Consider the following 1,153,433-nt stretch of genomic DNA (forward strand, 5'->3'; position numbering starts at 1 on the left):
CAAGAGGTAGTGCCGCCATGCCTTAAAGGCTGACTTAATGGCCAGGAGTTCTTTCTCTGTGATAGCGTAATTGAGTTCAGGGGTGTGAATTTACGCGACCAGAAGGCAACAGGGTATAACTGGCCCATTTCGGGGTCCTTTTGTGAGAGAACGGCTCCCATAGCCATGCTTGAGGTGTCCGTTTCCACCAGGTATGGGAGATCAGGGCGAGGGTGGCGTAAGATTGGGGCAGATGTGAATCTTGCTTTGAGTTCCTGGAAAGCTTCCTCGGCTTCTGTTGTCCACTGGAACTTTTTGTTGCTTTTCCTTATTTATTTATTTATTTTAATTTTTGTAACATGCCAACATGCCCGGGGGCCTCAGGGCGCACACAGAACAAAAACACGGACAAACACAACAGGCATGAGAACAGGATAGAGGATTATTCCAAGTTGAAGAAGTGAGTCTTTATAGCACGTTTGAACAAGGTATAGCTTTGGATCTGACGTATCCTTGCTGGAAGTGTGTTCCAAAGAAGGGGACCCTGAGCATCAAGGGTAGTACCTCCAAATTTGGCTGTCCTGAATTTAGGATGTTTGAGAATGATCGCAGATTAAGAGCGAAAGTTCCTCACATTGGTTTTGGTGATAATGCGGGATGACAGATAGATGGGGCTGCTTAGACTGAGGCATTTGTGAGTCGTGGTAAGAATCTTATGTGTTATGCGGTGTTTGACGGGAAGCCAGTGGAGTTTTTTCCTGAAGGTGGAAGTGTGTGTACGACGAGACTGATTGAAAATGTTACGCACTGCATTATTCTGTGCCACTTGTAGAGATTGGATATTAGAGACTGAGGTGCCCGCCAAGAGACTGTTAAAATAGTCCAATCTTGAATTAACCAGGGCAGTGGACAAAAGAGCACAGTTCTCTTCTGAGATGAATGGTCGAATATATCTTATTCTCTTGTTTATAAGACCACAGCTGGATTTAATGCTAGGAACATGGGATTTCATGGAGAGTTCTTCATCAAGAGCTACTCCTAATGGCTTAACTTTCTTTTGAACGATAATGGTATTGTTGACTATCTGGGAACTATCGTAGTTAGAATCAAGTTTCGCCCAAGTGTTTTTGGATGCCACGATAAGGAGTTTGGTCTTTTTATCGTTCAGGGCAAGAGAATTGAAAGCCTTCCAATCTTGTATGGCTTTGTATATTTTGTTGAGGGTTTCCGTGTCACTGCTATATGAGCCACTCAACTGTATAACAACCTAAGTATCATCGGCATAATTTATATATTGCACTCCTAATTTGTTCAAGAGGTCAAGAAGGGGCCGGATGTAAAGATTAAAGAGCAGTGGCGACAGACAGGAGCCCTGAGGAACTCCACAAGTCTGAGAGATTGCAGAATATTGATTATCACCAATGCAAACCCTTACCATTCTGGGACCCAGAAAGGAAGCAATCCATTTGGATGCAATCACAGAGCAGTTGGCGACCTCTCTGAGCCTTGACACCAGTAAGCTGTTATCAACCAGGTCAAAGGCTGCGGAGAGGTCCAATAGCATGAGCAAAGCAGCTTGGTTTTTATCAACTATGCTGGCAAGTGTAGATTTGAGATCCAACATAGCTGTCTTGGCCCTGTGACAAGCTCTGTATCCCGACTGACGGGTACCCAAGATGTTGTATTTTTCAACATGGGCCTGTAGCTGTAAGTAGGCAAGTTTTTCAAGTATCTTGAGCACATAGGGCACGTTGGTTATGGGCCTGTAGTTGTCATTGTTGGCTGGATCAAGGTTTTCCTTTTTCAGTAGAGGAGTGATCCATGCTGACTTTAGATTGTCCGGCACCAGACCCTCATCAAAGCAAAGGTTAACCAGTTTGGTGATCCATGGAACCAGGGAGTCCAAGGATTCCTTAAGAGTACTAGTGGGGCAGTCGTCAGCGGGACAGGACATGGCTTTAAGGTCCTGTATGATTTTAGATACTTCGTCTTCTGTATAGTGCGTGAATGAAAATTGAGGGATAATGTTTTCATGGGTGTTAAGTGAAGTGGTATCGGTAAGAGATTGTGTGCAACGACGTGATGGGATGCACTATTTGCGAAAATCCTGGGATGAACCGGCGGTAGAAGTTTTCAAAACCCAGCATACTTTGAACCCCCTTGAATGAATTTGGGGATGGCCAGTTCAGGATACCATCTACCTTGTGTACATCAATTCCGATTCCATTTGGGCTGAGAATAAAGCCCAGGAATTCCACCTTGGAGACGTGGAATGAGCACTTTTCGAGCTTGGCGTAGAGCTGGTGTTGACAGTTTCTCCAATACGGATCGGACGTGTTTAACGTTGTGCTGCTTTGATGCGGAAAATACTAGAATATCGTCGATGTACACTAGAGCAAAGACATCAATTAATTCCCGTAGGACATCGTTCATGAAGTATTGAAATGCTGCAGGCGCGTTGCAAAGGCCAAAGGGCATTACTTGATATTCGTAGAAGCCGTATTTGGTGCGAAAAGCAGTTTTCCATTCGTCCCCCTGTTTTATGCGAACAAGGTGATATGCTCCCCTCAGGTCTAGTTTTGTCTAGATTTGGGTATCTTTGACTTGATCAAGCAATTCAGGGATCAGTGGCAGGGGGTAGCAGTTTTTTTACGGTAATCTGGTTCAGTGCGCGATAGTCGATGCACATTGTCAAGTTCCCCTCCTTTTTCGGTACGAAGAATAGAGGACTGGCTGCTGGATACTTCGAGGGACGGATGAGGGACGGATGAACCCATTGGCCAGGTATTGGTCAAGAAAGGCCTTCAGGTGCTGGTTTTCTGGTTCCGTGAGGGATTTGTGCACCGGGTATTAGGTCAATTTGGCAATCGTATGGTCTATGCGGTGGCAGGGTATTAGCCTGTTCTTTCTGAAAGACATCTTGAAAGTCCTGGTATTCACTTGGTAGGGTGCCGATTGACACAGTCGCAAGCGTGGAGGTTCTGGTGTCTATTGGTTGCTTCTCTTGGCGATAACATGTGTGGGCGCAAGTCTCGGGAAAGGCCAATTCTTTTGCTCGCCAATCGATTCGAGGATTGTGAGCTACCAACCATGGCATTCCCAAAATCAACTGGAACTGTGGTGCCTTAATACGGTCGAAAAACGATAGATTCCTGGTGTCCATCCTGGCACAGAAGGGTTAAAGCTGCAGTGCATTGGGATACTGGACCAGAAGCTATTTCCGTGCCGTCGACAGTGGTAACAGTGTCGGTGGTTGATTTAGGGGGTAACGGAAGCCCCATCTTTGCTGCAAGATCTGGCTGATGTAATTCCCAACGGCTCCACTGTCAATGTACGCTCTTACTGCATGCATCCGAGATGGTTGTTGGTGATTGATCAAGACCACAGATAGTGCAAAATGGGAGGTCTGTAGTTCACTTTCTTCGCTCGACAAGTGGACCCCTACACTTGCCGGGCTGGGGAGTTTTCTGATTCCTTGGTGGTATCTTCCTTGTCCGTGGCCCCTACCGTCCTCCTCGGTGGCTTCACAGGGCACTCTTTAAGGAAATGACCTGACCTTCCACAGTACAGACATAACTGCTGCTGTCTCCTTTTATCCCTTTCCGCTTTAGTCAAGGGGGATCTGACCCCCCCGATTTGCATTGGTTCTCCTGAACCTTCAGTTGTGCAGGCAATATGTCCTTTGAACGCACATACATAGGGCGAGGGTCCGGTCTGGTTAAGATCTGCTCTTCGGTCCTGCAACCTATGATCCAGTTGAACAACAAGGTCAATGAATTCTGAGCAGTCTTTCGGTGGGTTCACTACTTGTGCGAGAACATCCTTGAGCTCCCCCCGCAACCCCTGATGAAATAACGTGGTTCTCTTCTCCACTGGCCATTCTGCTTCAACTATGAGTCTATTGAACGTGGCTATGTATGTTAATAGGTCTTGATTACCTTGGCGTAGGGACAGAAGTTCGTTGTCTAATGCCTGCCCATGAGTACGACGGGCGAACAGCTTTTCCATCTCCTGCTGAAAGCCCCTGAAGTCATGCAGCAAAGGATCGTCTTGGGCCACAAAGGGTATAGACCAGTCTGCAGCGCTACCACTCAGGTAGGATAGCACAAAAGATTGGAGAAGTTGCCGGCTTAAATCATCAGTGCGTTCTTTGGCTACTATCAGCTCTCTCCTCAGGATGTTGGTCTCCTGCCTGGCTGCATGTACTTCGGAACGTAGCTGCCCCAACACGTGCGCTAACTGGTCGGTTTCTGACATTTCCATGACGCCCCAGTGGATTTTGATGTGAGGCTTTGTGTTCTGTAACGCTAACCTGGTATCCACGGGGACGTCACTCAGCCTGTTCTGACCTCTTACAACCTCAAACCCTTCCCTGGAGTCTACTCGACTGGAGACTGGGCCTGAAACACAGGATTGTTAGAGTTTAACTCCCTATTGTCTGTGTGTGCTTGAACCCCTTCTTCCCCGGGGTCCAACCCTTCCCTTTGATCCACAGCTCACCTTGTTTTCTTGGAAAGTGTGCTCTCCATCCTGCTTTCAGCGCAGGGGCGCGTTGATTGATGCAGGCTCATTGCTGCCTAGTTACTTCACTGGCAAGAGTCTGACAGGTAAGTATAATGAGTCTTTTGAACAGTTCTCTAACTTCGTTCCTTTCCTTCCTTAGATGATGGCCGGCGTCAGGGGATGGCGACGTGCTGCTGTGATGAGTAGCGTTGAAGGTGAGTGAGAGCGTGATGCGCGATGCGACCCTTTCGTATTTGTGTGGAACTGAGTTCTTTTTCTGTGTCTTTTAGGTGCCGCAATGTTTTCAGCGTGGATGCCAGTTATGAAGAAGAAATGCGGTGAGTAAGCGCGGTATGCGGCGCCTCTAGATGTTTCCACGCCAACCTGGAGTGTCTTTTCCCTCTTGCAAATGGATGAGAAGTTCCAGAGACAGAGTTCTCGCAGAGCGGCTGGGATTCAGGTAAGCGTTTGAAGCTCGTACAGTCTTTAAAAATAAGCGAAGATTTGCTGAATGCTTACTAATGCCTTTTTTCTGTTCTTTTCCCTTTTCCTTAGGAAGCAGCGTGCCGGGATGGGAATGACACCGCCGAAGATGCCCGGAGAACAGAAGAAGCGATGAATGATGGGCAGAAGCGCTGCAAGGTAAGGCTGTTCCTAACGGTGTTCTTGTTCTTGCAGGAGCTGAACGCAGAAGAAAGATGCAGGCCTACTGGAGACCGATCCGAACACGGTGAGTGTCACGTTGCAGGTGCAAAAAACACAAAGCATGTTTCTCACCCTGGGTGTGGCTTAAATAGTCTCTGGATATCCCAGGTGTCTCTGGGCTGAACCACACCCAAAAGACTAGACTGCACATGCATTTCTGGGAACCAAAATATGTGGGGCATCCATCTTGTCCCCATCAATGCACTACAAGTCCAATCCCCAATGTTGTCCTATGGGAGTGAGTGAGTCTGGTGCCACAAGTGCCAAGTCTGACTCCAAGTGGGTCTTTGGAGGGATGGAGAGGCCCTTGAGGGCCATGTAGGTGATCGTGGCCTGGCTCCAGCCTGACATCTTTGAGGGCTGGGGACATGAGGGGCAGGAATCATGACAGACCCCTTGAAGGGTTGGGAGTTCCGCAAGAGGTGTGGCCCTTCCTTCTACTGTTGGCATGTGACATTCCCCTGGTGGTTTATCCCAATTTCAGGATACCACCAGAGTGGTCTAACATACATTCTTGCTGGCCCAAGATGGGGGTCCCTAGAAAAAATCATTGTAGGGGTCTCACTGTCTGTCACCAGGCTGCTGACAGTCGTATGTTTTCAGTCACTCCAAGATTTACTTTTAGGAGTGGACTCATTGTTACCAGCGACAAGGCCTAAGTTGGTTAGCCCTTTGACTCTCGAGACCTCAGGTAATAAGTTCCAATTGCTGGTTGCTGATCACAACCCCATTTGTCTTTATGCCAGAGAATGGCTGCCAAGTCAGTCGTTGACATCGTATTGAGTGCCAGTTCCAGAGGTAGCTCCTCTACTGGACTCAGTAATGGTCAGACCCAGTGGAAGGAGGGTGGAGCAACCTGTCATGTATCACTCACTGTCATCCACAGGAAGATGATCTGAGGAGGAGATTTGTTAGAACTCCCCTAAATTTGATTGAAGCCCGATTTGAGCCCCAGAGAAGGGAGTGTGACCTTCTCCTGTCAAACTTGCTTTCCAAAGCCCTGAGTGGTCTGGTCCTTGCCAGGTTTCACAACTTGGCAAGGTAAACTATTCAGAAGGCCTTGGTGGACCTAGACAGGTTCCCACAGAGTTTCCTGTGAATAGTATGGAGGATTTTGTCTTCAGAGATAGAATTGGAGCCCTGCTTATGGCTACAGAAAGGCAGCTAGCGGAATTTGATTGTCTCCCTATCCTGGGCCAGAACAGACATTTAATGACTTTAGTGAGGGTGGCCTAGATTCCCCTCACCAGACCCCACATTGGCAGGGTGAGGTGGAGATTGTGTTGAGGCAATCTCCCCCCTTGTTCATACTGAAACCCCTTATAACAGATTAGTGTGAACCAAATGGTATTATGGGAATTGGTGTCCTCCAGGCCAGATTTCGAAATCCATTCTGACAACCATTTCAGGGCTTGGAAAAAGACTCCATTCACATGCTCCGGGAGCAACCACGGTCCATTGAAGAAGCATTGCTAAACTGAAGTGAAATGAGTTAATGATATACAGCTTCTTACATGGAAGTTGGAGGTTTCCATGTAATACATGGGTTTTTTAAGTCACTACTGGGCCTCATTACGAGTTTGGGGGCAGTCATGCCCTTAATAAGGGCATGGCTGCCCCCAAACTCGGGTCTAGCTCTGGGGCCCACGAAAGGGGAATTACCGACCTTGGAGGGCCCAGTAGTTTCCCTTTTGCGGGACCTGGAACCGGTAAGTCCCCATTCCCATTTGAGCCCCCATAGGGCTCGATGGGATGGGGAGGATGGTAGCAGCGGTACCGTTCATAACGGTACGCTGCTACCATCCTGTTCTGCTCAAGGGTGCCGCTCTGCATGCCTGGTCTGACCAGGCGTGCAGAACGCCCCCTCCGAGCAGAACTCGTAATATGGCGGTACAGTGATAAGGCGCCGTTATCGCTGTCCCGCCAGGGTCGTAATGAGGACCACTACTGTGTCTAAAGAAAGAGACACAGGTCGGGTGCTTCTATAAGCACAGACCTCTTTGAAGGCTCTTAAGATGCTTTTAAGATACGTGTGTCTAATATCATGCTGTGGCCATTCAAAATATGTGGGCAGTGCAAAGCATTTTAATGCAATGTTGAAATAGTTACCAGCATTGTGATTATGGGGGATCCTTATTACCACAGTAATAATACTGAGGGCTCCTTAGCTGTTGGGGGGTGAAGGGCTTTCAGAGGTCTCCAGGCACGTCTGAAGTCACTGCTGTTTCATAGGCTGAGTGGGAGACTGGATTCCATAGGTAAGGTTCATTCACTTCAGGGATTTTTTGCAGTGATCCGGGACGCAGGTCTTTGTGTGTGTTTGTCTGTAAAAGAAGGATGGCAGGCTCTTTATCCGTCCGAGCCATGGAGCATACACGCATAAGTGGTGTTAAAGAAACTCTACAGAGTCTGTGAATTCTGCTTGCAGTTACTTTGTGTTTTCCCAATGGCACGCATTTCAGGAAGTGAGGACCTGCACCACAATTTTGAAAATGTGGAAAGGTCCTTAATTGAGAAGGAAGCATATGTTGTTTTCCCACATCTGCCTTTTTCCCTGGAGTTGATTAAATAGATCATTCGATGCATATGATTTATGCGTCACCCCTTCCTCCTAGTCTATGGGCCTCATTACGACCCTGGCGTTAACCAATGGCGCTATTAGCGCCATGGTTAATGCTGGTAACTTACCGAATCCACCATGGTGAAATGGAGAATTACCACCCCATTCCAAGGTTGGCAAAGCGGTAATTCCCCATTTACCATTGGCCCTTCCCCATTCCCATTTTTGCCCCATAGGGCTCAATGGGAATGGGGAAGCTGGTAATTACGGTACCGCAAATTGCGGTACCGTAATTACCTTCAAGGTCCCTTTGCGGGTCCCTACCTTAACGGCTGGTACAGACCAGCCGTTAAGGTCGGGAGCCGCAAAGGGACCTCGTAGTAAGGTGTTAAGGGGTTAACGGCGCTGCAACCTTTTACGGCGCCGTTAACCCCTTAACGCCTGGGTCGTAATGAGGCCCTATGACTTCTGATGCACCCTTGTGACCCCTATGTCATAATTTATTGGGGCAACATCAAGGAGAGAGAGTGCTCTATAAATCATATTTTCCAATTCCAGCTAATAACCTTCTCCCACCTGCACTGCGGAGGTAGAGAAACAGACTGAAGCAAAGATGAACGCTGTTCCTTCCCATCACCATTAGGAAACTGTAGGGGGGACATTCCCCACACACTGTGCCTTTCCCTGACCTGCTAGACAATGCTGGCAGCAGCTGCACCAAGGGAAGAAGGGCTATATTCCTGAGGTCCTAGCCCCCACTGCTGCACTGGTGTGCCCCTCCCCCGCGCCCACCAATAAAAGGGGCACTGAGGTGGCTTTCACATTCCATGGTGAGCACAAACCCCATACAGTAGATGGGAGGGGGGACAATTCTGTGGTAGGTAACAACATTGGCTGCTCCACTGGCCTCCTACTCCAGCATCCATCATTCACCCTAAGCCCTGACTCCACCGCCTATGCCAATGCTGTTCCAAGCCAGGGGAACCCAAGGCATCATGTTCCGGGAAGGGGACTGGGGGGTTAGATATGGAAGCTGCAAACACCTGACAATAAGAGGATGGTTACTGAACATGTGAAGATTTTAATTGAGGTTACAACTGCCTGCAGTCATCATTATGAGCATTCTTTATTGAGAAAGGAGAACCACCAACAAAAACAAACACGACCAGTAAATAAAAAAGCTAACTCAACAGAAAAAACATATTTAAATAGAATTGAATAAAATCCCCATAAACATCTTAAAACTGCTGCATGCTTCTCTTGAGTCTAGCATGTTCTCTCGAGTAAGGATCATAACAAGTCTTGAGCAACAGACTGCATGAGCTACATTTGGGAAGGATTTACTTAGTGCAAGTGCAGCCTAGAAATGATGGTCCAAGCTGCCTTAAATAATTGAACAGCCACAGGTTTTCTGAGTCTTAAATAGACTGGGCAGATCAGGAAAAGGTGCAATTGTGTCTCCGCATCCATTCCGCATTGGCAGTAGGTTTATGGGGGTTTGTATAGCGCACATGTTCACATAATGAGGCACCATAGTGCTATATAAATGTGCCAAGCAATAACAACCAACATGTAATCATTGCCTTATCTTTGTAAACAGCCAAGTTTCCAACCAACCACTTTCCCCTCACAGATTGTAAAGGCAGTATCCCAGAGCAGAAGATTAAAGCAAAAGGATCTTGCTCTTTGGCTACTTAAGGAAGATAAACAGCTTTTGTTCTATTCTCATTCTTGGCATCGAAATCTGCTGTGTGCAAACAGGTTGAGGCTGCCCTGACCAGCACACAGTGTTCCACATCGTCCAATTAAGGAAATGCATTTTTAGCTAGTGGCTGTTGGTGTTACAGATCTCGTTTGTCCAAAGGCCTTCAAGGCCTGTGTTCACTAAAGCTCCCTTCATAGCCTTCATCTATGGGATTACCCCAGGCACTTTGACTGATAGGATGTTTGCAAGGAGATTACCACAGTGGTAGAGCAGATTCTTAGCTGAAGGAGGAAAGGTCTTAACTCAGTGTTTTTCTCCACGCTAATATTCTCAGCCCATCACTTTAGCAGTATTCAGTGCGCATTTGGGAGCCAGAGGAGTTTTTGAGGAAAGTGTTTTCTGCCTTTGTTTTCCCCTGGAGCAAAGGGTGTACAATATATCTATGCCCCACACATTGTACCTAGTTGTGCCTTTTCAGCAAAACCCTAAAGCATTTACCTTTAAGGCTGACCTACTACATTATCTGGATAAACAGAGCACCTCGCTCATTGCTTGAGCCAATATTGCCAAAGCCTTTTCCTACCAGTCCCCGCAAACTCAAGACTGTTAAGTAATTTTAGTCCTAGGTAGTCAGAATTCCTGACTTGTAGTAATGGACAGTGCCTCGGCATTAAGGCCCTGAGCGCTTACTCCCCTTCATAAATGCAGGTGTTTGGATAGCCCTCCATTTGTTGGTGGTTATGTTCTACACAGGAAATCTCAAACTTGGCCAGGAGTCTCCATAGACATAGCCCTGTTCTTGAAAAAATCACTGCATCATCTACATTGTAAAGGATAGGAAGAAACCCTTACCCGAGGATGTGTGTGTGTCAGAAAGTACCGTCCCAAGAGCCTAAACTACTCCATCAATGCTCAGAATGAATAGTCAGAAGGAAAGCATAGAGCACTGCTGGAATCTCTTCGGATTGGAAAAATGACAATAGATGTAGCACATCTTCTATACCTCGACCAGGCCCTGTTTCCTACATGAAGTGATTTAGTAGCCTGAAGTCATTCATATTCAACTCACTTGGCGTTGAGGACCTTCCACAACATTGATCTGCAAAAATCAGTGGTCGGTTTTACCAAGGCTTAGCCAAAACCCTGCTTGTAGTGGAGATTTGAAGGCTTCTTTCTGAGCCCACACACTTAGTGATTCAAACACAAGCTTGCTTAAAATAGTTAAAGACCATAACAAGCTAACTTTGGACCCACTCTTAAATATTGAGACAGAAAGACACACCACTTCAATTGTTGTATTTAGTGGACTGAAAGAGAGAGACAGGTCTTCAGCTCCCTTAAAGGGGTATGCCTGGATCATATAAGGTCATGGTGCTGTGCCCACCTTCTGCACTATAAGTCCCTGTCAGACCACCTGCACAGGCCAAATCCAAAAAGCTGTCCTAAGCTTGGAGCTGGGTGGCATTTCCCAACTGTCCCACCTGATTACGCCGCCCAGAGGAGTAAACATTGCTATGGAAATCTCTCCCGGAAGGCTCTTGGTCTCTTATTGTTTTGATGGGGATTGACAGTTATCTACTAAATAAACTAACAAAAAAAGCATTTTAGGTCATTCCGCTCAGCTGTAGTATTAATCTCGGTCCAAACATGTCCTGAAATTCCACCATGGCACTGTTTAATAGTCCTGTTGTATTCTGCCCAGATACATGATGTCTTACTAGGTTAATTTTGGTGGATCATTTTAATGCTGATCCTAGCTTCATTTGCTTAATGCTGTACCTCATGTAGCACTGCTTGTGGACAATCTCTCCCCAACTGCGTGCCTCAAAGTGCTGTAGCTCACAGCTACCACTGCTACCATCAACAGGCTTTTACTACCTCCCATATTTACCCTCTCTGAGTTGTTGGCATCCACTGGGATATTATTCAGGGCTCTTGTGAAGTCATTCATGTTCAAAGCCATGGTGTCTTTATGGTACAATTCAACACAACCAGCCACTACAATATCGAGTTTATAGTGCTCTCAGAGCCGCTTGCTATGTATGGCGATTTGGTGGGATGTCCCCAGGGGAAATACCCCAAAAGACCAACATTAAAAGACAGAATGGCATATTTGACCACATTGAGGCTCTACGAAAAGTTCATACAATCAAAAATTCTATCAGATATGCCATTCAAACCCATTATAGCCAACAAGGGGAATGGGGGTTGCAGTGGTGTCCCCCACTCCCATTATTTGCTATAATATGAACGGGGGTTGTGGGGGTGTCCCCCACATAAATCAATAAAAATGTGTTTTTAGAAAAAAAGGGAAAGGACCTTGCAGCTCTGGTTCCCAAGAACGTAAGTGCAGAGAACCAGTTTCGCGGGGAGTCAAGGGAGTCGGCGGCAGCACCCAAGGAGGTGTGCCATAAATAGCTGTGTGGGGGGTTGGGGAGGAGTGTATTCCGAATGTATGGGTTTTTTACCGCAACAGTCAAGTTAGCTACAATCCTTTCGGCCACAAACATATCCGTTACGGGCAAACAACCAAAATCCCCCAGGTGAAATACACCAAAAGACAAATTAAAAGAACCTATAGCATATTTGACCGAATTTAGGCTGTACGAGAAGTTCGTACAACCAAAAATTCGATCAAATATGCCATTCAAACCAATTATAGCAAACAAGAGTCCCCCGCTCCCCTTGTTCACTATAATGGGAATGGGGGATACAGGGGTCCTCCCCACAAAAATCAATACAAATGTGTTTAAAAGATTAAAAAAAAGAAAGGACCCTGCTGCACTGGTTCCCAGGCAGGTAAGTGCAGAGAACCAGTGTCGCAGGGAGCCAGGAGAGTTGGTGGCAGCACCCAAGGAGGTGTGCAGCAAATAGTTTAGTGGGAGTGGGAGGGGTTGGGGAGGAGTGTATTCCTAATGTATGGGTTGTTTGACCGTACCTGTCAAGTTAGCTGCAGTCTTTTTGGCAACAAACATTTCCATTATGGCCAAACAACCCAAATCCCCCAGGTGAAATACACCAAAACACAGAAATTAAAAGACTGAGGGCCTCATTACGACCCAGGCGGTAAGTTACCGCCTGGGCCGTGACTTTACCACCATGGCGTAAACTACGTTTACGCCATGGTGGTTGGCGGACTTACCGCCCCATTCCGAGTTTGGCGGGGCGGTAAGTCCCCAATCCCCATTTACCCTTCCCCATTCCCATTTTTGCCCCATAGGGCATAATGGGAGTGGGAAAGGCGTTAATTACGCCACCGTAAATTACGGTGGCGTAATTAACTCCATGGTCCCTTAGCGCCATGGATTTTAACACCTGCTAAAAGCAGGTGTTAAAACCTCCATGGCGCTAAGGGACCTCGTACTCAGGCGGTAAGGGTCGGCGCTGTTTACGGCGCCGTAAACCCCTTACCGCCTGAGTTGTAATGAGGCCCTGAATGCCATATTTGACCGAATTTAGGATGTACAAAAAGTTCGTACAACCAAAAATTCGATCAAATATGCCATTCAAACCCATAATAGATAACAAGAGGAACAGGGGTTGCGGGGGTGTCCCCCGCTGCCCTTGTTCACTATAATGGGAATGGGGGTTGTGGGGGTCCCCCCCCCCACGTAAATCAATTAAAATGAGTTCAAAAAAATAAAAAGGAAGGACCCTGCGGCACTGGTTCCCATGCAGCTGAGTGCAGAGAACCAGTGTCATAGGGAATCAGACGAGAATGCGGCAACACACAAGGAGGTGTGCTGCAAATAGGTAAATGGGGGGATGGGGAGTGTATTCATAATGTATGGGTTGTTTGACCATAACGGTCAAGTTAGCTACAGTCTTTTTGGCCACAAACGTTTCCATTATGGGCAAACAACCCAAATCCATCCCCAGGAGCCCTGCTATTCACCAACCTCAAGTCTACTACCTCACGATGATCTTAAGGTGCACCCTTTCTCATTTTGCTTGATATTGATCATGGTGGGATCATACAAATAGTACCTACATCCTTCTTATTTTCTATGTCAGTAGTATCTACAAAGACTCATGTGGTTGCTCAAAACCCTCCCCATATCCCTGTCATTTCTAGAACCTGATCTAGGGTGATAAACCAACATCCATTCCTAAATGATATATCTTTAATGGCAGGTTTGGGGTCATCGATCAAGGCCACAATGAGAAAGAGGAGTTTGCATTGTGCATGACATATTGGTGACTTGGGGGACTGCGATTTTGCAATTTAGCATGCATCTAGTGTAGTTAATGGGAATAGAATAAGTGTTACTTTGTGTTTAAGTTGATACATTTTAGATACATATGAACGTAGCATGAAAATGTCAAATCTTCTGATGAAAATATAAACAATGCAGGTGTGTGGTGTACTATGTAGCGCCTAAAGTTCGTCAACGAGGAGCTTCACATGCGCACGCAAGATAGGAGATTTGCTATGGAGAAACCACTGTGAGAGGATCCAGTAGACTCGAATATGCCTGTATAGACATATATACATGGGGGGCTTTGGGGGCATGTGTTGGGGACAGTTGAAGTACATGGTGAATACACAAATCTGTATGCTGTGAGTCCTCATATAGCAAGGGACTGTGCAGGCTCAGAAGCCTGGGGTGGCGAGATAAACCCTGTCTGACTCGGAAAACTGGTTAAGAAAGGTTGAAGTTTTAGGAAAGGCAGCTCGGACAATATCAGATGGTCAGATTTGACCAGGATAGGGTTTGTACGACATTGGTACTATTGTTGAGAGGTGATGCAATCTTTTTAATTACATGAGAGCATGTTATTCATTGTCCGGGGAAGTCTGGCTATCTGGTGGAGTTAGTTTGGGACCGAGTAATAAACCAGGTGCAAGGGATGTTTAAGGGCAGAATGAACAAATTGCTTATGGGTTCCTAACAGGTTCTCAGGATGTGCCCAGAGGTCATGCTGAATTGGTAGTCATATAGATTAGTGTGAAATATGGATGCCAGAAAGTCCGGGTGGATACGATATTTATCGCCAGTTCAAAGTGAATTTGTTTGTGTCTTGTGAAGGCATCATGAAGTATGACACAGACAACAGATTCAATGTAACAAAAATATGTTTATTAACGTAAGTGTCAGGGTGGTGTAAGGCCTAACTGGCCCTGCGCTAAGGTGGGATTTCCCTACCGAAAGAAACTAAGGATAGTATGTGTCAGTAAGTTCAACTTTAAAGTCCGTCTGTGTCCAAATCCTATGCTTGCCCGCACACTTAAAGCAAAAACATAGATAGGGATGTCAACCATGAACTGAACAGTGTTCCAAAAGTAAAGTTCTGAGCTATTTTCAGCTCTGGGCTTGTTCTTCAGCTCCCCTTCCCCAAGTACAAACACGTTTACAACAGTTTTCAAGTTACCTTCTCTTGGACTCAAGGTAATACAGTTCCACACCTTTCTCGGGGTTCCCTTCCACAAGCTCAATGCAGTCTCATCACAGAAGGTCTCAGGGATCCCTTGTCCAAGTTCCATGTAACAGTGATCACAAAAGAAAAGGTCTTGAGGCTGCGTCCTCAAGGTCATTTCCAACAATTCTTCACAGCACAGGGTTTCCTTCCTCAAGGTTTAAATGCAACAATGGTAGTTTACCTTCTTGACACTTTGTATATGTATCGTGACCTTATCCAACACGTTAGGGTTCTCTGATCTGGGCGCAGTGGTCAGACAACATGGTCCACCCATTACAGGTTGTGCAACCAGAAACACTTAGTTTTACTGTTCACACCTAGGCTTCTCAGTATCTTGCCCCTGTGTTTGAGTTTCCTTAACTTGGCTTACTTGTGTCAGACCTTTAGGTTTTCCATAGAGTACCACAAATCTCTAAGCCAGTCCTTGGCATCCTTGTTCTTTACATGTTAAATGTCTCATTGTGTTTCAGGCTCTTATTCACACTTCACTTTTGGTGACCCTTTTTCCCCCTTCATGCTCAGCTTCTTTCAAATATGTAGGTTACTGTCCTTTAAACTTGGTTTTAGGGTTCAATAAGTTTGCTATTCAACAAACAAATGGTTTCTCAGACTTGACTTCAACTCTGTAGTCAGAGTCCTTATTTCAACTTGATTTGCACATTCTTTCAGTTTGTTATTCAGTATGGCAATTATTGTGCCTGGCGCAACTTGCCTTTCTTGCATATACTTAGTATCACAGATTCATCTATAACTGAAGCATTAAGTCCTTCTGCAGTGCTCTACGCTTGTGCAGCCTGCTCGGAGCGCCCCTGTCTCTGAGTGCCTTACCCGGCACTCACCAGTCATCCACTTCCTCCTCCACTGGCTCCTGCTCCTTTTCTCCTCTGCTCCTGTTACAGCTTTTGTTTCCATGAGCCCCGCTCACCTGTGGACTGGAGCTCAGCTGGCGCAGGTGGCTTCTCTGCTTCTGTGAGGACGGGCACACCCTTATCTTAGCTCTGACTTTGCCGTAGCTTTGTTTGCTCCCTCGTCGAATCGGAGGCTCCCCACGGCTTGGGGATGTTGGCTGGCATCCTGGCTCCACCTTGAGTCATACCACAGCTTCCTCCAGTCTTTTGGGGTTTCCTACTGCTCTCTGTCTCGACAGTTCCCCAGGTCTCTCTCCATTCACTTCTTGGTTTCTCATTTTATACACCTTTAGTCCTTCAATAGGCTGCAGGTGTGTACCATTGTCCAATTCCGCCAGACTTTGATTAAAAGGACATGCCTGACCCCCATAGCTTTTAGCAAGTCTCTTCCTCATCCCAGTGTTAAAGTGGACATCGTAGTTAGTGGTCATTACTCCTGGTCACCTCTTCCTCGTCACAGTACAGTTAATGGACAAAGGTGGGGAAATAAAGGGAGATGATTTGATAGTCTATAAACGCTTGCAGGAGCTTGGGTTGACTTTCTAAAGTGATAGGGGATACCATATCTCGCCTGCAGCTACATCACGCCCAATCCCCAAGGACCCTCCACCCAGGTGATCCTCCCTCGCTTGCCCACTCCCGGGGTCAGGATCCAAACATGATGGCCTTTCTCTAGCCACCTGCGCAGAGGATACCAGGTGAATAGGAGTGAGAATACCCTCAGGTTTCTCAAAGTCTCTCCCTCCTCATGTTGTTGAAGTGCCTCTGCAAAGACCATGTGCATCACATTTGGGGTTAGAGGTTCACAGCCAGTTGGAACTTGCAATGAATTATGTGTGTGAATATGTAACTATGGGATGACCTCCTGGCCTACCATGGAAAGATCCTAAATAGGGGTGTGCTGTAAATATGAGCTGATGCACAGATTTGTTGAAAGGGGATGGCCTTTATATCAATGTGTCAAATACGAGTGTGGGAATTAAAAGAGATTACATTTCTTGGTGTAGGTTTGACCAATCACGTGTGGAGGTATGATTTGTAATAACATATCTGGGAGTTTTTTAACTGTATAAAATGTGTAACGTTTTGTGGTTCGAGGAGGCTTGGGTTAGTTTGACTCTGTGACGTCATCTAGCTCCTCCTGGCCATTTGCACAATAAACTTGCTTTATGGACAAATGTGCACTCACTTCATAAGAGGTGGGCCTACTTTGGGTTAAGGTGATCAGAGGTCCATCCACACACATGTGTACCACCCGTCCATGCTATATCGTTTATTTGAGAATAAATGCTGCTGCTGGTCTCCAGGAAGGATCACATTTGTTATAATGCTTTGAAAAATTGAATTGTTACTTATTCCTAAATCAAACCAATGCATTACTTAAATAACTATTTTGCAAGAACAATAAAAGTGAGAGCTGAAAAAAATATTCTTTAAAACACTCAATCGTTTCCCTATAAATAGCGCAAAGTTGGGGTCACCAAGATTCCACGGTTTCAATCATTATATTACACTTGTAAAATAGTGCATTCATGGATACAATACATGATTCTGGGGTAAGGGTAAACTGCTGTTTTCGAAATTGATTAATTATCAGTGAAATGAAAGGAATGTATTATCACTAAAAAATATGAATCATTTTTATATAATTTGAATTAAAAAAGAATACATACAAGTGCTGCCACCTTTAGACAATACATACCACTGCCAACAATACAGATACATGTGGAAAATCACATTCAGAAAAAACTATCCTCACAAACTAACAATTGACCACTGGGCTTATCTGATTATATAACAATTTACAACATGAATTTGTTTATTTAGACATATAAACAAATCAATGCAAAACATGTTTCTGTCCTATTTACATGTAGGCCTTCCTCAGGGAAACCAACATTTGTAACACAATAGGAGGTGTGCAACACACTTGTATATCGTATACCAATCAGTCTTAAAATCAACCATATATGTGTGTTTATATTTTTGTCACAACGCAATTGTGTTTCAAATGTGTTTTGGTTCCACTATTGTAATCTTGAGACAAGATACAATTCTCAGCCATTTGTTTAATTATTTGAATCCATTTGTAGGCTGAACATTTTGTTGCGCATTCAGTCTTTCCACTGAGGGCATAGGTGAGTTTGAAAATATGTTTCCCCTTGTCCCAATTCGTCATTCTGAGCGTAGTAACTTGAGCCCTTTTATTACGGTGTGTCCGAAAGCTGACTTGATAGATGTTTCCTATGGCTCTGTTTGAGTCTTTGTTTAATATTTCTGTTTTAGTATATGTACCACTGAAACAAACATAAAATTAAGGCACTTCCGAGATAAAATAGGTTTAAAATCAGTTTGTAATACATACAAATTGTTAAAAAATCCAGCATGTCAATCAGAGAAGGGAGTCCAACAAACCCAATGTGTTTAACTGAACAATATTTGTCAAGCTTGTGTAAGAATGTCTTAAATCTGTTTAAAAAGCATCATTTTCTGTTTAAGACGCATGGCAGTGGATAGAAATAGAGAGGCAATTAAAAAATATTATCCAGGACCATAGTAGCATGTAGTTCTGGTTTGAATCGTTGGATTCCAGGTTAAAAGCAAGGGGGTAGTTTCACAATGTGATTCCACCTTTGTCAGGTAATTTCCCAAAATTTGAATAGTGAAGTAACTCCCCCACAACCATCAATTCGACTCCACAAAATTTCTATACACAGAGACAAATAGAATAGATCTCAATGAGTCAGCAATCTATATACAGTCTAGAGATCCTAATAAATTAGCGCTCCAGACAGTTAATAGGATCTCAATTTGCACTTCATTTTCCAGCTTATTGTGTGCACTTAAACAATATGCAATTACTAGCAAAAGCTTTACATTAGAAAAATTCATCAACATCAAATATTTGCAAAACCGGGCAATGTAAAGCGAGCTAGTTAGCAAAAGAAGACCTAAATCAACATCATTGCTTAATCTTCCACAAATTAAATAAATATCACTCTGATATTATGTCTTCTCGGTTGTAATGATTAGGGTGATGTAATGATCTCTTTTCAGTCATAATTCTCTATGGACCAAAGAACTTCATAAAACTCAGGGTCACTTTGCTGTGATTTGGCACAATGCATTGCCAATAGGTACAGGGCGTATACATGTTCCTGGATACACAGTTTAAACAATGGATCAAACATATATCGTATCGCATTGGCAGCCCGATAGATGCAGAACACACATAGAATTGCAGTTAATAACTTGGCAGAGTTTCCCCATTGTGCCTGTATTCTCAACTTTGTACATTCTATTTGTATTCAAGACACATTTACAAATCACATATGTGTTGTGTCAATAGAGCACCAGCGTTGGTTAGCACACTTTCTTGCTTAATGCCACTTAAATAGCAATGTACCATTTGATCCTTTCGAGTAGGTAGTGTCCAGGATGCCAATTATGAAGACCAGAAACCCTAACACTTATTCCACTTTTTCATCCTGCTTTCTTCACACATTACTGTCTTGTGCACAAAAGCCTGTGGTAAATCGCACAGTCTTGTATTCCTGCATACCTACCTTTGGTAACAATAATGTAATTCTCTCTACATTTTTACCCTATGCATAATTTGGTTTCACTATACACATTTTATACAAATATCATTATTAAAAGCAAATAACTTAATTGATATTGATTGGACCATCTTTTGCCACGTGTTCCTATTAGAAATTAACAGCACCTTTCTGGACTCTGCACAGGGTGGTTTTAGGCCAGAGCTTTTCACTATGAGTCAGGTCTTTGTGTCCAGGTATTTGTCCACTAACTACGCCTTGGACAAAAAGATGCCGCTATATGTAACCTTCCTTGATTTATCATCATCCTTTGATATGCTGGTCAGAGGAAGGCTATGGGTTAAACTGGCAAAAAAGCCTATCAATATCTTGTTGCTTTATATTAGCAGGTCACTATATTTCATGACCTCTGTTCAGATTAGGTTTGGCTTGCGTGCACAACTTACCAAAAACGCACCAACCGCTAGAGGAGTTTCACAGGATGGTTTGCTTGCCCGGGTTTTATTCTGTCTGTCATGTCCAACTCCATGGGGGAGGCATCCAAAGATATACCTGCTATTAGTGAAAAGCCTGTTACAATGTCATTATATTGTGATGAATCAGTTATTTTAGCAAGAACCCCGAAAGTTCTCACAACTCAACTTCAGGCAGTAGCGTCCTAATGTAACACCAACCATCTAATCTTAAAAGAAAATCCAAAACAAAAGTAATGATCCTCAATAAACTTCACAGCAGGAAAGAAAATTGCAGCTGCAAGATGGAGGGTGAAAACATTGAGGTAGTGTAACGCATTAAATATCGGGCTGTAGACATTACATCCGACCTCTTTTGGAAAGAACAGACAGAAGAGCACAACCAGAAAAGCGGCAGCGGCAGGGAGAAGTGATTATTCGTGTTGTCCGTAAGCATACAGACAGCATAAAATACACCAATTCTAGAAACTGCTCCTTGATCTTCCCAAAAGCTTTCCGAACGCTGTCCTGTGCGCTGACGTGGGCTTCCACAGGTAACAAAGGGGGCGGATGGACTCACCTGCCAGGTATGCAGTAAAAAGGATGACATCAGAAAACAATGAGCTGTTGCACCTGGACTGGGCCTGGCAAGAACATTTCACCCAAGACTTTCTCCACATATAAGAACCAGCTCATAAAAGAACTTACCACCCTGTGTTTAGGCCATATTTTGGTCTGTCCTACTATCCTACCAACACATTTAGGTTGATGATGAATGGGTTATAAAACAACCAATTTATAAGAGCAAGAAGGACTGAAGAAGCTGGTGCATCTGGCTCGCCTAGGGTGGGCTGACAGGTTTGTAATATTGGGAGCTCACCAACCCTATCTGTTGAATTTGTCCAATCCTCAAGTCAGGCGCCTCTTTGCACTGGCCAGAGCACATACCCTTTTGCTGGTGAATTATTTGAAGAGGTGGACTAGCATCTTCAGCTCAATGTGCAAATGTGCAAGGAAGAGGATGAAATAGAGCAACATTTCCTCCTCACAAGCTCAGCTTATGATTCTTTATGGCCAAGAAGTGGCAAACCTCATGTATTGAAGGAACGTCTCTCAGAAAACAGGAACAGAGCTTTGTCCCTTCATCTAGGGGACTTTGATTGCATCATCGCTGAGTCAGTGTTAGGTTTCATCTACGGGGCTTGACGTCAGAAATTAAATATGCTAGGCGTCCAATGATCACAGGTTCTTAGGTTGTTTCAGTTGCTGTGAGAGAGGATGATTTTGTACACTTTCATCACCTGACTCTCCCTGGGGTCATATTCATGCACCCTACTGGAGCAGTCTATATTTGGGTGGAATGTAGGGAGGCAAGGGTGTAACGTGACTACAATGTATACAATATTAGGTATTTTACTATAAAATGTTGCTTGAAATCGGCTAATTTTGCATGTTTATGACATTTTATACTTTAAGTTAACGCAGTGTTCGCAATTTTTTTTTATTTTACACCGAACATATATGGCATGTGTTTCATTGTTTTAAAATGTGTAACTGTTTTAACTTGCATTGAATATACACATGGCATGTGTTTAACTATTTTAACATTGCTGCCACAAAAGGCTAAATCAGACGAAAGGGTAAATCAAATCTGAAAATCTATTAAAAAAATAAAATAATGAATACAACACATTTTCATTATCACAGATTTGTTAAAATACATTACGTTATCACATTTACATTTCATTTACACTCCAATAAATACACAATAATGCATGTTCACTTAAACTAAAAATTCCAGCAAAATGTTATTGCTAAGCGTTCCATAGCTGATATTCCACCATTCATAAAATATTGAATTGATCCTGCTACTGTTTATCTAACTTTACACATCATATTTTTATTTTCTTTATCAATTAGACAGGTTAATATACAAGCACAACATCCTCTCATACTATGTTATTAAATGTAGCCGAGGTTAGGGAACCCTCCACCAGTGATGGTTAAACTCTGGTAGTTGAGACTAGTGCATATTTAATTGAAGATATAAAAAAAGTCCTCAAAACGTCATGATTAACATTGCTACTTCAGCAGGAGTGCTTGAGAGGCAGATATCATGGGCAATGTGTTTCGGACATGCTGTCCTTCATCAGGGCAAAATCTTGCATCAGGCGGAGGTGGGGTATAAATAGTGCTTCCTATTCACATAAGAAAGGTACAAGCTAAACACGTTTTCTCCATAAGTTCATGTGTGCATCCAAATGCAATCCAAAGCTACAACAACATGTGGTAGGTATACCCCCCTCCCTTCACCCCCCTAGAGCTCTGTGGGAGGTTTATCTTCTACATAGTCGTATAACCTTTGGTTGCCATCAGAAGAGTCTGGGAGGTTCGGGTATGGGTATGAATAAGCTCACAGTCACACGTGGGCAGTGCAGAGTGGAGAGGAGTGGTTCGTTTTTTTTAGGGGCATCGGTGATGGAGATAGAAAAATTGCAAGCAGTAATTAATTGAGATACAAGCTATCAAGTTACAGCAAAAGGCACACGATTGCGAATGCTGATGAGAAGCTCTGCATAGCTGAAACACCAGGGCATGCTGACATGAGTTAAAAGGGGATGATTCAAAATGGATTTTTGAAATGGCTTCATGTGGTTGGAACATGTAAAGGAATCAGAGTCATCTCAGATTTGCTCCTGTTATCTTACAACCTTTTTCACAAACCATGAAAGCAGAGCTGGGGATGCTCAGAACATGTCTGAGATGCTCATGTGCAGATGTGATTCGCAGAGTTTTTTTAGAGATGATCCAGGCTACTTTGGATCTGCTCTAGCCTCTGGCTTTTTGAATAAGGTATAGGGTAGCCATTGCAATACTGAGATGCTTGGGGTATCTCTTGATTTGCTCCAATGGAACTTTTCGTGAATCAGGCCCTGTGCTTCTTAAGCGGGCGTGAGTTGTGCTTTCCAACATTCAATCATCTGCTTTGATACTACTATTTAAATGTGCAAAATTCACCCTAAACTACTGATGCAAAGGATCAAAAAGTCACAACAATGAAACCAGCGCAGAGGTGTCTCTTCAATACCGACCCTTTACATGCATTTATGTCTTTATTCGGCGTGCACACAGCTCCAGCTATACAGCTTTTCCAAGCATCATTAAAATCTGCAATTACATTCATGCATCTTTCCCACTGTGGCTTTTCATTGTGTTGCGCAATGCACAGATCAAAACACATAAACATGAAAACACAATAATAAAATCAAGGGCAGGCAAGTTGTCTGGGTGACCCACCAGGGGTCGTGGAAAGAACATCCTATTATTTGACTTCTGCTTCCGAATGTTGCTTGGAGAAAACAAGATGATTCTTGCCTCTGGTACAAAATCCACCTTTGAACATTGTCAAAACAAAACATGCATCTCATTAGATACTTAACATTTGCCACTTGTTTTGACAATGTTTTGAAAAACGTGCCTGTGGATGCACAGGGCTAAACATATGTACACTCTAATATGGAGTGGTTAATACCATCCTGCAATTTAGCAAGCAGAAGTGAAGGTTTTAAGATGGCTGCACTCATGCAGTGCTCTCTCACTAAAAGGCAACCCTCATCACATTGCATCCCAGGAGTCACGTCAGTCTTTTACAACAGTGCAATTACAACAAAGAATAGGTAACCAAGTTTGGCAGAGCTACCTAATTTCATTAGGTTTATAATATTAAAACGTGGTGATGTAGTCAATAGACTTTGACTGTTAATCCTCAGGAAAATTGTTTTTTGTGTTCAACCTTGGTGTTGTGGTGTTTTAGGATCCTTTTAGGAATGTTGACTTGTTTTCACTGGCTCAAGTGCCACTCCACTTCTGATCTATCTTCCTAGTCCTCTCTCCATACTAGGTTCGATGCTGCTCTCTTTTTTGCTAAACAAAAGTATTACTCTGATCTCCTGGACTCTGACTCCTCTCAACATCAATGGGCCTCATTATGACCCTGCCGGTCCGGAAACAATGGTGGAGGTAAACCCGCCGCCACTGTTGTTTCCGGACCAGCACACTACGAGTTCTGCAGGTGGGTGGCCTTACTCCCGCCAGGGCTGACCTGTCGAGAGTAACGCCACCCACCTGCAGACGAAAATGGAAACACCAGCACCGTTAATTATGGTGCCAGTGTTTCCATGGTCCCCATCCCCATGGAGTCCTATGGGACTCCACGGGAATGGGGAGTAATGTTATTCCACCTCCGGAATTACCGGACCACCGGGGCTGTAATGCCCCGGTAAGTCTGGCAAGTCCACAGGCGGTAATTTATTCCGGGTCCGGCGGCCGCCTGCCAGGTTTTCCAGCACGGCTACCGCCGGATGCGGAATGAGGCCCAATGTCTTTTCCAGATCCTGTATCTTATCCTCTCTCCTTCTTCTCCTGATCCTGCCCTTATGTCATCTGTTTCTGCAACTGACTTGGCCTCTTGCTTTTCTTCTAAGGTAGCTCTTCTGCTCTTTGCTATCACACTTTCCTCTTCTTCCACCTTTTGCTCTTCCCGTCCTTCCATTTCTACTCCTATGACCTCCTTTCTCTCACTCTCCGACTCTGACACTGTGCTAATTCTGTCCAAAACTCACAATACTTCACCCCCCACAGATCCTCTTCTTTCTCCTCTTATTCCTAAAGTATATCCCATATTTCTTCCTTAGCTTACTTCCTTCTTCATTATCTCTCTCCAGTACTCAGTCTTTCCTTTGTCCTTTAAACACACTATAATCGTTCCTATTCTTAAAAAGTCTTCACTTGGTCCTTCTCCCTCTAACATTCAATCAATATCCCTCCTCTCCTATCTCTCTCTCAAAGGCCCTGGAAGATACAGTTTATTCTCAAGTTCCTCTTTATATTACTTCTAAATCTATTCTCCCTGCTTTCAGATTTTATGTTCCTTCCACTCAACTGAGACTGCTTTACTCTGTGTTTGTGACTCACTTCTATCTGTATGTTATGCTAAATACTCTTCTAATTCTTTTAGATTTGTCTGTAGCCTTCAATACTTTCAGCCACTCTCTCCTTTCCTCTCTTTCCTCACTTGGGTTTTCTTGTTCAGTGCTCAAGTGGTTTCAATATTACCTGTCCCACCTCACGTATTATGTGTCTTGGGCTGGCAACACCTCTTCTACTTCACCTCTTTTCTATGGTGTCTGCCACGGTTCATTCCTGGACCCTTTTCCTTTCTCTCTTTACACCTGTCCTGTTGCTTCTATTATAACTTATTTCGGTCTGTCTCATCAATTTCTATGTCAGTGACACTCAACTCTTTCAATCCTTTTCCTCTTTCACTCCTACAATTCATGCTACAGTGACCTGTTGTCTGATGGCTATTCAATCATGGATGGCTGATAATTATGTTTTAAAAAATATATTCTAAAATGGAGCCTCCTTTTCTTTTCAGGCATCTATATCTTCCCTTCCTCCTTCTTCAGTTTCCTTTCCTATTTCCATTTTTTTCAATCGCTCTATCTGCTCAGAATATTGCAGTATATTTGGACTCCTCTCTTTCCTCCACCTCTCACACTTACTTCCTCTCATGGTCCTGCAGAGATCATCTCTCAACCATTTGCAAATCTCGAGCTTTATTTCATTTCATGCTCCAAAGCTTCTGATATCCTCTTTAATCTGTTTGTGTCTCTTCTACTGCTCCTATCTTCTCTTTGGACACCCCATTTCAAATCTTAGTCCCCGAAAATCTATTTATAATTCCTCCATTCTCGCTTTTCTCTCTCTCCTCGTGACTCATTCTCCTCTGCTCTCCTGCCCCTTCAATGGCTTTCTTTCCACTTACACCTACAGCTCAACTTTCTCTGCTTAGTCTTCAAGTCTTCCATAATCGTGCTCCTTCAAGTCTTTCCTCCCTTGCTTCATACTATTTCCCTGCTCACTCCCTGCTCTTACTCATAATTTCTCCTAATTGTTCCTCTCCTCCCTGTGACTCATCCCATTTCCCTCTTTCTCTCTTTTGGCCCCAATACACTTCAATATGCTTGAGCGTTCTCTTCATTCTATGTCGTCTTACCCTCTTTTTAACTCCTCTCATAATGAACATCTTCTCTCTCTTACCTTTTTGGTGTATGTTGTCATTTGTCATTTGTTTTGTCAAAGTTTTTTTTATGTACAGCTTTTTGGTGTAGAGCACTATAGAAATACAAAGAAAATACAAAAACAAATACAAGATACCTATGTACATTGATGTTCAGATGAGTAATGGTCCTTCCCATTGGCCAAACTTTTCGTAATATTTTTGCACACGTTCTTTATTCTTGTTGTTATGGTTAGGTAATAGACAGATTCAAGGTTATTAACAATCATGAACACTAGATAGGACAAGCAGATATGTATGCAAAATCAGGATGAGTAATTGTACTTTTTATTTGTGACGTTCTTTATGATATTCTAACCCAAGCCGTTTTGGAAGCTGAGTGATTCAGAATACTGAATTTTATAACTTTACATTTTTCTGAATACAGGTTGATGATGCGTTAATGAATTTAAATCAATGACATCATGGGGCTTGGTAAAGTAGAATTTGTACTATTAAAGGTTCACATATCTGACATATGAATTGAAGGTTCACAAATGTTCTTCTTTTCTTTACTCGTCTTACATGTTTTTGTAGGCTATGTCACTGAAGAAGCACTGTTCATAGTCCGGAATGCATTCGACTCTTTCTTGTGCTTAATTTATCTCCACATTAAAATGCATGTTTTATGTATACCTACTACTTATATGATTTTGTTCATAGCAAATTCTCTTTATAAGTATTCGTTTTCTAAATGGTGATTGCTTAAAAAGCGAAGCTCTTGCAAGGGGACACATAGCATTACAGGATGATTCCCCATGTCACATGTTCACCGTGCAGTGCCCCCTCCCACGGGCAGCAGTATAGTCGCTTACAGAAAAGACATTTTGGTAAACTGAAACACAATTGTAATTAGTAGTTTGACAAAACGCTCCCTGCCCCAATGCACTGCTGAATTGCAGAGCGGAAGGTATTCTGCTCTCTCCACTATTCTGCCCAGCAGTTCAGAAATGAAATTGGCAACGCTCCAGACAGCAGGCTGAATAGAAAGCATCATACTCCACCCATCTGGAGGAGCCAACAGATGGTCTGCCAACGCTCATTGGACCAAAACACCCTGCGCTTCAACCAATTAGATGGGCAGAAGAATCATGCAACGCTGATTTGCTTCATCCATGCTCCTCTCCCACTCCCAGTAGGAAACCAAATTGGCAAGAACACTATCTGGTGTACTATATATTGATGAAATAAATAACTCTTTGTGCTTGGTTGCTAATGGCCCAGAAGCCCACGTTAATATCCTGGGTGAAGCAAGGGCTGCAACGAAGGCTAAGGGCAATTAGAAACTTGTGTAGCCAACGGGAGCAGGCTATATGACCATTAGAACCTGGGTGAGGGGTGGTGATGCTAATTCTTCCCCCCAAAAAATTGCAAAATGCAAGAGCAGGGCAAGTACCGATTGCTACATCTGGATCACACATGCCAAACAGAAAAACAGCACTAAGTAAGTTATGGAAGGTAGAGTTAGGGAGCTCTGTCTGCAGAGACGCAGCACCGTTTGCTTTTCCATGGTGAGGTGTGGAGTGAAAAGGAGCCTAACTACTAACTTTGTGCAGCCCCGGGATATGTGTATGCTTCACCATGCTTGTATATTCCTATTTCTTTGAAACATGCTACATTCCATTGCCAGTGCACATTCATCCCCAGTTTGGCAATACCAATATACTGACCATTTGACAATCACAGTAAATACTCAGGTTGACAACATCATAATATATTCCTAGTTTGCTCATTCCATGCATATTCCCACTTTGACAGTCTTGTTATAGTCCTACTTTACCAATCACAAGCTACTCTGAGTTTCTTCATCCCTCTATAAACCCAGTTGGGACGGCCCCTGAAAACACTGTCTGACAATGCCAGTATGCGTTCACTTTTTGCCAGACTATCCCTAGAATTAAAATCCATATTTTTCAGTTTGCAGAATCACAGTAATTCATTATATGGTATAATGTACCCCCTACCATACATTATAAGGATATTCCAAGTCACAGAGGAGTGTCATGAGCAGATAGAGGAATGGGGATAAAGGCTGAGTTCCTTTATAAGGTCACGGAATTCCAAGGTAACTTTCAATATCCTTTTAATGTTGGTAGGGGGTACTTTATTGCTTATAATGCAAGGCCAAACACTGTCATTCCCTTTAATACATGCTGGAAGGGGAGACGAAGGATCAATTTCAGGGTCATGTATTGTAGGACCATTGTTAGCACCAGGATGGACTACTTTGATTATTTGGATGTTAGATTTTCCGCAGGTTCTGGTTGGGGTCTTTAGGACATTCGGCCTCATTATGAGTATGGAGGTAGCCATGCCGCTTTTAGTGGCATGGCTACCCCATACCGGGTACCGGTCCGGGTTCCAGCAATAGGGAATTACCGGGCCATTCTGACCTTGGATGGCCCGGAAATTCCCTTTCCCGAGACCCAGACCCGGTACATGCCCATTCCCATTCCCATTTGAGCCCCCGTAGGGCTCAATGGGAATGGGGAGGATGCTAACAACGGACCCGTTAATGACAGGCCCGTTGTTAGCATCCTGGTCTGCTAGCGGGTCCCGCCAAGGATGCAGGTTTTACTAGACGTCCTTAGCGGTACCCGCGAGCAGACCTCGTAAAGAGGCGGTAGAGGGTTAACGGCACCGGCAGCTCTACCGGTGCCGTTAACCCTCTACCGCCTATGTTGTAATGAGGCCCATTGTCTTTGTTCAAAACAAAACTGATAGCCCACTTGCTCCAGTTGTTCAAGGGAAAAGCAGCTTTGGTTGCCAAATTTGGGATGGAGCAGTGGGGTTATTCTGGTGTTAATGTGAATCCGACCCTGGAGAACCAAATTATGAAAAACCAGTTGGGGCTGCCAAGTTCTGCTCCCAATTTTGGAGCTCTGATGGAATTAGGTTGCACACCAATCAGTGACATGATTTCCCTGCAGCCAGTTATACACTGGCTTAGGCTATAGAGTGATTGCCTTCCTGATAGTCAAGAACCTGGGTGTTAATATCCCGCAGTTGGCTCATATCAGGAAACAGTTGAGGGGGATACATTGCATCACTTGTACCCACCCAGTAGCGTGCTCTCCAGGGGAGGAATTAATCGATGGACTGCTTGTTTTTACGAGTCGCTACACCTGGATAGAGAAATCAGAGAAATTATGAAGCCAAGAACTCGAGGCCCGATGACTATCATGTCCCCGGGTGTTCAACAGTACCTATTATGGGCAGAATTCCCGAGGTATCATGGCCATGTGTCAGGGGTGTGGTTTAACTGCATCCCACTAAAGGCAGTGGTGGCAGCCTGGACCGGGGGGCGGGAGGGGGTGCAGATAGATCCTGCCCAATTTGCAAAGCCTCATATGAGGACCTGGCACATCTGATTCTGTTTTGTCCTGCATATGCTAAGTTGAGAAAACTGCTCATACGACCACTACTAAGGGAATTGGGTGCTGTGCAATATGGGCTTGCCCTAACCTATCTGCTCACCTGGCCAAACTCACCTCAAGTGGGTTGCTTGTTACTTTCATACTTAAAAATAGCACTTTGTCAAGGAAACACTTGCTTGATATATTGCCATGACAAAGAGCTTTTCTTTTTTAATATATTGAGTAATGAATTGAACTTGTAATCCTCCCTGCACATAGTTCCTCTTGTGGTTTTAAAATAATATGTTTTATGGTGTCATAATTGTATGTATTTTGTAATGGTTTTATCGATTGTTTTTTCATATGCAAATCTGAATAAACTTGATGATGATGATATGATATGATATGATAAGGCATTTATAACGCGCCTATATACAAGGGAAGACAAGGACAATGATCCTACTGGGCCAGGTGTCATTCTGATCGCACAAGTGCATGGGAAGGGGGAAGGGCGAGGGGGCAGTGCAGTACAAGGGATAATGATGATGATGGTAATACATATATAAAATAGGATATCTTCCATTTGCTGATCCATATAATCAATATAGAATCTGGTAGGATTTTAAAAAGCTAAATTGCAGCTCCTAATGTGTTGTATAAAAATAGTTTGAGTAGTTTAATAAAATGTTTTGAAAAAAACGTTCATTGTGTGCTCTAAAATTAGTAATAACATGCTTAGTCTTGCTCACCTGAGTTCAACTCAAGCAGTGCACACATGAAATATTCTCTCACAAACAGTTCCTTGTCAATTACCGGCTGCAATGTGTCACAGAAAACAACTCTGCAAACAAGGAATTTCAAAAGCTTTTCACCGCTTTAATGAAGTGTTGCAGAGACAGATGGAATTCTCTCTGATGGCTCAAGCAGGCCGGATTGCGATGTCACAACTGAAGCATAATAACTGGTTGCAGAGCGGTTGTGATGTAATTTTCTTACTACAGGTCAGTTGTGATGTCACTACTAGCCTGTAATAAGAACATTATTTCCAGGCTTTTACACAGATATTACAGGCCTCCACGTATTATAATGGTTAGCTATACTCGTTAACAGTTCCTCCATTTGGTCACAAAACTCTGCAATGACTTGCAATATCCTTATAATTTATGGTAGGAGGTACATTATCCCAAATACATTCACCTACCTTTCACAGTTTTGTCTCTTTGTTCACAATACTACTTTACATTGAGGTTGCCCAATTTGGTTATACTCCCAGTTTACCATTGCACAATCATTGGTGTACTCTGTCTTTACCATTTCACATTTTGCAAAGGCTCCCAATTTATCGTTACGATCTCCTAGTAGACTCCCTGTTTGGCACAGACCATAATGGGCCACATAATGATGATGAAAGTAGCTAATGTATTGACTCTTTATTTGTTTCCCATCATGCAGTTCTATAGGATTCCTCTTTTGTTACTGCTACTTTACATGGAGTTTTTCTATTACCTGTAAGTCAAAGCTTACATTTCCTACCATTTCTTGGGGGGGAAACAAACATTTTACAGTTCAGAATAGAAGGGTACATCAAAGACAAAGTCACCAATACAGTAAACCTGAAGTGCCCCAATTCTATAATAAGACAAAGGCTACAGGAAGTAAAGTTCTTCCTGAAACAGTCTTATTTTTCATAATTTCTATCCTAAACTCCTAAACTGGATTGTATACCTTAAGGCAAGGTAAGACAAAGCCCACTCACCCAACTGGTAACAGGAAGGATAATCGGGATTGAAAGGGGAAGCACACGTGGGGAGGAGGGGGCAGGCTTCGAGGGGGCACCTATGGAACAGAGTGCCTTATACCAGCTTGATTATATTAACAATTTAGGTTTTCTTGTGGAGGTCCGGGGCAAGGGCTAACCTTCCTTACCCCAGAAAAGGGATGAATAGCACTGTGACCACCCTCACCCCCCCATCCCCCCCACCCTGAAAGCTGGACAGGAATGGGTACTAAGAAAACTGCAATTAAAAGATGTTAGAACAGGAGATGGACTATGCTTACTTTATTCTTCACAAAGTGATATAGACACTAAGATTTTGTAAGCATCCCACAGGGTACCCTTTTTATTTAAAAAACAGAACACATTCAATCTATAAACATCACCCTCTCTCCATGAAAGAGGGGCCAAAGGTAGACCCTTAGGGTGGAAGGTCTGGAACAAACCCATACTTCCTGCCTGACACCACCCACTGTGAAGTGGGGTCAGGAGATGGCCAAAATGGCTGGTTCCAGCCACTTCTCCAGGCCACCACTCTTCCCATTCTCACGAAAGGGTATTCCCTAACACCTCATTAGCTAACCCACTAATATCAACATTCCCAACCAATTTCACATACATTGCCATCTTAATTAATTGTATTCATAACTATTCACCCCAATAATCGTAACTATGACTATTACCATACACATCGAAATAATTCTCAGCTAAACACATTGTTAACCATAATAAACAAGTATTTACATTATTTTCCACCTCCACCCTGCATCTCGGAATGGATTACAGCTTTCTCACTGCAAACCATTCATCAATACTCCAACCTCTGGTGTTAACCTTCACAGCATTTGTAAAATGTGTCAATTTCTTACGCACCAATCTCACCATACTAATGTGCACCTGCATGCTCAGCAAACTCGCCGGCTGCTTGTGCCTGCTCCTTGCCCTTCCGATCCACTCCTTCATCACTCTAGACAACATTCGTCCGCTTCGCTAATCACACTCTCTACACCCTACCAACATTCTTCCCTTCTTCTAACTACCAACACCATGCCGGCTGTGTCAGGGTCAAGGCTAGATTCAGGTTGTTTCACAGGTTTAGCTCTTACCATTGCACGGGAGTGGCTTCTTGTGTCAAACAAGTGGGGCCTGTCACTATTAAAGGCCACCATGCTCGCCTGTTAAAAGACAGCTGTCACAAGGTCCTACCAAGGCACAGTCCTCAAGTAAGGGGCAAACCCTTAAGGGTAGAATAGCCCATGTTGGAGATGTGCATGATGTGCCTGAGGTGATAGGAAGATCTGTGTTGCAGATTAGAGCAGCAAGAATCAGGAAGTCCGGTGGGAATTGGACTGAACCCGCAAGGTGGGCACCAACACTTCGAGGTCAACAGTGCCAAGAAAAAGAGGGTCAAGGAAGGAAGGAGAGGTAGGAGCAGGAAATAAATAAGGAAGAGTCAGACATACGGGCTACAGAGCATCTGCTGCTAGCAAGGAAGCATTGGGATGGAAAGATTCTGTCATAGGATTGGGCTACGTCTTGGTCATAGCCTGATGATGTGTTGCATAGGAATGTTGAAATACTAGAACGTTAATGCCCGGTGCGTCAGAAGGCGTATCGGGATCAAAGAGGTCACCTATGATGTGAAATCATGACAAGGTGACTCTCCATACATAACTGGTTCCTCTTCAAGTTCCTTCTCCTAGTCTGCAAACCTATCAATGGTCTTTGTCCTGGTTCACTGTATCTCATCATCTTGTTCCCTCTGCTCCTCCTCTGCACTGAACCTCACTGTCCTATGTCCCCGTGCCTCCTCTTGCCCCTACCCCTTCTCCCTACTCACCACACTCCATTAAGTTATATTAGTACATGAAAAATACACTAGGAATACAAATTAAGTTAATATTAATCCTAAATAATACTAAAGACAAATACAAAGTAGTAGTAATTTGGAAAGAATACAATCACAAGAAGAAACAAAATGGCCTTGATTAGGAATAGTCAGCAAGATTATTGTAAAAAGTAAAATATATTAATAAAGAAAAAATGCAAATATTAATACAAAATAAAAGGTGCTTTGTTTCAGACTTATCTTTGAAATAATAAATGAATAATTAATTAAAACAATACATAAATCAAAACAAATATCTGAATGTTTTTATTGAAGCACAGAAGCATAGAAAAATACATTACAAAAAGTTAAACCCTCTGATATTTAACATATATATATATATATATATATATAGTTCTGAGAAACTTTCACAATGAAAAAGTACATTTATTTGTTTTGTTTTACATACTTAAACCACATTATTATCATGTATACAAATTGGTAATTATAAGGGATGTTTAATAATGTGGCACATTCATTTTTAGCCTACCACCCACCCCAAGCCGGGCTATTCTATCCTCCCAACAGAGAAAACAAAAGACCTGCCAGTTACTAGAATGTCACCACACCGAACAAAGAAAATGGGTGAACAATGAAACTGACTTCCAGTTCCAGGAGCTCCAGTCAATACACCCCTTGTTTCTTCCCTCTGCCAACCCATTTTGAGCCCAATGCCCAACCTACCATATCCCCTTTCCTTCTGTCTATTCTGCTGTGCTCTGTGTAGTAGTACACTGTGCACCCACAAACAAATCATACATTGCATAGACAAGATCAAATTAAATCAACAATTGTGAGGCCCTGACCTACTTCCCCCCACCACCCATCCTTCAGAGAAAAAGTTAAAAAAGGGAATGTTCAACAAAACGGAACTCAGAAAATTGAATACATGTGATTGGTAATTTCTTTGTTTTAGTATTAAAAAATGCAACAATCTCACAGCAGACAAAAGGATTCAGACACATTCTTCCTCTCATTATGATGCAGTCAATCAGCACTCCAGGGCCATCACATGGCAAAAACAGGAAGTTAAGTGGTGTACTGTCTACCCTGCTCGATGCCGGCAGTATGTTGCATGCTGGTTTCTGCCATCCTTTTGACCTGGAGGTAATCGATTTGTGGGAAATAATTTCAAACAACAGTGAATTGCAAAAATATTTCTATGCATCCACTACTTTGGTTCGGTGTGTATAAGCTTAGCAGAATATTTTCTTTGGTGAGAACTGTTTCTGCAGGGGAAAAAAGCAACACATCCACAGAACCAGTTATGGCTTTATTAATTAAATATGCATAGCTAAATACTTGCAAACCTAAATGTGCAGTTTTTTTTAATGGCCCATGTGAGTGGTTTTTTGAAGTTTAAACGATTTCCCATACAATCTCTGAGTAAAGACTCATTACGAGTCTGACGGTAACCCTGCCGGTGCTTCAAGTGGGATGCTGCCGGACTCGTAACATTTTACCAGCACCTAGCTTCCCGGTGCCACAGGGACAGTACAAGTCCTGGCAGACCGGGAAGCTACGTGCCAGAAAATGTTTGTCCACGTTGCCATGGAGGCCCACAGGACTCCATGGGAATGGGTGCACGGAAGCGCCGGCACCTCTTCTGTGATCTGTCTGCCTACCAGGGCCGAAGTACCCGGCAGGGTCAGACGTGTCGGGCGCATCGGCCCCGGCAGGCAGACTCACAGTGTGGCGGTCCGGAGTCAAGCCGGCACCCTTGTTTCCGGACCACCACACTCATAATGAGGACCAAAAAAGTCCTGCAACTTCGCACTGGCTTATTGAATGAATTAGAGTAGTTTACTGAGTTTTGTAGAGAGATTTACTGCATAGTGTTGTTCATTCAAGTGCAAGTTCATGCGGTGGGTACTGCATTATGATGCATTTATAGGCTTAGAAAAGTGCAATCTTTTATGTTGAGTGCTCACTAATCTTAGATATTAATTTCATTTGTCAATCTGTAAATAATTAATTAGCAATGCTAAATCCAAAGATCGTAAAGTAGGTCATTGTGGCTAATACACATCCTTCATGTTGTTTTTGGCACAGATTATTTTTAGCACGTTTAAGCCCGAAAGTGAAGAGTGCCAGCAACTGTCATTTTATATCTTGCATAAGAACTACTCCCAAAGCACTGCCTCAATGAGTGAGAAAGCAGCGCTTTCTTATCACACCCACGTGTTTTCAATGAGACATCATAGTTTGTAAATTAAAATATGAATGTGTTGAATTTCATGAATAATCAGTATTTTGCATAACAATGTTTCCAATGCTACAATCTTATGATGAAGGGTATGCTCTTCATTGAATTACACACTTGGCAAATGTAATTTCTCACTCACACGAAGTAGATGGACCACTTAGTTGGCAATGGCGCTCTTTCTGCATGAACATCAATAACTCTGAATGACTTTCACACGCTTCCCATTGTGTTGAACAGTTGTTCTCAACGTCTACTATATGCATTCCTACAAAACACACACATACTAGGGCAGAGCTTCTTCCCATAAAAGAACTTTATTCCAATTTTAAGTAGATCTTTCTACATTTAACAGTATAAAATCTAACCATCTCTAATGTCTTGCTTTAATTGTACCTGAGAGCCCTATTCTCCAAGTCGAAAATCGGTAGAGTTAAAACACAAAATGGCTGATGTGAATTATTAAAAAATCCCTTAACATTCCAAATCAAGATTTTTCAAAAATTCCAGAATAAAGGGAAAACACATGGGTGATTAAGCCAATATTAGAGCAAGTGCAATTGTGCGTTGTGAAAGATATGACTTTGACTGTGCTAGCCATGCGAACATACAGATTAGGTTCCCAGGGGATAATTTATGCCGAAGAACATTGCTAATGTGGTTCGTGCTCCAAAATCTGAAATTGTGAAAAATGTGACATCCAGATTCTAATGAAGTGATTTGGTCTATAAAATGTCTTCCTATTCTAGTTTAAATCATTATTTAAGAAAATAGATTTAAAATTAATCTATACATTCTTTTTAAAAGAATGTACTCTTTATTTTTTTTTAAAATGGTGTGTATATTTTGTCAAATAAAATGGGGTTGATTTGTCTTAATGAAGTCAGGAACAGCAACAGACGCTTCGTGGTTTATGGGCTCCTACAGTTGCCTGAACGGCCCCAACACGGCAGTAACCACTATGATTACCCAGTAGAGACATTATCCCATGCCTATAAATGAAAATGCATTACATGTGCACATGCAATGATAGGCATCATGACATCACTACTCCTGCCTAGCACAGTGATAAAACCAAGATAAGAAAGCATTACTACCGCATTGAATTGACACAAAAGGGTCAATTTCTCTGAATATAGACAAAGGCAGTTTTTTAGCTCTCATGGTGATCTGTCCTCTCTTTGAATCCTATGAAAAACCAATTTCATGCGGAGTCCCGCAGGTCAGTCTTTGGATGCGTCAAAACAGTCTTAAATTTAATGTTCAGAATACTGAGCTGTTGATATATCCATATAATCAATATAGAATCTGGTAGGATTTTAAAAAGCTAAATTGCAGCTCCTAATCTGTTGTATAAAAATAGTTTGAGAAGTTTAATAAAAAAAATTGAAAAAACTTTCATTGTTTGCTCTAAAATAAGTAATAACATGCCGAGTCTTGCTCACATGAGTTAAACTCAAGCAGTGCAAAAATGAAACATTCTATCATAAACAGTTCCTTGTCAATTACAGGCTGCAATGTGTCACATAATACAACTCTGCAAGCAAGGAATTTCAAAAGCTGTTCATGGCTTTAATTAAGTGCTACAGAGACAGATGCAATTCTCTCTGGTGGCTCAAGCAGGAGGGCTTAGACAGGAGGGCTTAGTGTTCAGCTTACACAGTTAGTTTAAGGGTGGGTATGTTTGGCTCAGCTGAAGTGTCTGAATGGGTTTCCCAATGTTTGCCTTTGCCCCTAGGAAACTGCCCTGTGCCTTTGCAAAAAAGTGAGCAATTTGGGCTTCTGACTTGATTCCTCACTATCTATGGAGAGCCAGCTATCTCAGATCTCAAGTGCATGTTTCTTTCATCTGAGTTCTCTTAAACATCTTTTGGAGTTTTTGGGGATTCTCGCATAAAATTCATTATTTCTAGCCGGCTTGACTACTTTAATGTTTTATACCTCGGCCTGCCAACAGTTGCTTTTGGCCGACTTTAAAGAATACAAAATGCAGCTGCTAGAGTGTTAGTGAAAGCTGGTCATAGAGGGCACATTTCGCCAAATCCTCCGTTCTCTGCACTGGCTGCTGGTGGAAAAACAAATAAAGTTTAAGACACTTTGCATTGTGCGCTATATGGTCCTTAGGTAAACTTTATTACTTTCAAACGTTCTCGCTATGCCTCGGACAGGGGTTTGCATTCTGCTTCTTCCAATATACTTTCAGTACCCTCCTTTAGATGGGTAAAATGGGGAGTTCACTCTTTTCTGTTCAGGCAGCACGGTTATGGAATTCTCTTCCAACTAATCTGCAGGTGATGGAAGTGCACCTAGACTTTCGCCATAAATTAAATACTTTCCTATTCTCTTCGTGAGCTGGAGGTCGGTGATATGGGTGGGTGGACCTTTTTGGATCTGTCTTTTGTTCTTCTGGCTCTTCTTGTCCCACTTGTTTCAGCACCTTGTTTCCTTCACGTGAGTTGATATGTTTTGCGCTTAATAAGTGCTGAACCATGATCATAATGTCAGCAATCAGGTTTTTAACCGCAAAAATGATCACTGGCAGCATTAACAAACTCAAACATGTACACATGGCAACGAATATTCTAACACAAACAAGTAAACTGAGATTAAATTTACCGCCAGTTATATGTTAGGCCCTGAGGAAGCTCTTTGAGTGAAACATATCTAGACCTTCCTTAAATATGTTGTGAATATCTCAAATTCAAACAGAATAAAGCAATTTGTCTAAAGAGTTGTTGTCTCTAGAAATTCAACATGATAGTAGCGCATGGGGGAACATAATATTTTCTATTTTTCTTAGTCAATGTTTATTTTTTCGAATTTTAATTTTAGGAATAAATGCTCCATCCTATCAAATATTGGTAGGTCAGCTTTTGAGTTGGTTGAGAGGCCTAGTAATGTGAAAATGGCTCTCCCCAAATCCGATTGGATCAGAACAATTGATCGTATGCAATCTTTATCATTGCATTGGAGCTTTTTGTGTGTGGACAAAACAATGGGTGCCCTGCCTGGTTACCTATCCAGATTTCCAGATGGTAGATCTCGAGATGTTATGCTGAGATTCAGGTTGAATCTTCTCACAATGGGTGAAGTAATATCTAGTAGATCCAGACAGCGGGTGGGCAAGGAAGCGTGCCCTTTTTGTCATCTAGAGCTGTGTCAGACATTGTACCATGGCTTAGTTGACTGCCAGAGTGGACATCATACCACCATTGCAGCACTTTGTGAGTGACCCGAGTTGGTTACAGACTTTGAATCATTGGCAAAGACTGTCCTCAGGCCACAAAACATTATTGACAATGTAACTGATCAAATTGTTTAAAACATTGGCATTATATAAAGACTTTTCCTGAGGACTGGGTGAAATAGCTACTTTGTATTCTATTTTTATTGTAAATATGATCCAGGATGTGTACATGTTTTAGTATTATGTGAAACGTCAAATGTTTGGCTGTAACACATTTAATAAATACATTTTTTTTAAAAAGAATAAATATGAAGGGAAAGAATTGTGTTTCTGTAATTCTTGGTCACACCCATTATAGATTATATTGATTGTTAAAATGAAATACACATGTGTGTGTTATTTTATTTTTAAATTGTAATTGTTTCTTATCAAGAGTCAAAAACGATAAAAGGCACATAGGTGCCAAGGACAGCACTGATGCATTCAAAGCATTAGAGTCACACAGGGACAGAAGTGACTTTAATTGTTTATTTTTCACATAATGCATGCATAAAGAACGCCAGAAGATGTGTTTCCCACATCACAATATAATTACATAAACATGTACATCTTAAACCATGTACACAAGGGAGAACTTGAAATGTTTAGCTTGGGGGGCTAGTACAATACTTGATGGTGCAGTGGCACAAGATGGACACTGCAACCTCCCTAACATCCATAACAACTAAACTCAATAACAAACTCTACACCACACTCACATTACGAAGTATATATAGTCAATATCATTGACATTACTTTCTTTTTAAACAACATATCTTGCAGTAATGATTGTTATCCTTTAGAGACCAAGGCCCCATGGAAGTAGTAACACATTTTCACCAGGACATTACATTAGGTAAAACTTGGAAAGCAGATGGATGATGTGCCCTTGTACCCCATTTTTCTATTTCATAGTAGGCTGCATGTCCGCCAATCTACCTCCATATCATTACATCTTTGCTTATACACCAATGGAAAGAGGCGGAGTAGATGATCTGAATTGATTGCTAGAGACTAATCAGGGGGTCAGGCTTCACTGAAAGATTCAAACATGTGTTGGAAATTTAAAAAAAAAAACAAAACATTATATTCCTTCCTGTCGCCAAACACCACAACCCAAACACTATACCAGGCAATCTGTCAACGCAACCTACCTACAACATAAGAATCACACTGTCCATCCTTCCTCCCTGCTCGCACACATTGCATAAATGTTTAATATTTATTTGATCATTTACACTGTATGTTTTAAACACATTGAGCTGGCTCAAATGCAAAATGTAGACCACCTTCATTTGATAGTGAGCCTCAGCAGGGCAGCACAAGTTGTGGTGTTGCTAGTAATTGTGGGTTTGGGTCTGTGGTTGTACAATGCAGACCCAAGAGGCTGAGGGTGTTTGGCTTTTATCATGCAACAAAGATACACGTGATTGGAAAGTAGGCTGCAGATTACAGTTCATGGAAGCAGAGCTAACTGCAAGTGGAGCACATAAAGGACTTATTTAATTGAGAGGGATTAAGAGCAACAAATCATATTTGTTTTTACTTTGAAGGAAGGTGGAGAGTGTGTGTGTGTGTTTGCGTGTGTGTTTGTATTTTTTTTGTCTGACCATGGTGATGGGTTTGATAATACTTCTGAATGGGCAAAGTAGTGTCTGTTCATGTGATTATGTATGTGAATATGGTGATGATCTTAATATGTGTATTTTCCTGATCATAAGACTGTTCTGGACAAGACATTAAATGTAATGCGTGGGTAGTCATTCAGAGTGAGGTGCTAATGTTAAAATGATCATTTGGAAAATGCCTGAGATTTTTCCGTCTGAAAAGATCTGGGCTTAATCAGATCCACTTACAGTATTACATGGAAATACTTGGAGCTGTATTATAGGCTGCCGCATTGCATGGAATCTGCTTCTTTTTCACTACATTGAAGAAGAGATGGAATAGAAATCTTGTAGGCAATCTATTATTTTCTTGATGGCTGTGTGTGCCATGTTATGATATATGATATGATATGATAAGGCATTTATAACACGCCTGTACATAAGTGTTTATAGGTGCGACAAGACAAGGAGGGGGAAACAGAGGGAAGACAAAACAACCATCTTACTAGGCCTTCTGTCATTCAGATCACAGAAGTGCAGAGGGGGAGGGAGAAGTGCAGGTAACTCAATAAATGCAGCCAGCGAGTGGCTCATAAGCGCAGAGAGGAGGGACTGTACGGTGCAGATACAAACCATAAGTCCTGGGGGAACAGCCCAGAGGCAGTGCAAGGGCAATTGAACATGCAGGAGCCTGGGCCCTTGTTCAGAGAGTAGCCAGGTGACCCGTGTGTGGAGCAGTCAGGACATCAGCAGGGGAGAGGAAGAGAGAAAGCAGAAGTGAAAAGGAATGTCTTGAGTTCCTTCCAGAACCAGAGGTGGTTCTGCTCAAGTTTGAGAGGGGCAGGAAGGCTGTTCCAGAGGGAGGCCCCAGCCAAAGAGAGAGATCTGCCCACAACTTTCTGCTTGGAAAAGCAACTGACCCTCAGAGAATTGGAAGTGGATGAGCGGCGAGCTAGAGAAGGGAGATGTTTAGGAATAGACAGTTGGAGGTAGTGCGGGCGCAGGCCCCAGAAAGCCTTGTGGACTATGCAAAGGGTCGTCACCTTGATCCTTGCCGCCACAGGGAGCCAGTGATGAGATTTCACAGTTGGAGAGACACGATCCCTGGGCTTGAGGCCAAGGACAAGTCTCTTAGTACTGTTCTGGATATGTTGTAGAGGTCAGAGAGAAAAGGCAGGCATATTTAGAAAGAGGCTGTTGCATTAGTCCAGCCTAGAGAGGACCAGAGCTCTAGAGACATCTGGGTGAAAGTGAGGAAAGGAAGAATACCTCTGTGGAGGTGCAGCTGATACTTACACTTCTTAGAGACATCAGATATGTGAGGAGAGAAGGAGAGTGTGGAGTAGAAGAAGACACCAAGGTTCTTAGCCTCACAGGTAGGAGCGGGAAGACGGCCCAGGGTGGGTGACCAAAGAGAGAGATTAAAGGAGGGAGCTGGTGATCCAATGAGGAGGATCTCAGTCTTACTGGCATTAAGGCAGAGATCATTAGTGGCACACCATTCCTGAATTGCGGCCAGACAATGTGGAATGAGAGAAGGTAAAGAGGTGGCTGAGGGGAGACTGAAAGAAAGCTGGGTGTCATCCGCATAACACTGAAAGTTGGAGCAGAAAGTAGCGATGCGGTGGGCAAGAGGTGCCAGATAGTGGTTGAAAAGCCAAGGAGAAAGCTTAGACCCCTGGGAAAAACCACAAGTAGAGAGAGAGATAGAAGCAAGGATAGACCCCAGTTGAACCTGAAAGTGTCAGTCAGTGAGAAAGGAGGTCAGCCAGGCCAGGGCCTGATCAGTGATACCCAGGTTGTCACAGAGGCGATTTAGCAGGATGGCATGGCTGACCATATCAAAAGCAGAAGAAAGATTGAGGAGAATGAGGACAGAAGGAAGGTTAGAGTTAAGGTTAGAGTGAAGGTCTTCAAGGGTGTTCAAGAGAACAATGTCTGTGCTTCTGGCAGCTTTCAAGAAAGACTTGTGGTTGTGGAGACAACCAACAGATTCAGTGTGCAGCTTAAGCTGGGAGATGGGCAGCTTTTCCAAGAGTTTGCCCAAGAAAGGAGTGATGGAGATCGGGCAATAGTTAGCCAGAGTTGAAGGATCAGCAGATGTCTTCTTTAGAAGGGGTTACACAAGGGAGTGCTTAAGGGAGGAGTGGATGGTTCCAGTGGCAAATGAGTGATTGTAGAAATCGGCCAAGGCTGGAGCAAAGCTGTCAATGTGGTCCTTGATGGTTCTGGATGAGCAGGGGAGAACCAGCGTTGACAAGGCTTTCATAGACCGGACTTATCTAGAAACATCGTCTGGGGTGAACAAGGAAAAGGAGGAGAATGGGGGAGGAGAAACGGCTGCAGGCGGGCCAGGAGTAGAGGAGTAGGAGGTAGAGTAAGAGAGGGTGGACAGGATGTTCTGAGTTTTAATGATGAACTGAGAAACCAAGGCCATGCAGAGGGCTGGGAGGGAACAGGAGGGGTAGAGACTGCAGCAGGATTGGCCAGCCCCTTGCAGATTTTTAAGAGTTCAGTCGAGTTGTTAGATGCTGCAGAGATGCAGGCTTGAATGTGGGTTCTCTTTTTAGCGAGGCCAGAGTCTGTATTGCCTTTAGAGCAGGTGGCAGGGTAATTTGTCATGGTGTGCACCTGACAGCCTCCACTTCCTCTCAACCACCCTACACTTGCGTTTAAGTATGACAAGGTTGGAAACGTACCCAGAGTTGCACTTGGATGTGGGCTTCAAATGGATCCTCATGACAGGGGCAAGGACAACAAGGGTGTTAGAGATAGAAAGATTAAGGTTAGATAGGAATGTGTCAGGGTGTGATTCAGCCAAAGGTGCAGAAGGAGGAGCAAAAGTTGCGATGTAAGACTCAACTGACACATGCTTCATGGGTCAGATGGCCGAGAAGTTAGGTGGCAGTGCTGGAGTTGGCGTGGCCTGAGGGGTAGAAAGAGAGGTGGGAGGAAAGGAGAAATTGATCACTCCAGGAGAAAGGAGTGGTGAGGGGTTTAGTGAAGGGGAGGTCTGAGGAGATCAGAACATCCAGGGTGTGCCCTGCAGAGTGAGTTGGGCCAGAGGGAAGAATAGTGAGAGAGAGAGAGAGAGAGAGACAGAGAGAGAGAGAGAGAGAGAGAGAGATGGAGAGAGAGAGTGAGGGAAAGAGAGAGAGAGAGAGAGAGAGAAAGAGAGAGAGAGAGTTGCAGAGGTTGCGAAAGAGTCGTGAAGAAGGGCAAGTAGCATCCAGGTGGATGTTCAGGTCTCTGAGGAGGAGAAGTGTCTTGGTCCCTGCCCTAGGGATGTGTTATATAGAGGCAGACATAAGCATCTCTGCAGTTTTTTGAGATCATTGCACCACCGTTTGTAATTATAATACCCGAAAAGGGTATCAGGGCAGTGAAGGGCAGCTGGGCTTAACATATGCAGCTGGCCGATGGCTGCACTGTTGGGGCTGGACTGGTACTAGTAGTATCAGCAGGAGTCTGTCTGCAGAATATGCCAAAGGTAGACACATGCCTGCTGGACTAGGGTGGTCAGGGACGCTGGCCTCAGGTCTGAACACAGACTAATTCAGGCACAATGTTTGTCATGAGCAAGATCACACATCTGCAGCATGATGGATATGGACTAAAAATGCAAACATGTTTATCTTTTTTAGCTGGGCAAGGCTGGTGAATATCAAAAGGTGCAACAACCTGAATAACGGTTACCAACGTAAAGGGATTGACTAAAGCAGTTTGCATTCCCTACCACCTGAGAGGGTGAGAGAGGTGCTGCATGTGGCAACAGCATCTTTTGATTTTGGAAGGTGGACATTTGTAGGTAGCCCTGCCTCCTTCCAAATCAATTGGGGGACTCTCTCATTTTTACCAGAAGAACTGTGCATGAATGTTGTGTTGTCATTCAAGCAGCTATCATTTCATATGGTTCTGTAGGCAGTACATCAAAGTTGTAAGGTCCCCATGGCATATCTTTTTAAGTATGTAGTCAGCAAAATGACTGAGGTGAGGTTTCACAGCTACACGTCTGATTCAGCATGATCACTTAAATGCACAGTCTTGTGGTGCGTGGTCATTGGACTCACCCTACCACTTCATCCGACTAATACTTGAATGGCAGACTTCTAATCGAGGTTGCTTCCCTTTTTTTCTGCACCACCAGGCTCTTCAATGACACAAGTAGTAGCATTCCGCTTTCGATTTAGTACATTTTTATGTGTATTAGTATTGAATAGTTGTATGATGCCAGAGAGTAGAAGAGGGCTGGGAGGGCCCTGTGACAGTGTGGTGGATCATGGCAGGAGAAAGGGAGGGTTCATCACACAGCTAGACTGGGAATCTGTATGCAAATGAAAACTACCTCACCTGTTGGGGGCACCAGATGTGAAGGGCTTGAGTGTTTATGCCATGGGATCTACAATGGTCCATATTAGGTGGTGTGTGACTGTGTGAGGCATGTTGGTCTGACCAGCAGTCTTCTGTACTAGGCCTGTCTGTCCTGACCAGTGTATTTTGGGTATATTTTTGTTATTCTCATTACTAGGCCAATATTTGGTGTTTGCACTACACTCCTCCCATCCCCTCACTCAGATGGTTACCCGAAATGAATGTCAATTTGGAGGAGTATGAGTTGTGGGATTCCAATCCAGATGTAGCCTTTGGTTAACAGCCACACTGAGTGTTAATCTCAGAATATGAGGCCCCCTCCACCAGTCGGGTATAGTGGACACAATGTTTGACCATGAAGAGAAGCAGTCAGTGATTATCCCAGTGAACTGTGTAACAAAGGTGTGGACTGATTGTCAGAGTACGACACAACTTGCCTGCTTAACAAGGCCACAGGTGGTCCAATATAGCAAGAGTCCTCCAACGCTCCTTTCTTGGGCATTTTGGTATCCCTTTCCCAGCAAGATGAACTGACATCAAGTAAAAGGGGGATTGCAGCATCTGACCTGGGGATTTGGCACATGATGGACTGCCAGCATCAATATCCCAGAAAGTGGAGCACTACATACGGTAAAGAAACCCCAGGGAAGGAATGACCAACCCTTCCTCATTATTTATTTATTTTATTTATTTATTGTTCACTTGTTAGGTGCTTACACAGCAAGTATATACTGTTTCAAAGTGCCCACAGGGCAGAAGGAGGGAACAAGGGAGTGATACATATTGAAAACACAACAGTGGAGGGCAAAGGAAAAAGGACAAACCTATTATGCATTGTGAGTATTCTGAACATGCAAGTGCAGCAAGGAAGAGGGAAGAGGGGGTAGGTGTTGGAGTGTTTGTGCTTGTGAGTGAGCAACAGATGAAGTGCATGGTGTGGTAAGTGCTACACACCCTGGAGCCATGTTAGGTGTAAGTGCAAGCCTCCATGGTGGCAAGTGGTGAGGGTAGACAGAAGCTGGGGTGATTGAGTGTGGGAGGTCAGGGGCCCTGAGGATGCATAAGGGCCCAGTTCCCCAATCACAGCAACTGTGAGATTAGCAGAGGAGAGAACATGGGAAGGAGGAGGTGAAGAGGAAAGTCTTGAGGAGCTTCCAGAATTTAAGGAAGTCCTGCCCAAGTTGCAGAAGGAGGGGGGGGGCTGTTCCATATTAGGGAGCAAGCTGTGGAAAGCAATCAACCTCCTGCCCTCCGTTTAGAAAAGTGCTTTACACACAAAGAATTGGTGCCATAGGAACTAAGTGAGTACTTAGTTAGATAAAGTTGAAAATAGTGATGCCCCCGGACCCAGACAGCCTTGAGGATGATGCATAGGGATTTGAATTTAATCTGTGCAGCAACCGGGAGCCAGTGATGACTTTTTAGGGCAGGAGAGATGTGGTCCCTGGGCTTAAGGCTAAGGATTAGTCTCACTGCCCTATTTTGGATTAGCTGGAGAGATCGCAGAGTGGAGGAAGGTAGATTCAGGAGGAGGCTATTGCAATAGTCAATAGTCTCTGGGGGAAAGTTAGAAAAAGGGAGAATTCCTTTGAGAAGGAAGAGTTGAAAGTGGGACTTCTTGGCAATGTCCTGAGCGTGAGGGAGGAAGGAGAGAGAGCAGTTGAAGATGACTCCAAAGTTTCTGGCTTCAGAAGAAGGAGCAGGGGGAGAGCCCATGGAGGAATGCCAGAGTGAAGGGAAGAAAGAGGGAGCAGGGGTCCCGATGGGAAGGATCTCAGTTTTACAAGCATTGAGGCAGAGATCGTTAGAGGTGCACCAGGACTGGAGTGCAGATAGGCAGTCTGGAATGATGGAAGTGGCAAGGGGGTCTGCAGGCAGTTTGAGAAAGTGTTGTGTGTCGTCTGCATAACACTGGAAGTTGGGGGAAAAGGAGGAGATGAGGTGTGCCAGCCGAGCAAGGTAGATGTTAAATAGCCAAGGGGAGAGGATAGAACCTTGGGGTACAGCACAGGTGGAGAAGGAAGTAGGAGGGGAGAAGGTTCCCTGGATGACTTGGTACAAGCGATCAGTTAGGAAGAATGTGGGCCAGTCCAGTGCCCTATGCGAGATACCAAGAGTAAAGTGGAGTCTTTGTATGAGGATGGAATGGTTGACCATGTCAAATGCAGAGGAGAGATCAAGGTGGAGGTGAAGACAGCAGCTGACACTCGATTCATCGGGTGAATGCTGGTGAACGAGGTTGGCAGGGCTTTAGGGGGGGGCGTCAGAGGACCCCAGGGACCCAGGTGGGAGGAAAGGAGAGAATGGTCTGACCAGGATAGAGGGGTGACCAGTGGGGTAGAGAGAGAGATAGAGGTCAAAGGATATCCAGGCATTGTTTCGAATATATAGTTTAGAATGCCAAAGTTTTGAAAAAAAATGCATCGAAACATTTATTTTAGTAGGTCAAGTTTTTTTTTACTATAATGGGTTTTAAGGGGATAAAAAGCAGGGGTTGGGGGGACCCCCCATTATTATTTTTTTTTTAAATGCATTTTTTCAATGCATTTGTTTCGGAACTTTGCCATTCGAAAGTTTGGCATTCGAAACAATCACTAGGAACCAATCAAAGTGGATGAGGGCGTCCAGAATGTGACCAGCTGAGTGGGTTGGACCGGAATGGAGAATGGAGAGTGATAGAGAGGTGTAGAGGTCAATGAAAAGACTGGAAGCTGTGACAGGGGAGTCCAATTGGATGTTGAAATCACCCAAGTGGAGCAGACTGGGGTTGGATGAAAGTAGGGAAGAACAGAAATCCACACATTCAGAGAGGAACAGTGTGGTAGTGCCTGGAGGCCGGTAAATAGTAGCAATGGTCAGGGCGGAGGAGGGAGAGATGACCAACTAGCACACCGGGCTCTCAGAGTAAGTGTAGGGCTGGGTGAGTAAGATGGGGGAAGACCCAGGGAAGATTAAGGCAACCCCACCGCCAGTACGGTGGGGTCGAGGCTTGGAAATGATCTTGAAGCCGTCGCGGAGGAGGGACTCAAAAGCAGTGACTAAGCTGGCATTGAACCATGTCTCGTTAAGAGCGAGAATGTCGAGGTCAATGTATTCAAGAATCATTATCCTGGAGCACAACCAGAATTGAGGAACGTTTATTCCCACAAATACAGGGTCTAGAGTTCATTCATAGTTGATAGCAATACTTTAAGGACCAGCTTGTTCTAAATTGAGAACAGCCAGAAGTGGAATGGAAGATGCAGACAATCTAGGAGCATCTTCTGGAGATTCAGGTGTTGGGTCTAACGACAATTCCAATGGACCAAGGTGGCTTTGGACTGGATAAATGATTCTCCGAATCCCACTCATGAGGGCCACCTAGACTCTCGAAAAGCAGGGAGGGCACTAATGAAATTGTGGGAGTATAGAGTTCAGGAAAGCAAGCACTGACTTTCTTTTTTCTTTTGGCTATGGCCAAACATGCATTGCTGTGAATGAATGAGGGCCGTGTCTATGGAGTCAATCATGTGCTCCTGGGAAATTGTCCACACAAAGTTCTATGAACTCTTACTCTGACCCACACAAACACCTGCAATGCAAGTAGAAGAGGAACATTGATTAAACAATGTATGTAGCAACAAACGGTCCAGAAAGTAAGGTGCCAGATAGTGAGGGATTCCTCACTATCTGGATAACAGTAATCTGGATAATGTCCAGATTACTGTCCATGGCTCGTTTACAGCGTGGGTTACATCCAGTGATGCAAGAGTTTACTCTTCCCTAGGTTAGCCATAGGGCATCCCAGAAGGGAATACAGGGATGCCATTTGCTTCAGAATGCTTGGTCACAACGGCAGGAGCCTACCAAAACAAAAATGTTTTGGAGAGGAGGATATTAATTTCAACGATGAGTGTTACCTCACTGACAGTGATTTGGGGTAAAACACAGTTAGCAAAACATTGGATCCAAATATGGCTCAATGGCCCTGAGATAAAGGATATGTTTGATACTGGCTATACCCTGTCCCTTGTTGACAAGACAGAGTTCTAATAAGAACAGATGACCTGCAGGTTAGTGCATAGTCACTTTTGGGAAGAAAGTCAAGAACAGATTTCCAGAGATGGCTTGACACTCCAATTGGAGAGGGAATCGGAACGGAGGAGAGTCTGGAGAACATGTGTAGAAGGATTGAGGTTGTTGATCTCTCCTGGTGCCGAATATTGGGCTGCCACCCCAATGAGAGGCAGTTGAGGACACCAAGGTTTTCACAAACAGGACTGTTGAGTGTAAGAAATTATTTATCCCAGTTCTGTAAAACCACAATTGCTACATTAGTGGAACAAGATGGTTTTGGGGAGCACAGCCCACAATATGACTTCTCTGGAGAGTACACTATCTATCCTGGATCTTTGCCTTTTCATCCTGGGCCGGGAATCCCCCTCCTCCTACCCAAAGCAATGTTCCTATTACTACAGGTCATAGGTGAGTGGACCCAGGCATGCTCTTGGGTGAGCTTGGGTGAGCTCACAGAATGCTTCTTCACAGACACATAAGGCATGCTCGCCATTCATCTCTAGTAACAAGAGGAGATCCTCTGAGCGGGAAACAACATGCCTGCAGTAGGATTCCTGTGCTTGACGAAACCGTCTTGTGAGACCCACAGTTACACTTGACTTCGAAACCTTTGCAGGTGTGTCAAAGATGGAAATTGTGGTTAAGGCAGAAAAAAAGGCTAATGCTCCCTTACTCCCCCTTCCTGCCGTTGTGGTACGGTTCCAAATAAGGAACCAATTAGTTTGGCTCCTTTAATCCTGACATTGACAGCAGACAAAGACTATTACACTCATTGCCAGGGAAGCTTACACAATATGGCCCATGAACGCTACGGTCGATGGAATCTTCCATCGGGTCAGAATGCCAGAGGATGTGATTCCAGACAGAGGTGTTCAGTTTATGAATAGTTTCATTCTCAGCCTCTGGCACATCTGCAACAATGAATCATCTGCCCAGCACAAGCTACCACCCTGAACCCACCAGAATCTGTGAACCATTAAGAATATAGACATAGAGTTACTCAGGATGAAACAAAGGCAAATAATGTAAACACATTTGATGTTAACATACTGAACACAATCTTTGCCTGGTATGTTTCATTAGGCAATGTCACATATGTATTTCTGTCACACTACTATGAATCTTAGAAACATCTTTTATAACATATATTAGTAGACAGTTTCAGTATCTTATTAGTAGACAAACAATGTTGTTCAAACTGAAACTGTTATTTTGTATGATGATAAGTAACCATTAAACATTTAAGACAAACTCCCCTATGTATTGCTTTTTCAAAGAAAAAAAAATACTGCAAACTCTCTTGATGTCATACACCCAGCAGCCTCATTCTGTTTACCCCTGAGCCGCATGCAATGATGTTGACTACACCAAATAGTTTCTGTTGATTACATCGAATCAACTTGGTCACATGAGAATTGGTCGATTTTGTTTACAGCTTCATTGTGCTGCATATATATGCAGGGAGAGACCCCCCACAGCCATCCCACAACCCCTATACATTCAGTATATCCGTAATCCTACCCTCCACATTTATATGATAGAAAAATGCGCAATTCTCCTGCGACCAATTTGGACGCGCAGTAATCAACCAACACCCCCCATACTCCTCCACTGCCTGCATTAGAAAATGAGAATAGAGTAAGTATCCCTCACTGGGTTTCTTTCCTTTCTCAAAGGCAGCACTTTCCAGGTAAATGTAAGGTAATTGCTCTTAGGCACTACACCCCATCTAACATGTTCTCCAAGGTTTAGTGATTTCTCACTGACTTTCCAAAACTCACCTCAAGCCCTTGACCTTTCTACTGGAATTCTTCTCTAGGCCCTTCCAATGTTAAGCTGATGGGAGTTGATATACTTGGGCAGCTAGGTCTGAACAGCAAACATAGTCACAAAGTAAAAGCCACTACAGCAATACAGAGAACAGACTCTACCTTAATGGGGATCACACAGAACAGATCTTTGTTCAGCCTCCCCCTAAAGCTTCACGTCGTGGCAAGCCTCCTTCGACCTCCACACAGCGGACTGACCAGGCTAAGAACCTGGACATCATCGTATTAGCACTCCCTTTCAACCCTAAATCGATTGTGCTGTTGAAAGGGACAATTTGCATCTCCAAAACGCATTAGACATTGTCCCCATTATGCAAACCATTCCCCCCAAAAGACTGACCTGGTGAGAGCATTAGAGCTCTTTCACTTGAACTACTGCAATAGCTTGTTCCACAGATGTCCTAAGAAAACAATCAAACAATTCCAAATGGTCCACAACTGAGCAGCGAGACAGGCAACAGCGGCCAATAGATGCAAGCACATCACCCTGACCTTCACATTCTTGACTGGCTCCATGCGGAGCAAAGCATGAACTTAACATCCATTTGCATCGCCCAGAGAGCAAAATCCAGAATGCGACTGAACTACCTGATACTCCTGTTTAACGCTGAATTACCTACCAGAGCCCCCAGACCAACAGAGCAATGGGTGGGTAGGTCAAGACAGTGTGTCAATGGATATACATATTGAAACACTTGTGTATAGGCGCGTTACAAATGCCATATCATATCATATCATATCAAAGAACTTCTTCAACCTCAAATTATGCTGTTTACCCAGGCCCCCCAAGGCATCATATAACAGTGCAGTTCAGCGATCCTCCTCCCAGAATCTTCCGCGTTTCAGCAAGGCCCTTCCCAGATCCTTGGTGCCTGGCATCAGAACACCCTCGATCTCCTGGGCACATAGGAATCCCTTGTCGGTAATGGCACACAGTTTATCAAACACATCACAACTGCTATCAACTTTGGTCTGTCGGCATGAAGGGATCTGTGAGAAGATTGCATCACCACTATGCAGAGGGCACATATATTCACCATATTGGCCCTTATTTTGCTTCTTGATGTAATTTGGTGGCGGTGAGCTATTACGTTAACACTTTAATGGAGGCAGCTCCCACCCACAAATTTTTCCTCATTTACACTACAGGTGGTAAATGTGCAGGGCAAAAGGCAATGTACACATGTGCACGCCGCCTTATGCACTCCGCAGTGCAAAGTGAGTAAACGTTGGTTGGCATGCTTGCATGTCAGCCAGCGTTTACTTTTAATTGCGAGTGCTGCTTGCCATGCTAGCATGTCAGGCGGCGCTCACAATTGCAATTAAATGCTGTCTGACATGCTCACATGTCAGGCAACATTGAATTGGATTTGTGAAGACTGCTTACCATGCAATGAAAAAAACACAAAAGAGACTCTTGGTGCGGTCCAATTTGGTTATTTCTTGTTTGACATCAGTTGGTGATTAAACAAACATCTTTTTTCAGTTGATTATAACACATATGTCTTTACAGTTTTTGATTGCACTCTGTTCTGTATTTGTATTCATACAGTTACTAGTTTCACTTGACTCTGTATTATTTTCATACAGAGTAATTGCACTGTTATACTTCACAATGTTATTTGTGTACCATCTTGGGTTTCCTTAGACTTTGAATTATGATCATACAGAGTATTTTCTGTTGTTCAACATCTGTCAATGTAGCTTTACCAACTTCTGCCAGTATATGAAGTATGGTGTTATTACATCCTCTTGGTTCTCTCTTTATTCTCTCTTACTTTATTCCCTCTACACGTGTTTCTCCATCTTGTCAGACGGTTCTTCAGGAGGGTTTTTTCTTTATATTGTTATCCTGCGTGGTTTATAATATGTTTGACTTTCCATCAGAAAGTTGTAATTTGGTTACATTCTAATTTCTGTTGCTGATTTGGGCCGTTGCATACAAAGACAAAACAATATAAGCGTGAACAGAATATAAGGAAACTCGCCATAGTTGCCAGAGGCTGGTCTTATTCAATGTTTTGCCTACCATGTAAGCATGGTACGCAGTCCTCACAATTGAAATTAAAACCCTGTCTGACAAGTCAGCATGTCAGATAGCATTTAATTTCATTTGTAAACTCTGACTTCCATGCTTGCGTTTACAATGGATCCCTATGGGGTCTGCCTGCTTGTTGCTGGTGCATAAAACTGTTGAACTGCATGGGGATCACAAGCATTTGCGCCAGCCTGAATACATGCTTTAGCATTTCGATGACGGAGACGAAGGGAGGCGGTGCAAACGCAAGTTGCGCTCGCCGCCTCCCCTCCACCATACAAATAATTTAAAACGTGGCCTTTCATTCACGTTACACAACTTTAGAACATGAGCACCATTGAATGTACCATTGCAAATTAATCAAAATATCCAGGCCACGATGAAGGCAACCCCTGGGCCAGCTGTGGTTGACACCATCCACACTCTCCTTCCTTTCTTTGCTCTGCATACTTCCCTGTCGTCCCTACCCCCTGACTTTACCAAATACACTATAAAGTGAGGTCCCTTGAAATCAATGTATTGCATCAAAAAACTCAATCAATAAATAAATAAATAAACACGTAAAACAATGCATGCCACTTTATAAAGAAGTATTAAAGCATTGTTCAACTGAACACGTCCTTGTGTTTTTTTTTATTTTATTTTTTTTATACCATCTCTCTTCTGCAGTGCTGGTAATGAAGCAAGGTATTTGCTATAGGCAATGAATGTGTGCACTGCTCGTGCATTACGAAAGGAACCAGGTAAAGTAGCAAAGGGAAAATGGGTCATAGTAAGTAGGTCAGGAACAGAATAACATGAATACAAAGTGTTCACAACAAGGGCTGGAATTCTGCTTGCTGCACTGCAAAGGAGAATGCATTGCTAAAAAAGAAATGCTCAAATAGCACAGTGCCTCACAAATCGACGCCAGATAATGCATGGTAAGTGTGATACATTAATACGGACCCCGTTTTCTCTAGCGCTGACTTTCAGTTGGTGAGATCCCTCTTGAGTACCCTGATTTATCCCCTCAACTGTCCAGGTGTTTACATTGTGCCGGCACATTTTCTTCTGCACAGACTGGGCCCAATTCAGAAGGATTTTCACCGGAGCAGATGAGGGGACTCCACGCGCGCCTAAGATGTTGTCCCTGCTACTTTGATTCACAAAGCCTGGAGCTGGAGCATATCCCGAAGGGCCTGGATCATCTCTGAGATGCCCAGAGCAAATCTCGTGCACTCGCATGTGCACAGGAGCCTCTCAAAGATGTTCCAAGCAGCTGCAGCTGTCCTGCAGTTTTAGGCTTTGTGAGTATGGCATATGGAGCCAGAAGACAATGTGTCATTCTCAGGACACATCCAGCTGTGCTCCAAGGCAAATCTGTGCAAGTCAATGGGATGCGAAATAGCCCAAAGATGCACCTATTCTCCATAAACTCCCCCAAAAGCAAAATGCATGCACCAGAGGCAACAATGACCAAAAGGCCAGCACACATGATGCGCTTCATAAATTGTAAATAATGCCGCATCTCATGCTTTGCGCATGTAACATGCACGTCTGGCAAGTATGAATCGATGAAACCGAAATGCAGAAACAGGTGTGACAATGCACCAAAAAAATGGTCATCACATCAGATGCTGGAAAAATAGGTGCAATTACACTAAAACCGATGCAATCCAGGAATTTACTCAGCATACCTTTGGAGAGCACAGGAAATGCACACACCCGATAAAAGAGCCAATACAGTGTCGGGAAGTCATCCAAGGACAACCCGGACTTGCAGGATACAGAGAAAGGCTGCTGGATAAAGGGAGCGGCTGAATAGATAAGAACTTCACGGAGCAGGAGCTTGAAGTGATTGTTAATCACTTGACTCACCATGAAGACCCCCTGAGCAGTCTGCCAGGCCACCAGACCAGTCCTGCTGTGAAGAACACACTGTGGGCAGGAACGATTACCAATCGTGATGCCCTTGGAGTTGAAAAGCGCACAACCGAGGAGTTCAAACATTGGTGAGGCGACATCATGACGGGGACAAAGGACAAGATTTCGGATCTGCACGCCCATGCTAATGGTACAAAGGGAGGTCTATCCATGGAAAACAACTTGAAAATGGTGGAAGAGGCAGTTATCGCACTTGCACGATCTGAATGACACAAGGGTAAGATTGTTGTTTTGTCCTCTCTGTCTTCCCTCCCTTGTCTTGTGTGTCTAGAAACACCGTTATAAATGACTTATATCATATCATATCATATGCTGCAAATAGTTGCTGTAGAGGGCGTAAAGAGGACCTGCAACATTAGCACCTGGGTCAGGTAGGTCACGCCAATATCATATGCACCTGTCTGTGTGCCAATTAATGTGAATGTGAAAAACAAGGCGGGCACGCCTAACATGCAGAAAAGTATCACATATATATGGCCACCAAGCTTCACCTCAGAGAGAGAGCAGAAATGCCCTGGTGTAGCAGGCCCAGGGCATCAGTGAGGAGCACAAAACTGTCAGGGAGAAGTTGAGTGAGATACGCAATGTCATGCAGCAAATGGACTCCCAGCAGCTGAGAATGCAGATAAGACAACATGCTGAAAGCATGGATGAAGCCGATGACATTACTTTTGCACTTGGGGGGTAGATGGCAGGGTTGGTGAAAGGGTCAGTCAGAAGCACGAAGTTTAACATGTCATTGCTAGACCTGCACCTCCCAGCCACAGCCACACAGTTCAGCACACCATTAGGTAAGCCACTAAATGGATATGAGCCAGGCAGGGGGGCTAAATGCTGGGGACATATCAAACACAATGCTCATTAATGCTCCTGTTATGTATTGTATGCAGTTATGTTATGCATTGCCTGATGTGTTGTCAATTACTCATGATGAGGATGTGTTTACTTTTACCTATTCAAAAGGTAATTCATGTCTGAAGTCTAGTCAAGACCCACATATCCTTCTTTAATGCTTATGTGTAATGTGTCTTTCATTTGATGGCTCACTTGACCTCCAGATTGTGATATTCAATGTCACTGGACAATCGATTCACTGGAAGTGATAAGTGACGTGTCTGTTTGCTAGCTGCTAGCGGGCATAGAGAAGGCAATGCATCACTGGTGTTTTTACATTTCTCAGGCCATGGTGTGATCAAGGTATTCGGGTAAAGCTAAGGGCCTACAATGAGATTTGGTATGCATGCCTGTGTGGGATAGTGTGTAAGAAACTTGAATGTCATATACAGTCACTGGTGATGGTCTGACCATTGTCCTATCATTCAGACACAAGACACACAGAAAGGTGGCCTGTCCAGCATTGATTCCACCTCTGGTGAAATATCATGTTACCAGGTCCTCATGTACGGTGCCTGCCAGAGCCCTCTGTCCAACACCTACATAATGTGGGACAGGTTGTGGTGACCGCAGATCAGGGAAGATCTCAATAGGCAAAACATCTCTGATTGTTATGTTACGTAGCACAGAAAAAACAACTATTATGTTGCATACAGTCAATGGTGTGTACAGTAACACTCTTCCCAATGTCAAACACCTGAAGTGTAACTTGACTATGCCAAATGTTCGCTTAATAGGATTTCTCTTGTGGGTGTGTGCTTCATTTGACCTTTTTTGGACTTTGGTCACTGGCTTTCAAAAAGAGGGGTGATGGTGGTTACCCACTGTTACCTGTGGATGAGAGTGGCATAGTGGGATGTGGCTTAACTGGTGTCCAGATAAACAAATTTCATTTTACTGGAAATAAGTCGGACATGATCACTTTGAGGACCCGGTGCACCTTTGTAACGATATATTGGGGAGACCATGCTCATAGCGAGTTAGTTCCCCCCAATTAAGTTGGCCCACAATATATCATTTATTTTGGGTTCAGCAAGCCCTATCTATGACTCATGTAGAGCCACGTAGATCCCTCCCCCTGTGTCAACAATAATCCAAGAACCAGGCAGGGGTATAGAGAGAACATATATTGATTTTAAAAGTATAGGTTCAATTGATAATGTCCTTTAATGGTTAGGCACGCCACTTTCTCTATGGCACAAAACAAAGCTTCAACACAAAAGCACTTCTTACTTTTTGTAATAAACAGGTAAATAACACTTGATGAGGTTTACATTTAAAACAAAGCACAGTTTGGTTTCTTAAACAAGTTACACATCACACATGCAGTCTTTTATACATGTCAATTCCCTTCACACTTGAAAATGCTAGCAGTTTTGAAAACACCTAGACTTTTGATTAATAGGACCCTTCTTCTTTCTTCACCCCAAAAGCAATACAAAATCGTTCTGCTATCAGGGTTGCTTCTTCACTCTTAGTAAAGAGTGTATATCTTTCAAAGGAGACTTCCACTTGGCTTAACTTTGCAAAGACCTTCTCTCCTCAACACCCAACACCCATGCATCAGTTATATGCAGCACCCCCCTGTTTAGAGGCCAGATCTAGGCAGTGGGGACAGTTTAGGAATTTCGTTTGTGCCAAGGGCAACCCTTTGTTTAAAGACAATGGGCCTCATTACCAGTTTGGAGGTAGACATTCCGTTTTTACTGGCTTGGCTACCTCCAAACCCGGGTCTGGGTCCCGACAAATAGGAATTACCGGAGCATTCCGACATTTGCGTGCCCGGTAATTCCCATTTTCAGGACCCGGACCCGGTATGTCCCCATTCCTATTTGATCCCCCCTAGGGCTAAATGGGAATGGGGAGGACGCTAACAACGGTCCCGTTAATGACGGCACCATTGTTAGCTTCCTGGTCTGCTCATGATTGCCGCTCTGGATGTCTGGTCTGATCAGGCGTCCAGAGCGGCACCCGCAAGCAAACTTGTAATTTTGCGGTGAGGTAACAACGGCACCGGTAGCACTACCGCCACCGTTGTTGCCTCACCGCAACACTTGTAATGAGGCCTAATGTTTAAGGAGTGGTGACATTTGGGAATTTTGTTTGTAACTAAACCACCTTTTGTTTAAAAGCAAGGTTGGGAAGTGGTAACAGTTGGGAATTCCATTTTGGGACAAATATATCACTGCTCTTTAAAGAGGTCTGGCTTTGACAGGAAAAATAAATACATCCAATTACTGTAATGACAATAACTTACTTTCTGCTACGTAAGAGGGCAGAGGTTTCCAACTCCTCCGAGCTCCCCCCTGCGTCAATCTATTTGAGAGTTAATTAAATTAATATTCAGTCAAATATACTAAAAGTCGATGACTCTCCTTAATAGCCTTGAAAAGTCAGCCTTTGGCTTTCCCAGTTCCTCTCTCCCATGCAAAGTTAATACTCCATCAATTTAAGGGCTCTCCACCCAAGTAAGGAAAGGCAGCTGTCCCAGGATACCCCCAGGTAGATTAAAGGCAAGTCTCCATCCTGATGTTTTGCAGCTCTCCCTCCAAGATAGTTTTAGGCTGAATTTTTCTGTCTCTCTTCTCCATAGAGCAGGTGATTTGTAAGGCCTAAGTCCCTCCCACCAAACATTAAGATCAGGAGGTGTCAACTTATTAGCCTTGAATTTTCCTTGGGACCTCTGCAGTTCTCTCCTACACCCAAGGTTCCACCACTCTCTGCTGCTAGGCCCTTGGAGTTCAATGATTGAAATGAAGTGAAGAGGTACACACATTCTGTCATTTTCATTTTATACATGACAGCTTTTTCACTCAAAAAGACCCTACATGGCAAAATATAGTAATTTACCAATAAATACCATAATATATAGATGTTAATGTTCCCCTAATGATGACAGATAGGTGGAAATTACTTTTGTTATTGCACGTGCAAGCTATGGTGTTTTCCCCTTCATGCAAAAACTAACATAGTTGGGAGTGTGAAACTTTCTAATCAGATATCTAATTTAATAAGCCATTAGCTCTCTTATTTTCTGATTTATAACATTTTTGAGGCAGTTAGAAACACTTTTTAGGTTGCTAGAGGGTTATCACAAATCAAATTTAGATACAAATGACATCAACACCCTCATCTTGACACAGCTTTAAAATGAGATCTGTCACAACCCTGTTATTAACAAGGTCTGAAAGCTGTTGAATAAAATGACATTTGTTTCTAGGCGCGACAAGACAAGAAAGGGGAGACAAAGGGAAGATAAAACACATTATCTTACTATGCCTTGTGTCATTCAGATTGTGCAAGTGCAAGGGAAAGGGAGCGGAAAAGTGCCAGGGGGAGTGAGGGGGCAGAGTGCAGTAGGCAAAGCTCAAGTAAGGGCCACCCGGTTGGCCGACAATAGGTAGTGCAATGAGGCAGGGGACTGTAGGGTTGCAGATACAGTCCCTAAGTGTACAGTATGCCTGGAGGCAGTGCATGAGGCTAATGGTGCCTGGTACCCATCAAGGTTCAGAGGGTGGCAAGGTAGTCAGTTAGAGCAAGTACATCAGCAGGGGAGAGAGAGAGGAAATGGAAGGGAAAGGGAAGGTATTCAGTTGCTTCCGGAACCTTAGGTGGTCCTGTTCAAGTTTGAGAGAGGCCGGGAGGCTGTTCCAGAGGGAGGCACCAGCTGAAGAAAGAGATCCACCCCCACTCTCTGCCTGGAGAAGCGTCTGACCCTCAGAGAGTTGGAGGTGGGTGAGCGGAGGGCTCGAGAAGGAAAGTGCTTAGGAAGAGAGAGTTTGATATAGTGTGGTCCGTGGCCCCAGAAAGCCTGGTGGACAAAGCAGACAGCCTTGAATGTGTTCCTTGCAGCCACGGGTAGCCAGTGGAGAGATTTCAGAGCTGGAAAGATACAATCCCTGGGCTTGAGGCAAAGGACAAGTCTTGCAGTCTTGTTCTGAATTAGTTGCAGAGGGTGAAGCGTAGAGGCAGGCAGATTTAGAAAGAGGCTGTTGCAGTTGACCAGCCTAGAAAGAACCAGGGCTCTGGAGAAACTGGGCTTCTTAGGAAAGTGAGAAAGGGAAGAAATCCTCTGAGGATGTACAGCTGGTAGTGGGACTTCTTCTTTGAGGGGTCCGTGATGTGAGGAGAGAAGGAGAGAGTGGAGTTGAAGATGACACTAAGGTTTTTTGCTTCACAGTAAGGCCCAGGTAGAGGGCCCAAGCAAGGCGACCAGAGTGAAAGAGGGAAAATGGGAGCAGGGGTCCCAATGAGAAGGATCTCCATATTACTGGCAGTAAGGCAGAGATCATTGGAGGCACACCATTCCTGAATCACGGATAGACAGTTAGGGATGGGCAAGAGAGGAGAGGAGGCTAGGGGAGCCTAAAGGAGAGCTGAGTGTCATCAACATAACACTGAAAGTTAGGAGAGAAGGTAGAGATCAGGTGGGCCAGTGGTGCCAAGTAAATGTTGAAGAGCCAGGGTGAAAGGTTAGAGCCCTGGGGAGCACCACGCATGGAGATAGAGATGGTGGAGAGAAAGCATCCCAGTTGGACCTGGGAGGGTCAATCGGTGAAGAAGGGGGTCAACCAACCTAGGGCCTGATCTGTGATGCCCAGGTTGTCAAAGAGACAATTGATCAGGATGGCATGGTTGACTCTGTAAAAAGCAAAGGAAAGGTCAAAGAGGATGAGGCCAGAAGGAAGGCAAGAATCGAGATTAGAGAGCAGCTCTTTATGGGCGTTCAGAAGAGCAGTTTTCGTGCTTCTGGATGCTCTAAGCCAGACTGATGGTCATGGAGACAACCAACAGGTTCATTTTGGAGAGTAAGTTGGGAGATGGCCAGATTTTCCATGAGTTTTCCCAGGAAAGGAGCGATAGAGATGGGGCAGTAGTTTGCCGGAGAGGTTGGATCGGCAGAAGGATTCTTAAGAAGGGGGTGCACAAGGTAGTGCTTTAGGGGGGAGGGGACAGTTCCAGTGGTAAAGGAGTGATTGCAGAAATTGACCAAGGCTAAAGCGAGGGTGTCAATGTGGTTCTTGATGGTTCTGGAGGAGCAGACAAGCACCTGCTTGGATGACACTTTCATAGATTGGAAACATCGGCAGGAGTTAAAACAGGGAAAGAGGAGAAAGGAGAAGGAGAGGGAGAGGTGGCCGGGGGGTGTGTGAGAGAAGTAGAAGGAGAGGAAGAGGAGAGAGAGGACAGGATGTCCTGAGTTTTAGTGGTGAAGTGACAAGCCAGTGCCATGCGAAAGGCCTGGGAGGGAACTGGAGAGGTGGAGACTGCAGCAGGACTGGACAGCTCCTTGCAGTTTTGGAAGAATCTGGCCGTGTTGTTAGAGGCTGCAGAGGCATAGGCTTGGATGTAGGATCTCTTCATGGACAGGACAGAGAGTCTGTATTGCCTTTGAAGCAGGCGGTAGGCCAGTTTGTTAGAGGATGTGCCTGATGCCCTCCTTTTTCTCTCTGCCACCATACACTTGCATTAAAATCATGGCGAGGCACACCAAGAGTTGCACTTGGGGGTGGTCTTCAAACAGATCCTCATGACAGGGGTAAGGACATGAAGAGTGTTAGAGCTAGAGAGGTGCAGGTTAGAGAGGACTGTGTCAGAGTGTGAGTCAGCCACAGGCATAGGAGGAAGAGAGAAAGTGAAGCGTGTGTCAGTGGAGACTTTCACCGGAAGGTGAAAGCCTCCAAAAGACACATGCTTCATGGGCCGGATGACCGAGAAGGTGGGTGGCAGTGCCGGTGTCAGCATCACCTGATGGACAGAGAGCATCTGGTGGGAAGAGAGAAGAACGTGGTCAGTCCAAGAGAGAGGACTGGTGAGAGGGTTAGAGAGGGGGATGTCTGAAGAGATGAGAACATCCATGTTGTGCCCAGCAGAGTGTGTTGAGCCACAGGGTAAAATAGAAAGAGAGAGTGAGTTGCAGTGATTGCATACAAGCCCAGACGATGGGTTAGAAGCATCCAGGTGGATGTTGAGGTCTCTGAGTAGGAAAACCTATGAGGTAGTGGCACCGAGAGAGGAGGAAAGGTCTGCCCACTCAGAGAGGAAGAGGGTGACCTGGCCCGGTGGCTTGTAACTGGTGGCCGCAATAAGAGAGAGGCCAGGAGAGATGGAGAGCCTGCAGACTAGGCATTCAAAGGACAAGTAAGCCTGCGTAGGAATGACAGAATCAGGGATCCACTCTGGGAAGATCAGAGCTACTGCACCTCCTGGACGGTTGGTTCTGGGTTCGGAGAGGATCTTCGAGTCATCAGGGAGTAGAATTTCAAAACTCGTAACAGAGCTGGCTGTCAACCATGTCTCGGTGAGACCGAGGAAAACCAGATCAAGTTCTTTAAGGAGTCGTCAGATGTCGGAGGAGTGTTTGACAGCAGATCGAGTGTTGAGAGTAGCGACGTGGAACAGATTGCTACATTTGAAAGACTTCCACGGAGGGGTACAGGCATGAGGTATGCCCTGTGGAGGTGACAGAGGGGCCCAATGGTGGGTAGAGAAGGAAGAGGGAGATGGCAGAGTAGCCAGAGAAGTTGAGGAGAGTGCCAGAGAGGTGGCAGAACAGGGAGGTGGCAGAGAAGCCAGAGCGGTGTAGATAGGAGTAGCAGCAGAGGGCAGGACGTTGATAAGACGTGGGAAATACCTATCGAAAGGAGGAGATTGGGCTGAGGGCCCTTGACCAAGACGGTGTCATTCAGATAAACATTAATGATGTCTTGGAAGTGTGGAAGGGGGCCAGGAAGACCTCCCACTGAGTGCCACCATTAATGGGAGAGGAGGAAAAAGGGGTGAGAACATAGACCGTATGTGGAGTCCATAGGCCCTCAGAGGGAACGAAAAAGAGGATGTCAGTTAAGGGTGTCTGGAGGAGGCACTTTTGCAAGTATCAGATGTCCCTTTTGAGATTACCCCTGCCAGACTTAATGCGAGGGATAGGATAGGAGATAGAGTAGCAGTTAGGGAAGATAGGGGAGACTGAAAGCCCCATAGAGGGGTGTGTGGAGGAAGTAGGAAGAGAGGCAGCTGAAGAAAGATGGTGGGGTGAAGTCACATCCTAGGAACACACACAGGGGAAGAGCACCAGACAGGATGGGTACAAGCACGCAGAACAAACAGTAGCAACAGTAATCGCATTTAGGGGGGAGACCTAATGAGAAGGGAGTGCAGCAATACAATAGTAACCGCTGGGAGGAGACAAGAGATGTAAGAGGAAAAATGCAAACAATACACTACAAAATAAGCAATACAGTAGTAACCCAAAGGGGGGGGACCTAGAGAGGTAGGAAGAGAAGTAAGAAGAGAATACAGAAGTAAGATTAACCGCTGGAGGCAAAGAGTCTTAGGATGCAGGGGGAAAACAGCGTACATGGAGTCAGGTGGAAGGGGGAAAGCCACGCAGGCCGGGAAGAAGTGGAGCCTAAGTTGCAAGGGGGGAAGCACATGTGGAGTCAGGCAGAAAGGGAAAGATGCAAAAGGGCGAGAGGAAGTGGAGCCTAAAATGCGAGGGGAACCGTGCACATGGAGTCGGGCAGAAGGGGAAGGATGCGCAAGGCCGGGAAGAAGTGGAGCTTACGCTGTGAGGGGAAAAGTGCACGTGGAGTCGGGCAGAAAGGGAAAGATGCACAAGGCCAGGAAGAAGTTAAGCCTAAGATGCGAGGGAACTGTACACGTGGAATCGCGTGGCAGGGGGAAGGCGCACAAGGCCGGGAAGAAGTGGAGCCTAAAATGCAGGGGGTAAGTGCACGTGGAGTCGAACAGAAAGGGAAAGACACACAAGGCTGGGAAGAAGTGGAGCCAAAGATGAGAGGGGAATGGCACACGCGGAGTCGAGGGGAAAGGGGAAAAAAATGCAAGACAGGGGAGTTAGTGGAGCGCAGTGGTAGCTACTCTCCATCTCCACACCTTCTTGTCATACGGATTAAGATGGACAGCGATATCATTGCATGCTCACACTCTGCACTGCCAAACACCTGTGTCGCACAACACTGCAGACTAGTCTGGCAAGGGATTTGCCACAGACGGTCTGATCCTCAGTATTTAAAGAGTTTGATGTGTGTATGTAGGTGCAGCATATTATGTGTCAACAGGAAGTGTCTCCTGCGCACCTGCATCGCACAACACTGCAGCCTTGTCCTGCAAGGGCTTTGTCTCATAGGGTCCAATCCTCGGTATTTAAAGGTTTCAATGCGTGTAGCACTTTAAAATAAGATAGCAGCACCCGTGAGATGGATGGGGGTGCAGATTAATACTCCAACACCAAATCAATAATGACAACTCAACGGTTTGGCAAAGGGAGTCTGTTTAATGACAAGTACAAAAAACGGGGAGTCTCATGAATATCAGTGGATGCTTGATCTTCTCTCTCTCTTCACAACTCCAATGAACTTCATAAAAACACATCATTTATTCTGAAAACGTATCATCACTGACGTGTAACGCTAACATTTGGCATGACATTCTATTGGTTCAGGAAAGGTAACTTTAATATAGGTACTATATCTGTGTATGGTAACATAGTAAGGGGATTGGGTAAACACTGTCAGGTGGGGCATCTAAGCCCTTCCTTCAAAATGGCTACTGTAGACATCACTAAAAGTACAACGTCCCATTGGTTCCACTTAACTATAGGACCCTAGATTATTTGGTCCATTGTGATTGGGTTGGCACCAACCCCACTCATATTTTTCCATTTTGCCTAGAAGCACGCAGAATGGTCAACCAGGTGCTGGGTGCCCCCTAGTTCTCCCCGGCCTTCCTCCAATTATTGTTACAATCAATCATCACTTTCGTGGCCATGTGTCAATTATTTCACTGTGGTTGGCCTCGAGACTGCATCTCCTGTCTGGAAAAGTTCTGATATCTTCGCCTGGCCCACTGCCATGCGTAGGTGTGAAAGTCTCACTTCTTCTCGCCCGGCTGGTCACATGATTCAGACACTGTGAATTTGCCTCTTCTTCATGTAATTCATGTATTTGATTTTCGTTTCACCCACCACCTGCCTTCAGTTCCTTATCTCGACCTTTCTGAGCGGATATTCTGTTCTTTGCTTCAATTAATTGCAGCTACTGTTCGTCTATTTTAACTGATACGACCTTGGCTTTCTTGGCACGAAGTACCTCTGCTGAGTTTTGTTTCTGCCGCTTATTCTCGATTTTGCTAAATATGAAGCGCTCCTCGTGTGGCCTTTAGTAACCTTTGGTTAATTCTGCTTCTTGTGGAAGTATACTTATCTAACGTGCTTCTTTTGAGGTAGATATGTATAGGTGGCGCTTGCCGCACTATCCTTCTACTAAGCATAGCAAGCCACACAATTTTCTTAGCTTTCTTGTGGTTCCAAGCAAATGTAAATGCGTAAACTGGTTGAATATGTTTGTCATGCTTACAGCGTTTTTGACATCGTCCTTTCACTTTAGGTCCACGATGTCCCTTGTTCATGGCATTTCCATCTATTTACATAATTTTCTGGTTGTCATCTCTTCTATATGTGAGTCAGTCCGGGTTCTTGTGTCGTCACCATTCGTCTTCCATTAAGACCTTTTTTGGTTTCTTCAGGGACTGTACTTAGACGATCTTTGTTTTATTTCATTGGTTGATATGGGTTTCTCAATGGGTACCTTACTGTGCATGGTTTCTTAGGTATAGGTACTTTAATAGGTGCTGTTCTTCTGATAGGTACTGTGGTTCTTCACCAGGACAGCGTCCCCAGGGAAGATTGATATGTAGTCCCTGAGCTGTGCCTGCAGTAGTATCTCCTTCTGTGTTCCGTGCTGCCCTGCACCCTTTTCGTCATCGCTACAGCCGGCCTGAAATTACAGTAGGACAAGATGTCATGCAATTCAAGTAATTTTGTATTTCAGACCCTAAGATTTCTCTTGTTGGCTAGTCATCACATCTAGCTCTATCTCGGCGTGTCAGGGGAGTGTGCATTCTTCTTCCTGTTGCTATTTCGTGAGGCATAAAATGATGGTCAGAACCAGGCTGGTTTCTGAGTGCATACAGTGCCAAAAGAAGAGTGTAACCATCCCTTTCTTAGAGTAAGCTTCAACTTGGCTATCCTTTCCTTTAACACGCCATTGAGCTTCTCACAAATCCTGTTACCTTGCGGGTGATACGCCGACGAGAACTTGTGCTTTATACCAAGCAACAATCTAATCTGTTCTAAAAATTCATTTACAAAGTGAGTCCCATTATCTGATCTCATGACTTCACATACTCCCCACTTGGGAAGTACCTCTCTCACTAGAAATGTGGCTGCACAGGTAGAGTCTGGGTGTGTACATGGACTTGCCTCTATCCATCAAGAGAATGGACACACCACAACAGTTAGATACCTGTACCTGTTACATACTTGAATCATATCGACGTAATCAACATGCAAGTGCTGAAAACATCCACTGGGCCTTGGGATGACTCCTCTAATTACTTTTAGTGTGTGCCCAGCCATGAACTGTTGGCAAATTATACAGTTCACCATAAAAAATGCAACGTGCTCTGCTAAATTCGGTATGAACCAGTCTTCAGCGAGTGTTGCTGCGAGATTCTCTTTTGTCATGTGCGCTGGATAGTGCAACTGTTCTAATGCTATTTTTAACAGGGCTATAGGAATTATTGGTTTACCAGTGCTGTCTTGTCACCACAAGCCTTCGAAGGGGTTTAAAGAACACCCTTGCTGCTTCCAAAGATTTTTCTCCTCCTGTGATGCCTCCCCTTGGAGTTCCATTAACTGCATTTGTCCCATGTTATTGTAGCTTTCGGGTTCACTCAGCGCGACAGCAATCACTTTTTCATTTACATTAGTGACATCCACATACATGATTTTCTCGCTCTTGGATGCCATGCGCTTGGCTTCTGTGTCTGCTGCTTGATTTCCACGTGAGATCAAATCTGCCGCTTTCATGTGGGTGGCGCATTTCACGAGCGCTATGCCCACTGGGAGCTGTAGTGCCTAAATCAGCCTATCCAATAGGGCTGTGTGCTATACTGGCATGCCATCTGCTCGGAAGTAGCCCCTCCTCTTCCAGTGCACTAGGCCTGCGTGCACTGTTGATGTCAAATAGGCAGAGTCACTGTACACCGTTACTTCCTGGTCTGCGTGATTCTCAATCTCGAGTATCAGCGCCAATAATTCTGCAGCCTGTGCTGAATAATGAGATGGTAATAGTGCACTAAGAAGCACTCAAAACTCTCCATTTGCTGTGTGCTTTATCACAGCAGCGCCAGTATACCTTTGTCCATCGTTTTGGTTGATTCTGGAGGAACCGTCAACAAAGACAATTTCTCCTTTTGCCAATGCATTTTCTTTTACTCTGGGAATTTCATCATAGAATTCTTCATAATTTGCACAGTCATGTACTGGCTCTCCTTCAGTGACTGGGTCTGCTATGAACATAGCTGGGTTCACTATCTTGCATCAAACTATTTTAATCTATGAATTCGATATGTTCACTTCATATGCAGAAGCTCTCTGAGATGTCAATGTGTCCTTCGGTTTCCTAGAATAGCAAATAGCGAGTGCTCAACGTACAACGTCATGGAGCATCCCATCACAATGGTTGTAGCCTTCTCAATGGCGAACGCTGTGGCAGCTGAACTTTGTTTGCAAGGGAAATGACCTCTCATCACTGGGTACAATTGTCAACTATAGTATTCCAGGGGCTTGTACCCCAATGTGGTTCTCTGTGTGAGCACTGCCGTCATAACGCTGCCATTCGTGTGTGAAAACAGGTAGAATTCCTCTGCATAATTGGGAAACCCTAAAACTGGTGCCGTGCACATGGCTCTCTTGAGATCAGCAAACCCTTCTTACATGGTCTCAGACCATTCAATCTTTTCTTTCATCACTTGTGCCATCTTCAGGACCTGTAGCAAGGGCTTGGTATATGAGCTGTAGTCGAAGACCCATGTTCTGACATAATTGCAAAGACCTAAAAAGCCCTGCATCTGCTTTATCGTGTGTGGCTTGGCTGTGTTCAGTATGGCTTCAGCCCTTTCTGGGGTAACCCTTTTCCCTTCATGTGAGATCACTGACCTATGTATAGCACTTCTTGTTGATAATATTGTAACTTCTATTTGTCATCTTTCTATCCTTTCTCAGCCAATATGGTCAATAGCTGAATAGAATCGTGTCTGCATCTCTCCTTTGTCGTGCTGCAAATTAAGATGTCATCCACATATTGTAAGACAACACTTTCTAATGCAATATTGCTTATGTCCATCTGCAGGACTCTGTTAAAAATAGACGGAGACTCACAGTACCCCTGGGGTAGCCATGTGCTTTTCAGACGCATTTGTCTGAACGTGAATGACATCAGATCTTGTGAGTCTTTGTTCAATGGGATTGAGAAAAAGGCATTTTTCAAGTCAATCACCGTGAAATATTTTGCCTCAGCAGGTATATTACATAGGATTGTAGCCGGGTTAGGGACTAAAGTGAACTCGGCCTCAACAATATCATTTATTGGATGTAAATTCTGAATTAAACGCCAATACCCTCCCTTTGATTTTTTGATAGGGTAAACTGCAGGGTGTCCAGTCATAGTTTCGAAAAAAAAGGATCGAATACCCTTTTTTTCAAAACCAAAAGGACCGAAAAGAAATGTTGTAATGCTTTTTTATTTATTTATTTATATATTTTTTAGTTTAGTATGCATAAAAAAGTTTTTAAAAAAAGAAAACGGGGGGTTGGAGGGACCCCCCCATAAAAAAACATTTAAAAAAAGTATTTGAAACTTTTTTTTTCTGCACTTTTGGTGTCAAAAAAAGGCATTTGATCCTTTGTATTTCGAACAAGTCACCTACAACCAAACTGCAGTGTTGCATGACGACTCCGACGTCACTAATATGCCCAGCTCCATCATAGCCGAAATTGTCTTAAAAATTCCTTCATCTGCTTCCCTGGACATGGAATATTGCCGTGCTTTTGGAAGAATTGCTCCTGGCTTCAGTTTAATTTTCACTTCTCCGACTCCTTTCAATAAGCCTACATCATAGGGGCCTGTGGTCCACACTGGGACAGGCATCTGGGCCATGTCGTCCTCAAAAATATTCAGGATGGTTCTGTGCCAACACCATTCTCTTAGGCACTTCTCTTTTGATCATTTTCACCCAAAAAGTGAGATTTACCTCAACTGTTGTTTCTCCCCTATCTGGTTGCTCATCCAACAGATCGTCATCCGTGACATCAGTCAATCTGTACCCTTCTTTAATGGCAATTACTGTGCACCATTGTCGGCCTTCATCATCACAACCGTCAATCAAAGCCATTTTCCCTCGTATCGTGGCTGTGTGTATCATCAAGGAAAATACTTGTCCCTTTTCCTCGTGCATAGGTATTCTTGGCCTAAATAGAAATTCATCTGGGGTCCTCATGGTTTTCTCAGCAAGGCCTGGAAGCCTTGCCATTAGCACGCATACTCCATACGAAAATATTTCGGGCTCTAATGGTACAGCCCTAATTGCTGTGTGTCCTGCGTATGCTCTAATCATTTCGCATACATTCAAATAGTGCATTCCTGGAGTTGAACATACTATACCCTCTTCCATGAACGAGATTTTCATGTTTAACTTCGTCATTAGATCTCGACCCAAGATGTTTACTGGGGTTTGTCACAAATATAATCGAGGTACATTCATATCACACTTGCCTTCACGTATACACAAACATGTTGCACCTGTGTCAACAAAGAAGAAATATTCTTTATCCCCTATAATGACATCCACCCTTGGTTCCTGGTGAGGGTCTGGTGTCACTGATAGGATAGAACACATCATGGTTCCCAGTGAGCTGTCCTAATCCATATATAATTTTGTCCCGCCTTGTGCGAACGGACCTCTCCTATCACCAGTGTTACTTCTCATTCCAGGGTTTGCAGCCTGACCTATACTTACTGTCTGCAACAGTTGCATTGGCGACTGCTGAGACTGTCCTTGTGGAAAATTCATCGAATTCTGAGCTTGCAAGCTTTTCTGTGCTCCTGGCGTTTGTTGTTGCACCGTGTGATTCTGTGCAACTCCACTTCCTCCCTGCGGTAAAAACACAGTTGGATTCACCATGCTTGCTCTTGTTCCTTGGTCGTTTTGCATCATGCCTTGACTTCTGCATGTGCGTGCTAGATGTCCTGTCATCCCACACAACCAACAGACTCGCAGTGGTGTGATTATTTGCCCATTTGACATATCTTGATTGCCATTTTGCATGTTTTGAAAGCCTCCTTGATTATTCTGAAAACCTCCCTGATTACTCTGCCATCATCTTCCTCTTAATCCTTTTCCCCAGGGATATAACCCAGTATTGCCCTGATTAATCTGCTGTGGATTATTTACTTGCTGCATGCTTGACCCGTCTGTGCTAGTTATCATTGCCCCTTCAATAGCATATTTTGACAGTTTCTTCTGCACTAATTTTGCCTCTTCACCCTTTCGTGCAGCCTCTTTTTTGCGATTCTTTTCTTGCAGTAGCCTGCAATAATGTGCTATGGTCAACAATATTTCAGACCACGGTTTGGCCTCAATTCCTACCAATTTCTTGAGCTGTTTCTGTACCTGATGTGGCAGCCCTTGGCATAATATATGGTAAAACACGGGTATAGATTTCCACCAAGATTCACGAATCTCGAGAACCCACGAGTCTTGAAAATTCTGGATTTAAAGCAATGGGTCTTCCGACTCCTTCATCTTACGTGTCATTATAGCTCCCATGTCGGAAGTATCCGGATATAGCTATCGTAATGCTTTCCATACCACCGCTCTGCAATTGTTGAACGGTGCTCCGTCATGCGCAGTATTAACTGTGGTCACACCAGGGTATCCTGCCCGTGTCCACACATCGTCTGCTCTTTCACCAAGTATGGCGATTAAGAGACCGTTGATATACACTACAGCTAACGTGTTCCCTCCTGTCATTTTTTCTAACTTGTGTATCCATTTTCCGCTCCCAATGTCAACATTGGAAGCTTATTTTTCAGGTTTTCCCGATCCATGTGTGGCCATGGAACAGACTATGGTCTCGTTCCACCTTTCTCGAGCAATGGAAATTGGGACAAATAGCCCTCTCTCTCTTCTCTCATTGTTTTCTCTGTCTATTGCAGGAGTAATATTCCTGCATCGCCGCCTACCTGGCAATGTCCTTAACTGGCTCACATAGGGTGGTGGAGACACCCCCCTCAGACCGTGAGATACTTCTTCGTGTCGGTCTGACTGTGGGGCTGATTCTGATGCCCTTGTTGCAGACCCACTAGAATCTAACCATCTTATCCTTTTCCCTCCTGAGAATCATTTTTCGCGTCTCCTCTCTTCCACCTTTTCCTCATGTTCATCTCTTTCGGTGTCTGACATTGTCTATGCCCAACTCGTGCAACTTCTCGCATTCTCTTTGTTCCTACTGATTTCCAACCTATCTAGGGACAGTTCTCTATATCTACTACTTCGGGAGACGTCCTCAGCATCTTACAGCTGAGTGCTCTCCTCGTCTCCCCCCCACCTTGGGGTACTTGTTCTTGCCCTAGATGTGCCTGGTACTGAATCATACTCAGGAAAGAATTCTTCTATGTCTTCACAATCTATTACTGGCTCAGGTTTGTTAATCGCCCTTTCCAGATATTCAAGATTGCGTGCTCTTTATCTTCGCTTACGTTCTACATCGTCATCGAATTCTCTGCGCTTCCTTGCTTCTTCTCTGACCCTATCTTCTTCCTCTTTCTTTGCGTCTCTACATTCATTTGCCCTTCAGATTTCCTCATCCCTTCATCTCTTTATGCGTCTCTACATTCATTTGCCCTTCGGATTTCCTCATCCCTTCGTCTCTTTATTCATTTCTCCCGTATCCTTTGCTCTTCTTCTATCCTTCGCTGCTCCTGTCTGTCCTGATCATTGGCTGCTCTCTGCTTACGTTCGTGTAACCTTTCTTGCTCTTCGCGATATAACTGTTCTCGTCTCTGCATATCTTTTTTCCTTATTCTTTCGTCTCTCAATCCTTTTTCTTTTTCTTTCTCTTTTCTCTGTAAATGACCCAGCTTCTCTTTTTGGTTCACGTCATTTATGCCTTTACCATCGAGTTTCAATAAAATTTGACCTCCCATCCATTCGTTCTGTGTGACTGCTATCTCATCAGTTCTATCCTCGCTTCCTTTCCATCTTTTGCCTTCTCTCTCCGTGTCGAGAGATGTACTTGCTTGTTCCTGGTCTTTTCTCTCGTGCTTGCATCTCTCCTTGTCCCTCGGGACCTTGGAGGTGATATCTCTATCTTTATCCTTCTCTAGGTTTTCATCACTACTTTGCTTAGGTGACCCATATGCCGGATTGCTATACCCTATAGCTGCTTTAAGTTCTCTTAGCGGGTATAACCCTTCATCCGTACTGTCTTCAATTTTCATTTCAGATGGTGCGGGTGGCACTGAGGGCGTCTCACCCCCCTGTGTGCATACGTTAAGTATCCAGTCTAATGGCGGCTCCTCCTCCTTATCCTGTTGATACATCTTCCACAACTCTAGACTAGCTAAGCGTTTGTCTAACTTTTTGCTAGTGTATGTGGCATGCAAATATGTCATCATGTGCTGTAGGACCGTTTTAGATAACGATCCACCCTGGGGCCGTGGCATAAACATCTTGTTTGCGGTTCCTTTTTAACCCATTCTGCACTGGACTTTTTCAGCTTAAGTGCATTTTTTGGCAACTGTTCGCACAGGTGTACTAATGGAGTCATGTCTTCCATGCTTAAATCTATTCTCTTTTTCTTTATATAACACTTGTTATGTCTTTCGTTACTTCAACAATTTCAACAGTATGTGCAAGCACCAATTGTGGCAAGCTCCAATCTCGTTTTTTCCAAAAAATGTTATATCTTCTATTTTAATCAACAAACATCAGGTTGTATTCTACAATATTTCAATTATCCAATTGCGTAATTATTATGCTATTTCCTTGAAGGAAAAATGTTGTCCTATGACGTCACAACAAATAACACATAAGACAGACATTAACAGACTAGACAAACTCCAGCTGGTTATGCAAACCTCTGCCCCTAATGTTTACCCCGACATGGAGTATAAACGTATCCCTTTCACAAACATCTTTAACCGCTGCAGTGACCTATTTGTTCCTTTTTTATTCAAGACTATGGATGCAAGTTTCTTCTAGCCGCTATATTAAAGCGTAGGAATTAGGCGTATAAACTCTCTTCTTGGATGTCGCCCCCCTCGGTATCCTCTCTCTTCTCAGGTGTCTTCCTCGGTATCCTCTTTTGCTACTTAGTCACCCTTTGAGTCACTATTTCCTTCCTCCAATTATTGTTAAAATCAATCATCACTTTAGTGGCCATGTGTCAATTATTTCACTTGGTTGACCTCAAGACTGCATCTCCTGTCTGGAAATGTTTTGATATCTTTGCCTGGCCCACTGCCATGCATAGGTGTGAAAGTCTCACGTCTTCTCCCTCGGCTGGTCACGTGATTCAGACACCGTGAATTTGCCTCTTCTTCATGTAATTCGTGTATTTGATTTTCATTTCACCCACCACCTGCCTTCAGTTCCTTATCTTGACCTTTCTGAACAGGATATTCTGTTCTTTGCTTCAATTAATTGTAGCTATTGCTCGTCTATTTTAACGGATACAACCTTGGCTTTCTTGGCACGATTTGCCTCTGCTGAGTTTCGTTTCTGCCGCTTATTCTCGATTTTGCTAAACATGAAGCTCTCCTCGTGTGGCCTTTAGTAACCTTTGGTTAATTCTGCTTCTTGTGCAAAGTGGAAGTATACTTGTATAGCGTGCTTCTTTTGAGGTAGATATGTGTAGGTGGCGCTTGCCGCACTATCTTTCTACTAAGCATAGCAAGCCGCATGATTTTCTTAGCTTTCTTGCGGTTCCAAGCATATGTACATGCGTAAACTGGTTTAATATCTTCGTCATGCTTACAGCATTTTTGACATCGTCCTTTCACTTTAGGTCCACGATGTCCCTTGTTCATGGCGTTTCCGCCTCTTTACGTCTTTCTCTGGTCTTCATCTCTTCTATATGTGAGTCAGTCCGGGTTCTTGTGTCGTCACCATTCATCTTACATTAAGACCTTTTTGGTTTCTTCAGGGACTGTACTTAGATGATCTTCATTTCGTTTCATTTGTTGATACGATTTTCTCAATGGGTACCTTACTGTCCATAGTTTCTTAGGTATAGGTACTTCAATAGGTGCTGTTCTTCGGATAGGTACTGGACAGAGCCCCACTGCGGCTCTCTGCTGGTTTATTTGCTCATCATACATCACATATTTCGGTATGAACATTCCTGGTACTTCTAAATGGATGGTTGGAATGTGGGCTGTGCTTGGGACCTCCTCTACAGTAGGCACAGCATATTACATTTCAACGGGCAGCGTCTCCTGCGCACCTGCTTTGCACAACACCGCAGCCTTGTCCTTTGAGGGCTTTGCTGCAGAGGGTGAGATCCTCTGTATTTAAACATTTTGATGTGTACACATAGCGCAGCGTGTCGACGGGCAGCGTCTCCTGTGCACCGGCATCGCACAACACCGCAGCATTGTCCTGCGAGGGCTATGCCGCAGAGAGTCTGATCCTCAGTATTTAAAGGTTTTGATGCGTGTACGTAGGTGCAGCGTATTACATGTCTATGGACAGCTTCTCCTGTGCACCTGCGTCACACAACACTGCAGCCTTCGCCTGCAAGGGCTTTGCCAAAGAGGGTCTGATTTTCAGTATTTAAAAGTTTCAATGCGTGTACATAGGCACAGCGTATTACGTGTCGATGGACAGCATCTCCTGCGCACCTGCGCTGCACAACACCACACTCTTGTCTTGTGGGGGCTTTTGTTCAGCTTCATTTCTCCATTTCCTGGAAACCATGCGGTCGAGAGCTTCTCCAGTCTCTTGGTTGAATGTTGCTTTAGCCTGCAATAAACTGATCAATCACTCTTGTAAAGTCAAAAGCTGAGCTAAGGGATACTGCAGATGGTCTCTGACATCATGAGGCTGTGCTGGCATTTGCCATTGTGTCCTTGTTATCTTGAGTTGACCAACATTCAGATCTAATAGTCTGTATTTTTAAGCACTGCACCCATCCAGGCTAGCTCTTTGGTCAATCAGCCCATCGTAAATACCTGGTATGCTTGAGCCGAGGTCTCACAAAGATTTAGCTTCTAGATAAGGATCCCAGCAGATCTGCAATGGGGGAAGTCACTTGTGAATTCTGTATTACAACATAAACGGTTCTTTGGGAGAAACAATATTGCTAGAAATTTGGTGAACTAATGACTGAGACAATCACCAATGGGAAAAACAATGTGCTATCTATCCCTACAGGAAGAATACCCTTACCCTAATGGGGGTGCCTGGCCCTAAGTGGCGTATGGTATAATGCCTATCTAATAGGGATAGAGAGATAGGAAGCTGTCCCTCATCTCACCAATTGTATGGGTATACCAAAATTCATAGAAATGTGATTAATCATAAAAAAGCAACCAAAGAGAAAACATAATTTATTGGCTGTTGCAGGCAACAGGACTAGCTATTAGATCTTGTCAAAAGAGCTGGTTAGCTTGCATGGACTTCATGTAGCTGTGGGATTTTCATTGATTTTTTATTCACCATCTGGGACTTTTATAAATGAAATGAAATGAAAGCTTGGAGCATGTCAAGGAGGGTAAATCCAGATGTGTAGGCAAATGGTTCACTTTAGCTCTGAGAGGCTACGCTTTGGAATTGAGGAATTAGCATATAGGAAATACAATGAATGGCAGGGTTTATGTGGCCCTCTAATAATGTACATGTTGATAAATTGAGAACAATGGAATTGATCACCGCTAACTGCAAGAGCCATAGGTTTGATTCTCAAAAAAGGACACACAGCTCAATGAGAACAAAAGTGTGCTTACCCAATTGCACATTTCATTGTGAAGCATGGCTTCACAAACAAAAATTAAAATGTGACTTCTGCCATCCAGTGGCACATCTGCAGAGTTGCCAACATACCTGTTCCAATCAGTGGGTACTTATCCAGTCATGTGTTTTTCTTTGCATTCTGCTACTTGTAGTCCGGGTTTTATAATGGGAAAAGTGGAACTACAAATCTTAGAATGCAAAGAAAAGATACAGGACTGAATAAGCACCTACAGATTGAATTGGTTATGTTGGCAAGTATGCATCTCATATCATGCCCATGTTTCCGGCTCATCTGTCAGAAATGCCCATTTTAAGTGCAACTATAGTCTCCTGCATGACGTTGTATCAAACAGTACCAGATGGTGCAAAAATGTGAACAAACAACCTCAAAAAGAGAAGCAACCAGGTTGAAATACACAAGCATATAGCCCTGGCAGGCCACTGGCTCAGTCCATGAGCATCCTGTACACCAGAATGGAATCCGAGAAAATCCAGGATGGACATAAGGTAGACAAAGGGAGCAGAGCAAAACACTTTAGTGATGCTGAGGTAGACGTAATCATCAATCACATGGCTGAAAACAAAGAAACCTCACACATTCATGGCCAACTGGCCAGTCCAGCTGGTAAAGAAGCTGTCCAGAACTTGCCACAAATGTGAAATCCCTGGGTGTGGCAAATTGCTCCACCAAGGAGACCAAGAATGAAGAGGGCGACATAAAGAGGCAGACACTGGAGCAGATTGCAGAGCTGCAGAGCCATGCCCGTGCTTCAAGGGTTGGGCCACCTGTAGACAACCATGTGTCTCAGGGGAGAAGGCAGTTGCAGGCATTCTACCATGGTTGCCACTGACAATGTTGGGGGAGGCGACACAACAGCACCAGACTCAGTTGAGTTCCCCAATATCACACGGATCTGTCTGCACGTGAAACGTAATGTGCAGAGCCCTACTCAGTAGCATTGTGAAACAGACAGGGGTAGATTAACCCTGGAACAAAAGGATCATCTGCACCAGACTCCCCTATCGCCAAAGGTCTGCCTGGTGCAGATGCATTTCTGAACTTTGCTTTTAATTGTTACTTGCAGTCACTCTTTTGCTTGTGAGAAATACCTGTGTAGTTATCTAACATTGAAAACACATTCTGTTCATTATGTAACTTGTGAACTGACCAAACTGTGACAGCTCGGTCTGCTGTCATGTTCTCTAGCAAATCGGTTTTAGGCAAATAAAATTGGTATTTTCTCTTGATGCAACAGAAAAGTGGCTTCCAGAATGTCATAAATTATACTTTGCAAGACCACACTGCCTGACATCACAAATCTGAAAGAGCGAATATTATGTGAGCGGAAAGCTATTTTCTTTTTGTACTTTGCATGTAATCTGGGACAGTAACAAACACAGACAGAACACTTAAATACCTGTTTCCTAGGAGCGCGGCTCATGCTCTGTCTTTATGCAGCTTATCAAAAACCTCTGCCGTCACATTCCCAACAGTAATATTGACAAGAAAGCCTGTCTCTGCCATGAATATTTGTACTCTAATTGAAAACAGTTATTTTATATTTTCAATGATAAAAATTCAATCTTCAGTTTTTGTGGCATTGTAAGTAACTGAGTTTTGACTCAGTATTGGTCATGTTTTATTCAAGAAATAACTGAGAGTGGTATACTAACACATCGTTAAATTGGCTATATATTTAGCTGTGGTTCAAAATAGCACTAACATATTCAGCATGGTAGTTTCTAGGCCACATAGCTTTCGGGCCGGGAGGATAGCTCAGGGGCCACGCGTTTGTCTTGGAAGCAAAACAACGCATAGCAACACAGGTTCATGCTTAGAAACCACTCCAGTATTAAGCGTTTTATAAAACAAGGAAAAGTTGCAACTGTGCCTGCACTTATTTGCGCCAAGATAAATTACTGGTGTATTTCCTGTTGCTATGAATGACAAATCCAAAAGTTCTGTTGTATTTGATAAAGTTTTTTATTTTGAATTTTCAGCCCCACTTGGATGACACATGTTTCGGCATACAACCTGCGCTTTTTTCAAATCCGGGCCTTTAATGAGTCATTACGGTTCAAACAAAGAATAATGTTCTTGTTGTAAATGAAGCACTTTTAGCCTTGGGCTCAATCCCACCTGAAAATTCTGATCCTCGAGCTGCAAGCGTCAGGTTATAAAACAACAATTATAATTCAGGTTGAAACACTACAGAGCAACCCTATAGTCAGAACCATGGACTGCAACCCCTCCCCAACATTGCAATAAACACAAAAGCTAGTTTTATTAACCTGCAATTAAATTACTTAAAAGTAACAAGTTGTAGTCTCTGACTTGGATTGCGTGCACCAATGCAAGTACTGGAATGTAGCTGAGCATCCTGGAATCTTACACTACACCAAGGTTCCAGGAGTGTCAGTTGGGGGACACACAGGATGGGGGAGAGACTTGAGAAGATGTATATACCTTGAGCTCCTACCTCCTTCCTATAGCTAGCCTTGTAACTAAATAAAGTAACTTCCTTTAGCACATGCCTGTCTCCAGTCTGGTTCCTGCATACCTGATGAACTCAAATACTACCCAAGTAAACATTGCAAAGTAGACAGAAATAGTGGAAATAATGTATCTTTAATCATCACATGTATAAGTTCCTTCTCTAATGGATTTTGCTTCTGCAAAATTGTGTATTGCTATTGTATAATCTATTTTTGCAATGAGTTTGCTCTCAATTGAATGTACACCTCAAGAAAATAGCCCTCTTCAGCCATTAGGGATCGTAAATATGTGCATCAGTTTTACTTTACTGAAACCCCTCTTAACAAGCACAATAACACCTGTATCCATGCTACTCAGAGCAAATGTTTCATGTTTCTCTGTATGGTGAATATATTACAACAAAGAATTTTCACTAGACACAGCACACAATTGTTGACTTGGACTTTGACAAACTATAGTAAACCACAAGGGAGTCTTTTTTTAATAGCGCACACTGTGAATTGGATTGTAGTAGGGACTCCCAATTTCGTAGTTAAGGCACAGTTATATTAAATTGAAAAGAAGTGTGGTAGCCCCTCTACTGAGACTGAACGTGGGTCAAATACCATGTTCGCTGGAATTTCTTCCACTCAGGAGGGTCTACAGCCATGCTTTAGCTCCCTGCGCCCTTCACAGAGGTTAGAAATATCAATGTGCATATCAATCTTTGTCCCACCCACAAGGGAAGTCCAGCACCGAAATTCTAGGTAATTCTCCTCATAAAATGAGTACCATCAACAACCTGAGACGTGTGTTTTGTCCTTCTTGGGTTCTGAACAAGAGTATCATCAGCAACCCCAGAACGTGTTTTGGTCTTGTTCTACACTGTGAAAGGTACAGTGAACTAAAATGTGGTTGTATACCCTCCAGAGTCGGCATCATCCCATAGAACAGGTTATTTGGCTGTGTTCGTTCTCTATCGAGGGGCTCTCAGACCTTTTTGTGCATTTTACGGAACTTTGGGTTTCACCCAAGTTACCCAGGATAATCCAGACATGGACACCTTGCTCACTGTGCTTAGAGAGGCACGGCTTCACCTCACTGATGAGGCCCAACTTGGGTGAAACACGTGTCTGGGGTTGCTGTTGGTACTCTTGTTCAGAGGAGAATTGCCTAGCATTTCGTGCTGGACTGTCTTAGTGGGTGGGGCCAGGTTGATATTCAATTGGATATGTCTACTCTGTGAAAGGTACAGTGAGCTAAAATCTGGCCCTTGGCAGACACCCACTTAGTCCGCCCCAAGAAACAGACTTGGGTATCCATTTGGTGCACCCATGAACAGAGACAGAACGCTATAAACACTCATTGGCCAACTGTACAGAAACGTTTTCTAGATACAACCAACAAAGTGGCCTTTGAGATTATTGTACTGTGAAACTGCTTTCTCAGTTGTTTCCAACATTTCATGAAGGTTGCCATGAAATGTGTACCATTGCTGATCAGGCTCCTATATAAAGAGTTCCAAACAGCGGAGGAATTCATGCGAATGTGTTACGGGCATGTGTCTAATGTAGCACAAGATAGTGAATGTGAGTGAGTTCCAAAGAGAGGAGACAGCTACACAAAAATATGCTAGTTTTTGGTGCCATTTTTTGTGTGTAGAGTAGCCCGCTGAGGCAACACATCATACAGAACTGGCATATTTTACCAACTGTGCATCATTTATGAGAGGGAGAAATCAGAACCACCATGCTTGGGTAAATCTCTTTGGTGGGCTTCATCTAGGTCATTAGAGTCTCCCAGAGAACCTTGGAAAGTACCTTGCATTAAAAGGCCTTACCTGTATGGTTTACGAAGTGTATGTAGATTTTCATTGAAATGCCTTTCCTTTAAGCATCTTGGTATGTTAATACACATGCTAATTCTGCAACAAACAAAAAATTTGATTTATTTAAGGGTTCCTGTGAAAAAATAAATGTATTTTGACAAAACTAGCTGCTCAGTTAATATCAGCATCACAGAACAGTGTTCCAAACTTTATAAAAAGATTGTGATGTTACAACATAATATTGATTGGGGACATACAACTATCAGGTGGTTGTGTCATGAAATGTGTCTTATCATCCCAGGGGTATTTCTATCACCACAACATTGCCCCATAAAAGAATTAATGCAGATTTGTAATTTGTGATTTTATCAAGTGGGACTTTAGGAAAAAATTGAATGGGTGGATTTGTTTGATTAAAATCTATTTGATATCTTCAGGTTAGTTATTCTCATCCAGGTGGTTTTGTAACTGTCCTGCACTATGTTTGCCTTATTAGTCTGAGCATTTTATGTCATCAATCTGTTCAAGCTGCCTTTGATATTTTCAGTGCTACAGTTTCTGTTATTGAAATGGTTTTAATATTGTCAAGTTAGAGATTGGTAATCAGAAGTATTTTCCCACGATTTACTTTTGAATGACCGAAAATATCAACACTGAAGGTTAAAACCAAAAGGTAGAAACATATTTTTTCTTTTTCTCTGAGAATTCCGTTTTACATATCAGTTTTTGATTATTCACCCAGAATCACTTATTTTCATTAAACAGTTCCCCAATTTAATTTTAATTATTCAAATAACTTGATGGTTATATCCTTAATACCTTTAGAAGTAGCACATTATTTTACTATGGTCATTCAACCATCAGCTGATTTTCCTGTTCTTGGTATATTTAGTTTGAGAAGATATAGTTCAGATCACCATCTTCATGAGTCAGTACCTACGACAATACACATAGTTTATAAAATCGAAAATTAATGTCATATTTTAGCCTTTCCATTCTGAATATTTCTATGTGGTATGCCCTTATCTATTCACAAAACCGTTTCTACTGGATCATCTACTATTAGCATGCTTGGGTAGATCATCAACCATTAGTATTCTGAAGCAAATTATTTAAATTGTACTTATAGCTTTTCAAAAGTTCCTGCGTAAGGATTCGTATTTGTTGTCGGAAATGATGTCATCATTCCGTGCACATACTTTAAATGTATCTCGCTACCAGGTCATCCTGTGAGGAACTTTTGTTTCCGCCTGTCCAGCAACTGCATAATGTGGTATGGGGATGGTGTTCGCAAATCTGGGCAGATCTCGATTGCAGTTCAGAGCACTATATTATATAGCACAGCACAGGCAAGATAAACGGCCCTGAGTGCTGCAGGCATCCGAAGCATGACTTAAGTGTGCCAAATGTAAACTCAATGGGAATTCAGATCTATATGTGTGCTGGTCTCTAGTCATTTGGATCCTGAATGGGGTAAGTAGGTGTGTTCTCTGTCTGGAGGTATCCACTGTTACCTGTGGATGAGAGGAGAATCATAGGATGTGTCTTTCCATATGCGCAGATGGACATGTGTAGGATTGCATGTCAAGGCTTACCAACAAATTGTTGTGTGATGGTATAGTGCTGACGTTAGATTTAAATTGCACTAAAAAAAAACGATCAAATTTAGTGAAAACACTTTGTTAAAGGGACGGTTTGGTTAAGTATATAGGTATTTCACTATTTTTTGTACCCCTATTGTGCCACTTTTCAAAAAGTAAAAGGTGGACACACTAGCAAAACCATGCTTTCGGGTCCTTGCCAATGCTCCTTGCTCTAGTTTGCTGAAAATACATCCATGTTTTAGTTTTTTGAAAAATGTCAAAATGTACGTACAAAAAATAGTCATATAATTTAGCCCCCACTCGACAAAATCCATTCAATCTTTGCACACACATTCAAGGTTGGGTCTATAATATTTCTGAAAATGTTTGTGCAGATTTGTTAAATGGCATCAAAGTTATAAAACATCTCAAAACAGTGAACCCCCCTCTAATTTTGCCCCCTCTTGACAAAACCCCACCATACTTTTCAAAAGCATTCAACATTTGGTCTAACATCGGCTTGCAAACATGTGTGCAGATTCGTCAAACGGCACCAAATGTATAAGCATTTCAAATATTTCGGGACCCCCCTCTAAGTTTGCCCCCTCTTGGCAAAACAGCACCAGACATTGCAGAATCATTCAGGGCCAGGTCTAAAATGATACTTTACATTTTCATGCAGTTTCATTGAGTGGCTCCTAAGTTATAAGCCATCCAAAAACTGTTTTTCACTGACACTATAATGCCGAACTATGCATGGATATGCACGAACATCTAATGTTCGCCGACTTTGGCGAGAAAAAAACATCCGATTTTGGGCTTTTTATGGCCATATGCCATCCCATCCTCATCACCCCTCAGCTCCCCAGATAGTGTTTAATTATTTTGGCAAGTGTAATATTGCTTTCTTTGATATGTTTTTAACGGGTGCAGTCTGTGAATCCAACATGGTGACCATTTCAAAAGTTTTGAAGCACCTCATGTTTTTAATTGACCAATCAGTAAGCACGTACGAAGTCTGCGAACATCACATGGCTTTGTGTTTGGTTCAGAGGTGTCTGAGGAATCCGAATCCGTAAACGAGTCTGCGGATCAGGCCCAGACATCACCCATATTTTCGCTCCTTGAACAATTTTGTTGCAAATCTGTCCAGCAGTTTGGTCAGTAGGCGCAAGCACAATTTATTTTCCATTATGTCAATGAGGATTTCAAAAATGTTGTGACCCCCCTATAACTTGGCCCCTCCTGGACAAAACAGCACAAATCTTCGCAAGATCATTCCAAGGTGACCATATACTTTTTTTGAAAAGCTTGGTGAGGATTTGTTGAATGGTGCCAAAGTTATAAGACACCGAAAAAGTGTTCTTTCTTTGAGTTGAGCAACTTAACCAAAACTACAGGGCTGCTTATAACTTTGCCCCCCCCTGGACGAATCATCACCAAACTTTGATATAAGGTACATGGCCACTTCAGAATGTTTCTGTGAAGTTTGGTGTTATTTTGTCAAAGTGGAGCATAGTAATAGGGGGGTTGCACCATTTTTGCAATCCTCACAGTTGTTTTGATGAATTTAAATGGACCAGAGAGTTGTACCTATGTATGCTTTGATGGGCCTGCAGCTGTTTTTTTGAAAAGAGACATTTGTCTCTTTGTCTTCTAATGGACGTGCAGTTATTTTTGGACTAGCAAGTTTTGTGGTTGTATTATTTGATGGAGTAGCAGATGTTCTTTGTTTTTTAGTGGTATTGCTGGGAGATCTGGTATAGGTTCTGTTTGTATTAGTGTTCTTTTTAAAGATTTTTTATTTTAGGTACATGGGTACATATCTAGATAGGGTGAACAGTGCACTTAGCCGGTTGTATTCTATGCTGCATGGAACGTCAGCGTTGGCTTTGCATCAAAGTTAACTAGGAATAAACCATTGAGTGTACGGCGATGTGATACTGATATGTACTTATACCTTCTTTGAAGACTTTGCTGCCAATGTCAATCAATGCATGTTCTACGGTTAGTCCTTGCAATTTGTGGACAGTGACAGCATATGCAAGAGATAGAGAGAATTGTTCTCTATGTACGTACATGTCTTTGAAAAGAAGGAAACATGCCATTGTGCAGCCTATTTTTTTACTCCTGCAAGTTTGTCAAACTGAATGTTGTTGTCATATGGATATGTTTGGAAGCCAGCAACTGTACCAACTGCTCCATTGACTAAACCTTGTTCTCCATCAAGGTTACATTGTAGGATTACTCTGCAGTTTAGAGACTGAGTTAATGGGCCTCATTACGAGGTTGGAGGTAGCCATGGCGCTATTAGCACCATGGCTGCCTCCAAACTCGTTCCGACTCCGCCCTGGTGAATGGAGCAATTACCGGTCCATTCCAACGTTGGTGGGACCGGTAATTCCCCATTTACCAGGGCCATTCCCAATTCCCATTTGAGCCCCCATAGGGCTCAATGGGAATGGGGACGGCGCTAATAACGGTACCGCAAATTGCGGTACCGTTATTAGCTCTAGAGTCCCTTTGCGAGTCCCGTCCTTAATGCCTGAAAAAAACAGGCGTTAAGGAAGGACCTGCAAAGGGAACTAGTAGTAGGGCGGTAAGGGATTACCGGCACTGGTGCCCTTATCGGTGCTGGTAATCCCTTACCGCCCACCGCGTAATGAGGCCCAATGTGTTTCAAAGTTCTTCAAGGCAAGGGCGGGAACAAGGAAAAATACAATGACATTCTTACAGGCCATGCATAATAATAATATGAAATTGACTATCATACTCGTAGTGGTGACATTTCGTAATAGTGCAAGACCTAAGACATAGATAAGGAAGAGGGGGGGAGTGGGTAGGAAATGGAAGGAAATGGAAACAGACAGGCGAGGGGGTGGGATGCAGAAAGGGAGGGGAGGAGCAATACAAGCGACTAACATACTAGGCCTGATGACATTTCAGATAGTGCTGGAGGGGTTTGGGGAGAGAAAACAAGTAGGGGAGGGGAGGAGACAAACAAGGTTGCTATCATACTAGGTTAAAGACAATTTTGATAAAGTAAGTGCATAGAAGAAGGTAAGGGGAGGAGTGGAGGAGATAGGAGAAAGGGAGAAAGGGAGAGGAGGAGAGAACAGAGAGTGAGCAGTGAAAAAGTGGAGAAGCAAGAGGAGAGAGCGAATACAATTGCAGAAGTCAGTAGTAACACATAATTTTGTCAGAGAACAGCAAATACAAGCCAGGATTCAAGATGAAAATGGGAAGAGCATGTATCAGGGCCACCATGAGTAAAAGATGCAGGGGAGTCCAGCATAACAGTTGAGAGAGGGTGACACACTGTGAGTCAATGAAGTCCATAAAAGTCAAATCCAAGCATTGGCCCAAGGCGTTGATGGTGAAACCAAAATGTATCAGGACAGACTCCTGCAGAGGTAGGATGTAGGGGGGGAGCAGAGGATTGGAGGGGGATTAGAAAACATATTGGGCCTCATTACGAGTTTAATAAGGGCATGGCTACCCGAAACCCGGGACCGGGTTCCCTGAATGGGGAAATACCGGGCCATTCCGCCCTTGGAGGGCCCGGTATTTCCCCATTCAAGGAACCCGGACCTGGTTCATCCCCATTCCCATTTGAGCCCCCATAGGGCTGAATGGGAATGGGGAGCATGCTAACAACGGGCCCGTTTATGACGGGCCGTTGTTAGCATGCTGGACCGCTCGCGGGTCCCACTAAGGACGTCTTTTAAAACTAGGCATCCTTAGCGGGTCCCGTGAGTGTACCTTGTAATGAGGTGGTAGGGGGTTAACGGCACCGGCACCTCTACCAGCGCCAGTAACCCCCTACCGCCAGGGCTATAATGAGGCCCATTGTATTGTTGAATTGACCACAGCTTGCAAGGGTTGGCATTAAGGACACGCATTTTGTATTTTGTTGAGTTAATTGTTCCATGACATCAAGGGCAATTGTGTTTTGCCCATTTAATTCATGGATTAGTCTAGTTTTAAGATGGATTTTGCATTTTTAGTAAGCAGACCAGTTCTAATGATTTTTTAAATGTTAGCATAGGTGAGATCTGCAGACTGACTGACACATGTTTTGAGTTAGTTCTCTGTCACTGGCATAACAGTGGCCCTGCAGCCTGATGGTGTGGGGGGCCCACCACCACATGCCTGGGAGGGGGACCATTGCTCTAAAAAAATGAATACAAAAATGAAATCTTTGGCAGTAGAGGATACATTCACAAGTGGAGTCTCTGAGAAATAGCACTTTAATCTAAACTTCCTGAGAAAAGGAAACTTGAACAGGGAAAAAGATTTGGACAGGGGTAAAGTAAGGGTAAAAAGAAAAGTGGGCAAAGGGGAGGGGCTTATAAACAAACATGCAGTCAAAAGTGGAAATAATTACCAAAAAGCACACAAAAAATGTTTTTAAAAAAATGTAAATTATTTCTTTTTAAAGTCACTCTGCCTTCAGAAAGAAATTATTTCTGTAACTGTTTCGTCCTTTAAAGGAAACAATTTCTTTATGAAGTCAGAGTGACTTCAAAAAGAAACCATTTCTTTTGAAGTAATAGGGCTACTCTCCACCCCATGGCATGGATGCCTCCAGATGCTCTGCAGATGATGGGAAAAAGCATTCCTGGCTGCTGCCGGGAGTGAAGGCCTCGTTCCCTGGACCAACTGATTAAAGGTAATTAAATGTAAGTGTGTGTATATATATATATATATATAATGTAATGTGCATGAATGAGTGAGTTCATGATGGATGGTTGGCTGCCTTGGTGTGCCTGTGTGAGTGTACGGTGAATGGGTACACACTTAAATGTATCGGTGGCTGGGTGTGCGTATGTGAGTGTATGGTGAAAGGGTGCACAATTAAATGTATGGGTGGCTGCCTGCAGTGCTGGCTTAAGGTGCGGACAGTGGGTGCAGCTGCACAAGGGCACACTCACAGCGCAAGGTGCCTTGCCGGCCGCTCAATGGTATGTAAACAGTGCCTATTAAAGTGTCTTTAATAGATGTTATTTACATGACACTGGTATCAGCGAAACAACAGAACTGAGCCCCCTGATGTTCTGCATTTGTGGTGGGGGATGACAAATCTCACATAGGGCGCTGCAGACCTGGGGCAGGCACTAGCTGCCTGGGTTTGCCTGTATGGTGAAAGGGTGCAATCTTAAATGTATGGTTGGCTGCCTCAGTGTGCCCATATGGTGAAAGGGTGCACACTTAAATGTATGGTTGACTGTATGGGTGTGTCTGTATGGTGAAAGGGCGCACACTTAAATGTATGGGTGGCTGTATGGGTGTGCCTGTATGGTTAAAGTTTGGACACTTAAATGTATGATTGGCTGGGTGTGCATGTGTGCCTGTATGAAGAAAGGGTGCACACTTAAATGCATGGGTGACTACTTGTGTGTGCTTGTATGGTAACAGGGAGCCCACTTAAATGTATGGGTAGCTGCCCGGGTGTGCCTGTATTGTGAAAGGGTGCACACTTAAATGTATGGTTGGCTGGGTGTGTGTGTATGGTGAATGGTGTGTGTGCTTGTGTTCAGGGGTGCAACTAAACCTTAATATCAGGCAATGGGTTATCCCTAAATATGATGGAAGAGGCACTAACTTCACGGACAGTGAGAGAGGGCCAAGTGTATTTGTGTGGGGGCATCTAACTTCTTTTCGCATTCTAATGAGACTATTCTAGTGCAGCTTCAATATTACACGCAGTTAACTCGCTCCTTTAAGTCTGAAAACACCCATTTACGGACTGCTGTGAGAATGAACGGTCTCCTGTCCATTCTCTTCCCTTCCAATCACTCCCCTGGCATACAAGTACTAAACCCACATCACGATTTCAATTGCCTCCAAAATTATGCATTTCAATGGAGGTACTAACAGTGAAATACTTTATGTTAGTAATTGCCCACCCTTTGTTAATGGCAAAACCCAGGCACCGTTTAACATCTGTGTCCTGTTATGTCCGGCAGGGTCTCTGTAGGTCAGCCAGATTGAGTCAACATACCCCAAAAAATGTGGGCTTAATGCTGTTGCACTACTGTTATATGCCTTGATTACTTATTGGTAGTCTTCATTACTAGCACTATTCTTCCTCATCACAGTACTTTTGTATTAGTCACCTTGCCTCATACACAAGTACTGGGATGAGGTAGCATGAAATGGAGGTAATGCCTGGCTTAGTTACCTGTAGTGTTGATTACTTCTAGCCCCCTTCCTTCTTGTCCCAGTGCTTACCTATGAGGCAAAGTGCATCATAAGTAAGCAATGGGACAAGAAAGAAGGACATTGAGGTAATTCTGGGCCGTGGAGCTGATTTTAGGTGTTGGGTGGGAGAGGGGATGTGTGGGAGGGGGTGTTGTGGGATAGGATTGTGTGATAAATAGTAGTGGTCATCCACATCCAGGCTATGCAGGCATGATATGAGGTATCGCCCAATCTCCATAACTTCTTTCCTAGCAAACTCCTGGAAAAGCTGGCCATCTCCCAGCTTAATCGTCACATTGAATCTGTTGGTTGTCTCCATGACCATCAGTGTGGCTTCAGAGCAGCCAGAATCATGGAATCTACTCTCCTGGACATACGTGAAGGCCTGCTCTCTAACTTTGATGTTAATCTCCCCTCTGTCCTCTTCCTACTTGATCTTGCTTATGCCTTTGACACAGTCAACCATGCCATCCTGCTCAACTGGCTCTGTGATAACCTGGGTATCACTGATCAGGCTCTGGCCTGGCTGACTTCTTTCCTCTCGGACCTACCCGCCCAGGTCCAATTTGGGTCCTTCCTCTCCTCTATCTCCACACCTGTGGTGTTCCCAGGGGTCTAACCTTTCACCCTGGTTGTTCAACCAATACCAGGCACCTCTGGCCCACCGCATTGTTCTATGCTCTAACTTCCAGTGCTATGCAGACGACACTCAGCTCACTTTTAGGCTCCACTCTGCCTCCTCTTCTCCTTCTCTCATCCCGGATTGTCTGTCTGCAATCCAGGAGTGGTGCGCCACCAACGATCTCTGACTGAATGCCAGTAAGAAGGAGATCCTGCTCATTGGCACACCTGCACCTTCCTTTGCTGACACTTTCTGGCCGACCTCCCTTGGCCCTCTTCCTTCTCCCACCTGTGAGGCTAAGAACCTCAGAGTCATGTTCAACTCCACACTTTCCTTCTCTCCTCACATCTATGACATCTCCAAGAAGTCAAACGACCAACTACAGCTCCTCAGAGATATTCTTCCTTTCCTCTCCTTCCCCCAGAAGCTCTCTGTCTCCAGAGCTTTAGTTCTCTCTAGGCTTGACTTCTGAAACAGCCTCTTTTTAAATCTGCCCACCTATACTCTCCGTCCTCTGCAACTCATCCAGAACAGGACTGCGTGACTTGTCCTAGGCTTTAAGCCCAGGGATCGTATCTCTCCAGCAATGAAATCTCTCCATTGGCTCCCAGTGGCTGCAAGGATCAAGTTCAAGACCCTCTGCATTGTCCACAAGGCCTTCTGGGGCCTGAAACCACAATACCTCCAACTTTCTCTTCAGACGTATGAACCTACATGAGCTCCTCGCTCTTCCACCTCCAACTCCTTGAGGGTCAGTCGCTTTTCCAAGCAACGAGTTGGTGGCAGATCTCTCTATTTGGCTGGTGGCTCACCCTGTAAAAGCCTCCCTGCCTCTCTGAAACTTGAGCAGAGCCATCTCCGGTTCCAGAAGCATCTCAAGTCTTTTCTATTTTCTTCTGCCTTTTCTCTTCCTCTTCCCTGCTGATCTTCTGTCTGATACTGCACTGATCACTTGGATATTCTATGAATCACAGGCCCAGGTCCCTGCCCTCCCAGTTGCACACATGCACTGTCTCCCGGCAACCCTGCACTTGGGTCTGTATCTGCATCCCTACAGTTCCCCCTACCTGCACTTATCACACACTTGTTGTCTTCCCCTAAACTTGCGCTGCCACGTGCTTGCCACACTACTTGTTCTTTGATGTTTGATCCTGTGCCTTGCACTTGCTCCTCCTCCCCTTCCCCGGGCACTTTTCCCCTTCCCTCTTGCCTGCACTTTTGCAATCTCAGTGTCACTAGGCCTAGTAAGATCATTGTCTTGTCCTCCCTTGTTTCCCCTCCCTTGCCTCGTCGCGCCTTGAAACACTTGTGTATAGTTGCGTTATAAATACCATATCATATAATATTAGTGGCTAGAGTGGCATTTTGGTGCAGCCATAGTTTGGCTAAACTTTCTTTTTAACTGGGCATCTCTGATAAAGCAGTCCTGCTAGGTGTAATTGGCTGGCTAGATTGGCATTTAGGTAGCCATTTCTTACTGTGGCATTGTATATTTTCTGGGGCATCTGTGATAAAGCAACCAGTTGTATTGCTTCGACTGGCATTTGGTGCAACCAGTTTAGGTATGGCTAAATGTGGCCTGGCATGCTTTACTGTAATGTTATTATGTGTCTAGACTGGTCTACATTGTGGAGCCAGTTGGACATGTTTCCATTGTTTTATGGCATTTTAATAGCAAAGCATTACATTAATTAAAGAATTAGCATTCCTGATCAATGTTGGTGACTTGCATGTATTGGATTGGCATTGCCCTAGAAGACAATTGCAAGCGCTCTGGCTTTTTAGCCAATTTTTCTTTGAAAGTGTGCTGTATAATGCATCAAACACACACATATATATATATATATATATATATATATATTTCACCTAGTGCGGTGTGTGGTGTACCCCTGCAGCAGCACATTCTTGTGTATTGTGTAAGCAGGGTAATCTAGGCATGCCCAGAGTGTGCCACAATTTGTTGCCGAGCACGGGGGGCCCTCAGCATGGCTTGCAGGGGGCCCCCAAATGTTGTGTTACGCCACTGTTCTGGGACCAAAACAAGATGTAGAGAGAACTTCTGCTGACAAGCAGCCCATGTCAGAAGTGGAGACCAGTTTACCTAGTCCAGGGAACACAGAGAACCATAAAAAGAGGGTCTGGGACCCATGTGAGGAAAGGACACTCCAAACCTGGAAAAGGAGAGATACGAACTTAGCAAACATAAGCTAGCCCCACAGGTCTTGGTAGGAGAGTAAACCATGGCTGTGGAAGGGGGCAAGAGCAGATACAGAGAATTGCCGAACTGACCAATTGAAGGGGGTCTGGGAACATTACAGGGGAAAAGCACCCTGAGCACTAACGATTGAGTTGCACAACAAATATTCAGGGAACTTGGCAGGAGAGTAAACAAAGGCTCTGGGTAAGACTGAGGTCAGATGGTGAGAAAGAGACCGTCAAATACTCTACTTGGCAGGAGAGTGGACCAAGGTGGGAGTATTGAGAAAAGGAGGTCAATCCCCTTTGCAAGGCGTGGGGAAAATAATCAAGTCCATTTTTCCTTGTGTGGGAGTGCCTGGGAAAAGCATGTCTCCCAGCTACAGACAAGGATTCATTTGTAACCAGTGAAAATACAGGAATTATTTTGTGTAAAACTGGAAAGACTTTGGGGAAAAGGGAAGCAACTTCTAAGTCTTGTGGAACTTTTCATTTGCTTTTGTATACACTATTTGTTGGAACGTTTAGCTGAGAGCTGAAAGCTGGGCTGCAGGACCGCAGCCAAGAGACAATCCCCTATCATCTTATATTCAGTTCAGCTTGTGAAGGACATGTTAGGATTTGGATACAGGAAGGCAAACTTTATTTTGGACATCCTGGCACTGACAGTTTCATTAACTAGTTTTGTTGAGGCAGGGAAATATCTCTTAGCGTTAGGGATAGCTAGGATTTCCTCCAACCCCTCCATTTCTTTTGTGAATAAAAGTCTTTACCAATCGTTATGTCATCCTGTGTCTGTCTCTTACTCGTAGACCCTCACATAACCCACAACAATTAACTTTAACATGTCCAACTCTTTCACTCGCCCATCTCTCGATCCAGCTTGGCAGTTAAGGACTACCATTCTGCAATTGGCCTGTGTTATTACAATGAGATAACCACATGTAAATACGTCTAAAGAGCTTTCAAAATTGCTTGAGTCAATTCACAACCTTTCACTATGGTGTTAAAATGGGAGATTAATGCTATTTCCACCCCGGATTACCAAAGTGGTAACCCGGGGTGCTAAAAAAAGTATGTTCCTTCCTTTAACTGGATGCTGTGTTCATCCCATTGAATGAAGGAAAATACATTAGCAAAATGGCTGCCCTGCTTATATAATGTGGGACTCTGTACGGAGCCCCTCTTCTATAACCATGGCGGCTGTAAAAGGGAAGATGCTGCTGTGGCAGTGGCAGGCGGTTCCGCCGCCGCAACAGTCAGGTAAGTGGGGGGAGTTGAGATTTAAAAAAAAATTATAATTGTTACAGGAGGGAGGGCAGGGGGGGATGGCGGCCCGCAGTGGGGGAGGCAGCTGGCGGGTTCTGTGGAATGCAGGCTGAGATTCCAGGTTTCAGCCCGCGATCCGTGAAACCTGAATGGTTGCGCCCCTTGCCCGGTTGCTAATATCTCATATAAGCAAATACTGGGCCTCATTATGACCCAGGCGGTAGAGGGTTAACGGCGCCGGTAGAGCTGCCGGCACTGTTAACCCTTTACCGCCTCATTACGAGGTCTGCTTGCGGGTCCTGCTAAGGACGTCTGGTAAAACCAGGCATCGTTAGCGGGACCCGCTAGCAGACCAGGATGCTAAAAACGGGCCTGTCATTAACGGGCCCGTTGTTAGCATCCTCCCCATTCCCATTGAGCCCTATGGGGGCTCAAATGGGGATGTACAGGGTCCAGGTCCCAGTAAAGGGAATTACCAGGCCCTCCAAGGTCGGAATGGCCTGGTAATTCCCCATTCCTCGAACCCGGACCCGGTACCCGGTATGGGGGTAGCCATGTCGCTAAAAGCGGCATGGCTACCTCCATACTCGTAATGAGGCCCACTGTCTTGAAAACAACCAATGGAGGTGGAAGGACCAATGGAGGTGGAAGGACTTGTGACAAGCGAACCACCCAAAAACCTCGGGCCACTTAAAAAGTTCCTAGAATGCTGGAGGAGCAAGTCCTAAAACTAGCAAAGTGACAGGATATAAGGAAGGCCCAAAGGTCAAACTCAGGAAAGCTGGAAAAAACGACCAGAAGTCCAAGGGGCAACAGAAAATCCCAACCCGAATGTTGGAGTCCCAGGCGTACCAGATAGGCTGCCTGGTAGAAGTTCAAGGAGACCAGTGCTGGATTCTGATAACACCTACATCCAGTTAAGAAATACCCCAAAAATCCAATGTAAAGAAGTGTGGGACACTTTAAATCCAATGGACGTCTTGTGACTTTTTTCTGCTGAGAAGGCAGTTTTTATCAAAGAGGGAGATGAGAGGAATCTGAGGGTGTCCTCACTTCTTTCTGCAATATATCCTCCTCCCAGGTGGCCAGGAAAAGGGCGTCTCTATCAGATCCTGATCCTGGGGGTGCCTATGCGAAGGGGGATCACCTGGTTGGCGGAGGAATGAGGAATGTGTGTGGCACCCTTATGTGAGACACGGTATCCCCCATTTCCCTTTGTAGGGTATTATGAGTCCCTTTCCTATTGTTCCCGTAGATCATCTCCCAGCAAGCATGAGTTGCTTACTGGGAAGAGGAAGAGACAAACCAGAGACATACATCTGCATTTTATTGACTCTCGCACACAATGGCCCTCATTACGATATTGGCAGTAGCCGTGCGGTTAAAACCGGCACCAGTATCATTTTTTTTCCAGCACCCGCGAATGGGCAATTACCGGGTCATTATGGCCTTTATGGAACCGGTAATTGCCTATTCGTGGGCGCTGGAAAATATTCTCCCCCATTCCCATTCGAGCCCCATAGGGCTCAATGGGAATGGGGAAACCGGATGCACCGGCACCATTCGCGAATGGTGCCGGTGCATCCGACATGCTCTGCTCGCGGGTGCCGATACGCCTGCCAGGTCAGACCTGGTGGGCGAAAAGGCACCTGCGAGCTGAACTCGTAGTTTGCCAGTCCAGAAGTACCAGCGCTGTTACTACTCCAGTTATGTACTGGAACGCGGAGGAGGCAAGCAAGAGCAATGCAGAACTTCCAAGTCTGCAATTAGCGGTATAGTCCTTTTTGGACCAATCAACCTGGTGGGAGTTTTAAAAGCCAGAAGTACGGCAAAAATTGAGTCAGCAGTGGAAGTAGGTCTACGGACTGCTGGACAAGAGCATACCTCTCCTGGAAGGTGGCGTGGCAGACGGAGTGCTCGAGAACCCCTGGAATATGCAGAGTGTATGCAGCGGTAATCGAGACTGAAGGAAGTTGGAGGCTGGTGGTGGATTGCAGAAAGGGAATGAGTGTGACCAGGCAAAGCTGCAGTGTGAGGTCTGAGCTGCAAGAGACGCATCAGAGGTAGGAGCGAAGCCACGGAGAGCCTCTGGAGGGACGGAGTGAGGTGCTGTACGAGCGAGAGAGAGAGTTTGTGGTGGCTGGAGGCCTCGCTGTAAGCACAGACCAGTGAATCAACCTTGGCAGGGAGACACTGGGACTGCAGGCGAGCATCTAAATCTTATAAACATTTTAATAAATGGCAAAGTAAATGAAAGCAAGTACTTTTTAAATACCGATCTAAATGAAAATGAAAGCAAACATTTTGAATATCGATCCGAATGAAAGTGAATCTTTTTGAATACTGATCTGAAAGAAAGCAAGCACAGTTGAATACCGATTTGATGAAAGCAGTTTTGCGCAATTTCCTGATATAAGGAACTGTGTAACAGCGAGAGAACAAGCATTGGCAAGAGCCATAATGACTTTAAGGAACTGTGTAACATTGAGAGAGCAAATGTTGGCAAGCGCCATAACGAATATAAGTAACTGTGTAACTCAGGAGAATAAGCAGTGGCAAGAGCCATGAGAATATGTGACCATGCAACAAGTGATTGGTGGCAAAACAAGCTATTGTAAAGCATCATGAGGATGTGAAATGAGAATGAACCAAGCACCACTGTAGACCTGAAACAGTGACAATGTGCATATGAAGGAGAAGCAAGTAAGGTGTGTCGGTTGCATGACCTGTAATGGGTGGACTGTGTGGTCTGACACTGTGCGTAGACCGAGTACTCCCATCTATGGGCCAATAAGTCAATCATGGGCTTAAAAAAATATCTACACCACGTCAAGCACCCACTCGCGCGCAGCCTCTACTTGAGGTTTAGATTCTCTCAATTGAATTCGGCATGCCAGACTCAAAAATGGGTAGCAGATGGAAATGAGTTATACCTAGTTTGTGGATCAGCCAAGGAATTCTTGACCCATTTTCTTTTCTTTTGCCAGGGCTAGCCCGCAGCACGATGTAAGTTCTTAAAAACCATATGCAACACACATGCCCTACGTCAAATAAGTAATGCGCTCCAGCTCCTTAGGAGCAGCGATGACATAAAAGTGGTATTTTTTGAGGCAAACTATCTTCAACAGGCCTAGCGAATAAGGGTAAAAACTATAAAAGCTGGAAACCTGGAGTTATGACACACAAGCACCTTAATATCTATTTACGCTTTAAGAGACTGTTAAATTATACGCCAATATTAGAGTCACCATTGTGTGTATTTAATCCGAGCATTACGAACTTTGAAACATATCCCATGATTTTGTATTTATTTTTTTGCACTTGGTCTTAATGAATTTTGATCTTTGATCCAGTGTTCACATTTTATGTCCTTTTAAAACATGTGTTTATGGCATATGACTGTATGGCCGAATAAAAGCCAATTGAAGTGAATTAAATTGGAAAAGCCTATTAAATTACCCACAAAGAAGCGTGTGATTAAATATAATGAAAATCTTGTATGATCTGAAATTGAGGAAATTAACTATATAAAATTGGTGAACGGTAACCAAAACAGAAGAGCTGGGTAGTATCCCGATAAAATGTGTTCTTTTGGAAAGTTGAAAAGACTTGAAAACTTGGGTACGGGAACCCCTTTGTGGAACTGTGAACTATCTTTGAACCTTGGGGAAGGGAAACACCTTTTCAACCCAGGAGCTGGGAGAAGCTCTGAACTTGTATGTGAACACTTCTCATTGTGATGCTGACATCCCTACACATTGTATACAAATACTTGTGAGGGTAAGTATAGGTTTTGGACACAGACAGACATTTGCTTTGGACTTCCTGACACAGACTATCACAAGTTTCATTTAGGTAGGGAGATTTCACCCTAGTATAGGGCAAGTTAGGACTTTTTCCTACCCTCCTTTTGATTTAATACAAGTTTATAGCCCAAACTTTATTCAGTTGTCTCTGTCTACTTCATGATGCCTTCACAGAGGATGGAGAAGTAGAAAGACACAGGCTGAAGGAGGATGTGGATGGCTCAGGACTGGAAGGATTTGAACACTGTTATTTCTAACTATCATAAACATTAATCTTGTTGTGGACATTTATATAGTATTGAGTCGTCAGTGTATCCCTCTGCTTTGACAGTACACAACCACATACACTCCAAACAAATTGTGAAGCACTTTGGTAGTAAATATTCAAAGTCAGGGGCATTGCAGGGAAGGACAGTGATGATGAAGTATTGAAAATGGATGTACTTCATTTTAAAGGCAATCTTCTAGATGCATTCTCATTGTGTGAATGATGGGTAAACTTGCCCTAGTGAGATCTTTTAGTCTGGAATTAGATTATTCAGGCATTTTTATGGGTGAAGTTGAGGTTCTTTGCCAGCTTATGTTGGTGAGAAAACTGCCTGGTAGTCTAGCAGTATCCCATTCATGGAAGTGATTGAAGTGGTTCATACAGTTTCTATCACGGATACCTTGCTGGTGAAGTCAGGGGGTCCAGTAGACTTCCTGAGTGTGTTGAAAGGAAAGGTCCATTGGCACATGGGCATATCAATGCAGGGTTTGTGATGGGTCAGTTAACATAAATTAACAGGGCAATGGTCGTGTGGGTGTCACTGGAGGTCAGGAGGGATCCAAATGCTGAGTTGATTGGTCCTGAATGAGGTTTCAAAAACATTGGGATAGCATTCTTTCTGGTGAAATGCAGATCTCTATAGTTACTGATGGTTCCGGAATTGCTGAAGGAGGCAACTTTCACAGGTGCAGAAGTTCCCAAAAACTCAACAGGTACATAGAGATGTGAGGTACTGTGGACAAACATTTGGCACAAGGGGATCGCAGGAGGTGTCTAGATACACCTGAAAGGGAGTTCCCCTTTTCCTCCAACCTCTGGAGTTTCACACACTTAATAAGGGGCAATCACGCAAGTATGAAACAATGAATAGGAACTTGGAATAATCTTTCTAGAAGTGGAATGGCTTCATGAGGATATGCAAAAGGTACTGATAGGCAATAAACCCAGATACTGCAGGCCATTACCACATGCAGGAATGCCCCCAGGGCCCTTAGTTACAGGCCCAAGAGTATTGTGAGACTGGCCCTTCCAAGTAGGGCAAACAAGATCTAATTGCAGTTCTAGTTCCACAGGGAGAACCATAAAGGTATTCCACCATGGCTATGAAATACACATCAATAGGTAAATCCGGACCAACATACCCCAATGGATCCCAATGCTAACAACACTCTGGGGAACACATCCTGTTGCACTCAGGTATGGTTGTATTTCCGGGGCGGACATCCCCTTTTACTACTGTGCTCACTGAACTTAAGAGACCTTCCCTTTGCAGCTATGCCCTGACTACCCTACAGAAACCACATCCCTTCTGTGCACCCCAATGTTATCAGCACCATAGGAAAACTCCCTTTTTGAAACCGTACATTACCTCAACTTCATTAAACACTCCAATGTTCAGGCCTATATTGGTGAACTTCAGGAACATCTCTCTCCTTTCTTACCCCAGACAATCATGCACACAATGGACCATATTGCTCTGCAATAGTGCATTAGCTGAATTGTAGCATACAACAACAGCTAATGAAATTTGCATCGACTGGATTTTTGGTTTTGGAAAATATTTGTGGCGCTTGCATCACAAAAATGCAGAAGAGAAAGAGGGAAGTGGGTTCTGAAATTAAACTAACTGGTTGGCACAGCAACCGGCAATGCCATGGCATGAAAATGCCAAAGTATTACATTTTTGTTTTTCCAAACTCCTCTGCAGTACTACCCAATGAGGAGATCCCTAACTATATTTGCTCTGCAGCTTTGCAAGAAGCAAATGGGGTGCCAGGCTTTCCATTTCCTAGCTGCACAATGATTTGTAAAGTTGCAATCTTTGGCTATTTTGTTCTATTTAATGTACAATATAGCTATTTGTAGCTACTTCTGACAGCAAATCTGTTTTTCAGCCTCTTTGCCACCGCCATCCAGCACCCACTCTCTCTACTCCCACCCCCACTCACTCTACCCCCACCCACCACACTCCCATTCTCTACCCATACCCACCCCACCCCCATTTTATGTGCTTGCTGGGTTTTGTCTGGGCTGTTTTGACCTACTTTTGATGAGTCCTCCAGAGGCTGCTTTGTTCTTCATGTTTTCTTTCCACAACTAACTAAAATCACCCACCCACCCCACTCCTGACTCTCTACCACCATCCAGCCACCCCACACCCACTCTCTCTACCCCCAACCACCCCATCCCCATTTGAATGTGCTAGTTGCCTTTTGTCTGGGCTATTTTGGGCTACTTTTGATGAGTCCCCCCGAGTCCCCAATCTACCTAACTCCTCCTAAAAACCTTTATGTCCAAAACAACGTCTTTTTCTTTAATTAGGACGTTACCCCAAATTGTAGCATCTGCAGTCTTAAGAGCGTCAACATCAAGTAAGCTCAATAGCTCTTTGCAGGAACACCTTATAAATTCAGTTGTAGGGTTAACTGTACATCCTGATTTTGACGTTATTGTTAAAAAGGCCTTAGGCATCAATGGCCCTGTCGACCCAGCTTCAGCAATCACCCAATCATTTTGATTTTTTTCCAGGAAGGGAACAGAAAATTGTGCCATGAACGCCAAAAGGTATGCATGAAAGTTTGGGACACCTAACCCATCGTTTTCAAGAGGACATTGTAGTTTCCAAAGTTTTAATCTAGGAGGTTTACTGTCCCAAATAAAATTCTGCATGAGGCTCTCAAACTATTTCTAGTATCGTGGCCCTATTTTCAATGCTAGCATAGCAAGTACAAAGTAAATTTTAGGAGCTGAATTCATTTTAAGGGCGTTTACCTTCACCCATAGGGATACATTTAGAAATGTCCATCTCCCCAGATCCAGTCTTAGTCCTTCACAAAGTTCTTTTAGATTTTCCTGCACCATTTCCTCAATCTTTGGTGTTAACCGTATACCTAAGTACCTCATCCTATCCGGGCACCATTTAAAATCCAATGAAGTAACCAATAATTCATTACAGTTAAGGGCATCACTTCCGATTTAATCCAATTCACTTTGTATCCTGAGGCTACATTAAAATTCGACAAAAGTTCCATTAAGCTAGGTAGTGAGTGTTCTAAATCTTTTAATATTAGTAGTAGGTCGTCGGCATGAAACAAAAGCTTTTGTTCCATACCCCAACAACTAATCCTACTTATCCCTTTTTCATACCTGATTGCAATGGCCAATGGTTCTACTGTGATGACAAATAAGAGACAGGGCACAAGGGGCATCCCTTCCTAGTACCCCTCTCTAGTTCAAATATATCAGATCTCAATCAATTTATATTAATATCATCATTTGGTTCTGAAGACAATAATTGTATCCACAATATAAATCTCTCGCCTAGACCCATTTTGAATAGCACTCTATATAGATAGTTCCAATTGACACGGTCAAACGCTTTTTCAGCATCTAATGACAATACTGCTATATCTTCCACCTAGTCTGTGGCTTGTGAAATCATTTGCATTAGTCTTTGGTTGTTACTTGAAGCCTGTCTTTTTTTAATAAATCCAGATTGATTTTCATTCATCAATTTTGGTAGCGATGTTTCTAACCACATAGCTATGGTTTTGGCAAAAATGTAGTTTTCAGTGTTTATTAAACTAATAGGACAGTAACTCGATGGTTGAGTCTTGTCTTTCCCTTTCTTTTTAAACACTGATATTATAGCATGTCTGGTCATTTGTGGTAATTGGCCATCCTTAAGCGATGATTCAAAAATGTCTTTCATTAACATTAGGACAGAATTTGGTGGAATCTTATAAAATTCAGCCGGCAGGCCATCCAGCCCTGGTCAATTCCCGGAATTGATCTCACTAATTGACCTCCTCAATTCTTCGATTGTCAGATCTTCCTATACATTTTTATATTCTGTCTCTACAATTGTTGGGATCTCCAAATCCCCAATACAATGCTCCCCTACTGCAGACACTGTATGTTCATTGTGGTATAATTCTTTGTAGTAATTCTTAAAAATGTCATTAATGTCACTGGGGTTAAATGTAATTAAACCATCAGGCCATTGAATTGAAGAAATTGCTCTATCAGAGTCCATTTTCCTCAAACGATGTGCCAACCATCAATCACATTTTTCCCCTGTTTCAAAGTAAGAGCATTTTAACTGATACATACTTCATTCGGCTCTCTCGGATAGCATCATATTCATTTTTGTTTTCAAATTTCGTAACTCCTTTAGTTTCTCTGATTGCTTTGGTCCATTCATCTTTTCTCGAGAGAGACTCTTGATGCGTAAATCTAAATATTGCCTCTCCTTATCAAGACTTGTTTTGTTTGTTACTGGAGAGATTCAACAACAAACCTCTACTGGTACATTTGAAGGCTTCCCACACCATCCTTGCCAGCACTTCCCCGGTATGATTTTCTTCAACAAAGTGCTCCGCCTCAGTGACTATCTTCTCCAGCATCTTCTCATCATCCCAGATAGAAGTATTCATTCTCAGTGTAAAAGTTCTTTTGCATTTAAAATCTAGATTCAAATATAGTTCCTCTGGTGCATGGTCTGTTAGTAGAATGTTAGTAGAATGTTTCCAAGGTTTTATAATTTTCTGTCATTTTACCTGCCGTTAGTAACATATCCAATCTTGAAAAGGTATCATGAGCACTTGAGTAGAAGCTGTATTGCCTCATCGATGGATGTTCTAATTTCCAATTATCTTTTAGATTATGTTCCTCCAGTAGAGCTTCAAGTGACAAGTAGTGGTTGTTTCTATTGCTCATCGATATGCATTTACTCTTGTCCATAGCAGGGTCCAGAACTTCATTAAAATCACCACCCAATAATATATTTGAAGTATTCAAATCTTGTATTATTTGAGCCACCTGCCTAAAAAACGAACCATCATCTACTGATGGTGCATAAATGTTACATAGTGTCATTACTTCACCCTGAATATTTACCAGCAGAGCAATTATTCTGCCCTCTTTGTCAGAACATTCTTTCAATATTTGTAGTGGCACATTCTTGCGTATTAAAGCCGCTACACCCCTTGATCTTGAACTAAACGAGGAACCATATATCTTTACACCCATTCTTTTTTTAGATTGGTTAATTAATTTGCATCAAATGAGTCTCCTGTAGGAAACAAATGTCTGCTTTCATGTCATCTAGGATAAGGATATTTTTCTTTTTCATTTGATTATTGATTCCATTTACATTCCAAGTTACCACACACATTTCTTCTCCTCACTTTTATGGAAATTCACAAAGCTCTGTGTTATAAAAAAATGAAAAATCCTATAACCCACCTTCTTAAGAAAATGGAAGCTATCTGCTTCAGCTTCAACTCGTTATACAAATTTAGCATTCAAAAATACCCCATACTCCAGGCTCTCCTCCTAATTATTTGAAACTCTATAATCATTAGAAATAGTAAAATCCCACAGAACTCCCTTAATTTGCTCCTAACTGGCAACCAAAGCATACCAAACTACTAAGTCTAAATATCTAATTATCAAGAAAAGAAAAGAAATGAAGAAAAAAAAAGGTATACAGCAATAATACAGTTTATTCATTGTATATCCTGCCCCCAACTCTCCCAGCTCGCAATAATATTCAAAAAGTCTTATCTGTAATGTAGTGGCAAGAACTAAGTCGAATTAAACATTGTCTGATCGCTATTAAAAAGAACAGACCAATCAGATGAAATTTCATTTCTAAAACACTTCCTGGCTGTTATTAAACCCAGCCCCTTTAAATTCAATATGTTCATATATTAATTTGAAGTACTGATATATTAACCGTAAGTCTAAATAATTTGCACAATCCTTGAAAATATTAACAAGGCCTCGTTTTAGGTTATTTTAGAGCAGGGGCAGCACAACTAGTTTGAAATAAAACCCTTAGCCTCACTCAAGATTTGATGCTCCATCTATAATATAGGTAAATTGTAACAGTATGAGTCTTTCACAAACCAATGAACTGGTGGTTAGAGATGGACCCATTAAACATTAATCAGCAGCTATATCTCAAATGAAACACCCAATTTACTTGTACGGTCCTTCAAGCAATCCTTCTGATTATTACAGTTATTATGTGGCTGATGCACATGACTGAGTGGGGAAGTAAAGATACTTACAGCTAACCTTCACATATTAAAATTATACAAGGATGTAAACTTTGGAAATTCCCCATACTCTTTCGTGTATTTACCTGTTCAGAAGTTAATTACAGATACCTCAATCCTAATGTGATATCAGACCCCTTAATAAATTCAGATTCTATACACATTTCGAGCATCTTGTGAATCAGAGTGCTCAATCCCACGTTATTAACGAGGAGCTAATTAACATGAATCTGAAATATTATCAACCCCAAAAATGTTCTTGGTCCAATGTAAGATTCCACCTATTACATTGGTGTATGGTTGGACACATCTGGAGAAGTTATGTAGGTAGGGCCTTAAGTATGTAAGCAAATCCAAAGTTCAATACAGATAGTTAACACCATAGTACATTATAATGTCTGTTGCTAACATTATATCATGATCCCTCCTCCGTAGAAGCCTAGTAAACCCATTTGAGAAGATTCTATATGTAGGAACCGAGGGTTAGTTCATATACAAATACCCATCTGGCATTCAGGTAATCACGACATGTAATGTATGCTGGAAAATCAAGTCATCAAGGAAGATTACACATTCTAGTAATGCAATTAATGTTATATCCTTTCATCGGCATATCATAGTCTGATAATATATTTTATTAACAGTGTTATTAAAAATCAAACCTATCCCTAGTCTTCATTGAAAGCATCTCACAGTTTCATAACATCTATTAACCCCCGTTCATTTGACCAGTGTAGGCCAGTTTGACAAAATCAGGATGAGAAACCCAAAACAGCCTTTTGTTTGGTTATTCATGAATACATAAATCCGCCATCACAGTAAACATAAGCTAGTTAGGGTGATAGCAGGTCTCCAATTAACGATTCTCAAAAGGTAGAAGAAGGTGTTTCTGATTCACAACCCAACCCTCACCAATCTGCAGTATATAGACTTGAATCCATAGCCCTAAATATTGCAGCGCAGAAGACAGGAGACATATTGACATTTTTTTAAAGGCCAATTTAAAAAATCCCATTCAAACACGTTTCAATTACACATTCATCTAACAACTGGTTACTCAAACTGACCATCATATCAAGGGCAATTAAGTAAACTAATATAGTAGAAATGCACATTGAAATTGTTGTCTGGAGTAGCATCTAACTCACGCAGCCTGTTTTGAAATTAATGTATTCCATACCAATCACATTTTATTTAGGAAGTGTTATATCTCTGTCTTCGTTAGGCCTAGGGAACCTTAACTGCATTGTAACCATTAATGCCTTCTCTGTTCTCAGTTTTTGGCGTTTAAACCAGCATGATGACATGTCGCAACTTAGGCAACCACAAGATGTTGTAAATATTACATTCCTCTCATCGGCAGCACTATGATCAAACCATGTGTATCTTCAGGTATCCGTGTGTGCAGTTAGTGTTGGCAGGGGTAGCAAAGCAAATAACCCTGCCCATCTCAGAGACATGACATAATTCGCAGTTTATTTATGAAACCATAGGGTTTGGCAGAAGTCAAGTGGAACCCTGCAGACTGCTATCATTAGAAATGAATTGCAACGTCACTGAACCAGATATCTGTGAAGCTCGTGTAAGCCGGCGAACAATGAAGTCCAAGCGGAGCGTTCGTCGCTGCATCCATAACGCTGTATGCATTGAAAACAATCCACAAGTACAGCATGCAATATGTGACCCCTCGCAGCTTATGCCCTCTTCTACTAAATAAATCCAGAGACGCCAATCCTATCAACCAGCTGACTTACTGTCTTTATAGATTACCATCACAAAGCCAAACAGCCTCTAATCCCTAGCTCGGTTACCTGACAACACACGTGGCGGCTTCATAAAGCAGCAGAGTTATTGGTGTTGACATTTGGATTCATCACTTCGATCAGCTGCATACAAGAGTCCTACCTCACCCCCAGAAATCATCTGATTCCCGCTCCCATTGTCATTTATCCCGCTTATGGTCAAACATATATTGAGTTGCGTACTCCGTGTATCAGAACATCGAAAACACTTCCTATCAGCTGATTTCGAGCGCATCGATTACGTTGAAGGTCCTTTCCTCTAAGAAGCACATGTTCCATTATCCAAGTCAGAACAAAGAGCTTCGGACACAGCGTTATTATGATTCGATCAAAACAACGTTAAACTGACAAATCTGAACAGCGCCATTTTAATGGCAATTTGATTTAGTTGCAATCTGAGAGTAAAAAATAAAAATAAGAAGAAAATGTAAACAAGAATACAAACTAATGTCCTAATCACTAGCCAGGAGCAGGGAGCCATTAAATCATACTTGATCTGGGAGAAGAGTCATTGTTAATCATTTCTAACCCTTACAGTGCCGCGTTTGATTCAGAGGTAGTTTTCTCACCATCTGGCAGGCATAGAGTCATGAAGTTGGCTCTGTTCAGGTACACTTTAATCCCCATTTCCTTGGCTAAATCTTTTACCTCATTAAATGATCATCTTATCAGCAGAGTCTCCTTGGAGTAGTCCGGTTAAAGAAATATAGGTTTCCCTTTGTAATTGGCATTCCCTTTAGTTCTGGCAGCTTTTAGCAGGCCTTCTCTTCTCCTTGGGTTTACAAAAGCAATTAGGATTTGTCTGGCCCTTGAACCTGAAATCTTCCCAATTCTGTAAGCAAAGTCAATGTCACTGATAACAGCGGATCCAAAAATAAAGCAATCTTTGAAAATCTGAAGCACGAAGGAGATCATATTGTCAGACTCTTTTCTTCTATCCCCATCAATCTCAGGTTCTTACCACGCAATTTTAAATCCATTTCCAAGAGTTTGTCTTTTTCTTTTTGGAGTTCATCTTTCAAGTTGTTATATGCTCTGAAGCTGCCTGCGATTTCTGTACCCATGGAACTAGAACCTTTTATCAAATCAGTGACCCTGTTATCCAGTTGGGTCACCTTCAGGCTATATTCAGCCATAGAAGCCTTAACTTCACCAACATTCTGAGCCATCTTCATCAGTAGAGAATAGATGTTTTGGGAGCTGGGAATCTCATTCATCTCCGGAGTCTGCTTTGGTTTCTTGGGGATTGGGTTCTCTGCCACCTCAATTTTCTTCTTTGCGTTCATAATCATCAATTACATATATTTTGAAGTTAAGGGCCAGGAGCTGCAGGATTAAGCTGCTGCTTCAGTGGCCAGCATTCCGGAATCCAGCTGTGTTGTTCTTTATGTTTTCTGCCCACAACCAACTAAAATCTGCACCCGCCCCACACTCTTTATAACCCCACTCACACACCCTGCCTCCACTCTCTCTATGCCAAACCACCCAATCTACAATCAATCTATTCACCCCATGCACTCACCCTCCCCAATCTCTCTAACCCACCCACCCCACACTGTTTCTACATACCAACCTTTGCTCTGCCAAGAAGCTCTACTCTATCTATGCCACTCACCCATCCCATCCCCAATCTCTCTATCCCACCCACACACCCTATCCCCACTCTATCTGACACTACCCAAACCGTACCCCCACTCTCTCTAACCCCTGCCATCCACCCTACCCAAACTCTCTCTACCTCAACCACCCACCCTACCTGCACTCTCTCTACCCCAGCCACCCAACCCTCCCCACTAGTTATACCCAAGCCACCCGCCCCACACCATTCTCTCTACCACCAGCCACTCACCCGACCACCACTCTCCCTACTCCCCACACCCCCTCCACACTCTCTAACTTCACCCACCAATTCCACACCCACTCTCTCTACCCCAACCCACACTAACCCTCTCTCTCTCTACCCCATACACTTGCCCTACCCCATTCTCTCTACTCCAACCCACACTGCCTGTTCTCTCTACCCCCACCCACCCTACCCCTTCTATTCCCCCTCCAAACCAGCCTATCCCCTGAACTTCCTCATCCACCCTACCCCCTTGCTCTACCCCATCATCCTTCGTCTCATACTCACCTTATTTCATACCCTTTCACTTTCAGCGTTCTCTCACATTTTTACGCTTGCTTATCAAGGCTGGCACCCTCTCTCAATGGCTTCCTCCCTTGCTCTATTCCTGTTCTCATGCTCTTGCACACCCGCGCCCCTTATTGCATCCTCCTGTGAAACTTTGCACTCTCCTCCTTGCACCCTGGTGCCTATGAATGCAACATTCAAAGAACACTGGTAAATGCCAAAGCAATTGGCTTTGCCGAAGCTTGTTTCATGTGCTACCAAGCAATACCGATTGTAAACTGCCTGTTTGTTTTACCCATGTGTTTTAAAGTGTGCTGTAAAATGCACTATTTAAACCTTTCTTGGTTGATTCAGTCTACCACATATTATTGGTAAAAAAATAAAATGATGTATGCCCCTTCAATTAAAAATCACCAGCTTCAGGCGTAACCCGTATACATGATGCTTGCTCCAATAGCCAACATGCATCACGCAATTCGAGAGCGGCCCTATCAGACTGTAAAGAAAACAACCGATCTAGATAATCATCTTCCAAATTTATTCAGCGCGTGTTTTACTTTGACCTGGAGATTTGTAGCGATCAAGTGCGATTCTTGAAGCAGAACCTTTAGACCTTCTCAAATATGTAACTGGCTAATCTGATTTGGAGGTGCTGAGGTGCAATAAAACGTCTGAGTGCCTCACATGCTGGAAGTGATCTCAGACAGCAAGGGTAGAGCATGTGTGAGGCCTCTCTTTCCCGAAGCAATTAAAATTAATTAACTTTCAGACTCCACATAGGAGTGTGACCAAGTACATCAACCATCACTTCTGAAGCTCTAGAAATGGCATGGATCATGTCCCCAGTTGGCCAACAATCAAAACGCAGACCTGTGAAACCGATGCATAGATGCAAGGGAAGCTTTGTTATAACAGACTGCTGCAGACTGAGTTGAACATAGATTGATAATAAATTGTCTGTGAGAGTCTGGGCCACCGTAGAACTCACCAGTGGCTTTCTGGGCGTGGTGTTGCTCTCCTAGGAATGAAGCATGCAGTGAACATCAGACACTGCCATGCTGCAGCGAAGCTCTGCCTGACATGCGGATAGTGCTCCAGAGCAAGGCTGACAGCCACACTCTGGGCCTGCATGGTGTGCAGCCCAATCCTGAGCCAGTCTCAAAGGGGAGACACAGGGCTCCAGTTTCACTACAGCCAATCTTTCTATTTCCTCTGTGCATCCTCAGCAGCACCAGCAAAGGCTTGACAGACCCGGAGGCCAGCCAGGGGAATTAAATACAATGCTGCATGTATGGCTGTATTCTTTCAATGTTACTAGTTAACCAGCTGACTAGCTTTTTTGTGAGTCTTAGCATTCCAATCGCCCCTCTCTCTGAGTTTCTGTACATTGTACGAAAGAATCAATAAAGTTTGGGCACGAATCACATTGACTTTACTTATTTCCAGCCACAGTGTGACAAATCACCTTCCGGTGTACCAGTGGTCCAGGGATGAATATAGCTTCTAAATCATCAATCAGCCCACACCTCATGTACACCAGAAGGGATCCGAACAGATTGGAAACACAAGCAAATTATAAACCTCCTTGTCCAATTTTGGTAACGTGGACGGAATGGCAGGTTTATCTCTGCAAGGTCGTGGATCGTTGGTTAGTTGAAACACAGTGAACATTCAATTATTACCCAGTGATTAAAGGGACTGTCGAGTCAAGCTTTTATAAAAATATATACTTTATTATCATTCAACAGACAGTTCTAGCACATTACAAAATACAACCCACCCAGTAAAGGAATGTCGAGAACAGACAGTTTCAAGAAGGAAAAGGGATGCACTCTGGATACTGACTGGAGGGTAGTAATTAATAGCAATAGTTCAAGGATACGTGGTTTCAACACAAAGGGAGCAATGGGTTGTAAAATGTTACTAGGGGCCTGCTGAGAAGTACCAGGAGGACAGAACCACAATGTAGCTTGTGCTTGCAGTAGTTCTTGGAGCTCGACAGGGTCGAATCGTTTTTAGGGCACTTTGCAGCTCCTGCAACAGAGTTCAGCAAGAAGGGAGACAGCTGCGGGTATCAGGCAGCAGGCAGTTCGACAAGCGAGGCTGGATGCAAGGCGGCAGGCTGGCCTACATGGTGGCTCGGGGTCAGGACTCCTTGCCTCAGGGCTGGTTAGCAGGTCTGAAGCACTGGTCGAAGTGTCTCTGACGATGTTAGCGACTGTAAAAACAGTCAACAGTGCAGTTGTTTGCAGCTCGAGGGGCTCGACTGGCTCGAACATATCCTTTAAGGCGGACGCTGGTTGATGCTTGTCAATGCACTCCTCCTAGCTTCTTCACTGGGCTTGTGCCGTCCTTTAAGGTGGATGGCCCAAAGCTGAGGAGAGTGTTGCATGCACCGGCCTTGTCCTAGGTTTGGTTCAGAGACTTTCTGGCACTTCCCACCTACGAAGCTTGCTTGCAGGGACTAGCAGGGCACCATTGTGTGCTGGTTGGGTACCGGTTCTGAAGCTGCTGGAGGGTCCTCTGGATTCAGTATCTCCCTCTGTTTCCTGGGAGATGTTTAGGGGAGGGATCTTGCTACCCTCTTTGGATATCCTGGCCGTTCTTCACTGGCGGAAGCTGTATGGCAGACTGTACCTTCAGCCAGGGTCCAAATGAGTTCTTGATGTTTCCGGGTATCTGCGCACATTTACTGGCTGCAGTTCGGCATAAAGGTTAAGGATTTGTCCGGTGCAGCCCAACTTGTAAAGCTTCTGGCAAGTCAGTTGGTGCCACAAAGGCCTCCTTAATTCCACTACCTGTGGTTGGGCGGCCTTTTGAGAGAATAGGCATGGACGCTGTCCTTTAGATCCTCAAGCCAGCTCAGGGAACAGATACATCTTGTTGGTGATAGACCACGCCACAAGTTACCCTAAGGCTGTCCCTCTGAGGAGCATCAAAGCCCCTGTGGTTGAAGAAGGCTCGATAGGGATATTCTCCTGTGTTGGATTCCCCAAGGAAGTCATATCTGACAGGGGATCAAAGTTCATATCAGCGTATATGAAAGCTATGTGGAAAGAGTGTGGAGTCACCTACCGGTACTCTAAATCCTTCCATCCACAAACAAATGGGCTTGTTGAATGGTTCAACAACAACCTGAAAGGCATGATAGGTGGCTTGGAGGAGCACCTGAGGAGATAATGGGATATTCTCTGGCCATGCGGACTGTTCACCTACAGGGAGTTGCCACAGAATGCAGTAGGGTTTAGCCCCTTTGAGCTTCTGTTTTGACACCCTGTATGAGGTTGCCTCAGTCTAGTGGAAGAGTGATGGGAGGGCAACCCCTCATGCCCTACACGAGAGGTGGTGGACTATGTACTTAGCCTTTGGTCTAGATGGCAAAGTACATGGAACAGTCAACAAGAAATCTAAAGCTAAGTCAGGAGCTGATGAAGCACAGGCATGACCAGAAGGCCACAGTGAAAGTCTATTCTCCAGGCCACTGGGTGTGGATTATGGAGCCTGTCAAACCCAGTGACCTTCAGGAGAAGTAGACTGGACCTTACTGTGTGCTGGAAAAAGTCAGTGAGGTGAATTATCTCATTGACGTGAAAGGACTTAAACAGATGTGCAGGGTTTTTCACGTCAACCAGCTAAAACCCCATTCTAGCCAGGATGACTTGGTCATCGCATTAGTGACTGACGAAGAGACTGTGTTGGAGACCGATCCCCTCCCAGACCTCCCGCATACTGAAGCCACAGATGGGTTAATTGAAGGTGTGCAACAGACCTGTCAAAGCAGCAGCTAACAGACTGTCCCCGTTTACTTGGACAGTTTGCCGGTCTGTTTTCACTGACTCCAGGTCACGCAGATTGATGCACCCATGATGTGGACACTGGAGACAGTAAGCAGGTGAACAATAGGATTCACCCAATGTCCAATAAGGTCAGGGATACCATTAAGGAGGACGTTTCCAAGATGCTGTCCCTTAAAAAAGAAAGATCCATCCCACAGCCTCTGGGCTAGCCCATTGGTACTGGTCCCTAAAAAGACCAGTGGTGGAAAGACTGAAGTTCACTTTTGTGTGAACTACAGGGGGCTCAATTCTGTTGCAAAAACAGCTGCTCACCCCAATCCTTGGGCAGATGAGCTTAATGACAAGCTTGGTGCTGCCAAGTACAAGTACATGAGTTCTTCAGATGATCTGTCAAAAAGAAGGGCTTGACCCTCTTTTAAAGCCTAAAGAGGCCACAGTCATTGCTGTAGGCCAAGCCTACCTTAATGAACCAATTCTGGTTCCCCACCAACAATCTCCTGTATGCACGACATCATAACCGGAGTGCTTTGCAACAAAAAAGGTAACGGGTGAAAACATGCAATACTAAGTCCCACCCATCTTCATGTGTGTGGTGGATCAAAGGGTCTCTCTGGTTAATAGAGCTAACAAAAGGGCAGGGCCGATCCATGGAGCATTTGGTAGTTAATTAGGCTGGCCATGACAAGAGGAAGGTTTTGCCCTACCCCTTCGAGATGCCTTGATGTACCCGTGGGCTGTCATTTCCCAACTAAATATACCATGGGGGGACAGCACCTGTAGGCTGTGTCCACCCAGAATACACAGGTCTGTGTGTATAGGAAAATGTTTGAGGATTAGCCCCACACATTTTCCAGAAGCTGGTCTACCATCATTCTATTACATTTAAAATTACAAAAAAGCCCAGGCGAGTGCACACCCACCGTGCAGATGATCGAATTCCTCACACACACGCATTGCCCACATTGGTTGCAGAGATCGGTCCACACTCTAGAGGCTCATTTCTTGGGGCATTGTCCAACTTCCAGATAGGCCAGCCCGGCCGAAGGCAAGTAAAAGAGTGCACCAAAGATCAGACCATAGAGTTGGGATCCCTTCAGGTGCTACAGAGGTTTGGTGTATTTTCAGGTGGGTCCCCTTAAACTCTGCAAAAGGGGTATCTCTTTTGCAGACCGTGTTTAACCAGTATTGCATTGCAGTTGGTTACTCGTTGCCACATGAATGCTATTTTAAGTAATACTGTTGTCCCCCTGCGAGGCAACAAGCAAAAATATATAGTTAATGTGAAAAACAACTAAGTTGGACATCAAAGCCAGCCTCTTTGAATTTTCTTTCCCTTTACAATGTCCATAGGTTACTCTTCCACAATACTCTACCACTTGCCCCACAACCCTAACTTCAGGCATTTTTCTTGCCTGCTCAGAGATAGTCTACAGAAACATGCATTGGAATCAGTGGAACACCAAAAACCATCTATACCATAACATACCATTTCAGACATTTTTTAATTTTCTTCTATGTTTCTGAGATATTGCCATCTGGCAAAGCTGCAAAGCCCTGTCCTTTTTGATTTTTATATTAGCACATAAAATGATGTGGCTAATTCCATCTCCAAAAGGGTAATCTGCTAACCAGATTCCCCTTTTCGTCAACTCCATGCCAAAAACAAAGTGTACGTGTGCTCTGGAGCGTGATCCGCAGCGCCTGCTCTACTTGTGGCGAAGAGCAGGTTCAAAGATCACAAGATACCCACTTGACATCCGCAGCGGCATATAAGCTACCAAAACTATGACGATTATAAGTAACCCCTGCTGGTGGAATGTAAACTCTAAATAAAAGCTATGCCTGAGTTTAGGCATTGTGCATGGTACTACTTATGATCGCGGTCGCCACATCCCAATTGATATCACGCATTTGTCAGCTCCTGTGAGTCAGCTCTGCTATGGAAGGTGATATGTTTTCTGGTCAAATGGGTGGAGCTTGCCAAATGGCTGGAAAGGAACCTGGAGCACTGGGCCTCTCCTTTGATGTCTTTGTGAGGGTAGGTAACACCCTCCACCTGAGAAAACCAACCGGCAGGCACCTGTCCTGGGCTTAGGCATCAAAGGGGCTCACCCATTCAAAAGGAATAGCCTCACAGTGCTGCATCTCCAAGCATCTTTGTTCTCAATGAGAAGGGAAGGGGTAGGAGGGCTCTAGTCATGTTTGTTTCTCCCTGTCTCTCTTTCTCTTTCCTGTCCTCTCCACTTCCTCTGGAGCAAAGCATTTTGGGTGTGACATCAGAAGGGCCCTCCGTTTAAGAGCAGCAAATGGACCACTAAGGCAGTCTTGCTTTAGTCCAATCATCTGAGGACTTGTACATTTAAAGAAAAGGGGTCTCCCACCCAATCAGCATATTCTCTCAGATGTTCTCGGATCCTCTGAAATAACTCACAGGACTTCCTTTGGGAAGGTTGTACTTTCCAAAGCCCTCAGATTGAGGTGAAAAGGAAGCCATCCAAGACAGAAGGAAAATGTGTCCCCTACCCACTCCCAGGGCACATAGGGAGTGAAATTTGCTGTGGACCACGAACTCCAACTCTACACTGGAGTCTCCTGAGCTGGGAGAGCAGATCATGAATGGAACTTTCCTGTCCTTGAGTCACCCAGAGTGGGCTTCACTGCAGGTGGATGGCCAGACCAGCCAAACTCCCTGTTCTACCATGCCAAACCGGTTGCTCCATATTTACCAATCATTGGACGAGAGGGAAGGTACCGACACTAGATTATACGCTCCTCCACCAATTTGAACTATTGCTTGCACTTTAAACCCGCTTAATGATGCATCATGTCCTAGTTTAGGCCATCACCTGCTAGGACTGAATCAACTGCTCGATGCCGGGACCCAATCTGAACCACTGGTGCATCACATGCTGACTCTGACCAGGGGTTACAAGCATGGCTCGGCCCAGCGAGCCCTTGCATGGTCGCCTCATCGACCTGCACATAGACACACCAAAGATCACCACTTTGATGACCATCACCTGCTGACTCAAACCACGGGAGCCTCACTCATTGACACCACCAAGTGGCTAAAGCCCGGCTCGGCTTGGCCCAACTGTGATGCGAACCTGGGACCACCCAACCTGCATCGTTGAGAGCCACCCTTCCACCACACCAAGCGACCGCATTCGCCCCCACTTGACGCACGCTTGCCGCTTGGGCCTACATGACCCAATGTGCCCAATCTGAGCTTTATCCGCTTGCATCAGCGTTCAACACCGGGTTTGGCTTAGTCAGCCTACCAAGAACTGAATCCAGGTACTGTTCACCCTGAACTGCCCCCTCGGTCCACTTGGGCCCTAAAGACTGGTTAGGTCACGATTGGACCTGTTTTCAACAATGATATGTCCTTTTGTGGCTAGTAATCTATCTACCACCCATGGAACCATGCTCAGAGTGCTACTTTCCTCAGTGTGTCGCACCTTCTCTGTTCGTCGTTCAGGGTGGGTTTTGTGTAGTATTCTCTATTCATTGTATTGCAGATGGTGCATTTGATTAAAGTGTATATATTTGTATGGAACATTGATTGGAATTTCCTTTACTTTGGACTGTGATACTGTGTTGTTTGGGTCACTACTCGTTCAACTTCACAGACCTCTTAAGAGAATAGTCTTTCTTCGTCCGCATTAGCACAAAACGTGAAGGAGGTATATGTCCTAAATGTCCCTGTTTTACCTTTATAATTGCATTAGGTTTTGTTTTGTAGAATTGTGAAGGCTGAGTGGGCCATTTTATCTGCCAAAAGAGGCCATACTGTCTCTACCACTCCCAAATCTCAAATTATTGCACGCTTCATTAAATTCACAGTTTAGCAATCTCTGGTCCTCAACGGCTTAATGATGCTTTTCCGGATAACCACTGACTATGTAATTAATCCCATTTAGATTGACTGTATGTAAATATATCATGTTGGACTATCCAGAAAACCTGGAGTGAATTTAGCTCTACTGGACTACAATTCAGCATCTCTATTTAGGAATGACAGTCATCTAAAACTGCATGGATGAGAATCCCACCATGACCACCAGTAGGTTACAGCAGCTCGAGAACACTTTAGGGCAGATTCTCCCAAAAATCTGCATCTCAATAGGATGTGCAATCACAAAAGAAAGTGCTTGTACCGCAGTGGATCTCATTGCGATGCATGCATTCTCAAAAGGAAACACCAAATAATGCCCCATGTACAAGATATTGTAAATTGTTGGGCACAAGAGTCACAAAAAAGCACGTATGTAATGGCGCATTTGACGCGATGCCATATTTCTGGTAAATGTATCAGATGCACACATTTAATGTGCAAATGACATTACGAGCATCATGTTGCGGAAAAAACATGTGCATCCTGCAAGATGCGCCAAAAATGAGTGCAAATACTCTAAAAACTCACAAAAAGTATTTCAGGCAATTTGCTTATTTCATTCTCTTTTTTTGTTATGCACAGAATACGTATGCCAATAAAACAATAATACAACTTTTTTTGAACTTCAGCTGTGTAGTGTTTTTCTATTGGATCGCTTGCCCTTGGACTATGGGTACACGATTTAATTGCCACAGGTGGTAGATTAGCCATGCCATTCAGGAACTTTGTTCAGCGATGTCTATGTCTGTTCAATGCAGAGGATTGTGCATTGAATTTACATAATTGTGTAAACACTGTCAGTAAGTGTGTGATAACTAGCCAACCTCATGGAAAGTGCTCTTTGTTCTGAACATTAATATTGAAACTTTTGAATCTCTGAACAGAGACCAGGATGGGTGTTAACCAGGGATGTCATTTCACCAAAATGCCTGGGGTAGAGGAAGTGACATCACGTGACCTTTGAGCTCAGATGACATCATAGGAAGTGAAGTCATTTGACCACACCTCAAAGTGACATCACGAGAAGCAATGGAACACGACCTTTCACCCCTTGACAAAACAGTAAGTTGCTTCACATAGCATTGTTCCTAAGTACACTACGAAAAATATAGTTACAATATCACTGTATTGTGATATGCATTTCATACAAGAATGGATCACCATATGTATCATTAATAACAATGTGTACAGGTCCCAATTACTGAAGTAATGTGAAGGAAAGCAGACGTCCAAGGCCAAATGATAATGTTGTGTTATTATATAGCACTTCCATTTAACATACATAAAATATCACCCAACCTGTGTTGGTACTCATTTATCGACCTCAAAAGGATGAAAGGCTGAGTAGGCCTTGCTGGGATTCGAACTTGCAGATCATACACACATTGCAGCAGCAAGCAGCAAGCACTGAACCAACAGAGCTATCTTTCCAGATATAGCTATCTTGCCGGCTATAGTAAAATGAGCAATTACATATCTGAATGTTCTCAAATTCAGAAAGCAAATAACACTCTGTAGTGGATACCATTAAACTGGTAACCGAGATTTAACAGCAGGCCAGTTCATCTGTAGGTCTAATTGTGGCACAATGAAATCAAGGGCCGCTTTATGTGTTATGGGCAAATATTTCTACACTGTACACAAACCTTTAGGCACAAGGATTTTTTCAAATAATCAAGGACACTGACATGTAATGTCTTGTGACGATCATTACAGAGACAACAGCAGGAAGAAACATGATCTAACTGCAACTTGCAAAAAGCAAAATACTGAGTCCGAAATGGATGCTTATTCTACTCTAAATTATTATCAGAAGTGTGTGTCTGCATTGTGATTTTGAAGGTGTTTAAGAACATACTAAACCAGTGACTCATCCCCTGAAGTGTGCCTGAAATAAAAGTTTAATGAGTCTAGCAATTATTGTATCGAATTGCAGAAAGCCAAATTATTTGTTATTTCTATTTTCTCCTATTTAGGGTCACTACTCAAAGTGTTACACTTGTGGAACCCTGTTTTTTTAAGAGGCATCAACAAGAAACCACTCCAGAAACATAGTGCCACATGATGCTAGCCACAGCCCTGGAGCTCCAATCTAAAAAAAAGAAAGAAAAAATCTTTCTTTTTAGGGGTAGCAAGGGAGACCACTGAGGTAGCCACATAGACCTCAGGGGGCACAGCTGAGACCCCCAAATGATGTCCCTGGTGTTGACATCATGTATTGCGAGAGTAACTCGGAGGACACTTGCATCTAATCATGTAGCAGCCATGCATCAACATACTAATCTGTCTCAATTGTTGTGCTATAGCAGAGTGGTGCTGATAAATGTGGCTGTTGTGTGTAAACAAAAATACAAGTGAACGGGTCGCAGTGACAAGCACGCCCCCTTACTATTCATTCACAATTCACATATAAAAAATCAAGTACCAGAGGCCGGGGCGCAGGCAACATGGCCGCCTGAGCTGAGAGCTCCGTACCCAGCCCCGGGTAATTGTTGGCAGCAAAGAAGAGTGGGGGCCCCACCCTCCTCGAGACCCCCCCACGAGATTGTGGGAACCCTCGGCCACCAGCTGGGTCCAACTCCGACCATCGCCGAGTTCCGCCGCCCGAGGGATCCGCCGGCCCCTCCTCCCACACCCTGGAGTGGAGCTCGACCGTGGGCAGCGCCAGCCACGCCAGACCCGGAGAAGGAGGGACCAGACGCGACGCGGAGAGTGCGGAGGCCGAGGCAGAGACCGGAGGCGGGACCCGCGGCCGAGCGAGGACACAACCTGAAGCCCGGACCCGCAGTGTGGCGCGTCGGCCCGGCGCGAGAGGTGAGATCGCCCCCGGCGCACCCACGGATCCAGAGGGGCGACACGGGAGCGCGCCCCCCCGGCTTCAACCTCCGTACCTGAGGACGCACGGGGCTCGACGTGGGACAGCGATCCCAGACACCCCCACGTACACGGGAGGCCGACGCGGGTGCGCGGCCCCCCCTCTTTTTCTAGCCTTGTCCCCCCCCCTCTCGGGGGACGAACGGGGCCCGAAGCGGGTCCGTGGCAGCCCTAGCCCCTACTGCACCAGTGAATCCCGGGGGGCCGACGCAGGAGCGCGCCCCCCCAGTCTTGACTCTCCCCATCTGGGACAAGCGGGGCTTGAGGTGGGACTGCAGCGGCCCCAGCCCCCAATACACCAACGGATCGGGGGGCCGACGCTGGAGCGCGCTCCCCCCCCCGCCGCCCTCTCTCTCGCCCCGGCTTTGGCTCTCCCCCCCTCCCCCGATGATAGAGAGAGCGCAGAAAAGGGAGGTGAACCCAGACTGACTGTCAAGGTGGGACCCTGAGAGGTGAGACCTACGACAAAGAGGCAGATACACAGAGAAATACAAGGGACCACGGACTATTGGTGGGAGGTCAATCAGACCGTTCCCCTCACATCCACCCCACCAGAACACGACGCCGCGAGCACACTGTGGGAAGAGAGGGCACCGGAGGCACACCAGAGGACCCCACCGACACCGGACCCCCACTTTCTCGACTAGGCCACATTCCACACACAAAAGCTTCGGCTTGGCTGCCCCCACCGCCCGGGATCGTCGTCGGGGGGGCATTCGTCCACCAGGTGCCTGCCCGTCCCGCCTCCGGGGTTGTCAACTACACACTGCATCCACCCACGATCAAAATTGTGGGTTGGATAGGTCACACCAACCACAGCCCACCGGAGTGCTCTTCCCATGAGCTGGAGGGAGAGCCTCGCCAAATACCAATTTGTGGCTTCTGAGGGCGAGATGGCGGCGGGGGGCACCTCTACCCCTCCCCCCGACCTAGGGGCTATACAAAACAATATCCAGATAATCCTAGAGGAGATTCGCGGGATGAGAACGGACATGGGGGCCAAATTGGCGGATCTTACCACCAAAGTCACCACCCTCGAGGACCGGATGGAGGGGGTCGAAAATAATCAGCTCTCCACGGCGCTTCTCGAGACCCAAATGGAGGTCAGATTCCAGGATATGCAACGGCGGGAGGAGGAACTTCGGTTTAAAGTGGACGACATGGAAAATAGAGAAAGGAGGAACAACCTACGCATTTTTGGGCTGGCGGAATCCGAGGGCGAGACCACACAAGGTCTGGAGGGCAAAGTACTGGACATCATAAGGATTGCCCTGGGTGAGAATGCTGGAGGCGAGATCAAATTTGATAGGGTCCACCGGGCGGGCGGAGGGGGCAGGGTCCCACGCTCGGTGCTGGCTCGATTGCATCACTACAGAGACAAAGCCAAGATCCTAGAGAAAGCGAAGAACCTAGGCAACATCCAATACGGGGACTCTAGGGTGTCCATATTTCAAGACCTTTCAGCCCTCACCCTACTAATGAGGAAGAAATGTGGCACCCTCACAAGATGGCTACAGGGGAAGGGGGTCAGATACCGCTGGGGCCACCCCTTTTGTTTATCGTTTGAATGGCAGGGAGAGAAGTACCATCTGATCTCGGAGGAGGACATCCAGAGGGCCACAGACGACCTACTTGGCGATATCCCCGCTCCCTCTGGAGGTAGAGTGGGTGGCACCCAAGACCTCCCTAGGGGCCCGGTCGGTCCGGGAAAGCTCAGCGGCAAGTTCAAGGTCAAGGGTACTCGCAAATTCCAGAAAACAAGACACCCATCAATGGCCTCCGAGGACCACCCGAACTCATGACTATACCACTCTCTCGGGGGTTGAGGATCCCTACGGAGGCTCCTGTGTTCTAAGCTTTGGCAGAGCTGGAAATTGAGGCCTGGCCTCACAGGGCCAAGGCCGGGCGCCACGTCGGCGCGAGTTTTAACCCGCCAGGTTGAAGGGCGGGAAGCAGTTTGATGCAATGTTAATGGTTTGGTTGTGGTTTTCCCGGTGTGGGGCTGAGTTTGAACCTTGAGGTGGGTGTGGGGGCCGGGGGGCTCTTTGGCTCCTGCGCTGACTACCCCCACCGAGGTAATGGTTGGGGTCGATATAGACGGAAAAACAAGAGTTGGGGATCCCTAATATAAGAAATACCCGGGGCTGGGGTAAGAGTCCTTGGTGGTTCGTTGACCAACCCCGACACTAGTTGGGGGGCGTGGACGGACGCCTTACAATGAAAGGGAAAAGGGAATGGGGGGAGGGGGTGAGAGGGGAGGACTGGGTGGGGGAGGGGGGTGTGGAACACAGGGGAAGGGAGGGGGGAATAGCCGAATCAAACTAGGGCTCGCAATGCGGAAACAGACTACAGGGCAACACTGCGACACAGGACAAACAGAGGGGGCATCCCCATACGACAATGGTTGAGGGCAAGATAGGCACACTTAATGTCAAGGGCCTTAACTCCCAGAACAAGAGATCCCTGACGAGTAACATGTTTCGCAAACAACAACTAATGGTACTCTTCCTCCAAGAAACTCACTATAGACAGGGCAAGGAATCACCCATAAGGGGAAGGGACATTGGATCTAATTATTGGGCATCCCACAGAAGCTCCAAGAAGGAGGGGGTAGGGATCCTCCTGAACAAAACGTTCCATCTCTCCAATATTGAAACCAAGAGGGGCTTTGGGGGGCGGTTCCTGGCAATCAAGGGCACTCATGAGGGCGAACGCATCACTCTGGCCACCCTCTATGCACCCAACTCTGGCTAGATTAGGTTCCTAACCCAAATTATGGGGGTAATTGATGAATGGGCGGAGGGAGCCATGATCCTCGGGGGCGACTTCAATCTGGTAGTGGACCCCAAACTAGACTGGTGGACGGCCCGAGGGGTTGAACCCAAGGCGACATCTAAAGATAATATCTCATTCCAGAATCTCCTGAGGGAACACTATTGGGAAGATGTTTGGCGGGCGACACACCCAGAACCGGGAGGCTATACATTTTTCTCCCCTCCAGACTACACATACACCAGAATTGACCTGCTCCTGACCTCTAAGGAAGGAGGCGGGGTGGCCACGGATCCACGAGTCGAGGCAATAACCTGGTCCGATCACGAGCTCCTGGTGGCGAGCTGGTTTCTCCCCCTCTCCCCTCGATCAACCCACTGGAGGTGCAATGATATGCTTCTCAGAGACCCAGTCTTTAGGGACTTCCTGAGAGGCGAAATGGCGGCATACTTCGAAACAAATGATAATGGGGAAACAGACATGCCGACGGTGTGGGAGGCAGCAAAGGCCACCTTTCGCGGCCTCCTCATAGCGGAGGGAGCCAGACGTAAACGGGAAAAGGGGCTCATCGAAGCCAGGATACGGGCGGACCTTGGAATCTTGCAGGGTAGGCTCAACCAGGGGGGGACGGACAGGGAATCCATCTTAGTGGAAATGAGCGAGAAACGACAGGCCCTACACACGGTTCTCATAGGAGAGGTGGTTAAGAAGCTGATATACACACGACAGAGGTACTACGAGAGGGGAGACAGGGTGGGAACGCTGCTAGCTCGCAGAGCCAGGGGATGTCGACTGGAGAGAAGGGTTGGCCCCATCAGAGGCCGGGAGGGCTCCATGCTTAATACCAAGGCAGAGGTTGTGGGCTCCTTCGCAGATTATTATAAGGAACTATATACAAAACAGGGAGGAACATCAATAGAGGAGATGCTGGCTTACTTGGAGGAATACCCCCCGCCCCGCTTGACGGAGGCGGAACTACAGGAACTAGAGTCGGACATAACGGTTGACGAGGTTGAGGCGGCCATCAAGAGGCTGAGGGTGGGCAAGGCACCGGGGGGAGACGGCTATACAGCCGATTTTTACAAACAGTTCTCACCTTCGCTGGTGGAGCCCCTAGCCAAGCTCTTTAACCAAATCCGAAACGAGGAGATGCTCCCACCCTCCTTTCTCCAGGCCCTCATTACGGTTATCCCGAAGCCGGGAAGGGACCCAAGGGATTGTGGCTCCTACAGACCCATCTCCCTCTTAAATCTTGACGCCAAGTTATTCACTAGAATCCTGGCGTCTCGCCTAGAGAAGAGCCTCCCACGACTGGTTCACCCTGACCAGGCGGGTTTCATACTTAACAGACAAGCCTCGGACAGCATGCGTAAAACTCTCCATGTGCTGTACTCAAGGGAGATCCGGGACGAGGGAGCTCTGCTCCTGTCCCTAGACGCGGAGAAGGCCTTCGATAGGGTGAGCTGGGAATTCATGGGAGAGGTCTTGTCTGCGGTGGGGATGGGCCAGAGGTGGCTGGGCTGGATGGCGGCACTGTACTCCTCCCCAACAGCCAGGGTGGTGGCTAACGGGACGAAGTCAGAGCCTTTCCCCCTGGGGCGAGGTACAAGACAGGGATGCCCACTATCCCCCCTGATATACGCCTTAGTTATGGAACCCTGGGCAGTTTCGGTACGCAACAATGAAACCATCACAGGGGTTCGGTTGGGTGACTCCCATTGCAAGATTAGTCTGTTCGCAGATGACGTCCTCCTGTACGTTACCAAGCCATCGCAGACGATCCCTCATTTACTACAGGCCCTGACGCGCTATGGTAACCTCTCCGGGTACAAGGTCAACTTAGACAAGTCTGTGGCATTCGTGGGGGGTCAGTTGCCAGAATCGGAGATACAATATGTAGAAAGTCTCCCCTTTCAACTGCAGAGGGAGGGGTTCCGGTACCTGGGAATCCAAATCCCATCCACTCCGGGCGACCTCTTTGCGCGCAATTTTACCCCACTATGGACTGCTGTCAAGAGAGATATTGAGAGGTGGGCGGCGGCGGGGTTTTCATGGATGGCACGGCTCAATCTGATTAAGATGGTAATACTCCCTAAGTTCTTATTCCTCTTCCTGATGCTCCCCACCCACGTGCCGAAGCCCTTTTTCGACTCAATGAAGCGGGTATTGCTTCGATTCCTCTGGGCGGGAAAGAAACACAGAATCTCCTACGATGTCTTGACAAGACCGAAGGAGGAGGGAGGGGTGGGGTTTCCTGATTTCGATGCATATTACAGGGCATCCCAGCTAAGGATTCTGGTTGACCATTTTAATCCTGGGACGGAGAAGCAGTGGGTGGCTCTGGACAATAGACTTCTTGCCCCAGTCACGATCGACGAGCAGTTATGGGTCCCAAGAATATGCATTCCCAGAAGGGTACACGAACACCCAGTGTTGGGGGTTCTCTGGTCGATCTGGAAGGAGGAGAGCTACTTCAGGTGGCTTACGACCTGGCCCTCCCCGCTGAGTTGTATCTGGGCGCCACCATTCCTGGCCAAAATAGCAGAACCAGCAGCATACCAGAGTTGGTACGAGGCGGGCCTGGTTAGGGCCGGCCATCTATGGGTGGGTGGATCCTTCATGCCCCTCCCCGATCTCGAGGAGGCTCTGGGTCTGGGTAGGCTGTCACCATTCCGCTACCTTCAGCTTAAGGGAGTCCTTTCGGAACCCTCATGGGGGGACACTCTTGGGAGGGACCTTACAGATTTTGAGAAAATGATTATTTCCACCCGGGGCTCCAGAGGGGTGATAGCTCGGTTGTACAGACTCCTCTTGTTTTCAATACCAAGGGACCCCCCTCCAGCACGAACGCAATGGGAAAGAGACCTTGGCGTGGCAATAGATGATAGGAGATGGACCAAGATGTGCATCCGAGCCCATCGCTCAACCACGTCCCTCCAATACAGACACCAGGCATTAAAGGTCCTACATAGATGGCATTATCCCCCCCAGAGAATATCCAGAATGCTCCCAGGCTGACCCACACTGCTGGAAATGTCGAAACACCACTGGAGACTACATACATATGTGGTGGTCATGCCCTAGGGTACAGATGTATTGGGGCGAGGTCCTATCCTGGATCAGGGGAGTTGATGGGATAGATAGACCCCTTTGCCCCTGGTTACTCCTCTTTGGGATTGAGGTTGGGGACGATCAGGAGGACACCCAGGGCCACATGCTCCAGGTTATGCTCGTGGCGGCCAGGTGTTGCCTGGCCCAAAAATGGAAAAACCCAAACATGCCACAGGAAAAGGAATGGGTCACCAAGGTCCGAGCGATTTATGACATGGAATTCCTTACACACGTTCTGGATGAGTCTAAAACCAGCATCGGAGAACTCTGGCTTCCATTTTTTGAAAGATACGAGCGCAGTGCATAAAGGGCCCAGTCTTCACGGGGGACCTGGTTCTGTCCTTTGAACACTGTTAAACTGTAAAGTCGGGGACTCCAAAGGCACCCATTAACTGGGACATGCTTTCTCCCCCCAATAAGGGGGTCTTAATAGGTTGAGCCCAAGGACAAGTGCGCAAAATGTGCCCATCACCTGTGTTCTGGGACTGTGCAGTGTGTTCCAAAGTGTGCAATCAAGAATCTATGTTGATTAAACGGCTAGGGGGGTGGGGGGGATAAAAGGGTTATTGGTGGGTACGCTTTCTAAAAATGTAATTTTGTTTTTTGGTGCAATGTCTGCAATAATAACCTACAAAATGTCAATAAAAACATATTTTCAAAAAAAAAATCAAGTACCGCACCTAAATCTTTGACATACTTATCTTTGTAATTACTAGCACGTAATTGCTGATTGTTTTAGGTATAGAGCTGAACATCATAAGTTACAAGGTAAAGCATTATCAATTTGCACAAAAACACAAAAAAGCAAGTTAAACTTCTTGCACATACATCTACACAAGATGTAGAGTAGCTGAGTGCATTGCACACTATCCGTACCTGCGCAGAATGCAAGTGTCTCCAGATCCAGAACAAGGGTGTTATGGCTGCAGGAGCTGATGGCCACGTGGTTGCAACCAATTGCACCATACAGCCAAGCAGGGAACATAGCTGCATAGTTAAATGCCCTCTATTTCTTGCATAAATGCCTGTGTACATGTATAATGAGGCATGGCTATATATACCGTTGCTAATGCAGTATCACATTGAGGACCTAGTGCAGGGCCCTTGAATGTGAGGATTGAGCTGTCTCAACTATGATGTCACTGGCCCTCAGCAAAGAGACAGTGGCAAAATAGTGCAAAAAAGATACATTTTCACTGAATATTTGCACCATTGCAAAGTTTGCCCTATATCACTAGGCAAACTTTGCCCTGGTGCAAAAATGCATCGATAATGTATCTTTTTTGCACTAGTGCAATTGGTGTGCAATGATTTTCTGATATGTCCCAATGTCTTTAGAAATAGGGCAAACTCTGCCTTAGTGGCTAATGCTAATACTGTGCAACTTTGCACTTGCACAGGTGCAAAGGTTCTTTAATCTGGCCGCAATTGAACAATACAGTCCATCTATTAGTTGATTCATACTTGCCAACCCTACCGATTTAGGCGGGAGGATACCGCTTTTTAAGCAGTCCTACCGCCTACCGATTTTTTGGCAGCAAATACCGATTTTTTTAGTTAAAAAAAAGTTGTTTTTTTCTTTTTTTTTACATTTTTATTTTTTGCCCACGCTAGCTCGGGGGAGTCTTTCAAGGGCTCCCCCGAGCTGGCGTACCGGGAGAAGGCGCGGCATGCAGGCTTTTGATGTCAAAGGCACCCACGGCGGTGGCCTAAATGCACCCCTCCCCCGCGGGTGCCTTTGACAAAAGGCGCCATTAGCCCCCCACCACGCCAGCTCGGGGGAGTCTTTCAAGGGCTTCCCCGAGCTGGCGTAGCGGGAGAAGGCGCAGCATGCAGGCTTTTGATGTAAAAGGCGCCCACGGCGGTGGGCTAAGGGCGCCCCTCCGCCACGGGGGCCTTTCACAAAAGGCGCCATTAGCCCCCCACCACGCCAGCTCGGGGGAGCCTTTCAAGGGCTTCCCCGAGCTGGCGTAGCAGTAGAAGACGCAGCATGCAGGCTTTTGATGTAAAAGGCGCCCACGGCGGTGGGCTAAGGGCGCCCCTCCGCCGCGGGTGCCTTTCACAAAAGGCGCCTTTAGCCCCCCACCACGCCAACTCGGGGGAGTCTTTCAAGGGCTCCCTCGAGCAGGCGTAGCGGGAGAAGGGGCGGCATGCAGACTTTGATGTAAAAGGTGCCCACGGCGGTGGGCTAAGGGCGTCCCTCCACCGCGGGTGCCTTTCACAAAAGGCGCCATTAGCCCCCCCACCACGCCAACTCGGGGGAGTCTTTCAAGGGCTCCCCCGAGCAGGCGTGGTGGCAGAAGGCGTGGCAGGCGCCTCATTGTCATTGAATGCACCCGCGGCGGCGGGCTCATTTAATGACAATGGGCTGCTGACGCGCCCTATTCCTATCATTACCTCCTCGCCTGTCCATTTTTGAAACTTTAAGATTCCTACAGATTTTTGGTCACAGAATGTTGGCATGTATGGTTGATTACGCCTAGATTTTTACTTAACACATTACAGAATAAATAGAGGATAAGTCATATACAAGAACAAGTAGGGTATGAAAAACCAGAGTGACTAAATGAGAATGGGTGTGCAGAACGGAGCGAGGCTCTCACAGGTTAAAAGCAAGGCTAAGATGTGAAATAAAATAGCAGAAATGTCTCTACACATATATAGAGAGAGCGATGCACATGACGGGCACCCACTTATCTATCTAAAATCGTGAAAACAATCCAATCGTTTTACACAGCCACACGCCAGAGTCGTTTGCCGGAGCAGCATGCAGGCCTCTGCCAGGGTCAGCTTCATATTGAAGTAACAGAGGGCTTGCAGGGTGGCAACAATAGCAAAATGACCAGGCGCGGGATGTCGTGATCGAGAAATTCCGAAGTCAGCTAACACAACTCATGACACACATGCAGCCGCACAGTGTTGCCATGGAAACAGGCAGGTTCCCAGAAGGTGCTGAATATGCCAGCAGTTTTAATGTTCAACGGAAGCAACATTTCATTTTGTCTTTCAAAAATAAGGTAGTTTATCACAGAGCATGCATGCACGCACAATATACTTTCATTGTTTTATTTCTTTAATATGTTTGATTTAATACGTTTTCTGAGCATTTAGGTTTTGTAATCTGATTACAAAATAGCATAGTGAGCTCTAATATAAACACTGACATAGGAAATCGGGCATTATTTGTGAGAGTGCAGGTGTGTGGATGGGCAAACATGTAATAGGGAAAGACGCCCAGGGCGAACAGTGATGGGGCTTGCAGGCATAGTGGGACAGTGCATTTTTCCTCATCAACTGGGGCTTTGGTTGACCCTGGTGTTTTTCAGCATGTCCAACAGGGAGGGCCAAAGCAGCAGGAAATGGGGTAAGGATTAGAAAGGGCAAGAGGGAGAGTTGGGTAGGGACAGTGAGGTGTCTTCAAACCAATGGGGGAAACTTCACGCAAATAAGACGCACTGGGTAAGGCTCAATGGGGAGCTCGTTTGTGGTTGTCTGAGATTGATGGACATTTATGGGAAAGACCCAGTCCATATCCTGCGTAGACAAAGATAAAAGGAGCAGTCAGGAAAGAGCATTGGCACTGAATGAAACTAGCAGGGTGAAGATGCATGGGGCAAGTAAAGGAGCACTTGGGTTGGTGGAGGAGAACCGGGGCAAGTGTAAGGAACACCATGGTGCAAGGGGTACGGGGTGGGGTGTGCAAGACGCTCTGTGGATGCCAGGACCATATTGAAGCACAAAGTGCCCTGGGAGTTAGAAGGAGCATTTGTGGGTCAATGAGTTCCATTATGTGCACAAGGAGCACTGTGGGCACGAGGGGCGGCATAGAGCAGTCAGTAGCTCATGAAGCAAATGGGAGTAGAAGGTGTAAGGGGTGCTAGGACTGCTGGGGGCACAACGAGCAACGGTGGCACGAGGGACACTGGAGATGTAAGAACCATTGGTATGCTAAGGAAAGGTTCCAGGGGCACTGGGCTGCACAGAGGTCTGGGATGTAGGGAACCTGAGGACACAAGGAACAGGACAGTACAGGAGGAGCATGTACCATTTTCTAGAGCACATTTGACCTGCAATTATCTACAATGATCACACAAAGCAGTGTGGGTGATATTGCCACCAGGGTAACAAGGAGAAGTTGGAAGACTGGATGGTGAATAGTGAACTGGTGGGGGAATGGAGAGATAAGGGGATGCAAGGGGTAGAGTGTGCATGGGGCAGGATAGTTCAAACAAGACAAAGGGGGGTCTGGGAATCTCTCTACCAGCACGAACACAGCCCAATGACCTGTTCTTTGGTGCATAACTCATGGGAGAGACGCTACCAAATCTTTAGCTCACTGTCCCTTTCACAGAGAAGAAATGTCCCTGCATATCAGTCTGTGATGGTAGAGAGACTCCCGGTAAGGGCCTTCCCCTTATCTTGTCCCCGGTCGGCCTGCCGGGAATTACAATATATAAATATTGTGGCTCATAATACCAACACAGGCATGCCAATAGACTCCCGTGATGATGGCTCAATTACACACAGAATTCCAGCGTTCCATACAGCCTAAAAATGCGGCTATAAGCGTGCGCATGTATGTTGAGGAGGACTGGATCCACCTTAGTTGCCCGGACCAGGCCCCCGACGCATGCGCTCCTATCTCCAACACTACCCGTGAATACACGCATATGCGCAGGTGTAGCAGGCCCAGTCGCGCATGCGCAATAAATGTTCTGACAGGGCTCACCGGCCCCTGTCGCCACATCAGGAATGTCATTGCACATTGTGATGCAAAAAATAACTCACCAGTAATCCACACTGGGTCTACAACCCTTCACTCCACACCCCTATTCGCCCCCGGCTCGACGCTCACTTGTGTCACTGTCATAAGTATGCATATTGCTCACTGCATGGCACTCAACGGTCGTGCAACTGGCATAACTAATATACTGGGGTTCCTATTTCTCGAGACACAGCACCATTTCTGTCTCAGATTCAATTGGCACTACTTAACTCCGACCAGACCCCTAATTACCCACTCCCCACTGGGGCTCTCTCAATTAACTTCCCACCTGGACGTGCACCTAGCAAACCACAATTGGACTCAAGACTGTGCTAACAGCATCCCTGGCCACCTTTATGCCCAAAATGTGCAGAATTAGAGGCTTGAGGCACCCACACCCTTCGCATCTCCACCAACACGTTAATCTACTCGGGACTACCTGCAGGCAATATGGCAACGCTAATTCGGCAAGGGCTTCCAACCAGTGACACCTCAAACCACAATTCCCACTAGAACTCTATCTGAAACACAGACCTCTACTCAATGTCACACCACAGTCAAAGGCACAAGTATACAAAGGCACTGTCATAGGCATAAAGAGGCATAGGGAACATGGGTGTATAGTGATCACCACTCCTTCCGCCACCTCCCTCTAACCTTATGCACATGCTATCTCTCCCAAGCCTAACCAGGACAACAAAACCAGCCCAAGAATTCACAGAGGGCTTAACATAACAATTGCTTTAGGTCAGAACAGAACATGAGCATGACGAGAATATTAGCCTTTCATGCTGGCATCATGCTTATCTTAAAGCAGAAGACACTGACCTTCAAATCATTTTCTCTCTCCTACTTCTCCCCTCTCTCCACTTCAACCACTTCTGAAAATGGAATTGTGTTTAACCCTTAAACATAAATGATTATGCTATATGACAGTTCTATATTTGCAATATGTGGTATATCACCTGTATGATTGACATACATCTATATGTTTTGACGACCCAGGGTGGACCCTCTTTCTGTTCTTCTAAACACATGTGTGGTTTTAATTACTTCACTTGTCACAAATTATCACTATCTTACATGTATGTTCAATAACAGCCTTGAAGTCAAAACATGTGTCGGCTGATCTTTAAGACTACATGATATGATTGGTTATTTATAACACGCTTAATACCCAGAGGTTTCTAAGCCCGGACCTGTGGATCGAACCTGTAGTACTTTGTGCCGTCTTGCTTCCAAGGCGAGCACTTTGCGCCTGAGCTATCCTCCCGAGACAGATGTCTCACTACACTAATAAAACCACATTGGGTTCTGAATCCAGCTGTTGTAGTGGACATCCATCTTTCTGAATCAAATAGCGCAAGGTATCTGGGACTGATCTACTTTCACTTAAAGCCAACGTAAAATGTTAAGTGAATTGAATTACTCTTTCCTTAGTGTTGACACCCTGGAAGTATGTGAAATTTAATAAAGACCAGACTTTGGGACAAAGGCTACTATGTCTCGGGAGGATAGCTCAGGGGCAGTGTGCTCTCCTTGGAAACAAGATGACATGGAGGTCCGCGCTTAGAAAGTTCTGTGTATTAAGCGCGTTATAAATAACCTATCATATCATGTCCTTTTAGCTTAGTGCTGGCTTTCACTGTTTATGAGGTATTCTTTCATCACAACACTGTTTTCCAAGATGTTCCTCTTTTCTGTTTCAGTTAGTATATCTGAGAACCTCTAAGCATTTTTCGAGCCTGACCCCAAGCCCTGTTGACCCTTGATGGTGGTGGCTATTGGCCAAGAGGACATGGTTCTTCAAAGGGAGAGTGGTAGAGGGTAAATCATGGGGTGGAGGAACTTGTGACCTCCTTCCTTTCACCTTGATCCCTTTCTAGGGATAGACTGTTCTTTCATGGCAAAGGGAACCCCATGTTTGTTGATATTGGCACAGAGATGTGTGTTTTGTATGAGACAAAATCAAATGTGTGTTTTCTCGCATATTGTGTGGCACACTCTTGTGACAGAAGGTATGTGTTATGCATGTTCAGCTTTGTAAAGAATACTGCCTTGCAGAGCAGTGTTGCAAAATCTGAAATGGTACAGACTGGGCAATTGTCTATGATTATTTCTGTATTCAGTGTTCTTAATTCCCACACGATTTAAACATATCACATAATCACACTTGTTAATGTGTAGTCACTCATGGGGCTTGACCAACTATGTGGGCCTTTATTTGTGAGTTCTGAGTTAATCTTCAAGGGCAATTCTTACTTTATATTTTACTGGTACAGTGCCATTGGTCAAGCATAATTGGTGTATTGTATTTAACCTTTAACACATCCTGTTCCAGGGCTTAACTGTAAGTTGTACCATTGGACTATGTTTTGCCACGTGCCGTTGCTGTCCGGCATTACTTGTTCTTTGTCACCTCGCTCTCTCTTTATCTTTAAACATACTCGTTCTCTCCATTTAATGAAGGTTATACAATTTTCAGCGCCATGTACTTTTCTTTTTTCTGACCTGTTATTAAATGCTATTCTGCTGTTGTTATACCCCACACTGTTACTTTGGCACCAGCCTGTGTGTTAGCATTCAGGTCAGGTTTCTTTAAGTGCACTGTGTCCTTTCCAACCATGGTCTTTACCGGCCTGCTGTGATTATTGTAATTTGCAAGCCTGAGTCTAATAGTGCTTGAATTCTGTTATCTTCTATCGTGACGTTTCACTTTGTTCTCTTGTTTTTTGATTGTTTCTGAAGATTGCCATTGGTCTTCACACTCCTGATGTTGCGGCTCATTGTCATGTGTCACTCACGCTTGTGTTGTGTCACTATAATTAATTTCCTTTCGGCATAGACTTTTCACAGGGTCTTTGCACCCCTGGTGCAAATTACCTCGCTGTATGTGGAATGGGCAGTCCCTGTAATAATCTATGATCTTTCCCTTGCAGCAACTTTTTCTGAATTTTCAAATTGCTGAGACCTACAATTAGCTCCATCAATATTTTCTGAAGTGTCTCTAAATTGGCACGATATGGCGAAAGGCAAGAGATCCAAGTGTGACAGCAAAGTCACCTGTAGGTTTGAGAGCTCATTGTAATATTATATACCACCCTACCCTATCTACAAGTGCATTGCTGTTTAACCTCTTCTCGAGTGATTTTCTTTGCTTCTATGAAGTTGTCGATGTCATCATCTGGAAGTTCACATAGAGTGGGCCCTCAAGCACCCTCTACTCTCTATTCCTAAATAATTCCCCGTCATCACTGGTTTCCTTGTTGAGGAGAATCTAATGCTGTCCATTGCTTCCATAAATGAACATGCCTTGCCATAGGCAATATGGGATTGGTGGTTTGCATGGGTTTAGCAGAAACAGGGGCGGTAGGGTACATTTTTGCATGCTTGCCTAAGGTGCTCCCCGGAGTTCATTTTTCTCCTGACTCGTGGACACAGTGAAAGTGTTCATTCAGCACAATACAGAATGCAAGTACGCGGCTTAATTTATCCCCATTGTGTTCTTATTTATTTATTTATTCATTATCTCTACTTAAAGTGCTTCCACCTTAGCTTGGCATGTTTAGCTTGCACGAGGAAAGGAGATCAATCAAAAAGGAGAGGTACTGCAGATCAAGCTTCGTACTCACTCCATCTCTGCCTCTGTTGTCCTGTTTCCCGCCTCTGTTTTCCATTTCCCAGTACTCCTTAATACCAGCAGGGGCGCTGCATCCACACTATGCACAACACAGTCTAGACTGTCACCCTCTTTCAAAATATTGTTCGTACTTAGAGACACGTATTGTCAGGTGGAATGATCACTGGCTTTTGGAAGGGAAGCATGGTCAAATATTTTGGAAAGGTGACCTGAGTCTGGCAATGCATGGCCTTACAGGAAAGGTGTATTGTGTAAAAAGGTGATGTTTCCTTGATTAGGAGCCAGGATAGTGTGACCAGAGCAGGTGCAGATCAGCATAGGATGTATTAATTAATTCGCCTGATTTTTTAATTATTTCAGTATCGGTTGTGATTTTTTTCAGGAGCCTTTTGCATGCAGCCAACCACGATAATTTAAGTGGGAACATTCTGGTGCAATTTGAGGTTCCAAGAAGCACACGGGGTGCGAAGAGCATTGGTGGGGCACCTGAAGCACTTGGTGGGGGAGAAGGAGCCCTGGTGCACTGGCACACTTTTGAGAGGGGCAAGTAAGACTGGGTCAATAAAATGAGAACTGGACAAAGCATAGAACACTGGTGGGAGTGAAGGACACCTGAGGAGCAGTAGAGGTACATTAGGCCTAAGAGAGACAAAGATGGGAACCACACCTGGGAACACACAATGCACTCTGGGAACAAAATGAGTACTGGGGTACAGGGAGAACAGATAGCATGAAGAGATGTGGGCTGCAATACACAGTTCGTGTAGGGGGGAGCAGTGAGGGGCAAGGGAGCGTGGGGAGTTAGAATGAGCTCTGAAGATGCAGGTCCTTTGGGAAGGCGCACAAGCCACTGCAGGGAACTAGGGTTTGCAAGACGCACGACATTGGCCTGCGGGATGCCTACATCACTGTGGATAAAAGGAGCGCTCGAGTATGAAAGGATCACAGTGTTTACAACAAACCTCAAGGGGGAAGAAAGAGCACTGGAGGCATGGGGAGAAATCAGGTGATAAGATGCACAGGGGCACAGGGAAGAGAGAAAGGATGAGCACAGGGGATGAGGGCATAACATGGCAAGAATAGTGCATTTTCACCAAGGCAATTAATTCATGTTGAGGGGCCCTCGTTCTGACAGCTTTGTTTTACCTTTGCCATTTACCTGCAACTCATTTGCACAGCCTGGGTTCATTCTGATGGGCTGTGAAAATGGGGTTCAGACAATTTCAAAGTGGAGTTGAACAATTAGGATTAAGATGCACTTTTCACCTGGTCTGGTGTCTGCGTTGGTTTTGCGTGGGAGGTGATGTGCGAGCCGAGGACATGTACAATTGATCTTGCTGGTGACCCTGCAGGGAAGCTTGTTTATCCATGCGAAGAAGGCAAGGATTATCTGAAGTAAGATTTATGGATTTATTTTATTCTTTCCTCCACTCAACTTAGGCCACCTAATTAACCGTGCTGCTTCTCTAAACACACCTTTGAGGACAGTCACCTTAAAAGAGAGGCTCTCTCCTGAAACTGACATCTTATGGTTATCTAATCAGTCCATGGCTCGCTCTAAATTCAAATGCCTTGGTGTCAACAAATCAAAACACAAGTCCCTCTATTTAACATTAGCATGTCAGACTTCTGTGCTATGCCCATTGTCATAGACATAGACTAATATCCTCTGAATGCAATGTATTGACGCAGCACCAAGGTAATCGCAAGACACCTCTGCGCTCAATAAGTGGCGTAACACAAGCTCTGGGGGCCCCCCTGCGAGCCATGCCGAGGGGGCCCCGCCAACTCGGCAAAAAATCACGGTTCGCGCCACACTCTGGGCCGGCCTAGATTACCACGCTTGCACAATACGCATGAACGTGCTGCTGAAGGGGTATGCCGCAACTGCACTAGGAGAAAGATATAGATATGTGTTTTAATATACAGCACACTTTCTGAGAAAAATTGGCTAAAAAGCCACAGTGTTTCCTATTGTTTTGTAGGATAACACCAATCAAATATATGCAAGTCACCATCAGTGCACAGGGACATTAATGCTTTGCTATTAAAAATGCATTCCACAATGAAAACATGTCCAGCTGGCTGCACAATGTAGACCAGTGTAGACACATAATAACATTACAGTAAAGCACGCCAGGCCTCATTTGGACATATATAGATTGGTTGCACCAAAATGCCAGTCGAAGCAATAACACTCATCAAGAAGAGAGCACACATTCAAGCCTGCATCTCTGTGCCCTCTAACAACACAGCCAAACTCTTTAAAATCTGCAAGGAACTGGCCAATCCTGTTGCAGCCTCTACCTCTCCTGTTCCCTCCACTGGCCCTCCATATGGCTTTAGCTTCTCACTTCTCCGCAAAAACTCAGGACATCCTGTCCACTATCTCCTCTTCCTCTCCCTCTTCCTCTCTCGGCCCCCCTTTGGCCATCTCTCCCTCTCCTCCTCCTTTCTCCTCTTTCTCTCTATCACCTGACAAGCTTTCTAGACAAGTCCCATCTATGTAAGTGTGGTCGAAACAGGTGCTCGCCCGCTCCTACAGAACCATCAAGGACCATATTGACACCCTTGCTCCAGCCTTTGTCAATTTCTGTAAATCATTCTTTTCCCACTGGAACTTTCCCCTCCCCCAAACTCTTGGAAAAGCTGTCTATCTCCCATCTTACTCTCCACACTGATTTTGTTGGTTGTCTCCATGACCATCAGTCTGGCTTAAAAGCTGGCAGAGGCACAGAAACTGCTCTCCTGAACACCATTGAAGATCTGATCTCTAACCTTGATTCCAGCCTTCCTTTTGTCCTCATCCTCCTTGAACTTTCCTCTGCTTTTGACACGGTCAACCATGCCATCCTGATCAATCGACTCTGTGTGAACCTGGGCATCATGGATCAGGCCCTGGAGTGGCTGCCCTCCTTCATCTTGAACCGCCCATCCCAGGTCCAATTTGGTCCCTTTCTCTCCACCACCTCTCTCTACCTGTGGCATTCCCCAGGGCTCTATCCTCTCACCCTAGTTTTTCAACCTCTACTTGGCTGCTTTGGCCCACCTGATCTCTACCTTCTCTAACTTTCAGTGTTAGTGTTATGGGGATGACACTTAGCTTTCCTTCAGTCTCCCCTCAGCCTCCTCTCCTCTCTCACTCATTCCTGGTGTCACCTTCAACTCCACTATCTCTTTCTCTCCTCACATATCGGACATCACCAAGAAGTCCCACTACCAGCTGCACCTCCTCAAAGGGACTCTTCCTTTCTCCCTTTCCCCCAGAAACTCACTGTCTCCAGAGCCCTGGTTCTCTCTAGGCTGGACTAATGCAACAGCCACTTTCTCAATCTGCCTTCCTCTACTGTCCGCCCTCTGCAACTAATCCAGAACAGGACTGCAAGACTTATCCTTGGCCTCAAGCCCAAAGACCGTATCTCTCCAGCCATGAAATGTCTCCACTGGCTCCCGGTGGCTGCAAGGATCAAGTTCAAGACCCTTTGCATTGTCCACAATTCTTTCTGGGTCTGGGATCCGCACTACATCCAATGCTCTCTTCCAAAATACCTTCCTTCTCAAGCCCTAACGGCTCTTTGCCTCATAGGTAAGCACTGGGATGAGGAAGAGTGGGACTAGGAGTAATGAAAATTACAGGTACCTCTATCTCATCCCAGTACTTGTGTATGAGGCATACTGCCTCATACACAAGTACTGCCTCATACACAAGCGCTGGGATGAGGAAGAATAGGGCGAGGAGTAATCAAGATTACCAATAAGTAATCAAGGCATTAAACACAAGTAGTGGTGCAACGCCATTGAGCTAACTGGCTTCAGCACTCCTTCACCCCTGAAATTGTGGGCTATGTTGACTTGACCTGGCTGACCTACAGAGCAGTTGCCGGACAGAAAAGGACACAGATGTTAAACGGCACCTGGGCTTTTCTGTTAGCAAGGGCACGGCCCAGCAATTACTAACGTGCAGCATTTCACTGTTAGTACCTGCATTCAAATGCCAAATTGTTTAGGCAATTGAAATTGTGATGTGGGTTTACTACTTGCATGCCAGGGGAGTGATTGGAAGGGTAGAGAGGGAACAGGAGACCTGTCATTCTCACAGCAGTCCATAAGTGGGTGCTTTCAGACTTAAATGAGAGAGTTAACTGCTTGTAACATTGAGGCTGTACTAAAATAGTCTCATTAAAATGAGTAAAGAAGTTAGATGCCCCCACATTAATAAGTTTGCTCTTCCCCAGGACATGTGAAGTTAGCGCCTCTCCCAACATTTGAAGGGTTAGCTCCCCTGAAATGTAGGTTTTGTTGCGCTCCTGAACACAAGCAAACGCACCAATTACCATATATACACACACACACCCAGCCATCCATACATTTAAGTGTGCACTCTTTCACAATACAGGCACACCCAGGCAGACACCTGTACATTTAAGTGTGCACCCTTTCACCATACAGGTACACCCAGGCAGCTCCCCATAAATGTAAGTGTGCATCCTTTCACCGTACACGCACACCCACCCAGCCATCCATACATTTGTGTGCACCCTTTCACCATACACTCACACAGGCAGACACCTATACATTTAAGTGAGTACCCTATCACCATACACTCACACGGACAGTCACCTATACATTTAAGTGTACATCCTTTCACTGTACACGCACACATGCATACCCAGCCACACATACATTTGTGTGCACTCTTTCACTATACACTCACACACGCACAAGTCATGGGGTTGAGGAGAGCCATAATACTTCAAAAATAAATGGCTTCTTTTTTAAGTCACTCTGACTTCATAAAGAAATCATTTCTGTTAAGGACAGAACATAGCAGAAATAATTTCTTTATGAAGGCAGAGTGACTTCAAAAATAAACTATTTATTTTTGAAGTCATACTTCTGCCCCCACCCCATGAAATGGAGGCCTCCAGCCTAGGGTCTTAATCTCATGGGGTGGGAATAGTCCCGGGACTTCAAAATGAGTTTCTTTTTGTATTCACTCTGCCTTCATAAAGAAATTATTTCTGCTACAGAAATAATTTCTTTATAAATGTAGAAGGAATACAAAAAGAAATGTAAAAAAATAAAAAATAAAAAATATATATGTTTTCATTTTTTCTTCATTTTTTTATTAATTTTTACTCCAAGTGGGGTCCCCTCCCAGGACATGTGGTCGCGGGCCCCTCCGCACTGCGGGTGCTGCGGGGGCCCCTGTTACACCAGTGCGCTCAATAAATGTCTACAAACTTTTTCTCCTTGACAACATTGTAGCTTCACATGCCTTCATGTCTGTCAATTTTTTTTCTGTCCTTCAATGCGTATTCCTTTTGCTCTGGTGAGCTACCAATTACAATGCATACACCAGAAAAAGTTACTTCCACTACTTCGCTGGAGGATAGCTCAGCGGCAACGTGCTCGCCTTTGAAGCTAAGACGACAAGGAGCAAAACAGGTTTGATACCCAGGTTTGCGCTTAGAAACCTTGGTTATTAAGCATGTTATAAATAACCTATCATATTATACTTCAAATAACTTTTTCGACAGATTTCAATAATTACATCATTGACAAATGGGTTTGCTAAATGTAGATGTACATAAAAACGAAACTTTGATCAGCACATTGTTTCATGTGCAAATTGTAACTTTTCAGCTTTCTGACTATTGCTTTTGTGTTTACAATTTCACAACGTTTCACCAATCTGCACCACATGTTGCATAGTTACCTGTTAGGACCCTCTAGAGATTATGGCAACATGACATTTGGACACCCAACCCTTTTCTCTGGATTTCAGCAAAACTCTAAATTTGTTTGTGGGTTTGTGGCTTGGCAAAGCGTTGCTCCTTATACTTTGCGCATGTGTCACCAATCCGTACCAAATGTTGCATAGCTGCCTGTTAAGACTTGAGACGTTTGCCTGAAATTGTCAAAGCATCAATGTTGTTGTATGAAGATCGATCTCGAGACAAAGAACACAACTCAGGGACCTTGAAAACCAAGTTTCAAGGCCCTAGGATGCACGGTTTCCGTGATATTTGCAGCGCATTGCACTGCATCCAACTGCACCATGCCATGGTGAGGCGACAGGTCAGGAAAGACCACAGAAGGTCCTAGTATGCAGCAGCACACCAACTCTTGCCTCTGCCAACATCGGCTCCGGAGTGTGTCATACAGCCACATGCGCCCATTCTCAGTGTAGTTTACTTCTGAGTGCAAAGCACATCAAGCGATACGCGAATCAGAACAGCGACCTACAGGATCATTGATTTTCAACAATTGATGAGAATGTTGTCATGTCTGACTACAGAACCCGTTCGTAGAATCGGTACTTTTTGCTAGTTGACTATAAATATTTTTTATCAATAGAGTTTGTCTCTTCAGACCTTTTAATAAATACCATTTACAAATTAATCTTCCATATATATATTTAATCATAAATCTAAATATTATTTCGCCCCCACCCCACAACTTTTGTTCACCAATTATATTCCTCAAACATCATGGACATATATGAACGGGAATAAACGGATGAGGAAATGCGTGATAGGGAAAGCCAACAACAACATTTAAATCACTGAAAATGTTATGATTCACAAGATCCAGATTTGAGTTGAATGAAGACGTTTTCACTTTACTGTACATGCTAAGGCAATTGATGCCAGAGTTGGATGAACACACATGCTGCCACGAAAATGGTGCACGCTTGGCCTACATATCCGAAGGTTAACCTCCACCACAATGTGTGACCCAGCAACAAGACTTCAAGGTAGTTTGCTTTAAACGCTCTGTGTTGAGTTCTATGATGGTGGTTACCTAAGAACTGTGTGTAACCGTTTGCCCTTGTGTTCCTAGCAAGGAGCATGTATTGTTTTCAATGCCTTTAACTGAACAAGCCTTGCACTATTGCCTTATAAATGATTTTACAATGGTAATGTGATCTCATGAGGTCAATTTATGTTGTCAAATGTATTATACATATGTTATAACACCACAGCTCATCAATACATAAGTGTGTAGAAATAACAATTGTACGCTCTACGAGCCCAATCAACACATGTAATTGATACTGCTGTCACGGCTTTTCCCATACTCTGCGGACTTCATCCTAATCCACCACACCAACCCTCCCTCATCAAAGGCAGTTCTCACTTGGGGCATGCGTTCAATGGGAGGAGAGGCTTGCACATCCCCAGAGCCGGACACAATGTGCAACTCAAAGGGGTCGTACATCTAGTGACACTTGGCCACTTGGCCACCCCAGATCAGGTGTTTCCATACTCCCCTTTGATGACCCTGTCCCTGCAATGAATCTCATTCACCAGCATCCTCTGTTCAAAGCACCCAGTGCTACATTTTCTGGGGGCTGCACATCATGCACAGTAGCTAGAGTCCATTCTAAGAAACCTGGATCAGAGACAGGCACACCCCTCATGTGGGAGTAGGACATACATCACTGCATATTAAGGGTTGCAAGAACTGTTGTGCTGCTTAGGGGGCCTTTGTAAGAAAGCAGTCAGTGTCCTGTGTGGGCTCCTCCTCCCCACAGAGCACACTCACACACACCCGCATAGATGTTTCCTGGCAGGCTAGGTGGCCCAGTCAGCATTTCCACAGTGATGGCCTCTCCAGAGGGCCTTATTAACCCCACCAGGTTGGAGAGATATACTCTGACTTGAACCATAGAAAATTCAGTGGGTTCCCCAACAAGATGAAGAAACAGGACATTATGCTACACTTTTAGGGTGTGAGGGCTCTACAAAATGTCGAACATTTCGTAATGTTGCACCACAGCAGTGAACTGCAACGAAGTGGACCATTATGGACTTGCTGCGTGATAGTCCGGTTTAGTATTTTGATATTACTATTGCAAGTGCTTTGATTCCTCTCTTCACAACCTACCTACTAGACCATATCTCCTCCCTTCGAGGTCCCAGGCCCAATGAAAAGACTGGTCTATAAACCTGCATTTCAGAAGTTATCAAAAAAAAGTGCAAGACCTCACCTGCAGTATTTAGTTATATTTTGTATTTATTGAACAAGTCGATGAGCACTTTCATAGGCAACAGAGGACACAAAAATAAAGCTAACACATTCTTTGGAAGGGTGCCTTATAAGGGTGGTACTGGTAGCTAGGCACTTAACGATGCACAAAGTAGAGGGGAGCAAAAGAGGCAGTGAGGGCATGCACTGAGCACATCAGAGACTGACAATATAAATGCACACCCCAGCACCGGCAAAGAACGCTCAGTCAGCCACTCAGACTACTCAGAAGGCAGTGTCAAAGGTCGCATTCAGGGCAGCCTGAGGGTGATCACACATCACCGCTGCTTGTGACCTCATGCTCGTGACATCATGCTAGAAGCACCAGTGGAGACAAATGCAGGCATTAAAGTATTTTTTCCAAAAATAAAAATAACAACTTACCTGGTGCCATTTCTGCTTCTCCACTAATGCATCTTGTTACTGGCAGTGCCTTTCCAATTTTAATTAATGACAGTGATAACAGACAAGCTGTGTCTGGGTACAGGCACAGAGAATCTAGAGTGATTTTCTTGCTTTTTTTTTAACAACTGCATTATCAATATTTTTATTTTATTCTGTTTACTGGTGCTAAAGCCAGTATGGATCTGGTGAGCAGGCCAACCCTGCCGCTAAAAGCACAGCCAAGTTTGCTTGGGTCAATAACATGCAGAGTATGCCCATACACCGGGTTCGTACTGCCTACATATATCCAGGGGATCCTAAACAGAAAATACACTAAAATAAAGAACGAGAACACCAAGCAGAGAAGCTGGTGAGGGTTGAGGGGGGGGGGTGGGAGTCCCTGTGGGGATCAAGGTGGTGTGTTTCTGCAGGGTCCACTTGCAGACAGGGAAGAAAACGCATGTCCAGTGAAGGGAGCAGCACCCACCCACCACTTTTTATTTCTGAAAAATAATACAATTTGCAGAACCCAGTTCCTTTTTGACAAGGAAGGTATTGCATTTCTTCCTCCTGATTACATATAATGATCTACTCACTTGGTTGTCTTCGTCTTCCATTGTGACAAATCATCTTTCATGAAACACTTTAAAATCTGCACATTGTTCTCGCACCGAACAAATGCAGAAGTGGTTCAATCAGAAATAGAACACGAAACGAGAAAGAATTAGCAAGGAATTCTAGGAAATGTGTCAAGGCAGAGTGTAATTAGTGGAACAGTCTGAACACTGCATAGAGACCCTGACACAGCATTCCCTTTCTTACAGTACAGGATTACATGAAATAATTAAACCAATTGTTTCGTTTTTAAAGCAATGTACTTTTCTACTATTTTTCAGAAATAAAGTGAGGTGTTCGTGCAGCTTGATCTTTAATGCTGATTTGCAGCTTGATCTTTAATGCTGATTTGCGGCTTGATCTGGATGGGTGAATGCTGATTTGTGGCTTGATCGCTCAATGATGAAAAAATATGTTTGCTATATTAAAATGTTTCAAAGTGTATGCAACTAGCTGTACCATATCACTATCTCATATGCTGGTCTAGCACTCTCTCTATTTCTCTCTCACTCTTTCTCTCCCCCCAACTCTCCTTCTCTCTCCAACTCACTGAGTGGCCCCTTCTCCCTGAAGGTGTCCTGAGAGGCATGGGAAGGATGGGATGAGCAGGGGAGCATGGATGTAGCTGTCGGTTGAGACTAACTGTGTTTTAGCAATATTTTGTGGCACATGATGCTTGTTCAGGACTTTTGTTGACTTTTGCATAGGATGGATCGTAAAGAGAGACCAGGGGGTTGAACATGTAAATAACCCACGCTTAGGGGGAACATACAGGGCCCTTAATGGCCCGCCAGCCCAAGCCTAAGTATGCCTGATCGAAGGGAGATCTTCAGTGAGGGCTTTGGTGAGGGATCAGGGCTGTTACCGCCCCAGAACACCCCCTAAGCAGGGGTCATTGCTATTCGTACCCTGGAGTTCATCCAGGGTGTGAATAGTTTAATTGATTTTCTTTAATGGAGATGAACTCCACACGTATTGCATGAGCCCAATGTTCTGTAAAAAAAAAAAAAAAGATGGCTGCTGCCATAGTAAATGGAAAAGGGACTTAGTTATTTTCTATTTCTCAGCTTGCGGCAGCCAAGAGCGAGAGGAGGTCATTGGTGGAGGCAAGAGGGGATGGAAGTAGGGGATGGTGAAAGGTTGTGGGCTCTGTGTTGCCTCCCCACAATCAAGAAGGTGCAACTCGGGTGGCAGGAAAACACAGGTGGTACACTGTGTGTTCTCAACTGTGTTTCTAGCCACTTGATAGGTTGAGGTCCTTACCCAGGTGCTTACATGTGGGTTGACCAGTTTTTCAAAATCAAAAACCGGGAAAGGACACCAACTTAAAAATACGATTAGGAATTGACAACGACTGCCAACATAGAAGTGCAACAACACTTCAGTAGCACAGGCGGAAGTATCAGATGGAGGATGTTCTCAAGTTTGTAATTTCTGAACTTTGACAGCAATCACATAAATTGTAATCAAGGCCATCTGAATTGAAATTACTATCTGCTAAACTGCTAATCAAAAATGTTACTTCACCGAATTGGATTTAAGGTGTGCTGAAGGATGAATCTTTTGATCTCATAATCAGGGAGATGTGCAGACAGAGAGTGAGTTAAAGAAGTAATCCTGTGAAGGTGCCAGGTGGGGGTGGAGTGGTCTCTATCGAACCCTGTCATCTGCTTTCTCTCTGCCCACTTCGCCTCTAACATATTTCTTGCTCCAGATTTGCTTAAATCAACCCAGCTGTTATTTGAAGCAACACGACCAGAGTAAAAGCACAGATATCTTGAAGGAAGGGTGTATTTAGTATGTTTAACTGTAGAATGAAGATTCCCCCTGCTCATAGCGCAGGGAGCTCTTGATTCTATTAAAGACAAGGAGGCGAGCATTAAGCTTCTACTTCTTTATTATCCACTCTCCAGCAGTTTCAACAAATATAACTTTGTAAACTTTCATTTTCAAATGTAACTTTTTCTTTTTTTTTTTAACAAAACTTCAAGTCCCATCAATCCTGTAGTCCCATAGTCTCTGGCCATGTGACCTAGTCCTTCCTGTCCCTTAGTCCTTCCTCTTCTTGACTGCTCGAACTGCAATCCTTTCCCAAACTATGTAACCAAGGTCAACTTGATCCGAACTATCTACTCCATGCTGGGTTGGCCTCTCACACTTGAACTTGCGAGCTCGCTCCAGACAACGGTCCTTTAAACGTTTCAGCTGTTCTTTTGCTCATCCCCTAATGGCAGGAGGAAACAAAATGTACATCTTAGGGCTGGGAATACACACCCTATTCTGGAAGGAATAATCAAATTAATTATAAACATTACATCAAGTCATTTATGTCATCATTGCATCAGCTTGTGTATTCGGGACGGGAATTTAATGCTCGCCTCCTGGTCTTTAATAGAATCAAGAGCTCCCTGCGCTATGAGCATGGCGAATCTTCATTCTATGTCAAGACAGAGGCGAGCATTAAGCTTGTTCAAAGCTTCTCACTACTGGATCAGCTATCGCATTAATTGGTCTAAAATAGAACGTTCTAAACATTGCATCGCTAGCCCAATCTGCTGCTTTCATGATGTCTTGCAACGCTGCCCCTTGTCCTAACGCTTTTGACGCCATCGCTCCTCTGACTGAGTGCGCCCCAAATCTGGACATATAAATGCCTGCCAGGTTCATGATGTCTCTTACCCATCTCGCTATTGTGACAGTAGCTACACCCCTATGCAGTTTTCTGTGCGCTATCAAAAGCTGGGTTGTCCCTGCTGGCCTCACTTCTGCCGTTCTAGCCTCGTATTCTTTAATACACGTCGCTACACACCACTTGGGGTGATCCTGCATGTACGGGTAAGTGATTAATGAAGAGTCCGTCTTTGTCCTTCTAACTATGTTGAATGTCACTCCATCCGGACCAAAAGTCTTTCTATTGATCTCTAGGGCTCTCACGTCTGCTACTCTCCTGCATGATACTAGGCACAGGAGCATAGCTAGTTTTCCGGATAACTGTCCCAACGACAGATATCTGTTGTTTGGCCAATCTGCTAGAAATCTCAGCACTGTGGAAACATCCCACAGAGATTCGTATCTTGGTAGTGGAGGTTTCCTAAATCTAATCCCTTTCAGTAGTCTTATCACTGCTATATTTTCTCCTACTGGTATTCCCTCTATCGGCACGTGCCCTGCTGAGATTGCGGACCTATAATCTCCTATGGTCCTGTAAGCCTTACCATCTTGAAGCAGTTCCGCTAGGAAATTTAATATTTCGACTAGAGGGGCAGAAACGGGATGAATCTTTCTCCTTCTGCACCACGTCGACCACCTATTCCAAGCTTCGTAGTAGCTCCTTCTGGTGGAAGGTGCCCAAGACTCGGCGTTGAGGCTTGCAGCCTGCGCCGAAATTCCAGGGAGATTCCAGCGTCTCCTGCTACCTTGCACGCCATCAGTGGCAGCGTCCCCTTCACTCTCAGAGGGTGAAATGACCCAGCTGGGTCCGTGAGCAGGCTCACACCTTGAGGTAATAGTCTCGGATAGTCTATTAGCAGTTCCATGAGTGTCGGAAACCATACTTGCGATTTCCAAATCGGAGCTATTACTATGAGGCTTGCTGCTTCTCTGCGCACTTTCGCTAAAACCCTGTTCATCATTATAAATGGCAGGAAAGCGTAGAGAGTCTGCTCTCTCCAGTCCTGCAGGAAAGCGTCCGCCCCTGCTGCTGCTGGGTCTAACCTCCAGCTGAAGAATCTTTCTTTCTGTGTGTTCAGTCTGGACGCAAGCAGATCTGTATGGATCGGTCCCCACAGTTCCTCCAACTGACGGAATGTCTCCCGATCCAGCATCCAAACGCTGGAGTCCGAGAGGTATCTGGAGTTCCAGTCCGCTATCACATTCAGTGACCCTGGCAGGTACTCGGCTACCACTGAAGTCCCAGAGTCCAGGCAGGTGTGCCAAAAATCCTTGGCTATCTCCGCCAGAAATCTGGATCTCGTCCCTCCTAAATGATTTATGTATCTGACTGCTGAAATGTTGTCCATCTTCAGCAGAATACATGAATTCACCTTTCCTTTCGTGAAAGCCCTGAACGCAAATGATCCGGCTAACAATTCCAGACAGTTGATGTGAAGCTGGAGTTCTTCCGCGCTCCATCTCCCGCCTCTCTGAAGATTTCCACATCGGGCTCCCCAGCCTGCTCGGCTGGCATCCGACTCTATTATCAGGTCTGGACGGTCGCCGAAGATGGCTCTTCCGTTCCATGCTTCCATATTCGCTAACCACCACTGTAGTTCTGTCCTGGATTCCTGATCGATCTGCACTAGGTGGTGATAATGCAGGCCCTCCTGTAGATGTTTTATTTTTAGTCTTTGCAGGGCTCGATAATGGAGAGGACCTGGGAAAATCGCTTGTATCGAGGCCGCTAACAAGCCTACCACTCGCGCTATAGTGCGGAGGGAGATCACTGTTTTGCTGAGACACGTCCTCAATTCTCTTTTTATGTCTCTTATCTTCCTGCTTGGAAGTTCCAGCATAGCCGTCCTGGTATCTAGGACAAACCCTAGAAATTCTAACCTCTTGGTTGGTTTCAGTTCCGACTTCTCCCAATTCACTTGAAAACCCAGAGACGTCAGCAGCTTCACCACCCAGTCGGCTTGATAAAGGAGAGTCTCCTTGCAGCTGGCCATCAGCAGGATATCGTCTAGATATATAATCATCCGAATCCCTTTCTCCCTGATTGCCGCTGCTACTGGTTTCACGACCTTCGTGAATGCCCACGGCGCCGAGGCCAGCCTGAAAGGCATCGTGGCAAATTGCCATAATTGCCCGTCCCAGTCGAAAGCTAGGAAAGGGCGAAACTCCTTGTGTACCGGTATTGTCAGGTAAGCATCTTTTAAATCTATCCTTGCCAGCCAATCGTCTTGCCCGAGTGTATCCCTGAGCTGATGCGTCCCTTCCATCTTGAAATGGTTGTAGACTACCCATCCGTTCATGTCCTTTAGATTTATCACCGGCCTTACTTTCTCTTTCCGGTGAACTAAAAACATAGTGCTCACAAACTTCGGGGGTGAATCGCATTGCACTATCGCTCGCTTCTCTGCTAACTTTTGCAGTTCTGCGTATAATAGACTTTTCTCTATTTGGGTCGTGGCTAGAGGATGGGGAATATGACTCTTGGTAGGGGTCTCTATGAAGTCTATGTGCATGCCTTGTACTGTCTGTAGGACCCAGGCGTCGCTGGAAAGCGAGCGCCAGTTCTCCCAGAATAACGCTGTCCTCCCTCCAACCGGAGGGTATGCAAAAACTCTCACCTGTGGGGAAGTTGCATCCTCTTCCATGTCCTCTGCCTCTCCTCCCTCTCGGGAAACAACCTCTCGACGGGAAGAATGAGTCTGGTTGCCTGTTCTCCCAGTAGGTGTTCCTGTTTCCTTGAGGCCTTCTGAACACCTGTTAGCGACCGATCGCACGGCCTCTGGACCGACCGGTCCCGCCAAAAACTCTCCCGGGAAAGATCTTTTTCATTGATGCTTGGGCCTTTTCTAATGAGGTATAGGTTCCCACGAACCTCCCCATTTCCTTGCCAAACGTGTCGCCAAATAAGAGTCCTTGCGCCGACTCACCTGCATATATGATGACAGGTCCCCTAGTTTGTTGTCAATCTTAAGCAGGAGACCTCTTCTGCGTTCTGATGAGATCGCGCAGTTCGCGTTGCCTAAAAGACATACCGCCCTCTGCACCCAGTTGGCTAGGACTGCAGGGTCCACTTCCTCCCCAGTGTCCTTGGCTCGTCCTGCCATTATTTCTGCTAATGGGCCAGCTATGTCCAGGACTTTCTCTTGGCAGCTCTCCCAGGAGCGGTCTATACCCTTCCTGGGGTCTCTGTTCGATTTGGAGACGAAAGAGAGCATCTTCGGATCGAGTTCTGGTGCTTCTGCCACCTTGCCCGGTAAATCCGGTTTCGGACACTCAGCTCTCATCCGTTGCCTGACTTCCTTCTTTAAAGCTTTACGCAATCTATGCGTCATATATTTAGTTACCCTCGGTGAGGGCACCCATTCGGACGATCTGGGGTTTCTTATCTCTTCTGGTTGGATCATATCCGAGGTTTCCTCCTCTTTGAGATTATTCAGTTTCCTGAGTCTTTTCTTTGGAGGAGGCTGGCTCTCCTCATCCCCTTCATTATCTGCTTCCTCCTGTGAGGAGGCTGGGGATTCTTGGGGATCCTCGTCTGGGGAATCCTCTTCTCTTGTGCCCATATTATCATCCCCTGGGTAGGGGGTCTCGAGGCTCGGCACCTGCGTTTTCCTCATGAACGCTTCCCTGAGTTTACTGAAAGCGTCCGAAGCCTCTGGGGCCATTGGACATGCCCCTTCTAATTGGCCCGGGGGGTCAGAAGAGTCTACGCTGTTCCGGGCCTTGGTACACCCCTTTGGACCCTTCACAGAGGTCCTAGTGGACGTGCTTCCTTCGGTGCCTGTGTTATTCTTGCTTAAAAAGAGCTCAATAGTCTGGAGTCTCTCCTGAAGGGGTCTAACTCCTTGAGCTACTGCCTCAGACAATGAATCTCCCAGCACTTCCATAAAACTGTGGGCTAGGTCTTCATAAACCGCCTCATCACTCCACTCAAAATTGGACATCTTATGTGCTGACAGGTGCCTTAATTTACCTTAGAAAGGTGTAGTGGCACGTCCACTGAGATTCACTTTATGAGGCTTCACCTTCTCTGCTTCCAGTATGAAAACTGTGATTTTACAGGGATTATTATGCAATCCCTAGGGTAAATACCCACTGAAGGAGCCTATTATTAGGTAATAACCAGCAGCTCTTAATACACCCACGAGATATAGGAGCTAATTCCTGCTCCGTCGTATCACTCGCGCTCTCACTCCTTCAAATTTCTCCTGTAACAGAGATTTTCGGAGCTTAGCTCCTCCCTCCCAAGGGTGGGGGCTTGTATGATGAGCGGTGCTCCTGTTCTTTCTAACAGGGAATCCCTCTTCCACTGAGCCGCCCTCGCTCCCCAGCCCCGCCTCCACAAGGGTGGGGGCCGGAGTAGCTCCCTACGTGGCCTGCTGCGGCGGATTCCGAGGGTGGGGGCCGCCTGTCTCTGACGCGAGTGAGGAAAGCAGAGGCTTTTCCCGCTCGTGGCAAACTCCGCCCCCCCAAAGGTGGGGGCCCGCCCGCTCTTGGCGCGAGTGCAGCGCTGCGGGCCTGTGAGGAGATCTGCAGGCCCCTGCGGTGCCAGGAGTGCGGCACGGGGCCGCAGCTCCCTCTGTGTGTAAACGAAATATTCCTCTGCAAAAAGTGAAAAAGAACGCTGCGCTGCTGCGTGCGTGCACCCACTCAGGGTCTAAACACTTCACAATGCTCTTAAAACGTGTAGAACTTCACTCATACACAACGAAATCACGGAGCAACAAAAGAAAGGTACACTTATTTTGGAGAGCATAAAAAGAAGAGGAAGGACTAAGGGACAGGAAGGACTAGGTCACATGGCCAGAGACTATGGGACTACAGGATTGATGGGACTTGAAGTTTTGTTAAAAAAAACAAAAAAAAGTTACATTTGAAAATGAAAGTTTACAAAGTTATATTTGTTGAAACTGCTGGAGAGTGGATAATGAAGAAGTAGAAGCTTAATGCTCGTCTCCGTCTTGACATAGAATTAAAGCAGCAACCAAAGATATTCTGAGGTGGGCAATGGTCTGGTATTTGGAGACATGAATTGTCATTATGTGTGTCCTTCCAGGAATGTTGCCATAACGCCTAGTGCATGTTGTCAGAAAGGATGAAGTTGAGGGGTAAACAGGTGAACTGAAGGGGTGGCGGAATTCTAACAGACCTTGTAAGGAATCATAAGACAAAGCTGCATGATCTTCAAATGTGTTTGTTATTTTCCTTTTTTTGTTAGTTACTGAAACAAAGGTATGGATTCAGCATGACTACCAACAAATCAGAGGCTAAGAGGAAAAATGTAACATTGCCTCGTTGCTCATAGAATAATTATAATTGTTCTTTTATAACGCATTTAAAACCAGCGAGTGGTTTCTAAGGGCAGGATCAGGATTCGAACCTGTGTTCTGCTGCATTGTCTTGCTTCCAAGACAAACGCATCGTCTCAGAGTTATCCTTCCTTTCCAAGGAGGGGAACAGATCCTTTGTTTAATCTAGCCATGACCCTTTCCAAGAAGGAAGGATATTTTGAGAGACAAAATGGTGTGTGTTCTCTGCAAAAGAATCTATTAAAAACAGTACATTTTTTAATTGTACTAACATTGTAAACTGGCTAATTTTTAAATTGGATCGTTTCATTCAAAATGACCGCTATCAGCCGATATAGTATTCAAGATATGAACTTTGGACTTTTCTTACTGAACAAAGTGCGTTATCCACACCTAGAATAACTAAATATATTATTACCTAGTGCATTCTTTCAAAATATCGCTATGAAAAAGGGGAAGTGAATAAATAGCACATTTGAGGGTTCCTGGATGCTTTGCATTAAGTCAAAGACCATTTGGATAACATAGGAATGAACACAGATCTTTATATTTGACAAATACATCTGTTGCAAAAAGGTTGTATGCTTGAAGAGTGCCTGAAGGAGGTGGAGCTGACGTGGACTAGCAAGCCTGTGAACTTCAGAACTGCCTTCACCTGATGCAGGACGTGCATTCAAGCCGGGGTAACAGAGAAACAGGGAGCCAAGATTGTTGGACTGGAGAGGTTGGTGGAGGCATGAGCATGAAAAATTGTGGTGGGCAAGCTGCCCTCTCAATGACGCCAACACCACCTTAGAGAGGAAGCATCAAACAAACCGATTAACCACAGCAGTATTGAGAAGCCATGCAGGAGACAGAGATGAACATGAAGCCAACATTGCGGGAAGCAAAACCGAGAAGAAAACAGAAGAAAGGAAAAGGTCCCAAGTACCTGTAGGCAGCAGAGATGTTCGACTACAATAATGAAGTTAACAGTGCAAACAGAAATACCAGGAAGCCAAAAGGAACTTGTTATAGAAGTAACCAGACTTGTCCCGGTACAAATGATGACAGTGTGGAAAACAAGTTGATATGGTTGAACTATATCAATGAAGTAACGAGAAATACAGAAATCATGCGTGAAAGGAACAGAGTGTTGGTACCTTGGGAAAAATGGAAGATCCCTCAATATCCAAGAGACAGAGAGAGGAACACAATACAAAGTAACAATTGAGAACTAAATACCAGAGAGGTCCGTAAGATAAACCTTAAACAAGAAAGACCACTTTGGGAAAATAGGAATCATAAGCATTTGGACAACAAAATCTCCAGAGAAAGCGACACGCTAGAAGTACATTCAGAATCTGATAAGTATGAGAGAAAGATTCTGACAAGAGCAAGGACGAACCCTAACAAAGAGGAGAAAAAGATAATCAATCCCCTAAGGGAGTTGAAGAAACTAATGCAGAGAATAACAAGAGACTATTTAAGGAGTGTATATTTATTAGATCTCTGGAAAGAAGAGAACTTAAGTTCAAAAGCACAACTACCAGGAGAAGGGAGTCATTCTCCAGATTTTAGTTGATTAAAATAGTGGTAGGGTCAATTAGGTTAGCTTTCAGCAGCAGACGGATTCTTTTGAACATTTATTTATGACTGAGAATCACCTTAGTTTGTAACATAGACATGGAACCCCCCATAGTGATAGGGAAAGATATGCCTTCTTTTCGTTCTTTAAAATACGCATGTTAAAAATGTCCTCAGAGAGTGTCATGATCTCTGCTTCCAAAAGGTCAGGGTTTTCCCATCTCCCTTGGAAGCAGATCCATAACCCAGGTTCCGAGTGCCAACCAGTCCCAATTGGGACCTTTTGGACCCAGTCCTGGCGCCAGTGGCACCAGGCTCATAAATATGCCCAGTCCCAGCGCTGGAAGCGCCGGGCTCATAATGCTTGGGTGGACTTACCTGCAGCAGACCATGCTGCTTACTTGCCTGCCAGTTGAGCCTCTGATCCTCTTCTGTTTGGAACTACTTTTCCTGTTGGGTGGGGCAGGAGCCACTCCCTAGATTCAGAACACTGGAACTCTTCTGGAAAGCAGGAACTCTTTTCTTACCTAGGCGTGGCTGTGGAAGGAGACACCTAAGCACTACAGGAGGCTATTTAAACCACACCCGATGGATGAATCTTGCTTTGCGTTATTCTGCATCCTCTGCAGCAGAACGCTCATCGTGTCTTCTGCATCTGATCCTGGGCCTAAGGAAAAAGGCTTACCATCCTGAATCCAGTCTTCAGCAACACCTATAAAGACAAGAAAGAACAGGTTAGCATTACGGTCTTCAGTGACAGCTCTTCACTTACCTGGTCCATCGGCTGTCACCAATGCCTCGCGCTGCATTCCGGCATCTGAAAGACAAAGGCTTACCTACTCTTTGTGCGCTCCGGAGGTCTTCACATTGCATTCCGGCATCTGAAAGACAAAAGCTTACCAACTCTTCGCACGCTCCGGAGGCCTTCGGCGCTGCATCCCGCATCTGAAAGACAAAACAAGGTGCGTTTAAAGACATTGGGGAACTTTAATACTCACGTGCCATTACTCCTTTCCACATCTAACCCAGTGGGTATTCCGGCACCCTGCAGCCGCTCCGAACTTGTACCTGCAAAATAAAAAGACAGTTAGAGCGCATCGTGAAGCAGGCAACAAGCGCTTACTTACGTGCTTCCAGGCGCTTGTATTCATCACACGGGCTCCATATTCAACTCACTTCAGCCCGTCATCCGCCATCGCCGGAACCCTGCAAAACAAGAGACATCATTACTAAAGACTTTAAAGACATTAGAATTACTCGAAACTTACCGTTCGTGCAGTAAACGACGGACAGCAGTCCTCTGAAGTCAAGAGGCCTGCTCCCCTTATCCAGTGAAGAAACTGGTTACAGCACCCTGCCCCGAGGCAGATGGAGAGCACAGCGTTCACTTACCTAAGACATCTTACCCTTCGAGTCGGACATACAGTGCACAGAGGTCCAGCCCAAAGAGCCAGCCGTGTGTTACACATCACCTTTGAAGATACGGTATACGCCCAGTCAAGACCGGCGCCTCTACGGGAATCAGGTGAGCGTTACAGAACGCAAAGCCTACCACAAAACTCCCATCCAGGCGCTATGGAAACCTCGGATACCGACCAGCTAGCCCAGTTACTTGGGGAACTAAGGGCAGAAGTGCATGCAGCCCGTCAGGAAACGAACGCTCTAAGAAGAGAACTGATTATTTCCAAGGAGCGAACAGATGATCTCGCTAGACAATTGCTACAGTCACAAGCCGGACAGACCCCGTTACCCGCATCTGGGGGAAATCTTCCTTCTACATCCTCTATGAATCCAGTGCAGATCAACCTACCTGGGAATGTACCTCTGGCTTCGCCCGAACGATTTTCTGGTGACCCAAAGAGGTTTGCAGTATTTATCAATCAGTGCCGGTTGCATTTCTTATGCCGGCCAGCAGCCTTTCCAACTGATCAAGCTAAAGTAGCTTTCGTGCTTTCGTACCTTAGTGGCAATGCGGCAGACTGGTCGATCCCTCTAGTAAATCAAGATGATCCGGTCCTCCATGATTTTCAAGCTTTTCAGCTCAGTATGGAAAAACTGTTCGCAAGACATTCACAGGGGCAGGCCTTGGACAATGAGCTTCTTTCGTTGCGACAAGGTAATCAAGACCTTTTGGCTTATATTGCGTCTTTCAACAGACTGATAGTGGAAACTCAATGGCCTGAGGACAAAAGGATTACGCTGTTTTATAGAGGTCTACGTGGAGAGCTCAAAGATGTGTTAGCCCAAGTAGTGAATCCCCCACAAGATTGTTCGGACTATATAGACTTAGTCGTTCAAATAGATCACAGACTGCAGAACAGGAAGGCCGATCGTTCCAAGTTTGATGCTCGAGTATTTTCCAAACCGCCAACTCCGTCCAAAGGAGTAGACTCCGGGGAATCCATGCAAATAGGGGGTCTGAAAGGTCCTCTAACACAAAAGGAGCGGGAAAGGAGAAAACAGTTGCAATTATGCCTCTATTGCGGAAACTCAGGGCACTTTCTTCGAGACTGTCCGGTGAAACCTGCCAAGAAGGCAGTAGGAGCTGCAGTTACCAAAGTTACAAACTCTGAGCAGGGAAACAACCTCGCCCTACAAGAATAGAGGTCCTCTTGCCGAGCGTGAAAACCAGTTCCGTGACCTCGCATTTCGTGATACCTATGGTCCTCATTAGCCCTGATAATCCGGATCGATTACATGCAATTGAAGCTTACGTCGACAGCGGTGCCATCGGCAATTATGTGGATCATGAAATGGTTTTGAGGATGAATCTAACTCTTTGTCCCAAGGCTGTAAAGGACGTCATTACTACGGTGGATGGTACGGAGATAGCCTCCGGGCCAGTAACGCATACCACTCAAGAGGTGACGCTAGTAAGTCAAGATGGACACCATGAGAAGATCGTGTTCGATGTGATCAAGGCCCCTCAGTTTCAGATTATTCTAGGAATACCTTGGTTAGAGAAACACAATCCTCTGATCGATTGGCGAGCAAGAACGGTCCAGTTTCCAGAATGTGTCTCTACTTGTCACCCTCCACCTGGTGTTGCACTGGCAGCAATTTCATCAGAGACTCCCCAGTTACCTCCCGAATACCTAGAATACCAAGATGTTTTCCGGAAGGATCAGGCTAACTCTCTACCTCCTCATAGGTCTTATGACTGCCAGATAGACCTGATACCTGGATCTACTCCTCCTTGTAGTAGAATTTATGCCCTCACCGAGCCTGAGAACCTTCACCTTCGACAATACCTGGATCAATACCTGGCAAATGGGTTTATTCGTCCTTCCAAGTCCCCTGCTTCTTCAGCTTTGTTCTTCGTTCCAAAAAAGGAAGCAGACCTTAGAACTTGTATAGATTATCGCTCCCTGAACCAGATCACCGTTAAGAATAGATATCCGTTACCTTTGATCCCTGAACTCCTGGACCAAGTCAGAAAAGCATGCATATATACAAAGCTGGATCTTAGAGGAGCTTACCACTTGGTACGAGTAAAAGAGGGCGATGAATGGAAGACGGCCTTCCGCACCAAGTATGGGCTATTTGAATATCAGGTCATGCCCTTCGGACTTTGCAATGCCCCGGCCGCCTTTCAATATTTTATGAACGATGTCCTCAGAGAGCTCATAGATGTGTGTGTTGTTGTTTACATTGACGACATCCTCGTTTATTCTTCATCGGAATCTGAACATCGGAAACACGTGAAAATGGTCCTCGAAAGATTGCGTCAACACAAACTTTTCGCTAAGTTGGAAAAATGTGTTTTCAACGTGACTGAAGTTGAATTCTTGGGATTCATATTATCACCTGGCGGAGTGCGTATGGATTCAAAGAAGGTCGATGCAGTTCTCAAATGGCCATCACCATCCTCCGTAAAAGGTGTGCAAAGCATGTTAGGCTTCGCTAACTTTTACCGCAGGTTTATCCCCAAATTCTCTCGAATAGTCCAGCCCATCACTGCCTTGTTAAAGAAAAACAAACGTTTTGAATGGTCTACCGAGGCGGAACAAGCTTTCCAGGATTTGAAGACTAAATTTATCTCTGCACCAATCTTAAAACACCCTCGCCCCAAACTCCCCTACATCGTGGAAACTGATGCTTCAAGCCTTGCCATGGGGGCAGTTCTATCACAATAGGACCCGGTAACCAATCAGTTGCATCCCGTGGCATTTTGGTCCCGCAAATTCTCGCCTCCTGAAATCAATTACACGATTACTGACAAGGAACTTCTGGCTATCAAGTCTGCCTATAAGGCTTGGCGGCATTATCTGCTGGGGGCCCGACACACCGTTACTGTGATTACGGATCACCGAAACCTGCAATATTTGAAAACCGCAAAAGGCCAATCCTCTAGACAACTCCGTTGGGCATTATTCTTTGCCGAGTTTGACTTCATAATTACCTATCGACCTGGTATAAAGAACGGTAAAGCTGATGCCCTTTCTCGGATGGGAGTGGAAGAACACTTGATCAACCCTAAACCTGTACCAATCATTCCCGAACAAAGAATTCTGGGTGTAATCGCCACAGAATCCATAGAGGAAGTTAAGGATAAAGCCAGGCAACTTGTAACTCCAGCAGATATACAGAATTGGCATCTGCAGGGAAAGGACTTTGCAGTAAAGGATAACTTATTGTATTTCCAAGAGCGATTATACCTACCCAGCACAGATTTACAGAGAAAAGCAATCTCTTGTTATCACAAGTCTTTAATGGAAGGACATCCTGGTATGGCTAAGACCTCAGAAAAGATCAAGCGCTACTTCTGGTGGCCGTCTTGGAAAAAAGATATCAGAGACTTTATAATGTCCTGTGGAGTATGCGCCCAAAACAAGTGTCAAAAGGAAAGACCAGCAGGCCTCTTACGCCCTATTGACATCCCACCTCGCCCTTGGCATACGCTTTCTATCGACTTCATTACCGATCTACCTCCATGCTCCGGATACAATACGATTCTAGTAATCGTGGACTTATTCTCCAAGATGGCGCATTTCATTCCGCTCAAAGGCTTGCCAACAGCAGCAACTCTGGCCCGAGAATTTCTCGAAAACATCGTCCGACTGCACGGTTTTCCTTCGGTTCTAATTTCGGATCGAGGTAGTCAATTTATTTCTCATTTTTGGCGAAGTTGCTGTCGGTCGGCTCAAATTGATGTGAGACTATCGACCAGTCACCACCCTCAGACCGACGGACAAACCGAGAGGACCAATCAAACTCTGGAACAGTATTTACGCTGCATGCTGCAACAAACTGAAAAAACTTGGAAAGACATCCTTTGGATAGCCGAATATGCCTACAATAACTCTGTCCATTCGGGAACTGGGAAAACCCCGTTTTTTCTTTTGTACGGCAGTCACCCTCGAACCTCGGAGTTGGATCCCCTCCAAGATCTTGAAACACCAGCAGTAGACTACCTGCATTCTACAATCACCCAAGCCTTTAAGGAAGCTGTTTCTCACCTTCAAAGGGCTAAAGAACAATACAAGAAAGGAGCAGATCAACATCGGAAGGAAGCCCCTCAATACCAAGTAGGGGATCAAGTCTGGTTATCCACCAAATATCTACCTCTGAAAGGGCCACGCACATTCAACCCCAGATACCTTGGTCCCTATTCCATCACTACCATAGTAAACCCAGTAGCGGTCAAGTTGGACTTGCCCCCGCACATGAAGATACATCCGGTCTTCCACGTCTCTCTATTAAAACCCGTGCAACCTCAAACCCGACTAACTAAATCTCCAAAACCTATCCTAGTTGATGGAGAACTCGAGTTTGAAGTCAAAAGCATTCTGGACTCCAAGATCTCCAAATCTAAACTATTTTACCTAATTGACTGGAAAGGCTACGGCCCCCAAGAGAGATCCTGGGAACCTGCTGAATATGTCCACGCTCCTCGCCTAATCAAAAGATTTCACCGAACATTTCCTGACAAGCCAAAACCCCCGGAGAAGCCCAGTTTGGGAGGGGCCTTGAGGGGGGGTACTGTCATGATCTCTGCTTCCAAAAGGTCAGGGTTTTCCCAACTCCCTTGGAAGCAGATCCATAACCCAGGTTCCGAGTGCCAACCAGTCCCAATTGGGAACTTTTGGACCCAGTCCTGGCGCCAGTGGCACCAGGCTCATAAATATGCCCAGTCCCAGCGCTGGAAGCGCCGGGCTCATAATGCTTGGGTGGACTTACCTGCAGCAGACCATGCTGCTTACTTGCCTGCCAGTTGAGCCTCTGATCCTCTTCTGTTTGGAACTACTTTTCCTGTTGGGTGGGGCAGGAGCCACTCCCTAGATTCAGAACACTGGAACTCTTCTGGAAAGCAGGAACTCTTTTCTTACCTAGGCGTGGCTGTGGAAGGAGAGACCTAAGCACTACAGGAGGCTATTTAAACCACACCCGATGGATGAATCTTGCTTTGCGTTATTCTGCATCCTCTGCAGCAGAATGCTCATCGTGTCTTCTGCATCTGATCCTGGGCCTAAGGAAAAAGGCTTACCATCCTGAATCCAGTCTTCAGCAACACCTATAAAGACAAGAAAGAACAGGTTAGCATTACGGTCTTCAGTGACAGCTCTTCACTTACCTGGTCCATCGGCTGTCACCAACGCCTCGCGCTGCATTCCGGCATCTGAAAGACAAAGGCTTACCTACTCTTCGTGCGCTCCGGAGGTCTTCACATTGCATTCCGGCATCTGAAAGACAAAAGCTTACCAACTCTTCGCACGCTCCGGAGGCCTTCGGCGCTGCATCCCGCATCTGAAAGACAAAACAAGGTGCGTTTAAAGACATTGGGGAACTTTAATACTCACGTGCCATTACTCCTTTCCACATCTAACCCAGTGGGTATTCCGGCACCCTGCAGCCGCTCCGAACTTGTACCTGCAAAATAAAAAGACAGTTAGAGCGCATCGTGAAGCATGCAACAAGCGCTTACTTACGGGCTTCCAGGCGCTTCTATTCATCACACGGGCTCCATCTTCAACTCACTTCAGCCCGTCATCCGCCATCGCCGGAACCCTGTAAAACAAGAGACATCATTACTAAAGACTTTAAAGACATTAGAATTACTCGAAACTTACCGTTCGTGCAGTAAACGACGGACAGCAGTCCTCTGAAGTCAAGAGGCCTGCTCCCCTTATCCAGTGAAGAAACTGGTTACAGCACCCTGCCCCGAGGCAGATGGAGAGCACAGCGTTCACTTACCTAAGACATCTTACCCTTCGAGTCGGACATACAGTGCACAGAGGTCCAGCCCAAAGAGCCAGCCGTGTGTTACACATCACCTTTGAAGATACGGTATACGCCCAGTCAAGACCGGCGCCTCTACGGGAATCAGGTGAGAGTTACGGAGAGTCTGTGTCCTCTTTCTGTTCTGCCAGATTACCTATTCTAACAGAAATCCCTGTAACAACATATGCAACGGAATATGTTGATATCCCTCACACAGTTAGTTTCTCGAACTACTCCTTCATCTATATGACCATTCAAGACTTTGCCGCCCTATTCTACTGCCCATATTTTACTTGCCCATATTTCTAACTGCAAATTCTTAAGTGAACCTCTCCCCTCCTGCTTCACTTGTTTCCACCGAAAACTCTCAGATGTCCACACTTCTCTCACTTTCATCTCAACACTTGCTTTGACTTGTACAACAATGTTCTCAGCCCTACATTTGACCATAATTTACCACTCGACACCTCTCTTATCTCAGCCTCCAACCCTCCACCAACAACAACTCCTTCCAATAGTATTGTTAAAACCAGCATGAATTCACACACATTTCAGAAAAATGTGGAAAAATTAAACCCAAGAACAACTTAACCCAGAAAGAATATTCCTGGATACACTATTCTGTGACCCAGACCTTGCCAAGTCCACACACTTCCTAACACTTATCTCTTACCACTTTTCCCACCTTACCTTAACCTTGATTAATGTTAGCATGTGCCACACTTAGATGGAATTCTTAATTTGAGCCTGTGTCGCATCTAGATAGAAACGTGAAATTTAGCATGTGCCAAACTTAGATGGAATTCTCAACTTTAGCCTGCGTCGCACATAGAAATGTGAAAGATAGCATGTGCCACACTCAGATGGAATTCTCAACTTTAGCCTATGTCGCATCTAGATAGAAATGTGAATGTTACCATGTGCCACACTTAGATGGAATTCACAACTTAAGCCTGTGTTACACCTAGATAGAAATGTGAAAGTTAGCATGTGCCACACTTAGATGCAATTCTTAATTTGAGCCTGCATCGCATCTAGATAGAAACGAGAAAGTTAGCATGTGCCAAACTTAGATGGAATTCTTAATTTCAGCCTGCGTCACACCTACATAGAAATTTGAAAGTTAGCATGTGCCACACATAAATGGAATCCTCAAACTTCAGCCTCTGTCACATCTAGATAGGATGATGAATGTTAGCATGTGCCACACTTAGATGGAATTCTCAACTTTAGCCTGCGTCACACCTAGATAGAAATGTGAAAGTTAGCATGTGCCACACTCACTTAGATGGAACTCTCAACTTTAGCCTGTGTCGCACATAGATAGAAATGTGAATGTTAGCATGTGACCCACTTAGATGGAATTCTCAACTTTAGCCTGTGTCGCATCTAGATAGAAATGTGAATGTTAGCATGTGCCACACTCTGATGGAATTCTCAACTTTAGCCTGTGTCGCAGATAGAAATGTGAATGTTAGCATGTGCCACACTTAGATGGAATTCTCAACTTTAGCCTGCGTCACACCTAGATAGAAATGTGAAAGTTAGCATGTGCCACACTTAGATGGAATAGTGAATGATAGCAAGCCTTACACCTAGACATAATTGCAAGGACAGCAATGCCAATTAACCAATCCACTAACAATCTCACCCCTCTGCATACACCTCTCAAACTCTAACCAAACACAACCACAAGCCTACAACACCACAATCCGCACAAACTTCACTACACTGCAACAACAAAACAAACCACACATAGACTCGCCCAACAGCACACAACGTCTACCGACCGTAAAACACCCCAAGCCCAGCCAACGGACCCACCGGGTTGAGGCTGCCAACAGCACATCACTGCTCTCTTGCACTTTTCCAGTTTCTTCCCACTAACCCAGCCCCCCCTTCCCTTTTCAGAGCCGCCAGAGCGCCAGGGGACCACTCTGGTGGTGATAGTGCACGGTACAAATATCCTTTAACATTAACATTAACATAACCTTAGCCAAATTCTTTCTGACAACATGCAGTCAGTGATAATGGCTGGCACCTTACCAAGTTTCTTGTCATCAAAATGTAATTACATCTGATTGTTCCTCATCTCTATCCTGGTGCTCCTTCCTCCATTCCTCCATTCGTATGTTAATCTATGCCATCTAACAATTTCAGTCTAACTTGCCCTCATGTGGAAACAAATTCAACCCCATCCTTTTCTCAGAAAAGATCTTCTTCTGTAACTTTATTACTTGTCTAACCATGAAGGATATTTCGCTGCATAAAATGAATCTCCACTTCTTCCGCTATTTGTTTTCTAAAATGTCTGTGGGAGAGTAATCTTTAGCAGCTTCCACCACTTCTACTCCATCAACAAACTGTGCAACTGTTCCCGTCAAAATGTCACTGTATGAATGGCAAGAAGGGAGCTCTTTCCCACATTTCCATCTTGCTCACCATAGACCGCCACAGTCAACACTCATACATAATGAAACTCTATGAACCTTCTGCCACTTTAACCACTCCATCTGATAATGTTTAGTATTGGTATTATGGACATGCCACTTTCATTCCATATACGAGCCTTTACCTTTGCTCTCACAGTGTTGAGTCTCTAACATCTTCCCTTTCCACACCCCTACAGTCTGAGACACAATGTCCTCCTTGAGCCTTTGCTCTTAGCTATTTAACAATGATAACTGTATAATCTTCCCCTTTATCCCTCCAGCATATGTATCAAAAGCAAATGATCTACGCTCTTCCAAAATGATTGGTGTTGTTTAGTTTGTAAACTATTTTCACTTTCTCTCCACAGCTAGGCCCCACATGGTAGAAAACCACCCCTAGTAGTACAGTAGCTGTTTAATATTGCATTCTGCATTCTTTGCTTTTCCTGCTGCAGTTGCTATCATACCACTCCTAAAATAAGTGTTACTGATCATTTCTGCCAACAGGGGTCTCATTTGTCTGCACAGATTGGCCACACTTAGACACATAGGTACATGTGTTGCCTTTACTCTCTGTTCCCCTTTCTCCCTACTGCGAGGTCGCACTTTGTAGCAAGCCACATTTGGATCAGCTGTTCTTTCCTTGTTTATGGTAACAGACCCTACAGTGTACCACCTTCCTTGCAACATCTAGACCTCATATTGGCTAAACATCAAACCAAGAGAAGTGATCCTGTTTAGCCTTAACTGTGCTCTTTTTCTGTTCAGTTTTTCACAGCGTTCTTCTTTTTATCCACAGCTAGATCTCACGTGGTAGCAACCCACACTTAGAAGTAAATGTACTGGTTAACATTGCCCCCATGGTTCTCTTTCATGTCCACATATAGGCCACACTTGGGATACGGGGCCTATTGAAAAGCAGTGGCAGAGTTTACAATGGCGATTATGCTCTCTTTTCCCCTCAATGATAGGCATCACAGAGACATAGGTAGACTGTTTAATCTGCTTGGAAATCACCACAACTAGTTTGCCTCTGGACGGTTCCCCTGATTGGTCCGTGGACATTTTTATCACAACTAACCGACTCTTGCAGTCTGATGCTGATAATTTTGCCGATGCGATACCTTACCTAGATTAATGTAATTTGACTGTGCTTCAGAGTAACTTGTACCTAGACCTTGTTGCAGATCGTCTACTCTTAGGTTGAGGTCCAGCCAATCTGTTTACAGCCCATCTCAAGATTAACTTGATCTCAAAGGTGCCTGACTGGGTGCTCATTGTTAGGGCCCCAGATGATTGTCACTGTAATGTACCTAGGATGAGTTTGCTCCTAGATGGCACCCCAGACGAAACAGATTAGACTGTGCCCCAATGAAGTGGCTCCTCACGTATTCCTCATGTCATTTAGTTATTTCACTCAGATCTCTCTGTGCCTAAATTCTGCCCCAGAATATGACTAAGACCATCTTGTTAACAGACTGTTCCTTGAACAGTATGCTTTGATTGTGTCCTTTAATATTTAGGGGTACCTTTGTCCACCAGTTCTGTATGCATCAACAGATAAAGCCCTCACAAATGAGAATTCCTTCTTTCCCACATAACCCTTCCCACGCCTCTTTCTACAGTGTAAAAGCAAAGAAAAATATCAAGGCTGAGCACCCCAAAAGGAAATACACCAATCACGGGCTTATAAAGATTCACAGATCTTTATTCAAACAACTGTACAGTTTACAAAGAAACAAAGTATCAGATAGCTATCTGGCCCTCAGTACATCACAGCGAATACCAGGCCTTTCGGTGTGAGAAGTGAGTGGTACTGGACGTCTAAACATTTACGTCTTTTATACATTTTCCAATCATTATGTCCAACCCCTCTGCAAGTTAATAATTCTCGGTCTAGGGTTCGTGCCGAGTTCACCTCTAGTTTATCCACTACGTGCACATGGATTATTTCCAGTTTGTACAACAACAAGTCACAATGGCAACAGTGTATCTTCGAATTTAACATTAAGCCTTAGTACACGTCCTATACAATGTAGTTCAACAAGTGTTCACGTTTAGTATTTAAACAGCATTGTATTTGATGTATGTCCACGGATCGGACTTGTTGGCAAGGGTGATCCTCGATCTACTCAAACGTAGGACAACGTCTCATTACACAACCCTAACATTTGGCCTACGGGCAGTTTAGACATTAACTTTGGTGCGAAGGTCAGAACGGCTAGGTTACAAGTGCGAAATGTTGTCCACCATTTTAGAACACAGAGTGACTTTGAAATGGAAATCAAAATGGCGGATGGACCTAAAATGGCGGCTAAATCGATCCAAGGTCGGAACTTTGCTACGAAGATTTCTTCGCAGAGCGACTTGGCTTAGGCCAGTATATACAATAAAGGAGGTACAATATTATATCCCATTTAACAAACCCTCCTTTTGGCCTATGCCAACTGCTAAACTACTTCTAGTCACTTTACAAGTAACTCCACATCTCAATGTCCATACATCCTGAATCACTATCGGAAATATCAATTGCCATGAAGTCAGAAACTGAGATTTCCTTCAGCACGAATTTGTTAAAATTTTCTCTGGGGCGTATACCTTGTGCCCTAATGTACCCATCGCTTGTGCACAACATCCTCCTACCATCGAACACATACCAAGAAGACATTGTATACAACAGCAGAAAAACACCAGGATTCCTAAAATAATCAGCAAGACCGAAAGTAACTTCCATCCCCAAGATCTTAGGAAGTCCCAGAACCAAGCGCTAAGATCCCAGTTTCCCTCGGGAACATGCACTTCTTAACTGAGTACATGCAGATTTTGAATCACCCTAAAGATAGTTGGGGAGGAATCTGGCACGGAATCACAGCAAGTGGACCCCACTAATTTACATACCCCACCACGGTCAGCCAGGATGACATCTAATGTCATCCGGTGTAATGCTCACCTGAATCCCTCGGAGGCGCAGGTCTGGGGGTTCTCGGAGTCTTCTAGGGTCACGCGCAGGCCTCGAATGCCAAGTAGTTCGTAGGCTAAATGTGCTCACCTTATGTAGGTGAAAGCGGAGCTCTCCATCCTGCGTCTGTGCAGGGGCGCCGAAGCCAGTTACTTCACTGGTTAATTGTCCAGCCTCTTGGTTGCAGAGGATGAAGATTTGGAGCTAGGCCGTCGTTAGCAGCACGAACGGCGGTTGCTTGAATATGGAGGTCCGGAGAGCGATGGAATGGCGAAGGTATTGCAGGCAAGTAAGTAGAAAATGTCAATTCGAAGTTAAAAGCACTTCTTAATGTCTCTTCTCCTTTTTCAGGTTGCAGAAGCAGCTGGGTAGAAAAAAAGATGTCGAGGAATGCGCCGAGGAGTGAGAAAGATGAGAGCTGCCCAAAACACGTGCGTATAGATGGAGTTTTGTATTTCTTAATGATGTCCTTTTGTTTTGCAGATGCGAGTAGCAGCGTCGGCAGAGGCGAGAAGAATGCAGCGCAGGTAAGGAAAGTTTCACAGAGGTTTACTAACCAATGTCCTTGCTTCCACAGGGTGCCGAAAAATGGAAAGCTGCAGCCCGTGGCTTGAGATGCACCGATGGACTGGGTAAGTGCTGCGCTGGTTTTTATCTCGTGCTAACCTGGTGTTCTTTTCCCTTCTCAGATGCTGCAGAAGACGAAGATGGTATTTCAGAAGGTAAGATTACGGATTTCTCTTCCCTAGATGCAGAAGTTGAAGATTCTCTGGAGCTGACACGGTGAGCGTCCTGCTGCTATTGCAGAATAACGCAAAGCACGTTGCTCTGATCGGGCGTGGTTTAAATAGCCTAATGGAGTGCTTCGAGTCTCCTTCCACAGCAGCCTCGCCCAGGTAAGAAGTCCCAGCTTCCAGAATAGTTCCAGTATCCAGTCCCAGGGAGTGGTGCTGGCCACACCCAGAAGGTAAAGTAGTTCCAGCCATGGATGGATGAGGATTTCATCCTGCAGGTGAGTGAGCAGCATGGTCTGCAGCAGGTAGGTCCACCCAAGCACCATTCCTTACATCATGAGCCCGGCACGTCCTGTGCCGGAACTGGGTCCCCTTATGAGCCTGGCGCCACTGGCGCCAGGACAAGGTCCATAAGGCCCCTATGGGAGCCGATGGGTGCCTGGAAATGAAGTTGTGACCCAGCTTCCGAGGCAGTTGGGCTAAACCTGACTCCTTGGAGGCTGCGGTCATGACAGCAACCCCCCTCAAGCTTGTCTTTTCCGGAGGTTTTGGCTTGTTGGGAAAAGCCCAATGAAATTTTTGGACTAGACGAGGTGCATGTACATATTCTGAGGGTTCCCAAGATCTCTCCTGGGGTCCATATCCCTTCCAATCAATCAGGTAGTATAGTTTTGATTTGGAAATTCTGGAGTCCAAGATGTCTCGAATTTCAAATTCGGATTCTCCGTCAACTTGGATTGGCTCAGGAGGTTTAGTCAAACGGGTTCCGGGTTGCACAGGTTTCAGGAGAGAAACATGGAAGACAGGATGTATCTTCATTCGAGTAGGTAATTCTAGTTTGACAGCCACTGGGTTAATCACGGCCGTGATCGAGTAGGGTCCTAAATATCTTGGGTTGAAGGTGCGTGGCCCTTTTAAAGATAAATGTTTAGTGGACAGCCAGACTTGATCTCCTTTTTGATATTGAGGAGCCTCTTTTCGATGTTGGTCTGCTCCTTTTTTGTATGATTCTTTAGCTCGTTGAAGATGAGCTGTGGCTTCTTTAAATGCTTGAGTTATCGTCGAATGCAGATGGTCAACAGCAGGTGTTCCGAGAGCTTGAGGTGGGTCCAGATTTGAGGTTCGAGGATGACTTCCATACAGCAGGAAAAAAGGGGTTTTTCCCGTCCCAGAATGGATTGAATTATTGTAAGCGTATTCAGCAATCCAAAGGACATCCTTCCAAGTACCCTCGGATTGATGCAACATGCAGCGCAGATATTGTTCTAGAGTTTGGTTAGTTCTCTCAGTCTGCCCATCGGTTTGAGGATGATGGCTGGTGGAAAGTCGTACATCAATTTGTGCTAAACGACAACAACTCCGCCAAAAATGGGAAATAAATTGGCTCCCTCGGTCAGAGATTAGTACTGAAGGGAAACCGTGCAGCCGGACAATGTTTTCAAGAAATTCTCGGGCTAGAATGGAAGCTGTAGGTAAACCCTTCAGTGGGATAAAATGAGCCATATTTGAAAAAAGGTCCACGATCACTAGAATTGTGTTGTATCCGGAGCAAGGGGGTAAATCCGTGATAAAATCCATCGAGAGCGTGTGCCAAGGGCCTGGTGGAATGTCTATTGGACGTAATAATCCTGCTGGTTTTTCCTTCTGACTCTTGTTTTGTGCGCAGATACCACAAGAAGCCACAAACTCCTTAATATCTTTCCTCCAAGATGGCCACCAAAAATGCCTTTTAATTTTCTCTGAGGTTTTGGCAACTCCAGGATGTCCTTCCATTAGAGAATCATGGTAGCAGGTGATGACCTGTTTTTGTAAGTCAGCGCAGGGTAAGAATAGTCTTCCTTGGAAATACAATAGGTTCTGATCTATTGTAAAATCCTTTCCTTTCAATTGCCAATTCGATGAATCTTCGGGAGTTATGAGTCAATTGACCCTTGCTTTAATCTCTTCGAGGGATAATGTGTTGATTACTCCTAGTATCTTTTGTTCAGGAATTATTGGCACCGGCTCCGGATTAGCTGTAAGTTCGTCTACCCCTATCCGGGAAAGGGCGTCTGCTTTTCCGTTCCTAACGCCTGGTCGAAATGTGATTACAAAATCGAATTCTGCGAAGAATAAAGCCCAGCGTAGTTGCCTCGAAGATTGAGCTTTAGCTGACTTCAGGTACTGGAGGTTACGGTGATCCGTGATTACAGTTACTGTGTGCCGGGCTCCCAAAAGATAATGCCGCCAGGCCTTAAAGGGGGACTTAATTGCCAAAAGTTCTTTGTCCGTAATTGTGTAGTTGATCTCAGGAGCCGAAAATTTGCGAGACCAAAAGGCTACAGGGTGTAACTGGTGCGTTTCGGGGTCTCTTTGTGACAGCACTGCCCCCATTGCAAGACTGGAAGCGTCTATCTCGACGATGTAGGGAAGTTCTGGACGGGGATGCCTTAAGACTGGAGCAGAGATAAATTTGGCTTTTAATTCTTGGAAGGCTTGTTCGGCTTCTGGAGTCCACTCGAATTTTTTATTCTTTTTCAGAAGAGCCGTGATAGGTTGGACTACCCGAGAGAATTCAGGAATGAACGAAGCCCAGCATGCTCTGCACACCTTTCACGGAAGTTGGGGAAGGCCATTTGGTGATAGCATCCACTTTTCTTGAGTCCATGTGCACTCCGTTGGGTGATAAGATGAACCCTAAAAATTCCACTTCCTTTGCGTGAAAGGTGCACTTCTCCAGTTTAGCAAACAAGCGGTGTTGGCGAAGTCTCTGTAAAACCGCTGTGACGTGTCTACGATGATCAGTTTCTGAGGCTGAGTATACCAGGATGTCGTCAATATAAACAACTACGCACACATCAATAAGTTCTCTGAGGACATCATTCATGAAAAACTGGAAAGCGGCCGGTGCGTTACATAGTCTACATAGTCCGAAGGGCATTACTTGATACTCAAATAATCCATATTTAGTGCGAAAGGCCGTCTTCCATTCGTCGCCCTCCTTAATGCGTACCAAATGGTAAGCTCCTCTGAGGTCTAACTTTGTGTATATGCAGGCGCCTTTTACCTGGTCCAATAATTCAGGAATCAAGGGCAACGGGTATCGGTTTTTGACTGTAATCTGGTTCAGGGCATGATAATCGATACACGTTCTTAGGTCACCTTCCTTTTTCGGGACGAAGAACAAAGCTGAGGAAGCCGGGGATTTCGAGGGGCGGATGAATCCGTTAGCCAAGTACTGGTCCAAGTATTGCCTGAGATGGAGGTTTTCTGGTTCAGTGAGGGCATATATTCTACTGCACGGAGGGGTGGACCCAGGTATCAGGTCTATCTGGCAGTCGTATGACCGATGCGGAGGCAGGGTGTTGGCTTGATCTTTCTGAAAGACGTCGCTGAACTCTTGGTATTCCAGAGGTAATCGGGGGTCCTCGGAAGTGATGGCTGCTAGCTTGATTTCGGGCTGAGGATAACAGGTTGAAGCGCATTCTGGAAACCGAATTACCTTGGCTCGCCAGTTTATCTGAGGATTGTGCTTTTCCAACCAAGGCATTCCCAGAATCACCTGAAACTGCGGGGCCTTGATTACATCAAACACGATCTTCTCCCGATGTCCGACTTGACATAACAACGTTACCTCTATGGTGGTATGAGAAACTGGTCCGGAAGCTATTTCCGTACCATCCACTGTAGTGATTACGTCCTTTACCATCTTGGGACGTAGGGGAAGATCCATCCTGGTAGCCAAGTCGTGGTCCACATAATTACCGATTGCTCCGCTATCAATGTATACTTTGATAGCATGCATGCGATCTGGTCTATTGGGACTTATGAGGACCATAGGCATTACCAAATGCGAGGTCAAGGAACTGGTTTTAACGCTCGGCAAGCGGACCTCTACGCTTGTCGGGCGAGGTCGTTTCCCGATTCCAGTTTCTCAGCATTTTTATCAGAAGCTCCTACGGTCTTCTTGACCGGTTTCACTGAGCAATCACGAAGGAAATGTCCAGAATTCCCACAGTATAGGCACAGCTGTAATTGCCTTCTTCTTTCCCGTTCTTTCTGAGTTAATGGTCCTTTTACTACTCCTATTTGCATTGGTTCCACGGAGTCATTCCCTTTAGCGGAGCTCAGAGGTCTTGAAAGTACCCGGGTTTCAAATCTGGATCGATCGGTCTTCCTGTTCTGTAGCCGATGATCTAATTGGACCACTAGGTCGATATAATCTGAACAGTCTTGCGGCGGATTAACCACCTGTGCTAAAACGTCTTTAAGTTCCCCACGTAGACCTCTGTAAAAGAGTGTGATTCTCTTATCTTCAGGCCACCTGGTCTCAACCACCAGTCTATTAAAGGATGCTATGTAAGCCAGGAGATCCTGATTACCTTGTCTGAGTGACAGGAGTTCATTGTCCAAGGCCTGCCCCTGTGAATGTCTTGCGAACAACTTTTCCATACTGGTCTGAAAGTCTTGAAAGTTGTAGAGGAGCGGGTCATCCTGTGTCACGAGAGGAATGGACCAATCTGCAGCACTACCGCTAAGATAGGAAAGTACAAACGCTACCTTGGCTTGGTCCGTTGGGAATGCGGCGGGTCTACACAGAAAGTGCAAGCGGCATTGATTGATGAATACTGCATATCGCTTTGGATCACCGGAAAAACGTTCGGGCGGGGCCAAAGGCACATTCCCTGGCAGATTAATTTGCACCGGATTACTTGAGGTTGTAGGAATGCCGCCCCCTCCATAGGGAGGCAGTGGCGTCTGTCCCGCTTGAGCCTGTAGCAACTGTCTGGCCAGATCATCCGTCCGTTCCTTGGCAATGATCAACTCCCTTCGTAAAGCGTTTGTTTCTTGGCGAGATGCGTGTACTTCTGCCCTTAGTTCCCCAAGCAATTGAGCTAGTTGATCTGTGTCTGAGGTTTCCATTGCGCCTGGGTGGGAATATTGCGGTAGGCTTCGCGTTCTGTAACGCTCACCTGAATCCCTCGGAGGCGCAGGTCTGGGCTGGGGGTTCTCGGAGTCTTCTAGGGTCACGTGCAGGCCTGGAATGCCGCCCTGGAAAGGCCCTTTCCTCACTGAGATCTTGATCTGAAGGGTGAGGTGTCTGCAATTATGAGAGCAAGGGGTTAATAAGGATATATAAGCCTGACTGGGCAAGCTGACTCCCCTTCCTGGTACTCCCCAAGTAGTTCGTAGGCTAAATGTGCTCACCTTATGTAGGTGAAAGCGGAGCTCTCCATCCTGCGTCTGTGCAGGGGCGCCGAAGCCAGTTACTTCACTGGTTAATTGTCCAGCCTCTTGGTTGCAGAGGATGAAGATTTGGAGCTAGGCCGTCGTTAGCAGCACGAACGGCGGTTGCTTGAATATGGGGGTCCGGAGAGCGATGGAATGGCGAAGGTATTGCAGGCAAGTAAGTAGAAAATGTCAATTCGAAGTTAAAAGCACTTCTTAATGTCTCTTCTCCTTTTTCAGGTTGCAGAAGCAGCTGGGTAGAAAAATAGATGTCGAGGAATGCGCCGAGGAGTGAGAAAGATGAGAGCTGCCCAAAACACGTGCGTATAGATGGAGTTTTGTATTTCTTAATGATGTCCTTTTGTTTTGCAGATGCGAGTAGCAGCGTCGGCAGAGGCGAGAAGAATGCAGCGCAGGTAAGGAAAGTTTCACAGAGGTTTACTAACCAATGTCCTTGCTTCCACAGGGTGCCGAAAAATGGAAAGCTGCAGCCCGTGGCTTGAGATGCACCGATGGACTGGGTAAGTGCTGCGCTGGTTTTTATCTCGTGCTAACCTGGTGTTCTTTTCCCTTCTCAGATGCTGCAGAAGACGAAGATGGTATTTCAGAAGGTAAGATTACGGATTTCTCTTCCCTAGATACAGAAGTTGAAGATTCTCTGGAGCTGACACGGTGAGCGTCCTGCTGCTATTGCAGAATAACGCGAAGCACGTTGCTCTGATCGGGCGTGGTTTAAATAGCCTAATGGAGTGCTTCGAGTCTCCTTCCACAGCAGCCTCGCCCAGGTAAGAAGTCCCAGCTTCCAGAATAGTTCCAGTATCCAGTCCCAGGGAGTGGTGCTGGCCACACCCAGAAGGTAAAGTAGTTCCAGCCATGGATGGATGAGGATTTCATCCTGCAGGTGAGTGAGCAGCATGGTCTGCAGCAGGTAGGTCCACCCAAGCACCATTCCTTACATCATGAGCCCGGCACGTCCTGTGCCGGAACTGGGTCCCCTTATGAGCCTGGCGCCACTGGCGCCAGGACAAGGTCCATAAGGCCCCTATGGGAGCCGATGGGTGCCTGGAAATGAAGTTGTGACCCAGCTTCCGAGGCAGTTGGGCTAAACCTGACTCCTTGGAGGCTGCGGTCATGACAGCAACCCCCCTCAAGCTTGTCTTTTCCGGAGGTTTTGGCTTGTTGGGAAAAGCCCAATGAAATTTTTGGACTAGACGAGGTGCATGTACATATTCTGAGGGTTCCCAAGATCTCTCCTGGGGTCCATATCCCTTCCAATCAATCAGGTAGTATAGTTTTGATTTGGAAATTCTGGAGTCCAAGATGTCTCGAATTTCAAATTCGGATTCTCCGTCAACTTGGATTGGCTCAGGAGGTTTAGTCAAACGGGTTCCGGGTTGCACAGGTTTCAGGAGAGAAACATGGAAGACAGGATGTATCTTCATTCGAGTAGGTAATTCTAGTTTGACAGCCACTGGGTTAATCACGGCCGTGATCGAGTAGGGTCCTAAATATCTTGGGTTGAAGGTGCGTGGCCCTTTTAAAGATAAATGTTTAGTGGACAGCCAGACTTGATCTCCTTTTTGATATTGAGGAGCCTCTTTTCGATGTTGGTCTGCTCCTTTTTTGTATGATTCTTTAGCTCGTTGAAGATGAGCTGTGGCTTCTTTAAATGCTTGAGTTATCGTCGAATGCAGATGGTCAACAGCAGGTGTTCCGAGAGCTTGAGGTGGGTCCAGATTTGAGGTTCGAGGATGACTTCCATACAGCAGGAAAAAAGGGGTTTTTCCCGTCCCAGAATGGATTGAATTATTGTAAGCGTATTCAGCAATCCAAAGGACATCCTTCCAAGTACCCTCGGATTGATGCAACATGCAGCGCAGATATTGTTCTAGAGTTTGGTTAGTTCTCTCAGTCTGCCCATCGGTTTGAGGATGATGGCTGGTGGAAAGTCGTACATCAATTTGTGCTAAACGACAACAACTCCGCCAAAAATGGGAAATAAATTGGCTCCCTCGGTCAGAGATTAGTACTGAAGGGAAACCGTGCAGCCGGACAATGTTTTCAAGAAATTCTCGGGCTAGAATGGAAGCTGTAGGTAAACCCTTCAGTGGGATAAAATGAGCCATATTTGAAAAAAGGTCCACGATCACTAGAATTGTGTTGTATCCGGAGCAAGGGGGTAAATCCGTGATAAAATCCATCGAGAGCGTGTGCCAAGGGCCTGGTGGAATGTCTATTGGACGTAATAATCCTGCTGGTTTTTCCTTCTGACTCTTGTTTTGTGCGCAGATACCACAAGAAGCCACAAACTCCTTAATATCTTTCCTCCAAGATGGCCACCAAAAATGCCTTTTAATTTTCTCTGAGGTTTTGGCAACTCCAGGATGTCCTTCCATTAGAGAATCATGGTAGCAGGTGATGACCTGTTTTTGTAAGTCAGCGCAGGGTAAGAATAGTCTTCCTTGGAAATACAATAGGTTCTGATCTATTGTAAAATCCTTTCCTTTCAATTGCCAATTCGATGAATCTTCGGGAGTTATGAGTCAATTGACCCTTGCTTTAATCTCTTCGAGGGATAATGTGTTGATTACTCCTAGTATCTTTTGTTCAGGAATTATTGGCACCGGCTCCGGATTAGCTGTAAGTTCGTCTACCCCTATCCGGGAAAGGGCGTCTGCTTTTCCGTTCCTAACGCCTGGTCGAAATGTGATTACAAAATCGAATTCTGCGAAGAATAAAGCCCAGCGTAGTTGCCTCGAAGATTGAGCTTTAGCTGACTTCAGGTACTGGAGGTTACGGTGATCCGTGATTACAGTTACTGTGTGCCGGGCTCCCAAAAGATAATGCCGCCAGGCCTTAAAGGGGGACTTAATTGCCAAAAGTTCTTTGTCCGTAATTGTGTAGTTGATCTCAGGAGCCGAAAATTTGCGAGACCAAAAGGCTACAGGGTGTAACTGGTGCGTTTCGGGGTCTCTTTGTGACAGCACTGCCCCCATTGCAAGACTGGAAGCGTCTATCTCGACGATGTAGGGAAGTTCTGGACGGGGATGCCTTAAGACTGGAGCAGAGATAAATTTGGCTTTTAATTCTTGGAAGGCTTGTTCGGCTTCTGGAGTCCACTCGAATTTTTTATTCTTTTTCAGAAGAGCCGTGATAGGTTGGACTACCCGAGAGAATTCAGGAATGAACGAAGCCCAGCATGCTCTGCACACCTTTCACGGAAGTTGGGGAAGGCCATTTGGTGATAGCATCCACTTTTCTTGAGTCCATGTGCACTCCGTTGGGTGATAAGATGAACCCTAAAAATTCCACTTCCTTTGCGTGAAAGGTGCACTTCTCCAGTTTAGCAAACAAGCGGTGTTGGCGAAGTCTCTGTAAAACCGCTGTGACGTGTCTACGATGATCAGTTTCTGAGGCTGAGTATACCAGGATGTCGTCAATATAAACGACTACGCACACATCAATAAGTTCTCTGAGGACATCATTCATGAAAAACTGGAAAGCGGCCGGTGCGTTACATAGTCTACATAGTCCGAAGGGCATTACTTGATACTCAAATAATCCATATTTAGTGCGAAAGGCCGTCTTCCATTCGTCGCCCTCCTTAATGCGTACCAAATGGTAAGCTCCTCTGAGGTCTAACTTTGTGTATATGCAGGCGCCTTTTACCTGGTCCAATAATTCAGGAATCAAGGGCAACGGGTATCGGTTTTTGACTGTAATCTGGTTCAGGGCATGATAATCGATACACGTTCTTAGGTCACCTTCCTTTTTCGGGACGAAGAACAAAGCTGAGGAAGCCGGGGATTTCGAGGGGCGGATGAATCCGTTAGCCAAGTACTGGTCCAAGTATTGCCTGAGATGGAGGTTTTCTGGTTCAGTGAGGGCATATATTCTACTGCACGGAGGGGTGGACCCAGGTATCAGGTCTATCTGGCAGTCGTATGACCGATGCGGAGGCAGGGTGTTGGCTTGATCTTTCTGAAAGACGTTGCTGAACTCTTGGTATTCCAGAGGTAATCGGGGGTCCTCGGAAGTGATGGCTGCTAGCTTGATTTCGGGCTGAGGATAACAGGTTGAAGCGCATTCTGGAAACCGAATTACCTTGGCTCGCCAGTTTATCTGAGGATTGTGCTTTTCCAACCAAGGCATTCCCAGAATCACCTGAAACTGCGGGGCCTTGATTACATCAAACACGATCTTCTCCCGATGTCCGACTTGACATAACAACGTTACCTCTATGGTGGTATGAGAAACTGGTCCGGAAGCTATTTCCGTACCATCCACTGTAGTGATTACGTCCTTTACCATCTTGGGACGTAGGGGAAGATCCATCCTGGTAGCCAAGTCGTGGTCCACATAATTACCGATTGCTCCGCTATCAATGTATACTTTGATAGCATGCATGCGATCTGGTCTATTGGGACTTATGAGGACCATAGGCATTACCAAATGCGAGGTCAAGGAACTGGTTTTAACGCTCGGCAAGCGGACCTCTACGCTTGTCGGGCGAGGTCGTTTCCCGATTCCAGTTTCTCAGCATTTTTATCAGAAGCTCCTACGGTCTTCTTGACCGGTTTCACTGAGCAATCACGAAGGAAATGTCCAGAATTCCCACAGTATAGGCACAGCTGTAATTGCCTTCTTCTTTCCCGTTCTTTCTGAGTTAATGGTCCTTTTACTACTCCTATTTGCATTGGTTCCACGGAGTCATTCCCTTTAGCGGAGCTCAGAGGTCTTGAAAGTACCCGGGTTTCAAATCTGGATCGATCGGTCTTCCTGTTCTGTAGCCGATGATCTAATTGGACCACTAGGTCGATATAATCTGAACAGTCTTGCGGCGGATTAACCACCTGTGCTAAAACGTCTTTAAGTTCCCCACGTAGACCTCTGTAAAAGAGTGTGATTCTCTTATCTTCAGGCCACCTGGTCTCAACCACCAGTCTATTAAAGGACGCTATGTAAGCCAGGAGATCCTGATTACCTTGTCTGAGTGACAGGAGTTCATTGTCCAAGGCCTGCCCCTGTGAATGTCTTGCGAACAACTTTTCCATACTGGTCTGAAAGTCTTGAAAGTTGTAGAGGAGCGGGTCATCCTGTGTCACGAGAGGAATGGACCAATCTGCAGCACTACCGCTAAGATAGGAAAGTACAAACGCTACCTTGGCTTGGTCCGTTGGGAATGCGGCGGGTCTACACAGAAAGTGCAAGCGGCATTGATTGATGAATACTGCATATCGCTTTGGATCACCGGAAAAACGTTCGGGCGGGGCCAAAGGCACATTCCCTGGCAGATTAATTTGCACCGGATTACTTGAGGTTGTAGGAATGCCGCCCCCTCCATAGGGAGGCAGTGGCGTCTGTCCCGCTTGAGCCTGTAGCAACTGTCTGGCCAGATCATCCGTCCGTTCCTTGGCAATGATCAACTCCCTTCGTAAAGCGTTTGTTTCTTGGCGAGATGCGTGTACTTCTGCCCTTAGTTCCCCAAGCAATTGAGCCAGTTGATCTGTGTCTGAGGTTTCCATTGCGCCTGGGTGGGAATATTGCGGTAGGCTTCGCGTTCTGTAACGCTCACCTGAATCCCTCGGAGGCGCAGGTCTGGGCTGGGGGTTCTCGGAGTCTTCTAGGGTCACGTGCAGGCCTGGAATGCCGCCCTGGAAAGGCCCTTTCCTCACTGAGATCTTGATCTGAAGGGTGAGGTGTCTGCAATTATGAGAGCAAGGGGTTAATAAGGATATATAAGCCTGACTGGGCAAGCTGACTCCCCTTCCTGGTACTCCCCAAGTAGTTCGTAGGCTAAATGTGCTCACCTTATGTAGGTGAAAGCGGAGCTCTCCATCCTGCGTCTGTGCAGGGGCGCCGAAGCCAGTTACTTCACTGGTTAATTGTCCAGCCTCTTGGTTGCAGAGGATGAAGATTTGGAGCTAGGCCGTCGTTAGCAGCACGAACGGCGGTTGCTTGAATATGGAGGTCCGGAGAGCGATGGAATGGCGAAGGTATTGCAGGCAAGTAAGTAGAAAATGTCAATTCGAAGTTAAAAGCACTTCTTAATGTCTCTTCTCCTTTTTCAGGTTGCAGAAGCAGCTGGGTAGAAAAATAGATGTCGAGGAATGCGCCGAGGAGTGATTAAGATGAGAGCTGCCCAAAACACGTGCGTATAGATGGAGTTTTGTATTTCTTAATGATGTCCTTTTGTTTTGCAGATGCGAGTAGCAGCGTTGGCGGAGGCGAGAAGAATGCAGCGCAGGTAAGGAAAGTTTCACGGAGGTTTACTAACCAATGTCCTTGCTTCCACAGGGTGACGAAAAATGGAAAGCTGCAGCCCGTGGCTTGAGATGCACCGATGGACTGGGTAAGTGCTGCGCTGGTTTTTATCTCGTGCTAACCTGGTGTTCTTTTCCCTTCTCAGATGCTGCAGAAGACGAAGATGGTATTTCAGAAGGTAAGATTACGGATTTCTCTTCCCTAGATGCAGAAGTTGAAGATTCTCTGGAGCTGACACAGTGAGCGTCCTGCTGCTATTGCAGAATAACGTGAAGCACGTTGCTCTAATCGGGTGTGGTTTAAATAGCCTAATGGAGTGCTTTGGTGTCTCCTTCCACAGCAGCCTCGCCCAGGTAAGAAGTCCCAGCTTCCAGAATAGTTCCAGTATCCAGTCCCAGGGAGTGGTGCTGGCCACACCCAGAAGGTAAAGTAGTTCCAGCCATGGATGGATGAGGATTTCATCCTGCAGGTGAGTGAGCAGCATGGTCTGCAGCAGGTAGGTCCACCCAAGCACCATTCCTTACATCATGAGCCCGGCACGTCCTGTGCCGGGACTGGGTCCCCTTATGAGCCTGGCGCCACTGGCGCCAGGACAAGGTCCATAAGGCCCCTATGGGAGCCGATGGGTGCCTGGAAATGAAGTTGTGACCCAGCTTCCGAGGCAGTTGGGCTAAACCTGACTCCTTGGAGGCTGCGGTCATGACATCCGGTTCTGAAGTGCCACTAACCTTATTGCTTTCTGTTCTAACGTCATATTATAGAGTATGTCAGTGGTCCGGTTGATGGTCCTCTCTAGTACTCTCGCTAGTCTCCTGATATCTTCTGAGTTTAATATTTGCCCCCAAAATGGCACAACGGATTTAGCTACATCGCCCAGATTTTGTGCTGAAGTATTCCTACTCTCGTCCCGCCGTGGACGAGCCTTTGAAACTTCTATAGTGCTTGCAATGAATACCCCGGGTAACAGAATCCCTAAATAACAAGTTCCCTGCCAATCCCTGGGTAACCATTGAAACGATACATTACCGCAAACAAAGTAGACAGGTTCGCCTACATACAAAGGTCTGTTCTCACTAGTCAAATTCACAACGATGGCGCAACCCTTAAAATCACCCATTGACTGAGTACCATTCCTCTGTATGCAGAAAGAAACTGAATCGGGGCTGTGGTTGACAGTATAAGAAGGGGGCGTGGCATCCCTATTGCCTATAGGAGCCATCTTGAAAGAGATCAAGGATTTAAAAGGACGGGACAGTCTGTCAGAAGTCCTAATAGAAGCAACATTAGGCTTGCTCCTATTTGCAAAGAGTGAGCATCCCAGGGGCGTTAGAACACGTTTCTCAAAATCATTCAAGTTAGTCCCATCAAAATTCCCTGAGATGCTATCGTTCCATCGGCCAAAGAATAGTGCTCTAAGAGAAGCATAGCAAGCTGTTGTCAAAGGTAAAGGATGTATATACCAACCCAGCCCCTTATCTCCGTGTTGCGGTAAATCCGAATAAACCCAACAGTTGGACCTCTTAAAAATGGCATGTGAAGCATTCATAATGATTAATAGAGTGTTGTTGTGGTAACTTAGTCTGTGCTGAGAGTCTCTAGGAGATAGAGTGTGCAGATGCACGAATGGAGTAGAAACAGTGGGTACATTTTCAGTGGGTAACACATTTTCAAGCGGATGTACTTCTTCCAGATACCAGAATCCTAAAGCAATGACTATTGTAAAACCAGTTAACATTATCACTAAACAACATTGGTTTAATCACTAAGCAGAAATTTGGGATCCACTGCCTACAGTAAGAAGCCATTCCTATCAAGGCTCTGACTTCCTTCTGTGTATTTGGGACAGACATGATAGAAATTATTTTTATCCATTCAGGAGTCAACCTTCTTCCCTCCTTTTACAGGAGATAGCCTAAATAGGCGACCTCCTGTCGACAATATTGACATTTTTTAAACGAAGTCAGCAGCTAAGAGAAGATTGTCGACATACTGAAGCAGTGTACAAGTAGAGGGTGTAAGAGGATTCAATTCAGCACTACAGCCAAGTTAACGCCTAGTCTAGAATACTGAATGAAAACCCTTATTGATATATCTTTAGGTCCAGTTCATGCGTTCTGGATGACTACCCTTGTATAACACCCCTCTCTTGGAATCCCCCTGACCCCACTGAGCCAAGAAGTAATTCTGTTTTGCAAGTTTAAAAGGTTTATTTGATAAATTAAAATATATATCACACTTTTTAATAAATTAATAATTGAATATCACACTTAATCTGATATGGTAAATATTAACAACGGAGAATCTGGCACTAGCACACTTCTTTAATCACTAATGAGTTGACATGAAATGGATAAGGTAGCACACTGGTAAATAGGAACAAAAGTATAATGTGGTAGAGGATGCTTTATGTAGGCTCAGGTGGATGCAATATTCAATGAATGCAGTACAGAAAATACGCAATATGATTTCAACCAAACAATGTAATCACTTTTCTCTGGCTACTCCCCTCCCCCCCTTGATGCAAGGCAAGGAAATGGAAGGAAAACACACAGTTCTCAGAAATGCAATCAACTGTAATTCAGTTCAATCCAGCAAGCTTAAACAGAAGTTTGAAAACACAGGCAAATGCTTTGATAGGTGCTAGCAATGAATGAGAAATATGCTGGAAACGCTCTTAATTCCCTTTTAGAGGTTCAGGATGAGTGGTATCTAGTTAATATTAGTCCAGGCTCACACTAGCAATGATGCAGGGATAGTTAGCAGGTTAAACGAATTTCTGGCAAATGAAATCAGGCAGCAGCAGTTTTTTTACATGTGAAGAAATTGCAAATCGCGGCAAAATTCGCGGATGCGCCGAGCGCTATTACAAAGGAACCGCAAGGACTATCTCTACCGTTTTGGGGTCCTAGGAAAGCCTGGGATCTCAGCTTCCAAATGAAAGTTATTGCAAGTCTCTAGCCCAAACGGTTGCGGAGATATGAGTAATTTAGTAAAGGTCGTTTTTGGTTTTGTAAATTTTAAACGCACACTTTTTCAAAATGACAAATTTTACTAGAAATGACAGGTGACAGATAGGAGGCAGTTCTACTTAGGTTAAATAGATTGAATTAGATGAATTTAAACTAAGAGATGTGTTCTGAGTTTTGCTAAGTACTCACAAGAGATTTTGAACAGGAAAGCGACTTGGTCACGATCTTCAGTCTGGTCAGGTCTTTCCGGATTCTGCTCACAGCGCCTGGTCTGGTCTCGGCTAGGCACAGCACTGCTTTCTCTCTGGTCTGGTCTCTGCTAGGCACAGCACTGCTTTCTCTCTGGTCTGGTCTCTGCTAGGCACAGCACTGCTTTCTCTCTGGTCTGGTCTCTGCTAGGCACAGCACTGCTTTCTCTCTGGTCTGGTCTCTGCTCTGGATAGATTGAAGTCTCTAGTTTGGCTTTCTGGAGTTTGATGGAGGTAAGTATGGATTTTTCCGGCAGGGCTTCCAGCGGCAGATGAAATTGAATGTCTCTATGTGTCCTGACTCTCTGCTTTTATCTGTTTCTTGAGAATGGGTGTGTGTGTTGCATCACTAGACTTGCCCCTCTCATTCGTCATTGGTCAGGCTTCCATTCCTCCGCTTGATTGGCAAACTGAACTGTGAGTCAGATTGATGTCATTTTATGATCTCTTGAAACAACCTCCCTTATCATCTGTGCACCCAAATATATATATGATCAAAATCCATACTTCAGAGTTACACAGTTGTTTGAAATTACATATACATGGTGTGGCTGAATTTAGCCATGTCTATGTCCAAATCTGCTCATTCTAGGAGCTCGCATTCAAAGAGTGTATATAATTGACTTTTTAACTGCTTTTTCAATTTCCGACATGGACCCAACTTTACATACATGTGTGCAGGGGGTAGGGACATTAACTGATGAAGTTTCAGATTTTTAACGTGCACACATTTAGAGTAATATCCACTTTTCCGCTAAAACCCCCCTGAACATACCACCGGTTCCTACCACGTCTTAAACTGTGGGCAGAAAAATCACAAGAATTATGGTATCATTTATAAAATTTTCACATGTCCGCACTATGAATTATCCCCCTTTTTATAAAACCATATCCTTGCTGCAGGGGTGTGTCTTTTCAGGTCACATGGTACAGAAACCAGTCTTTCCAGTTTCTGCCAAGCCAGCTTGCTTCTCACAGGCAGTGCCCCTCCCAGCTTCTCCAGGAGGAAGCCACTTTTTACGACGTCTGTAATAAAAACCTTTGCCTGAGTGGAGAGGGCTTTGTTCACTCTCTGGCAGAGCACAGGAAATTCAATTATCAGATAGATGGCATATCCTTAGTGTGGGCAGCAAAAGGAACATTGGCCTGGGAACATAGTTGTGACTCAAGTTTCACTCCTGATGGGATCCGTTGCTAGGCAAAATCAAGTTCCTTAAGCCAGACCTTCAGCTAACTTTTTGTTGCTTTGAAAATAACTTGTAATTTTACACATGCAGCTAGAATGCTGATTCTAAGTGCAAAACTATGACATTTCAACAGTTACAAAGGCATGTGACACCAAACATAGGTCACTCATTTAATTTAACATTTTCGATTTTGGTGGTTTTAAATCCAGTTGCAGTTAGGCTTAAGCTGCTGACTCCATAGCATTTTTGTTATAAGCATTGTTTTTGGGCTCTTCATTTCCCAGATTTTGTAGGCACACAAAACTCCATTCTGCCAAATGTCTGCTGGTGTTCAGTGAATATTTTGCACATGTTGCAAGGTTTGAAATAGGCATTTTGCTTGCCTTCAGAAAAACACACAGTGGGTTTTAAAACGCCGGCTTTTGGATAGTGGTGAGTACTGGTACTGCACCCATTTTTGGGATTTTCTTGGATTAATGCATTCTAAACAGGAATGGTTCTTACATGGTAGTAAATCCTTGCTTAACATTGTTTTGATGGGGCTCCTTACAGTAAGATGGTTATGTGGAACCCCACAAAAAGGGTTGAATCTTTAAAGTGGTCCAATGAGTCACGATTTCAGCAACTTTTTGACATCAGTAAAAGTGGATTTTGTTAACAAAGACCTTTCTTTACCCTGGTGGGTGGCAAGTTAGGTAACCATTTTGGTGTGCGCACAACTGCGCAGCTTTCCTGGATTTCGGCGCACGTGTGGGTTTTCCGCCATCTTGAATTTCCTAAGCCCACAGCACCAAATGTTGTAGCAGGGTAGCTTAAACGTGGGTCAGGACACCCTACAAGCCCCCCCACGTGACTGCACTTTGAGTTTGGGTCGATGGGGAGTCGCGTGCCCAAGGGTTTTGACCCACGCACCGGTCTGTCCGCATAATCTTCTTCCTCTTCTGTAGATGGCACAGTTCAGCATCTTCTTCTCCATCCGGTCAGATCGATCAGTTCTCCTCGCCGGTCCTGATGGGAAGATTGGGCGGTACCCCTGGCCCGTTGTGTCTTTGCTCCCGGTCTCCGGATCGTCCTTCTTGGTCATCCTTCATGGTTTCATCTCTCCTAGGATGATAAAGGAAGAGCGGCAATATCTACTCATAGACGATTTTTTTTTCCACCACTGTTGAGATAGTGGGGCAGCATATGCATTTCATCGTAACGAAATATTACATTCTTATTTTGAAAAAAAAAACAGCATCACTAGAGACAGTTTCATGTAAATCACAATATTTTAGAGACTAGATGTGGTAGGTTTTATGATTGGAACTGAATTAGTCTGATACAGTACCCGCTAGGATTCCAGAGGATTCCTCCAGTTGTTGCAGAGTGTGCCTGGGATGGCAACATTTCAACTGGTTTATGTGGACCCACTTGTCTTCCCCCTCTGCCGAACCGCCTTTGGGGATGCGGATCTTGTAGGCCACAGGGGAGATCTTATCGACGATCTCAAAGGGTCCTTTCCATGTAGGCAAAAATTTGCGCTGCTTGGCCTGGTTCCTTTGGAAGTTGTATAGATAGACCCGGTCTCCCACCAGATATTCCTTCCTGGAAGTTTTCAGGTCATAATGGGTCTTCATGCTATCAGCTGATCTTTCTAGATTCCGCTGAGCATAAGCAAAAGCATGTTGGAGGTGTTTCCTTAAATTCTCTACATACTCATGAGTAGTGGAGGCATTTATCAGTGTCTGCTCTTGGGTCCTGTAGAGCAAATGCTGCGGAAGCACCATCTTGCGCCCAGTCATCAACTCAAATGGTGACATTTTGGTTGCAGATGAAGGGGTAGATCTGATGGCCATTAGGACCAGAGGTAATCGGATATCCCAACTTGGCCCAGAATCTGCCACAAACTTCTTTAATATGCTCACAATTGTCCGGTTATATCTCTCTACTGCCCCAGAAGAAGCTGGTCTATAAGCAATATGCAGCTTTCTCTTGACCCCCAGTATCTCCCACATCTTTGTCATTACTTCACTGGTGAAGTGGCTACCTCTGTCTGACTCAATCCTTTGAGGTAGACCAAAACGGGAAAAGATGTGGTTAATCATCAAGGCAGCTGCCGTTTCTGCCTTGCAATTTGGGGCTGGGAGACATTCCACCCACTTGGTAAACAAGCATGTCACGGTCAACATGTACTTATTCCCCCTAGCCGAGCGAATCACAGGGCCTACAAAGTCGATTTGTAAATCTGACCATGGCAGTGTCATCCCCCGCTTTTGTAAAGGCGCCCGGTGTGTGAGGGATGTCGGCTGAAATTGTGCACACACAAGACAACCCTTCAAATATTGGTTGAGGTCCTGGCCCATGTGTGGCCAGTATGCAACCTCTCTTAAGATTTCCAATGTTGTGTGAAACCCCCTATGACCGGCGGTGGCCGCATCATGGGCGTGACTTAACATCAGGCTTCGGAATGAGGTAGGAACCACCCACTGATCGTGGCCAGCTTTGGATTTCCTTACCAACAAACCGTCTTGGATCCGGAACATTTTGGGACATTTCATCAACACTCTTAGGTCCTCTTTCCCAATGTAATCGGTATCCGTCAGGGGAAAGTTCTCAGGGTCCTCAAGGTGCTGGTAAAATTTACCAATTATTGGATCCCCCTTCTGAGCAGTAATCAAATCAGCATCAGGGGTCTCCTTACTCCATTGTGCAATTGAGAGGTCGTTGTGAGCATTTGTCTGGGACCTAGTGATTGCAGTGACCTGGATTTCCCCCAACAGGGACTCAATCTCAATTAGATCCCCTTGGATGGCCCCGGTTTTGGCCAGCTGATCAGCTAAGTCATTTCCAGTTTTGTCTGGTCCCTCTACTTTGGAATGACCCTTGATCTTTTTCCAGTAGATGGTCATCCCATTCGATGTGACCAGATCATCAATGTTTTGGATCAACTTCCCATGTTTCAAGGGTTTGTTGTTAGCACATAACATGCCTCTGGTTTTCCAATTAACCAGGTGCTCCACGAACCCGTTCCGTACATAATCCGAATCTGTGATTATGACCAGTTCGTGGAGTTGATGCTGGACAGCAGTGAGGATGGCCTGATGCACAGCCATCAATTCTGCCACCTGACTACTTCGGGGACCAATTTTGTATCCAGCGGAGGGTTCTGGGGACTCATTCACCCATGCATTCCCTACGCCGGCCACCAGTTCTTTCTCCCCGTTGTTGTCGACATGGTAAGAGCATCCATCCACATACACAGTGGGCATTCCCTCACACTTGTCTTCTTCAAAGACTTTGTGGGGGGAATTAAGGTATGCCTCCATGTTGTCCTTTATTTTTAGACTTTCGTCCTCGAGACAGTTTTCTCTGGCACAATCATGCAAGTCAGCCAGACCTTGCGCGAGGGGACTCTTCTTGTTTTGGCCATATCTGACCTCCACAGGAAAGCCTTGCATTGACAGAATCCAGGAAGTAATTCGGGAATTACTCACATTTCCGGCCCGGATTCTGTCACTTTGGAGATATTGCAGAGGCTGGTGTGGAGTCTCCACTATGATGTGTTCCCCCTGGATAAACGGGCGGTAATTCTTCAATGCCCACACCGTTGCCAGGAGTGCCTTCTCACAATCGTTGAATTTTTCCTCCACAGAGGATAAAGTTTTGCTCGCATAGGAGATTACTTTATTGACCTTGTCATGCTTTTGATATAATACTGCCGTCAAGCACGTATTAGAGAACCCCGTCTCCAGGAAGAACTCCTTGTTTCTGACAGGGTAAGCTAGGCAAGGCGCTTGTGAGAGGCTTCTTTTGAGTTGTTTTACTGCCTCGGCTTGTTCTGGACCCCATTCCCACTTGACCCCCCCCCTTCAGGAGATGAATCAGGGGTCTGGTGATCTCTGCGTAGCCCTCAATGAACTTTCTGCTGTAATTAGTCAGTCCAAGGAGGCTCCTTAGTTCCCGCAGAGTTGTGGGGTCTTTCAGTTTCTGAAGTGCTTCCACTTTCTTTTCCTGGGGACAGAGGCCCTGAGGAGTAATCTCATGCCCCAAGAAATTAACACGGGTTCTACACCACTGTGCTTTCTGAAAGGAAAGTTTTGCTCCGGCGGCCCTCAACTGTGTCAGAACATAACGGATCTCCGCTATGTGTTCCTCCACAGATGAACTTTTGATGAGGACATCATCTACATAAGCCAGGTTACCCCTCGCACCCAGGTCGGGCATGGCCTTATGTAGGAAAATGTTGAATTCATTGCCGGAGTTGAGGTATCCGAAGGGAGTCCGGGTCCAGGTGTACTGCTGGCCCCCAAAGGTAGAAGCCAGCTTGTATTGGTCCTCCCTACTGACAGGCACGGTCCAGTATCCATTGGTCAGGTCTATTGCAGTGAATACCTGTGACCCCTGAATCTGGGCCAGCCCTTGGTCAATGTAGGGAAGAGGCCATCGGGAAGTGTGGACCCGTTTGTTGAGCTCCCTGAGGTCAGCGCAGAGTCTCCACTGGCCGTTTGGCTTCAATATTCCCAGCACCGGATTATTGAAGGTGCTGTGGACTGGACGGATTATTCCCCGGGACTCAAGGTTCTTAATTATTTCAGTAAGGGACTCCATTGATGCGAGAGGCAAGCGATATTGCTTCACAAACACTGGAGTCATGCCAGGGTCCGTGGGGATTGTTGTGGTGTGGATGTCGGTGCGACCACAGTCATATGAGTCTACCGCAAAGAGATCTTGGAAATCCAAGAAAACTTGTTTCAACTTTTGCTTTTGTTCCAGAGTCACACAAGCATCAGCTAGGTTGACTCTCTCTTCCACCATCTGCCTGAAGCCTGGAAAGACTTCTGGTTTGGCTATCTCCGCGGCCTCCTCCAGCTGGGTGGGGAAGTCCCTGGTCAGAGTGCTGATTTGGACCGGAGGCTTCAGGTGGGAAAGGCAGCCCTCATGGACCTGGAAAATCACCTCATCCCTCCTGAAGTCACAGGTCACATCTTCCTTACCATAGGGGCAGGAAGTGTACACCAGGAAGTTCCCCCCATGCCGGGTAAAAATCCTGTCTGGTGTTGCGTTGTCATCACTGTCACTGTCAAAACAGTCCTTGGGGATGGGTCCTAACAGTTCATTTACAAGATCAATGGAGAAATGTCGGTCATCAACCGCCATTCCAATAATGGTGCCTGCGGCTAGAGTAATACTCTTTAAGTCGCTGTTATCCACCTCTATTAGAATGGGGTCATGTTCTATGTTGACTAATGGAGTCGGGTTTACCCCCAACCCTTGCTGTTGGAGAGAAGCATTTAGATGTATGTAAGCATCAGGGTTTTGCAAATATTGTCCCCTTTTAACTTTCACTTCCAGGGAGAATTGTCGGGTCCTTTCTGGGATGGTGACTTCCTCTTTAACCTGAATTTCAACTGCATAAGGTAGCAATTGAGCTGACCTAAATGCTTTTTCTGGATCATCAAAGCCCATGGGATTATCCGCTAATCGGGACCAAGCTTTGAAGTTTATTAGGTCCAAACTAATGGCAAAGCGATTGAGAATGTCACTGCCTAAGTAAAAGGCGGCAGTGACGTCTCGCGCGACCCAACAATTATGGACTATGCTCTTGTTGCCAATGAAGATTTTGAGCATACACCTGCTTGGCAGGAGATGTTTTGAATTGGGTGCTTCCAGGTCCATTTCCCATTTGTCTATCAGTTTGAAGGTGGGAATGGCTGGATCTTTTGGGAGTTGGCGGAACATGGCTTCGCTGATGAAGCTCTTACCGTTGTTCACACACACTCGAGCGAGAACAGAGTCCTTCCCATCATTTAACTGAACAGGGATGAACAACTGCTCTCCAATTTGCTGAATATCAGCCAGGCTTTGAGCTGATTTCACATCTTTCTGGACTATAGGAGTGGGGGTTTCTGATTGTGGATTAGTATAGAATTTCAGAGTGTTTCCTTCCAGCGTGGAATACCACTTTAGACTGGAAGGAAGGTTGATTTTCAGAAATAGAGAGGACCCCCCATCACCAGTCTGTTGTCCTACTGCTATTACCGTCACGTCTGGAATTTGGTTGTTCTGGAAGTGAAATTCTACTTGGTCAGATTTTTGTTCAACCATGTGGCATGTGCCGTTTAAACTAACATGGTTGACACTCTGTTTTAATTTTATGGGTCGGCTAGTCTGAGTCCAGAGGACCTTGTTTACGCAATCTATTAGGGGTGACAACCTTCTCAGGAGGTCATTCCCTAGTAAACAAGGGGTGCCCTCTGGGGTCACAACTATGACCGGGTGTTTCAACTTATGTCGCCCGATCTTAATGTCCAAGTCTGCCGTCCCCTCGACGGGAATTTCCTTCCCGTCAAAGTTCTGCAGTTGTCCAGGAAGAGAGGTGAGAGGAATTTGATAATTCTCTCCCCTTCCTGCATTCAGTTCGTCAAAGGCCCTTCTGGACAGAAGGGTAGCTTGAGATCCCGTGTCCACCAGTGCCGAGATTGTACCCTGCCCCTGTACTTGTACCGGGGCATAATATCTTCCCTCCTTCTCCTCAAGGGGGCACAGATAATGTACATTTTTGGACAACTGGTGGGCTAACTTTCTGGTTTTGGACATTGCTAGCGAAGAGATTTGGGCAGAATTCTGTGGAGAGCCTTGGGAATCTGAAAGAAAAATTTTGCAACTGGAGATCAGAGCCATTGTGGGTTCCCCTGGCTCCGGTTCTGGGCCGCCCCCCCCTTTTTGGAGGCAGTCACCAGGATGGGTTTGAACCAGGGGATTTTCTTGCTGTTGGTTCTGGGATGAGATGGTGGGCGGCGGTAGCTCAGTCTCCACATCTCCCCAGTCTGGATTTGCATTCCTAGGGACCCATTTTTCTTTGGGAGGAGTTCTCCCCTCTCTGAAGGAGAAGATCCTTTTCCCAGGATCCTCTGAGGATCCCTCTCCCTCAAATTGGAAGATCTGTACCTCCTCCTCAAACTGAGTCTGTTTGGGTCTTTTGTTTCTCCTACCCCCCCTCTGCTCCTTAGGAGGCAGACATTCAGGGGCAAGAGATTTTGTTTCCGGTTCCTGGGTTTCCAGGGGCTGTTTACAAGTGAGGAAGGAAGCTTCCTCCAAGGCTTTACACCCCCCTTCCCTTTGTGCCTCCTCCCTGGGAACCGGTGAGTTATCGGGGTGCTGCCCCCGTCATTGTTCTGGAGCACCAGGTCCAGAGTTGGGTGCGTTCTGCGCCGGCACGCCCATCTGAGGGTTCTGCTGAGCCCTCAGTATGTGACCCAGATCCCGCGCCATGTTTTGAACCTGGCGCTCTAACTGGGAAACCCGCTCAGGCTGATACGGGGCCCTGTTTTCTCCCCTGGGCTGATCCCGGGAAGGGTAGCTGTCCCTTCTTTGGTAGTACCCCTGGTTGGGAAGATTTGGGTACCCCTCCACCCTTGGCCTCCCCTCTCCCGGATTCAGTGGTCTGGGCTCAGGGAATTGGGGAAAGAAGGATGGATGGTTTTGGGGCTGAAAGTCGGGTGGATATCTGGGGAAAAAGTTCTGCCCAGGGTTTGGTAAATTTCTGCCCTCCTGTGGGAAGTTTGGAGGGAAGTTCCCTGGGTTAGGTGCTTGTCTGGATCCCCCCCCTTGGGCTGGAGGAGTCCACACATAACCCAGGATGGGTCGATTTCCCTTGTAACGGGGACTTACATAATCAGGAGAGCGAGGGACCCCATTTGTGGGGCTGCCTCCTTGGCTCCCTGTCTGTGACTGACCCGAGGACCTCCTGGGCCTAGCATTATTAGGTGCAGGTAGGTTTTTAGGCCCCCCCATCTCCAAATCTAAAACGGGGGTGACCTTTACCTCTGCCACCTTGGCAGCAGCAGGGGTGCTGTTGGCTTTGGGGTTTTTCTGGGCATTGCTTTTATTTTCTATGGGCTTCTGCACCTCATAGATGCGGGTAGCCTGTTCAATGACCCAGTCTAAAGATCTTTTCTCGTGAAAATCCCTCACGAGCTGGGTCATGATATATTTGGGCAAGGCATGGAAAAACGTGTTTATAAATTCACGGCTATCCGTGCGCACCCTTCTTGTGGTCTGTGCAAAAGCCCGCTTTAACTCCTGCACAAATTCTTGTGGGGCCTGATCCTCCCCACATTGCAAATTGTAGGCTGCCTTGCGAGCCTCTTGAGGATTTCTGTGAACAGAAAAATGTTTCAGGATGGCCGCCTTATAGGTGGACCATCTTAAATGATTTTGGTCCTCCAGCCCCGCAAAGAAACTGGAGTATTCCGGGGAGAAGGTCCACTTTACATATTGAATGCAGCTTTGGCTGTCCTTCAAATGGAAAGTCTCCATCATTTGTTCAAACAACTCTAAGTGCTCCCAAACAGAATACTTAGCGTTCTTATGGTAAGGCGTGATGACGCTCCTGATCGCCTTAATCTGCTTTAAGGGGTCCTTAAGCAAGGCCCTTTTTGCCTTATTGGCCTTTTTGGTTCGGGTAACCCTTGTCCATTCTTCCTCGGACTCAGAGGCACTGCTCCCAGAGGTTCCCGTCTGTTCTTCCAGGTTTTCCCGGATTCTGCGAGCCTGGGAATGGCTGGCAGAATGTGGGGACCTGGTCTCCTGTGTCCTGCGCAGTTCAGAGGAGTCTTCAGATTCCTCCTTGCTGCCAGGATTTGATGGGTACCCCCTCCACTGACCTAACTGGGCAGAGGTTTTCAGGATGCCCTTAATGGGCCTACTCTCCTGGGGTTCCCCATTGAACTGTACTGTACTTGGGTGCCCATACCCGGATGCCCACCCCTCCATTCCTGAGTGGTACTGGCCTATGAGCCCCATACTCTTAGCTGGATAGTGATCTGCCATCCCTGCGGCCCTGTGCTCATGTGCGCCAGGGGACATGGGGGTGGCAGAGTCCAGGGACTGAGAGGTATAAGGGCCTCTGGTACTAGGGCTCCTGAGGTTATGCTCCGGAGTTTCCATTTCCCAGCGAACCTCATCTCTATCCGCCCCTGCTCCCTGTTGCAATGCAAGAGCCTGCATTTGTGCCTTCAGTTCCTCAGTTAAGGCCTTACTCGACTCTATCAGTCTCTCCTGCATCGCTACCTGCTGTTGGAGCCTATCATTGTGTTGACAGAGGGCCTCATTTTCCCTCTGTGCTTCCTGGTTGGTCCTGGAGAACTGGGCCAGTCTTTGCTGCAGGAGGGTTACCTCCTGAGCTGTGTCCCTATTGGCCTGCTCCTTTCTTGCTAGAGCATCCTCCACCCTCCTGGTGTGCTCTAGCAAGTTCTGGTTTTCTTTTTGGAGGTCACCCAGTCCCTGGTGGGCCAGGTGATTTTCTTCCATTTTCCTTTTTAAATGGCAGACTTCCTGGCCTAAGGCGTCTCTTTCCTGACTAAGAGCCTGCATTTGTGCCGCCAGGTCGTCCCTTTGCCTTTGGAAGGCACCAGCTTTCTGGCGCTCCTGATCAAACTCTGCCTGGGTATCCAGGTCTTTCAGGATCAGTTTATTGCTCTCCTCTTTCTCTCTGTCTAGTTGGATTTGCAGGGTGGCTACCTGCTCTGTGCATGCCCTGTTGAAATTGATCTGTTGCTCCAGCTTTTTCTGGCTCTGCAGTAAGGAGTCCAAACTGTCTTGGTGCTCCTTCTGCAGGGCCAGAAATCTAGTATCCTGTTCTGACTTTTCCTTTTGCAGCACATCCATATCCTCCTTTATTTTAGTAATGTACAGTCTGCTGTCATTTTCTGACTCCTGGCTCCTCTGCAGCCTCTGCTCAGAAGAGTCCAGATCAGATTGGACCTTCTGTAATGCCATCTGTTGCCTATTTGCCAGATTTTGGCTTTCAGCACATCTATCGTGCATGTCTCCCATATATAGGTACAGGTATGCTGCTATCCTGGCGATCTTATTGTGTTCCTCTTTGGCTTTAGGAGCCATATATAGTTCACTCAGGGCCACATGTAAGGGACCCTGATCTCTATATATATCTGACCCTGTTTCAGTGACCTGTTGTGTGATGGCCTGCAACCACACATCCTGGCCCTGTTCGGTCCATTCACCTCTCACAAATAGCTTATGCAAGAGGTGCTCTCTGGCTATTTTCATGTCTACTAAGGTCGTCATTCTAGAGATTGGTCTCTGTCCTGACTTACAGAAGTTAGTATTTTATTTTTGCAGAACAGAACTTTTCTTGGAGTGTCCCTTTTGAGGAATGCTTCACAGCGTAATGCAGCGTGGTGATCCGACCGGGTGTATGTATCCCGTCAGTTAGCACACTGTATTAAGCTGCACAACTGGTAAATCCAACCCAACGTCTCGGCTCGAGCCCCCACTTTGTAAGAGGATTCAATTCAGCACTACAGCCAAGTTAACGCCTAGTCTAGAATACTGAATGAAAACCCTTATTGATATATCTTTAGGTCCAGTTCATGCGTTCTGGATGACTACCCTTGTATAACACCCCTCTCTTGGAATCCCCCTGACCCCACTGAGCCAAGAAGTAATTCTGTTTTGCAAGTTTAAAAGGTTTATTTGATAAATTAAAATATATATCACACTTTTTAATAAATTAATAATTGAATATCACACTTAATCTGATATGGTAAATATTAACAACGGAGAATCTGGCACTAGCACACTTCTTTAATCACTAATGAGTTGACATGAAATGGATAAGGTAGCACACTGGTAAATAGGAACAAAAGTATAATGTGGTAGAGGATGCTTTATGTAGGCTCAGGTGGATGCAATATTCAATGAATGCAGTACAGAAAATACGCAATATGATTTCAACCAAACAATGTAATCACTTTTCTCTGGCTACTCCCCTCCCCCCCTTGATGCAAGGCAAGGAAATGGAAGGAAAACACACAGTTCTCAGAAATGCAATCAACTGTAATTCAGTTCAATCCAGCAAGCTTAAACAGAAGTTTGAAAACACAGGCAAATGCTTTGATAGGTGCTAGCAATGAATGAGAAATATGCTGGAAACGCTCTTAATTCCCTTTTAGAGGTTCAGGATGAGTGGTATCTAGTTAATATTAGTCCAGGCTCACACTAGCAATGATGCAGGGATAGTTAGCAGGTTAAACGAATTTCTGGCAAATGAAATCAGGCAGCAGCAGTTTTTTTACATGTGAAGAAATTGCAAATCGCGGCAAAATTCGCGGATGCGCCGAGCGCTATTACAAAGGAATCTCTACCGTTTTGGGGTCCTAGGAAAGCCTGGGATCTCAGCTTCCAAATGAAAGTTATTGCAAGTCTCTAGCCCAAACGGTTGCGGAGATATGAGTAATTTAGTAAAGGTCGTTTTTGGTTTTGTAAATTTTAAACGCACACTTTTTCAAAATGACAAATTTTACTAGAAATGACAGGTGACAGATAGGAGGCAGTTCTACTTAGGTTAAATAGATTGAATTAGATGAATTTAAACTAAGAGATGTGTTCTGAGTTTTGCTAAGTACTCACAAGAGATTTTGAACAGGAAAGCGACTTGGTCACGATCTTCAGTCTGGTCAGGTCTTTCCGGATTCTGCTCACAGCGCCTGGTCTGGTCTCGGCTAGGCACAGCACTGCTTTCTCTCTGGTCTGGTCTCTGCTAGGCACAGCACTGCTTTCTCTCTGGTCTGGTCTCTGCTAGGCACAGCACTGCTTTCTCTCTGGTCTGGTCTCTGCTCTGGATAGATTGAAGTCTCTAGTTTGGCTTTCTGGAGTTTGATGGAGGTAAGTATGGATTTTTCCGGCAGGGCTTCCAGCGGCAGATGAAATTGAATGTCTCTATGTGTCCTGACTCTCTGCTTTTATCTGTTTCTTGAGAATGGGTGTGTGTGTTGCATCACTAGACTTGCCCCTCTCATTCGTCATTGGTCAGGCTTCCATTCCTCCGCTTGATTGGCAAACTGAACTGTGAGTCAGATTGATGTCATTTTATGATCTCTTGAAACAACCTCCCTTATCATCTGTGCACCCAAATATATATATGATCAAAATCCATACTTCAGAGTTACACAGTTGTTTGAAATTACATATACATGGTGTGGCTGAATTTAGCCATGTCTATGTCCAAATCTGCTCATTCTAGGAGCTCGCATTCAAAGAGTGTACATAATTGACTTTTTAACTGCTTTTTCAATTTCCGACATGGACCCAACTTTACATACATGTGTGCAGGGGGTAGGGACATTAACTGATGAAGTTTCAGATTTTTAACGTGCACACATTTAGAGTAATATCCACTTTTCCGCTAAAACCCCCCTGAACATACCACCGGTTCCTACCACGTCTTAAACTGTGGGCAGAAAAATCACAAGAATTATGGTATCATTTATAAAATTTTCACATGTCCGCACTATGAATTATCCCCCTTTTTATAAAACCATATCCTTGCTGCAGGGGTGTGTCTTTTCAGGTCACATGGTACAGAAACCAGTCTTTCCAGTTTCTGCCAAGCCAGCTTGCTTCTCACAGGCAGTTTCCCTCCCAGATTCTCCAGGAGGAAGCCACTTTTTACGACGTCTGTAATAAAAACCTTTGCCTGAGTGGAGAGGGCTTTGTTCACTCTCTGGCAGAGCACAGGAAATTCAATTATCAGATAGATGGCATATCCTTAGTGTGGGCAGCAAAAGGAACATTGGCCTGGGAACATAGTTGTGACTCAAGTTTCACTCCTGATGGGATCCGTTGCTAGGCAAAATCAAGTTCCTTAAGCCAGACCTTCAGCTAACTTTTTGTTGCTTTGAAAATAACTTGTAATTTTACACATGCAGCTAGAATGCTGATTCTAAGTGCAAAACTATGACATTTCAACAGTTACAAAGGCATGTGACACCAAACATAGGTCACTCATTTAATTTAACATTTTCGATTTTGGTGGTTTTAAATCCAGTTGCAGTTAGGCTTAAGCTGCTGACTCCATAGCATTTTTGTTATAAGCATTGTTTTTGGGCTCTTCATTTCCCAGATTTTGTAGGCACACAAAACTCCATTCTGCCAAATGTCTGCTGGTGTTCAGTGAATATTTTGCACATGTTGCAAGGTTTGAAATAGGCATTTTGCTTGCCTTCAGAAAAACACACAGTGGGTTTTAAAACGCCGGCTTTTGGATAGTGGTGAGTACTGGTACTGCACCCATTTTTGGGATTTTCTTGGATTAATGCATTCTAAACAGGAATGGTTCTTACATGGTAGTAAATCCTTGCTTAACATTGTTTTGATGGGGCTCCTTACAGTAAGATGGTTATGTGGAACCCCACAAAAAGGGTTGAATCTTTAAAGTGGTCCAATGAGTCACGATTTCAGCAACTTTTTGACATCAGTAAAAGTGGATTTTGTTAACAAAGACCTTTCTTTACCCTGGTGGGTGGCAAGTTAGGTAACCATTTTGGTGTGCGCACAACTGCGCAGCTTTCCTGGATTTCGGCGCACGTGTGGGTTTTCCGCCATCTTGAATTTCCTAAGCCCACAGCACCAAATGTTGTAGCAGGGTAGCTTAAACGTGGGTCAGGACACCCTACAAGGGCAACTCAAGTGTGTCGAGCTGCTCTTTCAAAGCCCTACTATAGATGCTAGGACTTTCTGTGTAACCTTGCGGTGCACGGGTAAAGGTAAACGAGCATCCCCCTAAGGTGAACGCGAACAAGTATCTACTGTCCTTATGTATAGGGATACTAAAGAAAGCATTCTTTAGATCCACCACACTAAAGTGAGTAGCTGAAACCGGAATCATGGTTAATATTGTTGTCACATCAGGCACAATGGGAAATTGTGGAGCAACAATCTTATTAATGGCACGTAGATCAATAATAAAACGGAAGGGAATTGCATTATCGCCTTTTTTGTACACAGGCAAAATCGGACTATTGCACAAACTACCTGCAATTTCCTCAAACACCCCTTGATGTACAAAATCGGAGACGATGCATTTCAAAACGTGCTCACCATCGACCGAGATCTTATACTGGGGGATACGTGGCAACTTTACTCCATGTTTAGAATAATCATAACAGGCTCAATTCACAAAACACCGACATCATTGTCGTCAATTGCCCACAAACACTCCAGAACATTACTAAATTCCTGCGGCAAAGGTCTGGTTAAGAATTGGGAGACAGAAAGTTGATGTGGTGAAATCGTCAAACGCACTCCATCAGAAGAACAATGAATTACTGCATTTAATTGTTTCAACAGATTCAACCCCAACAAATTCACTCCACAATTCGTGGTCAAAAGGAAAGGACAGTGGTACGTAAATGGACCCAAAGTAATAGCCACCGGCGAAGAAACCGGACAGACGACTGGTGTGCCAGAAAGCCCTACAGAAACATTGGTTTGCCCCGACAGTGAAATGTTTGGAACCGGTGAATGATCAATGGAACACTTCTGTGCCCCTGTATCTTTCAAGAATAGATGTTTCCTATTTCCCACTATCATTTCAATGTAGGGACCTTTCTGATTAACAGGAATAGGCGTTGGTTCCAAACCCTGCTTCGGGCAATCCTAGCGAAACAGAATGTCATTGACAGGAAGTTCTTCAGAGAGGAAAGCGGCAGAAGGATGATAAAAAATGTTTCTATTGTCCACACTTGGTGCCTGATTGTCCTGCGAAAAAGGTTGCTGTGAATCCTGTGAATACTGACTTCTACCAGGATCCCCTGCACCTGGGCGGCCCCTGGATCATCTACCCATATTCCCAAATATGTTATTCGTCCTCTGCTGGAGGATTGGGCATTGTGCACGCCAATGACCCTCTTGTCTGCAATAAGCACACTGGTTTATGTTTACATGACCCAATGGCGCATTTCCATGTGGAACGTACTGACCTCTAAATTGTGAAGTACCCCCTATAGGGCCTCTAACAATTTGTTGCAATAGTACTTTTGTCTTTAAGTCACTTTTTCTCTTTTCAACTCTTTCCTTTTCGTTATTGACACGATTCTCATAGTACTGAGCCATGTGAAGTACTCCTGACTGAGACTTTGCTTGCCAAACGCTCTCGGAAGACATCATTTGTGACTGGATGTCAGGTAGCAATCCACGCTCAAATGTATCCACGAATAGTCGTTTCCCATACTCTGTGCTTAAGTCTTGCCCACTGTAATCTGAAAATACTTGTTTGAACCAGTTAAAGAACTCGGTAGCACCCTCAGATTTTCCTTGGACACAGGCCGTAAGCTTGTCCCAAATAATCCTTCTTTCAGGAATTATAGTTTTCAACTTTGTAACTATTCTATCAGGCAAACACCAGCTGGCCTTTCTCTATCGAGTCTAGCCATAGTATCTTATGAATCTCCTAACCCTGGTACATCATCTACAGTCCTAATCTACTACCATAAGTCAACAGGCAAGAGTACAGGAAATAACAAATCAATATCACTTAAGGTGAATACTGACGACTGCAAGACAGACTCTATTTCTTTGTAGAACCCTGTCGGATTCTTCCTAATTTCGGGAATAGGTTGTTTAATGGTGTTCACTTCCTGTCTCGAGAACGGGATGTGAACGAACTGCGACACATAATGTGCAGGAATATCTTGAGCAACTGCACTTGTTGCAGGATTAGCGGGAATCTCAACTTTTGGGACAAATGTCAGAGGAACCTCTCTCATAGGCAACTGAGACGTAGGCAACTCTGAACGCTTACTAAGCAACAGAGCTAATTCGAGCGCTAAAGCAGCTGAAGAAGTGTCAAATGAAAAAGCCCTCTTATAAATACCCAATAACTTTGCGGGACAACAAATCTTTCTTTTTACACATTCATCCTGCAGGTACTCTACCATTACCTGTATAACTTTCCTCTGCCTTTCTGGCGTATACTGACTATACGTGTCATATACTTCAATGGGAGTTATCGACATGTCTGAGATCCACCTAATTGCATCTTTCGTACAAATTTGTGTTTCCTCATTTATCGATTTACGACAAGGAAAGAACTGTTTATGCACTAACATAGCGTCCAAACTATCACCATTTTCATCTTCATTCTTCAACCTTTCCAACTCCTTTCTATACCCAAAAACCCTCTCGACATGCTCTTGTACTTTCTCCGCAGTATCTCGAGAGAATGCTAAAGTATTCAGATCCCTTAACCCTTGTGGGAGATCTATATCATTTAGTCTATTCCACATTACACATAAATGAATTCCTAATCCTTCAATAAAAATGTTTTTCTCAGGAAAATTGTCCAAATTACAGAGTGTGGTAAGATCATCATCTTGTTCATCCCTCTCCATGCAATGTTTAGCCCACGCAGTTAATTCACGCTTTTTCTCTGAAGACACTGTATTATGAGTTACAACCCTCGATCCCGCTCCCCGTAACCGCAGGCAAAGGTGGAGGAACAGATGGAGGAGCGACAACAAGAGGAGGAACAACAGCCAGAAGAAGAGGAACATTAAGAGGAACAATAGGAGGAGCAGTAGGAACAACGGGAGGGGGAATAACAGCAAGAAGAGGAACATACAGAGGTGGCACAGTGGCACCAGGCCTTCGTTCATTTAGAAGTTTGTCAATAAGTTCATCAGATACATGAAAGTCTTTTGAAGGATACATTTTCTGGATAGCAAGTGAAAAGGCCCTATCCATATTCCTAACTGACTCAGACTGTTTATTCTGGTCATATGACAACGCTATATTTTGGCGTTCATCATATGAAGGCGCGCATGTTTTTCTCTACTCTTAAGCTGCTGCATAGCTTCTTTCTTCCAATTCTGTAATACATCGAATGCTGCAGGTCTAGCCTTTTTCTTCAATAATATGGATTCTAAGTATTCAATACGAGGAATTTCAAAACTACCATTGATTGGCCACTGAAGTTCGGAAGCATGTCTAGTTTGTCTGTGCCAAATATCATTGAATACTATACTACCAATGCCGTGCTTACAGTACATAGTACACGCCGGCGACCCCTCCATTGGCGCCGGTCGGCCAAATTCCAAAGATGTTCTGTCACTGCAGAACAACGCCCTGAAGCAGGCAGACAATTTCCCAGGCATATAAGAATACTGGTGTTACCTGGTCAATAATTGTACTCGTGAGTGCAATACGCCAAAACAAATTATCAGGATACTTAAGAATCGGGCACGACTCACCTGATCAAATCATAAGGAGCTCCGATCGGATTGCACAGTTCTAACTAAGGTCCCACGTGGTTGGTGATATCGGCAAATTTGCCCGACTCGCTATATGGACCCTCGTCAAGATGCCGACTCGGACCACGTGCTCACCATCCTGGGATTGGGTTGTGAAGCGCTGCTGAGGTGTCGCGTCTCATCCAAGAAAGGGGCCCCCTTTTACACCGTCCGATCCAGGTCCAATAGCCGCATCAACCTTCAACGAGCTGGCATCAATCTTGAGGGTCCCTATTCGGGCGCCATCTGTAAAAGGAAAGAAAAATATTGAGGCTGAGTACCCCAAAAGGAAATACACCAAACACGGGCTTATAAAGGTTCACAGATCTTTATTTAAACAACTGTACAGTTTACAAAGAAACAAAGTATCAGATAGCTATCTGGCCCTCAGTACATCACAACGAATACCAGGCCTTTCGGTGTGAGAAGTGAGTGGTACTGGACGTCTAAACATTTACGTCTTTTATACATTTTCCAATCGTTATGTCCAACCCCTCTGCAAGTTGATAATTCTCGGTCTAGGGTTCGTGCCGAGTTCACCTCTAGTTTATCCAACTATATGCACGTGGATTATTTCCAGTTTGTACAACAACAAGTCACAATGGCAACAGCGTATCTTCGAATTTAACATTAAGCCTTAGTACACGTCCTATACAATGTAGTTCAACAAGTGTTCACATTCAGTATTTAAACAACATTGTATTTGATGTATGTCCGCGGATCGGACTTGTTGGCAAGGGTAATCCTCGATCTACAGGTCAAACGTAGGACAAGGTCTCATTACACGACCCTAACATTTGGCCTACGGGCAGTTTAGACATTAACTTTGGTGCGAAGGTCAGAAGGGTCAGGTTACAAGCGAGAAACGTTGTCCACCATTTTAGAACACAGAGTGACTTTGAAATGGAAATCAAAATGGTGGATGGACCTAAAATGGCAGCTAAGTCGATCCAAGGTCGGAACTTTGCTACGCGGATTTCTTCGCAGAGCGACTGGGCTTAGGCCAATATATACAATAAAGGAGGTACAATATGATATCCCGTTTAACAACAGAACCCAACATCAAGAGGCTCCCCAACACGACAAAAGCTGTGTTTTACACACCTAGTTACAATACATTAACATTGGATTTTCCTGAACTGAAAACAGATTGTATATATTTTCCAGATTCACATATCCTAATGCATTCCCATTCCTATATCATTCACACTTATCACATTCACTTCTCAGTCTCCTCAGCCTGAACCACAAAATGCACTTTGAAGGTCAATTGTGCCTGCCCGTCCTTATATCTCAGCAGTCATAGCCCCTGATGCCAAGCTACCTCCAATGGCCACCATGGAAATGCAGAAGGGACTACTAGCAGTTTCCTTCTCTGCTTCCCATGCGGTCCTTTTTCCTTTGTCATTTTTTTTTACTTGAGAGAGAGGTACAATGCCATATTTTAACTTCCAACAAAAATCTATTGGCACCTGGGAAAACATGTTGGGGTGCTGATAGCTCTAACCATTGAGGTGGGTGGGCATTACTGGCCAGGTAATTGAACATGGTCCCATGTTAAGGCTCTTGATTCGCTCAGGTTTGCCTAGAGATCCAAGGTACTCCTCACTGATGAGGCCGAATGAGGCCAAAACATGTCTGGCGATGCTTGTGGTCTTGTGCAGAAGGAATGTGAGCAAGCGGTTCAGACTGGCCTGCCCCTTTTGGGCTTGTCCCGTGCCTGATTCACATATGTCTTTCCCCTTTTGTAATGGCTTGGCAGGCAAAGAACGATGGTCTCGAGGGTTGCCCAGAGCAATGCCAGAGGTTATGATTAATTCTAAACCTTCCAGCCATCACCTCTTTTGTTTTGCTGTAGTCACGGGTGTGCCAAGATGTGGGTCCAGTGTCTGCTGGGCCTAGAGACCGAAGCTACTCCTCACTGATGAGGCCCAATGAGTCTGAAACATGTTTGGAGATGCTGGTGCAGAAGGTATGTGACCAAGCAGTTCGGACTGGACTGTCCCTTTTGGGGAGGGACCAAGCTTGATTTGGATAGGGTCTTTCTCCCTTTGTAATGATTTGGCAGACGAATAATGATGGTCTGGAGGGTTGCCCAGAGCAATGCCAGAGGTTATGATTAATTCTAAACCTTCCAGCCATCACCTCTTTTGTTTTACGCAGGCCCTGGGCCATTGCCTGGCAATAATGCCCCTATCCTTGGGGTTGTTGCTTAAACATCATTAGGATCATTTGCCAGATCCTCTGCATGAATTATTTAATTCAATTCAAAGCTAACTTCTAAGATCCTTGACGTATTAGAAAGCAACTTCATCTCTTTAGAAAATTCTTATTTGTCTGTGATTTAACCCATTTTCCTTCTTGCAAAGCTAATAGTTTAACAATGTGGAAACGTGGTTCACTTTACAGCAAAACAAGTTTTAGCAAGGGCCTTAATACTTATTTTTAAGTCATTTCTAATTACAATTAATTGGCCCTGTGCGACCATACATGTTATACCATTGGAAATATGATAAGCACATTTAGCAGTCAACCCTTAAAGAGAGAGGAAAGGTCATCAGGTGTTAACCTGCTATTTCTTGTCTTTGCGTATTACATAATAAGTCTCTACACCATGAAAAAAAGAAAAGGTTCTGCTCTACCATTAATGATTTTTGGGAAAGCAGTTCTTGATCATTTACATTTTTAAATTCCAATATTTCCGATAATTTTCTGTTCAGAGTGCAATAATTATTCTCACAAGTAGTTGAAAATCTCCAAATTTCTTCAGTCACTGGAGAGTGATCAGAGAGATCACCTGGTTCTACTAGGGGACAGTATTTCTACAGACATGTAGCTAAGGTCTGTACACACACTGTGTCTGTATACTTCCTAACAATATGAGAATTCCTACTTTTTCTTATTAACTTAACAGTCAGTGACTAATTAATCCGTTCCACACAGATTTGTAAGTGCTATTTTCATACAATGCTCCCTTGTGGAGGCATGGCCAAAAATCCTACCAAGCAAAGGGTCTAGAGCTAAGTTAAAAGTGTGGAAGACGCACAATAGGTCAGTCTACCCATTTTAATTCAAGGTTACCGAAAAGATCATGCTCATCCCAGAGAAGAGTAGTATGCAATAATGACTATCACATAAAAGCCTTTAGAATCTTCCTTGTAAAGGGTTAATAATTGGGATAGTTTGACTCAGTTCCTATGTATTCTTTGAAGCATGAAGGCTTTCAACTGGCAGCAGAAAGTATGACTGACCACTTTTCCTTATTTAATTGCCACTGATAATTTTGCTCCAGAATCCAGACCAAATGGGGTTGGCCTTGCACATGTGCCAACCACAATGGACATACATACCAAAAACATTAACCACAAACAGGCAGATGTAGCTAAGGACTATTTGTATGTGCCTAAATTGTGGTACCCTGTATCATCACAGGGATAAACCGATAAGAGACAGGGCTCACAGCCTGATAAATATAATTCACTCACACACCTGCAGTACCAGCAGTACAGACACACTCCAGTGTGTTTCTATCAACCTTACTCTGCATAACTCTGTGCCACCTCTACCACGCCACCATAGATCCACCCCATAAACTCCAGACCCACCCATGTAATGTGTAGGTATGATTTAATGTTCTCTAGGTCACAGAACCCCACATGCCACTCTTTCTCGTTTTAATGTCGCTCTACCACCAACTCACTCTTCCTCGTCAAAGTGCCCCACTAACCCAGCCTTGGCATGCATCATCACAATCCCCAACTACCTCAACTTACTCTTCTCTGTCACAGTTCCCAACTATGCAACGAAAACATGAAATACTTTATCAACCCGATGTTGTGTAACTCACAAACAGATATTGATAACAAATGATATAACATCAGGTATGTTATCAGAAAAAAATATAGATTTACAGGTGGTGGGAGGAATAGCATAACAACATGCTTGAAATTCAGTGAAAACGCCTTAGTTAAGGGACAGTTAAGGTGAATATGTTCAGTGTAACAAACATCTTGACATTCAGTGACACAAATTCATTTGAAGTGACGTTAAGGTGCCGATTTAATGCCGCAAAACCCCTGTAATTTGGTGCGTGCTGGAAGCTACCTCACCTTAGGGTAAAGGGGGTGCCCCCTTCTCCCAAAATGATAGCAATAAATGTGTCCCACAATGCATCAGCAAGGATTTTTCAGAAATGAATAGGCTGACATTGTTTAAATTGTTAGACACGAGAGATAATCAGGGTTATTTCCGAAATAACTGGGGTTAGCTAAAAACGAAATGTGGAATAAATGCCATTTTGAGGAGGACAAATGATGAAATGGCTTTAGACTAGAGGTGGGGAGGGGTGGGGAAAACTGGGCACCATGTGACATTGAGTGGTTGGGGCCCGGGGGACCAAGCTCAGAGCTTCAACTTTTTCCCATAACTGGGGTTATTATTATTGTAGGATCGGGAATGAAAGTGCATCACAGGAATAAACAGGATTATTTTATGAATAACCAGGGTTATATGTAGTACAGTACTATTATCAGGGTTATACTAACCACGGTTGTGGGGAACAGTTAAAATAATATGATTAATACAAAATAAATTGGAATGTTATAGCTACAGTGAGGTGGGGGTAATGGGTGTGCCGTAAACTATGGCTAAGGGTTTACTTTAAGGCACTGAATGGTGCAATATGGAAAGTGAACACAGTCGAAGACCATGCCTAGTGGGCCCCAATGAAACCTTTTGGGGCAACATGTCAAGGGACCATGGGGAAAGGCTGTGGCCACTTACCACGACCGAAGGCCATGTCTAGTGTGCCCAAAATAAACTGAGTCATGAGACCATGGCCAAAGGCCATGGCTAGTGGGCCTGTTTACGAAACCTATTTCAGCAATATGTAGAGTGCACATGGCCAAAGGCCATGGTAAAAGCTATTGGAGAAACATGTAAAGGGGACCCGGCCTTCAGATCGGGCCAATGCTCATGGGCGGAAACATGGCTAATGACGGGGAAAGAAAAGTAGTGTTTAAAAAGATACAGTGGGACGGCAGAATGCCTTGGCTACTGGGCCCAAAAGACATGTAGAGTGGCCACGGGCAAAGGTTATGGCCACCTAGTGGGTCCAAAATAAACATATTGGAGGAACATGTACAGTGGATGCAGCCGAAGGCCGTGGCCAAGGCCTGTACAAAAACCATAGTAAAGAAAATTCACTGAAAAAAACACAGTTAAGGTGCAGTTTAGTTGTGCGGATTTAACACAACAAAACCCTTGAAATTCAGAAGATGTGGGAAGTCATGACCAGCTTAACTCAGCGTGTTCCCGTTGAAAAGCCCATGAACAGGTACATATTATAAGCAAAGGGATTCACAATAACATATAAATGGCATTAGTGGTGGGGGGGGGCATTAATAGGAGCGCGCTGAGTTACATTGGACATGACTTCCACATCCGCTGAATTTCAAAGAGTTTTGTTGCGCTAAATCTGCACAATTTAACTGCAACGTAAACTTTTTTTCAGTGAATATATATGTATATATATATATTTACGTATTGAAATTAATTTAAGCAGCCTTTATCTTTGAGAACCGCCTAACATTATTAAAAGAAATTCTGCAATATACCTCTGAAATCATCTTCTGTGCGGCATATGAAGTCTCCGGAAATATTCAACCTTTGAAGACCGGGTTTATCTTGGTTAGCACAGCTCGCCCTGCTGTTTTCCATTTTCATTTTCATTGGATTTATGATATTTGACTTTTTCTCTCTGAGCTCCAGGACTAACAAACCTTGCCTCTAGTCAGCCCTGGTTTGCATACAAATGATGCTTCTGCAGAAAATGTCAATGGGCAGATCAATAAAGTATAGGCATTGAAAATTAACTGGACAGTGTTAGATAAATCAAGCTAGCTCGGCAGGGTGTTCAAATGGAATGGCATAGGAGACTTCTGCTGCTCCCATTCCCCCATGCACAGTACATTTTGTTCCCAGGACACTCAGCAACGCAGTCTGATCATTTTGCAGCTTTTTCCTTCAAAGGTGGTTTGGCACACATTAAAATAACTTGAAACAATTTACTATGCTTAAATTAAACACACACAAATGCGGTTTCTTGAAAATATCCGAGCAAAAAATAAAGGAAAAAAAAACAGACATTAATAGTTAAAAGTAACAAGCACAAAAATAAATTCAAAACATAATCAAAACGCCTTTTGGCTAGGTATACTGTGGAAAGTGCAGTGGATGTGGACTAAGGAATGAATGAATAAGTGAGTGAGCGAGTACATGAATGAACGGATGAATATATCAATGATATATTGCTTTCTGCAACGTGTGTATTTTTTAAGCAGAAAGGAAACAAAAATGCAACGAAGGGTAATTAATACATTAGGAAAAGCAAAGGAATGCAAATGAATAGTTTTTTAAAGAACAACGTATTTCAGAAGACAAAACAACAATTCAGGCCATCCAGATAGGGCCAGAACAAATATCCAGTGGGGCAACACAAGGTTGGGAATGTAATACAGGTCACAGGTTTGAAACTTGGGGAAAAGACACACTTTCAGGAATGGATGCAGCTCATAGGCTCCCAAATGTGGCACAGGCTCAGAAATGTGGCATCGCTTACAGACTCAGCAATGGGGCACAGGTCTTAAACTCCGAAATGGACAGCAGCTCGCAGGAATGGGTCGCAGATTGCAGGCTTGAGAATTGGGTGCAGCTCACAGGCTCAGGAATCAGTCAGAACTTGCTGTCTTTGGAAAGAAGGTCCTGTCCAGGGGCGTAGACAAGGTAGGGCCTGAGTGGACAAGGCGCAAACAAAATATGTAAATGCCCACCCAGCATAGCTGGGTAGGCATTTGCAGAGATCACTGTGCAGGCTGAGCATCAGGGATAGTTCTCTGTCTCATTTGTGCATGTCAGGAACCAGAAAGCCCCCCAGCTCCCTGGTTCCATTCTGTGCCTGCAGTGAAACGCCAGAGCCAGAGGTCTATGGAGTAGGGAGCAGCAGAGGAAGCAGGGGTCGTGCCTAATCTGGATGGAAACAGCTAAGGGACAAAAACATGTTTTTATTGTGTGTATGCATACAAGGATTGGATTGATTTGTATGTATGTATAAATGTATGCATGCATCCATGTGAAGGGGTGTGCAAATGTGCGTATGTATGTTAGGGAGGTCTGTAAGTGCATGTGTATGAATGAAGCAGTGTGTTTGGTGTCCATTAGTCCGAGTGCTCATGTGAGTGAGAATGCCGGTGAGTGAGTGGGTGAGTGAGTGAGTGAGTGAGTGAGTGAGTGAGTGAGTGAGTGAGTTACCGAGTGTGGAAGTTGTGAGCATCAATCTGAGGGAATCAGCAAGTGGACGAGTGTGGGAGTGGGTGAGTGACAGTCAGGGGGAAGCATGCAGTGTGTGAATAAGTGGGTTGCTGAGAGAGTGAATGAGTAGCCAGACTATTTAATTAATATGATCGTCTTCGCTGCTCTTTCGGCCACCATGGCTGTGCTGTGTGGGGTCCCAGAGGGCTCGACCTTGTCCCCTGATTTGTTTTACATCTATATTCAGCCTCTTATCTTGCTCATCCGCTCGTTCGACTTCAGGTGTTACTCCTACGCTGATGATAAGAAAATTATTGTCCGGCTGGATATCAACGAGCCGGGCCTTGTGTCTAAGCTTAGGAGTTGCCTGTTGTCTTTGAATGGGTGGATGGGCAGTAATTGGCTAAAACTGAACAGTGACAAGACCGAATTCCTGATGGTGTACCCCGCGCATGGTCCTCAAGCGATCAGCAACATTGCTCCATCTACCTGGTCCCGAGCCTTCAAGACCACCAAACTTGGAGTATGTCCCTCGCCAGCGAGGGAGGTCAAGAATCTGGGAGTTATTTTCTCTGCCTCACTGTCTATGGAAAGTCAAGTGGGAGCCATTTGTAAGGCCGGATTGTTTCAACTGCGGGTACTTCGGAAAGTTCTCCCTTTCCTTCCTGTCCAACTGAGACCGCTAGTTACGGCTTCCTTAGTTTTAAGCTGGCTGGATTACTGCAATTCTTTGTTTCTGGCTCAGCCTCTCTATCTTTTCCACCATCTACAGCTTCTACAAAACTATGCTGCACGCATATGCAACGACCCCCCTTATGGTGCTCATGTGTCCCCAGTTCTCCGGTCATTACACTGGCTTTCGGGTTCTGCAGCTGGTCCGTTTTAAGTCACTGGTGACTGTTCACCGGGCTCTGCATGGCTCAGGTGCTGAGTATCTCCAAGACAAATTCCCGCTTTATGTACCTACTCGAGATCTGCGATTAAAGAGCTCTTGCCTTCTGATTGTTCCCCGCTATCAGTGGTCGAAGTGAGCGGGAGCGGACGGGAGCGGTGCTCCTCTACTTTTTAAAATTAAGTTTTACAGCTCCTATACTTTTATTTTAAAAAGAAACCATTCCGGAACGGTTTCAATTTAAAATAACCGTGTAGGAAGAGGTTGAAACTTGTACTTTCAGTGCACTGCATTGAACATTCCCTTAAACGGCAGGCACATGTGGTTGGGGGTTTGTATTGTGTGTGGGAGGGGGCAGGGCGATGGGGTTTGTGAGGAGTGGGGCAGGCCAGCAGGGAACATAGTTCCACTACTTCTTTTCCTACACTTTGACCACTGCCCGCTATCGATTTGAACGGGTGGGGGGCTGCTCCTTTTCAGTTGCAGCCGTCAAATGGTGGAACTCTCTGCCAATGCAGCTGAGGGCTAACAAAAATCTGTTGACCTTTCGTCGGCTGCTAAAAACCTACCTGTTTTAATCTTTTCCTATGATGTCTGGTTCATTTTCTATTCCCTCCGGTTTCTCTTCATAGCGCCAAGATGCTTCGGCGGGCGCGCGCTCTACAAAAATAATTAACGTAACATAATATTAACATTGTTAACATTGATGCACTGGATATTTAAGTGTAACATGAAAAGCTTACCAGAACATATCAAGTTGCTAAAATGCGTTGAAGTGTAAGGCCTTGATTTAGAGCAAGCAGTTATGTCATAGTGTGAGAAGTTGGAGTTGGTGTCATAAATGACACATGCAAGCAATGACAGAGTTAGAGCAATCTATGTTCCAATTAAAGAGGATACCAGGTCATACATGTAAATAATGATCTAAGAATGCTATCCTGAAATAACACCATCATACGTGTAAATAATAATGCTACAAATGCTGTGCTGAAATAACACCATCATACGTGTAAATAATGTTCTAGCAATGCTATCCTGAAATAACACCATCATACGTGTAAATAATAATGCTACAAATGCTGTGCTGAAATAACACCATCATACGTGTAAATAATGTTCTAGCAATGCTATGCTGAAATAACACCATCATACGTGTAAATAATGTTCTAGCAATGCTATGCTGAAATAAAACCATCATACGTGTAAATAATGATCTAGGAATGTTATGCTGAAATAACACCATCATACATGTAAAAAATGATGTTAGGAATGTTATTCTGAAATAACACCATCATACGTGTAAATAACGAAGCTAGGAATACTTTGCTCTAATAACACCAAGTATGCATCAGATTCTATGCACCATTTAAACTGCGGACACTTTGTCCTGGTGCAAATGAAGTGTTCCTTTTGGCCGATGACAAACCGAACTGCAGCAAACAATATAACTCATAATTACATTGGGCTCACATACCTCTTCTCCCACAATAAAGCACTTTACAATAAAGTGTTAGTGTGCAGTGCTCTCTGACTCCCATGTGACAATTTACACGACAACCCTGTTAGAAACCAATAATTGCATGTAGGTGTGGCATGCCAAATGTGACGTGAAATCATACAAATATAGGTGAATTGGGACAGGCTCTCATTTATAGTACAGTTAGCACTAGGGTGTGACACCACCAAAGTATCAGTGCAGGCATCATATGTTTAGAAACATTGAAGTGAACACCTGTGGCCTCAACATGCATAAAGCTGCATGAGCTCCAGCAACAGTAGAAGGCAATTCAGGTTAACAAACCACACGTGCCACCACTTAATCCAGTAACCACTCCTGGAAGTTCACCTTCAGTTGGCCTAAAAAAACACCTATTATTGTGGGTTACAAACTTTCTCTAAGTGAATCTGTTATGAGACTGTAAACTGATTCTCCAGCTTTCAAGGAGAAACCTGCGCAATTCAATCATAAGAGGGCACTGTTGGTGAGGGACAGATAACAATGCCTTTATCCTATGACCTCCAATGGGTGCAGAAGCCACTATATTAGTTGGCTAACTTTTTCTGAAGAGTCAGCATAATTTGTATATCTGATGTCCCATTCATATTTGCAGGACTGCAATTTCAGTCTATGCTCTCAACCCAAGGTAGCCTAGGACATTATTTAATTCAATTATTCTATAGAGTCAGTTATCCTTTGACGCCAGTTGGTATGTTGTAAGTATAATGATCACCTGTGCGGAGTCTAAGTTTAATTTCTGTGCATTTGTAAACAGATCAGCTGGCACAACTTAGCCTGGCACTACTGGAATACGACGACCCCTTTGGGTTAACATGTGCCACCTATTCCCTGGTATACAGCACTAGTCTCCCTATATTACCAGGTAGATTCATAAATTCTGGAACAAGGCAAACGATCTGGGGTAGAATCCTCACTCACTGGTGGGTTATGGGAAGTCCTGGGCCTGGAAGCCCTTTGTCTCTTTTCCCACTGATAACTCTGGATTCTGCTTTGGGATTCTGTTTGTACCTCCCACTGTTCTGTTGCCAGGTCAACTGAAATTTTCCATTGTAGTGAGGAATAAATATATCTGGAGCCATCCGCTTATTTGCAATGATTCCATTGGCCAGAGGTATTTTCAGACAGATACCTCTGGCATTATATAATCAGTGTCATCATTGGTCTTTGAACTTCACTACCAATTACAGTTCTTCTGAAATCAACTTTCTGGATATTACCATCTGGGTAGACCCAGAAGTCAACCTCCTGAAAGTTAATCTGTTTCATAAGGCGACAGATAAGAATTCTCTTCTCCTATTTTCTAGTTTTCATCCACGACACACACGTGAGAATCTACTGATTGGCCATTTCCTTAGACTTAAACGGAAAGGTTTGTGCAGATTGGCATTTGATACAGAGGCTACAGCATTGTGTTCCAAACTCCATGCTAGAGGTTATCAGAAAAAGATAGTCAAGAGAGAATAGAAAAGAACTTCAAATAACAATTGTGAAGCATTGTTGGAGTATAAAAGTAAATCTAGTGTTTGTAAGTAGGTTCACTCATTTATCTAACAAAATCAACAAAATTGTAAAGTAAAACAGGTATATTTTGGAAGGAGGTAGTTGTCCCCTTCATTGACCCCTCAACGCCTTTAAGCGTAGTACAAATTTAATAGATCTCTTGACTAAAAATGATGTGAATGTAGCCAATGACAACCAAATGAGTATCACTGAAACATGGGTACTTTTTAAACCTACAGGTCACACTCCCTGTGGAGCATGTAGTTGTTATTCAGACTAAAAGAACTCAGGAAGTGGACATAGGTCTAACTAGACCTTGGACACAGAGACAATCTACTAATTGCAACTCAAGTTTGGTAGTTTATGTAATCTGGTGTTGCGGTGGTAAATTATACATATGCAAAACTGAACAAAAAGGGAAAACAAGAGTCATTGAAGACAAAAGCTGCATCGGTAGGGCATTTTTTTTTACAATGGGTCATACTTGTGATTCATTATGGTGGAGTGTTCTTATGCAAATATCAACTAAAAGCAATACAGCGAATGACAAAACAAAACTCTCTGAACAGGAACAAAGTCTCATATTCTTGTGCAATAGTGTTCAAACAGGCCTTAAGAAAAAGATAGATTGGTCAGTTACATAACAAAGTGATTTTTACATTGTGCACTCTAATAGTTTTAATTCCTCTTACTCCGCTTTAAAAGGGCCCCAGATTAGTGAATAAGAATAGAGACGACTGACTGCCATGGTGTGATATCGTCTGCTAGCCTACATGAGTAAAGGACAACAGTAGTCCCTAGCTTCCTGTTCCGTACATGTAGAGGTACTTTTACCAAGTGGAGCTATTACAACCAAAACCGCAAATAAGTTTTATCTTATATAAGATACCTGCCCACCTAACTTGTTGTAGTAATCCAACACATGTACGCGTTGTATCATCGCTATGACTATATCACATGAGGAGTTGTTTCTGAAAATTCTGAGAAGTGTACTACCGAAAGAAGAAAAACAAAATTGTTATTAAACTTTTTTTTAATAGCTTGTTTCTGTCTCATTACACGCTCTATGCACGATGTGTGCATATAAGGGCACACAGGTCCAATTTACGTCTAGCAAGCAACTGTTAGTCATTATTAGAGGCTACAAACCCAAGAAAACAACCGCAGTGAAGTAACTCTAAAGGAGAGTTATAGTAACATGTAGCTGGAACAACATTTTATTTAATGACAGATATTTTCTCATTGTAAAAATACAGAAACGACTAATTGAGGAGCCCGAATTCCGTAACTTAGCACTAAAACTCTAATCATAAAGCTATCATTGCTATGCTAGATTGCATGTCAAATAGGAATAGTCAGTACTGCCTGTTATATGAGTTTAGTTGCAGCAACTTCTGATACATTATTACTAGATGGCCAAGTTTGAATTATTATAATCTATCTATACCAAATGCTACATACAAGTCCAGTTAGTCTTGATTACCATATGTGTAACAGTGTTAGGTAATATCAGCTCTTCATAGCTATTTTCCATATGTTTGTGTTTCACAGATCTTGGAGCACACATATGACTATCTAGTAAGGTGATCTATAGAGGGCGCAAACCCTTGTTTGTATACAATGGCTATGGTTATAAACATTACTATGAGATCAAGTTGGATATTCACTATCAAATAGATTAGATTTACATCTGAATTCATCTTTGCTCAATTCCAACTCATGAATAATACACTGCGTTTTACAAGCATAACAAGGTAACTTTTTTTCCTTATATGCAAGCTATACTAAATGACAAGCTTTTTTTTACACTGGTGTCCTGCTGGTACGGTGTTTACTACAACATTTTGTCTACTCTCGATAGGTATTGTCTACTCATAAAACACTTGGTACAGTGAGACTACATATAAGTGGACCCGGTGGTAAGTGCCCCTCATTAAAATTGGCAGGAATAACACTTACATTTTATATTTATAACAGCACTAATTACAGATCTTTTCTGCCCTGTGTCTATATAGGTGAATCTAGATAAAGAATGTAACTCTAATTACCAATGTTAGGAGGATCAGATACATGAAGAATTATTCATTTAAGAGAATTCTGGCTTCGCCGAGTTTATTTACTCGCCTGAAGAAATTCTAACACCTGCATCTACGTGTTTGGAAGAACAAAACATGTTGGGCGACGAATAAATGCACTTAATAGCAGTTGTCTCAATTAGAAATGTTTGTATTTAAGATAATTAATTGTTAAGGTAGAGCACAACGTTTACAATCCAGCGTGCCCCAAAATATAATTTGGTGATTACTGATTTGGCATTAGTTGTCCATCAATCTTTAGATTCTCTGGTATGATTTTTTAGGATTGAGTGAAATGCACTTTGTTACATTAAGTATGATGCACTTTAATCTTGAATATATCACTTTGCCATATAAATTGTTTTTACGTGATTTTTTAAATGGAACTTTTAATAAAATATATTACTGTATTCTTATCAATTCAACGGATCTTGTCGCTTACTACTACTATTGAATAGTTTAACTAGGAATGCTATTTATTTTACACCTAGTTAATTAGTTATGATATGAGGATTCACCCACACAGTGCAGTAATGGTGGGATCTCCATTGTAAATAACACCCTGTTCTTTCTGGGTTGTATCCCCCCATTTGTTTATGACCCTGCGTCTCTCCTTAAGTTGGTGTCTTTAAGGTAGCATGCCATTTTCTTTTTACTAGTGTCAAGATTAAAGCAAACATGATGAGTGTTCTTACAAGGGGCAGGGGAGTGGAGACCATGTTTCCTCACAGCGGGGTGGCATATTGTTCTGGTGTCAATTTCAAAAGCAATATGATAAGTGTTCTTACATGGGGGGGTCATTTATGCAGTTCCCAAGGCAAGGTTTTCTGACTGTGGCATGACATTGTCTACTGGCACAAGAGGGGACATACAACATGATGAATGTTCTTATATGGGGAGGGTGGGAATTTGTGTAACCAACAAAGAGATGTTTTCTTACTGTGGGATCTCATGTTTAACTGCCATTAAGGAAAAGCCAGCAGGAGTATGTTGTTGTGTAGGGATACTGCAAAATATTGGCAGAGACAGCTTGAATTGTTGTGTTATAGTATCAGTACTGATATTATGAACAAAGCAAACATAAGTATGCTCTTATGTGGGAATACTGCCATATGTATGTGCACCAGCATGGTCTGTTTGGGCACAATCAGTATGAAGATGTTTTACACTTGCAGATTACTGGAATATAGTGGGTAAAGGCATTATGAAAATGCATTGGAAAATGCTCCTGTGCATTGCTGCTGACTTGGCATCTAATGCATTTTTCTCTTCATTGACTTGGTCTACCTCGCAACGCTCGGTCCTCCTGATCATTCGGCTGGGGCAGGGTAAACCTCCTTCCCGCCTTCGCTCTTTAGGCTCTCTTTGGGGTAGGCCCTATCACATTAGGTCCTAGGCCCACTTAGTAGACAATCCTGGCTATGCCTCTGGTCCTGTGTGGGATCGGGAGAGTAAACAAATACCCAAACCCTGGCAGGGAGATAACAGTTCCATGCGGGAGGTCAACAGTTCCTAGCAGGTGAATCACTAAACTAGACAGATAGACAGGTAATCATGACATTTTCTAGTTCCCATGAACAAAGAACCTTTATTAGTAGAACATATGAGGCCAATGGCTGGGGAGGAAAAATGGAGTGCTACTAGTTTAATGCACACCTGATCTATGGTGGGAATATTTGGAGGATTGTAAAGCCCAAATGGGAGTGAGCACCAAGCTTTGAATATCCTTATGCCTTGCGCCTAAATACCCTCGGATCTGGGGCGCATTACAAATAATAAACTAAACTAAACATGAGATTGGGTAACTAACTGGATATCCAGACAGATATCACCCCCCACTGAAAAGGGATGGGTGAAATTGGAATCTTGGAAGATACATTTTGTGGCAAATGGCCACAAACCCAACAGTCTGTAAGATTAAAGAATTGATTGATTGATTGATTGTTTATTTATATAGCGCCAATACACAATGTGTTTCAAAGCGCTTCAAGGAGGGAGGGAACATAGGAAAATACAGTTACATTCAGTAAAAGTCCTTGAAACAATACAGAATGTGAAAAATAACTATCGTAATAGGCCTGTCGACATTTCAGATAGTGCATGTGCATAGAACAAGTAAGGCAAGAGGTAATGGAAAGGAAGGAGAACAAAGCAAGCAGTAACATTACTATGTCTAACGACAATTGATGTAGTGCAGGAGGTAAACAAGAGGAGGGGTGGGAGGGGGGATGGGGGATATGAGGGGGGAGAAGGAGATGAACAAGGCACGCTACTAAGCAAATTTGTCAGTGACAAATTTAAAAAGGTAGGGGTGGGGGGAGGAGGTAGAAGAACATAGGGGGGTAGGAGGGGAGACAGACATGCTACTATCAAAAGTCAAGGGAACAGATGATAGGAGTAAGTGCTAGGAGGGGGAAGGCTGAGAGGAGGGATGAATAAGTAGGAAGGGGGCAGGAAGATAGTAGAAGAGGAGGGAAATGAAGGATGTGGGAAAGGGGTAGAAGGCAGGTGAGGGGAGGCAGGGGGGTACACAGAGCCAAAAAGGGGGGAGCAAGGCAGGGTGGGGGCACACAGACACTCACGGGGGGGCAGGGGGCACACAGACACTCACGGGGGCATGGAGGCACAGAGACACTCACGGGGGCATGGGGGCGACCAGAAACTCATGGGGGCATGGGGGTGCACAGACACTCACGGGGGCATGGGGGCACACAGACACTCATGGGGGGCATGGGGGCACAGAGACACTCACGGGGAGGCAGGGGGCACACAGACACTCACGGGGGGGCATGGGGGCACAGAGACACTCACAGGGTGCACAGACACTCACGGGGGTATGGGGGCACACAGACACTCACGGGGGGGCAAGGGGGCACAGAGACACTCACGGGGGGCAGGGGTCACACAGACACTCATGGGGGGCAAAGAGGTGCACAGACACTCACAGGGGGCATGGGGGCACACAGACACTCACGAGGGGGACATGGGGGCACACAGACACTCACGGGGGCAGGGGGCACAGAGACACTCACAGGGGGCATGGGGGCACAGAGACACTCACGGGGGGCATGAGGGTGCACATACACTCACAGGGGGGTATGGGGGCACACAGACACTCATGGGGGTTAAGGGAGCACACAGACACTCACGGGGGGAAGGGGGCACAGAGACACTCACGGGGGGGCATGGGGGCACAGAGACACTCACGGGGGAGCAGGGGGCACACAGACACTCACGGGGGCATGGGGGCACAGAGATACTCACGGGGGGCATGGGGGTGCACAGACACTCACGGGGGTAATGGGGGCATACAAACACTCACAAGGGGGGCATGGGGGCACACAGACACTCACGGGGGATGCAGGCATAATGCAGGAGAGATGTAAATAAGTGTTTTCACTGTGACCCAGGGATGTGCAGTGGGGCGATCATTCTCATGGCATGTGGTGTGAAAAGTATCTGTCACACTGAAACAAGGACATATCAATATTCTAACAATAAAACCAATCACAGAAAAGCAACTAGACATTCTGCATACTAGGTTCACTCATCAAAAGTCCAAGTCCTGAAATCGAATCGTACCCTCAGGACAAAAGTTTGTAGCTTGCAGACAATAATTTGATTTTTGTTCCTCAAAGCAAGTAGGACTCAGTCCACAGTCAAAAGAAATCTGCTAGACCGGTTTTCCAGTTCAATGTATTTAGACTCAGTGAAGTTGCAACAAAGTGAGTATCAATGTTCCAAAGTTTCACAAAGACTGAGATAAAGGACGAAGAGATCTGTGGCCTACAGTTCTTCATCAAAGGTTCCACTTAAAAGCCCAAACTACAAATATCGAAGACACCTGCGCCAGATGAATACAAGGGTCATTGTAACAAAAAGAATGACCAGCAGATGATAGAAACACTGGCCGTAACTTGCAGATGCTGGTAAATCAACTGCAGTGTACTCTACCCTTTGCCAACATACCACCACATCAGTGGGATTCATGGTTACTGAGGGGACGAATCCAGAGGTGAGTGACTTGGTGTTAGAATTCTTCCTCTTGGACTTGGCCCTGTAGTGTAGAAGAAGAATTCTTCCTGCTAATATATCACTTTGAATGTGCAAATAAACATACAAAGCAATCTATTGACTGGAAGATTGGATTCCCATCGAGACCTCGTGGCTGTAGAAAATAAACAAGATTGATATGATTAGAACAACTGACAATGGGTACCAAAAAATAATTTCTCTAGAGTTACTCCAAACTAACCTGACTAATGTTTAGAGACTTCACAAGGAAAAAAAAAAAGGAAACCCAATAGATGTTCTGAAAGAAGGAAAAAACAATGTGAGCCTATAACCCTGGGATCAAAAAGAAGAGTGACAATCAGCAACAAGAACCATATTTTGCTTATAATAATGTAGAAAGTTTACCGAGTGAGGCCTTCTTCCTAGGCAGAGCGGAGGCTGTCCCACGGTGCAGCGGCGGCTGTCCCACGGTGCAGCGGCGGCTCTCCCAGGGTGCAGCGGCGGCTGTCCCACGGTGCAGCGGCGGCTGTCCCACGGTGCAGCGGCGGCTGTCCCACGGTGCAGCGGCGGCTGTCCCACGGTGTCCAATGGTTATGTTAGTCTCTAATACGCGGAGGTGAGATAATGTCTTTACCGAGGGCAAAACAACAGAAGGAAAAAAAACAGAGAGTTGCCAAGTACAAACCGGGCCGTGAATCCACGCGGGCAAGCACAGGAACAGAAGGAAAAATGGTCAGACGTAGTCGAGGGACAAAAGCAAGAGTTCGTTACCAAGAAGACCAAAGTTTTCAAAGCAGGCAAGGATGATCCAAAAGAGTAGTCGAGTCAGAAAGCCGGGTCAGGAACGTGAATTAAATCAGAACAAGAAAAAGGCCAAAAACCGAACGCCAAAGAAAGCTCGATCAGAAGCACTGAACAACGTGGAGGCGTGGTTTAAATAGTCCAGGTCACCTGATCAATGCCGTGATCCCAAACGAACGTTGCGCTTCCTTAGCAACGTATCACGTAGTTTCCATGGCAATCTCCATTCACTGTGGCGAGTAGTGCTCCGATACGAATGTTCTCTTACTGCATTAGCGGGACCAAACTTGCGTGAACCAACGCGCAGCGGTCCACGCATGACACTTGGTCAGTTGCCACTTTGTTCAGAACTACTGGCTCTCAGGTACTCTTCTGCGGGACCACAAAGCGTATCTTTTGCAGGTTGTGTTGTGTGGTCCAGAGGGGCAAACACTAATGATGGTACACCAACTGTGAGATCTGAATCAGGGTAGTTTCTTCCGGACCTTTGACTGCCTGGTGAAGGAGCCTTACCGATTGCTCTTGCCGAGACCCCACTCTGTGGAAGAGAGTCACACGCTGTGGATCCTGATTTTGCCCATGCCCACACTGACTGATTAGGAGCTGTGCTTTCACCTTCTGTTATTGAAAGTTCCGTTGCAGCAACACTGGAAGAGTCTGACATCGGCAAACAATCAGAGACATCACCAGTGGTGGTGTTGATGGTCGCGATGGAGCCTGAGCCAAGCTGAGGGGGATCAGTCGCTGTGGGGGTGATGTCATCTGATGGGGCAATGACTTTGCAACAGTGCACCACATGGATCCAAGCCGGGATGCCTGTACACTTAATGGCAGAGTTCATCATGAGGAGTATCTGAAAAGGACCACGCCACCTCAGCTGGAGCACAGACTTCCATTGATGTACCTTCACCAGATTACTGGTCATAGGGGGTGACAAGGTTCAGTAGCCTGTTCAGGAAAACCTTCACAGACTTGGGCTTGAAGACATCGAACAGTTTTAATCGTCTTGCTTTCCTTTGCTCCCCGTAAATCTCTTGTTCACTGTGCCTTAGAGAGGTTCAGCTCCACCTCACTGAGGAGGCCCAACAAGGCCGAAACACATGTCTGGGGTTGCTGATGGTGCTCTTCAGAGGTGAATTGCCTAGCATTTCGGTGCTGGACTGTCCTTGTTGGTGCGACCAGACTGATATGCAAATGGATATTTCTCTTCTGTGAGGGTTGCAGTGAGCTAATACATGATTATAGACCCTCCTAAGTGGAGGAAATCCCATAGAACAGGGTATTCGACCCATGTTTGCTCTCAGTAGAGGGGCACCCACACTCCTTTGTAGTTTGAATCATTGCACAATAATACTTAATCAAGGTATCATCCTATAAGGACATGTCTTGGAAGTAGGGAAAAGCACGGGATGCAGTTCCCGTTCTCATAAGACAGCCAGAGAGGATTTCAAATTTGTGCTTAAGCTGTGGGCTATTGCACAAGCCAAACAAAGCCAGGGGCAATGCTTGGGGTCATTTCAACTCGATCTTCTTACACACTTTAGACAGCCTCAACTTGAGGTCGCTGTTCCAGTGTTTTACATGCCCACTCGATTGAGTGTGATAAGTGAAATGTAACTCTTGGATTATATTTACAGCTTTGCATACCTCTCTAATAACCTGAACAGTGAAATGGGTAAAATCCTAAAAATTGCTCTGAAGTAGTGGCGGTGTAGGGTGATACTTTGTCCACCTTGACCATCATCTCCCAGTGTCCACATTTGCAGTAATTACACTGAACTCTATACATTTTCATAATACAGCTCAGAGGTTTGACCCTGCTCAAATAACTGGGGTGCTCCTCTCCCTCTTCCCCACCGTTGCCCACATCCACATGGCACAGGAAAAAATGCTCCCCTTCACTTGGGAGATTGGAAACTATGTATCTGCAACACCATGAGTTTGGCTTCAATAGTTTATTTCTGTCATTCTACCATCATAAAAATGCGATGCAGCTAATAAAACTTCAAACAAACCCTTCCCATTCCATCCTGTCAATACTGCTTTAATTTGTTCAAACACCTTTGGTTATGAGTCCATGACAAAGTCAGCCAGCATGGCTTCGGGGATATAAGCGCTGCATAAACAATCCCAGAATATTGTTGAAAGCATTGCATCAAACGTTTGTGATATTCCAGAGGGTTTTTACTTTTGGCTTGCTGACATACATTGACCTTAGACTAATCCATCTTTCGGGGACACATTTCAATAATAGTTTTTGTAGAGGAGCAGCTGCATGCCTCTGCAGGAAACACTGCCCCCCTTCCTCCCATATGTTGGTGACCTGAGATCGTGCCTTGTTTGACACCAGCAGTTGTGCCAATACCGCAGCGTGTGTTCGAAAGAAGATAGCCATTGAGACAACCCTACAGAATGTATCCCCATAGTGATGACAACCTTAGGGAGGAACTCACTGAAGGATTATGAGAAAGAGCAAAGAAAAGAAGTTAGCAACGTCACAAAAGAGTATGTACGGCGTCCCGAGATATGGGCTGAAGAAGATGCATAGACCCTGAAGAGACTAATGATGTAAAGCATCAAATGAACTTTTAAATACAAAAGAGGAGATTACACGTGCACGAATTGCTGCAGAAAATCAACTGTTCAATCATTGTAAAGATGCTGCAATACAAGGTAGTAATCATAGAAGCTGGCTATATATATTGAATAGGGTGCAGGCGAAGCTGACATTATATAGAAGCTGGACATCGCTATCATGAATTTAGTAAGCCAGGATCCACGAAGAGGGAAGGGAAAACTGTGTTGCAGCAAGAATAAGCTGAATCGTGGAGCTGCATGGCGAAGTTGTCTGGCCTGGAGTCAAGACTGAAGCAGCCAAGGTCAGCTATCTATTCTGGAAAGGAGCGAACGTGCGAAGGATGACTCAAGGATGATACCTTGTTAAGGTGCAAAGAAAGAACACTAAGAGTGCCAACTTGAATTCATTTAGAGCATTTAAAACCTGCAAAATGGACCAAATCGTGGTCTCCTGTCACGTGAGCAAAGGATGAAAATAGAGTTCAAACTTGGAGTCCCAGAACATGATAGTGAGTGCTCTCACTCCCATGTATTCTAAAGACAAGAATACTTTGCAAGGTCAAGTTCAAAGACAATGTTCATGGCAGAAGGAATGGGTGTTGAGAGATGCTGGGCTAATTGGGTTTGGAGGTAGTGTCATGCCCCATCTCCTTGCACCTGGGTCTGAACTTACGTGCTGCTAAGTGAACCGAATGTTCCAGACATGCCAACCAATTATAGCAGGTAGATAACGACGAACCTTATGGTTTGTAAACCAATGAGAAACTGTGTACCTAATGTTTCAGAAAATTACATGTTTTAGAGGTGGGCATATGTTGTCCACCTGATAGTGACAGCCAATCACAATCCTAGTTCCTATAGAAAGTACACTTAGAAGTTCCCCTTAAGCCAATCCCCACCCTTGGTAGGTTTTTCATTATTGCTACGTAGTATGAAGTCTTCTCTGATGTATTTTTTATATATAAACTAATTACACTTTTGTGTAAATATCGCTGAGTGAGCCTGAGCGTACGTCCGTTGATGTTTGTTGTAAACTCCCTGTTTTAGATGATTGCTAAGAAAACAGTACTTTGCCATCTGCCTGAGTTTGTTTGGTTAGTTGGACATGGCATTATTTTGTGTGATCCCATCCATTACATATGCACGTTCCGATAGGGCCCTAAACTCAGTTTGTACCAATCTATCAGTAAACAGTTTCCAATACCGGGCTGTGGCAGGTTCTTCAGCTGGCTAATTAACGTGCACTTGAAGCAAGGTCAATGTATCTCTAGACAGCACTGATCACAACAATTGATTCAAATCAACAGATGCTGGTTGATAACAATCGATGATGACCTGAAGTTCCTGCTGGAACGGGACAGGATCTTCTTGTATCTTTGGCAATCTCTGAACAATGTTAAACAAATGAGTAGCGCTCCATGATGCATAGAGAGTCACTAAATGATTGCCTCCTCCGCAGGAGTTATCTGAGCCGGAACAAAACAGTGCTATTATTAAGCAGTGTATTCAGGAACCCTTCACATGTGGCTGAGAAGGCGAAAACAGTTTTGAAATCTGTGCTAGTATTTTAGTAGTGAATGGACCAACAATAGGAGTTATTAAAGTGGACTGATGATAAATCCGCAGTTTAGTAGTCTGGACTAACCGGTTGTTATTCGGGTTTAACATTTAATATGGGAGGGTTGTTAGTGTACAAAATATCTTAAGGACTTTCCTTTAACGGGGGCTTCTGTTGGATTACAGAATTAAATCATTTATACCCGAGTTTATGGGTCGGTAAATGCAGGTCAGAGTACTTAGTTTTCAGCGGTTTAACTTGCCCCTGGAGCTTTTCTTGAGTGTCCTTCACAGACCGAGTCTAAGATTCAGTCTGTCTCATAGTGGCTTTGGTATACCAGTTTAATAAGTATCCCATTGGCGTTGGCGTACGCGTGCGCCATTCTTTTGGTTTGGGCGACTAGTGAGTAAACATGAAATGAACTCAACTTTCTTTACCAGGAAGCGCCACTTGTCTAGACTACTCTGAACCCATTTTCCAGGCGTATGACAAGGTATGACTTATGACGGTTCCAGGTCCATTCCAAAATCCGTCTGCACTGGGATGCTTATCAAGTCCCATGGCTGATGGCATTGGTACAGCTCACTAGCTGACCACTCTGCCAAGTCTATTCGGAGGCTCAGATCTCCACACCCAGCCTCCGTTCCTCCCTGTTACAGAAATTTCAGCAGCACCCACAGCCTATATCCTCAGTTACGCTACCCACAATGCAGCATGGTATTCTAGCTTGCTTCAGAGAGTTGGATAGGTAAGGGCCAATGACAAGACACATAATCAGTAGAAATAAAGCCTGTTACAGCTCCGGTACTAGGATAAAGTGTGAAATATAAAGCAGGGTGGCAAGTGAGTTGCACATTTAAGGTTTCAAGTAACAGGTACAATTTAAGACAAGACAACTATGGGGCTCTCATACAAAATATTTTCTTCACAATCATACAGAACACATCCAACCTAATGCCTGATCGATGCTCCACTACTCTAATTGGCACACCGGTCTCATGTTTTTTTTCAGATCAGTCGGGAGCATGGAGGCGCTGCTTTTAAACTGTGGTGGCGAACTGCTTTTACTTTTACTTATTCAGATGAAAAGTTCATAAGGCAGGGCACTTTCCCTTCTGTATCAACATATTTCAGCTTTCAGTTTCAGCTTTCAGATTTTAGTTTTCAGATTTCAGAGACAAACATTTGCCCCAACCCGTTGCAAACAACACAAGACATAACAGTATATTGACGCAATTACCTGTGTTCACCAACCCATAATTTTTTATCAGCTCTTTCTTCCGCTCCTGATCTTCCCGCCCTCCTTGAGTCTTTGCGTGCTGCGGGAAGCTCTCCCCTCCCAAGAAATAATCTCTACTAGGCCCACGGGGATCACCAGGAAGTGTGACCGACGGCCCTCGGACTTGGCCGCCATGCAGCAGGAATCTGACGTCTGAGGCACCTTACTTGCAGTGGAAAAAATAGACATCTCACTATTCCGGTGGATTGGTGAACAATGTATTAGTAAAATAGCAATAACAAATCAGAGCCAACAATAGCACAAGACTTTGGCATAAGTGAGAATCCCCTCCCTCTATGCAACCTCCTCTTATACCCAAAAGAACCTATGCATTTCAATGGAAAGGATGGTCAAAACAGGGCAATGAAGCATACTGAAACAATGTTGCTGGCAGAGAACAGAGCCTCATTATACAAGCCCTTCATACCAGCTGTGCTCTTTCATGTGAGTTAGTCTTGTCAGGGAGGACAACATTTCATAATACTTTTAGTCAGTGTGAAAATACTTCTTAAAGATTCAGACTTGCTCCGAGGCAGGCCAGGATGCTCGCATAATGATGATTTCCTTCTGCTAATGCTGCTTTTCTAAGAAGGCAAGAGCCCAAAACATAAATACATATGCCAAAAGCGAAACACATCAGAAGCGAGAGAAATGAAAGCGAGCATTTCTACACCCAAGGCAAGAAGCCTTCCTTACAAAGACAGGTGAAGTAAAATATTAAGTCTCACCTCGCACAAGCAGGAAACCATTGCTCAGACATGACCATATGACGTACCTACTCAATATTATAATGCAGTAATGTGCAATGGGAGTACATAACATTTTCAATTCCCAATCTTTCCCACATGTCCCCTCCTATAAGAACGTCATTCCAGTTTCATTACAAACATCGCTAGGGGAACAAATGTCACATCCTGGCATATCATAGCAAATCGTTTTTTTTCTTCTGTAGTATGATTGTAAATCAATCTAACAGTTTTGGAAGCTTTCGAACAGGTGTTGCATAGTCTATAATATAGGCACTTACAAATCATCATAGACAACAAAGACTCTGAATTATTATATTATATCCATTCACCCACCAGTCACTCACCCATATACCTTCTCTCACATTCTCTCACACACACTCCCAGAACATTGACACTGCATTCTCCACACTGATACCCACCTAGAACATTCACACACACACACGCGCACGCACACACACAATGACTGTCATACCCCTTCGCCAATCAGTCACTCAACCATACACCTTCTCTCACATTCCCAAACATGTGAATCAAGAACATTCACACTGCATTCGTCACACAGGCACCCACCCAGAACATACACACACAAAATCACATTAATACTCTTCTTCCCACCAGTCACTCACACATACACCTTCTCTGACATTCACTCACACACGCACCCAGAATATTCACACGGGCCACTCAAACCTTCACACACACACACACATGATCACATTCATACCCATTCACCCACCAGTCCCTCATCCATAAACCTTCTCTTGCATTCACTCAGACTGCATTTGCAACGCACGCACCACCCAGAATGTAAACACATAATCACAATCTTATGCATTCACACACCCGCCATTCACCCAAACATTTTCTCTCACATTCACTCACATGCGCATCCATAACATTCTCCACACGCTCGCCGACCCAGAACATACACACTGCATTCTCATACACACAATGACATGCACACTCACCCCCTTATATGCATAGACACCATTCACATGCACACACACACATATATACACACATACATTCACTACACGCATGCACAAATCATACGCACATGCACGCATTGCCCACATACACACATTACACATACATACAGATTACACGTACACACAAACCAACGTTCTTACCTTGTTCGGTCCGCTGGCCTAGAGTCTCTGTCTCAAGGCCTTCAACTATTGTGCTCAATGCAGACAGGACCAGGAAGCAGGGAGAGCTTGCAGGTTCCTGTCTGACATGTGCAGGGGTGCCAGAGGAGGAGTGGCCCCTTCCTGCGCCGCCATCCAGTTGCAGTCGAGCAAGGGCTGAGGTGGGATCCCATGGAATTAGCGTGGTGGGGCCTCCCACTCCACAGGGGTTGGGGGGAGGAACTATGCCACTGTCTGTTGACCTAAATTGAAATAGGAGGACATAACATGCATGGAACTCCATAGGCAACTAGTTGGTACTAAATATGTTTGGTGGGTGTGGTACAGACTTGGGTAATATTTTAAGTATTGTGGGATTTCGTATGCATAGTGATTGGGGCAAGTGTACTGACGTCCCCGGATGAGGCTTGTGCTCAGTAATATGGCATCTTCTTTGAGTTCCATCAGTGTGCATGTAAAGGCGAACAGAACAATGCTTTTTCAATTGTGTTGTTTTTAGCTGTGAGGGTGGTTATGTTACCTGCAGAAATGAATACTTCTGAATGTCATCAAGCGAATCCAAGAGAATAGGGATTCAGCAATCACATGAAGCCTCTTCCCAATGTACTCCAGTTAGTTGTGAAACCCCATGATCATGCTGCAGATGCACACGTTACCTTACAGCAGGAATGCAAGTCAGTGACAGGAAATGGCAATCACTGATTAAATCCATGAGTGCCCTTTATTAAAGACTGGGTGCTACCTATCCGTATAAGACTGCACCATTTCAGACCAGGTTTTTCACCATTTGAATTCAAAATGTAGTCTTAATTTGCTTGAACTAAAACATGAATTTATAACATTACAGTGACATGGCAGCCCCTGTCTTCAAAGGATCAATAGCCAATTCAGGACCACCTGTTCCTCTGGGCATCATTTGCAGAGGGCTCTCAGAGAACACAAGTCTGCTGTGATGCTGCCCTTTGCATTGTGTCCACCCCCAACATCTCCTGAACAGGCCATGCGTATGAACATGCATAGGCTGATAAACCATTTAATATTTATATATGTTTAAGTATTTTGTCAGAGGTGCAACACATATACCTTGCAATCGGCTAAGTGGACTGTCCTGTTCCTATTTGTGGCTACAACATTGCTTCTGTTTACTTTATTTCTCGTACTCTGACAACACTACAATCAAACACAGCAGAGGATCATCTGCTAGCACACAACTACTGACAGAATACATCTAATTTCTTGTTCGAAATGAAGAACCCTACTCCACCCCACTATTTTGTTTGTTTTGTAAATTTTAATGTACTTGACCTTCCCCAAATCGAGTGTGCAACATAATTAAGCATTAGATTGGAGAGACATAATAGGGAGAATACAGTAGAGAAGGCAAGTGCCTGGTGACCAGAATTCCAAGGAAGCATAGTAGTGAATTAATTTAATTATATTTTGTATTCCTTTGAAACCTCTCCTCACAATTGGGTATTTCTTTTGTGCCATCATATCATACTTCTTTCTTTCAGACCAAAGTTGATACATTTTGTTTGCAGTGCAAAATGAACTTATACATGCATTATGCTAACATTGAGAGTATTGAAAATGCTTTGGGACTTAGTAAGTGTTTAGAAATGAAATAAAACCTAGCAATTGTGTAGCTTCTCTGCAAAGTATGAATTGGGATATGTACTAATAAACAATTTAAAATTGCAGCAACATGCATTAACAATCCTAGAGGTAAAAATAATCCAACTGTTAATCAAAGGAAGGTCATTAAAAAATTACATGCAAGCCCCAAGTTGTCTTTCAAGGTGCCAGGCAAGGGTGGTGCCCGTATAATCCTAACCTTAGATATCAAAATTCAATACTCCATCAATGGCAATTTCTTAAGGTTTTAACAATTTTTCTTTCGGGTGAAAGGTATGGCCATATGGGCCATATTGGCCCTCTCTATGTAACATCTTCATGTATCTGTTGGAACATCTTCAGTCTTTGTCTAAACATCCCTAGAGTCACCATTTACTTTGATGGAACATGTCTATTGGTGACATTTTAGGGTTATCAGAAGGAATTTGGGATTAAGTACCTGATTTATTTCTGTACCTCAACTATATGCAGAGGTCTGTTGCATTTATACTTAATGTGGCTGATCCGTGTATTAATTTCCTTGATTTCCAAATTGATATCATCTATGTATTATACACCTGCTTTCTGGAAAAGTGTGCAATCAACTTGACGTTTCTATCCACACTTTAATTGAGAATGTACCCTAGCCAGGCCTGAAACTGTTGAATCGGACACTGCTTTACCATACAGAAAAAAGACAAACAATTCTCTTTAGTGAGGTCGTTTTTGTGGAAAGGCCACACAACTGACAAACTCACATCTTTATGTGCATGTAAAGTGATGACCTGAAATACGCATTTTATTTGAAAGCGAAGGCTCGCTTTTTATCTCAGAACATTGGAACGCCTGAAAAGCTGCTTGCCGCGGCACTGCGAGCAAGTGTTGCTCTTGCCGACTCCCTCCCTCTAATCTCCGCTTCCTGAAGGAGGCGGATCCTTGTGTGTGTCACGTGACGGCACACGTGACTTTTACCACCTACTAAAGCTGCTTGAAGCCGCCCGAGCGGCGCATTTTATTTGAAAGCGAAGGCTCTCTTTTTATCTCCGAACATTGGAACGCCTGAAAAGCTGCTTCCCACGGCACTGCGAGCGAGTGTTGCTCTTGCCGACTCCCTCCCTCTAATCTCCGCTTCCTGGAGGTGGCGGATCCTTGTGTGTGTCACGTGACGGCACACGTGACTTTTACCACCTACTAAAGCTGCTTGGAGCCACCTTTGCAGCGATAAGCCCGGTGGAGTCAAGCCCACTGGCTGTTGTGCGGCTGTTAGGTGGATGTTAGTGATATACCTAGACCATTTCAGGTACTGTCAATTCAAGCTACCATTGTTAGGTCAGTCATTCAGCCAAGAGGCTTTGCTTGCTTGAAACTATTTCACCTTTTTACGCTTTCAAATAACTGAGTGTGTTGTTTTGTATTATTCACAAAGTGAAAAGCTCCACCTATTCTTAATAATCTTTTGCGAACCATTTTATGTTCTTCTTGAAAACAGGTATGCCATCGGAGATCACTAGAGATCCCATGGTTATTCCTCCATGTTCAATGCAAAATCTATCGGATCATGATCATCTCCCACAAACTCCTGTGAATCAGAATATCTCTAAATTACAGGATAAGTCTAAAAGTCGTACTCGTACTTCTAAGAAAAATATAATTTTAACACCACTTATTAGAACCCCTATTCAACAGTATATTCGTAAATTTTATAAGAAAACACCAAGTGGTAGAGCGATGACTGATCCGAACGATTTTGCATCTTTTGCGAGTACAACAACTGATTTGACTTTGCCCAAGGTTCCTCAAAGTGTTCTAAGTCCACCAAAACTCCCGACTTCTTACAACGAGCCTCTTATTCCCTCTTTGAGCATCACCATCTCAGATCAAACTTTATTGACTGTACCTCACTCTCCCATCAAAATTATTAAACCTCTTCAAACATTTGCTACAGTTTTAGAAGAATCCACTCATGACACTGAAGAGTTATTAAAAGATAGCAGTAAATCAGCACGAGATAGGTCCATTACGAATATCTCGGTTGCCTCAGTATCTATTGAAGATGTGGGTCAAGTTAGCTTAAATAAGTCTATATCATCTCCCCGTCCTATTCCTGCTGAGTGTAGAGACCTAGAAAGTTCAAGAGCCTCAATTATGACTGACTATGAACAACCATGTTCTATGGATTCAACAAGACAGGATGATGAGGTGTCCTTTTTACAACCCACTCCCCGTCGTTGTCCTGCCATCGATAAGAAAAAACAAGCTTTTACATCCTCAGCCAATCATGCCCTATTAGAAATCACCTTCGGGGCCATTAATACCACCATTTCTAGTCTATTTAAGCTCTTCGAATCTCTAGATCAGAAAATAGCCACTCAGACCACTAAACTAGATCTTATAAGTGACTCGATGAGAGACAACTCACCTAAAAGCGTTAAAAGCCTCTCCTTAGAAAATCTAGAGCAAAGAGTAACCATCCTTGAATCTTATTGGTCACCTCTTCAGAGCTTGAACGAACAATCTGGTGCATCTATTATGCAACGTCTCTCAAATTTCGAAGCGTTAAACAAAGTCCCCCTCTCCATCTATCCAGTGTTACCAGCATTTTCAAAGATCATTCAGCCGATTGAATGTGTAGATGATGCCCTGGCCTCAAAAAATAATGAGTCCTGGATCAGCGTTGACTCTCCTGTGAAAAGTGCTGTTCAATTAGCTGCTAACTGCAATTTGCATGGTTGTTCTAAACAAAATCCACAAAAAACTGGTTGCACATCTGTAAATATTGGAAAAACAAAATCTGCGTCAACTAAGGCTACACAAAGACATAATAAAACTTCAGGTGGTACAAAAAACAATACCAATCGAGTCCCCCATTGGGTGCTGCAAAGACGTCTGCCATCACCCGTGCTGCTTCTATAGATATATGTGATGAAATTATAAATAATGATACGGCCTTTATTACCAACGAGCCACCTCTAAATAAAGTTTTGCCGTGCAACTCTCCATCTTCCGAAATTGCTCCCAAGATGGCGCCTAATTCTTCATCTAATTACGACCCTTTGAATGAGCTGGTACATTTGTTAACAGTCAAATCTGACAATGCGCGAACAAGACAAGCCTCTCCTGTTGTACAAACGACATTGACCGCACATTGTGGCGTAATCTCTTCAGGTGCCGTCAAGTTACCTCCTTCTGTCATTTCTCCACCAGGCGTTAATGATCGATTAAGCTCATTAAAAGCAGCAGTAGACTCTTATATACTTAATAGAATTTCTGAGGTATTGCCCGAAGCATCAAATGCTATTAATCAGCCTTCTCATACACTTAACACTCAACATAACACTGAAAATGAAATTCCATTTCTTAAAACCCAAACAGACACCTGCACAAAACCATTTCTTTGTAATAGCCGTCGCAATCAAGATCTTCCAAAACAAAACATTAGGTAGAATTCGGAATCTTGTAGTGGTGGCACCAAACCTCGTACAAATGATACCAGTGCTGCACTGTCAAAGAAATTCAATTTGTTCCACAGTCTGATTCTGAAGTGTCTAGATGGCCCATTCCCAAAGTACGACTTATGCCGTGCTAGTGTCTTTAATATCTTTGGGGACATAGAAGGTCTGGATGCTATATCTTCCACTGATTTGGATCAAATTGAGTTTCTTTGTGACAAGAATCTCTTCATTGTTAGACTATGGATAAAGTCTGGAATTGTTCGCAATACCTTATGGAATGCTAGAATGGATTTATTCAATCTTGGCTTTCTATTAGCACAAGATCCTGCACGTCATCAAACCAAGAAGGTTGATATCAATTGATCTATTGTAGGTACCGCTTCTGAATCCTTGCGCGTCTGCAATTTTTGTACTCAAGAATCATTTCCTGATTCCTTGTTTCCTACTAACTCCCATTCATAACCACGAACATGCACTTCCCCGACTAAAGTTTCACTTGCTAGTTGGAATACGCGAGGTTGTTCTCACCTGCAAGGGACATTAAATAATCAGTTGAATACATATGATATAGTAGCCTTACAAGAAACGTGGCTAGTAAATCCTCCCACATGGGATGATCATGAGCTTATACTTCTTCAGCAGATCAAGGTGGTAAAGGGAGACCTACTGCTGTCCTGATAGTTGCTGTGAAAGCAAGCAAGGGTTTTAAAATCTCTCCCTGGCAAGCGCCAAACAAATTCATGCAATTGGTTAAGATTTCCTTTAATTCGCAGATATACGCTCTCATTAATCTTTATCGCAATCCGGTGGGTATCATCGACTATAGCTTTTATGCTGCTCTCTCGTTTCTCTTTGAACTTATTTCTGCTCAAGGCAATATTTCTGGAATTTTAGTAATGGGTGATTTGAATTTTTCTTGCTTTGAGTCAAATATAAGCATTAAGAATCGTGAGGGAACGAGGTGGATGCCCTTCATGGAAGATCATGACCTAAAAATGGCAAATGGTGCGATCACAGGTGACATCCCTCCCATAAATACCTGGGAGAGAGGTATTTCAAAATCGACAATTGATTATATCTTCATGTCTAATAGCATCTTTATGAATACCAGCAAATTTGTTGTTGTAAAACAGACAGCTAGCGATCACCATCTCCTAGCGTTATTTTGGTCGGTCAAAATTGAAAACCACTCAAAACCTGCACTTTGGTACAAACAGACTCATCAGTCAACAATGGCAGAAATCGTTTCAAGTGGTCCATTGATACACTTCTAGCACTGAATGATGCCATTCTAAGCAGTCAGAGGAAGGCTGATTCTTACATAGATGTTTTGAGCTCTTTTGCAAATCTATTTCCTGTTCATAATAAACCATTTAAGAGACATGTTCATGAGTTTGATCTAGCTCTCTGTGAGAGAAAAAAAGCTTATAGAAGAGAGATTAGAAATCTTTGGAAACTACCCATGAATGTCCAGATTAAAGCTGTCAATATTGCTAGTTCAAGATACCGAAATTGGGTTCGGTCAAGAAAAGCTGCATTATATCAAATAGACAGTGAAAATGTTCTTGCTGCTTGTTGTAACAAAAACTCTGCCTTGGTCTGGGAACTGCTGAATAAATGTAATACAGCACCCCAAGTTCACTTGAAACTTAATGGAGTTTCTGAATCCGTGTGGGTTACTCATTTTACAACACTATATGATGATTCTAAGATGAGCTATTACAATTATAACAGCAGTTCTGTGAAATGTTGGGACTTGTATTGTACACAATACATCATTCAAAATGTTATTAAAACATCATCCTCGTCAAGAGCGGCAGGCCTTGACGGGATCACAAATTGGATGTTCAAACAGCATATAAAAGAATGTGCTTTAATCTTGAACAATGCTTTTCACCACATCTTGCAAACAAAAATTATTCCAGAATCATGGCGTTCATCTGTGATTATTCCGATTTACAAAAAAGGTGACCGTATGGATGCTAAGAGCTATCGTCCAATAGCAATATTGGACGTTCCAGGAAAAATATTCTCTAGGTTGGTGCTTAGAGACTTTAATGTCTGGTCAACAACGGCAAGTCAACGGGATCCAGCACAAACTGGTTTTGTGGCTGGTTTGGGCACTAGTGTCAATTTAATGACCTTAAACGCCATAAGACAACAAGCACAGAACAAGAGACAACCCAGATACTTTGCATTTGTGGATCTTCATTCCGCCTTTGATTCGGTATCAAGACCAAAACTCATAGATAAATTAATCAAGGCGGGATGTCCTTCCACTCTTGTTGATATTATTTATGCTCTCCACTCAAAAACTAAGGTCTACATAAGATTAAATGCAGAGGGCCTCTTATCTTCCCCAATTTCCACGTTGAGAGGGCTCAAACAGGGGTGTATTCTAGCGTCAGCCTTGTTGAATTTTTTTATTAATGATGTGCGCTGGATCTTTGACAAAATTATAACTGATGCGCCCAAATTGAATGGTGTGAAAATGAGTGCTTTGTGGTATGCGGATGACCTTGTCTTAGTATCAAAAACACCTAGTGGCTTATGTAATCTTCTGTCAGCTCTCTGTTACTACTTTAAAGAAAATGAATTGGTAGTAAATACTGGTAAAACACAGATTGTCACGTTTGTGCCTAAAGGTTCACGCAAGCACTTGCTAGAATGGCAAATCGAGGGTATCCCCATAAAGATGGTTCCAAATTATGTTTATTTGGTCCTTTATTTTTGATGGTTGTCCTGCATTAGAATCGCATCTGATAAAAATTAAACACAAGTTAACTATGGCGATCTGTCAAACACGGCTGATTGTTTCAAAATATGGTAAATTTTCAATCAAGGCTGCCATTACATATTGGAACCAGAATGTTGTAGCAACTATCCTTTATGGTCTTGAAACGCAAATCATTCCCAGAGGCTTCCTCAATTTATTAGAAGCCAAGTTCTGGCGTGCAATTCTACATCTACCAAAATGTATTCCTGGTGTGTTGCTGCGCTATGAATTAGGCTTAATTTCATTAATGGCCTTATTTCGTAAATGCTTGCCATCCATATGTGATAACTCTACATTATCCTCCATTTCTAGTTATTTACTCAACTCATCAGAAGCATTTCCAAAAAACTGGTCCACAAATATTTTAAGAATTATGGTGAATGCTGATATATCACTTGATCTTCTCGTGTTCCACCCGGAACAAGCAAAGAAGAAAGTGTATATGATGGACTGGATTGACACTAGAGCTCAATGCTTAACTTACAAAGATTTTAATTCTGCAATATTTGGCCCTAAACGATACAGAGATACTGATTCCTATTTACGTTTGGCTCCATCTGCTGCTATTAGAACTGCTACCTTATGGTTGCGACTCAACACGTGGCCCACTCGTGAGGTTCAAGCAAGAAGGAAGCAAATTCCCTCGGACCTCAATTGGTGCAGGTTTTGTAAAAATGCTGCGATTGTCGAAACTCTGCAACATATAATATTGGACTGTCCGGCCCTCACAAGCTTGAGAGTTCTCATTTTGTGAATCATTTTGCATATTTTGCACAAATTGACCCGAGAAATAGATGGGCCGCCTTGGCAGCAACTGAATGCATGAGCATAAGAATTGCCACCATTAACTTTTTAAAGGGCTTGAATATGGAATGAAATTGGTGTTACACTGTTTATCTTCATAATGATGAATTTGTCTGTAATCATTTTTATTTATTTTTTTATCATGAAAATATTTTGTCAATTTTGTCAATTCATGAATTTATCTGAGTGCTTTTTTTCTATTGTGAATATGAATTACCTTTTATTGTTTATGTTTATGACATTTTTTCTAAGTATAAATTGAAAAAGTTGATGTAATTTCAACTATATTCATATCTTCAATAATAAAAAAAAATAAATACACTTTTCGACAATTTCACACCACTCCAATCTTTTCTTTTAGTGTGTTGAATGGTAAGGTGATTTGATAATTTGTTTGAAGTTCTGGGTTTATCAGTAGATATGATCTGCACCCCTCCAGAAACACACCATTTCTGCAGCAGGAATAGAGACTGACCCTCAGACTCCTAGAACCAGATACTGATTTACAACTACTTCTCAGCTACAGTCAGAGGTTGCCTGGTGTCCCACACTCCAAAGTCCAATCAAGAAATCACAAAGGGGCCATGTGGCTGAAGAGATTTCTCACCACTCACATTTAGGGTTAGTGGAATACTAGTGTTTTGTGATGTCTGTGTTTTCTTTCTTTTGCGAGCAGATTATGGTGAGCACAGGGATATGTTATCTTTCTTTCTGATCCATTAAGTGACATTACAGCAGCAGTGTATTGGCCAGTTTATGTTACTGTTCTGACACCTTCTTCACTACAGGGGGTAGTGCTGTTCTGGTGAACCCGAGGATCATGCTTGAACTGACAGTTAAGGGAACCATTCACAGATGTCCATTTGGACAGATTTGGTCAGGGTTTAATTTTTTTAGTTTATTATTTGTACCGCACACCAAACCCTGAGGTAACTGGGCACCCAAGCTTAACAACAAGTTACAGGCATACAAAAATTACAACAGACAAGAAGTGCTAGTCGTCCGGTGGTTACAGGATGGTCGGGATTGATACAGTAAGGAGAGAAATATACAGGTAAGTCTTTAAGCGAGTCACCGGAGGACACAGTATGGGTGACAGCGCCGAGTTGACAAGTTACCCATAGAAGTAAAAGCAAGCACTAAAGTTTTTACAGAGAAAATTGGCTGTCCGATAGTGATTTTTAACGACGAGCCAACTCTTTACTTTGGCTCAAAAGGTCCAGAAGGAGGCTTCTGATCTGATGGAGAGAGGGAGGGCATTCCAATATTTGGCAGTCAATACAGGGAAACTGGCTACTCCTGCTCTTTTTAGTTTGAACCTCGGGATTGTGAGGCAATGCGTGTACTGAGCTCTAGAAGGTCTGGATGAGTAGTGTTTGGTGAATTTATCTGACAAGTACTTTGGGCAGAGTTTGACAGACATTTTTGGGCATCCTGTCTGAAACTGGAGATGTGGTTAGATCTATGGATGTCCAAAACAGATCTTAGCGCATTATTTTGTAAGACCTGAAGTATATGAATGTTCTGTTCAGAGGAGCCTAGGAAGAGGGTGTTGCAGTAATCGATCTGGGAGAGTACTAGGGCCCTGGCTAGCGTAATGCAGCTGTTAGGTGATAAAAACAATTTGCATGCGTTAGTCAGCTTGTTGGTGTAGGCTGTGGTGGAGGCAGTGGCACTCACTTGTTTCTTGAGTGAGAGAGTGGAGTCTAGGTAGACTCCCATGGTTTTAATTTCATTGGCCACTTTAATCACAATCCCATCGATGTTGAAGGATGTGTATCGTGGGTTTAATTTGTTTAAGCGTGTTTGGGATCCGACGATCAGAAGCTCAGACTTCTCTTTGTTGAGACATAGGCTAATTCTGCCATCCATGCCTGGATCTCCAGATATATGTCATTAATCAGTTTAGAGTCATCTTCATAGCACCCTGTCAATGTGATGAGAACATAGGTGTCATCAGCGTAATTCATGTATGTGACATCCAAGTTGTCAAGACGGTCGAAAAGGAGCTTTGTGAAGATGTTGTAGAGCATTGGCGAGACGCAGGTCCCTTGAGGGACACCGCAGTAGATAGGGATTGGGTCGGCTGAGGCTGAAGGAGCGAAGATCCTTGTAGTTTGATTAGAGAGAAATGACTGTATCCAGTTAGAGGTGTTGCTAGAGAAGGCTGTTGCTGTGGTCAGATGATCAGTGAGGATCTGGTGATCAACAACGAGCTAATGCTGCTAATAGGTCTAACAGCAGGAGCATGGCCAGGTTACCATTATCCTTGGCTTTGTCCATTTGGATTTTGAGGTCCAAGAGGGCTGTTTCTGTGCCATGTCTTGGCCTAAAGCCTGATTGTCTGAGGCCAAGTAAGTTGTTGTCCTCCAGATGTTTTTGGATTTGTAGATAGATCACTCTATCTATTATCTTTAAGAGGTAGGGGATGGTGGTGATAGGCCTGTAGTTGGTGGGGATGTTCGGGTCGACATTCTTTATTTTTAGTAGAGGCATAACCCAGGCCTCCTTGATGTTGTTGGGGACTGAACTGGTTTTGAATGAGGAGTTGATCAGGGTAGCACTGAAGGGGGCCAAGTCGTTGGCTCCTTCCTGAATGAATGTGGCAGGACAGAGACCTCATTGGCATCCTGAGGATTTTAAGCCTCTGATGATGTTTTTGACTTTAGGTGAGACTGGCGAAAAGGAGAAAGGTTGTGATTAGGTAGGGGTCAGAGTTAGAGGTCTTGACCAAGCTGTCTTTTTTAATTCAATTTTTTTTTGAAGCTTTGTGATTTTGTTGGCAAGACCTTTCTGTATTTTGGTGCACCAGTCTGCGCCTTTCATACAAGCTTCGGTAGGTGGGGCTGGAGAGTTCCCTTAGGATGCTGAAGAGCTCTTTGGTCCTGGATTTGGCATTGGTGATTCTATTGTTATAGGTCTCCTTTTTTGTGTTATGAATGGCCGATTTGTAGGTGGAGGCAGCGGAGGTGAAAAGCGCCTGTTGAGAGTGGTGGGCGATTTTCTCCATGTATACTCAGCTGCTCTTTTGGCATTCCACAGGATCTATAGTTCAGGAGTGAACCATTTGTTGAGATGTTTGGCTTTTCTTTTAGCTTGATATGGGCAATGATATTTATGGCAGAATAAAAGGTGTTGTTGTAGAGATCTACTAGATGTTCTGAATCTAGGTCTTTGTAGATGGATGAGTCCAATATGTTATGGATCAGTGGGCGTAGGTTTTGGAGCGTTATGTTCTGGTTGTTTCTGGAAAGAATTTGAGAGGCAGTGGTAGGATTTAGATTCTAGAATGCATTCCCCTGGATGGCAAAGGAGATGCAGTGGTGGTCAGACCATGCGGTGGGCTCAATCTGGAGGATGGCTGTAGAGCAGTTAAGATCTGCCAGCCAATCCAGTGTTTGACCTTTGTTATACGTCAGTGCCGTGATGCGGTGGTTGAAGCCGAGCTGTGGCATTAAGGTAATTTGGGTCATGAAGGCCTAAGTTAAAATCTCCAAGCAAGATAATTTGCGACCCTGGTTTAGTATTACTTGTTAGCAAGTCTGTTATATCTTCCTCAAAGGTGGAGATGTGACCTGGGGGTCGGTAAATGAGATGCATAAGGATAGTTTGGGTAGCTGAGAAAGGGACCTTAATTGACAGCAGTTCTACCGAAGAGAAGCTAACATGGGGTTGGCTCTAAGGCCCAGGAGCGTTTTAGCTATGAAAGCTACTCCACCTCCTTTGACGAAAACTCTGTCTGTCCTTATGATTGTGTATCCCTCTGGGATGGCTAGTGATATATTTGGGCCTGCTGCCTGATGTAGCCAGGTTTCAGTGATGGCCAGGATGTCCAAGTCGTTGCTGATGATGAGGTCAGCAATGTTGAGAGCGTGGGCGACCATGGACGGAACATTAATGAGTGCTTCTTTGATGGATGGGCGGGATAAGTGAAGGTCTGCCCAGTGCTGAGACTTGGGTGGTGAGGGGCTAGATTTTTCAGTGGCTTCCGTGGTCTTTGCTGGGCAGGTGGTAGGCCAGCTGGGGGTGAGTTTAGTTGGGGGGAGCAGTATGTGTGGCCTAGATGGAGTCTTGCAGCTTAGGATGTGAGAGCCTAGTCTCAAGTTTCTGATATTCACTGGACAAGGAATCCATGGAGTGGGCGGTAGAGCAAAGAGTTGGATCCATTCTGTAGGGCTGGTTAGGTTGGTAGAGGTATCAATATGAATGTATCCCACCCTAAATCAAAGATATCTGAAAATAAATGTTAGTAATCACTCGATAATTCCTTTCTGGGTGACCTCTAAGTTCCATCAATCATCCAATTCAATTACTCATAGAAGTCTTGGAAAATTGAGTTGGCTGGATAGGGAATACATTTTTTACTCATATGTGCTCTTTAATTCACATTAGTAGAGTGCATTTGTACAAACAATACAAAATAAGTTTGAACTAAACAGTGATGTCTATGTAACATTCAATAATAAGCAAATGTTAATAAAAGTAAACCTTTTGTCTTCATGATTCATGACAAAACACATTGAACAACATAACAAACAAGAATTAAAGTTTCAGAATGTGACCTAAAAAGTGAGTTTAAAAGAGCAAAACTTAAATACAGCTCCCTTATTGCACACCCTATTGTGGGTGTCCTGGAAAAATATCCCTGTATCTTTCCCTGGCAATTACTCTGGAAAAGAGGCAGGAATTTGTAAGAGTTCCAAAATTTCATAAGGCTGCAATGTATCCTGGTATCTGGGTCTTTCTGGTTAAAGAATTCTTTGCCTTACGTGGGGCTTGGTCACCAAGCTCTTCACGTTTCGGCGGTCTTTAGACGTTTTGTTAGTCCGCCTTCATCAGTGCATCTCAGTTGAAGACCCTGTATAAAATTGCAAAAAGTAGAAATTATTGTTCCCCATCTCAATATCGGTCAGAATGTATCCGACCTTATGCAATGTAAATGTAGCCTCAAATGTAACGGCTGACAAATTACCTGCCAATACTGTAATCCCAAGTCGGGTCTGGAGTGCTAGGCTGTCCCTCCAGCTCCTGTGCGGCTGCTACTGTGCATCGTCATTTTCACAGTTGTGGTACACCTTTGCCTGGGGCCCTTTCCTAATGGTGTTTGTATGGGTCCCTGTGGGTGTAGAATACAATGACGGAAAAACTTGTATCAGAGGGGCCAGTTTTTGTGGAGCATTTCTTATTCAGAGTGGGGCGCCATCTTAAAATGCAAAGGGCCCTGGTGGATTACCTAGGTTGATCTCCAGGGTTCTCATAACATGCAGTGGACCTGAACTGTTTGGTTGGGCATGCCAGGATGTGAAGGAATCGTTTCCCACCTTTGTTTTTACCTATAGTCGTTCGTATGCAACTGGAAAGTCAAAGAAAAGAAAAGAAAAACCCTATGGAGATATGTGTTTACTCTAACATCCAGTGGTGGAGTTGCAGGGGGTTAAACACTAATCTCAGATCAATGGTACCTGCACGTAGTTAACCTGCGGGATGTGCTCTCCAATACCGGTGTTGTGTGTCCGGCGGGGTCCCCTGTGGTCTGTAAACCTGTAATCAATTATATGATAATTACTGTCCAAGGGGTGTATGTTTGTTTGTTATGTGTATTGTAAAAACACAAATTGTCACACAAACATACGAAAAACTACTGATGGGTCATGGCCCATGAAGTTGGTTTGCCGTGAGCCGTATACATCAACTCTGTGATGGCATGTTTTATGAGTACAAAAAATTGCTCCTAAATACGGGGGATGCAGGTCAGAATAGAGGTTAGTACTCGCGCTTACCTTGTTACTCGTGTGGGGCCCACGGGGATTCGGACACACGTGAATGTGTCTGTGTCTACCAGCTTCCGTGTCTCTGTGAGATTGGAGGCGCGCTGGTTGCTAGGGAGTTGCAGACGTAGGTTCGGCAATGGCATTGGTGCACGTGACCCCGGAAGTAATGTCTCCCGGCTCACTGCGTGCAATGTTGTTTACTGTAGTCAAGGTGATGGGGCTGATTCCCTTTGTCGTGCTGGTCCTGGGTCTGGCTCTGGGTCTCTGTCGGACATGAAGGTCAGAGGTGTGCAGCTGATCACAGCATGTAAAATCCCTTAACAAAATATGCCGCTGGGAAATGTGTAGCCCGCTATGGATGGTGCTGCCGTGCTGGTTGAGAGTTAAAACCATGCTCTACCCTTTCTGGCTCCAATGCTGTTGGGGTCTGTATATGCCGTATGGAAGACCTGCACATAAAGTCGCCCTGAAAGATCTTGTGGTGTTGGACCTACAAACTATGTGGTCCAGCCTGATTTTTTGGAAAGACGTATGCTGAGTTATAGATCTTGTGTTGTTCGTATTATAGTCAATTCAATGCTCAGCATGTCAAGTTGATTAACAAAATATGTTGCTGCGAAAAGTGTAACCCCCGCTGAGGATTGTACTGTCGTGCTGGTGGAAAGGTAGAACCATGCTATTCCCTTTCAGGCTCAAACATTGCTGAGGTCTATATATGCCGCATGGAAGACGTGCACATAAAGTCCCCCTGAGAGATCTTATGGCGTTAGCCCCATGATCTGTGTGGTGCGGCCTAAAAAAAGTATGCTGGGTTTTTGATCTTATGTTGTTCGTATTATAGTCGACTCAATGGACCACCTGTTGAAAAATTTCATTTAATCCCAGGTGGTATGAGTCTAATCAGTGAATCGATCTGGATTCCTTGTGTAATAAGCTGTGTGTTACATCTGCTCCACCCTTCACTTTCTATAGTACCCACCATTTTCTGTCGTTGGGTGAGTGTCTAGCCTCCATAAAGTGTGATACCAAAGGTGCTGACAAAGTTTTGCAAAAGATTTTGTGTTCCGAGATCCTTAAATGTACTGATCTCATTATCTGTCCCGCGTATCTCAAGCCACACAAGCATTCAATGCAATAGATGACTTGGGAACTCTTGCAGTTGGTAAAGTCTTTAAGTGTCCATGTCCTCTCGTCAATCTTAAAAGTTTTCATTTTACTCGTAAATTGACACGCCACGCAATTCCCACAGGGGTGGTGCCCTTGTATAGTACGTAACGTTCTTTGTCCTGTTTGAAAAGATTCTGCCTTGAAAAAGGAATGCACTAAATGATCTTTGATGTTTTTGGCCCTCTTGTATGCAAATCACGGTGGTAGGTCCTCTGGTAGGTTAAGTTTGGCAATGTGCCAATGTTTCTGAATGATTCTCTTGATTTTTGCTGTATGTCTACCATGTGTCACCACGCAAATGAGGCGGTCCACCCCAGGATCAGACAAGGCATTTTTGGGCTGCAGGAGTAGTTCCCTATTTGTGTTGAGGGCTCTTTTAGCAGATTGATCCAGAAGTTTTTTTGGATAGCCTCGTTCCTGTAGTCTTTGTGACAACATTTTTGCATGTGTAAGAAAATCCTGTTTCAAAGTACAGTTCCTCCGTATCCGCAGGTATTGACCATAGGGCATGTTCTGTTTAGTATGCAACGGATGATTACTAGTGTGGTACAATAGAGTATTTCTATCTGTGGTTTTACGATGGAGATCATACACTAGTTTACCGTTGAAATGTTGAGTAGTATGGTCCAAAAAGGGGACCTTGGATTTACTGTGTTCAATGGTAAATTGTATGCCTGCGTTGCAGGAATTCAACCATTCCCAAAACAGTAAGAGCTAACTTAATTCACCTGTCCAGATGAAAATGACATCATCTATGTACCTGTGCCAATGAAGAACTTGATGTCTCCAATGGTTAAGTGGGGAAAACACGTATTCCTCCTCATATTTGGCCATATATAAAATGGCCAAACTCGGGGCAAATGCTGCCCCCATTGCAGTCCCCTTAATATGGAGGTGCATCTGTTAGTCGAAAGTGAAGAAGTTCTTTTGGAGGGCTATCGTCATTAGTTCAATGATGAAGTTTGTGGGAACCCGATCTTGTGAAGGGTTACTGGTCAGCCACTCTCTGGTGCATTCTATTGCAGCTTCTTGCAAAATATTCGAATAAAGAGACTTAGGACCTCATTACACGGATGGCGGTAAGGGTTTACCGGTACCAGTATTTTACCGGTACCAGTAAATCCTTACCGTCTTACTACGAGGTCCCTTTGCAGGTTGGGGAATTTAACGCCTGCTTTTTGCAGGCATTAAAAACCAACCCGCAAAGGGACCAGGGAGCTAATTACGATACCGCAATTTGCAGTACCATAATTAGCGCCTTTCCCATTCTCATAGAGCCCTATGGGGAAAAAATGGGAATGGGGAAGGGCAATGGTGGAAGGGGGAATTACCGCCCCGCCAACCTTGGAATAGGGTGGTAATTCCCCTTTCCACCAAGGCGGTGCCAGTATTTTACCGGCATGAACCATGGCGCTAATAGCACTAATAGTGCCATGGTTCACCGCCATCTGTGTAATGAGGCCCTTAATGTCCATTGTGACTAGAATCTGGGTAGCTGGGTCAAAAGGTAACTCTTCAAAGATAGTGATGGTATGAGTGGTGTCTCTCAGATATGTGCTGGTTTGCATACTGAGTGGTTGCAAAAAATTGTCCACAAATTTACTCAGAGGTTCCAACACCGACCCACATCCTGAGACAATCGGTCTGCCTGGTGGGTTGATTGGATCTTTATGAATCTTCAGTAGGGCATAAAAACATGCAGTTCTGCCCCCTGGAGTGGTGAGAAAGTCAGCTTCTTTGGAAGATAACCAGTCTCTCTCTAATGCAAAATTTACCACTTCTGATATTTCAAGACTCAGGTGTTTCGTGGGATCCTTGCGGAGGATGGAATAACATTCCCGATCATTTAAGAAGGTCAACACCATATCCTTGTATTGAGTGGTGGTCATGATCACAATTCCTCCTCCTTTGTCTGCCGATTTAATGACAATGCCCTTATTGTTTTGTAGGGCTGTGAGTGCTTGTTTCTCATCCCTAGTTAGGTTGTTATAGACTCCTACTTTCTTTTTCTTTTTGTTATTTTTGAGTTTAGAGAAGTCCTGTAGGATGCATTTTTCAAACGTCAGAAGTTTGTTGGGTATCTGACTGTTCGATGGGGTGAAACTCGATGGTCTGTGAAGACCTGTGTCTGTTTCTAGATCCTCGGAGTCCGTAGAGTGTTCTTTAAAGAAAGTAAGTCTCACTTTCCTAAGAAATGTGCGAATTTCCATTTTGGAATCGTACCAATCGTAGGGTTGATAGAGGTACCCAGTTTCTGATTACTGAAGGCAGTGGGCCCTGTGTATGTAGAGGGTATTTGTAGTGGGGATGGGAAGTGAGTTGGGGCTATTGAGTTGAACAAAGGGAGGATGGTTGACATAGTAAGGGTGACTCTTCGGAGGGTGGCCATGAGGGCGGAGGACTTGGAGCCGTCTCAGAGTAGGCTATTTCAGCATTTAAGGGTTGGGCCGCTATGCAACTTCAACAATGTGGGCAGTTTCATCATAAACAGAGGGGCCGCTAAGCAAGCTCAGTAAGATAAGCTATTTCAGCATTTAAACAGTGGGGCAGGTATGCAGGTGCAACAAGTTAGGCTATTTCAGCATTTAAACAGTGGGCTGCTTTGAAGGTTCAACAAGATAGGCTATTTCAGCATTTAGACAATGGGGCCACTATGCAGGTTCAACAAAATAGGCTATTTCAGCATTTAAACAGTGGAGCCGCTATGCAGGTTCAACAAGATAGGCTATTTCAGCATTTAGACAATGGGGCCGCTTTGCAGGTTCAACATGATAGGCTATTTCAGCATTTAGACAATGGGCCGCTATGGGGGTTCAACAAGATAGGCTATTTCAGCATTTAGACAATGGGGCCGCTATGCAGGTTATGCAACACAATGGGCTGTAATCGGCATTTGAACAATGGGGCCACTGTATAGGGCCGTTAATTTACCAATACATCCTGGTACAGTTGTGGATGACAAGCGGCACAATAACTGTAGGGGCGGGAGATATCTCGAGTAGCAGAACATATAAAAGAGTCATAGGGCCTCATTACACGGTAGGCGGTAGGGATTTACCGGCACCGGTAAAATACCGGTACCGGTAAATCCCTGCCACCTTACTACGAGGTCCCTTAGCGGGTTGGAGTTTTAACGCCTGCTTTTTGCAGGCGTTAAATACCAACCCGCTAAGGGACCTCGGAGCTAATTACGGCACCGCAAAATTGCGGTGCCGTAATTAGCGCCTTCCCCATTCCCATAGAGCCCTATGGGGCAGAAATGGGAATGGGGAAGGGCAATGGCGGAAGGGGGATTTACCGCCCCTCCAACCTTGGGATGGGGCGGTAAATCCCCTTTCCGCCAAGGCGGTGCCGGTATTTTACCGGCATGAGCCATGGCGCTAATAGCGCCATGGCTCACCGCCTACCGTGTAATGAGGCCCATAGTGACAACTTAATGCAGTGGTCTTGTTTAATTGTCAGGATACGTAGAGGAGACCTGGCACACCGAGGCGAACAGGGGCAAACAGGGCCTTTTTCCTAGGCCTTCATACACTGGCTGCTCCCGCCTGCTGGCGATAGGGATTGGGTAAAATAGAGGCCCAGTTGCCTAGTAACTAGCAACAGCCTCATTTTTGGGCCACGTTGCACCTGCCAGTTTCGGATTAAGAGGTAGTGAAGACAAGGCAGGCAAAGCAATGAATAAAGCAATAAGGTGAATAAAGGGATATTTTCAGCTTGTGTTCTCTCACTATGCAAATAACATGTTGCAGGAGAGCAGCTCATACGACAGTAGATTCTGTGGTTTCAACAAGCACGGCAGACAGCAGAGGTTGGAATGCTGCTCCTGCAACCGAGGGAGAAGGGCTCCGGCCCTCTCCACCTCACACGAGTCTCAGGAATGGAATGGCTGGGCAAATAGGACCTTTTTCCTAGGCCTTCGTCCGCTGGCTGGCTTCCGCCTGCCGGCGATAGGGATTTGGTGAAATATAGGCACAGGTGCCTAGTATCTGGCAACAGCCTCATATTTGTGCCACGTTGGGCGTCTGCAGACAAGGCAGGCAAAGTGATGAATAAAGCAATACAGTGAATAAAGGGATATTTTCAGCATGTGTTCTCTCACCATGCAAATAGCGCTGTTGCAGGAGAGCAGCTCATACGACAGTAGATTCTGTGGTTTCAACAAGCACGGCAGACAGCAGAGGTTGGAAGGCTGCTCCTGAAACCAAGGGAGAAAGGCTCCGGCCCTCTCCACCTCACACGTGTCGCAGGAATTAAATGGGCTGGGCAAATAGGGCTTTTTTCCTAGGCCTTCGCCTGCTGGCCGGCTTCCGCTTGCCGGCGATAGGGATTTGGTGAAATAGAGGCCCAGGTGCCTAGTAACTGGCAACAGCCTCATTTTCATGTTGCGTTGCGCCTGCCATTTTTGGATCAGGCAGTAGTGCAGACAAGGCAGGCAAAGTGATGAATAAAGCAATACAGTGAACAAAGCGATATTTTCAGCATGTGTTCTCTCACCATGCGAATAACGCTGTTGCAGGAGAGCAGCTCATACGACAGTAGGTTCCGTGGCTTTCCGTGGGTTATAAGAGACATCATAGTCAGATTGATAGTTGGTGACAGGAATCAGGTGTGGGCTGAGATTCTGACCACAACTGGTTAGTGCCTCCAGGAGACCAAATGATGTGCCCTTTATTAACTCTTGGATCTTGCTCCCCTTAGCTGATGTAGGGCAATGCCCAGCATACAAACACAGGGTATCTATAATGTAATGCCAAGGTTTACTGCTGACAGAGAAGCCCATCTGCAAAGGGGGGGGGGGCAAGGTGATAGGCAAGGTATAAGCCGTAGTGAGCTTAAGCATCTGTTAGTAGAGGGTTGAGATGGCTGATTATTCAGTGACTTGTGACAAAACATGGCAGTGGAATAGTGCTTTTTACGTGTTACGCAGTTTTTATTTAGGTTGTACTTAGTTCGTGTGAAGTTGGCTGTCTACTTTTAATCTTGGCTTTTGCAATTAGGATATATGTATTTCTGCATAGAACTATGAAGCACTTTGGTGTTATGTTCCCTCTACATAAAAAACAAATTCATACCATAAAGTAAAATAGATGACAAATTAGGTTACAGGGTATGGGTGATGCTGAGACGCCCCCACTTCCTATTTTTCTTTTTAATCGGATATGGCCAGTTGATGATCTATCAGGGTGTGAGTTTTTTCGTAACACAACACATTCTCTAAATGTGTCTCGTTGCTACCTCAAGACGTGGGTCTTAGTAGACACACAGAGCTGGATCTGGGTAGCAGGTTCATGATTTATCCAGGGAAGGAGCCACGTGGTTTTACATTCAGTCATAGGCATCCGTTGTTTCATTTGTTCTAGCGCTGCTTCCTGAGTGCCCCACAGTGCTTCTGAAAGATGAATGGCGCTGGCACTAGAGCACTACACTGGCATTGTGTCACAAACACCCCACCGGTGACCCTAAGAGAAAAGTGATGTTCTGACTAAAGTGCTGCACTAGCACTGGATGTCCATACAATGCTACACAAGTACAGACGAGTGATTGCTAGAAGTTTTTTTGAGAAAGTTGTATAGTGTGTTTATGGCGCTATGATAAGTGCACAACAGGGGGCATGTCGTGGCATCATGGCTCGCATCTGCGTCCTAGAGCAGAATGCTTTTAAGGTGTTCATGGTACCCCCTCCTCACCGGCACCGATAAAGGTGTGAGAAGGCAGCAGCCTGGCTGGGAGCACATGGTGCCTTTTTGCTTATGGCACCTCCTATGCATGAATTGGAGTCATTGTAGATATTTTATTTTGGACATTACAGAAATGTATTTTATCAAGCTTGCCACTAACTAAATGCAATGTTTAAAAATATAAATATCCATTGGTGGTGTTTGATATTGTGTTGGCTGCCATTACCTGGATACATCCCCTGTGGCACCTAATGACCCCTCATACATGTTCTTGGTACGTGGTGGCAGATTTTGAGATACAATCTAAAAATCTCATTTGAGATGTGCATCTTTCCTCTCCATTCCTCTCTCCATACATTTACTCTAAATATTTACCTCTTCATACCTTTACTTCTTCAGTCTTTCACTCTTGTAACATTTCACTTCATCATCACAGGGGGAGGGGGGGCAGCCCAGTATCCCCCCTTCTTATCTCACCGATATTCTTTCGCTATCAGCCCTCTTGACTCGAACCCTAACCTTGCAGCTAACCTCACCATTTCCATTGCCACTTTCGCAATGTGAAGATGAAGAGGAGGCAAAGGTAAGCAGGAGGAAGGCAGGAAGAAGTAAATGTCTGATGGAGTGAATGCTGAAGTGGTAGGTGCGAAAGACGTAATTTAGGCAAAGCAATGGTGGGATACCCTTATTTTTTGTTTCACTGTCTCACTGCACCCGCAGACCAAACTGTGCAATTTGAAACCAGGCTTGAAGTCAGGTGACATTCACCCCTCTCCTTATTACCAGACAGGTTAGCACCAGTATGCGCCTTCACCTCCAAGGGCGCGTAACATCCCATTTCCTTGTTACTACATAAGGAGGGGAAGGGGTTTTAGAAAGCTGCAAGGTTTGCCACTGGGTTATTCTCTTCAGGAATCCCCATGCAGTTTATCAAACAACCCAGCACTCACCAGCCAATCCCATGAAGCTCTAGTCTTCACGCTGTGATCGAAACCCTATCCAGAGATAACTTGCATCCATCAACCACAGATCAAGTCATCTCCCTGTCTGTGTTTCTCTAATCAATTGGTGGGCTGGCGTAGTAAGTCAGGACTTCTGGTCAAAATATAGCAGTCGCCAGCTCCAAATAACGTAAATGCATGTTCCCCAGCATAACTGGCACCTGTTCACAACACGAAAGGACACTAGCACAGAACAACACATTACCCGCTACAGCCTTTTCTTGCAATACGCAATGGGTCAGATCGTCAATTGTGCAGCTGTGGGCAGACACCAGTAGAAAGCTAATATTTAGGAGTCACTGGACCTCATTTGGAGTGGAGAAGATTTAAACGGTGGTGGTTTGCCCTCGTCAGAAATGATGGTGTTTAAAGTTTGCACTCCACTGGCTTAAGACTGGGAATTCACCTGTGAAAAGCTGGCAGGAAATCCGCAGTTCCACATTGTCTTACGTGGGCAACAGTGGAGTCTCCACAGGCTTTCTGCCACTGGCTTCCAGGTGAAAAGCCAATTCATATAAAACTTTAAATACAGTCGTTTCCACTGGTGTAAAACCCGAATAAAAGTGGTGGATTCTAAATCTGCCGTAATCTAAATGAGGCGCAAAGCATGGAGTCCATACACTTAAAACGTGTTCTATGACAATGCATCAAACTGCAAACTTCATAACTTTTAAAGGACAGCCCAGAGTGACGGGGCCGGGCATCTGGGGTGGTACAGGCCCTGCTTCACTCCTCACCACATAAAGTTAGGAGATGTATATATATGCTAGGACATGTATATATATGCCAGGGTTTAAAACAAGAACACTTTTTAGTGTGTATCAGGGGCTTTTTGCCCATAGGAAACTGTAGGACACTGCCAGTGCACCCAATATTTGGGGACCTGCAGGTCCCGCTAAGTAACCTACCCCAAAAAAAAATATTTGCATTATGGAGTGAATGCCTATCCCCCATATACCGTTCTTTAATCGACGGCTATTTTTTCGATGGGTTTTTTAATGAAAATATTTAGTTAAAACACATCAAAAAATATAGGGGTGGGGGTGGGAAAAGGCATATAAAGGGTTGGGGGGAGGCTGGGAATAATTTTAAAAAATAGCGGATGGCGTATGGGGGATCCCCCAAAAATAAAAAATAAAACATTTTGATGGGTTTTTCGGTGAAAAATCTTCGTTAAAAAAAAACGATTTTTAAAAATCCGTCGATGAAACAACATAGAACCCTCCCACCTGCTCTGTAATCACAAAGTAGTCCTTGTATTTGCAACGAATATACAACAATTTCAATTATTTGCAAATATAAATATCTGCGGTAATCCGAATGCCTTTTTTACAGCTACATATGGGCCAGGGTTGAAGGCTATTGGCACCCTGGCACTGACTCAAGTGCAGCACCATCAAAGGAACTGGGGAGAACTGCGGTGGTGCTCGGCTTTCATGGCCCTCAAAGGGCGCTGGGAATCCTCCCTACTGAGGCTATGGGGGCTCTTCCTCCATCCCTCTCGATGCCTGTCTCATTCTGACCCTGCCACAGGCCTGATTTGAGTGCAGGTAGATGAGGGGTTCTGGGGGGTAAAGGGAAGCTGAAGTGGGGCCCTGATCCCTAAACTACTACATTTTGCCAGCACTTGGAGGGTTCGAGGGAGTCGGTTAGGGAGAGACAATATGGCATTGCCACGCCCATGGGTAAGTATTTTACAAAGGAAAATGTGTATGCATGTGTGTTTGAATGTGTTTTTGTGTGAGAGAAAAAGAGAGGGAGAATTTGAATGAGGGTGCAAGAGTGTGTCTGTGTGTTTAGGTACATAGGCCATGGCAGCACCCCCTAACCCGAGATGTGTTTGGCAGCAGAGCACCATTCAAATTAGTTTTATGGGGCAATTGATCTTTATTGGGCGTGGAACACGGCCACCATGAGTGTTCTAACATTGGCATTACTGGGGTAAACCAACATAAGGTACTGGCCTTATTGAACAAAGGCAAGACAATTGTGTTTTTGTAGTGGCTAGCAGTACTGGCCTCATTGGGCAAAGGTAAGACAATTGTGTTTTTGTAGTGGCTAGCAGTACTGGCCTCATTGGGCAAAGGTAAGACAATTGTGTTTTTGTAGTGGCTAGCAGTACTGGCCTCATTGGGCAAAGGTAAGACAATTGTGTTTTTGTAGTGGCTAGCAGTACTGGCCTCATTGGGCAAAGGTAAGACAATTGTGTTTTTGTAGTGGCTAGCAGTACTGGCCTCATTGGGCAAAGGTAAGACAATTGTGTTTTGTAGTGGCTAGCAGTACTGGCCTCATTGGGCAAAGGTAAGACAATTGTGTTTTTGTAGTGGCTAGCAGTACTGGCCTCATTGGGCAAAGGTAAGACAATTGTGTTTTTGTAGTGGCTAGCAGTACTGGCCTCATTGGGCAAAGGTAAGACAATTGTGTTTTTGTAGTGGCTAGCAGTACTGGCCTCATTAGGCAAAGGTAAGACAATTGTGTTTTTGTAGTGGCTAGCAGTACTGGCCTCATTGGGCAAAGGTAAGACACGTGTTTTCACACAGTAGCATCAGGGGCATTATTGCAAAGAGAAGACACATCTGTTCTCACAGTAGTTTGCAAGACTCACTTTATTGGGCAAAGCCATCAGGTGTGTGTTTATTGTGTACTGCCATTATTGGTCAAAACCAAGGCAAGTGTGTTGTTAAAGTGGCTAGTACTTCTGACAACATTTGGTAAAAACCATTCCAAGGATGTCCGGGCAAAGCCATCATGGGTGTGTTCATTTCGTACTGGCATTATTGGTCAAAACCAAAGCAAGTTTGTTGTTAAAGCATCTAGCACTCCTGGCACCATTTGGCAAAACCAAACCAAGGATGTTCTTGCAGTAGCAAGCAGAACTGGCCTTATTGGGCAATTCCATCATGGGTGTGTCCTTACAGAACTGACATAATTGGGAAAAGCTACCACAATGCAAGCGTGTGATTGCAGATACAGGGCTGGAATTATTGAGCAAGGGGACGACGTGTGTTATTACAGTGGCTGCAGTACTGATCTTTTTGGGCAAAGCCTAGGCAAGCGTGTTCTTACAGTTACTGCAGCAGCTTTAGTGGGCAAAGAGAAGACAAGCACTTTCTTAGATTGGTTGCCAGTATTGCCCTTATTGGGCAAAGCCATCACAGGTCTGTTCTCACAGTGGCATTATTGGGCAAAGACGAGACAAATGTGTTCTCTCAGTGGCAGGCATTGATGGCCTTACTGGTATGTTCTTAGAATTTCTAAAGGCTGCAGCACTGACATTATCGGACAAGGATAGCACAAATGTGTTCTTAGAGGTGCAACACTGGCATATAATGGGAGCATCAGCATCCGAAAATGTGCTGGAAAATGTTTCTATGTACTGTTGGTGATTTAGCATTAGTTGGATTTTTTACCCTACAAACTGATTTTCAATTATGTCGCTTTTTACCCAATTTTTCAGACAAAGAGTACTCAAAATGCATCTTTTTACCTCTTTCTTTAAAAACGTTCCTTGGGGAGAGAACCCCCACAACCTTCTATGCTAAGTCAGTCGCAATGATTACTGGAATTGATTTAAACGCCCCCGCTCGCCACCACTGAAAAACTTCACTAGCTGTCCCTGATGTGTATATATACATTCTAAGGACACTCACAGAATTAATGCAGCTTAACAATGGAATACATTTAAGCAATAGGCCCCGAGCAGAGGGACATTACTACTTCAGGTAATGCCCCAGGGCCCCCAGTTACCTGAAGTGGTAAGGCCCCCCTGCGAGGGGCCTATTGCTATTAGTACCCCAGCCCCGGGATACTAAAAGTATTTTTTTTCTGTTCCGAAATGCTCCAGCGTATCGCAACAGAAAAAAAATGCTAAAAAAATGGCCACCGTGAAGGGAAAATGAAGTTTGTTTTCCCTTTCCATGTTGGCCATTGAAAAAATAGAAAAAAGTAAACAAAAAAAGCCACCATGGAAACTACATGTAGTCCCTTCTCTCTTTCCATGGCACCCATTAAAAAAAGTAAACAAAATACTGGCCGTCATGGAAAGAAAGAAGGGATTACATGTAGTCCCTTCTTCCTTTCCATGATGGCCTGTCGCAGATCGGGAGTGGACGTGCTAGGGACAGAAGTGTTACCAGCACGTCCGCTCCCGAAATGGACTTCAACGAAGGTAAATGGGGATGGGGGGCGGGAAGGGAATTCTGTGGATGGGGGGTGGAGGGAGGAGAGAGGGGAAGATGGCGGCCTCCACCCGTGAGGCTGCTCGGAGCATGGGGATTACCGCTGGTAATGTCCCTGGTCTGAGCCCTTTCATTGGCTGAGAGGCTGCCATCACCCCGCCACTGGGTACTACTATTCATTGGACAATGGGCGCGGAAGGCTCTTTAAACTAGAAAAAGGAGGTGTGTAAATTGAAGGGGTGTTGAAGGGATGCAGTGAGACCTGAAATATGTGAGGATGTAATTTGCACATAAAAATTCACTACCTTTACAATGAAGGGTAATTCTGATCAGACATGAGCAACCTCGCAAATACCATTGAAAGATAGGGCATAAAGAATGGCATATGTTGCATACAGCTTTTAAAATAATGTTCCTTGGATCAGGATGTAGGAATCCAAACGTTTAAATAAAGTCCCTAGATTTATCACCCCAAACAGCAAAAACCTGGTCATGTTAGTCTTGAAACGCACACACATCTTCTATTCGGGCTTGTGTGGTCATTTGGGGTAGATATATTAAAGCATTCTCGGTTTTAAACCGCACGACATCTGGACATTGGGCATTGATATTTAGTCGAGCTCAGCACTGGCACCACCAGGAAACGATGAAACCGGCATGTTTAATGAATGCTGATGCCACGCCATGTACGGAACAGCCACGTGCTGTTCTAATCTTCACATCAGTTTGGTCTTAGCTGCATTCCAGAGGAGAATTGAGGCATGGGGGGAGGAGGGGTGGTGGGGCCAGTCCTTTGATCAATACGGAAACAGGATGATTTCACGGGGTGAAGGACTCCACAGGGTAGCCACATTCCATCTCCCAGACACAACACGAACATCAATCATGCTATTATTTCAGGGCACCGAGCTGCAAAAGCTGAATGCATGAAAGATTGTTTTTTAAAAAATCTTTAATGAGTGCACGATGATTCTCCTATTCAAAGTTATTTACCTATGAAGACAGCAGAAAAGGAATTTGTTTGCCTTCCTATTACCAATGTTTTTTTTAGAACCTTTGACGCCATTTAATTAATGCTAATAAGAAATGTACATACCTAATTAATCTGTCACTGCATACTCATTATCTTTTGGTGACTGTGATGTGTGTAAGGGATATATTAATAGCGCATTACTTCTTGGGGCTTTGCAGTTTTGAGCATTCCGGAAATTGAATTAGACATCTCATTGACAACATGTAACCCTACCCACTTTTATTTGCCCAATATGGCTTAACTGGGGGACAATGGGGACACATGACGATGATGATAGAGTTGATCATGTTTGCTGTAATGCCACATCTTAGACCACTTCACCCACCCAGATGAGTTCACCCCCAGATGTGTTTAAATATTGTCTTCGTTTCGGTTGCTAGGGAGAGCAGAAATGCTTGGTGTGATGTCCCCACTTCTTCAGCATACTGTTTCAGCAATCGTCTAAATGTAGATAGTCACACCCTCATTCTCTTTCTTCTGGCACATGTTTGCCAGGAATTCGGTGTGGAATGTCCGCCTCACCACCACCCAAGAAAGTTCAACATTTTTGTATTGGAGGCATGCAAGCAGTAGATACAGGAGTCATGCTCACAGTAATCCCAGCAGCCACCAGAACTGTTGCCTGGTTCTGGTGGAGCTGAGCCTGGGTGAGGTGGGAATGCACCTGTCAGACAACCTGAGACTAGGAGTCTGAAACTATGCCAGGGCAAGACCTGTCAGTCATTTACTAGATCCTTGCTGGCTCACCATGCCCACAGCTAAGCCCTAGTCGCACTCTCAAGGGTCTTAACAGGACCCTGAGGTGAGAGGGATGTGCGGATGGTTATGGGATAGCATGGTATGCTTTGGTTTTTTGAAAGGGGACAGGGTGGACTGGTTTAGTGGTGGCCTGTGGAGTGCAATAGCGTGGTTAACACGAGGACCCTGTTTGTGGGTTCCGCCAACATAATCTCCCCACCAATTCTCTCAGACTCCTTCCCTAGCAGTGTACTGTGACACGTGTTATTCATGTTGTCCCCATCAGGACACACACTCAAACAATCCTCCTTATTCTTGAGCACATATCGGCCACGTGAAAAACTGCAGAAAACATTGTAAAACGAGCATCAGCTGCTTTAATCGCTCCGACCCTCCAATGATTAGTTGGAACAATCCAAGCAATCTTAATGAACTGGAATTAGTGCAACTCTATTTATAAAGGCAAGCAACCTTCTTCAGAAACATGCCAACCTGCCCAAAATCTTTCAGGGTCCCTGAACATTCTGAAGAAGACATAGGGACTCGTTACAGATTCCGCCAGGATACCAGCAAACAGTAATACCATTACCAGCACCTGATCTGCGGGAAATTTCCAGCAGATTACAGGTACCGGCAACGTTATGTTAATCCCCATTCCATGGAGTCCATAGGACTCCTTGTGGGGATTGTCGGTATTACCGGCTGTTTTTTTGCCGGTGGTGTGCCTTACTTACCTCCAGCTCTTGGCTGGCGGTAACTCAGGCCACCCCACCAGCAAACTTGTGGGTCTGAAAATGTGCCTGTAAACAGAATTGCCAGCATGTAAATTCCAGACCGGCAAACCTGTAATGAAGCCCATACTCTGTCTTGGAAACCTACACCCTTGGATATTATTTTTCAAGTTTTACTTACTCAGCATGCGCTGCACATTGATGCAAGATATATGTTGTGTTTAGTGGAATTTATACTCCCCATCCAGTTCTGCCATTTACATAGTTTCCAAGCACTCTGGTGGATCTGAAAGAGACGGTGCAGGGTAGGTTAGTGGGATGAGAGGGAAATTGCAAGATAGCTTTGTTGTTGTGTTGATGCATGCAGAGTGGAAGTACTCTGAGCTCTGTGGGCATTTTTGCTTCTACATGTTCTGTTTTGAAGGCATACAGGCATTTTTGTCCAGAGTGGAGCCTTATGTACTCTTTCTAATAGGATTTATTGACCAGGCCTGCAGTCTGTAAAGTGGTTGCAGATGTGTTGCCTTCTGTTTGATGTCTTTTGAGGGGGTTGTTCAATTGCCTTGTGCATGTTGTGTGTTGGTGCATAGAATTTGCGAGAATTCATGTGGGAAGCAGTCATTGTAGACTTTGATATGCCTTTGAAGTATCCATGATGTGCAGCCTTGCTGGTAGCGTGGTAGTGGTGCACCTTGGGGAAGGGTATTATGAGTGGAAGTGCTAAGGCACCTGGAATTGCCTCACTCAGTCCAACTCAGCCGAACTCTTTAAAATCTGCAAGGAGCTGGCCAATCCTGCTGCAGTCTCTACCTCTCCTGGCCCATCCCAGGCCCTCTGCATGGCCCTGACTTCTCATTTCATCTCTAAAACCCAGGACATCCTGTCCATGCTCTCGTCCTCTCCTCCTCCTCCCTCTACTCTCTCTTCTACCTCCGGCCCCCCTGTGGCCATCTCTCCTCCCTCTATCTCTTCCTTTCCTCTGTTCTCCCCTGACAAGGTTTCTAGACAAGTCCGATCTATGAAAGTCTCATCAAAACAGGTTCTTCCCTGTTCTTCCAAACGCATCAAGGACCAGATTAACACACTTGCTCCTGCCCTGGCTGACTTCTTCAACCACTCCTTCACCACTCGAGCCTCCCCTTCTTCCCTGAAGCACTCTCTTGTGCACCCTTTTCTCAAGAAACCCTCAGCCGACCCCTCCTGCCCGGCTAACTATTGCCTGATTTCTATTACTTCTTTCCTGAGCAAACTCCCGGAAAAGCTGGCCATCTCCTAGCTTAATCTTCACACTGAATCTGTTAGTTGTCTCTATGATCATCAGCTATGATCATCAGTCTGGCTTCAGAGCAGCCAGAAGCACGGACACTGCTCTCCTGAACATCTGTGAAGACCTGCACTCTAACCTTGATTCTAATCAAGCCATCCTGCTCAATCGTCTCTGTGATGACTTGGGTATCACCAATCAGGCCCTGGCCAGGCTGACCTCATTGCTCTCTGATCGACCCTCCCAGGTCCAACTTGGGTCCTTCCTTTACTCTATCTCACTCTCTACCTGTGCTGTACCCCAGAGGTCTAACCTCTCACACTGGCTGTTCAACCAATACCTGGCACCTCTCGTCCACCTCATTGTCGTTCTCTGCTCCAGCTTTCAGTGCTATGTGGAAGACACTCAGCTCTTTTTCAGGATTCCCTGTGCCACCTCTTCTCCTTCTCTCATCTCTGACTGTCTGTCTGCAATCCAGCAGTGGTGTGCCGCCAACAATCTCTGCCTTAATGCCAGTAATACAGAGATTCTCCTCATCGGCACACCTGCACCCTCCTCTCCAGTCGCTTTTTGGCCGGCCTCACTTGGCCCTCTTCCTGCTCCCACCTGTGAGGCTAAGAACCTCTGGGTCATCTTCAACTCCACACTCTCCTTTTCTCCTCACATCTCTGACAACTTTAAGAAGTCAAACTACCAACTGCACCTCCTCAGAGGTATTCTTCCTTTCCAATCCTTCCCCCAGAAGCTCACTGTCTCCAGAGATTTGGTTCTCTCTAGGCTGGGCTACTTCAACAGACACTTTCTAAATCTGCCTGCTTCTACTCCCCACCCTCTGCAACTCATCCAGAACAGGACTGCGAGACTTGTCGTTTGCCTCAAGCCCAGGGATCGTATCTCTCCAGAACTGAAATCACTGCATTGGCTCCCAGTCGCTGCAAGGATTAAGTTCAAGACCCTCTGCATTGTCCACAAGGCTTCTGGGGCCTGGGTCCTCAATACCAACTCTCTCTTCGTAAATATCTTCCTACTCTAGCTCTTCGCTCCTCCAACTCCAACTCCCTCAGGGTCAGTTGCTTCTCCAAGCAACGACTTGGTGGTGGACATCTTTCTTCGACTAGGGCCTCCCTCTGGAAAAGCCTCCCTGTCTCTCTGAGACTCGAGGAGAACCATCTCCAGTTCCGGAAGCACCTCAAGTTCTTCCTCTTTGCTTCTGCCTTCTCTCTTCCTCTCTCCTGCTGATTTCCTGTCTGATACTGCACTGGTCACCTGGCTACCCTCTGACTTCGGGCCCAGGTCCCTACCAGCCCAGTAGCACACTCGCACTGCCTCCCGGCAACCATTGCACTTGGGTCTGTATTTGTAACTCTACAATCCCCCTACCTGCACTTTTGGACACCTGCTGTCTGCACTTAGCCTTGCACCTGCCACCTGCTGGCTGTACTTCTTGTTATTGTTTTGATCCCAAGTACAGCACTGCTCCCTGCCCCTCCCCTGGCACTTTTCCCCTCCCCGCCTCCCCTGCACTTGCGCAATCTCAATGTCACTTGGCCTAGAGATATCATTGTCACTGTCCTCCCTCTATTTCCCCTTCCTTGCCTCGCCGCGCCTTGAAACACTTGTGTATAGGCATGTTACAAATGCCATATCATATCATAGCATATCATAAGATGGCTGCTGTATGCCTTGTACATGGGCGAATGTCTATGGGACTTACCGCACCATGGTGGTTGTGTATGTTCGGTGTCCAGTCAACTCGTCGAAAAAAAACTGGTCGACTGCAATTTGGTCGACGCAATTTGGTCGAAAACCAAATGGTCGAATTTTTTTTTTTATTTATATATTTATTTTTCGGGTTTTCGTTTAGTTAAAAAAGGGGTTTTTAGAGAAAAAAAGGGGGTTGGGGGGGACCCCCCCAAAAAAAAAAAAAAAAAGGGTTAAAATAAAAAAAAAAAAAAAATTTCGACCATTTGGTTTTCGACCAAATTGGTTCGACCATTTGTCTGGTCGACCAATTTTTTTCGACGAAATGTCTGGCAACCGTACATGTAGCCCATGTCCTTGCTATTGCAGTGCCTTGGATGGGGTTCACACCTGAAGTGCCCATTATTGTACTGTACCAAGGTTTTTCACTTGTTCTTGCATTGCCCTGGTGACTGCAGGTGCCCCTGTTGCCATTTCATTGTAGTTGTTGTGCATGTGGGACATGATCTACTTACTCATGTACTCACCAGGATCTTCGTGGCAGCTGGCCATGTGGAGGATGATTTTGAACGTCTCCTCCCATGGCATGAGTGGTAGTGTGGTCACATTGCCTTCGACTGTGGCCACTGTGTCCCTGCTGTTGGTGTTGATGAGCATCTGCTCCCTGCTCCTCATGCCATTCCACCACTTCTGTATCTCATCCATGTCCCATGGGTGATTTTCGACGGCCGCCACCTTGTCCCTTATCCCGTTACATATGGCTGTTGTGCCCTGGGGGCACATCTTTCTGTAGTGTGGCCCATATAGCTCATCAGCATTGGCCAGCACCTCCTCGGCCAACACAGTGAGCTGTGGCTCTCTGAATGTTGGCTTTCGTTGACGCATTTCTGTTACCTTCACTTTGTATTTGCCTGAGGACATGTTCAGGGTGTGTTGTATGCTTGGTTGGCCATCCATTTTTGTGATTTTGAGTGGATTGCTTTTTCAAAATGGCCGCTGCCATACTTCCTTTCCCTGAAATGACAGTAATTCCGCCAGACTATTGGTGTATTTTTCCATTTTCAGTGATAATTCTGTGGTACGGAATTACCGTTACCACCAGTGGGGTTTTTACGCGCCCGTCAGGTTGTAATACAGCAGTAATTACGCTGATCCATGCAGCGTTAATGCTAATTTCACCACAGCGGAGTTACAGTAAATTTTGGGACACACTCGTAGTGAGGCCCAACGTCTTAATCTCTGAGATAAAAGATCTGATTCAAACCATAGATAGTTTGGAAGCCAATGGCCTTGAAGGGAAAAAAGTGAGGAAAGGTTGTGGAAAGCAGCATGTGATTAATAACCTAGCAACCTATGCAGGCTCAAATTGTGCGGCTGAGGCAGTGGGCATCGAATCTATAGAATCTGCACTGGATGAACAGGCACTTACCACTAGATACATGAAGCAAATAAAGGATCACCATTTTTTGAGTTGGAGAAAGAAGTAGGTCAAGAAGGGGGGAAGAATTTTACCTTCAGAGCATGTGTGGTAGGCTTGGCTATTGTTATTGCCACCCCTTGCGACATGATTGAGTTCTATCCCAATCAGGTGGGGGGAGTCTCGTAGTCCCCAAATTTACCACTGCCACCAATGCACCAGCAGAGGAGTTGGATTTCATCCTGATGCCTGAGGCACCTGGCGAATTAGAGGGGACTGAAATAGAGAAGAGGAGGAGGGAAGTGGTTGACCCCTCAATATTCTTATCTAATAGGTTTGTGTAAACAAGGACAGGATCAGGGACACACAGAAAAAGAAGAAGGTCACTACCAAGGGCAAATTGCAGTGAAACCAGATATCCAATTGCCCATAGGTGCTAGTCAACTTGAAACCATTGTCTAAAATGAAGGCAGCTAAATTCTTTGCTAAAACCCCAACAGTTTGATGGTGCAATTCTGGAGCTGACAAATGAGATCAGGTCCTTGAAGAGCACAATGCAAATCCTGGTATCCAAATTTGATCACAGGGGAGTGTTGAGGCATTCTCCTGTGTTTACTACTGCGGGATGAACTGTGGGCTGGCCTATGGACATAGACGATGGTGCCAGTCAAAGGGGGAGGGCAGGATTGAATACCAGTAGACAGCCAGCTGCCTCTGAACGGGAATGCATCGTGGAGAACTCTACTTTGGCTGTTTCAGGATGTGACCAGGCCCCTAAGGAAAATGTTGGCCCAATCAGTGATGTTATTAACTCACGTATGGCTGAAAATCACATCAACAATGTCAGAGGGGAGCTGTCCCATAAGTGCATGGTTAAGAGGGAGAAAATACTGGGCAACCATTATTTTAAAAGACGACCAGTGGGGGCTGTACCTCCATCCGCGACTATGTATGGTGTTTCTAGGCTGCACTGCAGTGTTTTTGAGAGTCAAAACACCCTGGCAAATAAATACACCCATAGGATTAGATTTATAAAGGGGTGTGTTTTATTTTAAGGTGTGTGCAAATGAGGTCGCCAAACAGTCAGTCTGACTGTATTCACGTTTGTTTTGTCAATAGGCAGTTGGTGGATGGCCTTCTGACCATTGATTATCGAACTTACCCAATAAGCCTAGGTGCCCATGCACTCTCACAAGGGCATTAGATGGGTTATTCTGGTGAAGGTGTGTGAGGGGACACAGGGTGTGCTACCATGACAACCATAGGCGTCCTTTTCACTGCAGATTCAAGCAGTGGTTATCAACTTGTCACAAAAAAATACCTTGACAGAGTTGATTGATATAGTTTGCGCAGGAGGGTGGATGTCCTGGCCTCACCTTGGAAGATTCTCTCTCTTGGAGTAACTTAATAAGGCAGCACTAACTCATCTTTCAGGAACAAGGGCCATGGAACAGGTGGAAATGCAAGGCTACCAATCATATCAAATCCCAGCCCATAAAGGACCTAGGGACGCCCAAGGGGATACATACTTATTTGGGTCAACCCTATCTTGGACTGGCAGAGCCCCGGGCAACTGATCTGGTTTATCTCCAACATGTGGCAGCCTTCACAACCAATGGCCATTGTTTCCTGTTATATATTGTATATATATATAGTATGCCGAACACCATGACATGATATGATATGATAGTTTATTTATATAGCGCCGATATACAATGTGTTTTAAAGAGCTTCAAGGCAAGGGAGGGAACAAGGGAAAATACAATGACATTCTTACAGGCCATGAACAGTAAGGATGTGAAATTAACTATCGTACTCGGCCTGACGACATTTCACACAGTGCAAGAGTTAAGATATAGATAAGGAAGGGAAGGGGAGAGTGGGAAAGAAATGGAAACAGACAGGCGACTACCGTACTAGGCCTGACGACATTTCTGGTAGAGCCGGAGAATAACAAAAGGTGAGGGGAGAGGGGTGCAGAAAGGGAGAGCAGGAACAAAAGAAGCGTCTATCGTACTAGGCCTGACGACATTGCAGATAGTGCTGGAGAGGGTTCCGGGGGAAAAACATGATAAAGTAATTGCAGAGAAGTAAAGGGAGGAGATAGGAAAAGGGAGAAAGGGAGAGGAGGAGAGAACAGAGAGTAAGCAGTCAAATAGAGTGGAGAAGCAAGAGGGAAGAGCGAATACAATTGCAGAAGTCAGTAGTAACACAAAATGTACCAAGCCAGTATACATGAGGATGTCTTCTATAAATAGGATTCACGATGTTGCACTTTCCTGGGACGGGTCTGATTTGAATAATATCCATCAAGTGGTTGTGGGATTTCAATTTCCAAATAGAACCCCTTCTGTATTTAGAGGGGATTTGGGAGGAACAGGATAAAGCCCTGGGATATTGAGCATTTGATTGCTACCTGGCCGAAAAGGTCTCACTGCTTTGCTGTTGAAGCAGCTCACATATTATATGCACTTGATTTGAGAGCATGCATTGGGCACTTTGGCAATGATCAAGCAGCTTGAAAAACATTTTTTTGGCCCAAATTACTCTACCCTGATCGACTATGTTTTTATATCTGCTAGAGACTGGAAAAGTGCAATTGATTTTGATGTCTTGGGAAAATATGACAGTGATCACAGGCCCTTATCTTTTTCTTTTTTACTCTGTAACAACTCGCTTCCAACTAATTAGGGGAAACTTTTAAACCAGGTCCTAAATGTCATCGGCCATGCATGTAGGGCAGTTAAGTGGGCTAAATTGATGGAGCAGGATGCTAAACCAGGCCGCTACAAGGCCATTCTGCCTCACATTGAAAGGATATGTATGTAAGGTATGCAAGAACTGGAAATTGTTCATGAATTTGGTTGGTGGTTGGTGCCATCCTACCTTACGTTACCCATCCCAGGAAAGCAATTACGAAACATGCACTATCAAAGGTGGAATGGTTTGACGAGGATTGTATGCAAGCCAAACAATTGATAGTTACGACGGTGGATAAGTCGCTCCTGTGCTCAAGCAGAGCACAATAGAAAGCACTAACTAAAAACTAAAATGAAGAAAGACACATTTCTTAAACATAAATGGGAACATCTTGCAAGTTATCCTGATAGTGGTGTCTGTCGCTCTTTTTGGAAATTGGTTTGTGATGCTGTAGTCAAGGGGAATGTGGACATCCAGTGCAGCATCACCTCTGAAGTGTGGCTAGTCACTTTACTGGATTATATTGTGGGGGTGAGGATTTTGGTCCTATTATTGATGCTAGTGACTGCCCTGATACAGAAGGGAATTGGCTCACCTTTGGATTAGACGATACTGTTCCTGCCATTAAATTTCAGAAAGGAGGGAAGGCATCAGGGCTCGATCGGTGCTGATCGACATCTTCAAGGATGAGCCATATATTTGGGCACCCATCTTGTGGAAACTCTTCTCTATGAGCATCAATGCGAATATAGTGCAGGGATCTTTGAGACCAGCTGAAATGGTACCCATATTTTAAAAAGGGAGCGACAGACCAAATTACTGCCTGATTTCACTCCTGGACAGCTCTGGCAAAATACTTGCCAAGGTTGTCCTAGAACATGTCCAGTCATGGGCTGAGGACTGAGGAAAACAATATCATTAGTATGCATCAGGTGGGTTTCCAAAAGGGAATTAGCATGGTCAATCAAAGCTTTCGCTGTCTTTCGCTGTCAAATTATATGCTGTCTTTGTAGATTTTAGGCTGGCTTTTGACAGTGTTCTGCGGGATCTTCTCTGGCAGGTACTAGCCAAAAGGAACAAGCCACATTGCCTCATCTCTCCCATTCAATTATTCTATAGCAATAACAAGCTGGTGGTTTGTTTTGGGCCAGCTGGGGAGACCACATCCGAGTTTAACGTCACTAAAGTCGTGAGACAGGGGTGTCTTCTTGCTCCCCTTCTGTTCTGCATTTTCATCAAATAGGTCATTTCACTTTTTGCTCTCTGAAGGCCTGGATCCTGGATGCTCTGAAACTGGGCTTGGAAAAATACCCTGTGCTTTTTCTTTGCGGACAACGCTGTTATATTGTCCGCTTCACCTCAGGAGCTTAGAGCCTCCTTGGCATCGTTCACAAGGAAATGTGTGGAGTTGAAGCTGCTTTTAAGCATTTACAAAACCAAGTCCATGGTCTTTAAGCCCTAGTTCGCAAGGCAACAAGCAATCAATACTAGGGTAGCAGGTCAAAGACTTGAAAAAGTTAGGTTCTATGACTATCTAGGGACCCGCTTCCATGAGAACGGGCTTTGGTCCGCACAAATGCACAAAGCCTCTGTCACCCTAGAAAAATATAGTGGTGCTGCCCGAGCTTTCGTTCATCGGTATGGAAGGGGAGCGATAAGACTGGCTGCTGAGTTGTACAGGAAACAAGCTGTTACCTCTGCTCTTTATGGGGCATAACTTTGGGGATACGCTAACTCCACAGGGTTAGCAACAATAGAAAATAAAGTCCTGAAGTCTCTAGTCATGCCCTACCCGGGTGGCCCAATGCACTAATTCACATGGAGGTTGACATACGCCCCATAAGACACACGGCCGCTCCTAAAACAGTTTTGTTCTGGCTGAAGTAATGGCATGCCTCCAGTCCTGTGACATATCACAAAGCATTGCTTGATCTGCTGAGACAGTAGGGGGAAAGAGCCTGCCATGGGAGGCACATATAAAGAAAACTCTATGATTAGGGTGAGCATAATTTATGGGAGCACCCAGAGCTCATCACAAAGCGTACGTCTTCCTCAGTTAAAACAACAACAAAAAAAACCTGCTTACAGCGTTTGTTAAAAAAAACATGGAAGAAGCTTGTCACAGCCTGAAATTGGGCCCAAGTTACTTAAAGCAAACAGGACCCTGGGTTTGAATGTTAGCTTGATTTTGCCGAACCCCCATTTGCTCATTCCTTATATCTTAATTTCAGGGAGGGGACGCTTAAACGGGCCTCCTTTACAAAATCTTGCTCCTCATGTGGCTTTTATGAGGAGACTATTATGAGCTTTTAATTTTTCTGCCCATGGCCCAAGAAGCTGCAGGGTCTTTACCTGTGGGCAATTTTAAGATCTGCTGGCACACAGTGACTGAAGCGTTGGCGCTGTGCAAAGGAAGTGAAGATGTGAGTATAGTCTATCAGGTTGCTGAATGTATCCACCAGGCTTGGTTACAAAGGCCAAAGGAGTGGATGGGTCTGGCAATGTGTATTTGTGGGCTTGCCCCATCCTACTTACATTCCTATGGCTACCAGGGCTGTTGAAGCATGCTTTGCTTAGGATGTTTTGGTCAAGAGGACAAATTAAAGTTATACACCGATATGTTGGCAGGGTTGCGAGTTTCTCCCCCTTCCGGTCTCGAGGGGCACCCCTTGACACATTTTATAAGTTCTGTTTTTATTAATGTACTGTGACTAATGGATGAGTCTGCTCCACGAATTGTAAAATATGTAGTGGCCATACCTATGACTGTTTTTATACACAGTTTTTTTGATGAATTGCTCGCATTTTTTTTACTTTTAAAATTCACGCCGGAGGCAGTATTAAGAGTTGTTTTCATGAACTGTACATAACGACCACGCTGAATTGTATGGTTTGTCTGTTTGTATCTAAATAGTTGAACTGATGAATTGTATTGTGTATGCTTTTTATGGCTGTGTGCCAGATAAAAGTGGTTTTGATTGACTGATTAAAACTACACTGCTAAGCACATGGGTCTCCATGAACGATCTCCCATTTGCCTTCTCCTTGTATGCGAGAGAAAGACAGAATTGTTACTTTTAAACCCCCAAACTACCCAGAAGTGCCAAATCACTAGGCTGATCGGCCCAAGTTTCTCCGCCCTTATCTATGTCGGCTTCTTGCCAATATTTACAAGCTATTCAAAAGTAACCGTTCATGTAATGCGATCATTTTTCAGGGTTTCCCGGTAAGCTTGTACTTATCAAACTCAAATAGAAACATCTCCTGTTGAGAATCTGCAGCTTAAATTTAATTTTATTTAATTTATTTAATTTATAAAAAGTGCCTTTCGACAAAAGTGCTATTAGAACATATTAGAAAATTGTACAATTTATATGATAATGCAAAAAACTACTAAAAACATACAGAAGGAGGCGGAGAGAAACAGACAGTCAATAAGTAGAAAGAAGAAAGAGAAGGTGAGTTTTCATCTTATATTGAAAAATATGAAGAGATGAAGAAGAGCCGATAGAGAGAGGGAGAGAATTCCAGTGTTTAGTGGCTAGGAGGGCAAAAGATCGTAAACGGGAAGAAGCACAGGATGTTTTGGGCACTGTGAGAAGAAGTAGATTCTGTGATCAGACAGTCAGAGAGGGACAATAGAACAAGACCTTTATTTATTTATAAATGTATAACTCGCCGAAGCCCGCAGGTATCAGAGCACTGGCATCAAGACAGAGGACAAACAAAAATAAACGGGACACACAGAAATGAAAATACAACAGTCTGTACTAATGATTACTTAAATAGAACGGTCTTCAGTGCACGACAGAACTTTAAGTTGTTTTGTTTCAGTCTTAATGCAATTGGGAATGCATTCCGGATTTTAGCGGCTCTAACAGGGAAGGAACTACCCAGTCCATTGGTCCCTTTGTGGGTTACGCTATTGATCTGACCCTGATTTCGTGAACGCAGGGATATACTGGGTGCATATGGGCAGATCAATGATTTCAAATAGAGGGGAGCTGTGCCAAAAAGGCAACTGTGTACCAATGTGCTAGATGTGAAAGCATTCCAATCTTCCACCGTAGGCCAGTGTAGATCCCTTCTAATGGCCGAGATGTATTCGCCTCTTGGTATGTTTTTAATAATGCGCACAGCACTATTCTGAATTGTCTGACATTTTGTCAGACAGGCAGTGTTTGCCCCTATCAGTAGCGTGTTGCTTTAGGCCCGCCTTGAAAGTATGGTGGCTCGGGCATTAGAGCGCAGTTCTCTTTATTAATGAGGGGCCTGATGTGTCTAATCAGGTGTAGATGATACTGACAGTTTTTGTTTATTTGATTTACATGGGCTTCAGTGCTCAATGATGATTCCAAAGTGATGCCTAGGGTTTTCACTTTGCCTAGAACCGGGATAGCACTACTCTTGATTTTAAAATGTGTGAAGTCTGTGTTCATAGTCATCCATGCCTCAATGATTTCATAGATGTCTGAGGTTTTACTGGAGTCCTTGGAGTAATTGCCACTCAGTTCTAGGACCAGCTGAGTGTCATAGGTGTAGTTAGTAAAGAAAGCACCTGTGTCTTCCAACAGGGAGCATAGAGGTAAAAAATAAAGGTTAAACAGCACAGGTGACAAACTGGCGCCCTTTGGTCCTCCACAGCTGATAGGTGCCAATGATGAGAATGCATCACCCCAATGGATTTTGGACATTCAGTTGGCAAGATAGGAGTGAATCCAATCAACAGCCCACTTTCAGCAGTTTCCTGCTTGTCCGAGAGATCGCAGTAGCTTGTCAGGTCCAGTAAATCAAAAGCGGCTGACAGGTCAAGCAACATCAGCACTCCAGCTTTCCCTTCATCCATTATCTTCAGAATGTGAGACTGCAGGTTGATGAGTGTTGTCTCCGTACTGAGAGCTTGCCTGAAACCTGATTGTTGTTTGTGTAATAAATTAATATCCTCCACAAAACGTTGCAGTTGCCCTGTTGCACACTTATCTATGATTTTCAACAGAAAGTGGCAATTTGTGATTGGTCTGAGGTTACTTTGATTGTTGGGGTTCAAGCCAGGTTTTTTTAGCAAGGGGATGACCGTCACAACTTTAATGGCTTCTGAGATGTAGCTGTCTCTAAACGAGGCGTTGACCTTGCGGGTTAAGAACGAAATGAACAGTTCTTGATTTTCCGGTATGATCTGGGGGGAAGGATATTTTCCGCACATGAGGTCGGTCTCATTGTAGTCAACAGAACTCACATAACCGAGTTTGTGACTGGAATGAATGCAAATCTGTCCTGTTCTGGTAGCTCAATATGTTTTGTCCGAATTCATGGAATCGCGTCATAGTGGGACAGTGCATGACTAATTTTTCTCTTGCTTTGAGCATTTTAACTTCAAATGCATTTTGCACTTTTGCAGTCTGATGCCGTCGGCTGGGTGGTAATGCCAATGCCTTTGGGTTCTCGAGTGATCTAAGGATTTCAAAGAGTTTCCCTGTGGAGGTTTGTGCACTATTAATTTGATTGTTATAAAAATCTTTATTGCCGTTTATGATGTGTTGATTGTATATTTATTCTACTGCCTTCCAATTATGTTTATCTTATGCCGATGCAGATTTTAGCTAAATGGCCTCCAATGTCCTTTTCTCATTCTTAAGGATGGTGGGAACCATTTCTGGTGGCCCTGGTTCGCTCTGACCAATTTGGAACAAATAGGGGCTATTCTATCCACCAGTTCCTGAAAGGTAGATGAGAAAGTGGACACTCGGGAATCACATGATGTCTCGGCCATGAGACTATGTGTACCATTACCAATATCAGTGGGAAGGATTTTATTATGATTCCTACTTAGTACTTTTTGAGAGTTATTAGGAGACCGTGGTAGCGTGCCCTGTAGAGTAATGTGAAAGTCAATGCAGTAATGGTATGACCAAACACAGGGCACAGTGTTATCAATGATGATTTCCAAGTTTTGGGACACCACCCAGCCAAGTATGTTATTTTTGTCTGAGGTGGGTTCATTGTTAAGGACAGCATAGTTTAGGTTATTGAGGGATATCTCCAGTTCCAGAGCTTCCTTCTCTGCGGGATTATCCCTCCATCAGTTTAGGTCCCCCAGGAATAGTGTGGAGCGATTTGGTCCACTAAATCCACTCAATAGGCTGGTTATTTCCTCACTGAATCCTGGCATCGCCGATGGTGGTCTATAGATCAGGATAAGGTTGACACAACTTTGATTAGTGGGCGTTATTTTAATGTGCAGTATTTCACACCCTAGACATGAGCATGAGGACTGGAAGAAGCTATACTTAGTCTTAAAGATGAAAATCACCCCCCAAACCCCATGTCTGTGTTCCCTGTTACCCCAAAAGATTGAGTAGCCCTCTGGAACAGCTATCTCAATCATGGGACCACTGGAGTCCAGGATCCAAGTTTCCATAAGACACATGACATCAATGTTTCTATCCGAAATGAGATCATGGATGTCATGTGCGTGTTTATTCAGTGACCTTGTGTTAAGGAGGCACATTCTGATTTCTTCTGAACTTCCTGGTAAAAGGATTGTTTTGTTATCCGTACCTCTCTGGGTTTTGCCAGAGCGGTATGTAAGTTCCATGCTGAGGTTGTTGGGCAGTGAATCGAGGGGTGGGGTACCGCTCCAAGGTTCCCTGAAAAAATGCTACATTCATCTATTCCTGCCTGTATGTATTCCTCAACGATCACCTCCCTGAGGGTGTGTTGGAGTTCTAACAATACATTGATCTGCTCCAGGTAGGCCATCCTTCTTAAGAAGCCCAAATTGTATACATCACCAACTGGATCGACCTGAGAGCCGGACGCTGAGCACATCGATGACCTGCGAAGACCGGGCTTCACTCAGGTGCTCTGGCGCTGGTGCATCTGGTCACCCGATTTGTAAGAGGCTAGGGCTGCTGGGGAATGTAGTTCGCTGATCAGCACTAAGTGTCTATGGCAGGAGAAATTATATCATATGATATGATATGATGTGATATGATATGATAGTTTATTTATATAGTGCCTATGCACATGTCTTTCAAGGTGATTCAAGGCAAGGGAGGGAACAAGGGAAAATACGACATTCTTACAGGCCATGAACAGCAAGGATGTGAAATTAACTATCGTACTCGGCCTGATGACATTTCAGATAGTGCAAGAGCTAAGACATAAATAAGGAAGGGAGGGGGAGAGTGGGAAGGAAATGGAAACAAACAGGTGACTACCGTACTAGGCCTGACGACATTTCAGATAGAGCTGGAGGGGTGGGAGAGAAAAAAAACAAGCAAAGGGGATGGAGGAGGAGACAGACGAGGTTGCTAGCATGCTAAATCCAGGGATAATTCTGATAGAGTAAGTGCAAGGGGCCAGGGGAGGAGATTGGAAAAGGGAGAGATAGAGAGGAGGAGAGAACAGAGAGTACGCAGTCAAAAAGAGTAGAGAAGCAAGAGGGGAGAGTGAATACAATTGCAGAAGCCAGTAGTAACACATAATGTTGCAAGCCAGGATACAACATGAAGATGGGAACAGCACGATTCAGGGCCACCATGAGTACAAGATGCAAAGGATGTCCAGCATGAGAGTAAAGAAAGGGCGACGCACCATGAATCAATGTAGTTCATAAAAGTCAAATCCTGCATTGGCCACAAGACGGTGACCAGAGGGGTTGTGGATGGTCCGTGGGTACAGAGGGGGTAAACAGATGTTGGCGCATGTTTACCTCCTGCAGTCCGAACAGGAATTGCACTTTTCTTCGTCTGCCCTTCACTTCGGATGCCAGGGCAAGAGATGTCCTTGATCTAAGAGTTAAGAGCAGGAAGGAAGAGGCAAGGCTAAGAATGTGGGTGGTGCTTAGGCCATGTGACCTAAATCCACTTGCACCTGCTCCCCATCTGTAAAGGAAAAGATGCTGGAGGGCTCCTTAAGTAGTGAAAAAGAGTGGCAACCAGGAAGGCACCAGGTGGGCGGGGCCTGCTAAGTGATGAAAAAGAGCGGCAACCAGGAAGGCACCAGGTGGGAGGGGCCTGCTAAGTGGTGAAAAATGGCGGCAACCAGGAAGGCACCAGGTGGGTGGGGCTTAGGCGAGTTGACTTAGATCCACTTGCACCTGCTCCCCATATACAAAGGAAAAGAGGCTGGAGGGATCCTTAAGTAGGGCAAAATAGACTTAGAAGCTGCTTTAAAAGTGAGTTTTCCAGCCACTCACATGCAGCGAAGAAAGAACAGGAGGAGCCAAGCCGTGAGTACATTTCAAAACAATAGAAAGAACATAGAAGAGAAGACATGATTCAAAGGGAAGCAGTGAAATAGACAGTAAAGCAGATGTGATAGAGGAGTGAAAAGGTAAAATAACTTCCCAGCAATGACATAAGGCTAGACACATAGAACCCAAAGTTGCATAGTTAACATGGTAGCAATATAATATGTGAAAATGTGACTGTAAATGCAATGGTATAAAAACTTAAAACAGTCCACAACTTGCGACTGAAACGGCTAGGTTAAAACCATACTATTTTTAATTTATATTTAAATAAGAACAGAACTAGAGAGAAAAACATGTGAACCCATGCCCCCAAACCTTTGGTAAGGAATGTCAGATTGGATACAGCAATCATCATTGTGCCTATTCCACCATCTCGCCCTAGTCCCAGTTAATGGAGCAGGTTCCCTGCTTTCCAGAGCGAAGCACGCAAAGTTCAGAAACATTTTCAGACTTTAACCCTACCCCTTAACTGCAGAATAAAGCCCCTCCCCTCGTTGTCCATCCCCATGTGATTTTATTAATGTTAGACAAGGAGACAAAAGAACAAATGTTGGGGCCTAATGAATTTTCCGAAATTGGAGGATTAGGAGTAATAGTGATTAGAATATGTCATTTGAGAAATGACCTTTCATGCAGCCCAGTCTTGTAACAATCATTACTAATGAAGATGTGGGAGGGAGGGACTCTACACACTTCTCATGAATTAAGCAGGGACACCACATCCAGAACTGCTGCAGGCAATAATAAAGAATACTTGAGCTGCTCTTACAGGAAAAAAAGATGCCTGGACCAAGTCGCTGAGAGGGAGACTGCCATAAACAATCCACACTGTTGAATAAGTGAATGGAGATTCGCTCAATTTACAGCATTGTAAATGAGTCTTGTGCATTTGCCATGAGCATCTGTTTAAGAATTAGCCATGCTCTGTGTCCAGTGGGCCTGAATGAGGATGCCACTCAGTGCTTAATTTGTGGGGGTGTTTGCCAGGGTTCAGCCCTGGAACTTATCTCGGAGCTCCAGCACTTACTGCCTCAGAGTCAGATTAATTATAGCCAAAGCATCCATCAGCTCCAATGACCAGGTGTGAGTTGTAGTTTAACCCCAAATTTGTCAACACTGTGGGGAGCAGCTGTGGGTGGTGGCAGCAATGGTGGGGAACTGCCTGCCCGCAGTGTTACCGCCCACAGTGTCATGACCATGCTAGAAAGTATTTGGGCCCTGGCACTTATTTTCTTACAAATTAAGCACTGAATTGCTACCCATTAAGTCTGATGCTGAAATGGACAATGTAATGGTTACTAGCTGCTCGAGATCAGATCAAGAAGCCGACATCCTAACCCAATGTAGCCATATGTAACCTGCCGTCATTTAAATACCTTTTGATGATCATCCATGCGACACCAGAACAACTGATGTTTCTGATTCTGAAAAAAAGGGAAATTTAAGAAACAGCACAGAGAGTTATAATTTCGAGGCTTTTGAGGACTCGCAGACATTCCTCTCATTTCAATATAAGTTGCAATGCGCCATTCGGTAGCGCCATAGTTACACTGAAAACAAGGATGGAGAACGAAGGAGCAGGTGAATGGGCTCAAAGAAATAGTGTGGCCATGACCGAGTCAGGTCATTCAAGGCAGGATTAAGGCCTCACAATGCAGGATGTCACCAGGCAAGGAGGTTCATACATTCCCCGGGTTCACCTACTGCTTTGCTTCCCATTGTTGCTTTCCATGTAGCCATGGTACTCCTCCTCCTACTCTACTGAAATTAGAACTCCATCTACAAATAGGACTGTCTAAAGAGTGCTGATGAAGAAGGCGGACATCCGAAGGCCGCCTACAAGAAAGTTAAGTGTATTGTGCGCAATGCACCGCTGAGTGTAAAGCGGCTCTTCCACATAAATAAACCAGTCCTTGAAATGTTGAATGCGTGTGGCTGAATGGCTTGCAACACAAACAAGCCCCAAGATGCTAGAGTGCGCTGAGTAAAGCGGGATACTACACAAAAACAGCTCTTGTTGGAAGATAAAAACATAGATTGTGAATAGTGACAGAAATATCTAGAAAGGTGAGGACAATGCTGTGTGGAAGGATACAACTGTCTCTTACAAACCAGATATAGCAAAAAGGGATTCTCTGTAACTTGTGGGGGACTTTTCCACTAATCCCACTTCTCTCTTTTTCCTTCCTCCCTCCACCCCCACCCCCTTGCAGCCTCTCAAAGCACCTCACCCCCCTCAAACCTCTCTAACTCAGGGCCCTGATGCTCCTTATTTTATTACATAGGTTTGCCACATGCCCGAATGTGCCCTATTCGTTGCACTAATTTCATACTGGTTAATTGCCCTTCCAGTGTGCTCCCTTCACTGAGACCACACAACACCTACCAAACCCATTTTCTTACTCCCCCCCCCTCCACCACATGTCCTGGCATAGCTCAGCTGCCCCGCAATCAAATGTTACACTTGTATTGAACCTGATATCAGACTTCCCAGGCCTCTATGCTATTGCCTGGATGTAGTCTTGGTTGAGGCTTAGCAGCAGGCACGCAAACAGTGGAGCTTCCTCTCACAGAGGGCAAGGCCTCCTCGGCAGCGCCCTTTCTGCTTCTGTCCAGCCCCTCCCATGATTCACTGCTTTGACAATGTCCACATTCTCCGAGACACTTGTCTTTATTTTAAATTAGCTTAACAAAATTCACGTAAAAAAAAGCAATCATATACATGTATATCAAATGATGTAAATGAGAACACCACAACTTTGAACCACACCCCTGGAATGAATTAATACAAGAGCACATATGTATAATAGTATTATACAAAACTCATAGGTACCAATAATTTGCTTGATGTCAATGAACATAACGGTGGAAAAAGTGGTTGGTGAACAGAGATACCAGAACTTGGCCTTACTCATCCTAAATTCCCTGCATGAACCAAAGATCCTTTTTTGCGCAAAGGGAAATACCCAATGACGTTCTGTGACGCAGGTAGTATTGGGTTAGTGCTATGGAAATTAATTTCGATTTAATGGTGCCCATGTGCGACACGATGGATAGCATGCTTACAGTATATCATCTGGACTTTAATCCGCATCTTTGGAGCTTGATTTATCAATGTAGATATCCCTTTGTCGGTGGAACTCAAACATAGTTTCCGCATCCATCGCAGATAATTGACTGTGTAAAAAGGGCTTGGAATCAGTGAGATGCAAATTGACCAATCAGCAAGCATGCTGTAAAAGAGGATTGTGATATGGTCAACATTCATATCCCCATATTGAACCTTGACACTTGCGGGGCAGTAGATCTAGATGGAAGGAGATCTGAAGGTTAAACTAGCCAGCGTAACTATCAGAGGTCGTGGAGGACTTCTCTCTAACAGGGATGAAAACTGATCTAGTCTATGGAAAGCCTATATTGGGACCCTGTCTTGTCCTCCTTGCACAATGGCCTTATCTGCGCAGTACTTTACCCGTACAGGCCTTTCTCTCTTTCGGTAGCTACACGGTTGAGAGACACTGTCCTTCAAATCTCTGTGAGCATTGTCTTAAGGGGGAAGCAAGAATTGGACAGTGTCCTCTGCAGCTTGATCACCTGATCTGTGCAAGGCAGCAAGAGCGGCAGACAGTAAATTGGCCCCTTGCCAGCCAACCCAGAATGGCCACAAATGTTCTGTATCATATAATGGTCTGATATTTTCTATCTGGATAAATGCAAAGAACCTGCAGCATTTAGAATTGAAAAAGAAAGGTAGAAGGCCATGAATATATAATATTAATTTGGAGTAATATGTAAGGATAGCTGGCCGCGCTTGCCACTGTTCTACATCTTGCTTGTGGGCTGCGTGCCCACAGAAAAGAAATCAGGCTGAAAACATTGGTAATCTGCACCTTATCCCTCAATGACTCCTGCAGATACGCAGGCCAGAGTCATTGAGTCTGCTGCCTTGAGGGAGTTATTAAAGGTCAAAGAGTGATAGTGACTCCAATGTCAGGGTCCCACACTCAGGCATGCAGTGTTGGGATGGGAGCTAGAAAGCCCACCACACCACCATCAGGCCTGCATAACACAGCTGGTGGTGTGACCCAGCCCACTGAGCTGGTCCCTCACACCCTCATAGGGCTAGGCAGGGGCACAGTCACAGTTCACAACAGCGTAACTCCTGCACACATCATTATAGTCTGGAACAACACTGCCCCATTACTTCAAACAAGTATTCCTCCATTCCATGGACCTCGACACCATTGTCTAAATGGGACTTTTGGGATTTGGAATGATACTCCGGCTTGCAACAGCATAGCCATAGGCCGCTGGGAAGGGGGTGTTGGGATGGAGTCTGCAACCGCACAGCCCCTTCCTCTTTCTGATCTTTTCTTCCATGTATATGAACTGGAATCAGCCCGGCTCTAGAATCTTTGTTGGTCTCCATTTGAAGTCAGAAAACACAGGAAGAGAACAAGGAACGAATGGAACGTTATACAAACATGTAGGGAGTAGGGGAACATTCTGGACATTTTTAACACCTTCTTTGGTTTCTGCCAGGAAGGCTGAACGCCTTCTTCATTAGTAAGGACAGTGACGAGAACCGGGTGGACAGCAGATAATGATACATGTGGGTACACAAAAGATCTGGAAAAGCAATGCAATATATGAGATGCACCGTAAATTGGGACAAAAAAGGCAACCAAGATGTCATAAAGAAGCATGAGCTAATTGCTGGAAAAGTGAACAAACGACCAATATAAAACAGAAAATGCTAAAGAAATGTGTAGAAAAAGGAAAATGCAAAAAATACCATGCAGGAAAAGACACATAATAAGCTCTCCTTGCCACACACTGAATAAATAAAATAAATCCCGAGGAAGACTGCTAAAACTAATAACACTTGAAAAATAACAATGTATAACTGATGTGTCCAAAACCATCCATTAAAGGGGCAGGACAACATGAAAAGGTAAAACATTAGACTAAGGAAATTGCATAGGGATGCTATAACGCATCAGTTTCTTTCTATAATATGCAAAATAGTCCACCTCAGAGGAAAAAGTGATCACATACCATTAACAGGATAGACAAAGGCATTTACATCCAATTAGATTCACGATCTGGCCACATGCACGCTAGTGCGATTAACAGTTATAACGCAGCCAATACACATGTGGAAAGAAACTAGTTACACATGCACATGACTGCACAAAGAATATGTATGTTAAAACGACACACAGAACACGTAGAATGTCCCAGGCTTTGTAGAATGTACATGACAATTACATGTTCACAAAGTCATTGCCTAACCAGCGACATCATTTGGAGGTAGGCAGGGGCCGCAGCCGCGAACCCTGTGGTCTCCCTTGCTACTTCTGTATTATAAAACATTACACTCCCTGCGGTAGCAGCCGTGTAGTTATGTTTAAGTTGCTCAACTCATAGGAAGAGCACTTTTTGGGTGGCTTATAACTTCGCTCCCCCTGGACGAATGGACGAATCCTCACAAAACTTTATTAAAAAAAAAGTATATGGCCCGCTCTGAAATCTTTTGGTAAGTCTGCTGAGGTTTCGTCCGAGGGTTCAAAATTTATAAAAGTTATAGGGGGGTCCCCATTTTTTTCCCATAGACTGCCCACAGCTCAAACCGTTGGATGGATTTTCGCCAAATTTGCGGCAGGAGCGGCGGCTTGGTATCGAAAGCGTGCTTTTGTAAATTTGGTGAAAATCCATCCGGTCGTTTTTTTTAAAAACAGAACTGCGATTGGCCCAGAGGGCTTTGTCATGTCCCCGGAAATCGAACGTACCCACTGATTGGCTGGAGGGAATCGTGAAGTGCGTCATATTTTTACGAAATACCAGCCATGTTGTATCTGTGGATATCTGCGGATAGCGCAGTGGCAAAAACGACTGGAAACCATGTTTTGGGGCATCTGGTGTTGGGTAGAGGGGCTGCAAAGGGTGGGGGAGAGAAAGATGGTTCATATGATGTATTTGTTTAGGTGGAAGAAGACTATGTTGTGTTTGCGGTGTTTGCGGACACCACAGCAGTTTGAGGTTAGGTCCGCAGGTCAGCAGTTTATCTGGTGACTGCAGGCAGGTTTCCTTAGGGTAAGGTGGTGGAATGTAGACAATATGATAATGTTTGTATAGGGTGTATTATGCTGCAGTGGTTGTGGCCAGGCCCTGGACTCTTGGGTGCATAGTATGTGTACAGAAGTGGATAGGGTGTGTGGCAGCTGGCTTACTGGACTGCCACAAGGGTTTTGACCAGTGTGAAGATTCGTGTGCGCATGTATGTATTATGCTGTGGTAATTGTAGCCAGCTACTCATGCACCCAAGAGACTGCCCACTGGCTGAAAGTAGTGTAATATGTACAGAAGTGGACAGGGCCTCAGACAGGTGACTTGTGTATGTGTGGGTTTTGACCAGTGTACAGATTGTTGGGTGTATGGCTGTATTATGCTGTGCTGATTGTGCTCAGCTACTAGAGTCTGCCATGCACCCATGAGTCTGCTTAGTGGCTTCAAGTAGTGCAATAGTATGTGTACAGAAGTGAACACAGTGTGTTGCAGGTGGCTTATTGGAGTGCCCAGAGATTTGTGGGTGTATGATGGTCTGTACAGTGGGTTAGAATTGTGGCCAGACTTGGGTGCATGAGTCCAAGAGTGTGCCACGTGGTTGAAGTATTGTAATATGTGCAGAGAAGTGTACAAGGCCTCAGGCGGGTGGATTATTGCACCCAAGAGTGTGCTGACTGGTTGCATGTACTGTAGTAGTATGTGTACAGAAGTGGACAAGGCCTCAGGTGGCTGCCTTATGTGTGTGGGTTGTGGACAGTGTACAGATTGTTGGATGTCTGGCTGTATTATGCTGTGGTGATTGTGACCAGCTACTAGGCGCCATGCACCCAAGAGTCTGCCCACTGACTGCAAGTAGTGCAATAGTATGTGTACAGAAGTGGGCAGGGTGTGTGGCAGTTGGTTTATTGGACTGCACAGTTGGTTGTGGCCACTGGGCAGATTCTTGGGTGCATGGTTGTATTATGTGTGGTAATTGTGGCCAGCTACTAGAGTCTTGGGTGCATCTGTCCACTGGCTGCAAGTAGTGTAACAGTATGTGTACAGAGGTGGCCAGGGATTGTGGCAGGTGGCTTGTTGGAGTGCCCCAAAATTCTTGGATGTATGAGAGTCTATGCAGTGGGTGGTAAGTGTGGCCAGCTACTACAGTCTTGGGTGCAGAGCCAGAGGCCATGCACCCAAGAGTTCAAGAGTCTGCCCACTGGTTCAAGTACTGTGATAGTATGTGTAGACAACTGCACAGGGCCTCAAATGGCTGGCTTATTGCACCCAACAGTGTGCTCACTGATTGCACATACTGGAATACTATGTGTACAGAAGTGGAGTGGGCCTCAGGTGGCAGGCTTATGTGTGTGGGTTGTGGCCAGTCCACAGATTGTTGGGTGCATGGTTGTATTATGCTGTGGTGATTGTAACTGGCTAGTAGAGTGCATGCACCCAGGAGTCTGTCCACTGGCTGCAAGTAGTGTAATAGTATGTGTACAGAAGTGGACAGGGTGTGTGGCAGCTGGCTTATTGGACTGCCTCGAGTATTGTGGCCACTGGGCAGATTATTGGGTGCATGGGCGGCTGGCTTATTTCACCCAAGAGTGTGTCCACTGGCTGCAAGTATCGTGATAGTATGTGTAGAGAAGTGGACAGGGTGTATGGCAGGTGGCTTGTTGGACTGCCCTGAGATTCTTGGGTGTATCATACTCTGTGCAGTGGGTTTGAGTAATGTAATAGTATGTGAACTGAAGTGGAGAGGGCCTTAGGTAGATTCGTTATGTGTGTGGGTTGTGGCCACTTGGAAGATTCTTGGATACTTCACTGTATTATGCTGTATTGGTTGGGGCAGTTAGTAGAGTCTGAGTCTGTCAACTGGTTGGAAGTACTGTAACAGTATGTGAAGTGAAGTGGATAGGGCCACAGGCGGTTGTGTTATGTGTGTGGGTTGTGGTCAGTGGGCAGATGTTTGCATGCATGGCTTTATTATGCTGCAGTGGTTGTGGCCAGGCCTTAGACACTTGGGTACATGGCCGCAGGCCATAGGTCATACACCTAAGAGTCTAGGGCCTGGCCACAACCACTGCAGCATAATACAGCTATGCACTCAAGATTGCGACACTGGCATATGGATTGCACAAATATGTGTATAAAATGGGTGGTAATTGTGGTCAGCTACTACAATGTTGGGATCATGGCAGCCAAAGGCCATGCATCCAAGAGCCCAAGAGTGTTCCCAGTGGTTGAAGTATTGTAATAGTCTGTGCAGAGAAGTGTACAAGGCGGGTGGCTTATTGCACCCAAGAGTGTGCTGACTGGTTGCACGTACTGTAGTAGTATGTGTACAGAAGTGGACAGGGCCTCATGTGGCTGCCTTATGTGTGTGGGTTGTGGCAGGTGTACAGATTGTTGGGTGCATGGCTGTATTATGCTGTGGTGATTGTGACCAGCTACTAGACTCCATGCACCCAAGAGTCTGCCCACTTGCTGCAACTAGTGTAATAGTATGTGTACAGAAGTGGATAGGGTGTGTTAGTTGGCTTATTGGACTGCACAGAGGGTTGTGGCCACTGGGCAGATTCCTGGGTGCACAGTTGTATTATGCTGTGGTAATTGTGGCCAGCTACTAAAGTCTTGGGTGCATCTTCCCACTGGCTGCACGTAGTGTAATAGTGTGTGTACAGAAGTGGACAGGGTGTGTGGTAGGTGGCTTTTTGGAGTGCCCCGAGATTCTTGGGTGTATGATAGTCTATGCAGTGGGTGGTAAGTGTGGCCAGCTACTACAGTCTTGTGTGCAGGGCCGGAGGCCATGCACCCAATAGTTTAAGAGTCTGCCCACTGGTTCAAGTACTGTAATAATATGTGTAGACAACTGCAGAGGACTTCAGGCGGATTGCTTATTGCACCCAACGGTGTGTTGACTGGTTGCATGTACTGCAATACTATGTGTACAGAAGTGGAGAGGGCCTCAGGCGGCAGGCTTATGTGGGTGGGTTGTGGCCAGTGTACAGATTGTTGGGAGCATGGCTGTATTATGCTGTGGTGATTGTGACCATTTATTAGAGTCTTGGATGCATCACCAGAGGCCATACACCCAAGAGTCTGCCCACTTGCTGCAAGTAGTGTAATAGTATGGGTACAGAAGTTGACAGGGTGTGTGGCAGCTGGCTTATTGGACTGCCTCGAGGATTGTGGTCATTGGGCAGATTATTGGGTGCATGGGCAGCTAGCTTATTGCACCCAAGAGTGTGTCCACTGGCTGCAAGTATTTTGATAGTATGTGTAGAGAAGTGGACAGGGTTTGTGACAGGTGGCTTGTTGGACTGCCCTGAGATTCTTGGGTGTATCATAGTCTGTGCAGTGGGTGTGAGTAATGTAATAGCATGTGAACTGAAGTGGAAAGGGCTTTATGTGAATGCGTTATGTGTGTGGGTTGTGGCCACTGGGCAGATTCTTGGATAATTCACTGTATTATGCTGTATTGGTTGTAGGCAGTCAGTAGAGACTTGGGTGCATGGCCAAAGGCTGGAAGTACTGTAATAGTATGTGAAGTAAAGTGGATAGGGCCTCAGGCGGTTGTGTTATGTGTATGGGCTGTGGTCAGTGGGCAGATGTTTGCGTGCATGGCTGTATTATACTGTGGTGGTTGTGGCCAGGCCCTAGTCTCTTGGGTGCATGTCCGGAGGCTGGAGGCCGTAGGCCACACATCCAAGAGTCTAGGGCCTGGCCACAACTACTGCAGTATAATACAGCCATGCACTTAAAATTGTGACACTGGTATATGGATTGCACAAATATGTGTATAAAACGCAATTTGCAGATTACAAGGAAGCATGACACCAATAATTGTATAATCACTGTATGTATTGTTGCGGCCCTGTGCACCTTTTTTGAATGCAGTACAGAATATATTTGAAGTGGCAATACCAGATTTCAATATTGTGGCATGTGGAAATGCAGGAGAAGTCATTGTTTCATTGTCTGTGATAAAAGAACACATAACATGTTAGGGTAGGTATTTCATAATGTTGTATGGCATTCCATTGCAGATATGTGTGTACTTTGTGGACCCTCATAATTAGTGCCATGCTTTAAACAAATGTACTGTGCAATTAGCTCAGTTCCTGTGTTTGTTCTCATAATCATTGGGTCTGTGGGAAAAAAACTCCATGCAGGATAAAAAGAAACCTTCTACATTCATTTGTTGTTTGTTGTTATGTGGTACACTCTGTTTCATTGACGTGTGCACTACATACAGCAATGTTTAAGGTGCATATCTATGTGGTCTTCTGGTTATAAGCATTGTTGTAGTAGGAGGAATTGAAATGGTGTATGATTTTCCTTTTATAAGTGGTGGTACTGTGGTTGCAATTAGATACCAGTTGGCATATTCTAACTGTTTATCTGTTTCCTCTTTTTAGCCGTATTTGTTCATGCATTTGCTTGCTGTTGGTGTTTTCCAAGTACTGTGGTATTGCAAACAAATATTGCAGGATTGTTGGGACAGTGAGATACCAGTTGGCATATTCTAACTGTTTACAGTTTCTCCGTTTTGCAGGGTATGTGTTCAAGGATGTTCATTCTTGTTGGTGGATTTTCATTTTTCACTATTATGAAGTACCTTTGCAGTACTATTGATGTATTTATATGTAGTTGTGTATGTCTTGCATTGGTATGGGCATTGTTAGACAGCTGTTGCCTTATTCTATCAGTTGGTGGTTTCACAGGTCATTGAGGACAGTTTGTAGACCCTCCTACTCAGTACATTTATTTTTAAGTACTATGTGGGAAACAATATTAGTGTGTCCTTTGTATAATTGTTGTTTCTGTATGCTAAATTGTTTCAGTTTCACAGGGTAGAAGGTTATTTTCCTTTTGCAATTACATATTTTATGGTGGGTATTGAGCAGTAGGTTATGCTGCTTTTGTACATCAGTGAGTACATTTTGGTTTCAAGAATATTAAGTTGGCATTTGCAAGATTTGCTGGAAATCTCTGCTTCAGAGTAATGGAAGTATCATTACATTCAAACAACCCACATTTCTTTTTAATGTATGCAGTATAGTGACCTGCACTGGTTGTGGTGCCCATGGGGTAGATTATGCCTACTGTTGAGAAGGTTTTCTTGCCAAGTGATACTTGCCCATGTGTGAAGCTAGTAAGCTAGTAAGCTTGCAGTTGTTTTTGGTACCATCTGCATTGTATCATAAAAGCATTATTATTATGTATTGACTATGTGATTGTATCTGTAAGGTGGAACAATTGTCTGAATTGCAAGTAGTACATAATAGGCCATGGTTTGCATTTTGTACCAGCTGCTGAAATGGAATGGATTCACAGTTAGGTATAGATACATACACAAAGCGCTCATTATGGACGTGTTCTTGCATCACATGGCTGCAGAGAGTGCATATATGTTTCCACATGTATGAAATCTGGAAGATTTCATTTATAGGTATGTTTTTGCTTTCCAGTACTTGCAGTAAGTACATTGGACATTATTGTGGATCTTCTTGTGTGTTTATGGTGAATCTCACCATTGCCGCACAGTAGTCCAATTCCTGCCTTATTCCTGAGACAATGTAAGTGTTCTCAGGATTGTTTGTTGCATTTCTGTGAGGAGGTAGCATTTGAAAACACAACTGGTACGCAGCGTTTAAGTAAATGTTTTCACCAATTTCTGGCTATTGGAATAGAACATGGATTGCTAAATTTGCTTAGCAATTTACACCAGTTGTGTTGGAAAATTTGAATGGACAAGACAGTTATGTGTCTGACTCATTTGATGGAAGTCCACATGTTTTTTTTTGTTGGAAGAGGTAGTTCTCTTTGTGCAGTTGGGTATACATTCGCCTTTTCAGTTCATCCTGCTGTGGTTGTGGTAATTGATGGAGTGCCAGCTGCTTTCAATTTCTTTGGTGGTACTGTTGGAAGATCATGTATAAGTTGTGCTTGTACTAGCTTTCTTTTACAAGGTTTTCCTTTTTGAGGAACCGTGTACATTTTGAGATGGGATGCGTAGAGTACACATAGTCTGTTGTACTTTATGATGCAAGGAATGTCAGCCTTGATTTTACTTGCATCAAAATTTACCAGAAATAGTCCTTCAAGTGTACGTAGGCATGACAGAGCTAGGTAACTCATGTCTTCTTTAAAGACTGTGCTGTCAATGTCAATCAATGCTTGATCTAGGGTTAGAACTTGCGATTTATTAATAGTGACTGTGTATGCTAGAGACAGAGAAAACTGCTCTCTGCGTACATACATGTCTTTGAAAAGAAGGAATCAGGCTGTTGAGCGTCCAATCCTTTTAACTTCTGAAAGTTTGCCATGTCAAGTTTCTGAAAGTGAATGTTGACAAACTGAATGCTGTTGTCACGTGGGTATGTCTGGAAGCCAGCAACTGTATCAAGTGCTCCATTCACTAAACCTTGCTCCATGTCAAGGTTACACTTTAGCATTACTCTACAGTTTAAACACAATGTTAACATTTTCTTCAAACCAGCTGTGTTGGAGATAGAGTTTTCTAGGGAATTTAGTCGTGATGTGGCTTGTTGATGCATAGGTACTGTCACACCGTGCACATCCAGTTTGTCTGTGGAGTAAATTTGCACTAGTGGTTGCATTGCTTTTTTCAACATTGTTTCATTGAACTGTGCACAGCTTGCTAGGGTTGGCATTAAGGACATACAGTTTACATTTTTGTGTGCTAATTGTTCAATGACATCAGTAGTACATATTTAATGCCCGTACACCCATGGAGGCGTCTGCTATTTAAGATAGACTGTGCTTCTTCAGAAAGCACACCAATCCAAATGCTTTTCAAAATATTCGCATAGGTGAGGTCTGCAGACTGACACATGTTTTCAGTTAGTTCTCTGTATTGGAAATGTGGCCAGAGATTTACATTTCCTATGCTGCCAAGTGTCTTACAGCACAGTTTGTGTCCTAAGGTTTTAAAAATAGCTTCACCTTTCACTGGTGCTAATTGAAGAAGATCTCTGAAAACAATAACATGTTTTCCTCCAAAGAGTTCTTCTTAGTTTGTTTTAAGGACCTCTTGCAATCTGAGGTGAATCACAGCCAACATTAGGCTGAAGACCATGCACACCTCATCTAATAGGAGCATTTTCATTTGTTTCAAAACTCTGCCTAGCTCTGTAGCAGCTTCTGCTAAAGATTTGCAGTAGTCTAATTTGTTTTGGTGTTCTACTGGAAGGAGTAGCAATCAGTTCAACACCACCTATGTTGTAGGCATCTAAACCCGCGAGGGCAGTTACAACAGCTGAAAGCTTGTTGTTTGTCAAATGTTGGAGGAACTTGCTGATGATTGTTATTAATAATTATTTGCCTGAACCAGCTTGACCACTTATATACAGGAGTACACGTTTATAGTTTTGAGAGGTATAAGTTTTAGTTTTGTGCTTCACACCATGTTCACTGTTTACCAATGGAGTTACTATCTTCACTCATTTTATCCCGAGGGAAATTCTCTTCAAGCCACTCCAGGGTGCTTGCCATTTCTGTGTAAAAAAAGAAAAATCATTTTACTAGTATTACACACAGAATACACTGCCCAGTTTTAGGAAAAAAATGTACAGTTCTGCTGTCAGTACTTTGCAGTTGTCCTGCTGACAGTTGTTTCTCAGTTTGCATGTAAAGCAGCACTGAGGTAATACTGTTGGAAGCACAGGTTATTTTTCTTCTTGGTGCATGCCATTATGTTACACACCCTATGCAATTGCACCGTTGCTTTCATAAGTACAGAGTTTGTAGATCTACTTCATTTTTCCCTGTAATTCACGTATGTGTTGCTCTTTAAATATGTGCAGTGTCTTTGCTGAACCCTACAACAATGTAAGACAACCACTGAGCTCTTGGGCAGCGTGGATGCTCCACGAGGGCCGCAAACAGTTGCATAGTCTGTGGACTTTGCGGTTATCGGCATTGGGTCAGGGGGTTTAGTATGTTGTATGGCATATCTACACAAATTAAGGGTGTCCTGGTACAAACCTATGCAATTCAGTGAAAATAATTTGTTGAAGGGACATTATGGTTAAGTTGCGCTAATAAAAACCTATCTAATTCAGTGAAAAACATTGTTAAGGGATGTTATGGTTCAGTTGCACTAATAAAAACCTATCAAATTCAATGCATAAACTTTGTTAAAGGGATGTTATAGTTACTTTGTACTAATAAAAACCTATCCATATTATGGTTACAAGTAAAATCGAAAAACCCCCAGAAATTTGCCAGCTATGGTAAGCTAAGCAACAATAACGCGCGCCACCACCATGTACTGCTAAGACTAACACCCATGACATCAAAGATGACATCACAAATGCCATTGATGACATCACTGATGATATCACATGTGCAGTTACTTTTCATGAAAAGTCCCTACAAAGGGACTTCACTAAAGAATGTACTGATATAAACAATATTCCATTGCAGTGTTCTTTCTAGTACAGCAACCTACTCATACAGAAACATAGGCATTGCCTGCAGTGTGTACCATAGAGGTTCCATATTTGTAATGTTTGAATGTTGGATAGTAAAATGGTGAATGCTTCCGTATCAGACTTTTGCATATTGTGCAACATGTAATAACTAGCTAATAATGCATCACTTGCTGCACACTTATACTCCAACAAACAACACATAAAGAGAACACAATGCATACAAATCTGTGGCACATAGGGAATATAAAGTAACCCAAAAAGAAGCAGTATCATTAGAAACTGTTCATAACCTAAATGGTTATCTTGATGTACAGAAATGATAACTGTGTTTCGGGCCTACTTCTTCCCCAATGTATATGCATCACAATATGTGACTGAACCCTAAGGAAAGTACTTTAAGAACATATAAGAAGGGAACATGTGCAAAAACAGTCCCTTTTGAATGTTCTGTTTCTGAGTGTCACTGAAGAAAACCACCTGGCCTATATATGTCAGTGAACAAAAAAGAAGGAGCCAGACATGTACTTTATTAACAGTCCAACATAAATCAGGGATAGCATACAAGCAATTGACTTGCAGCTCCAAAGGTCTTCATACAAAACAATGGATTAAAAGGCAGGATTTCATCATCACCGACGTCATACTACAATCTCAGTTACAAAAACCTACGGAGTGGAGGGATTGGTTAAGGGAATCAAATATATATATATATATATATATATATATATATATATATATATATATATATATATATATATATATATATATATTCAGTGAAAAAACTTTGTTAAAGGGACGTCATCAGTGATGTCATCAATGACATTTGTGATGTCATCTTTGATGTCCTGGGTGTTAGTGTTAGCAGTGCACGGTTGCTTATCTTACCATAACTGCCGAATTTCAGGGGTTTTTCGGTTTTACTTTGAACCATAACGTCCCTTTAACAAAGTTTTTTCACTGAATTTCATAGGTTTTTAGTAGCACAACTTAACCATAATATCCCTGACTTCATATACATGTAACATAGAACATACTAACCCCCTCGTAGTGATTTTCATGTCTGCGGACTACCGCCATGTCCGCAGACACATCGAAAATCTGAGCGTGGTGAATGTAAATATAAATATTGTGCCCCATTTCCCCTTTGAAGTTGGCTCTGAAAAGAGCCGTTTTTTTTTTCTTTTTTTTACAGATGCTTGACAGACACCTTACATTCCAAAATAGAAAGGCATTTCCCGTAAAAGATAAAGAAATGCCATCTTCTTTAAAATTAACAGCATTACTGGCATCAATATTCTCATTGTTACAGAAGAACATACCAGCTCTAAGCATGAAGGCACACATGCCTCGGTTGATGACACACCTAGCAATGTTTTGCTGAGGACAAAAAACTGAACTATTGTCCCATATTGCCCTAGGTAGTAATCCGGAAAAAATTACTTTCGCATTTGGAAGGATCTTCATTACGGCTTGAAGCAAGCATTCCAAATCAGCCAACAAAGTAGGGGCACTGACGTTGCCCAAATGGAAAGCACCATAGTGCAAACTACCACATGCGGACTGTTCATCGTGGCCATATCCTCACAAACTTGTACAATTCCCTGTACATTGCAATCAGGCACAGTGCTCCACACCACCGCCACTCCTTTCACATCAAAGTTCTTTGCAACATGCCTGCATTCAGCGCACTGCTGTAAACCATGCACAAACATATCTCCGAGCACCAACACCCTGACTTTCTCCACTTCTGCCATCGTCACCACACACAGTCTCTTTCAACACAAATCCACAACCTCGACATCTGATTGGCTGATCTGTACAGTCTTCTTTCCATGTTGGATTTCCTGGAAAAACCCAGATGTAGCACGCCCTGTCCACGAACAGCCGCGGTGTCCGCGGACGGCGTCCACTTTACTCTCTGTGCCATTCCCTCATTGCATACAGCTAAGCAATCACACAATACGAATAACGTCCTCAGAACACCCCCATTTTGTGAATTTTCGAACATTTCAGGACAATTATCATTTCATTATTCAACATATTAACATTACAAATATTATACTTTCATCTTGTACTCTGCACACAATGCTATGTTTCTCCATTAGTAGCTCAGTATACTAGATAGAATCCCATAATACAATGCTATTTATATCAATGCATCGTTCAAAGCACTAATAACGGTATGATATTTATTGCAATATCTTTGACACTTTTTTCGCAACATTATAATAAAAATCCCTAGTACACAAATTCCATGAAAAGTACATACACATGTGATGTCATCAGTGATTTCATCAATGACATTTGCGATGTCATCTTTGATGTCCTGGGTGTTAGTCTTAGCAGTGCACGGTGGTGGCGCGAGTTATTTTTCATAGCTTACCATAACTTACGATTTTCAGGGGTCTTTCGACTGTACTTAGAACCATAACGTCCCTTAAACAAACTTTTTTTAATATCACGCAAAGAATATACAAACATGGCATGCAAAAACCAACTTCTCACAGATGGCTTTACACAGAATGTTGCAAAGTAAGATTTTATGCTCATTCACAGTGAAGGTCAGCTGCTTCCATTTTTTTCTCGGGCCCCGGAGAGGCTCACAAAGCGGACTATAAGGTTGTATTGTGTTTTGACCTTGACAGACAGAGGTTGTGATGAAAGACTTCTCTTGAAGGAGTGTTGCTAAAAGGTAAGAGAAGATAAGGATGAAATTTATGAAACGAAACCACTTTTATATATTATATCACTATGCGAAAGATCGTTGGCACACGCAGAGTCGTATTTTGGGACTGCACCACTCATAGACAATGGAAATTGCAATTGTACTGTGAGTAACCCTTTATATTATTTTATACCAAATATAAATACAATAGCGTAGCATTAAAGACCGCTCAAGTTGAACTTGTTCGTTGAAAGTGGCATAATGTTTTCTACCGCGCACTATCACCGCCAAATTGATCCTCTGTTGTTTAGAGGGCTCTGAAAAAGGCAGACGACACAGGGTGGGTTAATATAAATAATTTAACCGGTCTGATCCCCTGTTGTTTAGAGGGCTCTGAAAAAGGCAGACGACACAGGGTGGGTTAATATAAATAATTTAACCGGTCTATAGGCGGTCAAGCGCTCTACTCACTGTGCCACTTCACTGTAGCCTGTCAAGTGGCACAGCGAGTACAACGCTCGCTTTGACATCCGTGCACAGCTTGCAGTTCGAATCCCGGCAAGGCCAAACTCAGCCTTTCATCCTTCCGTGGTCGATAAATGAGCACCACACACTGTGGTTCATAATAAGCACTGCTTAAATACCTCACGGTTCTTAGCGCTATATGAAGGGGAAAATATTATTTTATTATTAACATACTCCGTTGCACTATCTTCGATAGCAAATAGTTTCACGCCCTAATAAATAAAATGATGATTTTTAATGGCTGGTGAGACTAATTTATGTTTTTTAAAACAGACATGTGGCCCCATTTTGCCTATGTGACGATTTACAGACTCCAGCAGATGGGGTCTTCAACTGCCAGGTGCAGGTCCAAATATGCAACTTCATGACCTTGACCATTTTATGGGACAGTCGCCAAGGACCAATATGCCCTTACGCAGTACTAGCGGCTACAAACAACATACCAACCAATAGGGTGGTCTAATGGCTCGTTTTTGGAGGAACCTTCCGATTATCAGAGCAACCATTTACTGCTTTTATCATAAACCAACAGCCTATCTACCGCAAAGGAACAACGCGTAGCTCCAAATAAACTTTTGCTGATCGACAGCAGAGACAATAGCAAATCGCTGAATATTCACTAAACATTTCATGTGAAATAAATGTACTTTACCAAATGTACAATCCTGCTGTTTACTTTTAAACCACAGTTTCATATTCCGAATTGTGGCGCACTGAGTTGTAAGCTGATCTAACACCCTCTGTACCGCAAAGGAACATCGCGTGCCTCAACATGAACTTTTGCGGATCAACAACAAAGACAAATGCAAATTGCTGAATATTCTCTAAACATTTGATGTCAAATAAATGTACTTTACAAAATTTACAATCTTGCTGTTTGCTTTTAAATCACTGTTTCATATTCCGAATTGTGGCGCGCTGTGTTGTGACATAATATGTGTTGTCTTCCGGGTTCTGTGTAAAGTCACTTAGGGGGAAAAACTTTGCGCACGGCTACAGATAAAACCTCTGGACGGATTTTCACCAAATTTGTGGCCGGAGCAGCGGTTTGGTCCCGAAAGCGTGCTTTTGCAAATTTGATGAAAATCCGTCCACTACTTTTTTTTTATACGATCAAAAAGTAGGTCTGAAAAAATGTGTGTTATCTGGGTCCGCTCCACGGTTACACTTCCCTGTTCGCTCCGCGGACAAGATAACGATTGGCTAATCAGGTGCATCATGTCCATGGACATGTGACGTGTTCCCTCATTGGATGGTGAAGAGCGTGAAGTGCGTCACATTTTTCCGCTGCGCCCGCCATCGTTCATCCGTGTTTTGGTGTCCGCGGACATCGCTGCAAAAACATATAAAAAAACACAACATTGCATTTGTTAAACCTATCAAATACTGTCTCGGAAGGTGAGGGTTGATGAGGCTGGGATTGGATGCGGCAGCAAGAAGTGAAAAAGTGGTGTTTTTTGTCACAATAGTCATACGGTACATTTGCAGATGTTCCTAAAGTACAGGCGAAGAACTGATGTGTCTGTGTTACAATGGCCCTCATTACGACCCTGGCGTTGGACCATGGTGCTAATAGCACCATGGTCCATGCCGGTAACTTACCGACTCCGCCATGGCGGAATGGGGAATTACCGCCCCATTCCGAGGTTGGCAGGGCGGTAATTCCCCCTTCCTCCATTCCCCTTCCCCATTCCCATTTTTGCCCCATAGGGCTCAATGGGAATGGGGAAGGCGCTAAGTACGGTGCCGCAAATTGCGGCACCGTACTTAGCACCAAGGTCCCTTTGCGGGTTGGTTTTTAACGCCTGCAAAATCAGGTGTTAGGGGGTTAACGGCGGCGCCACCTTTTACGGCGCCGTTAACCCCTTAACGCCAGGGTTGTAATGAGGGCCAATGTATTTAAAATAATATTGGAGTCAGACTGGCGCGCCCTAGAGTTTGGCATCTGAGGCAGCCACCTGCAGTGTTTGATGGAAACAGTGGCTCTACACGTCTATGCAAGTACCAGTTATCATGAATGCATTGAGCCATGTTGTTGCAAAGTGAGAACACATTTGGATTCTGAGTGAAGGTCACCAGCTTTGATTTTTTGGTTGCGAGCTAAGGGAGCCCACGCATGGGACTGAAACTACAAGGGTCAATTGTTTTTTAACCTTGAGGGAAAGGGAATATTCAGTAAGAATGCAGGGGAGAAGGTTGGGAATAAGGAACATTTGATAAGGTTATGCATTCCAAAAGTTTGTAAGGCACATGTAAAATCAGTTCATGAAGATTCTTTGATGCCAGCGCATTGAGCATTGCAGTCTGAGTTAGAAGAAGAGAATGGAGACCGTTAATATCATGTAAGTTTGCTTTTGACGACTATACACTGGACTCTATTTTATTATTATCTGAACATTAATTTTGGCAATGTAACTGAAGTACTGTGTTTTTCTTTGGGTGTCTTTTTTTGTGGTTATGGGGAGTGCAGATTCTCGGTGTATGTAGACTATGTCTAGATTCACCCAGGTTCAACGCTAATATTTCTTTAAAATGTCATGTATGCCCATATCGATTTGTGCATTAGTTTCCACATTCTTTTTGTCTTTTTTAGATTGTTTGCTGTGCATGCTAATTGTTAGTTTAAACTGTATGCAGATTTAAGAATTCAATAGATGTATTGTAATAAAGGTTGGATATTCATACGTATTTTTTGTTATGTTTTCCAAATAGCTACATGCTGCCTCACTGCAAATGTCATGGATTCCAGATGCCAAGTGATGGATTCTTCATTCGCCAGGTGCACGTAGTCATGAATGGCTGGATCACTGTGACGACCGGCCAGGGCCATTGTGTCCGTTCGCTGCACTAGCGATTAGGAGTAACATTACATCTTTTATGGTGGTGTAGGTCCAAGTTCATGCCGACGCTCTGGAATTCACTGGGGCACCCAAGCGGTTCCTTTATCGAAAACAAACACTTTGTGTATGGGAAAAGAACAATGTGTGCCTCACGATTAACATTTTCGATCACGAGCGAAGAAATGAAGTTGCAATTTGATTGAATATGGGAATAGTCGGATGTTCTCTGAAAGTTTATTGTGAAATAAAAGTCCTTTAGAAATTGTACAGTGTTATTGTTTTCTTTTAAAGACCGGTTTAAACTTTCAAATTGTGACGTGCTATGCTGTTAGTCCATGTGTGTTGATTTTCGGGTTTTGCGTCACGGCACATATGTCATTACGGATGAATTTGGCTACGCTGAAGAGGAACTTCACAGAGAAAGGTGTTGAATATCACTAGGGTTGGTTATGTGAGGGTCAGGGGCGGAGCATATGATTTAGTGATGTCAGGGCAGTTTACTTTAGGCAGATGCAGCCATGGATAAGAATAGGACAAGATGGACGCGCCCTGCTGTCAGATTTCATATGTTTCTAAAAGAGGAAAAATGAGGTAAGGTGCATTGGAAATGTTTGCGATAGATCAACGAATGTACAAAAATACATGGTCGAACTCTTGGGACAATAATATTTTCTGAAGGTTGCACTTGTGAAACTTATGAAATAATGTTTGGGGACATGCGGGGTGATGATGATGGGTGGGATAGTTCTGGCGTGATTTCAAATGAGTTTACAAAGTTTGCAGGGATTTTGTGCACACCTTTTAAGATGAATAATTTGTGTATTCTTTTGACAGTTTTGAAAAAATAAAACGTGGGTGGATTTCCAGTAAATTTGCGTAAGGCTGATTGGCAACGATCGCAAAGCATGGTGTTGCAAATGTGGCAGCGTTTTCTTATTTGACAAGTAAAATAAATAGCAGGACAGCTTCAGTGACTGAGGGGTAGGTGGTAGCCATGGGCAGTGGGCAGAATGTCGAAGTCATGGTATAAGGTCATGATCCGGACAATGTGGCTGCTGGCCATGACCAGAAGGGACAAAACAAAGGATTAAAGTGGCCATGTCCACTTCGGACTGGCTTTGTGGTAAAGTTATTCGAAATTAGGATAGATTTGAAAGGGACGAAAAATGTGCTTGTGGTAATATGGTCACAGGGTTTCGTTTTTGCCTTTTGCAGGCTGCCATGGAAAGCGAAGAGGGGCCCTGTATGGAACCCCCGCCTTCAATTTCCATGGTGGCCATCTTGGAAAAGGATTTTCGTTTCTAAACCGGGACGCCAAAGGCGTTTTAGTAGCACGGGTTACCGCTTTGGAAACCTAGCCTGCTAATGGAATTCATCCCCCATTTCAGGGGTTGGAATGAGGGGTAATGGTCCAGAGACCACATTATCCACTCTCGCTTTGATTGGGCTGATAACTTGGGCTGCTGGCCCTTTACCCACCGTTGCAGTCCCTGGAATGGAGGATGAACGCCACAATATTTCCATTAGCATAACACAAAATGCAATTGGAAATGTTGGAAAATCTTATTGTGTCTATGTACTTTACAGAGAAATCTAAAGTAGATGGAGTCTATGCGTTATTTTTTTTAGTTCTATTTTTTAACTGTGAAAGGTCTTTCCTAAAGGAACATTTATTTTGTTTTTGGATGGCTTTTTTTTTGGCACGCGAGTTAAGAACGACAGTTGCAGAGGGAACTGAGGGAAGAGGCACCAAACAGTAATATGGAAGGCCAGGTGGACGTGGGAAAATGTTGCGCGTGTGTTGTTTCTAAAGTAGGGCGCAGTGTTTCTCATGCTCCTTCATTACAGCAGTGGTGGTGTCTCTTGGGGAGGAGGGATGGCCTTAGCTGATGTCATTTTAAGATAAATAGCAGTTTTGCTAAAAGTATGTACTGCGTACTTGATTGTTAATGGCTGATTACAAATAGGTGTTGGAGCTGTGCAAGGGAAATGTTGAAGTTGCAAGTTCCTACATCAGTAGAAAATGTAGTTCCACACTGTCCACGAAGCATCGATCTTATTGTGAAGTGCATACGGGTTCTCGGACACGTCATCATGCTGTGCGCCAGCATGTGGTCATGTAGCATTCTCCGGAAGGTGTGCAATGAAGTCAGATGTTCGTCGACATTATGGTTACGCTGCACTACTAAAAAACTATGAAATTCAGTAAAAAAACTTTGTTAAAGGGACGTTATGGTTAAATTGCGCTACTAAAAACCCATGAAATTCAGTAAAAAAAGGTTGTTAAAGGGACGTTATGGTTCCAAGTAAAACCGAAAAACCCTTGAAATTGGCCAGTTATGGTAAGCTAAGCAACCATAACTTGCGCCACCACAACCGTGCACTGCTACGACTAACTCCCAGGGCATAAAAGATGACATTTCTGTTAAGACAAAAGGCGGTGCAGGAGCATCAGTTTCTGTTCTAATCTCAAGTTGAAGGTGACATGCCATCTTTTGATCGAGGCCTTCACCCTTTGGTTGATGTTACTCAAGGAAGTAGAATTCTAAGATTGTACTGTTGTCTGCCAGCAAATTGGGAGAGGAGACTTGACCTACAGGGCTTCGAAAACCCCTTTGCAATTCCCTGAAGAGGGTACATCTTGGTCAAGTATTTCAGAACTAAGGCCCTGTCTGTTCTTCAACTTCTGCAAATAATGTTTCTGATGCTGGGCAAGGTTGGAAGCCGTTCAACAGTGAGAATGTTGTATCACTTGCAGTCAACTTCCACAGGAACAGCATTGGAGTTCCTAGAATGTACACAGCGGTCCATGTTTGTGTTTGTGAACTGGAACCTTCTTTAGTACCCTTCTTCACAGGTATTTGTCTGTAAACCTTAGAAAGGTTCCTGGAGATATTTATCTAGAGGAAAACCTCAAATTTCCAACTGTTCCATAGCAATATGAGCCAAAAGGAGGATATGTCAGGGAAGCATCTATCAATTAGTGCATTTACTGTGGCCTCAATCATTTTCTGAAGTTGCTTTACATAAAAGTTAACAATATGATATGATGTGATGTGTCATTTATAACGCGCTGTACACAAGTGTTTCTAGGCATGAGAAGAAAAGGAGCGGGAAACAAGGGAGGACTACATAACGATCTTACTAGGCCTTGTGTCATTCAGATCGCACAACTGTGGGGAAGAGGGAAAGGGATAAGTGCCAGGGGGAGGCGAAGGGGCAAGTGCAGTTAACTCATAAGTGCAGCCAGCGGGTGGCTCAGAATTGCAGAGAGAACTGACTGTAGGGTTGCAAATACAGACCCTTGAGTGCTGGGGAGCTCAGAGGCAGTGTGAGGGCAACTGGACACCCAGGAGCCTGGGCCCGAGTTTAGAGGGTGACCAGGTGACACGTACATGGAGCAGTCAGGTGCATCAGCATGGGAGAAGAGGAGAGAAAGCGGAAGCAAAAAGGAAGATCTTGAGTTGCTTCGGGAACCATGGGTGGTTCTGCTCAAGTTTGAGAGTGGCAGGGAGGCTGTTCCAAAGGGAAGCCCCAGCCGAGGAGATAGACCTGCTCCCAACTCTCTGACCCTCAGAGAGTTGGAGATGGATGAGTGGAGAGCTCGAGAAGAAAGATGTTTTGGAAGAGAAAGTTGGAGGTAGAGTCGTCCCAGCCCCCAGAAAGTCTTGTGGACAATGAAGAGGGTCTTGAAGTTGATTTTTGCAGCCACGGAAAGCCAGCCAAGAGATTTCAGAGCTGGAGAGATACAATCCCAGGGCTTGAGGCCTAGGACACGTCTTGCAGTCCTGTTCTGGATAAGTTGTAAAAGTCGAAGAGTAGAGGCAGATAGATTTAGAAAGGAGCTGTAGCAATAGTCCAGCCTAGAAAGGACCAGAGCTCTGGAGACAGTGAGCTTCTGGGGGAAAGTGAGAAAAGGAGGAATACCTCTGAGGAGGTGCAGCTGATAGTTTGACTTCTTAGAGACATCAGAGATGTGAGGAGAGGAGGGGAGGGTGGAGTTGAAGATGATACAAAAGCTCTTAGCCTCACAGGAAGGAGCAGGAAGAGGGCCCAGAGTGGGCGGCCAGAGAGAGAGAGAGGTGAAAGGAGGAAGCAGGTGTCCCAATGAGGAGGATCTCAGTCTTACTGGCATTAAAGCAAACATCTTTGCGGCACATCATTCCTGAATTGTGGCCAGATAGTCTGGTATGAGAGAAGAAGCAGAGGTGGCTGAGGGTAGCCTGAAAGAGAGTTGAGTGTCATCTGCAAAACACAGAAAATTGGAGCAGGAACATAGCGATGCGGTGGGTAAGAGGTGCCAGGTAGTGGTTGAAGAGCCAGGGGGAGAGGTTAGACCCCTGGGGTACACCACAAGTAGAGAGAGAGATAGAAGAGAGGAAAGACCCCAGCTGCACCTGAGCAGGTTGGTCAGTGAGAAAGGAGGTCAACCAGGCCAGAGCCTGATCAGTAATACCAAGCTTGTCCCATAGAAGCAGGATGGCATGGTTGACCAGGTCAAAAGCAGAGGATAGATCCATGAGAATGAGGAGTTTAGAGTCAAGATTTGAGAGCAAGTCTTCACAGGTGTTCAGGAGAGCAGTTGCTGTGCTTATGGCAGCTCTGAAGCTAGACTTGTGGTCATGGAGGCAACCAACAGATTCAGTATGCAGATTAAGCTGGGAGATGGCCAGCTTTTCCAAGAGTTTGCACAGGAAATAGTCAGACAGAGAGGAAGGATCAGTCGAGGGCTTCTTTAGAAGAGGGTGCACAAGAGACTGCTTAAGGGGGAGGGGAAAGTTCCAGTGGCAAAAGAGTGATTGCAGAAATTGGCCAAGGCTGGAACAGGGTGTGTCGATCTGGTCCTTGATTTTTCTGGGTGAGTAGGGGAAACCCTGCTGGATGAGACTTTCATAGATGGGACTTTTCTGCAACCATTTTCAGGGGTAAACAGGGGAAAGATTGGAGAAAGAAGGAGGAGAGATAACCTTAGACGGGCCAGAAGTGGTAGAAGAGGAGGAAGAAGCGGTAGAGGAAGAGAGGGTGGACAGGATGTCCTGGATTTTAGTAGTGAAATGAGAGGCCAAGGCCATGCAGAGGGCCTGGGAGGGAACAGGAGAGGTAGAGACTGCAGGAGTATTGGCCAACTCCTTGCAGATTTTGAAAAGTTTGTCGAGTTGATAGATGCGGCAGAGATGCGGGCTTGGATGTAGGCTCTCTTATTAGAGAGGACAGGGAGTCTGTACTGCCTTTGGAGCAGGCGGCAGGCCAGTTTTTCAGGGGGTGTGCCTGAGGCCCTCCAATTTCTTTCCACCGCCCTACACTAGCGTTTATGGCTGGCAAAGTCGGAATTGTACCAAGGATTGCACTTGGATTTTGGCTTCAGGCGGATCCTCGTGACAGGGCAAGGACATCCAGAGTGTTAGAGATGGAAGTTATAGAAGGCTGTGCCAGGGTGTGAGTCAGCCAAAGGTGCAGGAGGAGGAGAGAAAGTAGTGGCAAAAGCCTCAACTGACACACGCTTCATCGGTTGGATGACCGAGAAGGTAGGTGACAGTGCTGGAGTCGGCTTGACCTGCAGGAAAGAGATAGAGAGGTGGGAAGAAAGGAGCAAGTGATCACTCCAAGAGAGAGGAGTGGTGAGAGGGTTAGAGAAGGAGAGGTCTAAGGAGATCAGAACATACAGGGTGTGCCCTGCAGAGTGAGTCGGGCCAGAGGGAAGACTAGAGAGAGAGAGAATCGCAGAGGTTGCAAAAGAGTCCTCAAGAAGGGCTGGTAGCATCCAGGTAGATGTGTAAGTCTCTGAGGAGGAGAAGTTGGGAGGTAGAGGCAAGGAGCGTCTTAGTACAGAATACTAAAATTGGAACTTGTGAAGGATGAAAAACAGGAGGGCCTTGCCCTCGGTACAGTTTCTCCCATAGATGAGCAACCTACGGGCATTGCAGGCCCCTTATTCTCAGTGCTCTTCTCTCTGTCCCTAGCATGCAGAAACCAGACCCTTCAAGGAGAGTAAGCATTTCTTCTCTGGTGATGGCTTTCTCTGTCAGCCATCTCTCCGTCATCCACTGAAAATATTTATTTGCAGAAAGAGCATTTTGAGGGACTCGGAGAGAGAGAAATCTGAAACCTTTTCTGTACGGAGTAGAAAGAAAAATACACCCACCGGTTTTCATTGTTCTTCCCGACCTCACACAGATACATAATAGCAGTGACTCTATAGAGTGGACAGATCATCGATGTCGTCCTAGAGTGTTGCCCATCTGAGAGGCAGGGGGCCCCATAACTACCAACTGCCCTGCTGCTGACGAAGAGAAAGGACTGCTGGTCATTCAGCATATGTAGCTAAAGTACATTCTGTCAACATTTTACCCTGTCCAAATGATTATTTGCCCTAAGGTGCTGTGTTTTTTAGAATGGAATCTAAGATAGGAGGGCCATGTGGACCAGACAACTGCTGTGACCTGAGATGGGCATCTCACAGGAAGGCATCCTCTGGTATTTCCATTCTGGCACCAGTCCCTACCGGGAATACGACAAAACAAGACATGTTAGGGGGTTGGAGTCAGCCCCTTTCCCCCCCCCCTTGATTAATTACATCCACCCTGGCAGCAGAAGCAACATTGAACGATTTCACATGCTGACTAGAGCTACCTGCACTGGCTTTTGCCTGCAAGTGAGACTGCATTCCTGATGACGAGATGATCACATAAACTGGCCAGAGGAGAACACTGGTAACTGTAGAAGTGAATTGTGCAGGAAACCAGAGCTTGTCCTTTCCATATTTTAAGGTACTTTGTAGGGGTTGTAGCTTCAAGGTCCTACAGCGTGCTGCACCAGGCGATATATGCCTTGCTTTCGAGTGCCACACTGTGGGCTACTCCCTAACCCACAGTGGGTGTTAGGGTATAAGTGAGCGAGCGGGTTCCCTGCAAACCTGATGACTACAGCTTCCATAGGTCCTTGCACCAGAATCACCATTGATTGATTACACCTGCACTGGCCTTTGACTGCAAGTGAGACTGCCTCCCTGATGACGTGATGAACACAGACACCGGTTGGAGGAGAACATCGGTAGCTGAAGAGGTGAATTGTGCAGGGAATCATAGTGCTTTCCATCCAGTGCTGTTTAAGGTTTCATAACAGTATACAAATGAAACTGAAACAGCAAATGGTTTTTGTTTGGCAATGGGCATTGAAGTAGGAACATTACTCCTAATGATTGGTGCTTGTTTTGGACTTCCCCCACAGAGAAACATTGTGACAGTGGAGTGATATTTCTTTTGCTTTGAAGTTTTTCGACAATTAGAGATAAGGTCAGCCAATCAATATCACCAAGCACTCAACAATTCCATTAGCCAATCAATAGTTGTCAGCACTTTGGAATATCTTTGGATAAACCAGCTATCAACACTCTCCAATACAGGCACGTCTTCGCACGGTTGAAGAACAGTGAGGGTTCATACTTAACATTTTACATGCACAATCTCTGCATGCCTAGAGATGCTGCCTGAACACTTTTTAACCTGGACCCTGTAGTAAAACTGTCACAGCACCCGGATCAGAGAAAAACTCTGGCCACAACTACTCACTCTGCTGTGTTGCAGGGACACCTGCCACATGCTTATTCTGCCGGACTAGACATACCCCTCTGCTATCATGTGCCAAGCTCACAGAACACAGAGCTCAAATGACCACAGAGCTTAAGGATGTTTTTGCCTCCTCCATTTTGCAGAGCCGTGCTCCACCTTACAGTACTGACAGGCACCCATGCTATAAAAAAACATTGTTCCGTGCAGCATTCCCCCCTCCATGCGTTTGCAGTAGAGAATAGTAGTGTAGCATATTTTCCCTACTTTGATACCATCTTATCTTCCACTCCCTTATTTTCTATCCTTCAGCAGACTAATGTTTGGATTCCCCTGGCGGGGGGCACAGAGTGATACTCCATGGCCAAGCCTGGGACACTCTGAAATTACACTGGTGGTGATTTAACTCAGTATAAAAGTATGTTAACATGATATACCATAACATAAATCTGAGAAAATGGCTCTGACTCACAAATGACACCAAAATAATCTATGTAGCATAAGTTTACACTACATACTTTTCCCCCCACACACCCAGGCTCTTAGTTGCAATGATTCCAGGCAAGACACATGTGATATGAGGCTACACCAGTTGCAAATGTGCCCTGCACAAATTGCAATTAGCTAAACTTAACATAGTATTTCGAACTACAGTGCAAAAGCTTGGGACTGGTTTATCCTCACGCCACAAACCAGCATGTGACAGGCAAATGGTGGACACTGTAATACTAAGCATGGTTTTCGGTGCTTCCCCCAAGTGCTTTGAGCACATGAGCGGATTACATAGCAAAGATTGTGGTAACTACTAGAGGTGTACAGAATAGTATAATTAGTATTTAGGTGACCACCGAATAGTTTGTCACATATTTGGACAAGGTCAAATATGAAAGTAAATAGTTGTTTTATTTAATAACAAGTTGAAAACTTGAAAATCACACTTTTAGAACAAAAACATAATAAAAGCGCCTTTTTAAAAAAAGGTTCTCATGATTTTTTGTTCTATATATTTTCACCTAGAAATCATATTTCTGTAAAGCATACAAGTCAGAAAATAATACATTTACAAAAAAACACAGATGCATATGCAAAGCCAGTTTTACTCAAAGCAGCAGGAATCCTGCACCCTCAATCCACTGAATGATAACAGTCTGCTTAGGGTGAGAAAAGCTGCCTAATTGCAGAGGTGCCATCAGGACAGTCCGTTCCTCTGGTCCCAGGTGTTGGTCTCCTTGACATGACAGACAGGGCTCTCTCACCTTTCATTCGTTACCAAATGGGGCAGACTTCCTTAAAGTGGGAGAGATACGTACTGAACAAGAAGATTCCTTAGAAAGACCAATACGGTCGGAACAGGGTCCATAAAAAGTCACAAAGCTTGACATGTGACGATCTCTGCCCAAAGCCTAGTAGTTCTAAAAAGGCACTCACTCATCCTAAGTCTCTGAATTGCGAAAGAAAAACAGCCGTCGGAGACACCCACAGTATTGATTACACCCTTGTAGTTTAAAACTACAGCAACTTAAATATGTATAGACCAAATGCATGTCTCTCTTGTGTTAAAAATTATTTATGCTATGTCCATTTTCTTCAAAATCCAATGAGGCAGACAATGTTGATAAGTTTCGGACTCAGTAGTCCATCACCAGGGCATACATCTGAGAATAAAAAAAATCAAAAAAAAAATCAACACTTACCCAATATGACCAAACATTTTTTTTTTATTATTGAATTCTTCTACATAGTGTGTGTAGATCTGGTTTGCACCAAATTCCATAATTTATAAGTAAATATCAGATGTAGGAACTAAAATGGTTCCCACGTTACACATTTTAGTCTCTGAATTATACCACCTGTCAGTCCACATCACCGTACCGCTCCTCCTTCCCAGCATACAAGAGGATGCACTGTATAACGTTTGCTCTTCAACACTTCACTTTAACATCAGAAGACACATGGCTCATTACCACTCTCTATCCACAAAGAGAGTGCTCTCCTCTCTCACACATTTTCCATTAAGCAGACTTGCCTATAATGTAATGGAGGGATTTCCCAAGTAGCAAGTTCTCCTAAGAGGTCAACATGGGCGGGGCTGTTGCACACTTCTGGCACCACCTGTCATTTAGAGACCCTTCTCTAGCCTTATCAACCTAGATGAGGCATCTGCCACTTGAGAATTCTTCCAATTTGAAAACATCCATGTCCATCTCTGCTCGCCTCCCTCAACAATTTTCCCCAAATACCATAGGTCCGTATGTCCCATACAGCATCCTCTGACCTCTCACTCTAGACCCCTTCAAGCAGGCTGGCACACAAGTGAACTAGAGAAATCTCTCAACATGAAGTTCCCCTGCTAGGATTCTTCGATGACGGAATGCCAACTGACTTTACCTGAGCCTAATATGGGGGCCTCTGTTACGTGTTGTGAGTACTTCTAATTTTCCATAGGAACAAACCCTGATCCTTCTCAATCATCCTCACCACTCCTTCTCTCCAACATCCAAACACTATAGTATGATACTTAGTCTGGATTCTTTCTTTTCCTCTTTAAGTGTTTGCAGCAAATTCAAATGAAAAGACAAATTCAAATTTTACCAAATAGAAAGGAAGTATTCGGCCGAATAGCTTTTTTTTTGCCTGAATTCAGGTCCCACTCGAAGCAGAAGTCTGTTACACACTAACGCACTTTGCCTTAACATGCTCCCATTCAGCATGAAATGTATGTTCAAATTCTGTAGTGCCAGTATACAAGGGTAGTCGGGGATGAATCTCCTGAAGAAGCTGATCTAAAATTAAAATAGAGGGAAAAAAGAGTTTTAGCAATGAGAATCATAAAGTTCACCTACTTCCACACTCTATTGCAGGGGTCCCCAACCTTATGTTAGAAGTGAGCAACATTTGCATGTTAGATGGCCTGGTCAGCAACTCCCATACTTTGCTGTAATGTATTGGCATTCAGTTGGCGGTAACATGTTTGCAACACAAATCATAATTCTACTAAGCTCAATACTGCTAATAGAACATGTTACTGATAAAATAATTAATTGTAATCTCATCCATGTTTAAATTGACTCCAGGTAATTCATAATGGCATTGAATACCATGTGACATTAAGTTTCTATAGAAAATGAAATTTTTGTAAATTAAGTGGCAAACAATGCTGTTTTAGACACATGCAGCAAGCCTAATTATTCAAAAACATTAATGGACTTAAAATATTAAAGAGTGCCCAGAGTTGTCTCCCAGGAAGGTTTCAGGGCATTTAATTAAGGCGGAGACAGGGTAGGGCCTGAGCAGGCAAGGGCCACCCAAAATCTGTAAAAGCCCACTCATCAATGCTGTGTGGGCATTTACAGATGTTAATGTCACCGCGGTTAGCCCCACCACATTAGCTTCAGGCCCGACTAGTTAGGCAATCTCGGCTACGCCTCCTTTACGCACAAGAGTAACATCAATCATAAGTTGGCACATTTAAACCAAAATGTAAAGGCTTATTTTTGGGTCTCCCCAAGGGCTTGTCAGGATCTTTAGTGGAAAACGGTGCATTTTTAGGACGTAGGACAAGTATCGCTGAACAGAATATTGTAGAATTTACAATTGCTTCAATCAGGCTTTGGCTGGGAGGGGGTTCTTTACATGAGAATCCTTCTGAAATATAGTAGCAAATAGTGCGTTTGAAATCACTTACATCGTTTTACATTGAAGACAAGTGATTAGGAATAAATAGAAACATTTTCTGATGGATTTGGGTACTCTTTCCCCAAGAGATCTTAAAATATAGTTGTAACTGGTGCATTAGTAACTTGGAACTTTTAAAGCCCCCTTTACAGAAGGGGGTGGGGATTTTCATTGATATGTGTATTATATGTTCATGGGTGTCTACCTCATTTGCTAAGTGTTTATTCTTAACATGGGTCAGCCTCCATTTCGCAAGTCCAAACCTGTGGCAGGGCCGCCTTAGCCACTCATCTTTTGAGGGCCATGAATTGAGTAATTACTTTGAGTAATAATAACATTTGTTCCTATGGCATTTTGGAGCACCACAGCTTAAACCGACCACCGACACACACACCAGACAAGCCAGCCAGCATTTTCTACACATTCCTCTTTGCAAATTAACATGCACAGGAAAAAAATCAATTACCCAGTGGTGCCCCATAGCATGAAACAGCCTACCTCTTCACAATCCGCACTGCACCCTCTATCCCCACTTTCAGAACGAGCCTCAAAACAAACCCATTTACCCATGCATAACCATTCCCTCCTCCCTGCCTCCCCTGCTACGACCTGTCTATCCTAATCGCCGTTCCTGTCCTGAAAATATTTAGCAACTTCTGTTTCACCTCACACCTTTTTTTAACCTTTGAACAATCTAAGGCACTCCAAGTCCCTCTGGGTAGGGCCAGTCCTGAACAAAAATTCAAATAAAATAAATAGGTAGGAAGAAACTTGCAAGAAAGGCTATATTACATCAAAGCAAAAATTATTATTTTGACAATCAGAAATTATTTTCAGTAACATATGTGAATTCCAAATGGTAGCTGCAGTAATGATGCATTGTGCATATGTTGGAACTCCTTCACCTTAATTGACCATTAGCCTTATTGCCAGATAAGCAAAGCATCATACAATGGGAATTTGCAAACCTGGCGCTGCAATACAAGATGTTACATTTACAACAAATAGTAAACATGGGTCCCACAAACACAAAGCTCACATGCACAGAAATTGACATGTGCAAATTGTTTAAGAAAGGAAAATGTGGGCCGGCATGCCACTTATATGTCCAACAGGCAGGTAGCAGCTGTACAAATACTCAGAAGTTGGAAACTTTCATGAGAACACATACATGGATATTTGGTTCAATTATTTTGCCAATGAATTCCCTTCTCTTCTTGACAAAGAATCGGATAAACATTTCCTCACAAACATAATGTAATTAGTGTGGAACATGTTAGACACAAATTCACAAATTTACATTATTGCAAAAAACACAAATCTTACATGTGCAAAAGAAGCATTGGAAATTCTGCAACAGTTGGGCATTCACATAATTTATTTTCCTAGTATTTGTTTGCCAAGCCCTGGCAACAGCCCCCTTGCTCTCTACCTGAGTGCAGCAGGGTAATGCTCAGTTGAATGCACCATTGTGTGTACAGGTTTTGTACCTGATCCAGCCTGCGGCGCACCTCAACATACCATTGCTCCAAGTGAGAGTAATTTTTACTTCTGATTACAGCAGCAGTTCCATGGTATTCAGATGATGACCAGGCTGGTCTAGTTTCTTGGCTTGAGAACTCTTCAATCACTGGGGCCTGTCACACTTGATGAGGTCACCAGACTAGTCCGGTCTATGAAGGCTTCATTAAAACAGGTGAACCCCTACCCCTCTAAAACTATTATGGCCAATACAGACTCCCTCACCCCAGCCTTAGCTGATCTATGCAATCTCTCCTTCTCCACTGGAATTTTTCCTACCGCCCTTAAGCACTCCCTTGAGCACCCTCTGCTCAAACAACCCTCTGCCAACCCCTCCGTACCGGCAAACTACTGCCCTATCTACATCACTGCTTTCTTGGGCAAACTCCTGGAGAAGTTGGATATCTCTGACCTTCCACACTGAATCTATTGGTTACTTCAACATCCATCAGTCTTGCTTTAGAATCTCCAGAAGCATGGAAACTGCTCTTCTGAACACCCGTGAAGAACTGCTCTCAAATCTTGACACTAACACTTCCTCTGTCCTCATTCTCCTTGACCTCTCCTCTGCCTTTGACCTGGCTAACCACAACATCCTGATCGCACGTCTCTGTGACACCCTGGGAATCACAGATCAGGCTCTGGCATGGTTAATATCCTTTCTCTCCAACCCATCCCAGGTGGAACTCAGAGCCTTTCTCTCGACTATTGTTCTATCAACCTGTGGCGTTCCCCTTGGATCTAACCTCTCCCCCTGGTTCTTCAATGTCTGTATGGCTGCCTTGGCACGTGTGATTGCCACTTTCACCTCTAACTTCCAGTGTTACGCAGATGACATGCAACTATCCTTCAGGCTACCTTCAACCGCCTCCTCCTGCTCGCTCATATCTAACTGCCTGTCCGCTATTCAGTCATGGTGTGCTGCAAACGACCTCTGCCTCAACACCAGTAAGACTGAGATCGTTCACATTGGGACCCCAGCTCTGGCTTTTTCCAGCGCCCGCAACCACCTGCGAGGCAAAAATCCTTGGGGGTCATCTTCAACACCACTTTCTCCTTCTCTTCTCACATCTCTGGCATCTCTAAAAAGTCTAACATCCACCCACCTTCTCAGCACTTAGAAGTAACCAAAGGGAGTGGCTCTCTCTGCACTTACCCCAGTCTCCACCGACTGGGTGCACTTGGATCTCCCCCCATGTTACCGTCTATGCACTTGCACGATCCAAATGCAACGTGCTCGAAGATCGTCTGCCTGTTCTCCCCTGTCTTCTCCCAGTTTTGCATTGGTAAAACTGCAGAATCGCTGTCAGGTCTATTTGCTGTGTCTCAAATGTATTTTACGCAGTTACTCTGCTTGTGCAGACTATTATCGTCGCAGAATTTGAATGGCTCTGAACAACTGTTTTTTTTCCATTGTTCTAACCCTCCTTCAGTGCTTTGAAACACTTTCCTGTGTATAGGCACTATATAAATAAACAATACAATACAATACAATCTCATCTGAAACCCCAAGAGATTCATCCCAGCAGCCAACTCTCTTGCTCCCTGCACCCATCTGGCCTGCCCCACCACTCGGCCAACTCTACTCATGCATCCACAGCTAATGCTTCGACAACTAATTGAATGCAATGCCTGTCAGCCAGAGCAGGCTGATAAGCTAACCTTCCCATAGAATCCTGGGGTCAGGGTCCGGAGAGCAACATGTTTCTCTCGAGCTAGAGGTTGGGGATCAATGCTCTAATGAATGCTATTTTAAATAGGACCTTTGAGTGCCAATTGAGCGCTGCAGAATCAATGGTTCGACCAGTTTTGCCCATGACAACAAACCATATATCTTATCATATAGTTCTTTGCAAACTTTAAAAAATCATACAATGTATCTACTAAAAGCATTCATTTCTTGATAAACTGCTTGCAAATGCAGATGTTTGTCATAGTGTCGCAATTGAATCTACGTTAAAACAACGAATTCTGAAAAGCTCGAGATTCAGAATTGTGAGGCCGACTTGCTTGCATTGTGAACCTGAAGCTTTTTGAATGATGTTGTTTGTCCCCTGCTTCATATTTAATGTATGCGGGGGACACCCCTGCAACCCCCAAGCCCATAATGCTGCACCCCCCACTCACCTAGTTAGGTATTTTGGGCTTCGTCATTTTCTATCATGACGAATGTGCAAAAACATTTAGCATTTTATTTACATTATTTTGGTGCGATACCTGGAAATCGGCAGATGTTACCATTCAGGAACTAGTACTCATTTCATCAACATTGGAAGGATGAAAGGCTGGTTGATTGTGCATTGATTCAGATATTTGCGTTGATTATCTCCACCCCCTAAATTCGGTGGACACCTAGCCCACCTACTGTAGACGAGATTTAAATTGTGGATTCTCACGCGTTTGTACGGTATCAGGTAATAATATCCCTATATATATGGTCGGCATATATAATGTCGGCAGGAAAGGTTGTAGCGACATTATATAGGTAACCATAGATACAGGGACAGGGGCAGCGGAGGATGCAGGGGTGTCCCCCGCTTCCCATGAAAAATAAAAAAGGGTTTGGGGATTGCAGGGGTGTTCCCCTGCATGTTCCATGTAATAATGTCCCCACAAAAAACGGCCATGTTTTCGGCCATTTTCGTTGCATGGGGTTAATTTTGAGGGGACATTATTACATGGAACCGTTTGTACAGCATTGGTTGGACTAAGTAAAAGTAGAGAGCTATTGACCCCCCTGCCCACAGTGTGAACGCCATTTAAATGATCTGAAATACATCTTTGCACATTATATCATGATGAATTGATGAAGAAGTCTCTATGACTCCTAAACTTTGAAATGTGATATACAAGAATAAACAGCATTTTAAAGCATGTACGTAAGACATTCAATTACCTGTACAGCTCCACTTCTAAAGCAGAGTGTTGCATTCAAGTTTTAAAGTGTAAATGTGGCCTTATATGGCGGCACCCATAGATCAAGCTATCCAAATGCCAGGCGTGAGCCAATGAAGAGACCCTAGAGACGTGGCCCCCACATTCTGAAGCTTTGCTTTCTGCCTCTCATCATCGCCACCAAAGTCAGCCACTGTCAGCCAATGCAGTGTGAAGTGTTTTGCCCCCATTGAGTGACTCCCACCTGCGTTCCTGCTGCGCTGAAAGCTTTCAGATTAAATTGTGCATCACTATCAGAATGGTTTAATGAAGCTATTAAAAGTTGTTAAGGTTTTACTGGAAAGAAGGTACACTTTCTCGGCCTGCTCCTGCAGAGTGCACGCTATTTATAAGTGTCTAGAGTTTGCTACATAGCACGTATGCATAGAAAGCTATGCAAATAACACTTGGACAGTCCCATATTACGACATACAAGGCCTCTCACCTGCAAGCACTTACTGTAGTGTATTTGATCTGTCCCTCAAGCACTGCATGCAATGTTTCCCTATGTGGTATGTATTACACTTTTCATCTTCCCCCTGTACTTAGCTGCTTTGGCATATGTGCATGTTGCTAACAATAAGACCCCTTTTAACTGCCTTTCTCCACCAAGCGTTCTCTTCTTCCCACTACGAATAGATAGAACAATGGTACACTATTTGACCTTGAGCACTTGTCTGCAGACTTTGCCATGCCAAAGCAAGCACCATGGAGCAAACGTCTCTAAACACTGGGGCCTCCTTGCCCCTTGGCATGGCTCGTGGGATAGTGCGGGCTTGGAAGGGCCAGGCAGGCAGTATGGCCTGAGATCAGCTGTGCCCGACCTAAGGACACGGCTCAGATGCAGGAGCTCTGAGCAGAGTGGACCTGCCATCTCTCTCAGGCATAGCCCCAGTACTTGCTCAGCCACTTGCATGCGTTGTCATGGTCATACATGACATGGGTTACTACTTTGCACATGCCAATGCTTTTACAATACCGACGACACACGTCTGATTGCTATGAAAACTGTTTGTCACAAATGTGTGCACATTTTATGTACATAATGACTTCAAGTAAAAACAGATCATGCAATCAGGAGTCACCGCAAGGCACCAAAGTGACCCGGGACCCATTTGTGTTAGAATTCCAGCAGTACCCTCAGCCTTTCCTTGAACCCAGACTTAACTCCCTGATGGGACTTCACAATCATCACTGCCCTCCTAATGTGCCCTAACGCCAATCCGGAGGCGCCAGCTTCAAGGATTGCCATGCCATCCATGTATGATCCACATGGCCGGCGGGGCTGTTTCTTCACCACATGTCCCTGTTGCCCCTGCGGACCGGCATCGTATGGGGGGAGGGTGAAAACACAATGCAGCGAGGCCAGCACAAATGGCAGGAGGGCACTACACAAGCCCACTGGTGTCTGCTTACATTTCCACGACACATTCCTGGATACTCTCTTTAAACCGCAGTGATTACGTGTGTAACTCTCATGCGATGTAAGGACCTTTACACCCCTGTGGGTGCCCAAAATCTAAGAAAACAAAACGGCAAAGAAATATCTGTCACTTGACGCATCATTGTTTCCCCTCTGGCATACATGGGCCACCGTTCCCAAGGAAGTGATGCCATCAGGCTGAATAAATGATGCATGACCAGCGGGGTCTCCTTGTCAGTAGACCAGACGGCTTACCCTAACACACCAGGCTTCCTTCTGACGGCTGAACGTCCTCAGATAGTGCTGCATGCCAGACCTTGCCTGCCTATGGATACGGGTAGGACACCCAAACATAACCTAACCTAACTAATTGAACTTTGTTCCTCAGACCCTCAGATTGCCGTTTAGCCTTGCTTTCTAGGCAGGTCTCTGGAACCCTTTGGCTCTCCAGATGTTATGCACGACAGCAGCCATTAGCACTAGCCAGCACAGTCAATGGAGAGGGATCATGGGTCTCGGCGATGCAAAGGTTGTCTCGGGATAGCCAAGGATCACAAGTTTTGGGGATTTAAAGCCATCAAACAGCCACAGCAAGTGAGGTCGAGCCTCTGTTAGTAATGCCTCTCTGCAGCAGGTTCATTCTGCCTCTTCATATCTGAAATTGGCGCTACCTTTAAGCCATCCATGTAGTTAGGCACTTGGTCCCACATTTCTGTTAATTCAATGCGTTTAACCCTTACATGAACAGCGGTAGGTAGGCTCAGCTGCCCTAAACTTATTTGAACTTTACTCTCCCCACCCATGTTACATTCCAGCAAATGGAAATGTTGCTGCTTAACCAAATGATGCTATTCTGCTTACCACAGGCTGGTGACTTTATACCACAAACATAGCAGCTGATGAGAATGCCAGGCTCGGACTGGCCTATAGGGCAATGCCCGAAACAAAAACACAAAATGCTAGTGCGGGCAAGTTTTTTTGGACAACGTGCGCCACTATTTTGGCCTATGTGGGCCAGTTTGCTAAGTTAATTGACTATGCGGCTACAAGTTTTGACCAGTGTTACTTCATAAATATTCTTTAAAATGCACAATTTGCATCACACTTAATCAAAAACCTCCCCGTTGAGTACTACTCAGTATGTCACAAAAGTAATGAATTGCTATTTGCAACTGTGAGCTACTTTTACATTGGTGCCCGAGACAATGTTATGCCCCAGTCCAACCTGTGGGGGTTTCCGCATAGAGTCCTGCAAAAAAAGAATTCTCAAATAAATATAATGACTCTAGGACTCATTCAAACTAAGATGTACATAAATATATAGTAGTGGATACCAAAGACCTGATGGGTTTGATTACCTTTTTTTGAAATCGTCAGACCTTTCCACAATTTGATGTACAGAACTGTTTCTATAAAATTGCTCCGTTTTTTTAAACAGATTTTCTCCATAGCTTTTCGTTATAACCTTTTATCTCCACTTATTTCTATTCTTTCCTGACCCAACTAGAGGATATTTTCCTCCTCTTTCCCCTCCTCGAGCACTGGGTCTCGGTTCACTTACACTTCTACTTTTGTACTCTCTTCATTACTGTCTCTTCATTTGATCAGTTGGAACAATATGATTGGAAAATGATGTAATTTTCTTCTCTAAATACATGTTTATGATTTTGTTTATGTTCAAGAAGTATATTTTTGGTTCAAATTTGGTATTGAACATATTGTAACTTCTGTCCGTATATTACAATTTACATATTGAAAATGTTGTGGTGTATGTGACATTTCTGTACATGAACCATGCATCAATATGGTTAAAACTAAGGGTTTGATTTGATCCAAGAAAACCCCAGTTATTACAAGGTACTCCACTAACTTAGTGAACTGCGTAATGTGTAGAGAATCTTTTTTCTTTTTGCAGCGATGTATTCTTATGTTAGCCAACCTGGTAAATGCCACAATATCACTTCTACATGGGTGCCCGAGACAATTGTATGCCCCAGTCCTACCCTGGTGAATGCCACGGTATCACATTTTTAAAAAAAATACTTTCTTTTGAAAGTCTACAGTTTAGTTGTGCACTTATAGTCAAATCGACCAATTACATATAGACCCATATGTGCTTGTGTATGTGCGGGGAGTAGAGTAGGTGGTGTGTGTCGGTGTGAACTCGAGCGGGGGAGCATACTGGAGATCACCCCATGACACAATAAAACTGGATGATTTCACGTCGACCGATCAAACTGCAGACATTCTAAAGAAAGTCTTTCAAAAGATCTACGTTCAAATGTTGAATTCCAAAAAGCTTGAGGTTCAAAATTGCGACGCCGACTTGCTCGCATTTTGAACCTCGAGCTTTTCGGATTCTGCCGTTTTGTCCCTTGCTTCCCGTTTAACGTATGCGGGGGACACCCCTGCAACCACCTCTCGCCTATTTCAGCGTTTTCGTTATCGTCATTTTGTATCATGCCGAATGTGCAATAAATGTGCATTCGGCATTTTAGTGTCTTTTTTGTACCATACCCTTTGAAAATGGAATAGCCCCCTATTTCACTGGGCCCTTCATAATAATGACATAAACAATGCTTGCCACACGCTCCAAAGCATTACTTAAGCATAGTTTTTGTAGTGGAATGGACCTGCCATTTACTCACCTTTTTTATGTAATTAACTTATCGGTTCAATGTAGGCTACACTTGCCAATAATATCAATAATTAAAGCGATCTAAAATTACTAAAACCTGGCTCTTCAACACTACAGATTCAAACTGAAAACCGAAACAACCGAATGGGAAACACAAAGAAAAGGATGACTAAATTTAGGATGACACTGACAACACCCAGAACAGACCAGAGAAACTGTTACTACAACAAGAGAGAAGATGCTAAATCGAATAGGACACAAGCAACACCCATGACGACAGAAATCAGCATTTCTAGCCAACTGTAGACAACAACATCACCGACCCCATAATCGCTACCAGGTATCATACTTTTATAGAGTTGTGTGAATGTTAGCACTTGCCACACTTGAACTAAGTTGCAGACATTGGCATGGGCATTGACCATATGGAGTTGTGAATGAAGGCAGGTGACGCCCCTAGACGTAATTGCAAGTGTTGGCATGTGCAATGTTTTGAAGGGGCTGGGAGTGATAGCCTGCTTAAACAACTGAATAAGATGATGAATGCCGACCACCCGCCACATATGAATGGAGTAGCCTTGACTAGCCGATGACTGGATTGAGAATGCTCTCAGGGCCAGATTTGAAGGGACGCACAAACGCCTGCCTGCCCCGCATACAGACAGGTGTCACGTAGGTGGCCAAGGACGAACTTGGGTAAGATTATGAAAGTGAGTGGATGACATGTGTGAAAGGGACTGTGAGTATCGGATGGTTCAGATCAGGACAGAGATACAGAGATACTCCCGCACCATACCTGGAGAGAACACAGAAACTTAGCGCCTCATTTCCAGACAGCAATGCCAGTTAACCTATCCACTAACAATTTCACCCCTCTGCATACACCTCTCAAACTCTAACCAAACACAACCACAAGCCTACAACACAACAATTCACACAAACTTCAGTACACTGCAACAACAAAACAAACCACACATAGACTCACACAAGAGCACACGACGACTGCCAACCTTAAAACACCCCAAACCCAGGCAACGGACCCACCAGGCTGAAGCCGCCAACAGAACATGACTGCTCTCTTGCACTTTTCCAGCTTATTCCCACTAGTTCTCCCCTCCTTCCCTTTTTTTCAGAGCGCCAAGGAACCACTCCGGTGGTGATAGTGCGCAGTACAAATATCCTTTAACATTCACATTAACTATTTTACCACATAGCAATGACAGTTTGCTCTAAATGCATTTGAAATAAATGTAGTCAACTTTTCAAAAGGTTAATTAAGTTAATGCTTTTTGATAACAGTTGTTCCTACGAACTAGCCGAATAACAACAACCTCAACTCTTTAAACATATAAAATTGTGTAGGCAATTTAAACATGTTACTAGCAGGATTATCCCATATTTTTATCAACATAATGCTAAATTGTCTGCTAATTAATACTTTCAAGACTAACACTTAATTCCAAGCAGTTGGAGCATGCCGCACCCGCCTTTCTGCCTAACAAATTATAAAATGAGTGCTTGTCAAAATAAATGAAACGTACTGTTTGATGCCGGATAATCCTGTACACTGTAATTCATGAATTAAGCAAAGATCAGAGTGCTGGGCGATGTTATCAAGCAGTAACGCCCTGGTAGGACCTTTAGTACGTCTCCCAGGCCGTTATCACCTGGAAAAGCCTGAGAGCCGGAGCCATATAGCTATGTTTATCCATTTAACATCTGAGGTACTAATAGGATTGCTCTTTACATGAGAAATGGCACTTGCTTGTTATGTGTGCAAAATGGCCTTGTGAAACTACACCGAAGCCCTTCACCATTATCAAGGCAACCGATTGGCAACAGAGGCTTGGGTGAGATAGGCCTGGAGAATGCAGGAGAGGCAAATGAACCATGAGACATGGAGAAACGGGAGGGATGCGTTGGGAAGACCCAACACACATCTGCAAACATGAAGTAGCGTTGCAGGGCTGGCAATGCGCCGATGGATCCGACCAGTCCAAACGCAATCAATTATCAGTAGGTAAGGCCATCCTTACAAGCCATATCCGTGGTTGAAATGTGCTGCCAGGCTAGTCATTCTTTTTATGTGGGCAACATTTGCAGCAGCCTGGTCCTGCCACTGTTTCACTGTCTCCCCATTCCCCAACCTCTGTGGTAGGATGGACCCTTTACTCAAATACATACAAATTGGCAGGGGAATGGCCCCACCAACACATTTTATTAAATAAACTCTTGCATTCAGCTAATGTCCCCTGGGATTGGTCATGGCTGAGATTTGCTGTTTTTCAATTCAATCAATATTTGCGGCACGCTCGTCTTGCCAGCACATTTTCCAGTGGGAGGCTATTATTGCTCATGAAATTGGACTTGCAGAAGGGGTTTCCCAATGCAGGTTCTAATGAAGCAGAAATGTTTGTAGCAAGGAAGTCCTGCCATTGCATATTGTTACATTTTTTTATAATTTTTATTTTTTCAGTGTGCTTGTCCCGCTGCACATTTTTTATTAAATTACTTTTCGTTTTTTTCCCAAAAAACTTAAGTGCAGGAGTGGGCAGAGCGCCTACAAAGATTTCTTATGGGAATTCAGGGCGAACCTACACGGCCTTAACACTTCATTTCCATTTCCATTATTCAATTAATAAACCATGTGTTGCTGAGTTATCATTAAATTATATGTGCAGCAATCGGGACACATCAGTGTTTTTATTTATTACATAATTGTGATTGACTGATTCCATCACTAATTTCAATTTAGTAAATGTTTGAATTTTTTCATTAAACAGACAGTGCTGTTTTTCATTTTATAAATATTTTTGTATGTCTGGTCCTCTCAACTATTTAAAAAACATTTTGCAGTGGGCTGCTTTTTCCACCACTCTTTTTTTTATGGAATAGGCATTTTCCGGCTTTCATGGCATAAAGATGTGTAGGGGACTGCTCCTGCTTTAGGTCTGGCTCCCTATTTCCATTACATAACCATGCAAAAAGCTTGTAGCTGAAGGTGTGCACCTTCCATCTTGAATGCATCTTTACTGCACTCCTTACCACACCTTTTAATATTGTATTCTCTGCCTTATTCTTAACCCTCTCTATTCAATACTGCCTCCCTCCCTTTCACTCCGTACACCCTATTGTATTTCCCCTTCAAATCTCTTCGAGGCGAGCAAGTGACAATTCGGCGGTAGCATTTGACCTGCACAGTTTTTTTTTACATGGACCAGAAATACTGCTGTGCCTCTTTAAAAATTCAGTGTCTGCGCAGAGCGCAGCAAGGAATTGAGTCTAGCAAGTGACAGTTCGACGGTAGCGTTGGACCTGCAGAGTTGTTGTACCGGGAACAGAAAGACCCCCTACAAAAACCATGGAGCCTGTGCAGAGCATGGTACGGAAGTGGGTCAAGCCAGTGACAGTTCGGCAATAGCGTTGGACCTATGGAGTTCTTGTATTCTTACCAGAAGGACTACTGCACCTCTTCAAAAACTCTTATCCTGCTTGGAGTGGTCCGCGGGGCTGAGGGCTCTATGACTCTTCCAAATAATTTTTTCCCTAAAGATAATACACAGCCAATGCAACAGTCTTCGAAGTCTACTCTAATTAAGAAGGGTGTCCTTCAGGTGATAAAAGAAACCTCTTTATTAATGCCGAATTCTCCTCTTACCACTTTTGAGATTTTTTTTTTTAAAGACTCAGACACCATTGCTTTGAATAGAGCAACAATTTTATCTTTATTTTCGACTATTCCAGCTTTGCGGCTTGTTGAATTATCTGACATAAAACAAGTAATGTTGATGATCACAGAAATGACATGGTTGTGCTTTTTCTGAAATGTATTTCGAATTTAATTTGAAAGGAAATTGAAACTTTCTGGGGGCTGAGTATCAATGTGTACCCTATTGCTGAAAAAAATGAGGCGATAGGTGATCTCATTTGCCACCTCTGGCTTTTCAATCCCCGGTGGGGAATTGATGCAGAATCTCTAATTAGGGATCTAGAGAAGTTTCTTTGCTGACCTTGATGGAAAGTCAACCCTCCTAAATGATCAATGGTCTTGGTTGCTGCCTCTCTTACAAACTCTAAAGGGGTAGGGCCATCTTTCAATCTCTAGCCCCAGATTATGCAATTTGGTTTCATTGAACACAAGAGGTTATTCCAGTTTTCTTAATCCTTGGGGCAAATCGTGTGATGTCACCAAATTTCAAACCTTTGCTTTACAAGAAGTATGGTTAACCAACACTCCCATTTTGGAGGAGTACTGCCTTTTCCTTATTAATGCTAAAAAAAAGGCAGCAGGGCCATCCATTTGGAGGTCTGATGACTGGATTTAAGAACTCTTTTTGTCCAATAATATAATAATGGGAGCCAGATTCAGAGAATATTTTAGCTGTTACATTGTCCTGGAAAGGGGTCCACAATTCTATTGATTGCCATATTCTGTTCATTAATGTTTATTGGAACCCCAGATAAACAGTGTGGGTGCACTTCATTAGCACATTGATGAATATACTACATTTTTGGCATTGTACTTATGGCACTGCTCCAATAGTTTTGATGGGAAACTTAAACTGCTTTGTTCCTGTCCTGTACTGTAAAAACAAAACCCAACTCATGAATTTAAAGGATGAATGCACAGGATGGCAGGGTCAACTATGGAGTAGCTTTGTGTCAATTTGACATTGACACAGATTAAAAGGTAATATTCAGGGTGATGTGCCTAGTAGACAAACATGGAAAAGATGATGGTCTCTACCATTTTTACCTCTCAATGGGCCTCATTACGAGTTTGGAGGTAGCCATAGTGCTATTAGCGCCATGGCTGCCTCCAAACTCGGGTCTGGGTTCGGATTCCTTGAATGAGGAATTACCCGGTCATTCCAACCTTGGAGGACCCGGTAATACCTCATTCAAAAGACCCATCCCCATTCCCATTCGAGCCCCCATTGGGCTCGAATGGGAATGGGGAGGGAGCTAATAATGGGCCTGTTAATAACGGGCCCATTATTAGCTCCCTGGTCCCCTTGCGGGACCAGCAAAGGACGTCTGGTCTGACCAGACGTTTTGAGCGGGTCCCGCAATGGAACCTCGTAATAGGGCGGAATGGGTTTACCGGCACCATTACCGGCGCCGTTAAACCCATTCCGCCCACCTCGTAATGAGGCCCAATGTCTGTTATTGGATATTAGATATTTTGTTATTAAACACACTTTGGTTAGTGATCAAGCATCTTTGTTATTACAATTTCCTTTACCTGTAATCATCACTTCAAATACCCTATGCCCTAAGAATGTGACTATTTCAAGTAAATCAAAATCATTTGTATTGGTTAAAAAGGATAATTGCTCAATTTTAATAATACCGTATTGTCCAATATTTTGAGGCTAGCATCTATGGTAGGGACGCTGGATATTGTAATTTTCACATCTTACCAATATAGAAGCAAGGGAAATTAAAAGAACATATGAGAGGGAATGGAGGAAAAACCCAGGTCCAACTACCCTTGAAAAATATAAAAAAATGTGTTCAATAATATAAGAATGTTATAATTGAGTCTAAAAAGAACTTTTATAATGCAAAATAGACAATTCTAAATCGAGTTCGAAAGAATTATTTAAGATCCTTAAAGATTTTGAAAATCACACATCCTCCTTTCTGCCTGTTGCCAAGGATTCTGTCTGGTGTCAACAAATTCAGGATGCATTTATGCATAAAATAGACAGTCACCATCTAGCCATTGCTAATCAATTGGCCAACCTAAATGTTAAAAAAGATTGCACCAACGCCAATCATCAAGATAACACTTCTTCTATTAACACCTCTAAATTTGAATTTCATGCCTGCTCCTAACTAGAGATTAAGGAAATTATCAGTAACATGAAATCTACCCCTTGCATTGGTGACGCTTGCCCATCTGACCTTCTAAAAGTCTGCTTGAATGTTTAGGTACCATGGATCACTAAATTGTTAAATTCTTTCTATATGTCTGGCATGTTACCTGTAGCGTTCAAGGAGGTATGGGTTACTCCTCTTTTGAAAAAGGACTCTCTTGATCCCTCTATTCCTAAAAACTATAGACCCATTTACTAACATCCCTTATCTACTGAAAATCTTAGATAGAGTGACCTACTTACAGATGCAGAAGTTCATTGAGGAACATAAACTCCTCAATCCAAATCAGTCTGGTTTTCATGCCCAGCATGGCACTGAGACCGCTGTACTGGACCTCAAAAGAAATATTACTGGAATTATTGAAAGAAAACATACTGCACTGCTGTTAGTATTAGATCTTTCAGCAGCTTTTGATATCATCGACAATAAGCTTCTACATAACAGACTGCTAACTGTTTTCAATTGTTCAGATAATTCAGCAAAGTGGATTACCTCTTTCTTGGCTCCTAGAATCTCCAGAGTGGCGGTTTAGAGAGCTCAAACTAAACCAATGTCTAGCCTCTGTGGTGGTCCGCAGGGTTCTTGTTTGTCTCCCCTGCTTCTTAACATTTACATCAGGCCTTTTATTGATCTCCTAGGGGATTTGGGTGTTCAATTTGCAAATTATGCTGATGACACCCAAATCCTCTCTGAGCTCTCTGGTAACTATCATGAGGACTTAGAAGCAGTGAATTGCATTTATTCTGAAATTCAAACATGGATGGCTCTTAATTCCCTAGCCCTCAACAACAAAATACAGCTGCTTATCATGGCCTCTAGTCCTCGACTAAAGAATCTCCCACAACAGTATGAATCATTTAAGGTGGCTGGTAATGTTATTCCTGTGAGTAAATCAGTGAAAATCCTGGGAGAGATGTTGGGCGAAAGTCTCTCAATGTAAAAAAAAGGTCTCTCAAATCTGCTCACCTTGTGCACACGTAATTAAATTATTATACCAGATGAGACCATACTTCACTTTTCCGAGCAGATCCCTTCTGACATCCTCATTAATAAACTCATGAGTTGATTATTGTAATAGTTTGTTGATTGAGACATATCAAGGGAATGTGAAATGGTTACAAACTGTTCAGAATGGAGCTGACGGGACCATGTCACTGATTTTAGGAAGAAACTTCACTGGCTCCCGGTGAGGCAGAGAATCAGACACAACATTTTGTCTCTTGCCTACAAATGCCAGAATGCGCTTGCACCACACTACCTCACTAATAGATTGGTGACCAAAACATCCTGCAGAGTGTTGCGTTCCTCTGATACTCGCTAGCTCATTCAGCCAAGAACTCTGCTAAAAAACTTTGTTAATTGCATTTTTGAATTAAATGGTCCACCTGATAGGAATGCCTTGCCCATGAATATTAAAACATCTTAATCAATATCTATTTTCAAGAAACATGTGAAGACATCATTCTTCAATCTACCTGAATAGTTTCCTTCCTTATATTTCTTGACTCACTAATATCTGTCCTGTTGTTTACTCTTCTCTTAGAGCGCTCTGAGGCCCACGGGCATGTAGCGCCTTATAAGAAATAAAATAAATATAAGTAAATAAATTAAATATGGTCTTCAACCTTTGACAACAAACCTCTCTGCAGGTACGAAACTACCTTTCACCAGGAACCCCCGATTTAATTTTTAAGGTAAATCAAGCATGATTTTGCTTTATCGGATTACGATAGACTGCAGCAATCTTAAATTGTAAACAAAATAAAATAATTGGGTGTAAAAATAACCTGAATATCCTAGACAGTCAATATATGTTATCAATAGTCAACAAATACAATACTCACATTTTTGGGCAATTCATAAACAATGCAGCTACCAATTGTATTCATAAAATCAGCACTTAATGTTATTTCCGATATTCATATTCTGGTAATGTTGTACAATTTCTCCTTATCCTTAAAAACTTTTGCACCAAATGTAGCAAACTTAGATATGGACAGCCTAGAAATAACAGGTACAACTGGGTCTGGTACATTGACAATATTTTCACAGTATGGAGAGGAACAGAAATGCAACTACAAGAGTTCCCAATATGGCTAAACAGTGTAGATCCATGCATCAATTTCACTATGCACTGGGTCAAGACTCATATACCATTCCTGGACCTGGATATCGAGACAACAGAGAATGGCAATTTTGCTACTACATTATACAGGAAACCAACAGATAAAAACACATTGCTGAATTTCAATAGTTTCCATCCACAAGCATTGAAAGAAAACTTGCCATTCGGCCAATTTTTAAGGATAAGAAATTGTACAACATTACCAGAATATGACCGCAATGGAAAGAAACTAGAGAACTGTCTTAAAGTGCGTGAAAATCCCTCGCAAATCATCCGAAAAGCATGCAAAACAGCAAGAAATACCAACAGGGACACATGCCTAACCAAACACCAAAGGGAAGAACATAAAGAGAAAATGATGTGTGTAACCACTTTTACACCAGTCAGTAATGATATTAGGAGAGTCATCCTTACAAACAGGAGTCTTTTACAAACAGACACCTTTCAACCAGAAAAATCTTGTTTCGCCTTTAAGCGTAGCCAAAATCTGAAAGACCGATTAGTCCATACATATCCCAGCTGGGCAATCCAAAAAAGGACACAAACCAATCTGTGGAACCTCCCACCGGCTATAGGACACTTCAGGTGTGGGAAGTGCTCAGTCTGCAGTTTGACACAGGACCAAAAAGAAATCTCCCTAAACGGGTTAATGTGGAAATACAAAACCTTCACAAATTGTCTAACGAAGTGGAGTATTTACACCATAAAATGTCTCTGTAACTTGCTGTACATAGGAAAAAGCAAACATGAAATAAGGCAACGTATTTGTGAGCACAGATCGTGTATAAAGAACTCAATAGAGGACAATCCCATGGTGGCACATTTTGTGAAAAAGAAACATAAACACACAGAACTACGTTGGTTCATAATTCAAACTGTTAGCGCAAAGACAAGAGGAGGAGACCATGATCTCGCTTTGAGGAAACTGGAACAAAAATTGATCCACCGGTTGGATACAGTAAAAAATGAGCTTAATGTTTCCATAGAGTGGAATGTGTTTTTCTAAACAACTCGCAAAAGTATATTAAAAAATCACAGCATATTAGTACTGCATGTAATGTAAAATAAATGTATTATTATACAGTACAACGTACTAAGTAACCACATGTAATATCACATATGACTTGACAATAAGAACAACATAAGTCGTTTGTCCACTCCAAATAAACTTGTGATGTGTTCAAAGTGTAAAGTGTAGTGCCTAGAACCACACAATTATATGTATAAAACATGTCAAGCTCAATGATTGTAACTGTGCACAAAAATGTACAAATAGCAGTGGTCTCGTTTTGCTGTATTCTTGACAATATTTGCATAACTAAATGTCTAACCAATACTAAGATACTGAATTATTCAAATGATATCGACCTAAAAGGTGAAAATGAGTTTGTATTGTGGTTATAAACAACTGAATAATGCTACAGTTTGCAATGCACCATACATGTACAAAGATTAATTAAGTCAACTGTGAATGTAACAACAAAACTTATTCCATGTTTCAATCAAAATCTGTATAACTTAATGTTAAACTGGTTTCTAAAATCTATGTAACAAACCAGCCCGTGCGAGCCATGGCTATGAGATGCATATAATGAACTGTTGAAGCCAGTCAATCATGCACAATCTACATTACAATGAGACATATGGGGCCATTTATTCAACTCACAAGCTGGTTAAAACAGTAAATTCCATCACCACACTACAAAATCACAAGAGTCATTAGTTGCAACCAGGTTATCAATGGAAGTAGCCCTCAGTTGACATCAAGCACACTTGTGCAGATTTTGCAATGCAACATTATCGCTGAAGCTGGCTTTCATTCATTAAATATTCAAACAGCAATGCAGCGCTGCTTAGCAACATACAGCGTATGTGCATCCAATTAGATTTCAAAGTGAAACTGTGTTACGTTTCACGAGTACGCATGAGCAGTACTCAAATTAGCTACAATGCGGTGCCTAGCAACAAACACAGCGTGTACGTGCACCCAATCAGTTTTTTGTAATGAAATCAAGCCCCTGCTCGAGAGTACGCATGTGCGGTACTCAGATAGTGTTACATGGCGCCTTCACTCCTTCGCAGATACAAGCAGCAGAAATCGTAAGTGTTGGCACAATATCCTTATTAAACAAATGTAGTAGATAGGGCCAACTTAGCTTAGGCCAGTTATGCACAAGCAAAAGTATCCACCTTGTAGTACATCCACTAGCAACAGAATTTGTTTGGTAGCCACGAGACACGCATAACGATAATGGTCATTGGCCCTCATTAGGACCCTGGCGGAGTGGGTTTCCGCCAGCGTTGTTCGCGGCGGACCAGTCCGCCCTACTACGAGTTCCCGTAGCGCCATGGAGCCTTTCTCCGCCTGGTTTTACCGGGCGGAGAAATCCATGGCGCTAAGGGACCTCGTTGTTAATTACGCCACCGTACTTTACAGTGGCGTAATTAACGCCTTCCCCACTCCCATTATACCCTATGGGGCAAGAATGGGAATGGGGAAGGGCAAAATGGGGATTGGGGATTTACCGCTCCGCCAAGGTCGGCATGGGGTGGTAAATCCGCCAACCCCCATGGCGCTATCGGCGGCTTTCCGCCGTGCTCCGCGGTGCATTTTGCACCGCGAATTCCGCCAGGGTCGTAATGAGGGCCATTGTCTTTTAGCGACATTGATCTAGTCCTCACGTACACCAGGAGAAGATGTTTTATCAGGCACAGCGTGGACAGGAAAGCAATAGCAACCTTTTGTGACATGGAACAAATCGAGCTAATAAACAACTTTAGACGAATACAAATCGAGTGACAGTTACTAAGAGAGCAGACACTATAAGACACCGGCTTAACAAAATGACGGATAATCAGTTATGTTTTGGACAAGAATAATCAGTGAGTCTATGGTTATGAATTTTTGCCATTATGTTTTGCACACTTACTGCGAGATGGCAATAACAAGAGTTATCCTAATCACAACACTGTGATTCGTTCTTGACGAGGAATAGAAAGCAATCTAAGGTGCACAGAAGGCACCCTACGCAAGACATTTTTGGCCCGAGACACTGATTAAATAAATACAGATATGAATGACACCCACAATGTTTTAGTGAATCAAGACACATATGTAGATACACCCACTTCTAATTTTAAAAACCCTTTGATTTTTAGCTTAGAAAAGGTCGGATGAGCAAAATAACACCAAGAGCCCCTTGCCTCTTCACCAGTCCTGAGGAAAGCATGAAAACTACTACAACAACAGTAGAGATTATGATCATGCTGGAAACACAACATGTGTCGACTTGATATGTGTATTGCAATGAATTCTACACTATAAGTAACTTTCAACTATGGTGACACATGCTAAAAAACCTTTATAGCCTCAAGTAGGCCCTTTTAATTATATGTGCTAAAAAAACATTTTTTGAGTTTTGTTTAACAAAACAGTGGTGATCTTCTGAATGTAAAATACAGATTCATTTGGTAATCTGTTTGATGTGGTGGACAATATACCTGTAAATGTTAAAGGGAGGGGGAGCCTAGGTCCTTTCTATATATATTTTGTGTAAACCCTCTTGACACAGGCTCCCCGTAAACAAAAAAGAGGGTCCCTCTACCCCATATTATAATCTCAACTTCGCCAAAGGAGCCATTAGGTCAGCCGTTGACAATAGGGCTAAAGACAAAACTGCCCAGTCAGTAGAATCGGACCGGGGCAGGAAGCAATAATCTTATAAACTAAGTCGAGAATATTGACATAACGCCATCTACGATACGGTGGACAACTGGGCATAACAGGAACAGGCACTAGGTAATTAATCAAGAAGGGAATCAAAAAGTGGTTCGTCCATGAGGCCGGACAAGCTGGGAAAATCGATACAAAACCAGTAGTGGAAAAAAAGATCTAACCTATAACCCAACATGTGGGTAGCACCAGTCACCCATTGTAAAAGTTCTAAATCAGATAAGGCAGAAATCAACTGCCTTGCCTGAGAGTCCAGTGGGTCATTGAAATGAAAATTAAAATCTCCTAAAATGATCAAATCAGAGTAGTGCATATTAAGATGTGCCATTGCTTTGCCAGAAGCCAGTGGAAATGACGAATCAGGGGACGGAGAATGATAAACTAAACAAATATGAATCGTACTAAGGGGTGAGATGGCAACCCTAAAAAGCAGAGCTTCCATTTTAAGATTGTGGAAAAAGGAAGAGTAGAACAAAGCAAGCAGGAGGGGAGAATTAATGCAACGCCCCTCTTGCGAGGAGGGTCTGTCCATTCGCAGAATACAGTAATCTGCCAGTAATGCCTGGGCCAAACATGGACCCGAGGTATCATTTAGCCACGTCTCTGTGAGAAAAGCAAGATCAGGAGTATGCTCTTGGAACAATGCATAAAAAAAACAAGCATGCGCCCTAAGTGAGCGCACATTTAAAAGAAGACCCTTCACAAAGGCTGGTGCCTCAAAGCTACTTATTGTAGAAGGCCTGGGTTTCAGGGCAATCTAGGAGGCAACAAAGTCAACTCTGGGGCTAAGCGTATCACAGCATCACGGGTATATGCTACTTTAGAGGTGGAGGTGTCCGAAGCCCAAGCCCGTGTGGATGGACACGGATGGGCCAGACCTGGGCTGGAATTCGGGGTAGAGGAGGCACTTCTGCTGTGCACGTCCGCTGCGCTGCCTGTACTGTCCCCCTCTATGAATATACATGGTATGAGTAGGAGCCAATCGGCTGTGCTCGCATGCTAGGAAGTGAGAAAAGACTTGTGTGCATGCTGGAAAGAAAAAAGACCTGTGAGGTCAGGCAATGCTGGTTGCGAGCCACCAGACAACCCAATGAGCCCAGGCAACCTCAGCAATTAACGTACTACAAATTAAATAATCCAAATAAAGAAAACGCAACAAAGAGGGAGCTTAAAAGCAGCTCCACCTCGCCAGGAAGTTTTATTTATTATTGTCTGTGATCATTAGTTGTGATCATCATACACATATATGATATTTGAAACAAATAACATAGAGTTTCATTTAAACCAACAAAAACGTAAACTGCACAAATATAATATGCTTTATTAAGACATTTACAATAATGTTTTTATCGCTGTGGCACTTTTAAATTGCTGTTGCCCTTTTTAAGATGTTGTGTGCATTTTTTAAATTCCATGACAAGTTTTCTTTTTTGGTATTTTTTGCATCACTACATTCAAACCACAAAGAATGTAGCCTTACATATGGTATTTGTGGTGTTCCATCATGATAAAAATTGCTTTCGGTTTTGTAATGATTTCCAGAAATAGAGATTTTAGAATCTGTATAGTTTGAAAATGAAGTATTTAATTTGACACCATTTGCTCTTTATCTTAGTAATATAAGAACACAGATGTTTTAACAATATATAACTCAAGTAGACATGTAGATGTGCATGGCTCATACTCTGAAATGCCCCTTCACCCAACTCAATTATGACCTGGGACCCACTTCCTAAAATTCAGAATGGGACTGAAGACTCCTCTTCTTCATAGCACATGGTCAAGATGGCATATCATGTTACATACACGTTCTTCAAACCCATCAGTCCTTTATATGATTCAGTTATCACCTCTGACACGTTTACTCCCAACTGGCAGAGACGCCTAAGACTGCCTCTGACACTGCACCAGTACTTTTCCCCTCTCAGTGAGCTCCTCCACCTTAAGGCCTCATCATTATTTTAACTTTTAAACTTTGAGGTTGCTCTTTTTCAAATTATTGCATCCTCATATCTGCAGAAAGTGGACCATTTCATGACCATCTAATATAACCTTTATCAACTTCAGTTGTGACAATCCTTCAGATAGTGTCACTTATCTCCACAGGAGAGCCCCTTTCCAGGAGGCTAGTGAAGTGCAGACTCCTAACCAATAGTCCCCCTATGGGTGGTAACATGCGTGAGGATCTCATGAGTAAAAAAGGATGTGAGTTTAACTCTCTATCCTACAGGGTAGTAACAACACCCAAACCATCTCTACCTATGGTACAGTCTGAAACCATGTCTTATTGTAAACTGCCAGCCAATCTTGCTGTGAAGAGGACAGGGATGAAGAAGATTGTGAACACGCTGCCATCAAGTAAAAAGAGTTGTAAGGGATTTCAGTCAGGCACACACTCAAGTCTCGCCTAGCATGTAGTGCGCAATTAAACCCTTGTTTATTTGTGTCTATAAGTTCAATATTCTGGATGATATACCACTCATATCACACCTGTCTCAAAATACCTCCCATGGTCACACCGAACCAGGAATCAAGCTAGTTTGTAAAGGTAAAGATGTATTTATTTATTTAATATTCAAATCACACATACATTTTTTATATATATATATATATATATATATATATATATATATATATATATATATATATATATATATATATATATTCAAAAAAAGGAACCAATTCCCAGATCCTAAATGGAACCGGGAAAAAAGTCTGCGGAATGCACTCCCAAGAGCAATAGAGAAAGCTGTAGTAAATCTCTAAAAAGAGGTGAAAACATTCCAAAGTTTGTCCAGACTGACAGTGCTTTATTTTTTATGTCAGCATGGCAAGGAAAAAAGACCAGAAAATGACGCGTTTCATGGTACACAGACCGCTTGATCACGTTGAAAGTGCAAACATAAACAAGGTGACTTTAAATAGGCTCCTCAGTCTCTATCATCTCCATTCCGAATAGAGTGTATGCATTCCTAACACAGTGCTTTAGCTAAGATACAACGGCAGACATCTTTACACTTGTAAAAGGCTGTGTAGTTGCTTCAAAGTATGTAAAAAGAATGTGCACCTTGATGTAAAAGTCACATTACTTAACGTTATTTCAGTTGTCATTTGTACAAGCTAAAATGAAAATAAAAAGCCCATGTAGCCGGTAATATTACCTGCAAAATAAACGCTTAGTGCGTGGCGTTACTCTAAAATAACAACTGTGTGTTGAGCATATTTAGCCTCTGAATGCATGCCGTCGTTGTCATTATGCTGCTGTGACTCTAATTATTGCCTTTGATGTGTGGGCAATAAAGCACCGTGTTATGCTGTCAAGTACCTTCCGATACTTGTGAAAGCAAACAAAGCTCTCTGAGTTGACTGTTGCATTGCCCACATTTGGAATCTATTGCGATAATTGTTATATTATTGCTGACTGCAAGTGCGCTAACAATTCTTATAATAAAAGGAGCGAAAACTGTTGCTAGCATTCGTAGATAAAATGAATGCTGTAATGCTGTCCTGAACTTTAGACCATTGACAAGCTGCCTTATACAAATTTGCAAAGCAGCATCATCCCGGATATATAACTCCGAGTAGACATTTAATAGCCTATAAAGTACTCAGTGCATTTAAGCTGTAAAGTGCATAGTGCATATTTTGCTATTAAGTGCTTAGTGCATGTAAACATTTGTAAACATTTGACTTGTGCAAAACAGCAAAAAGATGGTGCTAATCTCCATATTACACACAAAGTCCAGTGCTTAAGAATGATTAGCGAAAGCAGCATAAAGAAGAGCAGCATAATTACACAACATTAAATACTAATGAGTATAGAATTCAACAATCATAGTGATAGATTCCAAAAGAATGTTTCAAAGGACAGGAAGGAAAGAAATGGGGGAGAGACAGAGTAAAAATATCGTAGTGTTCATATAACCTTGGCACACTTCCAAGGAACAAAATTAGAATAAAATCAAACAAAGGACAACTTGTCACAATTCTAAAAGCTAAACAAAATAATTTCCTCTGATATGACATGGGTGAGACAATAATGTCCTGATAAAGTTATTCCTTTAGACTAATGTATGATGTAAGCCATAAAGGTTCCCCCTGTTCATAAACAGTGCAAACTCAAACATCCCCACAGACCAAAAGGAAACCTATGTGACCCTAGGCATCAACAAAATACAGCGAAAGAAAGAAAAGAGAATCATTTGTGTATATGGAAGAAAGAAAGAGCAAGGAGGTAGAAAGATGAAGGTAAGTGTGTCAGATAGAGAAAAGCAGTAAGATCAAAGAAATAATCAGAGAAAAGATCAGAAAAATTCTGAAAAAGTCATCTAAATATGTCTTCCAAAGAGCTGAGTGAGCAAGATTGAAAGGCCTCACTAGACTGTTTAGCAGCTGACCACTAACAAACATTCATATCAGACAGAGTTAGAGTGTGCTATCAGGTATACAGATATCCACTGAAGTATATTAACTTGAAAGCAATCCTAAGATGTCTGATGATGGAAAGGGGGGAAGGGAAAACAAATAAAGGAAACAGGCACAAGAAAGAAGCTTAAACTCATATGCATCTACAAGAGGGAAGAACCGCTATATGATTAAAAGTAGCATTATTTCTAAAATAATTGGTTATAATTAAGTCCCAAAAAAGGTATAGAGTTCTTCATCTAGATTGTGGCCTCTTGGTTTCTTCGTATCTAGATCAAGGATGTATTTAGTTTCCAATTGTCTCAATGCCAATTCTCTGTTCCCACCCCTTAGGTGTTTGGCTATACAATGAATGCAAAAATATGTAAAACCATCCAACTTTCCATTATGTACTTCTTTAAAATGCAAGGCCATCGGGTATGTTACATCCACATGTTTGATGGCTCGAATGTGCTGCAACATCCGCAGCTTAAGTCTTCCTATAGTACTACCAATGTACCACTTGCCACAAGGACACACAAGCATGTAAACCACGTACTCAGTGTCACAAGTGATTCGCGATACAATGGGAATACTCTTTGTCAAAATGGGGTGTTCATAGTGGGAGACATCATTAGAAAACTGAGAGGTCTTGCATTTCCTGCACTTGTAGAAGCCTGTGTTTGGTGTGTGAAGCCAAGTAGAGCCTATAGACAGGGTGGATGGACTCATAAAACTAGAGACAAGGTTATCTTTAAAGGAGGCAGAGCGTCGAAATGTAATGTTCATCCTGTCTCCCAAGATCCCCCCCAAGTGTTCATCTAGTTGTAAGAGATGCCAGTGTTTTCGCATGATATGTCGTATACTCTGGGAATTCGTGCCATAGGTGAGAATGAGACGAGTCTCACTCTTACACTCATCTAATGGTGGCACCACTTTGGTTGTTAGAAGTAAACAGTGATCTTGGTCCCTAGCTTTATGGTAGGCTCGTTCAAGTATTCTCTTTGGATATCCATGCTGTTTAAATTTCTGGGCCATACGCACACATTCTGCATCGAAAGTCTCCAACTTAGAACAGTTCCTTCTTATATGAATAAATTCGCCATATGGTATAGACCATTTTAGGGAAGTGGGATGGTTGCTTTTAGCGTGTTGCGGTATATTTGAGCTTGTCGGTTTCCTATAAAGTTCTGTGACAAGTTCTATATATATATGGGGCAGCAATCACCCAAAGGGTGACAATACAATTCAAAAATAAGCAAAGCAATTGAATTCACTTATACTAATGCAGAATAGAAACACAGAAAAAAAAAACAGTTTTGCTTTGCGCACAGATGGCGTTTACGTTAATAGTTCCCCCTGCAAAGTATTGAAGTACAAATGAGCAATCATACACAAATGTGAGTGATCAGCAGGTATTCAGAAATGAAAGACAAGGTCTATAAGTTAAATTCAATCTTCCCTCCCCAAACAAGAGAGAAAACCGTTTTTGGAAATGAACTCTTTTAAAAATGACAGGTGAAAAATGGCTTTGTGAAATACTGCTAAATAGTCAAAAAGCTTAAATGGAGAAAAAATCAAAAGAAAGCAACTTTAATCAAGTCCTAACCCACATGAACTAAACATGACCTATAATATAAACAACAATACACACTTTAGATCAGGATGGGATAGAAGAAGCACTTTGAAATGGGAGAATGACAAATTGCAAATTCGCTGCAAACCTTTACTATGCGATATTGAAGAAAAACCGGTCAAATACACTGTTCTGCAATGTTGTGGATGTAGCTAAGGGTCTTAGGTATCAGTGTGAGTTGTAATTTCATTTCTATATTTAAATTTGAAGAAGTTATAGAGGTTTTAGTCAGAGGCGTTTTTACAAAATAGGAGCGAAAATGAAAATAGAAATGTGCTTTTGAAAATGAGAGATGGGCTTGATTACACTATATTATGACTATGAAAAAGAGAATGCCACACATGAAACTTCAAAGCTACGTGGCCAGCGCAACCAGTCCATGGTGGATACTCGATTTCTGGGATTTACTTTAGTTATTCAAAAACACTAAGGAGTTATGGTTTTGTAACACAGATGAGAGAGAAATCAAGGCAAAAGGGATTCTAACAATGCAAGGGTTCTGAATTTAAGATGGGATGGGTTGAGGTTGGGATAATGCAATGCAGATATACTATGGGTTACGGTTCTTCTTGTTAATACTTACAGTCCTTTATAATTAAATTGGACCATCAGCTCTGGTCATAGGTTGGATCAGGTCTACTGGCAGCAGGGCAATTCTAGCGGGATTGGATTAGCAAGGTGGTTCTGGTCAATTTGGACTGCACCTCAGACTGGATTTGGATGGGCCCTCTGGTCACTGGACACGGCAGATTACAGGATGCAAGTTTCAGCAGGCAAGCCTTAATGCTAGCAAGCCAAGCTGAATCAGAATTATATCCCCTCAAGTTTGGGATCTTTGGAATTGGGTCAAGCTAGCAAGAGTTTCAGCAATGCTAGAGTCTGGATTCTGCAAAGAAATCTCGATCTTTCAAGGATTCTGGAGTCAGCTACAAGATGAATAGTTCTGGAATAAGGTGCTGTGCGGACATCTGGAGGGGTTCTGGAAGCAGTGTGTGTTCTGGAAGCAGTGTGTTCTGGAAGCAGTCTGTTTCTATGTGTAGTGACACTCCTATGCTTATCCTTCACAAAGTTTATGGCATGGGAAGAACTTCAAAACATACCCCCATGGTTGTGAGCGGCTACAGGCATGTGCTATGTTTTGGTTGGCAGTCTGAACAGAGCTGTCATCTTATGACAGGATATAGGAACTCCCCCATGGATTTTTACCAAAACATAACTTTTGCAAAGTTTTTCCATTTCTAACTTTATGTACCCTAATAAAATAGGACACATATACTGTATATTCGATTGTCTACATTTACATCCACTTCCCATCATTGAGAGAGCTATCTTGGTCATTCTATGGATTTTTATCAATTTTAACTATAACGGTTTGGATTAATCATTTCTAATTTGGTACATCTCTGGGCGTGTATCATGTACATACAATCGTAAGTTTGCAACATTAATAGTTTTGCCACAATCAGACATTTTTCATAACTTTGGTTCCTTAAATGGTACAAGTTTCATCAATGTCTTCAAATCACAAGGCTGAAATTAGTTTAATGTCTACCAAGTTTCAGATTTATCCCTCTTTAGGTTTCACAGTTAAAGAGTTTTAAACTTTAATCCCAAATAAGGATTTCACATCAAAGTTTCCAGGCAGCAGCTGTCCAGTCCTTTGAACTTCACTGTGAAACCTCCTCCACATCCTGCCCCTCCTTGCAGAGGTTTATGCTCAGCCTGTCCTTTGTTCTTTGGTCAGCCAGAAGAGGAATGTCTAATGTGGCCCGATTGCGTTGCTTGTGGGCATTATGAGTGAACCACTAGCAGTCATTAGCATTCCTGTTCTCAAGGAAGTGTCAAGAGGAGATGTCAACTCTCCCAGGCCAGGCTGTCAGATCAGAATTAAATAGTGGATTGGCTCCAGACTGGGCTCTTTGACATTAAAGTCTTTTCATTTCACATATAAAATATAAGCACAGTTTATAAGGGATTTAAACATTTTTTAAAGAATTAGCCCTTCACAAACATGCTTGAAATAGTGGATGTTGCTATTTTTTCCAGAAAAGGAACACCTTTAAATGGGTTTGACAGCTAATTTCCTTAAGCAGCTGCCAGGCAGGAGGCCTGGATTCCTCTGACTGCCTGGAGTATCCCTGATTTCAGCACACTCTGCTTTCCATTATTCTCTGGGAAAATGACAGAATGTTTAAGGGCATTTTCAGATTAGGCCCTTCTGTGGCCTTGTTTCAGGTGACAGATGACAGGTGACAGATGACAGGTGACAGCAGTGATTCCTGTTTTTACACCAACTTTGCCTGTGTGTGTGGCAGGGTGTGCAGCTCTTTTGGTGGTTTATGTGCAATCTTGCAGATTTGGCATGCACAGGGTTTATTGCCCCCATTTTTGGCAGTTTTATTTCCCCATTGGGAAAGGAGTGCAGTGTGGCGCATTGGCGTGGATAAAAATACTCCACATATTCCCCCGACTCCATCGTGATGTCCAGTCGTGGGGGAGTTGGGCAAGTGGTATTATTTTTCTTCTTGGTCCATGTGAAAAAAATCTGGTTGTTTCTCCCATCAGTGATGGATGGGACACGCTCTCCTTGCTGGTTCTGGTTGAGGGTGCGGAGCGACACTCCGGGCTCTTGGTTCTTTTTTTTTTCCTCTGATCCCTGAGGAGTCCTCATTGGTGATTAGGTGTTTTTTAGTTCCAGTGCTAGAAAACAGAACATAGCATAGTTATGGAAATTTCCCCACTACTACTCCCGGAGGGTGTAGTGGGGCAGATGCATGCATTGAATACAATTTACAATATTCGCCGCCTATAATTAATACTAGTCTTAACCCTCTTTCCTTGTACAAACCTTTAATAATTTTGTTTTTATGTCTCCGGATTTTCCTCTTCTGGGTTTCCGGTAGGCTCTTCTATTTGCCGCAAGGTATGCCTGGGATGGCAACTCTTTAGCTGGTTTATGTGGACCCACTTGTCTCCCCCTCTGTCAAATTGCCCTTGGGGATGCGGATTCTGTAGGCGACTGGTGAGATTATGTCCACACTTTCAAAAGGACCCCACGAGTTGGGAGGAATTTGCGCTCTTTGGCTTGGTTCCTTTGGAAATTGTACAAGTAGACCTGGCCTCCTACTTGATATGTCTTTTTAGTTGTCTTAAGGACATAGTGGGTCTTCATACTATCTGCAGATTTTTCTAGATTCTGCTGAGCATACGCAAAAGATTGAAGGTGTTTTCTCAGATTCTCAACATGCTCATGAGTTGTGGAGGCATTTATCAAGGTCTGCTCTTGGGTTCTGTAGAGCAGATGCTGGGGAAGCACCATCCTTCATCCAGTCATCAGCTCAAATGGAGAAATTTTTGTTGCAGAGGATGGGTAGATCTGATGGCCATCAGGACAAGGGGTAATCGAATATCCCAACTTGGCCCGGAATCTTCCACAAACTTTTTTAATATGCTCACAATAATTTTATTGTACCTTTCAACTCCACCGCTAGAGGAAACCCGGTATGCAATGTATAGTTTCATTTTTACCCCAACTATCTCCACATCTTTGTCATCACTTCGCTAGTGAAGTGACTTCCTCGCTCTGACTGGATCCTTTGGGGTAGTCCAAAACGCGAGAAGATGTGATTGATCATCAGGGAAGCTGATGTTTCTGCCTTGCAATTTGGGGCCTGGAGTCATTGCACCCATTTAGTAAACAAGCATGTTACGTTTAACATGTACTTGTTGCCCCTAGAGGAGCGAATCATCCCCCTCTTTTGGAGGGGAGCACAGTGTGTGAGTTATGTTGGCTGAAATTGTGCACACACAAGACACCCCTTCAAGTATTGGTTGAGGTCCTGCCCCATGTGTGGCCAGTATGGAACCTCTCGCAAGATTTCTAATGCTGTATGAAACCCCCTGATGACTGGCTGTGGCCGCATCATGGGCGTGACTTAGCATCAGGCTTCGGGATGAGGTAGGGACCACTCACTGGTCATGGCCAGATATGGATCTCCTCACCAACAAACCGTTTTGGATTCAGAAATTTTTTGGATATTTAATCAACACTGTGAGGTCCTCTTTCCCAATGCAATCGGTATCCATCATAGGAAAGTTCTCAGGGTCCTCAATGTGTTGATAAAACGTACCAATTATTGGATCCCCTTTTTGAGCTGGAATCAAATCAGCATCTGGGGTCTCCTTACTCCACTGGGCATTTGAGAGTTTATTGTGAGTATTTGTCTGTGACCTAGTGATAGCAGTGACCTGGATTTCCCCCAACAGGGTCTCCTTCTCAAGTAGATTCCCTTGGATGGCTCCGTTTTGGCCAGCTGATCAGCTAGGTCATTTCCAGTTTTGCCTGTTCTATGACCCTTGATTTTTTTTTCCAGTAGATGGTCATCCCACTGGAGGTGACCAGATCATCAATATTCTGTATTACCTTTCCATGTTTTAGTGGTTTATTGTTAGCACATAGCATTGCTCTAGTTTTCCAATTAACCAGGTGCTCCACGAATCCGTTCCGGACATAATCTGAATCAGTGATTATGACCAGTTCGTTGAGTTGGTGTTGGACAGCAGTGAGGATGGCTTGATGCACAGCCATCAGTTCTGCCAATTGACTACTACGGGGACCAATTCTGTACCCAGCTGAGGGTTCTGGGGCATCATTCACCCATGCATTTCCCACGCCAGCCACAAGTTCCTTTTCCCTGTTGTTGTCAACATGGTAGGGGCACCCATCCACATAGACGGTGGGCATTCCCTCACACTTGTCTTCTTCATAGACTTTGTGTGGGGAATTAAGGTATGCCTCCATATTGTCCTTGATTTTAAGACTTTCGTCCTCGAGACAGTTTTCTCTGGTGCAATCATGCAAGTCAGCCAGACCTTGTGCGAGGGAACTCTTCTTGTTTTGGCTATATCTGACCTCTACAGGAAAGCCTTGCATTGACAGAATCCAGGAAGTAATTCGGGAATTACTCACATTTTCGTTCTGGATTCTGTCACTTTGAAGATATTGCAGAGGCTAGTGTGGAGTCCCCTCTATGAAGTGTTCCCCATGGATAAACAGCAGTAATTCTTCAATACCCACACCGTTGCCATGAGTGGCTTCTCACAATCGTTGAATTTTTCCTCCACAGACGATAAAGACTTACTCACATAGGAGATGACTTTATTGACCTTGTCATGCTTTTGGTATAATACTGCAGTCAAGCATGTATTTGAGAACCCGGTCTCCAAGAAGAACTCCTCGTTTTTGACAGGGTAAGCTAGGCAATGCGCTTGTGAGAGGCTTCTTTTGAGTTGTCTTACTGCCTCGGCTTGTTCGGGACCCCACTCCCACTTGACCCCCCCTTCAACAGAGGGATCAGAGGTCTTGTGATCTCTGTGTAATCCTCAATGAACTTTCTTCTGTAATTAGTCAGTCCAAGGAGGCTCCTTAGCTCCCGCAGAGTTGTGGGGTCTTTTAGTTTCTGTAGTGCTTCTACTTTCTTTTCCTGGGGACAGAGACCCTCAGGAGTTATTTCATGCCCCAAGAAATTGACACGGGTCCTGCACCACTGTGCTTTTTTTGGAAAGATAGTTTAGCTCCGGCAGCCCTCAACTGTGTCAGAACATGACAGATCTCTGCTATGTGATCCTCCACAGTTGAGCTTTTGATTAGAACATCATCTACATAGGCCAGGTTACCCTTTACACCCAAGTCGGGCATGGCCTTATGCACGAAGATATTAAATTCATTGCCGGAGTTGATGTATCCGAAGGGAGTCCGGGTCCTAGTGTACTGCTGCCCCCGAAGGTAAAGGCCATCTTATATTGGTCCTACCTATTGACAGGTACAGTCCAGTACCCATTGGTCAGGTCAATGGCAGTGTATACCTTAGACTCCTGGATCTGGGCCAGCCCTTGGTCAATGTAGGGAAGAGGCCATCGGGAAGTGTGGACCCATTTGCTCAGCTCCCTTAGGTCACCACAGAGTCTCCACTGGCCGTTTGGTTTCAAAATCCCCAGCACCGGATTATTCAAGGTGCTGTGGACTGGACGAATTATCCCATGGGACTCAAGGTTCTTAATTATTTCTGTAAGGGACTCCAATCGGTATTGCTTCACAAACACTGGAGTCATGCCAGGGTCCGTGGGAATTGTTGTTGTGTGGATTTCGGTACGACCACAGTCATATGAGTCCACCGCAAAGAGATCCTGAAAATCTAAGAAAACTTGTTTCAACTTTTGCTTTTGCCCCAGAGTCTCACAGTCATCAGCTAGTTTGACTCTCTCTTCAACCATCTGCTTGAAGCCCAGAAAGACTTCTGGTTTGCCTATCTGAGCGGCCTCCTCCAGCAGGGTGGAGAAGTCCCTAGTTAAGTTACTGACTTAGACTGATGGCTTCAGGTGGGCAAGGCAGTCCTGGTGGACTTGAAAGATCCCTCCTGAAGTCACAGGTCACCTTTTCCTTACCATAAGGGCAGGAAGAGTACACCATGAAATTCCCCTCATGCCGGGTGAAGATCTTGTCTGGTGTTGTGTCATTGTCGTTATCGTTGTCAAGACAGTCATTGGGGATTGGTCCTATCAGTTCATTACCTCTATCTATGGAAAAATGTTGGTCATCAACCACCATTCCAATAATGGTGCCTGCACCCAGAGTGATACTCCTAAGGTCGCTGTTATCCACCACTATGGGAATGGTGTTGTGTTCTGTACTGACTAGTGGTCTTGGGTTTAACCCCAACCCTTGCTGTTGGAAATGGGCATTGAGGTGAACATATGCATCAGGATTTTCAAGTTTCTGTCCTCTTTTAATGTTTACTTTAAGTGGGAATAGTCAGGTCCATTCTGGGATGGTGACTTTCTCCAATCTGAACTTCAACTGCATATGGCAGCAATTGAGCTGACCGAAATGCTTTCTCTGGGTCATCAAAGTCCATGGGATTACCCCCTAATCGGGACCAAGCTTTGAGGTTTATTAGCTCCAAACTAATGGCAAAGCGATTGAGAATGTCACTGCCTAAATAAAATGCAGCAGGGACATCTCGCACAACCCAACAATTATGGACTATGCTCTTGTTGCCTATGGACATTTTGAGCATGCACCTGCTAGGCAGGAGATGTTTGGAATTGGGAGTTTCCAGGTCCATTTCCCATTTGTCTATTAATTTAAAGGTGGGAATGGCTGGATCTTTTGGGAGTTTTCGGAACATGGCTTCGCTGATGATGCTCTTACCGTTGTTCACACACACTTGGGCGAGAACAGAGTCCTTCCCTCCATTTAACTGAATTGGGATGAACAACTGTTCTCCAATTTTCTGAATGTCAGCCAGGCTTTGAGCTGGTTTCTCATCATTTTGGACTATGGAAGTGGGATTTTCTGATTGTGAATTGCTATAGAAATTCAGAGTATTTCCTCCAGTGTGGAATGCCACTTGAGACTGGAAGGAAAGCTGATTTTCAGAAATAGAGAGGACTTCCCATCACCAGTTTGTTGTCCTACTGTAATTACTGTCAAGTCGAGGCTTTTGTTGTTTTGAAAGTGTAATTCAATTTGGTCAGGTTATTGTTCAACCATGTGGCATGTGCCATTTAGGCTAACATGGTTGACACTATGGGCCTCATTACACGTTGTGCGCTAAAAATCGTAATTTACCAGCATGGCGCTATTAACGTGTCCGCCTTGGCAAGAGGCCGCTAATAGCGTACCATTACGAGTACACGGACACGAGCATAGCGCCATGCCGGTAATGATCCTACCACCATGCCGCTAAAGACCCCAAAAAGACTCTTAGCGGCACCGATGAAAGCGCTGATAGCACTTCCGACCTCCCGCAACATGCAAACAGCGGTCACCGCTAATAGCAGCCATCGAAATTAGTGGTCACCGCAATTAGCAGTCACCGTTAAATCGCGGAACCGGAAATAGCGTCATCGCACAGGAACGGGAAGGAGCACGGCGGCCATCTTTAAAAACACAATCCGTTGCCATCCTCTGTCCCCTGGACCTGTTTTGAGAACTTTGCTATTCAAAAGCCACAAGGATATCCTCGCCATGCCTAAGGCTATTAAAAAAACAACGGAACGCCAGCGCAAGGAGAAGTTCACCAACGAGGAGCTAACAATGCTCACTGAGACGCTTGCAGCGAATGGCTACGTGGTATTTGCGAACGACATGCGGCAGGAGACCCTGATCCGCAAGAAGGCAATCTGGGCAGAGGTTGCCCTGAAAGTGAGTGCAGTGGGCACCACCACCTGCACTGTCCGGGAGTGCAGAAAGCAGTGGGATGATCTCTGCCTCTGGGTCCGAAGCATCCTATCTGCGAACCGCAACATGGCCACAGGAGGTGGAGCCGATTCGCCGATAAAATTAAAGGAGTGGGAGGAGACCTGCGGCAACACGATTGGTGTTGAATCGATTGAGGGAGTCGGGAGCATGGTGTGGCAACTACATCAGATGGAGGTGAGTGTGCAAATGAAAGTATGCACTGTGAATGTTGAGGTCCCCCCCAAATGTGAGCCCAGATTCACCTCATGGATGCGCAAACATCCATACATGCATACAACCCTGGCCATGTCAGTGTCAAACCAAAACACACACACATGCACGCATCACCAGAGACAAGTGCCACACACAACCATGCATGGATGACCCATTCAACAGACACATCATCTGCATCCCTACCAATGAAGTCCCAATGCTCACAACAGCATGATTAACGTATTCTGCATGAAGTTCATTGAACTGTCACCAATGCCATCCCCTTCTTTGTCCCCGACAGGCTCACATACAGACAGTGAAGAACCTGGCACTGCAACTCAGGCAACCCCTGCCACGAAAAAACCAAGGCCACAGGGGACAACCCCACTACATCAAGGGGCAAAGGGAGAAGAGTTCCCATGCAGAGTGCCAAACATCGGCAGAGCGCCACTGCTACCATTCTACTGTCCACACCAGCAACAACTGCCCCACCTACAGAAGTGAACCCCCCACCACAGATTCCAGCCACGGAGGGACCACCGTCTGCTGCCACAAGTTCCACAGGTGAGGCGGCAGCCACAACGCCGCTCTCAGATGTGGAGGACCCGATAGAGTTCCCCATGGAAATGCACACCCCAACCCCCCCCAGGAACCCCAGAGGCAACTCCACAGCAAACACCTGGGTCCAGTGTCCATGGCCAGTCTGGCAAGGACAACATGGGAGGGTCCAGTAGCCCACCGGTGGCTTCACCAGATGTCCTGGTTGCAGAGGAAGGCGCAGCAGCCACACCACGAAAACGCCACAGTGCCCTTGACCTGGCCAGCATCAGGCAGCGCCAAGAGGACATAACTGTGCTGGTTGGGCAGCATGTGGAAGAGGCTGCCCGTCTCAGGGGGGAGATAACAGAGACTGCCAGGCACTCAAGGGAGCCGATTGAAACCTGTACCAACAGGCTGTGTGGGGAGATTGGCCAACTCAGGCAGGTCCACACGCGGATAGCGGACGCGATGGACCCCCAGTTCCCACCACCACCACCAGGACAGACACCCACATCATCATCCGCTAGTTCGAGCCAGACAAGCCCCCTCCACCGCTCCACGCGCACTACCAGGCGCACGTCAACCCAGCCTCCTAATGCTGGTGGTGGCAATGGGGAATAAGGACTGCAGGGTCAACCTTCCACGTGTGCAGCTGGACAACAACATTGTGCCAGACACATAAGGGACTGTTGTGGGGGGAGTGGGGAAGGGTGTTTCGGGACTGTTGTGGGAAGAGGGGGAAGGGTGTTTCGGGACTGTTGTGGGGGGAGGGGGAAGGGTGTTTTGGGACTGTTGTGGGGGGAGGGAGGAAGGGTGTTTCGGGACTGTTTTGGGGGGAAGGGGGTGGTGGGATGGTTGGGGACATGCACTTATTCATCTTAAAATTCCTTAATACACTGGTGATTAATCAAAACACAGGCTTGGACTTCATTGTGAATGTGTGCTTTATTGGTGACAGGGTCCATTGTGCGCTTCAACACAGACACCAGTGCATTACTACCCATATCCATCGTACAGAGTGAAACCATGTTACTCAGAAAATTTGGTTGATCAGATGCTGTCTCACATCACGTCCCTCCTGGCCATCGCCTCTTGCATGACCTGCATCCCCGTCACCTCCGTCCACATCACCATCATCATCCTCATCAGGTGGTTGCATTTGAACGTCAGGGGGCAGTGGCACATTCCGTCTGATACACATATTGTGCAGCATGACACATGCCATGGTGATCTTGGCCACCTTCTCATGGCCGTACAGGAGAGCGCCACCCGACCTGCTTATGCACCTAAATCGTGTCTTCAAAAGGCCAAATGTCTGCTCAATCACGACACCGGTACGGGTATGTGCACGATTGTAGTCCTCTTCGTACCGGTTCTGTGGGTTTCGTACAGGGGTAAGGAGCCACCTCTTCAGGGGATAGCCGGCATCGCCTGTATGGGGGGAAGAATGGGGACCTGTTACTGTTCACCTCTGGAGCGGCATGTACATGTCACACAAATCAACTTTCTGATTGAGATCCACGACTACTAGAATGCAAGCAGACGATCTGTGTGACTGCAATGTGCAAAGGTGTGCTTGACCCTGCAAGTGGACATGCCCATTTCATGCCTCCGACAGCAATTGACATGTCCTGGGTGAGGCCAGGTCTTAGGTGTCCCTGAGCCCAGGCATATTTGGTACCACACTGCTAGTGTACTGCCATTCCGACATTGATGTTGCCATGCTGTGTAGCATCACTTCACTGGTGTTATAGGTGTGTGGTTCAATGCTATGGCTAGGGGTGATCCCTTTGCATGCATTCAAGGGCACATTTCTGTATTGATGTTGTGCTGCGCTAATACTGTATTACCATCTTGACGACATGTTGCTGATTTGTGTATTATGTGGTGTGGCATGATGTGCAATGTGGATGTGGATGGATGTGTAATATTCGTAGACCTGGATTGTTCTCTATGCTGTGTAGCTTATAATTGCATGCGGGTTCTTCTCAAGTACATTGCGGCCTTCCCTGATGGACATTTGCGTACATCTGTATGTCCATTTTTCCTATGGACGACAGGCTACACCGAGTTGGAGTATGTATCTCCCCCCCCAATCACACCTAGTTGGAGTATGTATCTCTCCCCCCAATCACACCCAGTTGGAGTATGTATCTCTCCCCCCCCAATCACACCCAGTTGGAGTATGTACCTCTCCCCCCCGATCACACCCAGTTGGAGTATGTATCTCCCCCCCCAATCACACCCAGTTGGAGTATGTATCCCCCCCCCATTCACACCCAGTTGGAGTATGTATCTCTCCCCCCCAATCACACTGCCATGGGCTTGCCCTGCTACTCACCAAGTAGCCACGAACGTTGTCCGACTTGTCGCTCCATGTAGCGTGGTATGGTTGAGTTCCGCAGGACCATGGAATCATGGGTTGATCTGGGGAATCGAGCACAACAATGTGTGATTATCTTGTTAGCGTCACATACCATTTGGACATTGATGGAGTGGAATTGCTTCCTGTTTCGGTAGACTACTTCATTGTGATGTGGGACCACCAATTCAACATGAGTACAGTCGATGACCCCAATGCAACTTGGGATGCCTGCCAGTGAAAAGAAGCCAACTTTGGTGTTTGCGATCTGCTGGGCAGTCCGTGGCATGAATATGTGTTCAGGTGCATGCTTCAGGAGGGCATCGAGTACCTGGTTCAGCGTGCGTGAGAATACTGGTTGTGAGATGCCATGCATCTGCCCCACTGTATGCTGGTAGGTGCCTGTGGCCAGGAAGTGGAGCACAGTCACCACCTTCAGTAGAGGGGGTATGGCAGTTCTGATGTCTATGAGGCTCACAATGTCGTCATGTATTATGTCCACGATGCTGGTGATGGCATCCCGGTCCAGACGGTACAGGGTGTGTATCTGCTCAGGGGTTAGGTTAAATGGACTGGCTCGGATCCTGGGGATTGGTGGCTGCCTCTGTGGTATGACTAGGTGCCCTGGTGGTCCTTGCTGCACCTGTCTTGTCCTCCTCCTCGTCCTCCTCCTGCGTCTCCTCTGTGCTGCCTGTTGTTGTTGATGCTGCACTGCAATCATGTTCTCCAGCCCATGTAATGCTGCTAGTATTGGAACCATCTTGGTGTTGGAAGGGGTGTGGTGTGCTCCTTTTGTGCTGCCACAGTCTCCATTGCCTCCACCTGTGCTGATTGTGTCCACCTGTGGAAGGTGGGAACACTGCTCAGTTTTATCAATGGGTGGTTTGCGATGCCGGTATTAGCGCCATGCCGGTAAGGGGTTTTTGGGTCTTTACCATGCCGCTATTTGCATGTCCGCATGGCTTGTGATGGTGTGCCATTAGCGGCATGGTGCTATTTACGGGGTGAAGGGTAGCGCGCCCGCAAACTAGCCGCTATTAGTGGCACGGTACTTAGCGGTGCTGCTAATAGCGGTAATCCGGATCGTAATTGCCATGGGGATTTAACGATACCGGTATTCCCTTACCGGTAACGTTAATCCATTACCGCACAACATGTAATGAGGCCCTATGTTTTAATTTTATTGGTTGGTTAGTCTGAGTCCAGAGGACCTTGTTTTCACAGTCTATTAGGGGAGATAATCTACGCAGGAGGTCATTCCCCAGTAAACATGGTATGCCCTCTGGAGTCACAACTATGACCGGGTGTGTCACCTTGTGTCGCCCAATTTTAAATTCTAAATCCACAGTTCCCTCGACAGGAATTTCATTCCCATCAAAGTTCTGAAGTTGTCCAGGAAGAGGGGTGGGAGGGATCTGGTATCTCTTCCCCCTTCCTAAATTCAGCTGATAAAAGGCCCTTTTTGACAGAAGGGTGGCTTGGGATCCAGTGTCCACCAGTGCCAAAAATGTACATTGCTCCTGTATTTGGACAGGGGGCATAAAATCTTCCCTCCTTTTCCTCAAGGGGGCAAAGATAATGTGCATTTTGGGCCAACTGGTGGGTTAATTTCTTTACTCTCTATTCTGACACAGGGGTAGTTTGGGCAGGATTCTGTTTGGGAACATAGGAACCTGTAAGAAAAAGGGGACAGTTGGATATTGGAGGAGTTTTGGGCTCCCCTAGATCTGATTCTGGGCTGCCCCCCCCCTTTTTGGAGGCAGTCACCAGAATTGGTTTGGGCAAGGTGATCTTCTGGCTGGTCATTCTGGGATCAATGGTGGCCGGTTTTAACTCAGTCCCCACATTTACCCAGTCTTGATTAGGATCTCTCGGGACCCATTTTTCTTTGGGAGGAGTTCCCCCATCCCTGAAGGAGAAGATACTTTTCCCAGACTCCTCTGAGGACCCCTCTCCTTCAAATTGGAAGACTCTAACCTTCTCCACAAAATGTGTCTTTTTAGGCCCTTTATTTCTCCTACCCGCCCTCTGTTCCTTAGGTTGCAGACTTTCGGGGGCAGGAGATTCTGGCTCCGGTTCCTGGGTTTCCAGGGGCTTTTCACAAGTGGGGAAGGAAGCTTCCTCTAAGGCTTTACACCCATCTTCCCCCTGTGCCTTCCCCTTGGGAACCGGTGAATTATCTTGGTTCTCTGCCTGTCATTGCTCTGGAGTACCAGACCCTTGGTTTGAGGGGTACTGGGCTGCCATGTTCAACTGAGGGTTCTGCTGAGCCCTCAACATGCGACCCAGATCCTGTGACAAGTTCTGGACCTGGCGCTTCAGTTGGGGCACCCACTCTGGCTGGTACGGGAGTCTCTGGTCCATCCTAGGTGGATCACGGAAGGGTAACTGTCCCTTCTCCCATATTACCCTTGGTTGGGATAGTTCTGGTAGCCCTCCACTCTTGGCCACCCCTCTCCCGGATTGGAATGTCTAGGATCAGGAAAGTGCGGAAAGAAAGGAGGTTTGTTTTGGCGGGTACCAGGGAAAGAAGCTCAACCCGGAATTTGGGGGATTACTGCCCTCCTGGGGAAAGTTAGGAGGGAAATTTCTTGAGTTGGCAGCTACCTAGTTGGATCCCCCCCTTGGGCTAGGGAAGTCCACCCATAGCCCAGGATGGGTCTGCTGCCCTTGTAACAAGGGCTTATATAATATGGGGAGTTAGAGGTCCCATTTGTGAGGTTACCTCCCTGACTATCTGTCTGGGATTGGCCCGAGGGCCTTCTGGGTCTTTGGCTAGGAGGATTTGCACAGGAATCATTTTATGCCCCCCCATCACCAGATCTAAAATGGGGGCAAACTTCACCTCCACCACCTTAGCAGCAGCAGGGGTGTTGGTTGGTTTGGGGTTTTTATTTGTATTTTTATTCTGTATCGGTTTCTGCACCTCATAAATGCGAGTTGCTTGTTCAATGATCCAGTCTAGTGATCTCTTCTCATGAAAGTCCCTCACCAGCTGGGTCATGATGTCTTTAGGGAGTGCATGAAAGAAGGTATTAATGAATTCCCTACTGTCTGTGCGCCCCCTCCTGGTGATCTGCGCAAAGGCACATTTTAATTCTTGCACAAATTCTTGTGGGGCCTGGTCTTCCCCACATTGCAGATTGTAGGCTGACTTGCGGGTCTCTTTGGGGGGTTCCTATGTACAGAAAAATGTTTTAAGGTGGCTGCCATATAGGTGGAGCATTTGAGTGGTACTGGTCCTTCAGCGCCGCAAAGAAGCTGGAGTATTCAGGAAAAAAATGTCCATTTGACATATTGAATGCAACTCTGGCTATCTTTCAAATGGAAAGTATCCATCATTTGCTCGTATAACTCGAGGTGCTCCGAAACTGAATACTTGGCATTTTTATGATAGGGAGTTATGATGCTCCAATGGCCTTGATTTGTTTCAGGGGATCTTTCAGTAGGGCCCTCTTCATTTTGTTGGTCTTTTTAGTCTTATTCACCCTTGTCCACTCATCCTCTGACTCAGAGGCACTACAGGAGGTGGCTATCTGATCCTCTGGGCTCTCCCGGATTCTGCGAGCTTGGGAATGGCTTGCAGAATGAGGGGGCCGGGTTTCTTGAGACCTGTGGCACTCAGAAGAGTCTTCTGACTCTCCCTAGCTCCCAGGATTGGCTGAGTACCCTGCCCAGCCCCCACTGCCCTAGCTGGGAAGAGGTTTTTAATATACTCTTTGTGGGCCTAGTTTCATGGAGTTCCCCACAAAATTTTACAGACTGATCCTTTGGTAGACTGTATTTTGAGGATTCAATTCCCTGATTCTCCCCTCACTGGAGTCTTCCTGATCAGAGAGGCTAGCCCTAACATTTGTGAATCTGTACAGAGATGCCCGCCCATCCATTTCTGGGAGGCGCTGATCTGTCAGTCCCATGTTGCTAATTCTATTGAAGTCTACCATCACTGTGGCTCTTGGTTCATTTGAGCCAGTGGACATGAAGGTGGCAGAGTCCATGGTACTGAAGGGGTTAGAGTCCCTGATGACAGGGGTCCTGATGTTATGCTCAGGTGTTTCTCTATCCCTTCTTACCTCATCTCTTTCAGCCCCTATTCCCTGCTGATATGCCAAAATGTTGCTCCTCTATTAAGGCCTTACTCGTCTCAATGATTTGCTCTTGCATGGCTATCTGTTTGTGGAGCCTATCATTCTTCTCACAGAGAGCCTCATTGTCTCTCTGTGCTTCCTGCCTGGATTCAAAATACTGGGCCGATTTTTGCCGCATGAAACTCACCTCCTGAGTTTTGTCATTATTGGTCTGACTGTTCTTTGCCAGAGCATCCTCCAACCACCTGGTGTGCTCTCATATTCAGTTTTAACTTCAATAAACTCCTGAAGGGCCAGCTCTCTTTCTTCTAATTTAGTTTTTAATTGGCTGACTTCCTGGATTAAAGTGTCCCTCTCCTGACTTAGAGTGCCCCTCTGTTCAGCCTGGTCGTCCCTCTGTTTTTTAAATGCACTAGATTTCTGGCGCTCCTCATCAAATTCCTCTCTAGAGAGGATGTCTTTAATAATTAATTTATTATTTTCCTCTTTCAAGGATTCAATGTGGTTCTGTAATGTGACTATCTGTTCTGCACAGACTCTATTATAATTTTATTGATGTGCCAGTTTCTGTTGACTCTGTTTTAAAGAGTCAACCCTTTCCTGACATTCTTTTTGCAGTGTTTGTACTTGGGTATTTTGCTCTGCCTTCTCTTGCTGTAAGAGAGCCAGATCTTCTTTTAGTTTGGTGATATACTGCTAGCCTCTGTTTATCATTCTTGGCTCTTCTGGAGCATTTGCTGTGCAGAGTCCAGATGAGTTTGGATTTTCTGCAGTGTTTCCCCTTGCTTTTTTGCCAGATCTATGTTGTCTGCATGCTTTTCTTTTATTTTTGGGGCCATGTACAGTTTGCTAAGCGCTTGGTGTAATGGACGCTTGTCCTGCCAAGAATCTAGGTCTATTGCAGTGATTTGTTGTTTTATTTCCTGTAGCCATACCTGTTATTCCTGTTTAGGCCTTTCACCCTTGACAAACAGTTTGTGCAGGAGTGTTCCCTAGCAATATTCATTTCTACTGGGATCGCCATTTCAGAAATATCAATTTCCTTCTGACTTATTTCAGGGTTAATTTACATTTGCAAACAGGCCTGACTTTTTTTTTAGTATTTATTTTGAGAGGTGCTTTTATAGTGTAGCACAGTACGCCAACCCAGCAAGGTGTCTGTACCCTGCAGGCTAGTATGCTGTGCTAGACTGTCACGGGGGTATTTCAAATTCAGAATCGCGGCACGAGCACCCAAGCTGTAAGGGATTTCAATCAGGCACACAACCAAGTCTCGGAATCAGGCTAGTTTGTAAAGGTAAAGATGTATTTTTTTATTTAATATTCAAATCACACATAAGTGTTATATATATATGGTATAGACCATTTTAGGCAAGTGGGGTGGTTGCTTTTAGCGTGTAGCGGTATATTTGAGCTTGTCGGTTTCCTATAAATTTCTGTGACAAGTTCTCTATATATATGGGCAGCAATCACCCAAAGGGTGACAGTACAATTCAAAAATAAGCAAAGCAATTGAATTCACTTATACGAATGCAGAATAGAAACACAGGAAAAAGAACAATTTTGCTTTGTGCACAGACAGCATTTAGATTAATAGTTCCCCCTGCAAAGTACTGAAGTACAAATGAGCAATCCTACATAAATGTGAGCAATCAGCAGGTATTCAGGAATGAAAGACAAGGTCTATAAGTTAAATGCAATCTTCCCTCCCCAAACAAGAGAGAAAACCGTTTTTGGAAATGAACAGGTGAAAAATGGCTTTGTGAAATACTGCAAAATGGTCAAAATGCTTAAATGGAGAACCATTCTAAAGAAAGCAACTCTAATCAAGTCCTAAAAGACATGAGCATTAATATAAACAACAATACACACTTTAGATCAGGATGGGATAGAAGAACCACTTTGAAATGGGAGACTGACATGTGTAAACTTGACTCAAATTGCAAATTCGCTGCATACCTATACTATGCGATATTGAAGAAAAACAGGTCAAATACACTGTTCTGCGATTAGTTGTGGATGTAGCTAAGGGCCTTAGGTATCAGTGAGAGTTGAAATTTCGTTTCTATCTTTAAAATTGAAGAGGTTATAGAGGCTTTTAGTGAGAGGCGTTTTTACAAAATAGGCGCGAAAATGAAAACAGAAATGCGCTTTTGAAAATGACAGATGGGCTTGATTACACTATTGTCATGCGCCCCTTCTTTGTGAAGTATTGGGGCCGATGGAAGCTGGGCCGCCATAGATAGTCCCGCCACATTGAGGCTGCAACGCCGGGCTGCGGTCTAGTTGTTTCTAACATGGCCGCCGCTTGCGATATCAGGGTTTTGTTGCAGCCTGCTTTCGCGTTGCAACTGTGTTCGCTACCCTGCTGGTTATTGCGCTCTGCATAATTTCCCTTCGCTCTGCTGAGCACCCTCTTTTCTGTACAGGTCCCCCTTGCCCTCCTTTGCATTCCTCTCTGTTTCCTCTGTTTTCTGTTCGTACCTCTGACGGACTATCGCTTTGCTTTCCCTGGCTTCGTTTTCTCTTCTCTCCCTTCACCCGTGACTCCAATCCTTAATCCTCCTGTTTTTTCCCTGCTCCGTCTCCCCTCTCCTTGGCTTAGTTCTTTCCCAGTCCTTTATCCTGCTTACCCTTTCAGTGGCGCTGCCATCTTTCCTTCCATTGGCACCGGGTGTTCGGTGGAGCTCTCCTTTCTTGTCCAGATCCCTCGCTGACAGTCACTTACCTGGGTTTCCTGGAGGACCAAGGACACTGATCGTCTTTTCAGCTACTTCAGGAGTCCCCACTCTTCAGCAATACATTTCGGGGTATTTTGCCTACTTGTTTTTTTTTCCCCATTGGCTATTGCGGATCCGGGGCCACTGGTTTCCGGAAACTTTCCGTCAACCATTGTGGCGTCTTTCCGCAGTAGACCATATCTACATAAAAATAAATCCTTCATTAAGGAAAGAAAGAAGAAAGTGGCTAAGGATCTCTCATCAGGTGAGGAGGAGGGGGAGGAGACTGAAGTGGAGAGTGACTTAGACATTACCGACAAAGCTGAAATTGTTGACAGTTTGCAATGCCAAACTCATTCGAAATGGCTACAGCCGAACAGATCCAGGAACTGGTTGCAGCAGTACAATCTCTCAATGTGGAGGTCCGGAACTTGAACCAAGAGGTTCAGAACCTCAATGTGGAGAATAATGTACTCCGACAATTGGCTGCCAACCGGGAACAACGTAGTTCAGATCTTCCTTCCATGGCTCTGTCGTCTGCTAAATTTGACGGTACGCCTAAACTGCTCAAGGAATTTATCGAAGCCTGCAATGTACATTTTGCCTTCCGTCCCACTACTTTCTCTACAGACCATAGCAAGGTGGGCTTTGTCATTTCAAATATGACTGGAAACGCTTTGGCCTGGGCCAACCCCCTAGTGACCATGAATGATCCAGTCTTACGAGACTGGGAGGCCTTCCTTACTAAACCTAAGCAGACCTTTGAAAGACCAGAAATTAAATTCATGGCCTGTGAAGAACTGTTGGAGGTTCACCAAGGACAGATGGACCTTTTGTCCTATATTACAAAGTTTAAAAGATTAGCTTCTGAATCTACCTGGTTGGAACAAGCTCGATTTACCATCTTCCGAAAAGGTCTCAGGGAGGAACTTAAAGATGAACTGGCCCGAGTTCTTCGTCCCGCCTGTTTCTCAGAGCTGTTATCGGTCACTCTGCAAATCGAACACCGGATCAACAAACGTAGACAAGAGAAGCAGAAAGGAAGAGGAACTTTTGGGTTTCCTGCCCCCTTGCTGCCTCCCTCACCTTCTGCTGGAGCCATCAATATGGAAGAACCAATGCAGATCAGATCCATGAGGTCTCCACTCACTCTTGAGGAACGGAAGAGGCGCAGAGAAGCTAGTCTCTGCATGTACTGTGGATCCTCCTCTCATCTTCTTCGGAACTGGCCAGAGGTCCCACCAAGGCGATCGGGAAATGGACCGCCTCGAACCTAGGGGGACCACAGTTCGAGGGATTACCGAAAGTCCCTTTGTAACACTGTCTATTGCACCTTCAAGTCAGACAGAAGACACCCGACTGATGGTAGTCACCCTGCATTTGTCCGGGAGGGATCATTCCGTGGAAACGTTGGCCCTTATTGATTGTGGCGCAGCGGGTAACTTTGTGGACACCCTATGGGCAGAAAAGATGGGAATCCGTCATGTCCAGAACAAGGAGAACATGAAAGTAGAAGGAGTTGACGGAACCCATCTTTGCTCAGGACCCATTACCCATTCCACGGAACAGATTCGGATCACCATCCAACATCATAACAAGGACATATCCTTCAGGATCATCTGAGCACCCCATTTTCACATCATTCTGGGCATAGCCTGGCTACACCAATGCAATCCTACCATAGACTGGTCTAAGAATACACTCAGCTTCCTCTCATCCCATTGCCAACATTTCTGCTTAAAGGCATCCCGTTATCAACGGGCTATCTTACAGTCTGCGGAAATTCAACCACGAACAATCCATTTGATCCCTCCTCAATTTCAGATATACCACCAGGTCTTCCTAGAGAAGACAGAGCATGATTTACCTCCTCATCATCCCGAGGACTGTGCCATAGATTTAGTCCCAGATGCCTTGGTACCTTTCGGCAGGATGTTCTCCCTATCAGTAAGAGAGAAGGAGGTACTCCAAGAATACTTGGACGCCAACTTAAAGAATGGCCTGATCAACCATCGACGTCCCCCGCGGTTGCCCCTCTGTTTTTCATTGCTAAAAGGGACTCCACAGAACTTCACCCATGCATCGATTACCGAGGGCTTAACAAGGTTACTATTCTGGACAGGTATCCGATGCCTCTTATATCCGACATCCTGGAAGCTGTGAGAGGTGCTACAGTGTTTCCGAAGTTAGACTTGAGAAATGCTTACCATCTTCTATGTATCAGGGCTGGAGATGAATGGAAGATAGCATTCAGAACACCCAATGGCCTGCACGAGTACAAAGTAATGCCCTTTGGTCTGGTGAATGCCCCAGCGGTTTCCCAAAGATTTATGGACCATACCTATTCCGATTTGTTGTTCCGCTCAGTGATCTTCTACTTAGATGACATCCTCGTATTTTCAAAAACCCCACAAGAACACTCCACTCATCTCCATGAAGTCCTTCACCGACTCCAAGAAAACCACGTACTAGTGAAACCCAGTAAGTGTGAATTCCTGGTTTCTTCAGTTCCCTATTTAGGGTTCATCCTCTCTTAAGAGGGGATAAAGATGGATCCTAAGAAGGTCTCAGCGATTCTGGAATGGCCATCCCAACGACCATAAAGTGGGTTCAGAGATTTCTAAGATTCACTAACTTTTACCGGAATTTCATACAGAACTTTTTGGCTACGGTAGTTCCCATTACCACTCTTAAAGAATGAGAACCAGCACTTTTCTTGATCACCGGCAGCAGAGGCTGCCTTCCAAAACTTGAAAAACAAATTCAGCTCTGCTCCCATTCTTGTCCAGCCCAACCAAGCCAAAAGATTTATTTTGGAAGCGGACGCCTCTGCTAATGCAGTGGGAGCGGTTCTCCTGCAAGAAAATGAAGGAGTGGAACATCCCATTGCATATCTCTCCAAGACTCTCACGGTCAGCCAGAAGAATTATTCTGTAATTGAGAGGGAACTGTTGGCCATAAAGCTTGCCTGTGAGGAGTGGCGGCATCTCTTACAAGGAGGAGGAAGTCCCTTTCTCATTAGAACAGAGCACAAGAATCTTAAAACCTTGCAGAATATGGAATGCGCCAATTCTTGCCACACAAGGTGGGCACATTTCTTTGCCCAGTATGACTTTGAAATTACTTACGTTCTGGGTAGCCTAAATGTGATCACTGATGCACTCTCCCACCAGTATGCTTCTAAAGATCCTGCTCCTCGCCCTAAAGAAAGTTTTTTTCCCAAACAGACTGTTTATCGCCTCCGCCACGTCCTTTCTTTCTCAAGTCAAGACAGCCACCGCTCAATTACCCCTCCCGGTTCCTTCTTCTCCCCGAATTCAAGTAGAAATGAGGGAAGGATTGTGTTTTGTGGGCAAAAAGTTGTTTGTGCCCCAGCCAGATTTACAACTCAAGGTCAATGCTTGGAGCCACGATCATTGTACTGCAGGTCATCGGGGAAGGAAGAACACAGAAGAACCGGTCCAGAGATCTTTCTTTTGGCCGAAGATGTCCTCCGAAGTTAAGAGATACGTTCAAGAGTGTGCTCAGTGTGCCAGAAGTAAACATTGCTCCAAGAAACCCATTGGGCTCCTGGAACAGATCCCTTAGACCGAAATCCTGTGGGAACAAATATCCACCGACTTTGTGGTGGATCGTCCAGTCTCACGTGGCCACACATGCATCATGGTCACGGTGAATTCACTGACTAAGTTGGCTCATTTTTCCCCATTACCAGGTTTACCCTCTGCATCACAAATGGCAGAGGTATTCGTGCGGGACATATTTCGTTTGCACGGCTTACCAACTAAGATAATCTCAGACCGGGGTATTCAATTTACCTCGAAATCTTGGGCAGCTCTTTGTCAAAAATCGGGAATAGAAAGGGCATTGTCTTCTGGGTTCCACCCACAAACTAACGGGCAGACAGAGAGATTGAATGGGACCTTGGAACAGTATCTTCGGTGTTACACCAATCACACACAAGACAACTGTTACAATCTGCTGCCCACAGCAGAGTTTGCATATAATAACTGTACTCATTCTGCCACGGGCTTGAGCCCTTTCTATAGCACCTTCGGCAGACACCCGAGGAGTATTTTGCCTATATCTGCATCCGCCACTGTCTGTCCCACTATCAACAACCGATTACAACAGATTATGGAAGTGCACCGACTGCCAAAACATCCCTGGCCCAAGCTCGCAGTCGCTATAAACACCTTGCGGATCGGAAACGTGCTGACACACCCACCATTGAGGTGGGATCAAGAGTGTGGTTATCAACCAAATACCTACCCAGATGGATTCATCCATCTAAGTTGTCACCAAGATTCGTGGGACCCTACACAGTAGTCTCCCGAATAAATCCAGTAGCATTTCTCCTCCGGTTGCCCAAATGCATGAAGAGGATCCATCCTGTGTTTCATTCATCCCTATTACATCCAGCCTTGGCTGACATTCCTGCCACACCCCTGGTCCTACCGGCGGAGGCACAGAGACTGGAGGAAGACGAATATGAGGTGGCAGAGATCAAGGACTCTCGTTATCACCGAGGAAGATTGGAATTTTTGATTTCCTGGAAAGGTTACCCTTCGTCCGAGTATTCGTGGGAGTCCAGTTCTAATGTACACGCCCCTCGATTAGTAACAAAGTTCTATCGGACTCACCCAGGCAAGCCGGGTTTCTCCCGCACTGGTGGGGGCCATACTGTCATGAGCCCCTTCTTTGTGAAATATTGGGGCTGGTGGAAGCTGGTCCACCATAGATAGTCATGCCACTTTGAGGCCGCAACGCCGGGCTGCAGTCTAGTTGTTTCTAACATGGCCGCCGCCTGCGATATCAGGGTTTCGTTGCAGCCGGCTTTTGCGTTGCAACTATGTTCGCTACCCTGCTGGTTGTTGCACTCTTCGTAATTTCCCTTGGCTCTGCTGAGCCCCCTCTTTTCTGTGCGGGTCCTCCTTGCCCTCCTTTGCATTCCTCTCTGTTTCCTCTGTTTTCTGTTCCGTACCTCCGACGGACTTTTGCTTCGCTTTCCCTGGCTTCATTCTCTCTTCTCTCCCTTCATCCCTGACTCCAATCCTTACTCCTCCTGTTTTTTCCCTGCTCTGTCTTCCCTCTCCTTGGCTTAGTTCTTTCCCAGTACTTTATCCTGCTGGTATCGCTTACCCTTTCAGTGGCGCTGCCATCTTTCCTTCCAGTGGCACCGGGCGTTCGGTGGAGCTCTTCTTTCTTGTCGGGATCCCTCTCTGACACGGTCACTTACCTGGGTTTCCTGGTGCACCAAGGACACTGATCGTCTTTTCAGCTACTTCAGGAGTCCCCACTCTTCAGCAATACAAGCGTTTTTTTTTTTTGCCTACTTGGCTTTTTCCCCATTGGCTATTGCGGATCTGGGGCCACTGGTTTCCGGAAACTTTGCGACAACCATTGTGGTGTCTTTCCGCGGTAGACCATATCTACATAAAAAGAAATCCTTCATTAAGGAAAGAAAGAAGAAGGTGGCTAAGGATCTCTCGTCAGGTGCGGAGGAGGGGGAGGAGACTGAAGTGGAGAGTGACTTAGACATTACAGACAAGGCTGAAATTGTTGACAACTATATTATGACTATGAAAAAGAGAATGCCACACATGAAACTTCCCCAGCTACGTGGCCAGCGCAACCAGTCCATGGTGTATACGCAATTTCTGGGATTTATTTTAGTTATTCAAAATTTCTAAGTAGTTATGGTTTTGTAACACAAATGAGAGAAAAATCAGCGCAAGAAGGATTCTAACAATGCGAGGGTTCTGAATTTAAAGACGGGATGGGTTGAGATTGGGATAATTCAATGCAGATATACTATGGGTCACGGTTCTTCCTGTTAATACTTACAGTCCTTTATAATTAAATTGGACCGTCAGATGTGGTCATAGGTTAGATCAGGTCTACCGACAGCAGGGCACCTCTAGCGAGATTGGATCAGCAAGGCGGTTCTGGTCAATTTGGACGACAACTCAGACTGTATTTGGATGGGCCCTGTGGTCACTGGACACAGAAGATCACAGGATGCAAGTTTCAGCGGGCAAACCTTAATGATAGCAAGCCAAGCTGAATCAGAATTATATCCCCTCAAGTTTGGGATATTTGGAATTGGGTCAAGCTAGCAAGAGTTTCAGCAATGCTAGAGTCTGGATTCTGCAAAGAAATCTCGATCTTTGAAGGTTTCTGGAGTCAGCTACAAGATGAAGAGTTCTGGAATAAGGTGCTGCGCAGACATCTGGAGGGGTTCTGGAAGCAGTGTGTTTTCTGGAAGCAGTGTGTTCTGGAAGCAGTCTCTTCTGGAAGCAGTCTGTATCTATGTGTAGTGAAACTCCTATAGTTATCCATTCCAAAGTTTATGGCGTGGGCAGAACTTCGAAACACACCCCCATGGTTGGGAGTGGCTACAGGCATGTGCTGTCATGATCCACAGGACACGCCCCTTTTGGACCTCGTGGTCCTTGTCACAACGGGGCTTGCACTCCTTGATACTCCCAACATGGCCGTCTAACGTGCAACACTTTCCTTGTCTTTACGTCAGACGTAGCGTATTTACAAATAGGCCGCGCCCCAGCGGGCCCGCGCGTCTCAATGCTACTGCAAGCAGCGACTAGACGTGTGCTCTGTAGTTCGCTACACTGTTATCCTTGTTCCTAGACCTCCTAATTCCATTCCCATTACCCTCTTCCTTCTTCCTTGTTTCCCGGACTTGTGTGCTGTTTGCTCACCTTCTTCGTTCCTGGATCCCGGAGTGTCTAAATCCTGGAGCTCTGAACGCACGCTGGAGCCAGAAGAGGCTCGCGCTGGCTTATACAAGACCAGGTCCGTGCGTAAGAAGACACCGCCCAAGAAATCCTGCAATGATCGATCCCAGGTGAGAAAGGGGGAATACTGTGACAGTTTGAGACGCCAAACGACCAAAGTCGAAGCCGACATGGAAGTGGCTGTTCAGGATCTCATGCGTGGCATGCAAGAACTAACGACCGAGGTACAAAATTTAAAGGCGGAAAACGCCGCTCTCAAACAATTAGTTCTATCCCGTGATTCTGCCACAAAGGAAAGCGTATTTCTGGGCGGCATTGTTGACAAATACGATGGGTCAGCAAAAACCCTTTGTGGATTCCTTGATTCTTGTTTGGTTCACTTTACCTTTAAGCCCTACTACTTTTCAAACCCTAGGGCTAAGGTTGGCTTCATAATTTCACACCTTTCCGGAAATGCTCTAACTTGGGCTACGCCCTTAGTCAATTCTGGTGATGCCCTCCTCGATGACTATGTCGGTTTCATACAAGCCCTTAAAAGCATGTTTGACCGCCCTGAGCAGGTCTATAGTGCACAGGAGCGCCTGCAAGACTTTTGAAGTGGGAGAATGGAAGACCAGGCTCCCGCCCTTCCCCTCTCGCGCTTGGCCTAGAGGATCACGGCCTAGACACCCGCCACGAGAGGAGTTTGCCTATCTACCAGACGACCAAATACCCTGGTACAGGAACATACGGATGTGCCCATCTACCTGCCCAGCAGCCTGCCCTGTCCATGCAGACACCTGCGGCACGGATCAACTCGACTAAACCTACACGTCGTTAGAGATGCCATGACGACCTAGCCAACGGTCAGCACACCTGTGCAAACATGCACACCGGACACTCCCACACCAATCTACACGAAGAATATACTCAGTGCTATGACGTAGGCGACAGACATACTCACGGACGTGCATCTTTATTATTTTTCACATAGGCTCTCAAAATGCAGAAACGCAAGACGCATCATGAACTTATCTAAAAAGGCTTGCTCACGCTTCTTCTAAGAGCCATGTACCATAATGAAGAATTTAACGGGGACACGATACTGAGGATAAAGCAATATGATACCGTAACCTAAAGCGCCCTGCATCAAACGGTTCCACCTATGCACCAGGCCCAAGTAGGCCGCAAGCAAAAGCTTCCATGAACATTGAATGAGCAAGAACTGGGTTGCTGACCCTGCAAAATGAGCCCGGCGAAAGCACACCGCCAAGGGCACGATGTTGCAATCTCGCACGCTGCAAGCCAACGCCAAGGTCGCACCTGCAAGATAAACCAGGCACACAGTAGGAAAAACAATATTAATTGTGTTGAATTTTGCCTCAAACACGGTCCCACCTGACGTGACAAAGCCAAACCTGACAAGATGCCAAGCCCAGGAGGAAGGAGACGCGTGAATCCCACGTTTCAAGACACAGGCAGATACAATTAAAAGACTCATTGGACATCTGCAGCAGTGGGAGTAGTCGACCTCCCAACATATGATAAATCCTCACATTGTTTACACCTACCCATATTAAAACATTGTTGCAAATGACAGGTGCACCGCGAGCTGGGAACAGCGATAGTCCCAGACTGGGAGGCTCGCGAGCGGACCAATTAGAACATGGGGTTCTTATCACTGACGCCATTTACATTGACCAATCCTCAGAGGTCTTCATGTAACAGTTTTCATGTATCAAATTGAAGGGACAGCCCAGGTATACCACCTGACTAACCCTCAGCCACTAAACCGTTCTCTATATGTGCGCTATACTAACCCTACCAATCAAGTAACCAATCCAGAGTGGAGATAGGTTTTTTGCTAAACTTTCCAAGTGACGCAAGTAGCGCGTCATACTAAGGTAAAAAGGGCCTGCGAGCCCCACGATTGTGTGTGTGTCAGGACGGACGCGTACGCTCCTTGACCCATCCCTGCCGTTTTGTCTAATAAACAGCAGAGTCACCTTGCTTCTTGCGTGTGTCTCATACTCTATCTCTTTTGGGATATACGGGAGGAGTTGGGGCCTCCCTGCCCGGAGGTCTGCGGACGGCCCGGCCGACCCCGGCAGAATTTCCCCCCGACAAGTTGGAGGCACTGCTGAGATCTGTTTAAGATCTGCTTTTTATTTTTACTTTTTTCCCGGTACTACCGTTGTGAGGAGGCCCGGCGGCGCGGCCCCCTCTGCCGTTGCCCCCTTCTGAGGACTACAGGACCATCGCGGAACTGCGAGAAGACCGGACAGCGCAATCCGTATATTGGCCTTCGGGAGCTGGTTGAGAAGTATCCCGCCCTCGGTTGGCGAGTGTCCAGACATGGTCCAGACGAGGGGAGGTGGCGAGCCGCTTGGAGGGGTGCACGCAGTCGAGCGGCCCCGCATCAGGAGAACTTGGTGAGCATGCCACGCACAACAAGCAATGTGAAATTGTGAGGGAGGGGGGAGGAATTAAATACGGGAGGTGGGAGGTGTTGCACAGGTGCGCGGCAAAGGTTTTGACAATTTAGTGTAGGCAATGAAATGAATGGTAGCCGAACGAGTGCGAGAGCAGTGAGCTATGTTACGCGAGAGAGGGGGGCGGAGCACGAAAACATCACGTGCAGCCGCTCGTAGACACTGATTGGCCTAGGTCGCGACTACGTGTAAGGGTGTGTGTGTGTGTGGTTTCCTACGATTTGGCATTTATTGATCAATGAGTAGATGAGGATCCCTATTGTTCGAGCAAGAAACTCGATAGGTAGATGACGTTTCCCTGTAGGCGGTAGCTAGTCAGTTGCCCAATACGGAAGATAATTGGCTGATTAAGCCCTCCTGTCGAGGGGCCTATCACACGCGAGGCGACGCAGTGTGCGCAGTCCGATTATATTATTGATTACCTTGTTCCAGGAGTGACAGGAAGACAGCGGTGAGGTTAACAGGGGTAGATTGCAAGTGTATTTTGAACTTAAAGAATATATGAAGAACTTACCAGTAGCTCGAAGAGATCGGTGACGTCAACAATAGGGCTTTCATAGGATATCCCGAGCACAAGGCATCCTTCCTTCTAAGGGTGGTGGGGAAGAGAACTGTGGTAAGGGAGTGGAAACGGAGATAAACGGTAATGAATTGACCAAGGACAGGCGAAACGGGGGACGTGGCGGCGCACGGAGAACGCCGGCCACAACAAGTGTAGAAGAAGGAGGAGGAGCAAGTGAAAATAGGACGACTGTATAAGAACGTCATAAGGGGTACGCAGCCACAGGGGGCTACGTGCGCCTCGACCGCAGGGGGCCGTAAGGGTGTCGTGTAAAGGAAGAAAGAAGAAAATAAAATATACAAATGTAAATACTATATTTTTAATAATTTTCCTTAGCGGACTATCGCAAGTCCCTAAACTTACGGGGCCAGGTAACGATATAAGGCTGTATATTGTAAACTGCTAGTGAGATAACCGCTACCAAATAGGGGAAGGGTAACAAGTGGAGCGCTACTATGTCATATGGGACAGGATCGGGAGGGTGGGGGAACACCCTCACTACCCCACTGAAACACATATGTACCACACTGTCACCCCATAGGGAGAAACTGATTAAGTATAGCATAGAATGGACCCAGGGGACGGACAACAAAATGATAACACCGTGGCCACCCAATGGTAGCTTCGATCCATATGCCCAACATTCACTATTAAACCATCTGCATAATACATACAAAGGGAAGAAGTTGGCAAACCACATGGAGGTGTTTAACTTATGGAGGATGTTCCAAGGGTCCCGACCAGGACCAAATGGAATGTTCACTGTGGGGGAAATACCGGAAGAAAAAGAGATTAAGGAGGAAGGAGAGGATGGGAAAAAGGGGAGTGAAGACCCAAAGAACACGGGGAACGGACAAGAGGGAGGAGAAAAGAATAATACATCAAATGAAATAAAAAAGGAACCGAGCAACGATATACCCCTAGCAAAGGGAGTGAAAACAGAGGGAGGGGGGTTGTACCCTTTAAGGGAGTTAGGAGAAATAGGAAGAGGTCAGTTAAGGGCGGCTGAGGGGTACTCGAACCCGGCATACAGCCCTCCACCATATGTGGCTCATAGGAAGATGCCAGCAGGGGAGGGGAGGACTGGAGAAGAACAAACTGTGGAAATAGGAAATGATGAGTGGGTAGCTGCACAGATACTATTAAAATTACGAGGTTCATTAACAGGAGAAGAGAAGGAGGTAGTAAGGAAAACAGACGAGGATAATACCAGGGAGAGTGAAATGAGGGGGGAAGAGCTGTTACAACAAAAGGAAGAGATTTTGGAGGAACGACTAGCAGAGTTAAGGGATGAGCAGAATGAACTGATCAAACAGCTCGAGAGGGAGGAAAGAGAGAGAGCGAGGAAAAGGAAAGAAGGTAAGAATGAATTGGAAAAAATAAGGGAACGAACTGAGGAGCAAAGGAGAGAAGCTGAAAGGGTAAAAGCAGCAGCAGAAAGGGTATCAAGAGCAGTGCTGCGAGAAAAGAAAAGGGAAGAAGAAGAGAAAGAAAGAGAAATGGCAATGTGGAAGAGGAGATTACTATCAGAAAGGACTAAGAAATACGAAGAAGGGAGGGTGATAGAGGGTATATTAGAAAGGGAAAGGGTGAAATGGGAAAGGAAGAAAGAGGATGAAAGAATATTGGAACAGATTAGTAGTGAAGTAATGGAGGAATTAAAACGGAAAAGGGAGGAAAATGGTAGGGAGATGGAGGAGAGAAATGAAGGAGAAAGAGAAGATAGGAGAAGGGAGAGTGAAGTATGGGGGGATGTATATAGAGACACAGAAGTAGCAACAACATCAGCGCAAAGGGGAGCGGTTGATAAAGGAGAAAAAGGAGAACTGGACCTGATAGACTTAAAAACAGTAACAATCAAGGGGAAAATGACCGAGTGGGGGGTGCCGTTTATGACTGACTTTTGTAGTGAGGAAGAAGAAGGAGTGGAGAAGGAAGGAAGAAACAGTGAAAGGGAAAGCCTAGATAAACTATACATCACCCGGACCAACACAGACTCACCATGGATCCGTAGGAGAAAGGATGAACTGGAGAGAAGTGAGGAGGGAGAGCAAGGAATAGCGGAAAGACAGACACATGAGGCCGCACCGTCCCCATCACGCCCTCTCCCATCCCACCCTACATGCTCAACCACCTCACGCTCGTTACGCACAATAAAACTTGCGCCCTTCACAGACGAACTGACACCCTATGCATGTCGGCTTAGGGACCTCCCTAGACGCAGGCAGGAAGAACGAATACACATGCCCACATTAAATACAGGAAATGATGGAAGAAGGGGAAAAGATGGAGGAGAAAGAGTTACGAGCAGGGGAAATACGGATGAAATTGACGATGTAGAAGAAAGGGAAGAAGAGTAAGGGTGTGAGGACTCGATTTTATGGAACACAAAGGGTAAACCGAGACATAACTTAATGCCACTTCTGGAGAGGGGAGGGGTTAGACCACAGTATGTCCCTTGGAAGCATACAGACAAAGAAAATATAAAATGCAGGCTCCCATCATTAAGTGGAGGTGCGGGTAAGTGGATATATGAAATGGAAAAACACACCGCAGGACAGAAACTGGCAGTAGGAGATGTAAAGGGCCTTCTAATATCGATATTAGGGGATGCAGCGGATGACATTTGGAAGAGAGCGGGATTCCCTGGGGTAACAATAACAAACACATCGCATGATGGGGCACCATTCGCAAACTGCAGACATGCACTATGGCAGGCACTGAGGGTACAGTACCCAGACACATCAGACATAGGAGCAATTACCTCACGCAAGATGCGTGAGAACGAAGATCCTGTTCATTATATCCAGGAAATCCAAGAGAAGTGGCGCATGGAAACTAGAGAACAATGGGACAAAACACCAGCAATATTTGATCATATACTAGTACAAGGGCTCCCAGAAGGAGTTCAGAAACAACTAAAGAAAGTAGTGGGAATGGAAGCAAAAGCATGGCCAGAAATACAACTGACTGTAGTGCAACATTGCAGGACATGGCAAGGAAAAATGAAACAAAAGGAAGAGGACAGGAAAACGGAAGAGGCTAAACTAGTACAGAAAAAGCTTACTAAATACACAATGGAAGGGGCACTAATAACTACGCCTACAACAATGACCCAAAGCCCCACACAAGTAGTGGCTGCACAAGATTCCTCCCAAATACCACCTTCACAGACTATAACACAACAGGTGCCGCCACTCCAACCATACACGACCAACATGGGACGAGGATACCCAATGCCAGGAGCTGGGTATTATAATTATAACAGGGGGAGAGGAGGAATTATGAGAGGGAGAGGATACGGATATAACACCCAACAGCAGGTGGGAGGACTTAGAAATTCCTACCCCACAGGGCAACCAGTATACCAGGACAACACAGGGAGCTTTCCATGGCAGAGTAGGGAACCACCGGTGTGTTGGAGTTGTGGATTATTAGGGCACATGTCACGCACGTGTAGAGTTAGACCAGGAACACCATCATGGAGTGAACAGGGACAACCAAGGCCCACACAGGAACAGCAGGGCATACAGCAACAGCAGACGTTGCAACAGGGAAATGAACAGCAACAACTAATAACACAACAACAGCCACAGACACATTCACTGCCACAACAACAGGTAGCGATAACACAACAACCCCAAGTACAACAAACACAACTGGGTAGGGTGACGGTCCTGCGACACAACCCTTACACAGGAAATGGCCAATCGTTGTACCCTCAATAGGACAGCCCACAGACGGCCTTGGTGTGTCCCATCCTGTCAGTAACACCTAATAGTGCGGAGGAACCAGGCATAGAGGTAACGATAGGTGACAAAAAGTTATCATTCCTTGTTGACACTGGGGCGACCCGGTCTTGCATAAGGGAAGGTAAATTTAAGATGTCAGGCGAAGGCCTGAACACCCAAGGATTCTCTGGGGCTAGAGGGTTGGTTCCTTTTACTGATAACATTCCCTTATCTATAGGAGATTATGACCTGTCAGTTCCACTTCTATATTATAGTGCCTCACCAGTAAATATACTGGGGAGAGACATAATGAACAGGTTGAATATGACGATCTCCTTTACTGAGGACGGCATAATTTGCTCTACTCCAGGGATTAACATGCTCACAGCACGACAGATTATGCAAGCATACTGCGGACAGACAGCGATTAGGGCGGAGCCAGTAGATGGCGAACTCTTCCAGTACGGGACAGACATGGCATTTGCATGGATGCCAGGGATAGAGGGAAAAATCTGGAGGAGGCCAGCAGCCTATCTGTTCAGACCAGAAACACCAGTTAATGAACCAGAAGGAAAGGTGGTTCCAGTGGACATTGAGAGCATTATAGCAACAGCTGATTACATTGCTGTACATGCCCAAGACAGAGAAGGAAGAGCATGGAGGGCAGTGATAGCACTAGCAGAAGGATGTAGACTCACCCAGGTGTCAGATGAGGAGCTGTTCTCAGAAGAAAAGGAGGAAGGTGAAATGGTGTTTATGATGAGTGTGGAAATATGGCTAAGAGTGGCGTATAAACAAGTAGCACAGAAAATTGCAATGGCACTTGAGGCACCTGCATGCACCCCAGTCCCCTTCTTTAAGGAGGATATGACATTGTGGACTACTAGCCCCTATGACGTGGGGTGCATAAAAAGTATAGGGGGAGTAAGGATAAAACTGAAAAAAGGTGCAATACTCCCCAGAGTGAAACAGTACCCACTATCAAAAGAGGCAGATGAGGGCATATATGAAACCATAACGGCCCTTATAAATAATGGCATATTGGTCCCCTCAGAATCACCATGTAACACGGCTGTATACCCAGTGCGCAAGGCTAAAGGGGGTTCTTGGCGCTTCATACAGGATCTCAGGCCCTTGAACAACATAGTAGAAGCAGAATACCCCATAGCAGCAAACCCGGCCACAATATTGTGTGGCATTCCAGCAGAAGCATCACGATTTACAGTGATCGACCTTAAAAATGCATTCTTCTCAATACCATTGCACCCAGACTCACAAGATCTGACAAGCTTCACTTACAGAAACACAAAGTGGAAACACACCAGATTGCCACAAGGGTATTGCGAATCACCCTCAATTTTCAACAGAGTAATACAGATGGATTTGGGTAACATTGAAGTGGAAAGCACGGTGTTTCAGTACGTGGATGACATAATAATTTGCAGTACAAACGAAAGAACATGCAGAGAGGACTCATTAAAGATGTTGACAATATTGGCTGAGAAAGGTTACAAGGTAGACATGGAAAAGCTACAGTACTGTCAAGAACAGGTACTTTACATTGGTCAGCTCATATCCCAACATGGAAGAAAGATTGCACCACAAAGAGCACAGGCCATTTCAAACACACCAGTGCCACAAACAGTGAGGGAACTGCAGCAGTTCCTGGGTCTGTTCAACTACTGTAGAGCATGGGTATTTGATTATAGTTCATACATAGGACCCCTGCTTGAGGCGTTAAAGGAAGCTAATAAAGGGGAGAAAAAGTTGGGGTGGACAATGGAAATGAAAGAGGCTTTTGATGAATTGAAAGATGCGATATCAACTGCTCCGGTACTGGCATCCCCAGACTATGAGCGACAATTTTTTATATTTTCACATTGCGACTCAGCAGTAATGAAAGCAGTGTTGGCTCAAAAAACAAGCATGGGCTACAAACCAGTAGCATTTTACAGCGGCCACTTAGATCCTGTGATGTTAGGTCACTTCCCTTGCGAACAAGGTCTCGCCGCAGCTGCTTTTGCGGTAGAGAAAGAATCAGAAATCACCATGGGGTGCCCAACTACACTGTTTGTGGAACATGCACTATTTGCCATATTGAATAAACCTAAGTCCACCCTAACCACACAAAGGGCATCAGGTTATGAGATCATCTTATCCAGAGCTGAACTATCAATTGTTAGATGTAGCACGGTCAACCCTGCAAGGTTCCTAGCAGAAGTAATTGAGTAGGGAGATTATGCCCACGATTGTACGCAAATAACTGACATGTACTCATGTACTAGAAAGGTTGAAGAAAACGCACTAGAGGGAGGTGAGCTCTTGTTCATTGATGGGTCATCAACTATCGACCAAAGGGATGGTGTAAGGAGGACTGGGGCAGCAGTGGTAAAAATGATGGAGGTACCGGTGTGTGTGGCCATGAAATGTGTACAATTACCACAGCATTACTTCGCTCAAGCAGCGGAATTAATTGCACTGATCTTGGCATTGAAGGAAAGCTTTGACAAACGAGTGACCATATATTCCGACAGCGCGTATGTTACATCCACTGTCCACTCAGGGCTGCCGAAATGGAGAAGAAGAGGGTTTAGGAGAGCTGATGGCACTCCAGTGCAACATGCCCTCCTATTGGCTGAACTAATTGAAGCAATAAATGACCCCCAAGAATTAGCTTTGGTCAAATGCACCGCACACACCAATGGTGAAGACCACATCTCAAAAGGGAATGCAGCAGCAGACGCACATGCGAAGTATGCTGCATACTTTGGTGAGATATGGAACCCCCCAGAGTCACAGAGAGGGAGAGGGAGGGGAATGGCTACGGAAATGTTGATAAGAGAAGGGTACACCCATCTCCCAGCCACACAGATTATGGAGCTACAAGCGGCTGCACCAATGGCCGAAAAAGAAATATGGGTAAAAAAGAGGATGCACAATGTCAACAACCGACGCACTATGGCGCCAGGGTGACACTGGAAAGATTGTAATACCATTGGCACTATTGAACACCGCCCTGAGCCAACTACATTACCCAGCCCACACAGGCAAGGAAGTAATTGCAGCACGAATTAGGGAAGACTGGTTCTGCCCCGAGTTAAATTCTCATGTGTCAAATTTTATCAGCAATTGTCTCACATGTCAACAGTTTACGGCCGGCCACACTCTGAAGGTGATAAGAGGTACTATACCCCGGCCAGAGGGACCTTTCCGGCATCTCCATATTGACTATGTTGATATGATCAACGTATGTCAAGGAAATAGGTATATGATTGTAGTAGTATGCCCATTTTCGAGGTGGATTGAAGCAGGGCCCTGTTCACACCCAGATGCATTTAGAGCAGCTAAATTCCTAGTGAGGGAGGTCTTCCCCAGGTTGGGAGTGTGCGAGGTACTGAGGTCAGACAATGGCCCACATTTCGCAAACGAAATGTTCCAGCACATCACATCCTTGCTGAACATCAAGCATAAATTTGCATGTGCATACCACGCACAGGCCAACGGTATATGTGAACGCCTGAATGGCCTATTAAAGGAGGCAATTGCAAAAATACAGCAAACAACAAAGAAGAGTTGGTTGTATTGCCTTCCATTAGCCCTATTTGAGCTAAGGAATAGACCAGGTTCCGACCACCACCTCACCCCTCACGAGGTGGTTACCGGACGTCAAATGCGCCTTCCCCTAACGCCAACATCAAGAGCATTTACCGACCACAAGAGTACTGCGAGTGTCCTTGGTGATGAAATGTACCAATATGTGTCTTCTTTGATTACTAGTGTAGCGTTTGTGTCTCAACAGCTCGAGCGCACGCGGGGCGGGTCTAACAGCGATCAACAAGAGGACGTGGATAAAGAATTGGAAAAGGAAAGACTGTGCAAAGTTGCTAAAGGTGACCACGTACTACTTCGCAATTTCAACAGAAAGTGGAACAGTCCACGATTCACTGGCCCCCATCTGGTAGAGGAGGTATCAACGAGAGCAGTAAAGCTACAGGACAAACGTGACTGGAACCACCTACACGATGTAAAGATCTACAAACTTCAGACCCGCCCCAGCGCCACCGACAGGGCCACTGGAAGAACAACGACAGCGTCACCAACGGAGGAAGAGACTTCTACCACAACTAACGGCCTAAGTGTCCCTATACCCTGCCACCCCCCAGATTCCCCAGAGACAACTATTAGAAAAGAAAGGGGTGATCCCCATACCGCTCACCCCATGGTTACACGATCAAAGGGTAAAGAGACTTCCGCCAGTTGAGACCCAAACCCTCTGCCCATTGACTCCCTATCCACTGTAGTAACAACTGAACTGAAGGACATTGTTTTGCACATATACACATGTAAACACCTGAATGTTCTCTTTCTTTTCTCTCGCACATGCAGGTACAGCGTATTATTGTACTGTTAAGAAAGTAGATAACTAACCAATTCACTGCCCAGGAGTAGATGGTACCCTCAGACGATAATTACTTAGGAGAATTGTCACACCAATTTGTATATGAAATAAAACGGCCAACCTACCTGAAAAGAAGGAGGGTACGTGTCTACTACACAGCATTCCTCTTGGCCATAGAACATTCAATGCCCCACCTCCAACCATACTTGCCTGCCCTAAGAGATAGATCGCTTAGATTGGCGTGGGAACAGCTCTTCGCCTGGGCACTGAATGACTACTTGATAGGGAGAGCTTAATAACAATAACTAACCTTAATAACAAGCATATTAAGAATTTTCAGGCGGGCAACTGTAACGTCGCAAGAATAAGCTGCCGGACTGCAGCAAGGTAAGAGCAAAATGCCGGTGAAATTAGCATTTGTAATAAAATTGATAGGGATTTTAATGATCACCGGGTTCTTGGCTGCCTCTGTATGGCAGTACAGCTATGCTATTGATATTATTGCTGCACCCAAACCTAATATACCCCCACCCCCAGCTGCAACAGGTGTTATGTCAGGTGGTACTAGTAAAATCCCACGCAAGGAAAATAGAGTTAAACGCAGCACATACTCAGATAATAAAGGCATTGACAACTACGTACAAGATTCAGCACACATCTCAAACAACATATGGTATCAACACATGACCCACATAGGTAAGCAGACAACAGAAGACAGCTGCTACGTTTGCTCATTGATCCCATACGCCATGAGCGCTTCTCGAACATTTGTTGCCACGGAGATAGATGGAAAAATAGCACGATGTATAATATACCTGGCACTGTTCCAGACGAAAGGAAGATTTCAAGGGACAGTGGTGCATCTGGTGTGGAAAACACGAGATACATATCCATATGAAAACAACTTCCTCAAGACTTATTTGAGTTACCACAAGAGCAGTTTACATGCTGAAGGATTCAAATAAATAACAAGTGGTCCTGAAAAAGGAGAAACAAAGAAAGTAACACTGCAATACCTACCATGTGATTGGTACGCCACTGAAGTCCCTGGTAAAAACGGATGTTGGGAAAGACCACTGATGATAATAACAGGGAAGGTGTACATGGACAACAAATGGGACATAGGAGTGGTTGGCAGCAACATGGTAACAAGAGAAAATATTTCAACTATTGATGGACATAACCATAGATGTTGGATGACTTGGATCAAGTATGTACCCATGCTCAAGTGGATGGAGAAGGATGAAGACCAATAACAATACTGCCGTTAACTGCGCCTAAGGTATGCTACCAACATAAAGGAGAGGTGGATGTAGGATACAATACCAACTGTGAAAGCGTGATGGAGTTACCTGAGGGGGGAGCAGGAACAGCAGTAGTAATGGACCATTACTGGGCCTGTGGAGACAAGGCGTATCACACACTGCCCCCTTTGTGGAATGGTGTATGCACTATAGTACACGTTAATGTACCATCACTAGTGGTACCCCAGAAGCATGTGAATATGGCGAATCTCCCCAAGATGGATGAAGGAAACAAAAGGAAGAAGAGATCTGCACAGCCTCGGAAAGGGCCAGAGAACAGACGCAACGGCAACAACACTGTCCTCAACAGAAGGAAAAGACAAGGAGAACCTCTGACAGGAAATTACCTGTGGGGAAGGTCGGAAACAGCACTGACCTCAATCCCGCCGGAACACAGACTATTCAGCAGAGCAGCTATGTTCTTCTCCTCAATAATACATCCTGGACTGCAGGTTTACGCAAACGCAAAATGGCTCCAGATAACTAGGTGGGAACTAATGATGACAATTAACTCTACAGTAAATGGATTCAACGCAATAAAAGAGGAATTGCAAGCAGTAAGAATGGTTGCACTACAGAACAGATATGTACTTGACCTTCTCACAGCAATGGAAGGAGGAGTTTGCGCAAAGATAGGACAATCATGCTGCACATTCATTCCTGCTAACGATGCTGACAATGGTACACTCACGGAAGCTGTATCACAATTGGCCCAGGTGCACTCAAAAATGATGGATGAAAGTAAAGGTGTGAAAAAGGATGAGAGCTGGTTTTCAATATTATGGTCATGGATACCATCTTGGCTGTCAGATGGACTGAAGATTATAGTTGGATGTACTATTCTGGCTGGAGCTACACTGATCATAATAAGATTTTGGAAAGCCCGGAAGGCACGCACCACAGACGAGATGATCAAAATGGTTGGTATACACCTCTTGATGCCAACAGATGACGGCCAACACACAGGCACAATCATAAAAGAGAGAGAGAAGTTGCGCAACCAGATCATCACCAACCACCTGGACCCACCATCTGTGAAGCTCGAAAACCCAAGAAACCCAAGGAGCTACATAGGGAAATGGATATACTGCACTCCTGGAGGAACCTGTGAATATATGTATTGGTCATTTGAAGACCATGTTAACCACTATGGACATTTGGGAGGAATAACTAAAATATGGAGAGTAAGAGGAGATAAAGAAAAGGATATGTTTGTGGTCGACAAGTCGACCAGAGGGGGGACTGAAGTGGGAGAATGGAAGACCAGGCTTCTGTGAGGATCACGGCCTAGACACCCGCCACGAGAGGAGTTTGCCTATCTACCAGACGACCAAATACCCTGGTACAGGAACATACGGATGTGCCCATCTACCTGCCCAGCAGCCCGCCCTGTCCATGCCGACACCTGCGGCACGGATCAACTCGACTAAACCTACACGTCGTTAGAGATGCCATGACGACCTAGCCAACGGTCAGCACACCTGTGCAAACATGCACACCGGACACTCCCACACCAATCTACACGAAGAATATACTCAGTGCTATGACGTAGGCGACAGACATACTCACGGACGTGCATCTTTATTATTTTCCACATAGGCTCTCAAAATGCAGAAACGCAAGACGCATCATGAACTTATCTAAAAAGGCTTGCTCACGCTTCTTCTAAGAGCCATGTACCATAATGAAGAATATAACGGGGACACGATACTGAGGATAAAGCAATATGATACCGTAACCTAAAGCGCCCTGCATCAAACGGTTCCACCTATGCACCAGGCCCAAGTAGGCCGCAAGCAAAAGCTTCCATGAACATTGAATGAGCAAGAACTGGGTTGCTGACCCTGCAAAATGAGCCCGGCAAAAGCACACCGCCAAGGGCACGATGTTGCAATCTCGCACGCTGCAAGCCAACGCCAAGGTCGCACCTGCAAGATAAACCAGGCACACAGTAGGAAAAACAATATTAATTGTGTTGAATTGTGCCTCAAACACGGTCCCACCTCACGTGACAAAGCCAAACCTGACAAGATGCCAAGCCCAGGTGGAAGGAGACGCCTGAATCCCACGTTTCAAGACACAGGCAGATACAATTAAAAGACTCATTGGACATCTGCAGCAGTGGGAGTAGTCGACCTCCCAACATATGAATAAATCCTCACATTGTTTACACCTACCCATATTAAAACATTGTTGCAAATGACAGGTGCACCGCGAGCTGGGAACAGCGATAGTCCCAGACTGGGAGGCTCGCGAGCGGACCAATTAGAACATGGGGTTCTTATCACTGACGCCATTTACATTGACCAATCCTCAGAGGTCTTCATGTAACAATTTTCATGTATCAAATTGAAGGGACAGCCCAGGTATACCACCTGTCTAACCTTCAGCCACTAACACCGTTCTCTATATGTGCGCTATCACTCGAGTAACCAATCCAGAGTGGAGATAGGTTTTTTGCTAAACTTTCCAAGTGACGCAAGTAGCGCGTCATACTAAGGTAAAAAGGGCCTGCGAGCCCCACGATTGTGTGTGTGTCAGGACGGACGCGTACGCTCCTTGACCCATCCCTGCCGTTTTGTCTAATAAACAGCAGAGTCACCTTGCTTCTTGCGTGTGTCTCATACTCTATCTCTTTTGGGATATACGGGAGGAGTTGCGGCCTCCCTGCCCGGAGGTCTGCGGACGGCCCGGCCGACCCCGGCAGAATTTCCCCCCGACACTTTCAACAAGGATCCCAGGATATGCTTACGTATGTAACCCGATTCAAGCAATTGACCAAGGAATCTGACTGGTCTCCTGAAGCAAGTGTTACACTTTTCAGAAGGGGACTGAATGAGGAGATCAAAGATGAGTTGGCCAGAGTGGCTCGCCAAAGCTCATTCCAGGCTCTTTTGGACCTTGCTATGCAAATAGATTTTCGTATCCAGGAAAGAAAGGCAGAGAAAAGGAAATCCAAAGTAACCCCCCCGAAGGCATCCTTCAAGATTACCTCTAAGACTGACACAAATCCAGGATCAGATGCTGAACCAGAACCTATGCAGATAGGAGCCTTCCGTGGACCCATATCCCTGCAAGAAAGGATGAGAAGGATTCATACAGGGTTATGCATGTACTGTGCCTCGGATAAACACATGGTTAGAGAATGCCCTCTACCCCCTCCTTGGCGTTCGGGAAAAGCCAGCTCCCGATCCTAGATGGAGCAATGCTTCGGGAGAGAGATGTTTGCTCCACGTCTATTCCATCCTTGAACTCTCCTGGACAAAACAGCCTATTGATTGTACAGGCCCTTCTATCGCCATCCAAGAATAAGATCTACTCCATGTTGGCCTTGGTTGACTGCAGAGCTATGGGAGTATTCATTGATCAAGATTGGGTTACGGTGCACCACATTCCATATGAGACACGAAGTAACATGCAACCGGTGGAAGCGATCGATGGAAGACTCCTCACTTCAGGGTCTATAAGCCTGCAGACTAAAGAGATCCAACTTTCAATAAACCATCACCAGGAGCAGATCATATTTGACATCATTAAGTCTGCTCATTATCCCATTGTCCTGGGTATGCCCTGGTTACAGAAGCATAATCCTTATATCAACTGGGCAGCAGGATCCTTATTTCTTGGATCTGAGTTTTGTATGTCTCACTGTCTATTCCTGGAATCATCCGTGACACCTTTCAAAGAACCATCAATAGATCAGCAAGTTCCACTCGTGGTTTCCAATATCGTATCTGTTCCAAAGGCCTATCAGAGTTATGCTGAAGTGTTTTCAACTGCCATAGTCCAGGCTCTACCCCCTCACAGACCTGAAGACTGCGCCATAGACACAGAACCCTCAGCAGTGATTCCCTTTGGGACGATGTTCATCCTATCCGAACCTGAAAAGAGAGCCCTACGAGAATACTTGGATACCAACCTTGAAAATGGCACCATAAGACCATCGAAATCCCCAGCTGGAGCCCCACTGTTTTTGTTCCCAAGAAGGACACCAAGGAACTTAGACCTTGCCTCGATTATCGTGGATTAAATCAATGCACCCTCAAGGACCGCTACCTTTACCCTTGATCTCTGATATCCTGGAAGCGGTGAGAGGAGCTGTAATCATCACGAAACTGGATCTCAGGGGTGGTCCGTTGAATCTGGGATGTGTGTTGAGACCACCTACTGTACCTGGCCGCGAAGACAAGCAAGCCTATGAAGAGAATGAGAAGTAGAACGCTGAAGAACTTTCCTGTAGCCCCTGGTGAAACCAGTGAAGCATTCCCCAAGAGAAGGTAACGGGAATAAGACTAAGAGCCTGATTCACAGAAGCATTTTATAATGGCACAATTCCATTGCTGAATTGGCAGCCATGTGGTTCTGTGAGAAGAATCCAAAGGCTACAGCGTCTTTCAACATTCAACAACACCAGCAGTGCCCCGGCCCTGAAGACGGACTGCTTTCTGAAAAGCATAAGCAAACCATACACAGTGGCACTGTCTTTTTTGGATGCAATTAGCCTCCAAGGAAAATAAATAATTGATTACCATGACACAGGAGAGGTCAGGCCTTTTTCTGTGGATCCCGGAATGAATAAGAATGATGTAAACAATTAAAATATAAACATCATTTGAATACTTTTGCATCTCCATAGGAGAGCAACGTCTGAGCATACATTGGACTAGATTTCATTCTAGTTCTACTTTCTGGTGCAATCCCATTGGAAACACACTGTGAATCATGCCCCAGGTCTGTGAGGGCCTTGGAAAGTTTGAGACTATGAATCGTGAAGCAATGGTGTAGAAGAAGTAGAAGAAGAAGAATGAAAGTAGTGGAACATGGTATGAGGCAATTCCCTGACCTGTTCCACAGAAATGTGCCATCAGGAAGTCAAAGAAGGCTCAGGGAACCTCTTAATCATCCCAGTCGGGGCAAGTTAAAAAATCTAAAGAAAGTAGAGAGTGGAAGAAGCCCTTGGAGGGAACTACAAGAACTGTTTAAGAAGTTAGAATTAATATAGCCCAGAAAAGGCCTCCAAAGCACAGGTTACAAGCTAGGAGAAGGGAGACATTCTCCTAGCCCCCACTGGAGTGTTGTGGATTACTGTCCTCTTGGATTGTGAACCTTGGTACATTTCCAGAAGTGAAGAATGCTGAACCTAGAGAGACTCCTACTCAGGAGAAGGGAGTCATTCTCCTGGGCTGTAGAAATAACTTTCATTAGATTATAATGTGTGTTGGAGTGGTAGGGATAGAAAAGGAGTTTGGACTAGGACAGTGAACTTTTTAATTTGGACTACAGGGACTTCCCGACTGCCCAAGTCTTAGGTTGTTTGAGAGATAGGGAAACCACCTCTAGTTAGGGATCAACAGGATTTTTGGTTGTTAATAAACGTTTATAGCAATCACTATGCCACTGTTTGGTCAGCCTCTTCATTCCATGTCGACACAGGATGTACCCCTCCCCACTACTTTGATAGCTGTAGCAGTAACAGGAGGAGAAGCGGTATCAATAATAATAGTATTATTAGTAATGATACTAGTAGTAGTAGGGGAAGTAGAAGTAGTAGCTGGACTGGTGTCATAATTAGACAAAGCCCCAGTAAAATGTGCCTGAGATAACACAATGCTAGAAGTTACTGATTTGGGAGCGGCCACCCCATTCTCTAAACCTGTACCTTTGCCACAATATTGAACATATTGCGATTACACCAGGCATTTCAATGATCACCATGGCAATACTACGTTTGCCTGCCTTTAATTACCAGCCTGGGTGACAGCTGCAGCCAATCAGGTTGCTCATATCTCAGCTGCCGCTGGGCTGTTTCCAGCCAGTAAAGCCAGTTCAATGGTTTATTATATCTGTACTGATTTGTAGGGCTATACTGATGTTCAGAGACACATTAAAGTGTTAAAATGATACTCATCAGACAAGGCATGTTGTGTTCTGATTTTCACCAGTGTTTGCTCGCATGTATGGGTGAAGAATGCTACCCCCTTGCTTGAGTGGCACGCAGCACAGCCCGTTATCTACATGGGGCACTGTTCTACCTGCCTCTGAGCAGGGTCCTGTTCCCCTTTGGGCTCTGCAAAATGCACAGTGCATAATAATAAGAGTCCAGCAGTGTGTAGGAGGTCTGGCCTCACCACCGCTCATTATTGCACTGATAGCTTGGTCCGCACAGACTTATAGGAGAGGAATCCTCTACTCTTCTGTCAGTCAGCATGCTCTGTATGGGGCAGGCCTTTCAGTCAGGTCTCCTGGTCGTGGTATCAGAATGCTGAAGGTGCGAGCAGGAAGTAAGTGGAGTGCAAATGTGTATATGTTTGTGTAAAGTGTTTGTATGTATGCATGTGGGGTTGTTTTGAGTGCATGGGTGTGACTGTGTGTGCATGTCAATGTGTGTATATTTATTTGTATTTATGCATGCAAGAAGTTGTATAAGTGCTACATGAATGCATGAAAGAGAGAGTTTATGTGGTGTGAATGTATGAATGCGCTGGCAAGTGAGACAGTGTAGATTGTGTGAATGAGAGCATGTGTGCATGCCTGCACTGCATGTATGAAGAGGGAGTGAGCCTTCCTTTTCAGGGAGAGGCGACCTACCAGCAGCATAGAATGTATACTGGGCATCAAGGATAAAGCAAACTTGAGTGCTATTACATAGTTAAACTGCCATACTTAGCTGCAACAAGTGTAGCTGTACTTCCTTACATTGACATTGTATTATGTTACTGGGAATCAAGGATAAAGCAAACATGGTGAGTGTTATTACCTAGCAAGACTGACATAGTTTGGTGCAGCCAGTCTAGCTGTACTTTCACACTGTGCCATGGTATTAATACTGGGTTTCAAGGGTAAGGCAAACATGGTGAGTGCTATTATGCAGCTAGACTGGCATGCTTTGGTTCGGCCAGTCTAATCATACTTTCTTATTTTGGCATTGAATTTCTACTGGGCATCAAGCGTAAAGCAAACTTGATGAGTGCTATTGTCCAGCGAGACTGGCTTTAATTGGTGCAGCCAGTGTGGATCTACTTTCATACTGTGGCATGAGATGTTTTTATTGTATATCAAGGGTAAAGCAAACAAATGTTATTACACGGCTAAAATGGCCTCCATTGATGGTCCAGTATGGCCATATATTCTTACAGTGGCATGGAATTTATTTCCTGGGCATAAGGTTTAATGAAAACACGAGAAGTGTAATTATATGGCTAGACTAGCCAGTGCAGCCAGTCTACATATGGTAATAATGGCATATATGTGTGCATTCCACATGGACATGCATGGACACAGCCAGCATGAACATGTTTTTTTACTGACATATATTGTGGGCAGATGCATCATGAAAATGTGTTCATGTTCACTGTTGGTGACTTGCTTCTACTGGATCTTTTCATGTGTTAGCATATCAAACCGATGGCAACCTGTGTGGGTTTTTACCCAATTTATTTACAGAAAAGGTGCTATAAAATGTACAATATTTTGATAATGTTTTCAGGGCGAGGACCCCCTAGCCCGTACATCCTACCCCTTTGGTTTGGGCAACCACACTAGACTCAGTCCTTCCTGCATATTCGATGCAAATATGTGTGCCCCTCCTATTAAAATACATTTCCAGCGTCACTACAACAAACACTACTTATAACACGACTGTTAACAAGAAAGATAACAGAACCGTTTTACACATTGCTGCCTTTCTGAGGAACCTGCCATCTGTCAGTGTTGGTTGTTGCGGGTGGCACCTCATCACTGGCTAGTAAACAACGGCCACTTTCTGTAGTTAATTTGATTCTGTGTACCACTTGCTTGCACCATCGTGCCAGCTTTAATCGAAGGAAGGTCATTGCTACCCACAGAAAATGATGTTGAAGAAATGTGTGTGAGCCTGAGGAAGGGTGCAGGAGTGTGGCTCCCGCAATGCCTTAGCTATGTGCATTATTTCTGTTTCCATTCTTGCTTCTAAGAGACTCTCAAGCCAGGTGATTGGAGGAGAATGCTTTGATCCTTACATGTATCAGCCCCCTGCCTTGCTGCCCTCACCTAACAGGATATGTCTCATGTGGCACTCGACGGATTTTAACGAGGGCATGGCTAGGCCACTCTTGCCAGTATGTGCTTATTCACTATTTGCCATGAAAATGTGGATTTGCTTTCAATCAACTTCAAACGTTTTTCTTCTGATGCATTCCTTGCTCGTTCTGTGATAGATTTGTTTGTCAAGGAGTCCTGGAATGGGTGCACAGTGTGCCTATAACTCTTCACACTGGAATGTTGACGACCGTGGGGGGCGGGGGGCTGCTGGCAGCTGAGCATCTGCAATCAATGCCAGTTGCTTCGGCTTTTTCTTAGCGAATTATAATGGTACTTTCCCCGCTGGTTTTTCTATAGGTTAATGCCCGCAGCTCAACAAACACCCCCAGTTGGAGGCGATGGTTCCAAGGTCCGTGGCATGTGACGCAAGGGGGCTTGTTTCCCGTCCCTCTTGGAACCCCCTCCCCTTCACTCCACCAGAATTATGATAGGGCACTAGCCAGCTGCCTATTGCACTCCCAGCAGGGAGGGGGGAATGTGGCTCGGACTCGCCTATAGGACAATAGAGCAATGCCCGACCCAAAACCACAAAATGCTAGTGTGGGCCAGTTTTGTTGGTCATAGTGGGCCAGTTTTGTTGGTCATAGTGGGCCACTTTGATAAGTTACTTCACCATGCAGCTAGTAGTTTTGACCAGTGTTACTGAATAAATATTGTTTAAAATGCACACTTTGCATCACATTTTTTATCAAAAACTTCCCCCGTTTGAAAACAGTCTGTCACAAAAGCAATTAATTGTCATTTGCAATTGTGGGCCATTTTTTCATTGGTGCCCGAGCAAATTGTATGCCCAGTCCGACCCTGGAGGGAATGTCACCCAGGCAGCCCCCATTGCAGAGACATGTTCTGTGTGCTGGTGTGTTAGTGTAATATAGCTCAGAGACAGAACTGCTGGAGGTGGGTGTCTGGGTGCAGCCTTAGGTCAACATTTAGATTCCCATCACACCCATCACTCCTTCATTCATCCAACGTTGATAGACTGAGTCCCATTCAACTGGGCAGTGACAAGAATGAATACAGTGGGATAAATCCAGCATGAGGTCTGTAATATGGTAGGACGTAGGCTACCTAGTTGGTTTCTAGGCGCTTGGAAGAATCTGATTCAGTGAAAGGTATCCCAACAAAGGAAAATATGCAAATAAGTTTCCATGGGCCAATGAATAGAACAATGAATTTAAATGCCGGCCTTGCCGCAAAGTGATGTTCAAAATCAACAGGATGTTTATTGATATGCTATATTAGGTTCATGCTTTCTTCAGGCTTGATAGATTAGTTTAAGGTAGGAGTTGTTGAGCAACAAATATTCATATAAGGTGTCTATAACTGTAGCAGCAGAACAACTACTCCGCTGTCCTCAGGATACAGAGGTTTGGCTCTTATATGGCACTTTAACGCCATCATTACAATATGTTGGTGGTGCCTTAGATATACCACTAGTTTTATCACATAGGATGTGGCATTTATGCAAAAAGTCCTGAGGCGACACAGTTGTGTAGTTCTGGCTTCTGGGTTCTGATTTAACACCAGCAGCGGGAGGTATGGACATCCTGATGGAGTTATGGAATGTGGTATGCAACTGAAAATGCACACTGAAATGCAATGGGAAGGCAAGTAGGTGTGGCAGATGTGTGGGGCCGTTGGGGCGACAGTGACCCTGCACCCCTTTCTCCTTTCCTTCAGCAATGCAGGCCAATTCTACAGTCTCTTTGATGGGAACTGGTGTGGGGAGCCCGCAGGTGGAAGGATCCCCATTACGAAAGGCCGAGGTACTGGCTGTGCCTGTGCTTCTTCTTCCTTTGTGGGGGCTTTGGGGTTTTTCAATTCTCCATAATGTAACATGACAGAGAATAAAAACGACAGTGCTGGTTGACGTGCTGCAAACACAGACACTAATGTAATGGATAGTTAAGAAGTTTACATTAAACAATCTGGTCAAATGGTCCTGTGGCTGCATGGAAACATCTTGCCAATCTTCGTGATCATAGTTAGTTAGAAATACCAGCTTTCAACTCATGTGGTAGACCCCTGCAATTGTTGCTGGATGTTTTAGGTTTTGGAGGTTATTTCTCCTGTTGGCCAAGTTTAATGGAAACCTGACTTAGAGTCTGTCTCGCTTCTGTGTAATCTGCCTTAAGAGTCCTTCTGTCTCCTAAGGTGGGGCTACAAAGGTGGGGTATTTAGCCACAGAGAAGGTACCCCTTCTTTAAGGGTCATGTGGCTTGGCAGTTGGTGGCTTTCTTGCCTGTGTGATATGGTCTCCCAGAGCGAAATACGGTGTGACTTTGCAAGCTTTCTTCTGTATTCAATCTTCCTCTGGATTTTCTAAAATCAATGCCAGACTCAGAAGGCGGCAAACACTGTGCCCAAAGAGGACAGAGTAACCATGCCCCACATACTACCCTTGGCCACAGTGTCTTCTCCTGTCAGATTCTCTGTCTTGGACCCTCAATGTTGGTATCACTGAAACATCCAATTTGGTTTTCCCAAGGGTTTTGGGGTTCCTCCTACACTGATTCGTTATTGTGAAACTCATGGTGGTCGTCAAACAATGTGCACAGTAACCGCCTCTGGAAACTAACAGTTGCTTGCTGCAGAACTACTTTTTCAGACCCAGGCTATTGCCCGCCTGATTCTCCGATGCAGACTCTACTGGAAAGTTATCTCTTCATTTTTTTCTTCATCCTTCCGGCCCCTCTTCATCACCAAGGGACTTCTGTGGCTTGAACACCACCAACATTCCAGAAACTGACCTTTTTCAGAAGGTAACTCTTTCCCAATAACGGCTGCCCCAGATCCCCACAAATGCTTTCCCTTGGCCGCTCTTGAAACTTTATGGGCTATGTAGGAAAAGTGTGTTGCTTACCTATATCTGCATTTTCTCTTCTAGGAAATACATTTTACTGAACTCTGAGAACACGTCTTGAAACAGTTCTATTTGCTTATTTTATTAAAACTTTTATACAGAGCTGGCCCTATCCGGAGGATCTCAGAGAGCTTTACAACATTCAAAGGGTGGAGGTTAAAAGAAGTTACCATGTTTTTTCAGAACAGTATAGTAGGATTGGGATGGATAAGGATAATACAGGGGATGGCTTGATTAGGTGGTGTGGAAAGAGTTATGTTTTTCGGATTTTGCAGAAGATGATGTAAGGGGCAGTACAGTAGTGGGGGTGTTGCAGGATCTAGGTGCCCATTGCATGAAGGTCTGGTGCAGGTTAGCTTGCAAAGGTAGAATGTATAGGACATTTCGGTTAAATTGCTGGGTGTTTTCACATGTAATGGTTTCAGTTTGTTGTGAAGGGAGGACAGTGTTTTGAGATAGATGACCTTGTACATTTTGCAGAATACTCTGAAAGTAACTTTCTTGGTTATGGCAAGCAAGTGGAGTTCTGAGAGAGCTGGGGGTGATGTATACGTGTTTTGGTACTTGTAAAATGAGTCTTTCTGGTGTGTACTGTATGCCATGCAGGGGGGTGACAGTGTTGTTGGGCAATCCAGTAAGTATTGCATTTCCTTTGTCAGTCTTGTAGAGAACTAGAGTATGGACCATAGTCAGTAGTCATTAAGGGGAGCCATGTGCCTCATCTTGTTTAGGAGGTGTAATTGTAGGTTATATGCTTTGGTGACAGTAGCTATGTGGTCTGTGATGGATAGTAAAGGGCCGATGGTGAAACCTTGTGATTTGACAGTTATGGGGGGGCGAGATGTGTGGGTTGCCCATGGTGAGTTATTTTATCAAGGGGGTGATGCCTAGTTTGCGCTTGGTCTGTAGATGAGGAGGAATTCGGATTTTGGATAGGTTGAGTTTTAGAAAGTTGGTTGGCTATTCATGATGGTGATTGATGGAGAGACAGTTTCTGAGGGTGTGGAGCTCTGAGGGGAAGGAGGTTTTAAAGTATTTGTGTCATCAGTGTATTGATGAAAGTGCATTTTTCTGCAGCTTAGAGTTTGTCTGAGGTATTCAACATATAGGTTGAACATGAGGAGAGGTATGGAAGATCCTTGAGTACCCTATACTTTACTTGGGTGGGATTAGATTGATAGCAGGCATGGGGGAAAAATATGCCCTGTTAAAGAGAATGGAGTTAAACCAGTTGATAATGTTGCCTGTGAGCTTCATCCAGTAGGACAGGATATTTAAAATGATGTTGTGGTCTATGGTGGCAAACGCTGCAGAGAGGTCTGACAGGACTAGAAGGGCTGTGGGTACTTTGTCAGTGATGTTGTGAATTGTGTCCAGGATATGAAGTGTTGCTGTCTCAGTGGCCAGGGAAGACACCTGCTTGGAATTGGATGTGGAAGTTATTTGTGGTGATGTGCTCTCGAGTTGGCTTGTGATAAAGTGTTTCATGATTCTGAGTTTGTAGAGGGGAGGGCTTGCCTGATGTGTATTTTGATAGTGAGTAGCTCATGATGGAGATGCATACTGAGGTAGATGAGGTGTGCTGGGCAGGATGGTGTTTTTTAGAGTGGCTTGATGATTTTGACAAGCTTGTGTGTGTGATTGGGCTGAATTGAATTCCTTGGAGGTGATGGATGGCTTTGGTGCTACCGTTGGCCATTTTGTACTTGGATCAGCAGTCGTTGGGGGTGGAGGATGCATGGTGAAGGGCACCAGTTCTTTTTGCCAGGCTTGTTTAGGTCATCTGTCTTCCTGTTTTATGGTGAGGAGGGAATCATTGAACCATTGACTGTGTTGGTGGTTGTGGGAATTCAGTTGTTTGTGGCGGCTATTTGTTTTAAGGCATAGGTGATGCTGGTGTTGTAATTGTTCAGGATTATGGTGGGGTCTTTGAGGGGATGGGGTAAGAGTGGTGTGAGAGCTGTGTTTAAGATAGGTTGTGATGTGCTTAGTGGGGTGGCAGGGTGGATGTGTGCTGAGTGTTGAGGTGAGGTGTTGTGTGGGAGAGAGTGCATGAAGGGAATTGCGAAGTGGTCTGACTACAATATCCAGATTTAATTTTGCACAGAAAGCTCCTTTTTTGCATGAAATGAAGAGGTCGAGGGTGTTGTCATCAATGTGTGTGGGAAAAGTAATGTGTTGAATGAGGGTGTGGGGGATGTTGTTCATTATGGGTTTTTTGTCTGGGTGGGAAGTACCTGGGTTGAATTTGCATGTAAGTTTTACTTAGTTGTTACAATGTAACACCTCTATTTTACAAAGTTTACCTAGCCTTAAGTGTGGTGGCTTATCTCTTGCCTTCACTTCTATAAAGATTATATTTTTATAAAAATATAGATGATGGACATTCATTTTGGCATGATTGAAAGGTGTCTGACCTGTTACCATCCCATTCCAACTCCTGAGAGCTTGATCTGGGATGCTCTGCTAAGTTACTACTTATAGAGCTTAGTATGTTTGAGGGAATCATTGTTACCCAGAGTCAGGAAGACATAGCAAAAGACTTGACCACAGTACATGAGGAACATTTCCCTAACAGACACAATCTGGGATCCTCAGTGAAATATTGACTGCACTATTGCCTCTTTAAGTGGACATACATGCCATGTTTTGGCAAGTTATGGTTAGAGTCCTCAGATATTGTGTGAAGTGTGGTCTTCTGCATCTGATCTCTATAAGTATTTGGAGTACATTTGGAATCAACTGAAATTAGTAGTTGTCCTTTGCTGGATGTTTGGGTTAAATGTTACTACGGTGAACAAGGAAAGATTCCTGTTGCTGCATCTCTGTTGTGGACTCTTGCATATGAACTGTATGGGAGGGGCTTTAAGCTCACCATTTGTAACATGTTGGATGGTAAAAAGTACCAGCAAGTTTGCAGCCGGTTAATACTAGGGGGCCGATACCAGTAGCTAATGTTTCGGATAATTCCACAAAACAATGTAAAGAATTGCAGCACACCATACATTGTGCTGTTTGCCACCAAGGAAAAGCTACGAGTGGCCAGCATACTGAATGACCTTGACCACATGCCGAGATGCTGAAATGGCTCTGCTGGAACACTCGTGGCTTTCGATCCTTTCTTATACATCCACAGGGCAAGTAATTCATACAAAATTGTGACATCTTTGTCTTGCAGGAGACTTGGGCTAGACAGGCCTTTTGCATTGACGTTTACAACATTGTGCATACAGCAGCCACAGGCAGCGCAATGGGCAGACCTAGTGGTGGACTTACCATCAGCGCTCTAGTTAAGCACACTTTGAAGGAATATTCTATGGCCAGGCCTTCTCGTTATGTCATGGCCGCCACATTGCTAAACACGGGGCGTAATCTGCTTATTATAAGGGGCAAAGACCAAGTCTATTATTGCCAACGTTGAAGATACTTTGGCAATTTGGCAAGATTCCTGCCCCTCGGGTGGGTCAATCTTTGCTAGGGACTTGAATGCCGACAGCTTGCTACACAAAATATATCATGCCCAGTATGAGATTGAAGGGAGTAAATTAGTAGAACTAAATCCCCACACTATTGCAGTTTCTAGGTGGCTGAAGCTGGCTTTGACTCACGATCTTGTCTGCTTTACCATAAAAGATCCCTACGTAGAGAGCACGAAAGGCATTTGGTCCAACAGTACCAGTTTTTCTAACATGGACTATGTGTTTGTAAACAGACACTACGCTGATCACACTGGGATCCATACCTCTACTTTTAACACAGTTAGCAAGCACACAACCCTGGGATGGACCTATAATATACCCTCTATTCATCGTCCTAGGTATTTTCAGGACTCAGTGCCAACCGATCCTCAGCGTAACCATATAGTGCTGAACAATCACAATGTTGAGGCAGAGAGGGAATTAGTTCAAGTTAATCGCCTCTCGCTTACATACTGACTTGGTAGACAAAATTGGGATGTCTCTAAGGTTATGAGTTTTCTCGACAATTAGCTGCACTTGTCCCGGAAGCTGCCCGCTCAGCCGGTCACACATTCTAATAACTTCGACATCATAGTTCACAATAGGAAAAAACGACCTCGGAATAATCTTAACATCATTAAGAATTCTGAAACATATAGCCCGAGTGAAAAAACAAGCTTATTTGCCCTTCTCTCGACTAGATACAAGAACTGGTGCAAGTCCCATAAACACTCCAAGTACAACGTTGACTGGAAAGGTCTTTTCCAACTTCTTCATAGCAATGATGACCGTAAATTCTGGTCATTATTTATATCTTTCTCTAATGGCTTGGGTGAGAATGAGAATAACCCCATTAATGTAGCATGCTGGAAGGAAGCTATCTTTGCACGATATAACCAACCAGCACCCCACCAGCCCACACCTTCCTATAACTTTAGCACAGAGTTTTCTGTGGGATTTGAGAGGGACTACGTTCAGATGATCATAAAAGCTTTAAATGGCTCCAGAACCGGATATGATTGCTAATGTAATTTTGAAAGCTGACCCGGAATTCTGGGCTATGGCGCTATCTAACCTTTTCCAACAAATTCTTATTACCAGCCTTATACCATCTAGCTGGCGCAAATCCATCTTAATCCCTATATTTAAATAGGGCAATCATGACAATACAGAAAATTAAAGACTTTTGGCTCTGCTTGACATCAGCTCTAAAATCTTCCGAATGATCCTGCAAAAAATAACTGTCTAAATGGCCTACCTCCTGTAATCTGCTGTCCCCCTTTCAAACAGGTTTTCGAAAATCTTATGGTACTCTTCATTATCTCAGTACCTTACAAACTATCATTAGCTATTGTCAGGAGGAATCATATGGGAACATCTAGGTCTGTTTCAAAGACTTTTTTTATTTTTTTTAACTTTTGGTTTTTATTCGCATTTTTTAACAATACAAACAGGTTTGATGCAAAAACTGATGCACCCCTTACCCTGCCATCCCCCTATCACCCCGCCCCAACACCGGCCCGCCCCCCATCCCTGTGTCCGGACCAGAGTTTTCGTCTAGGAAGACTCTTAATGTTCTCTACGTATCCTGTGCTTAGGAGATGATGTGATTAGTGACCATGGGCCTCATTACACGGACGGCAGTAAGGAAATAACGTTACCGGTAAGTGAATACCGGTAACGCTAAAGTTCCTCTCCAATTACGACCCGGACTTGCCTCTAGTAGCGCCATCGTAAAATGCGGTGGCACTAATAGCGACAAGTCCGTGGGCGCGCGACCCCCAGGTCGGAAATAGCGGCATGTCGATAATAGCATCCCATCACAAGGTAGGCGGACATGGTAATAGCGGCATGGTAAAGACCCCAAAACACCCTACCGCCATGGCGCTAATACCGGCATCACAAACCACCTGTTAAGAGACCTGAGCAGTCCACCTGCCACAGGTGGACACATCCAGCACAGGTGTAGGGGGTGGAGACTGTGGCAGCACAAAAGGGCACACCACACCTCTTCCCACACCCCTTCCCACACAAAAATGCCTCCAATACTGCCCGCATTACATGGGCTGGAGGATGTGATTGTAGTGCGGCACCATCAACAACACAAAGCAAAGAGGAGACGCAGGAGGAGTAGGAGTAGGAGTAGGGCAAGACAGGCGCAGCAAGTACCAGCAGGGCACCCAGAAATACTACAGAACCAGCAGGAAGAGGACAAGAAAATTGCACATAGCCGTACCTGCGCTGTGATGGAGCAGGCATCCGACCTCTACAACTAGAGGTGTACCGAACTTCGGCTTTAAGTAAGTATTCGGCCGAATTCTGGCTGAAAAAAAGCTATTCGGCTCCGGCCGAATAGTTTCTTGCTATTCGGCTCTTGCCGAATACTTTGACATTTTCATTTGAATACAATGCAACATGAAACCAGAAAGGCAAATATAGACTTCAGTTTGCAAAACTGAATAGAATTAGACCAGACAAATTGCTATCACACAGCAATATATATATCTTATATAGTAATCTGCTCTTTAGTGCATGTTTTGTTACAGATTCTTAGACAAAAAAGGTGCTCATCTTTTATACTTAGCCTGCAACAATACAGGAACATCTTTTCTTTTGCCAAATGTTTATATGCAATGTGCACTTTTTTCAGTTGGAAAAAACAAACTTAAAGAAATGTGCATAGATACTTTCAGTTCCTGCCATGTCACTTCCCATTGCGTACGTCATAGTCCCCCCTTTTCGTTTTTTAAGGACTTGAGTCCTGAGTTTAACATTATCTGATATTTTATCAGGACTTATAAGTTTCATATGTTTGTGTATTGGCAAGCAAGAGTGGCTAGGATAAGTGAAAAGTGAGCAGCATTTGTTTGGGTGGGGTGAATAGTTGTGAGATGGAGTTCACCATTTCAGATTTCCTCTTGACTTTTGTCCTGCATGAGCTGACAAACCATTTTATACATTTCTATGTGAGCTGCAAAGGAGTTTCGAAACTCGACCGCATGGACTTTGCAACTGGATAGAGAATGCAATGCATCTGATTCACAAAGGCAGTCCTTTGCATTTGTGAAGCCTCCAACTTTAACTGGCACTGAATATGCAACAATCGTCTGTATATTTAGAGGCTGATTCATGGAAATATTTGCGCCGAAAAACGGGGATTTGTGCGCCATTCTGCCGCAAATCCCCATTTGTTAAACAGGGATTTGTGGGCAGAATGGCGCACAAATCCCCATTTTTCGGCGCAAATAATTCCATGAATTAGCCCCAACGTGCCTTTATTTTGGTTAAATCTCCTTTATTCCTGGCTTTTATAGTTTAAATAAAGATGCTACATTAATTACAAAGAAGAGAAATAAACGTATAGCATGCATTTAAAATGGTGCTTTATTTGTTTTTTTAATAAGTGTGTTTTTTGAAGTTTGGAACATGATTTATTAAATAAAGCAACTATTCGGCTTCATATTCGGCTTCGGCCGAATAGTTGACAAACTATTCGGTATTCGGCAGAATACTAAATATGCGATTCGGTACAGCCCTATCTACAACACACAGCACCGGTCCCTAAGCGTGCTGGGTGAAGCCCTCCTGTACGGCCATGACAAAGTGCCGAAGTAAACCATGGCATGTGTGTTGCGGGACTGAAATTACATCAGGCGGAATGTGACTATGCCACCTGACATGCAAGCACAAGATGAGGATGATGTGGATGGTGATGAGGATGGCGCAAAAGGCCCGCAGGGACATGCAAGTGGCAATGTCCAGGCAGGACACGATGTGCGTCAGCATCTGATGCATCAGATTGCATGTCAAAGAAGGTATGACTGTAATGGATAAAGATGGGTATTACTGCCCTGATGCATGTGGTCAGTCCCACAAAGAACCATCTCCCCAATACAGTACACACACACAATGATGAATACCAAGCCAGTGTAAACTTTCAAACAGTGTATTGTGAACAAAAGACAACATTAAGTGAAGGGCCCCAACTGTGAAAACACCCTTACCCCCCCAACACTCCCAAAATCACCCTTACGCCCCTCCCCCCAACACTCCCAAAATCACCCTTACCCCCCTCCCCCCAACACTCCCAAAATCACCCTTACCCCCCTCCCCCCACAACACCCCCATGTGAGCATCATGGCATGAATGTGTCCTTCTCCACATGTGGCACCCAGTCCTTGCTGGCCCTAATTGCCAGTGCCTGCTCCGTCATCTGGTGGTTGTGAAGTGGTGCGCCGCAGGTTCCACAGAGACCGGCGTAGGGGGATACTTTGCTGTGAACTCCCAGAGGAGGTTGGGCCCGGTTCATCCTGGGTTGGGAGTGGGCATCGGCGCTCAATTGCGTCTGCTATGCGGTTCATGGCCTCCCTGAGTTGGGACATTTCATTGCAGATTCTGTTGGTGCATGCCTCCATGGCCTCCCTCGTCTGGTGTGCAAATGTACCAATGTCCTCCCTCAGGCGGCCTGTCTCAGCCACATGCTGCCCTATTAGACCAGTCATCTCGGTCTGCCTCTGAAAGGTGGATCATAGGTCATGTCGCATGGTGGGTGCTGGTGGGATGGCTGATGTGCCTGGATCCATGGCACTTGCATCAGCTGAGAATACCTGGGGGCTCCATGCCCCTTCAAGGGTGGGGGTGGGTGATTCTCCTTGGCTACCCGGACCTGATGACAACCTTGGGCTTGCCAGTAAGGGGCGTGTTGGTCTGGGGCTCTGGCTTAGATCCTCAATGCCAGTTGCTTCCTCCTCATCCGAAAGTGGGGCAGTGGCTGCTGCCTCATCCGTTGAGCTGGTGGCAGCAGAGTGCATTCCCTCAATGCTGCCTTCACTTGCTGGGGGACACACTCCCGTGGGCGCCACGACGGCAGCAGGCATGGCCTGTGGCTGAGTGCAACTGGTGCTCCTGCTGCCTTTGTCCCTGTGGTCATGGTCACTCCTCCTGGCTGCCCTTGAGGATTTGGCGGTGTCCCCTGTGGCATCCCTCCTGGGTTTCTTGCTGGATGTGGGAGCAGGTGTGGAAGTGCGTGCCTCCTCAGTTTCTGTGTGTGATCCTGTACCGGCGAGAAATGGGGAAAATCATCATTAATGGGTCGACCTGTCTTATGCTGAAAGAATACGTCATGCCGTTCTATGCATTTAGGGCTTTTTAGTGTGGATGCAGGTAATGGGGATGTTGGGTGGGTCATGCATGAATGGCTCTGTGTTGAACGGGTATGTGGTGATGCATGCATGTTTGTTTGTGGCTGGATCCACGGCATTCATATGGACACATGATTGGGGGGACCATTACACTTCACTGTGCATTGTTTGATGCATACACTCATCTCCATCAGATTTAATGGCCACGCCATGCTCCATTTGTCCAACTCCCTCGATGGATTCCACGCCGATTGTCGATGCACAGGTCTCCTCCCACTCACTGAGCTTAATCGGCGATTTGCTGCCTCCTCCTGTGACCGTAGCCAGGTTGCGGTTTACGAATAGGATGTTCCTCACACGTAGCCGGCGGTCGTCCCACCTCTTTCGGCAGTCTTTAACTGTGCGGGTGGTGGTGCCTACCGCACTGACCTTGTGGGCTACCTCTTCCCAGATGGCCTTCTTCTTCCGGATGGTCTCCCGCCGCATGTCATTGCAGAAGACCACCTGTGCATTTTCTGCTTGTGTCTGAGTGAGCATTATGAGCTCCTCCTTGCTGAATTTCTCCTTGCGTTGCCGCTCTGATGATTTTTTAACGGCCTTGGGCATCTTTACAGTGTCCTGGAAGGATTTCCGAACGTGTTTCCTGGTAAGGTGTCCTGGACAAGGAGGATGGCAATGGATTGCTTTTAAAGATGGCCGCCGTGCTGTTTCCCGTTCCTGTGCGATGACGCTATTTCCGGTTCCGCAAAATAACCGCTATTTGCATGTGGCGGCAGGTCGGAAGTGCTAACAGCGCTTTCAAGGATGCCGTTAAGGGACTTTTTGGGGACTTTTGCGGCATGGCGGTAGGATCATTACCGGCATGGCGCTATGCTCGTGCCCGCAAACTCGTAATGGCACGCAAATGGCGGCCTCTTGCGAGGGCGAACACGCAAATTACGCCATGCCGGTAAAATCCTATTTTTACCGCACAACGTGTAATGAGGCCCCATGTCTCCAACTGGCTTGGAGTCGCCTTTCCCCGGGTCGTGGGTCCCCAGGTCAATTACCACACGTCACAGGACTGGACCTGCTCCGCTCGGGCCGGGATCTTTGCTCGGAATCAGTGTACATCCCATCCCCAGGACTGTTGCACTCCATACCAGTTTGTAAGGAATGAGCCAGTGTCATTGTTCACCATAGCAATCAGCTTGTCCATCAAAAACATGTTTTTCACCTTTTCCATCCAATCTTCCTTGGAAGGGGTTTCCGGGCTCTCCCATTTCTGTGCCAGAGCTACTCTGCCCGCCCTCAGCATTGTCTCCCACATCCGTGGGTATCGGTATAATTCCTTGTCCTCCGGGGGGAGCCCCGACAGCATCGTTAGCGGGTTCTGCAATCCAGCCCCACACTGACCCCCAGAAAGCCTGGACTTTCGGGCAATGCCACCACATGTGGCTCCTGGAGCCTGCCTGTCCACACCCCCTTGGGCACCTTGGTGACACCCGTGGGAACATCTTTGACAATTTTACTGGGTCCCTATGCCACCCCTGCAGAATCTTAAATTTATGTTCCATGTCTGAGGTGAATAAGTTCCCATGGAATGCTATTTTGAATATTCTTGACCAGGCATCCTCTGAAATCTCTTCTCCTGCCAGGTCATTCCAGAACGCGCCTAAACTCCTCCTTCCCTGGAGGTTGTAAGTATTTAAAATTTTGTACATACTAGATACCGCTCCCTTCCTCAAAGTCACCGCATCTAGGAGCTTCTCGAAGGGGGTCAACTGTCTCCTCAAGTTTGGACCCCATGACTGGTCGCAGAGGATGCCCTTAAGGCAGAGGTATTTGAAGATGGAAAGAGACCCTTGTCCGAGAGCGTCCCTCAGTGACTCGTAGGTTAGGAATTCGCCCTCTCTGAACATCTGCCCTGCCCATTCCATTCCCATGTCTGACCAGGTCTGGGAGTGCCGGAACCCCTTACTACCCAGATTGAGAGGGTTAGCCCAGAGGGAGGTCATTGGGGATGGCCATGTGGTGAGGTATGCGGTCTGGGGGCCCTTTTTCCAGATGTCCCAGAGAACCCCCAAGGCCGGGTGAGTTTTCAAGTGTCTCGGTGTCGTCTTGCGCGGTGCCCATAAGAGGTCATGGACCTTTAGGGGGTGGGCATCCATGTCCTCTAGATATGACCAATATGTCCCCAATCCTTCTTTCGTTCCAGGAGGACGTGCAACTGGGCGGTGCGGAAATAGAGATGAAAATCCGGCAACCCAAATCCTCCCTCCTCCCTCGGCAGAGTCAGGGTGGCCCTCCCGGTCCTCGGGGTTTTCCCCTGCCATATAAAGTCTCGTACTGCGTTTTGTAGGTCTCTAAAAGTCTGTTCTAGGACACTGGTTGGGAGCGCTGTGAAAAGGTACAGAAGTCATGGTAATACGTTCATCTTTACTGCCGTCATCCGGCAATACCAAGAAAGAATCATCTTACCCCATCTCCTCAAATCGGATGTGATCCCGGCCATTATGGGGTCATAGTTAGTGGTGGCCAGTTTTGATAGGTCCCTGGTAAGAAGTACACCCAGGTATCATATAGCGTCCTTCCCCACTGCAATCCCATGAAACCTGTCCAGGGGGTCTAGTTCTGGGTCACGTATCCTCATTGGGAGCAAGATTGATTTTGTAGTGTTGATTTTCAGGCCCGAGAAGCGCCCAAATGCGGCCACCAGGGCCAGGAAGGGGGGGGGGCGAGGAGCCAGGGCCTGCAGGTAGGCTAGAATGTCATCTGCAAACAGGGAAAGTTTGAATTCAACCTCACCTCTTCTAATCCCCCTGATGTCCGGGTGAGCTCTGATCGCTATGGCTAATGGTTCCATCGTAAGGACATATATCAGGGGGGAGAGTGGGCAACCCTGTTTTGTTCCTTGGGATAGGGGGAATGGTTCGGACATCTTCCCGTTCACTTGAACCCTTGCTGTGGGGGCTCTATAGAGGGAAGTTACCCAGCTCATAATATGGGTCCCGAAGCCCATTTTTTGGAGGAGGAGTTCCATGTATCTCCATTCGACCCTGTCGAAGGCCTTCTCCGAGTCTAGGGAGAGGACGCATGCATCAAGCTCTGAATTTTGGGCGAAGTGAAACAGATATATTGTTTTGCGAATGTTATCTGACCCCTGCCTTCCCCTAATGAAGCCCACCTGATCCCCATGGACTAGCTTCGGCATTATCCCCTCAATCCGCCTCCCCACCACCTTGGCCAGGATCTTTACATCAATATTTAACAACGATATGGGATGGTAGGAGGAACATTCTGCGGGGTCCTTCCCTTCCTTGGGCAACACTGCTATCATGGCCCCATCATGGATTCGGAGAGGATGCCCCCCTCCAGCACGGAGTTGAAAACTCTCACTAGGTACAGGACTAGGGAGGAGCCAAATCTTATGTAAAAGTAGACAGTAAAGCCATCTTCCCCGGGGGAAGTTCCCACCTTCATCCCACTAATCACCTTCTCTACCTCATCCTCGGTCACTGGGCCCTCCAACCCCTCGCCATCTCCCTCAACAGGGATGGGATTTGGATGGAGTTCAGGAAATCTTCTATCTGGGCATCGCCCCCGTCATATTCTGAGGAATATAGTGTCTCATAGTATTGGCGGAAAGCCTCTCCGATATGAAGAGAGTCGTAGCCAAGAGACCCCTGGGCATTCCTTACCTCCTTCACCATTCTGCTTCTCTGGACCTCACTCAACTTCCAAGCTAGGATCCTATCCGCTTTGTCCCCTTTATCATAATATTTTTGCTTGACCATCTGGAGACTCCTCTCCGTTTTGTGAAGGAGTAGGTCCTTTAGCTGGAGCCTCAGATCCTCCAAGGCGGCCACCCGGTCGCGCTCAAGGGTCTGATCCGGGGGGGCCCCCAGCTGTAGACAGGCTATTTTTTCTCGCAGGGTTTTCTCCTGGGCCTCCCTCGCCCTCTTCTTAGAGCTCCTATTTTGATGAGGGTTCCTCGTAAGGTTGGCTTGAAGGCGTCCCAAAGTGTGTGTGTGCCCACCTCCCCGTTATCATTAAGCTCAAAGAATTCTGTTATGGCATCTAGGACTTCCTGGGCGTGGACCTCGTCCTTCAATAGGGCATCATTACATTTCCAGCGTCCTCTATGCTCTCTACGCCATCCCTCCTCTATGGTGATACGGACCATGTCGTGGCCTGACCAGGGGACAGGGTCTACTCTATAGCCTGTGACATATGGTCGGAGGGTCTCGTCCACCAGAATGTAATCTATCCTAAAGAATGAGGTGTGGATGGCCGAATAGTATGTAAATGAGGGGATATCTGTTCTGGGGGTCGGGATTGTGTCAACCAGGCCCAGTTCCTCATTCACCCTCTGGAAGTTTCGCGCCATGGCTTCGTCTGCAGGCCTGGTGCTTTGGGGGCCTACCCGCTTTCTGTCTATGGATGGGTCCAGAACCATGTTGAAATCCCCCCCACCACCACCGTGCCTTGTACAAATAGCTTGAGCCTCTCCCTCACTTCTTCCCAGAATTGGACTTGACCTTCATTCGGGCCATATACTACTGCAAGGGTTAGGGGGGAGCCCTGCAGTGAGCCCCTTACCATCAAGTAGCGACCCTCTGGGTCCTTCAGAGTGGCCTCTTTGTCAAAGCCTACGTCCCTTGCTACCAAGATGGCCACCCCTCTTTTCTTCACTTTATAGGATGCGTGGAAAACCTCTCCAATTCCACCCCCTCGCATTTGGGTTCTTTCCCCCGTGCCCAGTGTGTCTTTTGCAAGAAAAGCAGGTCTAATTTCACCCTCCTGAATTCTCTACAAACCAGAGACCTCTTAGTGGGGGTGTTCAGACCCCGCACGTTCAGGGTACCCACTCCCAGGGCCGGCAGGCTGTCAGCCATAATCTAGGTTTCCCTCTCTTTTGGTCAACAGCATCGCATTGTTACTCCCTTCCCGCTCCCTTTGTCTCACCGCTTGGACACTTTTTAAACGTTTCCCCAACTGCCCCCTAAACTCCAACGATAACTGAACAACCCCAACTAACTTGTGTACCCCTGCCCCCCTCCCGGCGTCCAGCCAGTTAGTTCCGCTATTACTGGCATTTGGCCGGACCACCAGCCTACCCTCCTCGGCCAGGCAATCATTGAAAGCTCGTTTTTTGTGAGCCCCCACCTCTACTTCGTCCCCTCGATCGCCCCCGCTTTACTTGCTGTTCAAGGGGACTCCGCCTTCGGCATAACCTCCAATGTTCCAGTTCCCGATCTACAAGTGGTCGGGTCACCCCAGTCATCACTCTTCCTAATCATTACGTTATCCTTCCCTTGCGGACGGTGGGGTATTCAGCTTTCTGTATTTCCTCAAACTGGTTTTCCTACTCCTGGCGCCCGATGGGCCAGAGACACCTTCGCCAATCACTGCTAGGCCAACTGGGCCCCTCCGGGGGGTCGGCTCCGTCACATAGTCCTGAATGGCCCATCTTATATCTTCTTCTGTAATTAGCATTGTCCATTGACCCATGTATTCGAATGCCAAGGAGAAGGGGTACCACCACCTGTAATGCACACCCTTGTCCTTTAATAGTTGTGTTAGAGGGTGCACATTCTGCATTTCGCCAACGTGTAGGCGGAGAGGTCTTGAAAGATCGAGATCTCAGTGTTGTTGTAGGTGATCACACCCGCCTTCCTCGCTTCTTCCAGCACCTTTGCCTTTTCCGTGTAGTAATGGAACTGGGCCAGGACCGAACGGGGGCTCCCGGCCTTTATGCCAGCCATGTGCACGCAGTCGAATGTAAGATTTGTAGTCATCTCCTCAGCGAACAGGAGGGTGATGATGTCCCTCGCCACACGGGTTAAGTCTCTCTCCGTTTCTCCCTCCGCTTCAGGGAGTCCAAAGAATCTAAGATTGTTCCTCCTTTCCCTGTTTTCATAGTCATCCATCTGCCAGGCCCTCTCCTCGTCCCTCTTCTCCAGGGCCACCAGTCGCATACCCATCTGCACCTCCTGAGTTGCGGATGTCGACTGGTTGGTCTCCACTTGCAGAAGCCTATCCTCGACCTTGTCCACCCTGTGGTCCATTTTCTCAAATGTATGTGCGATGTCTGATCGCATGTCCCTAATTTACTGAAGGATGCAGGCGAAGCCCCTTTCCATTGTTGTTGTGGACTGTGCCGGGACTTCCGACTGGGCCATGTCACCTGTGCGGGTAGGGCCCTTGATATTGCGCTCGGCCTCCTTATAGCGATAAGCTTGCAGGGTCTCCAGCCAGTTCATTCGGTTGTGCGGTGTGCCCACTGCGGGGACCACCGCAGGCCTGAGGTGTTGGGGATCCCCACCAGGACCCGCTTAGCAGTGACCAAGATGAGTTGCACAAGTGAGTCCGTTGGGAGAGGTGAGCCCTCGGTGGGGAGGATTCCTCTGGGCGGGCACACGCCCCACCAGGTCCAGGTGGGGGCCATGGCACCCGGGTCTCTCCCCCGAGATCAGCTGTGTATCCCTTATTGTATATGGGGGAGGGGGGAACGTTTTTCGGGGGCTCAGGTGGTCAGTCCCCCCGGGGGGGCTGCTGTCGCCGTTCCTTTTTCAAATTCCGTTGCTCCCCGACCCTTCCTGGGTGGTAGTAGGCGGGCACACGCCCTGCGAGCGAGCCCAGGGGCCACCACCTACTGTAGTCCAGCACCATTTATCACCGTCTCTCCCCCTGTCTCCTCGGTGGTGGCGGGCGGGAAAGCTCCTAGGCCCTTCGGGGGCTTCCGCACCCTCCGTGGAGGCAGGCGTGCCGCGATCACTCTCGCAGGCACCGGAGGGTGCTAGGCCCCAGCCCCCGCGCTGACAGGTTATGGATGCCAGGTCCGGGGTTGCGTGATGTCTCCTGCCGCCGGCCCGTCTGTGCTGGGTTCGCTCCCCGGCTCTCGCTCCTGTGCCTCAGCCCGCGTCCGGGTGTTTTCTCTGCGAGGGCAGGGAGCTGGGTGGCAGAGGGGGCTGTGCTCTCCGGCGTGGTTCTCCTGCTGCATTGGGGAGCGCCTTCTCCATATGAGTTGCGGCCAGCGGTTCGCCCTGCAGCTCCGCCCTCGTGGGCTGCGAGGCCCGATCTCCGTCTCCACAGGGTCCCCGAGAGTCGCTCTTTCTAGCGGGTGAAGCCCGAGGGGTCTCCAAGTCGGGTCGGCCTTGTGTGTCCTCCTGGAGGGTCCGGGGGGGCTCAATCCCAACAAATGGCCCAGCTTCGGCGGGAGCACAGCGTTCAGGCAGCCATTACCTGTGCGTCCCCTGGTGGCCTCCCCTTCAGAGACTTTTTGAAGGCATTAGACTCAGTGTTGCACAATCAACTTTTGGCTAAAATAACTGATTGGGGCATTGAACGCTTTCTTTTATACTTTATTATTACTTTGTATTCTGATACCACAGTTTTTCTTTGTGTGAATCAGCATGGTGAAGTTACGGAGGATATTCCTATAAGCGCTGATCTGAAGCATGGCTGTGGACTGGCTCCAAGTTGATATAATCTCTACGTAGACGATATGGGTACTTGCATCGAAGCTGCACACAATTTTCCACCACGCATTGGCACAATTGCAGTATCTTGGATTGGCTATGCTGACAACACGGTTTTATTTGATAGAACTCCTATTGGTCTACAGAGGTCCTTGGATGCATTAGCAGCATATGCCCAGACAAATGTTCTCAGTATCAACAGCACCAAAACCAAGATACTGGTTTTTGGTAGGCAAAGAAAACCTAGATACAACTTTACCTGGTTTTATAAGGGAAACATGCTCGAAGTGGTTGATAATGATCTGTATCTTGGGGTCCCTAGCAGTAATTTGACGTCTCCACAAATGTATTGCAATTACATGCACACCAAAATCATGAAGAAATGACTCATAATCAGGAGATTTATACGGCTCAAAGGGGGAAACAACGTGGAGGGAATGGTTGAAATATACAGTCGTAGTATTGTTCCCATGATGATGTATGGCTCTGCCATTCTTCCTGATTTAATGATGTAAGGAATGGATAGCATTGCAGCCAAACTCTTGAGATCCATATTGGGGGTTCACTCCTCATTCCCTGCTGAGGCCCTCCCTTGTGAATTTGGTGTACAATCTATATGTTTGTTCCCGTTACTTCAGCTGTGTAAATTCTTTCTTGCTATTTCTCACTCACCGCTGGAGGCCGAGCATGTATATAGCTACATGGCTAGATTATATAAAGGGGGCACCTCCAATATATTCCTTTGTCAACTCAAAGAGACTGCTCTTGAGCATCTTTGCCATTTAGACATTGACATGTATGATATTTTGGAAGCCCCTACCTTCTCCAGCATATTAAAAAAGAAGAACAGTAATTGAGATTTTGTTCCAAATATTATGCACCTAAGCAGCAAAACCATGTACCAGACATATAGTACCTAACCAAACTATTGCCCTTTAATATACGTAGATTTATAGTTATAGTGTATTTGCGCTTTAATATTCTCCCGACACAAGAGCACACGGGCAGATGGCATAAAATACCATGCTGTGAAAGAAATTGCTGATTATGCAGGGTACATATTGAGACCATACATCATCTCTTAACCCAATGCCCGGTTCTTATATCCTGCTACAGGACTAGCTATGGTGGCCTTATTTATAACATCTCATCCATATAGGAGGATCAATTCTGGAATTCTCCGTATTGGGAAGAAAGTGTCGTTAGGACGACAGCGGCCTATCACATATGGAACATGGCATGCCATCTAATAATTGGTTAATATAATAATAACTGTGTAATTTTTTTTTAATTAATTTTATGTAATAAGGAGATTTTATAGCTGTATATTGAAAGCTTTTATTGTTGTAGATTGCACTGGCATGTCTTTCCTTAATGCTACGCATTCTTTTTGTAACTATTGTGAGCGTGGTATTTGGTGTCTTTTTATACTTTGGCAAAAGGCTTGTTTTATAACCACATGCTTTAATACAAAATAAAAAAATAAAAGAAAATCAGTAGCCCAAAGAGTTTTTCAGATTTGGAACCTTTATGTGATGTTTTACTTCTTTGAATAATTTGGAAATAGAAACTACCCAAAGTTGTTTAGTCTAATGCTGAACAGTGAATATAACACATTCATTCATCCTTTCTAGATCTGCTTAGAGAAATTTTCAGCCATCCCAAAGAGCAAATATTTTGACAATAAATAACAGATGTTGCAATGCTCAGGGAAGTGTTGAGATGTTACCTTGAATTCTATGATATTGGACCAGTATCCTAAACCTCCGTTTTACAGGTGGCTAAGGAATAGTTGCATACAAATGAACACACATGGGAAATAAGATGGTGCTGGTAACCTTTTCACAATGATGGGCCCTATTCATAATCTTCCCAGTTTGGTGCCTAGAAATACAAGTGGGACATTGCTGCTGCTGTTCTACTTAAAGAAACATGTGTGACACGGATGGCAATGATCCTGTTCTGCATTGTGCACCCCATGCACATTTTCATGTTTGGATTTGGCAGAGAAAAGTCTATTAGTTTAACAATTATTAATAGTTTTATCTGGTGTATCATATGTAAATCAAGCTTTCTCTCCCTCTCACTTTCTGTCGTGTGATCTCTCTCACTCTCTCCCTCACTCTCCTTGTTTGTTCCTCTCCTTTAATCTGTGCTTTAGTATTTAGTATTTATTTGTTATTTATATAGCACCTTACGTCAAGGCATAGTAAAGAAGCAAATTAACAGTACAAAATTATCGTATATAATGATACAATAAATGGTAAGAGATAACACAGCAACAAAGTCACAGAGTATCCAATTAGTGCTGAAGAAGAAAACCTTTCAAAGACACACGAAAAGTAGAAGAGGAATCAATAGATCATAGAGAAAGAGCAAGAGCATTCCAGTGCAGTGCAGCCAGCAAAGAGAAAGACCGAAAGCGCGACTGCGCACAAGAGGGGCGAGGAACTACTAATAGAAAAGCAGATTGTGAATGAAGAACACAGGGAAGAACATAGAAGGAGCTAAGAGAAGTGAGATAAATAGGAGCAAGACCATAAAGAGACTTAAAAACAATACAAAGACAGTTAAATTTAAGTTGGGAGTGAAAAGATAGCCAACCAAGAGAAGATAAAGAAGCAGAAATAGAGTCCTGGCGTGGAAGCAAATACAGTAAATTAACAGAGGAGTTAAAAATAGTCTTATGGGGGGCAAAACGAGAAACATGGAGACCAAAAAGTAAGGCAGAACAGTAGAATAACCGTGAGAAAATAGGGGAAGACATCAAAAGCTTAGTAGCACTGAAAGTAAGAAAGGTCCTAACTTTACAAATGTGGAAGAGATGAAACCGAGAAGCGTAAGAAGCAATACAGATATGGTGAACAAAGAACAGATAACTGTCCAGGTGAAGACCCAAATTACGGGCAGTAAGAGAAATGGGAAGGTGAGAAGGCCGGAACAGAATAAAGGTAGGAGTGGAAGGAGGAGGAATCGAACAGGCTGGAAAAAATAAAACTTTGTTTTTTGCGGCATTAAGAATCAGAATGTAATCTGACATCCAAATTTTAATAGCGGAAAGACAGGCCGAAAGATTAGTATGAATAACAGATGTGAAAGAAGAAAAAGACAAAAACATTGTGTATCTTCAGCATAAAAGTGATGAGATAGCCCAAAGGAAGAAAAAATAGAAGCCATGGTAGAAGTGTACAGAGAGAAAAGAAAAGTACCAAGAACAGAACCTTCAGGAACACCATGAGAGAGAGGAGAGGCATCAGAGCAAGTTCCGGCCCACAAAACCGAATAGGAACATTTGGACAAATAGGAATGAAACCAAGATAGAACAGATCCAGAAAACAAAAAAGACGAAATAGACTGCAGGAGTAAGGTATGATCCAATGTGTCAAAAGCCGCAAATAGGTCCAGAAGTAAAAAATAGAACAGTGCTTTGAATAGTGAGCAGAAAGCAATCAAAGAATGCTTTGAATAGTGTGCAGAAAGCAATGAATCAAAGACAGAAAGAAGAGCAGTCTCAGTAGAGTGAAGAGGTCGAAACCCAGAAAGAAAACAAGGAAGAATATAATTAGAAGTAACAAAGGAAGAAACCTGAGAGTAGACAAGATGTTCCAATAACCTGGAAAGATATGGAAGAAGAGAGATGTGGTGAAAATTAGATGGAAGCAATGAGTCTAACACATGTTTTCTTTAGAATAGGGAGGATAATAGCATTCCTAAAAAGAAGAGGAAAAGTAGATGTAACAAGAGAAATATTGAAAAGACTGGTGAGATAAGAATTAAGTGAAGGCTAGATTTTAGGTTAAAGAGAAGAGGGAATATGATTGTTAGGAGAGGCAGTGGGGTGAGCCAGCAAAAGGAGGATGGAAGTATCAGAATTTGAGATCAGGGAAAAAGAGGAAATAGCCAAAGGAGATGTGAAAGAAGGAAGAGAAGGATGTGAGATAGGAGGGGAAGTAGGAACAAGAGAGGATCAACTTTGGTAGTAAAATAGGTAGCAAAGTCAAGAGCAGTAAAAACAAGTAAAGAGAATGATCAGGAGATGGGAGAGAAAGAAGGCAAGAGAGTGATTCAAAGAGTCATTGAGGATGAGAAGACTGGGATTACAAAAGATCAAAGTACTAAGAGCGCTTAGAAGAAAGAAGTACTTTGTCTTTGAGTGTGTGATAAGAAAGAAATAGTACCTCGTCCACAGCAGAACCAGGATTTATACCAGTGTGGCTCAATACAATGGAGGGCTCTTCCCATCAAATGAAGCTGAGACGTAATCCAAGGTTGTGGGGGCTTTCGGCAGGGAAGGAATGAAGAAACAGGGTGTAGAACATCAAGTGATGAAGAAAAAGAGGTGGAAAAGACTGAAGCTGTCTTGTCCAGAGGAAGAGTACAAAAAGCAGAGTAAGATGGGAGAGTGGCAATGCAAGAAGATACAAACAGAGGAGTGTTAAAGGCACAGAGATCATGACGAAGATAAGATGCAGTAAATGCAGAAGGCGAAGAGTGAACAGTAGGAATAGGAGAAAGAATTGAGAAAAATAACAAGTAATGATCCGAAGAATAAACTGGACAGACAGCAACTGAGGGAAGAAGTAAAAATAAGACCCTGACAGGATCCAACCCAAAAGGGTTGGGACATGGTATAATGGCACTAAGTAGTGTGTCAATATCATCAAAAAAGGCTGTAAGAGGACCAGGGGCTCAATAGATTAAAGGAAAAGTAACTGCATAAGATTTTGCAAAAGTAAAAAGAGAGCATTCAAAGGAAGTATAAGTAGGAATGGAGATAGAACTAGGATGAGGAAAAGTGGAATTCCAGTGCCTCTGCAGCAACCCAAAGGACGAGGAGTATGTACAAAAGCAGTGTCAGATGTGAATAAGGATGCAGGAATTACACATAGTCTTGAAGGAGGAGAGCCAAATCTGATTAATGCACATAAAATGTAGGTTAATACGTAGCAACATATCAAGAATAGAGTGGGATTTCTTTGAGAGAGACTGAGCATTCCAAAGTGCGACATAAGTGCAAGAAAAATGTGAAACCAAGAGCGGTTAGACAAGATTAGAATAGTTAGGGAGGACTTCCAACGAAGAATAACCATGAGAGGTCAGGCAAGTGGGAATAGAACTAGGCATAACAATAGCAGAAATGATTAAACAAATAACGGAGCAGAGGAGTAATGATAAACCCAGCACTAGAGTAGAATGCAGAGATGAACCAGCTAATAAGCAAGCACAGAAAAGTCTATTAACTACACAATTATTATTAGTTGCATCTGGTGTATCATATGTAAACCAAGCTCTTGCACTGCCTCTATCTATCTCGCTCTTGCACGCTCTCTCTCGTGCTCTTGTTCTCTCCCTCATCTCTGTGTTTGTTCCTGTCCCTTAATCTGTGCTTTAGACTATGAGCCTTCCTGAGCTAACCACCTCCCTCTATCGCTGAGGGCATCTTGGGATGGGAGGGAAGGAGTGGCTGCACAGAGGAGCATGCTGTAGCTCTCCTGTGAGCCCCACTATTTGTTAGCAATCATTTGTGGTAGGCGATGCAAGGTTAGGATCCTCACTGACCTATGGTAAGATGATGTTAAAATGGTGAAATGGTGATTATACTTCGGAAGCTTGGGATGTGGTCAGACATAGCTTGTAATATCATAACCTGGCATTAATTGCATGTCTTGTAATGCTAATCAAGATGATCTCCATTTGAGAAACTTTTTTCCCAGTCATTCCATTAAAGCAATGTTGCATTGAAATTAATTTAAAATGTGCTGGTGCCCAATTCTTTAATTCTGTTACTTTGAGAGATGTGCAGGCACTCTCATCAGTAGTCCATACAATGTGACAGTTCTGTTTGCTGTTCTGTTTGGGTGAGGAGTGGTTTCTGGAGATCCCCTGAACCCCATCCTCTCCATCCTCCTCCTCCAATAACACATGTTTTACTCATCATTTTCTAGAGACACTGCAACTGCTGCTTAGGTGGTGTGAGCAGATACATATAGCAAATATCTTGCAAGGGGATAGGGGTGCTCTGTTACATATGGTTCAAAGTAGAATTAGAACATCAGTGGCAGAGGCATCCACACAAGGTGGGGACAGGCGTGCGATTTGGAGGCATACATGTTTATTGTGTGCTTTCCTGTCTGAATGTTGCCTTAACACTGAGTGTGTTTTGACCCTACAGGGAGAGGTGAGCAAGATGTGCATAGGCTCTGCAAGAGATTCTAGGGATCTGACTAAACCCGTATTGAGATTGCTCAATTCATACGGAAAATCAGATTGAAGCAATACTTTGGCGATTCTGACCCCTCGGATAACATCATACAGAAAAATGACATCACAGGACTGCAACCTAAGTCCAAACTCTATTCTACCAACATTACACCTGAGTCGATTACTTTTGACAAAGCGATAACCAAGTCATTGGAAGAAATTGAACAGGAAAATCACTCTAACTTTCAGAATCTGGCCCGATTAGAGAGAACAGCACTAGACAATCTGAGTCACAAGTCAAATATTGTCATCAAACCAGCAGACAAAGGGGTGGGGGGGGCATTGTGCTGATAAACAGCGTAGCATACAAACTAATGGTCACCACCCTCCTCAGTAATAGCCTCAATTACCAACGTCTTCCAACAGACCCAACAGAGAGTCTGAGAATTAACAACTCAACATTGGTAGAAGAGGCAGCAAGTGAGGGTTACCTCGGCACAAAAGAGGCAGAATTTCTCTGCCGCCCTCTGCCATGTATCCCAGCTTTTTACGCATTTGTGCCAAAAGTACTCAAAGCACTCGCACCAGCACCTGGTTGAGCTATTGTTGCAGGTATTAACTCTATCCTTGAACCATTGTCACAATGTGTTGACTTTTTCCTCCAACCAGAAAAACCCTGGATGGAATCCTATAGAAAGGACATTACTGCAGTGCTCAGCTTGATCAAAGACGTGCAGTCTGATCCTCAAACACAGATACTGGTGACCCTAGATATAGAGTCCCTCTACACCTCCATCCCTCAGATCAAGATGTTATTGGTGATGAACAAAATCTTAGAAGAGCAGAAATACCCCCTGGAGATCCAACATCTGTTCTTGCTCCAATTTGCCAAAATTGCCTTAGCTAGAAATGTCTTTATGTACAAAGACAATTTCTATGAACAAATGTCAGGCACTGCAATGGGGGCAACTTTTGCACAAATCCTGGCAAACTTATATGTGTTGGATTTTGAGAAAACACACATCTACACCAACAACCAATTTCAAGGCCAGATTACTCTATGGTGCAGATATATAGATGGTGTATTACTGATTTAAACGGGGGACCAACAACAGTTGCAGACATGTATTGCTTGGCTCAACAGTAGGAACCGATATCTGAAGTTAACCTACACTAGTAGCAAGGAAGAAGTACACTTCCTGGATTTGAAAATCAAGGCAAGAAACGGTAGATTCTATACTACCGTGTTTAGGAAATCCACAGTCAGAAACTCAGTACTACAGCATGACTGCTTCCACCCCAAAAATCTACCTTTTAGGCAATATCTCAGATTTAATCGCAACTGCTCTGACACTGCAGAATACGATGCACAAGCAACATCCCTTACATACAGATTAAGAGCAAGAGGCTAGACAAGAAAGCTCTTGAGAAATGCAAAGAGATGTGCACGGAACATCCCACGAGAAATTACTCTAGAACAACACAGGTGACCAGTATAAGAGCAACGAATATCAGTGGTACTGAGCTACTCTTCACAATTGAACAGGGTTAAAAAAGAAATACGGAAGTTGTGGTCGATTCGGAACGTAGGTAACATGCCCTTACCGCTACCACAGTTTGCTATAAAATGCAGAAGAAACATCAGAGACTCATTAGTAAGGTCCTACTATTCAGGACCAGTGTCTTCCATGCAACCTACACTGTGGTACTCAACACAACCAGTAGGGCACACTCCATGCGGTCAATGCTAAGTATGCCCTTTAACTTCAAGGACAACCACATTTGACTGGGCCTACATACCCCCTGGAGACAACTAACATTGACAAATTGTAACACCAATAACGTAAACTACCTGATCAAGTGACCCTGTAATCTTAAATACATTGGCATGATGGCCAGGCCCATTAAGAAACAAATCCAGCAACACCAATCCTGTATACGGACCAAAAGACTTAATGCACCTTTGGTTGAATATTTCTTACAAAAAGGACATAAGGAGATCGATTTAACTTGGACACTTGTGGAGAGGGTGACAATTCCACCCAGGGGTGGAGACATGCACTCACTTCTATTAAAAAGGGAACATATGTGGATTTTCCACCTAAAAACGGACCAGAGCAGCCTTAATGAACCAATTAATTGGCAAATACTCACTACCATGTAGTCGACTTCAATACTGTATCAGACACAATGGTACCGCATCTATGCTAACTTGTGCTATACCTTATACATGACCCGTGTGGAGGCATGCTTCTAAGGGCACGGTGTATGATCTGTAATACAACCACACAATCAAGCAGGTCTACAACGTTACCCCCATTTGATTATAACTATTTATATCAGCCGCTGGAGACCAGTTTTGTGCTTGCGCCACATGCACATTTTTGGGAGAAATGAACTTCAAAATATGAACCCCAACCGGGATATATCACAGCCAGCTTCCATACATAAGCAACTGTACTCCATCAGTCAAGAATGGACTTAACTCCATTCCAATATGGGGCTTATGGTATGTGTTAATTTCCAGCAACAGATCTCATTAGCACAGCCCAGCACGCAAGCTACGTCATTATGGAAACAGCATTTGGCACGCTGGTTCTTAATGGAGGAGCTTTTCATCGCGTTAATAAACGTTGACTTTGCATGACCACACATCACTGCTGTACCACACGGGTAAGCATCTACTAAGCATTTCTAAGTTGCATATTCAGACTCAAATGCTTGAAATACAAAGTCTCAGTGTCAAGGCATGCTCTTCATTGTTGTCGTCTCTAGAATGAACATTAGGAGTACCAGCCCATGGAAGCCGGACGGTACTATATTTACATCTTATCTAACTATACGTAAATCAACCGTATGTACTATGATACTAAAGAATTAGCAATAGTCATAATGGGTTGGGCACAGCCCCAGTACTGCACTGCTAATTGTCTGGTCTAAATGTGACGCTACCTACCTATTGAAAATGGTCGCCAGGCAGCCACCCCTAGCTATATGTTAATCTTGGATTGTGGCACATTGATTAAAATCAAGTGCCAATGTACAGGTGAAAAGAGAGACTCTCTGTTTTAATTTATCTGAATGAAGCAATTTATGACCAACACACTACTGTGCCAAGGTGGGTCTAAATACATTGCATGGCGTTACCTCTTTCCAGGTGGCCCACAACATACAACGTGTGTGACTCACCATATCCAACTATATATTCAACATGCGTCAAGGTGATCTGAAAAGTATTCCTCTTTACATGTGTATGTACCTACTGTTGCACTAATATGTAATGTTATATGAAAGAATTTAACACTTATATCTAGCAATACCATCAGTGATACTCTTCCCATTAATCTTTTGCAGTGTCAGAGTGTATGTCTCCAAAAACACTTTGCAGTGAGATCATTCCATACTTCCAATTGAAATATTGGATATGTACCAGCAGTGACTTACTAAAACCATAACTGACAAGCAGAAAGGTCTTGTAAACAAGAAAGTAAGACAGTCCTGAAGAAGGTGGTATTCAACTACACAGACCACTGAAACTGGTTGACACACATGTGGAGACGGTAGGAGCAGTTCTGCCGCATACCACATCACAGCCATAGGCAGACCCAAGAATCTGGACATCTACCTTTTTGGCTGAGTCTTCACAGCACACACTTTTTTAGCTCTCTAAACAGAGCCATATTTGCACCTGGCACATATTCTCTTTCAGCACAGTCTAATAAAGTAATTATTGCCAAAATAGTGACTCAGAATTAGTCTGACCCATGTATATATATATATATATATATATATATATATATATATTTTTTTATTTTTTTTTTCAAACGAGAATTGAGCCTCTGGACAGGGCAAAACCAGCGGGTTGCACTCCCAAGAGCAGCTGAATAAAGAAAATCCAATCTTCAGCAAATTGAAAGGCTTGACGGCAAAATCAGGCAGCACCAAATGTTCTTTATTCATCAAAAGTGCATAGGAAAGAGGAACCTGAAATAACACAACATATATATATATATATATATATATATATATATATATAATATTTTCTTTAAAAAATCCCCAGTAGATGTGAGTTTTTACAGACTGGCCATCCTGTCCATATCAAGAATTATAATAAATAAGATAGATACCATCATATGAGAGAAAGGAATATCTTCTTTTACTATACACTGGCGGCACACCTGCGCTTGCCAGGAGCAAAGCCAGGACAGGCAGGAATAGTTAGAACCTTCTCTGTCTCTTTGTTTTTGACAAGCCCAGGTAACTAGACTAACATCTAGAGTTACTCTGGAGGGTAGACTTTTCCTTCCTGACACGTGATGGGACGCTACCAGTTTTCCGTTTGCTTCCACACTCCTTGAGACATTATAGATCACACAATTACTCACACTTAACATGCTCGACTGAGTACATAATAATCTTTGGGTTTGACTGCCCTTACTTTTGTCATGTTAAAAATCATGTTTGGGCACAACCCGCATTAACAAGTGTTGAGCATACAAAACCCCATTTGTTTATTTAGAACCTGTAAGAGACCAGGCTCCAGGGTCTATGACTGTTTCTTATGTATCTACTTGTGTTACCTATTAGTGTTTGTGCATAATGTAACAAATGTGTGGATTCTGCACCACTACCAACCAATCAGTGTGCATAATTAAAGAGTGCCCTGGTTCTCATAGGAGAAACACATAATTGCTTTCGATATGAGTTTAACCCTTCACAAAAAGGAATGGTTTTGAGAGATAAAATCATGTGTATTCTCTAAAAAAGGAACTACTAAAAATATGACTTTATGTAATTGTACCAACATTGTAAACTGGCTTTTTCTAAGGTTTTACAATTTGTATGTCATGTGTTTTACTGATCAAGGCACATTACCCAAACCAAAAATAACTATATCCATTATTATCTATAATACTCTTTCGAAATACTCAAATGGAAATCAAAACACATTTAGCATTTGCACATAATATTATAAATACACAGGTTCATCAGCCTTGGGGCTCGTAGAAGAAACAGATAATTGATTTCATATGAGTGCAACTATTTCCAAGAATGACATCTTTGGGAGACAAAATCATGTGCATTCTGGGAAAAAGTAAGCTATTAATTAAAAAGGAGAGTATATAACACTTTCAACATAGCAAAGTGGCTCTTTTTATATTTGTACAATGTTCCTTTCTTATTATCACTTCCAGTAGATGATGTAATCACAATAAGAACATTGCACGTGTCTTACTGATCAAAGCACATTATCAAAGCCTAAACAAATCCTATCAATTATAACTAAGGCTTCCAGTTTTCCGTTTTTACTGATTTTTACACATGAATACAGCCGGAAATCAATCTGCTTTCTGTTTGTATAAAAAGTGGAAAAAACAGAAAAAACAGGTTTTTCTGTTTCTCTATGATGTAACTCATACACCGCAGGCCAATCGCGTTGCAGATTGGCAGCATGGAGAGTGTAAAAGGTGTATTTAAATAGTATTAAAGTTTTTCAAATTGCTTACAGCATATATCCATAAGGAAGCAGCAGTCCGAGGAGCAACCATTTGTTGTCATGGAATACATTGAGCTAGCATTTCTTTCCTATATGGCTGCATATATGACACAAATAAATGTGGATAAATACAGAAAAAAAACCAAAAATAAATACGGATCAATACAGACAGAAAGGCAGAAAAATAAATACCATGAAACCTGGAGCCTTAATGATAACCTTGTATGCATTTGAAACGTCTCTATCCGAAAAAAGGACACATAACACAAATGAGGGCCCCTGGCTGCTTTGCATAATATCAAAGAGGATTTAAAGAATGTAAGCATGACAACAGATCTTTACATTTCACAAATATGTCAGTGATATAAGGGTTGAATGCATGAATCACTAAGAACATTATGCACACTGGGTTGCATGCTTTTCACCCATTACCCAGATATATAGTCTTTTGGAAAACGTTTTGGGGGATTTGGGTGTCAGAAAAAATGGCTGTGACATATATCACTCTATTGGGCTCCAAGGGCCATTCGACTTTCTGAATATAAAGATCCCTCTGCCCTTATCTGGGAGACAAATTGAGTCTTAGAAAATGAGAGGCCGAGAGGGAACGCAGGGTCTCAGTATAAGGACATTTGTGTACATTGGGCTATGAGCATGTCCAGTCCCCAATGCAGAGACACCTTTAGAGAATTATATATAGGCCATTAAACCCTTTATTTAAACATATGATGCAGCTTATCAAATCTGTATTATAAATCACAAAGCACGTTTTTAAAAAGTGTTCTGTGATAATCTCACCCTTCATATAAAGGCATTTACCAAATAGGTCCTATTTGCTCAGCAAGCTCTTCCATTTCTACATGTAAGTCTACTTTACTGTAACTTCTTGAACCATCCGTCTATTTGTCGACTGCTTCAGCATCATATGTTCTTGCTTTGCTATGGCAACCTGCTCTTAGGCTCGCTCGCTCTCTTTTTGCAAGTTGCATTATTTCAGTACCCTGCTTTACAGCGGTCAGCAGAAAAACGTGCTTAGGTCATTCTCAAAATCACACCTAGATATTATGGTTGAGGTTTGAAGGGCATCACCTCCTTTCTCCTTGCATTAGAATGTTTGAGTTGGACAGTGAATGGCATTGAAGAAATCTTACAAACAATCACATATATCATATAAACATATAGGTTCTTGTGTAGAGTCTTTTCATGTTTAGACACCTTTTCTACATGCAGTAATTATTGTTAACGCAGACACCCATTTAAGAAGCACTGCCCAATTATGAGATTACATCTGCAGAGGTGGTAATGAAAGTAAGGGCATGCACAGGGTGCATGGAGTCATGCATCCTGCATCTAAATCCCATATGGTGTGGCACGCAGCAGCAGGACAAATGTGCACCTACTGACTGCAGTCACGCTCTCCTCACCAGTTGTTGCCACAAAAGAAGAGGTTAGTGGTGAAAATGCCCTCCAGAATGACCCCCAGAAGAGTGCTGCAACCTCCTTCATCTCCACCTCCTCTGCTGCGGCATCCACCACCACGCCTAGGACCTCTGCCATTGCAGCCAACACATCCATTGGTGCTGACACCATCTCTGCTACAGTAAATACCGTCATGCAGCACCCACATCTGCTGCAGCCACCATCTCTGCTGCCACTGCGAGAACCACTTCCACTGCTTCAGCTGTAAGGCTGCGATTCAGTTGCCTATTGCCTCATACCACCCCAAAGCCAATGGAAACAGTTCTGGAGGCTCCAGGTGCAAGGTCATCTGAAATAACCTTGAGCCAGCTGCACTCTATCCTTCGCATGCTATCACCTTTGCAGGCAGATATTGCGCGTCCCTGTAGCTTTGCCTGCCCCAATATGGGATTCAGCGATTGCAATACCCCAAAACCGTCTGGTACAGATTTAACACGTAAACACCTGACCAAATGAAGCCCCCCTCCCCTGCATTACATACATTTGCTCCCAGCTGTGAAAGGGTTCATGCTGATCTGCCTGATCAATAAATCAAAGCATTTTCAACCTCTTCTCTTCTGACTAAATACATGTACAAACATTTACCAACATCTCTTAGATCGTCTTCCAGTTTTCAAAATGTGACACCTGGGTTCTAGGACTCATCTACAATATTCTTCCACGAGGTATGTGCTGAAACAGCAAATGTGTAGGGAACAGTTTGAAACCTGCGTTTCTGATCCTGTGTAACTTAGTCTGTTTTCTACTTTTGGATCATGATGTTCGATGATGTTATGATCACCCTGGTTCTTGCAGTTCTTCTGCATGTTGGGGCCAACATCAGGAGAAACTTCCCAAAGCATCCCGCGTGAGATGGATCAAAAGCCCCACAAGCAACACCACATCAGTATTTGTTCTCAATGGAGTGGGGGATGGGGGCAGATGTGTAAACACGCTGTCAGTGCCTGGCAACCATCAGTAAAGTCACTGACACAATCAACAAGCTGAGGCACAAGTCACCACTGTATGGTATCATGAATAGACGGGTGGGGGTTATTACAAACAGGAGCTGCAGGGTCCATCGTGCAATGGCGAAGACTGGGTGGGCCATCAGTGCCATGTCCCACACATTATGGCAGATTCGGATTGATGTTAAACAGATTGACTATGAGCAGCCCGGGGATCCCAGTACTCGCTCAACTGCCCAATCGACATCCAGAAATCCCTGGGATCTACTATTGGAAGCACCACATGGATGGATTCATCCATAATAGCAGGACATTGCCCTCCCAGGAAGGCTTGGGAAGCCTTGTGATGGATGCTGGGTTTACAGAAGAGGGGACGTTGACTCATGTAAACATTAAATGGTAATTCAAACTTATTTATTAATAATACAGTAAATACATTATTGTTTTTCCACATCATACCAAACAAATAGGGAGTGAAGTTGAGACACAAATTAGGCCTCTACTCTCAGACAAAATTATGAGGTTCTGGCAAATGATGGAGCCATCCCGAGAATCGCCCTTGCAGGCTGGTGTGAGACGTGTCTCCTCACCCTGTTCCTCATCACTGAAGAGTCCTTTCCGTCCATGCCAGGCATCAGCACCATCGCCCCATTGCCAGGGTTCGGAACACTCAGCCCAGTATAGCGCGGATTCAAACATTCTCCAGCCTGCTCCAAATGTACATGCATGCACCAGAACATGAAGTTCAAAGGCCCAAATGCCTGCTCTAAGGTGACACAAGTCCTAAAGTGGGCAGTATTGTGATATTCCTCGTCAAAGTTTCTTGAGTCCTGGGTGGGAGTAATTAACCATGGCCTGACGGGGTACCCAGAATGTCCTGCAACATGCGAGTAGAAAATGACAGTCAGGAGAGATGAAGATGTTATGCATTTCCGATATGTTGTGCGTATAGGGATTGTAGTTTCCTCTTTGCTTCTCACATTCATGCCTAGGAATATTTCTTCCCTGGCTGTGATTGTGTGATTGTGTAGAGGTCAAGGGGGGGGAGTCGACGTGGGTAGGAGAGATGTGAAAATTGGAAGGGAGCATATGCAAGTGGAGAGAGGATGAGATCAAATTTTCAGCAGTAAGGCTCATGTGGACATGTGTCACTTTGTGCTCTTGGGCAGCAATGCGTTGCTCAAGAACCTGTGGTCATGGGTGGCTCTCAGAAAGCATTCACAGCAGTGTATTATTCTGCGACTGGCACCACAAGTCATCTGCTTGCTCATGATGTGCTTCTGCTCCTTTGCATCTAGGTCCTGCCTTGCAAGGTTGATCAGTGCAGTCCAACATCCTAGAACATCAGGACAGCCACTTATTTCAAGATCACTAGATGTAACAGTCACATAGTCTCCAGCACAACATTCTCCAATTTTTCATGTCAAGCAGTGACTTGAGGGATTGTGTTTTAGCCCTCCTTGCAGTACTCGTCAGCAAGGTACAGAGGAGTTCTGCTAGTTATGTGACCAGCTCTGCCTCCTCCATCATTTCACGCCAAATGATGACTACTTCAGGCCTTTTTTTCTCGTCCTTGCGTTGCTCTTTAACCCGATACAATGCAGTGTCACTGTGACCTGCTCCGCCTCCTCCACCTTTTCTTGCCAAACAGTAACTTGATCCACCTCTCTCAGGAGTTTGCACCAATCGGGGACAACTTAAGGGTTTGGTTGCTCCCCTTCTTTTCATCACTCTTCCTCCAGGCTCAGAGTAGTGTCCTGGTCAAGTGACCAGCTCTGCCTGCTCCAACCCTTTGCACCAAACTGTGAATAGATCTGCTTAATCCAGCTTTTCCCACCAAATAATGACTACTTAAGGGGTCTGTGGTTTTCCTCCTTTGCCGCAGTCTTCCTCCAGGCTCAGAAGTGTGTCCCAGGTCATGTGACCAGATCCACCTCATCCAGCTTTTTGCACCAAGTTGGGACTACCTGTGCTTCCTTCTGATTTTCACACTAAACTGTGACTACTTAAGGGACTGGCAGGTTCCCTCCGATTCAGCACTCGTCCACCAGGCTCAGAGGAGCATGCCTGGTCATTTGACTAGTTCCATCCCCTCCAGCATTACATTCCAAATGATGACTGCTTAAGGGCTTGTTCTTTTCCCTCCCTTGTAAAGCTCATCAGCGACTACTCTTCCTTTTAACCACGCTTACCTAGGTTTCCTCAGCTAAGGACAAAGACAATGACGTCACATGTGTGTGCCGGTTATGGCCTGGGTAGGACAGGGACTTGTGTGCCTCCAAAATCAGCTTGACATTACAATGTGTATCCTACAGCCACATCCCATCCTGGCTCCCAATCTACAGCTCACTTTCTGAACAACTGCTGCCCCTCTGCTTTTTGGCCCATAGATGCCACCTCTAGACCACCCTTCACTCTTCTTTCTATCCCACTGCCCCACCTCTGGCCTACAACTCCCTGTCTGCTCTCTTGCCCACTGGTCCACCCTCGTGCCCACTGAGCTCCCTATGCTTTCTTGCCCATCACTCCCCATTGGGCCCATTGCTCCCCCCCTCCTTTCCCCTCATAGGATGTGCTATTTTATGTTAAATATAACAGCCCCCGCTACCATTTCATAGTCTCCAGGCGCTTATTTGGCTTTGTAAGAAAGTGGGTGGGGTAGGTTAGTGAGGGAAGCGGGATAAGATAGAGGTTGTGCTCTTATGTTGGTGCTTGCGGAACCAGGAGAAACGGGTGTCTGTGCATGTCAGCTCTCTGAGTGTGCTTGGACTGTGTGCACTGGGGTTATTGTGTCCAGAGGGGCAGCGTCCCGTGTCTGGGTTGCTTGTTGTTTACAGCAGTTTGTTCAGGTGGTGGTTGTGTGTCTTGTGTGTTGTGAGTATCGAGGGTAGCCCATTTGAATGTTTGAAGCATGAGGGGGAGGAGCTAGGAGCAGGGGGTTGTTAGACGCATGTGGTTTTATTGTTGGTTCCAGGATCCACAACTGTCCAGTGATGGCCTTGGGTCCAGAGTATGAGTCGTGGGAGGTGCCCATTTTTATGCTTGTCTCTGTGAATTGAATAGCTAGGGTTTCAGTCATTTTCTGAAGATTAAGTGATCATCTGTCATTCTTATTTCCTTCGGTATCAACTTCCATAGTTTGACTATCAGACAGGAGAATGCGGTTCCCCCGAATTTCCATTTTATGTAGTGTTCCATTTCGATTTTGAGGTTGATGCTTGATTTTAGGTCTCTTATGGGTTGGTAGCAGTTTATTTTGGCTTGGAGAAATTTGTCTCCTTGTCCATGTAGTGATTAGTGAGTGATGCAGACGTCTTGCCAGTTAATGTGTTTTTTTAGTGGAAGTGTAGGCCTCTCTGGGATGGTGTGATGTGGTCTCTTCTGTTTAGTCTCAAGAGTAGACTTACAGCAGTATTTTGGATGCGTTTGAGTTATTTTGTGAGGTGTTCTGGGATTCCAAGGTAGAGGCTGTTTGCGTAGTCTAGTCTTGATAATACCAAGGAGATAAATATGAGGGATCTGTGTGAGAAGGAGAGGTAGGGGATTATCCCTCTGATTAGTCGCAGGACGTAGAAGCATTTCTTTGCTATTGCGTTGACTTGTGGTTGTAGTGAGAGTCTGTTGTCCATTTTGTAATTGGTTATTTATATATCGTCCCTGACTATTTCCAGCTTTTTTATCATGGCGGATGGCTCCAGTTGGGTTCCCGTGCATGGTGGTCTGCTCAGGTGTGTCTGTGTTGCGTTATCCTCTGTCGATGGGAGATAATTATTTCTGTTTGGATCAGGTTTAGTTTGAGATTGTTGATCGAGATGCCCCATTGTTGGAAAGCGCAGGACACCTTATTCAAGAGGGCTGAGCTCTAGCGCAAATGATGCTCTGGCCAGCCATGTTGAATACATTGGTGCCAGGAGCGCTCTCCTGATGTTAATGTTCAACAGGCTTCCAACACCTAATTAGGTGCTGATAGGGCATTTTACTTTGGCGTGCCTTTAAAGGGCCTATCACTGTAGAATGTGATCCAAAAAGAAAAAAAAATACATTTCTATCCCTGTTTCAGTAATAGAAATGCAAGTGAGACTGCAGTGGTTCATACCTCTGCTGCCACACTTAAAAAACGATTGCACGACAGGGTCAGACCATCATGCAATGTGTACGCCCTGCTCCTATTCCAATCAGGCACATGGGATTACATTATTTTTCTGTGCAATTAAAAGCGCATCCTGGTTGTGAATGCAGGATGCACTTTTAAATGCACAGAAACACCCCCTGTTTAGTGCAAATGTGCAAACATGTGAAAAAGACCTTTTGAAGGGGCGCATATAAGATGCGTCTATTCAGATGCCCTTTGTGGATTAGGCTGCTCCTTGTTTTTGTACAAGCCTTGAGATATGTTATCGCACCTCATCATTTGGACCCAAAAAGTTTTCTGAAGAGGGTATTTTGTCTTTTATTTTTAAAAAATGTCAGTTTTTGAAAAGACAGCATTTTTTTGCAAGTGTTTTTGCAATGCCTGCTGTTTTCGTAGTTTTTTAAAACAGCATTTCTCATGGCGTTTAGTGTGATCAAGAAATCGCAATAAGCTAGAGGGTCTAACTATAGTTAGTACTCTCTACTTCTAACAACATATCAACAAAACTGCCCAAACTGCCTGCTATCAGCTAACTCTCCTCAGAAAAATAACAACCTTCCTTTCAGCCACAAATTTCAAAACCACAGTCAGGGCCTAGTAATGTCCCACATCGATGGATGGTGTTCTGGGGATGCCAAAGGCACCATTTAGGGCCACGCAAACTGCCACAGCAAAGCCTGTAATGGGAAATAAGAAATCTGACCACATTTCTCCCATCCTAAGTGAGCTACACTGGCTTCCCATCCCAGCCACGACACTCTTTCAGACTGCCTACATTACTACCTATGTTATCTATAAGATATCCAGCGCTCACCCACCAGCTGACCTAGCTGCAAGACTCTCCAGATCAGGTGGGTCTTGCTCCTCCAGGAGCAAGGCATAGCTCTAGGATCAAGAAGAAAACGGCATACAGGGCAACAAAAAAACAACAGGAGCCACACCTTGTTTTGCTATGCCCCTGTCTACTGAAACATCACTCTGGTGGCAACCTGGACCACACCAACACTTGTGCAGTTCAGGAAAGACCGCAAGATCTTACTCATCAGTCAATACCTAGATGCCACCTGGGCTCTTTGGTTTCCTGCATCACGTCCCACACCCATGGCCGGAACATCCCATGTCACACATTGTATTTCCACCCCTTTATCTCATATGTTACCCTCAACAACATGTACAGCCCTCCTTGTCTTACTAGCTAGGTTGGAGCTACATAAAATCCCAAGTTCAAATATGAATACAAATATCAGGAATGATTTCTGCTGGGGTGGTGGGGAGGGCGATGATCCTATATGAATGTGGCTTGGACGTCTTCAATAACTGACTGCACACTAAGGTAAATGCTGAAAAATGCAATGTAGGATTGCTTTAGTGAGCTGGATGGAGGTGATGGGACGTCTCTCTAGTCTGGAGAGGATGAGCATCAAGGATGGTGGTTCACCCTCTGCACAGTTGGTCTGCACATCCTCTGTCTCCTTTTGTGACAGAAGTCGATCTGTAAGGATGTACAAGCCTGAGCATTTTAGATGTTTGTAGCACAAAATAATTATGGTAATTCTGTCTCAGAAAGGAACTCTGCTAATCAGGTGTCACTTTTCTTAAATGTTCCATTATAAAATGTATAGAGCACATTTGTTCTCTTTGTTGGCCCGTATATACTGACATTCCAGCAGCGTCAATGTAGTCTGGCAACATGGTAGCTATGGCGAAACATGTACGTTCTTAACAAACTGTCTTCTGAAACTAAATTCATCTTTAGCAGCACTGGATTGACACTTTAAAAAGTGATCTAGCCGATTTGTTCACTAAAACGTGTTAACCAATTTTTGGTTGCTAAATTCACTGCAAAAGTGGAAGAAGTCTATCATTTGGGGCAACAATGAACGCAAACAAGCCATTTTCAATATATAACTATGCATCCCAAAGGTCTGGTGGAAGATTAATTAATACGTATATATAATGGCACATAGAAATATATTGTCCAAAACCCTTTTCATGTCGCTTTAATGTCAGCCTGGTTTCTGGTGACTCACACAACTGTCAGAGTTTGTGTATCATTGTCTGGGGGTAGGTTTCACCCAACACCATTTGGGTTCAGCGCTAGAAAGCTTGCTGCCTTTCCAAGAGAGCAAGATGCACCCCCAGGGCATTAGCTGGGATACATGGCTTTAAAATGAATCCTGCCAGTACAATAGGGAGGTCACACCAGGGTGGCAATTAATGATGTCTCTTTGATCTAAGGCATACAGGGAGACGGAGGAGTTAGTGTATGACAGGAGTGAAGTTACAGTCAGTAGGGTCTATATGGTCTCAGACTCTCTTAAGCTACCTAATACCTATTGCCTCCCTTCCCACTTCCATTAGACAAATCACTCTGTGACTGACATCACCAGGAGAAGACTCTTGTCACAACAGCCAGAATTGGACCCTTTACAGAAGGCTTGAAACAGATAATTTATCTGTGGCAAATTTACTTTAGTTGGGATGAGAAACCTTTTCCCCTTTAATTGAATCATCGTTGAAACACAAGAAGAAAGTTTAATCTGAAACAGTGTTGGGGTTCAGTCAGCCCAAAGTGCTTTGCAATAGAGGTGAGGATTAAGACTTCCAAAAATGGGCAAAACCCTCCGTTCACCCACTTCAGAGATTCTGCTGCATAGACAATGCCTCCCTGTGATTACTGATAACCAGGATTCTGCCTATGTTATTAATTTCATCCCAAACATCTTCCTATTTCTAAGACTGCTCCTCAGTGGATGGGAGTTGAGAAGAAAGTGTTCTGGAACGTTCAATTTCAATCAGCACTGCAAGTGCACATTGTGTTGTTGTGTCCCCATCTTCGTTACATGAGGTTTGTACCTCACCCCCTTCAATAGTAGTTGTGACATGCTAAGTGAAAATCCTGGTGGAAACGTGTTGACAGAATTTCCTAAAACCTTGCCTGTGGACCCAGTGAATGAACACTGAAGGAACTCTGTCCCTTTAACAACCTGCACCAGCCTACAAAAGCTTTGAACCAGTGCAAAGCACACGCAAAGTGACGTGCTAATTGTTTGCTATTTGGTGCGCTGAAGGAGGTTGGAGGTTGGACTACTCACTAACGTCGGAAGAGGTGAATAGCGAATCCGCCTTTAAACCCTAACTTCAAACTTCAATTTCTATTCGAGCTAGATACTGTGGAAAATATTTACAAACTTTGTCTGTTATTATTAACACCCAAATCAGTAAAACAATTGGGAGCTATTGCCGCTTTGCATACTTGAACTCTTTGTGATTGGAAATTTGACTTCCTTGGGCCCCCTTATAAAGGTGTTTAAACGCGTACAGCAGCCCGCTGCTGACTCAGATCAATTGTCCTCATAGATAGCTATAAACAGTGTTGCAGCAATTTACGCTCTGGAGTTTTGATACGCCTATAACTGATAACTGCTGACTTTCGTCTTGGATTCTCGTGCATGTAGTCACTCTCTAAAGTGATCTCGCAAACGACTAACAACTCTCTGCTATTGACTGGGATATACAATCTGCATACCAACCGCTAAACGAAAAGCTGATATTTCACACTGCTGCATAGGACGGGAACTGTCTCTTACCATGGGCTTTCCCCGTATCCATTCCAATGTATATTGTTACATGATCGCATAACTTGTATGTGTGCTTAAACTTGAGCAGAAAAAACAGTTGGTGACTGCAGATTTCGTTATTTGAACCCCCTGTTGTTTCCACTCGGCTCAAGTCGAGCAGACTAAATGGCTGGTGACTGTGGGCCTCAGCCTTTGAACCGCTGTGTGCACATACCAATCGCACTTGAGCCAAATACACGGTTGGTGACTGTGGGCTTCTGCCTTTGAACCACTGTGTGCACAGACTCGTCTTAACCTGAGCCAAATAGATGGTTGGTGACTTCAGGCTTCGGCCTTTGAACCACCGTTGGAACAACGTTGTTGCACTCTGAGTTGAATAAACAGGTGGTGACTGGGGGCTATGCCTTTGAACCACCGTTTTAATACTCGCTTTCCAGCACACCTAAGCTCAATTTTGGCTTAAGCTTTAACCCTCTTAAGAACTTGATGAGAAATGTTAACGTTGGTACCTGTGGACCACGCCTTTGTAGATAACGCCTGTATGCTCAATCTGCCAGACGACTGACTTGCATTTGTTACATCATTGGTATATCCCTCTTCACTATTGGAATTAGAAATATTGTGAATGATCCCTGTGGGTCAAAAGCCCTGCTCTAAGAATTAATTGCCTGGAATAGCGTGTGGAATTGGAGCAAGGTGTCACCATTCCTAGTATTATCTTGATGTGTTAATCATTATCCAACATCTTTAAATATCAGATGTACACACCTAGCTGTATTTAAAGTGATTGTCATTTGCCATGTGATCCATTTTGAGGTGATTGCTAATTTAATTGCCTGAACTTATTTATTTTGATCCTGGACAGTGCTTGAATGTGAAAGTGACCACAAAGCACTTTTATAAAGACGTACTTCACTTACATTCCCCATGACTACTCCAAACATTTTGAAATCTATGATGCTGTTAACACTAAGTGAAACTAGTGCATCAAGTTCTTTAATACTCCCTTCACGGCCCACTGCAATTGATGCTCTTTTAAATTAAAAAAAGGAGAAATGTAAACAGGCTAAATCACTAACATCTGATATTAGACATTTTTGTAATAATAACACCTTGGATAAACTAAAATTGTCTACTAAGAACCTTCAATGCAATATGACCACACAAGGCATGGCTGAAGCCAAAGTGCTTTTAATAGATCTTAACGAAATCTCAGACACCCAGATGACAGATGCATGTGCAGCTATTGAGCAGCCCACCAGTGCTATTGATAACCATTCTGTTAATAGCCAATCTGAATCTGCAAACAAGTCTGTTCTCAATCCTCTGGCCATGAAGAACTTAGCCAGTGTTACAGCCCAAGTACACTCAATCGAACAATCAGTTGTGAAATGTTTACCTATTGGAGACATTGACCATCCCTTTTTACCTTCTCGACAAAATATCCAGTTAATACCAGCGTGCCAGGCAGATGAAATCTCGACGGAAAATGTAACAATAGAGCAAGCAGGCCCAGATCGTATTCTGGTGCCTGATACCCTTAAGACCATATCATGCAATTTGATTTCGTCTCTATCACCTCTCAATGTGTTGCAATCCCCCATTCTATGTCGGAATTCATCAAATTCATCGAGCTGTTCTTTGGCTTCCTTTGTCAATTCTACGCCACGTTGACTAGGAAACTATAATAAAGAACTGTTCCCCTTGGTAGAGGTAACACGATCGGCGATGAATACTGCCATAATATCATTGGCTAAACTGTATGAGACATTAGACAACAACTGACTCTTCATACTAGATTGTTAACCAAATTAGTTGACCAATTGCCCATAAAACAAGATTCAAATGAAGTCAGATTACAAGCCTCCTATATAGACTTGCAAAATTCTCCTAGCAAATTGCTTCAGGATACCTCTACCACAGCCTTATCAACATCTACATTATGACCAAAAAGTCTGCCTCAGCCTAGTCTAGCGGATGTCTGCGATGGAAAAATCTAATCCAGCAGTCCAGACACTAAATTCTGGTCTGGTAATGAGAGTGTATAAGCTAGCTTTTGGTATTTTCGACCCTCAGAATCAGGGGAAAAAAAACTAAAACTGTTATATTGGGGAAAAAAAGCCAAAGAATCAAAAATCCTTTTATAAGGGTTTACAAGTAGGTTCAAGAACATTTATATGTATTTTGTCAACTCCGGACAAAAGTAAATTACAGTCAAATGCACAACTCATAAAAAAAACAAAGAAGGCAGTGAGATCAATCAGTCCAAACCAATGCTAGATATGGTCCAAGTCGACAATGACCCAGAACATTCTGAACTTCTGGATGATCTTATTGAAGCGGCAGAACAATTAGAACAGATAGCCACTCAAAGTTTGAATAGTGAACAACCCTCAAAGTCTATTATCTCTGAACCCATTATTTAATTTAGTTTCAACTAATTATAACAATGAAAATGAAATGAGTTCCATTAAATTAAGTCAAACTACAACTCATTGTACCACCCTGGAGCAGAGAAGGAAAGAAATAGAACAGGCACACTCTGCCTCATTACCCCACAGTGTACCCAATGGAAATATGGCAAATAGGTTTCCAGGCAGTAATACTCACGCAGCTGTAAACGATGTTGAGTATGACCAAACCCAAATGCAGAAAGTTTCTTGTGAAGGAAATAAGAAATTCAGTAAAAAGCACTGAAATGCTTAATACTCCATTTACACCACAGCATAGTTTTATTCTACAGCGTAGACCAAATCCCTGTCCTCAATGTTTTAAATAGAGCAAGCATTCAAACCATATTCAGCGATGTTCAGACCCTAGATGATCTAGTGACATTGCACAAGTAGAATTCACTGACCCAAATAATGCAGGTTTAGTAAAATTATGGATCCAATCAGGAGTCATTAGAAACATCTTAAGGCAGACTAGAACGCAACTGTATGACTGTAACGACTACTCTGGGAACTTAAACAAATCCAGTCATCTGTAAACAAACAAGATTGTTATCTAAATAGCAATGGTAGTGAGAACTCTGCGTCAAATTGGCCCCATTTTCAAGGAGACAAAGACGAATTACGGCATATTAAACTGACAACTTACCAACCCTAGTCGAAGTTGTCTCTGAATAAAGATCTATGTAAGCACAAATAATAATTGTACTAAACATACTCTAGCCTCTTGGAATACTAGAGGTTTCAAGCATCTTTTATTTAGTGACAGCGATGCACTTGAAACTAGAGAAAGCCAAATGCCCCGCTTATATCCTAATGTTAATTAAATAATTTTATTAAAAAACATCAATTCAAATCCGCTTAACACAGGACGGGCAACTGTCTTGATCAATTCAGACATTTAAGGGCCTTAAACATGGATGTAATCTGGCCGCAAGCTTGTATAATATCTTTATAACTGATATTGGTAAATCACTGAACGCGGTTTGTTCAGATGCCCTAAAGATTGGAGACAGTGCATTGCCCTGGTTACTTTATGCCAACGATCTTGTTTTGATCTCAAAAGCACCTATAAGGCTACAAAAACTGTTACAAGCCCCACAAAACTATACAACCAATAACCATCTTACTATAAATCTAGATAAAACTAAAATTCGTATTTGCCCTGCAATTAAAAACAAACAATGCTTCAAATGGAAACTGTATCAGACTACCGTAGAGATAGTAAGTGAATATAGATACCTGGGATTAAATACTAATAACAATCTGGCTGATTTAACATATCACCTTGACTTGAGAGCCGAAAATTCAAACTGCAATTTCTCAGGCAAAATGAATCAACAAGAAATTTGACAAATGTACCTACAAACTGGTAATTATTTACTATAAGCAAAAAGTAACCCCTATTTTTACTTACGGGGCTGAGACCAGACAGCATAAGGGCCTGAAATATTGGACAAAAATGGAAGCTCTGTTTTGGAAGAAGATCTTAATGCTTCCATCTGCTGTGCCAACGGAGATAATAAGATATGGATTAGGCCTGTTATCACTTAACATAATTGTAATCTGGAAATTATTGACAATCTAACGAAAATGTCTTTTAAACCCACAAACAGATTCTCTGATAGGGATCATTGCCAAAATAATAAACCCTGAATTTGATAACTCAATAACATCTCGGGTGTGAACAGTAAGTAAATATGTGCCTGCAGCTGATATTACAATCGATCTATTAATGAATAATCCTAATAAGCAAAATCTAAACTGTGGGTGTATGACTGGCAAAACATATATGAAAATATCAATGCTACAAAAATGGAAATTTCACCTTGAAAAGGATTAACAACACAGAATTATATCTATTAAAATTTCCGTCAGCCCCAGAACGGACATTGTTTCTTCGATTTAGAGTTAACATATGGCCGACTAGGAATTTCAAAGGAATAAGGCCAAAGGCAACACACAGTGGTGGAGCTTGTCGGCATTGTAAAAATATTCTTGAACCAGAAACTTTAAAGCATATCCTTATCTATTGTCCAGCTCTCTTTAAATTCTGAGAAACTTATCTTCCACATTTTTTAAAGATGTTTATATTATGACTCAGGAAATATTATGGATGGAGCTGTTTAGTCGACGCCAAATTTCAATAACTTTTGCAGTACTTACATTTTTACAACTACCGATCTTAGGACTAGTATCATAAGCCTTTTTAATTACGAAAGTTCACATAAGATTTGAATGCAAATGTATGAAATTCAGTGCTGCCAAAGTGGCCTAGAGTGATTAAGGGATTTGAATATACTGTATGCTATTGGAATCGTTTTTTAAAGTATACCATTATGTTGTTTTCTTTTAAACTCAAATATGTTGAATCTGTTAATGTTTTCATTTTTAACTGAAGGTTTATCAAAGATACTGTATATTCAAAATGTTAGTATTGCTGATGTTTTAACTCATCGTATGTACTGTATTATTGAAAGGTTTGATTTATTTAACTAAAACAATAAAGAAAAAATAGTTGGAATTGAAAGTGCAACCTCCTCTGAGAGTCATAGTGCGCAATCATTGTTGACCAATTCCTGTGCACGTACATGTATGGCATGCACTTTAGAATGACATGGGGGTGTGGATTGTGGTCAAAAACTTCAATGGACCTCATGATATTTTGGCATCACCAGTGCACACAACAGGTGCTGCAGCTGGTGTAAAGAGACCATGGGAAGCGTGTCTCCTCCTGCTTCCATATTGTTTCTGTGCTCCAGACATATTGTCTGTACCTGTACAGGTCACCCAATTCAAGAGATGGGTGGTCACTGGTCATCATCTCTGTCCTCTCATGAGATCTGTAACCTTCTGACACTCCAAGTGTCACATCACTCTCTCAACACAAGCTGTGTTAAGTGATTCTATGCTCTTTCCTCCAACTGAGTGTCACGCAGGGGCACCTGCACAGTACCCCACAGTACTCTCACTTTCCACTGCCAAGTGTCACTGTTATTTTCCCAAAAATACAATCATTTTTCACAAAAAAAGCAAGTTCTTGTGGGTGTATCCGATACAGAACAGACCCCTAACTCTCTGGGATTCCCTTCCTCTACACTGATGCCACTTGTATATAAATATTCTGACTTAACCTTTATGCTATCAGAAGTTTTACAAAGAGAACAATCTGCTGAATGAGAGAGCTGCTCTCAAGAGTGGTCCAGAGTAAACTATGCACTCATTTATTTTCTCCTTCTTTCTACAACAAATGAAACCCAAACAAATATTTCTGAAATGAAAATCTGCAAAAATGAAAGTAATATTTTTTAAAGTGTATATGGGGTGAAATAAAGAATGGCTATGGATTAAGCAAATCGCTAGGCATGGAAGGCTCTCTCTGCTGTTTCTGCAAAGCAAATGATCCACGCCGGAAGTGCAGCTCCTATGAAATAACTTCCCGTAAACGCCAGTGTCCAATCATTCAGTAGATATGTCATTGAGAAGTAATTCAAACCAACTGTGAGATATTGCCATCTCTCAAGGGAATGGAACTCCTGACTTTTTTTATTTGAATCAACTAATAACATGATGTGGCTAATTCCAACTCAGAAAGCTTGGCCGGCTAACCAGGCACCCCTTTCATAAGCTCCATGCCAACAGAACACAATAACTTGTGCCTGGATGCATCAGTGTCCTGATTTGCAGTGCCTGCTCTTCAGTGGCACAGAACAGACAGCTTTAGTGGTCGCATGTGTCCTTTTGACAGCTGCTGTGACAGCTAAGTCACTTTAGCACAGAGCCTGCACCTAGATGCTGCACCCCTGTCCCAAATCCACAAAGTTATGAGTAATTACTATTATGAAGGAATTTTTAACTTTAAACATAAAGCCATCCCTTGGTTTAGGGTATGGTGGAGGGTAATTCATCTAACAATAAGAAGCCACTTCTGATTTGGAACATACAGGCCTCTGTGTGTATTCTTGTCAGACAGCATGGCCCTATCACTAGTAGGGCAAGAGACCGAATGGCTGTGCCTCTCCTTTGATCCATTGGGAGGTTGGGTAGCACCCCTCGACAGAGAGACAACCTCTCAGCCAGCAGGGGTTGTCCTGAGAAACCAGCATCAGAGGGCACATCATATACAAAAGGACTAGCCTCGCACCAGGGAGTTGCATTCCAAAGGGCCTTTAATGCCATTGGTCTGATACAGGGGTGGGGTTAGTGTAGAAAGATGGCACTCAGCATAGTTGCAGGAGGGTTCCACCATCTTTCTTCTCCCTGTGTCTCTCTTTCCTTCTTGTCCTTTCCACTTTCATTAGACTATGGGTATTATATCATAAGACAAAGACCACTTGTCTCAAGGACAAGGATTGGACCCCTTAAAGCCAGCTTGCTTTTGTTGAATCACCTGTGGACATGTGTCCATGAAAGAGGGGGTCTCCCAGTCCTTCGGTGATTCAGTGATTCACCGGTCCGATAGCACAGCAAGTGGAGAGCTCGCTTTGACATCTGTGCAGAGCCTGCTGACACAAGTTTGAATCTAGGCAGAGTCAAACTTAGACTTTCATCCTTCCGAGGTTGATAAATGAGCACCACACACCGTGGGTAAAAATAAGCAGCGCTCAGATACCTGAGGATTTGTAGTGCTATATAAATGCTAAATTATTATTATTATCTCTGAACTTTAAAACTTCATGAAGAATTCACTGAACTCTGCTGCGAGAGGAGCCATTTCCAAAGTCCTCCAGGTGCGAGGTGAAGGCAGGTGACCCAAGGCAGAGGAGCAAGACCTGCCTCTCTACAAGCTACACCAGAACCCTGATTTAAACTGTTCACCTAGAAGCTTGGTTTGAAGCAGTCGACCCACCGACAACAGCAATAAGGTATAATTGACTGCTAACTGCCCTCCCCGGTCCATCTTTGGACCCTAGAGACTGGTAAATCACACTTAATCCCTTTTCTCACACAAGAACACATCCTTTTACAAACATTCTGGTTATTGATTGTCTTTCACCCCTGTTTCATTACCCAGATTGTATCATTCTAGCTCTTTGATATTCTGTGTTCCTATGACTGGAGTGGGTTTTGTGAAGTGTTATCTTTGCACATTGTGTGTTTAATTAAAGTATATTAATATATTTATAGAAACTTGATTGGACATTCCATTATTTTGGACCGTTGTACTAAGTGCTCCAGATAAGATTTTGAGATGGGAGTATGTTACTCCCTTTTTTAAACTTTGAGAGTAAATGTGATTTTAAGAGAGTAAAAATTACTTTTCTCCTTTGCAAGAGAGTAAAATGTATGTGACATCCAGCCGACGTGTACAGAAACTGTATGGTAATCATTACCATGCGGCAGCTTTCTGCATTGTGACAGAATACACCTTTCATTATTTCTCTAGGCCATGATAGCTCCCTTATATATTTAAATGTTGAAAACACAAACCCCTAGTCAATTACGTAGCAAACATGAATTGTATTGAGTGTTTTGAGGTTCAATAGCAGAATTATCTTTTGATGTTTAATGAAAGTCCTCATTTCTTGGAGCTATTACTACCTAATGGTATGCCAATGTTATGATACAACAGTGCAGAGAGACATGGACTCCATGCTAAATTCTATACCTAATCTCATGGTGAAATGGTTATTTATATAGCGCTTTTGGCAAAACACTGTATATAAAACATATTTATCACAATTTTCTGCAAACCGAAGTTGGTACTCCTTTATCGATCTCGAAAGGATGAAAGGCTGAGTAGGCCTTGCCTGGATTCAAACCTGCAACCTACAGATCATTCACAGATTGCAGCAACGAGCGCTCAACCCGCTGAGCTATCTTATTGGTTGACATTCTCCCTAGGTCAGTAAACTGATTATCGACTGAAGTATAATAATCACATAGTCACTGTTTGTAATTGGCATCTAAGCTTAACAACCCTCTTTATGCTTTTGCACCCGAATACCTCTGGGTCTGGTGCACAATATAAATAATAAAACAAACAAACAAACAGTACCTAGATGTTGGATGAACCATGTATGAAGCGCTAAATAAAGTTAAATATCTATCTGGATTATCACAGGGACAGGTTTTGCTGAGTTTCTATTTCAATTACAAATCTAACTTTCATTTGTTTGTTTTTGAACAGCGCTTGCACTTCCTGAACAGACAGGTTTTGGATATTTTAATTGTAGTCTTGAAGATTTGAGAGGCTATAATACCTGTGATTGGTGTAATGACAATCACTCACCCTCGAGCAAAGACTCTGCTGCCACTGACCATTTATAGTAATGTACCCCATTGACTGCAAGGTTGAATGGATGTACACTAGACTGTGCAATCTCATCATTTTACACACTGTTTTTATAATTAGAGTGTAAATTAAACTATAAATTTAAAAATGATCTGCCTCCACCTAATCATGCACACAGTACAGGAACTCTGGAAAATACAAATGTATTTTCCTTCATGAGCATCTACACACAACCCTAGCAGGGGCTGAACGGAAAGAAACCATTCCTTTTATCACAGTGTGCAGGTTCTTTTTTTTGAAAGGCTTCAGAGAAATACATTCTGTTTCGAGGCTTTTCTCCAAGGCTTGCAATTACATCCATGTAGATACAAATCTGAAGAAGTGTTCTGTTTCTGTCAAGTAACTTGACCTTTGCACTGCCCTCTGCTCTAAACTTGTGCTTAAAGGCACACAGGAAAATAATAACGCTCTCGTATTTACAAGATTTTCATTGGTAAAAAGGCCTGGTAGAAACCTTATCTGTAGGCCTGGACTTTGCTGTTTGGGTTGCTACTGTTTCTCGCTCACACCCCTCTTAATAGTATAGCTTGACCTTTGCCCACATTACCACAAAAGGTGACGGAGGTATATCTCTTTTACGTTTTACACCTTTATGATTGTGATCACTCTTGTTTTGCAGAAGTGTGAGGGCTGAGTATTCGGTTTAGCCACAACTCATTCTTGTACTCCTGTGGGGTAGAAGCCATTTCTTCACACCAACTTCAAGTCCACCTAAGGACGAGTCCTATATAGTGGGTTTGAACTTTCGGTTCAAACTGTTCATCATGAGTTCAACCTTGGTTGGTTTTCAAAGTTTGAATGAGTGCATTTGCCGAGACTTATTCCTGTGCACTGTTTGTAATTGGCATATATTGGATTTTTTCATGAGTTACCATTATAAGTGATTGCAAACTCTGTTGCATATTACAAAATGTTCACAGAAAATGTGCTGTAAAAAGCATCTTATTAACCCATTATTTTATTTTTTTAAATGCCTCTTTTCTCCCTCACTACACATGCATATTTGTCGGAAACACTTATGCCCCGCCACTGCTGACCTGCTAGTAGTGTCGAGGTGAGTAAGCGTTTAGAAACCAAAACTCATCACTAAATGCCTAAGAGCAGAAGTCAAATCTTTTTCACCTCATGACCTCCTGTTGCTACTGCTTGCTGCTGACCCTATCCAGAACTATCAGAATCTCATGTCATTGCACAATCGAGGCACCAACACGCAACACGCTGATTTGAGGTGTACTTCACTTCATTTGGGGGCCTTCATGTGCAATGCCCAATTAAATGTGATGTTGGTCCTCTGTGCTTAATTTGCCTAACCTTATATTAAGTCATTCCTGCCACCGTTTTGCTGGAGACACATTTCTAGCAGTATTTTCTGCATTTGAGTACATTTTTCCAATCCATAGATGTTGAGACATGCCCTGGGTTGGTACTGCACGCAGTATTTACCTCAGGAAGTTCCCGTTGATGTTATGCTGCATGCGATGACAGCACATAATCACGTGGCTAGAAAAAAAATGTGCTTTTCCTAATACAGAATTTTCGTTTTACTGCTACCATCAAATTCTTAATGATATACAACTTCCTCAAGGATGTTTTTGAACACTGTGGGCCCGATTCTCATCGATGCACAGTGAGCATGTTAAATAGCATGTTTCACTGCGACTTTTCCTGTTGCCCAGGCACCACGCTTATTCTGAATTGGGACTGGGCGTCAGCGCAGTGCACAGCCGTGCACTTTCTGCAATCCTACACTTTTCAGAGAAAAGGGGAGGATTGCAAGTCTCGGCAGCATTTTCCTTAAATAGCATGAACATCGTAATTTAACGAAAGTGCTGTCAAGAACCCCTGCTAGCAACAGTTAGCTCTTGCCTTCAAGTCTGGAAACCACCAGACTGCTGTGAGAATGCCTGTCCCCTCTACCCTTCCAATCACTCCCCTGGAATGCAAGTACCAAATCCACATTTCAATTGCCTTAAAATGAACGCAGGTGCTAACAATGAAATGCTTTACGTCACCAGGCACAGGTTAGGTGTACAAAAAGCAAATTATCTCTACTTTGTTCTGCACTAGTTCAGTGCTATTTGGCATCCACAGCACTACATTTTGAATAGTAGCGTGCCCTTCTGGTATCACTCCTACACAATAGCAAAACTGCAGAAAGCGGAGCGCCGCCAAGGAGGGGCCGTACTTCTACAATCATTTTACAGTGTTGCTAAGGTGCAGGAGTGACACCGGAATAACCATACTAAATTGCGCTTTCCGAAATTGCCGGTTGCCAGGCTGGTTTCCAGCCAGTCCTAGCAACCGGCGCACAGGGTCCGAAAGTGGCACTTTGGGAAAAAGCCAACAACATGAGAAGAGGTGTTAATTACTAAAAGTGTAATTAAGCCTCAAAACCACTTTTTCTGTAATTAACACCTGGTTCAGAATTGGGCCGTGTGTGCGTTACTGCTCCTGTTACATATTTATGGCATTCCTGACACCAGAGAAAGCATGCAGTTTTGTTTGAGAGGCATTAATGAATCACCCAAAAAATGAATTACCTCAGTATGTCTCTTTTCCGTGCAACTCACTCCAGAGACGCAAATGTAATTTTTTAATACAAAATGCACACATTGTTTATATCTCTATTTTGTACTTCTGTGTCTACTGATGGTTTATGATTTTGCTGTTGGTTGCAGTCCAACTCGTCGCTTATCCAGGTAAAAGAGCTCTCTTCACAACAGCGGCAGTCTCTGACGTCCATGCCTAAGTGTCACTTCCATGGTAAGGATCACGATTCCTTCTTCATAATCAATATTTCAAAAGAGAGCGGTAGATATGTGCACTCTGATGCGTGCTCTTGAGTTGTTTGTTCTGAAGCAAACTACTCTAATTCTCTGTAATAAATAGACAAGCATATCAATAAGTACATACCACCTTGCTGTTGGGTCCTCTATAAAATGTCTCCGTGGCTATCAGAATGACTAGGAGACACATCCATGATCTTGCCAACTGTTTCTTGCATCATCCATGTTTGGATCCGCGTTCATTTGTATTTCCTTAGCTGTTTCCTCCAAAGTTCTTTCAGAGAATCCTTATAATAAAGATGAAATCTGTTTGTTTTAGGCAAGAGCACAACTGTTGTATGCATTGATATGATATGATATGATATGATATGATATGATATGATATGATATGGCATTTGTAACGCGCCTGTACACAAGTGTTTCAAGGCGCGACGAGGCAGGGAGGGGGGAACAAGGGGAAAACAGACAACGATCCTTCTAGGCCAGGGGTCATTCAGACCGCGCAAGTGCGAGGGTAGGGAGAAAGGGAAGAAGTGCCAGGGGAAGGGAAAGGGGAAAGTGCAAGGGGAAGGGGAGGGGGAAGTGCAGTACAAGTAAGTAGAATAAGAATAAATAAATAAATAGGGCAGCTGGTGGCAAGTGCAAGGTAAGTGCAGACAAGTGCTGGGAAGGGGGGGGCTGTAGGGATACAGAGACAGTCCCGCAGTGCAGGGGATGCCAGGGAGGCAGTGCAAGTGGAGAGTGGCTGGGCCCAGGACCGAGGTCGGTGAGGGTGGCCCAGTTGCAGATTCAGTGCAATTTCAGTGTAGAATTTAGCAGGGGAGAGGGACAGAGAAAGCAGAAGCAAAGAGGAAGGTTTTGAGGTGCTTCCGGAACCGGAGATGGTTCTCCTCAAGTTTCAGGGAGGCAGGAAGGCTGTTCCAGAGGGAGGCCCCTGCCGCGGAGAGAGATCTACCCCCAGCTCGTTGCTTTGAGAAGCGGCTGACCCTGAGGGAGTTGGAGACGGATGAGCGAAGGGCTTGGGAAGGAAGATATTTAGGAAGAGAAAGTTGAAGGTATTTTGGCGCCAGGCCCCAGAAGGCCTTGTGGATAATGCAGAGGGTTTTGAACTTAATCCTCGCAGCCACTGGGAGCCAGTGTAGAGATTTCAGTCCTGGAGAGATACGGTCCCTGGGCTTGAGGCCAAGGACAAGTCGCGCAGTTCTGTTCTGGATGAGTTGCAGAGGGCGGAGAGTGGAGGCAGGCAGATTAAGATAGAGGCTGTTACAGTAGTCCAGCTTCGAGAGAACCAGGGCTCGGGAGACAGTGAGCTTCTGGGGGAAGGAGAGGAAGGGAAGAATACCTCTGAGGAGGTGCAGCTGGTAGTGTGACTTCTTAGAGACGTCAGATATGTGAGGAGAGAAGGAGAGTGTAGAGTCGAAGATGACCCCGAGGTTTTTAGCCTTGCAAGTAGGAGCAGGAAGAGGGCCAAGAGAGGCCGGCCAGAGAGTTGCAGGGAAGGAGGGAGTGGGTGTGCCGATGAGTAGAATCTCAGTCTTACTGGGATTAAGGCAGAGGTCATTGGCGGCACACCATTCCTGGATAGCAGACAGACAGTCAGAGATGAGGGAAGGAGAGGAGGAGGCCGAGGGTAGCCTGAAAATGAGCTGGGTATCGTCCGCATAGCACTGAAAGTTGGGGCAGAGGGCGGCGATGCAGTGGGCAAGGAGTGACAGATACTGTTTGAAAAGCCAGGGAGAGAGATTAGATCCCTGGGGAACACCACAGGTGGAGAAGAAGACGTCAGAGAGGGATGTGCTGATGTCTCCAGGTTGGCCCTTTAGGTGTGTGTGGGTGACTCAAGGGGCTGGGCAGATCACCCGCTATATCATGTGGGGCCTCCAGTTGGTATGTTGAGGGCGGTGAGGCAGGGCAGCTATAAGGGCAACGTGTTTGTCTTCGAAGAAAGACAACTCAGTGCAACACAGGTTTGAATCCTGATCCTGCGATTAGAAGCCACTCGCTGGTATTAAGCACGTTATAAAAGAACAATTATGATAATATCCCCTTACATCCCCCACAAAACTGGGGGGAGCGGATCGACATATGGCATCGACAGCTGCCACTGACCCTTTTAAAAATCAGACTCTGAATTTAATAAAGAAGTCCGTAGGTCTGGTGCATCGGTGCCTGTGGCAGCTGGGCTATGTGGATCCACAAAGACAGCTTATCAAGGTACAAGCTGCTCATGACTGCTTTTTGCTCCTGCATTGGATGAGCTACAGACAACGAGCCGATGCAAGCCTCACCAACTCCACTCACAGAGTTCAGGATTTGCGTTCAACCATGCATTCACGAGTAGGTGAAATCCAAGCTAATGGCCTTTTAAAGGCTTGCGCCATAGGAACGAGCCTGCAAAAACTGAACACAAATATACCCGGGCATGGGACACTCAGATGAATGAACCAATCCCTAAGCAAGAATGATTACTACATTCATCTGTCAATCCTTACTTTTAGACCACACAAAGGGAGGGAAATAACCTCCTGAAAAGCCCATGCAGAGAACAATCTAGTGTCATAGTTTGGAGTGGCAAGAGGAAGAGAGGAGGAGTTGGTGGTGAAGAAAGTGTTGGTGGTGCTGGTGGAATTGACGGTGCAGAAGGAGTTGGTAGCGCATAAGGAGTGGGTGGTGCAGATGTGTTAAAGGTGCAGGAGTAGTTGGAAGTGCAAGAGTAGTTCAGTAGGAGTTGGTGTACTAGGAAGTGGCGGTTCTGGAGAGGTTGGAAGGAGGAGGTTGAGGAAGTTGGAGAAGAGGAGAAGAAACAAAAGGAGAGGGGGGCAGTGGGAAGTCCCATGGAGTTGCAAGGTGAGTCCCAGGTAGAGAGTGAGATGACTTAAGCTTATTTACTGTCAGAGAGAAGTGGGAGAAGGAATACACATGTGTCAGTATGTTGTGGAGGTTGGCAAACATCCTACGGGAAATAATGTGAAGTAGATGTTTTTGTGACAAGATACAAAATAAATCAAAACCAGGCTTACAACCACTGAAGGCAAAGGATTTCCAGAATGTGGAGCTAGTCATGACAAGTGAGTTAAAGAACGGGGAAGAGCAAAGAGAAGTTGGAAGAGTACCATGTAAACCTGAATGTACTATACAAGACAGGAACAATCGCTGGAAACAGATGGTCACATGAATAATTCTGGTGAGACCGAAGAGACATTTATGAGAAGAGTAGGTGAGTTAAGTAACATTAAAATGAGTTTACAATAGGTCGGAACACAGAAATATAACTGGTGGGAAGCTCTGTAACTGGCTCTGGATGAGCAAAAGCGAAGATGGGTTTACTCGAGAAAAAAGGAATCACGCCTAGAACATATTCTTGCTGGCAAATGGGAGGCATGAAGATATAGACAGAACATTATTTTAAAAAAACAACAAGCAAGTTAAAACAAATATTTTGTAATGAATTTGTAATGAAAAACCATGTGTCTATGACTAATACACATGGACCACAATATGCAGACAACGTCCATAAAATGATCTCATACTGTAATGTGACCAAGAAACACAAAGAGGTTCATGCCAGTGCAGTTCCACAATCATCCCTATGAGGGAGTGACTGTTAGTCTTCACATGCCATGACATTCACAGGTAGGTTTGTAAATTGGCAATACATGTACCACACCTCGAATATTAGGCAGTCATGAGAGAGTGGCCTGTCCTTTTATGGATATCCTACCCCACCTCACAACCTGAAAACCTTCCCCTGGAACATAGCATGACATCTCACAAGGTAGTATATCCCCCACACAGATATACAAATATCAGCAATCAAAGTGGCCAAAAATACATAATACTTCTCCAGCACAGGGTCTGGCATGGATTCACATGCTCATGAATATTCCCGTCGTCAGGCTGGGCATCCAGCAGCAAGGACCTGCTGCTGGCAAAGATCATACTACATCCCAGATTTTCCCTCGAGTTTCGAGAAGTCGCGAGTTTGGGCCTACTTCGCACCTTTCCACCATGGCAGAGGAGAACAGGTGCCTCTTCAAACTCTGTGCAAAGTGTGGATTCAGGAATGTGTACGTCGAAGATCGACACTATAAATGTCTTTTTTTATGTTTTATTTATTAGTGCACTTGGTTAATCATAACCTTGGAAAGTATAAACAACACATGCATTGAAAGAAACAATTAGCACAATGTCATCATTATCCTTCATAATTAAAAACAATATAAAATCTAATAACAGTTAAAATCCAATTAATACATTACAGGTAAAGTTAAGAATTCATGCCATACATAGAATGCAGCAGCAGTAATAACCAATGATTTGGCAGAATAAATTGAACTCCAAATTTGATCTGATGTGACAAATACAATATTGTGTAACAAATCTGGATAGCCTTTGGTATACAGAGATCGTTAAGCAGAACACCCTGTTAAAATATGGTGTGAAGTTTCCACAGTAGTGTCACAGAGCCTGCAATGTCTTTCATTAAGTGGTTTATTCAACCAACTACCGGTATACTCCCTGGTAGGGAGAATATTAAATCGGAGGTAGATTCTGCACCTTATTAGCTTCCCATCACAGAGTTTAGTGAGATAGGAACAAGGGGTTCCAAGTTGGTGGCTGTGGAGAATAAACTCACAATAACGTTTCTTCCCCAGCAAATTAATTATGGTCTCAACACTATCCCAATACCGCAACCTTTTTTTAAAAAGAAGCCCAGCATTCGGGATAGACAACATTTGATCAACCGTAAGGGCAATGTTATTAAAATGAGACCGGGCAGCTTTCCATAATGCATTAAGAAATCCATTCAGACTGGGGAACCGCATCCTTGTGGCGTGAAGTCCCATTACAGTGCAATCTCCAGGTAAACAAGTGGAGAGCTGGCTGTATAACTTACTGTAACGCTCACCTGACTCCCACGGAGGCACTGGTCTGGTTCGCGCTGCTGTGACCTCTTCTAAGGTGATGCGCAGGGTTCGGAAGACGGACTGGACCGGGCCCCCAAATCTGGTTTGTCGGGCTCGCAGAAGTATCCTTCTGTAGGCAAAAATAGGGGATTAACTGTCTGCAGGGGATTGCAATCGGCCTCCCACTTTCCCCTCTCACCCTCCTCGAAACCCTTCTGTGATTCCTCGTAGCGTCTCACCTTCGTGTCTGGAAGGACGAGCTCTCCATCCTGCTTTTGATGCAGGGGCGCGTTGGTATCCAGTTACTTCACTGGATTTTCGGGTTGGTGAGAACCAAACTTGCTTGGCTTCCAGGTACGTTTTTTGATAAGAGGTTCCCCTTGTGTCCATGCATTAATGTACTAATGCTAGTGTCTTTTTCCCCATAGGGGCCGGGATACGGAATACCGGGGAACAGGCACCGACCCGAGATTAGAGGTGAAATCCTTGTAGAAATCAGGTAAGTCTTTAATGAGCGTTTTTTGGTAATGTCTTTTCATTCGCTCATTAACGCTGATGTCTTTTTTTCCCCTTAGGGGCCGGGGTCCGGAAATGCCAGGATGCGGCGCGGACCCGAAATGAAGAGGGAATGAATCAACAGGTAAGTCTTAACATGGAGATTTAGCTTTCCTTATTCCCTCCTCTCTCTCACCTTTTGTTCTGGTCTTTTTCTCCCTAGGCGCTGGGGCGTGACTGCGAATCCGGATGATCGCTGCTGAACATGGAGGCGCCCTGTAAAGGTGAGTGGAATGCGGCGCTGCAGAGATCGACGCGATGAGCTTTTAAATAAAAGTCTTCCTTTTCAGGATTGTCGGCGAGATGTCTCCGGGATGCGGATTTTGCAGGTAAGGACTTTTCCTTCTTCTGTTCTCTTCTTCTCTTCCTTTGCAGGTGATCCAGGATGCTGGCAGGCGTGGCAGAAGTCAGGATGCAGGAGCAGACACGGTGAGCATCCAGCTGCTAGATGCAGAACAACGCGAAGCACGTGTGGCTGTTCGGGTGGGGTTTAAATAGCCTTGGAAGAAGTTCCAGGTATGTATCCTTCCTCCAATCAGGTATGTATCCTTCCCCGACCACGTCCGGATGGTAAATTAGTCCCACAGGTAAAGTAGTTCCTTTCAGGCCTCAAGGAGGCCGGGATCCTGCAGCATGGTCTGCATCAGGTAAGTGCACCCAAGCACTCCCATAATGAGCCTGGCGCCTATGGCGCCAGGACTGATGTCTTTTATGAGCCTGGCGCCGTAGGCGCCAGGACACTGTCCAAAGGGCCCCTATATGGGGTTGAATGGGTCCTTCCTTGGGGACTGGATGTCCGCTTTCGGGGACGCAGGGCTTGAACCGGCTCCCCGGGAGCGGGCATCATGACACTTACACAGCTGGATTAACCAGCAGGATCTGATTGACAAAGCACCCAACTATCTTCTTGCTGCCTGAACAGGAACCGGTTGTGGCATACCTAAAATGGAGCGCGAGATTTTACCTTCTGCGTGCTCAAGCCAGACTACATATCTCTCTGGCAGTCGATCCAGGCCGTACAGTAATCCGGGTGAATAATAGTACAATATATAAACAACATCAACTCTACATTATTGCCTCATTTTATTGCGATAAACATTTTAATTACAATCCACTTCCTGCAAATTTTGGAGGTAATATGATCTTTGTAGAAAGGCATGGCTAGATGGGACTTTATAAAGAAGCTTAGGTAAAGGTAGCTATCTACCAACTCCAGACAATGTTGATTTAATTTCCAGACGAATTTGCTTTGATCAGTTTGTTTACTGCCCAGTATCAATATTTTTGTTTTAGTTTTGTTAATGGACAGATGATTCGGCATGGAATAAGAAGTGAGAGCATTTATCGACGGCTGCAAATCAATGGGGGTGTGATTGATCAAAAGAGTATCGACTGCATAAAGAATCCATGGCACTACTTCTTTTCCTATGCAGGGGGGACGGTTGCACTCCAGGCCGTGAGCACTGTCCATATCAGATATATAGAGATTGAACAACAGGGGTGCAAGAATGGGGCACATGTAGAGCAGGTGCAAGTGGCTCTAGGCCTCTAGGCCTCCCCTCCTCCCTGTACTTTCTTCTATGCACTTACTCTATCAGAATTGTCTCTGGACCTAGTATGATAGCAAACTAGTCTGTCTCCTCCAGCCTCCCCTTACTTGTTCTCCCCTCCATCCAGCACTATCTGAAATGACATCAGGCTTAGTAACATAGTCACTTGTTTTGTTCCTCCCCTCCCTTTCTGCACCCCTCTCCCTCACCTTTTGTTTTTCTCCAGCTATACCAGAAATGTCACCAGGCCTAGTATGGTAGTCGCCTGTCTGTTTCCATTTCCTTCCCCCTCCCTTCCTTATCTATGTCTTAGCTCTTACACTATCTGAAATGTCATCAGGCCGGGTACGATAGTTTATTTCACATCCTTACTGTTCATGGCCTGAAAGAATTTCATTGTATTTTCCCTTGTTCCCTCCCTTGCCTTGAAGCGCTTTGAAACACATGGTGTATAGGCACTATATAAATAAACTATCATATTATATCATATCATATCTTATCACCACTGCTTCAATCCCCAATTTGTGTCTATCTGCTTAGACCCTCTTGATTCAGTGTAACAGCAAAAGTGTCACTGTATAGGGACTGGATACAATAGAGAAGGATGGGGTCCAAGCCCCACGTTCTAAGTTTGTGCCATAGCAAAGGGTGAGAGACTGAATCAAACGCTTTAGAGAAGTCTATAAAACATATATAGAACCTCCCATTAGATTGTCTAAAGGGTTAATTGGACAGATAGTGTAATGCACACAGAATGTGTATCGTGCAGGGACCCTTTCTAAAGCCTTTTTGGAATGTATTAAGAAAATGTTTCTCCTCAGCCCATTGAGATAGTTGCTTCAATAATAATGATGTAGATCATTTAGAACTAGACTCGAGCATCGCAATGCAGTCTGTAATTGGAGGGGGTCTTCCCTACAACCTCTCTTGTAAACTGAAATCAGGATGGATTCCCTCCAGCTGTTATGTATCAGACCACTTGCCATGATTCGATGGAATAGATTAAACAGTTGACATGCCCAAAAATCAGGGTTGGCCTTCAAGACCACGTCTACGATGGCATTGGGGCCAGGGGCCCTAGATGACTTCAATTTGTGTATCAATACTAAAATGTCATCTACGTCTGAACTAAAGATAGATCCCCCCCATACAAAATCATTAAAGGGCGAATCAAGTTGTTGGAAAGAGTCATCCCAATATAGGGAGAAATGATGTTCCAGCCATGCTTCTTCAGATAGCACATTTATATACAAAGTACCTATATTGGATAAATGCTGTCTGTAGTAAGTCCAAAATCTCCTTTGTCATTGGATTTCAGCAGGCCAAATATGAACTTCAAGTTTACATTGTGCCTGTCATGTCTGTGCCATCTCAGCCAGTTGTAATACTTAGTAGCAAGGGTAACAAGAGATTTGGCCCTCTCAGGCTAAGTTGTGGTGCTGTCTTTCCTAATCTTAGTTCTTTCCTTATTATGAAGCCTTTTGCTTTGGTGTGTGACTGTATCAAAGATACCCCCTCTGCAACACTGAGAGTTTCCTCTCAAGGGATTTAAATTTAGATGAAAAAAAATAATAAATGCACCCAAATCCCAATCACTTTCTCTAAGCCAAGCTTCCAATGAAAGGGATTCAAAATCTATCAATGCTGACATCTTTCCGACATTAGTATCTGACCATATTATGCGGTTCCCTTGTAATTTCACCCTACAATTAGGGTCAACCCGCTTAAAAGTATGAATGTTGCAAATGGTTTATGACCATGAAATTGGGAAGTGGTCACTAATTTGCAATTCTGTTACTGCAACAGGATGGGAACATGTACATAATGAGCGATCCAAGAAAACACAATCAACAACAGATGAGTAAGTGCTGTTAGTCCACGTCCGTTTCAGGTTTTTGCCCCCCATTGACTTATTATTCACAAATGTTTCCTTCCTGGATGGCGAAGTCATATTTTTTGGAGAGGGCAAAGGCACCAAATTAGGAGGCTGTTTCTTTTTTTTTTGTCGTGGTGCTATGCAGATCATACTTAGGCACCTTCTGTTTCTTCATTTAGATTAAATTATAGCGAGTTCCAAGGGTATAAAGATTGAAATTTAGGCAAAGACCCTTTTACTGACAGTGTTGGTAGCCGGCTGCCCTAGGCCTCAGATAAAAGAATTGCAAAAATATACCAAGACCAGGTGCCCACCAGCTGGTCTGCTGAAACACTAGAGTACACAGTGCACCAAATATAAGTAAAGGGCACTAAAGCTCACTCAGCCATTTCCCAGCGCACCCCTCACCACTTTCCCACGCACAAACATTGACTCTGCGGGTCCTAGTAATACCACACAACTAGGGCTCACTGCAGAGACCAGTTTGAAGCTGCAGTGAGCAATTACACTCACTGCAGAAAACAGAACTCAGGGTTTGCAATCAAAATGGAAAGGTCATGGAACGGGGGTACGGCGAGGGAGCAGCACTAAAAAGGTAAGTAAAAAGGGAAAGCAGCAGTCTCTGCAATCTCCGCTCAGCCAGTGCAGCCCAGCGTGTACTCCCAAAAGCTCCACCAGAGTTCGAAATCAAAGCTGGTATAACATGGTGTGGGGAGTCAGGGGGCTTTGTGGAGCTTACAACAGGATATCCAGTTGTGGTGTCTGATGCCCAATCCTGATGGTGTCTCGCCCGCTAGTCCCCGGTATCTGTCATCTAGGTGGCCAGGACATGGCCATTGCTTTTGGATCCAGTTCCTGGGGTGGACCAGTGCGGGGGGATTACCTGGATGAGGGGTCTTCGGGGAGTGGAAGTGTGACACTGGAAGGTGGAATGTGGAATCCCCTTCCCTGTAACACCTTTACCCCATTCTACCCAGTAGGATACTTAGGAATTCAAACCCCGCCCTATTCCAATGCAAACCTTTCTCACAGACAGCTCATTGTGAAATAAAATAGATTAACACCCGAGCCGTATACCTGATGTGTCCCACTACAATGGTTAGACAGGGTCAGGCAATACTGATCATTACACACACCTGACTTCCATCACACTTCCCCACACGGATCGAAAGCGGAGCACGAAAACACACTCTGAACAAGGCAAAGCAAACGAGGAAGCAGCAGTTCCAAGATGGTAGTTTAATACCAGGCGGAAGACGGCAATGCTGACGAGGATTGCATGGAGGGAAGTACCCTTGACCTTTTCACCGAAAGCCCATATCTTTTCTGAGCCTTCGAGAATAAGAAGCATAACACCTGGAATCAAAGCTGACGAATACTGTGTAATCGATTGCCGCCGTGGTACTGTCCTTGGCTTCTACAACAAAGCAACCCCAGTGAAGCCAGGACAGGCGGTGAGTGGGGGAGACTGACACCAAACCGGTCTGTGTGGAAATCAAGGTTGCAAGCAGCAACATTGTGTAAAGAATATTGAAGAGAACAGTGCATGAAGCGTAAGAGGCGAGCAACACGAAAATTATTAAAGCAGCAGATGAGTGCTGGGACTTTGAAGCTAAGAAACAATACCATAGACAGAGTGGTTGGGCACCACATTGGTGCTCATTTGAAAGTCACTGTTAGGTATTCAACAAAAAAGTTCCAAAGTTTAAACAAGAGGAATTGTGAAATCGTAGTGGTCTTGCAATGGGTCAAGCCAAACAGTGTGCACATTTGAAAGTCTTTGATATTTGTTGCAAAAGTTACATTGGTCCGAACCCGGCTGAGGGAGTCCAATTGTATGAGAAAAGGGATCTGAGCCCGGCTAATGGGATCCGGGGTGAACCGCGCGTCGGTCAAGAAAAAGAATATAGTGCCAACACTTTGTCAAAGGGCTCTGAACCCAGCTGAAGGGGATCCGGGGTGAATGGTGTGTCACCCAAAGTGAATACACATACAACTCGAAGGAGGAGAAGAACTTATTGTTTTTGAACTGTATCCTTGGACTTGAGCAGCCAGAGATGTTGTACGCTCGAGTGAACCGCCTTGTCCCGTGCTGAAAATGTGGGGAAGTGAGGCCAACGGCCTGAATAATCTGACATATTATTTTGAACACTTCTTTCTTTTCATAATATTGTTCTTCACACTATTTGTATTTAGATGTAAGGATTGGCAATTGTTTTTTTTGGTATAAGTCCTTTTATTTTAAAAATGATGGTCATAGCTTACTTGCATGGGTAGATTTAGGCTTAGATAGACATTTATCAAACCCTTTGTTGAAGTTCAATAAACAGCCTTGAACTGTGGTCATTTGTGTCTGTCTAACTGTTGATGCCATTCCTTCCTTACACATGGTGTCAAGAGTGGCATGTGACTCAATTGAAACAAATTGGGGAACCCTAACATTTCAGAAGCTTAGTCATAGAGACTCAGACCCATCTGTTGTCACGAAAGAGTCAATAGGTTTTGATATCTGTAGTAGCAGAGAAGCTACCATCCCTCCCGGGAAGAGAGGAATGATTCCCACAGACTTGGTATTGATACCCCCTCCTGGGTGTTATATAAGATTGGCCCCAAAATCTGGCCTGGCCTGGAAGTTCGATCTAGACGTTCTGGCAGGAGTCATAGATCCCGACTTGACATCCTTGCAGACATAAAGGTTCTCTTACAGAATCATGGTGAAATTCCATTTGAAATACATCGCGGGGACAAGATTGCACAAGGGATTCATGAAAAAGCTCTATTTCCTCATTTTAAAGAGAGTGAAATGGAAGATACTGAGAGAGGTACCTTAGGATTTGGGGAAACTGATGAACCTTCTACGACTGAAGAGAAAAGGGAAGAAGAGCGTACCATCTTTCCTGACCTAGTCTTCACTCAACCAAATGATCCATCCCTCGCTGACGCTTTCTTACAAGCTATTACAGAAGGAGAGGTATTAGAAAAGGGGAGTCAATTTTTCTTCCTAAAACAAGGATTGCTGTATAGAGAAGAAAAATCAACAGATACCTAAGTAAAACTCAGTAATCCCCAAAGCCCACTGGTGAATCATACTTGACATTTTGTATTCTCATCTGCCAGGGCGACACCTAGGAAAATCTAAGACCCAGGCACACATTAGTGGGAGGTTGTACTGGCCAGGTATCCATGCTGACATAAAAAACATTATCCAGACATGTGAAATATGTCAGAAAACCAGTGCTCACATTCCCTTGCCTGCCCCTCTAAATCCTTTACCAATAATAGAAGTTCCTTTCTCAAGGATTGGTATAGATATCTTTGGACCTTTGTAAACCTCTAGACTGGGTAACAAATATGTACTTGTGATTGTCGATTACGCGACACGATACCCCGAGGAACAACACCACCCATCAGATTTTAAAACACCTATTACCGTATTTCTACAGAGTTGGTTTCCTAAGGAAATCCTGACAGATCAAGGATCCAATTTCTTGAGCAAGCTCATGGGTGAAGACAGGGAGCTGCTCCACATCACCACCTTAGGGACTTTAGTTTACCACCCCCAAACAGATGGATTGGTAGAAAAATTCAACAAAACACTCAAAATGATCCTGAGAAAATTCATAGATAAAGATGGGAAGGACTGGGACTGCATAATCCCATGGGCCCTATTTGCAGTAAGAAACCCCCCTCAGGCATCCACTGGTTTCTCTCCTTTTGAATTACTCTATCGCAGAGAACCCAGAGATGTCCTGGACATGGTCCAGGAGACCTTGTAAGAAAGAGAAGAGGTGCCTTTTCCCCTTTCGCAAACCGCTACCAGACTGTGAAAGCATATGAAACTTGTTCGAAATCGAGTCCATACTCAAATGGAAAAAAACCCAACCATAACAAAAGTCCACTTATGACAAGAAAGTAAATCTAAGATAGTTTGCAGTAGGACAGAAAGTATTGGTCATCTTGCCTACTTTGGAAAACAAACTTGTCCCTAAGTGGCACAGGCCATATGAAATATTGGAATGGACAGGGAACTGTACTTATTATGTAGCCCAGCCTGACAGGAAACAAAAGACCTATCTATATCATGTAAATCTCTTAAAGGCGTGGTAGGACAATCCTTTAGTCGCCAATGCCACTATACTATCCTGTTTGGTAGTAGAAGAAGTAGATCACTTCAAATTTATTCCCCAAGAGCTATCTTATCAACAACAAGAAGATTTAATAGATTTAGTGATAGCAATTCCTGATGTATTCTCAGGGGAACTTGCAAGAGTTAAAGGTTCTTAACATCATATTAGAACACCGAACAGAAAGGTGGTCCATCTGAAGCCATATAGACTCCTGGGATCCAGTAAACAAATAGAGGTTGAGGAAGTAAATAAAATGTTAAGAGTGAATATTATCGAACCCTCTTCAAGCCCTAGGGCCTCCCCTATAGTATTGGTCACAAAAACGGATAATTCCTTGAGGTTTTGCATAGATTTCCACAAAGTTAATGCCATATCTGATATCCCATGCCACGCATCGACAACTTGACTGATAGACTCGGAAACGCCACCTTTCTATCTGTCCTAGACCAAACCAAGGGGTATTGGCAGGTCCCCGTACATGGAACTGATAAAGAGTAGACAGCTTTCTCGATGCCCCTGGACTGTTCCAGTTTAAAGCCCTCCCTTTTGGCTTGCACAGGCTCCCGCCACCTTCTAACGACTTACGGACAGAATATTACAGCACTACTCTGATTTCTGCAGAGCTTATATTGACAATATAGTAATTTATGGTAAAACCTGGGAAGAACATCTTTTCCAATTCTTTACTATCATGAGAGCCCTCAGAGAACATGGCTTAACTGCCAATCCATCCAAATATAGGCTGGACTAATCAGCCGTGAAATAGCTTCTTTGTAGGGAATGGTAGTGTCCAACCACAACGTGAGAAGGTGAAGGCCCCCCTAGATACCCCTATGCCTAAAACTAAAAGAGGCCATAGACTATTCTTAGGATTAATTGGTTATTACCGTAGGTTTACCCCTAACTTCTCGGACAGGACAGTTAAACTGACCGACAAATTAAAGAACGCAGAACCCCAGAAAATTCATTGGACTCACGAGGACGATGTAATTTACAACAACCTAAAGCAAACTCTGTGCCAGAACCCGATCCTAAAGGTAGCAGACTTCTCGAAGGAATTTGTACTACAAACTGACGCCTCCCTTACAGGGATAGGAGTAGTCTTGTCACCCATTTGCGATGTATTGGAACATCTTATCCTATTTTTGAGTCACAAACTCTTACCACGTGAACAAAATTACTCTGTGCTGGAATTAGAGGCCATCAACCCACCTTAGATACTACCTCCTAGGAAGGAAACTCACACTCGTCATGGATCATTCCCCACTAGTTTGGATTAGCCAATGAAAAAATTCAATTGCACGAGTCATGCAATGTATCTTAGACGTGCAACCCTACTGTTTCACTGTGGAGTGCCACTGTGGAATGCCAAAAAGGCAAATATCAAGGGAACGTGGATTTCATTTCTCGGTTCCCTGTGAAACAGATGCAGCTACATTGCATTGGGAAGGGTATGTGAGAAACCTGACAGTGTCTCACCCGCTAGTCCCAGGGGTCGCCAGGGCATGGCCATCGATTTTGAATCTTGTTTCTGGGGGTGGATCAGTGTGGGAAGATCACATGAATGAGGGGTCTTCGGTGAGTGGAAGTGGGAACCTGGATGGTGAGATGTGTTATCCCTTTATGCCATCCTACCCGGGAGGACACTTAGGAATTCAACCCCCTGCCCCACTTTTCCAACCCTTTTCCAAAGCAAACACTTTCCCACGGACAGCTCACTGTGAAAGAAAATGGACTAACCCGACCTGTATACCTGATGTGTCCCACTACAATGGTCAAACAGGCTCAGGCAATTACTGATCATTACACACACCTGACTTCCATCACACTTCCCCACACAGATAATAGATGGAGCACGAAAGCACACAAAGATGCAGCAGTTTCAAAATGGCAGCTTAATACTAGGCTTAAGACTGCAGGACCGAAGAGGCTTGCAAGGAGGGAAGTACCCTTGACCTTTTCACCGAAAGCCTGTATCTTTTCGGAGCCTTCGAGAATAAGAAACGTAAGACCTGGAATCAAAGCTGACAAACCCTGTATTGTGTGTCAGAGGTACTCGAGGCTCTCCCGCTTGGACAGTCAAGGCAGGGAGAATTAATTGCCTCTGTGGTACTGTCCTTGGCTGCTACAATAAAGCAACACCAGTGAAGCCAGCACAGCCGGTGACTTGGAGAGAGTGATACCAAACCGGTCTGTGTAGAAACCAAGGTTCCAAGAAGCAACATTGTGTAAAGAATATTGTAAAGAGCAGTGCATGAAGCATAAGTGGTGAGCAACATAAGTATAATTAAAACAACAAATGAGTGATGGAACTTTGAAATTAAGATACAATACCATAGACGGAGAGGTCCGGCACCATGTGGGTGCCTATTCAAAAGTCTCTGCTAGGTATCCAACAAAAAAAGTGACAAAGGTTAAACAAGAGGAATTAGTAAATCGAAGTGGTCCTGCAAACCATGTGCACATTCAGAAGTCTTCGATGTTTGATGTAAAAGTGACATTGGTCCAAACCTGGCTGAGGGAGACTAATTGTATGAGAAAAGGGATCTGAACCCCACTGGGGAGGATCGAGGTGGACCATGAGTCACCGGAGAAAAATAATATGCTACAAACATTTTGTCAAAGGGATCTGAGCCTGGCTGAGGGCGATCCGGGGTGAATGGTGTGTTAACCAAAGTGAATACTTGTACAAATCGAAGGAGGAGAAGAACTTATTGTTTTTGAACTGTATCCTCATACTGCAGCAGCCAGAGACTGCGCTACGCTCGAGTGAATCGCGTTGTCCCATGCCAAAACTGTGGGGAAGGGATGTCAATGGCCTGAACAATCTGACATATCATTTTGAACACTTCTTTCTTTTCATAACATTGCTCACCACACTATTTGCATTTACAGGTAAGGATTGGCAATAGATTTCTTTTTTTTTTGTATAGGCGTTTTTAGTTTGACAAGACAGCAGTAGGACAGTGTTATTACTATTTGATTGTACTTAGCTTGCTCCCATCAATAGATTTAGGCTTAGATAGGTGAAAAGGGCAATCTCTTTCCATCAAGCTTTCTGGCATACATGAATTCTGGCTCAGAGACAGGAACACAAGAAATTAGGTGCCTGGATGGTTTTCTCAGAAGTCTTTATTTGATGAAATTATAAGACACTCTAGAAAAGCACACAGCACATTTCGCCTTCAAGCAGCTTTTATAGGGTTATTTGGATGATGAAACATCCTCATGCAAATGACTACTTGGTCAAATTCTTCTTCTTATAGGTTCTCTTAGCCAGAGGGAAAAAAACACACTTGTCTGTGACACAGTGACTTATCTGGTGCACCTAAGACCACATTAGCATATTTGGCATTAACACTTGCTCTCTGATGCATAGACGTATATGCTGTTTTAAACCCAGCTGAACACAAGTACAACATTCTTCATCTTTTGCCAAGAACAATTTTAATGACATCACTGTCAATCTCTTATCTACTTTTAGAGGTCCTGCCAAGTTTAATTAGCCCTTATACCATGGGGAAATTAATAGCCTCTATTTTATGATGCCAAATAATGCAACTTGTCTGTTAAAATTGGTAATTTCCCTTGCCTTTATCTGACTCCATCATCAATCTTGTCTGCTTTTCCTGCCAAGTTCCAAATTTAACCTCCAGACTTAATTATCTCACAGTGCGATGCTGCCAAAGACCATTACTTATCAGCAAGAGATTAACACTAGCCACCATTTTGTGCTTGGGCATCCATTTTGAAATATCTCTCAGTCTGCCACTGTGCTACCCTTCACGGAGCCATTAATAATTTACTGCATTTCTTACTTTGTATCTCTTTTCGTAACATGTTTTTATATATTCATGATATATGTGTGATATTTAATGCACCCTTCAGTACCTGGATAATTTTAACCCAGATATCGCAGCGCCATGTGCAGTTTTTACCTTTAATAAAGGCGCTATAACCTTGATATCTACAATAATAGAACCATTGGTATGCCTATCATGTTATCCGTACCCAGTTGAGGAGGGAGAGGGGTCGATACACCTACACATAGGCTTTTGTCAAACCCTTTGTGGAAGTTCAATTAACACCCTTCAACTGTGGTCACTTGTGTCTGTCTTACTTACACAGTGCAGAAATGGCAGCATCACCCTATTCTGCCGCTTCTACTGGCCTCTGATCACCGCTTCCAAAATGCTCTGGTTCATTGGTGGTCCTCATGTTTCCAGCACCGCCACAGATGCATGGCACACACAGTGCTGAGGAAAGGACCAAAAAACGTAGTATACGGTATGCAAATTGTCAAGCCGCACCAATGCTCAGTCAAAGCTCAGACCTGGCTGCTTCCGACAATCCCACCACCAATTTCCCTCCAAGTTCAGGGTGGTTCAATTAAAAATGTTAAGGAGGGATGCAAGGTCTGCTGTGGGTTCTAAAAGAAAACAAAGAAGGATTGCTACAGCAGGCTGGCAGCATGGTTAAAATCGGGAAAGGCCTCTTACTCTGCTTCTGGACATGATTATGCTTCACCCAGGACAAGCCGGTCCCATGAGCGAATGCCCTCAGAAAAGAGGACACGGTCCTTTGAGGACGCTCGACCACAGGGGTCCAAACAAATGCCAGGCTACACAAAGTGATTCCCACTGGGTTCGCTGCAGCTGTGTGTCCCAGCTCTGGGAGGACAAGGTCACTGATACTTCTGCGTGGGCCTACCCATGGGGGGCACTCCCTCTAAGAGAAATTCATTGACTTCTGTGAAACAGTGCTTGCCATCGGTCATCAAAGGAGGGACTGGCCATGAAGATGTTGTTCACAGCCACAACGGCGACCAATCCTCGAGTGTCCCTACAACCATGGCATGAAGCAGCTGCTGCTGCGCTGGTCAAAGGCGCCCAGAATGGGAACAACGCCCCTGGCCGTTCTGCCCCAGTAGTCTCTGGAGAAGGGAAGAAAAAATCTCCTACTAACCATAGAAATGGTGTGGGTCCATGAGCTGCCCCAGAGAAATCGGTGCAGATCTATATGAGCTCCAACAAGGGTGACGATAATCTGCCAGAAGACTATTATTTGGACCAGGAAGGGGCCATGGACCTGTGTCTGTAGGTGGGTCCCCACAGGGTGAGCCCTGTTAACACCCTCGCCAGAGGAGGCGGATCAGTCTGCAATCTCCACCGACCACTCCCTTCACTACTCAGCCGAGGGACATGTCTTTGAACAGTCTTAAAATACTGCATACGCTAGTTATCGGAAATCTAACAGGGCCTGCCTCACACACCAGGCACTGCCCCGTCTAGGAGCCCTCCAAGGTGGCTGGCTGGGAGTCCACCAGGTGCAAGCCTAAGTGAAAGGACCCAGCTGGCCCGAGCCATCAACCGACATCTCCACCACCACCTCTACATCGGGATCTGACTGCGACTGGGGAATCGGTGCTGCACACAGACACGGGCATGAATACGGCTTCTACAGCGACAAACACCGACAAGGCTGATGACGGGGAACTGTTGGGCGTCGATGAGCCCCACAGGGCCTCTCCTCTGGATTAGGTTGGCTCTTTCCACACAATGATGTCCTGGGCCTCTGACTTTTTTCATCTGGTGCATGCGGAGACAAAAAAGGAAGGATTCCTTTATCAAAGACATGAGTCCAGATGGAAAACAATCATGTCTGTCCCCTTGCTAGACAATATCTGGGAAGAATGCTCAGCCCTACACTCCAAGCACTCCAAGCACTGCTCCTCCCAAGTGGGATAGACTTGATAAGAGATACAGGGTCGCCCCAAGTACCTGAGGTCCCAGCCTTCACCCAACTATGTGGTCTCTGCCGCGGCCTGGAAGCACTAGGCAAAACCATCGTTCTTGTCCATGATGCTCCCGGACCAATAAGGGAGGAAGCTGGACGTGATGGGGAAAAGGATCATCTATACTGCGGCCTCCAACATTAAGGCCACTAATGCCCTGCCCATTCTGTACCGCTATGATTGGGAGCTATTGACTAAATTGGGTCCTATTCTGGACTTCTTACCTGAGGACATGAAAGTAGAAGATCTGGCTCTGTTCCAGGAGGGGGTAGTGGCCTCATACCACACCTTTACAGTGGTGTTGGACATCACGGACACAGGCTAATGGTAAATGGGCAACAGTGTGTCTCTTCATCAACAGGGACGGCTCAAAGCCACCAACTTCAGGCCGGATGTTCAATCCAAAGTGTTGGACATGCCATTTGATGAAGAGAACCTCTTTGGCAAGACCGCCTACGAGTCCTTGCAAATTATCAAGACAGACACGTTTGCTAGGTACCCTATAGAAATGTCAATCGTCATCCTTTCGTTCCTTGAGATGAAAGTCTGGCAGTTCATACAAGGGATATACCACCCCTTATCAGCAGCCTTCCCGCTCCACGACTCAAGAGGTGTACAGAGGTCACTCACTGACATACGGAAGTGGAGGACAGCGTTGGCGCCAGCCACAAGGCAGGGGCCAGACCCCAAACAGGTCTGAACCGGCTGTGGACTCGGGCCCTCACTTGTGCATGCCAGTGGGAGGCCAGCTGGCGAAGTTCATCAGCACGTGAAATACCATCCCCCCCGACAGATGGGTGCTGGATGCTTTCAAACAAGGGCACACCTTGGAGTTCCATTGAAGGTGCCCTCATATTCCCCCGCCGTGGCTAGACAGGAACAACATGTCCTGTCCTGTCCTGTGCCTGATTAAAAAGGGGGGTCCTGGGAGTCCCTCTGCCAGACATTAGTCCTGGTTACAAGAGACTTACCCAAGATAGTGAGCTAAAGACTCTGGGTAAGTCTCTCGTAACCAGGACTAATGTCTGACAGAGGGACTCCCAGGACCCCCCTTGTTAAATCGGCATATTTATGTAACTTTGGGTCTCACCATAAGTTACTAGGGGAATCCAGACGTGGACCCCTTGCTCACTATTCTTAGAGAGGCACAGATCCACCCTACTGATGAGGTCCAACCAGACCGAAACACGTGTCTGGGGTTTCTGTTGGTACTCTTGTTCAGAGGAGAATTGCCTCGCATTTCGGTGCTGGACTGCTCCAGGGCAGGACAAAGACTGATATGTTGGGGATATTTCTTCTCTGTGAAAGATAGTGAGCTAAAGACTCTGGGTAAGTATCTCGTAACCAGGACTAATGTCTGACAGAGGGACTCCCAGGACCCCCCTTGTTAAATCGGCATATTTATGTAACTTTGGGTCTCACCATAAGTTACTAGGGGAATCCAGACGTGGACCCCTTGCTCACTATTCTTAGAGAGGCACAGATCCATCCTACTGATGAGGTCCAACCAGACCGAAACACGTGTCTGGGGTTTCTGTTGGTACTCTTGTTCAGAGGAGAATTGCCTCGCATTTCGGTGCTGGACTGCCCCAGGGCAGGACAAAGACTGATATGTTGGGGATATTTCTTCTCTGTGAAAGATAGTGAGCTAAAGACTCTGGGTAAGTCTCTCGTAACCAGGACTAATGTCTGACAGAGGGACTCCCAGGACCCCCCTTGTTAAATCGGCATATTTATGTAACTTTGGGTCTCACCATAAGTTACTAGGGGAATCCAGACGTGGACCCCTTGCTCACTATTCTTAGAGAGGCACAGATCCACCCTACTGATGAGGTCCAACCAGACCGAAACACGTGTCTGGGGTTTCTGATGGTACTCTTGTTCAGAGGAGAATTGCCTCGCATTTCGGTGCTGGACTGCCCCAGGGCAGGACAAAGACTGATATGTTGGGGATATTTCTTCTCTGTGAAAGATAGTGAGCTAAAGACTCTGGGTAAGTCTCTCGTAACCAGTACTAATGTCTGACAGAGGGACTCCCAGGACCCCCCTTGTTAAATCGGCATATTTATGTAACTTTGGGTCTCACCATAAGTTACTAGGGGAATCCAGACGTGGACCCCTTGCTCACTATTCTTAGAGAGGCACAGATCCACCCTACTGATGAGGTCCAACCAGACCGAAACACGTGTCTGGGGTTTCTGTTGGTACTCTTGTTCAGAGGAGAATTGCCTCGCATTTCGGTGCTGGACTGCCCCAGGGCAGGACAAAGACTGATATGTTGGGGATATTTCTTCTCTGTGAAAGATAGTGAGCTAAAGACTCTGGGTAAGTCTCTCGTAACCAGGACTAATGTCTGACAGAGGGACTCCCAGGACCCCCCTTGTTAAATCGGCATATTTATGTAACTTTGGGTCTCACCATAAGTTACTAGGGGAATCCAGACGTGGACCCCTTGCTCACTATTCTTAGAGAGGCACAGATCCACCCTACTGATGAGGTCCAACCAGACCGAAACACGTGTCTGGGGTTTCTGTTGGTACTCTTGTTCAGAGGAGAATTGCCTCGCATTGCGGTGCTGGACTGCCCCAGGGCAGGACAAAGACTGATATGTTGGGGATATTTCTTCTCTGTGAAAGATAGTGAGCTAAAGACTCTGGGTAAGTCTCTCGTAACCAGGACTAATGTCTGACAGAGGGACTCCCAGGACCCCCCTTGTTAAATCGACTGTCCTGTGCCTGAGCCATTGAGGCAGCTGCGTCCACAGGAGCAGGAGCTCCTTTCTCCTGGCTGCCGGAGCAGCCCACAGATAACTTCCTGCAGCCCCGTTCACAGAGGTGAGCGGGAGATCCTTAACCCCCGCTACCTACGAGGGTGGCCCCCACTCTTCAATCCTTTGCCATCCGCACTGCTGAGTGCATGATTCCCCTCTGCCTGCACGGCTGAGCACTTTTCTGCCGCTTGATGTGTACGAAGAGTACACAACCAAAAGATGGCTGCCTGATCGCACCCTCGGCCCGGATACTAACGCCAATCTGATTGGCCCACCCCGCCTAGCCTATCCACTACACCGATCCTGGGGCACCGGCAGGCGTGAGCCGGCCCAAAACAAGGCACACACTAAGGCGCCTGTCCTGTGCCTGTCCGTTGCCGTGCGGGCCGTCGGCCAGAAACGCTGCCCAAAACAACTACTGTACACTAGCCCGTAAGTGTGTCCCCCTGACTTATCTTCGTGCAACTTTCACTGCCTTAACGCCTGCCCGCACTCACACTAACTGTGTTCCTCTGCCAGCCTATAGGGGCCCTGCCACTGTGTTACCACTGTGTTCCTCTGCCAGCCTATAGGGGCCCTGCCACTGTGTTACCATTGTGTTCCTCTGCAAGCTTATAGGGGCCCTGCCACTGTGTTACCACTGTGTTCCTTTGCCAGCCTATAGGGGCCCTGCCACTGTGTTATCATTGTGTTCCTCTGCCAGCCTATAGGGGCCCTGCCACTGTGTTACCATTGTGTTCCTCTGCCAGCCTATAGGGGCCCTGCCACTGTGTTACCATTGTGTTCCTCTGCCGGCCTATAGGGGCCCTGCCACTGTGTTACCACTGTGTTCCTCTGCCAGCCTATAGGGGCCCTGCCACTGTGTTACCATTGTGTTCCTCTGCCAGCCTATAGGGGCCCTGCCACTGTGTTACCACTGTGTTCCTCTGCCAGCCTATAGGGGCCCTGCCACTGTGTTACCACTGTGTTCCTCTGCCAGCCTATAGGGGCCCTGCCAATGTGTTACCATTGTGTTCCTCTGCCAGCCTATAGGGGCCCTGCCACTGTGTTACCATTGTGTTCCTCTGCCAGCCTATAGGGGCCCTGCCACTGTGTTACCACTGTGTTCCTCTGCCAGCCTATAGGGGCCCTGCCACTGTGTTACCATTGTGTTCCTCTGTAAGCCTATAGGGGCCCTGCCACTGTGTTACCACTGTGTTCCTTGCCAGCCTATAGGGGCCCTGCCACTGTGTTACCATTGTGTTCCTCTGCCAGCCTATAGGGGCCCTGCCACTGTGTTGCCATGCCAGCTTTTTACCGGCCCTGCCACTACAAGCGCTACCACTAGCCCTTAGATGCCCTGCCAGACCTACAACTGCCTCTGCACATGCCTCGACCTACCCCTAGTGCCAGCCCTGTACCGCACAACACCACCCAGCTCAGTGCTCTAATGCATCCCCCTGCCACCCACCTCACAGCGCCCACACCCCTCCTCTCCTCTATCTCGCTCATTACTCTCTCTCTTTGGGCCATCTGCAGCTTGCTCCCTGCATACCCAGACCTCCCTCCACCGCCCTCCATCATGCCTCACTCCTCCCCACCCACGTCACCACACACCACCCTCAACCACTGCATTATCAACCCTCCTGAACACCTTCTTAGGCGCTACAGACTAAGAACCCGTACCAAACCCTCATTTGTGCTCCACAGCTCTCCACCATCTACCTTCAGTAGGAACCAAAAGCTCAGCTATCGCACCCACACAACATTTTCACGCTCACACCCTCCAGCCCATGCACATACCCTCCACCCCCATGCGCTCATACATGCACCCCTCCCTCCTTCACTCACAAGTGCTCCCAACACTTCGCTCTCACCGAACACCAGCGCTCAGGACCCACCACCTACCAACCGATTCCTTAAATGCGCCCTCATTAATGCACGCTCCATCCATGCCCATGCCATAGAGATCAATGACCTCATCACCACCCACAAACTAGACATGTTAGCAGTATCCGAAACTTGGCTCCACGAGGCATCCAACCCATCCCTACACCTTGCCCTCCCACAGGACTTGTATAGAAGGGATGCCGAGAAGTTACCCTTCTACGCTCTGCTACTGCTGCTAAAGACCCCTTCTTACACTAGAATAGCCCCTTTCTGTTTTTTGAGTGAACTAATCATCATGTGTGCGCAACAACCCACATAAGGGCTTCACTTCTCGGTATCTTTACCTCCCACAGGACTACACCATCCTCAGGCAGGACTGCAAAACCTCTAAAGGTGGGGGCGTTGCCCTCATCTATAGAAACTCACTGGCCATTAGGCAGTGTAACCAACTCTGGGACAACAACGCTGACCTTCTCCACGCCAAACTAGCTCTCTCCCCTAATTGCACCATCGACCTCTTAGTCACATACAGACCTCCAGGCTCCCCTCCGGACGTCCAAAAGCATCTCCTCCAAATCATTAGCAACAACCTGAAAAGCTCCACCAAAACCATTGTACTTGGTGACCTTAACCTTGGCTTAGATGACCCCAAGGACAAATCTGCCACACACCTGGCCAACGATCTTACCAACATGGGGTTCATCCACAAAATCACCAAACCTACTCACTGCAAAGGCCGGTCCATCGACTGGGTAGCAGATCATAACTGTTCTTCATCAATCACCTCCATCTCAGCCCTCCCCTGGACAGATCACCATCTCATCCAATTCTCCATCCCCACCACACCCACTCGTAAAATCCTTACTCATGCACCCCCCGCCAAAGTCAGAAGCTCCAAAAAGCTCACAGCGACCAATCTCGCTCCTCTTCTTGATATCCCTGAACTCAAGCATCCCTTTATCCAAGATCCCACCTCTCTTGCTAACATCTACAACAACGCCCTCACCCAAGCCATTGACTCTATTGCCCCGCTGGAAGACAAAAAAGGAAAAAAATCCATGCACTCCAACTCTTGGTTCTCAGAAGAACTATCTGTCTTGCGCACCATGAAGCGCAAAGCCTTATCCAACTGGCAGTCTACGCCCAACCAATCCTCTCTCAATGAGTTCAAAGAAATCTCACAGACCTACAAAATGGCCATCTTCGAAGCTAAATCTGAATCATACAATCAAAGAATAACCAAATCCAGTTCCAAAACCAGAGAAATATTCTCTATTTTCAAAGAACTCACCACTCCCGAGTCCAGCCCAGACGAAATCATCAAGGATGAAGCTTGGTGCACAGGCATCCAGACAGCCCTCCTAAATAAAGTCAAAACGCTTCAAGACAAAATTGCCTCCCAACGTAAAGCACTCAATACCTCTGCCACGACTCCTTCTCTCCCCCCTCACAACACTCACCCGCAAACACCCCTCTTTGCCTTCAGAGAAGTTACAGAACTAGAAACCTCTGCTCTACTCAAAAACATCAAACCTTCCATTTGCAAGGGAGACATATGCCCTCCCACTATCATCAAAGAGTGCTCAGAAGCCCTCACCCCCATCATCACAGCTTTCATCAATGCCTCCTTCTCCTCAGGAACCGTACCTCATTGCCTGAAAGAGGCTTGGGTTCGCCCACTCTTAAAAAAACCCTCCTTAGATCCCACCTCCCCCAGCAACTATCGCCCCATCACCACCGTCCCCTTCCTCCTTAAAATCCTTGATAAAGCAGCCCACAACCAAATTCAGCAATACATAGACAGAAGACAATCGGGCTTTCGCAAAGGCCATGGGACCGAAACTGCCCTACTAGATTTAAAAAATCAAATCACCAAAATAATGGACACAGGCAAACCTGCTCTCCTCCTGCTACTCGACCTCTCCGTGGCATTTGACTTAGTGGACCATGACATCCTCACATCTCACCTATTTAATGCAGCCCACTTCTCCCTTAAAGCAACCTCTTGGATCACCTCCTTTCTAGAAGGCCGAGCCATGAAGGTGTACTCTGATCAGGCCAATGCTCCTCCGACTACCATAAATTGTGGAGTCCCACAAGGGTCATGCACCGCACCGACCCTATACAACCTCTTCACTAAACCCCTCTTCGACCTACTGGACTCTCTCGACATAGCTTATACCAACTATGCCGATGACACACAAGTCCTCCTCCCCCTCACTGGAGACTATGCCCAAGACACAGAAGCCCTCCTTACCATTTACTCCACGATCCAGGCATGGATGGCGATCAACGGCCTCTGTCTTAACGGAGACAAAACAGAGATCATCATCCTGGCCCCCAGCGAAATCCTCTCCAAGCTCAGCCAAGACTATTCACACATAACCATCGACAACACCAACATACCCGTCTCCACTGCTGTGAAGACCCTAGGAGTATATTTAGACGCTACTCTCTCCATGACAAGACAGGTCAACGCCATCTCCTCCTCCTCCGCACTGACCACCAAACTCATCTTCGCAATAAAACCCTATCTTACCACTCCCAACTGCCTCTCCATTGCTAGAGCCACCATAGGAGCCAGGCTAGACTATTGCAACGCCCTCCTAGCTGGCACTTCAACCAAAAACCTAAATAAACTCCAAACAGTGCAAAACAATGCGCTCCGCGCTGCCCTGCACATCCCCAAATTCGACCATGTGTCGCAGGCCAGAAGAAATGCTCACTGGCTCCCAGTTAAAGAAAGAATTAACTTCAAAGTACTCTCCCTCACACACAAATGTATCAATCATACCGCTCCCTCCTACCTAGCAGAAACCATCACCAGGAAATCCTCCCTTCGTCCTATAAGAACCCCCCATGACAACCAACTCCGAGTCCCCACCATAAGAAGTACTAAAGCTGGAGGCATTGGCTTCCCACACATAGCACCTAAGCTCTGGAACAACCTCCCTAACTCTCTTAGAGCGGAACCTTCACTGCTTTCCTTTCGGAAATCCCTCAAAACCCTGCTCTTCACATAATCACCTCCTACCCTCCCCTCCGACATGAATGACATATTTTTAAACGCCATGATGTCTGCACTGCTAAGTTTGTAACTAAAACATGTTACTGTAAATCTAATGCCTTGTAAACGTATATTTCTAAAACATATACCGTAACTCAAAATGCCTGTAAACTTTAACAACCTTCCTTCTGTAACCAGCCAATTGCTTATATGTAACAGCGCCACGATGCCCACGGGCTGAGCGTGCGCTTTAAAAATATGAATAAATAAAATAAATAAATAATGTGGCACAGCTGCTGCAGGAGGTCCACACCATGTTACAGAAGGGGGCAATAAAGCTGCCCCCCAGCACCTCTGGGGTTCTGTAGTGTATGCCAGATACTTTCTGGTCTGATAGAAGACAGGAGGGTCCTTGGGGCCATCGCAGAATGCTCTGTTTCTGGGTGCCCGACTCAACACAGTAACTTGTCTGGCATCTCCCTTGGAAGAGAGGGTGATGGCCACCCGGGGGAAGGGTATTACCCAAATTGACTTTGACAATTGACCTTTTGCACATTTGACCTAATTATAATGGTCCTAATTGACCTGCACAATTGACCTTTATATTATTTTTGTTATTTTATATATGTTTTGGGTTGGTTTTGGATTATAAATAACATAAGGGGATTGGGTGGAGGGTTGCAGGGGGTTTTGGATTGGGCGGGTGGTTGTGGGAGGTTGCGGGGGGATTCCCCCCGCATATATGTCCTAATTGACCTTCTAAATTAGGTTAATTCTCCCGAGGTCAATTATCCCGAGGTCAATTGTGAAAAGGTCAATTAGTATACAACCGGGAAGGTACAACGCCTGTCTTCGGCACGGTCCGCTACTGTGTGAGCCGTCAAGTCACTGCTGGGCATGATGTACTCTTGCATCAACCTTGTCCTCCTTTGCAGACTACAGATGAGGCCTCTCCCGGAGTTTCTCAATGTGAGGTGGCTGCAAGTCTCAGGATCTTGGACCGACAAGATTGCCCTCAACAAGGAATTCTGGCAGGTGATCCAGTGGTTGGGTGTTTGCCATCACCTCATGCAAGGGGCTCCATTCCAAGACCCTCTGTAAAAGTAGACAGTCCGTATGGATGCTTTTCTGGAAGGTTGGGGCACCCACACCGACAGGCTGCTAGCTGCTGGAAGAAAAGACCCTTCACATCAACATCCTGAAGCTTTGGGCAGATTTCTGGGCCCTCATGTCTTTCCTGCTATCACTGAAGAGCAAGGAGGTGAGGATCTTCACGGACAAAACCACCACCACGTTCTACATCTAGAAGCAGTAAGGGAGACCCTCTCTGTCTCATTCCGGAGGAGCCCCAGGATCTGTGGCACTGGGCCATTTGTCAGGACATGTTTCTTATCCTGTTTCACCTGGTGGGCACCAAGAACACCATTGCAGGCTCGCTCAGCAGCTAGCTACGTTCTTGTGCTAGCTCATCCAGGACCAAGTGGATCTTCTATTCCGTCAATGGCGTCAGCCCCAGAATGGCCTTGTTGTGGCGACGATGGACTCCAAATGTGTCACAGGTTCACCAGCAGGTTCCCATAGCCGAGGAGCAGGGGGGATGCTTTCTCGTTCCGGTGGGAGGGGCTTTCTTATACACTTTTCCTCCATTCCCACTGCTGCTGCGAGTGCTCAACACACTCAGACAGTGTTGCTGTAGGATGATACTCATCACTCCGTCGTGTCTGTGATAAATCTGGTATCCAGGCCTGCTACTTCTGTCGGCAGCACCATACATGAAGCTGTCTCTGCTTCCCAATCTTCTTGCCAGAGAAGGAGGGGTTCTTCTTCACCATGACCTGGCTTCGCTGACCCTCAGGACCTTGCTCCTGCACCCCTAGAGTTTGGACATTATTTGTTAGCACTGGAATGTAAGGACATCCTAGCCAAGGCCAGAGCCTCTTCAATGTTAATGTGCTACAGCCATATATGGAAGCGCTTCTCAGTGTGGTGCCAGGCTCAGAAGATTACCCCGCTGCAGGTCACAGCCCTGCAGCTCTTACCATACCTGCTTTCCTTGGCCAAGGTTGGACTGGCTCACGTCTCTATCAATTTACACTTGGCTGCCATATCTCGTTACACCAGGACACTGAGTAGGGCTTCCCTGTGGTCTCAAAGACTTGTCAAGGAGTTCCTCAAGGGTCTATTCAGGACTTTTCCACCGGTGAAGGTTTGACCCCAGCTTCGGAATTCAATGTGGTCTTGACGAAGCTCATGGGGGGCCCCCTTAGAACCGTTTCATCAGGCTCCTCTGAAGTTACCCTCGTGGAAGTCGGCTTTCCTCGTGGCTATCACCTCGGCCAGGCAGGTTGGGGTGATCCAGGCTCTGTTTTACAGACAGCCGTATTTATCCTTCCATGCTACAAGTTTGGTACTGCATACACACCCCACCTTTATACCTAAGGTGCCGTCAGGGTTCCACCTCACGAGCTTTTGGTGTTCTGTCTTCTTCCCAAATCTGTCGGCACCAGCGGAAAGGGTGCTGCATTTTCTGGACGCTGCTCGTGCCTTGAAGTTGTACGTGGCACGCACAAAGAGTTTTTCAGAAGACTTCTCAGCTGTTCGTCGATTTTGGACCTGTGAATCACGGAAAGACTTTATCAAAGGCTTCCATCTCCAGGTGGCTTTCCGGTGGCATCATGCACTGTCCTCATCTGGCTAACAGACCTCTTCCAGGCCGGCTGACAGAGAGCCCAATCCACCAGAGCCATCACAACAATGACAGAGTTTCTCTCTGGTGTGCCCCTGCTCGTTATCTGCAGGACTGCTATGTGTAGGTCCACGCACACCTTCACGAGGTTCAACTGCGTTGACAGGAATTCCAGGGAGGGGTCCTGGGTCAGCAAAACATTGCTACTCAACCTGTTCCCTTGAGGTGAGTCTGTTCCAGGGGTGAGTGTTGTTACTTCTGTTGAGTCTTGCCACCTTCCATTGAGTTTTGCTACTGCTGTGTAATATTTATTTATAAGCATGTGAGTTCATGCCAGACCCCATGCTGGAGAAGGTTTAAGTTACTTACCTGTAACTCTTGTTCTCCAGCATGGGTCTGGCATGGATTCACATGCAAACCCTCCCTCCTTCCCTTTTGTGGCTCTTCTTGGTTCAGACTGCCTTTGTGTGCTTACCAAATCTGAAGATGGCCACCAGGGGTGGAGTTTAGGGAGAAGACTGTCATTGAATGGTAGCAGTATGACCCAGAGGACAGTGATTGGTTTAGAGTAGAAATGCAGTTTTCAAGCTAAAATGAAAAATGTGTTCTTTTTACTGAGGATTCCCAGCCTGATGACGGGGAATATTCATGAGCATGTGAATCCATGCAAGACCCATGCTGGCGAACAAGAGTTATAGGTAAGTAACGTAAACCTTTTCCAAGGACCACACTTCCATAATCCATTGAAGGGAAGGGAACTCTCTGTTTAACCAAACTAAATGCAGAAAGGAGGACCACGAGGACAGTAAAACAACAAGAAGGTTCAGCTTTATTTTATGACATCACCCCAGCCACCGCTTTCCCTATACAAATAAACTAAGCTAAAAACCTCATCACATTAGCCTTAGATCCACTTACAAAAAAAAAAAAAAAGCTGCACAAATGCAAAAAAATATGGTGCCACGAAATCCAAACATATAGAGGTACTTTAAATCTTGGGCTCGGGCCAATCATCTTTGCAACACTGTTCATGGCCGTCATTTGTGGGTAGCTTAGGGTGCGAGCTGCTACCTCTTGCAATCTCCTTGGTAACCCTAGCACTGCTTCTGCAATTCCTTTCCTACTGGCCTTACACTTAGATGTCAAAGAATGATTGATTGCTTAGGGAAACAGTTGGCCTGAAATACATCACTTTGGTTTCTTCACTGTGAGTGTGTTTAGTCCCATTCGCCTTCTCAAGATTATGAGTGTTTGGACAGTGGGAGCCACCACTACAGGTAATTCCTGATGTAGTGTATGCTTTGTTCATGTGCACATGGTAACTAAACATTTTCCAGAATAGCAATTGCCCTTGCATCTTCATGATTATTTTTGTGTCGATAGCTGCATTTCTATGTATATATGTTTTCAGTATGCATGTGTGTGAGTGTCATCTCTGTGTTCACAGTTTGCTTACCTGTGCATTTTTATGCCTTGTGTCAAACTTCATTGTACACTATGCAACACAGCTATTTCTATGTACTTTTTGAAAATGTATATAACTTTGTATGCAGGGGACTGCCCCCATTACCTCTGATGAAGTTACTTCTGGGTTACTTTGGGTATATAAGCACTGTCCTTTGGGCGTCCTTTCTCCTGTGTATCCAGAGCAAAGAGAAGACAAAGCTAAGTGTTGATATGATATGATATGATAGATTATTTAAAACACGCTTAATACCAGGAGGTTTCTAAGCGCGGACCCGGGGATCGAACCTGTTTTGCTCTGTGTCATCTTGCGTCCAAGGCGACCACGTTGCCACTAAGATATCCTCCCGATTTATCCTGTTTGCTGCTATAGCCTTCTCTATTTCATTCTGTGTTCCCTGTCAGCTCCTGTTTGCTACTGGTTGCCACAAAAATGCCTTACTTGCAGCACACAAACAACATTCAAATCTTACTCTAACGCAACACTCCATTAAAACAACCAATTGCATACACCTGCATTCTTCTCAACTGCCATTCTGCACCTGCTCACACACATGGAATTAATTAAATCATTAGCACACACTCCCCAGATATATTCTGCCTTACAGAAAAATGGAGCAAACCCCTCCACATACCTATTATCCCTGACATGCTTCGCCCTCACAAATACAGTGGTGGCATTCCCATCATACATAAAGATACACTTGCTTTTGTAATCCAATACCCCCTCATACATATAATTTGAAGCACTCTCTCTCACTTGCTCCACTGCATCACTCCCACAAACCAACCTTCACCACCTCATTGATCACCCTCTTACACACAATCACAACTTCCACACCGACTGGACTAACTTCACTACTAACAACCACACCTACCTCTGCAACAACATCTACCTGGACGACTTCAACCCTGCTAGTACCCTTCCCAACACTAATCCCATACTAAAGACTTTTCTACCTGCACTCACCCCTTATGACCACACATACCTTATTACCTATCTCACAAACATTGCTGGCAACACCCAGACCTTTTGATTGCAAGCAAACCTCATGTCTCTATGGATAGTTGAATCTTGGTATTGTGGTCTGACCATTTATCTATCCCCTTCACGCGAACACTACCACAAAAAATCCCACCACCTACCACTCATCTGTCTCAGGCCCCAGCCAGAAAAACCAAATACATTGCAGACAAAGACTCCTGCTCCCCCGCCGCACATGTATATCCCTCCATTGTACTCCACCAATACAACACCAATATCACACAGGCACTCAAGGAATTGCACCCTTCAAAGAACAAAAAGAACAAAAATCCCAAAACCACCACAAACCTTGGTTCAACAGTTCCCTCCTCTGTATCATGCAGGAAGCCAGGCAAAAGAACCCATTCCCCTCAACCAGGACACTTGTCATACACTGCAGCAACAAATAGAAAACAGCCATACGCAATGCCAAAGCCATCCATTCCTTCCAAGAACTCCAATCCACCACCAATCAGACCCATAAACTATTCAACATTGTCAAGTCCCTCTCCAAAATACACAATGTCAGGGCAGCAGGGCAGCCTTCCCTTAGCTCCCTCACAACCCTCACTTTCAAAACATTCCAACACATGGGACACCTTTCACCCCATCTACACCGACACCCTCATCATCCTCACTGTCATAACAAAACTTGCACTCTTCCTGGATGATGCATGCCCACCTTAAGCTGCATCCAGATGCATTGCCACCCTAGCTCCCCACCAGCTCAACATAATTAACTCCTGTCTCTCACATGGTACTGCCCCCATTGCACTCAAAACAGGACAAATCTCACCCCTCCTAAAACAACAGTTCTCGACCCCATGCTCCCTGAAAACCATGCTCCATTGCTATCTGTGAGAAACTTGAAGGTCTCTCACTTACTAGACCCCAGGGATCTGTCACCCAGGTGGACAGGACATGCCCATCTCTATTGGACCCAGTTCCTGGGGGTGGACCATTGAGGGCGGAACACCGGGATGGGGGGGTCTTTGCGGAGTGGAAGTGGGACATTGATGGATGAGATGCGGTATCCTCTTCTTATACCTTTTCCCCATTCTAACCTTTAGAATACTCTAACACTCTACCACTTCTCCTTTTCCGACACAAACACTTTTTCACACCACGAAAGACGACAAACACCAGAGCCATCCACCTGACATGTCCCACCACAACGGTCAGGCAAAGTCAGGCAGTTGACCAGAATCACACACACGTACACCTGATGGCCCTTTCCCGGCCCCACAGGGATGAAAGGTGGAGCACGAGAGCAAGGCAGACTTCCCGACGATAGGGCTAACTCAGCACAGCAGTTCAAGAGGAGGAGAAAGATGGCACGAACCAAGAGGGTGAAAAGGAGAGAAGCAACTTTGCCCTTTCGGAGCCAGGCCCGTGAAACCTCTAGAGAAGGAATCGTAAAACCGTGAACCAAAGCCAGCATGTGTTGCAGCAGGTGTAAACGGTACACAAGACGCTCCTCCGCTGATAACCAAGCCGGGGAGAGACGCTTGTCACCGTGGTACCAGCCTTGACTCCAGAGACAAGAAAAGCCAAGCGGTCATCACAGCCGGTGAGTCAAGGGGAGAGCTGATAAGAATGCAAACTGTGTTGAACAAAAGTAGCAAGTGGCTGATTAAAGAAAGTACAAAGTACTGCTGATATGCAAGGGGAAAGCCAGCTATAGAAGAGTCAAGCACAATGTGGGTGCTCACTCAGGAAACTCTGGGTGGTTACCATGTTGTTAAAACTAGCGTTACCAGAAGGCCTTTGGAGAAAGGCGAGAAGGTGGTCAAAGTGGTCATACAGGGGTCTAGTAAAATCCTCTGTAGTCAAAAGCCTTTGACCGACGGATGATTGTGAAGCTGAGGGAAGGGAATCCCTCACCATAAAGTTGGCACGAGTGAACCTGATGGAGGGATGCTGATAAAGAAGGGCCGAAGCCAAAAGTAATAATGAACGATGTGTTGACAAGAGTGGACCCGGCAGAAGGATGTCTACAGTGAACTGTTTAAAAAGTCATTAAGATTTGTGAAATAGATGTCACAGATGTGAATGTGTTGAAAGCCATAGTGAACACAGCGGAGGGAGGCTAACAATCGAAAAGGAACTGACCCCGTAAGAGGGAGACCCAGGGGTGAAGAATTATTACCCAAACACAAGCAGAGAAGAACTTTGGACTTTTCGTTAACCTTTTGTTTAATCTTTTGGAGCCCAGAAGCGAAACGCAGAAATACAGAAGGGACTGATATTGCTAAGAACTTCTTGTGGATCTGAGCCCAGAAGAGGGGAATCCGGGGATGAAAGGACATCACCCAACATGCAAGCAGAAAGGAACTTTTGTTTATTATTTTGTTGAAGACATCAGGTCCTTGTAGAAAAGAGACTTACCCACCAAAGGCCCTGATAAACTGAGAGTGGAACTGTTAGCTTGTGTTGTGGAAGCTCAAGCATGTGTGCTCAGCAGTCTCACCTTATCCTGTGCTAAAAACATGGGGAAGGGAGATCTGACTGCTGCATCCTCACTTATTATTTGTAAAAACGTCTTTACATGTGAACCTTATCCCACACTCTGTTTGTATTTAGCGTAAGTATTGTCAATAGGTTTTTCTTAGTATAGGCCCTTTTATTTGACAAGACGCCACTAGGACTGTCTTATTAATATTTGATGGTTGTAGCTTGCTCTCATCTTAGATTTAGGCTTAGATTCACTTATGTAACAGGGGCCACCGCAGCCCCTGCAGTCTGGGGGCCCCCGCCAGCACATGTTCTTCTTCACTTCTATAACAGAAATCATTTCTTTATGAAGGCAGAGTGACTACAAAAAGTAACTTTTTTTTAAGGCTAAGGGCTCCCCCCAACCCATGACTTGGAAGACCCTAGGGGGCGGGGGAAGCCCTATGACTTCAAAAATAAATTGTTTATTTTTGAAGTCACTCTGCCTTCATAAAGAAAATATTTGAGTTATGGTTCGGTCCTTAACTGAATAATTTCTTAATGAAGAGTGACTTCAAAAAGAAACATTGGGGCTCATTCTGACCATGCCGGCCCTGAAACAACAGTGCTGGTAATTTTACCGGCACTGTTGTTTCCGGACCCACATATTACAGGTCTACCTGCTGGGGCCGCTGTGCCCGACAGGTCTGACCCTGCCGGGCACAGCGGCCACGGTAGGCAGACCTGTCACGGAAGCACCGGCACCGTTAACAACAGTGCCGGTGCTTCCGTGTCCCCAATCCCATGGAGTCCTATGGGACTCCAGGGGAATGGGGTTTACCAAAATTACCCGTGCCTGACTTCCCGGCCACTGGACTTGGAAGAGGCCGGTGACACCGGGAAGTCAGGCGCCGGTAATTTTTTACGGATCTGGCGCAACTCGCCGGTAGCACCGGCACTGTTACCGCTGGACCCGTAATAAGTCCCAAATTCTTTTTGAAGTAGTAGGGCTCCCCTCAACCCCATGACATGTGCGTGTGTATGGTCAAAGGGTGCACACTTAAATGTTTAGGTGCCTGCCTGTGTGAGTATATGGTGAAAGGGTGCACACAAATGTATGGGTCGCTTGGTGTGCGTATACGGTGAAAGGGTGCATACTTAAATGTATGGGTGGCTGCCTGGGTGTGCCTGTATGGTGAAAGGGTGCACACTTAAATGCACATTGGCTGGGTGTGTATATGGTGAATGGTGTGTGTGCTTGTGTACAGGGGCACAACAAAACATACATTTCGGGTGCTAACCATTCAAATGTTAAGGAGAGGCGCTAACTTCACAGGTGGTGGAGAGGGGCACACTTATTTGTGTGGGGGCATCTAACTTCTTTACACATTTTAATGAGACTATTCTAGTGCAGCTTCAATGTTACAACCAGTTAACTCTCTCCTTTAAGTCTTCTATTCCCTGTCTACACTTCCAATCACTCCCCTGTCATGCAAGTACTAAACCCACAATTGCCTAAAAAATGTGGCATTTGAATACAGATACTAGAAGTGAAATGCTTTACGTTGGTAATTGCTGGGCCCTTATTAACAGCAAAACCCAGGTCCCGTTTAACATCTGTGTCCTGTTCTGTCCGGCAACTGCTCTGAAGGTCCAGCAGGTCAACTCAACATAGCCCAAAATGTCAGAGGGGGGGAGTGCTGAAGTCCAGTCAACTCAATGGTGATGCACCACTAATTGTGTTTAATGCCTTCATTACTCCTAGCCCTATTCTTCCTCATCCCAGTACTTATGTATGAGGCAGTACTTGTGTACTCTGTCTCATGCACAAGTACTGGGATGAGGTAGAGGTAGATGGAGGTAATGCCTGACTTACGTCCATGTAATAACTGTAATCTTCATTACTCCTAGTCACACTCTTCCTCATCCCAGTCCTTACCTATGAGGCAAGGAGCCTCATAAGTAAGCTCTGGGACAAGGAAGATGGACATGGAGGAAATTCCTGCCAAAGGAGCTGATTTTGAAGGTTGGGGTAGTGCGTGGGAGGGAGAGGGGATGTGTGGGGGGCGGGATTGTGCGATAAATCATAATGGTTGTCCACGTCCATGCTAAGCAGGCATGATATGTGGTATTAGTGGCTAGAGAGGCATGTTGGTGCAGCCAGTCTAGTCCTTCCTCAGTTTGGTATGACTTTCTTTTAACTCTGAATTTCTGATAAAGCAGTCCTGCTAAGTGTAATTACCTGTCTAGATTGGTATTTGGGTGCTGCCAGTCTAGCCATTTCCTACTGCGGCATTGTATATTTTTCTAGGGATCTTTGAGCAAATTATGTGATAAAAGTAATTTATAACGTGCCTGTACACAAGTGTTTCTATGCGTGACAAGACAAGTGAGGGAAGATAAAAGGAGGACAAGACAAACAATCTCACTAGGCCTTTTGTCATTTTGAGAACAAGAGGTGCAAGAGGAAAGGGAGGGGCGAAGTGCAAGGGAGAGGGGAGAGGAAAACAGGGCTGCAATGCTCTGAGGAAGTGCTGCCAGGGCAGCGCGGCCATGGGTAGTGCAAGGTGAACAATGGGCTGCAAGGTTACAGTTACAGCCCCTAAGTGCATGGTAGGCACGGAGACTCTGAGGTTATCCAAGCAACTGGTCGGTACAGCAGACAGGAAGGTCAGCAGGGCAGCGAGAGAGAGAAAGCAGAGGAGAAAAGAAACGTTTTGAGCTGCTTCCGAAACTTCAGATAGTCCGGCTCAAGTTTGAAGGGGCAGGAAGGCCATTCCAGAGAGAAGCACCACCAGAGGAGAGAGATCTAACCCCCACTCTCTGCCTGGAGAAGCGTCTAACCATTAGGGAGTTGGAGGTAGCTGAGCGAAGGGCCCGAGAGGGAAGGTATTTTGGAAGAGAGCGCTGGATGTAGTGCGGGCCCCGGCCCCAGAAAGCCTTGTGGACAATGCAAAGGGTCTTGAACTTGATCCTTGCAGCCACCGGGAGTCAGTGGAGAGATTTCAGGGCTGGAGAGATATGGACCCTGGGCTTGAGGCCAAGGATAAGTCTTGCAGTCCTGTTCTGGATTAATTACAGATGACAGAGAGTAGAGGAAGGCAGAATGAGAAAGGGGTTGTTGCAGTAGTCCAGCCTAGAGAGAACCAGGGCTCTGGAGACAGTGGGCCTCATTACGAGTCCGGCGGTAACCGCGGCGGTAAAACTGCCTGGTTACCGCCGGACTCGTATTACCATTCCGCCTCTGTGATTCCCGGAATTACCGGGGCATTACAACCCCGGTTTTCCGGGAATCACGGAGGCGGAATGGTGTAAATCCCCATTCCCATTGAGTCCTGTTGGACTCAATGGGAATCGGGATCATGGAAACACCGGCAGCATCTCGTAATGCTGCCGGTGTTTCCACGTCCGCCTGCATGCGGGAGGTGTTAAACCCGCCAGGTCAGACCTGGCGGGAACATCACCTCCCGCCTGCAGGGGTCGGGATCAGGTGATCCGGAAACAACGGTGGTGGCGGGTTTACCGCCACCGTTATTTCCGGACCGCCAGGGTCGTAATGAGGCCCAATGAGTTTCTGGTGGAAAGTGATAAAGGGAAGAGTCCCTTTGAGGAGGAGCAGCTGGCAGTGGAACATCTTGGTGACATCCGAGATGTGAGGAGAGAAAGAGAGAGTGGCATAGAAGATGACACCAAGGTTTTTGCCTCGCAGGAAGGTGAAGGAAGAGGGCCCAAGGCAAACAGCCAGAGTGAGAGAGGGAAATCTGGTGCCAGGGTCCCAATGAGAAGAATCTCTGTCTTACTGGCATTAAGGCAGAGATCGTTGGAGGCGCACCAATCCTGAATCACGGATAGACAGTCAGGAATGAGCGAGAGAGGAGAGGAGGCTGAGGGGAGCCTGAAGGAAAGCGGAGTCATCCGCATAACACTGAAAGTTGGAGGAGAAGGTAGAGATCAGGTGGGCCAAAGGGGCCAAGTAGAGGTTGAAAAACCAGGGTGAGAGTATAGTGCTCTGGAGAACGCCACAGGTAGAGAGAGGTGGCAGAGCGATTGGGACCAGGTTGGACCTGGGGTGGGTGGGGGGCGGTCCAGGATGGAGGAGGTCAGTCACTCCAGGGCCTGATCCGTGATGCCCAGGTTCTCACGGAGTCGATTGATCAGGATGGTGCTGTTGACTGTGTCGTAAGCAGAGGAAAGAAGGAGGGTGAGGACAGAAGGAATGCTGGAATCAGGGTTAGAGAGCAAATCTTCATGGGTGTTCAGGAGAGCAGTTTACATGCCTCTGGCGGTGTCCAGTCAACTGGTCGACTGCAATTTGGTCGACACCATTTGGTCGAATGCCAAATGGTTGAATTTTTTTTTTTTTTATATATATGTGTTTTGTGGGTTTTCGTGTGGGGAAAAAAATAAAAAATAAAAAAAAGGGGGCTGGGGGGGGGACCCCCCCAAAAAAAACCAAAAAATGGGTAAAAAAAAACAAAAAAAAATTTCGACCATTTGGCATTCGACCAAATGGTGTCGACCAAATTGTCTGTCGACCAAATGTTTTCGACCATTTGACTGGTAACCGCCTCTGGCATCTCTGAAGCCAGACTGATGGTCATGGAGACAACCAACAGATTCAGTGTGGAGAGTAAGCTGGGAGATGGCAAGCTTTTCCAAGAGTTTGCCCAAGAAAGGGGTCATGGAGATTGGGCAATAGTTTGCCAGGCAGGTAGTATCAGCAGATGGCTTCTTGAGGAGTGTGTGCACAAGGGAGTGCTTAAGTGGAGAGGGGAGCGTTCCAGTGGCTAAAGAGTGATTACAAAAATTGGCCAAGGCTGGAGCAAGGGTGTCAATATGGTCCTTGACGGTTCTGGAGGAGCATGGGAGCACCTGTTTGGACAATGCTTTCATAGATCAGACTTGTCTAGAAACCTTGTCAGGTGTTGTCAGAGAGAAAGAGGAAAAAGGAGGGGAGAGGTAGAGGTGGCCAAAGGGGGCTGAGAGAGGAAGAGGGAGAGGAAGAGAAGACAGAGGACAGGATGTCCTGAGATTTAGCAGAGAAGTGAGAGGCCAGAGCAATACAGAGTGCCTTGGAGGGAACAGGAGAGGTAGAGACAGCAACAGGATTGACCAGTTCCTTGCAGATTTTAAAGAGTTTGGCCGTGTTGTTAGAGGCAGCAGAGACCCGGGATTCAATGTGTGCTCTCTTCTTGGTGAGTGTTATTGCTTCGACTGGCATATTTGTGCAACCAGTCTGGGTATGTCTAAATCTGGCCTGGCATGCTTTACTGTAAGTGTATTACGTGTCTACTCTGGTCTACATTGGGCAGCCAGTTGGACATGTTTTCATTGTGGCATGGCATTTTTTAATAGCAAAGCATTAATGTTTCTGTGCACTGTTGGTGACTTACATGTATTGGATTGGTGTTATCCTACAAAACAATTGAAAACACTGTGGCTTTATAGCCAAGTTTTCTCAGATAGTGTGCTGTATATTGCATTAAAATACATATTTATATCTTTCTCCTGGTGCAATATGTGGCATACCCCTTCAGCAGCACGTTTGTGTATATTGCGCAAGCGTGACAATCTAGGCCGGCTCAGAGTGTGGCGCGACCAGTGATTTGCTGCTGAGTTGGGGAGGGGGCACCTCAGCATGGCTCGCAGGGGGGCCCCAACATTTTGTGTTACGCCACTGCTTAGATTAGGAATGTTTCCAACCCGCATATACAGTTTAATAAACACCCTTGAACTGTGATCACTTGTGTCTGTCTTTACTGTTACCACCATGAGTTCCTTACATATCCTACCATACCTCACCAGATTATTGTAACGCTTTGTGTCTATCCAACTGCAGCAACACATCACCACAAACAACCTACCGAACCCCTTCCAATCTGGCTTTCATCATGGACACAGCACTGAGACTGCTACTCTTCACATCCCCGATTACCTCCCACAGCATCACAGACAAAGGACACACAGCATTACTAGTACTCCGCAACCTCTCTGTAGCCTCTGGCACCATCGGCCATACCATTCTACTAAACATCTAGCCCACAGGATGAGGCTCTCAGGCACCATACTCTACTGGTTCACCTCCTTTCTCACTGATGGGATATTCTTTGTCTCTGTGCCCTCTTATCAATCAGACTCCACCCGTGGTAAATATGGGGTCCCGCAAGGTTCCTCGCTATCTCCACTCCCCTTCAACATATATGTTAAAGCCCTCTAACAGACCCTTAGCAAACACAACATACATTTCCATCAATACCAGATGACACACACATATTCTTCCAAATTTCATCCCTTCAAAACTCCACACCCTCAGAATCTGCCTCTCCACCATCACCAACGTGATGGCCACCCACGTCCTCAAACTCAACCCTTCCAAAATATAATACTTTCTCAACTTCCACCACCCCCAAGGCACTAGCCTGACCTCACCCCCTGGAACCAAGAACTTGTTACAGAAAATCGGGATCATCTTCGACTCCACACTCTCCTTCTCTCCTCATATATCTGACGTCTCTAAGAAGTCACACTACCAGCTGCACCTCCTCAGAGGTATTCTTCCCTTCCTCTCCTTCCCCCAGAAGCTCACTGTCTCCCGAGCCCTGGTTCTCTCAAGGCTGGACTACTGCAACAGCCTCTATCTTAATCTGCCTGCCTCCACTCTCCGCCCTCTGCAACTTATCCAGAACAGAACTGCAAGACTTGTCCTTGGCCTCAAGCCCAGGGACCGTATCTCTCCAGGACTGAAATCTCTTCACTGGCTCCCAGTGGCTGCGAGGATTAAGTTCAAAACCCTCTGCATTGTCCACAAGGCCTTCTGGGGCCTGGGGCCTAAATACCTTCAACTCTCTCTTCCTAAATATCTTCCTTCACGAGCCCTTCGCTCATCCGTCTCCAACTCCCTCATGGTCAGCCGCTTCTCTAAGCAACGAGCTGGGGGTAGATCTCTCTCCGCAGCAGGGGCCTCCCTCTGGAACAGCCTTCCTGCCTCCCTGAAACTTGAGGAGAACCATCTCCGGTTCCGGAAGCACCTCAAAACCTTCCTCTTCGCTTCTGCCTTCTCTCTCCCTCTCCCCTGCTAAACCTTCTTAACTCCCCACTGAATTCTGCACTAAACCTGCATCTGGGCCACTCTCAGCGACCTCGGTCCAGGGCCCAGCCACTCTCCACTTGCACTGCCTCCCTGGCTCCCCCTGCACTGTGGGACTGTCACTGTATCCCTACAGCCCCCTTCCCAGCACTTCCCAGCACTTGCTCTGCACTTACCTCGCACTTGCCACCAGCTGGCCCTTTTTATTTATCATTTATTATTTATTTTTTATTACGCTACTTACCTTGTACTGCACTTTCCCCCCACCTCCTCCCCCTGCACTTTCTCCTTTTCCCCTTACCTCTGCACTTGCGCGATCTGAATGACACCTGGCCTAGTAGGATCGTTTGTCTGTCTTCCCCTTGTTTCCCTCCCTCCCTGCCTCGTCGCGCCTTGAAACACTTGTGTATAGGCGCGTTACAAATACCATATCATATCATATCATATCATATCACACATATTCCTCTCCATACCTGTTAAATCCCTTCGCTTCACCATAAACCCCCACCTTCCATCACACACAACATAGCCTCTATCACCAAAACATGCAATCTACAACTACATCTTCTTTGCAAAATCAGACATATCCTTCCTCCTGACGACTTGCACTGCAGTTCAAGTATTGGTTCGCTCTAAGTTGGACTATGGAAATGCTCTCCTCACTGGACTCCCCAACAACACACATGCTCCCCTGCAAGCCATACACAGCGAAGCAGCCAGACTAACTCTCCACCTACCCAAACATTCACACATGCCCACACTTGCCCACCTCCACTGTCTCCACATACCCAAGAGAACTGCTTTCAAAGGTCTCTGCTTTGTATTCAAAGCCATCCACTTTAAAAGTCCATTTTACCTTCATGACAAACTCAAACCCATCACCCACACAAATACCAGACAAGCCAGCCAACACCTCTACACATCCCACTCTGGAAAATCACATGCACACAAAAACAAGCATTTATACACTGGGCACCCAGGGCATGGACCAATCAACCTCTCCACAAACGCACTGCATCCTCCATCACCACTTTCAGAAAGAGCCTCAAAACATACCTGTTTCCCCACACATAATCCTGCCCTCCTCCACTGCTGTCACTTGTCTATCATAATATTCCTATCCTTTCCTGAAAACATTTTGTAACTTCTTTTTTCACCTCCCACAGTTTCAATGTTAGAACCATGCAAGTTGCCTCAAGATGTTCCGCATAGGACCATTGCTAAATAAAACTTCAAACAAATAAATATGCACTGTGTAGAAATGGAGAGGTATATCTCAGTAATTGAAGTAATTGTCGTTAGTTATTATGTTCCTCCTATAGACCTTCACTTTAAGTCATTCTTGTTTTACCCAACAGGTTTTAAGATTCTTTTTTTTTGTTTTTTATTTAATTGATTAGCATTTTTACAAATTTACATCAAAAATACCCCCCTCCATTCACAATACGATTAAAACATTCTAAGCTTTTCCGTCCCAGTCGTCAAAATTCCATTCAAGTCCAAGAATCAAGGCCTCAACGTACAATAGGAGACTGAACAGGAATTAAGGCTTCAGTTTAACTTTCTGATTAAGGAATTCGATTTAGAGCTCTATGTTCCGTATTGGCATAGAGAACCTATGTTCGTTCTCAGTGTGTTGCACTTCCTGTTCCATGCGTTACTGATCCCCGAGGGAGGATGCTTTACATAAATGAGACTGCGACTATGACCCATGCTGTCTTTTCCCCATTGATCTGGGGCTCCCACCATTCGTCCTCGTCATGTGTTTGAAACTTAGTCACCAGTGGTACCAGGAATATTTTACATTCCTTGATCAGCCTGGGACAAAAGACTAGAAAATACTTGATGGTTCCAACATGATCCAGTGTTGAGCAGAATCTGCAAGTATTTCCCTCTAGTTATTAGCTCCCTCCCCATTCCCATTGAGCCCTACGGGGGCTAGAATGGAGATGGGTATTTTGAATGGGGATTTACCGGGTCCTCCAAGGTTGGAATGACCCGGAAAGTCCCCATTCAAGGAACCCGGACACGAGTTTGGAGGCAGCCATGGCTCTAATAGCACCATGGCTACCTCCAAACTCGTAATGACCCCCCATAGTCTCTCAAGTACACATCGCTCAGGGTGGTTAAGTGCTTGAAGCTCCTGGTTTGTCATGAGGCCATCTTTACAATTGTTTGCGTGTTAGTACATTTTATCATCTTTGACTTGTTTTGGTTCTACAGTTCTAGCGTCTTGATTGGCTATGTTTGCAGCTGCCTTGCTAAAGCTTCCAGGATCCATGACCATTTCTTTTGAGCCTCAATGTCAGATTGTGACAAAGTTCCCTTGGCGGCAGCCAGACATTGCATTATTTCTTGAGTTGGTTTAAACGTAACGGTTAAAGTTGGCCTGGGGCCACTTGGCACTCAACCCACACTGAGTGGGTCCTTGAACTTATTTGGCACTGTAGGATTTTCTGTAGGTGTTTATTCCCCTGGGAGCATCACAATTGTCGAGGATACATGAACTCCTTGATCCTTACTGAAACTTTTATCTTGTCGGGGGTTAGTCGGTGTGTTTTCCAAGTGATTGGCAGGGGTCAAGTCAAAGCCAACAATACGGAGATGATCTGTTTCCTCCATCAACATTCCTTTTACCACTGATGAGAAATGTGTAAATAAATACTGTTGGTACGATGTGTCTCTCAAAATTCAAATATCTTGATGTCCTCTGACAATTGTCAGGACTATAGATCTTGCTAGGCCTGTCTCCTTCAATCATTCCGGAGAAGTTGCTTTTGTCTGGCCGTTTCCCTTTTTAGGTTTCTTGGGGCAGGTTTTGGAGGTCTTGGGGCAAGTTTGCGTTCTACTTCAGGGACATACCCTTTCACAAAGTGCCTGTTTACTCTGAACAAGTGTTTTATTTATTACTTCCTGTTTAGTATGGTTTCTTGTACTATCAAAAATTGAGTGGTCTTTAGTGCTCCGATCCTGGTGGTTTGCGAGAGTGGTCTTTTTCTTGTGTTGTGCAGAAGGAGCCTCTTCTACAATTGATCCGATGGTCCATGAATGGACGCAAACATTTTCCTTCCATGTTGGCCTTCCCCTACCCAGAGGGAAAGTGATTATGGGCTTGTTCTCTTTACAGCTGCCTTCGGTATTTCCAATTACAGCCGTCATGATGACTCGTTTTTGAGTTTCAATGGAAGCTGGCGGCCCCTACTGTGAGTTCAATTTGATCCCTTATCTCGTCTCTTTCAGCCTCTCGTCGCGGTTCGCAATTTGATGTTTCAAGGTGATCTGTCTGACTTTCTTTCCCCTTACAGTTATGTGAGCATGTCATTAGTTGGTGATTTTTTTCCATAGCTGTGATGTAACCTTCCAGAAAGACCAGCTTTGAATGCATCATCACAATCATGGTGATATGATCTTTCAGGGTTTCATTTATAGATTCATACAATTTAGTGAATGGGGCCAACGCTATTGTGACTGTTGACATGATAGATAATAAATCCAATTTTCTTGTGGTGTCATTGTTTTTTGGGTCAGTAAGTTTACAAGATCTTCTTTCTTCCTCTGATGTAGAATTTGAGTGTAAGGTTTGTGCCCATTTTTTCTCTAAATTGGCTCCACTCAATGATTGCTGCAAAATCTCCAGAATGTTATTTTGAGCAGGGCTAGATGTGACGGTATGATTGTCTTGTGCCTTGGTCTCTTGAACTTGCATTTGTTCCTTCAATTAATTAAGGTGACCAGGTGAACCTGTGTGATCCACAAAGTCACTTGGTTCTGTAATGGACCTTTGCTTTGAGTAAGTGTGTAGTGATAGACGTGTTTGCTTAATAATGGGCAGTTTCAACCCAGTTAAGTCTCCACTGCCTACAAAGTTGTTCGAGCCCATACGAGATTCCATTGTTTGTATGGGCTCTTGCAGACTGTTTGGATGACTCACTGTGCTTGTTGGTCGCTTCAAAGTGCTACATGGACCCAAAATGTCCAACGGAGAGTTTGGAATCCTGAAATATCTTTCGTCAGATATGGGAATTTTTTGAAGTTCCAAACGGTTAGTCACACTCTTGGAGACCTCTTTGCCACTTTTGTGATTGATTGGGGCAGGGGGCCTTTTCAGGGTTAGGACAAATGTGTGGAAACTTTGACTGTGCTAGGTTTGGAACCTTTGTTTGGACCAATGAATGACAGTGCGTTGTTGAAGGTCCTGACAGGCTTCCATAGCTGTTTTTGTTGATAACTGTCTTTTGAGTTGATGTTTGATCCATTGAATCCATAGCAACCTCCAAGAGTTCTGCATCTGATAATTCATTTACTAGTTCATTAACTAGGTCTTCAGAAGTTAACTTCCTTTGCTTGAGGAAGTAGTTCTTAGGTGTTATTTTCCTATAAGTCCTTTGGGGTTTCATTATTTTCCCTGCTTTTTGTTGTGCTGGATTAGAGTTAGAGTTCAATCGGTCTCTTTCAATCACGTTGGCCTGAGATGTAGTTGCACCCAGAATCTTTACTTTGGACTTGGTCTGTATAAAATGTCCTCAAGATTGTGTTTTTGACTTCAGACGGGCAGTGGGTTTCTTCTTGACCACTGATGAGTAACTTTTCACGTTTTCTGCCGGTGTGAACTTTGGCGGCAGGTAATGATGTCTCCACCCTTACTGTCTGGGAGGGAAGCCTTTACCCCTCACCGGCAATTATGTACTTCTACTGCTAATTTGGGCACTACTTCACATCCCAGTTACACCTCAAAGGAGGCGTGACATAGATAATTTTCAGCTTCATCTGGTAGGTCATTTTGTGAATCAATTGAGGCAATGGTGTCATTTGAAATGTTAGTCATAGAATGAATTTGAGCCATGACACAGAGTTTTGTCCCTCTCCCAATCTCATTGTGAGTGGGCCCTTTCCCCACAATGTCTGACATAGAAGTCGTAACTTCACTGTCGTGGTTAGTCTCATGGTGATTTAGTTGTGTTACGCCCCTGTTCTAGCCCAGTACAGGAGAGATTCTCAATATGGGGGAGGAAGGTGTGTACTCCTGCTAAGGAATGTCGTTCGGGGGCTTCAGTGTTAGGCCAAATGCTGCACAATGAGCTCCCTCATCGATTCTTAACGGGAAAGCAACCAGAGCAGAGTTACATAGTGCTTGCAGTGTGGAAGTACTTAGAGCCAACACCTCTCTGTGTCTGGACAAAGAGGGTCGGTCGCAGGCTCCTTACTAGAGACAAAATTAGCTGTCCCGATATTTGTCCCAATATTTGTCCCAATGTTTGTAATGAGAGCTCCTGTGCAGATATCGATGTTGGCAGTGTTATAAGTGTCAGTGCCAAATATGTTTGTTGCGACAACCGCTGCGTATGAACAGGCAGTAAGACCTCACCTGCCGCCATCAATTTCCCACCTGCAGAGTGGATTAACTCGCGGGATGCACATTGGGAGCGCATGGAGTCAATCCGTGAGTATTCGTTTTCTTCATCCCGCTTTTTTCACTTCTGAGGAAGCGACCTTCATCCATGTTACCCATGAGCAGCCACTCACAGGAGGCTGCCCAACACGCCTGGACTGCACAGACTGCGACTCGGCCAGGTAGAGGTTATGAATGGGTCCTCGCACTCAAACAATGAAGTCAGGAGACAGACTGCCAAAAGGGAGCCAGAAGACAGAGTATGCCGCCCAGACTGCGACTCTGCAGCAACTCTGCGGCCGCTCTGCTGCCAGGTAGAGATTATGAATGGGTCCTCCCACTCAGACAATGAAGTCAGGAGACAGACTGCCAAAAGGGAGCCAGAAGACAGAGTGTGCTGCTGAGATTGCGACTCTGCAGGGACTCGATGCATTTAGAATGTGATTTGTTTTAGTAAACACAAACAACAGTGTCTGCTCAAGAAAGAACACAATGCAAGCATCTTAGTATGTTGTAGTAATAAAGATGGTATGGTGGGAGATATGAACCACGTGGAACATTGGAGACTGTGAAATTAGTGCATGTCCTAGCTTCTCCATTTGGCTAACATGTGTGATCCTGGGAAAATCATTTCACCACACAGTGCCTAATTTTCCCTAACTTCTCAAATTGAGATCGCCACAAATGATTCTGTAAAGTTTGCATCATAAACAACAAATTTGCTGACTCCTATATCTAGCATGTCACGATTTACCTGACATAAGATGATGGCATTTAAGCATCTGCACTTGGCAGCAATGATTGCACTTGCGCATGTGTGGTTGTAGCCTTCAAATGATCACTATACATGACATATGAGGCTTTAACCTAACATGCGGAAGCACCCTAGGACATACAATGTTGAATTTAGCATTTTATAGCAGAGTCTGGCATGTTGTGCAGACCTGACATGTGAGGCTTTAACAGCTATAAGATAGCATTGACAATCCATACGAGGCAGTACTGGCCTAACACAGCAGCGCTACTGGCCTATGATGGTTCTGCTGGGTGTGCCCCGTCATATCATGGCTGCACCCATTACATGCTGGGAAAGCACTGTAAGATAGACTTTTTTCTGCTTTAGTTGTTTTCACTTTATGCAATGTCGCTTCTCATGATGTCACCAGGACAAACGACTATAGGCATAATTCCTGTGATTTTGTCAAGGTCAAAGTTCATGTGCTGTCACTTTCTGTGATGTCATAGGCTATGTGATGACACGTCTGCTACCTCTGGCGTTTTGGTGAAGTGACATCTGTGGCATTATCCAACAGGCAATAGGAAACACCAATAGCCAATAAGTATATTTGTATGATAGACTTACCTGGCACAAAACACTATCGAGTGGAATAGTTCCAATGTTATGGACTTCAAACAACTGAAACCTATAAAAGCAGGTACGCATATCTTATTATGAGTACAGACATACACTTTTGTTCGTGTTTCAAAACAGAATGTCAGAAACTAACTCATACTTTGCAAGTGGCTCACTGTGTACCTTCACTAGCTCTGTACTATGTTTAGGCCACCCATGTGAATGGAGGAAGGGTTGTCTCCAGGCATTAACTATTATCCTTATGCGGCAGTGCCCCTACCAATGACCACAAATGTTTTTATGTTTTGTACACCTTAGTGTCTTTTAAAGTTCTCTTTTGCTTCCCAAAGGTAGGTCCGTGATCAATAAATACCTCAATAATAATAATAATAATAATAACAATAATAATAAACACCTTCCTCTGATGGCTATTCCAACTGTTCTTCATTTATTTCAGGGTGCAGGATAAGTCAATGTGCTGAAAATTCCCCATTGGGCCCAATGGGGAATGGGGAATTCCCAGTTATCCGGCGTTAATTGTGCCGGGGGGTTTGGCAGTATCGCTATTAGCCCCAGCGGTATCTCGGCGGTAATAGTACTGGGATACCGGCCAACTCGTGATGAGGCCCATGGACAATCTGCATCTTGTTGTCAGAGGTAGTGAGGACAAATAGCTTTGCCTGCATCTTCTTGAACTCTTCACCATGATTTGCAGGTCTTCACAGAAGATGTCAACACTTGGGTTGCAGGGGGACATTGTCGTGCAGGGAATCATTTCATAGTATACCTGCGTACTTGGAGCTGCTCGGTGCCGATTACTTGTGGCTATTGGGTGCATTCTAGCACCACTTTTAAGCCAAAACTACTGCATATAGGAGGGACATGGGTTGTGAGAAAGGACACACAGATTGGGGATGTGTTTTTGATTATTTACTCACCCATTAACCACTGAATCCCTATGCCCATTTCCACCCATTACTTTTCCCTCCATGCCCAAATCTCCTCCACCTTGAATACCTTTGAGTTAGCTCCACCTTTCAGTAAAATCAGACTATGCACTGTTGGAGAGGAGAGGTTGATGCCTCTTCTCTAGTCACTGGGGGTCATTACGAGGTAGGGGGTAACCATGCCGCTATCAGCGGCATGACTACCCCCTTACCGAGTACCGGGTCCGGGTTCCTCGAATGAGGAATTACCAGGCCATTCCGACCTTGGAGGGCCGGGTATTTACTCATTCAAGGAACCAATCCCCATTCACATTCAAGCCCCCATAGGGCTCAATGGGAATGGAGAGGGTGCTAACAACGGGCACGTTAAAAACGGGCCTGTTGTTAGCACATTTGCGCGAGCAGACTCGTAATGAGGGGGTAAGGGGTTGACGGCTCTGTTACCTTTACTGGCACCGTTAACCCCTTACTGCCTACCTCAGAATGACCCCCAATGTCCCCTCAGCACGTCATATTGGAGTAGCAGATGAAGAGCTAGAATTGGGAACTCATGCACGAGTTTATGCGACATGCCCATACTGCGTTGATTGTTTAAAAGATGTTATGCACTTAGACAGACATTCAGAAGAAACTCTCATGTTGAGACAGTGGAAGGAAGTCACCAAGAAGGATGCCCGCTGCCAAAGTGCCAAAATGTGGATATGGGAATTATGGATGAATGCTAATTAAAAGTCTAATGACAAAAGAATGATGTCATGAAGAAGATATATAAACCTATGTTGAAACAATATGAAAATACTTAAGACTGATGATGTAACTGAAGTACGAAGAGAAGCATGTACCTAAAAATGAAGTAATCATGCAAATAAGAAGACTAAGTACGTTGCTGACCAATAACTGTAAATAAGCTGTAACACAAGGTAGAAAAAGAATGTAGATACTTGCTAAAAAGAGGTATATACATAACGTTTAGGACGGCCATTGGAAGAAAATGGACGATGGTCCATATTAAGAATCAACCCAGATACCTCAAAATATGAGCCTAGGATTGTAAATTGAAGAATTAATGAACAAGCTGTTTTTGTGTGCAGAATAAGGGAGTACGTTAGCCTGAAGTCAAGTAGGCTATTTTGAGAGATAGCTGCAAGCTGCAAAGAGAGTCGAATGAACAGACCATACGAGGAAGACATATTTCTGCTAAGATTAGGAGAGACAAAGGCATTTGCAGGTGCCAAGTGCTGGACAAATAGGAAGGCAAACGCCTATGTGAGGTGGAGTGAGCAAGCCTCTAAAGGCTAGAAGGGGTAATGACACCCTATTTAATAAAATCAAATAGCTGTAATTGAGAGTCTGAAATTGACAAAATTGTGGTCTCCTGACACGTGGTGAAGAACTCAAAACAAAGACTATTCATTAGAGCTTGAGTTAAGATAGTGGTGTGTTCACATTCCCTCGAATGTCACAGAACAGTGAGCAGACTACAAGGTCAGCTACAAACGATAGACCTTGGCTAAGGATCATGTCAATGAGATGCAATGGACTAATTGGGAAAACAAGAGAACAAGTTGATGCATTTTGAACAGCAAGGTTTTGTTCTGTTCGCATGCTGCTAAGGACCCGAAAGTCGAAGGTTGGATAGGGTTGCCAACCAATCAAAAGGCCTGCCATGCACTTTCATACACAATGTTGCAGTCATTAGCCCACTGCCATATTCTCTGCCACAATCAGTATGTGACCGTAGCTCAGGGCTACAAGAGGAAGCCAATGAGATAAGAACCTGTATATAATTCTATACATAGATATGTTCCCCTAATCCAATCCCTCACGGCAATAGGTATTATGAAATGCCACGTAGAATGATGTCATGAATGACGTATGTGAAAGTATATAAACTTTGTACAAGCAAAATTATGTTTGAACATTTAGAATCTACTTTGATAGCTGTCATATCGACCTGCTTTCTTTCCTTGAGATTAAAGCAGTATTTTACCATCTTCATTTGGTCTGAGATGATTACTGATAATTTCATCTAGCACATAGAGGATGCTTCAAGGGGCTAGAAAACATTGGGCCTCATTACGAAGTTGGAGGTAGCCCTGCCCTTAACAAGGGCATGGCTGCCCCCAAACTCGGGTCCGGCACCGGGTCCCGCGAAAGGGGAATAACCGGGCCATTCCGACCTTTGCAGGCCCGGTAATTCCCCTTGCGCTGGACCCCGAGTCGGCACGTCCCCATTCACATTTGAGCCCCCATAGGGCTCAATGGGAATGGGGAGGATGGTAGCAGTGGTACCGTTCATAATGGTACCATTGCTACCATCACGCTCTGCTCGAGGGTGCCACTCTGCACGTGTGGTGTGGCCAGGCATGCAGAGCGGCACCTGCGGGCAGAACTTGTAATGTAGCGGCATGGTAACAACAGTGCTGGTAGCACTACCGGCGCCGTTGTTGCCTTACCGCCACTATCGTAATGAGGCCCATTGTATATGGTCTGCCAGTGTTATTTCTAAGCAATCGTCTGACACTAATGGCTTAATTGCAACTATAAATGAGCTTCTGATGTAACTAACATTTAGTAACCAAGAGTGCCTTCAGCCACTGAATTAGGAAGTATTATTTGTGTTCTCTCATCTGTCTCTTGCTCTCAAGTCCTATTATAAGCAATCATTGGACAAGCCAATAGTTTTGACTTTTGTGTAGGAATTGGATAGGCATTTGCCAGGCATTGCCATAATGGTCCTCTCAAGCGATTAGAAGGCAAACGGTGGAATACCTGTGCATAGGAGACCGGTGCCTTAAAACTGCCTATCTAATACCTAAGCACAAGTCAAAGCTGTTGACTTTGTCAATGTCTGTTCTCTAGCAGGGAGGGGGACCATAGTTACTAGGACATGGTTGATACAATGAAAACAGGGCAAAAACCATCATGCATATTGGGGGCTTAGGTACTATATGATATGATAGTTTATATCGTGCCCACACACAAGCGTTTCAGGGCGTGACGAGGTAGGGGTGAGTACAAGGTAGGATATAAACAATAAAAACAAAACAATCTTACTAGGCCCAGTGACATTGAGAACGCACAAGTGCAGGGAAAAGAGAGGGGGCGAAGTGCAAGGGGAGGGAAGGAATGGAGAGTGCAGAAGACAGGTGTTAAAAATAATACATAACAAAAAAGTGCGTTCGGCAAGTGTCAATATAAGCACAGACACGAGTGTCGGATAAGTGCCGGTAAGGGGACTGTAGGGTTGCAGATACAGATCCAAATGCCAAGGTGTTCTAGGGGCAGTGCAGGTGGGCACATGCGCATATGTTTGTCGTGAGTGTGCTCAAAGTACATGCACTAAATTCAAATATCTTTGCATGGTCGTTTTACCCTTTAGCATAGAAAGCCTTACTAAAATATTGGCAGCCGAGGCAGCTGTATTCACATTGGGACATTGCGTGATGATATTGAATAGCTTTCTGGAGTGTAGTGGCAGGTCACTTGCACGTTTCAGCAGTCAATATAAAGTATCACATTTTTCTCAAATGGGCCCCTTTTCACAAAGAAGATACGAAATGTATTAATGCAGTCGACAACTACTCTAAATAAATTACTCTTATTGAATGTAGGAATTAGCTATAGTGTATAGTTTTATGACTAGAACGTATTCTGTTAGGCCTTAAAAAACTGTTCCGAACTCCTCTCTTATTTTGAAAGTAGTGTGTCATACAGGTATTCAGAAAAGTGGCAAACGATGCTTCATTCTTTGTAACTATACCAAGTAAGTGATTTGTGCTGGGTTTAGATTAATTGCTCTGAGTAAAAACAAAGCAGCTGGATCATACACCCCTATTCCGGTGTGATCTCTTTCCCTGCGTTATTATTTATATTGGGGTTCAGAGCACGATAACTGCATCATTAAAGGTGCTAGGTTACAATAGATAAGGCACTGGTATGTTTGGCAATTTCTCTTCAAAATGCTGTGAAACAATATTCAATATAGTTATCTGTAATTCCCCCATGTCAGCAGATGTTTCTTAATGTTCTCGTCATGCTTAGGAATGAAGTTTACAAATCATGTAGTTTGTAATTTTCCATGCTTAGACATTTCACATTTGTCCTTCTTAGTCATAACTGTGCTTGGTTACATGTTGCCCTGTCCAGTGCTCTAATCCCTATTTAAATTCAATCTATTGTAAAGTATGGTGCTTACACCTCCCCGTGTATAAAAGGGAGCTTACTGCTCTCAGCTCATCTATCCAGGGCTTTGAAATTGGCATATCTGTCAACGACCACCTCTCAGCCAATCATAATGTTCAAAGTGCAGTCAATGCAGTCAATAACTACTGATATTGACAGTATTATGAACTTTCTGTCTTCGAAAGAAAACAGGGAAACAACAACTCAATTTCCAGGGTAGATATAATTTCAACAAGGCTCCTCTTCTCTGGACCGACCTTTTTTAGTTACGACATCCTCTTTAACAGACACAAGAGAAAGATACAACATGGGGAAATGCTTTCACTTTCATTCAGTCAAACAATGTAATTTTTACATGACACCAATGCACGCTCATGTTAAACCCCCTCTAGTTTAACCAAGTTTGGAATTAAAATGCTTAACCTATGACGATAACCTTGTTATTTAAATACTACACAATAAAATAATAACACATTTAATTTAATAACTCAGTTTGTCTATTGACTTTTCTAACTATGGAAGCAACGTTTTTACTTTAACACAAAAACTCCAAAGCATGTATTACTTTTACCACTATGTGCTAATAGCCTTATATACCTCAGGAGGGGTCATTATCACTTGGGATAATGACCATTCCCCAATTTATGACCCTCAAATTGCACCATAGCTTGGTAGTAGGTCATTATCCCATGATAAAGACCCACTCCCTTAGTCTTTAGGGCTAAAATATAAAGTTATTTGTAAAGTGCCTTGCATAGTGCACCTTAGCCATTAGGTGGTCTTGTTTCATGTGGTTCTGCAAGAGAAGTTGGGTATTTATTAGGGTAGTGGAGAGGAAGGTGTGAAACTCATTGTGGTGATGACTGTAGCACCCAAACCAGATTGGCGGCATGGTTAGGCGTGATTTATGGCAGTGACGTGTTGGTGCTTGTTTTATCTATTAGATGAAAGGTCTGGCGCACAGGGAGACGTGCTGGTGTGGAGCACACGTGTGACAGAGCTAATTATGAGGTGGGCCATGCTATGAGCTCTGAGCAGCTCTGCCCAGTTTAACATGGTGGCAATGGTCATAATCTCCATAGGCCTTTTGCGTGTGTATGCAGGGTGTATGAGTGTGTATTATGAATTGATCAAAGAGTGTGGCCACATTAGCTTATAAGCAGTGTCTTTTTAATGCATGTGGGATTCTTACTGTGATTAGATGTGTGGCTTAAGAGCTTCAGTTTGTATGAAATGCTTTATCTTAAAGAATCTTTATCTTAAAGAAAATCAGTGTAGTGTGAGAAGGGTGGTGCAAATATGCACAGTCTTGGGAGGTCTAGAAATTATTGTGGCAATAAGCCACGAGACTGCGGGCCAATACTGCCGTAGTTACAGGCCCGAGCGTAGCGAGGGCCTTAACGAAGCCCCGGGGCATAACGCGAGGGCCTTAACGAAGCCCCGGGCGCATTACCTGGGGCGGTATTGGCCCGCAGTCGAGGGGTTTATTGCCATTAGTACCCCGGCCCGTTAGACTGGGGTACTAATTGCTTTTTTTTCTGTTCCGAAACATGTTTCGGAACAGAAAAATACAAAAAAAAATACGGCAAGAAAAATGGCCGCCGGGAAAGGGAAAACGTAGTCCGTTTTCCCTTTCCATGGTGGACATCGGGAGCGGGCGCACTTGGAACACTCTGTTCCAAGCGCGTCCGCTCCCGAGATAAGAAGAAAAAAGAAGGTAAGTGGGGTGGGGAAGAAAAAAAAAAAATGTACCGTGGTCTCCACTGGGGAACGATGGAAGCCTCCAGCCGTGTGGATGCTTGGAGCGGGGATGGCCCCGCTACGAGTGTCCACACAGCTGGAGGTTTCCATCGTCCCCCGCTGGAGACTGCGAGATAGAAGGTAGGTGGGGTGGGGTGGGGTGGGAGGAGGGAGGAGGAAAGGGGAAAGAAAAAAAAGCCATGGGGAGGCTCAGAGCGGGGATTGCCCCGTTTCGAACCTCCTCATTGGCTGAGGGGCTGCCACGCCCCTTGCCGGGAACAGAGTAGCCGGCACACACGGCGTGGACGGGAATACCGTATGGTATGGCTTGCAAATGAGCCAATCACCACACAGTATTCCTGTTCAGCCGCGCGTCCCGGGTACTAATGTTGCCAAGTTGTGTAAAACCTGGATACTGTAATCAATAATAAAGGAGTACAAGCCAGCAGGAATTGACATGGACAACTTTATAGCGTGCAATGGTCGTTGTATCTGAAGCTATGCCTTTTTCAAGTAAGAAGGCTGAAGTTGCACAGGATCCTAGAGTAAAATTGGAAAGATGGAATTGACCACGAAACAGCATAAAATAGCTAGTGAAAAAAACGGTGAGTATTTTCAAATAAGACAGAGCAGAAATGGGATATTTCATCATTTAGATCTGAAACTTGTTGCCGCAAGAAATCACTACAGGTTTCTTCTTAGAGTCATTGGGCCTCATTACGAGGCTGGAAGTAGCCATGCCTGTATTAAAGGCACGGCTGCCCTGGGTATCCATTTTTTTCTGGCACCCTCGAATGGGCAATTACCGGGTCATGCCGTGTTTGGCAGACCCGGTAATTGCCCATTCGTGGGTGCCGGTAATAAGGGACTCCCCATCCCCATTTGGCCCCATAGGGCTGAATGGGAATGGGGAAGGTGGTAGCACCAGCACCGTTAATAATGGTACCGGTGCTACCATCATGTTCTGCTCGTGGGTGTTGGTACGGTCACCAGGCCAGGACGGGTGGCTGCAAGGGCACCCACGAGCAGAACTCCTAGTATGGTGCTATGGTAGCAACGGTGCCGGTAGCGATACCGGCGCTGTTGTTGCCTTACCGCCATACTTGTAATGAGGCCCATTGATTTCATACTTGTTTATTCTTGGATGTGGCTATATACATGCTGCATACATTTAAGAGTAATCCGTTTGAACACCACATGGGTGCCATCGACATTGGTGTGGAATTCATCACCATGCTAATAAAAGAGGTAATTTAGTGTTAGAACATTCAACTTGAATAAAGGGGGGGGAGTCTTCAAATACACTGCAAATAACAGTGACTGGCCAGGACTGATTATAAGTCACCTGGTTTATTGAAATGCCAAGACAGCACTGCTTACCGAATGCAGCTATCCAGTCTATACATTGATATGAAGATATCTAAAAGCAAAATGATCTCAGAGAGACCCTTGCCACGGGTGTCAAGGAGAAGAGCGATGGCAGAGGAGGGCTCCCCGCCATCAAAAAGGGAGTCAATACTCATCAAGACCAAACAGTCAAAATGCAAGGCCATGCGACACGTAGCAGAGCACCCAGTTTGTGCAAGGTAACTGTATAATACATTGTCTAGTCACTCGGCTGCGCCCTATGGTTACAGTGAAACGCAGAAAGTTCTCATGCAGGTACTGTCTGTGCTAAATGTATGTGCTAAAACATACACTGGCAGGCTCTGTGTTGTGTAGCAATGCAAGTTTGGTTATCCTCAAAAAGTTAATTTCGGGACACCAATCAAATTAGACAAAAAACATCCTCCATAATCAGTTGTTCCTATGGCAACAGGAAAACTGTAACAACAAAAAGTACAATGAGTAATATACAATACCGTACTGAATGACAGGTGGGCAGTCATTTCATTGACATATATTAGCACTATTTTGGCTCCAAAAAGTCCCAAAACCAGGCAGAAACAGATGTGCGAGATGCTGTCTATTTTCTCTATTTAACAGGGGTTGAAGGGCCTGTAGAGGCATACTCTGTCCACAATCCACCTGGCATATGTTTCCGAGGCATAGGAGCATTAGGATCAATGTGATCACTGCTTCGCACATCGTGGGGGCGGAGGTGCCCTACCATAAGCCCCTCCTCCCATACGGCCAACGTGTGCTGAGCTATATCATGGCCCCACTAAAATTCTGCGGTCATCCCATCCGTGCCCGGGGCCTTTGAGGAGGGTAGGGCTCGTATCGCGCTCAGGATTTCGTCAACCGTGGTGGGTGTTGCCAGGATATCCGCCGTCTCGCCACTCATTTTCAAGAGGGCAGCCTCTTTAATGTGGTCCACCAGGTCTGCTTTCGGCAGTTTTTCTCGCAAGCTGTACAGAGACTCATAGAAATATCGAAAAGCGTCTGCTATCTCACTTTGGTTCACCACCACCTCCCGGAGTGGTGTTTTAATCACCGTTATTTCCCTGTGGCCTCTCTCATGCCTCACCCTGCAACCAGGTGTCTGCCTGATCTGCACTTCTCTCCATATCTACGGGCAGTTACTGACTGAGCAAGGAATTTCTCTCTGCTAGGGCGCCAAAACTGTCCAACTTCTTCCTTTGTTTGGCTAACGAGCCCGGTGTGCCTCCCTTGTCTCCCTTGTCGACCTCTCTTACCCGCCTCTGAATTTCAAGTTCGGTTTCGTTTAACTGTCTCCTTATTTGTTTTAACACCCCCAGTTGTAGGAACAGACACCCTCTGCGAAGAACCACTTTAAACTCCTCCCACATAGTGCCCTTCCCAGGAACAGTGCCCAAGTTTTCACTAAATTAGTTCTTGATCAAACTGTGAATTTCGCTTCTGAATACCAAGTCCCCAGAGCCGCAGACTTGAACCTCCAATGAGGGTGAGGCGGTGCCAAGTCCATACGCAACGACCACAGCAACAGGGAGTGGTCAGAGAGGGTGCTAGGGAGCAGCACACAGACATCTGTACAATGCACCAGATATGGGGAAGCAGGAATGTAGTCCAACCGGGACAAGGTGTTGTGGGCCGATGAGTAGTGGTGTGAGAATTCATCCCTGTCCAGCCTCAGAGTCTCCAGATATCCCCCAGTTCCAAGAGCACACTAACCCGGGTCTCAACCTCGGTGGTCCTGCTACTTTCCCTGTCTATGCGTTCTTTCATTCTGTCCACCTTGTATGCCATTCCATCCAGTTTTGTGTTGATGGCGGCGAAGCCGGACCTCATTTCCGCTAACACCAGGCTAAATTCCGATGGTGAGTTGCTCGCACTCATGCAGGCAGTCTCTGCCCCTTGAGACGCTGTAGATGACATTATGGGTGCTACTTGGGGCACTGTCAACTTATCACTTCCTTTACTTAGCCCCTCATTTTGGGTAAATGGTAAGTGGGACTGCTGATTATTTCCTTTTGCCATATAGCTTTACCCTGAGAACGTTTTTAACTGGGCTCCGGCTAGGTGCTGAGCTGCCCTGGGACCTACCCTGGGTGGTTGCAGGGCTTGGGTCAGTACGCAACCAGTAGACCCTGTGATGTTCCGATTCCCTCATGGGTGCATCGCTGATGCCATATAGCTTTCAGGTCCTGTTATGGGTTTGAGTGTCTCGCTCCCAATGCGATGTCAGCCTGGTAGTAACCTTGTTGTCACAATGCCTTATTCCAGGCTCCCCTTCTGTTCGCCAGTTGTTGCTGGATGTGGTTACACTTGGTCCCAGATGGATATGGAATACCTCAAGTTCTCCAATCTCCCAGTTAGTGCATTGGTATGTTGTCTTCAGCTACACAGCACCGCTCAGTGTCCATGGTTTCTCCCCCTCCTGGTGTTATCAGGATAGCTGTAACAGGTTGGAGTTTCTCTGAGAGGCCGGGAGAATATAGAGCATCTGCAGCCATCCCGTAGTGGCTGAGCTATTGTGTGTCTGGTTGGGGCCCGCCTCAGTCTCCCATCAAGATGGCCGGGATTGCACACGGGCCGGTGAAATGCCTGTGCCTCTATAGCGCAGCCCCTAATTTGGGTCTTTCTACAATACGCATCGGGGCTTCCCGGCTGCAAGCCCTGTGGCCAGCCACCACCATCTTAATAGTCACACGGGAGCCGGATGGGGGAGTGATATTTGAGTGCTGGTATTCTTGCAGATGGTAACAAGGGTGCTCCGGTTTCTGGCTTTACTGCGCCTTATTGGTGTTCTTGATTCATGCCACCCTCAGAGGGGGGCTGGCGGTATCGTTTCTAGTAATAAGGGTTGATCATGGAGGGCCACAATGTCTCTTCTCACCGGCCGCCGGGACTGTCGCACACATGGGGAGGGCCCGCACGGAGTAGCACATTGCACCCTTTGGTCCTCGAACTCCCCCCCCCCTGGCGGGGGCAGTTAGTTCTGCCTCCCCAGCTCCAGTCTCCACTTATGCCATCTCCGGCTCCCGCGCCTCACCACCAAGGGCACCAGCCCTCTCACCTCGGCTCCCCGATGGACCACGGCCGCCAGAAGAACTCTCCCCTCTCTCCTTTCCCGATGCTGTGGTCCAGGCTGCCTCTGCGTCACACTGCAGCCTGTGGGGGGGGGGGCCTCAAGATCCGCGTGTGAAGCACTTCGTCCCACGGAGCGACCTCACCTTCTCCTAGCGAGCCAACTTTAACTCCCTGGGGTAAGCACAGGCACTTGCATGATTTCAACACCGAACCGCGCACCCAGGCCTCTTATCGTTGTCTCAGCTTCTCTCGGTTTCGGCACTTCTACTGCACTGATTGTCTTATATTTCAGACAGTTGCCTGTCGGGCCGATGAGAGAACCCTCAGCAATTTTTGGGCTCTGTTGGGCCCCAGTGGGCTGAGGATCAGCCTCTCCTCTCTGGATCCAGCTTGGATCTCACGGCAACACCACCATCTTAGTTGCGGGCTCTCTAGCGCCCCCCGGAAGGATCATAGTTAACCTGAATTCAAAGAATGTTGCTAGAACAGATTGCCTGTTCTGGGGCTCTAGGTTGGTGTATGGAGGGTGTGCTTGTACAAGGTGGTCACTTTGTTTGGTAGTGGAGTTTAGTTCTAGGGAAGACGGGGGTACTGAGAATAACAGAGCAGGCGTCCCACTGTAGAAAAGGGTGACTTTGAATTGGCTTGGTCTGTAGCACAGGAGTTGCTCAGTGCAAACCTACCGATAACATCCATTCAAAGGTTTTCAATAAGCAATACCTGGAGCTCGGTTGAATCATGAGCAAAGGGCAGCATCAATCAATTATTTAATGACATCAATCGAGAATATGACATATTGGGGCGCCCTGCTGTTTTTAAATGTATTGCATGGCATTTTTAGAGAGGCGCCACAACAGTCCATAGGCAGCCTTTTATAAAGGGTGACTAATGCCAAGGGCTGGTGGATACGCATGTTTAAACATCATGGTACTTGGAGATTTCGCCTCAGCTCGAACCATCATCCAGTATACACTAGATTTACCCCTACCCTCTTAGTGTAATGACTCATTAACCACTGTTCACTCACCCTGGCTCCCCACAACCTGCGTTCAGCTCTGAACTTCCCAACTGCTTCCCTTAACGCCACCAGACTCTAGCGAGGCTGTAATGTAAATTGGCTGGTGCGTTTTAACTGCGTTCCTTTCCTGTTTTTGCTAGTGCCCTTAGTAAGCAAACTCCGTCCCAATACCTGAAAGCATGCCTCCCCTCCCCCACTATCCTTTCAGAAGTGTGCATTGGGCCTGCAGGATTTTACCTGCACTTACCTTGCACTTACCCAGAGCTGCGCTGCCCTGGCTGCACTTACCCAGAGCAATACTGCCCTGATTGCACTTTCCCCTTCCCTTTCCCTCTCCTTGGCACTTCCCCCTGCACTTTGGTTTGTTGCACGATCTGAATGACACAAGGCCTAGTAAGATCGTTCTGTCTTTCCTCTCTTGTCTTGTCACGCCTAGAAACACTTGTTTACAGGCGTGTTATAAATGACCTATCATATCATATCAGTTCAACTGTTCTTAAATGAAACATTTTTGTATGAGATTTGATTATCGAAGGGCATCATGTGACAGGATGCATAGCTTTGCCTCAGGTTGGTCTCCTTTGGCCATCTTATGCTAATTGTACCTGATGTTCATTTGGGGGAAGGGATCAGCCAAAACAGTATTTCACAGGGACAGTTGGGCACATTTTTTCCCACAGAGACTTCTTCAGGAGGTAAGACTTAACTTTCTGTTTCTCCTCAACTCATGGAATTTTCTTGAGTATAAACCCTGACCATAAAGTAGGGCCAGGTACGGCTTTTCTGTCGCCTCCCCTACACCTTTTTGACTCCTCGATTTGGACTTCAAGAGGAACATTGTTGAACAGCAACCTCAGTTACTGCCCCCAAAAGTAACTACTCTCCAACCTTGAATGTATCTTTTCATCTCCGATGTGGGTGGGGGTGGAGGCAAAGTCCACCCCGATATGAATGAGACTCTTGCACATCATTTTTGAGCATTGTTGGACAAGAGGCTAAAACTATCAGCTGGGAAGTGAACAGCACAGAGGAGCTGCTGGGTCGCTTCTGCCCAGCAATGATCTCGTATTAATATTGGAACAGTACATCAGCATCCACCAGTTGCTATCACACCCCAGATTGCTTTTACCAAAGGTGGTTTATTGATTTAATGTTCCTAATTCCATGTCCTGAAGAATAGGATAAGCCTGCAGGCTCTTCCATGGCTGGCTCTATTTAGTTAAGATACAACATGTTATTTCCAACAACTTGGTCAATTAGCACCCATGCTTTACAATGTTCTATACATCTCCACTGTTGTTTTTTAAAGCAGCCTATTAACAGATATTATTCTTAATGTGATTGTGTGCCTTTGGTTTGGCAGCTGAGGCGATTTGTTGCCAAACGTGCAGGAGATAGTTCTTCCATCATTCCCAGTGAGTTGTTGTGCTAGAGACATAGGTGGACCAGCCAAGGCCTCGAGGGAGGAAGAGCATCACCACAGCAACAGACTGGTTGGCGCTATGAATCCAAAATAATGGCCTTTAATACATATCGCCACTCCACACCACATGAGACGTGACCACTTTGCTTTCAAAAACGAAGAGAAATAAGTAGAGCACTGCCAATGAGAGTTGAATGCAGCGCCTATGAATGCTACCTTTGGCTTCAAAATCCCTACCCTTGTTTCATTGCATGAGATGTACAATTTCTTTTTTTTTTATCAGTGTTCACATTATGGTGATTGTGTTTTAATTTGGGGGCATTTGTCGGCCATTTATTTTAAAGGAGAAGCACCCGCCCAGCAGAGTTGTATTGTGCCGGTCTGCAAACAGCGGTGCCGATAACCTTACCAGCAACGTTGTTTCCGGACCGGCATGCTTGTAATGAGGCCCAATGTGAGATTTAGGGTTTGGGCAAAATCTTTCACGTGGGCAGTGCAATGTGTATGTAGTACTACACTTGATACACTCTTTGTTGTGGTACAATAAACGGTGCCTTGATGAGCCTCTTCCCATATACTTATTTATTTGTCCTCATCTCTGCTATGCCTAAAAACAAAGTAACTGTGGAGAGGGCCAGTTAGTTCACTTTTAGACATATCAGAGATGTGATATGATAGTTATGATATGATATGATCGTTTATTAATATAGTGCCTTTACACAATGTGTTTCAAAGCGCTTCAAGGCAAGGGAGGGAACAAGGGAAAATACAATGATATTCTTACAGGCCATGAACAGTAAGGATGTGAAATTAACTAATCGTACTCGGCCTGACGACATTTCCGATAGTGCAAGAGCTAAGACATAGGTAAGGAAGGAAGGGGGGAGTGGGAAGGAAATGGAAACAGACAGGCGACTACCGTACTAGGCCTGATGACATTTCTGGTAGAGCTGGAGAAAAACAAAAGGTGAGGGAGAGGGGTGCAAAAAGGGAGGGGAGGAACAGAAAAGCAAGTATCGTACTAGGCCTGACCACATTTCAGTGCGTGGAGATGGGTGGGGGGCAGGGACAGGAAAAAAAAAGTAAGGGGTGGGGGGAGGAGGCAGATGAGGTTGCTATTATACTAGGTCCTGGGGCAATTCTGATAGAGTAAGTGCATAGAAAAAAGAAAGGTGAGGAGGGGAGGAGATAGGAAAAGGGAGAAAAGGAGAGGAGGCGAGAACAGAGAGTAAGCTGTCAAAAAGAGTGGCAAAGCAAGAGGGGAGAGCAAATACAATTGCAGAAGTCATTAATAACACATTGGGCCTCATTACGAGCTTGGCGGTACCGCAAAACTCGCTACCAGCAACACCACCTGCGATTGGGCAGTAACCGGCCCATTACGAGTTGAATGGGCCGGTAATTGCCCATTCGCAGGTGGCGGTTTTGCCGGGCTCCCGATCCCCATTCTACCCCATTGAGCAGAATGGGGGTGGGGAGCACCGTTGCACCGGCACCGTTGATAACGGTGCCGGTGCAATCACGAGTTCTGCTTGCGGGTGCCGCACTGCCTGCCAGGTACCTGCTGGCAGAACTCGTAATGCCGCTGTACAGTATGAACGGTGCTGCTGCCTTACCGGCACCGTTTATACCGTAACCGCTAAGATTATAATGAGGCCCATTATGTTGCAAGTTTGGATACAAGATGATGATGGGAACAGGATGATTCAGGGCCACCATGAGAAATGGTGATGCACTGTGAATCAATAAAGTCCATAAAAGTCAAATCCAGTATTGGCCACAAGACGGTGATGGCGAAACCAGAATGTATCAGAACAGACTCCTGCAGAAGTAGGCTGGAGGGGGCGGAGGGGAAGCAGGGTAGAAGAATCAAACAAAACAGGCAACACCTCTGTGCGAGAAGGGGTGGGGGGCACAAGGGAACATCACAAAGGGACCAGAGGGGTGGGGATGGCCTGTGGGGACAGAGGGAGTAAACACATCTTGGTCCATGCTTACCTGCTGTCTGAGCAGGGGTTCGAGCCCTGGATCCTCCTGGTCCGAACAGGTCCAAACAGAAATTGCCTTTTCTTCAACTTCCTTTTGCTTCAGACGCCAGGGCAAGAGACTCCCTTGATCTAAGAGTTAAGAGCAGGAAGGAGGAGGCAGGGCTAAAAGGTGGGCGGTGCTTAGGCCAGGTGACCTAGATCCACTTGCACCTGCTCCACATCTGCAAACGAACAGAGGCTGGAGGGCTCCTTAAGTAGGAAAACAGAGCGGCAACCAGGAAAGCACCAGGTGGGCTGGGCTTGCTAAGTGGGGAACAAGAATGATATTGATATTGATATTTTATTTCTATCGCGCTCGTACACAAGTGTTTCAGAGCGCGACAACCAGGACTGCACCAGGTGGTCAGGGGTTAGGCCAGATGACCAAGATCCACTGGCACCTGCTCCACTCTGCAATGGAAAAGAGGCTGTAGGGCTCTTCAAGTAGGCAAAAAGAGTGGCAACCAGGAAGACTCCAGGTGGGCAGGGCTTGCTAAGTGGTGAAAAAGAGCGGCAACCAGGAAGGCATCAGGTGGGCAAGGCACCAGGTGACCAATACCCAGTTGGATCTGCTCCCCAATTGTTGGGAATTAAGAAATGCATGTGTCAAACACATTGTGGTTCTGCAAAGGGTGCATTACATACCAATCAGGGACATCATCTTGGGGTCACCAGGGGTCGCACGTACGACCCCTTTGGCATCCGTTGCTACCCATGTGATCTCCTTTGCTACCCCTAAAAAGAGAAAGTAAAAACAAATCTTTGTTTTTCCTTTTTCTTTTTTAAATTGAAGCTCATGGGCTGTGGCCAGCAGCATGTGGTTCTGTGTTTCTTGAGTTGCTCGTTTTTTGATAGCTATAGCCGGTAAGATAGTTCAGTGGGTTGAGCGCTTGCTGCTGCAGTGTGCGTGTGCTCTGCCCATTGCAGTTTTGGCTCCCGGCAAGGTCAACCCAGCCTTTCATCCTGCTGAGGTTGATAAATGAGTACCAACACAGGTTGAGTGATATTGTATTTATATTTGTTCTATATGAAGCGCTTAAGCGTAGGTGCTGTATGATAACCCATCATTATCATTTGGCCTTGGACGTCTGCTTGCATTCACAGTAATTTGGGAAATGAGCCTTTACGCGCCGATATTAACAATATATATGGTGACACATTTTTGTATGAAATGTAAATCACTTTACAGTGATATCGTAACCATATTTTTCATAGTGTACTTAGAAACAATGCTATGTGATGCCACTTCCTCTTTTATTAAGGGGTGAAAGGTTGTGTTCCATTGCTTCCCGTGATGTAACTTTGGGGTGGAGTCAAATGACATCACTTCCTGTCATGTCATCAGAGGTCAAGGGTTGTGTGATGTCACTTCCGCTACCCCTGTCATTTTGGTGAAATGACGTCCCTGATACCAATTTATTTTTATACAAATATCAATGATATTGATATTGTCCTGGACAACTATAAGAGCAGTATTGGACAAGAGAAAACCACAAGCAAACATACATAACCTGAAAACACCCCAAAACCATAAACAAGAAAGCAAAAAGAAGCAGAACGATAATTCCAGCCATGGGCTGAGAAAGAAGCAAATATTCAGTGCTAAACAAAGCTAGTTAAGGAAGCCATGGTGGCGTGCATGCTCATGAGTCAAATATATAAACACAAAGGTGTGTATTCTTGAAACAAAGATGCACTGCTGATTGGTGTGAGCACGGGGATCAAGAAAGAGAGTCACCACAACAGGGAAAAGTATGGGAGGCCGTTCAAGTCAAAATGACACCTTTCTGAATGTGACATATTGAAGTGAATACAACATGCAGTGAAATGAGTAAGGCATACACTGAGATGACTATAATACGTATCGAAATGAGTATAACATGTATTGAAATGAGTATGACATGTATTGAAATGAGTATGACATGCACTGAAATTCAATGCATAACACATGTATTGAAATGAATAGGACACACATTGAATTGAATATGACACCTATTGAAGTGAATATGACACACGTTGAAGTGAATATGACATGCAATGGAATTAATATGGCACCCATTGAAATTAATATGACACACGTTGAAATAAATATGACACAATTGAAATGAATATGACACGCATTGAAATAGATATGATACCCATTGAAATGAATATGACACATGTTGAAGTGAATAGGACATGCAATGGAATGAATATACCATGCATTGGAATGAATAAGACACACGTTGAAATAGATATGATACCCATTGAAATGAATATGACACATGTTGAAGTGAATAGGACATGCAATGGAATGAATATGACACCCATTGAAATAAATATGACTCACGTTGAAATAAATATGACACACGTTGAAATAAACATAACACCCATTGAAATGAATATGAAACAGGTTGAAGTGAATATAACATTTATTGAAATGAATATGATACCCATTGAAATGAATATGAAACACATTGAAGTGAATATAACATGTATTGGCATGAATAAGATACACATTGAAATGAATAGGACATGCATTGAGATAATTATGACATCCATTGAAATGAATATGACACACTTTGAAGTGAATAGAACATGTAATGGAATGAATATGACACCCATTGAAATGAATATGACACACGTTGAAGTGAATATAACATGCATTTGAATGAATATACCATGCATTGGAATGAATAAGACATGCGTTAAAATGAATAGGACATGCATTGAAATAAATATGACACCCATTGCAATGAATATGACACATGTTGAAGTGAATAGGACATGCAATGGAATGAATATGAAACCCATTGAAATGAATATTGCACACATTGAAGTGAATGTAATATGTATAAAAATTAATTGAACATCCATTTGAATGAATAAGTCATTACCTCCATGTCCCCATTCCTCTTCCCAGTACTTACCTTTGAGTACGTTCCGTGCTCACTGGAACTCTTTTCTTTTCAAGCTGCCCACCTCCAATTGGAAGGAGTTGTCAGGTGTTCTAGGGCTTTGGTGGTCTTCAGGTCTTCGATCTAGTGGAATGATGTTATGGTTCGGAAAGACAACACCTTGGCTCTTGCTTCCATCAACCATCAGGGGGCTGCGGGGTCCCGCTCCCTGGAGGATCTGGCTTTGTCCATTTGGACCTGGGGCACGGCACACCTGGTCTCCTTGAGAGCCGTCCATATCCGGGGGGTGGACAATGTGACTGTCGACCGGCTCAGCAGGGTCTCTTTGTCCCAAGGTTTTTAAGGATGTGCGTCGGTGGTTCGGCATCCCTGGATGGACCTCCTCGCCCCCCCTGCAACTCTCAACTTTCCTGGTTTTGCTTGAGGACTCTGCCCCCAGGGGTTTGTGGGGGGGGGGGGGGTGGATGCTCTTCCCTTGACTTGGCCCCTCAGAGCTTCTTTATGCCTTTCCTCCAAATCCCCTGATTCTGCAGGTCATCAGCACAATCAGATCATCTCCACGTGTGTTTATCCTGGTGGTCTCTTACGGGCCTCAGAGGGGGTGGTTCCCGGGCCTTCTGGAGATGCAGTTAGCTTCTCCTTGGGTGTTGCTCAGGTGGCCGTCTGCATTGCGGGTGGTCAATGTCCCCCTTCTCCTCTCTCATCCGTTGTCGGTTCTGGAAACGGAGAGGAGGGATCTCATGGCATTAGGCCTTTCAGCTGCAGTGGCTGGGATGGTTCAGGGGGCGCGTCAGTCCTCTACACTTAAGTTCTGACTGTCATTGGGCTAATTTTCTGGCTTGGTGTCACCTGAAGTATGTCCTGGCCCTGGAGTGTGGCATCCCAGACATTTTGCAATTTCTTCATGAAGGGGCGGAGAAGGGGTTGGTGGTCTCTACTTTCTGTTCTCAGTGGTCTGCCATTCGGGCTTTCCAGGTTTCCTGGTCCTCTCCGGTAGGTCTCAACGCTCTTGAAAGGGGTAGCAGATACACATCCTTTGGGCCCAGTTGGGGTTCCCCGTGGGATCTTCCTTTCGTCATGTCCATATTGCAGAAGCCTCAATTTTAGCCCCAGGAGGAGGTGGAGATGAAATAGTTGTTGCTGAAGACTACCTTCCTGATTGCCATTACTTTGGCACAGCATTTGGGGGAAATCAGGGCCCTCTTGCGTAGGCCACTGTTTCTAGTGGTCGAGGAGGAGGCTTTGGTGCTGGGCTGTGACCCCTCGTTTGTGCCCAAGGTCGCCTCTTGGTTCCATCAGTCTCAGGAAGTGGATTTCTCAGCTTTCTTTCTTGCTCCGTCCTCTCCTAGGCGCGAGGCTTGGCATTGTCTGGATGCCAAGCAGGCGGTCTTACATTATCTGTCCCAGAGAGAGTCCTTTTGTCTCACTGATCAGGGGGCAGGGGACTGTGATTGCCAGGCTTCCATTCCAACGATTAGCCGGTGGACTAATCTTTGATTCTACGAGTCTGTGGGCCTCTTTACTGCAGCTTGGGTCCAGGGTCGGTCCACAAGAGGGGTGACCGTCTCCTGGGCAGGCCTGCGGGGGCTACCTTTGTTGGATATTTGCCGAGCTGCCACATTACCGTTGGTGTCTGTGTCTTTTGTGGTGGGCATGGGCGTCCTTCCTGTTTCTGCTTTGGTACAACTCAAAGGTAAGTACCTGGAGGAGAAAGAGGTACGTGGAGGTAATACTCAGATTACTTACTGGTAATCTTGAATATTCCCCTCTCCTCCTCCTCCTTTGTCACACCCACCCAGGACCTTTGCTCGACCCTGGCTGCGCACTTCACTGAAAAAACCCAAGACATACTTTTCTCTCTCACTTCCACACCACATCATACACCAACACTTCTGGAGCCTCCCTTTGCCACTCTACCACTTCTCCTCTTTTCTCTCAATCCCATTACACCTGATGAGGTCGCCAGACAATTCCGATCTATGAAGGCCTCATCCAAACAGGTGGACCCATGCCCCTCCAAAACCATTAAGTACAACATTGACTCTCTTTCTCCAGCCTTGGCTGATCACTGCAATCTCTCTTTTGCCACTAGAGTTTTCCCATCTTCTCTTAAGCACTCCATTGTGCACCCTCTGCTTAAGAAACCCTCTGCCAATCCCTCCATTCCAGCAAACTACCGCCCTATCTCTATCACCCCCTTCCTGGACAAACTCTTAGAGAAGCTGGCTATCTCTCAGCTCACCCTCAACACTGAATCTGCTGGTTGCCTCCACGACCATCAGTCTGGCTAGAGAGCATCCAGAGGAACGGAAAATGCTCTTCTGAATACCTGTGAAGACCTGTTCTTAAATTTCGACACTAACACCCCTTTGTCCTCATTCCTCTTGACCTCTTCTCTGCCTTTGACATGGTAAACCACAACATCCTGATTGCACGTCTCCGTGACACCCTGGGAATCACAGGTCAGGCTCTGGCGTGGGTAACCTCATTCTTTTCCGGCCGTCCATCCCAGGTGGAACTTGGGTCTTTTCTTTCTACTCTCACTCTTTCAACCTGTGGTGTTTCCCAGGGTTCTAACTTAGCCCCCTGGTTCTTCAAGGTCTACATGGCTGCGCTGGCATGTGTGATTGTCACTTTCATCTCTAACTTCCAGTGTTACGCTGATGTCATGCAACTCTCCTTCAGGCTACCCTGAGCAACCTCTTATACCTTTCTTATATCTGACTGTCTGTCCGCAATTCAGCCAGGGTGTGCTGCAAACTACCTCTGCCTCAGTGCCAGTAAGACTGAGAACTTTCACATCAGGACTCCTGCTCCCACGTTCCCACTCTCTTTCTGGTCAGCCTCCATTGGCCCTGCACCTGCACCCAGCTGTGAGGCAAAAAACCTTGGGGTCATCTTCGACTGCACTCTCTCCTTATTCACTCACATTTCGGACATCTCTAAAAAGTTCAACTACCAGCTACACCTCCTCAGTGATACTTTTCCTTTTCTCACTTTCCCCCAGCGACTCACTGTCTCCATAGCCCTGGTTCTCTCAAGGCTGGACTACTGCAATAGCCTCTTTCTCAACCTCCCTGCCTCTGCTCTGCGCCCTCTGCAACTCATCCAGAACATAAACGCAAGACTTATCCTTGGCCTCAAGCCCACAGATCGCATCTCTCCAGCACTGTAATTCCTCCACTGGCTCCCTGTGTCTGCAAGGATCAAGTTCAAGACCCTCTGCATTGTCCACAAGTCTTTCTGGGGCATGGGACCTACCTATCTGCAACAACGCCTACCTAATTACTGTCCTTCCCGAGCCCTCCGCTCATCTACCTCCAACCTTCTGCGAGTGAACCGGTTCTCCAAGCAGAGATTTGGAGGGAGATCTTTATCCTCAGCAGCGGCCTCCCTATGGAATAGCCTCCCTGCTGCCCTCCGTCTTGAGCCTGATCTCCTTAAGTTCCGGAAACTCCTTAAACATTCCTCTTCTCCTCTTCCTTCTCTATCCCTCTACCCTGCTAACCACTTTCTCCGCTCTATCCCTCTCTCCCTCCTTTTCCGCACAGTTTGCTGACTGGCCGCCAGGTGTACCTCAGAGTCTCACAGGTCCCGGGCAACCTCGCCAGTCCTCTCGCACTTGCCTCTGGGCCTTACACTTGCCTCATCGTGACTGCACTTGGTCAATGACCCATGAGAGCGCCATCTCTCAGCACTTATCTCAGCTTCTTACTGACTGGGTGCACTTGGACTCCCCCCGCCCCCTGCACTTGTCCTCCCCCACCCACCTCCACTCTCCTGTACTGTCTTGCACTTGCATGATCTGAACGTACCATGCCTTGAAAATGCATCTATCCATCTTCCCTTGTCCCCTCATTGCATGGTGGCTCCTCAATGCACTTGGAAAAACTGCAGAATCGTTGTCAGACCTATTTGCTGTCATCTACACTGTTAATTGTATTATATGCACTTACTCTGCCTGTGCAGATTTGTATCGTTCAGAAATTCAACGCCTCTGAGGGACTGTTGCTTTTTCCCCTTGTCCCCTCCCTCCTTGAGTGCTTTGAAACACATGCTTTGTGTATAGGCGCTTTACAAATAAACATTACCATACTATACCATACCATACTAGTCTTACTCTTCGTCCCCCCAGTACGGACTTCCCTTCCCTCCCGATCGTTGAATGAAGGTTCCCATGCCCAGGCTTTGGATTACTGCCGTGGACTGGTTAGTTGGGAGGTTATATCTCCTGGGAGGGGCGGCCAGTGGAGGGCTTGAAAAGAGAAGAGTTCCACTGAGCACGGAACATACCCAAAGGTAAGTACTGGGATGAGGAGGAGTAAGACTAGGAGTAATGAAGATTACCAGTTAGTAATCCGAGCATGCATTTAACTGGATATAACATGCATAGTGTTAGAGCGTTGAGACCAGAGCCTCGCCCCCTACCGGAGAGGACCAGGAAACCTGGAAAGCCCGAATGGCAGACCACTCAGAACAGAAAGTAGAGACCACCTATCCCTTCTCCGCCCCTTCATGAAGAAATTGCAAAATGTCTGGGATGCCACACTCCAGTGCCAGGGCACACTTCAGGTGACACCAAGCCAGAAAATTAGCCCAATGACGGTCAGAACTTAAGTGTAGAGGACTGACGCGCACTCTGAACCATCCCAGCCACTGCAGCTGAAAGTTCTAATGTCAGGAGATCCCTCCTCTCCGTTTCCAGAACCCACAACGGATGAGAGAGGAGAAGGGGGACATAGACCACCCACAATGCAGACGGCCACCTGAGTAACACCCAAGGAGAAGCTAACTGCATCTCCAGAAGGCCCGGGAACCACCCCCTCTGAGGCCAGTAAGGGACCACCAGGATAAGCACACGTGGAGATGATCTGATTGTGCTGATGACCTACAGAATCAGGGGATTTGGAGGAAAGGCATAAAGAAGCTCTGAGGGGCCAAGTCAAGGGAAGAGCGTCCGTCCCCCCCACAAACCCCTGGGGGGCAGAGTCCTCAAGCAAAACCAGGAAAGGTGAGAGTTGCAGGGGGAGGCAAAGAGGTCCATCCAGGGATGCCGAACCACCGACACACATCCTGAAAAACCTTGGGACAATGAGACATCTCCGCTGAGACCGGAAACACCCTGCTGAGCCAGTCCACAGTCACATTGTCCAAACCCCGGATATGGACCGCTCTCTAGGAGACCAGATGTGCCGTGCCCCAGGCCCAAATGGACAAAGCCAGATCCTCCAGGCAGCGGGACCCCGTAGCCCCCTGATGGTTGATAGAAGCGCGAGCCAAGGTGTTGTCTTTCAGAACCATAATATCATTCCACTAGATCGAAGACCTGAAGACCACCAAAGCCCTAGAACACCTGATAACTCCTTCCAATTGGAGGAGGGCAGCTTGAAAAGAAAAGAGTTCCAGTGAGCACGGAACGTACTCAAAGGTAAGTAATGGGAAGAGGAATGGGGACATGGAGGTAATGACTTATTCATTCAAATGGATGTTAAATTAATTTTTAATACATATTACATTCACTTCAATGTGTGCAATATTCATTTCAATGGGTTTCATATTCATTCCATTGTATGTCCTATTCACTTCAACATGCGTCATATTCATTTCAATGGGTGTCATATTTATTTCAATGCATGCCCTATTCATTTTAACGCATGTCTTATTCATTCCAATGCATGGTATATTCATTTAAATGCATGTTATATTCACTTCAACGTGTGTCATATTCATTTCAATGGGTGTCATATTCATTCCATTGCATGTCCTATTCACTTCAACATGCGTCATATTCATTTCAATGGATGTCATAATTATCTCAATGCATGTCCTATTTCAATGCATGCCCTATTCATTTTAACGTATGTCTTATTCATTCCAATGCATGGTATATTCATTCAAATGCATGTTATATTCACTTCAACGTGTGTCATATTCATTTCAATGGGTGTCATATTCATTCCATTGCATGTTCTATTCACTTCAAAGTGTGTCATATTGATTTCAATGGATGTCATAATTATCTCAATGCATGTCCTATTCATTTCAATGTGTATCTTATTCATGCCAATACATGTTATATTCACTTCAATGTGTTTCATATTCATTTCAATGGGTGTCATATTCATTCCAATGAATGTTATATTCACTTCAACCTGTTTCATATTCATTTCAATGGGTGTTATGTTTATTTCAATGTGTGTCATATTTATTTCAATGGGTGTCATATTCATTCCATTGCATGTCCTATTCACTTCAACATGTGTAATATTCATTTCAATGGGTGTCATATTTTTTTCAATGTGTGCCATATTCATTTCAATGGGTATCATATTTATTTCAACGTGTGTCATATCTATTTCAACGTGTGTCATATTTACTTCAATCGGTGTCATATTCATTCCATTGCATGTTCTATTCACTTCAACGTGTGTCATATTAATTTCAGTGGGTGTCATATTCATTCCAATGCGTGTCCTATTCACTTCAACGTGTTTTATATTCATTTCAATGGGTGTTATATTTATTTCAACGTGAGTCATATTTATTTCAACGTGTGTCATATTTATTGTAATGCATGTCATATTCATTTCAATGGGTGTCATATTTATTTCAATGGGTGTTATATTTATTTCAATGTGAGTCATATTTATTTCAACGTGTGTCATATTTATTTCAATGCGTGTCTTATTCATTTCAATGGGTGTCATATTTATTTCAATGTGTGTCATATTTATTTCAATGCGTGTCATATTCATTTCAATGGGTATCATATTTATTTCAACGTGTGTCATATCTATTTCAACGTGTGTCATATCTATTTCAACGTGTCATATTTATTTCAATGGGTGTCATATTCATTCCATTGCATGTCCTATTCACTTCGTGTCATATTAATGTCAGTGGGTGTCATATTCATTCCAATGCATGTCCTATTCACTTCAACGTGTTTTATATTCATTTCAATGGGTGTTATATTTATTTCAACGTGAGTCATATTTATTTCAACGTGTGTCATATTTATTTCAATGCGTGTCATCTTCATTTCAATGGGTGTTATATTTATTTCAACGTGTGTCATATTTTTTTCAACGTGTTTCATATTTATTTCAATGCGTGTCATATTCATTTCATTGGGTGTCATATTTATTTCAACGTGTCATATTAATTTCAATGGGTGCCATATTCATTCCATTGCATGTCATATTCACTTCAACGTGTGTCATATTCACTTCAATAGGTGTCATATTCACTTCAATGTGTGTCCTATTCATTTCAATGCATGTCTTATTCATTGAATTTCAGTGTATGTCATACTCATTTCAATACATGTCACACTCATTTCAATACATGTTATACTCATTTCGATACGTATTATAGCCATCTCAGTGTATGCCTTACTCATTTCACTGCATGTTGTATTCACTTCAATATGTCACATTCACAAAGGTGTAATTTTGACTTGAACGGCCTCCCATAGAAAAGCAAACTCTTGACGTGCCTGGAAAACCTGTGAGGCATTAATGCTATTGAAATGAGATGGTCACTCACAAGAAGGAACACTGCATCAATGAAAGACATGGACTGAAGGCAACTGATTTTTTACAAAGTTTACTAATGATAATGTTTCTTAGATGTGATCGATCAAAGCAATCAGTTGGCAGATGAAGGAGTGCTTCTTTCTCCTCCCGCCATTGACCTGCATCCACGGAGACAAAATCAACTGCACGAGCGTTCAGGTAATGCAGTCTTTGTAAAAGCACTCGGATTGCAACAAATACTGACATGGATTTGGATTGAAAACCAAGTCTTGAACATAATTACAGAACTTGAAGATCTACAGTGATATAACACAAGGCCAAGAAGCCGAGATTGGTATTGGGAAGGCTCTAAAGAGTACCGTTCAATCGTGAAAAAGAAAGCCACGTTATTAAATTCTGACAAAGGGTGTTGAAAAGTGATCAATTTATACTGAAAAGAACAGTCTCTGCCCTCAGCCTACCTAAAAACAGTGGTGCTGGTTATTGTTTTGATTTCAGGGTATAAACATTTCCCATGAATGGGTGCAAGCAACAGAGCATAGCTAGGGAGCCCCCACCAACCAAAAGGGTTTGAGGAAGCTCTTCATCGCCAGACTCTGTTTTTAATAAAAGGTTAAAATTATGCATTTTAGAGCACACTTTCTATGAAAAACTTGGTAAAAACACACACTTTACACTCAGTTTTTTTATGCCATAATTCAGTGTAAAATAATGTTTTCGAGCTGGCTGTTCCCAAACATGTCCATTCCGACTGTGCTAAAATATACCAGTATCCAAAGTAAGAACACGCTCATGTTTGCTTTGCCCATAATGTCAGTAATAATGCCATGCCACCGTAAGAAAGCATGTCTATCCTGGCTATACCAATTTAGGCAAGTATACCAACAAAGAGCAATCATAATGTTGGCTTGTCCTTTAATGCTGGTAAAAATACCATGCTACTGTAAGAAAACATGTCCATACTGGCTGTACCAATTTGGCTGTTATCCCTACTTAAGAACACTCAACATGTTGTCTTTGACCAGTGCAAATGCTAAGCCCACTACTGTAAGAAAATGTGACCATACTGGCTGCACAAATGTAGGGATAGAGAGAGAAGATATCCCTCCACTAAAATGAGCGATTTGTCATGCATAAACCATTTACGTCTTATATGTTAGCAGCTATCAATTAATCCACCTACTGTGCTTGCCTCCTATAGTTTAGACCCCATCACTAAAATGGAGCAAAACCCTGCGAACCCTCCACAATAAGAAATTATAAAGAAAACTATAAAATCAATAAAAAACAGGGCTATTGTTGCAGGACCGACCCACCAGTCATTTATGTGGGGATTTAATACTTTATTCTACCCACGCTCAAGTGTACACAAGTGTGAATTGTCCGAACCATCAAATTGTAATCAACCACAAGCAGCAATCCGCATTAAAACCACAACTACAAACGTGGCATCCCCAATGCAGATGCAAAGGGATATCCGTTGTACAGGTCGACCGGTTTCTGTGACTTAGCAAAAGTCTATCATCTTCTTCAGAACCGAAAACTAACATTCAAATCTTCCTGGGGTCATCACACCTATCCTCAGCCCAACTGAATAGGCGGCTATTTACCAATCTGTGTAAGACCACAATGTCACACTGGTCTATACATCAAGACTAGCATCGAATCACAGCTCGAAAAGATTGCAAAACTTGTTTAGCACCATCAGATCACATCTGCCCAGTTTCTGGCATCTGGGATTCTACGTAACTAAAATAGTATTTATCCGCATGCCTTGACGACCTGGTTTTGTCGACACCTAGGTAATATTTCAGATATTTTCTGTAACAATTTTACAGTTCTACTCCAAAGACATTTATGACCCGAAAAATACACATTGCATCATTGTACATGTGTTGTGTCGTTGCAGGCTTGGGGTTGCATTGCTACTCCTGGTGCCCCATGTGGGCCAGGGTGAGTGGGAGGAGTTTTCTTTTTATCCCGTACCCGCCAGATCTTCGAGTGAGACTTTCACAGATCAGTCTCCTTGACCAGACAATTAATATTAAATTGGGGCAAACATGTGAATATCACTGTGTTGTCTGGATTTCTATTTCCTTGTATAGTGATCAATATTGCTATTACATACACAAATGTTTCATCCATCAGCAAAGTTTCATGTTTGCCCGAATGAAGGTCGGGTGCCTCTATATGAACTGCATACACCGTATGGTCGAATCTCGAGTTGGCAGTAGTATGTGAGATATGCTTTGTGGTGAAATGTTGTCCCTAGGCATTAATTCAGTATAACTGCAGGTGATAAGTATTAGTGCACAAACTGAAAAAGGTGTGGCACCAGCTGGGATATACTTACCAGGATGTGTTTGTTTTTGGATATGAACTATGGCGATGAAGTGTGTTTGAGGTATATATGAAGATGAGGGTTTGAGGTTGAGAGTCTGGTGGATGTGTGAGCATGTGTCTTCTTATGGCTGACACAGGTCTTGTAATGTATTGATTTTTATGAATTGAATTCAGTTATATTCTGATAAACCTTCTTCATCTTGCCACTCTTAACTCACGCTCTGCTGTCAAACACGCCTCTGACATCTGTCACCTCCTTGAAGAACTGGATCTTGATGTCCTCGGTTTTACAGAGACATGGTTCACGGCCAGCTCTGTAACAAGTTTTGACACTCTCCTCCCTGAATGCTACAAGATCCTCTCCGCACCCAGATCCACTCGACCTGGAGGGGGCATATCCCTGATCTTACCTGAGTGGATTCCTGCCACTATAATTCCCATTCAGATGTACTCCTTTTTTGAATGCCTTGTCTGCAGGCTCTCAATCTCTCCTAGCCACTCGCTTACTGTTGCTACTCTCTACTGCCCCCCGAGGCAAATCATTTCTTTTCTCTCTGAGTGGGCTGACCTCTCCTCCTCCCTCCTGGCCTCAACCACTCAACTCCTCCTCCTTGGTGACCTCAACATCCACCTCGATTCTCCCTGTCCCTCATCTCTGCTCTTTCGCAAACTCTGCGATTCGCACTTCCTCTCTATCCTCCCCTCTGGCCCGACGCACTCTGCAGGACACACACTTGATGTCTTGATCTCCCCTGGCCTCCCCTTCTCTATCCCTCTGACTACTCCTCTCTCCTGGAGTGACCACTGCCTTCTCTCTTCTCATCTCTCACTCTCTTCCCCCCAAGCCAACCCCACCCAAACACTGCCACTTACTTTCTCGGCCATCCGACCTATGAAGTGTGTGTCAGCTGAAGCTTTCTCTGCCACCTTCTCTCCCCCTCCTCCTCCTCTGGCTGACTCACACCCCAACACAACCCTGTCCCTTCTCTACTCTTCTATCTCTGATACTCTTGATGCTCTTGCCCCTGTCATGAGGATCCGCTTGAAGTCCAAAGCCAAGTGCAATTCCTGGTATGACTCCGACCTAGCTACACTTACACGTAAGTGTAGGGCAGCTGAGAGAAAATGGAGGGCTTCTTGCTCATCCTCTGACAAACTGGCCTGTCGCCTGCTCCAAAGGCAATACCGGCTCTCTGTCCGCACTAACAAGAGAGCCCACATTCAAACCTTTGTCTCTACAGCATCTAACAACTCGGCTGAACTCTTTAAAATCTGCAAGGAGCTTGCCAACCCTGTGGCAGTCTTCACCCCTCCTCTTGCCTCCCAGGCTCTCTGCAATGCCTTTGCCTCGCACTTTATCTCAAAAACCCAAGACATCCTGTCTACCCTCTCCTCCCCTGCCCCTCCTATGCCCTCTCAATCTGTGCTTGCAGACCCCTCTTTAACCACCCACCCACCGTCCTTCTCTTCCTTTCCTATTTTCTCCCCTGATGAGGTCGCTAGACAAGTCCGATCTATGAAAGCCTCATCAAAACAGGTTCATCCCTGTTCCTCTAAAACCATCAAGGACCACATTTACACCCTCGCTCTGGCCCCTGCTGATTTTTGCAACCTTTGCCTCAGGATCCTACCCCTCCCCTCTGAAGCACTCCCTTGTGCATCCTCTTCTCAAGAAACCCACAGCCGATCCTTCCTGTCTGGCTAACTATCGTCCAATTTCCACTACCCCCTTTATGGGCAAACTCCTGGAAAAGCTGGCCATGTCTCAGCTTAACATTCATTCAGATTCTGTTGGCTGTCTCCATGACAACCAGTCTGGCTTCAGAGCGACCAGAAGCACTGAAACTGCTCTCCTGAACATCCGTGAAGATCTGCTCGCCAACCTGGACTCTAACATTCCCTCTGTCCTCATCCTTCTTGATCTCTCTTCTGCCTCCGTCATGGTCATCCACACCAACCTGCTCAACTGTCTCCGTGATAACCTGGGTATCACTGATCAGGCTCTGGCCTGGCTGACCTCTTTCCTCTTTGATCGACCCTCCCGGGTCCAAATGGGGTCCTTCCTATCATCTCCTATCATCTATCATCCTCTCTACCTGTGGGGTTTCAAAGGGGTCTCACCTCTCACCCTGGCTCTTCAACCAATACCTGGCAACTCTCGCTCACTGCATTACCATTTTCTGCTCAAATTTCCATTGCTACTCTAATGACACTCAACTCATTTTCCGACTGCCCTCGGCCACCTCCTCTCCCTCTCTTATCTCTGACTGCCTAAATGCGATTCAAGATTGGTGTGCCGCCAATGATCTTTGTCTGAATGCCAGCATGACTGAGATCCTCCTCATCGGCACACCATCTCCATCCTTTTCCCCCACTCTCTGGCCGTCCACCTTTGGCCCTCCTCCTACCCCTACCTGCGAGGCAAAGAACCTTGGGGTCATCTTTGACTCCACACTTTCCTTCTCCACCCATATCTCTGTGGTCTCTTAAAAGTCAAACTTACTACTGCACCTCCTCAGAGGTACTCTGCCTTTCCTCTCTCCCCTCAGAAGCTCACTGTCTCCCAAGCTCTGGTTCTCCCTAGGTTGGACTATTGTAACAACCTCATTCTAAATCTACCTGCCTCTATTCTGCACCCTCTGCAACTTATCCAGAACAGGACTGAGAGACTTGTCCTTGGCCTCAAGCCCTGGGATGTATCTGTCCAGCTCTGAAATCCCTCCATTGGCTCCCAGTGGATGCAAGGATTAAAATCAAAACCCTCAGAATTGTCCACAAGGCTTTCTGGGGCCTGGGTCCAAAATATCTTCAGTTATCCCTCCGCAAATACCTCCCCTCTCCAGCTCTTCGCTCCTCTACCTCTAACTCCCTCCGGGTCAATCGTTTTTCAAAGAAACGAGCTGGGGGCAGATCTCTATCTTTTGCTGGGGCCTCCCACTGGAACTGCCTCCCTGGCACTCTAAAACTTGAGGAGAACCATCTCTGGTTCTGGAAGCACCTCATGGTAATATTTTTCGAACAAACATTGACAAGAGCACCTCAAGACCTTCCCCTTTGCTTCTGCCTTCTCTCCCACTGTCCCCTGCTGATCTGCTCTCTCTTGACACTGTGCACCTGGCTACCCTCTGTCCCCTGGGCCCAGATACCTGCTTACCCTGCCACCCTCCTGCACTGGGGACTGTATCTGTACCCATACACCCCATTTTTCTTCTTTTTCTACACTTATCAGACTCACCCAGTCTGCTGCCTTAAACACAGCACTTGCCACTTGCTGGCCGCACTACCACTGTTTATTGCCTCCATTTTCTATTTATTTTTAACAACACATAGAGCGCACCTACAGCACACAGGGCCTTGCCCGATCCGATACTTCCACCAAAGCCCAGCACTTGGTGTATACCGAGCTGAAGCTGCCAACAGCACACCACTTCTCCCACTCTCCTACTCCCCTCCTCCTCGACTAACCCTACCCGCCCTCCTCTTGTTTACAGATCCACCAGAGCGCCTGGGGACCAATTCCGTTGGTGACGGTGCGCTATATAAGTACCTTTAACATAACATAACATAACATAACATAATTATGTATCTGCTCTCCTCTGCTCTGCACTTTACACTCTCCCCATTCCATGCACGTTTTCCGTTTTCCCTTTTCCATGCACTTGCGCGTTCTCAATGTCACTGGGCCTAGTAAGATCGATGTTGTGTTCTGGTCTCCCCTGTTCCCCTCCCTTGCCTATAAGCGCGATACAAATCATATCATATCATATGTTTGCGTTGTTGCATTTGTTTAAAGAATTCTGTACGTTTTACAATTGATTTCCATGTACCATGTATGTGCTGTCTCTATTTTTATACAAAAAACAATAAAGTCAATTATTTTTGTCTACATTTGCAAGGCTCCTGCTAGAAAGGTCATCCCCATTTAGTTCATTCTTACATGCGCTTTTCTTTGTAAGCATTCACAAATTGTGCCTTGAGGTTTTTCCATTTTTGATAAATGTTAATTGCTGTCATAACCAAGTGTGTCTTCTGTCCCTTGATTTATAATCTATATGTGTGCTCTTGAATTTGATCTTTGCATTGAATTCCTGTTATAAACAAGCACTTGCAAAGGCAATCGTTTTGGCTCCTGTATAGGCATTGGATATGCATTTGGAGTAGATGGTGGGCCCTCCACTTAATAGTTGCATATATTCATAAACACTATTATCAATCAGAAGTGCAAAAAGCCAGGTAAGAGAAAAGCACCTCTGATACATGGATGCCCTAAAATCAGCATAAATCACTAAAGAACTCCCCCGTTGCTACTCAACAAAAAGTTGTAATGTGACGGAACACTCTTGTCAATGTTTGTTCGAAAAATATTACCATGAAACCACATACGTACATATGGACACAGTTTAGCATAGGCTACCCCGCCCTTCCACACAATATGGTACAGGTATCACCCATCAGTCAACCCGGGGTGTGAATTCCCATCAATTTGATCAGAAAACAGTCATAAACTATTAAAACAAAGTTTATTCATGAATAGTATCACAAATGTTAACATATCTTAAAAAACACTTAATAGTTCATGTAATCACGTGACCCATACAATCAGTGCTTGTCTCAAAATAAATCTGTCATATGTACAACGAATATCAGTGTAGTTAGTAAACAGTGTGATATGTACACTATATTAGTGTAATATAGTTGTAAATATGATATTATGTGTGAACACACTTTGTTTTAATAGTTTTAATAGTTTATGACTGTTTTGTGATGAAATTGTCGGCAATTCACACCCCGGTCTGACTGTTGGTTGATACCTGTACCATATTGTGTGGAAGGGCGGGGTAGCCTATGCTCAGCTGTGTTCATATGAGAATTGATTGGTCCCTCATGAGCTATGACCCCCTATAACAAAACAGAGGGATATACACATATGTACAGCAGTAAAAGATCCAAAAAGGCAATTTAATGAAATCCAACAATAATATGCGAGGAAAAACAGATTCTTGTCAATGCATTTTGGATGGATGTCCATCATCAGAGCAGAACCTGTATCTTCTCTAGTCCCCCAAAATCAATCAGAACAATAAAAGCAAAACATAGTTCCGTTGCACCACAGGAACTTCAGGCTGAATTAACACCAATGAAGGTGTGTGTACGCGCGTTAAGAGTGCTTCAACAAAGCGTCAAATGGTCAAGGGCCCGTTGTGTAGACATCCCTTGTTTCTCTGCATTCTGTTACTCGAATGCAAACATCGATATTTGAACTTTTTACAAGATAGACATTTGCCAGCTATTGCCTTTTCATATAACGTAATGTAATCAAAGTAGCCTTGGATAGTGCCTATCTGCCACTATTAGTGACCTCACTATGCTTGGCTCTGTAACAGAAAAAGGGGGTGGGGTTCATTACTGGGACAGTGGGAAAGGCAGATGTGGAACCTGTGTGTTGAAGGTCTCTGGATGGAAGTTCCTGAGTGCCTAGACTTCCGATGGGCTTGGCAGAAGAATCTTGGGAGCATAAGGAAGAGACCAATTTTGGGTCTGGTTAGTGAAATAATCTATGGAGGCGGAGTACGGTAAGTAGAGAGCTTTATTAAGGCCCCCGGAGGCGAGGCTGTCAGTTGGGGAAATGAGGGGGAATGTTCATCTCGTTCTGGGTCGGAACGAGAGGGAAGAAACATTCTCCGTTCTGAATGGAGTGGAGGATGCAACATCATAACATCTCCTTACCTAAGGGAAAGCAAAGGGCGGAAGGGGGGGGGGGAAGAACAAGGAAAGATGGGGTGGGAAAGTTGGCTAACGGTATATAACATGAAATCGCAGCTGCTGATTAATAGTAGACATAGTCACTGCTGAAATTTCGAATGATCCTGCGATTTCTTTTCGACAGTTTTCTGGCGGATGTTTCTTCATCGTCGGCACGGAGTTCGCTGTCTGTTACGTGTTTGTGATGGAGTGTCTCCTCAGGATAATATTTATCTCTTGACCATGCACCATCATCTGAGTTAGTAGATGTGCTGGGTCTGCATGTGTCATTGGTAGTTCCCCTCACGTCTTTTCTTGACCATGTGTCATTGTGATGGTTTTTGGAGGTGCTTGGCCTATAGGTGTCGTTGGTTATTTTCACTAGATCATCGTGGGACCATCTCTTTCCATCGTCCAATGTGACAGATTTTCCATGGCAATTTGTGACTTTTTGCGGAGACCTAAATTTGGATTCGCCTTTGAGTGTTTTCTTCGGTTCTCTGACACAGACCCAGTCTCCTTCCTGAAGGAGCATCTGTTTAGCTCCATTCTTCTGTTCGTAGTATGTTTGTACTTCTTTTGTTTCTCCTTTATGGTTTTATGGATTTGTTCCACATTCATTCTTGGTTCTATGTTCATTCTTGCCTCACCAGTGTCTAAGAAGATCCATGCTGGTCTCAGTTGGTTGGTTGCGGCTCTGCCCCGCATCAAGGTGAAAGGCTCTGAGTTGGTGGTGGAGTGTGGCATTGTTCTATATGTGTATAAAGCTTCCTGGTAGGGCATTGGCTGTGGCTAGTTGGATGATACTTTTTACTAGTCTATTCATCCTTTCCACCAATCTGTTGGACATTGGGTGGTAAAGGGACGTGGTGATGTGGTTGATGGATTTGTTCCTGAGGAACTCTTGGAATTCCGACGATGTGAACTGGGATCCGTTGTCTGAGACTATGTCCCTGGGGTCACCTTCTCTGTTAAATATTTTGGTTAGGAAGTCGATGACCTTCCTTGTGGTTGCGCTGGTTTCTACCACACCCCATTCGGTCCATTTGGAGGTGTAGTCTACGATTACAATGATGAATATTCTTACTGCCTCCAGATTTTCGAAGGGGCCCATAATGTCAATTGTCAGCTTCGACCATACATGTTTGGGGGTTTCTACAGGCTGAAGTGGGGTTTTTCTTAAGGTTTTCGATTTATCACTGGAGGCGCAGGCACAACAGTCTTTGACTACCTCTTCTGCTTCCTTCCACATGTTGGGCCACCAGTAGTTGTTCCTCATCCTGTTCTTTGTCAAACTCCTTCCCAGATGTCCTTCATGGGCTAGGTCAAGTAGTCTCCTTCTGAGTGCTATGGCTGGAATTACTCTATCTCCTTTAAAGATGTGATTTTCGTCCCTGGATATCTCGTCTTTAAAAGGTGTGAAGATTGCTAACTCTTGTCCGACACCTACCCAGTCGTTCATCACGGCTCTTCTGATTTCCTGTTGTTCTGTGTCAGCTTTGGTGATGCGTGTCCATTCATCGGAGGGAATGGCGGGATTGATGGTGGCTATGATGTCTTCATCTAGATCTTCATTCTCGACGTCATGTTTATCTTGAATGGTGGGTAGTCTGGAAAGGCAATCGGCTACCTGATTTTGAGGCCAAGGAGTGTAGTAAACTTGAAGGTTGTATTGCATTATTTCTAGGAACCAACGCCTGATCATCGGTGATAAAAGGTGTGGCGTTTTAGATTGTAGGATGTTCACTAGAGGTTTGTGATCAGTCTTCAGGAGGATAGGCAGGCCCCAAATCAGGTTACTGAAAGGTTGTAAGGTCCACTTGACAGCCAAGGCCTCTCTCTCGATGGTGGAATAGTTCAATTCAGCGCCTCTTAGCACTCTGGAAGCAAATGCGATGGTCACGATGCTACCATTTTGTTGTTGCTCTAGTACTCCACCAAGACCGATCTTTCTGGCATCCACTGACACCATCGTTTTGGCCTTATAACCAAACATGCTCAGCGCTGGAGTTCGGTTGATGTCGGACTTGAGGTTCTCAAACTCGTTTTTACATTCTATGGACCATTCAAATCTGTTTGATTTCTTCATGAGGTTCCTCATATTTTCCATCTTGTTGGCATAGTTACTCACGAATTTGGAATAGTACTCCGTCATTCCTAAAAAGCTTTTCAGCTGGTCTTTGTTGGTAGGTTCAGCCAAGCTCAATATGGTGTCCCGGAGTTTTTTCTTGGGACGGATGCCCCTAGCGTCAATGGAATGGCCGAGATAAGAGACTTGGCTGCACTTTATGTTACATTTCTCCAATTTGAGGGTGAGTCCACTTCTTTGGATTATTCGTAATTCGCCCATTAGCTTGGCATCGTGTTCCTCCTCAGTTTTGGCTGATATAAGAATATCGTCCTGGAAGCACTGTACTCCATCGAGGCCCCCGAAAAGATGTGACATGAGTCTCTGGAACACTGCCGCGGCTGATGCGAGCCCGAAGGGCATTCTGTTGAAAATGTATGCTACCAAAGGTGTGACGAAGGACGTGAGGGCTTTTGAGCTGTCGTCCAGGGCGATCTGGTGGTATGCCGAGGAGAGGTCCAAGGTACTGAAAAAACTTGCTGGTTCCATGGTCGAGAGAAGTTCAGATATCTTGGGAAGTGGGTGTCTGTCGACCCATATGTTTTTGTTCAGGTCCCTTAGATCAACACACATCAGTATTGAATTGTCGGGTTTCTTTACTAGGACGATGGGGGCAAGTCATTCAGAACTCTCTATGGCTTGTATGATGTTTTCATTGCATAAACGAGTGAGTTCGTCCTTAAGTGCCGCTTTGGTCCCAAAGGGGACTCCACGCACTCGATGGACCACGGGAACAGCACCTCTTTTCAATATGATCTTGTGCTGGAAGCCCTTGAGTAGTCCGATTTTGTTGCAGAACACCTTGGGGAATTGCTCAGCCAAATTGAATTTGATGTCGGTGTTGTTTTTGAACACACTTAGCACAGGGATATCTTCCCCGGGGTGGATTCTCACCTGGAGGGCTGCTTGTTCTTCCCAACCTACTACCGAGGATCCATTCTTGGCAACAAACAACTTGCAGTATGTTTGTCTGTCATGAAACCTGAGTTTGATCCACGTGTACCCGATGATCTCAATAGGGGTCTTCCCATATCCAGTGGCTTTCACCAAGGAGCTCCGTAGGTCATGGACTTTGCCAGCAAGTAACTTTACAAATGTTTCGAGGTCCACCATAGTATAGGGGGACCCTGTGTCTACCATCACCTTCAAAGGCATATCATTGACATACATGTTGACCCATGGACTGGAGGATTCTTGGAAAGAAGTGACAGTGAGGATTTGCACTTGTGGGCATTTCTGATTAACGGACAACATGCTATCTGATATTTGGTCATAGGTCATAGTCAACTGTCTTCACCGACCCATATTTGTTAAAGGGTCGTCTATTAGTGTAGCCAGATCTTCCTGGTCTCCCTCGGGTGTTTCGGCAGACTTTGGCGAAATGACCCAACATGCCACATTTGTAGCACTCAACATTGTTGGCAGGACACATCTTCCCAGTGTCATGGCGTTTATACCACCCGCACCTTTGACAGTGTGTGGGGTTTTGCTTGTCATACACTGACACTCTCCCTCTTCTGGAGTTTCCTATTGTATTATGAGGTGCACTCCTCACAGCTGCCACCAAAGCTCCATCGTGGTTGGACTCAGAACAGCGAAATATTCTATGGAGTTGGAGTACGGTAACTAGAGAGCTTTATTAAGGCCCCCGGAGGCGAGGCTGTCAGTTAGGGAAATGAGGGGGAATGTTCATCTCGTTCTGGGTCGGAACGAGAGGGAAGAAACATTCTCCATTCTGAATATAGTGGAGGGTGCAACATCATAACAGTTAGCCACTGGAAAGTGCGACAGGGCTAAGGAGGAGAGCTTAGTTGTGGATCAGTTTGTGTTTATGTGCTAAGGACAAGGCCTGTGGTGGCCTTCTGTGGGCTGTTTGTGTGTGTAGTGTAAGGTGGTAGGAAATCTTGGAGTTGAGTCAATTAGTCAGGGAATATGGTAGTAAGCCATACAAAGCAAAACAGCATGCAACCCTGAAAGCCTAATCCTGCACATTTGTAGACAGGCCCCATATTTCTAGCAGCCAATGTCATAAATCTCTCTCTCTCTCTCTCTCTCTCTCTCTCTCTCTCTCTCTCTCTGTCCCTCTCTCTGTCTCTTTCACTCTCTCTCTCTCTCTCTCTCTCTCTTTCTCTCTCTCATGTGTGACTTTCAGTGCTGGGACCTTTTCCCATATTTCTAGCTCCCAATGCCATGAATCTCTCCTTCTCTTTCTCTCTCCCTGTCTCTCTCTCTCTCCCTGTCTCTATCTCTCTCTCTCTCTCTCTCTCTCTCTCTCCTTTACTCTCTCTCTCTCTCTCTCTTTCTTTCTCTGAGGTGCGACTTTCAGCGCTGGGACCTTTGCCTGTCAATGGCAGAGACCATTCAGGCAGGGCAAGGCATTTTTCAAGTGGTCGTCAGGGGAGTTTTGGGGGCAGGGGCCAGAATCCCTGAAACTTTCTCCTAGAGGTCTACCATGCTGTCTCCCACAAGCCCCAAACTCATCTCAAAAATTCAAAAAAATGAACAGACTCCCAGCTACCAACAACCACAACTCATCAGGTTTTGACGCAGCACCAGGCCTTTGTTAAGAGAGTGGTGCTGCAGCCCTGCAGGGGATTCTTCATGATGAGACGAGGAGCAGGAAAAAATGCAAGGTAGTGTTTGGAATGCTTAAAATAAATAAATTAATAAACTCTTAAATAAATACATAAATAAAAATGTGCAGCACCTTGGGCAGGTTTTGACTCAATCAAGTAGTATTGTTATGGCAGTGCCTCAAATAAGTAGATCCCAGGCCCGCACAATAACTAAAACTGTTTGCTTTGCCAATGTGTGTTTTTATATGCTTCCACGTTTGTTGGTATATTTGTAAGTAATTTTCTACAGTCTAATACAATAACAATAGCTAGATAGATAATTATGGGGTGGTGCTTGCTACCCTATAGTTAAGAAAAAAACAATTTGTATTGACTTTTCCCCAGAATTGTATTGCTAATAACTTTTGACTCTCTGATGGATTCGGATGAATCGTTTTGTAAGAAATGCCTACTAACAGTTTCTCCAATCTAGGAATTTGGGGGAAATTTGTTGAATGGCCCACATTTTATTAAGACAACCACAAAAAGCTGCCTATGGACTACTCGCATTTATTCGCCATAGAAAAAAAGTTGCTTCAATTGAACACAATTGGTGTGAACACCGCTGCATGCATTTGCAATCAATAAGAAACAACTTTGCACAAAGCATGGTCGAGTAACTTTTTGTTGTGTTGATGTAAAACTGTGCATTAGCTTTGAAATAATTTGAAGGACAACAAAAATATTTTATATATCTCCCATGGTGCACTGTGGCAGCAAGGCTCTTAAAAAATGAAAGCCCACTATTTTGTTCCTCAATGCTAGCGATTCTCATGCTAATTCTTGGGAAAGATGAAAAAAGAAAGGTGCTCCAAATTTTATTTGGACGAGGCAAAGGGTGGTTTCATATAAGCAGAGAAGTGGGATGGAGGAAAGAAGGCCATATGTGTAGTGCAAGTGTTAGGGGTGGGCTGGGGAGTTCTTTTGTTCCACACTGTTTTTGTCTTACTGGGGGAATACGGTGGGGTTCCTCCTGGAATGTCACAAGGCACACTCACGTATATCAAAACACTATGATCAAGGCCTTTATGTCACACACTACTGCTTCAGTTAATTTGCACTAGATCATTTTTATTGAAAGAAAAACTAGTTAAAAAGCATTCACATGTCCACATTTTTCAGACCACATTTAGACATTTAGACATAGACACAAAACAAACCAGTGAGTACAATTTTGGGACCTATCATCCACATAGATCCAACATTTAGATGCTGCATTTGAAACCACAACCCTGTTTATTGCAGAGTTCTTTGATCCTCAGTTGTGGTTTTTCTCTATATGAATGACCTGCCCGCTGTTTACAGTGTTGTTGTAAATTCAAAAAAAGTCGACAAAGTGTGTTTCGGCTCTCTCAAGTAACATGGTTGGTGTTCTGATCAATTGCGGCCTTTATCAGGACATGACAAAAGTTTCAAATACCACAATGTGTGTTCTGTGCCTTGGTAGTAGCCAGAACCATAGCAGGAACCGGTGGCCCACTTGACTAATTGGGTGATGATTGTGTTCGCCCATACCTGCTGGGTACAAGCTGTTTCACCCAGTAGCCGCCCTCTGCTTCTCTGGAGGTAAAATAGTTCCAGGCTGGGAAGAACCACGCTTAACCCAAGGAATGAATCCTGATGGCTGCAATGCATGAGTGGTGCAGCCTAACTATGCGTATTTAAAGTGAAGTCCAGGGAAATGGCATTTGGTATGTTGCAACTGGACGTCTTTCTACCTTGAAGCATGTCCGGCCTCAAAGTCATCTTCATGGAGGTCAGGCAAGGAATGAAATCAGAATTTCAGAAGCACTTGTCTGTGACCATGATCTTGGCTGCAGTAAAACATGTTCTGTTTAACATTCTCATCTTTTGTTTTGCATTTAGAGCTCTGAAACGTTTGCACTAGTGCACATGTTGCTTTCTCAATTAACAATTATAAGTGTGACATCTTAAAACGTGAAATAACCTTCCTTAATATGCAGAATGACTGACAAGTGTAAAACAGCTTTCCTAGAAAGACATGGATGCAGTGGCAGCTGTTGAGTTTTTAAATTGGTGAGGCGTAAATATTGTGCATAAACAAGAGAAAATCTGGATTCAGCCAGGCATGCTTCTATTCTTTAAGGTAAAATTGAATGTATTTATTTATTTATTTTGACATTTGTATAGTTCACCGAACCCGAGGCATCAAGGTGCTTTTGCATAAAACGGTTGGTTACAGAAATTGCTTACATAGGAAGTAAGTTACAAACTTTGGTTACAGCGGTTGCACCTTACATTAGGTTACAGTAGTACATTGCATTAGGTTTTCACATCCTAGAGAGGTTCTATATCAAATACAGAGAGGTTAGGATATAGTTGTTACAGTTTGAAAGTCAAGGTAGGAGGCTGGTACATGGTACAGTTAAGTATGCAGTTGAGGTACTTCTAGGCATCTTGGGAAAAGAGCCAGGTTTTGAGGCCTTTGCGGAAGGACCAAAGGGAAGGACCTGATCTCAAGGCCAGGGGCATGGAGTTCAATTGTTTTGCCCCAATCACAGGGACTCTGCATCCTCCAGCTTTCTGCTGTCTAAATCTTGGGATGGCAAGGTGGCAAGAGTAGGCTGATCAGGTGGGTCTATTGGACTGGGCTTTGGAGATTTGTCTGGCAAGATAGATCGGGCACTGTTCGACAGACATTTGTGAGTTAGTGATAAGGTTTTGAAAGTGATGCGATCCCGAACCGGCAGTCAGTAGATATTACGTATGGCTGAGGAGATGTGTTCTTTTTTGGGGATGTTAAGTGCAGCTCTTACTGCATTGTTCTGGACTATTTGTAGTTTATTGATGTTTCGTGCATTAGAGCCTGAAAAGAGGGAGCTACAATAATCAATCCTTGACAGAATGAGGGCCCTGGCGAGGGTGGTACAGTTGTCTGTGGTCAGGAAGGGTCTGCTGGCATTGATCAGATTGGCAGTGTAGGCCGCTGCCTTGTTAGGGAGAGCAATGAGTCCAGGTAAACTCCTAATGGTTTTACCTCATTTGCTACCTTGATAATCTTGCTGTCAATGGTGAAGGATTTGTAGGATTGAGGTGGCTATTTAGCCTAGGATGACTGCCAATGATGAGTAGTTCAGTTTTCTCGTCATTAAGACAAAGCTTTTGTTGTGCCATCCGGGCTTGAATGGAAAGGTACATTTTATTCAGTGAGTTGGAATCGGTGTCGTGGTTGACCGTGATGGGTAGGAGTATTTGGGTGTTGTCCGTATAATTACGACTCCCAATTTGTCTCGGAGGTCAAATAGTTTCTTGGTGAACACATTGTGCAGTGTTGGCAAGACACAGGAGCCTTGGGGAACTCCACAGGTAACTGGGGCTGGAGGGCTGCTGCAAAGGTGGATAAGACTCTTATGGTGCGGTTAGATAGACAGGACTCAATCCATTGTATGGCATTAGCCGAGAAGTGGACAGCTAGCGCAAGGTGTATATTATGGTTTACCAAGTCGAAGGCTGCAGAAAGGTCCAGTAGGAGGCGAATGGCCAGATGACCCTTGTCTTTAATCTGGTACATTTGGATTTTGAGGTCCCAGAGGGCGGCTTCCTTTCTCTGACTGTGGGCGGAAGCCTGATTGGCGGAGGCCAAGGAGGTTGTGGGTTTCTAGATACTTTTGAATTTGCACATAGGTGACTCTGCCGAGTATTTTCATGAGGAAGGGTACCGGTGTGATATTGCGGTAGTTGGCAGGGGCATTCTGGTCCAGTGTGGGATTTTTGAGCAGTTGTAGTACCCAAGCTTCTTTCAGGTTTTCTTTCAGGTTTTCTGGAACATTGCTGGAGGAGAAGGAGTTGTTGATTAAAGATGTGATGAATGGGGCAAGCTCATCAGCACATTCTTTGATGAAAGAGGCTGGGCAGATATCTCCATGACATCTTGAGGCTTTCAGGTCCTTGATGATTTTGGCGGTTGCAGTGATGGTAACAGGGGTGCATTCAAATCTAGGATGGACGATAGTGGTGTAGGGGACAGGTCTGGAGTCTGGACAACTGGGGCGAGTTTGGATTTCTTAGCATCAATTTTGTTTTGGAGTAGGACGATTTTGCCGATGAGGGCATTTTGAATGTTCAGGCTACAAGGTAGATCTTTGATACAGTGGTCAGGAGATGGGGCTGGTGATTCGAGCTCCTGTATAATAGTGAAGAGCTCTCTCTTGCACGTGTTAGCATTTTCGATTCTCACATTGTACAAGTTGCCTTTCGATTGGATGGTGGCTTTATTGTATTCTGCGGCTAATGTATTGAAGTGCAATTTGCCTGAGTAGGTGTTTTTTTCAAGTGCTCTCAGCAGTTCTTTGTGAGGTTCATAGATCTTTGAGGCTAAAGGTGTACCAAGAGTTTAGGTGGGCTATAGGTTTGACTTTGCGGTTTCCCAGTGGAGCAACTTTGTTAATGGCTACCTGGAGGGTTTGGTTGTGGAGTGTCACCATGGAAGTGGGATCGGAGATGGTATTAGGCTGAGTAGTTAGCGGTAGTAGCCTGGGGAGCATATTGTTTGGGGTTATGTTCCAAAAGTTTCTTGAGAGTGCTACAAGGTGAGTTGAGGCGGATGTTTGAGTGGACTGCATCGCTGATGGAGAATAATATGACGTAGTGGTCTGGCCACGGGCATGGGTTGTTGGCTAGTATGTTGGTGTGGCAGTTGAGGTCTGCAAACCATTCCAATATACGTCCTTTTTCATGTATGGGGTTAGAGATTCGATAGATGAAGCCTTGTGCTTCAATAGTGTTTGCAAGGGTGGTTGCCTGGGGGGTCTGATGGGTCGTTGAGACCTAAATTGAAGTCTCCCAAGATGATGTTTTTTGATAAAGGCTTAGTGTTGTGCTGTGTCTTCCTTGAATGATGTCAGGGGGCCTGGTGGTCTATAGATTTGGTGGAGAGTAAGGGTGGATGTGGCAGATAGGGAGATTTTGAGTGAGTTGAGTTCTCACGATGGGAATGCTTGATTTTAGGTTTCTCTCAATCTAAGGTTATTTTTGGAGATAATCGCAACTCTGCCTCCTTTAGATACCAATCTGTCTTTCCTAAGGATGGTATAACCTTCAGGGATGGCCATGGACAGGGTGGGGCTGGCTGCTGGGTGCAGCCAAGGTTCTGTGATTGCAATGACGTCTAGGTTGTTAGTTGTGATGAGGTCAGCAATGTCCAAGGCATGTGCCAGGAGGGATTTGGCATTGATGAGGGCTCCCTTAAGGTGAGTTGTGGTATCTGTTTTCACGTTGTCTAAGGTGGTGATTTTCATGGAGTTGGGTTTTAATAGTATTTCTTTTTCAGGTGTAGGTTCTATGGCTGAAAGTGTGTTGCATTGTGTCACCTTGTGTTGTTTTGAATGGGGGTTTGTCACCACAAATGGGTTAGTGTGAGTGACAAGGTTAGGAGGTGAGCTAATTCTTGTCAATGTGTATTGACTTCTAGTCGTTGAAAGGGTCTTCGTTCTGGAGTTAAGTAGTTCATTTCTCCGGGAGATGGATGGGGTGGTAGTTAGTGGGGTTTTTTGGCTAGTGATTAGGCGAGAAGCTAGGAGTTTGTTCCTTTGCTTGAGGGAGCATAGTTATTTTTAATGTTGGGTGACCGTACGGCGAGTGGTATACTGATTCTGGGGGTGTATATCATGTGGGTGGATAGGCAAGATGCTAGAAGCTCGTTCCTATACTCCAGGGGAGTAGGGGGTCTTCAGATATAAGGTGGTCTTTTGTGCAATAGTTGTTGAGTTTGTGGACAGGGAGATGGGATGTGCCTTGGGGAGGAAGGTGGATGGTGGAATCTCTTGTGAGTTAGGGAGCACACGTGCCATTGGCAACAGCCATAGGGGTTTGCATTGGGTGATGGGGTGAGGAGGGTGGTTGTTAAGGACTTCTATTCAGACATATGCTTCTGTGGCTTGGTGCGTCTGGACAGGAGCAGAGCTGGTCATTGTATGTGTTATTTTGTCTATGTGTGCCCGGGTGGTCGTGGACATGTGGGACAGAGATTCTACCTAGAGGCATTTGGGGAGTTTAACACATCACACCTATTTAAAATGATGGCCTGAAGCCTGACAGATATATAATTATCACACCTAGACTTTAATGTAATTGGGATGGCAGTCAGGGGGCCTGCTAACATATACAAATCACACCTAGATATATGAATGATAGCCAAAGGGCCTACAAAACATATACAAGCACACCTAGATTTCATATATAGCCGAAGGGCCTCCAACACATATAAAAGCTCCCCTAGATTTGAATGATAGACAAAGGGCCTGCAAAGCATATACAAACAACCTAGATTTGAATGATAACCCAAGGGCCTGCAGAACATATTTTAGCACACCTAGATTTGAAATATAGCCAAAGAGCCTGCAACACATATAAAAGCACCCCTAGATTTGAATGATATTCAAAGGGCCTGCAAAGCATATACATCCACACCCCTAGATTTGAATGACAGCCCAAGCGCCTGTAAAACATATATGAGCATATCTAGATTTGAAATATAGCCAAATGGACTTCAAAACATATAAAAGCACACCTTGATTTTGGATGATAGCCAAAGCACCTTTAAAGCATATAAAAATCAGACTTAGAGTGCACTTGGAGTAGTAGTTAGGGGGTTTGCTGAACATATTGTTATTGGTGCCTAGATTAATTCAAGTTATGGATTTGCTGACAAATTGAGTAATTGCATTGTGATACAAGGTGCTTCGAGTGATACAAGCAGTAGGTGGTGTATTCATTGGTTGGGGTGCAGTAGTCACGGTAGGCGGCGTGCTTATGCCTTTATCTCTGGCCATAGTTAGTGGAGAGAGTTGGTTGTGCATGACGATGCACTGCCAGTAACTATGAGTGGGAGCTAGTCGGGAGTAGTAGTGCTACATGTGTATCCTGCTCAGTGGATTACCTTAATTGTTTTACGTATCAAGGTTTCAGGTCATAGAAGGGCTTTCCGGGGTTCGTGGGAGGGATACCAGTGGAGTGACGGCGAGGCGGAGTGATGGGAGGGACAACAATCACTGTTTCTTGTTGCTCCTCCACGCTCGGACAGGCACGGACAGGAACCTTAGTTGTCGGGCCTTTGTGGGAAGGATCGGCTTCAGCCTGCCAGCAATTAGTTGATGAGGGTGTAAGCACCCAATCTTATCCCAGCAACTGCATCTGGTGGGTTGCTGTTCGACGGGATCAGAGGGTGGCCATTTTTGAAAGTGCAATGTTGGGAGGATACTTGCAGGGCCACGTTGTTTCCAAGGTAATGGACGGCAGCAGGCAACTTCATGTGCATAAATATGCTAGCTGGATGGCAAGGTTTCCCAATAGATACATAGAAACAAGCATTTTAGGGGATGTTTGCATTTAGGTATGCTGTGGGTGCTATGAAGCCAGCAGGGCTTACCTCACAGTTAGGATGCAGGCACTCTGCTCCAACAGCGTGCAGTGATGTATGATAGACTCCTGCGGGTTATCAAAGCTGTGTGGGGAATCCAGGCTCCAACAGGTGCCTTAGTTGTTGGGCCTCTGTTGGAAAGGCTGGCTGGTCATAGTATTTATAATCACCGGTAACACATGAAATATTCAAATATTCTAATGCCTGGTTAACAATAGTACACATCAACATTCTGTCACTGCAAACCACGTGCTTGCCATTCAGAAAAGTGTCCTCCCACTATGAGCTCTGGGTGCACAATTGACAACATAGTTGCAGGCTGGGAAGCACTGCACTTAACCCAATGAATGAATCCATCCTGATAGCTGCAACGCTTGAGCACCTCGAGGTAGCTGAACGTTCAGCTAGCTTGAGGTGCTTAGGCATTGCAGCTATCAGGATTCATTCTTTCCGTGACCAGGATGTGACAACATTTTCAAATATCACAATGCGTATTCTGTACCTTGGTAGTAGCCAGAACCATAGCAGGAACCGGTGGCCCGCTTGACTAATTGGGTGATGATTTTGTTTGTCCGTACCTGCTGGGTGCAGGCCGTTTCGACCAGTAGCTGCCCTATGTTTCACTGGAGGTCAAATAGTTCCAGGCTGGGAAGCACCACGCTTAACCCAATGAATGGATCCTGACAGCTGCAACGCCTGAGCACCTTGGCAACAGTTGATTGCCAAAGGTCGTGGTCAGTGGGCACTATAGGAAATATTGCATAACAAAACCTTTAAGATTTCAGAGAAAAAAACTGGGTTCAGATGCTCCATTTTATCGCAGCACAACCCATGAAAGTCAACATGTATGATGGCCATCTTAACTCAGAGTCTACCGATTACTCAGCCCATGAGCAAATACAGCAATCACAGCACTATTTAAAAATGGGATACAAAATCGCATCTTGGGGGACATCTACGCGGGACTCCTTGTTAGGATGGTCATCACTCCGATTGCCTATAGATGTCAAGTTGTTGCAGTAAATCGGGTCACCTTAAATCTGTAAATAATGTTTTTATTGAATAAATATTCTGTCAATTGTGCATCCAGAGTTCATATTGGGAGTACAGCTTTCTGAATGGCACGCACTTGGTTTGCAGTGACAAAATGTTGATGTGTACTATTGTTAACCAGGCATTAGAATATTTGAATATTTCAAGTGTTACCAGTGATTCTAAATACTATGGATTTGTATTTAATTTTACCTAAAAAAAAAATAGAAGCGTGCCTGGTTGAGTCCAGATTCTCTCTCGTTTGGGCACAATATCTACGCCTCACCAATTTCGAATCTCAACAGCCGCCTCTGCGTGCGTGTCTTTCTAGGAAAGCTGTAGTACACTTGCCAGACGTTCTGCATACTAAGGAAGGTTATTTCAAGGTTTAAGATGTCACACTTCTAATTGTTAATTGAGAAAGCAACACGTGCACTAGTGCGGACGTTTTACAGCTCCAAATGCAGAACAGAGGATGGGAATGTCAAGCAGAACATGTTTTACTGCAGCCAAGATCAGGGTCACAAACAAATGCTTCTCGAATTCTGATTTCATTCCTTGCCTGACCTCCATGACGTTGAGGCGGACACGCTTCAAGGTGGAAAGGCGTCCAGCTTCAGCATACCAAATACCATTTCCCTGGACTTCACTTTAAATACGCATAGTTAGGCTGCATTCATTACACAGAGCAGGAGAGTTCTCTGCATATTACAATAGTTGAAATAAAACATTGTCTGTTTCTTGCCTCTGCATAGCTCACCATATTTAACTTTATCCTGGCCATTTCAGCCCAACCGTTCCATGTTAACAGTTGGCACAGGTGGTTCAACATCAGAAATTGCAAACGACTTGCGTTCTCTTTCAACCTCACCCACAGAAAGGTGGATGATTGACGCTGCATTGCTTAAACAGTTTTAACAATAATGACGTCATCACACAGATGGGTGGTTCTTACTGGGCAGCAGTTGGCACTTCTGCCGAAGGGGCCATAGCAACCACCCACTGAGGAGAACCCCAACACTGATAGGCAAAGAATGCCCCAGAGCAGGAACATCTCCACTGGCAGAAGCTTCTGACCCACATGCAGGTGGTCAATTAACTGGCACAACCATATGTGTATGGGGCGTAGCTCCTGAAAATGTCACCTGACCCCCAGGCCTTAGTGTCTCTGTATCAACTTAGTTCGACACATCGGGTGCAGCCTGGCAAATAACTTGAGAAATACGCCAATCTTCCATCAGGCTACATCTGGTCATTTGTTTGTTGCGAAACATTTTGTGGGCCATAGCTTTCAGAGTGGTGGAACCAAGGAGAACCCTCCCTAGAGGAGCATTACTGCTTTGGCGTCTTCATCCGCCAATAAAGACTTTCCAATCAACTCAAACAAACATAATGCTCCCACCACTGTGGGCACGAAAATAGGCCACTGTGGGGGTCATTACGTGGCAGCGCTACTGCATTGTTTGACAGTAACAGACTATGGCCCTCATTACAACACCGGCGCTAAACCATGGCGCTATTAGCACCATGGTTGGTGCCGGTGTTGTAACGAGTCCGCCATGGTGAAATGGGGAAATACCGCCCCATTCCAAGGTTGGCGGGGCGGTATTTCCCATTTCAACATGGCCCTTCCCCATTCCCATTTTTGCCCCATAGGGCTCAATGGGAATGGAGAAGGCGGCAATTACGGTACCGCAAATTGCGGTACCGTAATTGCCTGAGAGGTCCCTTTGCGGGTCACTACTTTAACGGCGGGTCCAGACCAGCCGTTCAGGTCGGGTCCCGCAAAGGGACCTCGTAGTAAGGCGCTAAGTGGTTAACGGCACCGCAGCCTTTTACGGCGCCGTTAACCACAAACACCTCTGGCCCCCCTAAAATTACGCCCATGTCACTGACTGCGGTGATACCGACAGAATCACCATTAAGTCCTATTGACTACAACATTGTGGATTAACAGCAACATAAAAACACTTGGAAACTGAAAGTATATGCATCAAAACAAGGGGCAGTAACAGTAATCGAGTGGCAGAAATTCCCCAAAATAACTGCAGACTTGCTACCAAACCCAGAGTGGAGCCCTCTGTCTTTTATTCCACTCTACCTTGGCGTTTCCGGTGAGCAATAACATCTATGCAGACAGTACATCTTCTATCACAACGGTCAAAATATTAAATCTTGATATACTGTTTTAATATGACGTTTTAAACTAGTTGAGGGGCATCCCAAGAAGAAATCTAAACAGAATATTTATTTGAACTGACAAATCACAGAATAGAGTCATAGCTAAGGAAATAGCATTGGCATATTTTTAATGTATACTTGCTCTATTGTTAATCTGTCTATATCACCTTTAGAATGGGACTGGCTGTTCACTCACTGAAGAGTATAATCCAGATTGGGTTAAGAATGACCAAAAATAGGCAAATATTCTCTATTGAAATGTAATAAATAAAATAGATGTAACATTCATTGTGGATTTACGGAAAATGTGTTACGCGGTTTGTTGTCCTCCATGATGTCTTTGTTATCTCATCTGTAGCCCCTGCTGTGATGTCATGTATGTGCTCATGGGCTGAGTAACAGAGGGGGGACTCTGCTGAATTCATGGGTTTTGCTGCATTAAATTGGACAGTATGTTTACTGAATTTTAAGGGCTTTGTTATGCAATATCCTCTTTAGGGCCCACTTGCCATGGCTTTTGGCTGTGGCCACTGTCCTTTTAGCAACAATTCTCATAAAATACTGAGGCTCACTGTCCATGGCCTTCAATCATGGCCCACATCCACATCTCTAGTAAGTAACCAGATCCAAATGCCCATGGCCTATGGGGCATTTCATGTTCTTTTGCCCCAAGAGTTACCCATGTTTCTCTCAATACCTCAAAAACTACTCACCCACTTTAATTGCCCCAAGAGCTGCACCTTGTAACATCTCTTTGCCCTAAGAGGTGCCCTTTTCAACTCTCATTTCAGCAAGAACCTCATTTCCCCAAGAGGTGGGGAGAGAAACACTCCTGCCCCCCCCCCCAATTAATGCCGTCCAAAAAATCCAAAGCACACACACAACAAATACCTTATTCACTGAACAAGCAGTGTTGAGTAGTGTTGTGTTTATCATGAGGTAATTTCCAGAAGAACCACATGTCACTTTCATTGCCTCAGGAATTACCCTGCCATGTCCCATTCTCCAGAACAAAGCCTGAGGGCAATGTCAACGACCCAAAAACCTATCCATGAATGTCTCATTGCCCCAAGATCTTCGCCAGGTCAACAGGGTACATCACACTGCTCTGAGGATGGCATTCTGTCCTCCATGGTGGGACAGTAGGTGATGTGACATGTTGAGTCTGGCTAATCCTTGCGCATGGGTTGTGCAGTTTAAGTTATTACATTTGTATTTTAAGTACATAAAGGTGAAATGTAGTAAAAGTAATGCAATAATAACATAACCAGCGGAAACAGTGTAAATGAACAATAGAACAATCAGGTCACAGCAAGTGGGATGTCCATGATACCAAGATGACTAAACAATTTAAAATAAATCAAATAATAAGACAGTAAAACGGTGATGTTAATTTTCTTGTAGGTGTATAGAGAAAGGAGGAAAAATAAATAAATGCATCGATAGTGGACTGCCGGAATGCTGCCTATCGTGTCGAGGCAGAGGTCACGCGACATGATGGATGAGATTTCAAAATGTTGATGTGAAGTACTGTATCTACGATATGGTGGGATACATGCACAAGCTCTCTGCACAGCCATGTGTTCAGCTTTGTAGCTCACGGGAATGAAGTGCAACAGCAGCTATCTCAACAAAAATGAAGTCTTACAATCAGTGTACTTTAATAACTCTTGAAAGCATAAGGTAAATAAACCACTCAAAGCTAAAAAAAAAAAACAAAACACTTAACAAAGCGTGTACCAAAGAGCTACTTAGGTTACTCAGGATTAACCCAAACATTTTTGTGGGCAAAGGCAGCATGGGATATTTTTAGATGCATATGTAACCTTTAGGAAAGTGAACAATAAAATATAAGCTTTCAGGACAGTGAGGAATCACCACTTCAAGATAAAGAAATAGCAAAGGTTTTCACATTTCCATGACACATATCACACACCTGAAAGTTCAGCATTACTCCACACGGTTCAGAATCATTTAGAAAAAAAGATGCCAACGAACGTCAAAAAAAATGTTTTATTGTTTAAAGCTCAGACCTAGCCCGAGAGCAGCCGAGCACTGTGCAGAGAGTGGGTAGCCAGCATTTGGGCTGGCATCTTCTAACAGTGGCGCACTACTGTGAGGTATAGATTTGGTCGTTAGAGGAATTAGATCTTTGTGTGAAGGGAAGGCTCTGAGAGCTGATGGCCTCAGCATTGGCTTATTTTGCAGACTTTTAGCCACATTTCCACCTATGTTACTTACCTTGTATAATTCTTGTGTCTCTTTGGGTAAACCAAATAGGGCATTTCTGGAAGCAATGATCTCGATTATTCCAAAGCCTAGTAAAGTGCCCCTCTTTTCAAAGAACTACAAACCTTCTTTCAGTCATCAACTGTGAATGAAATGATAATCCTACATTTCTTGCCAGAGATTAGATGTAATTTTTCCTTTGTGTATTACTAGAGATCAAACAAGTTTTGTCTATGGGCCACATAACAGAATTCAGAATCAGATAACGCTAGAGTTGTGTAGGAAATTATTGGAATGTCTGGCCTTGAGCTGCCATTGCTCTCAGGAAGATTGTGGGTGTATGAAAGATGGTCCAGGTTTGTTCCAAAGTGTGTATAAGTGATTCAGTTGTTATCCAGTAAAACAACAACATGCCTCTTTGTTAATGGACTTGTGACTCCCTTATTTGGTTGGCATTGAAGCCCTCACTGGGGCTGCCCAACATTATTATTTGTTATATACTTCAAACCATTGTAGAGTTTAGGAACTAAATCACTTATTGAGGCTATAGGAGAATATAGTTCTGAGGTCAAGGTGTAATCCTATACAGCTGACATTCTAGTCTATTTTGAAGAAACGGATAGATACCAAGCCCCTTTTATGAAAGGTTAAGCAATACTCAGATGTGATTCCCGATGGGTGGACATTAAGGTTACATGTCAAAAATGGTATCTCTAAATATACAGGGAAATCAGAACTTTTTGAGGCATTGGGTCTACCGTTGAGGCATGATGGAATGAAATACCTACGTCATAAATTTAAAACAATTTCCATTGTAAGGAAGACTCAAAAACATAGCAACAAGTAAAAATCAATCTAAGGAGCAGAAATGTTTATTACATGCAGTTTCGGTCAGCTATAAAAGTCAAGCTTCAATTAATGCATCATCATTACATGGCGATATGTATAGAAAAGAAGACATGACACGATTTTTACATTGTTTCAACTGCATGTCAATCCTTGTACATTGATTTGTTTACAATTAAAATCCCCTACATAGGTCTATACATTAACGTGCCCCATTTGCTTAAGCCTTCTCCTTGGGACTAGACCAATACCATCCCTCTAATCATGAACTAATGTCCAAATTAGATGAAGTACCATGTTTTCATTGGTTGACTTTGTTGATACGATTTGTTACTCGCAAACCCCTCCTCCATTGGGTGTGGTGTCTCATGGTGTGCTTCATCCCTTATTCTTGACCAGTGTCAGTGAGGTGCTGACAGTGTGACATTTAAGAAATGAATATCTCATCCTTTTCCCATGCAACCAGAATTGTTGACACATTTAATAGTTTGATTTGTGACTTCTCATTGGACACATGTTGTACCATTTTCCTTCTTCCCAAGGGAATCAATGACCCCATGATAAACACTACTCACCACTGCTTGTTCAGGGAATAGAGTCTTTGATGTGTGTGTGTTTGTGTGTGTGCTTTGAGTTTACTTTGGATTTTATGGATGGAATTCATTGGGGGGGCAGGCGGGAGTGTTCCTCTCCCCACCTCTTCATACCCCATTATGTATTCCCCTTCTTTGCGCATATACTTATTTCCTTCTGCAATCAAATTTCCTAGTTTCACTGTTCATTTGTCAACCATGTCCCCAACTACCTGCCTGTAGCTTCATTCCAAGTGACAATGTTCTGCCATGGGGCAGTATGTTTACAATCAGATCTGTTTTCCCTGGCCCTACTTTAGCATTACTGTGCTCTCAGCAACCTGTGTGCTTCGCCTGCTTAAACCTTTGCTCTAAGTTGCAACATTTAACTGTATTATTGTTCTTCTCTCAAGGCCTGAGAACTAGCTGTGCACTTCCTTCCTTACCAATCCCTGCGTGGCTCTATACCCTGTCTTCCAAGGGCACTGGCCTTGTTCGTGCATTGTCTAAAATGGACATGCATTAAGTGTATATTAGTGTGAGGAAAAATCTATGTGCTTCTGTGGCCTAATCATTGTAAATGGCCCAGGAAGTTGCTTCTATGATGGGGCTTATATTTATGTATGTGCAACCTAAATTCATATGCAAGTAATGGGTGTTAAAATACATTTGTAATGTGCTTTGTAGCAACTGCCTATGACATTGCAAAAAGAAGGTTTTTCCACTAGTTGTGGTGCCCTTTGCAGATTTATCTGCATATACATATGTGTCAAACCTAATGTAATACTGCACAATAGTTGCCTACTGCATTAAGTCACATGGGCTGCACTCTCAATGTGCGTTTCTACTGTATGTTGCTTCCCTACATTTCTTCATGGAATCTTCTCAGTAACGTATCTCTCACCCTTGCTGCTCACATAGAATAGGAAGGGTGTACCTGTAACTAAGGCTACTGGCATTGTATTAGTCCTATTATCATTTCGATAGGGATTTCATTAATTTGTACTTCCTCTCATGTTTGAGGTGTTGGAATTGGATCCCCTTCCTTGCTCATTTACCTATTTCCATATGCAATCATGTGTCCTTGTTCCACTGTTCACTTGTCAACCATGTTCCCAACTCCCTGCCTGAAGCTTCATTCCAAGTGGCCATTTTCTGCCAGGGGGCAGTGTGTTCACAATCTGATCTGTTTTTGCTGGCCCTAATTCAGCATTTCTTTTCTTCCAGGACACTGTTTGTAATTTGTCTTCTGCAGTGGGATGAGGGGCTTTGGGGACTCTCATTGCCTTGTTTAGAAATAGTTAGGTGTTTTTCAGGAATCAATAACACAGATGAGTGCAAAGTGATGAATGTACATACAGCTTTCCATGATGTTGGTATATGAAAATAAGCTTTGTCACAACACTGCCAGGAATGGTCGATCATTGTTGCTGTACCATCTTGTAGAGCTGTCTGTCAATTGGATTGTTCCATCACAGTTTATGCTCTGGCCCTTTACCTCTGAGACAGAAGGAATATCGAGTGAGTTTCTGTGACTTAACAAGTTGGTCATGATGCTGCAGATGTGTCAAAAACATTCACATGAGAGTTCCAGATGTTCCTACAATATTTGTTTGAATTCCTTATTACGTCTTCTGTGTATCCCACCAGCCCTTCTGCTTTAAACACAGCCCGCCCCTTCACTCACGTGTTGTTCCAGAAGTTTGCACCTTATATTTTCATCTGTAGTATCTGTAGCCTGGTCATACATTGTATATGTTTTTATCCCTTCTTCCCTTCACATGCTAGTTTGTCAACTCTTTCAAATATTACTTGTACCATGTGTCCCTGGATCTGCCTTTGTGCCTAACAGAGAATGAGTTGTGCCAAGCACTATGGGGGTCATTACACGGTAGGAGGTAACCATGCTGCTAATAGCGGCATGGCTACCCCTTGCCGGGTACCATGTACGGGTTCCTTGAATGAGGAATTGCCGGGCCATTCCAGCCTTGGAGGGCCCGGTAATTCCTCATTCAAGGAACACAGACCCGGTGCATCCCCATTCAAGCCCCCATAGAGCTCAATGGGAATGGGATGGTGCTAACAACGGGCCCGTTAATAATGGGCCCATTGTTAGCACCCTGGTGTGCTCGCGGGACCTGCTAAGGGCACCTGGTAAAACCAGGCGTCCTTAGCGGGTTCCCGCAAGCAGACTCGTAATGAGGCGGTAAGGGGTTGATGACTCCGGCACCGTTACTGGCACTGTTAACTCCTTACCGCCTCACTCAGAATGACCCCCTATGTCTCTAAGGGTTACACTTCCTTGGGCAAGAATAAGCTGAGGATGCCAACTGCATTGCAATGAGTGAACACACATAACAGGAGTCGTTATACTGCATCCATAGTGTCATGCCATAAATTGCTATTTTTTAAATGCTTTTCTCCTGCAAGATTGGTGTATATATACTTTCTTGAATTGAAACAACTCTTGTATGTCTGGTCATGTTTTCTCTACAACTTGTTGATACGTTAGCCACATTAGTCCCTTTTCTCACTCTAAACCAATTTTCAATATTCATTATACTGATCAAAATATAAGAGAAAAAGAGAGAGAAGATGAAACAACAAAATCATAAAAACTCATTTTTGGTCCTTTTGCCATCCCCTATCTGTGCCTCCAACATCCGTTGCGATGCTCTTCCTCCTGTTTGTCCAAAAGGATATTCAGAGTTTGCAATTTTGCTCATATTTTTTTTGTGTACTCAACTGAAATGGTAGTTCTTTTTTCTCCTTCATCAGGGGGGCTGGCGCTGGTATACCTGCGAATGTCAGACAGGTGGAACCAGGCGTGACATCCCTTTACTTTTGAAGCTGTCGACATTGAATAGACAACCTCATGTGGTTCGGTGAACTTGGGATTGTTATATTTCTTTTTGTATGTTTGGATATATATTCTGTCGCCTTCATACAAAAGGGGCTGCAGAAGGTGTGTCTTGTGTCTGGGATGCGTGGCAGATGGTTGGTGCACTTACAAAGCTACCTCATGAGATATAAGTTTTGCACATTTTGTGAAATATAACCCAAAACGTATCACCCAGAATTTCTGCACTTTTGTGAGAATCTGATACTGTTTGTGCAGGAATGACTAGCCTATTCGTCCACCGTCCTATCACCAATTCATGAGGAGTTAAGTGGTGATCCTTGCTTGGCTAATTGCACAAACTGAACATTGCCAAAGGCAAACAATAGTGCCAGCTTTTTTCAGTGAATAGCAACTTTACTTTTTAGGAGATCATTCAGTCTCTCCACATGCCGTTGGCTTGTGTGTGGTACGCATGGCAGAGTTTATGCCCAGTAATTTGGTAATTGCTTGGAAAATTTCATTTGCAAAATGAGGCCCATTATCTGCCCCCAGGATGTCACATATTCCCCATCTCAGAAACACATCTCTTATCAAGAATGTTTGCAGTTGATTTGACATCTTTATAATTATAATTGTTTTTGCAAATTTGATGTTATTAAACCTACTATTCTTGTTGAAATAGATATACTCTCTTTTTTCTTTAAACTGTGTACCTATTTGTTTAAAAACTCTTTACAGAATTCATTGAAGATTGACTGTCTTTACAGTATAAGAAAGTGTGCAGGGGACGGGAGGATTCTACCTTTGGATCGTCTTTGTTTTTTTGTATTTTGTTGTGATTCTGTTCCAGGATCATAGTTTCTCCCCCACCCTAAATTTTTACAATGTTCTCATTTAAATACTTAAATAAGATTCCTTGAAATTGGTGTGCACTAACGTTGCTTGGTTTTGACATCTGCATTGACACAGGATCCAACCTCAAGTCATCAAAAAAATGGGCATACAACAACAGTCATACAGTGACAGTTACTATACCTGTTATTCATATCAGCAATGTTGATATGGAACTCCTAGAAGGGCCCCGATGGGTGGGACTGAATCACTTTCAGAGTCTTCAGAGTGTGCACTATGTGGAACAGTTGTAATGGTGTGCAATTGGCCAGACATTTATCAACATGCTTTGACAAATTGGGAATAAACCAATCTTCGCTGATGTTGACAGCAATATTCCGCTTGGATGCATGGGTTGGATGATGCAGCTGTGCCAGGGCAAGGTCAAGTAATTTCAGACGCATGACTACTTTACCTGTTACTCTTTTTCTCCATTCCAGGTCTGTGGGCAATAATGCACAACCTCTTTTGACCCACAGAGCATTTTCTTCTGGAAGAGATCCTTTCTGTAATTCTGTTATGTGGGCCATAGACAATGAACTGTATGGCTCTGTCACTTGTTCTTGTTGTAGGCCAATTATCGGGAATCATATATTTCTTGAAATGGCAAGTATGCTGCTTGTTTGGTGGCTGCTTCTGCAGCTGCATTCCCTCAGGAAATTGGTTCTGTTCCCTTAGTGTCGGTGGCATATTTTGCAATGGCCACACTGCTAGAGCATTTTAAGGCATCAATTAATCTAGACAATAGTGCTGCATGTTGCACAAGGAGTCTATCAGACTTCTTGAAACCCCCTTCATGATCTAGATAAGTCTGAATATACTATTGACATCATGTACATACACCAAATCTGTTTTTATTGTAACCTCACCATCTTGTGACATCTCCAGAGTCTTAATGAGTGCTAGGAATTCTGCTGCTTGTGCTGAGTAATATATGGGCAATCTGTTTTGGGCCACCACCTGATACTCCTCTTCCTATCCCTTCACATATCTCAACACCTCTGACCCTGTGTGCCATTGTCCATTTCCACGATCTATCGTTGATGACCCTTCAACATTTAAAACTTATGCTGTGTCTAGTGAATCTTCTCTCCCTTGGGTATCTTCTTCTGATATGCCTTTGCATGTTGCACAGGTTTTGCTATGAATCTTGCTGGGTTTACCACGTGACATCTAACAATATTTACCACTGGGTTTGATAATATTACCTCTTAACCTGATGTCCACTATGTTGTGAGAATGGACTTGTTTCTTTCTAAAATGGAAAAACCGGTATTTTCTACATATAATGTTAAACAACACCTCCTTATTATTGCTGAGGATTTCTGTATGGCAAATGTTGCAGTGGCTAATGCTTGCTTGAAGGGGGAAATGGCCCTGCACCACTGGGTCTTATAGTCCACTTTAGTATGCTAAGGGCTTGTGTCCCAAGGTTGCACATGTATTTAGCACTGCTGTCATAACCTGACCATCAGAATTTGAAAACAAGAACAAATTGCTTGCTGTAATCAGGTGTAGCTAACACTGGGACATCACTGATGGCTATTTTAAATTCCTCAACATTCACTGTCATTTTATCTGTCGATTTGAGTGACTATTTTGTCATCTGAGCATCTTTAAATGCCTGTTGTAGCTATCTGACATATGTGGTGTAATCGAATATCCAGGATCTGCAGTAATTGCACATCCCCATACAATGTTGCATTTAGTTGACAGTGGTGGGTATTGAATACTGCTGCTTTTCTCTCTGGGACAACTCTCCTCTCTTCTGATGATGGTATTTGTCCCAGGCATACTACCTCCTTCTGGCAGTACTGTCATTTCTCTTTGTCCCCCTTGCACCCATTGTGTGCTAGTATCTTTAGGAGCTGGATGGTGTCTTTCCTGCAGTGTTCTTCTGTTGGGCTGCACATTTAAGGGTCATCTTCATATTGGTTGACAGTGCTTGGTACTTGTATGTTTGCAAGATCCATTTGGAACACCCTATTGAAAATACTTGGGGATTCACAGTACCCCTGGGCTAAACAAGTGTGTTGGAATCTCTGCCCATGGTTTGATAAATGTCCTGAAATACTGGGAGTCTGGGTGTCTGCAGACTGAGACAATGAGACGGATCACTATAAAATCAGTTCCATCTGTGGGTATATTGCACAAAATATTTGCTGGGTTCGGAACTACCAGGAATCTGCTTCAACTATGTCATTCAAAGGGTGGAGATCTTGTATGAACCTCCTAGAGGACCCTTTTGCTTTTTTGATTGGATAAAATGCCATGTTGCATGGGGTGGTGGATGGTGCTATAATAGCTTGCTTGATCAGTGTGGTTATTGTGTCTTCAATTCCCTCATCAGCCTTCCTAGATAGGGGGTGCTACTTCACTCTGGGAAGTATTTCACCTGGCTTGAGTTTGGTTTTCACTGCCCTTATGCTTCCTCATAGCCCTACATCGTAAGGGTTGTCAGTCCATAAACTACTAGGTTCCTCTGCTATGTCTTCGTATAATTGTGATGGTGGCGTGGTTGCAGTCATTACAGTGTGTGGCACATATTGATGTTGTATCATCATGTGGCATTGGATGCAGATTTTGAACACCATCTCTTCTTCCTCCTCCATGTCTCTGAATAGCCGTTCATCTGACACTTCTTTCAATGGCAGTGTGGGACTTATACACAAGACAATTCATCATTCGACCCCTTCCTCTTCTGTGCCTGTAAGTATCACAGCATCTTTCCTAGTGATCACTGCTTCTATACCAAGGATATAAATTGTACATGATGCTTTTTCTTGTGGGACAACAGGTCTGAATAAGAACTCAGCAGGTAGCCGAAACATCATCTTTTGTATGTGTGGCAGCCATCCTATTAGGATTGCCACTGCATAAACCAACATGAGTTCATGCAGGGGTATTCTTCGCACAGTGTTAGAGCTACAATGCGCTTGGAGCACTGTGACTACTCTTGTGCAATGCATGTCTGGAGTCGCACACACTATTCCTTTGTCAGTGAATGAAATAGTCATATTCAATTTGTTCAGTAAATCCTTTCCCAAAACGTTAACTGTGGAGTCTGTACAATTCAGCAATAGTGCTAACACTTCCTTCTCCCCGACGATGATGGGTACATCTTCAGTAACTGGAACCGTGAGAACAGCCCTAGTGAATCCATGCATGTCCATGTTTTTGTTGGTCAGTGGAAACCTCCCTTCCCTTATACAGGATTTGGTAACCCCCTTGTCCACCATAGAGGATAACATTTTATTTCCTATCTTCTCTCTCACCTTGGGTTACTCTTCAGGGTTGGGGGTGACTGATAGTATTGGGCACGTCAGAGCTCTCTGTGGGCTTTCCTATTGTGGGTACGTGTTTCTCCCCAGGAGCAGGAAAGGATTGATCCCTAAGACACTTCTCCTGTGTAATGTGATACAGTACCTTGTGGTAGGGCATTCTGCTCCCATGAATGGGTATCTGCCTGGGCAAGTACCTGCTGTATAGGGGTATTGTACTGTGTGCAGGGTTGGATACTGTATGGGTTGTGCCTTTGTTAGTGCCGCAGACTGCACCTGCACATTGTGGTGAATCTGATGCTGTCATGGCCCAGGAGAATACAGGGAATTGTGGGCTGCTGCCATACTTATGGTATCAAGAATCCCTGGAGTGTAGGCTGCTATCTTATGTGGTGGTTGATATGTGAGATATTGATCGGGTGGTGCAAATGGACGGTACTGCATCTGGGGCCTGCTTTGGCAGTCACATGCAAAATGTCCCATTCTCAGACATGCCCAACAGAGTTCTCCAAAACATCCACCCTTCCCTCTCTGGGCATTATTTCTCCCCCTTGGTAACATCACTTATCCCTTTGCCCCCCTCCTTGCCCCAGTTCACCCGTCGGGCTGTTCTTGTTCCTCTTGCCTTTCCATAGTATTGGTAATTACTGCACCATCCACATTTATTTTTGCTACCTTTTTCTGCACCAATTTGTCTTCTGATTTCTGTGCCTGTTTTACGTTCTCCATTTACTTATCTGGTCTCCTTTTACAAAAATGTACTATATGTACCTGTATCTCGGCCAAACTTTTTTGCTTCCATGCCCACTACCTTGTCCAGGTCTGCCTGCACTTCTGCAGAGAGTTCTCTTCACAGAATATGATAGAATACAGGTATACTCTTATTCCATGGCTCTCCTGTCTCCTGTCGCCACATCTCCTGAATGGAGTGAATGTATATCTCTGGTCTTCATCTGATATCATTGTGAATGCCATAATCAACCCTATGTCTGGCTTGTCTGGGTAGGCATCCCTGAGTGGATTCAACACATGAGCTTGACAATAGTCAAATGGAGTTCCATCATGTGTATCGCTCTCCAATAGCACCCCTTTTTAGACTTTGAGTTCACCAGTTTTTGGCTGGCAGTGTTGCTTTTTGTATTGTGCAAAAATGACGGTCCTCTATGTCTGCCAGGACTCCCTAAGGTGATAGAGGGTGAACCGGCCACCAGAGAGTCAGTCCCATGAGGTGAAAAAACCAAGCAAGGGGTAAAAAACCTTTTGCCTCTTGGTGGTGTAACTGGAGAGAACACTGGCAACAAGGAGACTGGAGTCTGTAGCAAGAATCCAAAGCAGGTGAGTGTAGTACTAGTAGCAATGTGCAATGGAATACAGACAAGATGGAAAGGTAAAAGAACCCAAGGCAGAGCAGCCCAGGTGAATACAGGTAAGAAGGCAGAGTTTGCTGAGTATCAAAAAGAAGGCATTTCAGAGCAGAGAGCTCCGCAGAACAGAGCGAGCAAGAAAACAGCAGTACGAATGGGGAAACTAGCGTTGACACAGCAACAAAGTTGCAACAAGTAGAGCCAGTGTTTCATCTCCATATATGTTCGGAATGACTAAGCCGCTCCTTCCAATGCGTAGAGGACGTGGTAGATATTTTGGGATGGGCCAATCCAGTTCTGGAGGACCGTAGGCAGCCATGGAAAGGTTTGCAAGGATTTTCCTAGAGTTCTGCAAGTACCGATTTATTTTCCTACGATGAAGAAAGGACCAGTTGGGACGCTGAGGCGTTACAGTATACCCCCTTCCGAGCTTAGCACCACCAGGTTTCCAGGGCTGTAGACGATGAAATCGTCTAACTAAAGTGGGGTCATGAACATGTTTAGCAGGTTCTCAGGTATGGTCAACAGGCTCATAGCCTTTCCAATCTATGAGGTATTGTAAATCCCCCGGTAGTAATGAGAGTCATAGATATGGGCTACCTCGTACTCTGGCTCCTGATTGATGTACACTGGCAATGGTTTGGCAGTTTTGCGACTTCTTAAGGAGGTCCTGTAGGCTTTCAAAAGGGAAGAGTAGAAAACTGGATGAATCTTGCTCCAGAAGACTGGACGCCTTAGACGAAAAGCCACAGGGTTAATGATTCTGGTAACCTTAAAGGGTTCGAAGAATCTCAGTGCAAATTTGCCCACTTTCATATGTGAACGTAGGAATCTAGCAGCAAACCAGACTTTGTCACTGACCTTAAAGTCTGGGTCTGGGTTTCTGTCTTTGTCTGTGTTTAGTTTAGCACTCTTGCGAGAAGTTCAAAGGTGTTGCATCACTTCATCTTTTATGTTGTATAGACCTTGCACAAGTTCTTTCACTGCCGGTACTTTAGAGGTTGTTGAAGGTGCTGAAGGCAGCCATGTAGGGTCATAACCATAGTTTCAAACAAGTGTGATATGCCAATGGCTGAATGATAGGAGTTACTCTATGAAAATTCTGCAGTTGGGAGAAGTGAGACCCAGTTATCTTGGTTCCCTGTGACAAAGCAGTGAAGACATTGTTTGAGTGTCTGATTTTTTATTTCAGTAAGGCCATTGGATTGGGGATGGTAACCCGATGAGAGACACCTAGAAATGCCTAGATGAGAACACAAAGCAGACCAGAATTTTGAAGTGTACTGGGTACCACGGTCTGAGGTGATATTGGTAGGGAGTCCATGTAATTTAAAGACAGTAGAGAAAGAAGAAGATGGTTGCCATCTCAGAGGCTGATGGTATAGAATGGCAAGCAGCAAATTGTGCCATCTTTGTAAAAGTGTCGACGGTCACCATGATAACTGACATTTTCCACTGCAGGTCCACTACAAAGTCTGTTGCTATAGTGTGCCATGGTCGTAAAGATAACAAAGGTTGTAGCAGTTTTCAGCTGGGTTTGCTTCTGCGCATCTTGGCTTTAGTAGAGACTTCACAGGATTGGCAATAGTGCACGACGTCAAAGTGTATCCTAGGCCACCAGAAGTATCTCTGTAGAATATGCAAGGTGGACTTTGTTCTGCAATACCCTGCAATCTTTTAATCATGAGGCAGCGATAAAACCTCTTCCGTAGGTCTTCTGTGGACAAATAAGGGCTGTTACCTTTTGAAAACAAGTCCTTGTTTGGAGATAAGAGAATGTTCAGACAGAAGTTGCGGTTCTGTATGCAGACTTGTGGCATTCTTTACACAATGTAAAAAGGTACTCACTTGACAGACGACTGCGTTTGTGGGAACATAAATTCTAAGTGAGGTTCCACTTCTGCCAGGGTGAGCAATGAACATGATAACGCATTGGCAACCAAATTCTATGTCCCAGGGAGGAAGGTCTATTGAAACCAAAATTGCAGGAATAAATAGGCCCACTTGGCCTGACAACTGTTGCAGCACTGACAAAACTTTAACATATGCAGGTTGCTATGATTGGTTTTAATTTCTGTCTTTTACTTGGCTCCTAAGAGATAATGCCTCCACTCGGGACAAGACAGCTTCATCCCCAGCAATTCCTTTTCCAAAACTGAATAATGCACTTCTGAAGTCAGTAATGATTTGGAGTAAAATACAATCGGATGTTCTTCAGGGTTGTCACTGAGCTGTTACATTTTGCACCTACTGCTTTATCTGAAGCACAGGTTTCCACAATAAAGGCCTCGTGTTCATCGGGAATAATCAAAATGGAAGTGGTGGTAAAGGCAGATTTTAATGTCTGAAAGACATTCTCTATATTGATGTCCCATAGGAACCAAATACCTTTTTTGAGAAGGGATGCTAAATGCAGCCCAATATTGGATAATGAAGGAATTAACTTTCTGTAAAAGTTGGCAATACCTAGGAACTGTTGAAGTTCATTTACTATGGTAGGTCTTTTCCAATGCAGGATTGTTTTGACTTTGCGTGTCCATAGGTATACCACTCTTAGAAAGTATACAACCAAGATAGGGAACAGAAGGAATATCAAAGTACACTTTTCCACTTTCACCTGAAGATGATTTTCTTGCAGGCGAGTGGGGACCTGTTTGACATGGTCGGAAAGTTCTGCAGGTTGAGATGAAAAGACAAGGATATCATCATGTTATACTATCAGTATGTGGAAGGGAATGTCTGCAAATATATGGTCCATAAATGTCTGAAAAACTGATGGAGCATTAGCCAGTCCAAAGGGCATAAACCTATACTCATAGGTACCAAAACCTGTTTGGAAGCCCATCTTCTATTCATCGCCTTCCTACATCCTTATCAGATGGCATGCCCCAGGAAGCTCCAGTTTTGTGAAAACAATAGAATGTTACACTGCATCCAGGATTTCCATTGTAAGGGGTAAAGGGTAACAGTCTTTGACCGTGATTGCATTTAATCCTCTGTAATCCAGACACAGGGCCTCACCACGACTTTGGCGGTAACCCTTAAATCGGCGGTCGCGCTATTATCGCCGGATTTAAGGGTCCACCAAATCAGGACTTCGGCGGGTTTCGCCCCAGCTCTTGGCTGGGGGGAAATCCGCCGAAAATTTGCGCTATTACCGCCGGCGGATTTCCCCATTGAGCCCAATGGGGAATGGGGCATTCCCGAATGGGCTCAATGGGGAATGAGGAATTACATTACTGCAAAACTCGTGATCCTGCGCTATTAGCGCTGGGGAGTTCGGCGGTAGGGCTAATACGGCTGGCGGTAATACCGCCAGCGTTACCCCCAAAGTCGTGATCAGGCCCACAGTCTCAATTTGGTAGTCTCTTTCTTGGGCATGAAGAAAAAAAGAGAGGCAGCAGCTGATGAAACTTACTTTCTTATGAGACCTTTAGCCAAATTTTCTTCGAGGGATGCCTTTAAAGCTACATTCTCCACCAGAGTAAAGTGAAACATACGGTTAAATGGCACTGTAGTGTTTGGCAATAAGTGAATGGCACAATCTTACAGAGGATGAGGAGGTAAAGACTTATGTTTTTCCTTTTCCAAGACCTCCTGGTAAGCTCAGTATTTCTGCGATAAGGTGGTGGCGAGTGAAAGACCTGTGTTAGTTGAAGCTTCGGTGGCAGTCACCAATACAGGTTGTAAAGCATTTGGATACACAATACTTGGAATCCAAAACAGCGTATGGGCTCTCCACTTGATATATGGGTTGTATGTGGATAGCCAAGGAATTCCAAGTATGATCGGATAATGTGTTGCTTGCATGAGATCGAACTGAATCATCTCTTGATGGTGATGTATCAACAACCCAAGTGGCAAAGTATTTTCAGTGATAGGACCACTTTCCAAAAGCCGCCCACCCACACCTTCCACAGGAATGGTTTCTGGCATTTTTTGTAATGGAATATACATCTGTTTGGCCCATGATTTGTCCATGAATATGCCGCCTGCACCCAAATCCACTAGGGTGGAAATCTGAATGGAATAGTCTTCTGGGACATGTAGTGTTACCTGTAGAACCAAGAGAGGAGTGGGCTCTTTTAAGGTGGTTAATATGACACTGCTGTCTTGTTGAGAGGGATACTTAAATTGCTCCTGACCCTGCATCCCAGTTAGGGTCGGGAGTTGGAGTTTTCCTTACGTTGAGGTGCCAATTGGCAAAGCAGAGGTAGATGGGTATCAGAACTGCAGTACATACAGAGATTATTTTTCCTGCGTCTGTTTCATTCTTCAGTGGCTGCAGGTCCTTGAGTGGTTCCCAGTTGCATGGGCTCAGTATGTTCCTTCTGAGTTCTGGGTGTGTTAATAGTGGTAGCATGGAAGCAAGAGGAAGGATTACGAAACTTCTTACGTTCTTGTTTCCTCTCCTGTAAGCGGTAGTCAATCTGAATGACGTGATGATTTAGCTGATCTAAAGTAGGAGGTGAAGGCACTGTGAAAGCTCGTCTTTGAGGTCTTCTGACAGTCCTTTTTGGTATAGAGTAAAACAGGCCTGATCAGACCAGTCTGCTTGTAAAGCCCGTGGCTTGAAGTTGGCGGAATATGTCAGGACATCAATTGACTCCTATTGGAACTCCAGGAGCTCTTCTTGAGTGGTATATGCTAAATTGGGACAGTCAAATAACCTCTTCAAAGTGACAATAAAACCTGCATAAGAATCAAGAATGGGGTCATTAAGAGAAACCAGAGTAGTTGCCCAGGCTAAGGCACTGCCTGTAATTTGTGTCACCATCAATCCCACCTTTGCCCTGTCAGTGTGGTATGAGATTTCCCTGAAGTAAAACTGTACTGAACATGCGTCCAAGAATTCCTTTAGGCATTTTGGATTGCCTGAACATTTTTCAACAGAAGTCAAGGTCCCAGGAACGCCTTTGAGCAGAGAATCTCAGGCTTGTAAGGCCTGTCTGAGATATGTATTTTCTGCCTTAACATTCTGCACTACTAATGAGAGGTTTTGAACTGCAGCCATCAACTCTTGCAACTGTGTCATCTCAGCCATTGACTTTCCTTGGTGTTGCTATCATTTAGACTTTGAGCTCACCTGTTGTTTGCCGGCGGTGTTGCTCTTTGTATTGTGCAAATAAGGACAGTCCTCTCTGGCTGACAGGACACCCTAAGGTGAAACAGGTTGAACCGGCCGCCGGAGAGGCCAGTCCTCTGAGGTGAAAAAACCCAGCCAAGGTGTAAAAAACCTTTTGTCTCGTGGTAGGTGTACCTGGAGAGAACACTGGAGATGAGCAGACAGGAGTTCGTAGCAAGAATCCAAAGCAGTTGAGTGTTGTACTAGTAGCAATGTCCAATGGTGTACAAACAAGATGGAAAGGTAAGAGAACCTAAGGCAGAGCAGACACGGGTGAATTCAAATAGAAGCAATTTTGGAGCGGAGAGCTCAGAGGAACAGAGCGAGCAAAGCGCAGGGAAACAAGCATTTATACAGCAACAAAGTTACAATGTGTAGAGCCAGCATTTCATCTGTGTATTTGTTTGGAATGACTAATCCCCTCTTTCCAATGCATAGAGGATATGGCGGCCATCCTGGGATTGTCCGATCCAGCTCTGGAGGAGCGTAGGTGGCCATGGAAAGGTTGGTAAGGCTTCTCCTAGAGTTCTGCTAGAGCTGATTTATTTTCCTACAGCAAAGAAAGGACCAAATGGGATGCTGAGATGCTATACACCTGGCTACCCTGCCTTGCCCCAAATTGTGTTAGTATGCTCTCATATTCATCCCAAAAACAGATTCTTCATGTCTCCCACTGCTAATGTGATCCCTGCCATTTGTTTTTCAAAGGCATGAATCCATTTACCTGCTACTGCTGTGAGTGATGGTAATGTTTTCACTAGGTTGCTCCTTTCCATATGTGTCCAGGGCATGTAATGTGATCTTCCTAACCCTTTCTGTAGCTAGGGGAACTGTGTCTGCATCTTCTTCTTCTGATAGGATTTCCTCAATTTCTTCTGCTTTGCCACTGCCATTCGTTGAGGGTGCAGCCTGAGCCATGTCTCACATTGCGTGACCTACCTCTGCTCTTCGTCCATCTCCCACTCCTCTTTCCCCAGTTCCCCCTCTCTCTCAGAGAACACTGAGTCATATTCTACACAATGGTGGTGTCCCTCCCTCTGTGCCCTGCCCTTTTGGTTCCCTCTAGCTATGGGCACCCATTTGCCTGTCCCTATTTTGACATCTTTAATACTTGTGCTGTCCATCTTGAGGAGTGTCTCCCCTGCTTCCTTGTGTTAGTATCTATCACTGGGCAATGCCCTCCCGCTTCCCTTCTGCGTGTTGCTCTTGCCAGATCCTCCTCTGTTCCCAATATTGTTGTTTCTAGGTCTCTGCGCGTTCCATTCTCTATCCCTATTATGTGTGGGACTCACACTTTTTCTTTTTCCATACTCTCTTCTGATCCTCTTGTTTTGAGGTCTGCATGGGGCAGTTACCGGGAAGGTGTATATCCCATGGCAGACTGTAAAGGATATGTTCCAGTTGTGGGCAGGGCACCAAGCTGCGCCGGGTGGGTGTGTTCTGTTATGCAGGGTGGGGCGGTGGCCTGTACAAGTGCCTTATTCTCTTCTTTATTTCTACCTTCTGTGGCATCTTCTACCCATCGTACACTTTCCATAGTTCAAGTATGCTCTGTCTATTGAGAAATAAAAACAAACAGGAATGACATTTTTAAAACTGTGCATATTGCTAAGGTACATTGATCATGGGAGTCACAATGAAACCAATTTAGAGAGATACTTCCCTTACATTTCTATATAGTACTCAAAATAATCACAATACAAAAACAGGTATTACCACAGAACCTCCAGCAGGCCACCCCACCGGCGCCCCTACTGCACTATAACATAAAAATCAAACCTCCAACAAGTGTGTTCCACAATCAAAATCAAAAACGTTCACGCTCTACACGCACACCAAACTCCTCTTGCTCCACTCAAAAACACCTCTATATCCACTTTGTAAAGCCAAAAGTCAAAAGAACACTATTTTACACAATGGTTTATTTTTCCACCTCTCGCTCTCTTACCTCGGGAAAGAGGGATTCCTAGTCCTCTCCACTGCAGGACCCTCACTTGTTTCTGTGCAGCGCTGCCTCCCTCCTCTCTATCTCTCTGTCTCTCTCTGTCTCTCTGTCTCTCACTCTCTCTCTTTCTCTCTCTCTCTTCGGTATATCCACTTTATTTTATCACAATATACTGCCACTACTGTGATGTCACCCTCCCCTCTGCGGGAGCCCCCTTTTCTCTTAGTACCAAAAAAGAATAGAAATCTATTCCACTCTCTTTTCCACTCAATCTCAATACACACAACCTCCTTTGGTTGGGCCTGCACACATGCACCCACGTTTGGGGTGTTCTTCCATTGTCCTCTGATGCTGACTATCCCGGAAAGGCCTGCTGAAATGCGCACAGCGCCAACTCTCCAGCGATCAGACAAGCCTTTGGATAAGCTGGCACTTGCAGTCCTCTTCCTTTATGGGCACAGTTTCTGCTCCCTACAGGTAGACACCATTGCCCTGACCATGCAAAAGGGGTGCCCACAGCTCCATATGGGGCCTGGAATCACATTGGGGTGAACAAAATATAAGGTAGGCCACCAACAATGAGTAAAAATCAATCCAAGGAGCAGAGATGAGTGCATGAGTTGGCAAGAATATCAAAAGTTTATTACATGAAGTTTCGTCCAGGATTAAAAGGCAAGCTTCATTCAATGCATCATCATTAAATGGCGGTATTTTGACATTGTTTCAACCAGATCTAAATCCTTGTGCTTTGATTGGTTCACAATAAAAATCCCCTGCACAAGCTATACATTAATATGCCCTATTGGCTAAAACATTCCCCTGGTGACCAGACCAGTACATCCCTCTAATCATGACCCAATGTCCAAATTAGGTGAAGGCCCATGATTTCATTGGTTGACTCTGGTGATACAATTCCAAATCCCTTCTCCATCGGTTGCTTGGTGCCATGGTGTGCTTCACTCCGTATTATTTACTAATCTCAGTGAAGTGCTGACAGTGTGACATTTAACTAATGAATACCTCCTCACTTTCCCATGTGACCAGAATTGTTGGTATCCCCGGATGGTTCTCATCCTTATAACTGCACAACTAATAGTTTGATTTACGACCTCTCATTGGACACATGTTGCACCATCTTCCTTCTTCCCATGGGAATCAATGACCTCATGATAAAAACTACTCAACACTGCTTGTTCTGGGAATAGGCTCCTTGATGTGTGAATGGTTTCAGTTTGCTTTGGAGGTTCTGAAAAGCATTAATTGTGGGACTGTAAGTGATTTCAACCCGACACTCCACCTAAGTCAATGCCTAGCGTGTGATGCACAGCTGGAACCCTTAATTATATATTTGTGTCTATAAATTCTTTTATTTCTGAATGATGTACCCTTATATCACTCCCCTCTCTTTGAATCCCCCCGGTCTCACTGAACCAGGAAGCAGGCTGTTTTGCAAAGTTAAAAGATTTATTTTATGAATTTGGACAATATATATATCACACTATTAATATTTATACAATGATCACCAACGGATGATGTCTCAACAATCAACAATCTCTTCAATCAGAAGGAGTATGGATAGGAAAAATAATGCAGCACAGAATAAAACTTTTTGTGGGTTTAGTCAAATGCAATGTCCCTCTTTCCCCCTGCACACTACTCAATCCCCCCAATATGCAGTATAAAGAGATGGAAGGAGATAAAACAGGTTTTAGGAATAAACACTCAACAAATACGGTTTCAATCCCAATTCCCCCCAGCAAACTCAGAGAGAAACAGGAATGATTTCAAACAGGTCAAATGCTTTTGAATGTGGCTTTGAATGGATGGGAAAAAACACTGAAAAATGGATTTAAGTTAATAGATTGGATTCAAAACTAGTGATAGCCGCTTTGTATAGTTCCAGATAAACACCAGCAATGATGATTGAATAACTATCAGGTTGAAAACTGAATTCTGAGGTTGGATGCAAAGGACAGGTGTTTTACATGTCATGAAATTGAGCCAAACGAAAAATTTGCGGCAAACTTTTCTGCGTGCAAGAAACGCGATTGCGGGAAAACTATAAGGAGTTGGAATGCGCTTGTGGATTTGTTGGAAAGCTGAGTATGTTAGCTTCAATTTGACACTTACGTTTCTAGCATGCACGGTACGGAAGCTATGAAGGTTTTAGTAGAGGTCGGTTTTTCTCAGAAAGAGTCAAGATTTTCAAATGAAAGATGCGCTTTTGAATTTACAAGGAATGTCTTTGCACTAAGGAGACTATGAAGCCACAAGCTACACGACAGCACAGCCAGCAATCCAGCGACATCTCCGGATGGTTTCTACCTGCCGAGACGCTTGTCTTTCTTCAGCAACTATATTAGCGCAAAGATGATATTATCACTACTATTACCAAAGGACTATATGGATGAGAGAAGGATTCAGGAAATACAAAAGATTTCTACAATGCAGTTTGGAATAGGATAGAATGGTTTGGATAGGATTACTTATGGATACGAGATTGGCTATGGACAATTCTATGCTATAGATACTCACAACTACTGTTTGAATGGGCCCGTCAGGGATCTGGTCAAAAGATTTGTGGACTGGAAGTCTGCTAGCCCACCGGACAGGATTCAGGCGCTCAGGAACTGCACTCAGCATGGCACTCTGGACACTGCACGGCCTCTGGATTCGATCTGACGGTTTGGTTCTGGGTTGCAGCTATCTCGTTACAGTTCTGCTCTACTGGTTTGGATCTCTGGATTCTAGCAAGAGTTCTTAGCGAGAAAGCAGAAACAGCACAGCCAGGCTGTTCTTTTTGTTGTGCCCCTTGGAAGTCTGGTGGTAAAATCAGGTTTCAAGATTTTAAAGGCCAAGCTGAGAAGGGTTCAGCTTTGGAATTGGGCCTCTCTGCTTTCAAAGTTCTGGAGTCTTGGATATGGGTTTCTCCTGCAGAGCGCTTCGCCAGTAATCAGTTGATGGGTGAATCTGTGTGTGCCTAGGTCCTAAGCTATCTCTATTTATGTATTTCCCTAAGGGGTGGGTAGGCTGAATTATACTAGGCACACCCTCTAGGAATCCTATTGATTAGGGCCTGTCCTCGCTCCTGATTTGAGGAGGAACTCTGGTGCCATGATGATGCTGTATTTTACAATCCAGGGGGTACCTCCCCTTTGTTCCTGCACAGTAGACCTATTTTTCATATAAATCATATTTACAATACAACCAACTTGCAAGCAATACATATTTACATTACAGATTTAGTAGAGCAAGTATCCATCCGAGTCCCATCTCAGTGAGAGCTTTAGTTCAGATTTGACAGTTTTTCACGCTTTTGGTTGGGTACCCAATGTCAGATTTGTCCACATTTTTCTACATATATGCGCATGACATCTGGGCATAATACTGTGAAGTTTCATATTTCTAGCATCATCACAATTGCTACAAAATTACAATTTCTGTAGTCCTGTCTCTGAACATAGCACATAGTTCAGAGTAGTTTCATAATGTGAGCAGAATTGTCATGTTAACAACCCTATTTTTACAGATTTCTACAAATTTTGCACAGTTCTCTGTGAGTCTTTTTCAAAAAGATACTTTCTTGTGGTTTACAGATACACATATCTGTCTGGTCCCGCCCCCAAGGTTTGGCTGGGCCAAGAGCAATCCAGGCCTCTCTCCCTGCTGGCAGTAGTTTCTGTTGACACTTGAATTTGCATTCCCTTTCAGTCCAGGAAGCCTATTGTCTCTCCCCAGAGAAGCAGAGCAAAATCTCCTCCTCCTTTCATTAGCATCTAACTGAGAGTTCCTGGGCAGAGAGCAAAATGAAGGCACCTTTGTTTGGGGCACACTGTGGAATTTGTCTTTGAAGTTCTGTGGCTGGCATCCCTTCACTTTAAAACACTTTTTTTTAAATTGTCTTTGCTCAAATAAACTTTAAATTTTCAAAAAGTAGACACACAGATCACTCTAATCACAGTGTTTTTAAAACATAGAGATTGAATAGTAGCAACCTATATTGCTTTTGATGGCAAGTCTCTTCTTTTCAACAATTTGATTTTAAGGCACAAAGTTAAACTCCCAGTGTTAGTAAATGACAGCTTTGATACAGGCGGCCAGTGGTACTTCGCCCATATCTGACATATTTTTCCAGGCAAGCACCTTTTTTTAATGTGGATATTCTTGTGATGAAATGTGCTTCTCCTGACATTTTGCTTATGGCGATTCCTTAAATAAGGTGATGGTTAACACCCAACAAGGATGTTGGATCTTTTCTGATGTTTGGGAACCATTATTTTGCAATTTCAACAGCCAAGGAAAAACGGATTTTAGAACACTTCTGGGTTTTCCTGGCAATGAAGCACTGCCTTTTCAGGTAGTTCCATTTCACTTTGTGGGCAGCCCAATGACAGGTTTTGGCAGTGTGGTCTCCTGTTCTACCACTGGCACAGACAAAGTAGATTGGCAGCCTATTTTTCCGGTTTCCCTGCACACTTCTCAGAGGTCTTTAGCGCACGTAGGGCTTTTTGGCAGCCATTCTGTTGTTTCTGGTGAAAGCAGCATACAGTGATGTCGCATGGCAGAGCCTAGTGGGTCAATGTGGGTCAATGCATCCCACAGGACGGGAGAGAGTCTTTCTCTCCCCACCTCGTCATACTGTCATGATCATGAAGTCAGGGGCACAGGCATGTAGGGGTCGCATGCACAGGAGACTTGGGTGGACAAAAGTAAACAAGAACATCCATTTAACACCAAAAGACTTTTATTATGGGCATAGCACTTCAGATGCATTAACCTTGAACATTCCATCCATTAAGCAGGATGCATTAACCTTGAACATTCCATCCATTAAACAGCCCCAAGTGTATTCTTGGGTGTGGCTGCTAATGGATTGCCTTTGCACATGCTCACTCTCTAGGAGTGGCAGTGTGTGGCTGGTAAGCCGGCCCTAATGGGCACACCCATGATCTCAGCTATATAAGGTGCCCGATCCTCAAGACAGATGCTTCACGTTATTCTGCACTTGCAAGAGGTGTAACGCTCACTGTCATCTGAGGTCAGACTTACCTTTGAAGATCCTGCTTCCTGGACATCCTGCTTCCTGCCAGCATACTTACCAACTGGGGGAAGTTGTTCTTACCTGTACATCTCTTGGGCGAACCACGTATTCATCTTTACACTTTCCGGAATGCTGAAATCTTCAACTTGGCACCGCAGCACGACACGCTCCATCATCGACAGCAGCGTCTGCAAGGAAAAACAGAAGACAAGGTTAGACATCAAAAAAACAGTCAGTTTAAGGTTGCGCTTTGCCATACTTTGCGCTTTCCCTTAAACCTTCACTTACCTGCTGTCGAGCATTGTGGTTGCATCCATCTTCCATCCGGCCACTTCTCGCGTCTCACAGCTGCATTGAGGCCGCATTTCCATCTAAGGGAAGAAAACAGAATAGAGACATTATTGCGGGCATACCTAGGAGCAACATATACAGACATTAAAGAGAACAAACAGCATCACAAGAGCTCAAGAAAGACTTACCAATCATAAGGAGAAGCATAGTCACAGCTGGACTGGACTACTCCTTATCAGGGATCAGTGAAGGAACTAGATCCTATTCGACGCGCCCCTGCCAGAAGTAGCAGGACGGAGAGCTTATCTTCCATAATTCACCGGGGCAGTATCACCACGTACCACTGCTCACAGCTTTTCTACTGAGGTAGAGGCCTGAAGGGGCTGATTCAGTCTTCTCACATTGCAGAGAAGCATTTCCTTTTGCAGACGAACGCCTCTACACTGCGCCTTTGAATCTGCGCTGGGAGTTTTCTAAAACTCGCGCACGGCAATCTCTCGCTCCCAGGAGGGGGCGGAGCTCAGTGCAACTCATGTGACTGCTCACGTGACATTCCCTGCCCTCAAAATCGAGCCAGTCTACACTTGTGGCGTTAAGCCCGGGGGAGTAAAGTCCACTGGCTGTTGTGCGGCTGTTTGGCGCTGGATGGGCGCAAGACAAAGCTAACAGACTAACGGATTACCTACATCTGGGTGATATTATCCTGAGCTGAGATCGAAGACAGGCTGAACGCACTGCATTGAGTACACAAGGTGAGCTAATCCCGTACTCTAAGCAGATATCCAACCCTATATACTCTTGTAAGCCAATCAAATATCGTATAACGCCTGATAGATATAGTCCATCATCTGGGCGGGGCATTATCGGGAGTCTGCGAGGGGCCTGACCCCTTCGATCCCTAATCTCCCACAGTTCAGTGACTACTCCAAAACTGAGCTGACCTAACCACATAGCTGTAGAGTCTCGAGCACTCACACCAAAAGGAGAATGGCTGATACACAAGGCCACAACGGAAACCCTAATGTGGACCTATCAGTAACGATTAGAACGCTGTCTGCTGGCCAACTACCGGCGGAAAGCCTGACACATCCACACACAAGATCACAGCTGCGAAGATGGAACTCGCTGGCTACCTCATGTAAACCCCTACGGCGGCAGTCGACCAAGCCCAATCGTAAACCCGATGGTAAGTCAGACGGTGACGGCGACTACACGGGGGAGATAAACTGTTTACCATCAGCTTCTGACCCCGAAAATATACAAGATCTAGACCAAGACTCAGATCAGACCCAATCAAGAGAAGAACAACTGAAGACTACCGATGTTATCACCAATAACCAGCGACACACTATAAGTCTACAGAATGCGGGTCAAAACTGGATAGCACTCTGCCCAGCGGCGTTAGACTTTGCTCGCACCAATACAGAAGGAGACCAAGAAAGTGATCTTCCAAGCGTGCCTCTGAGCAACGTTATCTGCGAGGGCGAGCCAGGCACTAATGGTTCACCTCGTAATTTTCCTTTAGAAATCGAGAGGAGCCAGGTCTTGATACATGACGAATGTGGCTCCTTATCAGAGGGCACCTAGATGGAAGCGACGAAGGAAAGCCCACTCATAAATAGACATGATTCCTCCATAACTTCCTTGAAGAACTTGCAAGCAAACGGAGAAGCACATCCGCATCTAAAGCAAAAAACGGGACTCACTGACACTTGCGTCGGTGCCTCAAATGACGATGAGGTTTTCCATCAAGCAAATCATGATACAATTGAGACCCTACGCAATAAAGAGCCTATTGCTTCGGGATCCAACAGGAGAAACTCACTGGAGGTTGTTAATAAGATACTAAACGACATCACACTAATAAACAAAGCACGAGGTGCCACAGTAAAAGACAGTCTGGTCTCTTCGATCCACGAGTCCAGTGTTATCGAAGCTATTGAAGATATTGTAGACGTAATGAAGGAGACCTTGGGTGCGCCGTCTCTATCACAATGGAAAAATGCCTATGGGAAACGTAGGCGTATCGAGTATAGTCAATCTCCTACTCTACCGTGTTCACAGAGAAAAGGCAAAAAAATCCCTCTACAAACTTTAACGAGACCAACAACACTTTCATCTAGCTACGAAGGTCTCCCAGAGATGAGACAATCACCCCCCCTTCCGTCATCATCATCTGACTCTTCTTACTCAGAGTCACAGTACAATATACCAAGGCGCCTCAAACCTCGAACGCAACAACCCCCACAAAATAAGCACGAGGAGATCTCCTCTGAACTAGTCGGTTGCATAATGAAAGAGATTCAACCACTTGTAATGTCTTCTCTTGCAATATCTATAGCTCCGTTTCTAAAACTATATGAGCAAGTTGACGGGAACCTCAGAGATCTGTCCACACTAGTTGCAATGATCAACTCAAAATTGGTAGGTCTGGACATGGAAATCACATTAACAAACCAAGTGCAACGAGACTCCAACAAAAGAATTGAGACTCACTTGACTACTCTTCTGGATCAAAGGAAAACTAACGGATCGGAAAAAAAGTTACTGGCAGAAGTCGCTAAAGAAGCACTTAACCTCCTAAAAACAAGGAAAATTACAACGGAGTCTGCCGATGAAGAACGAATCACTATCCGTCCGGAATCTCAAGAGCGGAACTGTAAGAACACCAAAACAAGTCCTCAGGTGACCACCAACCTGGAGCCCGACCTGAATAAACGAGTTTCTTCATTGCAACAAGCCGAGAGTATACCAATCGAAAGCCAAGGGGTGACTAGCCCTCTGCCTCCATCCATAGATCTAACCAAAGACGTCGCCACACAGCAGATAAATTTACATGTTGACACAAGATCGGAGGAGACAGGAAATTCTGAACTAATTGACAACGTAACAAAAATCATCCCACCTAATATGCACCCACAGGACCAACTAAACAAGCCTTGTTTTCAAACAATCTTAGACAAAACAAGATCGATACTGAATCCAGCCTCTCTTGATCCCCAAATACCAACTACCTCAACTGATATTGAGAATTGTGCCAGACTGCAAGATTGCGTCCCTGGGCAGCTTGATTCTGAAAATGAAAGAAATAATGGCATCTTTGCGATCTTCAAGCAAAACACTAAACAGACTACTGGGACGCCCCTAAACCTAATAAGAAAGGAATCTCAAATTAAAAAAACAAAAAACCAATGCATTAAGAACTCTCGACGTGGTAACAACTCCAGAAAGTTCTTACGTAACATAAAAACAGTAAATGTAACCGTAAACCAGAATATAAAACCTGCGGATCCAACTCTGAACAAAAAGAGCTCAGCAAAGGAAGCAACAGGTGAGTTCTCTAATCAAAAAAGCGAGGAATCTAACAAGGAAGCTGAACAAATGAACGAGCTGATAAATATGTCAACTTACGAAGACACTGACGAATTAGAGCCAATTGACCACAAGCACTCATCTGAGTCAACTTCAAGTCTTAATGAGCCTCTACGAGTCACGGTAAATACGAATATGGAACGAAAATCAACATCTACACTGTTGTCCTCACATATTACAACGTCACAAAGAACTTGCTCAATGATTCCCAAGATCGTAAACACCGAAAAAGCCCCACTGGTGGAAGCTAGCACCATCTTCCTCACTTTGACAGAAAGACGAGAAATGACGCTAAAAAAAATTGAGGATAGAGATTGTCAAAACATAAAAATACCCAAAAGCCTGCCCGAACCTGAATCCAGGAAGGTAACTCGAGAGCCTCACGAAGAGGTTCGAAAATTTGCACCAAACAAGTGTTATGGGAAAGGACCTCTGGTGATCAAAGCTCCCGCAACAAAACAAATGCTTGGAGAACACAAAAGAAGTGACTCTTATCAAAATGAACACCTAGGTAACAAAACTTCCACATTTACTTACAAAATAAAGATTGAAAGTTTGGAAAGTCAAGATGACGTGATCATGAACCGTAATAATGTTCTACGATTACTTCACTGCGTCCCGCGTCTGAGAACGATACAATCGTACGACATCAAAATAGTGGAATTCCCACAGGAAGGTCAAAACGACCTTGTACTAATACATCTAAAATCAAAAATGATAACCAACAGTATCCTGGATGCAACGCCAGAGCTGATGTCGCTTGGATTCGACATTCTGGAACTAAATAATGAAGAAAACCACAAAACCCACTCTTACAAAACTACAGAACCACAGTTAGTCTCATCCTTCTGGAAGAAAAGTAATGAAGTGAAGAGTCCTGAGAAAAAGCAAGAGGTTGGACAACTTAATAGAATTCAGCGCATCAATAGTGATTGTGGCTCAGGAAAAGCGGAACATGTCCAAAATGACATGGTGGAACAAATCCAAATCACAATTACTGGCACCCAAGCTCTCAACAAAAAAAACTGTACTGCCGAACTGGAAAATAATGAAAACGAATCATCGGATAACTGGGGGTGGCTGGCAAAAGCCCTGAACAAAACAACTCAAAGCTAATGCCAACTAGAAAACCCGCCCCCGACAGTCAAGTTCGGCTCCTGGAACACCAGAGGATTTGTGCATCTATATCAAGAGAGCTGCTTTCCGGGGTTGGATGTTGTGTGCCTTCAAGAAACGTGGCTGGACAAGCACCCCATCTCTGGAGAATATGAGATCGCATTTAATCCAGCCATCAAACAACTGACGGGTAGGCCCATGGCAGGCCTTATTACCTTGATTAAAAAAAGTTCTGGATATCAAATTCTCAATACTGAAAACGTGACTCCCTACATTCAGGCCACGACAATTGTACAAAGCAACTTAGGAAACAAGAAAATCCACATCCTGAATCTATATTGGAACCACAAGACTACAAGCGGCAATGAATACATAGATCAAGTTACAACTGTCATAGATGATTGGTTCGAAGCAGATGTTGGCGTTGATATAGTGATCTGTGGAGACTTGAATATGAACTGCCTAACAACAAACAACAAACTAGATCCAAAAAACACCAATAAATTACAACTCGCCAGTCAATGGGCGACAGAGATGGAGCTAAGAAACCTCATGCTGATGAATGGAAACATAGCAGGCGATATTCCAGCTCAACCAACCTGGTCTAGAGGCACCCAACGATCGACGCTTGATTACTTTTACGTCAGCGAGAAAATACATCAACACGCAACCTCACTCGTGGTGCACCCTATGACCAATAGTGATCATGACTTAGTTATTCTGTCATGCATCACAGCTTATGGAGCCAAACCTACAACATGGAAATCCCCGGTAATGATTGAATCCAACAGGGTCAGACTGAAACTAAAGAAAACAGAGGTCAAAAACATACTAACCACATATGTAGTCGAACAAAAAGAGATCGATTACATCCATCTCTTAGACGATTTTAAAGAAAAACACCAAGGATCCAAAGCTCGTGGCTTTGTCGCAAGACACAAATTTGATCTAGAGCTGAGAAAAAGAAAGAGAGATTTAAGAGCGCAAATAAGACATCTACCGAAAACTGACGCCAATAGCTACTTAACTGCAAAAAGAGAGTGCAAACAAAAGTATAAAAACTGGCTACGATCACACAAAGCAGACATGATGCAGAACGACGCAGAACTAATTATGGAAAAACTGCAAAATAAAAACTCCTCTGCTTTCTGGAAGATAATCAACCACGAAGGAGCCCCGCAAATGGCAGTACTGACAAACGCAATTACTGAAGCTGAGTGGATACATCATTTCTCGAAGCTATACAGCAAGAGAACCACCGCAGCCGAGACATTACCACCTATCCGAGAAAAATGGAAGTTGGAATTTGAGAAAAACGATATCGAGGAGATAATAAAAAGAGCTAGCTCCTCCAGAGCACCAGGCCCGGACGGTCTAACAAATCATACAATCAAAGAAAACCCAGAGCTGTGGGCTGAGCTATGCCACACGATGTTTAAAAGAATAGCAGCTAATCGTAAAAGCCCGGATTCATGGAAATGTGCAATAATCATCCCAATCTTCAAGAAAGGGAATCGATCTGATCCAACAAATTATCGACCCATTGTGCTGTTAGATGTGTTAGGCAAAGTGTATGCGACTCTCCTACAACAACAACTCGTGAAATGGGCAGCTGACTCAAACCACCTGGACCCACGACAGACTGGCTTTGTCAAGGGGGTAGGCTGCGCCTTGAACCTCCTCTTAATTAACCTTCTCAAAATGGAAGCCATAAGAACAAGATCTAAGGTGTACCTCGCACTGATAGACTTCTCACATGCCTTCGATAGCATAGATAGAGAGCTACTATGGGAGAAAATGAAGTCGTGGGAATGTCCGGAAGATCTGATAGCGGCCATCAAAGAGCTCCACACTGGCACAAGCATCAAAATCCGCCTAGATCAAAAAGGCACCCTATCCAAAGCGATATACACCTTTCGCGGGGTTAAACAGGGTTGCCCATTGGCTGCTATAATATTTAACTTATTCTTATCGGACATTGGAGGAGCTATTGACAGCGTACGCTCCTTCTCTCCAAAAATACACGGAGCCCCATTAAGCTGGATGCTATATGCCGATGACCTAATATTGCTAGATGTAACACCTATAGGGCTACAACGAAAGATCAACGCAGTAGATCTATATGTGAGTGCAAACGGCTTACAAATCAACAAAAAGAAGTGTGAGGTGCTAACATTGCAAAACTTGAAAACATCAAAGCACAAAAAACCTAAATGGCACTTGGGAAAGGAATGGCTAAACAACACAACAAACACAAGATACTTAGGCATGCAAATCAATTCAAGCCTGAATGATAGCCAATGGGAACAGGTAGCCAAAACCAAATGCCGGCAATTTGCATGCCAAGCTAGCGTATTACATAAGAAATACGGAAAATTCTCAATAAAACCGGTAAGGAACTTTTACTGTCAAAAGGTAGTGCCGGCCTTGATCTTTGGTGCAGAAAATGCTCTCGGATGTTCCGCCGATGTCTGGTCTACCCTAGAAAACATCTTCTGGGTAAGAGTTTTGCAATTACCGAAGGGTACATCTACTGCGTGCATCAGATACGAGCTAAACCTAATATCAATTAATGCACGAGTTAGCTGGAACCTATTGAGTCTCTTCAGAAAGATGACCATGAAGAAAGTGGCCTTGCAATTCGAAATACTACAAAATCCTAGTTAAGGAAATCCCAACTGTCTGCTATCGCTGTGGTACAAACGCTGTGAGGAAATTTTGGCATTTTACGACATCGACCAAAAAACCCTACATGACAATCCGGACGCTGCAAAAACCAAGATCTGGCGATTGGACTGGATCATGACTGGGAACTTAAGATCAGCTAACAACTTAATGAAGGAGGGGCCGAGTGAAGCAAGAAATCTAAACACTCTTCAGCCTTATATCGATCTGTTACCAGACAACGGCAGCAGAACCTTGTTTCTTCACTTCAGACTAAACGCATTTAAAACAAGAGAGTGGTCCAGAGAACTACGTAAGACTGAAGACCTTAATGCGGCATGTAGATTCTGTAATCAGAAGGAAGAAACTCTAAAACATCTGACACTCCATTGTCAGAGATTACATGGGGAGAGAACACTGACATTAGGCCCGTATCTAATGAAATTTCAAACGCCAAGTGCGGACGACTGGTGGCAAGCCCTGTTCGACAGCCGGGAGAAACATCTGAACTATGCGCTAATTCGTTTCCTGAGTCTGCTGAAAAACCTATTGACATAATACCCAAAACAAAGTAAAACTGTGAGGAGGCACTAAAGAGGCTCTCAACTGGCGAAGGATCGAACGCGACTTACAAACATACGCTGTTAAGGTGTAAACAGACGAGACTCACCCGGTCATTTGAGGAGAGAAGAGGGAATAAACTGCACTGCAATATCTGTTCTCCTTTTTTAAAGGCATTTATGCCAATAAAAATAAAAAAAAAAAAAAAAAAAAAGAAGGGGCTGATCCAAGTTCAGGGAGGGCTGCAACCGTGTCCCAACGCCTCCGCAGAGACCAGCTGAGCGTAACTGAACGCGAAGCCTCTAATACTCTGGGCATTATGGAAACTTCAGAAACAGATCAGTTAGCCCTTTTACTAGGGGAATTACAGGCTGAAGTACACGCTTCAAGACAAGAAACCAATGCATTACGGAGAGACCTTATTGTAACTCGAGAAAGAAATGACGAATTGGCAAGACAAATGCTACAAGCATAAGCAGGACAGGTTCCACTGCCTGGAGTGACCTATTCTTCTCATTCGTCTACACCACAACAATCAACACTGGTTCAGGTGGTTCTTCCAGGAGCAGTTCCTCTAGCCCCTCCCGAACGCTTCATCGGCGACCCAAACAAGTTTGCTCTATTTATGAAGCAATGTCGCCTTAATTTCTTGTGCAGACCAGGAGCCTTTCCTAATAACCAAGCCAAAGTGGCGTTTGTACTCTCGTATTTAGGAGGTAGTGTGGTGGACTGGTCTACACCTTTTCTAAATCAAGATGACCCTTTACTCCTGAACTTTGGGAATTTCCAACATGAAATGGAGAAATCGTTTGCCTGTCGTACTCACGGACTAGCTCTGGACAACGAGTTGTCACTCAGAGAACGGAGTCAAGATCTATTAACCTATATTGTAACCTTCAATCATCTCATAGCTCAGACCAATTGGCGAGAAGAGAAGAGGACTACACTCTTTTACCAAGGGTTACGTGGAGAACTTAAGGATGTGTTGGCGCAAGTGGTAAATCCCCCTGAGAGGTGTGCGGACTACATAAACCTGACGGTGCAACTCGATCATAGGTTGCAGAATCGAAAAATGGATCGATCTAGATCAGAGGGACGGTCAGTTTACGTACAATCTCGTGAGAATCAGACTAAACCATATGAACTCCCTGAGTCAATGCAAATTGGTGGATTATGAAGTCCCCTTACCAAAGCAGAAAGGGAAAAAAGGAGACAACAACAGCTTTGTTTATATTGTGGACAAGCAGGTCACTTCCTCCGTGACTGCCCGGTAAAACCACCCAAGAAAACGGTTGGGAAAACAGACAAACTGATGAAGAAGAAGAACAGAACTCAGGGAAACACCAATGCCTGCCAAGTGTAGGGGTCCACTTGTCGTGCATGAAAAAGGAATCCATACAGACCTCATATCTAGTCCTTCCAGTGCTTTTGGTGAATCATAAGCAACCATCAAAAATACATGCCTTGGAGGCATATATTGATTGTGGAGCTGTGGGTAACTACATTGACCAAGATTTGGCTCTCCGAAAAGGTCTTCCTCTCCGACAGAAGCAGAAATCGGAAAACGTCACTGCTGTGGATGGTTCTCAGCAATCATCCAGCCTGGTGACACAATACACCGAGAAAGTCAAGCTTCTGTGTCAGGACGGGCATCAAGAGGACATTACTTTCTGTAAAGACTGAAGGGGGGTATCTGTACTTCTGCTCTCTATATGGCAGAGGAGAGGCACAGAGGACTCCAGCCAAGAGTCTCTATTATTGGGACGTGGTCGAGCAATCAAGGCCTAGCTTCTCAGGAGGTGATGCAGGCTGGTTGTTAAGAACAGTGTAGTCCCCAAGCACCCACAAAGGAATGTCCGCACACTCTATTAGTTAAAACACAGTCTTTATATAATTAATATTCAAGGTTATGTACAATATCACAATAACTCACTTTGTACTTGGTTATCTATAATGGCAAATATACACTTCTATGTGGTACCACAATTACTATTAGATCTCTTTCAAGTGCATCAGCTGTATGGTTAAATGTCACACATATCAGTTTGTAAAGGAAACCAACAATATATATAAGAGGAAAGTAGTTAGTTAGAACAATTAGCAGAATACTGGCCCGATACCTAGACACAGTTCTGTGTGGAGATCCCCCCACCTGGGCAAACTGTAAAATAAAGATATATCACAAGCCCAGTCCATATATTGTACACAAGAGACTTTTCAATAGTTCTGCAACCCCAAAGTACCTGGCATTGTAGCGTTCCTCGTCGGGGTATCAACGGCCCTTCTTGAGTGCCCTCCCTTTGAGGCAGGAGTCACGGGTCATCAAACGTCCGACGGAGAACAGGGTGAGCTGCGACCGTGAAGTGGCAGCTTCTTTCCTAGCGGTGCTCGTTGACGGGGAAGCGTAAACGTCCTGCAAGGATGTGTTTCATGTACTTATTGCTGCCCATGCATTTCATGCATCCATGTAACCAAGCTGAACATGTCCTTGTATCCTGCGCCCTGATGACCCTGGATCTGGTGCACATTATAAATAATAAACTAAACTAAAACTAAACTAAACCTCGGTGTTGATAGTTCAGGACCGCAAAGAGTCTGAAGAACTGTGGCACAGCAAAGTTGTCGAGTCATTGGCGTCTCTGTGGTCTTTGGGTGGTGGGAGACCCACCGCTGGATGCTCCTCGGCACATCGACGGCCAGGCCTTCTCTGGCGGGATAAGGCGGGCGGCTGCGCAGGCGAGAGCGTCCTTGGATCAAATGAAGTTCTTAGGCAATGGGAGCACGGCGGCTCCGGTCGGCGACTGCGGACATCAATGGTGGCGGACAACAGTCCGGGCGCTTCTCTTTGGGATTCCCCGGCAGTCTCCATCTCTGGTTGGCAGCCTGTCATAGGTCTGTCTACCAGGGAGCTTTGGCAAAGATCAGCTGGTGCACGATGGTCCCTGTTCCTCGGGAAGAGGGCGCCTTACCAGGGCGTCTCTGGGTCAGTCCTTGGAGACACATCAGCTTTCAGATTGATGAAGAAGGGCAATAGCAATTCTTCTCTTGCAGCAGGGCTTCAAGGTCAAGCTTCAGTTTCACTCCAGTTACTCTTCGTAGTTTGGACTTCAGCTTCTGAACACGATTCCTAGCAGTGAGAGGTTCCCAGATAAACTGTTGATTTCCCATTATTTCCGCTGGGTCATACTCAAGCATCCAATCACTGCGAAGGGCATTCATGCTGGCAGGCAGCCAATCAGTTGCATAGTGCCTTCAGGCTATTCACTTCTCTCCATACACTCACAACAAGTTATGTGTATTGGGACAAGTACCCAGCCATTCAACACTCCACACTGCATTCATACCAATTTCGGGCAGGGCTGTCTCAGTCATTGTGTCAAACACCAGAAACCAGACATCCACAACAAGAAGTGCATATTCATCACACACTCCATTCACCCAGGTCCCACCCACAGGCGTGCCCATAACATACGGTCGTTGGGAAGGCTCCAGTCAGTCTGGTCGGCACTTCTCCGGACTACCATATTTAGATCTTCCACCCAACAGCCAGTCAGTGGGGAGGGACAGAGTCAGGCCTTCCCGGGACTTCGGGGAGATCAAGGTAACAGGCAATGGAAGGCAGGAGGCCATGGGGGCCATCTTGTCTCCATCAGGAATCTACTGATTCCAATGACAGGGCCTGGGCATCCCAAAATGGAGGATGCTCAGGGTACCAGTCATTTCAGCATGGAGCTGCCACCAGCTTGTACCCTGCTCTGTGGGCCACACACAGGTGCCCAAAAACATATACTAGGGGCACAGGGTTGTACCACCCCACCCAGGGGTGCCATAAGTGTATCCCATGGGTCTGTTCACCAAAACCAAAAGAGAGCGCTGCACCGCGAGGAGTCCCACATGAACTCCTGCGTGGAAAACACAACAGAACACACGATAAAAAGCAGTAAAGTACAAGGATACAGAGGCCCTGTCCCTCCGATGCATTTCCAGCATCACACTTTCGATCTCATTGGTGCTCCTCAGTTCCAGATGATATTGGGAATGCCCTGGCTGGAGACCCACAATCCTAGGATCGACTGACAAAAACGAGTTCTGACATTTCCTCAAAAAAGATGACACCAATCTGAAACCGATGAAAGGAATCGTGTTTGGTCTCATCAGCTCCTTACCGCTTGAATACCAAGATTACCAGGATGTCTTAAAAAAAGTGCAAGCCAACGATCTGCCCCAGCACAGACCCTACAATTTTCAAATAGATCTTGTATCCGGAGCCCAGATCCCTTGCAGCTGAATTTACACTCTGACAGAACAGGAAATTCAGCATCTTAGAACTTACCTGGATCAGTACCTGGTGAACGGTTTCATTCACCCGTCCAAGTCACCTGCCTCCTCGCCCTTATTTTTTGTGTCTAAAAAGGAGGGGGACTTAAGAAATTGCATCGACTATAGATCCATCAATCAGATCATAGTAAAAAATCGATATCCTTCACCACTTATACCAGAGCTCCTGGACCAAGTGAAACGTGCTCAAATCTACACAAAACTGGATTTAAGAGGAGCATACCATCTTGTAAGAGTAAAAGAGGGAGACCAGTGGAAAACGGCCTTCCGCACGAAGTATGGCCTCTTTGAATACCAGGTCATGCCCTTCGGGCTATGCAATGCCCCCGCGGTGTTCCAATTTTATATGAATGATGTACTCTGTGAACTACTGGACGTTTGCGCTCTTGTTTACATTGACGACATTCTTATCTACTCAAATTCCATGAAAGAAAATGTAGGCCATGTCCGGGCAGTCTTAGAGAAGCTTCGACAACACCAACTGTATGCCAAAAAAAATGTTTTTTCCATGTAACCGAGGTCGAGTTTCTCAGTTTCATGTTCACACCACAAGGCATTCATATAGATACACGAAAGGTGGATGCAATCCTCTAATGGCCCTCACCAACATCCACAAAAGGAGTGCAAAGCGTACTCGGATTCAACAACTTTTATCATCGGTTTGAACCTGGGTTTTCACAAATTGTACATCCAATTACCTCCTTGTTAAAGAAAAATCAAAAGTTCCATAGGTTGACAGAAGCTGAAGAAGCCTTCCAGAAGTTGAAACTAGCATTCACTACAGCACCAGTCCTTCGACACCCATGACCAGACCTACCTTACATAGTTAAGACAGATGCTTCAAAAATAGCCCTGGGAGCAGTATTGTCACAAACGAGACCCTGAAACAGGACAACTATACCCCGTTGCATTCTGGTCCCACACCTTTTCAGCCTCTGAGTTGAACTACGCCATCACAGATAAGGAATTACTGGCGATTAGAGCAGCATGCAAGGCCTGGAGACATTACCTTCTTTGGCGAGACATACCGTCATCACGGAGCACCATAACTTGCAGTACTTGAAAACCGCCAAAGCACAATCTTGGCGTAAACTTCGTTGGGCTCTCTTTTTTGCAGAATATGATTTTATTATCACTTATAGATCTGGAGTACGCAATGGGAAAGCAGACACTCTTTCACTCATGAGTGAAGAAAAAGAGGCTTTTACAGCATCTGACCCCGTGGCCATAATTCCTGAGGAAAGGATTCAAACCAGAATAGCTGCCACCACGTGTGTGGACGACCAAAGAACCAGTTTGCAATCCCCGATGGATCAATCAACACAACAGGAATGGCTGTTAAAAGGTGACCAGTACACCATCGAAGACAATCTACCGTATTTCCAAGGAGGATTATATGTCCAAGACCAAGAACTGCAAAAGCAAATCATCACAAATTACCATGATTCATTAGTGGAAGGACACCCAGGAATAGCCAAAACACAGGCTAAGGTAAAACAAAACTACTGGGTGCCAACCTGGCGAAAAGACATTGCCCATTTTATTGAAACCTGCGGTGTCTGTGCACAACACAAGTCTCAGAAACAGAACCCCGCTGGCTTACTACATCCCCTAATAGTACCGCCAGCACCTTGGCATACCCTGTCGATGGACTTCATCATGGATCTTCTACCCTGCAATGGATACAACACCATATCAGTCGTTGTGGATTTATTCTCCAAAATGGCCCATTTCATCCCTCTGAAGGGACTCACAATTGCGGCAACTCTCGCTTCTGTGTTCCTAGAACAAATTGTTTGATTGCATGGATTTCCATCAATATTAGTATCTGATCGTGGAACTCAATTTGTTTCTGCCTTTTGGAGAAAGTGTTGTACGATTGCCAAAATCGATCTCCGGTTGTCCAGAAGTCATCACCCTCAAACTGATGGGCAAACTGAACAAACCAACCAAACTTTAGAGCAATATCTCAGGTGTATGCTGCAACAGTCCAAGGATTCTTGGAAAAATATACGCTGGATAGCTGAGTAGGCATACAACAACTCAGTTCACACAAGCACAGGGCAGACTCCAATCTACACTGTGCACGGAAGACATCCGAGGACATCAGTATTTGATCCACCCGATACCCTGGAAATGCCAGCCATAACAAACTTGCATAAAACCATCATTCAGGTTAGAAAGACAAAAACTGTTTGCTGATTGACATCAGAAGGAAGCTCCCACCTACCAGATTGGAGAAAAGGTGTGGTTAGCATCCAAATATATTCCCCTGAAGGGGCCAAGAACTTTCCGCCCAAGATACCTGGTCCCCTATAGTATAAAGTCCATAATCAATCCTGTCGCCATGACATTGGAGTTAACATCTCACGTGAAAATTCACCCCGTATTTCATGTCTCTCTCCTCAAACCAATGAAATCCAATACACAGCTTAGTTCTCTGCCAGAGCCCGAAGTACTAGAAGGAGAACCAGAATATGAAGTCAAATCCATCCTGGACTCCAAGGTGGTTCGATCGAAATTGTATTACCTAATTGACTGGAAAGGTTACGGACCTCAAGACCGAACTTGGGAACCCAGTAAACACGTCCATGCTCTGCGTTTAATCAGACAGTCCTGTTGCAATAATCCCACCAAACCAGGACCGGGAGGAGAACCACCCTTGAGAGGGGCCTTGAGGGGGAGGTCTGTCATGGTCATGAAGTCAGGGCCACAGGCATGCAGTGGTCGCATGCACAGGAGACCTGGGTGGACACTGTCCTGGCGCCTTTGGCACCAGGCTCATGAACAAAAGTAAACAAGAACATCCATTTAACACCAAAAGACTTTTATTATGGACATAGCACTTCGGATGCATTAACCTTGAACATTCCATCCATTAAGCAGGATGCATTAACCTTGAACATTCCATCAATTAAGCAGCCCCAAGTGTATTCTTGGGTGTGGCTGCTAATGGATTGCCTTCACACATTCTCACTCTCTAGGAGAGGAGTGGCAGTGTGTGGCTGGTAAACCGGCCCTAATGGGCGTGCCCACAATCTCAGCAATATAAGCTGCCACGATCCTCAAGACAAACACTTTGCGTTATTCTGCACTTGCAAGCAGCATAACGCTCACCGTCGCCTGAGGTCAGACTTACCTTTGAAAATCCTGCTTCCTGGACATCCTGCTTCCTGCCAGCATACTTACCAACTGGGGGAAGCTGTTCTTACCTGTACATCTCTTCGGTAAACCAAGTATTCATCTTTACACTTTCCGGGACGCCGAAATCTTCATCTTGGCACTGCAGCACGACATGCTCCATCGTCGACAGCAACGCCTGCAAGGAAAAACAGAAGACAAGGTTAGACATCGAAAAAACAGTCAGTTTAAGGTTGCGCTTCACCATACTTCATGCTTTCGCTTAAACCATCACTTACCTGCTGTTGAGCATTGCGGTTGCATCCATCTTCCATCCGCCGCATCTCACAGCTCACATCTGCATTGAGGCCGCGTTTCCATCTAAGGGAAGAAAACAGAAGAGTGACATTATTGCGGGCATACCTAGGAGCAACATATCCTCTGCATTATCCACAAGGCCTTCGGGGGCCTGGGACCGCATTACCTTCAACTCTCTCTTCCTAAATACCTTCCTTCTTGGGCTCTTCGCTCATCTGCCTCCAACTCCCTCAGGGTCAGCTGTTTCTCCAAGCAATGAGTTGGTGGTCGATCGCTCTCCTTGGCTGGGGCCTCCCTCTGGAACAGCTTTACTGCCTCCCTGAAACTTGAGGAGAACCATCTCCGGCTCCGGAAGAACCTCAAAACCTTCCTCTTTGCTTCTGCTTTCTCTGCCTCTCTCCCCTGCTGAAATTCCCTGCCGATTCAGCACTGGTTACCTGGCCACCCTTTCTGATCTTGGGGCCAGGCCCCGCCGTTTGCTCTCCTGCCCTGCCTCCCTGGCAACCCCCTGCCCTTGGGGACTGGTTCTATATCCCATCAGTCCCTTACCAGCACTTATGTCTGCTCTTACCTTGCACTGCCACCTTCAGGCCTTTATTTATCGTATTTATTCTTCTTTCCCATGTACTGCACTTTTCCCCTTTCCCTTCCCCTGGCACTTCTTCCCTTTCTTCCTACCCTCGCACTTGCGCGATCTGAATGACACCTGGCCTAGTAGGATCGTTGTCTGTCTTCCACTGTCTTCCCCTCCCTTGCCTCGTTGCGCCTTGAAACACTTGTGTATAGGCGCGTTATAAATGCCATATCATATCATATCATATCATATCATATCATATCATATCATATATAGACATTAAAGAGAATGAACAGCATCACAAGAGCTCAAGAGAGACTTACCAATCATAAGGAGAAGTATAGTCGCAGCTGGACTGGAGTAATCCTTATCATGGATCAGTGAAGGAACTAGATCCCATTCGACACGCCCCTGCCAGAAGTAGCAGGACAGAGAGCTTATCTTCCATACTTCACAGGAGCAGTATCACCACGTACCACCGCTAATAGCTTTTCTACTGAGGGAGAGGCCTGAAGGGGGTGATTCAAGTTCAGGGAGGGCTGCAACCGTGCCCCAACGCCTCTGCAGAGACCAGGTGAGCATAACACATACCCCATTATTTAATCCCTTTCCTCATATACTTATTTCCTTCTGCAGACATGTTTCTTAGTTCCACTGTTTATTTGTCAAGCATGTTCCCAACTACCTGCCTGTAGCTTCATTCTAAGTGATCATTTTCTGCCGGGGGCAGTGTGTTCACAATCAGATCTGTTCTCCCAGGCCCTAATTCCACATTACCATGTTCTCACCAACCTGTAACCTTTGCTGCTTAAACCTTTTCTCTAAGTCGCAACATTTAACTGTATTATTGTTCCTTGCTCGAGACCTGAGAACTAATTGTGCCCTTCCTCCCTGACCAATCTCTCTGCAGATCTACACCTTGTCTTCCAAGGGGACTGGCCTTCTTCGTTCATCACCCATAATGAACATGATATAGGATTATTTTACTGTGAGACAAAAGTCATATGCTTCTGTGGCCTAATAATTGTAAATGGCCCAGGAAGTTGCTTCTATGATGGGGCCTATATTTATGTATGTGCAACCTATATTTGTATGCAATTAATGGCCAGTAAAACAGTTGTGTACTGTGCTTTGTAGCTAGTACCTGTGACATTACTAAAAGAAAGCTTTTCCACTACTTGTACCCTTTTCTGGTTATACATGTGTGTCAAACCTAATGCACTACTGCACAATATTTGCCTACTGCATTATGTCACATGGGCTATATTCTGTGCCTACATTCCTTCATGGAATGTTCTCAGAAACGTGTATCTCGCCCTTGCTACTCACATAGAGTAGGAAGGGTGCACCTGTAACTAACGCCACTGGCATTTTAATAGGCCTATAGTCCATTCTATAGTGATTTCCTTAATTGGTACTTCCTCTCAGGTTTGGGGTGTTGGAATTGCATCCCAACACCACACTAATAGTTAATTGTCACACCATTGCTGCAATCATTTATAAATCCATTGGTACCTGGTCACCATTATATGTGTCATGAGGAGGGAAACTAGGTTCAATCAACATAATGCATACGACTTTTATTTTATATGCTTTATCCATGCTGTCTGTCATATAGCTAGATAACTTAATCTATTGATACATTATTATTTACCTTTTTGTGAGGTAAACAAAAAGCTGCAATGTCAAAGCAGAGACTCCCAGGTTAACAAATGAAGTGAAAAATCGTATGCATTGGCATTTCCAATTAAATAAGCGTTAGACCTCTGGCCCTATTGCAAAGTGAAAAGTTATCTACAAAGGTCTTAATATCGATTATATGGAATCAGAAGCAGAAAATAAACTAAGTATGTCTTCAAAGAACTCACACCGCTCGTCATAAATATACAAACAATTGAGTTCACAGGCTACTTTGCCAAGGCATGCAATGTTATATTGTACATATTTTATACCCTGGCAAATCACCACAATAGTAATCTTTAAGTGCAAAGGATTGCCTGAATGTTTGCATATTGTGCTCCTGCCCAAGGTAACCAAACCAAACTCTATGTAGGGGAAGAAAAAGAAAGAGGAGAAGAGGTCGTGGAACAAGGGTACAGAGCATACAAACAGGAAGTAGTCCCACTGAGGTGGGGCAGGTGAAAAGGAGGATAGAGTTTATGATACTTGAAATGCTTGTCTGTCCAGCCAAAGTAGATTATAGATCAGAATTTCAGAAATTAGAAGGGTCCATTCAAATATGTTTGAAGAAGAGGGGAATATTTACGTTAGATCCATTGGGCAAGATTCGCAAAATATCTTTTAGCGCAAGTAGTGGAATGTGCTAGCAAAAAAGATATGCCCTATAAAGGACATGCAAATGTCATTTTCCAACCCCTTTGCACATATGTGCAAATGAGAAGGCATTTCTACACAGTTCAAGTGCAATCCCAAATTCAAAAATGTATTGATGCACAGAAACGCGACACATTCTCCTGTGCCTGTTTGTACCAGGTACTCTGCCATGTATTTATTTTGTGTGACAGCAGGGGTTTTAACTTCTGATGTCACACTTGCATTTCCATCAACCAAACAGGGATAGAAATGATTTTATATTGTTTTAAAGTTCAAAGTGATCTGCTCTTTAAAGGAGGCTCGTCACTATTCTCAAGGAGACAGGAACCCTTCTAGGGAGGACTCCTGAGAACCAGTGATCCAAATAGAGTCCTGACATAACACTGGCCCTCTCACACCCGGCTGCTGATCACTGGAGCCCTTCTGAAGTAGCCAGAGAGAAGAAGGGGGTGGAGTTAGAGTACCTCAGAGGAGGGGCATAACCCAAAGAACGGATACACTATCTTCGATTGTTAGAGCTCCTAAATGTATTGCCACTTTCCCATTACCTTCAGAAAAAAACACTCCCAGGCATAACATCAGAATGCCAAGTACCCTTGTTAAAGTAGCCTAGATTGAACCCCTGACAATAGGCTACATTTAGACCAATCTGCTGTAGCATTATGACTTTATACAGCGGGATCCCTTTGGTATTGTACGTTGACCATATCTAAACGATCACACGTACAAAAAGGTCTAAAAATGCTACCACCAAGGGTTCGAACACCAAAAGTTCGAACCTTTGGTGGTAGCATTGCAGGTAAGTAAAAAAACAAAAAAAGACTAGGGGGACTATGGGGGTGTCCCCCGCAACACCCCGCTCACTATACTGTGTGGTATAGTGAGGGGGGTGTTGCGGGGAACACTCCCGCAGCACACAGCAGAAAAAAAAAGGGTCTGCAGGGGTGTCCCCACAACACCCCCACCCACTATACTTCACAGTATAGTGAGCGGGGGTTGTGGGGGAAACCCCTGCAGCCCCTGTAAAAGAAAAAGAAGAAAAAAAAACAGAAAAGGACCTTGCGGTGCCGGTTCCTGATCAAGGAAGTGAAAGGGACCTGGCTCCGCAGGGACTCAGCGTGAAGAAAAAGGTAAATGGGGTTTGTTTATATTGGGGGTGTGGGTGGGGGTGTGTTGAGGGTGTGGATGGGGTGTGTGTCATGGGTGTGTTGTGGGTGTGGGTATGTACGTGTGTTCACATGAGAAAGGTGCAGACTTTTGGTGGTTCGCACCTTTCTCATGAAAACTTCCGGCCGCGGGCAAATCAGCCGCGGTCAGATCACGTAGATCCACAGGCGGGATACCCATAGTTGGTTTATTTTTGGACTTCAAGACAAAAAAGTTTCATAATTGGATGCCTAATCACAGAATTACATCGAGGGCGTCTGGCTAACTGCTTTTCAAATTTTGATCCAGTTGATGAAACTTTGTGTACATTTGGTTGTGTTATTTCATTTTCATGTTATTCATTTGCTTTTATCTACTTAAGTGTAAAAGTTTCTTGTAAACTGTAAAACACTTTTTATTAAAAAAAGTGTAAACACTTTTAAAAAAAGATTCACCTGGAACTCCGTTATGGATACAGTCTATTCCAAAGTCCTCTGTCATAGAGGTGAAGACAGAGTCTTCCAAGAAAGAGGCAAGCTCTTGTCCTTAACCATCGCTGGGGCCTATGTGGGATGTCTGGCTGGCTGGACAAGGCCTACTGCAACTGAGTCACTGTTACCTGGCACTGATCCCCAGGGCTATGCTTACTGGAGATAACAGAACACTGCAAGTGTTCTCTAAACATCTTCCTGGTTGGCAAGGGCAGAACAAAGGATTCATCTTGTCCCTGAGACCATGGACTGGAACTACCAGCAGCCACTGCTGGATCACCCTGCATCTCTAAACCACCTTGATACTGGGTGGGTACTTTCAATGCCATACAAGCTGCTGCAAGCGAACCAAGAGGATAATCTCCTAACACAATGCTCAATCGTTTCTCCATCTTTGTGTCATGTAAGAAGATTCAATCCAGCACTACAGCCAAGTCAATGCCTAGCCTGGGATACTGAATGAAAAACCCTTATTGATATATCTTTATGTCCAGGTTCATATTCTGGATGACAACCCCTATATAACACCCCTCTCTTAGAATCCCCCTGACCCGACTGAGCCAAGAAGTAGTTCTGTTTTGCAAGTTTAAAAGGTTTATTTGAGAAGAATTAAACAATATATACATATCACACTTTTATGATAAATTAATAATTAATATCACACTTCAGAACATGAGCAGTTAACAACAATGGGTAATGTTCTACTAATAAACTGATTTGGTTACTCAGGAGTAGTATAAAGTATGAGGTAGCACGCTTGGGAATAGGAACAGAAGAATAAGGTGGTAGAGAATGCTTTATCTAGTTTCAGATGGATGCAATGTTGAATGAAAATGCAATACAGAAAATACTCAATATGATTTCAACAAAACAATGTAATCACTTTGCTCTGGCAATCCACTCCCCCCCCCCCTTATGCAATGTAAGGAAATGAAGAGGAGAGCACACAGTTCTTAGAAATGCAATCAAATGTAATTCAGTTCACCCCAGCAAGCTTAGACTACAGAAGTTTGAAACACAGGCCCAAAATGCTTTTATATGTGCTGGCAATGAAGTGAGGAATATGCTGAAAATGGTTTTAATTCCCTTTAGGAGGTTCAGGGTGAGTGAAATATACTTGGGATGAGTTCAGGCTCACTTTAGCAATGATCTAGGAGTAACTAGCAGGTTAAACAAATTTTTGGCAAAGGAAAGCAAGGAAGCTGCTGTTTTCACACGTGGCTGGATTTTTAACCAAATCGCGAATCGCGGCAAAATTCGCGAATGCGTGAATCGCGATTACGGCAAAAGTATAAGGAGTGGCAAGTCGGTTCTAGGTTCGTAGAAAAGCTGTGATTCTAAGCTTTCAGAGGAAAGTTTCTAGCCCAAACGGTTCCAAAGATATGAGCGATTTTGTAAAGGTCGTTTTTCGAATTTAAAGTAACTCAAATTGACAGGTGACAGCTTTTGAAATGACAAGTGACAGCTATGCAGCTTCAGAATTGACAAGTGACAGTTAGGAGGCAGTTCTACTTAGGTTAAATAGATTGAATTATATCACTTGAAACTAAGAGATTTGGTTTCACCCCGTCCTAGTTGTACTCACAATGTGTTTTGGAAGGTCTAGGTCTCACGGATCGGGTCAAGATGGCTTCGGTTCTGGTTTCGCCCCGGACGGTCTCTGCGCACAGCGTCTGGTCTCTGCTCTGCTGGTCTGGTCTGACACTGCTCCTGGCCCGGCTCCTGGATCTCTGGGTACAGCGTCTGTGCACAGCTCCTGGATCTTTCTGCACAGCTTTCTCTGGACACAGCGCTGATCTGCACGGCTCCTGGATGCTGCTACCGCTGTTAGGTTTGCTGGATGCTGAGGCCAGCTGAGAAGAGTTCTCAGTTTGTGGGTTTAGGCCCTTGCTTTGAGTTCGGAATCAAGTTCTTTGGAGTTTTAAAGTCTAAGTGTTGGATCTGGTATCTTCTGGATGTTGTGTGGTCCGGCAGAGCGCATTGCAGCAACTGGATTTGAATGTCTCCACCTGGGTCTCAATGTTCCTTTTATATGTTTTGAAAGTGGGTGTGTGCGCAGCATCACTAAGCCAGCCCCTCTCTCAATTTATCATTGGTCAAGCTTTCCTTTCTCTCTTGATTGGGGGAAAGAAGTGGAGTGTCAGAGCGATGTCATTATATGGCCTGCAGAAAGGACACTCCCCTGTCAAATTGCACACAAATCTATATTTGATCAAAATACACATTTCTCAAATACATAGTGGTTTGTCATTGCATGTACATATTACCTATCACATGAGGTAGTCTCTGTCCCAAATCTGCTCGTCCTGAGGGCTTGCATTAAAAAATGGCAACTTATTTTCGATTTTAGTGGGTTATGCAACCTTGGTTCTTCATTAAAAGTTATACACATATACACAGGCTGTCTATATCTACTCCAGTAAATTCCCATATCTCTATCTTAAACACAGATTATGTGGTGTCAATAAATAGCGGGGTTTTGCCCCAGAACATCACACAAATTGGAGTTTGAGCTTGAATTGAAGGTACATTTTTTAAATTAAGGCTCTCAAAGTTATACATTCCTGTCATTTGATTACAAAGAGTTATCTGTATTTTTATAAACTGTATTTTTTGCTTTCAATTCTGTTCTCAGAGTGTTGGAGTCCGCCTCCAAGACTTGGGTGGGTCAGAAACCATGCCTCTGCTGGCAGGCAGGCCTTTGTTGACAGGAAACAGTCAAAATCAACATATTCTATTCAAGTGCAAGAGCCTATTGTGTGGTCTCCAGGAGGCTGAGGTCAGCAGACCAGGGGGTCACTTTGCATTTGGTTATTATGACCATGTGATATCCTGGGCTGTGGTGTGAATATCTTGAGGTGAGAGGGTTTCCCAGGCTTCTGGCCTCTGGGAACAGCAGGTGGCTAATTTTTGATTCAATGCAGCCTTTGAAGTCAGCTGAGTCAAATTCCTTTGTCAGCAACTGCACTCAATTCTCCTGTCAGAGTTTAGACCGCTAGCGCCGCCTTGGGGATTTTGTTGGTACTGCATCCATTTTTGGGATCTTTCTTGGATTAATGCATTCCAAACAGGAATGGTTCTTACATGGTAGTAAATAATCCTTGCTTAACATTGTTTTGATGGGGCTCCTTACAGTAAAATGGTTATGTGGAACCCCACAAAATGGTTGAATCTTTAAAGTGGTCCGATGAGCCACGATTTCAGCAACTTTTTGACATCAGTAACAGTGGATTTTTTTAACAAAGATCTTTCTTTACACTGGTGGGTGGCAAGTTAGGTAACCATTTTGGTGTGCGCACAAACTGTGTGGTTCTCCTGGATTCTGGCGCACATGTGGGCTTTTTGGCCATCTTGGATTTTCTAAGCCCACAGCACCAAATGTTGCAGCATGATAGCTCAAACGTGGGTCGGGACACCCAACAGTCAGGCTCAATTCCGACACTGAAGCTCTGTTGTCTCTGCTTCTGAGACCCACTGAGTCTTCTAGCGTCCCCAACTTTACACAGCCTGCCTGGTTACCAGGCTCTTTGAGGTTCAAGCCACTACCACTGCACTACCCCAACATTGTCCCGTTATTGATGTATGTCTTTAATGTAAATGTTTCTTGCACCCTGTTATTGTCCCATGATTGATGTATGTCTTTAGTGTAAATGTTTCTTGCACGCCGATGCCTGTGGGCTTTCTCACATAATAAATAAACAAATAAATAAATAAATAAATATAATTGTGTAGAGTCAGCAAAGCCATCTCACCACCATTGGCCCCTACATGCTTATCAGCAGTCAAGGCCAGAAAGTCATTCAGTAGTGCCAGCCCGACATTGCCTGCGCAGCCCTGCTTCTTGAGCCCACAACACTTACAGTCATAACTAGCAGTGAAGCAACAGAGGCAGACGTCATTAGCGATTACATGTCAACAACATCCTTTTCTTCATGCACAACTCCAAATGTTCCAGACAATGACCCCACTTGTGGGACAGTGGAAGATGCTATGCAGCAGAATCTAGGCTCTTTGGTCGAAGAGGAGAAAGTGAAACATATTCTCAGAAAATGGACACAGATGTTTCTGGGATGGTTTTGTTGCTCATGATCATTGCTATTTTGTTTTTGTTTTTTTCAAGTTCAGTTAGACTACATACCCACTGGAGTTGACATTTGTTCTGTCAGTTTGAGTCTTGAGCTGTAAAGAGGTGAATTGCACTTACCTGCAATGTGTTGTTAGCCAAACCTGAGCATTGGCAATGGCAATGTGTGAATTTACATATATGTTCATACACTTGAAAGTTGTATCGAGGGCGCACCACTTATCCACAACACTCACTTTGTTTATTAGGTAGGTAACATCTAGGTTTAAATCAGCGTGGTGAAGTAGTGCTGTAGGGAAAGTTAAGTTTGTATTTGTAGTGTGATGGAGTTTGTATGTTTTAGGGAAATACTTTTTTCGGGCAGAGTGTTTCTACCTCAATGTTAGCTTTGCCATTGTTTGAAGATCTATCTATCTATCTATCTATCTATCTATCTATCTATCTATCTATCTATCTATCTATCTATCTATCTATCTATCTATCTATCCATCCATCCATCCATCCATCTATCTATCTATCTATCTATCTATCTATCTATCTATCTATCTATCTAAGAAATGTGTATATAGCGCCACTCGCCCAAAGGCTTCAGGGCACTCACAAGACAGACAGAGAATAAAACAAAAAGCTATTGTGTGAAAGAATACACTCAGGTAAAAGGACATGGATCCATACAGACCTTTAATCACTAATTATCTTAGTCCAGCTTTTATCAAAAAGGAATGTTTTTAGACGTTTTCTGAAAAGTCAAGTAGAGACACAGCCTTTAATGTCCAATGGGAGCGAGTTCCAGAGAGAGGGGGCCCAAGCATTAAAGCTTGCTCCGCCAATCTTTTTTAAGCTTACACGTGGCTGTTCCACCATTAACCTGTTATTGGAATGCAGGGTCCGGTGAGTGGGAGTTGTTTTCCCATCAAACATTTGAACACCATAACAGCGCCTTTAAACTGAATGCGCTGTTCGATCGGGAGCCAGTGCAATTTCCTGTGGGACTACGAGACATGAGATTGACGATCGAGTCCACAGACAGCTCGAACTACACCATTTTTTGAAACTTGAAGTTTTTTAAAGTTGCCTTGCGATGTCCCTAACAGAAGACTGTAACAGTAATCCAATTTCGTGTTCACTATGGCTGCCGCAATCAGAGCCCTATTAGATTCTGATAAATAGGGACGATCTGCCACAGCAAGTGGACATAGTATGAACACGAAGATTGTAAGTAGGAAACGAGTTTTTGAAAAGAGAGATGAGAATCAAAAAAAGACTCCCAATGTCTTTACTGAGTCTGATACTGGGATAACGTTCCCATTTATCTGAAAGTTTTTGTATTGTTTGTCTAGGGCTTTCAGTCTATGAGGAGTTCCAAGGATAAGTAGCTCAGTCTTTGAATCGTTCAAGGCCAGGGAGTTCAAGGCCATCCATTTCTGGATTGCCTTAAAGACTTTGTTAACACATTCTACGTCATCCTTGTAGGTGTCATCCTTGTAGATGTCTAGCGTTTGTATGAATTAATCCTAACTGATTTTACAAAACGTGTTATTTTGATATGTTTCCTCCTTCCTGTCTTTCTCTGTGTATTCCAAAAATAATTTTAGAATAGGTTTCATCTTCGGTGTGTGCATATAGATGCTGGATGCATGTTGGGTGAAGTCTGACATCAGACGTGTGACTTCTGTCTTACATGTATAGTATGGGTGTGTGCATGTGTCATCCTCAAATGCATGAGCTAATGAGGGTTCGTATTAACTTACATTGTGTGTTATATAGTTATATATTGTTATAGTGTTGTGATATGCCTTGTGTCTGTGAATTCATCTTTTGCACTGTCACGTAACAGTCTTAATAATCTCCTTCCCAGTCTTAAGAGCCTTGTATGTTTTTCTCAGTCCTATAGTGTAGTGATGGTGTGTGGGTGTCTGCGTCATCTGACAATGTGCATGTGAATGCTGTTTGTGAAACATGTGTAATATGTTCTTCACGGCTATAAGAACTCATGTATATCTGTGTGTATCTGCCCATGCATTTATCCACAACTGCATTTGTGATTGGTGTTTCATTTTTGTGTGCACAGTTGGAATTTGCACATGCCATCTGTAAATGCATTTATCAGTGGTGTTTCTGTATTATGTGCATGTTACATGGTCAGCATGTTTATGCATGTGCAGGTAAGCTACCGCCACCTGTGACTCATCTGTGTATCCATTATCCCATCCAATAATCCATCCACCTGCCTATTCCTGCATCCCACAATTAACCCCTCCTTACAGCCTCCAACCTGAATGCATGCCCCCCTATCTTCATGGATCATTTCCTCCATCCACCCCTATCTCCCTCCATGACTCCCATCTCTCCCTCCCGTCATCTCTTTGTACATCCCTATCCTTAATTGTATCCCATCCCTCCATCCCGCCACCCCATCCAGTCTTCACTCCCTCTGAACATCTCTCTCGCCAATTATCGTACTTTGTCTCTTCCTATCTCCATCCAGCTCCATTCATCCCTTAACCCCACATTCCATGCCTCCATTACCCACTCTCTCACTCCCCCGTCACACTGTCCATCCAGCAGGAATGCAGTTATCCCCCACAATAATATTCATCCTAGCTGAACTGTGTCTCCTGCTCCCATACTCATACTCTCCAGACCACGGCTCAACACCTTTCCACTACAAGCACTAAGACACATTCCACAGCACCTATCATTAGAATGCAGCTATCCCCATGAAGCAGTTCTGCCTAGCTGCTCACAAGATGTCTCTCCTACTCCCACATACTCTTCAGACTACCTCTCAGCACCCCCCCACGACATGCACTACTCCAAAACACACTGCACAACACCTCTGCCATCAGAATGCAGCTATCCCCCACAATGAAAATTCGGTCAAGCTGCACACATAATGTCTCCTTGCATACTCTCCAGACTACCTCTCTACACCCATCCACATGCCTGCTCGAGATGGGTGACTAGCAGTGGTCGAAGTGCATGACAAGAAGTAGTGGAACTATGCTCCCTGCTGGCCTTGCCCAGTCCCCACAAACCCCATCACACGCCCCTCCCATGCACAATACAAACCCCCAAACACATGCACCTACTGTTTAAGAAAATGTTTAGTGCAGTGCACGGAAGGTCTAAGTTTCAACTGCTTCCTAAACTTTTATTTTAATACGAAACCATTCCGAAATGGGTTCTTTGTAACATAAAAGTATAGGAACAGTAAAACTTAATTAAACAAAGCAGAGGAGCACCGCTCCAGACCGCTCCCGCCCCCACTTCGACCACTGGTGACTAGCAGGGACTTGGCCGTCTCTACCTACCTTCATATTGGCTCAAATATACACACACATTCTATAACACTCTGAGGAATTTCCCACACTCGGACTTCAGTCCCCCAAGGGTGTCCAACCAACAGCACATTGAGAACATACCAATGGTGAAAGACGCTATACAAAGGACAATTGCATTAATCCGTCCAGCCATCACCTCATCTCTCCATCAATCACTCCCCTCCAGCCCACATCCACCCAATTATCCTTCACTCCCTCCATCCCTCTTTCACTCCTTCCAGCCTCTGTTTCCATTAATTTGTCTCTCTCTACACCCCATCCATCAATTCATCCCTCCCTCATCCATTCTTCCATCCCGCATCCACATCCAGTCCTCACTCCCTCTGAACATCCCTCTCGCCATTTATCCCTCTTTGCCACCATGTATTCCTGCCTCCATCTAGCTCCATTTATACATTCACTCCTCATTCCATGCCTCCATTTCCCACTCTCTCACTCCCCATCCCTCCTTCCCGCCCTTCCTTCATCCAGCCCTCCCTCTATCTTTGCATCTCTGTCTCCATTGCTCTCTCTTCCTCAATCCCTCTGTTCTGTATCAGTATTAGCCACTTTCGTTGAATACACGTTTCTCAAATTTCTTTTACTGAATGGTTTGCTGTATTGTTTGCCACACATGTGTAGGTGGTAGGTTGGGGTTATGTATGTATAAAGGGGGTGGGGTAGGCAGGTGGTAAAACATTTGGTAAAAATAAAGGACACAAATGTGGCCAAATAACATAGAACCCCCTCATCCATCACTGTATCCATCGCTATCCCTCAATCCATATGTCTGTTTAACTGTCCCTTCCTCTGCCCCTTCTTTCCTTCATCCCTTCATCCCTCCATCTTTTCATCCCCTGCTCATTTCATCCCTCCACCTCCATACTTTGCTTCATCCCCCATCCACCCAACTCTTCATCCCTCCATCCCTCCATCTGCCCTCCATTTTGTCATCCATGCCCCCTCCTTTCTTCCTTCTAATGTGTGTTGCCATGCTGCGTGTCTTTCAAAGCAATATGCCTTGCAATGCTAACTACTGCAGGAAGAGAGGGCTCTGAATTTCAGCAAAGATGAAAACTGATCCCACTTCTCAGCAAGAGTGTGAGACTCAGGTGAGACAATGTGCAGAATGTGGTGTGAGTCAGTATTGGGAGTGCATGTCAAACATACATTATATGTAAGGTAAAAAGGGGAGCGTTGAATTTGCTACCATAAAAGCTGGTATTTTAATTTGAACACTATACCATGGTTTATAATGAACTGGGTTGCAATGAAATATAAATTAATAATGTACTTACTCACTCACATATCCAAATTACAAACACATATCCCCATGTTAATGTTAAGGGCAACTCAATCCATAGCCCTGTGGTGCACAATATTGATGACCAGCTGACTTATTTTAAAAGAGAGTAAAACGTGCAGACTAAAAGTTGCTTAGCAGTGAAGATGTGAGGAATGTGAACTGGGGGATGTACAGCCTGTTTTACTCAAAGGGAGCTTATAGTCTAAAATGTTCAGGAGAGGAAAATAGCGCAATGTAAGAAATGTAACACTTTGCATCAATTGCCTGCCCGAATCTCTGTGCAGAGGTGACAAGATGAATACATGTCACCAGACATTTCTAGGGGTTTGCCTGAATGACAAAGGGAGATGAGTTTGATGGAATGATGCCACTGAAAGAGGCAGAGATATTGTATGCCTTCTATAAGAGGGACATGCATTGATGGGAGGTGACAGTCAGAGCTTTTAAAAATGAACTGTCTAAGTAGACTGGCTCTCTTCCTGGCTGGGGCACTGTATCTTGGGCTCTCTCGATCTCGGGCATTGGCTGGGAAACAAACCTTGTGGAGTTCTTTCAGGCTGAGAGGGAGTGAAGCAGACAGGGAAGAGAGATTGTCACCAGCTGGAAGGAGAGTGGAATCCTGGCTTTGCTGTACCGGGGGCTCACAGAATCAAACATTATCCTTGGTAGGTTTCTAGTAAATTGAGGTGCGGGGTGTATGAATGATATTTACAATTATATTTATAGGCAATTGCAGACTGGGGAATTGTGTGTTTCCTACAAACATGGCTATTTGTTCCATGTGTTTTCGCTGTCAAATAGCACACTGTAAATATTACTGAAGGCAGTGAGCTGCACAGAGTAATTGCTATCTTTCAAGGTCTGTGATAACCACGTTTTGAACTGCAGCACTAGAAGTGTGTTTGAAGCTTATCGTGGAGAGCTCATTTATCATGGGGAGAGTAACTGCAGATGAATTGTATTTGTGAATATTTCATTTTCTTTTTTTGAATCACAGAAAAGTTATGTGAGATTGCAGTGCATTGCATGTCTTGTTTTATATTTTGCATAATTCTAATCTTCTACAAAGAACTAAAGATAAAGGTAAATTAGTCTCAGATTACTTATTACGTGTTCTGTTTTCTTGAGTTGGCATACAGATTGAAGCAGAACCGGTTGTGAACTCATGTTACCGCGGGTGGTAACTGTCATGATGCCTACCTCCAAGGAGCCAGGCCGGGCCCAGCAACCCCAGAGGCAGACATCATTTTCCCCAGGGAAGTCTCAGCGGGCCCAAGTCGGGGCCCTTTGGACTCAGTCCTGGCGCCTTAGGCGCCAGGCTCATAGAAGAGGATATGTGTTTAAGTGCTTGGGTGCACACTTACCTGATGCAGACCTTGCTGCTTCATCCAGGCCCTCTTGAGGCCTGAATGGGACTACTTTACCTGTAGGACTACTTCACCACCCGGGTGTGGTCGGGGAAGGATACATATCTGATTGGTGGAAGGATACATACCAGGAACTTCTTCCAAGGCTATTTAAACCCCACCCAAACAGCCACACATGCTTCGCGTTGCTCTGCACCTAGCAGCTGGACGCTCACCGTGTCAGCTCCTGCATCCTGACTTCAGCCACGCCTGCCAGCACCCTGGAACACCTGCAAGGGGAGAAAGGAAGAGAATAGGAGAAGAAAAGCCCTTACCTGCTAAATCTGCATCCCGGAGTCATTTCTCCAACGACCCTGAAAAGGAAGACATCATTTTAAAGGCATTTTGTTTCGATCGCTGCAGCGCTGCATTTTACTCACCTTTGCAAGGCGCTTCCATCTTCAGCAGCGATCTTCCGGATTCAGCTACGCCCCGGCGCCTAGAGGAAAAAAGACAAGAACAAAGGTGAGAGGGAGAAAAGGAATAAGGAAAGCTCAGTTTCCTTTTAAGTCTTACCTGTTGGATTATTCCCACTGCATTTCGGGTCCTGCCGCTTCGTGGCATCTCCGGACCCCGGCCCCTATGGGGAAAAAAGACAAAGACATTGAATGAGCGAATGCAAAGACATTACCTGAGCGCTCATCCAGAACTGTTTCACTTCGGGTCGGCGCCATATCTCCGGCACTCCGAACCCCGGCCCCTAAGGGGAAAAAGACATAAGCATTAGCGCTTGCTGCAATTAGACAATGAACATTATTATTATGCTTGAACTTTTGAACAGAACTTTTACAGCGCCTTACCTGAACAGTCAAGCTTACCTGAACTCCCATCAATCCTCAATCCAGTGAAGTAACTGGGTTTCAACGCGCCCTTGCATCAGAAGCAGGATGGAGAGCTCATCCTTCCAAACCCTAAGGTGAGGCTTCACGGGGAATCGTGGAGGAGGTATCATGGAGGGTTGGAAGGGAGTGGGAGGCTTGAGCATTGTTCCACAGTTGCTAATACTCCCTTTTCACGCACAGGAGGTTATCCAACGAGCCAGGGAAGCCAGAATAGAGAGGCCCTTCCTGTCCATCTTCAGAGTTCTGCGCCTTCGACGCCGCGCCTCCGTGGGAACCAGGTGAGCGTTACAGTAACCTCATATTACTGCTGGTGGTAAAATGCAGAACAAAACTGGCCACTGTGAACTGAGTCATTCTCAGAGGTTGTTTATATGAATGTCAGTAGTCAGCTTACCTTGTAACTGTGTTCTGAGATACATTCAAAAGGGCATAACATGGTATTGTAAATAAAATACCACAGAAACATGTAATTATGAGTTAGGGCATACCGGGTCTGGTTTTGGTTTACCGTTCATGGTTCGGTATAAAAAATATAAGGCAATTTTGTATTTTGGGCTCACCACTGTACCACAAAATACCCAAATAAGCTCACCAAAAATACCACAAAATACCTCCAACACTACTATACCTATTTAAATGTTCATTGTCTTTCAATCGTATGTTTCTATGTTATTTTCAATGTTAGTTTGCATTAAAGTAACATTTAATTCAAAGCTCTGCATATTTCATTGCTATATGTGTAGCTAATACTATGAGTGCTTCCTGCAATGCTACGGTTCTTTTACATGTTAACATTATGAGCAATGTTGATTTGTTTCCCTCCTTTCCTCTGAAGTGTTATACACTAGGGGTACTACATAGTATCACAAGCTCATTGCGCGTTAATGTATATATAGATTCAACATCCTCAAAGAAATGGAAACTCCCATCTCCCCCCCCATACTCTTGTAATAAGGACGCCCTTTGGTGTACAAACATCCAAATGGCACTACTTAACAAAATAGCACTGCTGCAATATAAAATTGAAGTAAAAAAATCCTTCTTGGTGACCACGGCCAAACCTGATAACTTCAACAATATACTGCCTACTCCAAGCTCCCAGCGCCTTATGCCCCCTAATCAAATTAAAACTTTTGAATTCACCCCATCAATACATCAGAGATAGAGGCTATCATTAAAAGTGTCAAACTGTCCAGATGCCAAAGAGACATATACCCAGCTTCAATCATTAAAGAAGGGGCCAAAGAATTTGCCCCTTTCATCACATCCTTCATAAACTCTTCTGTTGCATCTTGCACCATTTCCAAACATCTCAAAGATGCCTGGGTCATGCCCATCATCAAAAAACCTAACCTTCACCACAATATCCCTACCAGCTTCAAACCAATCACTACAGTGCCTTTTCTCCTAAAAATCTTAGACAAGGCTTGTCCAGATTAAAAATCATCTTGAGACCAACAACCTCTTAGGCCTCAGACAATCTGGCTTTAGACTAAGCACGGGACAGAAGCAACCCTCTTGGATGTGAAAATCCAGATGGATGAGGCTAGGGACAACGGAAAGCCTGCGCTACTCCTCCTACTGGACTTCTCGGCAGAGTTCAATTTAGTCGACCACAACATCCTAACTAACCACCTTATAACAGCTTCCTCCTTCTCCACCAAAGCTGCAGCATGGGTCAACTTCTTCCTGTCCGATAGATCAATGAGGGTTTTCTCCCCTACTGCTTCAGCGGATCCCTCCCCCATCACATGTGGAGTCCCCCAAGGCTCATGTGTCTCCCCTACACTTTGTAACATATTAACGAAGCTCCTTTTTGATCATCTAGATAACCTCGGCAGATCATACACAAACTATGCAGATGATACGCAAATTCTCATCACCCTCTCAGGCGACTATCAATCAGACTCCACACTCCTAAATGACATATACAGTACAATCCAGGTCTGGATTGCAAAGCACGGTTTATGTCTTAATGACGATAAAACAGCTTTTACTCATTTGTTCCAAGTTAAGACTCAATAAACTAGGCCACACATACTCTACCTTCAACATTGACAGTAATCCCATCAAAGTTGATAAGGAAGCCAAAACCCTAGGCTTCTACCTTGATTCTGCCCTAACTTTCCAAAGACAAACTAACGCCACCTCCGCCTCAACGGCCTACACAGCTAAACTTATAAATGCCTGTAGACCTTTCCTGTCCACAAACAGTTGTACTATCCTTGCAAGAGCCCTTATACTGTCCACACTGGACTATTGTAATACTTTATACCTTGGCACGGAACAGAGGAACCTCCACATGTTACAAGTATTGCAAAATAATGCTCTCAGAATGGCCTTAATATTCCAAGCTTCAATCATATTTCACAAATCAGAAGGGACATCAAGTGGCTCTCAATCCAAGATAGGATCGCCTTTAGAACACTTATTATCACCCATAAATGCCTAAACAATTCAGTCCCTCAGTATCCGATAGATACATTTATTAGAAAAGAGTCAATCAGACCTACTAGAACTTGCCATGCCAACTGCCTCAACATACCTAAATTCAAACTCAGTAAAGCTGTAGGCTCCAGTTTTCCAGTGTTGGCGGCCATGTCCTGGAATAAACTCCTGCTTGCTCTAAGGACAGACTCAATATTTCTCTCATTCCAGAATAAAGTAAAAACCTGGTTGTTTGATCCAATAAACTAACTACCTCTTCTACACTCGTTTTCTTATGACTGAACTGCCTCATCGACTCTGCCCTTTGCTCTAAAACAACCCTCTAGCCAGCCGCTTTTGGCCATTTGCTAGCCCACCACAAGCCTGTCATGAACCTTTGTACATTTTGTATATCCTATATTCTTGTATATATCTGTATATGATTATATCTATGATTATTTCTATGACTATATCTATGACTGTATATTTGTCTGTATCATTGTAGTAACTTTGTTGCATCCAAGATAAGCGTCCAAATACCCCTGGGTTTGGTGCGCTATATAAGCAAATATTAAAAAAAAACATTATTTATCAGAAAAGTTGTGTATAACAAATATTGGCTGATCAGTTTTTCAAAGTTGTCTGGCATGCACAAATCAGCACCATGGACATGTATGTGTCAAAACTCTCACAAAGCAGATTGCACAATTCCAAGACATGTGCCTGCAAGCCTTTTTAAAAGATTTTTTTTTGCCCTGTCTAGACCGTAAAGACAGGGCAAAAAGAAATCTTTTATTCAACTCCTTTTTCTACATTAAAACGTTCATGGACCTTCACACTGTTTGTCATTAATGTTTGAATTTGGCGGGATCTGCCACATCCCAAAGTAAGTGAACCTTCTTGGACCAGATAAAAAAGTACAGAGGAAAAAAAAATATTTTAAATTTACATGGGAAGGGTCATGTCACCTTATCGAAATATATCTATATATGGCAACGCCAGTGCATCAAGTGGGACTTTGTCACAGATTCACATCAACAATGCTGGAGGACAACCCCAACCAATGCTGCTACCTGTTTATGGGTGCAACCAGCCTTACAGATAAGGGGTGTATCTGCCACTTTAACAACTTCAAAATAGGCAAATAATCCCCAAAAATTAAAATAGGGAGTAAAAATACTCCAAACCAAAAATAGAAAATGGTCACGTAGGTGCTTATGCCCCGGCTTTCACCCAAACAGCTCCATGGATATGTTTGTACCAGGAGTGCATGTAGAACCAGAGGAGGAAAGTTCTATTATTACTGCGTGGCAGAAGTAAACATGTATATTTGAATGTGCATAATAACAAGGTGCAAAGTAAATTATTTAAAAAACATGTCCACGGTGCAACAAGTATAGCAGAGCTAACACTGACCTGACTTCCCATATGCAGAACGTGCATGGTACAACCATCCTGCCGTCCTGTTCGGTCATTGGCCCATCATGCTTGGCTTGGAAATTGTGGCAGCACAAGGGGAGGGGAAACCACAGTTTGAACCGTCACTACACCTCCAATGCAACCACAGAAAGTCAATGAATCTCAGCACAAGGAGTCGCAGGAGCCTAAAATAGCATGTGGCAGCTACTCCACAGGTACCACTTGCTTGTTACAGCCCTCTAGCCTGCTGTTGCTGCTGCCACACTGCCTGGAGGAGCCATACCTCAGAACAGGTGACTTTGCTGGAGTCACTGCTACCATTAAATGTAGGGCTTGGCACTAACCCCTTTATATCTGTTCACATACACTGGGGGTCATTACGAGTTTGGAGGTAGCCATGGTGCTATTAGTGCCATGGCCGCCTCCAAACTCGTGTCCGGGTTCCTTGAATGGGGACTTACCGGGTGATTCCAACCTTGGAGGACCCGGTAAGTCCCCCTTCAAAATACCCACCCACATTCCCATTCGAGCCCCCATAGGGCTCAATGGGAATGGAGAGGGAGCTAATAATGGGCCCATTAATAAGGAGCCCGTTATTAGCTCCCTGGTCCCCTTGCTGGACCCGCAAAGGACGTCTGGTCTGACCAGACCTTCTGAACGGGTCCCGCGAGGGAACCTTGTAATGCAGCGGTAAGGCGTTAACGGCACCGGCATCCTTACCGGTGCTGTTAACCCCTTACCGCCGCACTCGTAATGACCCCCACTGTTTGTTGGCATGTCATTCAGTCAGGACCCAAAATGGCCACTGTCAAAGCACGGTTGTGTGAAAGCAAATACAAAAAGAGACTGAAACTAGAAGAGTAGTCCCGCTCCCAAAAATGTCATGCCCACAATCCTAATTCATTGACATTTCATATCGGGTTTGGACAACGAAAATCATACTTTGATATGAAACATACAACATTAGCAGCGCCACATCTCCTGCTGGCTCGACTTTTCTCATCCAGGCGACATCCCGTATTCCCCCGACCCAAGCTAAACAGGTGGATATAAGGTATGGTAGATTTTTGTGTCGCCCAATGTTAGAGTTTTACAAGTCCAATGTTTTCCCAATACTCACATTTGGTCAGATACTATTTTAAACTGGCATAAACTCCCTTGGCAGAGCCTACAAGGGTCATTTTGGAAGCAGGTTGTATATTTTTTTAACTGTAGGAATACCCACTGTATTGCTTCAATTTGAGCGTTAATGTGGAACGTTTCATCTATTCTGATGAGAATTAGTGCTGCTTGCGAGCCATCTCCATTTTATTATTTATAACAAGTAGCTAAAGGCAAGTAAGGGACATTTTTGATAACTGGATGAAAGCAAGTAAGGCAAGCTTGACCTAGCTCGGCTCCTCTTTAGATCATTTGATTGCCAATTCATTAGAAACTACGGCGCAGTGATGGGTACTGATTGGATTCAGACTATTGAAGAATAAGGCTTATACCATCCAGTGTTATATTACACTGGATGGGAAACTTTTGAATAAGCTCCCAGATAATCTGCTAAAATGTCCAGATGCACATTGAAGACGGTTTTTGTTTAAAAGTTAGATTAAATGTTTTACATTCTAATGATAGTTTAGGAGCAAGAAAAAAACAAATCGGGGATAGAACCTGTCGCTTCTGCTTGACTAATGAAATTGAAACTTGGAGGTATGTGCTTAAAGGAACTCACATTGAAATGTCTTGGTTTTATTGTGGAGGAGTATAGAGCATGCTCCCCAGACGTCTTGTGGTGCGTGTTGCTTGAGGGCCCCAAGTTGCCTGGAAAATCATTTTAATTAGACTTTTAAAAATGGCTTTTATAGAACTTGAATATGGTGTAGCAGGGTCCCAATGTTATTTTGTAATAAGACCTCTTTTATCTGATATCATCATTCCTGTCATTTTTTACATCATGCAATATTTTGTATAGTGAAGATTACTGTTTGTTTTTTAAAAAGAATTTTATTGACATTGTTACTAAAATCTTTTTTATGAAATATTGGAAAAGATCAGTTGATGAACTTGGACACAATACAAAAAATATTCCCTTTACTTCAGTTGGGTCGCACGAGTATACATAAGCATCAGCTTTTTGTTTACCACTACCCCACATGACATCTCTGTCATGGTTACAGCATGGTTGAGTGTCTTCCTAGTTCCTGATGATTAATATCCCTGTACAGGGCATAGCTTTCTTGCACCTTTGTTATATGAAAAATAGAAAATATTCATTCAGATGTCACAGCTGGAAACGCAGCATCTGGACCCTGGCAGTCTATGCAGTGGATCGGAATTCATCAGATGAATGAATGAGGAGAAGATTGGGTCCATCCTCATCAGGAGGGTAATGCAGTGAGGAAGGTGTGAGGCAGTGCATAATAAGAAGCAGGAGATGCCAGGTGGGGAGGAGGGCTGATAAGAGTGAAATCACTGATAATGGGATTAGGCTGTTCCTGCATTGAGAAGATTCCTAGTTGAAGTCCAATACTCCAGGAACTTTGTCATTTGAAGGCTGTCAACATGGAACGTATGCTCAGTGGGAGGGAATAACGAAAAGGGGGAGTGTAAAGGATGGGGGGCAGAGCATGCTCAGATTGAAAATACCTGAGTTATGAGTGTAATTGTGTTTCTAGGTGGCTATGAGGCTAGAGAACTTTGAGTGTGTGCTTCCTCTCAAAGAGAGAACTGAAGCTCGATCGGAAAACGGTGCTGTAAGGACCAGGTTAGCTGCTGGTATGTGTGGTACTCAGATAACATGTTGTGTTTGTAGGCAGTTGGTGCTGTGTTAATGTTTGTGCTCGTTGATTGTGTGAATATTATAAATTGTAGTAAGATGAGGATAAGAGAAGATCAAAGATTAATGTGTGGTTAAGTGAGGGGAAGCCTTTTGCTTCAGGGCTGGTAGTCTGGTGTTGTTGGAGTGTTTGGTTATTGTCTCCATTAACAATGTTTCTTGCCGTTCTGGTTCGATTACGCGAGCGAGGGGGACCGACCCAAATGAGTCTGATCTATTGTACTAATTAGATGGAGCCTTGAATATTGCCCTATTGTATATTTATGAAATACTCTGATTATATTTAGAGGTTGTGCGGAGACCGACTCAATGGAGACCAATCTCTGATTATCCTTTGCTGTCCAGTCGTGGTAGAAGTCTATTATGTTCTTGCAAATGTAGGCAGTGGATGTTTGAATCAATGGCACAGAGCGTGGGTGTCTTTTGACTATACAATTCAATACAATGAATGAAAACACGCACTTACTATGCCTTCTTTATTTATCGATTGAAGCATGGAAACAAGGCCAAGGTTGTCTTATGATTGCTTGTGAGCCTTCTTTGTGTAGCATTTACCTTAGATTTATCGTAGAGGTGGCCATCTTCAGCAGAACTGACAATGAAAAGTATCCAAGTTACACAATGATCTTGTGTTATGATCGCTCTCTTTGTTTTAGGTTTGGTAGGAGGGGTGGTATTTGGTTGAACAGTACAGCAGGTTTTCTGGTTTGCTTTATTTTCTGAAATATTAGGGGCGGTTCACAGAGAAGTTGCCAGGAGAAACTCTGAGGTTCCTTTGACCCCAGGGCCCTCCGACTATTTAATTCACAAAAGAACCTCTGGAATAAGTCAGGAGTAACTCAGACCTACTCTTGGCAACCTCTTTGTGAATCGTCCCCTCAATAATTAATCTATCTTCATGAAATGTCTTTATCCTAAGTAACATCTCAGTGAACCATCAAAAACATAACGTACATTTCCCTTAATTCAAGACATCAAATGCATTCTCTTGTTCATTTATCCTAAAAAGGAAAGTGATGCTCAGTGCCCTCTGGCAGCTTACCCATATTTCTCATGATTACTTTAAGCAAGAACATCATAATCAAATCAACGAGTAAATACTGGCTCTGAACAAGTAGGTCATTTGCCTTGACTACGTCACCTTCATATAAGGAAATGCGGCCAATCCACAGAAAAGGCACTGTGCCCGCCCAACAGATGCTTCGTTCAGGGGACACATAACGCGCTTGACCTCAATCTACGAGTGCCCTGTCACCGCCACTAAAGGTGGCTATAGTAGGATTCCCGGGCACGTTTCTGTGAATGAGATGCCAGCAGGGCTTACTCAGTGCGTTCCTCATGTAAAGCCTCTGACACTGTCCTTGGTAGCTCATTTCTCTGGTTTCTCGAGAACAGTACCGTACAGTATAAGCATTGACCTCATCCACAAAGCATCGGGGAAATAAATGGAGGCATTCTCTTGGCATCCAGGCTGCTATGTGATCATGGTGCAAACGATCAAAAGGAAAAACATGTTCTTAGCCCAGCAGCAGATGCCTGGAAGTGTGGGATACACGACCAAGCATCTGTAACACCTGTGTTCCTCGAATATCCATCTTACAAGCACGCTAGAAAGATGGCTGCGTGTGGGCAGGGTGACTCTTCTTGGTCAATGTCTACTATATAAGGGTGCCTAGTACGTCTCGATTCCCGAGGCAATAACCGTACTTTAACACAAAAGATCAAGACCGACATATAGCTGAGTCTGCTCTGCATCTGGTAGTTGTAAACGTTACTGGAACAATGTACTTTTAAAGTGTACTATTTCAGAAACATGTCATACAAATGTGACACCAGGTAACAGTTGGTATGTCTTCAAAACTCATGAATTGCAATTCCTGAATAACGATCACATTTTGGACCCCAGGACTTTTTTGTCCCAGATCAGGCCTGCTTCGAGGCACATTTGTTGCCAGAAAAACGTTTAGGCAGTGGATGAAACTAAATGCATAGAGAGGGTTCTACAACCATGAACACTCCCCAAGGTTTGCACTACAACTCCCATAATGCTTTTCATTGCATTTGCTAGCTTGGAATCTGGGAGTCAAAAGTGGCAGACCTAAGTAAATTACATTAAGAGGCTTTTCTAGATGACAAAAAGGTGGGAGGGTTCAATGACGGGAGAGAGGCTCCAGGGGAATTCTCTGGTCCTCACACCTCGATGCATTCCAAAGCCGTGGCACAGAGAGCCACGTGTGGATAGTAGTGGCAGCTCTTACACTGTCAGGAGAGATAGCACAAATATGCAGTTCACCTTATTCACAAATGTGACCTATGCTGCACTTCCAGGGGGCGGTGCTGCAGTGTAGGTGATGCACTGCACAGCCCCCTTGCATACATTAGTGTCGCGGGTATATTGGTACAATAAGTGCATGTCAGGTTGCCAGAACCCACGTGGAAGGGTAGGAGTCAATTTGCCACGCGCCTTTAAAGTGAAATGTTTAAGAAAGAGAAAATCATTTGCATGCATGTTTTGGACTGGAAATACAAGTGGGACAGGAACTTTCCATGCACTTTCTTTTCCACTGGTAAACAATGCACGACACATCTCATGCATTGCAAATGCCTCTCTGCCTGTTCCAAACAGGCACAGTGCAAGGATTCTGTGTTCTGCACTTTTAAAAGTGTGTCCCGATTGTGAAATCTGGTTCTAATTTAAAATGACCAGAAATGTCACCTGATGAAGTGAGTGAAGCAATGCAAGTGCCCTTTGTGAATTCTGCATAATGTTCTTAATGAAGGGGATGCTCTAGCACAGAGGTCTGAAAGCTTTGGCTCTCCAGATCTGTTGTACTACAACTCCCGTCAGCCATAGCCAGTAGAATCAATTGTCAGGGATCATGGAAGGCGTAGTCCAAAACAAAAGTGAGCCACAGGTTGCCGACCCCCTGCTCCAGCACATCCCATCATATGTGTGAAGGAAGGTTTTGAGAATCTGGCACTTAAGACTTTTCAATCTTGATCGTATCACGAACACCTGTGAATGTGTTTTCCGATTGTTCAGGAGTGCATTCCCATTACACCTGCCTGAAATTGGTGAGCCCTTTTCGACAATGGCTTTCAAACGAGTCAAGTTGTTAGCTAGAATATGTAATACATTCTCTATAGAATCCACACACTCTCCAGTACCGGGGCCTGCAACCTTTGGCTCTCCAGCTGTTTTGGACTACAGCTCCCATCATCCCCAACCAGCATAGTCAATAGTGACACATTATGGGAATTGTAGTCCAAAACATCTGGAGAGACAAAGATTGCAGACCCCTACTCCAGCAAACCTCATGCCTTTATTCCTCTGATTTGTTAGTAGCTTTGTGCACTGCATCAGTAAACGATCCTGAGTTATGAAGCAGAAAAACTCAATAATAGTGAGACATTTGAGGTATTGCTGGTCAGCCATACCCACACTCAATCCTTTCTCATCTTAATTGATATTACAAGTGTAAATGGGAAGTAATTATTCCATATGTGACTTCTGTCCATAGTGAACAATTGAACAAAACATTAATATGTTTTCTACTCTTTTTTTAATCACAAAATAATTATTTGTTTTGTGTATTGTTACAAATCCACCTAGACGTCACTGCCATTGGTCCACTATTGCCTCCAATCGGTCCCATTTCTCGCCACCCAGGGCTTGAATGTGCATTGAAACGTTATAATTAGTGGGTGAAGCCTGACCAACTTTCCTCATGCGGGGTTGCAGCGCAGCAGCCATGAGTCTCAGCAGAGTAAGTGTCCATGTACTTGTTACAGGGTTGGATGTTAGGCATTCCCTTTATAGTCAGTTGGGAGGAGGGTGGCTACTACTCCCCTTTCATTCTCTGGTGGTCTAGCAGGGTTTGGCCTTGTTGAACAGACATACCAGATGTTCCCGGTGGCCCTGCAATGATGGTCTCTGGGCTGTGCATGCCAGTGGCTTTAGCCGGCGTCCCTCGCCCTTCGGCATGCCACTGTATCCGGTTGTATATTTCTGTAGGGGCACTGTCTTTCTTTGTGGGTTTTCTTCTCCAGTGGCCTGCTGTTTCTCATCTTTTTCACTCGGGAAGCAGGGAACTTGTTCTGTTTTCCCGCTTTGGTTCCACTGCTTGCCACTTGGACAAAACGTGTGGCCCGTACAAAAACAGAGGGACATTGATAAGTATCTGGTCGAGACAAAGCTTGAGAAGACAGTGTACTGCAGAAGAATATACTGACACAAGGTGGGGATGGGAAGTGGGACCCTCTCAACTGCCACCGTCCACCTCAGGGAGAGGATTTGCTGGAATTCTGTTTGGTAGGCCTGGCACACCTGGCTGAGAGGTCTTCCCATTTACTCTTGACAAGGCCTGCCTACTGGCCTTGTCAAACACTCAAAAAAGTAGATTGTGAAATACGGGTGCCACTAGCAAAGTACTGGCACCCTTTGTCAGACCTCCAGCCTACAAGAATGCCTGCAGGGGCTGGTGCTCCCAGCAGGTCTGACCAGCGGGAGCACCGTCCCATGCAGGAATGGTTTACACGGAAGCACCAGCACTGTTAGTAACAGTGCCAGTACTTCTGTGTCCCCATTTCCATGGAGAGCTATAGTGACTTACAGTTCCCACCACCTGACATCCCGGTGGCACCTGCATATCAAGCGGCGGAAATGGTGTCACGAAGTCGGCAGCATACCACTAGTCACGTAATGAGGCCCAGTGTCTGTCTCTTGAAATGAGTGGATGAGACATGTGCAATTGGGGGACACCTGGGAGGAGGACCTAGAAAACCCTGAGGGCATCTTGTCAGAGAATCACGCCGACCTGATTTGCTGGGAAGGAGAAGCAGCAATTCTGGGAGGTGGATGAAACACCAGTAATGTCTATTCCTTTAAGTGAGCAGATATGGGCACATGCCATTGCATGAAATCTGGGTGGAAGAGGCGTGGTAGCCACAAATGCTGGAGGGAACCTTTGGGACAGTCACGTTCACTTGTATTTGCTTGGAGGGAGTAGCAGAGAATGACTAATCCCCCTCACTAGTGTGCAAATGGGGGTTTAGATTCTATTAAAGACAAGGAGGCAAATATTATGCATTAAAATCTTTATACTGAAACCACAGCAGCAAAGAAAAACGTTACAAACGAAAAAGTTTGAAAACAAAACTAAATAGATTTCAATGTCACTGTAAGGGGGACTACCGAATCCATCATGTAGGACAGGTCATGCCCTGAAGGAGACCAATGAGCAGGGACTATCCTCTATATAAGCCCTTTACTCCAATCCCAACTCCTCTTTCTGCAGCTGTCCTGAACCAGACGTCCACTGTGCAGACCAGATGATAAATTATGAAGACAAAATCCAGCGAAGCTCCCTGATCACGCACCCTCCACATCTTGTAACTGTGACCACCATTCTTGAACAGAACATCTCAGCTCGAAGCTGTAAGAACAACAAACAAAGAAGGGTAGGTGGATGGGAAAAACAACAAACCAAAAAATGTTCTCTCTTGAAACACCTGTGTATGGGCACGCTATACAGGCCATATCATATCATATCAAGGGTCAGTGGGTGTCATAATACTCGCCTCCTTATCTTTAATAGAATCTAAACCCCCTTCTCACGCTAGTGAGGAGGATTAGTCATTCTATGGCAAGACAGGAGGCTCTTATTATGCAAGTTTGAAGCCCTTGCATCATATTAATTACAACATGATCAATACAATAGTGACAATACCATAATAATAGGAGAAGAAGTATTTTAAATGTTTCTATTTTGACCAATCAACTGATTGCAAAATGTATTCCACCAGGCTAAGCTGCCCCAATAACTTTCCTATAAGGCATAGCAGTCTTAACTGCAAAGAAACTAGGAAGATGTGCCAATTCCAGAGTTTCTCACAGGCCACCAAAAACCACCTGGTTAACAAGAGGGGAAGGGGAATCAGACAAAAATCTTCCTATAATAATAGGCAGGACAAAGGAATACGAGTAATAAGCTCCTCTGCCTTCAACATCAAACCTTTAAAACACTTAAAGTCATATTAAAAAGAAGACATATCACATGACTACCCTGGAGAAACAAAGTTTGGGAGGCAAACCTTCCTTAGAAGGCCCAAGCGGGAGTCAAAGGGACTCCTTATTAACATGTTATAGGACCACCTGGTTTAGGTGCAGCTAAAAAGCAATAGACCTGAGGACCTTGTGAACCCAGAATAGTGTACCCCAAGTCCTGTCCTTAAGCACACCATTGTCTCCAGTCATATGTAACACCTGATACCAGAAAACCTTTCTATACCTAGAAAAAGTATTACGTCTTCTGGAGGCAGAAGAGTGATGGAAGAGAGGGGCCACATCTGAACCCAGCAGATAGGTGCTAAATAACAACCAGACTAAAAGAGAGAGAGCCCAACCAGGGGACATTGATGACAAGATATTCTTGAAAGAAAACCCAGGATGAGTTAAATTCATCAACCCGTAAAGCCGGAGACCCTCAGAGCTCCTGAACCCTTGAAAAAAAGTACTCTGCTACCATTACTATAAGGAGACACTTACATAAACCTGATCTTTAAGAGACAAACTTGGCAAAGAGAAACTTATCTTACATCCAAACGCTCCCATAATAATGATGTCTGATCTTCCTGCTAGAAGCGCCAGGTGCTCTGACCTATCCCCCTCCCATGGTTGATAAATCCCCTAGGGGAACATAAAGTAACTGAAGGAGGGCTCACTAAATTCCATAGTCTTGAGAAAGATTCTAGACAGCAAAGAAAACTGATCACTAGACAAAAACTATGAAGCTGGTTTATGGAGGAGGACTAACCTTTGTCCTATTAAATCTGATCTAGACACCCCCAGCACTCTGTGCTGGCACTTTATTGCAATACAATCTCCAGAGGGAACCAAAAAGGTCTACCTGCCATGCAGACAGCTAAGTGAACCCAAACCAATTAAGTGTCTCCCAGCCCTTCAGCAATCGTATTGACAGACACTTGCGGGGATGCTAATGCTGAGTCGCTGAAGAAACCCTGTGATAGAGAGGCCGTAAAAACTTGTATGGAAGATGAGCACTATTCCCGGGACACTATATCCTACCGAGGGCTATTGTCAAATGGCCAGTGCGAGCTCTGTACTGGTCCAGAGCAAGAAACTCCTGTTAAGACAGGAAAAAACCTCAGGTGTACCTCCCAGAGGTGCAACCTTGTGGTGCCACCTAGGGATAGTTATCATGTTCAGTAATGTAAAGGCTGTGAAGGAATACTGGGACCACCGTCCCTTCAACATTGAGGCTTGGACCTCTGTATGCATACAAGGCTGATTGGCCTCTCCATAGATCAGGGGAAAGGAAAAGAAGTACACCTAATAAACTAAAATCAAAAATAAAATATAATAACACTTATACAGTGTTAGAAACACTCAGGCATCTGAGCGCTGCTAATTAATATTATCCACTGTGTTTGGGATGTGGTGTTCATTTATTGACCTCGGAAGGATGAAACTTTTATTCTGACCCTTCCAGAATTTGACATCTGCGTCAGCAGGCCCTGCACCAATGTCAAAGCAAGCACTCTATTCACAGCGCTGAAGGGTAAAAAGAATGAAAATAAACAGCAACTTTTAAAGTGCAATGAGAAACACTCCCTTAAAGGTAAAACTGGGCTTGTACTCCTCGAGCAGAGGAGAAAATGTATACACCTCTAGACGCATTAGTGGGAACAAACCAAGCCTTGGGAGGAAGGGTATGGGGGCATGCTCCAAATATTATTATCCAGTAACCTTTCCCTCTGATACCAGCAAGTGTTTCCTAAACACTGCAACAGGGTCAGAAAGCCGGAAGCTCAACGTTGTCTTGCTAACAAGACAAAACAGTTATCCATGAGCAAACCTTGTCCCTGCCAATAGATAAAACTGAATTGATCAATACACTATTGGGACAGTAGTAAGGGGAATCACGCCACTCTTTAAGGAGTGGAATTTGTTGCTGCCGAGCAGGCAAACCCCTCTGCACCTCAGGCTCTGCAGCTTTTGCCCGTCAATAGGGTTAACACTATCGGGACAATAGTAAGGGAAATCACGCCACCCTATAAGGAGTGGAATTGGTGTTACCGAGCAGTCGAATCCATCCGTACATCAAGCTCTGCAGCTCTTACTCATGAATAGGGATAACACTATTGGGACAATAGTAATGGAAAAACACGCCACCCTTTAAGAAGTGGAATTGTTGTTGCCGAGCAGGCAAAAATTAGGGGTTATTTCCCTCTTCAGCCCGTATATTATAGATGTCCAATTATATATATAAAAAAAAGGAACTGAACTGCCTAAGGAAGGGAAAGGACTGAGTTGTCCTGTAACTGACTAATGTATAGGATCCACTAAAAGACTAAGGTTAGCGCGTGAGTAATGGCTAGAAAGGAAGGTAGGGCCCCCTTAAGGTCTGTTAACTACCTCCTCCAAACCCTCTTTTCTTTAAAATATTAAATAAATAATTAAATAAACAATGAATACATACCAAGTAATCCTTGTCTAGGAAGAGGGACTAACCACGAACATGGTCCCAAACCATACTGCTATTGCCCACAGGAAACGCTAATGATCTGCACACATAGCCTAAAATATTGTTTAAGAGAGGAATACACTGAGCAAGTGCTCGTCAACTGCTCACCCTAGCAGGGTGTGGTAGCCAGCAGTACACGAGGGGCAACCTTGCACTACAACACAGTCAAAGCCTGCCACAGAGCAGGTTATGGCACGCCTATAGGGAAAGCAATCACTTAAAGCATATGCAGCGCTTAAACAAAGCTGCAGATTAGCAGCGTTTCAGGCTCTTGAGAGGGCGTCAAAAAAACAGATGTATTGTAAAATATCATTATTAAAATATCCAATAAAAATATCAATTTAAAAAAAAAAAAAATAAATAAATATATATATATATATATATATATATATATATATATAAAGAAATAAGTACTGAAAATGTCGGGATGCGACCCCAGGTCCTCCTGCATGGAAAACCTTCAGCTGTATCATTGAGCTATCCTGCTTCTGGACTGAAGCAGAGGCTGTGCAACACTTCAATATAAAATAATGAATGTAGTCTGCTGAAAAGAAACCTAGGGCCCTAGAGGGCAGGCAAAGCCCAGTAGCCTACAGCACCTCGTGTTCCCAGGCGACTTAAATCATAAGGGGCTTGTGCGCGGGAACATATAGGGCAGGCAAGGCCAGTTCGATCAAAGAGACCCGTGCGAGCCGGGTCTGAAGCAACATCTTCTTTCAGACCGGCGTGCACTGGCTCATAAAAGGGGCGGTCAAGCCCCCAACCTCCACAGCACCTGGAATTCCAAGGTTAATCAAAGCGACCCGTGTGTGCCGGATCTAAAACAACATCCTTCTTCAGACTGGCACGCAATGGGTCATAAAAGGGGCAGGCAAGCCCCCAACCTCCACAGCACCTGGAATTCCCAGGTTAATCAAAGCGACCCGTGCACGCCGGGTCTAAAACAACGTCCTTTTCAGACCGGTGCACACTGGGTCATTAAAGGGGCAGGCAAGCCCGCTACATCTACAATGAAGAGAACCGTGCGCATCGAGTTTGAAGCAATAGCTTCTCTCAGACTGGCGCGCACCGGCTCATAAAAGGCACTAAATCTTCATCAAGAGGCCCGTGCGTGCCGTGTTCGCAGCAATAGATTCTTTAAGACCGGTGCGCATGGACCATAACAGGCACATGGAGAGCGCGGACATATACAAAAGGCGCATATTCATTTTAATTACCCAAAAAACCCAGGCTACTACTGTAACACACAAGCCACTTTACATGCAGGCGGAAGCATACACTGACTCATATGCCAACTGTGAGAAAAGTTAACAGTCTAACAAAACACACATTAATACAAGCAACGACCGCACGCGGGCCCTTAAACACAATGTACCAAGCAGTAAAACATCCCTTTTATAAAGAAAGTATCTAATATATGTTTACAAATACATTATTTAAGGCCTTAATGTACTATTAAGGCCTACTACTGAATAACATGCAAGGCACAACTAAATTAGGAGTGACTTAGCTGTGGTGTCAGCAGCAAAGAAAGAGGAGTTGGGATTGGAGAAACAGACTTATATAGAGGAGGGTCCCTGCTCATTGGATTCCTGCAGGGCATGACCTGTCCTCCATGATGGATTGGGGAGTCCCCCTTGCAGTGACATTGAACTCTATTTAGTTTTATTTTCAAACCTTTTGGTTTGTAAAGTTTTTCTTTGCGGCTGTGGTTTCAGAGTAAAGATTGTAATGCATAATAAGAGCCTCCTGTTTTCCCATAGAATCAGGGAAGCAGATGACAGATAAGCCAGTGACATTCTTTTGAAGTGAGTGGATGAGACATGTGCCATTGGGGGGCAGTTCAGAGGAGCAGCAAGAGGAGCTGGGAAAGAGCTATTATTACAAGGATTTTCTGGGAGCAGCAGAAATTCAGAGAGGCATGTGACACATGAGTTACGTTCTTCACCTGAAGTGAGTGGATGAGACATGTGCCATTGGGTGTCACATGGTAGTAGGAGTGGGAAGACATGGTAATTCCTAAGTGCAATATGTGGGAGATTCAATATGAAGGATTGCCATTTGATGAGGGTGTAGACACCTTTTTTTATAATGTTATTAAATAATAAAATTATGTGGATCCTCCATATCAGAAAGGGATCAGACCAATGTTCCCTCTAACTATTTTTCTTGAAGTTCGGATGTGGTTGGCTTTCATGATCACATTATATTCCATATGTGCAACTAAATAATGAGGAAAGCTATTTTGTGAGCATGGGTAGTTACTGAGCTATAATTCCTCAAGAGAGTTTGAAGGAGAATTTCCCCCTCTCAAACCTCTGCAATTCTTTACAAAAGATTGAGGCTAACAAAAAATGTTGTACATGTGATTATAAAGAGAGCTTATGAACCAGTCCAAGATTTCAAGATCTGCCACAGTACCTAGCCAAAGTAGTCTCGTGCAGACAATAATGTGTATAAATGTGTATAAAAATATTGTATGCTCAGTAAAAGTAATAGTTTTAGATGTGGCTATTAATTTGTTCACACTGCTCAAAGACAATGTAGAACATGTCTTATGCCATTATGGGGGAATGCAACACATGTGTATTACCAAAACAAATATTATTAGAAAAGACATGCATGAAACATGTGTAAGATGAAACAATGGCAGCTAAAAGGAGTGTGCCGGAAAACATGCCAATAAGAGTTAATGTCCCATTTTATTTAAGTTGTTCATGGGCCAGGAGAAGATGTCTCTCAGAATATTTGAGGAAGGTTAATTGCATCAGAATAACTACACCACAGAGTATGATTATCACGGTTCCTGTGCCACTGCTTACCATCAACATTATATTGTCCTCGGAACACAGCAGTGACAACACTTACTGAAGCCCTGCATATAAAAGGTATGCATACTACCCAACTCTACTCCCCAGAAATATGGAGTTCAAAAAAAGGCCAACAAAAACATGGGAAACAATGAACAAATCAGAACCTACCCCCTGCTTCTACACACAAAGCTCCACTGATATTTTCGAATAAGTGATCAGCACAGCACTGGGATAGGGAGGGGCTCTAATATTATTACTGCCTGATCTCAAGAGAAATTGTAAGGGGAAGGAACCTCTTTTAATCCTAAATAGTTCTGTACTCCCTAAAAGATCATTTGGTTCCAAGTGGGGAGTAAACTTTGATCAGATTCCTGTTTGTAACTCTTCCATAAGAGGTGAAATGACTAGGCACATAATACAGCTGATTGTAGTTTTCCCCACCCTTTCCAGCCCCAGCCTGGATGATATTCAGTGAGAACCTGGCCCCACTTTGAAGAAAATCCCATAAATGTATCTTTTAAGTTAATTGCAGAAATGTTTACAGGTAAAACAGATGGAGTGCCTTCTCTTGTAACTATGGGCCCCTCTTCTGCAATTCACTGTTATCAATTAAACAGTATGCATGGGGATGCTGTAGGCACTAAACACAGAAAATATGATTATATAGAAAAAGCCCACAGCATTTCAACATAGAACGAAACAGAAAGTACAGTTTCCTAGACTGCTACTAAAGTTCATTATCCTTAATGCAAATAAACAACACATTTCCTTCATTGTACTGTACTGCCCAAACATCGAGCAGGGATGTTTTTTAAAGTTGCTGATTTGTTCTTTATCCCTGCCCTCTCCCTAGGAGGGTTCTCCTTTGCCTCGCCACTCTCACCTCCGGATCCTGCGGTGGCCTCCAATACAAGTTGACAGATGTCTGTAAAATGTGAGGGACTTTGGTAGTAAATACACTCTCTGGGATATGTGCATACCCCAAGACTTTTGCAGCAAACATATTTAAAGCCTGACCGTGATATTACGGGCAGTTTAAGAAAACATAGGACATTGGATCAGACCCCCGTTTCATAAAGCTCCATATCAAATGCATAGTACACACATGTAGCCTGCTGCTTCATTCTCCTGATTTGCAGCACTTGCCCTTCTGTGTCACAACGCAGGTTCAGAAGTTACACATGCCCTGCTTTACAGCTAATGTGACGCAAGGTCCCTGCAGATAGAGGTTGCATTTAATTCCTGCACCTCTGTTTCAAAGACATGATAATTGTGAACTTATAGGCGTGGTTGCAGGACAGTGTCTGAGAAAAAATCATACCTCATTAATGGTATGGTGACGTATAGAGCACATCATTATTAAAGTCTCATCAATTTGGTATTATACTCAAGTGAACCCTGCATCAGCCTTGTGTGCTCAGGCCTGTGATGGAGAGCATTGATTAGGCCCCGACTGCCTGTCTTGGATTCAGGAAGCAAGACAACAGACAGGAAGCTGCTTCTTTTGAACTTCTGGGAGGATGGGTAACACCTCTCTCCAACCGAGGGAACTCTCAGGAGGGTAGCTCCTGGGAGCCAAGCTTCAAAGAGACACACCCATAACAAAAGGCCACCCCCTCAGCGGGATGCTGCACACCTGAGGGCCTTTGAGTTAAAGTAGCCAGACAGCGCACAAGGGCACTTATGGCAGGTTCCACTAACTTATTTTTCTCTGGGGATCTCAATTTACTAAAGGACAAAGCAATCTGGGAATGACGGAAGTAGGCAATGACAGGGATTGGACCCCTTAGAGCAAGTCTGCTTTGGCCCAATCCACTGTGGTCTTTTACCTTGATAAGAAATGCATCTCTCACTCCTCTTTTGACTCCCTTTGGACTTACATCAAGCAAGAAGAATTCCTTGGACCTCCTGTGGGTGTGCAGTCCATTCCAAAGTCCTCCAGTTATGAGGTGAAGATAGCGTGATTCCAAGGTAGAGGTGGGATTTGTCACCTTGCCAGTTCTATGAAACATTGCGGGTGAATGCTTTTTGGCCAGGTCATGCAATCTGCTAGCTACACTAGTATGCAGGATGCTAACTGGAGGTGAAGGACTCCTGCAGGTGCAGCTAAGCTCCATCGATTGGGAATGAAGAGGAAACTGACTTATTTTGTCCCAAGGCCCCTTGATTGAGCAGCTGGAATCTGGTTTGCACAACTTTGCTCTCCATTAGAAATACCCTTCAAACTGTCACAGGACCTGTGTTCAAACATCTTCAAACTGAGTTAGAAAATTATTTGACACCCTTCAAAATGATAAAGGACCCCTGTTCGCTGAGCTTCGAACTGCATTTGAACCATTTTCAACACCCTTTAAACCAACTCCCAACCCCTGTTCGCACACCTTTGAACCACATTCAAACTGCTTTTGATGTCCTTTGAACCGACACAGATCCTCTGATGCTGCTTTAGCATCCTGTTTGCATCTTTGAACTTATGTTTGCAACTTTTGAACCAGTTTGACTTGCAAGGACAGCACATTTAATGTATAAGGGCAGCATGCAGGAAGAAGTTTCAATCCTGTTGAGCCTCCCTCCATCAAGAACCTGAATAAGGTACTGTTGAGAGAAACTGTCCCCTTAATCCACTATGCAGTAAGCATGCACCAACATGTGTTCACCCTCTGTCCCCACAGGCCATCCCCAGCCTCTCTGGTCCCCCCATTTTGTTCCATTGTGCCACCCCTCTTCCTGCACACAGGAGTCTGTCCTGATACATTCTGGTTTCACCATCAACGTCTTGTGGCCAACGCTGGATTTTACTTTTATGAACTTCATTGATTCACGGTGCATCACCCTTTCTCAACTCTCATGCTGGAATTCCTTTGCATCTTGTACTCATGGTGGCCCTGAATCATGCTGTTCCCATCTTCATCTTGTATCCTGGCTTGCAACATGATGCGTTACTATTGACTTCTGCAATTGTATTCGCTCTCCCCTCTTGCTTCTCAACTCTTTTTGACTGCTTACTCTCTGTTCTCTCCTACCCCTCCCCTCTCCCTTTTCCTATCTCCTCCCCTCCTCCTCTTATTCTTTTATATGCACTTACTCTATCAGAATTGTCCCTGGACCTAGTATGATAGCAACCTCGTTGGTTGCTCCCCCATCTCCTTACTGTCCCTCCTACCCCCTCCAGCACTATCTGAAACGTTGTCAGGCCTAGTTCGATAGTCGCTTGTTTTGTTCCTCCTCTCCCTTCTGCACCCCTCTCCCTCACCCTTTATTTTCCTCCGGCTCTACCAGAAATGTCGTCAGGCCTAGTACAGTAGTCGCCTGTCTGCTTCCCTTTCCTTCCCACTCCCTTCCTTATCTATGTCTTAGCACTTGCAGTATCTGAAATGTCGTCAGGCCGAGTATGATAGTTAATTTCACATCCTTACTGTTCATGGCCTGTTAGAATGTCGTCGTATTTTCCCTTGTTCCCTCCCTTGCCTTGATGCGCTTTGAAACACATTGTGTATAGGCGCTATATAAATAAACTATCATATCATATCATATCATATTGGGACCACAGAAAACACCTATACATGTGGCTTTTCATCTAATACTCTGCCTTCACTGTTCCCTTCCCTACTGTACTAGTCTGGGTACTTAACTATGCAACCAGTGCCTAGATGCCTGAGGGCTAAGTGTACTATCTACAAATGCAAAAATAAGCAATAAATATTGACTTCTAAGCCACCCTTTTGCACTTTTTTTTCACAAAGACATATCATTTTAAAAGGAAAGTTATTACAATTTCCTGCTCGGTCTCCCTGCTACAGTGCTTAGAGTACCTTCATATCCATATCCATATTCTTCATGTTCTGTGTTCTTTCTGCAGTGGTGTGTTTTGCGAGTGTTTTTATAGTCAGTTATTTCCACATCACTCTATTTATGTATATATATTTTTATAGAACCTTGATTGGACATTCCTTTATTTTGGAGTCTTGTACTGTAGATGTTTGGGTTGCTATTGTTACCACAATCACATCCCTCTTATGAGTATAGCTGGCCCATTTTGCCACAAAAGGTGAAGAAGTCTATCTGTTGACTCTGCCCTTTCAGTTTTATGATTGTGATCACTGTTGGTTTGAGTGGATGAGACATGCTCTCACGGACACCTGGTAGGAAGAGTAGAAGGGGACGAGATTATCAGTGAGTAGCTCATAGGAGAGTTACGTGTGCCTGGTTTTGCCAAGAGGAGGGAGCAGCAGAGATGCAGGGAGGCAGGTTAAACACCAGTCTGTGTCCTTCTCTTGAAAGCGAGTTTATGAGAACCATGTCATCAGTGACACCTGAGAGGTGGAGCAGGAGGAAATGGGAATCCCTTAGGCCAACTTCTGAGAAGTGGGAGGACCCAAACGCGTGGGAGAACCCACACAACCTCAAGAGGCACCATCATCGTTGTAAGCTTTATTTCAGCTTTTTGACAGAAAAGCATAAAAAGCAAGTATAATAACAAGTTCAAAAGTTATCTTCAGTAACAACTTTGATAAACATTCAAATTCATAATTGTTAGTATCAGAAGTAAAACCCCTTTTTAAAATCTTTAAAATAAAAAAGCACATACTTCTGAAATCCACATAAACTTATTTCTAAAAACCATAAAATAAATATATTGTAAATTCAGGTGCAATATGTTTTACCTAATCACAAAGTCCTTATTAAATCCCTGGAGACTGAATACCACCTCCTTTTGCTGTGTCATTTTACATAGCATCCAGGCATTTGTCCTTTTGCTACCCTGATACTTAAAACATATTGGGACTAGCCACCTCCTTCTCAGTATAACATACTTAATGTAGGCTCAACTTTAGACGTGCAAACAAAGCATACATTTGAGCCATTGTGGATCCATTTGCTCGAATAATCATCAACAGGAGAAGTATTCAATCTAAAATTCATGTAAAGTGGACGCGCATTGATCGTGTACCTTTCATGTAAGTATTGCTCTGAGAAAATGTTGTCTTTGAAAGTAATAGAACCCAGATAACGGGAATGTGATGTTGCTTCTATAATCAAGGTTTCAAACCATTAAACTTCTAATTTAGCATTTACCGCATTGAATAAGACGTCAACATGTTTAAAATGTTTTGTGAATAATTGCTCACATCCCATGTTGCTCTTCACATTCTTTACATGATTACAGCATTTGCAGTTGTTGTCGCCCTGGCATTCAATGACATCCAGCAGCATACAATTTGACATATTTAAGCCGTCCTGTTTATGTAAACGTAACCAATACTGCAAGGGCTTAACTCGGGGTTAAACTCTTTTAACTCCAGTTGCCAAAACTAATGAAGGGGTAGCAGTGCTATTTGGGAGCCCCATAATGTGTGTATTAAATTTGGATTTGGTTGTTAAAAGGTAACCAACCACTTCTGCGCCCCACAGTCCCCCACAGTTCACTTCCACAAGTTGATGAAGGGATTGCTTGGGAATTATAGACTGCTAGGGATCTCAAGGAGAGTCCTTTCCCACATTTGGTCCCCAAAGAAACAAGGGTGCCAGCGCACCGTTTTAGTGCCAATTCGCTCTTGCAGTTTGGGCAGACCATCCCAACATTTTCTGGAATTTGACACCCAAATAGACATATGAGCTTACTTCCTCAAGGAGGGTCTAACTGGATCCTAGCCAGGAGGCTCTGCGTAGGGTGGCAACCCCATCACCTTTGTTTTTAAGTTGTTGATTATTCATTTCCTTTCCCTGCAAAAATCTCGGGTAAATGTCAATTGCTTTGATAAACCCATCCTTGTTTTTTAAGGTAATACTGCATCGTCAGCGCAAAATCGGATGCCCAAGATTCGACCTTTAATACGTGGGGTATCTGTATTGGCATTGAAAATTCTTGCTACAAGGACATTCATTTGTATAAAAAAAAGTAAGGGGAGAGGACACACCCTTACAGGCACTACACGGTTGACCTAAAAACAAGAGTTGCTCTTTTCCTTGGCCATATCTCGCTGTCACTGTATTATTACAATATAAACGTTGCATGGGAATCAATATGTCAGAAGGAATATTCAATGCACCCAAAATGTCCCACAATAAACATGAATCAACAGAACCAAATTCAGTTTTGAAATGAATAAATTATTATTACATATGGATTTTTTCCAAAAATGAATAATGTTTTAGAGTAGCAAAAAGGCAGAAGGTAATTGTGCCACTCCTTTTTTTAGACCTGCTGCAGGGCGAGAGAACTTTGAGTGGGTGCTTCGACTCAAAGAGAGAACTGAAGCTCGATCGAAAAACCGTGCTGTAAGGACCATGTTAGCTGCTGGTATGTGTGGTACTCACATAACATGTTGTGTTTGTAGGCAGTTGGTGCTGTGTGTATGTGTGTGTTTGTTGATTATGTGAATATTATAAGTTGGAGTAAGATGAGGATAAGAGAAGATCAAAGATTAATGTATGGTTAAGCGAGGGGGAGCCTTTTGCTGTAGGGCTGGTAGTCTGGTGTTGTTGGAGTGTTTGGTTATTGTCTCCATTAACAATGTTTCTTGCCGTTCTGGTTTGATTACGCGAGCGAGGGCGACCAACCCAAATGAGTCTGATCTATTGTACTACGTAGATGAAGCCTTGAATGTTGCCCTATTGTATATTTATGAAATACTCTGATTATATTTAGAGGTTGTGCGGAGACCGACTCAATGGAGACCAATCTCTGATTATCCTTTGCTGTCCAGTCGTGGTAGAAGTCTATTATGTTCTTGCAAATGTAGGCAGTGGATGTTTGAATCAATGGCACAGAGCGTGGGTGTCTTTTGACTATACAATTCAATGCAATGAATGAAAACACGCACTTACTATGCCTTCTTTATTTATCGATTGAAGCATGGAAACAAGGCCAAGGTTGTCTTATGATTGCTTGTGAGCCTTCTTTGTGTAGCATTTACCTTAGATTTATCGTAGAGGTGGCCATCTTCAGCAGAACTGACAATGAAAAGAATCCAAGTTACACAATGATCTTGTGTTATGATCGCTCTCTTTGTTTTAGGTTTGGTAGGAGGGGTGGTATTTGGTTGAACAGTACAGCAGGTTTTCTGGTTTGCTTTATTTTCTGAAATATTAGGGGCGGTTCACAGAGAAGTTGCCAGGAGAAACTCTGAGGTTCCTTTGACCCCAGGGCCCTCCGACTATTTAATTCACAAAAGAACCTCTGGAATAAGTCAGGAGTAACTCAGACCTACTCTTGGCAACCTCTTTGTGAATCGTCCCCTCAATAATTAATCTATCTTCATGAAATGTCTTTATCCTAAGTAACATCTCAGAGAACCATCAAAAACATAACGTACATTTCCCTTAATGCTAGACATCAAATGCATTCTCTTGTTCATTTATCCTAGAAGGGAAAGTGATGCCCAGTGCCCTCTGGTATTTCTCATGATTACTTTAAGCAAAAACATCATAATCAAATCAGCGAGTAAATACTGACTCTGAACAAGTAGGTCATTTGCCTTGACTACGTCACCTTCATATAAGGAAATGCGGCCAATCCACAGAAAAGGCACTGTGCCCGCCCAACAGATGCTTCGGTCAGGGGACACATAACGCGCTTGACCTCAATCTACGAGTGCCCTGTCACCGCCACTAAAGGTGGCTATAGTAGGCTTCCCGGGCACGTTTCTGTGAGTGAGAGGCCAGCAGGGCTTACTCAATGCGTTCCTCATGTAAAGCCTCTGACACTGTCCTTGGTAGCTCATTTCTCTGGTTTCTCGAGAACAGTACAGTACAGTATAAGCTTTGACCTCATCCACAAAGCCTCGGGGAAATAAATGGAGGCATTCTCTTGGCATCCAGGCTGCTGTGTGATCATAATGCAAACGATCAAAAGGAAAAACATGTTCTTAGCCCAGCAGCGGATGCCTGGAAGTGTGGGATACACGACCAAGCATCTGTAACACCTGTGTTCCTCGAATATCCATCTTACAAGCACCCTAGAAAGATGGCTGCGTGTGGGCAGGGTGACTCTTCTTGGTCAATGTCTACTATATAAGGGTGCCTAGTACGTCTCGATTCCCGAGGCAATAACCGTACTTTAACACAAAAGATCAAGACCGACATATAGCTGAGTCTGCTCTGCATCTGGTAGTTGTAAAAGTTACCAGAACAATGTACTTTTAAAGTGTACTATTTCATAAACATGTCATACAAATGTGACACCAGGTAACAGTTAGTTTGTCTTCAAAACTCATGAATTGCAATTCCTGAATGACGATCACATTTTGGACCCCAGGACTTTTTTGTCCCAGATCAGGCCTGCTTCGCGGCACATTTCTTGCCAGAAAAACGTTTAGGCAGTTGATGAAACTAAATGCATAGAGAGGGTTCTACAACCATGAACACCCCCGAAGTTTTGCACTACAACTCCCATAATGCTTTTCATTGCATTTGCTAGCTTGGAATCTGGGAGTCAAAAGTGGCAGACCTAAGTAAATTACATTAAGAGGCTTTTCTAGATGACAAAAAGGTGGGCGGGCTCAATGAAGGGAGAGAGGCTTCAGGGGAATTCTCTGGCCATCACACCTCGATGTATTCCAAAGCCGTGGCACAGAGAGCCACGTGTGGATAGTAGTGGGAGCTCTTACACTGTCAGGAGAGATAACACAAATATGCAGTTCACCTTATTCACAAATGTGACCTATGCTGCACTTCCAGGGGGCGGTGCTGCAGTGTAGGTGATGCACTGCACAGCCCCCTGGCATACATTAGTGTCGCGGGTATATTGGTGACATAAGTGCATGGCAGGTTTCCAGAACCCACGTGAAAGGGTAGGAGTCAATTTGCCACGCGCCTTTAAAGTGAAATGTTTAAGAAAGAGAAAATCATTTGCATGCATGTTTTGGACTGGAAATACAAGTGGGACAGGAACTTTCCATGCACTTTCTTTTCCACTGATAAACAATGCACGACACAACTCATGCATTGGAAATGCCTCTCTGCCTGTTCCAAACAGGCACAGTGCAAGGATTCTGTTTCCTGCACTTTTAAAAGTGTGTCCCGATTGTGAATTCTGGTTCTAATTTAATTAAAATGACCAGAAATGTCACCTGATGAAGTGAGTGAAGCAATGCAAGTGCCCTTTGTGAATTCTGCATAATGCTCTTAATGAAGGGGATGCTCTAGCACAGAGGTCTGAAAGCTTTGGCTCTCCAGATCTGTTGTACTACAACTCCCGTCAGCCCTAGCCAGTATAATAAATTGTCAGGGATCATGGAAGGCGTAGTCCAAAACAAAAGTGAGCCACAGGTTGCAGACCCCCTGCTCCAGCACATCCCATCATATGTGTGAAGGAAGGTTTTGAGAATCTGGCACTTAAGACTTTTCAATCTTGATCGTATCACGAACACCTGTGAATGTGTTTTCCGATTGTTCAGGAGTGCATTCCCATTACACCTGCCTGAAATTGGTGAGCCCTTTTCGACAATGGCTTTCAAACGAGTCAAGTTGTTAGCTAGAATATGTAATACATTCTCTATAGAATCCACACACTCTCCAGTACCGGGGCCTGCAACCTTTGGCTCTCCAGCTGTTTTGGACTACAGCTCCCATCATCCCCAACCAGCATAGTCAATAGTGACACATTATGGGAATTGTAGTCCAAAACATCTGCAGAGACAAAGATTGCAGACCCCTACTCCAGCAAACCTCATGCCTTTATTCCTCTGATTTGTTAGTAGCTTTGTGCACTGCATCAGTAAACGATCCTGAGTTATGAAGCAAAAAAACTCAATAATAGTGAGACATTTGAGGTATTGCTGGCCAGCCATACCCACACTCAATCCTTTCTCATCTTAATTGATATTACAAGTGTAAATGGGAAGTAATTATTCCATTTGTGACTTCTGTCCGTAGTGAACAATTGAACAAAACATTAATATGTTTTCTACTCTTTTTTAATCACAAAATAATTATTTGTTTTGTGTATTGTTACAAATCCACCTAGACGTCACTGCCATTGGTCCACTATTGCCTCCAATCGGTCCCATTTCTCGCCACCCAGGGCTTGAATGTGCATTGAAAAGTTATAATTAGTGGGTGAAGCCTGACCAACTTTCCTCATGCGGGGTTGCAGCGCAGCAGCCATGAGTCTCAGCAGAGTAAGTGTCCATGTACTTGTTACAGGGTTGGATGTTAGGCATTCCCTTTATAGTCAGTTGGGAGGAGGGTGGCTACTACTCCCCTTTCATTCTCTGGTGGTCTAGCAGGGTTTGGCCTTGTTGAACAAACATGCCAGATGTTCCCGGTGGCCCTGCAATGATGGTCTCTGGGCTGTGCATGCCAGTGGCTTTAGCCGGCGTCCCTTGCCCTTCGGCATGCCACTGTATCCGGTTGTATATTTCTGTAGGGGCACTGTCTTTCTTGTGGGTTTTCTTCTCCAGTGGCCTGCTGTTTCTCATCTTTTTCACTCGGGAAGCAGGGAACTTGTTCTGTTTTCCCGCTTTGGTTCCACTGCTTGCCACTTGGACAAAACGTGTGGCCCGTACAAAAACAGAGGGACATTGATAAGTATCTGGTCGAGACAAAGCTTGAGAAGACAGTGTACTGCAGAAGAATATACTGACACAAGGTGGGGATGGGAAGTGGGACCCTCTCAACTGCCACCGTCCACCTCAGGGAGAGGATTGGCTGGAATTCTGTTTGGTAGGCCTGGCACACCTGGCTGAGAGGTCTTCCCATTTACTCTTGACAAGGCCTGCCTACTGGCCTTGTCAAACACTCAAAAAAGTAGATTGTGAAATACGGTGCAACTAGCAAAATACTGGCACCCTTTGTCAGACCTCCAGCCTACAAGAATGCCTGCAGGGGCTGGTGCTCCCAGCAGGTCTGACCAGCGGGAGCACCGTCCCATGCAGGAATGGTTTACACGGAAGCACCAGCACTGTTAGTAACAGTGCCAGTGCTTCTGTGTCCCCATTTCCGTGGAGAGCTATAGTGACTTACAGTTCCCACCAAATGACATCCCGGTGGCACCTGCATATCAAGCGGCGGAAATGGTGTCACGAAGTCGGCAGCATAACACTAGTCACGTAATGAGACCCAGTGTCTGTCTCTTGAAATGAGTGGATGAGACATGTGCAATTGGGGGACACCTGGGAGGAGGACCTAGAAAACCCTGAGGGCATCTTGTCAGAGAATCACGCCGACCTGATTTGCTGGGAAGGAGAAACAGCAATTCTGGGAGGTGGATGAAACACCAGTAATGTCTATTCCTTTAAGTGAGCGGATATGGGCACATGCCATTGTATGAAATCTGGGTGGAAGAGGCGTGGTAGCCACAAATGCTGGAGGGAACCTTTGGGACAGTCACGTTCACTTGTATTTGCTTGGAGGGAGTAGCAGAGAATGACTAATCCCCCTCACTAGTGTGCAAATGGGGGTTTAGATTCTATTAAAGACAAGGAGGCAAATATTATGCATTACAATCTTTATACTGAAACCACAGCAGCAAAGAAAAACTTTACAAACGAAAAAGTTTGAAAACAAAACTAAATAGATTTCAATGTCACTGTAAGAGGGACTCCCAAATCCATCATGTAGGACAGGTCATGCCCTGAAGGAGACCAATGAGCAGGGACTATCCTCTATATAAGTCCTTTACTCCAATCCCAACTCCTCTTTCTGCAGGTGTCCTGAACCAGACGTCCACTGTGCAGACCAGATGATAAATTATGAAGACAAAATCCAGCGAAGCTCCCTGATGACGCACCCTCCACATCTTGTAACTGTGACCACCATTCTTGAACAGAACATCTCAGCTCGAAGCTGTAAGAACAACAAACAAAGAAGGGTAGGCGAAGCTGTAAGAACAACAAACAAAGAAGGGTAGGTGGATGGGAAAAACAACAAACCCTAAAATGTTCTCTCTTGAAACACCTGTGTATGGGCACGCTATACAGGCCATATCATATCATATCAAGGGTCGGTGGGTGTCATAATACTCGCCTCCTTATCTTTAATAGAATCTAAACCCCCTTCTCACGCTAGTGAGGAGGATTAGTCATTCTATGGCAAGACAGGAGGCTCTTATTATGCAAGTTTGAAGCCCTTGCATCATATTAATTACAACATGATCAATACAATAGTGACAATACCATAATAATAGGAGAAGAAGTATTTTAAATGTTTCTATTTAGACCAATCAACTGATTGCAAAATGTATTCCACCAGGCTTAGCTGCCCCAATAACTTTCCTATAAGGCATAGCAGTCTTAACTGCAAAGAAACTAGGAAGATGTGCCAATTCCAGAGTTTCTCACAGGCCACCAAAAACCACCTGGTTAACAAGAGGGGAAGGGGGAGACAAAATTCTTCCTATAATAATAGGCCGGACAAAGGATAGGAGTAATAAGCTCCTCTGCCTTCAACATCAAACCTTTAAAACACTTAAAGTCATATTAAAAAGAAGACATATCACATGACTACCCTGGAGAAACAAAGTTTGGGAGGCAAACCTTCCTTAGAAGGCTCAAGCGGGAGTCAAAGGGACTCCTTATTAACATGTTATAGGACCACCTAGTTTAGGTGCAGCTAAAAAGCAATAGACTTGAGGACCTTGTGAACCCAGAATAGTGTACCCCAAGTCCTGTCCTTAAGCACACCTTTGTCTCCAGTCATATGTAACACCTGATACCAGAAAACCTTTCTAGACCTAGAAAAAGTATTACGTCTTCTGGAGGCAGAAGAGTGATGGAAGAGAGGGGCCACACCTGAACCCAGCAGATATGTGCTCAATAACAACCAGACTAAAAGAGAGAGAGGCCGACCAGGGGACATTGATGACAAGATATTCTTGAAAGAAAACCCAGGAAGAGTTAAATTCATCAACCCGTAACACCGGAGACCCTCAGACCTCCTGAACCCTTGAAAAAAAGTACTCTACTACCATGATTATAAGGAGACACTTACATAAACCTGATCTTTAAGAGACAAACTTGGCAAAGAGAAACTTATCTTACATCCAAACGCTCCCATAATAATGATGTCTGATCTTCCTGCTAGAAGCGCCAGGTGCTCGGACCTATCCCCTCCCCATGGTTGATAAATCCCCTAGGGGAACATAAAGTAACTGAAGGAGGGCTCACTAAATTCCTTAGTCTTGAGAAAGATTCTAGACAGCAAAGAAAACTTATCACTAGACAAATACTATGAAGCTGGTTTATGGAGGAGGACTAACCTTTGTCCTATTAAATCTGATCTAGACACCCCCAGCACCCTGTGCTGGCACTTTATTGCAATACAATCTCCAGAGGGAACCAAAAAGGTCTACCTGCCATGCAGACAGCTAAGTGAACCCAAACCAATTAAGTGTCTCCCAGCCCTTCAGCAATCGTATTGACAGACACTTGCGGGGATGCTAATGCTGAGTCGCTGAAGAAACCCTGTGATAGAGAGGCCGTAAAAACTTGTGTGGAAGATGAGCACTATTCCCGGGACACTATATCCTACCGAGGGCTATTGTCAAATGGCCAGTGCGAGCTCTGTACTGGTCCAGAGCAAGAAACTCCTGTTAAGACAGGAAAAAACCTCAGGTGTACCTCCCAGAGGTGTAACCTTGTGGTGCCACCTAGGGATAGTTATCATGTTCAGTAATGTAAAGGCTGTGAAGGAATACTGGGACCACCGTCCCTTCAACATTGAGGCTTGGACCTCTGTATGCATGCAAGGCCGACTGGCCTCTCCATAGATCAGGGGAAAGGAAAAGAAGTACACCTAATAAACTAAAATCAAAAATAAAATATAATAACACTTATACAGTGTTAGAAACACTCAGGCATCTGAGCGCTGCTAATTAATATTATCCACTGTGTTTGGGGTGTGGTGTTCATTTATTGACCTCGGAAGGATGAAACTTTTATTCTGACCCTTCCAGAATTTGACATCTGCGTCAGCAGGCCCTGCACCAATGTCAAAGCAAGCACTCTATTCACAGCGCTGAAGGGTAAAAAGAATGAAAATAAACAGCAACTTTTAAAGTGCAATGAGAAACACTCCCTTAAAGGTAAAACTGGGCTTGTACTCCTCAAGCAGAGGAGAAAATGTATACACCTCTAGACGCATTAGTGGGAACAAACCAAGCCTTGGGAGGAAGGGTATGGGGGCATGCTCCAAATATTATTATCCAGTAACCTTTCCCTCTGATACCAGCAAGTGTTTCCTAAACACTGCAACAGGGTCAGAAAGCCGGAAGCTCAACGTTGTCTTGCTAACAAGACAAAACAGTTATCCATGAGCAAACCTTGTCCCTGCCAATAGATAAAACTGAATTGATCAATACACTATTGGGACAGTAGTAAGGGGAATCAAGCCACCCTTTAAGGAGTGGAATTTGTTGCTGCCGAGCAGGCAAACCCCTCTGCACCTCAGGCTCTGCAGCTTTTGCCCGTCAATAGGGATAACACTATCGGGACAATAGTAAGGGAAATCACGCCACCCTATAAGGAGTGGAATTGGTGTTACCGAGTAGTCGAATCCATCCGTACATCAAGCTCTGCAGCTCTTACTCATGAATAGGGATAACACTATCGGGACAATAGTAATGGAAAAACACGCCACCCTTTAAGAAGTGGAATTGTTGTTGCCGAGCAGGCAAAAATTAGGGGTTATTTCCCTCTTCAGCCCATATATTATAGATGTCCAATTATATATATAAAAAAAGGAACTGAACTGCCTAAGGAAGGGAAAGGACTGAGTTGTCCTGTAACTGACTAATGTATAGGATCCACTAAAAGACTAAGGTTAGCGTGTGAGTGATGGCTAGAAAGGAAGGTAGGGCCCCCTTAAGGTCTGTTAACTACCTCTTCCAAACCCTCTTTTCTTTAAAATATTAAATAAATAATTAAATAAACAATGAATACATACCAAGTAATCCTTGTCTAGGAAGAGGGACTAACCCCGAACATGGTCCCAAACCATACTGCTATTGCCCACAGGAAACGCTAATGAGCTGCACACATAGCCTAAAATATTGTTTAAGAGAGGAATACACTGAGCAAGTGCTCGTCAACTGCTCACCCTAGCAGGGTGTGGTAGCCAGCAGTACACGAGGGGCAACCTTGCACTACAACACAGTCAAAGCCTGCCACAGAGCAGGTTATGGCACGCCTATAGGGAAAGCAATCACTTAAAGCATATACAGCGCTTAAACAAAGCTGCAGATTGGCAGCGTTTCAGGCTCTTGAGAGGGCGTCAAAAAAACATATGTATTGTAAAATATCATTATTAAAATATCCAATAAAAATATCAATTAAAAAAAAAAAAAAAATATATATATATATATATATATATATATATATATATATATATATATATATATATATATATATATATATATATATAAAGAAACAAGTACTGAAAATGTCGGGATGCGACCCCAGGTCCTCCTGCATGGAAAACCTTCAGCTGTATCATTGAGCTATCCTGCTTCTGGACTGAAGCAGAGGCTGTGCAACACTTCAATATAAAATAATGAATGTAGTCTGCTGAAAGGAAACCTAGGGCCCTAGAGGGCAGGCAAAGCCCAGTAGCCTACAGCACCTCGTGTTCCCAGGCGACTTAAATCATAAGGGGCTTGTGCGCGGGAATATATAGGGCAGGCAAGCCCAGCTCGATCAAAGAGACCCGTGCGCGCTGGGTCTGAAGCAACATCTTCTTTCAGACCGGCGTGCACTGGCTCATAAAAGGGGCGGTCAAGCTCCCAACCTCCACAGCACCTGGAATTCCCAGGTTAATCAAAGCGACCCGTGCGTGCCGGATCTAAAACAACATCCTTCTTCAGACTGGCAGCAATGGGTCATAAAAGGGGCAGGCAAGCCCCCAACCTCCACACCACCTGGAATTCCCAGGTTAATCAAAGTGACCCGTGCACGCCGGGTCTAAAACAACGTCCTTTTCAGACCGGTGCACACTGGGTCATTAAAGGGGCAGGCAAGCCCGCTACATCTACAATGAAGAGAACCGTGCGCATCGAGTTTGAAGCAATAGCTTCTCTCAGACTGGCGCGCACGGGCTCATAAAAGGCACTAAATCTTCATCAAAGAGGCCCGTGCGTGCCGTGTTCGCAGCAATAGATTCTTTAAGATCGGTGCGCATGGACCATAACAGGCACATGGAGAGCGCGGATATAACCATAAGGCGCATATTCATTTTAATTACCCAAAAAACCCAGGCTACTACTGTAACACACAAGTCACTTTACATGCAGGCGGAAGCATACACTGACTCATATGCCAACTGTGAGAAAAGTTAACAGTCTAACAAAACACACATTAATACAAGCAACGACCGCACGCGGGCCCTTAAACACAATGTACCAAGCAGTAAGACATCCCTTTTATAAATAAAGTATCTAATATATGTTTACAAATACATTATTTAAGGCCTTAATGTACTATTATGGCCTACTACTGACTAACATGCAAGGCACAACTAAATTAGGAGTGACTTAGCTGTGGTGTCAGCAGCAAAGAAAGAGGAGTTGGGATTGGAGAAACATACTTATATAGGGGAGGGTCCCTGCTCATTGGTCTCCTGCAGGGCATGACCGTCCTCCATGATGGATTGGGAAGTCCCCCTTGCAGTGACATTGAAATCTATTTAGTTCTATTTTCAAACTTTTTGGTTTGTAAAGTTTTTCTTTGCGGCTGTGGTTTCAGAGTAAAGATTGTAATGCATAATAAGAGCCTCCTGTTTTCCCATAGAATCAGGGAAGCAGATGACAGATAAGCCAGTGACATTCTTTTGAAGTGAGTGGATGAGACATGTGCCATTGGGGGGCAGTTCAGAGGAGCAGCACGAGGAGCTGGGAAAGAGTTATTCTTACAAGGATTTTCTGGGAGCAGCAGAAATTCAGAGAGGCATGTGACACATGAGTTACGTTCTTCACCTGAAGTGAGTGGATGAGACATGTGCCATCGGGTATCACGTGGTAGTAGGAGTGGGAAGACATGGGAATTCCTAAGTGCAATATGTGGGAGATTCAATATGAAGGATTGACATTTGATGAGGGTGTAGACACCTTTTTTTATAATGTTATTAAATAATGAAATTATGTGGATCCTCCATATCAGAAAGGGATCAGACCAATGTTCCCTCTAACTATTTTTCTTGAAGTTCGGATGTGGTTGGCTTTCATGATCACATTATATTCCATATGTGCAACTAAATAATGAGGAAAGCTATTTTGTGAGCATGGGTAGTTACTGAGCTATAATTCCTCAAGAGAGTTTGAAGGAGAATTTCCCCCTCTCAAACCTCTGCAATTCTTTACAGAGGATTGAGGCTAACAAAAAATGTTGTACATGTGATTATAAAGAGAGCTTATAAACCAGTCCAAGATTTCAAGATCTGCCACAGTACCTAGCCAAAGTAGTCTTGTGGAGACAATAATGTGTATAAATGTGTATAAAAATATTATATGCTCAATATAAGTAATAGTTTTAGATGTGGCTATTAATTTGTTCACACTGCTCAAAGACAATGTATTACATGTCTTATGCCATTATGGGGGAAAGAAACACTTGAGTATTACCAAAACAAATATTATTAGAAAAGACATGCATGAAACATGTGTAAGATGAAACACTGGCAGCTAAAAGGAGTGTGCCGGAAAACATGACAATAAGAGTTAATGTGCCATTTTAATTAAGTTGTTCATGGACCAGGAGAAGGTGTCTCTCAGAATATTTGAGGAAGGTAAATTGCATCAGAATAACTACACCACAGAGTATGATTATCACGGTTCCTGTGCCACTGCTTACCATCAACATTATATTGTCCTGGGAACACAGCAGTGACAACACTTACTGAAGCCCTGCATATAAAAGGTATGCATACCACCCAAATCTACTCCCCTGAAATATGGAGTTCAAAAAAGGCCAACAAAAACATGGGAAACAATGAACAAATCAGAGCCTACCCCCTGCTTCTACACACAAAGCTCCACTGATATTTTTGAATAAGTGATCAGCACAGCACTGGCATAGGGAGGGGCTCTAATATTATTACTGCCTGATCTCAAGAGAAATTGTAAGGGGAAGGAACCTCTTTTAATCCTAAATAGTTCTGTACTCCCTAAAAGATCATTTGGTTCCAAGTGGCGAGTAAAATCTGACCAGATTCCTGTTTGTAACTCTTCCATAAGAGGTGAAATGACTAGGCACATAATACAGCTGATTGTAGTTTTCCCCACCCTTTCCAGCCCCAGCCTGGATGACATTCAGTGAGAACCTAGCCCAACTTTGAAGAAAATCCCATAAATGTATCTTTTAAGTTAATTGCAGAAATGTTTACAGGTAAAACAGATGGAGTGCCTTCTCTTGTAACTATGGGCCCCTCTTCTGCAATTCACTGTTATCAATTAAACAGGATGCATGGGGATGCTGTAGGCACTAAACACAGAAAATATGATTATATAGAAAAACCCACAGCATTTCAACATAGAACGAAACAGAAAGTACAGTTTCCTAGACTGCTACTAAAGTTCATTATCCTTAATGCAAATAAACAACACATTTCCTTCATTGTACTGTACTGCCCAAACATCGAGCAGGGATGTTTTTTAAAGTTGCTGATTTGTTCTTTATCCCTGCCCTCTCCCTAGGAGGGTTCTCCTTTGCCTCGCCACTCTCACCTGCGGATCCTGCGGTGGCCTCCAATACAAGTTGACAGATGTCTGTAAAATGTGAGGGACTTTGGTAGTAAATACACTCTCTGGGATGGTGGGCAGTCATAATTTCGAGAAAAAAAATGTCGACAGACAAAAATGTCGACAAAAAAATGTCGAAAAAAAAAATGTCGACTTTCGTTTTTTTTAACTATATATTTATTTTAGGGGTTCGGGAGTTAAAAAAAAAGGGAAAAATTTAAAAAAAAATTAAAAAAGGGGGGTTGGGGGGGAACCCCCAATTTAAAAAGAAAATGCATTGGAAAAAAAAGTCGACATTTTTTTTTCGACATTTTCTTTTCGAAATTTTAACTTTCGACATTTTTGTTGTCGAAATTATCACTATAAACCCTCTGGGATATGTGCATACCCCAAGACTTTTGCAGCAAACATATTTAAAGCCTGACCGTGATATTACGGGCAGTTTAAGAAAACATAGGACATTGGATCAGACCCCGTTTCATAAAGCTCCATATCAAATGCATAGTACACACATGTAGCCTGCTGCTTCATTCTCCTGATTTGCAGCACTTGCCCTTCTGTGTCACAACGCAGGTTCAGAAGTTACACATGCCCTGCTTTACAGCTAATGTGACACAAGGTCCCGGCAGATAGAGGTTGCATTTAATTCCTGCACCTCTGTTTCAAAGACATGATAATTGTGAACTTATAGGCGTGGTTGCAGGACAGTGTCTGAGAAAAAATCATACCTCATTAATGGTATGGTGACGTATAGAGCACATCATTATTAAAGTCTCATCAATTTGGTATTATACTCAAGTGAACCCTGCATCAGCCTTGTGTGCTCAGGCCTGTGATGGAGAGCATTGATTAGGCCCCGACTGCCTGTCTTGGATTCAGGAAGCAAGACAACAGACAGGAAGCTGCTTCTTTTGAACTTCTGGGAGGTTGGGTAACACCTCTCTCCAACCGAGGGAACTCTCAGGAGGGTAGCTCCTGGGAGCCAAGCTTCAAAGAGACACACCCATAACAAAAGGCCCCCCCTCAGCGGGATGCTGCACACCTGAGGGCCTTTGAGTTAAAGTAGCCAGACAGCGCACAAGGGCACTTATGGCAGGTTCCACTAGCTTATTTTTCTCTGGGGATCTCAATTTACTAAAGGACAAAGCAATCTGGGAATGACGGAAGTAGGCAATGACAGGGACTGGACCCCTTACAGCAAGTCTGCTTTGGCTCAATCCACTGTGGCCTTTTACCTTCATAAGAAATGCATCTCTCACTCCTCTTTTGACTCCCTTTGGACTTACATCAAGCAAGAAGAATTCCTTGGACCTCCTGTGGGTGTGCAGTCCATTCCAAAGTCCTCCAGTTACGAGGTGAAGATAGCGTGATTCCAAGGTAGAGGTGGGATTTGTCACCTTGCCAGTTCTATGAAACATTGCGGGTGAATGCTTTTTGGCCAGGTCATGCAATCTGCTAGCTACACTAGTATGCAGGATGCTAACTGGAGGTGAAGGACTCCTGCAGGTGCAGCTAAGCTCCATCAATTGGGAATGAAGAGGAAACTGACTTATTTTGTCCCAAGGCCCCTTGATTGAGCAGCTGGAATCTGGTTTGCACAACTTTGCTCTCCATTAGAACCTCATTCAATACCCTTCAAACTGACACAGGACCTGTGTTCAAACATCTTCAAACTGAGTTAGAAAATTATTTGACACCCTTCAAAATGATAAAGGACCCCTGTTCGCTGAGCTTCGAACTGCATTTGAACCATTTTCAACACCCTTTAAACCAACTCCCTACCCCTGTTCGCACACCTTTGAACCACATTCAAACTGCTTTTGATGTCCTTTGAACCGACACAGATCCTCTGATGCTGCTTTAGCATCCTGTTTGCATCTTTGAACTTATGTTTGCAACTTTTCAACCAGTTTGACTTGCAAGGACAGCACATTTAATGTATAAGGGCAGCATGCAGGAGGAAGTTTCAATCCTGTTGAGCCTCCCTCCATCAAGAACCTGAATAAGGTACTGTTGAGAGAAACTGTCCCCTTAATCCACTATGCAGTAAGCATGCACCAACATGTGTTCACTCTCTGTCCCCACAGGCCATCCCCAGCCTCTCTGGTCCCCCCGTTTTCTTCCATTGTGCCACCCCTCTTCCTGCACACAGGAGTCTGTCCTGATACATTCTGGTTTCACCATCAACGTCTTGTGGCCAACGCTGGATTTTACTTTTATGAACTTCATTGATTCACGGTGCATCACCCTTTCTCAACTCTCATGCTGGACTTCCTTTGCATCTTGTACTCATGGTGGCCCTGAATCATGCTGTTCCCATCTTCATCTTGTATCCTGGCTTGCAACATGATGTGTTACTATTGACTTCTGCAATTGTATTCGCTCTCCCCTCTTGCTTCTCCACTCTTTTTGACTGCTTACTCTCTGTTCTCTCCTCCCCCTCCCCTCTCCCTTTTCCTATCTCCTCCCCTCCTCCTCTTATTCTTTTATATGCACTTACTCTATCAGAATTGTCCCTGGACCTAGTATGATAGCAACCTCGTTGGTTGCTCCCCCATCTCCTTACTGTCCCTCCTACCCCCTCCAGCACTATCTGAAACGTTGTCAGGCCTAGTTCGATAGTCGCTTGTTTTGTTCCTCCTCTCCCTTCTGCACCCCTCTCCCTCACCCTTTATTTTCCTCCGGCTCTACCAGAAATGTCGTCAGGCCTAGTACAGTAGTCGCCTGTCTGCTTCCCTTTCCTTCCCACTCCCCCCTCCCTTCCTTATCTATGTCTTAGCACTTGCAGTATCTGAAATGTCGTCAGGCCGAGTATGATAGTTAACTTCACATCCTTACTGTTCATGGCCTGTTAGAATGTCGTCGTATTTTCCCTTGTTCCCTCCCTTGCCTTGATGCGCTTTGAAACACATTGTGTATAGGCGCTATATAAATAAACTATCATTTCATATCATATCATATTGGGACCACAGAAAACACCTATACATGTGGCTTTTCATCTAATACTCTGCCTTGACTGTTCCCTTCCCTACTGTACTAGTCTGGGTACTTAACTATGCAACCAGTGCCTAGATGCCTGAGGGCTAAGTGTACTATCTACAAATGCAAAAAAAACAATAAATATTGACTGCTAAGCCACCCTTTGCACTTTTTTTCACAAAGACATATCATTTTAAAAGGAAAGTTATTACAATTTCCTGCTCGCTCTCCCTGCTACAGTGCTTAGAGTACCTTCATATCCATATCCATATTCTTCATGTTCTGTGTTCTTTCTGCCGTGGTGTGTTTTGCGAGTGTTTTTATAGTCAGTTATTTCCACATCACTCTATTTATGTATATATATTTTTATAGAACCTTGATTGGACATTCCTTTATTTTGGAGTCTTGTACTGTAGATGTTTGGGGTGCTATTGTTACCACAATCACATCCCTCTTATGAGTATAGCTGGCCCATTTTGCCACAAAAGATGAAGAAGTCTATCTGTTGACTCTGCCCTTTCAGTTTTATGATTGTGATCACTGTTGGTTTGAGGTGATGAGACATGCTCTCATGGACACCTGGTAGGAAGAGTAGAAGGGGACGAGATTATCAGTGAGTAGCTCATAGGAGAGTTACGTGTGCCTGGTTTTGCCAAGAGGAGGGAGCAGCAGAGATGCAGGGAGGCAGGTTAAACACCAGTCTGTGTCCTTCTCTTGAAAGCGAGTTTATGAGAACCATGTCATCGAGTGACACCTGAGAGGTGGAGCAGGAGGAAATGGGAACCCCTTAGGGCAACTTCTGAGAAGTGGGAGGACCCAAACGCGTGGGAGAACCCACACAACCTCAAGAGGCACCATCATCGTTGTAAGCTTTATTTCAGCTTTTTGACAGAAAAGCATAAAAAAGCAAGAATAATAACAAGTTCAAAAGTTATCTTCAGTAACAACTTTGATAAACATTCAAATTCATAATTGTTAGTATCAGAAGAAAAACCCCTTTTTAAAATCTTTAAAATAAAAAAGCACATACTTCTGAAATCCACATAAACTTATTTCTAAAAACCATAAAATAAATATATTCAAAATTCAGGTGCAATATGTTTTTAAACTTTTTATTTTTATCGGCAGAGGTTCACAAGGTACAAACATCGAGGCAACAAGCATATGAATCATGTAAAGCGTGGAGCTGCTTACAGGCTACCTTATCATCATTACAACAGTGATTGCAATATTTTACAAATAAAGGAGGAAACCAGAGGAGATCACGATGCATGAGTGGAGGCCGGAGACAAACAAGACCCCGACATGCTTTCGCACTGATTGTTGAGATATGTGTTAAATTCATTCTAAATGTTCTTGGGGCGAGATTGGGCCGGCAGCATAGTCAAGTAGTCCTCCTCGCAGTTCCGTGACCATGTGAGCAGGCCCAACCACCTCTGAGGGATCGGGGGAGAAGAACACCTCCAACTCTGGAGTATACACTTCTTGGCAATCATACAACTTATATTTAGAAACATTTTCAGGCGCTTAGTTTCCTCAGTCCTCCAAACCCCAAATAGAACTGCCAGAGGATCGGGATCAATAGTGGTTTCAGTTACTGCACTAAGTGTATTTAGGACCCCGTCCCAAAAATCGGACAATTTGTGACAGGTCCAGAACATATGTAAGTGATCAGCGTCCGCGGCCTTGCAGCGCGGGCAGAGGCGCACCTCAGAACGAGCAAACCCCGAAGTCCTGCGCGGTGTATAATATAGCCTATTAAGGAGTTTATATTGCATGGCCCGAAATCGGAAGTTGAGGGAGACTTTTTGGGTGTGAAGACACATGCACTCCCATAATTCATCAGGTATCTCTAGGCCCAGTTCGTCTGCCCATTTGTTGCGCGCTCCGAGAACCGGAGTAGAGGAGACGTCCTGCAGGATATGATACAATGATGAGATGACGCCCCGTGCACCGCCCGAGTTAGCAATGTACGCTATTGCCGGGTCATCCGGGGGCTCATTCGGGAAGGAGGGCCACATAGTGCGGAACGCAGCGCAAAGCCTGTAGTATTGAAGAGTCTCTAAGGGGGATCTAGTGTGACCCGGCCTCCAAGTCCGGGGGTCTATAAATTTGCCGTCTGGATAGAAGTCCGACAATGCCCTATACCCCAGAGCCTCCCAGTGGCGGGCCAAGGCAGCGTCCAGCGTAGGCTCCAACCCAGGAAAGGCCCACGCGGGCAGCCACTTGTAGTACGGGGAGGTCCCATCTGATGGGCTTAGTATGCGTGTCCAGGCGACCATGGTCGCAGCAATGGGGTCAACGGGGGAGTCCGGAGCATAGTGTCGGTGCAGCACTAGGGTCATTAAATTAATACCAGCGGATGCCAGCCGTTCCAGCTTAACATGAGGGTGTACTGGGGCGCCAGGGTACCAGTGAGTGGCATGCTGGGCTTGGGCCGCAATCCAATATATAGCAAAGTCAGGAGCAGCAATACCCCCACGTTTGTATGAGAGTGCCATGTCAGTCCACTTCTTGCGCACCGCACCAGAGTGCCAGAGGAATTGTGCGCAGAGCGTGTGCAACTTAGTGAAGTATGCCCTCCCAGGCCATATGGGTATGTTACTGAAGGTGTATAAGAGCTTGGGGAGCAGAATCATTTTAATTAGGGACAGTCGGCCCCAACGGATAACGGAAGAGTGCGCCATCGTGAGATTTTAGCCTCAACTGTTTGTGCTACCGCAGAGTAATTATCGGTAAGTAGGGTGGGTTTAGTAAGGGATACATGCACACCCAGGTATTTAATGCCGTCAGGGGCCCAGCGCAGGGGATATTCGGAGATGGGCTGTGTGGTAGATTTAGTGAGCAGGAAGATCTCCGACTTGGAGTAGTTAATCGTAAAACCGGAATGGGTGCCAATGCGGGTGATATCTCTCAATATGGGATTGAGGTGAGTTGTGGGATCTCTGATATAAAGTAGGACGTCGTCTGCATATAGGGATATAATTTCAGGCTCCTCTATCAATCTTATTCCCTTACGAGAGTGTCTTGAACGGACATAGTCCGCCATTGGTTCTATCACTAATGCGAAGAGAATTGGGGAGAAGGGGCAACCCTGGCGGGTGCCTCTAAATAGCATGAAAATCTCAGATGTTAGTGAGTTGACTCGAACTCGCGCAACAGGGGAGGTGTATAATAGTCTAATAAACCCTATCATGTTTGGGCCAATACCCATTGTCTTGAGGACCAGCCACATGTATTTTCAAGAAACCATGTCAAAGGCTTTCTGGGCGTCCAACGTAACCGCTACAGCCTGGGCGTCCTGATCTATGCGGGACATGACATTAAACAATCTCCTGATATTATGGGAGGTGGACCTGCCCGGAACGAAGCCCGCTTGGTCCTCATGCACCAGGTGCGTCATGATTGGCAAAAAGCGGTTGGCAATGATCTTAGCAAAGATCTTTGTGTCAAGATTCATGAGGGAAAGAGGTCTGTATGACCCGCACTCATCTTCAGGCTTACCCGGTTTGAGCAGCACCGTGATGACCGCTTCACGCATGGAAGGGGGAAGGATGGAGGCCCGGAGTGCCTCATTCCATACCTCAAACAGCCGAGGGGCCAGAACAGCTATGTGCTCCTGGTAAAAGTCGGCGGTGAGCCCGTCAGGGCCAGGCGCCTTGCCTTTGGGCAAGTCAGAGATGGCCGACACTATCTCGTCTAGCGTGATCGGGGAGTCTAACTGGTCCCTGGTCTGCTGGGAAATTTCTGTAGTGGGGATCTGCCCAAGGAGTTCGCGCGTACGTTGCTCAGTGTGTTCTACGGGCTGAGAGTAAAGGGAGCTATATAACTCAGTGAATATCTCTAGTATTTTCCGGTCCGCACACTGAGCATCGCCATTTCGATCTTTGATAGAAGAGATCTGCGTCCGGCCCAACTCCCCCCTCACCAGTGTCGCAAGCATTTTCCCAGGCCTGTCGCCCTACCCATACCTCCTGGCGGCCTGGGGGCGGCTGAAGTAACGGACTTCGGAGGTGGCGCAAAGCTGCCAACTCCGCCATGGGGGTTGGCGGACTTACCGCCCCATTCCGACCTTGGCGGGGCGGTAAGTCCCCAATCCCCATTTTACCCTTCCCCATTCCCATTTTTGCCCCATAGGGCATAATGGGAGTGGGGAGGGCGTTAATTATGCCACCGTAAATTACGGTGGCGTAATTAACATCAAGGTCCCGTAGCGCCATGGATTTTTCCGCCCGGAAAAAGCAGGCGAAAAAAGCTCCATGGCGCTACGGGAACTCGTAGTAAGGCGGAAGGGTACGCCATGATTTACGCTGGCGTAAACCCCTTCCGCCAGGGTCGTAATGAGGGCCAATGTCTTTTAGGGCTTCGGACTTAAAGCGCCAAGTGCTGACTGTTGGAACGGGAGTGCCCAGTCTTAGGGACAGTGTGATTGGAGCGTGATCCGAAAGTGTGCGGGCCAGAATGCCCGCACCCTCCACACCATTACCTCGCCAGAGGCCAAGAACAGATCTATCCTGGACGAGCTGTCATGCACAGATGAATAGTAGATGCATTCCCGCTTCTGGGGATGGAGTGTTCTCCAGGCATCACAAATGTTGAGCGACTGCATATGGCCCTGCAGCCTGCGCGCCGCGCGAGACAATGCTCTGGGACCCGTGGCAGTTCTGTCTAGATCAGTGTCCAAGATAAGGTTCAGATCCCCTCCCCATATAATATGCACCCCCACAAAACCCAGAAGTATGGTGGCTATTGTGTCAAAGAATTCCGGAGAGTCCACGTTGGGACAGTAGGTGTTAACAAGCAAATATTCCTTATTGACTAGTGTGCAGTGTAGTATAACGTAGCGACCTTCAGGGTCGATGTAGCTTTTATGCAGCCCAAACTTAATCGATTTGTGAATAATCGTGAGTAGACCCCTAGATTGCGTGGAATAGGAAGTGAAAAATCTGGCGGGACCCCATGACGGGCAACTGCCCTTGGTATAAGTCCATTGGAATGTGTCTCCTGTAAGAGCAGGATCCTACAGTTATGCCTGTTGGCATACGCCATGATCTTGCGGGCTTTGGTGTGGTTGCTCAGCCCCCGTATATTCCAGGACATTATGACAGTAGCCATTTCAGAGGTAGCCATCCCCAACCGCAATATCCATCCTCAGTGAACATCCCAACACAAATGACAGTGTGAGCTCCCTAAGTAAAAACAGCATGCGCGCCTATGCCACCTCAGGATGCGCCTCGCGAAACCTCGTGTGCCTTTTTGAGAAACAGCCCCCTTCCCACCCCCCACCCGCACCACTAACCTTGAATCAGCAGATGGGCCAACACCAAACTGGCCAACACTTCCCCAAGGCCCAACAGGGGCCAACCCATTCCAGCAAAACAGAAAAGAACAGTGCAATCGCAATGGGGTGCGCCGTTGCCACGCACTAGCACGCTTAGAGCCAAATGGCTCTGTTGCAAAACGAACAGTAGTGGCGGACTCATAACGCAAGCCCCCGCCCGCAGAGCGGGAAACCGGGGACCACGCACGAGCCCCTGCGGTCCCGTAACAACTAGAACAGTGTCGACAGTCATATAGCATTCACCCCCTGTGTCCCCAGAGTGGGGAACTGGGCCAGTCTCAAAGAAGTAGAAGTCCTGCAGTTGTGCAATTGGAAGAGGAAAAATAACAGTAGGGCAGCAAAATATTGCAACATTGGCTTCGTGTAGTGCATCATCAAAGCCCCAAGGAGGATGAGCGCATGAACACTGTGGCCCAGGCAATCAGCAGATACGCAGACCATCCCAGGGGGAGCAAGCCCCCGAGTAGATATCTGGCTCCCAAGCAAGCGCAACGCCAATGGCAGACGGCCGGATAGAGTGTCCCAACGTGGCCAGCCTTATGGGCATACCACGAACCAGCATGTACTGAGCGAGGCCCAGCACTATGGTATGCTAAATGTTCGGGCGATATCGGGGCCAGCCACCACCCCCCAGGACATCCAACCACCAAGGGAGACTGGAGTAAACGACAGTTCCCGGTAACGTGAGAGGTAAGTGGCCAGTGCCAACAGTTCGTGGCCAACCCCCGCCACAGGCGAGCACCGCCGGGAGCCAGAGCGACTCAGTAAGCCGAACAGTGTTAACAGTAATAAATTGTAATTACAGAATCAACAAATGCAGCCAATATCCCCACTCCATGACACCCAATCAACTTTCATCAGCGATGGCATCTCTAGGGCCCTGAAGCGGTATCTGCATCTCAATAAATTTTACCGCCTCTTCAGGGATGGTGAAGAAATAGAGTTTGCCCCTGTGGGTGATTTTGAGTCTAGCAGGAAATAAAATGGCATATGGGACTTTGCGCTCCCTGAGCATCTTCTTGACACCAAGGAACTGACGCCTCTCCTGCTGCACAGCCATTGAGAAATCCGGGAAGATTCGGATAGTATGAGCCTCCAACCGCAACTCCCCCCTCTCTCGTGCCAGGCGGAGGATGAGGTCCCTGTCACGGTAATTGAGAATCTTGGCTATAATGGGCCTGGGGCTATCGCCAGGTCTGGGACGCGGAGACAGGGCCCGGTGAGCCCGCTCAACAGTGAAGTAGGGGGAAAGGTTCGGGTCACCAAGCAAGTCCTTGAGTAGTTGTTCGACTGCCTCCTCCATTCGACCCTTCAGGGCAGTTTCAGGGACCCCAATAATGCGCAGGTTGTTTCTGCGGGAGCGGGATTCCAAGTCATCGCATTTTGCCTTTACATTCTTCATATCGCGCGATAAGGTAGCCACAGTGTCCTGTAGTGTGTGTATCTCATCTTCATTGGTGGATATCCGGTTTTCGGCCTCCGTGATTCTGGAGCCAGCCTGGTCAACGCGTGTTTTGAGTGAGGCCACGTTAGCATTGATGTCGTCAAGCTTTTCATGAAAGGAGGCAAAGTTTTTGGCCATCGATTCCATCATGGCAGTAAGATCAGGAGCCGCAGCCCCGGGACTCGGCTCGGTATCAGGTTCCTCCGGCGTAGTTGACGCGTGGCCCACTTCGGACCGAGGGACCGCCTTTGTAAATTTGTCCATGGCCCCCCCCTGGCGCCACTCTTGGAGCGATTTGACATGATCAGGAACAGGGAATCAGAGGGGGAGATGGCGAGATGAGAGTAGCCAGTTACGGCAGCACAGGGGGCTGCTACGGGCACGAAGAAGGCAGCCAAACAGGTCCAGGTCGGCCCAGCCCCCGAGCCAGAAGGCGAGGAGACCCTGCGTGCGGAAGGTCCAACTATTTACGCGGTGTGGGGGTTACCAGAGGGACCAGCACCCTCCCTAGTGCAGTCCCCGCGGAGGTCTCCACCCAAGGGAGCAGCTTACAGTCCAGCAGAGATTGGAGAGACAAGGAGGTGGAGTATGGAGGACGGGGTCACCCGTATGCGTAGATGGGGCGCTGCGGAGCTGATGAGTACGACCTGGTGCAATGAAGTTTTGCAGCTTGTGGTGAGACTGCCCAGTATACTGAAGGGTGAGTGGGGCAAGAGTGCAAGAGGTCCGCAAACGTAGGTCAGCTGGGTGTGGTGCAGGTCACCCACCCAACAGGATGAGTTATAGTGTCCCCTCAGGGCGACTCCACTCCGGGAGCGGGGTGAGGCCCTAATGTGGCAGTGCGGTGGAGGGAGACCCCGCAGGGAGGGCCGCGCACCATGAGGCAGGTGAGGCCCACCAGCAGAATGGGCAATGCGCAGGGCGTCCATGCCTCAGCAAGCCATCCCATGTGAAGGGAGCAGCGAAGAGAGCGCGGGAGACAGAGATGGCGGCAGCCCCCGATCCTCACCTTCAGTCCGCCGCATCCTCCTTCCAAGCGCCGCCACTCCGACCCCAGGCAAGGCCGCAACACACTAAGAGGCCCCGCCAGCGGCCCCCCGAACCCAGAGAAAGGGGCCGCCGATCCGCGGGCCGCCTCCAGAAGCCGCGGCGGCAGTGGGCGAAGGGCTCGGCCGCGGCAGCGCTCCCCGGGGGCCGGCACCCCGCCCAGCCCCCACTCCCGGCCGCAGTGAAGCAGCCGGCGCGGCCACAGCGCCGATCTCCAGCGGGAAGGGCGGGCAGGCGGAGATGACAGGAGCACCAGTCCAGCGACGAGCAGGGGCCGCGCCCGGGGCACAAGCGTGGGTCAGCGGCAATGGGGACGGCGGCGGGCACCCTTCCGAGGCGCGGTGCACGCGGGAAACGCCGAACGGCCCAGGGCCACCACACCGCCGGCGCAATATGAAGGCAGATCCAGGGCACCCGATGTCCGATTTCCTCCGGGATTTGGCGTGCGGGTAGCGCACAGCAGCAGAAATGTTTAATCCAAAGCAGGGTTGCAGGATCAGGTACAGAACCGCAGATGTAGGCGGATAGAGGGCGGCTAGGCGCGGAGCTCAATCACTAGGCAGCCATGTTACCGGCTGCTCAACAGCGCCCCTCCCAGGTGCAATATGTTTTACCTAATCACAAAGTCCTTATTAAATCCCTGGAGACTGAATACCACCTCCTTTTGCTGTGTCATTTTACATAGCACCCAGGCATTTGTCCTTTTGCTACCCTGATACCTAAAACATATTGGGACTAGCCACCTCCTTCTCAGTATAACTTAATGTAGACTCAACTTTAGACGTGCAAACAAAGCATACGTTTGAGCCATTGTGGATCCATTTGCCCGAATAATCATCAACAGGAGAAGTATTCAATCTAAAATTCATGTAAAGTGGACGCGCATTGATCGTGTACCTTTCATGTAAGTATTGCTCTGGGAAAATGTTGTCTTTGAAAGTAATAGGACCCAGATAACGGGAATGTGATGTTGCTTCTATAATCAAGGTTTCAAACCATTAAACTTCTAATTTAGCATTTACCGCATTGAATAAGACGTCAACATGTTTAAAATGTTTTGTGAATAATTGCTCACATCCCATGTTGCTCTTCACATTCTTTACATGATTACAGCATTTCCAGTTGTTGTCGCCCTGGCATTCAATGACATCCAGCAGCATACAATTTGACATGTAAAAGCCGTCCTGTTTATGTAAACGTAACCAATACTGCAAGGGCTTAACTCGGGGTTAGACTCTTTTAACTCCAGTTGCCAAAACTAATGAAGGGGTAGCAGTGCTATTTGGGAGCCCAATAATCTGTGTATTAAATTTGGATTTGGTTGTTAAAAGGTAACCAACCACTTCTGCGCCCCACAGTCCCCCACAGTTCACTTCCACAAGTTGATGAAGGGATTGCTTGGGAATTATAGACTGCTAGGGATCTCAAGGGGAGTCCTTTCCCACATTTGGTCCCCAAAGAAACAAGGGTGCCAGCGCACCGTTTTAGTGCCAATTCGCTCTTGCAGTTTGGGCAGACCATCCCAACATTTTCTGGAATTTGACACCCAAATAGACATATGAGCTTACTTCCTCAAGGAGGGTCTAACTGGATCCTAGCCAGGAGGCTCTGCGTAGGGTGGCAACCCCATCACCTTTGTTTTTAAGTTGTTGATTATTCATTTCCTTTCCCTGCAAAAATCTCGGGTAAATGTCAATTGCTTTGATAAACCCATCCTTGTTTTTTAAGGTAATACTGCGTCGTCAGCGCAAAATCGGATGCCCAAGATTCGACCTTTAATACGTGGGGTATCTGTATTGGCATTGAAAATTCTTGCTACAAGGACAGGACACACCCTTACAGGCACTACACGGTTGACCTAAAAACAAGAGTTGCTCCTTTCCTTGGCCGTATTTCCCTGTCGCTGTATTATTACAATATAAACGTTGCATGGGAATCAATATGTCAGAAGGAATATTCAATGCACCCAAAATGTCCCACAATAAACATGAATCGACAGAACCAAATGCAGTTTTGAAATGAACAAATAATTATTACATATGAACTTTTTCCAAAAATGAATAATGTTTTAGAGTAGCAAAAAGGCAGAAGGTAATTGTGCCACTCCTTTTTTTAGACCTGCTGCAGGGCGAGAGAACTTTGAGTGGGTGCTTCGTCTCAAAGAGAGAACTGAAGCTCGATCGAAAAACCGTGCTGTAAGGACCAGGTTAGCTGCTGGTATGTGTGGTACTCACATAACATGTTGTGTTTGTAGGCAGTTGGTGCTGTGTGTATGTGTGTGTTCGTTGATTATGTGAATATTATAAGTTGGAGTAAGATGAGGATAAGAGAAGATCAAAGATTAATGTATGGTTAAGCGAGGGGGAGCCTTTTGCTGTAGGGCTGTTAGTCTGGTGTTGTTGGAGTGTTTGGTTATTGTCTCCATTAACAATGTTTCTGGTTTGATTACGCGAGCGAGGGGGACCGACCCAAATGAGTCTGATCTATTGTACTACGTAGATGAAGCCTTGAATGTTGCCCTATTGTATATTTATGAAATACTCTGATTATATTTAGAGGTTGTGCGGAGACCGACTCAATGGAGACCAATCTCTGATTATCCTTTGCTGTCCAGTCGTGGTAGAAGTCTATTATGTTCTTGCAAATGTAGGCAGTGGATGTTTGAATCAATGGCACAGAGCGTGGGTGTCTTTTGACTATACAATTCAATGCAATGAATGAAAACACGCACTTACTATGCCTTCTTTATTTATCGATTGAAGCTGGAAACAAGGCCAAGGTTGTCTTATGATTGCTTGTGAGCCTTCTTTGTGTAGCATTTACCTTAGATTTATGGTAGAGGTGGCCATCTTCAGCAGAACTGACAATGAAAAGAATCCAAGTTACACAATGATCTTGTGTTATGATCGCTCTCTTTGTTTTAGGTTTGGTAGGAGGGGTGGTATTTGGTTGAACAGTACAGCAGGTTTTCTGGTTTGCTTTATTTTCTGAAATATTAGGGGCGGTTCACAGAGAAGTTGCCAGGAGAAACTCTGAGGTTCCTTTGACCCCAGGGCCCTCCGACTATTTAATTCACAAAAGAACCTCTGGAATAAGTCAGGAGTAACTCAGACCTACTCTTGGCAACCTCTTTGTGAATCGTCCCCTCAATAATTAATCTATCTTCATGAAATGTCTTTATCCTAAGTAACATCTCAGAGAACCATCAAAAACATAACGTACATTTCCCTTAATGCTAGACATCAAATGCATTCTCTTGTTCATTTATCCTAGAAGGGAAAGTGATGCCCAGTGCCCTCTGGTATTTCTCATGATTACTTTAAGCAAAAACATCATAATCAAATCAGCGAGTAAATACTGACTCTGAACAAGTAGGTCATTTGCCTTGACTACGTCACCTTCACATAAGGAAATGCGGCCAATCCACAGAAAAGGCACTGTGCCCGCCCAACAGATGCTTCGTTCAGGGGACACATAACGCGCTTGACCTCAATCTACGAGTGCCCTGTCACCGCCACTAAAGGTGGCTATAGTAGGCTTCCCGGGCACGTTTCTGTGAGTGAGAGGCCAGCAGGGCTTACTCAATGCGTTCCTCATGTAAAGCCTCTGACACTGTCCTTGGTAGCTCATTTCTCTGGTTTCTCGAGAACAGTACCGTACAGTATAAGCTTTGACCTCATCCACAAAGCCTCGGGGAAATAAATGGAGGCATTCTCTTGGCATCTAGGCTGCTGTGTGATCATAATGCAAACGATCAAAAGGAAAAACATGTTCTTAGCCCAGCAGCGGATGCCTGGAAGTGTGGGATACACGACCAAGCATCTGTAACACCTGTGTTCCTCGAATATCCATCTTACAAGCACCCTAGAAAGATGGCTGCGTGTGGGTAGGGTGACTCTTCTTGGTCAATGTCTACTAGATAAGGGTGCCTAGTACGTCTCGATTCTCGAGGCAATAACCGTACTTTAACACAAAAGATCAAGACCGACATATAGCTGAGTCTGCTCTGCATCTGGTAGTTGTAAAAGTTACCGGAACAATGTACTTTTAAAGTGTACTATTTCAGAAACATGTCATACAAATGTGACACCATGTAACAGTTGGTTTGTCTTCAAAACTCATGAATTGCAATTCCTGAATGACGATCACATTTTGGACCCCAGGACTTTTTTGTCCCAGATCAGGCCTGCTTCGCGGCACATTTCTTGCCAGAAAAACGTTTAGGCAGTTGATGAAACTAAATGCATAGAGAGGGTTCTACAACCATGAACACCCCCGAAGTTTTGCACTACAACTTCCATAATGCTTTTCATTGAATTTGGCAGCTTGGAATCTGGGAGTCAGAAGTGGCAGACCTAAGTAAATTACATTAAGAGGCTTTTCTAGATGACAAAAGTGGGCGGGCTCAATGACTGGAGAGAGGCTTCAGGAGAATTCTCTGGCCCTCACACCTCGATGCATTCCAAAGCCATGGCACAGAGAGCCACATGTGGATAGTAGTGGGAGCTTTTACACTGTCGGGAGAGATAGCACAAATATGCAGTTCACCTTATTCACAAATGTGACCTATGCTGCACTTCCAGGGGGTGGTGCTGCAGTGTAGGTGATGCACTACACAGCCCCCTTGCATACATTAGTATCGCGGGTATATTGGTGACATAAGTGCATGGCAGGTTTCCAGAACCCACATGGAAGGGTAGGAGTCAATTTGCCACGCGCCTTTAAAGTGAAATGTTTAAGAAAGAGAAAATCATTTGCATGCATGTTTTGGACTGGAAATACAAGTGGGACAGGAACTTTCCATGCACTTTCTTTTCCACTGATAAACAATGCACGACACATCTCATGCATTGCAAATGCCTCTCTGCCTGTTCCAAACAGGCACAAGTGCAAGGATTCTGTTTCCTGCACTTTTAAAAGTGTGTCCCGATTGTGAATTCTGGTTCTAATTTAATTAAAATGACCAGAAATGTCACCTGATGAAGTGAGTGAAGCAATGCAAGTGCCCTTTGTGAATTCTGCATAATGCTCTTAATGAAGGGGATGCTCTAGCACAGAGGTCTGAAAGCTTTGGCTCTCCAGATGTGTTGTACTAGAACTCCCGTCAGCCCTAGCCAGTAGAATCAATTGTCAGGGATCATGGAAGGCGTAGTCCAAAACACAAGTGAGCCACAGGTTGCAGACCCCCTGCTCCAGCACATCCCATCATATGTGTGAAGGAAGGTTTTGAGAATCTGGCACTTAAACCTTTCAATCTAATTCGTATCGCGAACACCTGTGAATGTGTTTTCCGATTGTTCAGGAGTGCATTCTCATTATAACTGCCTGAAATCGACAATGGCTTTCAAATTAGTCGTGTTGTTAGCCAGAATATGTCATATTTTCTCTGTAGAATCCACACACTCTCCAGTACAGGGGCCTGCAACCTTTTGTTTTGGAAGGCCCTTAAATACACTTTTGCAAAAGCGTGTCTGACGTTCATTCACACAATTTAAACGGGAAAAATTAGCTGATGCTCCCATTCAGTATTAGTCAGCTTTCAGAGAGGATGGAGGTTGTTGATGGAGGCAGGTTGAGGATATTTAGAGAAGGTTATGACTATTTAGAGCAGTTGTAGAAGGAAAGGTAGTGAGAAGTGGTGAGTGACTAGTAGACAGTCAGAGAGTGTGATTTAAGATTGGTTTTGCTTATGCAACACTGTTTGACACTTTCTCTGAATTGTAGTGGATGAACACCACAGCACTATCACCTGAGATTTGGGGAAATGGGTGAAACACCAGTCAGCGTCCCTCTTTTGAAGCGAGTTTACAAGACACGTACCATCAGGTGATACTTAGGACGAGGAGCTGGGAGTGGCACACCAGACAGTGTATGGCTCTTGAAGTATATGGACAAGACATATGTTATCTCGTGACACCTGGGAGGAGGAGCTGGAGGAGTCATAAATCCCTAAGGGGAGCTCATTTGGGAGTCAAGGTCACCTGATTTTGCTAGGAAACAGCAGCCGAGATTCAGGGCAGCGGTTCACACATCAGTCAGTGAGCCTCATTACAAGCCTGGTGGTCTGGAAATAAGGGTGCCAGTAGCAAAGTACTGGCACCCTTTGTCGGACCTCCAGACTACAAGAATGCCTGCAGGGGCCGGTGCTCCCAGCAGGTCTGACCAGCCGGGAGCTCCGGCCCCTGCAGGCATGGTTTTTACGGAAGCAACAGCACTCTTAGTAACAGTGCCAGTCCTTCCGTGTCCCCATTCCTGTGGAGTACTATGGGACTCCATAGGAAAGGTGGCTTACAGTTCCCACCGCCTGACATCCCAGTGGCACCAGGATATCAAGCGGCGGAAATGGTGTTACGAAGTCGGCAGCATAACACCAGTCACATAATGAGGCCCAGTGTCTGTCTCCTGAAGTGAGTGGATCAGACATGTGCAATTGGGTGGCACCTTGGAGGAGGAGCTGGAAATCTCTGAGGGCATCTTGTCAGAGTATCACGCCGACCTGATTTGCTGGGAAGGAGAAGCAGCTATTCTGGCAGGTGGATGAAACACCAGTAATGTCTGCAACTTTAAGTGAGTGGATAAGGCACATGCCATTGCATGACATATGGGCGGAAGAGTGGTTTTAGCCACAAATGCTGGAGGGAAGCCTTGGGACAGAACCGTTCACTTGACTTTGCTTGGAGGGAGTAGCAGAGAATCAGGGACGCAGATGACAGATAAACCAGTGACATCCTTTTGAAGTGAGTGGATGAGACATGTTCCATTCGGAGGCAGCTGGGAGGAGGAGCAAGAGGAGCAAGAGGAGCAGGGAAACCCTGAAGAAAGATTGGTTAAGAGTTACACTTACAAGGTTTTTCTGGGTACAGCAGAAATTCAGAGAGGCATGTGACACATGAGTTATGTTCCTCTCTTGAAGTGAGTGGATGAGACATGTGCCATCGGGTGTCACATGGTAGTAGGAGTGAGAGGACATGGGAATCCCTGAGGGCAACTTGTGGGAGAGTCAGTGTGAAGGATTGCCATTTGATGAGGGTGTAGATACCTTTTTTATATTATGATTAAATAATAAAATGATGTGGATCATGCATATCAAAAAGGGATCAGACCAATGTTCCCTCTAACTATTTTTCTCGAAGTGCAGATGTGGTTGGTTTTCGTACGCACATTATTTTCCATGTGCACAAAGGAATAACGAGGAAAGCTATTCTGTGAGCATGGGTAGTTAGTGAGCTATAATCTCTCAAGAGAGTTTGAAGCAGAAGTCCTCTTCCCCCACCCCAAACCTCTGCACATCTTTACAGAACATTGAGGCTAAAAAAGATGTTTTATATGTGATTGTAAAGAGAGTTTATCACCCAGTCCAAGATTTCAAGATCTGAACAAGTACCTAGCCAAAGTAGCTCATGCAGAGAATAATGTGTATACACGGAAAAAAAAGTATTGTACGCTCAGTATAAGCAATAGTTTCAGATGTGGCTTTTCATTTGTTCACACTGCTCAAAGGCAATACAGAACATGTTTTATGCCATTGGGGGGAATAAAACACTTGTGTATTACCAAAAACAAATATTGTCAGAAAAGACCTGCATGAAACATTTGTAAGATGAAACAATGGCAGCTAAAAAGAGTGTGCCGGGAAACATACCAACACAAGTTAATGTGCCATTTTAATTAATTTGTTCTAGGGCCAGGAGAATTTGTCTCTCAGAATATTTGAGGAAGGTAAATTGCATCAGAATAACTACACCACAGCGTATGATTATCACAATTCCTGTGCCACTGCTTATCATCAACATTATATTGTCCTGGGAACAAAGCAGTGACAAGACTTACTGGAAACAAGCAATGCATATAAAAGTTATGCATACCACCCAACTGTACTACCCAGAAATATGGAGTACAAAAAAAGGGCAACACAAAATGGGAAACAATGAACAAATCGGAGTCTACCCCCTGTTTCTACAAAGTTCCACTGATATTTTCGAATCAGTGACCAGCACAGTACTGGCATAGGAAGGGGCTCTAATATTATTACTGCCCGATCTCAAGAGAAGTTTTAAGGGGAAGGTACCTCTTTTAATAAGTAGAAAGTATCCCTTATGGCAAAGTTAAATACTTTTGTACTCCCTAAAAGTTCATTTGACTCCAAGTGGGGAGTAAATTTTGATCAGATTCTTGTTTTTAACCCTTGCATAAGAGGTGAAATGACTGGGCACATAATACAGCTGAGGGTTGTTTTCCCCACCCTTCCTAGCCCCAGCCTGGATGTTATTCAGTGAGAACCTGGACCACTTTGAAGAAGATCTCATAAATGTATCTTTTAAGATAACAGCAGCAATGCTTACAGGTACAAGAGATGGAGTGCCTTCTCTTGTAACTATGGGCCCCTCTTCTGCAATTCACTGTTATCAATTAAACAGGATGCACGAGGATGCTAGAGGCACTAAACACAGAAAACATGATTATATGGAAAAGCCCTCAGCAGCTGAAAATAGAGCGAAACAGACGGTACAGTTTCCTAGACTGTTACTAAAGTGTACTATCCTTAATGAAAATACACAATACATTTCCTTCACTGTACTGTACTGCCCAAACATCTAACTGGGATTTTTTTTAAAGTTGCTGATTTGTTCTTTATCCCTGCCCTCTCCCTAGGAGTTTCCTTCTATGCCCGCTCCTCTCACCTCTGGATCCTGTGGCGGCCTCCAATACTAGTTGACAGATCTCTGTAAAATGTGAGCGACTATGACAGTAAAAACACTCTCTGGGATATGTACATAACCACAAGACATTTGACGCAAAAATATTTAAAGCCTCGCCGTGATATTATGGGCAGTTTAAGAAAATGTCACGAGCATGCATACACACAATTATTTTGCAGTGCAAATCAGATTGTTTGCAACATCCCCTAATATTGTTGGGAACGATTATACAAGTGTTTCATTGATATACATGCAAACAATAGGATTAATTGTAAGTGGTTTCACAATCAAGGAGCCTGCTTACTTACAGTCAGTATTCCGATATTTGAGATGACAGTTGGATTACATAGTGTGGGTGATGCTTTTGCCAAGGCACCATTGTCTGTAGACATTCTGGAGCATGAAGGTTATTCATATTACAACCAACATAAAATTGCTGTGGTTTGTGCCTTTCCAGGTCTTGAGAAGGTGGGAATTGTCTGTTTGCGCTGCTAAAACTCTTCTGAGCAGCACCCAGGAGGAAGTTGGGCGAGCAAACACGCACACAGCTTAGAGGGACATTGGATCAGACCCCTCTTTCATAAAGCTCCATGCCAAACGCATAGTACACACATGTAGCCTGCTGCCTCAATCTCCTTATCTGCAGCAGTTGCCCTTCTGTGTCACAGTGCAGGTTCAAAGGTTACACATGCCCTGTTTTATAGCGACTGTTTCACAAGGTCCCTGCAGATAGAGGTTGCATTTTATTCCTGCACCTCTGTTTCAAAGACATGATCATTATGAACTCATAGGCGTGATTGCAGGACAGTGTCTGAGAAGAAATCATACCTCATTAATGATATGGTGACATATAGAGCACATCATTATTAAAGCCTCATTAAATTGTTATTATGCTCATGTCAACCCTGTGTCAGCCCTGTGTGCTCAGGCCTGTGATGTCAAGCATATGTTGATTACGGCCAGACTGCCTGTCTTGGCTTCGGGAGGCAAGACAACAGGCAGGAATGCTGCTTCTTTTGAACCTCTGGGAGGTTGGGTAACACCTCTCTCCAGCCCAGGGAACTCTCAGAAGGATAGCTCCTGGGAGCCAAGCTTCAAAGAGGCACACCCATAACAAAAGGCCAGCCCCTCAGCAGGATGCTGCATACCAAAAGGCCTTTGGGTTAGAGTAGCCAGACAGAGCACAAGGCAGGTTCCACTAACTTATTTGTCTCTGGGGATCTCTTCTTCCAGTCTCCTCAATTTTCTACAGGACAAAGTAATCTGGGAATGATGCAAGTAGGCAGTTACAGGGATCAGACTCATTACAGTAAGCTTGCTTTGGTACAATCCCATGTGGCCTTTTACTTTCATAAGAAATGCATCTCCCACTCCGCCTTTGACTCCCTTTGGACTTACATCAAGCAAGAAGAATTCCTTGGACCTCCTTGGGTGTGCAGTCCAATCGAACGTCCGCCAGTTATGAGGTAAAGATAGTGTGAGTCCAAGGCAGAGGCAATATATGTTGAATTGCCTGTTCTGTGAAACATTGGGGGTGAATTATGTTGGGCCAAGACCTGCAATCTGCCAGGTACACTAGTATGCACGCTGCTAACTGGAGGTGAAGGACTCCTGCAGGGGCAGCTAAGCTCCATTGACTGGGAATGAAGAGGAAACTGACTTATTTTGTCCCACAGCCCCTTGATTGGGACTCACTGCACACAGAGTCCAAGAACAGCTAGAATCCGGTTCACACAACTTTGATCTCCATTAGAACTTCATTCCAGACCCTTAAAACTGAGACTCGACACTCGATCAAACATCTTCAAACTGAGTTAGAAACTTATTTGACACCCTTCAAACCGATAAAGGACCCCTGTTCGTTCAAAAATGAACACTTTTTTAGAGTAGCAAAAAGGCAGAAGGTCATTGTGACTACTCCTTTTTTAAACCTGCTGCTTCTCCAAAATTACATGATTTTCTGCTGCCCAAAGTTATACCTGGGATAAAATAGCCTCCCCATAAACTTTTGCCAGGTCATCAATCAAACTGATTGGCATGTAGTTACTAGGTTCTCGCCTTTCTTGTGTATTGAAATTATGTTGGCTCTTACCAACTGCTGGGTACATAATCAATTTGGTTTGAGTTGTTAAACAAACATATAAGGATGTGTACACAAACAGTAGTTTCCTTCCTAAACAAATCAATTAGGAGTTTTTCTAAGCTGAGAGCCTTGCCGTTATAGATTTCATCGTCCATTAAATATAAAATGTTCTTGGAGGGATTTGTATTTATTCTGATAACATCAAACTGGGTTGGGGTATCATTATATAATGCCCCCAAATGGGCATACCTTGCATTCTGAGGCATGCATGCTTCCGAAGAGATCAGCAATAATATGCCAGAATTTTTTAGGATCATTGTGTATTGAATCTGTACTTACGATATCCCACTTCTCTTGTTCAGCTAAATGATTCTTACACTGAATTAGGATTGTATATGCAGCTATGAGTATTGCTATGGTGCTCCCTGCTTTATCATTTTTAATCTCTTTTGGAAGTTCTTTTTTGGCAAGGTGATACCTTGTCGTAAAAAGTATTGCATCTACGTACCTTTATCTAATCTTTGTGGTTGGTTTAGTTAGCAATAGTTTTAAGTATGCAACTGCATCACAGTAAAAGGTCTGAATTGCACAATGAGTTTTAGGCACTTTGCTAACTTGTGTCTCTAGTATACAGAGGTGAGGGGACTGCCAGATACATGCGGGGCAGCATAGCCTCATAGTCCATAATACCCCACTTAAAGGATAGTTCCGGGACTTTTTTTTTATTGTCCCTACGGGTCGGCCATGTGTTTGTAAGCATAAATCGGTAGATCGTAGGAAACTTTCCTATGGACCTTACCCGACTTTTCGCCCATTATCGCACTCGAAATCAGCCTCCATTTTGTGATAATCCTATCATTCCGCCGCATCGACCTGGCTCACCTGCCTTTGCGGCACTAAATCAAATCCCCCGCCCCTGAGCCTGACATCAGCAGACGCGTACTGCCCATTTCAAGCACGTCTCGTGTCAACAATCGCTGCGCCTCAGCTATTGACGTGTTGCCATGGAAATGGCAGGACGCCTCTTTCCCCAATAAGTATAAACAGACCGTTTCACAACACACAGCAGCAGATTTTCGATTCCATTCCTCTCTCTGTGTTACTTTGAGTATTCTGTGACTCGTTTCAGTGCTCTGGTCAGCTACCTTCGCCGCTTGTAGCCCGTGTGAACACCTGTACCATCTCTGTAAATTATTTTACTATCTTTACCGCACAATGGCCACAATAATGCCGTATATGTACGAGCCCGAGTACACCGAGGAAGAACTACTGGAAAGTCAAGCACGCGAAAACGATGGGGATTCGGACGGCAGTTGGGAGGACCAGTCAACGGATGAAGAGCCTGGACCATGTCGCATGGACGGCGTCTCCACCTGGTGCACGTGCAATCGGTGCGAGCTAATGCCAACTGAGGAGGAGAACTGCTGCTGCCGTGAAAATTCCGGGTGCTTGGCCTACATTTCGGAAAGCGAGCAAAGTCTGCAGGAAGGCGAGCAAAGTCCGCAATGCATCACCGAGCTGCCAGAGTTCAGGGAAGCCTGCCTCTCACGGACCGTGTTGAGGATGATGATGGTGCTTATGCACGAACTTCGCGGCACTGTTCGTCCGCGTAATCCGAGTAACGAGTAAGTATACTCTGTTTGTGATGTCAGTGATGCCACCACTATTTCATGGTCGTCTCCCACATATAAAATTACATTTACATATCATTCGAACGCATGTAAATTTGTTCCATATAGTGCATTTTCTGGATATAATTTTTTTCTAAGAAAAATGACATGTGTTACCTGAATCGACATTGATAAGAAAGTTTGGTCAGTTTAATACAGTTTGCATCTTTTTTTTTCACAGGTGGTACAGGCTGGTGGCCTATCGTTGCTTCACTTGGTGGCTTCACGGGAGGCTCGGACACCGCGTTCGGAGAGTAATACCTGCCTGTGCGGTACTTGCCATTAGACAACATTTCCCCAGTGACAGTGGACAATACCGCGGATTTTCCCTCGATGTGCTGCAACCTCAACTTTACAATGTGTAATGTTTATTATTTATGTTTAATTAAAATCTAAAATAAAGCCCAACATATATTTTAACAATGGTTGTTTTGATTTTTTAAATGAATCTAGTGTATATTCTCCTGGGAGGGTGAGGTATTTATAAACTCACCCCCCTGCATTCCATGTAGTAGATCCTGCAGCCATCCTCTTACATTCAGTTAGATGGCCTCTCCTTGGTGAGGCCCTGCGGCAAACGGGTCTTGTCTGCACGACCACCGCCCCGATCCACCCCCCGCCCTATCAAAGGCAGTTCGCACCGGGGTACTTGTGCTGGCAAGTGGAGCTGTCAGGGAGCGATAAAGGCCAAGAGGTGCCAAAGACCATGTACACTTCAAAGTGGTCTATAGAGCATGGGTTGTTGTTCCCATGTCTACCTCCAGACCCCGTGTCTCCTGCCAAGCATCCCCCCTCACGCTGGACGGCCCCCTGCAATCCACATAAGTGTGTCTCCATTCACGAGTCTTCCTGTGTCTTGTCTGCACGACCACCGCCCCGATCCACCCCCCGCCCTATCAAAGGCAGTTCGCACCGGGGTACTTGTGCTGGCAAGTGGAGCTGTCAGGGAGCGATAAAGGCCAAGAGGTGCCAAAGACCATGTACACTTCAAAGTGGTCTATAGAGCATGGGTTGTTGTTCCCATGTCTACCTCCAGACCCCATGTCTCCTGCCAAGCATCCCCCCTCACGCTGGACGGCCCCCTGCAATCCACATAAGTGTGTCTCCATTCACGAGTCTTCCTGTGTCTTGTCTGCACGACCACCGCCCCGATCCACCCCCCGCCCTATCAAAGGCAGTTCGCACCGGGGTACTTGTGCTGGCAAGTGGAGCTGTCAGGGAGCGATAAAGGCCAAGAGGTGCCAAAGACCATGTACACTTCAAAGTGGTCTATAGAGCATGGGTTGTTGTTCCCATGTCTACCTCCAGACCCCGTGTCTCCTGCCAAGCATCCCCCCTCACGCTGGACGGCCCCCTGCAGACCGCATAATGCCACGACATATACACGTCATTCATTCACAAACACACCCCTGTTTCGAATTCTTTATAACCCACTTCATATTTCTAATGAGAACTTCTTTGCGCTTTGCTAGTCAACCCGTGAAGGTGCTGGTTATCTGCTCTTCGTCTCTGTGAACTTCCGTGACCACTTTGAGCAAACTCGTCAGTTTGCAACCTGTGAACTGCTCCCTGTTCTACGACAAGAAACTACTCTGATCCCTGCATCTAACTGTTTGTTCGTCAAGGTAAGTCCATGTACCATAATCATTTTGCGTCCAATTTTTTAATTTATATCTATTTGCTAGTAGTCATCAAATTGCATCCATGTTTTCTTTTCGTTCACGACAGTACATGCAAGGAACTAGTCACATGTTCTGAGTTTAGTCAAATTACTTTTTCTATTTTTTGAAAGTTATTGAAATACTTATCCGCATGTGAATAACATGTATAGTTCCAAGAACCAAAACGGACCTTGCATTGAACCTTTTATGTGTCATTTAATGTTTTAACACATTGGTATTCATAGAGAATTGTTGATCTTTACTTTTCAGAACTTTCCATAATGCCTGCCTGTTCCATTGGCGGTTGCCCTTCGAAGACCCATAACAAATCTGAAGGTACTATAATGCATGTTTTCCCTAAGACAATAGATCAGATAAGAGAATGGGTCCGATATTGCGGATATCCAGCCTCTGAGATAGAAAGTAGAGTCCTAGAAGTCTTTGCGGACAAGAGGGGTGATCGATACCGCATCTGCAGCAGGCACTTTAGCCCAGACATGTACTCCACATCATTGCTAATAAGGACGAAAACACCGCGAGCGAGGCGAAAATTGCTCTCAACCGCTATTCCCACTCTATTCGTCCACATCCCTCCACTGGTGAGTCAAGTTTACGTATTTATCTCTCGGCATTGCGGTAGTGTGTAGCATTAGCTAACAATAATTTCCCCATTTATGTATCCACTCAATATGAAGGCTGAAGATTCTCCATCCGTGTCGTTATTGCAGTCATCAGCCACTTCAAGCGCCTATCGGGTAATCTTACTTAGCTATTCTGACACTGACTTGTTTTAGGCATGTAAATCAATAGTTTTAATTGATCGTGTAATTATTTTACCTAATGGTACACCACAGTACTCGTCCTCTAGTCTTTGTTTTCAGTTATAATTATTGTTATCCAAAATAATGCAAGTACTGTCTTTCAGGGAGATGCTGAGGAGTCCAACGCATTGACGACAACCGTAGATGTCACTCAGATGCTCGAGGTACGTTTCCGGACAGTTCCATCGATGGAGATCATCAGATCTTGCATTCTTGTAGCGTGATTGTTACACACAATGTTTCTTTCGTTTTTAGCCATTGGTATGTCCTTCTGTCGTCGCCCTCCTATGTGTCTTCTTTTTTCAATATTGTGTTCATTACTAATGAAAGTCCTATGTTTCAGGGAGTCGATGGAGCATTAGTCCAAGAGGAAGGGGGAGCATGCAGTTACGGGTCGGCGCAACAGCTTGCAGAAGTGTGCACCGCAGTTACAGCGTCCCTTGATGTTCTTATGCATTTCGAGGTATGGATACTGACAGATCAATCATGCGAGATCAAATGACGTGATTACATCCGCTATACTTCCTTCTTTATTAACGCAAGTACTATGTTTCAGGGAGCTGACGGAGCTTCTTCAACAAGAACATCACCCCTAGTAGTTGATGCAGATCTCTGGGTGGTGACACTTCCAACGATGGAGCAAATCGAATCATATTTAGATATCCATTATTTATTTTAGACAACTGATCATTTGTGCAGGTCTATTTAGATGAGCCGTTGACGCCTGCAGAAAGTTTATGTTCTTTTAAACAAAATAGAAAACCATACTAATGCAATTACTGTGTTTCAGGGAGTTGCTGAAGCGTCATCTTCAATAATATCATCAATGGAAGTCTATGCGGAGCCCGAGGTATGGATCTTGACAGTTCAATCTAACTAGATCAACAATGCGTGAACTATTGTCGTTTGAATGTTCTACACAATGCGTTCATTCGTGTTTTGCTATTGAGATGTACGTATGGGTATTGGTCCCCAAGTACATTTTGTGTTTTCAATATTATTATACATACTAATGAAAGTTCTATGTTTCAGCGAGTCGATGGAGCCTCAGTGAGTGATGGATGTGCTTATCATGAAAGTATAGTCGTTGCAGCGCGAGAGGAAGTGGAGACATGCACACACGAGTCGGAGCAACAGCGTCCAGATGTTGAAGTTCGAGGAAAGAAAGTTTCAAAGAAAAGAAAGCAAAAGAAGGTTAGTGTCCTGTTCACTATATTATGTTGTCTTTCACTGTCAATAGTTCAATACTGTAAGTTGTGTTTAAACTGAACATCCCTTTTCTAATCTGTCCTCTAGTTGCGAGTGGGTGTAAGAACTAGATCTACACAGACAGTGAAGCGAACGAGAGATGTTGCTTGTCAAACCTTTTGGCAGGGACTTGAGACTGGAGATGCATCGTGCCAATGGGAAGAATATGAAGTGATTGACAACGGAGCTATACCACCACCAGCCATTGATAGTGAATGTCCTCCTGGTAGTTTGGATGCAGTCGTAGATCAATTCACAGAATCCACACCCGCAAAAAATAAGAGCACGCGAAAGTTGAAGACATTGTTTTTTTCTCCCATCTCCGGACAAGGAACAGATGTTGCAATGGAAGAGAATGAAGTGGACGACAATGAAACACCATCAATATCACTCAGCATAGCGGAAGACGATATCAGAGATTGTACCTTTCATGCGAGTGACATGTCCTCAACGTTACAGGCCGAACCAGCTGGGATGCAGAGTGACAGTATAAGGAAAGAGGCCAAATTCATTGTATTCGATAGCTGTTTGATGGATATTATTATGATGATGAAATGTGGGCATTGGGTTGGTGGGGAAGTATGTGGGGAGCTATTGATTAATGTGACTCGTGCAATTCGAGGCACTAACCTTAAAATACATGCCACCTGTACACAATATCATCCGTTCGCATGGTCTGCACAACCCATGCTGGGGCAACTGCCAGCAGGCAATCTATTTTGTGCAGCGGCCGCACTTTTTAGTGGTTCAAGTTTTAAAAAGTTACAGTATTTCTTTCAGTTTGTGGGAATCCATTTCATTGCGAAAAGTCAGTTCTACAAATACCAAACCGATTATCTATTTCCAGCCATCAGCGAAGCTTGGAGAATGGAAAAAATGTCAATGGAAAGTACATTCGCGGGCAAACGCTTCAGGCTAGCCGGTGATGGACAATGCGACAGTCCAGGATTTTCAGCCAAGTACTGCACCTACCACTTTCAGGACATGGAAAGTAAGAAAATTGTGAGTTCGGTGGTCGTGCAGGTGTCACAAAGTACATCCTCAGTGGCCATGGAGAAAGTTGGCTTTGTAGCATCATTGCAAGAACTACAATCGCGGGGAATGGTGATCGACCTGATAGCCACGGACAGACACGTTTCAATTGCCAAGACAATGAGAGAACAGTACAAAAATATAAATCACCAATTTGACGTATGGCATCTTGCAAAAACAATCAATAAAAAATTGTCGGCTGCAGGAAAAAAAAAAGATATGCAAGGTATTTCACAGTGGTCCAAGTCAATCAGCAACCATCTTTGGTGGAGCTCAAAAACATGTGAAGGGTCGTTGGAAATTCTACTGGAAAAATGGCGGTCAGTAATGTTGCACTGTAGCAACGTACATCAATGGTCGACAAATGAGCATTTCCACAAATGTGAACATGGCCATTTGTCCACAGAGGAGGCACGGAAGAAGAAGTGGTTGATTCCTTCATCACCCACTCACAAGGCCATTGAAAAGATTGTATTTGATAAAACTATAACAAGAGATTTGAGGGGACTCACGGAATTCTGCCACACAGGAGATTTGGAGGTGTTCCACAATATGTGCCTAAAGTACAGGCCCAAAAGATTGCATTTTGGCATGGAAGGCATGATAAATCGGACTCTTCTAGCGGTCTTGGCACATAACCATAATGTTGGCCGTCAACAAAGTAGGACGACCGGAACTTTAGGGACGCTTCGCTACAATAAGGCCTTCACTAAAAGAAGTAAACAATGGGTGATCAAACCAGTGTTTGAGGATATGCAATATGAGTTTATTGAGAGACTTATCGTAGATGTCCTCGATAGGCACATACATGGAGTGGTGAACGAACCTATGCAGGGGACAACTGCATTGCCACCCAACATTGCCTCTGTTCCATGTCCACCTAAAGCAGAGCTCATTGAGAAATACACATCACGGTTTAAATGATTGTAATTCGATTGTCTGTTCTCTCGAGTCTCCTCATGTTGCAGGCCCATTGCAATTAAACCAAACAGTAATATAAATCATTTTTACAAAAATTATAGAATGTTTCCGTATTACAAACACATGGCCGACCCATAGGGACAATAAAAAAAAAGGCACGCAGACAAGATGCCCTTACACTAACTGGAGCTAACTAGAAATGTGTGCTCGCTCAAAGTGAAGGTCAGCTGCTTTGATGTTTTGCTCGGGTGGCGGAACGGCCCACGACCCAATATAAGGTTCTATTGTGATTTGACCTTGACAGGCCGGGACCATCCTGAAAGACTAAGAAAAGATAATGAATACAATTTCAGAAACGAAACGATGAGCCACGTTCATTAGAAGAAGTAACGTCGGCAAAGAAGGAGTGGTGTTTCGGGTCTGCCCTACACAGAGACACAATGGAAAATGCAAATATAATGTAAGTAACTTTTGATGAGTTTATACCGCAATTTCATTACTATACAGTGGCTTTAAAGACGGGTTCAGTTGTACTTGTTCGTTCTATGTGGCATAGTGTTTTCTACCGCGCACTATCTGGAGGAGAACCATCTTCTTTTACTGAAGCACCTCAAAACCTTCCTCTTTGCTTCTGCTTTCTCTCTCCCTCTCCCCTGCTACAACTGGTCCACTGTCTGCGACCTCGGTCCTGGGCCCTTCCACTCTCCACCTGCACTGCCTCCCTGTCAACCCCTGCACTGGGGGACTGTCTCAGTATCCTACAGCCCCCCCTTCCCAGCACTTGTTCTGCACTTACCTTGCACTTGCCACCAGCTGGCCCTATTTATTTATTATTTTATGCTACTTACCTTGTACTCCACTCCCCCCCCTCCATGCCTCGCCACGCCTTTAAACACTTGTGTACACCCAGTAGCGCTGTCCTCGCTATGAAATGAATAATTTTAATAAGGATCTGATGGTGAGACTAATTTCATTTTTTATGTTTTTAGGTACATCATTCACTACTGTCTGTGTCACGAGTACCAGACACCGGCGGACGGCTTCTACAGCCGCCAGTTGCTTCTCCGCGTGAACAACGTTACCACCCTGACCATTTTATGGGACGATCGCCAAGTACAAGTATGCCCTTACGCGGTACTAACGGTTAGATGCAACATACCTACCGTTGTGGTGGCCTAGTGCCTCGTTGTTGGAACAGCCATGCGATTATCAGTGCGACAGAAGAGCTTATTTTTATCGTAAACCAACACCCTGTGTACTGCACACGAACATCGCTTCCCTCAAGACGAACTAATTTGGATCGAGAGCAAATAAAAATGCAAATCGCTGAATATTCTCTAAACATTTGATGTCCAATAAACGTACTTTGCCAAATGTACAATCTTGCCGTTTGCTTTTAAACCACGGTTTCACATTCCGAATTGTGGTGCTGTATTGTGAGATGCTCTAAGACCCTGTGTACAGCAAAGGACCATCGCGTTCCTCAATACGAACTTTTTGGAACATGAGCAAATAAAAATGCAAATCGCTGAATATTCTCTAAACATTTGATGTCCAATAAACGTACTTTGCCAAATGTACAATCTTGCCGTTTGCTTTTAAACCACGGTTTCACATTCCGAATTGTGGTGCTGTATTGTGAGATGCTCTAAGACCCTGTGTACAGCAAAGGACCATCGCGTTCCTCAATACGAACTTTTTGGAACATGAGCAAATAAAAATGCAAATCGCTGAATATTCTCTAAACATTTGATGTCCAATAAACGTACTTTGCCAAATGTACAATCTTGCCGTTTGCTTTTAAACCACGGTTTCACATTCCGAATTGTGGTGCTGTATTGTGAGATGCTCTAAGACCCTGTGTACAGCAAAGGACCATCGCGTTCCTCAATACGAACTTTTTGGAACATGAGCAAATAAAAATGCAAATCGCTGAATATTCTCTAAACATTTGATGTCAAATAAATGTACTTTACCACATTTACAATCTTGCGGTTTGATTTCAAAGTACAGTTTCATATTCCGAATTGTGGTGCGCTGTATTGTGAGCTGATCTGTGTTGATTTCCGGGGTCTGTGTGGAGTCGCGTAGAAGACGCCTGGGCGCGTTTGCCTACGCAGCACAGTCACGTCACGGATAGAGGCGGGGAATATGAATGTTTTGATAAAGTCTGTTTCAGGGGCGGGGGATTTGATTTAGTGCCGCAAAGGCAGGTGAGCCAGGTCGATGCGGCGGAATGATAGGATTATCACAAAATGGAGGCTGATTTCGAGTGCGATAATGGGCGAAAAGTCGGGTAAGGTCCATAGGAAAGTTTCCTACGATCTACCGATTTATGCTTACAAACACATGGCCGACCCGTAGGGACAATAAAAAAAAAGTCCCGGAACTATCCTTTAATGCATTTTCTGATCTTGCTGAGAACAATATCACTAGCATAGGTTCTCTCGGGCTCAGATGGTTGATTATGTAGGGCAATAGCTAAAGAAGCACACATGGGATCCTGACCTCTCTCTACATGTTATAATACTTTGAGGGATGTTCCTATTTGTCAGTTGTTTGCTTCTATAAAAATAGAGGGTAATTCATAGAATTTAGCGCACAAGTGGCGCACGCAGCTGGCGAACAGTGTTCGCATGCAAATCTCTTCCCCAGCCGCGTGCGCTAAAATCCATTTCTGCGCACAGCGTATTCATGGATTTTAGCTACCAAAACCAGCCGTGGCACACAGTGGCACAGCGACCCTGCAGCTGCACCAGTTACGCCCCCAAGAATGCCCATCGCGCAAGGAAAAGCCATCAAAATCCCCAATCCAGGGCTGCACTAACCCTGTACCAGTATACAGGGCCGCCATACAGCACACTGCAAGCGGGGAAAGTGTATTACTGGGGTTCGCGGGAAGTTTCACACGCGATTGGAGCATGGTATGTGTATTTCGGGTGTAGGCGGGAAGTTTCACACGCGATCGGAGCGGGGTACATGTAATTCGGGGGTGCACGGGAAGTTTCACACGCGATAGGCCCTGTGCGAGTGGGGTGCGTGTATTCCTGGGGTGCACGGGAGGTTTCACACGTGATCGGAGCGGGGTGCGTGTAATTCGTGGGTGCGCGGGAAGTTTCATACGCGATTGGCCCTGTGCGAGTGGGGCATGTGTATTCCTGGGGTGCGCAGGAGGTTTCACACGCGATCGGAGCGGGGTACGTGTAAATCTGGGGTGTGCGGGAAGTTTCACACACGATTGGCCCTGTGCGAGTGGGGTACGTGTATTCCTGGGGAGCGCGGGAGGTTTCACACGCGATCGGAGCAGGGTACGTGTAAATCGGGGGTGCGCAGGAAGTTTCATGCGTGATTGCCCCTGTGCGAATGGGGTACGTGTATTACTGGGGTTCGCAGGAAGTTTTGCACGCGATTGGCCCTGTGCGAGTGGGGTACGTGTATTCCTGGGGTGCGTGGGAAGTTTCACAGGCGATAGGCCCTGTGCGAGTGGGGTGCGTGTATTCCTGGGATTCACGGGAAGTTTCTCACACGATCGGAGCGGGGTACGTGTAATTCGGGGGTGCGCGGGAAGTTTCACACGCAATTGGCCCTGTGCGAGTGGGGTACGTGTATTCCTGGGGAGCGCGGGAGGTTCCACACGCGATCAGAGCGGGGTACATGTAAATCGGGGGTGCGTGGGAAGTTTCACACGTGATTGGCCCTGTGCGAGTGGGGTACGTGTATAACTGGGGTGCGCGGGAAGTTTCACATGCGATAGGCCCTGTGCAAGTGGGGTGCGTGTATTCCAGGGATTCACGGGAAGTTTCACACACGATCGGAGTGGGGTACGTGTAATTCGGGGGTGCACGGGAAGTTTCACACGCAATTGGCCCTGTGCGAGTGGGGTACGTGTATTCCTGGAGAGCGCGGGAGGTTTCACACGCGATCGGAGCGGGGTACATGTAAATCGGGGGTGCGTGGGAAGTTTCACACGCGATTGGCCCAGTGCGAGTGGGGTACATGTATTCCTGCGGTGCGTGCAAAGTTTCACAGGCGATAGGCCCTGTGCAAGTGGGGTGCGTGTATTCCAGGGATTCACGGGAAGTTTCACACACGATCGTAGTGGGGTACGTGTAATTCGGGGGTGCACGGGAAGTTTCACACACGATTGGCCCAGTGCGAGTGGGGTACGTGTAATTCGGGGGTGCGTGGGAAGTTTCACACACGATTGACCCTGTGCAAGTGGGGTACGTGTATAACTGGGGTGCGCAGGAATTTTCACACATGATTTTGCTGTCGGAGTGGGATACGTGAATTTCCTGGGTGCGCGGGGAGTCCTACCCGTGAATTGGCAGTGTGGGTCCTCCCAGGTGTTCCCTCTACACCCTCCACAGCCCACACCACAGGGGACTACCCTGCACCCCTGGTCATTTCCCGCAGACAGCCCATCCACCATGGGCATGCCCCCAGACAAGCCACATGTCACCTTGCACTACTGATCACCAACTCATGTCCCCCAGCACCCCCACCCCCCAGCAGTGAGGGGCACCTGCCAGAAGGCCCCCGCTCATGTCCTACTGCACCCCCACCCACCAGCAGTCAGGGGCACCTGCCAGCAGGCCCCACTCATGTCCCCCTGCACCCCCCACCTCCCAGTAGTCAGGGGCACCTGCCAGCAGGCCCCCACTCATGTCCCACTGCACCCCCACCCCCCAGCAGTCAGGGGCACCTGCCAGCAGGCCCCCACTCATGTCCCCCTGCACCCCCACCCCCCAGCAGTCAGGGGCACCTGCCAGCAGGCCCCCACTCATGTCCCACTGCACCCCCACCCCCCAGCAGTCAGGGGCACCTGCCAGCAGGCCCCCACTCATGTCCCACTCATGTCCCCCTGCACCCCCACCCCCCCAGCAGTCAGGGCACCTGCCAGCAGGCCCCCACTCATGTCCCACTGTACCCCCACCCCCAGCAGTCAGGGGCACCTGGCAGCAGGGACCCCACTCATGTCCCCCTGCACCCCTACCCCCCAGCAGTCAGAGGCACCTGCCAGCAGGCCCCCACTCATGTCCCCCTGCATCCCTACCCCCCAGCAGTCAGGGGCACCTGCCAGCAGGCCCCCACTCATGTCCCACTCATGTCCCGCTGCACCCCCACCCCCCAGCAGTCAGGGGCACCTGCCAGCAGGCCCCCACTCATGTCCCACTCATGTCCCCCTGCACCCCCACCCCCCAGCAGTCAGGGGCACCTGCCAGCAGGCCCCCACTCATGTCCCACTCATGTCCCACTGTACCCCCACCCCCAGCAGTGAGGGGCACCTGCCAGCAGGCCCCACTCATGTCCCCCTGCACCCCCTACCTCCCAGTAGTCAGGGGCACCTGCCAGCAGGCCCCCACTCATGTCCCCCTGCATCCCTACCCCCCAGCAGTCAGGGGCACCTGCCAGCAGGCCCCCACTCATGTCCCACTCATGTCCCACTGCACCCCCACCCCCCAGCAGTCAGGGGCACCTGCCAGCAGGCCCCCACTCATGTCCCACTCATGTCCCCCTGCACCCCCACCCCCCAGCAGTCAGGGGCACCTGCCAGAAGGCCCCCACTCATGTCCCACTCATGTCCCAGTGTACCCCCACCCCCAGCAGTGAGGGGCACCTGCCAGCAGGCCCCCACACATGTCCCCCTGCACCCCCACCCCCCAGCAGTCAGGGGCACCTGCCAGCAGGCCCCCACTCATGTCCCACTCATGACCCCCTGCACCCCCACCCCCCAGCAGTCAGGGGCACCTGCCATCAGGCCCCCACTCATGTCCCACTGCACCCCCACCCCCCAGCAGTCAGGGGCACCTGCCAGCAGGCCCCCACTCATGTCCCACTCATGTCCCCCTGCACCCCCACCCCACCAGCAGTCAGGGCACCTGCCAGCAGGCCCCCACTCATGTCCCACTGTACCCCCACCCCCAGCAGTCAGGGGCACCTGCCAGCAGGCCCCCACTCATGTCCCACTCATGTCCCCCTGCACCCCCACCCCACCAGCAGTCAGGGCACCTGCCAGCAGGCCCCCACTCATGTCCCACTGTACCCCCACCCCCAGCAGTCAGGGGCACCTGGCAGCAGGGACCCCACTCATGTCCCCCTGCACCCCTACCCCCCAGCAGTCAGAGGCACCTGCCAGCAGGCCCCCACTCATGTCCCCCTGCATCCCTACCCCCCAGCAGTCAGGGGCACCTGCCAGCAGGCCCCCACTCATGTCCCACTCATGTCCCACTGCACCCCCACCCCCCAGCAGTCAGGGGCACCTGCCAGCAGGCCCCCACTCATGTCCCACTCATGTCCCACTGTACCCCACCCCCAGCTGTCAGGGGCACCTGCCAGCAGGCCCCACTCATGTCCCCCTGCACCCCCCACCTCCCAGTAGTCAGGGGCACCTGCCAGCAGGCCCCCACTCATGTCCCCCTGCATCCCTACCCCCCAGCAGTCAGGGGCACCTGCCAGCAGGCCCCCACTCATGTCCCACTCATGTCCCACTGCACCCCCACCCCCCAGCAGTCAGGGGCACCTGCCAGCAGGCCCCCACTCATGTCCCACTCATGTCCCCCTGCACCCCCACCCCCCAGCAGTCAGGGGCACCTGCCAGCAGGCCCCCACTCATGTCCCACTCATGTCCCACTGTACCCCCACCCCCAGCAGTGAGGGGCACCTGCCAGCAGGCCCCACTCATGTCCCCCTGCACCTCCCACCTCCCAGTAGTCAGGGGCACCTGCCAGCAGGCCCCCACTCATGTCCCACTGCACCCCCACCCCCCAGCAGTCAGGGGCACCTGCCAGCAGGCCCCCACTCATGTCCCCCTGCACCCCCACCCCCCAGCAGTCAGGGGCACCTGCCAGCAGGCCCCCACTCATGTCCCACTCATGACCCCCTGCACCCCCACCCCCCAGCAGTCAGAGGCACCTGCCATCAGGCCCCCACTCATGTCCCACTGCACCCCCACCCCCCAGCAGTCAGGGGCACCTGCCAGCAGGCCCCCACTCATGTCCCACTCATGTCCCCCTGCACCCCCACCCCCCCAGCAGTCAGGGCACCTGCCAGCAGGCCCGCACTCATGTCCCACTGTACCCCCACCCCCAGCAGTCAGGGGCACCTGGCAGCAGGGACCCCACTCATGTCCCCCTGCACCCCTACCCCCCAGCAGTCAGAGGCACCTGCCAGCAGGCCCCCACTCATGTCCCCCTGCATCCCTACCCCCCGGCAGTCAGGGGCACCTGCCAGCAGGCCCCCACTCATGTCCCACTCATGTCCCACTGCACCCCCACCCCCCAGCAGTCAGGGGCACCTGCCAGCAGGCCCCCACTCATGTCCCACTCATGTCCCCCTGCACCCCCACCCCCCAGCAGTCAGGGGCACCTGCCAGCAGGCCCCCACTCATGTCCCACTCATGTCCCACTGTACCCCCACCCCCAGCAGTGAGGGGCACCTGGCAGCAGGGACCCCACTCATGTCCCCCTGCACCCCTACCCCCCAGCAGTCAGGGGCACCTGCCAGCAGGCCCCCACTCATGTCCCCCTGCATCCCCACCCCCCAGCAGTCAGGGGCACCTGCCAGCAGGCCCCTACTCATGTCCCACTCATGTCCCACTGCACCCCCACCCTCCAGCAGTCAGGGGCACCTGCCAGCAGGCCCCCACTCATGTCCCACTCATGTCCCCCTGCACCCCCACCTCCCAGCAGTCAGGGGCACCTGCCAGCAGGCCCCCACTCATGTCCCCTTGCACCCCCACCCCGCGGCAGTCAGGGGCACCTGCCAGCAGCCCCCCACTCATGTCCCCCTCCTGTCCCCCTGCACCCCTACCCCCAGCAGTCAGGGGCACCTGCAAGCAGGCCCCCACTCATGTCCCACTGCACCCCCACGCACCATCAGTCAGGGGAACCAGTCAGCAGGCCCCCACTCATGTCCCACTCATGTCCCCCTGCACCCCCACCCCCCAGCAGTCAAGGGAACCTGCCAGCAGGCCCCCACACATGTCCCACTCATGTCCCCATGCACCCCCACCCCCCAGCAGTCAGGGGCACCTGCCAGCAGGCCCAAACTCATGTCCCACTGCACCCCTACCCCCAGCAGTCAGGGGCACATGCCAGCAGGGACCCCACTCATGTCCCCCTGCACCCCCACCCCCCAGGAGTCAGGGCACCTGCCAGCAGGCCCCCACTCATGTCCCACTCATGTCCCACTGCACCCCTACCCCCCAGCAGTCAGGGGCACCTGCCAGAAGGCCTCCACTCATGTCCCACTCATGTCCCCCTGCACCCCCACCCCCCAGCAGTCATGGGCACCTGCCAGCAGGCCCCCACTCATGTCCCACTCATGTCCCCTGTACCACTACCCCGCAGCAGTCACGGGCACCTGCCAGCAGCCCCCCACTCATGTCCCCCTGCACCCCTGCCCTCCAGCAGTCAGGGGCACCTGCCAGCAGGCCCCCACTCATGTCCCCCTGCACCCCCACCCCCCAGCAGTCAGGGGCACCTGCCAGCAGGCCCCCACTCATGTCCCCCTGCACCCCCACCCCCCAGCAGTGAGGTTCACCTGCCAGCAGGCCCCCACTCATGTCCCACTCATGTCCCCCTGCATCCCCACGCCCCAGCAGTCAGGGGCGCCTGCCAGCAGGCCCCCACTCATGTCCCACTCTTGTCCCCCTGCACCTCCACCCCCCAGCAGTCAGGGGCACCTGCCAGCAGGCCCCCACTCATGTCCCCCTGCACCCCCGCCCCCCAGCAGTAAGGGGCACCTGCCAGCAGGCCCCCACTCATGTCCCCCTGCACCCCCACCTCCAGCAGTCAGGGGCACCTGCCAGCAGGGGCCCCACTCATGTCCCCCTGCACCCCCACCCCCCAGCAGTCAGGGGCACCTGCCAGCAGGCCCCCTACTCATGTCCCCCTGCACCCCCACCCCCCAGCAGTCAGGGGTACCTGCCAGCAGGCCCCCACTCATGTCCCACTCATGTCCCACTGCACCCCTACCCCCCAGCACACAGGGGAACCTGCCAGCAGGCCCCCACTCATGTCCCACTCATGTCCCCCTGCACCCCCACCCCCCAGCAGTGAGGGTCACCTGCCAGTAGGCCCCCACTCATGTCCCACTCATGCCCCCCTGCATCCCCACGCCCCAGCAGTCAGGGGCACCTGCCAGCAGGCCCCCACTCATGTTCCACTCTTGTCCCCCTGCACCCCTACCCCCAGCAGTCAGGGGCACCAGCCAGCAGGCCCCCACTCCTGTCCCCCTGCACCCCACCCCCCAGCAGTCAGGGGCACCTACAGCAGGCCCCCACTCATGTTCCACTGCACCCCCACCCCCCAGCAGTCAGGGGCACCTGCCAGCAGGCCCCCACTCATGTCCCACTGCACCGCCACCCCCCAGAAGTCAGGGGCACCTGCCAGCAGGCCCCCACTCATGTCCCACTGCACCCCCACCCCCAAGCAGTCAGAGGCACCTGCCAGCAGGCCCCCACTGATGTCCCACTGCACCACCACCCCCCAGCAGTTAGGGGCACCTGCCAGCAGGCCCCCACTCATGTCCCACTGCACCCCCACCCCCCAGCAGTCAGGGGCACCTGGCAGCAGGCCCCCACTCATGTCCCACTCATGTCCCCCTGCACCCCCACCCCCCAGCAGTCAGGGGAACCTGCCAGCAGGCCCCTACTCATGTCTCCCTGGACCCCCACCACCCAGCAGTCAGGGACACCTGCCAGCAGGCCCCCACTCATGTCCCCCTGCATCCCCACCCCCCAGCAGTCAGGGGCACCTGCCAGCAGGCCCCCACTCATGTCCCCATGCACCCCCACCCCCCAGCAGTCAGGGGCACCTGCCAGCAGGCCCCACTCATGTTCCACTGCACCCCCACCCCCCAGCAGTCAGGGGCACCTGCTAGCAGGCCCCCACTCATGTCCCCCTGCACCGCCACCCCTCAGCAGTCAGGGGCACCTGCCAACAGGCCCCCACTCATGTCCCACTGCATCCCCACCCCCCAGTAGACAGGGGCACCTGCCAGCAGGCCCCCTCTCATTTCCCCCACTCATGTCCCACTCATGTCCCCCCATCCACTCATGTCCCCAGCAGTGACATGCCGATCTCATGACACAAACCAAAAGTCAACTATGTACATCAACACATGTCCGTAAAACACACACACACACACACACACACACACACACACACACGTTGCCATTCAATAAGTAAACCCACTTTTTGACATGCATGAACCCAATGAGCGAATCCCACACATTGAAGTAAAATATCAAAATGTATTAATATGAAAATCAATGTAAAGAAATGAAAGCATAAAATAATGGCAACCATGAAATGAAATGCAAGTCCAATAAAAAACTAATGAAATGCAGAAGAAATCCAAAGTAATCCAAAAGAAACATTTCCAAAAGTCTCTGTCCACCAAACCAAATCCAAATTAAACGCAAAAAGGAAAATCCATTCATCCATGGTGAAATGAAATTAAAAAGTCCAAATAAATCCAACGTCCAACTATATACAATCCATTTTCAAGGGTCCATGAGCCCAACAAAATAAATGAAACCTATCTAATAACCTACCTAACAAAAAACATATTTACAAAAGTGTGGGGCATAGTCCGAAAGCCCCAAAATAAAGAAAAACGAAAAGGAAACCTAACACTACAAACTATTTACAATGGCGGCGGGTAAGTCCTGCAGCTCACTCATGTCGGCAAGGGCATCATCGAACTCCATGTCTATTTGCTGGAGGCGAGCCTCTGTCCTGGCCCTGAGGTCTCACAGAGAGGCACTCAGGGCCTGTTCCAACTCCCTGCGAGTTGCCTCGAGGCACTCTGCCTGCCTCAACGCCCGACGCATGGAGAACTCTGCCCTGACCATGGTGAGCCATGCCTCTTCCGCCCGCCGCCGATCCGCACCTATCTGCTGGCCCAACCGCTGCCACAGGGAAGACACTCCCATTCCTGGGTCCTCCTGCCCTCCGGCTGATGCCTGCCCCTCCAATGTTGATGGCCCCGAGCCATCATTGTTCCCACCTAGAGCCTGCTCTTGCTGCTGCTGTCCATGTGCCCTGTCTGATGGTGCCTGCAATTCCTCCATCAGCTGGTCTCCAGTTGTGTTGTCCACCCCTTCTGGACCGCCGACTCCCGACTGTGGCAAGGATGTGAGCTCCACCAAGCTGGCTGTGTTGGTTGGGCCAGATCCACATGGGGCCCTGGTGGAATCTGGGCCGAAAGACGGTGGGGAGAACAACTGGCGCATAGTCTCCACAGAGGAGGAGAGGTCTGCCAGAGTGCGCGACACATGTAGGAACCCACCGACCAGGGTCCTTCCCAGCAGTGCCACGTCACGACTCTGCTCTTCGTGATGGCGTGCGTTCTCCACCCAGGAAGAACGCACGTCATCACGAATGACACGCATGCGCAACGTGACACCAACCAGGACGGAGTCCATACGGTCGTGGGACCCCTCGTCCGCAGGTAGTGGAAAGGCAGATGACATGGCACTCTCCCCTACCTGCAGACGGGCCTAGGACGGGGCATACCTGCTGGTGCATGGTGGTGCAGTCACAGGGTCAAGGACAGCGACATGCACAGGCCCCTCCGCAGTGACCTGTTCTGCCTCCTGACCCTGGCCCTGGACTGCACCACTTGCACCAGTGGTACTACCCCCACCAGGCCCCATGTGTGGCTCAGTAGTGGGCTCCTCCTCCTCTGTGGAGACCACCAACCTGGATGTCTCTGCACCGTCTTCTGCCATTGGAAGCCCCTGTGGGGGCTCACCCGGCCCTTCCGCTCCAGCCGTAGTGGCAGATGTGGTACCAGCCCCCTCGCTCCCGGATGATGAAAATTCCTGGGAGGATGGCTGGGCCTTGCGTCGCCGCCCAGTGGAGGCATCCCCGCCGCTTGGCTCCACAGCGCCGTCTCCGCCCTCTTCTTCACTTGACGCTGCGTAGAGGGAGACATAGAACACAAGCATCAGGGTACAGTACAAAATTTCCCTACTCAGGAAGCAAAAACACATGAGTGGCACTGTCAAATGTCACTTCCATCCTGTCCCTCCACAACACATGGGTGAATGCACGCAACACACATGCAGAAACATTCCCGGCACCTGCAATCAACATCAGCATCCATGTACAAGGGCCTCTGTTAACCAAGATGTTGCATTCAAAGTCACATGCATCCATGGCGTTTCAAAGTCACACACACACTTCTCAGACACACACACACACATGTGCACCATACATGTACATGACATCAGCACCCATCCCTCATCCCCCCTCCATGTCCAAGAACAGAGACTGGCATGCTTTCATGTGTGCATTCCGCATACAGCTCTCCATGTTGCATTGTAACTCATGCACCAACCATGTGGTTCACACATTACTGGTCTCACATGCATGACTATGATGTCTCTGCACACACACATCCATACGTGCCCTATGTCACACATACAGGCAAGTATCAGACTACCAGCACACTGCAACATTCCCTGTCTCACACACCAATGCTTGGCCACTTACCGCTCAACTCCAGACGGGTCTGCCTCTGCAGGATCTGGCCGTGGAGCGCTGGGCCTACGCGTTCCAGGACCCTCAACTGGATGTTACTCATGCGTGCCCGGCCCCCCTCCATGAGGTGCCGGGCCTTTATGAGGGTCCTGGACCTGAAGTCCTCCCAGCACTTCTTGACGTGCTTGATGTCGCGGGTTGCCACCCCCTCCGCGTTGATGGCAACCACTACATCATCCCAGATCCTCTCCTGTCCTTCCTTGTTGGCACATGATGTTCCGAAGAGGGCATCATAATGCCCCAGGACATGCTCCACCAGGACACCAACTTCCTTCTGACTGAAGCTGGTGGCCCTCTGCCTCTCTGGCTGGGGGTCGTCAGTGGTCTCAGATGGTGTTTGCCCCAACATGGCGACCCCCGAGGCAGACGTGGGTGCGCAACTGGGTCCTGGGGCTGGGCTGTGGAGCGATGGTATCCCAGTCGGGAGTCTTCTGTTCCAGCAGGGGTGGACACAGCAACTGGATCCCTGCAGATGGCTGGTGTGCAGGCATCAAATAGCAGGGCACGTGGGCAGCAGGCAGTCAGGCAGCAGCAGATGGCAGGTGGGAGCGTGCTCGGGGCTCTGGGGGGCAGGAAAATGGCCTTCAGGGCAGGAGCGTAGTCTTCCGTGTGTTTTCGCGTGGCCAGTTTGATACAGAGTGATTTGGCATGTGAAAAAATTGCACGTCAGCGTGTAATTAGAGGAAAGGCCCTTAGCGCGTCTTTTCCACGTTCTTTTTCCAGGCAGACGGTGAGTCACGCATGTATTTACCAACTGTGCTTGCCCCGTGTGTTGCGTACCCCTTCAGAGGTCATTGTAGGCTGCGTGTATTACGCGTATGCCTATTTTTGTGTTTCTGGGTGCCACAGCGTAGTGCGGGTTCATTTTTTCACGCACGTGGTCTACGAGGAGTTGCGTGCATGTTATTTTTTGATTTTGGGCTGCCTGTGCGTTGCGTGACTCGTCATCTTCCCCCAGGGGTCACAGACAGCCTTGTTAGAGCACTTGGGTACAAATTCCATCTAGTACCCTACCGCTTTGACCCCTAATTGCCAAGGACAATAGTTTACTGCTACTCCCATACACACAACAACATCAGTGCCATGGTTGGGAGGTGACCAAGCGGTAAGGGAGGCAAAGGTGGCCGACCTTCAAAAGGTGGGTGTGGTGGGCGCGGTAGGGGACGTGGCCGGTATTTGCAGGGTGCCCCTACACCCCCATGTGTGGAGGACCAATCAGGGACACCCAGGCCCCCCCCATGGTTGAGGGAAACGTGGCTGACACCATCCCAGCTCAGCCCTTGTTGGACCAGCCCATTGTGGCACCTGACCTGGCACAGGGTGACTGCCAGGCTGACTTCCAGGTCAGCAAGTCTAGGCCACGTGTGGCGGTGCAAGTTGGTGTCACCAAGCCACGTGGATCTGGGGCAGCTATGTCATCTGCTGCCCCAAGTAGGCAGGGTGGGGAGGCTGCAGGGGCAGCTGGAGATCCATCTACCCCAGCTCTGAGTCTCCCAGCCGGGGCAGTGTTGGTCCAGGTCCATCAAACTGACGTTCCCCCTGCCAACATCACACTTCTGCCAATGCCTGCACCAAGGCCTATGGTCATTGTGCATTTGCACACTCCTACTTCCCAGTCCACTGGTGCTTCTGCCCCTACTGACCAGAGCGGCGTAAGCCACTCAGGCTCCACTCCACCTTTGAAAAAGAGGAAGAAGGGTGCTCTGGCACAACAGGCTGAGACCCCAGACACGGCTACACTCTCTGGCACGTCAAGGAAGCCTAGCTTTAATGACCCAGAACTTGATGCACTTGTGAGCTATGTATTGGCACATAGCTGCGAAATGTTGGTGACTGCAGGGTGTAAGACCGCACCTGGTCAACGTAGGGCACACTGGCAGACCATCGCGGACCGCATAGGTGCCCTTGGATTTGTGAGACGCACAGCTGATGATTGCTACAAGAGGTGGAATGACCTGAAACGCAGAGCAAAGAACAAGCTGGTCTAAAATCATGCCGCTACTCTGGTGACTGGCGGTGGGTCTCCACAAGAGGACAACAAACTCACGGAAAATGAGTCTGTTGCTTGGACCTTCATCACAGAGAAACAGATCCAAGGTGTGGGAGATCTACCTGATTACGATGCATTGTCCGGTGAGTGCCCATGCGTGTGTGTGTAATGCATGTGTATGTTGTTTGGGTGACGGTTCTGATTGAGTGCCAGGTGAGGGTGTGTACTCCTGAGTGTTATGGGTCACCCATTTGCTTCCTCCCATACATTCACGTGCCTTGGATTTGGGTATGACTGTATCCCTTCTGCCCACAGTTGCCAATTAGGCCCACATTAGTGCACTTCACCTTGAACTGTCATCTTGCAACTACATTGTTCAGATTTTGTAAGTGTTCATTCAGGCTGATTGTTTCCACTCTTCCATTTTTGCTACGCATTATTCTGCCCTATTGCAACATATGTGATATGCTTCGGTCATTGTTTACAGCCCACACTGGGCCACTATTTTTACCTAGTTATGTTAATGATTACACCATTCAGGCCGATGGAGTATTGGGCTGCAGAAATGTTTTATTAGGGCCTGTTTGCATGTGGAAGATGACAGATGTTTCCTGTAATGTTAAAGTGACCAACCATTGATCAGCCCACAATGACTGTGTTATTCGACACTGGATGTGTTTCAGTGTGTGGCACATGCATACTTTGCAACACTATTCAACTTCAATCTTCGCATCATGTCGATGTGACATGGATGTGTGACAGTACTCATTCACTGACATATTGCTGTAGTTTTGTAATTTACCATGGCTATGCTACTTGACATCTGTGTGGTGGCATGTGTCATGTATGTGTATTGGACATGCCACTCACAGCCTGATGTGTGATGCCAGTGCTACCCAACATGCTGCAAGTGTTTTGCATATCCATCTTGCTCTCCCCAGTGTCTGCCTTTTTGACTCCACTTCCAACTCTTTGAATGGCAGGGTTATAGTCATGTGGGACATGTGTAATTCATGTACTGGATCTCTGGCTTGTCAAGGCCTTTGTGTGTGCTATGGTGCTCATGCCTGTTTCCATTTGTTGTCTTTCATGTTTTTGCAGGTGATGACGCACTTGGTGCTGTTGAGGTTGAGGAGATGGTGCAGACCCAGGAGGAATCTCATGCACGACCGGACACCAGTGGGGGACGTGGTGTGGTGGTGGGTGAAAACCCAATGTTACTGCAGACCATACTGTCCAGGGGTGCCTCTGAGTGGACCTCCCCAGACCTCTATTCAGGTGCTGAGTCGAATGATGAGACTTATGTGCAGTCGCAGGTAAGTATTTCTGGCAGGGATTCTGTTCTGTCCAATCCACCTGGACCAGGGGTAGAACCCTCTATGGGGATGTTAGTGTTGATAGGACCGCCTTTGGCGGTTTCGGATGCAGGGTCACACTCCACAGCATCTGATCCTGTTCCTGGGCCAGCAGATCAGAGGGGGAATGCAGTCCTGCAGCCTCAGGCAGTGCTAGCACAGCAAGGTTCAGATCGCCTTGCCCCAAACAGGTGTGGTGCCCGTTGACGCGGTGGCCGTGCGCCACCAGGCAATACTGTATGGGAAAACTCCATGTACGGTATGGCAACCCAACAGGTAGCATCGGTAGAAGTGATGGCTCAGGCAATGGAGAGGGTGGCCACTTCCATTATCCCCCCTGAAAGGCAGATGGAGCAACAACAGCAGGCAACAGACTCCATTTGCCAATCACACAGGGAAGACATGTTGGTGTCCAACAGGGACAGACAGGCGGCACTGGAGAATCTGTGTGAATCCATATCAATAGAGTTCCAGGGCCACAGGGAAGCCCTGAGGGTAAAACTCCATAACCTCAGGCAGAGTCTGCTTGAACTTGAGGCTTCCCGAAATGTTAGGGCAGAACATCAGCTGGAGCAGCTCACACATTCGCTCTCAGCTGAGCTGAATGCAACACGTGAGGAGCTCCGGGCATCACGCGAGGCCATGCGTGCAGAAATGCAGGCAACCCGTGGTGTGCTGCATGGGGATCTCCGCACTTTAATCCTCCAGAATCAGACCTTCCACACCTGGATGCTTGCTGCCATGGAGGACCATACAAGGGCTTTGCATGGGCTGCCTCCCATAGTGCCACCGCCTCCTGATGCAGCAGCAGAGGATGAGCAGAGTGACAGCAGTTCTCCCACAGTGGCATGGCCGTGCAGGCCATGAGCCCAAGGAGGTATTTGTTTTTTGTTGCAACATCCACGCAGGTGGGTGTTGGTGTGCACCCTGTCCTCGACCCTCCTGGGTGGCCTCCCCCACCCCGCCTGGCCCACACATGGCCATTTTTGATTTTTGATTTTTGATTTTTTACAGTGTGTTGCCTTGTGTGTCTCCCCTGGGCATCCACTGTATTCCGGCTGGGCACATGCAGGCTTGTCCTGAGTTTGGGTTAGATGCTTGGGTTCCTGAGACACACACCCCTCCTGCTATCCATTTCCATGGGCTTGCAAAGGGTGTGACCAAGTGACATGGAAATTACACAGTGACGTTGGGCTCCCATGAGCTGTGTGGGCAGTCTGTAGTCAATACTGTGTAGACATCCCTAGTGGATATTGTTGTTGTATTGTACACTGCATGGTGTATTGATATGTGCCTGTGGATCCATGTCTTCCTCCTAATCTGCAGGTTCCTTCCTCATGTCTTCACAAGGCTGTCTACTTTGCAGATGCAGTTCATGTTGTATGCAGTACACTGAGACATTTGCGTGGCAGCAACACTCTACAGTTGTAAGGGGTCGATATGCTGGCGTATTCAGGTTGTAAGACTACCACTACTTGAACTTAGTACTGTCATGTTTTTGCATTTTTCCATGGTGTGTTGCAGCATTGTGTTGGTGGTAAGTATTTGGTAATGTGTGCTGTTAGTTATACATTACTGGGAGCATATTGTGTGCGGACAGTTTCCATTAGGGACAGTGTACTTTGTGACACTTGTGTCAGGTCTTGTGCATTGCTTTGTCTGCTTTCACATTGCATGACATGCCATGGTGTGTTTGGTGGTTGAGCTGGGGAGGTGTTGGGTGACATGGTGCTGTTCTCATGTTGTATTTAGCAAGGGGGTAATGAATTTCACAGCATAGATGTCTGTCTTTTGATGACACAGCATTGGTGGTGTTTGGGTAGGTAGGGATGCACACAACATAACACTTCCAGGTGACCAATCTCAGGATGGTATGGTTGTGACAGTTGAGTGTCCCTTATGTCATCATCATTGATTGTCAGCTGGTATGTGCCAGGGCTGTGTGCACTCCACAAGGGTGTGATTTTATGTGAAGTAATTAGCCACCAGCTGCATACGGGCTGCCTCACCACATGCCTTTTCCCCTCCCATGTGCAGCGGGCATGCATGTGGTTGGGGATGTGGGGGCACCACCATGTCCACAGGCAGGCCCCGGCGTGTTGCAACGTTGTGCAGGACACATGCGGCCACTATGATCCTGCACACTACTGGGGGAGCATATAACAGCTGCCCACCAGAGCGGTCAAGTGAATGTGCACTCCACTATGCCCCGGGTTGCAATATGGGCTGTGTTGTATCTTACCTCGGGTGGCGTTCCGAATTAGCTTCATCATGTGGGTGCTCAGAGAGTAGGCACTGTCCCATGGGGAGGTGGTGATGGGTATCATTAGTGGGGTTGTGACATTACTCAGTATCTGACATGCATGCATGTGCAGTGGCATTTATACTCACCAAGCAGCCATGTATCGCCATTCCGCCCAGCTTCTAGGTCCCGGTTTGGGGTTGACATTCTGTATATGAAACTGTTGTGGGTGGACCCTGGAGAGTTGGCATATACTGAGGTGATGATTCCCTTAGCATCACATACTACCTGCACGTTGATGGAATGCCAGTGCTTTCTGTTTCTATAGATGTGCTCAGATGCCATGGGGGGACGGAGAGCCACATGGGTGCAATCAATGGCACCTAGCACTTTGGGGAATTGTGCCACCCCTTAGAAATCCTGGACGGCAGCCTGCCTTTCTGCAGGCGTTCTGGGCAGGTATATGTGCCTGCAGACTGATGGGTGTGCAGTCATAATGGCCAACACCTGGTGTAGGCAGCGTGACTGCATGGCCTGTGACACCCCCCCACTATAGCACTTGTCCGCTGAAAAGATCCAGTGGCCAAGAAGTGCAGTACATTGAGGTCCTTCTCCAGAGGGCTGAGTGCTTGGGAGCACAGGGTGGGTGATGTGAGGACATCCTCCCACCCACTCACCAGGTTGAGTATTATGTGAGGTGGAAACCTGTACCTCCCATACACCTGGTCATCAGGCATCCCAAAAAGGCTGCTTCTGGGTGTAAAAATTCTGGGCCTGACTATCCTCCTCCTCCTCCTGCGGTATCCCATGGCCACTGCTTCTAGGAACGGTATATTTATCTTGGCGTCTGAGCTTGTTTGTTGTTTGCGCGCACTTTTATGCTGCGCGGGTCCATGTATGCCTCCTTCCTGCTGGCGTACATGTTTCCGGATTAGCGTGTCTTTTTGGGCGCACGCATTAGCCCCGTTCGATTCCATGAATACGTGTTGTAGACGGGCGTGTGGGTGTTCCGCGCATTTTCCTCCTGTACTTCCCCCTGTGAGGCCCACATTTTCACGCGTTGTTCCCCATTCCGCATGTTATGCCCCCTGTTCCGCCTACTTTTGTTGTGTGCACTGCGCTATGTGCGCTTTCGCTGTGCGCTTAGCGCACGCAGTTTGGAGACATGTGTGCCAGCTTGCGCCACGCAGAATTTTAGTGCACATCCGGGGATTTACACGCACACGGACTTCCATGAATCGCTGTGCGCGGGTTTCGCTGCGATTTTTGCACTTGCACTGCTATTTGCACGCTTTTGCACGCTTGCGCCGAACATTTCAGCGCACATTGATTCCATGAATCGGCCTCATAATCTATGTGGGAACAAAGGGTGCCCTTTCTATAGGTTGGCTTAGCAGGACAATTACTTCTGTGTCTACTGTTAAAAGAACGGAAGCCCAGTGTATAGAGTAAAGCTCAAATCTTGTCAACATATTTACAGTTATGCCTAGGAAGTTTACAGTCTGTCCTTGAGATTCCCCATACAATAGCCTCCTCTTAAATAAGATAATCATTTGTGTGAACTGGTTCAATCTGAGCAGTGAAATTCCCTATTATGATTGTATGAGTCAGCAATATATTATTTGCCATTTTTCAGAATAGATATTCACTAAAACCTCCTGGCATTCTAAAGCCGTTTGTTGGTATTTGGGTTTACTGGGTGTTAAATAAATGTTCACTATGACAGGTCTATGACATGTGGGTAATGACATCTTCACACAAAGCAAATCCTTAGAATTCATCTCTAACATTGTGGTCTTTGCATTCAGTTTTTTATTAGTCCATGTCACCAACCCTCGCTTGGCCGTCCTCTGTGGTTAGAAGTAGCAGGTAGAGAGTAAGAATGATAGGTCGGTTACGGAGGTATTTTACTAACCATGTCTCTTGTAGGCATGTTATTTGAAAACGTTCAAACAAGGAGTGCCAATCTTGGTCCAACTGTTTGTTTTTAAAACCTCAGATATTCCGGGATAACATACCAATGGGTGGATTCAGGGGCACACTCATCTGGTGGACAGGCTCAAGTGGGGGGATGCATTCATGGGTTTCAGACTGTCAGTCTATTTGGCCACACTCTGAAGACACTGAGTTTCAATTACTTGTAGGAATCCTACAGCCTGTATTTTACTGTTTAAAGAGTAATCGTATTTTATGGCTATGCATAACTGTGCAAAGGGGAATGATCGTTGTTCGATCAATAACAAACCATTCACCAACCCTCTGTCTCTGAGCTTAAATGGTCTTTCGCCATGGGGGTCTTGATATCTGCAGACGATATACAATGTCCTCTCTGATGATAGATAGGCAGCCCTTTCTATGCCAAAGCCAAATAATTACCTTATTTGTCAGATCAACTTTTTCTCCCATTTTTTACTTTTTATTTTTTTATGTTATTAATGTTATATGGTTGAGAACAATGTTTAATATATAACCTTAAAACACATAATAAAAATAAACATCTTCACAATTAGCAATCATGTAAAATATTTCATGCAAAATAGTAGAACTAGGATCACAGTACATGATGTGATCCCACACTCCTTAATTTCACAACCTAAAAAGGATCAACCAACACTTCATATACAATTGAAAACATTATCCATCTTAATGCATCGAATGTTTCCAATACATATCTTCGATTCGTACACTAGTGAAACTTTTGCATGCTAAAAAAAAAAATCCTTAAACATTTTCTTACATCATCACATTGATCAGATAGATCAATATATATATGGCAATTAACATTATAGAGCATCATCTTCAGGCTACAGTCTCTAGATTCAATGAATTGATAACATTATTAACAGCCAGCACTGTAGAGGTGGTATGTCCTGACAGACAACTTGACCAAACAGTCTCCCCAAGCATTTCAGTACAATTTTTCAAAACGATCCACCTGCAGCACTGCAATTCGGACAATAAGTTAGTAAGTGTTTCAAAGACTCACATTCCATTGGATTACCACAAAAACGATATCCTACTTCACTATCTTTTAAATCCCATATCTAGCAAGAATGTATTTAGTCTTCCACAGGTTAAGACGAAATTTAAAGAAACTATGGTCCTCATTACGAGGCTGGCGGTAGCCATGCCTGTAATACAGGCACGGCTGCTGCCGGTATCCATTTATTTCCGGCACCTGCCCGCAATGGGCAATTACCGGGTCATGGTCAGTTTGGCGGACCCGGTAATTGCCCATTCGCGGGTGCCGGTAATAACGGACTCCCCATCCCCATTTGGCCCCATATGGCTGAATGGGAATGGGGAAGGTGGTAGCACCAGTACCGTTAATAACGGTACTGGTGCTACAGTCCTATTCTGCTCGCGGGTGCCGGTACGGCCACCAGGTCAGACCTGGTGACTGCAATGGCACCCGCAAGCAGAACTCGTAGTATTGCGGGACTGTAGCAACGGTGCCGGTAGCACTACCTGCCATGTTGTTGCCTTACCGCCATACTTGTAATGAGGCCCTGTCTGGTTAGTTTGGCTGGATGTATACAGAGAAAAGGCGCCACAATTCCTTCTTGTGTTCTCCTGAGAGGTGACTAAGTGATGGATAGGAGTGACATTTTTCAATTGTCAATATCCAGTCGGACTCAAACAAATGTTTTTTAATATGCGTTGGATTGTCTCTTAGTTCATAAATCGATCTGCCCAAGAGAATATACATCTCTTAGCCAGACACTCAAATTCGACTCCAGCAGTATATTAAAATCTTCAAATAGTGAGGCGGCAGATGGAAACAAGATTTTCTTTACAAGTGATAGAATTTTCCAAATAGCTTGTGCATGAAGTGATACAATGCCCAAATCATACCTAATTGCATCAATAGGTATGGAGTTCGGGCGCCGTACGGTTTTCCACCAAATCAAGGCCTCCAGAGTGGGAAAATATTCCAGTGCTGCTCTAGGTTTAATATAAAGTCTATATGGTATAATCGGCACACTCTTACATTCATAGTACCGTATTGTAGACTTCATTGTGTATCTACCAATTATTTGGCCCACAGATTGGTTAGCTAGGGCTTGGGCCCTTGTTATGTTATGTTATATTAAAGGTACTTATATAGCACACCGTCACCAACGGAATCGGTCTATTCTAGCAAGCTGGCATGGCCATGTTTGGGGATAGAAAAAACATAGATACATCAATGAGTCCACCTTTCCAATTGCTTTTGCATCTATTTTCCACGTATAGCTATTTTTTGATCGAACCTTAGCACAGCACATGATTTTCGACTCTGCTGGATTAACTGCCGTAGCATTATTTGTCATATAATTTGTAAAGGCATTTACCATTCTTTGTAGACCAACAGCAGTGCACTCGAAAAACAGAAAATCATTGGCATAAGAGCACCAAAATGGTTTAAAATTGTAATTCTTTGGTGTTATAAAGGTAGCGATTTCGAAGCGTTCCCCAATGTCTGATAAATAAAAGTTGAACATGCAGGGAGCTAATACACACCTCTGCGTGACACCCCAAAAGTTTGGGCTTTATCTGTGACAGAGAGCCCAGATGGTTCAATCAGACTTGAATTTTGGAAGTTGAGTAAAGACCAATTATTAAGCATTAAAAGTCCATCAGCAATATTCCAACGTTTTAGCTTGGACCAAAGTAATGTCTGGTATAGCGTGTCAAACGGGGAGGCCAACCCTATTGAGGCAATATATAAAGTTTTGTATTTCCCACCCCAAACAAGCTGTTGAGCAATGTTGACCACTGCGCCATTTAATGAGGTGCCCAAATTTCGATGGAAACCCATCTGCCATTTCTGGAGCCTGCTGGACTCACAGGCCCAAGCCTCCAGGTGGGACAGCAAAATACAAGAAAATACCTTGCTGTCTGCATCTTAAATAGCAATGGGCCTGTAATTCAGTGGAGAAGTAAAATCTCCCCTTTTGTATATAGGCACAACATGAGACAATGACCAGAAAGCAGGAAAATATGCAGAGAAAACCACACCCTTGAACAAATTTAATAGAGCATTTGCCCAGGTCACGGGATTCCCTTTAAATAAGAAGTTAGGTAACTTGTTAGGCCCCGGGGCTCTTGATGGACTGATCTTCTTAATCGTTTTGAGAACAGTTTCGTAGTCAAACAACATACAGTCCATCTTCTCCCATAGGTCAAGAGTTGGAGGCATATATTCACACACTGCAAGCGGTTTACCTTATAGTTTCAGAATGGGCAACCCAGATATTTTCGGCAAAAGCATTCATTTGCTTACTGGCTTGGGACTGTTCTATACTATCAGTCTTCAAAAGTCTTGTGCCAATTTGTTAGAAAGAGTTTGGAACATCGCCTCTGCATCTTGTTAGGCCCTCTTTACACAGCCAGACCACATCCAGGTTTTATGATTTTGTAAAAGGGATCTTATCTGGGTTTTCTTTTCTAATGTTGCCAGCTCTGGATTCCTCCACGTTGGATTCCGAGAATTACCATATGCCCGGTGTAACTGGAAAGGATTCATTAAATCTTGCAAAAAGATATCAAAGTTTTGTGCCGTGAATGTTAGATACTTCCAATCCTCAGTAGTAGAGGTCAACTTTTTATCCAGGGCATTGTTAACCCTGGCCACACGTGAAGCATTCCAAGTCAAGCGATTACCGGCTGTATTAAATGCATGTCTGTGGGGCGGTGCTATTCAACTTTCTTATTGACAATTCCTAGATTGAATTTTGTTACCAACTTTGAGTGGTCACTAAGGAGACTAGGCCTTATTGTCAACTCACAACAAGAGTCAAACAGTGACCCTTCAGTAAAGAAATAATCAATAATTGAGTTCAGATTCCCATTAGACCATGTGCAATGGGGCAGGAGATCACCAGTCACTGTCCCATTCAACATGCTCATCCCTAGTCCCCGAAGACATCTCATCCAAGTGCACTTATTACTTTACTTCTATGAGGTAGCCATATATGATCCTTCAAATTCTACACCAGTAATAGGATTAAAGCATTGGCAATTGAGATCACCCACAAGTAGAATATGGCCACCTACAAATTCCTCTCGCCAACCTTCTATGGAGTGCACCAGATAGTCGAGCATTTATCTCAGGCCAGATACATGTCAGTAGATGTTAGACGCTATTCTTATGTGTGTCAATAATGTGCCAAATATTGAGTTATTGATAGAGACCATGCTGAGACCTTTCCCTGATTTTACAAGGATAAGCAGCCCTCCCGACAGTGGACCAAGATCGGCTTGTCGGGTTGGCTGAAAATTCACAGTATAGCCATCAAGAGAATCTCTTTAGGGGATGTAGGATATTTGTCCTGTTCAAGTTCAAGACTTTATTCTCTGGAATCACACTTTCTACAAGTATTCTGTAGTGGTTATCTACATTCTTTTCTTGGATTCCAGAGTGTATTTTGGAATAATTTGAGCCACCCAAAGCCTCAGGGCCTACTGGGGGTCGCTCTAAGGATACATCACCAAGATTATTCCTCCAGCCTCAATGTTCTTTTTCATGTGTGATGTTAGTAGACATGGAGGGGGTTGTAGGTTTGTACTGTGGTGGCTTGTTCACTTTTGACTAAAGCAGCACATACAGAGCCCAAATGGTGGCTTTATCATATTAGATGGTTGTGGCTGTATAATAGATGTTCCTCGGATTATATTCAACTTGTTAGATGTCATGGATGGACAAGTGAATATTGACTAATTCAGGCCAGTCAAGAATTTATGGGAGGGCAGAATTAATTGCTGACTCCTCTCTGCTTGTATATCAGAAGGGTGACGGAGTAATAACGAAGTTCCCGCCTCCTGCGGCATCACTGCCATCCCATCTACCACAGACACTAGCGCTATTTCGACCGATGACACAGAAGAAGTCTGAGGCAACCTTTTGGTCACTACCGCCACCTCGGGTGGCTGATCCACTACCAATGATTTAGAAATGTTTGAGAGAACCCACTTAACCAAAGGTTATGACAGTAAGGGCTTTGCAAATTTTTTGGATGCATGTGAGTTCGCTTTTTTGATTTGACAAATCTTTAATTTTTTTACTTGATGTACCTTCTTCCGGGGAATTTTCACTAATTTTTCCAAGTTTGTCAAATTGTGTGAGTTTGTCGGATTTATAGATAAGACTTCATTATGTGGCTCTCCACCTCTTGGTAACTCGCCCAGGTAGATCACCTCCGGATTCATGTTCAGTGGTGCCGTCCCCCCCTCGCACTTCCCAATATTAGACTGGTTCACCATCTGAGGGGAGCCTTCATAGAGCACCCAGTGACAATAAGGGGAACTTCGATGCAACCGGGAATCGGGATTGTCGCACTTAACGTGCATTTATTGGTCAGTCTCTCATCCATATTCATGTCTCTTCCCTGTCTAACAGGAATATGTGGGACAGGACTATGTATGATCAAATGAAATTTAGCCAAATGTTGATCCTGCCTTGCATCCTTGTATTCTTTCTGCTGTTGTTGATTAAACAAGAAATCCTTAATAGTCATACTGTAAGTGATTTCAATCCAGCACTCCCACTAAGTCAATGCCTAGTATGGGATGCCCAATGGAAACCCTTATTTATATATTTTTATGTCAAAGTTCTTTTGATTCTGGATGAATTACCCTTATATAACGCCCCTCTCTTTGAATCCCCCGGCCTCACTGAGCCAAGAAGAAGGTTTGTTTTGCAAATTAAAAGATTTATTTGAAGAATTGAACAATATATAGATTACACTTTTATGAATATGAATAATATCTGAATAGCACACTTATGAATATGAACAATGATCAGCAATGGGTAATATTACAATATCAACAATCTCTTTAATCAATTAGGAGTAGGAATAGGAAGGATAAGGTATCAGAGAATACTTTGTATGGTTCAAGGAAATACAATGAGAGGAAAGAATGCAACACAGAAATAAAACTTGAGGTGAACTCAATCACAGACAATGGGATTACTCTTTCCCCCAGTTATTACTCACTCCCCCCAGTATGCAATGTGAAGAGGTGGAAGAGAGCACACAGGCTTTAGGAATAACAACCAATAATGCGGTTCAATCCCAGTTCCACCAGCAAGCTTAGAGAGAACAGGTATGATTTTAAAACAGGTCAATCGCTTTTAAATGTGGTTTGAATGAATGGGAAAATGCTAAAATAGATTTTGATTCGCTAAATAGGATTCAGAACTGGTGAGAGTTGCTTGGATTAGGTCAGGTAAGCACTAGAAATTATGGTAGAATGATTAGCAGATTGAAAACGAAATTCATCAGTTGAAAATAAGAAACAGCTATTTTGACATGTGGTGAAATTGAGCCAAATTGCAAATTCGCAGCAACTTTTCCGCATGTGGGAAACGCGAATACAGCAAAACTATCAGGAATTGGAATGTCGTTTTCAAAATGACATTTAAATTTCGTTTCTAGGATGTATGAATCAAAAGTTACAAAGGTTTTTGTGAAGGTAGATTTTTCAGAAACAGAGTCAAGATTTCAAAATGAAAGATGTGCTATTGAAGATTTGGAACAAAGATTTCTCAACACTAGAGAGTCTATGGAGCCGCAAACTACACGACAGCCCAAGCACCTATCCAGTGGCACCTCCGGATGGTTTCTGTCTGACCGAGACGATTGCCTTTCTCCAGAAAATATATATTAGCGTCAAGATGATTATCACTACAATTATCAATGATTATGTGGAGGAGAGAAGAACTTAGGATAGACAACAGAGTTTCAATAATGCAGTTATGAATAGGTTGAAATGGTTGGATTGGGTTACTTAATACTAAGAGGTTGGTTATGGAGAGTTCTACACTAAATACTTACAACTATGGCTTTGAAATGGAATGGGCCCGTCAAAGATCTGGTCAAGGGTTTGGCAGGGATTCGCTTGCCACCGGACAGGTCTCAGGCACTGGGTTCCGCTCTCAGCACAGCACTCTGGTCTGCGCAGCCTCTTGGACTGGATCTGATGTGTTGGTTACAGCTCTGCTCTATAGATCTGGATCTTGGTTCTAGCACAGGGTTCTTAGCTAGACGCTCTCAGGGATGGCACTCTGTCAAGAGTGGCACAGGGCACCCAGGTAAGGTTTGGGTGGCTGTGCTGATGTAAGGTGACAGGTAAGCACACACACAGCAGGAAGCTCAACAAGAACGAAGAGTAGGCAACTGTAGCAGGAAATACAAAGGTACAAACAAACTGGATTGCCTCTTGGGGTGTATGCAGAAATGGGAAAGAGTGTTCCACAGACCTTAGGAAACTCCACTGTATGCTCATGGCTGGGAACAACAGCAGTGGGTGTCTGTAACACTGAAACGGACAAGGGAAGGGGTAGAGGTTGCCTGTCGGAAACCAACAGTCAAGCGCTGTACAGAGGGATCTACATACGATACAAGAGAAGACAAGAACAGAAATATCCAGGGAAAAGGAAGTCAACGAGCAATCCAGCAGAAGGAAATGAAGGAAAAGCAGTATAACTGAAATGGGTAACCTAAGTGAAGGACAGAGGACTCAAGGAAGAGAAGGACAGGGATCAAGAACAGGGGGTTGCAAACAAGGAAGAGAGCAAGGGAGCAGCAGCCAGGAAACAGGGGGGCTGCAAACAGGGAAGCAGGGCTGCAGTAGCGCAAGGTACAGGTAAACTGTTGTGGACTGCAGAGGACTGTAGTAGGCTGCAAGGCAGGGAACCCAGAGGAGCAGGGCAGAGATCTGTAGTAGACGGCAGACAGAGAGCCCAGAGGAGCAGGGCAGCAAGGAGCGAGCCCAAATGAGCAGGGCTGCAAGGCAGGGAGCCCAGAGGACAAGGGCTGTAGGCAAGGAGCCCAGAGGACAAGGGCTGAAGGCAGAGGAGTGTAGCAAGCTGCAAGGCAGGGGGCCCAGAGGACAAGGGCTGTAGGCAGTGGAGTGAAACAGGCTGCAAGGCAGGGAGCTGAGAGGAGCAGGGCAGCAAGGAGCAAACCTGGAGGAGCAGGGCTGCGAGGCAGGGAGCCCAGAGGACAAGGGCTGTTGGCAGCAGAGTGAATCAGACTGCAAGGCAGGGAGCCCAGAGGACAAGGGATGTAGGTAGAAGGCAGCAGAGCGTGATCGGCTGCAACGCAAGGAGCCCAGAGGACAAGGGCTGTAGGCAGCGGAGTGAAGCAGGCTGCAAGGCAGGGAGCCCAGAGGACAAGGGCTGTAGGCAGCAGAGTGAAGCAGGCTGCAAGGCAAGGAGCCCAGAAGAGCAGGGCAGCAAGGAGTGAGCCCAGAGGAGCAGGGCTGCTGACTGTAGAGGGCTGCAGAGGGCTGTAGTAGGCTGCAAGGCAGGGAGCCTGGAATGGGCACTGGAACAAAAGCAGGATAAAGCAGGAACAACATACACATTCGTGGCTCAAGGCAAAAAGGGGCTGGGAGACTCTTGATGCAAGAGACTGAGCTCCTGCAGGCAGCTGCTTAAATACAGCCCTGCCCTGTACCGAGGCAGGCTAATTGGCAGCACCTGGAGCAGCACACCTGAAGATAATCTGCCTCCTCCCTCTCTGGTCCTGAGATGGTGGAAGCAGCACTGAACGCTAGGGCTTCTGGGGATTGTGGTTCCAATACTGACAAATGGGAATGGCCAGGAATTGATAGCTGTAGCAAGGTGCATTATGGTACATGTAGTTAGTTGTATTAAATAGGAAAGTACCAATGTTGCGCAAATGGGAATTAAGGACCAAAGTGTGAATGGGTGTTGTTCAAAGAGCATTATGAAGATGAATGAATAACAATTAGTCCATGATGGTTGCCAATGAGTGCGTCCGTGGCGCAGGCATGACAGAAGCAAAACAGTTCAGCCAGGCTGTTGAATGGTTTAGTTAGGCCCTGTTGAAGTTTAGGGGATAGAATCAGGTTGCAAAAGATTCTGAGGCCTCCTGAAAAAGGGTTCAGCTTCTTGGGTTAGGCGTCTCTGCTTCAAAGTTCTAGAGTTTGGTTCTAGAGTCTGGTCTCTGGATCTATGTCTGGAGCCTGGATCTTCCTGCAGGGTGCTTTGCCAAGAAATCAATTGAGGAGTGGAAAAAGTGTCTTTCTGGGTCCTCAACAGTCCCTATTTATCCATTTACAAAGTGGGTAGGAAGGCTGATTATCTATGCCCAACCCCCTAAGGATCTGATAGGTCAGAGAATTTCCCCTCTCCTGATTTGAGACAGGAGCAGTGTGTTATATGTGTCAGAGTGACAAAGTGTTTATGGCCCAAAGGAAATCCCTCCCCTTTACTTTTACTTAGGAAATCTATTTTCCCCAAAAAACATATTTCCAAGATGCACAACTTGTTAATAATACATGATTACATGACAGATTGCTTAAGGTACATTTCTGTCCAAGTCTTATTTTCCTACGAGCTATGGTTCATCACTGACAACTCTTTCACGCTTTTGGTGGGTTTCTCAATATTAGTTCTGCACCAATTTTTACACATGCATACACATCCCATCTGGGCACAATCCTGTAATTTTTCATGTTCCTAACATAAACACAATGGCTACAATATGAATAATTTCCGGGGTTCAGTCTCAGAACATCGCACAGATTCCAGCTTAGTCTTAAACTATGAGAAAATTTTTCATTTGAACAATCTCTAAGTTTCATATTTTTGACAGTTCAGTACACTTTGCTATAGGCATTTTTATAAAACCTACATTTACTTCCAATTCAATCCACATTTTCAGTCTGGCCTGCCTCCAGAGCTGGGCTGAGTCAGAGGGTCACATGGCTTGCCTTCCTGCCAGAGCAGTTGTTGTGAGTTACACCCGAATTAGCATTTTCTATTCAGCCCAAGGAATCCATTGTTTCTTTCTCCGGGCAGCAGAGCAAATCTCCTCCCCTCCTGATTAACATGCCAATGCGATATCCTCCTTTTGGTGGGAATGAACAAGGTGTGAATTTCCCAGGGGAAGAAGGCCTCTTGGAAGTTTTAACTGAATCAGGTTACCTTCTGGTCAATTGTAACAGAGTTCCTTGTGAAAAAAAATACATTTATAAATTTAAAATAAGCAAACCCATCTTTACTTCCAGTCCTTTTTTAACATGAAAATCAATGTGTGGCACTCTTATATGGCATTTTGATGGAACTCTCTTCTTTGGCATATTTTGAGTTCCATGTTCAACTTTACACATGATAGGTTTTAAATCGCCAGCTTCTGACAGAGGTGAGTAATGGTACTACACCCATTTTTGACAGATTTCTTTCAGCAAGCAATCTTCAATGTGGATTTTCCTCTGATAAGTGTACTTCTGTGGACATTGTATTTAAGTGGATTCTTGGAGTAGAATTATATTCAACACCCAACAAGGAGGTTGGATCTTTTAGGTGGTTTGTCAGCCATGATTGTTTGCACATTTTTGACAATCAAGAAAACGGATTTCCAAACAGCTCTGTGTTTCTTTTTGGCAATCAGCATTGCTTTTTCAAGTGATTTCAGGCTACATTGTGGGTAGCCCAATGGTGGGTTTGGCAGTGGTCTCCCGTGTTACCACTGACATAGGCAAAAGTGGATGGCGGCCTATTTTTCAGATTTTTACTGCGCAATTTTGGGTGATTTTTAGCGAGCAGCATGTTTTCTAGTGGCCATTTCTGAGGTTTCTTCTGCCAGCAATGCACAGTAATGTTGCAGGGCCTGGACTAGTGGGTTGAGACATCTCACAAGCCCCCCTCTGCGATTGGCGTTGGACGTCCATCAATGGAAACTCGCAAGACTGGGATGTCAGCCTCATCTCTTCTGATTCCACAAATGGCCAAGTTCAGCATCTTTTCCTCCATCAGGGGTGGATCGATCGGTTCTCCTCGCCAGTCCTGATGGGAGTATTGAGCGATACTTCGGGCCCCTCGGATCTTTCCTCCCGGTCCCCGGGTAATCCTCCTTGATTTCTCCATGGTTTATCTCTCTCCTAGGATGAAAAAGCAAAAACACATTTGTAGACATTTCCCCACCACTATTAATCTAGTGGGGCGGACATATACATTTTGAGAAATCAGGAGACATTTTTACTGTTGTATTTTATATGTGGAATATTTTAGAGTTGGAATTTTATGGATCTGGAGTGGCCCCCTCTGGGGTTCCAGAAGACTCCTCCAGTTGCTTCAGAGTGTGCCTAGGATGGCAACACTTTAGTTGATTAATATGGTCCCACTTATCTTCCCCTTCCGCCAAACTGTCTTTGGGGATGCGGATCTTGTAGGCGACTGGTGAGATTTTGTCTACAATTTTAAAAGGTCCCCTCCAGGTAGGCAGAAATGTTCGCTGTTTGGCCTGGTTCCTTTGGAAGTTGTATAAGTAGACCTGGTTTCCTACATTGTATTCCTTTCTGGTAGTGTTTAAGTCATAGTGGGTCTACATGCTGTCGGCTGATCTTTCTAGATTTCGCTGAGCATAGGCAAACGCATGTTGAAGCTGTTTTCTTAGATTTTCAACATGCTCATGAGATGTGGAGGCATTGATCAATGTCTGCTCTTGGGCCCGATAGAGCAGATGCTGGAGAAGCACCATCCTGCGTCCAGTCATCAGCTCAAACGGTGACATCTTAGTTGCAGATGAAGGGGTAGATCTGATGGCCATTAGGACAAGAGGTAATCGAATATCCCAACTTGGGCCAGAATCTGCCACAAACTTTTTTTTTTTAATATTACATTTTTATTGGTTTTGTAACATACAAACACTGGTCCTAACCGGCCAGGACACAAAAACAACAATAATAATAACGTTCAATGGAATACTCAATCAAGTAAATCATGCAAGGTCACATAAAGAATGTTTTACTAAGGAGAAGAGTCCCCTGCTGCCCTGTGCATACTGCATTCTATAGTGTCATATCAAGCATGGTCTCCGAGTTCACACCACATCTTCCCATCATTGCCATATCTTGTTAGCCTTTTCAGGACATCCCCTGGCTTTATACACTCTCCTTTCTATGGCAATGCAAATCTGTACATCAGTTATCCATTGGCTTATCTGCGGTGTCTCTGCAGCACCCCATAGGTGTGCTGTGTTCCTTTTAATTATTGCAGTTGTTGTCATGAGGCAGTGCTTTTCATATCTTGACAAGTCTATTTCGCTGTCTGCTCCAAGAAGTAGTAGCTGTCTGATTTAGCACTCTGGAAAGGATATTGCAGCATTGCTGCCAATAATTGCTGATATTTGGACACTCCCACAGCATGTGAAAGAAAGTTCCTTCTTCTCCATGGCAACGTAGGCAGTTAGGTTCCGTTATCTTACCCCATCGGTACAAGGCTACCCTCGGGTAATAGATTCTGTGTAGTATTTTCAGTTGGACTAATCGCAGTCTGGTTGATATGGATACCTCCCGGGGGAACATCAGTATCTGAACCCAGTCCTCCGGTAAAATTGCAACAAACTTTTTTAATATGTTCACAATTGTTATGTTGTATCTCTCAACTGCACCACTAGAGGCTAGCCGGTAAGCAATATGTAGCTTCCTTTTAACCCCAAGTATCTCCCACATCTTTGTCATTACTTCGCTGGTGAAGTGGCTACCTCTGTCTGACTCGATCCTTTGGGGTAGACCAAAACACGAAAAGATGTGGTTGATCATCAGGGCAGCGGCTGTTTCTGCCTTGCAGTTTGGGGCTGGGAGACATTCCACCCATTTAGTAAACATGCATGTCACGGTCAACATGTACTTGTTCCCCCTAGAGGAGCGAATCACGGGCCCAATGAAATCTACTTGCAAATCTGACCATGGCAGTGTCACCCCCCTCTTTTGGAGAGGCGCACGGTGTGTGAGGGATGTTGGCTGAAATTGTGCACACACAAGACACCCCTTCAAGTATTGGTCGAGGTCCTGCCCCATGTGTGGCCAGTGTGTAACCTCTCTTAAGATTTCAAGTGTTGTATGAAACCCCCTATGACTGGCTGTAGCCGCATCATGGGCGTGACTTAGCATCAGGCTTCGGAATGAGGTAGGAACCACCCACTGATCATGGCCAGCTAGGGATTTCCTCACCAACAAACCGTCTTGGATCCAGACCATTTTTGGACATTTCATCAACACTCTGAGGTCCTCTTTCCGTATGTAATCAGTATCCATCAGGGGAAAGTTCTCAGGGCCCTCAATGTGTTGATAAAACTTACCAATTATTGGATCCCCCTTGGATGTTCCCGGTTTTGGCCAGCTGATCAGCTAAGTCATTTCCAGTTTTGTCTGGTCCCTCTACTTTGGAATGACCCTTGATCTTTTTCCAGTAGATGGTCATCCCATTCAAGGTGACCAGATCATCAACATTTTGAATTCATTTCCCATGTTTCAATGGTTTGTTGTTAGCACATAACATGCCTCTGCTCTTCCAGTTAACCAGGTGCTCCACGAACCCGCACCGTACAGAATCCGAATCTGGGATTATGACCAATTTGTGGAGTTGATGTTGGACAGCAGTGAGGATGGCTTGATGCACAGCCATCAACTCTGCCACTTGACTACTTTGGGGACCAATCCTGTACCCAGCAGAGGGTTCTGGGACTCATTCACCCATGCATTCTCTACGCCGGCAACAAGTTCTTTTTCCCCGTTTTTGTCAACATGGTAAGAGCATCCATCCACATAGACAGTGGGCATTTCCTCACACTTGTCTTCTGTATTGGTCCTCCCTACTGACAGGAACAGTCCAGTATCCATTGGTCAGGTCTATTGCAGTGAATACATGTGACCCCTGGATCTGGGCCAGCCCTTGGTCAATCTAGGGAAGACACCATCAGGAAGTATGGACCCGTTTGCTGAGCTCCCTAAAGTCGGCGCAGAGTCTCCACTGGCCGTTTGGCTTCAATATCCCCAGCACCGGATTATTGAAGGTGCTGTGGACTGGACGGATTATCCCACGGGACTCAAGGTTCTTAATTATTTCAGTAAGGGACTCCATTGATGCGAGAGGCAAGCGATATTGCTTCACAAACACTGGAGTCATACCAAGGTCCATGGGAATTGTTGTGTGGATGTCGGTGCGACCACAATCATATGAGTCCACCACAAAGAGATCTTGAAAATCCAAGAAAAATTGTTTCAACTTTTGCTTCTGCTCCAGAGTCTCACATGCATCAGCTCTGTTGACTCTCTCTTCAACCATCTGCCTGATGCCTGGAAAGACTTCTGGTTTTCCTATCTCAGCGGCCTCCTCCAGCTGGGTGGAGAAGTCCCTGGTCAGAGTGCTGATTTGGACTGGTGGCTTCAGGTGGGAAAGGCAGCCCTCATGGACATGGAAAATCACCTCATCCCTCCTGAAGTCACAAGTCACATCTTCCTTACCATAAGGGCAGGAAGTGTACACCAGGAAGTTCCCCCCATGCCGGGTAAATATCCTGTCTGGTGTTGAGTTGTCATCACTGTCATTGTCAAAACAGTCCTTGGGGATTGGTCCTAACAGTTCATTTCCTAAATCAATGGGAAAATGTTGGTCATCAACCGCCTTTCCAATAATGGTGCCTGTGGCTAGAGTGATTCTCTTTAATTCACTGTTATCCACCTCTATTGGAATGGTGTCATGATCTATGTTGACTAATGGTGTTGGGTTTACCCCCAACCCTTGCTGTTGGAGAGACGCATTTATATGAATATAAGCATCAGGGTTTTTCAATTGCTGTCCTCTTTTAACTTTCATTTCGAGGGAGAATTGTCAGGTACTTTCTGGGATGGTGACTTCCTCTCCAATCTGAATTTCAACTATATAAGGCAGCAGTTGAGCTGACCTAAATGCTTTCTCTGGATCATCAAAGCCCATGGGATTATCCGCTAATCCGGACCAAGCTTTGAAGTTTATTAGGTCCAAACTAATGGAAAAGCGATTGAGAATATCACTGCCTAAGTAAAAGGCGGCAGTGACGTCTCGCACGACCCAACAATTATGGACTATACTCTTGTTGCCTATGGAGATTTTGAGCATACACCTGCTTGGCAGGAGCTGTTTGGAATTGGGTGTTTCCAGATCCATTTCCCATTTCCCATTTGTCTATCAGTTTGAATGTGGGAATGGCTGGATCTTTTGGGAGTTGGCCTCGCTGATGAAGCTCTTACCGTTGTTCACACACACTCGGGCGAGAACAGAGTCCTTCCCTTCATTTAACTAAACAGGGATGAACAACTGCTCTCCAATTTGCTGAATATCAGCCAGGCTCTGAGCTGATTTCTCATTTTTCTGGACTATAGGAGTGGGAATGTCTGATTGTGGATTGGTAAAGAATTTCAGAGTGTTTCCTTCCAGTGTGGAATGTCACCTTAAACTGGAAGGGAGGTTGATTTTCAGAAATAGAGAGGACCCCCCATCACCAGTCTGTTGTCCGACTGCTATTACTGTCACGTCTGAAATTTGGTTGTTCTGGAAGTGAAATTCTACTTGGTCAGATTTTTGTTCAACCATGTGGCATGTGCTGTTTAAACTAACACGGTTGACACTCTGTTTTAACTTTATTGGTCGGCTAGTCTGGGTCCAGAGGACCTTGTTTACGCAATCTATTAGGGGTGACAACCTTCTCAGGAGGTCATTCCCTAGTAAACAAGGGGTGCCCTCTGGAGTCACAACTATGACCGGGTGCTTCACCTTGTGTCGCCAAATTTTAATGTCCAAATCCGCAGTCCCCTCGACGGGAATTTCCTTCCCGTCAAAGTTCTGAAGTTGTCCAGGAAGAGAGGTGAGAGGAATTTGGTAATCCTCCCCCCATCCTGAATTCAGTTCATCAAAGGCCTTTTTGGACAGAAGGGTAGCTTGGGATCCAGTGTCCACCAGTGCCAAAATTGTATCCTGCCCCTGTATTTGTACCTGGGCATAGTATCTTCCCTCCTTCTCCACAAGGGGGCACAGATAATGTAACTTTTTGGACAACTGGTGGGTTAGTTTTTTAGTTTTGGACATTGAGAGAGAAGAGATTTGGGCAGAATTCTGTGGGGAGCCTTGGGAATCTGAAAGAAAAAGGTGGCAACTAGAGATGGGAGAAGTTTTGAGTTCCCCTGGTTCCAGTTCTGGGCCGCCCCCCCCCCTTTTGGAGGCAGTCACCAGGATGGGTTTGAACCAGGGGATTTTCATGCTGTTGGTTCTGGGATTGGATGATGGGCGGCGCTAGCTCAGTCCCCACATCTACCCAGTCTGGATTTGAAACCTTTGGGACCCATTTTTCCTTTGGAGGTTTCCCCATCTCTGAAGGAGAAGATCCTTTTCCCAGAATCCTCTGAGGACTCCTCTCCTTCAAATTGGAAGATCTGTGCCTCCTCCTCAAAATAGGTCTGTTTGGGTCCTTTGTTTCTCCTACCCCCCATCTGCTCCTTGGGTGGCAGACTTTCAGGGGCTGGAGATTCTGTTTCATGTTCCTGGGTTTCCAGGGGCTGTTTACAAGTGGGGAAGGAAGCTTGCGCCAAGGCTTTACACCCCCTTCCCCTTGTGCCTCCTCCCTGGGAACCAGTGGGTCGTCGCGTTGCTGCCCCCGTCATTGTTCTGGAGCACCAGGTCCAGAGTTTGGGGTATTCTGTGCCGGCATGCTCATCTGAGGGTTCTGTTGAGCCCTCAGCATACGACCCAGATCCTGTGCCATGTTTTGGACCTGGCGCTCTAACTGTGAAACCCACTCAGGCTGATACAGGGTTCTGTTTTCTCCCCTGGGCTGATCCCGGGAAGGGTAGCTATCCCTTCTCTGGTAATACCCCGGGTTGGAAAGATTTGGGAACCCCTCCACCCTTGGCCTCCCCTCTCCTGGATTAGGTTGTCTGGGCTCAGGGAATTGGGGAAAGAAGGATGGATGATTTTGAAGTTTTGTGGGTACCTGGGGAAAACGTTCTGCCCAGGATTTGGGGAGTTTCTGCCCTTCTGGGGGAAGTTAGGAGGGAAGTTCCCTGGGTTAGGTGCTTGGTTTGATCCCCCCCTTGGGCTGGAGGAGTCCACACATAAACCAGGATGGGTCTGTTTCCCTTGTAGCGGGGACTTACATAGTCAGGGGAGTGAGGGACCCCATTTGTGGGACTACCTCCTTGGCTCCATGTTTGTGACTGGCCCAAGGGCCTTCTGGGCTTGGAATTATTTGGTGCAGGCAAGTTTTTAGGCCCCCCATCACCAAATCTAAAATGAGGGCAACCTTTATCTCTGCCACCTTAGCAACAGCAGGGGTGCTGGTTGGTTTGGGGCTTTTAGCATTATTTCTGTTTTCTATGGGCTTCTGCACCTCATAGATTTGGGTGGCCTGTTCAATGACCCAGTCTAGCGATCTTTTCTCATGAAAATCTCTCACTAGCTGGGTCATGATGTATTTTGGTAAAGCATGGAAAAAAGTATTAACAAATTCTCTACTGTCCGTGCGCACCCTTCTGGTAGTCTGCGCAAAGGCAAGCTTGAGTTCCTGCACAAATTCTTGTGGAGCCTGATCCTCCCCACATTGCAATTTGTAGGCTGCCTTGCGAGCATCTTGGGGATTTCTGTGAACAGAAAAATTCTTCAAGATGGCCACCCTATATGCGGACCATCTTGAATGATTTTGGTCCTCCAGCCCCGCAAAGAAACTGGAGTTTTCTGGGCAGAATGTCCATTTCACATACTGAATGCAGCTACTGCTGTCTTTCAAATGGAAAGTCTCCATCATTTGCTCAAAGAGCTCTAAGTGTTCCCAAACAGAATACTTAGCGTTCTTATGATAAGGAGTGATGACGCTCCTTAGTGCCTTGAAGGGGTCCTTAAGCAAGGCCCTTTTTGCCTAATTTTCCTTCTTGGTTCGGGTAACCCTGGTCCATTCATCCTCTGACTCAGAGGCACTGCTCCCAGAGGTGCCCGTCTGGTCTTTTAGGTTCTCCCGGATTCTGCGAACCTGGGAATGGCTGGCAGAATGTGGGGACCTAGTGGCCTGTGTCCTGTTGCGCTAAGAGGAGTCTTCTGATTACTCCATGTTCCCCGGATTTGATTGGTACCCCCCCACTGTCCTAACTGGGCAGAGGTTTTCAGGATGCCCTTAGTGGGCCTACTCTCCTGGGGTTCCCCACTAAACTTCACAGCACTTGGGTGCCCATACCCAGATGCCAGCCCTTTCCATGCCTGGGAGGTGCTGGTCCATGAGTCCCATACTTCTGACTGGATAGTAATCTGCCATCCCCGTGGCCCTGGGCTCATGTGTGCCAGGGGACCTCGGGGTGGCAGAGTCCAGAGACTGGGAGAGATGAAGGCCTCTGGTACTAGGGTTCCTGAGGTTATGCTCAGGTGTTTCCCTTTCCCAGCGAACCTCATCTCTATCATCCCTTGCTCCCTGTTGCCATGCAAGCACCTGAGCTTTCTGTTCCTCAATCAAGGCCTTAGTAGTCTCTATCAGTCTCTCTTGCATGGCTACCTGTCGCTGGAGCCTATCATTGTGCTGACAGAGAGCCTCATTTTCTTTCTGTGCTTCCTGGTTTGTCTTTGAATACTGGGCCAGTCTTTGCTGCAGGAGGGTTACCTCCTGAGTCCTGTCCCTACTGGCCTGCTCCTTTCTTGCCAGAGCATCTTCCACCCTCCTGGTGTGCTTTCACAAGTTTTGATGCTCTTTTTGGAGGTCACCCAGTCCCTGGAGGGCCAGGTGATTTTCTTCCAGTTTCCCTTTTAAGTGGCAGACTTCCTGGCCTAAGGCCTAAGGTGTCCCTTTCCTGAGCAAGAGCCTGCCTCTGTGCCGCCAGGTCATCCCTCTGTCTTTGAAGAGCACCAGCTTTCTGGTGCTCTTACTCAAATTCTGCCTGGGTGTCCAGGTCTTTCAGAAATAATTTGTTGCTCTCTGCCTTCTCCCTATCTAGGTGGCTTTGCAGGGTGACTACCTGCTCTGCGCATGCCCTGTTGAAGTCCAGTTGTTGCTCCAGCTTTTTCTGGCTCTGCTGTAGGGAGTCCAAACCTTCTTGGTACTCCTTCTGCAAGGCAAGAATTCTGGTTTCCAGGTCTGCCTTTTCCTGTTTCAGGATACCCATATCCCCTTTTATTTTAATTGGGCTTTTTCTAATGCCATCAGTTGCCTACTTGCCAGATCTTGGCATTCAGCATATTGATCCTGTATGGCTCCAATAGACAAATATAGATATGCCGCTACTTTGGCAATTTTGTTGTGCTCATCCTTGGCCTTAGGGGCCATATATAGTTTGCTCAGGGCCACATGTAAGGTACCCTGGTCTCTCCATGTATCTGACCCTGTTGCAGTGATCTGTTGTGTGATTGCCTGCAACCACACATTCTGGTCCTGCTCATTCCACTCACCTCTCACAAATAAATGATGTAAAAGGTGCTCTCTAGCTATCTTGATGTCTACCAATGTCAGCATTCTGGAAATTGATTTCCTTCCTGACCTACAGAAATGTTTTATTTTATGTTTGCAAAACAGACCGTTTCCTTAGAGTGTTCCCTTTTGTGGGGTGCTTTTATAGTGTAGCACAGCATAGTAGCCCAACAGGATTTATGTATCCTATCAGTTAACACACTGTATTGAGCTGCACAAGTGGTATGTCTATTCCAGAAACCCCGGACGAGCCCCCAATCTGTAAATGATTTCAATCCAGCACTCCCACTAAATCAATGCCTAGTATTGGATGCCCAATGGAAACCCTTATTCATATATTTTTATGTCAAAGTTCTTTTAATTTTGGATGATGTACCCTTATATAACGCCCCTCTCTTTGAATCCCACCGGCCTCACTGAGCCAAGAAGAAGGTTTGTTTTGCAAATTAAAAGAATTATTTGAAGAATTGAACAATATATAGAATACACCTTTATGAATATGAATAATATCTGAATAGCACACTTATGAATATGAACAATGATCAGCAATGGGTAATATTACAATATCAACAATATCTTTAATCAATTAGGAGTAGGAATAGGAAGGATAATATATCAGAGAATACTTTGTATGGTTCAAGGAAATGCAATGAGAGGAAAGAATGCAACACAGAAATAAAACTTGAGGTGAACTCAATCACAGACAATGGTATTACTCTTTCCCCCGGTTACTACTCACTCCCCCAGTATGCAATGTGAAGAGGTGGAAGAGAGCACACAGGTTTTAGGAATAACAACCAATAATGCGGTTCAATCCCAGTTCCCTCAGCAAGCTTAGAGAGAACAGGTATGATTTTAAAACAGGTCAATCACTTTTAAATGTGGTTTGAATGAATGGGAAAATGCTAAAATTGATTTTAATTCAATAAATAGGATTCAGAACTGGTGAGAGTTGCTTGGATTAGGTCAGGTAAGCACTAGCAATGATGGTAGAATGATTAGCAGATTGAAAACAAAATTCGCAGTTGAGAACAAGAAACAGCTATTTTGCCATGTAGTGAAATTGAGCCAAATTGCATATTTGCAGCAACTTTTCCGCGTGCGGGAAACGCGATTACAGCAAAACTATCAGGAGTTGGAATGTCGTTTTGGGTTCTTTTCTAGGACGTATGGTTCAAAAAGTTACAAAGGTTTTTGTGAAGGTAGATTTTTCAGAAACAGAGTCAAGATTTCAAAATGAAAGATGCGCTATTGAAGATTTGGAACAAAGATTTCTTAACACTAGTCTATGGAGCCGCAAACTACACGACAGCCCAGCCACCCATCCAGAGGCGCCTCCAGATGGTTTCTGTCTGAACGAGATGATTGCCTTTCTCCAGAAAATATATATTAGCGCCAAGATGATTATCACTACAATTATCAAGGATTATGTGGAGGAGAGAAGAACTTAGGATAGACAACAGAGACTCAATAATGCAATTATGAATAGGTTGGAATGGTTGAATTGGGTTACTTAATACTAAGAGGTTGGTTATGGACAGTTCTACACTAAATACTTACAACTATGGCTTTGAAATGGAATGGGCCCGTCAAAGATCTGGTCAAGGGTTTGGCTGGGATTTGCTTGCCACCGGACAGGTCGCAGGCACTGGGTTCCACTCTCAGCACAGCACTCTGGTCTGCACGGCCTCTTGGACTGGATCTGATGGGTTGGTAACAGCTCTGCTCTATAGATCTGGATCTTGGTTCTAGCACAGGGTTCCTATCTAGAAACAAAACAGCTCAGCCAGGCTGTTGAATGGTTTACTTGGAAGTTTAGGGGTTAGAATCAGGTTGCAAAAGATTCTGAGGCCTGCTTAAAAAGGGTTCAGCTTCTTGCGTTAGGCCTCGCTGCTTCAAAGTTATAGAGTTTGGTTCTAGAGTCTGGTCTCTGGATCTATGTCTGGAGCCTGGATCTTCCTGCAGGGTGCTTCACCAAGAAATCAGTTGAGGAGTGGAAAAGTGACTTTCTGGGTCCTCAGCAGTCCCTATTTATCCATTTCCAAACTGGGTGGGGAGGCTGATTATCTATGCCCAACCCTCTAAGGATCTGATAGGTCAGAGAATTTCCCCTCTCCTGATTTGAGACAGGAGCAGTGTGTCATATGTGTCAGAGTGACACAGTTTTTATGGCCCAAAGGAAATCCCTCCCCTTTACTTTTACTTAGGAAATCTATTTTCCCCAAAAAACATATTTCCAAGATGCACAACTTGTTAATAATACATAATTACATAACAGATTGCTTAAGGTACATTTCTGTCCAACTCTTATTTTCCTACGGGCTATGGTTCATCACTGACAACTTTTCTGCGCTTTTGGTGGGTTTCTCAATATTAGTTCTGCACCAATTTTTACACATGCATGCACATCGCATCTGGGCACATTCCTGTAATTTTTTATGTTCCTAACATAAACACAATGGCTACAATATGAATAATTTCCGGGGTTGAGTCTCAGAACATCACACTGAATTCCAACTTAGTCTTAAACTATGAGCAAATTTATCATTTTAACAATCTCTAAGTTTCACATTTTTGTCAATTCAGTACACTTTGCTATAAGCATTTTCATAAAACATACATTTACTGCCAATTCAATCCACATTTTCAGTCTGGCCTGCCCCCAGAGCTGGGCTGAGTCAGAGGGTCACATGGCGTGCCTTCCTGCCAGAGCAGTTGTAGTGAGTTACACCCGAATTAGCATTTTCTATTCAGCCCAAGGAATCCATTGTTTCTTTCTCCGGGCAGCAGAGCAAATCTCCTCCCCTCCTGATTAACATGCCAATGTGATATCCTCCTTTTGGTGGTAATGAACAAGGTGTGAGTTTCCCAGGGGAAGAAGGCCTCTTTGAAGTTTTAACTGAATAAGGTTAGCTTCTGGTCAATTGCAACAGAGTTCCTTGTGAAAAAAAATACATTTATAAATTTAAAATAAGCAAACCCATCTTTACTTCCAGTTCTTTTTCAACATGAAAATCAATGTGTGGCACTCTTACATGGCATTTTGATGGAACTCTCTTCTTTGGCATAGTTTGAGTTCAATGTTCAACTTTACACATGATAGGTTTTAAATCGCCGGCTTCTGACAGAGGTGAGTAATGGTACTACACCCATTTTTGACAGATTTCTTTCAGCAAACAATCTTCAATGTGGATTTTCCTCTGATAAGTGTACTTCTGTGGACATTGTATTTATGTGGATTCTTGGAGTAGAATGATGTTCTACACCCAACAAGGAGGTTGGATCTTTTAGATGGTTTGGGAGCCATGATTTTTGCACATTTTTGACAATCAAGAAAAAAGATTTCCAAACAGCTCTGTGTTTCTTTTTGGCAATCACCATTGCTTTTTCAAGTGACTTCAGGCTACTTTGTGGGTAGCCCAATGGTGGGTTTTGGCAGTGGTCTCCCGTGTTACCACTGACATAGGCAAAAGTGGATGGCGGCCTATTTTTCAGATTTTTACTGCGCATTTGTGGGTGATTTGTAGCAAGCAGCATGCTTTCCAATGGCAATTTTGGAGGTTTCTGCTGCCAGCAATGCAGAGTAATGTTGCAGGGCCTGGACTAGTGGGTTGAGACATCCCACAATACGGAGCTTCACATTTTCAAATTTGAAAAGGAATGAATCAAGAAGTACTGAATTTGATTTTGTTGCTAACTTTAAGCCCTCATACAGACTCACTGGTACAAATAGTACTTGATTTATTTCAAGGAGTGAGTTAGCCACTGGAATGTCAACCCCTATATTAAAAGAAAAGGGGATGTCTGACTTTCTCGGCGGTCTAAAAGATGGGGATGAGGCAGAATAGGGATGAACCAAAGTCTGACACATAACACTGCTGGAGATCCAATGGGGTATCATCCATACTCAAAGCCTCAGAATGGGGACTATAGCACTCTGATACGACTTGGGTCTTGACCTGACCCTCCATTCTGGGAGAGGTAGCAAGGTACTCCCTATGCGCTCCCGTCATCAGTATTAAACCCCCTTTAGTTCTGGAGGTCGCCTTCCCTTTCGAAGGAAAAAAAAGATAGAAATCTTCTCAGTTTAAACAAGAGGCTGCTGGCTAGATACAGTTTGCTGCCCACAAGCTCGGTTTCACTTTTGCATTCCTCGGACATCCCTCGAACTAGCGGCTATGTCCTCCAATACAACAGATTGGCTTGACAGAAGTGGAGGAGAAGGCGGCAGTGGCAAATTGATTGCAGCCAATATTTCTTTGTCTGACATCACATTCAAATGGACTTTATCTGCCATTCTCTTTGTGCCACTCGTTAAGTTATAACAGTCTTCTGCAGCAAAAATTTTGGTATGACTAAATCGAAATGCGACTTACTTCAAAATGGAGGCCCTGCCAAGTATGTTAGAAGTCCCCACAAGCTGCAAATCGCAGATTGCCACAATGCCAAAACACACTGTGCACACCGCGTGCTCTGTGTGTGCAAAAGTCTTTGAATCCCGCCTCCAGGCAGGCTCACGGAAAGAGCAGATAGACTCTAAAAGTTAGGAACTGGAAAACAGCTTAAAATGTAACATCTCCACTCTCCAACTCACCAAAACACACTGCACACTTGTTTTCTCCAATCCCTTTCCTGAGTTTGGATATATTTATCTTACAGAAACTGTCCAACTGTGGGGTTTAATGGGAGCCCTAGCACACGAAAGGCAAGGTCAGGTTAGGCCTTACTGTGAAATACCTCGGACTGATTACAAGGCGCACTAAAAATCCAGAGTTAAAACTTTAACACAGCAAAAGAGCCTGGTCAGAGAAAACATGTGTCTTGCTGAAGATGACACAAGGAACAGTGTATTAAGAAAAGTGTGTGTCTTTCTTCGGTTGAAACACGTAGTATGCTGAAAAGTAAAATCAGATTGCAAATTGAAAAGCATATTGCTGGCTCAGAGATAAACACAGCATTTTCATTGAAACTGCCACACACCAAAATGCTGTTCACCGTCAGAAATTAAATAAATGAGCCTTGTTTGCAAAATTCTTAAATTTGTTAGAATCTTTCCTTTCAGGTGACTAAGACCTACTTTTCAGCACAAAAATTGACAGCTGGAGGCTTAAGCACTCACCTTCCAATGTATAGAAGACACAACCTCAAATGTGACAACTACGCAGATGATACCCAAATCATCTTTTGCTACTCATCTACTGCTACTCATCTACAAAAACGCTAATAGACTGTCTCAAAGAACTCTGTCAATGGATGAAAACTAATAACCTCAAAATCAACCGGACAAGACGGAAATCATGATTACATCTGACAATCAAGGAAACAACCGGTATATCCCATCGCCCAAAGAACTGGGAGCGCCACCCACACCGTCCAATTTTGTCAAAAACCTTGGAATCCTAATGGACAACGATTTTACTCTAGAACCGCAAGTAAATGTGATAATTAAGAAATGCTTCTTCCATCTACGCACAATCAAAAAGATTCTACCATTCCTCTGCTTCACGCACAAAACTCTGGCAATCATCTCCCTTGTCATCTTCAGGATAGACTACGCCAACAGCGTATACCTCAGAATGCTAGACTACTTACCAAGGAAACTGCAACAAGTACAGAATGCAGCTGCCAGACTTCTCCTGAAACTCTCCGAATGCTAGACTACTTACCAAGGAAACTGCAACAAGTACAGAATGCAGCTGCCAGACTTCTCCTGAAACTCTCCCGAAGGGACCACATCACACCAGCGTGAATGATGCTACAGTGGTTTCCAGTCAAAAAATGTAACAACTTCAAAACAATGTGCATAACAGACAGAGCAATCCACGGCCAAGGCGCGGAATTCATACAAAAGAAAATCACCATCTACAAGCCGACCAGAACATTTGGATCCAGTGATCTCATCCACTTAGAACTGAAACCATACACAAGGGAAAAAAAACATTATGAACAGCATTCTCTTGCATAGCTCCACAACTTTGGAACTCTCTCCTCAGAGAAATACGAACTATGAAGGACCATCTAAAATTAATAAAACTTCAAAAATCCTTGCTCTTCAGCTCCAAATGGGTTGAAGACGACTGAACAAAATCCATTCACCATGAAATAAACACACAACAGAAAAGGATTGAGGAGTAGGCCACACCGGAGTGGATGGCAGGGGAGAAGAGAGGTGTCTGATTGGGAAGGGTGGTTTTAGACCTGAACTGTACCCATCCTGATAGAGGGCCAAAGGTGGAAACAGGGGAGGGAGATGTGTGCCACTTAATCAGATCACTGAGGGTGAGAAACCTGTCACTCATAAAGGTATAAGGCTGGACACAGCAACCAGGCAGTCCACGGACTGACCACGGGGCACAGGGAACACACTACCCCTGGAGGATCTTGTGGGGGCGGTTATTTCAACACTCTAGAATAATCAACAGGGGAAGGGATATGGATTGCAATTAGAACAGCGGGTGTAGGAAATGTACTGCCACTAACAAACCGTACTAAAAACTCACCCTTCTGCATACAACTCTCAAACTCTGAACTAAACATGACCATACCTCTACAGCACCCCAAACTGCACATACTTCAAACACCACAACAACAAAATAAATCACATAATCTTGCACAACACCATATGACAGCCACCAACTGAAAATAACACCTGTGTTATGTTAGGTTAAAGGTATTTGCACCGCGCACCGTCACCAACGGAATTGGTTCCCAGGTGCTCTATGCTCAATGAACGGTGTATCCAAACTAAAGCTGCCAACAGCATGTCACAGCTCTCTTACTCTTTTTCTCCCTCAATCCTACTAACCACCCCCCCACCCTCCTTGCATTACAGATCCACCAGCACACCAAGACCACACAGGTGGCAACAGTGTGTGATATAAGAACCTTTAACACAACATAAGAGAACAGATGTAAAGACTTGGGTAATCTGTTTTACAAAGTCAGAACTCCAAAATGTTCTATAAAGGTAGGATTGTACCTTTCTCTCACCCATGAAAGGGGATCTGAATACTCCAACTCCTCCAGTTTCTTCTTTAGTTACATCAGGCCACGGAGAACACCCCGAACTGCCCCAGCCTGATGGCTCCATGGCCCGCACAGGCTTTTCAGCGAGGGCTGCCACATGGAGGCTAACAGCAAGGGATATGAAGTGTACAAATTCAATCTACAACTACAATTTACTATTAGAACAATCCAATACAATATAACACACCCGTGAACATCAAACACAACCAGGAAAAAGTTCTGTTCTTTTTGTTTTATCTATTTTTGGGGAAAAAATCTCTTTGGGAAATGTGTTTTGTTCATTTCATTTTATGAAGGGGAACATTTAAAGAGGAAAAGCCAAATTGGTTCTTTTTTAGAAGGCGTAAGTAAAACAAGACACTACTACACTGAAACGGGCACTAAAACTAGTGGTAACTTACAAATTCCTTCAAAAAGATACATCTACACTAGGGCTCATTAACCAACACAAAACACCCCGCCAAACTGCACAAACACAAAAAAACACACAACTGCAAGTCTGTCCTTTGTTTGCATCTCCCTTGAGAGCACAGAGACACCTACAAAGAAGCAGCAAGTTAACTGGCTCTATATTAGGTGATTAACATCCGATACTGTGGCCCCTGATTGACTGTGAAAACTCTGATAAACTGGACGAATCACTCAAGATGCCCTTTTTTGGCTAGAGAACCGATTAACAAACCTGTCATTCATCAGAAGATCAGCCACTCCAGATTGGACGACAACTTATCAGACAAGACCCGCAAGCCCGACGCAAGTTCATTGGGGATTTGTGCACATCCAAATGATTTGCCTGCTACCGCAGGTATGTTTGCAGAAGTGTGTACAGGACTACAGTGTTCTTGAGAGCATTATGGTGCTACTAGATCCTTTTGATCTGCCAGCTCTAGCTTGGTGGCTCTGCATTAAGAACAGGAATAACGAGCGAGAGTCAAGTACCGACATCCCTAACAGCAGGCACATTATTTCTTTTGGGACACTTGGGAGAAGACCTTTATTGAACCTGCAAAATGTGCCTTTGAGTGTCCCTAAACTAGCTTTGAGGCTAGATTGAGGAGGCTAGTGGTTGGAGGGAGAATTAGAACGAAAGACCTAACTACGTTTACATTTACAAATACTTGTAATGTCAGATGTCCTATTATGTCATGTCATGATATGCCATCATCATATAAGAAATAGATGCATACATCAAAATGGCCACCTGGTAAGTGATGTAGCTCTACAGCTCTGCGATAAGTTAAGACTATCAAATTTACATCTATGCAACTTTGTACCATCCGTCTGTGTATCATTCTTTTATACTTTGTAGTGCTTGTTGTGCCTTCAGAGATGGCTTTCTTTCTTAACTTTGGTGATTCTTAGGTTTTCTTACCCCATCTGTCCTTTTCAAATAAGTAGGTCGGTCATTACTGGTTTTCATCATTCTGATGAGCTATATTGACATGATAGGTTATTTATAATGCGCTTAATACCCAGAGTTTTCCAAACGCAGTCCCAGGGATCGAACCTGTTTGCTCCGTGTCTTCTTGCTTCCAAGGCGAGCACGTTGCCCCTGAGCTATCCTCCCAAGACTAATTGATGTTGCTAATTGATGTTCAAACAGGGTTGTGTAAACAGCTGGTAGGAGGGCCTGAGAGACGGGATGGGCGGGGACAACTTTAAGCACAGTATTTTATATGAATCAGCTCTCCCTCTGGTGTGTGAGCCCCTTGAGCACAAAGAGTTTCTCAGGGTTTATTGACACTCTGTAGAGGGACAGGATAGAAAAGGACAAAGGGACGAGTGACAAGGACAGAGCTCCTGAGGTGGACATTTGGGATCGGGATCGTCAACACAATGCGATAACTGGGCATCAGTGTAATTGTGTCTCTGCTCTTAACGCGTGTCAGGGTGGCTCAGGCAGCAGGCTCCTTCATGCCGGATGTGGCATGGATTGTAAGCATGAAGCAAGTAAGGCACAGGCTTGAAGGGAACATAACCGTTGGCTGTTTAATGCCACGGAAGTGAACATTAGGGACAGAACCATGCTACTGAGAAGATTAATCGTCCTGTCTGTAACCTTTGGGTTATAGGGAAATCCAATCTCTGCAAAATAGCTCAATAGGTTATTGTACTTTGGTGTGTGATCCTTCATGTTGATTTAGCCCTGCGGTTTAATGTTTCTACCGAATGAACCACTGCTACCTGAATGTGACTGGACAAGCCCTGGCTGTTGTGACCAGCTGTTCATCCATCCATGGTTCTTAAAGTGATTCCCATTAAGTTGGTTAGTTTTAACATATTGATGCCATACTTAGCTATCTGAACCTCAAGGTGGCTTATGAAAAATGACATTCAGTGGCTTATGAAAAATAACTTTCAGTTCTCCATTGAACTCCGTCTTGCGGAATGGATTTTGTGAGGTGGCCAAACAGTGTAAGTCAGTGTTGCTTCTCCAAATGGGCTTCACTGTTTCTTTGAAACATGAGTTGAGACCGGTCCCATGCTGTAGCACCCTGAGCTCTCCTTTGCTAGCCGAAGGCAATGGATGAGCCTTGTGCTGGGTTGCGCGTCAGTGTTGGGCTGGGCATTAAGAGAACCCTCTCGTCAGCGGGCAGGCAAGCTGGGCTAGCATTATGCAAATCCCAACTGATTCACAACACCTTTGAAGACCCTTAGGATATACATTATGCCTCTGGGATACTTTCCTGCTGCTGGAAACCAAATTAGGACATACCAGTAATTCCACGTGGCATGTGTTGTGTATATAAACGATAGTAACACGCCATGCAGATGGCAGAAAGGAAATAGCAAGTCCAACAGCCTTTGAGTGTGGCACACGGCAACTGAAAACATAACTTTCTTGGTAGAGCGTGAATATGTTGATTACAATCCAACATGCACATTGAGGCATACGGTAATACCGATCTAGTATATTGGCAAATCTTGATTGGTTATAGCGAGCGTACTTAACAATTCAGCCTCCCAACTTTTATTCGTGACTCCTGTTCATTCGGCAGCTTGAACTGGTTGAGCTGTCTGTGCGAACAAATGCAGCCTTGCAAGAGGCGGCCCAGGGACTTCTGTGAGTCGGCGTGGGGAGGGATTGGCAAGGGTTCTCCCTAGCTAACTGTTCTACCCCAATGCAAAATGGATTCTATGTCATTTTCTGGTTTCGGAAGGTCGCACATCAAAAAGACTGATTTATTTCTGTTGATTTTGTGCGGCCCTCAAAAAGCAGAAAAAGTACATCACTGAACCTTTTTTTGGTTTTAGTTCAAGGCGTTTCACCCCTCGAACACCCTGTCGCTCCTTGCTGCCATGCTCCCTCAAACCCCACTGCATACACACACAAATACACATACATGTTAATTTCCCATTTTCTTACACGTGCACACACACAACACACACTCACCTGACACTCCTGCTGCACGTGCTCTCTGTCTCGCTGTGCCTGTCAGTGCACGCAGGGGCTGACAGTTTGATTTAGAAAGACCGCTCTGCGCGGTCACATAGTAGTTTTTTCTAAATCGATCTTTTTTGTAAAAGACCTTTATAAAAAGATCTTTTGACTTAATACCGCAAAATGTGCCGTCATGGAATTCGAAGCCTAAAGCCAGTTACCTAGTGGCTGCATGTTACGCGGCAGCAAGTCAGCAAGCAATGCTCTTTGTGTTGTCTTTCTGGAAGAAAGGCTCAAGTCTTTTCAACTTCGGGAATCTTTGATATGAATTGCACATATGCCTTTGACGTTGTGTTAAACTGCATATGTTTTGGTCTGTCATGCCTTTTACTGTCCTGTTTCAGAGATTTGAAGAGGTATATATTTCATGTTTGTCGATGCACCTAGCCCGGATGTCTCCATCTAAAAGGGCGTCTGCTCTACGGGCATTGTCTTCCCTGTTTGTGCATGCTTGGGCCTGTGATGGGCACGCTTATTTATTTTGTCTTCTCCTATCGCTCTATATGGTGGTCGGTCAAAATCTCGAAAAAAAAAATCTCGAATGACAAAAAGGTCGAAAAAAAAATCTCGAAATAAAAAAGTCGAATTTCTCTTTTTTTAATTATATATTTATTTTGGGGTCCGGGAATAAAAAAAATGGTTAAAAAAGGGGGTTTGGGGGGAACCCCCCATTTCGAATAAAAAACGTCATTAAAAAAAAATGCGACTTTTTTTTTTAGATTTTTTTTTTTCGTCTTATGACCATAAACCGCTCTATATGTTACCGAAGTGGAAAAGCAGTTAGCTGTAAGCCACTAATGGGGTTCGATAATTCAACAGGAAAGCCTAAAGGTGGTGTGGATGGAATGGGAACTGATAAATGCCTAGACTTTTCCTCAACCCATACCCACTGTAAACACTGAACCTAAAATGACTAAATATGAGCATCAAAGCCAGCAGCGTCTTACACTGACAGCACTTTTTATGGGGAAATTCGAGCTGCCAAGATCCCAAGTAGAAGACTTCGACCTGATTTTGTCTCCAAGAGACATGGTCACTATTATCCTCAACCTGGTGATTGGGGGTAGTAAAAGGAGCCCAGTATCTGGGCTACTATTGGCAATTAAAAGTGGTATTAGTTAGAATTGATCACCAAGGAAAACATAAGCCCGTACATACAGTGCGCTGTGCTACGTTGGGCTTCCTTAATGGGGCCTATTGGGAAAACCATAAAGAGAACATTAACAATTATAAACCTTTAACGGAACCCGGCTGTGGTGGGGGATGAAGATTTTATGGAAAATGTGGAGGACTTAATTGATAAAGTGTGTAACATCGAGGACCTCAGCGCATGATTTTGTGTGGAGACTTAAACATCACGTCTCGATAAAAAGGGAGAAATAAATAGAGACGACACCCCCCCAATTAAGATCATTAGAAAAAAGATGTTGGGAGTGGATTTCGCTGAGTCCAGAGACTTGCACATTCTGAATGGCAATTGTGAGGGTGACAATCGGGGAAAATTGACATGGTGTTGGGCTGAACAATCTGCAATAGTGCATTTGGTGTTTGTCTCTAGAGACTTGTTAAAGCACAAGAAGGAATTTTGGATAATGAATACCATTCAAAGTGATAACAATCTCTTGAAAATGTCTTGGATAGGGTGTGGAAAGAGAGACAGAAGGGATGAATGTGAATGTCTAGGTGATAAATGGTGGGAATCGTTTAAAAATGTCAAGAGAAAATGTGGAAAGTTTATCATTACAATATTTGAATATTTGAATGGCATAGCTATCCGGCAGGGAAATGGAAAACTAAGTCCCTGGATTATAAAATATTCTCCAATTTTGCAGAGTTTTATAAGGACTAGGATGTTCCAGCGAGGAGGCTCGTTCCACCACCGTCACGGGTATAACAGGGAACTAGTGGAGAAAAGGAGGGAAATGTGGAAAGCACTGAGGGTGTTGAAATCCAAATCTACTCTAGTCCCTGTTGTGGCAGCTAACAATATAAAACACACTTGGGTAAGGTGACACAAGGCTAGGATGCTGCAGCCGAATGCAGAGGATATGTTGAAAGACATTTGTAAAAAAGATCTGGGGGAAATTTGGCACCTAATAAAGGGAGATGGTACCGCACCGATGGATTAAAAACAAACAGTATCTCGGAGATGACCTGGGTAATCACTTTCAAATCCTCTACTCAAATAAGAGAGTGGGTGAGAATGAAGGCAGATTGGACGCGAGTGTAGGTTGGAAAGTAGCACAGAACGGGGAAGACATCTTGGTGCTAATCAAAAAGGCAAGTGACTCAAGAGCCCCAGAGACAGACAGTATAACAAATGCCATGTTGAAAAAGGAACTGGAGGCATAAGCACATTTTATGAGTATATTGTTTGAACATATCGAAAGATCTTGTGATCTTCCAGGCTTGTGGAAAGAAGCTACTATCGGGTCTAGGTCAAAGGATCAACAGTAAAAGGGTCGAGAGGTCAAAGGATCAACACCAAAGGCTCGACAGGTCAAAGGATCGATTCCTTTTTTTTTTTTCACACGTTTTTTTTTTTGGGGGGGGGTTCCCCCACGTACCCTCCTTTTTTTGCTAAAAATCACTTTTTTTCCTTAAACGAAAACACCAAAAAATATATATAATAAAAAAAAAATCGATCCTTTGACCTGTCGAACTTTGGTGTCGATCCTTTGACCTGTCGACCCTTTGGATTCGATCCTTTGACTAGACACCGCTACTATCATTCCGATGTAAAAAAGGGCAGTAAGGACGATCTGAAAATCGACCTATTGCCCTTATGCCACAGGCATGTTTGTCTGAAGAAGTACATTTGAGGGGTTGAAACAGGACTGTCCATTGGCAGAAACTTCTTCTTTGTACTACACATCTCTCGTTTAACTCCAGCTTTCTCAGCAGGCTTAGCATGCATGGGTTAAAGGGAAGGCAGTACTGCAACACTGTTCTAGTACTGCAACCCTGTTCTAGTACTGCAGCCATGTTCTAGTACTGCAACCCTGTTCTAGTACTGCAGCCCTGTTCTAGTACTGCAACCCTGTTCTAATACTGCAACCCTGTTCTAGTACTGCAGCCCTGTTCTAGTACTGCAGCCCTGTTCTAGTACTGCAGCCCTGTTCTGGTCGCAAAGGGCAGACAGAGTACAACCCGTAAGGCACACAGCTGGTATAGGCTGGCTGGGCGTCAGGAACAAGCCGAGGCCTTGTTGCAGCATGCCTGACATCAGGAACATTAAGCAATGCACGGTCTGCATAGATTTCAGTATTACCAGTGCAAGGAGTGCCCTTAGGCTGAGGAGAATTAAATATACCACATTTTACAGCTCGCCTACAAATCGCCCGGCTTGGTCTGCCCCATCAAAGGTCTAAGGTTATATAAAATATTTGCATTCATTCTTGTGAGATTTATTAAATGACATGTATCTGTGATACAGCCCACCCTAGGGCGAGGCTTTCCAATGACCAGGCCTCTTAGTATTGTCCTGTCTTTCCGGGACCTGGTCTGGCACAAGGATGAACACCCAGAGCAGATCCAGGCATTCTCTTTTACTGGGTGGCTTAAGCACACTTCGGGCTCATCACGATTCCAATAACTCAACTGGTTTTTACAAGCAAACTGCCAATCTTTGTACCATGTTTGCACAACACATAGCAATACTATCTCCCTCAAGTGTTGAATTGCGACTCTCAAGCACCCCCACACACACCCACAAAGCGCAAACATACCTCCTTCTGACTACATCACCCCTCCCGATGTCTGGCAAAAGCATTACCTGCTTTGCCATCCCATTTTCTTATCCCCACTCCTATTTTCTGAGGCTAAGTTTTCGCTGCCTCTGGCAGGGACATAATACGCTAAATTGCCGGATAAGCCAGGCGCTCTGAGACCACTGATTTAGTGCAGCATAAATACTTTATAAAATAACATGCTATAACATATATCCCAAATATGTCATGTTATATATCATGCCATGATATATCATGAAATTACATGTGTTGTAATGGAACCTTGGACTGTTTGACAGGACAGGTCATGCTACAGGAACCAAGGATTGCCCAGCGTGGAGTGTAGGAGGTGCAAGGGAAGGGCACATTTTGCTTGCATGTGCAGGACACTGGCCGAGAACAGACGGCAGTGAGGATGTTGGATCCCAAAGGGAATTATGACAGTGTGGTTGGCTATGTCAGTGATGGGGTGCACAACAGCGTGTGTGATAATTTGCACAAAGGGCTGTTATAGTGTTTGGAGGGTGCACAGAAGAAAGGGCCGTAGGCCATTCTAACTGTTAATGGTGTCCAACTGCAAATGCTGGTAAACTCAGGTTCCCCGTACACCATGATGTCTCCAGAACTATACATCAAGAGCTATGGTAGGGATGTGTCCTCTCTGATTCCTTCTGACATAAATCCGTACGCATATCGCTGTATACCCATAAAGGTGCTGGGATATGAGTGGGCCAAGATTGATTTCAAGGGGTGCCTAATGGAGGGTAAGCTCTATGTTGCCCATAAGGGAGATACTGTCCTGGGCTGGGATGAGCAAGCAGCTTAAGAGATAGAGATACGCCCCGGGATACCTGTTCCCGTGTTATTTATAGAGGACCTGGAAGGAACACTAACCAAGGGGATCATTACAGCTGAGTATCTCAGAGAGGCTTTACCTACTATATTTTCAGAAAAATTGGGAAGGCTTAACAGTTTTTCACACAAAAAGCATCCTAAAGAGAGATGCTTTGGCCAAGGTTCACAAAGTGAGGAGGGTACCTATGATGGCCAGGGATGGATTAAGAAGTGAGCTCACAAAGCTTAAAGAAGAATGTATAATAGATGAGATTAAGTGTTCTGAATGATTGTCACCAGTGGTGTTGGCGCGCAAGGCAGACAGAAGTCTAAGAACGTGTGTGGATTTGAGGGAACTCAATGCAAATATATGGGTTGACCGCCATCCCCTGCCCAATATCAACAAGCTATTGCCATTTGTAGGAAGAGCTATAACAAGGGGGTTGTCCTTCCCTCTGTGAATCTAGGAGGTGTACAGGGAAAATTCAGTGTACACTGGTTATTTAGACCCTAGTGGGAACATATATCATTCTGAGCAGCCACTAAGAAGAATAACATACTTGCTGATGCTGAACACATGACTCAAAAAATAAATGAAAAATGAATTTTAATTTATCATTTGACTTTCTATTATAAGCTTTTAAATAAACTTTATATTTGCAAGAAATTACAGTTGTTTCATTACATGACAGTCCACGATGTCCATTCATGGAAAAACATACATAAATAAAACATCACTGTATAAAGGAAAATCTTCCCGGTGACATAAGAAGTAGGTTCATAATTTTTATGTCTAACCAACAACTTGGAAATCAAAATGTCCTATGTCATTGAGAATGGGGAACACACTGTGCAAGTGTAAGATGGGGAGACGATTGGATATATGTCTCCTATGCCCGGCTAAAGTCTGTTGTAGGAAGAGCAACATGTTTCTCCACATTTGATCTATCTTTTGCTTACCACCAGATAGAACTACACGAAGAGTTGCGTGTCCTGAGGTTGTTTGTCATGCCTTTTGGGGCATATCGTTTTTGTCATACACCTTTTGAATTAGCATTGGCATCCGCCGTGTTTCAGAGGCTCATGCAAACCGTATTTGGCGGTGTGCCTGGTGTTGAATATTTTCAAGATAATATATTGGTGTTGGGAAAATATCGCAAGAGACATGACAACAGGGTAATTGAAGTGATGCTAGTGCTGAAAAAAAGTGGATTAATGGTGAAGTGGCTGAAGTGCCACGTGGGTGTACCGAGTGTGATGTAACTGGGTCACATGCTGGATGAGAAGAGAATAAGTCCCAAGGAAGAGTTGGTGAGGGTGATGAGAGAGGCACCTGCTCCTGTGAACAAGGAGCAGCTCAGATCATTTCTAGGAATGACGGAATATTACGTAAGGTTAATTCCCTTGTGTGCAGAAACGACGGTGAACATGAGAGCATTGTTAAAGAAAAGTGCCCAATTTGAGTGGACTGAGAGCTGCCAAAGAAGTTTGTAAATTTAAAGAGTGTTGTGGATCATGCTCCGTCCCTGGGGTCATTCAGTCCCAGTAACAAGACTGTGCTGACCGTAGATGCCAGCGACGTGCGCTTGGGTGCTGTGTTGGAACAGTGGGAGACAGAGTTATGCCGACCCATAGCATTTGCTTCTAGGGTGCTGAGAGACGCTGAGAAGCGGTATGCCATCATAGAGAGGGAAACTTTGACTGCTGTGTGGGCATCAATGAATTTCAGAATATTCCTTTGGGGCATTCCTCATGTGATCCGCATGGACCATAAGCCACTCATATATATGTTAACGACAAAGAGGATGTCTTCGGTTTCTCTTAGGATTGCCAGATGGATGGCTACCATACAGGAGTTCAACTTCTGAGGTGAGTGCATCCCAGGTGTGAAAAATGCAGTGGCAGATTGTTTATCGTGGTTGCCTAGTTCAGCCAGTGTGAGAAAGGATGTCCAGGAGATTTGGGAGTAAAATACACAAGTGGCCAGTGTTTTTCATGCAGTAGACAAAGAGGAGTGGGACAGGGAGTGTGCTGTTGATCCTGTTTTGGCAAAGATCACAGAGGGTCTGAGGGCGGAATATCAGAGTTTAGTGACAGGGTGCTGGGCAAGGGTTATGAGCATATATGGCACAAGTTATCGGAAGGCCTGTGGGGTGCTGTGAGTGACGAAAGGTTGGTTCCTCCATTTATCTTGAGGCCCAGGTTAGTTAATTTGGTGCATGAAGGACATTTGGGGAGGTCATTGACATAGAGAAGGTTGGGGAATTTGTACTGGTGGCCTGGAATGGACGATGAGGTGTAAATGGTTGGATGGGATTGCACAGCATGTGCTGTGAGTGACAAAAGTAAGGTACCTAGAACTCAGCCTGTGTATCCTGTGGAGATTTCTGAGGATGTGTAGTCTGATGTGGTGGTCGACATTATGGGTCCCATTGACGTTTTGGGCGGAGGCTTAAGATTCATCATTGTGTTGGTTGATTATACCTCACGTTGGGTGGAGGCCACTGTCGAGATGGATTTATGAACTCTTACCTGGTGGGCAGATGTTCAGAAGGCCAGCCTAGTTTCTTGGAACAGGGTAACTTCTGGACAAGCCAGACCAAAATAGGTAGCTATGGCAGGCAGTCAACACTAGGTCTCAGGAGGGTTGACGGTGACTGAAGGACCTCCATGAGCACACAGAGCAAGGACACTTACAAATTACTCCAAGACAGGTGTTTATATTAAAAATATAGACACATTTATTACAAGGCCTTTGTAACTCAGCACACAGTAAAAGAATCACAGTAACACTAGGTAAACCAACACAACACTATCAATACAAAGTATATACAAGACCATTGGGGTCTAAAGGGTTATTTGCACGAAATATGTCCACAACCTAGAGGGAAGGAAACAGGAAGTGCAGGTAGTCTTTAGGCCCCTTCAACATCAACAACACACCTAACTAAGAAGAGAGGAGCCTTGTGCTCAATAGTACATGCAATGCAAGCGCACGCGGTTGTTCCAATGGGCAAAACAGGGTCTCTTCAAGGGTCTCTAGCAGCTCAGGAAGGTGGGTGAGGCGATAACGAATAGATTCCCACTATTCAGGGAGGACCCCCACTTGAAGACAGAGGCAGTTCCAGAGTTCGGGAATAGTTTGCTAGTTTGCACTAGCAGTGGAAAGGAGAGGGACCCCCAGGGGCCACTCGTGTGTAAAAAGGGGCCCTAGTTAGAAGTACCCACCGGTCCCAGGTGCACTCAGACCCAAACTTCACCAGTTTAGTCCACTTTGCTTGCAGGTTTGATTGCGACAAAAAGGACGTCTCTGCGGCTTTCAGTTCCAAAGATACAGAGATGATTCCCAAACGGGACAGTGGCGATTTCTCCGCTCCGGGTAGATGAATCAAATCAGTTTCACTGCAGCAGGCTTCAGGGGCAAGACGGTCACAAATGCAGTGCACCTGCAAAGGTCGTTGCCGCGGCATGGCAACACAGTAATCGCGTATGCTCTGGTCCTGGCGCACTTGTCTCACTTCAGACCTGGGAATGACAAGTGTACGGAATTCGGTGTGAGGGTGCCGCAGACACAGAGCTAGCAGTATACCAATTTTCTAGGGCCTCCTCAAAACAGCGGTGGTGACAGAGCAAAGCACCTGGGCAAGCTGGTCAGTCCACTGGTTGGCCCAGGGACACTTCTGAGAAAGCTTACTTGCAGGTTTTGATGAAGGTGCTGAGAATAGTTGGTCCCACTATTCTAATGGGTCGAAGCATCTTCGCAGACCTTCTGGCACGACCAGATGCAGAGGGGTCCCATGGGACGACAGCGGGCTCAGGGTGTCAAACCTTCCAACGGGTCACCAGCGGTTCCTCGACTCAGCTTTGTAGCTTCAGGATACTTGTATCCTATTCTTCGTTCAGTGAGAACTCCAGGGATCGACATGGTATGGGTGTTATCGGCCTCCTCTTATCCAAAGTTCCCTTCGCCCCAAAATGAAGAGGACCCAATGGGAGATCTGCTCACAAACACACACTCCATATGTGGACCAATCACGGACCACGGTGATAGCAGTCATTCATGGCACTCCAGACTCTCTGGCACCCAGGATGTGTATTGGACTCAGACGTTCCAGCCCACATTGTGGAGGCACACACAGAAGGCATGTAGAAGCCCGCAAAAGCATTGCGTTTCGCTGTCAAATGCATAACCAAATAAGGACAGATCCAGGTCAACTCGACCTGGGGAAGGTGAAGGGGCATGATGGCCAAAGGACAGGACAAAGACCCTCGTGGCCTGGCCATTTTGGAGCCAGGCCACCTATTCGTGCCAAGCGCGGTTAACACAGTTAACATGGCAGGAAAGGGTTAAAAATAATGTGAAAAGACAGCTGCCACCACCCCTGTTCATTACACACCTGTACATCTCACAAATAGTCCATCGGGAGTATCTAGGGCCTTTGGAAAATGACTAGAGACCCAAGTACACTGTACTGGAAGGTACATTGTGCACATGTTACATGTTGCAGAAAAGTTGCAACATTGGAAAAGGACTAAGGGAAACAAAGTCTCCCAGTACTGACTGTCTTAAGTGCATGTCATTTTACCCATTAAAAGTGAGAGAAAGCCCAGCGGAGTGCAGCTGAAGGCTGTGCTTCTCTGGCAAAGTCAGTCTATGGTGTCTAAACAGCAGCAAAAATTTTGGGGGTGTACACATAGAGGGAAAATTGCATACAATTATGAAATCTTTCCTAACAGCCACGGCATTGGAAACGGTCATTGCCGGAAAGATGGTGTTGTTTCTTAGTAAAGTTCTTGACAGGGAAGGAGAACCGGCAAACATTGTAACGGATAACAGAGTGCAATTTGTAGCGGGTTGCATGCAAGACTCTATGAGGGAGTTTGGAATAAGGCATCACAAGAACGCACTATATAATCCATCCGCGAACGGTTTAGTGGAAAGAATGAACCATTTCATCAAGGGTGCGATACAGTTAGTGGTGGCAAATGGTTTGTACTGGACTGAAGTTTTGTCTGAAGCATTGTCAGCCTGCAGGCACACACCTTTGGTGGTTACTGGTTGTTCCCCTTTTGAACTCATGAGGGGCAGGACACCTGATTCCGAACTGAGGGTCACAGCTTTGGGGGGAGGTGTGTTCGTTCTGAGGTGGTCATGGGGGAAGTTTTGGAAAGGGTGCAGTTGTGGCAAGAGAGGGCAAGTGAGCGGCAGCTAAGAAGGAGGCCCCTCATTATGTCAGTGGGTGATCATGTGCGAGTAAGAAATCTCTGGTTTGTGCCAAAGGGGACTAGTGTGTAAATTTATCCGTGTGTTGTGGTGAAGGTTGGTGCAGTGCATGTGGTACTGGATGATGGTTCCAGGTGGAGTAATCAGAGAGTTGTGGTACTTAAGGGTGGAGCTGATTCCAGCCCTGTGATTCCTGACGGAGTTGGGGGGAGTTATTTCCAGTGTTCCTTGTGCAAGTGGAGGAAGGATAAGTGGTGACATTGGTGGTGACGTTAGAGAGGCGGAGGGAAGAGTGCTGGGTTCCGTTCCTCCTGGGCAGCCAGAGTTTATTCCACCAGTGCAGGGGGATCAGGGTGGGGCCCGGTACAACGGGAGTCTGGTGCCAGATCATGGAGGATGCCCGTCCAATGCAAGTGTTGTGTTTGATCAGGAAGGTGCTCAGCCCAAGGAGGGCGAGGACCGGGTTCTCCCCACAAGAATTGGGCTGTCTCCCATCAAGTTCAAGGTCTATGTGTTGTCTGGTTCTGAGAGTGGTGATGTAGTTGGTCGGGGGGGGTGTCGGAGAGTGGTATGTTGGTGTTGGGTTTATTGTGTGTGTGTGTGTGTGTATGGTGTGTGTGGGTGTGCAGTTGTGTGTGTAGTTGTGTTTGTCCTTTTAGTTAGTAAAGTCATCCTTAGACTTTGTCATTGGTATTCTGTAATTGTTTTGTTCTGCATGCGAGGGAGAAGTGTTGTAATCGAACCTTGGGCTGTTTTCTACGTCCATGGTTCCACATTCCACATTCTTTACAGTTGTTGGCTGGGGGTGAGTGCTGCAGGGCGCTGGGGTTTGTCGAATAATAAGCTCCAGTTAAGCCCCCCTGCATTCTCACCTGAGTTATTTCACCATGCTATAATTGGGCGTGTTACATACCATGTCACGTCATGATTTGCCAGGCAATCTTTTTTAACGTAACCAGTAGTACATCCCATGTACTACTAATACGTCATGCAGCTGTGAAGTCCTGCAAGCGTACTTCCTGTGTGATATTGACCACCATGTACTGACCCTGCTGCTGTGGTTAAGTGGAAGTGTGACAATGAACACTGGGACCAATTCCAATCCTTTTCACAATGATAACATATTTAACAAATAACCTATAGACTTAAGAAGAAATTGACTATATTCCCTTCGCCCATAATGATCAATCAACTTCCGGTGACGAGTAAAATGAAGGAAACAGCTCGGAGGTATGTTTCCGGGTTTGTGGAGGTGTTAGTGGGTTTTTTCATCCCCTCTAATGTTTAAGTGGGGAAAATGTAAGGGAAGCATGTTAAGTGGGCAGTATCGATGACATACACACAGCACACGCATGGTTACACATCTTTAAACAGTCTGATTAGAAATGCGTTGGCATTGAGTGCACCCAGGCAATTTTGCTTCAATTCTCTGTCCATGGGTACGCTAAAAAAAAATACATTTTCCAACCAGCTTTAGAAAGAAGAGGATAGCGCGAGCGGGCGCCGTGCAGCTCACACCTCATAGCAAGGGCTAAAAGCTGGGAGCCTCGTGAGATTTTCTGGAACACCAACTCGCACATTAGTGAGCTTTTTGCAAGCAGAAGAAACACTGACAGCTTTAAATAGAGCTCCTTTGATGATGGCATGCTTCATTACCGTGGCACATACTGCAAAGGAAGTACTCGGGCGAAGAGTAAATCCATCCAGCCTGGCACAGAGGAGGCTCAGTGCTTTGGGTCGGTCCGTATTCCAGGTCACATTTGTAAAAGGCAATGAAAATAAAAAATGCAATCCGGTTTTGTAAAATATATTCATTTAATGATTTTTGGTTAGATCGACGATAGATCCCACATAGACAGACAGATAGATAGATAGATAGATAGATAGATAGATAGATAGATAGATAGATAGATAGATACAAAGAGCACATTAAGCAGATAGCTAGCTCCATAGAAATATACAGATGATAGAGGTAGAAATAGAAAGATGGACAAATGGATAGGAAGAAAGAAAGAAAGATAGAAAGAAAGAAAGAAAGAAAGAAAGAAAGAAAGAAAGAAAGAAAGAAAGAAAGAAAGAAAGAAATAGACAGATAGCTGGATCAACTGATAAAAATAGATAGATAGATAGATAGATAGATAGATAGATAGATAGATAGATAGATAGAGACACATGGACAGATGGATACATAGATAGAAAGATAGATGTATAGATAAAAGGATAGATAGATAGATAGATAGATAGATAGATATTCAAATTGATAGATGGTGTTTGAAGGTTGCTCAACTTCAATTCAAATATCTAAGAGTAAAATAATAAACAACCCTTACACATAAGAATTATGTATTTAATAGTACAGTACCATCAGAAACATTCACGTACTGACTTCCGGATCCGTCTTTCTCGAGAATGGAGGCCTCTGACTGACCAATATAATTGCAATGTCTGCAAGGATGCCAGTATTTTTTCAATGCAAAACTGATAGAAAACTAGGTTACAAATTAGCCTGAATGCCTACAAAAGTGTGTACACAGAGGGAGATTCATCGCCAGCAAGATGCTTGTAGAAAACTCTGAAAACACTCTGTTGTTTTTAAAATTACTGAAGGGTAAAAAAGCAGCTAAATGATCCAAAAAACTACCTACTTAAAGGGAGAATCACCATCAACAAGGTGCTCTAGAAGGTGTATTCTAGAGCCAGAGGTGTGAGTGTCGCTATGTATTTAGTTGTATGGTTATATAAATGAAACACTACCCCCTATACTCCTTCTGGAGTATTTTTCTTTCAGACCGGAATATAAGATGTGCCTCTGTGCGTAAACTTGTTTTGGCAGTGGCCCCTGCTTCAATTGATCCCTGATCTAAAAGAGGGATTCTGCTCTGCAGGGGAAACTGACATTATTCCAGGGAGAGCCTGAAAGAAGATGGATTAGCTCATGCTGCCTGCTGGGGGAGATCAGAGAGCGAGGTGCACACATCTTTAGGCAGGACAATAGTTCTGGCTCCTGTGGCATAAGTGAGGCGGGATGCTAAAGAAGACGCAGTCACAAAAGGAGAGGAGAAAAGACAGGGTCCTACATTGGGAACCTGTGAGCTGGTATCTGGTGTAAGGGCTGTGCATGGGAAGCACGTGGGAGAGCAGCAGAGAAGATGCACCCAACGTAGGCAATAGTAACAGAGGACATGGGTTGTTCCAGAATCAAAGAGGATTTTTGGAAATGCTCAAACATACTGGTGATTATTGTCCGCAATACAAAGATCCTGATCAGTGGAGGCACACCCAATAATCCACACCAGGTGCTAATTAAGCAATAACCCCAAAGTGGGGCGCTTTACTGCCCAGGAATGGCCCAGTACCCAATTCTAATTCACATTCTAAGAGTGAGGACAATAGTGAACTTCCAGCTGTACACCCTGAGGCACCTAATCAAGACAAAGTATTCATAAAGGGCTACTGGACATTGTGACACATGTAATCACTACTAGTGCATATCAATTGGTCATTGTTGGAAGTGTCTTTCGGCTCATGCATGCGCCTTTCATCATAGACCAATTTCAAAACAGTGCAGGACAATGGATGTGTTGTCGATTCAAATGCTGTATATTCAGAAGGAGTTTCACAACTGGGCTGCAGTATGACACTCTTTGCTCACACAGACCAGCACTATATAGATGTATGTGCCCTTGATTGCTGTACACCCCAGCTCACAGAAACACCTCACAATGGCAATGGAAGCACGTGGTGCATCTGCAACTTAACACATCCATGCACATACCAAGTGCGCACACACACTATTTACTTTACTGACTATCTCCGTTTACCTTGACTCTGACCCCAGGGGCTGTCAATTTAGAGCACGTTGAGACCATACCAGTGCTGAAAGGCGCTATACAAATGCCCATTAACATAACATAACATTGCCCTGAAGGATTCCCACTGGATATGATATGATATGGCATTTGTAACGCGCCTATACACAAGTGTTTTGTACCTTGCCTACACTATGCCCATTTTTACAGATGCTGTGAAAGGGAAAGACGTGTCGGCCTTTTTGTATGAATACAATGCGTGGGCTATAGATCTGTAGTCTAGTGCAAGGGCTGCAACTCTATCATCATCCGATGTGTGCATTATGGGGGGATAATCTGACTTTTTAATGCAAGCTGTGTGGGCGTTGATGAGAAGTATGCTGCATAAATCTACCGCCTCTGCCTGGACAGGTGCTGGAGCCCACGAGTGGTCCCCTGGCTCATTGTTCCTGCACTATTGCGTGGCTGTCAGAGATTCCACAGGTGTCAGGGTGACATCTTGAGTGTGGCAAATGAACATCTCACCATACACCTCCCTCTTATCCTTGGCTCGCGCTTCCGCTGTCACGTCCGGCTGCGATTGTGCTTCAACGCAGGGCTAATGTTGATAAGGCTTGAGTTAATAGTGAGATGTCCGTAGCTGCCCCCGGCTCGCACCGGAGTGTTGGCTTCACAAGTGATACGAATGTCACCTCAGATACGTGAAGTGTAGGAATTACAGTGTGCTTATTCTCCATTCTGAAATGTGCAATGTGTTTTCATTGACAGTACTCCTGAACTGGTGCTTTTATTTTTTACATAAGATATTTCTACTGTGTCCTTTTATCAGTGTTTTAGAGTGGCTAGTGCTATTTACTCTTCTATTATGTTGTCATGTTTTTAAAACACAGATGTAGTTGTGTCCTGTTGATTTTAAGAAAATAATATAATTATCTATCTAGCTATCTGCCTATGTATTTATCAGTGAAAACACGTTGTTAAAGGGACGTTATGGTTAAGTTGCACTAATGAAAACCTATGAAATTCCGTTAAAAACTTTATTAAAGAGACTGGCCACTAGGGGGCGCGCGGATGAGTATCTCTCCTGCGTGAGCTCCGTCCCTGTGGTCCCGAAAAGCGGAATGAGCCCCCGCTGATGGATCCCCCCCCCACGAAAGCTCGAAATTTTGTGATCTGAACAGACCCCCCCGCAACTGAGAAAAAACCCGATGAAAATCGGACCCGCTTTGACCGAGAACTCGGCAGTCTCAGAAGTCCCTAATCACTGCGCCACGGAGGGCCCGAAGTCTGGCGTAGTCCGGCCCGTGCGATAGGCGTTACCCGCGGTACGCATCTGTGACCTAAACTTGTGGTGGTGATCCCTCACCCGCGTGAGATAGCGTGCCCAAAGACTCCAAGGATACCGGGTGACTGCATGGGGTGAGTGAGAGACTTTTACGCAAAACTCCACGACACCAGAGCCCGTGCCTGGTGGTGCCACGTAACACGCGTGACCCTCCGACCCGACCTGCACAACATACTACGCCGGAGGAAGAAGAGCGGAAGGTTGGACTTCCTCCAACTGCGCACCCCAGAACCACACATATCCGCCATTTAGGGTCGGAGCTGCCCCACATCATATGAAGTGCTGGAGACCGAAGACAATACGGAGCCCACAATCCGAGCCTCCTCATAGAGGGTAGAGCCCCCTCCTCAGGGGCGTGTGCCTCCTCTACCCAGGACTGTGTCGCATGGACCTACACCACAAACTGGCCAGATTTGCCTACGAACTGTACGTCTCGCCTTGCGGATCTACAGATGCAATGACCACGGACCCATCAGAAGCGGGTGCCGCCGCCACCAAAGGTGACATCGCCACACTATTGAACGAAATAAAAAATATGGGAGCTAACCTCGGCGGCAAGATTGACAAAATCACACAGAGGATGGACAGATTCGAAGAACGCTTGGAAAGTGTGGAAAATAACCAGGCCTCGATCGACACCCTTGAGGTTCAGATGGACGTACGGATCCGAAACATCGAAAAAAGAGAAGTTGAGGCGAGGCATAAGATGGATGACTTAGAAAACAGAGAAAGGAGAAACAACCTCCGCTTTTTCGGTATTCCGGAACGCGAAGGTGAAACTGAAAAAGATCTCAAAGACACCATCCACGACATCATTAGAATATTGACCGCCAATGAAGACATCGACGAGCCCAAAACCGAACGCATACATAGAGCCGGTGGACCAACCGGCGGCCCGCGGTCTTTTCTGGCCAGGTTTCACCGATATCAAGACAAAGCTAGAATTCTGGAGAAGGCCAGGTCTGGAGGCCCGCTCACAATGGGAGGCGCTCAAATCACCATCTTCCAATATCTATCCTCGTTAACTTTAGCCCTGAGACGCCTCTGCGGCCCCCTAACAAAATGGCTCAAGGATCAGGGCACAAGGTATAGATGGGGATACCCCTTCTCGCTTACATTCGAGCACGACAGCAGGAAGATAGTTCTACGCTCTGACGATGAGATCAAAGACTGCATCGCAGATCTCCTTGGTGCGGACCCGCGGAGCAGGGAAGGCGGTGACGACGGACGACCGGGATCGCAGTGGGAGCTCCAGGGCCCGAGGCGTAAGAGGGTAAAGGGATCGAGAAAGTTTAGAAGCCCCAACAACACCCCCGATCATGATTAACCAAAAGAAACAGCGCTGGAATTGTACTAGCTACAGTCACATCTAAAACACATGGCAATGTCTCCCACGAGGGATGCAACATAGCGGAATCACACGCTGCGGACAAAGCACCCCCCAGGAATGGAAGATGAAGTGGACTCCAGTGGAAAGTCCTGAAAGCCACACGTAACGTTGAAACTTTCATAAGTTTATGGTTAGTACTGTTACTGTTAAAATTGCATAATGTTTGGGGGTAAGGGGGAAGAGATGGGGGCTCACCCTTAAGCTACGATGGTAAATTTGCTCGGGACCATAGGTCAATGGTCCCCACTGATGGTCCGCCGACGGACTGCAAATTCTTATCCAGTCTGTCCCGGACGCCGTCAACAGCTGCCAATGCAGCACCCCCTGTTTGCAAGCTCAAACGAGCACCACCATTTAAGGTGGAATACGAGATAAGGGGAGAGAGGTAATGAACACTTGGGACATGTACAGATAACAATAAGTTTGCTTCGAAGTATCATAGCCACGATGACACAGGGCACCCACTTGCCCCTCTGCTCGCTGATGGTGAGAGACCCTCGTCTCCAAACCGCTGATGGCATCACATGAGAAGTCTAACGGCAAGGGTCTCCTCAGGATTGGGACTATCAATGTGAAGGGACTGAACTCCCCTACTAAGAGATCGCTAGTGCGCAGGGAATTCCGAAGATCCGACATTGACATTCTCCTCATACAAGAGACGAAATTTGCCAGAGGAGAGGAGCGAGCGGTCCTGGGGAAACGGGGGGGTTGGAATTTTGGGGCTCTGGCCCACTCAGGAAGGGAGGAGTTGGGATCCTCATCAGGAAAGGAGTAGGCTTTGAGATAGAAAAGACCTGGTCAGATGTGAGTGGACGAACCCTCCTGATAGTGGGGAAAATCGCAAGAGTTCAGGTCACGATCGCTACTATATACTCGCCTAATAACGGACAAGCTGCATTCCTTTGGAAGACAATTCCCAAAATAGTACTGGAGACTGCAGGCCACCTCATTATAGGAGGCGACTTTAATCAGTGTGTGAACCCGATTGTTGACTGGAAGCCAGGCAACCCCGATACGTGGGCCCAGCATAGGAGGGATCGCACTGAATTCGCTGCCATGATGGAACTTTACGATCTAGGAGACGTGTGGAGAAAACAACATCCTGACGAAGGGGGTTTCACCTTATACTCGAACCCCCATCGCACATTCTCACGCATAGACTATATATTCCTCGCACCTGACCTTGCAAGGTCAACAAGTTATACCAACATTATCCCGACAACATGGACAGATCATGACATGGTCCTAGCAGACGTCGACTGGAACGACCTGCCTGCCGCTGGGGGATCCTGGCGATGCAACGAGTCCCTCTGGACCGACGCGGCGTTCAGAAATTAAATGGAAACCGAGATTGAGGAATATTTCAAGACGAATGACAATGGGGAGGTCTCCAAACAGGTGATTTGGGAAGCGGGGAAGGCCACGTGGAGAGGTATCTTAATACGTGAGGGCTCCTCTAAAAAGAGAGAACGTAAGATTGTAGAAAACAAACTCCGCAAAGAAATATACCAGCTGGAAGCGGGAATAAGAGACGAAACGACGGTGGACCCCTCCAAACTCGACATGGCCCAACGTAAAAGAGAGGAACTAATGCTGTTAGAACATGGACAGGTGGTGAGGAAGCTACAATTCCTGAAACAGACATATTATGAGAAGGGGGATAAGGCCGATGCACTCCTAGCCGCCAGGCTCAGGGAAAGGAGGGAAGAACGCAAGGTGAAAAAGATAAAAGAGCCCAGCAACCACGTGATACATCCACCCCACTCGATACCCGAGAGCTTCGCCACCTTTTATGAAAACCTATATACCTCTGAGCTGCTTGCGGCTCACCCTGATATATCCGCTTACCTGTCCCCAATTACTATGCCCACAATATCACACACAGAGTCCAAACTCCTCGATAGCCCAATAACCGAACATGAGACACGAGAGGCGATCAAACGGCTTACACTGGGGAAGTCACCGGGCGAGGATGGGTATAAGGCCGGCTTCTATAAGACCTTCGCCGAGCAGCTCTCACCCTTTCTCACGGAGCTCTTTAATGAGATAATGAGCTCTGGGATCGCACCAGATTCCTTTAGGAAAGCCCTCATAACTGTCATCCCTAAAGAGGGTAGGGATCCCAAATTATGTGGGTCATACCGCCCTATTTCCCTCCTCAACCTTGATGCGAAGATTTACGCACGAGTACTGGCAGCCAGAGTGGAAACTCTAATGCCCAACTTGGTCCACCCTGACCAGGTGGGATTTATCCTGGGGAGGCAGGGCACCGACACAATGCGTAAAACCCTACACCTTGTCCACGCAGGGTACAGTATAGCAGATGACCCGGCCCTCCTATCGATCGACGCAGAAAAAGCCTTCGATAGGGTGGAATGGGAGTCCCTGGGTGCAGTACTCCAGAAAGTATGGATAGGCTCAAAATTCCGCGGAGTGCGAGCAATATACACCTCTCCCAAAGCATCAATATTTGTGAACGGGGAATATTCCAGATGGTTTGAATTGCAACGGGGGACCAGACAAGGATGCCCACTCTCCGCGATCCTGTTTGCACTTTCCCTGGAGCCCCTAGCCCAAAAGATAAGGAACGACCCCTGAATAGAGGGAATTCGCCTGGGAGGGATGGAATACAAAGCAGGGCTGTATGCTGACGATATCCTTCTACACCTAACGAAACCGATGACCTCCATACCACATGCCCTAAATCTAATAAAAGAATATGGCCGGTTCTCCGGGTTTAAAGTAAACACGTCCAAATCCATACTCTTTCCACTCCAAGGTACCCCAGACGATAACGACACTAAGTTCCTCCCCTTAGGACTCAAGGTAGAACACACAACATTACAATATTTGCGCATACAGATCACCAGAACCCTAGGCGAACTATATGAGGCTAACTTCCCCCGCTCCTTCAAAGCTTTGAGCGAGACCTTGAGAAATGGAGCAAACTGACGATCTCTTGGCTGGGGCGTATCAATGCCGTCAAGATGGTATGCCTCCCCCGCTTCCTCTACCCCTTTCAGATGCTACCGATAGAGATACCCCAAAAATTCTTTGTGGATGCCCATAAGATCATGCTGCGGTTCCTCTGGCAGGGAAAAAGACCGAGGATCTCATATGACACGCTTATTATCCCCAAGGACAGAGGTGGATTAGGGCTTCCCGATTTGAGAAAATACTACAATGCCACTCAGTTACGCATCCTAATCCCACACTTCAGAGACCACAAACACCTGCAATGGGTCCAGATGGACAACCACTACTTGTGCCCCGCCACAGTGGCGGAGTGGCTGTGGTCGCCACACCAACGGGTCCAGATGAGAATTAAACACCACCCCATACTATCCACCATATGGGCTATATGGCGCACTGGGAAAGAGATGCGCGAAGTTACCACCTGGCCATCCCCGCTCAGTCACTTGTGGTCTCCTGGCATAAATGACCAAATCCCGAACCTAGACCGGTTCCAGTCATGGTACGAGGCAGGACTGGAGAGGGTGGGGCACCTCCAGAAAAGAGATGAGTATATCACACTACCTGAACTGACAACGGCACTGGGGATAGGCACTTTATCGACGTTCCACTTCATTCAGCTAAAAGGGGTGTTAACGAGAACCGAATGGAGGGAAAAACTGAGAAGAGATCTCACCGCCTTTGAGAAACTCCTGGACTCTAGAGCAGAAATGAAAGGCCTTATCTCAATAATGTACCAAACGCTATTGTGTGCAGGCGGCGGGAACACGGAACTCCTTAGGACCAGATGGAAAAAGACTGAGGCGAAGAGATACTTCCCGAACAATGGGAATTAATGTGCAGAGCTGCGCCTAAATCCTCCATATCCAACCAATATAAGCTGCATGCAATAAAACTCCTACACCGATGGCAATACGATCCGCTTCGACTCTCCAAAATGTCCCAGTCCATGAGCCCAAAGTGCTGGAGAAATTGCGGAGAAACTGCCAACTACTGGCACATGTGGTGGAGCTGTCCGCGCATCAAAGTGTTTTGGACCGAAGTCCTGGAATGGATCAAAGAAGTAGATGACATCCATAGAGAACTTGACCCACTCATTGTCCTGTTTGGCCTTGAGAGAGTTGAGGAGGATTGGTTCCGGGTCAAAGGCCTGGCTCCCCAGCTATTACTGGCTGCGAGGGCCCTAATAGCGACCAAGTGGAAATCCCCTCAGGTTCCAGGTAAGACCGAATGGATTAAATTGGGCACAAATATTTATGTAATGGAAACAATCACTGCCTCCCTGCACAATAAATCAGTGAAATGCGAAACTCTATGGATGGACTTCAAGAATACATATATCACGCCTACTCATGACTCCCAACCTGAGGAGCCCCCAAAAAACCAGACCGAATGAAGCCACACCTAAGGAACACTACAAAGGACGAGACCCTTACTTCCAGCGACCATGGTACTATCGGATGCAACGCTGTGTCAATCATATGATACTAACACTTTTGTCAAACTATTGTACTTGTGAGATACACTAACCCAAGTGGGGGAGGGGGATGGGTGTGGGCTTTGGCGAACAGTCGATGAGACTCTTCCAGACAACCGGGACTGTCGCACTACCAAGAGAATCTAGTATACTGTTTTTACTATTCATTGTCTGTTCGACTTACGCCTCTGGCAGATGTATGATCCTGTTTGAATACTGTTTGCTTCTTTTTGTTTTTTGTAAAACCAATAAAGCTAAATTTAAAAAAAAAAACTTTATTAAAGCGATGTTATGGTGACAAGTAAAACCGAAGAAAAAAAAAATAGCATTTATGGTATGCTAAGAAACCATAACTCACACCACCACCGGTCACTGTTAAGACTAACACCCAGGGCATTAAAGATGACATCAAAAATTTCATTTCTGGGTGTTAGTCTTAGCAGTGCACGGTGGTGTCGCAAGATATGGTTACTTAGCTTATCATAACTGTCGCATTTATGGGGTTTTTCAGTTTTATTTGTAACCATTTTCACTGAATTTCATAGGTTTTTATTAGTGCAACTTAACCATAACCTCCCTTTAACAAAATTTTTCCGTGAATTTCAAAGGTTTTTATGAGTGAAAATGTTTCATGATGTTACATCACTTATACCCTCATAATGTCACCAATGGCCAGTGCTCATGACTTGCAGCCATGGACAGTCTCCACAATCCATGGAGCATGAGCTTCAGCCGTTCCGCATTCCCCAGTTGGCAAATCAGAGTAGAAATGTGTCCTTGCCCAGGCCAGGCCCACTGCATAGGCAGCAAAGTTACATCACCATTGTTATGTAAAACACAGGACAGATTTGCAAAAGCATGCTTTCAGCTCCTTGCTGATGCTCCTCGTGCATGTTTGCTGCAATCCCGTGCAGACTGCGGGCTGGAGACACAAGCAGAATTCTTGTTCCCATTTAAGCCTAGGGCTTTCAGCTATGCAGCACGCTCAAATAAGTAAATCAGAGTACACACTTGTCCTTGCTCAGGGCCAGACGCACTGCCCAGGCACCAAAGTTATATCACAATTTTTTGTACATTTTGACACTTTAGAAAAAAATAAAACATAGGACAAATTTGCAAAACCATGCTTTCATGTCCTTGTTGATGCTCCTCATGAATGTTTGCTGCAATCCTGACCAGCACTTCAAGCTGTAGCCATGAGCAGGATGTTGTTCCCATCCAAACCTATTGCAATTTAAAAAAAAACGTTACCACATAGCCGGTCCCTGGTAGTCATGCCCCATTTCAACCCCATTGCCGGTCCCTCATGGTCATGGCCCGTAGCCAGATTTTCACCAAAGGTATACCACAATTTGTTGTACCTATATTATTACACTTTTCAAAAATAAAACACAGACACAAAATGTACATACAAAAAATAGTCATATAACTTAGCATCCACTTGACAAAATCCATTTGCACAAACATTCAAGGTTGGGTCTATAATCTTTCTGAAAACGTTTGTGTAGATTCGTCAAACAGCAACACAGTTTAAGCCATCTAAAAATGTTGAGGCCCACCAGACAAATTCTGCCCACTCTTGACAATATCCCACCAAACCTCGCAAAAACATTCAAATTTGGGCCTAAAACTTGTTTGCAAACGTTTGTGCATATTTGTCAAGCAGCACCAAATTTATAAGCCTTTCAAATACTTTGGGACCGCCCTCTAATTTTGCCCCCTCTTGACAACACAGCACCAAACTTTGCAGCACCATTAGGGTAAGGTCTGAAATGAAATTGCAAAATGTCATGCATTTTCATTGAGTGACACCAAAGTTATAAGCCATCAAAAAACTACTTGGCACCGACCCTGTAATACAGAAATATGCATGGATGTCCCCAAACATCTGAGATATTCGCGGACTTTGTAGAAGAAAAACACCAGATTTTTGGCTTTTTAAGGCCATATCCCATCTCATCCTCATCACCACTCACATTCCCAGAGATTGTATCATTAGTTTGACAAGACAAATAATGTGTTGTTGAATATGTTGTTACCGCAATGCTCGTGGACTACAGGTGCAGTTTGCAAATCCAACAGGGCGTCCGTTTCAAAAGTTTTAACGCACCTTATGTTTTCAATTGACCCATCAGTGGGTGCGTATGATGGCAGTGAAGGTCATGCTGCTCTGCGATTGGTCCAGTGGCGTCCGCGGACACTGAATCAGGAAATGAGTCCATGGCCCAGACCCACATATCACACATTTTTTACCTACTTTTTGGCCCTTTAGAAAAAAAAACTGACTGGATGGATTTACACCAAATTTGCAAAATCACGCTTTCGGGCCAAACTGCCACTCCACGCGCAAGTTCCGTGCAAATCCATTCAGAGGTTTGGGAGTATGCACAATCAATATATTTTTTACTTTGTGTTCATGAGGATTTCAAACATTTTTGGAACCCCCCTACAGCTTTGCCCTCCTGGATGAAACTGCTCCAAACTTTGCATCTATCTATCCATCTATCTTTCTGTCTGAGGACTGGAAGACAACATTTCAGACTTTAGATTACCACCTGAAAAATGTTAAGTATGAAAACATTATAAATACAAACATAGAAGTTACTTAAAATCCTCAGTCTACATTATTACGAGAATTACACTATAAATTCAATCATAGTTCACACTGTAAAATTAACTCACAAGACTAGCTATTGTAACTATTGTACTGCTGAAAGTTACATGGTGAAATAGTGATCTTCTGTGAATAAAGGTTTGATACGTGGTTTACTGTGTTATCCCTTATAGAGTATATGTTTTGTGGGATAAGTCAAGGTTCCTACACTGCTGAATTACGTTTATGCATTGTGTGTCATGGGTGCGTTCACCTGAACTTTGCCATGTCCAGCTTTCAAGCGTTTAAAGACTTTCTATGCAGTTACCAACTATATTTAAATACAATGGGGGTCATTACAAGTTTGCCGGTCTGGAAACAATGGTACCGGTAAGCTTGCCAGTACCGTTGTTTCCGGACTGGCAAACTACAGGTTCTGCGAGCGGTTGCCTTTCAGCCGCCAGGTCTGACCTGGCGGGCAGAACGGCACCCGCTTGCAGACCTCGGCGGAGGCACCAGCACCATTCATGAATGGTGCCGGTGCATCCGTCCTCCCCCAATGGGACTCAAACGGAAATGGGGAGTAATATTTTCTGGCATCCGGCAATGGGGAATTACCGGGAGCACCGGGGCTGTAATTCCCCCCTGGTAAGTCCCCATTGTGGGTGCTGGAACAAAAATGACTGTGGCGGCAGCTGTACCGGCACGGCTACTGCCAGAGTCATAATGAAGCCCAATCTTTTAAAATAATTCAATTTTTATGTGTGTCCTTATATCCATCTTGTGTTCCTAGTCTAAGTATAGTTTATTAAACGTGTTCAGATTCATTTAGTGTTGGTGTGTTATATGAATGCAGGTATGAACCTTGGTTATTATTATTGCTCACGATTTTGTATATGTTAAGTGTTTTAACTTTAGTGAACAGCCAAATCAAACTTGTTTTTTTTTATTCTGTCACCCGCTGAGAAGTATTGGAATTATTTATTGTTGCAGTTGGTGTATGGCCTGCAGTTTAATCTAAATGGATTGAATTGATGGCTTGCAGGTTTTGCCTTTGATGGACTCATAATTCAGATAAGTATTTATCTATGTTTCTCTTTCATATCTTTAATGATGCAATGAGTAAATATTATAGTGTCCTTTTGTATTTGTTGGAGTACATGCTCAAAATGTTTTTTTATTTTTCGCAGTTTGAATGAATTTTTTCATGTTCCCCGAGTAAGTTACATACATTAAATGCCTACATTATCTTTGTAAAGAAAGATGCAAAGGCCCATGGTTTGCAATTATATTTTACTTATTACTTTCACAAAATGGCTACTGTGTTTAAAAATGTATTCTGCATTTGTACATGAAGGACCTGTGTCCTGGTTGCCAAGGAGACCTGTTTAATGTTATAACATATGTAGGAAAGGACCACACACACGTTTATACGGGTATTTCTTTTTTTTTGTTGTCGCTTGTTGTGGATATTCCTGAGGACTGTGCAGAACCCTGGGTTTTCAGTGAATCTTGTATTCAAGGGATAATTCAAGAAATCTTTTAGATTGTAATGGACATGACACTGATTAACCTAACATTGGATATTGTATGCCCTGGTGATTGTAGTTGTAAATGTTCTGAAATATTTGAAGTCATTGGAATATGCTTACTGATGTACTGAAGTGCAGGATGTCATCCTATTGCATAATGGTGGCAGAGACGTGCATAGCAGGAAGGTAGTTGAATTGATGTGCACATCTCAGCAAGATTAAGAATGTGCAAAGAGAAATCATTGCACTACTTATGCAGGCTGTGCACCTCAATACTCGTGCAAGGACCGCACTTTTATCATTATTGGGGTAATGTCCTTTATTTTATTTAATCTGTCCTGAAGTTCCTTACAAAGTTCAAAAGGAGGTGGTGAAAACGACGTTACAATGTTTTGAGAAAACGGTTGGAAAATGTGGATGGGAGGGGTTATAGTTTTTGAGACAGTTATGTGACTTTGCAGTACACGCTCTGCAGGTTTACATGTGACTATACCTTTCAGACACAAGACGGACCGTCGTGCATTGCTTAAGCTTTTTTACCACGACTGTCAGAGCTTTCTGTAGATGTGGAGGCGGCATCCTCAATAGGAGTCAAGGGTTATAGTTTTTGAGACAGTTATGTGACTTTGCAGTACACGCTCTGCAGGTTTACATGTGACTATACCTTTCAGACACAAGACGGACCGTCGTGCATTGCTTAAGCTTTTTTACCACGACTGTCAGAGCTTTCTGTAGATGTGGAGGCGGCATCCTCAATAGGAGTCAAGGGTTATAGTTTTTGAGACAGTTATGTGACTTTGCAGTACACGCTCTGCAGGTTTACATGTGACTCTACCTTTCAGACACAAGACGGACCGTCGTGCATTGCTTAAGCTTTTTTACCACGACTGTCAGAGCTTTCTGTAGATGTGGAGGCGGCATCCTCAATAGGAGTCAAGGGTTATAGTTTTTGAGACAGTTATGTGACTTTGCAGTACACGCTCTGCAGGTTTACATGTGACTCTACCTTTCAGACACAAGACGGACCGTCGTGCATTGCTTAAGCTTTTTTACCACGACTGTCAGAGCTTTCTGTAGATGTGGAGGCGGCATCCTCAATAGGAGTCAAGGGTTATAGTTTTTGAGACAGTTATGTGACTTTGCAGTACACGCTCTGCAGGTTTACATGTGACTCTACCTTTCAGACACAAGACGGACCGTCGTGCATTGCTTAAGCTTTTTTACCACGACTGTCAGAGCTTTCTGTAGATGTGGAGGTGGCATCCTCCATAGGAGCCAATGAGCACATCACCTCACACCTCTCACTTGTTCCTGGCACCTCCAGCCACTCACAGGTTCTGCTGTACTTGTGTAGTGTTTTGTGGTACTTGAAAAAGAGCTGCTGCTAAGGCCATGTCCGAAGGTGACATTTCCGTTGCTGTCACTATCACATTCCGAGTAGAATACATGTCAGTGCAAGTGTGCCTGCTCCAAGCGCATTTACATAATGCTGATTAACAATATGTGCTTCAACACATAAAGGCATGTGTGCAGCCTTTCAGTATGAAGTTTGGTTCTCATTGCCTTCATGATTTATCTAACTCGACAAGTCCAGGTTGGGGTGTTTCCTTGTTGAGGCGGGCTCACAGTCTAAGAGATTGCTCCTCAAAAACACAATGAGATGGGCAATTGAGCAAACATGTGCATGCTCTATCATGCATCCCAATGTGACGTTACAATCAAAATGCATCAAAATAGCATTCAATGCAATTGCACATCGTCAAACAATATTCAGACAGTAAATATGAGCAAATATAATGTACAAATGGCATCACACCTGACCGGATTCTTTCTAAAAAATATAAGTTGTATACAATGTTGCATCAGTGCCACTCTGGCTGCACATACAGGGATTGTAAATGACTGGCTACATGGCGATGCCACATTCCCCCATATTTTCATGGAGCTGCCCGCCATGCACCCCATCTCACCCCTTCAAGCTCTGTACGCTAACAAAGCGAAAGTGTCTGGAATTCCACGTATGTCACTTCCTATCCGCCACATTTGGAAAGATTCACACAGGCACATTGGCTGGGGACCTAAACCAACACTAGCTCAAGCCCTATGGCACAAGGCACACCTCCCCGAAATACAGAGAATGGGATGTTTTGGGAATTTGGAAAGACAGGGTATACACACATTAGCGCATGTAATCCACGAGTGGCGCCTGCTAGAGTTCGACACCCTGAAAGGAAAATTTGGATTACAACCCATGGATCGCTTCAGGCACACACAACTCGCTCATGCCATGAACGCGCAGTTCCCGAAACTGGCTGATGATCCCCCATGCTCCCGCAAAGAAACTGATGTTCTGCCAGACCCTATCCCCTCCAAGGTTACCTCCACGCTTTACCAAGCTCTTAACTCTTTTGGCACCAAAGAGCTCACTACGCTGAAGGGAAAATGGGAAAGAGATCTTGGTAGGCAGGAATCGGAGGAATGGGTGGAAGCATTGATGTTCCCCCGAGAATTATGCATCAAAATGGAATTGCGCCTGATACAACTCAGAATAATGCACCGATCTTATTACTCCCGAACAACACTAGCCAAGTGGGGTGGAATAGACGATGAGGTCTGTCTTCAATGCAAGCGAAAACAAAGGGTACCTTTCTCCATACAATCTGGGACTGTGATGTGGTATAGACCTTCTGGGCCAAGTGCACCAACAAGATTTCCAAGACGCTGGGGTCCCCGATTCTGATGGAATCGAAATTGATACTGCTTAGGATCCGGGGAGGTGGATTTTACCAAACATGACAAATTATTTCTTGCTGTTACACTTGGTGTGGAGAAACGACTGATTGCTGCAACGTGGGGCTCAGCTGAGACACTTATCCTAACCTGATGGTCTAATGAAGTTAGCAGGTGCGCATCCATGAAACGCCGCATTTACAAAGGGAGAGGCTGTCCCCAAAAATTCCAGAAAATATGGGGGAAATGGATGGACGACCAATGAACCCTGCTCCCCTCTTCCCACCCCCCCTCTTCCCAATTTGATGTCTGGGTGGGCTCACTGTTCTCGAGTAACGCCTGTGATTACTTATATGCTTGACACACTATTCGACCCTGCTGCCTTTGAGTCATTCATATGTATGTTCATTTTGTGTAATATGTATAAAACTGACTGGCACCCACCACTGGTTTTTGCTTTCTGTGTTTTTTTAATAGCCCTACCCCTATCTAATATCCCTGAAGCAGATAACTAATTTTGACAAAGTCAAGGACTGCACCAGATCATGAAAGGGAAATTAGTCATGGCATTCAAATCATGTCAGCAATTAAAAAAAAAGGAACTATTGAAAATCTGAAATTATGTCTAATAGATTGGATGCAAGTAGAAACCTTGCACCTTTAAAAAAAAACATATTTTTAACTGTTCTGATAAAGGCAAGATCTGAGTAGGACCCAGAGGGAGAAGGAGGTGTGTCAGATGCTACACCTATGCACACAATATGCACTTCATCTTCGATGCGGGAGCAAAATGTCGAGTGATGTGGCTGTCAATTGCCAATCACAGTCAGCCTCAGGGCACTTGCAGTTGAGTATGGGGCAGAGGGAACTGCCTATCATCCATCGCCTTCCAAACGTCCTGTCCGGTTCCCTGAGACCTGATAGGGCTAAATAGGGGAATAAATACAGAACTACATAAAACAAATCATCTTACTAAATGAGTCAACAGTACTATTCTGAATGGGTTGTGCAGTGGGTTAAAGAGAGACACAGCTCACATATTACTCTTTTACACATGTCAGAACTACTGCTAATGGACAATTAAATCATGTCTGCACTCTGTATCTTTCTTACTGTCTCTGCCTAGCGTTTCTCATCAAATCAGTTTCATTAGCAGAAATTCTCTTCCAATAATGGATAAAAGGTAAAGCAAGCGGACCATCAGCAGGGTTGGTAGTGAGTAAACAGGTAAAAGATTAAAGTTTGGTCATGAAAGTCTCTTTTCTAAAGAAAGTGGCAAGAGAATAAGAAGCCCAAATAATTGCTATTAAGTTGGAGAGACATGAATCCCTCCCTAAAGATACATCTTATAAAGAGGCATATAGCCTCTTAGAAGTTCTATAATATATTGAGGCTCTAGAAAAGGAAAAAAAGGTACCACCCCACGAGCCCTAAGAATCTTTTGAAGCATTTTCATTTTTAAATAACATTGATGGAATATATACATTGGTAAGGGATGGGTCGAACTGGAATTACCGAAGCTGAAATCCCAAGATAAAGGGCAAAAAAGGCACAAAAAACTATCTTGTGAAGGTAACGGACTGATACCAAAGAAGCAGTTTATACTGCAGATCATCCGATACTGCTGCACAGCATGTCATATCACAGGGATATTGAGGCAGTTGTCTTTAAATGGTTTAACTCTTGTCTTTCCTATAGATAATTGATAGTCCAAAATGGAAATTCCAAATCTTCCCCTCCTTCGGTTGGTTGGATTGTCCAGTGGGCTTCCATTTTGTCCCAATTACTTTTAATGTATACTTGTAACCCTTAGGGGAATTAGTGTCAAGTGTTGGAGTAAACATACATCACTATGTGAACGATTAACAGCTGTACTTACCTGTGTGTTCTGAAGAGGATCATTTTTGTTTATCTGCATGGAAGACTGGATGTGAAAAGCTAATCTAAATTTTAATAACTTAAAAACAGAATTTCTACTTTTTGGCCCTGAGAACAAGATCCACCTAACCAAGTAATGGCTATTCTCAGTCACTCTAGGGAACACAGTGTTAAGTGTGTCCCATTCAGCCAAATATTTGCATTTTCTTATCAACAGCGAATTGTCAATGAGACTTCATGTTTAAAGAAAAGTTCAGTTGACCCATTCTCAACAATCTCTTTCATGCAGAATATGAGACTTTATTACTTCAAGTTCATTTTGTTCTTTTTTAGTGTCTGGTCCTGCCTCACATTAATACCGACAAGACTTTAATTATGGCTATTCCAAACAGCACTACAAGACCTTTGAAATTAGTTTTTCCTGCTGCGAACCGTATTGCCAGAGCAAGACAATGTGATTTTGAAAGTGGTTTGTGTCACCAATTTCAAAGTCTTTATGTTAGCTACGGTTTGACCAATGTATTCAATTCAAGCTAGCTTGCTTGTGTTTCAAAGCTTTAATACTAGTCCATTCTTCTTCTTCTGCTTGGAGTCAACATTCACACAACTGGAATATATTTGTTTTGGAAATTCCCAAAGTGATTTCCCGAAGACTCAGTAACAAGAATGTTCTTGTTCAGCTCAGCTATTTTTTCGAATAGTTTACATATCTCTATTCAGAAGGTTTATTCTGTGATTTTCTTTGAACAAAAAAACAAAACCTGTCTTTTTCCCAAATGATAAATCAGAGGTTTGTGATATCAATAGTATCCTTCTTTATAACTGGATTTACATTTTGGATGAAGTATTGGAAATTTGAATTGGGTAGTTGACTTAGTATGGTTATTCTAGTTGATTTGTATCATGTGATTTAATATGTTATCGGTTTTCAACTGTTCTTGCTGTTTTTTACTTTTGTTGTACAGTGCACAGATGATGAAATTATGTTAAGGTTTTCATTTATAAACACCTCAAATAAATTAAAAAGAAATAAATACATCTTGTGCAGAAGAGAAGTTGGTTAAATAAAATGATACATCACAGTCTAATTAATAACACATTATGTCTATCCCGATGTCGTGTCTGGGGTTGCTGTTGGTATTCTTGTTCAGAGGAGAATTGCCTAGCATTTCGGTGCTGGACTGCCCTTGTGTGTAGGAAAAACACTGATATGCAAATGGTTATTTCTCCTCTGTGAAAGGTACAGTGAGCTAGAAAGTGGTTGTAGGCCCTCCTGAGAGGCCACCTTCCCATAGAACAGGTTATTTGGCCATGTTTGTTCTCAGTAGTTGGGCTCCCAGACCTTTTTATGCATTTTAGGAACTTTCGGTTTCACCCTAAATTACCCAGGGTAAAGCAGACGTGGACCCTTTGCTCACTGTGCTTAGAGAGGCACAGCTTTGCCTAACTGATGAGTCATACTAGGCCAAAGCACGTGTCTGGGGTTGCTTTTGGCACTCTTGTTCAGAGGAGAATTGCCTAGCATTTTGGTGCTGGACTGCCCTTGTGGGTAGGACAACGACTGATATGCAAATGGATATGTCTCCTCTGTGAAAGGAACAGTGAGATAAAAACGTAGTTGTAGACCCTCCTGAGTGGGCACCTTCCCATAAAACAGGTTATTTGGCTAAGTTTGTTCTTGGTAGAAGGACTCCAAGACCTTTCTTTTTGTGCATTGTTAGGAACTTTGGGTTGCACCCTAAGTTACCCAGGGTAAGCCAAATGTGGAACCCTTGCTCACTGTGCTTAGAGAGGCACAGCTTCACCTCACTGATGAGGCCCGACTAGGCCCAAACATGTGTCTGGAGGTGCTGTTGGTACGCTTGTACAGAGAAACATTGCCTAGCATTTTGGTGCTAGACTGCCCTTGTGGGTAGGACAAAGACTGATATGCAAAAGGATAGTTCACCTCTGTCAAAGGTACAGTGAGCTAAAATGTGGTTGTAGTCATACCCTCCTGGGTGGGCACCTTCCCATAGAACAGGTTATTTGGCCGCATTTGTTCTCGGTAGAGGGGCTCCCAGACCTTTTTGTGAATTTCTAGGAACTTTGGGTTTCACCCTAAGTTACCCAGGTTGATCCAGACGTGGACCCCTTGGTCACTGTTCTTCGAGAGGCACAGCTTCACATCTCTGATGAGGCCGGACTAGGCTGAAACATGTTTCTGTTGGTACTCTTATTCAGAGGAGAATTGCCTAGCATTTCGGTTAGGGTGCCCTTGTGGGTAGGACAGAGACAGATATTCAAATTGAGATTTCTCCTCTGTGAAAGGGACAGTGAGCTAAAATGGGGTTGTAGACCCTCCTGAGTGGGCACCTTCCCATAGAACCGGTTATTTGGCTGTGTGTTTTCGTGGTAGAGGGGCTCCCAGACCTTTTTGTGAATTTTTAGGAACTTTGGATTTCACCCTAAATTACCCAGGTTAATCCAGATGTGGATCTCTTGCTCACTGTGCTTAGAGAGGCACAGCTTCACCTCACTGATGAGTCCCAACTTGTCTAGAAAATGTGTCTTGGGTTTCTGTTGGTACTCTTGTTCAGAGGAGAATTGCCTAGCATTTCGATGTCAGACTGCACTTGTGGGTCGGACAAAGACTGATATGCAATGGATATTTCTCCTCTGTGAAAGGTACAGTGAGCTAAAATGTGGTTGTAGACCCCCCTGAGTGGGCACCTTCTCATAGAACAGGTTATTTGGTCATGTTTGTTCTCAGTAGAGGGTCTCCCAGACCCATTTGTGCATATATAAAATGATAAACCTCAGTCTAATTAATCACACGTTATGAGGAATGTACTACTGTCAGATATCAGCTTGATGACATTAATGGATTTGACTGTCTCTTTTGTTGTTGAACTTACCTGCAAAAGAACACAGAAGGGCTGGCCACCTTAAAGATTTACTTTACTAAATAGCTTTTAAACGTATATCCAGAAATAGCATACAAAAAAGGGATAGTGATCCATGAAGGGCAAAGGAAGGAGGTAACATGGTGGGATATAGCTATCTGCACCAGATTAAGAGAAAACATCCTCATATCATGCTGAGGTTGGGCAGATGACCCAGACTGTGCACCCATAAGGCTCCCATGGTAAGAAAATGTATAAGACTCAAACATCACAAAATTACTTTATTAAGGGAAGATCCAGTAGACTTAATTTCATGAGGGTGGTTATTCCAAACAAAACTGCAAGTGAAAAAAGGAAGAAGCATGTAATGCAATGTCAGGTCTTCCATTGGAAACTGCTCTATTAGTTGTGGTTAAGATGCAGGTACTGCCACACATTCTAAAGAGTCGACAATAAATAAATAAATGCAATGGATAAAAACAAAGGTTGAGGATCCACCAATCAACCCTAGGGAATCAAAGGGTAGGGTGAGTGGTAATGTCCCAAAGAGCATTTAAGGTGGCCATGGGACCAAGGGGAATACAACACTAGTTCTGCTTAGTCATTTTCCTTCCCACATCCTACAGGTCTGCAGGGGCCCACACTCATTATAGATTACTATGTATGGCAATATTATGTTGTATTATGTTATTGTGATTTCTACTGTACACCGCTACCATGTTCATGGTCTCCAAGCAGTCTGATGGATTTGAAAAGAAGAAAGGGTGTTGTTAATGGGAGGAGAGGGAGAGCGCAAGAGTCCTTTTGATTTTAAGAAAATAATATAATTATCTATCTAGCTATCTGCCTATGTATTTATCAGTGAAAACACGTTGTTAAAGGGACGTTATGGTTAAATTGCACTAATGAAAACCTATGAAATTCCGTTAAAAACTTTATTAAAGAGACTGGCCACCAGGGGGCGCGCAGATGAGTATCTCTCCTGCGTGAGCTCCGTCCCTGTGGTCCCGAAAAGCGGAATGAGCCCCCGCTGATGGATCCCCCCCACGAAAGCTCGAAATTTTGTGATCTGAACGGACCCCCCCGCAACTGAGAAAAAACCCGATGAAAATCGGACCCGCTTTGACCGAGAACTCGGCAGTCTCAGAAGTCCCTAATCACTGCACCACGGAGGGCCCGAAGTCTGGCGTAGTCCGGCCCGTGCGATAGGCGTTACCCGCGGTACGCATCTGTGACCTAAACTTGTGGTGGTGATCCCTCACCCGCGTGAGATAGCGTGCCCAAAGACTCCAAGGATACCGGGCAACTGCACGGGGTGAGTGAGAGACTTTTACGCAAAACTCCATGACATCAGAACCCGTGCCTGGCGGTGCCACGTAACACGCGTGACCCTCCGACCCGACCTGCACAACATACTACGCCGGAGGAAGAAGAGCGGCCAGTTGGACTTCCTCCAACTGCGCACCCCAGAACCACACATATCCGCCGTTTAGGGTCGGAGCTGCCCCACATCATATGAAGTGCTGGAGACCGGAGACAATACGGAGCCCACAATCCGTGCCTCCTCATAGAGGGTAGAGCCCCCTCCTCAGGGGCGTGTGCCTCATCCACCCAGGACTGTGTCGCATGGACCTACGCCACAAACTGGCCAGATTTGCCTACGAACCGTACGTCTTGCCTTGCAGATCTACAGATGCAATGACCACGGACCCATCAGAAGCGGGTGCCGCCGCCACCAAAGGTGACATCGCCACACTATTGAACGAAATAAAAAATATGGGAGCTAACCTCGGCGGCAAGATTGACAAAATCACACAGAGGATGGACAGATTCGAAGAACGCTTGGAAAGTGTGGAAAATAACCAGGCCTCGATCGACACCTTTGAGGTTCAGATGGACGTACGGATCCGAAACATCAAAAAAAGAGAAGTTGAGGCGAGGCTTAAGATGGATGACTTAGCAAACAGAGAAAGGAGAAACAACCTCCGCTTTTTCGGTATTCCGGAACGCGAAGGTGAAACTGAAAAAGATCTCAAAGACACCATCCACGACATCATTAGAATATTGACCGCCGATGAAGACATCGACGAGCCCAAAACCGAACGCATACATAGAGCCGGTGGACCAACCGGCGGCCCGTGGTCTTTTCTGGCCAGGTTTCACCGATATCAAGACAAAGCTAGAATTCTGGAGAAGGCCAGGTCTGGAGGCCCGCTCACAATGGGAGGCGCTCAAATCACCATCTTCCAAGATCTATCATCGTTAACTTTAGCCCTGAGACGCCTCTGCGGCCCCCTAACGAAATGGCTCAAGGATCAGGGCACAAGGTATAGATGGGGATACCCCTTCTCGCTTACATTCGAGCACGACAGCAGGAAGATAGTTCTACGCTCTGAAGACGAGATCAAAGACTGCATCGCAGATCTCCTCGGTGCGGACCCGCGGAGCTGGGAAGGCGGCGACGACGGACGACCGGGATCGCAGTGGGAGCTCCAGGGCCCGAGGCGTAAGAGGGTAAAGGGATCGAGAAAGTTTAGACGCCCCAACAACACCCCCGATCATGATTAACCAAAAGAAACAGCGCTGGAATTGTACTAGCTACAGTCACATCTAAAACAGGTGGCAATGTCTCCCACGAGGGATGCAACATAGCGGAATCACACGCTGCGGACAAAGCACCCCCCAGGAATGGAAGATGAAGTGGACTCCAGTGGAAAGTCCTGAAAGCCACACGTAACGTTGAAAAGTTTATGGTTATTACTGTTACTGTTAAAATTGCATAATGTTTGGGGGTAAGGGGGAAGAGATGGGGGCTCACCCTTAAGCTACGATGGTAAATTTGCTCGGGACCATAGGTCAATGGTCCCCACTGATGGTCCGCCGACGGACTGCAAATTCTTATCCAGTCTGTCCCGGACGCCGTCAACAGCTGCCAATGCAGCACCCCCTGTTTGCAAGCTCAAACGAGCACCACCATTTAAGGTGGAATACGAGAAAAGGGGAGAGAGGTAACGAACACTTGGGACATGTACAGATAACAATAAGTTTGCTTCGAAGTATCATAGCCACGATGACACAGGGCACCCACTTGCCCCTCTGCTCGCTGATGGCGGGAGACCCTCGTCTCCAAACCGCTGATGGCATCACATGAGAAGTCTAAGGGCAAGGGTCTCCTCAGGATTGGGACTATCAATGTGAAGGGACTGAACTCCCCTACTAAGAGATCGCTAGTGCCCAGGGAATTCCGATGATCCGACATTGACATTCTCCTCATACAAGAGACGAAATTTGCCAGAGGAGAGGAGCGAGCGGTCCTGGGGAAACGGGGGGGGTTGGAATTTTGGGGCTCTGGCCCACTCAGGAAGGGAGGAGTTGGGATCCTCATCAGGAAAGGAGTAGGCTTTGAGATAGAAAAGACCTGGTCAGATGTGAGTGGACGAACCCTCCTGATAGTGGGGAAAATCGCAAGAGTTCAGGTCACGATCGCTACTATATACTCGCCTAATAACGGACAAGCTGCATTCCTTCGGAAGACAATTCCCAAAATAGAACTGGAGACTGCAGGCCACCTCATTATAGGAGGCAACTTTAATCAGTGTGTGAACCCGACTGTTGACTGGAAGCCAGGCAACCCTGATACGCGGGCCCAGCATAGGAGGGATCGCACTGAATTCGCTGCCATGATGGAACTTTACGATCTACGAGACGTGTGGAGAAAACATCCTGACGAAGGGGGTTTCACCTTCTACTCGAACCCCCATCGCACATTCTCACGCATAGACTATATATTCCTCGCACCTGACCTTGCAAGGTCAACAAGTTATACCAACATTATCCCGACAACATGGACAGATCATGACATGGTCCTAGCAGACGTCGACTGGAACGACCTGCCTGCCGCTGGGGGATCCTGGCGATGCAACGAGTCCCTCTGGACCGACGCGGCGTTCAGAAATGAAATGGAAACCGAGATTGAGGAATATTTCAAGACGAATGACAATGGGGAGGTCTCCAAACAGGTGATTTGGGAAGCGGGGAAGGCCACGTGGAGAGGTATCTTAATACATGAGGGCTCCTCTAAAAAGAGAGAGCATAACATTGTAGAAAACAAACTCCGCAAAGAAATATACCAGCTGGAAGTGGGAATAAGAGACGAAACGACGGTGGACCCCTCCAAACTCGACATGGCCCAACGTAAAAGAGAGGAACTACGGCTGTTAGAACATGGACAGGTGGTGAGGAAGCTACAATTCCTGAAACAGACATATTATGAGAAGGGGGATAAGGCCGATGCACTCCTAGCCGCCAGGCTCAGGGAAAGGAGGGAAGAACGCAAGGTGAAAGAGATAAAAGAGCCCAGCAACCCCGCGATACATCCACCCCACTCGATACCCGAGAGCTTCGCCACTTTTTATGAAAACCTATATACCTCTGAGCTGCTTGCGGCTCACCCTGATATATCCGCTTACCTGTCCCCAATTACTATGCCCACAATATCACACACAGAGTCCGAACTCCTCGATAGCCCAATAACCGAACATGAGACACGAGAGGTGATCAAACGGCTTACACTGGGGAAGTCACCGGGCGAGGATGGGTATACGGCCGGCTTCTATAAGACCTTCGCCGAGCAGCTCTCACCCTTTCTCACGGAGCTCTTTAATGAGATAATGAGCTCTGGGATCGCACCAGATTCCTTTAGGAAAGCCCTCATAACTGTCATCCCTAAAGAGGGTAGGGATCCCAAATTATGTGGGTCATACCGCCCTATTTCCCTCCTCAACCTCGATGCGAAGATTTACGCACGAGTACTGGCAGCCAGACTGGAAACTCTAATGCCCAACTTGGTCCACCCTGACCAGGTGGGATTTATCCTGGGGAGGCAGGGCGCCGACACAATGCGTAAAACCCTACACCTTGTCCACGCAGGGCACAGTATAGCAGATGACCCGGCCCTCCTATCGATCGACGCAGAAAAAGCCTTCGATAGGGTGGAATGGGAGTCCCTGGGTGCAGTACTCCAGAAAGTAGGGATAGGCTCAAAATTCCGCGATGGAGTGCGAGCAATATACACCTCTCCCAAAGCATCAATATTTGTGAACGGGGAATATTCCAGATGGTTTGAATTGCAACGGGGGACCAGACAAGGATGCCCACTCTCTGCGATCCTGTTTGCACTTTCCCTGGAGCCCCTAGCCCAAAAGATAAGGAACGACCCCCGAATAGAGGGAATTCGCCTGGGAGGGATGGAATACAAAGCAGGGCTGTATGCTGACGATATCCTTCTACACCTAACGAAACCGATGATACCTCCATACCACATGCCCTAAATCTAATAAAAGAATATGGCCGGTTCTCCGGGTTTAAAGTAAACACGTCCAAATCCATACCATTTCCACTCCAAGGTACCCCAGACGATAACGACACTAAGTTCCTCCTTCAAAGCTTTGAGAGAGACCTTGAGAAATGGAGCAAACTGACGATCTCTTGGCTGGGGCGCATCAATGCCGTCAAGATGGTATGCCTCCCCCGCTTCCTCTATCCCTTTCAGATGCTACCGATAGAGATACCCCAAAAATTCTTCGTGGATGCCCGTAAGATCATGCTGCGGTTCCTCTGGCAGGGAAAAAGACCGAGGATCTCATATGACACGCTTATTCTCCCCAAGGACAGAGGTGGATTAGGGCTTCCCGATTTGAGAAAATACTACAATGCCACTCAGTTACGTGTCCTAATCCCACACTTCAGAGACCACAAACACCTGCAATGGGTCCAGATGGACAACCACTACTTGTCCCCCGCCACGGTGGCGGAGTGGCTGTGGTCGCCACACCAACGGGTCCAGAAGAGAATTAAACACCACCCCATACTATCCACCATATGGGCTATATGGCGCACTGGGAAAGAGATGCGCGAAGTTACCAACTGGCCATCACCGCTCAGTCACTTGTGGTCTCCTGGCATAAATGACCAAATCCTGAACCTAGACCGGTTCCAGTCATGGTACGAGGCAGGACTGGAGAGGGTGGGACACCTCCAGAAAAGAGATGAGTATATCACACTACCTGAACTGACAACGGCACTGGGGATAGGCACTCTATCGACGTTCCACTTCATTCAGCTAAAAGGGGTGTTAACGAGAACCGAATGGAGGGAAAAACTGAGAAGAGATCTCACCGCCTTTGAGAAACTCCTGGACTCTAGGGCGGAAATGAAAGGCCTTATCTCAATAATGTACCAAACGCTATTGTGTGCAGGCGGCGGGAACACGGAACTCCTTAGGACCAGATGGGAAAAAGACCTAGGCGAAGAGATACTTCCCGAACAATGGGAATTAATGTGCAGAGCTGCGCCTAAATCCTCCATATCCAACCAATATAAGCTGCATGCAATAAAACTCCTACACCGATGGCAATACGATCCGCTTCGACTCTCCAAAATGTCCCAGTCCATGAGCCCAAAGTGCTGGAGAAATTGCGGAGAAACTGCCAACTACTGGAACATGTGGTGGAGCTGTCCGCGCATCAAAGTGTTTTGGACCGAAGTCCTGGGATGGATCAAAGAAGTAGACGACATCCATAGAGAACTTGACCCACTCCTTGTCCTGTTTGGCCTTGAGAGAGTTGAGGAGGATTGGTTCCGGGTCAAAGGCCTGGCTCCCCAGCTATTACTGGCTGCGAGGGCCCTATTAGGGACCAAGTGGAAATCCCCTCAGGTTCCAGGTAAGACCGAATGGATTAAATTGGCCACAAATATTTATGTAATGGAAACAATCACTGCCTCCCTGCACAATAAATCAGTGAAATGCGAAACTTTATGGATGGACTTCAAGAATACATATATCACGCCTACTCATGACTCCCAACCTGAGGAGCCCCCAAAAAACCCGACCGAATGAAGCCACACCTAAGGAACACTACAAAGGACAAGACCCTTACTTCCAGCGAACATGGTACTATCGGATGCAACGCTGTGTCAATCATATGATACTAACACTTTTGTCAAACTATTGTACTTGTGAGATACACTAACCCAAGTGGGGGAGGGGGTGGGAGTGGGCTTTGGCGAACAGTCGATGAGACTCTTTCAGACACCGGGACTGTCGCACTACCAAGAGAATCTAGTATACGGTTTTTACTATTCATTGTCTGTTCGACTTACGCCTCTGGCAGATGTATGATCCTGTTTGAATACTGTTTGCTTCTTTTTGTTTTTTGTAAAACCAATAAAGCTAAATTAAAAAAAAAACACTTTATTAAAGCGATGTTATGGTGACAAGTAAAACCGAAGAAAAAAAAAATAGCATTTATGGTATGCTAAGAAACCATAACTCACACCACCACCAGTCACTGTTAAGACTAACACCCAGGGCATTAAAGATGACATCAAAAATTTCATTTCTGGGTGTTTGTCTTAGCAGTGCACGGTGGTGTCGCAAGATATGGTTACTTAGCTTATCATAACTGTCACATTTATGGGGTTTTTCAGTTTTACTTGTAACCATTTTCACTGAATTTCATAGGTTTTTATAACTGCAACTTAACCATAACCTCCCTTTAACAAAATGTTTTCCGTGAATTTCAAAGGTTTTTATGAGTGAAAATGTTTCATGATGTTACATCACTTATACCCTCATAATGTCACCAATGGCCAGTGCTCATGACTTGCAGCCATGGACAGTCTCCACAATCCATGGAGCATGAGCTTCAGCCGTTCCGCATTCCCCAGTTGGCAAATCAGAGTAGAAATGTGTCCTTGCCCAAGGCCAGGCCCGCTGCATAGGCAGCAAAGTTATATCACCATTGTTATGTAAAACACAGGACAGATTTGCAAAAGCATGCTTTCAGCTCCTTGCTGATGCTCCTTGTGCATGTTTGCTGCAATCCCGTGCAGACTGCGGGCTGCAGCCACAAGCAGAATTCTTGTTCCTATTTAAGCCTAGGGCTTTCAGCTATGCAGCACGCCCAAATAAGTAAATCAGAGTACACACTTGTCCTTGCTCAGGGCCAGACCCACTGCCCAGGCACCAAAGTTATATCACAATTTTTTGTACATTTTGACACTTTAGAAAAAAATAAAACATAGGACAAATTTGCAAAACCATGCTTTGATGTCCTTGTTGATGCTCCTCATGAATGTTTGCTGCAATCCTGACCAGCACTTCAAGCTGTAGCCATGAGCAGGATGTTGTTCCCATCCAAACCTATTGCAATTTAAAAAAAACGTTACCACATAGCCGGTCCCTGGTAGTCATGCCCCATTTCAACCCCATTGCCGGTCCCTCATGGTCATGGCCCGTAGCCAGATTTTCACCAAAGGTATACCACAATTTGTTGTACCTATATTATTACACTTTTCAAAAATAAAACACAGACACAAAATGTACATACAAAAAATAGTCATATAACTTAGCATCCACTTGACAAAATCCATTTGCACAAACATTCAAGGTTGGGTCTATAATCTTTCTGAAAACGTTTGTGTAGATTCGTCAAACAGCAACACAGTTTAAGCCATCTAAAAATGTTGAGGCCCACCAGACAAATTCTGCCCACTCTTGACAATATACCACCAAACCTCGCAAAAATATTCAAATTTGGGCCTAAAACTTGTTTGCAAACGTTTGTGCATATTTGTCAAGCAGCACCAAATTTATAAGCCTTTCAAATACTTTGGGACCGCCCTCTAATTTTGCCCCCTCTTGACAACACAGCACCAAACTTTGCAGCACCATTACGGTAAGGTCTGAAATGAAATTGCAAAATGTCATGCAGTTTCATTGAGTGACACCAAAGTTATAAGCCATCAAAAAACTACTTGGCACCTACGCTGTAATACAGAAATATGCATGGATGTCCCCAAACATCTGAGATATTCGCGGACTTTGTAGAAGAAAAACACCAGATTTTTGGCTTTTTACGGCCATATCCCATCTCATCCTCATCACCGCTCACATTCCCAGAGATTGTATCATTAGTTTGACAAGAAAAATAATGTGTTGTTGAATATGTTGTTACCGCAATGCTCGTGGACTACAGGTGCAGTTTGCAAATCCAACAGGCCGTCCGTTTCAAAGGTTTTTACGCACCTTATGTTTTTAATTGACCCATCAGTGGGTGCGTATGATGACAGTGAAGGTCATGCTGCTCTGTAATTGGTCCAGTGGCGTCCGCGGACACTGAATCAGGAAATGAGTCCATGGCCCAGACCCACATATCACACATTTTTTACCTACTTTTTGGCCATTTAGAAAAAAAAAAACTGACTGGATGGATTTACACCAAATTTGCAAAATCACGCTTTCGGGCCAAACTGCCACTCCACGTGCAAGTTCCGTGCAAATCCATTCAGTGGTTTGGGAGTATGCACAATCAATATATTTTTTACTTTGTGTTCACGAGGATTTCAAACATTTTTGGAACCCCCCTACAGCTTTGCCCTCCTGGACGAAACTGCACCAAACTTTCCATCTATCTTTCTGTCTGAGGACTGGAAGACAACATTTCAGACTTTAGATTACCACCTGAAAAATGTTAAGTATGAAAACATTATAAATACAAACATAGAAGTTACTTAAAATCCTCAGTCTACATTATTACGAGAATTACACTATAAATTCAATCATAGTTCACACTGTAAAATTAACTCACAAGACTAGCTATTGTAACTATTGTACAGCTGAAAGTTACATGGTGAAATAGTGATCTTCTGTGAATAAAGGTTTGATACGTGGTTTACTGTGTTATCCCTTATAGAGTATATGTTTTGTGGGATAAGTAAAGGTTCCTACACTGCTGAATTACGTTTATGCATTGTGTGTCACTGGTGTGTTCACCTGAACTTTGCCATGTCCAGCTTTCAAGCGTTTAAAGACTTTCTATGCAGTTACCAACTATATTTAAATACAATAGGGGTCATTACAAGTTTGCCGGTCTGGAAACAGTGGTACCGGTAAGCTTGCCAGTACCGTTGTTTCCGGACTGGCAAACTACAGGTTCTGCGAGCGGTTGCCTTTCAGCCGCCAGGTCTGACCTGGCGGGCAGAACGGCACCCGCTTGCAGACCTCGGCGGAGGCACCAGCACCATTCATGAATGGTGCCGGTGCATCCGTCCTCCCCCAATGGGACTCAAACGGAAATGGGGAGTAATATTTTCTGGCATCCGGCAATGGGGAATTACCGGGAGCACCGGGGCTGTAATTCCCCCCTGGTAAATCCCCATTGTGGGTGCTGGAACAAAAATGACTGTGGCGGCAGCCGTACCGGCACGGCTACTGCCAGAGTCCTAATGAGGCCCAATCTTTTAAAATAATTCAATTTTTATGTGTGTCCTGATATCCATCTTGTGTTCCTAGTCTAAGTATAGTTTATTAAACGTGTTCAGATTCATTTAGTGTGGGTGTGTTATATGAATGCAGGTATGAACCTTGGTTATTATTATTGCTCACGATTTTGTATATGTTAAGTGTTTTAACTTTAGTGAACAGCCAAATCAAACTTGTTTTTTTTTATTCTGTCACCCGCTGAGAAGTATTGGAATTATTTATTGTTGCAGTTGGTGTATGGCCTGCAGTTTAATCTAAATGGATTGAATTGATGGCTTGCAGGTTTTGCCTTTGATGGACTCATAATTCAGATAAGTATTTATCTATGTTTCTCTTTCATATCTTTAATGATGCAATGAGTAAATATTATGGTGTCCTTTTGTATTTGTTGGAGTACATGCTCAAAATGTTTTTTTATTTTTCGCAGTTTGAATGAATTTTTTCATGTTCCCCGAGTAAGTTACATACATTAAATGCCTACATTATCTTTGTAAAGAAAGATGCAAAGGCCCATGGTTTGCAATTATATTTTACTTATTACTTTCACAAAATGGCTACTGTGTTTAAAAATGTATTCTGCATTTGTACATGAAGGACCTGTGTCCTGGTTGCCAAGGAGACCTGTTTAATGTTATAACATATGTAGGAAAGGACCACACACACGTTTATACGGGTATTTCTTTTTTTTTTGTTGTCGCTTGTTGTGGATATTCCTGAGGACTGTGCAGAACCCTGGGTTTTCAGTGAATCTTGTATTCAAGGGATAATTCAAGAAATCTTTTAGATTGTAATGGACATGACACTGATTAACCTAACATTGGATATTGTATGCCCTGGTGATTGTAGTTGTAAATGTTCTGAAATATTTGAAGTCATTGGAATATGCTTACTGATGTACTGAAGTGCAGGATGTCATCCTATTGCATAATGGTGGCAGAGACGTGCATAGCAGGAAGGTAGTTGAATTGATGTGCACATCTCAGCAAGATTAAGAATGTGCAAAGAGAAATCATTGCACTACTTATGCAGGCTGTGCACCTCAATACTCGTGCAAGGACCGCACTTTTATCATTATTGGGGTAATGTCCTTTATTTTATTTAATCTGTCCTGAAGTTCCTTACAAAGTTCAAAAGGAGGTGGTGAAAACGACGTTACAATGTTTTGAGAAAACGGTTGGAAAATGTGGATGGGAGGGGTTATAGTTTTTGAGACAGTTATGTGACTTTGCAGTACACGCTCTGCAGGTTTACATGTGACTATACCTTTCAGACACAAGACGGACCGTCGTGCATTGCTTAAGCTTTTTTACCACGACTGTCAGAGCTTTCTGTAGATGTGGAGGCGGCATCCTCAATAGGAGTCAAGGGTTATAGTTTTTGAGACAGTTATGTGACTTTGCAGTACACGCTCTGCAGGTTTACATGTGACTATACCTTTCAGACACAAGACGGACCGTCGTGCATTGCTTAAGCTTTTTTACCACGACTGTCAGAGCTTTCTGTAGATGTGGAGGCGGCATCCTCAATAGGAGTCAAGGGTTATAGTTTTTGAGACAGTTATGTGACTTTGCAGTACACGCTCTGCAGGTTTACATGTGACTCTACCTTTCAGACACAAGACGGACCGTCGTGCATTGCTTAAGCTTTTTTACCACGACTGTCAGAGCTTTCTGTAGATGTGGAGGCGGCATCCTCAATAGGAGTCAAGGGTTATAGTTTTTGAGACAGTTATGTGACTTTGCAGTACACGCTCTGCAGGTTTACATGTGACTCTACCTTTCAGACACAAGACGGACCGTCGTGCATTGCTTAAGCTTTTTTACCACGACTGTCAGAGCTTTCTGTAGATGTGGAGGTGGCATCCTTCATAGGAGCCAATGAGCACATCACCTCACACCTCTCACTTGTTCCTGGCACCTCCAGCCACTCACAGGTTCTGCTGTACTTGTGTAGTGTTTTGTGGTACTTGAAAAAGAGCTGCTGCTAAGGCCATGTCCGAAGGTGACATTTCCGTTGCTGTCACTATCACATTCCGAGTAGAATACATGTCAGTGCAAGTGTGCCTGCTCCAAGTGCATTTACATAATGCTGATTAACAATATGTGCTTCAACACATAAAGGCATGTGTGCAGCCTTTCAGTATGAAGTTTGGTTCTCATTGCCTTCATGATTTATCTAACTCGACAAGTCCAGGTTGGGGTGTTTCCTTGTTGAGGCGGGCTCACAGTCTAAGAGATTGCTCCTCAAAAACACAATGAGATGGGCAATTGAGCAAACATGTGCATGCTCTATCATGCATCCCAATGTGACGTTACAATCAAAATGCATCAAAATAGCATTCAATGCAATTGCACATCGTCAAACAATATTCAGACAGGAAATATGAGCAAATATAATGTACAAATGGCATCACACCTGACCGGATTCTTTCTAAAAAATATAAGTTGTATACAATGTTGCATCAGTGCCACTCTGGCTGCACATACAGGGATTGTAAATGACTGGCTACATGGCGATGCCACATTCCCCCATATTTTCATGGAGCTGCCCGCCATGCACCCCATCTCACCCCTTCAAGCTCTGTACGCTAACAAAGCGAAAGTGTCTGGAATTCCACGTATGTCACTTCCTATCCGCCACATTTGGAAAGATTCACACAGGCACATTGGCTGGGGACCTAAACCAACACTAGCTCAAGCCCTATGGCACAAGGCACACCTCCCCGAAATACAGAGAATGGGATGTTTTGGGAATTTGGAAAGACAGGGTATACACACATTAGCGCATGTAATCCACGAGTGGCGCCTGCTAGAGTTCGACAGCCTGAAAGGAAAATTTGGATTACAACCCATGGATCGCTTCAGGCACACACAACTCGCTCATGCCATGAACGCGAAGTTCCCGAAACTGGCTGATGATCCCCCATGCTCCCGCAAAGAAACTGATGTTCTGCCGGACCCTATCCCCTCCAAGGTTACCTCCACGCTTTACCAAGCTCTTAACTCTTTTGGCACCAAAGAGCTCACTACGCTGAAGGGAAAATGGGAAAGAGATCTTGGTAGGCAGGAATCGGAGGAATGGGTGGAAGCATTGATGTTCCCCCGAGAATTATGCATCAAAATGGAATTGCGCCTGATACAACTCAGAATAATGCACCGATCTTATTACTCCCGAACAACACTAGCCAAGTGGGGTGGAATAGACGATGAGGTCTGTCTTCAATGCAAGCGAAAACAAAGGGTACCTTTCTCCATACAATCTGGGACTGTGATGTGGTATAGACCTTCTGGGCCAAGTGCACCAACAAGATTTCCAAGACGCTGGGGTCCCCGATTCTGATGGAATCGAAATTGATACTGCTTAGGATCCGGGGAGGTGGATTTTACCAAACATGACAAATTATTTCTTGCTGTTACACTTGGTGTGGAGAAACGACTGATTGCTGCAACGTGGGGCTCAGCTGAGACACTTATCCTAACCTGATGGTCTAATGAAGTTAGCAGGTGCGCATCCATGAAACGCCGCATTTACAAAGGGAGAGGCTGTCCCCAAAAATTCCAGAAAATATGGGGGAAATGGATGGACGACCAATGAACCCTGCTCCCCTCTTCCCACCCCCCCTCTTCCCAATTTGATGTCTGGGTGGGCTCACTGTTCTCGAGTAACGCCTGTGATTACTTATATGCTTGACACACTATTCGACCCTGCTGCCTTTGAGTCATTCATATGTATGTTCATTTTGTGTAATATGTATAAAACTGACTGGCACCCACCACTGGTTTTTGCTTTCTGTGTTTTTTTAATAGCCCTACCCCTATCTAATATCCCTGAAGCAGATAACTAATTTTGACAAAGTCAAGGACTGCACCAGATCATGAAAGGGAAATTAGTCATGGCATTCAAATCATGTCAGCAATTAAAAAAAAAGGAACTATTGAAAATCTGAAATTATGTCTAATAGATTGGATGCAAGTAGAAACCTTGCACCTTTAAAAAAAACATATTTTTAACTGTTCTGATAAAGGCAAGATCTGAGTAGGACCCAGAGGGAGAAGGAGGTGTGTCAGATGCTACACCTATGCACACAATATGCACTTCATCTTCGATGCGGGAGCAAAATGTCGAGTGATGTGGCTGTCAATTGCCAATCACAGTCAGCCTCAGGGCACTTGCAGTTGAGTATGGGGCAGAGGGAACTGCCTATCATCCATCGCCTTCCAAACGTCCTGTCCGGTTCCCTGAGACCTGATAGGGCTAAATAGGGGAATAAATACAGAACTACATAAAACAAATCATCTTACTAAATGAGTCAACAGTACTATTCTGAATGGGTTGTGCAGTGGGTTAAAGAGAGACACAGCTCACATATTACTCTTTTACACATGTCAGAACTACTGCTAATGGACAATTAAATCATGTCTGCACTCTGTATCTTTCTTACTGTCTCTGCCTAGCGTTTCTCATCAAATCAGTTTCATTAGCAGAAATTCTCTTCCAATAATGGATAAAAGGTAAAGCAAGCGGACCATCAGCAGGGTTGGTAGTGAGTAAACAGGTAAAAGATTAAAGTTTGGTCATGAAAGTCTCTTTTCTAAAGAAAGTGGCAAGAGAATAAGAAGCCCAAATAATTGCTATTAAGTTGGAGAGACATGAATCCCTCCCTAAAGATACATCTTATAAAGAGGCATATAGCCTCTTAGAAGTTCTATAATATATTGAGGCTCTAGAAAAGGAAAAAAAGGTACCACCCCACGAGCCCTAAGAATCTTTTGAAGCATTTTCATTTTTAAATAACATTGATGGAATATATACATTGGTAAGGGATGGGTCGAACTGGAATTACCGAAGCTGAAATCCCAAGATAAAGGGCAAAAAAGGCACAAAAAACTATCTTGTGAAGGTAACGGACTGATACCAAAGAAGCAGTTTATACTGCAGATCATCCGATACTGCTGCACAGCATGTCATATCACAGGGATATTGAGGCAGTTGTCTTTAAATGGTTTAACTCTTGTCTTTCCTATAGATAATTGATAGTCCAAAATGGAAATTCCAAATCTTCCCCTCCTTCGGTTGGTTGGATTGTCCAGTGGGCTTCCATTTTGTCCCAATTACTTTTAATGTATACTTGTAACCCTTAGGGGAATTAGTGTCAAGTGTTGGAGTAAACATACATCACTATGTGAACGATTAACAGCTGTACTTACCTGTGTGTTCTGAAGAGGATCATTTTTGTTTATCTGCATGGAAGACTGGATGTGAAAAGCTAATCTAAATTTTAATAACTTAAAAACAGAATTTCTACTTTTTGGCCCTGAGAACAAGATCCACCTAACCAAGTAATGGCTATTCTCAGTCACTCTAGGGAACACAGTGTTAAGTGTGTCCCATTCAGCCAAATATTTGCATTTTCTTATCAACAGCGAATTGTCAATGAGACTTCATGTTTAAAGAAAAGTTCAGTTGACCCATTCTCAACAATCTCTTTCATGCAGAATATGAGACTTTATTACTTCAAGTTCATTTTGTTCTTTTTTAGTGTCTGGTCCTGCCTCACATTAATACCGACAAGACTTTAATTATGGCTATTCCAAACAGCACTACAAGACCTTTGAAATTAGTTTTTCCTGCTGCGAACCGTATTGCCAGAGCAAGACAATGTGATTTTGAAAGTGGTTTGTGTCACCAATTTCAAAGTCTTTATGTTAGCTACGGTTTGACCAATGTATTCAATTCAAGCTAGCTTGCTTGTGTTTCAAAGCTTTAATACTAGTCCATTCTTCTTCTTCTTCTGCTTGGAGTCAACATTCACACAACTGGAATATATTTGTTTTGGAAATTCCCAAAGTGATTTCCCGAAGACTCAGTAACAAGAATGTTCTTGTTCAGCTCAGCTATTTTTTCGAATAGTTTACATATCTCTATTCAGAAGGTTTATTCTGTGATTTTCTTTGAACAAAAAAACAAAACCTGTCTTTTTCCCAAATGATAAATCAGAGGTTTGTGATATCAATAGTATCCTTCTTTATAACTGGATTTACATTTTGGATGAAGTATTGGAAATTTGAATTGGGTAGTTGACTTAGTATGGTTATTCTAGTTGATTTGTATCATGTGATTTAATATGTTATCGGTTTTCAACTGTTCTTGCTGTTTTTTACTTTTGTTGTACAGTGCACAGATGATGAAATTATGTTAAGGTTTTCATTTATAAACACCTCAAATAAATTAAAAAGAAATAAATACATCTTGTGCAGAAGAGAAGTTGGTTAAATAAAATGATACATCACAGTCTAATTAATAACACATTATGTCTATCCCGATGTCGTGTCTGGGGTTGCTGTTGGTATTCTTGTTCAGAGGAGAATTGCCTAGCATTTCGGTGCTGGACTGCCCTTGTGTGTAGGAAAAACACTGATATGCAAATGGTTATTTCTCCTCTGTGAAAGGTACAGTGAGCTAGAAAGTGGTTGTAGGCCCTCCTGAGAGGCCACCTTCCCATAGAACAGGTTATTTGGCCATGTTTGTTCTCAGTAGTTGGGCTCCCAGACCTTTTTATGCATTTTAGGAACTTTCGGTTTCACCCTAAATTACCCAGGGTAAAGCAGACGTGGACCCTTTGCTCACTGTGCTTAGAGAGGCACAGCTTTGCCTAACTGATGAGTCATACTAGGCCAAAGCACGTGTCTGGGGTTGCTTTTGGCACTCTTGTTCAGAGGAGAATTGCCTAGCATTTTGGTGCTGGACTGCCCTTGTGGGTAGGACAACGACTGATATGCAAATGGATATGTCTCCTCTGTGAAAGGAACAGTGAGATAAAAACGTAGTTGTAGACCCTCCTGAGTGGGCACCTTCCCATAAAACAGGTTATTTGGCTAAGTTTGTTCTTGGTAGAAGGACTCCAAGACCTTTCTTTTTGTGCATTGTTAGGAACTTTGGGTTGCACCCTAAGTTACCCAGGGTAAGCCAAATGTGGAACCCTTGCTCACTGTGCTTAGAGAGGCACAGCTTCACCTCACTGATGAGGCCCGACTAGGCCCAAACATGTGTCTGGAGGTGCTGTTGGTACGCTTGTACAGAGAAACATTGCCTAGCATTTTGGTGCTAGACTGCCCTTGTGGGTAGGACAAAGACTGATATGCAAAAGGATAGTTCACCTCTGTCAAAGGTACAGTGAGCTAAAATGTGGTTGTAGTCATACCCTCCTGGGTGGGCACCTTCCCATAGAACAGGTTATTTGGCCGCATTTGTTCTCGGTAGAGGGGCTCCCAGACCTTTTTGTGAATTTCTAGGAACTTTGGGTTTCACCCTAAGTTACCCAGGTTGATCCAGACGTGGACCCCTTGGTCACTGTTCTTCGAGAGGCACAGCTTCACATCTCTGATGAGGCCGGACTAGGCTGAAACATGTTTCTGTTGGTACTCTTATTCAGAGGAGAATTGCCTAGCATTTCGGTTAGGGTGCCCTTGTGGGTAGGACAGAGACAGATATTCAAATTGAGATTTCTCCTCTGTGAAAGGGACAGTGAGCTAAAATGGGGTTGTAGACCCTCCTGAGTGGGCACCTTCCCATAGAACCGGTTATTTGGCTGTGTGTTTTCGTGGTAGAGGGGCTCCCAGACCTTTTTGTGAATTTTTAGGAACTTTGGATTTCACCCTAAATTACCCAGGTTAATCCAGATGTGGATCTCTTGCTCACTGTGCTTAGAGAGGCGCAGCTTCACCTCACTGATGAGTCCCAACTTGTCTAGAAAATGTGTCTTGGGTTTCTGTTGGTACTCTTGTTCAGAGGAGAATTGCCTAGCATTTCGATGTCAGACTGCACTTGTGGGTCGGACAAAGACTGATATGCAATGGATATTTCTCCTCTGTGAAAGGTACAGTGAGCTAAAATGTGGTTGTAGACCCCCCTGAGTGGGCACCTTCTCATAGAACAGGTTATTTGGTCATGTTTGTTCTCAGTAGAGGGTCTCCCAGACCCATTTGTGCATATATAAAATGATAAACCTCAGTCTAATTAATCACACGTTATGAGGAATGTACTACTGTCAGATATCAGCTTGATGACATTAATGGATTTGACTGTCTCTTTTGTTGTTGAACTTACCTGCAAAAGAACACAGAAGGGCTGGCCACCTTAAAGATTTACTTTACTAAATAGCTTTTAAACGTATATCCAGAAATAGCATACAAAAAAGGGATAGTGATCCATGAAGGGCAAAGGAAGGAGGTAACATGGTGGGATATAGCTATCTGCACCAGATTAAGAGAAAACATCCTCATATCATGCTGAGGTTGGGCAGATGACCCAGACTGTGCACCCATAAGGCTCCCATGGTAAGAAAATGTATAAGACTCAAACATCACAAAATTACTTTATTAAGGGAAGATCCAGTAGACTTAATTTCATGAGGGTGGTTATTCCAAACAAAACTGCAAGTGAAAAAAGGAAGAAGCATGTAATGCAATGTCAGGTCTTCCATTGGAAACTGCTCTATTAGTTGTGGTTAAGATGCAGGTACTGCCACACATTCTAAAGAGTCGACAATAAATAAATAAATGCAATGGATAAAAACAAAGGTTGAGGATCCACCAATCAACCCTAGGGAATCAAAGGGTAGGGTGAGTGGTAATGTCCCAAAGAGCATTTAAGGTGGCCATGGGACCAAGGGGAATACAACACTAGTTCTGCTTAGTCATTTTCCTTCCCACATCCTACAGGTCTGCAGGGGCCCACACTCATTATAGATTACTATGTATGGCAATATTATGTTGTATTATGTTATTGTGATTTCTACTGTACACCGCTACCATGTTCATGGTCTCCAAGCAGTCTGATGGATTTGAAAAGAAGAAAGGGTGTTGTTAATGGGAGGAGAGGGAGAGCGCAAGAGTCCTTTTGATTTTAAGAAAATAATATAATTATCTATCTAGCTATCTGCCTATGTATTTATCAGTGAAAACACGTTGTTAAAGGGACGTTATGGTTAAATTGCACTAATGAAAACCTATGAAATTCCGTTAAAAACTTTATTAAAGAGACTGGCCACCAGGGGGCGCGCAGATGAGTATCTCTCCTGCGTGAGCTCCGTCCCTGTGGTCCCGAAAAGCGGAATGAGCCCCCGCTGATGGATCCCCCCCACGAAAGCTCGAAATTTTGTGATCTGAACGGACCCCCCCGCAACTGAGAAAAAACCCGATGAAAATCGGACCCGCTTTGACCGAGAACTCGGCAGTCTCAGAAGTCCCTAATCACTGCACCACGGAGGGCCCGAAGTCTGGCGTAGTCCGGCCCGTGCGATAGGCGTTACCCGCGGTACGCATCTGTGACCTAAACTTGTGGTGGTGATCCCTCACCCGCGTGAGATAGCGTGCCCAAAGACTCCAAGGATACCGGGCAACTGCACGGGGTGAGTGAGAGACTTTTACGCAAAACTCCATGACATCAGAACCCGTGCCTGGCGGTGCCACGTAACACGCGTGACCCTCCGACCCGACCTGCACAACATACTACGCCGGAGGAAGAAGAGCGGCCAGTTGGACTTCCTCCAACTGCGCACCCCAGAACCACACATATCCGCCGTTTAGGGTCGGAGCTGCCCCACATCATATGAAGTGCTGGAGACCGGAGACAATACGGAGCCCACAATCCGTGCCTCCTCATAGAGGGTAGAGCCCCCTCCTCAGGGGCGTGTGCCTCATCCACCCAGGACTGTGTCGCATGGACCTACGCCACAAACTGGCCAGATTTGCCTACGAACCGTACGTCTTGCCTTGCAGATCTACAGATGCAATGACCACGGACCCATCAGAAGCGGGTGCCGCCGCCACCAAAGGTGACATCGCCACACTATTGAACGAAATAAAAAATATGGGAGCTAACCTCGGCGGCAAGATTGACAAAATCACACAGAGGATGGACAGATTCGAAGAACGCTTGGAAAGTGTGGAAAATAACCAGGCCTCGATCGACACCTTTGAGGTTCAGATGGACGTACGGATCCGAAACATCAAAAAAAGAGAAGTTGAGGCGAGGCTTAAGATGGATGACTTAGCAAACAGAGAAAGGAGAAACAACCTCCGCTTTTTCGGTATTCCGGAACGCGAAGGTGAAACTGAAAAAGATCTCAAAGACACCATCCACGACATCATTAGAATATTGACCGCCGATGAAGACATCGACGAGCCCAAAACCGAACGCATACATAGAGCCGGTGGACCAACCGGCGGCCCGTGGTCTTTTCTGGCCAGGTTTCACCGATATCAAGACAAAGCTAGAATTCTGGAGAAGGCCAGGTCTGGAGGCCCGCTCACAATGGGAGGCGCTCAAATCACCATCTTCCAAGATCTATCATCGTTAACTTTAGCCCTGAGACGCCTCTGCGGCCCCCTAACGAAATGGCTCAAGGATCAGGGCACAAGGTATAGATGGGGATACCCCTTCTCGCTTACATTCGAGCACGACAGCAGGAAGATAGTTCTACGCTCTGAAGACGAGATCAAAGACTGCATCGCAGATCTCCTCGGTGCGGACCCGCGGAGCTGGGAAGGCGGCGACGACGGACGACCGGGATCGCAGTGGGAGCTCCAGGGCCCGAGGCGTAAGAGGGTAAAGGGATCGAGAAAGTTTAGACGCCCCAACAACACCCCCGATCATGATTAACCAAAAGAAACAGCGCTGGAATTGTACTAGCTACAGTCACATCTAAAACAGGTGGCAATGTCTCCCACGAGGGATGCAACATAGCGGAATCACACGCTGCGGACAAAGCACCCCCCAGGAATGGAAGATGAAGTGGACTCCAGTGGAAAGTCCTGAAAGCCACACGTAACGTTGAAAAGTTTATGGTTATTACTGTTACTGTTAAAATTGCATAATGTTTGGGGGTAAGGGGGAAGAGATGGGGGCTCACCCTTAAGCTACGATGGTAAATTTGCTCGGGACCATAGGTCAATGGTCCCCACTGATGGTCCGCCGACGGACTGCAAATTCTTATCCAGTCTGTCCCGGACGCCGTCAACAGCTGCCAATGCAGCACCCCCTGTTTGCAAGCTCAAACGAGCACCACCATTTAAGGTGGAATACGAGAAAAGGGGAGAGAGGTAACGAACACTTGGGACATGTACAGATAACAATAAGTTTGCTTCGAAGTATCATAGCCACGATGACACAGGGCACCCACTTGCCCCTCTGCTCGCTGATGGCGGGAGACCCTCGTCTCCAAACCGCTGATGGCATCACATGAGAAGTCTAAGGGCAAGGGTCTCCTCAGGATTGGGACTATCAATGTGAAGGGACTGAACTCCCCTACTAAGAGATCGCTAGTGCCCAGGGAATTCCGATGATCCGACATTGACATTCTCCTCATACAAGAGACGAAATTTGCCAGAGGAGAGGAGCGAGCGGTCCTGGGGAAACGGGGGGGGTTGGAATTTTGGGGCTCTGGCCCACTCAGGAAGGGAGGAGTTGGGATCCTCATCAGGAAAGGAGTAGGCTTTGAGATAGAAAAGACCTGGTCAGATGTGAGTGGACGAACCCTCCTGATAGTGGGGAAAATCGCAAGAGTTCAGGTCACGATCGCTACTATATACTCGCCTAATAACGGACAAGCTGCATTCCTTCGGAAGACAATTCCCAAAATAGAACTGGAGACTGCAGGCCACCTCATTATAGGAGGCAACTTTAATCAGTGTGTGAACCCGACTGTTGACTGGAAGCCAGGCAACCCTGATACGCGGGCCCAGCATAGGAGGGATCGCACTGAATTCGCTGCCATGATGGAACTTTACGATCTACGAGACGTGTGGAGAAAACATCCTGACGAAGGGGGTTTCACCTTCTACTCGAACCCCCATCGCACATTCTCACGCATAGACTATATATTCCTCGCACCTGACCTTGCAAGGTCAACAAGTTATACCAACATTATCCCGACAACATGGACAGATCATGACATGGTCCTAGCAGACGTCGACTGGAACGACCTGCCTGCCGCTGGGGGATCCTGGCGATGCAACGAGTCCCTCTGGACCGACGCGGCGTTCAGAAATGAAATGGAAACCGAGATTGAGGAATATTTCAAGACGAATGACAATGGGGAGGTCTCCAAACAGGTGATTTGGGAAGCGGGGAAGGCCACGTGGAGAGGTATCTTAATACATGAGGGCTCCTCTAAAAAGAGAGAGCATAACATTGTAGAAAACAAACTCCGCAAAGAAATATACCAGCTGGAAGTGGGAATAAGAGACGAAACGACGGTGGACCCCTCCAAACTCGACATGGCCCAACGTAAAAGAGAGGAACTACGGCTGTTAGAACATGGACAGGTGGTGAGGAAGCTACAATTCCTGAAACAGACATATTATGAGAAGGGGGATAAGGCCGATGCACTCCTAGCCGCCAGGCTCAGGGAAAGGAGGGAAGAACGCAAGGTGAAAGAGATAAAAGAGCCCAGCAACCCCGCGATACATCCACCCCACTCGATACCCGAGAGCTTCGCCACTTTTTATGAAAACCTATATACCTCTGAGCTGCTTGCGGCTCACCCTGATATATCCGCTTACCTGTCCCCAATTACTATGCCCACAATATCACACACAGAGTCCGAACTCCTCGATAGCCCAATAACCGAACATGAGACACGAGAGGTGATCAAACGGCTTACACTGGGGAAGTCACCGGGCGAGGATGGGTATACGGCCGGCTTCTATAAGACCTTCGCCGAGCAGCTCTCACCCTTTCTCACGGAGCTCTTTAATGAGATAATGAGCTCTGGGATCGCACCAGATTCCTTTAGGAAAGCCCTCATAACTGTCATCCCTAAAGAGGGTAGGGATCCCAAATTATGTGGGTCATACCGCCCTATTTCCCTCCTCAACCTCGATGCGAAGATTTACGCACGAGTACTGGCAGCCAGACTGGAAACTCTAATGCCCAACTTGGTCCACCCTGACCAGGTGGGATTTATCCTGGGGAGGCAGGGCGCCGACACAATGCGTAAAACCCTACACCTTGTCCACGCAGGGCACAGTATAGCAGATGACCCGGCCCTCCTATCGATCGACGCAGAAAAAGCCTTCGATAGGGTGGAATGGGAGTCCCTGGGTGCAGTACTCCAGAAAGTAGGGATAGGCTCAAAATTCCGCGATGGAGTGCGAGCAATATACACCTCTCCCAAAGCATCAATATTTGTGAACGGGGAATATTCCAGATGGTTTGAATTGCAACGGGGGACCAGACAAGGATGCCCACTCTCTGCGATCCTGTTTGCACTTTCCCTGGAGCCCCTAGCCCAAAAGATAAGGAACGACCCCCGAATAGAGGGAATTCGCCTGGGAGGGATGGAATACAAAGCAGGGCTGTATGCTGACGATATCCTTCTACACCTAACGAAACCGATGATACCTCCATACCACATGCCCTAAATCTAATAAAAGAATATGGCCGGTTCTCCGGGTTTAAAGTAAACACGTCCAAATCCATACCATTTCCACTCCAAGGTACCCCAGACGATAACGACACTAAGTTCCTCCTTCAAAGCTTTGAGAGAGACCTTGAGAAATGGAGCAAACTGACGATCTCTTGGCTGGGGCGCATCAATGCCGTCAAGATGGTATGCCTCCCCCGCTTCCTCTATCCCTTTCAGATGCTACCGATAGAGATACCCCAAAAATTCTTCGTGGATGCCCGTAAGATCATGCTGCGGTTCCTCTGGCAGGGAAAAAGACCGAGGATCTCATATGACACGCTTATTCTCCCCAAGGACAGAGGTGGATTAGGGCTTCCCGATTTGAGAAAATACTACAATGCCACTCAGTTACGTGTCCTAATCCCACACTTCAGAGACCACAAACACCTGCAATGGGTCCAGATGGACAACCACTACTTGTCCCCCGCCACGGTGGCGGAGTGGCTGTGGTCGCCACACCAACGGGTCCAGAAGAGAATTAAACACCACCCCATACTATCCACCATATGGGCTATATGGCGCACTGGGAAAGAGATGCGCGAAGTTACCAACTGGCCATCACCGCTCAGTCACTTGTGGTCTCCTGGCATAAATGACCAAATCCTGAACCTAGACCGGTTCCAGTCATGGTACGAGGCAGGACTGGAGAGGGTGGGACACCTCCAGAAAAGAGATGAGTATATCACACTACCTGAACTGACAACGGCACTGGGGATAGGCACTCTATCGACGTTCCACTTCATTCAGCTAAAAGGGGTGTTAACGAGAACCGAATGGAGGGAAAAACTGAGAAGAGATCTCACCGCCTTTGAGAAACTCCTGGACTCTAGGGCGGAAATGAAAGGCCTTATCTCAATAATGTACCAAACGCTATTGTGTGCAGGCGGCGGGAACACGGAACTCCTTAGGACCAGATGGGAAAAAGACCTAGGCGAAGAGATACTTCCCGAACAATGGGAATTAATGTGCAGAGCTGCGCCTAAATCCTCCATATCCAACCAATATAAGCTGCATGCAATAAAACTCCTACACCGATGGCAATACGATCCGCTTCGACTCTCCAAAATGTCCCAGTCCATGAGCCCAAAGTGCTGGAGAAATTGCGGAGAAACTGCCAACTACTGGAACATGTGGTGGAGCTGTCCGCGCATCAAAGTGTTTTGGACCGAAGTCCTGGGATGGATCAAAGAAGTAGACGACATCCATAGAGAACTTGACCCACTCCTTGTCCTGTTTGGCCTTGAGAGAGTTGAGGAGGATTGGTTCCGGGTCAAAGGCCTGGCTCCCCAGCTATTACTGGCTGCGAGGGCCCTATTAGGGACCAAGTGGAAATCCCCTCAGGTTCCAGGTAAGACCGAATGGATTAAATTGGCCACAAATATTTATGTAATGGAAACAATCACTGCCTCCCTGCACAATAAATCAGTGAAATGCGAAACTTTATGGATGGACTTCAAGAATACATATATCACGCCTACTCATGACTCCCAACCTGAGGAGCCCCCAAAAAACCCGACCGAATGAAGCCACACCTAAGGAACACTACAAAGGACAAGACCCTTACTTCCAGCGAACATGGTACTATCGGATGCAACGCTGTGTCAATCATATGATACTAACACTTTTGTCAAACTATTGTACTTGTGAGATACACTAACCCAAGTGGGGGAGGGGGTGGGAGTGGGCTTTGGCGAACAGTCGATGAGACTCTTTCAGACACCGGGACTGTCGCACTACCAAGAGAATCTAGTATACGGTTTTTACTATTCATTGTCTGTTCGACTTACGCCTCTGGCAGATGTATGATCCTGTTTGAATACTGTTTGCTTCTTTTTGTTTTTTGTAAAACCAATAAAGCTAAATTAAAAAAAAAACACTTTATTAAAGCGATGTTATGGTGACAAGTAAAACCGAAGAAAAAAAAAATAGCATTTATGGTATGCTAAGAAACCATAACTCACACCACCACCAGTCACTGTTAAGACTAACACCCAGGGCATTAAAGATGACATCAAAAATTTCATTTCTGGGTGTTTGTCTTAGCAGTGCACGGTGGTGTCGCAAGATATGGTTACTTAGCTTATCATAACTGTCACATTTATGGGGTTTTTCAGTTTTACTTGTAACCATTTTCACTGAATTTCATAGGTTTTTATAACTGCAACTTAACCATAACCTCCCTTTAACAAAATGTTTTCCGTGAATTTCAAAGGTTTTTATGAGTGAAAATGTTTCATGATGTTACATCACTTATACCCTCATAATGTCACCAATGGCCAGTGCTCATGACTTGCAGCCATGGACAGTCTCCACAATCCATGGAGCATGAGCTTCAGCCGTTCCGCATTCCCCAGTTGGCAAATCAGAGTAGAAATGTGTCCTTGCCCAAGGCCAGGCCCGCTGCATAGGCAGCAAAGTTATATCACCATTGTTATGTAAAACACAGGACAGATTTGCAAAAGCATGCTTTCAGCTCCTTGCTGATGCTCCTTGTGCATGTTTGCTGCAATCCCGTGCAGACTGCGGGCTGCAGCCACAAGCAGAATTCTTGTTCCTATTTAAGCCTAGGGCTTTCAGCTATGCAGCACGCCCAAATAAGTAAATCAGAGTACACACTTGTCCTTGCTCAGGGCCAGACCCACTGCCCAGGCACCAAAGTTATATCACAATTTTTTGTACATTTTGACACTTTAGAAAAAAATAAAACATAGGACAAATTTGCAAAACCATGCTTTGATGTCCTTGTTGATGCTCCTCATGAATGTTTGCTGCAATCCTGACCAGCACTTCAAGCTGTAGCCATGAGCAGGATGTTGTTCCCATCCAAACCTATTGCAATTTAAAAAAAACGTTACCACATAGCCGGTCCCTGGTAGTCATGCCCCATTTCAACCCCATTGCCGGTCCCTCATGGTCATGGCCCGTAGCCAGATTTTCACCAAAGGTATACCACAATTTGTTGTACCTATATTATTACACTTTTCAAAAATAAAACACAGACACAAAATGTACATACAAAAAATAGTCATATAACTTAGCATCCACTTGACAAAATCCATTTGCACAAACATTCAAGGTTGGGTCTATAATCTTTCTGAAAACGTTTGTGTAGATTCGTCAAACAGCAACACAGTTTAAGCCATCTAAAAATGTTGAGGCCCACCAGACAAATTCTGCCCACTCTTGACAATATACCACCAAACCTCGCAAAAATATTCAAATTTGGGCCTAAAACTTGTTTGCAAACGTTTGTGCATATTTGTCAAGCAGCACCAAATTTATAAGCCTTTCAAATACTTTGGGACCGCCCTCTAATTTTGCCCCCTCTTGACAACACAGCACCAAACTTTGCAGCACCATTACGGTAAGGTCTGAAATGAAATTGCAAAATGTCATGCAGTTTCATTGAGTGACACCAAAGTTATAAGCCATCAAAAAACTACTTGGCACCTACGCTGTAATACAGAAATATGCATGGATGTCCCCAAACATCTGAGATATTCGCGGACTTTGTAGAAGAAAAACACCAGATTTTTGGCTTTTTACGGCCATATCCCATCTCATCCTCATCACCGCTCACATTCCCAGAGATTGTATCATTAGTTTGACAAGAAAAATAATGTGTTGTTGAATATGTTGTTACCGCAATGCTCGTGGACTACAGGTGCAGTTTGCAAATCCAACAGGCCGTCCGTTTCAAAGGTTTTTACGCACCTTATGTTTTTAATTGACCCATCAGTGGGTGCGTATGATGACAGTGAAGGTCATGCTGCTCTGTAATTGGTCCAGTGGCGTCCGCGGACACTGAATCAGGAAATGAGTCCATGGCCCAGACCCACATATCACACATTTTTTACCTACTTTTTGGCCATTTAGAAAAAAAAAAACTGACTGGATGGATTTACACCAAATTTGCAAAATCACGCTTTCGGGCCAAACTGCCACTCCACGTGCAAGTTCCGTGCAAATCCATTCAGTGGTTTGGGAGTATGCACAATCAATATATTTTTTACTTTGTGTTCACGAGGATTTCAAACATTTTTGGAACCCCCCTACAGCTTTGCCCTCCTGGACGAAACTGCACCAAACTTTCCATCTATCTTTCTGTCTGAGGACTGGAAGACAACATTTCAGACTTTAGATTACCACCTGAAAAATGTTAAGTATGAAAACATTATAAATACAAACATAGAAGTTACTTAAAATCCTCAGTCTACATTATTACGAGAATTACACTATAAATTCAATCATAGTTCACACTGTAAAATTAACTCACAAGACTAGCTATTGTAACTATTGTACAGCTGAAAGTTACATGGTGAAATAGTGATCTTCTGTGAATAAAGGTTTGATACGTGGTTTACTGTGTTATCCCTTATAGAGTATATGTTTTGTGGGATAAGTAAAGGTTCCTACACTGCTGAATTACGTTTATGCATTGTGTGTCACTGGTGTGTTCACCTGAACTTTGCCATGTCCAGCTTTCAAGCGTTTAAAGACTTTCTATGCAGTTACCAACTATATTTAAATACAATAGGGGTCATTACAAGTTTGCCGGTCTGGAAACAGTGGTACCGGTAAGCTTGCCAGTACCGTTGTTTCCGGACTGGCAAACTACAGGTTCTGCGAGCGGTTGCCTTTCAGCCGCCAGGTCTGACCTGGCGGGCAGAACGGCACCCGCTTGCAGACCTCGGCGGAGGCACCAGCACCATTCATGAATGGTGCCGGTGCATCCGTCCTCCCCCAATGGGACTCAAACGGAAATGGGGAGTAATATTTTCTGGCATCCGGCAATGGGGAATTACCGGGAGCACCGGGGCTGTAATTCCCCCCTGGTAAATCCCCATTGTGGGTGCTGGAACAAAAATGACTGTGGCGGCAGCCGTACCGGCACGGCTACTGCCAGAGTCCTAATGAGGCCCAATCTTTTAAAATAATTCAATTTTTATGTGTGTCCTGATATCCATCTTGTGTTCCTAGTCTAAGTATAGTTTATTAAACGTGTTCAGATTCATTTAGTGTGGGTGTGTTATATGAATGCAGGTATGAACCTTGGTTATTATTATTGCTCACGATTTTGTATATGTTAAGTGTTTTAACTTTAGTGAACAGCCAAATCAAACTTGTTTTTTTTTATTCTGTCACCCGCTGAGAAGTATTGGAATTATTTATTGTTGCAGTTGGTGTATGGCCTGCAGTTTAATCTAAATGGATTGAATTGATGGCTTGCAGGTTTTGCCTTTGATGGACTCATAATTCAGATAAGTATTTATCTATGTTTCTCTTTCATATCTTTAATGATGCAATGAGTAAATATTATGGTGTCCTTTTGTATTTGTTGGAGTACATGCTCAAAATGTTTTTTTATTTTTCGCAGTTTGAATGAATTTTTTCATGTTCCCCGAGTAAGTTACATACATTAAATGCCTACATTATCTTTGTAAAGAAAGATGCAAAGGCCCATGGTTTGCAATTATATTTTACTTATTACTTTCACAAAATGGCTACTGTGTTTAAAAATGTATTCTGCATTTGTACATGAAGGACCTGTGTCCTGGTTGCCAAGGAGACCTGTTTAATGTTATAACATATGTAGGAAAGGACCACACACACGTTTATACGGGTATTTCTTTTTTTTTTGTTGTCGCTTGTTGTGGATATTCCTGAGGACTGTGCAGAACCCTGGGTTTTCAGTGAATCTTGTATTCAAGGGATAATTCAAGAAATCTTTTAGATTGTAATGGACATGACACTGATTAACCTAACATTGGATATTGTATGCCCTGGTGATTGTAGTTGTAAATGTTCTGAAATATTTGAAGTCATTGGAATATGCTTACTGATGTACTGAAGTGCAGGATGTCATCCTATTGCATAATGGTGGCAGAGACGTGCATAGCAGGAAGGTAGTTGAATTGATGTGCACATCTCAGCAAGATTAAGAATGTGCAAAGAGAAATCATTGCACTACTTATGCAGGCTGTGCACCTCAATACTCGTGCAAGGACCGCACTTTTATCATTATTGGGGTAATGTCCTTTATTTTATTTAATCTGTCCTGAAGTTCCTTACAAAGTTCAAAAGGAGGTGGTGAAAACGACGTTACAATGTTTTGAGAAAACGGTTGGAAAATGTGGATGGGAGGGGTTATAGTTTTTGAGACAGTTATGTGACTTTGCAGTACACGCTCTGCAGGTTTACATGTGACTATACCTTTCAGACACAAGACGGACCGTCGTGCATTGCTTAAGCTTTTTTACCACGACTGTCAGAGCTTTCTGTAGATGTGGAGGCGGCATCCTCAATAGGAGTCAAGGGTTATAGTTTTTGAGACAGTTATGTGACTTTGCAGTACACGCTCTGCAGGTTTACATGTGACTATACCTTTCAGACACAAGACGGACCGTCGTGCATTGCTTAAGCTTTTTTACCACGACTGTCAGAGCTTTCTGTAGATGTGGAGGCGGCATCCTCAATAGGAGTCAAGGGTTATAGTTTTTGAGACAGTTATGTGACTTTGCAGTACACGCTCTGCAGGTTTACATGTGACTCTACCTTTCAGACACAAGACGGACCGTCGTGCATTGCTTAAGCTTTTTTACCACGACTGTCAGAGCTTTCTGTAGATGTGGAGGCGGCATCCTCAATAGGAGTCAAGGGTTATAGTTTTTGAGACAGTTATGTGACTTTGCAGTACACGCTCTGCAGGTTTACATGTGACTCTACCTTTCAGACACAAGACGGACCGTCGTGCATTGCTTAAGCTTTTTTACCACGACTGTCAGAGCTTTCTGTAGATGTGGAGGCGGCATCCTCAATAGGAGTCAAGGGTTATAGTTTTTGAGACAGTTATGTGACTTTGCAGTACACGCTCTGCAGGTTTACATGTGACTCTACCTTTCAGACACAAGACGGACCGTCGTGCATTGCTTAAGCTTTTTTACCACGACTGTCAGAGCTTTCTGTAGATGTGGAGGTGGCATCCTTCATAGGAGCCAATGAGCACATCACCTCACACCTCTCACTTGTTCCTGGCACCTCCAGCCACTCACAGGTTCTGCTGTACTTGTGTAGTGTTTTGTGGTACTTGAAAAAGAGCTGCTGCTAAGGCCATGTCCGAAGGTGACATTTCCGTTGCTGTCACTATCACATTCCGAGTAGAATACATGTCAGTGCAAGTGTGCCTGCTCCAAGTGCATTTACATAATGCTGATTAACAATATGTGCTTCAACACATAAAGGCATGTGTGCAGCCTTTCAGTATGAAGTTTGGTTCTCATTGCCTTCATGATTTATCTAACTCGACAAGTCCAGGTTGGGGTGTTTCCTTGTTGAGGCGGGCTCACAGTCTAAGAGATTGCTCCTCAAAAACACAATGAGATGGGCAATTGAGCAAACATGTGCATGCTCTATCATGCATCCCAATGTGACGTTACAATCAAAATGCATCAAAATAGCATTCAATGCAATTGCACATCGTCAAACAATATTCAGACAGGAAATATGAGCAAATATAATGTACAAATGGCATCACACCTGACCGGATTCTTTCTAAAAAATATAAGTTGTATACAATGTTGCATCAGTGCCACTCTGGCTGCACATACAGGGATTGTAAATGACTGGCTACATGGCGATGCCACATTCCCCCATATTTTCATGGAGCTGCCCGCCATGCACCCCATCTCACCCCTTCAAGCTCTGTACGCTAACAAAGCGAAAGTGTCTGGAATTCCACGTATGTCACTTCCTATCCGCCACATTTGGAAAGATTCACACAGGCACATTGGCTGGGGACCTAAACCAACACTAGCTCAAGCCCTATGGCACAAGGCACACCTCCCCGAAATACAGAGAATGGGATGTTTTGGGAATTTGGAAAGACAGGGTATACACACATTAGCGCATGTAATCCACGAGTGGCGCCTGCTAGAGTTCGACAGCCTGAAAGGAAAATTTGGATTACAACCCATGGATCGCTTCAGGCACACACAACTCGCTCATGCCATGAACGCGAAGTTCCCGAAACTGGCTGATGATCCCCCATGCTCCCGCAAAGAAACTGATGTTCTGCCGGACCCTATCCCCTCCAAGGTTACCTCCACGCTTTACCAAGCTCTTAACTCTTTTGGCACCAAAGAGCTCACTACGCTGAAGGGAAAATGGGAAAGAGATCTTGGTAGGCAGGAATCGGAGGAATGGGTGGAAGCATTGATGTTCCCCCGAGAATTATGCATCAAAATGGAATTGCGCCTGATACAACTCAGAATAATGCACCGATCTTATTACTCCCGAACAACACTAGCCAAGTGGGGTGGAATAGACGATGAGGTCTGTCTTCAATGCAAGCGAAAACAAAGGGTACCTTTCTCCATACAATCTGGGACTGTGATGTGGTATAGACCTTCTGGGCCAAGTGCACCAACAAGATTTCCAAGACGCTGGGGTCCCCGATTCTGATGGAATCGAAATTGATACTGCTTAGGATCCGGGGAGGTGGATTTTACCAAACATGACAAATTATTTCTTGCTGTTACACTTGGTGTGGAGAAACGACTGATTGCTGCAACGTGGGGCTCAGCTGAGACACTTATCCTAACCTGATGGTCTAATGAAGTTAGCAGGTGCGCATCCATGAAACGCCGCATTTACAAAGGGAGAGGCTGTCCCCAAAAATTCCAGAAAATATGGGGGAAATGGATGGACGACCAATGAACCCTGCTCCCCTCTTCCCACCCCCCCTCTTCCCAATTTGATGTCTGGGTGGGCTCACTGTTCTCGAGTAACGCCTGTGATTACTTATATGCTTGACACACTATTCGACCCTGCTGCCTTTGAGTCATTCATATGTATGTTCATTTTGTGTAATATGTATAAAACTGACTGGCACCCACCACTGGTTTTTGCTTTCTGTGTTTTTTTAATAGCCCTACCCCTATCTAATATCCCTGAAGCAGATAACTAATTTTGACAAAGTCAAGGACTGCACCAGATCATGAAAGGGAAATTAGTCATGGCATTCAAATCATGTCAGCAATTAAAAAAAAAGGAACTATTGAAAATCTGAAATTATGTCTAATAGATTGGATGCAAGTAGAAACCTTGCACCTTTAAAAAAAAACATATTTTTAACTGTTCTGATAAAGGCAAGATCTGAGTAGGACCCAGAGGGAGAAGGAGGTGTGTCAGATGCTACACCTATGCACACAATATGCACTTCATCTTCGATGCGGGAGCAAAATGTCGAGTGATGTGGCTGTCAATTGCCAATCACAGTCAGCCTCAGGGCACTTGCAGTTGAGTATGGGGCAGAGGGAACTGCCTATCATCCATCGCCTTCCAAACGTCCTGTCCGGTTCCCTGAGACCTGATAGGGCTAAATAGGGGAATAAATACAGAACTACATAAAACAAATCATCTTACTAAATGAGTCAACAGTACTATTCTGAATGGGTTGTGCAGTGGGTTAAAGAGAGACACAGCTCACATATTACTCTTTTACACATGTCAGAACTACTGCTAATGGACAATTAAATCATGTCTGCACTCTGTATCTTTCTTACTGTCTCTGCCTAGCGTTTCTCATCAAATCAGTTTCATTAGCAGAAATTCTCTTCCAATAATGGATAAAAGGTAAAGCAAGCGGACCATCAGCAGGGTTGGTAGTGAGTAAACAGGTAAAAGATTAAAGTTTGGTCATGAAAGTCTCTTTTCTAAAGAAAGTGGCAAGAGAATAAGAAGCCCAAATAATTGCTATTAAGTTGGAGAGACATGAATCCCTCCCTAAAGATACATCTTATAAAGAGGCATATAGCCTCTTAGAAGTTCTATAATATATTGAGGCTCTAGAAAAGGAAAAAAAGGTACCACCCCACGAGCCCTAAGAATCTTTTGAAGCATTTTCATTTTTAAATAACATTGATGGAATATATACATTGGTAAGGGATGGGTCGAACTGGAATTACCGAAGCTGAAATCCCAAGATAAAGGGCAAAAAAGGCACAAAAAACTATCTTGTGAAGGTAACGGACTGATACCAAAGAAGCAGTTTATACTGCAGATCATCCGATACTGCTGCACAGCATGTCATATCACAGGGATATTGAGGCAGTTGTCTTTAAATGGTTTAACTCTTGTCTTTCCTATAGATAATTGATAGTCCAAAATGGAAATTCCAAATCTTCCCCTCCTTCGGTTGGTTGGATTGTCCAGTGGGCTTCCATTTTGTCCCAATTACTTTTAATGTATACTTGTAACCCTTAGGGGAATTAGTGTCAAGTGTTGGAGTAAACATACATCACTATGTGAACGATTAACAGCTGTACTTACCTGTGTGTTCTGAAGAGGATCATTTTTGTTTATCTGCATGGAAGACTGGATGTGAAAAGCTAATCTAAATTTTAATAACTTAAAAACAGAATTTCTACTTTTTGGCCCTGAGAACAAGATCCACCTAACCAAGTAATGGCTATTCTCAGTCACTCTAGGGAACACAGTGTTAAGTGTGTCCCATTCAGCCAAATATTTGCATTTTCTTATCAACAGCGAATTGTCAATGAGACTTCATGTTTAAAGAAAAGTTCAGTTGACCCATTCTCAACAATCTCTTTCATGCAGAATATGAGACTTTATTACTTCAAGTTCATTTTGTTCTTTTTTAGTGTCTGGTCCTGCCTCACATTAATACCGACAAGACTTTAATTATGGCTATTCCAAACAGCACTACAAGACCTTTGAAATTAGTTTTTCCTGCTGCGAACCGTATTGCCAGAGCAAGACAATGTGATTTTGAAAGTGGTTTGTGTCACCAATTTCAAAGTCTTTATGTTAGCTACGGTTTGACCAATGTATTCAATTCAAGCTAGCTTGCTTGTGTTTCAAAGCTTTAATACTAGTCCATTCTTCTTCTTCTGCTTGGAGTCAACATTCACACAACTGGAATATATTTGTTTTGGAAATTCCCAAAGTGATTTCCCGAAGACTCAGTAACAAGAATGTTCTTGTTCAGCTCAGCTATTTTTTCGAATAGTTTACATATCTCTATTCAGAAGGTTTATTCTGTGATTTTCTTTGAACAAAAAAACAAAACCTGTCTTTTTCCCAAATGATAAATCAGAGGTTTGTGATATCAATAGTATCCTTCTTTATAACTGGATTTACATTTTGGATGAAGTATTGGAAATTTGAATTGGGTAGTTGACTTAGTATGGTTATTCTAGTTGATTTGTATCATGTGATTTAATATGTTATCGGTTTTCAACTGTTCTTGCTGTTTTTTACTTTTGTTGTACAGTGCACAGATGATGAAATTATGTTAAGGTTTTCATTTATAAACACCTCAAATAAATTAAAAAGAAATAAATACATCTTGTGCAGAAGAGAAGTTGGTTAAATAAAATGATACATCACAGTCTAATTAATAACACATTATGTCTATCCCGATGTCGTGTCTGGGGTTGCTGTTGGTATTCTTGTTCAGAGGAGAATTGCCTAGCATTTCGGTGCTGGACTGCCCTTGTGTGTAGGAAAAACACTGATATGCAAATGGTTATTTCTCCTCTGTGAAAGGTACAGTGAGCTAGAAAGTGGTTGTAGGCCCTCCTGAGAGGCCACCTTCCCATAGAACAGGTTATTTGGCCATGTTTGTTCTCAGTAGTTGGGCTCCCAGACCTTTTTATGCATTTTAGGAACTTTCGGTTTCACCCTAAATTACCCAGGGTAAAGCAGACGTGGACCCTTTGCTCACTGTGCTTAGAGAGGCACAGCTTTGCCTAACTGATGAGTCATACTAGGCCAAAGCACGTGTCTGGGGTTGCTTTTGGCACTCTTGTTCAGAGGAGAATTGCCTAGCATTTTGGTGCTGGACTGCCCTTGTGGGTAGGACAACGACTGATATGCAAATGGATATGTCTCCTCTGTGAAAGGAACAGTGAGATAAAAACGTAGTTGTAGACCCTCCTGAGTGGGCACCTTCCCATAAAACAGGTTATTTGGCTAAGTTTGTTCTTGGTAGAAGGACTCCAAGACCTTTCTTTTTGTGCATTGTTAGGAACTTTGGGTTGCACCCTAAGTTACCCAGGGTAAGCCAAATGTGGAACCCTTGCTCACTGTGCTTAGAGAGGCACAGCTTCACCTCACTGATGAGGCCCGACTAGGCCCAAACATGTGTCTGGAGGTGCTGTTGGTACGCTTGTACAGAGGAACATTGCCTAGCATTTTGGTGCTAGACTGCCCTTGTGGGTAGGACAAAGACTGATATGCAAAAGGATAGTTCACCTCTGTCAAAGGTACAGTGAGCTAAAATGTGGTTGTAGTCATACCCTCCTGGGTGGGCACCTTCCCATAGAACAGGTTATTTGGCCGCATTTGTTTGTCTGGGGCTCCCAGACCTTTTTGTGAATTTCTAGGAACTTTGGGTTTCACCCTAAGTTACCCAGGTTGATCCAGACGTGGACCCCTTGGTCACTGTTCTTCGAGAGGCACAGCTTCACATCTCTGATGAGGCCGGACTAGGCTGAAACATGTTTCTGTTGGTACTCTTATTCAGAGGAGAATTGCCTAGCATTTCGGTTAGGGTGCCCTTGTGGGTAGGACAGAGACAGATATTCAAATTGAGATTTCTCCTCTGTGAAAGGGACAGTGAGCTAAAATGGGGTTGTAGACCCTCCTGAGTGGGCACCTTCCCATAGAACCGGTTATTTGGCTGTGTGTTTTCGTGGTAGAGGGGCTCCCAGACCTTTTTGTGAATTTTTAGGAACTTTGGATTTCACCCTAAATTACCCAGGTTAATCCAGATGTGGATCTCTTGCTCACTGTGCTTAGAGAGGCACAGCTTCACCTCACTGATGAGTCCCAACTTGTCTAGAAAATGTGTCTTGGGTTTCTGTTGGTACTCTTGTTCAGAGGAGAATTGCCTAGCATTTCGATGTCAGACTGCACTTGTGGGTCGGACAAAGACTGATATGCAATGGATATTTCTCCTCTGTGAAAGGTACAGTGAGCTAAAATGTGGTTGTAGACCCCCCTGAGTGGGCACCTTCTCATAGAACAGGTTATTTGGTCATGTTTGTTCTCAGTAGAGGGTCTCCCAGACCCATTTGTGCATATATAAAATGATAAACCTCAGTCTAATTAATCACACGTTATGAGGAATGTACTACTGTCAGATATCAGCTTGATGACATTAATGGATTTGACTGTCTCTTTTGTTGTTGAACTTACCTGCAAAAGAACACAGAAGGGCTGGCCACCTTAAAGATTTACTTTACTAAATAGCTTTTAAACGTATATCCAGAAATAGCATACAAAAAAGGGATAGTGATCCATGAAGGGCAAAGGAAGGAGGTAACATGGTGGGATATAGCTATCTGCACCAGATTAAGAGAAAACATCCTCATATCATGCTGAGGTTGGGCAGATGACCCAGACTGTGCACCCATAAGGCTCCCATGGTAAGAAAATATATAAGACTCAAACATCACAAAATTACTTTATTAAGGGAAGATCCAGTAGACTTAATTTCATGAGGGTGGTTATTCCAAACAAAACTGCAAGTGAAAAAAGGAAGAAGCATGTAATGCAATGTCAGGTCTTCCATTGGAAACTGCTCTATTAGTTGTGGTTAAGATGCAGGTACTGCCACACATTCTAAAGAGTCGACAATAAATAAATAAATGCAATGGATAAAAACAAAGGTTGAGGATCCACCAATCAACCCTAGGGAATCAAAGGGTAGGGTGAGTGGTAATGTCCCAAAGAGCATTTAAGGTGGCCATGGGACCAAGGGGAATACAACACTAGTTCTGCTTAGTCATTTTCCTTCCCACATCCTACAGGTCTGCAGGGGCCCACACTCATTATAGATTACTATGTATGGCAATATTATGTTGTATTATGTTATTGTGATTTCTACTGTACACCGCTACCATGTTCATGGTCTCCAAGCAGTCTGATGGATTTGAAAAGAAGAAAGGGTGTTGTTAATGGGAGGAGAGGGAGAGTGCAAGAGTCCTTTTGATTTTGAGAAAATAATATAATTATCTATCTAGCTATCTGCCTATGTATTTATCAGTGAAAACACATTGTTAAAGGGACGTTATGGTTAAATTGCACTAATGAAAACCTATGAAATTCCGTTAAAAACTTTATTAAAGAGACTGGCCACCAGGGGGCGCGCAGATGAGTATCTCTCCTGCGTGAGCTCCGTCCCTGTGGTCCCGAAAAGCGGAATGAGCCCCCGCTGATGGATCCCCCCCACGAAAGCTCGAAATTTTGTGATCTGAACGGACCCCCCCGCAACTGAGAAAAAACCCGATGAAAATCGGACCCGCTTTGACCGAGAACTCGGCAGTCTCAGAAGTCCCTAATCACTGCACCACGGAGGGCCCGAAGTCTGGCGTAGTCCGGCCCGTGCGATAGGCGTTACCCGCGGTACGCATCTGTGACCTAGACTTGTGGTGGTGATCCCTCACCCGCGTGAGATAGCGTGCCCAAAGACTCCAAGGATACCGGGCAACTGCACGGGGTGAGTGAGAGACTTTTACGCAAAACTCCACGACATCAGAACCCGTGCCTGGCGGTGCCACGTAACACGCGTGACCCTCCGACCCGACCTGCACAACATACTACGCCGGAGGAAGAAGAGCGGCCAGTTGGACTTCCTCCAACTGCGCACCCCAGAACCACACATATCCGCCGTTTAGGGTCGGAGCTGCCCCACATCATATGAAGTGCTGGAGACCGGAGACAATACAGAGCCCACAATCCGTGCCTCCTCATAGAGGGTAGAGCCCCCTCCTCAGGGGCGTGTGCCTCATCCACCCAGGACTGTGTCGCATGGACCTACGCCACAAACTGGCCAGATTTGCCTACGAACCGTACGTCTCGCCTTGCAGATCTACAGATGCAATGACCACGGACCCATCAGAAGCGGGTGCCGCCGCCACCAAAGGTGACATCGCCACACTATTGAACGAAATAAAAAATATGGGAGCTAACCTCGGCGGCAAGATTGACAAAATCACACAGAGGATGGACAGATTCGAAGAACGCTTGGAAAGTGTGGAAAATAACCAGGCCTCGATCGACACCTTTGAGGTTCAGATGGACGTACGGATCCGAAACATCGAAAAAAGAGAAGTTGAGGCGAGGCTTAAGATGGATGACTTAGCAAACAGAGAAAGGAGAAACAACCTCCGCTTTTTCGGTATTCCGGAACGCGAAGGTGAAACTGAAAAAGATCTCAAAGACACCATCCACGACATCATTAGAATATTGACCGCCGATGAAGACATCGACGAGCCCAAAACCGAACGCATACATAGAGCCGGTGGACCAACCGGCGGCCCGTGGTCTTTTCTGGCCAGGTTTCACCGATATCAAGACAAAGCTAGAATTCTGGAGAAGGCCAGGTCTGGAGGCCCGCTCACAATGGGAGGCGCTCAAATCACCATCTTCCAAGATCTATCCTCGTTAACTTTAGCCCTGAGACGCCTCTGCGGCCCCCTAACGAAATGGCTCAAGGATCAGGGCACAAGGTATAGATGGGGATACCCCTTCTCGCTTACATTCGAGCACGACAGCAGGAAGATAGTTCTACGCTCTGAAGACGAGATCAAAGACTGCATCGCAGATCTCCTCGGTGCGGACCCGCGGAGCTGGGAAGGCGGCGACGACGGACGACCGGGATCGCAGTGGGAGCTCCAGGGCCCGAGGCGTAAGAGGGTAAAGGGATCGAGAAAGTTTAGACGCCCCAACAACACCCCCGATCATGATTAACCAAAAGAAACAGCGCTGGAATTGTACTAGCTACAGTCACATCTAAAACAGGTGGCAATGTCTCCCACGAGGGATGCAACATAGCGGAATCACACGCTGCGGACAAAGCACCCCCCAGGAATGGAAGATGAAGTGGACTCCAGTGGAAAGTCCTGAAAGCCACACGTAACGTTGAAAAGTTTATGGTTATTACTGTTACTGTTAAAATTGCATAATGTTTGGGGGTAAGGGGGAAGAGATGGGGGCTCACCCTTAAGCTACGATGGTAAATTTGCTCGGGACCATAGGTCAATGGTCCCCACTGATGGTCCGCCGACGGACTGCAAATTCTTATCCAGTCTGTCCCGGACGCCGTCAACAGCTGCCAATGCAGCACCCCCTGTTTGCAAGCTCAAACGAGCACCACCATTTAAGGTGGAATACGAGAAAAGGGGAGAGAGGTAACGAACACTTGGGACATGTACAGATAACAATAAGTTTGCTTCGAAGTATCATAGCCACGATGACACAGGGCACCCACTTGCCCCTCTGCTCGCTGATGGCGGGAGACCCTCGTCTCCAAACCGCTGATGGCATCACATGAGAAGTCTAAGGGCAAGGGTCTCCTCAGGATTGGGACTATCAATGTGAAGGGACTGAACTCCCCTACTAAGAGATCGCTAGTGCCCAGGGAATTCCGATGATCTGACATTGACATTCTCCTCATACAAGAGACGAAATTTGCCAGAGGAGAGGAGCGAGCGGTCCTGGGGAAACGGGGGGGGTTGGAATTTTGGGGCTCTGGCCCACTCAGGAAGGGAGGAGTTGGGATCCTCATCAGGAAAGGAGTAGGCTTTGAGATAGAAAAGACCTGGTCAGATGTGAGTGGACGAACCCTCCTGATAGTGGGGAAAATCGCAAGAGTTCAGGTCACGATCGCTACTATATACTCGCCTAATAACGGACAAGCTGCATTCCTTCGGAAGACAATTCCCAAAATAGAACTGGAGACTGCAGGCCACCTCATTATAGGAGGCAACTTTAATCAGTGTGTGAACCCGACTGTTGACTGGAAGCCAGGCAACCCTGATACGCGGGCCCAGCATAGGAGGGATCGCACTGAATTCGCTGCCATGATGGAACTTTACGATCTACGAGACGTGTGGAGAAAACATCCTGACGAAGGGGGTTTCACCTTCTACTCGAACCCCCATCGCACATTCTCACGCATAGACTATATATTCCTCGCACCTGACCTTGCAAGGTCAACAAGTTATACCAACATTATCCCGACAACATGGTCAGATCATGACATGGTCCTAGCAGACGTCGACTGGAACGACCTGCCTGCCGCTGGGGGATCCTGGCGATGCAACGAGTCCCTCTGGACCGACGCGGCGTTCAGAAATGAAATGGAAACCGAGATTGAGGAATATTTCAAGACGAATGACAATGGGGAGGTCTCCAAACAGGTGATTTGGGAAGCGGGGAAGGCCACGTGGAGAGGTATCTTAATACATGAGGGCTCCTCTAAAAAGAGAGAGCATAACATTGTAGAAAACAAACTCCGCAAAGAAATATACCAGCTGGAAGTGGGAATAAGAGACGAAACGACGGTGGACCCCTCCAAACTCGACATGGCCCAACGTAAAAGAGAGGAACTACGGCTGTTAGAACATGGACAGGTGGTGAGGAAGCTACAATTCCTGAAACAGACATATTATGAGAAGGGGGATAAGGCCGATGCACTCCTAGCCGCCAGGCTCAGGGAAAGGAGGGAAGAACGCAAGGTGAAAGAGATAAAAGAGCCCAGCAACCCCGCGATACATCCACCCCACTCGATACCCGAGAGCTTCGCCACTTTTTATGAAAACCTATATACCTCTGAGCTGCTTGCGGCTCACCCTGATATATCCGCTTACCTGTCCCCAATTACTATGCCCACAATATCACACACAGAGTCCGAACTCCTCGATAGCCCAATAACCGAACATGAGACACGAGAGGTGATCAAACGGCTTACACTGGGGAAGTCACCGGGCGAGGATGGGTATACGGCCGGCTTCTATAAGACCTTCGCCGAGCAGCTCTCACCCTTTCTCACGGAGCTCTTTAATGAGATAATGAGCTCTGGGATCGCACCAGATTCCTTTAGGAAAGCCCTCATAACTGTCATCCCTAAAGAGGGTAGGGATCCCAAATTATGTGGGTCATACCGCCCTATTTCCCTCCTCAACCTCGATGCGAAGATTTACGCACGAGTACTGGCAGCCAGACTGGAAACTCTAATGCCCAACTTGGTCCACCCTGACCAGGTGGGATTTATCCTGGGGAGGCAGGGCGCCGACACAATGCGTAAAACCCTACACCTTGTCCACGCAGGGCACAGTATAGCAGATGACCCGGCCCTCCTATCGATCGACGCAGAAAAAGCCTTCGATAGGGTGGAATGGGAGTCCCTGGGTGCAGTACTCCAGAAAGTAGGGATAGGCTCAAAATTCCGCGATGGAGTGCGAGCAATATACACCTCTCCCAAAGCATCAATATTTGTGAACGGGGAATATTCCAGATGGTTTGAATTGCAACGGGGGACCAGACAAGGATGCCCACTCTCTGCGATCCTGTTTGCACTTTCCCTGGAGCCCCTAGCCCAAAAGATAAGGAACGACCCCCGAATAGAGGGAATTCGCCTGGGAGGGATGGAATACAAAGCAGGGCTGTATGCTGACGATATCCTTCTACACCTAACGAAACCGATGATACCTCCATACCACATGCCCTAAATCTAATAAAAGAATATGGCCGGTTCTCCGGGTTTAAAGTAAACACGTCCAAATCCATACCATTTCCACTCCAAGGTACCCCAGACGATAACGACACTAAGTTCCTCCTTCAAAGCTTTGAGAGAGACCTTGAGAAATGGAGCAAACTGACGATCTCTTGGCTGGGGCGCATCAATGCCGTCAAGATGGTATGCCTCCCCCGCTTCCTCTACCCCTTTCAGATGCTACCGATAGAGATACCCCAAAAATTCTTCGTGGATGCCCGTAAGATCATGCTGCGGTTCCTCTGGCAGGGAAAAAGACCGAGGATCTCATATGACACGCTTATTCTCCCCAAGGACAGAGGTGGATTAGGGCTTCCCGATTTGAGAAAATACTACAATGCCACTCAGTTACGTGTCCTAATCCCACACTTCAGAGACCACAAACACCTGCAATGGGTCCAGATGGACAACCACTACTTGTCCCCCGCCACGGTGGCAGGGTGGCTGTGGTCGCCACACCAACGGGTCCAGAAGAGAATTAAACACCACCCCATACTATCCACCATATGGGCTATATGGCGCACTGGGAAAGAGATGCGCGAAGTTACCAACTGGCCATCACCGCTCAGTCACTTGTGGTCTCCTGGCATAAATGACCAAATCCTGAACCTAGACCGGTTCCAGTCATGGTACGAGGCAGGACTGGAGAGGGTGGGACACCTCCAGAAAAGAGATGAGTATATCACACTACCTGAACTGACAACGGCACTGGGGATAGGCACTCTATCGACGTTCCACTTCATTCAGCTAAAAGGGGTGTTAACGAGAACCGAATGGAGGGAAAAACTGAGAAGAGATCTCACCGCCTTTGAGAAACTCCTGGACTCTAGGGCGGAAATGAAAGGCCTTATCTCAATAATGTACCAAACGCTATTGTGTGCAGGCGGCGGGAACACGGAACTCCTTAGGACCAGATGGGAAAAAGACCTAGGCGAAGAGATACTTCCCGAACAATGGGAATTAATGTGCAGAGCTGCGCCTAAATCCTCCATATCCAACCAATATAAGCTGCATGCAATAAAACTCCTACACCGATGGCAATACGATCCGCTTCGACTCTCCAAAATGTCCCAGTCCATGAGCCCAAAGTGCTGGAGAAATTGCAGAGAAACTGCCAACTACTGGAACATGTGGTGGAGCTGTCCGCGCATCAAAGTGTTTTGGACCGAAGTCCTGGGATGGATCAAAGAAGTAGACGACATCCATAGAGAACTTGACCCACTCCTTGTCCTGTTTGGCCTTGAGAGAGTTGAGGAGGATTGGTTCCGGGTCAAAGGCCTGGCTCCCCAGCTATTACTGGCTGCGAGGGCCCTATTAGGGACCAAGTGGAAATCCCCTCAGGTTCCAGGTAAGACCGAATGGATTAAATTGGCCACAAATATTTATGTAATGCAAACAATCACTGCCTCCCTGCACAATAAATCAGTGAAATGCGAAACTTTATGGATGGACTTCAAGAATACATATATCACGCCTACTCATGACTCCCAACCTGAGGAGCCCCCAAAAAACCCGACCGAATGAAGCCACACCTAAGGAACACTACAAAGGACAAGACCCTTACTTCCAGCGACCATGGTACTATCGGATGCAACGCTGTGTCAATCATATGATACTAACACTTTTGTCAAACTATTGTACTTGTGAGATACACTAACCCAAGTGGGGGAGGGGGTGGGAGTGGGCTTTGGCGAACAGTCGATGAGACTCTTTCAGACACCGGGACTGTCGCACTACCAAGAGAATCTAGTATACGGTTTTTACTATTCATTGTCTGTTCGACTTACGCCTCTGGCAGATGTATGATCCTGTTTGAATACTGTTTGCTTCTTTTTGTTTTTTGTAAAACCAATAAAGCTAAATTAAAAAAAAAAACACTTTATTAAAGCGATGTTATGATGACAAGTAAAACCGAAGAAAAAAAAAATAGCATTTATGGTATGCTAAGAAACCATAACTCACACCACCACCAGTCACTGTTAAGACTAACACCCAGGGCATTAAAGATGACATCAAAAATTTCATTTCTGGGTGTTTGTCTTAGCAGTGCACGGTGGTGTCGCAAGATATGGTTACTTAGCTTATCATAACTGTCACATTTATGGGGTTTTTCAGTTTTACTTGTAACCATTTTCACTGAATTTCATAGGTTTTTATAACTGCAACTTAACCATAACCTCCCTTTAACAAAATGTTTTCCGTGAATTTCAAAGGTTTTTATGAGTGAAAATGTTTCATGATGTTACATCACTTATACCCTCATAATGTCACCAATGGCCAGTGCTCATGACTTGCAGCCATGGACAGTCTCCACAATCCATGGAGCATGAGCTTCAGCCGTTCCGCATTCCCCAGTTGGCAAATCAGAGTAGAAATGTGTCCTTGCCCAAGGCCAGGCCCGCTGCATAGGCAGCAAAGTTATATCACCATTGTTATGTAAAACACAGGACAGATTTGCAAAAGCATGCTTTCAGCTCCTTGCTGATGCTCCTTGTGCATGTTTGCTGCAATCCCGTGCAGACTGCGGGCTGCAGCCACAAGCAGAATTCTTGTTCCTATTTAAGCCTAGGGCTTTCAGCTATGCAGCACGCCCAAATAAGTAAATCAAAGTACACACTTGTCCTTGCTCAGGGCCAGACCCACTGCCCAGGCACCAAAGTTATATCACAATTTTTTGTACATTTTGACACTTTAGAAAAAAATAAAACATAGGACAAATTTGCAAAACCATGCTTTGATGTCCTTGTTGATGCTCCTCATGAATGTTTGCTGCAATCCTGACCAGCACTTCAAGCTGTAGCCATGAGCAGGATGTTGTTCCCATCCAAACCTATTGCAATTTAAAAAAAACGTTACCACATAGCCGGTCCCTGGTAGTCATGCCCCATTTCAACCCCATTGCCGGTCCCTCATGGTCATGGCCCGTAGCCAGATTTTCACCAAAGGTATACCACAATTTGTTGTACCTATATTATTACACTTTTCAAAAATAAAACACAGACACAAAATGTACATACAAAAAATAGTCATATAACTTAGCATCCACTTGACAAAATCCATTTGCACAAACATTCAAGGTTGGGTCTATAATCTTTCTGAAAACGTTTGTGTAGATTCGTCAAACAGCAACACAGTTTAAGCCATCTAAAAATGTTGAGGCCCACCAGACAAATTCTGCCCACTCTTGACAATATACCACCAAACCTCGCAAAAATATTCAAATTTGGGCCTAAAACTTGTTTGCAAACGTTTGTGCATATTTGTCAAGCAGCACCAAATTTATAAGCCTTTCAAATACTTTGGGACCGCCCTCTAATTTTGCCCCCTCTTGACAACACAGCACCAAACTTTGCAGCACCATTACGGTAAGGTCTGAAATGAAATTGCAAAATGTCATGCAGTTTCATTGAGTGACACCAAAGTTATAAGCCATCAAAAAACTACTTGGCACCTACGCTGTAATACAGAAATATGCATGGATGTCCCCAAACATCTGAGATATTCGCGGACTTTGTAGAAGAAAAACACCAGATTTTTGGCTTTTTACGGCCATATCCCATCTCATCCTCATCACCGCTCACATTCCCAGAGATTGTATCATTAGTTTGACAAGAAAAATAATGTGTTGTTGAATATGTTGTTACCGCAATGCTCGTGGACTACAGGTGCAGTTTGCAAATCCAACAGGCCGTCCGTTTCAAAGGTTTTTACGCACCTTATGTTTTTAATTGACCCATCAGTGGGTGCGTATGATGACAGTGAAGGTCATGCTGCTCTGTGATTGGTCCAGTGGCGTCCGCGGACACTGAATCAGGAAATGAGTCCATGGCCCAGACCCACATATCACACATTTTTTACCTACTTTTTGGCCATTTAGAAAAAAAAAAACTGACTGGATGGATTTACACCAAATTTGCAAAATCACGCTTTCGGGCCAAACTGCCACTCCACGTGCAAGTTCCGTGCAAATCCATTCAGTGGTTTGGGAGTATGCACAATCAATATATTTTTTACTTTGTGTTCACGAGGATTTCAAACATTTTTGGAACCCCCCTACAGCTTTGCCCTCCTGGACGAAACTGCACCAAACTTTCCATCTATCTTTCTGTCTGAGGACTGGAAGACAACATTTCAGACTTTAGATTACCACCTGAAAAATGTTAAGTATGAAAACATTATAAATACAAACATAGAAGTTACTTAAAATCCTCAGTCTACATTATTACGAGAATTACACTATAAATTCAATCATAGTTCACACTGTAAAATTAACTCACAAGACTAGCTATTGTAACTATTGTACAGCTGAAAGTTACATGGTGAAATAGTGATCTTCTGTGAATAAAGGTTTGATACGTGGTTTACTGTGTTATCCCTTATAGAGTATATGTTTTGTGGGATAAGTAAAGGTTCCTACACTGCTGAATTACGTTTATGCATTGTGTGTCACTGGTGCGTTCACCTGAACTTTGCCATGTCCAGCTTTCAAGCGTTTAAAGACTTTCTATGCAGTTACCAACTATATTTAAATACAATAGGGGTCATTACAAGTTTGCCGGTCTGGAAACAGTGGTACCGGTAAGCTTGCCAGTACCGTTGTTTCCGGACTGGCAAACTACAGGTTCTGCGAGCGGTTGCCTTTCAGCCGCCAGGTCTGACCTGGCGGGCAGAACGGCACCCGCTTGCAGACCTCGGCGGAGGCACCAGCACCATTCATGAATGGTGCCGGTGCATCCGTCCTCCCCCAATGGGACTCAAACGGAAATGGGGAGTAATATTTTCTGGCATCCGGCAATGGGGAATTACCGGGAGCACCGGGGCTGTAATTCCCCCCTGGTAAGTCCCCATTGTGGGTGCTGGAACAAAAATGACTGTGGCGGCAGCCGTACCGGCACGGCTACTGCCAGAGTCCTAATGAGGCCCAATCTTTTAAAATAATTCAATTTTTATGTGTGTCCTGATATCCATCTTGTGTTCCTAGTCTAAGTATAGTTTATTAAACGTGTTCAGATTCATTTAGTGTGGGTGTGTTATATGAATGCAGGTATGAACCTTGGTTATTATTATTGCTCACGATTTTGTATATGTTAAGTGTTTTAACTTTAGTGAACAGCCAAATCAAACTTGTTTTTTTTTATTCTGTCACCCGCTGAGAAGTATTGGAATTATTTATTGTTGCAGTTGGTGTATGGCCTGCAGTTTAATCTAAATGGATTGAATTGATGGCTTGCAGGTTTTGCCTTTGATGGACTCATAATTCAGATAAGTATTTATCTATGTTTCTCTTTCATACCTTTAATGATGCAATGAGTAAATATTATGGTGTCCTTTTGTATTTGTTGGAGTACATGCTCAAAATGTTTTTTTATTTTTCGCAGTTTGAATGAATTTTTTCATGTTCCCCGAGTAAGTTACATACATTAAATGCCTACATTATCTTTGTAAAGAAAGATGCAAAGGCCCATGGTTTGCAATTATATTTTACTTATTACTTTCACAAAATGGCTACTGTGTTTAAAAATGTATTCTGCATTTGTACATGAAGGACCTGTGTCCTGGTTGCCAAGGAGACCTGTTTAATGTTATAACATATGTAGGAAAGGACCACACACACGTTTATACGGGTATTTCTTTTTTTTTTGTTGTCGCTTGTTGTGGATATTCCTGAGGACTGTGCAGAACCCTGGGTTTTCAGTGAATCTTGTATTCAAGGGATAATTCAAGAAATCTTTTAGATTGTAATGGACATGACACTGATTAACCTAACATTGGATATTGTATGCCCTGGTGATTGTAGTTGTAAATGTTCTGAAATATTTGAAGTCATTGGAATATGCTTACTGATGTACTGAAGTGCAGGATGTCATCCTATTGCATAATGGTGGCAGAGACGTGCATAGCAGGAAGGTAGTTGAATTGATGTGCACATCTCAGCAAGATTAAGAATGTGCAAAGAGAAATCATTGCACTACTTATGCAGGCTGTGCACCTCAATACTCGTGCAAGGACCGCACTTTTATCATTATTGGGGTAATGTCCTTTATTTTATTTAATCTGTCCTGAAGTTCCTTACAAAGTTCAAAAGGAGGTGGTGAAAACGACGTTACAATGTTTTGAGAAAACGGTTGGAAAATGTGGATGGGAGGGGTTATAGTTTTTGAGACAGTTATGTGACTTTGCAGTACACGCTCTGCAGGTTTACATGTGACTATACCTTTCAGACACAAGACGGACCGTCGTGCATTGCTTAAGCTTTTTTACCACGACTGTCAGAGCTTTCTGTAGATGTGGAGGCGGCATCCTCAATAGGAGTCAAGGGTTATAGTTTTTGAGACAGTTATGTGACTTTGCAGTACACGCTCTGCAGGTTTACATGTGACTATACCTTTCAGACACAAGACGGACCGTCGTGCATTGCTTAAGCTTTTTTACCACGACTGTCAGAGCTTTCTGTAGATGTGGAGGCGGCATCCTCAATAGGAGTCAAGGGTTATAGTTTTTGAGACAGTTATGTGACTTTGCAGTACACGCTCTGCAGGTTTACATGTGACTCTACCTTTCAGACACAAGACGGACCGTCGTGCATTGCTTAAGCTTTTTTACCACGACTGTCAGAGCTTTCTGTAGATGTGGAGGCGCCATCCTCAATAGGAGTCAAGGGTTATAGTTTTTGAGACAGTTATGTGACTTTGCAGTACACGCTCTGCAGGTTTACATGTGACTATACCTTTCAGACACAAGACGGACCGTCGTGCATTGCTTAAGCTTTTTTACCACGACTGTCAGAGCTTTCTGTAGATGTGGAGGCGGCATCCTCAATAGGAGTCAAGGGTTATAGTTTTTGAGACAGTTATGTGACTTTGCAGTACACGCTCTGCAGGTTTACATGTGACTCTACCTTTCAGACACAAGACGGACCGTCGTGCATTGCTTAAGCTTTTTTACCACGACTGTCAGAGCTTTCTGTAGATGTGGAGGCGGCATCCTCAATAGGAGTCAAGGGTTATAGTTTTTGAGACAGTTATGTGACTTTGCAGTACACGCTCTGCAGGTTTACATGTGACTCTACCTTTCAGACACAAGACGGACCGTCGTGCATTGCTTAAGCTTTTTTACCACGACTGTCAGAGCTTTCTGTAGATGTGGAGGCGGCATCCTCAATAGGAGTCAAGGGTTATAGTTTTTGAGACAGTTATGTGACTTTGCAGTACACGCTCTGCAGGTTTACATGTGACTCTACCTTTCAGACACAAGACGGACCGTCGTGCATTGCTTAAGCTTTTTTACCACGACTGTCAGAGCTTTCTGTAGATGTGGAGGTGGCATCCTCCATAGGAGCCAATGAGCACATCACCTCACACCTCTCACTTGTTCCTGGCACCTCCAGCCACTCACAGGTTCTGCTGTACTTGTGTAGTGTTTTGTGGTACTTGAAAAAGAGCTGCTGCTAAGGCCATGTCCGAAGGTGACATTTCCGTTGCTGTCACTATCACATTCCGAGTAGAATACATGTCAGTGCAAGTGTGCCTGCTCCAAGTGCATTTACATAATGCTGATTAACAATATGTGCTTCAACACATAAAGGCATGTGTGCAGCCTTTCAGTATGAAGTTTGGTTCTCATTGCCTTCATGATTTATCTAACTCGACAAGTCCAGGTTGGGGTGTTTCCTTGTTGAGGCGGGCTCACAGTCTAAGAGATTGCTCCTCAAAAACACAATGAGATGGGCAATTGAGCAAACATGTGCATGCTCTATCATGCATCCCAATGTGACGTTACAATCAAAATGCATCAAAATAGCATTCAATGCAATTGCACATCGTCAAACAATATTCAGACAGGAAATATGAGCAAATATAATGTACAAATGGCATCACACCTGACCGGATTCTTTCTAAAAAATATAAGTTGTATACAATGTTGCATCAGTGCCACTCTGGCTGCACATACAGGGATTGTAAATGACTGGCTACATGGCGATGCCACATTCCCCCATATTTTCATGGAGCTGCCCGCCATGCACCCCATCTCACCCCTTCAAGCTCTGTACGCTAACAAAGCGAAAGTGTCTGGAATTCCACGTATGTCACTTCCTATCCGCCACATTTGGAAAGATTCACACAGGCACATTGGCTGGGGACCTAAACCAACACTAGCTCAAGCCCTATGGCACAAGGCACACCTCCCCGAAATACAGAGAATGGGATGTTTTGGGAATTTGGAAAGACAGGGTATACACACATTAGCGCATGTAATCCACGAGTGGCGCCTGCTAGAGTTCGACACCCTGAAAGGAAAATTTGGATTACAACCCATGGATCGCTTCAGGCACACACAACTCGCTCATGCCATGAACGCGCAGTTCCCGAAACTGGCTGATGATCCCCCATGCTCCCGCAAAGAAACTGATGTTCTGCCGGACCCTATCCGCTCCAAGGTTACCTCCACGCTTTACCAAGCTCTTAACTCTTTTGGCACCAAAGAGCTCACTACGCTGAAGGGAAAATGGGAAAGAGATCTTGGTAGGCAGGAATCGGAGGAATGGGTGGAAGCATTGATGTTCCCCCGAGAATTATGCATCAAAATGGAATTGCGCCTGATACAACTCAGAATAATGCACCGATCTTATTACTCCCGAACAACACTAGCCAAGTGGGGTGGAATAGACGATGAGGTCTGTCTTCAATGCAAGCGAAAACAAAGGGTACCTTTCTCCATACAATCTGGGACTGTGATGTGGTATAGACCTTCTGGGCCAAGTGCACCAACAAGATTTCCAAGACGCTGGGGTCCCCGATTCTGATGGAATCGAAATTGATACTGCTTAGGATCCGGGGAGGTGGATTTTACCAAACATGACAAATTATTTCTTGCTGTTACACTTGGTGTGGAGAAACGACTGATTGCTGCAACGTGGGGCTCAGCTGAGACACTTATCCTAACCTGATGGTCTAATGAAGTTAGCAGGTGCGCATCCATGAAACGCCGCATTTACAAAGGGAGAGGCTGTCCCCAAAAATTCCAGAAAATATGGGGGAAATGGATGGACGACCAATGAACCCTGCTCCCCTCTTCCCACCCCCCCTCTTCCCAATTTGATGTCTGGGTGGGCTCACTGTTCTCGAGTAACGCCTGTGATTACTTATATGCTTGACACACTATTCGACCCTGCTGCCTTTGAGTCATTCATATGTATGTTCATTTTGTGTAATATGTATAAAACTGACTGGCACCCACCACTGGTTTTTGCTTTCTGTGTTTTTTTAATAGCCCTACCCCTATCTAATATCCCTGAAGCAGATAACTAATTTTGACAAAGTCAAGGACTGCACCAGATCATGAAAGGGAAATTAGTCATGGCATTCAAATCATGTCAGCAATTAAAAAAAAAGGAACTATTGAAAATCTGAAATTATGTCTAATAGATTGGATGCAAGTAGAAACCTTGCACCTTTAAAAAAAAAACATATTTTTAACTGTTCTGATAAAGGCAAGATCTGAGTAGGACCCAGAGGGAGAAGGAGGTGTGTCAGATGCTACACCTATGCACACAATATGCACTTCATCTTCGATGCGGGAGCAAAATGTCGAGTGATGTGGCTGTCAATTGCCAATCACAGTCAGCCTCAGGGCACTTGCAGTTGAGTATGGGGCAGAGGGAACTGCCTATCATCCATCGCCTTCCAAACGTCCTGTCCGGTTCCCTGAGACCTGATAGGGCTAAATAGGGGAATAAATACAGAACTACATAAAACAAATCATCTTACTAAATGAGTCAACAGTACTATTCTGAATGGGTTGTGCAGTGGGTTAAAGAGAGACACAGCTCACATATTACTCTTTTACACATGTCAGAACTACTGCTAATGGACAATTAAATCATGTCTGCACTCTGTATCTTTCTTACTGTCTCTGCCTAGCGTTTCTCATCAAATCAGTTTCATTAGCAGAAATTCTCTTCCAATAATGGATAAAAGGTAAAGCAAGCGGACCATCAGCAGGGTTGGTAGTGAGTAAACAGGTAAAAGATTAAAGTTTGGTCATGAAAGTCTCTTTTCTAAAGAAAGTGGCAAGAGAATAAGAAGCCCAAATAATTGCTATTAAGTTGGAGAGACATGAATCCCTCCCTAAAGATACATCTTATAAAGAGGCATATAGCCTCTTAGAAGTTCTATAATATATTGAGGCTCTAGAAAAGGAAAAAAAGGTACCACCCCACGAGCCCTAAGAATCTTTTGAAGCATTTTCATTTTTAAATAACATTGATGGAATATATACATTGGTAAGGGATGGGTCGAACTGGAATTACCGAAGCTGAAATCCCAAGATAAAGGGCAAAAAAGGCACAAAAAACTATCTTGTGAAGGTAACGGACTGATACCAAAGAAGCAGTTTATACTGCAGATCATCCGATACTGCTGCACAGCATGTCATATCACAGGGATATTGAGGCAGTTGTCTTTAAATGGTTTAACTCTTGTCTTTCCTATAGATAATTGATAGTCCAAAATGGAAATTCCAAATCTTCCCCTCCTTCGGTTGGTTGGATTGTCCAGTGGGCTTCCATTTTGTCCCAATTACTTTTAATGTATACTTGTAACCCTTAGGGGAATTAGTGTCAAGTGTTGGAGTAAACATACATCACTATGTGAACGATTAACAGCTGTACTTACCTGTGTGTTCTGAAGAGGATCATTTTTGTTTATCTGCATGGAAGACTGGATGTGAAAAGCTAATCTAAATTTTAATAACTTAAAAACAGAATTTCTACTTTTTGGCCCTGAGAACAAGATCCACCTAACCAAGTAATGGCTATTCTCAGTCACTCTAGGGAACACAGTGTTAAGTGTGTCCCATTCAGCCAAATATTTGCATTTTCTTATCAACAGCGAATTGTCAATGAGACTTCATGTTTAAAGAAAAGTTCAGTTGACCCATTCTCAACAATCTCTTTCATGCAGAATATGAGACTTTATTACTTCAAGTTCATTTTGTTCTTTTTTAGTGTCTGGTCCTGCCTCACATTAATACCGACAAGACTTTAATTATGGCTATTCCAAACAGCACTACAAGACCTTTGAAATTAGTTTTTCCTGCTGCGAACCGTATTGCCAGAGCAAGACAATGTGATTTTGAAAGTGGTTTGTGTCACCAATTTCAAAGTCTTTATGTTAGCTACGGTTTGACCAATGTATTCAATTCAAGCTAGCTTGCTTGTGTTTCAAAGCTTTAATACTAGTCCATTCTTCTTCTTCTGCTTGGAGTCAACATTCACACAACTGGAATATATTTGTTTTGGAAATTCCCAAAGTGATTTCCCGAAGACTCAGTAACAAGAATGTTCTTGTTCAGCTCAGCTATTTTTTCGAATAGTTTACATATCTCTATTCAGAAGGTTTATTCTGTGATTTTCTTTGAACAAAAAAACAAAACCTGTCTTTTTCCCAAATGATAAATCAGAGGTTTGTGATATCAATAGTATCCTTCTTTATAACTGGATTTACATTTTGGATGAAGTATTGGAAATTTGAATTGGGTAGTTGACTTAGTATGGTTATTCTAGTTGATTTGTATCATGTGATTTAATATGTTATCGGTTTTCAACTGTTCTTGCTGTTTTTTACTTTTGTTGTACAGTGCACAGATGATGAAATTATGTTAAGGTTTTCATTTATAAACACCTCAAATAAATTAAAAAGAAATAAATACATCTTGTGCAGCAGAGAAGTTGGTTAAATAAAATGATACATCACAGTCTAATTAATAACACATTATGTCTATCCCGATGTCGTGTCTGGGGTTGCTGTTGGTATTCTTGTTCAGAGGAGAATTGCCTAGCATTTCGGTGCTGGACTGCCCTTGTGTGTAGGAAAAACACTGATATGCAAATGGTTATTTCTCCTCTGTGAAAGGTACAGTGAGCTAGAAAGTGGTTGTAGGCCCTCCTGAGAGGCCACCTTCCCATAGAACAGGTTATTTGGCCATGTTTGTTCTCAGTAGTTGGGCTCCCAGACCTTTTTATGCATTTTAGGAACTTTCGGTTTCACCCTAAATTACCCAGGGTAAAGCAGACGTGGACCCTTTGCTCACTGTGCTTAGAGAGGCACAGCTTTGCCTAACTGATGAGTCATACTAGGCCAAAGCACGTGTCTGGGGTTGCTTTTGGCAATCTTGTTCAGAGGAGAATTGCCTAGCATTTTGGTGCTGGACTGCCCTTGTGGGTAGGACAACGACTGATATGCAAATGGATATGTCTCCTCTGTGAAAGGAACAGTGAGATAAAAACGTAGTTGTAGACCCTCCTGAGTGGGCACCTTCCCATAAAACAGGTTATTTGGCTAAGTTTGTTCTTGGTAGAAGGACTCCAAGACCTTTCTTTTTGTGCATTGTTAGGAACTTTGGGTTGCACCCTAAGTTACCCAGGGTAAGCCAAATGTGGAACCCTTGCTCACTGTGCTTAGAGAGGCACAGCTTCACCTCACTGATGAGGCCCGACTAGGCCCAAACATGTGTCTGGAGGTGCTGTTGGTACGCTTGTACAGAGGAACATTGCCTAGCATTTTGGTGCTAGACTGCCCTTGTGGGTAGGACAAAGACTGATATGCAAAAGGATAGTTCACCTCTGTCAAAGGTACAGTGAGCTAAAATGTGGTTGTAGTCATACCCTCCTGGGTGGGCACCTTCCCATAGAACAGGTTATTTGGCCGCATTTGTTCTCGGTAGAGGGGCTCCCAGACCTTTTTGTGAATTTCTAGGAACTTTGGGTTTCACCCTAAGTTACCCAGGTTGATCCAGACGTGGACCCCTTGGTCACTGTTCTTCGAGAGGCACAGCTTCACATCTCTGATGAGGCCGGACTAGGCTGAAACATGTTTCTGTTGGTACTCTTATTCAGAGGAGAATTGCCTAGCATTTCGGTTAGGGTGCCCTTGTGGGTAGGACAGAGACAGATATTCAAATTGAGATTTCTCCTCTGTGAAAGGGACAGTGAGCTAAAATGGGGTTGTAGACCCTCCTGAGTGGGCACCTTCCCATAGAACCGGTTATTTGGCTGTGTGTTTTCGTGGTAGAGGGGCTCCCAGACCTTTTTGTGAATTTTTAGGAACTTTGGATTTCACCCTAAATTACCCAGGTTAATCCAGATGTGGATCTCTTGCTCACTGTGCTTAGAGAGGCACAGCTTCACCTCACTGATGAGTCCCAACTTGTCTAGAAAATGTGTCTTGGGTTTCTGTTGGTACTCTTGTTCAGAGGAGAATTGCCTAGCATTTCGATGTCAGACTGCACTTGTGGGTCGGACAAAGACTGATATGCAATGGATATTTCTCCTCTGTGAAAGGTACAGTGAGCTAAAATGTGGTTGTAGACCCCCCTGAGTGGGCACCTTCTCATAGAACAGGTTATTTGGTCATGTTTGTTCTCAGTAGAGGGTCTCCCAGACCCATTTGTGCATATATAAAATGATAAACCTCAGTCTAATTAATCACACGTTATGAGGAATGTACTACTGTCAGATATCAGCTTGATGACATTAATGGATTTGACTGTCTCTTTTGTTGTTGAACTTACCTGCAAAAGAACACAGAAGGGCTGGCCACCTTAAAGATTTACTTTACTAAATAGCTTTTAAACGTATATCCAGAAATAGCATACAAAAAAGGGATAGTGATCCATGAAGGGCAAAGGAAGGAGGTAACATGGTGGGATATAGCTATCTGCACCAGATTAAGAGAAAACATCCTCATATCATGCTGAGGTTGGGCAGATGACCCAGACTGTGCACCCATAAGGCTCCCATGGTAAGAAAATGTATAAGACTCAAACATCACAAAATTACTTTATTAAGGGAAGATCCAGTAGACTTAATTTCATGAGGGTGGTTATTCCAAACAAAACTGCAAGTGAAAAAAGGAAGAAGCATGTAATGCAATGTCAGGTCTTCCATTGGAAACTGCTCTATTAGTTGTGGTTAAGATGCAGGTACTGCCACACATTCTAAAGAGTCGACAATAAATAAATAAATGCAATGGATAAAAACAAAGGTTGAGGATCCACCAATCAACCCTAGGGAATCAAAGGGTAGGGTGAGTGGTAATGTCCCAAAGAGCATTTAAGGTGGCCATGGGACCAAGGGGAATACAACACTAGTTCTGCTTAGTCATTTTCCTTCCCACATCCTACAGGTCTGCAGGGGCCCACACTCATTATAGATTACTATGTATGGCAATATTATGTTGTATTATGTTATTGTGATTTCTACTGTACACCGCTACCATGTTCATGGTCTCCAAGCAGTCTGATGGATTTGAAAAGAAGAAAGGGTGTTGTTAATGGGAGGAGAGGGAGAGCGCAAGAGTGCTTTTGCTATTCTGTTGGTAGTTTCAGTTAAGAAATAACAATTACTGCGTGTTGGATTTGCTTTTAGGTGGTATGGGATAGTGGGCATTCTGCTGTGTGTGTAGGATGTTTTGTGTGCCCGTGATGGAGGAAGTTGAGCATGTTGTGTCTGAGTGAGTTCTTAGAGGAAAGGCAAAATATCACAGAGGCAAAATGGCACAGTGGCAAACTATCAGTGGCGCAAAATAGCACAGCGGCAAAATCTGGAGGAGGCAACATATCTAAGTGAGAAAACGTGGTAGAGTCAAAATATCATTTTGGCAACCTATCAGTCTGACAATATATATGTGGCAAAATATCACAGTGGCAAAGTCTCATAGAGTCAAAATATCACAGATGCAAAATAGAGCAGTGGATAGTAGTGCCAACTATCAGCGTGGCAGACTATCTATGTGATAAAATATCACAGTGGAAAACTTTCACAGAGTCAAAATATCACAGAAGCAAAATAGCATATTGGTAAACTCCGAAGGCTTGGGACTTGCTCTCTTCCGAGCTATGCGTTCTTACCTCCCTGAGTCTTTTCATAAAAAAGCTGAACACGTGGCTGTTTTCGTAACATGATTGGACACGTTCCCTGGCTCCTTCCTATCTGACTAGTTATGTACTCTGACCTCACCTACTTCTTACTCCCCCCTCTGTTTTTCTTGTTGTCCATCTTGTTACGCGCCCTAATGCCTGAGGGTCCATGGCTGCGCTATATAAATATAATAAAGTAAAGCAAAGTAAAAGTAAACTATCAGTCTTGCAGACTATCAGTGTGGCAGACTATCAGTGTGGCAAAATATCACAGTGACAAAGTCTCACAGAGTCAAAATAGCAAAGAGGCAAAATAGCGTAGTGGAAAACTATCCATACGGCAGGCGTTCAGTGTTGCAAAACATCACAGTGGCAAAATCATGCAGATTCAAAATATCACAAAGGCAAAATAGCTTTGTGACAAACTATCTGTATGGACTGTCAGTGTGCAGACTATCAGTGTGGCAGAATATGACAGTGGCAAAGTCTGTCAGTCAAACATGTCCAAAGCATAGAGCACACTATGAGTCTGGCAGAAAATCAGTTTGGTAGTCTATAAGTGTGGAGAAATATCACAGTGGCAAAGTCTCACAGAGTCAGAATATCACAGAGGCAAAATGGTTTACTAGCAAACTATCTGTTTGGCAGACTATCAGAGTGAAAAAGTTCCTATTGGTATTGCTAAAGCCTCACAGAGTCAAAATAGTTGCTGGGGTTCCTTACCTTATTGAATGTGATCTTATGGTTTCGGTTGGATGAGGGGATGTTGCAGAGCATGGCTGAGTGCAAACTGAACAGACAAAAGGAGATCACACTTAGCTCTGACCTTTGCTGGCTGCCCAGGCAAGGCTACCCTGGGAAGGTCCTTTCCATGTGCTGTTTTGGGTCAGATGACCCCCAGAGCATCAGTAATCACAGGCCTTGGAGGGTGCCCAGAGGGTGGGTTGGGAGGTGAATTGGGGAGGGGATCAGGAGAGGAAGGGAAAGGTGGCTGAGGGGTTGCTTTTTGCATGGGGAAGTGGGGCACTGGCAAACAAATGCCTTTGGGAGAAGGCCTTCACTTACCTGCTGGTCCTGCTCGGGTCCGATCTGTGGAAGCAAAGAGTTTATATTCGCTCTGTGTGGTTCTGTTGGTGTTCCAGTTTCCGGTCATGTGTCCATCAGCAGGACCAATCCTGGGATTGGGAAGGTGGGAAGGGGGAGAGTCGGGAAGTGGATCGGGGACGGGATTGGAGGAGGAAGGGGAGTGGGTTTGCAGATGATTTTGGTACAGGGAAGTTGGACTCTGGAAAGGTCGACAAAGGCCTTTAGGAGAATGCCTTGACTTACCTACTACTCCTGCTTGGGTCATGCCAGTACAATCAAAGCGCTTCTACTTGCCCTGTGTGCTCCTGTTATTGTGATTGTTGCTTTTGGAGCTGGGTACAATGAAATTATCCAGATGTTATGCACCACTAAGCACTCTACAGGAAGGTGACTGCCTCTCCACTAATGGTGAACAAATGTTACCTGCAGGTTAATAGTGCTGTCCTCAGACCTTACAGAAAAGGCTTTCACTGCAATCCTATTATGGAATCAGCAACATTTCTAATGAACTATAGGAACCATCAACAGTTGATCTAATTAAATAATGCAGTATAATATTACTACAAGAAACATGGCGGGTTGCTGATTCTCAGCTTGGTGGCTTTTCTACCCTCTATGCAGCGCTACTGACATTCCCAGCATAGAAAGTCTGCTGGATTAGCAGTTTTGCTATCTTTAATGGGGTTGGAACGTTGAATACCAACAAACAATCTCAGCAATACCCCCTCTCTGGGATATATTTTATCTTTCTCTGCAACATGCTATTTTATACAAAAAAGTAAAAGCTAAAGCATTAGCCAACATTTTCAATTTCTCAGTACAACCAATTTGCAATTAAAATACTTAGCTTTTGAAGACAACTGTTATTTAAATACTACAAAATTAAAGCACATCTAATTTAATAACTCAGTTTGTCTATTCACTTTAGTCACTTGTAAAGTAACATGTTTTACGTCGCCACCAAAACTCCAAAACATATATTTCTACTACTCCTATGCGCTATTAGCCTTCTAGACCCCAAGAGGGGTCATTATCGCTTGGGATAATGACATTCCCCAACATGTGGCTCAACTCCTCCCTCAGTCTATACGTCTTTATTAGCACATGGAAATCATTATTTAACTCCTCTGAGCCAATCATAATGTTTAGAGTGCAGCCAAAAAATACTGATATTGAATGTATGCTGAACATTCTGTCTTCAAAAGCTGACAGGGAAACAACAAAGCAATTTGCAGGCTAGATTTCTTTCAACAAGAGGTCCTTTTTATATACTACAACATCTTATTTAACACACAAAAGAGAAAGCTTAAACGGGCAAATACTTTTTCTTATAGTAAAATTGTTTACATTTACATTACACCGAATGCATGCTCATTTTAGTACCGGTCTCAATTTAAAAAGTTTGCAATTAACATGCTTAATTTATCAGAACTATGTTTTTTCAATATTACAAAATATAACCAAATTTAATTTACTAACTCTGTTGCCTATTTACTTTGCCCAATATTAAAGTAACATGTTTTACTTCATCAAAACTCCAAAACATGTATTGCTACTACCACCATGTGCTAATAGCCTTATAGACCTTGGGAGGGGTCATTACCTTTCCCGAATTTATGGCCTCGGCTTTGCTGATTTGTTTTTATTGGCATGTGTACAGTTTTTTTTTTTAAATCTGAAACACATTAATAATAAATACTTTGCATAATCTAGGTACACCAAAAAAGAGGCACTATTTGTGGCACTCGTTAACCATTTCACAGCCTTTGACTGTCTAGAAGACCGGGCCATATAAGAGCATATATTGCACAATTTAGACTTTCCAATTCTCTGCAGAATAATGATCACATTGCATGAAGACAAAAAGGCAGCTGTAAATTATGGGCAGGATTAAGCCTGTGACGAATTATTCATCCAATCCCCAAAACACCTGAATTGTCATTGTATTAGGGTGATTAGAGTTCAGCTGACCTTTTAATAGATTTGGATGATATATTCATGTTAAACCCATGACAATCTAATGCTGATGGCGCGCATCCGAAGTGCTGGGAAGTGTGGCTGTTGGGATGGTCACTCTCTCCACTCCTGATTTCTTTGTGGTCTGCTGCTTGGAGCATAGGCTGTCCCTAAGAGGAAGCTTGATCTAAGCCGTAACGTTGTTGGATCTACGAACACGAACTACGGACCTTTAACCCCCCCCTTGAGTCGCAATCCGCCCACTGCTCACAGCCAGCCAGTACTTAGCAATGGTGAACGCGCATCCCTGCGCGCGCATCCGAAGTGCTAGGAAGTGTGGCTGTTGGGCTGGTCACTCTCTCCACTCCTGATTTGCTTGTGGTCTAGTGCTTGGAGCATATGCCGTCCTTAAGAAGAAGCTTGAACTAAGCCGTAACGTTGTTAGAGCTACGAACACGAACTACGGACCTTTAAGTAAATGGACTCATGTTTATGGACTTTACTTTTTGAATATCAGTTAAGACCGCGGGCTTAGCCGCGGGTCTTGTGTCCACAAGTGAGACCTAACTCTCTGTTTTCTTCTTTTGCCCACAGCCCCTGCCTTGAGTCAGAATCCACCCACTGCTCATAGCCAGCCAGTACTTAGCACTGGTGAACACGCATCCCTGCACGGGCATCCGAAGTGCTGGGAAGTGTGGCTGTTGGGCTGTTAGGGTGGAGGGTGGGGCGGTGGTCGGAAACATTCTGTCAACGTTACTATTATTAACTTCGAGACATAGGTTCAACCGTTTTTTGCAAAATTCAGGTGAGATTTTCATTTTTTTAAATATCCAACTTGTTTGAGTGACATATTGAAAGTATGGCTTCCGTTCTATGTAGCGGACGTTTGACCGAGGCACCATTGGTTAGTATTCAGAATATTGATGAACTTATATGTCCTAGTAATGCAATGTATTCTGTACTCAATAATGTAAATCCTAATGCATGTCTGAATGCCGTCTTTGACCATAATGAAGATACTGCACATACTAATGATGAGCCGATTGTAATAAGCCTAGGCGTTGCTGTGAAAGGCGGGGCCACCACTGATATTTTTATCAACAATCAAGTTGGCCACAGTGCACAGGTTCACGTGGAGGGCTTCGATGCCGATAGGCATGGCATCAGTTTGATAAAAGAAAGTAATGAATGTGGTGAACTAATGGGATCCGAGGGGAATGTGCTGCCCGATACTAGTTTTTTGGACTCATCAATGACAAACCGTGCAGTTGGTACTGATGAATCAATGATTGGGTCTGCAGCAATGGAAGAGCTGAACGCTCGAATCAAGCATTCCATTGATGAACTGGCCCCTTTGGTTCAACGATCTTGGGGCAGGGGTGGTTACCTGGGAACACCTCCTATGCTGCCGTTGGGGCATGCAGCGTTACTTTTAGATTTCCATAGCTCCAACTTGAAGAATGGGATTACTGTGGGTAAGAACGATGAAGTGAACAAGATGTTGGCTAAATCAATTGAGCCTAGAGCTGTCCACAGCTTGTCTCCTCCACAAAATAATAGTATTAATCTGGATTTGAATAGTGGAGAAAGGGATGTTAACATATCAGCAGCAGCCATTACTGATAGCCCTTATACCTTTCCGGTTATTATAAGAATACTTGTTAGATAAGGGCCACGATTTTACACACTTGGAAATGTGTGCGTTAAAAACAGATTCCAATGACATCTTAATGGAACTAAATAGATTAGAGGGTTTCATAATGGGCAAACATTCCAGCTGTTATTGTAACAAAGCTCAGTCCCCTGGAGATAATCTAATGGGTATAATCCATGAAACGAAAAAACCGTCTGATAAAAGTTCTGAACAACATGAATCCCTTGCTCTCAAGGTGAAAGAAGGAGAGAATGCTGATATTCAGCAGATTATGCCCGTGGCCCTATTACCCTCAATAGAGCACTACATGAAAGATGTAATTGTTGACATTAGTCACATTAAAAATGATATCAATGACATTAAGATAAACATTGCAGCGTTGAAAACTGCTCGAGAGATCCCGCCAATACAGCACGAGGAAAGAACACCCGACAGTCCTTCTGCTCTTATAAAAATCATAGAGCAGATGGAAAACGATAAAAAAATTGGGTGACACCCTACAGGAAGAGACTGGCTTTCTATGAAGACGCTCTAGGAAGCTGCACTCGCAGTGAAAAGAGGGGGAAAACGTAGGAAGGCTAGCTCACACTTGGTTAAAGGCAATAATAAAAAAAAAAGAAAAATAATAAAAAGGGAAAGCTTGGAACACAGCATGTGGATCAACCCATGGAAAATGATGTTGAACTACCATGTTTCGATGAAGTTAACTATGACATAATTGAAGTTGCTCAACTTACTGAGGAGAGCCAGGCACTTTTGTTACCATTAAAGGTTACTGGGGGGGCATGTATTCCTGAGCAGCCTTTTACTGATATAAAAAATAATACAAATAAATGTAAGCTTCCTGTGGACAAAAACATTGTTAAACTGAATGGAGGAAAAGGTAAGGAGATGCTAAGTGGGAAAACCATTGATCCCATCTCTTCCCTAAGCTGTGACGATTAAAAAAAAAAAGGAATTTGTTGAATTACTTTCCTACAGAGTGTAGGAAGCGTACGTTTGTTCTCTCTGACAAAGATGTCGAGCCTCAATTTAGAGACTTGACAATGTTGGGACTTGAAACAAGACCGAATGTAGACATGGCCGATGTTACGTATGCAGAGGCATGTAGTTCCTCTTATTTACATTCTAACTAGTGTAATTTGCCACAGCAAAATGAATACATCATAATCAGTGGGCCTGGCAAATCAAGCTTGCTTGCAATGCAAACTATACCTCCCTCCATTGTTCTGGATAAAGTGGGACACACCTGTGACCTAGAACTTAAAGGTTTAATGTTGGGAAAGTCCACTCGTATCGATACACTTGGACTTTCAGGGAATTCGCAGGATGGTCTTCCCTTGTTGATCCAGGAATATAATGGTGTTCAAAGGGTGGCCTTCGCATTGAAGATACATGATGCGATAGCCCCCAATCAGAACGATTCTCAGGCAGCGATAAGGAGCTCTTTGAAAGCACCGCTGGACTGCAGTGTGATAAACGCAGAAATGCTTATGAAAGATTTAATCTTAAAAGGGGCTAAGGGTACTGATGTTGTACATAACAATCGTGCTGGCTCACATGATTCTGAAAAGAGAGATGGCACTGAAAGGAGCCGGAGAAGGTACAAATGATCTGCAGGTTCATCCTCCTGCGCAGGAAACGAGAAGGGGGAATGCCACCAATACTATGATGATAGAAACAAGTGCATCTAAGAGGGAGGAGGAAGGGCACAATGTTTTCAATATTATAGGATTGGAGGGTAGCCTTGAAATCGTGCGAGGAGCGAGAATCAATCGTAGGTATTGGATGGATTTGATTGGCTGGATCCCTGCTCTTTGAATACTAGCGCACAGGGACTTTGAGAGAATATCTCTAGCACGTGAGGATAACAATAAGATGATTTGTTATTTACCCACTGCTAATGTTTTAAAATTCATTTGGGGGTTCCGCGTGGATTTGTTGGAGTTAGGTTTTCATCTCCATACATTTAATAATGAGTTGGTGGCCAATGAGTTTCTAGAACTTTCGGGTCAATAGCGGGAAAGGGAGGTGAAGCCCATATAGGGCTGAAATGGGAATGGGAGAGGGAGCAAACAACGGGCCGATTACGAGTGGCCCGTTGTTTGCTCCCTCTTCCCCTCGCGGGACCCGGTAAGCACGCCTGGTTTTACCAGGCGTGCTTACCGGGTCCCGCGAGGGGACCTCGTAATGTGGCGGAATGGGTTTAACGGGTCTGCATCCTTTTGCGCCACCCATTAACCCGTTCCGCCAAGGTCGTAATGAGGCCCAATGTATACTAAAGAACTGATTCTACAGGTTACAGTACCTACTGCTCAAAAGCAATTAAAAGCAATGAGGGTTGCCTGATGGGCGGGCTAGAAATTGCCATTGATAATCACATGAATTGCAAGATCAATGTATATTGTCGAAAAAATTCGAGCAGTTGAATTAGACTTTGGTATAAGGAAACAGGACCTTTTTCTGTTGATTACAATATATTGGAATCCAGCGAAAGTGACCATTGACGATATGTTTGATAAATTAGATGACTGTTTAGAGACTCTATTGTTACTCAATTCCAAATATAAAATCATAATGGGGGTGATTTTAACTCAATGTGTTCTGCCACTAACAGGGACATTTCATGTATCCAACTTGAGGGTTTTACTAGGGCTCGGCAAAGAGGCGTCAGATGGATTTCATATCTAGAAGACTGGATGCTCAGTTTTGTTAACATTTTGGGGTCATGCCCAAAATATACATGGAGTCGTGGCACTGCAACCTCTATGATTGACTATTTTGCAATATCTAACTTGTTAATCCTGTTTGTGGGTCATGTAATAATTCATTCTATTACCCATGGGGATCATGCATCCATTCAATTGACTATCAAAATAGCATATCTAGGACTTGTTATGGATGAGCTACTGCCACTCACTGAGACGCACTGTGGTAATATTTCTCTTAGGTGGAGTCCTGCTCTTTGCTGTAAATTAGTGGAGAAGGTGCTGTAAGAACTTAATGATATTGCTGCACAGATCTGGAACCCTAGTTTTTGCTGTTTTTTGAGGGAAACACGTTTATCTGATATAGTCTCCAATGCAATTGCATTCTTGCAGTTGAATCGAAAAGCTAAAGCTACTACGACAATGCACAGGTTTGATTATGAAGTTAAGTTGCTTAAATGTAATAAAAATTAGGAACTTCGCTCTCTTAAAAAAGACCAGGTAAGCAAAGAGCAGTACGTTTACTTAAAAAAGCACACTCTCCAACAATATAGGAATAAACTTAGATAATTTCAACTTATTAAGTCAAATCAAATAAATTGTGATCTGATCAAAGCAATTTGTAAACATGATTCAAGATCAATATGGGCAGTGTTACGTAAACCAAGTTTAGTTACTGGAGGGACCCCTGAGTATGCTATTCCAGCTGATGTTTGGGTAAGGCATATACAGGAGAAATGTAGTCTAGCAGAACGTTTCACCTTATGAGATATCATCATCAGACAGGCACTGACAGATTCTTTAACTGGACTAAACAGGATGTTATATGGGCAATTAATAAACTTACCCATTCTAAATCACCTGGCTCTGATGGAATTCCCCCATGTGCTTACAAGGTTGATCCAGCCCTATGGGCTGAGATCCTTAAAGTCTAATACATCATAATCCTCCGGACCGGCAATGTACCTGATACCTGGGGAACATCACTAATCATACCTGTTTATAAAAAAGGAGACTATCAGAACCCCAATAATTATTGTCCAATTTCGTTAATAGACACTGTCACTAAAATATTTGCTATCTTGGTTCTACATGATTTGGATAAGTTGATAGTACAACACAATATTCTATCCAAATTCCAAACTGGATTCAGGGAGGAAATGGGTACAGCATTGAATGCTACTATCATGGCATATGTACTGGATGGGACTAAAAAGAAGGGTGCCTATCCTGTTTATGTTGCAAGTTTAGACATGTCCTCAGCCTTTGATACCATAGTGTGAGACCTATTATGGATCAAAATGGCAGGAGTGGGCATTCCAACAGCTTTGATCCACTGGATCGCAATGCTACATAACCACACAGTATATAAAGTTAGGGTTACCAGGCAGGGTGCTCTCACTGAGCCCATAAGAACATATATAGGCCTGAAACAAGGCTGCAATTTGCCAGCGATACTTTCTGATCTCTATATTTGGGATCTAGAGAAACAGTGGAAAGGTATGGGGATGAACACAGTGAGAATGGGAGCATTGTGAATGCACTGGTTAGCATTCGCTGATGATATAATCCTACTAGATTCCACTCCAGAGGGACTCCAGGCTAAGCTTCATTCATTTGATATATATGCCTATGCTCAGAATTTAACACCTAATGCAACAAAAACTAGCACAATTGTGTTAAATGCTGGGAGGAAACTTAAAGTCTTCAAATGTCCAATGTTATTTATCTGGGTTATTATTTGAGCAATAATTCCTCAATTTAATTGTGTAAAGACAGACTCAAGCAGAAATCCCGACCTTTGGCAAGTCAGTTAAAGTTAATCTTTGCCAAATATTGCAGATTTTCTTTAATTCCGATGCGTGATTTTTTTGCTAATGAAAGTTTAAGCTGTGATACTGTATACTTTGGACATGTGCTAGTTTGATCTTAACTCCATACTTGATTCTTTACAGGGGTGTTTAATAAAGGGTGCCTTGCGTTTAGCACTCTCTATACCAAATTGCGTAATACGCCACGAATTAGGCCTCATATAGTTATCATATAGGGCAGTGTGGCATTCTTTAATGAATTATGCAAACATTTTGGAACCACCTAAACACTCCCTATACCAAGATTTACAGGATGTTATCGAGTCCAAAAGGGTTGACTCTCTGAATCAATTTCAAATATGAATGCAGAGGGTGCTAGTCGGCCTTTCTGTAACTAATAACAATCTTTGTTCAAGACCAGCTTTTGTAAAGAAGAAACTATTTGAGAAGGATTGGATTTGCACTTTGGATCAGTTAAAGAATGACAGTATGTTTTCTGAATATGCAAAATTCACGCATAAGAGAAGGCCTTGCTGCCCATACATTAGCATCTTCCCTTGTAAGAATACACGTACGTATTGTATATGTTTTAAATGTAACCAATTTAGAACGAGAGAACGATGCAGGCACTGGGATGGTTAATTAATGAACTCGCAGCAATTGGAAGTGCAGATTTGGTAATTGTACAGAGACTCTTGAAACACTAAAACACTTGGTACTTGAATGCCAGCAATTCAGAGTAGCCCGGATGAATCTCTTAATGAAATTTGTCAATCTGAATTCAGTTGACTGTTTGGAATTTTTATGGGGAAGGCTGATGCTAGGAAACTATAATTCTTTAATTTTTGATTTAGTGCACTTATTATGGATCATTGAAGAAAACGTGTTTCAACCTTGTAATTAGTCGCAAAGATGTGGGGTGTAAGACTCATGGGTGCTTGCAATGCTTTTAGATTAAGGCTGATAAAATGTTTACATTACACACTTATAAGATGTTAAAATCCCTAGTAGGTACTACTAATCATTTTGTTTTGTTTGAGTAGGTTAATATGTGTGCTTTTACATACTCCAAAATTGGAATGTTAGAGGAGTAACACGCAGTTCAAATAACACGGAACTATTTACGTGATGATTTTAAATGGAAATATATATTTTTTTATTTTTTAGTCGATTGTAAATAATTTTTAATAAGGATCAATGTTGATGTTCCTATATGAGATTTGTCACTAATTTTGTAAATGTTTTTTATAAACCACAAACAAATAATTAAAAAAAAAGAAAATGCTGATTACATTTTGCTGAAAACATTGGATTGAAGATGGTAGACTTGTTCCTGCCATCACATGCTTAAAGCAAACGGAACATAAAGTTAATGGTGTGGGATGAATTGACCCACTCCACTATGCTATGCAGCATCACCCTGATAGTATGGTGCAAGGAACTGCAACAATGGCGGCAAAATGCTTGTGCACGCCAAAAACCTACAAAAACCGTGTGCTTCAGCACAATAAAAAGATGGATGCACAACCTGCCACCCATGTTGCATGTGTGGTGGAATAGAGCACACCCTGCAGAAAATGTGCCAGTGAGCTCCATGACCAGCAAACAGAGTGCAGAGAGAGAAGCAGCGCTTTGTAAATAAAACTCCAAAATGTGCCTACAAATGACATTTGCTTTGGTGCTAAAAACCACAAAATGCCTATAACACAACACTTCCCAACATCCAAAACCTTGCTTGGCGCTAATATTTATGTAATCTAATCAAGCATTACGAACATACAAAGTCCTATGGTGAAGAGCAAAACATTTCATCAGACAAACTGGATTGTCTGTAAACTGACAGCCCCTGTCAGAATCTGGGTGCAGTAACCTGGGCTACCTAAATGACAGCTGTGAGTTACTGATGAAACTCACAAAGTGATCTAAAATAAAAAGTCTGCCGGATTAGTTAACATAAAAAATGATTGTGGCTAAAAAGAATACAGATCTAAGTTGCTTTTTATCCCACAGAATTAAAACCAAGAAAGTAATGTATTTATGTTTGATGCAACAAGTTTGGTTTTTCCATGAATAAATTAGCTTGGCTGAGCTGCAACCCTTTGGAAGTGGACAAACAGGTTTCTCCCAAGAGGAGGGCCTTCCTCTCAGCAGAAACACACGTGGAGGTGCTAATTGCTGGTTAGCCCAGACTCTTATCTATAGAAAGAGAATGAACAATAGCAGGCCCTTCAGCCCAGGAAAGGGAGGTGTGAGAGGGTCGTAAATGGCTCCTGGAAGGAACAAACCAGGAGGGGGATGCTCCTGGACTGAAAGGAGAGAAAAAGGGGTGCACCATTTGCTGTTAAGCATGAACAAAGAACAATGTTTAAAAGACTCACAACTTGTGATTCAAAATGGTGAAAAATATACCAAGGACATATTTGTTAGTCTAATTTTTGGCTGCACATTTTAAGAGGCGGCCGAACCGTGTAACATGTTCCGGACAGGAATGGCAATATATGTGGTTTTATGTGAAATGTATGAATCCTAGAATTGTGAAAACTTACACACACACCCCTATGTGAAACACACACATTTGTGGAAATTTGCATAAAGTTTGGAAATTGTGTTCATAGCAAAAAGGACAAAATTCGGTAGAAAGTTGAAACAAGATCCTACAGCTGCAAAATTTTGATGAACAGCTACTACATAAAATATGGCATCTTTGTGTGTGATTTGTGTGAAAGTGACCAATGTAGAAATGTGTATTTAGTATAAAATCTGATTTTGAGACCAGTAGCTAAAGGGAGGTCTCTGAGAACTGTAAAGCAAACCATAAAATGTGACATCATCCGGCCTTGATTCAATCCTTCAAATGCAAGGCGGAGATGAAGTTTTGACCCAATCCCAGCTCACAGGGGCCAGTTTAGCTAAGCCGGCCCATACACTGGGCCTCATTACAACTCAGGCGGTAAGGGGTTTATGGCAGCGTTAACAGCGCCGACCCTTACCGCCTGAGTACGAGGTCCCCTAGCGCCATGGTGCTTTTAACACCTGCTTTTAGCAGGTGTTAAAATCCATGGCGCTAAGGGACCATGGAGTTAATTACGCCAACGTAATTTACGGTGGCGTAATTAACGCCTTCCCCACTCCCATTATGCCCTATGGGGCAAAAATGGGAATGGGGAAGGGTAAATGGGGATTGGGGACTTACCGCCCCGCCTAGGTCGGAATGGGGCGGTAAGTCCGCCAACCACCATGGCGTAAACGTAGTTTACGCCATGGTGGTAAAGTCACGGCCCAGGCGGTAACTTACCGCCTGGGTCGTAATGAGGCCCACTCACTTTTGATGTCATTTGAAAGTATAGAGACAGCTAACAACACATAGGACTCACAGATCCACTCACTTTCCTGATTCCGGCGAAGCACTCTGATCCAGCATTCTACATCCAGTTTTAACATCCTTCCAGATCCAGATGCCAAGACTCTTGCAAGCAGTAGAGAACTATTGACTTTCTGCAAGCCCTAAATCTTCAAACTTATTCTTGCAACCTGTGAAGCGCTGGGGTGTGAGAAGGCCTTTTGAACCAGTATCCTGAAATTCTCTGACTTGCTACCACTAGGCTTGTCTGAGGAACTCGCTATCCAGCTGATTGAAATATCCACCAATAAGAAAGACAGATCCTTTGCAAATCCGGTGACCGGCCTAACTGATCCGATCCCATGCCTGATGTGCTGTTCTTCCTAGACCAGATCCAATCCATGACCAGAACTGACGGTCCAATTTAATAACTTATCCTGTGAGTATTAATAGGAAGAACTGTACTAGCATTGTCTTATCCCTATCTCAAACCCATCTTATTTTTAATTCAGAACCATAGTGTTGCTAGAACTATCTTTGCGCTGACTCTTTTCTCATCTGAAGAAGTAGAGTATCCACAACAGGTGGGTTACGCTGATCACATCTGTAAGATCCATCTGTGACATTCGCTTTTTCATAGTCATAATCTATTGTAATTAACCCATCTGTCATTTTCAAAAGTGCATTTCCGTTTTCTATTCTCGCGCCTATTTTACAAAAAATGACCTTTACTAAAACCTCTATAGCTCCCTCAGTTTTTGTGATAGAAACGAAACTTCAACTCCTACTTGTACCTAACATTCATAGCTATCCATAGAACCCAAAACTCTCCAGTTATAGGGAATATCGCGGAAGGAAACGTTTGCTGCATTTTTACGTTCTGAGACATTTTACACTTGTGAAATAGCTTTAATGTATTTCCCACTTGGACTTTGAGATTTGAGTAGTTTTGACCACATATGGTGTTTTTGCTCAGCCAATTCCAAAGACAATTCAAAGCCATTCTGACAGCTGAAAAGTCAATTCCATTTTTCTCTTGAGTTTGAAGGGGGAAGGTGGGACTGATATTCTGTTTGATTTTTGCTATTCCTGAATACCTGCTCTCTCCTCCCATCTCTTTAATTGCTTATTCGGGGGGTTCAGAGGTGTTGCAGGGGGAACCTGTAACCATAGTGCCATCTGTTCTAAACCAACTCAACAGTATTAGTTTCTGCGCTGCATTTGTTTTGTTGCTCATTATTTGATTCCTAGTGTATTAAAGATATTCCTCAGTTTTCTGTCACCCCATTGGTGATTGTTGTTACCTTTTAAACTATATTGTGATTAAATTCTAAGTACATCAATAAATATATACCTCTGCAAAATAGCCTGATTCCTGGTTCAGTGTGACTGGGGTGGGGTTGTCAGGAGAAGGGTGTGATACGAGTGGTATATCGTTCAGAATATTGAACTTATAGATACAAATAAATAAGGGTTTAAATTACGCACTGCATACTGGGCTTGACTTTGGTGTATGCCAGATTGAAATCAGCTACAGCTTGGGGGCTCGTCTGCGGGATCCTGAATTTGAGATACCACTCGTGTCAGTCTAACACAGAGTGCTAGCAAACGGGGTACATACACCTTGTTGAGTTACCATATTGTGCTACACTGTACAAGCACCCCTCAAAAGAAATAGTGAAAGGAATTGAGCCTGTTTGCAAAAGTAAAGAACCCTGAGAAAGTCAGAAGGAAATTAATATTGCTAGGGAACACTACTGCACAAATTGTTTGTCAGGGGTGAATGGCCAGAACAGGATGAACAGGTATGGCTGCAGGGAATAAAACAGCAAATCACTGAAATAAATCTTGATATCTGGCAGGACAAGGGTCATTACATCAAGCACTTAGCAAACTGTATATGACCCCTAAAATAAAAGAGGAGCAATGTAAAATTGCCAAAATAATGGCCTACTTGTACCTCCACATAGGAGTCATACAGGAAAAATATGCAGACCATGTAGATTTCACAAAGAAGCAAGGGGAAGCACTGCAGAAAATCCAGAGCAATCTGGACTCTGCAGAGCAAAGGCTCCAGAGTAGCCAGGAATCTGAAACAGAGGCTAGGCAATATGCCACCAAGCTCCAAGAAGATCTGGCTCTCTTACTGCAAAAGAATGCAGAGCAAAATGCCCAGGTACAGACACTGCAAAAAGAGTGTTAGGAAAAGTTGGTTTATCTACAACAGAGCCAACAAAAGCTGGAGCAGCAATTGAATAATAATAGAGTCTGTGCAGAACAGATACTCACCCTGCAAAACCGCCTAGAATCCTTAAAAGAGGAAAATAATTAATTAATTATTAAAGGCCTAGAATCCCAAACAGAGTTTTATGAGGAGCGCCAGAAAGCTGGGGAACTTAAAAAGCAGAGGGATGACCTGGCTGCACAGAGGGGCACTCTAAATCAGGAGAGGGACGCCTTAGGCCAGGAAGTCAGCCATTTAAAAACAAAGTTGGAGGAAAGTAAGCTGGCCCTTCAAGAGTTTGGGGAAATCAAAACTGATTATGAAAAACTGTTAGAGCACACCAGGCAGGTGGAGGATGCTTTGGCAAAGAATAATCAGACCAGTAAGGACCAAACTCAGAAGGTGAGTCTCCTGGAGCAAAAATTGGCCCAATACTCCCAATGCAGGCAGGAAGCACAGAGAGACAATGAGGCTCTCCGTGAAAAGAATGACATGCTCCACAAACAGTTAGCAATTCAAGAACAAATCATAGAGACCTGTAAGGCCTTAATAGAGGAACAAAAGGATCAGATGTTGGCATGTCACCAGGGAGTAGGGCTGAAAGAGATGAGGTAAAATGGGAAAGAGAAACCCCTGAGCAAAACCTCAGGACCCCTGGCATCAGGGACCTTAATCCCTTCAGTTCCATGGACTCTGCCACTCTCATGTCCACTGGCTCATATGAACTAAGGGCCACGGGGATGGTAGACTTCAATACAATCGGAGATATGGGACTGACAGATAAGCGCCTCCCAGAAATGGATGGGCGGGCATCTATGTACAGGTTCCCAAATATTAGGGCCAGCCTCTCTGATCAGGGAGACTCCAGTGAGGGGAGAATCAGAGAACTGGATGCTCACAAATATCACCTACTAAGAGATCAGTCAGTCAGATTTGGTGGGGAATTCCATGAGATTAGGCCCACAAAGAGCATTTTAAAAACCTCTTCCCAGCTAGGACAGTGGGGAGGGGGGGATTCTCAGCCAATCCTGGGAGCAAGGGAGAGTCAGAAGACATTTCTGAGTGCCACAGGTTTCAAGAGACTAGGCCCCCATTTTCTGCCAGCCATTCCCAAGCCCACAGAATCAGGGAGAGCCTAGAGGATCTGACAGCCACCTCTGGTAACAGTGCCTCTGAGTCAAAGGATGAGTGGACCAGGGTGACCAGAACAAAAAAGGCCAACAAAATTAAGAGAGCCTTATTGAAAGATTCCCTGTAGCAAATCAAGGCTATTAGGAGCGTCATAACGCTCTACCATAAAAATGCTAAATATTCAGTTTGGGACCACCTCGAATTGTTTGAGCAAATGATGAATACTTTCCACCTGAAGGACAGCGAAAGCTGGATTCAGTATGTCAAGAGGACATTTCCACCTGAATACTACAGCTTCTTTGCGGGGCTGGAGGATCAGAACCATTCAAGATGGTCCACATATAGGGCAGCCATCTTAAAGTACTTCTCAACACACAGTAACCTTCAAGAGGCCCGCAAGGCAGCCTACAATCTGCAATGTGGGGAAGACCAGGCCCCACAAGAATTTGTCCAAGAGCTTAAACATGCCTTTGCGCAGACCACCAGGAGGGTGTGCACAGACAGTAGGGAATTTATCAATACCTTCTTTCATGCCCTCCCTAAATACATTATGACCCAGCTGGTGAGGGACTTTCATGAGAAAAGATCACTAGACTTGGTAATTGAACAAGCAACTCGCATCTATGAAGTGCAGAAGCCAGTAGAAAATAAAAGTGCCAATAAAAGCCCAAAACCAACCAACACTCATGCTGCTGCTAAGGTGGCGGAGGTAAAGGTTGCCCCCATTTTAAATCTGGAGATGGGGGGCCTAAAAACATTCCTGCACAAAATCCTACCAATCAAGGACCCAGAAGGCCCTCAAGCCAATCACAAACAGAGAGTCAGGGAGGTAACCCCACAAATGGGACCCCTAACTCCCCTGACTATATCAGCCCCCGTTACAAGGACAACAGACGCATCCTGGGCTATGTGTGGACTACCTTCAGCCTAAGGGGGGGATCCAACCAGGCAGCCACCAACCCAGGAAACTTCCCTCCTCACTTTCCCCAGGAGGGCAGTAATCCCCCAAATGCTGGGTTGAGTTTCTTTCCCCGGTGCCTGCCAAACATCAACCCCCTAAACAACCCTTCTTTCTTTCTCCACTTTCCTTAGCCCAGACAGACCAATCCGGGAGAGGGGAGGCTAAGGGTGAAGGGGTACCAAAACTATCCCAATCAAAGGTATTATGGAAGAAGGGACAGTTACCCTTCCCGTGACCAAACAAGGGTAGACCAGAGGACCCCGATCTAGCCAGAGCGGGTGTCCCAACTGGAGCACCAGGTCCAGAACTTGGCACAGGATCTGGGTCGCATGCTGAGGGCTCAACAGAACCCTCAGATGAGCATGGCGACTCAGAACTCTGCAAATCAAGGGCCTGGTGCTCCAGAGCAACGACGGGGAGACAACCCCGACAACCCAGGGAGGAGGCACAGGGGGAAGGGGGTGTAAAGCCTTAGAGGAAGCTTCCTTCCCCACTTGTGAAAAGCCCCTGGAAACCCAGGAACCGGAACCAGAATCTCCTGCCCCCGAAAATATGCAACCTAGGGAACAGAGGGCAGATAGGAGAAATAAAGAGCCTAAAAAGACTCATTTTGAGGAGGAGGCTCAAATCTTCTAATTTGAAGGAGAGGGGTCCTCAGAGGATTCTGGGAAAAGTATCTTTTCCTTCAGGGATGGGGGAACTCCTCTCAAAGAGAAATGGGTTCCAAGAAATCCTGATTAAGACTGGGTAGATGTGGGGACCGAGTTAAAACCGCCCATCATCAAACCCCAGAATGACCAGCAAGAAAGTCACCTAGTTCAAACCAATTCTGGTCACTGCCTCCTAAAGGGGGGGCAGCCCAGAATCAGAACCAGGGGAGTCCAAAACTCCCCCCATATCCAAATGCCACATGGCTCTCACAGGTTCCCAAGATCCCAAACAAAATCCTGCCCAAATCACCCCTCTGTCAGAATCCAAAGCAAAGAAATGAACCCACTAATTGGCCAAAAATGTGCATTATCTTTGCCCCCTTGAGAAGGAGGAAAGATTTTATGCCTTGGACCAAATACAGGGGCAATATACATTTTTGGCACTGGTGGACACTGGATCCCAAGCCACCCTTCTGTCAAAAAGGGCCTTTGATCAGCTGAATTCGGGAAGGGGAGAGAAATACCAAATCCCCCTCACCCCTCTTCCTGGGCAAATTCAGAACTTCAATGGGAATGAAATTCCTGTCGAGGGGACTGCGGATTTAGACATTTAAATTGGGTGACAAAGGTGAAGCACCCGGTCATACTTGTGACTCCAGAGGGCACACCATGTTTACTAGGGAATGACATCCTGCATAGATTGTCTCCCCTCATAGATTGTGTAAACAAGGCCCTCTGGACCCAGACTAACCAACCAATAAAATTAAAGCATAGTGTCAACCATGTTAGTTTTAATGGCACATGCCACATGGTTGAACAAAAACCTGACCAATTTGAATTCCATTTCCAAAATAACCAAATCCCTGACTTGACAGTAATTGCAGTAGGACAACAAACTGGGGATGGGAAGTCCTCTCTATTTCTGAAAATCAACCTTCCTTCCAGTCTCAAGTGGCATTCCACACTGGAAGGGAATACTCTGAAATTCTATACAAATTTACAATCAGAAAATCTCACTCCTATATTCCAAAATGATGAGAAACCAGCTCAAAGCGTGGCTGACATTCAGAAAATTCGAGAGCAGTTGTTCATCCTTATTCAGTTAAATGAGGGGAAGGACTCTGTTCTTGCCCGAGTGTGCGTGAACAACGGTAAGAGCTTCATCAGCGAGGCCACGTTCCGAAAACTCCCAAAAGATCCAGCCATTCCCGCATTTAAATTGATAGACAAATGGGAAATGGACCTGGAAACTACCAATTACAAACAACTCCTGCCTAGCAGGTGTATGCTCAAAAAGTCCATAGGCAACAAGAGCATAGTCCATAATTGTTGGGTTGTGCAAGATGTCCCTGCTGAATTTTATTTAGGCAGTGACATTATCAATCGCTTTGCCATTAGTTTGGACCTAATAAACTTCAAAGCCTGGTCCCGATTAGCGAGTAATCCCTTGGACTTTGATGATCCAGAGAAAGCATTTCGGTCAGCTCAACTGCTGCCATATGCAGTTGAAATTCATATTGGAAAGGAAGTCACCATCCGAGAAGGGACCCGACTATTCCCACTTAAAGTAAAAATGAAAAGATGACAGAAACTGAAGAATCCTGATGCATATGTTCACCTCAATACCCACTTCAAACAGCAAGCGTTGGGGTTAAACCCAACACCACTAGTCAATACAGAACACAACACCATTCCTATAGAGGTGGATAACGGTGACCCAAAGAGTATCACTCTGGGCGCAGGCACCATTATTGGAATGGCGGTTGATGACTGACATTTTTCCATAGATTTAGGTAACGAACTGATAGGCCCAATCCCCAATGACTGTTTTGACTGTGATAGCGACAATGACACAACACCAGACAGGATCTTCACCCGGCATGGGGGCAATTTCCTGGTGTACTCTTCCTGCCCTTATGGTAAGGAAGATGTGACCTGTGACTTCAGGAGGGATGAGGTGATCTTTCAAGTCCACCAGGACTGCCTTCCCCACCTGAAGCCATCAGTCCAAGTCAGTACTTTGCCCAAGGACTTCTCCACCCAGCTGGAGGAGGCCGCTGAAATAGCCAAACTAGAAGTCTTTCCGGGTTCAGGCAGATGGTTGAAGGGAGAGTCAACCTAGCTGATGCCTGTGAGACTCCGGAGAAAAAGCAAAAATTGAAACAAGTTTTCTTACATTTTCAAGATCTCTTTGCGGTGGACTCATATGACTGTGGTCGCACCGACATCCACACAACAACAATTCCCACAGACCCTGGCATGACTCCAGTGTTTGTGAAGCAATATTGCTTGCCTCTCGCATCAATGGAGTCCCTTACTGAAATAATTAAGAACCTTGAGTCCCGTGGGATAATTCGTCCAGTCCACAGCACCTTCAATAATCCGGTGCTGTGGATTTTGAAACCAAATGGCCAGTGGAGACTCTGTGCGGACCTAAGGAAGCTCAATAAACGTGTCCATACTTCCCGATGGCCTCTTCTCTACATTGACCAAGGGCTGGCTCAGATCCAGGGGTCAAAGGTATACACTGCCATTGACCTGACCAATGGATACTGGACTGTACCTGTCAGTAGGGAGGACCAATACAAGCTGGCCTTTACCTTCGGGGGGCAGCAGTACACTTGGGCCCGAACTCCCTTTTGATACATCAACTCTGGCAATGAATTTAACATCCTTCTGCATAATGCCAAAAGCTTGGGTAAAAGGGGTAACCTGGTTTATGTAGATGATGTTCTAATCAAAAGCTCAACTGTGGAGGAACACATAGTGCAGATCTGTTATGTTCTGACACAGTTGAGGGCTGCCGGAGCAAAACTCTCTTTCCAAAAGGCACAGTGGTGCAGGACCATGTCAATTTCTTGGGGCATGAGATAACTCCTGAGGGTCTCTGTCGCAGGAAAAGAAAGTAGAAGCACTCCAGAAAATAAAAGAACCCACAACTCTGCGGGATCTAAGGAGCCTCCTTGGACTGACTAATTACAGCAGAAAGTTCATTGAGGATTACGCAGAGATCACAAGACCCCTGATCCATCTGTTGAAGGGGGGGTCAAGTGGGAGTGGGGTCCAGAACAAGCTGAGGCAGTAAGACAACTCAAAAGAAGCCTCTCACAAGCGCTTTGCCTAGCTTACCCTGTCAAAAACAAGGAGTTCTTCTTGGAGACAGGGTTCTCAAATACATGCTTAACTGCAGTATTATATCAAAAGCATGACAAGGTCAATAAAGTAATCTCCTATGCGAGTAAGACTTTATCCTCTGTGGAAGAAAAATTCAACGATTGTGAGAAGGCGCTCCTGGCAACGGTGTGGTCATTGAAGAATTACCACCCGTTTATCCAGGGGGAACACATCATAGTGGAGACTCCACACTAGCCTCTGCAATATCTCCAAAGTGACAGAATCTGGCCCGGAAATGTGAGTAATTCCCGAATTACTTCCTGGATTCTGTCAATGCAAGGCTTTCCAGTCAGATATGGCCAAAACAAGAAGAGTCCCCTCGCCCAAGGTCTGGCTGACTTGCATGATTGTGCCAGAGAAAACTGTCTCGAGGACGAAAGTCTTCAAATCAAGGACACCATGAACACCATGGAGGCATACCTTAATTCCCCACACAAAGTCTGTGAAGAAGAAAAGTGTGAGGGAAAGCCCACGGTCTATGTGGATGGGTGCTCCTACCATGTTGACAACAACGGGGAAAAGGGAACATGTGGTCGGCGTAGGGAATGCATGGGTGAATGATGCCCCAGAACCATCCGCTGGGTACAAAATCGGTCCCCGAAGTAGTCAAGTGGCAGAGCTGATGGCTGTGCAATCAAGCCATCCTCACTGCCGTCCAACACCAACTCCATGAACTGGTCATAATCACTGATTCAGATTATGTACAGAACAAGTTCGTGGAGCACCTGGTTAATTGGAAAACCAGAGGCATGCTATGTGCTAATATTAAACCACTAAAACATGGAAAATGAATACAAAATATTGATGATCTGGTCATCTCGAATGGGATGACCATCTACTGGAAAAAGATTAAGGGTCATTCTAAAGAAGAGGGACCAGACAAAACTGAAAATGACCTAGCTGATCAGCTGGGCAAAACCGGAGTCATCCAAGGGAATGTACTTGAGATTGAGTCCCTGTTGGGGGAAATCCAGGTCACTGCTATCATTAGGTACCAGACAAATGCTCACAATGAACTCTCAACTGCACAATGGAGTAATGAGACCCCTGATGCTGATTTGATTACGGCTCAAAAAAAGTTTTATCAACACATTGAGGACACTGAGAACTTTAACCGGACGGATACCGATTACATTGGGAAAGAGGACCTCAGAGTGTTGATGAAATGTCCAAAAATGTTCTGAATTCAAGATGGTTTGTTGGTGAGGAGATCCATATCTGGCCATGACCAGTGGGTGGTCCCTACCTCATTCCGAAGCCTGATGCTAAGTCACGCCCATGATGCGGCCACAGCCATTCATCAGGGGTTTAATACGACATTAGAAATCTTGCGAGAGGTTGCATACTGGTCACACATGGGGCAGGACCTCGACCAATACTTGAAGGAGTGTCTTGTGTGTGCACAATTTCAGTCAACATCACTCACACACTGTGCTCCCCTCCAAAAGATGGGGATACCACTCCCTTGGTCAGATTTGCAAGTCGATTTTATCAGGCCCGTGATTCGCTCCTCTAGAGGGAACAAGTACATGTTGACCATAACATGCTTGTTTACTAAATGGGTGGAATGTCTCCCGGCCCCAAATTGCAAGGCAGAAACAGCAGCTGCCCTGATGATCAATCAAATCTTCTTGCCTTGTGGACTACCTCAAAGGATTGCGTCAGACCAAGTTAGCCACTTCACTAGTGAAGTGATGACAAAGATGTGGGAGATACTTGGGATCAAAAGGAAACTACACATTGCCTACCAGCTGTCCTCTAGTGGTGGAGTTGAGAGGTACAATAAAACTATTGTGAGCATATTAAAAAAGTTTGTGGCAGATAGATTCTGGGCCAAGTTGTGGCATTCGATTACCCCTTGTCCTGATGGCCATCAGATCTACCCCTTCTTCTGCAACAAAAATGTCTCCATTTGAGCTGATGACTGGATGAAGGATGGTGCTTCCCCAGCATCTGCTCTACAGAACCCAAAAGCAGACCTTGATAAATGCCTCCCCAACTCATGAGTATGTTGAGAATCTGAGGAAACACCTTCAACATGCTTTTGCCTATGCTCAGAGGAATCTAGAAAGATCTGCAGACAGTATGAAGACCCACTATGATCTTAAGACAACAAGAAAGAATATCAAGTAGGAAACCGGGTCTACTTGTACAATTTCCAAAGGAACCAAGCCAAAGAGCGTAAATTCCTCCCAACTTGGCTGGGTCCTTTTGAAATCGTGGACAGAATCTCACCAGTCGTCTACAGAATCTGCATCCCCAAGGGCAGTTTGACAGAAGGGGAAGACAAGTGGGTCCACATAAACCAGATGAAGAGTTGCCATCCCAGGCATACTTTGCATCAAATAGAGGAGCCAACCAGAAACCCAGAGGGGAAAAATCCAGAGACATAAAAGAATTACTAAATGTTCACCCTGTATGTGCGAGAAGAGTGTTAAGACCATTAGTAAACATAGGTGTGGAATATTGCCGATTGTTAACTAATGCAAGTGTCCTTCCCACTGCTGACATCCCCCCGAAGATGTGTGGACACAGTAGTCAGAACATTTCCATAATCATGCTATGTTCTATTTTCTAGCATTCGAACTAAGAATCATCCCAAGAATCACCAAGGAGGACCACTCGGGCACTGGGAGGAAAGACCTAACGAGCCCGGAGTGCTGCGCTGTACTCCCAACTAGAACCAACAATACTCCCGACCAGAACCGGCGAGGAGAGTGTGTCGCTTCAATCACAGATGGGAGAAGCCACTGAAGTTCTCCACACGGATAGAAAAAGAACATCCCAATCTCCTGACTTCCCCTTGACGGGAGGTCAAAAACAAGTCAGGAGGGGGGGCTCTGTGGGATGTATTGACCCACTCCACTATGCTATGCGGCATCACCCTGATAGTATGGTGCAAGGAACTGCAACAATGGCGGAAAAACTCTTGCGCGCCAAAAACCTACAAAAACTGCATGCTTCAGCACAACAAAAAGATGGATGCACAACCTGCCACCCATGGTGCATGTGTGGTGCAATAGAGCACACCCTGCAGAAAATGTGCCAGTGGGCTCCATGACCAGCAAACAGAGTGCAGAGAGAGAAGCAGCGCTTTGTAAATAAAACTCCAAAATGTGCCTAAAATGACATTTGTTTTGGTGCTAAAATCTCCAAAATGCCTATAACACAACACTTTCCAACATCCAAAACCTTGCTTGGCACTAAAATGTATGTTATCTAATGAAGCATTGCGAACATACAAAGTCCTAAGGAGAAGAGAAAAACATTTCATCAGACAAATTGGATTGTCTGTAAACTGACAGCCCCTGTCAGAATCTGGGTGCCATACCCTGGGCTACCTGAATGACAGCTGTCAGATGAATTACTGAAAAAAACTTCAAAGTGATCTAAACTAAAAAGTCTGCCGGATTAGTAAACATAAAAAAGGATTGTGGCTAAAAAGAATACAGATCTCAGTGGCTTTTTATCCCACAGAGTTAAAACTAAGAAAGTAATGTATTTATGTTTGATGCAACAAGTTTGGTTTTTCCTGGATCTTTAATTAAGAATAAATTAGCTTGGCTGAGCTGCAACCCTTTGGAAGTGGGCAAACAGGTTTCTCCAAAGAGGAGGCATTCCTCTCAGCAGAAACGCACGGGGAGGTGCGAATCGTGGTTTGCCCAGACTCTTGTCTACAGAAAGAGAATGAACAATAACAGGCCCTTCAGCCCGGGAAACAGAGGTGTGAGAGGGTTCTAAATGGCTCCTGGAATGAACAAACCAGGAGGGGGAAGCTCCTGGACTAAAGGGAGAGAAAAATGGGCGTACCATTTGCTGTTAGGCATGAACAAAGAACACTTTTTAAAAGATTCATAACTTGTGATTAACAATTGTGAAAAATATACCAAGGACATATTTGTTAGTCTAATTTTTGGCTGCATGTTTTAAGAGGCGGCAGAACCGTGTAACATATTCTGGAAAGGAATGGCAATATATGTGGTTTTATGTGAAATGTATGAATCCTAGAACCGTGAAAACTTACATACACACGCCCCTATGTTAAACACACACATTTGTGGAAATTTGCATAAAGTTTGGAAATTGTGTTCATAGCGAAAAGGACAAAATTCTGTAGAAAGTTGAAACAAGATCAAACAACTGCGAAATTTTGATGAACAGCTACTACATAAAATATGTCATCTTGTGTGTGATTTGTGTAAAAGTGGCCAGTGTAGAAATGTGTATTTAGTATAAAATCCGATTTTGAGACCAGTAGCTAAAGAGAGGTCTCTGAGAACTGTAAAGCAAACCATAAAATGTGACATCATCCGGCCTTGATCCCTCAAATGCAAGGCGGAGATGAAGTATTGACCCAATCCCAGCTCACAGGGGCCAGCTTAGCTAAGCCGGCCCACACACCCACTTTGTGATGTCATTTAATCCTGTGGCTGGCCTAACTGATCCGATCCCGTGCCTGATGTGCTGTTCTTCCTAGACCAGATCCAATCCATGACCAGAACTGACAGTCCAATTAAATAACTTATCCTGTGAGTATTAATACGAAGAACTGTGACCGTAGTATACTTGCATTGTCTCATCCCTATCTCAAACCCATTTTTAATTCAGAACCATAGGGCCTCATTACGACCCAGGCGGTAAGTTACCGCCTGGGCCGTGACTTTACCACCATGGCGTAAACTATGTTTACGCCATGGTGGTTGGCGGACTTACCGCCCCATTCCGACCTAGGCGGGGCGGTAAGTCCCCAATCCCCATTTACCCTTCCCCATTCCCATTTTTGCCCCATAGGGCATAATGGGAGTGGGGAAGGCGTTAATTACGCCACCGTAAATTACGGTGGCGTAATTAACTCCATGGTCCCTTAGCGCCATGGATTTTAACACCTGCTAAAAGCAGGTGTTAAAAGCACCATGGCGCTAGGGGACCTCGTAATCAGGCGGTAAGGGTCGGCGCTGTTAACGCTGCCGTAAACCCCTTACCGCCTGAGTTGTAATGAGGCCCATAGTGTTGCTAGAACTATCTTTGCGCTGATTCTTTTCCCATCTGAAGAAGTAGAGTATCCACAACAGGCGGGTTACGCTGATCACGTGACTGTAAGATCCATCTGTGGCATTCGCTTTTTCATAGCCATGATCTATTGTAATTGACCCAGCTGCCATTTCCAAAAGTGCATTTCCGTTTTCTATTCTCGCCCCTATTTCACAAAAAGGACCTTTATTAAAATCTCTATAATTCCCTCCGTTTTTGTGATAGAAACAAAATGTCAACTCCTACTTGTACCTATCATCCGTAGCTATTCATAAAACCCAAAACATTCTGAGACATTTTACACGTGTGAAATAGCTTTAATGTATTTCCCACTTGGACTTTGAGATTTCAAAAGTGTTCTTCTGACTAAATCATTGCTGGTGATTGTTTGCAACTGTTCAAAGTGGCTCCCATAAGAATATATGACAATTTAAGTAGTTTTGTCCACATTTGGTGTTTTTGCTCAGCCAATACCAAAGACGATTCAAAGCCATACTGACAGCTGGAAAGTCAATTCCTATTTTTTTCTTGTGTTTGAAGGGGGAAGGTGGGACTGATATTCTGTTTGATTTGTGCTATTCCTGAATACCTGCTCTCTCCTCCCATCTCTCTAATTGCCTATTCGGGGGTTGAGAGGTGTTGCAGGGGGAACCTCTAACCATAGTACCATCTGTTATAAACCAACTCAACAGTATTCTTTTCTATGCTGCATTTCTTTTGGTGCTCATTATTTGATTCCTAGTGTATTAAAGATATTGCTCAGTGTTCTGTCACCCCATTGGTGATTGTTGTTACCTATTAAAATATATTGGCCCTCATTACGACCCTTGTGGAAATCGAAAAACGATGGCGGAAATGCAATACCGCCATCGAATAGCGCTCGGTGCGATTATGACCCGTCACCGTAAAGTACGATGCCATTAGCGACACCGTAGTGAACGCCAACGCTAACTGCACCAAGTACGCGCATGCGCGCCATGCGAAACCGTAATTACCACCATGGCGCAACGGTACGCGAATTCTGACCCTAGCGGACATGTACCTAACGCCATCAAGCATGGCGGAAAGTACCATTCCGCCATGGTGAGAAGTACGGCATCGCGAACCAAGCGTAAAAGGCCCTACTGAGTGCCTGTACACCACTCCCTGGCCACATTGCACAACTCCTCGTAGGTTGAATGAAGTCACACAATGCAACCAGTGAAATGTACAAGTCACCCATGCATGCCAACGAACAAATGAATGTAGGGGCTCCAAGTGCCTTGTGAGTGGCCATCCATATTTGCCATGGCACCATTGCCGTACTGATGCAGCACAGGCATGTGAAGGTTCAAGTACAGCAACATAAACTGAAAACTGAGACAAACAAAAACAGGCCCCCCATCGCTTGACACCAGTGTAAGGCAACATTCAAAGCAGTATCCTGAGTGAGACTGCACCAGCCCTGTACTCCTGCCAGTAAACAAACCAACCATCAGCATAAGCATGTACCACACAAGTTGGCAGAGTGACTGAGCAGCCAGGCTCATCTCAAGAGGGGCCAATGGGAGCTGCAGGGCACAGATGGCACGAATACAGAAGCTATTCCAATGGACATGACCTCAGTCTCCCTCCAAGAAACGCACGCAAACACAGGCACCTGTGACCAGCCATATTCTGATAATCACATCATTCCACCAATCCACCTGGCTGACCGGCATCTGTTACACAAAAGCTAATCCCCCGCCCATGAGCATGACATCATTAAAACAGTCATAATGGCAGCCCCTATCCCTGACCTTACTGGGCTTCGTAGGCAAACGCGCCCAGTACAGTACCACGCAACTATACTCAGAAGCCGGAACCCAAAGCAGATCTTCTCACAATACATCGCTCCACAAATAGGAATATGCCACATTACTAGCAAAGAATAACGCTACACGGTCAATATCATAATCAAAATTTAATGCACAACAAAATCACCAGGCCCATACAGCTATTAGGTCATGAACTCCAAAATATATTTCATTATTGTGGGCTGCATCCGCAATAAATGACCAGCTTCTTCTTGTGTGACGCCCTGTTCCTTCATGGTACACAGGGGCTACATTCAGGTTCAAAAAGGCAACATGGAAGCGCCTAGAACCGCAGGGCCGTCCCATTAGGTAGGCACTAGTCCAGCTGAAAGGTCGCTATGTTGCTCCTAGCCACTAGTACTGCGTAAGGGCATGTGGGCCATTGGCGATCGTCCCATAATATCGTAATGGTGCTCCACTGATTAACACGAAGCAGCAGGTGTCGGGAGTAAAAGCCATCTGCAGGAGTGGCATACAGATGGCAGCGGCAAAAGGGGAGGAGATACCTGTCACCCAAATGAAATGAAAAAGAATAGTATGGGCATCAGAACTTCATTTGAATTACTCACTTCAATGATCACACTAAATCCACAGCCATATGCATGCTAGCCCACTCAAAAGGATTATTCCCACCCAAAAATCACTTGCGAATCATAACTATATAAATCGAGGTGAAAACACTATTACAAACGAGTGTTTGTGTGCATGCGTCTGTTGAAACAGAATCCATTAGATGGGATTAGTAACGTGCATAGACACAAGTGTTTGAAGGCGCGTCGAGACAGGGAGGGTTCAACAAGGGCAGATAGACGATGGTCCCACTATGGCAGCCCTGCATCACATAGCGCAGGGGAAGTGGATAGATTCCAAAAAGCCATGTACATGGCAAACTCTCTATTAAATCATCTGTCCATGCATCCATACATCATTCCCTCATCCCTGTATGAAAACGCCTGATTATTTACTCACATAACATGTGAAATTTCCATTGAGTCTGTGCGTAATGCAGTCTGCAAAATCCTCTGTGCTCCAGGCCGGAATTCTAGTGCTGTGAAGTAACATGTATTTGGGAACGTCCTGCCTTATCGTCCACTACGCTATTGCGCATCCCATACTATTCATATCAATCATTGCATTCTCGCCATGGCCCCTGTCCCAAGGACATTAAACAATAGAACTTTATATTTGCAGTCAGACCTGTGGGCGTCTCCTCGCTGCTAGCTGAAAACCGAAAGCGCTGTCCTTCGAATTCCTCATTTGCAACATCACGTCGAAAAGGCATCTGTGACCGCTTGAAATCACAAATCCATCCATGTAGTGCGGCAGTGTGTGAAAATGGCAACTGGCTTCACTCACACATGGGACGCCCCGCCCGTCGGTGAACCGCGGTACAGTGCTGCATGAGGGTCCACCGTTAATCGAGTACTACATTCCACTGACCCTTCACAAGTTTGTTCGCGACTGCAAAGATAGTATGTGAAACAATGGGACCATAGCAGAATGAACATATGAACCAATATCTCACTGCCATCGGGATGAAATACATGATTGTAATAGCAAGATGCCATGCGTCGAATTGCAGCGTTGTGTGCGGGACGTGCTCGCCCAAAGGGGATTGCAGCTTGCACCGGTGGAATGAATCACCACAGGTGGAGGCTATACAGCTTGAAAACACATAAATTGCACACCCAACCCCCTCCCACAACCACACCCACTCCAAAATGCTACCGGCAGGACTAGCGATGTTGGCCCTGGGGGACCTGATAGCACTGCAAGTACTCCAACTTCAAGAAGAAGACGAACACCAACTACTACAACAACCGGCTGCACAGAGGAGACGCAGGAGGAGGAGGAGGGCAAGGGTGGGCCAGCAAGGCCCACCAGCACAGCCACTACCACCACGCAGGCAGCCCGCAATCCCACGCCTCCGAGCACATCCGTTCAACCTCACTGATGAGCAGATCCACACCCTCTACCGTTTGGACCGGGACACCATAACCGCCATTGTGGACATGACACACGCTGACCTTGTCAGCATGATAGATAGCCCAACCGCCATCCCACCCCTACTGAAGGTGGTGTCTGTACTCCACTTCCTGGCCACAGGCACCTACCAGCACACAGTCGGACAGTTGCATGGCATTTCACAGCCACTGTTGTCACGGACACTATTGCAAGTGCTCGATGCCCTCCTGAAGCACGCAGACGACTACATCTCTCTACCACGCTCGGAGCAGGAAATTACGAACACAAAAGTGGGATTCCATGCACTTGGCGGCATACCGGGTTGCATTGGTGCCATCGACTGCACCCATGTGGAATTGGTTGTCCCACATGCCATGGAGGCCCAGTACCGCAACCGAAAACAATATCATTCTCTTAATGTACAAATGGTGTGTGACTCCAACAGGATCATTACACATTGTTGTGCCCGATTTCCTGGATCAACCCATGATTCTATGGTCTTGCGGAACTCTACAATACCACGCTACATGGAGCGACACGCAGGGAACAGATCCTGGCTACTCGGTGAGTCTCATTTCATGCATGATAATGTGGGGTATGTGATGCGGCAATGACCTGGCAGGAAGGGGGGGGGTGCGTACGTAGCAATGTCATTCCACAAACATCCTTTATTGTCCACATACAGGTGATGCCGGTTATCCACTGAAGAGATGGCTCCTTACACCACTCCGGAACCCACAGAACCAGCATGAGGAGGACTACAACCATGCCCACTCACGTACCCGTGTAGTCATAGAACAGGCATTCGGCCTACTGAAGGGTCGTTTCCGCTGCCTCAGCAGGTCTGGCGGGGCACTCCTGTACCGCCATGAGAAGGTTGCAAAGATGGTCATGGCATGTGTCATGCTACACAACATGTGCGTACGTAGAAATGTGCCCATGCCCCCTGACGCAGAACTGCAAGCACCTGAATATGGTCATGATGAGGGTGGGGATGTGGCTGCACCTCAAGGAGTCCGCGAGGCACAGGAGGGCCGTGAAATTCGTCAGATTATCATAGATTCATGCTTCTAGCACTCACGCCTGGTGGCTGATACATGGACACGGGACTTGTGGCACTGTGTGTGTCTGGAACATGCACAATATGGACTGTACGCCTATAATGGCCTCGTACACAAAGATCAATGTCCACACATCTCATTGGATGATTGTGAAATGTTTATAGCATATGTGAAATTATGTTACACACCCCATCGACCCGCCACCCAAGTAAGCCCAACACACCCCCTCCACCCTCCTACCTCCCCCCCGAACACCAGTGTCCAAAGATGCTCATTGTCAGTGGGCAGACGCTATTGCAAGCCCCCACTCCGGGTATCAGGGGCACCCCTGCCTGTGGAGCGCAGGTTCCTCCCAGATCTACGTTGGGGGGCTGCCCTGGACGGAACTTGCAACGGATGATGTCTCTGCCTGCTCACGTCCATGCATGTCCCTAAGGGTTTGTGAGAGCTCAGTGAGCACACGGCGCATAGCGGCAAGTTCAGCACATACGTCTTTGGACGTCGCATGCAGTTCCCCCCTCAGGCTCTCAGTGCTTCTCTCCATTTGTACTCTCAGGCTCTCGGTGCTTCTCTCCATTTGTACTCTCAGGCTCTCGGTGCTTCTCTCCATTTGTGCCCTTAGTGTCTCAGTACATGTTTCTATGGCTGCCTTAGTACCCCCACATTCATCAGCATGGTCTTTGAGGAGCGTGGCCAGTTGCTGCTGTTGCACGATCACCTGGTCGAGGGACTGTTGCCTCTGCTGGGCCATGGCCATTTGCGGTGGTGTCACAGAGGGGCTGATCAACTCATGTTGCCTTGACACAGGGCTTGTGGGGGATGGCCAGTCGTCGTCTTGTGGGTGCCCCTGCGTGGTATCCTCATGGTGTACGGGATGAAACAAACAGGGGGATTGAGACAGGTCATGGATGGATCCTACATCGACATCACCGTTTTCTGTGTCGGAGCATGCTGCCATTAATGCAGTGTCACCTATGGTGCTGCTGCCACCAGAAGCAGTGCCTTCTGTGGCATCCATTGGGGGGGGCCTGTGGTGGTGCTGTTGTGGGCATGCTGGCTGCTGGGGTGCCTGTTGAAGTCCCCTCCTGTGTGCTGCCACTTGATTTGTGCTGCTGCCGTGTCTTGATCCGTGCAGCTGAGGTGGAGGGTCTTTGGCCGCTGGTCTTGGCCCTCTTTGCAGGTGTGCTGGTAGGGGTGTCCTGGAGCTCGTCGTTTGAATCGGACCCTGTGGTGGAGTAAAGGAGGGCGAGCGTTATTAATGGGTCTGTGGAAATTGGAATGGCAATGTATCACATGCATTGGGGTGGTACCTGAGGGTGATTTGGGTCAGGGCCTTTGAGGTGGTTTCATTTTTGTGTGGATTGAGGATGCAGTTGTTTTGCAGCCTGCAGTTAGGGGGTGCCTGCTGCACGTGTAGAGGGTGTTTTTAGGGATTTTAATTATTTATTTATTTATTTTGACTTTTAATGTGCGCTATCAGGCCAATGTATGTGGACGTTCTCCTGGACATGTGTTTCTGTTGCACTATGTGGACACATGGTACTTCACATGATTGGACATTGTGGATTTAGCATTGTTTTATTTGGGACACCTACCTGATTCTTCGGATGTCTGCACTCCTTTCTCCATCCCTCCGACTCCCTCTATGGTCTCCATTCCAATGGTGGAGGCACAGATTTCTTCCCAGGGGGTCAACTTGATGGGTGATTCCGATCCTCCCCCGGTAGCTGTGGCAATGTTACGGTTGGCGGATAGTATGCTCCGTACGCGTATCCGCAAGTCGTCCCATCGCTTTCTGCATTGCTGTGGGTTGCGGGGTGCGGTCCCCACCGCACTTACCCGCTGTGCCACCAGGGCCCATATGGCCTTCTTGTTCGCAAGTGCCGTCCTGGTCATTTGCGTCGAGAAGACGACGGCAGCATTCTCCTGGAGGGTCTCTGTGAGCACCGTGAGTTCCTCACGGGAGAAGTGGACCTGCCGCTTGCGGTCGCACGCTTTTTTCACTACTTTTCCCATTGTTATTGTTTTCACTAGGGTGGATGACGGGTTGGGATGTGTCTCAGGGTAGTATTTTTAATGGTTGTGTGGAAATTCTGATTTTATAGGTGTACGGCGTGCTGTTTCCCATTCCGGGACCATGTTTTTGCTTCCGTTTCCGTATATTTACGGTCACCGTATTTTCCGATTGCCGCTCATTACGGTGACCGCTATGATGGGTGGCGGAATTGCACCTAGGTCGCGGTACGACGGCGGTGAGGGGCGTTTTGGGGACATTTCCGCCATCGCGGACTTTGCACTTCTGCCATGGCGTAGTGCTCGTGCCCGATGGGTCAGAATTAGCCGCACTTTACTCCGTCGTGCAATGGCGGAAACGCTATTTACGCTATGGCGGTCAGGTCAGTTGCTTTCCGCCAGGGTCGTAATGAGGGCCATTGTGATTAAATTTTAAGTACATCAATAAATATTTACCTTTGCAAACTAGCCTGATTCCTGGTTCAGTGTGACCGGGGGGTGGGGGGGTCTCAGGAGAATGGTGTGATACGAGTGGTATATCGTTCAGAATATTGAACTTATAGATAAAAATAAATAAGGGTTTCAATTGCGCACTGCATGCTGGGCTTGACTTGGGTGTATGCCAGATTGAAATCACTTACAATGGAATACGTAAGACCTTTCCTGTCCATGATGCTCAAAGGAGTTAAGTTTCTCACTGAGAAATTGCTTGGACCTGGCTGCCTCTCTAATATATACAAAATAAATAACTCTTTGTTAGGTGACAAACAGCTGCAATCTTTTTTTAAAAGTCACTAGGCCCAAAATAAATAATGCAAATAAAAATGCACAGAGAATTGATTTTTTATTTGCACAGGTCATCTTATTCACAAAGTTTATGAGAGCTGGACTGGAAGAAAAACCATCAGAGACCTATGATGTGCCAATGAATGAGGTAGAGGTCTTGTGATTATCATTCCCCATACCAGGAGGATGTCCCTTAGGGTTCACATTTTCCTTAAGTGTATCCTGCATAGAAATTCCAGGACAAGTGAACAAGACGGCTCCTGATACCATTTCGGTGCCTTTTTAGTCTTGTTCACTCACCCTAGAATTACTAAGGAGAGTCCCCTGAAGCACGGACCCCTCAATCCTCCACTTCAATGCGTTTCTAGAATGAGGAATGAGAAAACCAGGACCTGTATTTATTGGAACATATACCACTAAGGGGTGGAAAATACATCAACATGAGATCACCAAAAGAATGTGTCATTATGTAAAAACATATTGAAGAACATTGATTGTGAAATACACATGGGAGAACATCGACAGTGATAAACTGCTTTGTCCAGATGAAGGTCCCCTACTAATAGGAGTTACACGAGATTTAGCTCTTTGCTGACTGAAACACAAAGTGTCGACAACAACATATTATATACATCAACAGAAAATTAACCTTGACAAATCAACAGAAAATTAACCTTGACAAATCACATTGTTGTTTCAGAAACCTGACCACATTGAGCTACTTTGGATTGTGTGATGACCTCTACTTTTCTAAATAAAAGCACACAGATGTAATGCACATGTATCCCAAGATAACTGAAAATCAAACACTTTCAGGCTCTGGATTTTTTTATGGTAATTGGCAAGAAGTATTTTCAGGTTTGGTCTTTTTTAGATTGAGGCTTTTGTGTGTAATACAAATATGCATAATGTTTCTCTAGGAGTGTGCTGGAGCATGGCAAAAAAAGAAAAAGAAGAATAAAAAAAATAAAAAATAAATGCTCCCTGATTGAAAATGTCTGCAGATAACAAATCTGGTTACAAATCAGGCTGAACCCTAAGGGACAAATCAGGTTGCTTTATGGCAACCTATTAATCTGGCAGCAGGAATCGGGGAGTCATGTGTTAAAATGGAGTGGGGAATCCATAAAGTGTGATAGGTCACACCACCAGCACTGCACTTGAGAGCAAAATTTGCACATATTTGCAAATATTGCTCTTTTTGACTGGTAAAAGCAACATATCTTGCCACAGTTTTGGCTCACGTTTAGCTCTGATACACAGCTGACACAACATTGTGAGATGCTGTTTATCATTTTGCAAATTGGTGACTCCTCTGCCATTTAGCGAGTGTGAATGGGCTACACACCTCACAGACACAGCCCACCTCTCCACTGAGGCCACCACATGAATTACATCCTTCCTGGAGGGCAGAGCTATGAGGGTTTATTTCAGACTAAGCATCAGCCACTCCACCTCCCATTAGTTGTGGAGTACCACAGGGCTCCTGTACCTCTCCCACATTATACAATCTATTTACCCTACCGCTCTTTAACAACTTGGAAGAATGTGACATAACCTTCACCAATTATTCCGATGATACACAAATTCTTCTCCCTCTATCCGGTGACTATGAGCAAGACTTAAAAACCCTGCAAGACACATATGCTATCATCTAGGCCTCGATGGCAGCCAATGGCCTCTGTCTCAATGGGGACCAGTCATAGATACTACTGGTCGGCCCCAAAGATACCCTCAAAGAACTAGACAGCAAATACTGCAATTTCAAAATAGAGAACTCTGTAATCACAGTCTCCTCTTCTGTAAAAACTCTGGGAGTGTAACTAGACTCAACCCTGTCCATGGACAGACATCTAAGTTATAACTCCTCAGCAGCAGCACTAACAACTAAAAGTATCAATGCGGTTAAACCCCACCTCTCCACTGAAAACTGCTTAAACATTACCAGGGCCACAATAGGTGCAAAATTGGACTATTACAACGTCCTCCAACTGGGCACCTCTGCCAAAAACATCAACAGATTACAAATTACACAGAACAATGTACTGAGAGCAGCTCTCAGCATCCCCAGGAGGGAGCATATCGCCCAAGCAAGACAAAAATCCCATTGGCTCCCGGTCAAAGAGCGCATCCTGTTCAAGACTCTCACTATCACCTATCCCAATCGGCCCCCATCTACCTATCAGAACAAATACACCAAGTTCAGACACTCAGACCTAAACGGGACATGAACACACACCAACTCTCAATTCCTACCTTCAACAGAACCAAAGCCGGTGGGTCGAGTTTTGAAGTACTAGCACAAACATCTTGGAACACACTGCCACCTAAACTGAGATTGGAAACTTCCCTCCTTGCCTTTAGAAAAGCACTGAAAACCACTTTATTCAAGTAAACGTGCACCAGCCCCACTGTAACCTTGGAACACAAGCATTGTCTGTAATCAATCTTGTACTGTATTCTCAATATTGTACCCATGTCAAGTGAGCTTTCTGTAACAGCGCCGCGATGCCCGAGGGCAGTTGTGCACTTTAAAAATGCTAAATAAATAAATACAATAAAATAAATAAATAATGAGTTAGAGTTCAGGGATTTTTTTCACATCACTTTTCTGAAAGAAGGACATTTGTTCCATGGCCCCAAGAAGAATTGTGTTTCAATACCTTCTCTTCTTGCAGGTGATCAGAATTGTGCATTACACCCTAAAACAGGTTTGGATCACTAAACTGTTGAACAACCTTGATCTGAGCCATGGAAACTTGATGAGTGCTTGCTTCATTGCTGAGTTATGGAATGGTCTACAGGATTATAGTGACCAAACTGCTTTAAGGACACTTGGAAGAAAAATCATTACTGGACGTACAGCACCTAGGCATCAGGCTATTGTACATCTCTGAGCACACTCATTTGAATGTTAAGCTCACACCTCAGTAAGGGACAACCAGTAGTAAGAATGTCTATACAACTTTCTGATGCCTTTAATACCACTGACCATGGAGTATTAATCCAAAAGCTCTCTGAACAAAGTAAGTAAATATTCAAAGATCCCCACCCTCAATTGCTTTGCTCATTAATTTAGTCCAGGGGGTAGAGTCCATCCCTCTTTCAACATGGTAGATGTAGTCATATGGCTGTAGCAGTTGTGCTCCCAGATGCATTCTGGTAATACCCACTTTTTTGCTAAACTGGCAAATAGAGAAATGGATGACCTGAAAAGGGGCCTGGAATGAGACCCGGGAACAACATCAAGGCAGGCTTAAGTTCAGTTCAACTCTGGATCGTGGAGACCTGGAACTCTGGCTTTTAATTTGACCAGATTTAAGGGAAGACTGGTAGTGACTACGTCAGCATCACCAATGCCCTTCAAATGGCCATAGTCGGTGGGTCCTTCTACTATGTAGGCCATCTCTTCTGAAACCAGAGAAAAACAAACTCATTCCAGATGAGAACACTCCAGTGTGATGGATCCCTCCACCAACATCCTTTAACAGATCTGGTTCTGGGGGCTGCTGGGGCTCTGACATCATGCCCACAGCTGCAAGGAGAACCAGTGTGGGCATAGTTAACCCATGCCCCACCTGACACTTCAATGATGTGAACAGGGACCTTCCAAACAACCCCACCATCACACTCAGCTCTATTTATCACCCTTACTTCTAGTAATCCCAAAAGGTGGGGTTACACTTACTTTCATAGTGTATATACTCATGCAAACAAACACGATAAATGCTCTCACATGCATGAATACAAAAATAACACATCTACACATACTTTAAATACATACATCATTGCATATGCAAGAAGACCATATTTCTGTTAAATGGGCGGGTATGTGAGAAGTTGCCTTATTATTTCTGTACTTAGCTTGCCGCCAAGCAAATGGGCACAGTGGAGGACACCTGTCTCACGCGGGCCTCAGTATAATTACAACCCTTTCTTCTGATCCTGCCTCAATAACTTACCTGTTCTTATGTGTTATAGAGGCAGATATATGTAAAATTGCTCAATCTTTCTTTTACTTGAAGCATTATAAATTGTAAAGGCAGGCAAATAACCTCAAATGAACTCAAATAAATCCTTAAACTACTTCATTTTGAATGCGTTCTTCTATTACGTTTGTTTTACTCGTAAGCCACTGAGTGAATTATCTGTAAATTCCATTTATTTGTCATGTTTTTATTTTCCTTTGCTGAGTCCCTGTGTTTTTGGGCCTATTCGGATAATGGTATAAAAAGCACTCAGAGGCAGAGTTTACGCCTGGAAGCAAATCCGCGGTGCAAATGGAAAGCTTAGTGTACACATGCTGGTCAAAAATGACTGTATTCAGAAAAGTTTAATGCTATAAATGCACAACAGCTGATACAGTCTGGTACCCGGGTTTGGCATTGCTGGGAACTGTTTAGCTCCTTCCCGTAACCTTGTAGAGCCTTGTAAGCTTGACAGCAACAGCTATGAGGAGCAACATATGACACTCCAGGTCGACTCGTCCTATATAACTCCTCAGACATCTGGCTCTTACCTGTAGGCATTCTACTGAGTGGTTTCTACCTACCGCTATTGAATTAACAAGAAATAATTGATGTTGCTTTACATGGTCTGAAGATATTTTCATTCAGACCCTTTCCAGGTATATCATTTACTATATACTGGATTATCTCTGTGGTTTTTAGGGTCTAGGCTAGGTTTAATAAGAAGACCCGTCATGCCCATCAATTGATATGTGTTTTTAATTGTGTACCCATTAACACAGGGACTCTGTGAAAGAACATGGAAAAAATGTAAAGGGAATTTGTCCTGTCGACCAACAAGAAGCACAAGTTCTGTATAATTTTTGCCCCTGAGTAATGTCCAGCTAGTTTGAGCCTTAGAGGACAGAAACCTATATAAATCGGGCTGTGAAGACACAGTGAGAAATAGGGACAGTCATATCATCACTGTGAGCCATTAAGTCCTGATAATTTGATGTTTTCTGTATATATTTTATGATTGTATACCGTTGCATTGAATTGTTATGATATGCGTTTATTTGTTTTTAATGTTTTGATATAACCAACAAGGGGTTTTAAAACTTGTGCTTTGATGAAATAATAAAATGTCGTTGTGTTGTAATATGAATTTTTTTTGTTGGCCACTATGTGTGCAACCCATATTTGCTTTAGAGGTTGTTAACACGGTTCCTGTGTTTGGAAGTTTGGGTACACATGATTTGAGTTATTGATAGTGTCCTTCCTTTTGTTGATTACATATTCTGTATCCCCATTTAGTAGGAGGGATCATCACCACACATTGGGAAAACCCTTGTATGAATATGACTGGCCCTTACCGAGACATAGTTCAAGGCCAGCTCAGTCACAAGTTTTGAAACTCTCCTCCCTGAGGGCAACAAGATCCTCTCTGAGCCCAGGCCCAGCACGCCCGGAGGAGAAGTGGCGCTGATCTTTCCTGACTGGATCTCTGCCTATATCATCCCCACTCAGATCTATTCCTACTTTGAATGCCTGGTCTGTAGGCTCTCTATCTCTCCTGGCATCTCCTTGACCTTTTGATCCTCAACAGACAGGGAGATGGGTGGGACTTGGGTATATGTTGTCACCCCCTTGTCTGTCCTGTTGCAGAGCACTCTGGTCCTGACCTCATGCAAAACAGAAATGTGTTGGTGGGGACCCAGGATTGGTTCATTAAAGTAGGCTTAGCCTGAACCAATCACTGGGGCCCAATTGGTTTTTAAAAGAGGGCTGAACCCCTCACTTAGCAGATCATCTGAAGACTTTGAAAGGAGTAAGAAGAAGGACTAATTTGGATCTGAGCTGAAGGTACAGTGTATCTTACATCTTCCACCAGTGAAGGAAGGCCAGGAGTTCCAAGAAGAGGGAAGCAAGATCCCTCCCCTAAACATCTCCCAGGGAAGAGAGGGAGATACCAGACTCAGAGGACCCATCCAGCTGCTCCAGAACCGGTACCCAGCCAGGACACAGCGTGCCCTGCTAGGTTCTGCCAGCAAGCTGACTAGGTGGGAAGTTCCGGAAAGTGTCTGAACTAAGGACAAGGCCATTGCCTGCAAACACTCTCCTCAGCTTTGGGCCATCCGCCTTGAAAGGACATGAGCATCATCCAGCATCCATCTTTTAAGGACAATTTCAAGACAGTCGAGTCCTCGAACCACATCCGGCTGCACCTCTGACTGTTGTCACGCCGCAGTCACCAGAGTCATCCGAGATGCCTTGACCAGCATTCCAGATCCGCCAACCAGCACAGAGACAATGATTCTTGGCCCTGAGCCACCATGCCGGACATCCTGCAGACATCTGTCCAACCTCGCTTGCTGAACTGCCTGCCGCCTGGTACCTGCAGCTGTCTCCCACCACTAACACTGTCTCAAGGGCTGCAAAGCGCCCTGGAACTGCCTCAATGCTGTTGAGCACCAAGAACTTCTTCAGCACCAGCTACATTGTGGTGCTGCCCCCATGGTTCTTCTCTGAAGGCCCCTAGAGACAGTTATGACCCTTTGCCCTCTTGGTGCTGAAACCAAATAACCTTGAACAGTAAGGCTGAATATTTTATCAACTACCCTCCTGTCAGTATCCAGAGTGCATCCCTTTCCTTCGTGAAACTGTCTGTCCTCTGTGTTCCTTTGCAGGATGGGTTGTATTTTGTAGTGTGCTAGAACTGCCTATTGTGGTAATAGTTAAGCAGATATTTGAATACAACCTTGACTGGACAGCCCCTTTTATCGTTAGGTAATAATTGTATTTTCACTGTGTTGCAACTAACCAACGATCCACGACCTTGCGGAGATAAGGCTGGCGTTCCGTCCACATTAACAAAAATTGGATAAGTTGGTCTTATAATTCACTTGTTTTCCTACTTGTTCGGATCCCTTCTGGTGTACTAGAGGTGTGGGGTTGATTGATGGTTTAGAAACTGATTTTCATACTTAGACCATATCTGCCCCAGCCATTGATTCATCACACTCACTCCAGCCATTTTTTGATTACTGTAATCACTCCTCAGTCACTGGATATTTCTGTTTTCTTCTTAAGCACTCCATTGTGCAGCCACTTGTAAAAAAAGCCTTCTGTCAACTGCTGCGGTCCAGAAATCTATCACCCGATCTCCATTACTCCATTCCTGGGCAAACTCCTAGAGAAGTTGGCTATCTCCCAGCTAACCCTCCAAACTGAATCTGTTGGTTGTCTTGATGACCATCAGTCTGGCTTCAAAGCAGTCAGAGGCTTGGAAACTGCTCTCCTGAACACCCGTGAAGATCTGCCCTATAACCTCAACTCCAGCACTCTATTTGTCCTCATCATCCTTGACCTTTCCTCTGCTTTTGCCACAGTCAACCATGCCATCTTGATTAACCGACTCTGTGAGAACCTGGGCATCACGGATCAGGCTCTGGCATGGCTGACCTCCTTCCTCTTGGACCAACCCTCCCAGTTCCAGCTTGGATCCTTTCTCTCCACCACCTCTCTCTATACATGTGGTGTTCCCCATGGCTCTATCCTCTCATCCTGTCTCTTCAATGTCTATCTGGCCCCTTTGGCCCTCCCGATCTCTACCTTGTCCACTCATTTTCAGTGTTATTCAGATGATATACAGCCGTCTTTCAGGCTACCCTCGGCCTCCTCCCCTGCCTTGCTCATTCCTGACTACCCACTATTCAGGCATGGAGCACCTCCAACGATCTCTGCCTTAATGCCAGTAAGACAGAGATCCTTCTCATTGGGACCCCTGCTCCTGCATTTCCACTCTCACTCTGGCCCCCTCCGTGGGCCCTCCCCCTCTTGTGAGGCAAATAACCTTGGGGTCATCTTTGACTCCACTCTCACCTTCTTCCCCCACATCACAGACCTTGCCAAGGAGGAACACATCCAGCTGCACCTCCTCAGATGTATTCTCCCTTTCCTCACCTTCCCGCAGAAGCTCACTGTCTCCAGAGCCCTGTTTTTCTCTAGGCTGGACTACTGCAACAACCTCTTTCTCAATTTGCCTAACTCTACTCTTTGCCCTCTGCAACTTACCCAGCACAGCACCACAAGGCTTATCCTTGGCCTCAAGCCCAGGAACCGCATCGCTCTGACCCTGAAATCTCTGCGCTGGCTCCCCGGTGGCTGCAAGTTCAAGACCCTCAGCATTGTCCACAAGGATTTCTAGGGCTGTGGCCCTCACTATCTTCAAATCTTTCTTCCTAAATACCCTCCTGCAAGAGCCCTCTGTTTATCTTCCTCTAACTATCTGCCAGTCAGTCACTTCTCCATGCAGACTCTCTCCTCTGCATGAGCCTCCCTCTGGAACGGCCTCCCTGCCTCTCTCCATCTTGAGCCGGATCTCCTTAAGTTCTGAATGTTCCTCAAGACCCTCCTTCTCTCCTCTTCTTTCTGTCTGCTAACCAACCCTTGCTCCTTCTCCTCCCATGCTGCTGTCTGACTGCTTGGTGCCCCTTGAGTCTTACAGGGCACCATACCCCCCCGGACCAGTCCTCCTGCACTTGGCGCCTTGCCATCCTTGCACTGCCACCTGGCCTACCTTGCACTTCCTAGATGGGATTGCACCCTGTTGTCCCAGTGTCCCCCACACTTAACTCAGAGCCTGCTGCCCTTGTTGCACTTCCCCCTGCACCCTCTCCCCTGCACTTTGCGTTGCGCAATTGCACGATTGGAATGGCACGATGTCTAGAAAGAGTGTTTGTCTTGTCTTCCCTTTGTTTGCCTTTATGTTGTTGCGCCTTGAAACACTTGTGTATAGGTGCATAATAAATAACAAATCAATCAATCAATCAATCAATCAATCAATATAAACCTACCTCTGTGACAGTCTCTCTGTGTGCACCAGAATGGTTACGAGGTAGAAATCGGGAAACATCTTGAAGAGGTTTAAAGCATAATGGATCCAATATAATCACTAAACAGCTATAGTTGTTACTGACATCCGAGGTACATTTCTGGTAAGCTATGTCTTAGCTCCTAGTTCTCTAAGGGTAGCTCCTGCTTCTAGGGTGATGCCTGATAGCCAGAAGCTGCATTTAGCTCCTACACATCAACGCTTTATTCTGATCCATGAAAATATTGCCTCAAACCTATTTACTTTATTCGTTATTGCTTCTCTCTATGCAACATCAATGCCAGCGTCTTAATTCAATATATTACAACGTTGCAGAATGGGAAAGGCCACTTTAAAGGCTGGCATGCTTTTTACCTAATGTACATCCTAATGAAAAAGCAGAGATCAGAATCTTGCTCTTTCCTGTCTCTTTAAATGTCCCATCAACTGCTTCCCACATGCTGCCAGCCTAGACTTTTTTAATCGACCATCCTCAATGTAAGCAACTCATAGCCAGGCAAAATGTACCTTGACTTGGGTGGGGCATTGCCTTACTTGGGCAAGTTGTTATCATTAGCATCCCAGGAAGAGTCTTTCCAGTACTTAGGGAGAAAACACATCGGGCAGATTATGTCAACAAAAGCCAAAACGATTCAAGAGAAACAAAGTGAAGGGGATGAGGGTGAAACAGTGGGTTGAGCAGCATGAGGAGACTAGTAGGAAAAATGGGGAAGTGAGGATGTGGTTAGAAAAGACAAAGAAAAGAAAAGAACGTGAAAACCGATAAAGAAAGGGAACGGGAATTTGAGTCTAGAGTAAAACAAGGGATTCATGACAAAAGGAGAACATTGTGGAAATCAAAAGTCAAAAAGCACGAAAACAGAGAAAGATTGTGAACGGGAATGTGAGTATAGAGTAAAACAAGGGATTAAGGAAGAAAGGAGAATGTTGTGGAAATCTGAAGGCAAAGTATGAGAGTGAGAGAAGCAAAAGTCACAAGAAATAAAGTAGAGGGAGACGGTGATGAAAGCAAAGAAGTGCAAGGAATGGAACAAACAAAATTAAAAGGATGGCGGAGTAGGATAAAGAACAATAAATAGATTGGGAGAGATCGCTGCAGAATGTAACAAAATGCACTAGAAGGGGCCAGGAAAGAAAGAGTAATAGACAGAGGGAGAGGGAGAGAGGCGTGAATGGAAGAATCTATGTACAGCAAGGATTGATTGATTGATATTTTATTTCTATTGCACTCATACACAAGTGATTCAGAGCGGAGGGGAACAGGGGTGAACAAAACAGCGATCTTACTATGCTCAGTGACATTGAGAACATGCAAGTGCATGGGAGAGGGGGAGGGGAAAAGTGCATGGAAGGGGGGAGAAGTGGAAAGATAAATAACAATAAATAAATAATAAAGGCAACAAACAGTGGTAGTGCAGGCAGCAATTTGCAAGTGCTAGGGTTAAGGCAGCAGACAGGGTTGGTCTGATAAGTGCAGGAAGAAACAAAAGGGGGGGCTGCATGGGTACTGATACAGACCCCAGTGCAAGGGGTGGCCCGGAGGCAGTGCGGGAGGGTGGCAGGGTGAGCAGGTACCTGGGCCCGGAGGACAGAGGGTGGCCAGGTGCACAGTGCCAAGAGAGAACAGATCAGCAAGGGAGAGGGGGAGCAAAGGCAGAAGAAAAGAGGAGGTGTCTAAATACACACAAGAATAGATATGAAGTGAGTGATGGTTAATATGTGTGATGTAAGAAAGGAAGAAACATAGGAAGAAAAGTGAAGGTAAATATGAGGAAAGTGGTGGAATACATACAATAGGCTGTGGAGTGGTTTTGAGTTGGGGCAGAGTTTACAGAATTGAAGTGAGCTGTGCATGGGTAATGGGGTACAGTTTCTCTGCCATTCCACCTCATTTAAAGAGCATCCTGCTTATCAAGTGTGCCTTCTTTCTTTGCATTGTGGGATATGTAGTTCTGCTTTTGCATTATAAAGCTCTTACAGATTGGAATGCCTCTTGCCGGCGGCTATGATGGACACTACACTGCTGGGCTGAGGCGAGGATGGAGTGGCTGCCATCTTTGTTCAGGTTTTTATTGGGCACTGTGTTAAGGGACGCTGGAAATGTGCAGTGTCCCTAACGACCTACATACAGGCTGCAGTCTGTGATGTGAGGGGTCGAGTCATGGCTGAATTATAGCTATTTTAATCTCAGTGACAAAAAACTAGAAGTCTGTTTCGAGTTGGGGAACCTTGTCCATGCACAACCGGTATTCCCATGTTGTGATTACACATCTTTTAAGTGGGGATACAATTAAGAGAGGACATTTGAGCACATGTAAGGTGATGAGGGAGGGGGAACTGTCCTAATGTGGATTACCATACATGATTTCGGCGTTACCCAGCTTCCCCCCCCTCCTCACATAATGTGCATAATTAAACTATGGGAAGGCGGTGCAGGGCGCTGCCGTCATTGGAATAGTCGTACATATCCCGTCATTTTCTATGCTAAATTATTGTTAAATGTTGCACTCTTTTCCCATTGAACACAATTGAAGTGTCCTGCTAGGTTTGAGAGCTTTTCAAGCAGTACATGCAATAAACATTAAAAAGGCCTTGCTGACACCTGGAGCTACTTACATGGATCCCGTGTATGCAGGGTCGGACTGCGGCATAACATTGTCTCGGGGTACAATGAAAAAGTGTCCCACTGTTGCAAATGGCTATTCATTCCTTTTGTGACGCTGTTTGAATAGTACACAAGGGGGGTGTTTTTGATCAAATGTGTTGCAAATTGTACATTTTAATGATGTATTCAACAACACTGGTCAAAACTATTAGCCACATTGTGAAGTAACTCATCAATCTGGCCCATATTGGCCCTAAAAGTGCCCCACTTTGACCCAAACAAACATGTTGCGTTTTTGGTTCAGCCATGGGCCTATTGCCCTGCATGCTGTGAGAATCCATGCATTCAGAGCTATTTAAACACAAGACTGTAAAGGGTGTTAATCACTGATCTGGCAGTTAAGCTGCTTTTACCAATTGCCCTCTCTTACTTCACTGTTAAAGCTGGCTCAGAGCACTGGAATTGCTTACAATGTCTCCCTGTACTAGAGGGCCTGTTGCGAGGAATGCCACAGCTTGGCTAGCCCATCTTTAAGCAGGGATCAAGTCCTAAAAATCAAAGTGGGGGGACTCAACAAACGCAATGAGATGTGATGTCGCCAGAAATTAGCATATCAAGGTGAAATATGCACATTTAATTAAAATCGCTTTGCAAAACCACCCAAATTGCACAGGACGAATGGCATTTGCCTTTCATAAAATCAACACACACATAAAACCAAGGCAGGGTATTTTCTTCTAATAGTGCTTTTAAAAACGTTAAAAGGTGTGCATGTTTTAAACTCCAATAAGCAATAAAAAATGTGTTCCCCGGAACTTGCAGTACCTAAATGAGACATTTCACCTTGAGACATTTGTTGTTGTTGATCAAGTTGTATAGTGCAGTGGCGAAGTGTATCGCCTGCAAACCTGACGACTGTGGTTCGTGCCCTGAAGTTGGCTTTATTTCATAAATTCAGAGAGGACGTTCAATGTTTCTCATTTTAGCTGCGGGGGACTGAGTTCACCCTCTGAACACGTGTACCCTTTGTGAGGGGGCTGCCTCCAGTCTCCGGGGCAGCCTCCTACAGCTGTCGGGATCACCCGACAGCCTGGGACACGTCGGCAGGCAGCCGGCGTGTCTCGGGCAAGTAATCACCCTGCGGTGCCCCAGGGTCACCGGGCGCACAAACCACCGTGCGGGGGTGTCACCCCTGACTCCAGCGGTCGCGGCCCCGAGGGCACTCGGGCCGCGCGGAAACTCACAAGGCCACGACCACGTGGCAGGCCCACACCACACAAGAAACACAGACACGAGTTGCCGCTTCCGGGGCTCTGCTGCTCTGCCCTCGCAGCACCAGCAGAGCCCCTTTTATTAAAGGGGCACGTGAGCGTCATGACACAGTCACAACGCTCACGTTGCCCAAACAACTAGACCCCCACACAACATCCCTTCTTTATTATAACCAAACAAAATTAAACAAAAACCCACCACAAACATTTGGTGCATTCCAGTCCGCGCACCACCTAGCTGCTACTCCAACCCAAACATTTTTCTCTTTTGACACCGCAAGACAAAACAGGTGTGCTCCAGTCCCCACACCATGGGGCCCTATGACGGGGCCATCCCACTCAGAAAATTCCGGGATCAAACTGGCCCTCGGCGCCGCTGCAGGACAAGAAGAATACATTCTCTACGTACTCCTCCCCCATATCACTCTTCCTCCTGGCCACCTGCTGACAGCCGCCACCTCCTCCACCTTCACTCGCTGCGTGGGGACCTCCATCTTTAAGTGGTGTCTAGAGGAGTCCATGACCAAGGCCCGCGCCTCTGCCAGTTCCTGGGCCCGGCCAAGCTCCAGTATTCGATCGAGGATCGGCGCTGGGTCCTTCAGAACCTGCTTGCGCAGTTTGGTGGAGCTGCAGCCATAGATGATTTGCGCCCAGATCTCGTCCTCCTCGAAGTTCCCCAGGTCACAGGCCTGTGCGCAGCTTCCCATGGAATGCATCAAGGCTTTCCCCTTCCTCCTGCTTCGCACACCTCATCCTGAACCTCTCATAGTCCCTGTTGACCATGGGTCTGAAGTATTCGTTCAGGGCTGCGACGGCTGCACCGTACGATTGATCTCGGGGCTTTAGTGTCTTGAACAGTCTCTGGACGGCCAACCCGGCAGAGTATAGGAGTGTCGGGCGTTTGGCTGCGTCTTTGATCTCCATTGCCTCGAAGTACAACTCCAGGTTCTCCACCCAGGCCACCCACCGGGCCCCCAGGCTTGCCGGCGCACCGAGGACATCAAAATGGGGTATTGGTGCCAGCTGACCCCTACATACCCCTTCATTGTCCGACATGCTGTTGGCAGGTGAGGACGTCATCTGCCACTCACTCGTGTTGATGTGCGCTTGCCGTTGCCGGGCTCAAGTAGCTGTTGATTGGTGCCTGGCGTTCTCCCTGCCCAGGGGCGCACAAGCACTCCAGGTGGAGCCGCAACCCCAGTGCTTGGCACACGTGTGATTTGTGGAGTTGCACTGCCCGTTTCGCCCGGGCCCTTCCAAAGTCCCTCCAGCCCAGGGCGCACAAGCACTCCGGATCGGAGCCGCAACCCTCAGGCTCAGTGCAACTGTGACCTGCAGGAGGGGTTGACGTGATGTTATCCTCGCCCCTCCTCTGAGTTGCCTGGCCAGGTCCAGGGATTACCCTCTTCGGCTGATCACCGCTGCGGCCCGGGCACTGGAATCCTCTTCCTTTGGGCCCCGCAGGCTATGTGGGAGGTGGCTGCTCCCCCTTTTTTTCTTTTTTTTTTGTTATTGGCCCGGACGCTGATGGGCCTCCCTTCCCTTTGTCTGGGCCACGACGTGATGAGGCCCCGCCCCTCCTCAGGCTGCGTTTCGGCAAATGAGGGAGAAAGGAGCAAAAAAGGAAGCTTGATGAGGGTATTCCCTTCCCCTTGTCCAGCTCATTACAGCCGGTTAGCGCTGCAGGCCTGGTTGCTTAGGCCCCGCCCCTTTTCTTTGTGTCGGGCTGCGGCTCCCCATCCCCACGCGGCTCCAGCCACGCGGATGCAGGTAGGCTCAAGGGAGGCCGCCTGCAGCTCAGTTACATGCGCCCCTCCTTCAATCACCGCGTGGAGAGAAACGCGTTCCCGACATGCGACATCGCCCATCGGCAGCACGGGGCTCAGCTGTTGTGCTCCCTGCTCCGACGGGCCATGCGCCGCGGGCCGAGCACCAGGCCCGCCCCTTTCTTTGTCCTCGGGCAGGGCGGCCGCACCAAGTCCTCGCGCGGATCCCTTCACCCGCCGACCGCGAACGCCAGTAGGCGGGTGCGGCTTCCTCGTCGCCAATGTGAGGGGGCTGCCTCCAGTCTCCGGGGCAGCCTCCTAACGCTGTCGGGATCACCCGACAGCCTGGGACACGTCGGCGGGCAGCCGGCCTGTCTCGGGCAAGTAATCACCCTGCGGTGCCCCGGGGTCACCGGGCGCACAAACCACCGTGCGGGGGTGTCACCCCGACTCCAGCGGTCGCGGCCCCGAGGGCACTCGGGCCGCGCCGCACTCACAAGGCCACGACCACGTGGCAGGCCCACACCACACAAGAAACACAGGCACGAGTTGCCGCTTCCGGGGCTCTGCTGCTCTGCCCTCGCAGCGCCTGCAGAGCCCCTTTTATTAAAGGGGCACGTGAGCGTCATGACACAGTCACGGCGCTCACGTTGCCCAAACAACTAGACCCCCACACAACACCCTTGACTTGATCCCTGGCTTCAAGTGTTATATAACAAACTTAAGCATAACCAAAATCAATGTTTCAGATATTAGAACTATTGCGCATTATACACTTTTGCTTATGGAGAAAAGGGAACTTGTTGTGCTGCCAGGATGCTACATCGAAATCTTCCTACTGTCATGGCGACTCCCCATGGAAACTCAGAGTTCGTCAACCTGCAGCAAAGATTCTTTTAGCACGTGATGAAATATTCATAACTCTCAAGTCAGGAAGGCCAATTACAAATTCCCAATTTGATGCCAAACCATTTTAAGGAGACAGCATAATTTACTTTGCAATTTAGTGTGCTGTAAATGGCTTCAATTGAGTTAAAAAATGAAATAAAAAAGGAAGATGCTTCAGGATGCACTCAGAGAGAACATTATGTCCAGGATTGCTAATTTGTGCCTTAGAGAAGAGACAAAGAAATGTGAAGAATGAATGAGTCATTTTGAAAATTAGTTCAGAAGCTTCTGATTTGGTTTATGCAATTCCTTTCATTAGATGTAGATAGGAAAGTGTTAGTACTGCACAGAGGATCCCAAAGCACTTTTCCCTAATTGTTGAAATATATGTTTCAGGAATTGAGGGCCCGGAAGGGCAGGCTCAGAGGTAGGCTATGCTTCTGAAGACATATAATGCAGTTAATACAGTGACGTTTTGCTTCGGAGTTGGTGCTTTTAGGGTCTACAGAAGGGACTGAAAGGCTTCTTCTGCATGAGAAAATATGCATCTGCTGCTCCAGAAATACACATCCATGTCTTAAGTTTGTGTCGGGGCATGCCCTATGCAAAGTAAACAATTCCAGTCCGGCCCATGGACCCCTCACTTACCGTGCAGCAGCATGAGCAGCCATCCGCCAGAAGCAAAAGATGTACTCTGCACCTCCCTGAGGGGATTTTGGGAGATTGCATTCTTTGTCTTAGACTGGCTGGAGGCTTTCCTCTGGGGGATCTGATGTGACCCACACTTCATTTACTAAATTCTTAGGCACATCAAGTTCCATATCACAGACCCTGGCAGCAAGGAAAGTGAAGGGGGGTGTTAACAGCCTTCTAGTGTACGCACCCACCCTTTAAAAGGGGTACTGGTAGCCACCAGCCTGATAGTGCCCTCAGATCTTTCATTCAATTGTCAATAGGCCCTCTGTAACTGCAAAAGACAATTTCATTATAATTAGAACTATATATGTGGAGAATGTGTTTTCTTGTCCTTTGATGGTAACTTTCAGACCTTATTCCATGTCAACAGATCGAGCAGAATATATTTTTATTTGGGTTTATTACAAACCTTTTATAATTCCAAACAAGAATTTGACAAATCACCTTTCATCTTTATCATCAAAAAATTCGAGCCATTCTTATCCATTTCAATACTTAAAATACCACCTATGAATTTCATAGCTGCTAAAATCAAACTCTGCTTCTCCCCGCTAAAAGGCGCTCCCACCATTCCAGGGTCGATAATGTCTCTACTTCTCTAATATCACGTTTTTATCTGTGATAATTCTCTGCAACCCACCATCAGATGAGATGATGATTAAATGGTGCCATCTATTCCACAAAATCAACATGCTGGGGACATCAATGGGGAGTTGTTTCCAGACTTGTAGGTCCTCCCTTGTTGCCAAGATGTTTAAGCATAGTCTCATGAACATGTCCCGGTAAAAAGAGGAAGGAAATTTGGAAAGATGAACTGGTAGTTGATTGAAAGCCCTTCTTTTAAATAATAATTCCAAGGCCAATTTAAACTTCAATCTTTTGTCCTGGGTATTTATACAGTCCTGAAGTTTTATTTTTTCCTTGACTTGATCCGTGTTCCTTCTCAGTATGTCTGCTGAAACACCGATTTGGGGGCTTCCAGTACTTCAATGTCCCCAGGTGGGGAGATTCCTTGGGGCCTGCTGTACCTCCAAGACAAAGCCAGAATACCTGAAAGATATTGTGTATACTGTCTTCTGGCTAAGGAAGCCAGTTAATGTCATTCATTTCTACCCAATTTACAATGCATATATTTCAATAAGAGTGCTTCTATTGAGTGTGTTCGCTTGGAAAATATATTTGATTTTCAACTGCTATAAGCAGAGGTGTAGAATTTTGATCAGTGTGATCCTGGGCAAATGCTCTTAACTCATAAGCGGACAGCACCATCTCTCCCGCCACCATCAAGACCCTTCTAGCTGAAGCACGCCTTCATTACTTGACAAACATCAACAGATCGCCAACTCAAGGCAACTTCCCCTTAGCCCCCAAGAGTGGATAAATCTGCCTGCTTCTCAAAAAATCAACACTGAACTCTGACGACCTCAGCAACTACCGACCCATCACCCATACCTAAGAAATATCCTTGAAAAAGCAGTATCCATGCAACTCCTTGGACATATTGGAGCCAATAACCTCCTTCAGACCGATCAATCTGGCTTCTGACCCAGAGCAGCACAGAAGCGACAATCATCAAGCTGATCGATGATGCCCTTAAAATCCTGGCTGATGGCCATCCAAGTCTCCTGGTTCTCCTTGACATCTCAGCAGCAACGACACAGTAGACCACCACACACTGACTGCCAATCTACATCACCACATGAAGATAAGCAAGATCGTCGTCAGCTGGTTCAAATTCTACCTTCCTCATTGCCACCAGTTTGTACAATTGGATCTCTCCAGATCACCAACTATACCCATCATCTTTCCTCAAAGGATACATCCACTCCCCTTCAATCTTTGCATGTAACCACTCAGAACCCCCTGGATCCACACATCATCCATATCCCCAATATGCAGATGACTCACATTTGTACCCGAGTTATCCTCCATCTCACATTGATCCAATTCTGTATGTCCAGTGATTACCTGAAGCTCAACCCCTACAAGACTGAATTCCTACTGCTGACCAACAACACCAAACACCGTGACATCCAGACCTGGTGCTCTGCTTTGAATTTGAATGCTTCAGACCCTAGTTGGCCAACTGTGCCAAGTCCCTCTCCTTCAAACAGCACATAGCAAGGAAAGCACACAAAGCTTGGTACCAACTTTTTCTCCCATGGAAAATAAAGCCCTTCATCCCGGAAAACAACATCCATATCCACTGGCAAGGCCATGGTCCTCTCCCCCCTCGATGGTGGCAATTCCTTTTTGGAAGGCCTTCAGGTGACAACCTTGGCAGCCCTTAGATGTTTAATGCATTCTGCAGCCCAACTCATCAAAGGACTCTGCCAATGTGACAATATCACGCCCATCATCATCGAACTGTACTTGCTCCTGCTGGAGGCAGGTATAGTCTCCTGCTGCATCATCTACAAGGCTGTTGCCCTGAAGTCCCCAAGCTACCTCACTTAGGAAATGAAAGCACAGAATCCCAGATAGAACCAAGGCCCAGTGAACTGTAACATAAATACTCAGTGTAAATATGTCTAAGTGGGAGAGCCTAGCATCTTTTATTCAACTAGTCTGAAACGGTACCAAGCAAGCCATGTTCATATAATATACAACCAGAGGTATATATTGCAATATGAGTAGCATTTTCTTCTCTTGACAACATTTGCAGGCATGGTGACTCATACCTGAACATTGAATGTTGTGCTATTGATTGAAGTTGGTTCCCCTAACACCTAAATTGGTGTGTTCAACCTCGTATTCAACCTCGTATTCACTATGTTTTACAGATCAACAATATTTTATATTGCAGTACCACATACAAATCAACAAGTTACTATAAAGGAGGGAATATTAATTTAAACAACAAATATGCTAGTATACTAATAGTTATCAAGCACATCATGACGAATAGCTTATCTGAATAATAGGTATTTGAGATAGAACGGCACACTGGAACACAGAATGATATTTAGATGAGACAAATAGAGGAGCACGTTTTCTATGCATTATCAACATCTGGTACATCCTGCAAGCATGTTCTAATATATGATCATATGTTCTTAATACCAATTTCTTATGATCTTTCATTATTTTTTTCTTTTCTTTTGTCTTTGTTTTTCTTGTTACCCAACATATCCTACCCTGGTCCAACCCCTCCAATCTCTGTCTCTATCCTGTAATTATACAATGTATATCCAATGGACTATTTTATTCTCACTGTGACGATATACGTAATGTGTTTATTGTTACTGTATCAATGGTTGACATGTACTGAATTACCTGCATGTGACTACACGTTCTGATATGAACACTCTGATTGGGTGCTTATGTACAGTACTAACATTTAATTTGTTAACACTAGTCCAGGTCTGAAGAAGGACACAGGCCGAAACACGTGTCAAATGTACTGGACACCTGTTTTGATCGAGTATTTCTGAATTAACAATCTAGACCACTGAATAAAACTACATATGTAAACTGGTGCAGACAGCGTGGTGGCATCTATTAATACTGAACTTAATGAGAGTGCAGAGGGTTAACTCTTTTGCCCGCATGCGCTGTGACAGGTGGCAGCATACCTGACTGCGAAATTTCATTCTAACATACTGATCATGTTGCGCTTAGATCCTCCTAAACCATTCCACAACCTCTTCTACTACCTCACTCAGAAACTCAGAATCTCTTGAGGCCTGTAAACCACTACAAGTAAAGGCATGTGAAGATTTGAACTCCTCTGGTGCAGGAACAAACTAACCATAAAACAGGCCTTCTCTGTCTACACACAAGCCTCTAAAACCCCCTCCCCATCAACACCAGCCTTGTCCCTTTGCTTCTACATTCCAGGAAGGAACTTAAGGCCCTCCTCTTCAAGGGCCGGGTCCTCCCTAACATCAAAGTCCACACACCCTCCACTGGCAACCCTATCTGAGACTGGATGATCGACTGTCTCTGGTTGCTTGCAGTTGTGTTCACATCAAGCATGCCATACCCTAACCGCCACCTCGCTGGTGGATTCCCAGAACAAATTGTTAACAGTTCCTGCCCGCATGCAATACCATGTCCTTTAAGCTGTCTTCAACTTGCCTTTTATTGCCATTAACAAATTAGGTAAGGTGACGAGTGAGGAGAGATTCTGAGTAATAATAGTTTTATGAATATTATTTTTTGGGGCTTAATAACCTTAGAATCTGCCTTCCAAAAATAATGCAAATGTTATGGTTGTGCAGTAGTGATGCCATAATTACAATTAGAAGATACTTTACATATTAAAATGGGAAAACATGTTCTTTTGAAACCTTAGACTGTGTCTGTGCAGTGTCACTAAATAGGGCAAAAAGTCCAAACCTGTCACATTTGGTGAACTCTGACTTAGGGCCTCGTCTCGACCTCGGCGGTAACGCCGGCGGTATTAGCGCGGGGGCTATTAGCGTGACCGCCATAGCCCACGGCGCTTATAGCGCAGGATCACGAGTTGGGCGGACTTGGAAGTCCCCATTCCCCATTGAGCCCATTCGGGAAGGCCCCATTCCCCATTAGGCTCAATGGGGAAATTTCGTGCTCATACCGCCGGCGGATTTCCCGTCGGCGGTATGAGTGCAAATTCTCGGCGGATTTCACACCAGCTCAGAGCTGGGTTGAAATCCGCTGAGGCCCTGATTCGGTGGACCCTTAAATACAGCAGGAATAGCGCTACCGCCGGATTTAAGGGTTACCGCCGAGGTCGTGATGAGGCCCTTAGTCTTTTATGTTGCAAAAGCTAGTGCATAAAATGTGATTTTTTAATTGGGATTTTCGAAGACCCCAAATAGCACTGGCACAACAAATAAATCTAAATTGTCTGTTTCAATGGTGTGGCGTTTTGGCATACTCCTAGCCTGTCTATGATAATGATACACTCCATAAACATTTCAAGAATTGGATCAGACAAACTTGATATATCGACTTTTTAAGTTTCAGAAAATCTATCTCTAATTCAGGTGTGCGCAGTAGAGGCAAAATTACACACAATGAATATTATTACTTTTCTGTCTTTTTATTGACTCTTTGGCACTTTTATATGATTGTGTGTTTAGATTGTAAAGGTTTGAAATGTGTTGATTATTTTTTAAACCAAATACAATAAAAAAAAATTAAGAAAAGTTACACAAACACACTTACGAATACGGCTTAGCCACTCAAGAAAATACTAATACTACCACACTTGTGAATTTTGATTATAAATGCAGATTCATTCCAAAATTCTCACAATAGCACACATGCATACATCTGTGTTCAAAAAAGTGCCTTGAGGTAATGAAAATGAGGTGCACACATCCGTCTTGTATGGCAGTGAGGTCTGAAGAGCCAACGACTGTGCAGGCCTTGACACTACCCAAAATCAATTACTTGGTACATTACAAAATCAACATCTCCTGAACACTCACATCAAAGGCAAATCAAACGAACTGTACACAGAGCATATGAGTTGTACTGTTCATATATTACACAATTACCATCTCATAAAAACTCACATGAAAGTAAAGTCACAGCTGACTTGGATGTCAGTTGTAAAGTGATGGAATAAATCTACACTTTCAATACGAAAATGTACACTTTGTATGCAAACATGTACAGTTTATAAGGCATACAATGCATGAGGAGATTAATGTACTTTTTATATTAAAACCCTACATGTCCATTTTTGATATTAACATTGTATATATGAACACAAATAATATGGTCCTATGACACAGCACCTGATACACACAACCTTAATACACATAACATGTAGACATACAGCAATTGTTCTCGCATGCACCTAGTTCACATGCACCTAGGGCACATGCTCCTATGACACATGCTCCTTCAGCACACACTTCTATGATACATGTTCTGATGACTAGCACACCTACTGCAGACATATGTACTACACATAACATGTATGACATGTGCTCTTTCAACACATGTTCCAACCACACACACTCTTACAATGCACACTGACAACACAATCCAACAATATGCACTCCTACAACACATGCCCCTATGACATGTGCAGCTTCTACACGTGCAATTAATACACACTACACGCTCCTAAGGCACATGCTCCCATAACATTCCATCTAATGACACATACTCTTATAACACGCACTGTTATGACACACACTCCTATAACACACGTCCTACAACACACGCTTCTACAATACACACTCCTTCAAAACATCATCTTACAACACATGCAACACACAATCTTACAACACACAGTCATGCTACACAGAAACTTATAACCCACACACACTTACAACACATACACGTACACCATACACTTTTATGCAATATGCTCTTATGCCACACACACATTTATACTGCGTGTTCTTACAGCACACACTAGTATTGCAACAAACACTAAAAAAAGAATAATCACATAACCATAAAGGAAATGTGAAATTATTTTAATTTTGTTTTATTAACAAAAACATAAGATTAAACTAACAAAAACTTAAACTCTACAAACATCAGAATTAATCATGTTAAAGTTACAACATATGTAACTGTATTAATACATTTTAAGAAAACTAAATTAACATCAAATACCATGGTAACCGTAACACACCCCTACACTTAAAAGCATAACATATTATCAAAACATTATAACAATTTTACACATAAAAGCAAGTAATCCTATAAAATGAAAACATTTTCAAAAGTATATTAGCTATAGAGGTATATTATATGTTAAAAGAAAGCATAACGACAGGAGGCCACCTGGGGGCACAGGCAAGATGTCTGCCTGTTCCTGTAGCTCCGACACCAGCCCCGGGAAAACTCACAGAGAACATTTGGAGATTGGGAGCCATTCTGCACCAAAAGCTGATGCACATTTGAAGGAACCGACTATCTATCCGAGGGTGAAATTCCAGGGTCCATGGGTGCCCCCTGTCCCGAGTTATGTGGCTGAGACTGCGGGCCTGCCCCTCCCCCGCCCTGCGTCCCGCATAACGCGGAGTCCAGGACCCGAGCACGGCCAACTTCTGAGGTTACTGCTGGGAGAGAGGAGTGTTTGGAGGAGCAAGAGAGGCGGACGCCAACCCGGGGTGTGAGTTGCCGAAGCCCCCACCGACGGAGAGCAGACCGACTGAGGAGATGGGCCTGTCTCTCCGCCCTTGCTAGTGATTTGGAGATGGAAAGAGGCTGTGTTCCGCACCCCGCCCCTGAACAGGAAGTGCCCCGAGCAGTGGCGGATGACGGGACCCCCTCGAGGGCAACTCACGGGGCGGACCCCAACAGCAGAGAGGAGGCCCTGGACCCCGCACTGTGTGGTCCCCTGGCCCAGCTACAATGCACAGATACGCGTGAGGCAAAGGAGCAGGGGACCACAGTACCTCACGACTTGGAGCAGCCTGGCGAGGATCTCTGGTTCTAAGGTGAGACCAACTGCGCCACGAACGGTCCTCTTCCCTCGCTGCGGGCAGCGGGTGTCGGCCTCTGCATCCCGACATGCTTATTAATAGCGCAACAACATACTCTGGGCGCGGGGTGTCTTAGGGTCCCTCTGAGTCACCCCTTCACCAACAAAAGACACATTGCAGCACCGCTCTGGGTCCCCACCAAGGGCGCACATTGACTATTACGAACTTTAAACAAAGAACCCCTGGGACTCCCACGTTCAACCCTCGAGGGGTGATTTGGTGACCCTCTTCCGGGAAGGCCCCTAGAGCGACACCCACACCATTTGCAGGGCACACATGGGGATCTGGATGGGTTCCTCTGGTCTGCCCCCCGCTGGGGTTAATCTTTGTGATTGTGCAGCAGACCTATACGCAGTGGGCCTAACAAAGACACCGACACAGAGGTGCATTGAGGTGCTACTCAGGAGAGACAGAGGCACCCACCGAGGCGGGCAGATATAGGAGGCCGGTGCCCTGTGGCGCTAGGGGAGGCAAGGGACTTTGGATCCAGGCCTCTTTGGAACCACACTGAGCACGCAAAGTGAACTACAAATACAACACAGCAGCTCATGAGCTGGAAACTCACACTGGCCAAATTTCAATACACGACCAGAGAAATGAAGACAGACCTTGGGGCCTCCCACATACCAACACTAGATATGAATGCCATTCAGAGCAACATTCAGATTATTCTCGACGAAATAAGGGGGATGAGAACTGATATGGGGGCAGAACTGGCCGACCTCAAAGCTAAGGTAGCCACGCTGGAGGACCGGGTCGAGGGTGTGGAAAACAATCAGGCATCCACCGACCTCCTGGAGACGCAGGTGGAGGCAAGGTTTGCAGAAATGCAATGCTGCGAAGAGGAGCTCACCTTAAAGGTGGCCGATATGGAAAACAGGAAGTGGAGGAACAACCTCTGGGTCTTTGGCCTGGCAGAGACAGAGAGCGAAACCCAGGCGGGTCTGGAGGACAAGGTCCAGGACATCATCAGGATCGTCCTGGAGAATCGGTGGTGATCAACAGGGTACAGCGGGCCGGTGGGGGATGGAGGGGTTCCCGTTCAGTCCTAGCGAGGCTGCACTACTTCTGAGACAGGATACTGGAAAGGGCAAGGAACCTCAGAGAAATACAGTACGGGAACTCCAAGGTGGCCATCTTCCAGGACCTTTCGGCCCTCACCCTAGAGATTAGAAAGAAATGTGGTGCCCTCACCAGATGGTCGCAAGACAGAGAGGTCCGGTACAACTGGGGGCACCCATTCTACACGGCCGTGTGACCGAGGAGGATATCCAGAGGGCATTAGACAATCTCCTTGGCCCGTGGCCTGGGAGCTCTGGGGATCGAGCCGAGGGAGAGAGAGCCCCTGATCGGGCCCCCAGGGGCCCAGATTTGCTAGATGGTAAACATAAGGTGAAAGCGACCCGGAAATTCAGGAAAACCACGCATCCCCCGACAGATGAAGGAAGACCCCTGTAGGAGGAACGAGACCTCCTTGAGAATGTTTTCTGGTTCGGAAGCATTTCCACATTCCTCATGGGTCCCTGGTGGGTTGAGGTGTACATGGGCCTGTTGCCCCTCCGAGGTCACTTAGTTCTCTTTCATTATCTTTAGACACAAAACTGTGATGACTATGTTTCTTGACATGAGACCGGTGGGGTTGAGCTCTCCGGGGATGCGAGGCTGGCCAGATTGCCGGGGACTCCATGGAATAATGAACCTCGGAGAGATCACAGGGAAAAGCTCCCACGGGGAAGGTGGGGGCACCCGTTAAAAGAATCTTGGTTGCCTGAGGATAGATGTCCTTATAGAGTTATGATGTCAACAAGTTGATTTTATTGTAGCAGAAAGGGGTCGTCCCTTTAGAGGGATTACCCAGGGCGGTGCAACGAGCCCCTGATGGTTCACTGCGCTAAACTCAGCGTTGCTGGAGGACAGGGGTGAATGCCTCAATAAAGGGGGTTGGGGTGGGGAGGGAGGGAAGGGTGGGAAAGGGGAGGAGTTTGGGGTGGGGCTGCATAATGCAGGGAGGGGTTGGTGAAGGAAAGGGGGAAGAAACAGGGATGGGAACACCAAGCCATGGATCTACAGGCCGTTCGAAGTTGTGGAGTGAGGGGGATACGCTGGCATCTTAAAGGGCAGGATTAGCAACGACCATGGTTGAAGATCGGATTGGTACGCTCAACGTCAAGGGCCTGAATTCGCAGAACAAATGCTCTCTCACAAGCAATATGTTCCGCAAACAAAAACTGATGGTCCTCTTTTTACAGGAAGCACACTACAGGAGGGAGGCTGAGTCGACGATAAAAGGGAAGGAGATTGGCAGGAACTTTTGGGCCTCACATAAATCCTCCCAGAAGGAAGGAGTGGGTATTCTCCTGGGAAAGTCGATGCATCTTACAGAGGTCGAGACAAAGAGGGGCTTTGGCGGTAGATTTTTCGGGGCGAAAGGGCTATCTCAGGGTACGTGAGTTACACTGGCCCCTCTCTATGTACCTAATGTGGGCCAGATCAAATTTATTTGTAAGGTGTTCAAGGCCATGGATGAATGGGCGGAAGGGGCTATGATCCTGGGTGGGGATTTCAACCTCATTGCAGACTACTGACTAGACTGGTGGTCCGCAAAAGGGGAGGGACCAAGTGAACCTATGAAGGATAACCTCACTATGAAGGGCCTCCTACAGGAATACTTTTGGGTGGATGTATGGCAAAAGTCTTGGCAGGGTCCCGGGGGCTACACGGTATTTACTCCCCCTCATCAAACCTATACTAGAATTGACTTAATACTGGTATCAGAGGAGGGAGGAGGGGAGATAGGGATCCCGACGGTGGAGACCATCACCTGGCGGACCACGCGCTCCTCATGGTGGACTGGCGATTGCATGGGACCGCAAAGTCTTACAGGTGGCGTTGTAATGACACCCTCCTGAGAGACCAGGTGTTTAAAGAGTTCCTACGGAAAGAAATAGAAGCTTACTTCGAGACAAATGACACTGGAGAAACGGCAATGGTTACAGTATGGGAGGAGGCAAAGGCCACCTTCCGAGGCCTCCTTATTTCGGAGGGTTCGAGGAGGAAGTGAGAGAGGGCGTTAATAGAAACTAAAATCTGCGATGACCTACGGGCCATGAGGGTACGACTCACCAAGGGGGACATGGACCGAGAAGTCCTCTTGGGTGAAATGAGGGAAAAGAGACAGGCTCTGCATACAGTTCTAATTGGAGAAGTGGTCAAAGAGATGTGGTACACGAAGCAGAGATACTATGAAAAGGTAGACAAGGTCGGGACCTTATTGGCGCATAGGATAAGAGGAAATAGAGCGGCATGTGGAGGGTATCCGGGATAAAACGGGCAAAATACACATGAAAAGTGAAAACATAACAGAGTCTTTTGCTGGGTTTTATAAGGCACCATATGCCAAACAAGAGGATGAATCTCTAGAGGATATCTGAAAATATCTTGAGGATTATCCTCTTCCCAAACTTGCGGAATCAGAACGGGAAGCCCTGGAAGAAGAGGTCGAAGGGGCCATCAAAAGGTTAAAGGTGGGCAAGACCCCGGGTGGAGATTGTTATGTGGCCGACTTTTTCAAACAATATCAATCGGTCTTGATACGACCACTAACCAAGCTATTCAATCAAATTAGGAGCTTGGAGACTATCCCACCGATATTCCTACAGGCTCTGATTGCGGTAATACCCAAACCTGGGAAGGACCTGTCGGAATGTGGTTCATATAGGCCCATCTCACTTCTAAACGTGGACGCAAAGATCTTCACCAGGATCTTGGTGACCCGTCTGGAAAGGTGTCTCCCCCGATTGGTTCACCCGGACCAGGCAGGATTTGTGTTGAACAGGCAGGGGGCTGACAGCATGCGTAAAACCATACATGTATTAAGTTCAAGGGAAGTCAGGATGGAGGGCGCTCTTCTCCTATCCTTGGACGCGGAGAAAGCTTTCGATAGGGTGAGTTGGTCCTTCATGAGTGAGGTATTAACAACCCTGGGGATGGGACCAAAATGGTTGGGGTGGACCTCGGCCCTCTACTCTGAACGAGGGTAGTAGTCAACAGTGGGGAGTCAGGAACATTCCCATTGGAGAGAGGTACGAGACAGGGGTGCCCTCTCTCCTTCCTTATATACGCGCTAGTGTTGGATCCCTGGGCGATAGCGGTTCGGGGAAATGAGGGAATCAAGGGAATAAGGGTAGGGGAAATGAACTGTAAGATCAGTATGTTTGCCGATGATGTGTTGCTTTACCTCGCTAACCCATCCCAATCTGTGCCTAGGGTACTCAATAGCTTGGAATGGTACGGGGCCCTCTCGTTACAAGGTTAACCTAGGGAAGTCGGTTGCATTTATGACAGGACACCTCCCAGAGGCAGAAAGGCAGTATGTAGAGGGTCTCCTGTTTTGTACACAGGCAGATGGGTTCTGTTACTTGGGGGTTCGGCTGCCACAAGATCTGGGTGATATTTTCGCCGCTAATTTCCCACCCCTGTGGTCGACAATTAAACAGGATATTGAATGATGGGCGAGATCTAGTCTATCATGGATGGCACGCCTCAAATAAAAATGGTGATTATCCCTAAATTTCTATATCTATTTGAGATGCTACCAACACAAATACCAAAAGCATTCCTTCTGGAGGTCAGGCGGGCCTTCCTGCGCTACCTCTGGGCGGGAATGTGCCACAGGATCTCTTATGATGTACTGACAAGGCCAAAAGAAGAGGGTGGTGTACATTTCCCAGATCTAGATATGTACTAGAGGGCATCCCAACTACGAATCATGGTAGACCACTTTGCGACGGGCGCAAGGAAACAGTGGGTCGCAATAGACAATGAGCTTTTCTCCCGAGTTACGCTGAGGGGTTGTGGGTTCCTAAATCATGCATCCCGGGGAGAGTGGTGCTGCGTCACCCGGTCATGGGTGAACTGTGGTCTATATGGAAAGAGGGGGGTACTTTAGATGGCTCACAACATGGCCCTCGCCCCTGAGCTTTATCTGGGCTCCTCCACTCAGGGATGGCATTGACAGACCGCTAGCCTTCCAACAATGGTATGAAGCAGGTCTAAGCTGGGCAGGGCAGCTCTGGGTGGGTGGTATACTCATATCCCTAGGGGAATTGAAAGCGGCCCTATGTTTAGACTACCTCTCACCCTTCCAATACCTTCAATTAAAGGGGGTCCTAACTGAAAACAGATGGTGGGACGCTCTCAGGAGGGACCTAACAGACTTTGAGAAGCTCCTTATAACATACGAGGGAACTAAGGGAGTGATATCCAGGCTCTATAGTCTTTTGTTGCTAGCGACCCCACGAGACCCCCCCCCCAAACCGTCCAGGTGCAATGGGGGAAAGACCTAGCGAAACCCATCACAGACAAAAGATGGACCTCCATGTGCAGGCAGGCGAATCACTCAACGGCCTCGCTCCAATACCGCCACCAGGCCTTGAAATTGATCCATAGATGGCACTACCTTCCGCAGAGGATGGCTCGGATGGGGAAGGGATATGACCCACATTGTTGGAAGTGCCGTACTGAGAGGGGGGACTATATACACATGTGGTGGATATTTCAGGTGGTGCAAACTTATTGGAATGAGGTCCTATCCTGGATAAAGGGGGTGGATGGCATTGAGAGGACCTTTTCTCCATGGCTACTGTTGTTTGGGATTGAGACGGAGGGAGGCCCGAATGTATCACATGACCACATGCTACAGGTTATGTTGATCACTGCCAGATGTTGTTGGGCCCAAAATTGGAAAGCCTCCCAGGTCAGGGAAAAAAAGACTGGGTTACTAAACTGCGAGCAATATATGACATGGAGTTCCTGACCCACATAATAGATGAATCCAAGACCAGTATCGAGGGCTTATGGCTCCCCTTCTTTGACAAGTACGGGAGATCTACCTGAGGACTCTGGAACACCCATGTTAGGACACAGAACTCGACCACTGACCGCAGAGGGGTATACTTTATAGATGGGAAATGTTCGAGGGTTGGAGGACTAGGTAGCAGAGAGTGGGGCCCTATGGTTTGAGCCCACACGTGAGAGGTACCCTGAGTTTGGAGTGCATTGAACAACACTGTGTCCGACCCTTGTTCTAACTACTGCTACTTGATTCATGGCTGGGAAGGGGGTGGGGTTGGGAAGAGGGGGGGTGAAAGGTTGTGACCCCAGTTAAAGTATATTAATGTGGTTGTCATATTTTCTGATACTGTTATAACTTGAATCTTCAATAAAACTCAATTTTCTAAATAAAAAAGAAAGAATAACAAATATTTGTAATGCAAAATTGCTACATAACAAACTTAAAATATAATATACACATGCAAAATTCCTCCAAAACGTTGCAATTAAAAAATAATACACAGACTAATTTCAAAATAATCTACAACAAAATATGGATAAGCATTCAAGTGTCATATTTTACACATACAACAATATCAACAATAAGGTCATTGTTGGAAATACATAGAATTCACTAAGCAATAAACATAACATTCTAAAAATTACACACACACTAAACAACTAAAAAGTATTAAAATATATGGCAGAATAATTTCTCACATCTAGACAGTCTGAAAAGCTATAAATTAATCTCACATGTGCTGTTTACCTTTTAAAAGGCTCAGCCATATTTAAATCTCTGCCCTTCAGACATGCTAAGGCGTTTTGTTTTGCTTTTGCACATTAATCATCTACCTACTTTGGTTTTGAGAGGCCCCGAAATGGGCCTAGAGGAAACAGAGAGGTATTGCAGAATATGCGCACTGCGCACTGAGCCTGAACCCTCTCGACATGTACTAACCAATGCCAAGTGATGAGTAGAAGCTGCGTTAAAAACCTTGGGAAGTTTGCCCATAACTTGGAATATTTGGAGCAGGAAGAATTTTGGCATCAATGCGTTAACTCATTTAACCCCGGACTACATTTAGCGCTCTTCCAGGTATGGCGGGAAGCCTCAATCCGTACGAAGTGCTGCATTAGGACTGGTTCTGAAATCTGGCGTTTCCTCTAGAAGGCGGCTGAGAAAGACATATGTGAATACTTAAACCACACTAAAATATGTATTAATTTGTACATACACTTATTAATTTAAGAGATCTGTATGAGTTTTACCTTTGATAATATCTGGTAGTTGGTGTTGCTCCACAGCTATTAATCTGTCAAATTTTATTATTACATGCATTTCTGAAATGTTTGGTTTGGCCAGTTTATGATGCAGTATAATCTTAATATTAATTTTACTTGGTCTATGTTCTCTGATTCTATTTTTTGTTTTGTGGATATGTGTAAAGTGTTTTACTTTGTATAAAACTGTATCACATTAATAAATAATATATTAAAATATATACAGTAAAAGACTGGTAACATTTACTTCTTCTACAAATAACAATGTAAACACAATATTTACAATCATTACAGTATGCATAAAAATGCAAACATGTAATATTTGTGCTAAATTAAATGTAGTAAAATAACTGCAAATATTAGCAAAAGCAGCACAAGTGCAATAAACAATAAAAACATAAACAAAAACAGTTTAGCATTTTCATTATAAAAACAATTCAACAACACGTCACATTACTTTCACTATAAAGCATTTTTGAAAAATATTGCAAAACAAAAACAGGTTGAGCTAACTTTACCATGAGATTTGATTTTAATGTAATATTTTTTACATGTTTTAGCAAAGTTTATTATGTTTTATCTTAACGTTATCTCTCTGATGCTTGTAGACTTTTCTTTTTTTGTTTTAAGATTAACTCTTTTGTAAACAATTTGTTTCAAATAATATATATGTATTTTTTCAAGGCACTATGAGCAATGTATGACTTGTCGGAAGCAGACAGGCAATTGTGAGGCATAGAGCAGCTGGTGCGGTTTGACAAGCTTGACGTGCGTGGAGCGTGGAGATCGAGGAAGGTGCCTTTCACTAACGGCACTGGTGTCCTACACGTTGCTGTCACGCTGTGGAGAGTGGAGGGTCATGTTGGGAATTGTGACCGGGACTCGCGGGACTCGTACGGCATCCAAGTAGTGGGGAGACCGCACGACGTTCACCAAATGCCTAGTCAGCAGAGGGCACCAGTGACGTGACGCCGGTGGCGCTGGTACCTTACTGTTTGAGACAAGATAAGCTGTGTGGACGCCACCTCCATACTACCGAAAGCGAGCTCAGAATCCTCCTTCCCCCCCCCTCCCCTCTACCCCCCTCCAGCTGCTCATCCGCCCCACCTCTCCTCCCGTTTAAAGGGATTAGTGCGGTGTGGGGACCATCATCGTGATACCAGCTGCAGGGGTTGCGGGGGCGATCTTTTGCCATAGCCCCGCTGATGTGATAATACTCTCACCCCGCTCGATATGCTCTATCCCAGAGAGCTGCATATAGCCTGAGGAACGCGCTTTTCAGCGCATCTGCATGAAAAAAGCTGCAAGTGGCTGAAAATAAAGGCTGCCTGGGTCTAAAGAGGTCAAATTGACCTACTTACTTTCTGCCCATTAAGGAAGCTTTTATGACTCTTAGGACACTGGTGACTGTGGATTCAGAAATCTCTGAACCAGTCAGAAGAGTCCCCATAAATATTTTTAAGGAATAAGGAGAATACTTACCCCCCCCCCTCGTATGAGGAGGTTTTAAAAAATTGCCTGAGCTACATGCTTGCATGGTGCAAACGGAATAGCATTAATCAAGCACCACTGAACTTTGCTACTTGACACTCTGGTTGTGCTAGTAACAGAAAAGTGGCTAAAAGCATAAAACAGCAGCAAAATTAAATTAAAACAAATTCAAAGCGGTCTAAGAAGCCAATCGATACTCAAAGAAAAAGGTCCCAAAGCCCAAACAGTGCCAAAAAAACGCACGTGAAGGGCCCAAAAGAAAACGAGGAAAGAAGGAGATCAGTAATAAACAGAACATTACTGACATACAACAACAAAAAATATCAGGATTTTCTGCAGGAATAGGAGCCCAACACAAAGGAAACACTCAAGAAAAGCACACGGACAAAAACACAGCACTACGAGACGAAAATATGGAAGAAAAAGGGTAGAAAATAGAGCTGAATGAAATCAGTCAAGAACAACCCTTGCTGAATGATTACTCGCTGGACAACATTGGATCTCTATTAAAATTATGCAATTCTATAAGACGGAAATCTTTGGGCCCCAATCCTGATCAACAAAAAAGAGAGAGCCAAATGAGCAACCTATCTGTAACTCCAAACCTAGAAAGATTAAATGATTCAGAATCCCAGCGGAGGAACAATGAAATGGAAATATCACTAGAGAGAGAAAATACATCTTGCAAGAAGACAGGTATGCCCACGGAGATTTCAGAAGTGCTCGAAAAGTTGACTTGTAGAGTGGAAGCATTATATAATGTATGCACAGGCGTGGCTTCAGATCAACAGAAACTGTACTCACTAGTGACAAAATTAATAGTGAACAATGAGGACTCAACAAGAGTAACAATGCCACTTATGAAAAAAGTCCCGCACACAACGAACAGGGAACCAGTTAAATTAAAGGAAATAAATGAAAAAGTCGAAATGATTAAAAGCAACAGCAAACAACAACACAAGCAGAAAACTTCAGATGATAAAATAAATGAGTTAGACTACTCAAATAATTCCTGGGAAATACAAGACTCAGTGAACATTGCTGCCAGATCAGAAGAAGACGCAATCGACGCATTGTGCTCTGAAATCTCCTTGTTGGAAACAACATCAACCTCTGTTAGAGCAAAAAAAACACCCACACGGCCTAATAATAAAAAAACATGAGCTAATTACAAAAAAGACAGCCCGTACCCAGGAAAAACATCACATAGATGATAGTAAAAGCAAGACACATAGAGTAATTTCCAATTGCCAACCCAACGGCACCATGAGAACAGTGTGCCTGAATGATCCCCTAGACAACTGGATACAAATACAAAATGCAAAGACAAGTACTCAAGCCCTTTGCACCGAGTCATCAAAGATAGGAATTATAAATAATAAGGGGTGCAATAATGAGACGAACAAAGAAAATAAAGAAAATAAAGAAGAATTAGCAATTGGCCAGAAAATACCATTGGAAGAATATGTATCTAAAGTTTGATGGGCCAACAGAACACACACACCTTCGGGAATGACCAATTATGACATCAAAGCAGAAAAAAAGAGCGAAATATGATATCATGACCCCCCGATAAACAAAGAGAGGGAACAAAACGAACGGAAGACAACACAAAAAATAATGAGAAATTTAATCTGCCCGTTCGACTAGATGACGTTAATACATCTAATAAAAGTCCATTCCTAAATCGTTCAGCTCTAGTGGGATTATGGACATCCATCCCAGGATTACGGATGATACAAAGCAGAGATAGGGCACAGATTGAGTTACCCAATCTTGATAGTGCTACAAACTGGGTGATAATCCGCTTCACTTCATATACCGCAGTATCATTGCTTTGGGATAACGCATACGACTTGTATAGAGAAGGATTACAACTTACAGTTTCTAAAATGATCCTCGACAATAAAAAGCACAACGACAGACAAAATACAAAAAATGTTACGACAGCCCCAAGTTATTAAGCTCTCACCTGGAACCCAATAAACAAGACAATCCCACAAAGAAACAACCAGGCAATCTCAAAGTGACCACTGTGGATTGCCAGCTGGAATACTAGAGGGTTCAAACACATAATAAAAGATACCCAGCCACTCGATAAATTACGCACATGTGATATATTCATGCTCCAAGAGCTCTGGCTAAATTGCCCATTGTATATGGAGGGATATCACATATACCAGGAATTAGCCAGCAAAGGCACGAAGGGAAGACCATATGGAGGCCTAATAATTGGAGTAAGCCAGAAGCTTGACTCCAAGCAGATGACAATTGATCGCCAAAACAAAAATATACTGGCTGTAGAGATTGAACAAGTAATGGGATCACTGTGGAAACTCCTGGCGATAAATGTGTACGCTCCACCAGATCTGAACGATCTAGAAGAGCTCAAGGATGGAAATGAAAGTGCATTAATAACAACCAACACTAACCTAAAGGATCATATGGTCATAGTAGGAGGAGACTTGAATGCAAGATGCTATGACACTAGAGAATGCGCAGAATATGAACACATAAAGAAAAAGAGTACTATGATCCAAAGACTTGAGGAATAAAAAGGGTCATGGATGGATAATGACCCTCCAACAATGGGGCCTTTCGATGATGAATGGATGATGAATCGTAGGAGTCGGGGGGGACATAACCGAAGCTTATACTTGGAAGGGAAACAACAGCGGATCAACCCTTGACTACATCGTTGGGAATAATGAATGCCTAGAAAGAGCACAAAGCTTGACAATAACTCCTATGATAAATAGTGATCACAAGATGTTAATTTTAGAAATTAATAAACATGTACACGAGAATTACCCCAAAACTGGCAATCAATGATTAAAACATTAGCCAGTAAAAACACAAAGAGTATATGGGCAAAACTAGCTAAAGCCAAAGGAGACACGTGCAAACAAACAGTGAATCCCATCCAAGGAAATATCTGGGTCACCTTCTTACAATAAAAACAAAACAACAGTTTGGAAGCGCAGCTTACAAACAGTAACGAAAAAAGGCTTGTGCAGTTTACTGTTGAGAATTTGAAAGCTCCGATCACAAAATTAAAAGATTCAAGAGCACCGTGTCCAAATGGACTGGCGAACGTCATTTTCAAACAAAATCCGCAAGCATGGGCAGTGATATTGTCTGAACTGTTTAACAAAGTCTGCAAGACCCAACAAATACCAAAAACGTGGTCACAGGCAATAATTCTCGCCCTTTACAAGAAAGGGGCACGGGGGCTACCTGAAAACTACCAATTGCTGTCCATGCTTGATGCCTCTGGAAAACTATTCACTTCCTTCGTATCCCAAAAGCTCCAAGAGTGGGCCAACAATAAAGAGATACTACACTTTACGCAAACAGGCTTTAGACCGGGAGCAGGCACTACACGTAATCTAAGGGTATTAGATTCATGTATTGGTGATACTCATCAACTGAGAGGAACTTCACTGTACGTGATCTTCGTTGACTTCGCTGCCACATTTGATAGTGCTGATCGCAAAAAACTATGGAATAAAATACGGAAGTGGGGATGTCCTAACTGGTTGATTACGCTAGTAGAACAACTACATCAAGGTACACAAGCTCAAGAACAACTTGACATAGATGGCAGCACCACAGCCCCTATTGATATCTCATGTGGGGTGCGACAAGGATGCCCGATGGCTGCGCTTCTCTGCAACTTGTACATGGCTGATCTCCCAGACTGGCTTGCACCTGTGCATGGTTGTTGCCCGAAACGAGGAGGGAAAGCTTTACCATGTTTAATCTATGCCGATGACCTGGTGTTAATGAACTATACATACCTTGGGATCAAAGAAATGTTGAAAACTCTTATAAAATATGCAAAAGAAAATAAATTAAAGATAAACATGGGAAAAACTAAAATCATGGCTTTCTCCACAAGAAAGTCTCACACCCAGATATGGTTACAGAAATAGGAACAATAGAATATGTGAACTCTTATCTGCATCTTGGCCTAGATGTGAGCAATGACAGAGGTTACAAAAATATAATCGAAAACAATAAAAGCAAAAAAACGAATAGAGAAACAGCTGGGTTTTCAATAGAAGGAATTAAAATCCTACATAAGCAATGTTGTAGCCCAATGATCTTATAGGGGCTGGAGGCCCTAGCAATGGAAAAACCAGATTGGCTGGATGCATTGAAAGGCCGGTTCTGGAGAGGACTTCTCAAATTGAGTCCAAGTACACCAATACAATACATCCGCCTTGAACTGGGATTAACATCTTTAAAAAGTATGCTATGAATAAAGATTGGATCATTACATCTAAAAATGCATTCCTGCCCCCTATGCAAACTATTGGGCTCATTAGATGATAGATCCAGAAGGAATGAAGCATTTGAAAACATAAGTGTGCTGTATTTAACACAGTTAAATGGCACCCGCTGTATCACAAAAAGACTGCATACGTAATTCGGAAAAACAAATATATACTAATAAGATCAAAGCTTGGGATTGGACTAAAAACTGTGAACATTTAGAACAACTAAAGAGTTATATTTTTGTCTCTGGGATAGTGCATAAATATCTACAACTAGAAACTTATTTAAAAAGGCGCCCAAATCCAGCAGTCAGATATTTCCGACTAAGGATGAGAACCAACCAACTTCCTTTATTATCAATGACGGGGGCACAACAAAAAATCCCACGCGAGGAAAGAACATGTAGAACGCAAGAATCCCGACATCCTGGAATCACCACAACATGTTCTATTACAGTGCCCTGAATTGAGTACCAAATACAGGACACATTTAGGACATTTGGTACACAACTATGATTACATTAAAAGTGATGCCTTTTGGGCATACTGCCTGAACACTGACTCGCAGACAGTCCATATAAGTTTATATCAACTGTGGAAGTGCATTAAAAAAAAGCTTGAAAATGAGAAGGTCGATTAAAAATGTGTTGTTTAAGAATGCTAACTAGTTCAATACAAAGGGAAAGATAACAGGCTGAAAATAGAAATCTAGTTTAATCAAAAATGGCCTCCTTAAAACGTAAAGATTAGAGAATATTAATAACAGAGTACTGTAATTGACACAGCCAGTGATGCAGTATCACCAATGATGTGTATGCATGTGAAAGTGAGCTTAGACATAAGAATTTTTTGAAATATATTTATGGATGTTAAGATATAATGTGTACAATTGTATGCAATTATTTGTAATTTCTTGTAATTTTATGTAATTACTAATAAATTGTAATTCTATGTAATTTTAACAAAAAAATTGTAGTTTTCTTAAAACTAAACAAATAAATAAAAATAAGAAAATACAATATATATATGTATATAAATAAAGTTCAGTTTTTCAGTTTTCTTGTACCGAGTTAGCATTGTTACAAAAAAGACAATGAGATGATACCTCAATTATGTTAACAAAAAATGCATTTGCAAGCTTTCATAATATGAAGATTACTTCATCAGGCATAGGAAGAATGATGCTTTTGGAATAGCAGAGCAGCGCCCTGATTCACCAGTGGATGTCTTTTCTGTTTGAGTCTGTGTGTTTTTCTGATTTGCTTCCTTCACAGGGAGTCTTACACTTCAGAGTTTTCCCCACACATTCCAGTCACAAAGATTTATGTGGGGCACTGGAAATGTCATGGAAGCAAGCAAGAGACGAGGACATTGCTGGGCTGCTCTCAAAGAGGCATGAAGGAATTGGGCACATGTAGTTTTATGTTTTGTAAGTGCTTTGGTTGATGGTCACAACAGCTCTCTGGAGCACACTACAATGATGGATGGGTCACCTGTGCAGGTATGTGTATCCCTCTTTGCCAATTATGGGTCTGTCACTGGTTATGAGACTTGTACTGGACATCCAGTGGAGCCAAGTAGCCCGAGCATGCTATATTATGCTTTGGCTGCAACTGCTTTGTCAGTTTATTGTGATCTACCCAGATCCTAGTCTCTGTACGCTGAACTGTGTCACGCCACTGACCTCCTTTACAGGACATGGTCTACGGGTCCCGACATGGCAGCTGTATCCCCACTGGCATCTGTCACGAGCAAACTCATTCCGAGCACAAAGCTCTATGGGTTCGGCCACCTTTACTGGACAGCACATGCACAGAAGTTCGTGTTCGATGCTCAGGGCATGTGCAGACCTTCTGGCCCTGCAGTGGTGACCGCTTTCATTCCAAGCCTCATTTTTGCCATGTACATTATTCCGGACACACACAGCCACTGGTTTACTGCGTCTCAACACGGTTTTGTCCGGACTATGCCTCGCACCTGGAGTTAGCTTCTGCTTGTTCTTATGCTCTTCTGTGTTCTTGATTGTTGCTCTACTTCCCTTGCCTTGGCCCTTGCTTCCTCCTGTATCTTGTCCTTACTGCTGGAACTGCACTGCCTCCTTCCTTTTGCATGCTCCTTCCCTGCATCTTGCTACCTTGTTCTAGGGGTGCTCGTGCTCTGTGCCTCCGCTGGGTGTCATCATCCTGATTGCTTTGAACCCTCCAATGCCCTTTGACCTGCTGCATCCCTTTGATCTCTTGACCTCTGCTGTGGACGTCTGGACCATCTGGGTGGCCTTCCCTGCGAGTGCTTGCACTTTTCCTATGCCACAAAATTCAGATAAGTGCCATCCTGTGGTGTGGGTAGCTGAGCCAGCTCATCTCTGTTGCTATCAAGGATGTGTAGGCTTGGTGCCCCGCGCTGCCTATTCTTCTGTACCGCATTTATTGGCAGTTTGACGTCCTCACTGCAACAACAATCACAAAGGACAGGTACGTAGCACCAGCAAGACGTTTTGTATAACAAACTGCCACTGTGGCTCTCATGATTTTGGCAATTACAATGCAAGAAAAAAGACAAATTAATGAAGCCAAAAGTATTGTTACAATGAGCCATGAAAGCACAGCGACTGACCCTAAACCGGGGAACCAACCTTTTCATTTCCAGGGGGGTATTGGTGGCGAGATTTTAGGGAAGTTCCAATGAAAGTATAGGGACATTTAGCACAAATTGCATTTCCACAGAGGTGCCCGGGCCCCAGAGCACACACGTACTACGTGCCCCTGCAGACAGACAATAGGAAAGAGGTTTTTTTCGATTTATTTCCAATGGGCTTCGGAGAGTGGGGAGTACAGAGACACGGAGAGAGGAGTGAATGAGAGTGCGAGCAAGCAAAACTGGTAGTTCAGGGATGAGTAAGGGGTGTAACAGGAAGACATTGTGAAGAAGTGTGTGAAGTGCATCGGTTGAAACAGTTTCTGCTTTCATCTATACATGATTCGTGAGAAATTGGTGCTTGGCTTAGGAACTAGTGGTGCTTTGGATGCCATTGCCACCATCCCTAGGAAGCCCCAGCTTAAATCCCTGTGCGCTCCCCCATTGTGCTAGCTTACAATAATTATGCATGATCCTGCTTTGCAGTTTGAGAAATGTTCATTTGTCATGTCATATAGTTTTTCACTCTGGAAGGGCTCCAGAGACTATGTGTGACCCGTTCTTGGCTACCAGGCTGGGCCCACCAAAACGTTCTGTGAGGCTAGCATAGTAAGCAAAGTGAGGGAAGAAAGGAGAGAGTACATTAGGGCAGATTGCATTATGTAGATAGGTGAGAAAATTGGTTCAGGAAGAGACAAGTGCGGAAAGATGCAGTCTAAGACCGCATATGCAGGAGAAAGAAAGGTGCAAGTACTGTGAGAGTGGTGCAATGGGAAACGATAAAAAGGTAGTTATATATGTACACAGTGCATTTTGTTTAAATTGCACACTAAATATCAGATTGTAAGAAACAGCCAAAGCATCAGAGAGCATGCTGCACCATACTAACACCTAATTGTTTTACGTATCAGCAATTTGGCAAGATAGTAAAATTGTACTGTCCTCCTGAGGAATCCTTTGCCCCCACATCTGGCACTAAAAACCTGTGTCCCCGACTGTGGACATCTCAGGCTATGTGATGCCCATGGTCTGCTCTTAGCTGACTGAAATATGGAGGTATGGATTTTGGGTTTGTCTGCGGATTCGAGGCAGGGAGCGTAGGAAAGCAGTGATATTCTTGCACTGCAGAGGTGACAGAGTAAACCCCATAAGCTTCCACAACTGGAAGGGTGCTAGGAGATTGGGCAGAAAAACAAGACCATTTGTAAGTGAAGGTATTACAGTTTACTAGTTGTGGCAATAGTTCTTTCCTTCTGTATCTGAATATAGTTGTGTCATATGTTGTATGGCTTCAGTAAGGAAAGTAGTTGTATTTGTGATTGTTTGGCAGAGACTTGTATAGAGTGTCTTAGGAACACCACAATACCTGACAAAGTAGCTACTACGCGGGACATTGACCTGGAGGGCGGTGAGGGCTCACAGTTCTCCCCTTCCCCGAGTTGGCCCCGTCACCAGCAGTTTATTGAAGCATGCAGGTATTTCCTTTAATTTCCACCTCAAATCATTTGGGATAGGCTGTTCCTCGGCCCTCCCATCCATCACACTGGGAGAAATAGGGGGACCCAGCTCTGCATTTCTAAGGCCACATTGTGTTCAACAGCATCGTAAAAAAAGATCACATTAAAATGCACCCCCACCTATTTATATGCTTTATACTGCCTCTTGTATGAGGCAGATTGGATCCTTGGGGACACTGCTTTCTGTTCTCCCATCTGAAGACTAATATAAGCGAAATTCCAGATGTGCATGTTTTGAAGATGGGCATGGTGACTGTTGTTATTTAGTTTGGGTGTATGGGTGTTCTGCTGCATTGTGGTCCGGGCATGTGCTTTTCTCAGCAGCTCATTGTGCATTAACTGCTAGAGTCCAATGGAAAAACCATTACCAAGAAGATGCACCGCACCAGTCCCTTTGCAGCTGTCAACAATCACACAATCTGGTCTTACTAGTCAGGGCAGAAGCTCAAGTAGGAACTTGTGAACTGTGCACAGAAGAGGAGCCCATGGTATAATTTTAATTTGGGTGGGGGGAGGGGATTTTGTAACTGAACATCTTTGCCTCGGATGGACCTATGATGAAATGTCTAAAGCGTAGTTCTTAGAGGACAGTTCTCTGCTGAACGATAACCAAGTTCGACCAAAATATGTAAAAGCAACCAACTATGAAGTGTTGAAGAAGTAAGGAGGTTGATGGGCGGATAATCAGTCATTTTTTAAATATTGGCTTCTGGGCAGTAAGTATAGGCACTGTCAAGAATTGGGCAGTGTGTTATGTCTGTTGTTTTTTTAAAACTGTTTGCTTTGTGGTTCCCCAATGTAGTACTGTGTATTAATGACTGTCTTGTGCTTTGGGTGTTGGTTACACTATATAATATTTTCACAGGTCAGTATGTCACACACCTGTGGTGGAATATGCTAAAACTGGCAAATACCATGCTATCAAGCCTTTTAAACAGTGACACAACACACACTGCACTTTCCTTTAAAAAAAAGGCACACACACACAGAAGCATCCAATTCACGGTGTGTCATTGACCGCCTATAGCTTTGGCTGTTGTATTGCACTTTATTTTGTACCAGTCACCAGGTATACAGTAGCTTTAAACCTGCCAGTTGCACTAAACATTGGGCTTTGTTATAAGTTTGACAGTCTGGAAATGATGGTGCCGGTAGCAACATACCGGCACCCTTTCCGGACCACTAAACTGTGAGTTTGCCGGTAGAGGCACTGAACTCAGTCCTGGCAGGCCAGACCTGCCAGGAATTCAGACCCCTACCTGCAGGCTTTTCCCTGCAGGTTTCCCTATTCCAGGACTCTATGGGAATAGGATATAACCGTTCCGCCACTGCCTATAATATCCCAGTTACACCGGAATGTCAGGTGGCAGTAACATTGTTATAGGGTTGCCGGCAACATGCCGGTAGCCCAGCGGGTTACCACCAACCTCGTAATGAGGCCCAATATTGTCTGCCATGTTATTGATAATTTTGTGCAATTTCAAATTCCTCCCATAACCATATTCATCCTCCCACCATATTCATCCTCTGATCAGAGGTGATGATGAATGCAGTGGCAGGGGGTGGGGCTGGCAGTAGCAGTGCACTGTGCCAGTGATAATAATGGGAGGTGCAAGAAAGAGCAATGGGTGTACCATGTGGACTGGTGGGTGATTGCCTCATAATCGACATTTTGAATCCCACCATTTATTTTCTTACATACTAAGCACTGGTTGTACCTTATTGCCTGGCTTAATGTTGTGGCATTCTTTGTGTGCGCTGGGTGGAAGCTGTCACTCTTCAAATAGCTGGGCCGGTTTGTTGGTTTGCAATATACTGTGGTCTGTAGCAGGAACCTCGGAAGTGTACGGCTCCTTGTGAAGGAAGCAAATCAGAAACAGACACAAGCAGATAAGACATTCCGGAGGTGAATACTTGAGCTTTGTCTGCTGATAAAAGATGGCCTGCTACAGACCATAGTATATTGCAAAAATAAAATAGTCCATCATGACTGGCCGTATTTCCTATGCTAAGTTTAAATGTGGGTGGGCATGGTGGGCAGCAGGCATACAGGAGAAGGACATGCAATTGACTATGTCTCAAACATATCGGCTTTCAGTAGGTTTGCGCATGCTATGACTGACACAATCTCATTCCTTCATGCTTCTTTGTGGGCAGCCCAGCACTTTTTTCTTTTTTCTCGTGCCTACTTCCATGTCGCTTCGACTGCTCCACTTAAATCTTTGGGACTGGAATGCGTGGGAGAAATTCTGAAGTGCAAGGCTCATTGTGAAGGAAACAAATCAGAAACAGCCACAAACAGATAATACATTCCAGAGGTGAATCCCTGAACTGTTCGGCTATTTCAAAAGTCTCATTCTTCCTAGGAGTAACGAAGTAATCTGACGATGACCAAAGCTTGCAAATATATGACACTTTGTTTTAATCACAAAAGCTCCTACTTTTGTGCTGTAATTACAATATGTGGTGATCATATACCAATCAATTGGATCTCTGTAAGTCCTCACAGAGTCATATACACAATTCAAAGTTGACCTTTGTTTTAGTTACAAGGTTACCCTTGCATAGTTACAGCCTCAATAAATGCACACAAACTAATAACAGGTTATCCGCAATAAATAATTTACTTTGATACTACTCGTTATAATAACCATAGCTCTAATAATCACAGTTGTAATGCCCTAACAACCAGAAAGCTGCCCTTACGCCAACACACGTTTTGACCTTACTATATGTCTTTCTCAAGGCCGGGCTTGTCTACATACACTTAATGATAGCAAGACTGCCTGGTTACAATGTATGATATACATCAATTCGCGAAAACACGTTATCCTGTAGATGGGAAACACAATATAATTTAAACATCAGATATGGAATCAGACTAGGATGATAATATAGTCAATTTTGACTGGAATTATTCCATCACCATTTGTTTGGCTAGTATTAGTGCTCACCAAAAAGTGATTGGGTCGATCCAGTTTCCATGCATTTAAAAGTAAAATATAAATCCATCAACTTTAGTGAGTAATTTGTCCTGCCGCTTCGGGCTGCTAGTGTTTGTGATTACCATACATGTTATTTATACTCTTGTGATTTAACTCCATATTAAATACCTTGCCAAAATGCCCATCTTAATTTGATCCACTGCATTGAGTGCCGAATTATCCTTTGTTAGTGAAATATAATCGCATTAGTAAATTCGTGTTGGTGATAAACCCAACATGATTCAATAATTCATGCTTATCTCTATTAACCCACTCACCTTAATATGGTGAATGCATTAAACATCCTATATTGCGAGGTAAATTAATCCAATCTTTATGATTTGGGAACTGCAAATAATATGAAAAAAAGGAATGTTAGACAGCTTTTATTTTAGTTATACAATTTGGGCTAGTTAGGCCTAGATATATGGTATGACTCTATATTAATAATTAACAGATTTACCCTAGATTACGCTCAGGCAGCTCAATTATGCTTCCTTTCTTCAAATTGGACTTAAAATAATCATTATAATTTGGTTCATCGCTAAAGAGAGGGTTCATTTTCTATATTACAAAATAAATAATAGTTATCATCTCATACTTTATGACAATGATCTTTCTTCAACACTGGTATATAGTACATTTTCAGATGGAACAAGGCCCTGCCTAGGGGCCCAAAACTCATGGAGAGTGGCAACAGCCAAAGGCTGGGGCCATCTAGTGGGATCAAAATAAATATATTGGGGGAACATGTACTGTGGACACAGCCGAAGGCCATGGCGATTGACCCGTTAAAAAACTATGGTGTTACAAAACTCTTGAAATTCCCTGAGAAAAAAAAGTAGTAACGGTGCAGTTAAGTTGTGCAGATTGAACACAACAAAACCCTAGGAATTCAGTGCATGTGGGAAGTCATGACCAGCTAAACTCGGTGCATTCCCATTGCAAAACCCAAATACACATGCATATTATGAGGGAAGGGATTCACAATGACATACAAAATGGTATTATGGAGGACATGGTATTATGGGGGACATCAATGGGAGTGTGCAGAGTTAAGCTGGTCATGACTTCCCACAACCACTGAATTTCAAGGTTTTTGTTGCGTTACATCTGCACAACTTAACTGCACCGTAACTATGTTTTTTTTCAGTAAACGTATACATATTGACTGACATATATTTAGTTAAAGAGAAGTTAATTCGACCAGATTGAGCTGTGGCCACTATCCATGACTTTTGGGCCCACGAGCCAGGGTCTTTGGCCTTGGCCAGTGAGCACGACCTTGGGCCATGCCCCCTGTATATTTTAAAACACTACCAGTCCACTAGCCATGGCCAGTGTCCATGGCCTTCCACTTTGTCTACTGTACATGTTGCACCAATATGTTCATTTGGAACCACTAGTTGGCCACGCCTCTGGACATGGCCACCATACATGCCGTGACCACTATACACTATTCACACCATTCTTCACAGTGTTTCTAATTTTTTTGATGAATTGTTCCCAAAATGTTCACGTTGGGCAGGCCCTTGACAATCCCTTGGTTCAGAAAATGTCATCCAAATCCATCCAGCAAGACATAAGTTATTAGCATCTCTCAGCCTCTCTGCTGCAAAGCACCAATACCGGTATCAAGGTTTTGAGGCACGGGGTACCCCGTTCCCTGTCGAACATTTTAAAAACAATGATCTACCTGTTGGTACTAGGGAATAGAGTGTTCTGGTGTGTTCAGGTGATTTTGAGCATAATACTGCAGAGCTGATGAGCCGCAGGAGAATTCTCAGGCCCGTCAAATCCAAAGTATGGATTTTCTTTGACTTGCGATTCTGGTGGGGTGGGATTTCAGCCGGGTTTACTTCAGACAGGCACAAACCTGAAGGAATTTTAAAAGGGAATATGTTATAAAAGGCAGTTGAAATTACTTCAAAGAATATATGATAAGATATTGCTTCAAAAGAAATATGTTGCCATCCCCAAGGGCATTGGAATGGATTTACAGTAGTAAGCAGGGTTGCTTTCGCCTGAAAAAAAAACACCACAATCAAAACAAGAAACGTGCCAGACCTTAAAAAAATAATTTGGAAACAGTTATGCTAGTTTAATTATGCGAATTGCAACGAATGAATAAAGTCTCAGCTTGTTCTACAATGCGTTATATTTTTGAACAAATCCACAGACCTCGCTCGTTTATTCACCGATTGATCCGTGGACGTTTTGCTAGACATGTCCAACTGTGCATTCACACACCTGTGCTAAATTATGGCTGCTGCTCAATGGCTTCTGGGGAATGTTCCAGAGGATGTCAATGCCTCTGCAGATCCTGCCCTCTGGTGGAAGGCCTCTTTGATTGTCCCTGTATTGGAATGCTGGCATATGATTTCATGCACTTCCATTGGCTGCAGGATGCAAACATGTTCAGGATAAAGGGACACAGCTGCGCAGAAAAGTGAATGCGCGTTGCTGAGGGACATCAAATGGTCTTTCCTTTTAATCATTTGAGACCACAGCATTTAGAACCAAGCATGCATATCCCCCCTAAGTGCTTCTAAAACACATCACAAGTGAAGGCCAGCTGTTGTGGATTACTTTCCCCAAGGTGAGAGGGTGGGGGATTCGGTCCGGCAGTTTATAAGGCATGATTGCGGTACACAAGTATTTCATTATTTATTTATTATGCAGACTATGAGCTGACTCCCATTCGAAAGCTAGAGAATGGCTGCCACTCATGCAGATGGGCCAGATACATAATTAGGCATATGTCTCATTTCAATTACGTTTGCCGGGGTATTGATAGTTGTTTTTCTCCTACTATAAAATGCATGACCCGATTCATGTGAATTCATTGTTGGCGCTGAGTGGTTCCTCAAAGACTGCTGATAGCGCATAACATGGCTGTATTCAATCTGTTGCTGCCATCCCTCGCTACGTTAAGCACAATTATAAAGAGCTCTTTAATAGGCATTTGTGAAGATTACTGTATAACTCATGCACATTCAATATATGCATGAACAATTCAGTCTGCGGAAATTACTTCTGAAATATGACACGGGAATTGCGCAGCAAATGAACGCTTCCGGTTGTATTTTAGCTCAAGGTTTTCTGTCACATTGCAGGTTTGGACATCATTTACTGGAAGGACCGAGCAGAGCTGGGACCATGTATGAGCTTTGGAAGTCTTATAGATTTGTTCAGCAGATGGTGCAGAGGGAAAAGGCCAGGAAACAAACTTGACAGTTAATTCAGACAGCAGAAAAAACAAACAAGTGAATGTCAACATTTTGGGCTTTGGAGACATGGGAAAGGCAGTTACCGGGCACAGTCATAGTGGTATTAACTGGCCATTGATGTTAGCAGTTGCAAAATGGTCTGAGTACCTGGGCCTCTAATAGCAGTGCATGGCAAATGCCCAATACGTATACACAAGTCAAACTGTTGGCTTTGCCAAATCTAGTTTTTAACAAGACTTTAGTGAAGGACATGCTTATAAATGGATTGGCTGAAGCCAGGCCTTGTTAAGATATTGTGATTACAGCAGTAGAGGGTTTACAACTCTGATGTAGCCATTGTCTCTCAGAAGACAGCTTTAAAAACACACTGGCAGGCACTTAGAGCACAAGGTTTTATTGAAAGGATTCATTAAAGCGAGCTCAAAGACAGCAGTGTTCCTGGGGGAGCAGTGGGGGTGGGGGGTGGTCTACAACCAAAAGGCTAGCTTGCCCCGAGTCCCGGCAGTCGCGACATTAGCGTAGCCCCAAATCTTTTCCAGACCTAGCAACACCCCTGCTCAAAGAGTTTCCATGAGGAGGTGTTTGGGGCGGTGTGGGGCAGGAACTGGGTGGGAATGGCCATAGGGATTAGCGTGGCCATGGGAAGTCAATTGGTGGGTAAATAACCAAACAACACCCACAAGCTATTTGTCCCTCCTCATACGCCATTTCTCCCTATCTGCACTCTAATGCAATAATTCCAGCCTTTAGGTGTCGCAGGCTACATCTAATAGCCCAAACTGATGAGAATTCTCACTTCAAACTTTATTTGGTGAAGGAATAGGGTGCATGGAATGCAAACCTAGAATGACTGCCTTATCTGCCAAACCATACAACTTGTAGCAGGGAACATACAGAACTCATCCACGCAAAACAGTTCACATCTCTATCCCTGCTGAAAAATGATTTTTTCAGAAAAGAAATATGCTGCTGCTTTCTAAAAATGTATCTTAGTAGGTTTTAAAAAGAGTTAGAGCTGCTACCGCTAAAAGGTGAAGTCTATAAATGCCAACAATGGCAATTTTAAGGTACAAACTCACAGTACAAATGAAGTATTTCCCTAATACAAAGAAAGTCCATCAGAATACAGGTTAAAACATAACTCACACAAAAACACTACATTGCAAGATTATAATGTTGGTAACAAGATATCAGTGGTTATCGGGAGATCTATCATGAACTACTTAATCTATTAAATAATGTACTCATCTAAACAATACATTATATTGGGGTGGTTGTTAATACAGAGACCTAATCACATCAACATAGGCAATGGCTGCAGCATGCACCATAGATGTACACTATTTATAATCTGGTAATTTTGGATAGTAAAATAATGAATGCTACCTTATCAGAGTTTTGAGTAATGTTAAACATGTAATAACTAGCTAACAATTCAAGACTTAATATACACTTGTGCTTGTACAAACAATACATATGAAGACCCACACTGCATACAAATCAGAGGCAAATACAGGGAAAACTAAAGTAAGAAAGAAAGAAACAGCATCACCAGAAAATGTTAATAACATTAAAGTTTATCTTCATGTATACAAATAAATTGTGTTAGAGTCCTGCTTATTGCCCCATCTATGTGCACCAGGTGATGAGACCAATCCCTAAGGAAAGTACTGAACCCTTATGGTCCTTTAATTGAGGTAATACATTGTACGATGGAGGGGATGCATAATAATTCTTACACCAAATAACAAGACCGACTCAGGAAGTTGGCAAAATGTCTGTCTCAACTGTTTTATTTTCAAATGTCTAAAGTAGGGAGTTACAACGGACATCAATGGATGTCGCACAGCATAGTCTCAACGATTTTCATAAAAAAACATTCTTATATGGTAAATACTTTTCACTTTGTGACATCACACTACGCGGCAAACTAAGAAATCCTACGCAGGATAGTTGTTGGTTTAAGGGAAATATCTAAGTATACTTTCTACATAAGGACAGGGAGTTGTGATTGGGATTCTACAGTCAGGTGGACAATTTATGCCCATATCTAGTGCAAGTCATCTTAAACAGTTATTAAGTACACACCAAATCATTGGCTCTCAAACTATAAGGACCTTCATTATATGGCCCTCTACAATTGGTTGGCATACTTGCACACTTGTGGCATATTTGATTCACTAGCAGCACGTTAGCTGGTACCCCAGGTGTCAGTGGGTGGACTTGACCATGTCTCCAAACCCAATTAGCCCAATATCTTTCAACACCTGTGCCTTCTGCCATGCGATTTGCATTTGAATTCGGCCTTGTAGTAGCTTCTCTTCTCTGGGAATATAAGGGAGTGTGAGCTTATCAAAGTTCTGGTCTGCATGCCAACTTCTATTTTCATCCTTCACTCAAGTGACAGGAGACCATGAATCATTCCACGTTATAGCATTTAATTGTCTTGAATAAAGAAACTTGGCACTCATGGTATTCTCTCTTTGCAACTTCACAAGGGATGCCTCAGCCTCTCACATTCACTGTTCTTCAAGGACTGATAACCAGGCCAAAGAGCCTTTCTTGGTCTACCTTCGTGCTTCAGTTTATTTCTTTGCTGTGACACATACAGAGCTATCAATCACCTCTTTCTCCATGGGTTTCAGCTTACTAAAATTGTGGCATTGAATATCCGGAATCTATATAATGGCGGCACCGCCTGCAGTCTATTCACTACGTATAGCCAGCCTTATGATTACTTAGTCTACTTGCATTTCTGCATCTGTATAGTTATAAAACGGCTTGCATTTTCCGCAGTGCTCCTTCACACGTGCAATCTTCAATCTGCATGTGAAAGTTTACTCAATTCTTTATTTCATCATCAGATTGTATAATGACTATGCATTCTTCTCTTTGACCACACTTCTCAGCATGTCACGCTCACCTTTTGTGATGTAACTAGATTCTCTTTCTCTCATTTTGATATTCCTTTGGGGAACTCTTCCAGGAGATTGTCAGTTCTCTGAGGATACATTAGAAAGGGTCTTCTTAATGGATACCTTGTCTCAAAGACTGTCCTCAGAATAGTCACAGTCACTGGTGGTGTGCATGTCGCAACTTCAGGTTTCAAGCATACAGGTAGCATAGGGGTGGGACTTCCCGTAGAGGCATTCAGCTGCTCCTCTAGACTCCCCCCTCTGGTTGATCCATCAGCCACACCTTCACTGGTCTTCACATCTAGACATCCTCTTTTGAAGAAGTGCTTCTTTGGGGTCCAGATCTTTACGACTCCCTTCAGGGATCCTGCTGATTTTATATGTTCATCAACACTCCAGGTCATGGGCTCCAGGATTACAGTAAATCCATTGTCCCACGTACTTCCTGCGATTTCTTGGATGCAAGAACTTTGTTCCCTCAGGTGCTAAAATGCTGGCCTCTATGTATTTTCTGATTTCTTCATCTGTCGCCTTCTTGGGTCCAAACCCTGATTCGAAATCAATCATGATCTTCATTCCTACTACTTTCTTTGCTGTCGTCTTGCACTGTGCAATTATTATCCTGATCACTCAGAATCCAAACATCGCCATCACTAGTATTGCTCCAAGAAACTTGAAGATATTCCCCATCTAGTATGGAATCCATGAGAACGTAGATGCAAACCAACTGTCATCTGCAATGTCTTCTGTCACATCTTCCATCCTGTTGTGCAGGTTTGTCAGCAACGTTATGGCCCCTGTCAAGGTCCTATTCTCGTCATCAGGAGAAGGTCTGAACGTGCAACATGATGGCCGATTTTTTTCTGTGATCATATCAAGGACATATCTATTCTGGAGAGTCATCAGTTTATGGCTCTCAATTCTTCTCAGGTAGCATTAAATCCCTTTATGGTAGCTTTAAGTGTCTGCAGAAGCTCTGAGCGAGTGATTTGCAACCACTTTGCATTAGCCATCATCTGGATCCCAGACATAAAGCTAATCATGAAGATTGAAGCAGTTTTGCTGAGCAGCCTATGCTCATACGGAATAGAATCAACTGCCTCTATTGTTTTGGCTGGGAAAGAGTTCTCCCTCTTTGTTCGATTCAGAAACTTGAGTGATCTTCTCCTACTCAAATGGCCATCTGCTTTTGGAAACTCTCCAATGCTCAAGTCACTCTGAGGAATCACTAACACTGGAACATGAGTGATCACTGTGTAACATGTTCCTCCCCAACTTTTAGGCAGTTTCATGTAGGCTCTGGATCCACAGGCCCAATATTGATCCATTAGGACGGCTGTTCCTTCTCCCATTTTGGAGACATCAACTGTAGCCTTGCAACCTGTGTTAGCTCCTACATGCTTCTTTCCTTCTCTTTGAAAGCACAGTGTCACATTTGTCAATGGAATCACCCTCATCGGACCTGATTCATCTTCTACCCCTGTCAAAAGTTTAGCAAGGGTCAGCCCAAGAGTTCAAGCACTCATCATTTACCTTTTGGACCACCCGTACATATTCTGACTTCAATAGATGAGTTGCACAGGACATCAGTCCTTCTTCCCATCCCTTCTAAGTTTGCACTTGTCCATAAACTAGCATCTGAGACCGTTCTCAGCATCCAGAAGCCCATGGTTTTTCTATTTTATCAGGACAGTCCATCCTCTTCTGTTTTATGACCACTTCATCCTGTCCTGCCCTAGGATACGTGAGCATTTTGCTTTTCCATGCAGGCTCCTTTTCCATCTCCGTAGTCTTAATATAATCATCCTGGATTGTAAATGACCATTTTGATCTCCACCGTAGAGTGGCCCAACTTCCTTGGAACTGTCCCGAGTGATACATGCTGCAAGGCAAACAACGCACCTAGCATCATGTTCTGGAATTTCTCTAGCAATAAAAGTTCAGGCAGCATTCATGGCAAACGGTATGAGAGTACAAATGAACCTACTCTCTTTGGATGTTCTTTCTCCCACCTTTTCATGTGCTGATACCACATGTTATGACCCAAAAGTGCTGTGCTATCTAGATCATTATTTATACCATCATTGTCTTCTTCTGCACTTCTTCTGGATCTCCCTCTCAATTTGTCAGCAACCCATGGAAATAACTCTAAAGCAGCTCTGCTTTGGGTGGATCACACAAACGGTCTTGACTCCTTGGTAAGGGGTAAATCAACACCAGTTCCTAGAGTGGGGAGGATCAAAGTGATATCTGCTTTATTTGGACCAATAAAATAAAGAGTGTGAACCAGGAGGAACAGGAAGACAAAGATAGAAACTGAGCATGCATATATTTCACAACAGAATATTAGCCCACACCATGTATGACATTCTGGAATTTGTTGGGCTTGCTCATTCTCTAAAGACATGCCACCCTCAACATTTCTCATCTTGACTGTAATTCAAGGAAGGAAATACACTTTTGAATCAGACAATTACGATTGATTTTTCAGCTGCATGATTTCTTCCACTATCGCTCTAAGCAGCCTTCTAATTACAGGGCCATTTTTGGAATCCTGTAAAAAACATGCAGATGTCCACATCTCTTCTAACAAGAGCAGGATAAGCTTGAAGAATAAACACAAAGACAACAAGTAGAAGTCGATCAGCATCTCTATCTGACTAGACCATAGACTCAATTAAACAGATATTCGGTGAAAAATTGTGTTCTGCTCACGTTTCCAATTATCAAATCCAAACTCGAAATCCAGTTCAGGCATATTCATAATTCATCAACAACTTTCTATGTTTTATTTTCAAAGATTTCTGTAGCTCATGCAAAAAATCTGCACATCTGCTATAATATCTTTAAAAAGTGTCCAAGAGGAACCACAGTCGAACTGCAAATCTGCATTTATCTGCTAGTTGGTTTATCGTCCTTCTTCCTTGTCATCAATCGAGTCTGCATACGCTGACATTCTTCTTCTTGTCTTGCTTCTGGGTCGATCGTTGGGGGTGCTGCAGTCTCGCCGTTGTGTAGCCTCACGTTGTTGAGGTGTATCCAAGCTCATTTGCGTTGGACCTTTAATGCTGAGGGAGTGACATTCTCAACAATATAAGGGCCGTCGAACCTTGGCTTGTGCCACTTCCTAGTGAACTTTCTGATCAGCACGGCGTCGCCAGCAAAGAGTTTTCGAGCTGATGAAAGTTCTGAGAAACTGGTTGCTGAATTGTTTTCATCTGTGTTCTTAAACTGAACCCACTGGTGCTTTAGTTGATCTGAAATGACAGAGATACTAGCGGTCAAATATTCATTCAATTAATTTCCTAACATTTTAGCTCTACTCTGGGCATCACATCTACACCTCGATGAATGACATTTGTGATGTAATCTTGGATGTCATGGGGGTTAGTCCTTTCAGTGGACAGGGTTAGCGCGAGTTATGGTTGTTTAGCTGACCATAACTTGCAAATTTCTGAGGTTTTTCGGTTTTACTTGTAACCATAACATAACAACGTTTGTCCATTGAATTGCATAGGTTTTTACTAGTGCAACTTAACCATAACATCCCTTTAACAATGTTTTATGTCAGAGAATTTCATTGATTTTTAGTAGGATACCCTTAGTTTGTAAACAAGAACTGTGCAACATAGTGCAACTGCTGGCACCATGTCAATGCGGACAGCAGTTGCGGACTATGCGTCTGTCTGCGGAGATTGTGTGGCATCCAACCTGCTGGAAGGCAGGTGCTCTCTTACATAGGTGGTACCAATTACCGAAAGCAAAGAACACAGACAAACAGCACCATGTGCAAAAGTTGCGAGGGAAAATACAGTAGGTTTGCAAATTGTGTACTTTTGAAGCAAACAGGAAAAAGGCATGGGGAGTGCACCATAACAGAATGCATCAACAACAGACGTAACGTCTGCCTTCACCAATCTTACCCCACTGCTACTGTAAAGGGGAACAAAAAACAAACGGCCATAGTAACGACTGGAAAGACCTGAACGTTCGCTACAATGTAGTTAGGACCCTAAACTTTGTCTAATAACTGCACAGGTGCTGCAGTATGCAATAGTACAGAAGCATAACGTGTGTTTTTGTAACACAGCAAAGGCAAGCACCTTAGAGTGGCAGGATGACAATGTCCCTCATGACGCAATTACTTTCTTTAGTAACCCCACTCGTATGCACAGTGCTGTGAACCGTAAATTATGTAATATACATTGATTCATGTACACCAAACACATTCTTTTTTCGGTAAGAGAACATATTGGAAAGGAAAGCAAGGCAGTATAAGCGGCAACCCTTCCACAGCAGCATACGGGCATAAGAAAAGGAAAGAAACTCTGTGCACAGGGAAATGAACTGCATGGAAATCAAAGTGGAGAAATTGGTGAACAAGTATGCCGCTTTGAAGGTTGCGTACAAGGATATATTTTGGACAAAAAGAAACAGCACTGGCACACCTGCACGTGTACTCCTTCCCCATATCGGAGCCCTCCATTCCCTCAAAAACTGTTTCATGGGAGACGTTACGGTAATTCATCAATCTCTAACTGCCCTCACCACCAAGTTGTGCAAATCCCCACTTCCCCACAATAAGTATCACTTCTGCTACCCCTTCCCTTTCCAAATGGGGTGTATGCATGTGAACAAGTAAACGGTAATAATGAGAATTTTGCTGAGTGTTTGTGTGGTATTCTTTGTTACCTGAAATGGGGTTCTGACTTAGCGGCACACAGTCCTCATTGCAATGACTGCCAGTAAGAAAAAGGTAAGTGTCCTACGGACACTGCAGCTGTCCAGCCTATCCACAATGACAATGTAGGCATCTGTACACCGCCAGCAGGCTCTGCATGTCCTCATGTTGTCCACCACATACCAATACATGTGGGAGCACACGTTTGTGCGTAGTGCAAGTACACGCATGAGTATCTGTTCCTCTGTGTCCTGGTAACATCGCCACTGTGCAGCATTTGCGAAGGAACGTTTATTAGATCAGGGTGTCCACCCACACCCTACAGGTAGCTATACACATAAACATCCAACCGGCTGTACCCTATAAATAGCTAGCATCACCCAAAATGGTCAGCACACATGTGGCGCACTATTAGCCAGTAGAGATGATGCAATGGTGTGCATAGGACACCCATGCACGTGCGCACAATGCATTTTGCCCAAAACGCATCCTGCGGACAGCCGTCCCAACAGAGAACTTTGGCGACGTCACCATGTGACCGCACCCACGCTGGCCGTGGGCCCTTATTTCAGTGACAGGAGCCGACCCTCGAACACCGGTTTGAGCAATGTACGGAAAGTACATGCTTACAAACACACCACAATGTGTCGTTGCACGTGTATGAATGTTTTGGAACAATGTAAGCCTGCTTTCTGGGTGGAAGTTGTCCACTGCAACCCTAGAAAAGGGCACACCAGAGAGGTGCTCTGTAATCTGTTTGCAGCTTTTCAGAACAGCATAGCAGGCCACATAGGTTTGCCTTGTAAGTAATGGTGCACCAAATCTGTTGTGCTACAGTGTGTCTGCAACTAATAGCAACCATGTCAGTCCGGCTGAGTACACACAGTAATGGAGAACATTATGAACGGGCCTCATGGGTAGCTAGCGGCAAAGGGTAGTATGTGCACATGTGTTTCCCCAAGGATGGTGTGGGCGTGTCCCAATGAAGCAGAAACATTTCTCTCAAAAGAGCTTTTTTGTTTCTTTTTAGATGCTTATAGAGAAACACTTTTTTCACTTTTTATTTGCTTTTTTGTGTTTTCTTGTGCCAACATTTTTACAGTAAACTCTTCACCACATTTTGTAGACGGTCAAACAAAACAGCATTACCAATGGGTGACAAAGAAATGCCATTTGCTTGGAAAAATTCTGCATTTCCATAACAAATTAGGTAATTGTTGCAGAAGAACATCCCATCAGTGGACAAAAAAGTATACATGCTTCTGTTGATCAGACACCTTCCTGCCTCTGGCTCGGAACAACTTCCAGGAGCAATGTCCCATACTCAGAAAACAAAAGGTTTTTTTATTTACATTTTTTGTCCTGTTTTTGTTATGTACGTACTTGCATACCATTTTTTTTAAATCTCTTTCGATTACTTTATTTTTGCTTCTACTCCTCACATTTGTACGGACTGAACATCAACGCTTCTCTTACAGTTCTACAGGATTGTCTGCAACGCTGCGTGCAGATTGGCAAACAAAACAGCATTGCCAATGGAGGACAAAAAAATGCCATTTTCTTGGAACCACTGAAAATCTTGCTTGTTAATGCCATCATAGTCGGTGCAGAACATCCCAGCACTGCACATAAAGTCACACATGCTTCTGCGTCTGTGTATGAAACACCTCCCAACCTGTGGCTGTTGGAAAATTACACCGGCATGGTTCCATGCACCTATTGATGGTAAGGAGGAGAAAATCACATTGGCAGTGGGAAAAATCTCCATCACTGATGTCATCAACTTCTTGGGGTTGACGGAGCTAATGTTAGCATGACATGTACCCCAAATGTACCGCTCCATAATGCACAACCACAACATCCACAGTGCCTACAGAGGCCACACATGTACAAACGACTTTTGTCGAAACACGTGTCAGCTGACATCCTTCCCTATTAAAGACATTAAAAGAATTACAATACAAGAAAGTTGCATCTTTAACATTGATAATACAGCACCAATTATTTGGATCTATTAATATCAATGGGCAGAGCGCGTCATGCCAGTCATGTACTATTAAAATTGCATTACTTGTGGGTGCTTAAGGGTGCACTCACTTCCGACGCAGCCAGCCACAATCTAAGGGTGCAGTGGTCACAGCGCACACTTTAGGTCTATTACCCATACCTTTTACTTATTTTTACATTGTTAACTAATGTGCAATGTGTGACAGGTATTAGTCATGTACTAGAAAATATTATAGTTAACTGTAAAGATCAAATTATAGCAAATATTGTTGTCAATGTCCCGATGATCCCAGCCAATAGCTCCATCAGACCCCAGGGTGATCATTCACCAACACAAATAGGGTTTATTTACCAGTATGAGCCTGATCTCCCTCCGTATGAAAACATCAGCCCATGGGAGGATAAAGATGTATTTGTGGGGGCTTGTGATAGGCCTGTTAAGGAGGGTGTGCAGTTTGATTGTATAGATGGAGCGCTGAGTGGTCTAAGGGATGATGAGTTACAACCCTGTATTAACATGTCCACTCAAAGGCTTTTGAAATGGCTTACAATCTCTTCAAAACAACCCCTGAAACATTTGCAGATGACCGAAATACAAGCACTAAAAACACAAGCATTCGTAATGATTGTGATGTTCAATCTCAAAAGAAATGTGTCAGTGAGTCAGATTGTGTGTGATAAAACCCATTCTGCCTTCACTGACATTCAAGATGGTGGTGCCGTCAACATCATCATTATATAAAATGCAAACACATACATTGATCATGATGCTGAAACTCAGAATAGCATTGTTAATGTCTCAGAGGGGGTGTGTGATAATTGCCAGATTGGTCCCTCTAAGGTTCAAAATGGCTTTAACACTAGTATCATTACTATAGATGCCACAGGCAATGTATGCAGGTATGCAACCATCATATGTGCGGACCCCAGTATAGTGCGAAACCCCCAACTCCAGAACAAAAGAACAGAACAAATCGGTAGACACTCTCGCCTTAAAACAGAGCTGCAAATAAAAATGCTGGCTATCGCTATAAGTCCTATTGTAAAATAAATTGGGGGAACCTGATATCAGGGGTTGTTTTTAATATGTGGAACAGGTAGTTTCTACATCAATAAAATGGATGGATGATAGCACTACAGCCTTATCAGCTGGGGCATTGTGGATCATCCCTGGTACGTAAGCTTGACTATACCAGTAGCGCAACATGCAATGCTCGAAATGTGCAACATAGCATACCAGGGTTAACACATAACACATTTTCTATGCCACTGATACCCACTAATATGATCGGGTAGGGATACCTAGCCCTAGTACAATTTCTACTCCACCAATACCTGCTAAAGGGTATCACAATCATCAGATGTAACAGGGTCTAAAGAAAGCAAATGCTTGTGACTAGTAAATTAAACACACTTGAAGATGAAATGGCATGTTACAAAACAGGAGTATTTTTTAAACAGCCAGCAAACTGATAGAGCATGCATTTAAGCAGTGCCAAATGTAACAGGAGTTATCTAACATGTGAAGTTGAAAACACAAGCACAGTTACAGTCTGCACATCTCTACAGAGTGGGTGTGGATACCCAGTGCAGAGGGACTATAATTACACTGAACAATTCTCAAAATGGTGTAGATCCAGAGTCCAATGACATTGGTTATTTAAAATCTTCAAAACAGACAGGCTGGTTATATCCAGACATGATGGTCACAACTCACCATAACCCCACACCCCACATCCTGATGCTCTTGTGGTCTTAGAAAGGGTGCAGACATATCAAATGGTGTATAAAACATTTGCATCTGTCAGGTATTATGAGGTTAAAAATCTCTGTAAGCATTCTCTCCATATTTTCAACGACAAAAATAAACACAATTGTCAGTATCATTGTTGCCTTTGTTGAGGAGATGAGTGCAACCCCAACACAAAGAATTCCATGGGGGCTAGTGTTACGCTCACCTGGTATCCACGGGGGCACCACACGATACTGGATGGAGGTCTATGCGCTATCCCAGACCCCTCTCTGCTTGGTTATGTGCCAGACCCAAAGGTAACGCCTATAACAGGAGAATGGAGGGTTAAGATACTGGTTCTGTGATGGGTGGACTCCCACCTCCCTCCCCCTTATTCTGTCTTGGGCGTTCCGTGGACCTAGTTGCTTCACTGGTCCATGTGCCCTTATGTCGGGTCCAGACCGGCTGTGACTCCGACTCTGCTTGCTGTCTTCCAGGTGAGTTATAATGTCTTTTCCGTCTTTATTCTGTCTCTTTCTTTCCCTCCGTTTTCTCTGTCTTCTCAGCGTCTAGCTTCACTACGCTGTTCCCTAACAATGTTTCTTTTTGTTTTCACAGGGATGGTTGTGATCTCGGAGTTGCTGTGTCGATGGCGAAGACCACAGGTAGTTATTGATGCGCAGAGCGCTGCGCTGTTTATTGGTGTTAATTGCTACCTGTGTTCTCTTCTCTTCTTTGTACAGGTTGCGGTTATGTTCCGGAGTGATGAGTGATCGAATCGCTGCTTGCCCATGTAAGTGCTTTGTTAATGCTTGCCCGGATAAGAATTGTTATTAATGCTGTCCTTGTTTCTTTACCTTTGCAGGTTGCGGCGAACTCCGGAGATGGGCGAGGTAAGCGAAGCGTAGGATGGATTCAAGGCCGGTTACTTCACAGGTAAGTGTACTTGTGCGCGAATGCTGTTCTTGTTGTTTCAGGTTATTAATGGAATCCGGATCTAGGGCTTCATGATCGGGCCACCGGAGAAGCAGATGAGCAGGAGCTGGACACAGTGAGCGTTACGCTGCAGGAGTGCAGAATAATGCGAAGTGTGCTCTGCTGTTTGGGTGTGGTTTAAATAGCCTAGGATAAGTAGTTCCAGGCCAAGTAGTTCCAGGCCCAGCCACATCCAAAACACTAGACCGCATGGCTTGGTTCTAAAGAACTGAGCTGTGTAATAGGCCTCCATGTTGGATTAAGGTCCAAAACTGGTATTGCTTTATTCCTGATAATGAGCCTGACGCCAAAGCTGCCAGGACTGACTCCATGTATGTTTCTGATGGAGTTTTAAGGCCCTTGGGGCCGGTGTGAAAGGCTTTAGCCCGACTGCTGCCAGGGGGCTGTTATACCTGAGGGGGTCAGGGGCATGGACCGTGACAGCACTCCCCCGTAATGCCCTTCTCAAGGTATTTCCTCTGTCTGGCCCTGGTTTGGTCGGATGGTTCCGATGAAATTGTCTTACCAGGCGTGGCGCATGGATGTGCTCGCTAGGCTCCAATGTCCTGTCCTGAGGCCCGTATCCCTTCCAGTCCACTAAGTAATATAACTTGGACCTGGTGAGTTTAGAATCTAGGATGTCCTTGACTTCAAATTCGAGTTCTCCGTTAACCAGTACTGGATTTGGTGGTGTTTTGACCCGAGTTCCAGGCTGAACAGGTTTTAAGAGTGACACGTGGAATTCAGGATGGATCTGCATATTTGGTGGTAAAGCTAGTTTTACTGCCACATGATTTATAATAGCCTTGATGGTCTAGGGCCCTAGATATCTGGGACGAAATGTTCGAGTTCCTCTTATGGGCACGTGCTGAGACGCCAACCAGTCTTCATCTCCGACTTGGTAGTCTGGGGCTTTTCTTCGTTGTTAATCAGAGAATCTTTTCTGTCTTTCTTTGGCTTGGATCAAGTGTTCTGCTGCCTTTTTGAAGGCTTGAGTGATGATCATATGTAAAGTCTTCACCACAGGCATTTCCAAGGCCATGGGGGTAACTAATTCGGAAGTACGTGTGTGCCTTCCATATATGTTATAGAATGGACTCTGTCCGGTACTGGTGTGTAACGAGTTGTTGTAGGCATATTCGGCTATCCACAGCACATCCTTCCAGCTTTCTTCCACTTGATGTAACATGCACAGTAGGTATTGCTCTAATGTCTGATTCGTCCGCTCCGTTTGGCCTTCAGTTTGGGGATGGTGACTAGTGGACAGACGAATATCGATTTGGGCAATTGCACAACTCTTCCTCCAGAAGTTAGACACAAACTGACTCCCTCGGTCAGAAATCAGGACGGAGGGGAAACCATGTAATCGTACGATTTGCTCTAAAAACACCTTTGCCAGACCGGATGCGTTTGGTAGACCCTTAGAGGAATGAAATGGGCAATATTAGAGAATAGGTCAACAATCACTAGGATAGTGCTGAACCATTGACAGTGAGGCAGATCTGTGATGAAATCGCGGGAGAGTGTGTGCCAAGATGCAGGTGGAATTTCCAGGGGTTGAAGAAGGCCCGCAGGTCTTTGTTTCTGGGATTTATCCTGTGCACAAATGCCACATAACAGAATAAACTGTGTAATGTCCTTTTGCCAGGTCGGCCACCTATAATTTATTTTCACCTTGGCTAGGGTCTTTGCAATTCCTGGATGTCCTTCTATCAGGGAGTCATGATAACCAGATATGACTTGGTCTTGTAGTGCCTTATTCGATAGACATAAACACCGTCTGAAATACGGGAGTTGGTTCTTTGTTGTGTAATGTTCACCTTGAGTGGTCCAGTCTTGTAGAGCCTCGGTGTTCATTAGGAGCCGATTTTCCTTTTGGAGTTCGTCCAAAGATAACGTTGTTGTAAGTCCTAGTAGTTTATCACCCGGACTAATGGCCACCGGGTCTGGGGTTGCATATGCGTTCTCATCAATACCCATGCGGGTTAGGGCATCAGCTTTTCCGTTCTGGACTCCAGGTCGGTACGTGATTATGTAATCATATTCTGCAAAGAATAAAGCCCATCGGAGCCGACGGGATGATTGAGCCTTTACCGTCTTGAGGTATTGTAGGTTGCGATGGTCGGTGATTACTGTGATGGTATGTCTGGTGCCTAGGAGGTAATGCCGCCAAGTCTTAAAGGCTGCCTTGATCGCTAGGAGTTCCTTGTCTGTTATTGCATAGTTAAGTTCAGGTGTAGTACATTTTCGTGACCAAAAGGCCATGGGATGTAACTGGCCTGTTTTGGGATCAGTTTTGGAAAGAACAGCCCCCATTGCCATGCTGGAGGCATCTGTTTCCACTACATATGGGAGATCTGGGCGGGGGTGTCGTAGCATCGGGGCTGAGGTAAAGCTTTTCTTGAGTTCCTGGAAGGCCTTCTCTGCCTCTTCTGTCCATTGGAACAGTTTGTTGTTTTTTCATAATAAAGAAGTGATCGGATGCACAATCTGGGAGAAATCCAGGATGAATCGGCGATAAAAGTTCACAAAGCCAAGCATACTTTGGACACCTTTGACTGAAGACAGTGATGGCCAGCTAAGGATGGCGTCTACTTTGTGCATATCCATCCGGGCACCTCTGGGAGTGAGGACAAAACCAAGGAACTCGACTTTGGTGACATGGAAGGAGCATTTTTCAAGTTTGGCATATAGCTAGTGCTGTCAGAGTTTTGCAAGGACGGAGCGAACGTGCCTGACATGGTCCTGTTTAGAAGAGGAGTACACCAAGATGTTGTCGATGTAAACTAGGGCACATACGCCGATCAATTCCCGTAGTACATCGTTCATGAAGTACTGGAATGCGGCGGGAGCTTTGCAAAGCCCAAAGGGCATCACCTGATATTCGTACAACCCATACTTAGTACAAAAGGTGGTCTTCCATTCATCTCCTTTCTTTACACGCACGACATGGTATGCCCCCCCTGAGGTCCAATTTGGTGTAAATTTGGGCATCCTTGACTTGGTCCAGCAGTTCTGGGATAAGGGGTAGAGTATAATAGTTTTTAACTGTTAACTGGTTTAGTGCGCGGTAGTCGATGCACGTTGTCAAGTCCCCCTCCTTCTTGGGTACGAAGAATAGGGGTGAGGCTGCTGGGGATTTGGACGGGCGGATAAAACCGTTTGCCAGGTATTGGTCCAGATATGATTTCAAGTGGAGATTTTCAGGTTCGGTGAGTGCATAAATTCGACTACATAGGATTTGTGCACCAGGTATGAGGTCGATTTGACAGCCATATGACCTGTGAGGGGGTATGGTATTAGCCTGTTATTTTTGGAAAACATCTTGGAAATCATGGTATTCGCTTGGTAGTTTACTTGTTACACCTAGTACCAACGCCTCTTTATCTTGGACAGGTGTCTCTGGGTCAGACGGTGGCATTTCCACTTGGTAGCACGCATGAGCAAACTCATTGGAGAAGGCACATTTCTTGGCTCGCCAGTCGATGTTAGGATTGTGAGCCACCAACCACGGCATCCCTAGAATCACCCGCAACTGAGAGGCCTTCACAAGGTCGAAGGCAATGGCTTCCCGATGTCCGTCTTGGCACAGAAGGGACAATTCTGCTGTGCGTTGAGTTACAGGACCAGAAGCTATCTCAGTGCCATCGACAGTGGTGACCTGCTCAGTTCTCGTTTTCTGACAGAGGGGAAGCCCCATCCTTGTTGCCAGGCCTTGGTCTATGTAGTTAGCAATGGCTCCACTGTCTATGTATGCCTCCACAACATGCATCCGAGACAGTTGTTGGTGACTGATCAAAATCACAGGCAGGGCAAGGTGTGAGGTCTGTGGCTCTTTTCCTTCACTCGACAAACGGACCTCTATGCTTGCTGGACCTGGAAGTTTTCCGACTCTTGTTCTCCTCCTTCTTTCTCTGTAGCTCCAACTGTTCTCCTAGGGGTTTTTACGGGACATTCTCTGAGGAAGTGACACGATTTCCCGCAGTACAGGCATAATTGCTTTTGTCTCCTTTTGTGTCCTTCGGCCTTGGTTAATGGGCTCCGTTCCCCCCAAATTTGCATGAGTTCCGAAGTGTTTTCTGATGAACGCAGACTGTTTTCCTTTGAGCGTACATACACAGTCCGATTCTCCGTTCTGGCTCGATCTGTCCTTCTATCTTGCAGCCTGTGGTCTAGCTGCACCACTAGGTTGATGAACTCTGCACAGTCTTTTGGTAAGTTTACCACCTGAGCTAGGACGTCTTTCAATTCCCCCCGTAATCCTCGATGGAATAATGTTGTTCGTTTCTCCTCAGGCCACCCAATTTCAACGACAAGTCTGTTAAAAGTGGCGATATATGTTAACAAATCTTGGCTGCCTTGGTGGTCGGACAGAAGTTTGTTATCCAGAGCTTGGCCCTGGGTATGTCGGGCAAACAGCTTTCTCCTGTTGAAACCCCCTAAAATCCCGCAGGAGTGGGTCATCCTGGCTTACTAACGGTATGGACCAATCCGTGGCACTGCCACTCAGATATGACAGAAGGAAGGCAACCCGCGACTGATCGTTAGGAAAGGCTCCAGGTCTGCAAAGAAAATGGAGGCGGCACTGGTTCATGAATACTGCATATTTTCTTGGGTCCCTCGTAAAACATTCCGCCGGGGCCAAAGGAACTGCCCCAGGGAGGACCACCTGCACTGGATTGATGGATGTGGCTGGAACCGACGGAATACTTCCTGGCAACGGAGCCTGCCCAGCCTGTGTTTGGAGCAATTGTCTGGCTAATTCATCAGTGAGGTCCTTGGTGACAATCAACTCCCTCCTAAGGGCATTGGTTTCTTGCTGGGCAGAGTGCACCTCGGCCCGTAATTCTCCCAGTAACTTGGCTAGTTGCTCAGTCTCTGATGTTTCCATGACGCCAAGGTGGATGTTTTAATTGAGGCTTCGCATTCTGCTACGCTCACCTGGTATCCACGGGGTGCCACACGATACTGGATGGAGGTCTAAGCGCTATCCCGGACCCCTTTCTGCTTGGTTATGTGCCAGACTTTGGGTAGCGCCTATAACAGGAGAATGCAGGGTTACGATACTGGTTCTGTGATGGGTGGACGCCACCTCCCTCTGGTCCAAATCCCCTCCTTTAGGGTTATTGCTCTCCTCAGGTTTTTGTGCGTTGAACTCTCCGTCCTGCGTCCCTGTGCAGGGGCGCATGATCGGTGTGGGCGTTCAGTGGACCTAGTTGCTTCACTGGTCCATGTGCCCTTACGTCGGGTCCAGACCGGCTGTTACTCCGACTCTGCTTGCTGTCTTCCAGGTGAGTTATAATGTCTTTTCCGTCTTTATTCTGTCTCTTTCTTTCCCTCCGTTTGCTCTGTCTTCTCAGCGTCTTGCTCCACTACACTGTTCCCTAACCATGTCTCTTTTTGTTTTCACAGGGATAGTTGCGATCTCAGAGTTGACGCGCCGATGGCGAAGACCACGGTGAGTTATTGATGTTAATTGCTAATCTGTGTTCTCTTCTCTCCTTTGTACAGGTTTCAGTGATGTTCCGGAGTGATGAGCGATCGAAGCGCTGCTTGCCCAGGTTAGTGCTTTTTTAATGGTCGCCCAGGTAAGAATTGTTATTAATGCTGTCCTTGTTTCTTTATCGTTGCAAGTTGCGGCGAACTCCGGAGATGGGCGAGGTAAGCGAAGCGCAGGATGGATTCAAGGCCGGTTACTTACAGGTAAGTGTTCTTGCTCGCTAATGCTGTGCTTGATCTTCCAGGTTATTAATGGAATCCGGATCTAGGGCTTCAGGATCGTGCCACCGGAGAAGCAGATGAGCAGGAGCTGGACACGGTGAGCGTTACGCTGCAGGAGTGCAGAATAATGCGAAGCGTGTTCTGCTGTTTGGATGTGGTTTAAATAGCCTAGGTAAAGTAGTTCCAGGACAAGTAGTTCCAGGCCCAGCCACACCCAAAACACTAGACCGCATGGCTTGGTTCTAAAGAACTGAGCTGTGTAATAGGCCTCCATGTTGATTTAAGGTCCAAAACTGGTATTCCTTTATTCCTGATAATGAGCCTGGCGCCAAAGGCTCCAGGACTGACTCCATGTATGTCTCGGATGGAGTTTTAAGGCCATTGGGGCGGTGTGAAGGGCTTTAGCCCCACTGCTACCAGGGGGCTGTTATACATGAGGGGGTCAGGGGCATGGATCGTGACAGTTAAGTTTAAAGATTCTGTAATTGATCTTTTGGGCCAACCTTGGGGTTTATCCTTAAAGTGGTTTCATCTTCTCAAAACTTGGTTAAGGGTCTTAGGGTACAATGAGTTATAGTGTTCTCCATCTCTTATTGTATCTAATGATTAAAAGAGAGTTTTGGAGAGCTACTGGTAGAAGGTTGAAACAGAAATCTAGAGTAGCGCTTAGTTTTACTTTTCCCTTAGAATATACTGGGATAACAAAAGTTGAAGGATTGATGAAGTTTACCCTGATAGTATGCGACCCAGGTCATTATGTTCACAGTATGTAAAATTTAGGTTTAGCATTCTGTCTGTGGCTGCATTACGTAATGCATGGAAGCCAAACAAATGAAATAAATTCCTGTATTGTTTGGTCAGGGTTGAATCTGTGGAGCATTTTCTTCTTGCATGTCCCTTGTATTTGCCATATAGAAGGATTTATTTGAAACCAAGGTTCTGAGAGTTTAATATTAGGACCATCACTGAAGTTATGTCTCTTTGGAGAAGAACTGATAATGGTCCAAATGTTTTCACCTTAGCCAAAAGAAATTTTCAGAGCATGGTTGAAAAGGCCTGCATATTTAGCTGACCTTGCATGAAGTTTATTGTTTTAATTAATACATAACTGATTTATTAACTAATGCGCTGCTTCGGCTATGACTGGTTTCTGCAACAAGTTTTTTCTTTTATCTATTTTTATATGGATTTTCGAGTGTACTTTTGCAGTTTCTTTAAATATAAATTGTATTTATTGCAATGTTATTGTCTACATGTTGAAACTTATCACACAGTGTGCTAAACTCATGTCAATGCTTGAACTTCCTACCCATGAAACTCAGTAAACTCCCCAAAGCTTTTAGTTTGCCTGCTTCTTTCCACATCTTTTCAACACAATGGATAATCAAAACTATATTGGCCCGATCCTGGCCACTGATCAGTATTGCATTCAGTACATTATGCCTGGAGAGAAAGACTAATTCATGACTTGGTATAAGGCAAATGGGCATTGTGTATTTCAGTTTCACAAGCAGTTAAGGGCTTGCTGCAAAGAAGATGCCAACATTTTAAGACATGCTTGTAATTTGTTCAGGGATGAGAACATTCGAATGATCGGCCTGTAAACACCAATACAGGGTGGTTTACACATGTCCTACGTCAAACCTTTCAAAAGTGTCATGTTGGCTAGTTGTTGTATGCAGATCTACAGACAATTATACCTAAATCTTGAAACGATCATGCTGCTGCCCCAGGATTTATACTACGGGTGCCAAAAACGTTATTCAGAAGCAGCTATTTAATGGCTCATACATATAGCAGAGACTGAAAACATCTACTTGTAGCATGCCCTAATAGCTAACGGTAAGAAACAGTAAGATACATACTGGCTGGATGGATATGCTGTGGTTAAGACTGTGGAAACACCCTAATAATAAATCTGTAGTTTTTACCATGGGTGTCCTGAATGCTACCCAGCCAGGGATTTCAACACTCTCATAGGTATTACTTACGAGCTGTTGCATGGTATAGACGCCACCTGTTGAAAAAACGTTCATATCCACTCAAGGAGTTTGCGTTGTCAGTATTTGGCAACATGAGTGGAGTGCAATGCTACAAAGCACACAAAAGTGGATAGTTTTCTTAAAGAGAAGAAACCGCCAGACCCCATATACCCCCAAGATGCATTGTATGGAGGCCATACGAATGCTTTAAACTTACACTATTGCATCCCAGAGGGTGAGCTAATACACTATTTAGATTTCACAAGTGTATACCATGCTGTGAACAATGAAACTATGAAAGAACTTATCCTCTAGGACACCCATAGATTATCTGTGATAATCTTGGAGATATATACCAGTGGCTTGATCAGGTGTTAGGTGTATCCACTCAGAGGCCTTTACTTAACTGTGTGGCCCTATAAATGGGGTGGTAAGCTAATGTTTATGCTTGACCATACATGCATGGAGACAAGACAGGTGGGGAGTAAACACATGGACGAAGAGTGTGTACTGACAGGAAATTGGTGTACGATCGAGTTACAGGCAGCTTTAAAACATTGCTAGCGACTAGGGCGCATACACGAGATATGGCATTTTTTTTAAACCACCCTATTGCTCTTTTGCCAGTACATGCAAAGTTCCAACAAAAGAAACGGGAGGCTTCTGGCTTTCCTTAATGGTGTGTGGACGATGCCACTAAACAGTTTTAACTGGATGATTATTACAAACATCAGGGCAAACGTTTGGGTATGGAACACACCGAGGGCAACACTGCTAGGCGGCTGTTTGCAAAACTATATTTTAAATCACTATGGAGCAAGTTTGCACAAAGAGTTAATTTGTCAAACACAGTCATCATCAAGAGCCCGATTAGCTGCATGTTTATTTATTCATCAGTTCTTATGATCTTATGACATGAGAAGCTGTGTGTTCATAGATGATGAAACAGGTTGTTTGTGCTGGCGATACGCCAAGGAATATCCACCATTTCTGACAGTACCAATATATTCAGGGCCACATTCACAACAGCTCATGCACATTTGAAGTTGAGCAGTGCAGTGGAGCAATTGCAAGAGAGGGTTCTGTATAATGATAACAATAGTTTTATCTTTGTGAATGTTTTATCAGGGATGTTAATTTGATCACTGGCGATTACCCAGGGGATGTAACTTCCAAGCTAACCCCCGGCGAGTACATTGTTGAGTTCATATCTGCATTGCATAAAACATATGCCTATCGCACATCTCTAGGGACTGTCAGTATGAAGGTGAAAAGTATAACATTGAACATTAACAATACAGCTAAGATACATTTTGACAGCTTGAAAGATCTTGTATAGTCGTATACACATGAATGTGAGTACCGTTGGCCATTATAATTGCACAGCCATGCATCTTGCACAATAAAAAGCAATGGGAAATTAGCACAAGTGCTCTACAGAATACTCTCGGCGTTGTGTTTGATAAAAGGATGTTCGCATGAGGAGGCTTGACACATACATATGGCTATTGATTACAAGATGTTATAGATACCAGGCTACAACATATGTTTGTGTGTGTGCTGGTTACACTTTCCAGCTGCGCCAAGAGGTATTTTGTCAGGAAACATCTAGAAAATGTGCATACAGCGATGTCAAAAATACCAACAAACATATTCTGTCTGTATAGTTGTTGGCAGCCTCGCCATACAACTTTAAAACACGAGTTTATGCACCTCCAGTTTGTAGAAGGTATGCCGGACAGTCTCAATGATGATCACCTACTACCACTGTGCATGTTGAATGTGATCATCATATCTTATAACTGATACATTTTTTCGTTTCTGTATTAAAATATATTTTATAAATACATATTTTTACAAGTAATAAAACCGACTGTTTATTACATTGCCACATTTACGTGACACTTGTTGATTAAAAAAAAAGTATTTTTATTCATACAAGACAACACTAAATAGAACACACACATTTGCATGTCTGACGCAGTAACAAGTCTGCAAGATCTATACACGCTGTTTAATGTCTTATTATTATTAATGAATGTTGTCACTATTTCATCATTTTGCTTGTGATTGCTCAAGTACATTTTCAAAATGTCTGACAGCAGTCGTCATTCCGCCATTTGACTGAAAAAGAACATACAGTGTTGCCCGCATGTAATAGCTTTAGAGTTTTGGACCTGCACAGTGGTATAATGTAAATACTTTGCAATGCTTTTCACGTAATTCATTAAAACACTGGCGTATATGGGGCGTTGCAAAAAGTGTGACAAGCTGTCAAATTCTTTTAGTGCATCCCCAGCCAACCACATAGCTATACAATGTGTTCTATGTCTGGTCTGTTTGTGGATCAGTGCTCACCACCAGGATGACGGGGCAACTGCAGGGTATCACTAGCATACACACCATAACATGTTTTCCTGGCATTTCTATTGTTACTCAAAAATCCTTTTATCTAAAGACTAACCATTATATATCTGTGATTATGTTTGCTGCACGTTGATCTTGAGAACAGTATCGAAAATGCTCCACAATAGAAGAGAGTGCCTTTCCCCTTACACTTTTCGTTCTCACACTTGCACGATCTGAATGACACAAGGCCTAGTGAAATCGTTCTTGACCTCCCTCTGTCTTCCCTCCCTTGTCTTGTCACGCCTAGAAACACTTGTGTATAGGCCCGTTATTAATGACTTATCATATCATAGCTGGTAGGTTTCTTTCAAACTTTATTTCAGCTCGTAGGTTCCCACACCTCAATAGATTGAAATGTCCTGATGATGAGTTGTCAAGTCTTAGGGCGAAGGCCAGTAGCATGTAGCTGTGGGCATTGTCGGAATGCAACTGCTGCATCATGCATGTGCTTCCACGTAAAGGTGTGTATGCTTTTTCTGGAAACAAGACACTATCCTTATGCAACGTTGCATTGTTCATGTTACAGTGTTTGAAGTTGAAGGGGTTTCAAGCGTATGTGCCCGTGAGAAACACTGTTTCAACAATCCCCATGAAAGTTGCCCAGGAACATGTTATCTTGACTGGTACCCTGGCTACCGGTAGGAATGCTGAACACTTTAAGGGTTACCCTCTCAACCGGATACTTCACATTAGATATTTGTAAAGCCTCAGCATGTGCTAATCTAATGGTTGGGGAGACGCTGACACGTTTAACAAACAAGCAGATATGATTCCTAACTTGTATAATTCTGCATCCCCGCTGATGAGAGAGAAAGCATACAAGTTTTGGCATAGTTTCACTTTCAGGTCAATGCCATTTATCAGCAGTTTATCCTGCAAGAAAAGGTCAAAATGTAGACATCCTACTAAATCAAATGTTCTACTGAGCATGGCGTAAAGGGCTCTCTTCACGAAACTATCCAGAGCAGTGGCATCAAACTCTAACACAGAGTCTCAATGATATAGACTGGCCGAGAGCAGATTTTCCAAGGCATCAGGCCATCATTTATTATGCTCTCTATATAGACCTGGTAGGCATGTATATTATGACTCTGTGTAATCAATCGATCGCCCAGTGTTATATCACTTGGTTAAATATTGTGGCCATGGCGTATGCGATAGAAACCACTTGTGCCGCATGTTTGGTATCACCAGCTTTGTTATTTTACAAGTGAGATGTAACAATGTGTCATTGAAATCCAGATACATGTAGGTCAACCCCAACACAAAGAATTCCATGGGGGCTAGCGGCGATAAGTTAAGTTTAAAGATGCTGTTATTGATCTTTTGGGCCAACCTGGGGGTTCATCCTTAAAGTGGTTTCATCTTGTCAAAACTTGGTTGAGGGTCTTAAGGTACAATGAGTTATGGTGTCCTCCATCTCTTATTGTATCTAATGATTAAAAGAGAGTTTTGGAGAGATAGTGGCAGAAGGTTGAACCAGAAATCTGGAGTAGCGCTTAGTTATACTTTTCCCTTAGAATATGCTGGGATAACAAAAGTTGAAGGGTTGATGAAGTTTACCCTGATGGTATGCGTCCCAAGTCATTATGTTCACAGTATGTAAAATTTAGGTTTAGCATTCTATCTGTGGCTGCATTACGTAATGCATGGAAGCCAAACGAACGAAATAAATTCCTATATTGTTTGGTCAGGGTTGAATCTGTGGAGCATTTTGTTCTTGCATGTCCCTTGTATTTGCCATATAGAAGGATTTATTTGAAACCAAGGTTCTGAGAGTTTAATATTAGGACAACCACTGAAGTTATGTCTCTTTGGAGAAGAACTGAAAATGGGCCAAATGTTTTCACCTTAGCCAAAAGAAATTTTCAGAGCATGGTTGAAAAGACCGGCATATTTAGCTGACCTTGCATGAATTTTTTTTTTTTTAATTAATACATAATTGATTTTTTATCTAATATGCTGCTCCTGCTATGACCGGTTTCTGCAACATGATTTTTCTTTTATCTATTTTTATATGGATTTTGGAGTGTACTTTTGCTTTTGCAGTTTTTTTAAATCTAAATTGTATTTATTGCAATGTTATTGTCTACATGTTGAAACTGATCACAGTGTGCTAAACTCATGTCAATGCTTGAACTTCCTACCCATGAAACTCAGTAAACTCCCAAAAGCTTTTAGTTTGCCTGCTTCTTTCCACATCTTTTCAACACAATGGATAATCAAAACTATGTAGGCCCGATCCCGGCCACCGATCAGTATTGCATTCAGTACATTATGCCTGGAGAGAAAGACTAATTCATGACTTGGTATAAGGCAAATGGGCATTGTGTATTTCAGTTTCACAAGCAGTTAAGGGCTTGCTGCAAAGAAGATGCCAACATTTTAAGACATGCTTGTAATTTGTTCAGGGATGAGACCATTCGAATGATCGGCCTGTAAACACCAATACAGGGTGGTTTACACGTGTGCTACGTCAAACCTTTCAATAGTGTCACGTTGGCTAGTTGTTGCATGCAGATCTACAGACAATTATACCTAATTCCTGAAACGATCATGCTGCTGCCCCAGGATTTATACTAGGGGTGCCAAAAACGTTATTCAAAAGCAGCTATTCAATGGCTCATATATATAGCAGAGACCGAAAACATCTACTTGCAGCATGCCCTAATAGCTAACGGTAAGAAACAGTAAGATACATACTGGCTGGATGGATATGCTGTGGTTAAGTCTGTGGAACCAGCCTAATAATAAAACTGTAGTTTACCCATGGGTGTCCTGAATGCTACCCAGCCAGGAATTTCAATACTCTCACAGGTATTACTTACGAGCTTTTGCCTGGTATAGACGCAACCTGTTGAAAAAAGTTCTTATCCACTCAAGGAATTTGTGTTGTCAGTATTTGGCAACATGAGTGGAGTGCAATGCCACAAAGCACACAAAAGAGGGTAGTTTTCTTAAAGAGAAGAAAACGCCAGACCCCATACACCCCCAAGATGCATTGTATGGAGGCCATACTAATGCTTTAAAGTTACACTATTGCATCCCAGAGGGTGAGCTAATACACCATTTAGATTTCACAAGTGTATACCCTGCTGTGAACAATTAAACTACAAAAAAACCTATCCTCTAGGCCACCCAGAGATTATCTGTGATAATCTTGGAGATATATACCAGTGGCTTGATCAGGTGTTAGGTGTATCCACCCAGAAGCCTTTACTTACCTGTGTGGCCCTATAAATGGGGTGGTAAGCTAATGTTTCTGCTTGACCATACATGCATGGAGACAAGACAGGTGGGGAGTAAACACATGGACGAAGAGTGTGTACTGACAGGAAATTGGTGTACGATCGAGTTACAGGCAGCTTTAAAACATGGCTATCGACTGGGCCACATACACGAGATTTGGCATTTTTCAAAAAATTACCCTATTTCTCTTTTGCAAGTACATTCAAAGTTCCAACAAAGAAAACAGGAGGTCTCTGGCTTTCCTTAATGGTGTGTGGACTATGCCACTGAACAGTCTTACATGGATGAATATTACAAACATCACGGCATACGTTTGGGTATGGAACACACCGAGGGCAACCTTGCTAGGTGGCTGTTAGCAAAACTATGTTTTAAATCACTATGGAGCAAGTTTGCACAAAGAGTTCATTTGTCAAACACAGTCATCATCACAGACCTCGATGAGCTGCATGTTTATTTATGTGTCAATTCTTATGACATGAGCAGCTGTGTGTTCAAAGATGATGAAACAGGTTGTTTGTGCTGGCGATACACCAAGGAATATCCACCATTTCTGACAGTACCAATATATTCATAGCCGCATTCACAACAGCTCATGCACATTTGAAGTTGTGCAGTGCAATGGAGCAATTGCAAGAGAGGGTTCTGTATAATGGTACCAATAGTTTTATCTTTGTGAATGTTTTATCAGGGATGTCAATCTGATCACCAGCAATTACCTAGGGGATCTAACTTCCGAGCTAACCCCCGGCGAGTACATTGTGGAGTTCATATCTGCATTGCATAAAACATATGCCTGTCACACATCTCTAGGGACTGTCAGTATGAAGGTGAAAGGTATAACATTGAACATTAACAATACAGCTAAGATCGATTTTGACAGCTTGAAAGATCTTGTATAGTCATATACACATGCATGTGTGTACCCTTGGCCATTATACTTGCACAGCCATGCATCTTGCCCAATAAAAAGCAATAGGAAATTACCACAAGTGCTCCACAGAATACGCTTGGCGTTGTGTTTGATAAAAGGATGTTTGCATGAGGAGGCTTGACACATCCCTATGGATATTGATTACAAGATGTTATAGAAACCAGGATACAACATACGTTTGTGTGTGTGCTGGTTACACCTTCCAGCTGCACCAAGAGTTATTTTGTCAGGAAACGTCTAGAAAATGTGCATACAGCGATGTCGAACATACCAACAAACATAGTCTGTCTGTATAGTTGTTGGCAGCCTCTCTATACAACTTTACAACACCAGTTTAAGCACCTCCAGTTTGTAGAAGGTATGCCGGACAGTCTCAACGATGATCACCTACTACCACTGTGCATGTTGAATATGATCATCATATCGTAAAACTGATACATTTTTTCCTTTCTGTATTGAAATATATTTTATAAATACATATTTTTACAAGTAATAAAACAGACTGATTGTTTATTACATTGCCACATTTACGTGACACTTGTTGATTTAAAAAAAAAAGTAATTTTATTCATACAAGATAACACTAAATAGAACACACACATTTGCATGTCTGACACAGGGTAAAAAGTCTGCAAGATCTATACACGCTGTGTAATGTCTTATTATTATTAATGAATGTTGTCACTATTTCATCATTTTGCTTGTGACTGCTCAAGTACATTTTCAAAATGTCTGACAGCAGTCGCCATTCCGTTATTTTACTGATAATCTGATAAAGAACATGCAGGGCCTCATTACATGGAAGGCGGTAGCCATGGCGCTATTAGCGCCATGGCTACCCCCTTACCGCCTTCGTAGGCCAGGTTCCCAGAATAGGGACTTACCGGCCTACTCCGACCTTTGCGGGACCGGTAAGTCCCCATTCCTGGAAGCATTCCCCATTCCCATTGAGCCCCTATAGGGCACCTATAGCCCCTATAGGGCTCAATGGAAATGGGGAAGGAGCAAATAACGGTACAGCAATTTGCGGTACCGTTATTTGCACTCAAGTCCCTCAGCGGGTCCTGTCCTTAACGTGTGGTTTGACCACACATTAAGGACGGGACCCGCTAAGGGACCTCGTAGTAGGGCGGTGGGGATTACCGGCACTGGTGCCCTTTCCGGTGCCGGTAATCCCCTACCGCCTTCCGTGTAATGAGGCCCACAGTGTTGCCTGTATGTAATAGCTTTAGAGTCTTGACCTGCACAGTGGTATAATGTAAATACTTTGCAATGCTTTTCACGTAATTCATTAAAACACTGGCGTATATGGGGTGTTGCAAAAGGTGTGCCAAGCTGTCGAATCCTTTTAGTGCATCCCCAGCCAACCACATAGCTATACAATTTGTGTTCTATTTCTGGTCTGTGTGTGGATCAGTGCTCACCACCAGGATGACGGGGCAACTGCAGGGTATCACTAGCATACACATCATGACATGTTTTCCTGGCATGTCTATTGTTACTCAAACATCCTTTTATCTAAAGACTATCCATTATATATCTGTGATTATGTTTGCTGCACGTTGATCTTGAGAACAGTATCGAAAATGCTTCACAATAGAAGAGAGTGCCTTTCCCCTTGCACTTCTCGTTCTCACACTTGCACGATCTGAATGACACAAGGCCTAGTGAAATAGTTCCTGTCCTCCCTTTTTCTTCCCTCCCTTGTCTTGTCGCACCTAGAAACACTTGTGTACAGGCCCGTTATAAATGACTCATCATATCATAGCTTGTAGGTTTCTTTCAAACTTTATTTCAGCTTGTAGGTTCCCACACCTCAATAGATTAAAATGTCCTGATGATGAGTTGTCAGGTTTTAGGGCGAAGGGCAGTAGCATGTAGCCGTGGGCATTGTGGGAATGCAACTGCTGCATCATGCATGTGCTTCCACGTAAAGGTCTTTATGCTTTTTCTGGGAACAAGACACTATCCTTATGCAACGTTGCAGAGCTCATGTCACAGTGTTTGAAGTTGAGGGGTTTTGAGCGTATGTGCTCGTGAGAGACACTGTTTCAACAATCCCCATGATAGTTTCCCCAGGAACAGGTTATCTTGACTGGTACCCTGGCTACCGGTAGGAATGCTGAAACTTTAAGGGTTACCCTCTCAACCGGATACTTCACATTAGATATTTGCAAAGCCTCTGCATGTGCTAATCTAATTGTTTGGGAGACGCTGACATGTTTAACAAACAAACGAGCAGATATGATGCTTAACTTGTATAATTCTGAATCCCTGCTGATGAGAGAGAAAGCATACAAGTTTTGGCATAGTTTCACTTTAATGTCATCGCCATTTTTCAGCAGTTTATCCTGCAAGAAAAGGTCAGAATGTACACATCCTACTAAATCAAATGTTCTACTGAGTGTGGCATAAAGGGCTCTCTTCACGAAACCATCCAGAGCATTGGCATCAAACTTTCACTCAGTGTCTCGGTGATATAGACTGGCCGAGAGCGGATTTTCCAAGGCATCAGGCCATCATTTATTATGCTCTCTATATAGACCTTGTAGGCATACGTATTATCACTCTGTGTAATCAATCGATCGTCCAGTGTTATATCCACTTGGTTGAATATTGTGGCCATGGCATATGCAATAGAAGCCACTTGTACCGCGTGTTTGGTACCATCAGCTTTGTTATTTTACAAGTTAGTGTGACTGTGTAAGCTGTGGAACCCCTTCTTCTTCCCGTCCCTCCACACTCTCCTCACCTGAGTCTTCAGAGTTGCCTGCGTTCCGTAGATTCCGCCGGCTCAGGTAGTCCCGTTCTTTTTTAGGTAGCACTTGCCTGTCTCGGTGAGAAGCCACAGTGACAACTGAATAGACAGCCGTCCTGGGGCCCCGTTATCGGGAACAGGCCGGAATAAAGGGAAAAAAACCCACACGTGGGAAAAACCCTTAGGATACGTCTGGCAATTAGGTAGGTGAAGATCCAAGCTTGTAACCAGTAGGACTGGAAGCAGATGCGAGGTCCACAGGGCCGAACACAGGAGAGAAGTCCAATGCGACCCCAATGAGAGGTGAAGGGAGCCGAAGCCACCACCGGCCCAAGGACCTACCAGGCGCGGTAAGAAAGAGAGAAAATACAGGAGAGAAAACAATGGACAGAGAAAACAAGGGAAAACTGGAGAGCCGCGAGGGAAAAGAGCGGCAAAGTGGAGAGAAAAACACGCCTGCCGCCGGAGCGGCGAGGCTAAAGAGAAAAGGCGAAGTAGTGCCGAGGGATCGGCAAGGAAGAGGCTGCAGAAAAGAAGGCCACCGCTGAAACTTAAACGGCCGTCAGGTAAGTAGAAGGAACTTATCCCAAGGGGAAGGGAAAGGAAAGCAGAGAGAACCCGCAACACGCCGAGGCGAGCAGAGGGCAAAACGCTGGGAGCGCAAAAACCTGAGCCGCTGGTGCGAGAACCAGCAATGGGTTGAAACGCAGCGACTGCCGGGCTAGAAGGGCAGATAAACAACCGGCAGTGCTGTGATTGGCCGTGACTTGTTACCAAACACAAAAAAGGGACTAAAACCTCTCTACCTGCCGGTTAGCCTCCAACGTGGAAGGAGCCACCACCCGCGGTAGCGATTGCAGATGACAGTTAGATGTAACAATGTGTCATTGAAATCCAGATACATGTCTGTCAACCGCAACACAAAGAATTCCATGGGGGCTAGCGGCGATAAGTTAAGTTTAAAGATGCTATTATTGATCTTTTGGGCCAACCTGGGGGTTCATCCTTAAAGTGGTTTCATCTTGTCAAAACTTGGTTGAGGGTCTTAAGGTACAATGAGTTATGGTGTCCTCCATCTCTTATTGTATCTAATGATTAAAAGAGAGTTTTGGAGAGATACTGGCAGAAGGTTGAACCAGAAATCTGGAGTAGCGCTTAGTTATACTTTTCCCTTAGAATATGCTGGGATAACAAAAGTTGAAGGGTTGATGAAGTTTACCCTGATGGTATGCGACCCAGGTCATTATGTTCACAGTATGTAAAATTTAGGTTTAGCATTCTATCTGTGGCTGCATTACGTAATGCATAGAAGTCAAATGAATGAAATAAATTCCTGTATTGTTTGGTCAGGGTTGAATCTGTGGGGCATTTTCTTCTTACATGTCCCTTGTATTTGCCATATAGAAGGATATATTTGAAACCAAGGTTCTTTCGAGAAGAACTGATAATGGACCTTAGCCAAAAGAAATGTTCAGAGCATGGTTGAAAAGACCTGCATTAAACTACAAAAAAACCTATCCTCTAGGCCACCCAGAGATTATCTGTGATAATCTTGGAGATATATACCAGTGGCTTGATCAGGTGTTAGGTGTATCCACCCAGAAGCCTTTACTTACCTGTGTGGCCCTATAAATGGGGTGGTAAGCTAATGTTTCTGCTTGACCATACATGCATGGAGACAAGACAGGTGGGGAGTAAACACATGGACGAAGAGTGTGTACTGACAGGAAATTGGTGTACGATCGAGTTACAGGCAGCTTTAAAACATGGCTATCGACTGGGCCACATACACGAGATTTGGCATTTTTCAAAAAATTACCCTATTTCTCTTTTGCAAGTACATTCAAAGTTCCAACAAAGAAAACAGGAGGTCTCTGGCTTTCCTTAATGGTGTGTGGACTATGCCACTGAACAGTCTTACATGGATGAATATTACAAACATCACGGCATACGTTTGGGTATGGAACACACCGAGGGCAACCTTGCTAGGTGGCTGTTAGCAAAACTATGTTTTAAATCACTATGGAGCAAGTTTGCACAAAGAGTTCATTTGTCAAACACAGTCATCATCACAGACCTCGATGAGCTGCATGTTTATTTATGTGTCAATTCTTATGACATGAGCAGCTGTGTGTTCAAAGATGATGAAACAGGTTGTTTGTGCTGGCGATACACCAAGGAATATCCACCATTTCTGACAGTACCAATATATTCATAGCCGCATTCACAACAGCTCATGCACATTTGAAGTTGTGCAGTGCAATGGAGCAATTGCAAGAGAGGGTTCTGTATAATGGTACCAATAGTTTTATCTTTGTGAATGTTTTATCAGGGATGTCAATCTGATCACCAGCAATTACCTAGGGGATCTAACTTCCGAGCTAACCCCCGGCGAGTACATTGTGGAGTTCATATCTGCATTGCATAAAACATATGCCTGTCACACATCTCTAGGGACTGTCAGTATGAAGGTGAAAGGTATAACATTGAACATTAACAATACAGCTAAGATCGATTTTGACAGCTTGAAAGATCTTGTATAGTCATATACACATGCATGTGTGTACCCTTGGCCATTATACTTGCACAGCCATGCATCTTGCCCAATAAAAAGCAATAGGAAATTACCACAAGTGCTCCACAGAATACGCTTGGCGTTGTGTTTGATAAAAGGATGTTTGCATGAGGAGGCTTGACACATCCCTATGGATATTGATTACAAGATGTTATAGAAACCAGGATACAACATACGTTTGTGTGTGTGCTGGTTACACCTTCCAGCTGCACCAAGAGTTATTTTGTCAGGAAACGTCTAGAAAATGTGCATACAGCGATGTCGAACATACCAACAAACATAGTCTGTCTGTATAGTTGTTGGCAGCCTCTCTATACAACTTTACAACACCAGTTTAAGCACCTCCAGTTTGTAGAAGGTATGCCGGACAGTCTCAACGATGATCACCTACTACCACTGTGCATGTTGAATATGATCATCATATCGTAAAACTGATACATTTTTTCCTTTCTGTATTGAAATATATTTTATAAATACATATTTTTACAAGTAATAAAACAGACTGATTGTTTATTACATTGCCACATTTACGTGACACTTGTTGATTTAAAAAAAAAAGTAATTTTATTCATACAAGATAACACTAAATAGAACACACACATTTGCATGTCTGACACAGGGTAAAAAGTCTGCAAGATCTATACACGCTGTGTAATGTCTTATTATTATTAATGAATGTTGTCACTATTTCATCATTTTGCTTGTGACTGCTCAAGTACATTTTCAAAATGTCTGACAGCAGTCGCCATTCCGTTATTTTACTGATAATCTGATAAAGAACATGCAGGGCCTCATTACATGGAAGGCGGTAGCCATGGCGCTATTAGCGCCATGGCTACCCCCTTACCGCCTTCGTAGGCCAGGTTCCCAGAATAGGGACTTACCGGCCTACTCCGACCTTTGCGGGACCGGTAAGTCCCCATTCCTGGAAGCATTCCCCATTCCCATTGAGCCCCTATAGGGCACCTATAGCCCCTATAGGGCTCAATGGGAATGGGGAAGGAGCAAATAACGGTACAGCAATTTGCGGTACCGTTATTTGCACTCAAGTCCCTCAGCGGGTCCTGTCCTTAACGTGTGGTTTGACCACACATTAAGGACGGGACCCGCTAAGGGACCTCGTAGTAGGGCGGTGGGGATTACCGGCACTGGTGCCCTTTCCGGTGCCGGTAATCCCCTACCGCCTTCCGTGTAATGAGGCCCACAGTGTTGCCTGTATGTAATAGCTTTAGAGTCTTGACCTGCACAGTGGTATAATGTAAATACTTTGCAATGCTTTTCACGTAATTCATTAAAACACTGGCGTATATGGGGTGTTGCAAAAGGTGTGCCAAGCTGTCGAATCCTTTTAGTGCATCCCCAGCCAACCACATAGCTATACAATTTGTGTTCTATTTCTGGTCTGTGTGTGGATCAGTGCTCACCACCAGGATGACGGGGCAACTGCAGGGTATCACTAGCATACACATCATGACATGTTTTCCTGGCATGTCTATTGTTACTCAAACATCCTTTTATCTAAAGACTATCCATTATATATCTGTGATTATGTTTGCTGCACGTTGATCTTGAGAACAGTATCGAAAATGCTTCACAATAGAAGAGAGTGCCTTTCCCCTTGCACTTCTCGTTCTCACACTTGCACGATCTGAATGACACAAGGCCTAGTGAAATAGTTCCTGTCCTCCCTTTTTCTTCCCTCCCTTGTCTTGTCGCACCTAGAAACACTTGTGTACAGGCCCGTTATAAATGACTCATCATATCATAGCTTGTAGGTTTCTTTCAAACTTTATTTCAGCTTGTAGGTTCCCACACCTCAATAGATTAAAATGTCCTGATGATGAGTTGTCAGGTTTTAGGGCGAAGGGCAGTAGCATGTAGCCGTGGGCATTGTGGGAATGCAACTGCTGCATCATGCATGTGCTTCCACGTAAAGGTCTTTATGCTTTTTCTGGGAACAAGACACTATCCTTATGCAACGTTGCAGAGCTCATGTCACAGTGTTTGAAGTTGAGGGGTTTTGAGCGTATGTGCTCGTGAGAGACACTGTTTCAACAATCCCCATGATAGTTTCCCCAGGAACAGGTTATCTTGACTGGTACCCTGGCTACCGGTAGGAATGCTGAAACTTTAAGGGTTACCCTCTCAACCGGATACTTCACATTAGATATTTGCAAAGCCTCTGCATGTGCTAATCTAATTGTTTGGGAGACGCTGACATGTTTAACAAACAAACGAGCAGATATGATGCTTAACTTGTATAATTCTGAATCCCTGCTGATGAGAGAGAAAGCATACAAGTTTTGGCATAGTTTCACTTTAATGTCATCGCCATTTTTCAGCAGTTTATCCTGCAAGAAAAGGTCAGAATGTACACATCCTACTAAATCAAATGTTCTACTGAGTGTGGCATAAAGGGCTCTCTTCACGAAACCATCCAGAGCATTGGCATCAAACTTTCACTCAGTGTCTCGGTGATATAGACTGGCCGAGAGCGGATTTTCCAAGGCATCAGGCCATCATTTATTATGCTCTCTATATAGACCTTGTAGGCATACGTATTATCACTCTGTGTAATCAATCGATCGTCCAGTGTTATATCCACTTGGTTGAATATTGTGGCCATGGCATATGCAATAGAAGCCACTTGTACCGCGTGTTTGGTACCATCAGCTTTGTTATTTTACAAGTTAGTGTGACTGTGTAAGCTGTGGAACCCCTTCTTCTTCCCGTCCCTCCACACTCTCCTCACCTGAGTCTTCAGAGTTGCCTGCGTTCCGTAGATTCCGCCGGCTCAGGTAGTCCCGTTCTTTTTTAGGTAGCACTTGCCTGTCTCGGTGAGAAGCCACAGTGACAACTGAATAGACAGCCGTCCTGGGGCCCCGTTATCGGGAACAGGCCGGAATAAAGGGAAAAAAACCCACACGTGGGAAAAACCCTTAGGATACGTCTGGCAATTAGGTAGGTGAAGATCCAAGCTTGTAACCAGTAGGACTGGAAGCAGATGCGAGGTCCACAGGGCCGAACACAGGAGAGAAGTCCAATGCGACCCCAATGAGAGGTGAAGGGAGCCGAAGCCACCACCGGCCCAAGGACCTACCAGGCGCGGTAAGAAAGAGAGAAAATACAGGAGAGAAAACAATGGACAGAGAAAACAAGGGAAAACTGGAGAGCCGCGAGGGAAAAGAGCGGCAAAGTGGAGAGAAAAACACGCCTGCCGCCGGAGCGGCGAGGCTAAAGAGAAAAGGCGAAGTAGTGCCGAGGGATCGGCAAGGAAGAGGCTGCAGAAAAGAAGGCCACCGCTGAAACTTAAACGGCCGTCAGGTAAGTAGAAGGAACTTATCCCAAGGGGAAGGGAAAGGAAAGCAGAGAGAACCCGCAACACGCCGAGGCGAGCAGAGGGCAAAACGCTGGGAGCGCAAAAACCTGAGCCGCTGGTGCGAGAACCAGCAATGGGTTGAAACGCAGCGACTGCCGGGCTAGAAGGGCAGATAAACAACCGGCAGTGCTGTGATTGGCCGTGACTTGTTACCAAACACAAAAAAGGGACTAAAACCTCTCTACCTGCCGGTTAGCCTCCAACGTGGAAGGAGCCACCACCCGCGGTAGCGATTGCAGATGACAGTTAGATGTAACAATGTGTCATTGAAATCCAGATACATGTCTGTCAACCGCAACACAAAGAATTCCATGGGGGCTAGCGGCGATAAGTTAAGTTTAAAGATGCTATTATTGATCTTTTGGGCCAACCTGGGGGTTCATCCTTAAAGTGGTTTCATCTTGTCAAAACTTGGTTGAGGGTCTTAAGGTACAATGAGTTATGGTGTCCTCCATCTCTTATTGTATCTAATGATTAAAAGAGAGTTTTGGAGAGATACTGGCAGAAGGTTGAACCAGAAATCTGGAGTAGCGCTTAGTTATACTTTTCCCTTAGAATATGCTGGGATAACAAAAGTTGAAGGGTTGATGAAGTTTACCCTGATGGTATGCGACCCAGGTCATTATGTTCACAGTATGTAAAATTTAGGTTTAGCATTCTATCTGTGGCTGCATTACGTAATGCATAGAAGTCAAATGAATGAAATAAATTCCTGTATTGTTTGGTCAGGGTTGAATCTGTGGGGCATTTTCTTCTTACATGTCCCTTGTATTTGCCATATAGAAGGATATATTTGAAACCAAGGTTCTTTCGAGAAGAACTGATAATGGACCTTAGCCAAAAGAAATGTTCAGAGCATGGTTGAAAAGACCTGCATATTTAGCTGACCTTGCATGAAGTTTATTTTTTTTAATTAATACATAACTGATTTTTTAACTAATGTGCTGCTCCGGCTATGACTGGTTTCTGCAACATGATTTTTCTTTTATCTATTTTTATATGGATTTTGGAGTGTACTTTTGCTTTTGCAGTTTTTAAAAATCTAAATTGTATTTATTGCGATATTATTGTCTATGTGTTATTTTATTGTGTATTGTGTTATGTAGACTTTAATGGCGCACTGCTAAAATAAAGTTATTTGACTGACTGATAGCGCTTTCAGGGATGACACATCCATGAAAAATCTGTTCTAGCTGCTGGTTTTGGGTTTGTGGTACACTGAAGAGATCAAGCTCCGATTTCTCACACACCCCTGAGGAATCATGTAAGAAGGCCATTGTTCTTTAGAAGATATCACCACCCTTGTGCATTTTAGGGCTAGCATGCGTCTTCTTAGTTTTATGTCTTTATTGAGTTCTTGAGCTTCTTTTCTTAACAGATTTTGGAGGGCAGCGTAGATGTGATGTGGACCTCTGCCGCTTAACACTCCCATGAGGTCTGAAGCCTGATCCATCCTGTCCATGCTTTTTCTTTTTGGCGAGATGATTTGCAATTGCTGTTCTCACACTTACCAAGACATCTTTTACAATACCGGTGGCAGCAGTTTTCACGTGTGGATAAGCTAATTTGAAGTTGTGGCATTGGAAGGGCATTGTGCGTCTAAAGATACTTCTAAAGATACTGCTGAGCTCCGCTCCATTCTTTAAGGGCCGCTCACTAAAGTATGGCTGATTGCCAGACCAGCATGGGTCATGTAATATTCTATATAAGCACTCGGGTGTCCCCTTAGTTCTTCATCACAGTCCTTGTAACACTGTTTTATTAGTCTTATCAGTCAGAAGTGCAACTGCTGCCAGATTGTTCCATAGTGAAATGATATAAACTGTCCTTGATCGTCTCTTATGTGAATGCTAATGGTGTCAAAATGTTTTTTACGCATGGGAAAGTAATCGGGTTTGCTGTATTGAATGTTTGATCTCCATAGTTTTAAGTAATGGTGCATAGCTATCCCCCACTCTTTGATACTCACTATATTGTTGTAAATCAGTAAACTGTAACCCCGTTAATATCAGCTTGGCTATTGTCAAATGTTTCTCTACTTCCAAAATGTTGAAAACCTGACAGGCGCATCAAACTCCTGAAGAAAAAAGTTCCTCTGGTGAGGGTCTAGAAGGAACACTGTTTCACCATACTCTGACAATATTGGCATGCTTTTGTTGATGACTTTGACAAGATCCTGTATATTTTGGTAATACCCCTCAGGGGACCATCCCAGTGGAAGGCCTGCAGGGTTGGTTCATTTGATGATAAACGTGTCATCCCCGGCGCCTAAAGTATCCCACAAACTAATGTATTGAACTTCTGTGAGCGCCACAGTCCATTGTCCTTCCAAAGTTACGGGTTTTGCTAAATTCACAGTGAAGTTTGATATTTTGTTCTCTGGGTATGTATCTGCAGAGACATTGCTGGGGAGCATAATGGAAAAAGGTATAGGCTGCCTGACTTTGCAGCTATACACACGTGGCCTCTAGAGAGCGGCCATCCACCCAACTGTTGAATTTCACAGATCCTACCAAGCCATTTCACTAGATATTGTTTCCTAGAGCTTCGTCCTTTTACTAGTTATGACTTTTTCTATTCTATAAACTCTGTGTTGGCCTTCGCTGACATTTTGGATCTCCTCCCACTAAAAAATACCTTGAATTGCTTCCCATAAGTAATTGATTAGTCTGTATATATAAAGACCTTGCTGAAGAGCCACTCCATCTATGATAAAGATATCATCACTAGTTCTGCTCATACCCCTTTGTAAATAGGGCCTTGCGTGTAGTACAAATCCAGCTTTGAAGCTGTTTATCGGTACTGTTACTGCGGGCGGTAATAGCTGGAAAAATCTCCATAGAGTCCTATGTGAATTACAGACTTACCACTACTCTTGATCTGGCGCAAATTGCGCTAGGCGGAGCAGCGGTAACCCTATTTAAGTTGGTGGCATAATGAGGCCCAAAGTCTTTTCCAACACTCTAAGTCATTTTCACTTAATAGCTCTACGTTCTTAACACTATTTCATCATATAAGTCAATTACCAGTGATTAGTTAAAATTATGTTAAGTTGTTGAGATCTCTGATGACTGTGAGAAGGCTACTATTTATGTGCATCTTTTCAACAATGCTACTGTCGACTTCTTTCAACACTGTTAAGTTGAATTTTACAGATTGGAGTATGAGTGTTCAATTACAAATTTAACACCTTATGCCAATGATTCAAGAATACAGATTATGAAATGTATGGGGTTGTTTAAATCATCTGATTTTGGGAGCAGTGAACAAGTCCATGGGGTACCTCCCCAACCATTAAGGTTGCAATGGGCACCAATGGAATCCGGTCGGTGCACTTTGCTGATCTTCCCCTGGCTGCCTTGGAGACCAAGCATCAGAAAGATTGGACCTGGTTAGCTGGCTTCTTACCAAACAACTATACTACACAGCCCTAATGATGGATTCACATTACTTTCCTGGAACTCACAGGGATTTACACACTTTTATTAGGTGAATGGGATTTTTAACCATATGAGCAACTTTAATATTGTTGCGTTACAGGAGACTTGGATAACCCAGGAGGTGGCCTTTGATGGCAGAGCCACCATCTACAAGTGCGGCAAAATAGGATGATTGGGTTGCCCTATGTGGGCCTGTTAATTAGTTGTGACTCTTTCTTTAGCTTGGAAAAACTTGATGTAAATTCTGATCGTGTATTGACAGGCCTTTTATCTGGCCAGCTTTTAGATGGATCCTACCTAAGGTTACTTATTATTAATTTGTACCATCCTCCAGGACAGAAATTATCTAGGCAGTTGCAACAGACTGTTACCAAACTTGCTAAACGGTGGGCTGAGATTGTCAGTTCCCATTGTCAGTTGTCAGTTCCCATTGGGAGGCCCCATATGCTGCAGCCTTTTGGAAGATTGTATCCAGAAACACTTATAGTTTGGACCTTACGGACATACATGTCTCTTTTAAACAGATTGGGTAAAGTATTTCTCCTTTCTCGATATTCCTAATGCCAATATTCTGGTGACAGCGGAACTCTGTCTATCCCAGAGTGATGACACGCTACCACTTTTTGATATGTCCGTGCTCATACAGTCTATGGCCATGCATAAACCTGGTAAAGCACCTGGGTATAATGGGATCCCTAACATTCTTTTTCATGCCAATATTGAGCTTTGGACTTTTTTTGACAAATTTCTTTAATACTTTCAGAAGTACATGGCTGATTCCCATTAGTTGGAAAACAGGCAAAATTGTGCTATATATAAAAAGGATGGCAAATCGCTAAGGTGGCGCAGCCTATTACCAGACAGCCAGTTGGCCTTTAGAGGAACTGCGGGCATGATTCAACAGTGCCTATACCTCTTCTTGATTCTTGCCAGGAGCTCCAATATGTTGGGCTCCCATCTCCATGTGGCTGGACCTCAGTTGGGTCATTGACACGTGGACAGAAAACTCTTCTGGGTGACATTGGGCCTCATCACGAGTTTGGCGGTAACAATTAAATCCGATGGTCACGCTATTACCGCCGGATTTAAGGGTCTGCCAAATCAGGGCTTTTTCGGCAGGAATTTTTGCGCTCTTACCGCCGGCGGATTTCCCGCCGGTGGTAATAGCGTGAATTTTCGGTGGATTTCCCCCCAGCTCAGAGGTGGGGAGAAATCCGCCGAAAATTCACGCAATTACCACCGGCGGGAAATCCGCCGGTGGTAAGAGCGCGAAAATTCCCCATTGAGCCCAATGGGGAATGGGGTATTCCCGAATGGGCTCAGTGGGGAAAGGCGAATTCCATTACTACCAAACCCATGATCCGGCGCTAATAGCCCAACTCCTGATGAGGTCCTCTGTCTGGTATGAGGATTCTGAAGCCCTTCATACTGATGTTAGAGCAGGGTCTCCAACCATTATGTTAGCTAGAGCTGCTTGTAGTGGAGGAAAATAGTGGAGAGCTACTAGAGGGCGATATCCGGGTCGGTATGTTCATAAAATTCCAAATATTTATAAATATTTTTGTGCCATTTATTTATCCTCGATAAACAGAGGGAAGAACATATACCTACACAATTATATTAATAACTTCAAAAACCTCTTTGTTGCATTATTTTCTATTATTTGCTGTCTCAAAAAAAGACTATCACAATGTATGAAAATGATTGGGACAATCAATGCGAAGGGTGTTACTGCATACTATCCACCAGTGCTCTGTAGTCTGGTGTGTAGCTTGATACAGCAACTCGGATGTAGTCACTCAGATGCTCATCGGTCAAACAGGTTTGTTATATTGATTTGAGGAAGTTCATGTCTGAAAAAGCAGATCGCAGAGATAGGTGGAACCAAACAGGGAATTCACTTTCAATACTGATATTCAAAGGTTACTGTACTCTTTGTAATGAACTGAATGTTCCCTCCATTTCCATTGCAAAACCGTCCAGGTTAAACAGCTCACTCATTTGTTCTGCAAGTTCACAAACATTGATTTCCATGATGGGGTTTGAAGTGAACATCACACAGGGTTTCAGATTTTCAAAATCCCTGAACCTGTCAATGAACTCTTCCTTAAACCGGCACAGGAAATGTATTTCTCAAAGTTCAGGAGTTCAGCACTACCTGTATTCTCTGTCAGCATTTGGATCACGGAAGGTAAATGCTACATTTTCCATTTCTGCACTTGTTCAATGAACCTGATAAGGATAAGTTTGGATTTAAATATGTTTACTGCGCTTATCATATCAGCAATGGTTTTACCTTTGCCTTGAAGTGCACAGCAGATTAGACATTGTACACACTTCCCTTTTATGCTTCAGAAAAAGAAATCTGTCTCCCACTCTTGATGGAAATAGTACGTCTTTTGCCTTTTGTTGGATGGTGAGTCTGCTTCTGCATCAGTGATTTTAACAACAGTAGTCTTTATGTTTCTTTGGGACAGCACGTTCAAAAGTAATCTAGGAGAATTTCAATCAATGTGTTACTATGGTTTTAAAAATAATTCAGCATAAACAAACGTCTGCTTTATCCAAAAAATAAAAAATTGCCTTTTTAGCACATCCCAAATTCCTGCAAATAGTAACTTTTTTTGACATGCACTTATGCAGAGTCAGAATTCATCCAAGTATAAGGAAGGCCAAAGGCTCAAAACCTACTTTGTGAATTACCCTTAAAAGACTTAAAGTCAAAATATTGGATTGAAAAAATGATCATGGATGAAGGGGAGGATTGCATGTTGGCTCTGCTACAGTCAATCCTGCATACTAGAATCTCTGGTGCACTGAATGGCTGCTGAGACTACATATCTGCCTGTCAAGTCAAGTAATAAGAGACTAAGCATGTGTCAGTGCAGCAATAACACTATTCTATGTGACAGCATGGGGGACACATAGAGAGGGGCAGGAGGGCACACTAGTTTGTCCGTAAAATCAAGAAATGTGCCTCAATGCTACTTACACATTGGTCACCTAAAGTCTGGTGACCAGTTACTCATTGGACCCACACCAATATAAATGTGGCTCCTGTAACTGATAATGAACCAATGACGAAACACAGAGATTCAGCTATCAAGCTTAATGCCTGTTTCATCCCGGCTGCATTTTCAGTCAGAGGAGCCACATTGTGGGGTTCACCGAGGCTAACATTTCAGGGGGTGTGGGACTATTAATATTCTGGGAGAAGCGCTAACTTCAGAGTGGGGGCATCTAACTTTTTTAGGCATTATATATCGAGACTATTCTGGTGAAGCTTCATTGTTGCACGCAGTTGGCTCTCTCCCGCTCATTTCTCGAGTTTGCCAGGCTGCAGCGTTGGCCAATGGGCAGGTTCTGAGTCCTGACATCAGATATCTGGTTGGATCTCGGGACCCGGCAAAGCAGCTCGTTGATCAAATCTGCTCTGTGTAGCGCACACAGAGAAGATTACAATACCGAGCCCCCAGCTTCGCTGTGTGAACACATGCAAAGCTGGGGGCTCTGTGAAATATGTCAGCAAGGCAGCACTGGTCAATGGGCCTGCCGGGGAGACATCTGATGCTGGATCTCAGACCTGGCCTGCTTCAGCTCTGGCATGGCTTTACAGATCCCTCAGCTTCCCCAAGAGAAGCTGGGGGCTCGGTGATCTAATCTGCGTTGTGCTCCTTTACCCAGCCGTCATTTGAGCTACTTTTAGAAACAGCATGGCTCCGACGAGCAAGTCCTGCTCATTTCTCAAGTGTGCCAGGCTGAGACGGTGTCCGTATAACATGGACACTGTCTCAGCCCGGCACACTTTGGAAATTAGCAGGGCTTGTTTGCCAGAGCACTGCCAAAGGACTTAAAATGAGCCCAGGATGCAACAGAGACATTATGTATGATAGCTCCAGGGCTTTATTTCGTCCTGCTCATTTCTCAAGTGTGCTAGATCGACTCAGCAACCTTGGCTGTGGCTGAGCTGCAGCCCCTCCTCCCACGGTGCAAACAGCTTTGTGTGCGGTGCTAGGAGGAGGGTCTGCAGGAGTTCGGCAGCAACAAAAAAAAAAGAAGCTTTTTCTGTATGTCGAGTTCGAGGAACTTTAACGGCTCAGGCGAGCTACTTGTTGATCAGGATCTACTGTTTGGTGACCTCTGGTTTAGAGGCATTGTACACTGATACCTGTGTCAGGGTTTGCTACAAGACTGACTTTATTGGAGCCAGAAGGGCGTGAGGTAGGGGTGCGTTCTGCTTCCCCTGCTGTTAAATCTCTTTACTAACTCCCTTGTATCAACTCTATTTGCATCTAATGCGGATGTCCCTCAGTGCGGAGGCAGAATGTTCCTGGTTCTAAGTTATGTGGATGACGAGATGCTGCTTTCATGGACCCTTGGATTCCTACAGACACTTCCTAACTTATATGGTGACTATATATCAAGCAGTGACCTCACAGCCAATTCTACAAAGTGCTACATCATGTTCTTTGCCAATCCACCACGTAGGATTCCTCCCATATTGTTGAAGGGTCTCCGTTGACCAGAATGCACAGTTTGTCCTTATTTGGGGATCCAGTTTAACTCCAGATTGACTTGGAGGGCAAATGTGGAAGAACAGAGGTATAGGATGAATTTGTTTTTCGATGGCCATTTTAGATTTGCAAAACATATGGGGCACTATTTAGTACATTCTAGAGGTGTACAGGGGAAACAATTTGGCGGCCGGGGCATATGGCAGCGGAAATTGGGCCTGTGAGAACATGAGGTCCTTACGGAGTGTTGAAAATTATTTTTGTTCATGTCTCTTAGGGGTACCCGCTTTAACATCTTCACATATCCTCCACCTAGAGCTGGGATGGACTACATGACAGATCTGCTTTCCTTGCAGCCAGGTCCGTTCTGGTGGGCTGTGTGGACAAATGAAGAAGGGTCATTAACAAGACTGTTGTTAAGGAATATTGTTTTACTGTAGAATTATCAGAACATTGAATGGCTTGCCTATATCAAAAACACCTTGAGCCACTTGGGGCTAGGTAACTGCTTTAGGAATCCAGAGAATATTGCTAATATTCCCATCTGGCTCATTAAGGAGAAATTTGGGACACTATACTTAAACATTTGGGTGAGATGCACAAGCTATTTTCGGGGCTCCTGTTAATAAGATTGGAGCATTTGTTAAGGGATCACGGCCTTTGATCTGATACCCAATTGTCCTTTATAGAAGCTCTGGGCACGATTCATCAGTGTCTAAACCTCTACTTGTTTCTTGGCAGGAGCTCCATTCTTTTGGGCTCCGATGTCTACGTCCCCTTTATGGACCTCAGTTCAGCCATTGACCACGAGGACAGGAGACTACTCTGGGTGACTGTCTGGGATGAGAATTCCAAAGCCCTTGATACTGATGTTAGAGCAGGGGCCTCCAACCTTTACGTTAGCTAGAGCTACTTGTAGTGGAGGCTAATAGTGGGGAGCTACTAGTGGGCGATATCGGGGTGGAGATGTTCATAAACTTTAAAAATGTTTAAAAATATTTTGTGTGCCATTTATTTACTGTCTATAAATAGAGGGAATAATATATCCCTTCACGATTATATTAGTAACTTAAAAACCTCTTTGTTGCATTCGTTTTTATTAGCAGCCATCTCATAAAAAGACTATTACAATGTATGAAACGATTGGGACATTCAATGAGACGGCTGACACTTGGCTTCATTATGTGTTGGAACTTAGCCCTTAAATGCAGTGGTACCGCTATTGCCACAGCTTTTAAGGGTTGGCCAAATCATGATTTGGGCAGTAAGAGGGAGTTTTACCTCTAGCTTTTTGATGGAGATAAAAATGCCCCCTTAAAACCTGTTTTCGGCCATTTTTGACCGTTTTCAGCGATCTTACCACTGGCAGTAATGAACACGAAAACAGCCGAAAACAGGCCGTAAGGGGCCATTTTTACCTCCATAAAAAAGCTGGACCCAATGGGGAATGGAACTTAACGCTTTACTGCTACTCGTGATCCAGCGTTAATAGCACCGGACTGAGTAGCGGTAACGCTATTTGCACTGGCAGTATCCCAGTTGTATTACCGCTGGGATACCGCCAGACTACTGATGAGGCCCACTGCATGCTATCCACCAGTGCCCTGTAGTTTGGTGTGTAACTTCATACAGCAACTTGGATGGAGTCACTCAGATGCTCATCAGTCAAATGGGTTTGAAATTTTGATTTGAGGAAGTTCATGTCTGAAAAAGCAGATTTGCAGAAATAGGTGGAACCAAACAGGGAATTCACTTTTAATACTAAAGTTCAAATGATACTGTACTCCTTGTAATCAACAAGGCTCCAGAAATTGGTGTGAGATTATCGACTTTTCAAATGAATGTTCCCTTACAGGCTGAAAATCTCCATTTCCATTGCAAAACCGTCCAGTTTAAACAGCTCACTCATTTGTTCTGCAAGTTCACAAACATTGATTTCCATGAAGGGGTTTGAGGTGAACATCACACAGGGTTTCTGGTTTTCAAAATCCCTGGACCGGTCAATGAACTCTTTCTTAAGCCTGCACAGGAGATTTATTTCTCAATGTTCATTTCAGCACTACCTGTATTCTCTGTCAGCATTTGGATTATGGAAGGGGAATGCTACATTTTCCTTTTCTGAACTTGTTCCCTGGACCTGAAAAGGATAAGTTTGGACTTGAATGTCTTTACTGCACTTATAATATCAGCAATGGTTTTACCCTTACCTTGAAGTGCACTGCAGATTAGACACACATACTTCCCTTTTACGCTTGAGAAAAAGAAATCCATCTCCCACTCTTGATGGAAATGGTACGTCTTTTGCCTTTTGTTGGATGGTGCTCCTGCTTCTGCATTCATGATTTTAACAACAGTAGTCTGTACGTTTCTTTGGGACAGCACGTGCAAAAGTCATCTAAGGAGGATTTCAATCAATGTGTTCATAGGGTTTTAAAAAAGAAATCAGCATAGGAGACCGCTAGGGGACGCGTACCTGAATGGACGCATGAAGTCCACGCTCTGTCAGCCTCTATTGGGCCTAGAGAGAGGATCCTCCCCCGGAGGAGTTTGGGCTGGCTGATACCCCAGGGGTCCAGAAGGCAAAGCTGCTGACCTCGGGGGTGGCCCCCCTCATGAGCCACCCTCCAGGCCAGGCGAAGGAAAAGAGAGGAGTTCATCCGCTGGACGTGGGTGAAGAAAGAGGGAAAGCTGGGATGCCTCTCTCTGAAGCTGCCGGAACCCCAGAGGCACGCCACCCGAGTCCGGCTGCCCTGAACCCCTATGAGTTTGATGGCAGAAGCCGGGCCAGGAGACGCCTGGTTTGGTGTGTGCCCAGCTGGGCGGAGATACAATGAGACCGGGCATAGACACCAGTCAGGCCATAGCCCCAGCGGGTGGCGGACAGAAGACAGCAGGAGCCCGAGGCCCAGATCACAGTCCGCGGCGTGCTGGAACCTGTTGGGCTGCCGGGGATTGGGCAGAGGAGTCCCTCATCCCACCACGAGTGGACCCGCACAACCCAACCAGGAGTCCAGAAGAGCCCCGCAGTGTGGAGCTGCGAGTCAAGGAACCCAGTGCCCCCTGGCAGAGAAGTACTCTGAGGTTCGGAGTCGGGTGGTGGAGGACGAGAAGGAGATCCACCTAGGCAAGTGCCCAGCTGGAGGCAGACATAACAAAGGCCCCCACCGTTGTATGCAGGAACATGTTGGGGAGTGGAAAAGAGGTCCACAATTCAGTTAAAGGACATGCCCATGCCCACGCAGTGAATGTGCCGGCTTCCTCCCTCACAACTGGCCCCTAACAACTAAAAGATATTCCGCATTCCCTGGAGGGAGCAGGGGAGAGGGCCTGCTCTGCGCCCCACCTAGGAGAGCACTGCACAGGCCGGACAACGCCACAGGAGCCCAGGAGCTCGAGGGGCAAGACTGGCCCAAGGACCTCAACAAGACCCAATGAGGGGGCCAGTGGGAGGACTGGGGGCCCACGTTATGATGTGTCACCACAGGTAGGTGCACACACGGAAGAAGCCACAGGAGCATGTGGTGCACAGGACCCTCCCAATAGGGGTCATGGTGCAAATAGAGGGAGGTCCCCAGACACTGGATAAAAGCAGACTCAATACACGCAGGGGTGCCATGCTAGCCATAAGCCAGCCACGGAAAGTGCCCAAACTCAGCAAGGGGGGCACACCTACCCTGGAGGCACCGCAGGAGAAGGCCTATGTGGAGCCCCAACAGGTGATATTCCAACTGAATGGGTTGAAGCCGTGGGGTCTCCTGAAACTGCACCCCCCCCTTTGAGGACATTCCAGGGAGCATAGGGAACGGTTCAAGGACCCGGCACCACAGAGCAAAGCTGGGACGAGATCACTCTGTATAACACCCCAGGGGAGTCCACATACACGGAGCCGCTACCAAACAGACCACATGCCCAGGAAATAACCCAGAGTTCGTGGAGGGGGAACACTGTGGCAGTAGCAGAGAACCCTCAAATAGCCAACAATCGGGGGTCAGATTTGGGGGCCATCTGCTGGTTTTGGGGGCACACGAGAAGGAGAAAAGGCACTAGAGACAGCCCCCTGCCCAAGAGACCCCACAGCACGATGCAAGGAGAGGGACTCCCGCTGTGAGGACAGTATATCACTGCTCTCACAGGGAGTCATAAACTCGCAGAGTGACAGACAACAGAAGATCGGTTGGCTCTCTCAAAACCGGCCAAAGTACAGAGCGCAAACAGAGAGAACTCCGGGCCTCAGGGGGTACCTTATCTCAAGAGACATTGAAAGACGCCAGTGCACCGTACCGGGGCAGCACACTGGGGAAGGTACAAGGTCAGGCCGCCAAGGAGAAGAGGGCCCAGGTTGGGATTATATCCTTGCAGTGATTCAGGAGACCTCCAGAAGCGTCCCAAGAGACTTCCCCCCTCACACCTCACGAAATGGCGTCAGGGGAAGACACCCCCACCCCAACTCCAGCTCTGACCAGAGACTACCTCAAAGACTTATTGAAGGAGATCAGAGCCATCAGAACTGACATACAAACCTCAATTTGTGACTTCAAAGGCAGTGTTGATACAATTGAGGATAAAATGGAAGGGCTCGAGCATAACCATCTGAAAATGGATGTCCTCAATATGAACTATGAAGCATGCATGGCAGACCTGGAGCATAGGGAAGAGGAGATGATCATTAAGGTGGATGATTTGGAAAACATGGAGAGGAGTAATAACCTGAGAATCCTCAGAGTGAGCAAACAAAAAGGAGAATCAGAGGCTGAAGTTGGGCGGAAGGTGCAGGGTCTGATAAATTAACTGTTTGCACTTTGGAGGGGGGCAAAGAAGTGCAGCTGGAGAGAGCACACAAAGGAGGAAGGGAAGAAGGCAGGGGTCCGAGATCCATAGTGGTGTGCTTTCTCAGGTAGAGAGAAAATGGAGGCCCTTGAGAAAGCAAAGCACTTGGGGAGCTTCGTCTACGAAAGAGACACAATCAACATTTTTCACTTGCCCGCCGTAGGGAATGTGGCCCCCTCACGGACAAGGACATCAGATATAGTTGGTCCCACCCATTTGCGCTAACTTTCTAACTGGGAAAAGTGGACTACAGAGTGACCAAGTTCTGCAAGTTATCAAGAGCGAGTGGACAGATGGGGTCACGATGGAGACGGAAGAGACACCCCGGGACAGGCAGAGGATACCCCTTGGCCCATGAGCTGAAAGTTTAAGAAGCTGAACACCCCGCCCGGAGAGGAAAAAGATGACGAAAATTGAAGTACAGGGAACTACGGACCTATGAAGGGGGGCAAGCCAAATAGCACAATCCCCCAGTCAGGGGGAGTTGAGGTGTTATGAGGACCAACAGTGGAGCGATGATCTCAAGCCTAGTGGCACACCCTAGGGTGGGCATCTTCCAACATGTAACACTTAAGGGGGCAAGGTGGAGGGTAACGGGACTGATACGGGACCTGATGCTTGGATAGATGCAAATGAAACACTAGAGGAAGGTAAGGGGTTGTGGGTCAACAAAGGGTAAGGGAGGGGCATGTGGGATCAGAATGGTGCCCCTTGACATGAGAGGCCGGGTGGAGGTCCTCAAGACGGGCTCCCTGAATGTGAAGGGCCTCAACTCCCCCACTGGGGAGGGCGCTGAATAATGGCAACCTTGATGCACTCCTTGTACAGGAGACCAGCACAATCTTGGGGGAAGCACGACAAATACTGGGGGCCCTCATTGGGCAGACGTTTTGGGCCTCTGGACCAGTTAAGAAGGGGGGAGTGGAGATTCTATTGAGCCGGACACTCAGGCTCCTGGATCCAGTGGTCTGGGGCCGGACAGACGGGAGGGTACTGGTGGTTTCCGCAACCCTGGATAACACACAAAAAAACCTGGCCTCGGTCTATAGCCCCAAAACAGGCCAACTGCAATTTCTGAGGGGAGCCATGAAGAAGATCACGGACAGGGCGGAAGGATTCCTCATTATAGGCGGAGACTTCCACATGTGGGCAGAAAAGGCAATGGATCACAGGGAATAGGACAAAATGACCGTGGCAAAAAGTTAGACGCCCAAATGTCTGACCCCTATTTCTTCACAGAAATATATATGGGTGGGTAAAGTTAATAGAAATGTATAGGGGTAAGGTGGAGGGCTGTGGGTTGTCTCCCCCCACATATATATTTGCAAACAAATGGGGAAAAAAAAGTCAGACTTTTGGTAGTCAGACTTTTGCATTCAGTCATTTCACGCAGTACCGGATCACAGGGGTGGGCACACCCCAGTGGGCAGTAGCGGGGGAAGGTGGAACCAGGGGTTTGTAGATGTCTAGAGGGATACCAACCCAACAGAGGTGGGCTACACCTTCTGTTCCCCAGGTCCTGGCTCCAGAACGAGGATTGATTACATTTTCCTAGAACGGAATCACCTCAGCAGGGCGAATTTGTGTGTACACATTCCAATTAGCTCGTCAGACCACGACCTGGTAGAACTTAAGATAACCCTTTTGGGGCTGAAACCCAGAGAATCGCTGTGTCGATGCAACAACCTTCTCCTTAATGACACTGTCTTCATGGAAGAAATGAAGGAGGCTATTGAGGAATTCTTCTGAGTTAATGATACGGGGAAGGTTGAAAAGGGATTTGTTTGGGACGCGGCAACTTGGAGGGGCTTACTCATTAGGGAAGGAGCCGAAAAGAAGAGGATCAGGTCCCTCCTGGCTGAGAACCTTAGGGGAGAAATCACCCTTCTAGAAAGAGCAGGGGACAAGCAGACAGGGCAGAGGGAGGAGGACCTCAGGGCAGCTAGAGGGAAGTGCAAGGAACTGAAAGATCTAGAAATGGGATGGGTCCTTGCCAGTCTCCAGTATCTGAAGCAAAAGTACTATGAAAAGGGATACAAGGTGGACGCCATGCTGGCCGCCAAATGCCAAAGCTCATTCACTCCGACCAGGTGGGGTTCTTTCAAGGGAGACAAGGGGCAGATACCCTCCGTAAAACCCTCCACCACATGAGAACAGCAGCGGGGAGGGGGAAAACCCAGAACTGGTGTCCATCGACGTGGAAAAGGCCTTTGATCGGGTAGATTGGGACTTCCTCAACGGGGTGCTCAGGAAGTTTCGCTTTGGGGAGGGGCTTCATCTGGGTATTCAGGCTTTATATGAGACCCCTTCAGCCAGAGTTACGGCCAACGGACGTCTGTCCCAACCTTTCCCCCTCCAGAGGGGCACCAGGGAGGGGTGCCCTCTGTCACCCCTGCTCTTCGCTTTGACTTTGGAAATCTTGGCAGGATACCTCATGGGAGAGCCACGGGTTGAGGGCATTGGGGTGGGAAATAGGGAATTTAAGCTCAGTCTTTATGTAGACAGCATAATGCTCCATCTGAAGCATCCCACTCAGTCCATCCCAGCGGCCCTGGAGGTGATTGGGGAATATGGAAGGTTCTCTGGGTTTAAAGTAAATACAAGTAAGTCAGTGGTCTTCCCGTTTCTCTCCAGATGCAGCCAGGAACGTAGAATAACCGGTGCCCCTGGGGTTGCAGATCCAAATAGACGGGTTGAAATACTTGGGGATTAACTCAGTCCACCCGGACCAGGCCTGGGCCAGGCCAACTACCCACCTTTCTTTGAAAAGCTATATTCTGACAAGGTGACATGGGAAAAGGGACAGCTCTCGTGGAGGGGCAGGTTCAACGCTATAAAGATGAACCTTCTCCTGAGGGTCCTATACCCATTCCAGATGCTTCCAATTAGCGCACCAATAGAAAACCTGAAAGAAGCCTTCTGGTGGTGCATTGTATGGTTCCTTTGGCAGGGCCGGAGGCCTAGGGTGAGCTATGACACACTTATCCTGCCCAATGACAAGGGGAGAGTGGGACTACCAGATCTGCCAACATGCTATCAGGTGACACAACTTAGAACATTGCTCCCACACTTGAGGGAAGACCCAGGTAAACAGAAAGTCTTTTGGGAAAACCAGCACCTGCTCCCAGCAAAGGTGGGGGAGTGGCTCTGGTTTCCGAAATGTTTTAGGGAACACCCGATCCTTGGGGTATACTGGGAAGTCCTGGCATTGGGAAAGATGGTTTATAGGCATGGCCCTACCGATGAGCCACGTCTGGGCACCACCAGTTAAGAATGAGATACCAGAGGTTGAATGCTATCAGTTGTGGTTCAAGGCGGGCCTGGCGAGGGTGGGCCAATTGGACCAGAATGGGAAATTTGTAAGTATCCAAAAACTGGAGGAAGCCCTGGGAGTAAGGAAATTGTCGGTCCTCCTATACCTAAGACTCAAGGGAGTATTCATGTCTAACAAGTGGAAGGAACAGATTCAGAGGGAACTTACCCCAGTGGAAAAAGTACTAGATGGCCAGGCAGACATGAGGGGGTCTTATCTCACACCTCTATGGGGAATTGTCGGAACCAGAGATGGGGGCCACTGGGGCTTTCCGCTCGCACTGGGAAAGGGATCTGGGCATTGTAATGGGGAATAGTCTGTGGCAACAAATGTGCAGGCGTGCCTTCAAGACCTCCATCTCATGCCTGGCTGCCTTTCCAAAATGTTCCCAAAGGTGAACCCTCATTGCTTGCATGGATGCAGGGCCAGGGCCGATTTCTGGCACATGTGGTGGGGCTGCCCCTGGGTTCAGTTCTTCTGGTCGGAGGTCCTCGGTTGGATCAAAGACGCAGGGCGGAACAAATGCACTGGACCCTTTGCTTGAGTTATTTGGGTTGGAAAGACGGGCGAAGGACTGGAGGTACCTCTACCCTTGGCCCATTTCCTTCTGCTGGCAGCATGGGTCCGCAGGGCTAGACACTGGGAAAGGGACCATCCCCCGATGGTACAAGAATGGTCAGCCACGGCCAAAGACATATACCTAATGGAAAAGATTCTGCTGCCTGGCATGGGAGTAGCGCCAAGGTTGAAACCAAATGGCTACAATTCCACGCTGTGTTCTAGAGGGAGGGAGGAGGATGAGCGAAAAGGGGAAAGGTACACCCGGGCCGCGACATGCAGAGCTTGAGAGGGGACACCATAATGACAATCATGGTAAATGGGGAGCAATAATGACCCATCTGACCCGAAACCGTTTACCTAGAGTAAGCCTCAATTATTAATACCCCAAATGCATCACCACCTGTATCAGGGGGGTGGGCAGGAAAAGTTGGGGACGTATTAAGACATGTTGTTTACTTTCTATGCTGAGAGGGTATCCCCCTCAAATTGTAGTTTATGAAATATTGTGTGTTCTCGCAAAAACCTAATGAAAAAAGTTTTTACAAAATAAATAAATAATAATTCAGCATAAACAAACTTCTGCTTTATCGAAAACATAAAAAGTGCCTTTTTAGCCCATCCCCAATTCCTGTAAATAGTAGCTTTTTGGCGTGCACCTATGCAGAGTCAGAATTCATCCAAGGATAAGGAAGGCCAAAGGCTCAAAGCCTACTTTGTGAATTACCCTTAAAAGATCTAGAGTCAAAATATTGGAATGAAAAAATCTCTGGTGCATAGAATGGTTGCTGAGACTACATATCTGCCTGTCAAATCAAGTAACATGGGACTAAGCAAGGGCCAGTGCAACAATAAAGCAATTCTAGGTGACAGCATGGGGGCCACAGAGAGGGGCAGGAGGGCTCACTAATTTGTCCCTAAAATATAGAAATGTGCCCAATGCTACTTACACATTGGCCATCTAAAGACTGGTGACCAGGTGCTCGTTGGACCCACACTGTTTATAAATGTGGCTCCTGTAACTGATAATGAGCCAATGACGAAAAACGGACATTCAGCTATCAAATGTAATGCCTGTCTCATCCCAGATGCATTTTCAGTCAGAGGAGCCACATTGAGGGGTTCACAGAGGCTAAAATTTCAGTTGGTGGGACCATTCAAATGCTGGGAGATGCACTAATTTCAGAGTGTGTGTGGGAGGGACAGACTTACTTGTATAGGGGCATATAACTTCTTTACGCATTATAAAGAGTCTATTCTGGTGAAGCTTCAATGTTGCACGCAGTTAACTCTCTCCTGCTCATTTTCAAGTTTGCCAGTCTGCAGCGTTAGCCAATGGGCCGGCTCTGAGTCCTGACATCAGATATCTGGTTGGATCTCCTGACCCGACCTGGCGGCTCGTTGGTCAAATCTGCTCTATGCAGCGCACACAGGGAAGATTACAATACCGAGGCCCCAGCTTCACTGAGTGAACACATACAAAGCTGGGGGTTCTGTGAAATATGTCAGCAAGGCAGCTTTGGTCAATGGGCCTGCCGGGGAGACGTCTGATGCCGCATCATAGACCAGGCTTACCTGAGCTCGGACAAGGCTTTACCTAGCCCCCAGCTTTGCTGAGAGGAGCTGGGGGCTCAGTGATCTAATCTGCTCTATGCTCCTTTCCCCAGTCATAATTCGAGCTACTTTTAGAAACGGCAGGGCTCCAACAAGAAAGTCTTGCTCATTTCTCAAGTGTGCCAGGCTGAGACAGTGTCCATATAATATGGATACTGTCTCAGCCTGGCATACTTTGGAAATTAGCAGGGCTTGTTTGCCGGATCCCTGCTGTTTCTAAAAGTAGCTCATATGACTGAAAATGAGCCCAGGACGCAAAAGAGGCATTAAGTATGCTAGCTCCATGTCTCTGTTTGGTCCTGCTCATTTCTCGATTGTGCAACATGGACTCAGCAACCTTGGCTGTGACTGCTCTGCAGCCCCTCCTCCCACAGTGCAAACAGCTGAGTGCACAGTGAAATGAGGCGTGTCTGCAGGAGTTCGGCAGCTGAAAAAAAAGCTTTTTCTGTATGTCGAGAGCAAGCAACTTTGAAGTCTCAGGCGAGCTACTCGTTGCTCGCGATTGGCTGTTTGGTGCCCCCTGAGTTAGAGACTTTGCATCCTGATAACTGTGTCAGGGTTTGCTACAAGTCTGACTTTATTGGAGCCAGGAAGGGAGTGAGGCAGGGTTGCATTCTCCCCCCTGCTGTTTAATCTCTTTACTAACTCCCTTGTCTCGACTCTATTTGCATCTAATGCGGATGTCCCTCACTGTTGAGGCAGAATATTCCTGATACTAAGGTATGTGGATGACGCAATGCTGCTTTCATGGACCCTTAGATCCCAACGACACTTCTTAACTTCTATGGTGACTATATATCAAGTAGTTGCCTCACAGCCAATTTTACGAATTGCTACGTCATGTTATTTACTAATCCTCAACGTAGGATTCCTCCCATATTGTTAAATGGTCTCTGTTGACCAGAATGCACACATTGTCTTTACCCGGGGATCCGGTTTAACTCCAGATTGACTTGGAGGGCGAATGTGGAAGAACAGAGGTATAGGATGAACCAGTTTATTGATGTGCATTTTAGGTTTGCAAAACGTATGGGGCAGTATTCAGTAGCGTACATTCTAGAGGTGTACAGGGGAAACACTTTGGTGGCAGCGGCATATGGCAGCGGAAATTGGGCCTTGTGGGAACATGAGGTCCTTACAAAGTGTTGAAAATAATGTTTGTGCATGCCTCCTAGGGGTACCCGCTTTAACATCTTCACATATCCTCCACCTAGAGCTGGGATGGACTACATGACAGATATGCTTTCCTTGCAGCCAATTCTGTTCTGGTGGGCTGTGTGGACAAATGAAGAGGGGTCATTAACAAGACTGTTGTTAAGGAGCGTTTTTAAAATGGGGAATTATCAGAACATTGAATGGCTTGCCTATATCAAAAACACCTTGATCCTCTTGGGGCTAGGTAACTGCTTTAGGAATCAAGAGAATTTTGCTAATATTACCCTCTGGCTCATTAAGGCGAGATTTGGGATACTACACTTACACTTTTGGAAGGAACGTACAAGCTCTTTGCGGGGCTCCCGTTAATAAGATTTGAGGATTGGTTAAGGGATCACGGCCTATTAACCGATATCCAATTGTCCTTTAGAGCAGCTGTAGGCATGATTCATCAGTGCCTCAACCTCTACTTGTTTCTCGGCAGGAGCTTCATTCTTTTAGGCTCCCATGTCTACCTGGCATTTATGGACCTCAGTTCAGCCGTTGACCACGAGGACAGGAGACTACTCTGGGTGACTCTGTCTGGGATGAATATTCCAAAGCACTTGATACTGATGTTAGAGCAGGGGTCTCCAAACTTTACGTTAGCTAGAGCTACTTGTAGTGGAGGCCCTTAGTGGGGAGCTACTAGTGGGCGATATCGGGGTGTGGATGTTCATACACTTTCAAAATGTTTACGAATATTTTGTGTGCTGTTTATTTACCCTCTATAAATAGAGGGAGTAACATATGCCTTCACAACTATATAAATAACTTCAACAGTCTCTTTGTTGCATTATTTTTTATTAGTAGCTGTCTCATAAAAACACTATTATAATGTATGAAAACGGTTGGGACATTTAATGCGACGGGTGGCATTGGCTTCATCATTAGTTGGGCGTTAGCCCTTAAATGTGCTGGTAACGATATTACTGCAGCATTTAAGTGGGAGTTTTACTCCAGCTCTTTGATGGAGGTAAAAATGTCCCCTTACTGCCTGGTTGCGGCTGTTTTCGGCAATATAACCACTGGCAATGATAGTGCGGAAAACAGCCAAAAACAGGCGATAAGGGGACATTTTTACCTCCATCAAAAAGATGGACCCAATGCGGAATGGGAACTTACTGCTTTACCGCTACTCGTGATCCATTGCTAATAGCGCCGGACAGAGTAGCGTTAACACTATTTGCGCTGCGGTATCCCAGTGGTATTACCGCCGGGATACAGCCAGACTCCTGATGAGGCCCGCTGCACGCTATCCACCAGTGCTCTGTAGTCTGGTGCGTAACTTGATAAAGCAAGTCGGATGGACTCACTGAGATGCTTATCGGTCAAACAGGTTCGAAATTTTGATTTGAGGAAGTTCATGTTTGAAAAAGCAGATTTGCAGGGATAGGTGAGACCAAACTGGGATTTACTTGGAATACTAATGTGCAAATGTTACTGTAGTCCAAAGGCTCAAAGACTACTTTGTGAATTACCCTTAAAAGACCTCAATTCAAAATATTGGATTGAAAAAATGATCATGTTGAAAGGGGAGGAAAGGCACATTGGCCCTGAAACAGTTGATCCTCCATATAAGAATCTCTGGTGCACTGAATGGCTGCTGAAACTACATATCTGCCTGTCATTTCAAGTAATATGGGACCAAGCAAGGGCCAGTGCAACAATAAGGCAATACTAGGTGACAGCATGGGGGGCACAAAGAGGGACAGGAGGGCAAACTAGTTTGTCCCTTAAATCAAGAAATCTACCTCAATGCTTCTTACACATTGGTCACTTAAAGACTGGTAACCAGTTGCTCATTAGACCCATGCTGTTAATAAATGTGGCTCCTGTAAGTGATAATGAGTCAATGATGAAACACAGACAGTTATCAAACTTAATGCCTGTTTCATCCCAGGTGCATTTTCAGTCAGAGGAGCCACAGTGAGGTGTTCACTAAGGCTAAAATTTCAAGGAGTGGGGGACCATTTAAATGCTGGGAGGCGTTAATTTCGGAGACTGTGTGGGAGGGACAGACTTACTTGTATGGGGGGATCTAAGTTCTTTAGGCATTGTGAAGAGGCTTTTCTGGTGAAGCTTCAATGTTGCACACAGTTAACTCTCTCCTGCGCTCATTTCTCAAGTTTGCCAGGCTGCAGCTTTGGCCAATGGACTGGCTCTGAGTCCTGACATCAGATATCTGGTTGGATCTCGGGACCTGGCCCGGCGGCCTGTTAATCAAATCTGCTCTGTACAGCGCATATATAGAAGATTCCAATACTGAGCCCCAGCTTTGCTGAGGGAACACATGCAAAGCTGGGGGCTCTGTGAAATATGTCAGCAAGGCAGCACTGGTCAATGGGCCTGCAGTGGAGACATTTGAAGCCGGATCTTAGACTGGGCCTGCCTCAGCTCTGACAAGCCTTTACTGAGCCCCCAGCTTCGCTGAGAGAAGCTGGGGGCTCGGTGATCTAATGTGCTTTGTGCTCCTTTCCCCAGCCGTCATTCGAGCTACTTTTAGAAATGGCAGCGCTCCGACCATCAAGTCCTGCTCATTTCGCACCTGTGCCTGGCTGAGACAGTGTCCATATGACTCGGACACTGTCTCAGGCTGGCACACTTTGGAAATTAGCAGGGTTTCTTTGCCGGAACACTACCATTTCTAAAAGGAGCTCATATGACTGAAAATAAGCCCAGGATGCAACTAAGACATTAAGTATGAGAGCTCCATGTCTCTGTTTCGTCATGCTCATTTCTCAAGTGTGCAATATGGGCTCAGAAACCTTGGCTGTGGCTGAGTTGCAGCCCCTCCTCCCACAGTGCAAACAGCTGTGTGCACAGTGAAAGGAGGAAGGTCTGCAGGAGCTTGGCAGCAGGAAAAAAAAAAGATTTTTCTGTATGTCGAGTGCAAACAACTTTAAAGGCTCAGGCAAGCTACTCGTCGCTCTCGATCCACAGTTTGGCCACCCCTGGGTTAGAGGCTGGGGTATATTTTGACCCATTCCAATGTGCCTCCCTTCATCACTGTACTGAAATGGTGAAACAAACAGCCCAAAATTACCGCGCTGTCTCAGGTGAACGTCAAAATCTTTGAAACTGAATTTTGTCACAACCAGAAAAAGGCTGCACACCCTGCAACCCCATTTCAGGTGGGGTAAAACAAGAATAATCACTGCAGGAATGTGCAACTGTGCTCTGCAACATTCAACATGGAGCAAAGGAAAGAAGCAGCAGTTCTTTGCTGTAAATCCAAAATGCCTCTTTAAAATGTCAGCTTTTCAACCATAAAAAGTACTGTTTTGGGCCTAGATCCATTCATTTCTACTGAATCATTGAGATTAAAAGGGCCCTGCAATGCCCAGGATCATCTAGTGTGGGTCAGAGTAAACAGGCCTCATTGAGTGACAGCTCCTGGAAACAGTATCTTTTTAAAAGCAAACCAGGGATAGTGTTTTAATTTTTCCATGGGCAACGTGGCTACAACTTTGCAAAAAGTATCAGAATCAGCTGTGCAGAGAGAAACTCTAAACAAAGGCATGATACATGTATCCAGGCTGCAAACAACTCCAGCACTCAAGGAAAGAACTAATGCTGACTAAAATGTGTATATGCTACAAATGAAAATCTGATTTACAGAAATAAGTTTAATGTGCTTTTTCAGTAGTGAAAGGCAAAATCACCTGTTTTTAAAGTATGCTCTTATGTAAAGGCTTAATTCTTTAAGAATGTCAAAGGATTGCTAAAGTTAAAAACCCACCTATAAACTGTGTTCAATTTTATATGTTTAAATGAACGAATCAACTATATAAAAAACAACCCTGCTTTGACAGTTCTTAGCCTGAGAAAGGTTGACACCTCCACTGCTGGCAGGAAAGGCTAATTGCTGCTGGGAGGCCTCCAATACTCATGACAAAGGAACTTCATTAGACATTTGTCTTTGCCTCAGGCGAAGACAATAGCAGGCTTAGACACTCACCCTTCCAGGGGAGGCGCAGGAAGCTCAACCCTCCAGGAAGAGGCCCCTCATTTAACTTCAAAGGATTTGCCATTTGCTCACACTTAGGAAGAAAGAAAAAAAAAACTGACGTGTGACATTTGGGTTTAAAATGCTTATTTTTCCACTGAACTTCAAGACATTTAACTTGGCAGCAAGAATAAGAAAAAGAGTGAAAAGTACATACATCTAAATCTGAATTTATGCTATCCATTTGAAAACTTGGTAGAATTTCTTACTGCATAAGGAACAGAAGTTATAAAGAATGACCAATTGCGGAAAAGCTATTAATGTTGCAAATATAATATTGTGTACACATGTTCGAGGGGTAATTTCGCCCATATGTACAGAATTGGGAAATGTTTGGCCAAAACTTTTATGGTTAAATTTGACAAAATTCAACAGTAAGACTCAACAAGTCCCACCGACTTGGGAGTTGGATTGGGAGCTGACCCACGAAATATGTAATTTATGTATCCAATTTTCTTAGAGGGCATAACTACATAAATATGTATTTGTGGGAAAGTTAGATTTTGGTCCCAATAACTATGGGAGTTTTCCAGGTCATATCATAAAACGTGACATCCCTTTCTGTCATCCAACCAGCAAAGAGCAATGCGGGAACTGTGCTCTTGCCCAATCACAGCATTGTGGGTGTGGGTTGTAAGTCTGCCCCTACCATAAACCTTAGTGATGTAATTTGGCATGATAAATAAGGGAACCTCACAACACACAGGAACACACTGATTCCTGACTCCATCCTGATTTCTGCGTGGCACCCTATTCCTGAATTCTCCATCTTTGTTCCTGATTGCAGATTTCTTTGCAAAGCAAAGGCCTCAGCATTGCTGAACTCCTTTTCAGCTAGGCCCAAATTCTGAAACCATCCCAAAACCTAAGGGAAGCAATTTGATCCAGTCTGGCCTGCCATTACTAAATGCTTGCCTGCTGAAACTCGCCATCCCATTCATCTCCAGTCTCCAGTAACCAGTGAAGTCTGACGTGCCTTACAGGTGACCAGAACTGCCCTGCTGACCCTATTCCGCCGGATGTGCCCTGCTGTCCTGTGTTAGACCCGATCCGTGTGATGCCCAGAACTCTTGACGGTCCAAAATCTTAAATTAAAGTGGACTGTAAGTATTAATAGGAATCATAGTAAACCATAGCATATTTTGCCTTGCCGTGTTCTATCCCAATCTCTCAACCATCCTGTATTTACCTTAAGAACCTATAATATTGTCAGAACCATTCTTGCAACCCTGTCTGTTATTCTAAGTGTTAGCGCCAATTTTTTCCTCATTTTTGTTTTACTAGACCATAAGCCATTAGTGATTTTGATTAAATAAAGTAATTCCTATAAAGAAAACGGGGTATCTGCCACGTGAAGGGTTACAAGCAGCTGTGTAACTGTGGAGATTCACAGGTGGAATTCTCTTTTTCTTAGCCATTAATCTAGTTAAGTAAAATCAACCTGTCATTTTAAAAACCGTTTTCCTGTTTTTCTCTGTTCTCTATTTCTAAAAATGCCTCTCGTTCAACATTGCATAACTTCTTCAATTTAATAGCTAGAGACTTCATTTCAACTCTTACTTAAACATAAGACCATTAGCTACATCCCAACACAAATACCGCATCCCAAAACAGTGTATTTCACCTGTTTGTCTTTAAAACCGTTTACTGAATTTTAGGCGGGAATTTGCATTTCTGCAAAAGTTTACACGTGTGGTTTTCAATTTCAAGTATTTCCAAACTTCCATTTAGATTCAAAGTGTGTAATTTTGCTCATACTATAGTTTATGATTGTTAGCATTTTTTCAGTGTTGCTTCCGTAGGAAATTATATTGGTTTAAGGATTTTTGCCTACTTTTCATCGTTTTGCTCAGCCATTTTCGAATGTCATTTTGAAAGTGTAAGATTTCCAAACCGCTTTTCTCTCTTGTTTCGGGAGGAAGATTGTATTCAAATCATGTACACTGTTCTTTATTCCTGAATGCCTGCTGCTCCCTTGCATCTGTGTAGAATTGCTTATTTGTGAGTTGAGAAATTTGCAGGGGGAAATCTCAACTTAAGCACTATCTTTCAAATAAGCCAAAAATGCTCTTTTCTCTGTGTTTTATATTCTGTGTTGCTAAGAAGTGAATTCTTGCATTACCTATTTTCTCAATTGTATTGTCACCACCTTGGTGATTGCTGCCCCATATATTAAAACATATGTTTAATTTGCATTTTAAATAAATAAATAGATATTACCTTTACCAACTAGCCTGATTCCTGGTCCATTGTGACCTGGGGGTATTTTGAGAAGGGGTGTGATATGAGTGATATATCACTCAGAATATTGAACCTATAGACACAATAAAATAAGTATTTTATTTGCGCATTGCATGCTAGGCTGAGACTCGGGTGTATTGCCTGACTGAAATCCTTAACATGGCATTGCACACTAATACCTGTGTCAGGGTTTGCTACAAGGCTGACTTTATTGGAGCCAAGAAGGGAGTGAGGCAGGGGTGCATTCTCCCTCCCCTGATGTAATCTCTTTACTAACTCCCTTGTCCCGACTCTATTTGTATCTAATGTGGATGTCACTCACTGCTGGGGCAACATGTTCCTGGTACTAAGTTATGTGGATGACACAATGCTGTGTCATGGACCCTTAGATCTGAACAGACACTTCTTAACTTCTATGGCGACTATATATCAAGTAATGGCCTCAAAGCCAATTCTACGAAGTGCTACATCGTGTTCTTTGCCAATCCTCAACGTTGGATTCATCCCATATTGTTGAATGGGCTCCGTGGACCAGAATGCACAGATTGTCCTTACCCGGGATCAGGTTTAACTCCAGATTTACTTGGAGGGTGAATGTGGAAGAACAGAGGTATAGGATGCACCAGTTTATTGATGGGCATTTTAGATTTGCAAAATGTATAGGGCAGTGTTTAGTAGAGTACATTCTAGAGGTGTACAGGTGAAACACTTTGGTGGTAGGGGCATATGGCAGCAGAAATTGTGCCTGTGGGAACATGAGGTCCTTACAGAGTGTTGAAAATGATTTTTGTGCGTGCCTCCTAGGGATACCCGCTTCAACATCTTCAGATATCCTCCACGTAGAGCTTGGATGCACTACCGAACAGATCTGCTTACCTTGCAGCCAATTCTATTCTGGTAGGCTATGAGGAAATATGAAGAGGGGTCATTAAGAAGACTGTTGTAATGGAATGTTTTTTACTGAGGAATTATCAGAAAATGAATGGCTTGCTTAAATCAAAAATACCTTGAGCTTCTTTGGTCTAGGGAACTGCTCTAGGAATCCAGAGAATATTGCTAATATTTCCATCTGGCTAATTAAAGAGAGATTTGGGACACTAAAGGGCTCTATGAGAGAGGATGTACATTTGTTCAAGGCTTCATTTATGCAATATCTTCTGTTTTCACCAGCAGAGGGACCAGCTGACTTTTTGGATGTGGTCCCTAAATCTTTATATCAGTGTTTGCTAATCAGGGCCAGCTTCAGTAGTCTGGGGAACACAATGGAGATGGGTTCTGTTTCTGCAATGTGTGGGAATCACTTGAACAATGTGTTCGCTCTTCCCCACTCTACAATGATTTTTGCAAACATTCTATTTTAAAACATTTCTGTGAGTCTGGCTTCCAAAAATGGAGACCAGCATTCATAAGGCTTGTGTCCCTTCCTGGTGTGGGGACTGCTTTTGCCCATGCTAGCTATCTGACTTAATTTGAATAGATCCCCTGATGTTGCGCTTTCACTTGTTGCTTCTTTTTTTTTGTACTAGTTTGCACAAAATATTTACAGTATACGTTGTTGCTTATATACCTATTTAGGTTTAATTGAATTGTCAAAGTAATTGTTAACTTGTTCTGTTTGAATTCTCTTCATTAAATTCATACGATTACACATATCCTCAATTGAAATTCTATATGTTTTCTCCCCATCAAATTAACGTCATTCATTGTCATTATATAACATGTCCTTTTCACATTGAATTAACTTCATTCAATGTTAGTTATGTAACATATCCTGTATTGACAGTTTGAGGTTTCTGTTTGATTGCTCCCCAACACTTGTTTTCCTGCCCTTACATTTAGCGGTTAATCAGGAGGCGCAATGAGTAAGACTTCTTTAGCGGTACAATGTATCCCTAGAAACCAAGACAAAACAGGATGTTCATACTGAGCTTCCTTATTTAAAGATTACTTGTAATTGTATTTAAAGTAATGTTCAAGTTACTTATGGTTGTGTTGTTTTGGGATTCTCGCTGTTTGTATGTTCTATCAGCCTTTATAGTGGTAAGGCTCCAAATTATGGCCAGTATGGTCTGTACTGCCTGCAAATGGTGGAATATATTCCCATAATTCTTACTAATTACTGTCTTCTTACTGTTCAATAAAAAAAAGAAATCAGGACAAGGTTACATTCTTGTTACCTTTTTGGCGTGTTTTCTTCTATTCGTATTATCCTCAATCGTGGTTCGATTGCCATGAATGTCTTTGTTACCACCGAGGTTTTATAGTGCGTGATGACGTTACCGCGCACGTTTATACGATGACATCATCCGCACTACACGTAAAATCACCATTTTTGTTTCGGATGAGCTTAATATCTTTTTTTTAGAAGCTTTGCTTTTCAATTAAGTATATTGTGCTTGTATGGACTAACGAAGTGTAGATCAAGACCCTGTGTGTCTCGGTTTCTATAGATGACTTATAATGATTTTCAATTATGATACATTTTGTTAAATGTGATGAGAGGCTGAAATGTAACAAGCGCATATACTGCTTGCAATTACAATAACTGGTCTTGCTAGCTATGCATGGCATTTATCTACAATGAAAAAATCATATAAATAGTACACATTTCAAATAAGAAAAACTTTCTGGTTACGTACAATTTGAGAAACATAGCAATCATGGTAAGTTCTGTAAACTAAGTTTTGTAAGATGTACTCTTCATTCTTATTTTAATGGCTGGATGATTTTTTAGAGAAAGTGACGTAGCTCCTGATCTGTGTTTAAACTGGAATGGCTGGTGTCATATTGCAAATCCAAAAGGCTTCACGTCTTCTGAGTATTTTTTCCAAATGTTCTCCTCTTGATGGTAAGGTGACCTTTTCAATGCCAAAGAATGTTATTTTTGCCAGATGTTCAGGAACATGTTTGGCTTGGAAGTGAGTTGATAAAGGTGACCATGGGTCTTGGTTGATAATTGCTCTTATATGTACGCCTATATGTGTCTTAAGTGTCATTATAGTGCTTCCTATATAAAGTAAATTGCAGGGACATCTTGTCCCTTATATGACATATTTACTGTTACAATTGATGAGTTGTCTGATCGGTATTTGGGTTCCATTTGGTTTTATCTGAGTATTTACACATCAAACATTGTCCACATTTATAATTTCCTTGTATTGGTGGTTGCAACCAATTTGTTGCGATATCACTTTGTTGTTTTTTAGCCTGATGAAAATGCGATGGACTTAGCATGTCTTTCAAAGTTTTGGTTTTTCGAAAGGTGATACTTGGTTGTTCATCAAGAATATGTTGAAAATCCGGGTCAACTTAGAGTATGTTCCAGTTTTTCTTCATAGTTTTTTAAACATGAAAGTTATTGGTGCTATATGTTGTGATGAATCATACTTTGTCTGCCTGTGTCTGCTGTGATGGTTTAGGTATGTCTTTATAGAAGGTCTTCCCTTGTGCGGGTTTTGTTTTTGTTGATAAGTTTTGTTCAGAAGCTTCTGATTATAGCTTCTTTTTTTATTTTTGGATGATATTGGTGACATGTTTTTCAAATTCCTTCTGGGTTGTGCAGTTTCTTTTTACCCTTAATATTTCTCCATACGGTATATTTTGAGTTACATGAAATGCTTGGTTGGTTACTAGATGCATGTAATATCCTGTTGACCGTGGTTGGTTTAATAAAACGTGTAGTTTGGATGGTGTTGCCTTGTATATAGAGATGAAGAATCAAAAAAGCCTATTTCTGATCTGTTGTATTGTGAGTTGCAAATTATATGTGTTGTTGTTGAGATAATTGTAATAGTTCACTAGTTGTTCTTTGGTGCCATTCCAGATCATGATGATATTGTCAATGTATCTCCCCCAAACCACCACATTGTTATATGTGGTAAATGCAGTATTTTTCCATGCATGTTCTAACTCGAAATGCCCCATATACAAGTTTGCATAGCATGGTGGTAACTTGGCACCCATTGCAGTTCCTTGGGTCTGTTTGTAGAGCTGATGATTAAAAATGAATATATTGTTGGTTAAGTTGAAATGTAACATTTCTAGTATCATCAGATTTTGTTCAAAATACGATACTAATCTCATTCTCAAAAAATAGTTGGTAGAGTGGAGTCCTTTGTCATGGAGGATGCTGGTATAAAGGGCTGAGACATCTAGAGTGACTAACCAGAAGTCTGCTTCCCATTGTATGTTTTCCAACTGTTGGATTATGTGCTTGGTGTCTTTAATGAAAGAAGATAGACTTGCTGCCAATGGTTGTAAATTGTGATCAATATATTCTGATATTTATTCAGTTAAGGACCCAATGCTGTTAATAATGGGCCGACATGGGGGTAAATCTGTAAACGGTTTGTGGATCTTTGGTGTGAAGTAAATTGTTGGTTTAACCGGAAAAGGTGTTTGCATGTAAGGATATTCATCCTCTGTAAGTGCACCAGTGTCTTGTGTAACTAGCAAGACCAGTAATGGTAATTGCAAGCAGTATATGCATTTGTTACATTTCAGTCTTTATCATCAGATTTAACTAAATTTATCATAATTGAAAATTATTGTAAGTCATCTCTAGAAAGCGAGAAACACAGGGTCTTCATCTAAACTTCCTTAGTCCATACAAGCATAATATACTTAATTGAAAAACAAAGCTTGTAAAACAATCGATATTAAGCTATTACCTGAGTCTCTCAGCAGCTTTGCTGGATTTCTAGGATTTACTTTTTTCACCTGGTAAGAGTGTGAGCCTTTTTTCCCACTCTTACATGTGTTTTGCTGTGTATTTTTTTTTTATTATTATTTTTTTTTTTATTTGTGTATAATCTTTTTAGATTTTTACAAAGCGTTTTTTTTCGTCATTACGAAGTAGATGGACTCTTTGGTCGTCTAGACTATGCAGAGAGATCTGGGACGCCTTCTAGCTAATGGATACAAATTCGCGTTGGCATCAATGAGGGTTGGTCTTTTCCAAGGCGATGATTAGAAGTTTAGCTGTCGGAATTAACCATCTAGTACGAGCTCCTGTGATTAGACGGTTCCACCACGTATCTTCATCGTCTACGAAAGAGTTTATGCGCAGAGGGCCAAAGAAGGCATCCCTTTCTTGTGCAATCGCCGGGCAGTGCATCAGTAGATGTCTTGTAGTTTCTATTGTTTCTGAATTTTTGCAGAGTGGACAAGTTTTGTCCTTAGATGCTGCTCTGATAGATAACATTTCCTGGGTGGGTAGTAGGTTGAGACGAGCTTTTAGTAGAGTTTTCATTAACAATTTACTAGGATACTTTGTGCAGTACTCCATAGGTTCTGTAAGCTTGTTAGGAGCAGGTGGCAGATGGCTTAGCAGTTTGTTTGATACTGCTTTTTCGTTTGTGTTTATCCAATCTAGCCATTCCATTTTCGATTTGATTCTTAAAGGATTTTGGAGTAGATCTTCTTCTGAACATGCGATCTCCTGCAATGTTTGTTGTTGAATTTCAACCCAGTGTTTTAGCATCTGGTTGTTTCCTTTCGTAATTTCTTCGTTAATCATGCAGTATATTTGGAGGCTCTCCGGGTGTCGAATCTTTCTAAATAGTTGCATTGTGCTTTGGGCCACTATTGCAGTCAAGGAGAGCAGGCCAAGTTCTCGCCTTATTGCAGCAGACGATGTGGATTTTGGAAGACCAAGTACTGTTCGCCAGATAAAGCCTTCCAATTTAGGCCAGAGAGTGGACGGGATTGAAGGGGTTGCATCCATGCCGTATACCAGGGACGGAATTACTTTTGCCTTGTAGAACTGGATTACAGGTAACAGGCTAAATTTGCCATATTTCCTATCAACTGCTCGGAGCTGGGCCGTTAGGTGTTTAGTCTTTGTCCATAAAGATTGTTGCATACTAGATGCTTTCTTAGAGCTGTCAATTTCGACCCCAAGATATTTAAACACCGAGACGACTTCAATTTTTGACTTGAAGAGGAACCACTGCAGGCTTTCTTTCTTCCTATTTCTCTTTTTCTGCATGATCAAGATTTTAGTTTTTGATTTTTTTATCTCCAAATTGTTGTCATTGGTGTACTGTGCGAGGTTGTCCAGTTGGCTCTGGAGTCCGACCTGTGTGTGGTCGAGGATTATCAGGTCGTCGGCATATAGAAGTCGATTGACCCTTACGTTGCCGACTTTGGGAGGAAATTACCTGATCGTATCTTGAGAATCTTTAAAGTCACCTAGGAACGATATGAAAAGAGCGGGCGCCAGCGGACAGCCCTGTTTTCACTCCACGATGGGAAGGTATATGATCAGATAGTAGACCTTGGTTGTTCAGACGGACAGACACGCTGGTGTTCGAGTGGAGGGCGATTATGGGAGCCAGGATTTCTTCGGGGTAGTTCCAGGTCTTTAGTTTATTCCATAGTTTAGGCTTATCAACTCTGTCGAACGCCTGAGATAGGTCGACGAATGCGAGGAAAACTCTTGGTGCGCCCGACAAGACTTTGTCTTTAATGATACTCAGGATCATTATATTGGCTGCAGTGCTAGCGTTTTTCTGGAATCCAGTTTGTAGTGGGTCAGTAGAGGGAGAAAGCCGTGCCCATTTCTGAAAGTAGCTCAGGAGGATTGTGGCGAAGACCTTACCTATGACATCCAGCAGGGCTATAGGTCTATAGTTGGAGGGGTCCTCTCTGACGCCCTTCTTGAAAATGGGGACGATAACTGCCTGAGTCCAGGAGTCAGGTAGTGTCCTTCGGTTTTTGCAGTCTTTAAAGATCAGACTCAATACCGCTGACCAGTCGTCGGGGTATTCTTTTAGATCAGAGTTTGCTAACCCGTCCGGTCCAGGGGCTCTTGATAGTTTCAGCCTTTTGATGACTTTTTTTATCTCGTCTTCGTCTGAGAGGTCCACCCATTTTCCCTCTAGCGGTCTCGTTGGAGCGTCGATAGAGGTTAGAGGTGAGTCAAAGAGTTCTGAGAAGTGTTTGACCCAGTTTTCTTCGGTGACAGAGTTATTCATTTGGGTTTTGGGATGACAGTTTGTTTGGCTGACCATAGACCAGAAGTCCCGAGATTTTTTGGTGGCTAAAGCCTTGAGCATACTCTCTGCATCTGATTGGTAGAGGTCACATCTTACATTTCTCAGCCATTGTTGGTATTTTCTCCTCTCAGTATGGTAAGATTCCCACAAGGTTGCTGTGTTCGACGCAGCTGCTTCTTTCTTTAGTTTCCTTAAGGATCTGCGTTTGGTTACCAGGGTAGCATTATACACATGGTTATGGTTAGACCTTAGATCATTGGTGAGCTTCCGTGGTTTTTTAAAAGGAAGGAGCAGAGGAATGTAGCTGTCTCTGAAGAATGCGTCTTTCACTTCAATATGAGAAGTTAAGCTTTTGTAGTTATCAGTCAGAGTGTTGATGTCTTTGGAGGACATACACAAACGGGTAGCCTGGGAATTTGTCCTGATCGATGGTTTGTAAAATAGATGGTCGTGCACACTGGTATTACATTTAAGGTTCAGTAAATTGTGGTCGCTAGCCTTTGTTCTAATTGTTTCGAAGGAGGTTATGCACTGGTAGACCTTTTCAGAGACAAAAATGTAATCGAGGGTGGCTGATGAGCTATCACGTTCCCACGTAGGTATCAGCATTTGGTCGCTCATAACGTTGGCTGCGTTGTGGAGGTTCCTGGAGGTCATTAATGCTAGCCATAGTTTTCCCCTTGACTCCGCCAGAGTGTAGGGAGAAGCTTTTGTCTTTGGCGCGGCTTGGGCTCCACAGTTTGCATTTAGGTCCCCACATATAAAAATGTTTGGGGTTTGATGTTTAATTCTGATTTCGTCAATGATATTGGCGGCTTCATCGCAGAAATTTTCTGGTGTTGTTTTTTGAGGGTTCCAATAGGCATTGATGATAGCGAGGGGCTCTCGAGAAGGTTTTCTTTCCACTGCGATTTCGTCCGTCCATGTGGCAAGGACAGCCAAGAATCCATAGGTTGCTTCTATTTTCTTGATGATATGTATGCCTGAGCCTATGCGAGTAGCTGTTAATAGGCCAGATGACGGGCGACCCAGTGGGCCTTTGTAGGCCGGAGAGATCTCTATGTTGTAACCATCCAGTGCCCGTTTGTCCAACAGCCAGGTTTCCTGGAGGCAGAGGATGTTGTGTACTCCCAGGTTGTAGCTGTCAAGTTCAGTTAGGTGCATATGGCCTCTGATGTTCCATGAGGCGATGGAGAGAAGCGATTTTTCCTGTGCTTCTCGTTTTGGACGTGACGGGGGGGTCGGTGGACTGGCACCCCCTGTTTGCTGCTATCTTTTGATACCCGGTGTTAGGGCATCCCGTATCCATGACCAGCTGCCCTTTTTTGGCACAACGTCTGAGGTAGTAGTGGGCAGGTCTAATGTTTTTTTTCTGCTTTCAACAGCGTATTCCGGGGAGGATCGATGTTGATATCGTACTCTCGAAGGGTGTCGGGGAGTTTGGTGTTTCCCTTTGTCGTTGTGGTTTCTATGCTCTCTTCTTGTTGGGGTTCTCCCATTTCTGGAAGGACCATATTTCGATTTATCTGGTATGTTTGTTCATTCCCAGGCTGATCTGGTGTAGTTTTGGATGGTTTCTCTCGACTGAGATGAAGTTTTCCTCCTTCTCGAAGATCCATATAAGTGCTCCGTTCGTGATTTGAATCTATATTTTTTGATGTCTGAGGTCTTACAGTTTTCTTCGTGGTTGCTAGCTGTGTATTTTACATGTTTGTGTTCATAGACTGGAGCCTCACCTACTCCATAGACATCATATTTTTACTGTGTGTCACACAGCACCTTTAGTGCAGTGACATAGGGTTGTCTTTTTCAGACTTCCCACTTTAAACTCCATATTCTGGGACTGACTACTGTCTCTCAGAACATGTAAAGTTACCATTGTCTTTATTAGCCTTTTTAAATTCACAGACCCAGTATAAACTATCTTATATAGAGTACTGGAAAGGGTTAATAGTTATCCCTTTTCGTCTGTCTCTCATGGAACATTATTTTGTTCCCCTTTCTTAAAGACTTGGCTGGTGGCAGTGGTATCTACCATATTTTTCCTACCACGGTCTATGAAAATAGCCTTGGTACTGTTTTAGGCTATGTTATTAGCCCCAAACTTAAATCCGCTGCACCCCATTTACTTTTATTTCATTCTGGCTGGGTTTATTCACCATTTCTTTTTTTAAAGGTCTTTCTCATGTTTTACTCTGTGCGCCAAACTAGGTTTGGTTCCTTTGTTTGCCAACCTTTGGCGGGCTTCTGCACAGAAGCCCTCCTTAGGCACCTGAGAGTCTGGGTGGACAGGATGTGAGCGAGCGGTTTTAGGCCCCCTGCACAGGTTTCCCTTGGAAACCCAAGTTGCACTCTGGTTTGATTGGCTAGGTGACTGTCCTGCCAGGACAGCCACCCTGCTGTGTGATTGACAGCCAGGCTGTGCGAATGGGGGAAAACTGCATAAAAAGCAGGTCTCTGGGACTTGGAAGGCAGAGTCGCCACTGGATCGAGAGAATCGAAGAGAAGCTGAAGGCAGAGGACCACTACCACGACTGAACCTCCCGGTGAAGCCCTGCTGCAGGTCCGAATCGCCTACACTTCGACGACAGAGATCTGCAAGGAATCTTCTTCCCTTGAGCTGGTGGGACCAACCAGTTCACCAAACACCAAGCAAGGCCTCCCCCCTGGCCGAATTTTCTGTGCACCGCTACAGTGAACCGGACAGCCAGGCGGATCGACCCTGTTGGGGTTTTAAGGAGCACACCTTTTATTTGTTGCTTTGCTCTGCTGCTGGTTTCTTCCCTGGGCAATGCAGGACCCTCCAGTCTTCCTTCTTCATGTCAGTCCGACAGTCGCTTCAGGAACCGTGAGCCTGCAGGACCTGCCAGGAACTTCTGCCTCAGCTACAGCATTCTTCTTCTTCTAAGGTGCTGTTCAAACCCAGTAGTTCGTTCTGTCCGACCGCAGTGAAAGCATTTTAAATCTTTCGCCAATCTGAGGGCTTGTCCTTCTCTACTCTTTTAAATAATTTTTCCTACGACCAATTTCGTTTCGAACACTTGGCAAAGACTTAACTGCAAACTACTCTGAACTATGTGATCCTCTGCAAAGACTTTGAACCATTAACATTGGGCCAGGTCTATTGATTTGAATCTCCATTGTTGTGAGCCTTTTCTAGATTTCCCTGCCTACTTACTTGTTGGTACTGTTTGATTTTGTATAACCTTGTCTTTCCCTCCCTTTTTAAATTGCTGGAGTGCCATTTTGCTCACACTTCATTTTGAGCTTAACTTGTCCAGAAGTCATTGGGTGTTGTGTAGTATATTAAGAGTGTGATTTTCTGCTGCTTTACATTAGTGAATTGTTTTTACCAATGATGGTGTAAAGAAATGTACACAGAAACCTTCAGTCAGTGTTTGTTTGAACCATAGCAATTGCTGTCCTTTGTGTAACTTCTGATACTGCTCACTTTACTCTTGAGATAAGTCTGGCTGCTCAGCAATCGCTACCACGTTACTGTGTAGGAAAGGCTTGTATCAAAGGTGAATTTGCACTTGCACTCGTATTCTTAATTGTGTGTGGTGTTCTCAAAGGGTACTGCACATGATTCTGCCTAACAGGAAACACGGTACCGCTAAACAAGTCTTAATTATTGCACCTCCTGATGAACCGCTAAATGTAAGGGGAAACATGTGTTGGGGAACAATCAAACAGAAACCTCAAACTGTCAAAAAAGCATATGTTACATAAGTGACATTGGCCCTCATTACAACCCTGGCGGAAATCGTGGTGCAAAATGCACCATGGAGCACGGCGGAAAGCTGCCGATAGCGCCATGGGGGTTGGCGGATTTTCCGCCCCATTCCGACCTTGGCGGGGCGGTAAATCCCCATTTTACCCTTCCCCATTCCCATTTTTGCCCCATAGGGTATAATGGGAGTGGGGAAGGCGTTAATTACGCCACCGTAAAATACGGTGGCGTAATTAACAACAAGGTCCCGTAGCGCCATGGATTTCTCCGCCCGGAAAAACCAGGCGGAAAACGCTCCATGGCGCTACGGGAACTCATAGTAGGGCGGACGGGTCCGCCGCGAATACCGCTGGCGTAAACCCACTCCACCAGGGTCGTAATGAGGCCCATTGAATGAAGTTAATTCAATGGGAAACGGATATGCTATATAATGACATTGAATTAAGTTAATTTGATGGGAAAAAAACAAATATAATTTCAATTTGACTTAAGAGGATATGTGTAATCGTATGAATTGAATTAATTGAATTCAAAAAGAAAACGTTAACAATTACTTTGACAATTCAATTAAACCTAAATAGGTATATATGCAACAATGTATACTGTAATTATTTTGTGCAAACTAGCACAAAAAAAGATGCACCCAGTGAAAGCGCAACATCAGGGATTCTATACAACTTTAGTAAATTCAGCAGCCCTGGTCAGCCCCAAGGCACTGAATCCCAGTTAACAGCTCACTTCGTACTAACCTTAATATTTCACTCTATACAACCAAAGGTGAAGCACCAAGTGCAGTTAAAATCTCGTTGTGTTAAAATAACCATGCTAGCTATCTGAAAGACACTTGATCTTGCAGATCCAAGCTGCTCACCCTAGAAGCCCTCTCCACTTCACATTTTCTGTTTGGTGTTTCTGAGTTTGTCCGCCTGTTAGTTTATTATTTTTAGCTTTATGGCCCACATGCTGTTGGGTCTGTTTTGAGTTTTATTGATCCTGTGGTGCTGCACTATAAATTCAAATGTTTGTCCATTTCTGATCTTCTTTGTTCTGTGATATAGATATGGTTTCTATTTTTACTTTATGTATTGAATTTACTGTTACTATATACTGTGTACCACTGATTGTATGGAATTTGTGTTTTGATTGACCAGTGGTGCCCTTTAATGAACTTCAAATCTCATGTCGTTCTAATTGTATGATTATCTTTTAAGTATGTTCTTGACTGTAAGTGCTGAAGGATATGTTTTAACATTGCATGATGTAATGGTTGTTTTATGTATTTATTTATTTAGCATTTGTAGCGCGTGCCAACCCCGTCGGTATCTGGGCACTGGAGAGCAGGTAATACTCATTACAGAGTTACCACAGGCAACCATAGAAAACAATGGTTTGCCATAAATAATATTACACATATTTACATATACATTTTTCCGTCTGTACATAATTAGTAATATTTACATGTGCAACCTTATTGACATAAGTAATGATATGATATGATATGGCATCTATAATGTGCCTATACACAAGTGTTTCAAGGCGCGACGAGGCAAGGGAGGGGAACAGAGGGAAGACAGCCAACGATCCTACTAGGCCAGGTGTCATTCAGATCACACAAGTGCATGGGAAGGGGAAGGAGAAGTGCGGGGAGCAAGGGGGAGAGGACAGTGCAGTACATGGGATAAGACAATAAATAAACAATAATTAAAAAGTACGGCCAGCAAGTGAAAGGATAAGTGCAGACGTCGGGTGTCAAGTGCTGAAAGTAGGACCGTAGCGATACGGAAAACAGTCACCAAGTGCAGGGGTTGCCAGGAAGGCAGTGCAGGAGTGCGACTGGCGGGGGAGTGGACCAGGGCCCGAGGACAGAGGGTGGCCAGGTACCCATGGCAGTTTCAGTGTCAGCCAGGAAATCGGCAAGGGAGAGGAGGAGAAAAAGCAGACACATTGAGAAAGGTTTTCAGGTGCTTCCGGAACTGAAGATGATTCTCCTCAAGTTTCAGGGAGGCTGTTCCAGAGGGAGGCCCCAGCTGAAGAGAGAGATCCACCACCAACTCGTAGCTTGGAGAAGCGACTGACCCTGAGGGAATTGGAGGCAGATGTGCGAAGACCTCAAGAAGGAAGGTATTTAGGAAGAGAGAGTTGAAGGTATTGAGGCCCCAGGCCCCAGAAGGCCTTGTGGACGATGCAGAGGGTTTTGAACTTAATCCTTGCAGCCACTGGAAGCCAGTGCAGAGATTTCAGTCCTGGAGAGATACGATCCCTGGGCTTGAGGCCAAGGACAAGTCTTGCAGTCCTGTTCTGGATAAGTTGCAGAGGGCGGAGAGTAGAAGCAGGCAGATTTAGAAAGAGGCTGTTGCAATAGTCCAGCCTGCAGAGAACCAGAGCTCTGGAGACAGTGAGCTTTTGGGGGAAGGACAGGAAAGGAAGAATACCTCTGAGGAGGTGCAGCTGGTAGTGTGACTTCTTAGAGACGTCAGAGATGTGCAGAGAGAAGGAGAGTGAAGAGTCGAAGATGACACCGAGATTTTTAGCCTTGCAGGTGGGAGAAGGGAGGGGTCCAAGGGAGGCCAGCCAGAGAGCTACAGAAGGAGGGAACGGGTGTGCCTATGAGGGGAATCTCAGTCTTACTGGCATTAAGGGAGAGGTCATTGGCGGCACACCACTCCTGGATAGCAGACAGACAGTCAGAGATGAGGGAAGTAGAGGAGGAGGCCGAGGGTAGCCTGAAGATGAGCTGAGTGTCATCCGCGTACCACTGAAAGTTGGGGCAGAGAGCAGCTATGCTGTGGGCCAGGAGTGCCACATATTGGTTGAACAGCCAGGGAGAGAGGTTAGACCCCTGGGGGACACCACAGGTAGAGAAAAAGATAGCAAAGAGGAAGGAACCAAGTTGGACCTGGGAGGGTCAGTTGGAGAGGAAAGAAGTCAGCCACGCCAGAGCCTGACCAGTGATACCCAGGTTATCACGGAGAAGGTTGAGCAGGATGGCATGGTTGACAGTATCAAAGGCAGAAGAGAGATAAAGCAGGAAGGAGTGTTAGAGTCAAGGTTGGAGAGCAGATCTTCACGGATGTTCAGGAGAGCAGGTTCTGTGCTTCTGGCAGCTCTGGAGCCAGACTGATGGTCATGAAGACAACCAACAGATTCAGTGTGGAGATTAAGCTGGGAGATGACCAGTTTCTCCAGGAGCTTGCCCGGGAAGGGAGTGATGGAGATGGGGTGATAGTTAGCCGGGCAGGAGGGGTCTGCAAAGGGATTCTTAAGAAGGGGATGCACAAGGGATTGCTTCAGGGTGGATGGGAAGACTCCAGTGGCGAAGGAGTGATTGCAGAAATCAGTCAGGGCTGGAGCCAGGGAGTCACTGTGGTCCTTTATGGTTCTGGAGGAACAGGGGTGAACCTGTTTTGATGAGACTTTCATAGATCGGACTTGTCTAGAAACCTTGTCAGCGGAGAACAGGGGAAAGGCAGAGAGGGAGGGAGGAGAGGAGGCTGCAGAAAGGCCAGAAGAAGAGCAGGGAGTGGGGAGCGGCAGGGGAAAGGAGGAGAGAGAGGACAGGATGTCCTGAGTTTTAGAGATGAAGTGAGAAGCCAGTGCTGTACAGAGGGTCTGGGAGGGGACAGGAGAGGTAGAGACTGCAGAAGGATTGGCCAGTTCCTTGCAGATTTTAAAGAGTTCAACCGAGTTGTTAGATGCCGCAGGGACGCAGGCTTGGCTATACGCTCTCTTGGTTAGGATTGAGAGCCAGTATTGCCTTTGCAGCAGGCGGCAGGCCAGCTTTTCAGAGGATGTACATGAAGCATGCCATTTCCTCTCGGCCACCCTACAGTTGCGTTTAAGGGTGTCGAACCAGGAGTTGCACTTGGCTTTGGGCTTCAAGCGGATTCTCATGACAGGGGCATGGATATCAAGAGTATCAGATATAGCAGAGTGAGCATGGAGAGAGCTGTGTCAGGATGAGAGTCAGCCCGGGAGGGATGCGGGTGGGAGGGGGGGAATAAGCAAATGAGATAGAGCAGATATATTCACATGAGCACATTGTGTAGGATGAGAATGTGATCATTAAGTCACAAAGGCTACACGTTGGAGGTGAGGTACCAGGCTTTAAGTTTTGTGCGGAATGAGCTGTGGAACTGGCCAGATCTAATGTCTAGAGGTAGGGTGTTCCAGCCCATGGCTGCCACAGCTGGGAAGCTATGCCCCCCAGCCTTTGTTCTTTTTAATTTCGGGACAAAGAGAAGGAAGGCTGAAGCGGAGCGTGTGATCTTGATGTTTTGGGTTGGAGTTAACAGGTTGGTAAAATATTTAGGAGTTATGTTAATGAGACATTTGTGGGTGGTTGCCATTGTTTTGAATTTGATCCGGTCCTGAACCGAAAGCCAGTGCACTTTGCGTCTGATTTCAGAGATATGTTCTCTTCTTGGTAGGTTTAGTGCTGCTCCTAGGGCATTGTTTTGAGTGACCTGTAGTGACCTGTAGTGTTTAATGCTAGTAGTCACAGTGCCGGCCGGGAGGATATTACAATCGTTGAGTTTCAACAGAATGAGGGGTCTTGCTAAGGTTAAGCAGCTGTCTGCAGATAAGTATGGTCTGCAGGCATTAATGAGTTTGAATGCGTATGCTGCTGGCGAGATTATGGAATTAACTTGTCTTGAGAAGGTTAAGGAGGAATCCAAGTACACACCCAGCATTTTAACTTCTTTTTGCAACGGTAATGGTATTTCCATCTATTATAAAGTGTTTGTATTTGGGGTCAAGTTTTTTAAGGTGTGTTTGGGTGCCTACCAGGACTAGCTCTGTTTTGTCATTGTTTAAACAAAGTTCATGTTGGGCCATCCAGGATTGGATCATCTGGTAAATGTCATTGAGGATGATGGAGTCAGTGTTGTAGTCTCCAGTTAGGTGAATTAGAATTTGTGTATCGTCTGCATAGTTTGTATAGGATACTCCACGTTTATCAAGGCGGCCGAATAGCAGCTTGGTGGATATGTTTTTAAGCGTTTGTGAAATGCAAGATCCTTGAGGAACCCCGCAGGGAATGTGAGTATGGGTGGCATTAGCTAGGTTTGAGAAAACACTCATGGTACGCTCTGAGAGGAATGATCTTATCCAGTCAATGGCATTGGGTGAGAAGTGTGCAGCACTGTTCAGGTGGTGGCATAGTATTTTATGTTTTACAAAGTCAAATACTGCAGATAGGTCTAGGAGAAGTAGTATGGCTAGGTTTCCATTGTCAATTATGGTGTCCATTTGGTTTTTTAGGTCAAGGAGTGGTGTTTCTGTTCCGTGTTTAGGTCGGAAACCTGATTGGCGTAGGCCCAGGAGATTATTTTCCAGGTGTTCCTGAATCTGGAGGTAGGCTGCACCATCAAGGATTATCAAGAGGAAGGGAACCGTCATGATGGTACGGTAGTTAGTAGGGATGCTGGGGTCAAGGGATTTTTTTTTAGAATCGGGAGGACCGAAGCTTCTTTCAGATTCTTAGGGACTGTACCTTGTGAGAAATAATTATTGATGAGAGAGGTGATGAATGGGGAGAGTTCTGTAACACAGTCTTTTATGATGGTGGCAGGGCATATGTCGCCTTGACACCTTGACGCTTTTAGGCTAGAGATGATTTTGATTACCTCAGTGGTGGAGAATGGCCTAAATTTGAAAGGAGGGGTTGATGGCTCTCTCGTGATTGGTGGGTCAGTGTTAAAGGAATGGTTCGGTCAGAAAATATTATTGTCCCTATGGTTCGGCCATGTGTTTTTAACCATAAGTCGATCGATCGTACAAACATTTCCTATGCACCTTACCCGAGTTTTTGTCTCTTGAACACAAGCAAAATCAGGGAGCAGGGTGCGGCAATCTTGTGATAATCTTATCACTTGCCGCATCGCCCTGGGTGACCTGCGTTTGCGGCACTAAATCATATCCCCTGCCCCTGAGCCTGACATCACTAGACACGTACCGCCCATTTCACAACGCCAAAGCACGTCTCGTGTCAAGATTCTCTGCGCCTCAGCTAATGACGTGTCGCCATGGAAACGGCAGGAAGCCTCTTTCCTCGATAAGTATAAACAGAGCGTTTCACAACACACAACAGCAGATTTTCTTTTCCATTCCCCTCACTGTATTTCTTTGAGTATTCTGTGACTCGTTTCTGTGCACTGGTCAGCTACCTTCGTTGCTTGTAGCCCGTGTGAACAGACACCAGTACCACCGCTATAAATTATTTTTGTTTGTTTATCACACAATGGCAACAATAATGCTCTACCTGTGCGAGCCTGAGTATTCCAAGGAGGAAGCTGCATAAACGATGGGGCTTTGAACGACAGTTGGGCAGACATTTCAACAGATGAAGAGCCTGGGCCTAGTCGCATGGACGGTGTTTCCACCTGGTGTACCTGCAATCGGTGCGCGCTAATGCCAACCGAGGAGGAGAACTGCTGCTACAGAGAAAACTCTGGATGCTTGTCCTACATATAGCAAGGCGATCCTCAACCGCAATGCATTACCGAGCTGCCAGACTTCATGGCAGCCTGCCTCACACGGTCCGTGTTGAGGATTTTGATGGTGCTTATGCACGAACTTCGCGCAAAAGTTTGCCCTCGTAATCCAAGTAACGAGTAAGTATAGTCTGGGTGTGATGTCAGTTAGGCCACTACTATTTCATGGTTGTCCCCTATGTTCTCGTAACTTCAATATATCATTGTCATATCAGTTTAGTCGCATAAAAGTCATGCAATATTGTGCAGTGTCTAGTTAGCATTTGTCATGGCAAAACTGCCATTGCATATAAGAATTGTCATTGGCAACTAAGGTTTAATACACTTATCTTGGTCATTTAAAAACAGTTTGTATCTTTCTCTTTCACAGGTGGTACCGGCTGGTGGCCTATCGTTCGTACACATGGTGGCTTCATGGGAGGCTTGGACAACGCGTTCGATGAGTAATACCCGCCTGTGTCGTTGGTGTCATTAGACAAACTTTCCCCAGTGACAGCGGTCAGTACAGGGGATTTTCCCTCGCTGAGCTGCAACCAGACCTTTACAATGTGTAGTATTTTTGTGCCATCAAAATAAGAAACCAAATAAAACACAACATATTTTTTATCAATGGTTGTTTCAGTTTTTAAGTGAATCAAGTGTGTCTCCATTCAACAGTGTTCCGGTGCCTTGTCTGCACGCCTCCCTACCCATCCATCCCACCCCCCACTATCAAAGGCAGTTTGCGCCAGTGGATGTGCGCTGCCATGGGGTGCTTTCAGGGGCGCGAACGGCAAAGGTGCCAAACACCATGTACACTTCAAAAGGTATTTTACGCCCAGGGGCTATTGTTCACATAGCCTACTCAGACCCTGTGTCTCCAGGCAGGCTCCCCTGAAGCAGACCGTGCTCCTGCAAACCACATAAGTGTGTCTTCATTCAGCAGTGTTCCGTTGCATTGTCTGCACACCCCCCGGCCCATCCATCCCACCCCCCACTATCAAAGGCAGTTTGCACCAGTGGATGTGCGCTGCCATGGGGTGCTGTCAGGGGCGCGAACGGCCAAGGTGCCAAACACCATGTACACTTCAAAAGGTATCTTACGCCCAGGGGCCATTGTTCACATGGCCTCCTCAGACCCCGTGTCTCCAGGCAGGCTCCCCTGAAGCAGACCGTGCCCCTGCAATCCAAATAAGTGTGTCTCCATTCAGCAGTGTTCCGGTGCCTTGTCTGCATGCCCCCCAGTCCATCCATCCCACCCCCCACTATCAAAGGCAGTTCGCACAAGTGGATGTGCGCTACCATGGGGTGCTGTCAGGGGCGCAAACGGCCAAGGTGCCAAACACCATGTACACTTCAAAAGATATCTTACGCCCAGGGACCATTGTTCACATGACCTCCTCAGACCCTGTGTCTCCAGGCAGGCTCCCCTGAAGAAGACCATGCCCCTGAAATCCACATAATACCACGACATATACACATCATTCATTCACAGACACACCCCTTTTTGTTATTCTTTATAAACCACTTGATATTTACCATGAGAACATCGTTGAGCACTGCAAGTCAACTCCTGGACGTGCTACTCTGTGACCGCTTCGAGTGAACTTGTCAGTGTACTACCTGTGAACATCTCCCTGTTCTCCTGCCACTAATTACTCTGCTTGCTGAATCCAACTGTTGGTTGGTCAAGGTAAGGGCATGTATCCTAATCATATCTCCTTCATTTGTCAATTTATGTCTATTTCGAAGTAACATACTGAGTAGTGCTATGTTAATTTGTATCATTGTTATTGACTTGAGTTTCTTTTGTTATGTTATCGATATATCAATTTTTATCAGTGTCAATTGGCATCATATAGCATCCTTCGCAGACCGTGTCTATAGTATAAGCATGTTTCCTTTTCGTGCATGATAGAACATTGAAGGGACGAGTAACATGTTCTGATTTTCAACACATCAATGCACTGGTTTTGCTGGGGTTCCCAAAAGAAAGGGTGCAATGAACAATGTATGGTCCAAATCATTCTTTCATGCAAAATAATTTTCTAATAATATTGACCTTTATTTTGCAGAATTTACAACAATTGCCAGCATGTTCTATTTCGGTTGCCCTTCGAAGACCCATGACAAATCCAAAGGTATTACAATGCATGTATTCACTAAAACTGTTGATCGAATAAGAGAATGGGTCAGGCATTGAGGATATCCACCGGAAGAACTTGAATGTGGTCAAACAAGTCTTGGAGGGCAAGAGGGGTCATCGATACCGCATCTGCAGCCTGCACTTCAACCCGGATATGTACAAAACATCCTTGTACACAAAGAGGAATCAACTGAGAACAACTCAAAAATTGCTCCCAAATGCTATTCTGAATTTATTCGTAAAAATGCTGCCACAGGTGAGGCACGCCTCCGGATGTAGCTTTACGCCTATATTTTTGGTGTAAATGTCACTTATAATACTTTCGATATTTATGTGATTGAATAGCTGTTTAAATAATGACTATTTTGCTAAACATCAGTCTTTGTTTTTTAGAACCCACATAGAAAATTGATTTATGGGGACAGATAACTATGCTCTATTATGCATTTACATAAGCATTATTTTCTCGTATTCAGTCTCCTTACATGCCACTTTTTAATGTTTGAATTTCTAAATCGAATAATACTTTCCCTTTACAACTCCATGACTACCCACCGAATATGAAGCAACAAGATTCAACATCCATGTCTGGCCTGGAGTCATCAACCACTTCGAGCGCGTATCAGGTAATCTTACCTAGCTATTCTGTTCAAGACTGGTTTTATGCACGGAATTCTAGATAATGTGATCATATTTTCGCAACGTATCATTGCTTCACACAATGTTTATCGTGGTTTGATATTGATATGTATCTTTGTCGTCTTTCCAAATTGTGTGTCCAGTTTCCAATATTTTCATCCTTACTAATGCAAGTACTGTGTTTCAGGGAGATGCTGAAGCATCCACTACAATTACAACGTCCCTCATAGTAGATCTGGTGCCAGAGGTATGTGTCTTCAGATTTCAATTGGACGAGATAATCTGCAGTTGATCCGGAGCCAGAGGTATGCGTACTGACAGTACCCTCTAATGAAAGAAAGTCGGTCTAATTATATGTGTAATGCAAATGACTTATTTTAAATGGATACTATTTTTTGTAGGGATGTATACAAGATCCATATATTGAACGGGAGACACGTGGATCTGAGTCGGTGCACCAGTTTGCTGATGTTGATGTTAGCGTAAAGAAGGTTTCAAAGAAAAGAAATAAAAATAAGGTTAGTTATAAACACTTTATATTGTTGGCAATAGTTTTGTGCTGAGGCCTTCATTATATGTTTTTTTTAATGTAAATTGTACAACACTGTATGTTGCATTTACACTGAGCATCCCTTTTCCTATCTGTCCAGTAGTTGCCCGATGGAGTACAGACTATGCAGACACAGACAGCGATACAAATGACAGATGCTGCTTGCCAAACTTTTTTCACCCTGGAGGAACTATTGAGGCGCGGCGTGTTCACACTCGAGATGCCTATGTCCAATGGCCAGAAAATGAATTTAACATGACCGGCGAATCCAGCAAAGTGTTTTGGACCATTGCTACAATGCGCCTGCTCCGCCAGATGAAGGTGAAAGTGAATTTATAGAAGATAGTACTACTACTAGATAGACATTACTCGATGAGCACTTGACAACATAGACACCCGCCAAAAAAATGCCCCCCAAAAAACAGCCCACATTGATGTTTTCTCCTATCCATGGTCAAGTAACATATGTTGAAATGACAGAGACTGAAGCATCAACACTATTGACCAACGAAACGGACAAAGATATTGACTATAGTATGTCCAGTTTGGCTGATATGTCCACAACGGTTCAGTCCGAAACAACAGTGTTGCCGGATAACAGTCTAATGAAAGAGGCCAAATACATAGTATTCGACAGCAGCTTGATGGAGATTATAAAGATGCTGAAATGTGTGCATTCAGTGGGAGGGGAAGTATGTGGAAAGCCATTGGTGAGCGTGACTCATCTAACACAAGGCAACTAACCTCAAAATACATTCCACCTGTGAAAAGTCACATAAAACATTTTTATGGTCTGCTCAACCGATGCTGGGGAAACTGCCAGCTGGCAATCTACTGTGTGCAGCAGCTTTACTTTTCAGTGGCTCTAGTTTCACGAAGTTATCCAGTTTCTTTCAGTTTGTGGGACTCCATTTCATTTCTAAAACGCAATTCTACAAATACCAACGTGATTATCTATTCCCTGCCATTAGTGATGCTTGGAAAATTGAACAATTGGCTATTCAAAGTACATTTAGCGACAAACGGTTCAGGCTAGCCGGCGATGGACAGTGTGACAGCCCCGGATTTTCTGCTAAGTACTGCACCTACCATTTTCAGGACATGGAAAGTAAGAAAATTGTGAGTTTGGTGGTCGTGCAGGTGTCCCAATGTAAATCCTCAGTGGCCATGGAGAAACTTGGTTTTATAAAATCAGTGGAAGATCTACAATCGAGGGGAATGCAAATCGACCTCATAGCCACGGACAGACACGTTTCAATAGCCAAGACAATGAGAGAGCAGTATCCAAATATTAAACATCAATTAGATGTATGGCATGTTTCCAAATCAATCAATAAAAAAATCTCGGCTGCAGGGGAAAAAAAAGGTTTAGAAAGTATTTCACAATGGTCCCAGTCTTTCAGCAACCATCTTTGGTGGAGCTCCAAAACATGTGATGGGTCTGTGGAAATTCTACTGGAAAAATGGCGGTCACTAATGCACCACTGTTCCAAAGTTCACCACTGGACAGAAAACCAACATTTCCACCAATGTGAACATGGCCCTTTGTCCCCAGAGCAGACACGGTAGAAGAAGTGGTTGATCCCATCTTCACCTCCACACAAAGCCCTTGAGAAGATTGTGTTTGATAAAACTCTATCAAGAGATCTGAAGGGACTCACAGTATTCTTACACAGGAGATTTGGAGCTGTTCCACAATATGTGCCTAAAGTACAGGCCAAATAGATTGCATTTCGCCATCCAAGGGATGAAATTCAGGACTTTACTAGCGGTATTAGCGCATAACGAGAATGTTGGCCGGGAACAATCTAGGACTGCAGGAAACTTAGGGATGCTTCGCTACACTATGGCCTTTACGAAAGAAGCACAAAATGGGTTGTCAAACCAGTATATGAGAAAATGGAATTCGACTTTCTGAAGGATCTTATTGTTAATGTCGTTGAGATGCATACTAATGGAATTGCGCACAAATCTGTTCAGAGCACACATACATTGCCACAAAACATTGCCAGCGTGCCATGTCCACCCAAAGCAGAGCTCGTTAAATGGTACAAAACCCGGTTCAAATAATTACCATCTGTTTTTATTTTTGCAAAAAATGTTTTAATAAACTGTACAAATAAAGTATACAATTTGTCTTTTGAAATTTATCCTCTCAGTACTTTTCTTAAAGAAATATTACAATTATTACGATTGCTTTCACATTTCACAGTTTAGTCGAGCTACTGTGGGACCTTCATTTTTCATGGTAATGACCAATGGATAACAGTGTGTAAGAATATTTGGGTTTTGGCAGTTGCCTTGCAATAAAGTTCTGCAAAAAGCTGAATATCAGCTCGTCCTACAAAAGGGATTAGATCTAGGCCACAAAAAATTCTAGGCACGCAACAAGTATTGACTGTGAAAACATGCCATGGGGTAGGAGGCCATGAGATAAGCAGAGGTGGGCCTATTACTAGACACATTTTGACTCAGTTTTTGTGTTACATCGACTATAATTTAGGAGTAGGGGGCATTCTGTCATTGGCAAGTTTCCCCTACAGCTCAGCAGCGCCACGAATAACAAGCAGTGACAGCCCCCAATTTCCTGTGCCGTGCCTCAAAATTCATGTTCTCATGGATGCATTGACACGGGATGTTGCAAAGTAAGAATGTTTGTTCATTTTGAGTGAAGGTCACCAGCTTTGAATTTTTGCTTGGGAGCTGGGAGGCCCATGCGTCCCGCGCACAGTATAAGGTTCTATTGTTTTTTTTACCTTGAGAGGCAGGGACCATTCCAAAAGGGATTGAATTGAAGTGGGGGTGTAATAACATATGATATGATAAGGTTGCCTATTCCAAAACTGGACCTAGTTACATATAAATTCAGTTTATAAAAAATCATTGACACATACGGAGGAGTCTGCATTACGGTCTGCATTGCGCCAAGAGAATGGAAATGCTGAATATAATGTACGTTTCTATTTAGACGATTTCATACCAGAACTAGTCTAAATACGAATAGCTGACCGTTATTGCTGGGTCACATTGTACTTGTTCGTTCTGTGTGGCATATTGCAATGAAGTGCTAGTGCAACCTTTGTGTGCTGGGCTATCTACCGGGAACATGGGCAGGCCAGCATCGAGACGGATGTAGACCACCACTCGTTTCTCCCTTGTTCTACGCTAATAAATCATTACATTGTTTTTGCACCTCGAATTGTTGCCTCAGTTTACGTATTACGTTTAGAGCTCAACATACTCCACTGCACTATCCTCGGAAGCAAATAGCGGAGTACTTTGATATTCCACGTTGTATTCTCTCGGTTCACATTGTGTCACCTCTGCGCTAATAAAGAAAATGATTAATTGTAATAAAGATCGGCTACTGAGACACATTTCTATTTTTATCTTTTGCAAACAGGTACATCGTGCCGTTCTGCAATTGTCATCTATTCTAGACCCCGACTGATGGATTCTTCAACCGCCAGCTGCAGCTACATGTCAATCACTCGATCTACTTAACCGTCTTTTGGGACGACAGACAGGTCCAATATGCCGGTACACGGTACCAGCGATTAGGAGCAACATAACCTTTACGGTGGTCTAGTGCCCAGTTCATGCACCATCTTTGCAATTCACTATGCGACCGAAGTGCTTCATTTAGACAAAACGAACACCCAGTGTACCCAAAAGGAACAGCGCATGACTCACGATAAACATTTGCGGATTTGCGGAACGAGAGCAAAGAAAAAAAGTTCCATTTTGATTGATTATGTCAGACTTCGAATGTTATCGAAACATTTAATGTGAAATAAATGTACTTTACCAATTGTACAGTCTTGTTGTTTCCTTTTAAAGTACAGTTTCATATTCCTAATTGTAACGCGCTGTGCTGTGAGATGATGTGTGTTGTTTTCCGGGTTCCACGTCTAGTCGCGTAGGTGACGACTGGGCGCGTTTGGCTATGCTGCCCAGTAACGTCACGGTTGTGGCGGAGAATATCAATGATTTGGTGATGTCAGGCTCAGGGGCGACGGATATGATTTAGTGCCGCAAATGCAGGTCACCCAGGGCGATGCGGCAAGTGATAAGATTATCACAAGATGGCCGCACCCTGATGCCTGATTTTGCTTGTGTTCAAGAGACGAAAACTCGGGTAAGGTGCATAGGAAATTTTTGTACGATCAATCGATTTATGGTTAAAAACACATGGCCGAACCATAGGGACAATAATATTTTCTGACCAAACCATTCCTTTAATGGCTGGCATTGTTACTTTGTCTTTTTTGTTTGCGATTTTGTTTTGCAGCACAGCTATTTTGTCAAGGAATGCATGCTGTATGTTGGCACACCAGGTTTCATCTTTCTTACAGGTATCGGGTGGGCTAGTGGGAGACTCAAGTTTCCTCAGGATGGTGAATCATTCCTTACTGCTGGATTTGGCATTTGCTATGCACTCGTTGTATGTAGCCTTTTTAGCTAGCAGTATTGCTTGTTTGTACTTGTTTGCGGAGGAGATGAATAGAGCCCTGTTCTTTTTCCATGGTGAGGCTTTCCACGTTGATTCAGCAGTGTGTTTATTTGACCTAAGATTCTTGAGGTCAGGTGTGAACCAGGAGTTCAGGTGAGCTATCTGTTTTGGTTTGCGGCGTTTGAGTGGGGCAATTTTGTCAATGGCTTGGAGGATGGTGGTGTTGTAGAGATCTACCATGGCTGACGGGTTGGCATGGAAGTAGGTACCTTCAGTGATGGGGCCTAATAGAGGGAGAAGGATAGTGTGTTTGATGTTGCACGTGTTTCTTGCAAGGGAAGCTGGGGTTAAGTGTGGAACAGTTTTGTGTTGGGTTTGTCTGGGGATGGTGAATGTGATGATGTTATGGTCTGACCAGGGGCAAGGGGAATTATCTGTAATGCTGGTTGATACATTTTGGTCGGCAAGCCAGTCTAGGATGCAGCCTTTGTCATGGGTAGCTTGTTCAATACTTTGAGTAAGTCCAAGAGCAGCCATTGTGTTTTGAATTGTTGTGGCATTGGGATCTAGACCGTCATAGAGGCCAAGATTAAAGTTGCCTAAGGTGATGATTTGGGTAGATGGTTCAGTGTTTTGAGAGTAGTAGAGTTATATCCTCGTCAAAGGTTTGTAATGGTCGGTATATGATATGCATGGTGGTAGTTGCTATATTGGGGTAGGATAGTTTGATAGAGAGAAGTTCTCCAGATGGGAAAGCTTGGTCATGTGATTCTCTGATGGAAAGGTCAGAATTAGCGAGCAGGGCAACTCCACATCCTTTGGTGGTGGTTCTATCTTTTCTGTAGACTTTGAACCCTTCTGGTATGGCTAGTGAGTCTGCAGAGCCTGCTGCTGGGTGCAGCCAAGTTTCTGTGACAGCTAGGAGGTCAAGATGGTTGGTAGTTATGAGGTCAGATATGTCAAGGGCATGTGCTAGTAGTGATCTAGCATTGATGAAACTGCCCTTGATGGTAGTTCTGCTGACATTGGTAGTCTGAGTATCTTTTGGGGTGTCGTTTGATGGAGATTGTGTGGTGTGGCTCAGTACATTATTAGGCACAGTGGGATTGCTAAGCGTTGGAGTGATGTTAGTAAGGCCGGGTAACCGTTTAGGCTCAGTGGCCATAGTAGTAGGTTGTTGGTCCCATCTGCTGGGTTTGGGTTGCGCAATCAGTTTTGGGCTTGGCATGATCAATTTGTGGCTAGGCAAGGTCAATTCAAGGCTGGGCCCAATCAATTTAGAGATAGGCATGATCAATGTAGGGATAGGCACAATCAATTCAGGGCTAGGCATAATCAATTTAGGGCTAGGCACATTCAGTTCAGGGCTAGGCACAATCAATTCAGGGCTAGGCCCAATCAATTTAGGGCTAGGCAAATCAATTAAGGACTAGCCACATTCAGTTCAGGGCAAGGCACAAGCAAATCAGGGCTAGGAACAATCAATTTAGGACTAGATGCAATCAATTCAGGGCTAGGCACAATTGGTCAGGGCTAGGCACAAGCAAATCAGGGCTAGGCACATTTCGTTCAGGGCTAGACGCAATCAGATCAGGGCTAGGCACAATCAATTCATGGCTAGGCACAATCAATTTAGGGCTAGACACAATACCATTTAGGGCAAGGCGCAATCAATTCAGGGCTAGGCACATTTAGTTCAGGGCTAGGTGCAATCAATTTGATTGTGATTTTGTGTGCTGTTTAATTAATTGTTGCAATCCAAATAAACGTTCTATCTATCTATCTATCTATCTATCTATCTATCTATCTATCTATCTATCTATCTATCTATCTACTAAAAGATTACTGATGTGTGTTGTATTCATGTAGGCTTGATTTTAGTATGTCGAAACATGATGAATACAGTGCTTGATTTGTGGGGTTGTTTGCCACAGATGATGCCCAGGACACATTTCTGTGCACCAGCACTTACTGTCTGAGACACAGTTCAATTATGCTGAGGTCTCATTGCAACTTACTTTATTTTACTGCGATTCATTCTTAATTAGACAACAAGCAACAACGGTGCGAGCCATCCCAATGCTGCTGTACTAGTTACCCAGTTTCATGGATAAGTAAGAGCCAGAAGGTGATAAAGCTGGGGGCTGATACTGATCATTCTAGGGCACTGCTCTAGTCAGACTGCATGGCATTGATGCTGCTCTGCTACTATAATAATCGGCAGCGCTGTTCAGGAGGCTGGGTAGTTGAGGAGTTTGGTGCAGAACATTTGGTCAGTGGGCATGTGGGAATACACATCTTATGTGCCAGTGTTACTATGGCACTGCTTTCCACCTCTGCAGATGGGGTCACTCATTGGGCACATGAATGGCTTTGTTAAGATGGTAGTTTTACAAAGGTAGCGGGCGCCCCTCTCTCGCAAGAACAGCCATGATAACCTGTTCAGTGGTTATTAACCACTTGAGAGTTCGCAGCCACTGCTTTTACTCACTGTGCCTTTCACAGATGGGAAATATCCATTTGCATATCAGTCTTTGTCCTGCCCAGGGGCAGTCCAGCACCGAAATACATTGGCAATTCCAGTCTGAACGAGAGCACCACCAGCAACCCCATACACGTGTTTCACCCTTGTTGGGGATCATCAGTGAGGTGAAGCTGATGCCTCTCTAAGCACAGTGAGAGGGAGACCACGTCTGGTTGCCCCCAGGAGACCTAGGGTTACCAATCCCAGGTTCCTTAACAAATAGTTTTACAAAGGTAGCGGGCGCCCCTCTCTCGCAAGAACAGACATGATAACCTGTTCAGTGGTTATTAACCACTTGAGAGTTCGCAGCCACTGCTTTTACTCACTGTGCCTTTCACAGATGGGAAATATCCATTTGCATATCAGTCTTTGTCCTGCCCAGGGGCAGTCCAGCACCGAAATACATTGGCAATTCCAGTCTGAACGAGAGTACCACCAGCAACCCCATACACGTGTTTCACCCTTGTTGGGGATCATCAGTGAGGTGAAGCTGATGCCTCTCTAAGCACAGTGAGAGGGAGACCACGTCTGGTTGCCCCCAGGAGACCTAGGGTTACCAATCCCAGGTTCCTTAACAAATAGTTTTACAAAGGTAGCGGGCGCCCCTCTCTCGCAAGAACAGACATGATAACCTGTTCAGTGGTTATTAACCACTTGAGAGTTCGCAGCCACTGCTTTTACTCACTGTGCCTTTCACAGATGGGAAATATCCATTTGCATATCAGTCTTTGTCCTGCCCAGGGGCAGTCCAGCACCGAAATACATTGGCAATTCCAGTCTGAACGAGAGTACCACCAGCAACCCCATACACGTGTTTCACCCTTGTTGGGGATCATCAGTGAGGTGAAGCTGATGCCTCTCTAAGCACAGTGAGAGGGAGACCACGTCTGGTTGCCCCCAGGAGACCTAGGGTTACCAATCCCAGGTTCCTTAACAAATAGTTTTACAAAGGTAGCGGGCGCCCCTCTCTCGCAAGAACAGACAAGATAACCTGTTCAGTGGTTATTAACCACTTGAGAGTTCGCAGCCACTGCTTTTACTCACTGTGCCTTTCACAGATGGGAAATATCCATTTGCATATCAGTCTTTGTCCTGCCCAGGGGCAGTCCAGCACCGAAATACATTGGCAATTCCAGTCTGAACGAGAGTACCACCAGCAACCCCATACACGTGTTTCACCCTTGTTGGGGATCATCAGTGAGGTGAAGCTGATGCCTCTCTAAGCACAGTGAGGGGGAGACCACGTCTGGTTGCCCCCAGGAGACCTAGGGTTACCAATCCCAGGTTCCTTAACAAATAGTTTTACAAAGGTAGCGGGCGCCCCTCTCTCGCAAGAACAGACATGATAACCTGTTCAGTGGTTATTAACCACTTGAGAGTTCGCAGCCACTGCTTTTACTCACTGTGCCTTTCACAGATGGGAAATATCCATTTGCATATCAGTCTTTGTCCTGCCCAGGGGCAGTCCAGCACCGAAATACATTGGCAATTCCAGTCTGAACGAGAGTACCACCAGCAACCCCATACACGTGTTTCACCCTTGTTGGGGATCATCAGTGAGGTGAAGCTGATGCCTCTCTAAGCACAGTGAGAGGGAGACCACGTCTGGTTGCCCCCAGGAGACCTAGGGTTACCAATCCCAGGTTCCTTAACAAATAGTTCTACAAAGGTAGCGGGCGCCCCTCTCTCGCAAGAACAGACATGATAACCTGTTCAGTGGTTATTAACCACTTGAGAGTTCGCAGCCACTGCTTTTACAAGAGAGGGGCGCCCGCTACCTTTGTAAAACTATTTGTTAAGATGGTAAGCTTGGCACTGCCCATTTTTCTGCTGGTATGCCAGACTTTAAATCCTACAGGTTTTAAAAACACACACAAGCACATGACTGGAATACGTGTTGCACAGTCATCATTGCAATAAGGGGGTCTTAGGTGTGCCTGGCACAGAGAAAACATCAAAATAGTCATCAGTCAACAGCGCCAACAAAGGCGCAAAGCCCAAAAAAAGGCAACTGTCAAGGAGGGCCTATACTGAGTTCTAACCTCCGGATCATCTTGCTGGGATATTTGGCAGGCAGTTTCTTCATTTCAGAAAGTATTGTGTCTTCATTCATCCATCACCTTACTATAAACACCTTTGCTCTATTTTCGGTGGTTATAGAGCCACCACGTTACATTTACCACTATATTATCAGAGGATATTAATAACCAAGAGGACGTGCTTAACGAAGCACTTAACTTGTTGGTGCCGCTGTGCAAGAAACAGGTACTATGAAATGTGTTTCTGATTCACATTTGTAAATCACACATCTGCCATGAATAGAGTACTCATCACTCCCAATGAGCCAGTGGGAGTTCTACCTGCAACCCCAAATAGTGCAGGAAGATAGCATGGGCAGCGTGGTTGCCCTGAGAATAGGATGATGCCATGCAACATCACTTGTATCCCCAGTGAGCCACTAAGAAGCTGGATGAGTCAGGCATTAAGTGTGATATACATAACAAATAAAATACAAACATGTTGAAATAGGGGAGAAGCAGTGATGGTGGACAGTAGTGGGGGCAGAGCTGCTGCCTCAACATGGGACAGGTGTGCTATAAAATGTCTAAGCTCTGGAACTTATTTATTTGCAAATGAATCACTGGATGATGCAACAAATCCCAGGAGTTTATCACATCTCCCCCAGTGGGATTCGCCCCCTTTGAGGCCAGGGAGGTGAAAGTGAGCAGTCCCCAGAATGCAAATTAAAACTCCCCAAAGAGAGTCAATAATGGACCCACCCCAGGAGGGAATGAGACCAAGACCAAGTGCTGATGAGAAGAAAGGTAAAGTGTATCTAAATTAAATAGGGCAAGCAGAGAACTCTGTAAACTCTGAGAGCGCTCTGCCGAATATCACTTTTACAGTACTTTTTAAAGGTTCATAGCATCATAATGACGTTGTTACATACAGTACAAATGAAACATTCTGATTGGTTATATCTCAGGCCCAGTAAAGCTGTGTAGGCGCTCCCTCCAGCTGATTGTATGGGTGCTTGGCGGGAAGGAGGACATCACGTGCCTCGGCCGGGCTGGTTAGCATAAGGTGAAGGCCATAGGGTTCCGGATAAGGTGATTTAAACGAACTCTCTAAACTAACACCACTTCAAAACATACAATAAAAAGACACTCGTAAAAATAGTAATTTAACATCATGACAGGTGGGGAGGGGAGTCATATATTTTGCCTTCATATATACATATATTTGTCTTAGATCCCAAAAAGGGTTTGGGGGAGGTCATACTGTGCGGGCATGGTGGAACGGTGAGAGGTTACATTTGTTACATCGAGGCATCAATGGGAAAATGGTGGGGGCTGAGTGCAATTCGTACGCAGCGCTGCTGGTGAGAAGGGACAGAGCCTCGTGATTCACCGAGTTTGGCCTAATTTGATCAGTAAACTTATATGTAAATCATTGGCTTAAGATGGAAACAGAGTTTACTAATACTTCATTTACAACAACTATTGAGGGCTTTTGTTTACATTTGAGGATACATTTTACATATCATTCATATTTTACATATCATTCATATCCGCTGGCCCCTTAGACTGTTCCTCCTACATTATGCGCATGAATTTTCCAACATCTTAACATATGTACATGGTTCTAAACACAAATGCTCGATGCTATACAATGAAAACATACGGGTTAAAATACCCTATTCTATGATGCATCATTTATCGATTGTTCTGTTAGTCTCTACAAGAGCAGTTACATCATTTGTTAGCATAATACAGGGGGATTTATTGACCAAGAGCGATTAGCACTGTCAGTGAAGAAGGGTGGCACACAGTCATAGGGCAGGCATCTGCCACATCAGAAGAGGTACAAGGTTAGGGGGTTGTGCGGGTCGTACTTCTTATGGTCAGGGTCTGTGGGCATGATGGCAAATTTGTGGAGATGGATGTTTTTTCCAGGACCCGGCTCTGGCCCAGTCACTCACAGGACAGTGATGTAAGACGGAAGTCAAAAAAAAAAAAAGAGATACAATATTCAGTTTGTATCTTTTCACACTCTGTTTTCTGTGAGAACAGGGCAGCTGCGGAGATACCAGAGGGGAGGAGGTGTGGGGAGTCGCCATCTAACTGTGCGCAGCACCAGGCGAGAACTGCAGGCCTGCAGGCTGGCTTTGCTGTGAGGCCTGCTTCTAATATCTACAAAATGGAGTAAGAGTTTACCACAAAATGGAGTCGGTTTTCAGCTCGTCTTCAGGCACTGCACCCATGTGTTGACCCGCGGCTGTCCTGCACCTCTTGTCATGGCTGCATGGTCAGTCGAGGGGAGAGCTCAGGGTGTATTTTGGGACAGGAAACAAAGGGGACAGGGGTTGAAAGTGACCTCTCCTTCCACTCAGAGGTTAGCCCCTTATACTTAATACCCCCTAGAGAACAGGGTAAGCAGGATCCATTTGGAGGTGAATCACTTTTGGGGATAGGAAAAACCAAGAGAGGGACACAAGTAACCATCCCCTCTCTTCAGACGCTAACACCTTTCAGCGATATGTAGGATATAAAGTGTATGATAACCCTATAACCCATTCTGTACTGGCTGATTCGGCTTCTTACTTCATCCCCCCCTAGCTTTTCTGGAAAACAACTGAGAGGCGAATAGTTGATCCCCCTGGAGGAGCATTGTGGAGCAAACCAATCAGAGGATGGGCTTGACAAACACCAAAGAGTTTAATTGAGCTGGAACGCTCAAAGGAGGTATGACTGGTTACAGAGAGGAGTCTCCAGATGTAGCATCCTGACCCATGGTCCGGGCTGTGGGAGTGCAGCAGGACACACCGGAAGAGTCTGGTGCAAGGATGCAAAGGAAGAGGCACCTTGGACCACTAAGGTCCAAGGAGGAGAAACAACTGCATCCCTGCCCAAAGCAAGAGGAAAACGGAAGCTAGTAACAGCTAATACCGAGGATGCGGCTCTGCAGCAGACAAACTCCACGCCCCTCCAAAGGAACCCCGGCTCAGCAGAGACCGGTATGTGATGTCTCCAGGGAATCAGGAAGTGGGCAGAGACACATGGAAGCGGAAACAGGGCCCCAGAGTGGGGTGAGAGGAAGTGAAATACCATAGGGTGGGGAGAAACCCAAGAATCCCCAGAGTGGGGAGAGTACCAAGAAGCCCCGGAGTGGTGTTAGAGCAAGAGATTAACCATAGGGAAGGAGTAACACTGTGTGGGAAAAGAACCAAGAAACCTCCGAGTGGGGAGAAAGCTGAGAAGCCCCAGAATGGGAATTACCCAAGAAGCCCCAGATAGGGGGTGAGAGTAAAAGACTGACCCCGGCGTTGGAAAATCACACAGACTTGTTCACGCTTGGAATTTTGGCATATTTGGACATCTGGAGCAAACTACAACTTCTATAAGTGGGAGAGGGTGACTATTGGGCTATTTCTCTTTGAGCCCTCCCCCTTCCCTTATTAGTAAGAGACCTGAAGTGATGCGCTAACCTATTCACGCTGTTAATTTTGGCTTGTTTGGATATGTGCTGCATCAGGAGTGGAATACAAAATCCATAGGTGGGAGGGGGTGACTGTAGGGTAATGTCTCTTTGAGTCCTCCCCCTCTGCCTTTATTAGGAAGAGCACAGAAGTGATATGCTAGAAGCGGGCTGGAAATGCATGCATCGTGCGCAAAGCATGTCGCCATCATGCCGTAGGGCAGCCAGGCTGAAGTGGAAGGCAGTTCTTACTCGTTGGGCTTGGATACAGCTACAGCAGGACGGAACATGTTCCCGGTAAGCACTAATGACGCTGCCACAGCGAAACTGATTTCACACTCATATGAGTTGCATCAATCTAGAACTGTGCCTCAAAAAGTTATTAAAATCCTGGTTGTGCAGACAATGTATCTCTGCCTAAAATAACTAAGTAAATTCCTTTAAGGACCTTAAGCACTGGCTGCAGATAATACTATTCTGACTAACTAAGTTGTTTGGTGAGAAAATTGATGGAGGAGGTGAACACTGCGATGCAGCCCTCTTCTAACACAACTCAAGCTTGTATTGATCCAATACTGAATCTATTGGATGTGATACCAAACTCTGGCAACGCTGTGATCACTGAATCTCTCACTACACCTGGGATTGCTACAAGAGAGTTACTGCCAGACCAACTTGGTGTGCATTATAATATGGAGGATCGTCTTTCTAAGAGCGCATTTGCACTCCGGATTTGCCCATGCCAAATTCTACTTTAGTAGAGGTGGAGAACCTATGTACTAATGACTCGATTGATAACATATTTGTGAAACATGTATCGAACCTACCCCAATTTTCATTGAACCCTGCCTCTTCCTAGAACCAATATTTGGCTCTAGTACCATTGGTAAATTCGATACATTTTGTTGTTGAAAAATGCGATAAGATTTACACGGTTATGTCTGAACATGCACATGTGCTCTCACAAATTGATAAGCTCATTAAACCGGCCAAACCATTGACTAATATGACCTGTGACAGGGAAGTGTCTATTGAGGTATTATCTCCTGCTATGACCACACGTGATGTTGTTTGTATTGGAAATATCGGGAAGGTTCAGGACAATGTCATTGCAGGATGTATACTGGTGGAGCCTGTACTGGGGTGGCTGATGAACCTTGTTCTGTTAAGGATCCTTCTGGGAGTAACTTACTATCTGCTGTGCCTGTAGATGTACCACCATGGAATAAAAGAGGTACAACAACTAGGAAGATGTGTAAAAAAAGAAGGCCTGGTTATACTGGGGTGGAGGTTAATGTGGATAATGAAAATGCTGATACAGACCAAAGTTCTACCATGACTGTCTGCTGTAGACCTCCCCCCTCTGTGGTCAATATGGGATTGACCAGGAAGGCTGTTATTCGGCAAGACATTTACAGACGGTGTAAACACACTAAGTAAACCACATGAGTGTCTTTCCCTCAATGCAGAACCCATCAATGACTTGTGTATGCTAGAAGATATACAATAGCTATTTGACCTTTGATAGATAGATTCACCTAGCACTGCTTGATTGCTTACCACCACAACTAAGGAAGAATACTAGTGTTGATATTTCTAACAGTAACAATTGTTATTGTTCTTGTACAAACTATATTGTCTTAAGGATGATTAATGTGGTATCACATGAGCCATTAGGCAGGTCAATTAGGGTATACGCTAGAGCCCCAAACATGTCATCCTTTGTCTACAAAGACCATCTTGACCATGAGGCCGCAGTAAGGAGTTGTTCAGCACCACATCTCAACCTAAATACTAAGCGAGTCGAAACCTGTCTTAATGATCCAACTGTTAAACAGGTACTTACAAGTCTGTTCCGTCACTCTAACTCATTTTCACTTAATAGCTCTGCGTTCTTAACCCCATGTCATCATATACCTTGATTACAAGTGATTCGTTCAAATGATGTTAAGCTTATTGAGATCCCTGATGACTGTGAGAAGGCTACCATGTATGTGCATCTTTTTAACAATGCTACTGTGGACTTCATTCAACATTGTGAAGTTGAATTTTACAGATTGGGGTACGAGTGTTCAATTATAAATAGAAAACTTTGTGCTGATGATTCCAGAATACATATTATGAAATGTATGGGGGTTGTTTATATCATCTCATTTTAGGAGCTGAGATCAACAAGTCCATGTGGTACCTCCACCAAACATTAAGGTTGCAATGGGGACCAATGGAATCAGGTTGGTGCACTTTGCTTATCGCCCCCCGGCAGCCTTAGAGAGCAAGAATCAGGAAGATTGGACCTGTTTAGCTGGATTCTTACCGAACAACTATACTACACGTCCTTAATGATGGATTCACATTACTCTCCTGAAACTCACAGCAGAGATTTGCACACCTTTATTAGGTGGATGGGCTTTTTAACCACATGATCAACTTTAATGTTGTCGCATTACAGGAGACTTGGATAACCCAGGATGTGGCCTTTGCTGACAGAACAACCATCTACAACTGCGCCAAAAAGTGATGCTTTGGTCACCCTATGGGGGGCCTGTAAATTAGTTGTGACTATTACTTTAGCTTGGAAAAACTTGATGTACATTCCGAAGGTGTATTGACTTGTCTTTTGTCAGGCCAGCTTGTAGATGTATCTTGCCTAAGGTTACTTATTATTAATGTGTTCCCTCCTCTAGGACACAAATGATCTAGACAATTGCAACAGACTGTTACCAAACATGTTACTATCTATGGGATTAGTTCTCTCCTATTAATAGGAGTTGACTTTAATGCCTGTATTCCTCCTAATTTATTCTCTCTATCTAATGTACCTTTATCTGAGCTAGTGCAGCTTAAGAATGACCAGCAGGATTGATTGGGCTAGGGTGATGGGGGCAATTGATCTTTGCATGCCTAATGGCAGATCTATTCTTGATTCTCTTGGGATGTATACCCGTATTGCTGGGAAGCCAGCATCTACTATTGATTATGTATTATGATCCCCCACTCTTTTGATACCCAGGGAAAAGCCCGTTAATTTTCCTTTATTTATTCAGTTGGCTGGTGCATCCATTGTTACTACATATGATAGCCTTGGACCGATTGAAATGAATGCTGGTATGAATAGAATAAGTTGGAATTCTGTAAATTTGGCAACAGCAAAACAGTTTCCTTCAACTATAGACCTCTGGAGCTATATTGACACTAATGGAAATCGAAGGGACATTGATGGTGATAATCTGTTGTCTGCTATCATTGAACCACATGCTGAGTAATCTGTTCCTTCATCTCTCTGGGTGGATTCATTTATTTTGGATCTGTATCCTAAAGTTATATCTGGCGTAAATATAAATTTGACTAAGATATACATGACGCTAAGATCCAAATACGGAGAGATCTTTGATATATCACTCCACACAATGACGATGGAGCTATGATAGTTCAACTTTTAAAAATAAGGGATGATATGCTGTTGTATCTGAGATATCCTGAGGAGAACCTACAATATATTCTGGAAGTAATGGGGTGATACGCGATGCTGTCTGGCATAACAGTGAACCCCAAGAAAACATGTATATTTCCCCTGTGTGGATATAAAGGGATAACACAAGAGGAACAGCCGGTGTTACAAATACAATGGGGCACTGAGACATTTAGATACCTGCAAATTGATGTGTATGGAGCAGAATACAAACAAAATACACAAAAGGCGGTGGCTAATATTGAGAACAGTATGAGGTTCTGGGACAAGCTCCCTTTGACAATGATGGGGAGAGTGGCATTGTTAAAGATGGTGGTGCTGTCTAGGTTGTTGCACTTTTTTGTGAATATACCAAATATGATACCCAAGCGATTCTTTGTTAAGCTCCAAGCTATATGCAAAGGATTCATATGTCACAACACTAGAAATAGGATAGCACTATGGAAACTGCAAAACATGTATGACCAAGGGGGCATTAAATTGCCCAACCTAACGTTGAGATTTAGTATTTGGCCAGCCAACTACAATATGTGGCTAGGTGGTTATCGGAACACTCTACATCAGAGTCCAGATTTTTGAGGGCTGAATGTGTCCCGTTTTTTTTCTAAAGGAGTGGCTATGGTTGCCGAAACCACAGCAAGATGGGGGGACAAGAATGTTAGATCTGGGATGGAAGATTTGGCGACGGGCTTGTCGGGTCATAGAGATTCCGTGTTCCCCACAAATGCCACTAGTGGCACTGAATGGAGTGGACGTGCAATTGAGGAAGATAGTCCGGAGGCATTGGGAACCGATTGGTATAGCAACGCTGGGGGATATGTAAAGAGGGGAAGGCAGTGGAGTTTGACACACTGGTGGAAGACACCGGTCTACACCGGGGACAGTATATCACTTATACTAGGTTGGTGCGGAAGATAAAAGAGACTTGGTCAGATATAGTGCTGGAGGGTCAGCCCGACACAGTCACAGAAACATTTTATGATGCATCAAACAGAGGCCATGAGGTCTCCCAAATTTACGAATTGCTGATGTCAAAGGTGGGCAAGTAGGTGCTCCAGTTGAGACGGCACTGGAAAGAGGAAGCCGGGGAATCCATGAGTGACGGGTTGTGAGTGAGGGTTCAGGGATACCACAAAAAAGTGTCTAGAAACGCAAAGTTGCAACAAATTCAGTTATATGTTACTCATTGAGCTTATATATGACCCCTCAAAAGATTGCAGAGTTTAAGAATGCAGGAACACAAGCATGTCATAAATGCGGGGTGATAAACACGGGACTGATACATATGTTTTGGACGTGCAAGGAAATAAAGAGATTCGGGGGGAGGTGGGGAGAAGGGGATTAAGCTAGAGGTGGAATCTTTGTGGGCGTGCATTGTGGGGGGATTTTCTAGGCCTCATAAATTGAAACATGTGAGTAAACTCAAAGACTTGGCTTATATACTTGCCAAGCACAGAATTGCCATGGGCTGGAAGCAAGTAATAGACCAAAAGTAGAAGTTTGGTGGCACAACCAACAGAAATGGGTGGATGCCGAAAGGGTTGTGTGGAGTGAAGCAGTTAATAGAGGGGGAGATCAAAAAGCGGAGACGGTGAAGCACCTGGTAGCTACACTGCCTGGGTCTTCCCAGCCCTGCCTAGAAGACGACAATTCCTTTGGGGAAGCGGAGGCGAGAGTACCCCCAGATAGAGTGGCGGATGGTGGTGAGGTGGAGCAGGCTCGGGATAGGGGTGGAGGTAACGTGGAGGCGGTGGGCATATCTTGATACTGTATATAATAATAGGAAGCTATGATTGTTGTTCACTGTCTGTTTTTTTGGGTTGTTTTTGTTTGTTAAAATTAATTAAAATTATTTAAAAAAATAGTTTTAAACATAAAGAGAAAATGCTATTGTAGCTGGTTGAAGCTTCAACTGCGGAAGCAAAAATTGAGGGATGGCAAGCTTTGATTCTGGCAGTGTCAGATAACAATCAAAGGGAATTTTGGCAACTGGTGTGCCCTCCTAGGAATCAGACAACTATTCTTTCCAATGTCTGAAAGGGGGACGGGGAGGCACACATTAGAGATAATATTGATAGGATGCCTATGGCTACTATTGATGTGTACTTATATAATGCAAGATGGGCATTTACATGGTCTTCGGCTGACTTGAGGAAAATTATGTGTACTCTAAACAATTTCCATGCTCCTGGCCGTAATGGGGTATGCAATCTGCTTCTAAAATTGAATCCAAATTGTTGGGGGAATTTGCTTTTTCTTCTTTTTAAAACTATTAGTTATAATAATGTTATACCCCCCACTTGGTGTGAAAGACGTATTATTCCTCTTCATGAGAAGGGCTTACGAGGCAAGGCCAAACACCTTAGGCTCCTAGCAATGTTTGATGCGTCTGCTGAGCTCTTTGCTAGAGTATTACTCCAAGAATTAGCTGAGTGGGCAAGTGCAGCTAATCATATACCTAGGTTACAGACAGATTTTTTTAATAGGGCTGGTCTCTGATTAATCTTCCCTCTTTGGTAAAACTGATTGAATACTCTTAGTACATTGCGAAACAATGCACATACGCTGTCTTCGTTGACTTTAGTGCAGTGTTCAACACTGTCCTGGGAAATACTGCAGCAAAAACTGTTGAAATGGGGGATCCATGTGGGGTTGCTCAGGATGCTGGCCGTGTTGCATTCTGAAAACAAAGTTAGAGTTAGACTCTGATACAGGAACTATTACTAGAGATATTGAAACATGCATGGGCTCAAATAGGGATGCATACTTGCAACTCTCCTATTCAATCTATATCTTGTTGATTTGCCTGAGGCTCTTAGTACTGATACAACATGTACTCCTCACCTAGGAGCAAATCCGATACCTTGGCTTGGATTTGCTGACAACTTGGTCCTCTTAGATTATACACCTTGAGGTCTTGAACATACTCTAGAAAAACTACAGCAGTGTGAGTTATTGAATAGTCTTGTCATTAATATCACCACGACCAACGACATTGGTTTTCAGTTGTCATTCTAAAGAAAAGAAAAAGTTGATGCTAAAACTTGATGATCGTCTGGTGGAACAGGTAATGACCTACAATTATCTTGGTCTCACCTTCGACCCGTGGTTTAGTTCGGATATTCACATCAGTAATATAGAGGTCCAACCACAACAACTTTCAGGGGGGCTAATGTGCTTTGCGAGAGAACACTCAGGTTATTCACTGGTCACGCTTTACAATCTGTATAAAAGAAAAATAAGACCAGTGATGCTGTATGTAAAAATTAGATGAATTGGTATTGAGGAAAGATGTCTGAAATCCCTTTTAAATCTACTAATTAGTACCCCCATTGAGTTTATTCTTCTAGAAGCTTGGCTGAGTTTGGTGCTCAGTGTATTAGAAAGCAGTACATTAAATCTATGTTTATAGTGTTACAGGCTGATCGCAATACACTATTGTTTCTTATTGGGCAGATGTCTGAATCTGCTGTCTTGTGAGGGGAGGTTACTAAATACAAGATGCGTATGGAATTAGCTGCTGGTTCAATAGATTTCGTATGACTCCCACTGAATATCCCTTTCCTAAGGTGAACATCAGACATTAAAGAATGATCTATGAAAAGGATTTGGTGCAATCTTTGACTAAATTGCCGACCAAGTCCTTATCTGCAGATTATATTGACTGTTATATGTGGTCCTCTAATGGTGGGGGATATTTTACTGCATACCCCAACAATTGGAATATTATTAAATATCTAAAGCTGATATTCAATCTGATTTCCACCCTCAAAGTAATAAGGGGACGGTTGGGTTTACCACCGGATGCACAAGAGTGTCGATTGTCTGGTGAGTCCAAGCTGGAAACTGCTAAACATCGAATGTGAAGCCTTGAATGTTATCAAATGACCATACCGACTTGCGTGTGGATTAGATGTTACCCTTGACATCATGTACTGTACATGGGTTAAATAGGGTAATGATCTGGGACTCATTTATTTTTTATGATGTTTTGGGGCAAGATACAAATTATTTTCAACATGTTAGGATACTGAATGACATTTACTCTAAACTGGAGTACTGTTATGTATTTGTATAGTAGGATAATGTCTGCGAAAGATTGCTGAGGTATTGTACTAACAGTTTTTAATGTTTGCTAATATGTACTATTTTAATGAATAAAATAGAAAAGCACAGAGAAGCCCCAGAGTGGGGAAAGAGGCCCCAGAGTGGGAAAAACCACAGGGGAGCCCAGGGTGACGAAAGAGAAGGAATATGATCTCGAAGTGGGAGGGGGACATAGAGGCCCCAGAGTGGGGAAACCTTGAAGAAGCCCCAAAGTGGAGAACATCAAGAAGGAACCACTGAGTGGAGAGTCAGAAGCAGCAGGGCCCCAGAGTGGGGAGCGAGAGACTAAAAAGAAACCCAGGGTGAGGAATCCTGAAAGAGGACACCCTCCCTAAGTGGAAGGGAGAACGACTGCGAGACCTTCAAGAAAGGAAAGAAAGAAAGAGACCTGGCTGGAGACAGAAGCCATCAGCCATCCCTTTACTCAACAATTCCCCAAACATGTTTTCTGTTTTTTTTTCCTTTTTAGAAGATAGGGAAAGGAACTACGTTAGATTACGATTTCTGGACAGAAGATTTTATAAGGTTTATACGTTCCAACCACCTGATAAGCACCCTTTATATCTATTTCTGTTTAGAATTGTTTCCCAGAGTAGGGAAAGATCAGGTTTTAACTTTTGATTAATCAGAAAAGAGAAAAGTTGGAAATCATACCTCCTTGCCTGTCTCCTGATTCTGGTCTAATGCAAGGAAAATAAAGATTGTATTAATCATTTGGATATGGAATGTGTTGAATACAGCCAGATAAGATAGTACATTCCTGCCTTTTATTGCTTAATTTATTATGCAGTCAATCTGAAAATAATTATTGAAAACACTGCTAGACAATGATTGATTATGGAATACATATTTATTGATGTTTGCTTTCAATAAATGCTGTTTTCAGCCATTAGATGATTAGGGAACCTAGCCAAGGGGCTTCTGAGGGCCACGTCTGATTTGTAGAGTAGCCTCTGAGTTAGGTATTTGAGCCAGAAGTACAGAGAGCAGCACTGCAGAATACAAACTCAACCGTGACTGGCTTTACAGCTGGAATATTCTTGGGTGTGCCTTCTTGGTCCTATTGAATAGCATCTAGTTGATGATTTGGTGATCTGTGAACATCAAATTGCTGGTTGTACCACCTTGGCCCATCACTGACACCAAGTAAGCAAGGGGCATATTGCTATTAAAACCCTAGCCTGCAAGACCGGGGTACTAATAGCATTCTTTTCTGTTCCGAAATGCTGAAGCGTTTCGGAACAGAAAAGAAAAAAAATGTCCAAGGAAATGGCCGCCGGTTTTCCCTTTCCATGGCGGAGTCCTTTTTCCCTTTCCATGGCGGCCTTCGGGAGCGGACGCGCTGGGAACAAAAGTGTTCCCGGCGCGTACCCTCCTGAAAAAGGAGAAATCAGAAGGTAAGTGGGGTTGGGAGGGTGGGGTGGGGGGGGAATAAAACACATACCCGAATCCCTGGCGGGGGACGATGGCGGCCTCTCAGCCCTGTGGAGGCTCGGAGCGGGGATAGCCCCGCTTCAAGCCTCCTCATTGGCTGAGGGGCTGCCACACCCCCACCAGGTACAATGGCTTGGAATCCCAGCCGGCTAATGCCTGGGCGAGAGCCAAACAGAACGTTTCTTACATTCTGGTTGACTCTTGCTGTGTACTAATAATAATAAAAGAAAAGGAGCAGTTTTGGCTGAAAAAATACCAAAATCAAAACAAGAAATGTGCCTGAATTTTAAAAATGTACATAGAGTTAAGCTACTTGAATTAGATCAGTAAATCATGCTCGCTGGGCAATAGGAACTGTTGCAGGGGGAGTAACTGCCTCGGAGGATCCCATGTGTAGGTGGAAGGCATGCTTGATTGCACCTGTTTGGAATGCTGGCATATGCTTTCATGCACTTCCACTGGCTGCGAGTGCCACGCTGTTCAGGATGAAGGCACACAGATGCGCAGAAAGGTTAATGCGCTTTGCTGGAGGACATCCACCAGCCCTTCCCTTTAATAAACTGAGCCCGCAGCGATTAGAAGCAAGCATGCATATCTCTCCCTGGACTGTTCTATCACACATCACACACAGAAGGTCAGCCCAGTCGTGGATTGCTTTCCCCAAGGGGAGAGGGCGGGGAGTGTCGACCACTGTATAAAGCATGACTGAGGCCCATCAGTAGTTCATTAAGCAGACTTTGACTGGGTCCAGCATGAAAAGTAGCTTTTGCTTGCCAAAAGACCCCTGATGTCGATTCCCCGAGATATAATTAGTCATCTACAGTATTTGAATTACAATTTGCGGGGGTATCAATAGCTGAATCGTATGCTACTGTGTAATGCATTACCTGGTTCATAACAATTGATGATTTCCTCAGAGGGCTGCATTAACTGCGCTGTTCGCTCGCCATAACAAAATCAATGAAGGTTCTTTGAAAGGCACTTGTGGAGATTGCCATGTGACGCATGCGCAGAGACAATAAACATGAACGACGGAGCATGAACGACGGAGCATACACACGGGAAACTAATAAAACAAGCACAGTTCCCCGGGTTTTTCGCTTATGGCTGTGCTATTCTCGAAGCGTCCTGATGTTACACATCGAGGGACAGAAAACAGTCGGTGGTTTGCGCAATGGCCAAATTACTCGCATACTTGCATTTCATAACATTCTTGCGTGACGCAGGTCAGAAGGAAAGACAGTTTATTTCAGAATATTGCAACTGCAAACCTCCATAAATAATGATGTCAGAGAGGGTTCCAGGGCATTTCATTTTTTTCTGTTATGGGCCTTGAATCTCAGGTGGGCTCTGAGCAGCTGCTCCTGTATAGACCGTCTTCTCACAAAGCAAAATCTTTTTTTTTTTATTCAGCGCATGTTCACTTTGTAGGGCGCATGTTACAGGTATCCTTTTCTGTCGCACTCAGGTCATCAACATTGTCAGACCTCTTGCAGCGTTCGTATCACCTCATTGCCGCTTTTCTCCAGTTTCAACACCGTTCGTTTCTTGCTAACAGCTTAATAGCTTTTCAGCGTACATTTGGTGTTTCAGCTGCTTGCTGGCTGTATGTCCTGTAATACTCTGTAAATAGTACCCTCTTCCTGCTTTCCTTTAGCTGTCTATTTTCATCTATGCACCCCATAGCTGCCTCAGAAGGATGTCATCAGCTGTAGGGAAGGGGTACCCCAAACACCATTTTAAAATGGACTCCCATGCGCCCCGACACATCTTTGGCTCACCCTGCATGCTGCCTGCTGTATTGGATGTGACCACAAAAGTGATGGGTGGAAGGTTTTGGATGATTCTGTACCACTGGCATTGCCCTGAGCAACCTTCCACACCACCGTTTTTTAGCTTGTCTGCGCCATTGCAAAAGGGGTGCAGCCATAAACATGTCTGGGGATGCTTGTGGTCTCATGCAGAAGGGATGTGACCTAGCAGTTCGGGCTGGACTGCCCCTTTTGGGGTAGGACCAAGCCTGATTTGCATATGGTTTTTCCCCTTCTGTAATGGCTTGGCAGGCTGAAAAACAATGGTCTGGACGGTTGCCCAGAGCTTTGCCGGTGGTTATGATTATTTCAAAACCTTCCAGCCATCACCTTTCTGTTTTGCTGTATTGGATGGCCAGAAGTACATGGCTGACAATGGCAGATGGGAAGAACTAATAATCATACTTGTGCTGGTCTGTCCACTCCCTCTCTCTGCTTATTCAAGGGAAGACCTGCTTGCCAGGGTACTAGTTGGAACATTCCTTACACATAAACGTTCTTTGAAAAAAGCATTTGATGCAGGTCATATGGATGCCAGCTTTGGCCCCATAGGTGTCCCCCTGCTCCCTATAACAGAGTTATTTTCATCTGCTACTTGAGTTTGGACATATCTTGCCCAGTCTGTGGGGTTCCTTCATAATTCATAACTTATAGTCACGTATACATCACTTAGACCCTGTGCCTTCGCCAAACCCCCATTGCAGGGGTGACTGGATTCAAAAGGTGGCCTTCCTGTAAGTCATAGTTTTCCATGGTGTTCTTCTTTGTTTGAACAGCTCATTTGTGAAACGTGCAAAAGCATGCCAATATGACTCATTGAATTTCAGAGATGGTAGTCCAGTTTGGATTTAGGGACTTGTAGTCCCAGCGTTTCCAATAATAAAACCAGTACTACAATTCCAAGAATGCACCGTTACAACTAGGATTACACTGCCATCTCGACTAGCCCTGCATTTAAAATAATATTATTATGATTCTTATGTATGCCGAAATTGTAATTCTATGACAAGACTGGAGGCGAGCATTATGCTTCAACTTCTTTATTTACTACCCTTCAGCAGTTTCAACAAACTATCTCAATCAACAACAAAGAAATGTCCATATGACTTTCACTTTAAAACTACAAATCCCAAAGTCCCTGTAGTCCTTCTCTCTCCAGCTCAGCTATGACCACATCCTGTTCCTGAGCTCCTCCTCTTCTTTCACTGCTCTTCAAGCAGATAAGTGACTTTCTTTTTACCTCTCAGATAATGTGTATTTAAGTAGCATTAGTGTAAGATTGGGTTATATTGGGGATGAATATATCTCCACCACAAGTTTGCGCTGCGTGTTTAGGTAGTTACAGTGATTGCAGACTTTAATTGTTTTAAGGAGTGTTTAAGTAGAACTCCGGTGCGATTCGAGGGCGGCAGCCGCCGCGTTTGCGCAGCCTTTAGCGCGAGCTTATTAGCTGCTTCGTGGCGGCATCGGGAGCTCCAACGGCCGCTAGCCCTGTGCCGTATTCCCGGCTCTTCAGGGGTGTTCCACCGGGATGCAGAGCTCCTTAAGGCCTCTCCCCACCCCAGCGGGGAGCGGACGCGATGCGGCTGACCCACTCCCTTGTGGAGGCGGAGCTGAGCGCCGAGCCCCTCAAGCCCTCGCAGAGGGCCAACACGGAGGATTTCCCCCCCTCCCACCCTCGTGGGGGCGGAGTTCGTAGAGCGCCGAGCCGCGTCACACTCATTACGCGACGCGGCTGTGGCAGTGAGGAACGGAGCTAGCAGACAAGCTCCGTAAGCTATTAAGCATTCGGAGTTCCCCTCGAGCGCGAGAAGCGCCCAGCAAGCGAGGGCCTGCACATCCTCAGAAGGAGCAGCAGGAGCGGAATCATCCGGCAATAGTAAAAAAAAAAAAAAAAAAACGTGATTTAAAGAACAGTGCCAGCGAGCACCCACGCACGAAGCTACAGCCTTCTGATGCAATCTAAAGACTCACAGGCCATCACAGGCATTGCATATTAGGAGGAGTCCAGTGCAGCCACAAAAAAAAAACAAAAACAAAAAAAATATATATATATTTAATATACATACAGAGACATGGAAAGTGTCTCTGAGGAGCATCTACCAGGAAGTGGGCAGCAAAAGACACCTGTACTCGGTATTAAGGCACGCAGCACCCCTTATGTTGGAATTCAAATGGAGTGAGGAACAGTCCCTCGACTTGGCTGCAAGTTTTAAGGTGGTGCTGGGGAATTTCCTAGTAGATGCTGTGGCTCAAGGGGTGAGACCCTTACAGGAAAGGCTAGAGACACTGGAAGCTATGTTTCACCAGCCTAAGGAAAGCACCAAGAAGACTCGCAGCTTGCCCATTGAACCCTCGGGAACAGGGTCTAAGGGGAGTATTCAGGCCTGCAAGAGGAAAGCCTCTGCAGACCCCCAGAGCCCCACGGAATGGGCGGAAGACAAGGCCACGGAGGTCGCCGACGCCTTCGCAAAGCTTAAGAAAGCATATTTGCAGCGTCAGGCCGTGCCGGACCTCACCACCCCCTCTCCTGGGGAAGAAAATGAAGGAGATGATGACCCAGGCTCAGAAGAAGAGCCAGAGGAAGGGGACCTGTTCCCTCAAGAGCCGGAGGAACCAGTCGGGGAAGAGTGGGTGAAGCACAGAAGGGGAAAAGAAAGGGCGCAAAGAGAAGCACCTCGATGAGGAGCAGGACGATATGTTCGACCCTGATACCATCAGAAACCCGAGATCTTCCGACTGGCAGCCTTCTCCAAGAGTGGCTCAGTATATTACAGCGAGGCTAAGAAAAGCTTTGGATAAGGAAGTGCGTCAGCGGCTCCGAGCGGAATGCCCCCGACCAGACTTGCCGGGGAAGGTGGCATAAGCCCCCGAATTGGATCCTAAGATGCTCACTTTTCTTTCAAAGACCAATAAGGACCCCCATAAAGGGATTGATAGGTCATGGAAGAGTTGCCAGGAGAAGGTCCTGGATTTAGCCGGTCCGCTCGCTAAGATCATGGACTTGGCTGAAAGGGCGAGAGACACAGGCGAGGAGGTGGACCCAGAGGCCCTAGCTGGATGGGCGCAGAGGGCAGTTTGCCTCCTAGGAAACGCAAATTGCCCTATAGCCTCCGAAAGGAGAAGGGGGTTGCTTCTGAAGATAGACTCGAAGCTCAGTGACCTGGCATCCTACGAGGCCGGGGAAGCAGCCATGTTTGGTGAGACTTTCGGGAAAGAGATGGGCTGCTTTGTAGGCACATACATGTCACTGGAGAAAGCGCAAGCATCCATACGTAAGATCTTTCCCCAGAGAGTTTTTACAGGGACCGGTCGCCAACAAGGAGGCAGAAGATCCCCTAATCACAGGGCCCAGTACTGGGAGAACAGGCAACAAGACACGTTCTTCCCGGCCAGAGGTCGCAATACCAGAGGGTGATGAGGCAGAGGTTTCGGTCGAGGCCAAGGGTTCACACCAGGTAAGAGCAATAACCTCTGGTGGGAGGGAGAATGAATATGTTCTGGGAAAGTGCTTTCCAGAGATGCCTGGATTTTGCAAACCATCAGAGGTCTGCAGCTAGAGTTCACTCAAGACCCAATGCAGACAAGAGTACCCCAACGCCCGCGCCTAGCAAAAGTGGAGCAAGTGACCCTAGATACCGAATTAGAGCATTTAGTGAGGAAGAGAGCCATAGAAAGATGTCCCAGGGCCCAGAGTTTTCTCAGCAACATGTTTCTCGTTCACAGGAAGGAGAAAGTACGCCCAGTAATAAATTTGAAGGAACTGATCGCATGGATAGTTTACCATCATTTCAAGATGGAAGGGATCCATCAGATCAGAGAGTCCCTGGGAGAGGGAGACTGGCTGACCAGGTTAGATCTAAAGGACGCCAACCTTACGGTCCCAGTAAAGGAGCAGTTCAGGAGATTCCAGGCCTTTCGCTGGAAGGGACAATTTTGGCAATTCAAGACCATGCCATTCGGGCTTGCGTCAGCGCCTTGGGCGTTCACGAAACTGATGAAAAAAGTAGCCGCAGCCACCCGAGAAAAAGGAATTCGGCTGATTATATACTTGGACGATCTGTTGCTTCTAGCGGAAGATCGAGAGGCACTAGAATATCAAACGCAGTGGGTACTAGACCTGTTACTGTCACTGGGTTTCCTAGTGAACACAGAGAAGCCGGATACAAAGCCTGCTCAGAGGCTGGACTTTCTTGGCTTCGTCCTGGACACAAGGAAAGCCACCCTGGAGCTTCCGGCAAGGAAGATCCGAGATATCAAGAGAGAGATCAGAGCATGCTTAGGGAAGAGAGTGATTTCTCTGAGAGTTATAGCGAGGATCGTGGGCCTCCTAGAAGCCTCCATATAAGTCATTTTTCCAGGTCCTTTACACTATCGGGCCTTGCAGAGATTGAAGATCAAACACCTGCAACAAGGGTTGAGATATCATCAATCGATACCGCTAGATCAGGAATCTATCACAGAGCTGGAATGGTGGTTGAGAATATGGACACCTGGAATGGTTGTGCCATATTCGGGGACCGGCCGGACCTCGTGATAGAGTCGGACGCCAGTCGTGTAGGTTGGGGAGCCCGATGCGGAGAATTGCAAACTGGAGGGAAATGGAGCGCAGAGGAGCTGAGCCTGCACATAAACTGCCTAGAGCTTCTAGCAGGCTCCTTCGCGATAAAGACATTCACGAGAGACAAGGTGAAGTCTTGAGGCCTGCTAAAGATGGACAACATTTCGGCAGTACGTTACATAAACCACTTAGGATCGACGAAGTCCAGGATGCTAGCCGAGCTAGCGAAGGACTTCTGGCATTACTGCCTGAGGACGGGGACATCAGTGACAGCGGAGTTCTTTCCCAGAGCACTGAATGTAATGGCGAATTGGAACTCCCGATATCTCACGGACTCCAGCGATTGGAGGCTGGATCCAGCAGTTTTTCAGATCTTGGATCAGAAGTGGGGTCCATTACACACGGATCTGTTTGCGTCTCGCCTCAACGCTCAGATACCCAGCTACTTCAGCTGGAGGCTAGACCCAGGCGCAAAAGGTACGGACGTATTCCTGCAGGAGTGGTCAGGCGGCACGCATTACGCATTCCCTCCGTTCATGATGCTGAACAGAGTGCTGGCGAAGTGTCGGAGGGAGAGAGCAGAGCTGGTGCTGGTAGCACCATTGTGGAAAGCGCAGGTGTGGTTCCCGACGCTAATAGAACGCTTGATAGATCTGCCGAGAGTCCTCCCGGAACGGGAGCAATTGCTCACAGACCCAACTGGGCAGTGTCATCCTCTGAGAGTGAGAGGGACACTCCCGCTCATCGCGTGCAGGATATCAGGAGAAGATGGGAACTGCCGGGCATTTCGATGCAGGCAGCAGAACTTATTGCCGAATCCTGGGCTCCATCAACTAGGAGGAGCTACGACACGGCTTGGGCCAGGTGGACGAATTGGTGTAGAGGGAGAGGTTTTCATCCCATTTCTGCACCTGTAGTAGCCATACTAAAGTTTCTAGCACAACTGCTGCAAGATGGGAAAGCATTCCGCACTATAGGAGCGTACAGATCAGTGATTTCCGCGGGTCACGTACCGATTAAAGGAGTGCCAGCGGGTGAACACCCAGCAGTGTGTAGGCTCATTAGAGGAGCTAAGTTTAAAGCGCCACCGGTTCCCAGGTATACAGTATTATGGGACGTGATGAGAGTATTGAGATTATTAGAAAGCTGGCCGGTTAATAGATATTTGTCTCTCAAGCAGTTATCGGGCAAACTGGCGATGCTGTTATGTCTCATATCCTATAAGAGAGTATCAGATGTTAAAGCATTGAAGATTAATAGAAGGACATTTTGACCAGAAGGAGTGACCTTCGTGGTGGTACAGAGGACTAAATCGAGCACATCCACAGTGCATTATCCCTATTTTCCAAATAATACCAAATGGTGCGTAGCTAGTTGCGTCATAGAATATGAAGCCAGGACGGCAGAGAAGAGAGCAATGAGTACAAACCAGTTGCTAATAGCGCGCAGGAAGCCTTTTCAGGCGATAAAGGCAGCTACCATAGCAAGATGGGCCAGAGAAGTAATGCTAGCGGCAGGTATTGATTTGAAGCAGTTTGGAGCGCATTCAATGCGAGGGGCCATGGCGTCCAAAGCATATAGGACAGGGGTTCCTTTACAAGATATTATGGCAGCGACAAACTGGGCGACTGATCGTACCTTCAGGGAATTTTATTTTAAACCAACAGAGTATTGCGAGTGCAGTGTTGGGACAGCTTTGAATAAGCATAATGCTCGCCTCCAGTATTTTCATAGAATAAAGATTACCCCTGCTAACTGCGCAGGGAGTATTAATTCTATTAAAGGCTAGGAGGCGAGCATTAGTTCCCACCCACGACTGTTTGATAATCATATGGTATGTAATTGTATAAGGGTATGATGACAACCTAGATTCCACCCTGATATTATGTTTATGTTTTCCCTAGGGGAAGAGCAGAAGAACAATTGAGGGAATGGACTAGAAAGGAAGGCGAGAGTTCAGCCGTCGTGAAGTTATTATGTTGGAGTTCAAGAAGTCCTTGCTCGGTTGGCGGGACGAGAAAGTTTTGGTTAGAGGACATTCAGAGCACGTAAAAGAGAGGAGGAGCTCAGGAACATGATGTGGTCATAGCTGAGCTGGAGAGAGAAGGACTACAGAGACCTTGGGATTTGTAGTTTTAAAGTGAAAGTCATATGGACATTTCTTTGTTGTTGATTGAGATAGTTTGTTGAAACTGCTGAAGGGTAGTAAATAAAGAAGTTGAAGCATAATGCTCGCCTCCTAGTCTTTAATAGAATGAATACTCCCTGCGCAGTTAGCAGGGGTTATCTTTATTGGCATGGAATAGTAAATGCCCTCATTATTTACCTGCAACCTTCATTACATCTAGTCCAACTCTTTCTCACCCCAGTACTTACTCATGAAAGTGATCACCTTCTGACAGAACCCTTCACAGTATAAAGCACCTGACCAGTACCAACATCTTCCAGTCCTTATCAAAGTAAGCAGGACAATCTCACCATCAGAGCGGCATAGGCGGGCGTCAGTACTGGGACGAGGAAGCACAGGACTAGAGTTAAGGAAGATTGCTGGTAAGTAACCAGAGCATTATCTCCATGCCCCCTTCTTCATCCAAGCACTTACACAGGAAGTTTTAAAACAAATTTAAAAAAAAACAAGATTGGATTGGCCTAGACCGCCTCGTTAAATTGGGACTCTTGGAAGAACAAGGAGGTGGGGTGACATCTGAGAAGGAACTATGTCCAGTGCATCCCGATAGGCAGAAGACATGCACATCAAGAGCAAAATCAAGGAGCAGCTGACCTAAAATATGTGCCCAACCACAGGCAGTCACGTCCCCTGTGAAGACTGTTATCACCACTTCTCATAGCATGCAAACCTGGCTAGGCAAGGCAGCGGTAATGCCCTTCTAGGCGTCCAGCAACCAGTAGTGTAGAGAACATCCTGTCGGGCAGAATGCCACCAATTTGGCCACTTAATGAGATAAACAGGAATTTACAAGACAGATTAGAGGAAGTCAGCCCAGGTACTAACCCCTCCCTTACTAGAACACGCAGATTCTCAACACAGTCTCAACTAAACATCACCTGCCAGGGCCTCACCAGGGGAACCCTAGCAGAGCACAGCCTTCAGCAACTCCTCGTTATAGGGGAGAAGCAGAAACAGTCCTTTACTAGTGAGGAAATATCCTCCCTAGACAACAAAAGCAGGAGAAGACGCTAAGAAACAATTTCAGAAAGCAAGGACCAATCTAGAAGAGGGGAAAATATCTGCATCCAAATTAGCCCACTCACTCAGTAGGGGTGGTGCAGCACATCTATGCACATAGCCATCTCTCCACATTGCTGGAGCCGCAAGGACACAACAAGGCAAAGACCTCACATCAACACATCCCCAAGTATGTGAAGTTAGAGCCCGAGTCCTCCAGGGCCAAGTGGAGGGGCTTTCCCTATATATTACAAAATGGGATGACCCAGTCCAATGCGCCATGTCCATCGAGAAGGCCCCAAATCACACACTCACAATTCCCATTTAGGAAGGTAAAACATATAGCACACACATCCAGTACATTACCAGGCATGCCTGGGGGTGTCCCGTGGATATGCAACCCACATCAGTATCCTGGGTAACAAACAAAAAAAGAAGCAGATCAAGAGTAGGATTGAGCCTGTGAACCAGGACGGGATTAAACCCACTGCTTGTCCTGGCCCTGTGGCCCCCACGTCTATTAGTCCATGCTAAAATGACAGTAACTCTATATAGTGCACTAACATTAGCGCCCAGGTGCCCCCGGGTTCGGTGAGCTATATAAATCAATCAATAAATACATAAACAAATAAACATGTAGTGCCTGCTACCAACATGCTGCTCCTTTACAGCACCATTCATTATATTCGCCAGTGTCATGGTACACAAGAAACCCACATAGCGGCACCAGTTTTTGTAAGGGGTGAACATAGATCTGAGGAGCAAATTAACAGATCTTGCTGATGTGGAACATGACCAGCCATCGGTGAACCCAGATGGATGTAGGACAGAGGAGATGCAGTAATAAGAGTCACCGGAACTTAAGTTCAGGTGATGACACTTCTTTCTCATGTTTCACCTCTGTAGAGGCAACCCAACATGAAGGGTGAAGAAGGAGGGTGTGAGTTCTTATAGCAAGGTAGATCCAAGCTGGCCGGGAACTTGCCCTGGTGTCTTTAATTCTGCAGCCCAGTGGGCAGACACTAGATCTGTTTACTTGACAATTATCCTTCTAGCCTGCTTGCAAAGTACAGCCTATGTTGCCTGTGGACAATCAAGGGATTCTGCCCTTACAGAGAGTAGAGGGACTCCTGTACAGGTAGGGCACAGATGAGTACTCAACTCTCTTAAAAGTAGTCAGGGGAGGCAACGTAAAACCCCAATTTAAGCTTATGAATCTTTCCAGTTTCGTACATGTGTACACTACCAACGTCAGGGATAGCTCATCCATAATGGTTGCGGCGCGCTGACTCACCACACATTATTGAGGAGTCACCAAAAGTAGGAAAATATGGTTCCTGCCAAATTTCAGTTTCTCATAGCACATGCCCACTGGCCAAGCAGACTGGGGAAATGTAGGCCCAAATGTGCATAGGGCACGCTCCTGCACCTCTTCGCAATTAAGGCTTCCTGTGGTGGTGAGATGACGTGCTCCAGCTCTACCGTGTATGTCAGTGACCAGGAGCTAAACGCGGTTCTGTCTCAGTAGTACACGGGAGCTGGATACATGGAGAGCAGCAGAGGAGGCCGTGTTCAGTCCATACTGGAGCAGAGCAGGTAAATTGTATGTGTGTTTACACAGAAGTGAGGATGTTTGTTTATGTGTCTGTGCATTTGAGTGGGTGTATGTCTTAATGCATGTATAAATGAGAGGGCAGTGTAAATGGTGTGTATGTGTGGGAGTGACTGTGCGTGTGAATGAAAATGCAGAGTGACGGTTTTGTGTGTGCATGAGAATAATTTATTGAGAGAGAGGCCGTATGGGTACATGACTACTTGTGTGAAAGGTAATTAAATTGTTTTTGTCATGAGGCTGGGGTGACATTGGTGCATGCAGCCACAAATGACATGGACTTCTGCAGCCATCATGGATATGTTTTCGTACTGTGGCATGGCATGTTATGCTGGTGTCAAGAGCAAAGCCAAAATGATGAATCTTTTTCCCTGGCAGGGTGCATTTGTGCAGCCACCAAGTATATGTTTGCTTACTGTGGCACGGCATTTTATATTGGTGTAAAGGGCAAAGCCAACAGAATGAGTGTTCTTACATGGGGGAGCATTTGAACAACCAGCAATTGCTCGTGTTTTTATTTTAGCTTGCCATTTTTCCTTGTCTGAACAGGTTGTCTTAGTTAAGTATGGCATTGTATACCGGCATCAAGGGAAAAGTGAACATGATGAGTGTTCTTACCTATGAGGGAGAGCATGTGTGCAATTAGTAAAGACAAGTTATCTTACTGTGACATGGCACTTAATACCGGCATTAAGGGCCAATCCAACATGTTCAGTTTTCTGAAATAGGGAAGAGCATTTGAGTAGTCAGCAAATACATGTTTTCATATTGTAGCTTACCATGCTTTCCTGGCGTAAAAGGCAACACTAACGTGACTGTTCTAACATGGGCATACTCACCTGCATTGCTGAAATCACTCTGGATAACATTTGTGCGTGGGATTTTATACTGGTGTTAAGTGCAAAACCAACATAATGAGTGTTTATATATATGGGGGTGGCATTTGTGCATCCAGCTACGATATGATTTCTTACTGTCTCATGGTATTTTAACTGGCATCCAGGTTAAAGCCATCATGAGTATTTTTACATGTCCATATTGCTTACCGGGGTGCGGCCAGTCTGGAGAGGCTATCTTACTGTGACCTGGGATTTGTCATTTATAACTTATACATACATTTTATATTACTTATATATCATTTATATATAGCATACAATCTTCACAAAGTGAGCAAAAACTCCCTGTACATTTGAAGTTGCCCTTCAAACGAACACAATAGGTTTAAAAAAATGTCCAGGCTGGCTGTCCCAATGTAGCCCAGTATGACCACGCAAGAACAGTTTCTTACTGTGGTATGTCATTTTTATGGACTTCAGCAGTCAAGCCAACAAGATGAGTGTTCGTTAATAACCATGCTGGCCTACATTGTTGCAGGCAGTCTGGATCCATTGTATTACTGTGGCATGGCATATTTTACTGGCATTAAGGGAAAAACCAGCAGGAGTATCTTCTTATGTGGGGATACTGTCATATATTGGCAGAGCCAGCATGGACATGTTTCTTATATTATCATTATTGACATTATGTGCAAAGTAATCATGAGTGTGCTCTTATGTTGGAATCTCTGATGTATATATGTGCAGTCAGAATTTCCAAGTATGGTGACAGTCAGCATGACATCATTTTTACACTGTGACAATACTACATATGATGGGCGTAGGAATCGTGAAAATGTGCTGGAAAATGCATCTGTGCACTTTGGTGAGTTGGCATCCAATGCATTTCTCTTGTCTTACCCTGCAAAACCGATTGAAAACCATGTGACCTTTTACCCAATATATCCACTGACATAGCAAATCATGCAGCACCCCGCCCCTCACACATACATCTGCTAAATATAATGTTAGAGTCTTACTCCTCTCTGCCACGACATTGTCATTTGCATGCAATAGCAAATGTATCTTGGGAATCCCATATCATGAATTGAAATTGTTTATCATACATGTTCAGACTAAAGTGAAAAGGCTGAATTACTGTTTTCCTTTACCCCATTTCACTGCATATATATATGGGGAGGACCATCTGCAGCCCCCCCATAACCTTTCACCTTTATTATTAACTTAATCCATACCCCACATATATATGTAGTGAAATGGGGATTTTCAAATGTTATTGAATTTGCAGTGATGGTCTGCAATATGTTGCAGATATCCCCGAGCAGAACACAGCATAACATTAAATTCACTATGATGGCCATTGGCATGGTATAATACAGAAAGGTTGAGTGGTGCAGTTTAAAATCTAAGCAGTTTAGGACATTAAGTCCCAAAAACTCGAAAGTCTGGCCTTTCAGGGCTCTAAATGTAGTCCCTGACTATCACCATAAGAATGCTATTTCTGGGAGGTTTGAAACTCACACAGTTAATGAGGTGGTGTTATAAATATGTTCAACCCCATCCTAACTGACACGACAAACGTTATTCGTATAGGGAATTGCTCATGAGTCCAACAACGAAAATGAAAAACCATGTTGACCACATGTCTCAAGGGCAGAGGCCAATCACACAAATGACATTCATCTGACATGCAAGGGGGTGTAGGAGTTAAAACATGGTAACTGATGGTCCACATTCTAACGTGTGATCCCTTTTTGCATGGGCCATGTCAAGCTAAATCAAATGAGACATGGTTTACGCTTTTATAATCTTCATAGAAAATGCCATCATTTTAAGTTACTCCATTATTATTTGATAATGACTGGGCATTCAAAATGAGTCTTTATGGCACACCATATGTGCTTTCATAGCTTCAGAATTAGCTTCAAAGCTGTGCAAGCACCATTTTGGCAATGTTGATGAATTTTCCCACTGGGATTTAAGACTTTTTCTCACAGTACATGTCAGCATTCCATCTCCATTACACCAGGGTCCCAGCACGTGGCCATGCAGCTATGGTTCTTTGAGAGATAGCCCACACCAATGCTTCCTCTTGCGCTCTTGTGTCCACTGCATTCACTTCTGGGCTCTGTCACTTCTGGCGGCTGGCTCGGCAAGCCCTGTTTTTTTCCGTATGGGGTCTGACAGGTTATGATAACCCTGAACACACCATAAACCCCTCATGACACCACTTACATACTAGCACCTGCTCTCAAGATTCTCGCATGCTGAAGGGGGCGCTTGTTCTTTGGAGCGTTCTGTGTTACCCCCTTTCCTTGATCTGGGGTATGCTTTGACGCATCTGTGAAGTAGCAATGGCAGTTCGGACTAACATAGACACCACCCTCTCTCTCGCAGTCAATTGTTAAGGAATTAAAGATAAAACAATATGTTTATAACAGTACAAAATTAAAAATGTCACCTTTTTCCCGCCAATTGTACAGTGCGTTGTTCTCATTTGAGTATATTTAGGCCAATTCATCGTCTTGAGTTTGCAATCTTCCATTGTTAAACGCGTACTCTAACCATTCATTTAATGGGTTTTAATAGAACACCCACAAATCTTTGCATTATGGCACATATGTTAGAGGTGTACTGGGTGAAGATTCATTTGTAATGAAATTAAAGATAACATCATATTTTAGTGACAGTAACAAACTAAAAAAGTGATTTATTCCCTCCCAATATATGGTGCGCTGTGCTTATTTGATAATTCTCAAGCCACTGGGCCTCATTACATGGACGGCGGTGGACCAAGGTGCTATTAGCACCTTGGTCCATGCCGGTAAAATACCAGCACCGCCTTGGTGGAAAGGGGAATTACCGCCCTATTCCAAGGTTGGTGGGGTGGTAATTCCCCCTTGCCCCATTGCCCTTCCCCATTCCCATTTTTGCCCCATAGGGCATAATGGGAATGGGGAAGGTGCTAATTACGGCACCGCAAATTACGGTGCCGTAATTAGCTCCCTGGTCCCTTTGCGGGTTGGTTTTTAACGCCTGCAAAAAGCAGGCGTTAAATTCTCCAACCTGCAAAGGGACCTCGTAGTAAGGCGGTAAGGGACCGGTAAACCCTTACCGCCGTCCGTGTAATGAGGCCCACTGTGTGTACTACAACCTGCAACCTTGCCACTTATAAACCCATGCCATAACCATTCAGCTAATAGGTTTTTTGCTAGGAAGAAAAAGCACTACTTTTGGCATTATGAGATATAGCTGTGAAACGAGTAGGTCAAGATGTATTTGGGTACTAGCAATTTCAGTTCAAATTAACATAGGCCCCTCTCTCAGAGGTACTTGTAATGGAATTAAAGATGACACATATTTTTGTAAAAGTTTCAAAAAAACACTAAAAAGGTTACCTATTTCCTCCCAATGTATGGTGCACTGCACTCATTTGAATATATTCAAGCCAGGGCGTGGACCTCCAAATGGGATCTTGCTATTAGTGCACCCATGCTATAATCATTCAGCTAGTGGGTCACTGCTTTCTGCATTATGACTTCATTGTCAAAGGTGTAGTGGGTGAGGATCAATTTGGGAACTAGCAATAGCAGTTCGGATTAACATAGATACTTCTCACTCTTGCAGAGTCATTTGTAATGGAATTAAAGATAAAAACGGTATTTTCTGTTACAGTAAAAGACATTGGAAACTCAAAATGTTACCCTTTCCCTCTAATGTACAGTGCACGGTACCCGTTTGAGTACTTTCAAGTCAATTCATGGACTTGACACTGCAACCTTGCCACTGGTAAGCCCATGCTCTGGCCAATAAGCTGATGGGTCTCCAGTGGAAAAGGAACACTGCTCTCTGTAATATGTGATAGCAGTCAAAGGTGTATTGGGTGAAGATGCACCTGGGACCCAGCAATGGCAGTCATGGGTTAGCATAGGCCTCTCTTGCCCTCTGAGTCATTTGTAATGGAATTGAAAATAAAAGAATATTTTCATAACAGTAAAAACCATTGAAAACTAAATGTTACCTACTTCCTCCACATGAATGAGGAGGCACTGTAGCTCTTTGAGCATTTCGAAGTCAGTGGGCCTCATTACGACTCAGGCGGTAAGGGTTTTACGGCGGCGTTAACAGCGCCGACCCTTACCGCCTGAGTATGAGGTCCCTTAGCGCCATGGCGGACTTAACACCTGCTTTTAGCAGGTGTTAAAATCCATGGCGCTAAGGGACCATGGAGTTAATTACGCCACCGTAATTTACGGTGGCGTAATTAACGCCTTCCCCACTCCCATTATGCCCTATGGGGCAAAAATGGGAATGGGGAAGGGTAAATGGGGATTGGGGACTTACCGCCCCGCCAACCTCGGAATGGGGCGGTAAGTCCGCCAACCACCATGGCGTAAACGTAGTTTACGCCATGGTGGTAAAGTCACGGCCCAGGCGGTAACTTACCGCCTGGGTCGTAATGAGGCCCAGTGTGCAGACTTGGAACTGAAACCCTGCCAGTGGTAAACTCAGCATGTGCGGATTTCTGCATGTGTGCATTATGATGCATCTGTCAGAGGTACAGTGGGTGAAGATGCATCGAGTAGTGGCAGTTCTCATCACCATAGGCTCTCCTCTCTCTCTCAGACTATTTTGTAATGGAATTAAAGATACACCAATATTTGATTAACAGTAAAACAAATATGAAAAACGAATTACGTGACTTATTTCCTCCTAAGGAATGATGCAATGGGCTCACGGGAGTATTTTCAGACCGATGTGTGGATTTGAACCTGCAGCCTTGCCATTAGTGAACACATGCTCTAACGATTCAACTAGCATGTCTCTCTTTTAGAAGCAATGCTTTTTTGCATCGTGGCCTAGCTGTCAAAGATGTATTGGGCGAAGCTGCACCTGGGAACTACCAATGGCAGTGTGGATTACCATAGGTGCTTCTCTTTCACTCAGAGCCAATGGAATTAAACAATATTAATTTGCATAGCGCTACGAACCCTCCGGCATCTGAGCGCTGCTTATTATTCCCCACAGTGTGTGCTGCTCATTTATCGACCTGGGAAGGCTGAAAGGCTGCGTTTGGCTCTGCCAGAATTCAAACCTGCGTCGGCAGGCTTTGCAGAACATCTAAGCAAGCTCTCTACTCGCTGGGCTATCTGAGCAGCAATATATTTAGCAATATATTTATAACCATAGAAAACATTTAAAACAGATGTGTTTACCTATTTCCTCACAACAGACTCACTGTATCCATATGTGTATTTTCATGTCAATTCGTGGACTTGAATCTGCTCTAAACATTCAGCTAGTATGTCTCCCTTTGGAGCGTAGGGCTTTTTGCATCATGATATAGCTGTCAAAGGTGTAGTGGGTGAAGATACATCGGGGAACTAGCAAAGGTGGTTAGGGTCAAAATGTGCTTCTCTCTCTCAGAGTCATTTGTAATACAATTAAATATAAAATAATCTTTTTCATAACAGTAAAAGACATTAGAACTAAAAATAATACCTCTTTCCTTCTAATGTACAATACATGGTACCAATTTCATTATTTTCAAGCCGATTCTTTGACTTGAACCTGCAACCTTTTCAATTTTTAAACCAATGCTCTAAACATTCAGTTTGTGGGTCTTCCTTGGGAAAACACTGCTTTTCCATTATGGCATAGCTGTCAAAGTTTTAGTGGGTGGAGATGCATTTGGGAACTAGCAATGGCAGTTTGAATTAACATAGCCGTTTCTCTCTCTCTCAGAGTCATTTGTAACAGAAGTAAAAATAAAACAATATTTTTCTAACAGTAAAAAACATTAAAATGTTACCTATTGTCTCCCAATGTATGGTGCACTATACTCATTTGAGTATTTCCAAGCCATATGTGGACTTGAACCTGCAACTTTGCCACTAGTAGGCCCATTGCAGACCGCTTAAAAAAAAAAAAAGAGAAATTAGAAAAATGTACATTTTATAATGTCTACGTTGTCTACACCATGGAACCTACACACATGCCAAATCTCAAGTTTGTAGCATGTTGGGAAGTATTTAGGCTATTTTTCCATTCTCTTAATTCTACATGCTGTCCTGCAATAATTAAAACACAAGATGCATGTTAATGAGAATTCTCTTCTATGGCTGATTTCCCTTACCTATACAGTCCCCCAGCAGCTTTGCTGGATTTGATGGGTTAATTTTTTTCTCCTGCTAAGAGTGAGACCCTGTTTTCACACTTTTAGACAGATTGCTAGTGTGTGTTTTAGGCTATCTTGTGTGCTTATCGTCTATGGGGTTTTTCTCACCCTCATAGGAATCATCTTCTTCATGGGTGGTACACAGCAACCTCCGTGCTGTACCACAAGGGTGTCGTAGCGACCCCCAAACATAGACTCCATACCCTGGAACTGACTACTGTCTCCCAGGGCAGGTAAAGTCCCCATTGACTTTACTAGTCAAATCTTATGAACAAAACCAGTACAACCCATCTTACTATGGAGGTAGTGGAAAGGGTTAATAGTTTTTCCCTAGTGTTCATTTTCGAGGGGGTACCATAAAGTCCCTCTCTCAAAAGTTTCTGGCTGGTGGCAGTGGTTACTACCGAAAATATTCGACCGCAAATATTTTCCTATGGGATTTTCCCATTGTTCGAGGCTACCACTTTTACTGACAGTCTCTAACATACCGCTGGTTTATTTTAATAATAACTTTACTCTGGTAGGTTTTTATTGCCAGAACTTTGATTTAATTTCTTTCTCGTGTCTTTCTCTATAGTCCTAACCCAGGTTGGGGATCCTTTGTTCGTCCTTTGGCGGACCTCTGCACAGAAGCCCTCCTCTCGGCGCCACTGAGTCTGGGGTAGGCAGGATGTGTGAGAGGGGGAATAGGCACCCTGGACAGGGTTGCCTACGCAACCCAAGTCGCACTCTGCCCTGATAGGCTGTGGGGTTCTTCCACCAGGAGAGCCACCCCACTGTGTGAGTGACAGCTAGGCTGTATGAATGGGGGTATTGCTGCATAAAGCAGGGTCCTGAGGACTGGAGGACAAGACATCACCACTGGAACTAAGAAATTGAACAGGAGAAAAGCCAAAGACATCTGCAATGGCTGAACCACTGGTGAAGCCCTGCTGCAGATCCTCACCACTTTTCTCCAACGACTCGAGAAGATCTTCACCTGCAAGAGTCTTCTTCCCTTGAACTGGTGGGGCCAACCAGTTCGCCAATCACCTTCCAGGACCTGCCTTGGTCGAATCACCAGTGCCAAGCACTAGGAGACCGGATAGCCAGGCACCCGTCCACCCAGACCGTGATTTAAAGGAGCATACCTTTTATTCCGTTTGGCAGCACCGCGGATGGTTTCATCCCTGGGCAGTGCAGTAACTCAAACCTTCCTCCATGACGAGAGCCTCTCTTCCTCTGCTGGATCTCCTGAACTGCAGGAACTGCCAGGAACTACCGCCACCGCAGCAGCCTCTTCTACTTTTTAAGGTACATTGTTCTGCCAGGCCTCCCTTTTTGTTGGGTACTGCTAAAGGTGTTTTAAATCTTTTACTTACCTATTGGGTTGGCCGCCCGTATCATCCAACATTGTCTTTCCACTTCTGCAACCACCTTTTGGAATCGTTTAACAAAGACTTGACTGCAGGTACAAGAACATTGTGCTCCTGGGCACTTTGCCCTGTTCCACTGACTCTGGCACAGGCCTATTGACTCTGGCTAAATCTGTTACAACTGCCTGCTCTAGATTGCTTCTCACCTAGAAATGTGTCGGTGCACCTTACTCTTATAACCACCTTTTGCTTCCCTCTTTTTAAACTTGTGAAGTGCCTTTTTGCTCGGTTTTCACCTCAGTATTACACATGCTAAAGTACTGCCTTGCCTAACTTGTTCACAATCTTCTTGGGAAGTGTTGCTGGTGTGTTTAAGAGTATATTCCTGTATAACCTGTTCTTTCCCTCCCTTTTGAGAAATTGATAGAGTGCCATTTCTGCTTGGTTTTCACTTTGCCGTTTTGCTCAGTTTTCACTCTTGCTCAAACTTGTCTACAATTTAAATAGGGAGTTGTATATACTTTTCTTGACTGATTTAACTTGCTTTTATAATGGTGATTTGTGTGTGAACATCAGAGTGTGTAAAATAAATATATATATATATATATATATATATATTCTTTTTGATACAAAGCTTTGGTCAGTGTTTCCTTGTTCCATAAGTATTGTAGTCCTAATGTGTAAACCCTGAATAATGCTCATCTTCCCCTTGAGATAAGTCTGACTGCTTAGCCACAGCTACCAACTAAATCTTTGTGGTACAGACTGATACCAAAGGGGATTTATTGCTCATACCTGTAGTCTTAATCTTCTGTAGTGCTCCCTAAGGGAACTGCACAGGATTATGCCTAACAATGCATAACCACATTTTCCTGGGCAAAAATGTGTCCCTCTTTTATAGGATTAGATGGTTACACTGTTTGAAGATGGCAGGTTGATAGGTATCATTATCTAAAAGGACTAGATTCCAACTGTTGATGATTTTCCGTTTTTAAGATGTGAATCCACCATCAGGCTTTGTTCTACCCGCTGGCATGCCATGACATAATTTCATCTGGCAGGGAAGTCTGAGTTTAGAGTCTCAACATATATTGCGATACATTAGGCCATTAGGATATTACAGAGGAGTGTATTCAATTCTCTTGTCTGCCAGCTGCAATTATGTTTACAAAAATACAGGTGGTTAATGCCTTCCAGTAAAGCTTCTCAGCTAAGGAGCATTACACACCCAAGGAGTGTTGCCTCACTTAGGTATTTTGCAACTGCCACCATGTTTGTTCCTCCATAGTAAAACGAAACTTGATTTGCAGTGAATTTCATCAATTAATTAGGGTTAAGATTTTTGTTTTTCCTCCAGTGCTCTTCTGAATATACTGAAAAGTGAGTTTCAAGTGTTGGTTGAATGGTAAGCCTTTTCTCACTGTTTATTGTTTTTTGTACAGATGAGCTATTTTAAAGATCCTTTCTTACAAGTCTTGATATGTTTTGTGCATCCTTTTGGAGCACCAACTAGCAGGTAAAAATTTAACATTTTGTCATTCAAATATGCATTTGTTTTAAAATACGATTTTGTTTTTAAATCCCTCAGAACTTAGTGGGATTGATACAGTATAATATGTTTGTATATTTAGGTACACTTGAATCTGCGGTTCTAAAGAGTCTAGCTCCACATGTTTGGCATCCTGAAGAAGGCTTGTCTTAAATATATTAGTCTTTGAAGCCGAAACCCAAGTGAACCTAGATAGACACATAGAAATTCAGCTTTAACCAATTGGGACGTTATTATAATGTTCTTCTTTTTTGTTGGTTGACTACACATTGAAAGTTGAGAATTTCCATACCTTTGACACCCTCGATAAAATGAACTGGAAGTGTCCCAAGAAAACCCCTTTGCATACTTAAATTAACACATTTTTGTTATGGTCTCTTATCATGTGATCTTGTTTCCTGAATTTTGTTATTAACCCTATGTTTGCAGAATTTAATGTTACACAATATATTTATTTGGAAGTTACTTTATTAGTTAGTTTGCATAACTCTTTTACATACATATTAAATTGCATTTATAAAATGAACACCTGTATGTTTAACTCTTTTTTTTATGAGGCACTTTGCTGCTATAGAAAGGATTTTCCCTTGCATTGATCTTTCTGGCTCTCGGTCCCTTTTAGCACTTACATTTTTGTGAGAGCTAGTGCCTCCATTGCTGCTCACAATAATTTCTTAAGCTATTTACGAAAGAGTGTCGACATAAATGCCAGGCACACAGAGGGAATTCCACACTTGAGGCAAGGCTACTGGGAGAGCCTTTCCGGAAGTTTGAGGCATACATAAGCCTGTTGCCTTGAAATAAACATAACATCAATCAGAGGTGTTGCTGGGGGGGGGGTGCTGAGGGGGCTATAGCCCCAGAGCTTTTGGTTGTAGCCCCAGATAGATGCTCAGGACCTACAACCAAAAGGCTATCAAACCCTGAGTCCCGACAGTCGCGACATTATCGAAGCCCCGGATGTTTTCCACACCTAGCAACACCCCTGATATCAATGATCTGGTGTGTCACGTTCTTTGCTGTGTGATTTCTGGAGCTTGCTTTCTTAATAGGTTTGATACAGAATGTGTTTACAGTATTTTCTGTTGTGTTCCTCCCATTACACCTAGAGTCATGTTTGTTCAAAGTGTCTCATTCATTTGCTATTGGGATGGAAATAGTTTGATATCCTAAATCTGCCACTGCTGGACAGCATCCTGGATGAGCCACTGCCACTGAACGACACTGCTGAGAGAGAGAAAGGACAAGGGACAGTACAACTTGTCTACAATGGCACTTTGGAGTGGGGGATTGTACAGGGAGCAGCTCTTGATATCGAGTTGGTGTGCACATGGAAGAACACCTTGATGAGTGTGATAGACTTTCAGGGACTCAGGACGAGCCTTACACAGCAGGGTTATCTGCTGTAAGAGACTTTGGAGAAAAGAATAATGGCCTAAAACAAACAGACAACAGAAAAGCCTTTCTAAAATAGTGAGAGGCGCAATTTACAAAATTATGACTCCAGTTTGATCGTGCTCTTGCTCACTGCCATGAAGACATGGGTGTCCCAGTAAAATGTGAAGTGTAAATAAATGCGCATGCGCAAGAACATCTTTCAACAGACTAAAAGTGAATTTCAGACTCAGACAACCATTTCTGAGGCCTTTAACCAGGATTCCAGAGACTGGTTTGTCAATGCTAAAGACAATCCGAGAATCAAATAGAAACTGTCTAAATGCAAATGTGTAAAAAGCCTGATTTCATGCTTTAAAGACACAAATGGAAATGGTAAATGTCTTTGATTATTTCCTCATCAATAGGTAAGGACATAGAAAAATGCACAGGGAAGTTGGAATGGTGCTACATGTAAAAGAGTATGTTTTGCCACCAAAAGAACTCAGCTGGCTTCAGACCATTTATTGAAGTAAGAAACTATTGGGTTACCCTTTTACATCATGTGAGAATTGGGTGCATACAAAGCAAAAAATACAAGGTTTTTGTCACATGGGATACGACTACAGTTATTTAAAATTTAAAATCAATCAATATATTCAAAGAAAAAACTTTAGTTGAAGTACAGTTTAGGTAAGTAAACTTAACGCAAAAAACCCCCTTGAAATGCAGCACTTTGTAAAACCCAGGAATGGCTTAACTCGGCACGTTCCCGTTGATCTCCCCCATAATACCATATCGTGCATAATGTCATTTTGTATGGCATTGTGAATTCCTTCTCTTATAATATACATGTCCTCTTGGGCTTTGCAACAAGAACGCACCGAGTTAAGCCAGTCCTGAGTTTCCCAACACACTGAATTTCAAGGGGTGTGTTGCGTTATATTTACACACTTGAACTGCACTTCAACTAAAGGTTTTTCCTTGAATTTCAAGGGTTTTGTTATACCATCATTTTTTTTCATGCCCACTTTATATTTACCAGCGCCACTGGTCATTACCTTCGTCCATGGCCAGAGAGCGTGGATTTCGGCCATGCCCACTGTCTAATTTTCAGTGCAACTGTCCATGCCCTTCAGCCATCGCCAGTGGCCACAGCCTTCGGCCAAGCCCGCTGTATATTTTCGTGTTTGTAAAGTGTATCACAAAGTAGGTGTATGCATTATATTTGCAACAACCAACCTACTAAACAAATTGTGCAAACCTGTTGTTTATATACACTTATGTAGTTTTACTTAGTCAGTACAGAATGTATTTAAATACAATCTACATAATGTGACATTCACCATGGAGATGTGTTTGAATTTCACTTTTATTTTAAAACACAGCATGAAACAAACCCATAGCAAGGTTTTACTAACTATAAGAGAGCTTGTGTGAGCACAAGTGTATGTACAACACGAAGTACATTTTAAGATGGTCCCCAGAGTGTGACACGAATTAGAGAGGTTAAATAACTAGTTCTATCTCTATTTCTTCACACAACTCAAGATACAGTCCTGTTACACCGATGAAAGCAAGCATTACAATTGAAAGCACCAGATTGATCGAGATGCAAGTAGTCAGCGATCGAGGCAGATAACACATTAGAAACGAGCAGCGTGCCACAGGAGTTAAGTACTTACATATCTCCCACATGGGATTGATAAATTAAACATTTAGCATGAAACACAATTGTACAATAGACATTGATATTCCCTGAAAATCTGTTTTAGGGTGAAGGAGATACGGATTGACGTAAACTAACTTGGCAATGCCACATGCCACAGAAGATAGGATTGTCCACAGCATATTTTAAGTTGTATAAACATCAGATGGGCAACAGGACAATATTAAATACTCTTTACAAAGATTTTCCTTTTCGGTTGCATGAATATTCATTAGCCTATAGTATGGGACATTGAAAGAAAAGACTTTTGAGGTACATTATTATTATTTTTATCAAACAACAGAGGCGAATTCGATTTGGTCTTGAGGGTGAATGCCACTTGCGGGCGAGACGATTGAGGGGCAGGCTTATGTTGGGAAAGACTAATAGCATGCACACTGTGATTTTTTATCATGGCACTGCATGCTTGCATGAGGGTCTACAATGCATTGTCGCCCACAGGAGTTGGAAAAGGTATGCAGCACATGCTGTGAATATGATTGTTCAGTACACCATTTTGTGTCAACAGTCTGAGATACAGTGTGGTTTTTATTTTTGACAGCAAGTACTCCCAGAAGAAGATGCAAACTCTAACCATAAGAAACAATCTTCAAAACTAGTCACAAAATATTAGACATGTCCAAAAAAAGAAAAAGCCTTAGTCAGAAATAGCAAAATTAGGACTACACATTTCTGATTAATTCAACTCTACTACATTTCCAGATCTTTTACAAATGTATAAATAGATGGATTCTAAATTTGAAATAACTGTAGATCTATCCCATTTTACAAAACCCTTGTATTTTGATTATTTATTGGCGAACATAACAAAAAACAAAAATTTTGAACATTTCAGAATCTCATCACAGTGCTATGTTCCTGGTTTTCAAGCACAAAGGCAGGATGCACTTGTGTATTATAGAAACCTGTATTTGTTTTAAATGACTGTATGGGATACATACTTTATTGACTAACATTTATAGTTCCACTGTATTATGCCATGTTTTCACTTCACATATTGATGGAAGTAATTTGAACTAACCAAACATTGAAAATTCTTCCCCCTAAAGCCCAACCTCAGTTCAGGAATTTACAACACAAACATGAGGCCCTACAGGCCCTAATCGGTGGTGTTGAAATGGGTTTTCACATTAAACCTGTGAACATTGTCAATATCTGGCTAATGTGCAGCTTCAAAGAGACCTGTCACATTTATCATTTCAGGCCTCCCATAACATCCATTTAGCTGGCATCACAAGTTAATGCCTTGTTTACTTGAAGCTAGAATCTAATTTCAAGCAAGGCATGTTCAGACCGTTTATCTTTTCAGGGATAAGTCATGAGACCAGGTCTATTCCAACAGTAAAGCATATTTAAGCTTCCTATGTTACAAATATTAAAAGAGACAATTTCCCATGCACCACCAATGCCATCTGGAGGCCGAAGTCAGCATGTATTCACATTCAAAACTCAAAAGAAAGGTGGGGGCTATTTTAAATAATACGTGTAATCATTACAACAAAGCATATCTCTGTGAGTGAAGCTTTTAGAAACAAATTGTAAATCATAGATAGCAAATATATCTTCCAAACTATATACAGTTCACTTAGGAAGTATTGCAAAAATCTGGAGATAAATAGGAAAAATACTTATCTCTGGAAATATTTAGCAAGCTGCTAAAGTGTATGTTTTAAATTGGTCCTCTTGGTGTGTACATTTAATTTTTCTGTATTTTATTAAACTAGGAAATGTTAATCAAATGTTATTGTAAAAAGACAAAATTCCTCTTCATATGTTCAAGAATGAGTTTTCCACCCTGCCTTCTGTGTCATGGAAGCCACACCTCAGTCACAAGTGTGGGGAGGAGTTAATGATTATAAAACAAAATGCACACAGATGAGAGGAAAAATATGAAGGGTTAACATTTAACACTATTTCGGGATACCACTGGAACTGGAGATAGCTGGGCAGAGCTGAGACCTCGGGAGCTGATACATCATTCTGCATGATTGGGTTCTAGGCTTGCTAGGAAAATGTGCAATTTTCAGAGAGATGAGCAAGTCCCTATTGGAACTGGGTTCCACACAACCAGATGAAAAGGACCTTGCTGTATGCAGCAGCTCCCAAATCAAGTTCAAGCAGTTTTTCAAAGATAAGAAGCCACATTTCAAATATAAGTAGAAACCCTGAGCGACCCCAGCACTGTACATATAGACTGTCCATTTTAAATCCAGAGAACAGAGGGCTAAGAATCAATGGGGAATGTTATAAAAAATGTGTTATGGTTTACTCAAACCTTTCAAAGGTACATAAAAACGTCCATACGTACAGTGTATCATACAGTAATATTCATCTTAAATCATTACATGAAAAAATATAGAATGTTGTTAAATTGAGCACCAAGTACAATGCCATTTCTTTAAAACCCAATGCATTTTTTAATGGCTAGATTAAGAATGACAGCATTTTATTCACTTGAATGCATATTGCTTTTGTAGAACTATACCAAGTAAAATAGAATTGTCTTTTCATGTCAGTGTAGGATCATCCAGGCCATAGTGCATTCATGACACACGATTGTCTAATGTGAGTCTAGACTTAAAATTAGTTGTTAGCACAGCTGAAATGCACACAGAGAATTCATTCTACTAATAGAAATGTGTGAAAGTGTAAACATCCATGTGGTCCCTTATCTGAAATGCACAGGCAAACCTAGGTGTAATGTGAAAGGACAGGGTGGTTTAATGTGGTACCAATCTCTGTAGAATATTATACCTCCAGCCAAAACTTGCAGGGCTGAAAGTAAAGGAATAGGAACAGATTGCAAGCTGTATACACAAATAGACTGAAAACTGCACACTTGTAGATTTAAAGCTGTGCATGCATATCCAGATTGAACATTGCACATTTATGCTCATTGAAACCTCTACATACATATTCTGAACAGAGTGCAAAAATGCCTGGGAGCATTATTTTCCATATCCAAACCTGAAGGAATCATACGCAAGCCAACCGTTATCTACCTCTGAATGGCCTGCACATATGCAATACATTCTGGAATAAAAATGTATTTATAAATGCTATTTGTTCAAGTAACTTTTCTTTGATACCATGCTTATTTTGATACTGTAGAAAACAGATTGTCTTTGAGGAATTTTGAAATATATGCATAAACTTGTTGAAAATCTGCAATGTTATCATTGAAGTCAATTGTATTGCCTAAATAGCATCAATCATAGGAGTGTATTCAATAATGCTGAGTATCTACTAGAATATAATATATATGTACATGTATAATTGATTATAGGAATGAATGCTTGTGAGAACCAACCAGTAGTGATATTCATGTAGGCAGGTTCAGTTTATTTTATTGAGCAATTGTTCTTGTATCTATAAAATTGTAGTGATCTCTTTAGTATAAAGCTGGAGACCACATTAGATGAATTGAGTTATTTCTTTCAAATACATTTTGAGCTTTGAGCAATCACTGCCTGTTTATTGCCCAGAATTGTGGGGTGGGATTGTATATGAGGGGGCATTAAATCATTTGTCCTGGCCTAACTGAACCTAAAAAATATTTCAAATACATACGTATTCCTACACTGCACACCATGAGCTTCTAGAAGCAGACCATTTATTTTGAGCTTTGCTCCACATTTCCTCCTCTTTCAGAAGAATATGATCCTCCTAAGGTGATTAGTGTAAACAAAGCATGTAACAATGACAGAGAGACAATATATAATGAGGAACCAGGCCTATTCTGAAATGTCCATTGCCATTATCCCAAATTCCCTGGCTTGTGTCCAAACACCCCAGGACTGTTACATGGTACTATCTGCTATCTTGTGATTGTCAACCAAATGACTGTTGCTCCCCAAGTGACACTGCTCATGGCCAGCCTCATAAGACTGAGGAGCACAATGCTGAACTTTGTGATATGATATGATAGTTTATTTATATAGCACCTAGGAGGGAACAAGGGAAAATACAATGACTTTCTTATAGGCCATGAACAGTAAGGGTGTGAAATTAACTATCATACTCAGCCTGACGACATTTCAGATAGTGCAAGAGCTAAGACATAGATAAGGAAGGGAGGGATGAGTGGAAGGAAATGGAAACAGACAGGTGATGACCGTACTAGGCCTGACAACATTTCTGGTAGAGCCGGAGAAAAACAAAAGGTGAGGGAGAGGGGTGCAGAAAGGGAGAGGAGGAACAAAACAAGCGACTATCGTACTAGGCCTGACAACATTTCAGATAGTGCTGGAGGGAGGAGGGGACAGAAAGGGGATGGCGGAGCGACAGATGAGGTTGCTATCATACTAGGTCCAGAGACAATTCTGATAGAATAAGTGCATAGAAGAAAGTAAGGGGACGAGGGGAGGAGATAGGAAAAGGGAGAGCGGAGGCGAGGAGAGAACAGAGAGTAAGCTGTCAAAAAGAGTGGAGAAGAAAGATTAGAGAGCGAATACAATTGCAGAAGTCAGTAGTAACACATAATGTTGCAAGCCAGGATACAAGATGAAGATGGGAACAGCATGAATCAGGGCCACCATGAGTACAAGATGCAAAGGAAGTCCAGCATGAGAGTTTAGAAAGGGTGACGCATCGTGAATCAATGAAGTCCATAAAAGTAAAATCCAGCATTGGCCACAAGACGGTGATGGTGAAACCAGACTCTTGTGTGCGGGAAGGGGGGGCACAAGGGAACAACACTGGGGTTCCAGAGAAGGTGGGGATGGCCTTTGGGGACAGAGGGTGTAAACACATGTTGGTGCATGCTTACCATCTGTCTTAGCAGGGGGTCGGACCCTGGGTCCTCCTGGTCTCAACAGATCCAAACAGGAATTGCCCTTTTCTTTGAGTACCCTTCACTTTGGACGCCAGGGCGAGAAACGCCCTTGATCTAAGAGTTAAGAGCAGGAAGGAAGAGGCCGGGCTAAGAAGGTGGGTGGTGCTTAGGCCAGGTGACCTAGATCCACTTACACCTGCTCCCCAACTGCAAAGGAAAAGAGGTTGGAGGGCTCCTTAAGTAGTGAAAAGAGCAGCAAGCAGGAAGGCACCATGTGGGTGCACTCATATTTCCTGGAGGATCCCAAAGAGCACATAAAAAACAAAATTAAACAATTCTTGCAAATGTATCGTTGACATCCCTGGAACCTCCCCTTTCCATGCCACAATCATCTGCTTGACATATCTCTTTTGTTCAGCAAGTGTTCTTCATAGCCACATTGGGCCAATGCATGATGACTCCCCCAGACACACCAAGTGAAATCCTAGAAAGAGCTCTCCCTGTAGGAGTGCAAACACATTTCATACATATATGCCTTTATGAATTTGTTGTATGCGTTTCTCTGTATCCGCAATATCTTTGTGAATGAAAATATATCAAAAAAGAACACAAAAATAAAACTTAATTGTTGGTTGTGCATGGTCATAAACTCCATGGCACTCCATTTCAGTGGGGGTAGAACTGTGGGTAGGAACATTTTACCTGTGGGTTGAGAAATCTTTGGTACTACAACTCCTATCTGCCCTATCCAGGAAATGAAAAAGGTTGTGTCAAGTAAATTGGAGAATACTAACACCAATATAGGTCCTCCTTACCTATATTCCAATCCATGAGGTAAAGTACAGGTTGCAAACAAATGTCTGCAGCTTATTCTTGAATCCATGGAGCTGTTTGAGAAAGGAGGAATTGAAAGGGAGATTATATTGATGCAGTAGAATTCAATATGATTTCCAATCCTACCCTTTGCTAAGCCCAACCAGTAGGTTAACGACCTGCTGCAGCACCTCTGTTCAAACCGTAGAGCCTTTTATAAACATAAAAACATAAAAACACAACAATATTAGCGTACAGTATGCATGCATAACGTAGACAAGGATGTGTACGTGCAGCCGGAGTGCACAGTGTCCCTGCCACAGAAATCACTACATTTACAGCCAAGAAAAAGGCAAAACATACAAACTACAGCACAGCACTGTGTTCTCTTGATGGCAGAATTGGGTCAATAGTTAGCAGAAGGAGTTTTGCCTTGTGTCAAACCAAAACGTGTACCTCCAAAGCAAACAGGAAGAATGTGTCAGGACCTGACAACTGCCGAATGCAAATATAAGAATTGGCTGCGTGGTAGGAAGTCAACTCTTTTCCAACAAGATAGTGAAGCAATGGCTCAAGCGATGAACAATAAAAATTCTTCTGGTATGTGGTGTTTGCTAAATAGCCACACCTGCCACCAACAAGCTGATGCTCAGCTAAATGGTGTGTCTGAGCAAGTGTGGCTTAGTCATTTTTCCACCTTACATGGCGATCCTCAGTTTGCTAGTCGTTTGTATAAAACGGTTTCTACATCGATATGGCATGTGGAAGCGTCTCATGAAACAATTTACAACATTATACAAAAAATTAGCTCTTGACGAGCAGAAGGGCCTGACGGGTTATCTAACCAGATGTTTAAAACACACCCGTAGATCTGGACAAACATACTGTTTACAATTTTCAGAGACATATTACGGACACGTAATATTCCGCTTTCATGTAAATCTTCCATAATTATCCCCATATTCAAGGCGATCGAATTGTTCCATCTAATTATCGCCCAAGAGCGCTTTTAGACGCTCCGGGTAAGATATTCACAAGGCTGGTACTCCGTGAATTTAACAGCTGGACAGAGTCTTCTAAGCATCGCGATTCAAACCAGACAGGATTTTGGCGGGAATGGGAACACACATTAATCTATTGACACTCAATGCCATCAAAGCACATTGTCAGGAAAGAAGGCAGCAGGTCTTTTTTGGGTTTATTGATTTAAACGCAGCATTCGACCCTGTCAGTCGTCATCTCTTATTGGAAAAACTATTGAGAGACCATTGCCCGTCCTCTCTATATGACATCATTTTCTCATTACATCATGAGACATCAGTGCGTATTAGAATCACTGTAGATGGGCTGTTAACAGACAAAATTCCTACTTATCGAGGACTAAAGCAAGGGTGTTCACTGGCCTCTGCCGTTTTCAACTACTACATTCATGATGTCAAAGAATTTTTGTCAAAAACCATCTCGGATTCTCCCAAGATTAACAATGTCCAATTACAAGCGCTCATGTACGCTGACGATTTGATCCTTATCTCAAGAACTCAATTTGGCCTGCAACGCTTACTTGATGCGTTTTTAGAGTATCTAAATTTAAATGAACTATCAATCAACTCTTCCAAATCACAAATTGTCCAGTACTCACCCAGACATTTAGAGCCCCTTTCGTTTGTCTGTAATATTGGTACAACCCCAATTCAGGTAGTACCCAACTATTGCTACCTGGGAATGATCTTGGAGGGTAAGTGGAAAGGGCAAGGACAGCTGGAACGGTTGGAGACCAAGTTAATATCAGCCATTTCTCAAGCACGTATCATCATGCATAAATTTGGCAAATTTTTGATCTTGCCGGTGTGGCACTTCTGGACCAAACAAATTGTTTCAACATTGTTATATGGTCTAGAGTCAATGCCAAATGAGTCCCCATTTAAATTGAATCAATGGGAAGCCACATTTTGGCGATCTGTATTACACTTGCCGCAAGGCACACCAATTGCATGGCTGAGATATGAGCTTGGGTTTCTTTCTCTCCAGGTCCATTACAGTTGGAGCCTGTGTGCCTTATTCAGGAAATACCTACTGTCATCAAAGGAGGATGTACTGTTAAAAAAACTATCACACCAATTGTTTACTGCCAAATATGCTTTCGTAACCAATTGGTTGGACAAAGTTTACCATATTTTAGCTAAAGCTGACATAACGATTGATTTCTTGTTGACCAATCCCGATAAAGCCAAAAGCAAGATTCACCAAACGTATTGGATCAACACTTGTGATCAGTGTCTAACCTTTTGTGACGGTGACACACCCCGTTTCCCCCCGAAAAGGGCAGGCATTTTACCACTATATCTAATACGTTGTCCTTCTCCTAAACATCATATTGGCATCCTGCGACTCCGTTTTAATTTGTGGATTACAAATGATATAAAAGCAAGACGACGCTCTGTGAGTATCAACCAAAATTATTGTCGTTTTTTCAAAGTTGATACTATTCTTGAAACTGTTACTCATTTATTCACTGAATGTACCATGCTTAGGTCAAAACGAGAAATTTTCTTCACAAGACACTGTGAATATCTTGGGAACTTCATCAACCAAATGTTGGGCGGTACTGTTGGGATGCACCAACATGGCAATCCAAATTGCAGCAGTTAATTTTTAGCAAAGCTTAAATTTAGAGGAAGAAGTTAAAGATCAGATATGTAAATGATTGTGAATTCTTTTGTTTGTTTTTTCTGTTTTAGTAAGCAATTTGAGTTAAATCTGTTATATAAGGTTGATGATAACGAATGAGATGATTAGAAATGAAGATGTGCACTAATCAATTTTTAATATAAGATTCATGAATGTGTTTTTTTTGTATTGACTTGTTTTAAATGAATTTTTTTTTGAAAGTTTGATTAAATTCTGCCGAATCAACAAAAAAAGAAGAATGTGTCTCCCCGTGGTAGATGGAATGGGGGTCTCTAATTTCTCTGCTCCTCTTACTCCTGTGGCTGAATCGCACTCTGACACATCCCTCTCTAATCTGCATTTTTCTACCTCCAACGCTCTGGACATCCTTGCCCCTGTCATGATAAGCCGTCTGTAGTTTACTTGTAAGTGTAACTCTTGGTATCACTCTGACTTTGCCGCCCTGAAACACAAGTTCAGGGTGGCTGAGAGAAAGTGGAGGGCTTTGGGCTCATCTTCTGACAAACTGGCCTGCTGCCTACTACATAGACAATACAGACTCTGTGTCCTGTCCAAGAAGAGAGTCCACATCCAAGCCCATGTCTCTGCAGCCTATAAGAACACGAGAAAACTCTTTAAAATCTACAAGGAGCTGGCCAATCCTCCTGCAGTCTCCATCTCTACCGTTCCCTCACAGGCCCTGTGTGTGGCTCTGGCTTCTCACTTCACCTCCTTTACTCACTCTGCTCTTCCTCTCCCTCTTTCTCTCCTGGCCCCACTGTGCCCACTTCCTCCTCTCCTCCTCTTTCTCTTTTTTCTCTCTGCCAATGCCCGACAATGTTTCTAGACAATTTCAATCTATGAAAGTGTCATCCAAACAGGTGCTCCCCTGCTCATCCAGAACTATCAAGGACCACATTGACAGCCTCGCTCCTGTCTTGGCCGAGTTCTGCAATCACTCTTTCACCAAGGGATCCTTCCCCTTCCTCCTCAAGCACTCCCTTGAGCATTCCCTCCTTAAAAAGCCATCTGTCGACCCTACGTGTCTAACAAATTATCACCCGATATCTATAACTCCTTTCCTGGACAAACTCTTGGAAAAGCTGGCCATCCCCCAGCTTACTCTACACACTGAATCTGTTGGTTGTCACCATGATCATCAGTCTGGCTTCAGAGCATCCCTAGGCACGGAAACGTCTCTCCCGAACACCCATGAAGATCTGCTCTCTAACCTTGATTCCAGCCTTCCTTCTGTCCTCATCCTCCTTGACCTTTCCTCTGCTTTTGACAAAGTCAACTATGCCATCCTTATCAATAAACTCCGCGAGAATCTGGGCATCATTGATCAGGCCCTGGAGTCGTTGACCTTCTTCCTCTTGGATTGACCCTCCCAGTTCCAGCTTGGGTCGTTTCTCTGCGCCAACTCTCTCTCTGGATGTGGTGTTCCCCAGGGCTCTATCCTCTCACCCAGGCTCTTCAATGACTTCCTGGCCCTTTTGGTCCTCTTGATATCTACCTTCTCTACTTAAATTCAGTGTTATGCAGGTAACACTCAGCTCTCTTTCAGGATCCCCTCAGCCTCCTCTCCTGTCTCGCTCATTCCTGACTGACTTTCCGCGATTCAGGATTGGTGTGCCTCCAACAATCTCTGCCTTTATGCCAATAAGATGGAGATCCTTCTCATTGGGACCCCCGGTCCTGCTTTCCCTCTCTCACTCTGGCCGCCCTCCTTGGGCCCTCGTCCTTTGCCTTCCTGTGAGGCAAAAAACCTTGGTGTCATCTTTGATTCCACTCTCTCCTTCTCTGCTCACATCATGCACCGTGCCAAGAAGGCCCAATTCCAGATGCACCTCCTCAGAGGTATTCTTCCTTTCCTTCCTTTCCCCCAGAAGCTCACTGTCTCCAGAGCCCTTGTTCTCCCTAGACTGGACTATTGCAACAGCCTCTTTCTCAGTCTGCCTTCTTCTAATCTCTGCCCTCTGCAACTGATGCAGAACAGGACTGCAGGACTTGTTCTTGGCATCAATCCCAGGTACTGTATCTCTCCAGCCCTGAAATCGCTAAACTGTCTCTCGGTGGCTGCAAGGATCAAGTTCAAGACTCTCTGCATCATCCAGAAGGGTTTTGGGGCTGGAAACCACACTATATCCAACTCTCTCTTCCAGAATAACTTCCTCCTCGAGCCCTTCACTGAGCTACCTCCAACTCTCTGAGGGGCAGAGGCTTCTCCAGGCAGAGCGTGGGGGTATATCTCTCTCCTCTGAAGATGCCTCACTCTGGAATGGCCTCCCTGCCCCTCTCAAACTTGAACCGGATCACCAAAACCCCAACCCAAATTTTAGGACACATTTTAATAAGCATGGTTTTCTTGTTTAAATTCTGCAATTCTGTAATTAAAAAACATTATTGTTTCATTTGTAGTCAAACGAGCAGACAAAAGCGTGCAAAGCAGCGTGCTGTTTTAAATATGCTGTAATCTTGGGACTGCTTCAAATTGTCATTGCTGGAAGTAGGAGTCACACACAGTGTCCTAACCGCTTCACAATGCGACAGTCAACTCACGAAAGCCTGTATGGGCCTAGATAAGTCTTAACACATCCCCATACATCACCACTGGCTTGAATCAGCAAAACCTTGCTCATTGGCCCAGCGGCTCATGTTTAGTGCCACACAGGGTAAATAACAAGGCAGATAAAAGATGTCTATGAATGCTGGCGTATTGCCAAGTGTGATGAACCATGTAAAGAAAAATCAAGCTACATTTTCCAACACAAACTGCAGAGGATGAAGTTACACTCCCCTTTCTATGATTGTGCGAGCAAAGCCATAGCACAGTGCTTAAAGAGAGGCATAGATCTAGAGAGTAGGGCCAGCAACATCACTAGTGTGGAGGCAGAGAGAGAATCGTGAGAGGCAGCCGAGCAACACAGGTGGCCTGCCTAACAAAGTGGAACTTCACAGAGTCCCTGCACACTGGAAAGCTTAGAACGTGAATGGAGTCAATTGGTTGCATGCAAGATTTGGGATGCTGGGCATTGCCTGCACACAGGAAGACTTCTTAAAGATCAACCCTTTAATCCACCTTTGATCTGAGGTCTGTTTGGAGAATGGTTTACGCTTAGGTATTATTTTTTTCTGTGGAATATTTTGAATTGTATTATAAGTGCAACAGAATATGGGATCTCCTTAGAACAGGTTTCCTTGAAGTTAGAGGGTCTTGTTTCCTGAAGAGGCGAATAACCGAAACGCATTGGAGTGGTCTCCTTGTTGCAATATTTCAGGCCTCTAGATGAGACTGAATTTGCATGTAGAGTTTTCAGCAATAACTTTCCAAAATATGTTGTTTGATTCATTAAATAGGACGTGATGCCATTTTTGTGCTACACCGAAGTTTGTTATATACTTGAGAAAATATGTTTTGAATGGGAAACTTTTGTGAATTTTCTTGATTATGTCTAGTGAAAAATCGTTTGTTAACTCTACATTGGCTGTCGAAATAGTGTTGTAGGAATGTTTCTGTGTTTCGATAACGTGTTTTTTTAGAAAAAGTCATGTTGACTCATTATTGTTGATTATTAAAATGGCTATACTTAATTTCTTCATTATTGATCGAACGTATACTTTTTTACCCTTTAAATGTGCAACTCTGCTTCCACAGAATAGTCTGTGAAACGTTGTGGGATAATTTGCTGATGGGGTTGTCTTTAGGCAATGAGATACTGTAGTGTTGGCACTGATACGCTAAATGAATTACTATTATCATTCTAGCTATTCTTTTTGCATTCTTGAATGTGACCCCCACTTTCTGTTTTTCAACAAAGCTGAACTGCCAGCCGCTGGTGTAGAGCAGAGGCATAGATAAGGAAGGGAGGGGAGAGTGGGAAGGAAATGGAAACAGACAGGTGATGACCCTACTAGGCCTGACGACATTTCTAGTAGAGCCGGGGAAAAACAAAAGGTGAGGGAGAGGGGTGCAGAATGGGAGGGGAGGAACAAAACAAGTGACTATCATAATAGGCCTGACAACATTTCAGATAGTGCTGGAGGGAGGGGGGACAGAAAGGGGATGGGAGAACGACAGATGAGGTTGCTATCATACTAGGTCCAGAGACAATTCTGATAGAATAAGTGCATAGAAGAAAGTAAGGGGAGGAGGGGGGGGAGATAGGAAAAGGGAGAGGGGAGGCGAGGAGAGAACAGAGAGTAAGCTGTCAAAAAGAGTGGAGAAGAAAGAGGAGAGAGCGAATACAATTGTAGAAGTCAGTAGTAACACAATGTTGCAAGCCAGGATACAAGATGAAGATGGGAACAGCATGATTCAGGGCCACCATGAGTACAAGATGCAAAGGAAGTCCAGCATGAGAGTTGAGAAAGGGTGACGCACCGTGAATCAATGAAGTCCATAAAAGTAAAATCCAGCATTGGACACAAGACGGTGATGGTGAAACCAGAATGTATCAGGACAGACTCCTGTGTGCGTGAAGGGGGGGCACAAGGGAACAACACGGGGATCCAGAGAGGGTGGGGATGGCCTGCGGGGACAGAGGGTGTAAACACAAGTTGGTGCATGCTTACCTGCTGTTTTAGCAGGGGGTCGGACCCCGGGTCCTCCTGGTCTCAACAGATGCAAACAGGAATTGCCCTTTTCTTTGTGTGCCCTTTGCTTTGGATGCCCGGGCGAGAGACTCCCTTGATCTAAGAGTTAAGAGCAGGAAGGAAGAGGCAGGGCTAAGAAGGTGGGTGGTGCTTAGAGCAAGTGACCTAGATCCACTTACACCTGCTCCCCAACTGCAACGGAAAAGACGCTGGAGGGCTCCTTAAGTAGAGAAAAGAGCAGCAAGCAGGAAGGCACCAGGTGGGTGCACTCACATTTCCTGGAGGATCCCAAAGAGCACATAAAAAACAGAATTAAACAATTCTTGCAAATGTATTGTTGACATCTCTGGAATCTCCCGTTTCCATGCCCCAATCATTTGCTTGACATATCTCTTTTGTTCAGCAAGTGTTCTTCATAGCCACATTGGGCCAATAGATGATGACTCCCCCAGACACACCAAATGAAATCCTAGAAAGAGCTCTCCCTGTATGAGTGCAAACACATTTCATACATATATGCCTTTATGAATTTGTTGTATGTGTTTCTCTGTATCCGCAATATCTTTGTGAATGAAAATATATCAAAAAAGAACACAAAAATAAAACTTAATTGTTGGTTGTGCCTGGTCATAAACTCCATGGCACTCCATTTCAGTGGGGGTAGACCGGTGGGTAGAAAAATTCTACCTGTGGGTTGGGAAATCTTTGGTACTACAACTCCTATCTGCCCTCTCCAGGAAATGAAAAAGGTTGTGGCAAGTAAATTGGAGAATACTGAAGTGGGAGAATGTGAGAAAAGACTCTCCCCAATCTCCTCGCCCCCCTGGCCCAGAGGATCACGGCCCAGACACCCGCCACAAGATTAATTCGTCCATCTACCAGACGACCAAATACCCTGGTTCAAGAACATACCGATGTGCCCACCAGCCTGCCCGCCAGCCTGCCCTACTCAAGCCGACACCTGCGGCATGGATGAACTCGACTAAGCCCTCAACAACAAGCACCTACATCGTTAGAGATGCCATGACGACCCAGTCAACTGTCAAGAACACACGTGCAACCATGCACACTGGACACTCCCACACCAATCCACACGAAGAATATACTCAGTGCTATGACGTAGGTGATGGATACACCCACTGATGCGCATCTTTATTATTTTTCACATAGGTTTTCCGAAATGCAGAAACGCAAGACGCACAAAGCACTCGTTTACATGCTTGCTGACGCTTCTCCCGACCCTTGCATCGTGATGAAAATACAACAAAGACATGATACTGCCTATGAAGCCATGTGACACTGCAACATAAGTGCCGTGCATTACACATCCCCACCCATGAACCAGGCCCAAGTAGGCCGCAAGCAAGAGCCACCATGGACACTGAACGAGCAAGAGTACAAGTGCTGACCATGCAGAACGAGCCCAGCGAGAGCTGACAGCCAAGGGAGCGATGTTGCAACTTGTATGCTACCAGCCGACGCCAAGGTCACACCTGTAAGCAAAACCAGGCACGCAGAGGCAAATACAACTTTAAATGTGCAGAATTCTGCCTCAGCCACGGTCTCTCCTCACGTGACCAAGCCAAACCTGACAGGGTGCTAGACCCACGAGGGAGAAGTCGCCTGGGTCCCACGTCTGGGACACAGGCTGCAACAATGAAATGACCCAATGGACACCTACAGTGATGGGAATGGTCTGCTCTCAGGCCTATGAGCAAATCCACGCATTGTCTGCACGAACACATAGTTACATATTGTTGCAAATAACAGGTACACCGCGAGCTGGGAACAACGATGGTCCCACGCTGAGGGGCTCGCGAGTGGACCAATTAGAACATGGGGCACTCATCACTGACGCCACTAACATTAGCCAATCATTAGGGGTCTTCGTGTAACAATTTTCAAGTATCTAATAGAAGGGACAACCCAAGTATACCACCTGACTGACCCTCAACCTCTAACAACGTTCTCTATACGTATGCTATACTAACCCTACCACTCGAGGAACCAATCCAGAGTGGCGATAGGTTTTTCGCTCACTTTCCCAGGTGACGCAAGTAGCGCGTCATACTGAGGCAAAAAGGGGCCTGCGAGCCCCACGAATTTCGAGAGTCTGGACGGACGCGTACGATCCTAGACCCATCCCTGCCGTTGTTCAATAAACAGCAGAACCACCTTGCTTCTTGTGTGTGTCTCATACTCATTTTTGGGAAACACGGGAGGAGTTGGGGTCTCCCAGGCCGGAGGTCCGCGGAAGGCCCAGCCGACCCCGAGAAAAAGACAAGTTGGAGGCACTGCTGAGATCTGGTTATGATCTACCTTTTTATTTTTCCGAGTACTCTCGCTGCGCGGAGGCCCGGTGGAGCGGCCCCCTCTGCCGCTGCCCCCTTTTTGAGGACTACAGGACCATCGCGGAACTGCGAGAAGACTGGACAGTGCAATCCGGATATTGGCCCTCGTGAGCCGGTTGAGAAGTATCCCACCCGCGGTTGGCGAGTGTCCAGACGTGGTCCAGTGGAGGGGATGTGGGGAGCCGCTTGGAGGGGTGCACGCAGTCGAGCGGCCCTGCATCAAGAGAACTTGGTGAGTATGCCGCACCCAACAAGCAATGTGAAATTGTGAGGGAGGGGGGAGGTATGGAATAAGGGCGGTGGGAGGTGTTACCAAGGTGTGCGGCGAAGAATTGATAAATTAGTGTTGGCGGTGAAGTGATTGGTAGCTGGACAAGTGCGAGAGCAGTCCTCTACGCTACGAAGAAGAGTGGGCAGAGCACGAAAACATCACGTGCGACCACTCGTAGACACTGATTGGCCTAGGTCGCGACCACCTGTAAGGGTGTGTGGGTGTGTGTGTGTGCGGTTTCCTATGAATTGGCGATTATTGTTCAATGAGTAGATGAGGATTCCTATTGATCGAGCAGCGAAACTCGATAAATAGATGACGTTTTCCTGTAGGCGGTAGCTAACTGGTTGCCTAAATACGGAAGATAATTGGCTGGTTAAGCCCTCCTGTTGAGGGGCGTATCACACGCGAGGCGACACGTGTGAATATGATTATATTATTGGTTACCTTATTCCAGGCGTGACAAGAGGACAGCTGTGGGGTTAACGGGGACAAATAGCAAAACTTATTTTGAGCATTTTGAAGTGTGAAAAGATCTTACCGGTAGTTTCGAAAGAGGTCGGTGACGTCACCCTTAGGGCTTTCATAGGATACCTATGTTGAAGCATTGTTGAAGAGTGGTGGGGAAGCAAATAGTGGTAAGGGGGGAGGGGACGGAGGTCAACGGTAACGATTAGATCGGGGCCAGGTGAAGAGGGGGACGTGACCGCACATGGAGAACGCCGGCCACGACGAGTGAGGAAGGAGGAGGAGGGGTGAAGAAAAGTGGGACGGCTGTATAAGCACGTCACACAGGGCACGCAGCCGCAGGGGGCTATGTGCGCCTTGGCCGTAGGGGGCCGTAACGGTATTAAGTGAGAGAAACAAAGACAGAGAAAAGACTACATACTTGCAAGAGTTATATTTGACTGTTTTCATTTTAGCGGACGATCGCAAGTCCCCAAACTACGGGGCCAGGTAAAACACCTGCAATTGTCAAATTTGATAGAGTTTATTTCTAGTCAGGTAACGACTACTATATTGAGGAGAGCTAACAACACAGTGCTACCATGTCATACGGGATAGGATCGGGAGGGTGGGGGAACACCCTCACTACCCCGCTACGGCATATATGTAAAACACTGTCACCCCATAGGGAGAAACTGATTAAATACAGCATAGAATGGACACAGGGGACGGACAACAAAATGACGAAAACCTGGCCGCCTAACGGCAGTTTCGACCCATATGTCCAACACTCGCTACTGACACATCTACATAACACATACAAGGGGAAGAAGTTGACGCACCATGTGGAGGTGTTTAACTTATGGAGGATGTTCCAGGGGTCCCGACCAGGACCGACCGGAATGTTCACTGTGGGGAAATAAAGGAGGAGAAGAAGATTAAGGAGGAAGAAGAGAATGGGGAAAAGGAGGTTGAAAGCACACAGTGCACAGTAAGAGGACAAGAGGAAGGGGAGAAGCTTAGCAATGTCAATGAAGCAGAAATAAAAAAGGAACGGACCGACGATGTGCCCTTAGCGAAAGTAGTGAAAAAGGAGGAAGGGCGCTTATATCCTGTAACGGAACTACGAGAAGTGGTAAGGCAACAACTAAGGATGGCTGAGGGGTATTCGAACCCAGCATACAGCCCACCACCATATACAGCTACCGGTGGCTACACGGGGGGGAGGTGACAAGTGCGGTAGGGCCAACTTATACGAAGATGCCCGCAAGGGAAGGGAAGACTAGTGAAGAACAAATTGCAGCCATGGGACATGACGAGTGGGTAGCTGCGCAGGTGTTATTAAAATTGCGAGGGACATTAACGGGAGAAGAGAAGGAGGTAGTAAGAAAAATGAACGAGGGCGATGAGAGTAAGAGTGAGATAAAAGGGGAAGGGGAAAAAGGAAGGAAGGGGAGCTGTTACGAGAGGAGGAGATTTTGGAGGAACGATTGGCGGAGTTAAGGAATGAGCAAAACGCCCTGTCAAACAGCTTGAGAGGGAGGAAAGAGAGAGAAGGAGAGAAAGGAAAGAAAGTAAGAATGAGTTAGAAAAAATGAGGGAATGAACTGAAGAACGGAAGAGGGAAGCTGAAAGGGTGAAGGTAGTAGCAGAAAGGGTATCTCGAGCAGTGCAGCGCGACAAGAAAAGGGAGGAAGAAGAGAAAGAAAAGGAAATGGAAATATGGAAGAGGAAAATACTATCAGAAAACACAAAGAAATACGAGGAAGGGAGGGTAATAGAAAGCATATGAGAACGGGAAAGAGAGAGATGGGAACGGAGGAGAGAGGAAGAAAGGATATTAGAAAAGATGGGTAGTGAGCTAATGGAGGAATTAAAAAAGAAAATAGAGGAAATAGGCAGAGAAATAGTAGAGAAAAGAGAAGGGGAAAGAGGAGATAGGAGAGGGGAGAGTGGGATAAGGAAATATGTACGCAGGGACACAGAAGTAGCAACAACATCAGCACAAAGGGGATCAATTGGTAAAGAAGAAGTGGGAGGAACGGATTTAATAGATTTAAAATCAGTGACGATTCGGGGGAAAAAGACAGATTGGGGGTTGTCGCTCCTGGATGATTTTTGCAGCGAGGAAGAAGAAGGAACGGGGAGAGAAGGAAGAAATGGGGAAAGGGAAAGCTTAGATGAATTGTACATCACCCGAACCAACAGGGAATCACCATGGGCTTGCAGAAGGAAGGAAGAGCTGGGGGGAAGTGAGGAAGGAGAGCAAGGAATGGCGGGAAGGAAAACACGTGCAGCTACACCCTCATCATCCCGTCCAACATGTCCACCCACACCCGCTCCCGAACACACACCCTACGCCGGCAGGCTTAGAGATCTCCCCGGATGCAGGCAGGAAGAACGAACACACACGCCCACATCAAATAAAGGGAATAATAAACGAAGGGGAAGAGATGAAGGGGAAGCAGCTATGAGCGGGGGAAATATGGACATAACTGATGACGTAGACGATACAGAAGAAGAGGAGGGGTACACGGACTCAACACCGCGACACCCGGGGGAGCAGATAGGACACAACCTAATGCCACTTTTGGAGAGAGGAGGGGTTAGACCACAATATGTCCCTTGGAAGCATGCAGACAAGGAAAATATAAAGTGTGGGCTCCCATCACTAAGTGGAGGAGCGGGGAAATGGATATATGAGTTGGAAAAACACACTGCAGGACAGAAACTAGCAGTAGGAGACGTGAAGGGCCTACTAATATCAATATTAGGGGATGCAGCAGATGACATCTGGAGAGAGCGGGCTTCCCCGGGGTCACAATAACGAACACAACACATGACGGGCGCCATTTGCGAATTGCAGACATGCATTATGGCAAGCACTGAGGGTACAATACCTTGACACCTCAGACATAGGAGCAATTACGTCACGCAAGATGCGTGAGAACGAAGATCCTGTTGATTATATCCAGGAGATTCAGGAGAAGTGGCGCATGGAAACTAGAGAGCAATGGGACAAGACACCGGCAATATTTTATCATATATTAATACAAGGGCTCCTGCAGGCAGTACAGAAACAATTGAAGAAAGTAGTGGGGATGGAAGCAAAGGCTTGGCCGGAAATACAACTGACAATAGTGCACCATTGTAGGACGTGGCAAGAAAAGATGTAACAAAAGGAAGAAGATAGAAAAGCAGAAGAGGCTAAATTAGTGCAGAAAAAAATGACTAAGTACACGATGGAAGGTGCACTAATAATTACACCTACAACAATGACACCAAACCCCACGCAAGTAGTGGCCACACAAGATCCCTCCCAAATACAATCACCAAAAATTATAACACAACAGCTGCCACCACCCCCACCATACACGGCTAACATGGGAGGAGGATACATGACACCAGGAACTGGATATTATAATAACAACAGGGGAAGGGGAGGTATGATGAGGGGGAGGGGGTATGGCTATCCTGCACAACAGCAAGGGGGGGATTCAGAAGCTTCTACCCCACTGGGCAACCAGTATACCAGGATAATTCAGGAAGTTTTCCATGGCAGACAAGGGAGCCACCTGTATGTTGGATTTGTGGAATGTTAGGACACATGTCACGTACATGAAAGAATGAGACCCTCCACACCAGCATGGGGGGAACAAGGACGACAAGGGCCTACAAGGGAGCAGCAAGGCTACCAACAACTGCAGGGGCTGCCACAGGGCAGCACTCAGCAGCAGTTAGTAACACAACAACAGCCACAGACATATTCACTACCACAACAACAGGTAGCAATAACACAACAACACCAAGTGCCGCCAGTGCAGCAGCCCACTCAAATACAGGACCATAAGGTAACCTCCACCGATACACAGGTACAACAAACACAATTGGGAAGGGTGACTGTCCTGGGACACAACCCTTACACAGGAAGTGGTCAATCATCATACCTCCAATAGGACAGCCCACAGACGTCCTTGGTGTGTCCCATCCTGTCGGTAACACCTAATAGTGCGGAGGAACCACGCATTGAGGTAACGATAGGTGACAAAAAATGATCATTCCTTGTTGATACTGGGGTAACCCGGTCTTGCATAAGGGAAGGTAAATTTAAGATGTCAGGTGAGGCCATGAACACCCAAGGATTCTCTCGGGCTAGGGGGTTGGTTCCCTTTACTGATAACATCTCCTTATCTATTGGAGATTATGACATGTCTGTCCCGCTCCTGTATTCAAGGGAGTCACCAGTGAACATACTCGGGAGGGACATAATGAGCAGGCTAAATATGACAATCTCCTTCACGGAGGATGGCATAATTTGTTCCACTCCAGGAATAAACATGCTCGCTGCACGACAAATACTGCAAGCATACTGTGGACAGACAGTAACTAGGGCTGAGCCAGTGGACGGCGAACTGTTCCAGTATGGAACGGACATGGCATTCGCCTAGATGCCAGGAATAGAAGGAAAGATCTGGAGGAGACAGCAGTATATTTGTTCAGGCCTGAGACACCAGCCAATGAACCAGAAGGGAAGGTGATTTTGGTGAGCATCGAGAGTATTATAGCGACTGCTGATTATATCGCAGTACATGCCCAAGACCGGGAAGGGAGAGCATGGAGGGCAGTGATAGCGCTGGCTGAGGGATGCAGGCTCACCCAGGTGTCCGATGAGGAGCTCTTTTCAGAAGACAAGGAAGAGGGTGAAATGGTATATATGAGGAGTGTGGATATATGGCTAAGAGTGACATATAAGCAAGTGGCACAGAAAATTGCCATGGCACTTGAAGCACCCGCATCTACCCCAGTTCCCTTTTACGAGGAAGATATGGCAAAAGTTCCAAAATCTCTGTGGACCACCAGTCCCTATGACGTGGGCTGCATAAAGAGTATCGGGGGAGTAAGAATAAAGCTGAAAAAGGGTGCAATAATCCCTAGAGTGAAGCAATACCCACTATCAAAAGAGGCAGATGAGGGCATATACGAAACAATAACGGCCCTAATAAATAATGGCATACTGGTACCATCAGAATCACTGTGTACCCAGTGCACAAAGCTAAAGGAGGGTCTTGGCGTTTTATCCAGGACCTCAGACCCTTAAACAACATTGTGGAAGCAGAATAACCCATAGCAGCAAACCCGGCCACAATATTATGTGGAATTCCAGCAGAGGCCTCACGGTTCACAGTGATTGACCTCAAAAATGCCTTTTTCTCAATACCCTTGAATCCAGATTCACAAGACTTGACAAGCTTCACGTACAGAAACACAAAATGGAAACACACCAGGTTACCACAAGGGTACTGCGAGTCACCCTCAATTTTCAACAGAGTAATACAGATGGACTTGGGAAACGTTGAATTGGAAAGTACGGTGCTGCAATATGTTGACGACATAATAATTTGCAGCTCAAGCGAGAAAAGGTGCAGGGAAGACTCCTTGAAAATGTTGACCGTATTGGCTGAAAAAGGTTACAAGGTAGACAAAGAAAAGTTACAGTACTGTCAGGAACAGGTACAATACATTGGTCAACTAATATCCCAACACGGAAGAAAGATTGCACCACAAAGAGCACAGGCTATATCAAACACGCCACTGCCACAAACAGTGAGGGAGCTGCAGCAGTTCCTGGGATTGTGCAACTACTGTAGAGCATGGGTTTTTGATTACAGCTCATACATAGGACCTCTACTTGAAGCATTGAGAGAATCAAACAAAGGGGACAAAACATTAGGGTGGACAAGGGAAATGAAGGAAGCATTTGACGAGTTGAAGAACGCAATATCAACTGCTCCGGTACTGGGCACCCCAGATTATGAACGGCAGTTCTTTATCTTTTCACATTGCGATTCAGCAGTAATGAAAGCAGTATTGGCTCAGAAAACAAGCATGGGACACAAGCCAATAGTGTTCTACAGCGGTCACTTGGACCCTGTTATGTTAGGTCATTTCCCTTGTGAACAGAGTCTCGCCGCAGCTGCATTTGCGGTAGAAAAATCATCATCTATTACAATGGGGTGCCCAACCACACTATTCGTGGAGCATGCACTATTTGCAATATTGAAAAAGCCTAAGTCCACACTAACCACGCAGAGGGCGCCAGGTTATGAGATCATCTTGTCTAGACCAGAACTATCAATTGTTAGATGCAGTACAGTTAACCCTGCAAGGTTTATAGCGGAAGTTATTGAGGAAGGTGATTATGCTCACGACTGTACACAGACTATCGAAATGTACTCATGTACTAGAAAAGTTGAAGAGGATGCGCTCAATGGTGGAAAGCTCTTGTTCATTGATGGGTCTTCAACAATAGACCAGAGTGATGGGATAAGGAGAACTGGGGCAGCAGTTGTAAAAATGACAGAAGATTTGGTGTGTGTCCCGGTGAAATGTGTACAGTTACCACAGCATTATTCGGCCCAAGCAGCAGAATTGGTTGCACTGATCTTGGCGTTGAAGGAAAGCGTTGACAAAAGAGTTACTATATATTCTGATAGCGCATATGTCACGTCAACTGTCCACTCGGGGTTGATAAAATGGCAGAGAGGGGGGTTTAGGAGAGCTGACGGCACCCCAGTGCAACATGCTCTCTTGTTAGCTGAATTAATTGAAGTAATCAATGATCCCCAAGAAATAGCTTTGGTCAAATGTCCCGCACACACTAATGGAGAAGATCATATCTCAAAAGGGAATGAAACAGCAGACGCACATGCCAAACATGCGGCATATTTTGGTGAAATATGGAACCCCCCAGAGTCAGAGAGAGGGAGAGGGAGGGGGATGGCTAAACAGATGTTGATGAAAGAAGGGTACACCCATCTCCCAGCCACACAGATAATGGAATTACAGGTGGCCGCACCAATGGCAGAAAAGGAACTATGTGTAAAAAGAGGATGTACAATGTCCCCAACTGACGCACTATAGCGTCAAAGTAACACTGGAAAGGTGGTCATGCCGTTTGCACTGTTGAACACCGCCCTGGCCCAGCTCCATCACCCAGCTCATACAGGAAAGGAAGTAATTGCAGCACAAATTAGGGAAGACTGGTTCTGCCCTGAGTTAAATTCTCATGTAACAAATTTTATCAGCAATTGCCTTACATGTCAAAAGTTTACGGCTGGTCAGACGCTGCAAGTGATAAAAGGTACTATACCCCGGCCAGAAGGACCCTTCCTGCACATTCACCTTGACTACATTGATATGATCAATGTATGTCAAGGAAATAGGTATATGATTGTAGTGGTATGCCCATTCTCCAGGTGGATCGAGGTAGGACCCTGCTCATATGCAGATGCGTTCAGAGCAGCTAAATTTCTAGTGCGAGAGGTTTTCCCCAGGTGGGGTGTGTGTGAAGTGTTGCGGTCAGATAACGGCCCACACTTTGCTAATTAAATGTTTCAGCACATCACGTCTTTGCTGGGCATTAAGCATATATTTGCGTGTGCATATCACCCGCAGGCCAACGGTATATGTGAACGCCTGAACGGCCTATTGAAAGAAGAAATAGCAAAGATACAGCAAACAACAAAGAAGAGCTGGTTGTATTGTCTTCCGCTAGCTCTATTTGAACTAAGGAATAGACCAGGGTCTGATCACCACCTCACTCCTCATGAGGTGGTGACAGGACGTTAAATGCGCCTTCCTCTAACGCCTACATCAAGAGCATTCACAGATTATGAAAACACTGGAACTGTTCTTGGTGATGAAATGTATCAATATGTGTCTTCTTTGATTACTAGTGTAGCGTTTGTATCTCAACAGCTCGAGCGCACGCGGGGCGGGTCTAAGAGTAGTCAACAAGAAGACACCGACAAAGAATTGGAAAAGAAAGAACTAAGCAAAATTGCTAAAGGTGACCACATGCTACTCCGCAACTTCAATAGAAAGTGGAACGGCCCACGCTTTACTGGTCCTCATTTGGTAGAGGAGGTAGCTACGAGAGCGGTGAAGTTGCAGGATAAGCGTGTTTGGAATCACCTACACGACGTGAAGATCTACAAACTCCAGACCTGCCCTAGCGTTACCGACAGGGCCATTGGAAGAACAACGACAGCATCGGCTACAGAGAAGGAGACGTCGACCACAGCTGACGACATTAGTGTCACTACACCCGATCACCCCCCAGAGTTCCCAGAGACAAGTACTGAAATAGACACTGGACACTTGCCCACAGCCCATCCCATGGTCACGAGATCGAAAAGTAAACAGACTTCCGCCAATTGAGCCCCAAACCCCCTGCCCGCTAAGTTCACCCCCAATTGAAGGACATTGTTTTCTGCACACATACATGTAAAAACTTGTATGTTTTCTCTTTTCTTCTCTCGCACATGAAGGTACCATGTGTAATTGTATTGTCAAGAAAATAAGTAACTAACAGCGTACATTGCCCAGGAGTAGATGCTACCCATGGATGATAATTACCCTGAAGCACTATCACACCAATTTTTATATCATATAAGAAGGCCAAAGTACCTAAAAAGAAGGAGGGTACGTGTTTATTACACCGCATTTGTTTTGGCCATAGAACAATCATTTCCCCATCTTCACCAGCACTTACCTGCTCTAAGAGATAGATCACTAAGGTTGGCGTGGGAACAGCTCTTCGCCTGGGCACTGAACGACTACTTGATAGGGAGAGCTTGATAACAACAACTAACCATAATAACAAGCGTATTGAGAATTTTCAGGCGGGCAACTTTAACGTCGCAAGAATAAGCTGCCGGACTGCAGCAAGGTAAGAGCAAATGCCGGTGAGACTAGCTTTTGTAATTTAAATGATAGGAGTATTGGTCATCACTGGTCTAGTGGCTGCCTCTGTATGGCAGAAAAGTTACGCTATCAATATTATGGCTGCACCCAAACCTAACATACCCCCTCCCACGGCTGCAACAGGTGTTACGTCAGGTGGTACTAGCAACCCTCCGAATAAGGGAAGTAGAAAACGCAGCACATACTCAGCTAATAAGGGTATTGATAATTACATAACAGATTCAGCACACGTCTCGAACAACATGTGGTACCAGCACATGACCCAAATAGGTAAGTAGACAACAGAAGACAGCTGTTTGCTCATTGATCCCATACGCCATGAGCGCTTCTCGAACATTCGTCGCCACAGAAATAGAAGAAAAAACGGCACGATGTATAGTATATCTGGCACTATTCCAAACGAGAGGGCGATTTCAAGGAACGGTGATGAGAATGGAGTGGAAAACGCGAGACACATACCCATACGAGAACAATTTCCTCAAGTCATATTTGAGTTACCACAAGAGCAGTTTGCATGCTGAAGCGTTCAGATACATGACAAGTGGCCCTGAAAAGGGAGAAACAAAGAAAGTAACACTACAATACCTACCATGTGATTGGTACGCCACTGAAGTTCCTGGTACACAAGGCTGTTGGGAAAGGCCACTGGTAACAATAACAGGGAAGGTATACATGAACAATGAATGGGACATAGGAGTAGTCGGTAGCAACATGGTAACAAGAGAAAATATTACCACCATAAAGGAACACAATGACAGATGTTGGACGACATGGGGCAAGTACGTACCCATGCTGACATGGATGGAGAAGGATGAAGACCCAATGAGCATATTTCCGCTGACAGCGCCCAAGTTATGCTACCAACACAAAGGAGATGTGGAGGTGGGATACAACACCAACTGTGGAAGCGTGTTAGAATTACCAGAGGGGGGTGCTGGAACAGCAGTGATAATGGATCACTATTGGGCCTGCGGAAATAAGGCATATCACACCCTGCCCCCATTGTGGAATGGTATATGCACAATGGTACACATCAATGTACCATCGCTAGTGGTGCCCCAAAAACATGTGAATATGGCCAACTTCGCCAAGATGGATGAAGGGAACAAGAGGAAGAAGAGATCTGTACAATCACAGGAGAGAGAGAACAACAACAACAACAATGTCCTAAACAGGAAAAAGAGACAAGGAGAACCCCTAACAGGGAACTACCTGTGGGGAAGGTCGGAAAACAGCACTCACTTCTATCCCACCAGAACACAGGTTATTTAGCAGAGCTGCTATGTTTTTCTCGTCAATAATACACCCTGGACTACAAGCTTATGCAAACGCCAAAGGGCTCCAGATAACCCAATGGGAACTAATGATGACCATTAATTCAACAGTAAACGGATTCAATGCAATAAAAGAGGAATTGCGAGCAGTGAGAATGGTAGCACTACAGAACAGATATGTATTGGATCTCCTCACAGCGATGGAGGGAGGAGTTTGCGCAAAGATAGGACAATCATGCGGCACATTTATTCCTGCTAACGATGCCGATAATGGTACACTTACTGAAGCACTATCACAACTGGCCCAGATGCACTCCAAGATGATGGAAGAAAGTAAAGGAGTGAAGAAGGGTGATAGCTGGTGTTCATTGTTATGGTCATGGATGCCATCATGGCTGTCGGATGGGCTGAAGATTATAGTTGGATGCATAATACTGGCTGGAGCTGCATTGATTATAATAAGGTTTTGGAAGGCCAGGAAGGCACGCACTGCAGACGAAATGATCGAAATGGTTGGTATGCACCCCTTGATGCCAACTGATGATGATCAGCACACAGACACCATAATAAAGGAAAGAGAAAAACTGCGCAGACAGATCATCGCCAACCACCTAGACCCACCATCCGTAAAGCTCGAAAACCCAAGAAACCCGAGGAGCTATATTGGAAGATGGGTATACTGCAAACCGGGAGGAAGTTGTGTATATATGTATTGGTCATTTGAAGACCATGTCAACCACTACGGACACCTGGGAGGAGTGACTAAAATATGGAGAGTAAGAGGAGATAAAGAAAAAGGTATGTTTGTGGTCGACAAGTCGACCAGAGGGGGGACTGAAGTGGGAGAATGGGAGAAAAGACTCCCCCCAATCTCCTCGCGCCCTGGCCCAGAGGATCGCGGCCCAGACACCGACCACGAGATGAATTCGTCTATCTACCAGACGACCAAATACCCTGGTTCAAGAACATACGGATGTGCCCACCAGCCTGCCCGCCAGCCTGCCCTACTCAAGCCGACACCTGCGGCATGGATGAACTCGACTAAGCCCTCAACAACAAGCACCTACATCGTTAGAGATGCCATGATGACCCAGCCAACTGTCAAGAACACACGTGCAACCATGCACACTGGACACTCCCACACCAATTCACACAAAGAATATACTCAGTGCTATAACGTAGGTGACGGATACACCCACTGACGTGCATCTTTATTATTTTTCACATAGGTTTTCCAAAATGCTGAAACGCAAGACGCACAAAGCACTCGTTTACATGCTTGCTGACGCTTCTTCCGACCCTTGCATCGTGATGAAAATACAACGAAGACATGATACTGCCTATGAAGCCATGTGACACCGCAACATAAGTGCCGTGCATTACACATCCCCACCCATGAACCAGGCCCAACTAGGCCGCAAGCAAGAGCCGCCATGGTCACTGAACGAGCAAGAGTACAAGTGCTGACCATGCAGAACAAGCCCAGCGAGAGCTGACAGCCAAGGGAGCGATGTTGCAACTCCTATGCTACCAGCCGACGCCAAGGTCACACCTGTAAGCAAAACCAGGCACGCAGAGGCAAACACAACTTTAAATGTGCAGAATTCTGCCTCAGCCACGGTCTCTCCTCAGGTGACCAAGCCAAACCTGATAGGTTGCCAGACCCACGAGGGAGAAGTCGCCTGGGTCCCACGTCTGGGACACAGGCTGCAACAATGAAATGACCCAATGGACACCTACAGCGATGGGAATGGTCTGCTCTCAGGCCTATGAGCAAATCCACGCATTGTCTGCACAAACACATAGTTACATATAGTTGCAAATGACAGGTATACCGCGAGCTGGGAACAACGATGGTCCCAGGCTGGGGGGCTTGCGAGTGGACCAATCAGAACATGGGGCACTCATCACTGACGCCACTAACATTAGCCAATCATTAGGGGTCCTCCTGTAACAATTTTCAAGTATCTAATAGAAGGGACAACCCAAGTATACCACCTGACTGACCCTCAACCACTAACAACGTTCTCTATACGTATGCTATACTATCCCTACCACTCGAGGAACCCATCCAGAGTGGCGATAGGTTTTTCGCTAACTTTCCCAGGTGACGCAAGTAGCGCATCATGCTGAGGCAAAAAGGGGCCTGCGTGCCCCACGAATCTCGAGAGTCTGGACGGACGCGTACGATCCTAGACCCATCCCTGCCGTTGTTCAATAAACAGCAGAACCACCTTGCTTCTTGTGTGTGTCTCATACTCATTTTTGGGAAACACAGGAGGAGTTGGGGCCTCCCAGCCCGGAGGTCCGCGGAAGGCCCAGCCAGCCCCGGGAGAAACTCCCCGACAATACTAACATCAATATAGGTCATCCTTACCTATATTCCAATCCATGAGTTAAAGTACAGGTTGCAAACAAATGTCTGCAGCTTATTCTTGACTCCATGGAGCTGTTTGAGAAAGGAGGAATTGAAAGGGAGATTATATTGATGCAGTAGAATTCAATATGATCTTCCATCCTACCCTTTGCTAAGCCCATCCAGTAGGTTAACGACCTGCTGCAGACACCTCTGTTCAAACCGTAGAGCCTTTTATAAACATAAAAACACAACAATATTAGCTTACAGTATGCATGCATAACGTAGCCAAGGATGGGTTCGTGCAGCCCGAGTGCACAGTGTCCCTGCCACAGAAATCACTACATTTACAGCCAAGAAAAAGGCAAAACATACAAACTACAGCACAGCACTGTGTTCTCAGGGTGGCAGATAGTTAGGATGGTCAATAGTTAGCAGAAGGAGTTTTGCCTTGTGTCAAATCACAACTTGTACCTCCAAAGCCAACATGAAGAATGTGTCTCCCCCTGGTAGACGGAATGGGGGTCTCTACTTTCTCTGCTCCTCCTACTCCTGCGGCTGAATCACACTCTGACACATTCCTCTCTAATCTGCATTTTTCTACCTCCAACGCTCTGGACATCCTTGCCCCTGTCATGATAAGCCGTCTGTAGCTTACCTGCAAGTACAACTCTTGGTATGACTCTGACCTTGCCGCCCTGAAACACAAGTTCAGGGTGGCTGAGAGGAAGTGGAGGGCTTTGGGCTCATCTTCTGACAAACTGGCGTGCTGCCTACTACATAGACAATAGAAACTCTCTGTTCTGTCCTTGAAGAGAGTCCACATCCAAGCCCATGTCTCTGCAGCCTATAAGAACACGGGAAAACTCTTGAAAATCTGCAAGGAGCTGGCCAATCCTGCTGCAGTCTCCATCTCTACTGTCCCCCCACAGGCCCTCTGTGTGGCTCTGGTTTCTCACTTCATCTCCTGTACTCACTCTGCTCTTCCTCTCCCTCTATCTCTCCTGGCCCCACTGTGCCCACTTCTTCCTCTCCTCCTCTTTCTCTTTTTTCTCTCTGCCAATGCCCTACAATGTTTCTAGACAATTCCAATCTATGAAAGTGTCATCCAAACAGGTGCTCCCCTGCTCATCCAGAACTATCAAGGACCACATTGACAGCCTCGCTCCTGTCTTGGCCGAGTTCTGCAATCACTCTTTCACCAAGGGATCCTTCCCCTTCCTCCTCAAGCACTCCCTTGAGCATTCCCTCCTTAAAAAGCCATCTGCCGACCCTACGTGTCTGACAAACTATCACCCGATATCTATAACTCCTTTCCTGGACAAACTCTTGGAAAAGCTGGCCATCTCCCAGCTTACTCTACACACTGAATTTGTTGGTTGTCACCATGATCATCAGTCTGGCTTCAGAGCATCCCGAGGCACGGAAACGTCTCTCCCGAACACCCATGAAGATCTGCTCTCTAACCTTGATTCCAGCCTTCCTTCTGTCCTCATCCTCCTTGACCTTTCCTCTGCTTTTGACAAAGTCAACTATGCCATCCTTATCAATCAACTCCGCGAGAATCTGGGCATCATTGATCAGGCCCTGGAGCCGTTGACCTTCTTCCTCTTGGATTGACCCTCCCAGTTCCAACTTGGGTTGTTTCTCTGCGCCAACTCTCTCTCTGCATGTGGTGTTCCCCAGGGCTCTATCCTCTCACCCAGGCTCTTCAATGACTTCCTGGCCCTTTTGGCCCTCTTGATATCTACCTTCTCTGCTTAAATTCAGTGTTATGCGGGTAACACTCAGCTCTCTTTCAGGATCCCCTCAGCCTCCTCTCCTGTCTCGCTCATTCCTGTCTGACTTTCCGCGATTCAGGATTGGTGTGCCTCCAACAATCTCTGCCTTTAAGCCAATAAGATGGAGATCCTTCTCATTCGGACCCCTGCTCCTGCTTTCCCTCTCTCACACTGGCCGCCCTCCTTGGGCCCTCGTCCTTTGCCTTCCTGTGAGGCAAAAAACCTTGGTGTCATCTTTGATTCCACTCTCTCCTTCTCTGCTCACATCATGCACCGTGCCAAGAAGGCCCAATTCCAGATGCACCTCCTCAGAGGTATTCTTCCTTTCCTTCCTTTCCCGCAGAAGCTCACTGTCTACAGAGCCCTTGTTCTCCCTAGACTGGACTATTGCAACAGCCTCTTTCTCAGTCTGCCTTCTTCTAATCTCTGCCCTCTGCAACTGATGCAGAACAGGACTGCAAGACTTGTTCTTGGCATCAAGCCCAGGTACTGTATCTCTCCAGCCCTGAAATCTCTAAACTGTCTCTCGGTGGCTGCAAGGATCAAGTTCAAGACTCTCTGCATCACCCAGAAGGGTTTTGGGGCTGGAAACCACACTATATCCAACTCTCTCTTCCAAAATAACTTCCTCCTCGAGCCCTTCACTGAGCTACCTCCAACTCTCTGAGGGGCAGAGGCTTCTCCAGGCAGAGAGTGGGGGTAGATCTCTCTCCTCTGCAGATGCCTCACTCTGGAATGTCCTCCCTGCCCCTCTCAAACTTGAACCGGACCACCTGAAGTTCTGGAAGCTGCTCAAGACCTTCCTTTGCGCTTCAGCTTTCTCTCTCTCCCCTGCTGACCTACCTGCCTACTGCGCCAACTTCTTTCTTGGCTACCTCCAGTGTCTCACTGGGTAGCAGGCTCGTCCATGATTAGTCTCCCATGCACTGGCTCCGGGCCAACCCCACAATTAGGGGCTCTAACTGTAACCTGCACAGCCTCCTGCCTCCTTGCACTTACCCAGAGCCGCACTGTGTTTGCACTCAGAGCATTTGCACAATCTGAATGAAACAAGGCCTAGTAAGATCGCTTGTCTTGTCCTCCCTCTGTCCCCCCCAATTGCCATGTTATGCCTAGAAATGCTTGTGTACAGGCGTTTCATAAATGACACAGCATATCATACCACATGCCATCCGTGGGACTTGAAATTCTGCAGTATAAGCATATTGCTAATACCTAATATAAATGAAGAACAACGGTGAAAGAGCACATAGCTGCTGTGTTTTATACTGCAATATTATGCATTGTAAGACTAAATGAATTTTTAAAACACAGACCTTTTATAGAGGCTAACACAAGCCTCCCTCAGTATTAGTCGATCGTTGCAAGTTTGTATTACAGAAAAAACAAATGCACTGTGACTCAACACGGACAGCATGATGGCTGCCAGGGTGAACTGTCTGCGGAGAGGAATTGGCAGAGCTTCTGGGTTGTAATTTAGCTTAACCATATCTCAAAGAAAGACATGTCAATAAAGAGAATTTGTAGAGCCTGTCACACAACGCGAGCCTTGGCACACCAAGGGAATCAATTGCACTGTAATGTACTAAACACATTTTAAGGGAGTTTCAATGGCCCCACAGCAGCCCCACAAGACATTGACATGAATGTTGCTGGATACATTTGGTGCGCCTGAAATTGTCACAGCCACAGTAGTGATTACAGTAAAAACTGTACCAAGCCATTGGGGTAATTGCCTCGGAAAGATTGAGTCAAGTGCCAGGTGAGCCTTCCAAAGTACACAGAAATCCACATGTGAAATGGTTCAAACATCTTGCAAGATGCCACCTCCACCTGACACTAAATCTGAACAAAAGAAAACAAACCTGATCACTGCTGCTATATTCATGAGCCAACTTTAGAATTTGCAGAAGTGTAATTTGAAAGTAAGTGGGACAGGAGTTGCCATCACCAAAACCCCAACCCAAACTTTAGGACACATTTTAATAAGCATGGTTTTCTTGTTTAAATTCTGCAATTCTGTAATTAAAAAGCATTATTGTTTGAGAAGGGGGAAATGGGGGTTTGAACCTGTTAACTTTGATCTCTGACAGGACTATCTAAACCTCTCTAACATCATTGTACAGGTTGTAACATACCTCACGGCCATCACCCCTCAAAGCTAATTGCTGCTCCAGGTATATACACAACCTTCCAGCCACATACTGCATATGCATTTGTAGTCAATCGAGCAGACAAAAGCGTGCAAAGCAGCGTGCTATTTTAAAAATGTTGTAATCTTTGGACTGCTTCAAATTGTCATTGCTGGGAGTAGGAGTCACACACAGTGTCCTAACCGCTTCACAATGCGACAGTCAACTCACGAAAGCCTGTATGGGCCTAGATAAGTCTTAACACATCCCCATACATCACCACTGGCTTGAATCAGCAAAACCTTGCTCATTGGCCCAGCGGCTCATGTTTAGTGCCACACAGGGTAAATAACAAGGCAGATAAAAGGTGTCTATGAATGCTGTCGTATTGCCAAGTGTGATGAACCATGTAAAGAAAAATCAAGCTACATTTTCCAACACAAACTGCAGAGGATGAAGTTACACTCCCCTTTCTATGATTGTGCGAGCAAAGCCATAGCACAGTGCTTAAAGAGAGGCATAGATCTAGAGAGTAGGGCCAGCAACATCACTAGTGTGGAGGCAGGGAGAGAATCGTGAGAGGCAGCCGAGCAAAACAGGTGGCCTGCCTAACAAAGTAGGACTTCACAGAGTCCCTGCACACTGGAAAGCTTAGAACGTGAATGGAGTCAATTGGTTGCATGCAAGATTTGGGATGCTGGGCATTGCCTGCACACAGGAAGACTTCTTAAAGATCAACCCTTTAATCCACCTTTGATCTGAGGTCTGTTTGGAGAATGGTTTACGCTTAGGTATTATTTTTTTCTGTGGAATATTTTGAATTGTATTATAAGTGCAACAGAATATGGGATCTCCTTAGAAGAGGTTTCCTTGAAGTTAGAGGGTCTTGTTTCCTGAAGAAGCGAATAACCGAAACGCATTGGAGTGGTCTCCTTGTTGCAATATTTCAGGCCTCTGGATGAGACTGAATTTGCATGTAGAGTTTTCAGCAATAACTTTCCAAAATATGTTGTTTGATTCATTAAATAGGACGTGATGCCATTTTTGTGCTACACCGAAGTTTGTTATATACTTGAGAAAATATGTTTTGAATGGGAAACTTTTGTGAATTTTCTTGATTATGTCTAGTGAAAAATCGTTTGTTAACTTAACATTGGCTGTCGAAATAGTGTTGTAGAAATGTTTCTGTGTTTCGATAACGTGTTTTTTTAGAAAAAAAGTCATGTTGACTCATTATTGTTGATTATTAAAATGGCTATACTTAATTTCTTCATTATTGATTGAACGTATACTTTTTTTACCGTTTAAATGTGCAACTCTGCTTCCACAGAATAGTCTGTGAAACGTTGTGGGATAATTTTCTGATGGGGTTGTCTTTAGGCAATGAGATACTGTAGTGTTGGCACCGATACGCTAAATGAATTACTATTATCATTCTAGCTATTCTTTTTGCATTCTTGAATGTGACCCCCAATTTTTGTTTTTCAACAAAGCTGAACTGCCAGCCGCTGGTGTAGAGCAGAGGCAGAAGAAACAAGAACAGCAAACTGCAGTGAGACAAGTGCAGGGCCAGACCCAGCAAAGCTGAGCCAATTGTAAGAGGTCAGAGGGAAGCTGAGAACACATGCGGACAAAGGCGTGGGTGATGTCTTATGGGACAATATGTAAGCCATGCACAGCCTAATTCAAGCAGAGCAAATACGGATTGTGGACCCAACCGCTCAAAGAGAGTATTAACACAGCGGTTAGCCTGAGCTGAGGAGATAAGACAATGGGCCTCATTAAGAGGCTGGCGGTAGTCTTGCCTGTATTACAGGCACGGCTGCCGCCGGTATTCATTTTTTTACGGTGCCGAGAAAAGGGAAATTCCCGGGTCATTACGACCTTGCCAGACCCGGTAATTGCAGTTTTCTGAGTGACGGAAGTAATTCTACTGTCATGTTCTTCTCGCAGGTGCCGGTCCGCCCGCCAGGTCAGACCTGTTGGGCAGATGGGCACCCACAAGCAGGACCTGTAGTTTGGCGGTGCAGTAGCAACGGTGCCGGTAGCTTACCAGCACCGTTGTTACCGTACTGCCATGGTTGAATGAGGCCCAACGAGCCTAATGGGTACCGGAGAGACTGGAGGAATAAAGGGAGAAAGGAGTTCCTGCCAACTTTGAAATACAGTAAACGTGATAAAGATACTAAGATAAACAGGCAAATTAAAGTACATTCTGGTTCTTCGAGTCATTCTCCAAGAAGGCTGCAGAATACACAATGTGAGAGAAAGAGATACGATCAGAACACAAAGACATTTCCATAGTATTCTGTGAACTCTATTACATATATTAAATTATCAAACTAATAATGGGGAAATAAGAGGCTTTATGAGAGAGAACTCACTGATGTATGTAGGTAAAGTGTAGAAAAGGAACCAAAATACTCAACCTAAAGTCAAACTTAAGAATAGAAAAAAACTATAAATGCTGCATTTGCGAAGTGTCTCATTAAGCATTAAGCCCTGAGCCGTGGGGGCATTACAGAGTCAGGTAATGCCCCCGCGCTGAGGTGCTTGTTGCTATTAGTACCGCGCCCCACAAGACTGGGCTATCCGTGAGTGTCTGTTGCCCCCATACCCCACCATGAGTTTCTGTGCATCCCCATGCCCCCGTGAGTGTCTGTGCTCCCCCATGCCCCCCGTGAGTGTCTGTGCTCCCCCATGCCCACCGTGAGTGTACTCCCCCATTCCCCCCATGAGTGTCTGTGCTCCCCCTTGCCCCTTGTGAGTGTCTGTTGTGCCCCCTTGTAACCTTGCCCCCCTGTTAGGTCTGTGTACCCCCTGCCCCCTTGAACTGCCTTCTGCCCCCCCCTCCACTAACCCCTCTTCTTTTGCCACCTTCCTACTCCTCACCCCACTATCTTTCGCCCTTCTCTCATTCTTCCCCCCAATTAGCACTTACTCTTATCATTTGTTCCCATGACTTTTGAATGCAGCTTGTCTGTCTCTCCTCCTCCCCCCTCCTTGTCTTCTCCTTCCCCCCCCACCCCTGCTCTATTAATTTGTCGCTGACAAATTTGCACTGTAGCACGGTGTGTGTGTGTGTGTGTGTGTGTGTGTGTGTGTGTGTGTGTGTGTGTGTGTGTGTGTGTGTGTGTGTGTGTGTGTGTGTGTGTGTGTGTGTGTGTGTGTGTGTGTGTGTGTGTGTGTGTGTGTGTGTGTGTGTGTGTGTGTGTGTGTGTGTGTGTGTGTGTGTGTGTGTGTGTGTGTGTGTGTGTGTGTGTGTGTGTGTGTGTGTGTGTGTGTGTGTGTGTGTGTGTGTGTGTGTGTGTGTGTGTGTGTGTGTGTGTCAGAATTAGCACTCACCACTAGCCAGTGACGAGTAATATTTGACACTTGGCAATTGAGAAATGGTGTGTTTTATGAATGTGGACAATTGATGGGGTGGGGGCTTTTCATAACTGGCTTATAGCAGGCAATTTAAAATGTTTACCCCTGTGTAACTAATGCTAAGTGTGATTGGTAATTGTCTGACGTGTTGAGGCTGCTCCCTAATCCTTATCACTCTGTGGGATGGCACAGCTCCAGCTTTCCTGTCATCTCCTGATGGTGTGCACATGAAATGGAAGATATGTTATCAAGCATGCCTCGCCTTGGTCCTGCCTACTCAGAGCATCCCCAAGGCACCAGCACAGTCAGCTTCATCACACTGGCAATGATTTGGAACAGTTCATGAATGCATCTGTAAAACAGTGGCGTCCCTAAAGCAGCTGTTCCCCATCTTATAATTGCAGACAGACACAATATATTCTGCTTGGTCTGAAGAGCCATACTCTCAATATCACATGGGCATTATGAGCATACACAGGTGTGTGTATTTTTACAGACAAAGGCTTCCTGTAAAATCAGTCACTGCAAAAAGAGGTCATGTACATGGCTGCTCACTGCATCTGTGAGATGGAGCCACCTACTCTGCTCATCCTTGCTCTCCGCTCATCCCTAATGCATGCTGAACCCCAACACACTACCCGTCACGGAAAATCTCCTAATGGCTGCCCTGTCGATAAGTTCCGATATTTGTAACAGTCCTGCTATGAAGTGTCTTAAATCCTGTCTTTCAGGTTCTGCTTACACCAGATACTTACCTAAAGCCATGACAATTACAAAACCTGGGCAACTGCAGGTGCCAGTAGCATAAAGGATGGGCAGTTTAATAATTGGGTGCTTGATGGCCCCTAGGCCTTTGAATTTAGTGTAGGCCCATAGATATGTGTAGGCTCTCTGTCACAGAAATAGGGATGGGATGGCATCAGGGGCTTCTGGTGGGTCTTGGGTCTTGTGGCAGCCAGTGAATGGTGACAGGATATTAGTTTCATGGCCAAGGTGGTAGCAGCATAGTGTCATCCCAGGGAGTTCACCGTTGCTGAAAGGGTTTTGTGGGGCCACTTGGAATGCTGAGAGTGTGACCAGTGTGAGTGTTTTGTCAATGTCAGTTGTAGCTTGTCTGCTGAGCAGTGGATGTACTTCTCCAACCTACCTGTAACTACATTTGAAGGACTACAAATACATCTGCAATCAAGGAATTCCTGAGTGGCTCTGGAACATGGATACACCTTGTCACCTTGGTAACGAGGGGCTTTATCAGGGGTGGACTGGGAACCAAAAGAGGCCCTGAAAATACTTTCAAAGTAGCCCCATATTACAGAATTTAAGCAAGCCCAACCCTTTTCCTATGGTACAATGTGAACATTAAATACAAAAGAGGCCTACCGGGAAATCTCCAGAGTACCCTTTAGGCCAGTCCAGCCCTGGGCTTTATAAAACCAAGCACTTGTGTGCAAGGGAGCAGCCTAACGTGGACATTTGCTACTCTTCAAAGATTAAAGGAAGACATTGGTCCCTCTGGATATGAGCCGATAGCATGTCCATCATGGCCCCAAAATCCAAACCTGATCCAGCCTAAAAAGTACATTCCTCCAGTTCCTGCTCTAGAAGCATCACCATACCAGCAAGTGAATTCACTGGTGCTTTCAGAGGTGGAGCTGCCTGGGGTTAAAGGTGCACTCATCCGCACCTTTGGGCCAGAGCTGTACTTGGGGATGGCAGGCAGGGAAAAACCTGCCACTAGTAATTACTGCTTGCTTATTTATTGGTAAAACCTATGTGGCTGCCATCAGTGAAACCTTGTACCGGGCCTCTCAGGAGAGCAAGTTGAGAGATGGGGACAAGTTGTGGGTTTTGCATATTTCCTAATTGTGGTTAAAGGCAGCATCTCAGGAAAGAGTGTGAGCAACACAGAAGGCATTCCTCCGAAAAGCACTCAGGCTCTGTGGAATGTGAGTGTGAGATGACGACAATGGGTGAAGGTTAGGGGGAGGCACTAATTTAAAGTTCCCAGGCTAACGGGTGACTGGCAAAGTGCCATGAAGTGAGAGCAGGGTTTGAAATGTTTTGAGTGGATGGCTACTGGCCAACATTTAAGGGGCCAAGAGCGTGGGTAATGGGCTGTTTGCAGAGGAGGAAGACATGTAGGCTGATAAAGCATTCAAGGGCTGAGAAAAAAGCTGAAATGCAACCACTGAGAGGCTATGGGAGGGTGAGAGATGTGGTCGATGGGCTGATTATGAAAGGTTTAGTGTAAGGACTGGTGCCAGAGGTCTCAAGGCTAAGGGGTGAGAGAGAAGGGCTGGGGAAAAACGATGAGGTTTTGAGGTCTAAGTGTTAAGAGGATGGACAAAGTAAAACACCAAACTGGATTTGAAATACAGAGGAGAACATATTTAAAAACTGCTGTGAGAATAAGGAGCTGAGAGCCAGGGGCAAGGGATCAAGTGTGAAGTGACAGAGGGTCAAGAGTGAAAGGCCAGAGGAGCCAGCATTACCCAAATCCATGGCTCAGAGAAGAGGAGTCAGGATAAAAGGGTAATAGGGCAAGGGAACCAATTGCAGAAAGACAGAGGAGTAAAGGAATCCATGTTAAAGGGCAGAGGATCCAGCATTAAAGGGAAGAGGAGCCAACAGTATAGGACTGAGGGACCAATAGTAAAGGCATTTGTGACCATGGATAAAGGGCAGATGGAGCAAGGGTAAAGGGCAAAGGGTCAATGGCTTAAAGCCTGAGCAAACAAGGGTAAATGATAGAAAAAGAAGGGATGAGTGAGATGGTAAAGGGTTCAGGATGAAACAATGAGACCCATGAGTGAAATACTAAGATCATAGGCTTTTGCTGCACATGTCCCTTCCCATCCGTACCGAACACTGCCTCTTGGATCCTGTACCTTTCAACTTTCCTTTATTGTGGGCATATCACATACCTGTGATTCATTTTAATCCTCCCAGTATGCCTCATGACTCCCGTTGACTTCAATAAATTACCATTTTAATCGGTATTGACTTTAATGGGGTCACACACAAAACATTTGACTTTGGCCTCCTTGGAAACTCAATAGGATGAGAGTAATGGCTGCTACTCACCTCCTCCTTCCATACAACCCTCCAACCACACATTATCAGCTCCCCTTGCAACTCTGCTCAGCGCTCACTACCCCACCCTGTCACACCAAACATCCTGTTACCCACTCCAAACCATTCCCTGATACCAATGCCCCTTCCAATCACACCACCTCCCTGACCGGCGAAGGGGTAATCTTATTTCTGTAGCTGGGAGCTGGTCCAGCCCAACAAGCTCTCAATTTACACAAGTAATAGTCTAGCTAGATGGCCTATCTCATCTGCTTATGCATGCACAGCTTCTGCAGTGAAACAGCAACCATTTGTTATGAAGGACCCCCATTACACAAGTTAAACGGTGTGTAGAGATGAAACGTATAGTGCCTGAAGATGATTTCTACAAGGTTCACATGCACAAGAGACCAGGTATACCAAGTTAGTAAGATGAGATTCACCTTCACAGTGGACATTCTAGCCTTTGGAGTAATGATGAGCTGCGTCAGGATGAGGGAAGATGTGTTGTTGAAAAATGCCACAGGTACCATAGAGCTGAACTCTCTGGAAGCCTACAGAGTAGAAACATGACCTGCAGGTAGGAGTGTAAGGCCAGTAGTTATTGGCCTAGTGAGTGACTGACTGTAGGTGAGAATGACTAACATCTAACTCTCACGCTAAATCCCACAATACTCCACAATAACACCCGCACCCGCCTCACTGTCTTAGAAAACATGCATGACATAATTCAACAATTTGATATTTGTCATCGATGATGCCATTTGTGATGTCATCTTTGATGGGCTGGGTGTTAGTCTGAGCAGTGCACTGTGGGGGTGCAGGTTAGCTTACCATAACTGGTGAATTTCTTTGTTTTTTCGATTTGCAGCGCACCTTTAACAACGTTTTTTCTCTTCATTTCAAAAGTTTTTATGAGAGCAAATTCACAATAATGGGCCTCATTCTGACTTTGCTGGTATCCTGTCGGTACAGCCGTCAGGATAACGGCAAATGAAGATATCAGTCCCAGCATACAGGTGCCGGTGTAACAGTGTAAATCCCCATTCATGGAGTCCCAAAGGGCTCCATGAGAGTATTTGCCGTCATTATCAGCACTGGCAATGCCGGTGCCGGGAAAAGGGCTTTTTTGCCGATAGGGCACCTGGCTAACCTCCAGCTTTTAGATGGAGATAACCCATGTGAGTATATGGCCCTTTGGATAGTGTGCATGCAATCGATGGGGATGCAGAATAACTCTGACACCAAATAATCAAACCAACTCAGGAAGATGCTGCAAAGGTTGCTGTTTTATTAACAATTATCTAAAACAGGGAATTACAACGGACATGAACGGACGTTCGCTTGAGCTCTCAGTGAATGTATCATAAAAATATATTTATATACCAAAAAATAATCATAAGTGATGTCATACTTCATGGCAATGAGAAAAACCTATGAGGGATTGTGATAGGATAAAGGGGAACATCTAAGTATACTTTCTGTAGGGACTGGGATTGTGATTTGATATCTACTGTCAGGTGGACAAATTATGCCTTCCTCTAAAACATGGCATCTTCAACAATATTAAGTACACAGTATATCATTGGTCTTCAAACTATAAGGCCCTTCGTTATTCAGCCCTCTATAATTGGTTGGCATGCTTGTGCCATGTCTGCAACATTCGGTTCACTTAGCAGCACGCAAGCTGAGACCCAGATGCCAGGAGGTGGACTTCACTTTACCTCCCTACCCAATTAGCCCATCATCTCTCATTGCCCGTGCCTTCTGCCATGAAAATTGTCTTTGAACTTGGCCTTGCAGAGTATTCTTGTCTCTGGGAATATAAGGGAGTGCGAGCATGCACTATCATTGTTCTAGAATTCCACGCTCAACTCTATTTCCATCCTTGGCTAGAGTGACATGAGACCATGATTTTGTTCATTTTGCAGCATTTAAAGGGCTTAAACAAATACAACTTGACACGCATGGTATTCTTTCTTTGCACCTTAGCAAAGGATGATTCAGCTTCTCACGCTCACTGCCTTCAAGTATAGATAACCGCCTTGGCTGCTTCAAGTTTGGTACCAGGCCAGACAGCCTCGTCATTCGTATCCACAATCTCAGCTAATTCTTGCTGCAACACAGTTCTCTGCCTTTCCTCTCCATGGGTCCGGGCTTACTAATTTCATGAAACTGATGTTCAGCTTCTAGACAATGGTGGCTTCACCTGCAGTCTATTCACTACGTATAGCCAGCTTCTATGATTACTTAATCTACTTGCGTTGTAGCATCTGTACAGTTATTGAACGGCTTGCAATTTCTGCAGTACGTCACACACATGGAATATTCTTCTTGCATATGAAAGTTTATTCACTTCCTAACTTCGTCATCAGTTTCTATAAGGTCCATGCATTCTTTTAAGCCAGTATTCTTATGGTGTCATGCTTGTCTTCCGTGACATCACCAGCTCTTCTTTTGCTCTTTTTCATATTCCTTCTGGGAGTTCCTCCCTCAGATTATCATCTCTTCGGGATACATTTGATAGGGTTTTCTCAGAGGGTATCTTCTTTCGAATATTCGCTGTGGTATGGTCACAACTGCTAGTGTCAAGCATGGCACAATCTCAGGCTTCCAACATACAGGAGGAAGGGCGGGGGGATTTCCTGTAGGGGCGTGCATCTGCTCCTCTATACAGAAGGGTCAAGTCCTAAAAATTCAAGTGCCAGACTCAACAACAAATACAATGGGATGTGACGTCACCAGAAATTAGCATATCAAGGTGAAATATGCACATTTCATTAAATTGGCTTTGCATAACCACCCAACTTGCACAGGAAGAATGGCATTTGCCTTTCATAAAATTAACACACACAAAACCAAGAGAGGATATCTTCTCATAGTGTTTTTGAAAACGTTAAAAGGTGTGCATGTTTTAAACTCCAAAAACCAATTCAAATGTTTACCCTGGGACATGCAGCACCAAAATGGGACATTTCACCTTTAGTTGTTTGTTATTTTTCTTCAGGTTATATAGTGCAGTAGTGAAGTGTCCGGCCTGCAAACCTGACAACTGCATTTCCATACCAGAGGTAGGCTTTAATGCATAAATTCAAACAGGACATACAATGTTTCTCATTTTAGCAGGGTGGGACTGAGTCCACCCTCTGAAAAAAGTGGGTGGACTCCATCCCCCCGCGTGTACCTTCGACTTGAGCTCTGTCTATACAGGTGCCCCATCGGCAAAACTGGAGTCGGCCTGTCTCGTAAAGTGCCAGTATTCCTGAATACCAGCACTTTTTTACCAGACTGGCTGGCACAGAATGAGGCCCAATGTCCCATTAACAATGTTTTTTCATTGAATTTCAAAGTATTTATTGAAGCAACTTAACCATAACATTGCTTTAATAATGTTTTCACTGAATTTCACAGGTTTTCTTAGGACAACTTAACCATAGCATTTAACAAAGTTTGTTTCCCTGAATTTCAATGTTTTTTTTACAACTACAGATGTTTCCGCATTTTATGTAAGTTATTAATAGTTACACTTTTAATATATACGCAAGATCACTAACGCTCCTTAAACAACTTGGTATAGCCAGTCCGGATATACTTTCTTTCTGTGGCATGGAATTTTTTACTGGCTAGGAGTACCTATATGGTAATACTGGCATATATTGGTGTTTATGTACTAGCATATGTTGTAGTGAAAGGCATAATAAAAAAGCATTAGAAAAGGATTCTGTGCACTGTCATGTCCTACAATACTATACAAACTTGATAGCAAACTGTGCAGCTTTTTAAACAGTTTTTCACAGAATGTGCTATAATGAAGGTGTGTAGGAGACCCATCAAATCTGGGGGTGCCAGGATACACCTTGGGACTTATTTGTTTACTGTGTTTTAGTCAAAGAACTCGACTTTTCCCAAAATTAAAATAGCAGTACGTATATTGGGGGTCATACCGAATTACCTCAGCCCATCACTGGGAAACCCCAAATAACGAATTTCGAGAGCCCCAATTCACCATATATATGTGGAGGGGTGGGTTAAGTTAATAAAAAAGGTGGAGGGGTATATTGCAGGAGTTGCAGGGGTGGCCCCCGCCCCACCGCATATATGTGTGGTGAAATGGGGTAAAATAAAAACAAATTCAGTATTTTGGGTTTCAAATTTGTTTTTCAACATGTTCCGATAGAACCCTCTAATGGTATGAATTTAAAAGACATGGAACAGTGCTTCGTTGGTTTAAATGTGCTAATCACTGGCAATCGAAAAATCAGCAGTCCATAATTTAATTGGACAAAATCTCATCCCTGTTGACATTTAAAATTATACTTTGTCAAGTAAAGTAATGATGTAGACCAGTGAAGTAATGCAGGACACCTAGTCAATTTTTAAACCTCCAACAAAATAAGTGAAATACCCTCACCCCATGCATCGGCAGATCTCAGATGGTTACCCTCCTACCCCTCTGTTCCCCGTGACTCAAGGAAGTAGTCTCCTTTTCCAAAAGAGATGGCATAGAGCCAGGTCACATGCCACACATGCAACCATTTTTTGCTGTGCTGGAAGACCATAGAAAAAGGGATCCTATTAGATGGGACTCTGTGTGATCTTGCGCAAGCAGCTGTAGATGGCAACTACTTGTCCGGGGTAGGTTTTTCTGTAAGGGTCCCTCTCTGTGATATGTGCTCCCAGGAACCACGCAGTTGCTGGCAGCCTGTCATCTACTTCACTGTCAAGCCCCACCTGAAACGCGCAGGTCACCTTTGAGAATAAAGTGACCTGCTCATTTCAGCAATGAGCACAAATGAAAAGAACACATCCACTGGCCTTTTTTTAATTTGGGCTAATTTTTGAGAATCTGGCCCTTTGGGCAGAACAGGCCTCTAAAATGCATTAATTGAGATGCCTTTTGTGAATTGGGCATCTCGTTACTTGCACCAAAAACGCTTTGAGAATCTGGCCCAGTGTGTCCACACACAAAAGGCCAGTATATTAATGATGTGCCAGAAATGGCCCCTTTTGAACAACTTCACCGTTTACGAAATGTATCATTCATTTTTAATTTGAGGATTTAACTCCCTCTTCCCTATCGCTTTTCAATAGCTGTTCCCTTTTTTTTTAAATCCCTCTGTCCTCTTTCCTTGTATTCCTATTTTGTAACTGTTTCTACTTACCTATCTGACTATGCTCATCCTGCAATTCCACCTAAAAACGCTCCTTAAAGGATTCTGCACGTTTCCATCAAACTGATTGAGTAGGGATAGAAGCCATGCCACTCAAAATCCGGAAGGGCCTGAAGGCATAGCAAAAAGGAGTAATTTGCCTCTTCCAACGCAGATCTGGTCTGGCATAGGCGACACCCGTGAGGGCACAGGATACCCTGGCATGATTGAATCATTGAAATACCCATGCCAGCCAGCCAATATGCAACACGGCTTGTGTAGAGTATAGGGGTGCAGAAAACTTGACACATGGGTGTTTGAACCAAAGATCTGAATCCCAGTCCTACATGCTTTCCCACAAAGAATGAAATAGTTACAAACAAAACAATTAAAATCGCCTTCAACTTTTCTCTTGTCCCATTACTCTCTCCAGTTTCTTCAGGCTTTCCCATGGTGCTCATGCTATAATGATGTGTGGAGAATAGCAACCCTCTGGCATTCCGTTTAAGGGGGAATGATCTATTCACCTCTGTACTGCAAAATGACCCTACTCCTACACTTCTTGAAGACACCAGTGATGATTCTTCTTTCACCCATGGTCTTGCCTCTCTGTGAGGTTAAGGGTTCACCGAGCAGTGAACCAATAATGGGGTACGGAGTAAAGATCAATCTCGGGGCAATCTCTAGGGTTATACACCCCCAGAGAGACACGCTTGGTATTTGGGCTTTACTGTAACCCACCCACTCGCAAGGACTTAACCCTCTTGGGCCCCGAAAACACATGACGGTGGAAGGTGCTCTTCTTGGATGACCTGCAGAGTTCCTTAGGCTGCTCAGTGTTGCTGTAGCTCACCATGGAGACCAGTGGCCTCAACACACTTGGTCTGAGTCCCTCTGCACTGGAAACACAAAACCCACTGATGGTTAATTGGCTCAGGAGCCTTCCTTGCATTGCCTGGCCATCATGGCAGGTGACCAGGGCTATCTCCATTGAAACCCACCATCACATCATAGCGCCCAGGGTTGGGCTCCCCGCAACAGGTAAATCCCCCTTGGTCTCCTAGGAGCTGGCACTCAGGATAAAGTGACACAGACTGCAACATTTGGCAGCAGGAACCAAATATTGTGGTATTTATATATAATTGCAACAGAGATAGGTAGTTCTAAACTTACAGAATGCCATTGCTGATGTCACTATTGAGCGCTCCAGATTAAAAACAAGCTCTACTGAGACATTGCATTTATTTAAATCCTGTCTACTTTTTAAGGGCACTGGCGCTTTGGGAAACAAATATCTGAAACTACTACATGGTGATTAGGCGGCCTCAGCTGTTAAATGGTGCAATTAACTAGGCAAATGATGGCAGCGTCGGATAAATGCCTACCCAATTTCTAAACAAAGGGAAAAGTTTTGGCTTGCTAATGCTTGTGTTGATCAAGAATTCAGTAAAAGAAACAGATGGTCAGGCACATATATTATAGCACCCTAAAAGTAGCGTGGTAAAGCACAAATAAAGCTACCTGCCCACAATGTTTTCCCCAGAGATTGGGGGTTTCAGGTGGTCCAACTGTGTGTGATTAACTGTTATTCAAGTCACTATTGCCTGTTACTCAAGCCAAGAAAGTGCATTCTATCCACCACTCGCATGCACAAGACCACAAGGTGCACAAGATCTTCAGGCGCACACAGATCTCCACTCTGCGTGTATTAACTCACTGTAGGTGCATACGACTGCTAACAAGGACAACAACACTGCAACTCCCAGAACGGGAAGAGCTTTTGGCTCAAAGGTAGCAGCCATGCGTATTGTTTACATGAGATGCTGGCCCGCGACTCTCTTCCATGTAATCCACCACCAGGGTGTGCAGCCACAATTGCAAGACCCCCGGAATGCCGAAGGGACGGCCTGCACAAAGGAGAGCGTCGCTGCCACACGGTAACAGCACGTGGCGTGATGCTGTCAGGCAAAAACAAAACACATACTTTCCACCAGAGATTACATGGGCGGTAATGAGGGCATTTATGGGGTGCCCCTGGTGACTGCGTGATCGATGATTAAAGGAAAAACAGCAGAATGAGTGGCGTTCATGCTAACTGCATGGGCCTGTGAGACCCGAACATTTAAACAACAGGAATATGACTAGACGTTGCAACTTAATAACAAGTATGCATCAGTGATATTAAACAAAGTCAGGCTTAATCTAGTTTTGTTTGCAAACAAAATAATTAATAAAGGAGTTAACAGGAGCATTACCTTACCTACAGTACTAACGGGAGATTCACACCATAAAACAAAGCTATTGGAAGTGACTGTCTTCCTCCATAAGTTAACACACAGTGTCAGACAGTGACTCACTGGAGCATGCGTCGCTGCCTGGCTTGGCTTCTCCTTAAGGCTGAGGCTGCGCAGAAGTGCACTGAGCAGGCAGGGCACATGCAGTTTTTGTACCTGGGCCTGGGCTGGGCACATTTATTATGTGCAGGCATGGGGCAGCATTCACTTTTGTAAGCAAGCTTACAGTTACAGTGCACGCTGCAGTCGTATTTTACATGCTGCAAGCAGCATGATCTGGGGAGATAAAAGCTATTATATCCGCCCACTTAAAATTGTGGGGGGGATTTGTCCCCCGTACCCTCCATGTCCTACGCCCATGCTGTAATGCACCATTGTAACCCTTTATTTTGAAATAATTCCAGAGGGAATCGCCCCCCGCAACTCCCTTATTTGGTTTGGGCACCCTTGCTGTGCTCAGTCGATCCCCTATATTTGGCACTTACATTTATGCCCCTCCAGTTTAAAAATTCCCCAGCCACCACTAGTTGTTAGGGGGGAAAGGCTGAAGCATAATTGTCATGAAAATAAAGTGTTGTTCTACTGCCTAGTAATACCCCGTGCAGCTTACAAACATCATTGAAGAAGCCTTCATAGAGGGCGCTAGAGGGCCATCCAAGATGGCCGCCTTGGCCTGAGCTCCTGCAAGCACCCTGCATCAATCCTTCATAATCCTGCTGTTTCTGCATTGCTCAGCCCCAATTCCTCGCCCCCTGACTTACCGGTCTGTCCAGCTGCCTTCCAGTGTTTCTCGGACGAAAATCGGCCATACCACGCCGGATTGAGCCCCCCGAGGCCTTAGGTCCGGGCCCAGAGCATCTGACTTGCCGGGGAAAGAGCGTGGCGCCGTGGCCTACATCCAGCCAGCGGACCACATTGGCCACGCCGCGCCGCTGAGGGACCCCCTCCGCTCAACCAGAGCCGGGCCCTGCGGGAGGGCCAGATCCGGAGCGCCGCTCCCCCGGGGCGCAAGCGGGCTGCGAGGTCCAGCCTCCACGTCATCATCGGCAGCCGCCCGACGCCCCGCTGGGCCCCACGACGAGCCGCCAGCGCTGGGAGAGCGAGGCCGGAAGATCAGCGGCGGCACCAGGTACCGGGGGGAGGGGATCGCGCGCCGCGCTGAAGGTGGCCCCGGCCCGACCCACCCCCCGCCCACTCACCGCTTCGGCCCCGGGTCCTGGCAGCAGCCCCTGCCGCGACGGGGAACTGGAGGGAGAGAGGAATCTCCACAGCACACGGAGGCGTCGGCCCCTTCGCTCCCCCCTGCTTCAGTCTGGTGCTTCTGCCCGACGCACTGGGGGTGATCCTGCACCCCTCCGAATCCCTCGGCACCTCGATGGTCGCCATATCGCCTGCCAGGAGAGTGGCCAGCACTGGGTCGCTTGCCACTTCATCCACCTCCTGAGACTACGGCGCCATTCCAGACCGAGCACAGCGCTCGCTACCTCCTGAGACTTCGGCACCACTCCGGGGGGAGGCCAGCAGCAGACACCCCTTGCAAATCACCTAACGCCTAAATCAAACCATCTCAGCCCCCCAGCGCAATCAGAACGCAGACCATTCTACTAGCGATCTACAACCCTGCCAGAATCGTACAGCCAGACATCTCATACCCTGCCCAGGCAACACTCCACAATATACGGAGACTCCAGCACAAAGTGCCCCCCCCAGATCCATACTTGCAATGGGGAAAAATGACAAGTCCCAGAGGAAGTTAACTTTCGAAGGTGGTGCGACCCCAAAAGCCCCCGCTCAGCGGGAAGACCAGGCTCCCGCCCCCAGCGGGTCGCCCCCGACGGAGTCAGAGGGTAACGCATTTGAAATAAAGGAAATCCTGTTAGACCTGAAGGCCGGCATCGGAAATCTCAACAACAAAATGGACGGCCTCGCCTCCAAGGTAGACCTCCTTCAACACCGCATCGATACCCACACGGAACGTCTAGACGAGGTCGAGCAAAGAGTGTCAAACCTAGATGATGGCACATCATCCCTCTCATCCAAAGTTTCGCAACTCGAGACCCAAATGAAGGCAACAATAGCTAAATGCGAAGACCTCGAAGGTCGTTCAAGAAGGAACAACATAAGAATCATCGGGGTGAGAGAACAGCAGCCGCAAGGTAGAATGGAGGAGTTTGTGGAATCACTCTGTACATCACTCTTCAGTAGAGAATCATTGTCCTCAATGTTCATAGTGGAGAGGGCTCACAGGATTCCGCCGACCCGTCCTGTCCCCGGCGCACCACCTAGACCAATCATTGCCAGGCTGCTTAACTACAAAGACAGGGACACTATCCTCCGCAGGGCAAGGGAGAAAGGAGAACTGTTGCATGATGGGGACAAGATTCACGTTTACCCAGACTTCTCTCCCACGGTCCAAACCCAGAGGAAATCTTTTACTGCCATCAACATGGAACATTAGAGGCGGAAATATCCCAGCCAAAACCAGGAAAATACTTCAATACCTTAGGCGTCACGAAATCGACGTGGCCATGATTCAAGAGACCCACCTTCTAGAGGGACGGAGCACCAATGGGCTAAGAGCTGGGGCTGTCACAGATACTACTCCTCCTATTCAACATACTCCAGAGGAGTCGCCCTACTCATACACAAAAGGATGAGCTTCCGCTTGATACGCATGGCGAAAGACGCAGAGGGGGGAGCAATCATAGTGAGCGGTATTGTAGCGGGTCAGAAGGTGACCTTCGTCAACTCCTACGCCCCGAACACAGACGGCCCTGACAATTTCGGATGGGTACTCACCCAGCTGTCCAAACAGGATCCTGCAACCATAATCTGGGGAGGAGACATGAACACTGTACTTGATCCACTGAAGGACAGATCAAGGGCTTCTCAGTTGCCTCCAACCAAAGCTGGGCTCCAAATAAAAGAAATATGTAATGCCTTCGGCTTGATAGACATTTGGAGGGTCTTGAATGGCGATTCACGTGAATTCACATTTCATTCATCTGTACACAACTCGAGCTCTCGTATCGACTACCTCTTCGTTTCGGCAACCGGTCCTCTGACAGGTGATCGATGCTGCATACATCCGAGGACTCTCTCCGATCATTCCCCGATATTCCTCAACTTAAAACCATCTACTCCGACGCCGCCGCTACTGCGTTGGCGCTTCAAGAACGGCGCATTAAGGGATGAACTGTTTGCTTCCGAACTAAGAGACGAGATCAAGGTATTCCTAGATGCCAACATTGGCTCAGTTCCATCCGCAAGCACAATTTGGGAGTCACTAAAATGCTTTATAAGAGGAGTCTGCCATGCCAAGGAATGTGGCATCCATAAGCTCATCAAACGCGAGCTCACAAGCAGCGAGGGGAAACTAAAGGATCTTGAGCGTCAAGCCACTTGTGGGGCGGATCCCAAAATATCAGCAGCCCTGAAGGAAGAATTGACGAAATTCAATCTCGCAGCTGACCGCGAAATCAAGTTCCTTCATCGCAATTGCCAAGCTCGCCAGTATGGAGAAGGCCAAAAACCCGGGGCCCTGCTAGCAAATTTAATCAGAGCCGACAACAGATCTGCACACATCGAATCGATTCGGACTACTTTGGGTGAGGCAGTCTATACCGATGAAAGGATAGCGGAGGAGTTCAGGATCTTCTACCAGGATCTGTACAGTGCCAAACTCAGTAAGTCGTCGACTGCTCCACTGGAGTACCTTGAGGACACGGAACTCTACTGGGTCGAGCATTCTCTCCGAGAACCACTAAATGAGATGATAACGCAAGAAGAGATTTTGGAAGCCATAAAATCCCTCCCCAGCTCCAAAGCGCCGGGCCCCGATGGACTGACTGGAGAATTCTACAAGTCCTTCGCGGGCACCTTGGCCCCGCTCTTAGAGGCAGTATACGCAGAAGCGCTGGAAAGAAGGCACCTGCCTCCTACCACCTGTGAAGCAAACATTATTCTACTGCACAAACCTGGCAAATCTCCAGTAGAATGTTCTTCATACCGACCAATATCGCTCCTCAATCTAGACAATAAAATACTCGCCAAGGTATTGGCAAGGAGGTTAATGCCATTAATGCCCGCCCTTGTTCTGGCGGACCAAGCCGGTTTCATTCCTGGCCGCAACACGACGTTTGGACTTAGGAGAATGTTTGGTGTCATGGCCGCTCTGGACCCCTCTCTGCAGGCCGTGGCGGTGCTTCTCGACGCCGAAAAGGCATTCGACTCGGTCGAGTGGCCATTTCTGTTCGCGGTGCTCACCAGAATGGGCCTAGGAGCCCGATTCATCAACCTGGTCTCTCTACTGTATACCAAGCCCCGTGCCAACATTATTGTCGGAACAGCCAAGTCGGCCCCAATAGCTCTGCAAAGAGGCACGAGACAAGGCTGCCCACTATCGGCCTTAATATTTGCCCTGGTGATGGAACCGCTAGCCTCCAGGCTGCGAGAACAGAGACAGCAGAGGGGACTCATCATAGGCCCTCACAAACTCATCATCTCTCTCTACGCCGACGACGTAGCACTGATAATCAGAAACCCGGAAGATAATCTCAATCCTGTCATGAGAGAAGTCATCAGGTTCGGAGCTGCGTCAGGATTAAAAATCAACCAGTCAAAATCCATTGTATTCCCTCTAACACCAGCCACAAAGCAGTTCCCAGACGACTTCAAACTCACGTGGAAGTGCTCCGGAGTTCGGTACCTCGGGATACAATTATCTCTGAAACGCCAGGAGGTGTTCCGTGATAACTATGAGGTAGTGTTCAAATCACTTCAGGACAAGATCTCGCGCTGGAGGTCTCTTCCACTAACCCTCTGGGGCAGGATCTCCCTGGTAAAAATGGTGGTGTTACCCAAATTATTATACCTATTCAACAATATCCCAATTCTGTTGCAAAAATCCTTCTGGAAAAAGTTGAAAAGCTTGGTCCTCGATCTACTCTGGGCGGGTAAGACAGCGAGAGTGGCATATACCACGCTAACGGTCCCGGTAACCAAAGGGGGGCTGGCACTTCCAGGCCTGGAAAGATACTACTGGGCAGCTCAAGCACAGTTCCTCAGCTTTTGGTATGCCTCCCAAGCGATTCGTCCACATGTACAAGTTGAGCGTGCCCTTGCAACGCCTAACTTCCTAACTGCAGTCGTCCTCAGTCAAATGCCAGCTCCCAACGACACGATGAACGTGATGCTCACGACGTACAAAGTCTGGAGGACGCTGGCCCAGAAACTGGGGGTACAGACACGGTACTCCCCACTCCTGCCTGTCAAGTTCATTCCCGGAGTCCCACTGACCTCGGAAACTGTGTTCCACAAGTGGGTCGACAAGCTGAACATACAAACGTTGGGGGATCTCTTCACAGATGACAGTTTCTTAACACCAGAGCAAGCAAAAAGCAAGGGGGAACCACGGCCTTAGATGTATTCCTCTACTTCAGAACCCGCTACACCATGCAGGCTCTACGGCCCGACTTCCCACGTCAGCCACCAACATGGCAATTATTACATAGCGTTATCCAGGCGCGGGGCGAAGGTAGGCTGGTGTCGCAGATCTACAAAGCCATCATTCCCTGCACATCTCTCGCCATCTCAGGTGCAAAGGATAGATGGGAAAAGTCATTACAGGTTAAGATCTCTGAAGAAGATTGGCTCTATAGTCTGAAACAAACTCAAAAAGTGGCGCTTAACTCGCGCCTGAAACTTATACACTTCAACTTTCTCCATCAAACATATCATACACCGGCGAAAACCAACAAACATCACCCAGGCACAGAAGCAAAATGCTCCAGGTGTGGGGAAATCTCTGCAGACTTCATTCACCTAGCTTGGGCGTGCCCCGAGCTTACGCATTTCTGGAATCAAGTTCTGAAGACGACAGCGGCGGTTGTGGGAGAACCAGTACAGCCAAGCCATACAGCAGCCCTGTGGGGCATGACGAGGCTGCTCTCTGCTCCAATAAGGAAACTGGCAGGGGTTATGTTGACTTTGGCCCGCAGGAGGGTGGCCATGGCATGGGGCAGAGGCCCCCCCCGTCAGTCCTCGCCTGGCGCAAAGATTTGTTATACTACCAAGATGTGGAAACAGACTTCATTAAATTACTCCCTCAGCATACCAGACCTCCAGACATCTGGGGGCCTTTGACACTGTTCTTGATGGGCGAAGCGACAGAACCCACATCTGCATCATCAGACTCAGAGGATACCGCCCGGTGAGGGCTGGGCCAGGGTATCTCTACATCCTCGTAGCGATGGCTAGAGGGGGCTATATCCCAATTAAAGAGGACACTGTTGCTGGGGGACGGAGCTATGAGGGGGAGGGAGGAGGGACAGTTGAGGGGTCCCGGGTCGAGGCGCAAAGTTTAAGTCCACCCTAATGTGGGTGTGAAGTTGTATCGTGAGTTAAATACCAAAAATAAAGTTTTTAAAAAAGAAGAAGCCTTCATGCATGCTGTGCCTCTCACATGGGATGCATTCTTAGTAGTTAAGATCCATATCTGTGCAAACTCCTAAATGCAACAGGTGAATCAACATTTTGATTAACCACTTCCTAGCCCATAGTTTCTTCTTGTATGTTTGTGCTACAAATTGGTTATACCACATGCAGGTGCCTGGCTTGGCTTTACCTTTGAACTTGTCCTGTCTAAGGTTGCCCTGAAAGTAAAAGAAAAATTACTACGCAGGTTTAGTCGTGAAAATATAGCTCGTCCTTTTTCAAAGTCCCAGCTGATTTTACTTAAATATTTAAGGCACCGCTACACAAGGGAGCCGACTTATGAATTTCCGGGGGGGGGGGCCCAAATACAGGAAGTGGTATCACTGGCAGTTATATGACTGCAAATTTACATGTAGTCGCCCACCTGGTGCAACAGCGCGCTGGGGGGTGCGCGCAGCACGGACAGTGGAAACATTGGCTAGCATGCACTGCATATACTAAAGTCAAGTAAGAAGGAGATTTAAGCCATCGAGCTGCATTCCAGTAAAACATCACTGCCCCTACTCCGCCGCTCTATAACTCTACCTTTTCTCACTTTCCCCCAGCAGCTCTCTGTCTCCAGAGACTGGTTTTCTCTAGGTTGGACTACTGCAACAGCCTCTTCCTCAACCTTCCTGTTTCTGCCCTGCGCCCTCTGCAACTCATCCAGAACAGAAGCACAAGACTTATCCTTGGCCTCAAGACCAGCGACTGCATCTCTCTGGCACTGAAATCCCTTCACTGGCTCCCTGTGGCTGCAAGGATCTAGTTGAAGACCCTCTGCATTGTCCACAAGACTTTCTAGAGCCTTGAACCTACCTATCTGCAATGTTGCCTACCTAAATACTGTCCCTCTCGAGTCCTCCACTCATCTACCTTCAACCTTCTGCGAATGAGCCGGTTCTCCAAGCAGAGATTTGGATGGAGATACTTATCCTCAGCATGGGCCTCCCTCTGGAATAGCCCCCCTGCCGCCCTCCGTCTTGAGCCTGATCTCCTTAAGTTCAAGAAACTCCTTAAGACCTTCCTTTTCTCCTCTCCCTTCTCTCTACCTCTCTCCCTCCTTTTCTCTACAGCTTGCTGACTGGCCGCCTGGTGTACCTCAAAGTTTCACAGTCCGTTGCACCCCACCAGTCCTCTCTTGCACTTGCCTCAGCGCCATCCACTCACCCCCCCTCAATGCACTTGAGAAAGGACCCAAGAGAGTGGCTCTCTCTGCACTTACCCCAGTATCCACCGACTGGGTGCACTTGGACTCCCCTGGAACTGTCTGTGCACTTCCACGATCCACATGCACCATGTTTGAAGATTGTCTGTTCTCCCCTGTCTACCCCCCTTAATTACACTTGGTAAAACTGCAGAATCGTCGGCAGGCCTATTTGCTGGGTCTCAACTGTTAATTGTGTTATTTGCACTTACTCTGCATGTGAAGACTATTATCGTCTCAAAATTTCAAGGGCTTTGAATGACTGTTGTTTTGTCCCCATGTTCCCACCCTCCTTGAGCGCTTTGAAGCACTTGCCTTGTGTATAGGCGCTTTATAAATACACATTACCATACCATACCATGACTTTGAGCGAGCTTTAGTCAAGCCTTACCATACAACTTTGTACTTGTAGTGGCTGCAAATGTTTTTTCAAAGCAGTCTTCTGAGAGCTATTCACTTAATTTGAGCTGTACGTGCTACTGATATAATAAGAATGTCTTACCAGGCCTGCCCACAGCCTCTCAATTTATAAGCACTATGGTGTCCTTCACTGAAGTCTTGTTAAAACAAGCCTTGGCAAAGCCAACAGTTTTGACTTGTATTTGTATTTTGTATTTATTGATTTATATAGGTACTAGGCATTTGCCAGGCACTGCAGTTATATGCCCAGGTAGCCGCACTATTTGCACCTGCTACCATCAATGGCCAGTTTATACCACTACAGCAGTGCCTGGCAAATGCCTTTCCCATGTCTACAAAAAGGCCCAAACCATTGGCATTGCCAATGCTTGTTTCTTTTGTTTTCGTGGTATGGTGCCAAATCTGTCAGGGCACCTGGAGCTGCTCTTTTGAGCTGCCCCACATTCGTTTGTTGATTTCTTTTTATGCATGCTGGCCTAGAAGTCACCCCCTCCTGCAGGGCAATACACATCTCGTGAACACAAGGCTGTAGGGGGGCGGGGGTTGGTGGGAGGACGGTGATTGAGAACGGTTAGAATCTGTAGTGGGGGCGGCAATCTGACAGTTTGCCTAGGGTGGCAAAATTCCTTGCACCGGCCCTGGGCCCTGGTACTCGCACCATTTTGCACCTGCTACAATCAATGGCCAATTAATACCACTATGGCTGTGCCTGGCAAGTGCCTTTCCCCTGCCTGCACAAAAGCCCAAACGGTTGGCATTGCCAATGCTTGTTTGAGGTTACTGTAGACGGATGAAGAGAGAATTAAAGTGTGCAAAATAAAAAACGGCATTCACCGAAATATTCCAAATTGCGAACACTTGGGCAGTTCCACACCACTGCTGCCACCCGGGCCTGTTTCTTGGGCCGGGCGAGGCGGACAGCTGCCCGGGGCGCAATTGCACCGGGGGCGCAATTGCCCCGTTCCCTGCCCCTGGCTGGAGGGGTTCACATGTCTGATGTCTGGGTTTGTGGCGGCGATTGCAGAGGGCAGAGAGTTCGGCAGCACCGTAGCAGGTGCTGGCGCTGCCTCTTCTGACTGTAATGTCACGTAGTACGCAAGTCCCCTGCCCCACTGGTCCCCTTTTCACACTGTGTGCCCCCACTGGTCCCTGTGTCTCAATGTGTGCCCCCACTGGTCCCTGTGTCACAATGTGTGCCCCCACTGGTCCCCGTGCCACAATGTGTGCCCCCACTGGTCCCTGTGTCCCACTGTGTTCCAATGTGTGCCCCCACTGGTCCCTGTGCCATGTGCCACAATGTGTGCCCCCACTGGTCCCCGTGTCCCACTGTGTCCCAATGTGTGCCCCCACTGGTCCCCGTGTCCCAGTGTGGGCTCCCACTGGTCCCCTGCCCCACTGGTCCCCTTTTCACACTGTGTGCCCCCACTGGACCCTGTGTCTCAATGTGTGCCCCCAATGGTCCCTGTGTCACAATGTGTGCCCGCACTGGTCCCTGTGCCACAATGTGTGCCCCCACTGGTCCCCGTGTCCCACTGTGTCCCAATGTGTGCCCCCACTGGTCCCCGTGTCCCAATGTGTGCCCCCACTGTGTCCCAATGTGTGCCCCCACTGGTCCCCGTGTCCTAGTGTGTGTCCCCACTGGTCCCTTGCCCCACTGGTCCCCTTTTCATACCGTGTGCCCCCACTGGTCCTTGTGTCCCAATGTGTGCCCCCACTGGTCCCCGTGTCCTAATGTGTTCCCCCACTGGTCCCCGTGTCCCATTGTTGTGCCCCCACTGGTCCCTGTGTCCCAATGTTGTGCCCCCACTGGTCCCCATGTCCCAATGTGTGCCCCCACTGGTCCCTGTGTCCCAATGTTGTGCCCCCACTGGTCACCTGCCCCCACTGGTCCCTGTGTCCCAATGTGTGCCCCCACTGGTCCCTGTGTCCCAATGTTGTGCCCCTACTGGTCCCTGTGTCCCAATGTGTGCCCCCACTGGTCCCCGTGTCCCAATATGTTCCCCCACTGGTCCCTGTGTCCCACTGTTGTGCCCCCACTGGTCCCTGTGTCCCACTGTTGTGCCTCTACTGGTCCCTGTGTCCCAATGTGTGCCCCCACTGGTCCCCGTGTCCCAATGTTGTGCAGTGTTATATTGAGTTTGGGAGAGGCGCTTGGGGTGCGGTGGGAGTGGGGTGTGGGGGGAGTGGGGCACGAGGTGGGGGGGGCGCGTTCCTATTGTTTCACCCTGGGAACCAAATGGGCTAGACACTACCTTGCTGCCACCACTCATAGTGCAACAGAGGCCATGCCTTTGTAGGGCCTCAGGCTCCATTAGGAGCCTATTCATGAAGAAAATAAAAAGCACACATCTTCTTTTGTCTTCATAAATAGGCTGTTAATGGAGCCCCAGGCCTCACAAAGGCCCGGCCCCTGTCGCACTAAGCATGTGCATCTTAACTTTAGCTTGCATCGCATCTATATAGAAATGTGATTGTTAGCATGTGCCACACTCAGGATTCTTAACTTTAGCTTGCGTCGCATCTATATAGAAATGTGATTGTTAGCATGTGCCACACTCAGGATTCTTAACTTTAGCTCACGTCGCATCTATATAGAAATGTGATTGTTAGCATGTGCCACACTCAGGATTCTTAACTTTAGCTTGTGTCGCATCTATATAGAAATGTGATTGTTAGCATGTGCCACACTCAGGATTCTTAACTTTAGCCCGCGTCGCATCTAGATAGAAATGTTATCCTTAACATGCACCACAATTTTAAAACTTTAGCTCGAGTTTCATTTCGATAGAAATGTATATGTCAGCATGTACCGCACCTAGATGGAATCCCATAATTGGACAGCAATGCCAACTAACCAACCAACTAACAATTCCATCCCTCTGCATACACCTCTCAAACTCTAACCAAACACAACCACAAGCCTAGAACGCAGCAATCCGCACAAACTTCACAACAATGCAACAACAAAACATACCACACATAGACTTGCACAACAGCACACAACGACTACGGACCGTAAAACACCCCAAGCCCAGCCAACGGACCCACCGGGCTGAGGCTGCCTACAGCACATCACTGCTCTCTTGCACTTTTCCAGCTTATTCCCACTAACCCACCCCTTCTCCTCCCCTTTTTCAGAGCGGCCAGAGCGCCAAGGGACCACTACGGTGGTGATGGTGCGCGGTACAAATGTCCTTTAACATTAACATGTGTGGCAGGGGCCATGGATCGAGCTGCTGCTGCTTGTTGATGAAGCAACAGCCCGATCCTTTGGTAATTTATCCTATTATTTTTTTCTTTTCAAACTGTGGATGTGCGCCCCCCTGGGCATGAGACTGCGGCCCACCAAAAGGGCGTGCCCCACAGTTTGAATACGGCTGCCCTAAGCCCTCCCCTCCAGGACCATACACCAATATGAGTCCTAGAGGGGAGGGCTTAATCGGAAATGTTCGCACTTTTACCCGGCTGGAGAGAAGTGATGCAGTATCGATGGAAAGGGCCATCGATGCTGCATCACTTCTCTCTGGCCGGGGGGAGGGGGCGGGCTCAGCCCCGACTTGATTTTGCCGGGGTGAGGGAGCTTGGGCCCCGGAGCCCCCCGTACTCGGTGCCCCTGCCGCTACGCTTCAATCAAGTAAACTGGGGCCCCTCTGAATATGTTCAAGGACTCATACTGAGCTCGGTCTTTCTCCTTCTCTCTCCGACGCACAGACGCACGCGCACGTGCACGCACGCACGCAGGCACACACACTCTCCTCTCTCTGTCTCTCTCCTTCTATCAACCATCGACGAGCAAACGCATAGTCATTGGCTTTAAATCATTGCAGCCATAAAGCGTGCAGATCTGAGCACTCCTGCAGTATGAATAATCCGCCGTTCTTTCCCAGGTAATTGCCGTAAAAGCGCGCACATCTGTAAAAAGAAGAGGCGTGCAGTGATGGAAGACATTTGCTCAGAATTTTGTTGAATTCATTTCTCAAATAAGGTAACTGCCTTGTTAAACATATCTCCGACCATCCGCCTTCATCTATCTGGCTTTAACACTATAGAAGGCTAACCCAGAAGACGAAGAATGCCCAGGAAGGCTCCCCAGTGACCATGCTGGCATAGCTCTTAGTAGTTCTTAACGGAGGAGAATATTACTGCATTGCAGGGCTCGGATAACAATGAGTTGCTGAAGGTATTCGCCAGCCCATTTGGAAAGAAAAATCTGGTATTGATTCTTCATAAGAAAAAAAGAGTCTTGTAAATATAAAATGTCAGCTTGCTTGTTGAGCATGAAATCTCGATAATAACTTTAGGACTAAAAGTAAAATTACATTATGGGCTTGCTGTTCATTAATGTGTAACTAACAATTATCTCTGATGTGACTGATACTGCAATCAGATCCTTAATGGTAGTCCTCAGTCAGTAACTACTGACCGTGCATTTATGTGTAATCTATGTCCACAGAACCAGTTAGCATTTCCTACCGCTATACCAATAAGTAAAGAAGACCTTAGGTGACATTTTGAGATTTGTGCATACGTTTTGCAGAAATACCGCTGGCGATAAATACCATGTCAGCAGGTTGTATTTATGTAAGCCTACCTCATTCACAGTTCACCACTGATGGGAATGGTATTTTTGGAATACCATCTCAGATAAAGCTGAAAAACCACTGCCGCCAGTTGTAACCGCTAAAGTCATGTTTTTGTCCTTTTTTGTCCATTTCCACCTTCAGTGTGATTGTGGAAATGGATAACATACATTAGTTGCTGATACTACAACTGTATATTCTCTTAAGGACATAATGCTGACATTACATGGTGTGACGAAATGACTTCTGCTCTGCAGGATTACAGGGTGAGTAGGAGTAAAACCACTTACTCTGCCCTCACATTTCTACAAAACCAACAGTGATCCCATTCATGAAGATTAAACAGTCACAGTTAAGAGATATACCTCCTTTATCTTTTGTGGTAAAGTGGGCCGAGTGGTGTGACTATCTCCAAGGAAACTCAAAAAACTCACTGTACAAAATCCACCTCTGTGGAAAGAACCGATAATGTGCAACAGATAGAAAATGCAGCACTCTGGGTATTGAAGAAGGGGAAGTAAATGCAATTAATAAACACAATGCTAACAATAAGGATATGTTATTATGTGAAAAGAGATGAAGGGGGACCTAGCTAGTCTTTAGTGGCCAGAAATAGATATGAGGGGCAGTTACCAGTCAATATTACCTTTTCGTTTGTCTAGGTGGCTCAAAAATAAATTGCAAACCAGGCTTCTAGGTGCTATTCAAATCCACAGAGTGTGACAGTCACATTCTTCAAGGCAGGGAGCGGTGTCGAGCAGGGACATACAGGAGCTCATTACGTTCTCGTTTGACGGTCAGTATGAACAAGATGACACAGAGCACCACAGGGTCGATCCCCGGGTCCGCACTTAGAAACCTCTGGGTATTAAGTGCGTTATAAATAACCTACCATATCATATCCTATGAGGATGTGCTGTTCGAAGTAATCAGTTCGATGAGGCGCTCATGGAAGTGCAGATCTTGAGGGCCACCAGGGTCGGTTCGACTGTCGGTTCAATTATGAAGATGCTGGAGTTTGGGTACGGAGTTCAGGTTGAGCAGCTCAATGATACATGTGATTTTAAAAGAAAACGGTGACATTTTAGAATTTGGAAAGTACTCAGAGATCAACAGGCTAATTCAATTTCCAAATAATTTGTAGCAATGACTCTAAGGCCAACATTGAACATGTTCATGGAGAAACACATGCAGTTAATTTCGCATACACAAAGTATGCATTTCTGTTAAAGCACCCGCTTTGTTTGCACAGGTATTTCCAACACAGCGGCATCACCGTTGCCTTACACCACCATAAATGATGTTATGTCGCTCCTTGTCGCTAGTTCAGCGTAGGGACAGAGCGGCCCGTCATCCCATAACATTATAATGGACAGGCACCCTGTCACCAGCAGTTCCATCTGGCGTGGAAAGAAGCCGTCACTCGGCATCTGGAAACCATGGCATGCACAGTACGGCAAAATGTAGTTAGGCGGAAAACGTAAGAGAAAATCTGTGTCACTACCCAACCTTTAGGAAAAAATACCAAAACAGACACAAAGATTGTGGAAAGTACTATACAAATGTAAGTGGCCAAACATGACATTTTAAAGAAATATTAGAGTTGACCATGGGTACATATAATGACACCCTACAAACGCAGATAAACTGTAAGGGTTAAAAAAAAGGACAACTACACAGTGAGATGGTAATTCAGTTATGAAGGCAGCATGAATGGACAAGCAAGAAAAAATTACATGTCGTAATGTTACACAAGACCAAAAGAACGTGCAAACTGATACACAAAGCTATGTGGGCAAGCATAACATTTGAAAGAAAAAGAAGTAACGGTCACCAACGGTGACTCTAGTCATAGCCTGCAAATGCGAACAATGTACACTCTCTGTTATTGGAGGAAAACTACAACTGCGCCAAAATATAATACTTCAGTTACATTGTAACAATTAGTGTACAGTCGTCAAAATTAAACTTACATCATCTTCAGAGCCTCCATTATTTTTGCCAAAGCCAGACAGCAAACTGTTTGCATCAAAGAATATTTGTGAACTGATATTTCATGTTCCTTACAAACTTTTTTAAAATATAACCTTATTGAATAGTATTTTTTTTCCAAGCTTTCGTTCCTTGCGTAGCTTTTAAAGTTTCCCTTTTGCTCAAGGTCAAAAAACAATACCCCCTTATGAATTGACTTGGATGCGTGGGCCGACTGAGCTCGCAACCAAAAAAGCAAATCAACAGACCTTCACTCAGAAGGCAAATACATTCTCACTTTGCAACAACATATGAGCATCCTATCATGAGAACCGCTACTCCCATACGGCGCGTAAACCGCTGTTTCCATCAAACACTCCAGGTGGCCGCCTCAGATTTCAAAACATAGGATGCCAGTCCGACTTCAATATTAATCTGAAAACATTGTAACACAGACGAAGGCATTCGTCGCCGTGCATTGAGAACCAACTTCCACTTTACCGTATGAATTTAGTGGCAAGAAAACACCACTTTTTCAATTTTCCGTGGCCACATTCTATTCCAACCTAAGTAAAGCTCACCTTCGGAAACAGTATTTTATAATTGTAACAAGTGCATTAGTGTCTTGTTTTGTATGTGTTACTGGCAATGTCCGTGTACACCAAAACATGAACAAAATATGGCGGAGGCCGCAAAGAAATCTAACGCACTTGCCGCTGTTCCACAACCAATCAGTGAAAGCGCCACATGTTCGATGGAGCAAACAGGGAAGTGTGACCGCAGAGCAGACATAGATAGCACTCATTTTTCCAGACCTACTTTTTCATCATTTTAAAGAAAAGTACTGGACGGATTTTCACCAAATTTACAAAAGCGTCCAGCGGTTTGGGCTGTAGGCGTGCACAGTTTTCCCCCATTCAGTCTATGGGGAAAAAATACATTTTGGGACCCCCCCATAACTTTGCCCCTCCCCGGACCAAACCTCACCAAACTTTGCAAAATAATTCAGAGTGGGCCATGTACTTTTTTTGCACAGTTTGGTGAGGTGTCCTCCAGGGAGAGCAACGTTATAAGCCGCCCAAAAGTGCTCTTCCTATGGAAACAGCAACTTAACCATAACTACACGGCCACTACCGTGGCCGTGTAATATATAGATGTAGCTAATATTGATGCAAGTGTTATGTTTTCTCTTGCCACTGGGGGCACTCTTGAATTATTCTTCATGGTGTCTTTTGGCTTTCAGTTGTCAGGCACCAGATTAACAGAGGCTGGTTGTACTCATATTCAACTTAAATTAATCTGAGAGTATCCTTATTACATCCTGGGAATTGCTATCTGGTTTTTTCACTGCAATGTTCTGACCAACCCTAGATTCACGGTCAGCTTGGCTGAGGTTGCCAGCTCCTTCCTGAGCTGTGCACGGATCTGTATTTTTCTGATTTCAGCATTTTGAGTTCTCGTGAAGCCTTGAGGCCTTTAGCTCAATCTAAAGCATGTTGTGGCTTCCATTTTGGAAAAGATGGCTGCCCATTACTGTTGTGTTTCTATGTTAGTGAGCTATATTTGCATGCTGTTCATGTTGCGTTCAGCTTATACATTTCTTATGTTAGTATTCTTCATGTTTTATGGATGCTATGCTAATATTCTTCATGTATAAGTGCATATGTTACCTAGTGTCCGTGTTCTTCATGTTGTGTGAACATTTGCTTCATGTCTAATGCATGCAAATGTATTGTCACAATGTTAGTTCGGTTACTCGGGCCATCTTCAGCTTAGATTATGTCCATTGCCTACTGTACCTGCATGGGATAAGGGTGGTACAGTTGTCTTAGTGAGTAACATTTCTTGCCTGTGTAGTTTTGAGCTGGGAGAGGGGCAGAAGCTATGGATGATACATTCATCTGCTTCTCAACACAATGACAGTCCTGAGCATAGAATACATAACCCTGATACAGAACTTGCATGACCCCCCATAATTTCCTCATGGTTCACCCTGCCCACTGTCTTTTAGAATCATATGTTCTTTTCTTGAAGTAATACCATGACCAGTGTACACTCCCCTTGACTCAGCTGATCGAGTTGGGATGATCGCCTTCACTGTCATACCCTTCTAGTATGACCAACAAAGGCAAGAGAAGTGACCTCACTGTCGTAGAGCCCTATGCATCTTCTCTGCTGCTCCAACTCAAGGTGATCTCATCCTCAGCACAAGAGACCTCACCAGATCTCAGGTACCCGACGAAGAGGACATTGTCAGTCCCTGAACCTGCCAGAGCTGTCTGCTTGACAGCTACAATCAGAAACAGCCTACAAAACCATAAGGTTGTGTGCCAATCCTAACATTTGATATCTGGGATCTAATTACAGCCAATAAGATCTGAACATGGTGTATTGTCTGCATTTTTGTTTCGCCTTTGCTCTCAACCTACCTCATTTGGTTCTGACATGCTTTTGGCACCCAAATCCTCATCCTGAGACAGTAAAGTATTCAAAAGCAATGCACTTCAAATCTCAAGATCATGTAGTAGCTGAGAATTCAGGCAAATTACCTCTTCATGTATTCCAACTTTAACAGGCTCAAAATAAACACTACATGCTTAGCCAATGAGTCTCTACCTGACTTGCAACCATATTACCAATCTTGATCACTATTGACTAAGCCTTTGTTCAAAATGGGTTAGTAGCAGGTTGTGTGTCCTGTGTGTGTGTTGTGTAATTTGCCCTTGGAGCTGTAGTTGGAGAACAGAGGATTCATTTTAATTTTCGTCCTGGTTTGAGCAGTGGGAGATGGGTAATGTTTTGGCACATTTTTTACAACAGAGGGCTGTACTATGCGTGGGAGTTATGTACCTTGGGAGGACCCATTTGGAGTGACAGGAAATGGGGCCAATGACAGTAATGTGTTGGACAGGTTGTGACAGTTGAGACTATACAAGAAGTGCCTGGTTGGAGTTTGGTGACTGGAGGTTGACTGGAGGTTAAGGTGAGTAGACATTCTGGTAATTCTGGTAAGAGGGCAAGATTATATCCCTGCAAACCTCCTAGGGTTCCACCCTCTGTGTGGGGAGGAAAGCCCCAATATACAACAGAGATTATCCTATATCAGAATAGACTATCAAGAGGGAAAATACTTTAAGGTTGCTCAGCTATAGCCCCAGGCAGGATTTGGCATCTGTCAGCAGAGAGTAAGCCTACTGATTGGTTCAAAGATGATGCTTTGAAGTGATTGTAAAGAGAAAAGGTAAGAGCTTAAAAGCCACTCCATCCATGGCAGCGTGTTACTATGTGTGAGGGGCACAGTCTCCTTGCCTGAGTAGCAGGCAGCACAGTTTACCTGTGTGATGTATTTGCATGTGGAGGCAGTGCTACAGGGTTGCATCCTCCTCCTATGTAGTTTAATTTTTTATTTGTGAAATCCTTTGGGCTCTGGTAGAAATGTAGCACAAAATAATGCGAGGCCGGTGGGGCATTTAAAGTCCTTGTGCTAACAATGTAGACATGCTGACTAAAAGAAGAGGAATCCTCAGTCAGCATGTCCACATAGTGGTGAGGGAGGAGGGCCATCCAGTGCATGCTGGTGGCATGTCATGGTGAGAGCAGGTCGGTAAGATTTGTTTAAACAATATGTATGTTTGTATGTATGTATGTATGTATGTATGTATGTATGTGTGTATGTATGTATCTGTGTTTGTTATGTATGCATGCTTGCCAGACATTGTTTCAATGATGTATGAATGTGCGGATAAAAGAGTGTTGTATGCAAGGATCTGTGGGAAGAGGGAGTGGGACCGCAAAATTTAGAGGTCGGGCTGCTGGTGGGACATGACATTGTTTTTGCTTTACCCTTTATGCACAGTTAAGATGCTTTACTTTGCATCAAAGGAAAACAAACATGATTAGTGTTACTGTGTGGCTAGACTGGCCTACATTATTAGTGCCAGTCTGTATTTACTTTTTAAATTGGCCTGACATATTTAATTGGCATTAAGAGTAAAGCAAACATGTGAAATGTTATTATGTCACAAGACTGGCCTACATTAATAGTGACAGCCCACATATATTTTCTTAATGTGACAAATGTGGTAAAGCAAACATGATTAGTGTAATTACCTGGCTAAATGATCTACATTAGAAGATTAGTTTGCATTTACTTTGTAAATTGAGCATGGCATTGTTTACTTGGCATCAAGGGTGAGGCAAACATGATAAGTAGTATTACATGGATAGATTGGCCTGCATTTCTAAACCAGTCTGCATTCACTTTCTTAAAGGGCATGGTATTTCTTCCTTGGTATTAAGGGTAAATCAAACATGATATGTGTTATTACGTGGCAAGACAGGCCTAGATTAGAGGTGCTAGTCTTCATATACTTTCTTACTTTGGAAAGAAATGTTTTATTTGTCATGAAGGGTATAAAAAACATAAGATAATTACCTTGTTAGACTGGCCTACATTGCCAGCTCCAGTCTGGTCGTAAATTCTTAATGTGTCATGGCATTTTAGTGAAGGACATCAAGGGTAAAAGCAAACATAAATGTGATTACGAGGTACACTGGTCTACATTGATGTAGACAGTCTGGATAAACTTTATTTCTGTGGCATGAAATTGTGTACTGGCTTGGAGGTCTTATATGGTAATACTGGCATGTCTTGGTGCACTCTTGTTGACTTGCATCTATTGGGACTTCTCATGTGCTACCATACAGACTCAAGTGCAAACTGTTTGGCGTTCTACCAAATTTTTCACAGAAAGTGTTGTAAAATGCAAAATTTGAACCCATTATATTAAACACTTTTGTCAGTGGGAGAACCTCTGCAACCCCCACTCCATGTTGTTAGTTCAGGCTCCATCGCTGCACTTGGTCGCTCCGGCATATTAGGCGCAAGTATTCATTCCCCTCCAGTTAAAAAATTCACCAGCCGCCACTGGTAGTATGCATTGGCACATGAATACCCTAGGGATAGCCCCAAGACACTATTGATGTCCAATAGTAAGCCTGCCATGTGCTCAGGTGTTGCAGTTTCACTTGACCAAGAGACTTAGACACAACTTTCTCCAGAGCCTTGCTCCAGCACCTTTCTCTGCACAAAACCTGAAACAGCCCCAGGTGGGCATTTCAAATACCTTTTGGGTGGAGGTTAGATTCTGATATGCAAAGTATGATGTAAAGCATTGCAGGTGCATTTTCTGAATAGTGTAAAGCAGACCTCTAGCCAACCAGACACTAAAAAACACACATCTAAAGAAAAAGGCTTGGTGCACCTCTTTGCAAGGAAAACACAATTTATGTTGCATACAGAAAGGAAAAAAGGTGGCATAAGGTCCCATAGAACCAAACTGACATGGAGATCTAAGTTAGTTCAAAGCTGTCACAATGTTTTAAGGGAAGGAATCATCAATGTAAACCCCCACCCTCATTGGCTACCACTTATATACATTGTACAGTCCGTTATCATCCTTCAACTGATTGACCAAACTATAATCTACCCCTTCCTCCTAACATGTGGTCCTTCTACTCTGTGACCTTGTTTAACCACTACTGGTTTGGTGGGTTGCTTGACATGTTACCCTCAGCACAAGCTTAGTCATGTGGGGTGCACCTGGCCATTAACATTGTCTCAAAGGATACTTTAGAGGTCAAATTGGCCTTTCAGAACAAAGGGGTGCTTCTTGATTCCAAAAATGTGGCTGCCCCGACCATGCCTCCCTGCCACAGAACTACATTTTTTAGTATCACCTCCTGCTCCTTGTATGACAACTCATGGGATGTTTCACTCTTTGTGCCCCCCTTATCAGCTGTCCATACTCAGAGCTTCTCTATGGCCTTTCGAGGACCACACTAATCAATCACATTCTGACAGATTTAGGTCTTCTATTTCATGATCGTCTGACAGTTCAAATGAGATGGCCATTATTCCAGGGAGCACTAGCATCCTAAATCAATACTGGGTATGTGGGCATCTCCAGACCTCTGCCCTAACTCCCATGGTTTGTTCCTTCAGGACGGGCACATTCCTTTCTGGTTTCACAGACCTACAACTTGATACATTTAATCCACTATCTGTCGACACACAATATTCTCATCGTTTACTGCTGGGACATGGGAAGGGGAAAGTAATTTGAACTCTTTATCGTGCCCCACTGTCACATCTCCACTGGGGAATACAGAATACTAGCCCTCACCTCCAATATGGCAGTGCTTCAGTATTTCCTGCACCCAGGCCCTATGTCTTCATCATCATCATTATACGTAACATTTCACTACCATTACACAATATCACCCATGACCTATACGTGGCCCTAAGTACATAGGTATGGCTAATATGAAACAGATGTGTTTGTTATTACCACTTGCGAATTCCACCCCTCTGTAGCTGCACGCGTTCACTTTCTTGTTCGCTAATAGATTCTCCTGAGCCTAGATTGTTTGGGCTGGCATGGGAGCTGAATGTGCATCCCAACATTCCCCCACTTTAGTTAAACCTCCATTAACTAACCCAGCTGCATCCCTTCTCCGATAGTCATTATCTTTGGACATTTTGGACACGCATGCCCTACATACTAATGTAAGTGTCCCCCATCTTGGTCATTAAATAATAATAACGCTCTCCTAGTCGAGTCTGTCAAAATAAAAGGGCCTATACTAATAAATCTATTACCAATCCTTACTTCCAATTACAAATAGTGTGGGAAACAATGTTATGAAAAAGAAAAGTGTTCAAGAAATGATCTGTCAGGATATTCAAGCCATTGGCTTCTCTTCCCCATGTTTTCAGCACGGGACAAGGTGGGACACTCGATGGTAGCACGCTCTCTGCTTCTCTAGCATGATAATGCAGTTCAAAATCTCAACATCAGAGCCTTCTGTGCCAAAGTCTCTTTGCCATTCAAAGTCTCTTATTTTAGAGGGCCTGATGCACCACAACAACCATTAAAGTTCCATTCTTCTTTCACATGCACAACTTTTCGGGTGATTTACTGTTCACCCCGGGTTCTCCTCTGCCGGGCTCAGACCCACTTTAACACAACACCTTCAATTGGACTCCCTCCGCTAGGCTCGGACCAAATTCATCTACTTTTCCAAACTTTCCTTATTCATCAAAATCGAAGACATTTGATTGTGCATGGGATTTGCTAAAGCCATCAGCGGACAACTTTGATTCACAATGAATTGTTCTCTTCTTGATATAACCCTTTTCTCACTTTCACGTTTGCCACTTCTCAGCTGGATAGCTTACAGAGACGTTTGACTGAGCACCCATGCGGTGCCGGACCACTCTGTCAAAGGTATTATATCTTGCTTTGAAAGTTCAATCACTCATCAGAATTTCAGCTTTACTTGCGTCTCTAATCACACACGCTTTAACAATGTTTGTTCCAGCACTTGCCATGCAATGTTGCTGCTTGCAACCTTGAATTCAACACAAACTGGTCTTGTATCGGTCTCCTCAATGCACCGGCTCTGTTTTCACTGACACTGCTTTGTTCTTGGAGGCAAGGATGGTACCACAGTGGCTGCTGATTCTCCCTGCCTTTATTATTTATGCAGGAGGGCCCAAGGTATCTCTGACACACAATGTAGGATTCTTCAGCCTTGTTTTCTGGGCTTACGCTTTCTATTCTCGAGGTGACTGGAAAGTAACGGTTCCTTGTTGAAAAGATCAAGGAACTTCCCTTCTTGCAATCTCCTTCAGTTTTGCCATCTTTCTTCTCTTATTAAACTGCTGTCTCAAAAATGCTTTTTCCTTGTGTGATTTGTCTTGCTCACAGTGTCCTCTCGTGCTCCGCCTTTATCCATGTGGGGAAGCTTAATGGAAGTCAGGTTTGTGAGATGGTCAGTTATTGCCTGACCTTGCCTGCCCATTGTATTGGGACATGTCAGGTATACTGCTTGGGTGTTAGTCTGTTTTCTCTCATAGCAGGCTTTTCATGTGACAAAGGGTGGGGGGGTAGAGTTCCTAAATATCCTACCTGGTAGGATGGGGTAAAGTTGTTATAGGGAAGAGGATACCTCGTCTAACCATCCGGTGTCCCACTGCCACTCCCGAATACCCCTCAGCCAGGTGATCCTCTCGGACTGGTCCATCCCAAGGAACTATATCTAAAAGCAATTGCCATGTCCCGGCCACCTGGAGGACAGATCCCCGAGGCATATTGGGTGAGACACCTTCTGGTTTCTCACACATGTGATGGGTGATGCAACTGTTCAAACACCGCTTTTGCCAATTCCTGGGGCATCACTACCTTGCCTATGAGAGTCTGTCTCCATATTAAATCAGTTGGGGGCTGTTGCCACCCTCTCTTTTGCCATAACTCTTTTTCTTCTTGGGGTGCTTGCATCTTTATTATCTAGTTAATTGGAACTGCAGTATATGGGACCTCTAGCTGTACTGGCACCCTTATTGTTTGCGCTCACATGTCATCTATGGCACAGGGAAGTATGCTGCTATTTTAGCCACAGCATCCGCTGCCTAATTTCTGAGGGAAATCATGTCTGTGTTATTTGTAAGGGCGGTGCACTTGATGATCGCGACAAGTGTATGCCGTGAAAGCGCATAAATCAATCTTTCCAGCGTTGCTGCATGTTGCACGAGGGAGCTGTCAACCCTTCAAAATGCCCTTTTCTTCCACTGTGACAGCCCAGAGTTCACTGTGGTGGTGACATAAGCGGAGTCAGAATATATAGTTACTCAGCACCCTTCAGATGCTTTAAGTGCCTCAATAAGGGCAATTTGTTCGGCTGTTTGGGCTGAATAATACTTGGGCAACCTTTTTTGTATTAGTACTTCATACTCACCATCTACTAGGTCTACCACTGCCGTGCCAATGTGTCTCATACCTGTCTCTTGGTCAATAGACCCTGATCCGTCAATGAGAAATATTTCCCCATCCTCTAAGGCACAGTCCCTTGCCTTGGGAATGTCATTGTCCACTCCTCTGTTGCCTCCCCTTCCCCTGCACTTCCAATCAATGCACTGGCATGGACAAATACCACAAGGCCTAGTAGGACCATGACTGTATATTACTGCATTGCCAGTGTTTTAATATCCCCCTTTCCCTTCCCATTTAGCCTTGTGGTGCTTTAAAACACAATTCAGTTGTCTAAAGTGCCTCATTTAAAAAAAAAAAATAAATAAAAATTGTCTGGGTCCTTGTAAGTAACGCAGTCATATACGTCATCATCCTCAGTGATTGTTTCAGTAATGAATGTCGCAGGGTTGACTGTCTTACACCTAAGAATGTGAATGGAGGGGCTAGATAATATTAACTGATATGCTGAGGTCCTCTGTGTCGTGAGTGTTAATGTTGACCTTTCCAATATGGTGAACCCTGAATGTTCCACATATAATGTTACTGAACACCCCATTGTGATAGCTGCTGATTTTTCAATGGGGAACACTGCTGCTGCCAGAGCTTGTTCCCAGGGGAACTGACCCTGCATTACTGAGTCCAGCAAGCAGCTGTAAATATGCCAGGAAATTGTGGCCCATGGTGCTTTTCTGGGTGAGCACTGCCATCATCATCTGTCCATCCGAATGCAAAAAAAAATAAAGTTTTTGTGTAAAGTCAGGGGTTGCTAGAACAAGGTCCGTACTAATGACTTCCTTGAGCTCCTTGAAACTCGTGACCATCTCTTCTGTCCATTTGATGGTGCTTTTTGCCTATAAGTCCATGCAATAGGGGCCTAGTGTATGTGGTTTAGTCGAAGATACAGGCCCTGCAGTAATTACACAGACTTAGGAACTTTTGCATGTCTTTGCACGCTGCGTTAACTGTTTTACCATGAACGGAAATCAGTTGACCTAAATATGGCACTTCCTGCTGGCTGACAGTACTGCCTCTTTGCTTTGTCTACTTATACCGCTTGTCAGCCAGCAATTTCAACAACGTCATAGAGTTCTTCCTACACTGTTGTTCATTCACACTACACACTAACAAGTCATCAACATATTGGATGATAATGGTGGGAATGTGTACATTTCCCAAATGTGTGTGGAGTACCCTGTTAATGCTAGAGATTCATAGTAGCCCTAGGGGAGCCTAGTGTGATAAAATTGCATTCCGCAAGAGATGAGCGTGATGAGGTATTGAGAATGGGAGTTCAAGGGCATAGAAAACAAGGCATTCTTGAAGTCAATAACAGTAAAGTGGGTCGCTGTGGTTGGTATGTTACACAAAACTGTGTCAGGATTCGGTAAAAGTGTGAACTCATCTTGCACTATGCTGCTTAGGGCTGCAAATCCTGAATCATCCTCCAACTTGATCCCTTTGCCTTTTTGACAGGGTACATCACTGTGCTGCAGGGGTAATTTGATGGCACTATTATGCCCTGATGTAATAGAGCCGTGATGGTGTCATGGATAGCCTCATCTGCCTCCTTGGACAAAGGGTACTGTCATACTCTGGGCAACACTATTTCTAGTTTGAAGGTAATGTGTACTGGGGTTACACTTTTCAAAAGGACTACATCATGGGGTTTGTTCATCCACAAACTGATGGATAATTGGGCCAGATCATCTTGGGCAAACTGTGAGACATTCCCTGTTAACATAATGGGGCATGGTTCATTTCGATATAGAATCATTTCCTCACATGGGACACACACGCCTCACAGCCCATAGACCACCTGGACAACACTAGGATAGGACTGACCACCCCAAAAAGCAGCCAACCACCACTAACAGGTCTTCCTTAACTTCAACATCAAATACCCCATGTCTGTCGTTAGTGAGAAATACTAGACTAGGCTCTAGACTTGCCAGATATTACTTCCTGCTCATGCACGCCACACTTGTCAACAACCCTAGGGCAAGTACCACCAAGCAACCAAAAAAATGCCCCGAAATTGGGTCGTAAACCCACAACATTCAAAACCTCCACTAGTAACACTAGCACCTCCATCACTGGAGCACTGATCAATGCGAGATCCTTAGTCGCCCATGCAACCGAAATTACCGACTTAATTACAGATAGGAATTTGGATTTCCTGGCAATAACAGAGACTTGGTTACATGTGTCAAGAGGCCCATACCTTCTCATTGCTACACCAGATAACTACTCTACTCTTAGATCTGATAGAGAAGGGGGAGGTATCGCCATCATCGCAAAAACTTTGCGTAACCTCAGAGCCACCCACCATATCTCCACCTCATCATGTGAACTACTGATGGCCAAACTGCCCCTCTAAACCTCACAAACCCTAACCATTCACATCATCTACCGGCCTCCAGGTCCCTTAGGATCATTCGAGGATGACATCAACAACATTATTCCAACGAATACCAAAGCTTCATCCCAAATCATAATTCTAAGTGACATTAACCTGGGTTTCAACGATCCAGCTGACCACTCAGCATCACTCTTAGCCAACTCCCTGTCTGAATTAGGCCTCACCCAAAGAGTTCTCCTACCTACACATGATAAAGGACGAATCTTGGACTGGTTAGCAGACTTTAACTGCCCAACCAACATAACAGCTATAGAATCACTAACTAGGATAGACCACAGCTTACTCACCTTCAACCTCCTAAATTGCACCCCGCTAGTGATGACCAAATCCATAGCTCCCCCTATCCTAACTAGAAATAAGAAAAATATTACTATTGACAACCTCAGGCCCTTCCTCAAATCCCTTCAGGCACCTTCACTACCTTCCAACCCGGAGGAACTTGTAAAACTATACAATGATACCATCAACTCGACAATAGACTCCATAGCACCACTAAAAATGTGTGAAAACAAACCAATGGCCCATGTGGACACCTGGTTTGCCCCTAAACTTAAACATCTGAAAAAAGAAAAAAAGAAGCTCAAATCCATTTGGAAAAACAACCCATCTGCCACCAATAAAGAAACCCTCTTAAAAATGACTGCTAATTATAAAGATGAAATCCTTTTAGCCAAACGTAACTCTTACAATGAAAGAATTGATAAAGCCAGTTCAAGCACCCATGAACTCTTTATTATACTTAGAGAACTGGAATCACCCACCCCCCAAACAGACCTTTGTGTTAAGGATCAACCTTGGTGTACTAAAGTCAAGAAAGCATTGGCCAATAAAATTACCCTTCTCCAAAATAAAATCACTGACAAAAAAACTCACTCTACCAATACAAAATAATTCCAACAAAGCCCAATCCAAGTTCCCCACTGCCACTCAATGCTTTGAGTTTACTCCAGTATCTTCCCAAGAGGTGCTAAAAATCATAGCGTCACTCAAACCCTCACATTGCCAAGGAGACTCCTGCCCTCCCTCTGTCATTAAGGAAGCAGCAAGTGTCCTTGCTGCATTTATCACGTCTCTCATCAATGCCTCCTTCCATACCTGCACTGTGCCAACTAACCTGAAGAATTCATGGGTGTTGCCTCTGCTAAAAAAAACTACTCTCGACCCTAATATACCTACCAACCTGAGACTCATCACCACTGTCCCGTTCCTGTTGAAGATTATCGACAAAGCGGCCTATAATCAAATACAAAATTTGCTCCAATCCAACAAACTTCTCGGTCTCCGCCAATCCGTTTTAGGCCCCAAAATGACATTGAAACAGCCCTGAATGACCTTAAAACACAAATAGATGACCTCAGAGACAAAGGCAACTCAGCACTCTTACTCCTTGGACCTATCATCAGCCTTCGACCTGGTCGACCATAGGATTCTATGTAACCACCTCTCCACTACATCACACTTTTCACCGAAGGCCAAAGCATGGATTGAACCATTTCTAAGCAACAGGTCGAAGAGAGTGTTCTCGGCATCTGTGGCTGCAGAACCGATCCCCATTACATGTGGAGTGCCACAAGGATTGTGTGTATCTCCAACCATGCATAACACATTTACCAAACCACTGTTTGATGACCTGGATCACATGGGTGTCACCTACCCTAACTATGCAGATGACACTCAAATCCTAGTTCCCCTAACAGGTAACTATGCCAAAGACCTAGCCCTGATTAACAGCATTTATCTCATCATTCAGCCATGGATGGCCGCACATGGTTTATGCTTGAATGATGTAAAAACAGAACTCCTCCTTCTAGCCACGCCAATCAACATCTCTAAATTAGGGGAACAATGTCGTTCATTCAATATTGATGGCAACATCATAAAAGTCACAAGCGAAGTAAAAACACTAGGCTTCTACTTAGATTCCTCTCTTAACCTGAGGAAACAAGTTAGCGCCACTGCCTCGGCAAGTGCCTCCGAGCTTGCAAACCCTTCCTCTCTACAGAAATCTGTATCACTTTGGCCAGAGCCCTAATAATATCCAAAATTGACTACTACAACAGACTATACCTCGGCGCCCACAAACACATCACCAAAAAATGGCAGATTCTGCAAAACAACGCACTCAGGACAGCCTGGAGCCTTCCACGCAAACAACACATCTCTTCCATAAGAAGAGACCACAACTGGCTCTCCATCAAAGAAAGAATCCATTGTAAAACAGCATCCTTTACATATAGATGCCTTAACAATGCAGCCCCACAATACCTCTCTGCTAAATTTGCCACAAAAACACACGCCAGACTTACCAGATCAGCTAGTCTAAGCCTTCTACAAGTGCCTAGATACAAACTCCAAAAAGCAAGACGGAATAGTTTTCCTGTCTTGGCAGCCCAACTTTGGAACTCTCTGCCTTCCAACAATGACCCCTTCTCATAGCCCAACCGCTACCATGTATATATATATCATTCTTCTGTCCCGCCTGTATTGTAATTATTGTAAACTATTCCAAAACTGCCTGTGCACATATTGCTGTATCTTTTATTGTGTATATATTGCTATATCTGTTGTTGTCTAGATCAAGTATGTAATTAAGATATTTTATTGTATAGATTATCCATGCCTATGTATCCAAGAATTTGCATTATCTTGTACTGCGCCCATATACCTTAGGGTCAGGCGCACATTATAAATAAAAAACCAAACCAAACCAATATAATTTCCTCATCATTGACCATATCCTTGAAAAGATAATCTTGAAACACTCCACTCAATGGCTGTGCTGGGTCTATGCAAAGAACAGTGTGCCATTCCCCTCCCACAGCATCTGTGCCTATCGGTACAAACTTGTCTTTGGACATCACCACTCCTTCCAGATCAATAGTTATAATTGTCCCTGCAACATGTTCTTGGGGCTGTTCTGGTCTTAACAAGGATTCTGATGGCATTCTCCACTGCTTGTTGGTCACGCCTGGCACTGCGTTGAGCAATACTATGACTCCATATAACAAATAGGTCTGGGTGCACTGGTGCCCCCCTTGTTGTTCCCTCACTCCCCAACAGATAGACAATTAACATTGCCATCATGTGACATATACCTGCGGTTGAGCACACTACCACTTAATCTTTGAACAAGGTTTAATTACTTAGAACGTCTCTTCTGAGCAACTGCATCAGGGACACGCTTGAATAAACAGTGATGCTCGCAGTTCTCTGCCACTTACCCTTATGGGCAGCTCTTCTGTGAATGGAACCGATTTTATTGCCCCAGAGAAACCTTGCATGTCTATTGCCTCACCTTACAAGGGCAAGAGCCCCTTCCTAGAGCCTGATTGTGTTGCACTGCTGTGTCCACCATAAAAATGAATTGTTTTTTTCCTATCTCCACGCCCACCAATGGTTCCTCTTCTGGGTTGGCAGTAACTGACAGACTAAGCATGCTAAAGTTCTCTGTGGGCTGGCTAGTCTGGGTATGTGTTTGTCTCTGGGCAGGTGAAAGTATTGCCCCATAGCACGCTGGCCCTGTGGTGATTTATTATTGTGCCCTGAGGCACTGCGTTGTTTCTGGGAACTTGTGATATCTGTAGCTGTGCTGGATGTGTTCTATATGCTGGTGCATTGGTGAGTGCTGGGGCAGGCTGCTGCAGGTACTGCGGTGTAGGTGTGGGAGGGGCCATCTACTGTGGTGCACCGTATGTGACATTTGGAGGTTGCATGGCATAGAACTGTGGGGAGGGTGGTGGTGCACCCTGCACGCACAGGGGCATTTGCGGGTTATATGCAGATGCTTGTCTGCTCCCACATTCCTGTGAAAAATGACCCATCTTCCCACATGTCAAACACTTTCCCATATTCCCTCCCCTTGGGCCCATTCCTCCAAACCCACCTCTTTCTCTCCAAGACCCTGTGAAGCATCCTATCCCTCTGTTTTAACCTCACAGGGACCCTCCTTAATACTGTCCTTGGTACCCACTGTTCCAGTCAGACCCTCCTCTCCATACAAGTGCTGCTCGCACCTCTCCCAGGATCGCCCTGAATTCTGTTTGGTCTTCTTGCAGTGCAGCTACTACTGCCCCCTCCACTGACATTTTTACTATCTTCTTTTGTACTAGTTTAGCTTCCTCTGTTTGCACCCTCTGTGCTGTTTCCTTTTCCTTCTTCTTCAGTCATTTACAATGTGTACAGGTATAGACTGCCAACCCCTTTGCCTCAAGCCACACCACCTTGCAGAGTGCTTTTTTTACCTCCTTGGGGAGTACTTTCTTAACAATTAAATAGAAAAATGCTATTGACCGATCTCATGGTTTGGATATCTCTTGTATCTGTAAGATATACTGGGCCGGGTCTTCATCATCCTGCATAGTACATTGCATTGTTGACTGGAGATCCAGCGTGTCGGGGTATGCGCGCCCACATGGCTGTCCTCCCCTAGTTGTACCCGGGACACGCTGCTTTAGCCCAAATGTCATCTGCTGGATCTCCCAATACTTCAGTGAACAAACTCTTCAGGTCGCCCACAGCCAGGGTAATGATTGCTGTCTGCTTTTCAAATGCATGAATCCACTTTCCCACCTCAGCTGTAAGGGACGGTGATGCTTTTATAAAATGGTTCCTGTCCATGTGTGGCCATGGTACATATGGTGCCCTCCTCTGCCCTTTGTGTAACAGAGGGAACTGTGCCCCCAATGCCCTTGTCACCTTTTTTTTCCCACCCGCTTTCCCTTCAGGAGCACCATGTTCCCATGGTGGTTCTTCAACATAGGCCCCCACAAACTCCACCCGTGGAAATTTCATGGCTGGGGCCTCTTCATCCCCCAAGTCATCCACCATATCCCACTCCTCTTCTTCTGCACCTGCAACCACATTGGCGTCAGACTACACCGACACATCCAGGATTCCTGCCCATGGCCTTCCCTCACATAAACCTTCAGACTGTCATCCACTGGTTTTGTTTTCCACATGCACATCCTTGATTGCTGCACTGTCAATTCTGAACAAAATGTCTCCCGCTCTTCTTTCATCTGTTCCAGTCGGGGGCCCCTTGTCCATCTCTTCTATCTAGCCTCAATCTTGCTAACTCTTCCTCTGTCCTTTTTAATGCCTCTTCTAAATCTTTCTGCATCCTGCGCTCTGGTTCCCTACGCTCTTGAACTCGAGTGGCTGCTAATGCTATGGGGTTCAGGAGATTCTGATACTGGCCCTATGTAGAAGGATGAGGGGGCGCAGTGGCGGGCAGTGGGACATATGTAGGATTTGTGTATCCTGATTCTGCATGTGTATGCAAGCACCTGACTGGTGCCTGCTGTGCTACTTCTGTTGTGACTAGTGGAACAGGGTCTTCCTGGACAGTTGGGGCAGTGGGTGAAGTTCCAGTCGGAACACACGTAAAGGGTGTGCCGCTTGCTGCCTTCAAGAGACCAGTGGGGCGTATTGTAAGTCCTCGACCATTTCCATAACTCCAATAACTCCTTTCTGGTTTTTATTTCCTCCCCTTATATTTTGCTGCGAGAAATGTATACATATGGACCAAAACATACTTGTTATTTGTTCCCTTCTATGGCCATGGTTTGTACATGCCCCCTCTCATCTGGCCCACCCAAACTTTGTAATATTTCATTATCTTCTCCCTATACAATGGGAGAGCTGTACACATATACTACAATGGGGTCACCGGCTCTATTTTAGCCACCCCTACTCAGATGTTACTTAATACATCTTTTTCGTCAGGCTCCAACAACACACGCACACACACCTCACAATTATCACACACCACTAGACTCCACACACCCTTGCACTGCCCACTCACACCTCCATTCCACTTTGTTTCGTTATAGCTTTCTATATATATATATAACAAAACTGGACCTCTCCTCGGTCCACACCATCACAATAAAAACACCAAAATACTACTTTCTGTTCTCATGCTCCCATTAGATCAGGTGGAGAGATCCCAGGCCCATTCAATATACAGAGCCTCTACCCTTAGTCCTCTTTTCCTCTTAAACATACAGTGCTGTCTTCTTCCCCCAATCGGGAAGGATCCTGTTGCTCCTTTATCCTCTTCGCCTTAATGCAGAATAGAATAAATACAATGCCCTCCATAAATACATGACCTCCAACACTTGCACTCCTCACACACACCCGTATTGTTTTCTCCCACAAAAGGTGCACTTACATCTACGTGCTCTCCTGAGTCCATCTGTCATGGGGTCCAATCAATGACCTGCACAATCCAGGAGCAGCGTCCCACTCCAAAGAGCAGATTGGAATTCAGGCAACACCGCTGCTGTAAACCTCCCCAGTTTATGCATAAGGGAATGGTCACTGCTGTTGTGTGTGGCCTCAACAGATGTGCGGCCAGGATTCCTCCATCCCTGCAGCGCGTCTGGGATCAGGTCAGGTTCATACATTTTTTAAGGCAGACTTCCAGACAACCAGACACTAAAAATTACCTTGGTGCAACTCTTCTCAAGAAAACAAGGTTTCTTTTGTATAGAAAAAGGAAAATGTGGCAGAAGGTCCCATAGAGCCAAATGGACACAGAGATCTCAGTTAGTTCAAAGCAGTTTAAAGCAGTCACAATGTTGTAAGGGAAGGAATCGTCATCTAAGAAGTAAGCAACATACGGTGTTAACCCCTCATCCTCAATGTCTACCACCTATGTACATACTACCAGTCCCTTATAATCCCTCAACCGATTGGCCACACTCTAATCTGCCTCCTAACACGTGCTACTTCTACTCTGTCACCTTTGTTCCTAGCTACTGGATTGGTGGGTTGCTTGACATGGTTCCCTCCCCACAAGCTTAGTCACATGGGGTGCACCTGGTCATTACAATTAGCTCAGTGAATGCTTTTTAGATCAAATTGGCCATTCTGAATAAAGAAGTGCTTCTCTTGATTCCAGACATGCTGGCACCCCCACCATGCCTACACGCCACACAACTACCTTTGTTGGCATCACCTCCTGCTCCTCGTTTCACAAATCACAGGATTTTTCACTCTTTGGACCCCCTTATCAGCTGCCCCTCTTCAGAAGTTCTCCCATGTCTCTCGAGGACCACACTAATCAACTGAATTCTGATGGGTTTCGGTCTTCTATTTTATGGTCATCTGACAGTTCAAATGAGATGGCCATTATTCTGGAGAGCGCCAGCATCTTAAATCTACACCAGGTATGTTGGCAGCTCAAGAACTCTGCCCTGACTCCCATGGGTTTATCCTTCGGGACGGACACGGTCCTGCACATGCTCAGCCATTCACAATCCTTTCTGGTTTCTCAGACCTACAACTTGATCAAATTAAACCACTAGCTGTCAAACACACATTATTCTCAGCATTCACTGCTGCGATGTAGGAAGGGAAGAGGGATTCAAACTCTTCAACGTGCCTTATTGCCTCATCTCCATCAGGGAATAAAGATACTAGGCCTCACTTCCAATGTGGCGGTGCGTCAGTATTTCCCGCACCTAGGCCCAATGTCTTCATCATCATCTTTATACATAATATTAAACTACCACTACACAATATCACCCGTGCCCTACCTATATAAATATGGCTTATATAAAACAGTTGTTTTTGTTATTCCCACTTGTGAATTCCACCCCCCTGTCCCCACGCATGTTTGTTTTCTCACGTGCGAATAGATTTTCCTGACCCTAAATCATTTGGCTGGGCATCAGAGCTGAACGTGCATCCCAAAAATAGAGAATAGTCATTACTATTTCATTTGGTTTCAAACAAGCAAATCTAATAGCGTGGGAATAGAAATGAATCCTATACGTGAGAGTGTTTGGGATGAAACCATTAGGAATCTATTCTATTGCCCTAGTATGGCCCCAGAGGTAAATACTCCTTATATATTTGCAAGAATTTGCTGAGGATTTCCAACGCAATGATATCATCCATATAACCCACTCTTTGAATAACTCTCGTGCCCCTGGCCTTGATACACTATCAAATGCAGCACTTAAAGAAAACCTGGAATTCTGGCCAGTGGTCCTGAAAAATGTTTTTAAAAAATATTAGTTCAGGAGGTTATACTTCTAAGTTGGAGGTGGTCCATTTTGATCCCCAGCCACAAAAAGGGAGAACGCACTGATCCGGTGAATTATCGTCTTCTAGCAATGATTGACGCCTATCAAAAATCTTTGCAAACATCCTACTAAAGAAACTGAACAAATGGATAGCGGAAGCGGGTCTGCTGCCACCAAATCAAATAGGCTTTTGTAAGGGGTGCAGTACCATGCACAACATCTGTGCACTTGAGTATGTAGGAACACTCCAATTGATAGCCTCTACATGTGCATTATAGATTTTAGTCGGGCATTCAATACTGTTTCACGATCTGGGGCATTGATTGCTCATTACTTTATTTTATCATCTTACTTGATACCGATAACCCGGTAAGGGTACAACTAAATCAGGAGGGGCAGATTAAATCTGAGATACGGGTTAACATCAGAGTGAAGCAGGGGTGTGTATTGGCACCCATGTTTTACAATCTCTATGGAGGTGATATGAGCCCTTTCATTCAATCGGTCCGAAATGTTCCCCCTAAAATAGGAACACAGTCTGTGTCTTGGCTAGGATATGCTGACGATACGGTCCTGTTGGATCGTACACCAATAGGGCTGCAGAGATCGATCAATGCACTGGCTCTGTTTGCACACAAAAATAATTTGGTTGTTTACACTAGCAAGACTAAAGTGTTGATCATTGGTGTGAACTCCAGCGGGACAGCGTTTTGGTCTGTGAATGGGAAAAGTCGTGAGGTGGTAAAAGAGTATATGAGGTTTTCCAATCTGCAGCTCCCCATCTGTGTAATTTTATATTCGGCATGTCCATTCTAAGATCCTTAAGAGATGGTTCCTGTTCAAAAAATGTATTTGCCTCAATCCTGGGAACAACATCAATGGTCAGAGAGCCCTGTATTGGGAAAGTATTGTGCCTGGAATTCTCTATGGGCTGTCTGTGGTGCCGGGTCATTTTATGAGTTGGATGACCCGTTTGGAAGGGAAAATACTGCGTTCCATATTGAGGGTTCCACAGTCAGTACCTGTGGAGGCTATGCAGTGCGAACTAGGCTTGCAATCAATAAGATCAAGCTGGCTTGCAGAGCAGAGTATTATGTACATTACCATTCTGCATGCTGATGGAAAACCTGCCACCCTTTTGTCATATCTAGCTGCAGCTGATACAGGCTGCTGTAAGAATGTGTTCCTATCGCAGATGTGTGAGGACACCCCCCCTACTTTTCCACCTTAATCTCTCATTGAATGACATACTGACTCTTCCAAACCAGGTACATGTCTTGAAGAAGAAAGCCTCTGCTTTGGCTCACAGTAATGATGTTGACCGTCTATCTTCCTTGAAACTTTACATAGAATGCAGTAAACAGGGTTTTGGTAGAAACATCAGAAGTGCACCACGCACATATCTAAATAAATTCTATGTGTCACTGATTAGGATATTTATCATCTATTTGCACATGAATATTCTCCCTACTTTGGAGCATAAGGGCAGATAGAAAGCTCTGCCCAAGGAGGAACGACTCTGTCGTTTGTGCAACCAAACAGTGGAGCCAGCGCGTCACATCCTAACAAATGTCCAGCTATGACGTCCTACTATGAAAAAGGGTATGCCAGCTTTATTTCTCGTAAGCTGAGCAGAGAAGATGATCAGTTTTGTAGTACATTGTTCGGAGCAGAATCAGTGGTAATCTCTGCGACGGCAAATTATGTATGGAACCATGCTTGTACACTTATTAATGAACATTGATTTTAACTCTCCGTCTTTTCTTGTTCTTATAATGTTATTGCTTATTGTGATTGTAGTGATGCTTTTAGACTATGTAGATAAATAATTATATTTTATTTTATTATGTTATTGATATGTATTGTATTTTATATGGTAGTATTCATTGTTTGTAAGGTTTGTTTTACCAATAAACACATAAATAACAAGCAAAGTGTTATATAGTTAACATTTATTATTAACATTATTGCATTATCTTTAGAGTTCACCTTTCAAAAAATGTAAACAAAATAAATGGTGATTGAAATAATTATTCACAAGTACAATCCTGACTGTCTAAAATCTCACTGTTTATGTTTGCTTATTTGATTTCTCTGACATGTACAATAAAAACTATTCTATTTCAATCTTAATTTTTCTATTTGTTTAAAAATAAAATATACATTTATAAATCTCTTTGTCAGAATGTCTGTATATCTCATTGGATACAAACAATACAGGGATAGTTTTCCTTTATAAAATTACACCTCAACAATGAGGTATATTGCCCTTTCTGTTAACTATATACATGGTATCACACAAAACATAGGACATGCAAGGCTTTCATTATGCCAATTACTATTCACACTATTATTGTGTACCCCTAATGCTCACCCTGGCTTGAAGAACACCCTCTCCTTTTATGGTATTTAACAGCCCTAGATAACGCTGCGGCACCGCCTATTTAAAAGGGATAGGTAAGAAGAAATTCACCCTACTACTACAATGAGTTTACTATTTAGAGCAGTTTTTGCTTATGGCTGTGCAATTTAAAAACTAAGATTGCAGTTTAGGTTTATTGTTCCTGTCCTGCGTTCATTGGTTTGTCAGCTTGTTCACGCGGAACCATATGTCTGAGTGACACTGTATTTGCCCTACGTGAAGTGTGTCTGATCCGCTCAATGATATATTCAATAAAAAACCATACAATCTAGAGATGGTATCTAATGTGAGTCATCTCACTATTAAGATGTTGCATACATTTCTTTCTAAAACAGAATGTTTCTTCTTCCACTGTTGTAATCCTCAAATATTCGTTTTTATGGGTTTAAACAGGGTAAGGTATAGCACGATTACTGTATCTTAAATGAACTGCAGTAGTAATTTTTTTGCATTATTCTGTGTATCCCCCTTATTTAGAAGACATGCAAAATGTCTGGTCGACCGGTTTCAATGACATCTCCTTTCGTGCATCATCTTCTTCAGGACAAATTTCTTCACTCTGAGAGACTGAATCTGTTCACCCAACAGATATAGCACAGCATATTCTACAGGCCCAAAATGGAAAAGTCAAGGGTGACCTCTCATAGGTCAAACTGAGTAGGGGCATTTGTTATTTTACTTGTCTTATTCATCTGTGGACAGTTAATAGGAGTAATTCTTTAGACATTAAAAGCAGGCTCCCCCTGCCCTGGGGTCTGGGAGTATAGCATTCCCATTGTTCTTAGTAACTTTACTTCTGCATCAATTGACATTAGTACCTGTTTTGCCTAGCTTTCACACATTCCAGGTGTAGGTCAAGTGTGCACTTCGCAGCCTTTTTGGATACCTTGGCTGCTCCAAAACAACCATGCGAAGTTCTCTCTCTTGCACTGTAAAGGAACATGGAGGGATAGAGTTTTCCATCTCTTCTATGCTCATTTTAATTAATCACAATCTTTTTCTAGCACTGTTATGTGTTGATTTTACCTGGTTATCACTCTGTTGTGACATTGTAGGCATATACGTCTGAAAAAAATCCAGAGTTGTGGGTATCATTATCTGCTTCAATATTTGAGCGAAAACTTTTTCACGGGATGATACTGGAAAAGAGAGTCCCATAAAGGGGGAGATGTTGGTTTTGGCGTCTCATTTCATATGCTCTCAGTTAGAAAACTTTGTGCCAGTGCATTGCATGCTGTCTATCGAGGCGATCCATCTCGGCAGTGCATCCTGTAACACCAGGCAGTTGCCCTTAGCTTTTACTAAGTACCCTTGTGTGTCTATGGTCATGACAATTCTATCAAAATACAGCGTGTCTATGTGTATCATTTATGCTTGCCTATTGACCAGCAGTTTTTTGTACTGTCAGTCGCATGCACAGAGCGCGACCGCTTACCTGTTTCTCCTCTGTGTCTACGAGCATGCAGCGAGGCTCCTAGAGCGGAATCTCGCGCTGCTCGGATCAACTGCCAAACGCTCGTCCCTCAGGGCGTGCAGTGTTTACTTCTTCTGCAGTGGGGTTAAAGTTGCCATTTGGAATGGGCCACAGTTGAACCAGATGGCGGCCATCTTTTGAGTGGGCCTCAACTTCATGTCGTTGAATTAAAAATTCAAACTTGCTGGTGTACGGTATAGAATGTAGTTGTACCACATTTACTGTTGGGGACTACTTCCCAGGCGATCGTCCTGCTAGGTGTGTTGTGTTGTTTAATTGCACAATAATGTTATGTTCACCATTTTTACACATTTTTACCAAAGTTCCCTAAGTTAGCGGTCATGTTAGTGCGGGCATGTGCAAATTGCCCGACCTCCTATAATGTTTGTCATTCGGATTTGCTAATGGAACTGCAGTATTAAAGACAATTAGAACTAGTGATGTATAGTGCATAATGGTGATGTACCTCCTCTACCATATGTTGGGATACAAGGTTGCTGCCTAAGTGTAATACTTTGTAATTCTTATAGGGTACGGAATCCCCACCAGCCATGGTTTTGCTATGTGTGTAATGGTGCTGTCAGCAACCTAATGGAGACAGCCAGGTACAGCATATTGATGACCAAACATATGAAATGGGGTGCATGATGCTACGTGGAAATCATTTTTATCAATGCCAGACTGTTCCACTGGATCTCCTCATTGAGGCCATTGTTTACTGTGGCAAGGTGGAAGATCCACTGTTATTCTTTTTTTAGCAATATGTCATGAAAATTGCCTCCTCTGTGAGGGGGAGTGATTTTTTCAAGTACTGTCCACCTAAAGTCTTCTCTAGTGTGTTTTTGTGATTCGAAATGAGAAACCAAGGGTGGTGTTAGATTTTTGGTCTTGATAGCACCATTACACTTAAACAGGACATGCTTTATCCCTTTCAAAATATACTGATACCATAGTCATGCTAATCTGGCTCTTGAACCCAAAAAACATGGGCCTCATTACAAGGTCAGCGATAGAACCCGCTGGTAGGCAGCGGGCTGCCGCTCACCCCGTAACACTGTTTCTGCCGCCTGACATCCCGTAAGCGGGATATCGTAAGTGGTAGCGGAATGTGAAGTCCCCAAATCCCGTGGAGTCCCATAGGACCCCATGGGAATGGCGGACACTAAAGCACCAGCACCGTTGCACCGACCGGCACCATTGCTAGTGCTTCCATGAAAACACTGCCCGTAGGGGCCTGAGCTCTCGGTAGATCAGGCCTGCCGGGAATACCATGCCCCTGCCGGCAGACTGGTAGTTTGGCAGTCCAGAAAGGGGGCCTGTATGTTGCTACCAGCACCCTTATTTCTGGACCACCAAACTTATAATGACACCCTCAGTCTTGTTTAAGAATCCCATAATCCTCCTCAACTGCCAGCTCCTTTCACTGGACCCAACCAAAACCCCTGCCTGCATCTGCTGCGTTATCCGTCCTTAGTTATTTATATAAAAAAGTGCAAACCCTCCAATTTTTTTCCCTATGAACTAAAATTAGGTAGATGCCTCTTCATAGGCATTACATGGCAGTAGCAGTCTTAAATGAATGTAATCAATCGATTGGTAGTCTAACAGTGAATTGGGACAGTAGCTATCCGTTTTCCCTGCATTGCATCTAATGCTGAATTATAGTTGTATAATCAAGTAAATGCAGAAAAAGCAACAGATGTTTGCTTCCAACGAACAATAAACAAATGAGAAAGATTAGAAGGTAGGCCATCTTTGTTAAGTTATTAATCTGAATGCCAGATCATGTTAACCATGTTAACTGTGGATAGTGATTTAATTTCCAACCTGTCATGTGCATGCTCTGCTTCATTTTTTGCCCCTCCCAAAACTCGTTTAGCCCTCTCAACCAGGTTCATTGCCCATTGGCTTGATGTGTCGGCTGAAAAAACGGCCACATCTATTGACCTTCTTTATCATCTAGCTGGCCGGGATGACTTGAATCCTTGTGACTCACTGATTGAATGTTGCTATATATGGCTGACTCTTTGGCCCCTCTAAAACTTTCTGTCTCTTGGGCCAAAAAACCTGAAACCTTGTATTCTTCTGTCCTTCGAGTCTTGAAGCAGAAGTGTAGGCAAACTGAACGTAGATGGCACCGAATTATTGACTCTGTGCCCAAACAGCCCTACTTTCAGGCGCGTGATATTTATCAAAGCGCCATAAAAAAGGCTAAATCGCACCACTTTGCCAACTGTATCCTGACTGCCGACTGCTCTTCGAGATAACTGTTTCGGGTGGCTAGGGAGCTCATGACTCTGATGCACCCTGCCCCTACCACTCTTGCATCTCAAGCTCACTGCAACTAAATTGCACTTTTCCTAAAGAAAAACATTTGCAAAATTTGTGACAAGATTCACACTGGCAAAGGTGGGCTTGATCCATCTCCCAACCCGTCTTCTTCCTTAACCATTGCTACTGTTAACATTTTCCAATTTGCTACTGTGACAGACACTATGGTCGCTACTGCCTTACTCAAGCTAAGGTCTGCTTCCCCCACAGAGGCCATCCCACTCCACATCTTGCAAAATCTATCTTCCAGTATTGTTCCTCTGTTTACCCTTGCTCTTCAGCATTCCCTATCTACGGGTTATATCCCAGCCACACTTAACCATGCCATTGTGTCTCCCTTAGTAAAATAGCCTCAGCTTGACCCAGCTGTGGTAGAGAATTACCAGCCTATTTCTCTTTTCTCTGTGGCTATGAAGTTGCTGGAAGCTATTGTCACTCCTCAACTTTCTGCTTTTTTGGAATCTCACCATCTTCTACATCAATTTCAGGCAGGTTTTCTTCCAGGCATGGGTAGTGAATCAGTGTTGGTTTCCCTTCTTGATGACATTGCTCTACTTCAGGACCACGGAGAGGCCGCTGTCCTTATTCTTCTTGACCTCTCTGCGGCCTTTGATACCGTCGATCATCAAAGACTCCTTCAGTGTCTTCTTGACGCGGTAATCTCCGGCACTTCTTTAAAGTGGTTCTCATCCTTTTTATCAATCTTGCCCAGTCTGTTTTTGTACCACCTTTCATGTGTTCACCTGTGGCTTTGGATTGCAAAGTTCCACAGGAGTCGGCTCTCTCGCCTCTCTTGTGCAACTTAGATATGTTTGCTCTAGCTAAGTCACGGCATTCATTTTTTTCATACGCTGATGACACCCACATTTTGTTTCGGCTTAACGCCTCTCCCACTGATCCTCGACATCAGCTTAAAACTTTTTATTTTTGGCAGTTTCTGAATGGATGTCGATTAATTGGCTGAAGCTCAAGGGCGATAAAACCGAGGTAATACTGGTTGGCTCTGCCTGTGCCAGTTCCTCTTGGTCTTCTGATTGCTTGCCCTCCTGCCTTGGACCCTGCCCTGTTCCTATTACGACAGTAAAAAGTCTGGGCATAAAATTCATGTCTTCAGGATCTAGATCTGCCCAAGTTTCAGCCATTTGTCAAACTGGGTTTGCTAAACTTAAACACTAAAAACGGTTCTCCCCTTTCTTCCACCCGAATCAAGATCTAAAATTGTCATGGCCTCCATTATGGGCTCCATTGCCTATTGTAATGGAATCTATTTAGGCCAGCCCGAATTTCGGATTCAGCGGCTACAAACTCGTCTGGCCTTGAAGTCACCTGGACTGGCTCATTCTCAGGCACTTCTGCGTCAGCTTCATTGTCTTCCTGTACAAAGCTGCATTACATCTAAGGTACTTTGCCTTGTGTATCGAGCAACTCATAAAGAGGGAGCAGAATTTTTACAATCCAAACTGATTCTGTATCAGCCTTGTCAGGCTCTCCAGCCAGCTAACTCCTCCTTGCTCTGCATCCCACGAGTCCGCCTAGACGGTCTGGGGGACAGTCTTTTTCTGTGCTTGCTCCTACCTTATGGAATGCTCTCCTGGTTGAGATTAGGTCTATTCCCCACTTTCTCTCCTTTCGCAAGCAGTTGAAAACGTTTCTGTTTTGAGTATTCGTGCTGGTTCTATCCTCTTGCTTCCCCCTCAGTGTCCTGATGCCCTTATCGGTCTTTTTTGCGCTTTATTAAATTTCCCTACAATCCAATCCAATACAATACAATACAATACAGAGTGGAAAATGTTTGTGTGCATTTTTGGTCTTATCGCAGACAGTAGCGAATGGCTGGGTGCAGTACAGCAGCCTATATTATAAGGTGTAAGTGTAGGATGGGTGGCTGTGGCAAATTGTCAAGAGTTATGTGAGTCGTGTTATGTGAACAACCAGACTGAATTTTTCGTGGGCCGTGGCTCTATTCTACAAGTATTGGTGCTAGGCTCAGGTGATGAATGTTCAATGTGTTGTGTAGTCAAATAGTGTGCATGCTAAATATGTGAGGCTGCTGTAATGCAATCGTTTTCATGAGCCCTTGAGATGCACAATCCAAGTGGGCAAAATACAGACATTGGCCTGATTAGAACAGCAATCTACCAAGGGACACCTAGGCCCTTGGAATGCCAGTGTGGTAAAATGCAAAGAGAGGCATTATAGAAAAGCAATACAAGATGGTAAACCTAGGGCCTAAAAAATGCAAGTGTGGTGAGATACAAGCAGAGGCATGATAGAAACAGCAATCTAAAATGGGAAAACTATGCCCTCAAAGTGTAAGTGTTTTAAAATAAAAGCAGCAGCGATATAACAGGTAGCAAAACTTACATTTGGGACACTCTGGGGCAAAATACAAGCAGTAGCAAAATACCAGGCAGCAAAACCTACATTTGGGATACTCTGGGGCAAGATACAAGCAGTGGCTAAACAACAGGCAGTGAAACCTACATTTGGAACATGAGACTTGGTGCACAAGTATCCAAAATGCCTTCCTAGACAAAATCTCCACTCTTCACAAAAGAAATCCAGTTTAAGCAAGTCACCATCAGCTCCAACAAAAAACGCTCCCCTACCTACCTGCCCCAACCACTGCCAAACTTACCCCTATTTTGCTTCAACCCTGTCTCGGAAGCTGAGGTCACATCCATCCTGAAAGGCCTGAAGCTGTCCAGATGCAAAGCAGATGCATGCCCTGCAACAATCATTAAGGATAGGACCATTGATGTTACAACAATTAAATGTGACAACGTTATCACACAGCCCAAGGTGTATACCTCCTAAATCATCCCTGCCACTCCTGTAGCTTGCTCTTCTCCCCTGCTAGTGCCCAATCCTAGACTCAAAGGTGCCCTCTTAAATGTGTGATCTCTAGGAGCACATGCTACTGACATACATGACTTACTCCTTGAACAACATCTAGATTTCCTAGTTTTTATGGAAACCTGGCTTCACCAAGTATCTGAACCCTTACTGGCTTTGGCCATCCCCCCAGACTACACATACTCAGAGCCGATTGTCAGAACACTATAGGAGGAGGAGTAGCTATTATAGCCAATCTACTTTACAATTCGGATCTTGGACACTAGACCCAGTAGATGGATACAAACTTCTCCTTCTCAAACTCACAATTTACCCCAAAACCACAACCAACCTTCTCATCATTTGCACAACACCAAATAATGCCAACCACCCTGAATCAGACATCCCACAACTCATCACCCCCCCCACCTCAAACCCAACAAGAAATGTATTATCCTAGGTGACATTAAGCTGGGATTTAATGACAAACTTGACCACAAAGCCACTGCATTCTTCTCGGCCCTCCAAGAAATGCATTTTACCCAACGTGTCGACTCACCTACTCATTCTAAGGGACACACACTGCATTGGATCCTAACTTTAAATGTAAATCTATCAATAGAATCCATTATGGAAATCACCTGGTCGGATCACCATCTAATAAGATTCAACATAACGACACCAGGCAGTCAGGGCGTACCTCTCCATACACCATGCCGCATTGACGTGAGAAATACCCAAAAATGTACAGCAGATAGTCCCATCCCCACCCTGACAGATTCCCTGAAGACATACCTATCATCTAACAACAACTCTGCAAGTATTGCCTCTTTCTACCACAACTGCCTGAAATCTACTATTGAAGCAGTAGCCCCGCTCATGACTAAAATACCCCATACTGCTAAACTAACCAACTTCTGGTTCAACGAAGAGCTGACGTGACTCTGGTGTAACAAAAGAGCATTGGAGCACCTACATAAAAAGATCCCATCCAGTGCCTCTGCAAACTCATTCCTGCTAGCCAACAAAACCTACAAATCAGCTGTCATAGCCCACAAAGCAACATTTCTGAACACCCGCATAAACAACGCCTCTTCCAACACCAAATAACTAATCACTATACTTATATACTTAGAGAATTGGAAGCCTCATCCCCTCCATCATCCCCATCAACTCTGGCAAAACTTGGTGCACCACCATCCAGAATGCACACGCTTCTAAAATCATCACACTGCAAAACAAAATACTAGCGAAAAGAAAACTATTGCCCCGCAAAAGCATGCCTCCTCTGGTGCCTGACGCAGACATAGAAAAAATAGCCACGAAATTCAAATTCTCGGCAGTCTCCCAAGACCAGGTCCTGAACACCATCTCCACTTTGAAAACCTCCAATTGTAAAGGTGATAGCTTCCCTGCTCGCCTAGTCAAACTTTGCACGCCATCCTTAGCACCCATCATTACCAACTTCATTAATGCCTCCTTCATCACCAACTCTGTCCCCGCCAGTATCAAAGATGACTGGGTTACCCCACTTCTCAAAAACCACTCACAGGACCCTGCCATACCCACCAACTGCCATCCCATAACCACGTTGCCATTTTTGGTAAACATAGTCAATAAAATAGCCTATTCCCAAGTCCAAGACTATCTGGAAAGTAACCATTTGCTAGGAGCTAGACAATCTGGCTTCCGGCCCAAGCAGAGCACAGAAACTGTCTTATTAGACCTCAAAATCCAGATGGACACCATAAAATACCCTGGGAACTTGTGCATCCTCCTCTTACTCGAAATTTCTGCTGCATTTGACTTGGTGGACCATGACAAGCTATGTAATGCTCTAGCAGAAAACTTTAGCTTTTCCACAGATATCACCCAATGGGTTAAATCATTTCTAGCGGAACGTACCTCAAGAGTATCCATCGGCAAGGAGGCTGCCGACCCAATCTCAGTACCCCTAGGGGTCCTTCAAGGATCTTGCCTTTGTCCCACCTTCTAAAATGCATATACAAAACTCCTATTTGCAGACCGTGATGCCATGGGAGTCATATACACAGGAAGGAAAGTAAAGGGGAGCCTAGCTTGGGGCTTAAAGGAAATCCTGACTGGGGGCAGAGATCTGGATGTAGGTAAAAAGAAGAACCTAATGGGTCTAAAGGAACTGTCCTGAGACTGTGGCTATCCGAACCCGATGGAGGGATGCCAACAGAAAGCTATGGGAAGGGAACCCCACTTTCTGATGAGATGAGCAAATCATGAGCTGCATTAGAAAATCATAAACTGTGTTAGAATGGCTATGTGAACCCTACGGAGGGATGCCAAGGGGAAAGCTAATGAGAGTGAATCTCACATTGTGAGAAAGCAAAGTGAACTGTGTATTTGGCAAACGTGAACCCAGCTAAGGGATTCCTTCGAATATGGGTAAAGCATAATACACCTGTGAACATTGTGGCAACATGACTGAACCCGACTGAGGGTTGTCCACAGTGAATGGCTGTTTAAAAAGACATTGGCCCTCATCACAAGGTTGGCGGAATGGGTTTGCCGGCACCGGTAAAGGTGCCGGTGCAGGTAAACCCATTCCGCCCTACCAAGATGTCCCCTCGCGGGACCCACAATGGGCGCCTGGAAAAACCGGCGTCCATACCGGGTCCCGCGAGGACAGCAGGGAGCTAACAACGGGCCCGTTATTAACGGGCCCGTTGTTAGCTCCATCCCCATTCCCATTGAGCCCTATGGGGGCTCGAATGGGGATGGATCGGGTCCGTGTTCCTCGGACAGGGAATTACCGGGTCCGCCAAGGTTGCGATGGCCCGGTAAGTCCTCATTTGAGGAACCCGGGCCCGAAAGCGGCATGGTTACCTCAAACCTCCTGATGAGGGCCATTGAGACTCTGGAATGTTACATTGTGAAGGAAAGGCTGTAGTAAACCCGACGGAGGCCCACGTTGTCCGAGGGATCGCAGCCTAGCAGAGGGGATCCTAAGGCGCAGAGTAATCGTCCCATGAAGATTTATTGAAGGAACTTTTGTTTTTGTTGAATGTAACACATCAGGTCCTCTGAGGCAAAAGACTTTGTGTGGAGGAGACTTGGCCACAAAAGGCCTGATATTTTGGAAACAAACTATAACCTTGTGCTGGCAAGGCCCAAAAGTGTGCTTTGCTTAAGAGTCCTGCCCTATCCCTTGCTAAAAACGTGGGTAAGGGAGACCCTAGTTACACCATCCTGACTTATCATTTTGAGAACACTTTTTTTCTTTTCTGATGTACATTATCCCACACTATTTTGCAACTTAGCGTTAAGGATAGAAATTGTTTTTTTTAATAGGCTCTTTTTATTTGACAAGATGCCACTAGGACTGCTTTATTATTATTTGATGGTCGTAGCTTGCTCCCAACTTAGATTTAGGTTTAGATTAGGCGTTTATCTCACCCATTGCTATAATTTAGTACACACCATTGAACTGTGATCACTTGTGTCTAACTTACTATTGCCACCATGAGTTCCTTACAGTGTGCTGTGAGACAGAAGAACAGCAAAGGGAAGATTCAGTCCAGTTAATGACAGTATTAGCAGGAAAATGATACACGGTTGACAAAAAGAAACTATAGTATTGTCAGGGAGAGGTCCTGTATATCTCGCAACAAGGAAGTAAAGTGACACCTGAGAAAGCAGAAGCAATCATGGAAACTCCAAGACCTGAGACAGTGAGGGAGAATGCAGCCATTTCTAGGCTTGTTAAATTATTTTAGGGGCTGGGTTGTTGATTACATTACATATATTAGACCACTTTTGAAAGGACTCAAAGAAGCACAGATAGGTAAAAATGAGATAACATGGACAGATGAGATGACTGAAGGATTTAAGAAATTAGGAAAAGGCGATTCGTACAGCACATGTGTTATGAATTTCAGACTATAATGAGTTTTATTTATTCTTGCATTCAAATGGAGTGGTGATGACAACAGTTCTTATGCAGAAGACAACATCAGGACATGGACTTAAACCATTAGCTTATTACAGTGGGATTTTAGATCCAGTAATGAGAAGGCATTGCCCCTGCAAATAAGCATTGGGTGCTACTGCTTTTGCAATTGACAATGGGGGTGCTCAAGGACGTTATTCGTTGAGCATTCCTTATTCGCCATTTTGGAGAAACCTAAAAGCACATTGACTACACAAAGAGCATCAGGATATGAAGTGACAATTTCAAATCCAGCAATCAAAATATTTCGATGGAGAGTAGTGAATCCAGTGACATTCATAGCAGAACCAGAATAAAAGGGAGATTATATACATGATTGCCACAGCATATACTGAGTTCTATGATGGTATTCCCCACGTTAAAGAAAACACTCTAGGGGCGGACAGTCTATTCATTGATGGTTCTTCGACAATTGATCAAACGACAGGAGAAAAGCATGTGGAATTGACAGTAGTGAAGTTAAAATAGAATGATTAATTTAAAGTAGCGAAAAATGCAAGACTGCCTTCACATTGTTAAGCACAGGCTGAACCAACCAAATGGTGAAATGTCAAAAAGATGTTTCCTCTACATTAACACCAACAACAGGAATAGTTACCAAGGCAGAATGACTCCAATTTCACCAATGAGTCCTGTGTACGCCAAAACTGGGATTAATATTATCACTGTTCCACCTGTAGTTATGAGAGTTGTACTCAATTGGACAATTGCAGTAGTGGTAATGCTAACTCGGTTTGGTTGAACTACTGCCAAACCCATGATGAGGCATCATTTGCCACTGAGTTGTGTGATGATGTGTTCTTCAGTGCTGACTATTACTGTTGCTCTAGTGTGTTATGGATTTGCATTGGACAAAAGCAGTTCTACTTGCACATAGTGCCATTCTATAAGGTAAGTTCTACCACTTGTAACCGCTGGCTTGGCAGTTTGTTGTGCACCTGTAATACTTATTAAGCATTGTTGGCCATGTTGGACCTCATATCTTGAGCTCCACCTTCAGCACATCACACAGAGGTTGGCATATATTGACAGATTGTATCTCCAACAGGTAAATGACATGTACACTTTAAGTCAAAGTCATTGTGTTCCACAGCTGTAGGGCGGTTTCGACCATTATCTGCTGTCAAGGAGCATAGTTGAGCTGTCAGGAGATTAGCCCCTCTAACACCACTTCTACCACTTTCTCCCATAGTTAATTTCCCATAAAACAATGATAATAGTCCTGCCATGTGGTTGAATTACTTCTTATCATCATGCTATCACATTGCATTCATTTTCTCACAGTACCGCTAAACCCTCATATGACCAGGTACATTTTCTTGACCCATGAATCCTTCTAGGTTACAGGCAGGGGGGATTGCCAGCATACTGGCAATTATCTCTGGTTTGTGTTGGGCTGCTGTGCTGTGAAATTGATCTCTGCTTACCCCAGGCCATAGTTCTATGACAGTCATCATGTGGCAAGATGTAACATATCATTGTCATACAGAAAGACATTCTGTTTGGAAGATATGTGGTGTAGAAACTGCTGTGCTGATGGCTGTCAAGTAAGGGGTTGAAATGCTGCGGTACAGCAAGTTTCTAAAGAGCCACTGGCTTATATTTGACATCCATGCCAACATGGACCCTTTCACTCTATGTTGGCATGCATGTCAAATATAAGCCAATGGCACTAAGGAAACCTGACGCTTTTTGAGTGGTCATGCATACCAGATGGTGCACAGGATGATTGCTCCATTGTCTGAGGTATAGATACCCCCATTGAAGCCTCTAGGTTGTGGGGAAAGACTTCAAACTCTATTTGTTTTGAAGCACAATGTCAATAGGAGTTTCAAACCTCCTCTTGACCTGTTGTTTTTAAAGCAAAGAGGCAAAGAGTTTTTGTGCAGGCAAACAGAAACACCAGGTATCCATGGTTGTGTATGTGGGAGTCTTCTGGGAGCCACGCTGGAGGTAGTCTTCGGGGAAGGAACTACAAATCATCTTCCCACCCTTGTTACTGATTTCTGTTTGCATGACCCAAGAAAATGACACAGTTGGGAGACCAGGAGTGGGACCATGCTTCACCAAACGGTATGCTTGTTTTTTTGTTGTTGATTTTTTAAATTAAACTGTATGTTTGTGGTTGTGTGTGTGGCCACATGTGGCCTCATGTGCAGGGACGGACTGGGCCATAAAATTGTCTCGGGCACTAATGAAAAAGTGGCTCACAGTTGCAAATGGCTATTCATTCCTTTTTTTTTTATTATTTTTTATTGCGACATGCAGGCTCGACAGTCCTGCATGTAAACATACTGGCCCCCGTGCTTTTATTACACATTTTCATTCCTTTTGTGATACTTTTTGAGTAGTACCCTAGGGGGAGATTCTTGTTAAAATGTGATGCAAATTGTACATTTTAAAGAATATTTATTCAGCAATACTGGACAAAACTACTAGCCACATAGCAAAGTAACTATTGAAACTGGCCCTCATTGGACAAAAAGTGTCCCACTCTGACCACAAAAACTGGCCTACATCAGCATTTTGTGTTTTTGGTTCAGCCATGGGCCAACTGCCCTGTAGGCCAGTACGAGCCTGTTCATGTGTATGTCAATTGTGAGCTTGTTGGTGTATGTCAAAGTAATGGTCTATGAAAGGGGGAAGAAAGAGGGCTGTGATATGTGAGAAGCTACTGAGAGTCACAGGGGGATTCAGGAAATTATGCTATACGAACTGAGGAGCTGTGCAAGCTGTGAGGGTGATGGAGGTATATGTTTGCAAACTTGGATAATGGTCTATAATGTGTATCTAGCCATGATAAACCCTATGTAAACTATACCTCTCTTTGTCAGCCTGTTGATGATCCTGCTTGGCTATGTAAGAGTCTACAGGAATGCTACCACCTTCTCTTTGTCAGTGTGTTGTTGATCCTGCTTAGCTTTGTGACTGTCCTGCAGGAATGTCACCATCACATTGAGGTTGTATTGTCCATACTCGATGAGTGGTGTTGATGTGGAAAGGTTCTGCATGGCGATGGTGCACAGGGTGCTGGGATATGACAGACCTTGTAAGTGGGTATAGGACCAGGTTGTAGACTTTTCAATTGTGTCTGTAATTTTTTGTTTTTTTGTTGATTCTTTGTAATTATTCACACTCTAATAAATGCACAGGTTCAGCATCGTTATCAATAAATCAGCTGCCAGCACACAAAATTAAACAGTGCCTTAATGTTCACAGAAGAAACCAACCGTTTGGTTTAATCCGAGAGCAACCCATTCCAAGAAGGAAGGACAGTGATACATTAAAAAGCATTTTGAGAACAAATGAATTTCAACAGATGTTTACATTTGACACATTTTACGTGATCAGTGTGTTGCATCTTTCAATCAGTAAATATATTGGGAACGCTGGGCTTGGTGTACCCTATGTTATTTACCACCCAAAATAAGACCACATATCAGTTGATTTATAAAAAGAGATGTGTCCTTAAAATGCTTCCTGATACATCCAGCAGCGGTCAGGCTGAAAAGCCAAACCACCATTATTAAGTTAACTACGTCATAATCCATACTATTAACTACAACATATGTTCACTCCAAGCCACATGGAACAGAGGCCAGTCTAAATACTCATTCAGTCATACGATACCACCAATAGGTGACTTGATCATTAGGCAAGTCCACAACATCAGACACATTGTTTACATTTACAAATTATAATTTCAATTAAATAGATAAAATACACAAAATATAACAGCGATTTCATGACACACAAAATGCATCACTATCAATGAAATACTAAAGAGAGATAATATATTCATTTTAGAATATAGAGATTTTATCAATGATTACATAATTAATATACAATTATTGAAATACAAAAATACCTGTGTATATGCCTTGATATGAAGCGTATCCCACAGTAAGAATTATTAATTCTAATACTGTGCACATGCCAGGCTAGCAACAGCATACCTTACATCACAAGAGAATTGATAACAAAAAAGCTTGCATGAAGAACACATTTTCTGACACTTGTAGGAGAGAAGGGGTTGTACACTGACGAGGAAGATAATGGGTATGGTGCACCTTAAATAGCTACGTCATGCCAGCAGGCAACAAACGACCAAGATACCTCTTGTTGGGCCTTTATAATTACCCTGCACTGGTAGAAGGTTTAAACTCTCTATCAGAGGTGTCCAACTCCAGGTCTCTAGGACCGCAAACATGACCGGTTTTCAGGATAACCATTATTAATATATGACATAAATGTGCCTACGTTTCGAATCAGTGCATGAAATTTATCTCATGAAGATTAACGAGGGGTATCTTGAAAATCGTAATTGTTTCCGCCCTCAAGGCCTGGAATTAGACAAGCTGTACGGGTTACATCAACTATTACTATATTTATTATGTATTTTACGTTCCTCTAAATGGCTCTCAAACCATACTAAAGGGAGCCCTCTGTTAATACTATCCTTAGGTGCCGGTGGTGTGCTGCCTATCTAAGGTGAGGGGACAGTAAGAGGCTGACGCTATTGCTCAAAAGTATATTTAAAAATACCATGGGGATACATTGCGATGTGCCCAATGTACTAAGATCTAGCAAGGGCCTTAATTCCTTTAATCGTTCTGCTATATGAACTTCCAGTGTTTTAAAAAACTTTATTTACTCTCCCAAATGTGGACTCGAATAGTGCACACATCCTAAATTTCCGATCTTAAACATGGGGTATTTCATTACTGTTTTTTTTGTGTTTTTTTTATTGTGCAGTTTGGTTAAATACATAAACCTGAAGCTCATTTATCAACAGACAAAAACGGAACAAAGTACACATTATAAATAACCAGAAACAAACCAGAAATAAATTACCTAGTTCAAATCCACCACCTATACATCTTAACGCAACTCAACAGATTAATTCAATTAATTACACACATATAAAAGTAATGGATGTATCATCCATTTTAACTGTTTAAAACGGGGACAGATGATTCATTATTCACTATTTCTATCTTAAATGTCCTACCACAGAAGGCCTCTAGATTATGTATGATCGCCCTCATTTATCACTTCCATAGCTATCTTCCAGGCCTTAAATGCTGCACTGGCCACCACCTCCGAGGAAGCACCTATCAGGGTGCTCCAAAATTGGTCATTTTCTATGTCAGACAAATGCCTCACTAGTTTCTGATATCTCTTTTGATATTTTCCTTGTAATTGAGGGCATTGTGTCAGCACCTGTCTCTCAGACTCAACAGAGGCTTTGCATAGTCTACAGACTCTCTCTGTCTATGGTGTTTTCAACCATCCTCCAATATATTCATCAATGGGTAATATATTGAAACGCATGTAAACAAACAAATTGTCTCAGATATTTAGTACAGATTTTTGTTATATAAGTGCAGGGCTTGTTTATGGAGAAGCTTTGCTTGCTGTATTTGCAGTATCTCTTTTTCCCATTTAGATATGCTATGGTGGTTGATCTATCCCAAACTGATGTTTTAATCCTAAGCCATTTCCATATGTTAGGATCTAGCTGGTCTATGGCTATTTCGGTGCTAATTCCCATCTTTAAATCTATATTGTGGAAATGGTTCACAGCTGTTTTCCACACGGCAATTAGAAAATGGTTCAGGCAAGTACTTTGATAACTACCAAAGATCAGTGAATCAAATGTTTTGCCTTCTTTTTGTGCCAAGATAAATGAGAGATAAAGTTTGCTGCGCTTGATTTTCCATCAAGAGCGAATTGATTGAAGACCCGATTTGCAACATATGGCCTGTACCGGCACAGATTTAGGGATGCCTAGAATGGTTCTGAGTATTTTCCCTTCCTGTGCTTCTAGCCAGTGTACATACTGTTCTGCCAGAAGCTCTAGACCATACATTATGTCAGGGATTATGCTAGATTTATATACAGCAAGCAGGCCTTCCACATTATTTCCACCCTGTGTCTTAGCAAATCTTTTGATCATATGCCACTTTCTTCTGACTTTGTCACATATTCTTCATATATTCTGGCACTAGGATTCGTACAACCTGGGAATCCCAAATATATGTATCTCTCCACATATCAAAGTGTACATTATTTAGTTTCCCTACATATGGACTTTTCCCTGTGTTTTTCCCTCGCAGAATCATAACTTTGGTCTTATTTCTATTGATCATAAGTTTATTTTCTATCGCATATGCCTGGAGTGCATTTATTGAGCATTGTAACCCTATTGGTGTATAGTCTGCCAGTACTGTGTCATCCGCGTACATTATCCATGGGACCTGCACACTTCCTATTCTCGGAGGCGAATTGCAGATATTTACCATTTTCTCCTCCAAATCCGAAATGTACAGATTATACAACATAGGAGATAAAGCACATCCGTGTTTCAGTCCAATATTGGTGTTACATTTGGCAGAGACTCCTCCTTCTTGGTTCAATCTCATTACTATTGAGGTGTCGTATTATAAAGCTTTTATGAGATAAAGAAGCAAGGGATCCGGTCCCCATTTCTGTGGTTCAGCCCACAGCAACGGTCGGGAGACAGTGTCAAAGGCTTTTATATAATCTATATATAAAGCATATAGCCTGCATTTAGAAGCGACCATCTCAGATAACATGTATTGTAATGTACACACAGTGTATACTGTGCTGTGCGCTTTTCTAAATCCCAGCTGGAATGTCTTCAATCTACCACTAGTCTCTACCCATTTCTCCAGTCTCTTAAAGAGAAGGGAGGAAAATATCTTAGAGCTGGTATCCAGCATGGCCAGAAGTCTGTAGTTTGCATGGTCTAGCATGTCTCCTCTCTTAAATATAGGTACAAGTATGGACTCCCGTCAACTGTCAAGAATCTCGCGATCATTTACTATTACCCAAAACCAATTCTCCAAGACACCCGTCCAAAACCCTGGGTTAGCTTTATTAAGTATAGCATGAGGCTCCGGGTCTCTCGAGCTGCGCAATTTAACTATTATTCCATGTATGTCTCTATCAAAAGCAAAGCTTATTTTACCCACCGGGTTAGTTACCCTCATTTCATTTATCAGCTCCTCATCATAATATAATGTTTTTATATGGGAGAGCCATATCGACTCCATAATCAGATTTAGTTAATTAGCTGTTTCTTCAGACAGCTGACGCTGGTAGTAAGACCCACATTTTTTATTGTTGTTGGTGTGGAGTAGTCTGAACATACATTTCCAGTTCTCACTGTGCAAGGAGCATTTAGGGTTGCGTACCCAGTTTTGTAATTCGTACGAAGAGTCACCATAGCAGCTTCCCCCTCAGTGTCAGTTAATTCCCTACTTCTCCTGATCAACGCTCGTTCTTTCCTATATCGCTTTTTCCTATTATTAATCATTGTGTCAAACGGGGCTCTCACTGTGTTATTGCTGACCGTGGCTTTCCTCTATAGTTTCAGGGAAGCTGGTAGGGCTTCCATTATCTTATGCATGTCCCATTCTAATTGTGTAAATAGGTTTTCTGCTCCCCTCTGGTCTGAGACAATGGGCCTCATTACAAGTATGGCAGTAAGGCAACAACGGTGCCGTTATTGCTACCAGAACCATTGCTACCGTACCGCCATACTAGGAGTTTTGCTCGCGGGTGCCCTTGCAGCCACCAGGTCTGACTTGGTGGCTGTACCGGCACCCGCGAGCAGAACATTATGGTAGCAATGGTACCGTTATTAACGGTACCGATGCTACCACCCTCCCCATTGCCAATGAGTCCTGTGGGGCCGGATGGGGATGGGGAGTCCCTTGTTTACGGCACCCACGAATGGGCAATTACCGGGTCTGCCAAACTCGGCATGACCCGGTAATTGCCCATTCGCGGTGCCAGAAAAAAACTGGATACCGGCGGCAGCCGTGCTACCACCAGCCTCGTAATGAGGCCCATTATTTTCCAAATCTCTCTATAGTTGCCTCCAGAGTCTATTTCCCTACCCGTTGGAGATAACGAAAGGGCATTTGGTTTTATTAGTGGTTTTTCCCATGGCACCCAATTCGCAAGTCCAACTCAGTAATGCATGATCACTGGGTGTACATATCTCCAATACTATGGGGCTACAGTAAGGCCATAGGTCATAATTTTTTATACATAGTCCAGACACGACTCTGCTCTCCCATTAGACTAGGTAGGTCTCAGAGGCCCCATCCCACCACCTTTTGTGTTAAGGCAGACCAGATCTAGGGTTTCAAGGCATCTTCTCCAACCAAACTTGGTTTTGCCCCACACCCTATACTCCATGTTACCCTCTATGGATCCCAGTGCTCATTGTGTTTCTTGGGTTCAATTTGTTCGTTAAGGTCACCTGCAACTACTAGGTTGCCCAGAGGGCAGCAATCATGCCCTATTTGAATGATCTCATCAACCTTGCCATTCAGGTTAGCCGTTTGTTCTGTTTCCGGGAGATCATAAATGTTTATTATTAATATATGACCAGCCGAGCTTTCTGTGGTTTTAATTATAGCCAGTAAAATATAAGGAGAAACAATCCCTGTGACAAAAGGGTTGAGTGATATCTCTGTTCTGGCACCTATCACCAAGCCCTCAGTAGGCCACACCCTAGTTCTGCGCCTAGCATAGTTACTCAAGATGTTGTATCCATCTATATAGAAATGTTTCATCATCCACGTTTCCTGTAGTAGAAACACAAGAGCCTCATTACTAGGCAGGCAGTAGCCGTGCCCTTGTTAGGGGCACGGCTGCCGCCGCTAGTGATTTTTTTGCGGAGCCCAGAAAAGGGCAATAACCGGATCATGCCGACCTTGGCAGACCCGGTAATTGCCCTTTTCTGGGCTCCAGAAAAAAATGATTCCCCATGGGAATGGGGAGGATGGTAGCAGCGGTACCATCCATAATGGTACCTTTGCTACCATCTAGCACTGCACGCAGGTGCCGCTCTGCACGCCTGGTCTGACCAGGCATGCACAGCGGCACCCACGAGCAGTGATCGTAATGTGGCGGCATGATAACAACGGCGCCGGTAGCACTACCGGCGCCATTGCTGCCTTACCGCCACTTTCGTAATGGGGCTCATCATGTTTTAACACCAAAGCCAGATCCTCTTCGTTTGCAAGAACGGTCTTAAATCCCTGTGTGTTCCATGATGTCCATTTGTAGTGCTTTAGTGCATTTGGTCAAGCAGTTAGTGATTCAGGTATCCATTGGTCAATGGCTCGCTGGGTGATGGGGAGGTTTTTCCGATGTTCAATTGTAGCCATTTGGCATGATTTTCTCATCTTGTCTATTGCCTTTAGTAAGTCCCTTTGCAGTTTTATGCCGAGGCCTCTCCACCCTTTCTTCAAAATCGACATTAACAGTGTGTTTACGACAAACTGTCAGCTGATTTCCCAGTTCTCCAAGTTCCAATTTATAGGCATTCAGTAATGTTGTTACTATAGGTGTAGTGCATTCCAGTTTAGCCCAATTTGTTGGGCTATCAGTCGTAGGTAATGCCACATGGACAATATGTAGTCTGCTGATAATTCTTAAGGTAGGGATATTGTGCAAAAGCTTCATCAAATAACTCCTGTTCATGAAGGGACTGGCAGCAGTAGGATTTATTTCCTCTAGCTTTGCACATTTGCCGAATGGCATAGCTTCTTGTGTGGACTGGTTGGTGATCACTGCTCACTTTATTTCCTTCATGCCATAAATTGTTCATATGAGTTATTTGATTTCCAATAGTTTTGTGGTAGTTATGTTCTCCGATCTCCGTTATGCATTCATGCGATAGATTGTCCATAGGCTTTAGTAAACTATGGGCCTCATTACGACTTTGGAGGTAGCCATGGTGCTATTGGCGCCATGGCTACCTCCAAAACCGTGTCCGGGTTCCCTGAATGGTGAAATGCCGGCCCATTCAGAGTATGGAGGGCCCGGTATTTCCCCATTCAGGGAACCCGGACCCGGACCTCCCCCATTCCCATTCGAGCCCCCATAGGGCTCAAAGAGAATGGGGAGGGAGCTAACAACAGGCCCATTACAAGAGGGCCCAATGTTAGCTCCCTGGTTCCCTCGCGGGACCCGCTAAGGACGTCTGGATAAAGCAGACGTCCACATCGGGTCCCGCGAGGGAACCTCGTAATAGTGCGGAATGCGTTTAACGGCGCCGGCACCATTACTAGCACTGTTAAATGCATTCCGCACAACTTGTAATGAGTCCCTATCTCTTAACCTTCTGCGGGGTGCTCTGGCATTTCTAGCTGCATGGGCTCTGTACATATTCTTTGCCCTTGTGACTCATCTGTTATGGCTCTTATTTCAGTTTCCGACAGGGTCTGTGTTTTCCAGGTGTTGCATTTAGCCGGGCCATTGTTCTGTAACCACTTGTCGAGGGGGCCATTTAGCTCTGTTTTCCTCACTCCTCCATCTAGGTTGGTAACAGTTACACACATAGTTCCTATTTGCTTATTGTGTTCCTCAGTAATCCTGCGTTGGGACATACAGTGCAGGATCGTCCTTACATCTTGGTTGCTATGTAGGCTTTGTTTCGGTGTAGTTTTTTCCGACTTGGCTTTTTGGAGAAGGCGCCTGACTTTGCATTCAGCAAAAAGACCTGGGCAACTTCTGTTCCCTTCTGGAGGTTTCCTCCTCAGTATTTGTCTCCCTGAGCCTCTCACTTTTTCAGGCTTCAGTACACTATCATCCTGGGCCATATAGCAAGTCATTCTTGAGGGGGTATGATGGCTGCTGTTAGATAATACTATATCTGCCCCTTCTTTTACGGTCACCTCCAATACCTGAGTTGTCAGGCCAACTACTTCTTATGGCAGCTGTGTGCTTGTCTTGGAGATATCATGGCTAATGAATTCCTTATCCTGCCTTCGCGCATCAGTAGGGCTTTCTCTTCTCGTCATTTGTAGATCAAATACAGCATCTGTCAATCTGGCCAATGCATATTTTTGTTCTTGCTGTTCTTTGGCCATATTTAAACAGAGAGCCATTACCACATCAATAGAAGCAAGTTAGGGGGGTGTCAGCCAATGAGCCCACTTCTTCCTCAGTAGTTTTTCTCCTGACTTGCCCAGTGGGCATGGCTGCGTCATTATCAGATCCCCCTCTGAATCACTCTCTGTGTAAGAGGTGTCAAGGGTCTCAGATGTACTTGAACTCAAAGCTGCATTATTTGTTCAAAGTCTGAGGTCTCAGATAATTGTGTTTAAAAAGGCTTCTCCACACCTCTAATGAGTGCCACACTGAGTATTTGGGTAGGTTAATTTATTGTATTAAATCGAAAAATGCCCTTTACAGATGACACGTGTTTCGACACACCAGTGTCTTTTTCAACCAGGGCTAGTGGCAAAGCTAAATCTCAAGTCAAAAAGGTTTCAATTGGGTGTAACACACAGTCATGGGTTAAATCCCCCTCCTAGTCCGCTGAAGTCCGCTGCCGTCTGGAAAATCCCCTCCTAGTCCGCTGAAGTCCGCTGCCGTCTGGACAATCCAGACGGCAGCGGACTGCGAGGGGGATTTAACCCATGACTGTGTGCTACACCCAATTGAAACCTTTTTGACTTGAGATTTAGCTTTGCCACTAGCCCTGCTTTGAAAAAGACACTGGTGTGTCGAAACACGTGTCATCTGTAAAGGGCATTTTTCGATTTAATACAATAAATCAACCTACCCAAATACTCAGTGTGGCGCTCATTTGAGGTGTGGAGAAGCCTTTTTAAACTTTTGCTCTAAGGGGTCGGGGTCACTACTGTCCCCTTTCATGCTCCACACAACCTGCGACACCTGCTTGAATTAAAACAATAATCAGGCGCATGGTAACCAAGTTGGCACCGAACAAAAAAACCCCAGAGTTGTGGTACACTCAGATAATTGTGTGCCTATGATATCATAGTTCATGGAAGAATTCATCACCTTACTAGCCAGATCCAATGAGGTTCTAATTGAGACTTAGCTTCAGGAGCGAAATATTATTGTCTATCACAGGAGAGGAAATGCTGTTAGTCTCATGAGGTATAGTATGTATATTTCCCTCCTCTAATTCTGCATTGTTCATGCTTCTCTCCAACAGCACTTGTTCTTGTATGATTTAGTAGCTCCATAAAATTCTCTGATTTTGTTGTGGGATATTTCAGGTTCCGTCTCTTTGCCTACATGCAATTTACTATTCATGTGCGGGGCTGTGACTTTCTTCCATTCTTTAACAGGCAGAGGGGAGGGGAGCGTGGCATAGTGGAGAACGCCTCAGCACTTTACATGCTCACGCCGATGCGCTGCGCAAGTTTCTTTTCATATTCACATGCTGGGAGTATAGGTGAATTACACAATGTCTAATTACTCACCGGTAGATTTCTGTCACTTCTCTCATCGGCTCCCGTCGACCACCATCAACCAATCCTCACCCCACTCTCCACCTATTTTGTTCACCTAGTAGAGGCGGGTCTGCACCGTGCGGCTGGAAAACCTGGTCTCTACTAGGCTAACAAAGCAACCAGGTACTATTAATTGCCACAAACATGGAGGCCACCCTGCTTTTGGATTGGGTGCTATGTGAGCCACATATTGGATGCAGCCACCACTCTTGCCAATACCAGAAAGCAGATCTACTGATGCTCATTAACTCATGCAGAATCAAAGGTCCTGAAGAAAGTGGCCATACCAACACGAGCCACTGAAACTGGTCGGCCAACATCAGTTTGGTTTTTCCCAACAATAATGGGATACCACATGTCTAAAATTTCAGATATGTGCACTAATCGAGTCCGATGGGCCCTCTAAATTCAGATTCATTTCTGAGATGCAGGAATTTAGACTTGGGTTACAAATATTGCACAGCTTTATTGTGAAGGTGGGCAGAGTGTGTTCCGTATATCTGATCACTGAAAACAAAAGGCTGGTAACAACTCAGAAGGTTTTCTTGTATGGCTCTTCTCCTGGCAAAGAGTAACAGTTTCCTGGAGAGGCATCGTGGCCAGGAATATGCCAACTGGGACAGGGATGTGGTCAAATGGTCATCCACTGTGCTCACATAGACTGGTGTATCTGTGTGAGAAGCACTTGAATGGAGAGAAATGTGCATAGAATGTTTGAGTGAATTTGCCAAGAACAACCTACCAGAAAGAGTTTCAGTGAACCTGCACAGCAGCTGATGGATGAGTTCATGCATTGCATACTCTACACATTTATTGAGGTGATATACACCAAAGTGGTGGACTGATCCTGCCGGCAACAGCCTGACACCAACTATAAAGGCCCTTGCGAGTGCCCCTAATGCGGACAGTGGTGGCCTTACCAGCAGTGTCAGCCCACCACCAAGGTGTATATTGCCATTACTGCATCTCAGTGTCATGGTATGTGCTCCAAAACCCTTGGAACTGATGGGCCCACCCCATTCATTGACACCCAATAGGGCTTATCAAGCCCCAAAGGAGCGTCCCAGAACCTCCTGGACTCAGTCCTGGCACCGTTGGCGCCAGGCTCATAAGATAGTTTGAACCATATGGACTACTTACTCAGCCTAATGAGGCTGAGCCTTTCTACATATCCAGGGCGTGACCGAGGGACTACCTTACCTGAAAGGCAGGGTGTGATAAAGGGACTATTTGTCTGGAACTATTTTCAAGGCTATTTAAGCCACACCCTGCAGGCAGAATACACTTCGCGTTATTCTGCACTTCTGCAGCGTAATGCTCACCATGTCTGCTCTGTCCTCGAGCTTCTACAGCTACGCCCATTGTGAGATTTCCATCCATTGTTGCCTGAAAGAAGAAAGAGAGAAGAACAGGTGTTATTACAGCGACAAAGGCCTTACCTGCAATTCTCATCCACCGGTCTCGCCTTCAGCTGATCTTCGGATCGCCGTCCTTGTTGGGAAGAGGGCATCCACACAGGCCTCCAATACACACCCACGCATCTACATTCCTCTGGAATACGTCAGAGCGGTTCTTCCATTCCTCATCCTGGGGCCACGCCGCGCCTGCATAGAAAGAACAGAAAACAGCAGGTTAGTCATGCACAAAACAAAAACGAACAATTATTCAGCCATCCAGCACCACTCACCCGCGCTAACACTCACCTGGAGATAATCTGCCCAGCATCCTAGGAGAGTCAAATCTTCATCCAAACCACCGTACGAATCCGCACCTGCAAGAAAGACAAAACACGTTTAAACCTTGGGAAATAAAGACATTGAGCACCTATACCAAGCATCCATTGGCATAGAGACTTACCTCCTTAATCCAGATATTCCAGACACAGCGACAGCCTATCTGGACCAGTGAAGTAACTGTGTCCGGGGAAAGACTGAGCTTACTGCACCCCTGCTGAAAGTCAAGCAGGACGGAGAGCCAACCTCACAAAACTCAAAGACAAACGCCTCCTGGGGTGATAACAGTGGAGAGGACATCATCATACCACCAGAGCTATGCCAGTGCAGACATCATTCGTATGGCTACGTGCTACGCCTCCGTGGAGACCAGGTGAGCGTGACACTCAGAGACTGCATGTATCATCTACAAAGCCATCATGAGTGGCACACCCGTGTGACTGGCGGCTAAGCCCCATGTATCTGGTGGCACACACTGCAAATCAACCAACCAGTTTGAATCACATTGGGATGCACATACAGTGACACAGCCAGGCATAAAGGTTCAGAGTGAGAAAAATGTATTAGCACACAACATATTGTGGCAATGGACTGAGGATGGGACAGCAGAAGGCACCTATATTGCTTTAGTTAAGTTTGACACATATTAGCTGCTTACATATAGCAACACAGAAATTGTAATAAATGTACTACTGTTGCGGTTGCAGAGGGTATATGTAGGGCAGTATCATAGGCCTGGTGTTTGGTTGATGTATTCAAAGTTATGAACAGCAGTGAGGTGTGGGAATAGTTGAAGAAGGTGAAAGATGGAGTTTGAACGGTATTGTAGAATCGAGGTCAGCGCGTTAACATTGCAGAAGTATTGCCATATTGGAAGTTAAGTGCTGGTGTACATTGGACAGAAGAAAATGAAGGCTCCAATGTGGAGCTGAGGCTTCCTGTAGCTCAGCTCCAAAAACATATCCTTTTTTGTTCCCCAGGAGAGAAGCCGAGTTCAGTGGCTCCCACAGTACACCGATAACCACTCATTGTACCCAGATGCAGAGGCTGAATAGAGTGGGAAAGGAATGTGAGCTGCTGTGAGAGTTGATACGGATGTGCCCTTTGAAAGACAAATTCATGAGAACAGGGGATAATGTATTTTGATGCCAATGAGCAAGGTGAAGATTTAGAGCACTACTGCCCTCCCCGATGAGTGGTCATCCCATAGGAATTACAAGAAGACACGCAACCAATAGCAAATAAATCCCTGAGATTCAGATTCAAGTGCAGTAGTCACGTCATTACTGGGTAACTGGGGTTCAAAGGAGATACGGGGTGAGCCAAGTCTGGAACAGTCCATGATTTGGCATGGGAGGAGTAGAGGTGATGACAATAAATTAAGTACAAGGCTGGGAACCAACTTGTGTGCGCCATGGCACCTTGGTTAATAAGAAGGCCTATTATCTTATCAAAAGCAGAGTTGGCCTTGCCAGTTTATTTTGATCGTGTCTGGGATGGAGGGTGCACATCACATGATTTATGAGTATATCAATAAGGTGAAGCCATCAATCACGTACCTGGACTTGTAAGTGAAAATGTAGGGGACCAAGTGTATAGGGGAGTGGGCTTATATCAGATGTGGCCAATCGGTCCAAGGACCACAGGGGGGCATTAGCATGTTACATAATATTAGCATGTTATATAGGTGGCAGCCAATGAGAGTGGAGGGATCATGTTGTACCTCATTATTATGTTAGTATTGTTAATGATGGTTTATCAGCCTATAAAAGAGTTAACCATTTGAAAAAAACTCAGAGTTCCATGTCAGTTCAGTTCTACGAGACTGCCTGAGATCTTTTTGCATGTAATAAACATTGTTTTCCCTTGCACAAAGGTGCAGTGCTTATTTGGCTTTTGTATTATTTCTTTGTCTGGTTTTTAGGCTACTTTCACTTTCAATTACAACTCGTCCGCAAAGAGAGGACCCGCAAAAAATCCTTCACTTGTCATGTAACCACCCTCTGGAAATCGATCCTGGTGTCAGCTCGGAATGCCCCCACAATTCTCCAACTTCACAAATCTCTCAAAAGATTGCACATTCAACAGCACCTGATCAAGGACTAATTGCAATGGACACACATACCGACCCACAGACCTCACAGTATTGGACTACTCTTAAAATGTGCCAACCCAAATGCTGACTACCCACACTCTGTACAACTCTCTGCACTTTAAACAATAAAATTATAAAATAATAAGTACAAAATAAAGTTCATTTTCAGTGTTGGGAGTGAAGGGGAGAGTACGGGAGACCAAAGTAGAGTGGTGTGTGGCACCACAGTACCAGAGAATACAGCCTGCATTCCGACCTCTCTGATTGGCTAGCACCCCTTGCCCATGGTGGCTAATGATTGTTCCAATAATGTTTTATCTGAATGAAATCCAATAAAGGTACATTAGAAAGAAAATGTTCATTCTTCCAGCAAAGAGCCAGTATGCCACAACAAGCAGTGGCCATGGAAGCTGCTGTTTCTTCCAGGGGCATTTTGTGAAGTTCGAAAGTAGTAGGGTAGCAAGCACTCTTTGTTAAATGTGACTAGCAAGCAAGTACAGCAACCAAGCCCAAGATATCCAAAGATGGCCTCGAGGGGATTTGGACAAAATAGGCCTGAATGATGCATTTTCTGGCACAATTTCTAGAGTAGCCTGCAGCCTGATCTCGCAGCAGCAAATCACGGAGACCATCACTCAGGGCAAGGGTTTTGCTAGGTCCGGAAAAGATCCAGGGCTATGCTCATTATGGGACTGTCGGGTCTGAGGGCTAGCTAGCCTTTTTGGTTGTAACCCGTCAGCTTCTATCCAGGGCTACAACCAAAAGACCCAGGGCTATAGCCCCCTCTATTCTCCCCAGCAACGCCTCTGACTCAGGGCAGGGTTTCCTTCCAATCAGGAGTCTAGGAGGACTTGCACCAACGGGATAAGGCCATGTTCCTTTTCAGCCCTTGGTGCCACTCCCTCTATGCCACTATTTCTTCTCTGAAGCTTGCCTGGCCTCTCTATATCTCCATTTCCACTGACCACCATTACATCTCCACCTCACCCCTCTTCCCCCTCGCCTACTTACCCACCATTCCATTACCTCTGGCCTGTGTGTACTGTTCTGCCCTTTTCTACATTACGTGATGGCCATCAATAATTTTTTAAAGAGAATCCGGCTTGTACTGTCGGCCCAGACACAAGACCCATAAAGGTCAGCCCCTGAAGGATTGTTTCATGCTACAATGTGTATCTGAAGTGTGTGTACCAGCATCCATCAAACCCACCTCATTCTTCATCACTTTTTCGGGTGTGGGCCACAACCGCTGCAGCCATGGGAATTAGCACAACATTCCCTCATCCAGGAGATCATTTCCTCTTATCTCTTATATAGATCATTTGTATTCTCAGAGAAAGAGGAGGCTTTCACCAGTGAGGTATTTTGTGCAAGGCTCCGCCAAACCCCACCTCCTCCCTGCAATTCATTAAATACTGGACGGGCCACAGCATTTTGGTGTTGTCTGCTGCCCCGGCTCACAATATGAACTACAATGTTAATTGCAAATGAGCACACACAATTGTTGCTTCTTTTAATATTTTATCCAATGTACATTTTAGGGATTTTTGTTTTGTTTTACAATGTTGCATCCAACTTTCATTTTGTGTTATGGAAAATGCTGTTATCCAAAAATAACAGTAGGTTGTGCATACAGTAAAATAGCCAATACAGTGTGCTTGTTTGCCCGAGAAATACAGCTCCTGGCGCTGTCTGCTAGCCAAGAAAAATTCAACCAGAAAAAAGTGTATATTATTTTTGCTATTTTTGAAAAGACGAATTTACATAATTGCCTTGTTAGATCAGGGTGAGGAGAGGAGACAGCTCCCTTCAGCAAACTGCATGAAGATTATAGCACTTGCTCAAATCACTTACACAGCTTAATCAATGCCGCTCCTTTCCTTTCATAAATGATTCACAAGTACGGCTTGGTTGCCAGTTTCCAAGAAAAACATCAGAAGGAGTTCTTGGAAATAAAAAAAAATACTGAGGTGTTATGCCCAGCAGTTGGTAGCTTAGGGCACATCACTCTGTCTTCCCTTTGCCCTGCTATCTGGCCGAGTATTAGTGATGATGTCTCTTACGTATTAATAGTGGGAATTACACCTCCTTATCAGCCATTTGCATCATCTGCCCCACACTGTTCTTTTCAGAATTCAACATCATCCATAATGTAATTGGGATGGGCGATGCTGCCAGCAAATGCCACAATCTACTTCGTATTCCAATAATGTCTGTATTCTGCAGTGATCGAATAATGAGTGCCCAACAAACCATAATAAAGAAAAAAGAAGTTGCCAAGTGCCATCAGATCCCTTACAAACGTCCCCGGGAGGGGTCTATTGACTCAGATCTCCAGGAATAAGTACAAAACTCAGAAATGCTTGTTTGAAGATACGTAAAAATGCATGTTGTGTAGATAAAAGGAACACCAGCATCCCTGTTTGCTTTAAGATGAAGCAAGGTCATTTGAAACCAAAATGTACATACTACTGTAATAGTGCATAGGGATAGGGGAACATCTAAGGTGGTTATTATCTACACTGTTAACTGTTACTATATGCACTTACTCTGCCTGTGCAGACTTGTATCGTTCAGAAATTCAAGGGCTCTGAATGAATGTTGTTTTTCCCCTTGCTCCCTCCCTCCTCGAGTACTTTGAAACACTGGTCTTGTGCATAGGCGCTTTACAAAAAAACATTACCATACCATGCCATGCCCTTTCTGGAAAGTATCTGGAAACATGTCCAATCATTTAAGAGGGAACATATAAAACTGCAATCTGTAATTGTTTACTGTATTTCTCTTAAATACCATGGCCATTTAAACATAAAAAATCACATAAGTTTTGTCACCTTCTTTTGGGAACCCTAAACAAAACTCATCATGTGTGGACATTTAAATATTCAGTGGAGAATACCACTGTAATGACCTTAGATATCACCCAATTTTACTACCTCTAAATATTCACTGCTTCTGTAGTCAAGAACTTGATGTCCAGCGTGTGTCACAGTCTAAAAACCTATAATGCTTTTAGGAATAATCTGCTCATCTGGAGTCTGAGCCTGCTCTTGTGTACTTTGTGAAATCAGAAGTCTGGGTCACTGACTTATTTTTGGTGAGTCCCAGTCTAAACTCTTTCCCAAAGTGGGACCATTGTACATAGTTCCTGTGAACTGATAGGCTTTTCCTATCTGGGTACTCTCGCAGAACTCTCTACCAGTACTCTATTATCTGATCAGAGCCTTATTTCTGGTGATACATCTCCATTGAGAACATTAGGCACACTCAGCGTCAAGCTCTGAGCAGCATCCCCAACAGCCAAGAAGGGTTCCCGTGTGGAATGAATGTGATATCGGTGAGGCCACATCTAGTCATGATCCTGCTGGCTTTGGAGCTCCAGGGATGCAGAGTATGATCACATGAGACCAGGTTTTGTATAGTAAATGGATTTATTGTTGAATCTGTATCTGGAGATTTTTATGGGGTAGAAACCCAGAAAATTTGAATGTGGTGGCCCACACTGATCAACTGGCAGCCCTTTTATTGGGGTTTAAGGCCCATACTAGGACCCATAAATCCGCATAAATGTGTATGGTCTCCTTTTATGATTCGCTTACTTGTAACAATCTCTGGTAGAACATTTAGACATGGAAAAAGATGCTGAGTTTAAGAATGAATGTGGCAAAATCATATCTACAACCACCAATGTTCCAAAACCCTCTTCATGGAAAGTGCTGCATATGACTGTGGTAACCTGGATGAGAATAAGATCCGGGTTTAGTCTGCTTGACTTGGTTGGGCCAGTCTTGGTACAGGTCCTGAACCTTGTTTTGTTATGTTGTTTTGTATGTTCTTTTATTTAATTCATTTATGTATTAGTACAATATAGTTTTATAAAATAAAATGGTATGTACAATGTAAAATGCAATCACAATATTAATCATCACAAAGGAAAGTAGTAAAACATTCATAAGTACAGCGTATCAATAAGAAAATTTGTCATCATCAAATAAATATAAATATATATTTTTTTAATTGTACATTTAGTCAGAAATTAAAAGGATGACTTTTTACACATTACATCATTTTAAAAGTACAAAATTAACCAAAAAGTATTGCAGATGACAAATCAGTAAATATTCATTAAATCTCAAAATACAAGTACAAAGAATACGGAACTGTAAAATTAAAAACAAACTCAAAAGATATAGACAGCATGTCTATTAACAAAATGCAAAATCTAAATGATTTAAGAAAAACATAATCTAAAAGACCTACGAAATAAACATCATTATTTCAGATTCAGTTACAAAATGATTTTGATAAAATTCAGTTCATTCAAGAGTTTAAGAAATCAATTGACAGCGCAATTTATTTTCCTGCAGATAACCTATGCAAGAAATCTTGAGTTGAAATCTGTGTGATATCGTACACAAAGTATGAAAAATATTCAGAGTGGAAGAGCAGGCTACTAATATATGTTTCATGTCCTGGATAAACCCTTCTCCACATAGGGTGCAGGCACCGGCAGAAGGATCACATTTATGCCAGATATGGTTCGTCTCATTTGTTTTGATCAAATTTAGACGAACGTGCAATAACTCTTGGCGCTAGATGGGATAAGGGAATCTTCTAATATATGGGAGAACATACAAACTGGACTTTTCACATAAAGTAAAGGATTTAGTATTTTTCAAATTAGTAAACGTTGCTCTTGCTTTAATCCAATCAGATCGCATTAAGGTATGCTTAGCTTTGTCAGGGTTATCTATGAGAATCTGACTTGTGCACTCATATTGTTCAAGTATCTTTTCTGCGACAGCTTGGAAGTTTGATATGTAAGGGTTGGTGCCTGAATTAATGAGATCATGCATATTTTTCCTACAGAGACTGGTCGAGTGGTATACGAATCGATCTATACAGCACCAAGACTTTCAAACAAAAATGAAAATAAAGAGAATGTAGGCCTAGTTCGTATCTCAACCGCAAGCTGGGTACTGACTGTGGTAGAGTTAATGTTTTCTTCCATAGTCAACCCTCAGGGTGATCCCAGTTGCCTTGGTGCCCACGGAGTGCATTCCATCCCATATAGAATTGAGGGGATTATTTTGCTCTTATATGGCTTTATTAAAGGAATCAAATAAAATCGCCAGTATGAGCCTAAAGGTTTTTTTTTTTAATTTGCACATGTATTGATGGGTTTTACACTCTAATTCAGATGTGAAGGCCTGCAATGAATGCTTAGCTCTAAGAGTGAAACCTAAGTATTTTATCTGTTGCACTGTTTGAATGTCATGCTTATCTATTCTCCAATGTGGTTTAAGTTGTCTGTTTAATGGTTTCCCAAAAATAATGATGTTCGATTTTGTAGGGTTGATTATCAAATCATTAGTCTACTGTAAGTGATTTCAATCGGGCACTTCACCTAAGTCAATGCCTACTGTGTAATGCACAACTGAAACCCTTATTTATTTTGTGTCTAAAAGTTCTTTTATTCTGAACGATGTACCACTTATATCCCGCCCCTCTCTTGGAACCCCCCCTGCTAACACTGAACCAGTAATCAGGCCGGTTTGCAAAGTTAAAATATTTATTTACATATTCACAATATAATCACACTATTCTTAATGGGATACAATAATCACCAATGGGGTGATGTCACACTAAGCAATCTCATTAATCACAAGGAGTAATAATGAGCAAAAACAATGCAGCACAGAAATTATACTCTTGTGGGTGTGTGTTCAAATCAAATAGCAATGTGGTTACTCTTTCACCCTGCACACCCCTCAACCCCCAATATGCTATGTAGAGAGATAGGAGGAGAGAGAACAGGTTTCAGGAATGCAGAATTCAAATACAATGTCAATCTCCATTTGCCCCAGCAAACACAAGAGAGAAACAGAGTTGATTGGCAAACTGTCAAACTGGTTTTTAAATTTGTCTGAGAATCGATTGGGTAAAACACTAAATATGGCTTAGATCACTGAAATTGTTTAAATTCTATTGGGATGCAGTTGTTGGTTCTATGGAAAGCTGTGGATGCTAGCTACAAGCAGATGTTTAAATTGTGTTTCTAGCATAAAATTTGAAGAAGTTATGGACGTTTTCGTGGAGGTCGTTTTTCTGAGATAGGTGCAACAATGAGAAACAGGGATGTACTTTTAAAAGACAAACAGGATTTCTTTCCACTAGGGTCAGACTATGAAGGAGCAAATACTACACAGACGCACAGACACTAGACCAGGGTGCCTCCGATCAGGGCAACTGCCTGCCGAGGAGCTTGCCTTCTTCAGATGAAATATATCAGCACAAAGATATGTTTAACAATACTATTACAGAAGGAAGATATATAGTAGGGATGAGATAGAGAGTTCAGGCAATTCAAAATAATTCTAACAATGCAGTTCTGGATATAAGAGAGGATGGATTTGACATAGGGATTGACTATGGATAGAACATAGGCTAGTGACAGTCCTATTCTATGGATATTCACTATATAGGTTTGAACAGAACCATCAGGAATTCTGGTCCTTCAAGATCAGGGATTCTGCCTTAGAAATTCTGCTGGGCACACCGGACTGGACAGGCTGCTGGGCACACTGGACTGGGACAGCAAGGTGCTCTGGTCTGCACGGCACAGCACAACTGGCCTGGGTCTGCAATGGCTCTCTGGTCACAGCACGGCACAACTGGTTTGGACTTTGGATTTTAGTAATAATTCTTTAGCAGGAAAGCAGTTACAGTGCAGCCTGGCTGTTTCTTTTGTTCCCCCTTAGGAGACTAGGGTGAATTCTGGTTTCTGGAATGTTTAAGCCTAGCTGAGAATGGTTCAGCTATATAATGGAATGGGCCTTTCTGCTTGCCAAATTTCTGGAGTCTGGAGCAAGGAATATGGATGGATCTCTTTCAGGGTGCTTCTCCAGGAATCGGTTGGGGGGTGAATCTGCGTGTCTTTCTAAGTCCTCAGCTTTCTCTATTTCTGCATTTCGTAAACGGGTGTGTGTGCTGGATTATCCTAAGCGCACCCCCTAGGCTGACTATAGGTTAGAATCTCCCCTCTCCTTTGATTGGAGGAGAAAACAGGGTGTCACCATGATGATGTGGGTTTTATGATTCAGAGAATCCTCCCCTTAACTTTTGATCATGAAATCTACTTTTAGTATAAAACATATTTACAATTTTGCAAACTTTATAACAATAACATATCTAGATCACATATTTTGTGGAGCAAATACTCTCCCAAGCCCCATTGCTGTAGGATCTTGGGTCTGGATTTGACAGAATTTTGCACTTTTGGGCCAGAATACAATATCTAGTTTATCCAAAAATGTGTACAACGGTGCGCATTGCATATGGGCATAAGCGTGTGAAGTTTCATGCTTTTGACATAAATACCTTTGCTGCAAAACCAGAATTTTCACTCTGCCTTCCCAGAACATTGCAGAGTTTTGGCATCTCTTAAAATGTGCACCCAAAAATCACATTAACAATGCTGTTAATTCTATAATTTTTACAAATTTGCACAGTCATTTATCAGTCTTTTAAAAAATTTGCTTTCTGTGCTTGTGAATCCACAAATGGTTGCCTTTCCCTGCCTCCTTTTCCTCCTGGCAGCTCTGAAGCAATCTGCCCCCTTCCTTCTGTAAGAGGCCATTTTTGACACTTCACTATATGCATATCCTTTCAGTCAGAGAAAGTCCATTGTCCCCTTGTTCTGCAGCCCAAGATCTCCTCCCCTGATCTAATTCTCACAAAGGTGTGATTTCCTGGCCTTGGTGGGAAGCAGAAGGGAGGTGCCTTTTGTTGGGGGAAGCTGCGGGAACTGATTTGGTGGCTTTGAGTTCAGCTTAAATTCAATGTCATTTTATTACATTTTTCTTGGTATAAAACAAAACTTGCAATTTTCAAACAAGCAGCTAGAACTCTTATTCCAGCTTCCAAACCATAGAAATTAACTAGTTACAACCTAGGTTCCTCTTGATAACAGGTCACCTAGTTTCCAGACATTGGATTTCAATTGCACATGTTTAAACTTCTGATGCAAACTACTGACAGCTGTCATACAGGTGGCTGCTGGTACTGCGCCCATATTTTGACACATTTCACAAGCAGGCACATTTTTGCTGTGGATATTTTGATGACAGATTCAACTTTTCATGACATTGTATGTTCATAATGATTTCTTAAATGAAGTGACAGGTAACACCCAGCAAGGATACTGGATGTTTTATGGTGTTTTGGACCGGCATTCTGTGCTATGAGCAACCAAGAAAAAGGGATTTAAAATCAATTTCTTTCAGTAACACACTGCCTTTCCTGCAGTTTCCATTTTTACTTGGTGGGCAGCCCAGTGACATGTTTCAGCATTGAGGTCTCTGTTCCACTACTGACAACAGGCAAGGTAGATTTGGCAGCCATCTTTTTGTGTTTTGTAGAGCGCAATTTCCATCGGTGTTGGCGCGCATAGGGGTTTTGCAGCCATTTTGATGATTCTGGTACCACCAGGACACAGGGATGCCGCAGGGCAGAGCATAAGTGGATTAATCCTTCCCACACTACGTATACGCTTCCAGAGCTGAAATGAGATGGTTAAGCACTAATGGAGTGTTACCAATAAGGGCTATATCATCTGCATATGCTAGTATGTGAATTTTGGATTTTCCAATCTAGGGTGAGGCAAAGGTGTGTTTTAGTAAACTCAGAGCCAAATCAGCAAGAAATACATTGAAAAGAAGTGCTGCAAGTATACACCTTTGCCTGACACCATTGTCAGTGTATATGGTTGAAGATAGATCACCTAATAGGTTCAGTCTTACTTGTATAGAAGTTTGATCATGGAGAGCAATAATTATCTGCAGAAGTCCAGGTGGAATGTTCCATGATTGCAATCTTTTCCATAACTTATATCTGTTCACCAAATCAAAAGCCTTGGGGAGGTCAATCAAAGCATTATATGTTGGAACAGAATGCTTTTTCAGGCTTTGGGCTTGCAAAGTATTAAAAGGCAACCCATTTAGAATCATCGACAAACCTTTTAAAAAATGTACCTGGAATTTAGATGCTATATGTTGACTGACAGCCCATTTTTCTAAGTCTTGGAAGGCCAATCGTGTAAAGCTCTTGCTATCACAGTTCATTAGGTCAATCAGCCGATAATTTGCTGGATCTAATTTATTGCCTTTTTTATATAGATTGGAATTATTATAGCTCTTTACCAAGACATAGGTATTTCTTTGGTCTGAACAATTTTCTTGAACAGGGTGGTAAGGATCGCAGCCCAAGTATGAGGGTCAGATCTAAACATTGCATTGGTTAAGCCATTGGGGCCTGCAGAACATGATTTTTAGGATAGTAGAATCAAGCTCGAAACCTCACCTTCCTCTACATGCAGAGTCCATATCACAGTGTTATCTATTTGGGAGTGAGATGTGCTGGATCTGACCAGTTGTTCTTTAAAATAGGCTTCCATATAGTCGAGGATAGAATACTTGTTTGACAAACAGTTTGAGAGGCATGTTGGTTGTTTATTAGGGCCCAGAAATGTTTTGTTTGTGTGGGTGGAGTTTGTTTAACATATTTTGCCCATCTTTAATATGACGTAATTGTCGATGCCCACGAGACCAAAGTTTATATGAGTGTTGCAATTTAGATTTCTTGATAATGTAGATACGTGGCTCCAGTTGCATGGCTTTTAATTAACAAAGTCTTTTATTTAGAAATATAAATATAAAATATAGGTTATTCAATTAAAAGGTGACCCAGAGAATACATTATTATAAGAACAAGGACATGGACATAGATGTATAGTAAAATTAGCAAAATAATCAAAAGTATTCATGTCAAAAATGCACACAAAAATTGGATTCTCCCCCGGATTTTAGTCAAATGGTAAATCAAGTTAATATTATTCCCCTCTATATATTCGAACCAACCAGTAATAGGATCCCAATATCTACTGCTAATAGCGTTCGCTAGTAACACACAGTTTCTACATTCAACAAAAGCATCTCAGAATAACAAAAAATATCTTGCAGTTTCAATAACGCTATCCCCACAAAGCCTACTAGTCTGCATTTTTCTGTTGTGCCCCTATGACCTCCATTGTACTGATCAGGTTAAATTTGACATGAATCTACTTGTGGATAATCCAATTATCAGGACATAATTCAATGTAGGAGCCTAAACCGAGTGAATAAACAGAAAATGGATATAGTTGCTGGATGCTTTTTTAGTAGAGAGTATGATCTTGTATAGTAGTGGCAAATCCTGGAGCATTAGAGTATTGAGGAGAAATGTAGGGCACAGTAGTTTCAGAATGACTTATAAGAATAGCAACTCAATAGTCAGTATATTGACAGAAAATAATGGTTAAAATGCTTTTTGAAACAGGTAGTCTGTCTCAGGGATTAAAGCAAACTGTTCTAGTTGATAGCCCTCTGAATAGAACGACTCTGAGCACCTGCAGATTGTAGATTAAATATTGGTGAGTGTTGTAAGGGTCAGATTAGATGGTCAATGTTGCCTTAATGCTTTATAAACCGTAAGACTCTCTGGCAATTGTGTATGGGCTGATTCATAAATGCATTTGTATGCAATGATGGCCATCCTAAATTTGATTCTAGTTTGCATCATTAGCCAGTGTAAATATCTTAAAATGGGGGTGACATATAATCAATCAATAGGAGGCATTTGTAACCATCCTGGCAATTATTACTAATTTGTAGTGCCTGAAGCCTCTGGATCAGACACTTAGACCGACCCAAATGGATGGCATTGCAATCATCGAATCTTGTTCCTACTGTAGCTCTAGCAATAGGGTCTGAGTGAGACTTGTGAAGGTAATACCAGACCTGTTTGAACAGCTGTACATATTGTCTAACTTACCTCAGAATTTATCTGCAATGTCATATCATGATGGGAATCAAAGGTGATGCCCAATGGTTTTATTTTGGAGAATCGCCAAAACCTGAAAATCTTCATAAAAGAGTAAGGCTAACTAGGGATCTGCCTGGACTTTTCATATGAGATCTTATCATACTAATGCGGTTTCATTACAATTTAAACTCAGCCAGTTTCTTTGCATCGGCACTTGATTGGCAGCGAAATCATTGGTTAGGTAAAGTTTATCAGGCACTGATCCCTGGTGAGTTTCAAAAATTGCTGGCCTTTTCAGAGCATTGGTAACCCATATGCCCACTAAGCAAACGATAAGTGTACATATTGAGCAGTAGGCTGGGAGACGTTGATGCCTGGGGAACCCCACACTTCATGTCTGTGGATATGCCATTTAAGCTAAAAAGTTGCCTTGATCTCTCAAAAAGGATTTAACCATTTCTAGGGCATGTTGAACACACCCATCATGGTTGAGGGTGTGAAAGCAAGAGATCTAATTGCAACATGACAAGGAGTGGCCCATAGTGATTGACAACGCCCCAGAGTGGTTGTCCTATCACATCGACAAAGGCAGTTTCAAAATTGGGTCCCGGCCTAAAGCCAGACTGTCGCTTTCCTTAAAACCCTTGTACAACCACAAATACCTGTAGCTATAGAGTCACTACTACCACTATATTGCATTTAGGAATCGGGCACTATCTATAGGCCTGGAGCTGCTACGTAAGCCAAGTTCCTTCAAGGGATTTGTTAACAATGGCAATTTGCGAGATTGTTTTAAAGTAGACAGAATACTTTCTTGGGAAAGGGAATCTTTAACAAACATATGAAATGGAAATGTATTATCAAAACAATCCAGGACCATAGCTAGGGTTGGAATTGCCAAGATAAGAATCCTTGCTCATTCAAAAACCTTGCTGAATTAACCACCACATTGATACCTGCGCAGATATATAAGACCTCAAAAACAAAAGATTCATGAGCAGATGGCAGAGCCAGGGACTTGTATCCGCCCGAGCTGAATGATGAAGAATAGTAAATACATAATAAAAGGATGATCGATATGGCAAGGAAAACTAAAAGAGGTCTTGAATGAGGATTGCGGAAGAACCCTTGCCTGCTTACTCTGGAGCAATATAAAAGATCTGTACAAAAATATAAACATACCATCATTGAATCTAAAAGCCCCTCCTCCCTCCGCAAACAGCAGCTCGCATTCGGAGCGCGAGCCGACCCACGCCGATGCCCACCCACGGCATCCAGCCACACCACGACGCTCTGGAGAGCCATCCACCATGGTAAGGCTCCCATGCCCCTGAGCACCCTTGCCTACATGAAGACACCCGATTTTGCACAAGGTTCTGTGCACGGGACCACGACATCACTTTGCCTGACCTCCTCTGCCTGACCCTATGATGCCGGGCACAGCGCGGCGCCATATCGAGGCTGGTGTCTCGTTGCTAGGCTACTAGCAGCCTTTTGAATAGGCCGCATCCGCCGGCAGGCGGAAACGCCGGCGGCCTCACCCGAAGGCCCACATTAAGGCCCCTGTTTGCCCCCTGTTAGCACGCTGGAGCGCGCTACTCTGCCCGTGCTCACACCTGCAGTATGATCTCTATGCCAACATCACAACTGAAGGCCGGAGGAGTAGGAGATCCCGCAACCCATTGCAGGAGCAGCAGGTTTCAGGAGCGTTGGTTACTAGCCTTGCCAGACGCAAGGTAGGCCATATGCCTCCCCTAGTTGTATTCCAGATTCCAGCCACCTGCCTGTTTATTTTCTCTTTCCTAGAGCGCTTGGGCACCCATATGGGCCCTCTCTAGCATACGGCATCCAGCCTGTTTACCATTGCCACATGTTGAAACAGTACATGCATCTCAACTTCTACATTGTGCCCCTTGGTCGCTAATAGACCACACTTGATCTGTTCTGTGCCTTATGGTCGCCATATTTGACTTACATTGTGCCCTATGGTCGCTAATAGACTACATTTGATCTGCATTGTGCACCTTGGTCGCTAATAGACCACATTTGTCTTGCATTGTGCCTTATGGTCGCCATATTTGACTTACACTGTACCCTATGGTCACTAATAGACCACATTTGATCTGCATTGTGCCCCATGGTCGGTAATAGACCACACCTGCTCTGCCTATGGTCACTAATAGACCACACCTGATCTGTACTGTGCCTTATGGTCGCTAATAGACTACATTTGATCTGCATTGTGCACCTTGGTCGCTAATAGACTACACTTGATCTGCATTGTGCACCTTGGTCGCTAATAGACCACACTTGATCTGCATTGTGCCCTATGTTCGCTAATAAGACCACATTTGTCTTGCATTGTGCCCTATGGTCGCCATATTTGACTTACATTGTACCTATGGTCACTAATAGACCACATTTGATCTGCATTGTGCCCCATGGTCGCCATATTTGACTTACACTGTACCCTATGGTCACTAATAGACCACATTTGATCTGCATTGTGCCCCATGGTCGGTAATAGACCACACCTGTTCTGCCCTATGGTCACTAATAGACCACACCTGATCTGTACTGTGCCTTATGGTCGCCAATAGACTACATTTGATCTGCATTGTGCACCTGGTCGCTAATAGACCACACCTGACTTGCATTGTGCCCTTGCGCTGATAGTTGCATTTAGCCTGCCTAGTCTTAGCCACCTCAATTGCCATTTGAAACTTCACCTATCGGACTATTATCTAGTCACTTAGCATGTACTCCCTGGGTCTTGCCTACAGGTCACCCTGGCTACCATTGCATATCGCCGTCCTTATCACATTAGGAATACAACCACCTAAAATAAGCACCAAAGTTAACACTCTGAGTCTTCGCACCACGTCCTATTCCACCCATTGCACCTGCCATATCATGCTCAACACACAACAACCCAATACTGGACTTAAAATGACCCACTATCCAGATAGCACCACCCTACAAAGGCCATGCAACACTGTAGACAGAAACCTTAGACTACGTGCTCGCCTGTCCAAACTGCATGAGCTACCAGCCAAGAAGGCTGAACTATCAAAATCCCGAAACAAAATACAGTTACCCTTGAAGGGTATTGCGGAACCTACTAGGAAACAGCCTAAGCCCAACAGACCCAAACTAAATAACTCCAAACAGATAACTAAAGGTAGTCATAACACCACCAGCCCTAACTTAGCTGACCATAAACCATATCTCAAAGGTGCACTTATAAACGCCAGGTCGCTAGTCGCACACGCCGCAGAGATCTCGGACATCATTGCCACAGACAACTTAGACTTTTTGGCCATCTCAGAATCCTGGCTACATGATGAGGCTGGCCCAGCCTTATCGCTAGCAGTCCCAGACAACTATACAATCCTACGTGCGGACAGACTTACCTCCCGAGGTGGAGGTCTAGCAATCATAGCTAAAACTAGCCTGGACATGAGGATCATCACTACTACCAATATGCAATCCTGTGAATGCCTCACGGCTAAAATAGCCATCACCAACTCCCAAACCCTAAACATTATCCTCATCTACAGACCACCAGGTCCTATCGGAACCTTCTCTGAGGACATCTCGACATCCCTGTCCAATAACCTAAAAAATACATCCCAAACAATAGTGCTAGGAGACTTTAATCTAGGCTATAATGACAATAAGGACACCCATTCGTCAGCGATTGCTCTGACCTTGAAAGAGCTGGGATTCTCCCAAAAAGTTGAACTACCCACCCACAACAAAGGTCGCATCCTTGATTGGATAGCAGAACATAATTGCGAAGTAAATATTACGGATTCTGTACCGCAGTTCTGGACTGACCACCACCTGCTATTATTCTCAGTGACAACCCACCGGGTCACTGCCCCCTCCTCACTTGCCCCACCTCTGCCAACGAGAAATAAAAAACTAATGACAGTGGAAAATCTGATGCCCGTTATAATACCTAAATTAAACTCACTACCTGACTGCATGGACCCTAATCTGTTAGTCGAACATTATAATGCAGTCATGTCCTCAGCCCTGGATCACATAGCCCCGCTCAAACTAAGACATAGCAAACCTAAAAAACACCTCAATTCTTGGTTCACGCCCCACCTAAAAAATCTTAGGCTGGCCAAAAGAAAACTCGAAACTATTTGGAGACTTTCCCCATCTGTCAAAAATAAACTCAACCTCTCCAAAGCCTCCTCCCAATACAAGAAAGAAATACTATTAGCCAAACAAGAAACCTACAATACTAGAATATCCAACTCAAAATCTAGTGTCAAAGAACTGTTCAGCATTCTGAAAGAACTGGAAACACCCGTTGTACCCCAAGAAAACTGCACCAAGAAGGATAAAAAATGGTGCTCTAGCATACAACTTGCTTTAACAAACAAAGTAGCAAGCCTACAAACCAAAATTGCAATCAAGAAGGCATCACTTACACCACACATCCCTCAGAGCTCAGCGCCACCGCCACTGCCCAAGTTAGGAGCCCGATTCTGCTTCTCTAAGGTATCGACCATAGAGGTAGAAAAGATCATCCTGGGACTCAAACCGTCCAACTGCAAAGGCGACCAATGCCCAGCACAACTCATCAAGGATGCTGCGAGAGAACTGTCGCCATTTATAACCAAACTAATCAACTCTTCCTTTACCTCAGGTTCAGTACCGATCAACCTAAAAGAGTCCTGGGTACTGCCACTATTAAAGAAGCAAACCCTTGACCCTGCCATCCCGACTAACTTCAGGCCCATCACGACTGTGCCCTTTCTTCTAAAAATTTTAGATAAAGTGGCTTACTTGCAAATTCAAAGCTTCCTAGAGTCTAACCACCTACTTGGAACCCGTCAATCAGGATTCCGCCCGCAACATGGGACCGAAACAGCGTTAATAGACCTTAAGGCCCAAATAGACGATTGTAGAGACAATGGCCAAGCGGCCCTACTTCTCCTCCTGAACCTATCAGCGGCATTCGACTTAGTGGACCACACAGTCCTCTGTAGTCACCTCGACTCGGCAGCCCACTTTTCAAAAGAGGCCATAATTTGAATCCAGTCATTCCTGAGTAATCGGACCATGAGAGTCTTCGCTCCATCAGCCTCAGCAGATCCAATCCCCATAACATGAGGTGTTCCACAAGGATCTTGTGTGTCACCCACCCTCTATAATGTCTTCACAAAGCCTCTCTTTGATGAAATGGATCATCTGGGTATCGCTTACACTAACTACGCAGACGATACCCAGATCCTCATCCCGCTCTCAGGAGACTACGCCAAGGACCTGGCCCTAGTGAACAGGATCTATAGCATCGTCCAGGCATGGATGGCCACACACGGCCTATGCCTGAACGATGATAAAACTGAGCTTATCATCCTGGGCACCACTACCTATATATCCAAACTCAGCCCTGATTACGACAACTTCATTATTGATGGGAACAACATAAAAGTAGCTCATGAAGTAAAAACCTTAGGATTTTACCTAGACGCCACCATGAACTTTACTAAACAAGTTAACTCTCTAGCTTCTGCCACAGCATATACATGCAAACTTATCAGAGCGAGCAAACAATTCCTCTCCACAGATAGTTGCATTACACTAGCCAGAGCCTTGATACTATCCAAATTAGACTATTGTAATGGACTTTACATTGGAGCTAATAAACAGACCATCCACAAAATTCAAGTGCTCCAGAACAATGCTCTGAGAGCACCACTCAAGATTAATAGAAACGAGCATATTTCCTCCACAAGAAGAGAACACAAATGGCTCGCCACCGCAGACAAAATTCATCTCAAAATCGCTTCCCTCACCCACAAATGTATCAACAACAAAGCTCCACCTTACCTCATGGATAGATTACGTAAAAGGACTTCTTCCAGACCTACCAGAATAGCCAACGCAAACTGCCTCCAAGTCCCGCGTTTCAAACTTGCCACTATAGGAGGAAATAGCTTCCCGGTCAAGGCTGCGCAGTTATGGAATTCCCTCCCCCATGACGTTAGAGAACCTCAGCCTTTCGCAAAATTTAGACAAAAACTCACTAGGTGGCTGAGAGCCAACGACAGCTAACTACTCCACTTGTCACATTGTACATTACTGTATATAATTATATATTACGCAAACAGGAGCAAACTCCTTGCTCCCCTGTCCTTGATCTCTCCCTGTTCATATCTGCTTGCTGTAATATTGCTGATGTCTGTCTACTCTTCCTGCCTCCTCCTGTACTTGCAATTAGCCAAGCATATCTGTAACCAAGCTCGGCGCATCTCTGTACCTTCATCTGATTTCTATGTACCTGTAACTAAGTTGAGCATATCCTTGTCTGTTTGCGCCCTGATACTCCAGGGTATGGCGCGCTATACAAATAATAAACTAAACTAAACTAAACTAAAAGGAAAAGATGTAATGTATGCATTGGCAATGCTAAATCTAGCTCAAAGGAACTATTTAAAATTCTTAAAGTTTGAAAGCCACTCATCTTCTTTCACACCTGTCACTAAAGACTCCATGTGGTGTCAATCCATTCAAGACGAATTTGTGAAAAAAATCACTGGACACTGCCTAACTATATCTAATCAATTGGCTAGGAAGTTTTAGAGATTGTTACCAACATGAAGTCATCATCCTGTTTGGGGGATTTATGCTCTGCTTACATCTTGAAAGGTTCTTCAGATGTCCTAGTCTCCAGATGATTAATTCCTCATTTGAGACAGGCCTTGTATCCGCTGCCCTGAAGGACGTTTGTGTCACCCCTCCTCTGAAAAATAATGTTCTCAACCCTGCAGTCACCAAGCACTACCAGCAAATTACCAATGTACCATACTTAAGAAGATGTTGGAAAGAGTTGCATATCTGCAACTCTAGAAATGTATTGAAGAAAATAAACATAATTTCCACCAATTTGGCTTCAGATCCCAACATGGACCAGAGACTGCCCTTCTTGATCTTAAATGCAATATTGTGGGAATTATAGAGAGGAGCCACACAGCTCTACTTCTATATTCGATCTTTCAGCAGCATTTCATCTTATTGACCACAATTTATTACGTGACAGACTGTTAACCATTGCCAACTGTTCAGAAAAAGGCGCCCAGTGGATTTCATCTTTTCTGGGTCCAAGAACATCCAGAGTCGCCGTTGAAAGGGTTCAGGCTCCACCCATTTTTCTGACATGTGACATACATCAGGGATCATGTCTGTCCCCCTTGCTGTTTAATATCTATGTTAGGCCATAACTTGATCTTCTAGATGGACTGAGTATCCAATTTGCAAACTATGCAGCTGACACCCAGATCCTTTTTTTAACTAACTGGAAATTACTCCAAGGACACTGAGTGAACCAGGTCTATAGTGTAATCCAGGCTTGGATGGTGCATAACTTATTGGCACGTAATGACACAAAGACTGAGCTTCTCATCATGACCTCTGGTCCTCGACTGCAGAAGCTCAGTACTCAGTATGCCCAGTTCGTGATCTCCAGTCCCATAATCGCTGCAAGTAAATCCGTAAAAACACTGGGGGTTGTTTTTGAAGCTGAGTTATTGATGAGGCAACATGTATCACAGACTTGGTCATCATGTGGACACGTGACTAAACTGCTTCACCAGATTAGGCCGTACCTTTCTATAAAGAATAGATCACTCCTGGCATCCTCCCTAGTGAATTCACGACTAGATTTTTGTAATAGTCTACTGACGGGCACCTCAAAGGGAAATCTACATTGTCTCCAGACAAGTCAAAATGGTGACATGAAAGCTGTGTTTGGATTGTCTAGGCGTGATCACATTACTGCATTCAGGAAGGAACTGCATTGGCTTCCAGTCAAGCAAAGGATCAGAAGCTAGAGAGTATAATCTGGCAATTGACCTTTGGTCTCACTCATGCAACGGCTGTTGAGGTGATACAATGCAAACTTGGATTGTCCTCTATGATGGTTCAAAGAAGAATTGAGACTGGTATTCTAATGCTGCAAATATAATTAGCGAATGAATGATGAAAGATAAGTCTTTAAAAGCTATTAATCTACGGATGAAAGAAGTGAGAACGTTCTTGGAAGATACAGCTTTCAGATGAGTGAACCTAGAAATATACCTGTCACCATCAAGGACCTAAAGGACAAGGTCCTTGCATAGCACAGGGACCATAATATGTCACTGGTGAGTAAAACAGTTACTATGAGCCGTTATGTTAGACAAAGCTTTAGGATTAATGCACCTTGTATTGATTTAATTACATTTAATAATGTCACCACCATAAGATTCATATTACTATTCTGCCTTGAACAACTCCCAACTATCGATCTCTTGGGTGCCTGGGAACAGATGCCTCTATGTCAAAGATTATGCAGAATCTGTAAGAGAGAGGTGGAGATCTCCCATCATTTGTTAACATGATATCAGGTTCTGAAGGAAGTGTATATGAAAAGTTATGTAGATTATTTACATATTGATAGCCTGGAGGATGACCGGTTCATAGACATAATTTCGAATACAAAATATTCGAAAGTCAAAAAGTCGAAAAAAAAACGTCGAAAAAAAAAATGTTGAATTTTTTTTTAATGACGTTTTTTTTTCGAAATGGGGGGTTCCCCCCCAACCCCCCTTTTTTTTATTTTTACCTATTTTTTTCACAGAAACTAGAGCCCAAAAAAAAATATCGAAAAAAAAAACAATTCGACATTTTTTTTTTCGACATTTTTGATTCGACTTTTTTGTCTTTCGAAATTATGTTTTCGAAATTATGACTGGACACCAGGACGACCAGACATGGCATTATATATAGTATGGCATACATTTGGTTTTGTGCTTTAGAGTTTACTATGTGTGGCAATATTTGATGCAGGTTATATAAAAACTTCGTACATGAGACTTTATTGAAGAACGAAGAATGATGAAATGATACTTGAAATAATGAAATTCATAGGCCGATTCATGGAATTAATGTGCGCTGAAATTTTTGGCGCAAGCGTGCGAAAGCGTGTGAATCGCAGTGCCAGTGCAAAAATCGCAGCAAAACCCGCGCACAGCGATTCATGGAAGACCGTGCGCATGTAAATCCCAGGATGTGCGCCAAAATTCTGCGTGGCGCACACGTCTCCAAACAGCGTGCGCTACGCGCACAGCGAAATCGCACATAGCGTGGCGCACACAACAAAAGTAGGAGGAACAGGGGGCTTGACACGCGGAATGGGGAACAACTCGTGAAAATGTGGGTGTCACGGTGGAGGTAAAGGAGGCAAATGCGCGGAACGCTCACACGCACGTTCAAAACACGTATTCATGGAATCGAACGGGGCTAACGTGTACGCCAAAAAAGATGCGCTAATCCGGAAACATGTACGCCAGCAGAAAGCAGGCGTACGTGGACCCGCCCAGCATAAAAGTGCGTGCAAACAACAAACAAGCTCAGACGCCTGGATGAATATACCGTTCCTAGCAGCAGTGGTCGTGGGATACCGCAGGAGGAGGAGGAGGATAGTCAGGCCCAGAATTTTTACACCCAGAACCAGCCTTTTTGGGATGCCTGATGACCAGGTGTATGGGAGGTACAGGTTTCCACCTCACATAATACTCGACCTTGTCAGTGAGTAGAAGGATGACCTCACATCACCCACCGTGTGCTCCCAAGCACTCAGCCCCCTGCATAAGGTCCTCAATGTACTGCACTTCTTGGCCACTGGATCATTTCAGCGGACAACTGCTATAGTGGGGGGGGTGTCACAGGCCACGCAGTCACGCTACCCGCACCAGGTCTTGGCCATTATGACTGCACACCCATCCGTCCGCAGGCACATATACCTGCCCAGAACACCTGCAGAAAGGCAGGCTGCTGTCCAGGATTTCTACGGGGTGGCACAGTTCCCCAAAGTCCTAGGTGCCATTGATTGCACCCATGTGGCTCTACGTCCCCCCAGGGCATCAGAGCACATCTATAGAAACCGCAAGCACTGGCATTCCATCAATGTCCAGGTAGTATGTGATGCCAAGGGAATCATCACCTCAGTATATGCCACTATCCAGGGTCCACCCACGACAGTTTTATTTACAGAATGTCAACCCTAAACCGGGACCTAGAAGCTGGGCGCCATGGCGATACATGGCTGCTCGGTGAGTATAAATGCCACAGCACATGCATGCATGTCAGATACTGAGTAATGTCACAACCCCACTAATGATACCCATCACCATCTCCACAGGGGACTGTGCCTACCCTCTGAGCACCCACCTGATGACGCCAATTCGGAACCCCGCCACGCCACCCGAGGTAAGATACAACACAGCCCACATTGCAACCCAGGGCATAGTGGAGCGCACATTCAGAGTGCTCAAGTCACGCTTTCACTCCCTTGACCGTTCTGGCAGGCAGCTGTTATACGCTCCCCCAGTAGTGTGCAGGATCATAGTGGCAGCATGTGTCCTGCACAACGTTGCAACACGCTGGGGCCTGCCCGTGGACATGGTGGTGCCCCCACATCCCCAACCATATGTACGGCCGCTGTCATGGGAGGGGAAAGGGCACGGGGTGAGGCAGCCCGTACGCAGCTGGTGGCTAATTACTTCACCTATAATCACACCCCTGTGGAGTGCACAGAGCCCTGGCACATACCAGCTGACAATCAATGATGATGACATAAGGGACAGTTAATTGTCACAACCATACCAGCCTGAGATTGGTCACCTGGAAGTGTTACATTGTGTGCATCCCTACCTACACAAACACCACCAATGCTGTGTCATCAAAAGACACACTTCTATGCTGCTAAATTCATTACCCCCCTGCAAAATACAACATGACAACAGTGCCATGTCACCCAAACCCTCCCCAGCACCGCCACCCAACACACCATGGCATGTCATGCTATGTGAGAGCAAACAAAGCAATCCCCAAAACATGACACAAGTATCACAAAGTACAGTGTCCCTAATGGAAACTGGCCAAACACAAAATTCTCCCAGTAATGTAGAACTAACAACACACATGACCAAATACTTACACACAATACAATGCAGCTACACAACCTCAAACATAGCATAAACATGACAGTACTAAGTTAATGTAGTGGTAGTCTTACAACCAGATTATGCCAGCACATCGACCACTTCCAACTGTACAGTGTTGCTGCCACGCAAATGTGTAAGTGCACTGCTTACAACATGAACTCCATCTCTAAAGTAGACGGCCTTGTGAAGACATGAGGAATGAACCTGCAAATTAGGAGGAAGACATGGATGCACAAGCACATATCAATACCCCATGCAGTGTAGAATACAACAACAATATCCACTAGGAATGTATACACAGTATTGACTACAGACTGCCCACACAGCTCATGGGAGACAAAGTCACTGTGTAAGTCACTGTCACTTGGGCACACCCTTTGCAAGCCCATGGAAACAGGAAGCATGGGGGTGTGTGTCTCACAAACCCAAGCATCTAACCCAAACTCAGGACAAGGCTGCATGTGCCCAGCTGGAATACAGTGGATGCCCACGGGAGCCACACAAGGCAACACACTGTAAACAAAAATCAAAAATCAAAAATGGCCATGTGGGGGACGGGGGGAGGGGCCATCCAGGAGATCCGAGGACAGGGTGCGCACCAACAGCCACCTGTGTGGATGTTGGGAAAAAAAACACCTCCGTGGGCTCATGGCCTGCACGGCTATGCCAATGTGGGAGAACTGCTGCTGTCGCTCTCATCACCCTCTGCTGCTGCCACAGGAGGTGGTGGTGCTATGGGCGGCAGCCCACGCAAAGCCCTGGTATGGTCCTCCATGGCAGCAAGCATGCGGGTGTGGAAGGTCTCGTTCTGGAGGATTATAGTGCGGAGATCCCCATGCACCACCTGACGTGATGCCCGGATCTCCTCCCGAGTTGCCTGCATCTCAGCTGAGAGCGAACGTGTGAGCTGCTCCAGCTGCTGTTCTGTCCTCAAGTTAGTGGAAGCCTCAAGGTCAACAAAAGTCTCCCTGAGGTGATGGAGTTCTACCCTCAGGTCTTCCCTGTGGCCCTGGGACTCTATTGATATTGATTGGCGTAGAGTCTCCAGTGCCGCCTGTCTGTCCCTGTTGGACGCCAACATGTCCTCCCTGTGTGATTGGCAAATGGAGTCTGTTGCCTGCTGTAGTTGCACCATCTGCCTTTCAGGGGGGACAATGGAAGTGGCCACCCTCTCCATTGCTTGAGCCATCATCCCAACTGATGCTGCCTGTTGGGTTGCCATACCGTACATGGATTGTTCCCATGCGGTATTGCCTGGTGGCGTACGGCGCTGTGTCGGCGGGCACCACACCTGTTTGGGGCAAGGCGATCTGCGCCTTGTTGTGCCGGCACTGCCTGAGGCTGCAGGACTGCATTCCCCCTCTTATCTGCTGGCCCAGGAACAGGATCAGATGTTGTTGAGTGTGACCCTGCATCTGTAACCGCCAAAGGCGGAGTTACCAACACTGACATCCCCATAGAGGGTTCTACCCCTGGTGCAGGTGGGTTGGACAGAACAGAATCCCTGCCAGAAACACTTACCTGCGACGCCACATAGGTCTCATCATCTGAATCAGCACCTGAATAGAGGTCTGGGGAGGTGCACCCAGAGGCACCCCTGGACAGAATGGTTCTACAGCAACATTGGGTTCTCACCCACCACCACACCACGTCCCCCATTGGTGCCCGGTCGTGCCTGAGATCCCTCCTGGGTCTGCACCATCTCCTCAACCTCAACAGCATCAAGTGTGTCATCCCCTGCAAAAACATGAAAAAAACAGGCATTAGCACCATAGCACACAAATAGGCCTGACAAGCTACAAAACCAGTACATGATTTACCCATGTCCCACATGACTATAACCCTCCCATGCATGCCCTGTCACTGAGTTGGAAGGGGAGACAAAAGGCAGACACTGATGATACCAAGATGGAAGAGCAACACATTTGCTGCATGCTGGGTAGCACTGCCATCACACATTGTCCTGTGAGTGGCATGTCCAATATACATACATGACACATGCCATCACACAGATGGCATGTGCAATAGCCATGGTACATTCCACAAGTACATCCATATGTCATTGAATGAATACTGTCAGCCATATATTTGTGATATGGACATGATGAGATGAAAAATGCTACATAGTGTGACAAAATAGGCATGTGCCACACACTGCAACACATTCAGTGTACATAAATACAGTGATTGCAGGCTGATGTACACATCAATGGTTGTGCACTTCAACATGACAGGAAACAACTATCATGTTCCACATTCACACAGGCCCCAAACATTTATGTGATCAGGCCAATACTCAGCCTGAATGGTCAAATCATTCACCTAACAAGGTAACACATGTGGGCCAATGTGGGGTTCATCAATGACAGAAGCATGTCACAAATGTGACAATAGGGCTGAGGAATGTGTAGCAAAAGTGGGAGCATTGAAACAATCAGCCTGAATGAACACTGAAAAATACAAACAATGATGTTGCAAGATGCCACTTCAAGGGCAACTGCTGTAATGTTGCGCTATATTACTACTGTGGGCAGAAGGGATACTGTCACACCCAAATCCAAGGCAGCTAAATGTTTTGGATGAAGCATATGGGTGACCCATACCACTCAGGCACACACACCCTCACCTGGCACTCAATCAGAACCCGTCACCCAAACAACATACACATGCATTACACACACATGCTTGGGCACTCACCGGACAATGCATCATAATCAGGTAGTCCTCCCACATCTTGGATCTGTTCCTCTATGACGAAGGCCCCAGCAACAGACTCATTTTCAGTGAGTTTGTTGTCCTCTTGTGGAGACCCACCGCCAGTCACCAGAGTAGCGGCATGATTTGAGGCCAGCTTGTTCTTTGCACTGCGTTTCAGGTCATTCCACCGCGTGTAGCAATCATCAACTGTGCGCCTCACAAATCCAAGGGCACTTATGCGGTCGGCGATGATCTGCCAGTGTGCCTTACGTTGACCAGTTGTGGTCTTGGACCCTGCAGTTACCAGCATTTCGTGGCTATGTGCCGAGACATAGGCCACAAGTGCATCAAGTTCCGGATCCTTAAAGCAAGGCTTCCTTGAGGTAACAGAGTGTGTAGCCGTGTCTGGGGTCTCAGCTTGTCGTGCCAGAGCACCCTTCTTCCTCTTCTTTAAAGGTGGAGCAGAGCCAGCGTGACTTACGCCGCTCTGGTCAGTAGGGGCAGAATCACTGGTGGACTGGGTAGTAGGAGTGTGGGAATGCACAATGACCGTAGGTCTTGATGCAGGCATTGGTTGCAGGGTAATGTTGGCAGGGGGAACGTCAGTTTGATGGACCTGTATTGACACTGTCCTGGCTGGGAGAGTCAGAGCTGGGGCGGATGGAGCTGCAGCTGCCCCTGCAGCCTCCCCACCCTGCATACTTGGGGCAGCAGATGACATAGCTGCCCCAGATCCACATGGCTTGGTGACAACAACTTGCACCGCCACACCTGGCCTAGACTTGCTGACCTGGAAGTCAGCCAGGGAGTCATCCTGTGCCAGGTCAGGTGCCACAATGGGCTGGTCCAACAGGGGCTGAGCTGGGATGGTGTCAGCCACGTTTCCCTCAACCATGGGGGGGAGCATGGGTGTCCCTGATTGTTCCTCCACACACGGGGGTATAGGGGCACCCTACCGCTTGGTCGCCTCCCAAACATGGCACTGATGTTGTTGTGCGTATGGGAGTTGCAGTAAACTATTGTCCTGAGCAATTGGGGGTCAAAGGGGTAGGATACCAGATGGAATTCGTACCCTAGTGCTCTAACAAGGCTGTCTGTGACCCCTGGGGGAAGATGACGGGTCACACAACGCACAGGCAGCCCAATATAAAAAATTAACGTGCACGCAACCCCTCGTAGACCACGTGCGTGAAAAAATGAACCCGCACTATGCTGTGGCACCCAGATACACAAACCTAAGCGTACGCGTAATACACGCAGCCTACAATGACCTCTGAAGGGGAACGTGACACACGGGGCAAGCACAGTTGCTAAGTACGTGCGGAACTCACCGTCTGCCTGGAAAAAGAACGTGAAAAATACGCGCGTGTGCGCATTGGCAACACCCCTGCCAAAATAAGAATTGTACGCTGTCTGAGGAGACAGGACAAAAGGAGAAGTGAACTCTGTTTGAGGAAACAGGCCCAACAAAAATTCAGAAAAGAGATGTCAGAGGTAGCAGGGAGTATGAACTAGAAATGCTGTGAAGTAATCGCGTGTGAACCAAGAAGTACAGATTTCACCCACTCGCTCTCCACGAAAAGCACATACAGGAAATGGCGTCCTACACATAGCTTTTAAACCGGCCCACACGTACACGTCAGATACACATGTACGCGAGTGCTTTCCTCCAATTACACGCGATGACACTCGGATGTGCAGTTTTTCCACATGTGCTCTGTCATCACGTGCTATGAGGGAAACGCCTGCGCGCGTAATGTAACTTACGCGTTAAGGGTCTTTGGTCCAATGGAATCGCGTGCGTGTGCTGACGCACTTACGCGTTGAGGCCTTTTCCTCGAATTACACGCTGACGTGAAATATCACTCTGTATCAAGCTGGCCACGCGAAAACACACAAAACACCACGCTCCTGCCCAGAAGGCCGAATTACTGCCCCCCACAGCCCCGAGCACGCTCCCACCTGCCACCTGCTGCTGCCTGACTGCCTGCAGCCCACGTGCCCTGCCATTTGCTGCCTGCACATCAGCCAGGGGTGTAGTTGCTGTGACCACCCCTGCTGGAACCGAAGACTCCCGACTGGGATTCCATCACTCCACAGCCCAGCCCCAGGACCCAGTTGCCCACCCACTGCTGCCTCTGGGCTTGCCATGTCCGGCACAACACCATCTGGCAGCACTGGCAACCCCCAGCCAGAGAGGCAGAGGGCCACCAGCTGCACTGCCACCGATGTTGGTGTCCTGGTGGAGCAAGTCCTGGGGCAGTATGATGCCCTCTTCGGAAGTTTGCGCGCCGACAATGAAGGACGGACCAGGATCTGGAGGGACATCGTGACTGCCATCAACGCGGAGGGGGTGGCAGTCCGTGACTTACATCATGTCAAGAAGCGCTGGGAGGACTTCAGGTCCAGGTACCTCAACAAGGCCCGGCGCCTCGCTAAGGCAGCGGATGCCAAGGGGCGCCGGGGCCAGCTATCGAACCATCAAATGAGGGTCCTGGAACGCATATGCCCAGCGCTCTATGTCCAATCCTTGAGAGGCAGACCCGTCTGGAGTCGAGCGGTAAGTGTACATGCATGTTGATAGTACGCTGTGCGTGTCGTGGTGTGCCAGTAGTGTGCAGGTTGCACATGTGTTTATGTAGGGACATGTAGGGATGTGTATGAACATGGGCGTGAGGCTGCCACATGTGAGTCCTCTCAGTTGTGAGACACATTGATGGTGTATGTGTTGGTAAGCATACTGGGTAAATGCAGGTGTGGGAGCACACATGTTTGAATTTCTGTGTATGTACATTGGCATGATTGTGGTTTGGATGGTGGTTCATAATGCATGTATCTGCACTGTGTACATGTGCATGTATGTGTATCTGACAAGTGTGCAACTGTGATGCAACATGGATGCATGTGACACTGATATGTAGAAGGATGAATGGCAGATGTGACATGTATGGCGATCTCATCACTGCAACAGTTGGAGGAGATGTAGACATGAATGTAAGTGTGGTGGCGTGTGTGCATGTATAGTGCACTCCTTGTGCTTCATGTGATGTCAGGCTCGCCTTTGGCTGTTCATGGTGTTGTATGTGTATGGATGGTGCTGCCTGGTGCAATATTGCTGTTGAAATGTTCATGTGTGTGAGTTAAAATGACATGTGTGTCGTGGAGTGTGATGCTGTGTCTGTAGTTAATCAATGCCACTCATGTGCAACTGTCATGTGTGTATCAGTCCATTGTACAGTGCCCTGATGCCTGTGTTTTATCTCTCCCTGTCTGCAGCGTCAACTGAAGAAGAGGGCGGAGAGGGTGCTGTGGAGGACAGCGGAAGGGATCATCCCGCCAGCCGGAGATGCAAGGCCCGGCTCCCCTCCCAGGTTGTCATCTTGTCGGGCAGTGAGGAGTCCGGTGCCGCATCCCAGGCCGCAGCTGCCGAGGTAAGGTCCAAGAGGCAGAGGTCAGAGTTGGACTCCTCGGCAGCAGAAGGGGCAGCTGAGAACCCACAGGGTGCGACGGAGGAAGATGGCACGGAGTCATCCAGCAAGGGACAGACACAGGGTCTGGAAGTGGGGATTCCACTGGTGCTAGTAGTGCAGTGCAGGGGCAGGGACAGGAGGCAGCACAGGCCACCACAGTGGTGCCTGTGTGTAATCCTGTCCCCAATCCTGTGACTGTATCATCCCGCACCAGCAGGGATGCCTACGTCCAGACCCGTTTTCAGGGAGGGGATCCGCTTACAACAACTGGCCTTCCTCTCCCTGTCCTGGGTGGGGTGGCGTTGCATCAACAGGCCATGCGAGGTGACCTGCAGTCTTTTCATGAGGAGACTGCACCTCTTCTCGAATGGCTTGTTGACCGCGTTGACCTACTGGGACAGCTCAACAGGGCCGGATTCCTCTGTTTTCTGGACCTTGTTCCGACCCCCTCCTCAACTGAACCCCCTATGCCCCAGTCGTCCTCCATGCCATCTTCCCACCCATGTATCACCTGGGTACCCTCTGGAGCTGCCTCTAACCCTGCGGCCAGGCTGGTGGAGGACACATCCCTGCCACAGTCGGAAGTCGGACGTCCAGCAGGGGTGGCCACCTCAACAATTGCACCCCAGCCAGAGGAGGATGTGCAGGCAGCAAGGGCACAGGCACAGGCAGAGGCACAGCAGCAGCAGCAACAAGGTGGGAGCCATCATGGCTCGGGGCCTTTGACATCGGAGGGACAGGCATCGGCCAGAGGGCAGGCGGACCCAGGACTGGAAGTGTCTTCCGTGTGGCAGCGGTTAGGCCATGCTATAGATGCGGAGCGGCAGCGGGCAGAAGAGGCACAGCTCACGATGGTCAGGGCGGAGAACTCCATGCGGAGGGCCCTGAGGTGGGGCGAGTGCCTCGAGGCAATTCGCAGGGAGTTGGAGGAGAACATGTCGTCGTCCCTGCACACCCTCAGGGCCATGGAAGAGGCCCCCACGCATGTTCCCCTGCACCCCCACTCCCCAGCAGTGCAGGGCACCTGGCAGCAGGCCCCCACTCATGTCCCACTCATGTCCCCTTGCATCCCCACCCCCCAGCAGTGCAGGACAACTGCCAGCAGGCCCCCACTCATATCCCACTCATGTCCCCCTGCACCCCCACCCCCCAGCAGTGCAGGGCACCTGCCAGCATGCCCCCACTCATGTCCCCCTGCACCCCACCCCCCCAGCAGTGAAGGGCACCTGCCAGCAGGCCCCCACTCATGTCCCACTCATGACCCCCTGCTCCCAGGTCATGACGATCCTCAATCGTGGCCCTTATGGCCAGCCTCCCCAGCCCAAAGACCCAACCAAGTATTGCATCCACCCACATAGAAAAGGCAATTACATGATACAACCCCAATGGCAAGCATGTAAATGACCACATGTCCGTCACACACACACAATGGGTGCAAGTGAATGTGAAAACCCATATCATGACATGCATGAAACCAATGAGATAATAACACGCATCGAAGTATGAAGAAAAAAATGTATTAAACACAACAAGAATGTAATCAAAATCCAACACACAACAATGGGAATGATAAAAGAAAAGCTGCATGTCCGTAAAAGAATTAAAAAAAAGAAAATCATAATCCAAAGAAATCCAAAAGAAATGGTGTCCAAAGTCACAGTCCAACAAAGCAAATCCAAGGGAAAAAAGAAAGTGAAAACCATTGCTCCATGGTGAAAATAAAAAAAAAGAGAACAATCCAATGGTGAACTATGTACAGATGAACAATCCAGGGTCCCTGAGCCCAACTGATGAAATGAAACCTATCAAAAATACTACCTAATATAAAACTATGTACAAAAACGTGGTGCATTGTCCAAGCGCAACCAAAATAAAGAAAAAACGAAAGGAAACCTGACACTATCCAACTATATACAATGGCGGCGGGCAAGTCCAGCGGCTCACTCTGTGGTGTCCCGGGCCAGGGCATCATCGAACTCCATGTCTATTTGCCGGAGGCGGGCCTCTGTCCTGGCCCCGAGGTCTCGCAGGGAGGCACTCATGGCCTGTTCCAACTCCCTGCGAGTTGCCTCGAGGCACTCTGCCCGCCTCAAAGCCCGACGCATGGAGAACTCCGCCCTGACCATGGTGAGCCACGCCTCTTCCGCCCGCCGCCGCTCCGCACTTATCTGCTGGCCCAACCAGTGCCACGCGGAAGACACTCCCATTCCTGGGTCCTCCTGCCCTCTGGCTGATGCCTGCCCCTCCGATGTTGATGTCCCCAAGCCATCATTGTTCCCACCTAGAGCCTGCTCCTGCTCCTGCTGCTGCTGCTGCTGCTGCTGTCCATGTGCCGTGTCTGATGGTGCCTGCACATCCTCCATCAGCTGGTCTCCAGTTGTGGTGCCCACTCCTGCTGGGCCGCCGACTCCCGACTGTGGCAGGGATGTGAGCTCCACCAAGCTGGCTGTGTTGGTCGGGCCAGGTCCACAGGGGGCCCTGGTGGAATCTGGGCCAGAAGACGGTGTGGAGAATGACTGGTGCATAGTCTCCACAGAGGAGGAGAGGTCCGCCAGAGCACGCGACACATGTAGGAACCCACCAACCAGGGCCCCTCTCAGCAGTGCCACGTCACGACGCTGCTCTCCGTGATGGTGTGCGTTCTCCACCCATGAAGAACGCACGTCATCAAGAATGACACGCGTGCGCAAAGCGACACCAACCAGGACGGAGCCCATACATTCATGGGTCCCCTCGTCCGCAGGTAGTGGAGAGGCAGATGACATGGCACTCTCCCCTACCTGCGGACGGGTCTGGGACGGGGCCTCCCTGCTGGTGCATGGTGGTGCAGTCACAGGGTCAGGGACAGCGACATGCACAGGCCCCTCCACAGTGACATGTGCTGCCTCCTGACCCTGGCCCTGGACTGCACCACTTGCACCAGTGGTACTACCCCCACCAGGCCCCATGTGCGGCTCAGTAGCGGGCTCCTCCTCCTCTGTGGAGACCACCAACCTGGATATCTCCACACCGTCTTCTGCCATTGGAAGCCCCTGTGGGGGCTCACCCGGCCCTTCCGCCACAGCCGTTGTGGCAGACGCAGCACCAGCCCCCTCGGTCCCGGATGATGGTAATTCCTGGGAGGGTGGCTCGGCCTTGCGTCGCCACCCAGTGGAGGCATCCCCGCTGATTGGCTCCACAGCGCCATCTCCACCCTCTTATTCACTTGACGCTGCGTGGAGGGAGACATAGAACACAAGCATCAGGGTACAGTACAAAATACCCTAGACAGGAAGCAATAACACATGAGTGGCACTGCCAAATGTCACTTCCATCCTGTCATTCCACAACACATGGGTGAATGCACACAACACACATGCAGAAACAGTCCTGGCGCCTGCAATCAACATCAACATCCATGTAGAAGGGCCCTTGTAAACCAAGATGTTGCCTTCAAAGTCACATGCATCCATGCCGTTTCAAAGTCACACACACACTTCTCAGGCACACACACACACACATGTGCACCATACATGTACATGACATCAGCACCCATTCCTCACCCCCCCTTCATGTCCAGGAACAGAGACAGCCATGCTTTCATGTGTGCATTCCGCATAGAGCTCCCCATGTTGCATGTTCACACATAACTGGTCTCACATGCATGACCATGATGTCCCTGCACACACACATCCATACATGGCCTATGTCACACATACAGGCAAGCAGCAGACTACCAGCACACTGCAACATGCCCTGTCTCACACAGCAATGTTTGGCCACTTACCGCTCAACTCCAGACGGGTCTGCCTCCGAAGGATCTGGGCGTGGAGCGCTGGGCCTACGCGTTCCAGGACCCTCATCTGGATGCTACTCATGTGTGCCTGTCCCCCCTCTGCGAGGCGCCGGGCCTTGTGGAGGGTCCTGGACCTGAAGTCCTCCCAGCGCTTCTTGACGTGCTTGATGTCGCGGGTTGCCACCCCCTCCGCGTTGATGGCAACCACTACGTCGTCCCAGATCCTCTCCCATCCTTCCTTTTTGGCGCGTGATGTTTTGAAGAGGGCATCATAATGCCCCAGGATATGCTCCACCAGGACATCAACTTCGGTGGCAGTGAAGCTGGTGGCCCTCTGCCTCTCTGGCTGGGGGTTGCCAGTGGTGCCAGATGGAGATGTGCCCGACATGGCAACCCCAGAGGCAGGAGTGGGTGGGCAACTGGGTCCTGGGGCTGGGCTGTGGAGCGAAGGTATCCCAGTCGAGAGTCTTCTGTTCCAGCAAGGGTTGACACAGCAACTGGACCCCTGCAGATGGCTGATGTGCAGGCACCAAATAGCAGGGCACATGGGCAGCAGACAGTCAGGCAGCAGCAGATGGCAGGTGGGAGCGTGCTCAGAGGTCTGGGGGACAGGAAAATGGCCTTCAGGGCAGGAGCGTGGTCTTCCGTGTGTGTATGCGTGGCCAGCTTGATACGGAGTGATTTGGCACGTGAAAAATGTGCACGTCAGCGTGTAATTCGAGGAAAGGCCCTTAGCGCGTAAGCGGGTCAGCACACGTACGTGATTTCATTGGACCCAAGGCCCTTAGCGCGTAAGCGCGTCTGTGACGTATCGTGCACGGGCGTTGCCCTTTCGCATGTAAAACTTCATGCAAACCCCAGGAATACACATACCCCACTCGCACAGGGCCCTTTCGCGTGTAAAACTTCACACGAACCCCAGGAATACACGTACCCCACTCGCACAGGCCCTTTCGCGTGTGAAACTTCCCGCGCACACCCGAAATACATGTACCCGGATCCAATCGCGTGTGTGACTTCCCGGGAGCCCCCGTAATACAGGTACCCTGCTGCAATCGCGTGTGAAACTTCCCGCGAACCCCAGTTATACATGTACCCCACTCGCACAGGCCCTTTCACGTGTGAAACTTCACGCGAACCCCAGTAATACACGTTCCCCGCTTGGCTTTGCTGTTTGGCAGCCCTGTAAACTGGTCCAGGGTTAGCGCAGCCCTTTGCGCTGGATTGGGGATTTTGATGGCTTTTCCTTGCACAAGGGTGTTCTTGGGAGTGTAACTGGCGCTGCTGCAGGGTCGCTGCGCCACTCTGCGCCACGGCTGGTTTTGGAGGCTAAAATCCATGAATACGCAGTGCGCGGAAATTGATTTTAGCGCACGCGGCTGGCGCAGACATTCGTACGCGCACACTGTGTGCCAGCCGTGTGCGCAACTTTTGTGCGAAATTCTATGAATTACCCTGTCAATGTTATGATATGAAACAATTGTTTGTCAGACCAGGAATGAGTTTATTTCTTTTTAGAATGTTAATGTTATATTCATGTATGCGTGTGATCATTTGTAAGGAGTTTTATTATTGTGTTCCTTTTGTGGTGTGAAAAGGTTTTACTAAACCATGATAAAAAATAAAAGAAATATAACTTTCCAGAATAGAAATTGAACATATTAGGTTAATTCATAAGATAGTAATTGCTAAAATAGAAATTACTAATACAGTCATTTAATGAACAAAAACTATTTTTCATATTTTCTCATAACATTCCAAATAATTGAGTCATAGGGCCTCATTACGACCTTGTTTCCGGACTGGCAAATTACACGTTTGCCTGCCGGGACTGCTGCACCCGACAGGTCTGACCCTGCCAGGCGCAGCAGCCCCAGTAGACAAACTCATCAAGGAAGCATCAACACTGTTAGTAACGGTGACGATGCTTCTGTGAACCCATCGAACTCCATGGGAATGGGGACTAACTTTTACCGGCAACCAGCTTCCCGGTCCGCCGGGACTTGTAATGTACCGGTGGCCCTGGGACGCTAGGTGCCGGTAAAATGTTAAGAGTCCGGCAGCAACCCACCGGTAGCACCGGCAGAGTTACCGCTGGACTAGAAATGAGGTCCTATAATCTTCAAACAACAGCAATAGTAATGCAATTGCTGATATAGGCATGAAAGGCAATTTAAGTAACCTTAAAAAGACACTTTCATTGTTCACATATTTCCAGGGAGTCCTAACTTTTATTTTTGAGTTTAGTTATTGAAGTTATTAGAATAATAAATAATTGCATGGCTTGCTTTTAGAACTGTTTTGAAGGCAGTCCCAAATGGATGGCTACCAAGTACTTTTTAAACTATCTTCATGGGTTAAGCTTCTAATCAGCACTTTTTTAAATGCATAAGTACATTTCATAAATGATGGCATGTTTGGTAGATTCTTTTTACAGATCCCATTTGTGATATTTTCCTAATTAACGTCAAATGTGTAATGCTTTGACATAATTTGAATACATTTGTAGAAAGGACAGTGACCAGTTTCACACTTGTAACAATAATGACTATGATTGTCTTATGATTTCTCTGTATCTTGCCAAATGGAATCTAGCTTAGTCAGCCAGACTACGCCTCTCCCCCAGAGTGCACCTGCCAGTCCCTGCAGGATGGATTTGGGTGTATCTGATGGAGCCCTAATATGTATTCTGATGGTCAAACTTCTCATGCGAGTTTGGTCAAGTTCAATAAGATCAGTGGACATGCCAAGATTCAGCCAAGATCAGTAAGCTTGTGTGGATTTGAGAAAATGCATTAGATTCAGGTGTGTTCAAAGGCAAACGCTGAGGTCAGCAATCATTATTGGGAGCTGAGCAATTGTTTGTTTCATTTGTGAGTTAAGTTTGAATGCAGGAAGGTGATAATGGTTGATCTACATGTAAATAGGAGTTTTGGAGATTTTGGAGGAAGCTTATGTTGTTCAATTTTTATTTCTTGCTAGTGAATCCTTAGTCACTTTATATACAGAACACTTATTTATGTTAGTTTTAGTTAGGTAGTGTGACGAATTTCATGATTCAGTCACTTTTCCCCAGGGGGGAGCTTTTCCCTGTGATGCAATGTAGGTGAGCCTGCTACGTGATATTCTCCCTAGGGGTAGAGGTAAGCGGAACCTCAACGGAAAGGCACCCCCCTTGGGGACAAGGATTCCCAGTTCAAAGTGGAACCCCCTAAGTCACTCACCCAAACTCCAGCTACAACTGCCTCTAGTCAAAGAAATCATGAAGAACCTATTGCTGTATGTTATTTATTGTGGTGCAGAAACCTTAAATCAATTTAAGAAAGAAAATGAATTCAATACTGTGAAGAAGAAAATTGGCTGAGTAATTCAGGGAGAAAGGACTTGGACGCCCAGCTACCCATCATAAATGGAGGAGGAGAAATACTGTCAGAATAGGAATCCCGGGAGATTTGAATTAGCTGTGTGTGAGAAGCTGACCTGGACACAGACTCACAGCTTGGAAACCTGCAAACAAGCTGGTGATTGAAGGTGACAGGGCAGTCCCCTGAAAAAGGAAAAACTGATGGAAGGAAATCTCAGATACCTTACCGAGTTGTAAGTGGTGGTGTGATCGAGAACGTAATTGCTAAGTCCAACAACGACGCAGAGACCACAAACCTGTTCACGGCACGGAGTAGGTGCAGAGACAGCAAGAGAGAGGATAGGAGAACCAAAGCTAATCTGAAGAACAGAAAGAAGCATCCCACCTGATCAACCCTTTTGCTCCCCCAATGGCCAAAGACTTAGTCTCAATCACTTGCCCTTATCTCTCTGAGCGCTTTAACCTCTCTCGCTCTGCTGGAACCTTCCCTGCCTCCTTCAAATCTGCAACTGTCTTACCCATATTGAAGATACCCTCTGCTGACACAAACATCCCAACAAACTATCACCCAGTTTCTTTCCTTCCCCATTATTCAAAAGTCTTTGAGCGGATACCCTTGCACCTTGAAGATAGTGGCCTTGGAGATCCACTTCAATCTGACTTCCATAATAAACACTTCACTGAGACTGCACTCATGCATGTCTCCAACTTCCTCTATAATACCACTCCAAAGGCTCTTCTATACTCATCCTTTTGGAACTTTCTTCTACATTTGACACTGTTGACCACTCATCTCTCTTTCTCGCTCTACCAGAGCTTGGGTTTTGCAAATCTGTTCTTGTCTGGATCGCAACCTACCTGGAAGGTCAATCATTTAAATTATCTTGGAACTCACAAACCTCGGAGCCCACCCCTCTCCCTGTTGGCGTCGCCCAAGGATCAGTCAATTGAAATCTCGTATTCACCCTCTATACCTCTGCCTTAGGAAGACTTATCTCATTATTTGGTTTCCACTATCACCTTTTTGCTGATGACTCTGAAATACCTTGCTCCTTTCCCTCCTTCATCCTACCCACCTCGGAACAGATTACAAACTGTCTCACTGCAATTTGTTACTGGATGGCTCTCCTCTCCCTCCTGCTGAACTCTTCAAAACCAAGGTCCTCTTTCTCCTAGCTTCCAATGGCATCACTACCCTTCCCTCTCCTATCTTTTTACTGCCTGACTTTCTTGATCGCTCCCTCACACAAGGCTGGCAATCTGGGGGTCCTCTTTGGTAAAGACCTATAATTGCAGAAATTCATCACTACCACTGCCTCTGCTGCTAATATTAACCTCTTCAACATTCAGAAAATGTGTCCTTTCCTTATTAAACATACTACAAAAACTCTAATCTTCACTCTTGTGCTCAGAAAACTAGACTACGGCTGAAGCCTACTCCTTGAATTTTTTTTCCACTCGTTCCTCCCTCTAGACAAAGTCCTCAACTTTGCTATCCGCACTTTTACCCAGATCCTTCTCCACTTCTCCCTAACAAAAACATGCTGTTTGCCTCTCCATGCACAACTACTCTCTTTTCAAATTCCTTCTCCTAGTCTACAAAGCTATCAATGGTCTGGCTCCTCAGTACCTGTCTTATTGTATCTCAGTTTACCCACCATCTTGTTCCCTCCATTCCTCCTCTGCTATCAACATCACTGACAAATACCTTCCATTTGCCTTCTCTCACTTCTGCTCTTGATTCCGGCTTGTTCCACTCCTCTTCAACCCACAGCCCATAACAATCAAAGGCAGTCCAACTGTGGATCTCTCAAAGCTCGGCTAAACTTCACTTATTTGCTAAAGAGGACATTCCCCCTTCGCTCTCCCCCATCCTCCCTACCTGAGCCTTCTTCTTCCTCCAGTGACGATTAATAATGTTATTTTGTATATTTAATTAGTTCTGCTCTTTACTTTGAATCACTTGCATCCTTAGGTTAAAGTTACCTTTGAAATCACCCGTTTTCGCATATATATTTGTTTTGGTTTCTTTTGTTCCTGCTATATGTCCCACTTTTTGTTACCCTCATAAACCGGCTCACCCCTTGTTCTAATCGCTATGCTATTTTACAGGCACCCTTTGTGGGAATGCCTCTGCCATCTGTAGATGTATTATTGACATCATAGTTCATCAAATACATACATAAACATACAAATACGTCCCACTTTATCCCTGATTCGCAAAGCCGCAAACATGGAGATGCAATGAGCTTTCCCCGAGATGCTCTTGAGCAAATCTTGATGATTAACATTTGCACATGAGCATCTGAGAGCTGCTCCAGACATTTACAGATCGAGGAATTCTTTGAGTGTGGTTTGTGTTGTTGCCCGATAGCTTGAGATGTGTGCAAGGGGATGCCTTGAAATATGGATATCATTAAGATATGTGATTTTACAGAGGTCTCCCAAAGCCAAACCAGAGACATTACAATAAAGGACTACCTTGACCTATGCTGATAATCAAAGCTGTGTGCGTGTGAGTAAGTGAGCATGCGTGGGTAACACAAATAGGTAAAATGTGCACCTGAGGACTGAATGTCAAAGCATTAGTGTGCCACTTAAGCTTAAGCTTTGCAAAAATCCAGTGCTGGCATATGGGTGTGTAGCTAAGTGTCATGGTCTCGTGTGAAAATGCCTCATCACATTAGTCACAGAAAGTCATTTGAGATTGGACTATCAACACATCAATGAATAAAGTGCATTTAGTGAGCCCTGCCAAATGTGTGTGTGTATGTGTGTGTGTGTGTGTGTGTAATATGGGAATGTTGCTACATGAGGAAGTGTAAGTTGTGCAAGCAGTGATGCACACAAGCACGTAAGTCTTTAGACAACTAGGTGCTAAGAATGGGGAATACAAAATACCCCATCTCTAGGCATTGTGTGAATGCAAGAATGAGTGTAATGGATTTGCAACTGCTATAGAGAATTGTCATATGCAACATATTCATGGACCTGTGCAAAAAGTATATGCCAGTATTTCCAAAGTAAAACTTACACAAACACCCACTCATTCAAGCACACAAACACACTCAAATGCACACTCAAGAAAAGCTTTCCTACATACACACACATAATGCATGAAACAGCAACACTCACATACATATACAAACATGTTTTTGAAAGAAAATGTATCCTCCATGTGGTGTTCATTCTTCTATCCTGTCTGGGGCAGCAGGATTCAGCAAGCTTGGAATAGGAGGTATGGTGGTGGAAATAATGACACACTTAATCCCAGCTAGGGAACGACACTTGGTTACCTAGCAACCAATGAGCTGCAGCGAGTGGAACCACCATTAAACTATCTGGATCAGTGCTGGGAGCATCAGTGCTGCAGGACAGCCCGCTCTGTCTAATGGTCAATCTCCCTATTGCATCAATTTCCACTGAACCTCCCTAACCATAAAACCACATAGCAGGTGTTAATCCATTCTCCACCCCCCAAGCATGAGCATTTAGGGATGTATTTTTTAAGAAGGAAGTAGGCCAGAAAACAACCTATTATAGCCCAAATGTGCAGGAAATGGGTATTACTTGCTCTTGTATGAATCATAATTTATCACACTGATAATTGCTAAGATTATCTTCCCTCAATGAAGTACGTATTTATACTGTTAAGGGACTCCTTAAGCAAATAGGCCTCTGGAGATAAAGTTATTTTTCTTTACGTTATCCCTCTTCTGCGACAGAGTTCAAGATGGGAACGAGGTGGGGTTTCAGGCGGCAGGCAGTTCGACGAGAAGGCTGCACGGACGGCTGTAGGCTGGCCTACACGGCATTACACAAGATCATTGTCTCAGTGCCATTGGTGGGTCTGAAGCACTGGTTGAGGTGTCTCAGATGGTGTGAGCGACTGCAGCGTGACAACAGTAAGGGGGGCACTTGGTTGCAGATCGCGGGGCTCGACTGTCTCGAAAATGTCCTTTCAGGCAGACGCTGGTTAATGCTTGTCGGTGCACTCTTCCTAATTTCTTTGCTGGGCTTGTGTCATGCTTTAAGGTGGACGGGCCAAAGCTGAGGAGAGTGTTGAAGGCAACGGCCTTGTCATTGTTTCAGTTCAGAGAATCTCTGGCACTTCCCACCTCTGAAGCATGCTTTCAGAACCTGGCATGGCATGCTCTGTGCTGGCTGGGTACCGGTTCAGGAACTGCTAGAGGGTTCTCTGGATTCAATATCTTCTTCGGTTCCCTGGGAGATGTGGGAGGGATCTTGCTTCGCTCTTTGGAAATCCTGGCCTTCCTTCACTGGCGGAAGCTGTAAGGCAGACTGTGCCTTCAGCCAGGGTCCAAATGAGTCCTGCTTGTTACTCCTTAAGAAGTCTTCAGATGATCTGCCAAAAGAGGGGCTCAACCCTCTTTAAAGTCAAATGGGCCTCAGTGATTGGTGTAGGCTAAGCCTACTTTAATGAACCAATCCTGGTTCCCCACCAACAATCTTCTGTTATTCGTGATGTCACAACCAGGGTGCTTTGCAACAGCAAAGGTAAAGGCGTGAAAACATGCACTACTAAGTCCCAACCATCTTCCAATCCATCAGTTGTAGCTCTCTGTGGTTCCTGATTAAAGGCAGGTCTCCCTTGAATTTGTGGAAAGAACAGCCTTTCTTCCTCCACCAAATCACATAATCCAACCCCCTGAATGGGGGTCCACCTGCGGGAATGACTACTGTAAATAGCTGTCCCAGACATGACATTTCACTGCACTGGAGAGTAAGAGGCGGGAGCTGACTTCAGGTTGACACAGATGCATATCAAAAAAGGTGTTGGGGTTTCCTGCCCTTTGTTAGCTCTTCCAACCAGACCTCTTGAAGGCCTGCTCAAATTAACTCTTGTCAGTACTCGCTGCCACCAGCAGAGCTGACAAAGGGCAGGGCGGATCCATGGAGCCTTTGACCGTTACTTAGGCTGGCCATGGCTGCAGGAAGGTTTTGCCCTCCTTCTCTTGAGATGCCTTCCTGCACTCCTGGCTGTCACATTCCAAATAAATGGGATGGGGGGGTGGGCAGTGCCTGTAGGCTGTGTCCACCCAGAGTACACAGCTCTATGTGTTTGTTGTGTAGTGAGCATAGGAAAATGTGTGCGGATTAACCCCACGCATTTTCTGAGGTTGATCTCCCATCATTCCATTTCCTTAAAAAATATCAAAAAAAGCCTAGGCGAGTGCACACCCATTGTGCGGACATTCGTATTCCTCACAACATGTTCGATTGGAAGGGTTTTCCTCAGCTTTGTTTGTTGTACAATTTCTTTCCAAATACACTTACAAAACTGAATACAAACATTTTGATATCGCCCACATTATAGATTTGATGGTAAGAAAATAAGGTGACTTTTCCACACCGGCAAACTACAAGTTTTCATTTAAGCACTGGCACCGTTCTATGGGGCCCCATGGGAATGGGAACTTACCATTCCACTGCTGCCTGTAATATCCTGGTGTTACCAGGATATCAGGCGGCAGAAATGGTAAACCGAGGTTGCCAGTAGGCTGCCGGTAGCATCGGTGGGCTTAGAGCAAGCTTATAATGAGGGCCATTGTTGCAGTTGTAAGCTTCATTAAGCCAAGCAGGGTGGAGAAGTGACTATGGCATTTAACAAGTCATGAACATGCATTTTTGTTATTTTTTTGGGACATACAGGGCCTCATTACAAGGTTGAAGGTAGCCATGGTGCTATTAGCACCATGGCTACCCCCTTACCGCATTCCGCGTTCTCGAAATAGGGACTTACCGGGTCATTCTAACCTTGGAGGACCCGGTAAGTCCCCATTCCGAGAACTATTCCCCATTCCCATTCGAGCCCCCATAGGGCTCAATGGGAATGGGGATGGAGCTAATAACGGGCCCGCTAATAGCGGGCCCGTTATTATCTCCCTGGTCCCTTAGCGGCTCCCGCTAAGGGCACCTGGTAAAACCAGGCGCCCATTGCGGGACCCGCTAAGGGACCTCGGAATATGGAGGTAAGGGATTACTGGCACCCGCACCCTTACCGGTGCTGGTAATCCCTTACCTTCAACCTCGTAATGAGGCCCAATGTCTTTAAGCACTGAAAGTATGTGCACTTATTTGGGGCAGACTCAGCAGTAGGTGGGTCCTATGGAGGAGGCAAGTCAATAACCTTGACCAGGTTATTGACTGGTTGGACAACTGATATTTTATCTCTAGATGTGATCCTAAGATTGTGCACGTTGGAGAATGGTTTATGACAGGTGTCCATTTAAGGGTGTGAGCCAAACACCAGAGTGTGTATTTTTAATACCCCAGCATGCGGTTCACAATCTTATCTCCATTAATAGAGAATCATCGACTGACTGAAGCCAATAAAGCATGTAATACCTGATGGCCTTCTGATGGCTAGACACATATTACGATGTGGGGCTATGTGGTCACCAGCATAGCTGATGCTGTAGTGATCCTGGACTTTTTCTAGCTGTGCCATGCAAACAGGGAAAATTATCAGAGACTGAGGTGATATTTGAGTCAACATCAGCAAATCTTGGTTAGCCGAGTGTGCGAGAGTCTCAATTTGACAGTAACAGACTCTGGTGGTCGAAAACTGTGAGAGTTTAAGGTGAAAGCAGCAGACTTTTTGGTGGTCAAAGTTTGGGATAGTCTCTATTTGACCTGTGGAATCGTATTCATAAAATGGCTGAGAAGAGTGCTGCTGAGAGAGCGAAGAGAATCAAATCACAGGCATAACGTGACCCTGGCCCCTGGAGGCTAGCCATCCCACCGCACAATTCATGAAAGTTGTTTCTTCCCCAATTGGGGGTCTTTTGGTTGTAGCCCTGGATAGAAGCTCAAGGGCTGCAGCCAAAAGGCTAGCTAGCCCCGAGTCCCGACAGTCCCAACATTAGCGTAGCCCCAGATCTTTTCCAGACCTAGCAACAACCCTGGGGATTAAAAAAATATCAATGACATTGGACACAAAACAGCACTCATTTCCAGCTCTGTCTTTGTTTTTTTCTTGGGTGTGATATTGGTGTGTTGAGCTTCTGGGTAAATATCACCAAAACTGACGAATTTGGCAGTGTACCTTCGGGAAACATAGTGTAAAAACGTTCATGTTTTTGTCTGTGGAAATATTGGTAGATGAAGACAAAGGTTTCTGTGTATTGACAAAAGTTAAATGCCAAGCGGAGCGTTTCATGATTCTATCCCAGGGAGCCCTAAAGAGGAAGCACTGGTCAGGTTGCGGATTGATTGGATGAAGACTATGTGACATCATGGCAGCAGATTAGGTCATTATGCACATGTGCATGCACAGGTATCTAGAATCAGAAGACACTTGAAACTACTCAGTATAATGAATCCCGTAGCTGATAGCTACCCATCTATAACTCTTTATGAGATAGTCCCATGGGAACTGCGAGGGGGCCACATCACCATCTGATGAGGGTTTAGAAAGTTCATGGTAGACCTAAAAGATGTATTTGTGCTCTGTTTGATGTGAGTTATTTGCCAAGAGACATTGATATTGATATTTTATTTCTTTCGCGCTCGTACACAAGTGTTTCAGAGCGCAACAAGGCAAGTGAGGGAATAGCGGAGAACATAACAGTGATCTTACTAGGCCCAGTGACATTGACAACGTGCAAGTGCATGGAAGAGGGGGAGGGGAAAAGTGCATGGAAGGGGGGAGAAGTGGAAAGTGCGAAGCAGAGGAGAAACAGATAAATAACAATAAATAAATAATAAAGGCAACAAACAGTGGTAGTGCAGCCAGCAATTTGCAAGTAATAGATTTAAGGCAGCAGACAGGGTAGGTCTGATAAGTGCAGGAAGAAAAAGGGGGGGCTGTATGGGTACAGGTACAGACCCCAGTGCAAGGGGTGGTCCGGAGGCAGTACGGGAGGGTGGCAGTGTGAGCAGGTACCTGGGCCTAGAGGACAGAGGGTGGCCTGGTGCACAGTGCCAAGAGAGAACAGATCAGCAGGGGAGAGAGGGAGCGAAGGCAGAAGAAAAGAGGAAGGTCTTGAGGTGCTTCCGGAACCAGAGATGGTTCTCCTCAAGTTTTAGAGTGGCAGGGAGGCTGTTCCAGAAGGAGGCCCCAGCCGAAGACAGATATCTACCCCCAGCTTGTTTCATTGAAAAACGGCTGACCCTGAAGGAGTTGGAGGTAGAGGAGCGAAGAGCTCGAGAGGGGAGGTATTTGCAGAGGGATAGCTGAAGGTATTTTGGACCCAGGTCCCAGAAAGCCTTGTGGACAAGGCAGAGGGTTTTGAATTTAATCCTTGCATCCACTGGGAGCCAATGGAGAGATTTCAGAGCTGGAGAGATACAATCCCAGGGCTTGAGGCCAAGGACAAGTCTTAAAGTCCTGTTCTGGATTAGTTGCAGAGGGTGGAGAGTAGAGGCAGGTAGATTTAGAAAGAGGCTGTTACAATAGTCCAAGCTAGAGAGAACTAGAGCTTGGGATACCATGAGCTTTTGGGGGAAGGAGAGGAAAGGCAGAGTACCTCTGAGGAGGTGCTGTAGGAAATTTGACTTTTTAGAGACCTCAGAGATGTGGGCGGAGAAGGAAAGGGTGGAGTCAAAGATGACCCCGAGGTTCTTAGCCTCACAGGTGTGGGTGGGAGGAGGGCCAACGGAGGCCAGCCAGAGAGTGAGGGGAAAGGATGCTGAAGGTGTGCTGAGGAGGATCTCTGTCTTGCTGGCATTCAGACAAAGATCATTGGCAGCACACCAATCTTGAATGGCAGTTAGGCAATCAGAGATGAGAGAGGGAGAGTAGGTGGCAGAGGGCAGCCTGAAAAGGAGTTGAGTGTTGTCAGCATGGCACTGGACATTTGAGCAGAAAGTAGCAATGCAGTGGGCGAGAGAAGCCAGGTATTGGTTGAAAAGCCAGGGCTAGAGGTTAGACCCCTGGGGAACACCACAGGTAGAGAGAAGGATAGATGAAAGGAAGGACACAAGTTGGACTTGGGAGGGTCAATCTGAGAGGAAAGAGGTCAGCCAGGCCAGATCCTGATCAGTGATACTCAGGTTTTCACAGAGACGGTTGAGCAGGATGGTATGGTTGACCGTGTCAAAGGCAGAAGAGAGATTGAGGAGGATGAGGACAGAGGGAATGTTAGAGTCAAGGTTGGAGAGCAGATCTTCACGGATGTTCAGGAGAGCAGTTTCCGTGCTCTGGCAGCTCTGAAGCCAGACTGGTGGTCATAGAGACAGCCAACAGAATTGGAATGAAGGTTAAGCTAAGAGATCGCCAACTTTTCCAGGAGTTTGCCCAGAAAGGGAGTAATGGAAATTGGGCGATAGCAGGACAAGAAGGATCAGCTGTGGGTTTCCTGAGAAGAGGATGAACTAAGGAGTGCTTCAGAGTGGATGGGAAGGATCCCAAGGCAAAGGAGTGGTTGCAAAAATCAGCAAGGGCCGGAGTGAGGGTGTCAATGTGGTCCTTGATGGTTTTAGAGGAACAGGGATGAACCTGTTTTGACGAGGCTTTCATAGATCGGACTTGTCTGGAGACCTTGTCAGGGGAGAAAAGAGGAAAGGACGAGAAGGATGGTGGGGGGGTGGCTAAAGGAGGGTCAGCAAGCACAGATGGAGAGGGGAGAGGAAGGGTGTGGGTGGAGAGGGCGGACAGGATGTCCTGGGTTTTTTAAATGAAGTGAGAGGCAAGGGCACTGCAAAGAGCCTGGGAGGCAACAGGAGGGGTAGAGACTGCAGCAGGGTTGGCCAGCTCCTTACAGATTTTAAAGAGTTCGGCTGAGTTGTTAGATGCCGCAGAGACACAAGCTTGAATGTGGACTCTCTTCTTGGTGAGGACAGAGAGTCAGTATTGCCTTTGTAGCAGGCGACAGGCCAGTTTTTCAGAGGATGAAGAGGAAGTCCTCCATTTCCTCTCAGCCGCCCTACACTTACGTTTAAGTGTAGCTAGGTCAGAGTCATGCCAGGAATTGCACTTGGCTTTGGACTTCAAATGGATCCTCATCAAGGGGCAAGAGCATCAAGCGTATCAGAAATTGAAGAGTAGAGCAGAGACAGGGCTGTGTCAGGATGTGAGACAGCCAAAGGTGGAGGGGGGGGAGAGAAAGTGGCAGCAAAAGCCTCAACTGACACATGCTTCATGGGCCGGATGTCCGAGAAGGTAGGTGGCAGTGTTGGGGTAGGCTTGGCTTGGGGGGAAGAGAGGGAGAGATGAGAGGAGAGGAGGGAGTGATCGCTGCAGGAGAGAGGAGTGGTCAGAGGGATGGAGAGGGGGAGGTCCGGGGAGATCAAGACATCTGGCCTCATTACGACCCAGGCGCTAATGGGTTAACGGCACCGTAAAAGGCTGCGGCGCCATTAACCTATTAGCGCCTAATTACGAGGTCCCTTTGCGGGACCCGACCTTAATGGCTTGTTTTACCAGCCGTTAAAGTAGGGACCCGCAAAGGGACCTTTGTGCTAAGTACGGTGCCGCAATTTGCGCCTTCCCCATTCCCATTGAGCCCTATGGGGCAAAAATGGGAATGGGGAAGGGCCATGGCGGCATGGGGAATTACCGCCCCGCCAACCTTGGAATGGGGTGGTAATTCCCCATTCTGCCATGGCGGACTCCGGCATCGACCATGGTGCTAATAGCACCATGGTCTTCCGCCAGGGTCGTAATGAGGCCCATCGAATGTGTGCCCTGCAGAGTGGGTCGGGCTAGAGGGGAGGATTGACAGGGAGAGGGAGTCGCAGAGTCACAGAAGAGTACAGAGGAGGAGCAAGGAGAGTCTAAGGGCCTCATTACACGGAAGGCGGTGAGCCATGGCGCTATTAGCGCCATGGCTCATGCCGGTAAAATACCGGCACCGCCTTGGCGGAAAGGGGATTTACCGCCCCATTCCAAGGTTGGAGGGGCGGTAAATCCCCCTTCTGCCATTGCCCTTCCCCATTCCCATTTCTGCCCCATAGGGCTCTATGGGAATGGGGAAGGCGCTAATTACGGCACCGCAATTTTGCGGTGCCGTAATTAGCTCCGAGGTCCCTTAGCGGGTTGGTTTTTAACGCCTGCAAAAAGCAGGCGTTAAAGCACCAACCCGCAAAGGGACCTCGTAGTACGGCGGTAAGGGTTAACGGTCACCGTTGCCATTAACGGTGACCGTTAACCCTTACCTCGGTCCGTGTAATGAGGCCCTAAATGTATATTGAGGTCACTGAGGAGGAGGAGTTTAGTGGTAGAGGCCAGGAGGGAGGAGGAGAGGTCTGCCCACTCAGAGAGAAATGAGGTGATTTGACCAGGAGGCCGGTAGATGGTAACCACAGTAAGAGAATGGGTAGGCGAGAGAGAAAGCATACAGACAAGGCATTCAAAAGAGGAGTAGGTCTGAGTGGGAATGATAGAGGTGGGAATCCACTCAGGAAAGATCAGGGCTACCTCCCCACCGGACCGGGAGGATCTGGGTGCTGAGAGGATCTTATAGCCATCAGGGAGGAGAGTGTCAAAGCTTGTGAGAGAGCTGGCCATGAACCATGACTCAGGAAGACCATGGACATCAAGGTTTAGTTCTTCAAGGAGGTGGCAGATGTCAGAGGAGTGTTTGACAGCAGAGCAAGAGTTGAGAGTGGCAATATGAAGAAGGTTTCCAGCCTTAACAACCTTCTGGGGAGGGGTACAGATCAGAGGTATGCCCTGCGGAGGGGAAAGAGCCCAAGGAGGGGCAGAAGAGGAGGAGGAGAGAGAGGGCAAGGTAGCCAAAGGGGGAGTGGAGGGGACAGCAGGAGATGAGAGGAAATTGGTGAGGCGAGGGAAGCGCCTATCAAAGAGGAGGTGATTGGCCTGAGGGCCTTGGACCATGACAGTGCTATTTAGGTAGATATTAATGATGACTTTAGAGGAGTCGAAGGAAGCCATCAGAACCTCCCAGTGAGTGCCACCATTAATGGGAGAGGAGGAAACAGGGCAGAGTACAGAGACCATATGAGGAGGTCATAGATCTGGCAAAGGGACAACAAACAGTATGTTGGTGATGGTCTGTCTGGCGGAAGCATTGGAGTAGGTGTCAGCGATAGGAAGACCAGGGTTAGAGGCCTAGATATCCTTTTCCAACTTCATCCTACCAGACTTAGTGAAAAAGGAAGGATAGTTAATGGAGAAGCAGTTGTAAAAGATAGGAGAAACAGAAAGCGCCATTGGGGTGGAAGTGAGAAAAGGATGGAGATAATGGAGGGGCTAAGGCAGGTAGGTGCGGGATAAAAGAGTGCTGAGGTCACTGGGCTGGCAAGTTACAGAGAATAAACGGTATACAAGCAAAATACACAGATTTTCACAATGGGCAGCAAGATTTGACTTTTTAGCACAAAGCAAAAACTGCAAGATTTGACTTTTAAATCTTGGAATCAGATGTTAGCAAAGGGTTTTAGGAAGCGCTGTGCATCAGGATGACAACATGGGCGTAACAAGCAGAAAGAACAGTGCTAGTCAAAGGCGGTAGGAATGAGACCATAAGGAGGGAACTAACCCATAGTTCTGGAGGAGGCAAAGTCAAGGCAGTCTGGATTTCTTAGAGGAGTGAGGTGGCAGTATCATTGTGGTTAAGGTGCAGGGAAGACCCCAATTAGCGTTCTGGGAGCAGACAGGGAGCAGGCAGGGGCCTTAGAATTGGACCTTAGAAGTGGGCCTTTGCTGAGAGGGCTTGCTGAAGCCTGCCGGTCCCTGATTGGATGGAAGAAAACACTCAGCAACCAATGGGAGTGCAGCACAGGGAGAGGTGGTTCAGCACAGCCTGCCTACACAACAAAGAAAACCATGGTGGCCATCTTGGAAGGGCCAGAAAACAGTCAAATAAGCAGAAAATAGTGGGAAAAAACTTGTGCTTTCAAAATAGCAAGGCAGCTCAAGGTATTAAAAAGCTCAAAACATGTCACCACGATGAAAATGCCAAATAAAACAGTAGTTTCCAACAATTATATGGAAATTTCGTTTTTTTCTTCTCTTTTTTTTCAATTTTTCAGGTTCAATAATTCCCCTGGAGGTGCAGTAATGCACAGAAAGTGCACCTACTTAAGGGAATGGTCAGCAGCCAGGCACAAACTCCACATGTGCAAGAAAACAATAGAGGGCCAGGAGGGTGGAAAGAGGACCTCACTCTCAGTGAGAAGCATGTGCGGTGTAGCACGATGCTTTGTATACTCAGAGCTTATAACAGCTCCCTCTTCACCAACACGTCCCCTGTCATGCCCACACTGAAATTCTGTCACCTTTAGCAGTCATGGTAGGGGTTGATCACTTGTGTAAAGGCAACTTGGCCACTCACTTTTCACATTATGGGCTGAAAGACAAAGGTTTTCTCAATGTTTTGCCAGAACACATGACGTTGATATGATGCCTATATTTTCACATTGCCCTTTTCATAAGACACCGCCAGTCACATTGTGGTCATATTTAATGGAAATTGGAGGTGGCATGTGTATGATTACAGATGTTTATGAGTGAGATTCTTCAGAGGGTGCATACATTCCCGGGAAGTAGGATCACGATCCAGTCTGCATCTAGGGACGCCCCTCTGCATACGCTGCTCAGGATGTTGTGCACTTTACCACATTTGCATGATTCTTTATTAAAGAACCTCAAATCATAGGGTTTTCTCTGCAAATGGTTATTAAACATGCTCGTATGAGGTTTATATGGTCTAACATTGGTTATACAGCAGTTCCCATTTCAATGGAATTGGTTCCAATATGTAAAAAAATTGTGTTCATGTTGTTAGATTTAAATGATTTGTATGGAAATGATTTGGAAAACTACAAATGAGACCGCAATGAAAGTGCTGATACAGCTCTGTCTAGGGGGGTGCATCTAGCAGTTGCAGGAATAATAGGAGAGGGAGGGGGCACCCCCGGTTGGGGATAGGGCATCATTCACGGCTATGCACTAAGTTCCTCGAGCACGCACACAGCCTAAGGTGCTAGTGGACTGAAGGGGTGAAGGTGCTCGAAGGGGGATCTGGTTGCACCCACGATTTGCACACTTGCGTAAATTGTATAGGGTGTCAAAGCACTGGTCGAATCAGGAGAAAATGACAGGTGAGTAGACTGCATGAGGAGGGTCCAGACAGACCCCACATGGTAGGTCACCTAGAAAATGGCATGGACCTTTTTCGGGAGTTGGGTGGGGGAAGAGTCATACAAACAGACTGTTCCCAGGGGACAGTCATCGCTGGGAACAGAACCAGTTGATACCACAAGGTCAGTGAGCCAAGCCCTCAGGTGCTTGCCGGGACCGTGGAGACATTAAGCTCACAGAAATATGTCTGGGAAAGTGCAGTCAAAGTATGAACAGCAGTTTCAAATTGCCCCTTGGAAGGTGGCCATGGGAAGAAGGATTTGGGGCTTGGGATGAGGCGCAAAGGGGACAATGAGAGGGTACGTTTTGGTGTCCCTGAAAAGCAACAAGTATCTTGGGCTCTCGCTGATTTCCCTGAGGTTGCTCTCACTGATTTCCCCGAGGCACCTCATTGGTCGGATGCCTTGTGAATGTCTCCCTTCCCACAATCTCAGGATGTCTCATGTTTTTCCAATGTGTGCTTACCAATGGCAGGTTATTAAAGATCCAGAGGCCAGCACGATTACCTAGTATTTGATAACAGTTAACTTTTGGGGAGGAGCGGGAGGGAATGTGGCAACACTGGGAAGGTGATGGACCAGGGAGATGATGAGACTGTTTGCTCCAATAATTTTTGACTAACCTATGTTCAGCTATAAGGTATTGACGTAGCCCCACCAATCAGCTTCATGGGACACTCGACAACTCGTAACTTCAAATGTAACTTTTTCTCACTATGCTAATATTGTTTTCGTTGTATAAAATATCCAGCCGTAGTGGGCGGTTTTGCTGGCTCTCTTCAATCCGTTCTGTTCCACTGTGCTGTTTCATTTGTGTTTGCCCAGCTTTAATAAACAGTGTTACTTCTTGCCTGGTGTAGGCTCCTTTTTCGGACTCTTCTGGTACATTACTGGTTGCAGGCTCACAGAGGACACCACGATACAAGACCATGCATAAATCATAAGGTGAGATTCTGATTTCCCCCAGCTCTGTTTCCTTACTTATTAATTCATAAATTTCTTCCAAGCCCCAGTAAATATGATGTCTCTAATTGGCGGGTAAGTCCCAGGTTTCTGATATCTTTATTAGTGAATCACTTTCCTGATATAAATCACAGCTTCTTCCTCTCCTAATGGCCATTTTATCTTATTTCTTACAAGCTGCCTTCAATACAGGGACATATCCTGAAGTGATGAATGCACTCATTCCGGGACCTAGCAGGGATCCGGCACTGGTTTACAATACTTCCCCAAAAATACATTTGCATAAACGCTTGCCTAAGTTATTTTCAGTTGACGCTGTAAAGTCAAGGCAGGTATTATACCCATTAACTAAGACAGGCTTAAAAGGAGGACAAGTGCTTTAACAATTCCAGAACTGCACTAAATTTGACCAAGTAGCAAAGAATCACGACCTGTGACAGCTGTTACCTTGATCGACATTCGCAGCGTAACGTGCTAGTGACATGGTCCATTTGCTGTACTGCACCCAAAGTGCCCTTGCGTATGTCAACAGAACTAGTCTGTCTGATGTTTCGTTAGAGAGAGGAGGTAAGAGTCTGTTTTACATCTCACCTGCTACTGATTCTCACCCTGGAAGCATTGAAGGTTTCTCTCCAGCAATCCAAGGCTACGCAAGGTGCTTGGGTGGGAGAGGATGTGGCCAGAATGATTCACCATCACCATACCAGACTTCCTAAGGTGAAATGTACAATCATTTTAACAAGGGACACAATGTTTTAGCACTTCGTTAAGGCATGGAACTATCCTGCATTTCGCATGTTCGAAACGCGTGGCAAGGCCAACACGGCTGTTCACCGTTCTCAGGTTGATAAAGGAGGTACGATAAAGTGGGTAATAATAACACCTGCTATACAACATTTAGAAAAAGGAGGAATCATCATGAAGATATGTATAAGTTAACACATTATTATTATCAATATTTAATCAAGGATAGGAGCTCTCAAAGCTGAATTAAGATGGGAATGAGAAGCATGTTGGAACACTTGTTAGCAGGGCTAGTTCTTTGGTAAGTCCTTTTCAGGCAAATTATTCTGGCACCACCAGGAGTACAGTAACTGGGCACACTGTATTGGCAAAGCAGAGCACCGCTGGTCTCAGTGCCTTAGAGTGGGCTTCCAAAATCTCCCTTCCATTGCGGTGTAATCCATCGGTGCAAAAGCCTTAAGTAGGAATAAGAGGTAGAGCCAGACACCATTGTATAGAGGTCATAAAAGATGGGGGACTAAATGTAGATGCTAGAGGCAGGGCTCACCCCTCAAAAACCCATAGCCAACATGTCAGGCCCAACAAACAGGCAATTGGCAGGATCCTTTAGATATTCCAGTGAATTAGGCAGAGGGAGAGGACACGATCTGTTAGTGCATCCTCTACTGTGGAGGCTGAACAACAGACTGGTTCCGGGCAAGTATCAAACACACCTGAGGAAACCTCAATTCAGGTGGTAGAGGGGACAAGCAGGAAAAAGTAGAATGTTCACGAATATACATTTGCAAGAGAAGAACAATTGTTCTGGAGCTGGAGATGGTGAAGCTCTGAGGGTGAAGTTAACCAACCCCGATCCCGCTGAGTAAATGGCGAGAAGATACAGCCTGAAATGGGAATCAATCAACAAAGTGGGAATCTCATCTGGAAAATGCCTGATGCTTCCATTTAAAAACTGAAACAATAGCATGCTTGATGCAATTTAGTTTATCTGTGGCACATTTTAAATTCCTATCACAAATCACATGTCTGTGACAAAATGCCATCTGCAAGGGTTTACCAACCAGATCATTATTCATTTTTGCGATGACAAATAAAGGTTGTTTCTCTCCAGAAAAATCCCCTCTACTAGACAAACACAATTTCCATACATGCTTTATTCATAAATAGGTGCACCTGTGTTTACAACTGAACTGACCTCAGGCTTGTAGAGAATGTAACTGAATCATTCACTTGCATCTATACGGTAGATGCATGTGCGCCTATGCTATTCAGATTCAAAATATAGACAAGAAACCGAAATGTGATTTGACCACATTTTCGATTCAAAAGTAAAATGTCAATTCTAATGTACATATGGAATAATTGTGAAGCAGCTTCCAATGTACTTCTAATGTACAAAAAAAAAAAAACAATTGTCTGGGGTTGCTGTTGGTACTCTTGTTCTGAAGAGAATTGCCAAAGCATTTCGGTGCTGGACTGCCTATGTAGGGCAAAGACTGATATGCAAATGGATATTTCCTTTCTGTGAAAGGTAGAGTGAGCTAAAGTGTGGCTGCAGACTCTTCGGTTGGTCCTTTCCCAAAGAACAGGTCATTTAGTTGTGTTCATTCTTGCAGACGGGTGCGTATGACTATTTTTTGATTGTTTAAGGGACTTAGCCACCCTAAGTTTCCTAGAGTCATCCAGACGTGGACCCCTTCCTCACTGTGCTCAGAGAGGCACAGCTCCACCTCACTGATGAGGCCCAACAAGGCTGAAACATGTGTATGTGTTTTCTATTGGTACTCTTGTTCAAAAGACAATTGCCATAGCATTTCAGTGCTTGACTGTCCATGTGGGTGGAACAAAGACTGATATGCAAATGGCTATTTCCCTTCTGTGAAAGGTACAGTGAGCTAGTGTGGCTGCGGACTCTTGAGTGGGTACCTTCCCAAAGAACAGGTCATTTAGCCCTGTTCGTTCTCGCAGAGGGGCTCCTATGACTAGTTTTTTACAGCTTCTAATGTAAGCTCTCCTTAACAGCTGATTTGGCACTAGGGGGCTAGTATAATATCATACAGATGCCTTTTGGTACCGACATCCATATATGAAATCAATGATAGAGCTGGGAAAAGTTTATCAATTCAATACATCAGTTAAGACCTAAATTTGCCTTTGAACCCACGAGGTTTCATTTCGGTATCCGTAGAAATAATCTAATGCAATAATAACAAAGGAGTTCTTTTGGCCAAATTATTTCTAAATTGTTGTACATGTTTATAATAAAATAGGTGGAGGGTGGGGTAAAGGTACATGTGAAGGTAGAGGGAAGTGGGTGGGTGGTCTGGGAGCCCTCCCCCTGCATTATTAAAAGGAATATAAGTGCAAAAATGCAAAAGTAATTTTAGTTTTTCGACCAAAAATTATTCAGTAATTTCTCATTTGTTATTTTATTTTTGGTTATTTCATGGACAACCTTTCATTTCAATACCTAAAGCCTCACCCTATCTTCTGTTGGCATTTCAAATGCTGTCTCGCCTATGGTGGCAGTGTCCATCCTACCATTCTACAGATTGAATATTAGACAAATCTAGGGGAAAAGCTGTATTCTGCCAAAGGAGAATTAAGTGGTGCAGAGATAAATAAAAATATATCGATTGCTAGTGTAATGAAACTTTGTTTATCACTCATTGGCTGATCTGAAGGAAGAGGTATCATCGGAAAGAACTACTCGCTGCCAAGATGATAGCATTTGTATTCAGTCCCACTGTCAAAACAGGTTTCGAGCTGCATTTGTGTACCCGAGTGGTGCTGCTTTAGGTGGTCAGAGGCAGCCACTTTGTCGGTAGTATGAGTCTCGTCTGAGGTTAGAAGGGTATTCCACCAGGTCGGGTAGCCATCCTCCCGACACCACAGAAGTGGAGCCACCAATCAAAGGGGGCATCAGGACAGTGTGGACACTGGATGGTAGGTAGAAGGAAATAGGGTAAAGAGGGATAAAGCACAGAGAAGGATAACTGGTCAGAGTGATAAGGCAGAGGGGCTCCAGGTAGGAGCAACAAGGGGGAAGTTACAGGAAAAACAGCAGACAGGGCAACAGAGCATCTCCTTCCAAGGCAAACAGGACAAAATTACGATCCACAGCGAGGTACAACGCCAAAGCATTTATCCATCCCTGATGTGAGATCAATGCTCGGTCATCCGGTCCTGATTGCCCCTGGCAACGTTCTGCATCATACACACAGCAAATGCGGGGAACCTAGATACAGTCCTACTGTGCCTGCACCTCAATCAGCATGGCGGTTGCCCTGACAGCACCCTGAGACAATGGAGTCCAATGTGGCATCGGAGTGACCCGCCGAGATGCCATCGAGGTATCCGCCTCCAGCGGTGAGTTCCACAGGCAAGCGCAGTAACACCCACCCAGGAAATCCTTTGTTCTGAATCATGAGAAACTTTGACACCACTGTAACTGGGCAGAGGATGGTTTCTAAAGTTGGTCTGAAATGATGAGTACCATGGTGGAGCCTGCCTCATAAGTGATGATCAGTCAAGGGGAGGTATTTACAGGCAGATGCTCATTGTTGTCCAGAAAGCTGAACTTTGTGGTGGAGCTATGGTAGTCAGGAATCACTAACCAGGGAAAGAGTGTTCCTTACCATTTTTGATTCTGTCTACATGCTTGCTCTGTCTTTAAGTGACACCACTGGGATCCAAGGCCTCACAGAAAATCAGTAGAAGAGGGTGGACCTTCTTCGGAAACTATCCGTAGTGGATTCTACATTGAGAAGTTCCCGACCATCAGCACAATGGGCTACCTGCAGTCCATTGCCAAAGTCCTAGCTGCCAGGCATTGGCTGACATCTGGACCTCAGAGTAGCCACTCATGGAGTTCAAATCCCATGAGATGCCGAGACCAAAGAGTCAGTCCTGCAATGCACCTCCTGCAGCAACCTTCAGGCAGATCGCCAGTCAGCCCTCCAATGAACAGCAGCCTTTCTCCCTTACACCACCAAGTAAGCTGGTATCCCCAGCTAATAGAGCGTGAGAGCACACACTGTTCACCCCTCAGGAAGTAGAAGGATAATATTCAGTCCAGAAGTTTATTGCCACTAAATCTAAAGCCCCATATGAGAGCCACACTACTTCCATCGATGTAGATACCCAGTAACCTGTGTCGCCTGGGACACTTAAGGCACAAGCCCAGAGAACCAGCACAAACACCAAAGTAATCTCCAACTTTGCATGTTGGGTCCTCCTGTTCGTAGAATCTTGAGGTTATCTGCATGGAGCGATGTCGGGCAAAGGATTCCTAGTTCAATGCCTGATTTCGCTCTATGCAGATGAGCTGTATGGCTCATAAATGTACATGCATGCATACACTCAGAAGATCTGCAATGTTCACCTTCATGAAAGTTGTCATTGCACTTGATTCCAGGTGATTCCGCCGGAAGCTCAGAAGCGGATAACAAAAAGTGGCAATGTATGTTAATATTCTGCCTCTCCACCGCAATAAGACTACCAAACCGGCTGAGAGGCATGTTGGTCCCTGCAAGGATCAGGAAAGCCTGTTGCATGGATTCCCTTAGCTGTTATTACTCTGTGTGGGGAATCCATAACAAAATGGAGCAAACATGGGGCAACTCAGAGAAACACCTTTTTCAATCGTCAAGCATTTGGAAGGCAAGGAGGGACTATTGCAGGTGAAGGCTTGGTGGTTCACTGCCTCACTTATGCCATCTGTGCTTGGTTGTTTGCAGTTATTTTATAACATAATGGACATACCTATGATCCAGATCTATCTCCACCCTAGCAATTTGTACCTTTATGCTGCCAAGGTGTACCTCAAAAAGTCCCAAAGATTTGTTGTGGGATTTGGCTGACTCTCTTTGCTGGAACATACTAGCTGACCTGTAAATCAGGAGAAATAGACGTGATTTAATTTGTTATCATAATGACAGGTCTCTGAACAGGAGAGATTGGCAGATAATTATGACCTGCGGATTCCCAAGAGTATGCTGAGACGATGGAGGTGATCTCTGTTTTATTAGGTCCTGAAGATGGTGACATTAAGTAATTTACCTGTTCACTGAAACCAGTCGATTGACCATCCTGCAGATATCCTTTATAAGTAAGCTGGATACATTGTTAATTGAGTTAAGCTATTTGGGGTGTTGTACATTGAGAAAACGGCACAGTGGATTTTCTGAATAAATAGTGTGTGGTACACACTCGGGAAGGGGAGAATACAATTTAAAAATATCCCTGCCTGACTACCTTTTTAATGAGTGTAGGATTGCTTAGTCATCATTATTCAATGCCTTTTAGTAACTTCTATAACACAGTTTAGCCTTGGGGATTTCCTCTCCGACTATCCGATTAGAGGTACGCAGTGATTATATGGAATCCCAAAATAACGAATACAAAACAAAGAAAACGAAAATAACAAATTTGGGAAAAAAATTAAAATGGGGTTGGCAATGGGAATAGTGGTTTTGTGGGTGGGGGAAAAGTATTAGGAAAAAAGGGGGGTACGGGGGGGCAACACAACAAAAAAGGAATGTGTTATTTTGGAATTAGTTGTTTTGTATTTGTTGTAATTGCATTAGTTATTTTGGGATTCGATGAAATCACATGTAACCCTATTAGACAGGCGGTGCATCAGCGTGACATAGGGATAGTGGTGGGCACAGGGACAGTTGAGTGCTTCTTGAGGAACTGATATAGTTTAGTTATAGGATCAGTTTTATATGCTTTGGGTGTTTGAACCCCTTGTTGTAATACTATGATCGTAGTGGCATCAGATTTGAGAGAACCGAATAGTAACATCTATGTAGTTACTTATAATTGAAGCATCTAAGCAATATTGTTAAAGAGGATTGTCACAAATGAGATAAGGACTATGCACTTGGAGGCTTAGTATGGTGACATTTAAGCTTATTATAATATTTTTTTTAGTTGTTTTGTAGAATGTGACATTGACAAATTGTTAGTGAACGCGCTTGTACTGACTTGAGAACCAATTATAGATATCATAAAGTGATATCAGATCTGAGATACCTGAATGTAAAAACAAGGAAATATCGAGGCTGAGTACCACAAAAAGGAAAAACACGAAACACGGGCTTTAAAGATTCACAGATCTTTTATTCTGCACAGTTTACAAAGAAACAGATACAGATAGCTATCTGGCTCTCAACACCCTGCAATGAGTACCAGCCCGTCAAAGAGAGGAAAGAGAGTGCTGGACATCTAAACATTCGTGTTTTTATACATTTTCAGCAATATTGTCCAGTCCCTCTACATGTTAATAATCTGCGGTCTATAGTTCGTGCCTAGTTCACATACAGATTATACAATAATATGCAGAAGGATTACATGAGTTTGCATTTCCGGGGTGATACAATGACAGTGTATGTTCACAAATCCTACAACAAGCATCTTGTACAACTATGTTACAATTGAGTTCGGCCTGTGTCCATGTCACATCGTGGGGAAGATGGCGAGTCTGGAATCGTTATCGCCGTGGCCCGCCATAGAGCTTTCCGTCACGTTTTTCTCCCCAACGTGCTTGCAGGTCTAGTCTTTCTCTACTCGCGTACGCGACCGGGAGCTTTTAGTCCTCAGCTTCCGGGTCACGTACGCGTTGCAACGCTCCCTTGGTTCCACTTTGTTTTGCCACGCTTGGTTTGCATTCTGTGTAGCCTTTCCCCACTCTTTCTGTTTCTTTCATACTTGGCTTTTTCTCTTCCCTTTATTTCCCGTCCTTCCCACTCTCTCTCTTCTGCCCGTCTACCCCCCCTTTCCTCTCTCCGCCCTCTCTCTGCACTTCCCTCCTTCTTTCCTCTCTCATCTACCCTGTTTCCTCCTTCCTCTTTTTCCTAGTCCTCTGTGCACTGACCTTGCCTGCTTCCCGGTCAGCCTCTGTCTCCCATTTCGCCTTCCTGAGTGCCGTCCTTGCCTGCTTATTGGACTGCCTCTGCCTCCCGTTTTTGTGAACATTTCATCTTCCTGTGTACCGACCTTGCCTGCTTATTGGACTGCCTCCGCCTTCCATTTCTGTGGACATTCATCCTTCCTGTGTGCCGACCCAGCCTGCTCAACGGATTGCTTCAGCCCTCCCCTTTTGATCTAGTACCGTTCCTGTTCAACTTACCTTACCGCTGTGCCACTCGGACTGTTCAGAGCCTGAAGTCATCTCATAGGGGTTTTTTGTGCCATTGGCTTTTTCCCCTTTATCCGACGGTAACGGAAGATCTTTCACCGCCTTACCTATACGGTGTCGCGGTGGCGTCCTTTCGTGGCCGTC

The sequence above is a fragment of the Ambystoma mexicanum genome, chromosome 10 (assembly GCF_040938575.1).
Source record: "Ambystoma mexicanum isolate Mex_15411 chromosome 10, UKY_AmexF1_1, whole genome shotgun sequence".
Lineage (NCBI taxonomy): Eukaryota > Metazoa > Chordata > Amphibia > Caudata > Ambystomatidae > Ambystoma > Ambystoma mexicanum.